Source organism: Mesoplodon densirostris, chromosome 5 (genome assembly GCF_025265405.1).
Source record: "Mesoplodon densirostris isolate mMesDen1 chromosome 5, mMesDen1 primary haplotype, whole genome shotgun sequence".
In the NCBI taxonomy this organism is placed as follows: Eukaryota; Metazoa; Chordata; class Mammalia; order Artiodactyla; family Ziphiidae; genus Mesoplodon; species Mesoplodon densirostris.
In genome coordinates this window covers 45310821-46314842 of record NC_082665.1, presented here as the reverse complement: position 1 = coordinate 46314842, position 1004022 = coordinate 45310821, and the positions used below count along the sequence as shown (strand labels likewise).

General features: G+C 35.9%; 2 protein-coding genes and 1 pseudogene across 3 annotated transcripts; 1 reads left to right on the top strand and 2 right to left on the bottom strand.

Moving 5' to 3' along the window:
- Nucleotides 1–31482: 31482 nt before the first annotated feature.
- On the bottom strand, nucleotides 31483–82812 carry ARL6 (ADP ribosylation factor like GTPase 6). Its single transcript, XM_060099811.1, has 8 exons — nucleotides 82418–82812; nucleotides 78744–78893; nucleotides 58396–58457; nucleotides 57908–57976; nucleotides 53732–53826; nucleotides 41317–41446; nucleotides 37558–37613; nucleotides 31483–32322 (listed from the first exon to the last, which is right to left on the bottom strand). Exons 2-8 carry the CDS (start codon nucleotides 78864–78866, stop codon nucleotides 32297–32299), a joined length of 561 nt encoding a protein of 186 aa, XP_059955794.1. The 5' UTR covers nucleotides 78867–78893; nucleotides 82418–82812; the 3' UTR covers nucleotides 31483–32296.
- Nucleotides 82813–95212: 12400 nt separating this feature from the next.
- EPHA6 (EPH receptor A6) lies at nucleotides 95213–951436 on the bottom strand. Of its 2 annotated transcripts, XM_060098637.1 has the most exons (20): nucleotides 951058–951436; nucleotides 910849–910913; nucleotides 816211–816874; nucleotides 604583–604738; nucleotides 589674–590009; nucleotides 441438–441562; nucleotides 384594–384641; nucleotides 384041–384206; nucleotides 354508–354616; nucleotides 351704–351774; nucleotides 347841–347966; nucleotides 301880–302065; nucleotides 243356–243481; nucleotides 227588–227649; nucleotides 205848–206057; nucleotides 129854–130003; nucleotides 110305–110498; nucleotides 108020–108091; nucleotides 98298–98447; nucleotides 95213–97287 (listed from the first exon to the last, which is right to left on the bottom strand). In XM_060098637.1, the coding sequence occupies exons 1-20, from the start codon at nucleotides 951434–951436 to the stop codon at nucleotides 97173–97175; spliced, it is 3510 nt and encodes a 1169-aa protein (XP_059954620.1). In that variant the 3' UTR covers nucleotides 95213–97172. The 2 variants fall into 2 exon arrangements, with proteins under 2 accessions (XP_059954620.1, XP_059954621.1); XM_060098638.1 differs by lacking the exons at nucleotides 108020–108091; nucleotides 384594–384641.
- LOC132491016 (S-phase kinase-associated protein 1-like) lies at nucleotides 455652–456106 on the top strand (annotated as a pseudogene).
- Nucleotides 951437–1004022: the final 52586 nt, after the last annotated feature.

Below are 1004022 nucleotides of genomic sequence, written 5' to 3'. Positions count from 1 at the left end.
GTTTGTAGGGCACAAACCTGTAGCAATACCACAAACAATGAGTGTGTATGTGAGTGTATCATGTTGTATGTTTACCTGGCCCTTCTATCAATAATAAATAGACTCAACCAAATTTGAGGAAAGACTGAATTCTCTTTCCATTATATGTCCCGAAAATGATACTAGAAAATCATTGTCATATGAAATGCTATCAAAGAGTATACCAACAAAAGTATAAGAAAAAAAATATTATAGAGGTATACCAGGCAGTTAATGGAAAAAAATACTGTTTTTCTAGACTTCGTGATATTTGTAGTATTAGTCAACCTTTTAAAATTGGTAACTTGTATGATTTATTTTTCATTCACTTTTAAAAATTTTTACTTATTTTTGGCTGCGTTGGGTCTTCGTTGCTGCGCACGGGCTTTCTCTAGTTGCGGTGAGCACGGGCTACTCTTTGTTGTGGTGCGCGGGCTTCTCATTGCGGTGGCGTCTCTTGCTGCGGAGCATGGGCTCTAGGTGCGTGGGCTTCAGTAGTTGCGGCTTCATTCACTTTTATATCTAATTTTTATTTTTAATTTTAAATATTTCTCTTTAAAGAGAAATTACAAAAATCTTCCCATACCTTAAAACCTGGATCTGTCCTTGAGTGCCAACCATGTGTCAGATACACACTCATTCTTACAGATACAGTGATGAATAAAAACCAGTGCTTTCCCTCAAGGAGCAATGGGGTAAACAGAGGAGCAAAGCAGGTAGGACACGGAAAATCTTTCTATGGGTATAAATAGGATGGACCCCAACTTAGTCTAGAAGGTTCCAGGAAGGCTCACTAGAGGAGATAACTTTCTTCCCCTCTGCCTCCTGTGACCACCATGACTTCCACAAAAGGTCTGCAATTCAATACTTATTTGATGTGTGAGAAAAGCTGAAGCTCATCACACTGTAACTGAACTACCATTCCCAATGCATAAGCACTGTACTCCTCAAAAGTATGAGAAAAGACAAAGTGCTGACTCTGAAGCATTTCAACAAAGATGCAAGTGTAGTTTAGAAATGTTAAGCTTTTTGTTCTAAAAAGTCCACCAGAGGGATAAGCTTCTGTATATATGTTGGAACACAGTATTTACTATGTGGCAGGTGGCCCAGGAATACTAAGACAGCTGTCAACATCAAGGAAAGCACCAGCCCATGAAAAGCAAGCAGATGGATTGGGGCACTTCACTAGCTGCCTCCTAGAATAATAGCTGTGCGTGGCCAAATGAGGCAATGTCACGCTGCCCAGGGCAGCAGAAAGCTATTACTGGGTATAAGCACTCAGTTAGGAGATAGGGTGGGGGAACGTCCTCCCCTTTCCTTTGTATAGCCCAGGTTTTCATTAAGAACCACAACAGCAAATAAGAAAGGGGGAAAATGGTGTTAGCATTTCTCATTCTGTTACATTCTGATTATCATGGTTTGTAACACGGGAAAATGCCTCAGTCTTGCTGCTTCAATGAGAGCAGATGGTGAAATTTTAAGTAATTGGTTATTCAGACTTCTATGGGATGCATGAAGTTCTGTTGTATTGTTTGTCTGTTTTTTATTTCCAGAACATGTGGAGATTGACATCTTTCAAACACACATCTTTTAATGCTTAAATTAAGATGTGTTAGTCTGACCTAAATTACATTTACTCTTTTCTTCCCTTGAAATTAATGATGATACTTATGCAGAGAAATGAATGCTTTAAAAAATTATAACATTAACAATCAGATATTTTCTTCTAAAACAGTGCAAAATTTGCTAATACCAAACCATTGTATTCTAAAGGGTATATAAATAGAAGAAGAATTTCTTTGGCAAACATAGATTATAAAATCTATTCCAAAATAGTTATTCATACCAATTCAGTTTGATATGTCTTTTGTTTGAGTCAAAAGCTATCTATAATATAAAGTCATATGTAGACTATTAACTTTTAGTAATGCAGCTTCATACACATGACACAGATAATGGCTCAGAATAATAATTTACTATTATTTGCAAAACTCAGTTCCTATATTCTGTTTTCCCAAAATAACTGATGAGTACAGAAGTTATGCACTGTATTGTACATATCTGATATACAATTTTAAATGGGTTTATTTTGAAAAGAACAATTGTTTATAAATTTCTGGACTGTACTATTTTAGTGTTTATTGTAAATTTTGTTTATTAGGGCTCATGAAACAAAGCTTCAGAGGAAAAAGATAATTGGTTTGTGAATTAGCTTTCTTGTTTTTTTTATTTTGAAGTTGGAGAACAGACATATCCCAGAATCCTGAGTTCTCTTACTATGGACACGTTCCCAGTTTGATTTGCTGCAAATGGTTTAAAAGCAAGGCATAGAGGCAGCTGTTATTGTGAGCAAATGTTTTGATTAGAGAGAGAAAGCAGCTGGAAATGATACATGCTGTCACGTAAGATAAGCCACAGTTTTCAAATGGGGACTTTACCTAATCTAAAATTGAGATTAGCATTATTTCCTTTACATGAATTTTCTTTGTATAGAATGGACTAGATGTCTATTCACTTTGTTTATAATCTGGAGTGATGAAGTACTGATACTTACCTATGGAAATCTTACATAGTCCATTATGAAATAATAATATCATTAACAAACTTTCATGAAATTTCATTTAAAAATATTGCTAAATGTAGTTTAAAAATCCATATGGAGCTTATAAAATCAAGTGTTACTGTAGAGGATACAATTTTGGTTTTTTAGAAATGCAGTAAGTACATTCTCAATGCCTCCACTTTCATGTTGAAAAATTTGTGAAAATTTATCAAACTGTAACTTAATTGGTTTTGCAAATAATGAACAAAAGCAGCCTGCATCAAATATTTCCATCAGTCTGGGTTAGCGACTGAATTCCTTCCTCACCTCTTCCAATCAACTTTTCATAGGTAAATAGTAAAAGGAGTTACCTATGAAAAAAAGGTAAAACAGAAGACAAGAAGTTACAATAGGAATATTTTGACTCCAGTATCGAAGTAAAAAGGTAATTCTTGTAATTGATTTCATATTAACAACCATTCTTAAGTTGCATTCATTTCTACATTCTATCTTCTACTTTACTTTTCTTTCTTTCAACTCCCCAAATAAGTACTTCTGGGTAGTCAGTTTCCATCATAAGTCATTTGGTTTATTTCTCCTACAGGTGAATATATTGACATATGACTTTGAATTATCAAGTCTGGAAGACAATCAAATAAACAAATTGATTTTATCAATTTCACAGTTGGTCTTAATTTAAGTAACTCCAGAAATGATGATTCCATTTCTATCTGGTTCAACAGGAACTTCACTTCCTATGATCAGTCATGTACATCATCAAATGAAAGAGCTGACCACACCACAATATAGAACTTTATAAACCATATGCAGTCTGAGGGGAATGGAAATTAACTTATTCATCTTAAATTCTGCCACTTTCATTCTAGTTTTTCCTACCACTTAAAGACATTCTGTAGGTATATGTAGTCTCTGCAGCTTAAATAAAACACAGTCTAGCTTAGAAATAAAAAGCATCTTTTAATAAAATTTAAGAAGTAGCTACTGGAAAACTCTTCCTTAGTAGGTAAGGAAGGTAGACAGAGAATCTTTTTAAAATTATGTATTTACTGAAAAGTTTATTAATCAGTCTACATTTCAGAAAAACAAAACAAAACAAAAAATAAGAAAATGGAAAATTCTGAAATAAAGATCTAGATAGAGTCTAACTCAAGATCATTGACCTAGTAGTCATTCTTCTAGTGTTAGCTGCCTCAAACTCGATTAGGAAAGTTGGTGGGAGGAATATATATTAAGAAAAACCAAAAACCAAAAAACAATATCCCATCTACAAAGTTATTTTATGTCCTTCTACCTGTTCAATAAACATTCTACCTGTTCCAGGCCCTGCGTTTGGCATACACAATGTGATCCACCTCAAGACATTGTCTCAAAAAAGGAGAACAGAACTAAGTGACAGTTACAAACTACAGGACAGTGTGATAAATTTGAAAAGTGAGAAATACGTACATGGGAAAAGGGGAGAAGAAAGTGCCTAACTGTATCACTTGGGCAGGCTGTACTTGAGGTCAGGGATAGATTTCACAAATCAGGCTCCAGAAACATGGATCAGAAAGTCCTGCAACCACAACCAGTTAAAACACCTGTTGAAACATTTATATTAGAAATGTCGCACTTGTCAGAAAGCAGTATCAAAGCCCAACAGGAGTGCTTACAACACTGGGCCAACAATAGACATATAATTAATATCTGCTATCTGATTTGGTGAGGAGACATTACAGTCAGTGGGTGCTACTACATTGTGAATCATCAAATACTATGTGTAACATAAGGATATTCAAGGGCTTTGGTGTGTTAATATGAAACTACCTTTAAGTGAACTACTTGCTTCATTCTTTAAAATAATTGCACAATTACGGGCTTCCCTGGTGGCGTAGTGGTTGAGTCCGCCTGCCGATGCAGGGGATACGGGTTCGTGCCCCGGTCCGGGAAGATCCCACATGCCGTGGAGCGGCTGGGCCCGTGAGCCATGGCCGCTGAGCCTGCGCGTCCGGAGCCTGTGCTCCGCAACGGGAGAGGCCACAACAGTGAGAGGCCCGCGTACGGCAAAAAAAAAAATAATAATAATAATTGCACAATTAAAAAGTAGATGACAATAATAAAGTATGAGAAATATGCAAGTAGAGAAACTGCTGCACTGATCCTAACTCGATTTACATAATCTGAGTTTATATCTGCCAATTACTGACTGAGACAGGTTAGACCAGTAAATCAGGATGGAGAAGTCTTACTACTAACCAAATATCTAATTTAGGACCAAAATCAAGTGTATACAAGAACCAAAAAGTTTGACATTTGTTTGGCATTCTTGTATAAATTGCCTTTCTCACAGCTATTACACTGAATTCACTCTAACTTGTCAGGTTGTTATTATTTCTGTTGTGAAATCCAGGAAGTCACCTGGTCCATGTTTATGATTAGTGGTTAAAGTGCTTTTTTTCTTCTAAAAATTGGCAGCAGTGCTGTATTGTCTAATAGTATATCTACAAATTTCAAGAGATCTGTAACTCATATAATAAATATATTCACATTTCCCATACTGTTTGCAGTTGTCAACATATTCAGGCCATTGATTTTTATGTTATACAATTTTAGACTTTCTTTTTTGAAAATTAATTACTCAAATCTACTGTATTCTATTCTGGTTCTTCTTATGTAAAATGCCACTTACTCTATATTGCTATTTTGTATAAAATTATTTTTATCTAAAGATTATTTTTATTTTGAAATTATTTCATACTTATTGAAAAACTACAAGAATAGTACAAATAACCTTTTTTATTCCCTGAATCATTTGAAAGTATATTTTCAAAATGATGTCCTGGGCTTCCCTGGTGGCGCAGTGGTTTAGAGTCCCCTACACGGGTTCGTGCCCCGGTCCGGGAAGATCCCACATGCCACAGAGCGGCTGGGCCCATGAGCCATGGCCGCTGAGCCTGCGCGTCCGGAGCCGATGTCCTTATCACCCCTAAATACTTTGATGTATTGATATAACTTACAAATATGACCTTTCTGTTAAAATCTTAAATAGCCACAACACAACCCTCAAAATCAAGAAGTTAATGTTACTATATTCTACCATCTTATCCTCTGGCCCCATTCACATTTTGCTAATTGTCTCATTTATGTTCATCACAGCAAAGTAATCCAATCCAGAATCACATATTACATTTAGTTGTCAAGTATCTTCAGTCTCCTTCATTCTGTAGAAGTGCCAGTCTTTCCTTGACTTTCATGACTGTGACACTTTTGAATGTTACAGGGACAGTCCTCCATTTGGGTATGTGGTGTTTCCTTGTGCTTAGAGTCAGGCTATGTATTTTTCGTACAAATACCACAAAAGTAATATTATGCTCTTCTCATGGCTGGTGTACATGATTTCAATTTGTCCCACTACAGATGATGTTTACTTGGATCACTTGATAAAATCCATTTTAATTTATTGGCTTTTTAACATACCTCTTAAATTTTTAAAATAGATGCTCTAGGAATTACAATACACATCCTTAATTTACACTGTCTACTAGAATTATTACTCTATCACTCCATGTAAACTGTAGAAGTTTTGAAGCTGTTTAGGTCCTTTATAAGCCACCCCCATCAGTTATATTGCAGTGTCATATGTCATTTGTATTACATCTACATACATTATAAAACCCATAAGAATACGCTACACTTTTTGCTTTAAATATTTGCTTTAAACGTAAGGACATTAAAGAAAAAAGTCTTTTACATTTACCCAAATACTTACCATTTAATTGGTTTTCATTGTTTCCTGAAAATTAGTTTCCCTTTAGTATCATTTCCCTTCAGCCTAAAGAACATTTCTTATAGTAGTGCAGATATAACGGTGAAATTTTTTCTTAGTTTTCTATCTTAGAATTCTGGTTCAACATTTTTTTTTTTCTCTCAATACTTTAAAGATATTGTACTACTGTTTTCTGGCACAGATTCTTCCTGATAAGAAATCCACAGGGCCTCCCTGGTGGCGCAGTGGTTAAGAGTCCGCCTGCCGATGCAGGGGATACGGGTTCGTGCCCCGGTCTGGGAGGATCCCATATGCCGCGGAGCGGCTGGGCCCGTGAGCCATGGCCGCTGGGCCTGCGCGTCCGGAGCCTGTGCTCCGCAACGGGAGAGGCCACAACAGTGAGAGGCCCACATACCGCAAAAAAAAGAAAAAAGAAAAAAAAGAAATCCACAGTAGTTTGTATCACTGTTACTTTGTATATAATGTTGATTTCTAACCCCCAACCCCGATGTGTCTGAGATTTTCTTTAGTTTTCAACAATTTGCTATTTTTTTTAAGGAATTTTTTCTTTCATTTTTAAAATTAATTAATTTATTTTTGGCTGTGTTGGGTCTTCATTGCTGTGCACAGGCTTTCTCTAGTTGCGGAGAGCAGGGGCTACTCCTCGTTGTGTGTGGGCTTCTCATTACAGTGGCTTCTCTTGTTGTGGAGCATGGGCTCTAGGCACGTGGGCTTCAGTAGCTGTGGCACACGGGCTCAGCAGTTTGGCTTGCAGGCTCTAGAGCGCAGGCTCAGTAGTTGTGGTGCACAGGCTTAGTTGCTCCGCGGCATGTGGGATTTTCCCGGACCAGGGATCAAACCCATGTCCCCTGCATTGGCAGGCAGATTCTTAACCACTGCGCCACCAGGGAAGTCCCAACAATTTGCTATTATACACCTAGTTTTTTGTTTGTTTTGTATTAACTCTATTTGGGGTTTTCTAAGCTTTTTGTATCTATAAATTATATATTTCATTCAATTTAGGAATTTTTCACCCATTATTTCTTCAAAAATATATTCTGTCCCATTCTCTCTTTCCTCTCCCTGTGGGACTCTATTACATATATATATATATATATATTTTTTTTTTTTTTTTCTTTTGCGGTACGCAGGCCTCTCACTGTTGTGGCCTCTCCCGTTGTGGAGCACAGGCTCCGGACACGCAGGCTCAGCGGCCATGGCTCACGGGCCCAGACACTCCACGGCATGTGGGATCTTCCTGGACCGGGGCACAAACCCGTGTCCCCTGCATCGGCAGGCGGACTCTCAACCACTGCGTCACCAGGGAAGCCCTACATATATTTTTAAAATTTTGATATTATCCCACAGGATCCTGAAGCACTGATCTTTTTTTTTTCAATATTTCTTGCTCTCTCTTTTTCAGATAGAACACTTCCTATTGAGCTGTATCTTCGAGTTCACTGCTTATTTTCTGTCATTTTCATTCTATGAAATGAATGATTTCTATGATTTTTTTAATGTCAGATATTGTGTTTTTCAGTTCTAGAATTTCATTTACTTTCTTTTTCTATTTTCTATTTTTCTGCTGAAATTCCTATCTTTTCATTTTTTATGAGCAGGTTTTCCTTTGCCTCATTGAGATATTACAGCTGCCTTAAAGTCCTTATCTGATCATTCCATTTGTGTCTTCACAGTATTGACCTCCATTATCTTTTCCCTTGAGAATGGGTCACAGTTTTCTGGTTTTTCATGAACAAGTAATTTTGTACTTAGGAATAAACCTCACCAAGGAGGTGAAAGACTTATACACTGAGAATTATAAAACATTAATACAGGAAATTGAAGATGATTGAAAGAAATGGAAAGATATCCCATGCTCTTGGATTGGAGAATTAATATTGTAAAAATGGCCATACTACCCAAAGCAATCTACAGATTTAATGTGATCCCTACCAAATTACCCATGACCACATGTACTAGAACAAATCACCCATGACCACAGTACTAGAAAAAATAATCCTAAAATTCATATGGAACCATAAAAGAACCAGAATTGTCAAAGTAATCCTGAAGAAAAAGAACAAAGCAGGAGGCATAACCATCCCAGACTTCAGACAATACTACAAAGCTACAGTAATCAAAACAGCATGGTATTAGCACAAAAACAGACATACAGATCAATGGAGCAGAATAGAGAGCTCAGAAATAAACCCACACACCTATGATCAATTAATCTTCAACAAAGGAGGCAAGAATATACAATGGGAAAAAGACAAACTCTTTGGCAAGTGGTGTTGGGAAAGTTGGACAGTCACATGTAAATCAATGAAGTTAGAACATGCCCTCTCACCACACACAAAAATAAACTCAAAATAGCTTAAAGACTTAAACATAAGACATGACACCATAAAACTCCTAGAAGAGAACATAGGCAAAACATTCTCTGACATAAATTGTACCAACGTTTTCTTAGGTCAGTCTTCCCAGGCAATAGAAGTAAAAACGAAAATAAACAAATGGACCCTAATCAAACGTACAAGCTTTTGCACAGCAAAGGAAACCATAAACAAAAAGATAGCCTACAGAATGGGAGAAAATATTTGCAAATGATGCAACTGACAAGGGATTAATCTAGAAAATTTACAAACAGCTCATGTGGTTCAATATCAGAAAAACAAACAACCCAATCAAAAAATGGGCATAAGACCTAAAGAGACATTTCTCCAAAGAAGAAATATGATGGCCAATAGGCACATGAAAAGATGCTCAACATCACTAATTATTAGAGAAATGCAAATCAAAACTACAATGAGGTACCACCTCACACGTGTCAGAATGGCTGTCATTAAAAAGTCTACAAATAACAAATGCTGGAGAGGGTGTGGAGAAAAGGGAACCTTCCTACACTGTTGGTGGGAATGTAAGTTGGCTCAGCCACTGTGGAAAACAGTATGGAGGTTCCTCAGAAAACTAAAAAATTACCATATGTTCCAGCAACCCTACTCCTGGGCATATATCCAGACAAAACTATATAACTCAAAAGTATACATGCACCCCTATGTTTATAGCAGCACTATTCACAATAGCAAAGACATGGAAGCAACCTAAATGTTCATTGACAGATGAATGGATAAAGAAGATGTGGTACATATATACAATGGAATACTACTCAACCATAAAAAAGAATGAAATAATGCCATTTGCAGCAACATGGAAGTAACTAGAGATTATCATACTAAGTGAAGTAAGTCAGAATGAGAGAGATAAATACCATATGATATCACTTATATGTAGAATCTAAAATGACACAAATGAACCTATCTATAAAACAGAAATGGTCAGGGACATAGAGAATAGACTGGTGGTTGCCAAGGGGGAGGGAGGTGGGAGAGGGTTGGATTGGGAGTTGGGGATTAGCAGATGCGACCCAGTATATATAGGATGGGTAAACAACAAGGTCCTACTGTATAGCACAAGGAACTATATTCAATATCCTGTAGTAAACCATAATGGAAAAGAATATGAAAAAGAACGCATATATATATATATATATATATATATATATATATATATATATATATATATATATATATATATACAACTGAGTCACTTTGCCATACAGCAGTAATTAACAGAACATTGTAATTCAACTATACTTCAATTAAAAATTAATTTGAAAAAAACAAGTAATTTTGGATCGTCTCAGATATTTCAAATGTTATGCTGTGGAGACTGTGGATTCTATTATATAATTCCAAAAAGTGTTGCCATTTTTGCTTTATAGGGACATTAAATTCATTAAACTCAAACTTCAAACTTGATTTTCCTCATTGAGGACATCAAATCAAATCTCAGTTAATTATTTTAGCCTTATCTGAAAGCTTCTTTGAATTTGCCCTGTTTGTTCATGGTTCGAGGCTCAGCCAGAGACTTAGGAAAATTTATGCTTAGAATTTTAGACTCCATTCTCTGGATCTCTCCTTTACTGAATGCTCATCCCATCACTTTGCAGTGGCTTTGGTTGTCCCATGGTCTGTACTCTTTTCTTCAGGCCAAAAATATGGCAAGTTTTCTGTCAGAATTTTAGCTACCCCATGCTGTGACTGAGGTCTGTCCTCAGGCTCAAAGCCTCAAAAGGTGAAACTCACCCCATGCCAGTGCCTTCTTCTGAGTTTCAACCTCCCTCCAAAATATGCCTGCTTCTGTTCATTCTTCAGAACTTTCAGGTAGTTGGATTTTTTTTTTTTTTTTTTTTTTTTTTTTTTTTTTTTGTGGTACGTGGGCCTCTCACTGTTGTGGCCTCCCCCGTTGTGGAGCACAGGCTCCGGACGTGCAGGCTCAGTGGCCATGGCTCACGGGCCCAGCCGCTCCGCGGCATGTGGGATCCTCCCAGACCGGGGCATGAACCCGTGTCCCCTGCATCGGCAGGTGGACTCTCAACAACTGCGCCACCAGGGAAGCCCAGGTAGTTGGATTTTTTGTTGTTGATCAGAATTTAGAGTTAACAGTAAGAAGGTTGGTCTATTAGGAACTTTTTCTACCAAGCAGAAGCAGAATGCAGTTTAAACTTAAAAAGATAACATATTACTGGCTCAGTACCTCATAGTTAGAAGCTAAAGAATATCTTTAGGAATAGAAGTTGAATGAATATATAAAAATAGCTAATCACTGAATAATTTAATATTTTATTTAGACTAGCATAATCAAATATTAACCTTCACTAACATTCCATGTAAATTGATACAGCCACTATGGAGAACAGTATGGAGGTTGCTTACAAAACTAAAAATAGAATTACCATATGACCCAGCAATCCCACTACTGGGCATATATCCAGAGAAAACCATAATTTCAAAAAGACACACGCACCCTAATGTTCATTGTAGCACTATTTACAATAGCCAGGTCATGGAAGCAACCTAAACGCCCAGCGACAGAGGAATGGATAAAGATGTAGTACATATATACAATGGAGTATTACTCAGCCATAAAAAGGAACGAAATTGGGTCATTTGAAGAGATGTGGATGGACCTAGAGACTGTGATACAGAGTGAAGTAAGTCAGAAAGAGAAAAACAAATATCGTATATTAACGCATATATGTGGAATCTAGAAAAATGGTACAGATGAACCAGTTTGCAAGGCAGAAATAGAGACACAGATGTAGAGAACAAATGTATGGACACTAAGGGGGGAAAGTGGGGGTGTTGGTGGTGGGATGAATTGGGAGATTGGGATTGACATGTATACAGTAATATGTATAAAATAGATAACTAATAAGAACCTGCTGTATAAAAAATAAACTTAAAAAAATCTACAAATACTAAGCAAAGAAAAAAAAATTCATTGCCACAGTACTTATGATACAAAAAGTGGTAGAAAAAATGGAGATGTTTAAGGGGACAAATTAGACAAATAATGGTACATATGAACAAAGAACTATGCAGCCATTAAAAAGAATAAGATGATATGGAAAATGCCAATAAGTATAGTTAACTATTAATTTTATTTTTAAAGGAAGATAAAGAGTAACAATATGGTGTATACATTTTCAAAGGATCTATATATGCCATAAAATTTACTTTCTTTTCTTTGTAAGGATATAAGAAATATGTGATAGGTACATCTCTCGGGAGAGAGATGGTGGGGGAAAACCATGGAGGTGGGTAAGAGAGACATTGTTTAATATTTACATTTCTGTACTGTTAATTTTTGAAAAATCTTATGCATGTATAATTTTTCTCTACGTTAACAAACACTCTCTGGGTACAGGGGTAATTGGTGTTTTTGCTTGTTTTATTCTTTATTCTTTTCTGTTTTAAAAAAATAAAGACTTCAATAAAAGTAAAAAAAAAACCTTCAATAACATTCCAAATTTATTTAATATGCCCCCCAAAAAATTACAAAAAAAAATTACATATAATACTGGCTTACATATTCATTCATTTAACAAATGTGGGCACAATATATACCATGCAGTGTCCTAGGCACTTGGAATGTAAGGTGTGAATAAATTCCCTGCACTTGTGAAATTTATGTTCTAGTGTGAAAGACCAACAATGAATACATAAATATATATAATAATATCAGGTCATGATAAAGTGCTTTAAGGAAAATATAGCAGGAGAAGAGAATAGAGGAGGGTGAATTTGCTGGTTTGAATATGATAGTTAGAGATGAAACCTCTGAGGAAGTGATTTGAATGAAATGGAGTGAGACATGCAAAGATCCAGGGAAAGGTATTCTGGGTAGAGAGAAGAGCAAATGCAAAGGTCTTGAGAAGAGAATGGGCTTGGCTCATTTGAGGACTAATAAGCTGAAGTGTAGCAAGTTATTGGGAAGGAGACTAAAGATGTAGCTGGAACACATGAGGTAGGGACCCTTGTAAGCCCTGGTAAAGTTTTGGATTTTATTTTACATGTGATGGGGAGCTACTGGAAGGTTCAGAATAGGAGAGTGATATGTTTTATTTTTTAAAAAGAAAAATGACACTGGTTGCTGCGAAGGGAGAACATTGTTGTTGAGGTAGAAGGGATGCGGAGTGACTAGGAAGTGAATTTAAGAGGTCCAGACAGGAGGCTATGGTGGTATAGACTAGAGAAATTCTAGTGAAGGGGGTGTGAGGTCAGATTCTGGATTTTTTTTTTTGAAACTGGATTTGCTGATGGATTGTAAGAGGGACATGAGAGAAGAAATTATGTCTCTTCTTCATATTTTAATTGTTATCAATTTGATTATTGGCATAATGAATCATAATTTGCATTCAGTATCATTTTCGTTACTTTACTTTGCTATCAATGAACCCATTTAAAAAATTATTTACTTGGCTGTGTTGGGTCTTAGCTGCAGCACACGGGATCTTTTAGTTGCAGCATGTGGGCTCTTAGTTGTGGCATGTGGGATGCAGGATCTAGTTCCCTGACCAGGGATTGAACCTGGGCCCCCTGTATTGGGAGCACAGAGTCTTAACCACTGGACCTCCAGGGAAGTCCCATCAATGAACCCATTTTTAATTCCTGATATCTTGATTGGCTAAATGAACTCATGCAAGTTGGTACATATAAAGATAGGATCTTCTTACTATACTTATTTGCAAAGCGAATGGAATATTGATTATAATGGATAAGTTCTTTTGATTTTGGCATGTTTATATAATTGTGAATACTGTGATTACTCAATTCTCCCACTTTTCTTTACATACCCTACTGTAAAATATTAGGATAGGGTACAAAATGATGTCATTTGGTCTTTATTTAACAGCAGAAAATGAAACTTATTATCAGTACTGTTGTAATATAACCATCTAGGATTTCCAAAATGTGCATATGTGAAACAAAAAGCATGAAATTTTAAACATTTTGGAGACCTCACTAACAGCTTAAAACATATTGGTATTTTTCAGAGAATGAATGCTTTATGAAACTTTAGGGTATCACTTGTATTAATAAGTTATAATTTCTAAGTAGAAATACAAAGAATCTTCTTTTAAATTAATTTTGTGAAAGATTATCTATCTTCTCAGAGTCCTAAATCTGTCCTGATTCAAACATACATACATACAAGTGTATTTCCATAGATATCTACACACAACAAGTTGTCAAAAACACAGAATAAGAAATAGTTCAATGCTGCTGTTTACTATCTGTCTCCAGTTCTTAAGTCAATCTTCTAAACAGTTCGATTTACATGGCTGGTCAAGGCCTTGAAAAATATCCCTCAATCTCCCATGGTTGCATCAAAAATCTGATTTTATCATATAAAGTGTTTTCTATTTCTAGTAGTGAGATTTACCTAATAACTAAATCAGGATCAGAAAACAAGAGCATATGTGAATCAAAGCAAGGTCCATCCAAGGCCTAGAACCCCTTTCAAAGCTATGGTAGTTTATTTCTTCCAAAGAACTACCTTTTGGTTTCATTGATTTTTCTCTATTGTTTTTCAATATCATTGGTTTCTGCTCTAATCTTTATTATGTCTTTCGATCTGTTTGCTTTAGGTTTAATTTTCTTGTCTTTTTCAATTTTCTTAACATAGAAGCATAGATTATTGACTTGAAATAATTTCTTTCTAACTTAATGTTATATATTTAATGCTATATATTTCCCTTCGAGTGCTGTTAGTTGCATCCCAGAAATTTTGATATGGTGCATTTTCATTTTGTTTGGTTACAAATATTTTCTGATTTCCCTTGAATTATCTTCTTTGAACTATGGATTGTTGAGAAATGTGTTGTTTAATTCCTAAGTGTTTAGAGATTTTTAAATATGTCATTGATTTATAATTTAATACCTTCATGGTCAGAGAACATACTTTGTATGGTTTCAATTGTCTTAAGTCTATTAATGTTTGTTTTATGACCTAGGATATGGTCTATCTTGATGATTCATTCCCTATACACTCGAAAAAGTACTATTATGATGTTGTTGGATTGAGTGTTTTTCTATAAATGTCATTTCAATATAGCAGTTGGATGACATTTATAACCTTGCTGGTCATCTGTTTACAGGTTCTATCACTTATTAAGAGAGATGTGTTGAAGTACCAACTATTATCGTGGATCTATTTCTTTCAGCTCTGTCAATTTTTCTTCAAGTATTTTGAAGATGTTTTTTAGGTGAATGCACATTTAAAATTGTTGTCTTCTTGGTGTGGAGTTCCGGATTTTGGAGAGTTCCTCCTTGTACCCCCACCCCCACAAACTACCAGGAAGAAAGAAGTATGAGTCACAGGAAAATGAAAAAGGGATGTCTCAAATCTTGAAGGACTCATTGATTTGAAGACTTGAGTTGGATTGAAGAATGAGTACAAATAGAGGACTGGTTCAAGATGGCGGTGTAGAAGGACGTGCTCTCACTCCCTCTTGCAAGAACACCAGAAACACAACTAACTGCTGAAGAATCATCGACAGGAAGACACTGGAACTCACCAAAAAAGATACCCCACACCCAAAGACAAAGGAGAAGCCACAGTGAGATGGTAGGAGGGACGCAAACACAATAAAATCAAATCCCGTAACTGCTGGGTGGGTGACTCACAAACTGGAGAGCACCTACATCACAGAAGTCCAGCCACTGGAGTGAAGGTTCTGAGCCCCATGTCAGGCTTCCCAATCTGGGGGTCCGGCAATGGGAGGAGGAATTCCTAGAGAATCAGACTTTGAAGGCTAGCGGGATTTGATTGCAGGACTTCGACAGGACTGGGGGAAACAGAGACTCCACTCTTGGAGGGCACACACAAAGTAGTGCTCACATTGGGACCCAGGGGAAGGAGCAGTGACCTCATAGGAGACTGAACCAGACCCACCTGCTAGTGTTGGAGGCTCTCCTGCAGAGGCAGCAGGTGGCTGTGTCTCACCATAAGGACAAGGACACTGGCAGCAGAAGTTCTGGGAAGTACTCCTTGGCGTGAATCCTCCCAGAGTCTGCCATTAGCCGCACCAAAGAGCCCGGGTAGGCTCCAGTGTTGGGTCGCCTCGGGCCAAACAAGCAACAGGGAAGGAACCAAGCCCCACTCATCAGCAGACAAGTGGCTTAAAGTTTTACTGAGCTCTGCCCACCAAAGCAACAGCCAGCTCTACCCACCACCAGTCCCTCCCATCAGGAAACTTGCACAAGCCTCTTAGATAGCCTCATCCACCAGAAGGCAGACAGCAGAAGCAAGAAGAACTACAATCCTGCAGCCTGTGGAACAAAAACCACATTCACAGAAAGATAGACAAGATGAAAAGGCAGAGGGCTAGGTCCCAGATGAAGGAACAAGACAAAACCCCAGAAAAACAACTAAATGAAATGGAGATAGGCAAGATTCCAGAAAAAGAATTCAGAATAACGATAGTGAAGATGATCCAGGACCTCAGAAAAAGAATGGAGGCAAAGATTGAGAAGATGTAAGAAATGTTTAACAAAAATCTAGAAGAAGTAAAGAAAAAACAAACAGAGATGAACGACACAATAAATGAAATGAAAAATACACTAGAAGGAATCAATAGCAGAATAACTGAGGCAGAAGAACGGATAACTGACCTGTAAGACAGAATGGTGGAATCCACTGCTGTGGAACAGAGTAAAGAAAAAAGAATGAAAAGAAATGAAGATAGCCTAAGAGACCTGTGGGACAACACTAAACACAACAACATTTGCATTATAGGGGTCCCAGAAGGAGAAGAGAGAGAGAAAGGACCCGAGAAATATTTGGAAAGATTATAGTTGAAAACTTCCCTAACATGGGAAAGGAAATAGCCACCCAAGTCCAGGAAGTGCAGAGATTCCCATACAGGATAAACCCAAGAAGAAACATGCCGAGAAACACAGTAATCAAACTGGCAAAAATTAAAGACAAAGAAAAACTACTGAAAGCAGCAAGGGAAAAATGACAAATAACATACAAGGGAACTCCCATAAGGTTAACAGCTGATTTCTCACCAGAAACTCTATGAGCCAGAAGGGAGTGGCATGATATGCTTAAAGTGATGAAAGGGAAGAACCTACAACCAAGATTACTCTACCTGGCAAGGATCTCATTCAGACTCAATGGAGAAATCAAAAGCTTTACAGACAAGCAAAAGCTAAGAGAATTCAGCGCCACCAAACCAGCTCTACAACGAATGCTAAAGGAACTTCTCTAAGACAGAAACACAAGAGAAGAAAAGGACCTACAAAAACAAACCCAAAACAATTAAGAAAATGGTAATAGGAACATACATGTCGATAATTACCTCAAACGTGAATGGATTAAATGCTCCAACCAAAAGACACAGCCTTGCTGAATGGATACAAACACAAGAACCATAAATATGCTGTCTACAAGAGACCCACTTCAGACCTAGGGACACATTCAGACTGAAAGTGAGGGGATGGAAAAAGATATTCCATGCAAATGGAAATCAAAAGAAAGCTGGAGTACCAATACTCATATTAGATAAAATAGACTTTTAAATAAATAATGTTATAAGAGACAAGGAAGGACACTACATAATGATCAAGGGATCAATCCAAGAAGAAGATATGACAATTATAAATATATATGCACCCAACATAGGAGCACCTCAATATATAAAGCAACTGCGAACAGCTATAAAAGAGGAAATCGACAGTAACACAATAATAGTGGGGGACTTTAACACCTCACCAGTGGACAGATCATCCAAACAGAAAATTAATAAGGAAACACAAGCTTCAAATGACACAATAGACCAGATAAGATTTAATTGATATTTATAGGACATTCCAACCAATGCACGGAACATTCTCCAGGATAGATCACATCTTGGGTCACAAATCAAGCCTCAGTAAATTTAAGGAAATTGAAATCATATTAAGCATCTTTTCAGACCACAAAGCTATGAGATTAGAAATCAATTACAGGGAAAAAACACAAACACATGGAGGCTAAATAATACGTTACTAAATAACTAAGAGATCACTGAAGAAAACAAAGAGGAAATCAAACAATACCTAGAGAAAAATGATAATGAAAACACCACAATCCAAAACCTATGGGATGCAGCAAAATCAGTTCTAAGAGGGAAGTTCATAGTTATACAAGCCTACCTCAACAAACAAGAAAAATCTCAAACAATCTAACCATACACCTAAAGGAACTAGAGAAAGAAGAACAAACAAAATCCAAAGTTAGCAGAAGGAAAGAAATCATAAAGATCAGAGTGGAAATAAATGAAATAAAAACAAAGAAAATGATAGCAAAGATCAATAAAACTAAAAGCTGGTTCTTTGAGAAGATAACGAACATTGATAAACCATTAGCCTCATCAAGAAAAAGAGTGAGAGGACTCAAATCAATAAAATTAGAAATGAAAAAGGAGAAGTTACAACAGACACCGCAGAAATACAAAGCATCCTAAGAGATTACTACAAACAACTCTTTGCCAATAAAATGGAAAACCTGGAAGAAATGGACAAATTCTTCGAAAGATATAACCTTCCAAGACTGAACCAGGAAGAAATAGAAAATATGAACAGACCAATCACAAGTAATGAAATTAAAACTGTGATTAAAAATCTTCCAACAAACAAAAGTCCAGGACCAGATGGCTTCACAGGTGAATTCTATGAATCATTTAGAGAAGAGCTAACACCCATCCTTCTCAAACTCTTCCAAAAATTGCGGAGGAAGGAACACTCCAAAACTCATTCTATGAGGCCACCATCACCCTGATACCAAAAACAGACAAAGATACTACAAAAAAAGAAAATTACAGACCAATATCACTCATGAATATAGATGCAAAAATCCTCAACAAAATACTAGCAAACAGAATCCAACAACACATTAAAAGGATCATACACCATGATCAAGTGGGCTTTATCTCAGGGATGCAAGGATTCTTCAATCTATGCAAATCAATCAATGTGATACACCATATGAACAAATTGAAGGAGAAAAACCATATGATCATCTCAATAGATGCAGAAAAAGCTTTTGACAAAATTCAACACCCATTTATGATTAAAAAACTCTCCAGAAAGTGGGCATAGAGGGAACCTACCTCAACATAATAAAGGCCATATACGACAAACCCACAGCAAACATCATTCTCAATGGTGAAAAACTGAAAGCATTTCCTCTAAGATCAGGAACAAGACAAGGATGTCCACTCTCGCCACTATTATTCAATATAGTTTGGAAGTCCTAGCCACGGCAATCAGAGAAGAAAAAGAAATAAAAGGAATCCAAATCAGAAAAGAAGAAGTAACTGTCACTGTTTGCAGATGACATGATACTATACATAGAGAATCCTAAAGATGCCACCAGAAAACTACTAGAGCTAATTAATGAATTTGGTAAAGTTGCAGGATACAAAATTAATGCACAGAAATCTCTGGCATTCCTATACACTAATGATGAAAAATCTGAAAGAGAAATTAAGGAAACACTCCCATTTACCATTGCAAGAAAAAGAATAAAATACCTAGGAATAAACCTACCTAGGGAGACAAAAGACCTGTATGCAGAAAACTATAAGACACTGATGAAAGAAATTAAAGGTGATACCAACAGATGGAGAGATACACCATGTTCTTGGATTGGAAGAATCAATATTGTGAAAATGACTATAGTACCCAAAGCAATCTATAGATTCAATGCAATCCCTATCAAATTTACCAATGGCAGTTTTTTTGGAACTAGAACAAAAAAATCTTAAAATTTGTATGGAGACACAAAAGACCCCGAATAGCCAAAGCAGTCTTGAGGGAAAAAAAACTGACCTGGAGGAATCAGACTCCCTGACTTAAGACTATACTACAAAGCTACAGTAATCAAGACAATATGGTACTGGCACAAAAACAGAAATATAGATCAATGGAACAGGATAGAAAGCCCATTGATAAACCCACGCACCTATGGTCAACTAATCTATGACAAAGGAGACAAGGATATACAATGGAGAAAAGACAGTCTCTTCAATAAGTGGTGCTGGAAAAACTGGACAGCTACACGTAAAAGAATGAAATTAGAACACTCCCTACCACCATACACAAATATAAACTCAAAATGGATTAGAGACCTAAATGTAAGATCGGACAGTATAAAACTCTTAGAGGAAAACATAGGAAGAACACTCTTTGACACAAATCACAGCAAGATCTTTTTTGAGCCACCTCCTAGAGTAATGGAAATAAAAACAAAAATAAACAAATGGGACTTAATGAAACTTAAAACTTTTGCAAAGCAAAGAAAACTAAAAACAAGATGAAAAGACAACCCTCAGAATGGGAGAAAATATTTGCAAATGAATCAACAAAGGATTAATCTCCCAAATATATAAACAGCTCAATAGTAAAAAAACAAACAACCCAATCAAAAAATGGGCAGAAGACCTAAATAGACATTTCTCCAAAGAGGACATACAGATGGCCAAGAAGCACATGAAAAGCTGCTCAACATCACTAATTATTAGAGGAATGCGAATCAAAACTACAGTGAGGTATCATCTCACACCAGTTAGAATGGGCATCATCAGAAAATCTACAAACAACAAATGCTGGAGAGGGTGTGGAGAAAAGGGAACCCTCTTGCACTGTTGGTGGGAATGTAAATTGGTACAGCCACTACAGAGAAAACTATGGAGGTTGCTTAAAAAACTAAAAATAGAATTACCATATGACCCAGCAATCCCACTATTGGGCATATACCCAGAGAACACTGTAATTCAAAAAGACACATGCACCCCAATGTTCACTGCAGCACTATTTACAATAGCCAGGACATGGAAGCAACCTAAATGCCCATCAACAGACAAATGGATAAAGAAGATGTGGTACATATATACAATGGGGTATTACTCAGCCATAAAAAGGAAAGAAATTGGGTCACTTGTAGAGACGTGGATGAATCTAGAGACTGTCATACAGAGTGAAGTAAGTCAGAAAGAGAAAAACAAATATCGTATATTAACGCATATATGGGGAACCTAGAAAAATGGTACAGATGAACTGGTTTGCAGGGCAGAAACTGAGACACAGATGTAGAGAACAAACGTATGGACACCAAGGGGGGAAAGCGGCGGGGGCTGGTGGTGGTGGTGTGATGTATTGGGAGATAGGGATTGTCATATGTACACTAATGTGTATAAAATGGATGACTAATAAGAACCTGCTTTATAAAAAAATAAATAAAATAAAATTCAAACAAAACAAAAAAATATTGTTGTCTTCCTGGTAACTTGACCCTTTTATCATTATGTTAACACCCATCTTAGTTCTTGATAAATTTCTTTGCTCTGAAATCTACTTGGTCTGATATTAATATAGCCACTCCAGCTTTCTTTTGATTAGTGTTTGCATAGTAAACCTTTTCTTACCTTTTTACTTTCCTATATCATTATATTTGAATTGAATTACTTGCAGTTCATTCATTCATCTCTCTGTGCATTCATTTATTGAGTAACTGCCACATGCTAGATACTTTTATAGGCACTACACACACAGCAGTGAATAAAAAAATTGTGCTCTCTTGCAGCTTGCATTTTAGTCAAGGGAGAGGTTATAGACAGTAACTTAGTAAGGAAATAGATATAGTTTTGTAATGCTTTGATCCATTCAATTTCTTTCTTTTAATTGGTATGCTTAGGCCACTTACATTTAATTTTTTAGATTTAGGTCTACAATTATGTTTTGTTTGTTCCCTCCATATTTTCTCTGCCTCCCCTTTTGTGCCTTCTTTTGGATCATGTGAATATATTTCAGTATTTCACTTTAACTTACTTATGATTTTAATTTTTTTGTATAGTTTTTTGTGGTTTCTTTAGGTATTACAATAAACATACTTTTCACAGTCTACTTATAAAAATATTTTTGTGCTTCAAGAGTAGAAAAGCACCACATTTGACCCTTTATTTTCCTTTATTTTGTGGTTGTAGTATATATTACAACTACATACATTGAAACATAACACAATGTTTTCAACTGTCAAACACGTTTTAAAGAACATAAGATGTTCTTTAAGTTTCCTTCTGGTAAGATTTCCCATCTGTTTGAAGAACTTCCTTTAGCATTTCTTTTAGAGCAGTTTTGGTGGCAATAAATGCTCTTGCTTTTCATATGCTGAGTGTCTTTATTTCACCTTCATTCTTGAAAGATATTTTTGCTAGATATCTGGGTTGAGAGTCCTTCCCTCCTTTCCTTTCTTCCTCCCTCCCTCCTTCCCTTCCTTCCTTTTCTTTTTTTAAGCACTTTGAAAATGGTGTGCCACTTCCTTATGGCCTCAATGATTTCTGATGAGAAATCAGTAGTCATTTAAGTTGCTGTTTCCCTGTAAGTAATATGTCATTTTCTCTGGCTGCTTTCAAGCTGAGCTTCCGAAATGTGTACACTCTGCCCTTCACCAAATTTGTGGCAGGCGGATTCTTAACCACTGCACCACCAGGGAAGTCTCTCTTATTTAAATTCTATGGAGATTATTGATAATTTTTCTTCAGCAGCCCTTCATTCTGGTTAGATTCAGGCCAAAAGTTCCAACCAGCCTTGTGGGAGTCATAGTTCAATGTCATTTCTGTTTTCAAAAACCTCCAGAGTTTTATTCATATCTAGGCCATGTGTGAGCCACCCAGTGGCTAATCTTGAATTTGGGTCATAGTTTACTTCTCAAAGTCTGTGTATGCTGTTTGGACTCAGACCCACACTGAGGGCAAGACTGAGATTTCATAAGCAGCTTTATGGGGTTACTTTGCTGATCTCTTCCCTCTCCCAATCGCCTCTGTATTTAGTTCCTGGGGCTCCCCCCACTTTCTTTTTTTTTTTTTTAACCTCCCACCTAGAAAGCTGAGGCTTTATGTGCCCTGCTCTGCCATACACTTCCTATGAATATGCCCATCTGGGGCCAAGCAGTGGGAAGACAGAGAGAACAAAAGCAATGGGATTTACCACATCCTCTTGGGACCACAGCTCCTCTGATTGTACACGAAGGTTCCCTTTCCTCAGAATTTTAGGTGTCTGTGGGTTTGCCACTGCCACTGTTGCTATTGTTGTTGCTGCTGACACCCTCAGACTGTTTGAGAGCTGGTGTACAAGAAAACATAGAAAAAGGAAATGGAGTATTTTCTTAATTTTTGCTGGTCATTAGGAGACTCCCTTCCCACTCTCTGAGCCAAAATTAGGTTTTCGCTGAAGCTCTGTCTGCACAGATTCCCAATTCTGGGTTTTAAGCAGCCTTAAGCCCAAGTAGAGGGGCTACCAAAGGGGAAAAAATGGGTAAACTCACTGTTGGTCTTGTGGTATGTTAAATTCTGGTCTTCTTCAATCTGACTGCTACTCAAGAGTCCTCAAGTAGCTGGCCCATGCATTCAAATAGCTGGTCTATGCAGGTTTTATGGTTGCATTCGGTGGGGATAGGATGGAGTGTACTTACTCTAACTTACCCAGAGGCAGAACTTCCAAGGTAGCTTTTGATCAACTGTTTATCACTATGCTCACTTGAGGGTGACTTTTACGTGCTTCAAAACCCTAGGGCTTCAGGATGTGGACAGTGTGGGAGGGTATTTGCATTATGTGGGGGCAGTAGTATGTAGGAAATCTCTGTATCTTCTGCTCAGTTTTGCTGTGAACTTAAATTTGCTCTAAAAATAAAGTCTATTTAAAAAATGATGATCCTGGTGACAAGATGGCAGAGGAGGACATGAGCTCACATCTTCTTATGGAAACATCAAAATCAACTAATTGCTGAACAACCATTGACAGAAAAATGCTGGAACCACCAAAAAAGATACCCTACAACCAAAAGACAAAGAAGAAACCACAATGAGACAGTAGAAGGGGCACAATCGTGATAAAATCAAATCCCATACCCGCCAGGTGGGTGACCCACAAACTGGAAAATAATTATACCATGGAAGTGAAGGTTCTGAGCCCTATATCAGGCTCCCTAGTTGGGGACCTGGAAACGGGAGGAAGAGCCCCCAGAGAATTTGGCTTTGAAGGCCAGAGGGGTTTGATGGCAGGAATTCTTCCACAGGACTGGGGGAAATAGAAACTCCACTCTTGGAGGGCACACACAAGGTCTTGTGTGCACCAGGACCCAGGGAAAAAAACTGGACAGCTATACGTAAAAAAAATGAAATTAGAACATTCTTTAACACCATACAAAAAATAAACTCAAAATGGGATAAAGACCTAAATGTAGGATCAGACACTATAAAACTCTTAGAGGACAACATAGGCAGAATACTCTTTGACATAAATCACGGCAATATCTTCTTCAAGCCGTCTCCTAGAATAATGGAAATAAGAACAAACAAAAAACCCAAATGGGACCTAACTAAACTCAAAAGCTTTTGCACAGCAAAAGAAACCATAAACAAAATGAAAAGTCAACCTAGAGAATGGGAGAAAATATTTGCAAATGATGTGACCAACAAGGGATTAATCTCCAAAATTTACAAACAGCTCATGTGGCTCAATACCAAAAAAACCAACAACCCAATCAAAAAATGGGCAGAAGACCTAAATAGACATCTCTCCAAAGAAGACAAACAGATGGCCAAGAGGCACATGAAAAGATGCTCAACATCACTAATTATTAGAGAAATGCAAATCAAAACTACCATGAGATATCACCTCACACCAGTCAGAAGTACCATCATCAAAAGGTCTACAAACAATAAATGCTGGAGAGGGTGTGGAGAAAAGGGAACCCTCCTACACTGTTGGTGGGAATGTAATTGGTACAACCACTATGGAGAACAGTATGGAGGTTCCTTTAACAACTTTAAAGAGAGCTACCATATGATCTAGCAATCCCACTCCTGGGCATATATCCAGAGAAAAACATGGTTCGAAAGTATACATGCGCCCCTGTTCACTGAAGCACTGTTTACAATAGCCAAGACATGGAAGCAACCTAAATGTCCATCAACAGATGAATGGGTAAAGAAAGTTGTGGTATATATATATACACAATGGAGTATTACTCAGCAATTAAAAAGAATTATATAATGTCCTTTGCAGCAACATGGATGGACATGGATATGAACATACTAAGTGAAGTAAGCCAGACAGAGAAAGACAAATATCATATGACATCACTTATATGTAGAATCTAAAAAAAAAAAAAAGTGATACAAATGAACTTATTTACAAAACAGAAACAGACTCACAGACTTAGAAAATGAACATATGGTTATCCAGGGGGGGAAAGGGATAGATTGGGAGTTTGGTATTGACATGTACACACTGCTATATTTAAAATAGATAACCAACAAGGACCTACTGTATAGCACAGGAAACTCTGCTCAATATTCTGTAATAACCTGAATCGGAAAAGAATTTGAAAAAGAATAGATGTTTGTATATGTATAACTGAATCACTTTGCTGTACACCTGAAACTAACACACCATTGTTAATCAACTCCACTCCAATATAAAATAAATATTAAAAACATTTAAAACATAAAAATGAAAAAAGAAAAGTCCAAGCGGAATACTTCTCAAACTTCAGCATGTATTCTACCATAGGTGACTCTGATCCAAATTTGAGAATATTGTTGGATATAGTCTGGGTTCCTCAGAAAGCATTGCTGAAGCAGAGAGATTCTGTATTATTAGGAAATAAAGTTATGGGAAAGGAGAATGAAGCAGGTTAGGGGAGTGGCAATGTGAGGTGTCCCTGAGCTGGCCGCTGCTGAGTGTGACTAATTGTTAGAGTCACAGTAATCATCCCAGAAGCTATATATGGTGAGTCTCTAGACTGTCCATGATTGATGGGAACAATAGAGAGAGGGGAGAATTGATTCACTAGTTCTTGTCTTCCACTTGTCAATGGTTCCCCTGCTGGGTTATGTGTGTTTTGGAGTAGTAGGGGGAGGGGCATGGGAACAAACATAGGGTGCTCTGCACCTACATATGGTTGGCTGGAGCCCTACAAGCAGTGGCAGCTGAAACAAGAGATGGTGAGTCTGAGAGAATCTGAAATGGCTCATAAAATGTGTCTGAAATGATATATATCTTAAAAATTAAGAAATCCCTCAGATTACGGGCTTGGTTTGAGGCACGGAACTTACAAAGTATTCTGGCCAAAAAAACCATAGGTCTTTTTTGGGCCAGGCTAGGTTGTGGCTGCTTAGGTATTGATTTCTTTGACACTTACTGAAAAATTAAGCTGCTCAGAAGTTTCCAGGTGACCTTAACTGAACCATAGGAAAGTGCTATCATTCAGCTGCTTTGGGCCTACAAAATGGCAATGCCATATGGTTCAATTAAATAGAATATGTTAAGACTTTTCATAGGGAACCCTAGGAACAGATATACTTGCTTAGAAAACACTTAATACAGGAACCAGCAGAGAAAAGGATCTTAGGTGGTGAGTGGATATTCAAAAGAAGAGTGACTAGGATGTGTAAAAAAGGAAGATGAGATGCATCAGCTTCCTCAATAAAGGATTATGGTAAAGACTCAAACATTCGAGACACAATTATTGCCCTTGCAAATCAAGGTTATGCACACGTCTCTAAAATAACTACTGAGTCAAATTCTAGAATAATTTTGAGGGAAACAATTTTTCTAAATATAATATAGTCTGTGAAGTGATTTACATTATTACGCAGAGCCATGTCAATCCCTAATGTGTTCACATTCTGGCTTCCAGGCTGTGACCTGGGTTTATTGGAATAAGCAAATGTGCTATCAGTTTTAGAGAGCCATCTACTCAGTGATAGCTACAAGGACTTGGAAGCAATCTGAAATCATGATTTTTCTGAGTTAGCCCAGATCTGAGTTTTATCCAGGGCACCACTGAACCCTCCCACTCCATACTATTTTCTGTAAGAAGGAAGAGAAGGTAAGGATTTGGATATCTCCTTTATAATTAGAGAGTTTACACTTAAGTTACACTATGAAAATTTTTTCTGATTGTAGTTGATTAAAGGATTGTCTTAATAAATGCATATATATCGATATTAACTTATGCCTTTTGAAGAACAATTTGAAGTAAGGCTAAAGAAAAAAGGATGAAAAAAAATAAAAACTAACCATGAGTTAAGTGAATAACCTCTAAGTTTCCTTAGAATAAGACACTTAGCATTACGGTTTTTCATTTTATTATGAAGTGACCTTAGGATGTAGATACTCTTCCTCAGTTTCCTTCTGGAAGGTAGGATACATAAGACAGATATTTAAATAAATCTAATAAAAATAAGGATGTATTAAGTTAAATACAGAGTACTGTATAATCTTTAAATGTAAATAAAGTCTTCTTTGTGGCACTAGTAATTCTCTTATATTAAAAGGAAATACAGTTGTAGGCTTCCTAGACAAAGTTGCTGCTCGAATCCTATTCTAGAGTAGGGCAAGCCCTATTCCTATTCCTAAAAAAGACTAAGACCTCCTGATATGGAGGCGAAGCTTCAGAATTGTCCTGATCTCTTTAAGAAAGAACTATAGTCTATTTCTTAAGTTTATACCCATTTCTCACATAGACAAGTTCTGTGATAAGTACTGATATATCTCCTTGTTACATCTGAAGGTCTAATTAGTAGAAAAATATTGCCTCTTGCCTTTATAGAGACCAACACACTTTTTAATCAGCAAACATAGCATTAGTATTTAAAAAATAGTTCTGTGTTAGACGTATTTCAAATTAGAAAAACAGATTTTAACATTAACAAGATACCATGTTGATACAGGGTCTTAGAAATCATTTTATTTGTTCTTAAGAAATTTTGTCCTGCTATGTATAAATGAAATAAAATTAGTCACAGTATGGGGGTTTTACAATGTAAAAAGGGATAAGTGATATTTTGTGAATCTATAAATTAAGCTCACGGAATTAGTGGACAGTACTTAATACACTAATAATCCAGCATCTAAAAAATGCAGTAAAAACTATATCAAGTAGATAATAAAGTTTCCAGAAATGGCAAGAACTGACGTATCACATTTAAGAGCATCACAAAAACAAACAAAATAAAAAACCCTACAACACAGAAAGAATAACGTATCTGTAAGATATATCTATAAGCCTTCCCAAGAAAGCCCTGGGGAAATAGTTAGTGATCACTAAAATGAGTGAAGTGAGACCTTCCTATGACCTTAGGATGGTGCATTCTGATATATACACACACGCACACACTGAGCCTAAGAAAATAGAGCTTAATGTGAAATTGGCTTTAACTCCAACAGTAATGATTACTCTCAATTAGAGGAAATGTAAACCTATCTCAGTAATATTTTACTGTAACATTATAACATTTTATTAAATAATTGGAAGAGTTTATAAAGTTTTCCAAAGAGAATGAGACACATAGACACACACACACACACACACACACACACTGATTTCTGGGCCTAGGCCTTTATGGATATACGCTATTCCAATAGTCAAATGGCAAAAATTTAGAACACTGAGGCAAAGCCATAAAATATTTGCAATTAAGAAAATATTTTTAGCTATAGTTGTTACTTGGGGTCACAACTTAAAATGCATATTCACAAATTGGATTATTAATGTGCCTACATTTTACCACGTTTCAAGACTGTCAACACTAATTATCAGTTAACTCAAAATATTGGTAAAAGTCACTGAGAAATCTGGAAGACCACGCCAGATGCTTGGGGATAATCTCTGTGTGATTAAACTTTGAAACATTAACATGTCTGATGTTTCAGAATCAGCCCCATCTGTTGCCACCTATTTAAAGAAAAGGAAGAAAAAAGACATCAGAGGGCCAAGACATCAATATAACTGGGGGGGAAAAAGGATTTCAATGAGCATTACTTTTCAGCTATTTGCATCTGATTTTTCATCTTTAATATAATTATTTAAGAAAGAAGTAATTTCAAATTGTTCTATTCCATTTTAGAATGCTCTTTATTTAGCTTTTCAAGAAACCTTGTAGAGGTTAAGAACACAAATTCTGGAGCCAGATAGTCTAGACTCAAAATCTGGGGTCTTCTGTTTATTTCCAATGGGACCGTAGGCAAGTTACTTAACCTCCTTTGCCTCACTTTCATCATCTACGATAGGGGTCGGCAAAGTTTTTATGTAAAGCCCCAGACAGTAAATAATTTCATGCTCTGTGGGCCACATACTCTATCTGTTGCCTTTTTTTTTTTTTTTTTCAATAACGCTTTAAAAATTTAAAACCATTATTAGCTCAAGGGCCGTACAAAGACAGATTAGTAGTTTGCTGACCCGTGACCTACATAATAGAGATAATAGCGCCTACCTCATAGAGTTGTTATGATGATTTTTTTTGAATTTTATCTATTTTTTTATACAGCAGGTTCTTATTAGTTATCCATTTTATACATATTATGTTATGATGATTAAATGAAGTAATATACATATATAAAATGCTTAGAAAGTACCTGGCACATAGTAAAAACCACAAAAATGTTTATTATTACTACTATATTTCTAACCAAATTTTATTTTCAAAGTACCTCCTATTCATCTATGACTTCTAGCATTACTTGGTGACTTGAAAGTTGGTGAAGAATTAAATTTGTCCTTTTTGGTTTATTCTAAATCACCAGAGAAAAGCTTAATACTATATGTTCATGAAGCTGCCAAGTGTGGCAAACCCCAGAAGGAGCATCCTTAATGAGAAAGATTCACAATAAAAATGTAATAAATAAGTTACTTGAAACATTTAATTAAACACAATAACCATTTCTCAAAGTATTTCCTTCCAGTCACAGAAACGAACAAACCTATTTTAACATCCATTTAAGTGAGCATTTAATATTGGTTTTATTTATTTTTTTAACTAAGAAGCAAGAAGGAAAAAATCAGAAAGCAAATCAGTTAAAACGCTACAGTATTTTAATGTACCAGAGCTACATGCAGGATGTATTTGCCTTAAGTTTTCTCTCGAGTAACTACATATATTTATGGAAATCACAATACGGTGGGAAAAAAATAACTTAAGTAATCAGAAGGCAATTCATAATTTTTAGCAGACAACCTATAAATGAAAAATATATACAACTCAGCTCTTTTGTGATTTATAAGCCACAGGCTGAATAGGGCCACATTATAAATGTTTAAATGCAAAACATACAATAGGCTAACTTTTGAACATTTTATGAGGTGTCACATTGAAATGTGGAGCTTAATGAATTAAACTTTGTTAACACAGTGATGTCTAAACATAAAAAAACACTTGCTTGAGCTTTAATGCAATAAATTTTAATTGCATAATATGTTAATGCAATAACCTCAGTGTATACACACATGGCGTGCTGTGACCACTGTAGCCCAACTTGCTTCTACATAATCTTTACAAGAAAATGTAGAGTATGAATGGATGTTTATAGACTATAAACTAGATCTGGAGATCATGAAAACAAAGGAAGCATTTAGTACTCTCTTCTACATATTTGCATAGGTATAAATTACTGTAGTTTGTGGAATACTAATTTAGAATCAACAAATCAACATAATTTCAAGAATTATTTTTATCATAGTCATTCCTGCCCAGAGTTTAAATTTTGAAGTGTTAATAGGCTTAAAACAAGCAAAATGAAAAAAACAGTAGTCCCTCGTCCCTGACTTCCAGCACCCCAATCCTGTCTCCCACCCCAGTGAGAGATTTTTCCCATCCTTTTAGCTATTCTTATGGCAGATATCTCTATATTTCTAAAATCAGTAATACTCTTAGCTCTTGAATCATCCATTTTAAACAGATTGTTTGGTTCTGAATCCCAGCACCACCATTTACTAGCTCTGTGACCATAAACAACCTTTTTTAGGCCTCAGTTTCCTTGTCTATAAAACAAACACTAGAATCTACTACATAAGACTATTATGAGGATTATATGATGCAAAATCCCATACATGTAATAATATCTTGCTCAAAATATAGTGATAGCTTTTATTATTGTTATTGTTACCTTATGGTAGATGAGGATTTGAATTCTCTTAGAACACCCCTTTCTCCATCCTCCTAAAATAGTTATAGCATATTAAGTTTTTTTTGTTGAATTACAGTATTTTCATCTTCATGTCTTTTTTATATTTGAGGCAGCTCTAGATTAATGAGACTCACTTTGTATCTTCATCAAAACAATTTATGAGAGGCTGGCAAGCTAGCTAAAATGCTGGATCACTGGAATATTCTGGATAACTTTCAATGTGCCAAATTCGAAATCACTGGGATTTCTGGACTAAGAGAAACTGAATTATAGAAATTTTACTGAAGTTTTAAAATTATTTTATTCAAATCTCTGTGAAACATACCACTACTGTAGTTATCATAATACATCTTTATTACTCACTTACCTTTTGTCTTCTGTTTTTATCATTTTTCACAGCTAAGGATATTTATGATGTTACACATTGTATATTACAGTTTTTCTCTATATGTAATATTTTTCAGGATTTACACCATTGCTCTATCCACTGTTTCCCAGTGATTAATTAAAAATGAAAGCTTCTATTTAGAGTTTACAATTATAAGCAGTCTCTAAGTTGTGAGAAGTAACACAATTTGCATACAGTAGATGGCAGAAATATGTTTAAAATTCTAAAAAACATTTTTGTAGCAGTTTATGCTCAGGAAAAACACAGTTGGTGAGTCACAGTCTATTTTAACAAAGTACTGCTGTAAACTGGAGACATTTTAAAGGAAGAAAGAATAAATCAGTTGTAATAATTATGAAGAATCACATTAATTCATTTTTATACCTCTTAATCTTAAAATGCAATATTTTCAGTCAGCCAATGAAATAAAATTAGATACTCTGTATGAAAAGATTCTCAAATTCTCCCTCATTAAATTTTAAGTTCTCTGAGGATAAGGAATACGTTTTGTTTACCTTGTATCACCATTGCCTAGGACAATGCCAAACTAGTATAGGTACAGAGATGTTTCATTTATTTATTCAGTGTTTTATTCACTGAATAAATAAATTCAGCTTAACTTGGTCTCAGGTAATTTACAAATGTTTGACAGTAAAACACCAAACACCATATTAACACAGCATTATTCTTTTCAGCATATAAAGCACACTAGTTTGTATATTACATTTTATGTTTTATTGATGGTGACATATAGCAAAACTTTAATATATATTAATTACCCATGGTCCCTTATAAATATTTAAAAGTTCTTTTTCACAAGCATAATCATACTACAAAGTCATATCATAAGCTAAGTTTTTAGAAGACAATTAAAAAAAATAAAATGCATTAAAGATATCATAAATCAAGATGAGATACTGAGATAACTCTGACTTTACACATTCTAATTACAATCAAATGTAGACCTTTCAAGAAGCTGATAATTCTAGGGAGGGAGCCCTTCAGGAAACATTTAGTTTTTATATAATTAATGGCCAGATTAGCATACCTGAAGTCTTATGTTCTTAAAAACCTCATTCAGAGTCCATAAATGCAAGTAGAAGATTATCAAGTATTCTTAGATATAAAAACAACTTTCAAAAAATTTAAAGTATTCAGTTTGCCTTAATATATATTCCTTGAATTGAAAATTGTTGAGATTTCCGAATACTATCTTTTCATGTCTTCACAGCCTGGATCTGATCTGATAATAAAAACCAAATAAAAAATTATCAGTCTCTACAGGGCAAAACCCATTCTCTAAAGTAATCCAAGACATATCCATAAGAACATGGTAGAAACCTATGTGTACGCTTTTTTCTTTCTTTTTTTTTTTCTTTTTCTCTTTTTTTTTCGGTACGCGGGCCTCACCGCTGTGGCCTCTCCCGTTGCGGAGCACAGGCTCCGGACGCGCCGGCTCAGCGGCCATGGCTCACGGGCCCAGCCACTCCGCGGCATGTGGGATCTTCCTGGACCAGGGCATGAGCCCGTGTCCCCTGCATCGGCAGGCAGACTCCCAACCACTGCGCCACCAGGGAAGCCCCGTTTTTTTCTTTTTAAAAGCACAATTCACACTATAGTTTGTATTTTTGTCATTTTGCATGCACCTAATTAAAATCAACTAGTTCTACGAGGCTTGTATTAAAAAAAAGCAGTCCCTTGCCTCATCCCCTCTTTCTACTTTCGCAGGCAACTACTTTCAACTCCCTTTTAGGTTATTACCTGTGTATCTCTAAATAATATGCTTTTATTATTACTTCTTGAAATATCAGTTCCTTCAGTGTAATAAGGGACTTCGGTTCTCACACACTTGTACACTGTTCTTCTGCCACGCTCATCATGTGACCAATACTCCCATTTTCCTACCACGGTGATGTAGTCATCAATAGGATGACTATGTGAATGCTATTCACAGCTGAAATGAGTGATATACGCCAGTTACTTTTCCTTTCTTCTACTACATTTTGTTTTCCCTGCAGTTATTAACTGTTCTTCATCCCCAACCCTGCCTTAGCTTTTTTTTTAATGTACTTAACATTAATTCAATCCCACTACTCTCACCCTGTTTCAAACTTTACTATTATGAAGCATAATACACAGTTGATCAATTTCACTTTCTTGAAGAACTCTCCCTTAGTCTTGTGCCAAACTATTTAATCTGAACCAGTTGTTCTCCATGTTTGCCCAGTTATTTTCATATGAGATCTTTCATTATCACTCTCGGATCTCCACTATCATCCTAGGGATTCCTTCCCAACTCTCTTGTGCAGATTTTCCTATTTCCCTTATTTTTTCTTGTTGGTTTATTCTTTTGTTTTTGATCAGTACACCTCAGTGGCTACCTTAGTAAATGGTATAGAGAGTGAACTCTTGAGACTTTACATGGCTGAAGATGTCTTAATTATACAGTTATAATACACTGATACTGCCGGCAAATATTTTCTCCTTAGATTCTTCCAGGCATTGCTTCCAAGTGTTGCTGGTGAGAAGTCTGTTGCTACTTTGTTTCCTTATCCTCTAGATAAAACCTTTTATTTTCTTCTCAGGAAACTTGTAGAATCTTCCACTGTCTTCCAGTGTCGATTTTGATAATGATGCACCTTGGTGTGGGAATATTTTCATCCACTGCACTGGGCTCTCAAGGGGCCTTGCAACTAAAAACTCATCATTTAGTTCTGGAAAATACTGTTTGATGATTTATTTGATGACTTTCTCCCCTCTATTTTCTCTGCTCTCTCTTTTAGAACTTATTAGGTTATTAAGCCTCCTAAAATGACTCCTTACTTTTACCTTTTCTTTCCATTCTTTGTCTTTTTTGCACCTTCTGAGAGAGTGTCTTTTTATCTTCTTTTTATTGAGTTTTCCATTTCTACTATTCTATTATTTTCCAAGAACTCATTTTTTTTTGTTCTTTGTTCTTTTTCAAGTAGTATTCCTGTCCTATTCATGAAAGTAATACATTCTCTCTTATCTCTCTGAAGCTACTCTAATAGTTTTTTGAAATGTTCTCCCTAAACAGTCTTCGTCTAATCTGCTTTTTTGGTTTATGTTCCATAATTCTAATGTTTTGATCTTCAAATACTTGGTGATTTTTGCTATCTTCTCATATGTATGGGTGAACACTATAAAGCTGATTGGAATTTTGTTACATGTGTGAGGCTTGTCCAAAGTGATCTTCAGTCTAGTGTATCTAGCTAAGCCATTTCCTTGAGAATTTCTGATGTTAATATGTTTAGGTCTTTTCTCTTAGTCTGGTCTGACTCCTCAAAGTTGACTTGCTATCTCCTACCTATTGCCAGTGTCTTCTAGGAAAAATAGGAGAAGGCAGAAGACGGTTATAACCTTCGGTAAGAAACTTTCAGTTACTCCTCATTTTCAGTTCAGCATGCCAACATACAGTTGTGCTTGGTGTTCTCCAATCCAGGGATACTATTTGACTCTCTGCAAAGAAAGAAACTTCAATCTTCTTTAGGGGCAAGGATGTAAAACTGTCTTCTCCTTTCTGTCTCACCTCATCCTTATTTCCAATTTCCATCAATTTCTGAGCCTTTGAGGGGATCTGCAATGTAAATTAGGATGTTTTCCAGCTTTCTCCAGTGCTAGCTTAGAATTCTGCTTTCTCAGGTCTGTTAAGTTATTCAACATTCATTAGATATTTGGCTTCCAAAATTTGGTTGCCATTTTTGTCGCTCCCATTCTTTTTGGGTTAAATGGCTTTAAACAGAAGTCTCTTTACTGTTAGTGAGATCTGAAGAGGGGATGAAACTAAGTGTGTGTTCAACCCTCGGTCTTTCATTGGAATATTCATATGCATAGTTTATAAAATTCTTATATTAAAACCTGGAAGCATTATTAACTTTTCACATACAGATAAAGTGATACAATGAATAAGTTTCATTAGTCACGTGAGGATTTCTTTTTATAAATATCTCTCTTTACCTCTGCAATGGTTTCTGTATATTCTGTGGTGGTTTTAAAAAATATTTCATGGTCTACTCATGGGTTCTTGTCTTTGGGCTGTAGTGCATAGGTAATTATTGAGAATCCTTCCAAAAGAGAATGGAATCATGGCACAAAATGTGTCATTTAATGTTTTACCCCCGATTTTTCAACCGTAAGCTTAAAATAATAAGATTAAATTGGTCCAAAATGAACCAGAGGACTTCTGGTTTATCATGCTAGGAAATTTCAGAATTTTGCAAGGAAAATGAAGAGATATAAGTTCAGAACATCTTTCACAGATTTACAGAAAAACTTTTGGCTAAAAAGTTAACAGTTATAGGCACAGACTAGTCTCCTATATTTACGGCTACCTATTTTGCAATACAGGTTTTCCCCTCTTTTCAAATCCAGTGAGACAGTTAGGAGCATTAAAAACGTAAACTATTTACTGTTACATAGAAATTATGAACAAAGGATCTCCTACTCAAAACCAAACTGATATACTTTTAAATCTACATACTAAGTTTCCTCCTCTACTAAATAGAGAAGTTAGGTAAAAGGGTAAATTTAACATTTTTTGAGTGCTTTCTTATGGTAGGCACTTTAACACATACAGTATTTCATTTAATCTGTATGGCAATTTTTGAAATTTTATTTTTTAATTTTACAGATGAAGAAAATTATTTTTATAAGATAGAGACATTAGTTAATAATTAATAAGTAGTGGAATAAATCTGCTAGACTTGAAAGCCCAAGTGCTTTTTACTACTATTCCATGCTGCCCACATAAAATGGGGATACTACTACTTACTTTGCAGAGAATTGTTGTAAAGGTTACATAAAATAATATGGTAACACAAGGGCACAAAAATTTTTCCAATAAAGTATCCTTCTTACAAAGACTTGGGAGGTAAGATGCAAAGATAATGGATCAGAAAAGTCAAAGACACAAAAATTAGGTAAGACCAGAGTTGGCAAGTGGCACTGTGATGTTGGATCATTACTGACACCTAGTGGCCTCATTGTTACAGACAAAATAACCACCCCCACCCCCCAAAAAACAGAGAGATCTACAATTTAAAATCCAGATGACCATCAACCTATTTTCAGTAAGTTACTGTGCTTTGAATTACTATATTATGAGCAATTGTGGTGTCTCCATCCATGCTATATCTCCACTGTGAACAATAATAAGCACTTGTAAAATAAGAAGTAAAGGCTGAAAATATGCTTCTAGTGTCTTCTCTGTAATGTTCCTCTGTAACCTATCTGTTTTATGTGGGAATCAGTCCCAGAGTGGTCACTTTGACCACTTCTTTGCACAGTCTAGGAAATGAAGTTGGTGTGTTCACAAAAAAATCCCACTAGCTCTTCTGAGGACTACTAGAGGTTCTCAGTTAAGTTTCACTTAATTGTAAAATATAACTAGAAGGTTCTTTGCAGTTTAATGGTAAATGTCATGATGACAACACAAAAGAGAAAAAAATACAATGGTCTGTGCAGTTACCTAAAACACCACATTTTACTAATAACACATAGAAATATTTATCAGATGTACATTTAGTACTTTGAACCAAAGAAATACTAAGTCTCTTTATGTATGGACAAGCAGGCTACTCTTAGATCCACTATGACATACAGAAGAGAAAAAAAAAAAAAACACAAATAACTGGAATTAAAAGGGTTGTGTAGAAGAAATTAAATTTATAGCCACAAGACTACAGCTAGATTTTATAACCTCTTGTTATTTCACCCTTGTTCAGGGCAGGGAGATTCCTAATAGAAATCATCCTCAATTGTTTTGCTCAAAAATGGAAATTTTTTGGCCTGACCTTCAAGGGTCATGTTATAAGAAGGACCTATAGAACTTGGTTTCATTCACATGCACATTTTGTTGCTCTCTGTGGGTCACTGTGCTTCAATCCATCCCTGTGTCTAGTAGACAATGTAACCTTAGGAAAAATGATGTATCTTAATTTATGATAGCTATTGTGATGAATAACAAATAGAACAGTGATTACAAAACATTAATAGAATACCAGCATATATAATACTAAATATGAATATTAAAAGTTGTAAAAACACGCCATGAATAAATGGAGCTACATATGGTGTATAGCATGATTCTTGAATGATACATGCCATGAAGATTTATTTTTAGTTACTGACAGTAAGGTCTAAAGTTTGTCCCAAACTTCAAATGTGCTTCTGTTACTAGATCTGACAGAAATTTGTTGCCATAAATTAAAATTATTTTCTAGAGATGTCATGCATGTTGATATAAGAACTTTATTTAAATAAATCCTTACAAAAATGTAATTGAAGTAAATGGAGCAAAGTATTGGATACTTACTGTATTGTTTTTTCTGATAGCAGAAATAAATGGAAACAAGAGGAAGAAAGGCAGTGATATAATAAAAATAAAATGTAAAGAAGGAAAGAAAACGTGAATGGAAGGGAAATAAAGGCTGAAGATGCACAGTATTTTGTGATGTACCTTGAAGCCAGTCTACACCTTCTTGCAATCCTTCTCCTTTTATGGCATCACTAGCACTGCAATAAAATCCGTAAAAAAAAATCCATTTCATTACATCATAAAACTACAAGAACAAATAATTATAATTTTGCCATATAGCAAATTAATATATTCTACTAACATATCTGAGCAAAACTGGCTAAGCACTGAAACTGAATATATATAGGATATAAAAGTCTAAGTGTTCAGGAGCAAGACATGAGAAAATTATTCATAATTTATATGGACATTTGGAAAAGTATATCACTAAAAAGTTACTAGTCTAGGAATATTACTCAGACTGGCATTAATGAAACATACACTTTGAGTTATTGTTCCAGTAGCGGAAACGCGTTATAGAATACACAACCCTACCAGCCCCAATGATTCAACAGCATTTATTTATTAGAAATGCTATACTTCGGTTGTAATTTAGCCATAGGATGGAGTGACTTTATTTGACATGAAGTTTGATATCTAAAAGGCATAAACCTGTAATTGTAACTTTGGTAAACTGGTAGAATAAAAAAATTCCAGGAGATTTCAACCATAGTTGTTTATTTATTGGCTTCAAAAACCTGGATAGGTTGTTTAACTCTTCTGCCTTCAGTTTCTGCCTCTGTAAACTGGGGGAATATCACCATTGGCCTCAGGTGATTATTGTAAGAATTAAATATTTGAGATATGGATATAAAACACTGAACACAGGATCTTTTAATTGTCTTTCCATTCTTGAGAGTAAACCTAAATCCTTACTGTGACATTATTTTATAAATAATAAAAACTTATATAAACTAAAATAATAAAATGCAGAAGATTTTTAGGGTATCAAATAATCCTTTTCAAAGACTCAGACTAATAGCTTCTCATAACATGTTACTGATATAGTTATTTCCTTTCAAAATATAATAGTATAATAACAATTAGTATACGTAATTAGATTTTCTGAACGATTAGGGTTCCTTTTAGTGTGCTGAAGCATGATTTTTAAATGTACTCAATTACCTTAAAGCTGTTAATTGGATTCTAATCAAAACAGAAATTACTTCCAAGGAATTACTTGTTAGACTAAGAATATGACTTATCATAGAATTATTTTAAAATAGGAAGACAAACAACATAAGATACACAGTTATTCAAAGCAAACTATGGATTACCTATATTAATGGCAAAACATCAGTAACTGAAATACTTATATCAAGTAAGATCAATGTATTCATTTTATCACAAACTTCTAGTCCCAAACAAGAGTACAGTACCATGAAGAAATCCTTCCCCTTTGGTGGAGGTGTCACTACCCTACTAAAAACCCTGCATCTTTTCCTAATAATTCCCAAATATTTAAATTTTACCTTTCCTTTCAAATAAATCGTTAAGACTTGTAATTGGAATAAAAGCCAAAGTCTTTACCATTTCCTACAAGGCCCTATGTGACATGGCCCCTGGTTATTTCTCAGTGGCCTCATCTACAATTTCCCCCTAGATCTCTCTGTCCCAGCCAGCATGGACTTCTTGCTGTTCCTAGAAAACACCTGGCACATTCTCGTCCAAGAGCCTTTTCACTTGCTGGCCTCTCTATCTGGAAAGTTATTCCTCTAAACCTTTGTGTGAACTGCTCCCTGACTTCAATTAGATCTCAGAGAGGGATCACATCCATTATTCTTTCTCTTACTATTCTACTTCATTTTTTTTCATCCTCCCAACTGACATTTTATACATCCATTTACCTGTTTTATTATCTGTCTCCCTCACAAGATAGTAAAAAAGCAAATATGTACATATATCACACCAGGGACTTAGTCAAAGAACACACTGGAAGAACAATAACACAATCAGACCTGAAAATCAGAGTTGACTATATGTTTAGTACACTGGTCAAAAATAAACCAAAAAATTTTTCCTTTAATTTTCCAGACTATATTTCTCTATGAGCTCTTCTTTACTGACCAAATTTACTTGTACCTAAGACAAGAGAGATGCAATATTTTATCTCTGCATCACTGAGTGCTACTTTCTTTCTCTAAAATTAATGGATAAGTGTATTTTTAATTTCATACATGCTTTAAAAACACTGCAAAAGATAAAAACAAACTTAACAAGTGAAACACTAATTGAAACTTAGTGAGATGTCCAGTTTGAATTAAGGAGAAGTCAAAATTTTAGATAAATTCAAAAGAAAAACTTGGTATTCTTCTATAAGTTGTGTAATATAGAAACTGTCAATGTTATAAGTCCATATCCTTTTAGCATCAGGTATTACTTTTTTCTCTCACTAAATAATATTCAGATGTCACAATAAGTCTGTTAAAATTCAATTACTAATTATTTTAAGTAGAAAGAGATTTTTCCATTTGTAAAATTAATTTCTACTTCGAAATTAAGAGGACTGCATCTTTTACTAATTAGTCCCATGTTTTGAATGTTGTACTTTCTATCAAAGCAATCACAACACTTAATGCAAAAATTAAAAATTATTCTACTTCAGATGTTATCAATTTAAGTATGATATACAAAAATACAAAGGTTCTATCTCAAGATATTTCTCTACCCCAAGTCCCTCCTTTCTTCACCAACCAAATACCACAAAACCTCAAATTCCAATTCAAGAATCATTTAGTAAACACTGACTTTTCCTCTGATTTCCAAAGTAAGGAGGGTTTTACTTGAGATATGAAGCCTGGGTACAGAAAAGCCTCAAGGGCTTTCTCAAGCTCTTCTCTTTTCAGCACCAAGGTTAGCTCTTAAAGTTCTTCTCTGAGCTCTACCACTTCCTTGTTTTGTGTTCAGCCTTTCTCTATAGATATCTTCTTATAAAAAGGGGAAAAATGGCAAGAGAAGGATATCTTCCAGCATGGAGAGGTAAGCAGGTGGAAAGAAGGAAGGTTAATTTAACATAAGGTAGTGGCAGGCTTTAAAATACTAATATATAACTTCTGGTTATCCTTGTTAGAATATTTTGGTAGAAAGGCACACTGGAGTTAAATATATTAGTAAGAAACTGCTTTCCAAATAAACAATGTATAATAATTTCAGACACTAATTATTTAAGAGTTCAACCTTATTAGTATGTCCAAATAAGATTAATTTTTGCATTTCTATTTATTCATATCAACAAATACTTATTGTGTATCTACTAAGTAGCAGGTACCATTACTATTCTGGGGGTTACAGAGTAAACAACATCAATGAAATCCCAGCTCTCATGGTACTAATGCACAAGTGTAGGAAGACAGACTATAAAACAAAAAAGAAAAGAAGAAGGGGTCACATGGCAATACAAAAGTAAAGCAAAGTAAGGAAAAAACAAGAGATGGGGGTAAGGTATAGTGATGTTTCAGAGTTATTAAGAGAGGTTTCTTTCCTGAAGGAAGTGCAATGACAAGCAGGAAAATTATTTTAAAGAATGATTCCGACAAAGGGAGTAACAAGTACAAACACCTTGAGGTGGGACTGTGGTTGGCTGATTCAATGTGCAGAAGGAAATCAGTGTGGCTGAACTTGGGTGAGTAAGTGGGTTGTTTAAGTTGTTCTTTTAAAGAGTTGTTTTTATTTGTCTATCCCTGAAAAGATTTGAAAAGGTTTTAACAGTAATATATTAATGAATGCCTGCAAGCCACGATTCTATAAAACAAAATCTTTACCTTACATCCTACCATTTATACAGTGAGCTTGGGAAAAAAACCTTAAAGTTTGGAGATTTTTTTCAGAATGATAAAATGAAAAGTAAATATAAAACTTTACCAAATATGCCATGGTTTATCTTTGATGTTCTCTAAACACAGCAATTGAGACACTTTTACAGATGTCACTGCATCTCTAAGATCCATTTTGTTTGCAAAGAATAAAATTGGTATCCGGCGGTGCTTAATATCTAAAAGAGAAAATAAGACTATCATCACATTTCCAGCTTTTTGGGTTACTTTCTCCCAAATCCTTAAAAGTGTAATCCACTGAAATTGTTTTCCAATCACTTCTTCCCATATCACACATACATAAACATTTAAAGACATATACTGTGAAGCATGTATTTGAGTGACAGGAGAATTTTAAAAATACCTCTTCCTAAGATTATCTGCCCTCTGGTTGCAACTGTAAACTAAAGATGGATGAGGTGGGATGGGGGGCTCATTAAAGAGTTACTGAACAGCACCTAGAAAAGGGTCAAACATTTTGGGTTTCATTTTTACTGTCAACAAAAAAAGAGGTCAACTTCAAACAGAAGTAGGAGTATAAAATGGATCCTGGTTTTATATTTTAGTTGCAGCATTATAAGTAACCTAGATACTTTAACAAGATGTTTTTACCTTGTTACAATTTTGGGAGCATTTTTTTTTTACTTTTGAATATATAATACATATAAATAGTTCAAAATTCAGAAGAGACAAAATTGTATGCAGCAAAAGAACCTCCTCCCTCCCACCTTTGTCCTAGTCCATACACCTGTCCTCCTTAGAAGAGGCAACCCATATCATCATCTGTTTCTTGGCACCTTGGCATCTTTTTATGAATATTTTACATATTTGAAAACAATTATTATATATTATTCTTACAGCAGACTATTCTCATTATTTTACACCTTTTGCTTTTCACTTAATTTCATAGCTTGGAGATTGTCCCATATCAGTACATACAGAGCAGTTTCATCATTATTTTAACAGTTGTGAATGTCCTGTCTTTCAGTACTATGTACCATAATTTATGTTTCAGTACTACGTACCATAATTTATGTATCTAGTACCCAACTGAGATGTATTTGTGTTATTGCCAATATTTACAACTATAAGCAATGTTATAATGAATAAACTTGTACATACAAAAATTTGTACAGGGGCCAGAACATCTATAGGATAAATTTGAGAAGTGGAGTTGCTGGGTCAAAGGATATGTAAATTTCTAATTTAAAAATTCTCCCATAGTTTCTTCCACTGCTGTAATAGTGTAATTTTTATATTTAAATATTTAGTCCAGCTGGAATTTATCCTGGAGCAGAGAATTTCAGAGTAGATAAAAAAGTAAGATATGAAGTTTACAAGAAGCACACTTTGAACTTAAGGACACAAACAACTTGAAAGTAAAATTTAGGCATGCAAAACGTATTATGCATATGCTTAAGTGTAAGAAAGCTGGCATGGATGGCTACATCAACATCAGACAAAGTAGTATTCAAGACAAAGGGTATTAGCAAAGAAAAAGAAAGGCATTTAAAAATTATAAAAAGGTGAATCAATCAAGAAAACAAAACAATTTTAAGTGTGTAGCTAATAGACAAGCTTCCAAATACATAAAGCAAAATTTGAGAATATTAAAGGGAAAATCAAATAAATTCACAATCATAGTGGACACTTCAACACCCCTCTTTTAGAAATTGATAGACAAGTAGACAAAAAAAAATCAGTAAGATTGTGGGAGATGTGTGATTGTTTTCCACAGGACTGAGTGAGGAAGCAAATTTGGGTGGTGTCTGTGGGAAGAAAAGGCTCCCTGTCCACACCCCCTGACATCTGATGCCTGGCTGTGCTGCTGCTTGTCCCAGATGATTATCTTAAACCGCAGCACAGAGTCTTCATTTCCCGGACTGTCCCCAGGCAGTTTATTCTCTACTCTCTCAGGTGCAAAATGGAGTTCACTTCCTCTCATGGGCACACCAAAATCACAACTGTTTTCAGAACAGCCATCAATGAAAAAGACCAGAACATATCAGAAAGGATATTCTACAACTAAATATATAAAGAAGGAATCACAATGCGATGGGTAGGAGGGGTGGAGTAGAGATATAGTCAAATCCCATACCCCTGGGTAGGCGAGCCACAAATGAGTGAATAATTATAACTGCAGAGGTTCTCCCAAAGGAGGGACAGATCTGAGCCCCATGCTAGGCACCTGAGCCCAGGGGTCCTGAACTGGGAAGACGAATCCCCAGAACATTTGTCTTTGAAGGCTAGCAGGGCTCACTTTTGGGAGACCCAGAGAACTGGGGGAAATAGAGACTTCACTCTTAAAGGGTGCACACAAACTCTCATGGGCTTCAGGACTCTGGGCAGAAGCAGTAATTTGATAGGAACCTGGGTCAGATCTACTTGCTGATCTTGGAGAGGTAAAGCTCACCCTGGGGACAAAGACACTGGAGGCAGCCATTTTGGGGAACTCGTTGTACCATGTGGACACTGGTGCCAGTAAGCTCATTTTGGAATCCTTCTCTAGCTTATCCCAGCCTTGCCCTGGCCAGACCCTGCTCTGGGACTGGCTGGGTCCTGGCCCTGCCCACTAGTGGGTGAACACAAGCTTCAAGACATCCTAGGCCCCATACCCAACTGTGTCAGGAACCAGCCCCACCCACCAGCGATTCAATACCTGCTCTGGGACCCCTGGGTCCTGCAACCAGAACCCAGGACTTGGCTCTGCCTGCCAGTAGGTCAGCACTAGCTCCAGGACGTGGCTTCAGCCACCAGTAGGCAGGCAACAGCCCCACGATTTCCTGGACCCTGACTCTGCCCACCAGTAAAACAGCTGTAGCCCTAGGGCCTCTTGAGTTTATGCAGTCAGCTACCTCGAGAACTGATCCTGCCAACCAGTGGCCATCAGCCTCCACACAAAGCAGGACCTGGCAACCAATGAACCAGGAGCCAACCAGGCCTACCAAGCTACTCGTTAGCCCAACACAACAGAAGGACCCATACAGCCTCATAGAGGGTAACCCCTAGAGCATATAGCTCTGGTGACAAGAGAGGAGTGTACTGTTGAGACACATAAGACATCTCTTACAAAAGGCCACTTCTTCAAGGTTGGTGAATATAACCAACCTATCAGATACACAAAAATAAAAACAGAAAGTTAGGGAAAATGAAGTGACAGAACAACATGTTCCAAACAAAAGAACAAAATAAAACTCCAAAAGAAGAACTAAGTGAAGTGGAGCAAGGAAGTCTACTTGAGAAGGAGCTTAGAGTAGTGATCATAAAGATGATCAAAGAACTCAGGAGAAGAATGGATGCACAGAGAGAGAAATTAGAAGTTTTTAACGAAGAGTTAGAAAATATAAAGAACAACCAGAGATGAAGAGTACTATAACTGAAATGAAAAATACACTAGAAGGAATCAACGGTAGACTAAATGATACAGAGGAACAGATCAGCGACCTGGAAGATAGAGTTGTGGAAACCACTGATATGGAACAGAAAAAAGAAAACAGAATGAAAAAACATGAGAACAGTTTAAGAGACCTCTGTGACAACATCAAGCACAATAATATTTGCATTATGGGGGTACCAGAAAAAGAAGAGATAGAGAAAAGGCCTCAGAACATATATGAAGGCATAATAGCTGAAAAACTTCCCTAACCTGGGAAAGGAAACAGACATCCAAGTCCAGGAAATACAAAGTTCCATACATGACTAACTCAAAGAGGAGCACACCAAGACATTGTAATTAAAATGGCAAAAATTAAAGATAAAGAGAGAATATTAAAAGCAGCAAGAGAAAAGCAATGAGTAACATAGAGCAGAAGTCCCATAGGGCTATCAGCTGACTTTTCAGCAGAAACTCTGAACGCTAGAAAGGAGTGGCAGGATATATTTAAAGTGATAAAGTGAAAGACCTACAACCAAGAATATTCCACCTTGTAAAGTTCTCATTCAGAACTGATGGAGAGATCAAAAGTTTCACAAACAAGCAAACGTTAAAAGAGTTCAGCACCACCAAAACAGCTTTACAATAAATATTAAAGGAACGTCCCTAAGTGAACAAGAAAAAGACACAATGAGAAAGGTGAAAAGCATGAACGGAAAAAGCTCATCAGTAAAGGCAAATGTGTAGCAAAGATAAGAAACCATCTATGCACAAAGGTAGTAGAAAAGGTTAAAAGACAAAAGTAGTAAAATCATCTATATCCTCAATAAGCAGTTAAGGGATACACAAAACAATTAGATGCAAAATATGATATCAACAACAGTAATCATGAGGGGAGGAGAGTACAAATGCAGGCTTGTTAAAATGCATTAGAAAGTAAGATATCAGTAACTTAAAACAAATATACATATATGCATATACATACATACATATATATATACACCTCATGATAACCACAAACCAAAAATCTATAATAGATATACACACAAAAAAAGGAGTCTAAATATAACACTAAAGAGAGTCATCAAATCACAAGAGAAGAGAACAAAAGAAGAAATGAACAAAAAAGAGATATGAAAATAACCTAAAACAATGAATAAAATGGCAATAAGAACATATATATATCAATAATTACTTTAAATGCAAATGACTTAAGTGCTCCACTCAAAAGACATAGAATGGCTGAATGGATACAAAAAGAAGACCTGTACATATGCTGCCTACAAGAGACTTACTTCAGATCTAAAGACACACACAGGCTGAAAGTGAGGGAATGGAAAAATACAAAAATAGAAATTAAAAGAAAGCAAGGAAAGCAATATTTATATCAGACAAAATAGACTTCAAAATGAAGACTGTTATAAGAGACAAGGAAGGACATTACATAATGATCAAGGAATCAATCCAAGGAGATATAACAATTGTAAATATACATGCACCCGACATAGAAGCACTTAAATACATAAAGCAAATATTGACAGTGTAAATATAGAAATTGAAAGTAACACAATAATAGTAGGGGTCTTTAACTGCCCCTTCCATCAATGGACAGATCATTCAGAAAGAAAGTCAATACGGAAACACTAGCCTTAAAAGACACATTAGATCAATGGACTTGATAGATATATACACGACATTCCACCTGAAAGCAGGAGAATACACATTCTTTTCAAGTACACATGAAACATTCTCCAGGATAAATCACATGTTAGGCCTCAGTAAATTTATGAAAACTTAAATCATATCCAGCATATTTTCCAACTACAATGTTATGAGACTAGAAATCACTACAAGAAAAAAAATTGCAAAAAAACAGAAACACATGGAGGCTAAACAATATGCTACCAACCAACCGATGGATCACTGAAGGAATCAAAGAGGAAATCAAAAAATACCTGGAGACAAATGAAAATGAAAACACAAGGATCCAAAATCTATGTGACACAACAAAAGCTGTTCTAACAGGTAAGTTTATATTGATGCAAGCTTACCTCAGGAAACAAGAAAAATCTCAAATAAACAACCTAACCTACCACCTAAAAGAATTAGAAAAAGAAGAACAAAGCTGAAAGTTAGCAGAAGGAAGGAAATAGTAAAGATCAGAGGAGACATACATGAAATAGAGACTAAAAAGGCAACAGAAAAGATCAATGAAACTAAAAGTTAGTTCTTTGAAAGATAAACAAAATTGATACACCTTTAGCCAGACTCATTAAGAAAAAAATGAAGAGGGCCCAAATCAATAAAATAAGAAATGAAAAAGGAGAAGTTAAAACCAACACCATAGAAATATAAAGGATCATAAGAGACTACTATGAGCAACTATATGCCAATAACATGGATAACCTGGAAAAACTGGACAAATTTCTGGAAATGTACAGTCTCCCAAGACTGAGCCAAGAAGAAATAGAAAATACGAACAGACCAATTACCAGTAATAAAATTGAGTCAGTAGTAAAAAAAAAAAAATCCCAACAAATATAAGTCTAGGACCAGGTGGCTTCACAGGTGAACTTTATCAAATATTTAGAGATGAATTAACACCTATCTTTCTCAAACTATTCCAAAATGTGCAGAGGAAGGAACGCTTCCAAACTCATTCTATGAGGTTAGCACCACCCTAATACCAAAATCAGACAAAGATATCACACACACACACACACACACACACACACACAAAATTACAGGCCAATATCACTGATGAACATACATGCAAAAATCCTCAACAAAATATTAGCAAACCAATGCAACAATACATCGATTCAACCCAGGGATGAAAGGATTTTTCAGTACCAACAAATCAATCATTGTGATACACCACATTAACAAGTTCAAGAATAAAAACCATATGATCACCTCAATAGATGCACAAAAAGCTTTGAAATAAATTCAATATTCATTAATGATTATAAAACTCTCTAGAGAGTGGGTACAGAGGGAACATACCTCAACATAATAAAGGCCACATATGACAAGTCAACAGCTAACATCATACTCGATGGTGAAAAGCTGACAGCACTTCCTCTAAGATCAAGAACAAGACAAGGATGCCCACTCTCACCACTTTCATATAAAACAGTTTTGGAATTCCTAGCAACAGTAGTCAGACAAGAAAAAGAAATAAAAGGAATCCACATTGGAAAGGAAGAAGTAAAACTATCACAAGGATCTGTCTGCAGATGGCATGATCCTATACATAGAAAATCCCAAAGATGCACCCCCAAAACTACTAGAGCTCATCAGTGAATTCAGTAAATTTTCAGGATACAAAATTAATATAAAGAAATCTGCTGCATTTCTATACACTAACAATGAACTATCAGAAAGAGAAAATAAGAAAACAATTCCATTTACAACTGCATCAAAAAGAATAAAATACCTATGAATAAACCTACCTAAGGAGGTAAAAGACCTGTACTCAGAAAACTATAACATGCTGATGAAAGAAACTGAAGATAACATAAACAGGTGGAAAGATACCACGGATTGCAAGAATTAACACTGTTAAAGTGACCATACTACCCAAGACAAAATACAGATTCAGTGCAATCCCTGTCAAAAAACCAAGGGCATTTTTCACAGAACTAGAACAAATATTTTAAAAATTTGTATGGAAACACAGAAGACCCTGAATAGTCAAAACAATCTTGGGAAAGAAGAACAGAACTGGAGGAGTCATGATCCCTAATTTCAGACTATACTGCAAAGCTACAGTAATCAGAACAGTATAGTACTGGCAAAAAAACAGACACGTGGATCAGTGGAAGGATCCACTGATCCTTGTGATACACCACATTAGGATAGAGAGCCCAGAAATAAACACATGCACTTATGGTCATTTAATCTAAAACACAGGAGGCAAGAATATACAATGGAGAAAAGACAGTCTCTTCAATAAGTGGTTCTGGGAAAACTGGACAGCTACATGTAAAAGAATGAAATTAGAACATTTTCTAACACTATATCTAAAAATAAACTCAAAATTGATTAAAGCCTACCTGAAATCATAAAACTCTTAGAAGAGAAAACAGGCAGAACACTCTTTGACATAAATCATAGCAATATTTTTTTGGCTCTGTCTCCTAAATCAAAGGAAATAAAAGCAAAAATAAACAAGTGGGACCTAATTAAAGTTAAGAGCTTTTGCACAACAAAGGAAACCAGTGACAAAAATGAACAGACAACCTAGTGAATGGCAGAACTTATTTGCAAATGATATGACCAATAGGGGTTAATATCCAAACTATATGAACAGCTCATACAACTCAACATCAAAGTAACAAACAACCCAATTAAAAAATGGTCAGAAGATTGAACAGACATTTTTCCAAAGAAGATATACACCTCACCAACAGGCACATGAAAAGATGCTCAACATCGTTAATCATCTGAGAAATGCAAATTAAAATTGCAATGATATCACCTCACACCTGTCAGAATGGCTATCATCAAAAAGAACACAAATAACAAATGTAGGTGTGGATGTAGAGCAAAGGGAACCCTTGTACACTGCCCATTGGAATGTAAATTGGTGCAGCCACTATGGAAAACAGTATGGAGGTTTTTCAGAAAACTAAAAATAGAACTGTCATATGAGTCAGCAATTCCACTCGGGTATTTATCAAAAAAACCCCCAAATACTAATTCGAAATGATACATGCACCCTAGTGTTCATAGTTGCCAAGATATGAAAGCAACCTATGTGTCCATCAGCAGATGAATGGATAAAGAAGATGTGGTGCGTATATACAATGGCATACTACTCAGCCATGAAAAAGAATTAAATATCGCCATTTGCAACATGGATGGACTTGAAGGGTATTATGCTGAGTGAAATAAGTCAGACAGAGAAAGGCAAATACTGTATGATATCACTTATATGTGGAATCTAAAAAATACGACAAGCTAGTGAATATAACATAAAAGGAACAGACTCGCAGATGTAGGGCGCAAACTAGTGGTCACCACTCAGGAGAGGGAAGGGTGGAGGAGCAAGGTAGGGGTAGGGGATTAAGAGGTTCAAACTACTATGTATAAAATAAACGAGCTACAAGAATATATTGTACAACACAGGGAATATAGCCAATATTTTATATTAACTATAAATGGAACATAACTTTTAAAAATTGTGAATCACTATGTTGTACACCTGAAACTTATATGATATTGTATTAACACATCAACTATACCTCAATAAAGAAAGGATGTGGAAGAAGGGAATAACACTGTCAACTGACATTTATAGAACTCTTCACCCAAGAACAGCAAGATATACATTCTACGTAATTGCAGATGGAACATTCACCACACTCAATTGTATATGTAAGGCCATATATTTCTAAGAATAAAAATCATGCAGAATAGGTTCTTTGATCACATGGAATTAAATCAGAAATCAATCACAAAAAGATACCTAGAAAATTCCCAAATATTTGGGAAATTAAATAATAATACACTACTAAATAATCCAAGCATCAAAGAAGAATTTACAAGGTAAGCCTGGAAAATACTTTGAGCCAAATAATAAAGAAAAGAAATATATCAAAATTTGTGAGATATAGCTAAATACTCAGAAAATATGTATTGCTTTAAATGCTTTTATTATAAAACAAAGGTGTAAAATGCTTTATTAGAAAAGAAAGGTGTAAAATCAACAATTTCCACTTCCATCTGAAAAAGATAAAAGGAGATTCAATTTAAATACAGAAAGTTCATAATAAAAATGAAAGTTCTTAATAAAAAAAGAGAAGAAATTAATGAAATTTTAAAAAGACACACCCACAGAGGAAAGTACCAAAACTTAAAGCTGGTTCTTGGAAAATTAATAAAACCATAAACTCTTTAAAAGATGGAGCAAGAAAAACGGGAGGAAACATAAATTGCCAATATTAGAAATGAAAGAAGATATGTATATCACACAGGTCTTACAGACATTAAAATGATAATTAGAGGATGTTACAAACAATCTTATGCCAATAAATTTCACAACTTAGATAAATTAACAAATTAACAAATTCAGTCACAAATTACTGAAAGTGACCCAAGAATACAGAACTTTAATAGCCTTACATCATTTAAAGAAGCTGAATTTATAATTCATGCCCCCAACATACACAGAAAATCCTGACCCAGATGGCTTCATTGGTAGATTCTATTTTAATGTTTAAGTAAGAAATAATACCAATTCTACACAAATCCAAAAGATAAAAAAATAAATAGAGGAGGAGTAAATACTCTTCAAGTCATTTTATGAGGTCTCTACAGCCCTAATACAAAATCAGGGGAGGCCATTGCAAGTTAGGAAATGGCAAAATGGAACCCATTATGCTAAGTGAAATAAGTCAGAGAAAGACAAATATCATATGATCTCACTTACATGTGGAATCTGAAGAAAACAAAACACAACAAACCGATAGATGCAGAGAAGAAACTGCCTGTTGTCAGAGGCGGCTGGGGTGGAGGGAGCTTGAGATGGGTGAAAGGGGCCAAAAAGTACAAACTTCCAGTCATCAAATAATTCATGAGATGTAATGTATAGCATGGTGACTACAGTTAGTAATACTGTATTGTGTATTTGAAAGTTGCTAAGAATAGATCTTAAAAGTTCTCATCCCATGAAAAAAAAACTGTGTTGTAAAAAAAAAAAATGTTAACTAGACTTATTATAGTGATCATTTCATAATACAGTTGACCCTGGCACAATGTGGGGGTGGGGCTCCAAACCCTGCACAGTCAAAAATCTGTGAATAACTTCGTTGCCGACCCTCTGTATCTGCGGTTCCACATTCGTGGATTCAATCAACTTCGAATCATGTAGTACTACTGTAGCATTATTTGAAAAAAATCTGCATATAAGCGAACCTGTGCAGGTCAAACCCCAGTTGTTCAAGTGGCCAACTGTATATACAAATATCAAATCATTATGCTGAATACCTGAAACTGATATAATATTATATGTGAATTATATCTCAAAAAAATGTTCGCACCAGCTTTATTCATAATTGCCCTGAACTAGAAACAGCCCAGATATTAATCAACAAGAGACTGGATAAGCAAACTGTGGTATATTCATATAATAGAATATTACAAAGCAAGTAAAAGGAGTAAACAAGTGATACAACAACGTGGGTGACTCCCCAAAACATTATGCTGAATGAAAAAACCTAGGCACAAAAATGTATGTACCTTTCCCCTCATTTATATGAAATTGTAGAATAGGCAAAATTCTGGGGATCAAAATCAGATTAGTAGTTCCTCTGTTTCCAGGTGTGGGGTGTTGATTGGAAAGGGGCATGAAGGAACTTTCTGAGGTGATGAAAATGTTCTGTTTCTTGACTGGGAATGTAGTTACATGAGTGTATGCATTTGTCAAAATTACAGAACTATATACTTAAGATCTGAGCATTTCACTGTATTACAACTTATACTTCAATTTAAAAAAAACTTCATATACGTTTCAGCTGAGAAATCCCTCCTTTGGGAATCTAACCTATAAAATAAATGTATCAGTAAGTACATAAAGATACATGGACAAGGCTTCAGTTGAGGAAATCAAGGTTCCCACGGTATTTAAAGCAGATTTTGTAGGAACTATTTCATTTTTTGGTCAACGTCAAAACACTTTTGGGGGAGAAAGTGGAAAGATTAACAAAAAGGGAATGTAGAATCAAAAGTGCCTTCTCAACCCAGATAAAAGACTAAGTTTTTAAAAGTGAAAAAGTCACATAAAAAGTACAGGCTGGATAATTTCCCCCCCAAATACTTGAATAAACTTGAGGTTGTCCAATAAAAATACCAAGGATATTATGGTTAAGCGGCAAGAATTGTTAGAAGTCCTTTTCTAAAACCACAGGTACAAAGGCCACTTAAAATCTTTTTGCATGAGTAAGGCTAAAAATGCAGAATTCCACAATACTACTGGAAAACTTACTGTGGGAAAAAAAAGAATATCTAGCAACAGGTGAATGACTGAATAAACTGTGGTACATTCACAGTATGGCATATTAGGCATCATTAAAAAGAATAATTATATATATGCAATTTGACTTGAAAGGATTTCCATCATGCAGTGTTATTTGAGAAGAGGAAGATGCAGAAGAGTGTACAGAATATGATCCTGTCTAGTAAATAACGATGACAGTTCTCATAGCGCCCAACCCTGTACAGTTTGCCCTCTGTATCCGTGGACTCCACACCCACAAATTCGACCAACTGTGAATGGAAAACACGCCGGGAAAAAATTACAGAAAGTTCCCAAAAGCAAAACTTGAATTTACCATGCACTGGCATTATTTACATAGTATTTATATTTTCTTAGGTATTATAAGCATCTAGAGATTATTTAAAGTATATGGGAGGATGTGCATAGATTCTATGCAAATACTACACCATTTTATATAAGGGACTTGAGCAACCACAGCTCTTGGTATCCTTGGGGATCCTAGAATCAATCTCCCATAGATACCAAGGGCGACTGTATGTATCTTTGGTACCTGTATATGTTTGTGTATGTATATATGATATGAAATATAGATAAAGGTATGAAAGAAAAAGTACCAAACTGTTAATATTGATATCTTCAAAGAGGATTGGAGGGCTCGGAGTAGTTTAAAAACAGAAAAGATCTGTTTTAAAAGAATTCCCACAATAAACATCTAAGAAATGCTGTGATCACACACACACACACACACACGTAAAAAGATGGTAACCAAAAAAATTTTACTTTCTTCCTTATTCTTTTTCCATCCACATATTTTGCTATTGACACATTACTTACATAATCGAAAAAAAGGGCATTTTCATTTTCAGGGAAATAAAAACATTGCAAAAAGCTTTGAAATTTAAAAAATATATGGTACTGAAAGTAAAGATATTGTTAATTCTGCATAATTAATGTTTTAAAATTCAAAAATTTTAAATAAAAGATCACATAGTGTAAACAACACGTTTTGCTTACACCAAAGAACAAAATATCATACATAAACAGACCCCAAAGCACAGACATCACAGACTGAAAGACACACACATGTACCTGGATGATTCAGAAGAGTATCAAGTTCTTCTTTGGCCACAACCATTCTTAATCTATCACTACTATCAATGACAAAAATAATGGCTTGTCCTTCTCTGTATAATATAAAGAATGAGAAATATTAAAGACAAACTTGAACATTTTTCTATGTTTACTATCCATTTGCAATTCCGAACCTGTGTATTATGTCTTCATGTCCTATGTCCATTTATACATTACAGGCTTTGGTTTATATGAGTAATTAATATATTAACCATGTTAGTCATATTTCATGTAAAATAATTTCTTTTCATCTGGATCATAATATGGTAAATTTAGTGACATTTCATAATTTTAAAAAATAACTAGTAAAACCATAATCCTATTACACAGATACAACCATTAATATTTTCATGTAAATCATTTTCAACATTTCCTTTGTGTATATTCATATATGAATATCTACATCTGTATTTAAATGGAATCCTGCTGTTTTATACTGCCTTTCTGAAATATATGTACATTTCCCTGATCTTTTTTTGCAGTATAGTTTGAACTACTTTTATATGAAACATTAAAGCTCTACACCAGTGTTTCTCAAATATTTTTTACCATAACCATAGTGAGAAATATATTTTACATTAAGATGCAGTTAGACATATAAGTATATGTAAATATATTTGAAATAGTCTCCTGAGACAATACTTACAAAGAGCTTTTATTTTATTCTATTTGACTTTTAAGCTGATAACCAGCCACTGAAATGGTATAAGGATTCACTTATAGATCACAGCGGCACTTCAAAAATCACTGATTTCCTTCGCATCTTTCTTTTAATGATTATAAAGTATAATGGACGTGTCATTAAATATTGTATCAAACTTCTAGTTTTGGACTTCATAGGTTACTTCCAATTTTCATTACTATGAAAAACTTTGGGATAAACATCTTCCTAAATACATTTTAAAAATTTCTTGATACTTTAAGATCTGTTCTTAGGAATAAAATTTCCAGGAATACATACAAAATTTAAAGTTTTAGATAAACATTGATAAATTATCCTCTGGAAATGTTATATCAATTTATACTACTATCAGCACGTTTCCCACTCCCTTGCCAGCATGGCTCTTATCATTCTTTTCAATTTTTTACCATCCTAACAGCATATTATTTTATTTTGTATTTTGTTAATTGCTCGTTAAGTTCAATATACTTTCATATATTTATTGGACATTTATATATTTTTTGTGACTCAGTGTAATCATAAATTAAGATTTTAAAGTTCAATGCCATTAGTAACCACATGCATATAAAAATAAAACAACTTTTTAATACTATTTTCTCCTATCATTTAAAAAATGAATGCAGATTATCACAGTCACATATTACTAGTGGATATAGAAACTGATATAATTGGAAATATCTATCAAGAGCTTTAAAAATGTTCACTTTGAGCCAGTAATTTCATTTCTGGAATTTATACTAAGGAAACATGAAGTATGACAGAGATTTATACAGTAATATGTTAACTGAAGAATTGCCTATAATCTTCAAAAACTGAGAACAGTCTTTATGTCCAAAAATAGAGAAATGATTAAGCGAATTTGGGTACAGGAATATGAAAAAATATTAGGCCGCCATGAGAGTTACATCCTTTTATGTTTTTCCTGATTCACCCTTATCATAGAATGTTAACTGAAAAACTATATAGTACATGGTACATACTTTAGAAGGCTCCTTTCTCAATTATGTAAAGTGTATATTATATATTTCAAAATAGAAGAAACATACCCAAAAGATTAACAATGGTAAATTTATTAGTAGTGAGATTTACAGGAAACAATGTTTAAATATGCTTTTCTATATTTTCCAAACATTAACTCCTTTCCAAATATGCACTTTTTATGCTTTATTACTTTTTTATATTCTAAGAGTAATATGCAAAAATTATACAATAATTAACATTACAGAGGCATACAAATGACAAACTAAACTTCCTTTATAATCTTATTCCCAAAACAAATGCTATTAATGGTGCGGTACATATTCCACTAAGAATTCTCTTCTCTCTCCATATATATTAAGCACATACTTTTATTAAGAATAATTTTTTCTTCATATAATTGATATGAAAAAATGTCATTATAAATCATTCTCAACACACATTCTTCTCTGTGTATCTTTGCCCAGTAGTCCTAGTCATACTGTACTTTTCTGAAAGCAAAAATTATGGCTGCAGGGCATGAACATTTTTCATTTTAACAGATATTGATAAATTATCCTAAGAAAGATGGTACATTCTCACTACAAGAGTGGCTTATTTTGCCAACAGTAGACTTAATTAATCTTTTTAACCTCTTTCAGTCTAATAGATTAAAATGCACTTGTTCTTTCACAATCAGAAAAGTACAGAGATAGAGGAAATAAATTTACTATTACTGTAGACTTCTCAACAGTAACCATATTCAGCATTCCACCTAAAATGTACCTATAATATTCTTGAATTCATTAACTTCTTCCAAAAAGATTTTGAAGAAAAAGAAGTTAAAGTCAGAAAAAAAGCTTCCTTTTTTGAAGTACTATTTTTATGCAGTATTATGTTTTCTGTAATTAAAATAAATGTTACATTTTTAAAGTAATTAAAGTAAATACATTTTTTTTTTAGAAAAAAGAATTGTTTACCTACTAATTGGAAGAAGAATAAACAAATCCTATACTGAAAACTGCGGTTTCCTTAAAAACAAAAACACCTCACATTTCCCCCAGAGAATTTATTGCAGGATACCACAAACATTCCACCCTTCCTTTTCCAAACTGGCCCTCAAATCTGAAGCATTCTTCTCTTTCTACCTCAGAGGTCCTCTGGCTCTATATGATTTAAATAGCCCTTCAATATGAAAAGAATATCTGGAATAAATCTCCTTTGGTTCCTACCCAAGGAATAAAACATTTGTCCCCACATTAGCATGAAAGAATTAGCCAATGAGGGGGCTTCCCTGGTGGCGCAGTGGTTGAAAATCTGCCTGCTAATGCAGGGGACACGGGTTCGAGCCCTGGTCTGGGAAGATCCCACATGCTGCGGAGTAACTAGGCCTGTGAGCCACAACTACTGAGCCTGCGCTTCTGGAGCTTGTGCTCCACAACAAGAGAGGCCGCGATAGTGAGAGACCCGCGCACCGCAATGAAGAGTGGCCCCAGCTTGCTGCAACTAGAGAAAGCCCACGCACAGAAACGAAGACCCAACACAGCAAAAATAAATAAATTAATTAATAAACTCCTATCCCCAACATTTTCTTAAAAAAAAAAAAGAATTAGCCAATGAAAATTAAAATCTGATCTGGCAGTCATCACACACCATTTCAAGACAAGAGTTCATAAGAACAAAAGTGCATTTAGTGAAGAGATACTGTTTATAAATTTCAGACTCCAAAAGTGAGTTACACTCATGTTAAATGAAGAAGTCCTAGCAATATTACAAGTTTAATGAATTTAACATCGCATGCAAATCTTGAGAAGGTATAACACACTTGGATCCTAGCAACTTGACAGCTGTTAATCTGAAGAAATTGGTGAGCACTCGATTTGCACATGCTAAAAATATCTTGTTTAGAATTGCTTGTAGAACACATGGATCAACTATTAGTGCTGTTATTTTAACTAAATTTATACAGTTAGTATTTACGGATCTATCTGGCCAGAATCATACTTGGTCTTGAAGAAATACTGAATTGAAAAAAAATCCCTGCCCTTGAGAAGTTCATAATCCCACTAGGGAGGCAGCTATGGTACATGAGTTAAAGATGTAATAAGTACGATTCAAGGGATATGAATGGACGAAGTACCGTGTCGACACGGGGGACAGAATAACTGGGCAAAACAATGGAATTCTTCATAGAGGAGGTGATTTTTGAGCTAGTCCTTAAAGAACAAATATATTAACCTTAAGTTGCAGAGAAGTAGGGTAGAATAGGACATTAAAAACAGACAGAACAACATATGCAAGGTCAGGAAGAATCTGAAGCATTTGAGAAATAATGTGAAGTATGATTATACATTTTTTAAAAAATTAGGAAGTATACTTAAATTATATAAAGAATAAACATTGCAACCTAGCCCACGTAATCCTTTGGATTTCTAATCATTACTGGTTATTAAAATAGAACCATCTAGTTTACCAACATTCACAAACATACTTACTTATAATAGTGTTCCCAGAGATTTCTGTATCTTCCTTGACCTGACATGTCAAACACTGTAAAAGACAAACTATAAAACAAAACAAGCAAAATGAAAAAACGTGACTACATTATAAGGTAGTAAAATTGTAACTTTTACTTAAAGTTTTAAGTGTTTTCAATCAAAGAAACCACCCTTGAATATACAATATTCAACTTGGGCCAGCTTTCAAGTACAAGTGCCATAGAATGAATTTTTTTGAATATAAATATGATTTTACAATGAGTAACATATAAAAAAGATATTTCCTTTGCTAGTGAGGTTGTCAGAGTTTATCTAAGCTCTGAATTCTTTAGAATAATCCAGAGGTAGTGGTACAAATATTTAAAATCTATGGGCTTCTGAAATAGCAAATTACTTTTTTCTAACAGTAGGGGGAATAACTATGTAGATCTAATATCATTTTTCACCCACAACTTCTTAATCACAAGTTTAATAAAATGAATTACCTGGACGATTTGAATTTCTCTATGCTGAATCCTATCGTTGGAACTATATCTTGAGATTGAGCCTTTAAGAGAGAAGACAAAGTTTAGAAATTTGCAATTACCAAAGATGAATTTTTCCTCACGTTAAAAAAAAAAAGCACCCAGATTTTCCAGTTCTAAAATCTGCCACTAAGGAGATGACAGGATTAAACAAAATTATAAATTTTGCAGTGAGATCACTGCGTGTAAATTCTTTTTAAAGTTTAAGGTTTACTAATTATAAATCTGCATGTGTGTCTTCACATTCACATTTTGTGGCTTGCTGCAAGTTACCACAGACTTAAAGTGGTTTCAAAAGTCTCCTTCAGCTCACATATAGGACTTTCTAATCTTTCATACTTATTGAGTTTATATATGCTACAGAGGACTGTGCTCATGTGTAGATGGTGAATATACATGGTCCCTGCTCTCATGGAATTTATAACCTGGAAGAGGTAAACTGCAATAAACAACTGAGTTACAAGTGAACACAATTTTGAGCAGTGCTCAGTGCAATGAAAGGTGATTGAGGGTGGGAGGCAATGGGGCAGAGGAGGGTTAGTATAGAAGAGCCTCTCTGATGAGGGGACATCTCACCCAGGAGTGAATGTTAAGAAGGGGAAAAGCTATGATAAGATATTGGCAAAGAACATTCCAGTCAAAGGAATTAGCCAGGGCATGACCTCAAGGCGGGGAGGAACTCACCACTCAGAAAAAGTAGAAGGCCTGTATGTCTAAAGTATATTTAGTAAGGGAAAGAGCTGTACGTAATCAAGTAAGATAGGTAGGGCTTTGAAGGCCATGGTGGGAACTGTGTGGAAAAGAGATTGCAAGGGGGCAAGAGTATAGTGGGAGACCTGCTGACACATCCCACAGGCAAGTAAAAGGCCTTAAATGGACAAGTTAGCTCATCAAATGCATCATAATACTTCTATCATCAAAACTTTCTCCTTTTGAATAAAAATCCATTCACCTTCTGACCCAGATGCCTAGGATTTATTCTCAACTCCTCCCCTTTTTACATTCCCAATACAACCGTTCTCTAAGCTTTATTGGTTCTATCTCACTAACTTAGCTCAGGCCCTTATCGTTTCTTGCTTCAAATTACTACGACAGCCTCCTGATTACTCCTAACTGCTAATATACTACCTAAACAGGTTACTTAACTTCTCTTAGCCAGGGGTCCCCAATCCCGGGCCTTGGACCGGTAGCGGTCCGTGTCCTGTAAGGATCTGGGCAGCACAGCAGGAGGTGAGTGGTGGGTGAGCGAGCGAAGCTTCATATGCCGCTCCCCATTGCTCCCCTTCGCTCGCATTACCGCCTGAACCATCCCCACCAAACCCCCTGCACCCCCCCTGTGGAAAAACTGTCTTCCATGAAACTGGTCCCTGGTGCCAAAAAGGTTGGGGACCGCTGCTCTAAGCCTTAATTTTCCCAAATGTAAAATATATTATTACTATCCTTAACTCATAATGTTATCATGAGAATTAAATAAGTTAATGGATGCAAAATACTCAACATAGTGTCTGGTCCATAGTAAATGCTCAACAAATGTTTGCTATTATTAGAATTACACTCTCACTGATTTCAGTTTCATTCCCCAATTTTCTCCATACTGCCCAAAGTGTAACTTAAAAAAATTTCCTTTCAGTTCATCTTGTTGCTTTTATGTAAACACAGGAGAAGTAGAGGGGAAATTGTTGCTCCACATCATTATGTTCACTTCGGTAGTGTACTCCTGAAAATTTAAAGTTCAAATCGAAAGACAGAAGGTGAAAAGTCACTGTAGCTTTGTCACCTCAATAGTAATGTGCTAGTGAAAAGACCTCCCAGAGCTGCCCTGGTTTTGGCTTTCTGAGATTTGTTTATTCAGCTTTTCCTTTCATCCTGTGAGCTGCCTAGTATTCTTCCAAAAATATCTCTTTTTGTTTATGTTAGACAGATTTTAATTCCTGCTACTCAGATTCCTGCCTCATACATTAGGGGTCTTTTATTGCACGGCAAACTTTGGAATAAAGAGTTTCCTAATTTTTGTTGTCCCCAAATGCAACACTGTTTCGATTTTATGGATTTTCATGTGCCAACCATGTGATAAAATCATCAGCTATTATTATTAGGAAAAACATAATAATAAAAAAGTTAAAAGTTTAAAGAAATCTCAGAAAATATACCTCAAATGAGTAGCTTTGTCTTCAGTGAACTGTAATTAGAAATTGGCCTAGCCTCTTCACAATCACCCAGTTTCCTCACAAACTCTTTCTGTTTCCAGACGAGCTACCCTTTAACTTGCTGTTTTAATAGGGATAAAATTAATCAACTTTCTTTTCTTCCCCTCACTTCTAAAGTTCTATTGGAAGATAATTAGAAAGAAGAAACTCCACAAATTAATCAGGATAGGACAAGATATGTGGGCTGGTACTTCCAGATTTTCCTCTAAACAATTCCGAAATAGTCTCCACCGATTAACTTTCCTCTGCTCTATCCAGGAACAAATACATTTGGTAATTCTCTAAATTGGACAGGGAATGCTTACAAAGCAAGCAAAGGGCACAGGAATTATTACCTAAGTGGACTAGGCTATCTGAGACAGCCCAGGAATAGACCAACATCAATAAGAGTAGAACAAGATTTCTAAGAGAGGCCCTATTTGGTTAGCTTTATTAAGACTGCTAAAAATGATATCCTTGGTGCTATCTATCGATCATTACTCCCTGCCCAAAAATAAAAATTAAAAAAAATCACCCATCAGTCCATTTGTCCAAAAATATATTTAACTACTAAGCAATATTCTAGGTGTCTGGGATTCAGTATTGAACAATACAAGATCTATACTCTTATGGAATTTAATTTTATAATGAAAAATTTAATAAACAACAACTGTATATGCAAGGTAATTTCAGATTGTTTTAAATGTTAAGAATATAAAACTGGATGATGTGATAGAATGAGAGCATTTATGTTGGGGAGTGGGGCAAAAGTGGGAATTTTAGAAGAAAGGTGTTTACAGAGCACATCTCAAGAAAATGACAGCTAAGATCAGGTTCTTGGAAAGTTATCAAGTTAAAATGTACCTCCTCTTTCTCTATTCATCAGTTTAGAAAATCTAGATCAGCAACCTTAGTATATTAACAATAAATGAACATTAGGACAGCTTAATATTAAAAACTAGTTTGGGTTCAGGAAGTATCTTGTTATCTAGAAACTGACTTTATCCCCCCAAAATAAGATACTATAAAATGAGATTTGTGATTTCTTTTGCAAGACATTTCCTAATAGGAGCATTGTAGATTTCTATTATTCACCTTAATTCATTAAAAATAATGAATTTCTTACAGTGGATGTAAGCTCACAGGAGACTTTTCTTGAGTTCAAAGGTAGGGAGGAAGCAAGTGTTATATCTGTGCCTGAATGACAGAGGTTTTGGGGTTTTTAAGAAGTCCCATTTCAAGTGTCCTCTTGGCTACTGTCACCAAGTTTTTTTTTTTAATTTTTTTAAAGTAAAGCAACTTACTCTGCTCTCAGGATGTAGAGGTCATTTGTTCTCAGGAGACAGGATAGTTGCCTAAAGATTAAGGCTCAGGAAGTGGTGTCAGAAATTAGGCTACCTCCTTAAAAATAGCCCTGGAGATAGTCTAGGCTAGTTCCATAATTCATCAGAGGTAGCAGAGAGATAGGTATGTTGGAAAGCAAAAGAAGATTAATCAAAAAGCCTTACTTACTGGCTGCAAGCCCAGGTTTTCCTGAGGACTCTCCCTGACTAATGTGGTGTGTTAGCAGATCTTTCACAAGACTAGTCTGAAATTGGGACATCAGAATATTTCAAGATGATAGACTGAGCTCATGCTGCCTCCTTCCCCTTCTGCCCCAAACAAATGACCAATAATGTTTGGAGAAGAAAGCTCTTCCCATCCATATCAAAGATTATCCCTATGGTAATAACCATGTCTTGGGACAGAAGATCACTATACTGTTGGGGATGATGGAAAAAGATAATGTAATTTCTGTTTTGTTCTTTGAATGATATTTCTGCCAATTTGAGTATGGTAGGCACTGGGGGGGCTGGTCCACTTTGGGGCTATTAACTGTGGCTCTGGTTTCAATCATTTTGTACTTATTTGAGACTACTTTTACAAAAAAAATTACTTTTGGGGATATTCCTTCATGTGGAAAGAAATGGAAATATCTCCTATAGGATAGGACCTAAAGGACCTTACCTAAAGAATTTCCTTATAATCTTGCTCACAGCCCTACCTGCAGAAGTGCAGGTCACCAGCCACTAAGTTTAACTATTAGCTGATAGCTGATCCATGGAACTAATTATGGACCCAAGCACAGCTGCACGTGGTTCTATTTTTTACCATACATCCATCATTCTCTAAATTCAATTCAGACCCCATTCAATTGGGTAGGATGCTATATCTTCCTCTCAAGGACTGTTAAAGAAATCTCTCATAATCACCTAGGTCAGGAGACAGACTCCAATGTATATGGACTTTTTGACCTGTTCTTTTCCTTACTGGGGAAGAATCTCTTTTTCTCTGCTTCTATATATAGAGAAATCCATTAAAATAATACTTCTGGTTACTCTATCTCCCCTCTCCAAATTTATTCCTCTTCATAGGGGAAAAAAAAAAGAGACTTCTTTGACTTCTCAGTTTATGAAATGGAAACCGACATCCTTGTTTCTGCCTCTCTGTCTCTGTCTCTTTGAGAGCCACATCCTTCTTGAAACCATGCATTCTCACCTGTTCTTAACCATGCAGTAAACCTAGATAAGCAGGATCTTTCCCTGAGGAGGAAAGCTTGAATTTGGGGACATGAATCATAACTTAGAGTGTTAGCAAGTCCTCTGGCCAGACCTAAACCTTGCCCTCCAAAATCACCTTTTTCAATAAAACTGCTAGTTTTTATCTCTGCCTGACTTCAGCATGATTTCCAGCTTGGCTGGGGAGCCCCTTAAAACACCTAAATTGCTTTGCAAATCCATTTTCAACTTCTCATCACGGCTGCCTCAAACAAACTCCCACCTGAAAATACACCAGCAGTTAGTTGTTTCCACATGGCAAACTCACTCACATAGAAGAAGGGAATGATGACCAGAAGAAAAGAAATAATGGCATTTTTGTAATTCCAAAGCAATCTCAAACTAAACAGAAGTATAACTGAAGCCGTTGGGAGAAAGAAAAAAAAAAAAAAGGCAGTAAGGCTTCTCATTCTGCTCAACCTGAAGCACTGTTTGGAGGCATTGAAGTCCACCTTCAATTACCATATTTAGGAGCAATGCTTCCCACTCTCCAGCTATTCAGTCATTAAGAGTACCAGCTTCCTAATTTTTGTTCTGTCTGTATGTAGTCTATATTATTTTTTTACTCAGCATTTTTCATTGATTGACTAATGGTTTTTACCTAGATAAAAGTACTTACAACTGTAAATGTTAGCTGTCTACCCAATATCCACTCTCCTCTTCTTTCATACTTACAGGACCCCTATTACTAATGGAAGCAGCAATATGTCCTGCTTAAAAAAAAAAAAAAATCCAGCCTCAGCCAGTGAGGTAAAAGGGTCATTAGTTGGGGCTTCTAGGTAAGCTCTTTAAAGAGGGCTTATTTAGCAAGAAGGCTTATTCTTTTGCCCTGTTCTTTTCTCATCCCTGTGATTTAGAATATAGATAAGATAGTTAACTAAGGTGGCCATGTGGAGATCCTGAGGATCTTGAAGAAAACCAGGCACTAAGGATAGCAAAGCAGAAGGATGGGAGATGCCTGGACCATGCAGCTGCCACACCAGCCTAGGAATACCTCTTCTGGACTTATTTAGATGACAGAAAAATAAGTATCTTATTTAGTCCACTGTTATGTGGGTTTTCTTTATATGTAGCAGAACCTAACTGTAACTCATGCATTATGTGGTGGATGTGTTAGCTTTATATATATTTCAGTTATTAAAATAATATGTTCAAGTACTTACTACTTAAATGACTCAAAGTCATATTGCTTGCTACTACTGATATGCATACCACACTCCTGGGAAACTGTCTAGTTATCCATAGAACCTATAAAAATGATTCACATTTCCCTTTGTTTTGCTCTTCTTGTAAAGAGACAGCCAAAAAGAAGGCAATGCTACCTGAAAGTAAACTCCACAAATTTGTGAAGATCATCTGAGAAGAAAAGACATTTGGAAAACATTCTAGTTTAAATAATAAAGATTTACCTACCTACCTGCATAAAATACACTGCAAATTATGGCTGGCCGATACTTATTAATTTAAGGTACCACAAATTTAACAAGATTACATAACATGATAATGAAGTTATAATGGCAAACAAAATAATCCTGCCTTATTTCTCTTTAGCAGAAAGATACAGGGGGCGGAGTCAAGATGGCGGCAGGAGAGGACGTGGAGTTCGCGTTTCTCCACAACTAGGGTGCCTGCCGGACACTGGTGGGGGACCTCAATGCCCAAGGAGATGGGAGGAACCCCCAAGCGACTGGGTAGGATGAGGGGGGATTGAGGGGGAGGAGAAGTGGAGGCCAGACAGGACTGGTGCACCTGAGGGGTGGGTGGGAGAGGGGAGGGGTTCCCATGCCTGGAGGGAGCTTCGGGGGCTCAGAGGATCAGGGGGAGCATGCCTAGCATCTTCCTTGCCCAGTCTGGCCCTGGGAAGCCCTCAGGGCTCCTCAGCAGGGTCCTCCACCCTCCGAGGCCCCGTTGGTCCTAGAGCCATAGGAGGGAGGTGAGGGGAAGAAGAGGAGAGGTGGGCGGGAGGAGCCCTCCCAGACCAGAGGATCAGGGAAGTGCAACAGGTCTTTGCCCTGGCCACTCGGCCATAGGAAGCTTGCTGGGCTCCAAGGCCCCCTCCGGGCCACATGAGTCCTAGCAGCATAGGAGGGAGGCAGGGGGAGAAGAGGAGAGGTGGGAGGGAGGGGCCCTCTGGGGCCGGAGGATCAGGGGAGGTGCAGCCGGTGTTTCCCCCCAACCCACTTCGGCCCCGGGAAGCCTGCTGCGCTCCCAGGCCTGGTGCTCTGACCTCCAGGGCCCCCTCCAGGCTTGTGGGTCCTAGGAGAATGGGAGGGAGGGAGGAGGGGGAAAGAGGAGGAGAGGCAGACCATCCAGGGCCAGGGGATCATGGAAGGCACTGTGGGCGTTTCCCCCACCCACTTGGCCCCGGGAAGCCTGCTGGGCTTCTGGGTCTGGTCCTCTGCCTTCCAGGATCTCCTCTGGCCGTGTGGGTCCCAGGGGCATAGGAGGGAGGGAGAGGAGAGAAGAAGAGAGGCCAATGGGGAGGGGCCTTCCAGGATCAGAGGATTGGGGGGAACATGCTTAGCACTTCCCCTGCCCACTCGGGCCCAGTGAGCCTGCTGGGGTCCTGGACCAGGTCCTCCACCCTCCAAGGCCAGAGGCACTGCCTGGGCCCCTCCTGCTGAGGCTCCTCCTGCTGCATTGAGCCTAAGACTCACCGCCCCACCCACCCAGCCCCTCCAGGGCCTTTTCCTGCTCTGTTGGCCCTAAGCATAGGCCCCGCCCCCACCTGAAACCTGCCCCTGCATAATCCCTGCCCCCTAGAGCCAAGGCTTTTTCCGGATTTTTTTTTCTTTTTCTCCTCTTTTTTACTATTGTGGTTCTGTTTTACCTTGCATTGTTGTTTCAACTATATTTTTATTCTTTCTAACAAATCTGTTAGTTTTCTAATCTAATTTTATTTTTTACTCTTTGTTATAGTTCTGCTCCTTTTCTTTTTTTTTCTTTTTTTCTTTTTTTTTTTGCCGCCCCACATATCTTGCGGGATCTTGGTTCACAAGATGGGGGTCAGGCCAGAGTTCCTGCAGTGGGAGCTCCGAGTCCAAACCACTGGACTAACAGAGAACCTCAAACCCCAGGGAATATTCATTGGAGTGTGGTCTCCCAGAAGTCCTCATCTCTGGCACCAAGACCCAGCTCCACCCAACAGCCTACAAACTCCAGTGCTGGAAGCCTCAGGCCAAACAACCAGTAAAACAGGAACACAATCCCACCCATCAAAAAAAAAAGAAAAAAAAAGAGAAGACAAAAAAATATGTTGCAGATGAAGGAACAAGGTATAAAATCTACAAGCCCAAAAAAATGAAGAGGAAATAGGCAACCTACCTGAAACGAATTCAGAGTAATGACAGTAAAGATGATACAGAATCTCGGAAACAGAATGGAGGCACAGATTGAGAAAATACAAGAAATGTTTAACAAAGATTTAGAAGAACTAAAGAACAAAGAAACAGAGATGAACAGCACAATAACTGAAATGAAAAACACACTAGAAGGAATCAATAACAGAATAACTGAGGCAGAAGAATAAGTGAGCTGGAAGACAGAATGGTGGAAATAACTGCGAAGGAACAGAATAAGGAAGAAAGAAAGAAAAGAATTGAAGACAATCTTAGAGACTCTGGGACAACACTAAACACACCAACATTCAAATTATAGGGGTCTCAGAAGAAGAAGAGAAAAAGAAAGGGTCTGAGAAAATATATGAAGAGATTACAGTGGAAAACTACCCTAACATGGGAAAGGAAATAGTCACCCAAGTCCAGGAAGCACAGTGAGTGACATACAGGATAAATCCTAGGAGAAACACACCAAGACACATATTAATCAAACCAACAAAAATTAAATTCAAAGAAAAAATATTAAAAGCAGCAAGGTAAAAGCAAAAAATAACATACAAAGGAATCCCCATAAGGTTATCAGCTAATTTTTCAGCAGAAACTCTGCAGGCCAGAAGGGAGTGGCAGGATATACTTAAAGGGATGAAAGAGAAAAACCTACAAACAAGATTACTCTACCCAGCAAGGATCTCACTCAGATTCAATGGCAAAATCAAAAGCTTTTCAGACAAGCAAAAGCTAACAGAATTCAGCACCACCAAAACCAGCTTTACAGCAAACTCTAAAGGAACTTCTCTAGGTGGAAAACACAAGAGAAGAAAAAGACCCACAAAAACAAACCCAAAGCAATTAAGAAAATGGTAGTAGGAACACAGATATCGATAATAACCTTGAATGTAAATGGATTAAATGCTCCAACTAAAAGACACAGACTAGCTGAATGTATACAAAAACAGGACCCATATATATGATGTCTACAAGAAACCCATTTCAGACCTAGGGACACATACAGACTGAAAGTGAAGGGATGGAAAAAGATATTCCACATAAATGGAAATCAAAAGAAAGCTGGAGTAGCAATACTCGTATCAGATAAAATAGACTTTTAAATAAAGACTGTTACAAGAGATAAGGAAGGGCACTACATAATGATCAAGGGATCAATCCAAGAAGAAGACATAACAATTATAAATATTTATGCACCCAACATAGGAGCACCTCAATACATAAGGCAAATGCTAACAACCATAAAAGGGGAAATCGACAGTAACACAATAATAGTATGGGACTTTAACACCTTACTTACACCAATGGACAGGTCATCCAAGCAGAAGATAAATAAGGAAACACAAGCTTTAAATGACACAATAGACCAGATAGATTTAATTGATATTTATAGGACATTCCATCTGAAAGTGGCAGAATACACTTTTTTCTCAAGTGCACATGGAACATTCTCCAGGATAGTTCACATCTTGGGTCACAAATCAAGCCTCAGTAAAATTAAGAAAACTGATCGTATCAAGCATCTTTTCTGACCACAACGCTATGTGATTGGAAATCAATTACAGGAAGAAAACTGCAAAATATACAAATACATGGAGGTTAAACAGTGCACTACTAAATAATCAAGAGATCACTGAAGAAATCAAAGAAGAAATTTTAAAAATATATAAAAACAAATGACAACGAAAACACCATAACTCAAAATCTATGGGATGCAGCAAAATAAGTTCTAAGAGGGAAGTTTATAGCAATTTAATCTCACCTCAAGAAACAAAAATCTCGAGAGGGGGAAGATGGTGGAGGAGTAAGACGTGGAGATCACCTTCCTCCCCACAGATACATCAGAAATACATCTACACGTGGAACAACTCCTACAGAACACCTACTGAACGCTGGCAGAAGACCTCAAACCTCCCAAAAGGCAAGAAACTCCCCACGTACCTGGGTAGGGCAAAAGAAAAAAGAAAAAAGAGAGACAAAAGAATAGGGACAGGACCTGCACCAGTGGAAGGGAGCCATGAAGGAGGAAAGGTTTCCACACACTAAATGCCCCTTCGTGGGCGGAGACTGCGGGTGGCGGAGAGGGAGAGCTTAAGAGCCTCGGAGGAGAGCGCAGCCACCAGGGTGCGGAGGGCAAAGTGGAGAGATTCCCGCACAGAGGATAGGTGCCGACCAGCACTCACCAGCCCGAGAGTCTTGTCTGCTTACCCGCTGGGGCGGGCGGGGCTGGGAACTAAGGCTCGGGCTTTGGTCAGAGCGCAGGGAGAGGACTGGGGTTGGCGGCATGAACATAGCCTGAAGGGGTTAGTGCACCACAGCTAGCCAGGAGGGAGTCCGGGGAAAAAGTCTGGACCTGCCCAAGAGACAAGAGACTTTTTCTTCCCTCTTTGTTTCCTGGTGCGCGAGGAGAGGGGATTAAGAGCTCTGCTTAAAGGAGCTACAGAGACAGGCGAGAGGCGCGGCTAACAGAGCGGACCCCAGAGACGGGCATGAGACGCTAAGGCTGCTGCTGCCGCCACCAAGAAGCGTGTGTGCGAGCACAGGTCACTCTCCACACCTCCCTTCCGGGGAGCCTGTGCAGCCCGCCAACGCCAGGGTCCCGGGATCCAGGGACAACTTCCCCAGGAAAACGCACGGGGCACCTCAGGCTGGTGCAATGTCATAACGGCCTCTGCCGCTGCAGGCTCACTCCGCACTACGTACCCCTCCCTCCCCCCGGCCTGAGTGAGCCACAGCCCCCGAATCAGCTGCTCCATAACCCCGTCCTGTCTGAGCGAACAAAAGACGCCCTCCGGCGACCTACATGCAGAGGCAGGGCCAAATCCAAACCTGAACCCCGGGAGCTGTGCGAACAAAGAAGAGAAAGGGAAATCTCTCCCAGCAGCCTCAGGAGCAGCAGATTAAATCTCCACAATCAACTTGATGTACGCTGCATCTGTGGAATACCTGAATAGACAATGAATCATCCCAATTGAGGAGGTGGACTTTGAGAGCAAGATTTCTTCTTTTTTCCCCTTTTCCTCTTTTTGTGAGTGTGTATGTGTATGCCTCTGTGTGAGATTTTGTCTGGATAGCTTTGCTTTCACCATTTGTCCTAGGGTTCAAACTGTCCATTTTTTTTTTCTTACTTAAAAAATTTTTTTTCTTAATAATTATTTTTTTATTTTAATAACTTTATTTTATTTTACATTACTTTATTTTATTTTCCTTTATCCTCTTTCTTTCTTTCATTCATTCATTCTTTCTTTCTTTCTTTCTACTTTTTCTCCCTTTTATTCTGAGCCGTGTGGATGAAAGGCTCTTGGTGCAGCAGCTACGAGTCAGTGCTGTGCCTCTGATGTGGGAGAGCCAACTTCAGGACACTAGTCCACAAGAAACCTCCCAGCTCCACGTAATATCAAACGGCGAAAATCTCCCAGAGATCGCAATATCAACACCAACACCCAGCTTCACTCAACGAGCAGCAAGCTACAGTGCTGGACACCCTATGCCAAACAACTAGCAAGACAGGAACACAACCCCACACATTAGCAGAGAGGCTGCCTAAAATCATAAGTCCACAGACACCACAAAAAAACACCATCAGAAGTGAACCTACCCCCCAGAAAGACAAGATCCAGCCTCATCCTCCAGAACACAGGCACTAGTCCCCTCCACCAGGAAGCCTACACAACCCACTGAACCAACTTTAGCCACTGGGGACAGACACCAGAAACAACAAGAACTACCAACGTGCAACCTGCAAAAAGGAGAACCCAAACACAGTAAGATAAGCAAAATGAAAAGACAGAAAAACACACAGCAGATGAAGGAGCAAGATAAAAACCCACCAGACCTAACAAATGAAGAGGAAATAGGCAGTCTACCTGAAAAAGAATTCAGAATAATGATAGAAAAGATGATCCAAAATCTTGGAAATAGAATAGACAAAATGCAAGAAACATTTAATAAGGACCTAGAAGAACTAAAGATGAAACAAACAATGATGAACAACACAATAAATGAAATTAAAAATACTCTAGATGGGATCACTAGCAGAATAACTGAGGCAGAAGAACGAATAAGTGATCTGGAAGATAAAATAGTGGAAATAACTACTGCAGAGCAGAAGAAAGAAAAAAGAATGAAAAGAACTGAGGACAGTCTCAGAGATCTCTGGGACACCATTAAATGCACCAACATTCAAGTTATAGGGATCCCAGAAGAAGAAGAGAAAAAGAAAGGGACTGAGAAAATATTTGAAGAGATTATAGTTGAAAACTTCCCTAATATTGGAAAGGAAATAGTTAATAAAATCCAGGAAGCACAGAGAGTCCCATACAGGATAAATCCAAGGAGAAACATGCCAAGACACATATTAATCAAACTGTCAAAAATTAAATACAAAGAAAACATAATAAAAGCAGCAAGGGAAAAACAACAAATAACACACAAGGGATTCCCCCTAAGGTTAACAGCTGATCTTTCAGCAGAAACTCTGCAAGCCAGAAGGGACTGGCAGGACTTATTTAAAGTGATGAAGGAGAAAAACCTACAACCAAGATTACTCTACCCAGCAAGGATCTCATTCAGATTTGATGGAGAAATTAAAACCTTTACACACAAGCAAAAGCTGAGAGAGTTCAACACCACCAAACGAGCTTTACAACAAATGCTAAAGGATCTTCTCTAGGCAAGAAACACAAGAGAAGGAAAAGACCTATAATAACAAACCCAAAACAATTAAGAAAATGGGAATAGGAACATACATATTGATAATTACCTTAAATGTAAATGGATTAAATGTTCCCACCAAAAGACTCAGACTGGCTGATTGGATACAAAAACAAGACCCATATATATGCTGTCCACAAGAGACCCATTTCAGACCCAGAGACACATACAGACTGAAAGTGAAGGGATGGAAAAAGATATTCCATGCAAATGGAAACCCAAAGAAAGCTGGAGTAGCAATTCTCATATCAGACAAAATAGACATTAAAATAAAGACTACTAAAAGAGACAAAGAAGGACACTACGTAATGATCAAGGGATCGATCCAAGAAGAAGATATAACAATTGTAAATATCTATGCACCCAACATAGGAGCACCTCAATACATAAGGCAAATACTAACAGCCATAAAAGGGGAAATCGACAGTAACACACTCATAGTAGGGGACTTTAACACCCCACTTTCACCAATGGACAGGTCATCCAAAATGAAAATAAATAAGGAAATACAAGCTTTAAATGATACATTAAACAAGATGGACTTAATTGATATTTATAGGAGATTCCATCCAAAAACAACAGAATACACATTTTTCTCAAGTGCTCATGGAACATTCTCCAGGATAGATCATATCTTCGGTCACAAATCAAGCCTTTGTAAATTTAAGAAAATTGAAATCGTATCAAGTATCTTTTCTGACCACAATGCTATGAGACTAGATATCAATTACAGGAAAAGATCTGTAAAAAATACAAACACATGGAGGCTAAACAATACACTACTTAATAACGAATTGATCACTTAAGAAATCAAAAAGGATATCAAAAAATACCTAGAAACAAATGACAATGGAGACACGATGACACAAAACCTAGGGGATGCAGCAAAAGCAGTTCTAAGAGGGAAGTTTACAGCAATACAATCCTACCTTAAGAAACAGGAAACATCTCAAATAAACAACCTAACCTTGCACCTAAAGCAATTAGAGAAAGAACAAAAAAACCCCAAAGTTAGCAGAAGGAAAGAAATCATAAAGATCAGATCAGAAATAAATGAAAAAGAAATGAAGGAAACGATAGCAAAGATCAATAAAACTAAAAGCTGGTTCTTTGAGAAGATAAACAAAATTGATAAACCATTAGCCAGACTCATCAAGAAAAAAAGGGAAAAAACTCAAATCAATAGAATTACAAATGAAAAAGGAGAAGTAACAACTGACACTGCAGAAATACAAAAGATCATGAGAGATTACTACAAGCAACTCTACGCCAATAAAATGGACAACATGGAAGAAATGGACAAATTCTTAGAAATGCACAACTTTCCAAGACTGATTCAGGAAGAAATAGAAAATATGAACAGACCAATCACAAGCACTGAAATTGAAACTGTGATTAAAAATCTTCCAACAAACAAAAGCCCAGGACCAGATGGCTTCACAGGTGAATTCTTTCAAACATTTAGAGAAGAGCTAACAGCTATCCTTCTCAAACTCTTCCAAAATATAGCAGAGGGAGGAACACTCCCAAACTCATTCTACGAGGCCACCATCACCCTGATACCAAAACCAGAAAAGGATGTCACAAAGAAAGAAAACTACAGGCCAATATCACTGATGAACATAGATGCAAAAATCCTCAACAAAATACTAGCAAACAGAATCCAACAGCACATTAAAAGGATCATACACCATGATCAAGTGGGGTTTATTCCAGGAATGCAAGGATTCTTCAAAATACGCAAATCAATCAACGTGATACACCATATTAACAAATTGAAGGAGAAAAACCATATGATCATCTCAATACACGCAGAGAAAGCTTTCGCCAAAATTCAACACCCATTTCTGATAAAAAAACCTCCAGAAAGTAGGCATAGAGGGAACTTTCCTCAAATAATAAAGGCCATATATGACAAACCCACAGCCAACATCGTCCTCAATGGTGAAAAACTGAAACCATATCCACTAAGATCAGGAATAAGACAAGGTTGCCCACTCTCACCACTCTTATTCAACATAGTTTTGGAAGTTTTAGCCACAGCAATCAGAGAAAAGGAAATAAAAGGAATCCCAATCAGAAAAGAAGAAGTAAAGCTGTCACTGTTTGCAGATGACATGATACTATACACAGAGAATCCTAAAGATGCTACCAGAAAACAAAAGAGCTAATCAATGAATTTGGTAAAGTAGCAGGATACAAAATTAATGCACAGAAATCTCTGGCATTCCTATACACTAATGGTGAAAAATCTGAAAGTGAAATGAAGAAAACACTCCCATTTACCATTGCAACAAAAAGAATAAAATATCTAGGAATAAACCTACCTAAGGAGACAAAAGACCTGTATGCAGAAAATTAGAAGACACTGATGAAAGAAATTAAACATGATACAAATAGATGGAGAGATATACCATATTCTTGGATTGGAAGAATCAACATTGTGAAAATAACTGTACTACCCAAAGCAATCTACAGATTGAATGCAATCCCTATCAAACTACCACTGGCATTTTTCACAGAACTAGAACAAAAAATATCACAATTTGTATGGAAACACAAAAGACCCCGAATAGCCAAAGCAATTTTGGGAACGAAAAACGGAGCATGAGGAATCAGGCTCCCTGACTTCAGACTAAACTACAAAGCTACAGTAATCAAGACAGTATGGTACTGGCACAAAAACAGAAATATAGATCAGTGGAACGGGAAGAAAGCCCAGAGACAAACCCACGCACATACGGTCACCTTATCTTTGATAAAGGAGGCAGGAATGTACAGTGGAGAAAGGACACCTCTTCAATAAGTGGTGCTGGGTAAACTGGACAGGTACATGTAAAAGTATGAGATTAGATCACTCCCTAACACCATACACAAAAATAAGCTCAAAATGGATTAAGGACCTAAATGTAATGCCAGAAACTATCAAACTCTTAGAGGAAAACATAGGCAGAACACTCTATGACATAAATCACAGCAAGATCCTTTTTGACCCACCTCCTAGAGAAATGGGAATAAAAACAAAAATAAACAAATGGGACCTAATGAAACTTCAAACCTTTTGCACAGCAAAGGAAACCCTAAACAAGACCAAAAGACAACCCTCAGAATGGGAGAAAATATTTGCAAATGAAGCAACTGACAAAGGATTAAACTCCAAAATTTACAAGCAGCTCATGCAGCTCAATAACAAAAAAACAAACAACCCAATCCAAAAATGGGCAGAAGACCTAAATAGGCATTTCTCCAAAGAAGATATATAGACTACCAACAAACACATGAAAGAATGCTGAACATCATTAATCATTAGAGAAATGCAAATCAAAACTACAGTGAGATATCATCTCACACCAGTCAGAATGGCCATTATCAAAAAATCTAGGAACAATAAATGCTGGAGAGGGTGTGGAGAAAAGGGAACACTCTTGCATTGCTGGTGGGAATGTGAATTGGTAAAGCCACTATAGAGAACAGTATGGAGGTTCCTTAAAAAACTGAAAATAGAACTACCATATGACACAGCAATCCCACTACTGGGCATAAACCCTGAGAAAACCATAATTCAAAAGGACACATGCACCCCAATATTCACTGCAGCGCTATTTACAATAGCCAAGAGATGGAAACAACCTAAGTGTCCATCATTGGATGAATGGATAAAGAAGATGTGGCACATATATACAATGGAATATTACTCAGCCATAAAAAGAAATGAAATTGAGCTACTCATAATGAGGCGGATGGACCTAGAGTCTGTCATACAGAGTGAAGTAAGTCAGAAAGAGCAAGACAAATACCATATGCTAACACATATATATGGAATTAAAAAAAAATGTCATGAAGAACCTAGGGGTAAAACAGGAATAAAGACACAGACCTACTTGAGAATGGACTTGAGGATATGGGGAGGGGGAAGGGTAAGCTGTGACAAAGCAAAAGAGAGGCATGGACATATATACACTACCAAACATAAAACAGATAGCTAGTGGGAAGCAGCCGCATAGCACAGGGAGATCAGCTTGGTGCTTTGTGACTGCCTGGAGGGGTGGGATAGGGAGGGTGGGAGGGAGGGATATGCAAGAGGGAAGAGATATGGGAACATATGTATATGTATAAGTGATTCACTTTGTTATAAAACAGAAACTAACACACCATTGTAAAGCAATTTTACTCCAATAAAGATGTAAAACAAAACAAAACAAAACAAAAAATCTCAAACAATCTAACCTTACACCTAAAGCAACTAGAGAAAGAAAAACAAAGAAAACCCAAAGTCAGTAGAAGGAAAGAAATCTTAAAGATCAGAGCAGAAAAAAATGAAATAGAAATGAAGAAAAAATAGCAAAGATAAATAAAACTAAAAGTTGGTTCTTCAAGAAGATAAACAAAATTGATAAACATTTAGCCAGACTCATCAAGAAAAAAAGAGAATGCAAATCAGTAAAATTAGAAATGAAAAAGGAGAAATCACTTCTGACACCGTAGAAATACAAGAGATTATAAGACACTACTACAAACAACTATATGCCAATAAAATGGACAACCACGAAGAAATGGACAAATTCTTGGAAAGGTACAATTTTCCAAGAGTGAACCAGGAAGAATCAGAAAATATAAACAGACCTATCACAAGTAATGAAATTGAAACTAATTAAAAATCTTCCAACAAACAGAAGTCCAGGACCAGGTGGCTTCACACGCAAATTCTATCAGACGTTTAGAGAAGAGCTAACACCAATCCTTCTCAAACTCTTCCAAAAAATTGTAGAGGGAGAAACACTCCCAAATTTGTTCTGCAAAGCCACCATCACCCTGATACCAAAACCAGACAAAGATATCATAAAAAAAATAAAACAGACCAGTATCACTAATGAACATAGATGCAAAAATCCTCAACAAAAAAGTAGCAAACAGAATCCAACAACACATTAAAAGGATCATACATAATGATCAAGTGGGATTTATCCCAGGAATGCAAGGATTCTTCAATATATGCAAATCAATCAATGTGATACATCATATTAACAAATTGAGGAATAAAGACCATATGATCATCTCAATAGATGCAGAAAAAGCTTTTGACAAAATTCAACACCTATTTATGATAAAACCCCTCCAGAAAATGGGCACAGAGGGAACCTACCTCAACGTAATAAAGGCCATATACGAGAAACCCACAGCAAACATCATTCTCAATGGTGAAAAACTGAAAGCATTTCCACTAAGATCAGGAACAAGACAAGGATGGCCACTCTCGCCATTCTTACTCAACATAGTTTTGGAAGTTCTAGCCACAGCAATCAGAGAAGAAATAGAAATAAAATGAACACAAATTGGAAAAGAAGAAGTAAAACTGTCACTGTTTGCAGAAGACATGATAGTATACATAGAAAATCCTAAAGATGCCACCAGAAAACTACTAGAAGTAATCAATGAATTTGGTAAGGTTGCAGGATACAAAATTAATGCACAGAAATCTCTGGCATTCCTACACACTAACAACAAAAAATCAGAAAGAGAAATCAAGGAAACAATCCCATTTACCATCGCAACAAAAAGAATAAAATATCTAGGAATAAACCTACTACCTAAGGAGGCAAAAGACTTGTACTTAGAAAACTATAAAACACTGATGACAGAAATCAAAGATGACATAAACAGATGGAGAAATATGTTCTTGGATTGGAAGAATCAATATTGCAAAAATGACTATACTACCCAAAGCAATCTATGGATTCAATGCAATCCCTATCAAAGTACCAATGGCATTCTTCACAGAAATAGAAGAAAAATTTTACAATTCGTATGGAAATGAAAAAGACCCTGAGTAGCCAATGCAATCTTGAGAAAGAAAAACGGAGCTGGAGGAATCAGGCTACCCAACTTCAAACCATACTACAAAGCTATAGTAATCAAGACAGTATGGTACTGGCACAAAAACAGAAATATAGATCAATGGTACAGGATAGAAAGCCCAGAGATAAACCCACGCACCTATGGTCAACTAATTATGACAAGGGAGGCAAGAACATACAATGAAGAAAAGACAGCCTCTTCAATAAGTGGTGCTTATTAGAACATTAGAATGCAAATTAGAATATTCCCTAACACCACACACAAAAATAAACTCCAAATGGATTAAAGACCTAAATGTAAGACCAGACACTATAAAACTCTCAGAGGAAAAACATAGGAAACTCACTCTTTGACATAAACCACAGCAGGATCTTTTTTGACCCACCTCCTAGAGTAATGAAAATAAAAACAAAAATAAACAAATGGGACCTAATTAAACTTAAAAGCTTTTGCACAGCAAAGGAAACCATAAACAAGACGGAAAGACAACCCTCAGAATGGGAGAAAATATTTGCAAAGGAAACAGTAGACAAAGGATTAATCTCCACAATATATAAAAACAGCTCATGCAGCTCAATATCAAAAAAACCAACAACCCAATTAAAAAATGGATACTTCATGGAAGAAGACATACAGATGGCCAAGAGACACATGAAAATATGCTCAACATCACTAATTAGTAGAGAAATGCAAATCAATACTACAAGGAGGTATCACCTCACACTGGTCAGAATGGCCATCATCAAAAAATCTACAAACAATAAATGCTGGAGATGGTGTGGAGAAAAGGGAACCCTCTTGCACTGTGGGTGGAAATGTTAATTGATACAGCCACTATGGAGAACAGTATGGAGGTTCCTTAAAAAACTGAAAACAGAACTACCATATGACCCAGCAATCCCACTACTGGGCATATACCCAGAGAAAACTGTAATTCAAAAGGACACATGCACCCCAATATTCACTGCAGCATTATTTATAAGAGCCAGGACATGGAAACAATCTAAGTGTCCAATGACAGATGAATGGATAGAGAAGATGTGGTACATATATTGAATGGAATATTACTCAGCCATAAAAAGGAACAAAATTGGGTTCTTTGTGACGTGGATGGACCAAGAGTCTGTCATACAGAGTGAAGTAAGCCAGAAAGAGAAAAATATATATTGTGTATTAACGCATATATGTGGAATCTCCAAAAATGGTATAGATGAACCTATTTGTAGGGCAGGAATAGAGAGATGCAGACATAGAGAATGGACATGTGGATACGGGGGGAAAGGGAGGGTGGGATGACTTGGGAGATTAGGTTTGACATAAATACACTACCACGCGTAAAATAGCTAGCTAGTGGGAACCTGCTGTATAGCACAGGGAGCTCAGCTTGGTGCTCTGTGATGACCTAGATGGTGGGAGAAGCAGGAGAGGGAGGTTCAAGAGGGAGGGATATAGGTATACATATAGCTGATTCACTTCATTGTACAGCAGAAACTAACACAACACTGTAAAGCAAATTTACTCCAATAAAAAAAAATAATGGATTATAAAAAATAAAAATAAAAACAGTCCTTTATCAAAAGAAAATACACAAAGTATGTAATAAATATACTTACGTTTGAAGGTTTAAGTTTATTAATGATTGTTGTTTTGCCACTATTATCCAGCCCAAGGCACAAAACATGAACCTCCTTCTTCCTCAGGCCAAGCAAGCCTGAAAGTCTGTCTAGCAATCCCATAATGTGAGTAAAGTATTTACAAACCAGCTGCAAGTCAGGAAAAAAAAAAAAAAAGATATATTACCCACAGGCACCTTAAGAATAGAAAATATGAACACATGTATCCCAAATTTCAGAATTTAAAGACACAGTGATATTGTGAAAACCATGTCAATGTAGCTTTGCATTTAGTAAACAGAGTTTAAGCTGATTACCAGAAAGGAGTCTTAACTGAAATGCAGATTGGCAGATAATAACCCCTGACAACACAGAATAATGCCCTTGAAATAACTGTACATTTCTCATCGTGACATAATACTTAAGAAGAAAATGTGGTTAAACTCAGAATCATGTGGAGTCTGCCATTTGTGATACTTGAGAATATTTGCAGCCTTTTCTGGAAATCTTGAACAATGTATGGGCAATGGCGTTCATGTGAAGCCTGATGCTGAAGCTTAGAAAGTAGAAGGCAGACCAGAATAACAGAGAAAAACTGAGATTTTGGCTACATCATTTGAGCCACTGGTCAAATCTTTTTCTAAAGCCAGCCCCATTGTAGTTTGCAATAATACAAAGTAATAAACATTAAATTCACCATTTTTGTTTCTTTGCTTGATTATATCCAGTTTAGGTTATGTCTTCTATCAACAGAAACAAAAAATCCTAACTGATATATTTATCTTAATTTTTCCTTAGTCCTTACGTATATCTTTGTAAGTCACCACAAATCCATTTGGGAAGAAGGTTATGCATAAAACACACACACAATTTGAACCTTAATAAATACTTGTTTCTTTGAAACCATAACTTACATGAACTATCCTGTTAAGTATCATTTTAAAAGAATTTTAACTAGTGTACTAGTAAAGAATATGAATGTAAATACCAATCTTACATTTTCATCTCATTTTCTCAAATACCATAAAAGTTTCTTTGTTGACTTGTCCCTGAAGTGTTCATTTGTTTATCAATTCTTTCTTTGGGAAAAAAAAAATCCTTCCAATGCAAACTTTCAAAAAAACTCCATCAGTAATCCAAACATAAGCATTTTTTTTTTTTTTTTTTCTTTTTGCGGTATGCGGGCCTCTCACTGTTGTGGCCTCTCCCGTTGCGGAGCACAGGCTCCGGATGCGCAGGCTCCGGATGCGCAGGCCCAGCGGCCATGGCTCACGGGCCCAGCCGCTCCGCGGCATATGGGATCCTCCCAGACCGGGGCACGAACCCGTATCCCCTGCATCGGCAGGCGGACTCTTAACCACTGCGCCACCAGGGAGGCCCCAAACATAAGCATTTTGAAGTCAAATAAAACTGCTGATGGTGTGTTGCTGGCTATGTGATAACTTTATGGCTATTCATACCCTTCTAAGGTACTGTTAGATTTAGACTTCAGGTCTCCAAATGAAACTTTCCAAAGGTTCTTCCTTTGGGTCCATCACCACCCCCACCTCCCAAAACACTATTATGTGGTGGGAGAAGAGAGATAGCACTTTTGCCAGCCCTCAACCGCTGCAGGGACTGCTACAGCAGTAACTACAATACATCTGTATTCCAAACATTTCCTATTACTCTCCAAACCACCATTTTCAAAGTTCTCTTAAAAAACAAAACAAAACAAAACAAAAAACCCCTCTAAATATCAGTTTCATTTAATTGATTTATTCTCATCTCCATCTAAGGTTCCACAAGGTTGTCATCTTACAGCTCCTTCAGTATTTTTTATTCCACACCAAAAAGGCAAGACCATACCTTGAAGGATGTGAGGATGCAGCAACTTAAAAAATAAAGAAGCTTCTAAGACAACTGCATCTGAAAGGTGGCTGCATCATTAGTTTTGCTTAGGCCCCTTCAGAGATCATTGTGGACAGAAATTTCAAAACTGAATTCCAATGATGTGCAGAAAAGAGAAGGTGAAGCGCCCACCCAAACATGGGGCCACAGTTGTCTTACCCAAGGGATGAGTCTGACTTCAGGTACTCTATTTGCGCCGCTTGAATCGACTTCTCTCCTTGTGTTGGAGATTCAAATCTCACTCAACCCATTCCTTTAAATATCAGCTTAGGGATAGGCATTTGTAGAATCTACTTTAAGTTAGCCTTCTGATATCACGAAACAATTCACACAGACCCATTTAATTCAAAGTAAATTTGCTATTACTCACTTTGTTATTAATTGTACTAAGCATATTGATATAGGTTTATATCTTGTTTTGCAATTCCCATACGATTTTGAATAGATTTTAAAAAATATGACCACTTCTCATATCATCCCCTTCTGGGCATCTATGATAAAGCATTGATTGTCAAAAGCTTGATACTTGAATATTCGTTTTTTCATAGAACATCGGATTCTGATTTTCTGTCCCTTTTTTCATGGATTATCAAACACCTGATGCTTGTTATTGAAATACTGTGGGATATGCAATTTAAAAGAGCAGTCAGTTGTTCTAAGAGATATAATTACATTTATTGAAGTTGCTTTATAAACAACTATCATATAGCCCTATATATGCTTCTATTTCTTAGTAATTATACATCTTTATAAATTTACTTTTTGCATGCATGAAATAAGGAAATAGAAGATAATTTGTCACTCGACATTCATTAACCATGTCCTAAGTGCACAGGAGGAGATACAGTGAAAGTTTTCTGTAGCAACCTACTCCTATAGCCATGTTTCTCGCCCCTGGCTGCACACTGGAATCAGCTAACTGGATTAGTATTTCTGAAGATGGAATCAGGGCATCTGTATTTTAAAAAGCTACACAGTGTTTCTGATGTACAGTCACTATTGAGAACTTAAGGATTTTAGAATAAAGTCTAAACTTCCATGCATAGCTTTTAAAGTTGTTCACAATCTGGCTCCAATCTACCTTTCCAGTTTCTTATTTTACTGTTTTCCTCTCTCTGCAAACCAGCTAATCAAATTCTCTTGGCTGTTATCTGAGGAACGGCTTTCTTTTCTTTCTTTTTTTTGGCCCCTCCAGGCGTCACGAGGGAATCTTAGTTCCCCAGCAAGGGATTGAATCGGGCCCCCTGCAGTGGAAGCGAGGAGTCTTAACCATTGGACCACCAGGGAAGTCCCACAATCTGCTTTCTAAAGTTTTTTTTTTTTTAACTTGTTGCCAGAAAAGTCCTGTAGAATTAGAATGTTACCCATAGTACGAGCTTGGAAGGTAGGCTACACAGAGAGTGGTCGAGCAAAGGAAACAACATGAATGGTACTTTGTAACTTTAAAAATGTTTCTAGAGTGAATTATAGCACACTCTCACTACCCCCAATAAATATTTTTTTTCAGCTTTCAGTTTTTTATGATGAAATTTCAATTATACTTCCCACACAGCAAACAAAGAGGCCCAAATCGGGCAGTGTTAAAACCATCCAATCAAACAAAAATTTACCCAAAGCAGTTCCATGAGTTTTCTGGGGTCCATAGCCCACCTCTTCTTTTCTAGTTCTCACACATTAGAAACAACCACACGGAATGAAAAACATGAGGAAGAGCAATTCTAAAATTGGTGGCGGAGGGGACTGGGGGGTGGCGCTGGATACAAAAACTGGGGTTGGGGAGATACCTGGTCTTTGAGGTTAGTCCTGCGGGCCCGGGAGCTGCTGAAGAACAGGAATGGACGCACTCGCTCGTATCCCTCTCTGCAATGGGAATATGGTGCGGGCGTTCCTCAGCCTTCCTCTCTAGGCCTCCATAGGAAGGATCCGTGGGCCTGAGCAAAGCCGCCTCGCCTCCGCAAGTTGGGTGAAGGGGTGGTCTCTGGCTCAGCCCAAGCATCAGTGGCGGGTCAGGCGGCGTGGTGCGTGGCGTTCCCCGGGCAACCGGAGGTTTTTCCGGTGCGGAGCCACGCCTCCTCAGAGGTCTCAGCGCGTCAGCTGCCGTGCTCCTGTTAAGGGATTGAAGAGCTCCCGCAAATGCCAGAGGCACAGCGAGGAGTATTTTACAAGTGTAAGCGAGGTTGAAGGGGTAAACTGCCGCCTCCCAGCGAGGAGCCGCGCAGTTCCCCGGTGGAGCATAATGGGAGTTGTAGGCTCGCGCACAGCCTGCTGGGAAGTGTTCGGCGTCCGCGTTGTCTTCGGGCCTTTCTCGCCGCGCGGTCTCTCCGCCCTCTCGGGAAGGTCAGCTCAGAGGGAGCGGCGCACCTTGTGGCGCCCAGAGCTCTGAGGAGTCTGCGTCGACGTCGAGCATGGGCGCAGCGTTCTAGGGCGAGAAGTACGCCGGAATTGCCTGGTTGCCCGTAGCATCCACCCTTTAACAGGCTGTTAGGCCTCAGACCCCGGAGTCCTGGAGAAGCAAAACCGTTCGTTCGGGCAAGGAGAGGAGATAAACTCACAGGCATTATTCGGCAAAGGAAGTCTGCCTGAACCTGGTTTCTGAGCTGTCTGATCTCCTGAAGAGATTTCCACGAGGCATAATACCCTGCGATTACAGTCCCCAGAATCAAATCGGCAGGTGGTCAGGAATCAGTAGTCCCAATGCTTAAAGTTAGCCACCCTCTTAAATTGCTCTGGGGTATTATAGTAATAGTAAATGATTTATCTCCTTTGTTAGCCAGGAGTATGAGATTCTCTACCCCCTCTAGCTACCTAGTGTTATATTTACTACCCTACCTGTTCTTTGGCCTATCAATTTCGGCCTATTAAGTGGATTAGCAGGGTGAAAAAGAGACTAGAAGGAATTCTATAAAAGTAACAATGGGGGAAAGGTTGTATTTGCATGATCATGGGATGCATTTTATTTTCCAAATTTTCAAATGCGGTTCTGTTATTTTTACAATGGAAAAAATATGTTCTGGGCTAGTGACTCTTGTTGAAAGATGAAAACTAACAAAATGCAAAACCAAAAAAAACCTATAGTTGCGTATCCAAAAGAACTTACCAATGTCCTTGAAGAAATGGAGTACGGAAATACATTCCGCCTTATTGTGTAGCCTTAGTCCAGTTAACGCTGCTCTATTGTTTAGCTTCCTCACCTTCAAAAAGACACTAAATAACTCATTTGGTGGTTTTGAGGAATAAGTAGGTAACAGAGGTATGTATGTTTGGCACATAGTAGGTGTTCAATAAACAATTTCTTATCTTCCTTTGTCCTGCAATTTTTATTATATGGGTAAGATTTTTAAATGTGGTCCTTTAACTTCTGACACTGAATTTACAGTGAGGTATTAATTACTTTTCTGTGTGTCTGGGTATTGTGACTCACTTTGATAAAAGTTGGAAGCTAAGTACTTACAGCCGGACTTTGACTTTTTTTTTCTTTTTTCCCGTAGAGCTAAGTAGAAATCTTATGTTTCAGGAAACTTTCGTGTACAGACAATTTTTCCTGTTTGGAGTTGATATTTTCTGCCCCTAGGTTGAGCTCTGTTTTTGCTTAGTACAAAACATTCGGTGAACACTGGAAATGAAGTGGAGAGATTGGATATCCAACTTTTCAGTCAATTTAAGCAGATAACATAATTCTTTTTTAAAAATTTGCTAAGTGAATAGTTATCTTAAGGTACATAATTCTCTTACAAAAATTTAGCTAAGTAAATAGTTATCTTAGGTAAGTGTAGTTGATGTGTTTGTTTATTATTATTAGAGATGAAATAGTGGTCATGAAACCCACAATCTATTCAATAATCTAGAAAATGTCAGTTTTGAAACTAACAACCTTTAAAAAAGTAAATACTTCATATGGTTGAATCTGCTGTTTTGGTGCTTTGCCAACCAAAACAGCTCTCAACAATATACTCAAGGCTCAGCATAAAAATTGGTTTCACTTGATTTAAGAAGTTAGTTTGGGTCTCCTTATTATGAGAATAAGAAGCTTTAAAAATGGTACTTAATTGTATGAAGGCTTCTTAAGATACCTGTATAAGGAAAGAAAGTTTCAAGTACTTTATTACCAGTTTAAATTTCATACTGGCTTTTGGAACTGTGGTAAGAATTATAAAAGAGAGAAGAGTGAGATATGGTGAGTACAGTGCTATTCTGATTAATTCAGGATACTTTTAATATATTTTCTTACCAGCAACTTTTAAAAAATATAGAAAATCCATGATTGGTAATTTACTGGATGTTTTTGGAATGAATATTGATAGTCTAAAGCTGTTTGAACTGTTGTACATTATGTGTATCTGTCAGTCATCTGCAATTTGTATACAGTATTACCTACGCAATGAACAATTTAATTCACTTGAATCTCACAAAATATTTTGCTGATATAAAATCACTATAAAAATATGTACTAATTATTTATAGTGACTTATGTGAATTTATGTCTTGACCTTAATGATATTATTGTGAAAAATTACAGCTATGATTTTGTCTCCAAAATTACTAATATATGTAAAGAGCATCTAGATTTAATAGACTAAAAGATAAATTATATTAAATATGATCAACACAATACAAAAAAGTCACAAATTCAACCACCAGAACTGTAACTTTTATTTGCTAATAGATATTTTAATAAATAGGCTTACTCCATCTGTAAGACCCTGATAATGTCTCTTAGGAAATCATAGAAAAATAAAATACAATAATTAGTAACTTGTACTTTGTACAAAAATCTTATGTTGCTCAGCAGGTAGTTTTGCTAAACACCATATTCTTTCAGCAAATAGATAGATGACATATGTAATGCAATTCACCGCAAACAATCCCTCATTGAGAGCTGAGCATTCTATAACACTATAACTTGTAAGCATGCCAGCACATGAAAATATACATGGAACATCATAATATTCAGTTGATTTTATAAGATGAAAACAATACCACCTTCAAGTAAGTCTGGACTACTTCATTGTCATAGTGAAGTAGATAATAGGTAGGATTGCAGTTCTATTGTAAACACCCTCTTACTGTGTTTATCTTTCTACCATATTGTGATACAACCAGAAAAAAGAACATAGGCTGTGTAAGGAACCTGAGTGAAAGGCATATATTGAAGCTCTAAATAGTGATGTAATACTAAAGAGAAAAAATAATGCATTGCTGCACTTCCTTCTTCTCACAAACAGATCTTTTCCCCTTTTTGCAAGAGTAGATGGGTACAGTGCTAAATCCATAATTAATGATAAATAACTTTATGACAGGTTACAAAGAGATACATTTTAAAAATCATAGGAAGAAAAAATGTTTTCAGCTGCAGTTTATCATTAGTCAAATATTACTCTATGAGGGACTAAATGTCTCAACCTAGACAGTTGTTATCTAGGCATTTAATATAAATGTACTATTTAGTATTTAAATAATAAACTTTTTAGGATTTGTGCTACAAAGATTTTTATAACTTTTTTATTTTGAATACACTGCAACTGTCAAATCTACCGTTTAATACTTGATATGGCCATTTACATATTGAGTTTAATCAAATGCATATTTATATGTACACATATATCTTTATATTTTTGGCTATGCTAAAACAAAAAAATGGAGAGCAATCTTATTCCATTATTCAGTCTAATTTTATATCAAATCCAAAGAATAAATATGCACATATAAATTCCAACACACTGAATTACATACAGCCTATCCAGAAATAAAGCTCCAAGCACAATGAAAAAGTCACATCCTTCCTATAGGATAGAGAGGGCACAATGAAAAAAAAAATATTGCCCTTGTGTTTCTCCTAAATGACAGATGTTTTTATATGAAAACAAAACAATAAAATATTGTTTTACCAAACGATTAGAGCCTGATTACCTTTATTTATTTATTTTAATTTCAGATGGGGGCTCAGACCCTCTCAAAATAGTGTTTTGAGAAAATTGACAGCTTGAATATATAATACACATCTTTAAGCATTAAACTAATTTTCATAAGCTTTGAATTAGAATGGCTACAAGATGTTTCTGTCTTTTACACTGTAGTAGACAAAAATAACAAAACATGGGAAGTATCTATGGCATTGAGAAGTCCTCACTTAATCTCTACATTATGGAAAGAGGACTCTGTTATCAGCATCCTTGGAAAAGCTCAATTCAGTTTCAGGTCTTCCAAATAAGATGTCTCAAAAATATTTAGTAAAATGGCTTTAATATATTTTATACAATAGGTCTTTTTCCTGTGGTGTATTACATACAAATCCCCATTGACTATGTTTATATATGCACATATATATGTTTATATGTGTGTGTGTGTGTGTTCCCCCTTTCCAACTACTTACACATCTCTCCAGCCTATATCTGCTTCCCACTCCTTATACTGACTTTTATTTCCTCTTGGTAAAGTAAGACTACTCACACAGTAACATCCTTACATTTCTACCACAAATCTACCAACCTATCTGCATATTACACTCTCTGCCTTCCCTCCCATTGTAGTTCTGTCTCCTCCTATCAAAAACTAACCTTCCAACTTAAGCTATGAATCCTAACCCTTCTACTTCTCAAAGCCTTTTCTAATTAAATTCTCTCTTGCATAATCAGTTTTCCCCTTTCTACCAGATCATTCTCATTCACATATAAATATTCCCTAGCATCCTTTCTCTAAACAAACACACACACACACACACACACACACACCCCTTCTTGACCCCATATCTACTTCCAACTACTCAGCTACTGCCCTGTTCCTCTTGCTTTCTTATGGTAAAACTTCTTGAAAGAGTGTGTATAGATACTGACTCCACATTCTTTTCTAAAGTATCTTCTCAATCCACTTCAATCAGGCTTTGACTTCACTACTTCACAGAGACTGCCCTTGTCAAAATCATCAGTAACTTCCATGTTGCCAAGCCCAAAGTCCATTTCTTTACTTTAAACTTGGCTTCTTAAAGCATTTAATCCAGATGGCCAATTGGTTTTTTTGTTCTCTACGTTACCTTACACTCCTCAGGGTCCTCTGCTGGTTTCTAATTCTCCACCTAACTTCTACATTGACATGCCCTGGATCTCAATCAAGGCCTACTTCTCTATCTTACAGGCTTTTCCCAGGTGATTTAAAAACATTAAATACCATATATATATTGATGGCTTCTAAATCTTGATGTCTAGCCCTGATCGCTCCTTGGAACTCATATATAACTGTCTGCTCAATATCTCCATTTGAATATCTAACAGGTATCTCAGGCATTACATGGCTAAAACCAAACTCCTGATTTTTATCCCTCCAAACCTGCTTCTCCTGCACCACCACTGACTACATTTCTTATTTTTCAAATGCAGAATTTATCTTCAATTTTTCTCTCTTTATCCCTCAGGGCCAATCCATTAGCAAGCTCTGTCTTCAAACATACCCGACATCCATCCACTTCTCTCCATCTTCACTGCTTCTTCTCTAACAAAAGCCACCTTTTTTTTCTTTTTTGCTTAAACTACTGTAGTAGCCTCATAAATATTCGTTGACCCCCATCTCATTTTTGCCTCTCTTTGGCTCATCAACTGTGTACCAAGCACACTGTTCTCTCTACCCTCAAACACTCTAAAGTCTCACACATTAAACTATTCCTCCTGCCTGGAATTCCCCCAGATTTTCTCATGACTGGTTCCTTCATGATTTTCATACATCGGCTTAAATATCACATCCTCAGAGAAGACTTCCCTTACCACTTAATATAAAGGAGCCACAGTCATGCTATGTAACAATATTAATTTAATTTTCAGCATAGCACTTATCAGTACTTCTTCATTGTGTGTCTTTACTACTAGAAGGTCAATTCCATGAGACAGGGGTTTTTGCTTGTCTTGGTCGCTTTGTGTCCTCTGTGTTGAGAATAAGACACTTGTACAAGATAATGTTTAGTAAGCATTAGTTAATGACTGAATGGACTTATGGATATATATACATTTAAAATAAATCAGTATATATGTATATATACTATTTTTAAAATTAGGAATTATACAGTTTTGGACTAGCAAACACACTTGATTTAATTGTGTTTGTTTGTTTATTATATATGTTCCCCATAGTGTAAATAGCTTTAACTGGACAAATCATAATTTTTTTGTTGTTGCTATTCTTTATATTAAAATACAGACACCTAACTATTTCATTTAATGGTTGAATGATCAAAGTTGTGAGGTGGGAAAGGGAATGTTTTGCTTCCTGAAAGGAATTTTTGGATATTCCATAGAAAATAAGCAATTGATGCAAAAAATGGAATGGCTTTTCACCTTTGTTTGAAGTATCCCATTTGGTGAAATTTAAAAATTGAATAAACAGTAAACAGTGGAAAAGTAACTATAAAAATATATGTTCACTACAGTACTCTGAATATACAAAGTCTAATGGAAGACTTTCTTTTTGTATTTCCATTCATGAGAAAGTAAAAGACTTTGCTCTTTCCAGAAGACTTTATGGAATATATGACCAGTATTAGATAAGAGCAGTAGCTTCAAAAATAATAATTTCTAACCACTATGTTATGGATTTTAGCTGCAACTTCTCTGAGAATTGGAAGGTTACAAGCAATATTAGAGAGGCTGAATGGAAATATATAAAGCAGTCCTTTTTTTTTTTAATACTTAAAACAACTGAAAAGAGAAGGCAATCTCCTTGAAAGAATATAAGCATTTAGAGATCATAAGATATAATGTACAACTAATATGTAGGTCCTGTATTTTTTAGACTATGTGTTAAATTTATGTGTTAAATTTATGTATCTGTATAAAAGCATAAATTGATTCAAAAAGACTACCCTTTCAACTCAATTATTTTTACCTGCATCTTATATATACTGTTTTTACATTTAATAAAGCAGAAGGAAAAACTTTTTATTAATAGGAGTGATTTATATAAAGTGCTTTGACAGTCTAATATTCAATTTTTGGGAGGCAAATTTTAAGTATATATGTCTTAGAAATCAAAAGAACTATTAGTATGGAAATGTTAATAATTGTGATCATTCAGTCTGTTAATATACTTTTAAAAAATAAATTTAAATTTTTGATATTTTGGTAAGATTTCTTTCTAATTTTATATAGCAATACATATTTTAACATATATTAGTGGACTTATTTATATTAGAGGTTCTCATCCTCAAAATGCATTTTAGCTTCAAAATTACCAGTAAGAGTAACATGACATAATTTTCAAACAGTTTTCTATTAATTTTTTGTTTTTTTTAATGAGGTAATTAATAGTTTTAACACAAACTCCTCTTTATATTACCTTTTTGCCTTTTCCTCAGTTTTAATGGAACTTGGTCCATTTTCATGTTCTGCATTCATGTTCTGCCTGTGATTTTTTTAAAAATAAGGTTATTTTAGAAGGTATAACTAACATTTTAGGAAACATAGACTGTTAATTAACAATTATTCCATCAAAAGTCAAAATTAAGCTGTCAAAGTTTATACTGCATACAAAATTAAACCTAAGTACAGTTTGTGAAAAATGTGCAAAGTTATTCAAATTTCCAGTGACACAATCTAACGATGAAGTATGATTAACAAAATTATTAATAATGTATCATAAATAAAGCACATATAGTAATCTTTAAAGTACAGTGTTACCCATATTCATGTTTGTTAGGAACGCTCAGGTATTGTGACTCACCAAAAAAAAAAAAAAGCTCCCATTTTGATTTTTTTCTCTTGGAGGCCTAAAACACCTAAAATTACATCAAAACTCCATATCTGTAAGAAGAAAATGAGATTTTTGCATTGTATAAATATATTAATACAATTTTCTTTAAATACATACATATGGCATAGGGAGAACAACATCACATTAAAGCAAATTAAAAACTTCCATGACAAGCATTTATGCAAGTTAAACCTTATTTTCCAAGCAGCGCAGAAATTTTAAAAAGCCTCAGTCACTGTTTATTTTTACATTGTCCACGAATATTATTATTATATTGTCAGTATTGTTTTAAAGATACTCTTGAAGATACTGCAATAATAGCTCTAGATAAAATACCAATGGATTTTCAAAGAAATTGGTTTTAACAATGCTCACATCAATCACATCAACATAAAATAGCTTGTTCAGTTACAAGTCTGTTATCAAATGAGTAGTCATTAATTTTGTCATAGAGCTTCTAAAGACAACAATTTTAAGCAGATTTATTTAAGCAGTGCTATGTGGCAATAAATAAAACATGCACAGTTAAGTAAAAACTTCATTACAACTTAAAAAATGATAATACTGGGTAAATAATTCTAAAAAGAGCATCAGTTACTGCTTTGAAAAATGAACTAATATAATTAATTATATTCTGGCTTCTCTCTGAGTGAAGATGTGTTTATGTGAAAATTTTAGAAAAACAATTTCTATCTAAATGCATAGATATCATTCTACAAATTACTAAATGTGGAAGAGAGACTTCTAATTTATTATAAAAGCAATAGAAGAGGACATTTTAAATTAGGTAAAAACCTCAAAAGTGTATTGTTTATTCATCTTTATGATTTAGCACTGTTCACTCCATCTATCAGGATTTCAAAAAGTTAAATGATATTTGGTCTTTCAAGAACAAAAGCAAATTAAGACTGTTCTAAGGATGATGATCTATAAACATAGAAAAACTTGTATAGTGATGTTCACATCAATATTGCTTGCCATGAAAGCTCATATTTAACCAATGAAAACAAGGACATCTATCTTCAAAGTTAATAATGCCTAACTAAATATAACATTTGATTTAGATATATGAAAAATGAAGGTTCTCCTGTCCTTGGAATTTTCTTTAAAATAATGTATTCTTTTGGAATAAAGACGGTTCTCCCTTCAATCTCTCTCTAATGAAATGGAGACTCTGATGCTAACTAAATTAGAATCCTGAAGTAGGGTTGTCCTTTTATTATTTTGTTCAACACCTTAAAGTCATATCTCAGTTGTTCTGATTTATAGTTTGAGTTGATAACATTATCTTAACCAACAGTAAGTTTATCATGACAAATTAAAGATTAGCCAGAGGTTACAAGTAATGGAGGAATATGGATGAGAACAGAGCTTTACTTGAGAGGAGATTTTCACTAATTCTGGTACTTTTCTACAACTCCCAGGAAATTGTGTTGTTAATCTGTACTTTATTTTCTAATCGAGAGTAGATACCACATCTTTATATCATTACATTTAAAAGAGATCTTTCCTCGCTTTTTATATTCTTAAGGATGAATTAGGTCTAAAAGGTAGTGGAATTCTTCTTTGAGATCTTCCCCTTTAAATGAAATAAATCAAAAATTCCCTTAAGAATATAGAGATTTGGTATTCTGATAAACTAGTGTGGAAATTCAAGTAAGAACCTTCTTTATTTTGTTTAGAGAGAAACTTTGCTTTCAATGGATAAGTGCAAAAGTGTAAGAAAATGGAGGTGACTTGGTAGCATTAAGAGAAATACAACACTTTGTATTTGCCAGATTCTTTTCCAAAAGATGAAGTTTAATTTTTAGTAGTGCTTTGCTATCCATAGTAATTGAAAAGTTTACTTTTAATTTTTTTGTATCACGTTTAAATACAATAATTTTGACTCAATACTGATAAGCTAAAATAGACTTTTAAATCTATTCTAATATCCCAAAAAAGCCAATGCCAACCAGGTTTTTGTTAACTTCTTTTGAATTAAGAGCAAAGAACCTGTCTTCTAATTAAGATGTAAATGTTCTTTTTAAAACATTTTATTTAAATCCATCATTAATTTGAAATTGGATATAATTATTAGTCAGATGAAAGAGGATTAGTTAAAACTACATTTTGATGACTTGGATCTTCTTCTGGATCTTTTGGCCTTTTTCCCCCAGGAGACACATATATCACGTCACATCCTCTTATAACAAAAAAATATATATATTTTATCCTCAGAAATCTTTGAAACACTTGTCTAATACTTATCTTTTTAAGGGAATAGTAAGAGAAAGATGGGGTATTTATTCTTGTGGAATATAAGATTTTTCTTTTCCTTTATTTCATCTAGTAATATATGCACTCTGGTCATGAGTAATCATCTCTTTCCTTTGTTAAATATATCATGTTTGAAAGAATTTTATGCAACCATTTCAGCTGTATACTCATTATTACATTTACTAAGGCCAGTGAATTGGCTTGGGCAAGAGATTACCCCAGAACTGTTTTTGAAAAATGGCTGATGTTTTCTAACCGGAAGTACCTTTGAGGTAGTGAGCCTACACCTGAACTGAAAAGTATGCCACTGGACAATAGAAGTATGTGATTCCTGAGGAGGATCAGCTGTTAACAAGAGAGATTCTCTTAGAGAATCCAGCAAGTGTGCTCCCTTCTGCCAGAGGAAGTGTGGAGTGTTCTATGGAAAATTTGAGGTCCAAAATATCTCTTTCCATAGGACAAGGTTTTTTTTTTTTTTTAACAAGGTTTTTTATTTCACACTGGACAAGGTTTTATTTCACATTGGACAAGGTTTTATTTATTCAATGTATTTTTGTTCTGTGGAAAGAACTAACACTTAGTGGCATGGCAATCACAGCAAACATAGCAAATAGGCTCTAACCTCTAAGTTTTAAGCTTAAGAGTTACTTGAATGTAAGGACACTACAGTCAAATTCATCTTTGCCATAAAATTTTATGCATGTAGGAGACACCTTATAGATAATTGTTAAAATGAACTAAAGTTTACACTACCTTTATTGAACATTATTATAAAAAATTGAAAATCTGTTGAAAATGTTGAAAATAAAAACTAAAAGCTGGATGACTTCAGCGCCCAGTGTTCTAATGGAAGAATACCATCAATTTGACACAGTGTGCTCCTCTACCTTTTGGAGTCTTCATATAAAAAGCACTAAAATATTTTTGGATCGAAAGTTAATATGAGTCTTTGATACTTAATGGAATTTGAACTTGGAAAAGTTAAGTTGGTGATACTAAAAGAAGTGATTACATCTTCTTCTAATCTCTTTGTTATATAAAGACATGTACGACAACTGTGAGTTGATAACAGTTTTTGATTCATAAAATATTAATTTCTTTTAAATTAATAACACGTTTCCCTAGCTAAAGCAGTAGGAAAGGATCATCTTCATCCATTTTGAAATTACTTTCCAAAGCACTTAATTTCCAGTTAATGAAAAGCCAGAATTCATACCCTCTGTATGTATAAATGCTCCCATTAATGCAGTAGGACCCAAAATACCTAGTATTGGTGAACATTTTGAGATAAGAGATTTAACTGACTGCTTTACAGAGTAGAAATTTGGTAGGGAAAAACATAAAAATGGCTTTTTAAGAAAATTGTTGTTGGGAGATAGGTAATATAATTCATTCTTCACCACATCTTCAGAAGACCTCCTGTAAAGACCGCTTTTCAAGGATTAAATTTGGATTTGTTTTCCTTTCATGGGCTGAGTTGGGCCTTAAAGCTGTGGCTGGAAAATTTTTTTTTCAGGTATTTAGTTGGATAGATTTTAAAGAGTAATACAGAGTGAAATAAGATAAATCTTTCTTGATTATGGCATGCATAACTTATTTATCAAGTTATAACTCAGTGCAAACGTGCTATAATTCTTGATTCCTGTTAAGCCAAGAGCTTTGCAACTTCTGATGGTTTTTTTAGTATAATGATTTACATATCTAATCTCTCTTCTTGATTGTACATTGTTTTTACATTTTTTCCCAGTTATGTCTTATATATACTATGAGATAATGAGTTGACTATAGGCTGGAAACTGACCACGTAGAAAATTTTTAAAAATGTTTCCTTCAGCTGTCTGATTTTCAAAATCTAAAAAGCCCCTCAGTAGTATAGACTAGGAAATTTAAAATAAAGCAGGTACATGACTATATATGCATATTTTAGTTATTAAAGATTATTTTTGGAGGCTTGTGATTTATGGAATTACTCATTTTCTATCATTACATTCTATGTTATGAATATTAAACAGCTTTAATTACTGAATATGTGCACTAGTAAATCTCAAACTATTTCATGTAAAATTTTCAAATCTGTGATTGGTAGGCAGTAAAGAAATAGATATACTTATTTTTTAATGTTTCTGTTTAATCTTGCATACCTTGCTCTGACCATGATGAGGTTCACATTTACACTAAAGATTATCATGCTTACAGTTGCAAAAAATATAAATGTAAATTTTAAAGAGGATTGGGGGTAAGAGACAAAGTGAAAAGGCAGTTTTATAATACTACAGAAAGATGTTTGGGAAGGAAAACAAAGTATGAATTAACCAGATATAGAATAGGATCATTGGATTTTTGAAGAAAAAAATTCTTAACAGAGAATTTAAATCTTGCAAGCACTGAATGCCCATCCCATAGAAGTTTAAATACTTAATAGAATTTATTTCATCAAAGTATACAGATGTTGCTGACAGAGTCCTATGGAAGACCATAATTATTCTATTCCTTATTTTCTAAATATGTTTTTTGTTGTATTATAAAAATAAATATATATGATTAATAAATTTAATCTGCTTTACATCTGTTCTTATTTAATATATATTTGAAGATAGGTAAATATGGAAATTTTATATTTCCTCTAAATGTATCCAGATTTGTGTAAATGTAACAAGCAAACTGCAGACAGTCTGTGAGTGATGCATGACCATGCAGGTGATGTCTGGAAAATGTTGCTAGCTATTTCTGACACACTTACTTAAAAAGTGATGGATTTCCCACTTTTTTCTTTTTTATTGTACTTTAAGGAATACTTTAAAGACTCTTCCTTCTAGATCTCTCTGTTTTTTTTGAAATGAGAAAATTTTAGCTGTGGTAGGCAAAAATCAGAAGATAAATCAACAAAAGAAAATATGTGGAAGGGCCTAGTCTAATGGGACAATCAACAAATCTTAAAATAGGAAAAAAGAAAAATCGAGACTCCTTTTATAGCAAGAAAACTACTATCACCAAACAAGGTAATTTAGGTAGGAATTTGAGGATGTGGGTAGGGCACCTTTATCTGCGGGATCAAATAAAACTTAATTTTTATATTAAATCAGCATCTTCAGACAACCTGCTCTTTTCTTCTCTTAAGACATTCTCACTACTCTTCCACCTAGCACAGCAGTCATTTTTTTAGTTTCACCGGGAACAGCTGATTTTATAATTGAATTTGTTCATACGACATTACTGTTTTGATAAGCTGACTCAGCTTAATTCAATGAAAAGTATATTTGACTGTTTTTGCAGCCTCCAGAAGATTATGGCAACAACGCACCTTAGCTGTGTATACATTTTTATGTTACTGTATCAAGGACTCAGGTTACACACAATTCATATATGCTCATGTGCTAGATCCGTTTATACCCTCTTTGGTGTATGCAACGGCATACTTGTCTCTTGGAAGGTTTGGAAAACAGCTCAGCATGTTCGTGTAACTTATTTTTACGAACAAAATATAAAAATTCTTAAACTTGCAAAATGTACCAATATTAGACAGCTCGATGTGTTTATTTTCTTGGGCCACCATGTAACTATCATAAAATTCTGTTTAAATTAAAATCTTTTTAAGTTTAATCTAAGGGTATAATCATAGATCTTTTATTCAAAGCAATTCTGCTGAGAATAATTTTCTTAATGCTTTGATAATTACTCTTGCAAACTTGTGAAGATGAACCAAGGAAACAGTCATGGATTATTCCATGCTTCACTCTATTTATAGCCTTTAGAACAATGGACTCACTCTTGGTCTTTCCAGGGGTGATCTTCATAAGGCAGTAGAGAAATATACTATAGTTAGTAAAAATTAGAGGGGAAAGCCTGCCTCTAAACTACCACCTACTATGAAGTATGTAGGACACTAAAAAGTTAATTTAAAAAAAAGACAAACCAAGACTTAAGAAGTTTTAAAAGCACAGTATGTTTCTCCCTCACCCTCCCTGATAACTTCCTTCTCACCACAGTCACACTTGACAAGAATTCACTACATGAAATCATTGGTCTTTTCTGCAAATAATTCTAACAACATCAGGCTTTGACAGGTAAAGTATTGTAGGATAGAGTTAATGATATGACCCACAGAGTTGAATATAATTATCTAAAAAATAAATATTCATGTCAGTTTGGAAGCTACTTGATCACAAAACATGAAAGAAAGGTCAACTCTTTCTTTTTAATCTACCATCAAACTCTGAATACATCATTAACCCCAAATTCCTTTGGGTTAAGTCCTTGAACACTTCCGAAATACAATTATACAAAGTTACACATCCATGCTGAGTTATTTACCATTATGTAATGATAATCTGCAGTGCGCCAGGGTTTTATTTGCAGGTTATTCAGAGAGGAGCTATGATGAGTGATTTTTAAATCCAGGTTGGAAGCATAAACAAAGGGTGTGTGCCCGTAGTCTGAGAGGAGACTGCAGTTTGTGAAGTGATGTTTGGAGAATCAGAAGAGAGGGTAGTAGAGAGGATATCTTTCATTTTAGAAATGCTGAGGCACAAAACACAGGTGCTTGTAGTACGTTCATACATGAAATCCCTTCTCCTGTATATGCATCATGTGTAAACGTAAAGTCTGTATACTGCTGACTATTCGTCTCTGGTGTCCAATGAGTATGACTCCAATTCTTCTAATATCACTGTGAGAGATTGAGAGAGAGAGAGAGAGAGAGAGAGAGAGAGAGAGAAAGAGAGAATATGAACATTTAGATCTGGTAGGTATGACAGAGAGGAAATGAACATTTAGATATGGTAAATGTGCCCCATGTCAGATTTGCCAAAAATTGTACACCTGGTAAAATGAGAGTTTAAGCAGAGATATAAATGAACAACAGGAGTTCGTTACCTTTTTCTTAACCCTGGTGCCAGAGAATGAGTCAGGTCAACCTCAGATTTAAGGATACAAAGAATTCAGGTACTGATGTTAATGTTCAGATATTCCATAAGCCCAAGTGTTTTATGTAATTATATAAATTTTCAACAGTATTAGCAAAGTAGCATGTAGGATAGAAAGTATAATGTGGACTCCATTTTAATTGTCATGGTCTTTCAATAATCTGAAAAAATGCCATTGTATTATGTTGAACAGTATGAACTTACCATTACTATTTTACAACAATGGCAATTTCATATGGCTTCACCTACTAGTTTTAGTATCTTTCTTTTAAGCACATGTCGAGAATTTTCACTGCACCATGAAAGGATAGCATTTGAGAAAGTTGAAAAATGCTGGACCATTATAACATAGAGAAAAAGCTCTGAGATAACATAATATTGTATTATTACAATTATTACATTTGATGAAAGTAAAAGGAATTGATTTAGTATACATGAGTCAAAAATAATTTGCTAAGGTAAAACTATGTTGATGTAAAGTCTATGATGTGAACAAGAGTAATATGCATTTTAGAAAGCATTTAAAATTTTAAATAGTTTTTTGAGTTAAATATATTCTTTCAAAGGAAAATAGTTAAAAGTGTAATGTCCAAATTTCACTAGAATGATCGATAGAAATGGTGAGGAAAGATGTGGAAACACCATCCTAGTATTAGGGAAGGTAGTTTAACCATGGTGTTCTTCATATAGTATTTGAATTTATAATCTCCTGAGTGGAGCATCTAAATATAGTAATAAACATAGCACCACTTACTCAATGCTCATTCTTGAAATGAGGTCAAAAGTTGTAAACCCTCCTGCCATGAAGTTATTCTTATATTGCCCCATCTTTATAGAATCCAGCCAGTCACTGACCGTCACAAACAAAGGATATTCAGGAACTTCACCAGGGGAGTCTGGCATTCTACAAGGAAAAAACAAACAAACAAGCATGGAGACCATTTAAAAGCCAGATAAAGCAAAAAATACCCAACTTTATTTTTAAATTTTACAGTATTCTTACATCAAATGTTTTCATCCTCCATAGAAAACTAGAGATTTAAAATTTTTCCATCATATTCAAATCAGCCACTTATACCCGGTCAGTTTCACTTGTCAGTTTCTTTTGTCTTTTCCTGCTTTTTGCCACTACTAGGTCTTATACTTGATGTATCTTGAGAAAACCCACATCTTGCTAACTTCTGTTTACTTTTTTCTCTTGCATGAAATTCTGTTTTCAAATTTGAGGAATACCCCAAAAGAAAGTAACTAGCCACAGGCTATTCACTCATACGCTTTCTGACCTGCCACTGAGTCTATGCCCTTTGGCCTTTTTCACATTAAAAATTTTTTTTAAATTTATTTTTGGCTCCGTTGGGTCTTCATTGCTGCGCGCGGGCTTTCTCTAGTTGTGACGAGCAGGGGCTACTCTTCGTTGCAGTGCGCGGGCTTCTCATTGTGGTGGTTTCTCTTGTTGAGAAGCACGGGCTCTAGGTGGGGTGGGTTTCAGTAATTGCAGCAAGTGAGCTCTAGAGCTTAGGCTCAGTAGTCGTGGTGTACAGGCTTAGTTGCTTTGCGGCATGTAGGATCTTCCTGGACCAGGGATCGAACCCATGTCCCCTGCATTGGCAGGCAGATTCTTAACCACTGTGCCACCAGGGAAGTCCCCTTTTTCACATTTGCTATGATAGCCCCTTCTTTTTTTTATGGTGAATTCATTGATCAAGTCTCCATTTATTTGTCCTCAAACATTCAACAAGAATTTATTATTTATTAAAAAGTAATTTCTGCTGTCATAGAGCTCAATTGCATGAATAAGATTTACATACATCCAAGTATAGGGTAGTACAGCCCAAAGCACAGATATTAATAAAGCACAAAACTAAAGCAAAATCAATGCAAGCTTGGGTTAACAAGAAAAAGGAATCCGTCATTGATGGATCTTAAAGTAATGATACAGAAATCTGTATTTCTGGTCCTAAGATCTGATGCATAAGGGCATTCCAGTTGGGGATACTTTTGTAGTTTTAATATAAAGGTATTATTTTGAAAAGGCTAGTGAATGTGTGAATATATAGACATAGATACATATAGGTATATCACCAGGACTCGGGTCTTTAGGAGCACAAAAGCCAGATATGTACATAATATATGGGCATACAAGTTGTACACTGTATGACTCCTGAAGACCCTGAAAGACGCCCCTTGGAATTGTTTAGGAAAAGTCCCTACTAAAGACCTAAAATTCATTTCTTTGGTTTTTCTTTGATTCTACATTGACTTCTACTTTTCTAAACTGGATTCTAGTTGAAGGTGGACAGGGGGGTGAAGAAGAATGACAGGGAAATCCAGGGATTATTGCCCTTTCTATATAATTGAAATTTGCATAAACTAAATGCATGTATCTTGTGATTATACTGTAGTCCATATGGAATCTGGTTACTCTTCACAGTGACTTGTGTCCTTTTAACCACTACTCAATTCTGTTACCATAATTCCTATTTTGGAGGCTGTAAAGCCACATTTTATTTTCCTGTACTAAAAACTGCAATGCTATTGGATTATGGGCTGTTTCATTCTAATTAATATCAGAATGATTCATGATTTGACCCTAAACAAAGTTTAGTTATGTTAAAGGTTGAAAAGCTATCATGGCATCTACCAATAAACACTTTAACGGTTGCTATATTTCTTAGTTTCCTAGAGGTGTTTATATTAATAAGAATTATCAAATAAATAACAGTTCATATATCAATAAAAACAATTAAGTTCTCCATGTCAAACAGAGTTAAACAGGGTTTTTAATTGTGGCATTTTTTAGAGCCTTCACTATCCTAATGTGCAGTATGAATACATAAGAGGATTCAAAATAGCTTCTGCACTATTTTCCTAAATTATCTGACCAGTTTCCTACAGAACATACTTTAGGAAATAGTGCTGTAGTAAGTTCACTGACCAAGTTTAAATATCAAAGTGCCCAGGGTATCCTTATTGCTTATTAACATAAATAAAACAATATACGTTAGGAAGCTGAATGTTCTATTTCAAAACACTATGGCTCTCATGTCTTTTAATTACTTGTCTGAGAAATCTGTTGAAACTGAACCAAACTAAAAGGATGTGTTTAGGTGACTTTCCCTTCATACTCCTATGCCATTCTTGATGAATAGACACAGTCAAATGACTTCCACTTCTCTCTCCTGAGATAATGCTGGAATAACTCTTGAGCTTTCACAATTCATATAATTGGTGAGTGGAAATGTAATTTGCTAATTTTACGTCCTTAGTATAGAAAGGTCATGGAAGGACATTCTGTATACTAAATGACTTAAATGGCCTATTTCTCTGTTGAAAAGCATCCACTATTTGCTACTAGAATGTTTCAATACCATAATTCCCTTTCTCTCCACACATCTTTAGTAACCTAGTTACACTTTGGCCTTTATACGACCGCACTGACAGTTGATTTAGGAAGGTCAGTGTTCCCTCATTGTTCACAGCCACTGTGCAATAACTTTTCTTTCACCTTATAACGAAGTTGAAAAATGCTGCTATTTTCTGGTTTTGAGGGTTGGGTGCCATCACCCTCACATGAATTCTCTGGAATATTACCTAATAAACAATAAATGCCCTTTCTTATCAGCCATGTACAATGATAAATTCAGTCTGCTATTTGCTGAGCATGTAAAAATTTCTGCTATTTGGTGATTAGTGGGAGCTTCCCACCTGAGAAATGTCTTTACAGCAAAACCTCACAGAAAAAAAGTACATATTGTAGAACAGAAGGTCAAAGGTCTACTACTTTCCTCAGAAAAATGAGGAGGGGGTAGAATTAGGAAATTCTTCCAGGTATAAATTATGGTCAATTAAGATTAGAGAAAGGGCTGCAGTATAGCTAGAATAGGTAATAGTATAGTTTAAGGTGCAATAAACACATACCCTCAATATATCTAAATATGTGAAAATGAATAGCACTGATAGAGCCAAGAAGTCTTGATTCTAATGAGCCCTTTGAGTTCATAATAGTATTAGTATTTTAAATTAGAAAGTTCTTAGGTTACCAGGAGGTATTAAAACTGCCATTAAAAAGCAGGAAGGTATTTATCCTCAGAAGTTTTCCATATTTTATATTCATCATGTAAATATAAAAGTAAGAGACCTATTAAAAATACTTCAAGAAAAGTTATACTTTGAGAAACACTATTCCAAGGTAGGATCTTGTTTTTTTTTTTTAATTTTTATTTATTTATTTATTTATTTATTTATTTATGGATATATATATATATATATATATTTTTTTTTTTTTAAACATCTTTACTGGAGTATAATTGCTTTACAATGGTGTGTTAGTTTCTGCTTTATAACAAAGTGAATCAGTTATACATATACATATGTCCCCATATCTCTTCCCTCTTGCATCTCCCTCCCTCCCACCCTCCCTATCCTACCCCTCTAGGTGGTCACAAAGCACCGAGTTGATCTCCCTGTGCTATGCGGCTGCTTCCCACTAGATATCTATTTTACATTTGATAGTGTTTATATGTCCATGCCACTCTCTCACTTCGTCCCAGCTTACCCTTCCCCCTCCCCATATCCTCAAGTCCATTCTCAAAGGAGGCAAGAATATACAGTGGAGAAAAGACAGCCTCTTCAATAAGTGGTGTTGGGAAAACTGGACAGGTACATGTAAAAGTATTAAATTAGAACACGCCCTAACACCATACACAAAAATAAACTCAAAATGGATTAAAGACCTAAACGTAAGGCCAGACACTATCAAACTCTTAGAGGAAAACATAGGCAGAACACTATGACATAAATCACAGCAAGATCCTTTTGGACCCACCTCCTAGAGAAATGGAAATAAAAACAAAAATAAACAAATGGGACCTAATGAAACTTAAAAGCTTTTGCACAGCAAAGGAAACCATAAACAAGACAAAAAGACAACCCTCAGAATGGGAGAAAATATTTGCAAATGAAGCAACTGACAAAGGATTAGTCTCCAAAATTTACAAGCAGCTCATGCAGCTCAATATCAAAAAAACAAACAACCCAATCCAAAAATGGGCAGAAGACCTAAATAGATATTTCTCCAAAGAAGATATACAGATTGCCAACAAACACATGAAAGGATGCTCAACATCATTAATCATTAGAGAAATGCAAGTCAAAACTACAATGAGATACCATCTCACACCGGTCAGAATGGCCATCCTCAAAAAATCTACAGACAATAAATGCTGGAGAGGGTGTGGAGAAAAGGGAACCCTCTTGCACTGTTGGTGGGAATGTAAATTGATACAGCCACTATGGAGAACAGCATGGAGGTTCCTTAAAAAACTAAAAATAGAATTACCATATGGATCTTGTTTTAATATGAAACTATCACATGCATAAAGGCTTTTCTCCCCTTACCACTCTAACATAACTTCTTCCTAGCTCTTATATTTATATATGGTTAGCAGAACTGTACAGATAGGGTCCATTCTATTCTGTATTGCCTTTATTTCACATACTGATGAATATTTTCTATATGTCAGTGGTCTTCATAACTAATAGTCAAGTGAGTGTATAGTATTCTGTAGGTTGATGCTTAATAATTTATTAATTCCCTGAGTCAGACTCTTAAATTGCTAGCAACCTTATTAAATTTATTACAGATGATTATATAATCGTAGAACATGTATCTTTATGCTTCAGTTGAATTACTTCCTTGGGAAAAATCCATAAGACAGAAGAATGTTTTTTTTGAAGAGTAAGTTAAAACTCCCTGATGGCAGGAATCATATCTCATATATCTTTCTATTTTCTGTAGGCCTTAGTACTATGCTGAAAGTATTAAAGGAATTTATTAAATAAGTGATAAGTGATAATTTAGATTTGAATATTCTCTACAGAAAAGTTTGGTCCATGACATAATGGCTGATTCATGATGAATAATCTACTTTCATTTAACTCATTAAATGGAAGAATAAGAGCTTATTGCTGCAATGGTCAGCCTATTAATGAATATGCTGTTTATTTAGTTTATTCCTCACATTGCAAAAATGTTTGCTTATCTGTCTTGATAGGTTTCAGAGTGGAAGAGGCAGTTACAGGTGAGTGAGGCAGCACAGGGTTAAGGGACCTAGAACCACAACAGCAACATTTATCTTATTCAATATCACTGTTTTTACATGAGTTTCTCATCTCATGACTAAGGGACTACACTTCACACTATTTACTACACAAACTACCTACCTAACCTTTGAAGGAAGAATTTATCTAATCAGATTAAAAAATAAAACATTGCCCTCCCTATAATTAGGCCTAATCGTCAACTTGAACACAAGTTAATGAAACAATTTTGATATTCTTTTAAAATTTTAAAGTGAAATTTTGCACAAGATGTTATAAAATTCTAAGGGCATAGAACCATGCCATAAATCTTGTGACTATTTCATGCTTGTGGGCAATATCTCTTTATTCCAAACAATCTGACGCTCCTCAGTGCTAAACTGGGAGCCTGAGTTATTTTTTGTCGGCCTCGTATTTTCAGTAAGTCTTCAGGTTTTTTATCGACATGATTATTTAATTCTCATAATAAGGCTGATAATTGGTAAAAAGTAGGAAGGAGTGAAATTCAAAGCAAATTTAAAAATTATAGATGTGTTTAAACATTAGGAAGGATAGATACAGGGTAGGCATAATACTGTTTAAATATTTCCTACATTCTGAGTACATTCTTAGCACATGGTCACTACAGTCAGAGGAACAGATCACTGAACCTCAGGAAAGCCTATTTTTTGTGGGTAAATAATACAGGGACAGAAATAGATTTCATATCACATGCCAACTACAATTCATTGCCAGTGGTTATCAAAATGTGGTCTTAAAAAGATACAGAGGCAGCATCTGGGCTCAGTGAGAAGGAGTGCTGTGATGGTTAGTAATGTCGGCCATAACAAGGAAAAGAAGCAAAGCATACATTTGCCAACACTGGAAAAATTCAAACTACAAAAATGCTTGAGGATGTAAATGTGAAACCATGTTGCTGCCATAGTTTCCTCATTTCTTTATTTTGTTGAAGTTACTACTTTCTTTTTTCAGGTAATGTTCTTCAAGTGGCCGAGCATTGTAGGAGAAAGTTGGGGGAATATACAGATTATGTGTTTGCTTCTTATTCCCATGAATGAGGTCATACTCATTTTCTACATCCTTGTATTTGCTTAGCAGAACATAAAATAACAGGCTGTGCTCTGCTACAAATTCTTTTTGGAATTTTAATATACTCCATTGATGAAGTCTGATAAGTCCAGAGAAAATCTATCTGGAGATGTAAAAACGTATCCTCTTTTCCTATAATCATAAACAGTGCGGTGATTGTATACTGTGCAGTGGAAAGAACAAGGACTTTGCAGTTGGTGGACCTCATTCAAATTCCTGATCTAGTAATTACTTGCTGTGTACCCCTGGGAAATTTAGCCTCTTTGAGTCTCTGTTTCCTTACATGAGGGATGGAGATAATAACAGGATTACATGACATGACAGATAAAAGTGCCTAGTACAATGACTGGCACATAGTAGGCTCTCAACAAATAGCAGTAATAGTTATTGTTGTTAATGATTCATAGAACTTGTATCAATATCAGTACTTGTATTAACATTAGTAGTATTATATTGTGGCAACAGTTCATGTGAATTGAATTTAGATTTTCTAACGGGTAGAAGTTTCACACTTCCTGATTAATACTTAATATTCTGTCTTCCTTCCGCAAAGCTTTGCTTTTCACTCAATTACAACACTAGTTTTGGCCAGCCAGTTATTTCTCTGTCAGGAAAACAAACATTAAAACTGTTATTTACAAAAATTAAACAGAACAAGTTGTCCATGACTTGGTTTATAGAGATAAACAATTTAGTAAGTGATGATTATGGACAGCCTAGGCAGCACTTAGCAAGATGTTTTCAAAATGAATGGAAATATTTCTAACAAACTGTTGAAAATTATTGCCCTCAGGAGACAGCATTGCAGGTGCTGTATTAATTGGATGGAGGGAGGTAGTACCATTTAGTCTTATAATGTTTACTTGCAGTTCTCTAAAGCAGATGATACTGGTTTGAGCTTTTCCTTACTTTCATGATTCGCGTATTACCAGAAGCCAAGTGCTTGAAAGTTCAACAGTTAATTTATACATACTAAGGAAAGTGGTAGTTCCAGCTCCTAAGAGCTAAAATATTATAAGATCCTTAATTATGGCCTAGCAGGTAGTGAGAATATTCCTATGTGCCTTGGCCTGGGTGGAATATGATTTCTGTCATGGACTGGTCCATCTGGTCAATTGTTGCCTGTTTCTGAATGCTACCTTTTAGCTGATGTTGTCGAGGAGCCCATAATCTATAAAATTCTTATCAGTGACATGCTGGGGATCTGGAGCAGGATTGGAAGAAAGAGTTATTTTCCTATTACACTGCAGCGTTGTCCAAAGGCACTGTCCAGCTGACTTCAGCCTAGTGCACTCAGTAGGCTATGGTGTATGGAAGAAACAGGGTGGGGGTTAAGAGGTGGGAGGGTGAGTGTATAGGACGATGTAGGTAGGGTGGGGAAGGTAGGGCTGGGTGAAGGGACAGCCATCTAGTCATCAATCTACTTTGTGCTATTAAACTACTGGGCCCCAGATGTGACTCTGGATTCCATGGCAATATGTTTGCCTCTGGGTTGATCCTGAGGGTCAGGGAAAGGGAGAAGAGGTGTTTCAAAAGGTGTGGCCAGGCAACGCTCCTCACGTTGTTCTCCATGTAGTCTTGGTCTCAAGCTGGGCCCTTTTCCCAGGGGCTGTGACAGCTATAGATATTTCTTTGAAAGGGGGTTATAAGGCATCATTGTACTGTAAATGAAAATGAAGGTAGTTTGAAATTCATGCATGAAAGAATGACTGCCTATATTACTAAGGTACTTTCTCAAATTATTTTTTAAAATCAATTGGATTTAAGGTTGTACTTATATCATTACATTCACTTATATATCCATATGCTTTCTTGAGTAGCAGAGAAAGCAAGAAGGTAGGGGACTTCACAGGGCTCTGAATACTCCCATGGGAGTGTGTCAGGCACAAGAATGTCAGCATTATTTGGAGTGGTTGTTCTAAATAATAAAAGCCTTCTCTGACCAACACTTTTTTTTTCTACTGGGTATTCTGTCTTTTGAAAGAAAAATTACAGATATAAGGTCTATGAAATTTCCAATATGCTGGTATAAAATGATGAAGCTGTGGGTTTCTCAGCTTTCCTCTCCCCTCTTTGTCACCTTAATTTCTTCCCCTCTTACTACTGTGTCAAGAGAATGGATAAAACCTTCTCAGGTGAATTCTTGAGAAAAAAAGCAATTAGCGTGGAATAAAAACCATGGGGACCTAGTGGGTAAGAGAGTTATGTCAGTATAGGAGTGTGAGAGAACTTTGGGAGTTTGGGGATATTAGAGAAAAGGAGCGTACAGGAGAGTTTAATAAGAGCTGCTGTGAATTATACTCTTAGACTCCTTTACCTGCTTGAGAGATACATGGGAGGAAAGACTGCAGTTCTATACCCCATCATGTTTCTTTAGTCCAACATCACTCTGGGACAAGTGACTGGGCTTTGGAATCTGGGGGATGGAGTGGCAGTGTCAGTTTTGTAAGCATAAAACAAACCAGGCATTCTGTAGCTAACATTGCCATCCTTCAATCTACCACATCTCTTCTCCCTAAACGGTCTCAGTGCTCTGGGATCAGGGTAGGTGGGTGGCATTGGGGGTGAGGGGGTGGACAAGGGAAACCCACTCAGGCTGCTTTGAAAACAAGACTACTGATAAAGGTTCAGGCATGATACCCTTAGAACTCTGGTTCTTTTTGTTTCCCAAACAAGAGTATAGTAAGGGTAGCACATATGTCTTTGTCAGAAACAAGGATAGCAAATCAGTCACAAAAACTTCCATTTGGTCCCCCAGAGATTAGACTTTTTTTTTTTTAAGATTTTTTTTTTAATGTGGACCATTTTTAAAGTCTTTACTGAATTTGTTACAATATTGCTTCTGTTTTATGTTTTGTTTTTTTGGCCACGAGGCATGTGGGATCTTAGCTCCCCAACCAGGGATCAAACCCACACCCCCTGCATTGGAAGGCGAAGTCTTTAACCACTGGACCGCCAGGGAAGTCCCAGAGATCAGACTTTAGAATTGAATCGAACTGCCAACTTTATATAAAGCCCAACTCCTGGCCCACGTGTGGCGGCGCCATTGAGGAGCCTGCCTTTCTCTGGCCTGTCCACTGGATTATTGCCCACCCAGTTAAAGCATAACTTCTGGCCCTCAGTCACCAGCCCTCATACTGACTTTACCTCTGGTTCATTTGGACTTTCTGATATTTTCTCACCTTAAATTCTTTATCGTTATTTTCCAACTATGAGGAAGATTCATTATCTTGAAAAAGCAGGGAAGAAATTGTTTTATCTGCTTTTCTTCAAAAAGAAGGCTCTTACCTGCCTGCGTCTACAGCCATAGAACAGTCAGAGAGCTCTGTTGACGGGCACTGGCTGTGGAGTCCGTTGACCCTAAACCACAAGAGGCCCAGATTAAATGATTTCAGACTCACTCCATGATCCCTTTCTAGTAGTTCTTTCTCTTCATTATTAAAGCATGCTCATATCTTCAATAAAACATATAAAAACAAAACACAAGAAACATTTTCTCTAACCACTTCTCTTTCTTTTCAGATACAGATTTTTTGAGAAAACAGTACTGGACTTGGTACTTTGTATAGCGCCCCTCTCTGACCTCACATTCACTCCTCCCCCACTGAATCTGTCTTACATGATGCTAGTGAAAATGCTCTTGCAAAGGCTGCCCATGAAACCTAAACACATAGTTGCTAAATCCAATGGACACACTTCATTTTGATCTTAAGGGAGCTTCATAAAGCCTTGGACATTAAACTCCTTGGAACTGTCTCCTTTTTTTGGCTTCTAGGATACTGTGCTTTCCCTGTTTTCCTGATTACCTGTCTGGCTCTTCTTTCTCAGTCTCCTTTGGGTACACTTCTTCAATTCATTTCTTAAATCTTGGTGCTCCAAAGGTTTGCATTCTTTTCCTGTTTCTTTTCATTCTTTATATTCTCCATGGGTTATCTAAACTACGTTTAAAGCTTCAGGTACAATCAATATGCTGATGATCTCCAAATCTACATCTTTAGCCCAGATCTTTTTAACTGAGTTCAACCTATATACATGTAAGTGCCTACTGGATATCTTCACTTAGATGCCCCACAGGAATCTTCCACTCAATATGCACGAAATGGTCTCATTTCTATTCCAAAAACTTGTCCTTCTCCCTCTCTCTCAGTGGTAATGCCATCAACCAACTTGTCTAAGAAAGAAACCTGACAAATATCTTGATACTTTTCTCCTCGTTCCTTGTTCACTCAATGACCAAGGCACATTCATTTTCCTTATCTAGTAATAAATCCATTTTCTTATCTCCTGACTCCAAACTGATTCTCATTTCATAAGTCAGGCCCTGACCTTTCCTAGCTTGGATTGCTGAAAACATATAACTGTCTCTGTTTCCCGTCTTGTTCCTTGTTTTACACTTTTAGTTTAAATCAGCCCTAGAGTGATCTTTCAGAAATGCAAATGTGATCATGCCATTCTCTTGCTTAAAATCCTTCAATGGCTGCCCATTGCTTTTATGATAAAATTCAAAATGGCCCCCACGTCCACTCCCACCATTATAGCCTCCTGTGCTGGACTGCTTTAGGGAAGACGGGCTAGAATAATAGTTTAATCTCTAGCTATTTCATGCTTGGCTTCACTTTACTGAGGCTGCCAATTAGTGATTTAGAGGTGAAACCTTCTATGCTCTGCTATGAACTGAGGTCTGTTTCAAGTAGTTCTTGAAGAGCCTTTGGCTTTATTGTCACTAAAACCTGCACTGACTTGAACTTGTGACCTAAAGTTGAACATCTGTATATCCTATTGGTCATCTCCTGAGTCAGGAAAGTAAGCTTTGAAAATGCTTTGGTTATTTTTAAGTCCAATTTGGCCTAAAGAAATATATTTTCAACTTAACAATATTTTAAATGTTATATGTTCAGACATAGATGGCAGTGTTTTTTTTTCTTCTACTCTCCCTCTTATAATTGCTTTTCGGAGAGAAGTGGGTAGATCTCTCAACACTACTGACTTTTATAAAATGGTGGATGAGTGCTTTCATTTTCTTATCTTGTCATCTGTCTTTTTCTGGTTTTAGCAATGGAAAGTAACAACAGCTGGGTGTGATCATATCAACAGGAGACATCCTTGCTCCTGGCTGATTCACAAATTGCCCCTGTCTTGCTTGCCATTTCAAAGAGAGGAATAGAATATAGAATGGACAAGAAAATTAAAAGGGCTGCACACACACACACACACACACACACACACAAGATTTTCTTCTCATAAAGGTAAGAAGAAAATCAGTAAGTCAAGAAAGCAATTAGAAATACCATAGACCCACACAGGAAAAAATATTTAAAAAGTGATTCCGAAAGATTAGATATGGACAAAAGGAAAGGGGAACTTGTTTTCTTGTGGAAAAAAATCGTTTTTTAAAATGTTAATAAACTGCTTTTTCAGCTGATAAATAAAATATCGTTTATACAGAATATTCTAAAAGGTAGACAACTAGACAGTTATCAAGGCAAACTTTCTCCTCTTTACCTGTTCGTCTTGTCTGCAGCCTGAAATAAATTATGATTGTCAAGGGGAAAAATCAACATTATGCATCTTACACAAGGATGTCCTCTACCAGGGTGTGAAGAGCACTGGGATTGCGGATCAGCTTGTCAAGGAAGCTGACAATGTCAGTAAATTTTGGTCTGTGATTTCTCTCCTTCTGCCAGCAATGGAGCATCAGCTGGTGTAGAGATGCTGGACAGCCCATGGGAGCCGGAAGTCTGTAACCTTCTTCAATGGACAGAATGACCTAAATGCAAACATACACAGGTTATTCTCTTACTTTGGGGGACAAATAATACATATGCTAAGTTATAATTCCTTTTATACAGGAAGTGGAAGCCAAAACATTGGTAAGCATGAAAACTACTTGTGAGTACATGTGGTCCAGACAAGGATAAATACGAAAGTTGTGAACAAGAATTGCAAGTATCTTCGTAGCATCTGCTGACCCCCCTTGAGAGGAAAAATATGTTTTTTAAACTTGTGGTATACATATGGGAGGTTAAATTTCATCCCAATGTCCAGAAATAGTTTTTGTGTGATTTAGCTGGAATGCCTCAAAACCCAATTAGGACATCAGAAAGTTAGTCTAAGATTGATGCATTTAATACAAACCACATGTGACAAATGTTTTAAGTAAAACTGTACTTCTGCAGAAGCACTGAATTCCTGGTTCATTTTTTATCCCTTTATAATAATGTCAGTGTGTATTCTTTTTGTAGCCATCCTTCCTTCTTTCTTCTTTACCGTCTATTTAATTCTTTATTTATTTGGTTGCACCGGGTCTTAGTTGCAGGAGGTGGGCTCCTTAGTTGCAGCACGTGGGCTCCTTAGTTGTGGCATGTGAACTTTTAGTTGTGACACGCATGTGGGATCTAGTTCCCTGACCAGGGATCGAACCCAGGCCCCCTGCATCGGGAGTACAGAGTCTTAACCACTGTGCCACCAGGGAAGACCTGCCTCTTTAATTCTTCTTCACTTACTTCTGTCTTTCCCTTAGTCTGACACTGATGTTATAATGAAGTCCTTTCAGAACTTCTAAGGTCATTTAATCTTTGAAATGCTATCAGTGCCCAGCTTAAGGCCACAGAGCAACAGGACATTCAGCCTGAGTATCCTCTGGGCCAGTACTCTCCAATAGAACTTTCCGTGATGACGGAAATGTTCTCTGTGTCCAACATGGTGGCAAGTGGTCACATGTGGCTATTGAGCATTTGAAGTGTGGCTAGTAAGACTGAGGAACTGAATTTTTAGTTTTAGTTTAATTAATTGACACTAAATTTTAAATAGCCACATGTGGCAAGTGGCTACTCTATAGGACAGTGTAGCTTTAGGGACAGGATAAGAAGCCAAAGTTAAGAGTAACAACAAGATAACTGTATTATTATTATTATTTTTGTACTTAGGAAATCACATACAAGATGAGGTAAGATATTTATCTATTTCTCTGTTTAATATACTACCCACTGGGAGTTTCCTAACAATGCAATAAAGTTGATCTGGAATTTATGTAGTTTATTTTTTAATAAAGTGTTCAAAGGTATTCATGTGACTATTCTTACATTACCTCTGGGAGAAAGACAAAGGAAAGGGTTTATTTACCCCCTTTCTTTTTTTTTTTTTTAAAAACATTTGTCTGCTTTTATTTTAAGAAGGCAAGGAAGTGTGTAAAGCAGTTTTCAAAATTCCCCAATTGTTAAAATTTAACAAAACAGTTAAAAAGAAAAACTTTGCATAGAGAGGGCACTGAACTGGAACCATATTTTTATAGACTAGGTGGTTCTCTGGGAGGGTTTTTAAAGGATTGTGGCTCAGGATTTGCCTAAAGCAGGGCAGGCTCTCTGAAATCTGCAGCCTCCCCTCTCTAAAATGCCACCTTGTGAGGAAAAATGAAGGTCTTTTAAAAGGTGCATCTTATGGTCCTGTGTAGGCATCTTCCCCCTGCCCCTCAAAATGGAGGTGTCTGGTGGGCTAGGACCCAAGCTTTTCCGTTGATATTTCCCCCATTTTTGATGTGGGAAAATTGAGGGAGAGACGAATATTTAAAGACAGGCACAATTCAAGCTTACCTCTTCTCTGTGCCAACAACAGAAATACAAAAATGTAAGTGTAAATATTGTTATCAGTGCTCTCTTTATTGTACCACCATCTACACACTTTCATTTTCTATAATAATAAAAAAAACACATCTCATTTTAATTTCTTTTTTAATTGACACTATTTGACATGACTCTAAAATATCTATAATTTATGCTAGAGGCAGTCTGCAAAAAGAAGCAAAAATATAACTTCAGGAACCACTTAACTGCTAAGCTTTAGCTTTTTTAGTAATAGGAAATGTCTCATAATCCCATCTGTGTCTTTGTGACCAAAACACTTTAACCTGTCAGGATACTAGCTTTTTTTCTGTTCATTTTATATTCCATTATTGAATAGGATTTTTTCTCATCTGTTTTCTGACTACTTTTGCTACCAACTAGGCTTGAATTTTAAGACATTTTGCAACACATTTTAGTAAAACAGGATATGTATAAAAATGCTTATAATGCATCAAAACTACTGTGGATAGTTTTGAAAAGTAACTAAGAAAAATAGGATAGAACTCCATTATAGAAAGACTTTAAAATCCCACCCCAGGAGAGCTCTCTAGTCGATTTCACAGTTACCTAATTATAAGTGCATAGAATCAAATAGATGACAAGTGAAGTTATAGGCTGAGAAAAAAATTAGCTGCCTTTATTGAGCATCATGTGCTAGATGCTTTGCATAGTTTTCTTCATTTACTGCTTAAAATAACTCAATACGGTAGTTATTATTATATCTTTTTTAAAAATTTATTATTATTTATTTTTATTTATTTTGCGGTACGCGGGCCTCTCACTGTTGTGGCCTCTCCCGTTGCAGAGCACAGGCTCCGGACGCGCAGGCTCAGCGGCCATGGCTCACGGGCTCAGCCACTCCGTGGCATGTGGGATCCTCCCAGACCGGGGCACGAACCCATGTCCCCTGCATCGGCAGGCGGACTCTCAACCACTGCGCCACCAGGGAAGCCCCTATACCTATTTTTAAATGAGAAAATTTAGATCCAGAGATGTTAGGAAACTTGCCTAAATTCACACAGCATAGGTGGCAGAGCTGAAATTTGAACTTCGTTTCTTTCAGCTTCCAAACTTTTCCTCTGGCCATTCCCCAGGAATGCTTTTCAGTTCTCATGATAACATCTTCCTCTCCAATTTTATATCAACTGATGTAATTTTAGGAGTGATGATTACCATTTTATCTATTGTTATACATCTGCTAATTGGGCTTCAATGTTTTTACTTGGATCCTAAGCTTTATATCCTGGGTAAATCAAAAACATATTTACTTCATAGTTTGCAGAATGTAATCTCTGGCTGAACAGAGTAATTTCTGAGTGCTTCTGAGTCCTGCACACATTTCTATTATTGCATCTGTTACATTGTATTGTAATATTTCATCTGCTTCCTCTCAGGCTAAACATACATAAAAGAAGGAATTATGTCCCTATATTTTGTATTCTCATCCCTTAGTATGGTACCTGACACATTAATAAATGTTATTGACAAAAACAAAAGCTATTAGAAGAAATTTTGGGATCTGTCTTGATAGACAGCAGACTCTTAGAAAACCTGGAGTCTCAAGCTACCCAAGATGGATTCAAAGCAGAAGCATGACAGCATTTGAAGTACCTCAGAAGGAAATATTAATAAAAAACTGGGGCATCAAGTAGTATTGTTCAAAATGATATAATTTCTCCCTGGTTTGGCTAGACAACGGCCAGGTGAGATTGGGCCTTGCTCTTCTCTAAGACAGAGGGCACTGGACCCAACGTCAGCTTCCTGTAAAGACGTGGTTTCTTACTCCTGTCCAGAAGGTTTACTATTTCCCATTGACCCAAACGTCCTTAGCTGCTGGGGAGCTAACTTTTCCAGACAACTCCTGTAAACAGCTGACACTCACATCCAGCCTGCTTGGTGTCAAGCAGGCTGTTTACTCTCTTTTGACAAAGTTGCTCTCATGACTGGCCTGTAAGGAGACAGAGTGACAAGAAGGTGTGGTCCTTCAGCTGGAACCTTTATCCATAATGTGTTCAGCAACGTGTCTGGTCCCAGAATGACTTTCTGTGGGGAGAGTGGGAGGTTCAGGGACTCATGACATTGCTTCTTGCTGACCTCTGGCTTTAAAGCTTCCTCTGTTCTTTAACTTGTGATTTTGTGAAATATGTCCTGAGCCCTGGTTCATGACAGATGTCAAACATGAAGTTCCCACCTTATAGGAAAATATTAATAACAACAGTGACAATAATAATAACAGTTAACAATTACTGAGAGCTCTTGGAAACTTCCAGGTGCCATTTCTAAATGATTTACATGCATCAACTCTTTTAATCCTTACAGTAATACTATGAGGTAGGTACTATTGTTATCCTCAGTTTACAGACAAGGAACTTAAACACAGAGAGGTTTAATTTGTTGAAGATCACACACGTAAAAATTCCGGTTTTGAAGGTAGCTAGAGAAGAGATTTAAGCAATATGATTCATGAAGATGGTTAAAAGACACAACATCTTTCTAAAGGATTTTTAAGTTATTTATCCAAACGGATATATATTAATCACTTAAAATATCCTATTGAGCATACCATGTATAAGGGATAACATAATGAGTAAGAAATATTTCTGTCTTTAGGAAATGTATAATCTAGCGAAGGTGACCAAGGAGTCTGAATATGGTAAGCGTCATGTAGAACAGGGAGTTATGGAAACTTTTCAGAGGAGTACCTAACCCAGCCTTGGGGAGGCTTCTCAGAGGAGGTGAACTGAATGTAGAAGGTAGCAGGGTCGACTAGATTAGATGGGTCCAAGAGAGGAGATGTGACCTGATCAGGGAATGAAAGTAGATTTCTGCAGCTAGAATAGAGTCTTCAAAGAGAGGAATGGTGAGATTTGAGGCTCAAGAGTTAAGTAAAAACTATATTTCTTGAGATCATGAATGATTTTACATGCTATAAATACAGACTTTATGCAAAGGGTTTTAGCAAGCAAATGACATTAGATTTATCTTTTGGAAGCTCACTCTGGCTGCAATGTGAAGAGTGCATCAGAGGGCATGGGAAGCCTGAAGGAGGCTTGCAGTGATCCAGGAGAGAGGTCAGGATGGCCTTAGTGAAAGCAGTGGACGTGGGGTACAAGAAATAGACTGATCTGACAGGAATGCGGGATTAGGGTGAAATTGGGTATGGAAGTAGATGGAGAAGAGAAGAATGACTTCTAGGTTTTTGGCTTGGTCAAGTAGTAAAGATAGAAGGCAAAGGAGGAGAAGCAATTTTGGGGCTGGAGTGACCATGAGCTAAATTTTTTGTGATCTTTCTGGCTTCGTATTCAAGTAACATATAAAACTTTGAGAGCTTATTATATGTCAATTTCCGGGCTAGGTGTTTTAACACAGCTTACCTTATTTAGATCTCAAGATACCTATGTAAGTGTGGTTCTACATATTTTGTAGGTAAGAAAACTGAAGCTCAAACTAATGAACAGATTGGGTCAATATCACATAGCTAATAATGCCCTGAAGAATGGACTAATATTATCACCTTGGTAGCCTCTGAATCATGATAGTGGTAGAGAAAAATCAGTCCTGAGTCTTGAGCCACATACCTGACTCATTCTCCCAGAATTAGCTCTTGAGCCTCTCTTACACATTTACACACTCCATGCTTTCCCTCTCACCTACTTGCTCATGACTTTTATGCTTGCAGCTCCAGCTCAGCTTTCTCTCCAGATTTCTCCATCTATTGTCTATGGGACATAACACTTCATAAAGTTGTCATATAGGTGCCATGGTTTTTTTGTTCAAAACTAACCCTGTTCCTGCTTTGGCATTAATTAAATTAATTAATTAATCAATTAGTTTTATTTTTGGCTGTGTTGGGTCTTCGTTGCTGCATGCGGGTTTTCTCTAGCTGCGGCAAGTGGGGCCTACTCTTCATTGTGGTACATGGGCTTCTCATTGCAGTGGCTTCTCTTGTTGTGGAGCATGGGCTGTACGCATGCTGGTTTCAGTAGCTGTGGCGTGAGAGCTTCAGTAGTTGTGGCACGTGGGCTCAGTAGTTGTGGCTCTTGGGCTCTAGAGCACAGGCTCAGTAGTTGTGGCGCACGGGCTTAGTTGCTCCGCAGTATGTGGGATCTTCCCGGACCAGGGCTCAAACCCATGTCCCCTGAATTGGCAGGTGGATTCTTAACCACTGTACCACCAGGAAAGCCCCTGCTTTGTCATTTCTGTGCTCTGAAAAGGGTACCATTCTTTTTCCAGTGATTTAGGTCAGAGATCAGGGAGTCATCTGGGCCTTTGCCTTTCCGGGTGCTCAAAATTAACTTAAGACATGTTGATTCCACCACCTTCATATATTTTAAATCTGCTCCAGTTTTAATCCTCTCTTCAAATGATTTATTTTTCATTTTGATCACTGCAACAACCGCCTAACTAGTCTTTTTGTCTCCCCTTTTCCTCCCTCAATCATCTCCCGTAGTGCACCCAAAGCAATCCTGCTGATGTGAAACTGTGATCACGTTCCTGAAATTCTGCAGTGGCTCACCATGACCCTGGCTCTCAGTCCTCACCTCTGGCTGCATCCTGTTTCCCCTTTGCTTTGGCCATTACAAAACACTTGCAGTCTCCCAGCTGGGCAAGCCGAGTTCAAGAGCAGGAACTGTTTCTTTTTTCCATATGTTCCCAGCATCTAAAACAATGCCTTGTCAAGTCAAAGAGTGAGCTCCAATTGTCATATATGTGACCTATGAAAGCTTTATATTAACCTTTATCTTCATTAACATGTCTTTTGTGGGAAGTTTTGTTTTATAGGTATTTCTGATTCCCTAGTCAAGGACTGACAGGGAGCCAGGAGCATATGGGGTGTTTTGTCTAAAAGACTAAATGAGGTTTATTGTTTTAGGATATGAAGGGGTGATAATTAACTAGAGAGAATTTTGTTAACAGTATGGTTTTATGATAGCTGTAGGCTGTCATCCTTTGGAGAAGAGTTATACAAGGTTATATCCTTATTTTAAAATGTAAGAAGAAAATTTAAAACAAAGTGAAAAAATATGAAAATGACTGCAGTGATAACTTCTATGCAGAGGTAGAAGAAATTAGATTCTGTCAGAAATTATCATCTAAAACCTGGCTGGTTATTCTAAATAGATCATACTGGTTCCTTGTCAATGACACTGCAATTTTTAGCAGCCTAGAATCTACACAAGGCTCAGTTGGGACACGTAGCAGACCGTTCTGCTCTTGCTGAATCTGATGAGTTTTCCAATTGTGTTGACAGTTTCTGAATCAAAGCAGGCAATGTGCACCTTTTATTAAACTAGGCAAACAAGGAGTAGACAGTCAATATGAAGACACTGAGATATCCCTGAACAATACTATTGAACAAGGACTGCTTGGGCTGTGCAGGGAATCACATTATTATAACACTGCTAAACAACTCCTAAAGAGAAGCACATTGAATTTACTTATTTAAAAAGTTATTTTAAAAGAAACTCTCTCAAAATTTTAGCAAGGGCTGAAATGTACACTAGTAAATGGACTGTGAAATGATTTTATTTCTATCTTCCCTCTAAATATTCATGATGGCTTTGTTGATAAATTTAATTCATCAACCTTAATTTCAGGTTGAAGAGGGATGGTGAAGCAAAGAGTCCCAGTATATCCTTACTTTTTGTGATAATGATTACTTGTAGATATTAGGACATTTCGGTTTATAAAACAGTAATACTGAAAACACTGTTAATGTATTTTCCTGATATGCAATATAATGATTGTGTCTGCATAGGCAAAAGAAGAAAAGAAAAAAAGAAAGGAAAGAAGTAGTTATAACATTTATAATATTATACTTATTTTCTTAGTCAATATTTTTCAACATACAGAATTTATAATTCAGTGAAAAACAATCAAAATCCAAATGAAATTCAGTGTACATTAGAAAAAAAGGGGGACAGAGTGATGAAAGAATAAGACACAGAAAGAAAACAATTTTTCCGAAGCTAATTTATAATTTAAATCATTAGGGCATGGAAACCTAAGATTTCCTTTCAAACTTTAAGATGAAGAATTTCTTAAAACCTTACACTTAAGACAGTTCTCTAACCTCATTTTTTGGAAGTTGAAATAGAATGTCAAGGATCTATAAAAATGGAGAGTGCTTGCCCTTAGTAGGTTACCACCTTTCAGATTGTTGAATGAGTGGACAAAATGGGGGAAAATATGAAGTGTAGGATTCATAAGTTAAAAGATTGCTGATGATATGATTTATGGTTTGGAAAATCTTTAGCCGTAACAGTTGAAAGTCACACCTTTTTTTTTTTTTTTTTGGCCACATCACATGGCTTGTGGGATCTTAGTTTCCCAGCCAGGGATTGAACCCGGGCCCTCAGCAGTGAAAGTTCTGAGTCCTAAACACTGGACCACCAAGGAATTCCCAGAAGTCACACTTCTTGAGACTGAGATAATTAACACCTTCTAAGCGACTATGCTTCAGTTTTTAAGTAGTGGAAAGAGCATTAGTGAAGGAGTCACCTGAACTGCATCGCTGTCCTAAACAAGCTCTGCTCTTAGGAAAGTCTCTGTCTCCTCATTAAGAAAAGGAAACTGGATTCAGTACTTGTGATTGTACTTTTCAGCTCAAAAAGCTATGTTTCTAGAGTCAGTGAAACTGAAGGCTTAGTCTGCAGGACCTCTGGTAACATCTCTTGATCTCCAAGTTCTGTAGCGTCCAGATCTAGATTTGGCTTCCTTTGAAAGGACTGTTTCCCACAGGGCTCCTGGTGCAGAAAGACAAAAATCCAGATAGGGACAGACTATATCCCAGTAAACTAAGACTAGGAAGATTTGGGGAACCATGATGTTTTTGTTTTGTTTTCTTAATTGGGGTATAGTTGCTTTACAATATTGTGTTAGTGTCTGATGTACAACAAAGTGAATCAGCTATATGTATACATATATCCCCTCCCTCTTGGACCTCCTTCCCAACCCCCCATCCCACCCATCTAGGTCACCAAAGAGTATGGAGCTGAGCTTCCTGTGCTATACAGCAGGTTCCCACTAGCTATCTATTTTACACATGGTAGTGTATATATGTCAATCCCAATTCCCAATTCATCCCAGCCCTTCTCCCCATTCTCCTATGTCCACATGTCCATTCTCTATGTGTGTCTCTATTTCTGCCCTGCAAATAGGTTCATCTGTACCATTTTTCTAGATTCCACATATATGCGTTAATATATGATATTTGTTTTTCTCTTCTGACTTACTTCACTCTGTATGACAGACTCTAGGTCCATCCACATCTCTACAAATGAGCCAATTTCATTCCTTTTTATGGCTGAGTAATATTGCATTGTATATATGTACCACATCTTCTTTATCCATTCATCTGTTGATGGACATTTAGGTTGTTTCCATGACCTGGCTTTTGTAAATAGTGCTGCAATGAATATTGTGGTGCATGTGTCTTTCTGAATTATGGTTTTATCAGGGTACATTCTGGGTCATATGGTAGCTCTATTTTTAGTTTTTTAAGGAACCTCCATACTGTTCTGCATAGTGGCTGTATCAATTTATATTCCCACCAACAGTACAAGAGAGTTCCCTTTTCTCCACACCCTCTCCAGCATTTATATTGTTTGTAGATTTTTTGATGGTGGCCATTCTGACTGGTGCGAGGTGATACCTCATTGTAGCTTTGATCTGCATTTCTCTAATAGTGATGTTGAGCATCTATTCATGTGCTTCTTGGACATCTGCATGTCTTCTTTGGGAAAATGTCTATTTAGGTTTTCTGCCCCCTTTTTGCTTGGGTTGTTTGTTTTTTTGATATTGAGCTGCATGAGCTGTTTGTATATTTTGGAGATTAATCCCTTGTCAGCTGCTTCATTTGAAAATATTTTCTTCCATTCTGAGGATTGTCTTTTCATCTTGTTTATGGTTTCCTTTACTATGCAAAAGCTTTACGTTTAATTAGGTCCCATTTGTTTATTTTTTTTTATTTCCATTACTCTAGGAGGTGGGTCAAAAAAGATCTTGCTGTGGTTTCTGTCAAAGAGTGTTATTCCTAAGTATTCCTCTAAGAGTTTTATATGTCTGGTCTTACATTTAGGTCTTTAATCCATTTTGAGTTTATTTTTGTGTATGATGTTAGGGAGTGTTCTACTTTCATTCTTTTACATGTAGCTGTCCAGTTTTCCAGGCACCACTTACTGAAGAGGCTGTCTTTTCTCCATCATATATTCTTGCCTCCTTTGTCATAGATTAGGTGGCCACAGGTGCATGAGTTTATCTCTGGGCTTTCTATCCTATTCCATTGATCTATATTTCTGTTTCTGCGCCAGTACCATACTGTCTTGATTACTGTAGCTATGTAGTATAGTCTGAAGTCAGGGCGCCTGATTCTTCCAGCTCCATTTTTCTTTCTCAAAATTGCTTTGGCTATTTGGGGTCTTTTGTGTTTCCATACAAATTGTAAAATTTTTTGTTCTTATGGGGAACCATGATGTTCACTACTATGCCAGTTCCCCTCAACAAAGTATACTTTTTGGAAGTATAAACACACATTTCAAATCTAATTTTCTGAAATAATTGTTTCTTTAAGAAGACAATGTTCTTAAAACTCAGGCCCATTTTCCCAAGCACTCTCTAGGGAAAAAACAGATATTTCTTCATTGATGCATCATTTCAGTTTTAGAAAGATAATAGGCAACTTTAATAACATATTTCCTGGGCCCACTAAAAATATCAGAAAGCTATGGAAAAATAGTTTATGAGTACAAAGGAAAAGGGGATTTTAAAATATCCTCTTTGAGACATTTCTCCAAAGAAGAAACACAGATGACCAATAGGCACAAGAAAAGATGCTCAACATCACTAATTATTAGAGAAATGCAAATCAAAACTACAGTGAGGTATCGCCTCATGCCAGTCAGAGTGACCATCATTAAAAAGTCTACAAATAACAAATGCTGGAGAGGGTGTGGAGAAAAGGGAACCCTCTTACAGTGTTGGTGGGAATGTAAGTTGGTGCAGTCATTGTGGAAAACCGTATGGAGGTTCCTCAGAAAACTAAACATCGAATTACCATATGATCCATAATCCCATTCCTGGGCATATATCCAGACAAAACTATAATTCAAAAAGATACATGCACCCCTATGTTCATAGCAGCACTATTCACAATAGCCAAGACATGGAACCAACCTAAATGTCCATTGACAGATGAATGGATAAAGAAGATGTGGTACATATATACAGTGGAATACTACTCAGCCATAAAGAAGAACAAAATAATGCCATTTGCAGCAACATGCATGCAACTAGAGATTATTATTCTAAGTAAGTCAGAAAAAGAAAGACAAATACCATATGATATCATTTATATGTGGAATCTAAAAAATGACACAAATGAACCTATCTATGAAACAGAAACAGAATCAGGGACATAGAGAATAGACTGGTGGTTTCCAAGAGGGAGGGAACTGGGAGAGGGTTGGATTGGGAGTTTGGGATTAGCAGATGGTATATACAGAATGGATAACAACAAGGTCCTACTGTATAGCACAGGGAACTATATTCAATATCCTGGGATAAACCATAAAGGAAAAGAATGTATATATATGTATAACTGAGTCACTTTGCTGTATAGCAGTATTAACACAACATTGTAATTCAACTATACTTCAATAAAAAATAAATGTTTAAAAAAAGATATAGAATCTAGCATCTTATAAGAACTTCCTTTACTGTAGCAATCTGGCGTTTTCTACATTTTAAAGATGAACATAATAAAAAGAAGATATTTGTCCTAACTGGCAAAAAAAGAGCCCTCTTTGTAAATATGCTTTAAAGAGAAAAAAATAATTATAAAAATTATAAGAGCAGTAGACTGTAAATTTCTTCCAAATAGAAATTGAAGGTATAATTAATTTTTTATGAGAATGTTGCTGGTATGTATATATCTTCTAGCTTTGTGGTTATTTAGAAAAAAAATTTCCCTTGAAAATTATACTGTGTTAGTAGCATACTGGTTATTGGCTTCCTCTACTTGAAACCTTACTATTTGAATTACTTACAATGGTGATTGATTGAATCTCATAATATCCCCTACTCTTGCCTCTGTAACAGACATGCATCATGTTCGTGTAATTAGTATGTATTTAATTAAAATGTTGTCCTTGCCTGTGTACCAATAGTAGGAATTATTGAAAAATTGAGAAAAAGAAGGTCATTTTGAAAATTGCTTTGGTAGAAACACAATCGTTTGATTGTGCAAAAATTCCCTCTGTAATATGGAAGGTTGAAATAATGGGAATGGGCCTTTAGCAGTTTACTGTATCTTACACAGATCATTACACAAGGACCATTACATAATAAAGTAGAGTTTGGAAAATCTAATCAGTGACAAAAATTAGAAATGACTGGACTCTCTGAGTCATAAAATGATACTGCATTTGAGGTAAGTGGATTCTACACATCCACCATTCTTGGCTGAAATACTGACCTATAATTGAGAAAGGTTATACAATTATGAAGACAAATACAAAATATGGTAAAAGGTTATTTTCTTCCTTCTCAAATTTTGAAAAGAGGGATCAATTCAGGTAAGGTCAAAAGGTTATTTCTAACCACATCATCTATATAAAAAAGTATCCTAAAGCTGAACTCTAATTTTTTTCTTCAGGTAAGTTTCAGAAAGCAATCTAAAGCAAAACTCACTATAATATAAAAGCTTTTGAAAAGTAAGGAGAAAAAAACTCCAAAACACTGAAGCAGTATTATGTTTCCTACTAAACCTCAAATGAGATGTTCTCTCATAGTGGTTCTCTTTTTGGGAAACTGAACTAGCTGAGTAGCATATACCTAAATGATACCATACCTAGAAGGTATTTGGGCTTCAAATTGCTTCAAGGTGAATCCTTCCTTCCCTCCCTCCCTCCCTCCCTCCTTTCCTTCCTTCCTTCCTTCTTCCCTCCTTCCCTTCCTTTCTTTTTCATTCATTCATTCTTTCTTTTTTTTCTAAAACAGCAGCATGTCAGGGAAAAAAACAAAACAAACAAAATCCAAGTCTACAGTCTTGCATTCAGATCATTAGTTTGAGCTAAGTTGACTCTCATTTATGTGGTGCTAGTTTTTTCCCTACATATTAGCTCTGTGGGGATTTGATTATTTAATGTTGCCTGCTGTTCATGTTTTGCTTGCATTTTCTTCGGTTAAGCACATTACACAGTGTAAGTGTTGTAAGAACTGCAGTGCCCTTGGTGTCCTCTTTGGAGCCAGTGTAGCTCCTAGCATTACAGTGTACTCCTATTATGTAGTAAACAACAATTATTTTGAACTTGGATGAAAATAACATAGAACATTATCCTGCAATACCTTAAAAAAAAAGAAAAAAATGCTAGAAAACAGCAAGGAACTATACACCTTCAATGTGTCTGTGACATGTTTCTGGTAATAGGCTAAATATATTGATGATTAGAATTTTATTTTAAGCTACTGCCTTAAATATTTTTAAGAAATATAATAAATATAGTACAGTTTATAAATTTTTAACATCAAGACAAAAAATACTGCAGAAAAGATTTATAGTTCCAAACAATAGTGAGTCAATCCACATTCTTTTGCTGACAGGAAACAATGAAAACACTTCTCTTGTGACACAGTGGCATACATAATTAAAGATGCTTTGATCTCATTACGTAGAGCTTGCGTGGTATGGAGACTCCTTTGAAAATTAGACTTCTATGGTAAAACTCAGAGGGTAAAAGCATTCACTTAGGAGTAAGTAAGGGGCTTCAACTTCAGTTCTATCGTTAACCATCTAGTAACCTTGGGTAAGTTGTTTAAACTTTCTAGAAAGCCTTGTACCTACAAATGGGAGTAAAAAGAGTATCTATCTTAAATAATTATTTTGAGGATTAAATGAGCCAATATGCTAAAATACTTGGCTCATAATAAATTCAGAAATTGCAAGCTATGATTATTACCTTTGATTAATTAAATACCTTCTAATGTAGCAGGTGCTTTATATATATTATCTTTCACTTTTTCAAATCCTGCAGTTGAGTAATTTGAACCCCAGTATAGACAGTATCTCAGAAAGCTGAATCCACTTGCCTAAGATTACATGGCCAGTGAACTGCAGAGCTGAGATTTCAACCCCGGTCTTTCTAGCTCTAAAGCAGTGGCTTCTAACTGGGAGTGATTTTTATACCCCATCTCTGACTAGGCAATGTTTGGGGGCAGTTTCGGTTGTCATGACTGGGAGGGTGCTACTCACACCTAGTGGGTAGAGGCCGGGGATGGTATGAAAGATGGACAGGACAGCACCCCTGCTCGCACACCACAACAAAGGATTATTTGGCCCAACAGTAGTTCTGAGGTTGTGAAACCCTGCTCTAAAGCTCTCATGATCTTTCCACTACACCTGCTGCTGCACTAGAATATAATGATGCACAGTGTTAATATTTTGGTGCCATTTGATACAGCAATAAATAAAACTGCTCTTGAAAACAATGCACAGAAAAGAATACTATAGTATATCTCTGGCAGCACAACTGCTTTCCTTTGGGGACTTCCTCCCTCACTCCATGTGATTATGGGGCAATTGCCAATCACAGTGCTCCACCCACCTCCGAATGCACATGCTGGTATCTAAACCTTGCTGGGCCGATCATAGTGTCCATTCCCTGGCATGGTTTTGGTTCAGAGTTGGGTAGAGCCCTAACACAGCCAACCAGTCTTCTCTGGGATTGGTATATGAATTTTCACAGAGAGAAGGTTTCATTCTGCTGAGGTTGCTAAGCTGGAATGCTGAGCCCTGCAGCATAAAGAAGAATAAAGCAAAGAAGAAGACCTTTGCAATAGGAGAAAATGAGGTCAATGGACCTAGTGCTTGGGAAGCACTAAAAATCCTGCAGATCCCCGAGATATAGCACTGCTCAACTCCTTCTTAGTCTCATGAATGAAAAAATTTATTTTTACTTAAGTTAGTTCACATTGAGTTTCTGTCATTTATAATCAAAAGTACCTTGAATAATAGAGTATGCATGCTTTTTTGGCATATGCTAAAAAATAGCTATGTTGCATTCACACAATGTTGTTTATATTAAAAAGGAAAAGAAGGCCTGAGGTCTACCCTTGAGGAGTGTACATTCTACTTGGGGGCAGGGGCAAGACTTAGAAATGCCAGAACTTCATCTCCTCACCTACACAGCGGGCTCCTTGGCAGTGGGGGCTGGATTTTCTAGTTCTCCATCCCCATCCACATGCCCAGTGACTGGCATGTGTTCAACAGTAACTGCTGAAAGGCTAAGCAGATGGCACCTACCGTTACGTTTGGTATGTCGTTTATGGACTAGTCCTGGGTACTCTGTGTTTTCTCATTTCCTTATGTACATTCCTAATGTACATTACCACTGACCTTTGGGAAAATCATTATATTATTCATGAAAATAGATTATGCAAACTCAGAATTGTTCATTGCAATGAAATATGCCACAGTCTGCAGAATGGAGGGACTATTTCATGAAAACTAGCTGAAATTTCCTAAACTCATTTAAAATCCTAAAGCATGTTAACATTCCATATTCAACTAAGCCCATAAATTAAACTCACCAAAATGTAATAAAAATACAAAATATTAAAACAGAGCATAGTTGAATTTTTACTGTCTAAAAATGACTTTCCTTATTTAAAATACACCTTGGTTGCATAAAGTCAAACACAAGACTGAACTTTGATCAAACATGAGAAATGCAGGACAAACAGGAAATAACCAATATTTGGAGAGAGCAGCTTGGAAAGTTTTGATTAAGCTATTTCTGCTTCCAAACAGAAATTCTGGTTTCAGGATCTGTCACAGATACGCTGACTTCCAATATGTTAAGCTAAACAGAATTTCAACTCTACTGCAGCAGCAAAAAATATTCACAAGATACATAAAAGATTTTAGCTCTTAGTACTTTCCTCTCCTCTTGTATTGATCTGAGGACCTAGAGGGTTTGGCTTTTTAATTATTTTCCCCAGAACTTTTGTTCTCCTCTTTTCAGATCCTTGCTTGCATATTCTTTGGTAGCCACTCAAAGACCATGAAAATAACCAGCTTAGCCCTTACCTGGTCCTTGAAGAACAACCAAGCTCTGGGTGGAGGGAGCATTCAGCCTTGTGCTGTGGGCATTGGCAACCCTGAATGAATGAGGATGGGCTTAATGTCCAGGAGTCTATTCCTGGCTGCAGCAACGTCTTCTGATTCCAGATATAGTCTTTGTGGCCAAATGAGGTTTAATAGACAGAATGGCTCTGTAAATGGTCATCTTGGACACAGGTCATCAACACACATGGCCAGAATGGCTGGGTGAACTGCTGGGCAAGATCCATGAAGGGAGGAGTTGACAACAGGGCTTGGACTACTCTAGGCAACAGTTAAGAACAATTTACATGGGGGTCTGTGTTGGAAACTACACAGTTGGGCTTTTTCTCTCAGAGGCTGCTCTCCTAGAAAATCTGTCTTGCAGTCTGGTATCTTCACTTGTACCTGCTCGGCTCTGTGGAAGTCCTATCAGATTTCTTGTACCTCCACAGAGATTCCTAAACTTGAGAAAAGCACAATCTGAATCATTCCTTTGCTGAGACAAGTATGATAAAACTATTTCTGCAGAGATTATAAAACCATAGCCTGTTACTGTTAAAAGGGATACTAAAAATCATTTAACCTAGTCCTTTCATTGTATTTATTGGTCATGAAACTGAGGCACTTTCATTGTTGAATTATAGTCTACATAACCATGGCCGTGGTTACCAAATTGGTGGTACAATGTACCCCAGGTGGCAAGATGATAATCCAGGAGGCAGGAAAAATAATAGAACTTCTCTTTATGTTTATTTGTCTCATCCTATCGTCTAATAAGAATGACTATGACTTTTATGGCCATATGAAATGACTGTTACAAATATATTTGGCAATATATATATTTAAAATCAAACTCCTAGCATTTCTTATCTTCCTTTCTTGCTTTTTTCCCCCAAAGCAGTGATTATCAGGTTACATATTATATATTTTACTGATTTACTTTGTTTAAAGTCTGTTTCCCTCTTGCTAGAATATAAACTCAATGAGGGCAAGAGATCACTGGCCCATACACTGTGAACTAAACCACCATGAAAGAGGAGAGGCAGTTATCCCCTCTTCTCTTCTCCTTGCCCATAACGTCTTCTAAAAGGTTATTAGAATTGTCTTCTAATATCACTGTCAAAGCACTTACTATGTGATTCTAGGGAAATCATGTCACTTCTCTAAGCCTCAGTTTCATAACCAAGTTCAACTCGGGTTGGACTAGATAACCTTTATGGTCCCTTCCAGGTGTAACACTTGTTTTCTGTTGTATCTCCACTTCCTGAAACAGAGAAGGCACCCAATGAATATTTTTTAATGAAAAATGAATACATTAGTACGGTAGTACTTGTATACAATGTGCAAATAAGTATACATGTGTCAGTTGTGAACGCTCAAGAACTTTTTACTGGCAAGGATGTATTATTAGTAAAGTTTGGAGTCCTCTGAGTTAGGCAATTTTTTATCTTACGTCTGTCAGGAAACAGGTTAAGACAAGGATTAATGGAGTACCAGTTAAGGAGGGTACTTGACCTGAGGGCTCTTCTGTGCAGTGTAGACTTTAACTCATTTGGAGGAGGAGTTTTTAGTCTAGAGATTTGCTTGAATGGCCTATTTTAGTCATGTCAAAGTAGGACAGGCAGGCAAGCATTATCTTGGGTTAAGAGTGGAGCAGGAACTATGGTGACTGAATCCAGGGCTTCTATTACCTTGGATAACTGGTGAAAGAAAGATGAATTCTTTCTGGGAGAGAAGGGAAGAATTTCTGCTTCTGGGGTTCAATTTTAAGAAGAGCTGGAGAGGTGGTCACAAGTTGCCCCAAACAAGGCCCAGAGACAGGAAAGAGCAACGAGCTCCTTCAAATAAAATTCCCTGAAAGACAGTAAACTCTAGGCAAATGACCTGGATCCAAAAAGTCTAAGTGTTGGGAGTGGAGGAAAGGCTGCTGATTATGGCATACTCTGTACTTAAGGGCAAATGTTCTGCAGGACCGAGCCACCTGGCTTTGTGTTTTGATGATGTACTTTAAAGAGCAAGATTGAGCAGTGTTTTATGACCTTGAACCTGCTGCCATGTAGGTTTCTGGACCTGGTATTCTCCACAGAGTCAGTAGGTACCCACAGGACTGAGCAGGACTCAGCTTCTAAAGTAACACTCCAAGGCAGGGAGAAACAATAGCCATGGTGAGCTAACCAAAACCCAGTCTTCTCTGTGTCTGGCATTCAAAAAGGATAGACCTTCTCTGTCACTGAACAAACCCTTAAGCTACTTGGACAACTTGAGGTGGGGGTAAAGTAATGAGTGTGAGGTGTGGAGGGGAGGCTCAAGCAATTGAATGGAAAACAGAGAAGAGATGTGACAGGAGTTGACTGTGTTTAGGGATTTTCTATCATCATATAGTCTTTGTTTCCCCTTATGAACATTCAGGATCCCAGTAGAGCTGACTTCCCATTGCCATTGTCTCAGGAACCATTAGATACTTGGAGGAAGCAAACAAGTAGACAAAGTCTTAATTCTGGGATGAGGGAGTGGGATATTAAAATATATTTGCAGCTCTGACAGCACATTTACTTGCATTGTCAGGATACTAGCCTATTTTGACTACCGTCTCTACTACCTTGGACAGTCTACAGAGGTCAAATGTGTGTTAACTATCCTGTTCTATAGTTTTATTAGCCACCAGGGTAGTTTTTACAGATAAAACGGAAACAAAACAGATTGCAAAGAGGGTCATGTATCTCAAAAGAACCATACTACATGACACATATTGATAATACATTGCCTGAAAACATTCAATCTTTTTCTACTAAGGAATATCTAGTCTAAATTAGTTTGCTTTTTTTTTTTTTTTTCTTTTTGCGGTATGCGGGCCTCTCACTGTCGTGGCCTCTCCCGTTGCGGAGCACAGGCTCCGGATGCGCAGGCCCAGCGGCCATGGCTCACGGGCCCAGCCGCTCCGCGGCATATGGGATTCTCCCAGATCGGGGCACGAACCCGTATCCCCTGCATCGGCAGGCGGACTCTCAACCACTGCGCCACCAGGGAGGCCCCTAGTTTGCTTTTTACAGTGGTACATTAAATTGCTCTAAGGAAGAAATGAAAAGTAAACATGATTCATTGTTTTTTGTCACCTGTAGGCCAAGGCTATTGCATAAGCACAGTCACACTACTTTAGAGTGATATATGTGGAAGTATCAGATGTAAGACATAGATCAGGTACTTACGTGACAAAGTCCATCAGCTGGCCCTTATGACACCAAATACAGCTCAGAGTGAAAGGCTGCTCAAGTTCGGCCACAGACCCTGACAACTCTCAGGAAGATAAGGGCCAATTTGAGTGAGGGCAAAAGGCATATTTCCCCATCAATGCTAATATGTCTGCATTCATAAAATGGCAGTTTAACTATGGGGGGCACTTACGTCTTGGTTAGACATTTCCCAGTAAGGTCTCTCTCCATAGGACATGACCTCCCACATGACAATGCCATAGCTCCATGCATCACTTGCCGAGGAGAATTTTCTGTAGGCAATAGCTTCTGGGGCTGTCCACCTTATGGGTATTTTCCCACCCTGGAAAACAAATTGGAGACTTTTTCAGTTGGGTCACAAGTGTATTAAAGATTGAAGTGGCATTGCAATTAAATATATTTTATTAGAAAGACCTAAACACTGCATGATAGCATTGGCATTTTAAATAAAAATAAAAAGAAACCAGAATAATGTTAAAATGTCAGAAATATATTTCCTATAATAGTTATTCAGTGAAAACAGCTTTCATGGGAAATAAGTCACACTTCAGAAATATTTTATTTCATTCATTAGAGAAATTTATTTTCACTTTAGAATCACACAATTAAATTCACTATCATGCCATTTGAAGAATGTTCCAGATTATAGGGCATTAAAGCTAAATATCATTCAACATTCATTAAACATTGTATTGCATGTCTAAATAATAATGATAATAAGTTCTAACTTAATTGAAGTCAAATGGCTAAATACAGAATTGAGACTTTTCTCTAAACAATTTAACGTTTATCAGAACTTTATTTCCTTTCCCTTTTGCTCTTTTTCATCTGCTACGATTACGTTTCTTTGAACTTTAAAAATCCTTGAACATTATACAAAAGCCCCTGAAAAAGATATCTTCCTTAGAACTCTATAGTCTATATTTTTGTTCTACGGTCAAGTTAACATTTGAACATATTAAAGAGACTAAATTGCATGAATTTAGTCTATACTGTTCAGGTACTAAAGTCTGCTATTGCGTTATACTTATTTTTTATCAACACATTACATTTTATCTCTCAAAACGCTCCATAAGTCCCTTCTTACTGTAATGACAAGAATAAAACTATTTACGCATTTGATTTACAATTTTTGAAATCTGCAGCTCTGAACAGCAAGTTGAGCGAAGGAGAGCAACCCTGGCGCCACTAGATGGCGGAAGAGTACAACGAGCGGCTCCCAGACGGCGGTCTCCTACCCCGCGGAGAGGGCTTCTGTTCCCAGCAAATGATATTCGACAGCCAGAAAACCCACCACGATGGAATTGTTTCATCATTATCAGCACTTGCAGGACCACATCATCTGATCACCCGCTGTGCTCAAAGTCTGGTGTTAGGGTGAGTGGGGTGGAGGGAAATAAAGGGTGCATTCTCTGGCTCTTGAGGAATTTAAGGCGAATATCTTCAAAGAGGAAGCCGTTAATCGAGTAACCGAAACACTACTTATTTAGTCATCTAAATGCCACTTACTTGAAGGGAAAAGAGATTCACCCGAAATAGGAATAATTAAGTTTCACAAGGCAAATGAGAACATTAACAGAACCTCACTTTAAAGACCTGTGGCAAGGAATTCTTAAAAGGAACCTTGGGGAAAAATACCTTGAATTCAGTCCCCTCCTTTTACAGGTGAGCAGACTGAGCCCAAGGTTTAGAGATTTAGACTCTTCCCCACACTGTTAAGCACATGGTGTCAACTAATGTTATCATAGTAGTATTGTGGAACATTGATATAAAGATGCAAATATTTCAGCATGGGGGGAAAATTGGGCCAAACTAACTTTCATGTTTTAACACAGAGTATCTATAACCATATATCACAGTAGTATAACAGAAGGGAGCCTGAAACCTGGGGTTTTCACCTTTTGGGGCAGCACCAAATTAAGAGCAGGAAGTTAAATGTGCAAAGTTGGTGATGGAAGTTTAAGAGGGTGGTGAGTTTGGGATGGGGAGGATTCATTCTTAAACCCGAAGTAGAATTGCCAGATAAAATATAGGACCCACAGTTAAATTCGAATTTCAGGTAAATAACAAGTACATTTTTTTTTGTATTAGTATCTCCCATACAGGAATTATTTTTTGGTATAAGTACCTCCCAAATATTGCACGAGACATAGCCATACTAAAAAGATATTCATTGTTTACCTGCAATTCAAATTTAACTGGGCATCCTATATTTTTATTTACTACATTTGGCAACCCTTAACCCAGGGCATTAAAAAAATTCAGAAATGGGAACATTGTAAATGATCCAACAGAACACAGTGTTCTGAAAAAACTAGGTGGTCTATGCCGCAGGAGGGACAAGGCTACTCCGACTTGTATTTGTGCACTCTCACTGCAGCAGCCTTTGTTTTAGTGTGTGTTGTGGCTGAAGCTCCTCAGGCTTGTGGCCCTGCTTTTTGAAGCCACTTAAGTCAGGCTCAGGCTTCTTTCAAATATGGAAGCCACACTTCCAGAGAATAAATACCAAATCTGTAAATGTGACCTCAGAGCAGATGCAAGAGCAGCAGTCTCATCGAGCATTTCTGAATCTGGATATTTCTTGGTCTCTTCTGGCAAACAGTACGTGGAAGTGTGACTTGCTAGTCTGCTGGGCTGTTCCTTTGCTAAATAAATCTTTGTGAGTTCTATTGAGACAGGCTAAGAAACGGAGTTAAGGGTTATTTTATGTGCATTCACTTATAAATGACATCTCATATAAATGAGTCACATATAAATTTATATTTCCTATAACTTGGTATCGCATATAAATGATAACTTTATCACTTTCCTTCCTAAGATTTTACTTTTTTCCTCAAGAGGAAGATATTACAGAATGTTTGATTAATAAGCGTTGCTACATGTTATGGACTGAATTGTGTTCCCCCCAGAATTCATATGTTGAAGCATTAACCTTCCATGTGACTGTAATCTAGAGCTAGGGCCTTTGAAGAGGTCATAAAATTAAATGAGGTCACGAGGGTGGGCCCTAATCCAATATGACTGGTGTCCTTCTTAGAAAGTGAAGAGACACCAGAGGTGTGCAGGCACAGGGAAAAGGCCGTGTGAGGACACAGCAAGAAGGTGACCACCTGCAAGCCAAACAGAGAGTCTCAGGAGAAGCCCAAACTGCCGATACCCTGAATTTGGATGTCCAGACTCCATAACTGTGAAAAATAAATTTTTATTATTTGAGCCACACAGTCTATGGTATTTTGTTATGACATCCCTAACAGACTAATACACTACCCCCATTTAAAAAATCAAAATTTTTTCCCTAAGATGAGCAACCATGCAAAAAGGACAGTACATCTTTATTTCAGATTTTTTCCCCAAGTGTCATATTGTAATGGAAAGTGAGTTAGAATAAATCTTAAAATATTAAGTATGAAAAATTGGCGCAGAAGTTTTAATGTAGGAGATACTATTCTCATTAACAAAAATGCATGGTAACATGAACCTGACAGTATGCACAAACTGCAATAATTCTGAGCATATATGGGATGGAGATAAGAAAGCATTCAAATTTTTTTTTCTAATGGGAGGATCTATACTAGATATAGTTTATATCTAAGTGCAAGATGAGACAGAAAGGAAGATGTACTTAAGAGTACTGTATGGTCTGTACTGTTTTTCCTACTTTAGAGGAAACTCCTACTTTAGTTCTTTAAAAAAAATTTTTTTTTTAGTTGAATGGACCAACAAACTCCTGTGGCTTTATCTCATCTACTTATTTTTGCCCATGATCTTGAATCATAGACAAAGGTAGTGCACTAAGGTACTTTTTTTCCCCTCAAAGCATTAACCACCAGATGTTTGTTTCAGGTTTCAGGAATGAACAAATAGTACTTTAAATTTGAAATCGCAATAATTGGAACTTTACATGTTGCTTGGCCATATGTTTGTGAGAAAAAAGAAGTTACCAAAGATACTAATCAAAATGGCTGAATGTAACTCAAATGTCTTCTCAGTTACTAATACCCCCTTTATGCAGCAAGCTTAATCACTTAGGGAACATAGGAGAAACAGGAAGTAAGCAAACTGGATATCACTACTGAGAAGTTTGTTAGCAAACCTTTTTTCTGTTTTTCAAGTCATATCCAGAGCTTGATTTCTAATAACTAGGTAGGGAGATTGTAGCAGAAAAAGTGCTAAAGGGGGAAGCAGGAGCCCTGTGTGCCTGTAAACTCTATACCCCTCATGGAGTTGTATTCTAGTTGTGTTTAACTCACATCTGAGTTTTAGAACTTAATCCTCTAATCTTCAGCAGAGGGAACAATCAATTGAAATATAGTAAGGTTACAGAGGCTTAATACTAAAACCAAATGGAAAAATTCCATTGAGAAAGAATACAGTAAAAATCTCATTTCTCATTCAATGGATTTGATGGTTATCTCAAAGGCAAATGGTTTGAATAGACACCAATTTGCCAGCAGACTTTCCTTTTATTTCCTCCATCTATTGCTGTAGTACCCAAAACTCCAATGAGTATAAAAATTATAGTACAGAAAACATATATACCATGCTTAAATATTAGTTTAAGGAATTTCTAATGGCAATTTTGACTAAATAATGTTTTTCCTTATGAGCTTTAAATTCTAAGTGAAATGCAGCTCTACCATAATCCATTGTGTGACCATGGGCAAGTCTTAACTCTGAGTCTTTTATTTCAGATATGCAGAATGAGGGGACTTGATTCAATGATCATAAAATAGTAAACTATAATGAGTTTTAATATTTGCCTACAGCGTCTCAGCTCAGATTATATTGTAAGGAGATAGGCCATATGAGTTGGTACCTAAACTGTGTGAACAGATAGCCTGATGACAGACAGCAAAGGAGACAAGGACACTCTTATATATCCCAGGTCAATGGTCACAGTGATCATCTTGAGTGGCGAGGAAGAGTTAAAATAACCACTTTTGTTTAAGAAGGCAACAGCATGAATAATACCTTTTAGGAAGGTATGGGATGGAACCAATATATTGCCATTTTTCCTTTTTTTTAACTCTTAATAGGTTAAAATACTGTTAATGAGTAACCATTAGTTATTTGGAAAACTCACTATGAGGAAACTTAGTGAAAGAGGCATTAATGTGTTTCCCGAAAGATCACTTTACATTATACTTTCTTGTTAGTGGGATTATCTGTGGCAGAGTGGCCTGGGAGCGCTAGTGGGGGAATCAGCATTTTGGGGTATTCTGCCTCAATTTGTTACGGTGTCCTGGGAAGTCATAGCAAATCACAGAAAGATCTCACAACAGAGTAGTTATACAAACAACTCTCATTAAGGGAATATTCTTCTTTCTCTTGAGAATTACTGATCTTGAGAAATAAACCCGTCTCTGAGCATCTCTTTGTAGTTTGTATTCCCAAATCAACAAATTAAAATATTATAATGCACAAATATTATCTGGTGCAAATCTTTTAAAATGACATCCCCACCCCCTCTCAGAGGGGCATATACTCTCCTCCTTCACTGAAATTTGCTGATCTAGGGCAACTTTGGTACTTTGTGAAGTTTTATGCTCTTCTGAAATATGGGGATAAAATCTGTCCTTCCTTGAAGAAATACTGAGGACCATGACGCAATGAATTCTTTTGTAAAGAAGAAAACTTCTAATATTTTGGCTTCTAGGTATAATTTATTAAGGGAATTAAATGAGATAGTACAAATGAAGCATCCCTTAGCTGTCAAAACATGGTAGGCGCTCAGCAAACATTTTTTGTCTCCTTAATTCATGTATTTAAATTTGTCTTATTTTTGGACCTGCTTGGCTTCCAGCCCAGACCAGCATCCCAGTTCACTCATCTCGAGTCACTGAGCCACCCCCTACAGTGTCCAGGCTCAGGGGTGATCTTCTCAAACCAGAGGCACCAATTCTGCTGAGGGACAGGCTCTGACTCGGTTCCTATAATCTAGACCTTGTCTTGTGCAGTTTGAGGAAATCTGTGTATCTTGGTCCAGTGAGTTTGGTCCCATGTCTACGTTCCTGCTATTGCCCCACCAGTGACCTTCCAAGACTGAAGACATACCTCATTCCTCTTATTCTTTCATAGGTAGAATTCTGTCATCAAAGAACATTATCTATGGCTGAACATTATCTACGGCACCCAGATTTCTGCCTACAGATGGACCTGCCTGATAATGATTCTCTCTGGATTTCTTTCCTTTTCCTGGGTGTTTCCTCTTCTCTTTGTAGGTACAAAAAGGTACAAACCTTTCCCCTCAAAAATGCACATGTAGATACACACAAGACTTTGCATCAGTATCATGGGATTCATAGGTGTTAGACTGAGATACTTTTGCTATAAGCAAAAGACTCTTTTTGGCATAGTATTTTTAAAATGTTAAATCATTGGTTGTGACTTAAAAATAACCAATTTTTATAGGATAACCAGTACTGTAGAAATCTATGGTAACTATCATTGTTTTAGGCCACGAACATATGAAATACACCATTTTAACATTTGTATGTAAAACAAAGACTTCTGAACAGTTGTTTCTTGTTCCTGTGTGGGTATTCACTGAGGTCTCAGGGTCTTGGATCTTATGAATCCAGAACTCACAAACTGTTTGACCTTAGCTGAAATAGGCCTGCAGTTAGGTATTTCATGGCTAAGTTTTTTTTTCAAGTGAATCTAAATGCCTTTAGACAGGCCATGGGCTCTCCAGAGCACCACCACGCCACTCTACTATTTCACCAAGTCTTTCATCAGACACACTTGACCTATTTCCAGTGTCCTCTTGGCTCCTGCAGGCATTGTGGTTCCCCTGGCCCTACTCTAACTTTAACCCAAACTCCCTGTTCTGATTATGAAACAATTATCTACTTCTGAAATTTACTTACACTGTGTTTTTCATAAGGAATAGGACAGGTGAGAAATGACTTCAAATAAACATGAGTAGCTAACTCCTCGTCAGCTTCGTTTTCCACTCTCTAAAAAAAATTCTTAACTATGGAAAGACTTCTCATTTTTCTCGCCTCATACCATCTACCTAAAACTGCAGTCCATTTTATTCACTGTCTAAATGTATAAACAGCTCAGTGAATGCTATTTTTTTTGTTCCTTTAATGCAGTGGTGCTTATCATGCTGTTCAAAGCCTCAAGAATTAGAATCCTTTACCTGCTTTCTCTTAAATTGCTCTCCCTAAAATAATTCACTGCCCTCTATTTCTCAGTACCCTCTTTCGATGAGACTATAGTTGCTACATCATTAAGTGAATAAGACTATTCTGGGGGATATCTGTTAAATGAGATTTTCTTCTCCATTTTATAAGGTAGATGAAGTAAGACACAATGTTACTATCATGCGAGAATTAATCATATACATTATTATGAGAATTGTCATTGTATCTGAGTGTAGATAACCACTGACAGGAAAGGCAATTAAAAAAAATCAATCTATCATTCATTATGATTTTACAAATATACTGTATGGTAAGGTCCCAAGAGGATAGCTGATACGAACAGAGTTAAAAATACGACTCCTACTCTTCTCTGGACAGTAGCACTCTTCCCTATGTCACCCCTCTCTCCTCTCTCTCTCTCTTTTCATTTTAATCCAGTTCTTCAGAAGCCTAGCTAACCCCCTACTTCTTCCCCTGTGTACTTTAATGAAGTTTTCTTAAAGTTTTCATCTATAGTTTTTATGGCAAAGACCTATGGACATTAGCATAGAAGTAATAGTTTTCTAAAAATGTCCCACATAAATCATAAAGAGGAATAAAGGATTAATTATTTTGGGCCATTAATATTGAGACATTTCATACATTAAACACTAATATATAAAACAATAATATAATTCTTTATGCATATAACACTTGAGTGTTTAAAGGCATTTTTATCTGAATAGCCTCAAACTGATGTATACCAGTAAAGAGCAAATACTTTGCTTTCTTATCAGTTGTCCTGTGAGAATAATAATAATAAAAAGCACTGATTAATACTTATACCATCCATCTCCATCTACAGTTGGATGCTATTTATTTGGGGAAAAAATTCAGATCCCATCTTTAGGAAAAGAGATTGCATAAAATGAGGTATGTCTGTATTTATACTAGTATTATTTGGAAACCCTGTTTGAAAACAAATATTCAGAAAGGATGGACAAAGTGCTTAGGACTCCGGGGCATACACAGTGGTAATTCTCATAAACCCAGGGGTGCCTCCTTTGGAGCGAAAGTGTACAATGTGGAGTGAGAAAGCGACTGTGAAGCAAAACCCCTGGCTTCTCATCTCTCTTTTTTTCTGTAATTTGTCGTGTGATCTTGGGCAAGTTGCAGATTCTCTGTAAATTGAGGGGTTGGACTGTGTGATCTTGCAGTTCATGTGACGTTTAATACTCTCTGATTTGTCAAAACACGTAATACCTCAGTGAGTTAAAACAGGAGGGACCACCTCCACTTCTGCCTGAGGAAACGTAGCAGAAAGGGTTAGTGCCGAGCTCAGTTGCTCCCTGTGTCACTGTTATGCCCACAGGCACCTTATACATTAAATCAGACTCTTCTTGACAGATCCACAGTGCTCGGACTGAACATATCTGAGAAGCAGGTCTTCTCTTGTAGCTGTTGTGTGCAGTGTTGTGCTATATCAGTTCAGGGAGGAACCGTGACCTCAAATTACCCATTTTCAGAAAGGCTAGTTCTGAGCGTAACCTGAAGAGGTGAGGCAAGATGACATAATGACATCTTTAGGGGCAGTCTGTTTGGGGCCAGCTACTCAGACCGATGAACACTCAACAGAGGAGAGGGCACAGTCTTCTGAAAGACTGAGAGAGCTTTGCTCGGTGGGAAGGACAAGGCTGAGGGGCTCACATCCAAAGGTGCCTAAGAACTTGAGAAAAATCTGGAAGTACCTGGAACTGGAAATACCCAAACAAGGTTTAATGCAAATAAATTCTATTTTAAAGGTAGACTTTGGCTGAGAGAATAATTAAAATGCTAGTATTCCCAATAAGTTTAAGTTTTAAAGTTGGGATAAAATGGTTAAAATATGGAGAACAGGTTTTTTCTTTTTTGCGGTACGCGGGCTCTCACTGTTGTGGCCTCTTCCGTTGCGGAGCACGGAAGGCTCCGGATGCGCAGGCTCAGCGGCCATGGCTCACGGGCATAGCTGCTCCGCGGCACGTGGGATCTTCCCGGACCGAGGCACGAACCCGTGTCCCCTGCATCGGCAGGCAGACTCTCAACCACTGTGCCACCAGGGAAGCCCAAGAGAGAACAGGTTTCTTATATCTTCAGGTTCTTAGTAGAGCAATTTATACAAATCTTTGTTCATTCCATTGTTCCAGCGTGGAATGCTGTCTTGTCAGTTTTTTCTCTGGTGCTATTTTGTCCATGACTGAAGTGATTACTTCTCTTCTGCCTGCCTAAAACACCCAGTGTCTGTTTGCTTCATTTGGCACTTACCAACACATACCTTCTATGTACTCTTTGGCTTTTTAAATTGTGAATGTATTGTCTTCCCAGAAAGGTTATAAAAATCTTGGAGGAGCCTTTATTCTTCTTTGTAATCTACTTTATAGTATTTAGCATGGTGCTTTGATTATAGTAGGAATTTAATGATTATTTGCTGAGGGGAAGACTGGAAGGGATGAATTAGGCAAATCAGGTAAAATGAAAAGCAGTCTCGGAACCATACTGTGTAAGTGGAATTCAAATTTCCCTTCTTCGTTCCTTCTTAGTCATCATTACGAACTTGGTTAATGATAAGGAAAATAAAGCAAATTTCCCACTCGAAATTTTCAGTTGATAAAGGGCATTGCCCAGAGAGGTGCTGAAGGTGGCATGATCAAACATTTTTTCAAAACACATCTCACATGCCAGGGCTTGAGTCACAAAGACATCCTCCCTGTCCTCAGGGAGATCATGTTACAGTAGGAAAGACACCAACATAAACAAATAATGGCAGCACAGAGGGTAGGGGCTCTAACAGAAGTCTGTACAAGATGCATCTGGCAGCAAAAAAGGAGGGTCAGCTGTTTGGGATGGCTATGGGGAGAAGCAGAAAAGCGTCATAATAAAGGTAATGTTTTCGACAGAGTTAGAAGAAAAGTAGGAGTTTGATGAGTGAGACAAAGAGGCCAGGGCCTCCTTTCAGAGAGAACAGTGAGTTCCAAGCACAGAGGGGTGGAACAGCATAATATGTTCCAGGAATTGCAAGTTGCCTAAAACTGCTGTCCATTAGAGTCCAAGGAGGAAGCCAGTGGCCGTGAAGTTGGAAACATCAACAATAGCCATATCACTGAAGGCTTGGTTAGACATTTAAAACGGTAGGCAATGGGGCTTCATAATGGCACCATAACCTGAAATGTGTTCCTAGTAAACAGGATTTTACAATTAGGATGCAGCTGTCATGGTTTCTGTATGCAAAATTATACACAATTTGGTTTGATTTGTTTGTTTGTTTTCACCCTAATTTTGTTGTGGCTTAAAGATCTGCATCACCTGGTAAAAAGATGCTGTAAGTAAGTCAAAAAATTTTTTTAAGTATAAGAGATGACAGGGATCCTAAACGTCTTTTTTGACCTTTTGCACTAAATGTCTAATAAAAAAATGAAATTACTTTTAATTTCGGCAGAATCACCTGCAATAAGTGTGTGCCACCATGCGTCATACCAAGCAGGTTGAAAGGTCTAATTTTACTTGCATAACATATTCACTGTTTTACAGCAGATTTTCCCAGTGAATAAATTTTGGAAAATCAATGCTTTTAGAATAAGCTTCCAGCTTGTTTTGCTCAGGCTTAAATATATCATTTGGGTTCTGAAGGCTTGTTCATTGTGGACAGCAGATGGCTCTGGAGGACATCACTGGAATGCTGAATGGCATAACGTGACAATACGGATGTACTTGCTACAGGTAGAATGAAGCAAGGAACCATCTCTACCACTTTCAAATAATATCACAAAGGCAAAGTTTTAAATGAACGAGAGCCTATCTAGTTGTGGGTGGGGTCTTTTAAGAGATCAACTTGAACTTTTATGAGCCCTTTCCATTTTACCTTCAATGTCTCCTCGTTCTTTCTTATTTCACTCTGTACACTCTTCTCGACTTCATTTTTTCCCCTTCTTTTGTTCTCTACTGTCCTGTTTTCTTTTACTGTTCTTGCCAACAAATATTTGTTGTGTGTTCAGAATACAATTTGAACTTTGACTTCACTTGATTCTTTGCTATTTTTTTCAGAGCTTAGAGATGAGTCTGAGCATAACAGATACTCTATTAATATTAAAGGAGTTGGAGACATAGCATAAGATCATGACAGTGCTTATCATCTAGTGGGTGACACATATTAAAGGATGTTATGAAATATGATAGATGCCATGATAGGGGAGAGTCAGGGAAGGCTTTCAAGAAAAAATGATGTCTAGGCTTGGACCTTATGGAAGACTGGAGTTAGATGAATAAAAGAAAGGAGGTCAGGGATGGGGGGAGGAAAGACTGGTCCAGGCAGGGAAAAGAGCAGGTACACAAGAGAGTAAAACAGATTTATAGGTACTGAGAGAATTCGAGTGCAACTGGAGAGTACAGTGTGAGATGAGGGAGTGGGGAGAGATAGAGGCTAGAGAAGTGAGCAAGGCAGTGATCACGAAGGGCTTAAAGATCATGAAGGATTCCTACGGCATTTAAAGGATCTGGACCTTTTCTTTTGGCAATGGAGAGCCATTGAAAGACTTCAAGCAATGGGGTGATCAAAATAGGGGTTTTGTTTTGTTATTTTTAGATCACTTTGGCTGCACTGTGGATGGGGGATAGGGGACAGATAGAGGCAAGAGCAGAAACAGGAACGTCTTGCCATCTCTAGGAAGTTAGTAGCATTACTCAATAATCCTATAATAGTCACATACAGCACCAAATTTTTATACATTAAAGACATCTATTTCAATTTCTCTGATTAGTTATTTGCCATGTTCCAGAGAATAATAGGATGACATTTACTCGGCTTAACATATCTAAACGGAGAGTCCATATTAATTATACATAAACAAAGTTGAGGGAAGAATATTAAAAAACTAATTTTGTAAAATTCTCAAGGACTATCCTGAAGCATCATTTATACACACTTTAAATTTATGTATTAGGGAAAATCCTCTAAGGACCTGCTAATTAGACTAGGAAGATTTCTTATGATATGTAAAATTAATAATGCCATGTTTAAAAACATTCTACCTTTTCCCTATTTAATCCATAGTGATTTTTGTGTGCTTTAGTCTATATTAAATTCATAGTTTAAGCAGTTTATCTGAAGGGAAGAAGGACAAATGTCCAACTTTTGGGGTTTTTTTTCTCACATATATATGTATATTAGGTAGAAGAAAGAAAATTCACTCAGAAAGGTTGTTTTCCAGTGTTGTCATTTATGAAATTCTATAGGATCAATTTTTAGTTGTTTTTCCCCTTCTGACAACAAATTTGCTCAGGGAAAAAGATTTCACATGGGCTCAGTGTTATACTCCAGAGAAATAAACTGAAGGTCAAGTTTCTGAAGCAATTCAAGGCATCAAAAACAGTGGTTATGGTTACCATAAGCTTCATCCATCATTTAAGCATGAAAGAAGATGATTTATTTGATTGTGTTTTTGACATGGTGGTTTTCATCTATACCCTTGGTTTTAATTTTATGTTTTGTTTTGTTTTTTAGTTCACTGATGATTTTAAAGCCAGTGTTGGTTGGAAGGCTTTATGTGATGTGCAAATTGCTATGTATTCAGTTCTGCTTGTCATATTATTGCTCTAAGTAAACATCTTTCACAGCATTAAACTTGTTCTCATATCTTTCTGGTAAACAAAACTGAACTTAAAGCACAGCTCTGATAATTCAGGAAGAAAATATCTACGTGTAGAAAACTACCTGAGATGTTAAACCCAAAATACTATTAAAAAATATAACATCTTAATTTGCAGGAAAGCTCCTTTCATTTGAGGATGTCTATGCTCATATTTTTCATTTGAAACATGAGCTTGGTCCTCTCCAATTAGTCTTGGGTAGGCTTTTGCTAACAGTCCACAACCAGAACGATTTGGCCCAGTTTTACGTTATTGACAGGCTCTTCCCCAATGGCTTCTTCCTGGAATCTAGAGGAAGTTTCATGCCAGCATTGTAGTGCACTAGCGTCGCTGTCAGCAATGCTTCCTCAGGGCTGACTGTTTTCTGTCTGACTTCAGCTAGTGCTGTCAGTCTTTCACTTTCATGAGCCCTAAAATGATTCCACCCCCCCTCTCCTAAGTATCTCTTAAAAAGGAAAGATCAACTTTTATAATTCAAGGAAAAAGAGACATCTTACATTTAGTACAGTGGGTGCTCACGTTGATGATGATAAAATGGGGATGACAGCTTAACTGTATTAAACTTGGATATCTTCATTTAGGACATTTTAGTTTGAAGAGAAAGTCCTAGAGGTTTTAGTAGTTCACTGTGTTAAATGATGGAGTTTATGATCTAACTGGTTAAAAAACATAATGTGATTCAATCAACCCATGGGAGTCAAAGCCAGGATGACTTGCATGCCACTGTCTAAAAGTATAACCATTGGAATGACAATAATAAGAGAAAGAGTGATTAGGTTGCTGTACCCATTATGTCACAGAAAAATACTAAAAACTCATCATTTTTAGGAATTATAATAAGAACTATATTACATTTAAAATAATGGGAAAAAATCTACTTCTAAAAGTTCCTCTCTTTGCTTAGATTTATGTCAGGGCTCTTAGGGTTTAAATTTTTGCTGAAACATGCTGCGACTCTTCTTGGAAGCATCATGTTTCTAAGAAAAATTCAAAACTCCACACTTTTATCCCTTTTCTAAATATTCATCTATTTTGAACAGATGCTTAGTTTCCAAAATTATTATGGAATTTAAATATTGCATCCATCTTTTTTTAAAATAAAACTTTCTCATTTTGTCCAATGGAAAATTTCAGTAAGTAATAAAAAAATCCTCATTAGTGTTTCCCTTATACCAAATCACTTCAGCAGTAAAGGAGAAAAGTTTTCTCTATTCTAATACACTGATCTTCACAAAGGTTGAAAGATAATAAAATATCTCATAAAAATACATATCTTTGACCCTCAAAATCTGTGTAAGTGAAAGGGGAGTGTATATTTCTGAATGCTAAAATCTGTACTACAATCATATTTTCTTGGCAGGCTGATTTAAGGAGCTCTATATGACAGTCAAGTTATACTATCCTTGACAGTACAACTGGGTGAAAAAGATTCAGATCTGTTTTTATATTTAATTGGAGTGTAACGGTCAGACTGTCAGAGTAGGATACTCTTGCCAGCTGTCAGGATGGGCTACTTTTGAGAACACTGAACTAGGAATGTAGATACTTTGCATTATTTTCAACTTGACACTCAATTTATATATTTGGGGAAATGGCTAGGTATCTCTATAGAATATTTCTACCACTTATCATTTAAGGAGTTGACTGCATCACACTTGATCGGGGATGGGAAAGAAGGAGGAAGGGATTACACATAAATGTGAGTGTCAAATAAGTATAAATTATACTGTACAACAGTCAAGAAGGTAGGTAATCATTATCAGACAAATACAAATGGTAATATTAAATTTTACTATTTAAAATGAAATTATATATGCAGATGGTCTATGATTGTGAGAACTATGTTAGACTATCAAAATACACAATAAACTATAGAATTTTTGTATTTGTTGCTAGTCTGAAATATATATTAAATATCAGATATAATAAGTGCTCAATAAATTTTTGTTAAAAAAACATCACTAGCTGTCAGTGTACTCTAATTCAGGAAAATTAGTAACTGAATGACTTGTCTGGCCCTTTAATCTGATTCTCTGCCCTCATACCCTCTGATCTCCCCAAGAAGGAATACTCAGCCATCACTAGCATACAAGCTCTTTCTTAAGCTCTGGGGCCACTACCACCCCCATACAAGGACTTCTTGACCCTAAAATCCATTAACTGTGACTAGCACAGGTTGCTTGCCTTCCTGGACTACCCTTCATGACCTGCTGCCAGATGCTCTGGATACTATGCTCTGCTCACCAACAGGGAAACCCTTTTCTTTACCCTATGATACAACCCACCTGTCTCCTGGCCTTTGGCCTGTGATGTGGCCTGTGCGAGGTTTCCTAACATTCTTTCCTTCCTAATGCCTTTGGCACTCTTCTCCCTGCTGTGTGAGGCCTGGCCTGCCATGGTCTACCACTAATGGAATACTGGCTCTGAAAACCCACATCTTTTCACAATTGTTTTTCTAAAAATCCATTTGTTGTGGTTGGATTATAATATGCAGTACTAAATATTTTGTGATATTGAAGAAAATTATATATATAATATACATATTTGTATGCATATCTTGTATACGTGTATTGTGTGTGTGTATGTTTGCATTTCTTTTTCCTCTACACCCCACACTTAGATGTTGTCGTATGTTAAAGGAGACGGTTCTTTCTTAGTGGCCTTGACTTTTCATATTCTGTTCAGCTGAGTTGAAGAAGCTGATTTCCTAAAAGTTTCATAAGTATAAGGGAACCTCTCAGCTTCTGTCAGTTTCATCTGCCTCGTGGACCATTGATGCCACCCCTGAGGGCTGACTGGGCCCTTGCCTTGGGAATGCCAAGTCCACCTCCGTGCATTCAGTTCCATCAGTCATAGGCTCAGAATTTGTGACTTCCACCACTCTGGACTCGAATGATACACCACACTGAAGAATGTGAAACCTGACATCTCATGTGGTCACTGAAGGTGCCAGTTCACTCAACTTGGAAGCACGGGGGAATTAACTCAGAATACGGTGAACACTGGCCAACGGAAACAGGAGTCAGGAAGGAGCTGGACAGAGAAATTCCTCCTTCTTCCTTCTTGCCATGAATGATTTCAAGCATGGTTTCTCCACGCAACCCATCTGGAGAAGTTTTGCATGGTTAGTGGACACGTCTCTCAATCGCTTTTTTTCCATGGTCCGTGTGAAGAAGCAGCAAGCACAGAGGTCTGTTGTGGCATCTCTCCACATTCTTCCTTGTCTCATCTCTGTTCTCCCTCTGTCTAGATGCTCTGGTTGGTACCTCCCAAATAAAGCCTCATCATTTTAAATTCTTTTCTGAGGCTCTGTTTTCTTGGGAACCTGGGCTATGACAGTTGCCACAGAATTAATATTTCTGCCATCCCTTGAAAATTGAGGGTATTTGTTCTAGTCAAATGCAAGTTCAGACAAAATACATTGATATTTAGTTAAATGCTTACCTGAACATGTGTTATAGTAAATTGTGGCATAAGAGAAAGCTGCAAAAGGGATTAATTTTCATGTGTTTTAGACATTCCTTGGTTTTTCTGTGAGGCATAGTATATTCTTCCAGGCCTTGTGTTCTTGCTGTTTCAGTTTTTGAGTTGCATTTGGGAACTGCATATCAGGATCCTTTTTGTGTGTCCTACACTTCTCTATTTACTATCCAGGACAGTAAAGTGTAGAGGTTAAGAGCTCAGGCTCTCAGGTTGTACTGCTTAGATCTGAATCCTGCCTCTGCTACTTAGGAGTTGTGTGCCCTTTGGCAAATTTCCTTACCTCTCCATACCTCAATTTTCTCAGCTATAAAGAGAAGATAATGACAGTAACTTACAGAGATGTTTTGTAGATTAAAGAAGAGAATGCATCTAAAATGCTGCGACACTGCTTAGTTCATGTAAGAGTAATTATTAGTATTATTTCTTTTCATATTTAGTCTCTACACTAAACACTGTGCAGGATACACTCATAAGAAAAATGTCTGTCATTTCAAAAGGGGAAACAAGTGCTATATCTGTTATGTATTCTTTATCTCCACTAAGAGGGAAGGCATCATAGTATCAATATTTGTTGCTAATTGTAATTATCTGCAGGGAGTGAGGGGGAATAAACTAGTTCTCCAGTGGAACACCCTGAAGTATATGCTTCTGAAATCTACTGTCTATATACACCTGGGTATTCTCTTCTAGTGCTAGAAAGAGAACTCCACATGTATCAGAACTCCCAGAATTTGATCCTGTTCTCACAACCGTAAGAAATGCTTTTCTCATGGCATTTTCCTCACTGGCTGTGTAACACTAGGTCACTGAAACTTTTGGGGAATCACTCTGCTCATCTGTAAATGGAAGATAATAATTCCTCATGGATTTATTTACTCATCATGAAGCATTTATTGCCAGACTCTGGGCTGGAACCTGTGGACACAAAGATAAATAACGCCCAGATCCTATACTCAGTTTACTTACTGCTAATAAAAACAGTTGTCACCATTTTCAGTCAAAGAAAATGAAGATCAGAAAAGGCAAGCAGGAAAACTATCCAGGGCAACGTGGCCAGCAAAAGTGCCAGATCTAAGACTTGGATGCAGGCCTCTGCCTTCAAACCAGTGATATTTCCATTATATAATTCTGCTTTCCTTTTGTCAACATTCAATAAAGTATTATGAATAAAATATTCTATAAATGTAAAGAGCTTTACATATTAACTTTATTGTGTTAAATCTTGAAACATTGTTTCACCTTTTTAAGCACTAAAGTGTCCTCCTTCAACTTTTAGAGGCAAAAGACAAGTAAAGGTAAATTTCCCACAAGGAAGAAGAATTTGTAGGTGGCAAAACAGTTTCACAAAAAACCTTTATGGTCAAGAATTAGATTGTGAAGCAGCTTGCTTGTCACTACCTTTTTTCTTCTTAAGACAATGACTATTTCTTTATTAGTAAATAAATGAATAAAAGAAACATACACACTGGTTATTTTTAATGCTTTGCTTATTTCTTAAAAATTCATTAATAATTTATCATGTTTAAATTTAAATGAAATAAACATAATTTAACAATAATTCATTTAACATGCCAATAAAACTAAGGACAGCTGCAGTGTATAAAAGGGGTCAGAATACTTGTTCAACCTATTTTTGGAGTTTTCTTGGGAAGTTTTAAATGGAAGTACTTTGCAGAGGAAGACTGGCATCACTCTAACAATGCGTGCGACAGATTGACACAATGATTGCTGGGATGCAGAGTGCCCCACATCCTGTCCGTTCAGTCGAGTATATTAGATGCTCTGGAAATTGATAACACACCTCCAAGCCAAATTGCACACTGACAGGTTGATACCAACTTCATCATGATCTAACCAGTGGATCCCTGGAAGCACTCTAGAACAGGCGGCCCTATTGAAATTGCACACATAAATCAGCTGAAGTAAAAACTCCTTTCATGACCCTGAAACATTTCTTGAGGTCTGGAACACATTCGTCTTTTAAGGTTTTTACTACTGACGAAGAGACATACCCACTCATTCCTAGAAGCAATATACTCTCATATCCTTATCTTTCAGGTTACAGAAAATGGCCCTTATTTTTGTAAAAGGATATTAAAGTAGGGCTCTTTCTATCTCAATTATAGCCAAGGCCCAAAAAGGCCAAGGAGAAAAAAATAATACACAGTAAGTGTCCTACATTACAAACCTCTCCTACATTACAACAAGGCTTTATAAGAGAGATTCAAAAGCAAAGGAACAAAACCACTGGCTTTGTAACCTGTTGCTCAGTACCCAGATCACTGAAGAGGCTTGGATGGAAATAACTATTTTTGGAGAATGTAGTTGAAGTGTTGAGGCACCCCCTTATGTCAAATCTAGTGAGGTACTTGGTAGGAACACTGGGAGAATTTTTATTTGCTATTGGAGTTTGATGGAATACAAGGCACTTGTTTTGATCCATGCCTGGAAAAGCTTAAAGGTGAGACACTGACTGGTTGGTACCTGTTCTAAGCAGAGAACACTGGTATGTAGTTCTAAAAATGAATATAGTATTTAGCGTGAATATAAAACCTACAATTTAGTGCTGTAATTAGGGGCATGCACGTAGAGCTCAGACCACCAAGGCTTGAGTCTTGGCTCTCTCATCCGTTGTAACTTTGGTTAAATTAATACCTCTATGGCTCCATTTTTTCATCTGTAAAAACGAGGATAATCATACCTTATCTTCTTGAGAAAGTTGAATAAGTTAATACATGTAAACAATGCCGGGACCATAGTATGCACTCTGTAAAAGTTAGTTATTGTAATTGTTATAAGCTGTGTTTTCACTAACAGCAGGGCAAAGGAGTCTATCTTTGAATCAGACATGGGCCTTGTGGGATGGGGCCTGCTTAGGTTTTTTTTTTTTTCAAAGGCACTTTGTCCAAAAGTGTAAGATGTCAACAGAGAGGTGAACAGCTGGAAAACAGACTAACAAAATGATCATGAGCTCTAAAAGACACAGACTTTGTTAGTAAATCTTCAGGAAAGATATGTGTAGTGATTGGGAGGGGTCCCCAAAGAAGCTATGAAAGTAATGACAGAGTTAGTTTTAATTACCCAGGAAGCTCAAATCATCAATGCCAGATCAAGAGAGTACCAATTAAGTGAGATCTATCCTTCAGCTTACCTAGTCTTCTTCCCATAACCCCTCTGACTATGAATGGGTCAGAGATCTTATACAGACAGCTGTGGGGAAGAAATTCCAGCCTTTATGATCATGATAGGAGGAGTAGTGCCAAGAAAAATGAAGTTTTTTCTATTTGCAATCCATGGTGTCTGGCTCTTTTAATCTAACAGTTTAGCATCAGACATTATTTTGTGATTTGGAATATAAAATAGAACGTTATAAGAGAATCATTAATTCAGTTTAGTAAGTATCTTTTGAGTGCCTAATGTGTGCAAGATCCTGTGCAAAAGAAGATCCTGGAACAAAAGTGATCAGCTTATATCCTGAATAAATTAGCTGTTACTCAACAAGTTTTGTGATATGTCTGATTGGTTCAGTGACTTGGGGCATAATGCATATATCATCATAAAGTGTCATCTGTATACTGCAGATATATTGGATAATCAGTAGTCTTATGACAGACAGCTTCTTATAAGAAGTTCTCAAGGTTTCGTAAAGATAATTAAGTAGAACAAAATCTTTGTCAAATGTTTGAAGAAAGGACAAAGGATGACTTTTGGTTTGTACTTAACTCTCCACTCTGTCTACAGTAATAGTATTTAAATTGACAGTGCTTTTATAACCTCACCTCATGGATTTATCTTTCTTTAACTTGTTTTCAGTTTCAAAGGACATTTTAATATACCACTATACATGACTTCTGGCACTAGAATATCACCAAGCCTATTAATCAACTGAATCTGCTTGCAGTTTTCCATGATGGTGTCATTTTTTGAGTAATATGAAATCAGATAATCTCTCATTGATGATGTATCTCACTAAATCACTATCTGAGTGCTGATAACATAACGACAGTAAGATATTAGCATAATTCATCATCACATGTACCTTTGCTCTGGGGATGTTTTATTGTAATGTATAATGCACTGGCTGTCATTCTGATGAGTATTATAGCAAGACTTCCTCAGGAAAAAAAATGCATTTTGATGGAATACTATTCATATCAGATGGTACCGCTCAGGGATAAACAGTTGAAAAAAGTTTGACTTGGTTTGCTATAAAATTCACATGAAGGTCAAAGGTACTGCAAATAGTAAAAGATAGTTTAAAGACAATGGGTGTCTATCTCTCTGTTATAGAATAGTTTCTGAAGGTTCAGTTTTTGGTTTCAATCAGGTTAAGGCAGGTTTTTATCCTTAGTAAATGTTTGATATCCATTACACACTGCAATGGTAGTTTCTGCAGCCCGCAGTACTACTCAGTGAAATGACACTTTTTAAACTAGATGTGGAACTTGCTTGGGGCAGAAGTGAGGTGATTTCCAAGGACAGATTAAAGTGAATGCAATATATTATAAAACTTTTCCTGCAATTCTGCCCCTTGAGCTACCCCTTAGAATATTAGATAAGAAAGGTACTCATAAATACCATCAACTTTAACTGTGGCTTAGAGAAAATAAGACTCATTCTAGGTCACACAATAGTGAGTGGTAGAGTAGGACTAGAAACTAGGTTTTTTTTTTTTTTTTTTTTTTTTTTTTTTTGCGGTATGCGGGCCTCTCACTGTTGTGGCCTCCCCCGTTGCGGAGCACAGGCTCCGGACGCGCAGGCTCAGCGGCCATGGCTCACGGGCCCAGCCGCTCCGCGGCATATGGGATCCTCCCAGACCGGGGCACGAACCCGTATCCCCTGCATCGGCAGGCGGACTCTCAACCACTTGCGCCACCAGGGAGGCCCTAGAAACTAGGTTTTTGATAACTATTTCTGTGTTTGCTGTAAAATAATCAAAGTTAATTGTGAACCATTTGCAACTGAAGTACTAAAACAGGGTACAAAGATGGGGATAATATGTTGAGTAGTAAGATGTTTTTTACTTCTTTTACCTTTGATGAAGACCTTCATGTAAATCAATAACTACTTGACTGAGCACAACTGTAACTATGTGTTAGAAGAAATAATAATAATGATGATATTAATAGTAATTATGATGATGAGAATAGATAACACTTCCTAAGTGCTTACTGGACACTGTGACAGATATTTTGCAAACATTACCTTACTTTGTATTTTCAATTTGTCTAAATACTTGCTTTAAGACGTGAATTTCAGAAAACAATGGTCTTAAACAAGCATACACAATCTTATCCACATCATTTCTTGTTCCTACAAAATCCTTGTTCAACACTTAAATACACAAGTTTCTTATGTTCTCGAAGCAATTGCTTTTGCTGATAATTACATCCATGTAATCATCTTGATTACATTTTCCAAATAGTAAAAACAATTGTTCCTCAGAAGAAGACTAGGAATGATTTTGTTTTATTTCTTCCAGGTTTTTGATAAGAAAACATTTTTATTTAAACATGTATTGGTGCTGCTGCTCCAGACATCTGAATTTCTCTGCCAACAATTTATGTGCCTCTCCTTTTTGGTTAATGCTTTTCAGTATTTTCCCTGGACATCAAATTTAAATGATAAGCCACCCACACTGGCAGGTCCACTGCATCTCCTTATGTTCTATGTAGGGCAGATCACTTCATATGTGCTCAATGTTCTTTATAAATGGCTATCTCACTGAACCAGATTGTATTTTCCTCATTTACCTTTTTTATTATTATCAGGCCATCGTGAAGCCTTGACAAAGGCCACTTACCAACCATACATGTCACTCTCTGAGTCACCATCATAGCTACAATGTAAACATTCCAGCTGACCCTAAGAAACATTAATAATATTACAGCTTTGAATATCTCAGTAGATGCTCCTAATGTTCTCCTTATTTCCAAAAGTCAGGTAATCACTGGAAATGGCAGAGTGCACACAGAATAATGATCTATTGGGTAGTACTGTTTAATATGTGACTTTGTGAAGAGACTGCCCACATGTATTTTTTAATATGAAAAACAACAGGGCAGAAAATTGAGGTCACTGATAACTGAGCCATAGTCACCTGAGCATGAATGGAAACACATTATGTCTCAGAAAAGTTTTTCAGTAACTCTCCACTACTATGAAAACATGTCACTTTCAAAAGCAAACAAGTCACACGCAGAGCTGTTTCAGTGCTTTTTACAAGGCATTGTAAATCCCATAAGTTATTCAGAGAATGGCAGTGACGTCCAGTAGAATGCCTGAGCTAGCTGAGGATGTAGAACTGAAGGGTCAATCGGTTTAGGACAAGAATGGCCATTTTGAGATTTATGGCGTTTCTGGCAACTCTACCATAAAAAGACCTGAGTCAGAAAAAATAACAACAAAACCTTGTTTTTGAAATGCCCTCAAAGCATCTTCCTTAAAAAGTCTGATCAAATACTGATTATTTGCCAAAGGTTTACTACATATGCCAGAAGTACTTCTTAATAATTTACCATTGAAAAAGACTTACCTAAGGAATAAGGCAGTGAATTATATTCAGCTAGAAAACTTCTGCATAACTATTATGAAAAAGAGGAAAGACAGATGAAAATAACAAACTTGGCAGTAGGACACAATCTAAATAAAAAAGAAAGTCCCATGTAATAAAGAAGGTGTTGACAATGGATTCCAAGTTTTACAGTATAAATGCTTTAACTTTGGGAATGGAGAGGTGAGGCTATTAAAATTTTAGGGCTATTATGAAAGCCTCTCCATCATACTTTTGCTACCTAAATAAACTCAGATACAGAACACTACCTAACACCATACACAAAAATAAACTCAAAATGGATTAAAGACCTAAATGTAAGACCAGACACTATAAAACTCTTAGAGGAAAACATAGGAAAAACACTCTTTGACATAAACCACAGCAAGATCTTTTTTGACCCACCTCCTAGAGAAATGAAAATAAAATAAAAAATAAATGGGACCTAATTAAACTTAAAAGCTTTTGCACAGCAAAGGAAACCATAAACAAGATGAAAAGACAACGCTCAGAATGGGAGAACATATTTGCAAATGAAACAACAAAGGATTAATCTCCAAAATATATAAACAGCCCATGCAGCTCAATATCAAAAAAACAAACAATCCAATTAAAAAATGGGCAGAAGACCTAAATAGAGATTTCACCAAAGAAGACATACTGATGGCCAAGAGGCACATGAAAGGATGCTCAACATCACTAATTATTAGAGAAATGCAAATCAAAACTACAATGAGGTATCACCTCATACCAGTCAGAATGGCCATTATCAAAAAATCTAAAAACAATAAATGCTGGAAAGGGTGTGGTGAAAAGGGAACTCTCCTGCACTGTTTGTGGGAATGTAAATTGATATAACCACTATGGAGAAAAGTACGGAGGTTCCTTAAAAAACTAAAAATAGAACTACCATATGACACAGCACTCCCACTATTGGGCACATACCCTGAGAAAACCATAACTCAAAAAGACTCATGTACCACAATGTTCATTGCAGCACTATTTACAATATCCAGGACATGGAAGCAACCTAAGTGTCCATCAACAGATGAATGGATAAAGAAGATGTGGCACATTTATACAATGGGATATTAGTCATAAAAAGAAATGAAATTGAGTTATTTGCAGTGAGGTGGTCTGTCATACAGAGTGAAGTAAGTTAGAAAGAGAAAAACAAATACTGTATGCTACACATATATATGGAATCTAAGAAAAAAAAAAGATACTGATGAACCTAGTGGCAGCACAGGAATAAAGATGTAGACATAGAGAATGGACTTGAGGACATGGAGGAGGGGAGGGGGAAGCTGGGGCAATGTGAGAGTAGCATCAACATATATACACTACCAAATGTAAAATAGCTAGTGGGAAGCAGCTGCATAGCACAGGGAGATCAGCTCGGTGCTTTGTGACCACCTAGAGGGGTGGGATAGGGAGGGTGGGAGGGAGTCTCGAGAGGGAGGGGATATGGGGATGTATGTGTACATGCGGCTGATTCACTTTGCTGTGTGACAGAGGCTAGTGCAGTATTGTGAAGCAGTTATACTCCAATAAAGATCTATTAAAAAAAATAAAAGAAGGGAAAAAATAAATAAACAAACTCAGATCCAAAGAAAGACCATGGTTGTTGGGCAAAACATGAAACCAGCAGTCATTTCCCCAGTTGTGTGTAGTATTATTATTATTGTTATTATTATTATTATTATTATTATTTTGGCTGCTTTGGGTCTTTGCTGCATGCGGGTTTTCTCTAGTTGTGGCGAGTGGGGGCTACTCTTCGTTGTACTGCACAGGCTTCTCATTGTGGTGGCTTCTCTTGTTGCAGAGCATGGGCCCTAGAGTGCGAGGGCTTCAGTAGTTGTGCCACACAGGCTCAGTAGTTGTGGCTCATGGGCTCTAGAGTGCAGGCTAGGTAGTTGTAGCACATGGGCTTAGTTGCTCCACAGTATGTGGGATCTTCCCGGACCAGGGCTCAAACCCATGTCCCCTGCATTGGCAGGTGGATTCTTAACCACTGTGCCACCAGGGAAGTCCCCTATGTATTATTTATATGACTGCTCTTCTCTGGTTTTAAGGAAATAATCATGTTTCTTCACAAAACAAGTTTGCATAGTTAAAAGTTCAAAGTAAGAATAACAGTAGTGGGTAGAAGTGGGATTTGCTCTTTTCTGTAAACTCTTGATGTCATGTGGCTTGTGCCCTTCCAAACCTAATTATGTTCACATGGATGTTAATTTACAACTACTGCTTCAGTTAATATTTTAGTGCAAGGAGATACATAAGCTGCCACACGAATTGGGTGTTAGGGTTATTAGAATATGAAATTCAAATACATACTTTTCCTTAAGCAAGAATTTTATGATAATATCTAAAGCTTGGAGATATTTTAGTATGTGAACATATGTATATGTATATTTATATTCAACAACTCTTCCCTCAATCACACCCATGCCATTCATTTAATGAGATAAGTTACTAGGCTTTCTATGTGTGATTCAGGCAAAAAGCAAACAAACAAAAAAGAAAATGGGCTAAAAAGAGCTTTCCATTTTGACTTTCAGAATCAGGCTGAGTTGCAAGGGACCCACAATAGCCAAAACAATCTTGAAAAGAAGAACTAAGTTAGTGGACTCACACTGCTGAATTTTAAAACTTACTACAAAGCTATAAAAACCTAGATGGTGTAAACAGACATACAGGTCAGTGAAATAGGATTGAGAGTCCAAAAATAAATGGTCATAAATAAATATTTATGGCCAGTTGATCTTAGACAAAGGGGTCAAGGCAATTCAATGGGAGGGAATAGTCTTTCAACAAATGGTATGGGACAACTGAGTGAAGTTAGACACCCACCTTACATCACAAACAAAAACTAACTCAAAGTGGATCGCAGATCTAAATATGAGTCAAAGCTATAAAGATCTTAGACAAAAACACAGTAGTAAATCTTTGTGACCTTGAGTTAGGCAATGATTTTGTAAACATGACACCAAAAGCATAAAAGATGAAATTTGAAACAAAAGAAAAAATAAATTTGACTTCATAATAATTAAACTTTTTGTGTTTCAAATGATGTCATCAAGGAAGTGAGAAGACAACCAATAGAATGTAAGATAATATTTACAAATCCTATATCTGATAAGGGACTTATAGCCAGAATACATAAGGGACGGTTATAACATAACAAAAAAACCCACCTTGATTTTAAAAATGGGAAAAGGAGCAGATGTTGTTTCAAACAAAATATATGAATAGCTAATAAGAACATGAAAAGATGCTCAACATCATTAGTAATTAGGGAAATATAAATCAAAGTCATAGTGTGGTACCACTTCACACCTACTAGAATGGCTATAATTAAAAAGACCGACAAGAACAATGTTAGCAAGGATGTATTTAAATTAGAACCCTCATTCATTGCCGGTAGAATTGTAAAATGGTGCATCCACTTTGGAAAACAATTTGGCAGCTCTTCAAAAAGTTAAACATAGCGTTACAATGTCTAAGTCTACCATGACGGACCAATTTCACTTCTAGGTATATATACATATATACCCGAAAGAATTGAAAATATATGTGTGCACAAAAACTTGTACACAAAAGTTCATAGCAGCATTACCTTTAATAGTCAAAAAGTGGAAACGACTCAAACATCCATCACTGATGAATGGATAAACAAAACACAGTATTCCATACTATGGAATATTACTTGGCAATAGAAAGGAATGCAGTACTGATTCATGCTACAATGAAATTTGAAAGCATTATGCTTAGTGAAAGAAGCCAGTCACAAAAGACCACATGTTGCATGAAATGTCCCGAATTGGCAAATATATAACAATAGAAAGTAGATTTGTGGTTGCCTAGGGCTGTGGAGAAGAACAGGATGGGGTGTGACTGCTAATGAATGGGGGGGTTTCTTTTGGGGATGGTGAAAATGTTCTAAAATTAGATTATGGTGATAGTTGTACAACTCTGAAAGTAAATGAAAAATCATTGAATTGTATACTTTAAATAAGCTTTGTGGAATATAAATTGTATCTCAATAAACTTGTTGAAAATAGAACACAGCAATATGAAGACTGGCTCCCTCAGCTCCTGGAACTAGGCTCCATGTTTCCAGCTGCTCAGTTGCAGCCCAGAGCAGGCTGTCAGGAGGGGCTAAAGAGGCTTCACCTTAGCCTGGAGTCATAGCTATAGAGACCCTGTTCACCTCCCTCATAGGTGCCAGCTCTCAGAGCCGGCACACAAAAAACAAAAACAAAACAAACAAACAAATACTAGATTCCAGAAGAAAATTAATTTTTGCACATCTAGCCAAAATCAAACAGTGTGTTTTTCAGCCCATCATCAATTTTAATGGAATTGAACGTACATCTTACTTTGACACTGGAAGGACAGATTGTTGGCTGTGCCATATTTCCTGGGACTTGGAAACAGCCGAACATCATGATGTTTGAGTGAACACAAACCATTTGGCCAATCTCTAATACAAACATCAAAGTTTATATTCTGTGAACTTTCATGTGACTTCATAAGTCCCCATTATCTGCAGATGGTATTACTTGGCAAAACTGAACATATTTGTCGTTAAAGTTTAATGTGTATAAAACTAAACCAAAGATTTTTCAATCTTTTGATTATTTCAAGTTATGAAATGTTATATCAATTATAAGGCATGTCAAGTTTCACAGGGAAGGAGAACTTTGAGGAAATAAAGATAAAACTATATTGAGCATTTAAAACATTGGTATAATCTATATTTTTGGCTTACTCAATGAATAATGACAAATTTAAATATACAAAAATATTTAAAAATCTTCATTTGGGAAAGACAGTATGGCTCTATTGTGGATAAAAGGAGTTTTATTGTTTTAATGAAATAATTATTTCATTCTTATATTTAGAAGTGGGCCAAAGCTCCAGTTAGTTTTTAAAAAATTATAATCTTATTTAGAAAAGAAGTGGGTAGAAGTATCCACCATGTTACTTAGAAAAAAAAGTGATAATCTCATTTGAGAAAGAGCCACATTATTAGGTGGTTTTATATGAATTCTAATACATTATGTTAGAAACATATATCATTCTTTGACCTAAATTGAAGGCATGAAAGACAAGTAGAAGTAGAAAACCACATATCAAATAACGGAAGAAATATACCCCAAGAAGTCAAGATGGTTTTTCTTATGTACACTGACATACAGGATTAGAAATTTCCCCTGGCAATTACCATATTCCATACGAGGAAGACAGAGAGTCATAACGCAGACTTATGATAGATTGCATTACTTGGTCACAAGTCTCCCTTTCCTCTCTGCACTGGCCATTGCTCACTGTGAGTGAAGGATACAGCCCTGCCTCATTGACAGAGCTTGCATGAGACTCGCTTGGCCAATGTAATGCGAGGTAAAATACGTCATATCAAACCGAGGCTTTAATGTGCTTGGATTGTTTGGCTGTCACTTTGGCACTCCTGCCCTACACCATGAGAGGGCATGATATACGTAGCTGCTGCTGCATGGGTCCCAGAATGAGAAAGGTGAGACAAACCTGAACTTAACTGGCATTTTAAGCAGAGCTGCTACGGCTGACCTGTAGACTCATGAGTAAGAAATAAAGGCTGGTTGTGAGCCAGGGATTTTTTGGGGGTAGGGGTCTGCTTATTATGCAGCATTTCTACAGAAATAGCTCTTCCTTTTTTATTTGTTTTGTTTTCCCAAACTTTCTATAATACCAAAGTGTTAATGGTTTCAACAAAATTGTAAGGAAAATGCAGTACAAAATAACTTAATTTGGGATCCTTCCTCAGTCTCAGTCTGAAATAGGGAATATGCTTACTACATGTCATTATATTACAATCTCTGACAACTAAAAAGGAAACAAAATATTTGCTTCCAGTTTAAATGTTAGCATTTTTGAATATATTATAGCCACCATGTTCATTTTTTTTTTTTTTTTTTTTTTTTTGCGGTACGTGGGCTTCTCACTGTTGTGGCCTCTCCCGTCGCGGAGCACAGGCTCCGGATGTGCAGGCTCAGCAGCCATGGCTCACGGGCCTAGCCACTCCGTGGCATGTGGGATCTTCCCGGACCGGGGCACGAACCCGTGTCCCCTGCATCGGCAGGCGGACTCTCAACCACTGCGCCACCAGGGAAGCCCTTCAATGATATTTTAACAAATATACAACCACCTGTACTTCTATACAAAAAACTGAAGACACAGATTGAGATAAGACACTAGCCAGCTGTAGCACAGCACAAAAGGTATCTTTGTTCTTTACAGCGAAGGAACTATGGCAGACTAAAATACATAAAGCTCTTGAAGATCTACTGGAAAAGAAAGCAAAATAAGACCTTTGACAGTAAGAATGGGGACAGGATATCATGCCAGTAATTAAAGTTTGGAAAAGTAACTTTTATGAGCAGGAGAGATATTGCAGGGGAAAGGACTTTCATTTGTCCTCTTCATGCACCATAAGAGACAAAAAGCCTGACACACAAATCATTGCAGGTGAAGTACAAGTAAGAATTTCTGCCAGATGGCTGTAAACTCTCAGAACCATGAGAGTCAGACACAGAATTTCCCCCCACAAAATATGGGAGATATTTTTTGCTGTGCCACAGGTAAACAATGAATACTCTAAAGCCAGTGAAGGTAGTAAGATATTTACTAACAGATGTCAAAGAACACAGAATCCAAGATCCAGTATTCCCTGATGGTTATAAATGCATCTCTTTACTATAATTCTGGTTATAAATGCATCTCTTTACTATAATTCTGGGTGAAAACACTTGAAATCTTATCTAGACAAAAGCTATAGCAACACGTGTGGGCATAAAAGCCAGGAAAGATAGTGCATGTCAGCTATAAACACCTCAGTGAATGAAACTAAAAGGTCTTATGCATTAGAGAGGATGTTAATAAATTCACAGGATGAGAGCTGTAATAAACATATCCTGGCAAATTATAGCCTGGTTCTGTACCTATAAAATCAGGCATATGTGTAGAGTTTGAATTTCTGAGACTTTCAGTTTGTCTCATTGAATCTTACATTGCATTTATGCATCTCATTTACGGCTGTGATTGTGAGTGCCATGGGGACTGGGGGTAGATCTTATTCCTGTTTCTCTCTCCAATTCCTAATAACTGCCATATAAAATGCAATACATTTCTGCAAAAGAGAAGGTGGAAGGAAGTATAGGAAGAGGGAGGGAGGGAAGGAAGAAAAGAAAGAAAGAAAGAAGGAAGGAAGGAAGGAAGGAAGGGAGGGAGGGAGGGAGGGAGGAAGGGAAGAGGGAAGGGAGGGAGGAAAGGCAGGCTACTGATCATTGGCAATGAGTCATTACAGCTGTTAAATGTCCCATAGATGGCCCTTTAATTGCCAGATAATTCTTTCCTCCAGTGTTCGAAGTATTTCCTCCTCTTATTTTTCTCCATGAAACTGATGTGATAACATCATAAATGAAAAACTATATTATAAATATAGTTACTTATAGAGTTATTCATAAATTATTATTGAATAATAAGTGAATAACTATATAAATAACTATATTCATGTATAACTTCTGAATGTGCTTTAGAAATGTTTTTTGAATGCATATGATGATTGAGAGTGTAAACTATGTTGCTCAATAAACTAGAAAATGTGTGGATCTTAATCGTATTACTTGTCATAATTGTTAGTAAGAATATAATGCTTGGGGTAATGCCATTCCATTCCAGGGCTTAGGGATTTACCAAAGATGTACATCAAAGGAGGAGGAAGCATAGCAGAAGTAGAAGTTAAGGTAGAAGTTAAGCTTGTGGATTCTGAAGCCTGCATTTGAAGCTTAGTCTTATATCTTATTATTTGTATAATCTTTGGTTAGTTAATTTTTTCTACGCTTCAGTTTTCCTATATGTCAACTAGTGATAATAGTATCTGTAGAAGTTATTATTAGCTATTTATAAATATTTGTTATTCTCATTCTAGGAGAGATTGTTTTTGCCTAACTTTGAATTTAGGTGTGGCCATGTGACTTTCTTTGGTCAACAAAATGTAAGTAGAAATGATTGTTTTCACTTCCAGTCAAAGCTTTTAAGAGGCAATGTGCTATTTGTCATTCCTTTCTCCTTGTTACAATGATTGGAGATATTCCAGATGGTAGAAGCACTGTCATAACTAAGTTTTTATGTGACCACTATATAAAGCACAATTTCTAGCTATAGGATATAGACAGTGAGCAAGAAATAAACCTTTACTGTACTAAGCCACTGAGGTTTGGGGGATTATATGCTACTGTTATATAACATAGCCTATACTGGATATACGGTAACTTCATTGAGTTGTAAATACACTTAAAGAAGTAAACACATGCAACGTCCTTAGAAAGCATTCAGTAAGAATTAGCTACTATTCTTATTTTAGGCTGTTGCTACATTGGAATGGCATACCCATTAGCTTCATTTGTGGCTAGGTAACTTTGTTCACCTCTTCATTTGACAACAGTTTTATAACAATTTTCTATAAAGAGAATACAAAAGGTCAATCTTTCCCTTATCATGGTTGGTCAAAATTTGGTTTTATTATTAGTTTAGAAAAATTTCTTTCAGCTTCATAACCTTTTATAGGTGATATCGTGTAAATTTTTACGATGGTTGCTAAATCTGAGAAAACCTATCAATTTTAATATATTAGCTGTTATAGGCAAACTTGCTGTTTTCAGTACTACTACAGATTTGTTTCTCACAACCAGGGATTCTGATCAATTCTGTTTCATGCAATACCCATTAAAAGTGAGAAAAGTGGGCCTCCCTGGTGGCGCAAGTGGTTGAGAGTCCGCCTGCCGATGCAGGGGATACGGGTTCGTGCCCCGGTCTGGGAGGATCCCATATGCCGCGGAGCGGCTGGGCCCGTGAGCCATGGCCGCTGAGCCTGCGCGTCCGGAGCCTGCGCGTCCGGAGCCTGTGCTCCGCAACGGGGGAGGCCACAGCAGTGAGAGGCCCGCATACCGCAAAAAAAAAAAAAAAAAAAAAAAAAAGTGAGAAAAGTTATGATGCTTTTAAAATTGTATGCATTACATTATCAAATATATTTTTGACAGGAGAGATACTGTTTTGATTGGATCTTGATAAGAACTGGATCCTCTACTTATAATTTTATATATCTGATTGAAAAAAATTTAAACAGACCAGTTTCTGGCTCCCTCCCTTTCAATCCTTGTTCCTCCTTCACTGCTAACATTCTTTCAGGGCTGGGTCCTGTAAGGCATGTTCTATCATATTAACGTTTCTGGCCCTGCACCTCTGTATCATCTTGCAATGATTCAGCATGGTGGGTGGAGAGGTACTTCTGGAAACCATTCCTATACCAGGTGGATAGCAGTAACATTACTATACATGGAAATGACTTAGAAATGCATGAATATATCTCACTGAACTAAAAATAAATGTATCCCCAACTCAACTTTCTGATAACTGAATTCCCAAAATGCTTGTGGTCATTCCAGCACTGGGAGAAATGTGATGGAGGAAAGTCTGTCAGAGCGGAGTCAGTGATTTGAACCAATTGCTGTTAAAATATCTTACTTTTGCAGATTTTATAATAGATGATCATAAGAACATGTTTCTATAGCTTTTCTTAGATTCTTACAAGAAGCCTCTAAAACTTAAGCTTTGTTAACTTCACAGTAACTTTTCTTGTATTCTTATGCATTAAATACTTGTTCTTATATTCATTCATTCATCCATTCATTGAGAGTTATTTACTGAACATTTAACATGCTTTGAACATACGAATGCACATATAAAGTAGCACCCACTCGCAGGCAGCACACATTTTCATGGAGAGGTGGACATGTATGTAAAGACGCAGTAAATCCAGGGAGTAGCAAATACTCTTTAATGTCTATCCAATAAACATTCACTAAACTATTTCTTTTTTTTGAGCAGAACTAGGATTGTGTTGGGTTACTCACCCTATTCCACATAATCATATTCACAAAACCACTGGTGGCAATCCTATTCTCTTTGCCTGTGGTTGATTTAGGAAGAGGCATTGGCCAATGTAATACTAGCAGAAGTCAGCTGAGGTGCTTCTGGGAATGCTTAGTGAACAACTTCTCTTCTTCCTCTGTAATGAAGTCTGGATGGGATGACTAGAACTTCAGCAGCTATCTTGCAACCAGAAAGAAAGCTACGCTGACCACAGAGGGGCAGAGCAGTAATATGGAAAGAAATATGTAAGGCTTTTTGTGGGGCTGGTGAGCAGCTAAATTAATCAACCCTTGGGCTAACTTGCTCCTGGACTGACAATGCTTCAGGGAATTCAGAACTCAAAAAGAAAATTTTTAATAAGCTAGAAAGCTTCATATTAAACTGTGACAAATTGTCACCAGCTACTCTCCTCTCTGTAAAATTGTAAAGTTTTGTTTTTTATTACTTTAATTCTGGTCCACATATGAAAAGCAACTGAATCCTCAGAGGGTGATTTCATTATCCTTTTATAGTTACTACATCTGCGCTAATGTATTGGGGGTTATTATGCTGTTTATTTTCTATAATTTTTCCCAATTAACAGTTATTACCAGGAGCTATATTTATTAAATGAATGTTGCTGCATACATCAGAGAAAGTGTAGTGATATAAGGCAGACAACTGCAGAAAAGGGCTCTTTTTTTATACAATGGTCAGGAACTAAAATATCACCTTAATGTAATTAAAATTGTATATGTTCACAAGAGCATGGTGTCAATAAAGACTGAGTTAACTGACATTAGGAGAATTTAGGTTAATTAAAAATTATAATTCGAAAGTATTCTAAGACCTCTTTTTCTCTTAAAGAGGAAACAGATTTTTCTAATGGTTTCTGACTGAAAAATGTAGATACAGAATAAAAACAACTGGAAGCACTATAGAAAGTTTCTATAAAATTTATAATAATGCATTCAAAATGGAAGGGAAGATTTTGTTGTTATTAAGATGTAGTCAGGTGACAGCCAGCTGCTGACATTTGTTCCATTTGAGCTGTAACTAGGTGGGACATCTCTGTGTTTATAAATTCTTACCGTCCAATATGAGAGAATGTATTTTGTTTTGAACAACTGAGTAGTGACAGGCAAGCTGTCCATAGGGTATACAGATGACAAATCAGACAAATCAAGAGGAAAATGAGCTCTTAGATAGTTTTTCAGCATTCTTCACTGGAAAAATAGCCATGTGACATGAGCACTGTGCACAGGGGGCTTCCGTGTTAGTGTTCATGCTGCTGGAAAATGTATTGCTCGAACTAAATGCACCCTCTATTGAGCACAAGTGATTCAACCACAATTTAAGAGGGAGATCATTACTCCTGCAAAAGGATTTTCAATATGAGCAGTGAGGAGTCATTGTCTAAGAGGAAATTGAGACGTTACTTGCTCAGCATTGTAAAATTGTATGGCGATATAGATAGACATTGTCCGTTCTTTATGTCAATAAATAGAAGGGTCAACTAAAGAAAGTGCATGCTTCAGGTGGGTTGTAAATACTAACACTTTTAGATAACCTTATTAAGCCCTGGGGATTATTTACTTTCCTTAAGACACCTTATTTTTAGCTTCCCATGGTACTCGGAAAAGTGATCTATAGAGGGGTCAGAGTTGAGACATTTCACCATCATCTTTATTCCTTCAACTTTTTAAAGCTGTGATGGTTTTCATCACTTAACCTTCAACTGATAGATCAGAGTTGTATAGAAGGACTGGCTAACTGCCTCATAGCCTACCAGGTGATCTGAGTAGTCTATGTAAGAAGGGAAGGAATAGACTAGATTTATTGAATTAGACCGGTTGCCCCGGTTGCCCATTATTAAGGAACAATGTGCGTCAGTACCTAAGAGTCAGTGTGTGATGCTGCTCGCACCTCTGTAATCAGTAATTCTAAACTTTCAACTGCTTGGCATGTATGTGTTAAGCTGGGCAGGCTTTATATGATGGCTATAACAAACCTTATGGTTACCAGAGACCAAATATATTTAAAAAATTATGCGTGTTATACATTTTTGTTACAAAGTATTCAAACTATACAGAACTATACAGAATAAAACATATTACATCCTCTTTGGCCCTCTCCTAGTCAGGAACAACTGTTGAGCTTGGTGAGTATTATATCAACCCTGTTTTAGCATATTTTTCATCTTTATTTGTAAAGTAGTATTTAATTCAAAACATATCAGTGCATCAGATATTTGAGTAGCTTAAAGAGCTTGTGCAAGTGACAGATTTATTAAGTGAATAAACATACACAAGTATATATAAAAATATTATGCTCAAAATTTAAATTTCCAATATGCCTTTAATTTTTTCCTTTAACACTATGTTTTATAGTTATCCAAGTCAGTCCATGAAAGTCTGCTTCATTATTTTTAATATCTGTATAATATTTTATTGTATGAATGTATAATTATTAATTTAAAATTACTGTATTGGAGGACACAATTTGCATTCAATTTTTCTTTAACATAAATAATGTTGCTATCAATATCCTGTGCATAAGTTGGTTCTCATGTGAAAGAATTTCTGTGGAGGAGCTCTAGTTGGCTAAAAGTTACAATTGAAATTTTGTGATATGGCCAAATGCTCTTCAAAACAGTCTTATCAATTTATACTCCCACCAGCAGTGTATGAAAAAGTGCTCATTTTTACTTAACACTGCCAGCTTTGGATATTATAAATCTTTTTAATTTCTGCCAGTCTGATGGTTGAAAATACAATCTTGTTTTACTTTGCATTTTTCTGATTACTAGTGAGGCTGAACAGCTTTTTATATGTTCACTGTCATTTGTATTTCATATTTGGTGAATTGCTCTTTCTTTTCTCATGTTTTTCTATTTGGCTATTTGTTTTTTCATATTGATCCATGAACCTAATGTCTTATCATTTTTGTCTTTACTTACTTACCTTTGCCTTTTGTTAATCCTGATGCTGATTCTGTATATTTTTCCTATGCATGTGTATGGTAGAGCAGTTACAAAAAAATACTTAATAGATTTTCATTGTAAAAGTAAAAATACAAAGACTTTTCATTCCTTCTTGGCTCCTTTTATTTAAAACACCTCAGTATGCTAAATATTTGGAAACTGATAAGTACACAAACCATGATGATATCAGCTCATGCCCTGGCATTTTTGTTCAAGTGCTTACCTCTGAAATAATTGAGAAGTTGGAGAACCCAGCTATTTTTTCACTTTTCACATTTGTTTTGTGACTCATTCATTCAGCAACACTCAAGTACCTATACTGCAAAGAGTAGAGATATAAAAGTAAACATGTTCTCAGATGCTTCCTTCAAGGAATTGAGAGTCTAACTAGAGACATATATGTGCACACTTGTTGAGAGATCCCAGAGAACACGAGCCGTGGCTGGGTATGTCTACATGGTACACCGTGGGCCTGGCCCACCAGAAGTCTGCTTCCATAATGCAACTCTCTCAGAGAAAGCCCAGTAAGGGATAAGGGAGTGATCATTATGAGCCTGACATGTTACTGAATTCTTAGATATCAGAGAATAGAGGTGAGTCTGAGTACATGTGCCTGTGGCTGCAACCTCTTGGTTCCTTCCCACCATTGAGTTTATATTTGAGTTGTTTGCAGATTTGAGCAGTGAGGGAGGAAGGGGAGCTGAAAGTCAAAGCTGACAGGTATTTCATTAAAACCCTAAAAGACATCAAAAATATAAGAAGTAGTTTGGGAGCTCGGTAATCAAGTGTAACTCTAAAGAAGTGAAATTGACTCCTCTAACTATTTCACAACAGGACATCATGCAGCAACATTCCCCAAAATAGGTTCCACTGGAAATGAATTGCCAGTGTAAGGCAAGCAAAAAATTGTATGGTCAAATACTTTGGATCACAAAGGGTTAAACAAATGTCTTAATGTTGAGCCTTCTAAGCATTTTATAAGCTGGTGTCCCTCGACAACACAGAAATACAAACTCAAAATAACTTAAAAAGGGCCCATCTTTGGGGTATCCCAGGAAAGCATTTCTCAAAGAAAGATGCTTTGGCATATTGAGGGATCTGGTACCTCTTTGTACATGCCACAGATGCTCCTCTACACACGTTCAAGACAAGATCAAGGTAAAAACCAAAATAGCTGAGGTTGTTTACTCTTAGGTGTATTTAAAAACAAATGATTGACTAGGGACTGAATTAAACATCTAATTATATTCCAGTTAATGATTCTTTCATTAAGCATGTCCCATATTATAGTGCATTAATCAGGCATGAGATACTTAAAGTTACTTTTAAACAGCTTCCTGCAACCTGTTTATCATGCCCACTAGTACCACAGAATGCATTTTGCATATTAGAAGTAGTGATTTATTGGTTTAGGCACTTATGGGGAACTAATACACTTTGTATACTACTACACACAGAATTCCGTGATTATCTTGTAGTTCCTGGAAACTACCTGACTGTGTGTGACTAAGCCCTCCACATTCTAAATTCCCACTGAAATGAAGAAAGAGGTTAAATAGATTACAGATTAATGCTAAAATCTTAGAAGTGGTGGTGCAGGAGAAGTAAAAGCTAGGCAAATTCTTTTCTGAGAGTTGATAGGGTAGGGATACAAAATATGTGTTAAAAGCAATTTAAGGTAACTACTAGTAGACAACTAACTCACTAATGAATCATAAATAAGCAGAGTTATTTTGATTAATATAGCAAAACTAGGAAAATAAAAGATAGTTTGGAAAACTAAGATGACAGAATTAACAATAAGCATATCAGTTACTGTAATAAATGAAGATGTGTTAAATTATTTATTAAAAGACAGAGACTCTCAGATTGAGTCTCATGCATACATGTGTGTACACACTCACCTAACTATGTGCTGTTTGCAAGATATATATCCGAAATAAAATGACTAAGACTAAATATAAAAGAATGTATAAAAATATTCCACATCAATCAAAACAAAAGTGAAATCAGGGTTTGTACGAGTCATATTAAAAAGAATGAAAATAACAGTTATAAAATTTTGTATATCAAATAGCCAACATCAAAATATATAAAGCAAAACTATTAGAGTCCTGGGAGAAACAGACAAAACACAATGATATGGAAGATTTTACTTCTCTCACTTTAAATGCTAAGCTTTTAGGTCAAGTGCTAGTAAAGGGAGAACTGAATCACCTTCCTGGGATTCTTTACCTCCATAGCAGGAGTGAAGCATATTCCATTTTCCTTGGCCCACATTTTCCAACAGAAATATAATGTGAGCTGTATGTGTAATTTAAAATTTTCTAGCAGGCACATTAAAAATAGAGTAAAAAGGTTAAATTAAAATATATTTTATTTAATCCAATATAGTTAAGTATTATTTCAACATAATGAATATAAAATATTAATGAGATAGTTCACTTTTTTTTTCATTCTATGAAATCTGGTGTGTATCTTACACAGAGAACACTTCTCAATTTAAAAATGCTTGATCTGTATTAAATTCTCTAAAATTTATGATTGAAACCATAGAATTACATACTCAAGCTTTTCCAAACATTCTGAGATTTTTCGAAAGAATGGAATGAGCATCAATTTTTAAATCAAAATTAAAATTAATGAAAATTAAGTACAATAAAAAATTCAGTTTCTCAATTACACAAGCCATATTTCAGTGTTCAATAGATACATATGTTTAGTGGTTGCCACTTAGGATGGCAAAACCCTAGGTAACTTTCCTACTCTCCTGATGAGTATTCCATATCAAATCCTTTCTTCTTAACACTTCCTACCTCATCCTCAATTTTAACTGCTTATATTTCTAACATGATTGAGAAAATAGTTATCCTGAAGAGAATTTCAACAAACTGGCATGACCACATCTGGACTCATGTACTCTGTTTTCTTTCTAGTACTTGAGATGAACAGTTCTTACTCCCATCTAAAGCCAATCATTCCTCTTGTGCATTATATTCTATTCTCAAGGACATAATTTCAGGAAATCTGCACTGCTCTTTTTCTCCTGAGAGAAAGGTCATAGCATACTATGACCTTAGAAAAGTTCTACTAACCTAATTTCTCCTTCCAGCTGGTGCCCCATGTCTCTGTTTCCCTGTATAGCAAAACTCCTCAGAAGTTATCTATACTTCCTGGCTTCAATGCTTCTCCCCTCATTTTCCTTTAAATCCATTTCAATCAAACCTCTACCTCCATTGCTTTGCTGAAACTACTCTTTCAAAGACACTAATGACCTCCTTTTTGCTAAATCAAATTGTCAGTTCTCAGTCTTCTTCCTTGATAACTCCTTTCTCCTTGAAATACTTCTTTTCACTTTTATCCCTGGACACCACCCATTCTTCACTTTTCTTCTACGCTGATGATTATTCCCTCTCACTAATCTCCTCATCCTGTTCTCAACCTCTCAGCTCAGAGTGCCCCAGGACTCCTCTTATTTCTTGGCAATTTCATCCAGTCTCATGGCTCTAAATATCACTGATATGCCAGTGACTCCCAAATGTATATCCCCAGCCTGGATCTCTTTCCTCAGCTCTAGCCTTATATACACCTTTCCACTCAACATCTTCCCTTGGATGTATAATTGACACATAAAACTCAACATATCTAAAATCAAGCAATTATTTTCACTCTCCAACTGCTCCTCCATGTATTCTTCCCTTTTAGGTAGACTAGGAAGCCTTGGAATTTTCCTTTTTGCCTTAAAAAATTTTTTTTTTTCATATCTAGTGCAACAGGAATGTTGTTGGCTCTACCTTAAGAATACACTGAGAATTGGATCACTTTTAATCACTTACATTTTTTCTTTTTACTCCTGCATACATTTTCGAATATAGATAAGTCAGCCATTCTTTTGTCTTTTAAGTTAAAAGACTACAGGCTGACATCCATTACAACAATAATCTACTTCTGATTTAAGATTTAATTTAACCACGTAAGCATTCCTGAAGTTCAATTAAAAGATCTGATGTAATAAATTAGGTTTTGTTCTTATAAGGTATATAGATACATATTCTGAGATTATAGAGAACAAGTGTTTCAGATAAGGTTATTACCCCCTGTATCATAAAGTGAATTCCAAAGTTATGCTAATAAAGTTACATTTTGGTCTTCTAGGGTCCAAAACAAGAGTTATGCTATGTAGATTCTTTGGGTTGTCACTTTCCACTGGGTCTTTGTTACTCTTTAAACTTCCCATCCAAGGTCTGCGGGTTTTATATAACCATAAAACCAGAATTGAAGCAGGTCTCTGACTGCTTTCTGCTCTTCTTGTTGTGAATTAAATGAATAACAGTGTACTGTTATTTCTTATTCAATAGTTTATCTCCCGCAAAGCACAGACCCCCGAGATGTGATTTTCATCTGAATGGGAGCAAAAACCCCCATATGGCTGTGTATCTTGATATATTAGAATCTTGCAAGGTTTTATTGCTCATGTAATCTCACCCCAAATTCCGAAGCACACTATACCTCCTGGCTGAGGATTCTTGGTGAAGTGAGTAAAAAAAAAATGGGTTTGTGCCATAGTCTTCAAATAAAGTAGGATGGGAAAAGATGGAGAACCACAGCTTACAAGGTTGTGGTTTAAGAGATGTGCTTTAGATGATTAGATGACAGCAGTGAGTAACAGAGTGCCTGCTTCAGCAAAAGTTTTTCCTGTCTCCTTTTAATTGAATCAGTCAGTTATTAGGCTCAAATAACCATTTCCTAAAGTGGTTGCAATAAGCAGAAGCCATTGTACTATACTTTTCAAGGACTTGATTCAAACTCATTAATTAAATTTTCCTGATTCCTCTAAGGCACAGGGCTACAACACTAGCAGAAACCAGCAGAAGCTGGTGGTCCTGTCTAGAGAAAATTTGGTTTCATCTTTTTTATGTTGAAAAGGCAGAATATGGGCTTATTAATTAATAAAATGATTAGGTAAATTATTTTATTGCCTAAAAGGAAAATTATTTTGTATAGCCAGAAGTACCCAAATATTCTTGAAAACTGCATGCTCAAATGGATAAAAAGGAATTGCTGAGAAGAAGTACATTGCAACCATTCTTGCCTGAGTGTGTTATAAAGCATTAGTAAGCGAGCTGGTGGGGATCAATGTAGCCTTATTAAAATCCTTAGGTGGGTAGTAGAATTGAGACAACATGTGCACTTGGTTGGAATACAGTTTCAGATACTTAGAAAAGGAACACGGTGCTGTTAATATGCTTCCATTACCACTCACATAGACATATTTCTTGGGCAATGAATCACTACCTAATCATCTAGGATTTTTTGTTTTTTTGTTTTTCCTTCGGTAGAGTGCTATGCTTAGCTTTTACATTTCTTTGTTTTTTTGCATTCACATCATTTTAAGTATAGCTCTTTCTTACAAAATACCACTCTTTTCTTTGGAATATTTAAAGACTTTGGGAAAAGCTTTTACCCCTTACTACTACATAAGTTATATTATTTAAATCAAGGGTAAAATATATTCTTGTTATAGTAGAGTTATAATTAAAAATTATTGCGGGCAGCAAGATGCAGTTTTTGTTAGAGCAGTCAGACATATGTCAGCAAAAGTTGGTTGAGATGGCCCTGGACTAAATGCTGGGGCATGAGGCCTTTGCTCCTCCATATGCTCAGAAGTGCAAGTCTGGAGCAAATAGATTCTTAAGAGGATGGACTTGGTCAATGGCCCGGTCTACAGAGGCCCGTGGAATAAGGGTTACCCTGATTTGGGGGCCTTTTCTTGTGGAAGCTTGTTTTGAGGTCCTCAAATTGTGGTATACCCATCCTTACATGTGACCTAGAGTGGGATTAATAGTCTCAACCTGATCCTAACCTGTTTTCTGCCAGATTAGGTTAGGCTGCTGGCAAGACATCCCAGAACTGCCAGAGAAACACAGAGGAGGTTCATGTTTCAATAACTACTAATTCAGCTCATCTTCCATCAGTGAAAAGTGGATGGGGATATTATTGATTCAAAGCAATGGTTTTATCTCCTCTCCTCCCCTGCTATGTCTGGAATTGGTTGGAATATTCATGTCACTGTCCTTCCTGGGTCTCTTCTTCTTCCTTCTCTTTCTCCCTCTTCCTGTCTCTATGCTTCCCTTCTACACTTCAGCTTCTTTTCACATTGAGGTTATTGAAGTAATATCTCAGAAATGAGTTTTTACAAACCAAATGCTTGCAACTCTGACTTTAAAGAAAAGAAACACAAACTAGTGATAAGGAAGTAGTGTGAGGATAATTAATCTTTAAAGAAGTTTCTTCATTTAAAAAGAGAATTCTCAACAGGGTCCTATTAATAGCCAGTCTCCTTAGGGACTTTTTTTTTTAAAGGGTCAGGCGTACAGGCATTTGATTTACAGAGACTCACCTCTGCACATTTCTGCTATGATGTATGCAGAAGTTTTACCTGGTGAAGTTTCCATTTCCTTCTCACTACCCAGATCATTTTCACTTTGGAATGCAAATGAATCAAAGCTGAGGTTTCAATATGAAAAATCCATTTTAGCAAAATCAGTTTTAAGGAAAAATATATAGTTTAGTTTTTCAGAGTAAGGAATAAGTTTCTGCTCTCACATGACCCTGAGAGAAGTCGCTTATACAAAATGGTAACAAAATCAATCTTAGCAGGATTTAAGGAGCACTCACTTTGACACGTTCAAAGGTATTTTTCCCCTCCTCCTTCTGTCCCTCCTTCCTATAAAGGGCTCCTTCCCCTTCCTCTTTCTCCTTCCTCCCACTTTTAAAAATTTCCTTCTTTCTCCTTCCTTTTTATCTGTCTTTCTTTTAAAACCAAAAAAACCGTAGGCTAGGGATGCAGCAGTATACTTCCACTCTCCTTGATGCATTTGTCTATTTTGCCTCCATGGGACCTTCACTATTTTCAGTGACCGTGCAAGTCTTCTTTTCTTCCTAAACTTCCAATAACTACTCCTCTACTCCTCTCAATATGTAAAAGGAATTATAGTAAATAAAGCACTGGTCTTGAAAGCCAAAAAACTCACCTAATTTGCAGAAATAAGAATAGTTTGGAAAAAGGACTGGTCATAGCAGTCACTATTCAGAGAGGAGATGCAGGGAGAAGAGCATGGGATTATCATTATAAAGGCAAGAAGTATGCAGCAGAAAGTAGCATTCTTTTTTTTTTTTTTTTTTTTTTTTTTTTCTTTTTGCGGTATGCGGGCCTCTCACTGTTGTGGCCTCTCCCGTTGCGGAGCACAGGCTCCGGACGCGCAGGCCCAGCGGCCATGGCTCACGGGCCCAGCCGCTCCGCGGCATATGGGGTCCTCCCAGACCGGGGCACGAACCCGTATCCCCTGCATCGGCAGGCGGACTCCCAACCACTGCGCCACCAGGGAGGCCCAGAAAGTAGCATTCTTTAGGGTTGGAAGTTGTAGTATTATTTGGTAGACCCGTAAAAGCACTTTGGGTGATTTAATAGGTAAGAACCAGAACTTGAAATTGGAGTTGAAAAAGACTTGTTATATAATTTAATCCTTTTGGCTAGGAAAGGAACAATATAATTTTGGATCTAAATTTAATTGGGATTTACATAGATTCTTTGAAACTTTTCCATTTTTCATCTGGAAAGCACAAAGTGCTCATCCTCTCAGGAACAATGATGGACTGCATAATCCACTAGTGCACGGTATATCCTAAATCAAGTTCTCAGCAGCCACACTGGGGCAGTCAAAGGTATTCTGACTGAAATGAGAATCTAAACAGCTTTGCAGTGTGCATAGGGAACGAGGTTAAACCTTTTGGAAAGAAAATTATCAAAATCATAGCTTCTATTCCTACTCTTTTTTTCTTTTTTGATATTGAAAATCTATGCTAGGATTTCATCTTTTACCCCAAAACTCCTGCAGCAGTTTCTTAACAGTTCCTGGTTATATAGAGCACTTAAAAAAAGCATTAAATCATTTTGGCCTGAGTCTATCTAAAGCACTATCTTCCATGCAAACAATACCAAGATTACAGCAAGGAGGCTCGATATTAAAGAATAATAAGGCAGTGTGTGAATTAAGCATATTATAGTTGACTTCCATCAAGGACTTTGCCACTTACATAATCCAACTGAATATGGTCTCATAAACCCACACTTTCCAACACATAATTCTCATACACAGATCACATAGTCTGTGATCAAGCAACAGCAGACAGAAGCTGGCTTTTTAAGAAAGGATTACAGTGACTGGATAAGAATTTATCTTACCTGCTTCTTTCTTAAGAACATATTATAGAAGTCCACATGTCATCTGTCATTATTCCATTTCTCCCCCCATCCTACCCTGCCCCAGCCTTCAGGGATGGTAGAATTGAGAGAGAGGGCAGGCAATGATTGAACGGTGTGGCTATTTGTGAACTTGTTCTTAAACCCCATGTCTCCTGGTCTCAGCTGGCTTTCTGTTCACAGGAAGCTATTTATGCTATAGACAGGCCAAGTTTACAATGAACCACATAAGTGGTATCACATTTTTGCAGGTGGGAAAACTGAGACTCTGCTAAAAAATGTATGGTCAGTGACTGAGTTGACGCCACATAGGGGACACCAAGGATCCTGAAAGAAACTAATATAGACCCTCCAGAAGATCCTCTATGATCATTTAAACTTAGGTGTTCTTAGAGGTCCTTTGTTATCCCACAGCTCCTAGATCTGGTGAGTTTGAAACGCTTATTTGTGAAAGGCCTAGGAATCCTGAGCAGATGAATAGCAGAGGCTAGTGAAAAAATTAGAGAAGCCTTCACGACACCTGTTTTGAAGAAGAAAATGGAAGTGTGTGTGCTGGTGGGGATTGACAAAGGACCTCTGTGGATAGTGAGTATACTAGAGTGAAGTGAGTATGCTATGTGCTAAAATCCATTAAACTATTAGGCTTTGCTGAAATCAAAAAGTTTTTTTTTCTTTTTTTTCTGTTCAGAGGCATGAATCACCATGTTGAGTTGCTCATAAATTACTTGAAAGTGAGTAATTCAGGCTCTGTATGTTAAATGACCAGACGGTTACAGATATGTAAGAATTTGCCATTGAGTAAGAAAGGTCCTAAAACTGGGTATGCCTATAATCATGTCATACGGCAGTAATATACCAGGAGACCTGAGTAAACCCTATGGACAGAAATATGCGTAAGAGATGGAAAAAGGGGTGAAGTAGATAAATCTTATTAGAGATGGCCAAATATTCTGTTTTCTACTGTATTTGTGTAGAATGTATCTGAGAAGAAAGGATTTTCTTTGTCCCTTTTTGTTTAACTTCTTCCCTATTTTGTCTAAGGATACTATCAATGGCATTTTGAAACCCCTGTGGGAAGAAATTTTTACCCTCTGTTTAATTACCTGATATTCTAACTGTATTTATGGTGTTTTGTGTGGATATTTAGGAATATGTATTATAACTTGTGACAGCAATTATGAAGAATTTTATTTCCCACCAAATGGGTCAGGCCAGTGTTTTCTGCCCTTGTTTGATGGGTAGATATTATAGCCAGCTCTTAATTATCTGTAGAAGGGGTAGTCCTTCTGGGTAGGATATTTATTACACAGAAAACCCCCAACTTCATTTCAATATGCCTAGAAACTCAGCCTTTTATCAAACTTGCTAACAAGTTGCAACAGATGAGTGATTTGTTCCCAGAGAAATAGCCACAACACATTAAGAAGAAGGCGGAAGAAGCTGAGAGCTTGGATAATCCATCAGCTAGTTAATTCACACCTGAATAATTGAGAGTTTGCCTTACAGTTATTGAATATTTATGAAGGTTCCACAACGTGCTGAAAAGTAGATGAACCAAGTAAAAATACCAAATAAAAACCATCTGCACACAGTTTATGTTTGATACGAATCTTATTACTTGACTGGAACATGCGAAATAGAATGTGCTTTAAACAGTGTGTATAAGAACCATGAAGAAGGTGTGTCTGTTAAAACTGCAGATTTCTAGAGAAAACTCAGAGGTGCTCCTTGGGAATATGCATTTTTAACAGTTTATCCCACATGATTCTGAAGCAGGTGGTCTAGAGACCTCTTTTGGAGAAATTATCAATGTAGGTAGTAACAGGAAAAGCTTATTTCCTAGGAAGCCAAACATAAGAAATCAGAGACATACTGACCGACAAATTGAAGAGAAGAAGCCAAAAGAGAATGCCTATTAGCATAAAGGAGAGCATAGGCATAAAGAAAAAGAAAAAAAAAAAGAGGAAGGCAGATAATAGAACAATGGTACCATAAAAGATCTCAGTATCTTAGAGATTTGCTGTAATGCTATGATGTCTGTAATTTACTGTAAATTACTTACTATATATTACACATTATTTTCATTTATTTTTTAACATCTTTATTAGAGTATAATTGCTTTACAATGGTGTGTCAGTTTCTGCTTTATAACAAAGTAATCAGTTATACATATACATATGTCCCCATATCTCTGCCCTCTTGCATATCCCTCCCTCCCACCCTCCCTATCCCACCCCGCTATGTTGTCACAAAGCACCGAGCTGATCTCCCTGTGCTATGCGGCTGCTTCCCACTAGCTATCTATTTTACATTTGGTAGTGTATATATGTCCATGCCACTCACTCACTTTGTCCCAGCTTACCCTTTCCTCTCCCTGTATCCTCAAGTCTATTCTCTAGTAGGTCTGCATCTTTATTCCTGACTTGCACCTAGGTTCTTCTGACCATTTTCTTTTTTTTTTTTAGATTCCATATATATGTGTTAGCATACAGTATTTGTTTTTCTATTTCTGACTTACTTCACTCTGTATGACAGACTCTAGGTCCATCCACCTCACTACAAATAACTCACTTTTATTCCTTTTTATGGCTGAGTAATATTCCATTGTATATATGTGCCACATCTTCTTTATCCATTCATCTGTTGATGGAAACTTAGGTTGCTTCCATGTCCTGGCTATTGTAAATAGAGCTGCAATGAACATTGTGGTACATGACTCTTTTTGAATTATGGTTTTCTCAGGGTATATGCCCAGTAGTGGGATTGCTGGGTCATATGGTAGTTCTATTTTTAGTTTTTTAAGGAACCTCCATACTGTTCTCCATAGTGGCTGTATCAACTTACATTCCCACCAACAGTGCAAGAGGGTTCCCTTTTCTCCACAGCCCCTCCACCATTTATTGTTTGTACATTTTTGATGATGGCCATTCTGACTGGTGTGAGATGATATCTCATTGTAGTTTTGACTTGCATTTCTCTAATGATTAATGATGTTGAGCACTCTTCCATGTATTTGTTGGCAATCTATATATCTTCTTGGAGAAATGTCTATTTAGGTCTTCTGCCCATTTTTGGATTGGGTTGTTTGTTTTTTTGATATTGAGCTGCATGAGCTGCTTGTAAATTTTGGAGATTAATCCTTTGTCAGTTACTTCATTTGCAAATATTTTCTCCCATTCTGAGGGTTGTCTTTTGGTCTTATTTATGGTTTCCTTTGCTGTGCAAAAGCTTTTAAGTTTCATTAGGTCCCATTTGTTTATTTTTGTTTTTATTTCCATTTCTCTAGGAGGTGGGTCAAAAAGGATCTTGCTGTGATTTATGTCATAGAGTGTTCTGCCTATGGTTTCCTCTAAAAGTTTAATAGTGTCTGGCCTTACTTTTAGGTCTATAATCCATTTTGAGTTTATTTTTGTGTATGGTGTTAGAGAGTGTTCTCATTTCATTCTTTTACATATAGCTGTCCAGTTTTCCCAGCACCACTTATTGAAGAGGCTGTCTTTTCTCCACTGTATATTCTTGCCTCCTTTATCAAAGATAAGGTGACAAATGTGCGTGGGTTTATCTCTGGGCTTTCTATCCTGTTCCGTTGATCTATATTTCTGTTTTTTGTGCCAGTACCATACTGTCTTGATTACTGTAGCTTTCTAGAATAGTCTGAAGTCAGGGAGCCTGATTCCTCCAGCTCCGTTTTTCTTTCTCAAGATTGCTTTGACTATTCGGGGTCTTTTTTGTTTCCATACAAATTGTGAAATTTTTTGTTCTAGTTCTGTGAAAAATTCCAGTGGTAGTTTGATAGGGATTTCATTGAATTTGTAGATTCCTTTGGGTAGTAGAGTCATTTTCACAATGTTGATTCTTCCAGTTCAAGAACATGGTATATCTCTCCACCTATTTGTATCATCTTTAATTTCTTTCATCAGTGTCTTATAGTTTTCTGCATACAGGTCTTTTGTCTCCTTAGGTAGGTTTATTCCTAGATATTTTATTCTTTTTGTTGCAATGGTAAATGGGAGTGTTTTCTTAATCTCACTTTCTATTGATTTGAGTCTTCTCCATTTTTTTCTTGATAATTCTGGCTAATGGTTTATCAATTTTGTTTATCTTCTCAAAGAACCAGCTTTTAGTTTTATTGATCTTTGCTATCATTTCTATCATTTCTTTTTTGTTTATTTATGATCTGATCTTTATGATTTTTTTCCTTCTGTTACCTTTGGGGTATTTTGTTCTTCTTTCTCTAATTGCTTTAGGTGTAAAGTTAGGTTGTTTATTTGAGATGTTCCTTGTTTCTGAAGGTAGGCTTGTATAGCTATAAACCTCCCTCTTAGAACTGCTTTTGCTGCATCCCATAGGTTTGGGGTCATTGTGTTTTCATTGTCATTTGTCTCTAGGTATTTTTTCATTTCCTCTTTGATTTCTTCAGTGATCTCTTGGTTATTAAGTAGTGTGTTGTTTAGCCTCCATGTGTTTGTATTCCTTACAGATTTTTTCCTGTAATTGATATCTAGTCTCATAGCGTTGTGGTCAGAAAAGATACTTGATACGATTTCAATTTTCTTAAATTTACCAAGGCTTCATTTGTGACCCAAGATATGATTTATCCTGGAGAATGTTCCATGAGCACTTGAGAAAAATGTGTATTCTGTTGTTTTTGGAAGGAATGTCCTATAAATATCAACTAAGTCCATCTTTTTTAATGTATCATTTAAAGCTTGTGTTTCCTTATTTATTTTCATTTTGGATGATCTGTCCATTGGTGAAAGTGGGGTGTTAAAGTCCCCTACTATAATTGTGTTACTGTCAATTTCCCCTTTTATGGCTGTTAGTATTTGCCTTATGTATTGAGGTGCTCCTATGTTTGGTGCATAAATATTTACAATTGTTATATCTTCTTCTTGGATTAACCCCTTGATCATTATGTAGTGTCCTTCTTTGTCTCTTGTAATAGTCTTTGTTTTAAAGTATATTTTGTCTGATATGAGAATTGCTACTCCAGCTTTCTCTTGATTTCCAATTGCATGGAATATCTATTTCCATGCCCTCACTTTCAGTGTGTATGTGTCCCTAGGTCTGAGGTGGGTCTCTTGTAGACAGAATATATATGGGTCTTGTTTTTGTAGCCATTCAGCCAGTCTATGTCTTTTGGTGGAAGCATTGAATCCATTTACATTTAAGGTAATTATCGATATGTATGTTCCTATTAGCATTTTCTTAATTGTTTTGGGTTTCTTATTGTGGGTCCTTTACTTCTCTTGTGTTTCCTGCCTAGAGAAGTTCCTTTAGCATTTGTTGTAAAGCTGGTTTGGTGGTGCTGAACTCTCTCAGCTTTTGCTTGTGTGTAAAGGTTTTAATTTCTCCATCAAATCTGAATGAGATCCTTGCTGGGGAGAGTAATCTTGGTTGTCGGTTTTTCTCTTTCATCACTTTAAATATGTCCTGCCACTCCCTTCTGGCTTGCAGAATTTCTGCTGAAAGATCAGCTGTTAACCTTATGGGGATTCCCTTATGTGTTATTTGTTGTTTTTCCTTTGCTGCTTTTAATATTTGTTCTTTGTACTTAATTTTTGATAGTTTGATTAATATGTGTCTTGGCATATTTCTCCTTGGATTTATCCTGTATGGGACTCTCTGTGCTTCCTGGCCTTGATTAACTATTTCCTTTCCCATATTAGGGAAGTTTTCAACTATAATCTCTTCACATATTTTCTCAGTCCCTTTCTTTTTCTCTTCTTCTGGGACCCCTATAATTCGAATGTTGGTGCATTTAATGTTGTCCCAGAGGTCTCTGAGACTGTCCTCAATTCTTTTCATTCTTTTTCCTTTATTCTGCTCTGCAGTAGTTATTTCCACTATTTTATCTTCCAGGTTACTTATCCATTCTTCTGACTCAGTTATTCTGCTATTGATCCCTTCTAGAGAATTTTTAATTTCATTTATTGTGTTGTTTATCTCTCTTTGTTTGCTCTTTAGTTCTTCTAGGTCCTTGTTAACCGTTTCTTGTATTTTCTCCATTCTATTTCCAAGATTTTGGATCACCTTTACTATCATTAGTCTGAATTCTTTTTCAGATAGACTGCCTATTTCCTCTCATTTAGGTCTGGTGGGTTTTTGCCTTGCTCCCTCATCTGCCGTGTGTTGCTCTTTCTTCTCATTTTGCTTAACTTACTGTTTTTGCGGTCTTCTTTTCACAGGCTGCAGGTTCGTAGTTTCCATTGTTTTTGGTGTCTGTTCCCAGTGGCTAAGATTGGTTCAGTGGGTTGTGTAGGCTTCCTGGTGGAGGGGACTAGTGCCTATGTTCTGGTGGATGAGATTGGATCTTGTCTTTCTGGCGGGCAGGTCCACATCTGCTGCTGAGTTTTGGGGTGTCTGTGGCCTTATTATGATTTTAGGCAGCCTCTCTGCTAATGCATGGGGTTGTGTTCCTGTCTAGCTAGCTGTTTGGCATAGGGTGTCCTACACTGTAGCAGACAGACAGAACCCTAGGACAAATGGTAAAAGCAAAGCTATATAGAGAAAATCATGCACAGAAGCATACACATACACAGTCACAAAAAGAAAAAAAGGAAAAAATATATATATCGTTGCTCCCAAAGTCCACCTCCTCAATTTGGGATGATTTGTTGTCTATTCAGGTATTCCACAGATGCAGGGTACATCAAGTTGATTGTGGAGATTTAATTCGCTGCTCCTGAGGCTGCTGGGAGAGATTTCCCTTTCTCTTCTTTGTTCGCACAGCTCCTGGGGTTCAGCTTTGGATTTGGATCTGCCTCTGCATGTAGGTCGCCAGAGGGCGTCTGTCTTCTTCGCTCAGACAGGGCGGCGTTAAAGGAGCTGCTGATTTGGGGGCTCTGGCTCACTCAGGCCAGGGGGAGGGAGGGGTACGGATGTGGGGCGAGCCTGCGGCGGCAGAGGCCGGCATGACATTGCTCCAGCCTGAGGCACACCGTGCGTTCCCCAGGGGAAGTTGTCCCTGGATCACGGGACCCTGGCAGTGGTGGGCTGCACATGCTCCCGGGAGGGGCGGTGTGGATAGTGACATGTGCTCGCACACAGGCTTCTTGGTGGCGGCAGCAGCAGCCTTAGCATCCCATGCCCGTCTCTGGGGTCCGCGCTGTTAGCCGTGGCTCGCGCTCGTCTCTGGAGCTCCTTCAAGCAGTGCTCCTAATCCCCTCTCCTCGTGCACCAGGAAACAAAGAGGGAAGAAAAAGTCTCTTGCCTCTTTGGCAGCTCCAGACTTTTTCCCAGACTCCCTCCTGGCTAGCCGTGGTGCACTAACCCCTTCAGGCTGTGTTCACGCCGCCAACCCCAGTCCTCTCCCTGCACTCCGACCGAAGCCCGAGCCTCAGCTCCCAGCCCTGCCCGCCCCGGCGAGCGAGCAGTCAAACCTCTTGGGCTGGTGAGTGCCGGTCAGCACCGATCCTCTGTGCGGGAATCTCTCTGCTTTGCCCTCCGCACCCCGGTGGCTGCGCTCTCCTCCGTGGCTCCGAAGCCTTCCCCTTCCACAACCTGCTGTCTCTGCCCGCGAAGGGGCTTCTAGTGTGTGGAAACCTTTCCTCCTTCACAGCTCCCTCCCACTGGTGCAGGTCCCTTCCCTATTCTTTGTCTCTGTTTTCCCTTTTTTCTTTTGCCCCACCCAGGTACGTGGGGAGTTTCTTGCCTTTTGGGAGGTTTGAGGTCTTCTGCCAGCGTTCAGTAGGTGTTCTGTAGGAGTTGTTCCATGTGTAGATGTATTTCTGATGTATCTGTGGGGAGGAAGGTGATCTCCGCGTCTTACTCTTCCACCATCTTGAAGCTCCTCCTACATTACACTTTCGATGTGACGACCAGTTATTGGGATCTCAGTGATGGCTCACTAGCATTCTAAAAGGAAGCCCAGACTCCAGAGGGGATTGATACAACTGATTTAGCTATTTATACGGGATCAATATCAGAAGCTTTATTATTTTTTATTGGCGTACAGTTGCTTTACAATGTTGTGTTAGTTTCTACTGTACAGCAAAGTGAATCAACTACACGTATATATAGCCCCTCTTTTTTTGTATTTCCTTCCCATTTAGGTCACTGCAGAGCACTGAGTAGAGTTCCCTGTGCTATACAGTAGGTTCTCATTAATTACCTATTTTATACATAGTACCCATACTGTATATATGTCAATCCCCATCTCCCAATTCACCCCACCCACCTCTTCCCTTGGTATCCATACGTTTGCTCTCTGTGTCTGTCTCTATTTCTGCTTTGCAAATAAGATAATCTATACCATATTTTTTAGATTCCACATATATGCGTTAACACACGGTATTTGTATATCTCTTTCTGACTCACTTCACTCTTTATGACAGTCTCTAGGTCCATCTACATCTCTACAAATGACCCAATTTCATTCCGTTTTATGGGTGAGTAATATTTCATTGTACTTATGTACCACATCTTCTTTATCCATTTCTCTGTTGATGGACATTCAGAAGCTTTAATAATTAGAATGATCAACATCAGAAAAGGAATTCCATCGGTTAAATTGGTGAATTGTTAGCCAGTATAATGGGTTTAGAAGTGGATCCTCATTGGTGAGATTAGTGGCATTTAAGATATGTGGATTAGCTAAAATATTTCGGTGATAACTTTCTCCTCTTGCATAATCAGAGTATAGGAATGCAGAGAGGCCTATAGCTATCCTGTCACTTGAGGGATGGATTCGAATCTCTCAATAATCCCTAAGTGGTTGGGACAGTTAATCTGAAGATGTCTGATTGCCTGGCCTGCAAGGCTATACACTCCTGGCTCTCTGGCTGTTGTTTAGGCTTCCTCAAATGATATTTTTTTCAGGAAAGATATTTAGGGATCCCCTATAAGAATGGAGAATTGGGACTTCATTATCTCACAGAACAAATTGTACAAATGCCTTGTTCCTGTTTGTTAAAAAATGTTTGTATGATAAATATCGATATATGAGGCAGAATTTTCCTGATTTGCTCTAATTTTAACTTGAAGCAAGTTTGAGGGGGTGGTCACTCAATCTCAGTCACCTCTATTGTTTTGGTTGGTACGGCTATCCACTAAAAAGACTTTATGACCCAATTGACATAGACCAGTTCTCAACACAAATGTGGGGAAAAAAAATAACTTCCTTGGGAGAGAAGTTTGGTGAACCTGCTCTTAGTGATCTTTCTCTTGTGGGAAAAAATTGATAAAGCATCTTACAGTTTTTGTGCTCTCTGTAAGGCAAGTATATTCATTGTTCTGCTCTTTCTGTTCCCCCAAAATATGAAAGGATCAACAGAGGCTTGAATAGAAGTAGCTTCCAAAGGCATAAAACTTCTACTGGGTCATTCAGTTCTCTAATTTTCTCCATAAAAGAGCAAATAGGAGAAACTGGGAGTAGAATTTTGACCTTTCAGACGTTGGTCCCCTGTGCTCTCCAATGAGCCATGATCTTAATGTTATTTAAGATCTTGCCTAGGCTATTCTCTACAAAAGGTACTTTAAGAAATTGACTGTCTCAATCCCTCCAATCTCCCAAGTAATTGCTGGTTTAAAAAAAAAGGATTAAAAGCTAATCAGAAAGCTCTAGTTGTGTGTTCGTTAATTTTCCTTGCTTAAATATTTTGAAGTCATTGGATGCTTTCAGCATATCTGCCTAGAAAAGAAGTTGTATCAGTTAATACCTTTCACATTTATTTATGTATAGGCACTCAGATATGAAAATGTTCAAATGTGTTGAATGATAATTTGTTTTTTCTACTACAGTATCAGTGAAACTGTAAATGGGAAAATGGAAATGTTGTATCTATATCTATGTATCTATAGCAACATCCTTCCACAGGCAATACTGTATAAATTAAATTCAGAACATGTAACCCAACAGTCTTCCATGTTGAATGGTAAAAAATATCTATGAAGTCATTTCAAAATATTAAAGAGTCAAATTTTGGAGAAGCAGATTAATTAAGCCATAAACATTGTGAATATTTAAGAATGTTACTCTAAAATGTCACACTTTCAATAAAAGTAAAATATTTAGTCTAGGTATTCTGTCACTTTTACAGTTATATGATTTATTAGAAAATATTAACATGCAGACAGAAAGTAAAAGATATCTATAACTTTGTATATGTTTGCCACAACTTGCCAGCTAATTATCATTTTGAGATATGATGGTTCTGATTAATAAATCAAAAAGGAAACTCAATTATGAATGCATGCAATCAAACTTCATATGCAAGCCAAAGTAAACCCTGCATTTGTAAGTCAGAAGAACCCATTAGGGAAATTAATATAGTGGTGTTCCAAGCCTACATTGTGTGGAAAATAATGCTCTCCCGTTTAATGGAAAGAGGTAGGTAAGAGAATACTTAAAAGACAAACTACTTGGAGTATTGCATATGACAACAGGACACTGACTGAAGTAAAGGGCTCAAATTGAAACCGAAATTGACAATGTCTTCAACTCTTTTCAGTTGAATTCAAGGAATATTTATTGAGTAACAAGCTAAAGCCTTTTCTACAGGGGGCTGTTTTTAGTTCAAGGAAAGAAAACAACTCATTGCCTCTGATCTCAGACATAGGGGATTTTTATGAGTTGCATTGTGTCTCCCCAAAATTCCTATGCTGCAGTTTTAACCCCAGTACTTCAGAATATGAACTTACATGGAAATAGGGTTGTTGCAGATGTACTTAGTTAAGATGAGGTCATACAGGACTAAGGTGAACCCCTAATTCAGTATAGCTGGTGTCCATATAAAAAAGAGGAAATTTGGACACAGAGACACGCACTCAAGGAGAATGCCACGTAAACATGAAGGCAGAGATAGGGATAATTCTTCTATAGGCCAAGGAACATCGAAGACTGCCAGCAAATCACCAGAAGCTAGAAGAGAGGCATGAAACAGATTCTCTCTCAGCCCTCAGAAGGAACCAACCCTATAGGGTCCCTGATCTCAGACTTCCAGCATTCAGAACTGTGAAACAATAAATTCTGTTGTTCAAGCCACTCAGTTTGAGGTACTTTGTTATGGCAGCCCTAGCTAACTAATACAGGGATAGAAATTACAATGGAGACACAATCTCTATCCTCAAAGTGCCTACAAACAGTTGTTCTCATAGAAAAACTTACAGAGAAGTCCACTGGCAGAGTTTTATCACTTAAATGGTAAAAGTCAGGAGCCTTGAAACAGAAGTAGGCAAAAGGGAAAACATATATTACCCAGGGCTGAATTTTGATGAGGCTGAAGATGAAGGGGATAGATGATTCAAATCATGAATGTGCATTCTTGAAATAGGTGACCATGAGGTCACTGTTGGGAAGATAAGTGAGGGAAAACCATGGGGAAAAGTGTGTTGATGAGCTATATCAAAAATAGAAAAAGTGGAGTCAGTAGGAGAAGTGGAAGATTAGGTGGTTATAGAATTTTTTTTTAAGGATTTCTCTTTTAGCCCTAAATTTGGGTAGATAGATGCACCCTCTTTGAAGGACAAATGTGAGGACGCTGGGTCTTTTTAACATTTTTAACATGACAATATATATCTTAATATTAATGAAAAGCATGGAGCATTACCTTGTCAATCTTTCCAAAAATTCTTTAAAAATATTATAAAATATTTCAGACACATAAAATGTCACATAAAAACTAATACAATGATCACTCATATATCCACCACTTGGCTTTAAAAATACGGTATTTCTGATACAGATGAAGCCCAGGGGTTTCTCTTCCAGATCTCATTTATTGCCCTGACTACCATACCTTATGTCTCCTACTCTGAACTTGCTGTTTATCATTTTCATGCATTTCTTTTTATATTCCTCCTACAGAGTTATCCAGGTTAGAGATGAGTGCTGGAGTCTTTATACCTCGGCCTCTGCCAGTGCCAGTTATTGGTCCAAGGCTGTCCCTGGTAGGATGTAAATCCCAAGTTGCTTCCCAGGCCTTTTTGCTTGCAGGCAAAGTAGATGCCAGCAGTCTCTAGGGCAGTATTCTGATAAAGCCCCAGGTGCTGACTGTTGGAGTATATGTGTAACTGAGCAGGACCCTATGGAGCCTTTCTGGGCCAGACTGCTCCCATGTCCTCTGCCTGCTTCTTGTTTGTAGAAAAACTTTAGCTTCCCAGGCCTTCCCTGAGTTCCAAAGAATACACTTAATCAGAGAAGTGAGAAAATGCAGAAACAAAGGAAAACTGTCAAGCAAGATAAAATAATAATAGTTTAGCCATTAAACAAAGTTAAACAAAGTTAAACAAAGTTAAGGACTTTTAGCCCCTCCTCAAGGACGATAGATAATACTCTGAGCCATATCCTTTGAGCTGTTTTGCTGAAACCACCACCAGGTGGAAGAAGTTAACTCCATGCTGACCACAAGCACAAAGACCCCAGAAGGGTTGGTCCCTGTTGACTCCTGATTACCTTACCACCAACCAATCAGAAGAATGTCCAGGAGCTGATCACGCACCCCACAGTACTCTCCCTCACCTGTCTTTGAAAACCTTCTCTAAAAGCCATCAGAGGGTCTGGGTGTTTTTGAGCATTAGCTGCCTGCACTCCTTGTTTGGTGCCTGCAATAAGCACTGCATTTTCCTTCACTACCACCTGGTATCAGTATATTGGCTTTATTGTACACAGGTGAATGGACCCAAGTTCAGTTCAGTAACAAATGCATATTAGGAGCCTGTGTACTTAACAATAGTAAAGGGAAATAAGAAATATAGGAAGCACACTGTCAATGTCTGCTACCTGCTCCATAACATGGATACACCATACTTAATCTATTTTCTTGTTGGTGGATATTTAATTCAAGTGAATATTTATTCTAATTTTTAAGAGTACATGCTAAGAGTACCATAAAAAATAGGTATCTTTAAGCATTCCCTAAAGATTTTCTTTATTTTTTAATTGAAGAAATAAGTCTCCCATAAAGTCCTGCTCTATGAGAAGGAAGCAGGGGTGGAAGGGAAGACTGTTTATTCAGGACTGTCAGGGATGAAGTGAGCTGGAAAATGAGCTAGAACTCCTTTTCACAGAGGGTAACTTGTTTTGATGCCTTAGGTCTGGATGCTGCAGGTGAGGGCTCCTTGCTGAGGTTGGGGGCAGGGCCTGTGTCCTGGCCTCCTGAGATACCCTCATGAAAGAAGAATCTTCCATTTCTCAGGGCACTTTCAAATCCTTTAAACTTCCAGTTTATACCTTGCTTAATCCTTGGTTATTTTATTTAATGTTTTAAAACATGTTTCACCTTTACTTTTTTTCTTCCCTGTTTAACTAATATTTAATTTTTTTAAGTTTTCTTTTTCTTTTAAGTGGGAATCAGGAGATATTTGCAAAAGGGGACAGGCTGATTGCCTAAGCCCAATGCAAAAGAGGCTTGAATCTATTCTTCCTTCCTCATCTCCCTCCTCTTCCCACTCCCTTAGCTCTTAAATTTTGAGATACTAAAGAGATCTCTGTTTCCTATTTGAGTTCTTGTTGGTCTCCAGGACTTAAAAGGTAGTCCTGCTGGACAGGATGGCAGCCTGAATCATATATACATAATGCTTTTGACATCTTGATATACACTAAGGGGAATAAGTATAGTTTTCCACCCAAAGAGCAAGTTACTTTTCAAAAATTTGCCAAGGAGCAGTCAGAGCAGTGCTGATTTGTCCATGCAGCTCATGAACTATGTATACAGAGACTACAAGGACATCCAGGAGAGGAAATCCAACTGTGTAAATCTCAAACTTGAGCACATTTGTTTAAGCCCAAAAGAGAAATTGTGAAAGATGTGATGGGGTAGTATTGCTTAAGGAGGACCCCGTAAATGAAGGTAAACCTCGTTACAATTTTAGTTTTAGGATTCTTTTACTTAAGTATTAAAATTTCCCCTTTAATGGCCTGGTTTAAGGATAAACAACTAACATACAGCAACCACCACAGAAAAAAGAAACTGATCTTTCAGGGGAAATTTTAACACATCTCCCAGTTTTCAGCTCTTTAGGACTTGATTAGTGTGATAAACTGAATGTTTGTGTCCCTCCAAAGATCATATATTGAAGTTCTAAACCACCCCTCCCATGTGATGGCATTCAGAAGTGGGGGCTTAGGGAGGGTACTAGGTTTGGATGAGGTAATAAGGGTGGGGCCCCCATGATGGGATTAGTGTCCTGAAAGGAAGCAAAGAGCTCTCTCTCTTTTCATAATGTAAGGACACAGTGAGAGGGTGGTTCTCTGCAAGACAGGAAGAGAGCTCTCACTGGGGAACTGAATAAGCCAGAACCTTGATGTTGGACTTTCAGCCTTCAGAACTGGGGGAAATAAATTCCTGTTGTTTAAGTCACCCACTGTATAGTATTTTGTTATGGCAGCCCAAATTGACTAGCAGAGTTAGGCTGAGAAAATGTCTAATAGGCATTTTAGTTTGGATGTCTGAAAACCTGATTATATACTTAAAAACTAGAATTTGCAGCTTGAAAATCAAAGTTTTATAAACTATAAAATGTCTCAGTAATAGTTCCTCATCCATCTTAAGCTCCAGGGTTCTATAAAGTTTCTTTAGTGTTTGAAGCCAGTGGAGGAGCTCTTGAACTATGTTAATATCTTTCTTAAGATGAACATGGGGGCTTGAGACACCTCCATGTAAGGTGACCAACATTAGGGAGCTCGGTCTTTACAATTCTTTTTGCTCTGAACTTCTTTTGATAATGTTGTACCAAAAAAAAAACTTTATCAATATTTCACATTTATATGAAAAAATGCAGTGCATAGTACGAGGATTCAGAAAGACTGGCAGTGCTATGGCACTACACAAAGAGATGTTATTTCTGGATTTACAAAGATGGTAGGGAACTAGTATTTTCCACTTTATTATTGGAAGTAACTCATCTTAGAAATGCAGTGAAAAAGACTGCACCTGAAGTGAACTATGAGCAAGTGTACTGATAGAAATGACAAGATACAGAAAGGAGTCATTGAAAACTGGAAAAAGAATTCAGATTAGACCGAAATAGACTATTGTCGTAGATACTTTTTATGAATTTTTCCTAAGAAGAAATTGGAATTTAATATTAGAATGTTATTTTCTTGTATGTTGAGTAGACCTATGGTTAATGTAATATCTGGTAAAATGTATTTTGATTTATTTTTATAACATAGGTTCAGGGTATTTTAAGTAATCCTTTTGTCATCCCCACAAATCCAGGACTGAAGAATACTCTCCAGATATTGTCATTTATTGATATCTTTACTGGCAGAGTCTCTGTGACTATGACAGCTAAGATTCTGGGCCAGTACAGACAAAATCAGGCAAGAGGTACACCTTACAAAATGCTGTTTTAATAGGGCATATTTCTGTCACATTGTGCCACATTCATATTTCATTTTTGTTTTCCTTACTCTTGTTTATTTCTTGAAAATTGTGACATACATCCCTTATCCTCTCTCCTATCTTGTTCTAGGCAAGTTATATTCAAGCTACGTACAGTGAAGGACAAGGGACTTTACAGTCTGGTCACAATACCTTTCAAATCACAAAGTTCAGACTCAACTGTACTGCACTTCCTGCCAATGTGAATGGCAAGATGGTTACAATTTAGACAGCAGAGGGACATGAGGAGTTTTACAAAACTTTTATTAGAAATGTGACCCAGATTAACCTCAAAAATTCAAAGCTAGAAAACCAGTAAAAATGAATATATAGTGATATTTTTAAAAAATCAAGAGAACAGTGCAAAATACCAAAGGAAGTATAATGAATATTATATCTTAAGATTGTTATTATAACCCTCTTTCTGTCCATGTTTTGTAAGTTTTCAAGTAGGAATTAAGGGGACTTCCCTGGCGGTCCAGTGGTTAAGACTCTTTGCTTCTACCTCAGGGGGTTTGATCCCTGGTCGAGGAACTAAGATTCCACATGCCTCACTGTGCAGCCAAAAAAAAAAAAAAGTGGGAAAAAAAAGAGTAGGAATTAAAAAAGTATATTTAGCCAGAAATAGAATTCAAGATATCAGAGAAAATGTTCTGCTTTTTTCTTGAGACTTCCTTATATTCTCTTGTTTCAGGATGAGGAAAATAACCATTTACAAATAGATCTTACTACGTGCTAAATCGGCTTATATTTTTCTGGGCTATTTCTAACACTTGAATAAATTTGCAATAGTGTTGGTAGGATGGGGGAAATTCTTACCTGAACAAATGTGGTCTAACCTCTGTGATTATATAGCCTGTATATAATCTGTGGTAATGCAGGAAAATATAGAATTGTTTTATTCAAAATTATTTTATATGTTACCACACTCATATCCAAAATAAATTTGGGAAAACATATCCATAAAATAGGTATCATTTATTTTTCAAAACAGTGCCTGAGTTGCTATTATTATTTCAGGTAGTTTTCCTGATACTACAGAAAATCCACTGGAGTAGTTTATATTTCAATATTCTTTTCTGGTTTAACCCTCTCTTCATTAACTACAGTTTATCAGGTTGCTAGTTTCATTTATCTACCCTTTTCCCCCTTATATGTATCAATTATATATAAGCTTCTGTGCTCAAATCTGTAGAATCTCTCATTGCCTTAAATCTTCTAAGAATCATGGCTGCCCTCTTGCCCTTCGAGACATCTTCAAGGTCTCTTAAATGTTCTCAAAACTATGAGTTTCATTTATATGCAAGAAAACTTAGCATTGGCATTTAAAAATGTCAATGAAAAGTCTGCATGTTTTATTTTCTTTTCCACTAAGTTTCTCTCTACTTCTTTGTCTTCCACCCGATTTATTTTAAACATGCTGCTTTCACTTACTTTAATAATTCCTTTTTCTCACTTTTCATTTGATCTTTTCACTGGGATTATTTTTCCACTCATACCTTAAATTTTATAGATAAAAACACTGACTAAATCATTTTAAAAGTCCAGTATTGGAATCTCAATATGAATGTGGGTAACTTCTCAGTTAAATATTAGAAGTCAGTTTTCTCTGATCCTTCCTCCCTTCTTATGGGTAGATGGTTCAGAGTTACTAAGCTTTAGTAAACAATACATAAGTAAAATCCTTGTAAATCGGGGCTTATTAAAATGTACATCTTCTATCTCAGACAATGCTAAACTAAGAAAAACAAAGTCACTCTTCCTTGATTTCCAGAAACCTTTTCAAATGTCCTGTGTCCTATTCATTCACCACAAGGGGGCATATGTGTACAAGTGTATCATGACCCTTTGGCAGCATCATTTTATGAGGATTACATGCAAGTATTATTTTGTTTTGTTTTATCATGCTTTTATGTCTTTTTTTCCCTAGTATGTATACTTTTTATAAATTGATCCTAAGACAACTGTATTTTCTAATGTTGAGTGTGGAGAATGAATTTCACTTTAAAACCAGAAGATATATTCTACGCTAAAACTCTAGAAACTGCAACTCCAGCAGTTTCTACTATTTCCCATAAGCCGCATAGCACAGGGAGATCAGCTTGGTGCTCTGTGACCACCTTGGGGGGGGGATAGGCAGGGTGGGAGGGAGGGAGATGCAAGAGGGAAGAGATATGGGAATATATGTATATGTATAACTGATTCACTTTGTTATAAAGCAGAAACTAACACACCATTGTAAAGCAATTATACTCCAATAAAGATGTTAAAAAAAAAAGAAGACATATTGGAGTTCAAGCAAAATCTAATCATGTCCAAGTACCCTGAAAACCCATCAACTTTAGAGATATTAAACATTCAATGGCATAATCTGAAATACACATAATTGTTTTAAGACTCTGAGATAAAATTCAGCACCTGGGGCAACTGCATGACTTTGCTGAGGCAAGTTATTCATGTTTTGGCCACAGATTATAGTTATATCATAGTTCAAAGTATTTTCACAAAATTTTACAGGCCTTCCATAAGTGCCCAGAGAGGGGCATACATTTCCGCATCAGTCAATATTGGAGAAAAATGACCATCACAGATAAAGAGAAGAAACTGCATGAAGGTATAGCAAAGTGGAGACTAGTGAGGCCATCAAAACAAAGGTAACAACAGAATAAAAATTTAACATTAGGGCTAACAATTTCACTCATTATTAAGCATGTTTTATACTGAAAACTATCTTCTAAGAGAAACTGAAAACAAAATTTGGGCTACATGGAATATATATTCAAAGAATAAGGTCTCTTAGTGTGACAATAACAAATCTAACTTCCCCTCATCCATGCCACTCACCTTCCCTCCTCTCCCAACCCCTTTCCCACTATATTAACAAATCTTTTACCTGCTTGTGACTTTTGTCTTACTTAATGATGTGTCAGGCTGGAGGAAGAAATAATTGGATATGCGTTGAGATTATATTAGGGCAGTTAAGCGAGATAGGACTTTTAGATAACCTGTTTCACAATCACCTGGGTGTTTATTAAAAACCCAGATTTCCAGATCATACCTTGCTACTCCTCCCACAGACCTGCTGAATGAAAATGACCCTCTGGGGCTGGGAATTGGGAATCTGCATTTTAAATAAGTGCCTTAGGTGATTTTTATGCTGTTCATCTTAATAGAGGCTATAATCCATACTTTAGCTTATTATCTTGTTGGTTGTTATAATATTTCTGTAGAGAGTAGACAGTATTATCAAGTCTATTCAAGATGCGGTTATAAACTCCAAGTTTATAACACACTGTTTTTTCTACCATATTATGTCTATAGTGTTTTCTTCATTACATAATGATTCCACATACATATTGGCCTATTGTAATGCCCTGATTATGAAATTCTATTGAGGGTGGGGTGTATATGAGGGTGTAATAGCTTACCCTTCGCCTTTGTTAGTTATTACTTTCTATGAATAATACAACTTGGTTCTATCGAATTTACATGCTGTGGAGCAACTAAGCCCATGCGCCACAACTACTGAGCCTGCGCTCTAGAGCCCACAAGCCACAGCTACTGAGCCTGCATGCCACAACTACTGAAGCCTGCTTGCCTAGAGCCCGTGCTCCGCAACAAGAGAAGCCACTGCAATGAGAAGCCCACGCACCACAACGAAGAGTAGCCCCCACTCACCGCAACTAGAGAAAGCCCCCACGCAGTAACGAAGACCCAACGCAGCCAAAAATAAATAAATTAATTAATTAAAAAAAAATCTGAGCCCTCAAAAAATATATCTTATAAACACTTAAATTAAAAATGTTGGGGCTTCCCTGGTGGCTCAATGGTTGCGAGTCTGCCTGCCAATGCCAGGGACATGGGTTTGAGCCCTGGTCAGGGAGGATCCCACATGCCATGGAGCAACTAGGCCCGTGCGCCACAACTACTGAGCCAGGGCACTTAGAGCCCGTGCTCCACAACAAGAGAAGCCACTGCAATGAGAAGCCCGTGCACCGCAATGAAGAGCAGCCCCTGCTTGCCTCAACTGGAGAGGGCCCACATGCAGCAACGGAGACCTAATGCAGCCAAAAAAAAAAAAAAAAAAAAAGTTGTCTTCCCTTAAAGAGTTTTTACTTTTATAGTATATATGAAAAACAAAATTTTTTACCACTAAAAAGAAAAAGGTAATGATTCAGTTTCTATAAAAAAAAACAGAATTAAGGATCAGAATGTCTTAGGACCTGAATTATTCAATATATACAGAAAAGAGTAATCTAGAAAACATTATCTTTATGTATAATTCATTTAGCAGCTGCCTATTTATGACACATATTATACACTGATTAAGAGCATGGTTAAACAACTGACTAATGTGCATGCTTCATATGATAACACCCCGTTCTTATTGCAAGTTTAAAGAAGCAGAACTAGGCATAGTGAAACTCTGTGTGTTTATGTTAATTAGAATAGGTCATGATCTGAATATATGCTAATATTTATGAATCATGAATGCATTCAGAGCTGTTCCTTGCAGAGGGAGAGGTCCAAGGGAAAGTTTGAGGAAAGTTATTTGCGGTCTCCTTTTCAGTGGCCTGTAGCAAACCATGGCTGTAAATGTTTGCTGTATGAAAACCTGATTGGTGTAGCTAGCATAAACCAACAAAGGGATAGCCAGGTGAGAAAATAGAGAAAATGGGGAAAAAGTATTTATTTCTTAACAAGGATGCTGATAAGCTTTTGAATGTTTGAAATTCAGTTTTGTATCTTTTAAAAGTGTACTTCAGAATTCAATAGCACTTTCTCTAGCTTTTGATCTCCTAATGATTGTTTATAGGCTTGGAAAAGCTGATGATTGTGGGGCTTAATGGTAGGCCCTGGGGTGACAATGAGGGATAGGTATTGAACTTGAAACTGTGGAAGAATCTGAGGTTTCATGGAATATTGCCCAGAGTTCCATTTTAAAAAATCAGTAATGGTAATGTTCATTTCCTTAATCTCTTCATCTTTCATTTAAAAATAAATGTTACTCAGTGAAATGACCTCCATCTTTTTGATTAGAAAAGTCACATGAAAACAATCAAACAAACATGTTGTTTATTCACCAACTAATACCAGGGAGAAAAATTTTTAAATATACTGATCAGAAAGATATCTTGGAACTCTGCCGGGAGGTATTTCTCTACTTCTATAACTTATATTGTTTTCTTTCTCTTAGCATGAAGTAAAATATTCATTGCAGAATACTTTAAAAAGTTCAATAAACAAAAGAACAAGAAACATTTTGAGATATGTGTGTATTTGTAATATATATCACCAAAGACTAAGAGATCATTCTCCTTATTTCTCAATCTTCAAAGACTTTCAACTACTGCTAACCATTATCTTCTGCATGGGTCTCAGAGGTGAGAAACAGAAGGAAGTTTGCATAGGACAGGAAATAATTTACATTGGGAAGTACTGGAGAAGGAGGAAGATTCAGTTGTGGAACAGATACTTTCCTTTAACAATGTCATTATAGCAATAGTTGACATTGTTCCTAACGTTATAGCCATGTGACTTGAGCACATCACTTAATTTCTTTGGGCCTCAATTTCCTTACTTGTTAAAAAATATATAAATATATAAATACACACACATACTCATATATGTTGGCAGAGCTATTGACACAAGATATCTCAAGTACCTTCACCATTCTTTATGTTTTCTATTACCAGCTTACACAAAGCTACCATCATTTCTTGTCTAGGATGCGGCAAATGAATCTTTTGCTCTCTCTTTTGCCCTCTACAATTCATTCCCAACATATCAGGCAGAGTGAGCTCTTAAAAAACACAAATTCTGTTATGTCCTCAACTGCTTAAAGTTTTCCAATGGCTTCATTTCATAGTTAGTCTACTCCTTTCCATGACCTTTGAGTTTATACAGGATCTGGCCTCTCAGTTGTAGTTTCCTACCACTTTCCCTGATCTCTCAGTGTGTCAACCATCTTGGCCTTATTCCTACTGCTAAAATATGCCAAGCTTGTTCCCTAAGGTTTAGGATCTATATTTGTTTTCCTTCACCTCAGAACATCTGGCTTCAGATCTTTTCTTGGCTGGTACTTTTACAATTTTCAGGTCTCATTTCAAATGACACCTCATTAAAGACGTATTTTCTAGCCATGCTTCCAAGATAGCTACTCAATTTTACTTTTTATGTTTTTATTATACACCCAGCATCTATCACTATCTAAGATTGAGATTCCTCTTTCCCTTTTTTTTTAAACTTTGTTTATTATCCTTATTCCCACCATACTCAAGGCTGTAAGCTCCAAAAGAAAAGCTTATTCATTGGAATATCTCCAATCCTCAGAACAGTATCTGGCACACAATAGGCACTCAACACACATGTTGTATAAAATCTCAGACTGTAATTACACATGATTATTTAATGCCTGTCTTCTCCCCAGACCTTAGGTACTTTAATCTCCAATTTAGCACCCAATAATATTAAGATATACAGGTTAAATGAATAAATTATGATTATTGAATCCTCAAACTAACTATATATTTATAGTCTGCTTAGATAATTTAGTCAGTTTGTATGACTGAGGTGATATTTTACTTAAAATCATGTTTTCATTTTCCTATTTACATTACCTATTAATCTGGAGGTTTTCTTATGTGTTGATTACTGTATCAGAATGTCTTCAGATACAAGTCGTAGAGTCATAGAAGGCCCAATTCTCAGTAGCTTAAGCAAATAAAATATTTAACTAAATTATAAACAAATAACTGGAGTAAGTGGATTCTGTGTTGACATAGGTGCTTAACAATTTTGTCAGAGAACCAGGTTCTTTTGCTCTCCTACTTGGCCATCTTTAGCACTGGGTTTGTCTCCTAGGCTTGTTGCCTCATGACTGAAGGATGGCTGTCACAGCCCCAAGCCTATGTCCTTCCAAAACTATAATCAAGGCAATAAAGAAAAGAAGGGGCCAATTCTACGAAGCTCTCCCAAGAAAGAGAGCTTGATTACATCTTGATGTAACCAAGATGTGGCTCTTGGTTACATCAAGCCTATTTATAGTAGACTTCAACCCCAAAATTTTCCCCAAAGTTGCCAATCTCACTTTCCTTTACGTTTAAGTGACCTGTCAAAGAGTAAAATTTAAGTGTCAAAGGAGAATGGTATAACTGGCTTATGTATAAATCATGATTTATTTCTTGGACGTGAGTTCATCATAAAAATCCAAATAAAGATTTTATTAGCAAGGAAGAGACGACAAGAGAGGTTGGGTAGCCAACTAACAGGGTCTGCCACAAACAGCATAAATAACTGATAACCTTTTTCAATTTATTTGCCATTGATGTGAAGCTCTTTACACTGGGAATAAGTAAGTTTTCATAGAGCTTTCATGGATTTATCCTGTATTTATAATGTTTTCCTTTCCAGTTTTTTATTGTCAGAGGAAAAAAAGCATTTTTTCCACATCAGAGATAAAACTAGAAATTAAGCATTAGTAATGACTTTTTTCTTCAGATGGTACCTTTGAAACTCCAGGGCTAAGGTCAGTAGCTTTGTGTACATTGTCTTGTTTTTTTCTTTTTTCTGCACAAGCAAGATGGGCCAATGAACACTGTACTTTCTGCTTGCTGAACATCTGCTGATTGATCTTCCCCAGGAAATCAATTTAGTCTGGGTTTATTCTAAAATCACTGGAAGCAGGGAGAGAACCTCTGAATTACACAGTGTTGGATGTTGCAAAAACAAGCAGAACTTGGTATTTCCTGTGGTTCTTGGTTACATCATGGTGTACGCCAAATATCTTGAGAACTGTGACTGGTCTTTGATTATTCCTCATTGATTAGCACTTACACTAGAAGGATTGGATATATTCAGATGTTTGTAGGTATTAAAATATTATATATTATGTGATTTTTATGAACAATTTGTCTTGGGTCTTATCCATGCTGTAGGCATCGACCAAAACATTGGTAGAATGTTTTCAGAGACTTCAAAATAGAATTTTCCCCTGTTTGTGAATACCCTGACCCATAGTTATAATTGCTTCAATGTTTGTAACATCTGCTGCTTTCTACTGTAATTTTTTCATCTCCTTATGATACATTAAGGATTGTCTTAGGCTTACTCATTTGGTGGCTTGTAATTAACAGTGACATCAGAGAAAAAAATTAATATAATTTTACTGAAAATAATGTTCTTATAGTTTCAATCACTTTCTACCATTTTCTTATTGGTGTAATTATCAGCAATTAATTAAGCAGCCACTAAGTAGTACATTAATCTAGGTGCTGAAAGCGTTAAAAAATGTAAAGAATAAATAACCTGCTCTCTAGGGTTTTATAAAAATCTAAAGGGATACATTACTTTAGGAAAAAAAAAAAAAACTACTCGTAAGTCACCCCAAGCCTTGAGCACTGAACAGAAAGTTTCTTAGTGGTCTCTTATCTTCAGTAATGTCTTCCCAGGTCTAAGGCCTTAGGGTCCTTTCTTTAAAATGCATATTGGAAAGACACTGGACTTAAATCTACTAAGGATTTGCTTTTGTACATGCTTTGCACAAATGACAGATGGGGGTTTTCCCAAAGCATGGCTTGGCTTCTTAATGGTATGTATGACTGAACAGGATGGTCTTCTCTCTAGCTTCAAGATTTCTGATAGAGCAATCTGCTTTCACAGTCCTTTTCTACTCCGTGTATGATAATCTTCAAACCTGTTTCATGTGTTTTACTGCCAAGAGCTCTGTAATGATCACAAACCCTTGTTTCCTAAGCTTCAGAGATGAGACCTTTTCAGGAAATCATTCTTTAGATATTATCTGATATTGTTGATTCCCATTTCCATCTTATGCTCAAGACCTGCCATTGTCAATTCACCTAAGTAGTACATTTCAAAGAGGTCTGTGCCCTCTGATAGCACTGTCCCAGAAAATTACCATGAAGCTTTTGGGTCTCTCAGCCTGTGATCCAAGCCGGTATGTATGGTATTCGTCTCTTGAACAGTTATTGAATATTCTTGCTTTGCACTCCGAACATGTTCTCTCTGGTTCAGTATAAAGCTTTGTTGCCCTTTCATCTGCATTGTTGTGGATTTGCTTTCTGGCACTTGGGCTCAAAGCATGGACACACTAATTCCTGAGCATATAGTTTTTATACATTAGATCATTAGAATATCCTTTACAAAAAGTTTATATTGACAAGGATTAATAAAAACTGTCAGATTTTCTGCTCATGAATTAGTCCATCAAACAAACACTTGCTGGTTCAAGGGCACTTTTTTCCCTTTGAATTTGGGAAACCTAATATTAGCACATCGATTTCTTCCTCTTCAGCTAATTATAATAGTCTGTATATTTGACTGATTTTGACTGACTACTATCATAATACCTGTCAGGTGAGAACTGTTTTTGGGAAGAGTCATTTTCTTGTTTTCCCCAAATGGCATAGATCCTTTCTTAGTGATGAATTCAGTTTATTAAGCCAGGATTTTATTGTTTTTCATTCTTCCAAGGTTCATTTGTTCCCCACATTTTTATTGAAAAAGAAGTTATTTAAATCTTCACATTATAGCTTTCTGGTAACATAGCTATTTTTCTCACTTTTTTTCTTTATATTCAGGCTGCTGAATTACATTTGCCTAGAGGAAACTCTCATTTCCTTTTCTCGAATTTTTCATCAAATTCTGTGCAGAAACCTGTCCTTATTTCTATTTATGTTAATGATATGTAGCTTCATGGGGGCTAGTAGGTTTCACGGTCCTCTACCCAAGAGTGCCTTTGTGCCCGAAGCTGTCATATCACTTCCATTTTTTGCTTGGTTAAATCTTAAGGGACAATTGAAGTACAAGTCATTTTTCTGGTTGGCCCTGGTTCACCTCCATAGACTTAGTGTAAGATGCACTTTACCACATGGTGTATCTCAGCACAGTGTCACCTATATCATCAATGACTTGATGGACAGAGAATCTTGGGGTAGGATCTCAAAGGATAAAGTTTTATTTTTCAAAATCCAGAAATATCAGAAACATTTCTCAGTACAAGTCCTTTTATTTAGCTCATTGGATACCATATGATTTTAAATGAAAGCATTTAAAAATATTTTACTGCATAACTTTTTACAGTAACTCTTTTAGTTAAGAGACAGAAGTGAGTGAAAATTCTGAGTAGGTTTTACTAGCAGGTTAAGCATGTTCTCCAGGCAAATCTCAACTATTCATGTTAAATTAAAGTACTTAGAGGCAGAATAGTGAATGATCTAAAATACTTTTTATCTCACTTTCATTAAAAATATTTACTCTTAAAGCTGGACATGTCTCAAGATTTAAAAATTTACATCAAAAAATCAAGCCAGGGGGCCTCCCTGGTGGCGCAGTGGTTGAGAGTCCGCCTGCCGATGCAGGGGATACGGGTTCGTGCCCCGGTCTGGGAGGATCCCATATGCCGCGGAGCGGCTGGGCCCGTGAGCCATGGCCGCTGGGCCTGCGCATCCGGAGCCTGTGCTCCGCAGCGGGGGAGGCCACAGCAGTGACAGGCCCGCATACCACAAAAAAAAAAAAAAAAAAAAAAAAAAAAAAAAAAAATCAAGCCAGGGACTTCCCCGGTGGTCCAGTGGTAAAGAATCTGCCTTACAATGCAGGGGACACAGTTTCAACCCCTGGTCAGGGAACTAAGATCCCACATGCCGTGGGGTAACTAAGCCCACACACCACAACTACTGAGCTCACGTGCCTCAACTAGAACCCGCATGCCACAAACTACAGAGCCCACGGGCTCTGGAGCCCTCGTGCCATAACTAGAGAAGAGAAAACCCACATACTACAACTAGAGAGAAGCCCACACACTGCAATGAGAGATCCTGCATGCCTCAACACGTACCACAACTAAGACCTGATGCAGCCAAAAAAAAAAAAAAAAAAAAGTCACGCCAACTTAGAAACACTTGAATTAGGGGTAAAGGAGGAAGGTTGCTCAGACCTCCCCCTTAGAATACAAGGTAAATATATGCCCCTCATGCTGCTCCATTATTCGCTTTAATTATCTCCATGTTGGGTATAGAGCATGTCTTCTTAGATTGACTCTTCTCACATCTCATGTAGAAGAGGGGAGGTTAAGAGTTGGAGCTTAGAAAGGTCTTATGAATGCAAAGTAAATAGAATTAAGATGTTAACAGAACTGTGATTATACAGATTATGTGTTGTCAATAATGAGACTGTACTTCAACTAGGAAAGTACTTGTATGGAAATATCACTATCAAAGAAAAAAGCAAACTTTGTCTTCATAACACAAGTGAACACAATTGAAAATTAGTATCAAGGAATTTTAGAATTTTTACAGATATTGTGATCAAATGATTCTTCCATTTTGTTTTGATCTTAAAATATAAGAAATGGAGCTACTCATTATAGTTAAAAAAAAACTCTGAACAGTAACTGCCATTGTACCATATCTTAAATAAAACTTATCTCTTAAAACAGACAAGTGTGAGCCATAATATATCTTTTAATGTTCTTTTTAGGTAAATAGGACCTCATTTCCATACTTGAGAGCAAAGAAGCTTAATATTTTCAATGTAAGTTTAAGACGTGTTGCTTAGCAATATTCAAATGAGAGAGTCCCTCCTCCAGAACTGGATATAAAACAATTGTCCATGTGAATGTGTGTTAGATTCAGTAAAGGAAGAGATTTCTTAGCACTTAAATTATAACCAGATATGAGACCATGTAATCAAATGAGAACAATCTAAACTCAGTAAATTCTGTGCAGATTAAGTTAGCTACATATCACTAATTGTATATGTATCATTAGGTATGGTTCATAATCATTCACCAGCCTCTCCTCATGAAGTGCCTGGTAGCCTCTTTATAGAATTGGCATGTAAAAACAAGGCCTCTCAGTCCTTATCTAGATCCTATTTTTGTGCATTTTTTCCCCTTCTATCTTTAGCCCACTTTTCCTGGCTTTCATGCCATCACCAGTTCTTAATGTCCCTTTGCAAAGGCTTGATGTATTTTAGTACAGAGCTTACCAGGAAAATCTGCTACTCCTGTAGTTGCCTTTCAAGCTGCATTGCCCACTCTTGGTGTCTGAACATCTGTTGGTTTTATTATGCATTACTCGTTCAGTTAGTCTTGGTCCTCTCTTTGTGCAGCCCTTTATCTCTTCTCAAGAATCCCTTTATTTTTGGTAATTGGCCCTCCAAAGGATAGGGCCTTAAATATGGTAGCTCCATAATAAACTGTATTGAATACATGTTGAATAAATAGTCTTAGACTTGATGCAGGACATGCAAAACACTCTTAAGCTGTAGGAAGAAATACTAGATTTTCTGCTTATTATCAGTTGTAAATCCCATCCTTTATTTACTTTAGTGTATTTTATAGTGTAGACAATACATTCTCATACATTACATGGATAGGTCTTCTAACTAGGGGGCTAAAGTCTCAGTAACTGTTGGCAGAGTAATTTCTCTTGTCTCATCTCTTTCTGGTCTGGTCAGTCTGGCTCCAATGGCCATTCTGCTGTGGTAGGCTCCACCTACCACAGGCTGACCAGTTCAGCACGATAGCCAGTACTGGGGTCACAATGGTCACTCCATCTTTTCAGCCTGTCTTTTAACCAGTTCTTACTGCTCTTTGCTGTGATATGTGCTTTTTATATTGGCAAAGTCATCATAATGGAAAATGTTTATTTATTTTGCCCCTGTATTGATTCAGAAGGGGTAGTTTCAATGACTACTTTCTTGAAGTATACAAAAAAAACACATCTTTATCTATGATGTCTTCATGTTTTTAAAACCCTTCACAAGCCTCCCTTCCTCCAAATTCTTTGTGATACAGATAAAAACATTTATTAAAAAAATGAGGAAATAGCAATTATACAGCAAGAGAAAGAGTCAAAATCTTTTAAGGTAAAAGATATGTTCCAGGGGCTTCCCTGGTGGCACAGTGGTTGGGAGTCCTCCTGCCGATGCAGGGGACATGGGTTCGTGCCCCGGTCCGGGAAGATCCCACATGCCGCAGAGCGGCTGGGCCCGTGGGCCATGGCCGCTGGGCCTGCGCATCCCAAGCCTGTGTTCCGCGGTGGGAGAGGCCGCAGCGGTGAGAGGCCCGCGTACCGCAAAAAAAAAAAAAAAAAAAGATATGTTCCAGGAAAGTTGTATACAGATAAAACTTTCAAAAATGAAGTCCTACTTTAAAAAATGTATCAAGAGGGCCTCCCTGGTGGCGCAGTGGTTAAGAGTCCGCCTGCCGATGCAGGGGATACGGGTTCGTGCCCCAGTCTGGGAGGATCCCATATGCCGTGGAGCGGCTGGGCCCGTGAGCCATGGCCGCTGGGCCTGCGCATCCGGAGCCTGTGCTCCGCAACGGGAGAGGCCACAACAGTGAGAGGCCCGCATACCGCAAAAAAAAAAAAAAAAAAAAAAAAAAAAAAAGTATCAAGAGAGCTTGCTAATTTATTTTCATTTTAATATTTTTATAAAGCAAAGAATCAATTTCATATAAATGACCATTCTTCTTCTTTATTTTACAGGGTTTGCTTGAACTCAGGTATATCTTCACTAGGCAGTAGTTTTCTGTCTCATTCCTTTTAACAGGAAATACAAAAAGTACAGTTATATAAAGTCCTAAAATTTTTACACAAAATTTGAACAGAATGACACCGCTCAGTCTGGCATTATCTTGATGACTTTGAGACAGAGTACCTGTGACCTTTTGTTATAATTCTGCTTTGTAATTTAGCCAAGTTATCTTTAATAGGGATTCTCTGTCTTGATTAATAAAACATCACCATTCAACTAGTTCAATCTAGAAATACTAGTGTCATCTTTCAGTCCTTCTTCTTCCTTATAATTCATATCTAGTTAGTTGTTTTTTTTTTTTTTTTTTTTTTTTTTTTTGCGGTACGCGGACCTCTCACCGTTGTGGCCTCTCCCGTTGCGGAGCACAGGCTCCGGACGCGAAGGCTCAGTGGCCATGGCTCACAGGCCTAGCCGCTCCGCGGCATGTGGGATCTTCCCGGACCGGGGCACGAACCCGTGTCCCCTGCATCGGCAGGCGGACTCTCAACCACTGCGCCACCAGGGAAGCCCATCTAGTTAGTTATTGTGTCTTGTAAATTATACATTCATAACAATTTTCAATTTTCCTCCCTCTTTATTCCAACCACTATTGCCCTAATTAAAGCCATATGACCTTTTTGGTCTATAGCAATTATGCCCTAACTGGTCTTCCTGTTATCAGTCCTCCTGTCCTTCAAGCTTTCCTTCACACTGTTTCAATAATATTTTCTAAAACATGTATGTATTTTATTATTCCTCTATTTAAATCAATCAATGTCTGTCTTTTAATTACTACAGAAAAAGCTTCAAATTTCCTGACACGCCACCCAACTACCACCACAATTATTCCTAAGAAACCTGGCCCCTCCACTGCTTCTCGCCCCCATTCCAAACTGTCCACATTTGTGTAAACATTCCTATTCACTTCCCCAAATTTCTGTGTCTTTTTCTCTTTCTGTTTCCTCTATCTGGATCTTCCCCCCCAACTGTCTGCCTAATGAAATCTTTTAATATTTGTTCAACTTATCTTCTTTGTGATGCTTTCTCCAGACCTCTGCTTTTTGGTACTTCCACATTTCTTTTACAGACTTTTGCCACATGATTTAATGCACTGAATAGCAAGGAAGCATGAGTCTGTCTACCCTGTCAAAAGGGAAGCTCTTCAAAGGCAAGAGGTCTGCTATTTTGAGATTTGAATGTCCATGTTCATTATAAAGTCAATTAATCAGTATATGAGATTTTGTACCCCATGATCCTCTGAGCAGTTAGGTATGTCTGAGACTTTTTTTAAAAAAGTACTTGGTTACATTATTTATCATGTACTTGGCACCTCAAATTCAGAGACTTACTTCTTAATCAAGACATAATCTTGATGAATTGGGAGATTGGGATTGACATATATACACTAATATGTATAAAATGGATAACTAATAAGAACCTGCTGTATAAAAAAATAGAGTTCTAAAGTTCAAAACTAAAAGACATAATCTATAACTTTCAAGAAGCACTTTTCAGAGTGTTAGTATATGGTGACCTAATTTGATGTTTAATTCTGTAGTCAGATTTAAACTAAGACAGCACTGTTCTAGGCCTCTTAGTCCTTACAATCATATAAGAGAGAAGAATATGTCTGGAATCTGGATGTCAAATCTGACAACAAAATCTATACATGCTTCAGGATTTGAGTTACCCTGTCGATTTTATTAGTATCTTAAATTTAGTTATGAACTTCTCATTTTTAAAAAGCAGTTAAAATATTATTTAATATGAAATTTCAAGTGTATCTATATAGACATATAGCCAAAGAATCTAGTAACTACTCCTAAATATATTGTTCATTATTTCCTATCTTATTTTATCCTTTTAGTAGATCATACTTGTTGCAATTGTAATGAACATTTTATTTTATAGTATTTTTATAATAATTCTAAATACTGTTCTCCAAGGTTGTAAATAATATGCATAGTAGAAAAATCTTACATGCATTGTTCCATAACTTGAAAAGTTGCTTTAAGTTATACATTTATAAAAATAAAAGAGAAGAAAATAAAAGCCTTGAAAAGAAAAAGAAAATAATTATGACATTTTCCAGTTAGAAAATGGATTTGAAAATGCTGCTTTTTCTAAAATGAACAATTTATTTTCAGACTTGATAGAATTTTATTTTTATGAAGCTTTTTGATCAAATTAGAAGATCAGTAGATACTTCTACCTTATATATCAGACTCAGATTAATTTATTCTCCTTAGAACCATTTCATTGTTGGAGAAATTAGTGAAAATATCATCAATACATTAATGTAGAGGATTTTTACAAAGCAAACATAGTAAGGGTATAACATGTTTTATTCATAATACTAAACTTGTATCCATTCTAGAGCAGTTAAATACAGTGAGGTTTCAAAAAACATCTCATAGAAAATGAAATAAAAGATAACTAAATAAAAGATTTGCCTCTTTTAAAATAATGTGTAATGTCAGAATAAGAGAATAAAAACATCTTGAATAGTTTTACTGACTCATTTTTCATTGAAGCTGAAATGAGTCAATGGTGAGGGTTCTGTTTTAAAAATAACAGACTAGTATAATTTTACAAATTATTAGCTTTTTGACAGCTTGAGACTTAACTCCTTGAAACAATAACCAAAGAGATCAGTGGAATGATTTGGTTCATGAGTTAAGTTGAGATCGTATTATTGACAGATGATAGTTTGGGTCTCAAGTTTTAGCCTTCTACTCCTGCTCACATTTCCCCCAAGTCCCATTCAAAAGAAGGTTGAGAGTGTATTTATGTATCTCCAGAGAAACCTACATTGTTCATTTTTAAGTATGATCAGACGTTCCATAACATTTGCTATGAGAAAAAAATTTTCATTTCCTAACCACTGGTTCTTCACCATCACTGACTTAATTGATTGCACCATTGGCCCGTACAGAACTCCATTTAAAGGAGATAACTACTGAAGCATCAAAAATACTCAGGCAAAGGCAGATTTTTTGTGAGGGCAGTAATGATGTGGATCTCAAGCGTGATGTTAAAGTCCCCACAGAGTGGAAGAAAGGAAACGGTTAAGTGTCAATTCTTTTTTAAAACAGGCACTCAGATAAAACAAATACTTCTCAATTAGATAAAGATGTTAAATAGGGAAAACGACAAATGAGAGCAGAAAATTAGAAAACAAAGCCAGAATTACTCTAATAACATTAAAAATAATAAAAGTAAACAAACTATATTGGAAAAGGATGTATAAACTTACAGTTGTTGTATAAGCAGCTTCTGGATCATCTTCTAGCACTCGGGAGAGACCAAAATCAGAAACTTTGCATACTAAGTTGCTGTTGACCAATATATTCCTAGCTGCTAGATCTCGGTGAACATAACCCATATCAGAAAGGTACTTCATTCCTGATGCAATGCCTCGGAGCATACCAACTAACTGGATGACTGTGAAGTGGCCATCATGTTTCTGAAAGAGAATCACAGTTATTTACATTGATTTATTTTACTGTAGTGCGTGTGAATGCATGCATGCATGCATGTGTGCCTGTTGTGTAGGTGTGTGTGGTGTATTAAATGAAATTCCTGAATTTATTTTACTGGATCCAATGAATGTAAGTATCAAGTTTGCTGATCATTGACTGTGTTCATAACAAAAGGTAAAAAGTTGTTGGAGATTTAAAGGAAAGGAAAATCTAGCTTGAAGTGATGAAGGAGGGAAAAGAAAGGAGAGAAGAGAATCAACCAAATTAAATTCCAGAAAAAATGATTTCAAAAACTTTAAGTAACAAAAGGGAACTAAAATCGAGTAAGACAGTAGCAAAGACTTCCAAGAAAAGAGAATTCACTTTCCGTAGTAGTGAGCTCCCAAGGCAGTAAAACCTAGGATGTGATGAAAGCTGTGTGATTGTTGGAAATATGGTGAAAAATGATCAACGAAAAAGAAAAATTGATTGCATAAATGAGTTTAGGAAAGTTGCAGGTGAATGGAAAAAAACCCACATGCAAACAGAAAATAACTAGATTTTCCCAATCTTTCCTTATAAAGTTGACTCTGAAACAACCTGGGTTTGAACTGTGAAGGTCCACTTATACCTGGAGTTTTTTCAATAAATACACAGTTGGCCTTCCTCATCTGTGGGTTCCACCAGCCAGCAGATAGTGTACAGTACTATGTTTACAGTCCTGGGTTGGTTGTATCCAAGGATGCAGAATCCACGGATACACAGGGCTGGCTATGGAACTTGAGCATCTGCGTGTTTTTGTATCTGAGGCAGGTCTTGGAACCAATCCCCGACGGATACCCAGGGAAAACAATATAGAGCAAATATAAAGAAAGGTGTTGGCAATTGACTGAAAACAGGACTATTTTATTATAGTTCCCAGTGGGAAAATTAAAAGAAATATGAATAACAAGCCAAGCACAGCACTGGTATGTAGTAATCAATCCCTTGACTATTTATGCCTCTCACCTTGATTTAAAAAAATATTTTTAACTGAAGTATAATTGATTTACAATATTGTGTTAGTTTCAGGTGTACAGCATAGTGATTTAGTATTTTTTGCAAATTATACTCCAGTATAGGTTATTACAAGATGATGGGTATACAGTATATCTTTGTTGCTTATCTATTTTATAAACAGTAATCTGTATATATTAATCCCATACCCTTAATTTGTCCCTCGCCCCTACACTCTCCCCATTGGTAACCACAAATTTGTTTTCTAAATAAAAATAATATATTTTTTTAAAAAGTAAAAAAAATCCAGTTGTCATTCATACAAGATGTGTGCACCAATAAGACCAGATACAAATAGTACAATAGTACAAATGTAGAGAAAATGAATATAAAAATAATTTAAGTTTGAAAAATAATGCATATTGTTCTATTTAGTTATTTGGAGATTGTTGTCATTAATGGGGTTATTGAGAAACATAAGATTATCAAGTTGGTTTCACACATCAGGTAACATTTATTTATGAATGATATTAAAAATGAATATCTATTAAGAGACTAGAGGACTACATTACCTAATACAGTGTGATAGAGGCATACATAAGAGTATCTCAAAATCTGCAAAGTTAAAGCAGTTTTCATGGATATATGATTTAAAACTATAGAGTAGCTTAAACACAGTGATGATTTGACCATATCACAGTGACATGGTCTCCTATACAATGATGATTCATCAGTCAGTTAAATAAATAAACTTATATTACAAACAGAATAAACATCTTCTTACTTTATCAACATACGTCCCTGATAGCTCTCTGATAATATCTCCCAACTCAAGTGCAGAGTAAGGAAAAGAACACTCTCTTAAAAGAAACATTCTACAGCAAGAGTATCCATTTAAGCAGGCTCTTCTGTATAATTAATGTATAAAAGATAACCTAGCAAAGAAAATCTTTGGTGTTATTAGCTCTTTATGTTTCCCATCCATCTTCTTAGTGCACAATTAGATAAAATCTGCCTCTTCTGTCGTGTACCCTACCTACCTCTTCTCTATTAGGAATCTCAAAGCCTTTGAAAGCACAAATTCTTTTGGACTAGAAAGGATTACACTAATTTTAAAGAGATGGTTCTTTTACATATTAGTAAGTGAAGTTGTCTGGTATCAACAGTTCTTGTCAAGGCAGAATTTCTGTATAGTAGGAAATGTTAATGGACGATCTGAACACTAAAGAGTGCTTCTGTTTCCTTATCTGTACAATGAGAATAGTAAATCTAACTCAGAATTATAGTGAGAATCACATATAAAACACATAGCACAGCCCATCATTTATTTTAATAATAGTCATTATTTAATAAAAACTTATAATCATATGTAGTTTTTGTCATTTTAATATTAATCAGAAAATTCTCCACTCACTTTCCTGAAAAATCAGTTGGCAACAGACACTCCTACATTATATAGAGAAATAGTTACTTAACACCAGGTTGAAATTTAACTTCCTATCTTGTTCTGAGGGTGGCACAAAGCACCAAGTTATTTCTTTAAAAAAAAGACTATTTTTTGGAACACTTTTAGGTTCAAAGCAAAATTAAGAGGAAGGTACAGAGATTTCCCATATACCTTCTGCTCCCCCACACATGCATAGCCTCCCCACACGATTATCAACATCCTTCACTGGAATGTACATTTGTTACAACTGGTGAATCTGCAATGACAAATCATAATCGCCTGAAGTCCATGGTTTGAACATTAGGATTCATTCTTGGTGTTGTACATTTTATGGGTTTGGACAAATGTATAATAACATGTACTCACCGTTACATTATCACATACTGTTTATGTATAGTATCATATATCAACAACATAGTATTTTCACTGCTCTAAAAAGTCTCTGTGTTCCACCTGTTTATCACCCCTGTCACTCCCCTCCCCTGGCAACCACTTATTTTTTCATGGTCTCATCGTTTTGTCTTTTCCAGAATGTCATATGGTTGGAAGCAGTATGCAGCCTTTTCAGATTGGCTTCTTTCACTTAGTTATATGCATTTAAGATTCCTCCATGTCCTTTCATGGCTTGAGAGCTCATTATTTTTAGTGGTGAATAATATTCCATTGTCTTTATGTACAGTTTATTTACCCATATACTTACTGAAGGACATCTTGGTTGCTTCTAAGTTTTGGCAATTATAAATAAAGCTGCTGTAAACATCTCTGTTTATAGACTGTTTATAGCAGTTTATACAGCTGAAGGCTTTTATGTGGACCTAAGTTTTTGACTCCTTTGGCTAAATACCAAGGAGGGCAATAGCTGGATCGTATGGAAAGAGTATGTTTAGTTTTTGTAAGAAACTGCCTAAACTGTCTTCCAGTGTGGCTGTACCATTTTGTATTCCCACCAGCAATGAAGGAGAATTCCTGTTGCTCCACATCCTCACCAACATTTGGTGTTGTCAGTGTTACTGATTTTGGCCATTCTGATAAGAGCAAAGTGGTATCTCATTTTAATTTTCATTTCCCTGATGACATATGATGTGGAGAATCTTCATGTCCTTATTTGCTAACTGTATATCTTCTATTGTGAGGTTTCTGTTAAGGTGTTTGGCCTTTTCTTTTTCTTTCTATTGTCTTTTATTTCCTTTCCGCTTGCTTTTAAAAAAACTGAAGTATGGTTGATTTAAAATATTATATTAGTTTCAGGTATACAATGTAGTAATTCAGTATTTTTATAGATTACACATACAAAGTTGTTATAAATATTGACTATGATTCCTGTGCTGTACATTATACCCTTGTAACATTTATTTTATACCTAGTAGTTTGACCCATTTTTTAATTGTGTTGTTGATTTAATAGTTTTTGTATATTTTGGATAACAGTCCTTTATCATATGTGTCTTTTGAAAATAGTTTCCCCAGTATGTGGCTTCTCATTCTCTTGACATTGTCTTTTACAGAATAGAAGTTTGAAGTTTTAATGAAGCCCAGCTTATCAATTATTCCTTTCTTGCATTGTGTCTTTGGTGTTGTATCTAAAAAGTCATTGCCATATCCAATGTTGTCTAGGTTTTCTCCTATGTTATCTGCTAGGAGTTTAATGATTTTGTGATTCACATTTAGATTTGTGATTTATTTTGAGTTAATTTTTGTGAAGGGTGTAAGGTTCTGTGTCTAGATTTTTTTTTTTTTTTTTTTTGCATGTGGATGTCCAGCTGTTCCAGTGCCATTTGTTGAAAAGACTATTTTTTCTCCATGGTATTACTTTTGCTCCTATGTCAAAGACCAGTTGACTATGTTCATCGTAGCCTCTCTATTCTGTTCTATTAATCCATCTGTCTATTCCTTCACCTGTATCACACTGTCTTGATTACTATAATAAGTCTTGAAGTTGAGTTGTGTCATCCCCAACTTTGATCTTCTTCAGTAATGTGTTAGCCATTCTGGATCTTCTGTCTCTAAACTTTAGAATCAGTTGGTTAATATCATAAAATAACTTACTGGGATTTGATTGGGATTTTATTGAAATTGTAGATCAACTTGGGAAGAACTACATCTTAATAATATTGAGTCTTCCTATTCACAAACATGGCATATTTCTCCATTTATTTAGTTCTTCTTTGATTTCATAACAGTTTTGTAGTTTTCCTCATTTAGATCTTAGACATACTTTGTTAGATTTACACCTAGGTATTTCATTTGTGGGGTGCTAATGTAAATGGTATTGTTTTTAATCTCAAATTCCACTTGCTCGTTACTGGTATGTAAGAAAGCAAATGACTTTTGTATATTAACCTTGTATCCTACAACCTTGTTATAATTGCTTATTAGTCTAGGCTTTTTGGTCAGTCCTTTCAGATTTTCTACATAGATGACATGTCATCTGCAAATAAAGACTATATTCCACCCCCCACCAACTTCTTGTCTTACTGCATTAGGTAGTACTTCCAGTACGATACTGAAAAGAAGTAATGAGAGTGTACATCCTTGCTTGTTCCTGATCTTAGTGGGACAGCTTTAAGTTTTTCACCATTAGTATGATGTTAGCTGCAGGTTTTTTGTTACATAGGCTTTATCAAGTTTAGGACATTCTTCTCTATTCCTACTTTACTGAGAGTTTTTATCATGAGTTGGCATTGGATTGTGTCAAATGCTTTTTCTTCACCTATTGCTCTGATCATATGATTTTTCTTTTTTAGCCACTTGATATGATGGGTAACAATTGATTTTGGAAAGTTAAACCAGTCTTGCATACTGAGGTAAATCCCACTTGGTTGTGAGGTATAATTCCTTTTTACAGTGTTGGCTCTGATTTGTTAAAATTTTGCTCCAAGTTTTTTCTTAATGGTTTTATTGAGATATAATTCACATACCATATAATTTATGCTTTTGAAGTATACAATGTAATCATTTTTAGTGTATTCACAGAGTTGTGTAACCATCACCATAATCAATTTTTAGAACTTTTTCATCATTCCCCCCCAAAACCCTACATTAACTAGCAGTTACTCCCCATCTCCCCCAACTCCCTCCAACATTCATAGGCAACTACTAATCAACTTTCTATCAACTACTAATTAACTTTCTATCTCTATCTCTTGCCTATTTTAGGTACTTCATATAAATGGAATTACACAATATGTGGTCTTTTTGACTATGTTCTTTCACTTAGTATAATGTTTCAAGGTTCATGTTGTAGCATGTATCAGTATTTTAGTATTTTTAATGAAGAAAAATATTTTATTAATTTTGTTTATCTATTCATCAGTGACAGACATTAGAGTTACTTCCACTTTTTGGTTATCATGCAAGGTATATATATATATATATATATATATATATATATATATATATATATTTCTTTTTTGTTACACTGTTTTGTGTGTGTGTGTGTGTGAGAGAACTTTTAAGTTCTACTCTCTTAGCAAATTTCAATCATACAATACAGTGTTAGCAGCTACAGTCACCATGTTATACACTATATCCTCAGAACTTATTCACCATATAACTGATAATTTGTACCCTTTTTACAAACCTTTGCCTATTTTCCCAACTCCCCCCCCCCAACCCCGCCTACTGGCAACCAGTTTTCTACTCTCTGTTTCTATGAGTTCAACTTTTTTTTTGATTCCACATGTAAATGATACCATGCAGTATTTATCTTTCTCTGACTTATTACTCAGCATAATGTGCCCCAGGCTCATCCACATTGTGCTAAATGGCAGGGCTTTCTTATTGTTTTTAAGGCTGAATAATATTTCATTACATATATTCCAAATTTCCTTAATCCATTCACCCATCAACAGACACTTAGGTTGTTTTCATACCTTGGCTGTTGTGAATAATGCTGCAGTGAACATGGGAGTAGATATCTCTTCAAGATAATAGTTTAGTTTCCTTATATCCAGAAGTGAGATTGCTGGATTATATGATAGCTCTATTTATAATTTCTTGAGGAATCTCCATACTGTTTTTCATAATGGTAGTACCAATTTACATTCCCACCAACATTGTACAAGGGTTCCCTTTTCTCCACAGCCTTGCCAGCATTTTTACTTTTGTCTTTTAGATAACAGACATCCTTACAGGTGTGAGGTGATATTTCATTGTGGTTTTGATGTGCATTTCCCTTATGATTAGTGATGCTGAGCATCTTTTCACCTAGCTGTTGGCCATTTGTATGTCTTCTTTGGAAAAATGTCTATTTAGGTCCTCTGTCCATTTAAAAATTGGATCATTTGTTTTTTTATTGAGTTGTATAAATTCCTTGTACATTTTGGATATTAACCCCTTATTGGATATACGGTTTGCAAATGTCTTCTCCCATTTCATGAGAGAAACCCATATATGCATGGGTTTATTTCTGGGCTCTCTCTTCTGTTCCATTGGTCTATGTGTTTGTTTTTATGTCAATACCATACTGTTTGATTACTATAGCTCTGTAAATAGTTTAAAATCAGGAGTGTGATGCTTCCAGGTTTCTTCTTCTTTCTGAGGATTGTATTGGCTATTTGGGGTCTGTTTACAGTTTTCAGTGTAAGATCTTTCACCTCCTTGGGTAAATTTATTTCTAAGTATTTTCTTCTCTTTTGATAAAACTGTAAATGAATTTTCTTCATTTCTCTTTCTGATAGTCATTGTTAGTGTATAGAGATGAAACTGATTTCTGTATATTGAGTTTGTATCCTGCAACTTTACTGAATTCATTTATTAGTTCTAAAAGTTTTTATTTGGTGGAGTCTTTAGGGTTTGGTATATATAATATCATGTTATCTGCAAATACAGACAGTTTTCTTTTTTCCTTCCAATTTGGATGCCTTTTACTTTTTTTTTTTTCTTGCTTAATTGCTCTGGCTAGGACTCCAATACTCTGTTGAATAAAAGTGGCAAGAGTGGGCATCCTTGTCTTGTTCCTGATCTTAGAGGCAAAGCTTTCAGCTTTTCACTCTTGAGTATGATGTTAGCTGTGGGTTTGTCATATATGACCTTTATTATGTTGAGGTTCATTCCCTTTATTCTCATTTTGTTTAGCTTTTTTTTTTTTTTTTTTTTTGTGGTACGTGGGCCTCTCCCGTTGCAGAGCACAGGCTCTGGATGCGCAGGCTCAGTGGCCATGGCTCATGGGCCCAGCCACTCCGCGGCATGTGGGATCTTCTCAGAGCAGGGCATGAACCTGTGTCCCCTGCATCGGCAGGAGGAGTCTCAACCACTGCACCACCAGGGAAGCCCCTGTTTAGCTTTTTTAAAATAATAAATGATACAGAATTTTGTCAAATGCTTTTTCTGCATTTATTGAGATGATCATATGATTTTTATCCTTCATTTTGTTAATGTGGTGTATCACATTGATTGAATTGTGGATGTTGATCATCCTTGCATCCCAGGCGTAAATCCCACTTGATCATGTGTATGATCCTTTTGATATACTGTTGAGTTCAGTTTTCTAACTTTTTGTTGAGGATTTTTGCATCTATGTTCATCAGGGATATTGGCCTGTAGTTTTTTTGTTTGTTTTTTGTTTTACCTCCTGTAGTGTCCTTGGATGGCTTTGTTATCAGGGTAATGCTGGCCTTATAGAATGGGTTTGGGAGTGCTCCCTCTTTTTCTATTTTATGCAAGTTATTTTAAAATTATTTTAACTATCCTTATCACAAACATTTGAAGAGATGTGAATAAATTGCTTTCATATCAGCAACATAGCAATCATGGTTCTAATAATTACACATGGCACCATGAAAAAATGAGATTTTGGTGCTTGAAAAGAATATAAACTACTTTCTCCATTTTCTATGATGGGTCTATACAATGTAGTACATTTATTTCTAATTCACATGTCCAAGACCTTTTCAGGGGTCCATAAGGTCAAAACTATTTTTTATAAGAGAACTAAGACATGCATCTGCCTTTTTTTTCACTTTGTTGATATTTTCACTAGTGGTACAAAACTCTGGTGGGTAAAAGTTCAGGAGTCTTAACACAAATCAAGGTAATAGTACCAAATTAACCTATATTAGTATTCTCATATTCTTATCTGCTACATGAACAATAAGAACAAAAATAGTTTTATATAAGAATGTACGTGGTGAAGCAGTAAAACTCATTGATTTTGTTAAATGTTGATCCTTGATTACACATTCTCAGGATGAACATCTGTGGGGCATAGGAGAAAACAGGATTGGGCAGCAACAGAAGTTAAAGAATAGTAGTGCATTCACAACAGAGGCCTTGGAATATCCCATGGAATGTTATGGATCTGGACTAACTCTTCAGAGTTGGTCTAAATTGAGGAAAAGGGTCTGAGCCCTTATATTCCCACATCAATTAATTATTGGATGCAGGCTACCCCTGTAAAGGTGTCATGGCTTTGGGTGAGATGGCTTTCTCTAGCCAAAACCATTTTCCAGAAAGGGGCTCAGCTAAGAACTATCAGCTTCCAAATTTCCGGAAACCATAGAAATATGGGTGTTGACCCTGAGAGTTCTCCCCAGTAAAGTTCCTTCATGCAAATATTCTTTTAAGAATCTTCTTCACAGGGAACCCAATCTGTGACAATTTATCTATCTATCTATCTATCTATCTATCTATCTATCTGCTGTTTATAAAATGTGTGCTTGATTAAAGAGAATCTCCCAAAATAGTTGTATATTCTTTTGGGAACTCATAAACCTCAATTGTTGCCACAGTCTTATAGGGAAAAAATATCTAACATTCCTTAAACACTAAACACCAAATGCAGTTATAAGCTCATTAGAGGTATTATCTCATTTAATCCTTGAAACAACTCTGATATAAGGGTAGTTACTGTCTCCACCTTATAGATGGTCAAACTTAAGGAGAAACAGATGTAATAACCTAGTAGATAGTGAAGTCAGGACTTGAATCCAGGTAGTCTAATTCCAGATCTTGTATTACTAATTGGAGTTACCTGGAAAATTGTTGTTCCTAAGTGTGCCATAATGACCCAGTCTGGGCTAGTTTAGGCAGCATAATTTAGCTTAATAAAGCAAGGTATGAAAGAGCTCTTAGACCATTAAACCAAAATAAACAAAGAACAATCTAGATAAACCAACAAATGAAGATCTATTTATCCATGACTGGCTGAAAGGAATAACCCCGCTTATTCATACATGAGGTATGGCAAAAATCTGTTTCTCTACAAGTGATGCAACTCTCTCCAAACAAATTCTATATTCCTTTTTCTAGCCCTTGTCAACATAAGCCTCCTCAAGTGTAGTTTAGGATATATTGGTTTTCTTGAATATGGTGGATGGTTAATAAATAGTGACTGAATTAAATAACCTTTGATACTATCTTATAGTGCACTGGTTGCTATTACTACATTATTCTTATTGCCTTGTATAAAAAAGAATTTTTTTTAAGGTAGGACACTGGTTTTCTTCCTTTTATGTAGCCATTCTATCATAGCATCCACTATACTGCCATGCCTTGTGTCAGCACTCAATAAATATTAATTCAAGTTGAACTGAATTGTTTATGAGGGGAGGAGAAAAATGTGAGAGTGCTGAGATTTAATATCTTTGGGCTGCCTTCTAGAGATTAATCAAAAAGAAACTATGAATTTTTTAATGACATATGTTTTTTTCCCAGGAAGGCAGATTCAAATAAAAGAGAGCGAATGTGGCATATTTACACACTGCATCTCAGAGCTTAGTAGCTAGAATTCAGTTTGTATTAATTCTTCTTTTTCTTTCCTTTCTCAGACCGACTGTTAAGAAACATGGAGTTTAACATCTAAGTGACAGAGAGGGTGAGCCTGATTGGAAGGTGGTTTCTGAAAGCTGCACATAATAATATCTGCTACTTCTGACAGAGCTCCACACAACCTCCTCTCAGGCCGTGGAGCACAACATCTCCCAGATTTGAGCAGTCACTGGCATGTCACATTGTCTCCACAGTAATGAAAGCTCTGGATGATGGTTTTCAAAACCCTACCTTGTGGGTTGTGCCCCACGGACACTTTAAGCCTCTCAGTGTCCATTCATCCTAGGGTGAGCTCAAGTACTTAGTCTGTGCTTAGTGCAAATGTGCTATGTTGTCCTGAAGTCATCACATTATTGTCTAACAACGTTTTTTATTTTTAAGGATTTATTATTTATTTATTTATTTATTTTTGGCTGCATCAGGTCTTAGTTGCAGCTTCCGGTCTCTTCGTTGCAGCACACGGGCTTCTCTCTAGTTGTGGCATGTGGGTTTTTTCTTCTCTAGTTGTGGCATGCAGGCTCCAGGGTGCATGGCCTCTGTAGCTGTGGTGCGTGGGCTCCACAGCGTGTGGGCTCTGTGGTTTGTGGCACACAGGCTATCTAGTTGAGGCACATAAGCTCAGTAGTTGTGGTGCATGGGCTCAGTTGCCCCATGGCATGTGGGATCCTAGTTCTCTGACCAGGGATCAAACCTGCGTCCCCTGCATTAGAAGGAGGATTCTTTACCACTGGACCACCAGGGAATCCTACAACATTTTTTTTTTTTTTTTAAAAACAAATATATTCAATGTTTTGAAAATACAAATATCACTCTGTCAATCATTTGCTTAAAATCCTTCAAAGACCTTCAAAGACAGAATATAGTATTCAATACAAAGACATGACCTTTGCTGAAAGAATGAACTTGGGGTTTCAGCAAGACCTCCAGAAGATATGATGCTTATCATGAAAAACTTAGGTGGCAAAAGACTAGAAGGGCATTCCTGGAAGAGGGAACCATAAAAGCAAAGCATATTAGAGAAGAAATAACATGTTGTAGGGGTGAATTAAACACCAAAAAATTGAATCAGGATAGGATGTGAGACTAGAGATAAAAGGGTGGAATGGTGGTTGCCAGGGGCTGGGGGGGCGGGAGTATACAGGGAGTTACTCATCAATGGGCATAAAGTTTTAGTTAAGCAAGATGAATAAGCTCTAGAGAGCAGCTGTACAACACTGTACCTATAGTGAACAATACTATATTGTACACTTAAAAATTTGTCAAGAGAGTAGATCTCACGTCAAGTATAATTACCAGAATAAAGTAAAATGGAAAAAAATTTGGATTCACAAGTTCATGTAAAAAATGCAAACTTATCTAGGGGAATTAAAATAGTATCTGTGAATCACATATTAGTATGAATTAGTCTAACTTTATATCCAGCTGAGATCTGTGGCAATGAGAGAATGGCAGCTTAGATTAGGGTGGGGTGAAGGTCCAGGTTACAGGCGATTCTATGTAGTGGAAAAAGGCCTACCCTGTGGATGAGAGGAGAAGCCTGGGGAAGGTGTCTTACCACATGGAATTAAAAACAATAAAAGTTGAATATCTGAGGACCTGGGAAGTGGATATGAAGAAAGGGGTGGATTCCACAGAAAAATGGCATTAAAATTTTTTTTGCCCAAGAAGAGGCATGTAGAGGGGGAGGAAAACACACTCTTTCTTTTTTTGAAGGAAACTACAGGCCCCCTTCCATATTGAAAGTTACATCCTTTAGCTGTAGTCTGTGTTAAAGAGGCTTTTATGGCTCTGCCTAGGGACTTAAGCAGAAGCTCTAAAAGAAATATTTATGGGAAAATGCATTCTGAGTTATCAACCATTGATTTATAAGTGACTTTGCAGAAAACAGTCCTTGGAGGATTACTTCTACAACTTAAGCTTAAAGTTAAAATTCAGTTTTTATATGTTTCTAAATCAGAGAGTTGACCATGCCATGACTTTTTAAAATGTTCCTGAATTAGAAAAAGAAACAGCTAAGGCTATATATAGATTTGAAAAGACCAGATCATTTGATCATTCTGGTTTTAAAATAACCACTGAACAAATAAGAGTCAGTATCTCCTTTTTACTCAAGTCTTGGTTCTTGTGGCCTCCCCAATTGAAAATCTTACTATAATTTCCCATAGAATATTTATTAAATCCTTCAAGGCTTTATTCTTTTGTAGAATCATGGATTTGGACTTAAGCTAGGCACAGAGTTATATTTTTATTTATAGAAGGGAGAGGTCACCAGGAGGGGAATCAGAAATTTCAATCAGTAGGACACTAAAAATGTCATTTCTAATACACCTAAAAAATCTAGGAAGAAAAGTGAATATGGATTTGTGAAACATGGAAATTGGATTTCGAATTATATTTTAAGACCTTAAAGTGAATATGAATATATAATATAGCTTTAACTTACAAAGCTTTCTACTGAATTTGATTTTTTTTTTTTGCTTAGGTTTATATAAAGATAAACTACAATAGCTATTGTGTGCTGCACTTAAATAAAGTCAAGAAAATTTAAACTTTTTTTGTTTGGCATCTGGGGCAGGGCGTCACAGAGTGCCAAGATCCTGATGAAGCATCATTAGAGTGCATCGGAATTACTGGGAAGGTTTTCGCAAAATATATCTGCCTGGGTATGCATGTGTATTTTGTAAAATCTAGGTAGGATGGCAACTGATTTCCAGCCATAGTTGAGAACCACAAGTTTTGAGTCTAAATCTAAAATCTAAATCTAAATCTAGTTTTGTAAATCTAAAATCTCCTGTATGGTCCAAATGAGGGGTTAGGAATGACTACAGAGGAGTTCAGGAAAATGCATGGAACTTCTCTATATATCACTATAGTTATAAATTACATACCAATTAAAAAATTTCAATGTAAAACCTTATATGAAAACCTAGAATGAATAGGAATATTAGAAAATACAATTTCATGGTACCAGGTGCTACAAATGCACAACACACATTTACAGTACTAAAATGTTTAAAGGCTATTGTAAATTGATGCTCTAACTCCTAATTTAAGCATAAAACGTTCAGCCATTCATATGCTTTGTTCCAAGTACACTATGCTTTCATATATTTGGATGTTTATTGTCACATTATTTTTAGAATAGTCTTTGGCATTAAGCTGGCACAGGCGTGATAGTAATAACATTCATCAACATGAAGTTTCCCATATTTTCTTCTGAAAAACATGTAATTAAAGGGATGTAATTCAACTGTGACTTTTATGGTTTAAAAACAGATATTGGTGGATAAATGTAATTCACTTTCTTTCCACTGTTGAATATAAAATGCACGTGATGTGGATTAATTGTGCTCTTATACCCCAGCACAAACATAACTCCACAAAACACAATCTACAAGAAAAGTGTGCTAATAAAACACAGCTCTCATTATTGATATATAACTAGCATAAGGTAAAATGCCATCTTTACTAGATTTATAATTTGAGTACATAAATATTTAAAAGATCCCTTTAATTTTTTAAATTAATATTTGCTTTACATTTGTTCAAGGAAAATCTTCAAATGACACACATTGCTTTTGAAATGCTGATATGCACTTATATGTATTATTTAAATACTCATATTTGTGAGTATATCCAGACTTTTTTTTTTTTTTTTTTTTTTTTTGTGGTATGCGGGCCTCTCACTGTTGTGGCCTCTCCCGTTGCAGAGCACAGGCTCCGGACGCGCAGGCTCAGCGGCCATGGCTCACGGGCCCAGCCGCTCCGCGGCATATGGGATCCTCCCAGACCGGGGCACGAACCCGTATCCCCTGCATCGGCAGGCGGACTCTCAACCACTTGCGCCACCAGGGAGGCCCCAGACTTTTTTTTATGGTGAAAATTAAAAATATTTTTAGCCACTAGAAAAAACAGACCAAGAAGTAACAGAAAAACAATTTTAAAACTCTTAGTGACATCTTCTGAAATATATTATAATAATAATAGATAACATTATGGAGACCTTAATATGTGCCAGACATTATCTAGGAGTTTTAGGTCTATTAGCTATTCACTACAGTAAAGTCACAATGACTATAGGAAGTAGTTATTGCCTATTCTTGACCTTGTTTTGTGGATGCCAGGCAGCCTTGAATATTCTCTTTTGCTTAAATGCTTTATCCAAACCCCCAGCAAATCCCATTGGCTCTATGTTCAAAATACATCACAGAATCTACCATTTTCCATCAGCTCAACCGCAACTATCCTAATCTAAGCCACCATCATCTCCTTACCTGGATTATTGCAAAAGCCTCCTGATTTCCCTGCATCCATCTGTACCTCACTACAGTCTCTTCTCAATACAACAACCAGAGCAATCCTTTTAAAACATAATCAGATTATGTTGTGCCTCTCCTCCAAACCCTACAATGGCTTTCTGTCTTACCCAAAGAAAATTCAAAGTCATTTTAGTGGCCTACAAGATCCTATCTCAGTGGTTTTCCAACCTGGATGCATATTGGGCTCAAATGAGGGAACTTTTAATAAATATTGATGCATGTGTCCCGCCCCAAGAAATTCTGCTTTAATTCTGTTTTAATTCATCTGGGGGTGCAGTCTGGAACCTGGGATTGTTAAAAGCTCTCTAAATTGAATGATTATAATGTGAAGCCAAGGTTGAGAGCCATTTCCCTCTAAGGTTTGATCCCCTTTCTGCCTCCACCCACTCTCTGACTTCAGCTCCTACTGTCCTTCCCCTTGCATACTCCATTCTAGCCATAATGATAGGGTTACTGCTGTATTTTATCATCCCTACTGCAGAGTAAAAGGGTCATTATTAATAATTATGAAGAGATAATAGGCATGGCTTAGCACTGACCTAGGAAAAACAAGCATATAGTCATTGAGCATAAAGACTTACTTTGCTGTTCTACAGGTATAAAATGCTCCCACCTCAGGGCACTGGTACTTTCTGTTTTTACTCTCTGGATTATTTTCCCCCTGGTACCCACTTGGTTTGTTCCCTCACCTTATTGCCATCTTTACTCACATGCCACTTTTCAGTGAGACCTTCCCTGTCCACTCAACTTAATATCGAAACCCAATCTCACGTCCACTTCTACTTCTCCTGTTTTATTCTTCTCTACTATCTGATGTACCATATATTTTGTTGAATTCTTTATCTCTCTTCCCACTGATTTTCAATTTCTATTTTGATTGCTTCTATATTCCAAGCTCCAGAATAGTGCCTGGCCTACTATAGTTTGTCAACACATATTTGTGCAAAAAAATAAATGAATGATGAATAATTTATCAGCTGTTTAACACTGGGCCAGTCAACTAATTTGCTTTGCATCAGCTTTCTCATTGGTAAAGAGGGGATAATAGTAACACCTACCTCATAATGTGGTTGTAAGCACTAGGTGCTTACCTAGTGCTTACCATGCTTAAGGCATGGGATTGGAATAATGCCTGACTCAGAGAGAGCACACATAAATGTTAGCTACATTACTTAATTAAAGATACTCATCTTTGTTTTTACTTTAGCTACTGACTCCTAGACCACACCTGGAAATTGTCATCCCTGAAATTACCTCACTTCAGAAATCCTAAATGTCAGTCTACTGACTCTCTGAAGAAAAATAAAGCGGGGCTTCCCTGGTGGTGCAGTGGTTGAGTCTGCCTGCCAATGCAGGGGACACGGGTTCGTGCCCCGGTCCGGGAAGATCCCACATGCCGTGGAGCGGCTGGGCCCGTGAGTCATGGTCACTGAGCCTGCGTGTCCGGAGCCTGTGCTTCGCGACGGGAGAGGCCACAGCAGTGAGAGGCCCGCGTACCGCAAAAAATAAAAAATAAAAAAATAAAATAAAGCAAACAAGCTCTGATGTGTAGCATTTGCCAATTTCTGTGGTGTAAATACTCCCATCATGGCCAATTTCAAGCGACTACCTATTTAACAACCAGCTCCCCAGGTTCCTGACTATTTAATCATCACCTCTTACAAGCTGGTATGATCTGGCTCTAACAAACCACTGCCAATATCCTACTTTCTGGCCACGTTCTTTTCCTTAGCTCCCCACCTTCATACACAGCTATACTTGCTCTTCTACCTAATAAAGACTTCCAGCCCATAACAGCCTAACAGCCTCTTTATTTCTAGCCTAACGGCCTCTTTATTGCCTCCTTTGTCTAACCTGGCTTCACTGCTTGCTTACTTGAACTACCATCCCAATTCCCCTGCAGTATTCTTGTTCTATTGTACCTGTTCTACAAACAATAGCCTCTTTTATCTCCAGTCTTATATTGCGGAGGGGAGGGGAGCGGTCAATTGTTCCTGCAGGAAATCACAGAAGTATGCACACCACTGCCAAAACACTCATGTTCTCCAGCATCACCTGGAAGTCAGCAGAACTAGTTAATCATTTTGTTTTCTCTAGGACCAAAGATGGGGACTGGCAGGAGTGGAGGAAGAGGGCCTGTAACGAATACAAATCATTGGGCCAGCAGTTCAGAAGATCCTCTTCTTGGCCACTTACATTGCATATCATTAAAAGCCTTGGTAAAGATTTTTAGCTGGTTACCCTTGCAGGGGTCCTGAAAAATCTGTGTTCTTGGAGTAGAACCTGATCCTGATGGTCCTGTGTTTTTTTTTTTTGTTTGTTTTTCTCATCAGCAATTTATCTTTTTAACTTCAGCAATTACTCTAAGCATTCACCTTCAATGAAGATTTGTCCTCAAACTCCCACATAAACTTTCCTCCTACTTCGCATAGAAATACAATAGCATGAGGTATCATTTTCTTAAATTTAATGCAGGTTCCTCATAAATCCCTCTAGATCCATAACACACAGCTCCTTCAAGTCTTGGAAAATGTGGAGGTTTCTGCTACTCAAAGTTAATCCTTCACCAGGGTCCTTGATTTTGTACCTTCCCATCTCCTGAGATATTTTGCCTTACCCGTTTAACAGTATTTTCTTTATTTCCTAGCCCTCAGTGTATAAATTGTCTAAATTGTTTTCTATCTTAAAAAATACCCTTGATTTTTCTTTCGGTCTACTAGCATCTGATTTATCTCTTGCCTTGCCATCTCACCCACTTTTCCCCTAAAAATTGATCTCCACCTGTCAATTCTATTTATATTTCAGTCTCATTTTGCCCTCTACAGTCTGGCTTCTGCCTGGGACCAATCCATTAAAACTGCTCTTGTTGAGATCTTGGAGGGCCTCTTAAGTGCTAAATGTCATAGATGTCTAGCCTCTGCCTTAGTCATAGATATCATATAGATGTCATAGTCTCTGTCTTCCAGAATTTCTCTGCTGCACTTAATACAATTGCTTGTTTGCTCCTGCCTGAAATGCTCTATTCTCTTAGGTTTGGGATACCATGGCCTCCTCTCCCCCTTGCTTGTATTTCACCTCTCATGGATGGAGATGCCGTCGATGCCGCTTCCTCAGGTTGGTATGCCACAGAGTTCCAACCTTGTTCAACTCCTTTCCTTTGTCTAACATTTCTTCCTGGAAAATATCATGGTTTGGGTTTAATAACCACTTTTATTCTACCGACTCCCAAATCTTTAACTTTAGTCAAGATTTTCCTGTTCAGTTTCAGATATAACTTTCTAATTTTGTCTGGACACTTTCACCGCACGTTCCATAGGCATCTCAAAGGTAACAAGACCCAAATTAAACTCATCATCTTCTCCCAATTACCGGCCCATCCTTTTCCTCCCCTATATCTTTATTTCAGTTGGTAGCACTACCTTCCACATATTCCTCTTGCTCTCAAACATCCTTCCCTGAGTGTGTTTTTGGCTATGGTTTCCTTACTCAATCTGATTCTGTTGGCAGTTTCCTTATACAATCTGATTGTTTGCTTTTTGTTTTTACTAATTTCTCCAACTTTTTTCTTTTTATTATTTCTGGATGACACTTTCTCGCTTGCTTATGTGATTGTGCTTTATAAGTAATGTATGTATATCTTTTTCTCTTATGTCAAAGGTTTTGAGATGGGAGCAGGATGCTGCAGCATGAACACAATATACCCTCTTGAACTGAAACCAGTGGTGTTATAACTTTGTATAACTGAGTTTTGTGATATAATAAACAAATCCACATTCAACAAATGTTATAAAATAAAGGAAGAAATTGTTTGTGCTTGACACATGATATCTTGAATTTTTAAAGTAATTTATAACTATTTTTATTTGGATTGCTAGTTAATATTGCTGTAAAAATGGAGGTCCAAAGATTTAGGGATAAGCAGTTGCCAGCTAAGTGCCGCTACAAAAACTGTTTATGAAATCCATATGTATAGATGGAGAGAGACTGTACAGGGATAATGGTCAAGACTGCATTCATTCACACTAGTGTATTTCCTTGGAAAAGTTAGGAAAACCTGCACATCAGTGAGGTCATACCTTCTGGGCAGTTAGGCTGATGCTCTGCTTGCTAAGTCAGGTTGCATTTTATTTTAAAATTTAAAACACATACATACTTATGTACCAACCCACTCCCCTTTTCCACACGTACGTGCACATATACACACACATACACACAAACATACTTACTTAACCACACCACACTCTCCCTGCTAATACATATCTGGAGGAATGTCCGCAAGGATCCAAACAGTAGATTTATGAATTTGGTGCAATATCACAGCCAGCCAGCCACTGCTGCTGGCACTAGACTGTAATCTTGTACTTCGTTTTCTACCACTCTGTCATATAAAACAGTGAATTGAAGTGATTTTCAAGCAGTGTCGGAGACCGAGGGAAATCCTTTCCAGCTCCAGTAAGCACAGAACGCTATTAATGAGCCATGGATGGCTCCCCTACTGTGCCGTGCACTTAGCCACTTCCTCCTCTCTGTGCTAACAGAAGCTGCGATTATCAAATTCTAAAGCAGTAGTTTGAAAAATGACTTCGCTTTTCAGAATTTGTGGGATATATATATATTTATATATTTTATTTCTGCTTGCCTTGGGGAGTTGAATTATCTGTTATTGACCTAAAGTTTATAAAGCACTTTGAGCTTCTGGGATATAAGAGATATGATTACAAAGAAAGTAAGAATCCTATAGAAGAGTAAAAAGGGAGTATTGGCCCTATGTTTTTTTATCCCACTCATATGACTTTTATTTTAATAGAAGTTCTATGTGAGGAGGGGACCCAAGACCCCATGGGGAGATGATAGTGGACTTATAAGAAGTCATAAGTAATTTAATAAAAAGATAGAATTCAAAGTATATGAGAACATGGCCTTTGGATTCAGAGACTTGAGTTTCAATCCTCGCTCCACCCTTTACAATGTGTCAGGCATTATTCTATATGCTTTACAATAATCAACTCAATCCTTATAACAATTGTATGAGGTGGACACAGTTAATACTCCCACTTTATAGATGAGTAAACAGAGGCACAGAGGAGTTAGTCACTTGCTCAAGTCACAAGGTCACACAGCCAGTAAGTGGCAGAGCCAAGATGAACTGAGATAATATATGTTAAGTTTCTCGTAGTATTAGTAGTGGTAGCCACCATTATTTGAACATTTATTCTTTCCCAGATTGTATTGTATCTAACCTACATGGTGCATAAGAGCTGAAAAATATTAGTTTTTAAATCTTAGATCATGAAACATACCACTTATAAACATGTAGTAGCATGTTTATAAGTAAATATTTTACTTATAACACATTATCTTTTCTTTATAACATGTTTTAATTGATTGATGATTCAGCAGGATAAAAAGTATCTCTAAGCTAACATTTCTCTCCTAATTTGCTTGTGGCAGTCATTTGATCCATTTTTCAGCAGCAATTTAAATGAGTGTCTGTTACATTATTTGCCATTATATTCAGCTCTAGGATATAGTAGATAAAAAATCCTATCTGAAGCGCCATTAAATAAGTCATTTTGATATGTATCTGATAAAAATTAGTTTCTGATTAAACATAATGGAAGGGCATAAGTATATATGCATTTCAAGTACTATAGGTGGTCCTGAAAAATTATTCTAAAGTAATTTAGCACATTTACAGGAGAAATGGATACAAGCTATAAAATAACATTCTGAGAATGGCTACAGAAAAGAACAAATAGTTCACGTCCCTAAACACCTATGAATTTCATTTTGCCTTACAGAGCATACTTGGTTGAGGGTATGCATTCTGTGAAGAGTACTGCTCGATAATAACTCGACAATTTTGCTGAATTCAGCTTCTGGCATTGAATCTGGACATCAAGTCCAGTCGTGGTATAAATATATTATCACTGCTAATATTGAGAGCAGTTGGAAGGAGAGGGCATGGAATCAAGAAAAATAAATGAAAATGAGATCAAGGGAGAGAGGTAAGATGCACACAGAACTTGTCCAAATAACACTAAGCAAAAAATGTAGTGAAGAAAGAATGCTTGGGATTGTTTATTCCCATAAAAAATGAAGAAAAACATATAACACATTTCAAATAGCAAAAGTCCAGTCATTTTATAAGAAAATTGGCTATGTCTCTGTAGGTAAATATATATTAAGGAATACAGTGACATGCACATATGTGACCTCTGCTGGGGATGCAAAATACTCTAGTGACTTTTTTAATATTTCTGTTTTTTCCAATATCAATGAATATTTTTGTAGCATATATTGGCTTTTTAAATGTTAAAAATATTATAAACACATTTTGAATTATAAATTCATGGTACCTTCTCAGCTGTGTTATTCTGTACCATTATATAAAGCAAATGATTTTTGTATACACCATACTTTCAAGGATAAGTCACTTAAAAAGAGTGCTTTAAAAATTTTTGTTCTAAAACAAATCTCAGCCAGAGTTTCATTCTTTCTCTTTTTGTTTTCTAAATAGTCAGCCAATGAACTTAAGAAGGACAAAACTGATAAAATCCATTTTCTGCTATGCACTTGAGTCATTATTGGTAAATATACATCAATTTAAAGGGTTCAGCATTATAGATAATGCATAAAATATCCTACTAAATAGTTAAATGTGATAAAGCAAAATGAAACTCAGTTGCTTCACACAGGCTATGTGAAGCAACTGAATTTCACTTAATCTCTTTCTTTATAACATCATTTGAAATATGTATATATTAATATGGCAAGTGAATTTATAGGAGAAATCAATTATATTATCATGTGTATATATTCCCCCCATCCTCTTAGTAACACTCTAATGTATCACAGTATCAGAGAAACACACCCTAGAGAAAATCCTGCTATTCTTCATGGAAAAATCCATGAATAACATTATGCAAAAATTAATTTATGATAAATGTTTTAAATCTAGAACTCAGAATAGCTTATTTAAATGCCATCAGAAAAGAACACCTCACCCGTAAAAAGGAGTCTAGGGATCCATTCTCCATATATTCCACCACAATCATTACTGGTCTGCCTGCAAAGAGAGCAAGAGAACACATAAGAATTACAGCAATTACAGAAATATGTGCTGCAGTTAGAGATTTCCAGCTGTGGCAGCTAAATTATTTGTATTTTATTAATAGGAACTTCATTTTCCAACACGCTTCTATAAACACATTAAACATACACATTTCTCCATTTCTTTATAGCATTATTTCCTTTGAGTTCATAAAAAGAACATGAATTGCAATATGAATTACTAAGTAATTAAGCATTTCCTTTTCTAAAGCCCTGCAATCACTTGTTCAGATTATGTTCTTTTTGTCCTGAGCTTTTCCTTAAAAGGCAATCAACAAGCTAAAGTCAGGGTTTAAGCAGTTACTGTAGCTGCTTTGGCAGTTGTGGTACTTCTCCTCCAGTTATGCAGTTATTATGGCTGAATTACATTACACTGGGCATTTCTGAAATGTTCCTAAGGCAAAGCAGAAAGGAGAAATTCATGAATTCTCTCTAAGAAATTATAAACCATCAGTCATAGTCTACTTTTAAGGGCTTTTAAGTAGAAAAACATCAGTAGATTGATGAATGCTACAAAGTTGGTGGGACCTGTAGTAGTTCTTGATCATCTCTTTATTGGACATAGATTAGATCAACAGAACAATGATGGCAGTACATGAAAAATAAGTAACTTCTGATTTCATAGTCTAGTGCAGAAGCTAAAATCAGAAACTGAACATCATTTATTTCTTTTTTATCATATCTATTTGCAATTGTTACAGTTCCCAATACACCTCTATTAGGTAGAATATTTGACATAAGTAACTGATTTGTTTCAAAGAAAAGAATCTATTTGTTCTGCTCAATTGCCCGAGTTTAAAAGATAAAGTCATTTTAGGGAGGGAAAATGATATTTACCTGAAATAAACATGCATGACATATTTACTTTTTACTTCTATATTTCTCACTTCTTATTGGAAATTTTAGCAATTCAATCTGCACTGTGCACAGAGTTTTCCCTCATGAGCACAAAGAAGATCTGGAAAGAAATTAAGTGTACCAATGACGGAAATATTAGATCTCATATTGTAATTCATGTCCCTTTTATGAACCCAAAGCCTTGAGGGTTACAAAAGGTGACTGGAACAAATTAGTACAACGTCTGCAAATACTAGATTTTACACTTGAATCTGTATTTTAAAGAAAGATGTGGTAAAGGTTAAATGTAGCAATAAAGTTCCCAATTTATCATGCATAGAATTAGAACCCAAAGAAGTTTTCCATTTTGGCAAATTTCTATAATGTTCCTAAAAGTCATTAATTTCACCCAAATACAGATAAGAAAAAACTATATCAGAAAATATTGAGGTCAAATGAACTGTCAGCACTAATGTAGGCAGGGATCTAGAAGATCCGGGTTTTAAATCTGAAAGTTTGTCATGAAATCTTTTATTTGGCCATGGGTTTCAGAGAGCTTGGAGACAGGAGCTTGATGCAAATGCTTGGTTAGAAAGGTAGGGAAAAATAAAAATTATGAGTCCACTATTCCAGTTTGAATGATCATGGATTATGGATGTTAAGGGGAAAATTTGGGTTATTACGATGACTGCCCAGGTTCTTTCATAATCACACCTCTTTAATCTATCTTGACCATTGCTGTCAGAGAAACATATTTAGTTTTCTAAAAATATATTTTAAAATAAATAAAAATATATTTTAAAAACCCCTGACATTCCCTAGGAATACTAGTATTATCCCTGTTACACAGATAGAGAAATTGAGGCATAGTAAATTAAACTACTTGCCCCCAATCAAATAGCTACTAAGTGGCCATATCAAGCAGTCTGTCTCAGAGTTCAAGCTCTTAACCTTTATGCCAAAGGTGCCTCTCAGACATGATTTATAGATCAGAACTGTGAGGCCCGTGCTGTTAGGCAATCCTCTCCAGTGATGGACCTCTTCTCTCCTAACCTTATCATCTACTGCCTCATCAATTGTCATTATCACCTATACTTATTCAATCCTGTCTCCTTATGTCTTTCCTTTTGGTATTCCCCTGCCAGGATTATCTCACAACTTGCTTCTTTCCCTAATCACACTCACATCTCCCTAGAATTTATACACTGCACCTCCACCATGAAAGTCTCCCACAGCCATTTCCTATGGTTGCACTCCCATCACATCTATTGTCTGCATTATGAAATGTGTGCCTGGTTTTGTATTAGGTTGTTTTTTCCCTCATCTTCCCACAGATGCTCTGTATCCCCATTCACTGGGTTTCTCAAGGTCATCTCCCATAGAGCTGAGCAGAGTAGGTGCTTCATAGAAACAAGTTGATTTTTCTCATCAGTTTCACAATTCCTAAGAGAGTAACACTGAAGTACTTCAGCAAGATTCTAATCTATGTGAATACAAAGTACTTTGAAATTAGTGCTATCTGAATCTCCTTGGGATATACTTTATACAATCTTAAAATTCATCAGTGACAAGTTTCATCTTCTCATTAAAGATAGTAAACAGTCAAAGGAAGACTCCCCAGGTTTCTTGTAAATTAAAAGTTTCACACCTGAGCTCTGAGTCTTTTGTATTTTGTTCAGTAGCATCATTTGAAAGCAAGTGTTATTAAACTAAGGAGTTTTTTTTTTTTTGGAATATCGCTGGTATCTAACCTGTAATTTGTTTCCTAGTGGTTTTCTACAGGGAAGTTAGATACACTGTGAAGATTACAAGCTTACAGTCCATGATTACATTTTATAATCAATAAAGTAGATAGGTATGAGGGAAATTATGAAAGTTAGGATGATATTCTTCAAATATGTGGTTAGGTGTGAGAAGTCCATTGGTAACAGTGCTTTTTCTGTGTTACTTTTAAATATGTAAAAATTATATATTCCATTTTTGCTCTTAGAAAATACATTTGGATGTGATTCTCTTTTTCTTATATTTTCCAAATATTTCAGCTTATTTCCATTTTTACAGTTTTAGCCAGTTACCCTAAGTGCCTCATGTCACAGGATTAGCTTAGTATTTGCATTATACTAGAGTCAATGGACAAGCTCCAGGATTCGTAAATGTTAGTCAAGTCTCAAAATCCCCAGATCTTTTTTAGAAGCCTCATCAGTTGAAGAGATCTTCACAAATACTTTTACAAGTCACACAAAAAGTGAAGTTCTTTGGTTTTCCTTCATGAATAGCCCAAATATTGTTATGGATATTTTAAACTGCATTAGAATCAAGACTCAATAAGAAATCGCTTACATTCTGAACGCAGTGAATCACAAAATGCCATATCATCTTTTTCTGTTATAGAGAACAATAATTTTCTTTCACTGGGACTTTTATAGACTATTAACAAATGAATCTTTTTCAGATTTGCAGCTTCTCAATACTTATGATGATTTTGATATAGGTATTGAGAAAACAGATAACGATAAGGCTATTCTTGTGTTGTTGTTAAAGGAAACAAAAGAGAGGTATTCTTTAAATGTTCCAGGGAAATTCTGGGGAAAATATTTTGTGAGTGAAACAGTGCCCACCTTTTTTTGGCCTCAGAGAAGACTCTGAAAGGAGGTTACAGATTCAACATTTTCACGTAAGTAATGAGTTTGTGCTGGATGTAGTGTTTTGTGTCAGTTTGGCAATTTCTAATGTGTAGTCAGTAATATCAAGAATCCAAACAAATCTCAACAACCGCAAAACTCTATTACAGATTTAAATCAATCTAGTTTATTTAATGTTGTAACACGTCTATATTTTGTCTAATAGGTAACAAAATTTATGGTAATAATTTGGATTGACAGGTTGCCTGTATTTCCTTCCTCCCAAGTTGTAATTCAGGACTTTTTGAGCCAGTTATTTATTTCTACTCCCTGTTTCTGCTCTACTGATAGTGAATTATAATTATAATCTCAAATGGATTTCATAATAAATGAAATAGTTTTCTTATCCCTCTAAGGCATTCAAGAGATATGGATGACACAAATTTGAACAAGTTTATATATTAAATAATTATTTTTATTCACAAGAACTAAAATTGGAGGATTGCTTTCCTCTTAACACTGTTGCCTGATGATTATCAGATCATGTCCCAAATGAATCTTAGTCTCAGTGAATTCAAATACAAACTTAAAAAGATTTCCCTTGAACCTTCTTTTCCTCCTCTATTTCTGTTTCGGTTAAGACACCACCATCCATCTAATTACCCAGGTTTGAAACCCTATTGTAATACTGGATTTCCCACTTAATCAAACCCTTATTAGTCCATAAGTTGTTAAGTGGTGCTGATTTTATACAAAACCTATTATCACTGTCCACATTCTGCCTTTGTTTTCTCTTGACGTATTACAATAATCGTTTACTGGTTGTACCTGTTAATGCTTGTATAATCATTATTTTAAACATTCAGTGATATAGCAGATATACATATTTAAATGCCTACTATGCATCAAGTACTCTTCTGGTTTCTGGAGAAACGTCCTCAATCAATACAAGATCCTGCTCTCGTGGAGTGTATAGTGGAAAGGGGAATAGAAATAAGTAAACAATTACTATAAAGGACTAATGTCTCATCCCTCCTTTAAAGACTGCTTTACATATTGTATTGTTTTCTTCAGGATTAAGGTCTAAACTGCTTGGCAATTACATTCCTTCAAAATCTTTCCTCTACCTTTGTTTCCATGTCATCTTTTACAGCCCCAGTTCCCCACCTCCTGTTTTTCAAATTCTCTAGGGGACTCATAATTCCCTAAGTACGACTTAACTTGGACCTTCCTCTTCTCTTTGGAAGACTGCCTTCTCACTGTCTTCATTTGGTAAAATCATATACTTACATATAAAAAAGGAACATAAATACCATCTCCACGGTCAATTCTCCCGTGAATCACTTTTTGTTTTAGGATGACTTGATGGTTTACTTTCTTTCTTTTCTTCCATTTACATCTTAAACAATTGTATAACACTTATTAGGTATGGCATTGATACTAACTACAAAGCTGTCTGCCTTCCACTTTAAAATGTTGCTGAGGTCAGGACTGGGGCTTAATTCTTTACTAGCTACATATAGCACAGAGTGAGGCACAGAGGAGGTACTCAATTTAATTATTTTTGACTGGAATGCCAGAAGGAACACACAAATAAAGATGTTTTCTAAGGATAATTCTAGCCCTAGAGCAGAGTTACTGAAATAACAGAATGGCAAATCAATAGACTTTAATCCTAAATTACTTGTAGTATAAAATATATGGTTTTGAGGAAAAAAACAATTCCAATTCTAGCTGTGCTACCTGCATGATCTTGGGCAAGTTATTTTAGCTCTTTCAGTTTTTGCATCTATAAAATGAGGATAATATTACATACTATATGTGATTTTTCAAAGGAGTAGATGAAAAAACGTATAATTGACACAGAGTCTGGCAATAGTTGCCACTCAAAAATGTTGGTGTACCTTTACTTTCTTTCCTTTTGGGCGTAGTTATCTGCTTCCCCCTTCTTATTACAATTGTTCACTATGTAGAAAAAAATAGTTTTATAAAAATGGATCCTTTCCATATTTTATTGTACTTTGGCATTGACATATTCTTTTATATCTTATGGCAAAGTAAAAATAACTGCTATTTACATGTTTTATATGATACAGTTAATTCCTGGTTTTATCACTGAAATCCTTGTGTCCCAGGCAAATTGGGATGGTTTATTGCCTTGCGTCTTGTGTGCTCAGCACAGTGTAGTTAGAAGATGTGGGATTAGAGTCAGATAGCATGCTATTGAAGACTCTTCCACTTTGGGCAAGCGACCTTTCATAACTCACTTACCTCACTGCTTCAGTCTCCTCATTTGTATACTATATACATTCCTCATTTGAATATTTGTATATTTTTACATAATAATAATACCTCCCCCATCTCATGAGATAGATTAAGTCACTGTGGAGGAGGTGTTAATCCACCTTCTCCATTGAGTGAGGTGTGGGATTAAATGAGATAATGAGTTTACAACACAGAGAATAGTACCTAATACTATAAACATCAAACCACCCAATAATAGCTTAAAGAATGAATGAGTAAATGTATTATACCTTACCTTACTGACTAGATGTTGAATCCTAAGTTAAGAAGTGTTTTTCAGAGTGAAGAAGGTTCACTACTGAAAATGACTAAGATCAATATATTTAGGAATTTTCCTGACTGTCTCAAAGGTCCACTTAAATTCTTTACACCCGAAATCAACAGGTTTGAAGTTGCTTTAAAGAACAAGATGGTTTCTCCTAGAGTTAAATAATCAAAACGGGTATTTTCTTACTTTAAATACCATACTATAATATAGAGTTTCTTAGAAATAGCTTCTGTAGGAAGTAGATTCTTATTCCTATCTAAAAGGCCATCTTGTGTCTTCTGTACTCTATTTACAAATTTGGACCTCTACCAACATACCTTAGGTTACTCTCGAATTGATTTTAACCTTAGAACTATTTGAAACCCCCTAAATCTATATATTAATTATTGTTAATTTGGTTCCATTCTTTCTCTTCTTTATTTTGCTTCTTAAATTCAGAAGTGAGCCAAATAACCTTGGATTAATGCTGAAGAATAAATTATTTTATTCTGTGATAAAACAGTTGAGCAGAAATGAGGAGGGTTGATTTGCATTTATGAAAACAGTGGCACTTCTAGATTTCTTTTAGAGTAAATCTAAGATATGAGGCTAAAGAAATGAAACATAATTTTCCCGACAGTTCCAGAAAGCAGTGGCATACCGTCTGTATCAATTAACTTCAGTAATATTCAGTACTGTACTTTTTCTACTGGAAATTACATACGGGCAAAAAGATTTCTCTTTAGCTAGAAGTATCTTGCTGGCAATGAAAGTTACTGCCAAAGATGCCTGATGTTAGACTGTGGTTTTCAACATAAGACACTAACCATATTGCAAAATTTTAATAACATGTGAGTTTTTAAGAATGGCTTTCTTGATTTTTTATTACATCCACATGTATAAAAGTAATGTGATAATGATCAAATTAAAAGCACATGCATTGAAATTCGTTGATTTATGACTTTTAGATTTCGTTATTATGAAAGAAATAATTGATTATATGATAATCTATAGTTTAGTTACCACTAGGTAGCAATGAATAATGAACATATCAGAGAATTCTCATGACTTGAAATACTCTGAAATGTTCAAAACATAAACATGAAACAGAAAATATGTGCTAAGTTTTTCAAAACCACATTAAACTGCATGTCAAATAAATAATTTTATGTCGCTTTTGTTCTTGGTTTCTATCTGTGAAAAGTTTTTGTGTGGGTAATTAAAAAATAGATACTACATCTAAATCAGCACATATGTAATAATAATTGACTCAAAAAATAAGTTTTTCAGTGTGCCAGACATTGTTCTAAGGGCTTTACATGTGTTAACTCATTTAATCCTCACACCAGCCCCTGTGGTGAGTATAGTCACTAGTTCAATTTAACAGATAAGATTATGGATGTACTGAGAGTTTAAGGAACTTGTCCAAGGATACACACTGGGCGATTGGCAGAACCAGGGCTTGAAGCCAGGCAATCTGGCTCCAGAGTCTGAATGCTTGTCCATCTTGTCTTATCCCCAGATAATACTTGGGTCTCCATTAGTAATTTAGAGTACATGAAGCATTATCCCAAATCTCTGTGCCTCATCTTAGAAACACATCTTGGAGAGCCATTATGGACTGGGCATTGTGTTGCTGCCAAAGATGTTTTGTCCTTGAGAAGTTCTAGGATTTTAAAGCTCCATAAAGCCTTATGATCATCTATATAAACAGGAAATGTGTGCTAAGGAAACTTGCTGGAATAGCCTTTAGATTTTGCTTTCCCCATCTCTTAAACATCAGTTTATGATAATGATCTTAAGTTTCCTATACAAAGGAATGTTTTCAGAAAGAGTCCTGAAGCTTTGGGAAGAAAGTGTCATATTTTCCAGTAGTGTTTCAAATGTTGTGCTTTACTTCTGCCTTCAAAAGTGTGTTGTGATTACATAAATGATCAAATATTCAGCCTTTTGGTCTTTTGTATTATTCACTAATCAAAAGAAAATCAACAGAAAATTTAAAAATCAAACAAACCTCTGGACAGGATATATTTAATCCTAACTGCATAGGTTATTTATGGTGAGATTTTAATTATAATGGAGAAAACATTGTTAAATGAATCATACATATGATGTAAATTAAACTACCAACTACTTTTCTTTTCCCCGCCCCCCAGGAAAGTTACTACTTATTTTTGAATCTTTTCTGCAATGCTTACAAAGGATTTAACTTTTTTTTTTAATGTTCAATTTTGCTAAATACACTTTCTGTAAGACCTCTGTGAATAGAAATATGAAAAGTTAACATTGTGCCACAGGGCAACTTCCTCTGTGCTTTGTCCTACAATGCAAAAGAATGAATGCTGAGATGAGATGTGTTTTACAACAGGTATGGTCTTTCCCCACCTTTCTTATGTTCTTAAGTGGCCCAGCAGCCCAGAAGGGCAAGCATGCTGCCCTATGAAAGAGCAAGAGGCATTTAAGCAGCTCAGTTTCTTATCATGTTTTCCAGTAAGGTGAAAACACACCAACACAACAATTCCAACCAACACAAAGATTAAATACTGACTCACATGGAGACTAAGCTTTAGCAAGCTGTGTAAAGTTTTTCAGAATTTTTCTTTGGGAGAAGAAAATGGCTCCTGGATGAATCTTTTGAAATTGTTGATAGTTTCTTTGAATAGGACAAAAATAGATGGTATAATTTGTAATAATAAAACATGAATGTCCCTAGTGGGTAGATATATGTTCTCAACTGAGAATTTAAATTGTCATATATATAAAGTCTGGATTTTTAAGATTCAAACTTACTGAAATGATCTTTAGATAAAAGAAACATTTATGCTAATAAGAAAGAAGAGCGGGTCTGGGAGGATCCCATATGCCGCGGAGCGGCTGGGCCCGTGAGCCATGGCCGCTGAGCCTGCGCATCCGGAGCCTGTGCTCCGCAACGGGAGAAGCCACAACAGTGAGAGGCCCGCGTACGGCAAAAAAAAAAAAAAGAAAGAAGAGCGAAAGTCAAAGGCTAAAACTATTTACGGAATCCGAAAATAGGAAAGTAAAAAGAACTAGTAAAAAGAATCTGGAGATTACTTAAAGGCTCTTTTAAGATTTTTTCATGTCTTTCTGGTAGGAAACAAATAGAAATTCTCTGCAAATGTTCGAGAGCTTAATATCAAATGCATCCTGCTGCTTTGTTTCCTTTTTTCTTTTAAATGCACTGTCAGTCTTACATAAAGATGCTGCTGTTCATGATGTCTTAAAACATAACTTTATATATAGAACACTGAGTTTTTAATAATCTGAAATTCTTCATTGATGGACTTCAGGGTGTCCAGAGACCTCCTGAAATTGTATACATTTATTTATATGATCATATGTCCATTTTCTTGGAAAAGAGAGTCTATGTTATTTTTAGCCAAGAAACAAAGTATAATCCATAAGGAATCTGAGTCTATGACCTGTACCACATCATGACCGTGGGTCCATAGGAGCCCTTAAACTCATAGACCCTGCAACGGATTAAAGTTTTTATAAACTGAATAATACTTGAAGGTTCAAATTACACCTTCATTTTGTATGTGTTCCCATCCTGACTTTTCTTTTTCCAAATGATATCTTCAAGTTGTCTTAAATTTAGGTTTTAAATCTTTTCTAACCTCTTGTGTATTTCTCCTCAAGTAAGCCAAAGAACCAAAAGATGACGTGCATGCTCTTTGGAATTCACTGACTTTTAAGCAACAGAGGAAGCAGACCGAACACAATCTTAATGTTACCCGGCTAGCCCTTCTTGCACTGGTTTTGGAATCTACCAATATATGCCCAAAAGTGTTTTTAAGTAACGTTAACCTAGCAATAACAGTGTTGCAAATACTTGAAGGGGGTTGTTTATGGGTGTATAACTAGAAATACAGTCACTCAGGTCACTTTCCTTGTGCTTCTGTTGGCTGGGTGTGTTCCCTTTGTCATTTTATCAGTGACCGTCTCTTCTCTATGCCTTTCCACAGGCCTGAAATAGAATAATCTTGGGTTCCTGTCTGACCCTGCTTCAGAGTCCCTACCCTAGTTTTCAAATAGTTGCAGTTTACAGGATTTCCTTCTGAAGTCTGCAGCTGAACAAACTTTCAAGGAGAAGAGTTCTCCAGGAGACACAACTGTGCAGATGAGTATTGGGTAGGGCCTACTGGGGCTTGAAATCACACACATGGCAAGGAATAAAGAAACCAGGAGTTAAGAATTGAGATGAAGTTTTCTCTTTTCACCACAGTTTACATTTTGAATCATCTACTCAGGATCTTACTTCACACATTTAATCCAGTTTATCCTATTCCTATTATAATTAGCTTTTGGTTTAAGCAGGTACACACAAAAACACTCATTTACACACATCTTATTCAGGGTAATTGGCAACACCCTTCAATTAAAGAAGAGTCTTTTTTTTTCCTTGAAGACCTCTTACTTAAAAAGTAAACCACAATCTTATCTTTTATGTATATTTATTACAACAGTATTTGTTAAAGCTAATATAAAGCAAATTGCCATATATACTACAGAAAATTATAAAAAGAATAATCATCCTCAGGAGAACTTTAGCAGCAGAAATGTTGTCAAAAGTGATTAATTTTGAAACGCCCAATTGTAGATTGAAAACAAAGTTACTGGCTTTTCTTTTAGGATGCCTGAACATACAAAGAAATGAAATGGTTTACTTTGATTTTTCTGAACTGCAGTTTGATTGTATTTAAAAGGTATATACTTTTCCACTGTTGATTTCCCTTGGCAAACTGAGTTCATGTCAGTTTTCCTTAACTCATTGTATATTCCTTCAAAGTCTGCCATCCAGTCTTATGTATTTGCATTATTGCTTTTCTGCAGTCCTCTATATGCACCAAGATCTGATAATATTATACTCACTAGATCCTAGATTCTCTGCAGCTTCAACCTTACTTATTTTTCCTGGCTTATTTCTAATATCTAAACTATATGCCTTCTCAATAAAAAATTTTTTGACTGGATAATAGTGCATGCAATATTTGCCCAGACTCCATATCAGATAGGATTTCACATGAAATATGGAAAGGAAAATACTGATAATCATTGTTAATAGACTTTGAAGACATTTTAATATTGGCTTAGCACTGTAACTCCTTTGCTATAGAAATGGCCTAGTTGGATCTGTTACTGGTTTATAGAAAACTGGATTGTGAATTCATATCTTAACATTACTACTCAGGGGGACAGTAGTGAGGATATGAAAAAGTCTGGCTACTTGAGTATAAGGCTCATTCAAATCTCTTTGCAAAGGTAAAAATAAATAAATAATATTAAACATTACTATTAATCATATAACTAGTAATTGCAAATCTGATTTTTGAGTCCCCATGTGTTCACATTTATTTTTTAAACCGATTCAGAGTAAGCAGTGGGGAAGTCTCACAAAATTGACAAAGCAAGAAGGTGAAGAGAGCTATTTACCCCATCTTTGCCATTTACCTTGAACCTCACACATGGCACGCAACAGAGAGCAGCTCAGGTAAAAATGTCAAAAGAGGTGTTTTATATATAGCATTATATTTAAAGCATAGGTAGACAAACCAAGATGGTGTTTCAGAAGAACATTCCCTCAACAATTAAAGAGCTTCCAAGACTAACCACAAAGGACGTATTAGGAAGACCTTCAACATTGATTTTTATTTTTAGAATTTATCTATTTCTATATCCCACATGCTGCCTGTCTCCTATGTCTTCTCCTTTGTAGGCTTTGCTTATAATTGAAAAAGCTTCTTAGTTTAAGGCATATATCTGAGTTTGGCCTAAAATCTAATCTATACATATGAATTACTTCAGTAATGAAAAATATTATCAAGTCTTCCACAACTGACAGAAAACTGCTAGAAAAATGTAAGGTAGAATTTTTGATCTAATCATACTCAACCTAAGATGTTACTTTCTGAGTATAATGAATATGCCTTTATATTTTATAAATAAGTCTAGTTTTCAAGACACATTGTAATGTTTGGATCTTATGTAAATTTAAGATATCACATGATGTCAGATAGTTATTGCTGTGAAGTAACAGGGAAGACTGGACCAGTGCAACTTCCATATATTATTACACCATCATTATCAGTGCATAATTCTGTTTCTCAATGCCTTTATTACTCTGATTTTCTTTGTTTATGGTAAGCATATAAGCCACTAAATGTGTAAAGGCAAAGGTGTCATAAGATAAGTCATCAGTCTAAGACCCTATGTATAATCAATACTCTATGGCATATAAAATGTTCTACCCACTTTCAAATACTGTGTGATTATAGAAATAAATCAAAGAAATAACTAGATGGAGCAAAGAGAGCAAGCTTATTTTAGGGTATATACCTGATAACATATTTCCAAGAGGGACATTAATTCTTTTCAAGGAGGTAGAATTTGATTTTAATAGGGAAGAATACAATGGAGAAGAGTTTGATTCAAAAAATACAATTTCACTTATATCTTTCTAATTTCTCCTTTCTTTCTCCATCCTCTTTGCTTCTCTCAGCTCCCCTCCCCACTCTTCCTGCCTTCTCTCTCCTGAGATTTTCCTACTTCATTGGATGACTACTATTTGAAAAGCATTGCAATAAATATATGAATATACTTGCTATTCAACTTTCAGCCAATTACTTCCTGGTATTTTTCTCTATTTGAAACTAAGAATAATAACCCTTTACTATGACCTTTCTAGAAATGTAAAAGGTCATATAAATAATTGACAACCATTACATAAATACTGATTTCAGGCTTGTCTGCTTTCTGGTTCTCATGATTCAGTGATTCTCTTATTATTGCACTTAGTGTAAAAATACATACTGCAGGGGGCTTCCCTGGTAGCGCAGTGGTTGAGAGTCCATCTGCCGATGCAGGGGACACGGGTTCGTGCCCCAGTCCGGGAAGATCCCACATGCCGCGGAGCGGCTGGGCCCGTGAGCCATGGCCGCTGAGCCTGTGCGTCCAGAGCCTGTGCTCCGCAACGGGAGAGGCCACAACAGTGAGAGGCCCACACACCAAAAAACAAACAAACAAACAAAAAAAACATACTGCAAAAATATTGCTCCTTGATAGCACAGTGTGACATGAATGCAAAGAAACTATTTTATATAAGACATAATCATGTATCTCATTTAAATTTGATTAAGGAAGTAACTGGGAACTAAATTAGCACCATCATTAGAACAGATTTTGTGATTCCTTGAATGACATAGCAAATGTCTTATGAGACCCTAAAAGTACTGTAACGTATAAACAATTGGTAGAAAGCAAATTAATTTCTGTCCAGTAGGCATCAACCTTTGGCCAGCTTTTTAAGGTACCATGATACAGGTCAAGGACCGAAGTGCTTTCTGCCCTCAAATTGATGTTCTAAATCTGAAGAGTCACTCAGCTATTAGATGGCAAAGAAATACTTCAGGGTTCTTTTTTTTTTTTTAATATGAAATAATAAAAACTTCTCATATCATTGCTTCATTCCTCTTTATACAAAATATAAAGAGAATTCTTGGGAAATAAGCTATAGTTGAATGGAAGAAGATAAAAATTACCTTAGAAATCATAGCAGTGATTACTGAAAAGTACCAGAGAAAGTGTACAGGGATCACTTATCAAAGTGATATAAGCCAGAAAAAGTGAGTTGAGTTAATTTCAGTTTGAGGGAACAAGTTTAGATCTATACATGTTTTATGAAGCAATTGCTTTACACCTGATTTGCACTTAAGTCATGGAAACTGAACTGGGTTTTCTCTCCCATGAAGGTTGGAGGCAAATCTGGCTTAAAGCCTAGAAGAAGAGGGCGCTAGATGTTCTTTTAGATCCCTCTCAGGAAAGTTGTTTTGTGTCTGTTATAGAAACACCATCTTACTTCTATCAGGCTCAGTGGCTAAATGACAAGCGTTGTCATTTTTACCAGTGATGTTGAATAATTCAAGTCACTACTGATTTGTAATGTCATTTCTGCCAAATGTACCTAAATCTACCAAGATTTGTCATTAAGAGTTAAGTCTGTCATTAAACTACAAATCGTCTGTTCATCTCTTCAATTCTAGTCACTGAAATATTAATAGACATGAATGCTGTATTTTTATATTTGCAGTTAACTCTGAGAGCTCAGTTTATATAGATTTTTTTTTTTTTGCAGTGCGCGGGCCTCTCACTGTTGTGGCCTCTCCCGTTGTGGAGCACAGGCTCTGGACGCGCAGGCTCAGCGGCCATGGCTCACGGGCCCAGCCGTTCCGCGGCATGTGGGATCTTCCTGGACCGGGGCATGAACCCGTGTCCCCTGAATCGGCAGGCGGACTCTCAACCACTGCGCCACCAGGGAAGCCCTATATAGATTTTTATTTCCAATATTTTGCAACACCACCATCACTACTACCACCAACAATAAAATTCGTGTGCAACTGATACCATTTTTTTCCTAGGGAGAAAAAAGGTGGCATAACACTCATTAGAATTAAAATTGCTAATTTTTATTTCATATAATTTTCATTCCTACTTATCAGTGGCATTGCTGGCTACAAAGTCTGCAAGCACTTTAGTAATTATCCAAAGATAAAACCAAATGACACTAAAGCATATTTATGGTTGTCACTTTTTGTATGTTATAACTAAGTAGGCAAGGGTAACTGAAAGGCAAAAGAAAAATGTCAGTGTAATAATTTTAGGCTTTGATGGAATAATTTTTCTAAGAAAAACAAGAAATGTGCATGATGGGATTTTGTTTCCATTGTATTTCTTAGTTTTTCAAATGTTTCCATTATTCTGCTGTCTGGGCCAGCCCTCCTGAAAATATTGGTGTCATTACCACAATGTGTAGCATAAGTATTAACTGTGATAAGAAACACAAGAATTATGATTAAAAACTCCAAGAATCAATATCCTAATTCCATCTTGCTAAACACATATAAAATATAAACTGGATTTGCATGCCTCAGGTACCAGGGAGGAAGGCAGCTGGATATTTTACAAAATGACAAGAGTAAAATAATTTATGATTATAATAATACCAAGGATAATATACAAAGTGATTTACTAAACTTTGAAATTTCATTTTAAAATGCTCAATATCCTATATTTTGTTTTTCCTCATTGATAAAATATGGCTTTGGTCAGATTGATATTCTTAGGGAAAACTGCATGTTAATTTTCTTTCTCAAAAATTTCTTCCAAATTTGCTACTTTCTGGCCTTTTTTCAAATAATTTTTCTTTAGTGAAATGGAACTTTAAATCTCTGTAAACTTACTCATATATAAAATTACTTTTTCAGTTAATAACACTCAGTTTTAAATTCTTTTTTCTAGCCAGTTCCAAGTGGTAAAGTGGCTTAAATTCATCCCTGTTTTATTCTTGAGTTACAAATTTGGGACCTGGTCTCTAGTTTTTATTTATGAAAAAACTTTCCTAGAAGAGGCAGCACTCTGCTGATTGGGTGCTCAGTTTACAGATCCTTCTTCTACTTCCTTTATATTATTTTCAGAGCATTAGGTATCACAAATGTGGTTCCTGCATTTTAAAAAGTCGCTTGCATTTCTGTTCAACAATATATTTTAGAAATATTTATTTCTGTATTGTTCTGTCAATTGTAAGCACAGTCCTACTGCTGTATACGGTGGCAGAAAACTTCACCTGAAATACCTACCAGCAGGAATCCTGGGGGGCAAAGATCCTCTCCCTGGCACTGGATGCGGGGCCTGGAGGCTATTTAAAAACCCTGCCCTCAGGAAGCTGGGGCAAAACGTTTCCACCCCAATGGCCGGGAAGGATCCTTTTAAGAGATAAAAATTGACATTAATCAAAAAGTATTCTTTGTGGAAAAGCTGTTGATCATTTAATTGGAACAAATCTATAATCAATAAAGAAATCAAACCTTACAAGGAAGCTATGAAATTAAAAGGAATGGAATGCATTTTTATTCACAAATTTAAGAAATAAACCTAGTTTTCTGAAAAGAAAGTTACTCTTAACTAGTTACAATTAAAGAGGGTTTAGAAGCATCAGAATGCTAAGATGAAATTTCTAAATCTACACTTGACAGAATCTATACAGAATTCATCTCTACATGAGCTAAAGATACCCAGAAAATAGCCACGATAGGATCTGGGATTTGTGCTACACTAGAAGAAGCAGTGATTTACTTTAGGTGTATCAGTAAGAGAACTTAAAATGAGGAAAGCTTCTATACCACACAGTAATTACACATGTTTTTGAAATAGTGGTAAGAAAAACAACATACACATTTCTTAATTTGCTTCACTTTTCTATTAGGGACAAGACATGAGAGTTTGCAAAGGTAGAACCATATACTTTTTCACTTTTAAGAAGGCTATTGAGAGAGAAGCAAAAAAAAAAGTAAACTACTTGGATGCTTATCCATAAAATAATATAATGAATCACAGCATAAAAGAATATCAGAGCTGAAAAGGACTTTAGAGATCATCCAGTCAAAAAAATCCACGTTTTACAGACCAGCAAACTGAGTGGGGGAAGTGATATCACATAGCTGGTGGACTCCCAGTACAAAGTCTTTCCACTACAGATTAAAAATAAATGAGTCATTTCCTATATGGGAGACTGAGATCCCCTGGATACGAGTTAGAAACTTAGCACTTTGGAATAGTGGCATTACATTTTGGTGCCTCAATGACCTGAAAGATACTAAAATCATTCAGAAGAAAATGTAATATACATGCAATATTAGTGCATGGGCAGCACTGGTAATTGATATAGTATATCTAAGTTTAAATCACAATAATACCCTAAAAGCAAGTTACACTGATAGTTGTAAGAAATGCATCTCATTCGAGACCTCTGAAACCCCCATCAGGCACAGCAGTTTTCATATGTAGAGACCCGGTTCAAATTTAGCAAGTCCTGTATTTTTTAAAAGACTTTGCTCTGTACTTTGACACAAATTTTGCACCTAAAATAAGTTAAAATTGGATTTTTCTTTGAACTTTGACCAGGACTAAAGGGATGTGGTATACCATACTGTCTATATCTTGCTTCTATGGAGAAAGTTGTTGCTAAAGAAAAAGCAGCATTTATTAGATCTTTAGAGATGTTTTTATGAAAGAGCAAAGTTACAATGAATGTTTTCATGGGTGAGGCCTACATATTGTGCACTGGATTAAAGAAAGCATAGAAAGAGTGTCTTATACTGTGAATAAACTGGTTTTGTTGTATATTTTACGGGACTTTAGTAAAATGGCCCAGCAGAGCTGGAGTCCCTTAAACATTCAGATGTGTGGCAAAAATGCCAAATGTAAGCCAGAAAGTGCTCTGAGGTAACTTTCCATGAACAGTGAAATTAATTACTCTTTTGTTACTACATGGGATATTTATCACTGAGCATAAAGTTAACATAAGCCTGTGTGCTGTGTTGCCCACGCAAAGCATTTCCCGCACTGCAATGTTTCATCATCATCTGCGAAAACACTCAGTAATGTAAGGAGCTTCACTGAATACCACGTGGAGATAATTATATATTTATAAAGCATTCTTATTTAAAGTTACAAAAGAAATGGGGATTTTACAACAGGGAAAATAATTACAAGAAATTCAGATTTTATTACATGCTGTGAAAAATAAAAATGATCCAATTTTAGCTGTGGATTTATTGAAGTCAAGTAATCAGAAGCCTGGTTCAAGAACACTTGATCATAAAGAAAAAGAATATCATCGTCATGAAGAGGAAAGTAAAAGAGACATAAATGTAATTATCTTAAAGGAAATCTGAAGGAAAACAAAAGCATGTAGAACAGTGACTCTAGATAATGTTTACCTGCTTCACATTTAGAGCTTTTTATCTGAATTTTTGCTATTTTTGCCAACATTATTCAAAACTGTTAACTTAGAAAAGATGTCCATTATTTTTACTCCTTGAAAGAAACTAAATACAAATATTATTTTATTGCTACAATTACACTGATTACTACTTTTGTTGTTGTGATGGCCTGTCATCTTTAATAGCAGCTTTCATTTTCCTAAACTTGCTGCATCATTCATAATGGCTTTGTTATGTTTCTTTACTGTGGGTTAAAAGGTCTTTCATTTATTGTGGCATCTCTTCCTTAAGTAACTGTCATTTTTTATATCTGAAACAAAGAGAAAAGCTGGTGCGCATGAATATATATTCCATTGAGATAACACATTATGTGATAATAACACCTTATCAGTTTTCTTCTTAAGGTCAGCCATGTCAATAGAGATTGCAGGAAACACTACAGCTCTACGTTTTCACAGTTCAAACAGGAAAACTGAAGTTATTCTTTGTTATAACCCCCTTATCTCTTAATTCACAAGAAATTAAGTTCACAAACCTTTTGGAATTTGATATGAAATAATTTTAGTCTGATTTGCTCTATTTCTTAAGTTGCTGACCCCATCTGACTGGGGTTTTTTAAAGTAATGGTGGAATTTATTAATCAATTACATTGTAGCTGAATAATAAACAATGTCTACTATCTATACCAGGAGAAATATAAATTTCCACGAGTATTTTGATTTTAGTTACTTTCAATAGTCTAAGTATTTGTTAATACAAATTAGATTTTTATGTGATGAGAGTATTCCTCTAGCCATTACAAGTTTGAAATGTAAAATGTGTCACTTCATACATGCTTTTCTAAATCTCAAATTCTTGAGTTTCCAATTTGTTAGTGATCTTGAGTTGCGGGTTAAAGAGAGACCAACATGTGACATTAGCATTATACTGTCTGTAATATAGAGTTACTGGATCACTGGGTGTTCTGTATTTTTACTTGCTAAACCTGGTAACCCTACTCTAATATAATTTCAAACACTTATGGATATCAGATGGATAAAAGACACTATTAACTACTGGTGTAAGGTAAGATTAACATAAGTCACTGGCTGCAGGGGTTGGTGATTTATGTCTTTCATTAACTCAGTGGTTCTCAATGCATTTAGGGAGCCTTGCACATTATGACTGTGGGAAGACATCACTGGTGTTTAGTGGGTGGGGGTCAGGATGCATGCTGAAGGCATTGCAGTAAGTGGTATCCTGCCTGTACAAATGGGAATTCTCTCTCAAAATGCTGGTAGCACCCACTGAAAAACCCTGTCTGAGAATAAAGAATCCTAAAAAAATGGTTGCTAATGAATAGGTCATATAATGAGGTAAAGAAACAGTGTGAAGAAGTTGGTGCAGCCTGTATTCTGACATTAATTAATGAAGGACTGATCACTCAGATCATCTGAGAATAATCTTGCCTGTAGAGTTAGCAGTTTTCAAAGAAATATAATAAAATATATTTAGCCAAACTCAATGATCCCATTTTTCATTGGATATTGCAACAATCTCTCTGAAATAACTTTATATTAGAAATTAGATATCATTAAGAATTTGTGTAAAAGATAACAAACTATGACCTTAAACTTTTTGTGCCTCAACTTTCTCCTCTGTGAAATGAAAATAACTGACCCTATCTAACGGGGCTGTTTGTGAGGTTTAAATGTGAGTAAATTACCATAAATATAAGACAAAACTATTAGCCCTAATGTTTTTAAAAAAGAAACCTCTTTAGGTGGGAAACAGAAATAAAGATTAATTAAATTTTCTAATGAAGAACTATCCCTCCCCCACATACATACACATATCCCCAACAGAACAAATCCTTTTTTCGAAGATTACATATCAATAATTTAATTTTGATGCTGAAAAGTTTAATAAGGGCAGTATCCCTATGACATGAACTTTTGAGATTTGACTCCTTCAAATTGTTTCCATTAGGCTGTATTTTTGCAGATAACCATTTGATCTACGTATAGACAAAGAATGCATAGTCTTAACTCAAGACAATTTAGAATTGGAAACTTAAAATACATGTACACATATGTGAGTATATTAAATAAATATAGAGTATGGAAACTCTGTCTTCAACTCCTAAAATGAGTTCTTTTTCAAGCACAATATGAAATGCAAGGATGACTTAATCTGATCTAAAAAGAGTAGACCACAAATAGTCACTGGGAACAATACTAAAAACAGGGATTTACAAATAACATAACAAACCTGGCCATAATATGTACCATTTTATGTATATTGTGCCTGTGTGTGGTGTGATTATTATTTGAAAGCAAGTATTGAAATAAAATGAACTTACAATCAGACCTAAATTGATAAAGTCTGTGTTATTAATATATAAATATTATCTCAAAATATTTTAATTTCATTCCTTTAAATATATTTTGTGAGTGGCTTATAATAAATATAAAACTACAATAAATACAGTAAAATTGTAGATATATATGACATAAATTAGTATTCATATAGTAGAGATTTTGGGCTCAAAAATGTTTACTCATAGGGACAAGACCAAAAATTTGGAGAGCTAAGAATTGAGTATGTATACATTCAGGGTAGAGATCCTTTCTTCAACCTTAAGTATCCAGTATAGAGTTCTGTAACTGACACATAGCAGCCTCTCCATAACTGTGTGGTTTTGGTTAATGATGGTATCTCTGAGCTACAGTATGAATAATTTCAAAGTTCAGTGATAACATAGTCTGTTAAACCAAATGCTATGTCGAAGGGCTGTTTTTCCTGAGAAATGCTCACTTCTGAACCTTCAAAGATTCTCTACCTCTTTCCCTATCCGTCTGTCTGTCTGTCTGCCTGCCTGTCTATCCATCTATCTATTTATCTATCTATCATCTGTCTAATTTCAGCTGTCCCTTCTTTGTCAGATTGTTTGTGTTTCCCTCCACTCCTTGTGTATCTCATGTATGTGCCTCTTTCTTCTTCTGTTGCAATAATTTATAGCATCACACATTCTTTCTTCCTCTGAGAGAAGTAAAATAAAACCATAAGCTCATTAGTTTTGTTTGAACACACGCTTCCTAATTTTCTGTGATGGTGGATGAAGACTCAGACTCTAACAGTTACATCACCAGTGAAAAGGACCAGCAACCGTAAGAAGAGCTATTTTCATGTAAGGCATTGGAAGAATGACTCTTTCACTCCACTGAGAACTTTATTTTTGGTCTCTATGTAATAGCATGCAGTCTAGAAAAAAGTAAGCTGCTCTGCCTAATTTGGTACAGAAAAGATTCCTGCTTTATTGTAAAGCTTGAGATGGGCCAGCTGGGAACCCAACTTGGTCTCTTCTAAGTAGATCAGAAGATGCACAGAGTGCAAGCTGAATAAGTGGATATGTCAATGATGAATGAAAAGTGACAAACTGCTCCTTAGGCAAATATCTTGCTAGGATCTAAGGAAATACTCTGCCTGCTTACTTGCTTCCCAGGCCAGTGGCAACTTTCTAATGACTAGCCAAGAGCTAATTTTTAATTAGGCTTAGAATGTGAGAGAGAATCATTCTGTTTATGAGTGACTCATTCATTTATCCTTGTATCCATTTATGGACTTATTCATTTATCCAGTAAATATTTATTGAAGCACCTCTTTTTTACCTGGCACTATGACACATTTCTAGTACAAAAAGTGGAAATAAAATATTTTTGATATGACACTATTATTTTCAGGAAATGATTCTAACTAAGCTAAGCCAAAGATGCAGTTACAAAATTTTGCCCATTTCCTAAATTCTTATAAATGGAAATATGCCTACAATGAAATTAGTATCTTCCTTTTAGCACAGCTAATCTCCATGTAGATTCTTCGGCACCAAATACAATTAAAGATCATGCAAGCATTACTGCTTTGTTTTGGTTTCTTTTTTAATCCTTCAGGTCACTGCAATATGAATTTTATAGATTTCTCATCCTGTTGTTCAATAGGTCATAATAAAATTATTGAAGCAAAAAGGGCAGTTTCATGGCTAGATTTTTATGAGTTAATCTTCAGTGCTTTTAAAAAGAAATTTTCAGATTTTCCTGAGTTATTTTTAAACTTGTAAGATATGTGTGATAAAACTTATTGTAAATTATTTTTTATTTTTTTATTTTTATTTTTTATTTTTTATTTTTTTTTGCGGTACGCGGGCCTCTCACTGCTGTGGCCTCTCCCGTTGCGGAGCACAGGCTCTGGACGCGCAGGCTCAGCGGCCATGGCTCATGGGCCCAGCCGCTCCGCGGCATGTGGGATCTTCCCAGACCGGGGCACGAACCCGTGTCCCCTGCATCGGCAGGCGGACTCTCAACCACTGCGCCACCAGGGAAACCCTGTAAATTATTTTTTAAAACTATAGCATTAACAAGGAGAATTAAAATATTTTGAAGCTGATTAAGAACACTTATTGAAAAATACATTTTAATTAAAATTTAATACAGAAGTTCTTTAACTTTAAAAAATATATATTTAAAAAATACCTAGTTTCCTAACATGTAAAATTAACTTGGAGTAGAACTTCCCTAAATGTCCTTTAAGCTTAGAAGCCTATTTACTTAACTGTTATTCCACTGCTACATTAAATGAAGCCTATACTTCCCCCAAATATGGGTTATGTCCAGCAGTCATACCTATGTTTATGTTCAGTAGCACCTGGAATTTTAATTATCAAAAAAGTATCCTGACTAAATTTTCAATCTGCCAGTACATCCATCAGGTTTACTAGTGAAAATGCCTAGGCTTGAGGGCAAGCAGAACTTTGACTCAATCATTCACCATATGATTAATCTTGGTTAAGTTATTTACCTTCTCTGATACTTAGTTTGTTCATTTGAAAAATGGAGCTAATAATAAATGCTTACATTGGTTTATTGTGGATCATCTAGGAAGTGCCTATTAATGGCTGACAGTAAGTGTTTAATAAATGAGGGACAAATATTTCTTCTCTTTAATTCCCTAAACTTGACCTATGATTTCATGTCTCCAGGCCTCCATGATATTTCTTCCTCCTGGAAGGCCCTCTGGCTTCTGTGAAAACATGCCTACCGAACCTGGTGAGAACTTGCTACTCCTCCTGCGGTGCCCCTGTTAATGTTGGTACTATAATAGAGGTAAAATGCTATCATAGGGACAGTATTTATTTGTTTACAATTTTATGATACCAAACTCGAATGCCTTTTGGGACCTGTCAAGTACAATATATATCAGGTTGGTGACAAAGGCACTGAGTCCAACTGAAGGGTAAAAGTTCTGGCTAAGGACAATGAATTCAAATGTTTTAAAGAACATTGTAGATATCAAATAAAACACACCTCTTAGCTGACTTCAGCCTGTGGGCTGCCAGCTGGTGACTTCTGGCTGACATGTTTGTCTTCCCCACCAGGTTGTGATTCCTTCAGAACAGGGATGAGTCATGCACATCTTATTCTCTCCTGTATAACCAATCCCAGAACTTGTGTATGGTAGGGGCTTAATGTAATAGTTATTGAGTTGAATTAAAACCATCTTAGATGAAGAGTTCAAAGCTTGACTTTATCTGGATAAATAATAGACTGAATTTTCTTGATGTCAGAGCTTTTAAAACCATGTATACTCTAATAATATAAATATCATCAAAACTGTATATAATTATTCAAGCTCAATGACATTTATAACCTTCTACTTTAAATGCTATGCAGAGCCAATGTTTAGGAACCAGGGACAGATTAAAATTCTAGAATTCTTTTTCCTAAGAAGTGGTGACGCAGTGAATTGAAATTGAAAAGTGTGTCCTCCTGACTGAGGGCCTTGGTTGGCAGATGCCGACCCAGCCTTTTCTTTCTTGGGTCAGACTTTTAAACTATCTGTTCTTTAAAAATGCTTTTACACTTCAGGTGCCAAGGAGTCAGCTAAGGAGCTGCTAAGAAGCCTTTGTATGAAAGCTAGATCTATTTAGCTCACAGCTAACGTGTGCTATGATTTAATATTTATGAACTATGGGTATATCTGTCACATTACTAAAGGGAGGGTTGCACCTTTAGCACACCTGTTAAAGAGGTCATGAGGCAGGTTGCATCTGCCTTTTTGTAATTTTCCAAGGCTGCCTACAGACCAGACTGGCCACTCGTTGCTAGCATGTATCCTGCTGTCAGGTACATCACACTGTTGCTCTATTCTGTACAAAATATGAATTTAGTTTCACTGCCAGATATTGATGATAACACCCTTGTCAGTGTTATCTACAAAAAATGTGTTAGTACCTACCAGGCATTTCTCAATTAAGTTTAAGATATTTAAATTCTTTTCAAAGTTTTGTTGGCTTTTTCAGGTCAGAATCATACTCATTTGGTATCTATATGGTGTGGAGTAGATGGCAGGATAATTTGGTTGACTGATTACCATTTTGAAAATTGGATTGGTCTTGAAATAATCAGGGAACGCAATTGGTCTTGAAAATAATTGAGAGCAGCCAACAGAGAACAAAACTAATCAAGTCCCTAATGATTTTACATCAATTCTGATACTGTATGACTGGGGTGGCACCATAATGGCAATGGTGGTGGCAAAGACACATCCACTTTTCCAGGAAGCTACTTTTTGCTTGAGGTAAGCATGTGGGATTTCTGTTCATGTCATTCCCTGCGACCATGCACGGTGGGAACACTTAGGAGGATACCTTCCCGAGTAGTTCCAGTTCAGATCATGTCACTTTTCAGCTTAAAAATCTCAAAATCTCCTTACTGCTGAGCACAAACCCAATACATAAGAGTGGCTTCAAAATCTTTACTTCTTAGTTCAAACATACTCGAATATTCATTGTTCCTTTAATGTGTTGCTTACTCCTAGCACAAAGTGAGAATGCTGCCCTGGTCTGATCCATTCTAAATGCCCTGCCTAAGTGCCACCTCTTTTAAGAGACTTTTCATTTTGTCACTGCAGGAATAATTGTCAACCACAGGGCACAAGTGCTGGAGTCAGAGGGATCCAAGGTCAAACCTTACGTGCCGTAGCTTGCTGGATGACCATGGAGTCACCCACTCCCTGAGGCTCAGTTCCCATTTAGGTAACATGTGGAAATAGTCAGTTATGAAGACAGTTGTACAAGGGAGTGCTTATAGAATGCCTAGCACAACATAGACAGTCAAGGAGGACCTGCCTACCCACCTTTCTCGGCTCTTTTCCTGCTCTCACATATAACACTATCACGTTTCTTTTCCTTGCAGTATAATTCTTTCTGTTGATGACATATCTTATAATAAATTCCATGAAGAGATTCTCATTTTTATATTTCCAACAGAACTTGGCATGCTACTTGCATTTAGGGGTCACTTGTGATGACAACTTTTAAAAACAGCAACTACAAAGCATATCTTCATCTTCCTTATTCACGATAATGTTATTGTTGGCTTTGATAACAACTTCTAAGCTGCAACTAACTGGTTTAGCAGGTGACTCAATATCATGAGAGTCATAAAAGTGTTGTGACATGTAAAGCCACTCTCACTAGCTCCTATGTTCTTTATTAACAGACAGACAGATGGACAGTGAATGACACTAAAAGCCAGATATGGGGGGCTCCACACATATCCTCCCATTCATTTCTTTCAGTCTTGCCTATGTGCCCTCTCATTTATGATTGAAGGGGCAAAGAGAGAAGCTCTTGAGGGGAGAGCAATCAGAACTGTTTAAGCCCAAGAGAAAGGTGAGGCACAGAGCTAGAGATGACGTTCTCTGGGGGCCCGACTCTCTTAGAAACAAGCCAGCAACTTCAACTACAGCCTGAAGCAAACTAATACCTGTGTTGGGCTCTATTTTCAAAGGAAATCCTAAATGTGAAATGAGCTTGAAAAGAGTCAGGCATTATCCAGTTTAATGTATCTTTTAATTTTTATTGAGGCTATTCCTTTCTTTTAAGCTTGATGCCTTTGAGGCCTATATTAATTTAACTTTCAGGTCCAATCTGAGATAACACTCATTCCTGATAAAAAGGGAGACCATGGAAACAGACTTAAAGAAGCCTGATTTTATTACTCTTAGGCCACATGAACTGGGCATGTTGAGACTGCCTGAAATAACATCTCCACTGACAATATTCAAGCCCCTCGCTGTGCTACCACTTTCACGACTGTTTACCATTAGGTTATCCTTGGCGGGCCATTAGACTGAATTCAAAATGAGGATCCAAGTACATTTTGTTCTGTGAGAATTACTGAAGGAGATTCAGGGATTTCGTACAGAGAAAAAGTGAGAGAAAGAAGGCTGGCAGGCGTTGTTCACTGTTGAAAATGCTCCCATTAATGTGTTCTTCAGAGCTAGTTCCAAGACAATTTCAGACTCTTGTATCATAGATTACTGGTTCACTTAACATACATGCTTTTCATTACATTCTAAATATTGGCTTGGATGTAAATTTGGGTAGTTTGTGAAAATGTTCTGCTAGTGGTGCTGAATGACTATAGCTTCTGGATACAATGACAGTGTGAGAGAAACTGCAGCTTCTGACGTGATATATGTGGACAGGAAAACATTTGGAAGCAGTTTGAGTGCATTTTATTTCTGCATGGGCTCTTTGGGCACCCAGCCACTATCAAAGCATCATTTAACAAATTATGGCATCACAAAATATATTTTATGCTCTTGATGTTAGTTTTCAAAAAAGGAACCAATAAGTGTCTGGAGTTAATACCTAAGAGAAGAACAGGACTGAGTTAAAATTAAGAGAACGTTTTTATTGGCAAATGAAAAAAACTTACTGCTTTCAAAGTATTACATTCAATTTTGTTGCTATTTAAATAGGCTCATTTTGTGTACATGTTGTTGCATTAGTACTGAAAGAAAAAGATGCTTGTTTTTTTAAGGGGCCAAGTCATTTTATTATACAGTGGTGAATTTATCACCAAATTTTACAGTTTCAGAGTTTAGAGAATAATGATGCACTTTCGTTTACATTTGATTTATAAAAAAAAAAATCCAAAGAAAACAGCTCTCTCATTTACCCTTTAAATACTGGCACCTGTGCTCTTAAATGGAGCACATCATTATACAGTCTTATTGTCTGAGGCTGTGGGTAAATATTGTGTCATATGAATCACCCTTTAGCATCAATAAAGTTGGGCCAGTGGAGAACTGGGGTGATGAAACTGCTCCCTGGAAGAAAGCTGTTCACCCATGTGAGGCAAATTTAGTGTGCTGGATGAGGTAATTTGCTAAATGGTACCCTGGTGCCCTAGAAGCCTTAATTCACTTCAGCTGAATGAGCAGTTGGATCAAACTCAATCATTGAGAGTTACCCATTCATACTCAAAGGCATATAGATCTCACATAGAATGTTAACTCCAGGGTAACATGGACACAGGGTTGGGAAAGTAAAAATGAGTACAGCCTAATTAGAAAGCCCCATTTAAACTTGCTTTTCAAATTACATTTTCATAGCACTGAATGGCAGTGACCCAAGGAGATAAAGTATTTTCAGGGAAGGAAAAAGCAAGTGACAATATCATTTCTTAACTGTAATCACAACCTCTGAGTTTGGAGTGAGTCCCAGAAAGTTTGTATTTAAGTATAGATTTAACTGTAATCTAGCAAACTGTAGAAAAGATGTGCTGGCAAAGACAAATACTGAATAGTGGAATAGGTTTGCGACGAAATAAACAATGAAGAGGAGATAGGTTTTGGGGTAAATGACATATACAGATCAAAGAAAAACGGCTGCATAAAGATGAAGTTTTATGTTTATGTGTGTCTGCTTATAAAGTATTGATTCACCAAACTTTTAGCACAATCTCACACAATAAACAAATGTATAAGACTTTTTCAAACATTCAGTCTTCAATGAAACAACAAATTTTATTTTCCTGAGATACTTTTTCTTTGATTTAAAATATGTATCTTATGAAAAAACTTGAAAATAATCTCGACTCTGTAACAATACCCCACCAGAAATAACTTTTAAAGACTAACATGCTGGGACTTCCCTGGTGGTGCAGTGGTTAAGAAACCACCTGCCAATGCAGGGGACATGGGTTCGAGCCCTGGTCTGGAAGATCCCACATGCCACGGAGCAACTAAGCCCGTGCACCACAACTACTGAGCCCACATGCCACAACTACTGAGCCTGCAAGCCACAACTACTGAAGCCCAAGCGCCTAGAGCCCATGCTCCGCAACAAGAGAAGCCACTGCAATGAGAAGCCCGCGCTCCGCAACGAAGAGTAACCCCCACTCACCTCAACTAGAGAAAGCCCGCGAGCAGCAAGGAAGACCCAAAGCAGTCATACATACATACATACATACATACACAAATAAAAAGAAAGAAAGAAAAAAGACTAACATGCTTCCAGCACATGCTGGGTATCCCACAAAAGGAAAAACTTCAGTTCATATTTGCTGACTGAGGAATGTCCTGCATCTCTAGTCATGATCTGACCTCCTGATGGCAGAAACTGACAGTGGCTCAATGTCTATTTCCTTCTTCCTCATTTCAGAACCCCTGATTTTTAGCTGGTACTTGCTGGCCAGAATAAATAAAATATTTTTTCAGCTTCCTTAGGCATCCAGATGAGGTTATATGAATAAGTTCTGACCAATGAGTGTAAGAGGAAGTGCCCTTAAATGGAGGAAATATGACCGTGGCTACCCTTTCCTCCTTCTTGAAGCACTGAGCTAAGCAACCATCCTGGACTGTGTGCTGAGGATAGCCACTCAAGGAAGGTGCTGAGTCTTTGAGAATCATGAAGGCATCCTTCCAGCTATCGATTACCTACCTCTGGATGTTGCTTATGCGTGGAGAAATAATGTTTATTCTTTTGATCCACTGTTACATGGGATTTTCTGTCACTCCCAACAGAATCTAACCATAAACCGATAGTTTAATTTGTCCTCCTTTAACATGCTTGGTCCCTGAATTAACTGCATCAATATCCTGTGATGACTTCATCTCACACTTTGAAGTTGAAACAACCCTCATAATTATCATTCTGGTTATTCTAGAGTATTATTCTACATAGTAAAAACTAATGCATGACTGAATGACTCTTATCATATACTTTCTACCATTATTTAGATATAAACCTTTTACTTTTGATGAATTCTGATTGATAAATGGAAACATCCCATGGGTCATTTCTAATCTAATTTTAATGTCAGTTTTATATATGAATGCATTTTTATTTTCATTTTCAACAATAAAACAAAGTATATAGATTAAATAAAGACAGTACGCTTTGAATTTAGGAAAACAAGTAGTCTTCTTGAATTGAATTCTTCTTCCACTTAAGTTGCATTGGGATCAACTTGAGGGCAAAAAGTATTTCTGACTCAAAGAATCCAAATTTGTCAAGACTTATAAGTCAGCGTGCACTTAGACTATTCTGACAGAAGACATTGCTCAAAGCTTGGGGTTTCACCTGAATGTTAGCTGGTCAGGCTGATTGGTGAATGGATGGAGGGAAAGCGGGAGGGGTACAACTCTTTAGAGGATGAGGTTGATATACTTTCTCCCACAATGGTGCCATCCCTACCACACGTAGATGTAGCTGTTCCCTGGATTACTAAAGGGAAAAATCCACTGAAAAACTCTGTGTGAAATCTAGAAATTTCTTGAAACTTCATAGAAATCTAGGATATTTAGATGGAACCCATTTGCCATTGACCCCTTCTATAGAGGACAGGTACTTTGCTCTTGGAAAAAAAGATTTGATAGAAAAAATCTTTCAGATAGCCAACCTATTCAAAATCCCCAAGTCCTCAAGATAGCAAGGATCTAAGAATCACAATTCCTATAATGCATCCCCTAACACACACACCCCTTTGTATTCCTTAACTCAGTGAATGGACTTGACCATTCAGCTAATTTCTAAGTTGGAAACTTGAGGGTCATTTAGACTCCTGTCTCACAATCACCTTTCTATTCTAAGAGGTGGTGTCCTATGAAATCTATGTAGTAAATATCCTTCTTGGTCATCTCTTTCTTTCCATCATCACTGAAATTGCACAATCTTAGTTAAGTCAGGCATTATTTGATACTCTGGATTACTGCCATCATCTTTTCATTGGTTTCCCTAACTCCAGTTTAACTTCTCACCAATCCCCTTTATATTCAGCTGGCAGAAGGATATTACTAAGATCCAAATGTGTTTATGTGATTTCCCAGCTTAAAACCTTTTAAGGGCTCCCCACAGATTTAAGAATAATGCTTATAATTTAAATTACACTGTAATGCACAAATATATTCTTATTAAAATTTAAACAACTTAGAACAATGAAAATTCCCTTTTCATTATTCATCTAATCCCAGCCCCTGCTGCTATCATTTTGATTCGGGCCTTCTCAGATGTTTTTGTATGTGATGTATGTTAACATACATAGATAGGAAAATCAACAGTTTCATTTTGTGCATTTTTTAACCAAATGAGATTATACAACATATCTGGCTCTTAACTTGATTTTTTATGTTTAAACTTGATTCCCTGTTTCTGAGACCCCTCGTGATACTGATCTACCACCATCTTTTTAACTGCCTCATAATATTCACTAGAGCAAATATGCAATAATTTATCTAACCATTTTCTTCCCAGTGAGTATTTAGGTTATTGTGTGGACATCTAGAATAGTTACGTAGTTGTGGAGTTTTAGAGTTGAACAATATGTTCATTTTAAAATAAGATACTTTCAAATAGTCCAACAGAAGTCTATGTCAATCTATACCCCTATCAATAGTGAATGACAAGTACATTCTTATTTTCCCATCTCCTCCCTAGCATTAATATTATTAATATCCTCAAGTTTTGCTAATTAAATAGGTAAAATGATTTAATTTTGGTTTTAATTTGGATATTACTGGATACTCATGAAATGGAATATATTTTCTCATTTTTATTGATCATATTTGTTTTTATGCCAATTGTTCATATTTTTGCCCCATTTATATAACGGGGTCTTTAAATAATGATTTGTAGCAATTCATCATATAATTTCCATATTAACCCTTTGTTTAACAAATATTGCAATTTTTCTCTCTGTTACTTCCAACTTGTCGATCTCTCTGGCCACATCTACCAACATTGGTTTAATACACCTTCTGCTCCCACAATAAGAAAACACTTGTAGGTTTGTTTCACACTTCTTCCTACGTGCTTCTTCTGCTAATAATAAATGCTTTCCTCACCTGTCTAACCAAGTTAATTCTAGTCATTCTTCAAGAATCTGCTTAAGTGTTACTTCCTCTAGGAAACTTTCTTTTATTCTCATTCTTCTTTAGATAGATCCAGTATGCTTACCCTCAACCTCATTCACTCATCTATCACATATTACTGTACTCAAGTATTAATCCTCAACTTCTCTGTCACTTCTACTAGACTTACATACTCCTTAGAAGGAGTACAGACTGAGCTTTTCTGCATTAGTATCTCATTACTTGCTTAACATAGGCTTGTTGATTGACTGACTCTATAAATTCAACTTTTAGCATTAGATTGTTAAAACCATCCCTCTATTAGATAATGAAACTTAGATTGCTCTGAGAGGAACCCACAGTTCTTTCTCAAAGTAATTAAATGAATACCTTCTTCTACGTTGCTTAAATAAAAAGAGGGTGAAAAGTGGCTTTGTCCACATGACATGATAGGTTAATAAATAAAATGAAAGAAAAATACCAGGGCTATCATTCAGGTAAGGGATCTTAGAATTGAGAAGAGCCTGGACATCCTGGACATTTTTTTTTTGCTATTCTATTTGCATCTTTGTGACTATGCTATGTGTCCGTCTGTTTCATTGTTGGGCTTTCCTAACTAATATAAAATCAATATAAAATTTGTCTTCATAAAACTTCCATCCACTGGTCTTAAAGTTGCATGTGACAACATAAATGATATACTGGAGAGACCTATTATTTTCCCTTCCATTTCTTCCTACATTTTTGCTTGTAGGATAAACATATTTTGATCTATCATACACTTATTTTAAAATCTAACCATCTTGGTTACCCTATTGTTGGAAAAAATATTACTTTGTCAATGTTAACTTTAAAATGTGTCATCTGGAACTGATCACAGTATACCAGATGTAGACTATAAAAGGGCTCTTTCATTCCTTAAATATGGTCCTTTTCTTATATCAATGGAACCTAAAATGGAGTTAGCTTTTTTGTAATAGCCATGCCCCACTGCTATCTATTATTGAGCTTGTGGCCAACTAAAATCCAGTGGTGTTTTCCAGTTGACCTGCATTAAAGACTTCCTTTACTTAATATGATCTAAAAGCACACTGCTTTATATTTATTCTTTTAAGTTCCTCTTGCTGGTTTTGACCCTTGTGATTCATACTGAATTCTTTGTACACATATAAGAAGATTAAGAAGCTCCACCAGCACTCTCTACACTTTAAATAGTCCAACAGTTTCCAAATCAAGTCATTGGGAGGCACAGTTATTTAACAGAGACACAGTTAGTAAAAATCTGTGGTAAGAGTTTGGTATTATTCTTTACTAAGAAACTTGACTGTTTCCTTACCTTATACTTAACTCAGGCGTGTTGTACAGATAGGGGATATTGTTAAGAATATGTGGGAAGAAAGTAGAAAATTTAGCCTAACATAATTAAAGAGTATGAGCTTTAAAGTTAGACAGACATAGATTCACATCTTGGATATGCTACCTACAAGCTGTGTGATATTGAACAAGTTATTTAACGTCTCTGAATTAAACTCCTTATTTGTGAAATGGGGAACTAATAATAATAATTAACTCTGTAGTGTTTGTGAGGATTAATAAAACTACATATGAAAAATGCATAGCATAGTATCTGGTACATAATAGGTATACAAGAGGCAAATGAGAAGGAAATCACACCAGCAAAGTTGGTCTTTCCTGAACTAGCTATACAACAACACAGAGGAATCCTAAAATAAAAATTATCTCATACATTTATACTTTCCTAAGCCTTAATATCTGGAAATTAGAAAGCCAAGAACAATGTGGGATATCATTTACTATGATTATACTCCATTGCGTGGCTATGGTCTTATATTATTATGAGTACCTTATAACCCAATAAGCACATTAAAGTATCAGTATAAAACAAAGACAGAAAAGAGGAAAAAGGAACAACTAAGGGATTAGTGTTTAAAGTGACACAGGTATTAATCAGAACTATATAGATTTTGGCCCAAGAAAGCTTCTACTTTAGATAAATTGCCAAGATTAAAAGGATAGCTTGCATATATGCATAAAATGCTGACTGAAGGAAAAAAGCAAAACTGGATCAAAATAACCTCATGGTTTTATGAACAGAAAGTGGTAGTAGACGTATACTTAAAAGCTGCTACTGTGCTATATATTGCAATGGTGGTTATGAGTCCAGAGCAATTTTGCAAGCAAGTTTCACTGACCTATATTTCACGTTGACCTTAATGTTTATAAATGCTGCAGGGCTTGGCAATCAGTCTTTTGTGAACTGAGAATTCACTTCTTTTTAGGTTCTTAATGTTCGATCTCAATTAAAAGCTATTTAACAGCAAATTCGTGGTGAGTCAGAATAACAGAAAAATTGGGGTCTAACGTGTGTCTGTTGTATAGTGTGAAATAGAGGAAAGAGTTTTATTACAAATTTCAAGGCAGACTTTCTTTTGGTCCTAGGGAAATAAGATTTATGACTCATGTAATTTTTGTCCTTTGAAGGTTACATCATAATGAAATAATAAGAAAATGTGGCATTTGAGATGATAATTCAGTAGCCAGGTCACTGAGAGACTGATTTTTCTAAAATTAGCTTGCAAGTCAGCTTCAGAATCTATCAACTAACACTTAAATTTTGCAGAAACTGTAGAACTTTTAAAAAGTAGTGTTTTTCTCTTGAATCTTCTTTGTGTCTACCCCTATAATCCCATTTCTGCCATCTTACCTCTGGCCCTTACTACTCTTGATTTTGACTATTGCAACAGGCTCCTAATTGGTCCCTTTGCTTCTACTCTTTCCCTATTAGGGTTTACTGAGTTTCCCAGCTACCCTGGAAGGAAAAGTTTCTAACAAGTGAGACAGCTGCCCCAAATGACAGCTTCCTACTGTGACACATGTGATATGTTTATATATGATAACATAATCTGACCAGGGCTCTGCCCACCGTGTGTCAATTCTGTTCATCCCAGAGTCTACCCCTGAATTTAGGCTTTCAGTTTCAAACTCTTTTTCCATGACTCTATAGGTGAACTCTTTTAGTATGACCTTTCTCTGGTTGACCCTTTAGCTCTTAATAGAATCTGAGGATGACTTCTCTGCTGCTACATTCTGGCTTCTAAATTGGTAGAAGATTATTTCCTTGAAATCTGGCCTGAATTTGACCTCTAGTTTATCCTAGCAATTATGCACAACATCCCCTTCAGGAAGAATTGTCATCTCTCCATTCTTCAAAATTTTCTATTATATTTTGGGTAGAGTTAAAATATCATGGTTTAGCATTTAAGGCTTCCCATAGTATGGCCTAACACACTTTTCCAATTTATATTCTAACTCCTCCCCATCTAAACCTAATGCTTAAGGCAGATTGAGATGTTCTCATCTTCAAAATACAGGAATGTTCTTGCTCTTGTACCTTTGCTCACACTGCTTCTCCCATCTGGAATGCCTTCCCTACCTTTTCAAATCCCAGGTATCATTTAACTCCCAACAGATCTTTTTCTCCATAAAGTATTCCTGACCACTCACTTCTATGAATCCCTCATATATATATTTGTATCACGGATTTTATTTATTTACTTTAACATCTTTATTGGAGTATAATTACTTTACAATGGTGTGTTAGTTTCTGCTTTATAACAAAGTGAATCAGTTATACATATACATATATCTCCGTATCTCTTCCCTCTTGCGTCTCCCTCCCTCCCACCCTCCCTATCCCACGCCTCTAGGTGGTCACAAAGCAGTGAGCTGATCTCCCTGTGCTATGCGGCTGCTTCCCACTAGCTATCTATTCTACATTTGGTAGTGTATATATGTCCATGCCACTCTATCATTTTGTCACAGTTTACCCTTCCCCCTCTCCATATCCTCAAGTCCATTCTATAGTAGGTCTGTGTCTTTATTCCCGTCTTGCCTCTAGGTTCTTCATGACCATTTTTTTTCCCCTTAGATTCCATATATATGTGTTAGCATACGGTATTTGTTTTTCTCTCTCTGACTTACTTCACTCTGTATGACAGACTCTAGGTCCATCCACCTCACTACAAATAACTCAATTTTGTTTCTTTTTATGGCTGAGTTATACTCCACTGTATATATGTGCCACATCTTCTTTATCCATTCCTCTGTTGATGGACACTTAGGTTGCTTCCATGTCCTGGCTATTGTAAATAGAGCTGCAATGAACATTGTGGTACATGACTCTTTTTGAATTATGGTTTTCTCAGGGTATATGCCCAGTAGTGGGATTGCTGGGTCATATGGTAGTTCTATTTGTAGTTTTTTAAGGAACCTCCATACTGTTCTCCATAGTGGCTGTATCAATTTACATTCCCACCAACAGTGCAAGAGGGTTCCCTTTTCTCCACACCCTCTCCAGCATTTATTGTTTCTAGGTTTTTTGATGATGGCCATTCTGACTGGTGTGAGATGTTATCTCATTGTAGTTTTGATTTGCATTTCTCTAATGATTAATGATGTTGAGCATTCTTTCATGTGTTTGTTGGCAATCTGTATATCTTCTTTGAACAAATGTCTATTTAGGTGCTCTGCCCATTTTTGGATTGGGTGGTTTGTTTTTTTGATATTGAGCTGCATGAGCTACTTGTAAATTTTAGATTTATTTTAATTTTTAAAATTCTACTTATTATGTATTTAAACCTTAAAATTGTTGGTGGTAGCTGGGGTGAAATAAAAATTAGTAGTATGGCCCAGTAACAGTGCCAGTGGATTCTGCACATTAAAGGAATATATATATATATATGTATTAAATTAATTAATTAATTATTATTGTTTTTTTTAATGTGGAATTCAATAGGGTTTGATTCAACAAAAGCCATGGTAACTTACATGATCCCTCTCTGGTCCTGCATCCCAGAATAGAGAAAAGCCATTAGGGAGTAAAAAATGATCATAGCAAGCATTTGCTCAAGCAGGAAAGAACTTTGTTATTTTCAATAAACAGGTATATTTTTATGTTTATTTTAGAAAGTACTAGGAACTACAGAAATGTTGTTTATAATAATTTAAGTTCAGAGTTTTTCAATATATGCAGAAAGAATATTCTTTCCAATTAAAATAAAAATCTTGCCTCTAACCTTATGTCTTTAAAAGCATTTTTAACAATGTATATAACATTTACTATATTCTCATTTCATCTTCATAATACAGTCTTAATAATATAAATATATATTCAGCTAATCTTCCTAATAACACAATGAAAAAAGAACTATTACATTCCAATCTCTTTGCATGGAAATGAAGAAATTTGCCCAAAGTCACCTAAATAAGCGGCCAATCAGGGAATCCAAGCAACTTGACTTGAGAGTCTGTGCTTTTAACTACTGCCAATGTATACAGAGTCAAGAACTTACTTACTCTCATGTGAAATACTTCACTGGGGGTCTATAGGGCTCATTCAATATTTACTCTTACATTGGTTCATCCACTTATCCCTTTAGTTTTTCATTTTTGTTCATTAATATAGCAGACACTCACTGAGCACTTATTATGTGCCATATATTGAGATACATCGTGGAGAACCCCTGTCTTTATGTGGTACTTGGGGAGACAAATGTGTACAAAATAATAAGGGCAAAACTCTGGTTTAGGTGCTATGTTAGATATTTGAATAGGAAATAAGAGGAATAAAAATTTTAAATAATAAAATAAATCTGAGTAAGGGAAAAAAGGGGGTCGTAATACTATGTGGTGGAGGGAAGTCTTGATCTGAACCCAAGAAGGAAAAGTTTTTGCCTGTGAGAGAGAGGAGAGGAACATTCCAGGCGTAAGGAGCTGCTCTAGAGACATTAAGTGGTTGAATAGAGCTGAAGTTTGCACAGCAATCAGCAAAACTCATCCTAGAAAGGAGGCAAGTGCCAGATCAATGAGGCTTTGAATACTCTGCCAAAGAACTTAGACTCTCTCCATCAATCTGTGGAAAAACTTGAATATTTTTAAGCAGGGGAGTAATTTTATCTATTTTTCATTTTATAAAGATTATTCCTACAGCAGTGGGTAGGATGAATTGGAGGATAGCAAAAATTGAGTCAGAGATAAAACTTATGTGATTCTCTATAATTCAGGAAAGAAACAATGAGAGATTTAACCAAGTTAGTAATGGAGATGAAAGGCAGGGGACTGATATGAGAGTGAAGAAGTTAGAAACAAAATGGTTTGGTTCTGGATTAGATGTGAAGAGTAAGGGAAAGGGACAATCTGTGATAACTCTGGAGTTTATGCTGGGGGAGAAGCATATTTGGGAAAAAGATTGTGACTTCTGTTTTGGACACACTCTGTTTGAGCTGTGTATTTGATATCTAGATGTAAAACAGCAGCCATCTATTGCATATTTGGAACTCAGGAGAGTGATGTTGGCTATAACTATGAATTTGGTAATCCATGAATGGTCATCGATGGCCACAGTAAAAAGAGAAGAGGATTGATGGCTGAATATTGGACTCTACCAACATTGAAGGGCAGAGGAGGACATGACAAAGAGAGAAAACAGCTAGTCAGAGGAATAAATGGAGAGTTGGGAGAGAAGGGTATTAAGTAAAGTAAGAAAGGATTTCTAGAACAGAATAGGCAAAAGTGGCAAGTGTTATAAAGATATATGAGATGACCAATACAAATGCACGGTTGTTTAGGTAGTATAGTCATTTACATAATGTTGTGAAAATCACTGTACTACCCAAGGCAATCTACAGATTCAATGCAATCCCTATCAAATTACCAATGGCATTTTTCACAGAGCTAGAACAAAAAATTTTACAATTTGTATGGAAACACAAAAGACCTTGAATAGCAAAAGCAGTCTTGAGGAAAAAAAACAAAAACAAACAAAACACAACAAACAAACAAACAAAAACGGAGCTGGAGAAATCAGGCTCTCTGACTTCAGACTATACTACAAAGCTACAGTAATCAAGACAGCATGGTACTGGCACAAAAACAGAAATATAGATCAATGGAACAGGATAGAAAGCCCAGAGATAAACCCATGCACCTATGGTCACCTAATCTATGACAAATGAGGCCAGAATATACAATGGAGCAAAGACAAGCCTCTTCAGTAAGTGGTGCTGGGAAAACTGGACAGCTACATGTAAAAGAATGAAATTAGAACACTCCCTAACACAATGCACAAAAATAAGCTCAAAATGGATGAAAGATGTAAGGCTAGATACTATAAAACTATAAAATGTAAGGCTAGATACTATAAAACTCTTAGAGGAAAACATAGGCAGAACACTCCATGACATAAATCACAGCAAGATCCTTTTTGACCACCTCCTAGAGAAATGGAAATAAAAACAAAAATAAACAAATGGGACCTAATGAAACTTCAAAGCTTTTGCACAGCAAAGGAAATCATAAACAAGACAAAAAGACAACCCTCAGAATGAGAGAACATATTTGCAAATGAAGCAACTGACAAAGGATTAATCTCCAAAATATATAAACAGCTCATGCAGCTCAATATCAAAAAAAAAAACCCAACCCAGGGCTTCCATGGTGGCGCAGTGGTTGAGAGTCCGCCTGCCGATGCAGGGGACACGGGTTCGTGCCCCGATCCCGGAAGATCCCACATGCCGCGGAGCGGCTGGGCCCGCGAGCCATGGCCGCGGAGCCTGTGTGTCCGGAGCCTGTGCTCCGCAACGGGAGAGGCCACAGCAGTGAGAGGCCCGCGTACAGCAAAAAAAATAAAAAATAAAAATAAAAATAAAAAAACCCAACCCAATCCAAAAATGGGCAGAAGACCTAAATAGACCTTTCTCCAAAGACGATATACAGATTGCCAACAAACACATGAAAAACTGCTCAACATTACTAATTATTAGAGAAATTCAAATCAAAGCTACAATGAGATACCACCTCACACCCATCAGGATGGTGTGACCATTCATCATCAAAAAAATCTACATCAATAAGTGCTGGAGAGGGTGCGGAGAAAAGGTAACCCTCTTGCACTGTTGGTGGGAATGTAAGTTGATACAACCGCTATGGAGAACAGTATGGAGGTTCCTTAAAAAGCTAAAAATACAACTACCGTATGACCCAGCAATCCTACTCCTGGGCATATACCCAGAGAAAACCATAATTCAAAAAGACACATGCACCTCAACGTTCATTGCAGCACTATGTACAATAGCCAGGACATGGAAACAACCTAAATGTCTATCAACAGAGGAATGGATAAAGAAGATGTGGCACATATATACAATGGAATATTACTCAGCCATAAAAAGGAATGAAATTGGGTCATTTGTAGAGATGTGGATGGACCTAGAGACTGTCATACAGAGTGAAGCGAGTCAGAAAGAGAAAGACAAATATCGTATACTAATGCATATATGTGGAATCTGAAAAAGTTGGCATAGACAGTCTTATTTACAAAGCAGAAATAGAGACACAGACGTAGAGAACAAACGTATGGATACCAAGGGGGAAAGGGGGGGTGGCATGAACTGGGAGATTGGGATTGACATATATACACTATTGATACTATGTATAAAATAGATAACTAGTGAGAACCTACTGTATAGCACCGGGAACTCTACTCAGTGCTCTGTGGTGACATAAATGAGAAGGAAATACAAAAAAGAGAGGATATATGTATAGCTGATTCACTTTGCTGTACAGTAGAAACTAACACAACATTGTAAAGCAACTATACTTCAATAAAAATTAAAAACAAATCCAGTGGTTGTTTAATATTCTTATTTTCAAAACGTCAGTAGACTTAAAATATACGAGTAGTTCCATATTTAGAAAACGTTAAAATACTTTCAAATTTAACTAACCATGACTGACTCCAATGTGGCTTTATTACTTTCCTAGCATTGCTGTGACAAAGTATAAACTGGCTGGCTTAAAACAACAGAAATATATTCTCTCACAGTTCTAGAGTCTGGAAGCCTAAAATCAGGGTGTTGGCAGTGCTGATTCCTCCTAAGAGCTCTAAGCAATAATCTGATTCCAGGACTCTCTTAGCTTCTGGAGACAGCCTGCAATCCTTAGCGTACCTTGGCTTCTAAATAGTCACTCCAATCTCTGTTTCCATCTTCATATGGTTGTCTTCTTTCCTGTGTGTCTCTGTGTCTTCACATGGCATGCTTCTCCGTGTGTCTCTCTCTCCTCTTCTTATAAGGACACCAGTCATACTAGGTTAAGGGCTCACCCTATTCCAGTATGACCTCATCTTAACTAATTACATCTGCAGTCACTGTATTTCCAAATAAGGTCACATTCTGAAGTACTGACAAGGAGGACATCAACATATCTTTTGCGGGGACACAATTCATTCCATAATAGTGGCTAACACTGGACCCTTTCACGTATTACTATATTAAATCGTCATAGCACTCTGTAAAGAAGGCATTATTAGCCCCATTTTATAGATAACATTGCTGGATTTCTTCTATTGTATTCTACATGAATGATGTCCTCTGAAGTTGAGTAATACAGCAGGCCTATTTTTATTCCTGGCTTATAAGCCTTTATTTACCAAGTTCTTTTAACCTCATCAAATCAATCATAGAATTGCGAAGATGAATGCACTTTTGAAACAACTTACACATGAAGAAAGTAGACTCGAAAGGTTTGTCAACTTATTCATTTAGATCTTACACAATTAGATTGCCCTGCCTCCATTCCCATTGCTCTTTCTACAACATCATGATATTAAGTGTGTCAGATGTGATGTCATCTTAATAATAAAAAATGAACCCAGTTGAAAGTGGTGGACATCTCCTGCTTTTGCTTATGTACAACTCATTTTCCTTTGGTCTTGGAAGAGCACATTGATTGTCCTTAAAAACCTTTTCCCTTCTCTCGTTTTGTGTGGTTTCTATTTGGTAGTGGTGGGGATTAAATCTATGCTTCCATCCCTGTTGAGCTCCAGCAGTGAGCCTATGGCATGTCAGGCCAATGAAGCTCAATTCCAGGACTTTGTTACAACTATTAAGGAATAAAGGCTATTTATTATTCATTGGAATTGAAGTATCAACAGTTGGGAGTCAACCTCTAGATACAGGGACTGCCACATGAGCAGAGTGAGGCCATTATAGAATAAAGCATAGCCAAGAGACTAAAAGCAACTTAAAAAAAAAATCCTAGATCCAGCCATACCTGCAGCTAAATAATGCTGGATTTCTAGTTACAAGAGTCAATAAATTCTTTTTGGATTAAGACAATATGACTTTGATTTTTATGACTTCTCACCAAAATGCCCCAACAAATACATTTTATAAATAAACCTGGATAATCAATATATAAAACTGACTTCAAGTCATAATTGTCCAAAATCAGATTTCACATCAATGCTATTTATATAATCCTAGCTTAAGCAATAATTAAGTATATGATCTTTAGTAGAATAATTCTTTAGAGTCTCAAGTTTCTCACTAAATTAAAGGGGTTTGGCTAGATAGTTTAGTACTGAGACTCCCTTCCACTGTTTACTTGGTAAAGTCTATAAAGACTCTTCCTTTCTTTATGAGGTCTTCTAGTGGCAAGAACTTGAAAATTTTTAAATCTTAATAAATATGTGGAATAATATTTGTATTCATAATTTGTAAGTTCTGATATTTTATTATGTTAATATCTAGTATTCAAGGTACATTATCTAATTTAGGGTACAATATCTAATATGAATATTCTAATATTCAGGGTACATTCTGTTATTTAGTTAACATCAGAGCTTATTGATTATGACTTGTCAAAGGTAGAATTATTTAGAGGGAATTTAAAACTTTCTTTCAGGATTTGTAAATCATACACATAGTTATTTCAACACAGATTCTTCTCTCTTCAAAAGCTGTTTTTATAGATGATAATGTTCATCTATAGCAATAAAACTCCTAATATTACTTCAAATTCACAATTTGATTTTTTTCTTTCAGTTCATTTTCCTTAAATATTTATAGTGTGCTTTGTAAATCATGGCAACTGCTTAATGTAGAAGGCTTCAAGGAGCTGATTTTGACTGCTCAGATTCCTTTTGATATTAATTCAGTTACTTTATGTGCTTCTGAAACAAAATTGTCTTTTTTTTTTTTTTTTTTTGCGGTACACGGGCCTCTCACTGCTGTGGCCTCTCCCGTTGCAGAGCACAGGCTCCTGACGCGCAAGCTCAGCAGCCATGGCTCACGGGCCCAGCCGTTCCGCGGCATGTGGGATCTTCCCGGACCGGGGCACGAACCCGTGTCCCCTGCATCGGCAGGCGGACTCTCAACCACTGCACCACCAGGGAAGCCCCAAAACTGTCTTTTTTAAAAATGAATTTTGGCCGGGGACTCCTTAGGCTCACTTCTGGACTTTATTCCTCTCTGTAAACAACTTCTCTCTTGGCATGTGGATTGGGCATCATGGATATCATCTCTCTGCTGATGAGAGTCACCTCTATCTTTCACTTACTCTCTTTTCTGACACTGGGAATGGTATTTTTCAAGTTTTTTCTGCCTCTGGGGTGCTCTATATGCCAGACATTTACTTGGAACCCACGTAAGCTTTCATCCTCTTATGACCTCTGATTATGCAGCAATTGGTCTTAAAGGGTATAAAAAACTGCCTACACTTTTTTCAGGTTTGACATTAGCCTCAGAGATCTTTGTGCATTTAAATCTCTATATTGATGAAATCCAACACAATGTTACTATTCTCTTCTTCCTTTTTTTTTTCTGGTACATAATACATTATGTACGAATTATTTACCTTTTGGGAAAAGAAAATCTTGAATGGCAATTTTTGTCATAACCTATGTATCATGGTTTTTAATACTCAATATGACTTGCAATTTTTATCCATTTATTCTTTAAATTTCAACCTTGCACTTTTCACCAATGGGACTGGAGGTACTGAGAACAATTTTTAAAATTTGCTTTTATTGTAGCTGAACTGGCTGTATGGCCCACTTTTGTGAATATGCTGTTTCTAATGTTTGTTGTAGTTACTTATAGTAAACAAAATGCACATCAAGAAACAAAATTGATTTATTTGTATTGAGGTGGGTGGACCTCGAGACTGTCATACAGAGTGAAGTAAGTCAGAAAGATAAAAATACCGTATGCTAACACATATATATGGAATCTAAAAAAAAATGGTTCTGAAGAACCTAGGGTCAGGACAGGAATAAAGATGCAGACATACAGAATGGACTTGAGGACATGGGGAGGGGGAAGGGTAAGCTGGGACGAAGTGAGAGAGTGGCATGGACATATATACACTATCAAATGTAAAATAGATAGCTAGTGGGAAGCAGCTACATAGCACAGGGAGATCAGCTCTGTGCTTTCTGACCAACTAGGGGGGTGGGATAGGGAGGATGGGAGGGAGATGCAAGAGGGAGGAGATATGGGGATATATGTATATGTATAGCTGATTCACTTTGTTATAAAGCAGAAACTAACACACCATTGTAAAGCAATTATACTCCAATAAAGATTTTTTTTAAAAAAAGAAAAAAAATGTGGAACATTTACTCAGCATCTAAATTTGTAGTTTTGTCAATTCATATAAATTTGATTGTGAGAAAAGATTGTTATATTTTATAATACAATATCAGTAAATAACAAAATATTTTATAAGTCCTAGGTAGTAGAATTATCATTATTATTATAAAGTATTACAAGCACATAGTTAAAAATTCAAATGCTTCAAAATGGTATTAAACAACAACAAAAAAAGTCTGCCAGCCCTTGTGTCTCTTTTGCTCCTGAGAGTTAACTACATTTTACACATTTCTGATTTGTTTTTCTAGGGATTATAATAATTATAAGTAATACATTTTTACTGATATTTCTTGACTTATCTGATTTAAATAGAATCAACTGACTCATTACTAATATATTGACCTCTTCATGAGTTTTGTTAGTTACTTTTGTTAGTTATTTTTAGTTTTATCCTTACTAATTAACTCAATGCTTTTAAATAACATTTTAAACCTCTATTAATTATTCCATCAACATTTCACTATGTAACATGAAAAAAATTTCATTACTGTCCACCTTCTGAATTGTCAGTTATGTAATTCTTTTAAATTTGAATAACCTCATATCTGTAACTATTAATATGATTTTGTTTCATTCTTTGCTTGCAGATTGATTATGAAAATTTGATACTAATAAATAAGATTTATAATAGTTTGCTCACATAATTATTCTCTGCAAAACCCACTATCTCAATTAATATGTAGAGAAGGAAGTACAATTCTATCACTAAACCTGTCCTTTGAAGGAGAATGTTTCAGACCACAAAGTTAAATGAAAGCTTAATTCTTAAACTCCATTCATTGGATAGATCATTCCATATTTCTATTTGCATGCTATTTGAATCAGAAACTTTCTTGTAAATACATTTACTTTTTCTAAAGTTTTTAGATAAAATGTTGCTTCTACACTGGCATTTCTATCATTAATTTGATACCAAAACAGCTAAAGTGATGGTTTTAAAACATAAATTCGATCATGTTGCCCACCCCTATACACCAATTTCCCATTACTCCTAGGATAAAATCCATACCCTGACTCTTGCCTGTGAATTCTTGCATGATATGCCTCCTGCTTATTTCTCTGACATTCTTTCCTGCTACTGCCCTCCTTGTTTGCTGTTTTATAGCCTTCCTCCTGTTCTGTTACATTTAAAGTTTTCCACTAATAAAGGAAATTAAAGAGGATTCAAGTAATTGGAAAGATATCCCATGCTCTTGGATTGGAAGAATATTGTTAAAATGGCAATACTACCAAAGCAATCTACAGATTTAATGTGATCTCTATGGAATTAACCATGACCTTTTTCACAGAACTAGAACAAATAATCCAAAAATTTACATGGAACCATAAAAGGCACAGAATTGCCAAAGTAATCCTGAGGAATAAAAACAAAGCAGGAGGCATAGCCATCCCAGACTTCAGACAATACTACAAAGCTACAGTAATCAAAACAGTGTGCTACTGGTACAAAAATACACATATGGATCAGTGGAACAGAATAGTAAGCCCAGAAATAAATCCACACACCTACAGTCAATTAATCTTCGACAAAGGAGGCAAGAATATACAATGGGAAAAAGACAGTCTCTTCCGCTAGCAGTGCTGGAAAAATTGGACAGCTGCAAGTGAATCAATGAAGTTAGAACACACCCTCATGCTATGCACAAAAATAAATTCAAAATGGCTTAAAGACTTAAACATAAGACACCATAAAACTCCTAGAAGAGAACATAGGCAAAACATTCTCTGACATAAGTCATACCAATGTTTTCTTATGTCAGTCTCCCAAGGCAATAGAAATAAAACCAAAAATGAACAAATGGGACCTAATCAGACTTGCAAGCTTTTGCACAGAAAAGGAAACCATAAAAAAATAAAAAGACAATCTACAGAATGGGAGAAAGTATTTGCAAATGATGCAACTGACAGGGGCTTAATCACCAAAATATACAAACAGCTCATACAACTCAACAACAACAAAAATAAACAACCTGGGACTTCGCTGGGGGTGCAGTGGTTAGGAGTCTGTCCACCAATGCAGGGGACACTCGTTCGATCCCTGGTCCGGGAAGATCCCACATGCTGTGGAGCAACTAAGCCCGCACACCACAACTACTGAGCCTGTGCTCTAGAGCTCATGAGCCACAACTACTGAACCCATGCGCTGCAACTACTGAAACCCACATGCTTATGCTCCACAACAAGAGAAGCCACTGCAATGAGAAGCCCATGCACTGCAATGAAGAGTAGCCCACGCTCGCTGAAGCTAGAGAGAAAACCTGCATGCAGCAACAAAGACCCAATGCAGCCAAAAAATTAAAAAACAAAACAAAACAAAATAACAATTGAAAAATGGGCAGAAGACCTTGATAGACATTTCTCCAAAGAAGATATACAGATGGCCAGTAGGCATATGAAAAGATGCTCAACATCACTAATTAGAGAAAAGCAAATCAAAACTACAATGAGGTACCACCTCACACCAGTCAGAATGGTCATCATTAAAAAGTCTACAAATAGCAAATGCTGGAGAGGATTGGAGAAAAGGGAACCCTCCTACACAGTTGGTGGGAATGTAAGTAAAACAGCCAGTATGTAAAACAGTATGGAGGTTCCTCAGAAAACTAAAAATAGAATTACTACATGATCCAGCAATCCCACTCTTGGGCATATATCCAGACAAAACTATAATTCAAAAAGATACATGTACCCCTTTGTTCACAGAAGCACTATTCACAATAGCCAAAACATGGAAGCAACCTAAATGTCCAAAAACAGATGAATGGATAAAGAAGATGTGGTACATATATATACAATGGAATACTACTCAGCCATAAAAAGAACAAAATAATGCCATTTGCAGCAACATGGATGAAACTAGAGATTATCATACTAAGTGAAGTAGGTCAGAAAGAGAAAGACAAATACAATAAGATATCACTTATATGTGGAATCTAAAATATGACACAATTGAACCTATCTACAAAACAGAAACAGACTCACAGACACAGGGATCAGACTTGTGGTTGCCAAGGGGGGCAGGGAGGGAGAGGGATGGACTGGGAATTTGGAGTTGGTAAATGCAAACTACTAAATTTAGAATGGACAAACAACAAGGTCCTACTGTATAGCACAGGGAACTATATCCAATCTCCTGGGATAAACCATAATGGAAAAGAATATTTTAAAAAAAGAATGTATATATGTGTAAAACTGAGGCACTTTGCTATACAGCAGAGATTGGCATAATATTGTAAGTCAACTATACTTCAAGTAAAAAAAAAAAGTTTTTCACCTCAGGAAAAACTTGTTTTTCTCTTTACCTGGAATATGCTTCCTACAGGTTTTCATGTGACTTTTTAACCTCAATTCCCCTTCACATCACATTCTCAGAGAAGCCTCCACTCACACCCAAATTCAAATAGTCCTTGCTCTCAACCTCCTCTATCTCTTTACACTGTTTTAGTTTTCCTTTTCGCAGCTGTCAACCATTTCCATTATATTATACATTTTTTGTTTATTATCTGTCTGTTACACACTAAGCCCTCATGAGAAGAATGCCTTTGCTATACCGTTGTGGATGCTATACTCCCAGCCTTTTCTATTCTTCAGAGAAGCTACTCAATGGCTATTTGCTGAAAAATGAATGAATGATTTATGCTCACCATACCATCAAGATCAAAGCTCTTCAATAGAGTTTTCAGCAATGATGAAAATATTTTATATATGTGCTGCGCAGTCTAGTAACCACTAGCATATGTGGCTGTTGAGTCCTGGAAATGTGGCTAGTGTGGCTAAGGAAAAAAAATTTAAATTCAAATGCAAATGGACACGTGTGATTAGTAGCTAGTCACTAGTGACAAGATACTCTAGCTTCACAATCACACTGTTCAACAACACCCATACTGTCCTTTTATTTAAAGACATTCTTTTGGAGATTTAGGACTACTCTTCTAATTGAGTCTAATTGCTCTCAGGGCATTTTTGCATAGCTGTCCTCGTGGGATTTCTTTCCTTTGAGCTCAGGTACCATGCTGTTTGGACTCCATTTCTTTCTGTTTCATATGCACTTATTTTAAATTTCAATAATAATTTCAGAAAGAGGGAGTTCCTTATTCCTTGCATGTCTGAACAATCGTTTTTGACCCTCGCTCTAGAGAGTTTGGCTGGATTTTTTTCCCCCCATGGCAGCCTGTTCCTATTTTATGGATACAATGAGAAAATCAAATAGATTAAAAAAAAAAAAGATTTTCTTATGTTTCCTGAATAATTTTTACAGTTAATATTTCTGTTTTTTCTCTTGTTGCTTTGCTTTTGTGCCCTTGGTTTTTCTCAAAATCTAGTAAGCCTGGTTGTCCATCTTCTCCATTTCGAGAGCTGTTCCCCTAGCCAAGAAAGCTGACTAATTGCTACTGACCAGCAGGTTTTAACTCTAGGATGCACTAATGGATGATGAATAGGCAAATCTACCCATTCATGGTCTCAGGCGAAAAATAAGGAAGCTTGACTCTGGGGTGTCAGCACCCACATAAGAGCTCTGTTGCTCTTCAGGTATATTGCTTTACTTTTCTAGAAAGCCTGCTTCCTCTCTTAGCCTGGGGCTGTATGCCACCATTTCCAGTGGCTCTGAATACTAGGAAGTGGGGAAAGGAAGTGAGTAGGTAGGGAGGGCAACAGCAGTTTCATAAAAATTTCTTCACTAGTCACTCTGATTTCAGAGTGCTTTCCCACCTTCAGTCTCTGCTGGTTAGAAACTTCACTGTCCCTAAAAGAATGGCTCCGACAGTTTTACTTGTGGATTTTTTGGGCTGTATACCCTGCCTCTCTGACTAATCTACCTATTCAAAACCAACTATTTGATGGTTTCATTTGCACATATTCATCAAAATTTCTAGAGATTTCTCCTGTTATTCTTGACACTAATTCAGATTTGTTTTCCTTTTTGTGCACTGTCATTATAATTGCAGGGAATTTGGGGAGCAAGGCAAAGTTAATGGAACTTTTCATCTTGCTTTTATTAATGGCCATGTGTATTATGTAACACTGGTGATACTGGTTATATGTGTGTGAAATATTGGTAATACTGGTAATTTGTTTTTATTTTATCTGCTCTGGACTTATCTCTTTTGTCAACCTTCTATATTACTTTGAAGCCCACAGAGTATGTATCTTTATGCGTGCCATGCATTAAAGATAAATCCTATTATTTCCAATATTTTTATTTTTATTTATTTATTTGTTTGTGTGTTTTGGCCACGCTGCACTGCATGTGGGATCTTAGTTCCCCGACCAGGGATCGAACCTGTGGCCCCTGCATTGGAAGTGTGGAGTCTTAACCACTGGACCACCAGGGAAGTCCCTCCAATATTTTTAGATTATGAGATATATTTTGGCCCTAAATTAAATCTGTGCATGCCTTGCACATATTGATTAGTTTACTACCAATTTCTACAAGTTATCAATAAATATTATAGCAAGCAATTCTTAAACATTTTAAAGTGTATAAGTTATATTTTGTCTCATCATTAGTATAAGTAGAAGGGTTCAATCTAACAAAAAAAATATTCATATTCTAACATCTGGGATACTCCTTGTAAGTCCAGAGACAAAGTTGATTGATACTTCTTTTTATTTAACATATATCAAATACTACATGTATACTGCTCACAAATATTGAAAAGTTGCACTACTTCCTAAAAAAAAATTTCAGATGAAAGGCTTAGACATATTTTATGCCTTTTAAAGTATTATTTTACCTCCATTTTTCTTTTACAAGATACATTAATATTGCCTTATACATGTATATGCTTGCAAATATATACTTACGTATGTAGGAGGGAGAAGTGTAGCAGAAAGCACAGGAAAGGGGAGAAAGAGGACACGAGACAGAACAGTCATGGCATTGGGAGAGACAGGAAACAAGGAAATGTGAGGGGAAAATCAGTAAGTCTAAGATTTACGCATTGACTAAACAGAAGGTAGCCAGTGGCCTGGTAAAAAGCTCACCTCTCTTGCAGAACCTGAGGTGAAGTCTGCCAATCCTGAAACTGTCTTTGGGAGTCCAGTAGCTGAGTGGATGTTCTTATCATAAGAGGAGAAGTTCTGCCACAGCTAGCTGCCTGTGGTTATGGGGAAAAACTGCCATTCCTGCTTGAGAGGAATATGCCTTCAATCAGCTGGAAAAGGACCTCCCATCCCAGCTGCAGAAGCCTGAGAATCAAGTGGCTTCTCTTCCTCCATCCCCTTTTATCCTTTAGTAGATAAACTCTACACTGAAAAAGGAAATCTGATTAATACTGATTGGTTGCCAAATCTACTACTATTTTTCTTGTACCTGTGCTGAGGTAACCAATCCTTTGACATGAATCAGTGAAGAACAGTTAAGTAGAGTTTAAAAAGGAGATCAAGCTGAACCACCACAGAAGATGGCTCCTCTAAGGCAGATATAGTTGATGAAATGGAAGAGTAATTAAAAATGTGTACTGAGAATTCTTAAGGTGATAACAATAAGATATTGTGAAAGAAAAAGAAAAATGCATCATGGAAATTAAAAAAGAGAAGGAAAATACTAAAAATTCAATGCTCATCTTTAAAAATATGGAAGACCTATCTTAAAATCACATGAAAATGGAAAATCTCAAGTGAAGATATAAAATATAAAGGCAAATTGATTCAGGATATCTAGTGTGCATATTATGTGAGTTCTAGCAAGAGAAAAAAAATTGCGGAGAATCAATTTCCAAGAAATAACTGAAAAAAAGTACCCTGGAATGGAGAAAAATGAGTTTTCCTCAAGGAGACATTGACAGCTAGTCAGAATTAATGTAAAGAAGACACATTCTTAGACATATATGAGATCATATAAGATGAGGAGATGATCTTATACATTTTCAGATAGCAGGTTAATATTAATATCCCTGGTTAATAATCAGTTATATACCCTAGGTTAATAGTGAGGGTCATGAACAGGCAATTGTGTGAGAAAGAACTGAAAAAGGCTAATTAAACATAAAAATAATGCTAATAACCCAATGAAGTAATGAGGTGTTTTTTACAACCAAGCAGATCGGTAAAAATTAAAAAGATGAATAACAGGTAGTGCTAAATAAAAATCAATGGGCACTCAATCCTTTAAGAGGATCCTAAATTGGTACAATATTTTGGAAACTAGTTTGCAGTATCTGTTTTAAAAGAATATCACATCTCCTTTGATTTAAGAATTATATGTCTAAGAATCTATCCTATGATAATAAAAGCATGATCTGGATGTAAATTACAGCATGGTTTATAACAGAAAAAAAGGGAAGCAATCTAAACTTTTACTGTTAAGTGAAAGGTTGAGTAAAACATAATATACTAATATAGGACAGACATAAAAATGAGAGATATTTTTATGTGCTAATCTGGTATATGATATTGTTGTAGCATGGCTATCACTCCCCGCCCCGTATTCATTATTCCATTTTTCTACTGTAACAGAACCCACTGTTTTATTATTTTATTAAACTTTTAAAATTTAGATATAATTCACATACTATAAAAAATCACCCTTTTAAATTCTGTGATTTTAGTATATTCACAAAGTGGTGTGCAATCATCACCATTATCTGGAGATGTTTTAAAATGTACCCAGGATTTGTTTTGATCAGGTATGGTAAGACACAGAGACCAGAAATGACAGTCATGAAGGTAGACTTTTTATACTTCAAAGATCTCTAGAAACAGGAGGCATAGCATACCACAAAGGGCCACATGGGAGAGCACTAGGGTTGGTCAGGAGGAAGAAGGAGGCAGGGGAAAATGTGGGCTAGAACCTTTGGCAGATTTTGGCAGGAAGGAGTGGGTGAGGCAATGTAAGCAGCTAAAGAAATTTAGGATTGGCTAGTTTAAATAATTTTGCAGGCTTTGGGGTATAGGGGCAGCTCCTAGTTGTCTGATACTTGGCCCTGGGGTGATAAGGATGGAGAATAATAGCTTGGGATGTGACTGCTCAATAAAGGAGGAAGTGCTGAGTGTGGCCTTTAAATTGGTTGGTTTGCATATGAAAGGTCCACTTGCAGGTGAGTCCTTCACTATCGCAAGGAAGTGGTTAGCCCTGAAAGGATCAGTCTTTCCAGAATCAACTAGGCCCATATGTCAAAACATCAGAAAATAAAAAGGCATGATTAACATAGATAACATGATCATCAAAGTAAGGACTAAGTTTTCCAGACTCCCTTGCAGCTGTCCTCAGCACAACTTTCATGAAGTGTTCTCAATGTGACCAGTAAGCAGTGTTCTCTCCCCTGCTGGCTAGAGGGTGGACAGGATAGGTAGAACTAGGGCAACATCTTGGTCTGTGAGGCTGAAATCCCATTGAGGGGAGTGGAAAAATGAGATAGAAGGAACCTGACCACCTAATGATCATGGAACCATTATGTGGGGAAGAAATTAATTTCTACCTTATTTTATTTTATTTTTTTTATTTATTTATTTTTGCGGTACGTGGGCCTCTCACTGTGTGGCCTCTCCCGTTGCAGAGCACAGGCTCCGGATGCGCAGGCTCGGTGGCCATGGCTCACGGGCCCAGCTGCTCCGCGGCATGTGGGATCTTCCCAGACCGGGGCACAAACCCGTGTCCCCTGCATCGGCAGGCGGACTCTCAACCACTGTGCCACCAGGGAAGCCCTCTACCTTATTTTAAACCACAATGATTCTAGTCATTCATCTACTCAGAGACAAACATAATCCTAAATAATATATTGATAATTGCTAAATTAAAAAAAAACTGCATCTAACTTGCACAGCATGGTTCCAGTTCTGTTCATTAAACAATATATAGGGAGGTATAGACAGAGATACATTTATATAAATTTATAGAAAATTTAGGAAGCCTATCTCTGGATTATTAATAGGGGTTAACTCTAGGGGTTGGAACAGGATAGCAGAAGAATAATCACATTATATACTTAACAATAATTTTTTAAATGGCAGGGTTATGAGTTATTTTCATTGTTTTTTTGGTTTCATTCAAATATAAATTTTTAAAAGTCCATTTATTATCTTATTTCATTAAGCAGATATTGAAAAAAAACATAAACTATAATGAACATCTTAATCATGGTTACACTAAAAGTTGTTGCTGTTAACAATGTATTTGTTTTCCTAAAATATTTGACTTTCTTCACATTCTGTTATTTCATGATTCACCCTGCAAGTCTGGTGGTGTATATTATTGTTATCTATTGATTACGCATACAAACATAGAAAGTGTTATGCTTGTAACTATCAAAACCAAACAAATTACTTTCCTAGAGATATTTTTAAACCCATATAGCAAACACTAATCACTTCTTTGTTGTTTTACCTTTAGGGAAATGCCCCTTGCTAATTCCAAGCTATTCTTGTCAGTCTTTCCTTCCAGATGGGATGATATGTGACACAGTATGGCCAGAGCATCCTATCCACCTGGACACAATGATTACACCAAAGGTGGGCATGTGGCCCAACTAGGAGCTACTTAGTCACTAGATCTGCAGGGAACCATCTTTCCCAACAAGTGGAAAGAATCTGCCTAAGGGAAGCCTATAGAGAAAAGTAGAGGCTGTTTTTTATTTGTTTGTTTGTGATTTCACTGTCATTCAAGCCCTGGATCTAGCTGTCCCTGGATTACTGTTGGACTTTTCAGTTATGTGACCCAATAAGTTACTTTTGTTTTCCTTGAATCAGTATGAGTTGGGTTTATGTAACTGATTAGTTTGCTCCTTTATTTGGCAAGATGTTTTCCTCAATTGTTTGAAGGGTTCAGTTATAAAAAAAAATATTGTGCATCACGTGACATTCCATTTGTAAGTTGGCCAACTCACTTGCAAACTGAGTTTATTAGAAATGGTTCTTCTTACGTAGAACCATATGAAATTTCCTACATTCAAAAATTTTTGACCTACAAAAGTGGCAATTTCACAAGGTTGTTCAATTTAGTATAAGGACATTTTTAATCATTGCTTAGAAACAAAATACCAACACAATATTTGTTTATTGTAGAAAACACAGACAATGTGCAAAAACAGAAAGGTGAAAACAAACAAAATTGTTCCAAAACTATAATCCAAAGATAAACACTATTATATTTTTGGTGTGTTCTCTCCCCAAAAATAAACTTGGTTTAGAAAATAATTTTATTGAACTAATGACAAGTTAATGAAATATTTGTTATTTGGGGAATATATTTAATTAAAAAAATTCACCTTGCTTTCCAACAAACATGCTTTGTAAAATTAACTTACTTTTAAAAAATGTCCTGCTTTAAGCTTTTCTTTAAGGTTCATTTTATTAACTAATTTGCAAACAAGCTAATCTAAACTGGAAAGACTTCTCTATATAATTCTCAACATATGTAGTGTTCGATAATTCCATTATTCACTACATAATCCAAATTTTAGGGTATTTAGAGTAATTACATGTCTAGCTTATAAATAATTATAAAAAGTATCCTACAAACACCCAATTTGATGTACTATAAAAATATTTTACAGAAACACACATAGTTCTGCTCTGGTCTACATTTTATTTTAAAATTTAAACTGAATAATTTATTTGGTCTAAATAATCTGTATTTGGTAATGTGCCAAAATAAAGGCATAAGTAAAACTGGAAATTCCAGAAATGCTAGTATGGTATTGTTTTAATGATATTGTTGCTTAAAATGGTTCATTCATTTATAAAGCAACTCTCTGTTGAGTGCTTACTTTCATATATGCTAGAACTTTCCTTGATGCAGAATATTCTGAACACACAGGAACAAAGCCTACATGAGTTCACAGAATTATATATGCAAGGGAGGAAAACAGAACAAAGATACAGGATAAAGACTGCCTAAGGGTGAAGAGGATGGTTACTCTAGATTTAGGTAGGGTTTTCAGGTTTTCAGAAGCCAGCCTTGTGAGGATATTTGGGAAGGTGGTAAATGGGAACATATGGAGCTCTGAGCAGCAGTGAGATTGGTGTGTTCAAAGCACACAGCTGGTCTGGAGCACAGTGGATTAGAAGGAGGAAGAGGCAGAAGACAACGTCTGAGAAGTAAGCAGGGTTCAGATCATTAAAGGCCTTGTAGGCCAAAGGAAGACTTTAGATTTTTTTCTCCCTGAGTGCAATCTGCAAATTTTCTTTTACAAAGATCACTCTGGCTGAAGAATGGGTTGTGGTGAGAGCAAGAGTGACAGTAGGAAGAGCAGTTATGAAGCAGTTGCCTTAGTCTAGGGAAGATTTCTTTAATTTGGGGTCCAGAGAGTCACAAACTGACATTAAACAGGTTCTCTAATGTGTTCACTGAAGTGTAGCTAACTTGACCATTGTGAGCAATGCTTTGTAGGAGAAGATTCAATTCTGGAAAGCAAAAAGGTTGTGAGACACTGAAAGAACAAAAAGAAGTTACAGCTTTTAAAAATCAGAATATAAAGTATTTATAACTAGATAATCATTGTTTTATTATTTCTGCATCATTGAAGAAGTGCTTTGGGGACAAAATTTAGAAAGTACAAAAATAGTATTTACTGCAATACCTGCCTCTAATATTACCCACTGAGGTTAAAGTTTGAAGTAGGTGTGTTTTGTCTTTCCAAAATTGATTTGCCAAGATTCTAAATTCCAGTGTGACTTTTCTCATAATGTTTCTGAGAAATTTTTTAAAGTTTTTAAAATTGAAATACAGTTGACATACAATGTTATGTTAGTTTCAGGTACACTACATAGCAATTTGACACTTGCACATACAGTATTATGAAATGATCACCATGATAATTCTAGTAACAACCTGTCCCATATAAAGCTTTTACAATATTATTGACCATATTCCTTATGCTGTATATTATCCCTCTGTGACTTATTATTTAACTGGAGGTTAGTACCTCTTAATCTCCTTCACCTATTTGCCCCTACCACCCATTCCTTCCCTGCAGCAACCATCCATTTCTTCTCTGCAATTGTAAGTCCTATTTCATTTTATTTGTTTTCTTTTTAGATTCCACATATAAGTGAAATCATATGGTATTTGTCTTTCTCTGTATGACTTATTTAACTTAGCATAATGCCTTCTAGATCCATCCATGTTGTTGCAAGTGGCAAGATTTCATTTTTTAAAAGTTTGAATAATATTAAATTGTATATACACATCACAACTTCTTTATCCATTCATCAATGGACACATTTAAGTCATCCACCCATTTTGAGTTTTTTTTTGATATATGGTGTGTGAAAGTAGTCCAATTTGATTCTTTTGCATGCAGATGTCTAGTTTTTCCAACATCATTGATAAAAGAGGCTGTCTTTTCTCCACTGTGTATTCTCACCTTTCTGTCATACATTAATTGACCATGTAAGTGTGGGTTTTTTTCTGGGCTCTCTATTCTGTTCCTTTGATATATGTGTCTATTTTTGTGGCAGTATCAAACCGTTTTGATTATTATAGCTTTGCAGTATAGTTTGGAATCAGGGAGCATGACACCTCCAGCTTTGTTGTTCTTTCTCAGGATTGTTTTTGTTATTTGGGGTCCTTTGTGATTCCATATAAATTTTAGAATTTTTTGTTCTAGTACTGTGAAAAATGCTGCTGGCATTTTGATAGAGATTGCATTAAATCTGTAGATTGCCTTGGGTAGCATGGGTATTTTAACAATATTAATTCTTCCAATCCATGAGCATGACACAGCTTTCCATGTGTTTTTGTCACTTTCAATTTTTTTATCAATGTCTGAAAGTTTCAAGAATACATCTTATACCTCAAATTTTTCCTAGATATTTTATTTTTTTAATTTATTAAAAAAATAATTACCTTTTTATTGAGGTATAGTTAATTAACCATATTACATTAGTTTCAGGTGTACAACATAGTAATTAAAATTTTTATAGATTATACTCCATTTATAGTTACTATTAAATATTGGCTATATTTTCTGTGCTGTATAATATATCCTCGTAGTTTATTTTAAACATAGTAGTTGCTACCTCTTAATCCCCTATCCCTATCTTGACTTTCCACTCTTGCCTTTCCCCATTGTAACCACTAGTTTGTTTTCTGTATCTGTGAGTCTGTTTCTTTTCTGTTATATTCACTAGTTTGTTTTATTTTTTAGATTCCACATATAAGTGATAACATACAGTATTTGTCTTTCTCTGTCTGACTTAATTCACTAAGCATAATACCTTCCAGGTCCATCCATGTTGTTGCAAATGGCAACATCTCATTCTTTTTTTATAACTGAGTAGTATTCCACTATATAAATACAACACATCTTCTTTATCCATTCATCTGTTGATGGACACTTAGGTTGATTTCTCATCTTGGTTATTGTGAATAATGCTGCTATGAACATTGGGTTGCATGTATCTTTTCAAATTAGTGTTTTTCTTTTCTTTGTATATATACCCAGGAGTGGAATTGCTACATCATATGGTAGTTTTATTTTTAGTTTTTAAAGGAACCTCCATACTGTTTTTCACAGTGGCTGCACCAATTTACATTCCCACCAACAGTACACAAGGGTTCCCTTTTCTCCACATTCTTGCCAACATTTGTCATTTGTATTATTATTAATTTTTTTTGGTGATAGCCATTCTGACAGTTACGAGGTGATATCTCATTGTGGTTTTGATTTGCATTTCTCTGATGATTAACAATGTTGAGCATCTTTTCACGTGCCTGTTGACTATCTGAATGTCTTCCATGTCTATTCAGGTCTTCTGTTTATTGTTTAATTGGTTTGTTTTTTTGATACTGAGTTGTATGAGATGTTTATATATTTTGGATATTAACCCCTTATTGGTTATATCATTTGCAAATGGTTTCTCTCATTAAGTAGGTGGTCTTTTTGTTTTGCTGATGGTTTCCCTTGCTGTAAAAAAGCTTTTAAATTTAATTAGGTCCCATTTGTTTATTTTTACTTTTGTTTCCTTTGCCTTAGGAGACAGATCCAAAAAATATTGCAATGATTTATGTCAAAGAGTGTTCTTTTTTTTCGAGTTTTATGGTTTCAGGTCTTACCTTACCTCAGGTTTTTAATCCATTTTGAGTCTATTTTTGTATATGGTGTGAGAAGTTCTAATTTCATTCTTTTACATGTAGCTATCCAGTTTTCCCAGCACCACTTATTGAAGAGACTGTCTTTTCTCCATTGTATATTTTGCCTCCTTTGTTGTAGATCAATTGATCATAAGTGTGTTGGTTTATTTCTGAGCTCTGAATTCTGTTCTATTGATCTATGTGTCTGTTTTTGTGCCAGTACAATACTGTTTTGATTCCTATAGCTTTGTAGTATAATCTGAAGTGAGAAGTATGATACTTCCAGTTCTGTTCTTCTTTCTCTAGATTGTTTTGGCTATTTGGGGTCTTCTGTGTTTCCATACAAATTTTAAAATTATTTGTTCTAGGGACTGGATTAAATCTAAAGATTTCCTTGGGTAGTGTGGGTATTTTAGCAATATTAATTCTTCTAATCCAAGAACATAGTATATCTTTCCATCTGTGTCGACTTCAATTTCTTTCATCAGAGTCTTATAGTTTTGTGAGTACATGTGTTTTACCTCCTTAGGTAGGTTTATTACTAGGCATTTTATTCTTTTTAATGTGATTGTAAATGGGATTGTTTCCTTAATTTATCTTTTTTTTTTTTCTTTTTCCGGTACATGGGCCTCTCACTGTTGTGGCCTCTCCTGTTGTGGAGCATAGGCTCCAGACGCGCAGGCTCAGCAGCCATGGCTCACAGGCCCAGCCGCTCTGCGGCATGTGGGATCTTCCTGGACCGGGAAACGAAGCCGTGTCCCCTGCATCAGCAGGCGGACTCTCAACCACTGCGCTACCAGGGAAGCCCTAATTTATCTTTTTGGTAGTTCTTGTTAGTGTATAAAAGTGCAACAGATTTCTGTATATTAATTTTGTATCCTGCAACTTTATTGAATTCATTGATGAGCTCCAGTAGATTTTTTGTGGCCTCTTTAGGATTTTCTATGCATAGTATCACATCATCTGCAAACAGTGACAGTTTTACTTCTTCCTTCCTAATTTGGTTTCCATTCATTTCTTTTACTTGTCTGATTATTGCAGCTAGGACTTCTAATACTATGTTGAATAAAATGTCAAGAATGGGCGTCCTTGTCTTGTTCCTGATCTTAGAGGAAATGCTTTCAGCTTTTCACCTTTGTGTATGATGTTAGCTGTGGGTTTATCATATATGACCTTTATTGTGTTAGGTATGTTCCCTCTATACCCATTTCCTGAAAGTTTTTATCATAAATGGATGTTGAATTTTTTCAAAAGCTTTTTCTGCATCTATTGAGATGATCATATGGTTTTTATTCTTCAGGTTGTTAATGTGGTATATCACAAAGATTGATCTGCAGATATTGAAAAATCCTTACATCCCTGGGTTGAGTCCCACTTGATCATGGTCCTTTTGGTTTATTGTTGGATTTGGTTTGCAAATACTTTGTTGAGGATTTTTTGCATGTATTTTCATCAGTGATATTAGCCTGTAATTTTCTTTTTTTGTGATATCTTTTGTCTGGTTTGGGTATCAGGGTGCTGGCCTCATAGAATGAGTTTGGAAGCATTCTTTTCCCTGCAAATTTTGGGATTTTGGAATAGTTTGAGAAAGATTGGTGTTAACTCATCTCTAAATATTTGTTAGAATTCACCTGTGAAGCCATCTGGTCCTAGACTTATGTTTGTTGGGAGTTTTTTTTTTTTTTTTTTTTGATTGATTCAATTTCACTACTGGCAGTTGGTCTGTTTATATTTTCTATTTCTTCTTGGTTCAGTCTTGGGAGAGTAGTGGGGCTGGGCCATGAGGCAGCTTGTTATGGGACACTCGGGGGCCTGGGGCTAGTACTGGCCCACTGGTGGGAAAAGTGGAATCCTGGGGTCTGGCTACAGGGCCCAGGGATCCCAGAGTGGCTGTTGGACTGCTGGTGGGTGGGACCTGTTCTTGACACAGCTAGCTTTGGGGTTTGGGGTGTCCCAAGGCTCATGTTGGCCTGCTGATGGGTGGAATCGGTCTTGTAATGGCAGGCTGCAGGGCTACAGTTGTCCTGGGGCTGGTGTCTGCCAGCTGGCAGGTGGACCTGTATCCCAGGGTCTCTGGCTTCAGGGCCCTGGGTGTCCTGGGCCTAGCGTCTGTACAGTGGTGTGTGGTGCCAGGTCCTGAGCCCTCTGGTGGGCAGGACCATGTCCCATGGGAGACTTTCTAAGATCAGCAGGTGGATCTAACCCAGGCTCTTTTCAAATTACTGCGTCTGCCCTGGGTCCTGGAGCATGTGACATTTTGTGTGCTCCCTTTAAGAGTGGAGCCTCTATTTCCACAGCTCTCTGAATCTCCTGAAAGTAAACCCCACTGGCCTTCAAAGCCTTCACAGCCAAGTGCTCTGGGGGATCCTCTTTCTGGAGCAGGTCCCCCAGGCAAGGGAGCCTGATGTTGGGCTCAGATACCATGTTCCTTGGGGAGAACCTCTGCAGTTGTAATTATTCTCCCGTTTGCGGGTTGCTATATTTAGTGTTATGTTTGCATTCCTTTCTTTTTGTGTGTGTGTATCTATTATAGGTTTTTGGTTTGTAGTTACCTTGAGGTTCATATATAACAACTTATATACATATGTGATTATTTTAAGGGATGATCTCTTAAGGTTGAATGCATTCTGACCACCCTATATTTTTACACCCTCCTCTATGTTTAATGTTTTTGACATCACGTTCTACATCTTTCTGTTTTGTGTATCATTTATTGTCTATTGTGGATAGACACTGTTTTCCCATTTTTGTCTTTTAACCTTTCTACTGGCTTTATAAGTGGATGATCTGCTGTATATTTTCCTTTACCAATGAGTTTTTTCCTTTTGTAATTTTCATATTTCTTGCTGTGGTCTTCTCTTTTCCATTTAGAGAAGTCACTTTAACATTTCTTGTAAAGCTGGTTTAGTGGTGCTAAACACTTTTAGCTTTTGCTTTTCTGTAAAACTCTTTATCTCTCCTTCAAATCTGAACAACAGCCTGGCCAGGCAGAATCTTCTTGGTTGTAGGTTTTTGCTTTCATCACTTTAATACATCATGCCACTCCCTGCTTACCTGCAAAGTTTCTGCTGGTAAGTCAGTTGATAATCTCATGGGACTTCCCTTGTAAGTAACTAGTATCTTTTCTCTTGCTGCTTTTAAGATTCTCTCTTTATATTTAATTTTTTCCATTTTAATGATAATGTGTCTTGGTGTGGACCTCTTTAGATTCATCTTGTTTGAGCCTCTTTGTGCTTCCTGGACTTGGATGTCTGTTTCCTTCCCCAGGTTAGGGATGTTTTCAGCTATTATTTCTTCAAATAATTTCTTTGCTCCTTTCTCTCTTTCTTCTCCTTCTGGGACCCCTATAATGTAGATGTTAGTATGCTTGAAGTTGTCTCAGGGGCCTCTTAAACTATCCTTGCTTAAAATTTTTTTTTCCCTGTTCAGCTTGGGTGATTTCCACTAATCAGTCTTCCACATTGCTGATCCATCTTTCTGTATCATTTAAACTACTGTTTATTTCTTCTAGAATATTTTAAAATTTCAGTTATTTTATTCTTTAGCTTTGTTTGGTTCTTCTTTATATTTTATAACTCTTTGTTGAAATTCTCACTGTGTACTCCTGAAATCAGTGAGCATCTTAATGATCATTACTTTGAAGTCTTTATTGGGTAGGTTGAAGGGATTAAAATTTGACTTAAAAAGGGATTTGCTCCATCCACACCAGCTTCTCTACCAATGATTTTTTCTTTCTGCTTTCCTAGTCAGTTCTCAATATCTTAATTAGTAAGAAGAGTAGGTTCCTGTAATTAGACTGAAGGGTGGGCCTCCTTAGCAATTAAGAATTTCCCTTGTAGCTAAAATCTGGGAAATATATCAGAGAACTGGTAGCATTATTTTAGTTTTAGCAACTGTTTCATTTGGCCCATCTTATTAAAAACAGTAATTTTAAGCTTTACAAGTTGTGTGATTAAAACTTTCATTATTTGATAAATGTAGTCTTCCAGTTTTTTTTACTTGGAGGTACTTGGTGTGAAATACTGAGTCTGTTATCCATCACCTAGAAACACTGTTTCTATGACCTAGAAACAGTGTTTCACTGAGGCATAAAAATTTGGAATGTTAGAGGTGACATAAGGGAGGCTTTTGTTTTTGTTTTAGTAAATTTATTTAGCTAACGTAAGAAATACTTATATTAATTATAAATCCTCTTTTAGGGAAATAACTAGTTTCTCCATTTCTTGGAACAAACTAAGAAATCCTGCTAAGGCTCACCCTTGCATCTTCCTCTTTTTAAGCCACCCTTCCTTCTGCTTGAGTTTCTCCGGCAGCCTTATACTTCCTATCCAGACCTGTGTTCCCTAGGCAATATCCTGGAATTTCTTGCAATGAGATATTATCAATATTAAAGAAATCATTAAATCACAGAAACTCCAGCTAATGGAAGGCATTTTTGTATACTTTCATTCCAGTGTAATGGAATACTTCAGTGATTAGGTATATGAAATAGGGACAAAGTCACAGAGGTGCCATAGCTTTTTGTATTTATGGATTGCTGTACCAACTACAATAGCATGTCCCATATAATATATGGCTTTGCCAAAATGAAAACTGAGATCATTTCAAGAGAATCATGCCATTAATGTTTAGGGGAAAGGTCAATGCATTACTTTCAGGCCCAAGAATCCTGAAATAGCCATTGCATCTGAATGAAAAGGAGAAAAAAAAATCACTGATGTCTCTGGCTGACATTTGTGAGGAGTGGGAAATGAATAAATTCACTCACAGTGATTGATGTAACCTAATAAAAATGTCAATAGGGGCCTCCCTGGTGGCGCAGTGGTTGAGAGTCCGCCTGCCGATGCAGGGGATACGGGTTCGTGCCCCGGTCTGGGAGGATCCCATATGCCGCGGAGCGGCTGGGCCCGTGAGCCATGGCCACTGGGCCTGCGCATCCGGAGCCTGCGCATCCGGAGCCTGTGCTCCGCAACGGGGGAGGCCACAACAGTGAGAGGCCCGCATACCACAAAAAAAAAAAAAAAAAAAGTCAATAAATTCACATCATTCTGTTGCTGTATCTCAATCATGAGTGTCTAAGTTGTGCCTACTTTTACTTCTCAGGCTGAGGAAACACATTACCATATTTCTTCACCCCTTCTGAAGTTGAGATTGAGTGTTATAACATATAAGATATAGACTAGGTAATGTGGTCCTACTCTGAAGTTGATTCTGGTACAGTAGAAAAAGACATGTTCCTAAAAAATTATAATGTAACATATATAGTTAAAATTTCATAGGAGAAAAACAGCTAAAATATGATTGCTGTTCAGAGGAAGGAGAAATTACAAAAGTACAGAGAAGCACAATTATGAGAAAAGCTGCCAATTTCATATAAATGTAACTGACATTAGAGAGTGTTCAAATTTAAAATTGGGCTTGAAGTCCTTGAAAAATTAAGTTCCTCTTTCCTTTACTTTCTTCCCTCTTTCTTTTTATTCTACCCCTATCCTTTCCTTCCTTTTCCTTCTTTCTTACAATTTTCCTTCATTCATATGAACTTAGTGTTTACTGTATGCTCAGCACCATGCTAGGCACCACAATAAATAAAATAAAGACTATCCTCAAGATATCATGGCCTCCCCAAATCCCCATTCCAATATAACATAGGATTCCCCCCTCTATCCAAAAGCAAGTAATATAAAATATGCATCGGGGGGTATGTATTGGAGATTTGGGAGGAGGGAGCTTGAGGGGCGAGTAAGATGAAGCTAGAATAGAAAATTAAGATTAAATGGAGAGGGACTTCCCTGGTGGTGCAGTGGTTGAGAATCCGCCTGCCAGTACAGGGGATGTGGGTTCGAGCTCTGGTCCAGGAAGATCCTGCATGCTGCAGAACAACTAAGCCTGTGTGCCACAACTACTGAGTCTGTGCTCTAGAGCCTGCGTGCCACAACTACTGAAGCCTGTGTACCTACAGCCCATGCTCCACAACAAGAGAAGCCACTGCAATGAGAAACCTGCACGCCGCAACAAAGAGTAGCCCCCGCTTGCAGCAACTAGAGAAAGCCCGCGCACAGCAACAAAGGCCCAATGCAGCCAAAAATAAGTAAATAAATTTATTTTAAAAAAAAAGATTAAATAGAGAATATGGGGTGGCCAGTACACTGAGTTTAACCCTTAACTAACAGGAAATTAAGGGTCATCAGAAACCAAATGAATGGCAGGATAGTTTTTCCCTACTAATGGGCAGTGGCTGGGCTGCTGGAGCCTCTACAAGGGCTGTGGGCAGGAAATGTGAAGGTAAGAGGGAGCCCTAACAGGCGTAAAAGACAGCGCAGATGCTGTATTGCTCTCCCAGAAAAAACTCACGGCCATTGCAAAAGGGTGCAGAGGTCCTAATATTATAGGGTAAGAGTTAAGAAACAGTAGACTTTTGGGTCCTACATATAAATGATAATTATAGCACAACATGTTAAGTGCAATGTAGATATCTACGAGTACAAAGATTAAGAAAAGATGTTTCATATAAACTGAGTCATCCCTCATAAGTAGAGTTTGCTGGTTGAGTTAAGGGCGATGGGGTTGTGGGAAAGAGAGGAATTTCCAAGAAGAGGGCCAAGTATGATCAAATATGATCAGTCATTGATTCACTGAACTACTTATTTGAATATTTCATTTGAAATATGAATCATATAGTGATTTACTGTTAATAGAATATAAACTGAGGTAGAGAAGCCAGGAAATAAGGCTAAAAATATGCTGTGAGTGGAGTACAATCTTTAGAACCTTGAATTTCTATATACAGTGGCATGAATTTTGTCCTGTGGGTGAAGGAAAGCCATTGAAGGATTCTAAGCAAGGAAAGAAAGTTAAAAATGAGGAAAAACAGGCTTGTACCTTAAAAAAAAAAACAAAAAAACAACGAATTCAACAAATGGTGGCGAAATTTTCCATATGCAAAGAAAGACAGAAAAAAAAAGAACCTTGGCCCATTCTTCAGTTTATGCAAAAATTAATTCAAAAGGGATCATAGACCTATATGTAAAGCTTCTAGAGGTGAGTAGAAGAGAAAGTCTTTGTGACTTTGGACTAGGTAAAGAGTTTCTTGATACCACACAGAGAAGCACAATCCATAAAGAAAAAAGTAAAAAAAATTAGACTTTATCAAAATTAAAAACACTTACTCTGCTAAAGACACTCTTCATGGAACAGAAAAACAAGTTACAAACTGGAAAAATATCTACAAATCACATTTCTGACAAAGAACTGTATCTAGAAAATATTAAAAAAAACTTTTAGAACTCAACATTAAGAAAAAACAACCCAATGAAAGAAAATGGGTAAAAATCTGAAGACACACTTCACCAAAAAAGATATAAGGATAGCGAGTACACATATGCAAAGATGATCAAAATCAATAGTCATAGGAAATGCAAATTAAAATGACAGTAAGATACCAATATAGACTCACTAAAATGGCTAATTAAAAAAAAAGACTGTATCAAGCATTGCTGATGATGCAGAGTAACTGAAACTCTCATTAATTTCTAGTGGAAATGTAAAATGGAACATCCAGTTTGGAAAACAGTTTGGCAGTTTCTTAGAAAATTAAACATATATTTACCATTGGATCTAGTCATTCCACACCTAAGTATTTCTCCAAGATAAATAGAAATATGTGTTTACACAGAGACTTACACATGAATGTTCATATCAGTTTTATAAATCATCATCCAAACTGGAAACAACCCAGATGTCCTTCAACCACTGAATGCAGAACCAAACTGATGGTACATCATACAGAGTACTGCTCAGCAACAACAAAGAGGCATGAATCTCAAGTGCATTCTGCTAAGAGAAAGAAGCCAGGTCTGAAAGGCTACTTATTGTGTAATTCCATTTACAGAACATTCTGAAACACAGTTCTTCCTTAAAGAAATGTTCTGATTAATAAATATAGAAGGAAAGAGAAAAATAGAAAAATCACCATTAAAATATGACAGTAGTAATTGTTGCAGGCAAGATCTGCTATGGATGATAAAATTAATGGGAAAAAGTCTGAGGAAAAACAAGATATTTGCATAGTCTAATCTCCTCCCAAATATACATTAACTACAAGAGGGGAAAAGTAATTTTTCAGTAACTTTCTATGAGACACCACCTTAACCAAGTGATCCCTGTTAACATACCCAGGGATAATGCACGTGGACATCATGTACCCTCGGATATAATGCATAAAGAGGGTATGCAAATTTTGTGATGTTCCTGCCAAAAATGCATAACCACAAATTGAATCATGAAAAAACAACGGACACACCCAAACTAATGGACAGTTTACAAATCACTGACTAGTAGTTTTTTTTTTTTTTTTTTTTTTTTTTTTTTTTTTGCGGTATGCGGGCCTCTCACTGTTGTGGCCTCCCCCGTCGCGGAGCACAGGTTCCGGACGCGCAGGCTCAGCGGCCATGGCTCATGGGCCCAGCCGCTCCGCGGCATATGGGATCCTCCCAGACCGGGGCACGAACCCGTATCCCCTGCATCGGCAGGCGAACTCTCAACCACTTGCGCCACCAGGGAGGCCCTGACTAGTAGTTTTGAAAACTGTCAAGGTCATGAAAGACAAGGGAAGACTGAAGAATTGCACAGATTAAACACAGACTGGATTAAGGAGATGCAATAAGTAATGCAATGTGGGATCCTGGATGAGTCCTAGAAGAGAGAAAGGACACTAGTGGAAAAGCTGATAAAATCTGAATAAAAGTCTGTAGTTAAGTAAATAGTACTGTACAAATGTCTGTTTCTTGGCATTGATAATAGTCCTATGCTTATGTAAAATACATCAGGGGAAACAGTGAGAGTTATATTGGAACAATATTATTTGAATAACTTTTTCTGTAAGTCTGAAATTATATCAAGGTGAAAATTTAAGGAAAGTTATAGTAATATATTCTCACAACAACAAAACAAGCATTAAGATATTCATCAAGGGATTAAGTAAGGACACTGCTAGATTTCCATTCATTACTTTGAGATAATTTTTTAAATCAGAAATCACATATACAAGGGGCCAATAATCATTTTCAGTAGCCCATAATCATTTTCAGTGATTAAGATTCCTCCTGGTCTTTATTCACTCCTATCAATATATAAGACCATCAGGAACTTGGTGAAAAAGTTCCTAAGTAATGACTGGTTACTTTACCTTGCAGCCTGGAAGGATGGTACTCATTCTCCTGAGTTTATGGATGCAAATTAATATCTATAACATGGATTTATCTATAGCCCTTCTCAAATTTGGAGCCATCAAACTCTTTACCAGAACAAATTGCATCATTCTTTCCAAATGATTTGGAAAGAATTTTCACTTTTGAAATGAGTAAGATTTCACCCTCTAGATGGCTCTATTCAATTTTATTTAGATGTATTAAAAGGCAATATTATGTATGCATAAAGTTGTTTTTATATTCTCTTTTCTCTCCTAGTTCTTACAATGTTATCTTCAGACTGAACAACCTGTTACTAGAATTTTTAAACTGATACTTCTTATTACAGTCTACCCAATAATTAGCAGGCTGGCTTAGAAAAGAGAGAGAACCACAGGAAGGAGACAGTAAGTTAGAAGTAGATCTAGGGAGATGATTAGAGTGAATGACCTTGAGAAAACTCAGATACTTAAACACTGAAGAGACAAGAATAAATTCCTTCTGAATACAGGGGAAGTTTATTCTCTCTTGTAAAGAGAGAAGTACACTCTGGCAGAAAGAAAATAAGCTGGTGATCCTGAGTAGCCCCAGTGCTGCTTGAACAGTGTGATACACAGGGCGACCAGACTATGTCGTCTTGTTACTGTTTCTCAGAGTCACACTTGCTTCATTTTTTATTTATCCATATGTATACATTATAATTTCAAGTGGCAAATACTTTGCAGTAGACCTCTGAGACTCCGTTAGACTCCAGAAACTGCATAAGAATAATTCATCACTGATTTCCATAAACAGTAAATAGTAAATATTAAAGATGGTAGGAGAAGAGAGAAAATCTCTATTTCTTCTCTTTTTGTTGCCTCTCATCTTCCCTTTTCCCTCGGGTTGCATCTCTTCCTACTTTCATGCTATCAATTCTTTTCCTCATTTATCAACAGTGCTCTTTGGGGCAGCAGCTTCTGTCCTGATCTCCAGGTTCTCTTGTGTTCTTGGTAATACCCACAATCTTTCTAACCTTTCCTAATCAGTTTTTTTTTCACACTTTTCTCAAGAGCCAATTCAAATATTCACCAACACCTCAGGCCCTCTACCTATCACCTCAGCAAATGATCTAGCCTTGTACATGACTGAAAAAAAGAAGGCGGGTAACTCCAAAGGCAGCTGGGTCTTCTAGCTACCAACAATCTTTGCATACCATAGTTATCTATGAACCCATTTAGGGTCAGTTTGGTACATTTTCTTCCAGTGCCTCAGGGATTTAGAAAAGAAAGAATACATGGGAAAAATGAGAATAAGTTTTGAGATGATTTTGTCATTTAGTATGAAAGCAATCTAGGATTCAAGAAGGATGGTGGAGAATGAAACCAGAGAAAAAAGACCCAGGGACCTGACCCAGGAGGGCAGGCGTTTTGACTTTCTTATCCATTGCCAAATACCTAATACTTAGAAAAGTGCTGGCGCCTAATAGTTAGGCACATAATAAATATTACTTAAATGAATGAATGATTTAAAGAATGCTAAGCATTTGGAATCTAAGTAAGAAATGAACACAATCTAATTTGCATTTTTTAAGCTATCAGTCTGACTGCAGTGCACACATGCCTCACTCACTCTAAAGTCCACTGCAATCTTGGCCTTGATTCTCACAGTGGGCTGTGTCCTCCTAGTTTCTCCATCCAATAGATGCTTCTCAATCCTTATTTTATTTGGCTTCCCAGCTCATTTTGTGCTAATGACCCATCTTTCATTCTTAGAGATCTGTCCTCCTTCTTCCAGGTTGTTCTGTCTGTCTCTTTCATAAGCTTTTCTTTTTAAGTCAGCCTGTTAGGGCTAGTTCTCCTCAACCTTCTGGGTAATTTCATCCTCCCAATGGCTTCAACTACTGATCCACCCATCATTTGCACCTGCACACCAGAATTCCACCGAGGCTTCCTGGAAGTCTTTAAATGTCCAAGACACTTCTAACTTATCACGTCCAAATCAGAATTCATTGTTAACCCTCCAAATCTATTATTTCTCCATAATTTCCTTTCTGTCTCCCTGCTTATGTAAATCAGAAGCTTGGAAGTCATCCAAAACCATCCCCATTCCCTCATTCCTCATATATAATCAGTCACTCAAGTCTCCTAATTTAACCTTGGAAACAGCTCTTGAATCTAATTCTTCTCTTTATCTTTCTCATCATTTTTCACTTGGATTACTATACTAGCCTCCTTACTGTTTTACCTGCCTCTAGTTTTTTCTTTCAATATATAATTCACACTATTATTACTTAGCTCTAGCTGTTTTCGATGCTCCCCCAACACGCCACATTCTTTCTTAGCACAAGGGTTTAGAACTTATTGTTTCCTCTGCCTGGAATACTATCCTACCAAACCCTAGCATGGCTTGCTCCTTCACTTCTCTCAGGTTTGTTCTCTTTATCTAAAATTATATTGATATATTTAGATTCCTTTTTGTTTCCTCCAGCAGGTAAAAGCTCTGTCTTTTTCACTACTCTATTACCAGTGATTAGAAGAGTTGGCACCCAATAAATATTCTCTGAATAAAATAATGAATGAGTTAACAAATAATTGTATCCAAAATAGCCCATGCCACACCATATTGGGAAATACTGGCCTACTTGTTTGTTGCTCCCAGTGGACTGGAGCCAACAAATGAACTTCTCAAGAGCACTGAGACCATTTTTTCTCTATCTCTAGGTTTTAATAAGCAGTAGTGTCTGACACCTTGGTGATGCTCAGTAAATGTTCCTAGGAAAACAAAACAAAGTAAAACAAAATTCTTAACCTATCTTAGCTAGTTGAGTAGCTGAATTTCACAAAAAAAGTCTAATTTCTTTCATTGGAATCAGTTCACAGAATGTTTTACTCCCTTCAACATATATTCCATATATCCAAACCTTGATTTTGCTTACAGCAAAATTTTACCTATACTTTTCTACTTTACAGACTGTAAGATAAACACTTTATTAAAGGCACTTTTTGTTTCTTCCTGATCACCGATATGAACCTGACATTATAATAAAGTTGGAGGTGGGGTGGTAAGTTATTACTGGCACAAACCTTCCTTACCAACATCTCATGACTCTTTCTTTTGGCAAAGGAATGAAATACAAACATGTTAGGGTTAGATGTGACCTTTCTTGTTTTGTAGTACAATCTGAACTTTTCAATCCTTTGTGCAGAGGAAAATATTGAGGCTTAAAGTCATTGAATAACTTGCACAAGACCCTGTGTCGAGTAGCAGAATATACAAGCAGGTGGAGAGGCAGCTATCATATTGGTGGCAACTGTAATCGTCGAAATCTTGGAGAATGTATTACTTGACAAGTAAAATGCAATTCTGGGACTGGAGAAACAGTTCTTGTGTATTTATTGTCTATTTGACTGGCCCGAATCTACTCTCTGACTTAGAGTCCAGGTGGACCCATCAAAACTATTTGGAAGGAACCCTCAATATTCTGGAATATTTAAAGATGGTTTGTGCAGGCCCAGTACTTTGTGTTATAGATTCTATGCTGTTCTAGAGTCCTTAGCAATGTCCCATGATAAAATAAATTTATGTTTGGGAATTTGTTTGATATCCTGATTGACTTCTATTATTCCTCACTGGATTTATGATTTATTTGAGATGTAGTTAGTATACCTATATTTAGTTGTTACCTAAGCTGGGAGATAGGCACTTCATTCTTTCTCCTTTTGGTTCTTCCATATCATCATGAATTCAAACTGTAGGGCCCCATCTTCTAGAGTGTGGTTACTGCATTGTGTTTCTTTATCATTTAACCACAATTCTTATCTTTTTATAGAAGGTAGTACTTTCTCTTTTGGATATGTAGTTAATGACACTGGTGTATACATCACCTGTTACAAACTGCTACTATCCATGGTACTAATAGCTACAAGTCTGTTCTCTAACTGATGGCTTCTATTTGCTTCTTGGAGAAAATGTATGTGCTAAGCAAATGGTTTAGCTGGATTAATCTCTTTCTATATCAGTTGCTTCTTAATAGGTTAATGAAATTGTGATGTGTGTCAAACAAATAGGTTCAACTTTTATCTGACACACTTTCTATATAACACAGCTTTTAATCATTTAACTTTGAAGTTTATAATAAAAGTAGTTATATGCACAAGTATGAAAGAGCAAAAGTGTTTCCAAGAACTTTATAATATGTATATCTCGGCAATAAAACCTATAGGTAAGATAAAAATTATGCATATTAAGAATTTATAAAAGGATCTGATAAAGATTTTGATCTATAATTTTGCATTACTTGCAACTGAGAGTCAGTGTATTTATTTCTCAGAACCCCAGGATAATCTACTAACATGACCGTATAAACCTATACTGCATCTTTATCTTTGTCAGTATTATCTTTTATGCAATATGGTAGTCCTTAGGGAGCATTAACTGCTAGCTATCTCTTAGCTACTTAAGGGTAATCTTGGAACAATTACCATGTATTTATGGAAATGAGGCATTCATTTATTTATTGCCTTTCTCTTAAAAATCCCATAGCATTTGCAAGAATATAACAGTATAAATATGCCCACTTGTCTTTGGGGGAATTATTCCTTTCTCCATCTCCACCACCCACCTCAGCATCACTACAACACCCTTATGTGGGGCTCATACTTACAAGTTAAAACTACAATGATTATTGCCACTCAAAAGCATATTGTATCTATCCTTTCTCAATTAGCCTTTCTTTTCTTTTCTTATCCTTTCTCCCTTTCTTTTTCTTTTTCTTAAAACGGAATAAGGACCTTCACCTAGGAATCATAAAAATTGGGCTACGTAAGGGTCACTGGTCCCAATTTTATACAAGATTGTTAGAGATGTAAAGCAATCACTGTGTTAGTTGTTTGAATGTCTTTGTGAAATAAACTGAGTATTTCAAACTGGCAGACAAGTGCCATAGATTATATTATTAAACCTCTTCAGTTGATTTAGAATAATTCCTACTACTTCTTAGGGCCAAATTATATATAATATTATATAGATAATAAAACACATAGGGATACATGAATAATTCACAGAATGTGATTTATCAAAGGTAGAAAATAAATATCTGATCTGAATTTATTGTTAGATATTTATTTCCAGATATTTCATGCATAAATACTCATACGAGGACTTCAACAGCATACTTAAATTATTTTAAATGTTTTGCAAAGGTTCATAATCCAACTTTAAAATTATCATTTTCATTCCAGAGAGATATAAAACAGAAGGAATAACTTGAAATGTTCATGCTAAATTAATGACAAAGAAGTCAGAATATATAAAAGAAATAATTAATATGTTGTTTCCTCTCTCTCTTTTAGATTAGTATTATTGTTAGGTATTGTGGCATATCTGGATCTCTCCAAATTTTATATAAGAGATAGTTTATTCCACTCACCTAAATATTTTCTTTATTTTTAAAAAGTATTGTGTTATTTTATTCAGATTGTCATTTATTTAATGCTATTTAATTCAGATAAGGCAAAGTGTAAAACTCTGATTTATTCAGCAAAATAAAAAGCAAAGAAACAAAAAATCCCATGGATCTGTCAAACAGACAGACCTCAGTCTGAACATCAGTCATACCACTTACTATGGGTTAGAGGTCCTTATGTGGGTTAATTCACCCTTTTGATATTCAATATCCTTCAGTGAATACTGAAGGTTCAGCAGATATGCATAAGAGTTACCATGAGAATGAAATGGTAAACTATAGTACCAATAATAGCTACCATTTAATGTGGCTTACTATGAGTCACATGCTAAATACATTTATAAAATTAATCCATACAGCATTCCTATTGGGTAGGACTTATTTTGGCCCCATTTTACAGTGTGGAAGTAAACAATAGAGATGTTAAATCATCTACCTAAAACTTCACAAGACTTCAGTGGCAGGAGTGGAATTCTAACTGGTGTCCATCTGTTTGGTTATCTATTGCTGTGTAATAAACTATCCAAAACGGAGCAGCTTAAAACAACAACCATTTTATTATCTCTCATGATTTTTACGGGTTGATTGGACTGAGCTGGGTGGATACTTTGCTCCACAAAATATCATCTGCAGCTGCAGCCATCTGGCAGTAGAAGTACGGGCTGTAATGTCTGAGGTGGTTCTTTACAAAGCTGGCACTCAGTGCTGATTATCTGCTGGGAGCTCTTGTAGAGCTGTTGTTGACTAGAATGACTCAGTTCTCCTCTTTGCAGTTCTGCGTGTGGCCTCACCATAGGTACTGGCTTTGCTCAACATTGGAGACTAAGTTACATGACAGAGTGTTCCAAGAGGATAAGGTCCAGTGTACAAATATGTAAGATGCTTCCAATTGTATCACACTTGTTAATGTCCCATAGGCCAAGGCTAGTCACATGGACAAGCCCACAATCAATGTGGGAGAGAACAACACAAGGGCATGAATACTGGAAGGTTCTACTAAGGCCACTAAAGTAACAGCCCATGGCAACAGCTGAAATCAAAAGCAAACTTTTGTGTCCTCCAAACTGTCATGGCTATCAGTAATTTTCTGCTCTCCTTGGATAGCATGTTGGCCAATGCATTGTGAGAAGGACTTTGGAGTTTCAGACACAGAGTCAGTTAAACGTTTTTAGTAAGATTTTACACTTTCCTTCTTCCAAATATAACATGAAATTTCAATTTCACCTAAATAGTTTTAAAAGAAATTTCAGTTTTACAAAAGAAAAATGCCTCTCAAAGAGTTAGATTATTTTTATGAGTTTACAATGCCATACTATATTGAGTTTTATGTTATAACTCATTAGTGAATAAAATAAAGAGAAATATTAAGTTATGCCTTATCATTATTCAAATAAAAGTGAAGATATTGCAATCTATTTCTTAGATGATATGATTAGTTTTGGATTTCCGAGAAACTTTTTTCCCAAAGGAATGGTTTTGATCCCACTATTTCTGTAAAAACTGGATTTTTATTTCAGAAATTGTAATTCTTTTCTTCATTTTATATAAATTAAAATAATACAGTTCTAATGGCATTTATGTAGGTAGGTTCCATAAAGAACTTTTTATTTGAAAGTTTTACTTTAGATAAAGCATTCTATATTTGTATTGTCTATGACATTTATTTACAAACAGAACTATTTTACCTTAATGACCCCAAATATTTTAACTGTTTCTCCTATTAATATTGAAAGTTAAGCAGGTTCAGAAGAAGTGAATTGCTTACAGAAATTAGGAAAAAATATATAACCCTTTACCTTGATTTATTATTTCAAGTTAAATTAGCAAATGATTTACAGGTAATAAAAAAACATTTCAAAGCTGTTTGGTGACCAATGCAAACTCTGATAATGTCATAGACTAATATCAAGACTCCAAGGGACGATATCTGAAGATGATATCTGAACTAAGTTATCCCCAAAATGGCTGTGATATTGCTAGTAAGCTTTTTTTTTTTTTATTTAAGGAATTGAGACAGATATATAAAAGAAGAAAATCAGTACTTACTTTTTGTGACAACACCTTCTAAGCGAATGATATTTGGGTGGTCAAACTGACCCATGATACTTGCTTCTCTTAAAAAATCTCTTCTTTGCCAATCCATGTGGCCACCTTTCAAAGTTTTGATGGCAACTGGGATCTCTCTTTTCCCTGGTGTTTTCAAACGCCCACTACAGACTTCTCCAAATTCACCTTAAAATATGAACAAAAGTAGTTGTTTAAACAGAATACTTATATTCCAGAAAAATTGAATTGTCACAAAGTACCATCTTTTTGTTTTTTAAGATGATGACTCTCAAATGTGCCATTTTTACACAGAGAACTCTTCCTTAAAAATTAAACTTGTAATGACAATATGCCTGATCAGCATCATTTGTAATAAATAATGAAATGCATTTTCATATGCTGTACCACAGGAACTTCCATTGATAGATATCCCTGATCTGCTGAGAAATTATGACTAGCAGAATGGGTGATGCTAATGCAATTCTATAGAAAAGCAATCACTGCATAACATTTCCTGTTCCTGTTCTCAATACTGATATATGGGCCAAATGCCTGCTCTTTTCAGGGAATCCATCAGGCATATGTAGTTGATTTGATTGCACAGGCATATGTCTGGGCTTCACTGCCATTAGAAATCAATGCTAGGGTCAACTGGTATATGAACATATTGAAAAGACCACACTATAATTATAGTTAATTATAATTAACTATAATTACTTATTATAGTTGAGTTCACACAGGTTAAATTACATGTCACATGGTTTGAATACAAATACAGTAAGATTATCTACAGTTCAGCAATGGCTCCAATGGATAGATTAAAAAACAGCCAAATATTTATCATGAATTTACTACATATATATCCAGTGCTAGAGTGCTGTGGATTTCAAAGAAGTATAAGAGTTGGTCTTTGTTCTTTGTAGCTTATAGTCTAGTAGGAGAATTTAGATGAAACATTGAAACACTTGGGAACCTAAGAACCAATCCCTGCAAATGTTGTATTATTTAAGTAAGAACAATGGGAGCTGCAAGACTTCCTGGAGGAGGTGGAACTTTTGCTGGACCTTGAATGATGGGTAGCATTCAGATATTCAAGAAAAGTAGCAACATTCCAGACAGGAGTATATGGAGTGAGGGAAGTGAAGACAAAGATTCAACGGTCAGAAACAGTAAAGAGAATGACATGGACGTAGGGCAGTAAGGAGACAAGGTTGACTAGAGGGGTTATTGAGGGAAGGATGGTCAGAGACTTCTCAGTGCAATGCAGTAAATTCAATAAAGCTTGAGATTTCATATTTAATTTTTCTATGGTCAATTTCCTGCATTTACTTAAAAGCATGATGCTTGATCCCCAATTTATTCATCTATAAAGTGAATATAATAATGAAACCTTTTGTAATTCTATAATGTTCCTTCCCCATAAGGATACTGGGAAGATCAAAAGTGATAATGCATATAAAAGTGCTTATAAACTGTAAAGTACTATTTATGTGCTTTAAGTTATATAAATCTTTGGAAAGGTGAAAGAAATAAAAATTAAAGTATCTTCAGTTGGTTTATTAGCTAGCAGTTCTGGCCAGTAGCTCGATGCTATGTAAGTTTAAGTGTAGAGGATCAAATTAAATTTTTGCAGCACCACAGATTATCCATATTTTCTTTGAACCAATTCATTACAGTCAACTAAATGTTGACTATTCATGGATATTAATTATATTTCGGTATAGATGCTAAGATGTTTTTCTAAATGAAAAAAAAAAAAACTAGAAAGGAAATAAGCCAAAACTTTGCTTCCTAAATTATGTGTAAACATGTCCATTAGAAATAAAAAGCAGTCTAGCGAGTTATATATATATATATATACATATATATATACACACACATATATATATGTGTATATATATATATATGTATATATATACATATATATATATATATATATATATATATGGTAAAAAAATAAACAAACAAGCAAACAAAAAATGCTGACTAGAATGTGGTCCCTAAGTTCAGTGTATGTGATACTGGGGTTTTACAAATCTTACATAATTTGACATCAAAACAAGAATAGTTGTTTTTTTTTTTTACTTAATGATGCTTTCAACTTATTGGAAGTTAAATGTTCTTATGTTCACAGGAGAAAGAAGCCATAGTTTTCCAGTTTTGTTTGTAATAATGTTTTTAATTTTTTAAAGATTTTCTCTTAGACATAAAAAATTGGCAAATGATAGAAATTTTCAACATTCTTCTATTGAGGCTGTGAACCTTGAGAGTAAAGGTATATGTATATGTTTAAATTAATGTCCGATATATCCAGGCCTACTAAGATACTTGAAATTCCTTTTCAGATCACTCTGGTTTGCTTTAATGAATATCTAGAACAAAACAAATATTTTTTCTTCTTCTTTCTTTTATTTTGCCTTAATAAATCTGTTAGTACATATAAAGATTCAACAATATTTTAAAACCTCTCACCTGCCATGAGCCCAGATTGCAAGTGATTTTCTGTTAACATTTCATAGTAATTCAAATAAACTTTTGAATATAGTGAAATGAATAGCAAACTCTGTTGGTATTTTATCAAGATAGGCAGAGTGGCAATTTACTTTGGTCTTCTGTTGTGTGAAATTCATGTAATCTTATTAACACCAGGCAGGTATTTTCTTCATGTCAAGCTTTGCATGATCAAGCTATTATCACACTTATTTCAGTGACACTAAATATGGCTGCCTCAATTAAAGATCTGAGACTCCTAGTGCATTCTTTAGGCATAGTGTAAAAAAATCAGTCATAGAATATATTATAACTCTTATCTGTAGTAAGCCTGGATGAATCAGGCAAATCAGCCAGAAAGGAAAAAATATTTTAAATTAAATGCATATTTTAAAATATTGCCGAAGACTGATCCATTATATGATTGTCCTTGTAGCAAGAGTGGAGGTCCTGTATGTAATCATAGGAAAGAGAATTTATCCCTTAATAAAATGTGAACTTTTATATATACTGTTTAGTTGATCATTAACTCATCAACTATAGGAATATGGTGTTAAATACTTTTTTTTTCCCTTTACCAACACAGTCTCACCATCATTATTACAAAGCTAGCACATATATAGTGCTTATCATGGGCCAGGTCTAAAAACCTAAAAAATATTTTAATCTTGACAACAAAACTTTGAGGTGGGTACTGTTATTATCTTCACATTACAGATGAGGAAACTGAGGCATACGAGCTAAGTAACTTGTCCATGGTAATGTAATTACAAAGTGGTAGAGCTGTAATTTGAACCTAGGCAATCTGGCTCCAGAGTCCATGCTTATAATCACTATTCTCTGCTGTCTGAGATATTTATCATTGTTAATACTTGTGCTAATATGCTAAATTCCCAGTTAGTAACAATGATGTCTTCAAACTCACTATTGTATAGTGTTCAAACACATTAACTGGATATGCACAGGTAGATGGAATGATAAAACCATATATTAGGAATCCTTCACTATAAAATGGAAATGGAGACCTCGCTTAACTAGGTTGTATATTAGATGGTCTGGAAAACTCACTACAGTCTATCTAGTCTCAAGAGAGTCAAGAAAAATATATCTAGGATAATTGATCTTCTGCCACTGACAGCCCACGCACTTGTTAACAATTCCATCTCTCTCCCTGGATGGTGTGAAAACCTTTCTGGACAAGCAATTTTGTTTTACGGTATATAGGGTCATATTAAATTATCAATTAGAATTGGATTTTCCACATAAAGCCTATATCGTTTAACTAAACCTGTGGAGGAGGGTAGAGGCAACAAGGGACAATCTGTCTTGGAGGATTATCATATCAACATCCCCTGGAGGCTTTCTGAAAGTTTACTCCCCCTGTTCTGAGATTCTGGTACTCCCTTACCTCCAACCCCTTAAGAGTCACTGAAGCAGAAAGCCACGCTCTTGACGGTTTTTAAAAACATACCTCTCCCCGTCCTCAAGTCCATTCTCTACGTTTGCATCTTTATTCCTGTCCTGCCCCTAGGTTCTTCAGAACCATTTTTTTGAGGGGGAAGGGTAAGCTGAGACGAAGTGAGAGAGCGGCATGGACATATATACACTACCAAACGTAAACTAGATAGCTAGAGGGAAGCAGCCGCATAGCACAGGGAGATCAGCTGGGTGATCTGTGACCACCTAGAGGGGTGGGATAGGGAGGGTGGGAGGGAGATGCAAGAGGGAAGGGATATGGGAACATATGTATATGTATAGCTGATTCACTTTGTTATAAAGCAGAAACTAACACACCATTGTAAAGCAATTATACTCCAATAAAGATGTTAAAATAAATAAATAAAATAAAACATAACTCTCAGGTGTAATGACATGCTTCTTTCATCACACTTGCTGTTTTCCTCTGACGGGAATGCTCTCTACAAGTTGTTCCCCTTCCTCCCTTGTCTCCACCCTGCTCAGTTCTTCTCTACGTGATGGCTTCATATAAGCAGCAAATGCCAACCTTTCCCCTCTTCAGAAACTTACTCTGATGAACCCATCTCATTTAGTCCCCCACCAACATCAGGTCCCTCCAAATCAGACAGAAAAAAATAGCAGCTCTACAATCAGAAGCCGGCCTCGCTCTCAGAGCTAGGCTATTTTATTCTCCTATCAGACATTATACCAACCTCAACCTCAACCAGGTTACTCTGAGACACAATAAAATGAGACTGAGCAAGGCTGCTGCATAATTTTGCCTAAGCACAGAAAAAAAGGCAAGGTCACATTGCCCAAAATACTAAACATCTCCTCTTCTCTTGGCTAAAATGAGTGACTGCTACTTCTCTACCAATTAAAACCTTATTCTTGTTCTAGTCTCCCTTCCCTGTAGATAAGATTCACTGAGATACTATGGTAGAAGTCCTAAAACTAAGGCCCAATATTATGTGCTGTTTGACAGCGCGGGGGAACAGGGAGGGCCTCAAATGGCTTTACCACGGGTTCTCCTCCTCACTCTGCTCCCACAGATAAGGGCAAACAACCCGCCTTATCAAACGGATAAGATGCAGTTCCTCCTCATCCCTGAGTGACAGGTTTCACTCTCCTGCCAGCCTGGGGAATGATTCAAGCAAGCCAGTCACATCCTCCTGAGGGTATCGGGGGTACCCTACCCTCTTGACACTACAAAGCCTGTCTCCCACAGCCCCCGGTTATCCACTGGGTTCCCAAGTGTAGCCCAGGTGGCCCTGTGTGGCATATGGTGTCCCTCCTCCCCCCGCCCCGGCTGTAAGTATATGGAATGAATAAGTACCTGTTAATCTCACCTGTTCAATGTAAGGCACTGTGTATTCGGCCATCACAGGGTGATGGAGGCACCCAATAGGAGGCAATGAGAACAGATATTCAATTGCAGATTTGCCATTGCTTTCTGACAGCATTTAATCCAGAGCAAACTCCTGCTTTCTTGGACCCCCTGCCAAATCACCCAACCAAAGCCCAAGTGCTATAATAGGTTCTTTCTAACACCTTTTTACTGACACACACTAGAGTTCCCCATGGTGTGTGTTTTCCCTTGCTGAAATGAGCAATAAACCCGGCTTTTTCAACTATAGTGTGTTCCTGGGGTCTTTGGCTTGAGAGCATTAGCATAACATATTTACTGTATAGCACTTTGAACTATGTGAAATTATCTTTGAAATTCATTTTTAATTAGTTTACTCATTTAGTAACTATCCCTCCATTTCAACACTTCCCCTGAATTCCATCCAGTCAACTGTAATCTAAGTCATGATGGCACAGGGATTAACTGTCTCTATTTCCTATTGTACTCTCAGTTTTTAGTACATAATAAGCACTTCTTTAATACTTGCTGCATGAATGTGGGGAAAACACAACTCCAGACTCAAAGTTGGGCTATCTTAGAGAGAGTAAAAATTTTCCAATTTTTGCTCTTCTTTCATTGTATACAGTTAAGAGATACCTCAATACCTTCTGTATTCAGTTTTATTTTTAAACTTAACTGCAAACAATCCAGTTTCATTTCTGAGTATAAAGGCAACAGGAAGAATAGTTTAAAGTGTCATATAAGGAGTAAAAAGAAGAGGCATAGAGGAGAATCATATAACAGATTTTTAATTCAGTTCTAGAGGGATTTATTAGTCTCTTGAGGTCTTAAGGTAAATTCCATTATTATTATCAGGAGGGTCACACACCCCATTGCATTCACTGTCTGTCATTCAGGGATGAAATACCAGAATCCTTATGACTAATTCTGTCTGGTTTCTTCCACATATGAAAGAGAACACAGCACACCTTCGACATAGGAAAGAGAACATCTTTTTGAAAACATAATCTCACACCAGTTGAAATGATATTTGAATGTTTCTGATTCAACTTCACAGGAAGGTTCAACACAATGCAAGACTTCTCGTGTTTAACAAGGCTTGTCAATAGGAAGAGTCGACTAAGACATGGAAGAGGACAGGTTTACAAGTTAGGGCTTCTATTTCTGGCATCGCCACTAATTTGTTTTGTGGAATTAGAGGAAGTCATATTCCTTTTTCCTGCTTTAGCATCATTGTGGATAGGTTAAATACTTACCACCTATCTTCTTCTTGAGAGATAAAGAGTAATGTGTAAATATTTACAAAGCTTTTTAGTCTAAGAAAAATTCCATGTAACCACTGAGTCTTTTAAAATTATACTGATACCACAGAGAGTATGTTAAATATGTCACTCTAAGTATCCTTCACTGCTGGGTTCTTAAAGCCTAAGCCAGGAAGCAGGATTTCTGCAAGACAGGAGAATGACTTCCTTATCAAACAAGGGGTAAGGATTTCTTTAGTGAGTGAGGTCAGTAACGCATTATCCATTTTTTCCCACACCACATTCCAAACATCAGACAGCCTCTTTTTCTTTCTGAGTAGTTTTTATTCTTTTCTGATAAAACAAACTCCCAATTATAACTCTGTCCTCAAGAAGATTAAAGTTTTCTCTATCTCTGACATTATAAAGTCCAGTGTATTACTCACTTATTGAATACTCTTATTCATATTATTTTGACTTTTCAAACTCACTGTTACCTCTACTCCTAGAACACTTTTTTAATCCAGTATCAGCCTCTACCACAGGCCTCTCATACCACCTGCTTTCTTCCCTCAAGGCAGATTGAAAGAGCTCTTTAGACTAAAAAATATTTGCATTTCAAAACTCTGCTTGATGCTCTATAAAAATTTATTCTCTATGCTGCCATCAGAAGGACCATTTTAGAAATAAAATCTAATTTAAAAAAATCTCTGTGACCCAGAGAAAGTTACTCAATGTCTTTGAGTCTCCGTTTCCTTATCTATAAAACGTGACTATCTGATTTGCAGAATTATAAGAAGTAAAGGTACCTAGCATTGCCTCTGGCAGCTCCTACTGTTACTACATATTTTCACTAGCCTTGCGGCCACCCATTCTCTGCAAATGAAACCTAGGACCGGTTCAAACATCTGCCAGTCTCTCCTCCCATAACCAGGCTGCTGAGCACTCTGCATTGGATAGAAGTGTTACTAGAAAAATATAGTTCTTTTCTCAGCTACAATCCCTTTTCAGTACACACACTGTCTCAGGGTAATATCTTTCACTACCACCAGCTACTGACTTTATTTAGGTTGTTAAGTTCCAAATCTACACTTGCAGCTCAGACTTCTCTCTTGAACTCCAGACTTGCATAACTACCTAGACATCTTCTAAGGGCAATCCTATCATTATCTCCTACAGTAGCTGGCTTGCACTATTATTAAAAAATACCACAGATTGGATGGCTTAAACAACAGAAATTAAGTTTTTCACAGTTCTGAAGGTTTGGGAATCTAAAATCAAGGTGCCAGATGATTGGTTTCCTGTTGAGAGTTCTCTTCTTGCCTTGGAGACAGCCACCTTCTCACTGTGTCCTCATGTCCTTTCCTTGGTGAGGCCACGGAGAAGGAAGAGATCTCTCCCTCTTCCTCTTCCTATAAAGTCACCAATCCTATCATGTTAGGATCCCACCCTTATGATCTCATTTAACTTTAATTAAAACCTAGAAGCCCTACTTCCCCATACATTCACATTGGGGGATAGGGATATAACATATACATTTTCAGGGTTGGGGGGGACACAATTCAACCATAATATCTCTTAAAACCTGCTTTTCTGTCTTTATCCCTTAATTCATTTAGTAGCTCTAAAGACGTTCACATTCTAATCCACAGAATCTGTGACTATGTTACCTTATACAGCAAAAGGGATTGAGATGTGATTACCCTGGACAATCCAGTTGGGTCCAGTGTAATCATAAAGGCTCTGAGAGTCAGAGAGGGAGATGGGATGATGGAAACAGAGGTAAGAAGTCAGAGAGAGATTTGAAGATGTTATGCTGGTGGCTTTGAAGATGGAGAAGGGAACTTGAACCAAGGAAGGCAGGAGACATTTAAAAGCTGGAAAAGTCAAGGAAACAGATTCTTCCCTGATGTGCTCAGAGTGAATCAGTACTGTCAGCTCCCTGAGTTTAACCCAATGAGACTGATTTTAGACTTCTGACTCCCAGAACTGTAAAATCATTAATTTGTGTTTTATTAAGCCATTAACTTGTGATAATACATGGATGGCTTTTAGCAAAGAGTTAGTTCTCAAATATTAGTTTCCATTTTAGGCTGGATAATATCCTTCATTTAAGCATGATCCTTTATTACTCTCCAATGCCCCCCTTTTATATTTTTCTATTAACAACACTTCTCTCATTAGCTGTAAGTTTCCATTCATTCATTTCTCCATTACACTGTGAAAATTTAGAGCACAGGGATTTTGTCTTCATCTTAATCCCCAGTGTCTATCATCATGAACAGCATGGGTCTAATGTTTCCTGACTGCACGACTGGACTGACATCCTCATGACAGACACCTTCATCAGTATTGAATCCTCTATGTGAAAGTATACACTAAACATTTTCAAGTATTACTTGAGTGGGCAAGCGTGAGACAGCATCATTTCCCCCAGCATGTATGAATTCCTGCACTGGCACAAAGAAGACATTTTGGAATTCAGTCAGGCAATAAACATAATCAGTATTCACAGCAGAGGACTTGTGTTTAGTCAAGCATGACTAAGAGAAGCTAGTAGACTGTCAGCTGTAGTGGTCAAAATGTTTTCAAAAATGGGAGAAAAATCAGCTCTCCAAAAATACAGAGATGATTATTTTGATTAAAAAAGCCAGTGAGTGTCTGTCCTGAGTTACTATTAAAAGTGATATTACACAATTCTTTTTTTTTTTTTTGCGGTACACGGGCCTCTCACTGTTGTGGCCTCTCCCGTTGCGGAGCACAGGCTCCGGACGCGCAGGCTTAGTGGCCATGGCTCAAGGGCCCAGCCGCTCCGTGGCTTGTGGGATCTTCCCGGACAGGGGCACGAACCCGTGTCCCCTGCATTGGCAGGCGGACTCTCAACCACTGCACCACCAGGGAAGCCCTACACAATTCTTTAATAGCAATAAAGACTTTGAATAGCTTTAATATACCAAAGGTTTATAATAAACCTATATTAGTTCATTTTATCTTAAAGAAAATATGCATAGATAATCAGTAATGACTCTGTAAATTAAACCATAATTCAGAATTGTTGACATTTTAATGTGATTATTTATTCTCAAGGGATAGTATCAGGCGCATGTTCTAATAAAATGAACATTAAAAAGTTTGTTTTCATGTTAAAGCACTATTTTCACTAATGTGAACATTATTTTAGGCAAACTTTTATTCAGTCAGTTTTGTCCTTCAGAAGACATTCATCATAGTTCATCTTCTAAAAAGCTTATGCTTATTATTTTATTTATTCAGAAGATGTTTTCACTGAGTCCTAGATTGCAATATATACCATTATTATATGTGTTTCTAAGAAGGAAATACTGTTGAGAATTAAACTATGAATGCTACCAATTGTAGGATGCTACCGAAATTCAGTGACATTAAAATGAGAACATTTGCTAGAGTAAAAACTTGAAAGGAAAGAAGCTATCACCCATAGGCCAAATAACTGGAATACAATCTCATTTTGGTGTATATACTTCTACTCTATTTCCTAAGCATAAAGTTTATATTATTTTTCTTAAACGTGTACTAATACTATATAATATACTATTTTTCTGTATATAATTAAGATCCTTTATTGATTATTATAGTATATGCAGTTTTCATGCTATTATATGTAACATAACTTATCTTAACAAATCTTTTTAAAGAGCTTTGCAATCAGCTTTTTAATTATTATTTAAAAGATAGTTTTTACCATCAAATGTCATATGACTCATTATTATAAACATTATAGAGCAACATTTTTGCCATTTATAATTTGTTATAATTTCACTCCTTTATGCTAACTGAACAAATAAGCACTTAGAATATTATTATTGAAACAAACCCCAAAGAAGTGAGGAAATAATTTTTGTTCAGTGATATATCCAACCTAAGAAAACTGCCTAGCATTACATTTCATTAATACCAAAATACAAATCAAACAAACTTTTTTCAGCCCGCAGATTTGTCTGGGGAATAAAACTTTAATATTCTTTGAAAGTATTTCTGTATATGTGTTTTGGAATTACATGTTTGGTAAAATTTGCACCCCACCCCAACCCTGAAAATTTAGATCCAAAATTTCCTTTGTGGGGAAAAAACTGTTAAATACTGATACAGTTTATGGAGTGGACATAGGACAATATAGGATCTTGTTCCTCCTGAGGTTTTGTAATATACAATCTTCTAGAAACTTGTCTCCTTTATCCAGTTGTTACATTTATTGTCACATACTGTTTATATTTTACTGTTGATTTTTAAATATTTATTAGTAGCTATATCTTTTCCTTTGTCATCTGTAACATTGTTTACTTATACCTTATATTTTTCTTGATCTTTTTTATCAGAGTTTTATAATTTTATTAACATTTTTAAGAAAATAACTTATTTTTTCTCTATTATGTTTTCTATTTACTGTTTTTAATCTTTTCTTTACTATTTACCTTCCACTTTCTTTCTGATTATTTTATTTCCCTTTTGCTAAATTGTTAAGTTGGATGTTTAGGTTATTAATTTTTAGTAGCTCTTCATTTCTAAAATAAGCATTTTAAGGCTATATATGTATTTACCTCTAAAGTACGGCATTTATTGTACCACATGAGTTTTAAAATGTGTTTTTTTCATTTTTGTTTAGTTCTAGAGATTTTCTCATTTATATTAAAATAACCCATGAATTATTTAAATGTTATTTAATTACATTAAAGATAACCCACAAGTTATTTAAAACTATGTTTTAAACTGTCTAATTTTTTATGTTACCTTTCTATTTATTTCTAAGCTAATTGTACTTTGGTTAGAAATGTATTCTATAAAAATCTGATTTGTTGCAAATTGCTTCATGGCCTAGTACATGGTCAGTTTTCATTAATATTTTTGTACTTTAAGAGAATGTGATTTGCCTATTTACAGATGACATGATACTATACATAGAAAATTCTAAAGATGCCACCAGAAAACTACTAGAGCTCATCAATGAATTTGGTAAAGTTGCAGGACACAAAATTAGTATACTGAAACCTGTTGCATTTCTATACACTAACAACAAACTATCAGAAAGAGAAATTAAGGAAACAATCCCATTAACAATCACATCAAAAAGAATAAAATACCTAAGAATAAACCTATCTAAGAAGACAAAAGACCCATACTAGGAAAATGTAAGACACTAATGAAAGAAATTGCAAATGTCACACTAATGGAAAGATATACTGCGTTCTTCAACTGGCAGAATCAATATTGTTAAAATGACCATACTACCCAAGGCAATCTACATTCAGTGCAATCCCTATCAAAACACCAATAGCATTTTTCACAAAACTAAAACAAATAAACTTAAAATTTGTATGGAAGTGCAAAGGACCCCCAAATAGCCAAAACAATCTTGAGAAAGGAGAACAGAGCTGGAGGAATCAGGCTCCCTGCCTTCAGACTGTACTACAAAGCTACAGTAGTCAAAACAGTTTGATATTGGCACCAAAACAGACACATAGATCAATGGAACAGGATAGAGAGCCCAGAAATAAACCCACACACTTATGGTCACCTAATCTAGACAAAGGAGGCAAGAATACACAATGGAGAAGAGACAGTCTGGGAACTTTGTGGTTCTGGGAAAACTGGACAGCTACATGTAAAAGGATGAAATTAGAACATTCTCTAACACCATATACAAAAATAGACTCACAATGGAATAAAGGCCTAAATGTAAGACTGGACACTATAAAACTCCTAGAGGAAAATATAGGCAGAATACTCTTTGACATAAATGGCAGCAATATTTTCTTGATCCATCTCCTAAAGTAAAGGGAATAAAAGAAAACATAAACAAATGGGACCTAATTAAAATTAAAAGCTTTGGCACAGCAAAGGAAACCATCAAGCAAACATGAAGACAACCTACTTAATGGGAGAAAATTCTTGCAAATGATATCACCGATAGGAGATTACTATCCAACATATACAAAGAGCTCATATGACTCAACATCACAAAAACAACCTGATTAAAAAATGGGCAGAACTCCTGAATAGACATTTTTCCGAAGAAGACATACAGATAGGCAAAAGGCACATGAAAAGATACTCAACATCACTAATCATCAGGGAAATGCAAGTCAAAACCACAATGAGATATCACCTCACACTTGTCAGAATGGCTATCATCAAAAAGAATACAAATAACAAATGTTGGCAAGGACATGGAGAAAGGGGAGCCATTGTACACTGTTGGTGGGAATGTAAACTGGTGCAGCCACTGTGGAAAGCAGTATGGAGGGTCCTCAAAAAAATAAAAATAGAACTACCATTTGACCCAGCAACTCTACTCCTGGGTATATATCTGAAAAAGAAACAAAAAACAAAATAACCACTAACTGGAAACGATACCTGCATCCCAATGTTAATAGCAGCATTATTTTTACATTTGCCAAGATATGGAAGCAACCTGTTGTGTCTATCAACAGATGAATGGATAAAGAAGATGTGAAATATATATATATATTTTTTAGAATATATATATATATATATATATAAATGGATGGACTTGGAGGGCATTATGCTGAGTGAAATAAGTCAGACTGAGAAAGACAAATACTGTATGATATCACTTATATGTGGAATCTAAAAAGTACAGCAAACTAGTGAATATAACAAAAAAGAAGCAGATTCACGGATATAAAGAACTAGTGGTGGGGCTTCCCTGGTGGCGCAGTGGTTGAGAGTCTGCCTGCCGATGCAGGGGACACGGGTTCAAGCCCTGGTCTGGGAGGATTCCACATGCCGCGGAGCAATTGGGCCCGTGAGCCACGACTACTGAGCCTGTGCATCTGGAGCCTGTGCTCCGCAACGGGAGAGGCCGCAGCAGTGAGAGGCCCACGCATCGCAGTGAGGAGTGGATCCTGCTCGCCGCAACTGGAGAGAGCCCTCGCACAGAAACGAAGACCCAACACAGCCAAAAATAAATAAATAAATAAATAAATAAATAAATAAATAATAAAAAAAAGAACTAGTGCTTACCAGTGGGGAGAGAAAGGAGGGAGGGGCACACAGGGGTGGGGGAGTGGGAGGTACAAAGTATTAGGTATAAGATAGATGTACAAGGATGTATAATACAATATGGGGAAATAGCCAATATTTTGTAATAACTTAAAAAAATAAAAATAAAAAAAGGGAATGTGATTTGGCAAATTTAGGTTTATCATTCTATCTACATATCCATAAGCTAGAATCTGTTAATTATATTCCTCACTCCCTCTAGCCTCACTGATTGTTTTCTACTTGATCTAGCAATTATTAAAGAAAGTGTATCAGAAATTCCTACCATATTGGCAAATTTATCAATTTTTGATTATACTACTTCTGTCAATTTTTGCTTTCCATTTTTGGAATGTTTTTATATACCTCCTTGCTGAGAGATTTAAGAAACTCAAGTCCAGGACTGTTATCCCTAATACTGAATGTCACCTTAGAAATTATGAAAATATTGTTCACAAAGTGTTAGAATAGGCAACTCTTTGAGCTTGAGCATGGCCATTGAAAAACTATTTCTTAATATACTTTTACTCATTGCCTCCTATTACATGAAAAGAATAATAATAGCCAAGTAGGTACTAAGCATTATTTTAAGCTCTTTATATAAATTAATTCATTTAAAATGTGCATTATTGAACTAAAATATTGTGGAAATTTAACAAATAGTAGGACCTTCAAGCTTGTTTAAATAAACCACTGATAGTATTAGAACTAATTAATTCAGGGATGTCCAGAGGACAACCATACATTTTGGAATCTCAGTGGAGATAAACACTCTTCTCCATAATGTCTACTAGTACCACTCTCATTGCTGGGGTGGATTACTGCTCTCATTCAGTAAGAAAATTCTGGGTTGTTTTTTTTTAAGGATATAAACAGTATATGGAATATATACCTTGAAAATTCTTATCAACTTAGCATTCTAGGGACGCATTTCTTAAGCAGATCCTTAGATTTTTAATCCATTCAAAATCTGCACTTTGGGTATGGTACTTGCAACTCCAAATTTAAGACTATATATTAATTCCAGTGTCCCCAAATTAGCCATGAATAGCAGTAGCCATCCCAGATTAGATGACACCAGTTATCATGTTTGAAAGGAAAAATAATGGGTTGAACTCTGCTACTTGAGCTCTGCAAGAGTATCTGTTAAAATCACATAAACAACATTTAGTCTTATTTATTAGATTAAAAGCTCAAGAAATGGTTGACAATATTATCATGTTTCAAGTACTTTCTAAGTTTTATCACACTGCATTTTACAATCAAATTTAAAAATGTAAGTTTAAAAAAAAAAAACCTCATAGGCTAATGGAAGACAGAAGTAAAGAAAAATACATTTATAATAATGTGAATATATATCATATGGCTCGTTGAAATTGAGATTAATGAGCAGTAGAATTTTCAGAAACTTTAAAACATTTTGACCAGGCATATAAGACTGCAAGCAGAGCAGAGAAAGATGCTAAATAATTTTTTGTCATTGTTTCTTTTCCTTTTTTCTTATTTAAATAATGGAAGGCCAGATGATTCCTTTGAATTTCATTGCACAGAAAAGCATGAACAGGAATATTTCATGTTTATGTTAATGGAATAAACAAAAGCTGCATGTCACTTGTCATGGATGCTGCTAAATAATAACAGAAAAAATATCCACAACTTGAGTAAAATATACTGCATATTTAGTCTGCATATACAGGGAAATTTTTATTTGAGGTATTATAAAACTGGTATTTCCACACAGTAGCTGCTATCTTTAGATAAAAACAGATCAGTCTATTTTTGGATCCATCATTTGCTTTTATGTTTTATTTACTCAAAAGTAAGCCCAACATGCTCTTTAACAAAATATTTTGAATCATATGGATTTTTAATTGATTTTTAATGTTAGAAATTTAAAGTTTATTTAGGAAGATAAATAGGAAACAATTCTAATAGTCTTCTATCATGTTGTGAAAAGTAACATGAAAAGGGCTTTGGGTTAAAATAAGGGAGAGAGTCAAAAATCAATATATATTAGAAGAATACATTTATTTTTGAGGTATCTCTAGGGTTTGTCTCATTTTGTAGAGCACTGAAAACATAGTAGGTCTGGCAATTGTTTAAAGAAGGTAGCATAAACATGTGCCTATCTCCCTTCCCAGTCTGATGCCCCTGTAATAATAGAAAAGAAAATCACTAGGTGTAATCCTTTAGGATAAAGGACCAGAGATGGGACTTCAGTGGATGAGAGTTTAGCAAATTTTTAAACACGGAAAGTGATTGGGGAGTATTGATATGTGTAGTAGGGTACAAAAAGGAAGAGAAAAGATTGCTTTTGTTGAGAGGAGAGAAATTCATATGGCAGAACCACAGATGGACTCCTGGCTCAGATACACCCATTATGGCAAAGGGCAGGACTGAGAAGTGGGCCCCAAACAGGGCAAGGGTATATTCTGAAAAATTTAAGGGGAAGAACTGACCACTAATTCCTACAAAATATCCAAAGATTCTTTCCTAGAGAAAGAAAATTCCCAGGGAAAATATAAACCACATATTGGCATGTGAGTATCTCCAATAAAACATGTCCCTAAGTGCCCAAAATGTCTCATTCAGAGCCTCCAGAGGGAAAAATATTTTAAACTTACAATTCTATGCCCAGATTACTTATTGCATTTATTGAAAAGACATTTTCAGATCTAAAAGAAAATATAACTCATCTGCAAACTTTCGACTCTCAGTTAGGAAGCAAATGGAAGGTGTGTTTCAGCAAAATGATGATGATAGATAGAAAAAGAGGAAGATCCTGTGATAGAGGAAATAGTGGCTTTAACTTAGTTAAATGACCAGGATAAAGGATGAGCCCCACGTATCAATCCAAATGGAAGCAGGAGAATAGGATTTAGGAATGCAGGAGCTCATGTGGCAGAGTCTGGATATACTGGATGTTGCTCTAGTCTTAGAACAGTGTAGAGCAGGGTTTTTTGTTTTTGTTTTTGTTTTTTCCCAAGGGCCAGATAATAAATATTTTAGGCTTGTGGAAAATTCTGACTCTATTGCAACTACTTAATATTACTTAAATCTGCAGTTGTAGCATGAGGGCAGCTATAGACAATGACTAAACAGAAGTGCGGGGCTGTGTCCCACTAAAACAGGCAATTTGGCCTGTGGGCCATAGTTTGCTGAGGCCTGCTCTGGAGAGGCTCAGCCATGAATTCATGCATTACCAATAGGACATAGAAGAACAAACCTACTCTGGAGAAGGTAGCATCATTCAAAAGGACCTACACGGAGAGGGGGAAGATGGCGGAAGAGTAAGACGCAGAGATCACCTTCCTCCCCACAGATACACCAGAAATACATCTACAAGTGGAACAACTCCTACAGAACACCTACTGAATACTGGCAGAAGACCTCAGACCTCCCAAAAGGCAAGAAACTCCCCACGTACCTGGAGGGGATTAAGAACGCTGCTTAAAGGAGCTCCACAAATGGGTGTGAGCCATGGCTAACAGTGCGGACCCCAGAGGTGGGCATGAGACGCTAAGGCTGCTGCTGCCACCACCAAGATGCCTGTGTGCGAGCGCAGGTCACACTCCACACCTCCCTTCCGGGGAGGCTGTGCAGCCCGCCACTGCCAGAGTCCCCTTATCCAGGGACAACTTCCCCGGGAGAACGCATGGCATGCCTCAGGCTGGTGCAACGACACGCCGGCCTCTGCCGCTGCAGGCTCACCCGCATACGCACCACTCCCTTCCCCCGGCCTGAGTGAGCCGGAGCCCCAGAGTCAGCTGCTCCTTTAACCCCGTCCTGTCTGAGCGAAGAACAGACACCCTCCAGCGATCTACACGCAGAGGCGGGGCCTAATCAAAAGCTGAGCCCCGGGAGCTCTGAGAACAAAGAAGAGAAAGGGAAATCTCTCCCAGCAGCCTCAGGAGCAGCAGATTAAAACTCCACAATCAACTTGATGTACCCTGCATCTGTGGAATACCTGAATAGACAACGAATCATCCCAAATTGAGGAGGTGGACTTTGAGAGCAAGACTTATTATTTTTTCCCCTTATCCTCTTTTAGTGAGTGTGTAAGTGTATTCTAATGTGTGAGATTTTGTCTGTATAGCTTTGCTTTCACCATTTGTCCTAAGGTTCTATCCATCCTTTTTTTTTTTTTTACTTAAAAAATATTTTTCTTAATAATTATTTTCATTTTAATAACTTTATTTTATTTTAGCCTCTTTCTTTCTACTTTTTCTCCCTTTTATTCTGAGCCATGTGGATGAAAGGCCCTTGGTGCTGCAGGCAGGAGTCAGTGCTGTGCCTCTGAGGTGGGAGAGCCAACTTCAGGACACGGGTCCACAAGAGACCTCCCAGCTCCACATAATATCAAATGGCAAAAATCTCCCAGAGATCTCCATCTCAACACCAGCACCCAGCTCCAGTCAATGAACAGCAAGCTACAGTGCTGGACACCCTATGCCAAACAACTAGCAAGACAGGAGCGCAACACCAACCATTAGCAAAGAGGCTGCCGAAAATCATAGTAAGTCCACAGACACCCCAAAATACACCACCAGACATGGTACTGCCCACCAGACAGACAAGATCCAGCCTCATCCACCAGAACACAGGCACTAGTACCCTCCACCAGGAAGCCTACACAACCCACTGAACCAACTTTAGCCACTGGGGACAGACACCAAAAACAACGGGAACTACGAACCTGCAGCCTGCAAAAAGGAGACCTAAACACAGTAAGATAAGCAAAATAAGAAGACAGAAAAACACACAGCAGATGAAGGAGCAAGATAAAAACCCACCAGACCTAACAAATGAAGAGAAAATAGGCAGTCTACATGAAAAAAGAATTCAGAATAATGATAGTAAAGATGATCCAAAATCTTGGAAATAGAATACAGAAAATGCAAGAAACATTTAACAAGGAGCTAGAAGAACTAAAGATGAAACAGGCAATGATGAACAACACAATAAAAGAAATTAAAAATACTCTAGATGGGATCAATAGCAGAATAACTGAGGCAGAAGAATGGATAAGTGACCTGGAAGATAAAATAGTGGAAATAAGTGCTGCAGAGCAGAAGAAAGAAAAAAAAAATGAAAAGAACTGAGGACAGTCTCAGAGACCTCTGGGACAACATTAAATGCACCAACATTTGAATTATAGGGGTTCTAGAAGAAGAAGAGAAAAAGGAAGAGACTGAGAAAATATTTGAAGAGATTATAGTTGAAAATTTCCCTAATATGGGAAAGGAAATAGTTAATCAAGTCCAGGAAGCACAGACTGGCAGAACATATTTAAAGTGATGAAGGAGAAAAACCTGCAACCAAGATTACTCTACTCTACCCAGCAAGGATCTCATTCAGATTTGATGGAGAAATTAAAACGTTTACAGACAAGCAAAAGCTGAGAGAGTTCAGCACCACCAAACCAGCTTTACAACAAATGCTAAAGGAACTTCTCTAGGCAAGAAACACAACAGAAGGAAAAGACCTACAATAACGAACCCAAAACAATTAAGAAAATGGGAATAGGAACATACATATCGATGATTACCTTAAATGTAAATGGATTAAATGCTCCCACCAAAAGACACAGACTGGCTGAATGGATAAAAAAACAAGACACAAATATATGCTGTCTACAAGAGACCCGCTTCAGACCTAGAGACACATACAGATTGAAAGTAAGGGGATGGAAAAATATATTCCATGCAAATGGAAACCAAAAGAAAGTTGGAGTAGCAATTCTCATATCAGACAAAATAGACATTAAAATAAAGACTATTAGAAGAGACAAAGAAGGACACTACATAATGATCAAGGGATCAACCCAGGAAGAAGATATAACAATTGTAAATATTTATGCACCCAACATTGGAGCACCTCAATATATAAGGCAAATACTAACAGCCATAAAAGGGGAAATCAACAGTAACACACCCATAGTAGGGGACTTTAACAACCCACTTTCACCAATGGACAGATCATCCAAAATGAAAATAAATAAGGAAACACAAGCTTTAAATGATACATTAAACAAGATGGAATTAATTGATATTTATAGGACATTCTATCCAAAAACAACAGAATACACATTTCTCTCAAGTGCTCATGGAACATTCTCCAGGATAGATCATATCTTGGGTCACAAATCAAGCCTTGGTAAATTTAAGAAAATTGAAATTGTATCAAGTATCTTTTCTGACCACAATGCTATGAGACTAGATATCAATTACAGGAAAAGATCTGTGAAAAATACAAACACATGGAGGCTAAACAATACACTACTTAATAATGAAGTGATCACCGAAGAAATCAAAGAGGAAATCAAAAAATACCTAAAAATAAATGACAATGGAGACACGACCACCCAAAACCTACGGGATGCAGCAAAAGCAGTTTTAAGAGAGAAGTTTATAGCAATACAATCCTACCTTAAGAAACAGGAAACATCTCGAATAAACAACCTAACGTTGCATCTAAAGCAACTAGAGAAAGAAGAACAAAAATACCACAAAGTTAGCAGAAGGAAAGATATCATAATGATCAGATCAGAAATAAATGAAAAAGAAATGAAGAATATGATAGCAAAGATCAATAAAACTAAAAGCTGGTTCTTTGAGAAGATAGGCAAAATTGATAAACCATTAGCCAGACTCATCAAGAAAAAAAGGGAGAAGACTCAAATAAATAGAATTAGAAATGAAAAAGGAGAAATAAAAACTGACACTGGAGAAATACAAAAGATCATGAGAGATTACTACAAGCAACTCTGTGCCAATAAAATGGACAACCTGGAAAAATGGACACATTCTTAGGAATGCACAACCTGCCAAGACTGAATCAGGAAGAAATAGAAAATATGAACAGACCAATCACAAGCACTGAAATTGAAACTGTGATTAAAATCTTCCAACAAACAAAAGCCCAGGACCAGATGGCTTCACAGAAGAATTCTATCAAACATTTAGAGAAGAGGTAACACCTATCCTTCTCAAACTCTTCCAAAATATAGCAGAGGGAGGAATACTCCCAAACTCATTCTATGAGGCCACCATCACCCTGATACCAAAACCAGACAAGGATGTCACAAACAAAGCAAACTACAGGCCAATATCACTGATGAACACAGTTACAAAAATCCTCAACAAAATACCAGCAAACAGAATCCAACAGCACATTAAAAGGATCATACACCATGATCAAGTGGAGTTTATTCCAGGAATGCAAGGATTCTTCAATATACGCAAATCAATCAATGTGATACACCATATTAACAAATTGAAAGACTAAAATCATATGATCATCTCAATAGATGCAGAGAAAGCTTTCGACAAAATTCAACACCCATTTATGATAAAAACCCTGCAGAAAGTAGGCATAGAGGGAACTTTCCTCAACATAATAAAGGCCATATATGACAAACCCACAGCCAACATCGTCCTCAATGGTGAAAAGCTGAAGGCATTTCCACTAAGATCAGGAACAAGACAAGGTTGCCCACTCTCACCACTCTAATTCAACATAGTTTTGGAAGTTTTAGCCACAGCAATCAGAGAAGAAAAGGAAATAAAAGGAATCGAAATCGGAAAAGAAGAAGTAAAGCTGTCACTGTTTGCAGATCACATGATACTATACATAGAGAATCCTAAAGATGCTACCAGAAAACTACTAGAGCTAATCAATGAATTTGGTAAAGTTGCAGGATACAAAATTAATGCACAGAAATCTCTGGCATTCCTATATACTAATGATGAAAAATCTGAAAGTGAAATCAAGGAAACACTCCCATTTACCATTGCAACAAAATGAATAAAATATCTAGGAATAAACCTACCTAAGGAGACAAAAGACCTGTATGCCGAAAATTATAAGACACTGATGAAAGAAATTAAAGATGATACAAACAGATGGAGAGATATACCATGTTCTTGGATTGGAAGAATCAACATTTTGAAAATGACTCTACTACCCAAAGCAATCTACAGATTCAATGCAATACCTATCAAACTACCACTGACATTTTGCACAGAACTAGAACAAAAAATTTCACAGTTTGTATGGAAACACAAAAGACCCTGAATAGCCAAAGCAATCTTGAGAACGAAAAATGGAGCTGGAGGAATCAGGCTCCCTGACTTCGGACTATACTACAAAGCTACAGTAATCAAGACAGTATGGTACTGGCACAAAAACAGACAGATAGATCAATGGAAAAGGATAGAAAGCCCAGAGACAAACCCACACACATATGGTCACCTTATCTTCGATAAAGGAGGCAGGAATGTACAGTGGAAAATGGACAGCCTCTTCAATAAGTGGTGCTTGGAAAACTGGACAGGTACATGTAAAAGTATGAGATTAGAACACTCCCTAACACCATACACAAAAATAAGCTCAAAATGGATTAAAGACCTAAATGTAAGGCCAGAAACTATCAAACTCTTAGAGGAAAACATAGGCAGAACACTCTATGACACAAATCACAGCAAGATCCTTTTTGACCCAACCTCCTAGAGAAATGGAAATAAAAACAAAAATAAACAAATGGGACCTAATGAAACTTCAAAGCTTTTGCACAGCAAAGGAAACCATAAAGAACACCAAAAGACAACCCTCAGAATGGGAGAAAATATTTGCAAATGAAGCAACTGACAAAGGATTAATCTCCAAAATTTACAAGCATCTCTTGGAGCTCAATAACAGAAAAACAAACAACCCAATCCAAAAATGGGCAGAAGACCTAAATAGACATTTCTCCAATGAAGATATACAGATTGCCAACAAACATGTGAAAGAATGCTCAACATCATTAATCATTAGAGAAATGTAAATCAAAACTACAATGAGGTATCATCTCATATCGGTCAGAATGGCCATCACCAAAAAATCTAGAAACAATAAATGCTGGAGAGAGTGTGGAGAAAAGGGAACACTCTTGCACTGCTGGTGGGAATGTGAGTTGGTACTGCCACTATGGAGAACAGTATGGAGGTTTCTTTAAAAACTACAAATAGAACTACCATATGACCCAGCAATCCCACTACTGGGCATATACCCTGAGAAAACCATAATTCAAAAAGAGTTATGTACCAAAATGTTCATTGCAGCTCTATTTACAATATCCAGGAGATGGAAACAACCTAAGTGTCTATCATCCGATGAATGGATAAAGAAGATGTGGCACATATATACAATGGAATATTACTCAGCCATAAAAGGAAACGAAATTGAGTTATTTGTAGTGAGGTGGATGGACCTGGAGTCTGTCATACAGAGTGAAGTAAGTCAGAAAGAGAAAGACAAATACTGTATGCTAACACATATAAATGGAATCTAAGAAAAAAAATGTCATGAAGAACCTAGGGATAAGATGTGAATAAAGTCACACACCTACTAGAGAATGGACTTGAGGATATGGGGAGGGGGAAGGGTAAGCTGTGACAAAGTGAGAGCGTGGCATGGACATATATACACTACCAAACATAAAATAGATAGCTAGTGGGAAGCAGCCACATAGCACAGGAAGATCAGCTCGGTGCTTTGTGACCAGCTGGATGGGTGGGATAGGGAGTGTGGGAGGGAGGGAGATGCAAGAGAGAGGAGATATGGGAACATATGTATATGTATATATATAACTGATTCACTTTGTTATAAAGCAGAAACTAACACCATTGTAAAGCAATTATACTCCAATAAAGATGTAAAAAAAAAAAAAAAAGGGCCTACAAGATTCAGTAGGCAGGTTAAAAGTGGCTAAATCTTTCTCTGTTTTCAGCTTGACAAAAAATGACATCTGAGTACCAGGAGCTTCTGTATTAGAAATCTTAGCAGAAAAGGCCAAAACTTTTTACAAATACCACATTGTAATTTGAAAATCAGCTGTTTTTACATTTCCACTTTGATTATAGGTAAGAAACTGCCATAAGTATAAACATAGCATGTATATATGTTAGGATAATATACAAAACTTTAATATTTAAAGTTAAAAAGGGAACATCAGTTACATTGAGAGGAGAGGTGGGTTTCTAAGGAAGCTAAATCTTTATGATAAAAGGAAGTCAACAGACAATGTTTAAACTAAAAATAGATATGGAAGTAATCATGGGACTTACAAAACAGAGTGAGTTAAAAAGTATTGCCACAGGTGAATAGGACTTGGAGTTGGATGGAGAGTCAACAGGAAGAATGGAATGCTTGTGCTTTTCATTACAAGCCTTTCTATTTTCTTTAACTTTTTAGATATGTGCAAGCCACTTTGGTTTTGAAAATTAAAACAGAAACTGAGACTTGTTCTATGTGTCTTGCTGAATCTCTGCATTCTACCTGGTTTCTCTGCTGCCAATCACTGTTTATTGAAATCCTCCTTCCACAAGACATCAGCATAATCATTTTAACTGCAAGGTTGTGTAATTCTTCTAACATTCTTTAGTTGCTCTCCAGTCTTTTAGGATGAGGTCATCTCTTGTGTTGGTCTTCTTTGATTACTCAGTTTAACTTGTCTGCATTTTCTCTGAGAGGCTGATGGTCCCTTATCATGTCTCCATCGCAACACTCAACCCTGGCATGTATAAGGTGAATTACTATCTTGGCCCCCTCACTCCAATCCTACACCAGGCTATGACCATTTTGAGGATAAAATGCATTTAATGTATGAACAAATGCTTTCATCATTTTTGTATATTGTAAAATCTATTCAATATATCCATTCATTAAAGTTTATGTAGCACCTTCCACATGGCTGAGGACACAGAAGTGAGTGAGAGAGACAAAGAGGAAGACAGACAATGGAAAAAACAAAATAGAACAAATATATGTCAGTTGGTAAAAACTGCTGCAAAGAAAAGGCAGAGTAAGGCGGAAAGGGAGTGTGGGAGGAATGTTGCTACTCTATAAATGTCCTTAGAGGCTCAACATCCATTCATGATAAAAACTCTTACCAAAGTGGGTATAGAGGGAACATATCTCAAAATAATAAAAACTATTTATGACAAACCCACAGCCAATACAGTACTCAATGGGGAAAAGCTGAAAGTCTTCCCACTAAAATCTGGGACAAGAAAAGGATGCCCACTCTCACCTCTTCTATTCAACTTAGTATTGGAAGTCTTAGCCACAGCAATCAGGTAAGAAAAAGAAATAAAAAGTATCCAAATTGGAAGGGAAGAGGTAAATTGCCATTATATGCAGATGACATGATACTATATATAGAAAACCCTATAGACTCTGCACAAAAACTACTAGAACTGATAAACGAATTCAGTAAAGTAGCAGGATAGAAGGTTTACATACAGAAATCAGTTGCATTTCTTTACACCAACAATAAAATATCAGAAAGGGAATGTAAAAAAACAATGCCTTTTAAAGTTGCAACACAAAAAAGTAAAAAACTTGGGAATAAACCTCAACAAGGTGGTGAAAGGCATACACTGAGAATTATAAAGCATTAATAACAAAATTAATATAGGAAATTGAAGATGATTCAAAGAAATGGAAAGATATCCCATGTTCTTGGATTAGAAGAATACTGTTAAAATGGCCATACTACCGAAAGCAATCTACAGATTTAACACAATCTCTATCAAATTACTCATGACCTTTTTCACAGAACTAGAACAAATAATCCCAAAATTCATATGGAGCCATAAAAGACCCAGAATTGTGAAAACAATCCTGAAGAAAAAGAACAAAGCAAGAGGCATAATCATTCCAGGCTTCAGACAATACTACAAAACTACAGTAATCAAAACAGCATGGTATTGACCCCAACACACACCTATGGATCAATGGAACCGCACAGAGAGCCCAAAAGTAAACCCACACACCTATGTTCAATTAATCTTCTACAAAGGAGGCAAGAATATACAATGGGAAAAAGACAGCCCCTTCAGTAAGTGGTGTTGGGAAAGTTGGACAGTCACATGTAAATCAATGAAGTTAGAACACGCCCTCTCACCACACACAAATAAACTCAAAATGGCTTGAAGACTTAAACATAAGACATGACACCATAAAAATCCTAGAAGAGAACATAGGCAAAACATTCTCTGACATAAATCATACCAATGTTTTCCTAGGTCACCTCCCAAGGCAATAGAAATAAAAACAAAAATAAATAAATGGGACCTAATTAAACTTAAAAGCTTTTGCACAGCAAAGGAAACCATAAACAAAATGAAAAGACAACCTATGGAATGGGAGAAAATATTTGCAAAAGATGCAACTGATAAGGGCTTAATTTCCAAAACACACAAACAGCTCAGAAAACAACAGAAAAACAAACAACCCACTTGAAAAATGGGCAGAAGACCTAAAGAGACATTTCTCTGAAGAAGAAACACAGATGGCCAGCCAATAGGCACATGAAAAGATGCTCAAAATTGCTAGTTATTAGAGAAATGCAAATCAAAACTACAATGGGGTACTACCTCACGTTGGTCAGAATGGCCATGATTAAAAAGTCTACAAATAACAAATGCTGGAGAGGGTGTGGAGAAAAGGGAACCCTCCTACACTGTTGGTGGTAATGTAAGTTGGTGTACCCATTATGGAAAACGGTACGGAGGTTACTCAGAAAACTAAAAATAGAATTACCATAGGATCCAGCAATCCCATTCCTGGGCATATATTCAGACAAAACTATAATTCAGAAAGATACATGCATCCCTATGTTCATAGCAGCACTATTCACAATAGCCAAGATGTGGAAACAACCTAAATGTCCATCGACAGATGAATGGATAAAGAATATGTGGTACATATATACAATGGAATATTGCTCAGCCATAAAAAGGAACAAAATAATGCCATTTGCAGCAACATGGATGGACCTAGAGATTATCATACTAAGTAAAATAAGTCAGACAGAAAAGACAAACACTGTATGATATCACTTATATGTGGAGTCTAAAATATGACACAAATGAACCTATCTATGAAACAGAAACAGAATCAGAGACATAGAGAATAGACTGGTGGTTGCCAAGGGGGAGGGTGTTGGGAGAGGGATGGATTGGGAGTTTGGGATTAGCAGATGTAAACTGGTATATATAGAATGGATGAACAACAAGGTCCTACTGTATAGCACATGGGAAATATATTCAATATCCAGTGATAAATCATAATGGAAAAGAATATGAAAAAGAATGTATATATACGTATAACTGAGTCATGTTGCTGCACAGCAGAAATTAACACACTGTAAGTCAACTATACTTCAATTAAAAAACACACACAAAAAATAAATGTCCTTAGAGGTTTTTCTGATAAAGTAACGTTGCCCCGGGGTTGAAGGATGTGAGGCAGTGAGGGAGGAGCCATGGTGTAACTCGATGAGGCATCAAGTACAAAGGTATTGAGATGGGAGTCCATGAGACATGTTTGAAGAAGAGGAAGGAAGAAATTGGTTCCAAAGAGCAGTGAGCAAGGGAGAGATTATAGGAGCTGAACTTAAAGAGGGAGCTGGGTAGGTGAACCAACTTTTACCATGAGTCAAGAAGTGATTAGAGGGTTTTGAGCAGACTGAAACTATCTGCTTTACATTCCAAGGGATCTTCCAGTACTATGGGTGGAAAACATACTACAGAAGGGCAAAGGTGGGAGAAAGGAGGCCAGGAGAGATGTTGGTGGGTTGGGCCAGGGATAGAGCTGTGAAGTGTTAAAAAATGGCTAAAATCTGTGATATATTTTGAAGACAGAGCTGACAGCATTTGCTGAAAGGTTGATGTAGCATATAAGAAATGAGAATCATGCTTCAAATGAGGGAAATGTGTAATCTCACCTTAAAGAATGACCTCATGACAACAGTCAATATCCACATCAATGTTGGTCCTGCTAAGGCACTTGGTTTTTTGGTGGATCAATGTACATAGAGTTAGGTAGAGGTAGTAGTGACAACCCAATCTACCCCTACAGATCAGAGCAATCTTTCAGCAACTAGGATGCAGTTCTCACATCATGGAGCTGGGAAATGACTGCTGATAAAAGATTGACAGATGGCTGGAATAGAAGCAAGAAATAGCTAAATTCACCTAAGACAAATGAAGATTGTGGTAAAGAAGGATAGTTTAAGAAATAGCCATTGCACAAGTGCTGGAAGAAGATATCCTTATGGAGGAAGTGTAGATTCACAAACATAAAAAGTTATCTGTGGCACTGTCTGCTCTCTGTGGTGGCAGCAGGGGTTGAGGGCATGGCCAGTGGGCAGCATGCCGCAGAGTCCCAGTCAGTCTGCCAAAATTTAAAACAGAGCCGTGGAGAGATGAAGGGACTTGCCTGAGGACCACACCTGGAGCTCAAGATACAGGAGAGAATAAAGAGAAGGCCAGAGAATTTACCCATCAAGGAAAGAATCCTTTTTGAGAGGTTGCGGACGATGGAGCACTGGAGTGGAACTTTGAAAGACTGATGTCATGTGGCTGACAGGGTCCTGGTGCTCCAGCTGGGAGTCAGGGCTGTGCCTCTGATGTGGGAGAGCTGAGTTCAGGATAGTGGTCCACCAGAGACCTTCCAGATCCACATAATAACAAATGGCGAAAGCTCTCCCAGAGATCTCCATCTCAACGCAAAGACCCAGCTCCACTCAACGACCAGCAAGATACAAGGCTGGACACCCTATGGAAAACAACTAGCAAGACAGGAACACAACCTCACCCATTGGCAGAGAGGGTGCCTAAAATCATAATAAGGTCACAGACACTACAAACATACCACCGGATGTGGTCCTGCCCACCAGAAAGACAAGATCCACCCTCATCCACCAGAACACAGGCACTAGTCCCCTCCACCTGGAAGCCTACACAACCCACTGAACCAGCCTTAGCCACTGGGGGAAGACACCAAAAACAACGGGAACCACGAAACTGCAGCCTGTGAAAAGGAGACCCCAAAGACAGTAAGTTAAGCAGAATGAGAAGACAAAGAAACACACAGCAGATGAAGGAGCAAGGTAAAAACCCACCAGACAAAAAAATGAAGAGGAAATACGCAGTCTACCAGAAAAAGAATTAAGAGTAATGATAGTAAAGATGATCCAAAATCTTGGAAATAGAATAGAGAAAATACAAGAAATGTTTAACAAGGACCTAGAAGAAGTAAAGAGCAAACCAACAATGAAGAACAACACAATACATGAAATTAAAACTTCTCTAGAAGGAAACAGTAGCAGAATAACTGAGGCAGAAGCATAAAAAAGTGACCTGGAAGATAAAATAGTGGAAATAACTACTGCAGAGCAGAATAAAGAGAAAAGAATGAAAATAATTGAGGACAATCTTAGAGACCGCTGGGACAACATTAAACGCATGAACATTTGAATTATAGGGGTCCAGAAGAAGAAGAGAAAAAGAAAGGGACTGAGAAAATATTTGAAGAGATTATAGTTGAAAATTTCCCTAATGTGGGAAAGGAAATAGTCAATCAAATCCAGGAAGCACATAGAGCCCCATACAGGAAAAATCCAAGGAGAAACGCCAAGACACATACTAATCAAAATATCAAAAATTAAATACAAAGAAAAAATATTAAAAGCAGCAAGGGAAAAACAACAAATAACACACAAGGGAATCCCCATAAGGTTAACAGCTGATCTTTCAGCAGAAACCCTACAAGCGAGAAGGGAGTGGCAGGGCATATTTAAAGTGATGAAAGGGAAAAACCTACAACCAAGATTACTTTACCAAGCAAGGATATCATTCATATTCGATGGAGAAATTAAAATCTTTACAGACAAGCAAAAGCTAAGAGATTTCAGCACCACCAAACCAGCTTTACAACAAATGCTAAAGGAATTTCTCTAGGCAGGAAACACAAGAGAAGGAAAAGACCTATAATAACAAATCTAAAACAATTCAGAAAATGGTAATAAGAACACACACATCGATAACTACCTTAAATGTAAATGGATTAAATGCTCCAACCAAAAGACATGGACTGGCTAAATGGATACAAAAACAAGAACGGTACATATGCGGCCTACAAGAGACCCACTTCAGACTTAGGGACACATACAGACTGAAAGTGAGGGGATGGAAAAAGATATTCCATGCAAATGGAAATCAAAAGAAAGCTGGAGTAGCAATTCTCATATCAGACAACACAGACTTTAAAACAAAGACTATTACAAGAGACAAAGAAGGACACTACATAATGATCAAGGGGTTAATCCAAGAAGAAGATATAACAATTGTAAATATTTATGCACCCAACATAGGAGCACCTCAATACCTAAGGCAAATACTAATAGCCATGAAAGGAGAAATCGACAGTAACACAATCATACTAAGGGACTTTAACACCTCACTTTCACAAATGAACAGATCACCCAAAATGAAAATATATAAAGAAACACAAGCTTTAAATGATACATTAAACAAGATGGACTTAATTGACATTGATAGGACAGTCCATCCAAAAACAACAGAATACACTTTCTCCTCAAGTGCTCATGGAACATTCTCCAGGATAGATCATATCTTGGGACACAAATCAAGCCTTAGTAAATTTAAGAAAATTGAAATCGTATCAAGTATCTTTTCTGATAACAACGTTATGAGACTAGATATCAATTACAGGAAAAACTCTGTAAAAAAATACAAACACATTGGAGGCTAAACAATACACTACTTAATAATCAAGAGATCACTGAAGAAATCAAAGAGGAAATAAAAAAATATCTAGAAACAAATGACAATGGAAACACGATGACACAAAACCTATGGGATGTAGGAAAAGCAGTTCTAAGAGAGTAGTTTATACAATACAATCCTACCTTAAGGAACAAGAAACATCTCAAATAAACAACCTAACCTTACATCTAAAGCAATTATAGGAAGAACAAACAAAACCTAAAGTTAGTAGAAGGAAAGAAATCATAAAGATCAAATCAGAAATAAATGAAAAAGAAATGAAGGAAACGATAGTAAAGATCAATAAAACTAAAAGCTGGTTCTTTGAGAAGCTAAACAAAATAGATAAACCATTAGCCAGATTCATCAAGAAAAAAAGGGAGAAGACTCAAATCAATAGAATTAGAAAGGATAAAGGAGAAATAACAACTGACACTGGAGAAATACAAAGGATCATGAGAGATTACTACAAGCAACTCTATGCCAATAAAATGGACAACCTGGAAGAAATGGACACATTCTTAGAAAAGCACAACCTTTTGAGACTGAACCAGGAAGAAATAGAAAATATAAACAGAACAATCACAAGCAATGAAATTGAGACTGTGATTAAAAATCTTCCAACAAACAAAAGCCCAGGAACAGATGGATTCACAGACAAATTCTATCAAATGTTTAGAGAATAGCTAACACCAATCCTTCTGAAACTCTTGCAAAATAAAGAAGAGGGAGGAACACACCCAAACTCATGCTACGAGGCCAGCATCACCCTGATTCAAAAACCAGACAAAAATGTCACAAAGAAAGAAAACTACAGGCCAATATCACTGATGACGTGGATGCAAAAATCCTCAACAAAATAGTAGCAAACAGAAACCAACAGCACATTAAAAGGATCATACACAATGATCAAATGGGGTTTATCCCAGAAATGCAAGGATTCTTCAATATATGCAAATCAATCAATGTGATACACCATATTAACAAATTGAAGGATAAAAATCATATGATCATGCCAATAGATGCAGGAAAAGCTTCTGACAAAATTCAGCACCAATTTATGATAAAAACCCTCCAGAAAGTAGGCATAGAGGGAACTTACCTCAACATAATAAAGGCCATGTATGACAAACCAACAGCCAACATCGTTCACAATGGTGAAATACTGAAACCATTTCCACTAAGATCAGGAATAAGACAAGGTTGCCCACTCTCACCACTAGTATTCGACATAGTTTTGGAACTTTTAGCCATAGCAATCAGAGAAGAAAAAGAAATAAAAGTAATCTAAATCAGAAACGAAGGAGTAAAGCTGTCACTGTTTGCAGATGACATGATACTATACATAGAGAATCCTAAAGATGTTTCCAGAAAACGAAAAGAGCTAATCAACGAATCTGGTAAACTAGCAGGATACAAAGTTAATGCACAGAAATCTCTTGCATTCCTATACACTAATGATGAAAAATCTGAAAGAGAAATCAAGAAACACTCCCATTTACCATTGCAAGAAAAAGAATAAAATACCTAGTAATAAACCTACCTAAGGAGACAAATGACCTGTATGCAGAAAACTATAAGATGCTGATGAAAGAAATTAAAGATGATACAAACGGAGAGATATACCATGTTCTTGGATTGGAAGAATCAATGTTGTGAAAATAACTCTACTACCCAAAGCAATCTACAGATTCAATGCAATCCCTATTAAACTACCATTGGCATTTTTCACAGAACTAGAAGAAAAATTTCACAATTTGTATGGAAACACAAAAGACCCCGAATAACCAAAGCAATCTTGAGAAAGAAAACAGAGCTGGAGGTATCACGCTCCCTGACCTCAGACTATACTACAAAGCTACAGTAATCAAGGCAGTATGGTTCTGGCACAAAAAGAGAAATATAGATCAATGGAACAGGATAAAAAGCCCAGAGATAAATCCACGCACCTATGGCCACCTTATTATTTTTTTTTTTTTTTCTTTTTTTGTGGTATGCGGGCCTCTCACTGTTGTGGTCTCTCCCGTTGCGGAGCACAGGCTCCGGATGCGCAGGCCCAGCAGCCATGGCTCACGGGCCCAGCCGCTCCGCGGCATATGGGATCCTCCCAGACCGGGGCACGAACCCGCATCCCCTGCATCGGCAGGCGGACTCCCAACCACTGCGCCACCAGGGAGGCCCTGGCCACCTTATTTTTGAAAAAGGAGGCAAGAATATACAATGGAGAAAAGATAGCCCATTCAATAAGAGGTGCTGGGAAAACTGGACAGGTACATGTAAAAGAATGAAAGTAGAATACTCCCTAACACCATACACAAAAATAAACTCAAAATGGATTATAGACCTAAATGTAAGGCCAGACACTCTCAAACTCTTAGAGGAAAACATTCGCAAGAACACTCCATGACACAAATCACAGCAAGATCCTTTTTGACCCACCTCCTAGAGAAATGGAAATAAAAGCAAAAATAAACAAATGAGACCTAATGAAGTTTAAAAGCTTTGCATAGCAAAGGAAAACATAAACAAGACAAAAAGACAACCCTCAGAATGGGAGAAAATATTTGCAAATGAAGCAACTGACAAAGGATTAAAGGATTAAACTCCAAAATTTACAAGCAGCTCATGCAGCTCAATATCAAAAAACAAACAACCCAATCCAAAAATGGTAAAAAGACCTAAAGAGACATTTCTCCAAAGAAGATATACAGATTACCAAAAAACACATGAAAGGATGGTCAACATCACTAATCATTAGAGAAATGCAAATCAAAACTACAATGAGGTATCACCTCACACCAGTCAGAATGGCCATCTTCAAAATATCTACAAACAATAAATGCTGGAGAGGGTGTGGAGAAAACGGAACCCTCTTGCACTGTTGCTGGGAATGTAAATTGATACAGCCAGTATGGAGAACAGTATGGAGGTTCCTTAAAAAACTAAAAATAGAACCACCATATGACCCAGCAATCCCGCTAGTGGGCATAGACTCTAAGAAAACCGTAATTCAAAAAGAGTCATGAACCACAATGCTCATTGCAGCTCTATTTACAATAGCCAGGACATTGAAGCAACCTACGTGTCCATTGACAGGTGAATGGATAAAGATGTGGTGCATATATTCAATGGAATACTACTCAGCCATAAAAAGAAACAAAATTGAGTTATTTGTAGTGAGGTGGATGGACCTAGAGTCTGTCATACAGAGTGAAGTAAGTCAGAAAGAGAAAAACAAATGCCGTACACTAACACATATATACGGAGTCTAAGAAAAAGAAAAAAAAATGGTTCTGAAGAACCTAGGGGCAGGACAGGAATAAAGACGCAGATGTAGAGAATGGACTTGAGGACAGGGGGAGGGGGAAGGGTAAGCTGGGACCAAGTGAGAGTGTGGCATGGACATATATACACTACCAAATGTAAAACTGATAGCTAATGGGAAGCAGCTGCATAGCACAGGGAGATCATATGGGTGCTTTGTGACCACCTAGAGAGGTGGGATAAGGAGGGTGGGCGGGAGATGCAAGAGGGAGGAGATATGGGGATATATGTATATGTATATGTATAGCTGACTCACTTTGTTATAAAGCAGAAACTAACACACCATTGTAAAGCAACTATATTCCAATAAAGATGTTAAAAAAAAAGTTATCTGTAATAAAGTAGTGGTTAATAAGAGCATGGGCTTGAAACCAGAGTACTCTGTGGCTGAATATGGCTTTATTATGTATAAGATGGTTCATTCTGACCAAATAATTTAATCTAAGTCTTAATTTCCTTGCTTGTAAAATGGACATATATAATTTTTGTGATTTTTAGCATTGTGAGGAGTGAAAGAGATGACAAGTAAAACCTGTCTCAAGCTTATAAACTTTAGTAACTCTTGCTTATTATTAATATCAAAGAGAGATTACCTTCCTGATAGGATAAAGCAAAGGAGGAAAACATGATAGATTCTGGCAGGAACAGAGTATTAGAGGTTTCCATTTAAATAAAGATCTGCATTAGACTAAATGGAAAGCCCATATGCTTCAAGTTCTAAACAATCCTTACATAACACACTTTCCCATCCTGTGTTTATTTATTCCACCATGAAAGCAATAAATGAGGGGCTAAAAATGATCATAAATTCCTGCCTTGTTGCTGTTTCCACCTTTCAAAAAGTTACTAGGAACTGTTACTTTGATTTAGTTCTGAATAAAGCCCTTTGAAGTATGAAGTTGGGAGAAACTTATCATTTTAATTTTAAGATACCTAACAGCCTAGGAAAAAAGCTTTGTCCATAATTGTAGATGTTAAACTTCAGGGTGGCAGTTTAAAAAATTGTCTACAGATTGATTACAAATTCATGTTCAGAGATTCTATAAAGAGTGAGGGATAGGTATCTATAAAATAAAGGATTCCAACAATGCAAACATAATTATCCTAAAAAAGAAAAAAATTAGAAAGTGTACTAAATAACTGCAGCCCAGGGAGCTCTGAGCTTAGTTATTATAAAGACACACAGCTAAATTGTAAGGCAGAAAAACTCAGGGATGACACTGGAAAGGACGATAATTGTACTGCCTAATCTAATTGAGATGGAGAACGACCTGGATAGTTTAGGAAAATTCACCTGTATAAACCTGATGAAATTTAATAGGAATATTTATAAAGTGGGACTATGAGAAAACATGTAAGTTTGGATAGATAGACAATATATATGGTTTATATAAATATACATTGTGGCCATATAAATAAAATATAGCCCAGCATCATAAGGTCAATTGAACAAGTGTAGAAATAGGCCTGGCTTAAAAGCAATTTATTTGAGAAAGACCACTGGGGATGAGCTGGTAGTAAACTGTCCCTATGCCAACAGTGTGTGGCAACTCTTCAAAAAGCAAATGCAAACTCAGGCTGCATTAATTGAGGCCTAGAAGGAATGGTGCTAGCCCTGGTTTCTGCACTGATTAGAAAATATTTGGAATATTGAGCTCAATTCTGAAAAGATTTAGAGAAAAACTCTAGTTCTCCAGAGGAAGGTTATCAGAATGACGAAGTATCCAGAAAGCATGTCAGATGGAAATGTTTGAAAGGTTTAGACAATTTAGGCAAGAAAGGGAAGATTTATGAGGTTCACATGTTCTCTTCAAATATTTGAAGGGCCATGGAGTAGTGCAGAAGAAGGCATAGGTTTACTTTGTATAAGTTCAATTTTGCAGAACCAGTACCAGTGTGTAGTGTTTTAAGATTATATACAGGGCTATAAGGAAGCATACTGTTACTCACAAAGATTCTCGATTTATTGGAACTGCTCCTAAGGAAGGGAATAGTCTTCCTGGTGAGGTAGTGAACATTTTCACTGGCAGTGTTCTGATAAAGGGTGGATGGTTAATTAGACTCTACTTTATCTCATCTGCTTCTCACAACAATTATGAAGTAGAAAGGCATTTTCTTTTTATTTTTATTAGTTGCCTGATAAAAGCAAAAAACATTCCTCTTCTCTTTAATCATTTTATACTTTCTAAGTCATTAAAACCTAAAACTGAAAAGGCACTAACCATTACTAATAGCTAAGAAGCAGGACTAGAGTTATTTCAGGAAAAAGGGAAATCCTAGGCTTTGAAGAGAAATTAGGTGTAATAAAGAGCAAGTGTCACCCAACTCTAAAATCTCTTGAAATTGCCCAAAATTGCTCTTCACAATCTCCACACCTCTTATTCTGTCACTTCTCTCTCCCCCTGTCTAAACAGCATTTTCTTCATTTTGGCATTCCTTCTCTTTCAAATGCCATCTCCCTAATGCAATCTGATAGACTGGTTTGCAGTTATCTCCCTAATGTAATCTGATGGACTAGTTTGCAGTTATCTCCAGATTCTTTGAATTTCAGTAGTGATTTATATGTATGTTTTGCTCACTTAAGATGCTGTCTCTTTCTATTTGTCCTTTCTGTCTCCTTTCTACCTTATATATTGGACTTTCCTTACCTTCCCTCTTGAGCCTGAGTTCCTTCTTTATTCATTTTTGTAAACCTCATAGTACGTACTCATAGTTGCTAAATAAGGAAAACATGAATATCATTCATTAGGAATGCAAAGCAAAAATGGTCTTGGAGACAAAATAGTAAATAAACTCGTAATATGTTATTCAAACTAGGCTTGAAAAATAATATTTTTTCAACCATCAGCAATATGGTGGATTGTAAAACATGACTACAAATTCCTCCCAACTCTGTATGCATGCCCCTTCGCAATGTGACTTTGTTGCTCTTCTCATCAAGAGGTAGAATCTGTTTCTTCACTTTGCTACATTTGGGCTGGCCTTGTGACTCACTTTGACCAAGATACAGTATCAGAATTATGTTGTAGGAGTTCAGAGCAAAGGTCTAAAGAGGTCTTACAACTCTTTTTCTCACCTGCTTGAAACACTACCTTGAGATGTCTAGCCTGTGGGTGGAGGTGAAGCCATATGGAACAGAGATGAATCATCCCTGCTTAGAATCCCCTAGACCAACCACCTGACAACAACATGTTCAGTTGAGCCACCATTATGGGAGTGACCTCACGTGAGACCAAAAGACAAAACCCCCAGCTCCACCTGAGCCCAGCCCAGACTGTTCACCCATAGAATCATGAATAAATGAAACAATTATTATTTGAAGCCATTTAGTTTCAGGATGGGTTGTAACATAGCAATAGATAACCTGGACAGGCTACAAAGACAAAAGCCATTAGTTAAATACACAGACAATTAGACTGAGAACACAAGTATCACTATGGGAACAATCAACTAATTACCTTATGCTAGAAGAACTATAGTGTGACATAAGCAAATCATATAATCATATAATTCACATCTTTCTGTTCACCAACGTAAGAACACACATGGTCTCTCAGGCAGCTTTATTGAGTGTGTGGCACTATTAAATAATTGTAGAACATAAACAACCTTTTACTTCTTTACAAGAGAGAAATTTACAACTGTATCCAATTTTTATATGAACTTATCCCCCAAATATATTTTTAATAAGAGTCTGCCATCTTTAATACATTCATATTAAACTTAAAACTCCAAATGAACTTCAAGTTTGGAAGTTTACTATATGAGATAGGTGGACTTCAAAGATGGCCTGCAATGATCCCTGCATCCTGGTATTCATGCCCTTGTGCGATTCCCACTGTGGCTTAGACCTAGTATCATATTTATAGCCAGTGTGATAAGGCAAAGTGATGTGATGTCACTTCCATGATTAGGTTACAATAGATTGTGATTTCCATCTTGCTAGGAGACTCTCTTCCTGGGTTTAATGAACTAAGTTACCATGATGGAGAGGTCCACGTGGAAGGAATCTGAGAGTGTTCTCCAGCCAACTGGCAATGAGGAATTAAGGCTTTCAGTGCAACAACTCTCAATCTGTCCCTTGATAGAAGCCATATAAATAAGGTTGGAAGTGTATCCTTGACTATTTGAGCCTTCAGATGAGACCACAGCCCTAGCTGACACCTTGATTGCAACCTTATGAACAACCTTGCAGAAGCTAAGCCATGACTGAATTCCTGACCCATAGAAACTGAGATAGTGAATGTTCTTGCTTTAAGTTTTAGGGCAATTTGTCATGTAGCAGGAGATAACTAATATACTGTGGTAAGGGATAAAAACTGTTGCTGTTGATGTGTGGGTCTTCTTTTTTCTATTTTGGCTCTTAGCCTTAAGAGAATGTACCATTATTTTAATCTTTTCTTTGTATATAAGATGTATACAGTCTTCCCCTATCTCCTTGGAGTACTTTTTTGAAAATAGGTGCCAAGTTTCCTTCATTTCATCAAATATTTTAACAATATACAAATTAGAAGAAAAAGCCAAAGGGGAAAAAAGTTTGAAAATTAATCAGTCCCTTGTAAGTTATAAAAATTTTTCAAAATTACCTCATCTGTTATACAAATGCAGTACAAAATAAAATCTCAGTGTAATCTTTTCTGTAAGATTTTCTTTTTCACTATGTGAATGCAAAGGCATATAATAAGTTCTATAATTTTGGTCTAATTCATCAAGTAAATTATTAATATAAAATATTTCAACTACTATAATTCACAACTGTCCTCTATAAATTTGTTCTTTTGTCTTATTTTTATATACTTTGTATATAATATGCATTCAATTTTATATTGTATTGTGTTGTACTTTAAATTCCATATTAGGATTTTTGTTGATAACCAGATAGATATAGTCATTTACAATAATTATTTGGAAATAATTCTATATCCTTTCAGTCATTCATTTATTTACTCATTTGTTTATTTATTTAACAAGTACTTCTCAAACAACTACTATGATGAGGCAACTTGTAAGATTGAGAAATGTATATGTGAGATAGCAAATGTACACTAAATGGCCCCCCAAAATAAGAGGTAGTGTTGAAATGTAAGTAAAATAAAATTAAAGTCTATTAAAATTGATAAATTAACCTAAGTTCTTAGATGTGCCAGGAATAAATTGATGACTTATTTACAATGATTTTACATTAAGATATTGAAAGAAATTTCTTTTGTTAAACTCATTTCATTGTATGGCTTGTTTAAATAAAAAATAAACACATATATGATTATTATAATCTCACAAGATGTAGGAAAAATTAAGTTTTGAGTTCCTTTAATTAAAAACAAAAATAAAAAAGAAAAGCATTTGTTGAGATGGGCATAGTTCTTACTGTACTGACAAAAATGAAACTTCATTTTTAATTACTAATTTTCAATGAACTCTGAAAATCATAGGTATCACTCCAGTTACCTAAGCAATTAGCTTTTGAATTTTTCATCAATATGCAATATTTTAATATTTTACACCATAAAATATGTTGAGAGTTGGGCACAGAGTGTCATTCTTCTATCCATATTAACCGAATATAAAAGCTATATCTCTTTTTAACCTAATAGTCATTTCCACCTTTTTACTGAGTGTCTATAGCATGACAGGTCCTCAATATGTGTCATCTCTAACTCTTCCATGAATCCTGAAAAATAACTATTATTATTATGAATCTATTTTATAGATAAAGCAAATTTCCGAAAGATCAGTAAATTGCAGAAGGTCACTGAGTGAATTAGTAGCAAAGCTGTGATTCAAGTCTGCATCGGTGTGCCTTCAGTCTCTGTGTTTTTAATTCATATCATAATGTCCAGGGAGAATGGACTGTGAAATAAAATTCATATTTTATGGCAAAACAAGAAAAATTTAGACAGAAATTCTTCTCTGCCTTCTGGCCTCCTTTCTCCCACCACTGTGCATCGTGTATCTGCATTATCGACCAGACCTCCCTCATGGGCAGAAATACCTGCTCAACCATAAACAGCAACATTCACCTAGCATCAACAAGACAGCTCCTTAAAAGATAACATTACTTCTTGATCTTGTAAGGGGTCACATGACCCACCATGATGACGCTTAGATCTGGATTATGTAAACTTCTCAATAATAAGTAATTTGATCTACAGCCATCTGTGTCAGAAAACTTATATAACTGTGCCTTGACTTCTATCAGGTGGAACAGTTCTCAGAGCTTTCTGAGATGCTCTTCCCAGGTTAAAATCCTCAAATTTGGCTCGAATAAAATTTTCCATTTCTTTGTTAGATTGACTGATTTAATTTTTTGTCGACAGGGTAAAGCTCATCTTTCATTACATGATTTGATTTAGAAAGCTATGGAATTCTTGAGTAAAAAGCACAAAGATCTTGCCAGAATCTGTTGTTGATCCTACTTTCAGTCTATTGGTTGGGCAAAGGAGTTTCCTAGAAAAGAAAATGAATCTGACCTCTACCATAAATCCTTTAAGTTGAAAGACAAGGACAAAATTTATATCTGATAAGATCATCTCATCTAAAGATAGAGGAAATGAGCCATAAATTCAAGATACTCTTTGTAAAAAGTAAATTGTGCAACCACATCTGGAATACTGCCTACGTTTCTCATTGTCATGTTGCAAAAAATTATACTATAGCTGTAGAAGAGGAACAAAAATAATAAAGGGGATCAGAAAGTTTAAGATAACTAAAATTAATAGATTCTAAACTACAGAGAAGAGGTTGGCTGAGGGATGGCAGGGGAATTAAGAAAGGCACATAAAGCAAGCATTTTGCTTTGCACATTATCATGTGCAACTATGACCTCAAAGGGGAAAGGCAATAAGGGAATCAAATATTAGGCTGAATAAATCACTGATTTGACACTCACTTTTTATATCCTTTTTGTTGTCCTTTTGACTTTCTTTTACCTGCAGATGATTGCTGAGAAACCAACAGCTAAAAGTTCCTGACTTTTCAAGGAAGAGAAAAAATAATGGTGACAGTAAGCCAGAAGACAAGGCTGATAGTGGAGGTGGTAATGACTTTTGTATAGATAAAGGGACAGAATATGAATGATGGGGAGATATTATGCATTTCCGTTGAGACTAGGGAAAAGGGAAGGTCAAATATAAGAAGGGTGCCCTATGGGCTTAGAGACATAAGAACGATTTTTTTCAGTGGAATAATGTTTCAAAATTTTAGATACTCTGCAAGTTTTTCATAGAATGGTTTAGGTTCAGTACTACCCTGAAAAAGAAATAGCCTTCCAATGACCTTTTTCAGCCCATGATTAAAATTTAGTTTACTAGTTTTCTCATTATCTCTCAAAATATGTGTAAAATAATGATTCTACCCTAATCTGACTTGGCTCTCTTAGCCTGGGAATTTCTGTTTTACTGTTTCTGTTTTCCTCTGGCCACAGTATTTCATTTTATGATGCAAAAAGTCAAAGGAGATAGATGATCTTTATCGTCTCCTATGCAACAGAGCTACTCACTTCATTTAAAGGGAAATGTGCATTTTCATGGAAATTCAGGCCTGTATTGATGAACTAAGAAAGATAAACTGCCAATATCACACATAATAGTGATATACAAAAGAAAAAAGTCCTAAAAAACACATTTTAAAAAATAGTAGGGCCTCCCTGGTGGCGCAAGTGGTTGAGAGTCCGCCTGCCGATGCAGGGGATACGGGTTCGTGCCCCGGTCTGGGAGGATCCCATATGCCGCGGAGCGGCTGGGCCCGTGAGCCATGGCCGCTGAGCCTGCGCGTCCGGAGCCTGCGCGTCCGGAGCCTGTGCTCCGCAACGGGGGAGGCCACAACAGTGAGAGGCCCGCATAGCGCAAAAAAAAAAAAAAAAAAAAAAAAAAAAATAGTAAAATTTACACTGAAAGATAGCATATATATTTTAAGAATATACATACAGTCTAGATATTGGATAAATTAAATTTTCCAAGGATTTGTCGCATAATATGTGTATGGTTATAAAGTTGAAAATCCCAGGACAAAGGTTGTGGAAGACAGGTTGAATACATAGGTCTTTGGTAAGCATAGTGACTTAATATGAAAAAACTAATTAGCTCAGTGCCTTTTTATAAGTAGATATTAGTCATTTAATAAACATTTTTCAGTGGACATGTTAAGAAATGTCATAGGTTAGGTGTGATATCATTTTCCATGCTCTTTTCTTTCTTTTAATGTGACTATTTTGGGGTTCATTTTTTAATAACACATTTAAGAAATACTTAATGATTATATTATATTTCTCCTAACTGGAAACCTGAAAAGCATTTTTAACTATTTCTTTGCAAAAAAACATGGAGGCCTTGCAGATTTTTCCTCAGCAATGAATTGTGAATCTAGGCATCCTTCTCTATTGCTAATCTCAGTGCCTTAATGGGACCTGATATCTCTCATCCGACAATCATTAAGACTTGATATCTTGCCTCTCTGTCCCATCTTCCCCACAACACTCCCCCTCTGTACAGCATCCACATTTCCCCTTAAGTCCTTTAACTTACACTTCTAAGGGGAACAGGAATATCTCATGCACACAGATGATAAGGAAATGGAATTTGAGAAGAAACAATCAAATGGGTGGGGAAAAAATAAAGAATATGATGCAACCAGAGGAAAGTATTGACAGTAAAAAGTTGAGCAAGTAAACAGTTGTGCAATTATGTTGATGAGGTACAGGGAGGACTGCCCCAGAAGGTGCCACTTTGGCACGAGGAGTATTTTGAACTGTAGATAATGGAGGCCCAACAGATGCAAGAAGAGCTTTATACCACCCCCTTAACTGCCTAAAACCACTCAGATAGAGGGTCTGGTCCAGGAAGAGAGCTAACATCAAAGATAATTACAAAGACTAAGAGCTAGGTGCCTAAGCTTGCAGGGGGCAGGGGGCAGGCCCTTGAGATCAAATTCATCTGTACCCCATTGTCTCTGTAAGGCTTGGCAAACATTTGCTTACCAAACATTTGCTCTTCCTATCCTCCTATGAATTGTCTTCCTTCCTTCTGAAACCCCAAACCCCACCCCCTTCTTCTCAGCTCAAAATGGCATATAAGCTTCAGTTGCCTGCCTGTCAGTGAGAGCCTCTCATTGTCTTTTTGGGGCTCCTGTAGTACATAATTAGATTTTTTCCTCCTGTTAACATCTTATGCCAATTTAATTAACAGACCAGCCAAAAGACCCTAGAAGGAAAGTTTTTCCTCCCTTACAATGTCATGGATGTTAGAAAACTCTATTAATTCCTTCGTTTGACTGAACAATGTTTTTTTCACACTGCTGCTGAGCTTTAGGAACATGACCTAATGGGGTTAAATAACAAGAGAGTAGTATAGGCCAGGGGCACAAAGAGGGAAGTTATATTACAATAGCTTTTTCTCATAAAGCATTTTTATTTTTATGATTTTTCTGAAGATAGTAAAAGATCACTTAGCATATTATTTGAAAGCTGAAATAGTCAAAGATGAATAATTATAAAAGGGACACTGATGTTAATCCTATACACCTATACATCTTCTGTCTTTGCCAAAAAAAAGGAATCCCATTATGACATACTAGAGTTTAGACAGAGTAGGGAGGCCATGATATTAAAATAGTCTCTTTAATAGTTATGGTTTGCTTTGGCAATATGTCATACTTTTTTTCAGGATAAAATTATATTTTGGTTAAAAAAACCCAAACACTAAAGATAAACTGAATTTATTTGTCTTGGTAACTAAAGAATGTCACTAGCACTAGCCATCCAGCTCTATAAGGACTGAGTTATTAGCCACTGCAGCCACTGACCTTTAATACACCCTGAAAGGAGTTCAGGGCAGAAATCAGGAATGAAGGCACTCTGTGTTCTGGGAAAACTGGCAGAAGAAGTCTTCAGCTAGTTAGATACTTTCTGGAGAAATTTTTTTATGAACCTGGATTCTTGTATCTTCCCATACTTAGAAAAGCACTAAAACCATTGACTAAGATATCTGTTCCTCCTCATGACTATGACTAGCTGCAACCTTCTACCGAGTTGTGAGATGTGCACTTGGTTGCACGTATCCCACTTGCCAAATCCCCCCTTACCTCTTTGGAACAGTCTCTCAGAGCTATCTGATAGGCTGTCTCCCAGGGAATAGTCCTCAGTAAGACAATGAATGAACTCAACTCGCAGTTTTTGAATTGTGTAGTTTTTTTTTTTTTCAGTTGACACTTTGCACACCTCAGATACTTGATTTTTCTCTCTCAACAGATTTCAGACATTGGTGTTTAAAATATGCACAAAACTCTACAACAAGAAATACTTCTCCTGTACCTACATGAGTATGGAACAATGCAGTATGAAAGGTCATACCACTGTTTTCTCAGGGGCCAGAGGAAGAAAGCCAAATATAGGGTGCAATAGAATTACTCAACCTCCTCTCTTTTCTATTCCTCTGCTGTCTTAAGAAAAAGAACCACCAGGGCTTCCCTGGTGGCGCAGTGGTTGAGAATCTGCCTGCCAATGCAGGGGACACAGGTTCGAGCCCTGGTCTGGGAAGATCCCACATGCCGTGGAGCAACTAGACCTGTGAGCCACAGTTACTGAGCCTGCACTTCTGGAGACTGTGCTCCGCAACAAGAGAGGCCGCGATAGTGAGAGGCCTGCACACCGCGATGAAGAGTGGCCCCCACTTGCCGCAACTAGAGAAAGCCCTCACACAGAAACGAAGACCCAATACAGCCACAAATAAAAATAAATAAATAAAAATTAAAAATTAAAAAAAGAAAAAGAACCACCAAACTAAATGGATATAATGCAATCACTCTTTTCAATTATGCCTTTAATGCCTATTGACGTGCTTTATGTTCATCAGAAGAGAATCTGGTTCCATTACAGGTTCTTAATCTTTCTGATAAGACAAGCTCTTTGGCTGTGAGCATCAAGATTTAAGAGTATAGGGCCCTTGTGTCAGCTTTCAGAGGGAAAATAGGCCATGGAGGAGATGAGATGATCCATGGTGCATAAGGAGTGAAATGACATAAGGAAGGGCTCTCTCCAAATTTCCTGGAATTCTCAGTGTAGTGCTAGCTCTCTGTGAAATAGTCAGCTTCTTGGGTGTTGTCACCCAGCGCCTTGAGTTTAGAAGTGCTCTACTGTTTAATGCTCTGTTGTCACTGTCTTGAAATTCTTAATAGTCTTTTTAACAAGGAACTCTACATTTTCATTTTGCACTGGTCCCTGCAAATTATGTAGCCGGTCTTTCTGGTGAAGAAGAGTTTTGAAAAGAAGAAAGCCTTCTGGTGTTTGCAAAGACATGATACCCAGCTGGAATGGTATGTCCTGCTCTCTCTAAAGGATTACACAGATATCCAGCATCTAGAGGAGGACAACACCCCCCTTCAGGATTTAGTCTTCCTTCTCTATTTAGTAGCACATTCCCCTCCCCTTTTTAGCTGCATGCATGGCTGCCCAGTCAGAAATTATATTTCCAAACTCTCTTGCATTTAAGTGTACCCACGTGATTGCATTTGGACCATTGAGATGTGAATAGACATGTTTGCAATTTCAGGTTATTGCCTTAAAGACAAAGCTAATTGTCCTAAAGGCAAAGGCAAAGAGCCCAAACTCTTTCCTTTTCCTCTCATAGACCAAAAGGTAGATGTGCTGGTGACCAGCTTTGACCATTCAGAGGATAACATGCTAGGGGAAGGCAGAGCAAAAGGTAGAAGGAACCTGGGTCCTTTCAAGACCTTCCGCATGAGAGCTCCTCTGCCAGCATGGATTACTCACCTTGGGTCAAGGACTTGCAAGAGGAACACATTTATATTTTGGGGTCTCTTGGCTTGGCCTGTGCCCTAAGTAATGTACAGAATAAATTCTTGGGGGCTGATTCATAATAAATTTGTATTTATCCAGAATAATTGAACAATATAGTGTTCTGAGTATTTGAATATTCTACATATGGAAATTATTAGTTTGTATTAAAGTGATATAAAACTATACTGAACTTAATTTTATACTCAGTGAGTCTCAGAACACTTCTGGATCTTGCAGGACCTCAAGGTTATCACTGTGAATGCTAATTATAGTGTATGTAGACGTTGGGTTTTAAGTAAATCTGTAATAACCTATGACAAACTCCTGAAGTTGCATTTCCAAAATAAATTCCTGAATCACTCTAGTTTCATTGTAATTTATCTCAATACTGAAAGGATGACTACAGGATGTTAAAAATAACTTTTGTGGATTTTCTCATTGTTTGGAAGCTGAATTTGGGCACTTGTAATACTTTTTAAAACAATAACATCATATATACAAAATAATTTTACTTCTCATTTTAAAAAATTTTCAGTGACTAAAACTGCTAAGACTTAAAATAGTATGTTGATAAACCAGTTACAAAACCATTAAGGAATCGTAACTTCAAAAGTGTAGACTTTATGTTTACCTGCCCCAATGACTCTCTCAATGCGTATTCTTGAGGGATCGATCTCCTTTGCAAATTCATGGACTGCTAGGGATGGGTCTTCATATGTATCTGGATCTATGTAAGTTTTAATTCCTGGGAAGTGTACTGCAACAAAATAAAAGACTGAATTAGTTCAAGGGTATTCTAGTAATCACACATCTCGTGAATATTTGAAATGAGGAGTGACGTACTAAAGTAGTCATTCTTTTTTTTAACTGAACTCTAAATGACTCAGAATATTATGTGAGTTTCAGGTGTACAACATAGTGATTCGATATTTTTATACATTACAAAATGATCACCACGATAAGTCTAGCTACCACCTGCCACCATACAAAGCTTTTAAAATTTTATTGACTATGTTTCCTGTACTGTACATTACATACCCATGACTTATTAAATAACTGGAAGTTTGTACCTCTTATCTATCGGAGTATAATTGCTTTACAATGTTGTGTTAGTTTCTGCTGTACAACAAAGTGAACCAGCCATATGCATACATATATGTGTTTTTGTTTTCTTCAGGAAAATATCCAGAATTGGAATTGTTGTATTGCACAGTACTTCTATTTTTACTTTTTTGAGGAACCTCCATCCTGTTTTTCAAAGTGGCTGTACCAATTTACATTCTTGCCAACAGTGCATGAGGGTTTCCTCTTCTCCACATCCTTGCCAACACTTGTTCTTTGTTGTCTCTTTGATAATAACCATTCTGACATATGTGAGGTGATACCTCATTGTGGGTTTGATTTTCATTTCCTTGATTAGTGATGCTGAGCATCTTTTCATGTGTCTATTGCCCATCTGTATGTCTTCTTTAAAAAAATGTCTATTTAGCTCCTCTGCCCATTTATTAGTCGGGTTGTTTGTTTTTATGATGTAAGCATTCTTGTTACTTCAATTCAATTCTCTTTTCTATTTTTGTCTCCCCCCACCCACTTGCCACCCCATTAAAGCTTTGAATACTTGGACTCAAAATTTTATTTACCTAACTCTTGATGTAAAATAACCTGGTAATTTCAGAGAGTGAGCTGACAAGTTCCATAAGACACATTTTTATTATATTTCTGTAAAAGGTTTAATCAGCTCACTTAGCCACTAGTACCCATATATTTTACATTTGATCTAGCTCAGGACATGGGGGAAAAAGAGCATAAACCTTCTCCCCCAACCCCCCAAAAAAACAAGTCCCTTAGAGTCCCTCCTGGACCTTTGTACTCTAAGACACTAGGTTTTCCTGAACTCATGTCCCAGTCCTGTGCTCTCTCCCCTTCCAGAAACTCTTAGGCAATAAAGCATAGACTCCATGGCACAGTGACAGGGAGGACCACTACATTATGGAAACGGCCCTGTTCTGTGTTCTTGTAGTTGCTTCCATGGCTAAATTGTACATTGTCCTGGAAAGGACCCACTGTCTACCCTGGAGGGGAGGATAAGAATCAAAGGTCCAAATCTGGTCACTGACCAGATGTAGCTGCTCCTCTTTCTCTGGTGGGTGCTCACAGCCCACAGGCAGTTAGGAAGATGAATAGGGGTGGCTAGAAAATTGGATGTCTGGTTGCATATTAATTTGCAACGTCTTAAGTATGTAAAGTAGTCACAGACTGCCTGTGGATATTCCTCTGTTTTGCTCACTGGTTTCTGTTTTCCACATCAGGTTGCTAGCTCCTGGAGGACAGGAGATCGTTTCTTATACATCTTTGCACCTTTCCAAATACCTTAGGTATAGTTTTATAGGCAATAAACACACAGCAAGCCTTTACTGAATATGAATTAGTAAGGATTAAAAGATCAATGCTAAATTTGTGGCAGAGTAAATTATATCTGGATTTGTTGCTTCTTAGATTTTGAAAACCATACAACACCCTGAATTAAGCATTGCCTAGGTCTCCTTAGAAACATGCTCTTGCAAGAATATCTCAAAAGCAAACAAACAAAAGGCAGTAAAATGAGTTTAGAAGAGGTGATGAAATGCCCATTATTAGCAATAGTTTGCTTCATGAGTTCTTCTATGCCTGTTGTCTTCTTTCATTACTTTTTGCCTCCTGTCTTCTAGTACTGGATATGAGAAGATTAGTACTTCCCAAAAGAGCACCAGTAAATCATATTTCTTGATAGATTTGACTGATTCTGAAATGCTATGTTTTTCTTGACTTCTCAAACTCAAGAATTTGACTTTAGATTGGAGGAAACAAGAACAGATCATTTGTACCTCTAGTTCATATTATTCATGATATTTTTGTAACAGTAGGAGTTGTGATTTCAGATTGAATACTAGAAGCTCAAAGGCTACTATGAGATAATTAGCAGTATCATATTGATAACATTACTTTATGAACAGGTAAAAGATGCCATTTATTAACTCATACATGGTTTTAACATTTAACCATTCAATAATTTAAAGTGATATACATTCTACAGAATAAACTGATTAGTTAGTAACACTTTTTTTTTTTAACAATATATGTAGTATAGGAAAAAAAAAACCCAAACTTAGTTTCAATTTTGAATATCTGGTTACTACTTATTCGTGTCTTCTTAAACATCTGTTTGTTATCTTTCTTCTATTGTACCTGGCTGCCTCAGGTTATTTTCATTGCTTCTTGCTGGGCCCATCTGGTTTAGTTTATGCTAAACTGCTAAACTGAGGTAATAAATACCTCAGGAGCATCTTTTTCTTTTGCAGTTCAGTACTGAATTCACTGCAGTGAATCTTAGGGTTGCTCAGCTTAAGTCATTGGTCCAGGTGTCTAGATCCAGGTTTCTGCCTCTGTCTACATTATATTCAGCTCATCCTTTGCCTGGTATCAGCTGTCTCAGCTCTCCCTTCCCTGCCAGGGCAGTAAGCCTCAAACTCTTTGTGAAAAGAACCACCTAGGAGAGCTTCCTGGAAATGCTTATGTCTTAGCCCTACCCTGGACCTTCTGAGTCTGAACTTTGGTGAGTAAGGGTGAAACATTCTAATGCAGCTTGTCCTCAGACCTCTCTCTGAGAAATCACATGAGCCTTAAAAATAGCCCTAAAGCATCCCTCTAGTTTTTAATTTCTTCACTTAAATCCTTTCTGTTAGCTGGAGGGTAATATAGATTGAAAAGTCCCTTATAACTTGAGCTCAATTTGAAATAGAAGATGAGTTTAAATAGTTAAACAACTTGCCTCACATATTATCTCTATACTGTGGTTAATTAGAGAACATCCCTTTCTTGTTAATTCAGCATCTCATGCCAGAGAATCTGTCTTGACAAAGTAGTTTGCAATTTGGAGGTGGAGGTGAAGGTGGGTGTTGGGGAGGAGATGGTGGCAATTATCAAACCAACTATAGTGGCAATTATAGCTTGCTTGGGAAGAGATCCTTCAAATGAATATAACCTTGTAGTCAGCTCAAGGATTTCATACATATTCTAAGAGTTAAAGAGCTGATTTTCTTTTTTAGCGTTAATGAATTGTAAATTGATTTGTTATATGTTAAATGACAGTCCCTGTAAGAGGGAATAAGAATTCCTTAATATTTCTATGGCTAATGCTCTACTAAATAAAACCAACTAATGTTTTGGAGCCATTGTGAATGGTAAATACTAGATATAATCAGTCATCTTGTATTTTTAGCATATTCAGTCTGTTGTGTTTTCCAGCAAGCAGAATTAGGAAAAAGGTAATATCATTTAATGAGAAGCAGGTGCAATTTCCACCAGCAAACCTAGAAACCAGATGAAAAGTCTTAATGCTGAAAGGTTGGAACTGAATTTCTTTGGCTTTCACAATTCATGGATACATGTTTAAAATGAACTCTTGAAGTGCTGGAACAGTAGAAAATCATGGAAGACAGTCACTGAACTACTTACAATGCCCATTCTGTAAGTCCTTTCTTCTCTTCTCTTCTGACTTCATTTTGGCCTTTATATACCATTGACATCTTTAAAAAAGGTAAACAGAATCTTATTTTAGTAATTATGCTGGATAACAACCAATATTAATTAAAATACTTATCACCCATAGGCAAAAGTTATCATAAAGACCACTTTTAAGAACATATTTATAACCTGTGAAAATACACCATAGAAGGTTTTTTTTTTAATACATCAAAATTAGCCCCAGATAGGAATAAAATACTCTCAAGTGGATTGATTGATCCAAATGATAGGAAGCTTAGAAAATATTTAATAACAAGCAGTAACCATCATGTCTTTCCTTATATGGTCTCTAATAGCTAGAGTCGATGAAATGCATTAAAAGTCACAATGGAAAAATTGTTTTTGATTCAGAATCTCAGAAATTTAGACAACTGTCTTCCAGTTTCAGTGCTAAACTGCATTTTTTTTTAATATTAGAAATGTGGTGGAGGCATGTTCTGTTCTTTCTCAGAAGAATCACGCTCTGAAGAACAGGCAGGTGCTTTCTCCTATGACTTCTTCAACATGAAAAATTCGGCAACATCCATATTATCTGACAGCTCATCAAGTTGCTAATTCCAAATGGTTAAACAGAATACATCTGTGGTGCACAACCCAATCTTTCAGTGTGAATTTGGTCTCAGATCCTATGACAAATTGCATATTTATTCAGATACGTCTTACAATTTTCATAGAATAATTTCCAGTGAATGCTTCCCTAGCATAGTGCTTAAGAGATGCTCCAGAATGAATTATTTTATCTTATGTAATTGAACTTGTTTTTTTCCAGTATGTAGAATGTTAAGGCAGTTTCTGATGTCACATAAATTGGCAAACATGGAAATTGTACTAAATTATTTTCAACTTTCAATTTTTTTGGTTATTATTAAATCTTTTTAAAAATGGTATTCAAATTCTGCTTCAGGAATCCCAAATAAAGATAACAGTCGAGCCCAACTCTCAGGTTTATTAGGCCAATTTTATTTAGCCTACAATGACTGTAAAGTCTTCTTTTGTCATATTTATGTGTAAAGGCAGTATTTTCTGATATTTTAATGAAATGTTTTTCTACATGTGTATGTGCTATTTAAATCACTGTTTGCTGAAATACTTTATGAGGAAATAAGGCCTTAGCTCATGTTCTACAAATACATAAAATATAACTTAAAAATCAGAACCAATTTTGCTACATGTTGAATCACTATTAAATAAAATAGAATTTGAATCAATTTCCATTATGAATTTAGAGGCATTCTTTAAAATTGACAATAAATATGACACTGCTATTAAAATGAACTCTGAGACACTATTAATTGCAAGAGTCATGCTATGTCTATTTATACACCTGAAAATTTTAAGTGAACATAGGGGTAAATGTGCCCCTTTTACAATTAATTTCATAAGGAAGTCACCATTTCAACTTAACCACATTAGAATATCCTTGTGTTTCTTTGTTCCTTGATAAATCCTATCAAGTAGATTTGTTATAACTAAATCTGATACACTCTTAACAGGTAGCAGTTACATTTCCTCAGGGACCCACACTTGATAAGTGCCTAAGTAATTGTCAATTTATTGATCTATACTTCTAGTCTGCTGTCAAAATTTCAGATAATATTTTTTCATATATGCATATCCTCTATAAGTCTGTAATGATTTTTAACAAAATATTGGTATGTAAGAGTTTTAAAAATGAATAAAACAAAGGGTGTTCATAGTTTGCTGAACTACTGGCTCTGAAGGTAATTTCTGTGCATCATCAAATAATCAGGGTTTCCCAGTAGAGCTGGTGTACTTCAGCTGGAGTCAGTAAGGATGTGTATTGTTTCACTGGCATTCTTATTACAGTTTTAAATCATGACACTGATATTTTGCTGTATCAGGAAAACTCTCAAGGTATTTTGTGTCACTATTGATAATCTGGATGGAATATTTTCCCCTTGTAGGAGTGAAAATATGATCTGAAGACTTCACAATTTCTGACAAAAGTCTGGGCCAAATATCAAGGGCTCAATAAGAAATGACGCTTATTCTTCTAAATAATTTCATACACATTATCTTCATTCACATCTCTGCATTGTCAGTTACTGGCTCATGGAAACAATCTAATATGTTTAAAAATCAATAAAGCATTTTAATGCTTTGTGATACCAAACTGTGTAAAAATAGAAATCTAAGGTTTAGATGGATGAAGCACTTTGACAAGCTAGTTGGGATTCAAGTCCAGGTCTTTTGCTACATTAAATTTATTGTTATTTTAAATTTTCATCCATATTACTCTTAGGCGGAAAAATAACTTGATTTATACAACCATTAATATAGTTTTAATATTTTTCAATATTTAATGGATAGAATAAAACATTTCTATAATATTAAGTTTATAAAGCACTTTACATATATTGTTCAGTTTCTCTGTTTAATTATTTTTTTTCCAAGCAAAATCCCTTTAATGGTATAATTTGATTGCTGTAAAGGAAAAACCCAGGCGTAACTTATTAAGTAGGATTTTATCACTCATTGTTTTCAAAGTGTTTTTATCAAGTCTTCAGTTGCTTCCATATTCAGGGAACTGTTGACACAGAGAACTTGCCATGGTGGTTCTATTGCCACATAGAGTTCACTGTCAGAGTGGAATCTGCCTTGACCCCCTTTTCTCACACGTATACTTTGTTAAGTTTAAAAGCCCTTGAACACACAGTGTATAAGAAGAATGGCTATTCACAAATCTTGGAAATACTCTGGTATAATTCAGTTACCTGCCAGTGATTAAGAAGAACAAAGTAAGAATGACGAGGAGAGTGAATCCTCCCACGGCCGCGGTGGCTATCACGAGAATCTGCCCCTGCTCTGCTGCCATGTCGGAAGCTGAAACACAGGTATGATATTAACATTTCCCTGGGTGACGTTTCACTACCAAATTGTTTTACAACTTAGCATATGCTTGAAAATATGGTAATGCATACCAAAAAATCCCACATTTGCCCTTTATTTGGCACACAAGATGCAAACTCCATATGAGGGCTGAAGACTGAAGTCATAACCCACCACATAACCCTTTCTTCTTTTTTGCAAAAATACCAAGAAAGCAGATGGATTCCTAGTACCCCTCATTTTAAGATTAAGTACGTTTTGCAAAATTAAATCAGCAGACTCACTAAAGGATTTTGTTTATATAATTGCCAAATTATTTACTTGAACACTTTTGCCAACTGTTGGGCTACACCCTGCAGGCCTGCAAACCTTGTAATTGCCCAGCTGAGAGACCAAAGAAAGAGCCAGAAGACAGTGACAGAGACAGTGACGGTTTACTGGTTAGGGATTCTTACAAGTCTGTAAGTCCTGGAGCGACAGCCCATCGTGGACAGCAAAGAGCAGGCAGGACACAGTAGCAGTCTTCACTATAGAGGGAGTGGTGGTGCTACCATTTATAAGGGGAATTGACTTCAGGTTTGCTCATCGGTTACCAGGGAAACCAGCAGCTGGTACAGGTGGTAAGCAGGTAGGCAGTTACTGATTAAACCCTATAATTAAGAGGATTGTATAGTCATGTGAGTAGGGTGTAGGTGAAGCATGGGCTGGTCGAGCAGTGGGTGGACAGAGAGCAAGAGAACAGCCATCTTGAGTGGCCTGACCATACACCAACAGACCAGGCTTTACAGACTGTTTTGATGTCTGTTTTCACAAAGTGAAAAGGCTATTATTGCACAATTTAAGAACGAACTTCTTTATATTTCACAGAGCTTAATTCAAACATCAAAGTTATGAATTCCCACCTCTAGAGCACAAGGGTATACACAGTAGTTGCTTAGATGTTTGACTAGCAGTCATTAAAAAAATGACATTTAAAAGCTTCCTTGTTTCAGGAAAAGTACAGATTATGTATGATAACAGCATATTACTTCTTTCATTTACAAAACTGTATCAAAACTGCAAGGGCGGGCTTCCCTGGTGGCGCAGTGGTTGAGAGTCCGCCTGCCGATACAGGAGACACGGGTTCGTGCCCTGGTCCGGGAAGATCCCACATGCTGCGGAGCAGCTGGTCCCGTGAGCCCTGGCCGCTGAGCCTGCACGTCTGGAGCCTGTACTCCAAAACGGGAGAGGCCACAGCAGTGAGAGGCCTGCATACCGCAAAAAAACACAAACCAAAACAAACAAAAAAAAAGCTGCAAGGGCTGCATGTTTCACTAACCTTCCAGGAATCTTTTAAAATATCTTAGTTCTATTAGTTCATTAGCACTTTTCATTCTCTGTATTACTGAAGTTTTAATGAGACACAATTTTATTGGACGGCATATGGGTAATTGCTTAATAATAGAAGTAAGGAAACTGAAGCTGAGTGAAGTTAAAGAACTTGATCCAGCTCACGCATGACTATCACCAGAATTCAGGCTTTACATATTTGTTTCATTTCTCCTTCCTATTCTATAGCTTGCAATAATAATTCAATTAATTATCAATATTCTAAAACATTAAATCAATCAGTGCCTCCAATATCCCTTAACTTAAATAAAGCTTGATTTTTATTTAGATTACTATAAAATATGATTAATCTAATCAGTTGAAAGCAGCAAACTGAATCAGAGAAAAAATATAACTGAAAAGCAAACTGCTTAATTCTCTACCATAATAATTTAAATTTATTAAACCTGGGTACTTTCCGTAGAAGTAGGTCTTTTTCTGGGAATCAAGTACAGGGTAAACTATGTGCAAATCATAGCCAGAGTAATAACTTTCTCATAAAAATGACACATCTACTAGAGAATATCTAAACCTTAAATGCTATTGTTGAGTCAGTAAGAAACCAGTCAAGCATTTAGGAGGCTTTTTAAGAAATCTAAATGTAAATAAAAACAAAAGTCATTTATGTTCAGGTTTTAGTAAGAAATTTACTAAACCTTGGAATTAGACCTTAGTCACTATGATTTAATCAAGATATTTTCAGGCGATCTATTTCAGTGTTGAGTTGTAGCTCACAATCTGTGTAGAGACAAGTTAAATAGTTGAATCTTATCCAATAAATAACGTACTGAAGGTATTTTATTAGGTCCTCACTGGATTTCCTAATCTTCAAAATAACACTGATACCATGGGAATTAATGTGTGCTTTTAAATGTCACATTTTCTCATTAAAAATTATTGAATAACAAATTGTAAGGAGTAGATGTTATAGAAAACATTAACTTTTTGAAGATAAAGGAGGTAGCATTTAAAAAGAAAACATTATTTACTTACCAACTGGTGTATTTGTAAAATATATAGTTTTAAACCTAGAGCATGTATTTTCATGGTAGCCAGGTAGCAAGTGATTTATTGACACCATGTATCAAAGTTCAGATGGTGGAGATGATTATGTTATTGGGTGCCTTTGGAAAATCAGATTACCTCATTATAGAAAATTGTGTTGTTTAATTTAAATAATTGCTCAGTAAAATGCCAGTACTACTAATATATCTTCTTTTTCACTTTGTGATTACATATTTATGAACTTTGCTTCAATTAAAACTTTAATAGGATAACAGTATTAAGATGTGACACTGAAAAATGTAGATTTCTGCATAATTGTTTCTTAAACATCTGTACTAGGAATTCTAAACACTCCTCTGTGGAGAATATTATATATATATATATATATATATATATATATATATATTTGAAAATAAGTCATTTGAAAATAAGAGTATATAATGTGATGTACTATTATACTGATAGTAAAATTCTCTGGATGATGGGGCTGGGTTTGGGTTGATTATGAAAACATTATGAATCTCGTCATCATCATCAACAATAGCCATATGTACTCAATAGTAAACTATCCTCTAGCAGTATGCTTAGTGCTTCAAATTCATTATCAAATTTATCTGCACAACATCTTATTAGGTAGGTACTATGATTATTCCTAGTTTAAGTGGTTATATTACTTGCCTAAGGTCACATGTCTTGTACACAAGAAAGCTGGCCACCCAACCCTGATTTATCAATCTCCAAGCCCATACTATTGCCACTATTTTGCACCACCATTTACACTAACAGAACAACTGGCTTGGGGCTATTGTGTGTGTTCTAGAACCATCATAGCCTTGCTTGACCTTGGTTTCATGTCTGTAAAAATGAGAATGTTGAATTAAATATTCTTAACACAATCCTTCAGAGCAATTTTACTATGATATTGTGTTATTCACTAAGGCTGCAATCAAATACTGGGAAGAACAAGATTTGCCATACAGAAATAAGAGGAATTCATAGGACCTGTGCTTCAGCTCTTGGTCCAGATAGGGATAATTTCTGCCTTTTTATCATATTAATGTAGCCAAACACAGGGCTCTGACTTTATCTCAGGATAAAGTCCAAAGCCCTTAACTTTGTTAACAAGGCTCTCTACAAATGGCTCTAGCATATATCTCCAGATTCATCTCTCATCATTCTCTAACCGTGCTAAATTTCTGCCAGTTCCTTCAATGTGCTGGACTTTCATGGTCAATTCCTAATCAATCCTCCTACATGAACATCACATCATTTTCTGGTTGTTTAGATTTTGTCAGGTCCCTAGATATATGTTCCCACAGACCCTTGTACTACTTTTATCCATAAATTTCTATCATGTTTTATTGAAATTACCTTTTTTTGGTAATCTGTCTTTCTGTTAGATTGCAAATTCTATGGCAGGGACTTTGTTCACTATAGTATCTATAATACGTTGAATGAAGACATCCTCTCCTCCTCCCCCTCCCCCAAAAGGAATTTGTAGGTGTAACTGAGGACCTCAATCATCCTGGATCAACTGGGTGGGCCCAAATCCATGAAAAGCATCCTGATAAGAGACAGGAGAAGAGAAAATAAAGAGGAGAAGGCCAGAGACAGAGACTAGAGTTATGCAGCCACAAGCCAAGGAATGCCTGGAGCCACCAGACAGTGGGAGAGGCAAGGAAGGATTCTCTCCTAGAGCCTTAGGGGAGAGCATGCTTCTGCTTCTGGCTTCCATAACTGTAAGAAAATGAATTTGGTGTTTTAAGCCACTATGTGTGGTAATTTGTTATAGTAACCCTAGGAAACTAATACAGTATTTGACCTACAGAGCTTGATACATGGTAGTAGCTCAATAAATATTTGTTTGTGTGAATGGATTGAATGATTGTGTGCATTGGATGATTCTTGTATAAAACAGGTCAGATTAACCTAGGGTAATCCATATTCTTGCCTTCCACTTGATATGTAGAGATTTACCTTGAAGGTAGTAACGTTATATATATGAAGTAAGTCTATCCAACACTATTTTAATCAGAGGACTCTAATTATTCTGTATTATTGGAGATAATGCTTCCTGGAAGGCAGGGACTACTAGAAAGTACAGACTTCTACATTTGATCAAGTTGAGTAGATTAAGTTTATAAATGTGAATCCAAGGTTAAGAATTTATTAGTTCATTCAATAAATGTTTATTGAGCACCTATTACATGGCAGGCACTGAGATGGACTCTAGGGATACAGTGGTAAACAATAAAGACTGTCCTCCTGGATTTACTGTCCAGTGGGGAAGATAAACAATGAGCAAATAATTATGAGTCTACGAACTCTTACAAAAGAGAAACTGCAAGGTGCTCTGGAAGAGAATAAACAGCCTTTGGCGGTGAGTCAGCAGAGTGGGAGTTTGGAAATATGATGTGATGGAAGAAGGAGGAGAAGGAGGGGAAGGAAAAGGAATAGAAGGAGGGAGACAGTGAGGAGTTGTTCCTTGTTTGGAGGTCTCAAAGACTTGATTAATGTAAACAGACACTTCGACAAATAAACCATAAAATCATCTACCAACTGGATTCCATAAAAATATAGTATAGTTACAAATTCCTCTGTTGTGAAAACTTGTCTATAGTACCACTTATTCATGTTTTCAATCCTGAGAAGAAGCTTGCTTATTTCTAATTAGTTTTGTAGGAGAAATGTGTATACAGAGCAAACCTGTCCTTCAGAAGTAACACAATAAGAAACACAATAATTGTGACTAGGTGATTGGGAATGTTCCTTTGCTTAATGGAATGAGGTTGTAGCCTTAGAAAAAGATAAGTATATTAAAATGATATATTTCATTCTATGGTTTGGAAAGAAGCATACTTCCTTAAGAGGAAGCAATTACCCAAAAAGAGTTGCAAATTTGTTACTGAGCAAGGACTTAGTACCTACCCAATGCCTGGCATAAGTCAGGGTGACATTATTAAGTGAGATTTGCTTTAGATATTGCTATTTAAAGAGAAAAAAGTGAAGTTCTTTACTTGGAATCCAAATACTTAAAAAAACAGATTTCATGTCTTAAGGAAAGTATGAGGGAAAAGCAATTTGGCTATTTTTAACCAAAGGATTTTCTTCTATGGAGGCATATGATTTTGTCTCTCTGTAATCAAGATTATTCTAGTTTATATTTACATTTCAAAGTAAAATTTGTTATTTGTATTCTGTGTCATTTTCTATGCAATAGCTTTTTAAAGTTAACTCTTTTCTGTTTTAACATCTTTTTAAAGTTATGGAAGACAACATTTACATGATTTTTTTGAATAAAGCACTTCTCAAAATGTTGCCAGGTGAAATAAATTTGTTTCATATTCACATGTTTTATTTATGACTCCCAATTTTAGATGAAATGTCAAAATTTCAAATACTATATCTCAACACTTTACCAAATGATTTTTTTAAACACAGCAGAAATCTCAACAAAGTAATGTATGGAGAGCACCCACTAAATTAACCTTAAGGTTTGTTGACGATCGATTCAGGAAATCCTTAGCATTATTTTTTCAGGAAAAAAATTCCCCTCTCAGGGTATATATTGCAGTCAGGATTGGTTTAACCTTATGAAATGAGGCATATATATATAAAGACGTAGCAATATACAATGGAGACTCATGAGTCTGTAAAATCTCACCACTGTATGGTCATGTAGACATAAGAGTGTGAGATAGGAATGAAAACTGAAGAAATATTTCTCCTAGATGAAGATAATCTTGTGATTTTGTAGATGGTGTTATTCTCTTGGCCACCTGGACTTGAAGCATGAGGTCATCTTTGATTTTACCTTTCCCTATAACTCCATGTCCAAAGTCAAATCATTATTATGTTTTGTGTTATCTTGTTTTAATTACCACTGGTACTGCCTCTAAGACTTCAGCCTCACGTGATTAAGCTACTTTTATAATTTTCTATTAGACTGCCTTTCCACAGTGTCTCTTCCTAATCCAACCCACATTATGTGGCCAGATAATTATATTTCAAAATAATACTTAAAAATACTCAGCAAATAAAATGATTTAAAAAAAAAAAAAACCCTCAGACTTTCCTATTGCCTAGATAGTAAAATCCTCACATCGCAGTAAGTATACCATTCTTAGAGATGTCCAAGACTGAAACTTTGGACTCAGCCCTCACATAATGCAGGCAGATCATCAGATCATCAATACTGTCATTCCTACATTTTAAAGTATTTCTTAATTCATTCCCATTCCCTCCTATCCCCACAGCTATTTTCTTAGTTCAGATACTCATCTTATCACATGTATTTGAATTCAGCTAGATGGCAAGTTCAATTATGTGGAATGCGGTGGAGCATTGGCAAACAAGACAGACGTAAAGAGCCTCTGAAGAAACATCTGACAGATGTTCACATACTAATGAATGCAGAGTTTACTCATAAAGCAGCTTCAGTGCCTCACACTCTTACTTCAGACATGTTTATTGATTTCCAAGTTCACAAAGCAGATACCTGAAGAGAGGGAATTGAATGGAAGTGCACACTGCTAGGCTGACTGAAAGAACAACTGGGAAAACTGAAAATCTGACATAAAATTCCAAAATATATACTACTCTGGAGGCAGGAGTTGAGGATCAAATAGCCCTATAAAATTCAAGGAGCACCAAAGGACTCACTATGTTACAACTCAATACATTAACATGATTATTCAAGGTCCATTAAAAAATGCTGAGATATGTTCAAGATATTTTATATAAAAGGACAGGAGTTTGTGGATGCAGTATTAGAAAAATATTCAAAATATTTAAAAATTATAAAAATAATACTTTAAAGACCAAACCTCTGTCTGAAAACTTCAACTATCAAAAATGATTCATTTTCTGAAGATTTCCATTTTTTGGCCCATTTCAACTATGTCATAAGCTTCTTGAGGGCAGAAATAATATCATTCTCCTTTCTGTATCACATGGGATTAGCATAGTGCCTTACACAGTATAGGGATTAATAAATGCATATTTTCATGAAGAAGAGATAAAGAACACATTCTAGATATAAGGATTAAACATCTCTGACTATAAAAAGTTTTCATGTATGATTTGTTTGGTAATATTAATGCTTAAAAATGTTCTAGTGACACAAAATTTCCCCTACACTTTTGTATTTTGGCATTTAATATGTTCAAAGATAAATTAATAGAAAATAGTGTGAATAAACTTCTTTATTCAAATATCCCAGCCTAGGGTTTGAATGAAGTAGCTATTTAGAGGAAGAAGTATTGCCTGAGATTGTACTAACATGTTCCTTTTATATTCATTCAACATTTGGTGTCATCTACCAAAAGGAAGAATATCCCTAAGACTGGTATATGAGAGAGAGGGAGAGAGAGATAGTGAGCTAGATAGAGAGAGAGAAAAAATAGCAAGAAACTCTCTGATACACTCTAGTAAGCCAGTTACTGAATTCTCTTCACAGCTGGATGGAAACAAACCTCATGAATCATTTCTGTTGAAGTAAAGACCCTTAGCTGGGATTACACTTTTTCAGAAAATTATTCCACATGCGTGCTTTCCTCCACTGCTCTGTCATTTCTCCAGAAACAATGCAATTCATTACTTCAAACTGTGGCTACATTGGGACACAGAAGACTTCAAGAGTCACTCTTCTTGATGACCTTAATTTACTTGTCAGATAAAAATGCCAAATGACACAGGGATAATTGGAAAATGTGAATGTGTACAACTTGATGGAGAGGCAGAAGCAGAGGCAGGTAGTGTAGCATGATGAAACACTTGCCTTTTTCTTTTTTTAAAGAGATTTTTGTCTGCATTAATAAATGGTCAACATGCCTTGCTACAGGTAGGCTTCATGTGACAAATATCAAAGAACAAAGAAAAGAGATTGAGGCATTTAAACACCTGGAACTACTGTTAACATTCTAAATGTCAAGAGTTTAATTTGTAATTATCTATATTTCATATAGTTACTGGCAGTTGAGATAGATCTTTGATAACATTTTTTTTTGCAATTGAAATACTCATGTTGCCAAAGTACATATTTCATCATTTTCTTTAAAGATCCAGTGTACAACAGAATTTCCTTACAAATTTCACAAATTCCCTGGAATACTGATCTGGAACCTATTATGTTCAATTTCAAACACTATTCAACAAGTATCATAATAATAATAGTGGATATTTACATATTGGTAGGCATATATATGCACTTGAGGTTATAGCTTTTAATATAAAGGTTAGTGTGGTTTGAGGTTAAGTAGGTTTGTAATTAAATGTATAGAGATCACAAATTTCATAGGCTTATAAAATAAAAGATTTATTTAGGATCGATTTTTCATAAAAATATTTAAAGAAAAAATCCTGATAAGAAACACAGATTGATTACTTAGAAAAAGTTGTATAGATTTTCTTGAGGAAATCCTCCTCACTGATACATTATTCATTCAAAAACAACAAAAATATTAATCATGTAGAATGTGCTAAACACTATGATATAAGGATTGGGGAGACAAAGAAAACTAAAGCATATTTTCCTGTCTTCATAGTAGTTTCTCTTTAGCGAAGGGGTTACAGATGTAAGCCTTAATTGTAATATAATAAAATTGTTGCTAAAATGGAGGTACATGTGAAGGTAATGAGGGAAGAGTAGGAGAGTAATAACCTCGATGGGAAGAAGTGAAGGAAGGTTTATAAAGGAGGTGATTCCTAAGCTAAAGCTAGAATGATTAGAATAAATTTGCAAGTCACCAAGGTGATGAGTAGATATTGGGACATTCTAGTTTGAAGAAATGACCTCATAAATATGGAAACACAAAATAGCTCACCATCTTGAGTTGTTGTTTCTGTGTACTTTGGGCTGTCTGAGACACAGATCAAGAGGCTGAATAGGAGGTTGGAGAGAGAGAAGCAAGGGATGGATCATGAAAATTTAAATTGACATCATGCTTATGTTTTTCTCAGGCTACCATTCGTACTCAGGTTCACAGGTAGAGTTGATGGAGATGTGAGTTTCATCAGAATTGCCATTTTTACTGGAGATATAAACTCATGTATATATATGGGAAGGACTTGCCTACAGATAAATCCAACAGAGAAGAAAGCAGAACTGAGACCAAGAAAGTATTGAGAACATAGTTGGAGAGCCTGGATTTGGCCTGAATCTCATGCTACTCCTTGACTTTGGTTACAGAAAGCAATAAAGTCCCACTTTTTATTAAGCCAGTTGGGGTTTTGTTACTTGAAACTGATAGTCCTAGTTAATATAATGAACCAAAGAGGAAAGAATTTGGTTGTATTTTTCCACATGCATATCCTAATATGAGAGGACAGGAGGGTAAGTGGGTCTTTTTATTTCCAAACTAGGTACTAATAATTTCTCATCGTTTATTATGTTGCTTGAGCTGAATATTTTCTATCTCCATTTACTTTTTTTTTTTTTTTAAGTTTGATGTTGACCACAGCCTCCTGAGTATGTTTGTCCCCACAATGAGATGGATAGGATAGGAAGGATAAGGTGAAATGGGATGGGGGGGCAGTTACTTTTATAAAACAACATTTTGTTATACAAAGAATATCAAATGCTCTGCCTGAAAAGATTCCTTTTTATTTTTTTCCTTTAATAGACAGATTCAGGGGGAAATCAGTCCTGTCTAGCGTATATTTAATGGATCTCATGCACTGATTTACTAAAAATTGCATGGATGTAAAAACAAACAAACCAAAAAAAAAAACAAATGAACTGACATTTCTGGCAAGTTTAGCGTGACAGCATGTTAAAATCAGATTGTGGAAGAATCTGCCCAATTTAAACCCATCTAATTATAAACTCATTACTACCAAATCTGGAGCTAAACAAATTCCTGTGGAAGACCTTTACCTCATTTTCTCAGTTAATGATAAAGCAGATTTGAGGCTACAGTTGTCCCTTATATGGCTTCAGTAGAAGTATTTGTGAAAGCACAGAAACCAGCAATGTTGGGGTGGGAGTGTAATTTCTCTCAGTTTTATGGACCCAAGCATGGTGTCCCAAGTAATTTAGATCCCTGACATCTAACAGGGACCTGTTACCCCTTATGCCAGAACTCATTTGATCATCCCCTGAAAGCAAATAAGTTGTAGGGCAAGTTTTTGGATCATTGTTTGAAACTGAAGCCTGTTCTGAATAACACCAAACTATTTACCTCAACCTTTAACCAATCACTATAATTGGTTCTGGAAAGATTCAAGGAGAATCAACCCTATTTTAAAAAGGGCCAACCTATAGTCCTACAAAACTATGGCTCGATTCAATTTTCTCAGTCCCTCAATTATTTATGTTAATTGCTTTCCCTTAAACGATGAGTGAGGTCTCCAAGTTAAATATTTTGTATTAGAAGCAAGAAGGTTTTGGGCACAGTATTACTTTACTATTTAATGTTACTATTTTCAAGAAAATAAGACTGTTTGCTTTGAATATATATATCTTCCACTAAATTTTTAATTCATTGCCTAGAGGATCAAGTTAACTTAAAACTGAGGCTTAGTATTATGATTCCAAAAAAATGAGAGTAAATGCCACTCTAAAAGAATGGTGAACTAAAGGGGAAAATTTTCCTGACATACCCATTCACAATTTCATGTAATATAAACAGGCATTGTGTTTTATTTATTCATCTTTTAAACCAATATCTTCACAATTTGATACTGAATGTAGACAAACTGCATATGTGCCATCTTGGTAGACAGAAAGATAAACCTCTTCCTATATGTTGATGATATGGGTTTCATTTTCAACAACTAGAATTGATTTCTGGATACAAATAATTCGGTCATTCTACTGCTTCAGAAAGAACTGTATAATCATCAACTTTATCAAAACTAAAATCATTTTCTTTGGCAGACAAAAGGCAGTTGATCAAAACTCTACAAACTAGACAACCTATTCCATTTTGTACAACATACTTTTTCCATAGCTTATCCTGGAAAGCATGCTGCAGAACTGTGCAGCTCAATATATAACTTTTTCCATGGGAGCAGTCCTCCTTGGGCTTCTTTTTGATGACTTGGAACACTTGCTTTGAAAATTTTCCAGGCCAGAATCATCTTTTTTTCCCACAGTACCCTGTGGTGTGGAACTCCAGGCTTTCGATCGAGAGTACGTTTAATTGTGGGAGGAGATCCAAATCTGCTTCCTAAGGACAATCTTTGCTTTGCCTGCAGCCCATTTCAGTGCAAATGTGGGGAGATTTTATTTTTGCATGAGCAAAAATATTGGTTGGGCATCTTGGCTTTAACAGCAGAAAGATTTCTGCATCTTCTTCATCTTATTTTTAAAGCACTTGCACCATCCCTCAATACAAAAATAGAGAATTCACATTCTAAGCACTCATTAAAGACTAACCTTAAAATTCTTAGTAAGCATCTCTTAGGATATCTGTTCAGCCCTGTCTCTGAAAACTGCCTCTACCCCAGGGTAGGGCTTTGGAAGACTGTTCTGTCTCTGGCTCCCAGACATGAATTGGATTAGGGATGGAGATATGACTCAAACTGGGCCACTCACAGTCTCTCTTCCAGGAATTTGAGATTAGGATTCACAGTATTTAGCAGTTTTGATCCATGATTGAAATGAAGCAGAAATGTGAGTTTGCAAGTCATGGGGCAGATAGATATCCTTTCCTAAATGAACACAGATTCAGGGAAAAAGAGTCTTTTGAGAGAGAAACAGAGATGAGTGGCTGTGTAGAACAAGAAAAAGACTGGCTGCTTTCATGTCAAGAGTCTTCTGATTTCTTGTTTCAGTCCTTTTTGAAGCCTAGGTTTACTCCCCATGTTTCCACTGTAGTCCTGTCTGGGATATTCTTATATCTTTTTCCTTAACTTAGCTCATGGTATACCACCATGGGAAAACCACCTTCAATCAGTGACACTTTACCTCCGTCAGGTCTTCTATCAAAGGTTGTGGTCAGAAAATACCACATGAAACAAACTTCTTCATTTGGTGAAAAAGCTCTGCTTGAGGCCATTATCCTCAATGCCCTCCATACATATTTCCTATAGCAATTGTGCTTCATATTATAAAAGTGTGATCACCTCTCTATTCTCTGGCTGCTGCCAGAAATCTCAGAGGCAGAGATGGTGCACACATACATCTCTAGTAATAATTATCAAGACAAGACTTTGTTCCTTCTTGTTTTTAATGGATCTAATTTTCTACTTCTAGTTCTAAGTTATGAAACATTTTGTACATGTGTCTTAAACTGCCTGGAATGTTTTTAGGGAGAAGAGAATTGCAAGTAAAAGAATCAACAATCCTCTGTTTAGTTAATCAAGCTTTCCGAGAAAGCATCCCCATAAAAATGAAGGGCAATTTAGATACGTTAGCATATATGTGGAAAAAGCATTCAGCAAGCATTCAGTTTTCTCCCTAAAACATGAAATGTGACTAAAGCTATAATTCTCTCTTAACTCTAATAATTGATACTAATGATTTAGATTAGTTATATATATGTTTGGGTGTGTTCTGTTAAACAATATTCTTGATTGAGTAATTCTAGATGATTAACAAAAGGTGTAACAAAGGTCACTTCTATCTCCTTTAAAACACATGAGAAGAATTTCTAAATTCCATATACTTACTAGATTGACTGATTCATGTGTTAAGTACTTTTTCCCCCCTGGCAATGGAGGTGCACATATAAACACTCAAGTGAGTTTTTCTTTTTCTTTTTAAATGTAAGTCTTTTCAAAAAATGTTTTTAGTTCTTTTATTTATTTATTTATTTATTTATTATTCATGCATTTATTTTTGGCTGCATTGGGTCTTCATTGCTGCGCTCAGGCTTTCTCTAGTTGCGGCGAGTGGGGGCTACTCTTCGTTGTGGTGCGTGGGTTTCTCATTGCGGTGGCTTCTCTTATGGCAGAGCACGGACTTCAGACGCGCAGGCTTCAGTAGTTGCGGCACACAGGCTTAGCTGCTCTGTGGCATGTGGGATCTTCCCGGACCAGGGCTCGAACCCATGTCCCCGGCGTTGGCAGGAGGATTCTTAACCACTGCACCACCAGGGAAGCCCAAGTAAGTTTTTCTACACCGCTTCTCTTCTGAAGATTGACAGAAAGTATTCTTCTCATTGCTTTTATTTTCCTTACTGAGTTTTGGCATTCTTCACCTGTCCTAATCCCCCAATTTCCACAGTATAAGCTACTGGAAGTCTGAAGCTAAAGTTGCGTATGAGACTCCCTCAAATATCTTCCCAGTCATGGACTCAGTAAGATGCCCCTTCTCTCCTTATGTATGCAAGTTCTAAGGACTTAGAGGTCTCTGGATGTCACAGATCAATGCAAAGATAGTATTACCGTATCAACTTCTTATTTACTCACTTGTGGCCTTCATTTTCTGTAAGTACTAAAGTATTTATCTTAAGAAGTAAGAACACTGGAGAAAATGGTGACAGAGACAGTTTCACGTGAAGTTTGTTTTTTAAATAAAAACTTGTTAAATTTATATTGCCTGCTTCTATTAATAATCTCAAGGGTAGGGTAGAGTCTAATCATGAATGATATATTTTTATAATCCATAAAACTATTGCTGAATTCAAGCAAATAGCAATTGTAAAGGTACATAACTTAAAAGAAAATCACCATGAGTGTTAATTGGGTATCTTAACTGCATGTATATGTTTAATACAATTTGAAATCTATCAGCACAGTGGACAGTTAAGCAAGAAGAGAGAGGGAAAATGACAAAAATACAGCTAGCTAGCTATAAAAAGATGCAGCTCTTAAGACGGATAAATACAACAGTGAGAAGTGGGTCTCTAATGGACAGAAATTAGCTGTCAACAATTTAGAAGGATTCAAAAGGCATTTTGAGTTGCAGTACAGAACATGACAGAAGAAAGAATGTGCTAAGGGCAATTAGATAACCCTAAGGCTCCTTGGTATGTTTCCACTTGGTGCTCTGTCTGCCAGGCAACACAGGTTTATTTGGAAAAGAATGGAGTATCCCTCTTTCTAGTCATTATGCAAGTAAAAATGTGATTTTATAAAAGTTCAACAATTCTCAAACCTGCATCTATTTCATAATTTGAAAAAGTAAAATCTTTCCTCAAATAGGATATTCTATGCTTAGTACTTATAGAAGTAATAGCATAACTAATACCTATTCTGAGTCAAAATATAGTTTTCTATATATAGATAAATGTGATTTTCTGTAGGTTGCTTATTCTTTTGCAAGGAAATCAGTTGTTATTTATTTAATTTTAAAAATTTATACTGGGGTAGGTGGCCATGGGTACATAAATCATGTCATTTCTACTTGAAAACTGAAGAGGACTCCACAGAGGGTAACCTAAGGGAGGTTTCTTGCCAGAATTACATTCTTTTTATTCCTTCTTAATTTTTTTCTTTCTTTTTTTTTTGGAGATGACTGGCAGCTGATTCACAGCACAGGCTCATTCAAAAATTCATATTGGACTCAGTGAAGGAGTCCCCCTCAGAGGAAGGGTAGTAATTATTTTAATAACTAACACTTTTAAAGTGCTTATGTATGTAATCCACAGTTCTAAACACTTCACATGTATCAATCTATTTAATCTTCAAAACAATCATATGAGACAGTAGTATTATTAGCTTCACTTTATAATTGGAGAAACTAAGGCACAGAGAGGTTAAGTAACCTGTCCATGGTCATGCAGATAGAAGTGGCAGAACTAGATTTAAATACAGATAGTCTAGTTCTAGAGTTTGACCTCCTAACCATTATGCTATACTGTCTGTTGGCATTAAGACTTTTTGTAATTTAAATATTTAAAAGAAACATGGCCCAACCCATAAATAATTTGATTACCATTGGAACAGGAGAGACAGTGGTTCTGGGTCCACAAGATAATGTTGTTGGAATGGAATTGATGGAGGCTTCCTGACTTGCCTCCTATGCTGGCTAAGATCTGGTATCTCACAAGTTCAAGTGTGGAGCTTCCTTGGCTGAATCCAGTTCAGTGCATAACCCCTGGAAGGCCAGCTCATCTCGGGGAATCTCACTCATGCTTATATGTCACCTATAAAAGTTAAACAAAAGCTAACACTAAGACTAGCCAACTAGTCTCAAGGGTTAGCTAATGGGCATGAAAAATAAATGTCAGAGGGAGAAATCAGAGAATGACTTGAGTGCCATTGTAAAATGTCTACATGCAAGAAGATAATAAAGAATAATGTTTTGTTTTGTTTTTTGAATGAATTATTATTATTTTTTTTTTGGCTGCACTGTGTGGCACGTGGAACTTCCCTGACCAGTGATCGAATCCATGCTCCCCCTGCAGTGGAAGTGTGGAGTCATAACCACTGGACCACCAGGGAAGTCCTTGTTTTGTTTTTTAAATACAGTTTTGAATTTGCTAGAATAGAATGTTAGAGTTGAAAATTAATACCAATAAAATCAGTATTAATAACCAATACTTACTGAGCTCTAACCACATGAGTGCTGGATAGTCTGCTAAGTACTGAGTCACTGCATACTCAGAACAACACTAGAAAGTAGGTGGTATTCTCTCCATTTTCCAGATGTAGAAACTGAGGCACAGGGAGGTTTACTGACTTGCTCAAGTCTGATATCTAGAAAGTGATAAAGATCTAAGTCCAGGGTTCAATACAAAGTTTGAGCTCTTTTTTAAAAAATTGATTAATTAAAAAAATTTTTAAAAAGTTTTTGGCCGTGCCCCATGGCTTGTGGAACTTTAGTTCCCTGACCAGGGATTGAACCTGGGCCCTCAGCAGTGAGTGTGGGGAAAAGCTTAAGCGTTTAACCAAAATTCTTCTTTACTGCTTCTTTAGTTGTCTATTTGTGAAATATCTGCCAAATTGAATTGCTCGAATCAGTTGCTATCATAAAAAATTTCCTTGATCTTTATGCTTTCCTTTATGCTTGTTCTTTATATCTTTCCTCTTCTTCAAGACCAAGGGCAAGGCCCTTCTCTATGAAGGATTATAAATTTTATTTATTTCTGGCTGCGTTGGGTCTTCGTTGTTGCGCACAGGCTCTCTCTAGTTGCAGCGAGCCGGGGCTACTCTTTGTTGCGGTGCGCGGGCTTCTCATTGCGGTGGCTTCTCTTGTTGCAGGGCGCGGGCTCTAGGCGCGCGGGCTTCAGTAGTGGTGGCTCACGGGCTCAGCAGTTGTGGCGCACGGGGTTTATTTGCTCTGCAGCATGTGGGATCTTCCTGGACCAGGGATCAAACCCATGTCCCCTGCACTGGCAGGCGGATTCTTAACTACTGAGCCACCAGGGAAGTCCCCCAAATTAGAATTATAGTGAGAGCTAACATTTCACGACCACAGGAGGAGGGAGACACTCCCTAACCTCCCCTCAGCTTTACTTTCCTTCAGAGCACTTCTCATCATCTGTCTTAGATGGAGTTTCCTGGGATGCAGACTCTGCAGTGGGGCTCTGCATGCTATAGGTTTACTCAAGAGTGACCTCAGTACCGACACATGGGGCAGTGAGGGAAGCAGAAATGGGAAAATGGAGCAGCTGAACTGCGATGTGGTGGCTACAAAGACCTCAGCCGACCTCAGGGAGTTCTGGAGCTGACTTGGCCCTTCACAGTTGTCCTGAATTGAAGTGATGGGACTAATCTTTGTGTATCTCATTGACCAGTCTTGAATTCTGACTGCCCCTGGGGAGAGGAGATGTCTCTGGGGCATTCAGCCTCTTTTGGACAGAGGCAATGTTGGGAAAGGAATTCAGCTGTGAGTCTTCAGCAAGCAGCGCTCCCATGAACTGAAGGAATAAATGCCTGGGTCCTGAAGGGGAGATTGAGGCAACACACCTTAGCTCTGCATCACCTGACATTCTAAATATCTTACTTATTGCCTGTTTATTGTCTCTCTCCTCTCTAGAATGTAAGCTGTGGAACAGCAGGGATCTCGGATTGTTTCTGTTGTATCCCTAGCACGTAGAACAGTACTTAGTAAAGAATACAGAATGGGTTCTCACAGATATTTGTTGAATGAATCAGTGTACAAACAAATGAATACATTTCTAGTTTCCTGATGAGAAAACTAAAGCTTAAACAGACTAAATTGCCCTCCTTAGGTACTAATACCTATGGAGTAGCAGAGCTTGGATGCTGATCCAGACTGGTCTGGAGTGGAGAAATCCTCATAAGCCAAGATACCAAGTCCTATGTTGCCTACCTGAATGTATCATTTTCCTTTACCAATTAGAACAAACAACCAAGTAACCTAGCCTGGGATGAGTCAGTGACACATTTGTGTGGCACATTAGTCTTGGCGTCTAACTTTGCTTTGCTAACATATCACCTTTACCTCTATGATATCTAGATTCATGAAGTTTCCCAGATAACTTAATTTCCACGATTTTTTCAATAACCAGGACTGACCAATTTTCGCAGAAGGTTGGGCATGGGGTGGCTCAGCTCCAGTTTTCTCAGGAGGCTCTGGTGAGCAGGTCATAATTCACTGTGTCTTGAAAGTCCAGAGACCAAATATGAACTGTCAAGGAGAAATATGCAGGCTTACACGTTGGCAGAGAGCAAGCATGTGTTAGAATTTAAATTGATAATTCCCAGGGTTCCAGCGCCTTCTGTAGGTGAATTCTTAAGGCTAAAATAGTCTCTGGGGAATTTGGAAGTTATGACAGCTATAGGCATGACAATGAAAAAGATATTTGGAAGGATTTATTTTTAGTGTGGATAAAATGAAGGTGAGGAAATAATGAGATGTGTTAGCAATGGTTCCAGGAAAGTCCATTATGGAAAGCTTGTTCTGACTGCCTTGCCTGTCTCCAAAACTACAAATAACTGGAAGAAAAATAAAAACTCAGGAAGGTTTCAGCTTCAGTAGCAAGGTAAGGGATGGCATGGTATGGCCCCTGCCTATGAATCCAGCCCCTTAGCCTATATTTCCTGTACCAAGATCATCACCCCCATCATTCCTTACCCCTATCCTTGTACCCTCTGATGAAAGCTGGCTCTCTAATTAGACTATGCATCAGAATTACTTGGAGTGCTTGTTAAAACAGAATGCTGGGTCCCACCCCTACACCCCAGAGTTTCTAATTCAGTAAGTCTGAGGTGGGGTCTGAAAATTTGCATTTCTAACAGGTTCCCAGGTGTTGCTGGATGCTTCTGGTGCAGGGTTCACATTTTGAGAACCACAGTCCTAGGCATACTGAAATTTTCAGTTATTAGAAAGTTCCATACTCTTTCATCTCTACCTGCACACACGAGAGACTCCCCAACCCTCTTATCTCACCCTCCATCCCCATCATTTTCACAGTTAAGTTTTATTTAACTTTAAAGTCTCCTTCAATACATCATTTATTTTTGGAAGCTTTCCTTGACACGTTTGTTTGGATTTTTCTCCTTGTGCCCCTCGAAGCATCGCATGTAACCCTGTATTGTAATCTTGTGTAATTATCTGAACTTCTCAACTAACTTTTGTGAAAGTCAAGAACAAGTTTATTCTTTTCATCTTTGAATCCCCAGTGCCTGCCTTTATATCTGGCCCTCATTAATATTTTTTGATGGAGTGGAGTGAGGAAATAAATCGAACAACTGAACATTCTTCTGCCTTCTTTAGCTTTTGCTGCTTCCTTTCAAGTGCCCTTCACTTTCTTTCTCATCACATCAAATTTGGAACAAACTTTGTATCAGATTTAGAAATAAGCCCTTTTACTTCCAAGGATAACAGATTATGCAACACTATTGAAAACATTGCCAATTTCATTCCTTCATCTCAGAATGAGAATAGGAAGTGTGTAAAAATGCATAATATATGTATATTATATATTCATATATAATATACGAATATAAGTATATGTATAATGTATAGGTATACACATATATATGTATATATAAATATACATATGTATGCTAACTTCATTAAGTCATATTGCAATGTTTATTGTTTACAGAAATGCTGAAACTGATTGTTGAAAAAAATCATTTAGTCTGCTCTTCTGTTTTGTATACAGCATATAGAACTATTTAATTAAAAGAATACCTACAGTGCAAGAGCATTTTTTAAAGGATTCTCAGTTTTCCAAAAGCTTAAGAGAATATGGATTCAGTTTGTTGTAAATCAGCTGTTTTATAACTGGCAGCAAGGTTGCTGCACTCCGCTTCTCTGCCTGTTGCATAGTCAGTAATGCGCTCACGCGTGTCTTGCTCAGGTCTGTGCACACACAGCTAAATCTTTTAAAAGATTCCTACTATTATTTTGCCAAGAATTCTTATTACTCAATTTAAATTCACTGAACTACTGTTTCCCTTGAAAAAGTAAAATGTAACGCAAATACTTAAGCTGCTTCTTGATTCTTCACACAGGCCTTGGTAGAGCTGGCTGGGTTTGTTTAATAAACATCTGTCCATTCAGTATTGGGACTTCACAGTGAGATAAAGGCAAAAGCAGATAGATGTCTTGCATTGGGTTAATACACATTTAAAAGATGTTACGTTAGATAATTTAAAATTATTTTTACTGTATACTGGTACCATGGTAAGTACAATTCAAACTATGTTATATCTTTATGTTTTGACATCGGCAGATAGTATTTAGTATTTATGTACTTTCCATAAAGTACTTTTCACCTGACTTGGACATTTTGACAACTCTTTCATTCAACTCTCAAATTTTTTCAGCTCTGGAAACGATGGACTACCAGGTGGATAGAATTCAGTCAGGAAATAGGAAATAAAGCTATGAAAGGAACCAAGGCCCTGTGCTGTGTCATCCTTGCAGTCCATGGCTTCTAAAGGACACTTTCATCCCAGCATCATGTGTTTCTACCCTTTGCCTGTATGAACCACATCTATGTATTGCCACTGGGCATCACCCTACAGCTAGCTGGAACTACCCTAACGCGTTCTAGAAGCAATGACTGAACATCACAATACTCCCAACCCTGTCCTGAGAATAGTAAATGATCATGCAACAGATGAGGGTGAGAGGTCAACCATAATTAAGAAACATACGAGCAGTTCCAGATAGGTTCCATATGGTTATATTAAGAGATTAGTTTTATCTTTGCTTTGCCCTTTATGCTTTTCTAACAACGAAAATATGACACTAAAAAACCACTTTACAATAGAAGTCAATACAGCTGATTTGTGTAATCTAAAGAATGGCTCTAAATCTTCAAGTATTACATAGAGAATATATTTTTCACTAAATTTGGAGCAATTTAAAATGTCTTAAGAACATTTTTTGCTCTGTTAAAGAATTCAAGGTTGAAAAGTCAAATAGCTTGACAGAAAAATTCAGGCGATTTATATGATGGCTGATAGAAACAATCCATCTCATCTCAAATCAAGTCAAATTAAAATTAGACTTTGGGAATGACATAAATAAGGAACTCTGTTACAAGAGCCTCTAGTGAGGTTAGTGGTGAGCTTCTTGAAGACAGAGAACATATATTATTTATCTTTGTTTATTTTTTCTATTTGTCAGACACATGCAAAACAATACATGAAGTAAAAAATGAATAAGAAATGGCTCCCGATCTCAAAAAAAAAATTCTAGTCAAGGGATGATGGCTTATATCCCAAAGAAATCATATTTTTCTGTATGTTGCTGCAGGTTATTGGCTTAAAATAAAACTATATTCTGTTTTAAGAAATAGATCCATTGCTGTTTGTTAGTTCCCTTTTTAATATGATCCAAATTGTAACACTGCACATTGATATACACATTTTACAACTTCTAAGTACCTGTTAATAGTGAATGATTTTCTTTCCAGCCCATTTGGCAAAGTTATAATCTTCAATATTTTTCATATTAAGGCCTTCAATCTGTCCTATGGTGCATAAGCCCGGTTCCCATCATTTAAAATCTTTTTTGGATCCGTGCAAAACTGAAGCAAAATATTTTTGTCAATGCAGGCTTCTTAAAAGGAGACTTCCATTTTCTATGCAAATAGTTACTTTTCATCAAGTCCCAGCTCATTTAAGGTAATCAGACTAACTGCATTATTTTGCCCCTTTAGAATGGCATACTAGGTGTACCATGTGTGCATTAATCCATAAATCTACATTAAAACACAGATAACCCTCTGAACTTGATGCATGGTGGTTTGTAAATAATTACAGTTTTCTGAAAATCAAACACATTTTATTCTAAGGAAGAATATAATTAGTTAAGGAAGAGTGGAGTATTGGAGGTAAGAATAAGAAATAATCATGTAGAAAATTAGACGTAATGACCAACCTGAATAATCAAAGTGAAAACACTGAATGAGTAGAAAGGGAACTCAGTCCTGGTTCCAAGCATGAAAAGAGTCTAATGCCACAATACCCCTATTTTAACACTTAATAGCTGTGAGGACCTGGTAAGTCACTAAACATCTTTGTGTTTGTTTTCTAATCCATAAAATAGGCATGATAATAGCACCCCCTTCAAAGGTTGTAAGTATATTAGTAGCCATAAAGAATTAAATAGTGTTTGAAGCATAATTAGAACTCACTAAATATTATCTGTTTTTATAAAATATCAATGTTAGAAGTTACATTAAATTTCTATCACAACCTCCTAACCAAAGCAGGGATTTCCTTTATGACATGCTGAATAAGCATCCAGCTAGCTTCAGCAAAAAGTCTTACAAGAGGTCTTCATTGTGTCATAAGGTAGGCCAATTTATATTCAGACAACCTAACTGCTAGAAAATTTTTCTTTCCTACTGATGTTTCTGTTTAGACAGCTATGGCTGCCAACATTGAAAGTGTGCTATTGATTGAAGATTATTTCAAATTAAAGTCTGATATACTGGAATTCATCCTCCTCTGGGTAGACTCATAAATATGAAATCTGCCTCCTTCTTGATTAATTAACTTTTTTATTACTCCACCAGGGTCAGCTGGCCCTCTTTCTGCTTCATGCTTCACCATTAATAATCATCCCCAGGTTTCTGGCTGCTGTTAATAATGATGTAGCTAATTTCATCCTTGGTAATTAAAGCAGTACAGATTGGGTTTCAACCAATAGACTGGATCAAACATAATAGAGATTTTTTTTTTAAAGGTGTGTAAGGAGGGATATCTATTTAACAACAAAAAAGTTATTTTATTCTACCTCAAATACCCCCAAATTTTAGAATTAACAATTAATTTGTAATTAAAATTGCATATATCATGTTTCTACATGACTCAAATCAGTTACAGCTTGTTACCCAAAATATAGCAAGCAATATTGCTTACCTGTGGCAAAAAAAAAATATTTGATTCTTTCTTTTTCGACAGGTAGGCAATATGCTATTCTTCCATATTTTGAAATTACACATTCTTCATTTATTTAATTAAATGTGTATTGGAAACTATGTATAAGACATTTTATGAGACACAAAGATACACAGGTGACAGTTTTTGACCTCAAAGTGCTAGCAACTTAGTAAAGAAGTAAGCCCTCACACAATAAAATATTACAGAAAGTCTGAGGAAAGAGTGATTACTTCTCACTGGATTGATCAAAAACACTTCAGAAGGTGTAGCATGTGAGCTGGACTGACCATTTGTAATGTGATAGGTTTCTGAATATGCCAGTTGGAAGTCACAGACACAACTTAGATAAGACGAAGATTCAGAAAATTTCGTGCATGAGCATTTATACATTTTCCCAGGGTATACGTTAACTAGAGGGAAATAGAACAGAAACGATGTCAATTTGGATTAGATTGGAGGAAGACTTGAATATTTGTTGAGAAACTCACATTTTATTCAGTAGAAAATACCCAACGATTTGGAGCTTTTAAGTGTAGAAAGTTGAGTATAGAAAAATTAGTCAAATGAGGGCATGAAAAATAGACTAAGGAAGAAGAAATTAGAGACACGATCTTGCACCTTAATTTTCAGGATCATTTCCATACATAAATTGTTAAAACTAATCAAATTGCTTAAATATGAAACCATACTAAAAACAGCTAAATTTTATGGGTGTTTTTGAAATAACTAAGCGATTAAATTTATTCATTTGTATCAACATAACACTTTTTGTATAAATGTGTAAGATGTGGCATAAGATTCTAATTTGAAACACTTGCCATGATTCAGTAATTTATACTTTGGTTAGTTAATGTTGATCATAATGACTTTTATGTGGTTATTTAAGTGATATAAATCTAGTCCATCATTACTACTTTGGGTAAAATGCTGACAGATGTGGCTTTGGTGCTACAGAAGTGCTTCGTGTAGCTTACAGGTAAAATCCTAAATTTACATATTATTAAAATTTAAGGTGTAATTAATCTTTTCAGGGAAAAGGAATGCATTGCTTATATGTTGGCTGTGTATTAACTCTCCTGGACCATTTGGATAACCATTAAGGCAATGGAAGAGATAAATTACGTGTAAAATTCCAGTTTTCTTTCAAAAATTGGCTTTAAGCTATGGATTCTCCTACCTTTTGATAGCTTCACAAACTGTTTTACAGTATATAAGTAAAATGTTTAAGTTGACTGCAATCTAGCAGGATATATTTTATTTTGGTTTAAAAAATGAACCCATGAAAGTATTTTTTGTTTCTGTAAATTACATTTGAATTTAGATAAATCTTGGTTGTGTTTTAAATGAAAACAAATGTTTGACTGCCTTATCATTAAATTATTTCTCTTTAACAATGTACGTGTAATTTTAACAGATGATTGTTAAAATTGAATCAAATATGGTTTTTCAAGCAATTTGTAAGGATATGGATAACATTATTGGTTATATAGATAACTTTTCAATTTTAATTCTCATCTTTTTCTTCATTGAAAAGAAGCACATTTTCTCCAGAAAATAAGCTCAGAAATAAAAACAAATATGAGGCAGATAAAATTTTCTGTTGTTTCATTCATATAAGCCAAAAAGGCCTGTATTTGACAGTGTGTATGTGTGCACGCACGCCAGTGTGTGTGCGTGCGTGTGGGTGTGTTTGATACTTTGGGGCATAATATGGATTTTATATTAATTTTGAGAAAATTCTTATACTTGAGAGCTTCTGACTAACACCTATCTATTGTTCACCTATCTTTCGAGAAGATCCACATGGAATATTTATGTGTTCTTACTTTCTTACTACTGATTCTGTAGTTTATTGTAATTTTGTTAACTCTATTCCAAAAAGATGGGGGGATCGATTACAGTACCTAATCAAAAGACCTGTACACAACAGCAGTTCAATAAATGCTGTTAGTGAACATAATATTTAGCTATACACTATTAGTCCTAAGAAAGAGAGATTAGCAGACATATGAAACGTCCGTATTGAAACACAAAAAGAAAGTGTTTTGTGACTATATATGAGTGACTTTCTACCTACTTATCTATAGATCTATCAGTCAATTCTCTCTCCCTTGTTCTCTCTCTCTCTTCCTATATAACATAGGGAATGAGGTTGTTCTATAGACTTAGGAAAAGAGGATCCCAATAGCTATAGTTCAAGTAGGCTCTTTTTATAGTGCTAACAGTCATAGTTAGTACTCTTTAAACTTGCTGGCCGGTTTCCACTAGCACATTCTGACTCTGGAAAAAAATCCAACCTCTGGTCTAAAAACAGAGCAAGAGGAGTCACGGTGATAGCTCCTCAGAACCGGAGAAAATATTTGCAAATGAAGCAATGGACAAAGGATTAATCTCCAAAATATACAAGCAGCGCATGCAGCTCAATATCAAAAAAAACCAAACAACCCAATCCAAAAATGGGTGGAAGAACTAGACAGTTCTCCAAAGAAGACATACAGATTGCCCACAAACACATGAAAGGATGCTCAACATCACTAATCATTAGAGAAATGCAAATCAAAACCACAGTGAGGTATCACCTCACACCAGTCAGAATGGCCATCATCAAAAAATCTAGAAACAATAAATGCTGGAGAGGGTGTGGAAAAGAGAACCCTCTTGCACTGTTGGTTGGAATTAAACTGATACAGCCACTATGGAGAACAGTATGGAGGTTCCTTAAAAAACTAAAAATAGCACTACCATATGACCCAGCAATCCCACTACTGGGCATATACCCTGAGAAAACCATAATTCAAAAAGAATCATGTACTACAATGTTCATTGCAGCTATATTCACAATAGCCAGGACATGGAACCAACCTGAATGTCCATCGACAGATGAATGGATAAAGAAGATGTGGCACATATTTACAATGGAATATTACTCAACCATAAAAAGAAACAAAATTGAGTTATTTGTAGTGAGGTGGATGGACCTAGTGCCCATCTTACTTCATCTTACAGAGTGAAGTAAGTCAGAAAGAGAAAAACAAATACTGTGTGCTAACACATATATATGGAATCTAAAAATAAATGGTTCTGATGAACCTAGGGGCAGGACAGGAATAAAGACATAAAGACGCAGACCTACTAGAGAATGGACTTGAGGACCGGGGAGGGAGGAGGGTAAGCTGGGACGAGAGAGTAGCACTGACATATATACACTACCAAATGTAAAATAGATAGCTAGTGGGAAGGAGCTGCATAGCACAGGGAGATCAGCTCGGTGCTTTGTGATGACCTAGAGGGGTGGGCTAGGGAGGGTGGGAGAGCTGCGCAAGAGGGAGGGGATATGGGGGTATGTGCATATATATAGCTGATTCACTTTGTTATACAGCAGCAACTAACACAACATTGTAAAGCAATTATACTCTAGTAAAGATGTTAAAAAATAAATGAAGCCACTATGTTTGTAGAGTACAAGTAATCAGTTAAGAACATTATAATTTTGAAAAAGAATTGTTTCATATTTTATATTATTATCTCATTGGTTGTTAGCAAACTAAAAGTTGAACAAAGTAAAATAGGTACGGTTAAAGGGAATGACATTGTAAACTACTTTGTTTTGCTTGTTTTAAAAAATTTGAACCAGACCATCAAATGAGAGAGTACCTAATTTCACCTCCCCACTTCACACCCCATCTCTATGCATTATAAAGTCAGTTAATTAAATAATACAGAAGAGAGACTTTAATAAGAAAGTTGACATTACAATAGTTCAGACAGTACTTGAAAAACAAAAGCTATAAAAAATTAAAGATGCGCTAGGAGGGTATGTAGAGAAAAAGACTGATGCTGTCAGTTTGGATTCATATCATTATATTCCTGAATTTATAGTAAACCTACACATATCCTACTATGACATTATTCATTGAAATTCTCTTCTGGATATAAACAGCATGCTTTGAAAATGCAATTTAAAACTAACCAGATAAAAAATGATCCTTTAAATGATTTTTCCTCAGGCTGTAAATTGACTCGGGAGCCGCTCTATGCACCCAAACTCCAGGTTTACACAAACATATTTTTCAGACTCTTCTCAAACGCTGTTGTCTCTTCAACGGTGTTATAAAAGTCACTTTCATGACATTTATAAATCAGTAATTCAGAATATGGTGTTTGCTGTCTGCTGCTGCTGTCAGGTGCTTCTAGGGTTCTAATCTTGCACCTCCACTCATTGGTTATCAGATTTTGGTAAAGCTACTTAAGTTTCTAAAAAGAGTTATAATCTTAGCAGAATGAAAAAGATAATTTGTGTAAACTGCTCAACAGACAGTCTTGCACATGTTACTGGTCATGTTACTCCCTAATTAAAATCCTCCCATGAATCTTCAATCTCTTCATAAAGTCCAATAAGTTTGACATGGCCCAAAGAGCAACTTCGTCTTGTTCTTGGCCCCTGTATAGTTCTCTGCTTTTAGCTCCCACCATTTAATTTTTCATGTCTCCTCACTGTAGTCACACCAAATAGTTGGCTCTTCTTTAAATTTTTCATGCTGTCTCAGGTCTCAGTGCTTTTGCTATTCCTTTATCACCCTTCTTTAAAGAATGAGCCACTGCGTCTCATCCTCCAGACCTTCATGATCTATTCATGCTGAATTAGGGCAGCTTCTCTACACTCTCGTAGCACTCTTTGCATATCTGTCTGGTAGTACATGTCATTCAACCTTGTATTTTTTAATTGAAACTTTCATTTTCCTCCCACAAATCTAGACTATAAATTATGCGAAGGCAGAGGTTGCAGGTCTTATTACTTTTTTATCCCCAGAGACTCACGCAGAGTATGGCACATGTTAACTGTCCTATATATTTTTCATTGAATGAATCAATACTATACTGGGTCATGGTAAGTATGGGACCTTTCTGCTAAGGAGTTTCAAAGTACTTATCTTTTACATAACATCTGAAAGAATTCTAGTACTGAAAGTACAATAAGTTGAAATTTAGAGTTAAAACCAAATACAAATTTTAAAATTTAGATCAGAACTTACATTTTCTTATTAGACTAGATTGCTTTGTCTAAAAGTCCCAGACAAACATAAATGAATTATCTAGATTTAGACCTATGAGTTTGAGAGTACATTTCTGACTTGATGATATAATACTCAAAAATGTCATACTTTTAAAAAGTTAGGTGAATTTCTTCATCTGTGAAATAAGACACAATAAACACACCCTGGATAAGACAATGATGTGACTCTTCCCTGGACCAAACTTTCCTTGAATTGTGTCCTTGGCTTTGCACCTAGATTAAGTCTTGACATGTGGGCAGGGAAGAAAGCAGTCAATAGGACATAGCAGGGACATTTTTTGAATATTGCTTTTGATTATGGAGTTTTGTGATAACTACACTCCCAATAATTTCATCTCTAGCTTGAAAAGTCAATAGTCTTCAGTGGGATTACAAATGACTATCACAGATATTAAACATCCAGGTTATAAGTATTCTTTTTATTCATTTGTTTACTTTCCCTCCTTAAGCTGTATTCCTTCTTAATTAAATATGTCAGTGCTTTTCCACTTTTTAGTTAGATATAGTTGTAATGAAAAAGTTCTTATGATCAATGTTGTTCATTAACCTAAAAACAACAACAAAACACTCCTTCTGTCATATAGTTAGAAACTCACATAGCTTCACTTTCAGGGAGTGATAAACTGGGGGAATTGTGGCTTAATCAGTGGTTTTACCGTTAGCATTTTATAATTCCAATGGAAGGACTTGGCAGGATGGTAGAGTACTGGCCTTGGAAGAAGATAGCCCTTAGTTTCAAATTTTAGCTTAGCTTTCTTACCAGCTGCATGAATCTGACAAGTTGCTCAATTTCCCTAGGCTTCTGATTTCTCATAAGTAAAATTAGGAAAATAATACTGGTCTCATTGGATGTTGAAACGTTTAAAAGGGACAACACATGTAAAATACTGCACATCATTTATGGCACCTATGAGAATAGGCTCAATAAATGGTAGACATTATTATTGTTATTCATAAATAATTTTTACAATAAAGTTGCTATTAAATTCTTATGCAAATACAGGTATTTTAACAGTGATGGGAACAGAATTTTATTATAATTAGGTATTTAGATATTTTTCCATCAAAGTACATAGCAAAAGCCACCTATATCATCCTTACAAAGATAGCAATGTGATGGATTTCTAAAATTGAAAAAATAATTCAGTGGTAGAACTGGGTTTAGAATGAACATGCCATTTAATGTTATGTCAAATGACTTTGGAACGCCTCACTCCCCTCATCTCCCATTTTGGTTTTCAATATGTTAACACTATGAAATTAATTTGAGTTTCTAATCAAGCCCATGTATCTAATATTTAAACTTATAACGTGCATTTCAGGGGAGTTTGTCTCCTGACCACTGTTTTTATTGATCTAATATAACAAGCCAAAGCTGCATAATTTTGAACTAACTGCTAAAATCATTTGCTCATGGCTTTACTCTCTTCCAAGTATTCATTAGTATCCCATTATGATGCCAAGACTGGCGGACAATTAGGCTAACACCACCCAGTGAGACTCTCTGTGTTGTGGCCTGAGTGATGAATTCTGCATAAAGAGACAGATTTAGGCCACATTACAACTGTGGTAGAGCAAGGCATTTCATGAAAATATTTAACGATAGCACCAAAGCATTAACTGAAATGACTGTATGAGTATTTACATGAACAGAATCCTGCATGATGAGACTATTCAAAATTTGGGACATCAGATTTTCAATTATCAGGTCACATTAGAACCACACTAAATTAACATCTTATTTTATATCTTTGTGTGAAACTTACTTTCATCTCCTGTTTCAAACTCAAACTTCTGACTGTATCCACTGTACCCTGTTGCAGTCCTCACTCGGATATGAAAAATGTACTTGGTGGCTGGCTTGAGACCTGTGATGATGGCACTGGGGGCCTTGGACCTCGTGGAGGAGTAGGAGAACTGCTGCTCGTGGTCCTGGAGACAGAAGAGAAGAGAAGGGGAGTGAAGCAGGGTTATTTTCCTTTACCTCGAGACACTGTAAAGTCAAGCTGAGGAATTCTCTCTCAAAAATACTGATTAAGAACTGGTGCAAGCATGGTTTTCCATAATTTAGTGCTTCGTTTTTCATCAATTATAATGCATATGATATGGTCTTGATTTGGAAACTTATTAAGAAAGATGATGATCTTGTATTTTTGGTGATTTGGATTTCTGACCCAACTCTAAGGAATGGTGGTGGCGTGGAGAGCACGTTTACACAGAATGGCAGCTGCATCTTGAATAAAATGGGCACATCAGATCAGACAGGGCCAGCAGCAAGCAAGGAGCAAGGGTGGGAGAATTCAAGTACCCGCTACTCACTTCTACCCGCAGGTAGTGCCAAAATGCCGGCGCTATCCGTGGGTAGACCTGTGGGTGAAAGGAAAAATAAATTAATTTTTTTTTAAAGTTTGCGATCTTTTATCCTGAATCAACTGCATTGTTCTGAAACTCAATGATTCCCCAGTAGTAACACTGAAGTTGAAGCAACTTAAGACATAAAATGATGAAAATTTTCCTTTGAGGGAGAGTTGACTCCTCTGCAAAATACCACAGTTTACTTTGTAAAGATGTACGAGATACATAATGATTGTGAAGTAGATTTTTTTTTAATCGAAAACAAATTTATGGTTACCAAAGGTTAAACGTGGGGAGAGGGATAAATCAGGAGTTTGGGATTAACATACATGCACTACTACATATGATAGATAACTAACAAGGACCTACTATACAGCACAGGGAACTCTACTCAATATTCTGTGATAACCTTTATGAGAAAAAAAACCCAGAAAAGAATGAATATATATATAACTGAGTTACTTTGCTGTACACCTGAAACTAACACACATTGTAAATCAACTACACTCCAATAAATTTTTTCTTAAATACAAAAAAAAAAAAAAAAGCACATATTTCTTATTTTCAAAGAACCCTCTGGGAGTATATGTTTCAACTGTGTTGACTTCTTGCCCTCATTTAATGCAGCCAGAAGACCCTGGGCTTGTGGCGCACCATGAAGCCTTTGTCCAGTCCGCCGTTTTTATTTTTATTTTTTATTTATTTGTTTTTTAACATCTTTATTGGAGTATAATTGCTTTACAATGGTGTGTTAGTTTCTGCTTTATAACAAAGTGAATCAGCTATGCATATACATATATCCCCATATTTCTTCCCTCTTGTGTCTCCCTCCCACCCTCCCTATCCCACCTCTCTAGGTGGTCACAAAGCACCGAGCTGATCTCCCTGTGCTATGCGGCTGCTTCCCCCTAGCTATCTATTTTAACATTTGGTAGCGTATATATGTCCATGCCGCTCTCTCACTTCTTCCCAGCTTACTCTTGCCCCTCCCCGTGAGGTAGATTTTAAAACGGTCCGCCTGTGAGGGAGCATCAAAGACACAGCACAGTATGAAAGACAGCACACCTCAGAAATCAGCAGGATTGGAGGCTTGGTTCCCAGTCACCCGTGGTTAACTGCCAAACTACCTCTTCTCACTAACAGGAACCACAACTGACTGAATGCCCTCGTCATTCAGAGTCTTTTAAGTGGGCTGTCTTGTCCACCACCTCAGAACAATTTACTTGTGCCTTTAAGAGATTGTCCACAATATGCTAGTAGTGGGAACACATTAAAGTCAATACTGTTTTTGTATAGTGTTATTGTTCAGTAACTTTATAATGGTGTTCCAGTACAGTATCTGAAAAAAATATTTCTGTATGAACAGCTCTTCTAAATTCATAGGTCAAATTAGGCTACCAGGCCCTTGAGTTAATTCTCCACTATTCTCATTAGAAAATATCTAAAGATACAGATTCTCAGAGATGGAAGTGACTTTCAAGATCATTAATTAAGTCACTCATTTGATGCTTAAATTCGATCTATAATATTCCCATCAAGATTTCATTTAGCCTTTGCCTGAAAATATCCGTTGTTCAGGAGACCTTCCAAGCAAACGAAGTAACCTACATACATGCAGAATGTATCAAACTGCATTTATTGGCTGGTGATCCTATAAGATTTAGAACTATGAAAATCATTTTCCTTAAGCGACTTCTGGGAAAAAAAATCCTTAAAGATCATTTTAAAACTTTATGGCCTTGAGAGGGGGAAGATGGCGATAGAGTGAGATGCGGATATCACCTTCCTCCCCACAGATACACCAGAAATACATCTACATGTGGAACAACTCCTACAGAACACCTACTGAAAGCTGGCAGAAGACCTCAGACCTCCCAAAAGGCAAGAAACTCCCCACGTACCTGGGTAAGGCAAAAGAAAAAAGAAAAAACAGAGACAAAAGAATAGGGACGGGACCTGCACCAGTGGGAGGGAGCCGTGAAGGAGGAAAGGTTTCCACACACTAGGAAGCCCCTTCACTGGCGGAGATGGGGGTGGCGGAGGGGGGAAGCTTCGGAGCCACGGAGGAGAGCGCAGCAACAGGGGTGCGGAGGGCAAAGCGGAGAGATTCCCTCACAGAGGATCGGTGCCGACCGGCACTCACCAGCCCGAGAGGCTTGTCTGCTCACCGGCTGGGACAGACGGGGCTGGGAGCTGAGGCTCGGGCTTCGGTCGGAGCGCAGGGAGAGGACTGGGGTTGGCGGAGTGAACACAGCCTGAAGGGCCGTGCGCCACGGCTAGCCGGGAGGAAGACCGGGAAAAAGACTGGACCTGCCGAAGAGGCAAGAGACTTTTTCTTCCCTCTTTGCTTCCTGGTGCGTGAGGAGAGGGGATTAAGAGTGCTGCCAAAAGGAGCTCCAGAGACGGGCGCGAGTCGCGGCTATCAGCGCGGACCCCAGAGACGAGCGTGAGACGCCATGGCTGCTGCTGCCGCCACCAAGAAGCCTGTGTGCGAGCACAGGTCACTCTCCACACCTCCCTTCCGGGGAGCCTGTGCAGCCCGCCACTACCAGGGTCCCGTGATCCAGGGACAACTTCCCCGCGAGAACGCACGGCACGCCTCAGGCTCGTGCAACGTCACGCCGGACTCTGCCGACGCAGGCTCGCTCCGCATCCGTACCCCTCCCTCCCCCCGGCCTGAGTGAGGCAGAGCCCCCGAATCAGCGGCTCCTTTAACCCTGTCCTGTCTGAGAGAAAAACAGACGCCCTCCGGCGCCCTACACGCACAGGTGGGGCCAAATCCAAAGCTGAACTCAGGAGCTGTGCGAACAAAGAAGACAAAGGGAAATCTCTCCCAGCAGCCTCAAGAGCAGCAGATTAAATCTCCACAACCAACTTGATGTACCCTGCATCTGTGAAATACCTGAATAGACAACGAATCATCCCAAATTGAGGAGGTGGACTTTGAGTGCAAGATTTGTTATTTTTTCCTTTTCCTCTTTTTGCGAGTGTGTATGTGTGTGCTTCTGTGTGAGATTTTGTCTGTATAGCTTTGCTTTCACCATTTGTCCTAGGGTTCTATCCGTCTGTTTTTGTTTGTTCGTTTTACTTTTTAAAAAAATTGTTTCCTTAATAATTTTTTTTATTTTAATAACTTTATTGTATTTTACCTTACTTTATTTTAATTTCTTTTATCCTCTTTCTTTCTTTCTTTCTTTCTACTTTTTCTCCCTTTTATTCGGAGCCGTGTGAATGAAAGGCTCTTGGTGCTGCAACCAGCAGTCAGTTCTGTGCCTCTGAGGTGGGAGAGCCAACTTCAGGACACTGGTCCACAAGAGGCCTCCCAGCTCCACATGATATCAAATGGCAAAAATCTCCCAGAGATCTCCATCTCAACACCAGCACCCAGCTTCACTCAACAACCAGCAAGCTACAGTGCTGGACACCCTATGCGAAACAACTAGCAAGACAGGAACACAACCCCACCCACTAGCAGAGAGGCTGCCTAAAATCATAGTAAGTCCACAGACACCCCAAAACACACCACCAGACGTGGACCTGCACACCAGAAAGACAAGATCCAGCCTCACCCACCAGAACACAGGCAGTAGTCCCCTCCACCAGGAAGCCTACACAACCCACTGAACCAACTTTAGCCACTGGGGACAGACACCAAAAACAACGGGAACTACAAACCTGCAGCCTGCAAAAAAGGAGACCCCAAACACAGTAAGATAAGCAAAATGAGAAGACAGCAAAACACACAGCAGATGAAGGAGCAAGATAAAAACCCACCAGACCTAACAAATGAAGAGGAAATAGGCAGTCTACCTGAAAAAGAATTCAGAGTAATGATAGTAAAGATGATCCAAAATCTTGGAAATAGAATAGAGAAAATGTAAGAAAAATTTAACAAGGACCTAGAAGAACTAAAGATGAAACAAGCAACGATGAACAACACAATAAATGAAATTAAAAATACTCTAGAAGGGATCAATAGCAGAATAACTGAGGCAGAAGAACAGATAAGTGACCTGGAAGATAAAAGAGTGGAAATAACTACTGCAGAGCAGAATAAGGAAAAAAGAATGAAAAGAACTGAGGACAGTCTTAGAGACCTCTGGGACAACATTAAACGCACCAACATTCGAATTATAGGGGTTCCAGAAGAAGAAGAGAAAAAGAAAGGGACTGAGAAAATATTTGAAGAGATTATAGTTGAAAACTTCCCTAATATGGGAAAGGAAATAGTTAATCAAGTCCAGGAAGCACAGAGAGTCCCATACAGGATAAATCCAAACAGAAACACGCCAAGACACATATTAATCAAACTGTCAAAAATTAAATACAAAAAAAACATATTAAAAGCAGTAAGGGAAAAACAACAAATAACACACAAGGGAATCCCCATTAGGTTAACAGCTGATCTTTCAGCAGAAACTAGGCAAGCCAGAAGGGACTGGCAGGACTTATTTAAAGTGATGAAGGAGAAAAACCTACAACCAAGATTACTCTACCCAGCAAGGATCTCATTCAGATTTGATGGAGAAATTAAAACCTTTACAGATAAGCAAAAGCTGAGAGAGTTCAGCAGCACCAAACCAGCTTCACAGCAAATGCTAAAGGATCTTCTCTAGTCAAGAGACACAAGAGAAGGAAAAGACCTAGAATAACGAACCCAAAACAATTAAGAAAATGGGAATAGGAACATACATATCGATGATTACCTTAAATGTAAATGGATTAAATGCTCCCACGAAAAGACACACTGGCTGAATGGATACAAAAACAAGACTCATATATATGCTGTCTACAAGACACCCACTTCACACCTAGAGACACATACAGACTGAAAGTGAGGGGATGGAAAATGATATTCCATGAAAATGGAAACCAAAAGAAAGCTGGAGTAGCAATCCTCATGTCAGACAAAATAGACTTTAAAATAAAGACTATTATAAGAGACAAAGAAGGACACTACATAATGATCAAGGGATCGATCCAGGAAGAAGATATAACAATTGTAAATATTTATGCACCCAACATAGGAGCACCTCAATACATAAGGCAAATACTAACAGCCATAAAAGGGGAAATAGACAGTAACACACTCATAGTAGGGGACTTTAACACCCCACTTTCACCAATGGACACATCATCCAAAATGAAAATAAATAAGGAAACACAAGTTTTAAATGATACATTAAACAAGATGGACTTAATTGATATTTATAGGACATTCCATCCAAAAACAACATAATACACATTTTTCTCAAGTGCTCATGTAACATTCTCCAGGATAGATCATATCTTGGGTCACAAATCAAGCCTTGGTAAATTTAAGAAAATTGAAATTGTATCAAGTATCTTTTCTGACCACAACGTTATGAGACTAGATATCAATTACAGGAAAAGATCTGTAAAAAATACAAACACATGGAGGCTAAACAATACACTACTTAATAACAAAGTGATCACTGAAGAAATCAAAGAGGAAATCAAAAACTACCTAGAAAAAAATGACAATGGAGACACTACGACAGGAATAAAGACACAGACCTACTAGAGAATGGACTTGAGGATATGGGGAGGGGGAAGGGTAAGCTGTCAGAAAGTGAGAGAGTGGCATGGACATACATACACTACCAAAAGTAAAATAGATAGCTAGTGGGAAGCAGCCGCATAGCACAGAGAGATCAGCTAGGTGCTTTGTGACCACCTAGAGGGGTGGGATAGGGAGGGTAGGAGGGAGGGAGATGCAAGAGGGAAGAGATATGGGAACATATGTATATGTATAACTGATTCACTTTGTTATAAAACAGAAACTAACACACCATTGTAAAGCAATTTTACTCCAATAAAGCTGTAAAAATAAAAAAAAAACTTTATGGCCTTGTTTGTCAGAACTTTATATGCTACATGGTTATTCTCTGTCTAGCTGAGGAATTGAATTTGTCACCTATACCCCAAATACAACTGTTTATTAAACACAAAGTACAAAGAAAAATGAGTTAACAATAGCAACATTTTAAATAAAAAAGACAAAACAGATAAATTGTAACTTATATTTATCCCTAGATCCTTTCCAGATTAGAAAATAAATAAATATCTGCCTGTTATAAAATCCAAGAAAATAAATTTTATAAAATCATTGGTGGCAGTAATTATCTGCTAAGGGCCTAAAGAAGAAGCTTTCTAAGATGAAAGCCTTTATAATTAGGGGGTTTAACACCCATATTGTGGAGAAAGAAAGTCTGCGTTCTATTGGAAGAGATAATACTGTTTCTGGTAGAAACTTGTAAAAACTTTTGGATTATTCATTCTTACATAGAAGAGGAGAATATTCCACCTCTCACAGAATTTTCTGCAACATTAGAGTATTGGGGTATTCTGAGTAGCATTGCACAGTATGAAATTATGATTGAGAGAATTTTAAAATCCTGAAAAAAGAATTTAGTCTTATCCTTAAAGAGAGGAGATACAGACTGAAAAATTTACTTAGAATTGCCCCATAATAATTACACATTATGTCTTTGCTGCTTCACGAAAACATAGCTAAATAGTAATTTATTACTCAGTAAAGTTACAGGGAGCAAAGGACTCCTTTTGCAAATAGCTTTTAGCATGTCTGCTGTTATACAGAAGTGTATCTGTAGCTATATCCCTGGAATAAAAATCATTAAGTAGGAAGTATGTTCCTCAGCCTACAACACAGCAGTGCGGGGGCAGCTGCCTCGCCTCACATCTTGCCTCCTCGGAGCACGCCAAGAAAGAGAGCTCAGAGAACAGTCATGCGAGTTCCTCCTTCCAGTGCATATCAGCCCCCCTCCTCCTGGTGTTTCCAAGCTCTTGGGAAACTAAGTTAGCACTTACCCATGAAAAGCATAGGGCACTTACTGTCCCAGAACTTCGGCTAATTGCCTTTCTGCTGACACATCAACTCCAATTCAAAGTAGCTGTCACCAGATAGAGACAGTGCTTTGCTGCAGAGCCATCGAGATCTCTTTATTCATCCATGGGGGCTCAATTCTGAACATGCTTGAATAGGGTATGTGTGAGAGTTTTTCTAGAGTTTGTACCATATGGAATTGCTATTTGTATAATACCTATGTCTTCAACGTTCCTAGGTAATACATTCCATTGTTCATAAAACTATCTTACAAGTTTTTTACCCTTGCTAAATCCATAATAAAATCTTCTCATTCTTAATATTATTCATTTTAGTACTTTCTTTTTTTTCTTGATCAAGCTTTCCAGAGGCTTGAACCAACTTTTGGCTTTATCTCTCTATTGTTTCTTTGTTTTCTATTTCATTTAATATCTGCTCTTACTATAAATTATTTTCTTTCTTCTTTTTTTGTGTTAATTATATTGTCTTCTAACTTTTTACATTTCATGCTTAACTCACTAATTGTCAGTACATCTTTTCAAATACAATTTAAGTCTACAAATTTCACTCTAAGTACTGCACTACTGTACTTCATAAGTTTTCATGATATATTATCAACCAGTTCTGAATATTTACTAATTTCCATAAATACACTACTTTTTTAGTCTTTGTGGCAGATCCAGGATTATTATTTCACACTTTTAAGGGTCAAAACAGGTTGTCAGGCAATAAATAAATGGCATAAAATGAAGCTCCAAAGGCATAACCCCATGGGTTGCAAAGTACACTGGACTGTGGATAGGAGAGCACTGGCAATCTTCTGTACTAATGCTCATTGGCTGAACGTGAAACAGTTTTTGCACTACTTCCCCTTGGATAAGCATAAATAATAATATCAATCATGGGACAAATCATTTAGTAGCAATACACTTTAATGTACTGTTATGTATAGCATTTCCTAAACTAAACATATATACAATTTCTATTTTATATATTTGTATTCACATATACTAAGAACATAGTTCAGAACTATAGTGTGAACACAGAGCATTCACTGTCAAACAATATGCATGTATTACTCTCTAGAGATGTAGACTTTTATTTAAGTTTCTCTTCTCAAGGGCAGAGCCTGCAGCTTAGTCTCAGGAATTGTCCTGTCCCAGCTGCTGAGTATCTAGGTTTTCCTGGGAGTCTAATCTTATTGTTACATTGAACCTTTCATTTGCTTAAAATACTGACTCTATGTTTTATCTCTATAGATGTCAACTCTTAATGAACACTAACAGGGATGTTCTTACTAGAGTCTGGACTCTCTTAGCATTCAATCTGAAAACTAACTTAGTTAAAAGAAATAGGCTCAGGTGTCCAGTCACTATGGCTGCATCTTTCTGCAACCAGAGGTAACATGGTCTGTTATCAACAGAAGGCAGCATGTAAAGAATTCTGGATTAGAATTCTCCTGTCTTGGCTCGATTTTGGTTCTGCTTCTATTATGTACTTTGGTAAGTCACCTTCAAGACTCTGATTTGCTCATACAGAAAATTCATTCATTGCACCGACATTCACTGAATGCTCTCTATGGGTATGGTTTTAGGGCTCTATAGTAGATCTGGCTTACATAATCACCAAAGTTCTACCTAAACAATTATATTCTATAATTTTTGTATGTTATAAATACAAGTCCGCTCTCTTCTGCTGTGACTGATTCTCATCACGCCTCATCTTAATCTCTTGAGTTTACCATCCCACTTATGGAATTAGATGCAATAGACCCACAAAGTGGTCATCTTTTAGCTGGTTTGCTTTCTCTTAAAGTCTTTGGGTCTAGGGGGTTTTCTGTAAGATGTTACCACGTTGTTGTATTTTTTAAAAATTTTAAACTAATTGGATTACATATGTGATTAAAAATTATGTTGTAGAGTTTTTTTGTACAGATATATAGATCTAAATATATATCAGCAATCATAAGATAACAACCATGATTTATGCAGTGCTTTACAATTTGCAAGGTGTTTTCACACACATTCTTTATGTAGTACTCATAATAATCTTGTGAAGCAATAAGAACTGGTAATATTTTTAGTCTCACTTAGCATATGATGAAATTGGTGCAGAAAGAATAAGTAACTTACCAAAGCACGTCACATAACTAGTCAGTGGCTTCTGTTAAAGTTGTGTTTTCACTATCCAATTTAGGCAGATATGTGCAGGGCAAAAATGCTTATAAATTAGACTTTGAGCCAAGGTTATTTTTTTCACACTTTATGTTCTTGATTATCTGATCACTAGAAATAACTTCAAATTTAAGACAGACTGTGAACCAGAGAGTAATGATTTGATGGCATTAGAATACTTTTATATAAATAGTTCCTCAGTGGTAGAAACAATTTTCAACATTGAAAATTTCAAAGATAAAGTTATTTTCTACTAAGGTTAACACATCCAATCATTCTGCCTTTATTTTTTTTTCTATTCTGATATTATGTCATATAGACAGATTCCAGGAAATTCCAAGGGGCTTATAATTCACCCAATCTTCCAAGGAACATAAAATATTCGTGTTTGGGGCTTCAGAATAGAATTTTTTTGATACGGTCCAGGAGATTCTTCTAGAATTTTTTATGTATGATGGTACTCTACATGGCTTTATTCACAGAACAGTACTAAGAGGACAGACTAAAAGCATTGTTGGATTTTCCTTTATCCTTTCAAGTCATGCCAAGGTTAAGTCATCAGGAATAGGTAAAAGTGCTATTAAAAATTAGCACTCTACTACCACAATCATTATTTTTTAATTAGCAATGTCCTAATTAAGCCAATGGTAAAGCTCTTGTTCTACTGGCTAGGAGATTGAAGCTATAGAGTCCTAAGAAAAGAAAATAGTGGATGTTAATAGCTCATCTAGGGGTCATCTAAGTCATTTTTTGTCTTTCTCTTTCCATTTTTGTGTCTGTCTTTCTTACCCTGCCTCTCTGTCACACATACAAACACACACACACATACATACACATACACACACACACACACACAAACACACATTCATCAAACAATTCATGACAGAAGACTGTTGAGATGTCTCCATAATAATCGTCTCAAAACTAAACAAATTACAACCACATTTAGAACATGATTATCTGCAGAAAGATATTTTCCCTGACAAAGCAAGAACTGCACAGCCTAGAAACATAAAGTTTGAAAGGTTATCAAAGAATCCTGTTGCTTAAACAATGGTATTAGCAAACCTGAAAATATTTTACTTGAATGAAAGGAAGTTATTTCATATGACCCTAGGAAAAGGAAAGCTTGTGTACTAGATCCTACCAGAGTTTAACAATTGCTTTCCAAAGAAGAGAGACAATGAATTTGGTGTATTTTATTTTATAGGTCATTACAATAATGAGGCCTACCTGGGCGCAGGTACTTATACCCTGGCTGAAAGATTCCTTAAGATTTTTCATATTTTTACTTTGATGCTGCAATCTCCTGATTACTAATGTGAATTCCCAAGTGCTATAGAAGTAGAAATAAATATATATGTTCCTGGAAAGGACAGGCTTCCCTAAAATCAATATATGGGCATTGTGCTTTGTTCCTCAGTTTGCTTTTGAATTTAATTAGAATGAGTCAATCTCTGAGTCATGAACTCCTAGTGCACTCCGGTTGTAGGATTGGCAAAATAGAGCATCAGAATGAGCTGTGTGAGCCCAGGAACTGAAGTTATAGCATGTCCATAAAATAGGCATACTTATATAAGAGCTTATTGTCCTAAAAAGTCATCTATTTTCATTCTTGTATTAGTTGCTTTGATTCATCCCAAAGAAGTGTTAATCTATACCTTTTTTAGAGCTTTTTAGAGAGAATCTTATTCTACTCCAGGCAAACCATAAGGTACACACACAGGTTCTTCCTAATTATTTTACTGAAATTTAAAAACAATAGTTTTTTTTGATATGTGAAAATGTCTCTGCTAATGATTGAGCTATAATAAACCATCATTTTCTCCCTGTTAATTATGACTGTCTACCGAGAAATTCGTAGAGGATTAACTGAAAAGATTTAGAACTAATAAGTCAGTTAGTTAGCCAACATACAATTATCAGTTGCTTTCCTATACACTAGCAATGACCAGTAAAATTATATTTTAAAATATTCCATATACCAAAGCAAGAGAAACCTTATAATACTTAAATATATGACAAGAAATATGCAAGACCTGTATGAGTAAATCTATAACAGTTTGCCGTATAAAAAAGAAAATCCCTTGTTTTCATAACTGTAATTCAAAGATCTTTTGTAGAATACTACATAGTAGCAGTAAAAGTAGGAATCTTATTTTTCTTTGTTCTTGAATGGATTAGCTGTTAGTGTGGAACTGTTATATATAATTGTGTCTGATTTAGGTTTTTAGTAGATATCTAGGTGAGAACTTTTCTTCCTTTTTCTTACACTGTAATTTTGTTTGTATTTTGTTTTTAAAATGTGAAATGGATTTTGAATGTTATAAAACAATTTATCTGTATTTGCCAAGGTGATTCTACGTTGTTCACCTTAATTTAGTATATAGTTGTGAAGAACTATCTTTGCATTCCTAAGATAAACCCTACTTGTTAATACTTGGTTGTAATATAGTTCTAAAATTTTTATTTCAATTTTGGATTCAGTTTGATAATATTTCAAATAGAATTTTTATACCTCTCTTTATAAATGATCTTGGCCTAGAGTTTTCTTGTTTTTACCCTTTTTTATTATCAATATCTGGTTATACTATTTGGGTTAAGCTATATTTAAGAGAATGTATTATGAAAATTTTCATTTTTTAATGTTCTGCAATAATTGATATAACATGGTAATTATCTGTTCATTGAAACCTTAATTGAAAGACCATTTCAGGGACAGATATTTGACCATCTTTTAAAATTATTTCATCCTATATTCAGATATTCTTCTTATTCAGTTTTGGTAATCAACAGAAAATTATCCATTACATTTATATAGTACATTTATTGATGTAAATTTACAATTAGGCTTGTCCTATTATTGAAAATCTCTTCCATAAATAACGTTTTCCTCCTTCTAGTCAAGCTTGTTTATCAGTCTTCAAAAACACTGGATTTTGATTTTTTAAATCAAATATACTTTTCTTGATTCAGTTTCATTAATTTTTGATTTTACACTTATTCATTTCTTCTTCCTCATCTTTTTAAGGTTTGGATATATATGTATCTCAATGTCTTTCATTTTAGAATAGTTTATAATTTAAGTCTTTTACCCTTAAATATGTGTTATTTAAGATAATATTCTAAATTTTCAAATAAATAGATATTGGGGTGAGATGGGGGATTTTTTAAAACGTTTTTAATTTTGTTGCATGATTTTCAAGGAATGATTTAAAGAATGAAGGAATAATTTTATACTACCTGACTCCTTCCTCTAGTTATTTCAATGCATATCAATATATATGCCTGTGTAGACAGCGATTTCCTCAAAAATGTGATATATAGTTGCTTCAAAAAACAACACAAAACAAAAAAGCAAAGGAATGCTGGATGCATAGTTAGTGTTTAATACATATCTACTGATTGATATTCACAAAGGAATACCTAGCCATCATTTAACACCTGGTGCAGCTCTGGTCACATATCATTGGGAACTGGACTACTAGAACTCCTGCTCCAATGTAGGAGCACAAATTGGGATAGCTTCCAGCTCACACTGATTCTCCTGTGACCAGATCTAAATTAGCCCCACAATCAGGAGAAAATGGGGTTGGTGCTCAACAAAGCTGATTGCCCTGGAGATAAAAGCAAGTGAAAATAATTATGGATTTCTTCTCCAATGACACTGAATCATCATGAAAAATACAGAAAGAGAATTACGTTGAATAACCTCAGCTGTTCTGACTGTTGCCTTCTTGAGTCTAGGACATTCTGCTCTGCCTTGGATTCTACATTTTGACATCCTTAAATAATCATCAGAGTTGGGTTTTGATGCTAGTAGCCAAAAGCGTTACTTTCTTTTCTCACAATCATTTAAGTACACAAGAGGGAGTTTCTAATTTGGGGAGAGAAGGGGTTAACAAGCTGGTTGGTAGGGTGTTCTAAGTTAGTGGGTAAGGTGTTCTGAATTTTTTTAAAAGTAAAATTTGGCTACTGCTATGACAAAATTACAAATTAAGCATAAGTAAGAAAAATGTAGAAGTAGATATTCTAAGTACACAACTACTTTCTGACTGCACTTTTGGAGAAGTATCATTTAGTATACCACAGCTATAATTTACTATAATCAACTTTTGATTATCCCCAGTAATCCAAAACAGGAGATAACCCTAAATCACTTTTAAATGCATTCATGACTTTTTTTCTTATATTCCTTCCAATGTATATCTTGTTTCACCTAAAATGAAATTAAATGCACTCCTTGAACATTAAATGTTGAGCAATAGTAGGAGATGGCAGCAAAGTACACCTGATGGGAGCAGTATATTGCTCTAGAATTAAGCATTCATAATTGATTTTCAGAGAACAGATAAGTTACATGTAGATAATTAACTGCTTGAAATTGTGGTTAAATTTACTTTTAGAGAAAATGGCTAGATTATTCCAGTGTGACCTTTACAAAATACTGGTGCTAGAATGAGACCAATGGAGTCCTAGTGGTAGTCAGTTTGTCTATGAAAACTGCGAAGATTATACAATCTCAAAGGGTCAGGCTTGTTGTAATATAAAAAGCCAAATAACACGTAAAAGCCTTTTACAGGCTCCAACAAATGTGTTTAGCATTATTTCTTTCTTTTAGGAGTTATTATCAATAGGTGGTGCATTGAACTTAGGGCAATGATAGACCTATGCCTTGAGGTAATTCTGCAGATGCTGTGAGAGGTCTTTCTAAAAATTTAATAAGTGTTTTGCTTGCCTGTTAACCTCTATATTCTCACTGCTTAATGCAGTGTTTCTAGCATATTGCAACCTCTCATAATTACAACGATACATGATACATCATGATACATTAGCCAAGTATACTGAACAAATAAATTAATGAATTAATTGCTCTATATGTTTAGCTTTTAAATTATACATATTGTTATAGCAATTTAAAATTAGTGTGCATAAATGAATGATAATTCAAATGAGAGATGAGAAAAATTGTTTTGTTGGCTTATGGTACTTCCATAATCAAAATGCAATAATATTATGTCATTATAGCTGGCTTGTTTTCTTCAGAACATTGTGGAGAACAGCCAAGATTCTACTTGTCAAAAAATACTTTGCAAAACAATATGCTTGAAAAACCTAAGATTTGTGCTGAAATATCTTTTAATACATATATATATTAATATTTATTCAGTTTTAACTTTCCCATCTGTCTTCATGTAACCTACCTTATTGCAGATGGGATACAGATTTTTCTTTCATGCTCTATTACTCCATAAATATTTATAATGGTGTTCAAGTAGAAATTAAATGTTTAAAGCTTGATACCTGTCTCTGATACCTGTCTCTAAAGAAAGTGCCTCCATCCCAAAATTCCTTAATGATTTTCTTAAAAGTATGTTATAGACAAACAACAACTTTAAGTTTACCATTCATTTTTAAGGTTTTGGGTAACTTACAAGAATTTTAAAACCATGTGTAAATTTGGTGATAAGAATAATAACATACAGATAGAAAAAGGAGGGAACATAGGTAGGACAAAACATTTTAAAAATTCATATTTACTGAAGTATTGAGGATGAATAAAATTATCTAAAAAGGGAGAAATGAAAAGGAAATTATAATCACTATAAGAATATTTGAGGATTACACTTAGTTTAGACATTTTTTAGAAAAGTTTACAAATTACTGCTGATGTCAGTAGTTTAGGTCAAGTACTAAAATAGCTATATAAAAGCTAGTTAAAAAACAACTTTTATCATAAAATTAGGATAAGTTATCAATAAATGCCACTGAGAGGAAAAAAACCACACTAAACATCTTTGGAAACATTACTACACATATGTTGACTTCTTCAAATATAAATGGTATTCCAAATACCATTAATTGTGATCTGATAACAGATATACTTGTTTTGTTCAAAACTGAAACAAAGATATCTGTTAAGAATGATGTACCTAGGGGCAAGACGGGAATAAAGACACAGACCTACTAGAGAATGGACTTGAGAATACGAGGAGGGGGAAGGGTAACATGGAATAAAGTGAGAGAGTGGCATGGACATATATACACTACGAAACGTAAAATAGATAGCTAGTGGGAAGCAGCTGCATAGCACAGGGAGATCAGCTCCGTGTTTTGTGACCACCTAGAGGGGTGGGATAGGGAGGGTGGCGGGGAGGGAGACGCAAGAGGGAAGAGATATGGGGACATATGTATATGTATAACTGATTCACTTTGTTATAAAGCAGAAACTAACACACCATTGTAAAGCAATTATACTCCAATAAATATGTTAAAAAAAAAGATTGATGTACGAAGCTACAAAGCGTAATTTATGTTTCAAGGAACGCAGTCCCACCTCCTCAAAAGAGAGATTTTAAACCTTCTTTGTAAGTGATATCATCTTGACTTGAAAAGCATCCCATTATACTCTAAATAACTCAGTATTTTCAGTTAATGATCTAAGGCAGTCATTGCCTTTAAATGTACTCAGAGGACTAGTAATATTAAGATGTGCATCAAATGAATGCCTCAAGATTTATAATAAAATATAATAAATAGGTTTATCAAGATACTGTGACAGGAAACTGAGTAATATCTCATCACTGACAGAAAATAAGTAATATATTAATAAACACTGCAGTAATTGACAGCTTCCCACAGATCACATACACACACACACACACACACACACGGTTCTTCTAGTTTCAATACTGCTGTTTAAAGTCAAAGGAACTTATAAGTGTGTAGATGACTACAGACAGTGTTAAAGGCAAGAAAAGGAATTTAAGGCAAAGCAAACTCATTTTCCAGAAATATTATTTTAATCTGCATCATTATCAAACAATGGATGTATATTATTTATTTACTCCATATATAAACTAGTTTTGAAATCAAATTAGAAAAAGAAAATTATGATGAAGTAATAAGTTAAATTTAGGGTAATATAAAATATACTCTGGACCACAGTGAAGAAGTTCTTTGCTCGTAGTCACAAATGTTGCCCATTTTAAGTATTCATGCAGTTTGTTCTTGGGTGGTGGGGGCGGGTAGTGGTGCTAGTAATGGATGCTTTTTCCTTACACATGCAGAAATCTTCTTATTTTCAAGTTTGGGTAATCTGATCTGTATAATTCTATTTTATTTGAAATGACCACATTGGCACAACCCAATGTGCAGTCCAGATTCAAAGAACTGAAAATCTTCTTTGTGGAAGTTTTCTTTTCTTTTTTTTTACTTTTCTAAATTAACTATTTTTTTTTTACCCTACAATATCTCCAGATACAATTATTGAAATAGTTTTAAATTTTTAGAATTTCATACACATTCAAAATTAATAAATTTGCTTTGGCCTAGTACAAAATATACTTATTTTTAAAATTAGTACAGACTAGAAACAAAGCATGTAATATAATATTATGTAGGTCTAAAATCAAGTAGTACAGCAGATTAAAGATGGTGGCAAATTCTTTTACACCCCTCTCATTGAAAAGTCAGATCTTTGCCCCCCACCCCTTGAATCTGGTCTAGCCTGTAACTGATTTGACCAATAAAGTAGTGTAGAAGTGAGGCACTGTCAATTAATTGCCCAGTCTCTAAGAAAACTGGCAATTTCCACTTTTTGCTTGGAGCTCTGAATTGTATGGCTAGCCTGAGACTGTTAAGCTATGTAGAAGACCAAGGTAGCCACTTGGAGGAGCCTTGAAGAGAGAGGAGGTGAGGTGGGAGAGAAGAGAGGGAGGGGGAGGGAGAGGGGGATGATGATGAGCTCCTAAGCATGGCCATTCCTCAGGTGTTCCAGCCCCTAGCCTATTTTCTATCATTCCAACTGAGGTCCCAGAAATTGTGGAGCAGAGATGAGCTGCTCCTGATGTGTCCTGTTCAAATTACCTGACCCAGAGATTCATGAGAGGTAATACTTATTAATTGTTATTTTTAAGCCACTACCTTTTGGGGGTAGTAATGCAGTAATAGGTAACTGGAACAAGCAGATTGACCATTAACCTGCATTTCATAGACCTCTAATATGGATTGATTCTATTTTTTGTCACTAGGTTGGGTGATGGTATTTTGAAGATTCTGTCTTAACACATGAAACTTAATCAACTTAAACATTCCAATTATCTGATTCTTTGGAAGAGTCAGATAAATTTTAGGCCTGCAACAACAGGTTAAATTAGTCAAAACAAATCAATTGAAAGTATAAACAAAATATAACATAGTTAAAATTTTTTTAATGTTAACACTTTCATAGTATTATTTTGCAGACACTATAAGCAGTCCCAATACCCAGAAAATCCTCAAAGCTTCTCTGTGGAGTAGGTCTTACAAATGACAAGACTGAGATATAGAAAGATCAAGTAAGCTGTCCAAGGTCACTCCTGGATTTGAATCCAGGGAGTCTAGCTCTGGATTCTGTGCTGTTATTTATTACACTATGTAGCTTCCAATATTAAGTATTGTACTACAGCCACATATCATTAAGAACTTTATATATTATGTTAGAGTTTATATTCCCTTTTATTAATATATTGACAAACACAGAGGTAAAGAAAAAAGTTAATCTAGATTCTATATATTACAAATAATTCACAATCCTAATCATAGTATGAGACTGATGTTCACAATACTCAGTCTAACAAAGGTGTAAATAGCTTGTATTTTGTTGCTATTTCATGGGATTTTGAGTACTCATCAAATCACCTCCTCTTTTTACAAGGTAATAGGCAAGAGGCTCATTAGGAAGAATAAAACTGTTATTTCTTTTGTCACAAAAATTAAGTATCTAAACTCATCTATGAAGGCAAACTAGAAAGAGTGAGCCAAACTAATTTCCTTTATGTGAACTTTCATTTCAATTTTTCTATCATAGTGAGTTTAGGAGGATATCTATGTTACAGTTCAAAAAAAACTAAGAGCTTCTCAAGGCTTTATTCTGAGATTACTAATTCTGTTATAATTTCAACAGGATATTCTATATTTACTGGTAAACTGATGACCTTACTAATTAAAGTACTGAGTTGGAATTTAGAGATACAGTGCTGTCTTTCTGTGACTCACAGAGAGATGAATGTAAGCATATCATAATACTACTGAGCCAGAGCACACTCAGATGAAAAATAAACATAAAAACCTCAGCTCCATCCACCTCACAATATTGTTGTGTTGCATCAAATGAGAATGCATATGAAAGCATATTGTAAACTGGAACATCCTCTTCATATACAAGATAGAATGGCTATTGTTATTGCTTCTATTGGTATTATTAAATAGATGTCTATGTAGTTGGTGGAAAAATCTGTCACTTAAGGTAAGACATAATATTTTAATAATGAATTATATTCTGAGTTAGTAGACGGGAATTGCATTGGTTATTTAGTAAATTAATCACTCAGAACTACAGAAACTTTCATCTTTTAATTCCATGTCAATAAAGTTAGTAGGAAAAATCAGCTGAATGCCCAGGAGTCTAATGTCTTGTGTGATTAGGGGTGCAATTGAGATCTATGGGTGAGAATAACACCAATGTCTAGAAATTTCTTCAGATGACAGATCCTCCTTTAGGGTTCGCTACTTGGGCCTCAAGTTAGTACTTGCATCTGTGAGCATGACCAGTTGACTAGTTGTTAATGTAGCTCTCACTGGTACAATGAATTAAAAATGGTGATTTGTAATAATCCTTAATGTGACATGTTTCAGGAGCTAAGAGGCACTATACATCTGTCAGCTACTGCCACCTATTTGTCATGTTACAGATGAATAGCAATAAAAAACCTTAGCCACTGTGCTAACCAACCAGTGAACTAAGTCTTCAGAAGGACTATATGGTGGTCTTTTAAAAATATGTAGCTGTTGGGGCTTCCCTGGTGGTGCAGTGGTTGAGAGTCCGCCTGCCGATGCAGGGGACACGGGTTCGTGCCCCGGTCCGGGAAGATCCCACATGCCACGGAGTGGCTGGGCCCGTGAGCCATGGCTGCTGAGCCTGCGCGTCCGGAGCCTGTGCTCCGCAACAGGAGAGGCCACAACAGTGAGAGGCCCGCGTAGAGCGAAAAAAAAAATGTAGCTGTTAAATATATTAAGGTAAAAATGTTATGATGCATAATTCACTAAATAGGAAGAAAATTACCAAGGGGTTGTTGATAGTAGCAGTTGTAATAGCTATACACATTCAGGCATAACTGAATTAGAAAGATTTCATCCATCTACCTGCTGTGATTTACCCCATGAAATCACAAGAATCAAGGGACATATGGAAATAATGATTGCATTGATTGCCTTCTTTAAATGTCCTTGTGTGATATAGAAGGATGAAATATAGGTTCTGGGAGCAATTTGCCTTTGCTAACTGAAACAGCCAAAAACAATTAATTTACACTGCATTCAACCATGAAGAACTGCAGAATACTTCCTCTGCTAAAGCTTTATATTTTCTAATTACAGACTTAGATTTTCTATTACTAAAGGTTTAAGGAGTATCTAAATTAATTCTAATGTTCTTCCTTTTTCAATCATTCTGTGGAAATGTTGACATTTCTAATAGTATTCAAGTCACTAGTTTCTAATTAAAATATACACACATATAGGAACATAAACCTGTCTTTTTCAACATATATAAATTGAGACAAAATTTCAAGAATAAACACTTAAACAAACTCAAATAGTGTTCACCATGAAAATTAAAAACATTAAAGGAAAACAACTTTTCAAATATTAGAATTTGTAATAATGAAATTCTCCAATTTTCCAATGATATACTCAAGTAAATGGGATGTCTATTTTTACTTATTTTCCCCTAAAAATATTAGATCAGTGTGGATTCTACAAGGTCACTGCAAATATATGATATTAAAACACAGCCAAATTCTGCAGCAACACAAATGTTTTTATGAGCAGCAGGTGTATTCTTTGAAAGACTGTAAAGCTATTAACAGCTCAGTAAGGAGTACATAACACTAGGCTGTTAACTCAGCCTCCCTTATAAGAGTACTGAGGACGGACATTTCGAAATCATTAAGATAAATGCATTTTCAAAAGTAGCCAATGTGAATGCTTTATGAAGAGCGGTTCATCTAAACTTTATCTCATTAAAGTAATGAATTTAGTCTTGATTTGAATACGCCCATCCAAAAAATTATTTAATTACTCTGAATAAAAATCAAATCATAATTTTGAAACCAAATATGTTCTATTCATGATAAGTATATATTTTAAAATTAATTAATTTATTTATTTTTGCTGTGTTGGGTCTTCGTTTCTGTGCAAGGGCTTTCTCTAGTTGTGGCAAGCGGGAGCTACTCTTCATCACGGTGCGTGGGCCTCTCACTATCACAGCCTCTCTTGTTGGGGAGCACAGGCTCCAGACGCGCAGGCTCAGTAGTTGTGGCTCACGGGCCTAGTTGCTCCGCGGCATGTGGGATCCTCCCAGACCAGGGCTCGAACCCGTGTCCCCTGCATTAGCAGGCAGATTCTCAACCACTGCGCCACCAGGAAAGCCCCCATGATAAGTATTTGAAAATGAATTCTAAATTATTTTATTTTTTGCAAGTTCCAGAATTTGAGGCTTATTCTAACACAAATCTATGATACCTAGCACAGGTACCTGCCATCTAAGAATTTGGTAATGCTATTTTAATGAATGAATGAGTGATGTCCTAAGATATTTTATAAATTGTTGACATTTCAGTTGCTCACCTTCGAAAAATTATTTGTGATTTGACTCCCATGAGGACACCTCTAGGTATCCGTTTCAAAGTCAGACGGACTTTAGTTTTATTAGTTTACTGTAATTATTTTTTCCTATAGTTGCCTTACTCATTAAATCATTTAAAAATTTCTTTAAATTTAAAAGGAATGAGGCTGTCAAAAATGTTTCTGGGTACAGATTATTTGAGGCATAGAATATTTTATGATGCCCAATAAACTATATCTACTTTTTTATTTTTCATCTTTTAAATAAGAATTTTATAATGAATTATTTAATTTGACTTGGATATAAAACTATGCAGTATTTTAAAATTAATAGAAATAGAATAAAACCTAGTTACTTTTTTTTCTTCCTTAGAGCTCTTGCCTCAAATTTATGCTTCAGTGAAATAAATAAAACTACACATCAGAATGGCAGAGTTACTTAATAAAAATGTTGGATTGATTTACACTGGCACTGAGGATTATTTTTCCACACCCCTCATTCCGAAAGTAAAGAACAAAGGATAAAGAGGAAAAAAAGATATATACATCATTTAAAAATAATGTTTTCCCACTATGAAAGTATGAGTGAGCTGAAATAATTCCTCGCTTGGCAGCAGGAGTTTGGCTTAAAACAGCACTTCCCAAAGGGTTTTCCATGGAACGTTATTTCCAAGGAATATGTGTTGTTATGGTTAAAGAAAAAAAAAGTTTTATGATTGTGTAAGTTTGAGTCTTCTGGGGAGCAGATTCCAAAATGATGTTGAAAGTGAAGATATTTATGGAGGGCAATACCTGTGCAGGTAAAATCTGTGCAAGGAAAGGGATCAAGTTAGACGAGGAGAGCTTTCAGACCACAGTGAAAGTCTGATTCCTGTGAAAAGAGAGATGAAGAAATAGAATTGGGTTGAAAATGCCTCAGATGGGAGTGCAATTCTGAAAGTCTCTTGGCCAGGTATACGGGAGCCCCAAACAAGTTCTGCATTCATCAAGAAAGGCCTGGCTCTACTACTAGGGGCTCAGGAGGAATGGTAGATCCCACAGCAGCTGGAGACCTTCCTTTCAGCAGGTTCTCTCTTGAAGGGAGATCTAAGTAATGCACTCTCATGGCTGCCACCGGGTCATATAAATTTAGAAAGCACTAGGTTAAATAAAATTAAGTAGGTTACTTTGCTGCAGGTTTCCCCCAAGCATTTAATTATGCCCATGTGTTTTGTTAAACTCCAGAGATGGAAAATATATGCTACATTTTCCAAATTGTTTGACCATGCAACCCTATGGTGGTTTAAAAAAAATTCCATCTATTAAGACTAGCTCTATGGTACATACTTTGAGAAACATTAGTTTAAGATATACTATACTAATATAAATTCTGAGATACCATGAGCAATATCATATGAACTGTTTTCTGTCTCAATGGTACCATTAGCTCAGATTTAGCTCTTTTTTCCTATTCAAGCCCCTACCTCTTTCACAGAGGTATTTACTATCCTTGTTGTAGTCATATCCTTGCTTAAAGAATGTGTTATCACATCTGTATGAGTGCATAAATAATACATTGTTTAGTTTTGTATGTCTTTGAGCTTTCTACAAATATTATTATACTGTATGGACTCTTCTGGGACTGCATTATGTTTCTAAGGTTTATCATACTGTGGCATTACATTTTTTCATAATGTTCACATACATTTGTACATAATGTTCATTCATTTTCACTAATATACATGACTTATTTCAACATACAATTTATTTACATCTTTTTCTAAAGATGAAAGTTTGGATTTTTTTTTGAACAATTTTTCCTTAAACATTGCAGGACATTTTCTTGACCACATATATAAGATTTTTAGGTGTAAAATTGCTGGGTCATTGAATATAAAAATGTAGAAATTGATAAAATTACTTTCCAAAATGATTTATCAGCTTACACTGATTCTAGAAATGTAAAAGTTCATATTGCTCTGCGTCATCTCCAGTTCTTAGAAATGTCAGATTTCTTAATTTTTGCCAATCTATTATGTGTAAAACGTTATCACATTGTTGTCTTAATTCACATTTTCCTTATTACTAATGAAGTGGACAATATTTTCTTATACAGGTTGACTTTTCTATTGGGTTGTTCTTTTTATTGTTTTCTAGGATTTCTTCATGTATTTTGGATAATAATCCTTTGCTAGTTGTAAACATGGCAGCTGTATTCTCCCAGTTTGTGGCTTGTCTTTTTGCAATCTTAATAGGGTCTTTGGAAAGAAAGAATTCTTAAAATGAAAGTAATCAAAGTTAGTTTTATTTTATTGTAAGGTCTTTCATTTCATTTATGAAATATTTTCCTTACCGAAGGTAAGAAAGATATTACTCCATATTTTTTTTCTAAAATGTAAAATGTTTTTCCCATCACATTTACATCCTTAGAACATTTGGACTTAATTTTTATAAATGGTTTGAGGTAGGGATCCAGTTCCTTTTTCCTTCTATTTTCCTTCTAATATAGATTGCCAGGCACAATTTAATGAATAAGACATACTTTTCCTAATGATCTGCAACGCCACTTCCGTCACGTTACAGGTTCATGTATGTGTAGGTCTGTTTCTAAGGTTCTCCGTTATGATACGTTGGTCGTTTTCTCATTCTGCAGCAGTATCACTTAGCCTAATAACTATACTTTAGGGTGCTTTTTTTATATCTGTCAAGGCATGTAACCCTGGCTTAGTTTCATCAAAAATGTCATGCTCATTCATGCCCTCCCTTTTTCTTCTTTGCTATACCAAGTTTATAATCAGTTTTGTCAATTTCTACAAAAAGACATGCTAGAATTTTTACTAGAATTGCATGGAGTCTACATATCATTTGGCAGAAAAGTAGTCTCTCTTATCCATGAATGTGAACTCTCCATTTATTTGAGCGTTTTAAAATCTTTCTATCAAGTTTTAAAATTGTTTTGCCTATATTGAAAAATATTTTAGATTTATTCCCCAATACTCTACAGATTATGTTGCTATTGTAATGTACTTTCTATAAAAATTGTTTGTTGCTGGTGTGCAGAAATGCAATTGAAGTTTTATAGCCAGGCACCTTGCTAAAATCTCATTAAACAACTTGTATGTAAATTTGGTGTGAATTTCATATCATCTGGAATAATGTGAGTTTTCTTTTTACAATCCGTATGATTTTATTTTATTGTTAAATTTTTATTTAATTGAAATGGTTAGGTCCCACAATATTTAATAGAAGCAATGTTAATAGACATTTTGATGTAATTCCCATTTATAGGAGATTTAGTTTAACATTTCCCCCACTAAGAAGAATATTTGCTTTATTTTAATTACCTTAAGGAAGTTATCTTATGTTCCTAGTTTTCTAAGAATTATACTCAAGAATAGGTGTATATCAAATGCCTTTTCTGCATCTACAGAAAGCTTTCTCCTTTAATTTACTAACATGGTAAATTGCATTTACAAATTATTTATTGTTAAAACCCAGTGCATTCCTGAAATAAAACTAATTTACTCATTTTTTTCTTTTTTTAATAATCTGCTGGATTATTTGGCTAACATTTAGTTTAGAATTTTGTATCTATGTTTCTGAGTGATATTTGCCCATAGTTCTTATTTCTGCTGTCCTATTTTAGTTAGGAAGTTATTCTGTTCATAGAGAATACATTGCAGAGAATTCTCTCTTTTTTTTCTGTTCTCAAGAAGTGTTTGCATATTTCTGGAATGATGTGTTCCTTGAAAGTTTGGTAAAGTGACTTCTAAAACCAGGACTGACATGTATACACTGCTATGTTTAAAATAGATAACAAGGACCCACTGTATAGCACAGGGAATTCTGCTCAATATTCTGTAATAACCTAAATGGGAAAAGAATTTGAAAAAGAATAGACACACATATATGTATAATTGAATCACTTTGCTGTACACCTGAAACTAACACAACATTGTTAATCAACTATAATACAATATAAAGTAAAAATTAAAAGAAAAAAACTCATCTAAGCCAGAAGCTCTTAATTTTTGAACAATTTTTATACACTGTTTCAAATTTAATAGTTAAACAACTATTTAAGTAACTATTCAAGTTATCTATTTCTTCTTCAGTAAAATTTAGTAAATAATATTTTTATGATGTTATTGCAAGGTTTCACTTTTATTTGTATAGAGTTGATCTTGCTAAACTCACTATCTTTTCAATCCCTACAATATTTGTATTCTACCACCATTATTATTCTCATTATTATTTCTTGTTTCTTTTATTTTGATCAGTCTTTCTAAATTTTATATAATCAATTCATCATTTCAACTTCTGGTTTGGTTGATCTCTATTGTATCTTTGTTTTCTATTTTCCTATTTCTGCTCTTGTAATTATTTATTTCCTTCTACTTTCCCTGGGCTTTTTCTTTTGCTAAATTTGTAAGTAGGATGCTTAGCTCATTCATTTTTGAAGTTTATTATTTTATAATAAGAGAAGTTGTTATACATTTCCATTTATGAACTGCTTACACAGCATGGCGTGCTTTCTGCTATGTAATATTTTTATTATTGTTCAATTAGATGTACTTTAATTTCCTTTAGGATTCCTTCTTTGACTCATGAATGCTATTTTTGCCCAGTATTTGAGTTCTCTTCTTGAAATATTATTATTTTATACAGGTAATGTTTGTTCAGATTTATGTATATGTTTATTATTTAATTTATTCACTTCTTGCTTCTTTTTTTTTTTTTTTTTTTTTTGCGGTATGCGGGCCTCTCACTGTTGTGGCCTCCCCCGTTGTGGAGCACAGGCTCCGGACGCGCAGGCTCCGGACGCGCAGGCTCAGCGGCCATGGCTCAAGGGCCCAGCCGCTCCGCGGCATATGGGATCCTCCCAGACCGGGGCACGAACCCGTATCCCCTGCATCGGCAGGCGGACTCTCAACCACTTGCGCCACCAGGGAGGCCCTTCTTGCTTCTTATACTATCGTTTTGGAATCATTTTTCTTCTAACTGAAGTCCATCCTTTAGGATTTCCTCTATGGTAGGTCTTTTGGTGATGAACTCTTTTTGTTTATCTCTAAAATGTCTTTATTTTACCTCTGTTCCTAGATGATATGGGGTTGATAAATGTTTTCTATCATAACTTTGAGAGCAGTATTCTTAAATTTTCTGTTTTCTCTTGTGCTAAGAAGTCTGCTTTAATTCTAATTGTTGTTCCTTTGTCAATGGTCTCTTCTATATGTCTAACTAATTTCAAAAATGTGCCCTTTCTCTACATTTTTATATTCTGCAATTCTACTATAGAATTCATGCATTCTACATGTCTAGAAACATGAGTTCTTATTTTTCCTATTTTGGATATGATGTACTTCTTGGATTCATTGGTTCTAGAAAATTTACAGCCATTATTCATGTATTACATGCTCTCCATTCTTTGTGCTTTCTTAAAATCCAGCTCAGTATATGTTAGATTTTATTATTCTATCTTCCACATCTTTTTATTCCTCTTTTATATTTTCCTTTTACTTGTCTCTCTTATTATCATATGTATAAAGATACATAATATATGATATGACTTTTTAATCCACTGGTTGAGTTTTTTCTTAAAATAATGATATTTTTTCATTTTAGAAGTCCCATTTTTCCCCAATCTTCCCATTCTTCTTGTCCCTTTCTAACTTTCATGATTGCATTTGTTATTTTATTTAACATTCCATATATAGCTGTTCTATGTATGATTCTTTAACATATGCAGTCCTTGGAATTCTAAATTTGTTTCTGATTGTTTCTGCTGATTCATTCATGTCTTGCTTTTTCCTGTGCTTCATGTTCTTTGATTGTGATCTTAATGCCCGATCACAGTCTGTAGTGTCTTTGGGTCCTAAATTTCGAAAGCTTTTCTCTAGAAAGATTTATTTGTACATCTGCAAGTAGCCAGAGGCTGCTGCTAAGATGGTACCACTTCAATTTTCTTTGAGCTACTTGGCTGAAGATCGGAGACCCAGGATCAGTTCTCCTTTTTAGCTGGTGGTCCAATACTCTGATCCTGACAACGATGCTTTCAGAGCACTGAGAGATCTACTCTCAGAGAAACTCCACTGTACCAAAATGACATCTGTGTTTCTCCTCCATTCTCTCTCTCTTTTTTTTTTTTTTTTTGATAGGGAAGGGGAGTCCTTGAAATTTTATTTTATTTTTTGTGAGACCAAAATTACCATCAACATTATGCCTTACCCATACCTACTTATTTTGCAAAGAAAGAACATTTCAGAATGCCTACTCTGGCACCATTCTAAAACCCAATAAACCACTTTCTACCAAGACTATGTGACACAGCACTGTTTTTTCAATTAAAATATACATAGGAGAAAATAAAGTAGAAGTTTAGGAGTGACAAATCATTCATTCATCCAATCACCTATTTCTCTATTTTTATTGAATTATTACACTATGACCAGCAGAGTACTAGTTGCTGGAGATGCAAAGATGCATCAGATATGATCTCAAGGTGACTCACAACCGAGCACGGGGAGGTAAGCATGGTCACAGAAAGGTCTGCAGTAACTTGCAATTCCTTTTGTCCCTGCAAAATCTTCTTCACATAGCAATTCACACATAGGTTTAAAATAAAGTAAAATTGCAGTGAAAGACATAGGGGAACTATACTTGTTTATATACTTGTTTTAAATATACATTTGATCATAGCATACATTTCCTGAAATAATGTAATATTTTATTCTGGATGCATTCCAAACTAAGTATTTTGGGAAATTAAATTTATGAATCAAATGTACTATTATTATGATTGTAAACATTTTAAAGAAAGACATTTATAAACACCTGTCTTGATTTGAGCATTTAAAAAGGAAAATAAGTGAATGAGAGTTATAAAATTGACTTGTTTCTTAAGAATTGAACTGGGTAAAAATCACTGAAAGTTAAAATGGTATTAATGAAAGCCATGAAGATATTCTATAATCACAAAAGGCAAAAAATTTTTAGTGAGAGTTAATTATATCTTAAGCATATTTAACCAAATATCATAAAGTACTATTTAAAATTTTAATCATCCTTAACATGAATCTGTAGTGCTAAACATCATACATGTTGACATTCAATAGATATTCATTGAATCAGGCAAGGAAAGAAGAGGGAAGAAAGGAAAGAAGGAGGGAAAGAAGGAAGGAAGGAAGGGTGGCAAGGAAGGAGAAAGGAAGGGTGTCCTCGGGTTTCTTCTGCACACTGTTTCAGTCTCATCTCCTCTTCCTCACCTACTATACTCAAGCCACGGTAAACTGTCCTTTCCTTGAACTTGCCAACTTTCTTGAACTTCCTTTCTGTCCTGGGTTTTCACACAAGTGTGCCCCTTGTTTGGAGTGCTCCTCTCTTCCTATTTTGCCACAACAATTAATATTAAATACCTCCCCATCCTGGGTTAATCCCTAAACCAAAAGTGAAAATGTTTTATCTCTATAATTATTTAAAGCTGTATCCATAACGGATTTTTCTTACAGAGTTTCATTTAATGCTAAATTCTAATGTAACTTTAGATTGTAAAAGAGTCTTGGATTTAATTTTCAGGAGGCACCATGGTGTAAAGTAAAGAATTCTGCATTTGCTATTAGATAGGTAGCAAAAACGTGTAGCTCAGGACCTGGTACATAATGCGTACTTAATATATTTTAGTTCCTTCTTTCCCTTCCTGTCTTTGTTCTTCACTTTTTCCTGTATTAAAACAAAATATTAATACAAGGTAAAGTGTCCATCTGTAAGAATAAAAAGGAGTAGGTATTTTAGATTTCTGTCTTCTGCAGATTACAGTACTAGACCATAAACTGGGTTCAGAATGTCTGGTAATTAAGTAAAACTGAGAAATATATTTTATTTTTGAAAACAAACTATACAATACTAAAATTAGAATTTAGAAAATTAGAAAATCAGATTTTTCCTCAAACAATACTCAAGTAGGAGAACACAAGTGCTTTTTAAAATAAAGACTATCGAATAAATCAGTAGACAATAACTTCAACGGATGTTTTTGAAGGCACAATACAGGCATATTATTGAATTTCAACTGACTGGAGAAATTTTTTTCAAGGGGCTTAGATAATGTATTGTAGACACTTCTTACTGATCATCTAATTTAATAAAGGGATAGAAATCAGAGATTGCACATGAATGTGTTTGTAATGTCCACTTTGTGGTCTGCTCCAAATAAATCCTTAAATGAATTTCCTATAAGACCTAGATTTCATTCAATTCAAAGACTACTTCCTTAATAAGTTCCTCTAATAAAACCAAGACAAATACTTCCTGTCTACAGACTTTGTTAAAAACTCAGGAGAATTTTTTAATCTAAGGATGTATACATGATCAAGTTGGTAACCATTACATAGGACCGGTTTAAGTTTGTTTTGACCCTTTCACAAATTCATATCCTAACCTCAACATGTAACATATTTGGAATATTTTATACCATTTTATACAGTTTGTCTTCATTTCAATTTTGCTTTCAGGTGTATTTTTGTCTAGAAAATTTTATGAGCTTCAAGGTATCAGAGGAATAGATCAGATAGAATTACAAAACACCACTCACATCTGGGACTAATTAATATTGGATGATTATAATTGGACACTCATGCACTAATAATAAGAGAAGTAGAATGTGATAAGTTTAAAAACAAAAAAGTTGATGAATGCAGATACTCAAATCAGCTTCGCCTTGCCTTAGATTACAGATAACTACTCCTAATGACTATTTTAACTATTTTTTCCCATAATTTTTCAGTGACAGCAACCATCATCATACATTTTGCTTCATTTTATGAGATTCAACGTTTGCATGACAAACAGTGCTAACTGGAGAGGCTTCTAAGTTACGTTTTTAGAGCAAAGCCACCTGGATTACTCTGTTTTCCCCAGAGAGACCCTTCTGTTCTGAAAGAAAGACAATCAGGAAATTCTCTGCAGGCCATTTCAATATGAAATACAAAAGCTTAGAAGTCCTTTCTAAATAACTGAAGAAAACCATTAGGAGTATAGCCAGCCAGTCTCTTAATGGATAGGTCATAAGAGACAGTAAGCATAGAACCTCTCTGAAGAGTACAAGGAACATTTGGTGGTTTATAATTGATTTTTCTGGGCAGATACCTTTTTTCAAAGAGTAATTATATCAGTGTCATCACTAATGGCTGTTGCAAGGGGCCCTGCTGTATTCTCCAAGGCATAAATTATGTCTGGTCAGAGAAGCCTCATAATTATTTCTACTTATTTGAAGTAGCATACAGACTTAGGTTTTTCCCCCCTCATTTAAGAATCTAAGACCCTTAAGTCTTCCCTTGGGGAATCAGGATAATAATAGCACAGTCAGGAGATGTAACAGCTTACTATACATCGCTTACTATGTGGGAATAAGTCAAAAGAGTTTTGCTGTAATAGTTTAACTCCCAGAGCACTTTTGTAGTAATTATTTTTTTTCTAAATTTTAAAGGTCTGATGCATTTCTTGAGGATGTTAAGTTTCTAAATTAAGAAAGTGTGGGAGTTGAGGAAGATGGCGGAAGAGTAAGACGTAGAGATCACCTTCCTCCCCACAAATACATCAGAAATACATCTACACGTGGAACAACTCCTACAGAACACCCACTGAACGCTGGCAGAAGACCTCAGACTCCCAAAAGGCAAGAAACTCCCCACGTACCTGGGTAGGGCAAAAGAAAAAAGAAAAAGCAGAGACAAAAGAATAGGGACGGTACCTGCACCAGTGGGAGGGAGCCGTGAAGGAGGAAAGGTTTCCACACACGAGAAGCCCCTTCGCGGGCGGCGACTGCGGGTGGCGGAGGGGGAAAGCTTCGGAGCCACGGACGGAGGAGAGCACAGCAACAGGGGTGCGGAGGGCAAAGCGGAGAGATTCCCTCACAGAGGATCGGTGCCGACCAGCACTCACCAGCCCGAGAGGCTTGTCTGCTCACCTGCCGGGGCAGGCAGGGCTGGGAGCTGAGGCTCGGGCTTTGGTTGGAGCGCAGGGAGAAGACTGGGGTTGGCAGCGTAAACACAACCTGTAGGGGGTTAGTGAGCCACGGCTAGCCGGGAGGGAGTCCGGGAAAAAGTCTGGACCTGCCGAAGAGGCAAGAGACTTTTTCTTCTCTGTTTCCTGGTGCGTGAGGAGAGGGGATTAAGAGCGCCGCTTAAAGGAGCACCAGAGACTGGCGCGAGCTGCGGCTAACAGCGCGGACCCCAGAGACGGTCATGAGACGCTAAGGCTGCTGCTGCTGCTGCCACCACCAAGAATCCTGTGTGCGAGCACAGGTCACACTCCACACCTCCACTCCCGGGAGCCTGTGCAGCCTCCACTGCCAGGGTCCCGTGATCCAGGGACAACTTCCCCAGGAGAATGCACGGCACGCCTCAGGCTGGTGCAACGTCACGTCGGCCTCTGCTGACGCAAGCTCGCCCCGCCTCCGTGCCCCTCCCCCCCCCCCCCCCCCCCCCGGCCTGAGTGAGCCAGCGCTCCCGAGTCAGCTGCTCCTTTAACCCCGTCCTGTCTGAGCGAAGAACAGATGCCCTCAGCCGACCTACAAGCAGAGGAGGGGCCACATCCAAAGCTGAGACCCGGGAGCTGTGAGAACAAAGAAGAGGAAGGGAAATCTCTCCCAGCAGCCTCAGGAGCAGCGGATTAAAGCTCCGCAATTAACTTGATGGACCCTGCATCAGTGGAATACCTGAATAGACAACGAATCATCCCAAATTGAGGAGGTGGACTTCGACAGCAAGATATATTACATTTTCCCCTTTTCCTCTTTTTCTGAGTGTGTATGTGTATGCTTCTGTGTGAAATTTTGTCTGTATAGCTTTGCATTCACCATTTTTCCTAGGGTTCTGTCCGTCCGTTTTTTTGTTTGTTTGTTTTTTTGTTTTTTTTTGATTGTTTTGCTTTGTTTTTTTTACTTAAAAAATTTTTTTTCTTAATAATTATTTTTTATTTTAATAACTTTATTTTATTTTATCCCTTTCTTTCTCTCTCTCTCTCTCTCTCTCTCTTTCTTCCAATTTTTCTCCCTTTTATTCTGAGCCGTGTGTATGAAAGGCTCTTGGTGCTGCAGCCAGGAGTCAGTGCTGTGCATCTGAGGTGGGAGAGCCAACTTCAGGACACTGGTCCACAAGAGACCTCCCAGCTCCACATGCTATCAAATGGCGAAAATCTCCCAGAGATCTCCATCTCAATACCAACACCCAGCTTCACTCAACGACCAGCAAGCTACAGTGCTGGACACCCTATCAAACAACTAGCAGGAGAGTAACACAACCCCACCCATTAGCAGAGAGGCTGCCTAAAATCATAATAAGTCCACAGGCACCCCAAAACACACCGCCAGATGTGGACAAGATCCAGCCTCATTCACCAGAACACAGGCAGTAGTCCCCTCCACCAGGAAGCCTACACAACCCACTGAACCAACTTTAGCCACTGGGGCAGACACCAAAAACAACGGGAACTACGAACCTGCAGCCTGCAAAAAGGAGACCCCAAACACAGTAACATAAAAAAAATGAGAAGACAGAAAAACACACAGCAGATGAAGGAGCAAGATAAAAACCCACCAGACCTAACAAATGAAGAGGAAATAGGCAGTCTACCTGAAAAAGAATTCAGAGTAATGATAGTAAAGATGATCCAAAATCTTGGAAATAGAATAGAGAAAATGCAAGAAACATTTAACAAGGATCTAGAAGAACTAAAGATGAAACAAGCAACGATGAACAACACACTAAATGAAATTAAAAATACTGTAGAAGGGAGCAATAGCAGAATAACTGAGGCAGAAGAACGGATAAGTGACCTGGAAGATAAAATAGTGGAAATAACTACTGCAGAGCAGAATAAAGAAAAAAGAATGAAAAGAATTGAGGACAGTCTCAGAGACCTCTGGGACAACATTAACGCACCAACATTCGAATTATAGGGGTTCCAAAAGAAGAAGAGAAAAAGACAGGGACTGAGAAAATATGTGAAGAGATTATAGTTGAAAACTTCCCTAATATGGGAAAGGAAATAGTTAATCAAGTCCAGGAAGCACAGAGAGTCCCATACAGGATAAATCCAAGGAGAAACATGCCAAGACACATATTAATCAAAGTATCAAAAATTAAATACAAAGGAAATATATTAAAAGTAACAAGGGAAAAACAAAAAATAACACACAAAGGAAGCCCCATAAGGTTATCAGCTGATTTTTAAGAGGACACTCTGCAGGACAGAAGAGAGTGGCAGGATATACTTAAAGTGATGAAAGGGAAAAACCTACAACTAAGATAACTCTACTCAGCAAGCATTTCATTAAGGTTTGATGGAGAAATTAAAACCTTTACAGAGAAGCAAAACCTGAGAGAGTTCAGAACCACCAAACCAGCTTCACAACACATGCTAAAGGAACTTCTCTAGGCAAGAAACACAAGAGAAGAAAAAGACCTAGAATAAGAAACCCAAAACAATTAAGAAAATGCTAATAGGAACATACATATTGACGATTACCTTAAATGTAAATGGATTCAATGCTTCCACCAAAAGACACAGACTGGCTGAATGGATACAAAAACAAGACCTATGGGGCCTCCCTGGTGGCGCAAGTGGTTGGGGGTCCGCCTGCCGATGCAGGGGATACGGGTTCGTGCCCCGGTCTGGGAGGATCCCATATGCCGCGGAGCGGCTGGGCCCGTGAGCCATGGCCGCTGAGCCTGCGCGTCCGGAGCCTGTGCTCCGCAACGGGGGAGGCCACAGCAGTGAGAGGCCCGCATACCGCAAAAAAAAAAAAAAAAAAAAAAAAAAAAACAAGACCTATGTATATGCTGCCTACAAGAGACACACTTCAGACCTAGGGACACATACAGACTTAAAGTGAGGGGATGGAAAAAGATATTCCATGCAAATGGAAATCAAAAGAAAGCTGGAGTAGCAATTCTCATATCAGACAAAATAGACTTTAAAATAAAGACTATTACAAGAGACAAAGAAGAACACTACATAATGATCAAGGGATCGATCCAAGAAGAAGATATAACAATTGTAAATATTTATGCACCCAACATAGGAGCACTTCAATACATAAGGCAAATACTAACAGCCATAAAAGAGGAAATTGACAGTAACACAATCATAGCAGGGGACTTTAACACCCCACTTTCACCAATGGACAGATCATCCAAAATGAAAATAAATAAGGAAACACAAGCTTTAAATGATACATTAAACAAGATGGACTTAATTGATATTTATAGGACATTCCATCCAAAAACAACAGAATACACATTTTTCCCAAGTGCTCATGGAACATTCTCCAGGATACACCATATCTTGGGTCACAAATCAAGCCCTGGTAAATTTAAGAAAATTGAAATTGTATCAAGTATCTTTTCTGACCACAATGCTATGAGACTAGATATCAATTACAGGAAAAGATCTGTAAAAAATACAAACACATGGAGGCTAAACAATACACTACTTAATAACGAAGTGATCACTGAAGAAATCAAAGAGGAAATCAAAAAATACATAGAAACAAATGATAATGGAAACACGATGACCCAAAACCTATGGGATGTAGCAAAAGCAGTTCTAAGAGGGAAGTTTATAGCAATACAATCCTACCTTAAGAAACAGGAAACATCTCAAATAAACAACCTAACCTTGCACCTAAAGCAATTAGAGAAAGAAGAACAAAAATACCCCACAGTTAGCATAAGGAAAGAAATCATAAAAATCAGATCAGAAATAAATGAAAAAGAAATGAAGGAAACGATAGCAAAGATCAATAAAACTAAAAGCTGGTTCTTTGAGAAGATAAACAAAATTGATAAACCATTAGCCAGACTCATCAAGAAAAAAAGGGAGAAGACTCAAATCAATAGAATTAGAAATGAAAAAGAAGTGACAACTGACACTGCAGAAATACAAAGGATCATGAGAGATTACTACAAGCAACTCTATGCCAATAAAATGGACAACCTGGAAGAAATGGACACATTCTTAGAAGTGCTCAACCTTCCAAGACTGAACAAGGAAGAAACAGAAAATATGAACAGACCAATCACAAGCACTAAAATTGAAACTGTAATTAAAATCTTCCAACAACAGAAGCCCAGGACCAGATGGCTTCACAGGTGAATTCTATCAAGCATTTAGAGAAGAGCTAACACCTATCCGGCTCAAACTCCTCCAAAATATAGCAGAGGGAGGAACACTCCCAAACTCATTCTACGAGGCCACCATCACCTTGATACCAAAACCAGACAAGGATGTCACAAAGAAAGAAAACTACAGGCCAATATCACTGATGAACATAGATGCAAAAATCCTCAACAAAATACTAGCAAACAGAATCTAACAGCACATTAAAAGCATCATACACCATGATCAAGTGGGGTTCATTCCAAAATGTAAGGATTCTTCAATATACACAAATCAATCAACGTGATACACCATATTAACAAATTGAAGGAGAAAAACCATATGATCAACTCAATAGATGCAGAGAAAGCTTTCGACAAAATTCAACACCCATTTATGATAAAAACCCTGCAGAAAGTAGGCATAGAGGGAACTTTCCTCAACATAATAAAGGCCATATATGACAAATCCAAAGCCAACATCATTCTCAATGATGAAAAAATGAAAACATTTCCACTAAGATCAGGAACAAGACAAGGTTGCCCATTCTCACCACTATTATTCAACATAGTTTTGGAATTTTTACCCAGAGCAATCAGAGAAGAAAAAGAAATAAAAGGAATCCGAATCAGGAAAGAAGAAGTAAAGCTGTCACTGTTTGCAGATGACATGATACTATACATAGAGAATCCTAAAGATGCTACCAAAAAACTACTAGAGCTAATCAATGAATTTGGTAAAGTAGCAGGATACAAAATTAATGCACAGAAATCTCTTGCATTCCTATACACTAATATTGAAAAATCTGAAAGTGAAATTAAGAAAACACTCCCATTTACCATTGCAACAAAAAGAATAAAATATCTAGGAATAAACCTACCTAAGGAGACAAAAGACCTGTATGCAGAAAACTATAAGACACTGATGAAAGAAATTAAAGATGATACAAATAGATGGAGAGATAAACCATGTTCTTGGATTGGAAGAATCAACATTGTGAAAATGACTCTACTACCCAAAGCAATCTACAGATTCAATGCAATCCCTATCAAACTACCACTGGCATTTTTCACAGAACTAGAACAAAAAATTTCACAATTTGTATGGAAACACAAAAGACCCCGAATAGCCAAAGCAATCTTGAGAACTAGAAACAGAGCTGAAGGAATCAGGCTCCCTGACTTCAGACTATACACTATAAAGCTACAGTAATCAAGACAGTATGGTACTGGCACAAAAACAGAAATATAGATCAATGGAACAGGATAGAAAGCCCAGAGATAAACCCATACACATATGGTCACCTTATCTTTGATAAAGGAGGCACGAATATACAGTGGAGAAAAGACAGCCTCTTCAATAAGTGGTGCTTGGAAAACTGGACAGGTACATGTAAAAGTATGAGATTGGAACACTCCCTAACACCATACACAAAAATAAGCTCAAAATAGATTAAAGACCTAAATGTAAGGCCAGACACTATCAAACTCTTAGAGGAAAACATAGCCAGAACACTCTACGACATTAATCACAGCAAGATCCTTTTTGACCCACCTCCTAGAGAAATGGAAATAAAAACAAAAATAAACAAATGGGACCTAATGAAACTTCAAAGCTTTTGCACAGCAAAGGAAACCATAAAAAAGACCAAAAGACAACCCTCAGAATGGGAGAAAATATTTGCAAATGAAGCAACTGAAAAAGGATTAATCTCCAAAATTTATAAGCAGCTCATGCAGCTCAATAGCCAAAAAACAAACAACCCAATCCAAAAATGGGCAGAAGACCTAAATAGACATTTCTCCACAGAAGATATACAGACTGCCAACAAACAGATGAAAGAATGCTCAACATCATTAATCATTAGAGAAATACAAATCAAAACTACAATGAGATATCATCTCACACCAGTCAGAATGGCCATCATCAAAAAATCTAGAAACAATAAATGCTGGGGAGGGTGTGGAAAAAAGGGGACACTCTTGTACTGCTGGTGGGAATGTGAATTGGTACAGCCTCTATGGAGAACAGTATGGAGGTTCCTTAGAAAACTACAAATAGAACTACCATATGACCCAGCAATCCCACTACTGGGCATATACCCTGAGAAAACCATAATTCAAAAAGAGACATGTACCAAAATGTTCATTGCAGCTCTATTCACAATAGCCCAGAGGTGGAAACAACTTAAGTGTCCATCATCGGATAAATGGATAAAGAAGATGTGGCACAGTTATACAATGGAATATTACTCAGCCATAAAAAGAAACGAAATTGAGCTATTTGTAATGAGGTGGATAGACCTAGAGTCTGTCATACAGAGTGAAGTAAGTCAGAAAGAGAAAGACAAATACCGTATGCTAACACATATATATGGAATTTAAGAAAAAAAATATCATGAAGAACCTAGGAGTAAAACAGGAATAAAGACACAGACATACTTGAGAATGGACTTGAGGATATGGGGAGGGGGAAGGGTAAGATGTGACAAAGCGAGAGAGAGGCATGGACATATATACACTACCAAACGTAAGGTAGATAGATAGTGGGAAGCAGCTGCATAGCACAGGGAGATCAGCTCGGTGCTTTGTGACCGCCTGGAGGGGTGGGATAGGGAGGGTGTGAGGGAGGGAGACGCAAGAGGGAAGAGATATGCGAACATATGTATATGTATAATTGATTCACTTTGTTGTAAAGCAGAAACTAACACACCATTGTAAAGCAATTATACTCCAATAAAGGTGTTACAAAAAAAGAAAGTGTGGCATTTTTTCAAAGAAATTTGATTTTAAAGAGATGTACTGAGTAACAATTAGAAAAGATGAGTAGAGTTTAGAGGACTGGTTGAAGCAGTGAAACGCCTCTATTTTTAGCCATGCCTTTATTGAGATATTTGAGTATATTAGATAACACAAATCGAGATACAAACTTCTTGGGAAATGACCTTTCTTGATTTAATTTTCCATTTACACACACACACACACCCACACACACACACACACACACAAACAGATTCATGCAACTCTTTTGCTTTTTTTGTATACTTAAGAGTTAACCTATTAAATATTCCCATGGCTCCTTATATAAATATGCACTTAACTTGTTTTTTATACTTTAACTAATATTGATTTGGGAAAAAGTTCAAATATTTAATTTTTTAATGACCTGGGAAGCACTACGTTCATTCATCTAATCAAGTTTAGAAATCTCTTTCATAAATTAAAATTTTAATTATTTACACAATATTAACTACTTTCCTATGTATCTTTACTGTATTAGAGTGGTTATATAGGGAGAGGAGACTTCTGTTGTTTCCAAGCTTATTCCTTTTGTAAACCAGGGAATTGTGCTCTGGTGAGACCTGGTCTACTTTAACTATCAAAAATTGTTAAGGTCATGCAAGAGTCAAAACAACATGAATTCTTAGTTATAGCTGAATACAAGGCCAAAGTTCTGTATAAATTTTTCTGTTTAACCTTCATCATGAGGAGTATGCATGTTGCTTACTTGAAAATGTTAGGTTGTTTATGTTACTTTAATTTTAGAGACAGAGAAACAACTACAAGGGCTTTTAAATGACATGACTGAGTTATTTGGAAAAAAAGAGATCGTATGTGTATGTGTTAACTTCATATGTGTATGAAATTAAGCTTTATATGTTGAATTTTGAATAGAATAGGCCAATCTTCTGGGGACATTCTAAAAAATGGAATGGCCATATCACTGAACTCTCTAGAGTATGTTTTAAAAATTATTGGCGTTTCAGAATAGGTACATTGCATTTTCTCAGAGATAATTATTTTGTTGAAGGCAAATTGAAATATCATAGATTCTTCCAAGAAGCCTGATATGGTGGCCAGCTTCCAAAACTGACCCTGATGATCCCCACACCTAGTATTGGGTTGGCCAAAAAGTTCGTTCAGGTTTTTCCATAAGATGTTACGTGAAAACCCGAAGGAACTTTTCGGCCAACCCAATATTTATACCATTATGCAATCCCCTCTCAGGGTTGAACTGTGTGTCCAATAAAATATGACAGAAGTGATAGTAATTGCTAAGATTAGATGATAAAAGACACTGCCTCTTTGGTGTTAAATGTGCACTCTCTTTTAGATGTGATCAGGTCCCTGTGAACAGTAGCTGAAGCTTTCTGCCCAAGTCATATGAATGAGCTGGAAAAGAAGTTGCCCTGCCTCGTTAAGCTTTCAGCTGACTGCAGCCCATGACAGCTTGTCTGCAACTCCATGGGAAACCCAGAGCCAGAACTACCCAGCTAAGTCACTCCTGGATTCCTGATTCTCAGACATTTTGTGAGATAATACATACTCATTGCTTAAAACTGCTCAGTTTTGGGGTAATTTGTTACGTAGCAATAGAAAAGTAATGCATTTGATCTGTAGATGAGGTTAATGTTCAGTATCTTTTCCTATAAGGGAAGTAGCTTTCAAATGGTGGTGCTTTCTGAGACAATACAGAATATTAGAAGAGGACTGGCCTTGCATTCAGGACACCTGTATGGTCAACATCACACAAGCCACAATTCTTCTGGGTCTAGCTTCCTAATAAATATCAGAGAGTTAGATTAAATTTTCCCTAATAATCATTCATATTTTTAACTTCTATATTTCTAAGAGGGTTCTCACGCTCTCAGTTTGGGAATCCCTTTGTATGTGAAATCTTTACTTATTTACCACAATATTGCCAACTTTTCGGTATATCTCTATTTTCATGAATGATTGATAATTAGAGAGAAAGGCTTCCCTGGTGGTGCGGTGGTTGAGAGTCCGCCTGTCAATGCAGGGGGCACGGGTTCGAGCCCTGGTCCTGGAGGATCCCACATGCCCTGGAGCAGCTGGGCCTGTGCGCCACAGCTGCTGAGCCTGCGCTCTGGAGCCCGCGAGTCACAGCTGCTGAGCCCATGCGCCTGGAGCCTGTGCTCCGCAGCGGGAGAGGCCACCGCAGTGAGAGGCCCGTGCACCACGGTGAAGAGGGGCCCCCACTCGCCGCAACTAGAGATGGCCTGCGCACAGCAACGAGGACCCAGTGCAGCAAAAATAAATAAAAATAAATAAATAAATAAAATAATTAGAGAGAAAAGGTTGCTATTGCAAAGATGGTACATGAGAGAAAGAGAATGTTTGGCTGCTGTGTATCCTCTGCATAACCTACTTTGGCCTTTAAAGAGTATACAGAAAGACACAGAAGAAATGAAACCATGAGGTAAGACATGAAAAGGTGGACCCATTAGAGTAATTTACCCTACCTAGATAGTAATGAAATAATAAAATCTGCCAAAATAAATAGAACACCATGTTTCATGAATTATTCTCATATATAAAAAACTTAGAAGAGTGAGAATCTTGTATCAAAGCAAAATATGGACTGTATTGTCATCAATATATCTAATGGTACTTGGAAAGTACAATAAGAATGAAACTATTTTCCATGTTTATGGTTATAAGAAAAAAATTTTCTGTATCTTATTTAATGTCAAATGTTTTACAGTTCATAAACTATGTAAATTCATAATTTAAGATATCAGTTTTTGTAATTTCCAAGTTAGAATGTTATCACATGCTTATACTAAAACTTCTGTGACAATAAAATAATATTATGGGATGGTATCAATTGATTAATATTGATGTGGATGGTAATTTTTAAATGTAGGAACTGGTTCTGTGCCCTAGTCCACACATTTGTTAATGTCTTTACCCCTGTTTTACTTATTACCATATGATCTATAAAACAGAATAATCCTTTTGATGGTCACAGTTGCACTTTGGGTAAGATGGCATTCTGTTTGGGTGACAAAAATTTAAAGGACCTACTGTGCCTACTAGACCATATTAAAATTAAAACTGGTAATGACACTGAAACTAATACCAGTTTTAGTAGGGTCTATGTATTGAATGCTTACTCTTTCCCAGGAGCAAATGAATGATTTATGTTTAAAAGTCTCACTTAATCTATTCCGCATAATAGCTTATGTGGCTGTTATCATTTCTCTCCTAACAGATGAAGAAGTTAAGTCTTAAGGAAATAAAACTCGTTGCCTATGGTCACAAAGCTAACTGGTTTCAAAGCCTGAATTCTAACCCAGGTCTGTCCAAATCCACTATGACTAGATAGAATATTTATTATTGTGTAAAATATTTTGTTTCACAAATATCAATGTGAATTGACTAAAAAGCCACCAAAAGTTAAAAAAGCAACAGAAAAAAAATGAAATAAGCAACAGTCCAGTCACTTTTAACGTTCTATCAATATCTAAATATATTTTTATCACAGTTTCTTATTAAGTTGCCAGCTGGAGGTTAAAATCTAAGTGGTAATCATGAAGTAGTTAGGTGTCTCTCAATTAGCTAGCAGCTAATTAACTTGTCTTAAAATGAATTAATACAAGTAGAGTGCACTCAGTAAACTACTATTTGTTAACATTATTTTTGTTTTTTCATAATCCAAGTTAAGTATTAACACCAAAATGTTTTTCTCTACCTTCATTCAAGATTGGGAAAGTAGTTTTAAGGACTAGAAATGTGCAAATATTTTAGCTTCTAACTCATTTTTGTTTTCCTAACTCATCCAACAAAATCATATCTTGGCCTTGCAATAAATAAGCGTTCTCTAGCTCCAGAAGAACAGGTTTCCTAATACTGGATACACTACAATCTTGGATGTTAGACATTCCCTCCAGCAATAAAAAAAAAAAAAATCTGCAAATCAAGTCAGGCAGCAGAGGCACACAGAAGCTTACATATTTCTTAAATAAAAAGTTGGATTTTCTTTATAATACTGCAATATTTTGAAATCTATGGGGTCTAATAAAAACCGTGCTTAAAAATGCAGTTTAAAAACACATACACACCTTTCACAGAAGTATTTATTGGAGTGAACTATCCAAGGAGGAAACCTCACCAAATTCCTGACTGACTACTAAGAAAAGTTGCTAGCTCTACCTTACCCTCTGTACGGTCCATATTTATTTCCTCTATTAGCATTTCCTAATAAATCCCTGAAGGAAAATGGGGCTAAACAATGCACTCTGTAAACAGCCACCTCGTATTCTATAGGAAGTCTCGCAAGATAACGTCACGTGATTTATCATACAATTACAGGCTTTAAAATCCTCAGAAGAAATGAATGCATCTTTGTTCAGTTTATAGATTTCCTCATTAAGTGCAAGATGAAAAAAGTAGCAGTACAGTATCAGAAGAAAAAAAAGTAACTTTATGAATTGGTAATTATGTTTGTACTTTTAGCCCCAAATTGTAATTGTTTAAGGAATAAGCAAAAATATGGTTGTATCTTTAACTGCACTTGAAAGAGCAAAACTTACATTTCTCCCAAGGGAGTATGACTCAGTCAACACTTTAACAAGGCCAGTGATCAGGGGAAACTTGCTAAGGGTTAGATAACATAATCTACCAGAGTTGCAATTCTTAGCTTCAAATTTATATTAGAAAATCTGGCAAGATTTGCCTACAGGCATTATACAGTAGTATTTACCCTTTCATCATTTTAGGATAGAAAGTTAGATATCTGACTTGTACATTTGGCTTTCTAAAGTGGTAACATTATATTTACATTTTACATTAATGGAAGAGCAGTTCTTTGAAGGTTGAATGAAGTCTGAATTCATGGCAATATCACACTCAAATAATTGGTGCCTTTCTATGGGATTTTTGTTTGTCTGATTTTCACCAAACTAGATCAGAAATTTAGAGGAAGTTTGAATTTGTGTCCTTGTTATTTCCCAGAAAAATTTTTTTCTGAAGGAATGAAACTATAATGGAAAAATGCTAATTTTGCATACTCCGAGGCTATCCTGATTCTGGTGGGCACTAACCTAGACACTTTCCTAGAATAGTTTCTAGTATTTTGTCCCACCACCTGCCCTACTTAAAGGGACATTTGTGATCCTCTTAGAATTTGGTATTGTGGGTTCTATAACCTCTACTCCAAGCTGTATGTTCCATTGTATTATTTCTTCCCTCCAAACAATAATTTTTAAGAGGAGGTAGAAATTTATAGGAATAGTAATTAATCTTTTAAAAATAGCCTTATATTTTAATCTTTTCTTAGAAATGCAAAACTTGGTTGTAAATATATAGATTTCCAGATTGTTGAAGAAATTGAATTACTCTTTCACCCTTAAGATTTTTATATACTTTCCTGTAATTTTTTAATAGCTCATATTTTCATTGGAATCAAATCTCTCATTCCTTCATTACTCTTACTTGATAATTTCTTATCAGCTTGCATAGCAAAGCCAGACACAATAAAATAATAATAAGCTTATGTAATCATGGAATTTCAGAATTGGAAAATAATCTAGTTTACCCTAACCTCATCAAAAAAGAGATGAAGACATGGAATTCATTAAAGTGATGATGAAGCAATTTAAGAAAAGTCTGACCAGGAATATCAAAGCAACTGATTATGACTTCAGGATGTGAAATTGAATTAAAATGTTATGAAATTTAGAGCTGATTGAAATATAGCAAGTTGGCAGAAGTGTGATTAATGAGCAGCCTTAGCTAGTATTACAACATCAGGGCTAAGATTGCACTTCTGGTGACTACATACCACCAAAAGAATCCAGGCCCTTTGAACACAGTGAAGTGGGTACTGTTTGATTCTTGAAAACCAAAACATAAACTTTGATACTCACTATGCTTATAACCTCCATTTCAGTCTATAAATTTAGATATATTCTAAAGTTTTAAATGAAGTATATTTACTTAGTTCTACCAATTTGAGTTTTTCCTCTTTTGGATGTATCAAATCTTTGACATACTAAATCTAGCTTCTGTAATTTTAAACAAATCCATTTTTCAAATCAAACAAAAGGTAGTATGACTCTTATGAAACAGAAGACAATTTGAAGCTAGAGGAGTCAGTAGACATTTGCAATTTTCATATGCGTGCAAACCTTATACTAGAGGTGTAGTGCAGATATCTTTTTATTTCTTTCTATTCAGATATGTTCAAACCATACAGATGCTGCTGTTGATACAGTGCTGGCGCCAGTCCCAGGTTTGCGACCACAAAATCTCTGCTCCAGGCACTGTGGGGACTCCCTGAGCTCACTAAACCAGACAGGCTTCTACATAGTGTGGTGTTTGCTACACAACATGGAAATTGGCAATGAAATCTCTGTAATGAGTGTTTGTATCAGTAAATTCCCTTGCCATCCATTTTTTATCAGGTAATGTTGTTTTAATTAGTACCAAATGCTCATATCCAATTTCTCTGTGGTGGACATGGCAACAAATAAGAATTATGAAAAGAAAGGAAAAAAGAGAACACAAAACTTTTATTTAGCAGCTCAGGAATTTGCTGATTCCGTTAGAAACAACTCAATTCTATCTGAAACTGACTTGGTCCCTTATTTACTGCATTTTGCTTTGGATTAATATTTTAGGTTCAAATACCACATGAGACATGTAACACCTACAGAGGTTCTAGCCAGTTATAAAGATGGTTCAATATTTAAGTTCACATGTATGTTTAGAGGGTTGTGGTTATTCTCCCTCTATCCACACCTTTAAAGTGAGGTAATGGAGAAGTGGTGCCCCTAGAGACTTAGAGGTTCAAGTGTGGTCCTGGGAGAGGCAGTGCTAGCCTTCCCTGTGAGCTGTTTCAAATGTAAACCCTCATCCCACCTCCTTTAAGCCACCTCCAGTCAACTGAATCAGAACCTGCATTTCAACAAGTTCCTCCTGTGATCCAGGGAATCCATATGCCCTTTCTTCAACCACACTTTTCTTAGTTCCTATATGAAAACCATGTTTCAATTTACATGCAAGTTTACATTTACGTTACAAAATGTACACATTAGATGGTCATTGTGGAAGGAGGATGCAGAGAATAAATGAGATATGTTTCTGTACCTAAACAGTGGATAGAGGTAAGAGTAGCGTTTGTGGAAGCGAACAGAAAATTCTCTTCCGCTTTTGGGCAAACACCTAAGTGAAGGAAATACAACAGAAGAAAATAAGAAATGTATATTGACAATTGTATAAGGAAGGAGAGAAGGATTTTTTTCTTTTTCAGTTGATTATTTCTACAATATTTGCTTCATATATTTTTGTGTGTCTGTGGCCAACATCGACTAATTTATTATCAATAACAAGTAAAATACCAGTTTACAAACAACTTTATCACACAAAAGTTATTACAGCTGCATCACTCCTGATAGCCACAAACTCAAAAAAACTCAGGACAAAAAGGGATAGGTTCACATAATATACAGAAACGGTCAAAGAAAGCACAGCTATATTCAATACATGATTAAATCTCCCAGATGGTGAGGAAAAAAATTTCACATATTATTCCATTTATGTGAAATTTAAATTTCATATAAAATATACAAACAGGCAAAATTAATCTGTGGTGTTATAAATCAGGACAGTGGTTATTCTTGGGGGAAATGGAAGAGTGTTGACTGGAAAAATCTTTTGAGAATTTATGCAATTACATTTATGATTTGTACTTTAAAAAAACGTTACAGTTTAATACATTTTAAGTTTATATTTGAATAGAACTCAACTTCCTTTCACAATAAAGATGCTGCTTGCATAAACCACCCTCACAAAGGAGACAAAAAAGTGGTATAATTTTATAAACTCCAAAACTGCCCATAACCAAATCCTATCTTACCTGTGCTCTAACTACATGTAGTACATGTGACTTTTATCCTTTACTTGTTGGAAACTGCTAACCCAAAGAGAGAAAAACTGCAGCCAACAAACCAAGACCCCCAAAGCACAGGAGCACGTACCCCTACAGACTAGGTTCCAAACTGAAGCAACTGTTGGCAGATCCCATCTCCAAGACAGGAGGATGTCCACACTCTCGAGCACTCTAGGTTTAACTCCAGTGCAAAATGGGTGCATGACTGATGTCCCACAGCATTTGAATACTTCCCTTGTAAGTGCCCTTGTATGTTTATAGGAATAAGATGTGATACAAGCATTCAAATAAAATTCCCCCAGCCCTGATTTCATTCCTATCAAGAAATTATTCTATAGCCATCATCAAAAAGTCTACAAATAAATCCTGGAGAAGGTGTGGAGAAAAGGGAACCCTCCTACTCTCCTGGTGGGAATGCAAACCGGGGCAGCCACCATGGAGAACAGCATGGAGGCCGCCCAGAAAACTAAAACTAGAACCACCACATGACCCATCAATCCCACCCCTAGGCATATATCTGGGCAAAACCATAATTAAAAACGATACATCACCCCTATGTTCACAGCAGCACTATCCATAACAGCCAGGACACGGAAACAACCCAAATTTCCATCAACAGATGAATGGACAAAGAAGACGTAATATAAATACACACACACACACAATGGAATACCACTCAGCCACAAAAATACCCATAATGCCGTTTGCAGCAACATGGATGCAACTAGAGACCATCATACTAAGTGAAGTCAAAAAGAGAAAGACAAACACCACATGATATCACCCATACGTGGAATCTAAAATATGACACAAATGAACCTATCTATGAAACAGAAACAGACCCACAGAGCACAGACTGGTGGCTGCCAGGGGTGTGGGGTGTAGAGACGGACTGGGAGTTTGGGGTTAGCAGATGCCAACTCTTCCATACAGAATAAACAACAAGATCCTACTGTACAGCACAGGGAACTATATTCAGTATCCTGAGATAGGCCATAATGGAAAAGAATATTTTAAAAATGTACAAATATGTATAACTGAATCACTTTGCTGTACAGCAAAAATTAACACAACACTGCAAACCAGCTACAATTCGATTTAAAATAAATAAATAAATTATTATTCTAGATTTTCCATTTAGCACCCCCTCCAAATAGGGAATGTGCTAGATAGGCTACCATAATCTATTAAAGTACATTTCTCTCTAAAATTAATAATTGGCTTTCTGACCTAACAATCTCTTATGAACTTGATTAATTTGAGTGTGTTCCTGAGATATTAGAATCATTCTCTTGGTGATTATGAATTTGTTATATGAGTCCAAAACTCAGGTCTCGACCTTGTACATATGGTGAACTCAAGTTTTATAAAATGCCTCTTGACATTTAGCTATTCTATTCATCTGGCACCAACCAGTACCTTTCTTATAAACTTAAACATTTATCTATGGGTACAATGAGGACCCAGATCTGGATGTCTTGGCTACTGACCCTGATCCCACCAATACTCACCCCTGAATAAGTATCTTTAACATCAAGGTGTGCTATGTACAGACATGGGCTCAAGAGATATGGATTATACTTCCAGTTTGGCACATTTTTCAGTATTTAAAAAATTTTTTGCTAGTAAGACCTCTTCCTAAACACAATGCTGTTGTTTTATAATTTAATTCAGTCCCATAAAAACTTTCCAAAACACAAGCTGATTTTTGCAAGTGGAAGCAGAATAAAACATGCAGGCATACAAAGACAGAGAAATACTGTTTTAGATATTAAGTTTTTTTATAAAAGTTGACCACAAAGGGAATTTGCCTTGCTACTATACAGACAACTATGTTACAAGAGAAAACTGTTGCCATATAGAAAATGTGTTAATTTTTTTTTGTTGTTGTTGTTGTACGCGGGCCTCTCACTGCTGTGGCCTCTCCCGTTGCGGAGCACAGGCTCCGGACACACAGGCTCCGCGGCCATGGCTCGCGGGCCCAGCCGCTCCGCGGCATGTGGGATCTTCCGGGATCGGGGCACGAACCCGTGTCCCCTGCATCGGCAGGCGGACTCTCAACCACTGCGCCACCAGGGAAGCCCTAATTTTTATCTAAATTAATTGACTGCCAGTAAAGTAAGGCCTATTCTCTAATACCTGTCCCTCTTTTTTCTCTTGTCCCAAAGTAATTTGCTGGAGGTGTACCACAATAACCACTAAGTCAGACTATTACTGTTAACCAGAATCTCTAAAATCTAAACTCCTCTAAGAGTGCAAATTCCATTTAAGTATCACTTGCCTGGCATGTAACAGACACTCATGTGATAAATTTCCACTGAATTAAAGATTCCAATGTAAAACATTGTGAAGATACAAAATCTTAGGCTCCATATTCTGAAACTGATTTAGTGAATGCAGTGGGTGAAACCTAGAAATCTGCACTTAAAAAAGTACTTCACAAAATTTCAGTGCATAGCCCTGATTAAGAACCACTGCCTTGGTAACATACAATGAAAGTTTAAAAGAAAAAAAAGTTGGAAACATTTTAATTGTCCAGAATTGGGCCTAATCTAACTTACATTCTTTCCTAGCCTCATTATCATATTTCTAACACCTATCAGCTTTTTTTCTATAGCCCCTGAACATTCTTGCCCATCAGCACTTCTTTTACCAAGTGGCCCATATTATTCCTCGAAGCCAGTCCAAGTCTTGTCTGCTACATCAAATTTAACCCCTGCTCACTCAAGACAAAACACCTCAACTGAACACATTGTTGACTTACACCAGTGGTTCTCAAACTTGTCCATGCATCAGAATTCCCAGCATTTAATAATCATAAATTATAAAACCTGACCATATAGCTTTCTGTTCAAAGCCATAAGAATGCTAAAACTTATACCAACCATACCGTTAATAAGGCCAATTCGCGTTGGTGGGGCTTGCAGGCCTAGCAGTGTTGCAAGGCGATGCTGTTTTTCAACTATAATGCCGTCCATATCCAGAAGTCGAGCAATATCAGTACACTCAGGGGTAATGGGGATGGAAAGAGTGGCCAAAAGGACTCTAGTAGACATTCTTTGCATCTTTTCCTGTGTAAGATTCTTTCTCATTTCTCTAGATAAATGATAAAGATGATGGAGTGTAGATGCATGAAAAAGAGCATTTCCAGATTTCCAAAACACAGTTGAGACTTTGTTATAATAATTTGCCATCAACTGAGGTTTGGGCGGTTTTTTAGACAAGGAGAATAGCCCATGAATATCTTCCACAGCTTTGAATGCTTCCTGCCACAATTCCATGCTGATAGCACTGTCCAACTGAACAAGCCTGGTTTCCAAATGCATGGACTGGCTCTCTGATTATTAAGATTGATTGCTGTACTTTGGTTATGGTGGCATTGAATCTGAGACAAGTGCATTCTCAAATTGTCACACAGCTTACGGAATTCAGCCTTACGGGTATATTGGAGGCAGAATTTGAAAGCTTGTTGGGCAATATCATGGTAGAGACACTCTACTCTAGAATTGTTTCGAAGAAGGTCCAAACACTGTATGATTCCCACAGGAATTTAACCCATGGAGTTAAAAGTAATCTGTCAGTACGATCCTGAGTGTCTTCACCACTTAACAGCACTTAGGAGAACACTCTCAGGAGTTTGACTATTATCCAGATCTTCTATGTCTAAGACCATCTGCTGGGATTCTTCTTTAGCAGCTTCAGTTTTCTCCTCTGCCAATTTCAAGTATGCCCTAACAACATCCTCTAGAGATTTGATGTTCACCTGTTGACAAATGTTCTTATACTGATATAAGCCTTCTTTAGCCAAGTGGCTCTTTTGAAGATCCACACAAAGTTCCAAGTATTTCAACATAATTGGCTCGTGTATCTTTTGCCATGTTCTATGCTTCTTACTTTTCATAACATTGTAAAGAACGTCCAAAGCAGGCTGCTTTTTGCCAACTTCAAGAAATTCGTTGGCGTGTTTGAGGGCATTTTCTGGCCTCTGGAAATAGGGCGGCATCTTGGCGGCAGGCTCAGCTCACCCGTCGTCAGCGAACTCCTTCGGGGCCCCGGCCAGGAGAGGAGACGAAGGGGAAGCAGCGCGAGGCTCCACGCGCCTCCCCAGCAGTAGCTCGCGCCCAGCCGGCCAGAGACAGAAAGTAAAGAGCCACGTGACCCCCGCGCGTAGGCCCCGGATGTAGGGGCGGGCACTTCATATATTTTTAATCAAATAAAGATGCAGATTTACTGCTTATATATTTTAGGAAAAAAGTAGTATTTATTGAATTGTTATCTTGGGGGAAAAACTACCCTGAGAAGGTAGAATAAGAGGGGAGAGAAAGAAAAAAGAGACTTATTGTGCAAAGTTTGTTGTTGAGAAGTATGAGACTTTTACAAAAGATACCAATGATTCAACATCCTATCGAAAGAGACTACTTTAAATCATCCCTGAGTGATGAAAATATTTCCCGTAATGAAAAGCTTCCCACAAATCTCTTCACCTTTTTTTTTAAAAAAACAATACAGTGTTTTCATGACATGAAATTACATCTTTTATATAAACCTCGTAGATGCTCAATTCTATAATTGGTAGAGTAGGTGAAACAATGGCAAGTTAAACAAATTCAGAATTTTATAATTATTGACCATATGTATATAAGAAATGTTTCCTTTCTTATGATGAAATTTCTTAAGCAAAATCTAAAAACTGCTGACTGGTAAAAAAAAATTAATGAGAGAACTGTAAGGAAAAGACTTTACCATTCACAGGTCTTTAAATATTGGATGTAAGAATAATGAACTATTATGGAGGATTCACGTTTGCAAAATGAGCTACCAGTTGGTAATTAGTGGAGCTGTACAACACCCTGGTGAGGTAGGTATAATTTATTGCTGCCATTTTATAGATGCAAAATGGGCAGCAGAGAGTAATGAAGGGAACCTAGAAAATCAGCATCAGCAGAAAGCACTGACTTTTCTGAGACATCCAATTGTGATGCAAGTAGGTGTTAACAACCACTTATTGCCTGGGTTATTTTGGTGAAGTTACTTAGGTTTCTTGTACTTTAGTTTCTTCATCTGTAAAATGGGAAGGGTAATGGTACTTATTACAAAGCATTGTTATTGGAATTGAATTGCTTAATACATAAAAAACACTTTTAAAAGTATCTGGCATATAATTGGCCAACTATCGTTGCCTATGAATTATGAGCTATGTGCCTTTCTGAGTGCTAAGGATATGAACGTGGACAAAAGAAATCCCTGCCCTCGTGTGCTTACATTCTATTTATTAACAGAGCATTGTCTCAGCTGATGGATATCAGTGTGTGTCCTTCTTATGAACAGGTAGAAAGAGGAAGTTCTCGGGGCTTGCTTTCTTTTTTTCTTAATTGTTAAGGGTAATTTCACAGTGGTTTGTAAGTTGTTTCAATTTCCTCTGAATTAGTTCTGAACAAAGAGAGGATTTTATTACTTTCTTTAGAATTTGACTGAAAGCAAACAGTGGTGTTAGGCACTGACTCAAGGTTGGGTGACAAAGACAAACAAGAAATGATCTCCTTTATTCAGGGCCTTCCAAACTAGTGAGGGAGTCAGATACACACATAAATGACTCTAATCAAGACTGTCTTTGATAAATATAATAAAAGAACAAAGAAGCAAGAGAAAGAAAAGTACTATGGGCAGAGAAACAAAGGAGAAGAAAAATTTAAAATGTGAAAACAAAGGGTAAAGAAAGGAGGTAGGAGCAGAGCTAAGGGAATGGTGTATTTGATGTTCAATGAGAGTTTTGATATTTAGTGACTGCAGGAGGGTCCGCAACACGTCGAAGGTGGAGACTGAGGGGTTGGGGACAGATGATGTCTTATTGACTTATTGAAATAACTTTCTAAGTCCAAGATGGAACTGCTCCCATCTGGAGTGCCAAGTCAGCAAACCAAAACTGATAATTTTGTGTCTCTGTAAAAGCTCTGCTGGATCAAAAACTCAGTATATCCACAGATGGCCAAGAAGCACATGAAAAGCTGCTCAACATCACTAATTATTAGAGAAATGCAGATCAAAACTACAATGAGGCACCACCTCACACCAGTCAGAATGGCCATCATTAAAAAGTCTACAAATAACAAATGTTGGAGAGGGTGTGGAAAAACGGAACCCTCCTACACTGTTGGTGGGAATGGAAGTTGGTGCAGCCACTATGGAAATCAGTATGGAGGCTCCTCAGAAAACTAAAAATAGAATTACCATGTGATCCAGCAATCCCACTCCTGGGCATATATCCAGAGAAAACTATAATTCAAAAAGATACATGCACCCCTATGTTCATAGCAGCACTATTCACAATAGCCAAAACATGGAAACAATCTAAATGTCCATTGACAAATGAATGGATAAAGAAGATGTGGTACATATATACAATGGAATATTACTTAGCCATAAAAAGAACGAAATAATGCTATTTGTAGCAACATGGATGCAACTAGAGATTATCATACTAAGTGAAGTAAGTCAGAAGGAGAAAGACAAATACCATATGATGTCACTTACATATGGAATCTAAAATATGACACAAATGTCATATTTCTGCTATCTATGAAGCAGAAACAGACTCACAGACATAGAGAACAGATTTGTGGTTGCCAAGAGGGGCTGGTGGGGGAGGGATGGACTGGGAGTTTGGGGTTAGTAGATGCAAACTACTACATATAGAATGGATGGACAACAAGGTCCTACTGTAAAGCACAGGGAACTATATTAAATGTCTTGGGATAAACCATAACAGAAAACAATGCAAAAAAGATTGTATATATATGTATAACTGAGTCACTTTGCTGTACAGCAGAATTAACCAACATTGTAAATCAACTATACTTCAATTAAAAAAAAACACGCAGTATATCCAGTTACCCAGTCCCCAAATGCCAAGCCAGCTCTGGGCTATATACTTCTTTCCTTGTTCATTCTCACCCTAAACAAGGTTGACTGTGTGGCTCCAGCCAATCAGATATTTTCTCTTTTTGTCTCCCTTGTTTTTTATTCCTTGTGTTATAAAAGCTCCCTGCCTTCTGGCCCATTTGGCACTTCCTTGAAAGGAGACGATCCACTTCATGAAGTTTTATATAAATTGTGTATCACCTAAATTGTCTTCATGGTTTTTAACAGTTCCCTCATTATGAGGAGGCTCTACTTTAAAGAAAAGCATTGTTAGTAAGTAAATACAAAATATAAACTTTTTTGGTAACATGCATGACTTTCTTCATTATTTTAAGTGACTTTTCATATTCAAACTATATTCATGTGAGTTTAAAAAAATAAAACACTTTTTGAGTATGAAAAGAGAAAAGTAACCAAGAATTGGGGGAGTATAATTAACTGAATAGAGAATATCTAATTAATTATAACGCACAAGCAATATATTTTCTTCTCCATAGCCCTCTCATCACACACATACACACACACACACACACACACACACATACAGAAACAAAAGACAATCATAGCAGGGTTTTAATTTTTATATATAATTATGATGTGAAGATTATTCCCTGTGGTGATGTATTTTTTAAAATGTGTGTATGTATTTAATTTTAGTATACGTAAGTTCTTTGAAAGATAGTATAACATATCTATATAACTGTACAAACACAAACATAGCAGCATTTGGAAACAGCTAAAAATGGAAGAGATTATCTTTCTGGACCCTTATTTTACAGATGAGAAAACACGCCTAAGAAAGTTAAGGTCTGAGCCAAACTCAAATTTTGAACATTTACGCCAATGCCTTTTTCTAAGCAAAGCTCACTGGTAGTAACAGTATGTGTTTGACCTCAGATATTTGTAGACACTTCACATTCTAAGCAGCTTAACTTCTCTCCTGATTTACAGAATATTGATCCTAACACAATAACTTAATAAAACAGCAAGAATTCCTCAGAGAATGGAGGAATATTGATCATTTGTATATTAATTAAGTTTAGCAATATACTATATCTTTGATTGAAAGGAAATGTAAAGTTTAAATGCCATAAATTAAAGACTGAGGCACCAATATTAAAGACTGAGGAGACTATGGATATCATAATGAATCAAGGAGTAAAATTCTCTCCTAGCTCTCTGAGCATTGAGGTGCCTTAGTCATTAGTTGGTGTGCCATGAGATCTACTTGGATCACCTTTACCTGTTCCTGCTCCCACTCCCTAGCTTCTAAGTGTTTTGCATTTAAAGGCTTGTACCTGCCATCTACTTTAGACACCTAAACTTGGGCAACTGGAGCCACAATGGAGAACCAGATGTGCCTATGACTTTTTCCTGAATACCACATGTATATATCCATTCAGGCCTGTGGTCAGTGACTGACTGGAGCCTGAGTATGGAAGCTCAGCTTCTTTGTCTCCATACGATGAACTCTGAGACATAATTTAGACTCCAGAGCTCCCCTGCTCACTCTGAGTTTGATTTGCATCTTCCTTCATAGTCCTGCCTCCCCACTGTCTTACCAGTTCTCCTGGGAGCGTTCATCATTAATCACTTACACACAAATTCCCATCTCAGGGTCTGCCTTTCGGCAACTTGATCTAGGACAGCTACCAAAGCTATTTAGGATCTATCCATCCATCCATCCATCCATATTTATCTATATTTGCTACCTTGCTCTCTCTCTTAACTCCATCTATGTACTTCCACCCCTCATCCCATTCTAACCCAATAGGTAACCCCTAACACAGCATACTTCCATTCCATATTCTGTATGTTAATATAACCACACAAAAATATACATAGATGGGGGAATATTTGTGTTCCCCAAATAGGATCATTTGTACATGTACTGCTTTGTATTTTGCTTTTCCTACTGAACTATATTTAGATTCCTAATAAAGAAATTAGCACTTTTAACTAAGAGTCCTACTGTAGGTTGCCCTAGTTATAAGCTTTATAAAAATAATTCTTGAGAGGAGAAACCACGTTATAGATATAGATATATAAAAGGTACAGTAAGAATCTGAAGTCATAGTTGGGAGAAGTTTTAATGCTGTCAGTCATTTTATGCTTTCTCTGAGAGGTTTGATATTCTAACATCTTGATTGATTGCCTACACATTATGTATTTATGTATGCAGATATAATTTTTATTTAGTTTTGCATAATTCCCATGCTATTGTGCTCTGATTCTATATTGTACTATATAATATGCCAAATATTACCCTAATGCTCTCTTAAATGATATTTAATACTGACTTCATACACTCTTCATCTTCAGGTCTGTTCATAATTAATCTCTACTCTCCACCAGACAAGTTGATATCTTTATTTCCATTTTATAAATGTGAAGTCTGAGACATAGGGAGATTAATAGACTTTTTCCTGACCACAAGCATAATGAGAGTCAGAGTCAGTACATGAATTAGGAATCCTTTGCTTCCAACTCCATGTTTAATCCATTAGCACTGGATCACTGCCATTTTCTTACAAAATAAATTCCTTCATAACATTATTTATTCTAGCATTCAAACATGGATATTATGTCAATGACCATCTTTCAGAATATTATTAATTTATAAAGATTTGACTGGATGAATGTGGTTCTCTTTTTATGGAATCAGTGTAGTTTTTCTTTAATTGGAAATATTGCAAGTTATTTTCATCTTCAAACATATGAAGTAAAAATGACAATAGAATAGCAGTGATTTTCTGTGTATGAAATATAACCTTTATAAAACACAGAGAAATATTTTTATTCTGAAAAGTTGCTTAAAAATATGTGTGCATTGCTTTTTAAATACTCTGAATTTTTGAGTACATGAAGATATATTTAAATGAGTGGATGGAAAATACGTATATTTTTGTGACAGGATGCTATGGGTTGTAACATTTGAAAGAATAGCCCAACAGGATTTCTTAGCACATGCTGGCTAGACCAATCTGCAGAATCTATAAGCCAATTAAACTGAGTCAATTCCTCCTTTCTTAGACTACGGATTTATCCATGTCAGTTAATAATAATGATAGTTTTCATTGACTACGTAATTCTGAAATTACTAGATACAGCCATGCTACTGAGTTACTTCTCCCCTTTTCAAACTTACATTTGCTCAGAAGCAGCAGAATAGAAAAATAAAGACTTCTACTTCTCTTCTTGCCCTACGTTTCTCCATAGGAAAACTAAATTTATTTGTGATGTTCCTTTGCTTCTAGTAAGTTACAGAAACACAAGTTCTTTCTTATTTTAATATACCACTGGGAATTATATATAATTTTTACATTATAATTTTTTTTTTTTTTTTTTTTTTGCGGTACACGGGCCTCTCACTGTTGTGGCCTCTCCCGTTGTGGAGCACAGGCTCCAGACGCGCAGGCTCAGTGGCCATGGCTCATGGGCCCAGCCGCTCCGCGGCATGTGGGATCCTCCCAGACCAGGGCACGAACCTGTGTCCCCTGCATCGGCAGGCGGACTCTCAACCACTGCGCCACCAGGGAAGCCCTTACATTATAATTTTTAAAATGTAATGCTCACTTTATCAATATTCCAGGGTAGTATCAGCCCAATAGGACATATTATCAGAACTGACTATATGTTCTGCTATAATATCTATAGGACAATATCATAATGGTGAGGGATGGAGGGAAAAGCATAAAGAAAGAATGTATGTGAATACCATAAAACTAAGTAAGTATATAATTTGGGAAAATATAGTAACTGAGAACAATTTTAAATGAAAGAAATGGAAATTAAGGTTAAAAGTTGATTTATTAACCATATTTATCTTGCTAACTTATAAAATAAATCAGCTGACCTGAATGTAAGGAAAAATTTTAATTCATCAGCTATTTCCATTTAAAACTTAAATCATACTTTCCAAATTTTAGTGGACTTTAACTTTAAACTCATTGGCAAAAGATATGGCCTACACGAAATTGCTTTAGATTATGGTAATTCCATTTTACTATTTCTTCCCAAGTGAGTTTTAGAAACAATGTTGTGTCAATTAAACTGTAAGTTGAAGTAGTTACAACTTCTTACTCTATTGTAAAACTCCCTAGAGTAAGTGAAGGTAGAGATGAACATCTTGTGTCTTCTACTTTAATCTGACATAAAACAAGACAAATTAATTAAGAAATTATAAGCACAATAGTATATTGGAGAGTACTCAAAGACATAGTAGGTATGATGTTAGGCCGAAAAAGAATAGGTTTTAAAGTAAAATAATATTGTATAATAACATGTTTAGTATATACATATATGCATATATATGTATATGTAGAGTTTTAGGAAGCTCCAAATAAGACCTACTTTCTCATAGTACTTGATCTCGTAGTCCAGTATGGGTCCATTGGAAAAAGCAGGTGCTTGCCATGATATGGCAATGCTATTTTGGGATGCCCAGTCCTTCCTTACCATACCTATCAGGGAAGGTGCTGAAAGGAAAGAAAATAACTGAGAATTAATTGGCAGGAATCATTCTCCATAATCCTTTCTTTAATATTTTGTCTTCTAAGGAAAACACAATTCTTGCTGAAGTGGACATTAGTTATTGATGTCAGAGTAATATGACAGGATCTCCTTTATTCAATCCAAATAAAATATATATTTAGAAACATTATTAAGGAACATAGGAAAGACTCAGTCCACGAATAAGGACCAGAACTCACCATCTCTGGTTTTGCTGTAGGACAACAATTTTTCTTAAACTGGCTTTGGTTTTGGGCTACAACTTGAAGTACAATAGACTTGACTTCTATATTTAATCAAATCTAAGTCTGCTATAGAAAATCCTCTGCAATTACAAGATCATTTATAGACTTTCCTTCAAGACTTGGTACTTTATAAAGTCTTAGTACTTTATAGAAGTTTATATCACAAACCTCTGAACTACAGTAAATTTTTGCTTATCAATGTGAGGATTATTTCTTTTGCATGGTTTCTATGATATTTGAATAAAACTGAAATATTTAATTTCTGAAGTTCATTTTCACAATCATGTCTATCTCCTTTTTCTATATAACATTGTTTTAACAATCCAATCCTAACCTAAAGTAATCTTGTGTTAAACTTCAAAATTTAACTAGAATGCATATACTGCAGGTTCTTTTATCTAACAAAATACTTCTCATTTTTAAATATTCTAATTACTTATTTTTTACATAGAGTTTTTTACATAGAAGTTAAAACTCACTCTTAAAAAATGCAAATTAAATAAACTGAGATACCATTTCTTATCTATTAGATTGGCAAAAAATCCAAAAATTTGACACCAGGCTCTGTTGGCTAGGCTATAGGGAAAAGCACTTTAATACATTGTTGGTGTAAAGGCAAAATGGCACAATCCTTATAAAGGGAAATTTAACAATTTAAGGCAAATTGTATATTCATTTACGCTTTGGCTTTTGGGACTCTATCTGAAAGAAACACTGCAGAAATACAAAGTGACATATTTATAAGACTACTCACTGAGATTTATTTGTAAAGACTGGAAACAATTTAAATGCCCATCAATAAGGGACTGATTGAAAAAACTATGCTACATCCACCAGAGAATTATGAAATTGTAAAAAGGAATTGTGACCATATATAAATACTAGAATGGAGTTATTTCAGGATATATTTTTAAGTGAAGAAAGTGAGATGGAGAAAAATGTATAAAAAACAATGTAAGGATAAACCTAGAATAAAAACGAATAATAATGGTTACCCTTAGAGGGTGGGAGGCAATAGGATGGACACTACAGGGTAAGAAGCAAAACATCTCTGAATATATCTTCCCCTGAAGATTTACTTTGGAACCCTGTAAATATTTTAAATAATTAAAAAACAAATTAACGTTTAAAAGAGCAATCTCAAAAAATCAGTAGAAAGAAACCTGTGTATTGAGTTGAAAGTATAGCCTTCAAGAGGAACTACTTAAAATGACATTAAAACACAGTAACTTAACATACATACCAATAGAACATATTTTAAGTACTAAAAAAAACTGCAAAAATTATTAAACTGTTTTTAGTAATGATATTGTTAATGGTACTACTGGTATTGTAATTCTGAATGTGTGTGTGTGTGCGTGTGTGTGTGTGTGTGTATTGAGGGATAAATCAAATGAGTAATTTTGTTGGTGTTATTGAGAACTAAGATTTTTTTTTCCTATGGGAAAAAGGAGATACAGATACCAGACCAATGAAGGTAAGTAAAAACCCTATACTAGTAAACTCGAATTAGAAGTTTCATTATGAACTCATGATATCTTTCCCGTTCATTTTCAGAAATCCATTCAAATGTACCAATTGCATTTGAAAATAGGATTTGAAAAAATTGATTCTCTATGGTCAAGATGAAAATTCTTTAAATTTATAAGACTCAAGTATTAAATGTGGTAATTTACTTCCCAATGTTGCCTTTGTATCTTAAGGATAAACTATTCAGTACTTTCTTAAATTTGTGAGAATGACAAGTTTGGTTCCCCTAAGGAATTGAGTACTTTAGAAAGTACATTTAAAACTCTTTTCAGCTGTTCAGTGACAGCAATATTGCTGGATTAAGATATATTCTTAAAATGCACGATAATTATAGAAATTTATAAGAAATAGAAGTTTGTGCCATAAGCTAAAATAGAAATGGGTAATATGGTAAATAAGAAAGTGTTCTGATAATTCACTATTTAAATTGAGTCATATTCACTGCTAATAAATTACCATTAATAAATTTATCCCTGTTGAAAAATGCATTAATGTTCTTGAATTATAGTATAATAATGTATTAAATGGTGCTTTATGGAAAAATTATAACTTTAAAGTGAATAAAACAAATAAGAAGTTGATTAAAGAATATCAGTTTCTTACAACTTTTGAAAATGTCCTTTTCATGTATACAATCTTATAGTTTATTTTTCAGTTTAATGTACAGTATCACAAAGCACTATTACCAGTGTTAATACATTTTGCCTCATAATGATTTAGCACTCAAGGACAAATGATATAATCCTTGCAAAACTTATAAGAAATTCAGTTAGGCCAGTAGCATTTTAGAATGACTACTGGTTAAAATCTAGGTACTATCTTTTCTATTTCCATTTGTCCAATGGTTAATTAATTGTACAGACACATCACCTAAATTATATGAATCCTCTTCTATTTTTATAAAAGAGAAGTAAAGAATCTATTCCCTAACTACATAGAATCTTCACTTACACATGGACTTCAGGGTCTAAGATCTATGTAAATCCTAAAATTTCTTCACTTTTGCACATTCCTTTCATATGTAAACATCCACGTTTTACATAGTTGTTAAATATACCTAATTCTAGATAATTCTATTTTAAACCATATATTCTTATCCCTATTCCATACTTTAATATAGTTTCTATAATTTTTACTTCAATGGCTAAAATATTCAATTATGTTGATACTTTATCAAGTCACTCCTCTAATGTTCGATGTTGAAGTTTCCAATATTGTCCTGTTAGAGTTCTGACATTTTATGCACAAATTTTTATGCATAAATTTTGATATTGTTAAATTATTTTATAGAGAAAATTGCTTTATATAATTTGGATTTTGTGTCATACTATTATTACCATCTTGGTTTTGAAAAAAGCTGTATCAATATACACTAAGCATGCATTTTAAACACTTAATGAGTTTGAAAGCAGAGGATGTGGGAAACAATTAATAGGCCAATAAAACCCAAATGCTGCATTTTATATTTTCAGAGAAGAACAACACTATACAGAATTTCATTTTAAAATAAGGTTTCAATGCATGAAAGCTAAAGCATTTGTTTTGAATATATTTAATGAATTTGTCTTAATAATTCAAGTTTACATAGCATCTGAATTTGGCATATTGTGACAACACTGTAGCGCCAACTGATATAACGCAGAAAATACGTTTATTCCTCCACATGAGAAAAACTGATTTTAGGACACAAAAGGGCAACTAATTGATCTTTACTTCTGATTCTAAAAAGTCACAGAAGGAGAGAAATAGTCAGGGAAATAATATCTTCTGGAGTTTGTCAGATCAGAAGCTAACTGAAAGACCTGAAGACTCAAGCAATGTTTCCTGAGTAAGAATTACGTGTTCAGTATAGCCTTCAGCAGAATTGTACTTCTGATATACATCCTTTCTTAAACTTTCAAAAATCTTAGCTTTGACCTTCAACATAAATGATTGTTGAACAGATTACCACATTTTTGAAAATGGTTTTAATACAAACCATTTTGATTACTACATTTTCTGAATCCAAATAGTTTACCAAAAACTGTGTAACAAAAATTGAAAGTAAAAGTAGGAAGTAGATTTAGTTAGCAAAAGAGATCTTATTCACACTTAGAAAAGCTTTGTTTTCTTATGCTTACATGGAGATATCTGAAGAAACAGTGAATTGTTCTAGTTAGTTAATTATTTTGCTCCTAATTAAGAGTTAATCAATTTTTATTAAACATTTACTTTATACCATGTATGTTATCTTATTTCATTCTCATAAATCTATGGGAAGGAGACTGTCTCCACTTTAAAGATGAGGACACTGAGGTTCAGAGAAGTGAGCAATTGTTTAATGACAAGATGTGAAGGCCAATTTTGACATTAACTCAAAAAATGTCAAGGTTATTTCTTGAAAATTTAAAATATCAAACACTAAAACTACAGTTCAAAATCACACTGTGGATTATCACAAATACGTCTTATTTTGAGCACGTAATCAAGACTTATGCCATGGGTCATGAGATAATGTGTTTTCCTAAAGATCTATCAAATGTTGCTAATTCTCAGTCATCTACTAAGCATAGTGGGCATATGAAGGCTTATAAATTGGGATAGCCTGTGTGGATGAGGTTGTGTGTGTTTAGATGAGAAACAGAGAAATTGGGGGAAGGTGAGAGAGAGTGAGAGCGAGTGAGCACACACTCTTATGCACGTGTGTTTGTGACAATGAAAATCTTAATAGTGAATGCTAAGTAACAGAATCGTAATATTAGGACAGATCTTACAAGCCATTTAATACATTTCTTTTCAGTAATGCAGAAAACCCTTCAATGCACCACTGATAGCTGAGTATCCACGTCTTAATTCAGCAGTTGCACTCAAGAGTATACTTCTTCACAAAGCTATCTATTCTATTTTTTTAACGTCTTTATTGGAGTATAATTGCTTTACAATGGTGTGTTAGTTTCCGCTTTATAACAAAGTGTATCAGCTATACATATACATATATCTCCATATATCCTCCTTCTTGCAACTCCCTACCCACCCTCCCTATCCCACCCCTCTAGGTGGTCACAGAGCACAAAGCTGATCTCCCTGTGCTATGTGGCTGCTCCCCAACAGCCATCTATTTTACATTTGGTAGTGTATATATGTCCATGCCACTCTCTCACTTGGACCCAGCTTACCCTTCCCCCTCCCCATGTCCTCAAGTCCACTCTCTACGTCTGCGTCTTTATTCCTATCCTACCCCTAGGTTCTTCAGAACCACTTTTTTTTTTTTAGATTCCATATATATATGTTAGCATATGCTATTTCTCTTTCTGACTTACTTCACTCTGTATGCCAGACTCTAGGTCCCATCCACCGCTCTATAAATAACTCAATGTCATTTCTTTTTATGGCTGAGTAATATTCCACTGTATATGTGTGCCACATCTTCTTTATCCATTCATCTGTTGATGGACACTGAGGTTGCTTCCATGTCTTAGCTATTGTAAATAGAGCTGCAATGAACATTGTGGTACATGACTCTTTTTGAATTATGGTTTTCTCAGGGTATATGCCCAGTAGTGGGATTGCTCGGTCATATGGTAGTTCTATTTTTAGTTTTTTTAAGGAACCTCCATACTGTTCTCCATAGCGGCTGTATCAATTTACATTCCCACAAACAGTGCAGGTAGGTTCCCTTTTCTCCACACCCCCTCCAGCATTTATTGTTTGTAGATTTTTTATAAAGGCCATTGTGACTGGTGTGAGGTGATACCTCACTGTAGTTTTGATATGCATTACTCTAATGATCAGTGATGTTGAGCATCCTTTCATGTATTTGTTGGCAATCTGTATATACTCTTTGGAGAAATGTCTATTTAGGTCTTCTGCCCATTTTTGGATTGGGTTGCTTGTTTCTTTGATATTGAGCTGCATGAGCAGCTTGTAAATTTTGGAGATTAATCCTTTGTCAGTTGCTTCATTTGCAAATATTTTCTCCCATTCTGAGGGTTGTCCTTCATCTTGTTTATGGTATCATTTGCTGTGCAAAACCTTTTAAGTTTCATTAGGTCCGATTTGCTTATTTGTGTTTTTATTTCCATTTCTCTAGGAGGTGGGTCAAAAAGGATCTTGCTGTGATTTATGTCATAGAGTCTTCTGCCTATGTTTTCCTCTAAGAGTTTGATAGTGTCTGGCCTTACATTTAGGTCTTTAATCCATTTTGAGTTTATTTTTGTGTATGGTGTTAGGGAGTGTTCTAATTTCATTCTTTTACATGTAGCTGTCCAGTTTCCCCAGCACCACTTATTGAAGAGGCTGTCTATTCTCCATTGCATATTCTTGCCTCCTTTATAAAAAAAAAGATGACCATGTGTGTGTGGGTTTATCTCTGGACTTTCCTTCCTGATCAAATGATCTATATTTCTGTTTTTGTGCCAGTACCATACTGTCTTGATTACTGTAGCTCTGCAGTATAGTCTGAAATCATGGAGCCTGATTCCTCCAACTCCACTTTTCTTTCTCAAGATTCCTTTGGCTATTCAGAGTCTTTTGTGTTTTTATACTAATTGTGAAAATTTTTGTTCTACTTCTATGAAGAATGCCAGTGGTAGTTTGATAGGGATTGCATTGAATCTGTAGATTGCATTGGGTAGTATAGTCATGTTCACAGTGTTTATTCTTCCAATCCAAGAACATGGTATATCTCTCCATCTATTTGTATCATCTTTAATTTCTTTCATCAGTGTCTTATAGATTTCTGCATACAGGTCTTTTGTCTCCTTAGGTATATTTATTCCTAGTTATTTTATTCTTTTTGTTGCAGTGGTAAATGGAAGTGTTTCCTTAATTTCTCTTTCAGATTTTTCACCATTAGTGTATAGGAATGCAAGAGATTTCTGTGCATTAATTTTGTATCCTGCTACTTTACCAAATTCATTGATTAGCTCTAGTAGTTTTCCCGTAGCATCTTTAGGACTCTCTATGTATAGTATCATGTCATCTGCAAACAGTGACAGATTTCTTATTTTCTGATTTGGATTCCTTTTATTACTTTTTCTTCTGTGATTGCTGGGGCTAAAACTTCCAAAACTATGTTGAATAAGAGTGGTGAGAGTGGACAGCCTTGTCTTGTTCCTGATCTTAGAGGAAATGGTTTCAGTTTTTCACCATTGAGAACGATGGCTGTGGGTTTGTCATATATGGCCTTCATTATGTTGAGGTAAGTTCCCTCTATGCCTACACTCTGGAGGGTTTTTATCATAAATGGGTGTTGAATTTTGTTGAAAGCTTTTTCTGCATCTATTGAGGGCATCAAATGGTTTTTCTCCTTCAATTTGTTAATACGGTGTACCACATTGATTGATTTGCATACACTGAAGAATCCTTGCATTCTTGGGATAAACCCCACTTGATCATGGTGTATGATCCTTTTAATATGCTGTTGGATTCTGTTTGCTAGTATTTTGCTGAGGAGTTTTGCATCTATGTTCATCAGTGATATTGGCCTGTAGTTTTCTTTCTTTGTGACATCTTTGCCTGGTTTTGGTATCAGAGTGATGGTGGCCTCATAGAATGAGTTTGGGAATGTTCTTCCCTCTGCTATATTTTGGAAGAGTTTGAGAAGGATGGGAGTTAGCTCTTCTCTAAATGTTTGATAGAATTCGCCTGTGAAGCCATCTGGTCCTGGGGTTTTGTTTGCTGGAAGATTTTTAATCACAGTTTCAATTTCAGTGCTTGTTATTGTTCTGTTTATATTTTCTATTTCTTGCTGGTTTAGTCTCGGAAGGTTGTGCATTTCTAAGAATTTGTCCATTTCTTCCAGGTTGTCCATTTTATTGGCATAGAGTTGCTTGTCGTAATCTCTCATGATCCTTTGTACTTCTGCAGTGTCAGTTGTCACTTCTTTTTCATTTCTAATTCTATTGATCTGAGTCTTCTCCCTTTTTTTCTTGATGAGTCTGCCTAATGGTTAATCAATTTGTTTATCTTCTCAGAAAACCAGCTTTTATTTTATTGATCTTTGCATTTGTTCCCTTCATTTCTTTTTTATTTCTTTCTGATCTGATACTTATGATATCTTTCCTTCTGTTAACTTTGGGGGTTTTTGTTCTTCTTTTTCTAATTGCTTTAGGTGTAAGGTTAGGTTGTTTATTTGAGTTGTTTCTTGTTTCTTGATGTAGGATTCTATTGGTATAAACCTCCCTCTTAGAACTGCTTTTGCTGCATCCCATACGTTTTGGGTCATCGTGTTTCCATTCTCATTTGTTTCTAGGTGTTTTTTTATTTCCTCTTTGATTTCTTCAGTGATCTCTTGGTTATTTAGTAGTGTATTGTTTAGCCTCCATGTGGTTGTATTTTTTACAGCTTTTTTCCTGTAACTGATATCTAGTCTCATAGTGGTCAGAAAAGATACTTGATGCAATTTCAATTTTCTTAAATTTACCAGGGCTTGATTTGTGACCCAAGATATGATCTATCCTGGAGAATGTTCCATGAGCACTTGAGAAAAATGTGTATTCTGTTGTTTTTGGATGGAATGTCCTGTAAATATCAATTAAGTCCATCTTGTTTAATGTATCATTTAAAGCTTGTGTTTCCTTATTTATTTTCATTTTGGATGATCTGTCCATTGGTGAAAGTGGGGTGTTAAAATCCCCTACTATGATTGTGTTACTGTCGATTTCCCCTTTTATGGCTGTTAGTATTTGCCTTATGTATTGAGGTGCTCCTAATTTGAGTGCATAAATATTTACAACTGTTATATCTTCTCGATCTCTTGATCATTATGTAGTGTCCTTCTTTGTCTCTTGTAATAGTCTTTATATTAAAGTCTATTTTGTCTGATATGAGAATTGCTACTCCAGCTTTCTTTTGATTTCCATTTGCATGGAATATCTTTTTCCATCCCCTCACTTTCAGTCTGTATGTGTCCCTAAGTCTGAAGTGGGTCTCTTGTAGACAGCCTATATATGGGTCTTGTTTTTTGTATCCATTCAGTCAGTCTATGTCTTTTGTTTGGAGCATTTAATCCATTTACATTTAAGGTAGTTATTGTATGTATTGTATGTTCCTATTACCATTTTCTTAATTATTCTGGGTTTGTTACTGTAGGTGTTTTCCTCCTCTTGTGTTTACTGCCTAGAGAAGTTCCTTTAGCATTGGTTGTAAAGCTTGTTTGTTGGTGCTGAATTCTCTTACCTTTGCTTATCTTTAAAGGTTTTAATTTCTTCATCAAACCTTAATGAGATCCTTGCTGGGTAGAGTAATCTTGGTTGTAGGTTTTTCCCTTTCATTACTTTAAGTATATCCTGCCACTCCCTTCTGGCCTGCAGAGTGTCCACTTAAAAATCAGCTGATAACCTTATGGGGATTCCTTTGTGTGTTATTTTTTGTTTTTCCCTTGCTGCTTTTAATATATTTTCTTTGTATTTAATTTTTGATAGTTTGATTAATATGTGTCTTGGTGTGTTTTTCCTTGAATTTATCCTATATGGGACTGCTCTGTGCTTCCTGGACTTGAATGACTATTACCTTTCCCATATTAGGGAAGTTTTCAACTATAATCTCTTCAAATATTTTCTCAGTCCCTTTCTTTTTCTCTTCTTCTTCTTGGACCTCTATAATTTGAATGTTGGTGCATTTAATATTGCCCCAGAGGTCTCTGAGACTGTCCTCAAGTCTTTTCATTCTTTTTTCTTTATTCTGCTTTGTGGTAGTTATTTCCACTATTTTATCTTCCAGGTCACTTATCTGTTCTTCTGCCTCAGTTATTCTGCTATTGATTCCTTCTAGAGAATTTTTAATTTCATTTATTGTGTTGTTCATCATTGTTTGTTTACTCTTTAGGTCTTCTAGGTCCTTGTTAAACCTTTCTTGTATATTCTCCATTCTATTTCCATGATTTTGGATCATCTTTACTATCATTTCTCTGAATTCTTTTTCAGGTAGTCTGCCTATTTCCTCTTCATTTGTTTGGTCTGGTGGGTTTTTATGTTGCTCCTTCACCTGCTCTGTGTTTCTCTTTCTTCTCATTTTGCTTCACTTACTGTGTTTGGCGTCTCCTTTTCACAGGTTCACAGTTTCTGTTGTTTTTGGTGTCTGCCCCCAGTGGCTAAGGTTGGTTCAGTGGGTTGTACCGCCTTCCTGGTGGAGGGGACTGGTGCCTGTGTTCTGGTGGATGATGCTGGATATTGTCTTTCTGTTGGGCAGGACCGTGTCCGGTGGTGTTTTTTGGGGTATCTGTGACCTTATTATGATTTTAGGCAGCCTCTCTGCTAATGGGTGGGGTTGTATTCCTGTCTTGCTAGTTGTTTGGCATAGGGTGTCCTGCACTGTAACTTGCTGGTCATTTGAGTGGAGCTGTGTCTTAGCATTAAGATCGAGATATCTGGGAGAGTTTTTGCCATTTGATATTACGTGGAGCTGGGAGGTCTCTGGTGGACCAATTTCCTGAACTTGGCTTTACCACCTTAGAGTCACAGGTGTGACACCCAGCTGGAGCATGAAGACCCTGTTAGCCACATGGCTCAAAAGAAAAGGAGAAAAAAAGAAATAAATAAAATAAAAGTTATTAAAATAAAAAATAAAAAAAATTATTAAAAATGAAAAATAAGAAAAGAAAAAGATAGCAGCCAAAGCAAAAAACTAATCCACCAATGATAACAAACACTAAAAACTGTACTAAACAAACAAACAAACAAACAAAACGGCCAGACAGAACCCTGGGACAAATGGCAAAAACAAAGCTATACAGACAAAATCACACAAAGAAACATAACATTCACACTCACAAAAAGAGAAAAAGGAAAAAAAGAAAATCTTTTGGGAAGTCTGAGGTCTTCTGCCAGTGTTCAGTAGGTGTTCTGTAGGAGTTGTTCCACATGTAGATGTATTTCTGATGTATTTGTGGGGAGGAAGGTGATATCTACGTCTTACTGCTCTGCCATCTTGAATGTCTGTCTCTCCGGCAACTGCTGTATCCTCCTCACATGGTTGAAGACCCTGTATCTTCCTTCCCCTACTTGGGGAGGTTGCTCGTCCATTCTCTTTTGAAAATCTTTAACTGATAAAAAGTACTCATATGGAGTCATTGTTTTCTTCCAATAACTTCCACCTAGTCCTAGTGCTGCCTTTAGTATAATAGAATTAACTCTTCCACTTTGCTTATCTATCAACCTTTCTTCTCTTTTTCTTCTTTCTCTTCTTCCTATCCCTCTTCCTTCCTTTATTTTTTCTTCATGTCTTTTCTTAGTGCTTTTCTGTGTCTCTTTGCTTTATCCTCTCCTTTCTTTTCTTCCCTGTGCTTCTTTCTAGAAAGATGTGTATGTGTGATATAAAGGAATTATAATCAACATGATGAAATGTGAATTAAGAACAATTATATAATAAATAAATAATACAGACCAGAAAGTACAACTCAGAGAAGACTTTTAAGACAATATGACTTTCCCCTTTTCTTTGCTAATGAACCAATGGGTATAATTGCAGAGCAAGAACATGCAACAGTTTTTCTTCTGTGTATGCACAGAAGAGAAACACACTATACTCAATATAGTAATTTTTCTTGTGAAATTTTGTAAATGTGATATTTATCATGTGAATTGACACTTTTTTGAAACCTGATAACATGCTTCCAAATATTTCTGATCTATATCTTGTTTTGGAAATGTTTACTAAATATACTGTGCTTTAGATAGCATAATATATTCTAATGATATCTGCTCATGATGTGTTTTTTCCTGTAATCAGAGTTTAATGGTAATATATACTGTTATCTACTTTCCCTGTGTAGTTAAAACCTGATTATGAATTTGAGATATACATGTGATACTTACATACAGCAGAATTGGTGCTTTCTTTCTAGTTTCTGTCTCTTTTCTAAACCTGAGAAAAACACTGTGATATGTTCAACCTTATGACACCTGTGATAGGATGAATTATGGCCTCCAAATATTTCCACATTGTAATCCCCAGAACCTGTGAATATTCTTCTCTGGTAAAGGGACTTTGCAGTCTTGATTAAGTTAAAGGTTTTGAGATGAGATTATCCTGGATTACCCAGGTAGGCCCTATATAATCATAAGTATGCTCATAAAAGGGAGGTAGGTGGAGACATCTACACAAGAGAAGGCTGTGAACCAAGGAATGCAGAAGCTGGAAGAGGGAAGGAATGGATCCTTCCTGGAGCCTCCAGCCCTATAAGACTTATTTTGGAGTTCTGACATCCCGAACTGTATAATAACAAATATGTGTTGTTTTTGAGACAATAAGTTTGTGGTGACTTGTTACAATAACAATAGGAAACTTACAACAAACAAACTGATTTATCTTTGAAGACCTTAATTTTGAATACATTTATGAGTCAGTAGAACAAGTGGTAAGTTTTTTAAAAAATATGTTTCTAAAGCAGTGATAAAAAGTCATCTATTTAATTACCTAACTCATTTGATATATTACTTTTAAAAAGCATTCAATTTCTTTCTTTAAAAAACATTTTGGATACTCTGGTCCTACAGATTTTCCTTATTCAATCTACAATGTCAGGGTTCCCTTTCTCTACGTTTCTTATTAGAAAAGGGAGAGGTCTCCCTCTTTGTGATTGTATTGCCTTAAATTGTAGGTGATATGTGACTAATTTTTTCCAGTTTTTCCTCAGAGTTAATGTTGATCTATTTTTTAAAAATTCTTTACCTTTGAATTTCAAGAGTCTTTCCCAAGGAAAAATTAACATCGTGTAACACAAAGCATGCTCAATCTTTCTACTTCTTGCTATGCCAACATGAAGCTGGCAGGTAGCTTAACAAGATGTTAGTGAAAAATGTGTGGAAATACTTGCAGAGAAACCTCTCAATACCCACAGTGAAAAATCACTATTAATAATGAATCAAAATGACACAGCACTATCAGCACGTACATATACAGAGTATAACCTGAAGCATCATCTTTAAATTTCTTTTCAGTATAATCTGTGCCATTTTAATTTCTATTTTATTAGTCTTTGACTGGCTGATTTAATGTGCTCACTGTTAAGTTTGTCTTTAGGCTGTTGTTTTCAGTGATTAATACCATATAGTTCTACTGACTATTACATCATTTCAGAGGCATTTGAGAAACTGTTGATATGAAAGATGCTATAAAATGCAGTTTCTTTGACATATAAGGGGAAAAAATGTCCTCAAATTAGACCAGTCTGAAATTCTGTTGACCTTATTATTACCTGTCAAGTTTCAGTAAAACGATATATGTTGTGCCAGTATTTTCTAGGAATTTAACATATACTATCCACCAAAATCTCAGAAAGTTGGCATGGCCCTAGAGAAAAATCAATAAATTGTCCCTTTTCATCTTAACTTCACACAATCTCCCTATTCATAATATTACATTAAAATAAAAATGACTGGTTTTTAGTAATTCTTCTAGGTAAAAGTACTATTATTTGAACTGTAAAATTATATAAATTATATATAAAAATTATATAAATAGATTCAAAATATAATATCCTAGTTATATTTGAATATGGTTTGTAACTTCTGGGCCTCAGTCGCTTCATCAAAAATTCTGAATCATGTTCCAGGTATAGGAAAAAATGAACCAACTTAAATATTATCAAAAAAGAGAAAAAATTGTATTAAAATGATGAGGAAAGTCATCTGTAAGTAAATGACTAAAATCATTTTAACATATATTGTGGAAAGGAAGCAGCTAAGTGATAAAGCTTGCAAAACTATAAATTTTAAAATAATGTAATGAATAAAGTTTTACATACAAATTTTATTGCTGTACTTAAAAAAAGTTCAGACTCTTAAAAGAAATCCATACAATAGATTTCAGTCAAGCTGTTTAAAAAATGATGTAAAGGGGCTTCCCTGGTGGCACAGTGGTTGAGAATCTGCCTGCTAATGCAGGGGACATGGGTTCGAGCCCTGGTCTGGGAGGATCCCACATGCCGTGGAGCAACTGGGCCCATGAGCCACAACTACTGAGCCTGCGTGTCTGGAGCCTGTGCTCTGCAACGAGAGGCCACAATAGTGAGAGGCCCATGCACCACAATGAAGAGTGGCCCCCACTAGCCACAACTGGAGAAAGCCCTCACGCAGAAATGAAGACCCAACACAGCAAAAATAAATAAATTAATTAATAAACTCCTATGCCCAACACCTTCTTTTTTTTAAAAAAAAAAGGGGAAACTGAAAGAAATCATTTGTTTAAAAAAAATGATGTAGACATACAGGCATGGGGAAATAAGTATAATATTTAAAGTGACAAAGCAATATGCAAAATGACATGCATGCCATGATTCAAAACATTTTAAAAATAGCAAATGCCCCCTAACTGTACAACTAAATTGTGTATCTATTTTATACCTAAATTGTGTATCTATCAAGACCATTTTGGAAGACTTGGAATGGATCATGAAGGAGATAATGACCAGTTCCTCTCCAAATCTTAATTCAGCAGCATTAAAAAAGGTCATTCAGTGGTGCACCCACCACGAGGATGACCCTTCTCCTGAGGATGATGAGAACAAAGAAAAAGAAAGGGATGATATCCCTGTCTGGGAAGAAGGATTCCTGAAAGTTTCCCAAGGAACACTTTTTGAACTTACTCTGGCTGCAAACTATTTAAACATCAAAGGTTTGCTTGATATCACATGCAAGACTGTTGCCAATATGATCAAGAGGGAAAACTCATGAGGAGATTCTCAAGACCTTCAATATCAAAAGTGACTTTACTGAAGAAGAGGAAGCCCAGGTAGGCAAAGAAAACCAATGGTAAGAAAAGAAGTGGCATGTTGTGCCTGACACTGTAACAGGGAAAGGCTTTTTCCAAATACTATTTGTATTACTCTGTTTACAGTTGTTAATATTAGACAAACAGTAGACAGATGCAACAGCGAATCAACTGTATTTGCAGGATATTGTCCTCATTGAACCTGTTGTTTCAGTACAGATTCCAAACTTCTGGCTGAGTTTCTTCTAGTGTGATCATAAGTTTCTCTTTTCTTTGCTCTGAAAAAAACTAAACTGTGGGTTCTCTAAAAAAACAAAACAAATATATATATATGTGTGTGTATATATACACATATATATGTATATCTAAAACTATAATAGCATTAAACTACTAATAGCTGTTTACCATTACCATGCTGGCCTAGGAAAACTAGATGTTAAGAGAGCAAAACAGACATAAATCTAATAATTGTCTGATAGTTATTGATTTTTAAATTACATTAACAAATTATTACATTATCCATAATTTTTAAAACTGATTTAAAAGGAATATGATTTTATTTCAAAGAGCCTAATCTTAGCTTTAGCTCATTATTCTAAAGATTGTTTTCAAAAATATAATTTAAAAATTTAATAAATTTCAAAGAGTTGAACCTAAATATTAATATATTTATAAGCTATGACTATGAAGTGATACATGTGACTTATGGAGGTGTCATCAAATTTTAGTTACCCTGTATTTCCGTCATCCTTGAATTTAAAGGAGGATACAAAATTGGAGAGAAAGCTAGCTGAAAGATGACTGGCTTCAAAAGTATTTGAAATGAAGAAGTTTTATGAAAATTAGTCTCATAAGTGTTATGGACTTGCTTATTAGATGTCTCAAGAAGGAAAAATAAAGACCTTTTTCTATGCTGTTGGACCCCTAAGGTGCATAAACACACCAGAAATTTTCACTCACATTTTAGGGCTGTGAAACAATCCATGGATAAACTTGGGAATTTTAGAAGAGAGATTCACATATAAGGACTTCTATTCATATTATAAGATAAAATAGAGCAATTACCTTTTTACCCTTAAGATAGAAACACAGACTAGCTTAAGACTTCTTTGATCACTTCAAATGGAATTGATTTTGATGTCTGAACTCCTAAAACATTTATTGTCTATTCCACATGACATCTAGCATTGACTGCCTTTATCTTAAGCTCTTGCTATTCTATTCCTCTTTATAGAATAAATAATAAACTGTAGTTCACTTTTCAACTTCTCATGCTCTTTCACATATATTAAATCACCTGAAATACACTGTAACTCTGTAAGTACAATATTCTCATTTTAAAGTTGAGGAAATAGGATCAGACTGGAAATAACTTACTCACAATTACATAAAAGATATGGAGCAGACTCCAGACTAAGTCCAGCATTTACCAACTGTACTTTAGGAACTGTGTCACATTTCAAGATCTGAAGCTCCCATAGGACCTAGTACAGTGCCACACAAACACATCAGGTACCTTGCATGTGAGTATCTCTTTTATTCAGAACTTGTTTAAATCTTGTTTCAAGGCTTCAGACAATTGTCCTGCCCTCTGAGGTTCTGTTCTATAAATCCTTTAAGGTACCATGTGAACACTATCTAATTAATTTACATATTCCATGTATATAATCATCATTTTATGAGAGTAGAATTAATGTAAGAAAATAATAACATATAATAATAATAATAGCAGAAAATAAGGAAAGATTATTGCAAAGTGATAAGAGTTTGAACATATGGTGATGATGAAAATGGACATTATGCCATAATTTGATTGTATAATATTAAAATCCATCTTGGGTTAGTTTCTTTTCAATATTTTCCATTATTGAACTGTCTCAGTTGAAAATGTATTTGGACTGAGAAATAAAAGCAAAACGCAAAATATTCTGAGTTATTTGATTATCGATTTTGAGTGCTCCCAATATCAACTGTCTTTTCACTAATTCCAAACCCATTTTCATCATCCTGATACCTGTTCCACCCCTAAGCTGAACTCTCACTTTCCCTCGCCACAGTTTAACATCTCTTGATCAGTAAAAGTCTGCTGGATTCCATACTTTTATAGGCTGTAACGCTAAGATTCTATATGTTTTTTTATGTAATCTAGCTGTACAATGTTTAAAAAGCTGTGCTTTGGGTTTTTTTCTCTTACTTTTTGGAAGTGAAAGTTATCTTCACAATTTTATATAAGTATATATTTGTTGTAGGGAAGCAAACTTTGCCACCACCTAATGTGTCTCTTTGGCATGAGCATTAATTTAGGTTGGTTATTAATTTTTTAACTGAAGTATAGTTGATTTAAAAACAAGCAACCTGATTAAAGAACGGGCAGAAGACCTGGATACACTAATATATTCGTTTCGATATTTTTACAGATTATACTCTATTTAATGTTATTACAAAATAATGTCTGTATTTCCCTCTGCTGTACAATATATCCTTGCTGCCTATTTATTTTATACATAGTAGTTTTTATCTCTTAACCCCATATGCTTATGTTGTCATTCATCCCACTCTTTCTCCCCACTGGTAACCATTAATTTGTTCTCTATATCTGTGAGTCAGTTTCTGTTTTGTTATCAGGACTAAAATATTGCCTGCCATATCAGTAAACAAACTATGTTGCAGCCATCAAGCCATTACATTACAGCTGCCTGGAAGGTGAGCCCTCAGGGAACTCAGGATGGAGACAAATGGGCTGCCCACTGCCAAGCCCTTCTAGCTGTCACCCTGACAGAGAGGCTGAGGAAGATGAGAATACTAGCCCCAGTTAGCTGAGGTGCATATCAAAGGGATGATTTCAGTGAGCCCAGACTCTTACATCTTCCCATACATTGAAAAGCAATTCCTTAACTTGAGAAACCTGGTTTTCTTTTATTAACAGTAGTCTTTTGATGTTCTGACTACCTGATTTAGCTGCAAAAACTCCTACATATCCTGGCTTCTCCCCTTCCTCTTCGGAGAAGTCTCTCAGCGCTATTTGAGATGCTGTCTCCTGGGCTTGAAGTCTTAAGAGTAACTGCCGAATAAAAAATAACTCTCAACTTTTAGGTTGTACTTTTTTTTTTCAGTCAACAGTTATATGCATTCATTCGTTTGTGTTTTTAATTATTTTAGATTCCACATATAAGTGATAACAAAGAGTATTTGTCTTTGTCTGATTTATCTCATTAGAGAGCTCAGAAATAAACCCATGTGTCTATGGTCAATTAATCTATGACAAAGGAGGCAAGAATATATAATGAAGAAAAAAGAGTGGCGCTGGGAAAGCTGGACATATACAAAAATAAACTCATAATAGATTGAGGCCCTAAATGCAAGACCTGAAACCATAAAAATCCCAGAAAAGAACATAGGCAGAACACTCTTTTACATAAATCATAGCAATAGTTTTTTTTGGATCTGTGTCTTAAGGCAAAAGAAATAAAAGCAAAAATAAACAAACAGGACCTAATTTAACTTAAAATCTTTTACAAAGCAAAGGAAATCATTGACAAAATGAAAAGACAACCTACTAAATGGGAGAAAATATTTGCAAATGATACCACTGATAAAGGGTTAATATCTAAAATATATATAATCAACTCATACAGCTCAATATCAAAAAAACAAACAATCTGATTAAAGAATGGCCAGTAGACCTGAATAGACATTTTTCCAAAGAAGACATACGGATAGGTAACAGGCACATGAAAATATGCTCAACTTCACTAATTATTAGAGAAAAGTAAATCAAAACCACAGTGAGATATCACCTCACACCTGTCAGAATGGCTAACATTAAAAAGAACACAAATAACAAATGTTGGCGAGGATGTGGAAAAAAGGGAACTCCTATACATTGATGGGGGGAAGGTAAATTGGTGCAGCCCCTGTGGAAAACAGTGTGGAGGTTCCTCAAAAAACTGAAAATAGAACTACCATATGATCCAGCAATTCCACTCCTGGGTATATATCCAAAAAAATCTAAAACGCTAAGTTGAAAAGATACATGTGCCCCAATGTTTATAGTAGCATTATTTATAATAAAGGAAGTAACCCCAAGATATGGAAGTAACCCAAGTATCCATCAACAGATGAATGGATAAAGAACATGTGATACACACACACACACACACACACACACACACACACACACAATTATTACTTAGCCATAAAAAAGAATGAAATTCTGTTATTTGCAGCAACATGGATAGACCTAGATGGTATCATGCTTAGTGAAATAGCCTGATTATTTTTAAGAAACAGAAGACTCAGGAAGCCTTTCTTTTTATGTCTCCCTTAGCTGTAGAGAATTTAGGTAAAGGACCTATTCCCTGAATAAGAGATATCACTAGAGATGTCTGTAAAGAATATGGGCTAGATGTGGTAGGAAAACCTTGTCAGTCAGCCCTGTCAGAATTCACTTTGTTTCCCACTGTCTCTGCATGGCCCAGCAAACATATGCTTTTCCATTTCCATGTGAATTGCCTTTCTCCCTTTCTAAGTCCCAAATCACTACCCCTGCATACTCTTCTGTATTTAGCTGACAGTGGTATTTAAAGCAAAGGTTTCAACCATTTTTTGGTGAGTTACTCAGTTTTCCTGAGCTTCTCTCATATATACATGTTATTAAACTTTTGTTTGATTTTCTCTTGTCAATTTGTCTCAGGTCAATTTAATTCTTAGATCAGCCAGAAGAACCTAGAAGGGAGAAGAAAGTTTCTTCCTTACCAATAGTATGTGTATGTGTGCATTTATAGAGAATATACAAAGGGAGAAAGCACTCATGCTGCTGGCCACTCGAGGGAATGTTGAAGGAACCTGTCACACAGATTCAAGAGGATGCAAGTGTATTCCTGCCAATTCACCAGAAATAGGACGTAAAACTGCTTTTGTTCTCTCATTAAAGAAATAATGCAATGCAACAGTAGATTTATTGGCATGGTTTCTGGTTCAAGCCAAGAGGAATAAATCTTGATTCTTCCTTGATAGAGGTAGTCTTTGCATAGGACAAGTAGCCAGGTGCTCCCACAGCTGCCTTGAAACATTGATGTATTCCTGAGGATATGGGTGATTTTGTTCTTATCACTGATCAAATAGCAGAATAAATAACTTACGTAAAATAACACCTGGCTGAGCCCTGTGTTTTGCTCTCATTTTCTCTAGTTAGTCATTGTTGTTTACAAGTCATGACTGCACGCAGAAAAAAACCTAGTGTTTTCTCACATTGGCTGCTAGCTCATAATTTCTACTTCACGTTCTCACAGTAGCTTCAAAGGTATTTAGTGCATATGTTACACTTTTTCCCAGCGATTTTTCTGACTACTTTGTTAACAAGCCAAATGGCATTGCTCCATATTTATTGCAAAAGTTAATAGGATTACAAAGATTTTCAAAACTAAAAATGATCTAAGTATTATTATTCACTATGAATAATGCGAATCTTAGCCACATTTTTGTATTTCATTTAAAATGCAACATGATGTGCTAAGTAGTTGTGGGTTTTTTTTCTAAATTCTGTTTCTAGGGGGAAAAGTATGTGGATAAAACAATTTTTTAGCCTATACATTTGTAAGGTGAGTTTATGCAACCAAGTAGTATTTGTTTTCTTAACATTAACTTATAATTAATTGTACAGTATACATGAAAAATACATAAAATTTAATATTAATTTTAAAAACTAAAATTGGAATTTAGCTACACATTTTATGAATACTCAAATTATATTAGGTTAGTGTAAGCAAAGTGATAGGTAAACAAGGAAATCTGACAATGTAATGATGGCATTTTAGTGGGTACATGCTATCATGGCCATATCAATGGTTTACAGCCAGCACTCTTTAATCTGGATAATGCCTATGCTGTAAGTATTTTGAGTGTCACCCTGAATATATGTACTTCTGTCCTTAATAATTTTAGAATTATGTCATTTATTGTAATTCTTATCATGGTTTTCTGACTTTGACTTAAGAGATCAATTTGAATTAATGGGCAAGGTTTTCTTTTTTTTACTACATACACATTAATTTGTCTTTGATTTGAATCTGCAGCCTTTAGTTGCATAATTCTGCCTGGTTCTTAAGGAAGCCAAATCTCTGTTCAAAGAGAAGTGGCCTATCAGGCTAAAAATTAGCCCACATCATAAATTCACTAAGAAATGACCTCTGCTTGCAGGACATTTTTTTTCCCAGATACCCACAATGATGTTTCCTTGCCTGCAGCTGTGCTTCAGAAAAACCTGAGAATAATTTGCTAAGATGACTTCCCTAACCTCAGTCACTATCTTCCCACATTTGGGTTGTTCTACTGCCTTCTACACTTTATATATATCATTGTCCATTTGAGGTTTTCTGTTTTCTGTTTTTTTGTTTTTTGTTTTTTGTTTTTGGCTGTGTCGTGTCTTTGTTGCTGCAAGCGGGCTTTCTCTAGTTGTGGCTAGCGGGCTTCGTTGAGGTGCCTGGGCTTCTCATTGCGGTGGCTTCTCTTGCTGCAAAGCATGGGCTCTAGGCACGCGGGCTTCAGTAGTTGCGGCTCGTGGGCTCTAGAGAGCAGGCTCAGTAGTTGTGGTGAATGGGCTTAGTTGCTCCGTGGCATGTGGGATCTTCCCAGACCAGGGATCGAAACTGTGTCCCCTGCATCAGCAGGCGGACTCAACCACTGTGCCACCAGGGAAGTCCTCCGTTTGAGTTTTGAAGGGATCCATAATGTACACTATAAAGTTTTTCTTTTTTAAACTTCTAAACTCTACTTATCTGTATAAAAGCTGAGCCTCGGGCCTCCCTGGTGGCGCAAGTGGTTGAGAGTCCGCCTGCCGATGCAGGGGATACGGGTTCGTGCCCCGGTCTGGGAGGATCCCATATGCCGCGGAGCGGCTGGGCCCGTGAGCCATGGCCGCTGAGCCTGCGCGTCCGGAGCCTGCGCGTCCGGAGCCTGTGCTCCGCAACGGGGGAGGCCACGACAGTGAGAGGCCCGCATACCGCAAAAAAATAAAAAATAAAAGCTGAGCCTCCCAAAAGAATTCAACTGTCATAAATCCCTTCCTCAGGAGTTTTGCAACCAGGGAGGACTGACTCCTATCACCAGAAAGGAGAAGTTAGCACCAGGACAAGAAATCACCTAAGTAGACATTGTCACAAAACTATTGTATTGGCCATATATTTCTCTAATGGCCCATTTATCTTTTCTAAAAGACATTTGTTTTCCCATAAGTACTCTTATTCCCCTCCCCTTCCCCTGTCAAGATGTGTTATAAGTCCCCAGTTCTAACCATCTCCTTGAGTCATGTTTTTCTGTGAACTCCTATGTATGCACATGAATAAAAATCTGTCTTTACTGTTGATAATCTGTCTTTTGTCAATTTAATTTGTAGGTTCCCAAACAATAAAAAAAGAGGGTAGAGAAAATTGTTTTCTACCCTGACAGTTTCAATGCAATGGGAATGGCTTCAATGTTAGTAGTATAACTGTGGATGGTACTGTCGTCTCAGACGGCTTCATGAGAGAGCCTGACTGAACTCCTTATACATATCAATGTGCCATTTTATGATAATGTATAAGAAAAGTTTAGATAAAGTGATATTTGTAAGGAATTAGAGGGAACTCCATTAGGGCACAACAGTTTAGGGAGCAAATATTTGTAGATAGTGGATCTTTGAAATAAACCTGGTCTAAATTTGTTTCCTCTTTTCTTTCCTTATGGTTAGTCCCTTTGGGTATTCTTCCACTCGGTGTGTACTGTCTTTTATTATAGACTCTTGTATAATGCCTTTTTGTGATAGGAATACATTTAAACAGCTAGAGCTAGGATTATTAGGATATAGGCAATCTTGATATGCATCTAATGTAGGAATTTTGGAAGAAAGTCTATGGCATCACAACCATATTGGTAGTGACTTAGTCCAGATGTGACTTTTTAAGCACTTATGTCAAGTGTCTACATAAAGTAATCATATAAGAGCCTTGAATATAATCCTTGAAAATCCCTCTTGAACGCTTGTATAATGGCCTCCACATAAAGAGATGCCAATTCTTAATGATGAAGTAAGAGGTAATGCTAGATTTTGAGGAGATTGAGAAATATATGATGCGCTGCAGGCAGCCTTTGTCAGCTTTTCAGAACCTATTGTGCCTATCTTTTCACTACAACATTCAAACTTTGTAAATCAGTCTTTTAAAAAAAAAATTTCTTTCCTTTTTGCCTTGGAGATCCAATTTTTAAACATCAGCACATCACTGGTCATTACTCACTATTTATCAAACTTAGGGTGGTTGTAACTTTGGTCTTCGAGATGTTGATAAGTGTACCATGAAGGAGATATATCTTCAAATAAGTTTGGAAAATGCTAGATTAAACAAAGTTACTGTAAATATCCAAAAAAGAGGTAATGGTATTATATTTCTCTTATTTCATACTATGTAAAATGAAAAACTTTTACTGGTACAATGTTCATAAAATATCAGAATGCTAGAACACTACTTTTGGAAACAATGTTAGCCTAAACTTTGGAAACTTTATTCTGTTGACTCTGGCTCAAGAGTTTATATTGACTATGGCCATGTTCCTGGCATATTAAGTGTCAGAAAGACTGTCAAGTATCTTAAGCTTCTGAAGCAAGACTAGGTTTCCTCTTCACTGAGATATCCCAGTAGCCACTGGGAGCCTAAAGCTACAAATGAGTGGAGCTGGAGGGAGGATCATGAGAGTCTCAGCCCAGGCTCTCATGATAAGTGGCGTATAGTGCTATGATTAAGCACTTGGGCTTTGGTGCCAGGGTGCTTGATTTTGAATCCCAGCTCTGCTACTCACTGGTCATGTGACTGTAATCAATTTACTTAACCTCTCTGTTTCCTCAGTTTTTTCTTCCAAAAAGTGGAAATAATAATATCCACCACTGAGGATTGTGAAGACTAAGTATATTGTTTCATTTAAAGCACTTAAAATTAATTTCTGACACATTGTAAGCACTCAAAATTATTGGCTACTGTTATTGTCATGAACAAAAGACAACATTGAACAAACATTGTTATTGTCATAAAAAAGCCATTTCACTAATAAAAATGTTATAGAAGATTTTGCAATAGTCAATACCACAAATCCAGGAAAACCTTTCATATCCCACATGCTAAAAAGCCATGCAGAAAACAATTTGTTTCTTCATGTATGAAAGAATTTTGGCAAATATTTCCCAGAGGATATTTATTAAATTTGAATATCTTTGGTAAACGCTAGGTTGGGAATAATTTTCCAGAAGATTATATGCTTAGGATTTTAATAAATGTTGCACAGGAGAAGAATTTTGTACTTAAGTACATTTTTGGGAACACTAGATGGGGAAAAAACGCCAAATAAGTTTTCTTATTGAAGGAATTATCAAAGCTTTTAATATGTTATTCTGCTGTAAGCAGCGAAGAAGGTCATATAGCATGCACATTTCCTAACTCAACTGACCAAGAAAACACTTTTTGAAAAGCATGTCACAGGATTAATCCTCTGTAGAAATATTTTGGGGACTGCTGATCTAGAAGATAAGTCCAGGAAATTCAAACATTTATTCAAATGTATATACTTTCTTGGAATTCTCCAGGTCCTGTTATTTGCATGCCAGTGAACATATATAAATCTCATGTAACCCACTGGCACTTGATTAGTTAAAAACATGCCAATATGCTGGAATCTAATTTTCAGGGCATGCATTTTCAATGAACAATTTCAATAATATGAACTTGGCACTTTACTTGTTTTAATTCTGCAAATATATGTTAACCAAATATGAGTAGTGCCCTTCTTCCAATGTCTCTGGATGTGTCCAGTATATGTCAGAGAGTTTTGGCAGAAAATAGATATAGTTCCCACAACAGGGCACAATTACTCCTTGTCTGGGGACGTGTGATGTCAATATCTCTATTAAAATCAAATTTTCACATGTCTTTACAAAGAGAGATCATTATAAAAATATTAATGAGTCCATACTTTATTCCCTATCTATCTACATATCGAAGTCCTAAGTAATCTTTCAATACCATAGAATAAATTCCTACCTGTGGGTCAGGCCATTAAATAAATCATCGATTAAATGCATCAATGGTGTCCTATGACCACAAAAATTAATGTGTTACTTTCCTTTGGACCAGATGACACCTTATTTGCTAAAAGGGTGTGGTGGAATAGATGGTTGTTTTAGCAAACTTTCAGATCTTCAGGACATGAGTAGGGGACTTCTTGTTTACCTCAACTGCAACTGTTTTCTGATTATGCCTCAGTAGAAAGTAATACTGTCTTCTTTCTAAAGGAATATAAGAATTAAAGCAAGAAGAGAAGCACAAATATTAAAATTGAACCTACAGTGAATCTATAGTACATCCAGTTGAAAGTTATCCAATTCACGTTTTCCTGTTTGTTTAGTTTTCATATTAAAAACTGTAGTATGTTTGATTTTATTCTCATAAAGTTCCTTTTTACATAACTGAGTCGTTTACTCATCTCTGTATGAACCATCAGGTGACTGACTGTATGACTAGCACAGATCACTAAAGTTAAAAATGCTTTAGTTATGTGAAAGAGCACATCAACTGAGCACTGCTGTGTTTGACCAAGTCAGGGTAGATCCTAATTGCTTTGACAAATTTCCTGCTGAGAAATTGATCTTCAAAGATTTCTTAATGCCTTTTTTTTCACCCATTTACTTCATTTTAAAGCTTCAAAGTCTTCCTTTCTATTAATTATCACATATACTAGAAAACACAAAGAACAAAATGTTATGTTTTATTCATCTAAGCAGGGCATCTAAACACTGTTATAGCAAAGATGGGAACTTATTGAAGCAAAGGTCATCCTCTGTCAAACAAAACCATAAGAGACGTTTCTTTTAGTGGAGAATTCATAAATATTTTATCTGAACATTTCCATGAACTTGCTGTAAAAGCTATGTTTCTTGGCATTTACTGAGGATGTCAAAATCAGTTACTGTAATTTAAAACTTCTGCTAATATGCTTATCAGAATTTCATTTAAAACATGCTCATCATCCATACACTAATCCATCTAAAACAAATAATTCTAAATAGTTAACATTATAGACATTTACATCACATAAAATCAAATTCTGCTTTCTTTTATTTGTAAATGCATATTATTTTTGTTCTAATATAAAGCTGAGAGTCTACTGGAAACAATCACAATAAAACGTCAAGTGACTTAATTCTCCTTATCTGAATGAGAACAGAATATCTCTATAAATGCTTCCAAAGTTTAGGCTAAGTGCTAAGCAGTCTTTTGGGCCCCAAATGGTGAAGGAATCAACCAAAAAATAACCACAGCTCACAATCTACTAAAATTTCTTTAATTTTGTTAGCCATGGTTATTTGATGTTCCAGAGTACTTCCAACATTTTTAAGTCTTCACAAAATGTTGTATTTGCATATAATACACACATCAGCCAAACCTCTAAACCTGATAGTATTCTCATTTGCTCTCATGGAGAAGACACAGGAATTGAGTGAAAGTAGAATGCTTGTCTCTTTAACTTGATTTTTCCATAAATATTCTGTGGCCTACTAAATAAGCATGTATACTGTAGGATTTTTTTTAATAGATCTTTATTGGAGTATAATTGCTTCACTGTACTGTGTTAGTTTCTGTTGTACACCAAAGTGAATCAGCCATATGCATACATATGTCCCCATATCCCCTCCCTCTTTTGCCTCCCTCCCATCCTCTCTATCCCACTCCTCTAGGTCATCGTAAAGCACTGAGCTGATCTCCCTGTGCTATGCTGTTTCCCGCTAGCTAACTATTTTACATTCGGTAGTGTACATACGTTGATGCTACTCTCACTTCGCCCCAGCTTCCCCCTCCCACCCCGTGTCCTCAAGTCCATTCTCTATGAGTAATGTAGGATTTTAAAAAGTCAAATCTGGAGCTAGATGTCCTTGACTTTGAATTCTGGCTAAGTAGCTTAACTCTTGGCAATTCACTTATTTTCTCTACACCTCATTTTCTCATCTATAAACTAGGAAGTAGCATCTACCTAATAGGGTTGCTGTGGGAAGTTTCAGGAGGTAATCTGTAAAAAGTGACTAGCTCAGTATTTGGGATCTAATAGGCATCAATAAAAAATAAATAGGCTATTATTCTCATTATTATGCTAACTAATCTTTTGCAAAGCTTTGTATAATAACTGTATTTTGAGTTTTTTAATCTTATGTATTTCACTTACTTCATATGCTTTCAGGTATATTTTCATTAGAAAAATTTGTTTTGTTTTATTCATTTACTTTGACTTGGCAAGTATAAGCTAACTAAAATATCTGTATTACAGAAGGACTGGAAAGTGTTGAAAATCAATAGAACTCCTGTTGTTACTGAAAGTGGAGTCTGGCTGCTCTCTGCTCAAAATCTGATAAAGAGGCAAGGTTGATGGAAAGGAAAGCTTGCTTTATTTTAGAGGCCAGCAACCTAGGGGGGGTGGGGAAATCCTGTCCAAAGGTCAACTCCCCCCACTGACAATCAGTGGGCAAGAGATTTTATAGACAGAGGGAGGGGGCTACATGTAGAAACAGCACAGTAGGCTCTGACAGTCATCTTGAAATTACTCATGCAGTGCTGAGATCAGTATCATCTTGATTGTTTTATATACAGTTCGTCTTTAGTTCCAGGGTCAGGATTGTTCCCATTTCTTTGAGGCCAGTTCTCAGAATTGTGGCAGCTTATGTCATGATTACAGGCTGGTCATCATGTAGTTAACTTCTTCCACCTAGTGGGGGTTTTAGTATCTATAAGACAGCTCAAAAGATATGGCTCAGAATATTACCTATAGCCCTTGAGGAGGAACTAAATGTCCTTGATTTTGCTTAATGACTAAACTATTATTATTTGGTCTCATTCGACTGTTTTCCTTTGTTTCTGCATTTTCTCACTTCTCTAATTAAACTTATCATTTGGCTAAAGTTCTTCCACAGACAAAAGGCAGGCTGAGGACAGGGGGCAGTGGGGAGGACCATAGAGTCCTGTTTTGTTTCAATTCCCCCTTTTCTTTGATACTCCTCAACCTTGAGGAGGGACAGGTACAAAACAAGAAAGGGAATAAAGTTTTAGATTGAGGGGTTAATCATAAACGTGGCAAAGGAACTCGGTTTTAGTTCTACTTCTGTTCCAATTTTCCCCAACTCTTTGAGGGAATGGGGTGACAGCCACTCTGGTTACTTCCTGATAAAGTGGGGTGGAGTCCTGCCTAATTTTGTGAACGGACACAGAGTTGGAAATAATCTTAAATCCCAAGCTTAGCATCAGTATTTTACATTATGAAAACATTACCTCTCTCTTTGATTACTTTGTCATAGTACCTGGACAAACATTTGAAAATTAGTAGACATATTATGAGGATTATAATCAAAATTTATCTTTGTATTATTCTCTGAATGTGGTTTTTTTTTCCTTAATGGTTAAAGCAGATGTACAATGTATGTTTAATAGGCTACAAACCTACTGTTTTGGTTAGCCTAAAGTTCAAATTAAATCATGTATAAGCCAGAATGACTTCTCCATACCTCAGTATGTGAAAATTTCTTCCATCATTTTCCCCTTTTAACTGTAAATCTTTTCATAGAAAGCACTTATAATCAACATATTTTTTTCAGCATTGCCAGAGTGGCTCAGTTGCTTGCTCTGGGTCCATTCATGTCTCTCGGTGCTAGGCCTAATTTTTGTTTATATATTGGCCTAGTTAACCACGTTGGGGGAAAACTAATCAGACATAAAAAACAAGTACAGAGCTATGCTGACGGGGAAACATTCTACGGGATATATATTTTATCACTTACACCCAATTGTCACATAAGCATTGTACATGTGCTTTTAGCAGTAAACTTAAAGCCAGCAGTGATACACATAATAAATATTTATACTCTGTGATAATTTTATTAGACAATTTTTTCCATCCTGAACAATGAGGTCAAAAATATGGTTTGAAGCAAAACAACAGCTTTCCATGAGAATTTTTAAAATTTCTTACCCTGTTTAGCAGTATGATCCGAAAGTCATCAAATGTTTTTCATATAATTTAACATACAAAATAATTCTAGTTACTTTAATATTTTTTCTAAGATGCCTAGGGGCCCATAGGAATACTCAAAGTTAGTTAGAGAAAGAAACTTAAAAATCCGTTATCAAAAGCAGCTCAATATTCCAGGAAAATTCTGTTTTCTTAATGGGGAGAAAGAAAAGCAAATTCCAGTCTTGTATCAGGTTACTATTAATAACAAAAATCATTTACCTAATTAAATCAATCTAATCTTAATCCTGATAATGTACAAATTTTTTTTCTCAAAGTTCCTTTTTCATAAACCTTCTATCACTTTCTAGATCCACATTAATTCATCCCTTATTTTCCCTAACATAAGCAAACAGTCCTAGGATAAAATTATTTTTCTTTTTTTCCTCAACAAATATATTTCTGGTCTTTACACCTTCTTCAGTGGCAACACATATCATACTTGCTTTATACACTGAAATGTTTTCCCTAACATTTTAGTAGCTTTAATTACATATTACAATTTTAACCTTCAAAAGATCCTAGGGCTTCCCTGGTGGCGCAGTGGTTGAGAGTCTGCCTGCTGATGCAGGGGACACGGGTTCTTGCCCCAGTCTGGGAGGATCCCACATGCCGCGGAGTGGCTGGGCCCGTGAGCCATGGCCGCTGAGCCTGCACGTCTGGAGCCTGTGCTCCACAATGGGAGAGGCCACAACAGTGAGAGGCCCGCGTACCGCAAAAAAAAAAAAAAAAAAAAAAAAAAATCCTAACAAAACCAAGAAACAAGTAATTGAACTGTTATACCAGCATTTTCTGATTTGCAAACTTAAGAACATATTCCATAACCTCTAAAAACATACATTTTTTTTCATAGCACAATTTCTGTTTAATGTGGTAGAAGACATATGTTTAATGAACCCAAACATCTTTTGAAGTTCTACTAATTAACCCAAAGCTGAAGTCTCAGGCAAAGTGGGCTGTGTTTGTATTTTAAGGACCTGATAAGACTTAACTTCAAGCTTTCTCCTAGGCATATTTTTGTTCTCTCAGAGTCAGAATTCTGAAAACAGTATTTTATCAAGCTAGCTTTCTCTAACTGCATATGCAAAAAGAACCAGTTTGGGAGTTTTAAAAGAGTTTCATCTTAACTAATCTCCTCTGGAGTCTGAAGAATACTGTTGCCATACATTGCTTAAAAAAATCTTTCTTTTTCTTTTTTTATAGCTAAAATTTTTCTAATGAATTGAACCTGAATTTTCCTTTTTACAAAAGACAACAAAGATACCAATCACACAAATGGAATATACATTCATACACCAGAAGACAGACCTGTCACAAATCTGCCAAGAGGATGACCTATACAAGTCCCAAACAAACATTTCCCCAACACCGAGGGTCCTTGACATCAGACACATATCAGAAACAATTGGCAAAAATGCCCAATAGCACTTTGTGCTCACAAACAGCACTCAATGTCAGACACACATCAGAACCAATGGCAAAATGTCCAAATAGCACTTTGTGCTCAAAAGAGAAGTTTGCCCGGGTGCACACGGGTGGACTTACTCGGTCTTGGAGCTCATCAGCTTGTCCAGATGCATGTTTCTGTTCCACCAAGGAAAAGCATAAGTTAGCAGCCAGTGCCAAGCAGGGGAGAAACAGGGAGGATCCCCAAAACAAATGGTTTTGTCAGCTGCTAGGAACGTCTCCCTAAATCCCCCCCTTGAGGCCAGCTAGCCATGAGCAGCTGGCTCATTGCAACCATCCTGGCGCATTGCTGTGGCTGTTGGCTCTGGAAAACACTGGGGAGCCAGATGTCGGGAGAGTGCAGCCCCATGCTGGACGTGAAATAAACTGTTACCAGAAGTGAGGGTCCCACTGCTGGCCACTCAAAAGCCAATAAAGAGGCAAGGTTGGTGGAAAGGAAAGCATGGTTTATCTTGGTGGCCAGCAATAGGGGGGAGGGGGAGGGCACACTCCTGTCCAAAGGCTGACTCCCCCGACTGACAATCAGTGGGCAAGAGCTTTTATAGACAGAGGGAGGGGGTACATGCGGAAACAGCACAGTAGGCTCTGACAGTCATCTTGAAATTACTCATGCAGTGCTGAGATCAGCATTATCTTGATTGTTTTAAATAGAGTTAGTCTTTAGTTCCAGGGTCAGTTTGTTCCCACTTCTTTGAGGCCAGTTCTTGGAATTGTGGAGGCTTATGTCATGGCTACAGGCTGGTCATCGTGTAGTTAACTTCTTCCACCTGGCGGGGGTTTTAGTATCTATAAGACAGCTCACAGGTTATGGCTCAGAATATTATCTACAGCCCTTGAGGAGGAACTTGGGCAAGGTCCTTGACTTTGCTTAATGACTGAACTATTATTATTTGGTCTCATTTGACTGTTTTCCTTTATGTCTGCATTTTCTCACTTCTCTGATTAAATTTACTGTTTGGTTAAAGTTCTTCCACAGACAAAAGGCAGGCTGAGGACATGGGGCAATTGGGGGGATTGGTGGAAGAACCATAGGGTCCTGTTCTGTTTCACTATGTCATATTAAAGCCAATGTTGTCTAAAATTAATAATAAAGTCTAGAAGAAAATGCCACAGTCTTGAAAGGACAAATGACTAGACTGAAGAGAAAAAGCATATATATGAAGAGGAAGTTGCCTTTATAATCATGAATGAAATAAAACTACGCTAAAATAAAACTTAACACATGGTAGATAGTAATTTTTGAGATAGCAGTAAGTTATGAAGCAGATGAAAAATTGTATTTGAAAGTTATTTAAAGAAGGGAACAGAAAAAATCTTTTAAATTTTAAAATATTTTCATGACCTTTAAAATAAGAGAGTATCAAACAGAAACAAATTTAGATGAAAATGAAATTGACATAGAAAGAGCAGGCAGAAGTAAATAAGGAGCAGTACATGATTTTAATTGGCATTTGAGGCAGAATTGACATTTCAGAAAATAAATGAGCAATATTCTGGACAATTCAAAAGTTTTCTTAATCTCACCAGGTGAAGACCAGTGCCAATTATTTGACAGCTCCCCTTGGAGATATGAGCATCAGATATGTAGTCATTCCTCCTCTGAGCTCCAGTGTTCTGGAAACACCACCTTTTGCCTTTTGTCCTCCTAATTGAGAGGTTGTAACTTCTTTCTGCAGTTTTTACTCTCTGGGATACCTCAGCATCCTTCTTTTCTCACCTTTATTCTCTTTTAGGATATAACTATGTTTCTAATTCCTCATACTGGGACTTCCCTGGTGGTGCAGCGGTTAGGAATCCACCAGGCAATTCAGGGGACATGGGTTTGAGCCCTAGTCTGGGAAGATCCCACATGCTGTGGAGGAACTAAGCCCGTGAGCCACAACTATTGAGCCTGCACTCTAGAGTTCATGAGCCAAAACTACTGAGTCTGTGTGCCACAACTACTGAAGCCCTCATGCCTAGAGCCCATGCTCTGTAACAAGAGAAGCCACCACAATGAGAAAGCCATGAACCGCAAAGGAGAGTAGCTCCTGCTTGCCATAACTAGGGAAAGCCCAGGCGCAGCAACGAAGACCCTACACAGCCAAAAAACAAAAACAAAAACAAAAACAAAATCCCTGTATTAAATCTTTTATTTTTTCTTTTTTTCTTTTTAAATAGGTCTTTATTAGAGTATAATTACTTCACAATACCATGTTAGTTTCTATTATACAACAAAGCAAACCAGCCATATGCATACACATGTCCCGATATCCCCTCCCTCTTGAACTTCCCTCCCATCCTCCCCATCCCACCCATATAGGTCATTGCAAAGCACCGGGCCGAACTCCCTGTGCTATGCTGCTGCTTCCATCAGCCAATTATGTTACATTCAGTAGTGTATGTATGTTGATGCTACTCTCACTTCGCCCCCGATTCATCCTCCGGCACCATGTCCTCAAGTGAATTTTCTATGTGCATCTCTTTATTCCTGCCCTGCAACTAGGTTCATCAGTACCATTTTTTAATATTTTTAGATTCCATATACATGTGTTAGCATATGGTATTTGTTTTTTTTCTTTCTGACTTACTTCACTCTGTATGACAGACTCAAGGTCCATCCACCTCACTAAAAATAACTCAATTTCATTTCTTTTTATGGCTGAGTAATATTCCATTGTATATATGTGCTACATCTTCTTTATCAATTCATCTGTCAGTGGAGATTTAGGTTGGTTCCATGTCCTGGCTATTGTAAGTAGTGTTGCAATGAACATTGTGGTACATGTCTCCTTTTGAATTATGGTTTTCTCAGGGTATACGTGCAGTAGTGAGATTGTTGGGTCGTATGGTAGTTCTATTTTTAGTTTTTTAAGGAACCTCCATACTGTTCTCCATAGAGGCTGTACCAATTTACGTTCCCACCAACAGTGGAGGAGGGTTCCCTTTTCTCCACACCCTCTCCAGCATTTATTGTTTGTAGATTTTTTGATGATGGCCACTCTGACTGGTGTGAGGTGATACCTCACTGTAGTTTTGATTTGCATTACTCTAATGATTAGTGATGTTGAGCATCCTTTCATGTGTTTGTTGGCAATCTGTATATCTGCTTTGGAGAAATGTCTATTTAGGTCTTCTGCCCATTATTGGATTGTGTTGCTTGTTTTTTTTGATATTGAGCTGCATGAGCTGCTTGTAAATTTTGGAGATTAATCCTTTGTCACTTGCTTCATTTGTAAATATTTTTTTCCCATTCTGAGTGTTGTCTTTTTGTCTTGTTTATGGTTTCCTTTGCTGTGCAAAAGCTTTTAAGTTTCATTAGGTCACATTTATTTATTTTTGTTTTTAATTCCATTTCTCTAGGAGGTGGGTCAAAAAGGATCTTGCTATGATTTATGTCAGAGTGTTCTGCCTATGTTTTCCTCTAAGAGTTTGATAGTGTCTGGCCTTACATTTAGGTCTTTAATCCATTTTGAGTTTATTCTTGTGTATGGTGTTAGGGGGTGTTCTAATTTCATTCTTTTACATGTAGCTGTCCAGTTTTCTCAGCACCACTTATTGAAGAGGCTGTCTTTTCTCCATTGTATGTTCTTGCCTCCTTTGCCATAAATTAGGTGCCCGTGTGTGTGGGTTTATCTCTGGGCATTCTATGTTGTACCAATGATCTATATTTCTGTTTTTGTGCCAGTACCATACTGTCTTGATTACTGCAGCTTTGTTGTATAGTTTGAAGTCAGGGAGCCTGATTCCTCCAGCTCCGTTTTTCTTTCTCAAGATTGCTTTGGCTATTCAAGGTCTTTTGTGCTTCCATACGAATTGTAAATTTTTTTTGTTCTAATTCTGTGAAGAATGCCATTGGTAGTTTGATAGGGATTGCATTGAATCTGTAGACTGCTTTGGGTAGTAGAGTCATTTTCACAATACTGATTCTTCCAATCCAAGAACATGGTATATTTCTCTATCTGTTTATGTCATCTTTGATTTCTTTCATCAGTGTTTTATAGTTTTCTGAGTAAAAGGTTTTCGCCTCTTTAGGCAGGTTTATTCCTAGGTATTTTATTCTTTTTTTTTGGCAATGGTAAATGGAAGTGTTTCCTTAATTTCTCTTTCTGAATTTTTGTGGTTGGTGTATAGGAATGCCAGAGACTTCTGTGCATTAATTTTGTATCCTGCAACCTTAAGAAATTCACTGATTAGTTCTAGTAGTTTTCTGGTGGCATCTTTAGGATTTTCTATGTATAGTATCATGTCATTGGCAAACAGTGACAGTTTTACTTCTTCTTTTCCAATTTGTATTCCTTTTTCTTTTTTAATTGCTGTGGCTAGGACTTCCAAAACTATGTTTAAGAAGAGTGGCGAAAGTGGACATCCTTGTCTTGTTCCTGATCTTAGTGGAAATGCTTTCAGTTTTTCACCATAGAGTATTATGCTTGCTGTGGGTTTGTCATATATGGCCTTTATTATGTTGAGGAAGGTTTCATCTATGCCCATTTTCTGGAGAGTTTTTATCATAAATGGGTGTTGAATTTTGTCAAAATCTTTTTCTGCATCTACTGAGATGCTCATATGGTTTTTATTCCTTAATTTGTTAATGTGGTGTATCACACTGATTTATTTGCATATACTGAAGAATCCTTGCATCCCTGGCATAAATCCCACTTGATTATGGTGTATGATCCTTTTAATGTGCTGTTGGATTCTGTTTGCTAGTATTTTGTTCAGGATTTTTGCATCTATATTCATCAGTGATATTGGCCTGTCATTTTCTTTCTTTGTGGCATCTTTGCCTGAGTTTGTTATCAGGTTGACGGTGGCTTTGTAGAATGAATTTGGGAGTGTTTCTCCCTCTGCAATTTTTGGGGAGGGTTTGAAAAGGATACATAGGTGTTAGCTCTTTTCCAAATGTTTGATGGAATTTGCCTCTGAAGCCATTTGGTCCTGGACTTTTGTTTGTTGGAAGATTTTTCATTATGGTTTCAATTTCATTACTTGTGATAGGTCTGTTTATATTTTCTAATTATTCCTGGTTCAGTCTTGGAAAATGGTATCTTTCCAAGAATTTATCCATTTCTTCGTGGTTGTCCATTTCATTGGCATATAGTTGTTTGTAGTAGTCTCTTATAATCCTTTGTACTTCTGCAGTTTCAGTTGTGATTTCTCCTTTTTCATTTCTAATTTTATTGATTTGCGTTCTCTCCTTTTTTTCTTGATGAGTCTGGCTGAAGGTTTATCAATTTTGTTTATCTTTTCAAAGAACAAGCTCTTAGTTTTATCGATCTCTGATATTGTTTCTTCATTTTTATTTAATTTATTTCTGATCTGATCTTTATGATTTATTTCCTTCTACTGACTTTGGGTTTTCTTTGTTCTTCTTTCTCTAGTTGTTTTAAGTGTAGGGTTAGATTGTTTATTTGAGATTTTTCTTGTTTCTTGAGGTGAGATTGTATTGCTATAAACTTCCATCTTAGAACTGCTTTTGCTGCATCTGATAGGTTTTGGGTCATCGTGTTTCCATTGTCATTTGTTTCTATGTATTTTTAATTTCTTCTTTGATTTCTTCAGTGATCTCTTGGTTATTTAGTAGTGCACCGTATAGCCTCCATTTATTTCCATTTTTTACAGCTTTTTTCCTGTAACTGATTTCCAGTCTCATAGCATCATGGTCAGAAAAGATACTTGATACGATTTCAGTTTTCTTAAATTTTCCGAAGCTTGATTTGTGACCCAAGATGTGATCTATCCTGGAGATTTTTCCACGTGCAGTTGAGAAGAAAGTGTATTCTGCCACTTTTGGGTGGAATGTTCTATAAATATCAATTAGATCTATCTGGTCTATTGTGTCATTTAAAGCTTGTGTTTCTTTATTTTCATTTTGGATGATCTGTTCATTGGTGTAAGTGGGGTCTTAAAGTCCCCTATGATTATCGTGTTACTATTGATTTCTACGTTCATGGTTGTTTGCATTTGCCTTATGTATTGAGGTGCCCCTATGTTGGGTGCATAAACATTTATAATTGTTGTATCTTCTTCTTGGATTGATCCTTTGATCATTATGTAGTATCCCTCCTTATCTTTTGTAACAATCTTTATTTTAAAATCTATTTTATCTGATACGAGTATTGGTACTCCAGCTTTCTTTTGATTTCCATTTGCATGAGATATCTTTTTTTCCATCCCTTCACTTTCAGTATGTATGTGTCCCTGGGTCTGAAGTGGGCCTCTTATAGACAGCATATATATGGGTGTTGTTTTTGTATCCATTCAGCCAGTGTCTTTTGGTTGGGGCATGTAATCCATTTACATTCATGGTTTTTATCAATATGTATGTTCCTATTACCATTTTCTTAATTATTTTGAGTTTGTTTTTGTGGGTATTTTTCTTCTCTTGTGTTTCCTGCTTAAAGAAGTTTCTTTAGCATTTGTTGTAAGCTGGTTTGATGATGCTGAATTCTCTTAGCTTTTGCTTGTCTGAAAAGCTTTTGACTTTTCCATCAAATCTGAATGAGATCCTTGCTGGGTACAGTAATCTTGATTGTAGGTTTTTCTCTTTCATCCCTTTAAGTATATCCTGCCACTCTCTTCTCGCTTCCAGAGTGTCCACTGAAAAATCAGCTAATAACCTTATGGGAATTCCTTTGTGTGTTATTTTTTGTTTTTCCCTTGCTGCTTTTAATATTTTTTCTTTGAATTTAATTTTTGTTTTAGTTTGATTAGTATGTGTCTTGGTGTGTTTTCCTAGGTTTTATCCTGTATGGGACTTTTGTGCTTCCTGAAGTTGGGTGACTATTTCCCTTCCCATGTTAGGGAAGTTTTCCACTATAATCTCTTCAAATATTTTCTCAGACCCTTTCTTTTCTTCTTCTTCTTCTGGGACCCCTATAATTAGAATGTTGGTGTGTTTATTGTTGTTGCAGAGGTCTCTGAGATTGTCTTCAATTCTTTTCTTTTTTTTAATTTTGCTCCTCAGCAGTTATTTACACCATTTTGTCTTACAGGTCACTTATTCTTTCTTCTGCCTCAGTTTTTCTGTTATTGATGCAGCTGTTGCTTTAACATCAGGAGATGGGTGATTGCAGACTGTACATTTAAAAAGGAAACTTAAAAATGTTCAGTATTATAATATTACTGAGATAGATATTTTCTATGTAAATAAATTGGAATTATATTTTTATTATAAATTCATAGACAGATTCCCCTTTTTAAATACTCTGTGACTAGTCCATGTGAGTTTTCATATTTGATTCACTTCATAGCTGAAATATGTCAGTAAATACTTTTTTCCTATAAGAGTATAAGGATAACTGTTGAATAGTTCAGACTTTTCATTTCTTTCACATACGAAATGCAACTTGTCTGGGTATAAAAGTTTGTGTCACAATATTTCCCCCTCAACACTTAGCGCATTTTGAAGGCTGAGAACTTCCCTGGGTGTGCTGCTGGCAGACTGTGAATCTCCTTCGTTTGTGAGCACAATTCTAGGCATGTGAGAATATGTGTATATGTATTTCTCAAAGTGGTCCGTGACTATAGAGGGTAAAGAAGTCCATACATAGGAAGCGCCTTCTAGGATTTATTCTGACGATGGGCCTGATAAATTTTTTGTCAATAATTATTTTTACTATCACAAAACCTGCAAGATATATATTTTATTTTATTTTATTTTATTTATTTATTTTTTTTTTTGCGGTATGCGGGCCTCTCACTGTTGTGGCCTCCCCCGTTGCGGAGCACAGGCTCCGGATGCGCAGGCTCCGGACGCGCAGGCTCAGCGGCCATGGCTCACGGGCCCAGCCGCTCCGCGGCATATGGGATCCTCCCAGACCGGGGCACGAACCCGTATCCCCTGCATCGGCAGGCGGACTCCCAACCACTTGCGCCACCAGGGAGGCCCGAGATATATATTTTAAAATCCTTGTGTTAAAGAAAGAAAAAGGTATATATAACCAAAACATGTCTCCAGATTGTTTCTAGGCAATATAAATGAGATCTTTTCATTCTGTAGATCAGGTTTTAAATTTTGTGATGACTATTATAGGTCTGTCTTCAGTGACTTCTGGATACTTCCTAAGGTGCACCTGTGTGGTAGAGTTGCTCTCTATCCTCCCATGGACTTCTGTCTCACTGCTTTAATAATTTTTCTATTCCTAAAAATGCTGAATCAGCTTTTAAAATGTGTATGCAACATTATTCATTTAGTTTGTCATTTCTCCGTTTCCTATCACCTCAAGTTTCATTATTCTTTATCACATAATTATTTTTCTGATGTCTTTAATTAGTACATCTACATTCTCATTTCACATCCAACTTTTTTTTTTTTACGTTATGCTTTTTTCCCCCATGAGATGAAAGCCCATACTTTTGAAAATCATAAACATTTTTCTATGTTTCTTGTTTCTAAAGTAAAAAGATTTTCAGAGGTCTGAACTTCCTCCTAATCATCTATATTATGTTTTTTTTCCCTTGGTTCTGAAATATTTTTAATTGGTCACATGATGGTTTTGAGTTTTGTTGTTAGCTGTTTTTCAAGTGAAAAATCTCTCCAGGTGAACTTTGGCAATACACAGGACAGGAAAACTGTCTTTGTCACACTTTTATCCATGTGGGTCCCTGTGTCATCTATTTAGACTCAGAGCTGGACAACAGGTGGATGTGCCTGGATTTGCAGATTCTAGATGATTTTTATCAAATGTAATTCTATTATTCTCCTATCCTCATTACCTGAGTCTCTGGCACCCTGATAATATGAAATCTGCATCATAAATTTTTACTTATACTCTTCTTATCTTCCCCAAACTGCTACCAGCATAATTCATCATTTCTTGGCATCATTTTCCTTACTCCCTGTTTTTCTGATGAGTATAAATCCCTGAATGACTGTAGAAAGTAATAGTGCTGGCAAGAAGTCTCATTGACTCAAAAAAAGGAGCACCCACCAGGCAGAAATGATTTGCCAATGTTCCAGTTTAGATCTTGCATTTCTGAAGCAAAATAGACAGTGGGCTTGGTTCCACCTGTAAGGAGCATGAAAGTCACCACTCTATCCCCAAAAGAAGTAATAATCTGAACAGACTGAAAAATCAACACCTCTTCTTGGATTCGTAAAAGAGATGAAGTCAGAGGGCAAACCACTGCTCCCAAATTAAAGGGACAGACAGGCAAATACAGGGAGTCCTGGCTTACTGGAGCAGAGACTCAAGAACAGAAACTGCTGTGGAAACCAGTGTTGTGGTAGGAAAACCTGAACTATAATTGACAAATTGCTGGAGGCTCAATATGGACAACTCTGGAGAGTTAAAAACTCCAGGGCTTCCAGTGATAGAAGAACTCCCATACTTTGTGAATTTTACCTCCAGGTTCTTACATTAAAACTTGGAGAAAAACTCCCTCATGCTTCAGGCAGCAGTAGGAGAAAAGGAACCATTTTGAAATATGCTGCAACACTCTGTTCTTAATAAGATCTGCCCTCAGGGGCAACTAGTTAACCAGAGCCTAACCTGCTGATGTATTCAGAGCCTAACTGACTCAGGGAAAAGAAATACTCAACCCAGTCCACTCTAGTCATCCTGTTCCACCTAAGCAGGGAGAAAAAAAAAAAAAAAAACCCTGAAGAATACTTGTGAAGTTCACAATCCAGAGGCACAGCCTCACAAAAAGACTGAGACCTAATCATAGGACTATGGCATGCTTCCCCTCTTCCTCACCTCATCAGTACATTACTAAAGGCCTATTTATAGCAGTTCCTTTTACCAAATACTTCATGTCCATCTATTAAGAAAAATTACAAGGCATGGTGAAAGGCAAAAAACACAATTTGAATAAACAGAACAAGCATCAGAACTAGACAGTGGAGAGATGTTAAAATGATCAGAACAGGAATTTTAAACAACTATGAATAATATGATAAGGGCTTTAAAGGATAAAGTAGACATCATGCAAGAATAGATGGGCAATATAAGCAGAGAGATGGAAAGAATCAAAAGTAATGCTAGAGGGCTTCCCTGGTGGCACACTGGTTAAGAATCTGCCTGCCAATGCAGGGGACATGGCTTCGATTGCTGGTCTGGGAAGATCCCACATTCTGCGGAGCAACCAAGCCTGTGCTCCACAACTACTGAGCCTGAGCTGTAGAACTCGCGAGCCACAACTACTGAAGCCCACATGCCACAGCTACTGAAGCCTGCACACCCTAGAGCCTATGCTCTACAACAAGAGAAGCCACCGCAATAAGAAGTCTGCATACCTCAATGAAGAATAACCCCTGCTGACCACAACTAGAGAAAGTCACACACAGCAACAAAGACCCAATGCAGCCAAAAATAATAAAATAATAAAATAAATAGTAATGCTAGAAAGAAAAAACACTGTTAACAGAAATAAAGAATGCCTTTATTGAGCTCAGTAGTAGACTGGACACATCTGAGGAAAAAATCTCTGAGCTAGAGGATATACCAATAGAAACCTTAAAAACCAAAGAACAAAGACAGCAAAGGATGGATAAAACAATACTCAAAGACTGTGTGAAAACTACAGAAAGTGCAACATATGTATAAGAAGAATACCAAAAGGAGAAGAAATAGAAGAAGCAGAAGAAATATCTGAAACAATAATGACTGAGAATTCCCCCAAACTAATGTCAGGCACCAAACCACAGATCCAGGAAGCAATGAAGGTAAATGTCAAAAAAACTACACTTAGACATACCACTTTCAAACTACAGAAGATAAAGGTAAAGAAAACATCCTGAAGGAAGCCAGAGGAAAGTAAAACACCTCACCTATAGAAGAACAAAGACAAAAATTACATCTGATTTCTCCTCAGAAACCATGCAAGAAAAAAGAGAGTAGAGCAAAATATTTTAAGTGTTTAGAGTAAAACACCCCACCAACCTAGAATTCTCTACCCTGCAAAATTGTCCCTCAAAAGTGAAGGAGAGAGCTTCCCTGGTGGCGCAGTGGTTGAGAGTCCACCTGCCAATGCAGGGGACACGGGTTCGTGCCCCGGTCCTGGAAGATCCCACATGCCGCAGAGCGGCTAGGCCCATGAGCCATGGCCGCTGAGCCTGCACGTCCAGAGCCTGTGCTCCACAACGGGAGAGGCCACAAGAGTGAGAGGCCCGTGTACCAGGAAAAAAAAAAAAAAAAAAAAATGAAGGAGAAAATGACTTTTTCAGACAAAGAAAAATTGAGGAAATTTCTTGCCAGTTGACCTGCCTTGCAGAATGTTAAAAGAAGTTCTTTAGAGAGAGGAACATAATATAGGTCAGAAACTCAGATCTACATAAAAAAGGAAGAACACTGAAGAAGGAATAAATGAAGTAAAATTAAAACTTTTTTTTTTGCGGTACGCAGGCCTCTCACTGCTGTGGCCTCTCCCGCTGTGGAGCACAGGCTCCGGACGCGCAGACTCAGTGGCCATGGCTCACGGTTTCAGCCGCTCCGCGGCATGTGGGATCCTCCCGGACGGGGGCACGAATCCGTGTCCCCCCCATCGGCAGGCGGACTCAACCACTGCGCCACCAGGGAAGCCCAAACTTTTTTTTATTCTTAATTATCTAACACAAAAGTTTCTTCAAAATAACAATAGTAACAATGTATTCAATTATGTATGCTTACATATATATATGTTCATGTATACATCTTATGTATATATGTGCTTATATGTATCATATATGTGCTTAAATATGCTTATATATAAGTGAAATGAATGACAACAATGATACAAGGGATGGGAGGGAGGAATTAGGATTATTTTATTGTTATAAAGTACTCAGACTACTTGTGGAGTCCAACAGTGTTATCTGAATGTAGATTTGGATTAGCTATAAATGCCTATTGCAAACTCTAGGGTAGCCACTAAAAAAACATAAAAAAGAAGTACAAGCAATATGCTAAGAAAGAAAAGAAAATAGAATCATATAAAATCCTTAATTAAAAATGATGAAAGGCAGAAAAAGAATGGAAGACAAAAATAAGAACAAAGAAAAAAAGCAACAAATAGAAAAACAGTAACAAATATGGTAGATAATAATCCAAATGTATCAATAATTGCTTTGAATGCCAATGATCTAAATGCTCCAATTAAAAGACAGAGATTGTCAAAATGAATCAAAGAAAGGCTGAAAACTCTCTTCACTTTCAGAAAAGTAAAACAATGGTAAGCATATTCAGCCTAGTTCTTTCTGCCTTAGAAATTTAGAGAATCCTTTCAGATTCTGAAAACATGCTGTTAGTCCTAATTGACTTCACACCTGGAAATATTCTTTTTTCACTATGTTTTTATATCTGTTTTATAGACATTTTAAAGAGAAATTGCAACATGTGATCAACCAGTTCTACTAGCCAGATGATCCAACTAGGAGCCTGCTTATTTCATTCTGAACACTTCCACATGTAGGTCAGTTTATCTTTTTAAAGTAATTTCATGCCTAAGTTTTACTAAAATTAGTACCTTTGGGGAAAAATCTGGATTGTATTTGTCTTGGTATCTCTATTATTATAACAGTGAAATATTAAAATCTAATGTTTTCCCCTCACTATTGTATGCCTCATACATAATTAATTGTATACATTTACATTGTACAATTTGACGAGTTTTAACATATGTATACACCCATAAACCAGCAAGATACCAGATATTTTTATTACCAGCAAAAGATTCTTTTTGCACCATTTGCAATCCCTTTCTCTCCCACAAATGTCCCAGACAACTACTGATCCACCTTCTCTCAACATAGGTTAGGTTGCATTTTCTATGTTTTTATATGAATGAATCATACAGTATGCAATCTTTTTTGTATGTTTTTTTTTTCTTTTAGCAAAAGGAATTGGGATTAATCCATGTTGGTACATGTATTGGGTTGGCCAAAAAGTTTGTTTGGGTTTTTCCAGAACCTCTTATAGAAAACCTGAATGAACTTTTTTGCCAACCCAATATTAGTAGTTTGTTCCTTTCAGCTGCTGAGTAATATTGCATTACTGATTTTTTTCAAGCATTAATTTTATATCTGTAGTAAGGGTTCAAATATTTAAAAACAATATTTATTAACATGATACTTATATTTTCCTAGATGTATTATCTAGGATATGCACTGATCATCCTTTTTTCATAAGCTATGCCCTTAATTCTTCATAGTTATAATTATAAAAAACTGATTAATTTGCTTTGTGGCTTAAATAAATAAGAGACAGAAGAAAATGTATATTCAGGAAATTTTACTCAATAGCTTTTTCCACCTTAGCCCCTCCCTCCTTCTCACCCTGATCCAGGATTTTTTGGGAATAAAATGTGCTGAAGTTACCATTTCGCTACAAAGTCTAATACGCTAATAATTATGGAATTCACTGAATTCTCCCTAGTATTTTCTCAGTGATGCTAAAGAGACCAATCTTAAATCAGAAACAACAGAAGTGGGAGGGGGTAGCATAATGATTAAGACAACTTATTTCAAAAATACCCTCCCTTTTATTATGCAAGGTGAAAAATAAAGGCCTATGTAACAGAATGACCAGAGTATGTAGAAAGTATAAGGTTTTGTTGGGAAATGAGAGATACACATTACTTTGTGGAGAGACTAAAGAGGTACAGTAAGAACCATTTTTGCCTTGTTTGCTGCTGTGTGCCCAGTGCCTGCATGAGCTTAACACATCGTAGGTGCTCAATAAATATTTGTTCTATAAAAACATTATGTCTAATAAGAAATATTAACCAAGACTATGCAAAGTCTCCAAAGCCAGAAAACAAGAAGTCATAAATACCATCAGAGAAGAGAGTAAATATTTAAACTCAATAGTGTAAGTTGGAGAAAAAAAACGTAGTGATGTGGGTGGATTGTCAAGATGAGGAGAGAGGGCATCAAGGAGAACATTCAGAAGACTGTTGCAATAACCCAGGCTTGAGGCAATGGGGGCCTGGGAAAGAGTGGTAATGAGAGGTATCAAAACAGGATGGTTCCTTTGGAAACTGATTCCTGGTTTGTAGGTGAGAATGAGATGTTAAAGGTGAAAGACGCAAAAGGGCAGGAGAGGAAAGGATTTGAGTCTGGGCAACTGGGAGAATTGTGAAAGCAATTGTGAAAGTGGGAAGCTGGAAGGAGGGATTAATTTGGAAACAGGAGTGAAGAAGTATATGAGGTTTGGAACTTGTCTTAACTTTTACTTTAGTCCTTTAAGATATATAATGCACCTAGAATATAGAAAGTATTGAGAGAAACAGGAGTTCAAATAGCTATTACTTCCCTAAGTAAAGGAAAATAAAATCAGAGAACATATTTCAGTCTCTGAGAAAGCCTTGAAAAGTTTTACCTCTAGTGTAAAACAAAAGCCATGGATCTAACAGTGACATAACACCTTCAAAAACAAACAAACAAACAAATTTTCAAAGAATTGTATATCCAACAAATGCTTCATATAAATCATTTTTCAATAATTTTACACAGCAAAAACAGCTGATTTATTTTTTAAAAAACAGGCAAAAGACATTCTTGTAAAGAAGAAAAAGTTTGCATTACATGAGGGTATAAAATGAAATAGTTGTGATGGCTTTTTAAATTGACTACAATATATGAAGTCTTAGTGATATAAAGCAAGATGGTAATAAAAGATAAGTTCAGAATCAAACGGCATCTTCTTTTAAAAATGATCATCTCTAACTTTCAAATCGCATTATAATAATTCAAAAGCACTATTTCTTTTTACAGATACTACTTCCTAAAAGGCTGAATAGTTACTGACTTTGTGGCTGATGAATTCAAATAACAAGCCATTCTTGGATCAATTTTCTGACTTCAAGAGTAAATTACTTGTGAAATAATATTCTAATTTTACCTTATCTTTTAAAATGACTTACTTTCCTTATTAACAAAGAAATGGATGTGACCACAGTAGCTGGGAACTTACAAATTTTTCAACTACTCGACTCATTGGAAAAGAGGAATATTATCAGCTTATTCCCACAGCCTATTGTGATTGATATTTTATGACCAAGCTGTTATCACAAGGCTGAAATGTGAGATCAGAGACATGGTGCATTTTTTAAATTGCACAAAGGATGAAAATCTATATTTCATCCAAAATGTTTGTTCTTAAGTTTGTTATAGCCATTTAAAATAAAAATGTACATTTCAAAGAGGGATTGGAAATATACTATTCATTCCAAAATTACATTTCATAAATAGAAATTACTTTAAGAAAACCTCTTTAATAATGTAAATCACAAAAATGCTCTTAAGAAGATAATTTCAAGTACAAGCTTACTGTTTATCATGAAATTTTATACACGCAAAGAGAAAAGGACAACAGTACAATGAATAAACATATGTCACCACCTAGTTTTAAAAAACAGGAAATTTGAAGGATTTGGTTTCCATATGTTTTTGTGTAATTAAAAACAAAACAAAACAACTTTCCAGATAAATAAGAGTCCCTTTTATAATCTCCTTAAGCAAACTCTCTTGTGTTTTACCCCAAAAGTAACCATTAGCCTGGTTACTGGTATGTATCTTTTTCTGCAACGTCCTTCTATGTTTACTATAAGCATATATATAAACTTAAAATGCATAATATACTATTGTCATATGTAATAATACTATATATTGCACTATATGTAATATAGTATAGTATGAAATGTAGTATAAGGTGATATAATCTTGTTTGGAGTGCTTTTAAAGTTTACTTAAAATGAATTGTTTTACGTGTATTATGTCTTTAATTCAATGTTTCATTTTCTAAATTTTTAAATTTATGCCAACACATGTACATCTGGTTCATTCACTTTAACTGCTGTATAATTTTTCATTGTATTACTATACTGAAAGTTATTTACTTATTCCTATATTGATAAAATTATAGGTCCTTTTAAAATTATTGCTATTGAAACCAATGCAGCACTGAACATCTCTGCCCACATCTCCTTGAGCACATGTGAGAATCTCTTTAAAGTGTGAATATAAACGTAGAATTGCATTTGTATGAAGTATATACACATCTTCATACCATCTTACTCTCCAAAGAGATTATACCAATTGACTGGCTCCTTAACAATGCATGAAAGTTTCACTTTCCCTACATCTTTGTCTATATGTTTATTTTTATTTATTTATTTATTTTGTGGTACGCGGGCCTCTCACTGTTGTGGCCTCTCCCGTTGCAGAGCACAGGCTCCGGACAGGCAGGTTCAGTGGCCATGGCTCACGGGCCCAGCCTCGCCGTGGCATGTGGGATCTTCCCGGACCTGGGCACGACCGCGCGTCCCCTGCATTGGCAGGCGGACGCTCTACCACTGTGCCACCAGGGAAGCCCATATATGTTTATTTTTAAGAATCAAATTTAAAATTGACATAAAGTTTGAATTTAATGTACCTTTCACATAAAACAAATTAGCTAAAATGCTATGCTGAATTTGATATTTATAATGAACAGGCTTTAGGACCCATGAATCCCTCAGATAATTGTGGATCTTTCTGCATGGATTAAACATATTTTGCTACAGTAAAATTCAACTATGGATGGGACCAGACTTTTCATCTCCCACCCTTATTCATGATCCCAGAAATAGAAGGAATTATAATTCTCTAGCATCCAACAATGGAAATAAATCAGATGATTGCATTACATTCCAGTTCCAGGCATGGGCATGCTTGCCTTTCATCTCAGTTCCATCTCTCATTAGCTACATGATCTTGCACAACTTATTCAAACTCTCTGAACTTCAGATTCTCTCTGAAAAATGGTGATTATAACTGCATCCTTAAAGTATTGCTTCAAAAACGTAAATCAGATAACATTTTTAATACACAAAGCACAATGCTTAGCACAGAGTAAATTAGAAAATGTTCATTCGTCATACTGTATAGAGTTGTGCAAACTGTCGTGTTAAATGTCATAAAATAAAAAGACCCTTTAATATATAATAGCCGCTATACATTTCCTCCTTTCCTTTAGATTCCATAGCATTTAAACTATTACAGTGATATCAGTTAGTATTTAACAAATATTGTCTCCCAAAAACCCTGAAGTTCATTTGTTATATACTTTGGCTTTACATGGTATGCAAATGACTAAGTACATCTAACTTGCTGAACACAGCCATAATATAGCAGCACTATAAGAGTGGCAGAAAAAAAAAAAAAGTAGCAGACAAGTATGCCGGGACTATACATTTTCCTTGTTATACTATGAACTGTTTGGGGTCAGGAATTTTCTCTTATTCACATTTATATTACTAAGACTGGCACATAGTCAGCATTCTTATATGCTAGATGAATGAATAAATGAATGAATGAATGGAGACTATTATTACTATTTCTTCCTGTGCTAATTTTTAGAAACATTGAGAGTTTTGAGTTGGAAAGTATTCTTTGGCAGAATCAGATCACCTTCTTCATAAATGGAAGCACCAAATCTCTATTCGTGCATCTGTCATCACAAGTAGTATATTATAGGTTCCAAATCTCAATTTGGCTGAGTTTGCTACCACAGCAGCAGCAAACGCCATACGACTGAAAATAGGGGGTGGTGGAGGGTCAAGGGATCACTCTAATGCTCTCCTGTCAATTTCAAATCAACAGTTATTTGTTTTTTATTGTTAGGCACTGTAGGGACTAAAATGGTATATATGGTCCCTGCTTTCATAAAGCGACTGTCCTTATGGAGAGAATAGAAGATTGATAAATTTGATTTTTTTTCACCTGGTAGCTTGTTGTTATATATTAGCAGTCTGAAAATAAAAGTAGCATACTGCAAAATATGGTAAATAACTAGGGCTGTCATTATAGATATTATTTACAACCAGCAAAATATAGGAAAGGCATATATTGATTATTAGTATATAAACGCTTTAAAGACAGAAATTAAATTCTGGCCATGAAATGTATTACTGTGTCAATCAGTAGGACTCATAGGTCGCATAAAACAAGGAGGTCCAAGGAGCAAGGAACGGAAATCAAAATGAAAATCACAGGGGCTTCCCTGGTGGCGCAGTGGTTGGGAATCTGCCTGCTAATGCAGGGGACGCGGGTTCAAGCCCTGGTCTGGGAGGATCCCACATGCTGCAGAGCAACTGGGCCCGTGAGCCACAGCTGCTGAGCCTGCGGGTCTGGAGCCTGTGCTCCGCAACAAGAGAGGTCGCAATAGTGAGAGGCCCACGCACCGTGATGAAGAGTGGTCCCTGCTTGCCACAACTAGAGAAAGCCCTCGCACAGAAATGAAGACCCAACACAGCAAAAATAAATAAATAAATCAATAAACTCCTACCCCCAACACCTTCTAAAAAAAAATGAAACTCATACTGAATTTAAGGCAAAAAACTGATGCCAGCCACCTAAGCCAGGTTGGTCATTATCTGTTGGTCCCTAGTCTTGCCCATATCAATAATTGGAATCAGCTGCTAAAGACAGAAACTTGAAAGTCAACCATGAATCCTCCTTTTCTTTGATCCCCCATATCCACCAAACAATCATCAGCAAGTCCTGCCAGCTTTACTTTAAAAATATACCTTGACTCAATTCATTTTTCTCCATTTCCATTGGCACCAAACCAGTCCAAACCACCTTTATTTCTTGGCTGATCTAATGAAAAAGTTTTTTTATTTCTTTCCTTTCACTCTTGACCTCATCAATCCCTTCCCCACACTTCAGCCAGACACTCTTTTATTTTTATTTTTTTTTCTTTTTGCGGTATGCGGGCCTCTCACTGTTGTGGCCTCTCCCGTTGCGGAGCACAGGCTCCGGATGCGCAGGCCCAGCGGCCATGGCTCACGGGCCCAGCCGCTCCGCGGCATATGGGATCCTCCCAGACCGGGGCACGAACCCGTATCCCCTGCATCGGCAGGCGGACTCTTAACCACTGTGCCACCAGGGAGGCCCCAGACACTCTTTTAAAGAGGTAATTCAGGTAATGCCAATTCCTGCTTGAAAACTTTCAATGTCTTCCAAAAATAACTTAAAATATAATCCAAACTTCTCACCTGCATGCTCTGGCTCCTAGGAAGCCAAACTTCCAACATTCTATCATGAGGCTTTGCTCCCTCATTCACTATAGTCCAGCTACAAACGTCCTCTGTCAAAACATGGAAAATTCTTTTCTCAGCTCAGAGCCATCTGCTTTTTCTTGTTTCTAGAACACTGTTCACATGCTGGCTTACTCTGATTCTTCAGATACCAGTTTAAGTGTCAATTCTTTAAAGAGACTTTCTTTGACCTCTGTATCCAAAATAGGTCAACTTATCTTTCATAGCAACCTTACAGAAAAACCTTACATGTTTTTCCCTTACAGTAGTAATCACAACGAGTAAATGTTTATTCATTTATTTACTCACTTATTGTATGTTTTCCCCACCCAAGTATAGTGATAATTATCCCAAGCGCCTGGGTTGTGCCTGGCAAATCATAAGCACTTAATACCTCTATGTTCAAAGAATGAACGAATGCATGCTTACTTGTATGCCTCTCTAGAGATTTTTAAAGACGTTAACAGACAAATGAAGTTGGAATTTGGAAAACATAAAAAAATTTTTCTTTTATATTTCATCTCATTAATTCATTCATTCTGAAAACGTACTACCACTGAAACAGGCTGAATTCTTCAACAAATAAAAATGTAGCAAATATAAATTCAATAATTATTACCTTTGACTAGTATATAAGGTTTATAAGGTAAAAAAGAAAATCTATTAGTTATGAAATATTGTTCATGAAAATAAAAATGCTACTTTTTACATAGGCATGTATATTTTCAAATTAAGTAAATTTATACATGTTGAAGTATTGACTTATTTTGATTTATATATGTGTATGTATACATATATATGTGTAAATGTTTCAAAACTATCCATACACTGTATTTTAATAGAAGCAGATATGATATAGTCTCTCATTTTAATCTGTCAATGTATACTAGTATGTTTTCCTTTTACTACTAATAAAATATATGAGGACAATAGACAGAAATTAAAATGTGCCTTCAGGCTGTGATTAACTGACATTTGTCTCAGAAAAATAGGCAGTTTCTGATTTGATTCTTTCCAACATTATTCCAATATTATTAGGAAAAGTCTTAGAATATTCCAGATGAGTTCAGTGTTTACCAACATATGGTACTGTTGTCAAACAAAGAACATGTAAATTTTGAGCTTTGAAGTCAGCACATTGAACTTGCAAAGGTATATATGAATTATTTAAGAAGTGTGAAAGTAATGCTATGTTATATAAGAAAGTACATTAGAAAAAAAATCACAGTCAGGCTCTGGTTATGCACAAGCATGCTACATTGCTTTTTGTTTTTGGTCTTGTGCATTTTAAATGTACTAATTATTTTAAGAGACTATATCTAAAGTGGAGATAGATTTTTCACTGGAATATTTTTATTGCTATTCTTATTTAACATAGATGTTTTAGTTAGTAGTTGTATTAACCTGCCAGTGTTATCTGAAAGCCCCCCCCAAATGCCTCCTAATAGCCAGTACACCATGCCAATTATGTTACCAACAGGAACCAGATGGTACACTCAAACTAGGATAATTTTGGAAGATTTGATAAAAGGGACTGCTTACAAAGGTGTGGGAAGAGTGTAGGGGAACTACAGGGATAGTGGGGAGCTAGAAACAAATGAAAGTCCCAAACCAAAAAGCAACTGTTACTCTCTTTGGGTCTAATGGGATGGATTAGGCAGTTAAGCAGAAAGCCAAAGGGAAGTCAGAAAGAGAAGTTGCCTGGAAAGGAGCAGTGCCCCAATATTCAGGGACACAGCAGGCCAGAAATAACATTGCAGGAAGGGAGCCAGGGAAGTAAATGTTGGGACCTTACTTTCCTCACTGCTGTCCCATACATACAGTGTCTTAGAAGATCAAGTCTGAGCATGTGACCTGTTTTAGCTGATCTGGGAGGTTAACTTACTCTCTGTTTACTTTAAAGATGAGTTCACACACACACACAAAACAGGCAATGTGTTAATCATTCACACTTTAATAATAATATTATTATAGGTTAGTGTTCTTAGCACAATAGATTATAAAGATCTTTCATTTTTATTACTTCATGCATGGCCTTATAAAAGCACTCACAGGTTCATAGCCATGGGTTCTAGAGCAAGACTTCCCGGGTTCAAATCTCAGTCTCCACTAATTGACTGTGTTACCTTGGCCAAGTTTCTAATTTACATACCATCATTCTTCATCTTCAGAAAGGGAATAGTAATGATATCTCCTCCTAGGGTGTTGTGAGGACTCAGTGAAGTGCTTAGTAAATGCCAGCTCTTATTATTTTTATTTCACAGTGATAGAAGTGAAGTTCAATGAACTCATGGAATTCAAGGCCATAGTTTTTAAACAATGATGAGAGGTAGTACATGACCCAAGTTTTCTGACTTACAATAAAATAGTTTTTATATTCTACATAATTATATAATCACAGTTTATTAATTTGTTTACTTTTTCCAAACATACATTTTTTGTTGGATTTGCTTACTCTCATGTCTGGTTATTGCTTATCCCCACTCTTTGTTTTTACAGGGTAGTGAGAAAAAAGTAGTGGCATATTCTATGCTGGTGTGTTATTAATTTCAGCCTTAGATTGTTCTATTAACAATAAACTAGTTCAGAAATAGCATTTCCACACATATACATATGAACATAGGACCTTCTCCATTAGTTATCTAAATGATTCAGTCTAATGCTTAATTTTAAAAGAGGGCTCTACCACTTTAAATATCCCATCACTGGAAAATTTTAAACTGTTGCCTACTGGATTTATTTAGTGCACTGATGACAGACCAGCAAATGCTGCCTGGTACACAGTAGGTGTTGAATAAATATTTGTTGAATTAATTAACGAATTAATAAAAGTGCTATACCTAGTATATTGTTCTTATTAATATACAAGAGAATAAACTGCCTAGAATATAGAAAGACCAGGAAAACGGAAAGATCTAGATTTAGATGGAAATGCAAGGGATCAATACATCACAATGTGGAGTTTCTATAGTTAGAAAGGCCTTAAATCAATGTGGCCTTTCAAGATAAGCCAAAACAACAATCCCATACTGAATTTTCTCAGGCTGATTTAGAGAGAGCCTGCTGAAGTTTCAGTATCTTTCCGTAATATTGTGAGAGAGAAATGTTGATGGTGGGTTTTGAATCCAGACTGTAGCAATTGAGAGTTTTATGCCATTGAGTGAATGAGTCTTACTCCCCACAGAGTGGGATTCTTTTTTATTTTACAGAACGTAGTTGTAGAAAAGCAAAACAAAATAAGCCCCCTTATCTGAGGATGATTAAAACAGAACAGAGCTTACAGGGGAAAAACAAAAACAAAAAACCACAACCACAACCAAACCAAACAACCCCCAAACAACCTTTTATTTAAATTCAGCCATGGATTCTTTATAGGAAAACCACAGGAATATAGGAGGGAGCTACTGTCCACTACTGGAAATAGAGGAGTGAAAAATATAATCTATTAAAATGTCTCTATAGGGGCTTCCCTGGTGGCGCAGTGGTTGAGAGTCCGCCTGCCGATGCAGGGGACACCGGTTCGTGCCCCGGTCCGGGAGGATCCCACATGCCGTGGAGCGGCTGGGCCCGTGAGCCACGGCCACTGAGCCTGCACGTCCGGAGCCTGTGCTCCGCGGCGGGAGAGGCCACAACACTGAGAGGCCCGTGTATCGCAAAAAAAAAAAAAAAAAGAAAGAAAAAGGAAAATGTCTGTATAATTTTTTTCTACCATAATATTTAAAATGTGACAGGGTAGTGTTTAGAATAAAATAGAACATTATAGAACCTGAGGCTCACCTACTGCTGAGCTGTCAACTGCTTTGGAATATTTCTTTATTCCAAATAAAGGAATACCTTTAAATTTCTTTAAAATGTCTCTAAGTAAACTCAATATCATAGTTTAGCAGATCTAAATAAATATTAAACAAGCTTTGGTTATACATATACAAATTAGATTATGGATTTTAAGGCAGATACCTCTTTTCTATTCCTTAATACCTTTAACCACCCACCTCCCTACCTTTTATTAGTTTTTACAGTCAAACCTTAATCATTTTTGTAAGGTTTATGCTTAGATTTAATTCTTCTGGAAAAATTTGTGGACATCACTAGACTGGATTAGTTTTCCCTTCTGTCTGTTCCTACAGAATCTTGTGGTGTCCTGAAGATATCACACTTCTTAACAGCTTATGTCCTTTGATGGTATCTAAGACACTGTCTAGCTTATGCAGATTTGCATTCCTAGAATAAGCTAATTTCTTGGTAAATAATGTGCTCAATAAATATCTGATGACATAAAATACTGACATATTATTTTATGATTTTTAACAAAAAATGTAAGAAATAATCATTTGTCTTTCAAATTGTTATAAAATGAATATATCTACATTTTAAATATATTTTCCATGAATACATTCTACACATTAAGGTCTTGGTAAAGTAGCTCTAGTTTTTGAGATATTGATAAGATCTTGTTTTGTTAACATATAACTTTCTTTTTTTCTTTGTATTCAGTAGAACTCTTTGAAATCTAAACATGTTAACTTCTCCTTCTATACCAGCCAATATCAACCTGACCTGAGAGAAGGTATTTTCTTGGAATGGGAAGGTTGCTCATGATTGTTTAAGATGGACATCCCAAACTCAAGTCTTCAATTTGTGCTTCATTAATTTTTTGAAGTCATTTTCCAGAAAATCAGGCCCACTTACTTTCAAAATTAAACACCAAATTCCAAAATAAATTATATATTATTTAAAAAGGCATTTTAAAAAAGGAATTAGTGCCTCTTGATTCTGCTAAGGGCAAATAATTATCAGTTGCTGGTGTAAATCAATATTCTTATATATTCAAGGCTCCAGAGTTGCACAGAAATAAATTGTTTTTATATGTAACTGTTTCACATTTTCTTTAAAACATGATCCTAATCATGAAGATTGGCTTTTTTCTTTGAAATTTTGCTGGTTGTGGCATAAATCTAAGGAACTCTATCACGTGAAAAACAGTCCTGCATCTTATTCTTTCCTACATCTCAAATGTGCATGCCTTCTTGATGCCTCCTGAAATACTTAAAACAGAGTGGGAGAAAACTACTGTTCAGGCCAACTGTGAAATGAAGAAGACTAGATTCCAAAAAAATTCATTCAGGTAACACTAACAGGGTCTATCATACTAAAATACAATCTCCCCAAAGAATAATGCTGGATATTAGATTTTTTCATAATTGTCCTCATAATTTTTCTCAAAAAATTTCCATCAATTCAGGACTTTTTAAAAATTGTAGTAAAATGCACGTAACATAAAATCTACTATTTTAACCATTTAAAAATGTACAGTTCAGTGACATTAAGTACATTCACACTGCTGTGCCACCATTATCACCATCCAACTTCTTTCATCTTCTTTTCATCTTCTCAAACTGAAAATATGTGCCAATTAAAGAGTTACTTCCCCATTCTCCCCTTTTCCAGCTCCTGGAAACCACCATTCTACTTTTTATCTCTTTGAATTTGAATACTCTAGGTACCTCATGTAAGTAGAATCACGCAGTGTTTGCTTTTTTGTCATAGGCTTATTTCATTTAGCATATTGTCCTGAAGATTCATCCATGATGTGGCATGTATCAGAATTTCTTTCTGTTGTAAGGCTGAATACTATTCTATTGTATATATAGACCACATTTTGTTTATCTGTTCATTCATTAATGAACACTTCTGTTGTTTCTACCTTTTGGCTTCTGTGAATAATACTGCTGAGAACATGCATATACAAACATGTTAGTGTCCCCACTTTTAATTCTTTTGGGTATATATCTAGAAGTGGAATTGCTGGATCACATAGTAATTCTATTTTTAATTTTAGAAAACTGTCATACTGTTTTCCATAGCTAATTCAGGGATTTTAAAAATGAGTAAAATGTATAAGGATCAAAAAAGAAAAAAACAAGTTTGTATGCCCACTGTGGACTGCAGAACATCACGCTAGAAGAGTCTTGAGGTTAATTTTTAACCTACTCCATTATTTTATAATGAAATACAAACCCTGGTATCCTGATTCCCAGGCCAATGATTGTTCCACAAACTCACATTTCAATTTGGTGCTTAAAAGTTTGTTATAATTTTAGAAAAAAATATAAGCTTGAATAACCTACAGAAATAATTTATTTTTGTCTTTGTAGTACCTGAGACTTTTCTGATATATATTTCAGGGGTAATGTGGGGTATTTATGGTTTTTAATATCTTCTACTAAAGTACCCAGAACCAGTTTAAGAACTGCTATTGTCTGTAGAGAATTGTTAACTTTAGACTCAACATCTCCAAATTACTTCATAGACTAAATAAATTATACTCACACAAAAAGTAAAATCTACAAAGTATAACCACAGTGAATTCTTCTTGAATTCTGTAAATAAGTAATTAAATTACTTCCATTTCAAACACAGGTTTTGTTCTTTTTCTGGAAGCGTTACAGCAATCTTAATGAACTTCCACACATCCTTCTACTTTACGAACTAGGACCATAAGTACCTTCACAGATTGGATGATCTGATTAAAATTAAAATGAAATTGACACCTTGACTTGGTGGTTTGCATACTTCAATAGACTTTTTTTCAAGTTAATTAACGTGTGAATGCTTGACTGTGGATTCAATTAACCCATAGGGTTCTTGTTGCTGTGCATTTTTCATAAAATATCATGAAACAAGGTACACCCATATTTTTCAAATGCCCAGATAAAACTCCTTTAAGTAAAAAAACACAATATAATAAGGTTACAAATTTTTTTTTAAAAATCAGAAATGGTAAAAATGAAATATTGGCTTATTAGCCCATAAACATGATATACAAATCACATTCCTAAATTACTATTTGGCCTAAAAATATTTAAATAAATAATAAATGTAAAATGATAATTGAGTGCTATAAAAATTTAGCTTTCTCATTTTCTGAGTTATAAACATTAAATGTGAAGGGTTTTATTTGTAATAACAAAGACTTTTGAGGTATAACATATTGTGATTTTATCATAGATATATGGTTTAAAGGAATTCTTTTTTTTTTCCTTTTGCGGTATGCGGGCCTCTCACTGTTGTGGCCTCCCCCGTCGCGGAGCACAGGCTCCGGACGCGCAGGCTCCGGACGCGCAGGCTCAGCGGCCATGGCTCACGGGCCCAGCCGCTCCGCGGCATATGGGATCCTCCCAGACCGGGGCACGAACCCGTATCCCCTGCATCGGCAGGCGGACTCTCAACCACTTGCGCCACCAGGGAGGCCCTAAAGGAATTCTTTTAAAAATACATGTGGGTGTGCTCAAAAATATACTGATTGACAATACTGAATAACAACATTATATACATAAATCTTTTTTTTTTTTTTTTTTTTTTTTTTTGCAATCCACGGGCCTCTCACTGTTGTGGCCTCTCCCGTTGTGGAGCGCAGGCTCAGCGGCCATGGCTCACGAGACCAGCCACTCCATGGTATGTGGGATCTTGCTGGACTGGGGCACGAACCCGTGTCCCCTGCATCGGCAGGCGGACTCTTAACCACTGCGCCACCAGGGAAGCCCTATATACATAAATCTTTATCAAACTTAATGGTTTAAATTATTCAGAAGCATTAATTTCTGTGAAAATGAGACATCTAAATCTCCAACTTATTTGCTCTCATGCACATTGAAATATTCTATTGTATCACAGGTCCCATCAAATTGTAATTAAATGATGATTTTTGTCTGTATTTATCTCCCACCTTTACCAAAATGTACTTTTGATGCAAGCAATGACCACATCAACCTTATTTATTGCTTTATCTTCAGTACCTAGCACAGCCTGGCAAATGTTAGATGTTGAAGAAATATTTTCTGAATGAATAAAAACATATTTTTAGATCAACTGCCTGATTTCTGTTAGGCTTACTGCCTTATTTCTTTCAGACATGGTGTAATGACTTAAAAATTTTTGTTAGTAGGTACCCATGCTAAATTGCATGACTCATATTAAATTTCTGCTGCTATTCACGGCAACTGCTCTTGCACCTGGCATTCTGCACAGAGCTGAAGTTTACCCCTTAGTGTTCAAAAGAATTGATCACTTGATCGGTTTTGCAAAAGACTCAAGCTGTTAGACCAAGATTACTTTGGGGATGCTATTAGAGCCTAGCAGGTGAAAAACCAAAGTCACTTATTTAACACAGTTTCTTACTGATAGTAACAGCAACTCTAGGTGTGCACATTAATGAGGCAAGCTGCCTACTTTGTGCCAAAAATGATGCACCTATGAAATTTTTGTGCCATTCACAGAGAAAAACAATGAGGCTCCTACTAGATGTACAACAACAAAGCAGTCCTTGCTCCCTATTGGACAGAAGACTCAGCATTATGCATCACAATTATGCTATGGAGAAAACAACTCTAAAGGGCACATCTTATTGATGGAAGGGAGCTGAGTAATGTCTCCTACAGAGACACTTTCCTCAGTGAGCTTCATTGAGCTAATAGGGCCAACATAAGCATACATGACAGCATTTTAGTGGGGCCACTAGCTAAGTAGTCAGAGCATGTGTAAGGTGAGATACTAAAGATTGACAAGTAAATTGTTATTGTTTGCTTACTTAATCACTTCTCTCCTTACACTATAAATTATACTATCTGAGATTTTGCCCTGTGTAGCTGATTCCTCCGACCTCATTTAGAGTTACACATATTACCTTGTAAATAAATTATATTTTCTCAAGTGCAGTTTGAGTTAATGCAGTTAACTAAATTCAGTTAAGTAATGCAGAGCAAAATTCATGATGTCATAATCTTCTTAGAAAAGGAACACAGCTCAGCCAACACCTTGACTTCAACCTTGTGAGACACTAAGCAGAGGACACAGCTTAGCCATGCCTGCACTCCTGACCCACAGAAACGCTGACAAAATAAACAGGCATTGTTTTAAGCTGCTAAATTTGTGGTAATTTGTTATATAGCCTAGAAAACTAATAAAAGAAAGAATTACAAAGGGAGGAAATATTTGCAAATGATGCGACTGACAAGGGATTAATCTCCAAAATATACAAACAGCTCATACAGCTCAATGTAAAAACAAACAAACAACCCAATCAAAAAATGGGCAGATCTAAATAGACATTTCTCCAAAGAAGACACACAGTTGGCCAAAAGGCACATGAAAAGATGCTCACCCTCGCTAATTATTAGATAAATGCAAATCAAAACTACAATGAAGTATCACCTCACACCGGTCAGAACGGCCATCATCAAAAATGTCTACAAATAATAAATGTTGGAGAAGGTGTGGAGAAAAAGGAACCCTCCTATACTGTTGGTGGGAATGTAAAATGGTGAAGCCACTATGGAAAACAGTATGAAGGTTCCTTACAAAATTAAAAATAGAGCTACCATATGATCCTGTAATCCCCCTCCTGAGCATATATGAGGAGAAAACCATAAACCAAAAGGATACATGCACCCCAATGTTCACTGTGGCACTATTTACAATAGCTAAGATGTGGAATCAAACTATCCATCGACAGATAAATGGATAAAGAAGATATGGTATATATACACAGTGAAATATTACTCAGCCCTAAAAAAGAATGAAGTAATACCATTTGCAGCAACATGGGTAGACCTAGAGATTATCATACTAAGTGAAGTAAGCCAGACAGAGAAAGACAAATATCATATGATATCATTTCTATCTGGAATCTAACAAAATGATACAAATGAACTTATATACAAAACAGAAATAGATCCACAGACATAGAAAACACATTTATGGTTACCAAAGGGGAAGGGGGGAAGGATAAATCAGGTGTTTGGGATTAACATATACACATTACTATATATAAAATAGATAACCAACAAATACCTACTGTATAGTACAGGGAACTCTACTCAGTATTTTGTAATAACCTATATGGGAAAATAATCTGCAAAAAAGATTAGCTATATATGTATGTATAACTGAGTCACTTTGCTGTACACCTGAAACTAACACAACATTGTAAATCAACTATACTTCAATAAAAAAATAAAGATTAAAAAAAAGAATTACAGAAAATAGAAGATCACATACCCAGAAATAAATCCAGAACTTTGTAGAACTGGTACTTATATGTAGTGAAGTACTATTTACATAGCTTCTTAATAGTGAAAAAAATTATTCTGGTTTTTTTTTTGGAGAAAGTTTTATTTCCTACAGTTTTTCATCTTTAACTCAATGGGGTTTCAGTCAAATCAGCTCTGACCATATAATCAAAATTCCTATTTAACTAAAGGATGGCCACATACTTGAGGGTAACAGGAACTCTTTACTTTCCAAGAGAGTTTTCCTCAAGGCAGCTCCCTTTCTTCTGTTTATACCTGTGGATTCTACCAGCAAGAATTAAAAATTAGTTCTCTCCAAACAGAAAATAGCTAATAACATTTTAGCTTTTTCTCATGCTCTCAATTTAGTTGCTGAGGGTTTTTTTCTTTTTTCTTTTTTCTCTTTTATCTTTTCTGTGTTTTCCGTACCTGGGCATCTGAACATCTGTTTTACCCTCATTCTTTGATATTTGCATACCTAGTCCCCTGTTAACTGCCTAATTTTTCACATATTGCTCCATTTCAGCTAAATTGTTGAAGGTAGTTGGTGTAAAGTTGCTCATATTACTCCCTTGTTATTATCTTTTTATTAGATCCGTAGTGATAATACCTCTTTCATTCATGATATTGTTAATTTGTGTCTTCTCTCTCTCATCTCTCTCTCTTATTCTCTGTCTTGTGAGTGGTGTATCAACTTTGTTGATCTTTTCAAAGAACTAGTTTTGGCTCTGTGAATATTCTGTATTGTGTGCCTATTTTCTATTTCTTTGATTTCTGCTCTTAACTTTATTGTTCCTTCTTTGTACTTGCATTGGTTTTATTTTGATCATCTTTTTCTAGCTTCTTAACTTTAAGTGACTGATTTGGACATTTCTTCTTTTATACTATAACCAATTAAAAACTCCACATTTCCCTCTAAGCCATTTAGTTGTATCTCACAAATTTTGGTTTGATGTGTTTTAATTACAAGCACACCTTGTTTTATTGTGCTTCACTTTATTGCACTTCTCAGATATTATATTTTTCACAAACTGAAGGTCTGTGTCCACCCTGTGTTGAGCAAGTCTGTTGGTGCCATTTCTGAAAAATCTTTTGCTCACTTTGTGTGTCAGTGGCACATTTGGTAATTCTTCCAATGTTTCAAACTTTTAAATTATTATTGTATTTAAGATGGTGATCTGCAATCAGTGATCTTTCATGTTGCTATTGTAATTGTTTCGGGGTGTCACAAACTGTGCCCATATAACACAGCAAACTTAATAAATCTTGTGTGTGTTCTGACTGCTCCACTGACTGGCTGTTTCCCCATCTCTCTCCCTCTCCTCAGGCCTCCCTATTCTCTGAGACACAACATTATAGGAATTAGGACAGTTAACGACCCTACAATGCCCTCTAAGTGTTCAAGTGAAACGAAGGGTCACATCTCTCATTGCAAATCAAAAGCTAGAAATAATGAGGAAGCCAAGTCAAAATCCAAGATAAACTGAAAGCTAGGCCCCTTGCCCCAAGCAGTTAGCTAAGTTGTGAATGGAAGAAAAACTTCTTGAAGGGAATTAGAACGGCCACTCCAGTGAACACAACGAATGATAAGCGAAACAGACTTATTGCTGCTATGGAGAAAGCTTTAGTGATCTGGATAGATCAAACTAGCCACAACATTCTCTTAAGCCGAAGCCTAATCAAGAGCAAAGCCCTAACTCTCTTCAATTCTATAAAGGCTGAGAAAGGTGAAGAAGCCGCTGAAGAAACGCTTGAAGCCAGCAGAGGTTGGTTCATGAGGTTTAAGGAAAAAATCTATCTCTAAAACATAAAAGTGCAAGGTGAAGCAGTAAGCGCTGTTGTAGAAGCTACAGCAAGTTATCCAGAAAATCAAGCTAAGAAAATTAATGAAGGTAGCCACACCAGACAAAGTACTTTCAATGTAGACAAGTCAGGCTTATATTGGAAGAAGATGCCATCTAGGACTTTCATAACTAGAGAGGAGAAATCAGTGCCTGGATTCAAAACTTCAAAGGACAGACTGACTCTCTTATTAGGGGCTAATGCATCTGGTGACTTTTAAGTTGAAGCTAATACCCATTCACCGTTCTGAAAATCCTATCACCCTTAGGGATTATGCTCAATATACTCTGCCTGTGCTATATAAATGGAACAACAAAGGCTGGATGACAGCACATCTGTTTATAACATGATTTACTGAATTTTTTATGCCCACTGTTGAGAACTACTGCCCAGAAAAAAAAGGTTCCTTTCAAAATATTACTGCTCATTGACAATACACCTGTTCACCTAGGAGCTCTGATAGAGACGTACAACAAGATTAATGTTGTTTTCATGCTGACACACATCTATTCTGCAGCCCATGGATCAAGGAATAATTTCAAGTTTTAAGTCTTTTTATTTAAGAAATATATTTTGTAAGGCTATAGCTCCATAGATAGTGATTACTCTGATGGATATGGCCAAAGTAAATTGAAAACCTTCTGAAGAGAATTTACTATCTAGATGCCATTAAGAACATTATCGATTCATGGGAAGAGGTAAAAATATCAAACATTAATAGGAGTTTGGAAGAAGTTGATTCCAACCCTCATGGATGGCATTGGGGGGTCCAAGACTTCAGTGGTAGGAGTAGCTGCAGATGTGGTGGAAATAGCAAGAGAACTAGAATTAGAAGTGGATCCTGAAGATGAGACCAAACTGCTCTTATCTCATGATAAAACTTCAATGGATGAGGAGTTGCTTCTTATGGATGAGCAAAGAAAGTGATTTCTTGAGATAGAATCTACTCCTGGTGAAGATGTTGTAAGGATTGTTGAATGACAACAAAGGCTTTAGAATATTATATAAAATTACTTCTTAAAGTAGTGGCAGGATTTGAGAGGGTTGACTCCAATTCTGAAAGAAGTTTTACTGTGGGTAAAATGCTATCAAACAGCATTGCATATTCTAGAGAAATTGCTCATGAAATGAAGAGTCAATTGATGTAGCAAAATTCATCTTTGTCTTATTTTAATAAATTACCACAGCTACCTCAACCTTCAGCAACCACTTACCCTAATCACTCAGCAGCCATGAACATCAAGGCAAGACCCTCCACCAGCAAAAAGATTATGACTTGATGAAGGGTCTTATGATGGTTAGCATTTTTTAGCAATAAAGTGTTTTTTAATCAAGATGTACATTTTTTAGACATAATGCTACTGCACACTTAATATACTACAGTATAGTATAAAAATAACTTTTATTTGCTCTGGAAAACCAAAAAATTCATGTGACTCACTTTATTGTGATATTCATTTTATTGTGATCGTCTGAAACCAAACCTGCAATATCTTCAAGGTATGCCTGTATTCATTTCCAAATATTTTGCAATTCCCTTGATATTTCTTCTTTGGATCACTTAAAGAGTGTTGTATGATTTCCATATAATTACTTTTTTCTGAGTATCTCATTGCGCTTTTTAATTTAGTTCCGTTTTAGTCAGAGAATATCTGCTACATTATTTCAATCCACCTAAATGTATTGACACTTGATTTACAGCCCAACATATTTTCTCCAGTGGTTCCAAGATTTTCTACTTTTTTGGACATAGTTTGACTATAATGTGTCAAGGATTGGATTTCTTTGTATTTATTCTGCTAGGAGTTTGTTGATAATCTTGAATCTGTAAATTTATGTTTTTTGCCTAATTTGGTGGAATTTTTTGACTTTATCTTTTCAATTTATTTCTGTCCTATTTTCTTTCTCTTCTCCCAAGATTCAAATATACTTCTTATATCACCCCATGGGTTCTGAGGCACCTGTCCTTTTAAAAATTTATATATATTTTTTCTGTTCTTCAGATTAGAACAATATCTATTGATCTATTTTCAAGTTCACTAACTCTTCTGTCTTTTCCAATCTTCTGTTAAATCCATCCAGTGAATTTAAAAATTCATATATTTTATTTTTCTGCCCTATCATTTCTATTGGGTTCTTTTTTATTTTCTTGAACATAGTTATAATAATAGCATTCAAATGCTTATCTGTTAATTTCAAAATCTGGGTAATTTTAGAATGTCTCCATTAGTCATATTTTTTCTTGTTTGAGCTACATTTTCCTATTTCTTTTTTTTGTAAAGGAAATTTCAAAAAATATTTATTTATTTATTTAGTTGGCTGCACTGGGTCTTAATTGTGGCACGTGGGATCTACGTTGCGGCATGCAGGACCTTTCTTAGTGGTGCGTGGGCTCTTTGTTGTGGCGTGCAGGCTTCTCTCTATTTGTGGCGCATGGGCTCTAGAGCGCACAGGCTCAGTAGTTGCAGTGTGCAGGCTCTCTAGTTGTGGCGCATGGGCTCTAGAGCATGCAGGCTTAGTTTCCCTGTGGCATGTGGGATCTTAGTTCCCTGACCAGGGATTGAACCCACATTCCCTGCATTAGAAGGCAGATTCTTAACCACTGGATCACCAGGGAAGTCCCTACATTTTCCCATTTCTTTGTATGTCAGGTAATTTTGGATTGCAACCCAGGCACTGTGAATAATACACTGCAAGGCTCTGTATTCTGTTTTGTTTCTTTGAACGTACTGATTATTATTATTATTTTTTGAAGTAGATAACTTGACTGAATTTGAACTGCAAACTCTCTCTTTTTTGGTGGGCATCATTTGAAATCACAGAATAGTTCTTTTTGCCTTAGCATGGCTGTTAGAATATGTCCCACATATATACAGTTCCAGAATTAGCCAGAGATTAGTGTAGAGTTTACACATATAATTTAGGGCTCCCCTCTTCTGTGGCTCTCTCCTTTCTGGTGTTTCTCACCCCTCACTTTCCAGTTGCTGTGGTTGCTCCAAACTCTGTCTTCTGGTTCTCCATACTAGTAAGACAGGATTTTCTCCCCCAATTTAGGCACCTATTATGGCACACACTGGGGACTGATCTCAAGGAAAAACTGTAAAAATGGCAACTTGTCCAGTGTTGTTCTCTTCCTCCAGGTGTCAACCCTCCCAAATATCTGGCTCCTTTTGGGAGATTTCCAGAGCCTTTCAAGTAGTTTTTTTTTTTTTTAATATTTTATCCAGAGTTTATAGTTGTTATCTGTAGAACAATTGGTCAAATAGAAGTTACTCCCAGCTATTATATAGAGGCAGAACTTCTTACTGCTAACTTAAAATCCACATTATCAATGCACATTTTTTCTTATTCATTCATTCATTTCTTTCTTCATTCAGTAGACACAGAGTTTTTTAGGGGAAATAATGATTCTGGTATATGTGTGAAGTACTGAATAAGATAGACACTATTTGCACAAACTTGTAGTGTAGTAGAAAATTTAGAGCAATTAAATTGACCTGCTCTGTATCTGACCAATGAACTTCTTCTGATTATTGTCTTGATTAAGTCTAGCATAGAATTCTAGATCTGTATATTTCTTTATGAGATTTCTTCTCATCATACTGAGGGTCATGTTTATTCTAAAATATTTCTTTCATATGTGGTGATCTGTTTTTAATTGTAATGATAAACCAATATAAGAGATAATAGTTACATTATATTGGTAATGGTTAATATTTACTCCCATCTTCCACACCTTCCCACTCCCCACATCCCAACTTGCAGGCATTGTGAACAAAAAAATTTCCTTCTACTACTTACAGGTTAATGTTCTTTTCAGGAAAAACAAAGACAGCTTTTATCATATATAATAATCTTCTAATGATTATTTTCTAATCCTAGAAGAGCTACTTTAAGTATTCCAAGTTAAAGATCTACTCTATTTTTAATTTTAATCTCATCAGAGTAAGTTGCCTCTATTTGTCATTGAAAACTGAGTCATTTCAGAGTGGAAGAAATTGTTTTAATAGATTTGTTTTTATTAGTAATTTTCCTCAACATATATCTTTCCAAAAATTTAAATGTGATAAAACCTAAGACATATTTTCCCCCAAACTGACAAGAGTTATAATATATCTCTCTGAAATTTCTAATAATACTCTACTGTTAGAAACAAAAGAAAGCATAACAAAAACAATATAAACCCTTTTAGTTGAAAATCACATGGATATTGCTCAGGATTTGGGATTTGTTTGATTATAGATTTAGTCAATGTTTTAAAAATGTGAAAAGTCACTAGTTTAAAAATTTGAAATAACTGTATAAGAGCTATGTTGGCATGCCAAATGAGTTTTTCCAGCCCATTCCCACTGCATCAACTAACATCTTTCAATCGACAAACTGCACTTTGGCATGAACAGAAGGATGGACTTCTGTCACTTTTTTGGTCTCTAGTAAAATAGTTCTGAACATATGCAGTGTGTTGTTCATTTTTAGAGCTTGAGGACAGCAGGTTTAATGATAATAAAAGGGCAATGAATGGATGGTGCGTTGAAGGCCAAATAGGCTTAGCAGGAGATGTACAAGGCCATTTAGCAAGGCCTATGTATGCCAGGTTGGAATTCTCTGACATCTCATATTTCAGTTTTATCCCACAGGTTATCATTGTCTTCCTATTGTTAACCTTGCCTAATTAGAACCTGTTAGCAAGAAAGGAGAGATTAGATTTTCTTCTATAGGGCTTTGAGCACAGAACTAATGTAGGGGAAACAATAGGGAGCCATATTTGGAATGGACTGAGGCACATTTTCAAATGATGACAGCTGTCCAAAAATGGAATGGGATGCCTTGGAACTTATTAAGTTCTACATCATGGAAATGTTCAGGCTGAAGGTGTACCATTTGAAGAGGTTGTTACAATAAAAAATGAAGCAAGTGATGGGAATTAGACTGGATATATGCTGAAATGTCCTCCAAGGTGTCCTTTAAGGTGTACCCACTGTATACAAAAATATTATTTTCGTAAAACATTAAAATAAATAGTTTTAATTTACTTCCCTTTTATTGCAGGCTTTCTACAATACTTTTCTTAGGGTCACTATATTTGTAAAGCAATCTAAACATGAATTAAGAAAGAAAAGATTCAATGTAAAAAATGTGTTGGGAAGGTCTTTTAAATTGTTTTCCATGGTGTTAATCTGCAATAATGGATGACTTGGCTAATTAAGCCTTAAGTAATAAAACCCGTTACATATCTTCCTAGTGTGTTTCATCAGTTAAACAATGTCTTCAAGGGCTTAGGAATTTTTATCTTTCTGCTTTACCATTCTCAGTGTGAAGGTTTTTTATGGTCAGGCTTTTTGCTTCAGAATAATAAGACCACTGGTTTAATGTTCCAGATATCCCATCCTCTCTCAATAGTATCCAGAGCTGGAAGGGTAGAAGGGACAAGGCAAAGGTTTTTTCCTAATGCTACATCTTTTATCAGGTGGTAAAAAATTTCCCAGAGGTAATCCATTAAAATTATCTTGACATAACATCTGTGAGAACTAGGTCGGTCGTATGGCTGCTCTTAGACCAAAAACTGGCGAAGGAGGACAGGATTACTATGATTAATTTAGACAACTGTTTCTTGACTAGGATTGATACTACTCTGTAGGGGGTATTTGGGACCTTTTGAGAGCACTTTTTTTTTTTTAAATTGTCATTGTGCCTGGGACATAAAGCTGAACTTGAATTGTGGGGGCCAAGAATATTAAACATGCTAATGGCAAACAGTCATGATCAGTCAGAACTTTCTGCTTCAAAAGTTTCATTGAAAGCACTAGTTTAGGCAAAAATGTATCTTCCCTTGGGGACAGGAACATTACTGCCTGAATAAAATTGTTTATAATGGTAAGAAAAAAAAAGGATGCTTTGTGGTAGGCAAGCAATTGTGTCTGCCACAATTTTTATGCTTTCTTTCCATGACTCATTCCTTTATTTTTATAAAACTCTGAAACCGCAAGGGAAACGCATATATAAATTGGTAAATACCTTGCGTAAGATATTATATATCACTGTGACTTACTATTGTTTTGCACAATGCTCTACATGTCTGCCTCCATAAATACTGGCTGATGATGCTGACAATGGCATGTATATGGGGTTGTAGATTAGCTTGATGAGAAAAATATGTATATCTGGTGATTATAATTGTCAAAGCATTGCTCACAAAATTGAAGTTAGCTTTACTCAAAAACTTTGTCATGGTCCTGAACTTTGATTCTTTTCATTTCATATAACAGACCTTTGATGCTTTCAAAAACTGAAATCCTGATCAAAGATAAGTCTGCAGGTAATATTCCTCACTTTTATTAAAAACTTTTATATGAGTAAGATGGAATTTTGATATAAAATAAATTGAAAGGAGATTTTAATAATGCATGGAAACTTATACCAACATCAATTTTAAGGCTACATGAAACGGTGATGGGAAATATGCTTCAGTATTCAGAGAGGTAAAAAATAAATGTTAGGATATATAAACTAATTTTATAGGCAGTATAAAAGTACTATAGTTAGGAAAGTACCAAAAGAAAAAAAAAAGCCCACTGAGATGTTTAACTCATTTGGTAAGGTATTTTAATTATTTCTGATAATTGTCCACTTGGTAAAATTATATTACCATTGTAACTAAAGCTGAAAAGGAAGGCCAGGTCCACTCCATCACTTCTATAAATACTGTTCCATCAAAGAAAAAAACACCTATGATTACTATCTAATTCCCATCCCAATTCTGTATGCTTCCAGAATCTCTGGCTCTGCTACTTAACTTCTGATAAACTTAATGGATATATCTTTGATCAATCATGGTAAAATACTTTCCTGATATTAATATACTTAATTTTTTATCTAACTCTATTAGTTTCCTGTATTTATTAATTTCATAATTTATATTTATGTAACTACCTTTGGGATCACCTAGCCCAATTATGCTCAATTAGTTGCTTAATAAATGCTTTTTGAGTATGATAATGATAAATTACCTTTTCAAATATAGTAACAATTCTCAAGTGACCTGAGAAAGTTACTACATAATCAAAAAAAAAAAAATCCACTATTCTTCACATGAGGAATTAAGCCTGTTTTTAAATAACTTGGAAGAAAATAAGATTAAATTTAGAAAGATCTAATATTTACTTCTGCCAAGTTTTAATATGCATGCACATTCACTCAGTCTTAAACTTTGAAGTTAGAACCCCAAAAATCATAAAATCAAATATTTAGACTAAAGTCAGTATATGGATAACACAGTCAACTGAATTTGCAATATAATATCAGGGTAATCTTTATTATCAGATTTCTATTTTTCAAGGATAAATGTAGAATTTTAGAAATAATATTTGGCTTATGGTATTCTTTATAAGGAATCATATACTATCCTATTCTACATTGTCATTTTCATAGTATTTTACTTTCTATTCTTAGCATAGAAAAGAATGTATATAAAATAGTTTTCTTTCATATACAAACACAAAACTATGATTGTTCAAAAATTAAGTTTAAAAAGTTTATCAGTGCATTAAACAAAAGATAGTAGTTCTGTTGGTACTGTAAATTTTTAGAAAATCAGATAAGACCATAGAGTGATTAACTGTAGATGTTTGTAACTTGATGCTTCTTTAATCAAAGATAACATGTCTTGACATATGGCTCTCAAAAAGATACAATTTGTAATTCAATTCTTAAATGTGAAAAGTATACTTGCCACAAATTCATTTCAGAAATACTGAAGTTTATGAACAGAGTCTTTTCAATTGATCAAATAGTACAAGAAAGCATGTAAACTTTTAGCAAGGAAGTTGCCATACCACTGAAGTTTGTGAAAGGCAATGACTAATAACTGTACTTTCTCTAAGAATTTACTCTAGTCTATAAACTTGACTCACTTAACCAAATATTTGTTTCTGGAATGAGAACTTCGTAGAGGCAACCCCATATTCATTTCCATTGGTACCTTTGAGTCACTTTCACATACTGTATTACCCACTCTTCCCAGAATTATTGTGTGAATACATTGTTCTTCCCTGTACCCAAAGTAAAAATTGGGTTATTCATTGGATAATTTTATTTATTAAATTCATTCAGTAATTTTTGGGGGGTATATTTACTTCATAATAGGCACTGGAGATGTAATAATGAACAAAACAAACACAGTTTTTACCCTAGGGGAAGGTGAAAATGTACCCTATACATTTTATCTTATCAAAAAAACTTAGTATCAACTGATAATGAACATATCCAAAATTTTAAAAGATAATCCTCCTTAAAAAAATAGAGAACTGATTATAGAGAGGCCAAAGTGCTATGTTCAGGGAAATAAATTATGAGGATATTTTATGGCTCCAGGCAGGAGTCATTGGAAGATTGGACTAGAATGGGTGTTGAAGATGAAAAGACAAGTAAAGTTTAAGTGGTAAAACCTTTAAGATTTTGTGATGGCTTCAGTCTCCAAGGAAGAGAAAGAGAAGTATTAAAGATGATTTCTAAGTATTTTGTTTGTACATCTGGATGATACATTGCAGCGATCACTGGTTATCCCTCTACTATTCTTCTATTTTTCAATAGTAATAAAAATATAAGATAGATATTTTGTGTCCTAGCTAAAGACTACATTTTCCAGCTTCCTTTGAAGATGTATATATAGCTGTGTGACTAGGTTTTGGCCTAAGAAACGTGAACAGATCTGATGAATGCAAATTGGGTCATGCTTGCAAAACAAAGGCATATGCCCTGTGGACTTTTCTTCCTTTTTCTCTTACTAATTAATGGAAGGGGGATGTGATGGTAGGAGCTGAAACAGCAATTTTGGACCTTCAGATGGGAGTTATGAGGATGGGAAAGTGATTAGAAAAGGATCCTGGATCCTTGACAATCTGGGACCACCATATCATCCCTGTAATTACTAGAGGGATAATTCTTTTTAACTTTTTATTTTATATTGGAGTATAGTTGATTAACAATGTTGTGTTAGTTTCAGTTATACAACAAAGTGATTCAGTTATACATATACATGTATCGAATCTTTTTCAAAGTCTTTTCCCAATTAGGTTGTTACACAATATTGAGCAGAGTTCCCTGTGCTATACAGTAGGTCCTTGTTGGTTATCCATTTTAAATATAGCAGTGTGTACATGTCAATCCCAAACTCCCTAACTATCCCTGGTTGCAGACTTTGAAGTGAAGAATACAGGGGCATTAAAGAGATTACAACTGATTGGTTAAAGTGGATTACACAAGGTAAGAAAACAAAAACAGGATTGAAGACCCATCCTCCTTGATAAAAAAGAAAAGAAAAATATTAGAAACCTTAATAGTCATCTATAATGTGATATGGATTTTTATAATAAAAAAGGGAGAATGGGGAGAATATATTATAATAAGGTGTCAGATTTAATTAATAAAATGTGAGGGTTTCTTCAAGATAGTCTTGAGAAAGATTATGATTTGCTGTCATAATGCTCATAGGACATCACTTACCATATGATCCAGCAACTCCACTTCTGGGTATTTACCCAAGTGAATTGAGAACTTATGGACAAGCACTGTATTTGAAAGTTTCACTGTTCATATTATATATATGAATAATATTATCCAAAATTGACCAATATTGGGGGAAAATACCAAATTTTAATTAACTGGTGAATGAATAAACAAATCATAGGAAATTCATTCAATAGAATTATTACTCAGCAATAAAAAGAAACAAACTTCTGATACATGCAACAACCTGGATGAATTGCAAAGGCATTACAGCCAGAGTTAAGAGGCTATACACTATATGTCTATTTGCGTGACATTCTGGAAAAGGCAAAACCACGGAGACAAAAATCAGAATATTGGTTGTTAAGACTGGGGTTGGTTTAGGAGGCTGACGGCAAGGAGCATGAGGGAACTTGTGTAAATTCATACAGTGTTCTGTATCTTAACTGGGGTAGTGATGATACAACAACATACATTTGTCAAGACTCATCAAAACTATAAAATTAAAAAGAATTAATTTTACTGTATGAAAATTATACCTCAATTTTTAAAAAGTGAGGGTCAGATGTAAAATTTAAAAAAAACACATGTAAACTATATTTGCTCTGAGTTCAGATTCTGTGAACACAGGATTATATGCATTAGGAAGTAGAAGGAAGAAAGGAGACTTCTCTGCTCTTTGCCTAAGATTATTGCAGGCAATTTCTTTTGAAAGAGCAATAGTTACCTTTGTAGCCATTTTTTCTTTTCTAATTTCTCTGTATAACCTGCTGCTCCTCTCTATATTCCGCTGTTCCTCTCTTGAGCTTCCAAAACTTGGACCCTTTTTGATGTCTTCAGCTCCAACATGTGTTCTCTATGTATGTCTACATTTTTTGTCCTACGATGCTTCATTCTTCACAATTGCCTACTGTCTCACTCTCTCCTCAAATGGAAATCTCTGTTAGTGAATTTTTTCCCAGTAATGTATCTGAGGAAGTTGGTTTTACTGAATTAATATAAATATATGAGGCATGAAACATAGGAAGACAGTTTGGGAAAGAAAAATGTATGTTTTTCTTTTTCTTCCAGTTTGATAAAGATATTTACAGACAGCACTGTATAAGTTTAACATGTACAGCATATGATTTGACTTCCATACATCAAGAAGTGATTATCACAATAAATTTAGTAAACATCCATCATCTCATATAGATTCAAAATTAAAGAAATAGGAAAAAATATTTTTCCTTGTGCTGAGAATTCTTAGGATTTGTTCTCTTAACTTTCACATATAAAATACAGCATTAAAATACTTTTAATGTTGTACATTACATCCCTAGTACTTAGTTATCTTATAACTGGAAGTTGTAGTTTTTGACTGCCTTCATGCTATCCCCCCTCCTCCCACTCTCTGACTTTGGTAACCACAAATGTGATTTCGGGTAAGAGAATATATATCATTTTTTTTTTTTTTTTGCGGTACGCGGGCCTCTCACTGTTGTGGCCTCTCCCGCCGCGGAGCACAGGCTCCGGACGCGCAGGCTCAGCGGCCATGGCTCATGGGCCCAGCCGCTCCGCGGCATGTGGGATCTTCCCGGACCGGGGCACAAACCCCTGTCCCCTGCATCGGCAGGTGGACTCTCAACCACTGTGCCACCAGGGAAGCCGGAGCATATATATCTTTTAAAATTAATTTTAATTGTTATAACGTCAAGGCAAATCAAAAAATTGAAAAATAGATATATTTAACTTAATGTTACAAATAAATATATATTAAATTTAATACATATTAAAATCAGGTAGTGAGGGAGGAAATATTAATATTTTTGTCTGCAAGCACACCAGCAGAGCATGACAAGTCTCCAGCTGTTGAGCCATCTCTTCTAAACTGTTTTTTAAAGACCTTGTTTCCTGCTAATTTTAAATGCACAGAACCTCCTAAAGTTCCAAGCTGTTTTTATGATGGTCACTGTGCCCACAGATTTCATTCATTCCTTGGGTGTTCAGGCTGGGACCACTCTCAGTTGGGTAAACACTAATGGTAATTTTATTCCCCTTGCCAGTGAATGACTTAATTGAGGAGAAGTCAACTTAGGCCTTCTGGGAAAGATTTTTCTCATGCTTTAAAAGGGATATGAGGGGCTTCCCTGGTGGCGCAGTGGTTGAGAGTCCACCTGCCGATGCAGGGGATACGGGTTCGTGCCCCGGTCCGGGAAGATCCCACATGCCGCGGAGCGGCTGGGCCCATGAGCCATGGCCGCTGAGCCTGCGCGTCCGGAGCCTGTGCTCCGCGGCGGGAGAGGCCACAACAGTGAGAGGCCCGCGTACTGCAAAAAAAAAAAAAAAAAAAAGAAAGAAAGAAAAAAGGGATATGAGTAAGAAGGTATTATGAACTGAACTACATTGCCCCAAAATTCATAATTTGAAGCCCCATCCCAATTGGACTGTACTTGGAGACAGAGCCTATAAGGAGGTAGTAAAGGTGAGTAAGGGTGTGGCCTTAACCCAATACGGCTGGTGTCCTTTTAAGAAGAGGAAGAGACACCAGAGCTTTCTCTCCAAACCAACCCAGGGCAAAGGCCATGTGACAGGGCAGCGAGAACGTGGCTGACTACAAATGAGGAGAGGTCTCACCAGAAACCAAATTTGCTGGCACCTTAATCATGGACTCGTAGCCTCCAGAATTGTGAGAAAATACTGTCTATTGTTTCAGGTACCTGGCCTGTGGCCTTTTGTTACGGCAGTCCCAGCAGACTAAGACATAAGGGAAACACCCACTTTCTCTTTCCAGGCCTTGGACACAGCTGTGTGAAAATGTGATGACTGGATGTTCTGCAGTTATCTTGAGTTCGGGAGTTTTTGCCTGAGGGCAAAAGCTGACAGGCTGAGGATATCAGTTGGAGAGAAAGGATCTAGGTCCTTGATGACTGCACTGAACTCTTACATAAACCAAACCTGCCTCTCTCCACCCACCCATCTTGTCACTTAGTTGGATTCCTACCTGTTCAAATCCCAACTGACAGAGCTCCACTGATGGTGACAGTGATGACTCCAACTATGGGTGGGTGTGGCAGTACAAGAGCCATGGGGACCATCTACCTATACACAGAAGCATTTGGCCAGGAACTGCCTGAATAACAGTTTTTACCATTGGAAAACTCCTCAATATTTAATCTAAATCCTTCATGCTCCCTTGTATGGAATAAGAGTCTTATCTTGTGTAGCACTTGTCCTTAACAGACTATAAATATCCACCTTATAAATTTTTTATCTATTTTAAAATTTAACTGGAAGAAAATATTTAGGTTATTTTCACCCAGACCCCAGGCCCTGTGACAAGCCAGCTGGCTCTGGTCCAGCTACTGACTTTATTCTTCGAGGTTTGGTTCTTAAGCAGCTTAAGGGAAGCTAAGCTACCAGAGCTCCATTCTGTTGTATACACTTCTCTGGCATCAGTGAAAGGCCCTGTCCACCTCATAGCCCTTATCACTCAGTTCAGGGTGTTGGCTGTTTCTTTTGGGGCAGGGTCATGAGCTATGGGGGAGTCCAGGAGCTAGCTGTGAACTGTTAGTTGCCTCTGCAATATGTGTTGTTTCTTCTATTGTTTTGTGGCTTGGGCCCATAGCAATTCAGGTTTGATTTTGTCCTAGGCCCTGTGAAAAGCCCTTCTTATATCTTTTAATCCTAACAATTATCCTCAGGTAGCTATTTACATCTCTGTTTTGCAGAGATATGAGGGAACTTGTCTGAGGTCATCAAGAAAGTAAGTGGCCGAGTCAGGATATAAACTCAGATTAACCTGACCCCAAAGCCTGTGTTGTTAAATACTTCAATTTATTGCCATTGTGAAATATTACATGATAGGGGGATGCTCAGATACTATTAATTCTCTTCTTACCAGGATGAGGTTAAAAGGACTTCAAAGAAGGGAATAGGAAGGAGTGAAGAAGCGATGGAGGCCTAAGGGGTCAGAGTCACATCAGGCTAATGCAATCTTTGATAATCTAAGTGCTGGACCTTGCAGGGGTGCAGTCATGAAGCATGCCTGGACCTTAGAGAACTATCTTGCATTTGTACCTGCCCGGTATACCTGCTCCCACTCCTCCTATCATAGTACCCTGTAGCTTCTTCCACACTCCATGTGGTTTTGACAGAACTGCCCATCATATTACTCCATTCCCTTGATTAAGTGAATGGTCTAGAAGTGGATATGTTATCCAAGTCACGCCAATCACAGATTATTAGTTTAGTGAAGAAAACTCAACCTAGATGAAATAGACAATCTAAAGGCCCTTTAACCATTACAAGTGTTGAATTAATAATTTAAAATTTCCCTAAAAGAATTGTCCAGGCCCAGACAACTTCACTGGGGAATTCCACTAAAAACTAAATAATTGATAACAATTTTACACAGAGATTTCAGAAAATCTCTTCTTCCAGAAGAGGAGGAAACACTTCCCAATTCATTTTATGAGGCTAAAACCAGACAAAAACAAAAACAAAAATAAAACCAATCTCTTATGAACTTAAATGCAAAATTCCTCAGTATAGTATTAGCAAAATGAATTCAGCAATGTGTTAAGAGAATCATACACCATGACCAAGTGGGAGTTATTCATGTATAGAAGACTGGTTCAACATTTGAAAATCAATCAATTTAATCCACTACATCAACAAGTTAAAGAATTAAAATCATATGATCAGTCAACACGGAAAAAGCATTGGACAAAACCCAATACCCACTCACAATAAAAATATTCAGCAAGATAGGAATAAATGGGAATTACCCAAACTTAATAAAGAGCATCTATGAAGACATACAGATAATATCATACTTAATGGTAAAAAACTTAATGCTTCCCCCCAATAAGATCATAAACAAAGGAAGGATGTTTACTCTTACCACTCTTATTCAATACTGTACTAGAAATTCTAGCCACTGCAATAAGGCAACAAAAAGAGATAAAAGGCATTCAGAATGGAAAGGAAGAAATACAATTAACTCTGGTTGCAGATGACATGATTATCTCCATAAAAAAATCTTAAAGAATATAAAATAAAACCTCTTTTATAACTAATAACTAAGTTCAAGACTGCAGCATACAAAATCAACACATAAAAATCAACTGCATATCTTGGACTTCCTTGGTGGCACGGTGGTTAAGAATCCACCTGCCAAGGTAGGGGACACAGGTTCCATCCCTGGTCCAGGAGGATCCCACATGCTGCGGAGCAACTAAGCCCGTGTGCCACAACTGCTGAGCCTGTGCTCTAGAGCCCGCAACCCATAACTACTGAGCCTGCGTGCTGCAACTACTGAAGCCCACGCACCTAGAGCCCATGCTCTGCAACAAGAGAAGCCAATGCAATGAGAAGCCCTGGCACTGCAATGAAGAGTAGCCCCCGCTAGCCACAACTAGAGGAAGTCCGCATGCAGCAACAAAGACCTAACACAGCCAAAAATAAATAAATAAATTTATTTTTAAAAAGAGGGAAATACAGTTACAGATATAAAAAAATCAACTGCATACCTTATATTAACAATGAATATGTGGAAACAGAATGTAAAAACTCAATACTATTTACAATTGCTGCATATAAAATGAAATGCTATAATATACACTTAACAATACATGTATAAGGGGACTTCCCTGACGGTCCAGTGGTTAAGACTCCATGCTTCTATTGCAGAAGGCATGGGATCGATCCCTGGTCGGGGACCTAAGATGCCACATGCCACACAGTGTGGCAAACAAACAAACAAACAAACAAACAAAAACCCAAAACAAAACAATACATGTATAAGATCTGTATGTTGAAAATTATAGGATATTGAAAAAAAAGAAAGAAATTAAAGAAGACCTAAATAAATGGAGAAATATACCCTGTTCATGGACTGGAAGACTCAACATGGTAAAGATGTCTATTCTTCCCAAATTGGTCTATAAGATTAATGCAAGCTCTAGAAAAATCTCAGCAAACTTCTTTGTAGACATAGACAAGCTTATTTGAAAATTCAAAGGTACAGACCCTACAATATCTAAAACAGTCTTGATAAAGAAGAATAAAGAGTGAGAAATATTCTACCTGATATAAGGCTTACTCTGTAGCGATAGTAATAAAGACAGTGGTGGCACTAAAGGAAATGTAGACGTTTAAATCAATGAAACAGAATAGAGAATTCAGAAATAAGACCTATCCAAATGGGCTCAGGTGATTTTCGACAAAGGTTCAAAAGTAATTCAATGGAGGAAGTATATATAGTCTTTCAACAACTGACACTGAAACAAGTGGACACCCATAGGCCCCCCAAAAAATGGACCTCAACAAAAGCCCCAACTCAAAGTGAGTTAGAAACAATGTACATGTAAATTTACTTAAGTGTAAAAAAACATAAAAGTTTTTAGAGAAAAGCATGGGAGAAAATATTTAGGATCTAGGACTCAGAAATAAATACTTAGGCTTGACACCAAAGCATGATCCAGAAAAGGAAAATTGATAAATTAGACCTCAACAAAATTAATCACTTTCTGTGAAAGCCCACATCCTGAGGATTGAAAAGTCCAGCTACAAACTGGAAGAAGATACATATTTGCAAATTACATATATGACCAAGAAATAGTATTTAGAATATATAAAGAACTCTCAAAACTCATCAGCAAAAAACCAAATAATTAAATTAAAAAATGTGAAAAGGACATGAGAAGACACTTCACCAAAAAGGATATACAGATGGTAAACAGGCACATGAAATGATGTTCAATATCATTAGCTATTAGGGGAATGCAAATTAAAACCACAACGATATATAGCTAGACACCTAATGTAAAAGCAAAAATAAAAAATTATGCTGACATCAAACGCAAGGATGCAGAGAAACTGGGTCACTCATATTTTGCCTGTAGGAATGCAAAATGGCATAGGCACTCTGGAAATCAGTTTGGCAGTTTCTAAACCTAAACATGCAATTACTGTAGGGCCCAGCAATCTCACTCTGGGCATTTATCCCACAGAAAAGAAAACTTATGTTCACATAAAACCTATACATGAATACACATTGTAGTTTTATGTTTAATAGTTAAAAATGGAATCAGCCAAGATATTTTTCTACAGATGAATGTTCAGATAAACTGAGATACATACATATCATGAAATATTACTCAGCAGTTAAAAGGAATATAGTATTGATTCAACTTGGATGAATCTCCAGGGAGAATTATGCTGAGTGAAAAAAGCCAGTCTCAAAAGGTTACATACTGTATAGTTCCCTTTAAATAATATATATATATATATATATATATATATATATATATATATATATATATATATATATATATATATATTTTTTTTTTTTTTTTGCAGTACGCGGGCCTCTCACTGCTGTGGCCTCTCCCGTTGCAGAGCACAGGCTCCGGACAGGCAGGCTCAGCGGCCATGGCTCATGGGCCTAGCCGCTCCACGGCATGTGGGATCTTCCCGGACCGGGGCACGAACCCGTATCCCCTGCATCGGCAGGTGGACTCTCAACCACTGCGCCACCAGGGAAGCCCTAAATAATATTTTTTAAATGACAAAATTTTAGAAATGGAAGAGAGTGTAATATGCTAGAGGAAAAGGGATGGAGAGAGGTGAGTGTGATTATAAAAGGACCACACAAGTGATTCTTGTGGCATTAGTATTGTTCAGTAACTTGGTACACAAACCTACACAGATGATAAGATTTTATAGAACACACATACATATAAACACACACACACACACACACACACACACTCCTAATGAGGATAAGTAAAAGTGAAGAAGCTTAATAAAATTGTTGGATTACATTAATGTCAATATCCCAGTTATGATACTAAACTTTAGTTTTGTGAAATGTTCCCATTGAGTAGGAAAATGGATAAAGTATGTAAGGAGTATACAAGAATCTCTCTGTATTATTCCTTATAATTGCATGTGAATCTACAATCATTTCAATAAAAACATCAATTAAAAACATATATCAAGACTGTACTTCTCAGTAAACATTTTTTTTGTTTTGGAAAATATAGCTTTGTTTTTATAAAATATTATTTATGTTAACATGTAATGAGTTTAATGTTATTATTAAATGGACTAATAAATGCATATTAACAAAATAAACTTGGAAATCCTCATAGGCATCACTTATTTTCTTCTCTGTTTACACTAAGGCATACTGCATGTAAACTGTAAAGTAGTTCACATGTGTTTTCATTTTCACTTCATGTTCACAATACAAAAGAAAAACGTCTTATTATTAAAAACAGAATCTTTACTTATGTGGATATGTGTAAAGTTAACCTGGAAATGCATTTCAAAGAAGACAGTTGCTGAATTATTTTTTAGGAAGATATAGAAGAATTACACTTATATACAAACTTACAGTTAGTAAATATAAAATATAGGATGGTTGGTTGCATGACAAAGTATTTTTATATTTTAGAATGTAATTTACTGCTTATCACTTTTAGCATGAACTTTCCTGGTTCATTTAAAATTTAGCTGAATTTAAAAGTGACAATAAGAAGCTTTTCTAGGCTCAATCTTCTGCATAAAAATAATGTCTGATAGCCTGACGGCAAGAGTGTCATTTGCAGTATTTGGAAGATTGACCTCTCTGCTTGGCACTGGGAAGCTACTCTGTCATAGAGAAGATATTGATATGAGTTCTATTTGAATTCATAAAGCTTTGATACACAACACTGTGCTAAGAAGCATCAGTGGATTGGGTAGCCAGTTTTAATGCAAATAAAAGACACTTCTCATTTAATTTCAGATGATCTGCAATGAGGCAAATCATATTTCTTAGAAAGCTCATCAGATTTCCAGTGCTTTCCTCTACAATTACAGCAGTCCAAGACTTTGCCTAAAATTATTTTGTCCTTTGCTGTGGAAGAGGTTTTTGCTGTTTCACGATGTGTGCTTCCAATTTCTACCAACACCGTTTGCTTGACTGAAGACTAGAAAACTGAAACTTCTGTAAAGAGCTGACATTTCTGCCTTAAGTTATAAAAGTTTAAGCTTCTTAAGTTCTAAGTGGTTTCTAAGGGAGTACCCTTAATTCACTTTTCCTCAGAAAAGGACTGTGGGCAGTTACATCTGTGCAGATGTGGTAATTTTCAAATTTTGGTCAGATTATTTTCCAGATTAGTTCTTTTTCCCCTTGCTTGATCACTACTAAGCTAGCTAGAACCATTTATTCAGAGTAAAAATGTAAGATTTATATTGTTTAATGTGATATGCTGAAAATAAGAAAAAAGAGGTGGTTGATTTATAGTGTCAAAGCCGGAGTACTCTAAATATTGTATACAATTCTGCAGAAAGCTACTAGCAGCAACTGCCTTTCCCTGCCTGTAAATTAAATAAAACTCAGTCATTGGACATTTATAATTAAAGGAAATTCCATGTGAATATTTCTAGATCACAATATGTCTATGAATTGATTTTTTTTTCAATTTTTGTGCCATCTGGAATTCTCTAAGAATGACAAATTATTCTGAATCTAGTGACTCTTGGGTAAAATAACTTTCAGTATTTTACCATTAGCTCGGACCAGTAATAGTCTTTCTCATACAGTATAATGCACATGGAATATATATGATATTTTATACATACTTCTATCAAACTGCTTGAATCTCTTATATTTCAGTTATTCCTATCTCTTGAGTTATTCTGTGGTAATGGAAAATACTTCGCAATTTAAAACAACAAAATTTTTAATATGCAGAGTTGAGAAAACAGGAGATTTCTGGAAGCTTAAAATTTCAGTTAAATATGATAGAATAATGAAATATTTATAGAGTAACAGACAAAATTGTTTTTAAGGTAAATAGGCATAGGGAGGTTGGCCACAGGAATCCAAATTTGAAATTATCTTTAGATTATAAGGAAAAGCACATATTCATTGGCAGAATAAGACAGAAATACCCAAAATGATCAGAAGCCAAAGGAACAAAGCTGATGAGAGAAACAGCACCACCCCCACAGGAACTCACTAAGTATTATGTATCAGGTACTGTTTTATGTGCTCTTCATGGATGAAATTTACCCCCTGCACCCTGGTTTATATGGTGAAGCCCTAAGCCCTAGTACCTCAGAATTGACTGTATTTGAAATAGGGCCTTTAAAGAGGTGAATATGTTGAAATGAGGCCTTTAGGGTGGGCCCTAATCCAGTTTGACTGGTGTCCTTGTAAGAAGAGGAAATTTGGACACACTGAGATACACCAAGGATGTTCGACCACAGAGGAAAACCATGTGAAGATACAGTGAGAAGGCAGCCTCTGCAAGCCAAGAAGAGGCATCAGAAGAAACCAAACCTGCAGACACTTTCTCCTTGGATTCTCAGAATCCATGACTCTTAATAAAGCCACCCAATCTGTGGTACTTTGTTATGATAGCACTAGCAGACAAATATAATAAATTAAACTGTTCATTTCTCACAGGCTCTCTCTATGATTATGCCTACTTTATAAATGAAGAAACCAGAGAATTGTTAAGTGACTTCCCCCAAATCACACAGTAATGAGTACAGAAGCCTGGAATTACACCCAGCCAGTGTGCTTCTAGAGCAACATGGTTAATCATGCTTAATACTATTTAGAATGGGGTGGTTCAGATTAGAAACTTAGAAAGTGCTACCGGGGGTGGGGTGGGGGAAACATGCATAAAGAAACAAGTTAGAAGAAAGGATAAAATATGTTCCTAAGTTTTAAAAAAGACTAAGGATGTTCAGAGGTAGGGCTATCCTTTTGATCTGGGAAGTTCAGGAAAGTCTTGGAAATGGGGGTGGCATATGAGCAGTCCCTCAAGATATCTGTGAGTCAGAATCTGTGAAGATGGGAGAAATGGCAATCTACATGAGCACAGAAGGAGGAAGCAGTAAAAGAAAAAAGGGAAAGGTCTGAGGGGACAGACTGGAAAATAAGGGTGGAGGTATTCAGTGAAACTGGATTAAAAAATCTTAGGAACTCCTGAAGCTTTCTGCTTGCTATGGAGGATCAGTCAACCAACAGAACCTGCGTTTTCTTTTTAAATATAAAAAACTCTTTCAGTTCATAGACTAAGCAAATAAGAAGTGGCTTCAGATGTACATTTCCATCAGTATCCTTCCTAATCTGATAATTTTAAGAATAATTTTTGGTTGTTACACTGTTTCTCAGTTTTATTTTAGCTTTTTATATTTCCACTAAAATACTGAAATCTGTAATTTCTCCTGTGCTTTGAAACTATATTTCTTTCTCCCTGTGGTACTATTGGGAGAAATATTTTCTTTTCAGTTTTATTCCTCTGAAAGTCAACAGATACCATTTATATTTTGCAATTTTATCAGATACCAATTACATTTCATAATTTTTGCAATTTTGTCAATTTTATCTCTTCTTAAAGATTTTTTACGTGTGGATTTGAATATGGAATTAAATATCTGCTTTGGAAGAGAGATTTCTACAGCTTTCTTTTCCACAGAGTACAAAAGATTTTAAATACTTCACAAATTCCATATAGTATTTTTTTGAGTCCCATGATTTACAAACACATCTGGGTACTGATTTATATAAATATGACGATTTGACACACAACTAAACTAGTGAGTTTTTTCCTCCCAATATTCCTCCATCTCTCATTCTCAAGTATATATACTTTATTCCAAACTTGACTCACATAAGTTCATTAATAAGTGTTTTTACCTATGTATTTTTTCTTTCATATATGCATATACCTTTCTCCTACCTTGTGTATCCTTCTTTTGTCAGAATAAAATTTTCTCAACATTAATAAATGTTTTCCTTATGATTTTATAGTCAAAATTACATTTCAGAATTTATGTAGAATTTCTTTTTATAAACCCATTACATCATTTGAACTCTTTTTATAAGGCATATATCTTGTCAGAGGCGTTCTCAGCTGCATGATCAAATGCACTACAGGAAATCTATACTGGCATGTGGAGTAGAGTATTTTGTTCAAATTTATATAGGTAGTTCTTGAAAGCTTTTTTTTTTTAAACTACAAGGGAAGATGATACCCCTCGGGGGTCTAATTTTCTTTGTCATCCACCTGAATAACTTCAATTAACATTAATACACATGCTAGCATAAGAGCATCTGCTTTGAATATGTAAAAGAAAGTAAATGCTGGGATTAAAGGAAAAATCTGAGTAAATAATACACTGAGCAATGTCATTATGTAGGCCAGCTCTCATTATAACTGTTCTTTACAGAATCAAATACTATAATTAAAACATGAAAGACTCGAAAACATCTTAGTTTTTCTATTCAATTAAAAGGAAAATAACTCACATGCCACTAAAAAGAAAAAAAAACTCACATTCCACTAAAATTGCATTTTGTTTTTATTTATTTATATACTTATTTATCTTTGGCTGTGTTGGGTCTTTGTTGTTGCACGCAGGCTTTCTCTAGTTGCGGTGAGCTGGGGCTACTCTTCATTGTGGTGCCCGGGCTTCTCATTGCGGTGGCTTCCCTTATTGCAGAGCACAGGCTCTAGGCATGTGGGTTCAGTAGTTGTGGCTCGTGGCCTCAGTAGTTGTGGCTCGCGGGCTCTAGAGCGCAGGCTCAGTAGTTGTGGTGCATGGGCTTAGATGCGGCATGTGGGAGCTTCCCGGATCAGAGCTCGAACCTGTGTCCCCTGCATTGGCAGGCAGATTCTTAACCACTGTGCCATCAGGGAAGTCCCGAAAATTGTATTTTAGTACAGTGATTTAGTTTTAAATCATTGCAACTACTTAGAATTTAAGAATCATATGGAACAAATCTCCCTCTGTATTTTTATAGCATAATTACCTCTTCTGGTAATTTTTTTGGTCAATGGAAAAATATTTCATTAATAAATGAGATATAGTCATATTATAATACTTCCTTTCCTTTTAAATCAATTATTACTGCTTTGATAGCAATTGGTTGAGAACATGAAACCCAGATAATAGTTTCTTATTTGAAGGGAAAAGTAATGTCATATTGAGAATAGTGGGTAACTTCTAAAGGTCACCGTGTGTGTACTGCCATTTTCATTAACAGTACTTTTCTCTGCATATATGCTGACAGATGGAGAGATACTTGAAGCTTCTAGATTTGCCATGCATACACAGGAAATGTCATCATAAGAATGATCAAGTGGAATTTACTTTTTATTTTGCTTTTACTTTAGCTAGTAAAAATTTTAAAAAATTGCTAATTCAGAGACCTTGAAAAAACAAATAATCAAGCAAAATAATACTTTGCATACTTTAGCAATAAATCATTTTTAAAATTTTAGTTAGCTAATGGTATTTTATTGAATCTGAAAATGGATTATCTCAGTTCAAGGTTGCTTTCTTTAGAAAAGAAAACTATAGTGTAAGGAGGTCAAGTTTCTCTTCATTAACAAATGGAATTAGAAAGTTAAATTTTCATGAATAGGGCCTAGAAACAGAGCTGGCTTCATGGGCATGCAATCTATTCAGTAACACATGGTCCAACACTTAGAAGGGCCTTGTGCTTAGTTTAATATTTGCTGTTGTTGAAATTCTTAATAATTTTGAACAAAGGGCTCCACATTTTCATTATGCACTGAGCCTTGCAAATTATGTAGCTGGTTCTGCCTGGAAATATGATTTTTACATGCTATTGGCTGGTTTGAAACCAGTCTATAGTAACACAAGTAACTTGTTGACTCTTCTTCCAGTTTTTATACTAATAAAACTCAGCCTATTTACACATAAATTATTCACTGTTCAATTGAAGTCCTCGGTTTATTTTTTAACACACTGCAAATGTCATTTTAAAAAAGCTAGCCAAGGGCTTCCCTGGTGGCGCAGTGGTTGAGAGTCTGCCTGCCAATGCAGGGGGCGCGGGTTCGTGTCCTGGTCCGGGAAGATCCCACATGCCGCGGAGCGGTTAAGCCCGTGAGCCATGGCCAATAAGCCTGCGCGTCCGGAGCCTGTGCTCCGCAATGGGAGAGGCCACAACAGTGAGAGGCCCGTGTACTGCAAAATAAAATAATAATAATAATAATAATAATAATAATAAAAGAGATCCAAGCAAACGAGAGACACATTTTCAGATGATATTTTGGTCACAGATGCCATTCAGGGTCTTTAAAAAGTCATTTATCTCCCATGGGGTTAGGGGTAAGACAACATGAAGAATCTAGTTTGAAAATCTGGATAAGACAAAACATTTATATGATAAAATTGAACTAAAATACTGATTTCTGGCTATGTCCTGAACAACTGGTATTTGGAAATGTATTAGTGCCCCTACCATCTTCCCAACAAACAGAAACTGTACTAACAATTGTATCATTCATACTTAAGAAGTCCTCCAATTAAGAATACTCATGGGTTTAGTGTTTTGAAGCCCAGTTAAGGAATTATTGACATCTAATATCCAAAATGACAACCCAATTCACTTCTCAGGAGGGAAAAAAGAGCAATATGGAAACCTCTGGAAAAATAAGTGTGGTAACTTCATGCTGAATCATTTCAACATTGATGAATTCAGCCTACTGCTTCTAACAGATAAGTAGTGAACCACTTCTAAGATTGCTCTACCCAAACAATAAAAGCACACCCTTAAACCTGACATTTCCACAGTGATGAATGTTAGATGAAATCATATGAAATGTCAAAATAAAGACAGAAAAAAATCAATAGTTGTGCAGATGAAGCTATGTAAGGTCAATAGTTTCAAAATGTTTGTGACAGCCACCCATGTTTTTTGTGTGACAATATTTTTAACGTGCAATAACTCCAAAGCACTGAAAATTAATTTTTGAGATGGAATTACCTCTTGACAGGGACATAATTAAATCATACTTTCTCCCCCTGAGAGCACAGAATGATGTGGTAAATAAGCTGCCCCTTCAGAGTCAGAATTATGTTTCGTTTCTGAAGTCTAGAAAAAGAGAAGCATCCCTTGGGTCCAAAGGAGTGTCATTTCTCTCTCTCTCTTTCCCAATTCTTCACTACACGTAGGCAAAATCATAGAGTGTGCTGGACCCTCTTCCAAGCTTCCCACAAACATATGTACTTGGGAGGTCTAAGCATTTGAAAAGGAATACAGGTTTTGGGTGAAAAGACCTCTTCCCTCTCTGAGCTTTTGAAAGAGAAAGTGGCGGGGGTGATAACGTTTCTCGCCAGCCATCATTTTGCTCACTGTCTCTCTTAAGGAAAAGATTCAAACCTTCACTCCACATCAGAGAATACTGAATAGATTGGGCAGCAGGAGATTAGTAATTTAGTATATTTCAGATGCCACATTATATTTCTTCATGATTTGCTTTCTATTTTGTAAAAAATAAGTTAAGGTTTTATGACAGAGAAAGTATAACTCTTCTTTATTATTTAAAATGCATCTGTTTATATCATAGCAGGATGTCACGGAGTATCGAAATCATTAAACATGCCCCGTTCTAAGTTAATGTGGAGATTTAGTTTACTAACGGAATTTATTGTATTATGCTAAATATTTGTATTCTCTGGTCTGAAATAAGAAGATTTTGTTTCCTGAGAGTGTGTGGTTAAGACTATAAAGCCATGCCAATTCTGAAACAAAATGTTGATGGTAGAGAAAAAGAAATAGAAAGGGAAAGGGGTCATGGGGGCTGGGGGGGACTAAGCAGATCTTCTATTCTTGATTTTCGACCAAGTTTTTAAAATGAGATTTTGTGAAAATGGACAGATGCTCCATAGTTATCAGAAGTTTTCAAATAATTAACTGCTTTTTCAAATATCTGAACAACCCCTAAAATCATGACATAACTAGTGGCATCACACTTTCTATCTGCTGTTTAAAAGTTTTAATTGTCTCATTAATTTTAGCTAATAAAATATAGTTTGTCTTTAGGCTGACTCAGGACATAAAAATACTTTAAATAATATAAAGAAAAAAAGTATAGCCTGCATACATATAAAATAAACTGTTGGGCCTCCCTGGTGGCGCAAGTGGTTGAGAGTCCGCCTGCCGATGCAGGGGATACGGGTTCGTGCCCCGGTCTGGGAGGATCCCATATGCCGCGGAGCGGCTGGGCCCGTGAGCCATGGCCGCTGAGCCTGCGCGTCCGGAGCCTGCGCGTCCGGAGCCTGTGCTCCGCAACGGGGGAGGCCACAACAGTGAGAGGCCCGCATACCGCAAAAAAAAAAAAATAATAAAAATAAACTGTTTTTCTGTTTTAAAAAAGTGAAGCAGTATGTACATTTTTTTGATTCCACATCAGAATGAAGGAAAGTGTTGTGAAAATGATAAAAGTGTCCAAAACACTGAAATGAATAAATAATGATATTAGACATTATTTAAAATTTTTTATAATATAAAAATAAAATTTTATTTAAATGTAAAATTGCCTTTTGACTGAAGTTTTATTGTGAAGTGAGTCATTCTCCTTTTTCACAGCGAATGCAACTAGCTGAATGGTTTTAAATTGAAGCAATAAGTTGGATAAATTATACATGAAGAAGACTCTGTAATGATAAAACTACAACTGACATTATAAAATAACTTCTCTGTTAAGAACTCTGAATATAAAGGAATAAACTAACATCAACTTTTGATCATTTAGTTTCATCAAGTTTGAAGTCATATAACTTACTTAAATCAGTTCCTTTTCCTATTTCTTATTCCAGAAAAACAAATTCTATTATTGGAAAATTGTTCATTTTTTAAACATAAATAACTGCCACAAAGAACTTATATAAATAGAAGGACTCAATATTTTGTCTACTTGAAAGAAATCAATTTATTAAAACAGTGATATTTTATCAAATTTTTATAGAAACTCGGTCTTGCTGAATAACTTTAACTAAAGCCATCTATTGATTGTGATATTTATATAATACCATGGATACCGCTTGACACTTGTCATCAATCCATTTAAGAAATACTGAGAAAACTCAGGGAGTTAAGGAGGATGTGAGAAATCCAGACTCTGTTTTCCATATCATTCCTATCAGGTTGCAACATGATTTGTTATATTGTGCAGTACGGTGAAGTAAGACAGGAACTAAAAAATATCGATTGAATCAGCAAAATAGCGATTATAAGAGATCCTAACAAGATTATGTATTTCCCCAAAGCAGACCTTGGTTCCTGATGATTCTAAACTCTCAATTAAGTATCTATATACTGAGATCTAGAACGCTGACTCGGGTCCTCTGCATACAAGAGCAGATAATTTTCGGAACCACTTTCTACACATCTTGCATTTAAGTCTCCTCACTGACAAACCAGATGTGATCTCCTGATCCCCTTTCTACTTGGGTGAAAACCAACAGTTCTTTTCCAGAGTCTATGTGTATTGCTCCGGGGGATTCCATTTTGCCTCCTTATCCTGTCATTCCTCTCCTCCTCTTGCACTGGGAAGGCCCATCTCCAAGGAACTCTAGGAATCATCACAGATGTGCTGGTTTCTGTGCCTGATTATCTCATCTTCCACAACCACCACCTGCTTCCATTTGTCCTGATGGAGTTTGGGGAGGAATGTCAGACATTGTGCACTAGGAATAGCTAGAATTATTACAGAATTTTGTTTCATGGGGGTATAAATTATTTTTAAAAACCCTTCATGTACAATGATGAGCATAAAAAAGAAGCCCAAAGTTATGAGTTTGTACAGTAATCTAGTATCAGTTCAATCCGAGGAGTGTATCTAAGAAAAGTAAATGGAAAAAGATTTTAAACTGTGAATTCTAGTACTATATTATCATGATAACTATAATTTTAATGAGTATTCAAATGGCTTGTGTCATGAAATTAAAAGCAAGTACATTCTTTTGTATTACATTAAAACATATATGTGGCTGGGCTACACATGTGGGCAAAACAGAATTGGCTTATAGTTCTGCAGTATTTCTTTATAATTGAACTTATAGAAGAATCAGGTGGGTGCAGAATGCAGTACACCTGGTCATCTCCAGGAGTTCTATAAGTGGCATCAAGGATTTTGTTAGTCTTTTTTGGGAGGTAAATTAACCTTTCAGAAAACCATAATGAGGGTGACAGTACCAGAGTAGCCTTTCTTTGATCATCTTTTCCCTTCCTTTCCCTTGCCTTCCCCTCCCCTCCCATTCCCTTTTCTTTCCTCGGTCTGTCCTAAGAGGGCAACCCTAAGCACTATTTACAACATATATATGCATTGTTGTTTTAGGTGTTATAATTTTGTATTATATTGAATTAATTAGAAATATGTTAATGAGTCAAATAGTATCTAGAGGTGAAAAAGTCTTTTTTAGAGTTTATCTAGTATATCTCTTTCATTTTACAGATAAGACAACTGAGGACTGGAAAGTTTACTCCAATTTTGCAGGATCACACAGCTAAATAACAACAGCATCTGGGCTATTCTCGTCTTTTGGCATCCATAAAGAATTTGTTTGTTTAGATTATAAACATTTTTAATTAAATTAAAGGCTTACTGAAAACCTCCTAAAACACTTGTGAAATTCCCATTTCTATTTTTCTCCAATTCTTGATTGTGAAATAAAACCAAAGAAAAATTGATTGCATAGTACAATTGGCATTTAGCTGAAAAGAATGTGCATAATTCTTATGTGGGTAAAGAAATATGAGTCTAAAGATAAATAGATAAATTCACTAGGTTATTCCAGTAAGATATTGGAATCTGAATGATAAAATATATTTTATAGCATCAGGGTATAGATTATAATACTACGCTCTTAAGGGGACTATCAGGATATATGGCACATGACACTTTAGGAAATGCAGAAATCTCTGAAAGATACCTTACTTATGAGTTTTTTCTTTCTGGCTAGAACACTATTATTTATTCTGTTTTGACTGGTGTTCCTTGGGGTGGGAGAACAATGAAATGCATACGAGTGCATCTAATCATAGGGTGTTTTTATTTTAAGACTTCTTTTTTGTTACAACAATTGCCAGTTTTCAATATTGATTTCTTAAATTCAGCAAACCTATAATGATTTAGACCCAATTATTAGGTAATTTTTCATCTGTCTGTTTTGGTTTATGTAAAACAGCTAGTTAGTTAGGAAGATCTTTTTCCATATCTGGAGGGAAATGTATTCAATGGAACTTAGTCAATAATTGTAAGATTGAATCATTTTAAAGCAACTATGGAATATGACTCAATAATTTAAAATTCTAAGATGTTTGAAAATCATTAATTATATATAACCAATTAGCTATATATTTAAGCAAGAAAATTTCTATAAGCATTCTTAATGTAGAGCCAGTTCTAATAGGTCTGAATTTAATGAAATTCAGCTTCATAGAACAGAATTATAATTGTAGTTTGCTTTGAAACTTTATACAGTCCTACAGAAAGATACAAACGCTGGTGGCAAGAACAGAGGATGTGAAATAGGAATGTTTGGTTTCAAAACTAGCTTTAGCACTTTTCAGTGTGAACCTCAGTTTTTTAATCTGTGAAATGGGAAAACCAAACAGCTCATAGGGTTGTTAAAAGATTAACTGACATATATCTGCTAAAGCTTTTTATGCTTTAAATCCCTCTGTGCGTATATCTCTAAACCAATAATAAAACTTGGCTAATGTTACCCTCTTCCCCTGGTTTCCAAAGGCACTTTTAAGAAATATTACAGGACTTCCCTGGTGGCACAGTGGTTAAGAATCCACCTTCCAATGCAGGGCACATGGGTTCAAGACCTGGTCCGGGAAGATCCCACATGCCACGCAGCAACTAAGCCCGTGCACCACAACTACTGAGCCTGTGTGCCACAACTACTGAGCCCACGTGCCACAACTACTGAAGGCGGCGCGCCTAGAGCCTGTGCTCGGCAATAAGAGAAGCCACCGCAATGAGAAGCCCGTGCGCTGCAACGAAGAGTAGCCCCCACTCACTGCAACTAGAGAAAGCCCGTGCACAGCAACAAAGACCCAACACAGCCAAAAATAAATAAATTAATTAAAAAGAAATATTACAGACAAATAAAGTTCACTATATGATATCTAAGCTATACATCTCCTATACTGCACCTTCTTTGATTCTATTTCTTCCCTTTGTCTATTACTCTTTCCCTTCACAGACAAGTTTCTGGACAAAGTGGACCATGCTTATTGCTTAAAATTCTTTTACAGAGGTCAGTCAAGATATATGTCATCTCACTTGGGATGGACAAGAAATTTAAGTATATAGTTGTCTTTATGTTATAATGCCATGACTGTTTGCCAGGAAATTAATAAATTCAATAGGCATATAGTCGTGCATTTTTTCTGTTACTTATTTTGTTTATACAAACTTTGTATCGTGAAACCCCTACTTTGATGATCTGCAAAAAATGAAGTGGAGGGGAAATAGCATGTAATATCTTGGTGTCGACTGCTTAGATGGCGACATGTTATTTTTTATAAATCTGAATCTACAGGTTTGATTCACAACATCTACAAAAGATCATTAGAATTGTAGTTAATCCTTTATATGTGCAGTCTCCTACAGAGAGGACTCTTTCCTTCTTGGAAAAACACAATCAGTTTGATCCATACTGGTTTATCTGTTTCTACTATGGTAGGTATGCAACTGGAAGTCACAAGTACTCTGATTTTCGAAGTAATTATTTTAGTCATTACAGGATGTTTTGGATATATGGAATAATTTTCTTTGAGCAAACAGTGAAACAGCTCTTATAAAGATGCAGCTAGTGATAAAAGACTTAAAGAATATTTTTTGTGTATGTGATATTGGTCACCAGTGCATGCAAGTAAGTTTGATTTAGGGTTCTCCAAACTTGTCACATCAACTTTTCATCACCTAGCTTTGACCAACTTCTAAGTTAACTTCTGTTTTCCCTCCCAGCTGGGTGGTCTCAGCTATTTAGCTTTTGTATACTGAATCAAGCAGTACAGCTTAGCATGAAATAAAGATCTACTGTTCGAAAACATAAGTCATTAGTTGCAATCCTTACCATAGTTTCTAGTGAGTCAAGATCCACTATTTAACTGTTCTTCTGAATTACTGAATTCCAACATTCCCCAAATTCTATGCACATTCCTGGTTAGATAAAAGTAGAAAAAATACTATGGAATGAGATCAATACCTACATTTTTATTGTTCTTTTGCTGTTTAAGTGACTAAGCATTAGAAAAAACAAATTGATGGATATCTAAAAGGAGTATTATCATACACAAATGTGCATTAAATTGGCAGCCTCCAGTGTACATAATATACAGTATATTTGGAATATCATAAAGATAAATATTAAAAGTATAAAGGACAGACATTCATGCAACTTTGGGTCCATAAAGTTTTAGATACTCCTTTATTTCCATTTGTATGTGGAAAATTCTGAAATAAACTACACCAATCATCAGGAGAGGAGAATGGTTAGCAAGGCATTACATTAAGCTGAAATGTAGAATTGGTTAATGTAGGGACTGAAATAGAAGAACTTGAAATCACAATGTAAATAGTAACTTGGAAAACAAGAAGAAGCATTCATGTAAAGTATAAAATGTTTTGAAAATAAAGAGAAACAATGCTACTCTGACCATATCAAATTATGTTTTTGAAAGCACATTATAGATCTTCCACTATGAGTTACATATAGAAAGTCATAAAAGACCATCACTCTCACTGTAACAATGAGAAAACACAAGATGAAATAATATTTTTTAATATGTGTATTTAAGGCAACTGAAGTTTGGCATTGCATAAAGATGTGCAAAATAATTTCTAAAAGGAAACAAGCTCTTTCAAGGTGAGTAGTAACCAGTGGCTACTTCCATCCCCAAGGTAACTTAGCTAGTTTGCATGATTGGTGGAGAAACAAACTTGCCACTGAGACAGAAACGTTTCTCAACAATGGAGAAACTTTGTTTTCCAATGGAGTAAATGGGCAAATTTTTAATAGCACATACAATAATATTAGAAGTATTTTTATAACACTATTTTATAACTAACTCAATTTTTTTACCTAGCTTCCTTCACACTTTCTGAAGTTAATGTCCAAAAATTATATACACAATAAAATTAAAACCAGGTACAAATCAGTCATTCAGGGACCATATGACCTTTGTTATTACTTAGCAGTTTTGTTTTTAATTTCCCCATACAAAATAACAAACAAAACATCCAAAGGATAAATGAGAGATATGGTCTTGAATACTGATGTAAGTAAATCACAGAGTTAATTTCTGTTTCACTGAAAGTTCTCTCTGACCTCATGGGTCTGCAGTAGTCAAACTATTGTGATTTTTAGATTGAGAATCATTAAGAATCATTCACTGAGTGTACATGATGAGCCATGTTTTAGGCTAGGTTTTAGAGCTCAAAAAATCAATAATTCCTATCTATAAATCATTGATATTGTAGTAAATGAGTTAGACATACAAGCTAAGAATTATAAAATAACATAAGTTCTGTAGCAGAGGTTTATATATAATACAGCAGAGTGCCGAGAGGGAGTGTTTATTTTATTTTTCCATGTGGATCAATGAAGATACCCCAGAAGAGAAGCTTGAGTTGGGTTTTGAAAGGTAAGAGTTAATAAAGTGATAAGATGGTGAAAGGTATTCTGGGCAAAAAGAATAGATATGTGAATAACAACAGAATAGAGTTTGAAGTAACTTGAAATTTACTGTGCATTACTCGTTTGTAAAGTGTAAGGGATGGAAAAGCAGTAGGATTTGACTAGAGAGGTAGAAAGATAATAGATTTTGTTATACCACACTTATTATGGCAAGTACCCCAACCTTTCTTTTATAGGTGGTGGGTTTCTACTGAAAGATCTTAAAGAATATAATTCAAGGTCTAGAATTTCACTTTGGCAGTTTTGGTAGGGATAAGTTTGAGGAGAACAAGAATGGAGAAAGGGATGATAATAGTTGATTATTAAAATCATACTGATGAGAACTAACTAAGGTAATGAACGGCCTTAGAAAGAGATAGGCAGGAACATATTTGAAGAACACAAACTTCAAAATTATCAAGAGGTGTCGACTGATAGGTTTTTGGTTGCAAGACAGATTTCAGGTTTCTAATTCTGATGTATAGTGCTGAAAGCAACAAAGAAAAGGGGTACAAGAGAGAAAAAAGGTTGGCGCAAGAGAAGCCTGAGTAGTGAGTCATATTTTGGATATGTTGAGGTTATTTTGTCTATGAAAAATACAGATTAACCTGTCTAGTTGAACATTTGAGTTTGGAGCTTGACAATGAGAGATGGGCTGAGATACAGATTAGAATAATTTGTAGAATTCCCTGAAAGAGCCAGAGAGAGATCCGTTTTTAGTTACTCTCACTCTACAGAAGTACACACTGTATGCTGCTTACAAGTTTTCAAACTACTGTCTTATTTTATTTCACTCACTCCTGACAACCACTCTTTGAGGCAAGCCAGGGAAGTATTAGAATTTTCATTTAGGGCTTATAAAGTTAACTGAACTGCAGAACTGCAGCTAGTAATGGTAAACCCAAGATTAGTACTCAGATTCTGGAGTTTGGTGCTGTTTAGATTACAGCATCAGGAACTTTATGAGGGTAGTTAGTCTATCATTTCAGTCCAGAAAAAATGAACATTTCTGCATTTATTTATTATTAATGAATTAACTGATTTCATTGAATATTGAACTGATTTCATTGAAAAAATTAATTCATTTTCTGCTTTTCTTAGTAAAATATAAGCTCCTTGATTGCAGAGATTTTGCTTTATTTTCTGCTTAACCCCCATGATTCTTGTCATATAGAGTAAGCATTGAATTAATGTTAGTTGAATACATAAATGAACAAATAAATTATAATGTTATCATATTTTATCATAGGATTACTATTATTTCTCCTAATTGGAAGTGGGGAAATAATCAACATGTAAATCTTCATGTCTACACATATGGCTTTCACTACAGGTTGGTTTCAATGAATGCTGTAAAAAATGGTGGAATTGCTCTATGTGAGAATTTTCTTAAAAACCTGATATATTTTGTCTTCCAAAGTAAGAGACAACTAAATGCATAAATTTTAAATATACTCCAAATATTTAGTTCTATATTTAATTAAAGTATTATTGAGAATGTTTTAAACATTTATAATTGCCACTAATGTCAATTTAGTCAATAGATATTTACAAAGAAAATATGTGATACAGAATTGAAATAATAATGCTTTAAAAATGTTAGGCTTGCATTTTCTGCATATTTTGTTCTGAAATACTGTGCCAAATATATGCATGTTCTGGGGAATTACAGTTAATCTGGTTAAAAATTGAGACTTTGGGATTTACCACAAATTTGGAAAATATGTATATAAATTCCTATTTGATCAGCTGGGGCTACCATAACAAAATACCACAGACTGGTGGCTTAAACAACAAACATTCTCACAGTTTGGAGGCCAGAAGTCCAAGGTTAAGGTGCTGACAGGGTTAGTTTCTTTTGATGTCTCTCTCCGTGGCGTTCAGATAAGCCACCTTTTTACTGTAAACTCACGTGGTCTTTTCTCTGTGCATATCCATGCTTGATGTCTCTTCTTTTTCTAATAAAGGCACCATCCTATTGGATTAGGGTCCCACATTATGACACAATTTAACTACCTCCTTAAAGGTCTTATCGGGGGTTAGGGTTTTAACCTATGAGTTTTGGGAGGACATAGTTCAGTCCATTACACCTCCCGTGAGAAAGATCTAGGCTGTGCTGGTTTTTATTTGAGGGAAATAAATATTTTTCCTATGGAGAAAGAAGGGCTGATACCTCCAGGATAAGACTATCCACTAATAGATAATGGCAAATGAACCTAAGAGAAATGTACGAGTAACCATGTCAGGCAGTCAAAGTCGAGGGCAATATATCTGTCCTGATAGAGAAATTTTCTAAAGGACTATTTATATACATTTTGTTATTATGTTTTGCAGATATAATAAATCCCAGGAAGTTAATGTGATGAGTGTCTTTATATCAACACTTAGTACAAATCAAATTTATGACATTGGTTGTAATGTTGGTAAAGTGTAGTTAAATTAAGACAGGATTCAGTTCATTTGGAAGAGGACTAAGATTGTGATATCAGGAACAGAGTGGGTTTTCAGAGCTTTGAGAATTTCACAATTATACAAAAAAGTTTTCCTAAACCAAAAATCCTATATGTTTCATACCAGTCTTAATGTTCCGGCTCCAAAGCACATGTTAGGACCCGAGAGGAGGTGGATTCAAAGAGCCCAATGACAATATGCAGATCTATTTACTTGGTGCTTTTCAGAAATAAGTTACATCATATCACTTATGCCATAGTAGCAAAAAAAAGAGGCATTGGACTGGTCTAGAAAGCATGGGATGATAAAAAACAACAAAACAAAAAATCTCCTGGGCCCAATTTTTGGTACTTTTAAACACTGTTTTCACAGATTTAAAATTCAAACATGCCTTTTAACACCAAGAATGTGTGTAATTTTTTTCACCCAAAGGACACAGAGAATATACTTTCAAATGGGAAATAAATCTTGAAGGTATGGATATTCATTTTTAGTGACAGAAAAAGTAGCATAAATGTGACTGTAAGAGCACATATCACCTATAAAATAAAAAATAAAAAGCAGGGAATTGTAAAAACAAACTAGAATTTCCTGGCATGACCAAATATAAGCTACAATATGTGTCAGACCTTGCCTAACAGCTAAGTATGGGAAAATTTGTATAATCTATCCCAATAGAGATCTAACATATATAGCTCATATGATAAAAATATCCCAATAACCCATTCTCAGAATCATCCTCATCATAATTAATCTGTACCACAACCCTCTAAGGCATATCAGTTATCTGCAGTTTACAGGGGTGCAAAATGGTTTATTGCAGGTCATTACAGGTGGTGATGTTAAAATCTCAGTAGAGGCCTTCTGACTCCATCTCCACTGTATGGAATTTCATGGGCTGAGACCTGTGAAAATCCTAGAGTTTAAACTGGCCTCAATCTCTAGAAGAGTGTGCAGGGCCAAGGAAAATATCATCCAAACTGACAGTGAACAAAAGGTGTACTGAAGCCATAAGTCTTAAAATACCTGGATATAATTAGATGTTTGCAAAATAAAATGTGCAGTTAGGAATACACTGGGAGAGAGTTAACTGCATGAGCTCTGCCCCTAGAATCATTTCATAAATAATATCTCATAGCCCAATGTGATGTGATAGATATGGCAACTGTCATTAAGATTTTATTTATAAAATATAGTGAGGGAAGTGAATGAGGTAGCAGCCAAATTGACCCCAAAACTTGAGGATAAGGCTTCTCTGGGAGAATTAGATTGTGACAACTGTAGGTGAGATGATCCATTTGTTGAAATAACAAAGTTTTAAAAAGACTTTTTATGTAATTGGTAGGCCAAACTTTGGGGGAAGGGGCCACCCAAACTCTAGTCAGAGACTAGTTCCTAGAGTACATGATATTAAGTGGTCTAGAGCTGCAGCTCATTCAATTCCTAGTGTCCAATATTTTCAGTTAATTTTTATTAGAACATTCTTATGATTCAAAATTAAAGAAAATGAGAGCATACTGTGCAAAGTTTTCCTCTTGCTTGTTTCCCAGTCATCCAGTATTTTAGGCTGGTCCCCTAAGAAGCACACAAGCAGACAAGGACTCTCAAGCATGTGGTTTCTGGAAGGATGTGTGGAGGCACCACGTAGAGCATGGGGAAGTGAGAGAGGGAAGAGAAGGAAGCCAGTACAGGACCTGTTAGCAAGCTCTTCACTGCTGAGACTAACTGGCCATGATCCCACAGGAGTTCTTGAGAGATAGGTGTAAAACAAATTTCAGGGTGAGCCCACCATCTGGGGAAGAATCTGGGGATGCCATCCTCTAACTTCCACTTGTCCTTGCTGGAGGCTGCTCCTAGGGTGTTAATGCCCTGGCACACCTAGCGTGCCCAAAGGGAAGACCTGGATAAAAATAAAACTCTCAGGTAGAGAATCCTCAGGTAATTTCAATAGACACCAGGGGCACCTAAAAAAAATCAATGGGGCTTCCCTGGTGGCTCAGTGGTTGAGAGTCTGCCTGCCAATGCAGGGGACGTGGGTTCGTGCCCCGGTCCGGGAAGATCCCACATGCCGCGGAGCGGCTGGGCCCGTGAGCCATGGCCGCTGAGCCTGCGCGTCTGGAGCCTGTGCTCCACAACGGGAGAGGCCACAACAGTGAGAGGCCCGCGTACCGCAAAAAAAAAAAAAAAAAAAAAAAAAAAAAATCAATGAATAACAACAAATATGGACAGGACCCTGACAGTATTTGATTATACTATTTCCCTTCTTCAAACAATGCTCTTATTTTGTGTGAATGTGTGAGTCTAACTGTGTTTACCTTCCCATACTTATACAAACATACAAATGCAAGAAATATGTGTCTCTCTTTGGCTCCCTTCGTACATAAATAGTAGCATACTCTACACACTGTTTCATAACTTACTTTTTCATTTAATAATTCTTGGATATTTTTCCAATTCAGCATCAAGAGTATCCTCACTTTTTATTTACCCCCAAATAGTGTCCCATTATCTATGTCATAATTTATTTAACCATTCATAGGCTTGCAGATTTTTTCCAATCTTTTCTATTGTAGACAATGCTGGTTGAATAACCTTGTAATCCTGTATTTCAAGTATGTGTGGATATATCACTAGAATAAATTTCTAAAAGTGTAACTGCTAAGTCACAGGTATATAAGGCATGTATGTGTGTATGTGTGTGTATATGGTGTGTGTGTATTTAGAGAGTATCTAATTGTCCTCCATCTATGAAGTTGCACCAAGTCACAGTGCCATCAGTTGCATGAAGGCCTGTTTATTTTCCTTACTGATTCTTAAAATATTTTCAGATTTTAGGTACTTTTTAGCCTTTTTATTATGTCATATATATCACTACCTCTATGTTTCTTTATATCTATATCTATATCGTCTATATATCAGTTCATCTTTGCCTTTAAACTTTGCTTGTGGTAGAGTTTGCCAGGCAGATAATTTTAATTTCTACGTAGTCAAATTTATCAATCTTTTTTTTGTGGATTTTAATTTTGTGTCCTCTTCGATTTCTATATTGACCCATTGGTTGTTTAGAAGCACACTGTTCAGCCTCCACTTGTTTGTGTTTATTTCAGTTTTCTTCTTGTAATTGATTTCTAGTTTCATACCACTGTGGCTAGAAAAAAATGCTTGATAGAATTTCAGTCTTCTTAAATTTATTGTGACTTCTTTTGTGGCTTAACATGTAATCTACCATGGAAAATGTTTTGTGTGCACTTGAGAAGAATGTGTATTCTTCTGTTTGGGGGTGGAATTTCTGTACATGCTTAGTAAGTCTGTCTGTGCTAATGTGTCACTTAAGGACAATGTTTCTTTGTTGATTTTCTGTCTGGATGATTTATCCACTGATGTAAGTGGGTTGTTAAAGTTCCCTACTATTATTGTATTACTGTCACTTTCTCCCTTTATGTCTGTTAATATTTGCTTTATGTATTTAGTGCTCCTGTGTTGGGTGCATAGATACTTGTAAATGTTATATCCTCTTGTTGGATGAATCCTTTTATTATTACGTAATGCTCTTCTTTGTCTCTTGTTACAGTCTTTGTTTTAAAGTCTATTTTGTCAAATGTAAATACTGCTCCCCCAGTTGTCTGTTTGTTTCCATTTGCATGGAATACCTTCTTCCATCCCATCACTTTCAGTCTGTGGTGTCTTTAGCTCTGAAGTGAGTCCCTTGTAAGGCAGTGTATATAGGGGTCTTGTGTTTATTTTTGTTTTTAATCCATTCAGCCACCCTATGTCTTTTGATTGTAGCATTTAGTTTATTTCCAATTAAAGTAATTATTGATAGGTATGTACTTATCGCTATTTTGTTAATTGTCTTCTGGTTGTTTTTGTAGCTCTTCTCTATTCCTTTCTTCTTCTCTTGTAATATTTCCTTGTGATTTGATGATTTTCTTTAGTGTTATGTTTGTAATACTTTTTCTTGTGTATCTGTTGTAGATTTTTGGTTTGTGGTTACCATGAGGTTCTATGGTACTATGTCTATATCAGTGTATTTTAAGTTGGTCATTTAAATTTAAGTGCATTCTAAAAACACTATATTTTTACTCCACTCCCCTCTGATGTTGTATGCTTTTGATGTCATATTTTAGATCTTTTTATTTTGTGTGTCACTTAACTAATTGTTTTAGATACAGATGATTTTACTACTTTTGCCTTTTAATCCTTATACTAGCTTTAAAACTGTTTGGTCCCACTACCTTTACTATATGTTTGCCTTTATCAGTGTGATTTTTTTCTTTCATAATTTTCTTATTTCTAGTTATGGCTTTTTCTTTTCCACTTAACTAAGTCCCTTTAACATTACTTGTAAGGCTGGTTTAGTACTGATGAACTCCTTTAGCTTTTGCTTGTCTGGGAAAGTCTTTATCTCTCCTTCAATTCTGAATAAGCTTGCTGGGTAGCACAGTCTTGGTTGTATTTTTTTTTTCTTTCAGCACTCTCAATATATTGTGCCTTGCCCAGTCCCATATAGTATGTAAAGTTCCTGCTGACAAATCAGCTGATATGGGGGTTCTCTTGTAGGTAACTAGTTGTTTTTCTCTTTCTGCTTTTAAGAACCTCTTTTTATCTTTAACTTTTGACATTTTAGTTATAACATGTCTTGGTAAGGGTTTCGTTAGGTTTATCTTGTTTGTGATTCTCTGTGCTTCCTGGACTTGGATTTCTGTTTCCTTTGCCAGGTTAGGGAAGTTTTTAGCCACTATTTCTTCAAATAGGGTTTCTGTCTCTTTCTCTCTCTATTCTCCTTCTGTGACCCCTTTAATGTGAATGTTAGTATCTTTGATTTTGTTCCAGAGGTCTATTAAACTATCTTCCCTTTTACTTTTTGCTGTTCCAATTGGGGAAATTCCACTACCCTGTCTTCCAGATCAGGGGTCTTTTCTTCTGATCCTCTAATCTGCTGTTGATTCCCTCTAGTTTATCTTTCCTTTCAGTTGTATTCTTCAGTCTGACTGGTTCATTTTTATATTCTCTATCTCTTTGCTGAAGTTCTCACTGAGGTTATCCATTCTTCTGAGTTCAGTAAGCATCCTTATGACTATTTTTTTAACTTTCTCTCGTAAATGGCTTACCTATGTTTCGTTTAGTTCTCTTTTGAAATTCGGTCTTGTTTTTTCATTTGGAAGGCAATCTTTTGTCTCCTCATTTTGCCTAACTCTCTGTGTTATTTCTATGTACTAGATATATCAGCTACCTCTCCCAGTCTTGATAGAGTGGCCTTATGTAGAAGGTGTCCTGTGGGGCCCCGTGGCCAACCTGCCATGGTCACCAGAGCCAGGTGCTCCAGAGGTATGCCCTGTGTGTGCTGCATGCCCCCTCCTGTTGTATTTGGGCTGTGACTGCTGCAGCCACAACTGCTGTGCATGTGCTAGTGTGCAGGGCTGGCCCCTCAGAGTGAGAGCCCCTTTTGGGGGCAGTGGTGCCAGCTGGGGTAGTCTGCAGGGTGGGGTGTGGCAGGTTCTAGGGGATTACTGGGTTAGGGAGCATGGTGGTAGCTAGGTTGAAGAGGAGGGACTGAAATGGTACCTGTCAATACTGGGCCAGCTAGGTGGAAGGTGAGTTAAAAAAAAAAAAAAGGCACCTGCCAGCGCTTCAGTCCCTGGAGAAAGTTCCACCAAATACCTGCCCCTCCAGCATATGCCCTAAAATACTTACGATCTCCCTCTCCTATGACCCAGATACTTTTCAATCTGCTGCGTCTGCACTGGGACTTGGAATGAGTGAGTTTGTACATAAACCCTTGAAGAGTAGAGTCTAAGTTTCCAACAGCTCTCTGGTTCTTCTGGACATAAATCTTGCTGGTTTTCAAAGCCAGACTTTATGGGAGCTTGGATTCCCAGTGCAAGTCCCCTAGGCTGGGAAGCCTGATTCACGGCTTAGACCTCTCGTTCCTCTGGGGGGACCTCCACAGTTGTGATATCTGTCTTGTATGTGGGTTGCCACCTCAGGGGTGTGGGTTCTGACTAGACTGCCTCTCTGCCCCTCCTACCTGTCTCAATGTAGCCTTTGTTTTATATCCTTAGTTGTAGAAAATCTGTTCTGCTAGTCTTCATGTCATTCTCAGAGACAGTTGTTACATATGTCCTCCCATGGACACATCAGAATCTTTTAAATTACTTGATTATTTTTTGATAAATGTTCCAATATGAAATAATTCTACTTCTTTAAATAGTTTAACATCTTTTAACACTATAAAAGAATTTTCTTTAATGTTTTGCAAGTAATTTCATTAACAAATGTTCGTTTTTTCTTTCTCTCTTTTTTTCTCTTTCTTCATCTCTTGATTTTATTATTTGAGTGAATATCCCATTCATATAAATATTAAGCTTTTTATCACATAAAAAGTGTAACATTCTGCCTTATGTTATTATTTCATGGAAAAGCTGACTATACAATATTGGTCATACAGCTAATAAAAAGACTTAGGCAAAATGTTGGGTGAATGTTTACTTTGTTTGAGTCCATAATATGGCTTAGGCTAAAATAAACTCAGTATCTCCACTGAGTACAAAAAATTCTAAAATATTATAAGGAAATATTTTCTTCTCTTACATGAGAAAGATGACATACTTTCTAAAAAAAGTATAAGGAAATAGGACGTGCTAAGTCTTTAATTTTCCAGGCAAAGATCAAACTATCTGACAACCAGAAATATTGTGGAGGTAAGCAATGTGATGCCATTTCTGATATTTTATTTTTAAATGTTGGTAGCTATAATTAATGTCATAAGGCATAAAATATGATGCTTTCCTATACAAAGACAATATACTCCACTTAAAGTTAGCTGTCAGTTTTGACAATGACTAAAAAGAATTGCCTGTGGTTAAAAATATCATTACTTAAGCAAACCTCTGTGTAAAAGTATCAATGCTTATGAAAATCTCTGTGGAAAAAATAGCGGCTTAGGAACAAATGTTTCTTTGTATTTTTAATATTGCATTATGACAAGAGCTGTTCATTTTTTCTATTTTCTGACAGGTTTTGAAGAATACAACAAAATTAAATAATAAAAGTATAGCATCATATCAAATTCTCTTTTTGCAAAGAGAATCATTAAATTGTGCATGTCATTGAAAAAATAGCCCCAAATTATCAACAGCTCTTATTCCAAAATACTATAGGAAAAGGAAACATACTCATCACCCTGGCAGATGTTGAACTGGTCAAACACATCAGTTTTCAATATGAACTTGAAAGGAGGAAAAGTGGCAACAATTCTCTTTTTAAAATGACTTAATTGGCAAACTGAAGTAAATTTGGTAGTAAAAGTATACTGTGCATATGCAAGTTACTAGTTATTTATTTCTACGACATGCATTTGTTATAATTCCTAGCCCTTTTCTCTGCTAGGTGCCATGATTCAAACATAGTTAAAACAAGAAGTCATGTTGCTCAATATATAGGTCAGTGGTCTATAAGTATTACCAGGCAAATATCACATTCACAGCATAATTTTAAGTGAAACATTAATCAATATGCAGAACAAATTTTTTGCCAGTGTCTTAAGGCACACTATTTAGGTCATCTAAACAAAGATATGCATATCAAAGCTTTCATTTATTTAATAAATACTGATTGATCATGTCAAGATTAATAGGAGAAAGATGTGAGCAAACTGATAAGAACAGCAGATCAAAATAGCTAACAGTAGAGACTCCGGAGGCAGACTCTCTGTGTTAGAAACCTGGTTCCAACACTGAGAAGCCGTCTCACCATGATGGACCATGTATTTATTCTTTCTCTGCCTCAGTTCTCTTACCTATAATATGGGGGAAAAAACAAGTATTTCATAGTGCTGTTGTGAGAAATAAATGAGTTTATATTTGTAAAGCAACTTTCACATTGTCTGATGCATAGGGAGTGCTATGTGTTTGTTAAATTGAATAAATTGATTAATATTAAATAATCAATAATCAAAAAGGCAATAAGTAAGTCTGTTTAGTCAGCATGCTGAATCTTCTGATTGTAGAATTATTAGGGAAAATAGAAAACACTTAAAGATAAAACTTGCTAGCATTTGTCATTTCTCTTTTTTAAAAATATCTACCAAGATCAGATTATCTAAAAGTGGTGGGAGAAGATACACAAGTGGTCATTGCCAGGACTGCAAGTTGTTCCTAGGACTGTTATTTGGATTCACGGAAGCTGGAAACTAGAATCTCAGTCTGGGCAGAATAGTTTAACTCACAGACATTGATTTTGAATGGCTGGGGTTCACATGCTCTGTGACCCTGTGTTTTCAGTGGGCCTTGATGAAAGGGAACACATCATTTCAGGGCTCTCACAGGATGGAATCTCATTGAGAATATCACTGAGGCAAATTTTAAAGGCCAGGAAAGATTTGCAGAGATGGCACTGCTCCTTTGTTTTTCTTTTTGTTTTTCTTTTGTCATGCCTTAAGAGTACAAGGTTGTGCTTCAAGCCTATTATCACATAGCTCTCAATTCTAAACCAGTTTCAGGCATCACAAGTGCCTTCTTGCCCTGAACCCTGTTCCTCGGGTAGACCAAGCTTAGCCAAATTTACTGCAGAGTGTACCTCATAAAACACTTCTGTCTCTGGGATGGAGTTAGAAGTCTCCTGATATTCAGAACTGGAAAATAAGGTACCATAAACTAGTCACATTCCTACCACTTGATGTATCCTCACAAACATGTCCATGGTTTACCAAGGTTGATCCACTGCCCACCATGTGTGTGCAGAGGTGTGTTCATGTTTTGTAGGGAGAAAGTGAAAGCGATCATCATCATGGTGGGGACACTTTGTTTGAGTGATTGAGTGGGTGTGAGCACTGTCTCACACGAAAGTCAATAGTAATGTACAGAGTTACTGTCTTTATCCACGATAACACACACTTTTTGTCTTCATTCAAGTTATAATTATTATTGGAATTCATAGTGGTTTTTAATCCAGACAGATACAATTAAGCTTCAAGCACTGCAGTATCTGTTTTTGTATTAGTGTTAAGCCAATCTAAGATCTGAAGAATTCTTGGTGTGATTTTTCTCCATTTATTTGAGATTTTTGTAATAAAAGGCTATTACAATAAAGATAATAACAAAGGAAAAGATTGAAGAGTGAATTCATATCTGATCTTGAAAGTTATGAATGTTATCCTCAATATCAACACTTGAGGTTTTATCTGATTTGAAAGCATTCAGAGTGCAAAATGTTGCATATGTAGTGATGGAATCCTAACTTTTCTATTATACTGTAAAAATGAAACAGGTGGCTAATAAGTTAACCAAGGGTATGCGATCTGTTATTGACTAGGTTCAGTTCAACCATGCTATTCCCTGAAGGCCGTGTGTTCCTCATGAAATATGTTGAATAAAAGACTTCTTTTCCAACTTAGCTATAACCTTAGAAACGTCAAATGATAATTGCTATTCTGGGTTTCAAGGAAACTATATGTGATTTGGCAATTTATTAAGAAGAGAAAAAATTCTCCCAAATAAGTTTCCCTTTCAAGTAGAAAAAATATAAATCATATATGTAGTTTTGTAACAAAATTATCAAATTATACAAATATATTCTACGTGATGGGCTTTGTCTCCTCTGATCTCCTTATAATGTCTCTAGTGCCTAATGACTAAGAGACTCTCTGTGCTCTTAAAACTTCCTTTCAGATAAATATGAACAACAAGAAAAACACTTGTCTACTCTTCTCAAATGACTGCTTCAGGCTTCTTAGGAAGCATTGTAATATGAAATGATCCTTCTAACTCAAAAGTAAACAATGTCCCCTTCATTTATTTCCCTTCTGTGCTGGTTCTAGGCAAAGCAATGCATTTCAATTCTTGGGGCATATGACTCCAACCTAAATAGGTTTTATTTTTGTTATTTCATGAGTTTTGAAAGGGATAGCTTACATAAATAATAAAAGGATACGCTTGCACATGGCCATATACTCCTTGAATAGGAAAACTATGGGGTCTAAAGCACACACACACACACACACACACAAACACACACACACTCCAATCAGCAGTGGAAAACTATCTAGCCAAAGGATAGTTAAGAGGAAATTAAGATAAACTTAAGTTTGGTAGTCTATACAATAAGTTTTTGTGTTAATAATAATAATAAAACTAAAGTCTGTAAAATTTTGTTCCAGGAAACATTCTATTCTGCAAGGATTGAGAAAAATTATTAAGATCATCAACTGACAGTCTTTCAACAAATGCATGTTAAATAAATGAATATAACTTCTTTAAAATCAGAAAACTGAGTAGAAAAAAAAATGAGGTGAGTGATTTCCCCAAGTTAATCAGGAAGCCTGCAATAAAGTTAGAATTTAAATTTCAAATTCCTAATCAGATTCTATATATTTATGAGGAGTACATGCATGATTTTTTTCATTCCTGACATTCAGAAAAAAAATTTAATGATTACATTTGTATTTATTGAGTTTTGGTGAAGAGTAGAATGGTTTAGAAGCAAATCAATCCCAAAATATTTCAATATAAATGTGTAGATTATAGTGAATAATGGTTACATTTATTACTAAATAATAAATATTAACTAATCTTTATCTATGATTAACAGAAAATTTGATTCTGTTCTATATATTTGGTAACCAGGATTAAATCAGGCATTCTTAGAACATTATAGACAATTTAGAGGTGTGTCAAGGTTAAGAAAATTATCTAAAGAAGGACTCAAGAGTATAGCTCATTTTTAAAGGGAATTGTCAAGTGAGGTAGTAGCCTTCATACCACAATTAATTATTTACTAAGTTCTCCCCATATCCTAGAAACAAGCAACTAAGAGTGAAACAAAATGCTGTGATTCCTTTGGCATAGACATAGCTGTTATCTAACACTTCCTTGTGCTCATGAAAAAGTGCAGTCATAGCCACACAAAGACTGATCTGTGGGAGTCTTAACCTTGTCATGCCTTATAGAAATTAGTCATAAAACTTGATCAAAACCTATCTCTAGGTTTGAAATTCCCATTACTAGGGCAAATTCAGGGGACAATGACAGGAATGGAAATAAAATGCTTTGGTAAAACTCTGAACAATCAGATAAGGCAAATCTGGTATTATGTTTGATACAAAATCTATCAAGGGATTTAGGAAAGGAATAAAAATAGAATATAGTTGTATTTAAAACTCCTTTAAAATAATTACTCAAGTCATTTATTAAGATGTCAAAAACAATGCAAGAATGTTGAAATATAAATATGTCAAGATGTTATTCGGGACTTCCCCAGTGGCACAGTGGATAAGACTTCGTGCTCCCAATGCTGGGGGCCTGGGTTCAATCCCTGGTCAGGGAACTAGATCGCACATGCATGCCGCAACTAAGAGTTCACATGCCGCAACTAAGAAGCCCGCCTACCACAGCTAAGACCCGGCACAACCAAATAAATAAATATTTGACTTAATGGTAAGTTTGATCCATGTGGAAAAAAGAAAAAAGATGCTATTGTCTGTCATGCTAAGTATAGCGCTATCTTATAGCAAATCCATCTAGAGATATGAACATGGAAAGCAAACTTTATTACTAATTGCTGCATTCTCTTGGTGCCTTCACATTAGTATTATGTGAACTGTTGCTTTCACAGTCCTTTATTTTACAGTTACAATAAGGAAAATAAAATTTTCATCTCTAAATCCTGAGCTAGACAAAATATTCACTTAAAAAATTGATATCAGAAGTAAAAAATCATCCTTAGTAGAAAGAAAAAGGAGTAGTTGTTAATACTAGCACTGATTAAAGAGTAACCACAAATATTAAGTAGGAAGAGTGAATGTTTCTAGTCTTTTGTCCAAATTTTAATACATATATATGTTTGGAATATATTTTAGTCCACATATATGTATATATTATATATATGAATATGATTTTGGAATATTTTTAGAATATATAAGAATTGAAATACATTGTTTAATGGTCAAATTTCAGAAGGTGAATAAAACAGGGTCACCTAAGTAAGTAATTTGTTGACCTATGAGAAAGAATTTGTTATTTTTATTTGGACAAGCTTATCTCATACTCTTGCAGATTTTCTTAATAATTTTCTTAAATTTTAAAATTTATTAATAAGATTTCTATTTAAAAAACAAGGTTACAACCTATCTCATGACTCAATGTTATGTTAATGTGTTGTAATTGTGAAGTGTTTCTTAAAGGGTATCCCTAGTATTTGATTTAATTTTTTGGAACTATCATATCAAAGTATGCCGATTGTAGAAATCTAACCACATCTAATTTTCTACTTTACCTGATCTTATAAATGAGACAGATATTTTACAAGTATATAATGAACACTAAAGAATTACATTTATCATATTGCTGCCATAAATAATGACAAAAAACAAACAAAAACCGTGAACATCTTGAACAAAACATCCTACATACCCAATGTCTTATGCTTATTAATTATATTCATGCATTTGTGTAACTAATTAATGTTTAACAAAATAGAGATATTTAACCATCACTGATGTCTCTGAAGTTTATCTTTAAAAGATGAATAGTGGTTGTGTTTTAAATTTCAACTGTGTGGTCAGATCAATGATTACCAACACTGGTTCACCAGATGGCAGTATCCTACAGGTCAGAAAAGTTTTTGACAGATACAGAGTCAAAAATTTCCATAGGGCTTCCCTGGTGGCACAGTGGTTGAGAGTCCTTACTTCCACTGTAGGGGGCACAGTTTTGATCCCTGGTCAGGGAACTAAGATCCTACATGCCACATGGAGTAGCCAAAAACAAAACAAAACAAACAAACAAAAAAACTAACAAGCCTGTTTCTTCCTGCAAAATGGGGGAAAAATCAATTTTAAAGTGAAACTTGCATAGATATTTTTTATTCAAAAGTAACCAAAGGTCAGCTATACAATTTTTCTAGATTCCACATATACACGTTAATATATGATATTTGTTTTTCTTTTTCTGACTTACTTCACCCTGTATGACACTCTCTAGGTCCATCCATGTCTCTGTAAATACCAAATTTCATTCCTTTTTATGGCTGAGTAATATTCCATTGTATATATGTACCACTTCTTCTTTATCCATTCCTCTGTTGATGGACATTTAGGTTGCTTCCATGTCCTGGTTATTGTAAATAGTGCTGCTATGAACATTGGGGTGCATGTGTCTTTTTGAATTATGGTTTTCTCTGGGTATATCCCCAGTAGTGGGATTGCTTGGTCATATGGTAGTTCTATTTCTAGTTTTAGTTAAGGAACCTCTATACTGTTTTCCACAGTGGCTGTATCAATTTACATTCCCACCAACACTGTATGAGGGTTCTCTTTTCTTCACACCTTCTCCAGCATTTACTGTTTGTAGATTTTTTGATGACAGCCATTATCATCAAAAAAGAGACACAGACGTAGAGAACAAATGTATGGATACCAAGAGGGAAAGGGGTGGGGGTGGGAGGAATTGGGAGATTGGGATCAACACATATACACTATTGATACTACGTATAAAATAGACAACTGATGGGAACATACTGAATAGCACAGGGAACTCAGTGCTCTGTGGTGACCTAAATGGGAGGGAAACCCAAAAGGGAGGGCATATTTGTATATATTTGGCTGATTCATTTTGCTGTGCAGTAGAAGCTAACAACATTGTAAAGCAACTATATTCCATTAAAAACTAATTAAAAAAAAAGCCAAAGTAATCAAAGGGCACAGATTTTAAAAGCTAGTAAAACAATAAGGATTAAATACGTTTGGGGCAGAAGCATTGACACTGCTTTTATGCAAAGTAGGTATACACTGTCATGAAGAGTAAACATTAAATAAATTTATTTTAAAATTGTAGGGATATACATTTTTGATATAGGGATTTATTCATTCAAACATTCATTATCTATTAAATACTAGGTATTGAGTTAAGCAATGGATAACAGAAACATAAAACAGAATTCTTGAAAACTATTTTTTTTTAAGATTAGAAGAATAGGATTGCAAAATCATGGAATTTATTACATTTCTAAGTAAAGATTATAGTTTGCAATATAACCTTAAATTAGAGACAACTAAATTTGTTTTAGTTTGTGCTTCTAATTGATGGTTTGGATTAAAACTTGATGCTTTGCCATTTTTAGAACTTAGTCTTTATAACATAAAATTTTATTTGTCACAAATAATGTGTCCAAATGTCATTACTTAATAATAATTTTAATTACTTTTTTTAATATATGAAGCTTAATTACTTAACCATACTGTACTTATAATGGGCTGTTGAGAAAACTACATCCTATCATTTTCTTTGCCAATTTAAACACATAAAATAAAAAAAACTGGCATAATTACATTATTCAATGAATATTTGTTATAATTTATGAGATATTTATTCCTATTTGTCTTAATGTCCCAAAATAATATTCTATATTTCAAATATTAATCTATAAAATAGGACTAAAATTTTTCAAAGTTAATTTGACTTGTCATTTTTTAATATAATATAGATTAATCTACTTGTATCCTTTTCCTTTTTCATATTGTTAGCTTAAAAACTCATATTCCAAGTCAATAATAGGGAATAATGCAGAAAATATACAACAAAGCATTTTGGTTGTGGTAGTATAACTTAGTTTATTTTTTATTAAAAAATTAATCTTCTAGTAGCATCCTTTGTTTATATGATGGCTGACATTAAATGAGTATTTGCTGAAATTGTCAGTCTTTCAATAAAACTGCTATAAAAAGCTTGATAAGAAAATAAGCCAATGTGAATACTGTAAATACCTTAAGAAATGTAATTTTAATGGGAAATGTGTTCAATTTTTGAACTGCTACCTGAATAAACATTCTTTGGCTATCACAGTATAGAATCATATACTAACTTTAAACTCCTAATTGGCCACATACTGAGCTCTTATTATGTGTACCACATTATGTAAAAGTTTGGTGATATTTACTTTCAGCTTTCTTCATATCTTTTTTTTTTTTTTTTTTTTTTTTTGCGGTACGTGGGCCTCTCACTGTTGTGGCCTCTCCCGTTGTGGAGCACAGGCTCCAGACGCTCAGGCCCTGCGGCCATGGCTCGTGGGCCCAGACACTCCGCGGCATGTGGGATCCTCCCGGACCAGGGCACGAACCCATGTCCCCTGCATCGGCAGGCGTACTCTCAACCACTGCGCCACCAGGGAAGCCCTTTCTTCATATCTTTTAAATTGTTTTTGAAATAGAATTAATCTACAAATGTAAAAAAAAATCAAACCTAATTTGAAGTTATAAAATTAAAAATAAGACATGTTCTTTTTCTGTCACTTAACTTCTTGATTCATTATTGTGCATAACGCTGTTTGGGGGGGAGGGTTTAGCATAATAATCAAATGATTTTATTCAAATTATTTGAAAACAATTTGCCAAAAAGCTTCCAATTCTGCTTTTTAAAGCCTGTATATTGAATTTTGCCTGGAGATTTGGAGGCATCCTTTAGGATAATTTTTTTCTCCTTTGAGTTATTAATAGATCATCTAATATTAGATAATTTTGCATTTCTTGGGTGAAGTAAACATTAAATTTATGATATTAGCACTGATATTCATAAGCAGCATACTCCATCTAAATATTTCTTTTTTGGGGGGGGGGGGCTGCACTGCGTGGCATGTGGGATCTTAGTTCCCTGACCAGGGATCAAACCCATGCCTCCTGCATTGGAAGTGCAGAGTCTTAACCACTGGACCACCAGGGAAGTCCCTAAATATTTCTTTATATGCTATTTTTGTAAGGCCTTGTGTAATTCTGGCTTGGTTCAGGTAGTTTGGAAAATTTTCTTTCTTCCCTGTGCTCTATAAATGATATAAATTATCTTTTTCTTAAATATGTAAAAGAATCCAACTCTGACAATGTCCAGGGCTTTGATAAATTTTCAGTTTCTTCCAAGTTTGTCTATTTTTATTTCTTTCTCCTTAGAAAGGATATTTGATTTTCCCAGAAAATCATAAATTTCATCCAACTTTTCAGATTTGGTACATACAATTATTATGATGTACTCTGTTAAATTTACAATATCTCTTTTTCTGTGCTTATTTCCTCAAATTTAATTTTTAGTGTTTTCCCTTCTGTTACTGAGGAGAAAACTCACTTGCAAGTTGTTGTTTTCTCAAAATCAGTTATGGAATTGATTTACATGTTAGTGTTTCTTCTGTTTTATTTGGGATTTTTTTTTGTCGTTAATTCCTTCCTTATATATATTTTCTTGTTCTTTTCTTTCTATCTTTGAGTTTAATATTCTCACTTTTTACTTGATCACTCCCTCAGATTATGCATCTAGGTTATATGTTTCTGTTTAAGATAATATGTAAGTGATGCTGAAATCTCATCATTAACAACTGGTGATGAATTCTCACATCCCAAGGCACACAATGTCTATTCACCCTGATTGGTAATGACAACTTTGATCACTTTGTTAAAGTGTTATCTATTTTATTCATTTTATAGTTAATAGTTTCCCTTTCTAATTAATGAGTAATATGGGAAGAATATTCTTTAAGAACATGTAAATATATTGTTTCTCATCAAATCACTCGTTTCCCCAGGATACAGTCCTCACTGATATTCTTGCTTGAATATACTTTTGCTATGATGAATGCAAGATGGTAATTTTCTAAGTCCTTCATATCTTCTATATCTATTAGAAGACATTGTACTGTAGGAAAGAGTTTCCCCGTATTTATTTTTTCACTTCCTTATTTTCTTATTTGTTCACTTTTATTGTCAGTATAGATTCATTGATTCTTATTTTATTCAAGAGGTGATCTACTATTGATCATATTTATTTTGATGTTCAAATTGGTCCCAAAATTGACCAGTGCAGTGTGTACCCATGCCTTATTCTGTTCTTTGCTCTTTCTAATTAAGTTAATAGTTCTGTAGTAGAGCTATTCTAGAGAAGTAGTATAATATAGCAGGAAAAAATTGTCAAGGCAATATCAAGTTGGAGACACAATTAACAAAGGCTATTTATTCATAAACTTGCAGCAAATGAACCTATTTGCTGTGTTTTGGCAAGGCTCCAAAGGTGCTAGAAGAGAGAGTGTAAGTGCTCTGGAGTAAAAAGAGGAATTCCTGAGAAAATCACTGATCTGCAAGTGTTCTAATAAGGTGAGATGTTTTGGAAATGATCTTTGGTCTTTAGGTACATTTGGTGGTCTTTGGCTGTAAAGGCATAAAGAAGCAAGTTAGAATATTTCAAAAGAGGAAAGATTGTTCTGAGTTAGAGATGAGGGTTTTTTGTGGCAGGCCATGTCTTGGAACAAGTAGTAGTCCATGGGATGCTTTTTTGTGCAAATTGTCATAACGGTTGCTATGGGGGTGGTTCCCAGGGCAGACCGTTTCTCAGAACAAATAAAATTCCAGCTTCCACACTCACCAACGGTGTGATGCAGGTCAAGTAACATAGATGTGCTGCTTAAGTTGTTTCCCCCATATTCTTTCTTCACCCATCTATGCCCTGTTAGATACCCCAGAAAGCTGACCCATGACAACTACAATACCTGAGCTACAATACCTTGCCCTCTGGATTCTAGGTGGGTTTCACGTATGGGAGGCATGGGTAGGGAAAAAGAGGAGAAACACTTAGAGATATATGTTCCTTTTGCTCCATTTTTCCCCCTCCAATGACTTTTGGTGGCTGCATTTCTCTACAGTTACAGCTCCCCTGTTGTAGCCTCAGTCCGAAGAAGCAGAGTGTCTTCCTCATTTTCCTTAGGCTCCCAAAGGCAATGGTTTCTGGCTATGCTAGGGCCTTAGACCTCACTATTCTTATCCCCTATCTTAATCCTGCCTACCCCTCTATAAACAGTGCCTTCATTAAATTCTTTTTAAAAGCTACCCTTCTTTACGTGTGATACCTTGCCAGAACCCTTACTGATTAAGAACTCACTTGTGCCTCAATTTGTTCACCTATGAAATTAGGATAATAATTGTTACTATACTCAGGCAGGTTATAAGGATTACCTGTGTTAATATATGTAAATTCCTTAGTACCTGGCCCATAGAAAGCACTGAGTAAATCTAACTCATAATGATGATGATAATGATGTTGATAATATTGTTATTATTATAACCTCAATTTATTTCATTTGCCTTATAATTTCAGTCCCTTCAGGCTTCTTTTTCAGTATTCTATGCAATTTTCTATAGTGTGGGGTGAAATGATTGGAAGCAGAGTAAGAGACTGATTGAAGCAATAGGCACACTTGATTAAGAAGATTGAGAATTTGCTCTCCCTTAGCAGTATGAAACAAATGTCTAAATTTACTTTTAAAAGGAGAAATGCAAATGAACAAAAAATAAAATTAATGCAAATAAAATACAAATTAAAGTGGAATCCATCCTTCTCTTTGGCATATATACTTCCCTTTTCCCCAAGAGAAGTTGTAACTTAATTGTATTTAAATGGATAATTCTAATAAAGCAGTGACTTTAAAACACACACATGGGCTTCCCTGGTGGTGCAGTGGTTGAGAGTCCGCCTGCCGATTCAGGGGACGCGGGTTCATGCCCCGGTACGGGAGGATCCCACATGCCGCTGAGCCTGCGCGTCCGGAGCCTGTGCTCCGCAACGGGAGAGGCCACAACAGTGAGAGGCCCGTGTACCACACACACACACACACACACACAAAACCAAAAAACCGCACATGCACACACACACACTTTGAGAATTAATAATTACAATTTAGATCATAACTTTACAAACTGAAAACAAAACTCGTCTTCTCCTTTTTTTAAAACACCTCCCAAGTGTCATCTGATAACACTAAACTTCTCTTGCCCATTTCATTTTTCCTCAGACCTTTTTCTGTCACCGTATAAGATATCCTTGAGGCCATTTGCCTTTCCCTCTTCTGCTAAATTGGGGCACATTCTAGGAATATCAGAGTCTTTATTTTGTTTATTTGAACCCTGATAGTACTGATGAAGAAAAAAGAAGTTGGAGCTGAGTCATCTAAACAATAATGCTCTGAAGAATACCTAGTTTTCTATATCCTATACTGCCTTAATTGATATCCTTCCCTAGATTCCTAGCTCAATTTTTCTTAATTTCTGTTACATCCTTACATAGCTTAATCAAAGTCTATTTCTTTTGTTTATAAACAACCCTGATAAAAAGGTTTACTTAATTTTAAAATAGTGCAAAAACTGCCAAGTGACTGAATTACGTAAAGATATATTGATAAAAGACAAAATTTCTCTAGTATACAGAGAAGTAACTGCCAAATCTGTACTTATCATCTGTTAAGTTTATTGTGTGAGATGAGGAAATGGAGTCAAATTGCTTGTTTTGTAGGACATGTTTAACATGCTCATGGGTACATATCAAAGGGCAAGAGAAATCTAATTCAAGACTTCACCTTTGAGAGTGAATTCTAGAAAATGTTTTGGTATTGAAACTTGCCCTAATGTTTGTACAAAGTATGAAACTTACAATCTTATGAAGAGATACATAAAGAAAACATAAATATTAAAATAATTTAAGAACATATATATGACAGACCTCAACTCTACAAAGACGTTAAGATTATTGATGCATAAAGTCCCAAAAATCATAGATGTGCTAGATGAGACCATAGAGATAATCTAGTTCAATCTCTTGATTTTATAAAGAATAAAGCCCAGAAAAATGAGGTGCCTTGAGAATGATCATACAGATAGCAGAGTAAAGGCTGTGATCCAGGTATCAGTGAGCCTTACTGTGTTTATTGTTTTTCAACCCTTGTTTGCCTGCTAATCTTATAATATTCATTTGGTTTGATAAATAACAAAAATTATAATGCTGTTTGAGCACTTAACAACATTCCAGGAACTCTTCTGAGAAGTTTATTTATGTTACTGCATTTAATCTTCACAACAATCCTTCAAGGGGAACACTAGTATCAGCCTTTATTTTACCTACAGGGAAGTGCAGCAGTCTGGCTACTTTCCCAATATTTAGACCAACACTTTCATAATTTCATCTTTCAATTATTTTAAAATGCTTGGTAGCATATAATTTATTCATGGTTATTTCTACCCTATAATAGGATTAGCACCACCTATGAATTGGATAGTGTTTGATCTAATAACTCTGACCTTTCTCCTTCTGAAAAAATTTTGAGAGTGAAAATGTCACTCATGTCTTCAGTAAAAATCAACGTCAAACATTTACTCTTTGCTATCTTCTTCCATCCTTGAATCCACCTTGATCATAACCAGTTTTCATTGATTCTTTGCTTGCCTTCCTGCCTGTGATGTATTGTGTAACTAGATTTGGACTTTCTTGTAAAGTGTTCTTTCATTTCGCTTAAGCCTGACTTGATTTTAATTTGCACTTCCCCTGCTCTGACCTGCTTTGCTTTATAGGTTTCCCCATTCTCCTCACTTGAGCAATCTGACAGCACTCAAAAGATGCTTATGATGGCTCATTTTTTCTTTTTCTTAGCCACACATGTTAGGGTGACATTTTCTTTTTATAAAATAGCATACCTTTAGTAGGGGAGTTTTAGTAAGATAAATTTTAAAAATATATTTTTTCTATCATTCACAGCATGAATGCTGTACATAAGTCATAAATAATATCAGTAGATTAAAAGTAACGTATTTCTCCTACCAGAAATTTTTTAAGAATATATTGAAGGTAACAACAAAACCAGGATAGATGTTCTGGCCCTTTATTTACTTTGTGATTTGTGTTCTCATTTTGTGACTTTATTTAGGAGACATTCTAAAATGTCTGAAAAAATATCTACTGAGAAGTTATACAGCTGTAACACAGATCATTATCATTATTTAAAATTCAACCACTTTAAAATAATTCAAATTTCCCTATCAAGGAACAAAAATGTCTTATTGGTAATATGTTCATGCAGAATGAACAACAAACTAACAAACAGTGCTCACCTTCATATTTCTGTTCCCAAACTGTTTTTAATTAGTGATTGTAATCTTTTCTAGGGTTAGAATGAAACAAATTTAACTTGGAAGTAACTCATATTTTCCATTTCTTAGGATACCTAATTAGCATTGGAAACAAAGCATGGTTGAACCAGATTTGTCCTTCTCTGATTACCTGGTATTTAATTCCTAATTCCCATGGTTACTGCTAGGACCAAAGACTGGCTGGTCACCAAGGTAGAGAGGAGTATTTTTAGGCCTGTTTGTATAAGTTAGTGGCTGTTGAAAATGCCTAGTAAAACACCAAACCCTTGACACCACACAAGCTAAAGCTTCTCTGCTGCGTTTCCCAACTCTCCATCCTGACCCACATTCTCCCCCATCAGGAGTCTGTGGCAGACAGGCCCTGGGAAATCTATGATTGCAAGACCTCTGGTGGGTACCCATTCCTCCAATTAATTCTCTTCATTCACCAACTGCCAGCCTCATTCAGCATTTTTAGACAGTGGTCAAGTCCCTTGTTGTTGATAGTCTGGTGAGTGAGAATACTCTGAAAATCATGTGGAGGCCCTTCTGGTGGTAGAAAGAATATAGACCTCTCTCCACCCCTACCTCATGAGCTTAGGGAGTCCTGGAGCCCTCTATTTGAAGATTAGTATTGGAGCTTCCTAACTACTCATTTGGTCAGTGTTGGCCACTGAAAAGTGAGTTCTTGGGACTGACTGGTGACTAACTATCTCCTGTCTTTTTCTTGTAGCCTGTAAAGATTTTTCACCCACCTGTTTGGATTTGTCTGGGCTCAAGAAAACCACGTCTGTAGAAAAACAGTTCAACATTTTATAATATATGAAGCTCTTGGGGAATCCTTTTATTAACTTATAAGGCACTGTTAAATTTATAAACTTTAAAACGTATTTTCAGGCATCCTTTTTGTAAAAGTAAAGAACTGCCTGTATACGTTAAATTATCAATTAAAGGGTCACCTTTTGTCTTGGACATAACTTTATGTCTAACCTTACAGCATAAAATTACTAGTTCTAAATTCAAAGTATTGTTATTCTTTCATACAAATAGACTTATAATACTTAATAGGATAAAGGAAACTAGCAGTCATTGGGTCTAAACTCTGATGTTAATTTTCACTGTATTTACTTTGAAACTTATGAAAAAACAAAATAAGAAAGCGAATAAAATTAATGCTTAATGAACATCCTTTAAGAAGTGGCCACTGATTTTCTATTATGAAAAACTGAAAGTGTATATGACATTAATTAATTGGCTTAATTTTAATTGTATAAAAACTTAAATATTGTATAAATTGCAAGAGAAACTCTGATAGACTATTTTATCTTTAAAAACCTTAAAGGAATTTAAACACAGAAGACACACACAAAAAGGCAGTAAAATATTTAGTATGTATTAATATCTATTTACTTGAACAAACTCAGGAGAGAGGTCATAGTTTTCGTGAGTAAGGTTGTACATTCGGAAATGTGTCAATCCAGAAGCTCATTCATTCTACCAATATATCAAACTGTTTATATCTAGGTTTGCCTGGGACAACCCAGGCTAATGCCTGGTGTACTGGCATGATTATAAATATCTTCCTCTTTCATTTCAGAAACGACCCAGTTTGGATGTAAATTATACTGCTTAACCTAAGTCCTTGACCACCCATCCTCTGGCTCTTACTCTCTGTCAGAGGTGAGAGGGTTAATGAGTGCCTGGATTTCCAAATATGAGATACAATTAGGAAGGGCCATATATATATATATATATATATATATATATATATATATATATTTTTTTTTTTTTTTTTTTTGAATCCTCAATGGTCCCTGTATTTAGGTACCTGTAAGGTTTGGGTAAATTAAACCATTAGCCATAGACTACTTTTTGACTCTGGGAATTCAGGGCATGACCCATATGTTCTCTGTTGTGCAGTATTTACTGTATATGTTCAAAATAATGTACACTTGTCTATGAGTGAAGAAGTTTAAAAAAGAAGCAGAAAAAAACATTCTGAGCTTGCACTGGAGACATTCTTCATAGGTACTGTACTGGAGAGTATCATGAAGACTCTCTAAACTTGGCAACCCTGCTACTGAGTTTAAATGGTTAGGAAAACTGAACTAAGCAGTAAGTCTTGCATCATTTCCACCTTGTTTTGGCTGTAGTAACGTGACCTAATTCAGTTATACTATGAAGCTTTGAATGTTTATCTGTCATAAAGGCAGAATGAAGTTGCTTAGAGAATTGCGTTGTCTAAGGCAAATATGACTTACTTAATAAGAGGAAGTATATTCTCTTCTAGCATGAAAAATCACAATTGCAGTAACATCTCCTATAGCAAGCCAAGATTACATGTATCATTAATTTTTAGTAAGACTGTTTACATGCTTTAAGCACAGAAAGAGTTCTTGGGAGGATAAGAAGATTTCTTAACCTGCAGGGGAAAAAAAAATGATGAAAGTAATCCCCTGAAGGAGATGCTTTATCAATATACTCTTGGGCCCCTCTTTTACACTGTAGAACTAGAAAAGTAGAAACAGAGTCAGTAGCATTTATAGAAGAGACAATAGGAATAAAGCTTTTTGCAAAATATTTTCATTACTTTTCAAATTATTTTTTAGAGTAGTTTTGCTTTAATTATAAAGTAAATCTAAATATTGATACTTTTAAATTCTATCATTATTTTTGGCTTTTTCTGAAAATTATACTCCTGTTGACAATGACTAGGCAACCCAAACTCAAATGTGGATTCATGAAGTACAGTATGTTCTATGTCCATGTAATAATAGATTGTGAAATTAGCAATGAATTTAAAGATCTAAAAACTTTAATAGCCAAGTATTTTAATTAATAAAAGACAATTACAGAATTAATAAAATTCAAAATTATATTATCATAATAAGTTGGTTGACAGCTAAATTTATGAATTAACAACCTTTGTTTAGTTTGCTCTGTTATTTGAACCATATGAATAAATATCTGCCATCTTTTTTCATGCATACTTTGTTTCATACATTCAACAGGATGTGTGAAGGATTCAGTGATTCAAAATACATTGCTTCTACCCTTGGTAGACTTATATGCCACCCCAAAATATGGCACTTTGGCATATTGATTTTCTTGAATTCAAGGTACTTGTGCAAGAAGGACATTCTGACCCTCCTTGATCCCTCCTGAAAGCAGAAGATAAATCTCCCACGTGGAAGGTACCCTCCCTTACTAGGAAGGCAGTAGGCATCCTTATCACCAGAGATAGGGGATTTAGGGTCTAGAAAGTTGTGTAAACAAACCTTGTTACTTCTTCACCAATTTACTACCCCAAGCCCAAACCCCTTTGTTTTGTCAATCCGTCACAAATTTGTTTCTTTGTCTAAAAGGAATAAAAGCTTCCTGCTTTGTCACTTCTTTGAGTCTCATATTTTCATGGAGCTCCCATATATACAAATTAAATTATTTTTCCTGTTAATCTGTCTTATGTTAATTTAATTATTAGACCAGCCAAAGATCCTAGAAGGGAAGAAGGGAAAATTTTTCCTCCCCTACAGTATATAACAATTTATTTAAAAATAGTTCATAATTTATTAAACCCTCCTTCTTTTGTTAAATATTTATTTTTTTAAGTTTATGTTTCTACTTCTTTGTGATTTTTTTAACTAGTAGTAAATTTACTAGGTCAAAGGATGCAAACATTTAAAGTGTCCTAGTAAATATTTCTCACATGCTTTTTAAACTTTTAAACATATCTAAACTCCCACCAACAGTATATGAGAATTTTATCTTATAATACCCTCACCAGTATCAAATATTATGTATTTTTTCATCACTACTATTTCATAGGTAAAAATTCCCATTTATAATTTTTGCATTTCTTTACTTACTAATGAAAGCTATTATCTTAATAACTTTAAGTAACTTTTATTTCCTCTTTTTAAAATTGTTTATGTTCTGGACCATTAATTTTAGTGCTTTTCATATTGATTTATTTATATTTATAGATTAAGAAAAATTCAACCATTTTCATGTTTGTTATAAAAAATTCTACCTTTTAAATCTGTTTATGTTATTTTAGATATATTGAGAATTTAAATATTTGTGTGTGTGTGTGTGTGTGTGTGCAAGCAACATCTGATCTGTGCTTTTGAAATTTTTCTATTGCTTTCTGGATTAGTAAAACTTTACTACCTCTAGATCTGACAGAGCTTGCCTATGTGTTCCTCAAAGTTACTTAATGGTTTCACACACACACACCCCCCACACACACCTGTGTGTGTGTGTGAGAGAGAGAAAGAGAAAGAGAGAGAAAGAGAGAGAGAGAAAGAGAGAGGGAGAGGAAAGAGAGTCCTTTTAATCCCATGGACCCTAGTTTAAAAAAAGATTATAAACAGGTAATGATTAGCCACAAGGCTAAAGTACAACAAAAGTAAGGATGATTGCCCAATGTGATAGAGAAGTATATTCCTGGATTTCTATCTAAAAACAAATTTAAATTTCTTGTCTTTTGTGAATTTGAAAAAGTCTTCCTATCACCAGGCCCAGTAATATATTGCAGATAAAAGAAATGTGAAGATCTCCCTAAGCAGAGTATTATCTTTGAGGTAGGCCACCATACCATATTCTTTTCCTACCTGTATGATTTGATGATATGAAGTACTAATCACACACTAAGTATTTAATAAATCTCCAATACTTTATAAAGTAGAACTATTTACTTAGTGAACATTAAAGTATAAAGAACTTACTAACTTCTCTATTACCATTTTCCTAGAAAATCTGTTCTTTCTTTTAACTAAATATCTTGTTGTAAACTATTTTTAAAATACAAATAGCAACAACAAAAAAGCTCTCATTTTGCATCCCCAAAATAACCACTTCTAAACTTTTAGTATTTAGCTTCCCAGTTGCTTTCTCCAAACCAAGAAATAGCATTTATGATCTAAATGATGTTTATAATTCATTTAAATATTCATATTGGTTAATTTTCTCAGAATCTATTATATAGTTCAATTAACAAACTTGCTGAAGATTATTCTGACAGATACTACAGGTTAACCTACTCAATGCCCATTTCAAGTATGTTCTTTGCTGTCGTTTTCTTCTGTAGGGGTGGAAATGCACCAAACTTGATTTTCCAGCCTGCCTTGCAGTTAGGGATAGCTATGACCCCAAGTTCTGACTAATGAAATCTAAACAAAAATTTGCTGGTTATAGTTTGCTAAAAGCTTTTTCTTTGCCAATGAAAAGGAACATACAGGGTTATTATCGCCATTTTGTTGTACATCCTTTTCCATGTCTTGAAAACAGTTATGATGCCTGGATGTGCAGCCAGTATCACTGCAATCAGAAAGTAAGAAGCCAAGAACCTTTGCATGATAGAGCAGACATACAGAAAGAGCCAAAAGTGATGAATTATCACTGAATAGTTCAACTGCCTCCAGCAAAACTTTACCTCCATTCTTGTTACATGAGAAAAAAATAAACTCTTTTTTGTCCAAGGAACTCAACCAGATTTTCTATTACTTTTAGCAAAATACATTCCTAACTGGTAGAATTATTTACTCATCTTTATTCTCTCCATTTCCAAACATAATTCCCTGGGAACCTCTCAATTGCTCAGAAAACATCTACTGAATATTTGTCCTAGTTAAAAGAGTAAAGAAGATTTATACAACTTTTTCTTGGGCCTAAAATTCCCCCAATTTAACCCTACTTCACTGTGATAATATGTTTAGTGATTTTTAAACTTAAATATGTTAATCTTCTTCCATTTGGGTCAAGAGAGTAAAATGAAAACAAAACTTCCTGAGGCAAAGTAAGTAACTTCAAATTTAAAATATTAAATGAAAATAGATAGCAAATGTAAACACAAGGGTTTTTTTTTTCCATTTTTTCATTCACTCATTTAGTCCATCAATCAATATTTATTTGAAGGTCTATGACATGATACATACTGTATCTCAGGAAAGATGTGGTGAACATATATATATATATATATATATATATTTTTTTTTTTTTGCGGTACGCGGGCCCCCCACTGTTGTGGCCTCTCCCATTGTGGAGCACAGGCTCCGGACGCGCAGGCTCAGCGGCCATGGCTCACGGGCCAGCCGCTCCATGGCATGTGGGATCTTCCCAGACTGGGGAAGGAACCCGTGTCCCCTGCATTGGCAGGCGGACTCTCAACCACTGCGCCACCAGGGAAACCCGGTGAATAATATTTTTGTGTTATTTCCTTCCACCCTTTCTATTGATCTTAATTTTTTTTTTTTTTTTTGCGGTATGCGGGCCTCTCACTGTTGTGGCCTCCCCCGCTGCGGAGCACAGGCTCCGGACGCGCAGGCTCCGGACGCGCAGGCTCAGCGGCCATGGCCCACGGGCCCAGCCGCTCCGCGGCATATGGGATCCTCCCAGACCGGGGCACGAACCCGTATCCCCTGCATCGGCAGGCGGACTCCCAACCACTTGCGCCACCAGGGAGGCCTGATCTTAAACTATTATTCTAATAGGGGTTAAACTCTGACAGGCATTGTAAAAGCGGATCTAAACTGGATTATTGTTCTCTATTTTAGTAGGTACAAGAAAGTGTCTCAGGCTGCAAAGGACTGATCATCTGTATTTAGAAAAAAACATTAAGTGACTTTCTACCAATAGAGACCCCACAGAAAAAAATAAGAAGAAGAAGAAAAAGAGAGAGAATATACTACATTTATTTAAACTGACTTGTGGAACCATTTGTTATTTAGTTGCCTTTTCAGTCAATGGAATGTTCCCAGGTATAGTAACCCATACTCACAATTTGAATAAGCAAATAAATGTAACAACAAAAAATGTAGTCAACTAATTTTCACTTAATAAGTAGATTAAACTCATATTTCAACACTAAAATAACAAATTGTTGTGGTTACAAAACACTAACTACAGATCTCAGTAGTTCTGCCTCTGTTTCTATTTCATGACAAGACCTCTTTATTCCTATTTATTTCTAGTGGAAAATGGAGTATAAACTGACCTTATACATAAATAACTTTATCTATATGCAAATCATCTCACGGAAATCTCTGGTAAATACTTATGTACAGGCCCATCTTTAAAAAAACTACAAACCAGGGCTTCCCTGGTGGCGCAGTGGTTGAGAGTCCGCCTGCCGATGCAGGGGATACGGGTTCATGCCCCAGTCCGGGAAGACCCAACATGCCGCGGAGCGGCTGGGCCCGTGAGCCATGGCCGCTGAGCCTGTGCGTCCGGAGCCTGTGCTCTGCAATGGGAGAGGCCACAACAGTGAGAGGTCTGTGTACCACAAAAAAAAAAAAAACTACAAACCAAATATCAAATTTTAAATTCTTTCTTTTCTTTGTGCTATATTTGTACCATACTTTCAGCTCATTGTTACTCATTTCCCAGGGATTTGTGCAGTAAATCAAGACAAGGTTAAGAAAAATGTTATATAAATGTCAATCTTTTTATCCTGATGGCTCAAATCAGTCCAATTTTATAGTCCTCTCTTATTGCACCAATCTACCCAGGCTTTGCCAACTGCTTTTGAACTGGATTTACAAAGTTTTTAAGCAAAAATCAAATAAAGTGAAAGCTAAACAGCTGGAATAAATTGTATTTGTTTGTGGTAGTGAAATCTCTACAAAAGCCTAGACTTATATTTTTTAAACATGGAATCCCTGTAAATGATACTCACATGGAAATAATTCCTATTAAGTTGGAATACTAGTATTTTACTTATCTCATTAAATTTAACTAAGTTTTGTATTACTCATCCTCAAATGGAGTCTGGAATTGGAGGAACTGGAGAACTATACAATCTGACCATTCCTCATATTAGTTGATAGAATTTTAGGTAATAATAAAATTTCTGTAATCCACACTATGTATATGCAGTTACATAAAAATTGTTCATTTTCTCACTAGTTAAGATTAACAATGCCTCAAACTATTTTATGAAAACTAAAAGACTTAAATACTCTTCTTCATGTTCCTGTAATATTTAGAAAAATAAACTTCCAACTATTTACTTCAAAATGATGATTTCTAAGTGAAAGAAACACCTGTCTTCAGAGAATCTTTCATTTTCCTTTCTTCACATTTCAAGTATGGGCATATTAATCAAAAGCATCCAATTACTTTATCTAAGAACATAAAGCTTTATAATCTAGGGCAGGATTGGTAAACTATGGCCTGTGGGCCAAATCCAGCCCAAATACCTGTTTTGTAAATAAAGTTTTATTAGCACACAGCCATGCTCTTTCATTTATGTATCATCCAGGGTTGCTTTCCTGTTGCAAGGGCAGAGTTTAGTTGTCTGGCAGAGAATATATGGCCCACACAGCCGTACAGTTTATGACACTTACTGTCTGGCTGTTTATAGAAAAAAGTTAGATTGTAGGGGGATACATGAACAGATCTGGAATCTACCTACATAGGAACTTCACATTTTTTATTTGGAATAAATATTAGAAACTGTCCTGTTTATGTCATGAGAAAGCTTTGGTACAGTACAGAAAACTACAGTAATGGTCTAATTTCATCCAAATTTCTGGCCAGAATCAGAATGAGAACCAGGAGCTGAAGACCCTCAGTCTCATGTCCATCTACCACATTATACTCTCCTCTCTAGGAACATATACCTGATCTTATAATTTTTATTCTTTAAATTTTGTTTGACACTATTATATCAAAAGATGGAATTATACAGAAAATAGCTTTGATATATCATGCAAAATTCTATAACTTAAAGATATTTTTTATTCTACATTTTTACAAACATATTAGCAAATAAATTTAAATGCTTGAATTCTTTATTTAAATTATTTCTTAAGTATAACAATGTTTTATATCTTTATATATTTTAGTAAGTTATTATAAATGAAGAAAAGTGGTCTACTGTGAATGTATTGTATTGCAAACCTTATTTGCCTAGGTATACATATCCTCTTTAAGAAGAAGGCATTTAGTAAATCATCACAAAAATTTAACTTAAAAGTACATCGCTTGGCTTTCTATCATGTTCCATGTTCTGTTTCTGTGCCAGTACCATACTGTTTTGATTACTGTAGCTTTGTAGTATAGTCTGAAGTCAGGGAGCCTGATTCCTCCAGATCCATTTTTCTTTTTCAAGATTGCTTTGGCTATTTGGGGTATTTTGTATTTCCATACAAACTGAAAAATTTTTTTGTTCTAGTTCTGTGAAAAATGACATTGGTAATTTGACAGGGATTGCATTGAATCTGTAGACGGCCTTGGGTAGTATAGTCATTTTAACAATGTTAATTCTTCCAATCCAACAACATGGTACAGTAAGTCCCCTACATATGAACGAGTTCCATTCTGAGAGCACTTTATAAGTCCAATTTGCTTGTAAGTCCAACAAAGTTAGCCTAGGTACCCAGCTAACACAATTGGCTACATAGTACTGTACTGTAATATGTTTTTAATACTTTACACACAAATAATACATAAAAAACAAACAGACACAAAAAATAAAGTAAATCTTTTTAATCTTACAGTACAGTACCTTGAAAAGTACAGTAGTACAGTACAACAGCTGGCATACAGGGGCTGGCACTGAGTGAACAGGCAAGAAGAGTTACTGACTGGAGGAGGGAAAGGAGGTGGGAGATGGTAGAGCTGAAAGATCATCAGCAGTAGGAGACCGAGGGCAAGCTGCAATTCTACTCATGCCTGACATTGATGGCACAGGTTCTGGTTCCTTGCTAGATTCAATTCTATCTACCCTCTCGAAAAAACAATTCAGTGATGTCTGAGTAGTAGCTCTTTTTTTATTGCCATAGATGACACGGTAGCACTGGATTGCATTCTGAACAGCTGCTGCAACCTTTGTGTACCATTCTACATTCGCGTTCTGTGCCTCAAAAACTAACAGTGCCTCCTCAAATAAAGAAAATCCCCTTGCCATTTTCTGCATTGTGAATCTCTTTGGTTATTTAGTTACTTATTCCTCCTCTTGTCTCTCTTCATCCTTTCTCTGGGCCTCCAATTCCATCGGGTCTTCATTAGGAAGCTCCTCCTGTCACACAGCAACAGTACTGTACAGTAAAGTACACAAAAGCACACATCCTTGTAGAGGATGCACACAGGTGACAATGTACGAAACATGAACTAATTTACGTGATTGGACATGTGAACACACATTCACATCTTTGAAAGTTCGCAACTTGAAGGTTCGTATGTAGGGGACTTACTGTATATCTTTCCATCTGTTTGTGTTGTTTTCAACTTCTTTCATCAGCATCTTATAGTTTTCAGGGTACAGGTCTTTTGCCTCTTTAGGTAGGTTTACTCCTAGGTATTTTATTCTTTTTTGATGTGATGGTAAGTGGGATTGTTTCCTTAATTTCACTTTATGATCTTTTGCTGTTAGTGTATAGAAATATACATATTTCTGTGTATTAACTTTGTATCCTGCAACTTTACTGAATTCACTGATGAGCTCTAGTAGTTTTCTGGTACCACGTTTAGGATTTTCTGTGTATAGTATCCTGTCATCTGCAAACAATGACAGTTTTACTTCTACTTTTCCAATTTGGACTCCTTTTATTTCTTTTTCTTCTCTGATTGCTGTGGCTAGGACTTCCAAAACTATGTTGAATAAAAGTGATGAGAGTGGGCATACTTGTCCTGTTCCTGATCTTAGAGGAAATCCTTTTAGCTTTTCACCATTAAGTATGATGTTAGCTGTGGGTCTGTCATATATGGTGTTTATTATGTTCTGTTCCCTCTATGCCTGCTTTCTGAAGAGTTTTTATCATAAATAGGTATTGAATTTTGTCATAAGCTTTATCTGCATCTACTGAGATGATCATATGGAACAGGATAGAAAGCCCAGAAATAAACCCACACACCTATGGTCAATTAATCTACAACAAAGGAGAAAAGAATATGCAATGGAGAAAAGACCATCTCTTCAATAAGTGGTGCTGGAAAAACTGGACAGCTACATAGAAAAGAAAGAAATTAGAAAATTCTCTAATATCATATACAAAAATAAACTCAAAATGGATAAAACACCTAAATGTAAGACAAGATACTATAAAACTCCTAGAGGAAAACATAGGCAGAGCACTTTTTGACATAAATCACAGAAACATTTTTTGGATCCATCACCTAGAGTAATGAAAATAAAAACAAAAATAAACAAATGGGACCTAATTAAACGTAAAGGTTTCTGCACAGCAAAGAAAACACAATGAAAACACAACCTACAGAATGGGAGAAAATATTTGCAAATGATGTGACTGACAAGGGCTTAATTTCCAAAATATACAAACAGCTCATGCAACTCAGTATCAAAAACAAACAAACAACTCAATAAAAAATGGGCAGAAGATCTAAATAGACATTTTTCCAAATAAGACTACAGATGGCCAATAGGCACATGAGAAAATGCTCAACACTGCTAATTATTAGAGAAACGCAAATCAAAACTACAATGAGATATCACCTCACTCCAGTCAGAATGGCCATCATCAAAATTCTACAAATAATAAATGCTGGAGATGGTGTGGAGAAAAAGGAACCCTTCTACACCATTAGGGGGAATTTAAATTGGTACAGCCACTATGAAGAACAGTATGGAGGTTCCTTAAAAGACTAAAAATAGAGTTACCATATGATCCTGCAATCTCACTCCTGGGCGTATATCCAGAGGAAACTCTAATTTGAAAAGATACATGCATCCCGATTTTCACTGTAGCATTATTTACAATAGCAAAGACATGGAAGCAACCTAAAGGTTGATTGATAGATGAATGGATAAGGAAGACGTGGTATAAATATAAAATGGAATATCAGTCAGCCATAAAAAGGAATGAAATAATGCTATTTGCAGCAACAAAGACGGACCTAGAGATCATCATACTAAGTGAAGTTAGCCAGACAAAGACAAATATCATATGATATTGCTTATATATAGGAATCTTAAAAAAAATCATATACAAATTAACTTATTTACAAAACAGAAAGAAACTCACAGGCATATAAAACTTATGGTTACCAAAGGGGAAAGGGGGGTAAGGATAAATTAGGGTGTTGGGATTAACATATATACACTACTTTATATGAAACAGATAACCAACAAAGACCTACTGCCTACTGTATAGCACAGGGAACCATACTCATTATTTTGTAATAACCTGTAAGGAAAAAGTTTCTGAAAAAGTCTATATATGTATGTGTGTATATATATACATACATATATATATATATATATATATATATATATATATATATATATATATATAAAACTGAATCACTGTGCTGTACACCTGAAACTAACACAACATTGTAAATCAATTATATGTCAATAAAAAATTAGAATAAATAAATAAAGTTTAAAAGTGCATTCCTTTATTTAATCATATATTCCTTTATTCAAAATGTTTATGAATATTCCTAGGTGCTAGGCACTGTATTAGGCCCTGAGGATACAGTAATGAATTTGATTTATTTCTAACTACAAAGCAGGAACCATTTACACTTGCTGTGTCAACACCTTTAAACATTTGTTCTTTCAAACAATTTTGACATGTTTTATAATTCTCCAGAAACATATGTTTAAGCCATGCTCATGATATAGGTATGGCCATTAATAAATATAAATTGATTCTGCTTAGCAATTAAGATCACCTTTTAAAACAAAATGCTGATTACACAGAGTATTTTAATAATTGACTACAGTGAAAATATGAAAATAACAGATATTTGAACTGTAAATATTAGCTAGTTTTGCAATGGAATTTTATATCAATACTAACTCACATATTTATTTAGACTATCTAATTAGAAGATGGTTAATGAATTATTATGAAACTGTAACTTAAAAAAAATTCAATTATTCTTCCATTTTGTGTTTCAGTATTCAATAAACATGTCCTGGGTGCCTAGTATGAACCAGGTTCTATTCTAGGCACAGGGAATATAGCAAATAAATATAGCAAATAAACATGACAGAAGTCCTTGCTTACATGGAGTTCATATTAAAGTTGGTGGGAAACAGAAAATAAACATTTGAGTAAAATGGAATATGGTGATAGTGTCATTAAAAAAAAAAGAAGGCAGAGAATGTAGTCAGGAATGGTAGACGTGAAAAATTATAACTTTAACTAAAGTGGCCATACAAAGTTTCTGTGACCAAATGCCATTGGAGCAAAGACCTGAAGGAGGGAACGAAAAGGGCAGAGGCCATGAGGCAGGAATGTGCCTGGGGTGTTTGGGCAACAGCAAAAGAGACCACGATGGCTGGGTGGAGTGCCTGGAGTTTTATCAAATATGTTTCTTTTGGAATTGACAAAATACATATATCTGAAGAAGTGTACCAGAGAATAAATGCATTTGAACTCTTCCTTTATTAAATATATCATTTAATTTTGTTTTTTTCTCTAAAATTTATTAAATGTGCCCTATTATAAACATACGGATATTAATGAACAGCAAAAATACTTGTTTCAGGATTAAGAACTAACATTTTGAAAGATCTAAGAACGTTTTCTGTTTAAGGATAGAATTTTGTGTCTGGGGATCCTGTGATTTATTGACTTTCATTTCGGCAAGACATTGTGGTGAGAGGCTAGCAAAGTTCACGTGCTCCAAGGACAGGTCAAAAGCCTCCTGGAGGTTATACATTTACTGTGGTAGCTCACCATATTTCCTACAGAACCTGATAAAAAGCTACCTTAATCTTTGTATTTAATCTTTATTTTCTGAGGAAGATATGTTTCTGACTTGCAACAGGTAGAGAAGTGAAACAACTGATGTGAAAAAGTTACAACTGATAATTATTATTATTATTATTATTATTTTTTTTGCGGTACGCGGGCATCTCACTGTTGTGGCCTCTCCCGTTGCGGAGCACAGGCTCCAGACACGCAGGCTCAGCGGCCATGGCTCACGGGCCTAGCCGCTCTGTGGCATGTGGGATCTTCCTGGACCGGGGCACGAACCCGTGTCCCCTGCAGCGGCAGGTAGACTCTCAACCACTGTGCCACCAAGGAAGCCCGATAATTATTTTTATAACTACTGCTGCTCTCTCCAGGCCCAGGTTTCAAAAGGCAATGTATCCTAATGGTTAAGAGCACAGACTTCTGGACCCACAATACCTGACTACAAACTCTGGTTTGTCTATGTCTTAACTGGGTGATGCTGACATTTTACTTAGTCTCTTTTTATGTCAGTTTCCTCAACTGGAAAATGTCTATAATGATAACTTACTGGGCTGTTTTTTCATTATGATTTAATATAAGTGCTAAGGACAGTGTCTGACACAGTAGGTGATTTTTAACTTTATCTCACTAAATGTAAGTTGAACTATATCTTTCCTAAGACCCATCTGAACTTCAAAGAACAGATCCTTTCTTGAAACATTTCCTCAAACAGTATTACAAATCATTAAGTCAAGTAGGAAATGACTTAAAGAAGAAACTGCTGTCTAATAAATATCTAAAGACAGTAAGGGCCATGGAGTGAAGGTACAGAAAAATTAATGAAGGACTAGTTAAGAATTCTGTGATTTATAGTATCTTTGGGTTTTTAAGGTCATATTCACTCTAGGTGCAGTTGTTCATTTTAGCGCTTCTGCCATGAGAAGAGTTGACAGGCATTCTAATAACTGGTCTGCAGTGGAAGAGATATAGGTACCTGGGCCACCTACTACCTCATCCACCATGTAGGTACCAAGATTCTGATGCATCTGTGAATTCACTTCCTGTTTTTAGACTAGCAAAGCTATTCTCAGAGGAAGTCTCCTTTTCGTATACCTGCACGCATTTAACCAGATGCATAATAACCCTTACCCTCCCCTCCCCTTTTTTTTTGTACTTGAACTAATCATTATTTGTACATCTCTATTTTCTAATGCTTCCTATGGGTATTCTGTTACCATAAAACACATCTTTATGATGCCCTTTCCAATCAACATCAGACTATTTGTTTCAAGATAGTAATTAACTTCCTGCTTAATTTGTCACACTTAATTTGAAACTAGGCATGCAAGACTATTAAAACCTGTGGTTGTGGTGTTTGCCCCTGGCTGAAGCAGTAGCCACTGGCAGCCTTGATTTATCACTCTTCATTTAAATTCCTGTGCCAATGATTTTAGTTCCTGAATGCTGTGACTGGCATTTTTGGATTTCAAAATCAAAGTGAAAATAAGCTACAGTTAAGAACTCAACAGCTCAGATCGATGAAAAACGGTTTTATAACTGAACACCCTGCAGTTAAATCCTAGGGGCTTGACCAAAAAGTGCTTAGTGGTCAGAGATGTTGCTGTGGGAAGATAAGTATCTCACTCTAATGGCTGTTTATAAATCACTATCAAACTGTACACCTTGTAACAGTGCCATGTAAATTTGCTCCCAGATGGAAACTATTTTTTGCTAAACTTGCTTCCTTAAAAGAACAACCCCCCAGAAGTAAGCTGCTCCTTCTGGCAAATCTCATCTTTGATATTCTACTCTTTTTATCCAGCACTGCTCATGTTTGAGGAAGCAGATTATAACACAGCTACTAAGACCTACTCCATAATAGTGTGTACAAAATGCCTCCTAAATTGAATGAGCATGATTCTATAACTTTCTTATTAAAGACTGACTATGGTGTAAATCTTGATTTATTGAAAGCTTCTTCAGATATACACTTGAAGAATTAGGCTTTTCTACAACCCTGCCAGAAACAAATTGTGAAAATTTGTTCCTCCTGCATGGCTTCATAATCTCAAGGCTCAACACTTCTTACATGGCAAATCCAAATGATCTTCTTCCTTTTAGGGTAAAGCTCCTCCAGGAAGTATTCCAGCTCAGTTAAGCTTTCCTCCTCTGAACTAAAGCATTCACAATCTGATTCTTATAACTTAAACACTTAACTTAAAAATATGCTTCTTTTTATTTTTTGCTAGCCTTTCTCAGACTGCTAACCTTGTCTCCTCAATTAGAGTAAGTAAGGCATTTGAGAAAGCCACAATAACTTCTTCCTTTCTTATCAATACTATATGATGAGCCATAGTACTAATCATGCATTATGGCTTAATGAATGTTTGCTCGTTCATTTATTAAACAAGAATTTACTGAGCTTTATACCTAGTACTCTTCAATGCTCCAGGGATAGAGTGACCTGACTAATAAAATACAGTGGAAAAGTTCAGCCCTCATGGAGCTTAAATTTTACTGCTGAAAGACTAAATTATATTTGGAATTTATCATATCATGGAATTAAGTGACAGAATAGAGAACACATGCAAATCAGTTTGAAGAGTGACTTAGATACAGTCTTGAGAAATACATGATCAAAGCAAGTGGTAAGCCAGAAAAACAAACAAACAAAAAAGAAGTTGAAAATGACAGAGACCAGAGTGTGGGGGAAAAAAAGGAAAGAAAGGAGAGGAGGGGATGACATTTTTATTTCTATGCTTAAACCATGAAAATTTTATCTATTTACACAGTCAAGTTTCTAATGCAATACATATTTTTATTTTCCAAATAACAGATTTTTATTTCTTCTCTCTGAGAGTAAAGTAATATGAACTTGAACATGGGATGAAATATTACTGAGATACTTCTTCTTTACCTCTAAAAACAACTGTACAACTTGAAGTCACCATGGCAAACTTCCAATAATACTGTAAAATATTACAGAACGAGACCTACAGCAAGAGCTGTATACATGGAAAGTTACAATGAGATTTTTAGGGAGGAGGTTTCTTTTTACTGGAGGTGTCAAATTCATAAACTGTGTTATTTTCTTATTTTTATTATGTCAAGTCTTTGGAATTATATAGAACACTGATTTTAAATATAAAAGACTGTGCACATAGAATGTTCATCATGTTATTCAATGGAATTACTGAATATTAGAGTGCTCATCATGTTATCTAGTGCAATATACTGATTTTGCAGATGAAGAATCTGAGGTCCAGAAAGATTAAATAACTTGCCTGAATTTACACAGCTGGATAGTAGCAGTTTAGGGACGAGAACTCAGAGCTGATCAGATTCTGACCAGCTGTTTCCTGTCTCTCTATATGACTAAACTACTGGACTTTTCAAGAGAATAAAAAAATGACATTATGAGCTACAAATTCATGAGAGTGCAGATGGTAAATAGCAGACTAAACTATGTACACAGGATATGAAATTTGGTTTTATGGAAAACCAAATAGACAATAATCTCTCCTGTATATTTTCAGGGCATTCTTGCTTAGGTTTACACAACTGAACACTATGCCTTCTGTAGGTCTGTTCCAGAATGATGAGCCTACGAATAGAATGCTTATTGTTGATGTCCTAAGTGAGCACTTCATGACTAAGGGGCAAAAGTATCGGGGTATTAAAGCTTTAAAAGGTTCACTTTATGTATGGTAGAAATTTGTGTGTGTGTGTGTGTGTGTGTGTGTGTGTGTGTGTTTACATACCCATCCTCTTAATTCACTAATTTATTTAGTAAATATTTAATGTATAGTTTTATGTGCAATGTGTCATGTTAGGCCTTGGGGATATGAACATTTATGACAAACCAACAGAAAAAATGGACATGCAATTGAAATGCAGAGCATGGTAAGTACGGAGACCGGGTAAATATAAGGAGCTATAATAGGATAATCAGGGCCAGATCATGAAGGACCTTACAAGTCACTTTAGAGAACTAATCAATCATAAACCCACCACACAGAGAGAAAAAGTACCAACATTAGAAAATTTTGCTATTCATTTTCTTATGACTATTTGTGTACATCAGTTGTTTACATAGTTGGGTGATGATGTATATAGTTTCCAATCCTGCAGTCCTTATAGTACTGTCAGCATTATTCTCATTCATTAAACTTAACATTCCATCTTACAGACATAATACATTTTACTCGCTGTTTATCTCTCGTCACTTAGGATATTTATACATTTCCTTATTATACATAATGCATGTTTGTACACACATATAGTTTTTCTATATGTCATCTTTCCTAGATATTAATATAGAGTAGTGGATTTAAAGGATATAGTAATTTTAAGGCACTGGAAACACATTGCCTTATAATTTTGTAGTTTTCCTGTAGTGACGTGGGAGTTCTGACCAAATCATACTCTAAGAATACATAAGCATTACCATTTACCAAAGAAAACCTCACAAAAACAAAAACATGTCCAATTTGATTAGAAGAAAATTACCTATCATTTTAATTTTCATTTATTTGAACTTTAGCAAGAATGAAGTTCTTTTTTAATGCATATTAGGCAACTGTATCTCTTCTAAGAATTGACTGCTCATCCTTTGCCCATTTTACCATAGTCTATTCTTCACAAGTATTTTACCCAGCTTACTGCTTATTTTCATTTTATTTATAATGAATTTGATATGTGAAATTTCTATTAAACTCATCTGTCCTTTGCTTTGTAATTTATTTTTTATATGCTTCTCTATTTAGTCATATATTTACCTATATTTACTTTTTCTTAAGATGTTATGTTTAACATTTATCTGTTTAATAACTTGGGATTTCTTTCAGGTATTTTCTTAGTTAAGAATTAACTTGAAATGTTTTAAATAATAAGTTTCCCTCAATACATTTTATTCAGTGATGTATACTTTTCCCATTGATTTTATATGTGTTCTTTATCCTATATTAAATCTCTCCATATATTAAGAACTTTTTTCAAGGCTACCTCTTCTGTTCCTTTAATCAGAAACTGTTTCTATCTTCTCCTTAGAAATACAAATTAGTTCCTGAAATGTAAGCTAATTATTCATTCATTGATTTTGATTAAATATACTTTTCATGTTTTAAGGGATGTACTCAAATGAGAACTCATTTTTTGAAAAACCATGTACAAATGAAGCAGCACTACATTTTGCAATTATGTAACACCTTCACTGTCCTAGCAATAGATGATATTTTCAATATACAAGCACAATACAGTGAACTTTTAGATAATATTATGGAAACCTGATGCTAAGAAAACTTTTACAAAGAAAATTAAGCAAAATTTCAGTGAAGAAATGGAATCATGAGGAAAGCAATTAGTTCTTGAAATATGAAAATATAAAAATAAAGAAAGCAATTTTTATGCAAAATCCAGTTCAGCAATACCATCTGTTTACCATGATTATGTGTTAAGTTTAGACAATGTATAATCTGAGTTTTTGATTGGTTGTTATAAATCCCAAACATATATACTCTTCTAAGTTATCAAAAAATTAAGCAAAAATAATTTTAGCATCTTTTGACCCTAAAATTAGAGTTATGGGTTAATATCCAAAATACATAAACAGCTCACACAACTCAACATAAAAAATAAATTTAAAAATGGGCAGAAGACCTGAACAGACATTTTTCTAAAGAGTACATGCAGGTGGCCAATGGGCAAATGAAAAGATGATCAACATCGCTAATCATCAGGGAAATGAGAATCAAAACCACAATGAGATATCACCTCACACCTGTCAGAATCACTCTCATGAAAAAGAACACAAATAACAAATATTGGCGAGTATGTGGAGAAAAGGGAATCTTTGTACACTGTTGGTGGGAATGTAAATTGGTGCAACCACTGTGGAAAACAATATGGAGGTTTCCCAAAAAACTAAAAACAGAACTACCATATGACCCAGCAATTCCAATCCTGAGTAAGAAAGAAACAAAAACACTAATTTGAAAAGATACATGCATCCCAACGTTCATAGCAGTGTTATTTACAATTACCAAGATACGGAAGCAACCTAAGTGTCCATCAACAGATGAATGGATAAAGAAGATGTGGTATATATATATATACAATGGAATACTACTCAGTCATAAAAAGAATGAAATTTTGCCATTTGCAACAACATGGATGGACATGGAGGATATTATGGTAAGTGAAATAAGTCAGACAGAGAAAGGCAAATACCGTATGATAACACTTATATGTAGAATCTAAAAAATACAACAAATTCATGAATATAACAAAGAGAAACAGACTTACAGATATAGAGAAAAACTCTCTACCAGTTGGGAGAGAGAAGGAGGGAAGAGCAATATAGGGGTACGGGATTAAGAGGTACAAACTATTATGTATAAAATAAGCTACAAGGGTATATTATACAGCACAGGGAATACAGCCAAATTTTATCACAACTATAAACAGAGCATAATAACCTTTGAAAACTGAATCACTATATTGTATAACTGTAACTTATATAACATTGCACATCAACTATACTTTAATAAAGAATAATAGTTTTCCCTACAAAATCAAGTCCCTGTTGGCCAAATTTACATCAAACAAAGGGTAACTCCTCTCATACTCTGCTTACAGTACCTCTGATACCACGAAAAACTACAATGGATTTAAAAGTCACATGAAGGCAAGTATGTGACTTCTATACCTTCCTCTGAGACTGTGAGCTACCACAAGGGAGAAAAGAAAAATTTATGGAAGTAGAAAATAAAATTCAAATTAATAAGGGAAATGAAAAGAATTGGGACATTTGTAGAGAACAGCTTAGAGAAAGATAGTTAGTTCTAGATCATAGTACAATAAAGAGGAGTTTGGTCTTAAAAGGTTATAAAAACTTTAATTCTTCATGTGTAAAGAAAGTGGATATATCAAGGATGTATCATAAAAAAAGGTCTATCAGGGGCCTCCCTGGTGGCGCAAGTGGTTGGGAGTCCGCCTGCCGATGCAGGGGATACGGGTTCGTGCCCCGGTCTGGGGGGATCCCATATGCCGCGGAGTGGCTGGGCCCGTGAGCCATGGCCGCTGGGCCTGCGCATCCGGAGCCTGTGCTCCGCAACGGGAGAGGCCGCAGCAGTGAGAGGCCCACATACCGCAAAAAGAAAAAAAAAAAAAAAAAGGTCTATCAGAATTAATTGCAATTAGGTTACTTTATGCATTTCACCTAACATTATGGATTCTTTCTTTTATTGAGAAAATTAGAATAAAATTTACGTTATATTAAAATTTTTAAAAAATTATTTCTAACAAATAAATAAGTAGAAGTAATCTTAATAAAATGTTCTACTGATGGTCTTCCCATCTACAAAGAGTGATGATGCAGAGAAAGAACTTCTAGCTCTTGAAGTGCAATTTATTTTTTGTATTTTCTTCTTAAATAGGCTAATAGGCAGAAGGAAGATTTTAGACAAGATACATAGAAGACCACCCTAAAAGAGTCAGTTAAAATATACAAGAGAATTGGAGCTCTTTCTTAGAGGTCTTTGAAATGGGATAAAATAACATTTATTTATAATATAAAATATATTTATCTATATAATGTTACTTATAACATTTATAAGAACATCTTGCCTGATGACTTGTAGCTGAAGTCTATATTCTCTTGAGATCCTTTAAGGCATATGAAAATTGTCACCTTATAAGTATAAAACTAATATGAACTGGCAGCAGTTAGGTTAATAAAATTCAGATGTTGGAAAACAGTTTTTTTTAGGACATAATTTTCCATGTCAGTTATTTTTAAATTTAAATATATAATTAAGTAGAACTTCAAATAGAGTTTAATTGTCCTGCTCTTAATACAAGTATCTCACATTTTGGATAAAACAGCTAATTAGGAGTCCACCTGCCAGTGCAGGGGACGCAGGTTCGTGCCCCAGTCTGGGAAGATCCCGCATGCTGCAGGGCGGCTGGGCCCGTGAGCCATGGCCATTGAGCCTGTGCGTCTGGAGCCTGTGCTCCGCAATGGGAGAGGCCACAACAGTGAGAGGCCTGCATACAGCAAAACAAAACAAAAACAAAAACAAAAAAACAGCTAAATAAAAACAGCAGTTGAACATTTTAAATATTCAAAACTGTCAGCACATGAAATATTTATTCTCATAAAAATAGAATGAGGAACCTATTCTCAATTTCTAGAAATCTAAATGTGCAATTCATATCTACAACTGACCAACATTTATCTTTATAAAAAGTAATAAAAAATTTTAAAAACATAAAATTATGAGATAGGACATAGCTATCAAATAAACTTATCAAAATATAATCTAAGGACTTCCCTGGTGGCACAGTGGTTAAGAATCTGCCTACCAATGCAGGGGATACGGGTCGAGCCCTGGTCCGGGAAGATCCCAATGCCACGGAGCAAATAAGCCCATGTGCCACAACTACTGAGCCTGTGCTCTAGAGCCCGTGAGCCACAACTACTGAGCCTGCGTGGCACAACTACTGAAGCCCGTGCGCCTAGAGCTTGTGCTCCGCAACAAGAGAAGCCACCGCAATGAGAAGCCCACGCACCACACCTGAAGAGTAGCCCCCGTTCAACGCAACTAGAGAAAGCCCGAACGCAGCAACGAAGACCCAAAGCAGCCAAAATAAATAAACAGATAAATAAAAATTAAAATATATAATATATAATCTAAAACTCATAGAAAGTAGTCAATCATTCACTATTTATATAAAACAGCCTTGAAATAGGAAGTCAAAAACAGAGGACATCAATTCACACAGGCATTATAAAGTAAAAGGTAATCATATCTTAGAGATTTAGTGATTCAGCAAAAGAGTAAAATAAGTTTTTACAGACAAAACAAAATGGAATGAAAAGTACATTTCTATTCACATATTATAGATATATTTATCACCCTTGGAATATTATTTATTTGCTTTAATGAGAGATTACTTAAGAAATGTGTAAGCTGGATAACAATTTGAAAGGATGAATACAAATAATTCAATGAGTCATGTCATAATTATTTTGAGAAAAAAACACTTTTATCTCAGGGTACACCTTGGAAATGACTCAATAAAACAATACAGAGCAGAGGACAAAGGTATCGATAGCTATGAAATTTACCCTTAGGTCTATTAAAATTGCAAAATAATTAGAAGAGCATTAGGCAAATTATAGAACTACCTTTCAATTTTTCTGTTTTTAATCTTTTATTACTAAAAGCTTTGCTCACTGTATAACAGAATAAATACGTGGCCAAAGAACTAGTCTCTCTTTCATAAAAACAGAAAAGTGAAATGTCAACATTCACCACCTGCCATATCACTATTTAATCATTTATTACTTTATACATATTTTAAGGACTTGTGTACTAAGTAATATTTCAGGCACTCATTTCTTGCAAATGCATATTGAATCAGATATTATACATTTAATTAGTCTTTATTTAGCTAAGCTCTAAAGAATCTTAAAGAATGAAAGACTGTTGACTGCTCTGTAGTAGATACCATGTCTCAAACACTCAAACATGCATCTATTTTTCACTACATGGCATACAGCACAGTACTTTGCACATCCTAGTTACTGACTATAGTTGTTTGCTGACTAACACAAAGAGGTAAATGGGAAAAACAACGACATCACTATTTCGTAAAATGTTTTCAGGACCGATTTCAAGAGTGTGTGACTTGTCGCAGTTGCACGGCTCCCTGAACCTGTTTAGGGTTTAATGCTCAGCTAATGCCATCTTGAAATTCTTAATAATTTTATCTTTAACTCATGTTTTGTAAGTGAAGTCTGATGGGACAATGGAGTGTGCATTGGGAGCTTGAAGCCCCGGCTCTAGGCAAGGTCCAGCTTCTGGCCACTCCCCCTCCCCACATTCCTGGGGATGTGTTTTCCCTGTCTTCCCCCCCCTGCTCTCTGCCAAGCAGTCTTCTACTCCCTGCACTGCCCACGGATTGCTGCCATTCTCCACCTGGGTTAAGTGACTTTGTTAACTTCTGAGGAGGGAAGACCACATTTCTGGGTTGTCCCCTGTCTCTAGTGGGGATCTGGGCATGTGCACAGAAGGGTCTAGGTAGGGCTCTCTAGCACTGGAGAGTGGAGTGTAGAGGAGTGAGTGAGTGAGTGAGTGAGTGAGTGAGAGTGTGTGTGTGTGTGTGTGTGTGTGTGTGTGTGTGTGTGTGTGTGTGTGTTGGCTGTCTCTGTTCTGCAGAGGCCACATTTTAGTGAGGGCAAGCTTCTCATCCACTCCATGCAGGTAGCCAATAGTTTCTGGGAAGGAGATTCAAAGACCCTTAGGGTTCTCCCTTCCACTGTGGGTTTGGAAGCCCTGGGAACCTGGAGGTGTCCTCAGTCTCCCTACAAGTATTCCTGTGCAGAGGGAGGGCCTCTCGACTGGATCAGTGCCTGGGGACACCCTCTCTTCCTCTTTCCAAACTTTTTGAGTCTGTATTACATTTGCCTGCTCTGGTCTGCTTGAGATACCCTTGGGTACTGGGGATAGGGAGTGGTGCAGGACTCTAGGAAAAGAACTGTGATTTCGATGATTTCACAAATGAGTTAAATGCTCTTATATTTACATTTAAAGATAGCATTGAGCAATTAAAGAGGAATGGTAAAGTTTAAGCTAATAATTTGAAATTTACTTTTTCTTTACTTAGAAGGACATTAAATGGCAATTTAAAAAGCACCATGACAAGTTGAGAGACAGAAATTGCAGAAGGAAAAAGCTTTATATGTTAGTACCTTTAACGGCCCTTTTTTTTTTTTTTTCTGTTTTCTGAACAAAGGGTCCTGCAGTTTCATTTTTCACTGGGCACCACAAATTATGTAGCTGGAACTGACTGTTTTAGAATCCAAACCAAATAGAAAAGTGCTGAGGAATACATGAAGGAAAAAAAAAGCTACTTAATCTAAAGATGCTATATGGAATTTCAGTCTGATTAAAAGGTCAGCAATTAGTTTTCAATCTTTACAAACTATTTATTAAGTATTAAGACATTTCATATTTTAAACAATAATTAGAATAATCTATCAACCTTGAAAATCTTTTAGTTTTATTCTCACATTATTCAAAAAAATCTTTATTAATATTTACTTTGAAGTAAAAGGGACTTTTAGAAAACATCCCCCCAAAATGAAAACCTAGTTTTTAAGAGCAACCACATTTAAATCCAATAATCCAGTTATCCAAATCAGTCAAGTTATGCAGGCAGAGTTTAGTTAATGAAATTAAATTGGCGCCCATTTTCAAAACAAAGAATTGCATTGAAAATGAGCAAACAATGTGCTAGACAGTTCTCAACCATAAAGTAGAACCTTACATCATGACAGTCATAGATTATGCAAAATGTGATCATATGTATTTATCTTCACTGCTAACCAGATTTATTTTTATAGGATTTAAATTTTTTTACTAAACAATCTCTATTACTAATTTTTCAATTTATATGGAGAAATGCCATTAAAATTGTTAATGTGGTTTTGGAGGCATCAAAATAGCAATAAGATCTAATTACTTTATGCTAAAGAAAACACTTTGTCACCTTTCCTGAAAAATGCACAAATGAGAATTTCTCAGAGAAACAGCTGACGACTCTAAAAGCCAACTGCTTAAAATCAAGTTTCGGATTAAACATATTTTTCTAGCAATGTACAATCACCAAAAAAAAAACAAACCCATGATTGCTATTAAAGGATGGTTTAATGTTGATTAAAACCTTTTATTAAAAATTCTATAAGAACAGCACCACAGGACTTAGTGAGCATGAAATTTAGTACATGCTAAAGAATACATGTGCAATAATACTTTCCAGTTACTTTCTAGACAAATTCCTGGTTAAATTTAAGGCTTTGCCCTTTTAATTCTCACTGCCTGGAATACTCTTTTATATATTCACAGGGTTTTCTCTTCAATTCATGATCCGCTCAAGTGTTATATCAAAAGAGGTGTTTTTGGTTTTCCTATGCAAAATGCCCCTTCCCCATCACTTCCAAACCTCTTACTGTGTTTAGTTTTTCTTCATGGGACATATCACTTCCTGACACTAAAATATAATGTCCTGAACGAAGGGACACTATTAACGGTTTGTCCTTCTCCTTTATTGCTATATCTCTAGCACATTGAACAGTTTCTGTCAGATAGTAAATATTCAATAAATATTTTTGAATGAATGAAATAATAAATTAATGAATGAAAGATGAACTGAGACCATCTCCAATATCTGTTAATGCAGTTAACAGAGATTTATTAGGTTATAGTCAATGTAGGTTGAGGATATGTTCAGTCAAATAACACAACATCCTTGTTCTCAAGAAACTTTCACATTGGTCAGGAAAGCAACTATTAAAAATATGACTATGATCCAGCGAGAGAGAACCACGTGTGTTATTGTACACAAGTGACTGGGAACAGTTGAATTTCTACACTTCTTGACTAAGAGCTGAGCCATTTACCAACTTCAGGAAACTCACTGCTAAGGTCAAGAGCCTTTTCTATACCATTCGTTTACTCAAAAGTTGCATGCCACAAAAAGACACTAAACTCGGGAGTAACTTGATGTTTCCCAGGACTAAACACAAAGTTTACAATCATCCAGACTCTATCATAATTTAATATTTGGCTGGACCATAAAGTTATTTAGTTGTGATTAACTAGACTGACATTTCAATTATCTTCCCTACATAAAATATTCAGTGCACTTTTCAGAAGAAAAACACTTTTCCTAGGAGATAGGAAAATTTTATCCTTCAATATAAAGTGTCTGTGGCTTTTGAATATATAATTGTCTTATGTTTAAGAAATACGAAAAATACAAATAGTATAGCATCACCCTTAGCTTCAATTATGGTTATTGCTTTTTTTTCTTTTTTAACTTATCATGCCACTGGCTTATATTCAGTATATTTTTAGTAAGCATTTAAAACTTTTATACTTTGAATAGACTTGCACAGGTTTTAGAAAAAAGAATATCCACTGTCAAGAATTTTCAAAACACAGTGAGGATTATGAGGAATATCCAGACATAAAATAAATTAAAATACAGATATAAAGATGAGTGAATGTTTATAATGTCCCTAGTTACCTACTGTAGCAACATGCAAAAGGTTGCTATTTGAAATAGACTGTATATTCAGACTGCAGTGAACTGTAAATCAAATAGACATCTCAAGTTTATAAATATATGGAGACTTTTGTTGATTTAAATCTATTTTCAATGTCAGTTCAATTAATTATTGCTACCTGAGCAAATATATGAAATCTGCAATCAAAATGTAAGCCTAAAGCAAGACCTATACAGAATAGTCACCCATTGGCAGAGACAGGAGTGTTGAATATATATTTTCGGAAGCTGAAGGACTGGACAAACTGCTTCTGACAATAATTGCTTTAAAGATCCTTTAGTAAATATCAGCAGAATTGGTTTGTAACTTAGCATGTCTTTCACTTTGAACATGGTCCCTAAAGGTTTTTGCACACATCAGGATATCTACAAACACAATTTGTTTCAGGCTGACTATCCATGATTAACATTTTCCTTTCCTGTCTATGACCTGAATAATTCCTTTTACTCAACTACACATCTTAGTTTTTCTATCATGCACTGAGGATTAAAATCAAATGTTTTCTAGGTGTTGCTTTCTTGTTCTGTTCTCTAAATGAACCACCTTTAAAGACCATTTAAATAAACTATCAAAATAGAAGGTTGCAAAAAAGCTTTTAGTGACTGCAGAAGTCAGTTAATTAAGGTTTATTGCAAAGATTTCTAATTATGAGAGTCATAGTCTTAAATCTATAACCTTATTTATCCAACTAGAATCAGGATAATCAAGGAATGTTTTTCCTAACTACAGCTAAGTGGTTCTAAGTGATTTGGAAATTTCTTTTTTTTTTTTTTTTTTTACATTTCTGTAATTGTAAGCAGACAGCAAACAATTAAGTCAAGGTTGTTTAATGGGGTTTCCTTAATATTTCTTAAGTATGAGAAAAAACATATACATATAATCAACTACATGAAAGAAAAGGTAATTTGAAGCAAACTTCCTCTTTATCCTCACGTTCCACACTGTGCACAGAATAGTAAAAACATAATTAATGCAATTGTCTATATTTTTCGGTCTCTAGTATTTTATTTCCTATTTGTACAAGGTTGCCTCATGTACAATATTATTATTCTGCTGATTTTCTTTTTCCCTACCTCTGGCCCTGATGATATATCAGCATCTTCTGCTAAGTGGTTGTTCCCCTAACTTGTCTTGGCTATTTTGCAGACACCAACTCATTTCTCCAAATTTTAGTTAAATCTTCAGTTCCTTCCCCAAATCCTGTTGTACCTCTGCAATATATCAACTTGTTAGATGTTCTTGGGTCCATTATTCATCAGGGCCTAATTCCTCAATTGCTCAACCTTTGCTTGGTTCCTTCTACTCAGCATTCTTTCCCTTCACCTGGCTTCACGTGGCCTACTCATATTCTACTCATCTCTCAGAACAGAACTTAACTTAATACTGCTTCCTCAGGAAAACCAGCCCTTATCCTCTAGACCTGAATAATACATGCTCTCAGAGCACCCTGAGCTTCTCCTTGGTGGGACTTATCACAGTACTAATTATGTATTTGTCAAATTATTTGTTATCTGCCTCCCCACCAGGGTGTAAAATTCACAAAAGCTCTCTCACCACTGTACATATGTTGAATAAATTAAAGGCTTATTAATAGCTCATAACACTTTTCTATTTTAGTGTGAAAACAATGATATGTAACCTACGGATAATGAGACAAATAATTTACTGTGGTCCCCTCAGTCCAACAAAATTGTAGTGTGTTACCCTGTAACTTTGGACAGTGCCTCTTGAGTCACTTCAAAGAGAATTTCCAAAGATACCCAAGTGGAATGATGGCAAATCCCTCCCTCTGTCTGCAACAGTAACACTGTTATCTTATTAAGGCTGGCACACAATGATGACAGCTCAAGTCTGGTTCTGGGACACTCCAGTTTCTATAAGCTCCTTTTACCCAATACTAGGATCTGACCCCTTCTGATATGAAGAGAGTAATGGATACATGCACAGATTGAATTATTTCATAATGTTACCCTTGACTGGAATATCTGCATTTTTAAAGAATTTCAGACACAAGAAGAGAAGACCTTCTTGGTGCCTCTTAAAATTATGACATGGATATAAGTGGCTCATACGTGTAAGACTAGTCATAATATTTTATAAAGCATATATGTGGCAATATTTTAGCTCAGTTTAGGACCTTGATGTACTTTTCAAACAAAATTTAAATATATTTTGATTTTTCATTATAATTTATAACTAAAACAAAGTTGAATTAAATGAACAATAATTGTGTCTCAATATTCTTCTCAAAAATAAATTTACTGGGGAGGATTATTTAATAATACTGTCCCCTACCAGAATGTATAGCCTCAATATATGGATATTGTATCTTGTTTCATGCTTTGTATAATTTCTGTCCTTATAACAATACACTTTTAATGAATTCTCTCATTTTCAAAGTGGGAAACAGTTCGTATCCTGCCCTTCTGCTAAATTAGAAAAATAGCCTAAATGAACTCTCTTCTAATCCTGAAAGACTGCTACGTATATAATGTATGAAATTATGTAAACATATTTACATATATATTTTACTTAAAGTGATATATATATATATATATATATATATATATATATTTTTTTTTTTTTTTTGCGGTACGCGGGCCTCTCACTGCTGTGGCCTCTCCCGTTGCGGAGCACAGGCTCCGGATGCGCAGGCTCAGCGGCCATGGCTCACGGGCCCAGCCACTCCGCGGCATATGGGATCCTCCCAGACCGGGGCACGAACCCGTATCCCCTGCATCGGCAGGCGGACTCTCAACCACTGCACCACCAGGGAGGCCCTGATATATTGTTTTTATTCCCAAACTTAATTATTTATACCCTATAGTTAGAACAGTTGTACTGGACTATATTTTTTTTAATCAAGTGGCAGAAAAAAGGTTTAGAAATAATCTGCTAATGCAGAGAGAAACAGAAGACCCTATCGGTTTTATGCTGAAGACACATCTGACAAGATTTTGTTCATACTATGGGAAAGAAGAAAAAAAAGAGAAAACAGGAATTACACTTTGAACAATCATAGAGCAAATTCTATGATGTGGAGCAGTTTGCTAGATGAAGAGGAATATTATACAGTAAATACAAAAATGGTGATTCTACAGTATTATTTGGCTTTGCTTTATTAGATGCATTTCTGAAGATTATCAGCAAAGTGAACTTATATATATTATTTTGAATAAAATAGTCACATCCAGTTCAAATATGTTTTTAGTAGAATATTTAAGTTTCCTTCCTGTATACTTTATAGGTTTAGCAGTGGTTTTTTCACTTTTTATTTTGCAATAATTATAGATTCACAGATATTTGCAAAAAAAATGTATAGTAAGGTCCCATACACCCTTTACCCAGCCTCCCCCAATGCTAACTACTTGCATAACTATAGTGCAACATCAAAACCAGGAAATTGACATTGGGAAAATCCATAGAGCTCGTGTGTGTGTGCATGCACGCATGTTGTGCGTGTAGCTCTTTGCAATTTATTACGTATCTAACTTCATGTAACTACCACCATAATCAAAATACATAACTATATTATTATTACAAGGCTCCCTCCTGCTACCCCTTCATAGTCAATCCCTCTCTCCCTAAGCCCTAACCCTTGTCCACCAAGAATCTATTCCCCATCTCTACAATTATGTTATTTCAAGAATGCTATGTAAGTGAATTATACAGTATGCATCCTTTTGAGATTGTTTTTTTTTCACTCAGCATAGTGCCCTTAAAATTTACCCAAGTTGTGTGTATCACTAGTTTGTTCCTTTTTATTGATGAATAGTATTCCAACATCTTATATATATTTCTACTTTAAATATCACCATAGCTGCCATAATGCATGATATGGGCCGAACTGCATCCCCTAAAATCCATATGTTGAATTTAGCATGTGACTGAATTTGGAGATAGATCCGTTAAAGATGAAATTAAGGTAAAATGAGGTCATATGGGTGGGATTTAATCTGTCATGATAGTATCCTTACAAGAAGAGATTATGACAGAGACATGCACATAGGAAAGAACATATGAAGACACAGGGAGAAAATGGATATCTACAATCCAAGGAGAGAGGATTTAGAATGAAATCAACTCTGCTGATACCTTAATCTTGGACTTCTGGTCTCTAGAACAATAAGAAATAAAATTTCTGTTGTTTACACCACCTAGTCTGTGGCATTTGTTATAGCAGACCTAGCAAACAAATATAGTGTAAAAGAATAGTATAAAACATATAAAACAATACTTTCTTCTATAAGACAATCACTTCTGTATCAACATAATTTATGAATGCTTCTCAAAGGGAGTTTTAAAAATCTTTGAAGCTTTTCCTGTATCATGCTTTGTGATAAATTACGTTATGGGGGGAATTAAAGAGAATATATACTTAAAAAAAGCATAGGCCTATTCATGCCTAACTACATTGCAGTAAAAACCTGTAGTGTTAAAAGGGACCATTTAGCTGAAAGCAATTGGAGTTTTTAAAAAAGACAGTTTAACTATTTTTTACACAAAACTGCACCTAAACAACAGCATTTAGACACATTTCTGGATATTTTTTGCTGTTTCTTTTAGGAGTGGATTATGGTTAGGCTTGCTGGCTGCATTATTTTTACAATATAGATATGAATTATAATTAGCATAAATTCTTACTATTTGCTTATTTGACATGGAAAAGAGATGGCTGCATAAGTACAGCAACTGAATTTCAATTCATGTAGCAACATTTTATTTATGTCTGATGTTTGTTGGTAAGTAATATGGACTTGCTTATTAAGATATGTTAGTATAGGATTATATCAAAAACATAAATGCATAGATATTAAAGAGAAGCTTTATATCTAATTGACCATACTACTAAGAAGTAATATCAAAAATATCTTTCTGCACCTTGGGAAACAATAAGAAACAACCAGAAAATCACCCCTATAATGTATAGAGGGTACAACTGCACCTTAGTGAATATAGGTCCACCAGGGATATTAAGCATCAAAAGGGAATTATAGATAAGTTTTGAGAGAACAACAGTGGAACTTACCATCTTGATTCGTGGTCACTGTAATAGCTGTGAATGGCTTGGGAGAAAAACTCAACTCAGAAACTCCATTCATGGCTTCTATTTCAAAGGTGTAATTCATGTGAGGCACAAAGTCAAGTACTATCACGGAATTGTTGATCAGGCCAGTATGTCTTGGGATGAAGCGGAGTCCTCCACCACAGTCCTCACACTGGCTGGTGTCTAAGCCACATTTCTTACAGATTACACTGTATGTGAGATCTTTTCTCCCTCCTGTGTCACTTGGTGGGCTCCATTCCAAAATAAGGGCCGTTTCATTGATGTTAAAAACCACATTCCTAGGAGCTGAAGGTGGCCCTAGAGAAAGCAATTAAAAAACAAATGTACATGTATAGGACAATGAATTATGATGCTAACTTGAAAACGTCATCAATAAACACTTGCTGGTCTTTTATATTAGTTTGAGCTCTTTCTTCTGACGGAAACCATAAAGAAATATGGTTAAAAATATCTGAGTTAGTCTAGTAAGAGTGGAGTCTTAGGGGTGAAGATGGTCTATATCTTAACTTTTGGTATATGAATTTCAATATTTAATATCAAAAGCCACAGATCTCCAAAAGATACAGTAATTATACTTTTTAAATTTGTTGACTGAAAATATATAACAAAACATTATTTTAAATTATGTGATGGTTTTAAATACATCTTAATAATTATATCATTTTAAAATTTTGAAAAAATAGTAACATGCCTATATAAAATATGCTGTGTTCAGTCTTTCAGTCCTCAAACTATGCTTGATGTATAACTAAAACTCCCATTCATTTTTCTGGACAATCTCTCTAAGAATCTTTTTCTCACAGGCTGAGAATAAATGGCCATAAGCTCAGGGTGGACAGACAGTTTGGAAGAAGGGGAAGAGGAAGGGAAACTGGAGGCAGCATAAAGGCTTTTACTAGGTCCTGCCAATTTCGTGGGGAAAAAAAGCTTTATATGGAAGGGATAAAAGGGGATATACATAAGAAATGATACCTAGACTTTTATTTAGATTAACTTTACTAAACATAGGTAAGTGTGTCCTTAGAAGCTTATAAAGAGACCCACAGAATCCTCTTATTTGTCATCAGGAGTGCACAACCATGTTTCTCATGGATGGTGGATGAGCATCTGCTCTCTTTTTTCTCATCATTTTTCCATACGGATCACACTGCATAGAGAATTTATATCCTTTAACTATTCCAGCCTTTTCTTAACATTGTGTCAATAATCTTTTACACTTATCCGAGTCTTTCAAACCTCAGTTTCATATCATTCACTGAACAAATATTAACTGAAGGTCTACTAGGTGCCTGGCACTGTGCTATGTGCTATGTTGTGAAATACCACAGAATCCTTTCTGTAAGAGACTGTGCTTATGACAGGTATTTTGAAAAATAATTTATTGCATAAATAACTAATTAATATTCCTGCTGTATTTTAAAAAGCTTAGTTTTAAGAAATCTAAACAGCTCTTTAAATTTCCGCTATCAAGAAAATTTGCTTAGAAAGAGGGAAAGAATTCTCTGTGACATTCTTTCCATAGAAGGAAATTCAATTTTTGGTATAAGCTTCTTTTGGATTTCAAGATATGGTCATTCATTCATTAAATATATATTTTTTTAGTGACTACTATGTGTGCCAGATATTCTGCTAGATCTTGGGCTTACAGCATGAATGTGATAAAAGTTATTTCTGCTTTCTTGTCATTAACATTTTAGCTGAATGGCTAGATAAACACAAATATACACACACAAACAGAAGAATAAAATTCGAATTATAGTAAGTGCAGCTACAGAAATCAAAAGGAAAGGAGCTGAAATAACCTGAGAAACATTCTGAGAAGGCCTAATATAGGTGATGTGGAAGATGTTCAGAGGGGTGGGAAGAATATTAGAGGTAGAAGATGTGTGGCTCTTTAGTCAAAAAATATTTTAAAATAGTCATGGAACTGTTAGAAAATCACTGTGGCTAGAATGCAGAAGGAGGAAGCAAGAAGTGAGTTTTAAGGAACAGGAAGGGGTCGGATAATGCCAGACTGCTGGCTCATTGGAATGAGTCTCTGAATATGTTTCTATGCTTAACAGGAAGAAACTAACAGATTCTATCTACAGAAGTGATGTGTTTCAAAAACAGCATTCTGGCTGCAGTGTGGGGAATGGTCTAAATGAGTACAGAGGACTCAGTAGCAAGATCTGTTATATACTGTTAGAGTGGCATAACATCACTCCTAAACCTATATGATTGTGTATTGGCTTTGAGATATTAAGAGGTGTTACATTTTCCTTTTTCATTTTGTTGGATCCTGATATCAGCAGCCTAATGGGTAGGACTCAGACACCTATATGTATACCACCTAAAGCTAGACCTAGAAAAGGGACAGTTAGTTTTTCTAAAAGGTTTCTTCATACCTTGCTTTATGTCATTTCATGTTCCAGAGAGTTAAGAAACGTCTACCTTCAGAAAGGAAAATATGGAAGGGATTATAAACTAGAGCACAGGGATAGGCATAGTTCTTTACCTCCAACCTAGTCTCATGGCTAGGAGACAAAGATTCATTATCATTATCATAATAATGTCTTCCTACAGAATGACATATTCATATTGTTGTTCTTTTCTCTTATTTATAATGGAAAAACATGAATTATTATTCACTTACATTTCCGAGAACAGGAAGAATGTTATCAATTATGTTATGGGTGTCTGCAAGTATATGACTGTCCGCCTAGAGATACTTAAATAAAAACGGCAGACACCCTTCTTCCTCAAGGGCTCTCATACCAATCTGCATGACAATTAAATAGCTTTTTAATTGCTGTTAAATTATGCCAGCTAAACTGTGATTTCATGCAAATAATAAGCTGTAAGGACATGCATGAATCATTTACTAAGATTTAGAACTTAGAACAAAGAAAGAACTTAGAACAATTAATTCTAATCCTCAGATTCAACTAAATTATGTGTCACTGGGCTTTTATGAATGTGGCCTGACTGCTTTGTTATCATTTATAAATTATACAAAGATTATGTGACACACAGGGAAAAAATATCTTGGCAGCAATAACTCTTTTGGAGACATCTGTACTGAAAACTCTCAGGGATTTTCTTATGTTGATTATTTTTCTTTAAAGGAAACAAGTAATTCACATAGAAAAAAGCTATCTCCACACTACACCCTCCAAACCAACCTCATAAGAAAAGGACAGTTATCCTAATTTGCAGCTAGCTGTTTTTCTAGCCCATCATTTAATATACTTAAATAAAAACTACAATTTTATTTCTATTAAAAAAACACACTTTCAATCTTCTTCTTCTTTTTTTTTTTTGGCTTCAATTCGGATTTCCCCTTTACACATTTAAAGAATAAAGAAATAGTGCTCTAATAGTAAACTTATGAGAAGCTTGTGGCAGTGCGGTCCTGTCCCTCCCCAGAAGAGCATCTGGCCCTGCAGCCCCCATTTTCCTCTCAGAGTAGCAGAGGCCAGGTGAGCTATACTTTTTTCAATTTTTTTTTTTTTTTTTCCGTATGCGGGCCTCTCACTGTTGTGGCCTCTCCCGTTGCGGAGCACAGGCTCCGGACACGCAGGCTCAACGGCCATGGCTCACGAGTCCAGCCGCTCCGCGGCATGTGGGATCTTCCCGGACCGGGGCACGAACCCGTGTCCCCTGTGTCGGCAGGCGGACTCTCAATCACTGCGCCACCAGGGAAGCCACAATTTTTAAAATTTAATTTAAATGTTTTCTTTATGGAAAATGTTTTAAACAGAACTATATTTCCCAAAATACATCATGCATAATATCTCTAGTCCCATGAGATATCACAAAAAAAATGAGTTCAGTGCTCATATTAAGATTCCTCTGGCAGATTGACGCTGAAACAAAAGAAACACAATTTGCTTCACTTTGTTGAATCCAACATTTCCCAAACGCTAATTCATGGAATGTTATTTTCTAAGAAGCATACGAAGGAATACTAGCATTCTGCAGAACACTCTTTAAATAAAGGTTGACACTGAAGGAGAGCAAACTTAGGGGTCACATTTCAGTTACTACATACTTTGCTGTAGATTTCAAATTTTATGCTTATAATTACAGAAATATATTAACTCATAAATAAATAGGGGTCTTTTTCATATTAACTGAAGAGTGACTATTCATTCACCCATTAACTCTATAACTAATTGTGGCTTACAGATGAATTTTTTATCCTTAAGAACAATGAAAATTTGATCCAAATAACTGAAAATCATTAAAGGCTATTGCCTATTAAACTTTATTAAACTATATTTTCCAGTTCTTAACTTACTACCTGGCAATAATTTAAGTGTGTTTGTTGGGGACTTCTCTGGTGGTCGTGTGGCTAAGACTCCACGCTCCCAGTGCAGTGGGCCTGGGTCTGATCCCTGGTCAGGGAACTAGATCCCACATGCCACAACTAAGATTCAGCACAGCCAAATAAATATTTTTTTTAAATGTGTTTGTTAATTTAATGACTACCAAGACTTTATAGTACAGTTTCCTAATAAAAAGCATATTATTTACATCTGAGTTTACGAATGAGAGAAAAATAGGTCTATGTTTATCTATGTCAAAGAGAACATCAGAATATATATATATATATATATATATATATATATATATATATATATATATATATATAAAATCATCTAGAGATGTTTAGGCAAATGTTTTGCAAAGGAGTAAATTATATGAATAAATGAAAAAGTACATCTCCAGACTTTAATAATGTACTAAAAATATCAGTTGTCAGATCTGCATATAGACATAATTTAAAACTCTAAAAGTCATTTCATTCTTTACATTATCACTATCAATTTTAACTTTATGTTATTAATCTAATATCCTTCCTATATAATCTTTGAAAAAGGTATTCAATAGGAGCCCTGTAAACAAAATTTTGTATTCAGATATAAACCACTATGTGCTCTATCAATGTTTTGTTCATAAAATGTTTGTATATTTGGAAATGGATGATGAATAACCATAGAACTGGGGCTTCAAGCTCACCACAGGGAAGGAACTAAATCAATTTATTCAGATAAAGAAATCAGGCCCAGGAAAGTTTTATAATTATGTCAAGGTCATGAAATGTATTAGTGGTAGGAGGATACCTAGGTCTTTTTGTTTAGATTTTTTTTCTACCATATTTTCTGTCACAATGTATTCATCCTATAAATAGAAAAAGAGATTTTTTTTATAGTGCTTTGCTTAGAGAGTACTGTCAAATGCAAATTTTCAAAACACACAAATTAGAGAGCAATTTATTGCCTTCCTACAACAAATTTCTTTTAATAATGTTACTTTAAAGCATTTAAAAATATTTACGGAAGAGTAACTGAAAATTAAACCTTCAAGATAAGTACTGCTCAAGATACAGAAACACGTGCACTTCAAATCCTGTGAATTCTACATATTCTCATTTTTTTCAATATTACTGTACTTATTTCAGTAACTAAATTGATGTCTAAAATTAAGACTTGTCCATTAGTGTTTTCATAATACCGTGAATGAAGACTTAGATAATTCTTGCTACATTTTCCCTCATTTCTAAGACTCATAGTTAAAGGAAACAAAAATAAAAAAAGAAATCTAATAGATTAAATACCATTCACTTCCAGAATAAATCTAAATCTCTCAACCTCGTCTACATTTGTCTTTATAACTAGGCCCATCCCTTAGCCTCTTTCTCCCTTTTGCTGCATCTCAATGCTTTTGCACATACTGTTCCCTTACTTTTTTTTGCTCTGTGGAAAATTCCTACTCATCCTTCATGTCCTGATTTAGGTGTTTACCCCCTTTGTGACACCTTCCCATTGTCCTCAGGCAGAGCTGACTACTTTTATACATTGTAGGCATGTATTCAAAAATATATAAACAAAATTTTTTAGCACTTTTTTGTTCTAAGGAGTGTACTTAATATTTCACATGATTTATTTCATTCAATTATCATAATAAACCTGTAAGGTAGTTAATTATATCCCTGTTTTATAGAAAAGGTGACTGGTGCTTACCAAATGTATATATTGCAATGAAATATATGTATTCTTGTATACAGGTCTATTCTGGTCTAGCTTGATCCAAAGGTGGTATGTGCTTTAACTAAGATGAATAGAATGCATAGTTTTGTGCAACCCTCCAAGAATTATTTTTCACATAGTGCAAATTTTGAAAAATATTGGAGAGCAGAGAGTTCAAGGTTATAATCTTTGCAAGAATCCAGTGTTACTGATTCAAGAGAGAACCATGTGACTTGAAAATCATGTAAGAAGTGGAAGGGGATGTTTATATTATGAAAACTGGTATTAACTAATAAAAACCCATAGCAAAATGGACAGCCACCCATACCTCATTGGGAAGGATTAAAAGCTTCTCAAAATACAGTTCCATAGACACTCAAAACTTGAAAAATAAGCATTTGTGGCTCCAAATTTCTATGCCATAGAGCGTGGACATAATTTTACCTTGGAAAAATTTTTAAAAAAAGTTAGCAACTATTTTCATCGATGCAGAAAAAATCTTCAATATAAACCCATAGAATAACTAATTCTAAAAACTACAGAAATATGCTATAATTGTGTAGGTCAAGAGTTAAACGGCAAAACCACATTCATAATAAAAGCACACTAAAACACAAATGAAATCATGAGCAGCCTGCGCTTGGGTGTTTTGAGTAAAAAATCATCCAGTTTCACTAAATATCATGAAGAAAAAAATCTTGCACACCTACATACAGCCCTTTCTGTGTCTGAGTCAGTTATTTTTAATTAAATACTCATTAGAAATAAGAGAAATATGATGAGACTAACCACTGTCATATTTTGGGAGGGAAAAGCAAAGCAATAAATGAATAGATTAAAGCCAATTAATAAATCTTTCTCAAAAGGCATAGCACCGTAGGGATAATTATGAATGTTCTTTTTCCAATTATGGATTAGTCATGGTAAGTGGTCTGTTTTGTACAAGTAGATGATATTAAATGGGACAATTCTCTCTGAGTTCCAACTGAAGATGCCAAGAACAGATTTGCCCTGGTAGCAAGTGGTAATTCAATTCTTCAGAATCAGCAGAATAACCACTTAATATCGCTTCCTATGGAGGAACCTCTCCCAGGTAATTTGATAAAAGAACCTTGCCTGAAATAAAAATTAAAATATTTATGTTTAGGAAACTCCATGAAGCTCAAGTGACATCGTACATCAGTGATCTGTATTAGGGAAACTGGGATTCATTACATACAGGTATGTATCCTATAATATAAGGATCATTTTAATTTTAAAAATATACCACTGCCATACATAAAGTAAATATTTAGAGTTATTTTCCATGATGAGAACAAGTCTAGAATATAACACAGCCTGTTAAAGGTAATAAATCCATTTATGCAATATCTCCCATTCTGGCTTCTGTAAAATTGTGGCTGCTACCTTGTGTTTACAATCAGTCACCTAAGCAATCAGCTGCGCTTTTGCTTTTTCAGTTGTGAGACAGAAAAGCAAGGAACCAGAATGTTTTTTTTTCCAGGCAAAAGAAGCTTAGGGGAGGGAGAGAGAGAGAGAGAGACAGAGAGAGAGAGAGAGAGAGAGAGAGAGAGAGAGAGAGAGGAAGTGAAAGTGAAATGAAAGCGATTGGGCAGAAAAAGAAAAGATAGCAAGTAGAGCAGGGGTATCTGTATAGGAGCATCCTATACCCACCCAGAGTGGAGGACCTGAGTAGGGCAGATGAAACGGGGAAGAACACCTTTCCTGATGCATCTCAACACAATATTTGTTCTATTCAAAGTTAAGAGTGAGAGAATAATGACTTTCTTAAATGGCCAATCATTCCAGAAATAAAGAAGCCATGTTTTACAATGTTAACCTTAGAGCAAAAATAAATTCAACTTTTACACTTTCGTTCCAACCACTGTCACTGTATACCAAATATAAAGATAAAAAGACATGGTATTTGCCTATGTATTAAGAATGAAATTGGAAGAAACCATTTTACTAAGGTACTTGACTACATATTTAGACGACCAAGAAAAGTGAAATCCTTAATGATGTGCAAAAGTAGTACCCATATATATGATTTGCATTTTATGTTTTGAACTTTTCTAAGTAAGCAGCACAAATATGTGTTGAATGTGTTAATCTTCCAGCACCTGTTCAGTAACTAAAAAAAAAAAAAATCCTCCTATTGATTTAAACACATGAGAAACATCAAAATGAAAATGCGATGACTGTGGAATTACATTTGTCTAACTTTTTATGCATCCGTATATTAGACCCTCACTTCATTTCTCTCAGTCCTTTCATGCTCTCTGCCTTTCTTGCTTGACAAGTACTTTCTTAGTAACTCCTATAGTCCTTTGTTTCTCCAACCTTAGTGAGCACTTTTCCCTTCTGGCCTAGAAAATCCTTAGACAGTTATTTTGATAACAGACTTCTTGGCAGGCAGCAGGGTCGCCTGGAGTGTCCTCCATGGCTCAACCTTTAAAGCACAGAACATACATTAATGAGTCACCTGAGAAATGAAATAAAATTAAGAGTTTATGGAGTAGATTAAGATAATAGAGAAAACACTTCAGCATTTCATTTTAAATTTCTTATTCTTAATTTCTTTAATATACTTTGCAGTTCATGTAAGAGAAGCACAATGAATGTTTTAAAAACATTGATTTTTGATTTTTAAAACAATGTATGTTGCTGATATAACTGGATATTAGGATTGTTTGAGAGATCCTAATATAGTTAAAATTAGAGATGGAGAAAGAGGACAAGGATGGACTTTGGATGTTTTTGGATTGACCTCTTACAATTTTGGCAAATAGGTGTTGGGCTTTGAAAGATGTTATGCAGAAGAAGTGGTAATATGATCAAGGTTTTGTTTTTGTTTAAAAATAATATTTTCTAATAGTTTGGAATATTTGGAGGGATGGAAGACTAAAGGAAGGAGACTTGCCAAAATATTATTAAATTAGCCCAAGAAAGAGTTGAGGGCCTTAACCAAAAGGAAAGGACCAGGAGTTGATATGAAGGAATGGACAGAAGGAATATTAAGAAGTAAAACTGACAAGCCTTGTGACTACTTGGACATGCCAAGGGTAGGGACAGGGGTAATGATTCTAAGCTTTCTTGCTTGGATGCATGGGTAGATGAGGATTCACCAGGATATGGAAACAAGCTGGGATGGATGAGCAGGCTGAGGTAAGAAGTAATAAAATTGACTTTTGTAGGTGAGCTAAAATTATTAGTTTATTCATTCTTCGAATATTTATTTTGTGCCTAGTATTTGCCAGGTACTATTATTAGTGCTGGAGACACAGTAAAGAAAGAACATTCATGATCCCCTTGTAATCTACTATGGGTAGAATGACAATAAACAAGGAAGTGAGTGTAAAAATAAATCAGATATTTTCAAAGAGTGACATAATGCATAAAAAATAAAATATATGATATAGAAAACAGTAACTGGAAGGGATTCTATTTTTGAACAGGTGATCAGGAAATGCCTGTCCTAAGAATTGACATTTGAGCCTGACTGCCAAAAAGAAAACAACCACAAGAGGACCTAAAGGGAGAGCACTTGGAGTAGAGGAAATTGCTGACATTAAGGATGAGAACAAGTACAGCATCATGGAAGTTCATGAGTTTAATAACCAAGGAGAGTATGGTATGATACAAGATTTGAGATGTGGGCAGGTTTCTATGGGACACACAGGTTGTCAGATCCCGTAATGAGTTGGCTAGGTGACTTTGGACCTTAAGAGAGAAGATTGGGATATGGATAAAAATATAGGCATCATCTATTTACAGGTGCTAGTTGAAGTCATGCGATTAAGAACATGTGATGAGACAAGAAAGTTAAGAAAGGAGCATGAGAAAAATTAGTATTTAACAGGTGAGCAAAAGAAGAGAAACTATCTATGGTAACAAACACGATGTTCAGAAAATTAAGTGGGTAAAGGGGAGATTGCAAAGTCTTAGAATAAAAGAGAACAAATAGTTTCAAGAAAAAGGAAGAGATCAACAATTAGATGTCATGAATAACTAGACAAAAATGTTTCTAACACAATACAGCAAATAAGATCATTGGTGAATTTTTCTTACACAGTTTATTTTCTTACACAGTTCACACAAAGAAAAACATGATTGCAGGAGAGTGAAGAGCAAAAATCTGAATGTAGTAGAGTAAAACGTAAATTAAAAGTGTGTGAAGAAGTAGCCAAGCCGATGGAGAATGCTTTTTCAAGGTACTTGTTTTGGTAGAACAACTATTGGACTGGGAACATTATTTAATGATAGAAGTTTGAGTACACTTATAGGTGGTGAGGAAGGAGTTAGTGGAAACAAAAAATCAAAAGAGGAAGTTAACAATAATAGCCCAGCCCAATAGATGGAAGGATTTGATCACCCCTCCACAGCCAATATTTGAGGGATTAGCTTTGATTATGAGACATCTTTTTTTAAACTGTAGCCATTTGAAACACCTAAAAATCTTTATGTGTACGCCTCATCAAAGAAGATATACTGATGGCAAATAAGCATATGAACAGATGCCCCGCATCACACCATCAAGAAAATGCAAATTGAAACAACAATGATGTACCATTACACACCTATTAGAAATAACCAAAATCCAGAACACTGATAACATTAAATGCTGATGAGGATGTGCAGCAACAGGAACTCTCACACACTGTAGGAATGCAGAATAGTACAGTATGGTGGTTTCTTACAGAATTAAACATATTGTTACCGTATGATTCAGCAAACACACTCCTAGGTATTTACTCAAAGGAGATGAAAACTTATGTCCATCCAAAAACCTGCACATGCATGTTTATAGCAGTTTATTCATAATTGCTGAAACTGGAAAATAATCAAGCTGTACTTTAGTAGGTAAATGGATAAACAAACTGTGGTATATCCAGACAATGAAATATGATTAAGCACTGAAAATAGATGAGCTATCCAGCCTTGAAAAGACATGGAAGAACCCTAACTGCCTATTACTAAGTGAAAGAAGCCAATCTGAAATCTTCTACTATATGATTAAAATTATATAACATATACATACATACATATATATACATATATATATACATATATATACATATATACATATATATATATATATATATATATATATATATATATATATATATATATATATATATATATGGATACAGCACAAAAATAAGTGGTTGCCATGGGTTGGTAGGAGGAAAGGATGAATATAGGCCCAGAGGATTTTAAGGCACTGGAAATCCTGTGTATGATACTATTATGATTGATACATGTCATTACACTTTTGTCCAAACCCAAAGAATGTACAACACCAATAGTGAACCCTAGTGTAAACTATGGACTTTGGGTGACTATGATGTGTTAATACAGGTTCATCAAATATAACAAATGTACAATTCTGGTGGAGGATGTTGATAATGGGAAGGCTATGCATGTCTGGGTTGGGAGGAGGGAGGTATATGGGAAAATTCTATACTTTCTCTTAATTTTGTTCTTAACCTAAAACTGCTCTAAAAATCAAATCTTAATGAAAATATTTATGTGATTATATCATATATATTATATGCCTCAAGATTATGAAATTTAAAAAAATACCTATCTCTACAGTGAAAATGCAAAGAAATTATAAAACTCTTAATGGTGAAGTCACATGCTTTGTTGTACCAGAAACTTAAGGGTTGCTGTTGTTTTGATGACAGTGCTAAGGAGCAGGGAAAGATCTCCTGAGTTCCTTAGAATCAAATCATTCATATGATTACATACAATACCTATCTAGGAGCTCTTCCCCTACTAGGCCATTTACTAGCCAAATGTCTTAGTCATTTTCAATATTTTGGTCCTCCATTTTCTTTTAAACCCAAACATTCAAAATCTCCCTGCCCCTGATACCAAGTTAAAAAAAACAAAGCTTCCTTTTAAATGCCTGGAATATTCTCTGAAAGCATAGCTTCAAATGCTAAGTCAAAAACAGCAGAAAGTGGGCTTCCCTGGTGGCGCAGTGGTTGAGAGTCCGCCTGCCGATACAGGAGACACGGGTTCGTGCCCAGGTCCGGGAAGATCCCACATGCGGCGAAGCGGCTGGGCCTGTGAGCCATGGCCGCTGAGCCTGCGCGTCCAGAGCCTGTGCTCCACAACGGGAGAGGCCACAACAGTGAGAGGCCCGCGTACAGCAAAAATAATAATAATAATAAAATAAATAAATAAATAAAACCATTAGAATTTGGCTATTGTTTACGGTTAATGAAAAACGGAAAGGTTGACTGCTTATTTGATCCTTGGCCTCAAAAGTTCTGTATCTTGGTGAAGTTACCTTGGTCCTCTTAACTTTAACTGTTCAATGATCTCTGGCTTGCCATTTTCCTGGTTTTTCTTCCCTAACAATCTTATCTTTCAATTTTTAGGAAGCATGATGCTTTGGAGTTTATGGTCCTTGCTTTTTCTGCATATATTATAATAATTGCTAGGGTCTCCACCTAGTCAGAGTATAATTCATAAAACTTTACTTAGATATGCATAGAGGTAGAGGACTTAATATATTTTGTGAAAAGGTCTTACAAATTCAGTACGTTATTTCTTTCAATTTGTAGGAATGTAGATAATGGAAGCTGTGAGCCCAGCATAATACTATCGACATAAAGTATTTAACAGCTTGAATACTAACTTATCAAATATTATTTCAAAATGAATTGTGAGAGAACAGCTTTCTGTATCAAACAATTATATAGCAGCTGCTATGTGCCAGGTATTATTCTTAGCACTTTTCAAATATTAACTTATTTAATCATTATAAATAACAACAGAATGAGGTAGGTACTGTTATTAACACTAAGAATGGCACAACAGAGGTTAAAGGGCTAAATAATTTGCCCAAGGCTACATAGCTAGTAAGTACCAAAGCCAAGGTTTACACTCAGATAATTTGACTCTAAAAGATGGTGAACTTACTAGTACACCATGCTAAGTTTTTGCTAAAACAAGGAAAAGAAGTCCTCAAGGAAGTAGCAGAGAGAAGCCTTGAAAGGGGATTTTCCTGTGGCTGGACGAGGGGAGATCTGACAAAAGTTTTCACCTTTCTTTGGAGTTCTCTCTTTTAATCTCTATGGCAATACAGCATGCTGTTCCCTGTCTAAAGCTCTGCTCAGCGATGACCAGAATTAAACTTCTCTGCTTCCACTTAGCACAGTTAAAGCAGGCTAGCATAATTGCAAACATAACTTACAATACCAAGCATAAAAAGTTTTTTTTAAAGAGAGAAAATCCGAGAAACATAAAATGTTAAGCTAATAAGTACACATATCAGATTCAACAATGACTGAGGTTCATAGACCTTATTATATCCCATATTTATTTCCTTAATAGTTTCTCAGTCCAGAGAACTAAACCTCCCCAACTACCTACTCTATCACCTCATTGAAGGGTTATATTGATGGGAAACAATTTATTCCTTCATTTTGGCGATCGTCTATTTATGACCTTCTAAGAAAACAAAACTTGCAGATTCTTCTCTATCACTCTCCTAGGAAGTCCATTTAGTTTCTGATGTAGGTTTTCAGGGATTCTTGCCTGGCACAACTGTAGCCATTGGAAACACTACCATCTACCTAAGCTGGAGCATGTTGTCCACAATATAATATAATAATATACAGCAATTGTGCAAAAAGGATTACATATAAATAGTAATAGAATTCTTTTCCTGTTCAAAACTATTTCCACAATTAGGTGAGAAATTATATTTAGAATTTTCCTTTTCCTACTTATAAACTTACTAGAAAAAAAAATCTAGGTAGCACTTTCTCAGGCTACAATTTTTTGAAGAAAGTAGTCACTCAGCACTTACAGTCAGAAAGCAAAAATTACATCTACTAATGAATGTATTGTATTTTTATTAAATGTATTCTATAAAACTATTTTATATTTTATAAGTCTGTAGTAGTGTATACAAATCTATAAGCTGCATCAGTTAAAAGAAATGGAACATCTCCACTGTCTCTAAGGAATATGTGGCATTACATAATTTTCAATCCATTTTTGCCCCTATAGAATTATATAAGATAAGCAACATTTTGGCACCAAATCATCAACAAGAAGGCAAATTTTCACTGTATTTTATTGATGTATTTAACAAGACTTTTATAACTAAGAGGTGACACTTTACTTTTGCATACCTTAGCAATGCATTAATATATTCACTTTTATTTTTATAGTGTAGATAATTTATGATACTTTAATAATAGGAGAATACAAATAATTTAAAATTCTTGGTGCATGCATTAAAATGACCTTCACATTTAGATTTAATATTCTATTGGTTCCAACCCCAAAATTAGAGAGAAAGTGAGAGGTGCAATGTGGACAAACTCAAAAATATCTTCCTTTAAAGACAAATGTCAAGGAAAACTCGAACTTTTCTATATAACAATACTATATAACAATAGCACAATGACTTTCAAAGTTCCATATTGAAGCTCCCACACACAGCAAACTTGATGGTCCCAAACTGATGTGCCCTCAAAAGTTTGAAACAAAAAACAGAAGTTTTGCTTATAGAGCTTCAAAAAGCCTTAAACTGCTTTAACTTCCTAAGGACAGATTATGCCTAGGAAAAATTCGCAGGGCCTCCAAATCAAGGTTGGTATATGCATGTCGGTGATCAACGTGATTTTTGAGGAATAAATACGTTCTTTGCAAGCAGCTGAAAAGCAATTATGCTAAGAAAGACAGAGGAACTTTTTCCTTGACTATTATCAAAGACAAATAGCCTTGATGGCATATGATTTTGTATAGTCACTTTTTAAAAAAAATTTAGAATAAAAAGACCAAAAGGGTTGGAAACAGGATTTTCAAATGCAAAATGGACAGACTTACTGGTACATGCCATGGAAGGTGGGTCCTGTTCAGCTCGAAAGTAACCCTTTTCACACTGACAGACAGAAGTTGCTTCCATGTAGGTTAAACTGTGTGGAGGACATTTAGAACACTTTGTGTTGCCAGCAAATGCTTTATAGAATCCTGGTCTGCAAGCTGTGAACATAGGAAAAACAATATTTTTTATTATCACTTGAGTTATTTTATTTGTACGTGTATAACATATTTTAACTTATACACACTTTGGATGTCAGAGTTCAGTTCACACATACACAGAAAAGTCAATAAATACATGCTAATATTAATGAATGAAATTAGTAATTCAAAATAAGTTACCCAATGGGGACTTCATATTTTAGCTGAGGTTGCTACTTCAAAAAGGCATACTTGAAACACAGATATGCAAAATAACAGTGCTTACCAAAGTATGGGGCTGCCCACATTAGGGAGACGATTGTGTAGCTCTGGGAGATGGCATTAAATAACATTGAATCACACTCTTTAAAATTGATTTCCATTCCATTTCTCTCTCAGCTCTTCTGAGTATTTAAGGAGAAAGTCCCAGGGTAGTGTGGGTATATCTTTAACATCTTCCTTACTGGCTAAATATTTTTTGAACAAAATGACACCTGGCCTTAGACTCAGAGATTGTAGCAGGACATAGCTATAGTTTGATAACACTGCTTCATTTTTATCAAGAGCATTTTTTATTTTTCTGTGGCAAACAATTTTATATTTATTATATTGAAATAAATTCATTTAAAAATTTAAGTTTAAAGGTGGGTAGACAAAATATCAAGTAAATAAGGTATATTTGTTATGCACATATGACAAAAATCATGAAAACTGTAGGCTACTGGCTAAATTTTCACAAAACATAATGAAAATGAAATGTAAGTGACTAAAGTTATGCTATCAAATGTTTCACTGAACCTCATTTTGTATTCACTTAAATCCATGTTGTGATTTTCACTGAACATTTTCATAGGAATGGAAGACCTACAAAAAAGGATCCTATGATAAGTTACACATCCGGGGTCCTGAATGGTGGGAGGCTTAATTGTTTCTAGTCTCAAAGAAATGACTGCTGGCCACTTTCTAAATTAAAACTGTTATACAAAATAAAAGAAGTGTAATTTTCCAGTGACAAATATTATGTTAAAAAATATTTTAACAAGCTATGTATTTTAACTCAACACATTTTCACAAAATGTTCTGTGTAAAAATAAACAAGAATCTTAATTTAACAATTATGAATCTATGAGTAAGGCTTCTGCTTATATATTCAGGAAGGAAAAAAGTATTTGAAATCTAATACATATTTTATATTTAGAGCACATTCTAATTAAAACTAGCCACATTTCAAGCATGCAATAACCTCATGTGGCTGGCTAGTGGCTACCATATTGGATAGTGCAATTTTGAACACAGAAATCTGTTCATTACATCCCCTTGTATAAAAAACTTTGATGACTTCCCATCATCTTTACATTAAAGTTTAAAATATTTACCTTGGATTACAAGTTCACCCATGGCTTGCCTACAGTTCACCCATGGCTTCAGCCTGCCTACAGTTCCAACCACATCAGATAAAGCTGCTCCCCTCTCAAACTCCCTCTGTTAAGGCTTTGCCCTTCTACTGTCTATTCTCAACTCAGCAAGCAGTGATCTTAGAAAATATATCAGATCATTTTATCACTGGGCTCTGGGCCTTCCGATGGCTTTCCGTTCTCCTAGAGTAAAGCCAACTGCCCTATTAATTGCCTACCAAGCATTGCATGATTTTGCTCCCCATCCATTCCCTGTGACCCTGCTTTGCATCTTCTACCTCTTCTTTTGTATCAAGTAGTCTGCTCCAGCCACACTGGCCTCCTTCAGAATCTTGGGCATCCAAAGCATTCTCCTGCCATTGGGCCTTTAGTATTTGCTCTTATCCAGCTGTCTGTATGGTTTTCTCCCTCCCTTACATCAGGTCTTTATTCAAACATTACTGTATTGATACAGCCTTCCCCGATTCCCCTTTTTATATTGCAACTCCTGCTACATCCTACCTGAGTAATCCATATTACTCTCCATTCTTATTCCTGTCTTCAAAGAACTTAACAACATCTGACACTCAATAAGTTTAATTTTTTAAGCCATTTCCCCTTAAAATGTATGCTCTATGAGGGCAGAGATTTTTTTTTTTTTGTCTGTTTTGTTTACTGAAGTGTCTCCAGGGCCTAGAACAGTATCAGGCATTACTTGGCCCTCAATGAGTATTTGGTAAATGAATGAATGAATGAATGAATGAATTGCTGAGGGACTCTGTTAATTTCTGAGTTTACTATGCTCTTTGTTCTGCTTTGAGCCTTTTCCTCTGTTGAAAAATCTGTTCTCTCTATCCCCACCCTATGACCCATTCATCTTGCTGACTCTGAGTCATCTTTCAAGTCTCACTTCTTTTAGAAAGCTCTACCTGACTCCCTAAACTAGTTTTTCTAAGCACCTGTGCCTTTTCCATGTTAGTAATCCCTTGGCAGTTATTTGTTTAATGGCTGTAAGTGCCAAAAGGACAGATTGGCACAGTGCTTGTCATAAAGTTCGTGCTTGGTACTTATTTGTTTTATTGAATTGGACAGCATGTGAGTACTCTGTTAATTAAATTCCTGCAGAAGATAATGCATGTCTACTCAGTGCACGTTCTGATCATGGCATCTCACTACAAATTCATAGATTTTTTTTGGCTTGTTGCATTACTCTAAGTAAGGGATGGAAGCAGGTAGTAAAAATCTTGAAACTGATTCAACTACAACTCAAGAATGATTATTTTAATATTCCAATTGAAACAAAATCTTTCCAATTGGAATTACTATCCATGTGATTTTTTTTTTTTTTTGCCTACTGCAAAACTACAAATACAAATTGGATATTGTTGCAGCAACTCTCAAGTCTATCCCTGATTTCAAATGCTTGTTAACTCAAAATTGCCCTTGAAAACCTTAAAATTTTGAACTTATAAAATATATTTGGATTCTTAAATTACTACCTTATTTTAATATTAGGGTTTAGTCTACAATTTCATTTAAACATTAAGGATGATGTTAAAATGTTAGAAAACCACTATTGTAGGCAGTAACATTCTTCTTATATAGCACACATTAATGGTATATAGCATGCACCTCTGTTTTTAGCCTGAATCATATTATACAACTACTTGATCATGCTATCACCTCAACTTCTTGTAACTGCCACAAGCCAGACATGGGCCTTACCATTCTTATACCTACAATGCTTTAGAATATTTTGAGTATATATTTAAGTTTTTATAAATGCCTGAAAAGTTGAATGAGTGAATAAATAAGTGATTAATTCACTGATGTCTAATATGAGATTACTATAATTCTGTAAATGGAATGAACATGCTATATATCTTTTAGTTAGTACTTTTACATTTTTTTTGTATTTGTTAAAAATGGGATATCAGTCCCTACGTCTTGAGAACTTTTAAATTACTTTCTTATACATCCCTTCTTTCTCTACGACTTCCTTATTTCTCTGTTTATAGGGTATGTGAACTTCATTTCCAAAAAACAAACCACCCAAAATAAGAATGTTTCCCAACATATATCAATACTGCAGATGGAAAGTAAAATATTATCTGATTCAGTGGTTTCTAATGTTTTCTTTTAGAAGAAGCTATTCAGATATCGACCTTCAGATTAAACCTTCATTTTACTACCTCTCAATTTCTCTATATTTCTATATTCAAAACATTCATGACAACATATACATATAGATATATATATGAGATAATAACATGTATGTTCTTTTTGTATGAACATTTACTTTAAAATGTCATTTAGAAATCTGGCTTATTTCCACCTTTTCTTCCTTCTTTCCTCTTCAAATATCATTTTCCTAAAATGTCGACACACTGCTGTGTAGATATATGTTTACATATTTATGAACAGAAGGATTTAGTGTTATTGATTTTTCAATATTGAGCTAATATCAATAAACTTTAGATTGTTTTCATCAATTATCAATTATAACATGGAAATCTCTCCAGGTCAATGGTTGTAGTTAAGTCACTGTGATGTATCTGTAGTATATGTGTCAACAATCTCCCACTTGGAAGAAATACTTTATAAACTATGCTGCAGTAAATATCCCCATGATGATATTTATATTTCAGTCCCCAAGAATAGACACTCTGGGCCAGGGTATCTTTATTATTTGTTTTAACACATATTTCCACGTTACATTCCTAAACATTTCTAAAATGCACAATAATGTAAGTGAGCACCCTAACCTTTCACCCTGCTAATCCCTATAATTAATCTTAGTCACTCTTTTACCTTTTGACAATATGTGGAGTTAAATATTGTTACTTTAATTGAAGTTTCCTAATTGCCACTAATGCTCCACATTTTTTTCATATTTTTATTGGTCATTTGTTTATACTTTTCTATGAATTGCCTTTTATTTTTTTATTTTTATTTTTTTCTTTTCTACAGACATCCTTTTATTACTTATTTATTTATTTTTATTTTTTTTATTTTTTGCTTTATAACAAATTTAATCAGCTATACATATACATATGTTCCCATATCCCCTCCCTTTTGCGTCTCCCTCCCACCCTCCCTATCCCACCCCTCCAGGCGGTCACAAAGCACCGAGCTCATCTCCCTGTGCTATGCGGCTGCTTCCCACTAGCTATCTACCTTACGTTTGGTAGTGTATATATGTCCATGCCACTCTTTCACTTTGTCACAGCTTACCCTTCCCCCTCCCCATATCCTCAAGTCCATTCTCTAGTAGGTCTGTGTCTTTATTCCTGTCTTACCCCTATGTTCTTCATGACATTTTTTTTTCTTAAATTCCATATATATGTGTCAGCATACAGTATTTGTCTTTCTCTTTCTGACTTACTTCACTCTGTATGACAGACTCTAGGTCCATCCACCTCATTACAAATAGCTCAATTTCATTTCTTTTTATGGCTGAGTAATATTCCATTGTATACATGTGCCACATCTTCTTTACCGATTCATCTGATGATGGACACTTAGGTTGTTTCCATCTCCGGGCTATTGTAAATAGGGCTGCTATGAACATTTTGGTACATGTCTCTTTTTGAATTATGGTTTTCTCAGGGTATATGCCCAGTAGTGGGATTGCTGGGTCATATGGTAGCTCTATTTGTAGTTTTTTTAAGGAACCTCCATACCGTTCTCCACAGTGGCTGTACCAATTCACATTCCCACCAGCAGTGCAAGAGTGTTCCTTTTTTTCCACACCCTCTCCAGCATTTATTGTTTCTAGATTTTTTGATGATGGCCATTCTGACTGGTGTGAGATGATATCTCATTGTAGTTTTGATTTGCATTTCTCTAATGAGCAAAGATGTTGAGCATCCTTTCATGTGTTTGTTGGCAGTCTGTATACCTTCTGTGGAGACATGTCTATTTAGGTCTTCTGCCCATTTTTGGATTGGGTTGTTTGTTTTTTTGTTATTGAGCTGCATGAGCTGCTTATAAATTTTGGAGATTAATCCTTTGTCAGTTGCTTCATTTACAAATATTTTCTCCCATTCTGAGGGTTGTCTTTTGGTCTTGTTTATGGTTTCCTTTGCTGTGCAAAAGCTTTGAAGTTTCATTAGGTCCCATGTGTTTATTTTTGTCTTTATTTCCATTTCTCTAGGAGGTGGGTCCAAAAGGATCTTGCTGTGATTTATGTCATGGAGTGTTCTGCCTATGTTTTCCTCTAAGAGTTTGATAGTGTCTGGCCTTACATTTAGGTCTTTAATCCATTTTGAGCTTATTTTTGTGTATGGTGTTAGGGAGTGATCTAATCTCATACTTTTACATGTCCCTATCCAGTTTTCCCAGCACCACTTATTGAAGAGACTGTCCTTTCTCCACTGTACATTCCTGCCTCCTTTATCAAAGATAAGGTGACCATATGTCCGTGGGTTTATCTCTGGGCTTTCTATCCTGTTCCATTGATCTATCTTTCTGTTTTTGTGCCAGTACCATACTGTCTTGAATACTGTAGCTTTGTAGTATAGTCTGAAGTCAGGGAGCCTGATTCCTCCAGCTCCATTTTTCGTTCTCAAGATTGCTTTGCCTATTCGGGGTCTTTTGTGTTTCCATACAAATTGTGAAATTTTTTGCTCTAGTTCTGTGAAAAATGCCAGTGGTAGTTTGATAGGGATTGCATTGAATCTGTAGATTGCTTTGGGTAGTAGAGTCATTTTCACAATGTTGATTCTTCCAATCCAAGAACATGGTACATCTCTCCATCTATTTGTATCATCTTTAATTTCTTTCATCAGTGTCTTATAATTTTCTGCATACAGGTCTTTTGTCTCCTTAGGTAGGTTTATTCCTAGATATTTTATTCTTTTTGTTGCAATGGTAAATGGGAGTGTTTCCTTGATTTCACTTTCAGATTTTTCATCATTAGTATATAGGAATGCCAGAGATTTCTGTGCATTAATTTTGTATCCTGCAACTTTACCAAATTCATTGATTAGCTCTAGTAGTTTTCTGGTAGCATCTTTAGGATTCTCTATGTATAGTATCATGTCATCTGCAAACAGTGACAGCTTTACTTCTTCTTTTCCCATTTGGATTCCTTTTATTTCCTTTTCTTCTCTGATTGCTGTGGCTAAAACTTCCAAAACTATGTTGAATAAGAGTGGTGAGAGTGGGCAACCTTGTCTTGTTCCTGATCTTAGTGGAAATGGTTTCAGTTTTTCACCATTGAGGACGATGCTGGCTGTGGGTTTGTCATATATGGCCTTTATTATGTTGAGGAAAGTTCCCTCTATGCCTACTTTCTGCAGGGTTTTTATCATAAATGGGTGTTGAATTTTGTCGAAAGCTTTCTCTGCGTCTATTGAGATGATCATATGGTTTTTCTCCTTCAATTTGTTAATATGGTGTATCACGTTGATTGATTTGCGTATATTGAAGAATCCTTGCATTCCTGGAATAAACCCCACTTGATCATGGTGTATGATCCTTTTAATGTGCTGTTGGATTCTGTTTGCTAGTATTTTGTTGAGGATTTTTGCATCTATGTTCATCAGTGATATTGGCCTGTAGTTTTCTTCCTTTGTGACATCCTTGCCTGGTTTTGGTATCAAGGTGATGGTGGCCTCGTAGAATGAGTTTGGGAGTGTTCCTCCCTCTGCTATATTTTGGAAGAGTTTGAGAAGGATAGGTGTTAGCTCTTCTCTAAATGCTTGATAGAATTCACCTGTGAAGCCATCTGGTCCTGGGCTTTTGTTTGTTGGAAGATTTTTTATCACAGTTTCAATTTCAGTGCTTGTGATTGGTCTGTTCATATTTTCTATTACTTCCTGATTCAGTCTTGGCAGGTTGTGCATTTCTAAGAATTTGTCCATTTCTTCCAGGTTGTCCATTTTATTGGCATAGAGTTGCTTGTAGTAATCTCTCATGATCTTTTGTATTTCTGCAGTGTCAGTTGTTATTTCTCCTTTTTCATTTCTAATTCTATTGATTTGAGTCTTCTCCCTTTTTTTCTTGATGAGTCTGGCTAATGGTTTATCAATTTTGTTTATCTTCTCAAAGAACCAGCTTTTAGTTTTATTGATCTTTGCTATCGTTTCCTTCATTTCTTTTTCATTTATTTCTGATCTGATCTTTATGATTTCTTTCCTTCTGCTAACTTTGGGATGTTTTTGTTCTTCTTTCTCTAATTGCTTTAGGTGCAAGGTTAGGTTGTTTATTCGAGATGTTTCCTGTTTCTTAAGGTGGGATTGTATTGCTATAAACTTCCCTCTTAGAACTGCTTTTGCTGCATCCCATAGGTTTTGGGTCGTCGTGTCTCCATTGTCATTTGTTTCTAGGTATTTTTTAATTTCCTCTTTGATTTCTTCAGTGATCACTTTGTTATTAAGTAGTGTATTGTTTAGCCTCCATGTGTGTGCATTTTTTACAGCTCTTTTCCTGTAATTGATATCTAGTCTCATAGCATTCTGGTCGGAAAAGATACTTGATACAATTTCAATTTTCTTAAATTTACCAAGGCTTGATTTGTGACCCAAGATATGATCTATCCTGGAGAATGTTCCATGAGCACTTGAGAGAAATGTGTATTCTGTTGTTTTTGGATGGATTGTCCTATAAATATCAATTAAGTCCATCTTGTTTAATATATCATTTAAAGCTTGTGTTTCCTTATTTATTTTCATTTTGGATGATCTGTCCATTGGTGAAAGTGGGGTGTTAAAGTCCCCTACTATGAGTGTGTTACTGTCGATTTCTCCTTTTATGGCTGTTAGTATTTGCCTTATGTATTGAGGTGCTCCTATGTTTGGTGCATAAATATTTACAATTGTTGTATCTTCTTCTTGGATCGATCCCTTGATCATTATGTAGTGTCCTTCTTTGTCTCTTCTAGTAGTCTTTATTTTAAAGTCTATTTTGTCTGATATGAGAATTGCTACCCCAGCTTTCTTTTGGTTTCCATTTGCATGGAATATCTTTTTCCATCCCCTTACTTTCAGTCTGTATGTGTCTCTAGGTCTGAAGTGGGTCTCTTGTAGACAGCATATATATGGGTCTTGTTTTTGTATCCATTCAGCCAATCTGTGTCTTTTGGTGGGAGCATTTAGTCCATTTACATTTAAGGTAATTATCGATATGTATGTTCCTATTCCCATTTTCTTAATTGTTTTGGGTTCGTTATTCTAGGTCTTTTCCTTCTCTTGTGTCTCTTGACTAGAGAATATCCTTTAGCATTTGCTGTGAAGCTGGTTTGGTGGTGCTGAACTCTCTCAGCTTTTGCTTGTCTGTAAACGTTTTAATTTCTCCATCAAATCTGAATGAGATCCTTGCTGGGTAGAGTAATCTTGGTTGCAGGTTTTTCTCCTTCATCACTTTAATTATGTCCTGCCACTCCCTTCTGGTTTGTAGAGTTTCTGCTGAGAGATCAGCTGTTATCCTGATGGGGATTCCCTTGTGTGTTATTTGTTGTTTTTGCCTTGCTGCTTTTAGTATGATTTCTTTGTGTTTAATTTTTGACAGTTTGATTAATATGTGTCTTGGCGTATTTCTCCTTGGATTTATTCTGTATGGGACTCTCTGTGCCTCCTGGACTTGATTAACTATTTCCTTTCCCATATTAGGGAAGTTTTCAACTATAATCTCTTCAAATATTTTCTCAGTCACTTTCTTTTTCTCTTCTTCTGGAACCCCTATAATTCGAATGTTGGTGCGTTTAATGTTGTCCCAGAGGTCTCTGAGACTGTCCTCTGTCCTTTTCATTCTTTTTTCTTTATTTTTCTCTGCAGCAGTTATTTCCACTATTTTATCTTCCACCTCACTTATCCGTTCTTCTGCCTCAGTTATTCTGCTATTGATCCCATCTAGAGTATTTTTTATTTCATTTATTGTGTTTTTAATCGATGCTTGATTCATCTTTAGTTCTTCTAGGTCCTTGTTAACTGTTTCTTGCATTTTGTCTATTCTATTTCCAAGATTTTGGTTCTGGGAAATAGAATCTTGGATCATCTTTACCATCATTATTTTGAAATCTTTTTCAGGTAGACTGCCTATTACCTCTTCATTTGTTAGGTCTGGTGGGTTTTTATCTTGCTCCTTCTCCTGCTGTGTGTTTTTCTGTCTTCTCATTTTGCTTATGTTACTGTGTTTGGGGTCTCCTTTTTGCAGGCTGCAGGTTCGTAGTTCCCGTTGTTTTTGGTGTCTGTCCCCAGTGGCTAAGTTTGGTTTAGTGGTCTGTGTAGGCTTCCTGGTGGAGGGGACTAGTGCCTGTGTTCTGGTGGGTGAGGCTGGATCTTGTCTTTCTGGTGGGCAGGTCCACGTCTGGTGGTGTGTTTTGGGGTGTCTGCGGACTTTTTATGATTTTAGGCCACCTCTCTGCTAATGGGTGGCGTTGTGTTCCTGTCTTGCTAGTTGTTTGGCATAGGGTGTCCAGCACTGTAGCTTGCTGGTCGTTGAGTGAAGCTGGGTGCTGGTGTTGAGATGGAGATCTCTGGAAGATTTTCGCCGTTTGATATTATGTGGAGCTGGGAGGTCTCTTGTGGACCAGTGTCCTGAAGTTGGCTCTCTCACCTCAGAGGCACAGCACTGACTCCTGGCTCCTCAATTTGGGATGATTTGTTGTCTATTCATGTATTCCACAGATGCAGGGTACATCAAGTTGATTGTGGAGCTTTAATCCGCTGCTTCTGAGGCTGCTGGGAGAGGTTTCCCTTTCTCTTCTTTGTTCTCACAGCTCCTGGGTCTCAGCTTTGGATTTGGCCCCGCCTCTGCGTGTAGGTCGCTGGAGGGCATCTGTTCTTCGCTCAGACAGGACAGGGTTAAAGGAGCAGCCTCTTCGGGGGCTCTGGCTCACTCAGGCCGGGCGGGAGGGAGGGGCACGGAGTGCGGGGCAAGCCTGCAGCGGCAGAGGTCGGCGTGACGTTGCACCAGCCTGAGGCGCGCCGTGCGTTCTCCCAGGGAAGCCGCCCCTGGATCCCGGGACCCCGGCAGTGGCAGGCTGCACAGGCTCCCGGAAGGGCGGTGTGGACAGTGACCTGTGCTCGCACACAGGCTTCTTGGCGGCGGCAGCAGCAGCCCCAGCGTCCCACGCCCGTCACTGGGCTCTGCGCTTTCGGTCGTGACTCGCGCCCGTCTCTGGAGCTCCCTTAAGCAGCGCTCTTAATCCCCTCTCCTCGCACACCAGGAAACCAAGAGAGAAGAAAAATTCTCTTGCCTCTTCGGCAGCTCCAGAGTTTTCCCGGACTCCCTGCTGGCTAGCTGTGGCTCATTTGCCCCCTTCAGGCTGAGTTCTCGCCGCCAGCCCCAGTCCTCTCCCTGCGCTCTGACCAAAGCCCGAGCCTCAGCTTCCAGCACCGCCGGGGCGGGCAGACAAGCCTCTCGGCCTGGTGAGTGCCACTCGGCACCAATCCTCTGTGCGGGAATCTCTCCGCTTTGCCCTACCCAGGTATGTGGGGAGTTTCTTGCCTTTTGGGAGGTCTGGGGTGTTCTGTCAGCGTTCAGTAGGTGTTCTGTAGGAGTTGTTCCACGTGTAGCTGTATTTCTGGTGTATCCGTGGGGAGGACGGTGATCTCCGCATCTTACTCTTCCGCCATCTTACCCGCTGAATTGCCTTTTATATCCTTTGTTCTTTTTCTATTGGTTGCTTATCTTCTATTAATTTATTGGGTTGACCAAAAAGTTCATTCAGGTTTTTCCATAACATCTTACAGAAAAACCTAAATGAACTTTTTGGCCAACTCAATATAAGTGCTATTTATTAGCAATATTAATTTTATGTTTGTCATTTTTGTTATATATATTTTTGTATCAATTTTCTAATGATGTGCGTAAAAGTCACATTCACAATAGCATAAAAAACAGTAAAATACTTAGGCATAAATTTAATCAAGGAAGTGAAAGACCTGTACAAAGAAAACTGCAATATTTTGATAAAGAAATTGAAGAGAATACAAAAAAAATGGAAAGATATCCCATGTTCATGGATTTGAAGAATTAATATTGTTAAATTGTCCACACTATGTGAAAGCAACTAAAGATTCAATGCAATCCCTATCAAAATTCCAATGGCATTTTTCATAGAAATATAAAAAACAATCCTAAAATTTAATGGATCACAAAAGACCCCGATAGCCAAAGCAATTCTGAGAAAGAATAACAATGCTAGAGGCATCACACTTCCTGATTTCAAACTATACTACAAAGTTATATGAATTGAAACAGTATGGTACCAGCATAAAAATACACACATAGGCCAGTAGAACAGAATAGAGGGCTCCAAAATAAACTCCTACATAAACAATCAAATATATATTTCAAGGGAGCTAAAAATACTCAATGGCAAAAGGATAGTCTCTTCAATAAATGATGGATAACAACATACAGAAAAGTGAACTTGGACTTGACCAGACACCACTCACAAAAATTAACTCAAAATGAATTAGAAACTTAAACATAAAACCTGAAACTGTAAAACTTCTAGAAGAAAGCATAGTGGAAAAGCTCCTTGATATAGGTGTTGGCAATGATTTTTTTAGAATATGACAGCAAAAGCACCAGCAACGAAACCAAAAATAAACAGTGGGACTACATCAAACTAAAGAGCTTCAGCACAGCAAAATAACAATAAAAATAATGAAAAGGCAACCTATAGAATGGGGCAAAATATTTGCAAACCATATATCTGATATATTTGATAAATATAAAATATATAAAGAACTCACACAACTCAGTAACAACAATAGCAACAACAATCAAAAACGTACAGTTAAATATAAAATAGGCAGAGGAACTGAACAGACATTTCTTTAAAGAAGACATACAAATGTCCAACAGGTACATGAAAAGATGCTCAATATCACTAGTCATCAGGGAAATGTAAATGAAAACCACAAGGATATATCACCTCACAAGTGTTAGAATGGCAATTACCAAGAAGACAAGAGATACATGATGGCAAGGATGTAAAGAAAAGGGAACCCTTGTGTACTGCTGGTGGGAATGCAAATTGGTGCAGCCAATATGGAAAACTGTATGGATGTTCCTCGGAAAATTAAAAATAGAGCTACCATGTGACCCAGCAATCTGTTTCTGGGTATACATCCAAAGGAAATAAAAACAGGATATGAAAAACTTATCTGCACTCCCATGTCCATTACAGCATTATTCTCAATAGCCAAGATATGGAAAAAATCTGTGTGCATCAACAGATGAATGGATAAAGAAGATCTACAGTGATTCTATATTTTAGTTGAAAGTGATGCTACCCCTTTGGGGGACTATTTGGCAGTATCTACTATAGAGGAACATACACATATCTTCTGACAATTCCACTCCTTGGTATTTACCCAACAGAACAGTACAAAGTGAAAGTAGCTTCTCTTCCTACAGGTAGTCATACCACGTTCCATTGCTAAGTGAGCTACCACTTCTCCATTTGATTTTCATTTTCTGCAATTTTGTTGACATGTTGACCTGTCTCACGTGATGTATTTTCTTCTCCCTTACTTTGCCCTTGTTAGTGTAAACCTTCTATATTCTCTTACTCATTTTGGTGAAGTTTCCTGAGGAAATGGAGTTAAATCTATATGTTTAATCAACTATGTTTAAAGAATTTTAGACTTTACTAAATTTCTAATCATATAATTGGAGTGAGTATATTTAATTGAGAATAAGAAAATTACAAACAAATTATTTATGATATATATGAAATGATTTTTTTAATTTTCTGTTGTCATGTACTTATGATAAAAGTAGCAAGAATGCTAGAAAAATAAATACAGGGCTTCCCTGGTGGGGCAGTGGTTAAGAATCCACCTGCCAATGCAGGGGACACGGGTTTGAGCCCTGGTCTGGGAAGATCCCACATGTCAAGGAGCAACTAAGCCCATGCACCCCAACTACTGAGCCTGCGCTCTAGAGCCCACGAGCCACAACTACTGAAGCCCGCATGCCACAACTACTGAAGCCCACATGCCTAGAGCCCATGCTCCGCAACAAAAGAAGCTACCGCAATGAGAAGCCTGCGCACCACAACGAAGAGTAGCCACTGCTCGGCGCAACTAGAAGCCCGCACGCAGGAACGAAGACACAACGCAGCCAAAGATAATAAATAAATAAAATTAAAAATATAAAATATATAAATATTTTCATCAAATTACATAATAAATAATCTAAGTTAAAACACAGTTTTCTATTTCAAAAAATACATTTATGATTTGAGGAACTTTAAGTGGTTGCCTAAAATAATGATAAAAGATGGGTTACACATTAAAAGGTACAAAGTAGTTTTTATAGAAAAGCATGTATTAAAGGCACATACATGAGTATAGTTATGAAATACCACAAATATTAATGAAGTACATACCTTGCCATATAATTTCCCTTATCAATGTTTGAAATTTCATTGTCCTCAGAAAATTAAATTCTCTGGGTATTGACTGGAATACAGTTGGAAAGTATTTTTATACACACACACACACACACACACACACACACACACACAGATTTATGTCTGCTAAAACAAAATCAAGAAATGTGTGACCTGTTCTACACGTACTTTATTTTAAAAATTGAATTGTTAGGCTATATACTGCTAGCAATGATTTTTTAGGTTTATCTTTATTATCAGAGAACTTTAAGACAAAGGACCATGATAAATCCCAGTTGGTATATCATGCTGTGCAGTTCTCATCAGCTGATGAAATACTGAGCTATGTGCTGTCTGACAGGAAGTGATATTAATATAATTGACTGCTTTTCCCTCATAGATTCTCAATAGTCTGTAAGTTTAGATAAACCTGAATGACTTATCAGTAAAATATGTGATGTGCATCATTTCTCAAAACATTAGAACTCGGGAAATTTAATAAACTGGGATAGGCAGTATCATTACTGTTTTCCTAGATATTGTTCTACAGTTATAGAAATTAAAAATTGCTGTCATGTAAGTAGAGAAGGCAGGGAAGATTGGAGAATTGAAGAATAAAAAGGAAAAAACCCTAAAACTTAAGGGTAAATAAGCATAAATATTTTCTTTTTTCAGAATAACCTATTAATAACTTACCAAAGAAAAATCTCAAGGCCAAATACAAGTTTATTAATAATAAACTGTGGGTTGTGCTTCAAAATATTCAACCTAATTTTCCTTGCAGGGGAGCTACTATGAAGTCCTCATGAAGGTAATGTATATAAAATTGTCCTGTTATGAATTCTAATTTCTTACTTCCACCAGAGAAATGTTAAAGTAGACTTTCTCTTGAATAAGCAAGTAAAAAAAAAAAAATCAGACCTACCTACAAAAATATACTGTAGGTTACATGACTTTCACCCTAAAGAATCAGAGGAAAGGACTCCAAAAAGTATGGAACACCACACCCTCTTTCACCTGTTTATCTGTTAACTCTGGGCACAATACCCCCTATTTGAGGACTCTGAAAAGTAAGTAGAATCAGGCATACTGGAAAATACCAAAATATGTAGTACTACCTAACTGGCAATGAATTTGCCATCCTTCCCTCCCTCCCTCTTTCCTCTTTTCCCCAGTGCTTGGGGCTGGAGCCTGGACTGAATGGACTGGAAACCTGGAAATGCCCACCAGGTCACAGTCAGAGCTCCAGCTCTCTTTAGCTCTGGAAGTGGGAAATGGAATTCCTAATGCTCAGGAGAGAATGTGGAAATCCCTTCCCTTTTTGTTTCTTTCTTTCTCTCTCTCTCTCTCTCTCTTTTTTTTTCCTGTTCTCTCATGCCCAACCCTCAAGTAATCATGCAGTAGACTGGTGGTGGTGGTCAGTAATGGGAGCCCACAGGAGCCAAAACTCTCAAGAAGGAAAAAACTTCCTCTTCCTTCACTGAAGCTGTGGTTCTGAGAGGGTAGAGTCCCACTGCATTTCTTTTTCTCTCTGTCCTCCTCTCACTTGGTCCTGGGTGTAGATCCAGTTGCAGAAGTTCACAGCAGAGTGGAACAAATAAAGCCCCAGCTGGCTTTCTAGACAAAGGACCTTAAAGAGGAGTCACAGAGATTCTGAAAGTACTGGGAAGAACATGGAGAGACAGGAGCTCAGGAAAGCAATTCCACACACTTGTTTATAAACTCCTGGGCTTTCTCCCAAACTGCACATCCTTGGAACTGATTCTATTTAACATATCAAAGACTTTGAGAACTGAACCAAAAGACTACCACCCAGGTCTCAGACAAGCAGTCTAAATTTTTGGTTAGGTAAAAGAGAGGACACCAACCTAGAAGATATATACTGTTTTTTGTTTGCTTGTTTTCTTATTATGTGACACAAAAACTTATAAACAGGGATATATACTGACAAACCCAGGTAAGTTGCCATTAACAAGCATAAAGTGGATCTATTAGATCTTAGTTTTCCCTTCCACCATGTTTTCTCATTCACAGAGTCATGATTTATACGTTAAAGGTAATTTTCAAAAAGTGCTTTTATTTGAGAGATGGACAAGTGTCAACAACAGAGCATTACTTGGAATATGATGTCAGAAATACTGTAGGAGTCTGAGGCTGGTGACATGCAAAATTAAAATTCTAAAGGTGTCTCTAGTGTGAGAGTAAGGTCAGTGTTTTTATTCTGAGGTTAAGATAGGGTATGGAGACCAAAGGTTTATATTGGCAGTTTTTAGGATTAGACACCTTTTTCATTTTTATTACCAGTTTGAATACAATCTGGTAATAATAATGGCACAACATAAAAAGCTAACCATATTTTTTTCTAAAAATAAGATCACTTTTTAACTGTTCTATCATTCATTTCCTAATGCTATTTTTGTTAACTTTGGTGCTCCTAGGTATATTTTAGTCAATCAAACTTAAGCCTGCATTAATACTACTTCCTTCCTATTTAACAGTCCTTTTAAAAAGTGTGCTTGTTGAGTCTATCATATTTTCAGGTACTTTGAAATGAGATGACATTTAACTTTTTAGCCCCTCATCAGAGATTCTTATTCCTATTTCACTATTTTTTTCTAGACATCCAGTAATGACAGTTTCCAACTGTGTCTTTCATTATTCCTTTTTTGCATATTCCTTAAGTCAGAGTAAATTTACTTTTCCGAATAAGTAAAACCATTGCCAAAGAGAAAACACCCCCTGATTCACTGTACTATGTATTAGTAATAACACCTACAGCAAAACCATTTATAAATACTGAGCATTCGGAATGAGTCAGATGTTGTGCAAAGCACTTTCTCTACAGTTTTTTAGTTATTCTTACAAAAATTAGCTACAAAGGATATGGCCTTTGGAACTAGATTACATGGCTTTGAGTTCTGCTTCTGTATTTTACTAACCCTGTCACTTCAGGCAACTTATTTTTCTGTGCATCATTTTTCTCATCTGTAAAATGGGGCACCTAACTGAGAGCTTGTTGTGAGGAGTTAATTAATTAATACATGTAAAGTGATCAGAAGCTTGCCTAGCTTATTATTATGAAGATGAGGAAACTGAAGTTAAGCGATATAAAGTAAGTTTCTATGACAGATTGTGTTTTCCAAAAATGGCTCCAACAGTATTTCCCACCCTATACTGGCTTCTGACTATGTCTCATAGATACTCTTTCCCATAGAGAGCTCAGGTTTATGTTCCCTCCTCTTAATCTGGGTGTGTTTGTAATTACAGTGAGTTCCTTTGGAATGGTTACTTTTAGAAGCTAGTCATCAGGCCAAGGGGAGGGTCAAGCAGCCATGAAGAGGCCCAGGTGGAGAACTTAGGCCTTTGGTGCATGGCTGTGGCTGAGCTCCCAGCTGACAGCCATCACCACCCTGTAAGCCAGGTAAGTGAGCTACCTGGGATGTAGATTCTCCAGGCCCTAGTGAAGCTGCCCCCAAGTTTGGGGGGCACTTTCTTATGTAGATCTGAGAACCTGGAACACTTGCTGAAGGTCATATGGTAGAAGAGCCAAAAATTAAGGCCGATCTCCATTCCTATCCATAATCTGAGTTCTTATCATAGAGTAAGTTAGGTACCCATTGTATTTGGAACAGCATGCCTACTTTGTTATCTAGAGCAGTGAAGGATTGAACCACAACTTTTAAAGGACAATTGCTGATGGTATTTGGATTATAAATAACTGTTGTAATGAAAAACACTCTTTTGTGGGATTTAATTGACAGAGATAGCTTTAACTGATGGCTTCTTGTTCTCTTAGAAACTCTTCTTTTGTGTAAGAAGCAAAATAAATATAATTTTATTCAGACCATTAGAAATAAAAATGTATTCCACAACACTTTCTTCATAAAAAATGCTTTATGTATATATATCCCCTCATTTTATGGAAAAAGTAAGCAAGACATTTTATCTTCCAATGTAGAATTGAAGAATAGACTCATCATAAAATGGCTTGTGTGCATGATTTTGACATTTTGACCAAACTCACTCATCACTGCTCAAAGTCTCATATACTCTGACACCTCAGTAAAGTTTGACAACCATATCTTCTGCTGGCTTAGCAACAAACTTACAATCCATTCTTTAATCTGACAGTTGTGAATGTCCTGCTGTCATGTATTTGTGGTATTTTTGTAGCTGAATAGTGCAAAAAACTAATGTAAAAATTATTAAACTATACACTATAAAATTTTTACTAACAAGAAGAACACATTTTCTTTTTATAGAGTTACTAAGGATATGGATATAACTGATATCTAATCACAATTTATTGTCCACTACAAACTGGTGTTTTGCAAACATTATTATATTTAACTCTTACAAAAATTCAGTGATATAGATATTAATATTTTCATCAGACAAATGAAGAGACAAAAGCTCTAACAATTGCTCCAGATCACAGAGATGATAGATGAGCAAGCCAGGATTTGAAGACAGGTTTCTGATTCTTTAGCCCAAACTTTGTTTTGGACAATACCTATCGTTATATGAATATAAATGTATATACACAAACATGCACATACAAATATATATTATATATACATATTTTTTATTCCCAGCAATACTTAGGCATATTTTTCTCCTCCTCTGTAAACTACCACTGAAATTATCATCTGAATCCCGCATTTTGACACTTGTTATTTCTAATTTGATATAAAGAGGCATGTCTTTTCAAGTACATTGTAAATTACTTAAAAGTAAGGACTCTGTATACGGCATTGCACTGAGACAATACTACAGACAGAGCAGAGGATCAAACATAAGTTGTATGGATTATATATATACATAATTAATATACTTATTAGTTGAAGTTATGTGTGAATATTATAGAATAAAGGCTTAGCAAAGCAGATCTTCAAAATATTTATCATCTGTTTTCTTAAAAATTCTAAAGATAGAATACTATAACATGACATTAAATTTCTAAACATAGTCCTCCATTTTACAGTTAAACTGTAACACCTGAATTTCATAATGATATTTTGAATTTTACTTCATAATCAATATTGCAATTAATGTTTCTAAAGTTTTTTTGTATGTTTGTTTTTGTTTTGTTTTTGTTTGCAGTATGCGGGCCTCTCACTGTTGTGGCCTCTCCTGTTGCAAAGCACAGGCTCCAGACACGCAGGCTCAGCGGCCATGGCTCACGGGGCCAGCCACTCCATGGCATGTGGGATCTTCCCGGACCGGGGCAGGAACCCCTGTCCCCTGCATCGGCAGGCGGACTCGCAACCACTGTGCCACCAGGGAAGCCCTGTAAAGTTTTTAATCAAAGTATAGTTCACTTAAAACATATTAGTTTCAGGTTTATAACATGGTGATTAGATATTTTTATAGCTTATACTCCATATAAAGTTAAATATTGGCCATATTGACTGTACTATACATTACATTGTTGTATTTTATTTATTTTATACCTAGAATTTTGTACCTTTTAATCCCCTTCCCTTACTTTTCCTGTTCTCCATTTCCTCCCCCAACTGGTAACCACTAGTTAGTTCTCTGTATCTGTGAGTGTGTTTCTGTTTTGTTAGATTCATTTATTGGTTTTATTTTTTAGATTCCACATATAAGTGAAAACATACAATATTTGTCTTTCAATCTATGACTTCTTTCACTAAGCATAATACTTTCAAGGTCCATACATGTTGTTGCAAAAGGCAAAATTTCATTCTTTTTAATGGCTGAGTAATATTCCAATATATGTCGACCACATCTTCTTTATCCACTCACCTATGGATGGGCACTTAGGTTGCTTCCATATATTAGCAATCATAAATAATGCTGCTATGAATACTGGGGTATCAATATATCATTTCAAATTAATGTTTATATTTTCTTCAGATATATGCCCAGGACTAGAATTGCTGGACCATATGGTAGTACTATTTTTAATTTTTGAGGAATTCCATAGTGTCTATGCCAATTTACATTTCCACAAACAACGTACTAGGGTTTGCTGTTCTCCATACCCTTGCCAGCCCTTGTTTTTTCTTGTCTTTTTGACAATAGCCATTCTCACAGGTGTAAGTTGATATCTCATTGTGATTTGATTTGCATTTCCCTAATGATTCATGATGTTGAGCATCTCTTCATGTGCCTGTTGGCCATCTGTATGCCTTCTTTGGAAAAATGCCTATTTAGGTCCTCTGCCTATTTTTCAACTGGGTTTTTGAGCAGTAAGCATTCTTTATATATTTTGTATATTAACCCCTTAACAGAGATATTTGCAAATATCTTCTCTCATTCAGTATGTTGTCTTTTTATTTTGTTGATGGTTTCCTTCATTTTACAAAAGCTTCTTAGCTTGAATAGCAGAATAACTGAGGCAGAAGAATGGATAAGTGACCTGGAAGATAAAATAGTGGAAATAATGACTGTAGAGCAGAATAAAGAAAAAAGAATGAAAAGAATTGAGGACAGTATCAGAGACCTCTGGGAAAACACTAAACGCACCTACATTTGAATTACAGGGGTTCCAGAGGAAGAAGAGAAAAAAGAAAGGGACTGAGAAAATATTTGAAGAGATTATGGTTGAAAACTTCCCTAATATGGGAAAGGAAACAGTTAATCAAGTCCAGGAAGCACAGAGAGTCCCATACAGGATAAATCCAAGGAGAAACATGCCAAGACACATATTAATCAAACCATCAAAAAATTAAATACAAAGAAAAAATATTAAAAGCAGCTAGGGAAAGACAACAAATAACATACAAGGGAAACCCCAAAAGGCTAACAGCTGATCTTTCAGCAGAAACTCTGCAAGCCAGAAGGGACTGGCAGGACATATTTAAAGTGATGAAAGGGGGAAACCTACAACCAAGATTATTTTACCCAGCAAGGATCTCATTAAGATGCTCAACATCACTAATCATTAGAGAAATGCAAATCAAAACTACAATGAGATATCATCTCACACCAGTCAGAATGGCCATCATCAAGAAATCTAGAAACAATAAGTGCTGGAGAGGGTGTGGAGAAAAGGGAACACTCTTGCACTGCTGGTGGGAATGTGAATTGGTAGAGCCACTATGGAGAACAGTATGGAGGTTCCTTAAAAAACTAAAAATAGAACTACCATATGACCCAGCAATCCCACTACTAGGCATATACCCTGAGAAAACCATAATTCAAAAAGAGTCATGTACCAAAATGTTCATTGCAGCTCTATTCACAATAGCCCGGAGCTGGAAGCAACCTAAGTGTCCATCATCGGATGAACAGATAAAGAAGATGTGGCACATATATACAATGGAATATTACTCAGCCATAAAAAGAAACGAAACTGAGCTATTTGTAATGAGATGGATAGACCTAGAGTCTGTCATACAGAGTGAAGTAAGTCAGAAAGAGAAAGACAAATACCGTATGCTAACGCATATATATGGAATTAAAAAAAAATGTCATGAAGAACATAGGGGTAAGACAGGAATAAAGACACAGACCTACTAGAGAATGGACTTGAGGATATGGGGAGGGGGAAGGGTAAGCTGTGACAAAGCGAAAGAGAGGCATGGACATATATACACTACCAAACATAAGGTAGATAGATAGTGGGAAGCAGCCGCATAGCACAGGGAGATCAGCTCGGTGCTTTGTGACTGCCTGGAGGGGTGGGATGGGGAGGGTGGGAGGGAGGGAGATGCATGAGGGAAGGGATGTGGGAACAGAAGTATATGTATGACTGATTCACTTTGTTATAAAGCAGAAACTAATAAAAAAAAGATTTGACAGAGAAATAAAAACCTTTACAGACAAGGAAAAGCTAAGAGAATTCAGCACCGCCAAACCAGCTTTACAACAAATGCTAAAGGAGCTTCTCTGGGCAACAAACACAAGAGAAGGAGAAGGCCTACAAAAACAAACCCGAAACAATTAAGAAAATGGTAATAGGAACATACATATTGATAATTACCATAAATGTAAATGGAATAAATGCTCCAACCAAAAGACATAGACTAGCTGAATGGATACAAAAACAAGACCCATATAGATGCTGTCTACAAGGGACCCACTTCAGACCTAGGGACACATACAGACTGAAAGTGAGGGAATGGAAAAAGATATTCCATGCAAATGTAAATGAAAAGAAGGTTGGAGTAGCAATTCTCATATCAGACAAAATAGACTTTAAAACAAAGACTATTATAAGAGACAAAGAAGGACACTACATAATGATCAAGGGATTAATCCAAGAAGAAGATATAACAACTGTAAATATTTATGCACCCAACATAGGAGCACCTCAATACATAAGGCAAATACTAACAGCCATAAAAGGGGAAATAGACAGTAACACAAATCATAGTAGGGGACTTTAACACCCCACTTTCACCAATGGACAGATCATCCAAAATGAAAATAAATAAGGAAACACAAGCTTTAAATGATACATTAAACAAGATGGGCTTAATTGATATTTATAGGACATTCCACCCAATAACAACAGAATACAGTTTCTTCTCAACTGCTCATGGAACATTCTTCAGGATAGATCATATCTTGGGTCACAAATCAAGCCTTGGTAAATTTAGGAAAATTTAAGAAAAGTTGCATCAAGTATCTTTTCTGACCACAACGCTATGAGAATAGACATCAATTACAGGAAAAAATCTGTAAAAAATACAAACACATGGAAGCTAAAGAATACACTACTTAATAACCAAGAGTTCACTGAAAAAATCAAAGAGAAAATAAAAAAATACCTAGAAACAAATGACAATGAAAACACAACGACCCAAAGCCTATGGGGTGCAGCAAAAGCAGTTCCAAGATGGAAGTTTATAGCAATACAATCCTACCCTTTGCAGATGACATGATACTATACATAGAGAATTCTAAAGATGAAGATGTTACCAGAAAACTACTAGAGCTAATCAATGAATTTGATAATGTAGCAGGATACAACATCAATGCACCGGAATCTCTTGCATTCCTATACACTAATGGTGAAAAATCTGAAAGAAAAATTAAGGAAACACTCGCATTTACCACTGCAACAAAAAATAAAATACCTAGGAATAAACCTACCTGGGGGAGACAAAAGACCTGTATGCAGAAAACTATAAGACACTGATGAAAGAAATTAAAGATGATACAAATAGATGGAGAGATATACCATGTTCTTCTATTGGAAGAACCGACGTTGTGAAAATGATTATACTATAAAAAGCAATCTACAAATTCAATGCAATCCCTATCAAACTACTACTGGGATTTTGCACAGAACTAGAACAGAAAATTTCACAATTTGTATGGATACACAGAAGACCCCAAATAGCCAAAGCAATCTTGAGAAAGAAAAATGGAGTTGGAGGAATCAGGCTCCCTGAATTCAGACCATACTACAAAGCTACAGTAATCAAGACAGTATGGTACTCGCACAAAAACAGAAATATAGATCAATGGAACAGGATAGAAAGCCCAGAGATAAACCCACGCACCTATGGTCAACTTATCTTTGATAAAGGAGGCAAGAATATACAATGGAGAAAAGACAGCCTCTTCAATAAGTGGTGCTGGGAAAACTGGACAGCTACATGTGAAAGAATGAAATTAGAACACTCCCTAACACCATACACAAAAATAAACTCAAAATGGATTAAAGACCTAAATGTAAGGTCAGACACTATAAAACTCTTAGAGGAAAATATAGGCAGAACACTCTATGACATAAATCACAGTAAGATCCTTTTTGACCCACCTCCTAGAGAAATGGAACCAAAATAAACAAATTGGACCTAATGAAACTTAGAAGCTTTTGCACAGCAAAGGATACCATAAACAAGACAAAAAGACAACCCTCAGAATGGGAGAAAATATTTGCAAATGAAGCAACTGACAAAGGATTAATCTCCAAAATTTACAAGCAGCTCATGCAGCTCAATATCAAAAAACCAAACAACCCAATCCAAAAATGGGCCAAAAACCTAAATAGACATTTCTCCAAAGAAGATATACAGATTGCCAACACATGAAAGAATGCTCAACATCATTAATCATTAGAGAAATGCAAATCAAAACTACAATGAGATATCATCTCACACCAATCAGAATGGCCATGATCAAAAATCTACAAACAATAAATGTTGGACAGGGTGTGGATTAAAGGGAACACTCTTGCACTGTTGGTGGGAATGTAAATTGATACAGCCACTATGGAGAACAGTATAGAGGTTTCTTAGAAAACTAAAAATAGAACTACCATATGACCCATCAATCCCACTACTGGGCATATACCCTGAGAAAACCATAATTCAAAAATAGTCATGTACCACAATGTTCATTGCAGCTCTATTTACAATATCCCAGAGATGTAAACAACCTAAGTGTCCATCATCAGATGAATGGATAAAGAAGATATGGCCCATATATACAATGGAATATTACTCAGCCATAAAAGGAAATGAAATGGAGTTATTTGTAGTGAGGTGGATGGACATAGAGTCTGTCATACAGAGTGAAGTAAGTAAGAAAGAGAAAATCAAATACCATATGCTAACACATATATATGGAATCTAAAAAAAAAAAAGGTCATGAAGAACCTAGGAGCAAGATGGGAATAAAGATGCAGACCTACTAGAGAATGGACTTGAGGAAAAGGGGAAGGGGAAGGGTAAGCTGGGGCAAAGTGAGAGAGTGGCATGGACATATATACACTACCACATGTAAAATAGATAGCTAGTGGGAAGCAGCCGCATAGCACAGAGATCAGCTCAGTGCTTTGTGATCACCTAGAAGGGTGGGATAGGAAGAGTGGGAGGGAGGGAGATGCAAGAGGGAAGAGATATAGGGATATATGTATAGCTGATTCACTTTGTTATAAAGCAGAAACTAACGCACCATTGTAAAGCAATTATACTCCAATAAAGATGATAAAGGGGAAAAAAACTTCCTAGTTTGATTAGGTCCCATTTGTTTATTTTTGTTTCTGTTTCATTTGCCTGAGAAGACAGACCGCAGAAAAAAAAAACGTTGCTTAGACCAATGCCAAAGAGCATACTGCATGTGTTTTCTTTTAGGAGTTTTATGGCTTCAGTATCACATTTAGGTCTTTAATCCATTTTGAGTTTAATTTTGTATATGGTGTGAGAAAATATTCTAATTTCATTCTTATACTTGTAGCTATTCAGTTTGCCCAACATCACTTATTGAAAAGACTGTCTTTTCCCCCATTGTATATACTTGCCTCCATTGTCATAGATTAAATGACCATAGGTGCATGGGTTTATTTCTGGGCTCTCTATTTTGTTCCATTGAGCTATGGGTCTGTTTCTTTGGTAGTACCATGCTGTTTTGACTACTGTAGCTTTGTCAGACAGTCTGAAATCTGGGTGGGTAATACCTCCAGTTTTGCTCCTTTTTTCTCCAGATTGCTTTGGTTATTTGGAGTCCTTTTGCAGCTCTGTACAAACTTTAGCATTCTTTGTTCTAGTGCTCTGAAAAATGTCATGGGTATTTTGATAAGAATTAAATTAAATCTCTTGATTGCTTTCGGTGATATGGATATTTTAAGAACATTAATTTTTCCAATCCACGAACATGGCATATCTTTCCATTTACTTGTATGGTCTTCAGTTTTCTTCATCAATGTCTTCTAGTTTTCAGAGTAAAGGTCTTTCACCCCCTTGGTTAAATTTATTCCTAGGTATTTTATTCTTTTTGATGAGTTTGTAAATGGGATTGTTTTCTTAATTTCTCTTTTGAATAGTTCATTTTTAGTATGTAGAAATGCAACAGACTTCTGTATATTAATTTTGTATGCTGCAACTTTACAGAATTCACTAATTAGTTTTTTAGTGGAGTCTTTAGAGTTTTCTATATATGGTATCATGTCATCTGCAAATAGTGACAATTTTACTTCTTCCCTTCTAATTTGGATACCTTTTATTTCTTCTTTCCTTCCTTCCTTCCTTCCTTCCTTCCTTCCTTCCTTCCTCTCTTTCTCTCTCTCCTTCTGGTTGCCGTTGCTAAAATTTCAAACACTATGTTCAATAGAAATGGTGAGAGTGGGCATCCTTGTCTTGTTTGTGATCTTAGAGGGAAATCTTTCAGCTTTTCACTGTTTGGTATGATGTTAGCTGTAGGTTTTTCATAAATGGCCTTTATGATGTTCAGATATGTTACCTCTATACCAACTTTTTTGAGGATTTTTACCATGAATGGATACTGAATTTTATTAAATGATTTTTCTGCATCTATTGAGATGATCATGTGATTTTTATTCTTCATTCTGTTAATGTGGCATATCATGCTGATTTGTGTATATGGAACTATGGAACTATGCTTGCACCTCTGCGATAAATCCCACTTGATCATGGTGTATAATTCTTTTTATGTGTTGTTGAATTCAGTTTGCTAATATTTTATTGAGGATTTTTGCACCTGTGTTCATCAAGGATAGTGGCCTGTAATTTTCTGTTTTTGAAGTGTATTTGTCTGGTTTTGGTATCAGGGTAGTGGTAGCCTTGTGAAATGACTTTGGCAGTGTTACATCCTCTTCAATATTTTGGAATACCTTGACAAGGATAGGTATTAACTGTTCTTTAAATATTTTGTAGAACTCCCCTGTGAACTCATGAGGTCCTGGTATTTGTTTGTAGCGAGTTTTTTGATTACTGATTCACTTGCAATACTAGTAATCAATCTGTTCAAATGTGTATATTTTCCTGATTCAGTCTTGGAAGACTGTATGTTTCTAGGACTTTATCCATTTCCTCTAGATTGTCCAATTTTTTGGTGTATAACTGTTTGTAATACTCTTTTATAATTGTATTTCTTCAATATTGGTTGTAATTCCTCTGTTTCATTTCTTTCTTTATGTCAGTCCTATCTCTTTTTTTCCTTCATGATCCTGGATAAAGGTTTATCAATTTTATTTATATTTTAAAACAAACAGTTTTTTGTTTCATTGATCTTCTCTACTGTTTCTTTTTTGTCTCTATTTTATTTATTTCCACTCAAAAAATAGTTTCCAATCTGACCTTTATTATTTTCTTCCTTTTGGTGACTTTGGGCTTTGTTTGTTCTTTCTCTAATTCATTTAGATAGTAATTTATGTTTTTCATTTGAGCTTTTTCTTATTTTTTGAGGTAGGACTGTATCACTATAAACTTCCTTCTTAGAACTGCTTTTGCTGTATTCCATAGATTTTGGAAAGCTGCATTTTATTTTGATTTGTCTCAAGGTTATCTTCTGATTTCCTCTGATTTTTTTGTTGACCCATTGTTCTTTTAGTAGCAAATTGTTTAGTCTCTACATGTTTCTGTTTTTTCTATTTTTCTTCTTGTAATTGATTTCTAGTTTCATACCTTTGTGGCCTGAAAAGATGCTTGATATAATTTCTATACTCTTAAATTTGTTGAGAATTGTTTTGTCACCTAGCATGTGATCTATCCTGGAAAATGTTCCATATTCACTGGAAAAGAATGTTTACTCTGCTATTTTTGGATGGAATGTCCTGTAGGTATCTACTAACCTAATGTGTCACTTAAGGTCACTATTTCCTTACTGATTCTCTGTCTGTATGATCTATCCATTGACATAAGTGGGGTGTTAAAGTTCCCTACTATTACTGTATTACTGTCAATTTCTCCCTCTATGTCTGTTAATATTTGCTTTCTATATTTAGGTGCTCATATATTAGGTACATATATGTTTAGAATATTATATCATTTTATCATATTGACCCCTTTATCATTATATAGTGTTTTTTGTCTTTTATTACAGAGTTTGTTTTAAAGTGTACTCTGTCAGATAAAGTATATCTTTATGTTTAATTTTCCATTTTAATTATGATATGTTTTGCTGTGGGTCTCTTTGAATTCATCTTACTTGGGACTCTTTACTTCCTGTACCTGGATATCTGTTTCTTTCTTCAAGTTAGGGAAGTGTTCAGCCATGTTTTTATCAAATACATTTTCTATCTTTTTCTCTCACTATTCTCCTTCTGGGACACCTACAATGTGAATGTTAGTAAGCCTGATGTTGTCCCAGAGGCCCCTTAAGCTATACTCATTATTTTTTTTTCTTTTCGCTGTTCTGATTGAGTGATTTCTACTATTCTATCTTCCAGATCACTTGTGCCTTCTTTATCACCCAATATGCTGTTAATTCCTTCTAGTATATTTTTCATTTCACTTACTGTATTCTTCAGCCCTGACTGGTTCTTTCTTATATTTTCTAGTTCTTTGTTGAATGTCTTAGTCTGTTCATCTAGTCTTTTCCTGAGTTCAGTTAGCATTTTCATTATTATTATTTTGAACTCTTTATCAGGTAAATTATTTATCTCTGTTCCATTAGGGCTTTTTCCTGGTGTTTTATCTTCTTTTGTTTGAAAAATATTCCTCTGTGTTCTCAATTTGTTTAATTTTCTCTCTCTCTATGAAATTAGGTGAAACAGTCACCTATCCCAGTCTTGAAGTTGTGTCCTTGTGTGTGGGTGCCTCTATGTAGTCTGTGTGTGCCCAGTGGCTTTGATAGAAGAGCTGCATCTGAAGTGAGCACAGGCTGAATTTTCTTCCAGAGTGCACTGGCAGCCACTGCCATGTTGAGAAGTAGGGCTGGAGTCAGAGTGGCTAAAGCTGGTGCTGGTGCTAGACTGGGATTCTCCTAGGCTCAGTGGTGGTGGCTGCCCTATCAGGGGTGGGGCAGCGGGCCTGAGGGGCTGGAGCAGGAGCCCTGAAGAAGTTGGGCTTCTCCCCTAGGTGACAGCAGTCTCCACCTTGGTTGGGGGTGTGGTCAGTGCCTGAGGCTACATTTCTGAACTAGTTCAGCTCCTTCTGCGGTGTGTGCATATATATGGGCAATGGCAGTCTTTGCCTTAGGTGGGAGCGATGCTTTGGCAGAAGGGGCTGGATAAAGAGCTGGGGGGGGGGCATGCTGAGGTGGTCTTTGCAGGCTGGCCAGAGCACCAGGCAGTTCTCAATTTGCTGCCTCTGTACTGGGACTGGGAGCAAAGAAGCCTGTGCATGTGCTCTTCAAGAGCAGAGTCTTGGTTTCTTACTGCCCTCCAGTAAGCCCCATTGGTTTTCAAACCAGCTAAGGGGACTTGTTGAACCCCAGGGCTGGGGCCCCTAATATGTGCCTCAAAACCCTTGCCCCCTAGGAAGGATGGATCCCTGAACCTGTGATATCCCCCTCCTCTTCTGGGTCACCCACTAGGGGTGCAGGCCTCCACTAGATGGCTTCCCAGTCCCTTCTACTAGACTCCGTGTGTTCTTTTCCTTTACAGCCTTGGTTGTAGAAGAGCTGTTCTGCTAATCTTCAGGTTATTCTCAGTGAGAGTCATAAAACCATTGGTGATCGTTAGTTAAATTCATTTCACCTGTAACCCACTTCCGTAATCAAGCACTTTAATTGTTGCTACAAAAGATGTGCAAATCCTCCAAGTGACACATAGCATAAACTATAAGATGTTTGCCTAAGTTGTTTTCCAGGAACTTGGAGTCCTCTGTGTCTAGTTCAGCCTGAGCTGGTTAAGACTGGATAGGACCACCAACCCTTCAACTGGGCATGCACAAGTATTCTTTTGAATATGCAGAGGCCTGTGGCTTAGCTATGCCTGCGCAGAACAGTGATTATCACACTTTTTTTCAAACACCTTTCCCCACACTTCCCATGCCTCAGATCTCCTAGCTTCTTTATTCTTATCTTTTTTTTAAGATTTTTTTTTTTAATGTGGACTTTTTTTTTTTTTAAGTCTTTATTGAATTTGTTACAATATTGCTCCTGTCTATGTTCTGGTGTTTTGGTTTTTTGGTCGCGAGGCATGTGGGATCTTAGCTCCTGACCAGGGATCGAACCCACACCCCCGGTACTGGAAGGCAAAGTCCCAACCACTGGACCACCAGGGAAGTTCCACTTCTTTATTCTTTATGCTATATACCCTGAGCCTCTTCCCTTCATGAAGGTGGATTTGAGACCACTTCTCCCATCTCCTCACTTGGCTGCCTTGCGAACAAACACTCTTTTTGGGGCAAAGCTCATTGTCCCAGCATTTTGGCTTGCTGTGCACTGGTCAAAACGAACCTGGTTTGGTAATAGTTGCTCTATATATAGTTGTAGTTTTGATGTTTGTGCGGGGAGGTGAGCTCAGGTTCTTCCCACTCTGTGATCTTGATCTCTGCCTCTATTTCCATGTTTCTATGTTGAATAACAACAAATGATGTACTAAACAGTAGTTTATTTATCACCTTTCTATTAATATTTAAAAATAACTACCAAAACCTTGGTTTACATTTCATTGAACTATTCTGTACATACTGAATTGAATTACAATGAAACAGCATCTTCTGTCTAGTATAAGTGGAGTACCTATATTGATCCAGCACGGTTTAGACATGACAGATGCTTACGGATCACAACGGCACATTCAAGGGTGAAATGTTGTATGCAGCAACAGCAGACACTCAAGATTCATAACATCCAATGCAATGCTTGCAACAGCTCTATATGGCTGTGCGATCAGCAGAAACTAGGATGTGCAGGTTTTACAGATGTGATGTGTCTGATCAGAATATGGCCTCTTGATTTGGCTCGTATCTAGTTCCACACATGTAGAACCATTCCATATATTAATGCTGTTGGCCAGAGCCTGAATTTCCCAATGACTATTTACACCCAGGCAGATCATCTGTAAACTGGTGCCTGGATAATCAATTTTCATGACAAGAAGGAGTTCCTCTGTAAAACCAGTTATAGCATTTCATGAACCCGTAATAAGTGTTTCTATTGGAAAACCAGGAACCACACAGGAAATATTCTATTACAGAGCTATAAATCCCAGTAATCAGAAGCTGTGTATCTACAAAATTTTGTGTAGTAGATTTGTATAAATCTTTTTGTGTAAATCTTTTGTATATGTATGTATAAATATTTTAAACACAGTGCAGCAATTCTTAGCAGACCTTCCTTTATGCACCTCCAAACTCTAATTAATCTACTTTATACATTTGCATATCAGATTTCCTTAAACTGGGACATTCTCTAGATACTAAGGTCAAAGGAGCTATTGCTGATTGCATTATCAACATACACCAATTTGTTTGTCTCTCCTCTCTGTTCCAAGTGCATATTGCACATGCCTCCATTATAGCAGGTATTTGATTGTTTTGCAGTGGTTTGATGATTCTATGACCAATTCAAAAGCGTGTGACTACTTGTGAGAAGAAAATATATCTGTTAAAATTCTCATCCTCTAATACAGTGCTTAGTACATATTAGGTGCTCAATAAATATTTGTTAAATAAACAACTGATTAAATCAGTGGCCTTTGATATTCTTTGACTTATAAAACCAAAATTTTAATATTCAGTTAATATTACTAAATTACAAGTATTCTGATACAGCTTCTTTAAAGCGGCAGGAACACTTGCAAAAGATACCTGATACTAACAAAATACTTTATTATATCTGTTTTCAAAGAAATAGCATAGTTAGCACTATTTAGAAAATTAATCCTAAATTTTAATATGTGCTTTTATTTTGAAGCCTGTGATATTCAGCTTCCATGTTTGACTGAACATTTTAATTTGAATGTATATGTAATTTTCCTTTATTGCACCTTTACAAACAGGAGAATTAATATAAAAATAACAGTGCTGGGCCTCCCTGGTGGCGCAAGTGGTTGAGAGTCCGCCTGCCGATGCAGGGGATACGGGTTCGTGCCCAGGTCTGGGAGGATCCCATATGCCGCGGAGCGGCTGGGCCCGTGAGCCATGGCCGCTGAGCCTGCGCGTCCGGAGCCTGTGCTCCGCAACGGGGGAGGCCACGACAGTGAGAGGCCCGCATACCGCAAAAAAAAAAAAAAAAATAACAGTGCTGCTGCAAAAACCATTTAGCTGATACTGAATTTTCAAGTACAATCACCTTTGATTATCCTCAAGTGGAGCAACTCTGGTAGGTGTATAACTGACTACAGTTACTACTCACTCAGCATTTAACAGAAAAGTCGGGGGTACAGGTTGTATAAGACCCAGTCCCTGAAGAGGTTATGAGTGTACACTTCAAGTTATATGATAATATTAGACACTATGTGATTAAATACATCATGAATGGTACAGATAATAAATGCCTCGAGTTTCAAGAGGAAACACATTAATGTCAGGTGGAGTAGCTAAAACTGGCCTAGAGATGTGGCATTTTAACTGGACTTTTTCTATGGAAAGGTAGAATAAGATGAAGAATGAAAGAAAAAAGATCTGGAAATGAAAATGAGTATCACAAGTTCCTAAATATGGAGAGGAAGCCAAATTGGATAAAATGAAGAATTGACAGTGGAAAGAAGAGAGATATAAAGTAGTTAATGGGGAATGGTTATCAAAAGTCTTACATGACAGTTTAAAGAAGTTTATATTAACACTAAAGGACACAGAAGTATTTGAACAAAGGAACAAAAGTTTATTTAAACTGGAGTCTTCTGACAGTGCACCAAATGTATTAAAGCGATGTGAGACAAGAAGTGAGAGGACCAGGTGGGAGACTAAGAAATATTTAACAACTAAACATGGGTGGTAGCAGTGAAAAGAGGAAAGCGTGACATTGTGAAGAAAAATGATTTTTAAAATAGTGTGGACAAAGAACAAGGGAGAGATTAAGTACAATTTAAACATATTTATTAAATATATTTAATACACTTAATGATGTTGACTATCATTGTGGATAAAATTTGGGGCTTTTGCCATAGAAATCTTATATTCAAACACTATTGCTTGAAATATATTGCCTTAGATAAGTTATTTAACCATTGTAAGTCTGAATTTACTCATCTGTAAAATGGAGATGAGAACAGTCCTAACTGTTGGGATGATGTGCAATATAATTTATATAATGTGTTTAGTTGTTTCCTACCTCATTATAAGCAATGGATAAAGACTAGATCCATAAGTTTTAAGGTCAGTCATTCCAAAAAAATTTACAATGCCAAGAAAGAAACTCTCCTATTCCCAAAAGTCAGGAAATCAGCTGTAATGGTTAAACCAAATATCCCAGTCATGTATATCATAAATGAATTGCCATTTTCCAACAAAGAGAATTAAAAAGGCATAGTATAATACTATAATTACACTTAATAAAATATATTCTTACATACCAAAAGGACTTGAGAATTTAACAAACATGTTTAAGTTTTGCAATGTCTGAATGTATGAACTATTTATACTCAGTATTTTTTAACTTTTATGTTCCCTCATAATAAAGCAAAACAAATGAAACAAAATTGAAAAAAAAAAGGAGAAAGAAGTCTTTACACATTTTCTAACTCAGTGGAATAAAAGTTGTTGCTCGAGACAAGTGAATTTAATTTTGTTGCAACATTATTTATTGATTGATGTAAGTGCAAGATTTATAACAATTATATTACACGTAATTGCCCAATTTTTATGTGTACTTTTAAGAAAAATTTAAGCCTGTTAGATAGATCTTTAACATATCCACCAAGTATTTCTCCCCTTCTCTTCCTATCCTGTAGGAAGATCATATCTTCCAATCAATTCATCTTAAAGATCAGTAGGGAAAATCTTCCTCTTGCAAGTGAATCCTCTTGAATTGTATTCCAGACTGGATTACCTCAACAAACATAAGATTGTTTACTCAGTTCATTCAATCAACTCTGCTGAGTGCACAAAAAGTCTTTGCTTTATAAATGGTTTTTATTTCTTCACAGTTCCTTCCTATGGGATTTGAGTGTCTTTTCTTTTTCTCATGATGATGGAGAATACTTTATCATAGGAATCCAGGAGTTATTTCTCCATGTTAAATTTTTAAAGAAAGAATAAAGGTCTTCCTTTACCATGCTGGGATATAATGCAGCATTTATGGGCAGAGATCCTAGTGTCAGATACCCTGGATTCAAATCTTGATCCATCCACTTATTAACTTTGTGACCTCAGAAAAGTTAGTTAATTTCTCTGTATCTCATTTTCTCATCTATGAAATAGTTGCAAAAACAACAATAGTTTGTAGAGGAATCTTGAGAATTAATTGAGTTACTATTTCTAAAGCACTTAGTATCTGGCTCATGGTAGGTGCTATGTAATGATTCCCTTAAACATGATATTATCTAAAATAAATAAAGTCAACTTTTCTTGGGAAAAAAAAACCCATGATATTATCTAAGTGATGTATCTTTACATTTTTGAAGCCTAAAACCTAAGAAATCATACTATTTGGAGAATTATAGCTATCTCATACTTAGGCAAATATTTCATAATTTCACTAGTTCTTAAATAAAACTGTATTACTTTTCATATGGATAAAATTTACTCTTTTCGACATTCTAGACTCTTTTCAGGGTTTAAAATATTCTATCATTTAGTGAAAAAAATTTATAACACACAGTTGTATACACTTTTAACATGCCTCTCTCAAATCATTTTTCCAAAGCCAAACACTAGGAGAGATTATGAAATGTTTAAGGCATTAGTGATTACAGACATGATCCTTTTTTTTTTTCTGTAATTCAATGAATTTTTTTTTTTAACAAATTTGTACAGAAAAAAAGAAAATCCCTGGATCACAATCTATGTCATACAGTCACCCTGTCCAGTATGCAGGAAGCCATGGGAACCCATGCAGAAGGAGCCTGGGATGGGCAGCTGTGCTCTGCAGAAGTAAAATCTGCTCATAGATGACGTGTGGTGTGGAAAAACCTTTAGCTCCCTTTGTTCTCCAGGGTATCTTAGTACAAAATAGTATATTTTTATTTTTATTTTATTTATTTATTTATTTATTTTTTTTTGCGGTATGCGGGCCTCTCACTGTTGTGGCCTCCCCCGTTGCGGAGCACAGGCTCTGGACGCGCAGGCTCCGGACGCGCAGGCTCAGCGGCCATGGCTCACGGGCCCAGCCGCTCCGCGGCATATGGGATCCTCCCAGACCGGGGCACGAACCCGTATCCCCTGCATCGGCAGGCGGACTCTCAACCACTTGCGCCACCAGGGAGGCCCCAAAATAGTATATTTTTAAACAGCACTCCTCTTTTACAAAGGGGGAGACAGAACTTTAGAAAGATAAAGCTCATTCCTCAGAATTACACATTGGGACAGTAAGAGAGCTGGACTTAGAATTCAAGCCTTCCAAATCCCTGGTTTGGCATTTTTCCTCCACAACACAATCATTCCTTAGATCTCTACCCCTTAAACATTTCACTAGTTTTTTCTGGACTTTAATCTCTTTCCTTCTCCTTGAAGTCTCATAATCAGAGCCACCTGTAGTATTCTGGAGCAGGGACACTATCGTTTTGTTCAAACTTGGGTACCATACTTTGTTTCATGGCAACTTCTCCAGTCTTACAATCTGTATAAATATCAAAAGTCTTATGTGGTCTCCTAACTGCCTCCAGCAGGCAAATCACTTTATTCCTATAGCTCCAACTCCAAAATAGATGTTAAATATGTCCCTCTCCACTGCTAATATCCAAGTCCACATCACCATCATCTTTTGCTTGAGTTACTCCAATGACTCAACTTTTGCATGCACCACTTTACAACACAGTTTTGATCAGAGTGATCTTTAAAAAGCTAAGTCAGCATTTAAAAGCAGAGACTATAAAGTATCTTTACTGCTTAACCTCTGTAATTGCTAGAATTATATTTTTAATAAAATCAAATTCCTTACAGAGCCTAAAGGGTGGTTCTGTAAGATCTGGCCCCTCCTACCCTTTTCAGTCCCTCTTTTCCATCCTCTTCCAGTCATACTGGCCTTCTTGCTTCTTCTGGAATGTGCGAAAGATATTTGTGCTTTAGGCCTGATCCTCTAACCAGTCTCTCTCTTACCACATGTTCTTATTTTCTTCATAATATTACTACGATTTGAATTTATTTTTCTCATTTATTAGTTTAATTTTTATTGCTATTATTGAGAGTAGGAAACATCATTCTTATTTATGACTTATCCCTTGCACCTAGAATAGAACTCGGCAATAGGAGTTTACTCAAGTATTTGTTGAATGAGGGACTATGACTCTTATGGTCAATATATGTTCAACTATCTTTCAGCTCAATTATCAGTAAATTGTTATCACTATTCACTATAGAAGATATGCTCCTTAATATTCATTCTCCAATATACCCTCAAGATGCCGTTACTAGAGCTTGGACCTCAAACTTCTTCAGAGTTTTCCCAATTTCAACAGTTCTCTCTTAGTTCTATACCAAACATGATCTTTGTTCATAGAAAGAGAGCCTATTTTTTGAATATTATAAAGGAGTGTCTAGCATAAAGAGTATACAACAGTTCTATCTGAGGGGAAATATTCATTTATGTCTCTAGCCTTTCAGTTATTTTCCTTACTTCATAAAATGCAATTTTCTCTATTACTCTGTCATCTCCTTGAGGCTTTATCTTTTGCTCATGTGGAACGCTCAGATGTAAAAGCAACAACGTCAGCATGTTTGGTTATGTGTGTATGCATTAGAGTGCCTAGTTAGAGTACCTTGGCAACTATGAGCAATCAAAAATTATGAGCTAGTGATGAAGATTCTGGTCCTTATGTGCCTATGTGCCAGCATTAATTCAGGCAGTGAGGAATTTATGTCTTCACTGGGTTTTGGTTATTGGGAAATGTAAGAGCTATGTGTTGCTGCTTATAACAGCACTTTCTTAATTAAGGTTGGAAGCCAGATTTATCTCTACTCAATATGTATTATTGCCTTACAGATGAGAACACTGAGGCAGTGCAGTATGATGAAGGATGCAAGCAGTTTAATTACAATATCTTAGTGTTATATAGAGAAGATAATTCTGTTCCTTTAGGAAAAAAAAGGTTATTAATTTATTAAAGAGAACTTAATATTTGCTTGCTGGGGGTTTTCCTTTCAAGTATATTACCTAATTAAATAATAATATTTTTAACATGTTTACTTTTCTTTCTTTCTTTTTTTTTTTTTTTTTTTTTTTTTTTGCGGTACGCGGGCCTCTCACTGTTGTGGCCTTTCCCGTTGCAGAGCACAGGCTCCGGATGCGCAGGCTCAGCGGCCATGGCTCACGGGCTAAGCCGCACCGCGGCATGTGGGGTCCTCCCGGAACGGGGCACGAACCCATGCCCCCCGCATCGGCAGGCGGACTCTCAACCACTGCGCCACCAGGGAAGCCCTGTTTACTTTTCTTTAATAATAAATCATGCCCCACTGGTTGTACGTTTTATTTTCTCTAGAGGATAAGCTAATGTAAATCAGGTAACTTACATAAATTTTAGAGAGGATAAGAGTATCCCAATTAAGGATTCGACTTTTGTAAAAAGTATTAATAGATTTTAGGCTTCAGGTAACTTTCAATTTTCCTATATTGACTGTAACTATGAAAAAGAATCTAAATATTTAATAAAATATTTAATACTGAAGAAATACACAAGACCAATGCTAATAAAAATATACCCCAAGACAATTTTTCAGTGTTGTCAGATTTATAGATGTGTTTAATGAGTAAACTACTTCAGTGACTTAAGAGACTTTAGAAAAACTGACAAGGGTTACTGCTTGATAATTTATTGGAGGAAACGAAATTTTCATTTACCACATTCCATAAAATACATCTTGATATCTTAGATACACTCATGTTGAAATGCAGTACAACTGTCCAACTGATAAATTAGCTTTTATTTGCTGGGTGATTGAAAACTAGCTAAAATCCAAAACTGAGCAATTAGAAATTAGACGTTTTCTCTACTTCCTAAGATGCAATTTGATTATAATTCATGTGTAATTTCTGAACCAAAGTCCCTTAGGCCTTTTGCAAAATGTTTCCAACTTAAACCAGCCACTATATGTCAGCTTAATTAAAAATAAACTGCACAGAACTGTCAGATTTTCACGTCTGCCCTATCTCTGCCTCTGGCATGCAATCAAAGCTATGTCCACACTAGCCTTGTATTCGATATGTATGAATATACCTATTTCAACCTTTGGATGGCAGGCTCCTGAAGTGCAAAGAGTAGGCCATATTCATCTTTGTATCCTCTTACACCTAACACAGGGCCTCTACATGGTCTGCTGAGCACTGATATGCTTTCAGTAAATAGCTACTGAATTAAATTGGATGAGAGGACTGAAAAATTATACTAATGATCTGGGTAATTGAGACAGTCAGTGTGTAACTAGGCAGTACAGGTAAAAATGCTGAGTGTGCATGCTTGCATTGCTAGAGGACACACAGGTATAGAGGCTGCCAGATAGCAAGCACCATAGGACAGAAATTTATAATCTACTGAGCATATAATATGTACCAGGCATGTGGTGAAACATCATACATGCACCATTTCAGTCAATCAATCACAGATAGTTTATATGGTAGAGAGGATTTATCTCATTAAAATATACATGAGAAGCCTGAGGCAATATGGTGCTATGGTTAAGACCTCATGGATTCTGCTTACAGAGTTTGATTCCTGGTTTTGCCAATTCAAACCTCTCTGTAGCACGGACCCAGGTGGGAGCCTAGAGGGCAACTGGGACATATTTCTCAAAATGTAAAACACAGTATTTTTTGACATTGCTATCAAATTTCTATTAAGGAATTCCTCTTATACTTGAGTGAGCACCTGGTATTGAGACCCTTCACAGTCTGGTCCTGGGAAGGCTTCATAACTTCTTAGCTACTGTCAATCAACACAGCCACCCTAAACTACTTTTTTTCCCCCAAACATACTCTGCATTCTCCAGAGCCTTTGTAAATGCTGCTCCTTAGCCTAGAATACCCTTATTTGAGGTTGAGCTCATATCATAGTTTTTTAATGAGACTGAGATTTTTCTACACATAGCACAGGGAGATCAGCTTAGTGCTTTGTGACCACCTAGAGGGGTGGGATAGGGAGGGTGGGAGGGAGATGCAAGAGGGAGGAGATATGGGGATATATGTATATGTATAGCTGATTCACTTTGTTATAAAGCAGAAACTAACACACCATTGTAAAGCAATTATACTCCAATAAAGATGTTAAAAAAAAAAGGCAAATGCTTGCTGCCATTGTTCTCCATGATTTGTTTATATCAATAAAGCTCTCTATTAAAGTTAACTTGTGGTCATCTCCAGCCCCTTGCACTAGCTAATGAATTCATTGAGGTCAGAGACAATGATCAGGTTCATATTTATATTCTTATATTTTAAAATATGTATCAATATCTGAAATTGAACATTAGTTGTTTGAAGAAGTCATATAATTCCACAGAGGTTAAGCCTGACAAAGGTGGCAAAGCCAGGATTAGAACTCGGATTGTCTTGCTCTGAATCCAATCTTCTCACAGGTAGTTCTCAACCGCAGAGGCAGATTAGAATCAGCTAAGGCACTCTGAAAATGACTGATGCCCTGGTCACACCCCAGGCCAATTAAATCAGAATCCTGGCGGTGGTGGTGGACGGGGTGTCTCCCCAATGTTCCCAAGGCTCTTCTAATGTACAGCCAGGCTGGCAAGTGCCATGACATGAGATGTGTGCTCCGCATAAACCCATCTCTACATTTACGAATGCATGTAAGAATGACAGCATCTAGATAACTGCCTTGCTTAGTTTCACCCTCCACTCATGTCCCACTCTATGCAAAAGCAGCCATAGCCTTCAGTCATGGCTCATCAAGGATTTAACAATAATCCAAAAAAAAATCAAATTCATTATTTTACTATTCTTTTCAGACAAGATGCTTGTCACAGGCTAAGGTGAAAGGAGCTGGGAGAACTCTCTTCTCTAACTTTCTCCTTGTCTCATATCTGCCTGTACCAACAATCCCGGTACCTCGCCAGTGAACTCTGCTCAACTGTAATTAAGCAAACACCTTCAGGAAGCAAGAGCAGTAGACTTGCCTGGCCAGCTGGAGAGAGAGCAGCAGTGAAAACAGGCTGAATAAATGCCTGACCCTTCTGAATCACAGTCACCATTCAAGTGGGATAAAATTACATATATATATAAATACCAACTTTCAAGCCAGTGAAAACTATCTTGTTTCCCTAATTTTGATTTCACTCCTATAAAACATGTTCAGATACTGTCACTTTCAATGTTAAGTATTTGCTTTAATGATTCTTTCATCATAAATAGCTTTGTTATTTCAAGAATTTCATTGGGCAAAGAAAATAATGGTAAAAAAATCTCCATTCTATTAACTTTGCTTTTTATCCTTATGTAAACTTTGGTTTTGGTTCCTTCAGCCAAATGAATATCTCAAGAATTAAATGGGCCATAGCAAAGTGCTTGCTAGTTTCACCCGATCCCCTTAGGTCCTCTTACATTGCTGCTGAGCAATCCAGAGTGCCATTTTTTTTTTTTTTTTTTTTTTTTTTTGCGGTATGCGGGCCTCTCACTGCTGTGGCCTCTCCCGTTGCGGAGCACAGGCTCCGGACGCGCAGGCTCAGCGGCCATGGCTCACGGGCCCAGCCGCTCCGCGGCATATGGGATCCTCCCAGACCGGGGCACGAACCCGTATCCCCTGCATCGGCAGGCGGACTCTCAACCACTTGTGCCACCAGGGAGGCCCCAGAGTGCCATTTATGTCATATCCTGTGCAGACTTGGCAAAAGCGGAGCCAGGGCTAGGGAGTTCAGTAGTTATTGGGGTAGAATTCAGAAGCTGGAAGTTGGGATAGCAAGCAGATGACAGCTAGCAGCTAAGCTGAATCCAGAATCAAAGGTATGTCAGATATAAATGATAGCACCAGTGGAATTTAAACAGTCACAGACAGATTTTTCTTTTGGTATGATTCCCTACAGCTTCAGCAATGTTTTCAGAAACTAGGATACCTTAAAGGTGTCTTTTAGCTGAAGAGTTCCTTTGTTTCCCTTTGGACTGCAATCAAATCCTTTAAAACTGTTTTAGAAAGCTGAGTAAGAATAAAGAAGGCAACAATATTATCTTAATGTGGGTTCCTTGAGATACTGACTCTGAAACAAGAATTCAGTAAAAATTGTTTATTTGGAAAGGGAAGGAGGTCTGATGTAATATGGGGAAAAATGAAATAAGAGGTGAAGGCAGCACATAAAGATGTTTTAAGCCAGACACCAACCTGGGTGACTGGAGTTTAATCCAGCTGGGGAAACCATGAAGGCCAGAGTAGCACACACACCTCAAAATTATCCCATCTAAGGAGAGTGGGGAAAGTTGGGGTATTAATATACCAATTCTCATCAGTCATTCATTGAGGCCTGCTCCTGGGCACACTGATTCCCCACAAAGTAAAATCTAGCCTCAAGGGGCCAGTGGATTCTAAAGTGGTAAAAGAGAAAAGACTGGGACAATATAGCATCTGCTACAAGTATAGATTTGGCTGTTGTATAATGTTCCTTTCAGAATTGTATTTTGTCCTCACTTAGACTCTAGGGATATTCAAATTACTCAAACCCTCATAAGCAGTATCTACTGACCATGCCCATTACCTCTCCCAAGTATCAGCTTCTAGGTAGCTCTTGGGTCAACTTACCAGGGATTCTGGTACATCTATTCAGGTGTAATCAGGTCCTCATCCATTACACATACACTGTCACCAACAGTGAAGGAAGCTCTGCTAGAATGTGAAACCCTGAACTCTTAGAATATCACATGAAATTTTCAGCAAATTCACTAGTATCTTTAAAATATTGGCAGTTTTTGTATTGTAAAAGTAAAAATGGTTTATTTGATAGAAGCTAAAGTTTCTGAACTAAGTAGAGACCACACAATGGCCTAAAATTTGAAATGGAGAAAAGTGGACCTATGATAGTTCTGAGCTTCTCTTGGTTCGAACCATAATAACTTCCAATCTCCAAACTGGAGAGGATATATAGGCTAAAAGTTAAGGACCTGTGATGAAAAGTAGGGAGAGAGATATAGAACATTTCTGAGGCTACATTCATCTTCCTAAAGAGATAGAATTCTATTCTACCTCACCTTACCCACTTCTGGCCTAAATCATGACATGGAAATGCTCAAAGCATTAAAAAAGCATTATAATTTTGTTTGGAGAAAATGACTTTAAAAACTACAGTAGGATTGTTTTTAATCTCACTGCCTGCTGTCCTACATAAGTAACAATAATATTATTTTAGGCAACAACACTCGACCTGACCTAAATTTCCTAGGACCTGCTTGATTTTGCATTCTGAAAGCATGTTTTTGTTTCCTAAGGTGTATTTCTTAAACAATTTAAAACAAGTATTTAAAAAGCACTTTGTGATACTGATGATCTTCAGTCATACCTGTTGGCACATCTCATACCATAGTGTCCATAAAGTCTGAAAACATAGATAATTTAATTTATTTTTTACAGATAGAGTTGCCCTTGATGGTGTTATATTTACATGTTTCCAGACTTTATAGACATCCTGTAGAACACCTTCCAGCATCATCCTCAGCAAAATAGAATTGTAATAACGTCATGGTGGCAGGTAACTTCACCATGAAGTTTGTTTTCTTCCCCACAATAGTGTTCTTAAGAGTTATCCATGCTGATTTATGCAAATGTAGTTTATTCATTGCAAGTGATGTTTTGCATTCCATTATATGAAAATACTATAGTTTATCCATTTCAATATTGCTGGTTTCTATATTGCTGGTTCTGTATTGCTTAATTTCTATGTTAAGTTGCTTAAAACTCTTTGTTTTTAAAAATAATGCCATGATAAACCTCTTTGCACATGCTATCAGGTATACATCTAGGAAAATTTTGCTGGAAAAATGTGGAATTTCTGGATCATAGGTTATATATTCTTCGGCTTTACTAGATGTTACCAAATTTTTCTCTAAAGTGATTAAATCAATTTATAGTTTCAACAGCAGTGAATGACAGTTCCTATTTTCCTATGTCTTTAAACATACTTGACATAATCAACATTCTGGATTTTTTGCAAATCAGATGTGTGCAAAATGGTATCTCTCTCTTAATTTGCATTCTCTTGATATCTGGGGAGAGTGCAGATGATTGTGCAATTATTTCTAATCATTTACTGCCCATAAGAGGACTATAAGAGGATTGTACCTCCCCACCCTATCTACCCACTGACATTAGTCTTGATCCTGTGTCTTGCCAATATACTGGGGACAGAAAACATACACCATTTCTAAGAAGAAGTTTCAAGAGCTGTCACCTCATTCTACAATTTCTCTTTTCCCTCTGCCTCACAACAACAAATCTTAGAAAAGGGCTGAACCTTCAAGTTATATTACAGAATGAAGAAGAAGCACAAGACTAAGTTCCACAGCTAACTTATAATGTAAACAAGAGGTAAAACTATGTTGTTTTAAGGCACCACTGAGATTTTGGGTTATTTGTTATCACAATAAAATCTAGTTGAGGTAGAAGACTTATTACATAAATTGACTATGAAAATACAGCATTGCCATAAAAAACAACAAGAAAACCCTAAAATATATTATCTCCTAGGCCAGATTAGAGAATAGTTGTTGAGCTAGAAAGATGGCAACTCATATTATACAGTGGTGAAACACTGGGTAAATTGATAACACACCAAAACAGCTTGTGGTTTAAGATAAAAAGACTGGGAAATTGAATGTTATTAGTGTGTCAAATGCTATTGGCTATATTTGACAAAGTTACAAGAAGAGATGAGCTCATGCACACACACACACACACACACACACACACAAACGGCTTTTTTGCAAAGAGAAATGAAAGTAAATACAGAGATCCTCAAGATTCAGGTCTTGTAGGATTAAAGGAATCGACTGTTTCTCATCTCCACTCATTGAGAAATGTTTTGAGGGCAAAGGCTGATATACTAACTCAAGGGCTAGCTAGACTACCACAAGCTTTATTAAAACTTTTGAATTGATTAATTTGGCAGCCAGTAAATCTTTTTAGTTGGATTTACATAATAAAGGCATGGCTCTCCCTGATTTAAAAAGGAAAAAAAAAAGCCTGATAAGGTCTAGATACTGGTAATTAAGTTGAGAGAGAGGCATTATCTCAACAAGATTTATGAGTTAGCACATGGAGCAGATTAGAGTTAAGGGATTAAAAAGACAACCAAGTTTTTTAAAGTTGTGAGCTGTACATGAAAGCTATTAGTCTGGATCAAAAGAGTTAAAAACTTAAAGACAACCATTGGACCCAAAATTACATAGATAGGAAACAGGCTGAGAGGTCTGCTTAGCTCCTGAGGAAGGCATTTTTCTTTTTTTTTTTTTTTTTTACATCTTTATTGGAGTATAATTGCTTTACAATGGTGTGCTAGTTTCTGCTTTATAACAAAGTGAATCAGTTATACATATTTTTAAACACCTGCTTTCGGGTGGCTAAGGAACATCTTGGAAAAGGAAAACCCTCCCAGAGGGTGAAACCATGGGCCATGGAAACAGTAGACTGGGAAGTTATTCCCAGGGTATAGAACCTAAGAAGCAAAGACAGTCTCATAATTTTGAAGACATACCACATGGTATTAATTGCCATTGCTTGCTTTAAAATAAACCTTGATAATCTCTTCTTTTTTTTTCTCCCTTAAGAATGATACTCTTAATCTCAGGATATTAAAAAAAATATTAGGGGTGGTTTTTAAAATAAAATACCATGGCAAAGGCATTATTTCTATATTCTAAAATAATGATGCAGAAAATTACTTCAGGTATATATTTTTATAATTCTATCTATAAAACTATTGACCTACATATTATTTCTCTAATGATACTTTTAAAAATCTTCAAACAGTGAGGCCATTATATTATTTTGAGAAAAATAGTTGATTCAATTTAAACTGGAACATGGAAGTGAGAAAATCCTGTTACTAAACTGCTGCTGAAAGCATGTCAGCTGCTATAGAATCTATTGATCACCTTGGACATTGATTGGTGAATTTAATGAAAAAGGAAGGTTTGGAGTCTGAACAAATTTGCAATACTGACATGACAGGATCTTACCTGAAGTTATGGCCAGGCAAACACACAAGTCCATGTGTGTGCACACACACACACACATACACCATATACACAATCAAAACTGTCAATAATGACTAACATCTTTGATACTATAAAGTGAGGCCATTACTTTAAATTTAATTAAAGAAGATAAAAGATATTGATAAAATAAAATCCTATCTAGAATAACTTACATATTTTTACACGAATTTTTAAAGAATATTATTAACTTTTATGATATTCCCTGACTTTAGCCTCAAAATGAGTATCTAAAAGATTCTGACTTAGGGTTATGAGACTATTCTAACTCATAAAATACAGTCAGCATACAAAATACAGCTGGAAAATAGCACAATTTAGTGTAATCTCATTTCTGTCTAATCTATTACAATGCTCGAATTGTAAAAGAAGTCATACTAATTACTCATGTTAAGACTTTTACTCCTGCTCTACATATTCAGAAATGCTCTACAGCCATTAACTCATCACTCTTCACAGCATTCAAAGGAAATAGTAAATAAAAATAACTATATTTATAGATAAGTGAAATAATTAAATTTTATGGTTGTAATACAAAGGAGATTCATGTTCACTGCAGAAAATGTAGAGTATAGATAAGCAAAAAACTGTCCTCAATCAGACTAGAGAAAACATCTTCTGCTAGTATATTATATATATTCCTGAAATGTTTTTTCTATGGATATACAATTTTATTCATGAATATATGTGTGTGTTTATACATATACATGTATATATATACACATATGTATATACACACATACTATACATATGGGTATGTGTGTATATACATATATACACACTCTATTAAAAATCATTATTTTCATTTAATAAAATATGAACATCTTTCCGGGTTCTTAATTGGGTTTCTACATAATCATTTTAATAATTGCATAGCATTTTAAATATATGATGTATAGTAATTTAATTAGCTATATTGTATTATCTTACAGTTTTAAAAAAATAAATAATTTTGTTGGACAACAGCTAATGTTGGTTCAGGATTATTTTCTCAGGATAAATTCCTAATGGGACTGTTGAGTAATAGTAAGCAATTATATTGCTTTTCAAAATATTGCTAAATTGCTAGCAGAATGGTGTTACCGATTCTAGTAGTTTTATATGAAAGGAATGATTTTCTTGCTGCTTACTATCCTTGAGTATTAATATTTTCATATTACTTAATAATTTATCAAAGTTGTATATCATTGTTTTAATTTGTATTTAATTGATTTCTTGTGATAATCAATATTTTTCCAAGTTATGGAATTGGATTTATTTATTTATTTAACTTTATTAAAGTACAGTTGAATACAATGTTGTGTTAGTTTCTGGTGTAGAGCAAAGTGATTCAGTTATATATATATTTTTTCATATTCCTTTCCATTACAATTTATTACAAGATATTGAATATAGTTCCCTGTGCTATACAGTAGGACCTTGTTGCTTATCCATTCTACATATAATAGTTTGTATCTGCTAATCCCAAACTCCTAATTTATCCCTCCCCCACCCCCTTTCCCCTTAGGTAACCATAAGTTTGTTCTCTATGTCTGTGAGTCTATTTCTGTTTCGTAAATGAGTTCGTTTGTGTTATATTTTAGATTCCACATATAAGTGGTATCATATGATATTTGTCTTTGTCTGACTTTACTACACTTAATATGATAATCTCTAGGTCCATTCATGCTATTGCAAATGGCATTATTTCATTCTTTTTTAGGAGTTTGGTATTAACATATACACACTACTATATAGAAAGTAGGTAAACAACAAGGACCTACTGTATTTCACAGGGAACTATACTCAATACCTTGTAATAACCTATAATGGAAAAGAATCAGAAAGAATATACATAATAATTGACCTAAGAAAACATTGCTATGATTTATGTCAGAGAATTTTTGCCTATGTTCTCTTCTAGGAGTTTTATGGTACCATGTCTTAAATTTAAGTCTTTAAGCCATTTTGAATTTATCTTTGTGTATGGTGTGAGGGTGTGTTCTAATTTCACTGATTTACATGCAGCTGTCCAGCTTTCCCAACACCACTTGCTGAACAGACTGTATTTTCTCCATTGTATATTCTTGCCTTCTTTGTTGAAGATTAATTGACCATAGGTGTGTGGGTTTATTTCCTGGCTCTCTGTTCCATTGATCCATATGTCTGTTTTTGTGCCAATACCATGCTGTTTTGATTACTGTAGCTTTGTAGATTGTCTGAAGTCTGGCAGGGTTATGCCTCCAGTATTGTTCTTTTTCCTTAGGATTGCTTTGGCAATTCTGGGTCTTTTATGGTTCCATATAAATTTTAGGTTTAGTTGTTCTAGTTCTATGAAAAATGTCATGGCTAATTTGATAGGGATCACATTAAAGCTGCAGATTGCCATTTTAACAATGTTAATTCTTCCAATCCAAAAGCATTGAATATCTTTCCATTTCTTTGAATCATCTTCCGTTTCCTTTATCAATGTTTTATAGTTCCCAGCATATAAGTCTTTCACCGCCTTGGTCAGGTTTATGGAATTGGATTTAATTTTTATTTAAACCTGAGTCAGAGAGAGCAATGATTTTTGGAAACATTGACTCTGCTTGGTTACACCTTCTCATCTGAAAATGGAGATAACATACTACTCTGGTCACATGTGAAATTTAAAGAGGTATATATGTGAAAACCCTTTATAAATTTTGGGTGCAAAGTGCTACTAAATAAAATTAAGCTAAACACTATCACTTTCTGTTGAGCCTTAAAAATAAGCATTTTCAGATAACATTGAAAATAATGTAAACCCCAAGTGAAACAAATAAAATAGATTTAAAATATACATATACTTCCCTCATAAGAAACAAAGGGGAAAATTAGCCATGTTTAAACATTTTTATTATAAATTTTCATCTTTATTTCCTCTGGCTGTAGGGTCCCAGGCAGCCACTCACTTTTCAGCAAATCAAAGGCTGTAGCCTTATGTTTATCATTCACATAATTCATGCCTATTTATTTAAAAGAGAATGAATTATATCTACAGTCCTTTCTTTTATGTGGAAGTCACATTTTTTGAAAACATCAGTGAAGAAAATGCCAACTTTCAAAAAAGTACTTTCTTCTGGAAAAGACTTCCTGAAGCTACTTTCTTCTGCACAAAATCATCAGGGTTGGTTGAAACTAGACTGGTTTCTTGATGTTTCTGACAAGATTAAGGTGCTTTTAGCTCAACTTCATTAATTCTCCATAATAGCAAAGTGCTGCCTATGTCTCAGTAGAGAAATCATGATAAGCTAACAATAAAAAAATGTATAGCTTCTGAATAGCCAATTAGTAATAACCCATTTATAAAAACTGTCAATGCATGATTGACAATCCTGTGTATTTCTTAAATTTATTTCCAATAATGTTCCTCTTTAGATAAGCAACTTTATAATGTAAAATTATAATGATACATTTGGGGAAGAAAGTCAATATTCTGAGGGAATTTCAGTGGGAAACAATTAACTTGCCTCAGGACAATTTAAAATTGTTGTTTTATGAGAATATGTTAGAAATATATATATAAAATAACATGTTATTTTATATATAACACATATGTTATATATAAAATAACACATATATACACATATATATACATATATACACACACATATATAACACACATATATATATATAACACATATATAGACACATGTTATTTTAGTTGTCGGCAATCTAAGCCAAACTAGCAAAATGAAAGGAATAAAAATGATGTGCAATTTTTTACAAAACCACTGGGACATCTTATCCAGCCTCCATAAGTGTGGGAGCCAGGGCACACCCTGGGAACTTTTAAGGCAGAGGTGTGTGGGCCTTTTCTCTGGGTCACGGCCACCAGCATGACTTATCTTCCACAACTCTTGGCTGTCACATTTATCCACTCCAAATTCCAGTTTAGAGATGGGTTCTAATTGGTCCAGCTGTGCCTGATCCTTAATGAATCACTATGTTCAGAGGTCAGGGTCAAAAGCACAGTCAAGCCTCCGTGGTGGCCACTGTGCATTGAAGCCATCCAAATAGAGGTGACACTCAAGAGATAAAGCTTTAGTTAGCTTAAACAGATTTGATGTCCATGCCAAAAATCCAATTTTCCCATTCCCATCAAACACTGTGTGTCTACTACTGGTACTTCAAAATAAGTTTACCACGTATTCTAATAGACTATTTTAGATAACTTCAAATTTATAGATAGAATTTTAAAACAGCAATTATTGTACATGGTACTTGCATGATTTATTTTGCATACTAGGAATGCCTACAACACAAAGGAAAGTAAAAGGCTTATAAAAGATACACATATTACATGTTTTCATTTAAATGCATTACATGTGAATTTGGCAGGATGGTTAATGATTACAAATCTACAAATTTAGAATAATAAACTTTTATTTTCACTTCTGTTTGAATTATAGACTATAGTTACCTGAATAAGAAGTAGACTGATCATTTCATAATGATAAATATAAGAGGAAACTTGCTGGGAATACTTGCAGAATTGAGACTATAGCCAATGTTCTGTTTTCTGACACAACAGTAATTCAATTTGTTTTTCCAAAAATCATTCCACTCTGATATTCTGGTATATTGGGGTACTAGAATCCAAATTATCTGATTACAAGTCTAATCCTTCAATCACTACAATGCACTGGGCTCTTTGTTTACTGTCCACAATGGCTTTACTAGATATATATTTCATATTTTTCCACATTTGTCTGAAACTTAGGAAATTTTCTAGATGAACAGAAAAATCTACCAATACTTTAGCTTATTGTTATGGACTGAACTGTTTCCCCCCCAAATTCATGTTTTGAAGCTCTAACCCCCAGTATCTCAGAATGTAACTATATTTGGAAATAGGACCTTTAAAGAAATGATTAAGTTAAAATGAGGTAGGCCCTAATCCATCTAATTGATGTCTTTATAAAGGGAGATTAAGACAGACAGAGAGACACCAGGGCTGCACAGAGAAAAGGCCAAGTGAGGACACACGGAGGAGAGAGCCATCTGCAAGCCAAGGAGAGAGGTCACAGAAGAAACAAAACCTGCATACACCTTGACCTCGGACTTCTAGCCTCCAGAACTGTGATTAGATAAATTTCTGTTGTATAAACCACCCAGTCTGTGGCACTTTGTTATGGCAGCCTGACCGAACTAATATGCTAATGTTTGTTTAAATACCTTGAAGATAATATTTTAAAACATTTAATATAAATCATATTTCTAGAATTTGCTAGTATGTCACTTTTGACATTTAAGTTTTAATGCATTTCAAAAGTAGTTTACTGCATTTTACATTTACATTTATTACAACTAGCAAGTTATTTAACTTCTCAGAATTTAAGTCTAGGTCTAGTAAAAACTTCTAAGATATTTCAAAACAAGCTCAATATATTTATACAGTAGATGGCATGAGAAGTAACAGAAAATGACAAAATCTAGCAAGTTAGACTCAAAAATCATATCCTATGGAAACCTGTAGGCTTATGAAATAATTATGTTGTTGCTGATCATGAATCACTTTTCAGATAATCAGTTACCCAAGCTCAAAGTCATGAATAGCATGTTATTTGCTCAGTACAAATGTAAATGTTCTTGACTCCCTGAAACTACGACAGTTTGGTTGTACTATGTAACCAGTCATTTGAGCAATAGGGTAGTGGATTGATCATGCTATTATTCAAAGGAAGCCAGTTGAGCTATTGATAGATAGTACAACAGTAAGTACATCTTTAAGTTTAGAGCAATTCCTTCATTTTACGACATTACACTTTTGGAATGCTATGATCAAAGCATATGTATACAAATCTACAGAGCTTCATATTCATGGGTAAGAAACAATACTTAAAAATGAATCTAATTCAGTCCAATAGTTTAGAAGAAAACTATTCGGCATTATATTTAACGATATGACTGATTTTTATTTGCTTAAAGTTGTGTCTCAGCAATTCATGTTTCCTCCATATATAAGTACTAGTCAGGGATTTTAGAATGAATAAGAATCACAGTGCAATTAGATCTGCTTAAGCTATCTGTTCCTGAAACAGTTGTAAGGACACGGGTTTCAGGATTCTGGACAAGAAAGTAAATAGCTTTCCAGCTGGTTTTCTTGCTCATTTATTCATTAATTCAACAATTATTAAGAGACTTCCCTGTGCCAAGAACTGTGCAAAGCTCCCCAGGATATACAAAATAGCTAAGATGTAGTTCCTACTCCTGCATATTTCACATTTCTTGTACCTTATATCCCATTTAGCTCACTACACACTTGGTCAAACCACTGTCTCACAGCAAACTTTAAAACGAGCAATTTATACATGCTGTGTTCATGCCAGCACCCACCTCCCCCTTAGCCCGTTACAACCTGACTCCACTCCTACCATTTCAGGTTGCCAGTGAACAAGTCACCTGTTGCCTTTCTCAATTCTGCATCACATTAAGCAATGTTGAAATGTGCTTCCTTCTTGATTTTCTGCTTTGATTTGTATAATAGTACAGATGTCTTGTTCTTCTATAAACACTCCTTAATTTTAATCTGTACTACCCACCAAGGTTTTCTCATGTCCGTGTCCTACATTCTTTTTCCTCCAGAGTTGCTTCTTGGTAATTTCCATGGTTTTGGCCTTTCAGATTACACAGCCCTGTTACAAATTATCTTCGAGCCATCTTACTTGATGGATATTTAAACTCATTATGTCCCGAACTGAACTGATCATTTTTCCTCCCTTCACTAACTACGTGCCTGTCTAGCTAAATCTGTTCTTTCTCTAGTTTGCCGTAGTTATGATAATAACAGAGCTACCATTCTCACTGTCACTAATGCTTGGATCTTGGAGTTAGCTATGGTTCTAAATTCACCCACACATCATATCAAACCAGTTCAAAGACCTATTGGCTCTATTGTTATAATATCTTCTTCATGTCTGTCTTCCTTTCCATTCCTGTTTTTTCTACCTTCATTATCTCTTACTTCTTACAAACATGGCTGCCTGGATTCCTGCCCACCTTTTTCTCTCCCAGATTCTACATACTGATAATCAGTCTCCTACACATTAATCTTCCTATGTATTGCTTCCAGGATTGAAAAACAATCAAGCTTTACCTACTTCTCTCATCTTTCATTCATCGGATAGTAGATAATTTACCTCTATGGCTTTGGAATGAATGTCTGTACTTAATTTTTTGACATTCATGCATTTATTCATTCAACAGAAGTTTCAAATGTTAAAAAATTTAACATTATTTTTTGTCTCCATACCGCGTGAAATCAATGCCTTCTATCTCTTATAAACCTGCAGCTGGTACTAACTTCCTGTGTTCTAGTATCTTTTTCTCTACCTAAGACAGAATTCTTTCCTGGTTAGTTTCTATACCTAATAGTGAGTTTATTACTACTTTTTGCACTATTCTCAAGAAAAAAAAAAGGGGGCTCTCAGGCCCTCGAATCAGCAATATGCAGAGTGCCTAGGTGTCATTCCTTGGAATTTATTTCTCTCACCTGCTTTCAGACCTGGTCCAATTTCTCCTACTCTCTTTTCAGCACAAACTTTTATGTTAGCAACTTTATCTACGATTATAGCTTCACCTAGGGCTTACTTATGCCAGTTATACCTGAGGTGTTAAAGACACTTTATAAGAGTGGCCCCTCAGCCTACATAATTTGACTTTCCTGATTCAACCGTGAGTACAAAAGAAGTTGAATTAATGATAACTACTTTCACTTGCTCAGCAATAAAACTGTTCCCCTCCCCAGCTCCATCCCACATAGGCTCTCTCACTTATTTTGACTTTGCTGAGGGTATTCAGCAAGTGCTTACAAGGAGTGCCTGCCTGCATTTTTCTTCAACCTTGGGTCTTTTACAGCCTCCCCATTCATGTCTACACTCTGCACTTTAGGTAAATACACATAGAGTTAAAATCTCTATAAACTTTACTTTTAGTAGGGGAAAGTCAATTCACTTATTCAAATTAAAGGTCTAAGGTGAGGTTAAATGAGGGAAAGCATGAAGATAAGAGAATTAATTAGAGATTAATTAAGAGTAAGAGAATTAAATGGTTGCATTTTATGAAACACTAGTGTCAATATGTATCTGTGCACTTATATTAATTGGACACTGATCCTATACACCTGAAAATGAAATGGGAAGATGTGTCAGAGAATGAGTGTGTCAGAGAGGCCATAATAACCGTCTAAAGATGTATACAATGGAATCACATTATACATACAAGATACTAATGATATTTAAACTAGATGGGGAAGGGAAGAGAGGTAGGAAGAGAAAGTGAGGAAAGAAGAGAAGGCAGATTATGTAATCACTGAAGGTGATTCTACTAGCCAATGCACTGAATTAATGTTTATTCCAGTTTGAACATGAAATACAAGAGAACCTGCTATTGCATCCGTGTGTCTTACTAGCTAAACTACCACGTATCTCTCATACATCTAGCCTCAGCAAATGTAATTCCACACTGAATGTGATTTGAGCACTTGAAGGTGTGCATATTTCACCCCATGTTGGCCACTAAACATCAGCAAACAACTTTATCTGGAGCTCAAATGAAGAAATAATAACCTGTTTCAATGCTGGAGGAAAACCTGAATGTAGGACATTTTTAGAGAGTGTAAAGCAGTATCCTATTTGGCACATAAATGCTGCTATATATAATATGCTGACACCAATGTAAGATGCCACCCCATGTACACTAGAAAAAAGGAGTGCTTTAGAATAAAGAACAGTGGAGTTAAAATCTTTGATTAAAAATGAAAAGGTAGGGCTTCCCTGGTGGCACAGTGGTTGAGAATCTGCCTACCAGTGCAGCGGACACGGGTTCGAGGCCTGATCTGGGAAGATCCCGCATGCCAAGGAGCAACTAAGGCTGAGCTCCATAACTACTGAGCCTGCACTCTAGAGCCCACCAGCCACAACTACTAAAGCCCACATGCCACAACTACTGAAGCCCGGGCGCCTAGAGCCCATGCTCTGCAACAAAAGAAGCCACCGTAATGAGAAGCCCATGTACCACAATGAAGAGTAGCCCCTGCTCACCGCAACTAAAAAGAAAGCCTTTATGCAGCAATGAAAACCCAATGCAGCCAAAAATAAATAAATTTATAAAAAATATATATATATATATAAAATATATTCAAAAAAGAAAATGAAAAGGTAGATGTCAGGATTTACAAACACAGTATTTGGGGTCATAATAAAAATAATATAATATATATCTCATGGTAGCTTTATATCAATTGATATTTCAAATTCTGTAGCAACACTACAAATACAACTAATTATTTTAAGGACAATGTCATCATGTGAAAAAGATGGCATTAATAGACTTGACTTTAAAAATAACATCTAAATTGGATTTTCATGACTAAGTCCATCCAAAATGGAATTCTATTATAACCTCCAACTATTATTTAAATATTGCTATTTCTGAAATCAAGGAGAGAGAAAAAGTCTAAAATCTTAATTTGTGTAGTAATGAAATAAGTAATTAAAGCTTCATTGCATTGAAATTGATGCTATGGAACTAATAATGAAAGTTGTGAGCTATGTCTTTTTTAAGGAGCCTTCTGGTCTCAATATATGATAGATTTTGAAACTTACTATCCATTAGAATTAATTATTAATGAATAATACTGTAGATTTTAAACAGATTATATACTAAAGTGACTTGTATAAATTAGGCTGTTCTTCAGGAAAAGCATCTTAATGAACACTATTTTTAAAGTCTGATAACATAAAAAAGAACAAAAGTAGTCATTTATGACACCTTGTAACTTAAAGCAGAGAGAGTTAGCTGGCTAGCTTCATTATTAATATTCAGAGTTTTGAACTTCAAAATTAATGATATGTCTAAGTCAATTCTCTAGTTAATTTGGATAAATATTATTTTTAAATAAAATTTTAAAATCTGAATATCCATACCTCAAAACATAGCAAATTTTTAAAGAAATTTAACTAAAATGAATGTATAGGGAGAATCCAAACATAAAAATTCAGAGTCTAAGTGAAACAGAATTCATAGAGGCTTCATTATTCATTCATATGAATGGTGCCTCTGGTAGATTATATTACTGTTCTCCAAAATTCCCTGCCTTATCTTGTGACAAGATTATACATCTATGGCTTGGTGACCTGTGGTCACTTAAATTACTTTGTCCAAAAAAATATAAGCCAAAATTCCTCTATTATTTCAGGGTGGAAGTCTTAGAGCCTGGGTGTGCTTCACTATGCTTACTTTCCTCCCTATCATTATAACTAGAAATTCATAATAGAAGATATATCTTCAGCCTAGGACCTGCATGAAGATGACATGCAGCAGAAGAGCAGCTGATCAGCAGTGGTCACATAACATGAACAAGAAAAAAAAAACTTTTTATGATAATCTACTCTGATTTAGAGGCCATTTGTTATGTCAAAATTACAAAGGTATTATGGAGCCCATGGAATTATGCAGTCTGCAGCCTGAAAAACTGTGCATGGCAGCCCTAACACTGCATTCTAATTCAATATTCTTCCAGTTATTCTTTAAAAACAATGATTCTAAAATATCTGCCAAATGTGAACAAATACGGATTTTTAAATTATGAGAAAACACTTTTTTTATTCTAATTTGACTTGCCAAACCTAAATGATAATGTACTCAGTATATAAAAGAAGACAGGCAAAGTTTTTCCACCCACAGAAACCAATATCCACCAGTTTGACTCTTTGATGAAAAGAAAAAAGATAATTAAATCACTATATGACTAATGCCAAAAAAAAAGGAAAAAAAGTACATGCTTTTCTATTCTAACTACAAAGGGTGAAAGGATAGATGTTTTGTTAATTATTATCATATTTCTTTTTAATTATAAAGGTTTTTTAAAAGTAAAACTAATAGTTTAGAGTGTAATTGTTCAGGACTAAGAGCCACATCTAGTGTCCTTCATAGCAGCACTTATATATTTGCACATAATAACAACAGATGGTAGCATTCCATTTAATGGAATGCTTGTTCCATTAAATTAAGAACTTCCTTTGGGAGAATAATTGCTTTCTATAACAAAATAATCACCCAAATTCAATATTAAAGAAACACAGAGGTCCTGTAGAAGACAAGCCTAATCTAAATAGAAGAGATAATTCCTCATATTTTCATAGGTGTGCAGAAATCTAGTCATGTACTTGTCTTTTAAATCTAAACCAAGTGTCTGTATTCGTCAGACTGCCTTGCAAGCCTGCTTTGTATAGACAGACATTGCAATTTGTATTCAATAGTTAAAAATACACTTTCAAAGAAATCATTAATCACCAAAAGATAATACCATTTCAACTTCTGATATGAAGTTCTTTTACCTACTACTTTCTAGCTAATCTGTTTCATACAGTGGTGCTCACTGATGCTAGTGAAAGCTTCGTTCCCTTCTGCAGAAAGCTTAACTGGCAGAGTCATAATGATCCCAGGCAATAACAATCACTTTTAGTCTTTTTTACTTCAGTCCACACACTCCTCATTATCAGCCTCAGACATTTTCCATTCCTCCTTAAAGTCAGCCAGACACTGTAAATTTATTTGCTCTGATTTCCATTGCCTGTTATCGTTATGAAACCTGTAACGCAGCAAACACTTATATGAATGAATAAAATTTAAGAAATGCTTATTAAATACCCTGTAAGTTTAAAGCAATATGTATACCCTGCAGAGGATATGTAATTGGGGAGAATTTATTAAAATATATATAATTTGATGTTGAAAATATGATACCCTATAAATCCCTGAAGTAGAATTTAGGAAAACTCCTGTGAGATTTCAGAGGAATCTCTATGTTGTTGGGGAGTCAGGAGACATTTAAGGAGATCTTGGTGTATGGATGGTATCTCCAAGGAAGACATTATGGGTCAGGATTAAGAAAAGGACAGCCAGTAATAACAGCACAAGCCAAGAGATGAAAATACAAAAATAAAGACACTGTTTAACAATAAAATGGCCAGTTTTACCCTAACTCTGTACACATAGGACAGCAGTTAACAAATACGTTTGAGGAAGTGGGCTGAGGCCGTAATGTGGAGAATCCTACATGTTAAGCTGTGGATTTCACATTCAACTGAGCTGGCAGTGGTGAGAAAGATTATAGCTAAGAGCTCTGCTCCTGAAAGATTAAACTGGCCTCAGAGTGAATTGGAGGCAGCAGTGATTAAAGAAAGGAAGATTCATTAAATAAAAGTTCCCGAAATAGTTAACAGGACCCTTGAATAGGATGATGGTGGTAGTAGGAATAAAGATAGGTGAATGGCATCATGAAAGCAGAGCCCATAGAATCTGACAACTAATTGGTTGTGAGAGGAAAGTAAAGGTAGAGTTAATTACTTAATCATGAAGAAAAGACTGTCTCCCAAAATAGCATTTGACTGCCGGGAACCATAAACGTCATATGAATACAATATATCCTCAGATAACACCAAATAGTATTTCCAATTCTTAATTTTAAACAATATTTAAACCAAGCCTGTAATTGTTTTGCAATTATAAAGGAAACAATACCACTTAAAAAGTGCAGAGTAGAAAAAAATAAGCAACACAAGAAAAGTAGTTTAAACTTACAGAAATCCAACAGTTTGCACAAAACATATAAAAAAGAAAACCATCCAAAATAATGATCAACAATGATATAATAATATTTATATAGATTTCTTACATAATTTCTATTAATGTGTGTAGAATGACCTTGGTCAACGGTGTGACAAAATGTGGTTGATATAGACAGAACAGTAATTTATTGAAAGAATATTGGGTAACTCAGAGAATCTTTGGGAGAGCTAGAAAACTGGATTCAGAGTTACATCCAAAACCATGGCACTCTCTTCCAACATTCCAACTAGATCTGGACACTAGATGCCTTAGTGTTAACCACCAGCTGAGTCACTGGAATCTGCCAATAGAACTGCTGCTTCTGCTCTCTCTGGAAATCAGATACAGTTGCCATAGTTGCCACAACTTATCAGCAAAAAGAATACTGATAGTTCCGACTGGTGAATATTATTTTCAGAACCTACATCATGCTGTGCCCTAGCCGAAAGGGAGCGTTGAAAAGCAATAGCCAGGCATTTTCAACTTCCATATGGAAATGGGCTCTACCATATAAGAAGATGCCTCAGATGCTCGTAGGACCAAAAGAATGCTAGACAAAGTATTTAATAGACACATTTTAATGTTTAAAAAGAAGTGTATGAAGTTACGTTATTCTCATTAATGTGTTAAGCAGCAAAATTCAGATCGAATGGTAAATACTTTAACTAGTGCAAGCATATTTACTATCTTACTAATATAAAAACAACTGTATGGGGATTTCAGTGATGTTTGGTCAAAAGAGACATTTGATTTGACATGTTATATATCAGTGTCAGGTCAGGGTTGGCTTGAAAATGAGGCATACTAAGCTAAAAAACTTTTAACAGAAATACAATAAATTTAGAAATAGGCGATTGGAATGTTAGAGTGAATACATTTAAGACCTACTCACCCACACTAGGAGGGTCTAGAAACACACCTTTCATCATGACCACAAGAAATAAATTTGTGCGGTGGGGGAGCCCCAACATCCTTTGAAATGTTCTGTGATCCCTCTGCTCTACAGACAAGCCGTACAGTGGAAACTGCAGTCACCGAATTAGGAAATACAAATGCAATGGAAGTAACTGGATCCTAAGGTGGCAGGGGCCAAGGAGCCACACTCAAATGCCAAGGCAAGGTGGGAGTAGTTACCATAATGAACAGCACCATCAAAGCAGTAATTAGAACAGTGTGATTCCCACAGACCTATGGTGTTGGCTAGTTTGATTATGGTGTTTATAGTAGGGAAACAGATAGGAAGCCCACTAAATTCTTATTTGATCTGCATAAGCAGAAAAGTTCTAGGTCAAAAGTCTAGCCTGAACCATAAAAAGAGGCACAGCCGCTCAATCAATTCCCAGACATGAGCCAGTTTACAACCCAGAAGTCCTAGAATGAAGGGGCAGCCAGGGTCCACTGAGGAAGAACCCAGGTACACTGCCAACAATTTACATTATTACTCTTTCTCCCAGACTTTCTCAAGGGGATCTACTGGCTTTTATTAGGATAAATGTGCAGTGGGGGAATGGAAATAATCAGACCATTGGGAATCTACTGGACAGTGGATATAATCTGACATTAATTCCAGGAGAACCAAAATGTCACTGTGGTTCATATATCAGAGTAGCGTCTTATGGAGGTCAGGAGATTGATGAAGTTTTAGCTCAGGTCCATCTCACTGTGGGCTCAGTGAGCACCCAAACACATCCTGTGGTTATCTCCCCAGTTCTGGAATGCATAATTGGAACAGATATATTCAGCAACTGGCAGAATCCCCGCAATTGTTCTCTGAGCTGTGGAGCAAAGGATATTATGCTGAGAAGCCACCATAATAAGCCACTAGACCTGCCTCTACCAAGGAAAATGACACTTTACCTCCTCTTCTGGGGAAGGGGTTTTATTGAGTATTCAGAGATCTAAGTATAGTTTAAGGAAATGTGTGTAGGTGCCAGCTTCAAAAGAGGTGTACTTGTGATAGTTAATTTTATGTTTCAACATGCCTGGGTTATGAGGTGCCAAGTCATCTGGCCAAATATTATTCTTGGTGTGCTTGTGAGGGTGTTTCTGGATGAGTTAAGATTTGAATCAATAAAATGAATACAGCAGATTGCCTTTTCTAATATGAGTAGGCCTCATCCAATTTATTGAAGATGTGAATAGAACAAAAAAGGCTGACGAAAAGGGAACTCCTCTTCCCTGGCTGCTTCAACTGGGGCACTGGTCTTTTCCAGCCTCAGACTCAGGCTGAAACACTGGCTCTTCCTGGGTCTTGAGCCTGGTGGTATTTGGACTGTAATTTATACCACTGGCACTCTTGGTTCTCAGGCCTTTGAACTAAGACATCATACCATTGGCTGTCCTGTGTCTCTATCTCACCAACCGCAGACCTTGGGACTTCCCAGACCCATAAGCACATGAGCCTTTCCCTTATAATAAATCTCTCTGTATCTCTGTTTCTGTTTTTCCTCTGTCTCTTTCTACACACACACACACACACACACACACACAAACACACACAGACATCCTACTGGTTCTGTTTCTCTGGAGAACCCTAACACAGAAGGTATATTAAGCATGAATTTAGGAAACTCAGGAATTGAAAAGCATAGCTGAACATTTATGTATATTTCTCAAAAGAAATGTTATTTGAAGTGTACATGGACACTTTAAAGAAACTATACCAAAAGAAAGCAACAATCACAGAAATAACCTCTGGAAATTCACTCTATACCCATAGTGCTTAAAATAGACATTATGTGCAAGCAATAAAATTTAGAATTTCCCAACATTTGGAAACTTTAGTAAGAATGTATGTTATTCTATAAAGACTAATGCTCACTGTGATAATAAGACAAAATTTCTTATCTTCATGGTGATATGTTTGTGAAAATATAAAGTTACACTGACTGAATAAGCTTTAATGAACACTCTAAAACTTAATCTTTTCTCTATAAATTATAAGGTTACATCATGAGTGCTGAGACGTTCAGTTCCGTTGCAACAGAGATATAAACTTTTTATACTTCAAAAATACGTTCTACTTTTCCTCAATAGGAAACTGCTCTTCTTAAACAAGAATAGTGATAACTCTCAAGCTTGCTGTGCTAAATATTAAGCACAGTTAGGAATTTCATTGCTAATTTGTTCATTTAACGTAAGCTCTTCACCTTTAACAAAAGAAGGTACATTTCAAATGTATGTGAGAATAGGGCTGTATTTTTGTAATTAATTAATTTATTTATTTTTGGCTGCGTTAGGTTGTAATTACTGTGTGGGGGCTTTCTCTAGTTGTGGTGAGCGGGGGCTACTCTTCATTGTGGTGCGTGGGCTTCTCATTGTGGTGACTTCTCTTGTTGCAGAGCACGGGCTCTAGGCACACAGGTTTCAGTAGTTGTGGCACACGGGCTTAGTTGCTCTGCGGCATGTGGGATCTTCCCAGACCAGGGCTCGAAATCATGTACCCTGCATTGGCAGGAGGATTCTTAACCACTGCACCACCAGGGAAGTCCCTAGGACTGTATTTAATTTATTTATTTATTTAGTTAGTTAGTTAGTTAGTTAGTTAGTAACATCTTTATTGGAGTATAGTTGCTTTACAATGGTGTGTTAACTTCTGCTTTATAACAGAGTGAATCAGCTATACATATACATATATCCACATATCTCCTCCCTCTTGCGTCTCCCTCCCACCCTCCCTATCCCACCCCTCCAGGCGGTCACAAAGCACTGAGCTGATCTCCTTGTGCTATGTGGCTGCTTCCCACCAGCTATCTGTTTTACGTTTGGTAGTGTATATATGTCGATGCCACTCTCTCACTTCATCCCAGCTTATCCTTCCCCCTCCCCGTGTCCTCAAGTCCATTCTCTACGTCTGCATCTTTATTCCTGCCTAGGACTGTATTTCAAAACATGAAATAGCAACATGAAAATGGACCTGCTTAACTCCTTACTCAAATAAAAAAGTACTAAATTGACATTTAAAAATGGGTAAGAGTAAAACAAGCAATGTTCTTAAATTGTAAGAGGTGCAGATGATCTTTTCCCTATCAAAACTTAAAATATTAAGAATAAAGCATTTATGTTAATGCCAGAGTAACTAAAACTATATGGAAGCAAATTTATCTGTATATATGGAAATTTGCCTGCATACAAATGTATACGTGTAGTTTTAGCTATGACATACATTGGCTAATAACTAAATTTTATTAACATTTTCATTTCTTTATACCTTGGATACTCAGTTCCAACATTCTCGACTTTACATTAATCAAGGTTGTTCTAAATTGGAATCAATAGCTCTTTAATCAAAGTAAATAATTGTAGGCAATACACGAAATGTTCATATCCATTTGCTTAATTAACATTAGTTTTATTAAATTATATTTTGGGGGAATTTTTGTTAAGTTTATTTATTTGTATCTAAAATGTTAAGAATTAATCTTCTATATGGAATCTGCTTCAGCAGTGGACATTTACCTCAGAAGTCCCCTTTCCTTCTAGTCTGATCTGATTTTTTTTTTATCAAATTCATTTCCGATTAAAAGATGTCACTCCTGGGGACTTCCGGGTAAGATGGCGGAAGAGTAAGACGCGGAGATCACCTTCCTCCCCACAGATACACCAGAAATACAGCTACACGTGGAACAACTCCTACAGAACACCTACTGAACGCTGGCAGAAGACCCCAGACCTCCCAAAAGGCAAGAAACTCCCCACATACCTGGGTAGGGCAAAGCAGAGAGATTCCCGCACAGAGGAGCGGTGCCGAGCGGCACTCACCAGCCCGAGAGGCTTGTCTGCTCCCCCGCCGGGGCGGGCGGCGCTGGAGCTGAGGCTCGGGCTTCGGTCAGAGCGCAGGGAGAGGACTGGGGCTGGCGGCGAGAACTCAGCCTGAAGGGGGCTAATGTGCCACAGCTAGCCGGGAAGAAGTCCGGGAAAACTCTGGAGCTGCCGAAGAGGCAGGAGACTTTTTCTTCCCTCTTGGTTTCCTGGTGCGCGAGGAGAGGGGATTAAGAGCGCCGCGTAAAGGAGCTCCAGAGACGGGCGCGAGTCGCGGCTGAAAGCGCGGAGCCCAGAGACGGGCGTGGGACGCTGGGGCTGCTGCTGCTGCCACCAAGAAGCCTGTGTGCGAGCGCAGGTCACTGTCCACACCGCCCTTCCGGGAGCCTGTGCAGCCTGCCACTGCCGGGGTCCCGGGATCCAGGGGCGGCTTCCCTGGGAGAACGCACGGCGTGCCTCGGGCTGGTGCAACGTCACGCCAACCTCTGCCGCTGCAGGCTCGCCCCACACTCCGTGCCCCTCCCTCCCGCCCGGCCTGAGTGAGCCAGGGTCCCCGAAGAGGCTGCTCCTTTAACCCTGTCCTGTCTGAGCGAAGAACAGACGCCCTCCGGCGACCTACACGCAGAGGCGGGGCCAAATCCAAAGCTGAGACCCAGGAGCTGTGAGAACAAAGAAGAGAAAGGGAAACCTCTCCCAGCAGCCTCAGAAGCAGCGGATTAAAGCTCCACAATCAACTTCATGTACCCTGCATCTGTGGAATACATGAATAGACAACAAATCATCCCAAATTGAGGAGCCAGGAGTCAGTGCTGTGCCTCTGAGGTGGGAGAGCGAACTTCAGGACACTGGTCCACAAGAGACCTCCCAGCTCCACATAATATCAAACGGCGAAAATCTTCCAGAGATCTCCATCTCAACACCAGCACCCAGCTTCACTCAACGACCAGCAAGCTACAGTGCTGGACACCCTATGCCAAACAACTAGCAAGACAGGAACACAACGCCACCCATTAGCAGAGAGGCTGCCTCAAATCATAAAAAGTCCGCAAACACCCCAAAACACACCACCAGACGTGGACCTGCCCACCAGAAAGACAAGATCCAGCCTCATCCACCAGAACACAGGCAGTAGTCCCCTCCACCAAGAAGCCTACACAACCCACTAAACCAACCTTAGCCACTGGGGACAGACACCAAAAACAACGGGAACTACGAACCTGCAGCCTGCAAAAAGGAGACCCCAAACACAGTAACATAAGCAAAATGAGAAGACAGAAAAACACACAGCAGGAGAAGGAGCAAGATAAAAACCCACCAGACCTAACAAATGAAGAGGTAATAGGCAGTCTACCTGAAAAAGAATTCAAAATAATGATGGTAAAGATGATCCAAGATTCTATTTCCCAGAACCAAAATCTTGGAAATAGAATAGACAAAATGCAAGAAACAGTTAACAAGGACCTAGAAGAACTAAAGACGAATCAAGCATCGATTAAAAACACAATAAATGAAATAAAAAATACTCTAGATGGGATCAATAGCAGAATAACTGAGGCAGAAGAACGGATAAGTGAGGTGGAAGATAAAATAGTGGAAATAACTGCTGCAGAGCAAAATAAAGAAAAAAGAATGAAAAGAACAGAGGACAGTCTCAGAGACCTCTGGGACAACATTAAACGCACCAACATTCGAATTATAGGGGTTCCAGAAGAAGAAGAGAAAAAGAAAGGGACTGAGAAAATATTTGAAGAGATTATAGTTGAAAACTTCCCTAATATGGGAAAGGAAATAGTTAATCAAGTCCAGGAGGCACAGAGAGTCCCATACAGAATAAATCCAAGGAGAAATACACCAAGACACATATTAATCAAACTGTCAAAAATTAAACACAAAGAAATCATATTAAAAGCAGCAAGGCAAAAACAACAAATAACACACAAGGGAATCCCCATCAGGATAACAGCTGATCTCTCAGCAGAAACTCTACAAGCCAGAAGGGAGTGGCAGGACATACTTAAAGTGATGAAGGAGAAAAACCTGCAACCAAGATTACTCTACCCAGCAAGGATCTCATTCAGATTTGATGGAGAAATTAAAACCTTTACAGACAAGCAAAAGCTGAGAGAGTTCAGCACCACCAAACCAGCTTTACAACAAATGCTAAAGGAACTTCTCTAGGCAAGAAACACAACAGAAGGAAAAGAACTACAATAACGAACCCAAAACAATTAAGAAAATGGGAATAGGAACATACATATCAATAATTACCTTAAATGTAAATGGACTAAATGCTCCCACCAAAAGACACAGACTGGCTGAATGGATACAAAAACAAGACCCATATATATGCTGTCTACAAGAGACCCACTTCAGACCTAGAGACACATACAGACTGAAAGTAAGGGGATGGAAAAAGATATTCCATGCAAATGGAAACCAAAAGAAAGCTGGAGTAGCAATTCTCATATCAGACAAAATAGACTTTAAAATAAAGACTACTAGAAGAGACAAAGAAGGACACTACATAATGATCAAGGGATCGATCCAAGAAGAAGATATAACAATTGTAAATATTTATGCACCAAACATAGGAGCACCTCAATACATAAGGGAAATATTAACAGCCATAAAAGGAGAAATCGACAGTAACACAATCATAGTAGGGGACTTTAACACCCCACTTTCACAAATGGACAGGTCATCCAAAATGAAAATAAATAAGGAAACACAAGCTTTAAATGATACATTAAACAAGATGGACTTAATTGATATTTATAGGACATTCCATCCAAAAACAACAGAATACACATTTTTCTCAAGTGCTCATGGAACATTCTCCAGGATAGATCATATCTTGGGTCTCAAATCAAGCCTTGGTAAATTTAAGAAAATTGAAATTGTATCAAGTATCTTTTCCGACCACAATGCTATGAGACTAGATATCAATTACAGGAAAAGAGCTATAAAACATACAAACACATGGAGGCTAAACAATACACTACTTAATAACGAAGTGATCACTGAAGAAATCAAAGAGGAAATTAAAAAATACCTAGAAACAAATGACAATGGAGACACGACGACCCAAAACCTATGGGATGCAGCAAAAGCAGTTCTAAGAGGGAAGTTTATGGCAATACAATCCCACCTTAAGAAACAGGAAACATCTCGAATAAACAACCTAACCTTGCACCTAAAGCAATTAGAGAAAGAAGAACAAAAACATCCCAAAGTTAGCAGAAGGAAGGAAATCATAAAGATCAGATCAGAAATAAATGAAAAAGAAATGAAGGAAACGATAGCAAAGATCAATAAAACTAAAAGCTGGTTCTTTGAGAAGATAAACAAAATTGATAAACCATTAGCCAGACTCATCAAGAAAAAAAGGGAGAAGACTCAAATCAATAGAATTAGAAATGAAAAAGGAGAAGTAACAACTGACACTGCAGAAATACAAAAGATCATGAGAGATTACTATAAGCAACTCTATGCCAATAAAATGGACAACCTGGAAGAAATGGACAAATTCTTAGAAATGCACAACCTGCCAAGACTGAATCAGGAAGAAATAGAAAATATGAACAGACCAATCACAAGCACTGAAATTGAAACTGTGATTAAAAATCTTCCAACAAACAAAAGCCCAGGACCAGATGGCTTCACAGGCGAATTCTATCAAGCATTTAGAGAAGAGCTAACACCTATCCTTCTCAAACTCTTCCAAAATATAGCAGAGGGAGGAACACTCCCAAACTCATTCTACGAGGCCACCATCACCTTGATACCAAAACCAGACAAGGATGTCACAAAGAAAGAAAACTACAGGCCAATATCACTGATGAACATAGATGCAAAAATCCTCAACAAAATACTAGCAAACAGAATCCAACAGCACATTAAAAGGATCATACACCATGATCAAGTGGGGTTTATTCCAGGAATGCAAGGATTCTTCAATATACGCAAATCAATCAACGTGATACACCATATTAACAAACTGAAGGAGAAAAACCATATGATCATCTCAATAGACGCAGAGAAAGCTTTTGACAAAATTCAACACCCATTTATGATAAAAACCCTGCAGAAAGTAGGCATAGAGGGAACTTTCCTCAACATAATAAAGGCCATATATGACAAACCCACAGCCAGCATCGTCCTCAATGGTGAAAAACTGAAACCATTTCCACTAAGATCAGGAACAAGACAAGGTTGCCCACTCTCACCACTCTTATTCAACCTAGTTTTGGAAGTTTTAGCCACAGCAATCAGAGAAGAAAAGGAAATAAAAGGAATCCAAATGGGAAAAGAAGAAGTAAAGCTGTCACTGTTTGCAGATGACATGATACTATACATAGAGAATCCTAAAGATGCTACCAGAAAACTACTAGAGCTAATCAATGAATTTGGTAAAGTTGCAGGATACAAAATTAATGCACAGAAATCTCTGGCATTCCTATATACTAATGATGAAAAATCTGAAAGTGAAATCAAGGAAACACTCCCATTTACCATTGCAACAAAAAGAATAAAATATCTAGGAATAAACCTACCTAAGGAGACAAAAGACCTGTATGCAGAAAATTATAAGACACTGATGAAAGAAATTAAAGATGATACAAATAGATGGAGAGATGTACCATGTTCTTGGATTGGAAGAATCAACATTGTGAAAATGACTCTACTACCCAAAGCAATCTACAGATTCAATGCAATACCTATCAAACTACCAATGGCATTTTTCACAGAACTAGAACAAAAAATTTCACAATTTGTATGGAAACACAAAAGACCCCGAATAGCCAAAGCAATCTTGAGAACGAAAAACGGAGCTGGAGGAATCAGGCTCCCTGACTTCAGACTATACTACAAAGCTACAGTAATCAAGACAGTATGGTACTGGCACAAAAACAGAAAGATAGATCAATGGAACAGGATAGAAAGCCCAGAGATAAACCCACGGACATATGGTCACCTTATCTTTGATAAAGGAGGCAGGAATGTACAGTGGAGAAAGGACAGTCTCTTCAATAAGTGGTGCTGGGAAAACTGGACAGGGACATGTAAAAGTATGAGATTAGATCACTCCCTAACACCATACACAAAAATTAGCCTCAAAATGGATTAAAGACCTAAATGTAAGGCCAGACACTATCAAACTCCTAGAGGAAAACATAGGCAGAACACTCTATGACATAAATCACAGCAAGATCCTTTTGGACCCACCTCCTAGAGAAATGGAAATAAAGACAAAAATAAACACATGGGACCTAATGAAACTTCAAAGCTTTTGCACAGCAAAGGAAACCATAAACAAGACCAAAAGACAACCCTCAGAATGGGAGAAAATATTTGTAAATGAAGCAACTGACAAAGGATTAATCTCCAAAATTTATAAGCAGCTCATGCAGCTCAATAGCAAAAAAACAAACAACCCAATCCAAAAATGGGCAGAAGACCTAAATAGACATTTCTCCACAGAAGATATACAGACAGCCAACAAACACATGAAAGGATGCTCAACATCTTTACTCATTAGAGAAATGCAAATCAAAACTACAATGTGATATCATCTCACACCAGTCAGAATGGCCATCATCAAAAAATCTAGAAACAATAAATGCTGGAGAGGGTGTGGAAAAAAGGGAACACTCTTGCACTGCTGGTGGGAATGTGAATTGGTACAGCCACTATGGAGAACGGTATGGAGGTTCCTTAAAAAACTACAAATAGAACTACCATATGACCCAGCAATCCCACTACTGGGCATATACCCTGAGAAAACCATAATTCAAAAAGAGACATGTACCAAAATGTTCATAGCAGCCCTATTTACAATAGCCCGGAGATGGAAACAACCTAAGTGTCCATCATCAGATGAATCGGTAAAGAAGATATGGCACATGTATACAATGGAATATTACTCAGCCATAAAAAGAAATGAAATTGAGCTATTTGTAATGAGGTGGATGGACCTAGAGTCTGTCATACAGAGTGAAGTAAGTCAGAAAGAGAAAGACAAATACTGTATGCTGACACATATATATGGAATTTAAGAAAAAAATGTCATCAAGAACATAGGGGTAAGACAGGAATAAAGACACAGACCTACTAGAGCATGGACTTGAGGATATGGGGAGGGGGAAGGGTAAGCTGTGACAAAGTGAAAGAGCGGCATGGACATATATACACTACTAAACGTAAGGTAGATAGCTAGTGGGAAGCAGCCGCATAGCACAGGGAGATCAGCTCGGTTCTTTGTGACCGCCTGGAGGGGTGGGATAGGGAGGGTGGGAGGGAGACGCAAAAGGGAGGGGATATGGGAACATATGTATATGTATAACTGATTAAATTTGTAAAATAAAAAAAATAAAAAATAAAATTGAAGTATAAAAAAAAAAATCAACAATCTTATAAAAGTAAAAAAAAAAAAAAAAGATGTCACTCCTGTCTTAACATTAATACTCCCTTGACTCTGATGAATATTATTTACATTTCCAAGCTCATTCTCCTAGTTCCACCCACAGAACTAATAAAATAACTTCACATTTGTATTACAGTATGTGGTAGGCAGAATAATGGCATTCCAAAGATGTTAATGCCCTAATTCTCGAAACCTGTCAGTATGTTACATGGTATAGGGACTTTGCAGGTATACTTAAGTCTACAGACCTTAAAATAAGGAGATTGTCCTGGATTATCCATTCATTTGGGTGGGCCTAATATAATCACACGAGCTCTTAAAAGTAGAGAATTTTCCTTAATGGAAGCGTAAGAGAGATGGAACTGGAAAAGGTGCAATAGAATGGTGGCAAAAAGGAGCAGTCAGTAAGCTTCCAAGCATAAGGAGGATTTGACATGCTGTTGCTGGCTCTGAGATGCGGGAACCTGTATGCAAAGACCTGAGAGTCCTCTATGAACTAAGGGGAGTTCCCACCTGACAGCAGGCAGGTTAATGGGACCTCAGTCCTACAACCACAGGAACTAGATTCTGCCTACAACCTGAATGAGCATCGAATCATTACAGTTCTTCCCAGAGCTTCCCAATAAGACCCAAGCCAGCCAACACACTGGTTTCAGCCTAAAGAAATGAAGAGCAGAGAAACCAGCTGAATCAACCTGGACTTCTGATGTAAAAAGACTAGGGAATAAAAAATTTGTGTTGTTTTAAGCTGATAATTTTGTTATGGCAGCAAGAGAAAACTAACACACAGTATTACAGTATTTTTATATTCAGCAATCCTCATATTTGTTATAAAGTTTATTTAATATAATTATTCAGGTATTTGCGAATGGCATTATATGCACCCTTTTCAATGAGTAAAATGGGTCTCAGAGAAACCATATGACTTCTGGAAGATTCTGTACAGCATACTGCAGAGGAACAGAGCCCCACCCAGGTCTTTTAGGTTCTGGTTTAAGGTCTTGCATTATAACAAAAAAAGAGAACCTGACAGTATTTTAAATGCAGAGCAACATTAGAGTTGGACTTTTCTTTTCTTTCTCAATACTGTCTTTCTTGACATTTTTAAGGAATCTTTACTTAATGTTTACTTATCTTATTTTTAAGATAAGAAAAAATTTAACCTCCTAATTTTCCCTCAGTTATTATAAAAACCTAACTATAATACTGAAGCCTCAAAGTGTTGAAATTCCCAAGAAAATGTGTAGAACAACGCAGTACAACATAATACCTATTTCACTTACATCATAGATAGAACAAGATTGGTTTCCTTGTATTGCCATCAATTTACATATTCAAATGGGGTATAATAATGTGAATAAATTATGTATATTTTAGTTCAATTGCCTGAACCTGTGGCACCTTTCATTGCACGTGATATCAGGATTTCATCTCTTGAACTGCTGATCTACATGGCACCCAATAGATTGTTCTTGAAGGTATAACCAGCCTCTCAACAATAGCAAAAGGTAGAGTGAGTTAAACATTCATAAAATTTGATCAAATGGGTGCATAGTAACAGGCAAGGTATTGCTGTAAGTGTTATCGGTTTATTTTACAAGAAATAAGGGTAAAAAATATACCTAGAAAAAGAAAATGAAAATAAAAACTTCATTTACTATTGTATAGAGAAAAAGATTGAACCTATTTTCCCAATATGTGATAATTTAGATGTAACACTGTTCTGATAGTTTCCATCAAAGCCTGAATAATTTTTTATGATATATTGGTATGTTTTACTTTAATTACAGCTTGATCAATTTAATGAAATAATGAATATCCTAAACTGAAAAATATTCCCTGTTCGAAATGTATATTGTTCTAAAAACAAAGAAATAAAACATCTGTAGGAGAGTACAGCCATTATGTTTTTAATATTTTCACAACAAAATACTCCAATTACATTTCAGTCTTTTTACGTGTTTGCTAACTGAAGTAAATAAGCTTAAATCATGGTTTTATATAATTTTTCATTCTGTGTATAGGTTAATTTTATAAGTTCTATTAGAAGAAAAATCAACTATATAACTTTCTGAGATATCATATCAAAATTCACTAGGTTAAGTTTGCAAACATTTTTAGAGACTGTCAGTGTTCACCAGAAATGACCATACTGGAATTTCTGATGTGGCCAGAAGTATAAGTTTAATTCTGATCATATGCAGCATGGCTTTCAGGACTGGAGTTGTTCTCATTGTTGGAAGAGTCCATACAATCTGATGAAATTCTACATGGCACAATTAATCAAAGTTTAGGTATAAATAAATATTACTAGAATTTTATTAGATATCAAGTCTTCCCAGGAATTTTAAGGAAAATATTCTTTAGGTAACTATTTTTTCCCCTTTGAACTTAATTACTAAGATTTGTATTCAACAAACACTCATCAAGTACCAATTATGCTTGAAAGTTGGGTCATATCTAGGCTACTTATTTAAAATGTTCATTTTATAGCCTTTTTGAAAGTGATTCATGTTGTGTTCACAAAACTTTTCAAAGGCACCTCTTTGCTTTTATATTAACAATAGTCATTTTGAAAATACAAGGTTGAATGATGACAAGGAGTAATTTCATTGCACTGAGTGAAATGGAAAAAATGGATTATTTTATTTTTGTGTTTAACTATTCAATCATAATTTGATTGTCCAGATTTATAATTCTGATCAGTCATTTAATTCCTGTCAAGCACTTTGAGGAAAAACTACGATACATGAAAGCTACATGTGGATTCTGATCTTATCAGAAATTACATGTGTTCACTCTTTGTAGAGAAAAGTGTACACAATGGTTTTAAAGAGAGCTATCAAATTGGCAGGGTTATATCTATATAATATATTAACTAAACTCAATCTTTCTCATTGTATTCTAGAGCTCATTAGTTAAAAAAAAATTTTTTTTAACTAGGTAAATGACAGAGATGCCTCTCTGTTAACCTACGCCTATTTAAGTTCTTAGAATGATCGATAGGTGATAATTAGTGTTATTAGTAGTACTGTCTCTAAACATCTTGGTAGCATCATGAAATACAAAAAGCAGGTGAAGTCATAATGGAAGAGAATTCATAGGAGACATTGGAGATAATGCTGCCTAAGCATGGTTTTTGGATCTGAATCCTAGTATGCCCTTCCTTCGTCTCACTTTAAGGAGAAAAAGGTGTTGAGTCAGCTTCCCTTCTTATTGCCCTCTTATTGTAGAGGGACAGAAATGGGCAATGAAGTAATTATACAGGTAGAAAAAAACTAATCACTAAAACCATTCTCCTGTTAACTTTAAGAAACCATTAGTTGTGTAGCCAAACAAAAGTAAAGGATAACAAGTATTGAGTAAATGCTGAATCACTAATCAAGGCAATATGAAAAGTCTAATTCCACATATTGGTTAACATACATAGTCTTCTTAAAGTCAAAATCAGAGATAGCAACAATATTTCAATTTTGCTTCTCTATACATTTTAATGTTAGTCCTGTAATATTTTTGATTTTCTGTTCAAGTACTCAAAACTACTCATACAAAATAGTTTATATATATTGATCTTCAAGAATGAATTAATTAACACTAGCTTATGATTTGGGGAAATGGCTTTACTGCAATCAATTTTCACCTAATTCAATTTATTATAAAATGATAAAGAGATGGAGCTATTACAGTATTGAATTTTATCTTCACCTGCTAATATAAACTCTTAATATTTTTCTTCCCTAATTGTAAAAATATTGGGAGAAAACACCGTAAATAATCCGTTAGTACAACTCTGCTTCTCTTGTCAAGGATTACACTTAGTGAAACACAACCCTTGTAAAGGAGTATAATCCCCAAATGAAACTTGATTCTTCATACCTTGTTTCTCAACCATTATGGCCATATAATCTTCAGGGTTACTTATATACCCAGGCAAGTTACTTAGTATTTCTAGATTTTAATTCCTCTTCCTTCATTACATATAGAAATAATAATAGACTCTACCTATTGGAGTTAATGTATGTAAAGCATTTAACATAATGTTTGACATAGCAAGGACTAAATCAATTTTATTTATTAATAATAAAAATACTAAAAGAGGGCTTCCCTGGTGGCACAGTGGTTGAGAGTCTGCCTGCCGATGCAGGGGACACGAGTTCGTGCCCCGGTTCGGGAAGATCCCACATGCCGCGGAGTGGCTGGGCCCGTGAGCCATGGCCGCTGAGCCTGCACGTCCGGAGCCTGTGCTCCGCAACGGGAGAGGCCACAACAGTGAGAGGCCCGCGTACCGCAAAAAAAAACCCCAAAAAACTAAAAGATTAGATAATATAAAAGTATTTTATAATTATATTATATGAACTTAATATAGATTAATAATGATGTAATATTACAATACACTAATATTAATTATAGACTATTAATATAAATTATAGTAATTTTAATAATGATGCCACCGAGCTATGTTTATTATATTGATTAAAATGAAAATAATTTGATTGTTTCATTTTTAGCATGACATCTTTCATGCAATGATTGTCTAGATTTATGTTTCAAGTCTTTATTACTTGTCAGGAGCTTTGAAACTTCTCAGTAAGGCACATAATCTAATTACAATATTTATTCAGTTATTAAAAATAAGGCCATTTAGGTTGCTTCCATGTCTGCACAGGGAACTCTGCTCAATAACATGTAACAAGCTGAATGGGAAAAGAATTTGAAAAACAACAGATACATGTATATGTGTAACTGAATCATTTTGCTGTACACCTGAAACTAACACAACATTGTTAATCAACTATACTCTGAGATAAAATAAAAAGTTAAAAAAAAATAAGGCCAATAGACAGTGCTAAATTCATACAAGCAGTCCTATGCTTGTGTGTGCTGGTACTTCTATGGCCAGGTCTGATGGAAGAAAGTGAATCTATCAAATGCATTTGACTGGCAGATGATGACAGCTAAAGAAAATGCTTGACTTGGCTTGTGAGGCTTTAGGTGTTTCTCACATCTGTATTTAGCTTCTTAGTCATTTCAATTTTACTGAGTACATACTAAGCATAAGGCACTATAAGATGTAAAAGACATGTAATGTATTTCATATTTCCTCAAGTAGCCTTTATCATAAGATAAAGGAATGGATTTAATGAGTACAATATAAAGGAGTGCCACATGAAAGGAGACAAATGAAAAGATCACTTCTAAGTGGACTTAAAAGGGAAACATTTATAAAGAAATTGTTATTAAAAAAGACTGTAGAGCACAGACTGGTTCTTAATAGGTGGAGATCAGAAGCACAGTATTTTAGGTATTGGGATGAACAAAAGCATAGGGTTAGAAAATAATAGGACCTATTGTGGGACAATCTTGGTTCCTAATGCATAGATTCTTTGAAGAGAATAGTGTAAAATAAGACAAGGAAGGTACATTAAGCCAATACCGAAGCATTCCAGTTTAAAGCACTGCACTTGTCCTTGGGCTTATGGGGACCAGTTGTATGATTCTCTTGTCTATTATTTACCTTAGGTGCCTAAAAAGTAGGTAGTAAATGCTTTAAAATTTTTGCTAAATGAATGATTTAAAGTTGATGATTTAAAGTGATTTAAAGTGAATTAATTAAAGTTTGTACTTTAATAATAAGAAATGGGTAGCCATGACATTTGGGTCAAGAGTGGACATTAGAAAGAATGATCAGACAGTGGCAGATTATGATGAATTAAAGAGGTTAGAAATTAAAGGGGGAGAAAGTAAAAGGAAACACATTTTATGAATGAGGGAAGAGGAAGTGAGTGTCAACAACTATGAAGGGGCTGAGATTTATCCTACTTGCAAGCTTACATATTAGGCTGCCACAGTTTCATGGATGCTGGCAGAGGACAAGAGACTCCTGGATCAGAGACAAAGGACTTTATTACTCACAGGTAAAAAGGTTACCAGATATCAGCATTTGTGTTGGTTCCTCAAGCCTCAATTCCCATAGAGACAGGTGACATATTCACACTCAGTGGGCTACATTACTGGAGAGGAAACTAAACCCTTGTATAAGGCAGTAAGGTAACCAAAACTTTGTCCCAGAGAGAGACATGAAATTTATTATACTGGACAGTAAATCAACCTGTTCTTTGTTCCAGAGACAGACACTGTCTCTTTCATCTAAGGCTGTTAACTATATAAGTATCCTTGAAAAGATAGTCTAAAACAAAGGTAGCTTACAAGATGTGCAGAAACATGAAAGACCCATAGAGAATTGTCTCCCAATAGTGAAGACCTGAATTAGGAGGTGGCAGTGAAAATTCCATTCACATACTCACCGTATTCATGAAAGTTTCTATGATTTTTATTTAGCTTGAAGATCAAATTTTTAACAAGGGCAAGAGAATTTTTTGTTATTTTTTTCTCAAACTAGTAGAAAACATAATTACTTTATTGCTTCTATACCAATGTTCATCTTAGGAGGGAAATGTTGACTTCTTACAAGAATAAATTATCAGTCAGAATTTAACACTTCTGTACTTTTCTTGAAGATGGAAGATAAATTCACAGAACTCAGTAAGGCTATTCAAAACCTAAGGACGGTTTCTACCATCTTGATAAAACCCAATAGTAGTATATAAATAAACTCCATGAATTAGAATTTAAAACATTTATGTATTAAGAAAAAGGATCAATCAATTATGCAGATAAACTAAAATATCAGAGTCAATACGCTTTGTTCTGAGCTGTGAATATAGCAATGGCTTTTAAAAAGCAAGGCAGAAGCAACAGGTCCACACACTTACTAGGTCTTGTGGTAAAGAATTAAACCTTACCCCAAAATGAGATCTGGCCTTTACCCTCAGTTTCTGAGAGGTAATCTCTAAACCCTTGTAACGTCATACTTGACAGGATTATCTTTACTTGGTCTGGGTGGATGGGTGGGTTCTGAGCCGTGCCAACAATTTAATTTAGGGTGGCCTTTGGGTCACCTGGTATCAGTTGACATCTGGAGGTGGTGGAGATTGAGATCAGTCACATGGGAGATCAATCATGCCTATGTGATAGAGTCCCAGTTAAAACTCTGAACACTGCAACGTGGGTAAGCACCCTTGGTTGGGAAAACTCTGTACTGTAAGTTGGCAGTCGGGGTGGGGAGGTAATGTTATTTTGACTGCACAGGGAGAGGACAAGTGGAAGCACTACGATGAGAACTCTCTTGGTTTCTACTACACTCTTCTTCTCTTGTCTGATTTTTTTTTTTTTTTTTTTGCGGTACGCGGGCCTCTCACTGTTGTGGCCTCTCCCCGTTGCGGAGCACAGGCTCCGGACGCGCAGGCTCAGCGGCCATGGCTCACGGGCCCAGCCGCTCCGCGGCATGTGGGATCTTCCCGGACCGGGGCACGAACCCGTGTCCCCTGCATCGGCAGGCGGACTCTCAACCACTGCGCCACCAGGGAAGCCCCTCTTGTCTGATTTTTAATCTGTATCCTTGAGCTGTAATAAATTGTGACCATGAATATAGCAGCTTTGGATTCTGTGAGTCCTTTTAGTGAATGTTTGAACCTGACAGTGGATTTGGGAATCTCCAAACTTGCAACTGGCATCAGAAGTAAGGGTGGTCTTGTGTGGACTGTGTTCTCACTTTGCATAAGTCCCAATTCTAAAAAAATTATATTCAGGAGATAATATTTCATTTTTTGGGGGGAAAATTTTATATTTTTCTAATTTCAAATTTTTGGTTTGCATATTTCAATATGTAAAGGACAACATTCTATTTTATTTTTAATAATATACATTTAATTATATATACATGAACGTGTGTATGTAATTTCATGAACTTCTAGAATCTGTTTTCCAAATGCATTTTTTAAACTTTTTTTAAAAATCAACAAGATTGACTATATTTCAGTTGAAAACAAAGCATATTAATCTTAAATACATATTATTCTTGTGGACCAAATGCTCAAAAAATGAGGTGTATCTTACTTAAAAATAAGTATGTATTTAAATATGATAACAAATTTGACAATTTTGTAATCATCGGAAGCTCATTCTTCCTCATTTCTATTCTAAGTAGTTTTCTCTTATATATTTCTTCAAATTTATTTTAAACTTAAGGAATTTCACATTTTGAAGTCTTTTCATAGGCAATTCTTGAGTTTCCCAATTAGAAATGTTATTAGCATAGCCCTAAAGATCCTCATTAGTGGAAATGTAATCCCAGCTGCCTACCAAATGAGTTGGAGACACCTTTGTCTCCAACGAGAAGGTCAAATTCACCACACTGATTCCATTATCTTTTTTTTAAAAGAACACATCAGCTACACTAGAAACAGACAAACTGACCAATTATAGACTCTTGCTGGTACAATGGTGTGAAAAGCAAATTTACACACCATTATCATTAATAAATGCTTATTACACGCCTACTGTGTGTAACCTGTACAGAGCGGATGGTCAAGCCTCTTTCTTAGTAATGTGGTTTTGAATCTAGCCACAGCAATTGTTAGCCTTAGAGTTTCAGATTGACTTGGGAGGGCCATGTGCATCAAAGTCCTCTAGGTAGCCTGCATGAGAAAATATGTTCTCATTACTTCCCCTTAGCCCTGTAACCTGGTGACAGTTCTTCTTTTAGTCACGGGCCAGAGGAAGCAAGCCAAAAACCCCTGTCATCTTCTAAATTCACAGCATGAGACTATAACATTTCTTTAAGGCTTCTTCTTTTATTTCTGTCTCCCACTGCCAGTCTGACTGTCAAAGTCACAGCAGGAAATACAAATGAAAAGAACCATAAAAGAAACCCATATGCAGAATTTCCCTACAGGAATTCAGCAAGAGGGGTAAAAATAAATGAAAGTGGCTACATTGACATTTGCCCTACAGCAAAACATTAATAAAAAGGAAAAACAAATGTATGCCTGCCCACCCCTCAAGTATGTCCCCTGATATCAGAAAAGGGAATGTTTCACTTTTGTAATAGATGAAAAGACCAACTGCTTAAACATATTTTGCTGTGAGGGGTTTTAGAAATATAAAAATTGAAAATGATTCATAATATTCAGGTAGACAAAAGTCAGTATAAGTTTCCATTGATTTCAAGGTCAGAGTTTTACACAAAAATTCTGTAAAAAACAATGCCTTCAAATTTTGATATAAAACAGATCATTAACACTATCATGTATAAGCATAAAAGCAGTTAGAGCACCTCAATTTAACATCAATCTAATAGCAAATAGTATATAATAAAAGAAAATTTACATTTTTTGTTTGTTTGTTTGTTGCGATACGCGGGCCTCTCACTGTTGTGGCCTCTCCCGTTGTGGAACACAGGCTCCGGACGCGCAGGCTCAGCAGCCATGGCTCATGGTCCCAGCTGCTCCGCGGCATGTGGGATCCTCCTGGACCAGGGTACAAACCCGCATCCCCTGCATCGGCAGGCAGACTCTCAACCACTGCGCCACCAGGGAAGCCCGAAAATTTACATTTTTAACAATTATAAGTTTCCACTGAATTTTTGAAAAAGATTATTTGTTTTTAAAATTCAAAGTATGCTTTTATTACAAAAGTTCTCTGAGTGCACATAGTATTTAGAAAATCTGTATATTGTATTATGTTAACAATTAAGTCATTTCTTAAGTCATAATTGCATTTTTGAAAATGAACTTTTTATTTTGAAATAATTTTAGATTTGCAGGAAAATTGCAAAAACAGTACAGAGCCTCAGTTCTCACGTACTCCTCACCCAGTTTCCACACTGTTAACATTTTATATTACCAAAGTACATTTGTCAAAATTAATAACTTGATATTAGCATATTACTATTAACTAAATTCCATATTTTATTTGGATTCTACAGGTTATTCAGTTTCTTATCCAACCTCGGGTGTTACATTGCATTTGATTGTTATGTCACCCTGGTCTGTGACAGTTTCTATTTTCCTCAATTTCCAAGTCCTTCACAGACTTAGGGAATGCTGGTCAGATATCCAGTAGAATGTCCCCAATCTGGGCTTGCATAATTGCTCTTAAGCCTATCGATCTGATGCATATTTGCATAGTTTTGCCCATGTATAACTACTAAATAAATAAATAAGTGAATTTGTTTCAATATTAAAAAGGAGGATGCTGTCCAGAAAGATTTGGTAAAATTTTCTCTACTAGTTGAAGTTCTTTACAGCAAGAAAAGTAATAAGTATGAGATTTATTCATTAAATTGATAAACATTTATTGAATGCTTACTTTGTGCCTGATATTGTGCACTGCAGAGGGAACACAGAAATGAAAGATGCAATTTCTTTACCCACAAAGGACACAGTCAAGAAAAGGAAAAGTTTGAGTAAATATAAAATTATCAGAGAAAGTGTGGTGGACTGGGTGGGAGTTAATTTCAAAGACCATAATGCCCACAGAGCCAGATATACATGACTGTAAAATAACTGAATGTTTTCAAATACATCTTGTTAGCTTTATAGATATTACCTGCACTTCACTCTATTAGAAAGAGATGTGAAATATATCTGCTCAGGCAGAAGAGGTAACATCCAAGGTAAGTTTTATAGAATGAGCTGAGTCTCACCAGGGTAAGAAGTGGGCAAAAGGAGATGTAGACAAAGGAAGCAAATGCTTTTGTGTGTCTGGAGCCTATGATGCCAGCATGCTTTGAAAACATCTTTTGGATTTTATTGAAATGAGGATCAGAAGTTAAGAGAGGATTACTTTCCCTATTTATTTTAAGTAAGAGCATGACAAATGAGATTTGCATTTTTAAATATATTGAATTACTTATAATAAAAGAGCAACCTATATCACTCCACATATTGCAAATGTTTTTCATTTCCTTTTAAAACTTCTTTGCATTTTAGAAAGAATATTCTGGCAGCAGTGCGGAGAGTGAACTGGAGGGAGAAAGAACTAGAAGCAGGAAATAATTAAGCAGAAACCTGTTAGTATAATCAAGAGAGAGACTGGTTCAAGATGGCGGATAGAAGGAAGTGCGCTCACTCCCTCTTGTGAGAGCACCAGAATCACAACTAACTGCTGAACAATCAATGACAGGAAGACACTGGAACTTAAAAAAAAAGGTACCTCACATGCAAAGACAAAGGAGAAGCCAGAATGAGATGGTAGGATGGGCTCAATCACAATAAAATCAAATCCCATAACTGCTGGGTGGGTGACTCACAAACTGGAGAACACTTATACCACAGAAGTCCACCCACTGGAGTGAAGGTTCTGAGCCCCACGTCAGGCTTCCCAACCTGGGGGTCTGGCAACGGGAGGAGGAATTCTGAGAGAATCAGATGGTGAAGGTGAGTGGTATTTGATTGCAGGACTTCAACAGGACTGGGGGAAACACAGACTCCACTCTTGGAGGGCACACACAAGGAAGTGTGCACATTAGGACCCAGGGGAAGGAGCAGTGACTCCATAGGAGACTGAACCAGACCTACCTGCTAGTGTTGGAGGGTCTCCTGTAGAGGTGGGGTGTGGCTGTAGCTCACTGTGAGGACAAGGACACTGGCAGCAGAAGTTCTGGGAAGTACTCCTTGGCATGAGCCCTGTCAGAGTCTGCCATTAGCCTCATAAAAGAGGCAGGTAGGCTCCAGTGTTGGGTTGCCTCAGGCCTAACAACCAAAGGAGGGAACTAAGCCCAACCCATCAGCAGACAAGCGGATTAAAGTTTTACTGAGCTCTGCCCACCAGAGCAACAACCAGCTCTACCCACGACCAGTCCCTCCCACCAGGAAACTTGCACAAGCCTCTTAGATAGCCTCATCCACCACAGGGCAGACAGCAGAAGCAAGAAGAACTACTATCCTGCAGCCTGTGGAACAAAAACCACATTCACAGAAAGACAGACAAGATGAAAAGGCAGAGGGCTATGTACCAGATGAATGAACAAGATAAAACCCCAGAAAAAAAACTAAATGAAGTAGAGATAGGCAACCTTCCAGAAGAATAATTTAGAATAATGATAGTGAAGATGATCCAGGACCTCGGAAAAAGAATGGAGGCAAAGATAGAGAAGATGCAAGAAATGTTTAAAAAAGACCTAGAAGAATTAAAGAGCAAACACCTAGAAGAATTACAGAACAAACAAACAAAGATGAACAATACAATAACTGAAATGAAAAATACACTAGAAGCAATCAATAGCAGAATAACCAAGGCAGAAGAATGGATAAGTGACCTGGAGGACAGAAGAGTGAAATTCACTGCCATGGAACAGAATAAAGAAAAAGAATGAAAAGAAAGAAAGACAGCATAAGAGACCTCTGGGACAACATTAAACGCACAACATTCACATTATAGGGGTCCCAGAAGGAGAAGAGAGAGAGAAAGAAACAGAGAAAATATTTGAAGAAGTTATAGTCGAAAACTTCCCTAACATGGGAAAGGAAATAGCCACCCAAGTCCAGGAAGTGCAGAGAGTCCCAGGCAGGATAAACCCAAGGAGAAACATGCCGAGACACACAGTAATCAAACTGACAAAAATTAAAGACAAAGAAAAATTATTGAAAGCAACAAGAGAAAAATGACAAATAACATACAAGGGAACCACCATAGGGTTAACAGCTGATTTCTTAGCAGAAACTCTATAAGCCAGATGGGAGTGGCATGATATATTTAAAGTGATGAAAGGGAAGAACATACAACCAAGATTACTCTACCCTGCAAGGATCTCATTCATATTCGATGGAGAAATTAGAATCTTTATAGACAAGCAAAAGCTAAGAGAATTCGGCACCACCAATCCAGGTCTACAACAAATGCTAAAGGAACTTCTCTAAGTGGGAAACACAAGAGAAGAAAAGGACCCACAGAAACAAACCCATAACAATTAAGAAAATAGTACGAACATGCATATTGATAATTACCTTAAATGTGAATGGATTAAATGCTCCAACCAAAAGAGCTAGGCATGCCGAATGAATACAAAAACAAGACCCACATATATGCTGTCTATAAGAGACCCACTTCTGACTTAGGGACACATAAAGACTGAAAGTGAGGGATGGAAAAAGATATTCCATGCAAATGGAAATCAACATAAAGCTGGAGTAGCAATACTCATATCAGATAAAACAGACTTTAAAATAAAGAATGTTACAAGAGACAAGGAAGGACACTACATATGATCAAGGGATCAATCCAAGAAGAAGATACAATGATTATAAATATATATGCACCCAGCATAGGCGCACCTCAATACATAGGGCAACTGCTAACAGTTATAAAAGAGGAAATCAACAGTTACACAATAATAGTGGGGGACATTAACACCTCACTTAAACCAATGGACAGATCATCCAGACAGAAAATTAATAAGGAAACACAAGGTTTAAATGACACAATAGGCCAGAGAGATTTAATAGATATTTATAGGACAGTCCACTCAAAAACAGCAGATTACACTTCCTTCTCAAGTGCACATGGAACATTCTCCAGAATAGATGACATCTTGGGTCACAAAACCAGCCTCAGTAAATTTATGAAAATTGAAATCATATCAAGCATCTTTTATGACCACAACACTATGAGATTAGAAATCAATTACAGGGAAAAGAACGTAAAAAATACAAACACATGGTGGTTAAACAATACGTTACTAAATAACCATGAGATCACTGAAGAAATTGAAAAGGAAATCAAAAAATACCTAGAGATAAATGACGATGAAAACACGACGATCCAAAACCTATGGGATTCAGCAAAAGCGGTTCTAAGAGGGAAGTATACAGCAATACAAGCTTACTTCAAGAAACAAGAAAAATCTGAAATAAACAATCTAACCTCACACCTAAAGAAACTAGAGAAAGAAGAACAAACAAAACCCAAAGTTAGCAGAAGGAAAGAAATCATAAAGATCAGAGCAGAAATAAATGACATAGAAACAAAGAAAATAGCAAACATCAATAAAACTAAGAGCTGGTTCTTTGAGAAGATAAACAAAATGGCTAAAGCTTTAGCCAGACTCATCAAGAAAAAGAGGGAAAGGACTCAAATCAATAAAATTAGAAATGAAAATTGAGAAGTTACTACAAACACCACAGAAATACAAAGCATCCTGAGAGAATACTACAATCAACTCTATGCCAATAAAATAGACAACCTGGAAGAAATGGACAAATTCTTAGAAAGCTACAACCTTCCAAGAGTGAACCAGGAAGAAACAGAAAATATGAACAGACCAATCACAAGTAATGAAATTGAAACTGTGATTTAAAATCTTCCAACAAACAAAAGTCCAGGACCAGATGGCTTCACAGGTGAATTCTATCAAACATTTAGAGAAGAGCTAGCAGGCATTCTTCTCAAACTCTTCCAAAAAACTGCAGAGGCAAGAACCCTCCGAAACTCATTCTATGAGGCCACCATCACCCTGATACCAAAACCAGACAGAGATACTACAAAAAAAGAAAATTACAGACCAATATCACTGATGAATATAGACGCAAAAATCCTCAACCAAATACTAGGAAACAGAATCCAACAACACATTAAAAGGATCATACACCATGATCAAGTGGGATTTATCCCAGGGATGCAAGGATTCTTCAACATATGCAAATCAATCAGTGTGATACAGTGCATTAAAAAATTGAAGAATAAAAACCATATGATCATCTCAATAGATGCAGAGAAAGCTTTTAACAAAATTCAACACCCACTTATGATAAATACTCTCCAGAGAGTGGGCATACAGGGAACCTACCTCAACATAATAAAGGCCATATACAACAAACCCACAGCAAACATCATTCTCAATGGTGGAAAACTAAAACCATTTCCTCTATGATCAGGAATAAGACAAGCATGTCCACTCTCACCACTATTATTCAACATGGCATTGGAAGTCCTAGCCATGGAAATCAGACAAGAAAAAGAAATAAAAGGAATACAAACTGGAAAAGAAGAAGTAAAACTGTCACTGTTTGCAGATGACATGATACTACACATAGAGAATTCAAAAGATGCAACCAGAAAAGTACTAGAGCTAATCAATGAATTTGGTAAAGTTGCAGGATACAAAATTAATGCACAGAAATCTCTGGCATTCGTATACACTAATGATGAAAAATCTGAAAGAGAAATTAAGGAAACACTCCCATTTACCACTGCAACAAAAAGAATAAAATACCTAGGAATAAACCTACCTAGGGAGACAAAAGACCTTTATGCAGAAAATGATAAGACACTGATGAAAGAAATTAAAGATGATACAAACAGATGGAGAGATATACCATGTTCTTGGATTGGAAGAATCAATATTGTGAAAATGACTATACTACCCAAGGCAATCTACAAATTCATTGCAGTCCCTATCAAAATACCAATGGCATTTTTTAATAGAACTAGAACAAAAAATCTTAAAATCTGTATAGAGACACAAAAGACCCGAATAGCCTAAGCAGTCTTGAGGGAAAAAAACGGAGCTGGAGAAATCAGATTTCCTGACTTCATACTATACTGCAAAGCTACAGTAATCAAGAGAATATGGTACTGGCACAAAAACAGAAAAATAGATCAATGGAACAGGATAGAAAGCCCAGAGATAAACCCAGGCACCTATGGTCAACTAATCTATGACAAAGGAGGCAAGGATATACAATGGAGAAAAGACAGTCTCTTCAAAAAGTGGTGCTGGGAAAACTGGACAGCTACATGTAAAAGAATGAAATTAGAACACTCCCTAACATCATACACCAAAATAAACTCAAAATGGATTAGAGACCTAATGTAAGGCTGGACACTATAAAACTCTTAGAGGAAAACATAGGAAGAACACTCTTTGACATAAATCACAGCAAGATCTTTTTTGGTCCACCTCCTAGAGTAATGGAAACAAAAACAAAAATAAACAAATGGGACCTAATGAAGCTTAAAAGCTTTTGCAAAGCAAAGGAAACTACAAAGAAGACGAAAAGACAACCCTCAGAATGGGAGAAAATATTTGCAAACAAACCAAATGACAAAGGATTAATCTCCAAAATATATAAACAGCTTATGCAGCTCAATATTAAAAAAACAAACAACCCAATCAAAAAATGGGCAGAAGACTTAAATATACATTTCTCTAAACAAGACATAAAGATGGCCTAGAGGAACATGAAAAGCTGCTCAACATCACTAATTATTAGAGAAATGCAAATCAAAACTACAATGAGGTATCACCTCACACCAGTTAGAATGGGTATCATCAGAAAATCACAAACAACAAATGCTGGAGAGGTTGTGGAGTAAAGGGAACCCTCTTGCACTGTTGGTGGGAATGTAAATTTATACAGCCACTATGGAGAATAGTATGGAGGTTCCTTAAAAAGCTAAAAATAGAATTACCATATGACCCAGCAATCCCACTACTGGGCATATAACCAGAACAAACCATAATTTAAAAAGACACATGCACCCCAATGTTCACTGCAGCACTATTTACAATAGTCTGGACATGGAAGCAACCTAAATGCTCATGTCCCTTTGCTGTACAGCAGAAATTGACACAACATTGTAAATCAACTTTACAATAGAAAAACGAGTCTTTAAAAAAAAGGGACAAAATAATGAGGTTATGAACTAGAAATGGAGAAGAGTTTTTAAAGAGAGAATCTACAGGACATGCATACAATGGAATATGGAAAATAAGAGAATAAAAGCAGAGGAGATTATCACTGTATTTCTACTTAGTTGATAAGGTACTGACTGGTATGAGTTACCTGCCACAGGGAATATTAGAGGCAAAGAGTGAGGGGATAGGCAGATGTGAAAATATTTCGGTTTTGAACAGACTGGGTTTAAGATGCCTGAGTTTGAGGACATTACGTAGAGATGCCCAATAGGTTGGTGATTATTGGAAATGGTGCTAAGGAGAGAGATGGGCTGAGAACACATTTTGGGAGACATTACCATATAGATAGTATTGGAAATAATAAAAGTAGATGATATCCTCCAGCAGCATATAGAATGAGAAAAGAAGGCTGTTGTTGGAACTCTCAGGAAACACCTACCTTTAATGCATGTGTGGAGATAGACTAGCCAGCAAAGGATATGGAGAAAGAACGGCAAACAAAAGTAGAGTAAAACCAAGAAAACTTTACCACAGAAACCAGGATGGAGTTCTAATATTCAAGGACAGAGATTCAAAAAGCAGAGAAAGGTCAATGGTGCCAAAGCTACAGACAGGTGAGTTAATATCGATTATTTTATAATGAATAAGAGGAGTAATCAAAGGATCTATTAAACATTATATTTTAAAATAAAAGTTTTGGTATAAATTTGCTAATACATGAAAATGAATCAATTTAAAAACTTTTACAAAGTGAAGCATACATTTGTGGAAAAAACTAATACTAGGTAATTTTTGAGACTTCACCATTTTAACACTATGTTCTATTATGTACTCCACAGCAATGTTTCAAATAACCAAAGTGAAAAAGTTTCCATTAAAGGTAGATCACAGTGCTTAAAAATTCACCAAAGTGTACTGGAAATCCTTCCACTTGGTATAAGCAGGTAAGAATTTTACAACCAACACATTCCTGGAATTGTTGGAAAGTGCTCAACTCTTCAAATGATTCATTTTGCTATTCTCTTTTGAACTACAGTTTGCTCCCAAAACACTGCTTTGTAAAAATACAAAATCACTTTTCAAGATTTATTTCAGCTAACAAGAAACATTCTTCACATTTAAAAAATGAACCATTTAATAAATGTAGTTTGACACAAAATAAAACACCTATATAGTAGAGTTCCAAGACTGATTGGGAATTGCCAAATTCTTCCAATTACAAATGATTTTTAAAAAATTTCCCTTTTAGGGCCTCCCTGGTGGCGCAAGTGGTTGAGAGTCCGCCTGCCGATGCAGGGGATGCGGGTTCGTGCCCCGGTCTGGGGGGATCCCATATGCCGTGGAGCGGCTGGGCCCGTGAGCCATGGCCGCTGAGCTTGCGCGTCCGGAGCCTGTGCTCCGCAACGGGAGAGGCCACAGCAGTGAGAGGCCCACATACCGCAAAAAGAAAAAAAAAAAAAAATTTCCCTTTTAAAAAATATCAAGTGGTAGTATAACAACAAAACAGGACACTAGTACAGTGCATTAAAATGTTTTCTTTACTGTTGTCATTTCTTAAAGCTAAATAAGCTATCTTAAAATTAAAATTAGGAAAATGAAGAGAAATAAAAATAGATAAGAAAAAGCCATATGCAAGGAAAAAAGTCAACCAAAAAGTCTAAATAACATTTTGAATAACGAAAATATTCCTGTTTAAAAAGCCAAAAAAAATAAAACCCATTTGGAAAAAGTAGAAAATCAATTCCGTAAATACAGAATATCTAGGAAGTACTGACTGTGATAATTTTATGTGAGAGCTTCTAGACAATGGCCTAGTATAAAGATATAGTTAAATGAGGGTTATATTTTATATACTGATAAATATCTCCAAGATATATTTAGTGGGAGAAAACAGATGCAAAAAATTAGATTGTTTCCTCAAGTATTAAAAATTTAAAGTGGGAGTCACATTTCATTGTAATCTGTATTGTTTGATTTTATTTATCATATACAATAATACATTTTCAAAGTAAAATAAAATTTAAGGAAAAATAAGCTTAATATGAAGTTAAAGAATATTTTTTAATTCCCTAGTCAATTCAGAATTCTGTGTATACAAAGACACTATATGCAAAGACTATAAACATTTATGTTTTTTCCCCTTTTCCTCAAGAGTTCAAGAAGCTTTGAGAAGATGTAGTCCTTAAAAACAGAAGAGCATTAACATGGGAAAATTAAAACATAAGGTCTAAAAACAGGGAATTCAGCAGATGAACAAGGCAAAGAACTTTAAAAATGAGCAAGAGGAAGTCTTAGGACAACTGGGCATCAGACACTTAAAAAAAAGCAAAAACAAAATGGGACCTGCTGAAGAAAAGTTTACAGGGGAAAAAGGAAGAGAAACAATATATGAGCTATTTAACTGTATGAAAAATTTTATTAAACTATAGAATATAAGATATATAGGTAAACTTACTTTTATGTCTAAAGAAAACTGTGCACACTAAAGATTTGTGGAGATTATTAATTCCAGGACAAAAATGGTGTAGAAGAAAATAAAATTTTATGTCCTTGTACATTATATGGCCCAGCAGTGAACAATATTTACAGAATCATAGGAACAAAATATTGAATATGGATTTAGTAACATCTGAGAAGAAAAAAGTTAGCTAAAAATGTTAACTTACTATAATAGATAAAACCTAAAATTGAGATTGTAATATATGCATTTTATTTAGATATATGCAGATAAAAAACTGTAAATAGAGAGACGGGCGCGAGTCGCGGCTGAAAGCGCCGACCCCAGAGACGGGCGTGGGACGCTGGGGCTGCTGCTGCCGCCGCCAAGAAGCCTGTGTGCGAGCGCAGGTCACTGTCCATACCGCCCTTCCGGGAGCCTGTGCAGCCTGCCACTGCCGGGGTCCCGGGATCCAGGGGCGGCTTCCCTGAGAGAACGCACGGCGCGCCTCGGGCTGGTGCAACGTCACGCCGACCTCTGCCGCTGCAGGCTCGCCCCGCACTCCGTGCCCCTCCCTCCCGCCCGGCCTGAGTGAGCCAGAGCCCCCGAAGAGGCTGCTCCTTTAACCCTGTCCTGTCTGAGCGAAGAACAGACGCCCTCCGGCGACCTACACGCAGAGGCGGGGCCAAATCCAAAGCTGAGACCCAGGAGCTGTGAGAACAAAGAAGAGAAAGGGAAACCTCTCCCAGCAGCCTCAGAAGCAGCGGATTAAAGCTCCACAATCAACTTCATGTACCCTGCATCTGTGGAATACATGAATAGACAACAAATCATCCCAAATTGAGGAGCCAGGAGTCAGTGCTGTGCCTCTGAGGTGGGAGAGCGAACTTCAGAACACTGGTCCACAAGAGACCTCCCAGCTCCACATAATATCAAACGGCGAAAATCTTCCAGAGATCTCCATCTCAACACCAGCACCCAGCTTCACTCAACGACCAGCAAGCTACAGTGCTGGACACCCTATGCCAAACAACTAGCAAGACAGGAACACAACGCCACCCATTAGCAGAGAGGTGGCCTAAAATCATAAAAAGTCCGCAGACACCCCAAAACACACCACCAGACGTGGACCTGTCCACCAGAAAGACAAGATCCAGCCTCATCCACCAGAACAAAGGCACTAGTCCCCTCCACCAGGAAGCCTACACAGACCACTAAACCAACCTTAGCCACTGGGGACAGACACCAAAAACAACGGGAACTACGAACCTGCAGCCTGCAAAAAGGAGACCCCAAACACAGTAACATAAGCAAAATGAGAAGACAGAAAAACACACAGCAGGAGAAGGAGCAAGATAAAAACCCACCAGACCTAACAAATGAAGAGGTAATAGGCAGTCTACCTGAAAAAGAATTCAAAATAATGATGGTAAAGATGATCCAAGATTCTATTTCCCAGAACCAAAATCTTGGAAATAGAATAGACAAAATGCAAGAAACAGTTAACAAGGACCTAGAAGAACTAAAGACGAATCAAGCATCGATTAAAAACACAATAAATGAAATAAAAAATACTCTAGATGGGATCAATAGCAGAATAACTGAGGCAGAAGAACGGATAAGTGAGGTGGAAGATAAAATAGTGGAAATAACTGCTGCAGAGCAAAATAAAGAAAAAAGAATGAAAAGAACAGAGGACAGTCTCAGAGACCTCTGGGACAACATTAAACGCACCAACATTCGAATTATAGGGGTTCCAGAAGAAGAAGAGAAAAAGAAAGGGACTGAGAAAATATTTGAAGAGATTATAGTTGAAAACTTCCCTAATATGGGAAAGGAAATAGTTAATCAAGTCCAGGAGGCACAGAGAGTCCCATACAGAATAAATCCAAGGAGAAATACGCCAAGACACATATTAATCAAACTGTCAAAAATTAAACACAAAGAAATCATATTAAAAGCAGCAAGGCAAAAACAACAAATAACACACAAGGGAATCCCCATCAGGATAACAGCTGATCTCTCAGCAGAAACTCTACAAGCCAGAAGGGAGTGGCAGGACATACTTAAAGTGATGAAGGAGAAAAACCTGCAACCAAGATTACTCTACCCAGCAAGGATCTCATTCAGATTTGATGGAGAAATTAAAACCTTTACAGACAAGCAAAAGCTGAGAGAGTTCAGCACCACCAAACCAGCTTTACAACAAATGCTAAAGGAACTTCTCTAGGCAAGAAACACAACAGAAGGAAAAGAACTACAATAACGAACCCAAAACAATTAAGAAAATGGGAATAGGAACATACATATCAATAATTACCTTAAATGTAAATGGACTAAATGCTCCCACCAAAAGACACAGACTGGCTGAATGGATACAAAAACAAGACCCATATATATGCTGTCTACAAGAGACCCACTTCAGACCTAGAGACACATACAGACTGAAAGTAAGGGGATGGAAAAAGATATTCCATGCAAATGGAAACCAAAAGAAAGCTGGAGTAGCAATTCTCATATCAGACAAAATAGACTTTAAAATAAAGACTACTAGAAGAGACAAAGAAGGACACTACATAATGATCAAGGGATCGATCCAAGAAGAAGATATAACAATTGTAAATATTTATGCACCAAACATAGGAGCACCTCAATACATAAGGGAAATATTAACAGCCATAAAAGGAGAAATCGACAGTAACACAATCATAGTAGGGGACTTTAACACCCCACTTTCACAAATGGACAGGTCATCCAAAATGAAAATAAATAAGGAAACACAAGCTTTAAATGATACATTAAACAAGATGGACTTAATTGATATTTATAGGACATTCCATCCAAAAACAACAGAATACACATTTTTCTCAAGTGCTCATGGAACATTCTCCAGGATAGATCATATCTTGGGTCTCAAATCAAGCCTTGGTAAATTTAAGAAAATTGAAATTGTATCAAGTATCTTTTCCGACCACAATGCTATGAGACTAGATATCAATTACAGGAAAAGAGCTATAAAACATACAAACACATGGAGGCTAAACAATACACTACTTAATAACGAAGTGATCACTGAAGAAATCAAAGAGGAAATTAAAAAATACCTAGAAACAAATGACAATGGAGACACGACGACCCAAAACCTATGGGATGCAGCAAAAGCAGTTCTAAGAGGGAAGTTTATGGCAATACAATCCCACCTTAAGAAACAGGAAACATCTCGAATAAACAACCTAACCTTGCACCTAAAGCAATTAGAGAAAGAAGAACAAAAACATCCCAAAGTTAGCAGAAGGAAGGAAATCATAAAGATCAGATCAGAAATAAATGAAAAAGAAATGAAGGAAACGATAGCAAAGATCAATAAAACTAAAAGCTGGTTCTTTGAGAAGATAAACAAAATTGATAAACCATTAGCCAGACTCATCAAGAAAAAAAGGGAGAAGACTCAAATCAATAGAATTAGAAATGAAAAAGGAGAAGTAACAACTGACACTGCAGAAATACAAAAGATCATGAGAGATTACTATAAGCAACTCTATGCCAATAAAATGGACAACCTGGAAGAAATGGACAAATTCTTAGAAATGCACAACCTGCCAAGACTGAATCAGGAAGAAATAGAAAATATGAACAGACCAATCACAAGCACTGAAATTGAAACTGTGATAAAAAACCTTCCGACAAACAAAAGCCCAGGACCAGATGGCTTCACAGGCGAATTCTATCAAGCATTTAGAGAAGAGCTAACACCCATCCTTCTCAAACTCTTCCAAAATATAGCAGAGGGAGGAACACTCCCAAACTCATTCTATGAGGCCACCATCACCTTGATACCAAAACCAGACAAGGATGTCACAAAGAAAGAAAACTACAGGCCAATATCACTGATGAACATAGATGCAAAAATCCTCAACAAAATACTAGCAAACAGAATCCAACAGCACATTAAAAGGATCATACACCATGATCAAGTGGGGTTTATTCCAGGAATGCAAGGATTCTTCAATATATGCAAATCAATCAACGTGATACACCATATTAACAAACTGAAGGAGAAAAACCATATGACCATCTCAATAGATGCAGAGAAAGCTTTTGACAAAATTCAACACCCATTTATGATAAAAACCCTGCAGAAAGTAGGCATAGAGGGAACTTTCCTCAACATAATAAAGGCCATATATGACAAACCCACAGCCAGCATCGTCCTCAATGGTGAAAAACTGAAACCATTTCCACTAAGATCAGGAACAAGACAAGGTTGCCCACTCTCACCACTCTTATTCAACCTAGTTTTGGAAGTTTTAGCCACAGCAATCAGAGAAGAAAAGGAAATAAAAGAAATCGAAATCGGAAAAGAAGAAGTAAAGCTGTCACTGTTTGCAGATGACATGATACTATACATAGAGAATCCTAAAGATACTACCAGAAAACTACTAGAGCTAATCAATGAATTTGGTAAAGTTGCAGGATACAAAATTAATGCACAGAAATCTCTGGCATTCCTATATACTAATGATGAAAAATCTGAAAGTGAAATCAAGGAAACACTCCCATTTACCATTGCAACAAAAAGAATAAAATATCTAGGAATAAACCTACCTAAGGAGACAAAAGACCTGTATGCAGAAAATTATAAGACACTGATGAAAGAAATTAAAGATGATACAAATAGATGGAGAGATGTACCATGTTCTTGGATTGGAAGAATCAACATTGTGAAAATGACTCTACTACCCAAAGCAATCTACAGATTCAATGCAATACCTATCAAACTACCAATGGCATTTTTCACAGAACTAGAACAAAAAATTTCACAATTTGTATGGAAACACAAAAGACCCCGAATAGCCAAAGCAATCTTGAGAACGAAAAACGGAGCTGGAGGAATCAGGCTCCCTGACTTCAGACTATACTACAAAGCTACAGTAATCAAGACAGTATGGTACTGGCACAAAAACAGAAAGATAGATCAATGGAACAGGATAGAAAGCCCAGAGATAAACCCACGGACATATGGTCACCTTATCTTTGATAAAGGAGGCAGGAATGTACAGTGGAGAAAGAACAGTCTCTTCAATAAGTGGTGCTGGGAAAACTGGACAGGGACATGTAAAAGTATGAGATTAGATCACTCCCTAATACCATACACAAAAATAAGCTCAAAATGGATTAAAGACCTAAATGTAAGGCCAGACACTATCAAACTCCTAGAGAAAAACATAGGCAGAACACTCTATGACATAAATCACAGCAAGATCTTTTTTGACCCACCTCCTAGAGAAATGGAAATAAAGACAAAAATAAACACATGGGACCTAATGAAACTTCAAAGCTTTTGCACAGCAAAGGAAACCATAAACAAGACCAAAAGACAACCCTCAGAATGGGAGAAAATATTTGCAAATGAAGCAACTGACAAAGGATTAATCTCCAAAATTTATAAGCAGCTCATGCAGCTCAATAGCAAAAAAACAAACAACCCAATCCAAATATGGGCAGAAGACCTAAATAGACATTTCTCCACAGAAAATATACAGACTGCCAACAAACACATGAAAGGATGCTCAACATCTTTACTCATTAGAGAAATGCAAATCAAAACTACAATGAGATATCATCTCACACCAGTCAGAATGGCCATCATCAAAAAATCTAGAAACAATAAATGCTGGAGAGGGTGTGGAAAAAAGGGAACACTCTTGCACTGCTGGTGGGAATGTGAATTGGTACAGCCACTATGGAGAACGGTATGGAGGTTCCTTAAAAAACTACACATAGAACTACCATATGACCCAGCAATCCCACTACTGGGCATATACCCTGAGAAAATCATAATTCAAAAAGAGACATGTACCAAAATGTTCATAGCAGCCCTATTTACAATAGCGCGGAGATGGAAACAACCTAAGTGTCCATCATCAGATGAATGGGTAAAGAAGATGTGGCACATATATACAATGGAATATTACTCAGCCATAAAAAGAAATGAAATTGAGCTATTTGTAATGAGGTGGATGGACCTAGAGTCTGTCATACAGAGTGAAGTAAGTCAGAAAGAGAAAGACAAATACTGTATGCTGACACATATATATGGAATTTAAGAAAAAAAAAATGTCATCAAGAACATAGGGGTAAGACAGGAATAAAGACACAGACCTACTAGAGCATGGACTTGAGGATATGGGGAGGGGGAAGGGTAAGCTGTGACAAAGTGAAAGAGCGGCATGGACATATATACACTACCAAACGTAAGGTAGATAGCTAGTGGGAAGCAGCCGCATAGCACAGGGAGATCAGCTCGGTTCTTTGTGACCGCCTGGAGCGGTGGGATAGGGAGGGTGGGTGGGAGATGCAAAAGGGAGGGGATATGGGAACATATGTATATGTATAACTGATTAAATTTGTAAAATAAAATTTAAAAAAAAAACTAAATAAATAAATAAATAAATAAATAAATGTTTGCTGAATTAAAAAAAAAAACTGTAAATAATAGCTAAAAAAGAGAAAACTGTTGCCTCTGGTTAGTGGGATAAGAAAGGAGATGGGTGTGCATAGCGACTAGTTTCTTTTTTTTAATAAACCTTATCTATCTATATGATTTTAAAGCTTTGGCATATAAATAATTTTTAATGTGTAAAGTATATTAATGAAAAATATAAAGGAAAAACAATTTCAAAAAGGAGAAGATAACTTAAACTCGTTGGTAAGATAAATTTAAATTAAAGTAAAAATACGACTACCTATACCCACCCTGCTGACAAAAATGGGAAGTTCTCTAACACTTATTGCTGGTGGGGATACCAGAAAAGGATACTCTAGCATCACACAAAGTAAATAATTGACTTAACCATGGAGAACAACAATATTATAATATTATAATACTTCTGGATCATACTATTTTTTGGTGAATTTGCACTGTTCAAAGAATAACTGCTATCTAATATTTGGCAGGCTTTTGAGGTGGCTGTATGAGTAAGTGGTCTTAGTACTTTCTCCAGGAGGTATATCAGAATTGGAGCAAAACAATGAAAACCTCCACCTTCTGTTATATCACCATAAGATACTATGGTTTATAGTGCAATCTATAAACTACTTTACTCAGTATTTAAAAATTTATTTTGTAACTATTTCATATTTTTTAGGAAGTTATTAATTACTAATAAGTGTTAAAGCATAAGAATGCAGGTAGTTTTTTTTATTACTTGTAAAGATGTAGATGGAAAAATAAAGATAGTAAGTAAAACAAGGTTCTAGACCAATTTCTACTACTGGCACTTGGCAAATTATTTAATTCCTTTTTAGCAATAAGTCCTAGTATAGCTTTTTTTTTTTTTTTTTTTTTTTTTTTTTTTTTTTTTTTGCGGTATGCGGGCCTCTCACTGTTGTGGCCTCCCCCGTTGCGGAGCACAGGCTCCGGACGCGCAGGCTCCGGACGCGCAGGCTCAGCGGCCATGGCTCACGGGCCCAGCCGCTCCGCGGCATATGGGATCCTCCCAGACCGGGGCACGAACCCATATCCCCTGCATCGGCAGGCGGACTCTCAACCACTTGCGCCACCAGGGAGGCCCCCTAGTATAGCTTTATAAAGATTTTGCTAAATTAATTTCTACATATTAAAGGCACTGAAATATTACATGATGACTTATAGAAAACAATACCAAGCACTTATATTTCAGGCTCTGTTCTGGGCATGTATTACTTCACTTAACCCTCAAAACAACTTCAACTTTGTAGGGTCAATTACTGTCTCCATTTTTCAGTTGCATAAACTGAAATAAAGGGAGAATAAGTTGTCCAAGTACAAAGGTTAGATGAAGATTCGAATCCAAGAGGTCTCCTAGCCTGTGTTCTTGGCAAGTGAAAGCCAACTCTACAGAAGGTAGAATAAACAACCAGAGGTCAGAAAAACTATAAGAAATAGGAATCTAAGGCCCCAAAGAAAACTAGGCTTGCCTACATGATACAGCACTGATATCAGCTTTGACCTCAGGGCAACCCTCTTTTATGCTCACCATTCACAGCTTCCTGCTGCAGTTTCAGCTTGCTGGGGTATGTGTATGTTTCAAGGTTTCTTTTACTTTGCAGCAAACCCAGCAATGCAATCAAACTTATTTTTGTATTTAATCCAGGATCCATTTGAATTTTGTCCAAAAATTCCTGCAAAGTGTCCACTTATCCATACAACCAAGTGTGAGTCCTTTTACATCTTGCTACTCAAGATAACATACAAGAATCAAGAGCATTGGCATCAATCGGGGGCTTGCTAGAAGCTCTCAGGTTGCAGTTGAGACACAATTAGATTCTGCATTTTTAACAAGATTTCTCAGTGACTTGAATGCACTTTAAAGTTTGATAGACATGGTTCTGACAGACTCTTAAAATGAGTAAGCATAAAGATTTTAAGAATTAATGAATAAAATTAAAGTTGGGGTGGGCTTTCTCCAACATATTTTTAGTAATTAGTGCCTACTTTCAACACCCTAACTTATTTGTGTGTCAGCAAAAATTTTTGAAGTAGAAACATTTTTCAACTTTTCAGATGGAGATGATTCAAAGAGAAATGACAGGGGTTGGGTGTTGGGGTATAATCAATAAGGTTTGGGGCTCTAGGATTAGAAAGCTCAACTGGGTCTGAAATTTACAGTCTTGCATAAATTGAGTTGTCTCAACTTCATGCAGCTCATTACAAAAAAAAACAAGTTTTGAATACAGGTGTCCTTTGAAAGTCAGCGTTATGCTACCATGTTAAACCCTCTTGGGTGCTACGCATAGGCCAAAAACTCAAATATGTGTATTTTCAAGTTTTTAACTGTCATCTGGGTATTACCTTGCACTCTCTCCTTATTTTAGGAAAATAACAGAGGTACTTGTTTTACACCCAATTTCTTACAAATTACAAAAAACAAAGTCAAAATTTATTTTTTCCCATTTCTTTTTTTTTGTATACAGATTAAAAATGCATTTTTGGACAAACTAAACTTAACCCACATGAGACTAAAATGAATTAGTCATTTGTATTTTGGAAACATAAATCTAAAGCTATAGAGACTGACATACATGTTTCTATCTCAAACACAATGCTATAATGATAAGTTCTGTGAAAAGTCAGTAACATCATTCCCAATTTTTTTTCTTAAATGTTTGGTTACACAGTATAAAATTGGTATTTTATAAAATAGTAAATCCAAATATTTAAAATTTTCATTCTTATGCTCAGTTATATTGAAAACTCTATAAGGTATATATTTCTAAATTCAAATAAATGAGCCATTATTATTTATTCATTACTATTTTTTAAATTTTAATTTAATTTATTTATACAGCAGGTTATTAGTTATCTATTTCATATATATATTAATGTATATATGTCAATCCATATCTCCCAATTCATCCCACCACCACCCCCACTTCCCCCCTTGGTGTCCATATGTTTGTTCTCTACATCTGTGTCTCAATTTCTGCCCTGCAAACCGGTTCATCTGTACCATTTTTCTATATTCCACATATATGGGTTAAGACACGATATTTGTCTTTCTCTTTCTGACTTACTTCACTCCGTAAGACAGTTTCTAGGTCCATTCACGTCTTTACAAATGACCCAATTTTATTCCTTCTTATGGCAGAGTAATATTCCATTGCATATATGTTCCACATCTTCTTTATCCATGCATCTGTCCATGGGCATTTAGGTTGCTTCCATATCCTGGCTATTTGTAAATAGGGGTGCAATGAACATTGGGGTGTATGTGTCTTTTTGAATTATTGTTTTCTCTGGGTATATGCCCAGTAGTGGGATTGCTGGGTCATATGGTAATTCTATTTTTGGATTTTTTTTTTTTTTTTTTTTTTTTGTGATACACGGGCCTCTCACCGTTGTGGCCTCTCCCACTGTGGAGCACAGGCTGTGGACGACGCAGGCTCAGCGGCCATGGCTCACGGGCCCAGCCGCTCTGTGGCATGTGGGATCTTCCCGGACTGGGGCAAGAACCCATGTCCCCTGCATTGGCAGGTGGACTCTCAACCACTGCGCCACCAGGGAAGCCCTATTTTTGGATTTTTAAGGAACCTCCATACTGTTCCCAATAGCAGCTGTATCAATTTACATTCCCACCAACAGTGCAAGAGGGTTCCCTTTTCTCCACACCTTCTCCAGAATTTGCTGTTTGTAGATTTTCTGATGATGCCCATTCTAACTGGTGTGAGGTGATACCTCATTGTAGTTTTGATTTGCATTTCTCTAATAATTAGTGATGTTGAGCAGCTTTTCATGTGCTTCCTGGCCATCTGTATGTCTTCTTTGGAGAAATATCTATTTAGACCTTCTGCCCATTTTTTGATTAGGTTGTTTGTTTTTTTAATATTGAGTTGCATGAACTGTTTATATATTTTGGAGATTAATCCTTTGTCCATTGATACATTGGTAAATATTTTCTCTCATTCTGAGGATTGTCTTTTCATTTTGTTTAGTTTCCCTTGCTGTGCAAAAGCTTTTAAATTTCATTAGGTTCCATTTGTTTATTTTTGTTTTTTTTCCATTACTCCAGGAGGTGGGTCACAAAAGGATCTTGCTGTGATTTATGTCAAAGGTGTTCTTCAATGTTTTGCTCTAAGAGGTTTATAGTGTCCGGTCTTACATTTAGGTCTTTAACCCATTTTTAGTTTATTTTTGTGTATGGTGTTAGGAAGTATTCTAATTTCATTCTTTTACATGTAGCTGTCCAGTTTTCCCAGCACCACGTATTGAAGAGGCTGTCTTTTCTCCACTGTATATTCCTGCCTCCTTTATCATAGATTAGTTGACCATAGGTGCGTGGGTTTATCTCTGGGCTTTCTATCCAGTTCCATTGATCTATATTTCTATTTTCGTGCCAGCACCATATTGTCTTGATTACTGTAGCTTTGCAGTATAGGCTGAAGTCAGGGAGTCTGATTCCTCCAGCTGTGTTTTTTTCCCTCAAGATTGCTTTGGCTATTCGGGTCTTTTGTGTCTCCGTATAAATTTTAAGATTTTTTGTTCTAGTTCTGTAAAAAATACTACTGGTAATTTGATAGGAATTGCATTGAATCTGTAGATGGCTTTGGGTAGTATAGTGAAAATATATTGTGAAAATATCATTTTCACAATATTGATTCTTCCAAGCCAAGAGTATGGTATATCTCTTCATCTGTTTGTGTCATTTTTTATTCTTTTCATCAGTGTCTTATAGTTTTCTGAGTACATGTGTTTTACCTCCTTAGGTAGGTTTATTCCTAGGTATTTTACTCTTTTCAATGGTGAATGGGATTGATTCATTAATTTCTCTTTCTGATCTTTTGTTGTTAGTGTATAGCAATGCAAGAGATTTCTGTGCATTAATTCTGTAACCTGCAACTTTACCAAATTCATCGATTAGCTCTAGTAGTTTTCTGGTGGCATCTTTAGTATTACCTATGTATAGTACCATGTCATCTGCAAACAGTGACATCTTTACTTCTTCTTTTCCAATTTGCATTCCTTTTATTTCTTTTTCTTCTCTGATTGCCATGGCTCGCACTTCCAAAACTATGTTGAATAATAGTGGCAAGAGTGGACATCCTTGTCTTGTTCCTGACCTTACAGGAAATGCTTTCAGTTTTTCACCATTGAAAATGATGTTCGCTGTTGGTTTGTCATATATGGCCTTTACTATGTTGAAGTAGATTCCATGTGTGCCCACTTTCTAGAGAGTTTTTTATCATAAATGGGTGTTGAATTTTGTCAAAATCTTTTCTGCATCTACTGAGATGATCATATGGTTTTTATTCTTCAATTTGTTAATATGGTGTATCATATTGATTTGTGTATCCTTGCATCCCTGGGATAAATCCTACTTGATCATGGTGTATGATCTTTTTAATGTGTTGTTGGATTCTGTTTGCTAGTATTTTATTGAGGAATTTTGCGTCTATACTCATCAGTGATATTGGTCTGTAATTTTCTTGTTTTGTAGTTTTGCTATCAGGGTGATGGTGGCCTTGAAGAATCAGTTTGGGAGTGCTCCCTCAACTGCAATTTTTGGAAGAGTTTGAGAAGGATGCGTGTTAGCTCTTTAAATGTTTGATAGAATTCACCTGTGAAGCCATCTGGTCCTGGACTTTTGTTTGTTGAAAGATTTTTAATCACAGTTTCAATTTCATCACTTGTGATTGTTCTGTTCATATTTTCTATTTCTTCCTGGCTCAGTCTTAGAAAGTTATAGCTTTCTAAGAATTTGTCCATTTCTTCCAGGTTGTCTATTTTATTCGCATAGAGTTGCTTGTAGTAGTCTCTCATGATGCTTTGTATTTCTACTGTGTCCTTTTTAACTTCTTTCTTAATTCTAATTTTATTGAATCCTCTCCCTCTTTTTCTTGATGAGTCTGGCTAAAGGTTTAGCCATTTTGTTTAACTTCTCAAAGAACCAGCTTTTAGTTTTATTGATGTTTGCTATTGTTTTCTTTGTTTCTATTTCATTTATCTCTGCTCTGATCTTTATGATTTCTTTCCTTCTACTAATTTGGGTTTTGTTTGTTCTTCTTTCTCTAGTTTCTTTAGGTGTAAGGTTAGATTTTTTATTTCAGATTTTTCTTGTTTCTTGAGGTATGCTTGTATAGCTATAAACTTCCCTCTTAGAATTGCTTTTGCTGCATCCCACAGGTTTTGGATTGTCGTGTTTTCATTGTCATTTTTCTCTAGGTATTTTTTGATTTCCTCTTTGATTTCTTCAGTGATCTCTTGGTTATTTAGTAACGTAGTGTTTAGCCTCCATGTGTTTGTGTTATTTACATTTTTTTCCCTGTAATTTATTTCTAATCTCACAGCGCTGTGGTCGGAAAAGATGCTTGATATGATTTCAATTATCATAAATTTACTGAGGCTGGATTTGTGACCCAAGATGTGATCTATCCTGGAGAATGTTCAGTGTGCACGTGAGAAGAAACTGTAATCTGCTGTTTTCCAATGGACTGTCCTATAAATATCAATTAAATCTATCTGGTCTACTGTATCATTTAAAGCTTGTGTTTCCTGATTAATTTTCAGTCTGGACGATCTGTCCATTGGTGTGAGTGAGGTGTTAAAGTCCCCCCACTATTATTGTGTTAGTGTCGATTTCCTCTTTTATAGCTGTTAGCTTTTGTCTTATGTATTGAGTTGTTCCTATGTTGGGTGCATATATATTTATAATTATTATATTTCCTTCCTGGATTTATCCCTTGATCATTATGTAGTGTCCTTCCTTGTCTCTTGTACCATTCTTTATTTTAAAGTCTATTTTATCTGATATGAGTATAGCTACTCCAGCTTTCTTTTGATTTCCATTTGCATAGAATATCTCTTTCCATTGCCTCACTTTCAGTCATATGTGTCCCTAGGTCTGAAGTGGGTCTCTTGTAGACAGCATATATATGGGTCTTATTTTTGTATCCACTGAATGAGCCTGTGTCTTTTGGTTGGAGCATCTAGTCCATTCACATTTAAGGTAATTATCGATATGTTTGTTCCTATTACCATTTTCTTAATTGTTATGGGTTTGTTTTTGTAGGTCCTTTTCTTCTCTTGTGTTTCCTACTTAGAGAAGTTCCTTTAGCATTTGTTGTAGACCTGGATTGGTGATGCTGAATTCTCTTAGCTTTTGCTTGTCTATAAAGCTTCTCATTTCTTTGTCAAATCTGAATGAGATCCTTGCCGGGTAGAGTAATCTTGGTTGTATGTTCTTCCCTTTCATCACTTTAAATATATCATGTCACTCCCATCTGGCTTGTAGAGTTTCTGCTGAGAAATCAGCTGTTAACCTTATGGGAGTTCCCTCCTATGTTATTTGTCATTCTTCCCTTGTTTCTTTTAATAATTTCTCATTGTCTTTAATTCCTGTCAATTTGATTACTATGTGTCTTGGCATATTTCTCCCTTGGTTTCTCCTGTATGGGACTCTCTGCACTTCCTAGACTTGGGTGGCTATTTCCTTTCCCATGTTAGGGAAGTTTTCGACTATAACTTCTTCAAATATTTTCTCGAGTCCTTTCTCTCTCTCTCTTCTCCTTCCGGGACCCCTATAATGTGAATGTTGTTGTGTCTAATGTTGTCCCATAGGTCTCTTAGGCTCTCTTCATTTCTTTTCATTCTTTTTTCCTTATTCTCTTCTGTGGCAGTGATTTCCACCATTCTGTCTTCCAGGTCACTTATCTGTTCTTCTGCCTCGGTTATTCTGCTATTAATTCCTGCTAGTGTATTTTTCATTTTAATTATTGTATTGTTCATGTCTGTTTGCTTGTTCTTTAATTCTTCTAGGTCTTTGTTAAACATTTCTTGCATCTTCTTGAGCTTTGCCTCCATTCTTTTTCCAAGGTCCTGGATCATCTTCACTATCATTATTCTAAATTCTTTTTCTGGAAGGTTGCCTATCTCCACTTCATTTAGTTGCTTTTTCTAGGGCTTTATCTTGTTCCTTCGTGTGGTACACAGTCCTCTGCCTTTTAATTTTATCTACCCTTCTGTGAACGTGGTTTTTGTTCCACAGGCTGCAGGACTGTAGTTCTTCTTGCTTCTGCTGTCTGTCCTCTGGTGGATGAGGCTATCTAAGAGGCTTGTGCAAGTTTCCTGATGGGAGGGACTGGCAGTGGGTAGAGCTGGTTGTTGCTCTGGTGGGCAGAGCTCAGTAAATCTTTAATCTGTTTGTCTGCTAATGGGTGGGGCTGAGTTCCCTCCCTGTTGCTTGTTTGGCCTGAGGTGACCCAACACTGGAGCCTACAGGTTCTTTGGTGGGGCTAATGATGGACTCCAGGAGGGCTCATGCCAAGGAGTACTTCCCAGAACTTTTGCTGCCAGTGTCCTTGTCCTCACGGTGAGCCACAGCTGCCCCCCGCCTCTGCAGGAGACCCTCCAACACTAGCAGGTAGGTGTGGTTCAGTCCCCTATGGGGTCACTGCTCCTCCCCCTGGGTCCTGATGCACACACTATTTTGTTTGTGCCCTCCAATAGTGGAGTCTCTGTTTCTGCCAGTCCTGTCGAAGTCCTGCAATCAAATTCCACTAGCCTTCAAAGTCTGATTCTCTAGGAATTCCTCCTCCCGTTGCCATAACCGCAGGTTAGGGAGCCTGATGTGGGGCTCAGAACCTTCACTCCAGTGGGTGGACTTCTGTGGTATAATTGTTCTCCAGTTTGTGAGTCACACACCCAGAGGTTATGGGATTTGATTTTATTGTGATTGAGCCCCTCCTACCATCTCATTGTGGCTTCTCCTTTGTCTTTCCATGTGGGGTGTCCTTTTTGGTGAGTTCCTGTGTCTTCCTGTCAATGACCGTTCAGCAATTAGTTGTGATTCTGGTGCTCTCGGAAGAGGGAGTGAGTGCACTTCCTTCTACTCCACCATCTTGAACCAATCTCTTATTTTTCAGTACTATTATTTGAAGTTTCTTTCTTTATTTACTCTGGTTGGAGTCTACTTCTTGATTTTTTTAATTTAATTAAATATATGGAAAAGTCAGTAAATATAAAATTTTATTTTACTTTTTCATTATATTAATACATTTTTATAATGCAGTGATTTTTGCCTCACTTGAGATATATTTATGACTCTTTGGTTTTTAATCATAAAATACATGCAGAAAAGTATTATTAATAGGAAGCATTTTAATAATAGATAATTTTATTGGTTAATTGCTTTGAAATAAAATCCAGTATTAAGGTCTTGGAAATACTGTCTCATATTTCAGAATAGATGATATGTGATTTCTCTCAACTGTTCAAAATCCTGTCACTACTCACAAATCACCTGGGTAGATCTGCAAATATATTAGTGCCCAAGACACAGTCACTTACCTCAGAATCTCTTTGGTGTTGAACATAGATATCAGTATTTTTTAAAGGTTCCCTGTATGATTCTAAAATTTATCTAGAGTTAGGAACCACTGATCTATCTTCCTCATTAATGCTTCAAATAACAATTCTGTTTGAAAAAATATCAAAGAAACAGTCTAAATATATAGCTTCAGAAATAGTGTACTGAAAGAGCTGCTATTTGCTTATGTTGGTAAATCACCTTATCCAGTGGGAAATCCTTGGATAACTATAATGCATATGAAATATAAACCTTACATTAAATCACTCTTCATTTGTTTTTAACTGAAATCTGGCTGTACTCATCTTCTGCATTGTGTTATATTTACATTTTTTTTTAATTACATGAAAAAGCAATTTTCTTCAGGTCAAATATACGGTTGCTTTTCTAAAATCACCCTCTGAGCTGCTAATAGAATTTTATATAACTTACTCAGTATCATTAATCTACTGTACAATTAACAGCTTGAGTTATGTTGGTATGTTTAAAAGGATAAAATTTAGAATTCCCTCTTGGGAACAAATTAAACTCATTATTAGAGAAGACACTTTTGACCTCCTTGACCTCCTAGGTGGTATAGGTATTCATATGGTATGTCATCACTTTTATACTGTTAAAATATCAATTACTAATATTAAAGTTTTAATACAAGTTCACAAAGGAAACACTATTAAGCCATTCCAAGAATAAAAAACATCAACAATATAATTTCTGATTTCCTCGTCTGTACAGTCAGACATATTTTACAAAACACATCATGATTTTATGTTTGCAACTTAGCATTTGACATAGGGATATTTCCTGATAATCTTAACTCTATCCCTTAACACTTGAATGTAAGTATTTATAGTCTTCAGAGTCATTCTGAATGTTTTACCCATTATATATTTTTTCTAATAAATATTTAATAAGGCTTCTGATAAATTAATATTTCCTAGTAAAACAGAAGACAAAATGGATATGAACAAATAACAGTTGAAAAATCTAGTCAAAACTACCTTATGTCAATTTTCCCATTCAGTTTGAAAATGCTTTAAATATCTGAAAGAAACTTGACACTTAAGATCTGAGAAACTTTGCTTGTCAAAAATTGACTGCTGGGCTTCCCTGGTGGCGCAGTGGTTGAGAATCTGCCTGCTAATGCAGGGGACACGGGTTCGAGCCCTGGTCTGGGAGGATCCCACATGCCGCAGAGCAACTAGGCCCGTGAGCCACAACTACTGAGCCTGCACGTCTGGAGCCTGTGATCCGCAACAAGAGAGGCCGCGATAGTCAGAGGCCCGTGCACCGTGATGAAGAGTGGCCCTTGCTTGCCACAACTAGAGAAAGCCCTCACACAGAAACGAAAACGCAACACAGCAAAAATAAATTAATTAATTAAAAAAAAAGTTGACTACTACAAATATACATGCCTTAATCCAATATTCTAGGCCCAACATAAATCACTTTCCTACTTTATCCACCTCTCTATTTCAGTCACAGTAAGGTGGCTGTTCACTCCCACTCAATGTCCTGCCTTTACGATCTATGTCTACTATCTTTTAAGATAAATCTCAACCTATACCAATCACTGGAAGCCTTTCAGAACACGAGTTACCTTCTCTTCACTATTCCATTGCTACTTATGGACTCATCATTTAATATTTTATTTTAAAATTGCATACATGTGTATGCCATTTTACAATGCTACAATGCTAAAACAAGAGGAAAAACTGTTGCCTCGAAAGGCCAAATAGTAATATTTTTGCCCTCAAGGGTAAAAAATATTTTCTCTGTTTTATTTATTTATATCTATTGAATTTAGCAGCAAGCTTGGCCTTGGGCGAAAGCATACATTGATTACTCTTGGTAAATTTACTTTGGGTACCCATTTACTCCTCTTCATGACTTTGTTCTGCTCAGGCCCACATCCTCCAGGTGATGTTCCAAATTCTGTAATTGCCCCTTCGCTTAGCTGTGTATTTTCAACTGGCTAAGAGTAATCTGATAAACCAACACCTTAGGGATTGTTGAATAAAACTTACAACAGATGAATGTGTTAAGTCCTACAAGGTGTGTGTGATTTTGGAGGATATATCTTTATTATGGCATTTTAGGCAGGGAAATAAGCAGGTGAATAATAGTTCTGTGCAAGAAAACTGGTATATTTTCTTATTAGTAACTCCTTAACTATCATCATGAAAAGAACGATCTACCTTGCCAAATCATGGTTTTTTAATACAGGGTTAGAGTAAGACATTAAGAAAGATAATAGGTTGAGAGAATCATTTAACAGTTTTCCACCTCCCATAATTTGGGATTTCTCCAAAATCAAATAATCAAAATATAAAAAGAATTTTGAGGATAGCATTTGATGTATGGCACTTTAATAAATCTTAAGCACCTCTCTTGGAAAGTACTGTATGTGTATCTCAACACCCGGAAACAGTTCCTGAGTTGTAGCAAGTGCTCATCAATTATTTGTTTTATGAATTAATAAATAAATGCATTTATTTCAAAGTGGATAACTGCTCTGTAACACAAAGGCTCTGATTATGCAGTGAAACCTATACCTAATTAAAATGTATTCATATATATTTGCTTTCAATATCAAACTAATAATTTGAGGGCTATCTTCTTCGAATGGTACAATAGCATTCACAAATTTACCACATATGGGTAATATTACATTGTTTTACTATCATATATCTTAGGGGTTTTATACACTTTAATTTTGCATAATCCTTTTTTAAAAAAATCTTTGGTGGAACACATACCAGTTTAGTTTTAACATGTTAGGTCACTTAGATTATGATTGAAACCATCAGATGTTTTTTGCCTCCAGAGGCTTATTTGCTGACACACAGCCTGTATACTAATATATAAACAGATAGCCACACACTTTGACCAAGATAGCATCTTTCTTGCTTATTATTTTTAGCAATAACAGCTCAATAAGAGGACAGTGTTCATTACTCCACATGCTTTGACAAGTGAGAACTTTTCTGATTCATTACCTGTTTGCTGCCACTATCCTAGCCGTTTCTTACATAATGCACCAAGCATCTGGTCGGGTCATTTTTAGCTTTCCATTTGCAAATAAGGTTATGTGTACATAATTGTTCTCTCTTGATAGAAGGAAGGGACCAAGTTTCTGTAATAAATATTGTCCAAAAAAAAATATATATATATAATGAAAATGCACAGATATTTTCCCAATTTTTCATCTTCATTTGATTATCATATTATGGAATCTGGCATCAAAAATTTAGTATCACTGTTATTTTATATTTAATATTGCTCTAGTTCAATTTAATCATTATTATGACTAAGAAATATTCTAAGCATGCTTGATCAATTACTATTTCTTATACAGTTCTTTGGGGATACTGACAAGTGTGTATTATCTACCTTTCTTCTCTAATTCATCTATCCATACATTTCTATATAAACCTATGTGTATATTACTATTTTCATTTATATTTAAAAATCTGCAGACATACTATATTACATTTATATAATAGAGACTTCTGTATATTTTACTTTATACATGTCTAAAATTAAGCAAAGCACACACTAGGGAATTAATTTACATACTACTACTTGTCTAAATACTAGATCTTTTTCTCCTCTGCTATGGTAACTTTAATCTGCCACTGCAGTAGCAGGGTTTTCACAGGTATAAATCAACTGCACTATTGATTTTCCCCCATGAAATGATGGAAGAATTAACTACTGAATGATTAAAGATCACTTTGTGTAAATTAAGTGGCATAGGATTGGATACAGTAAAATAATCGTAGTAACAATAAACTTCTGCAGCAACATTTCCTCTGAGAAAAATTTAGCCCTTCTCACTAGGAAAAAAGATCGTTCGGCTGTAACCAGGGAAAATTACAGGGAAAATAAATGAAATACTTCTCACTTTTAACAGTTAGATCTAGGAACACGCACATTGTCTAGAACAGACATACTTTTATTAGAAGCTTTACACAATCATAGCATTATTAATATCTATACTTCTTAATATCCCCTAATGTCAGATATATATGTATACTAACATGAGAATAAAGATTTTGTCAAACTGAAATGATACAGCAATACAAAAAGAAACTGATAAATTAGAGTGTGTATAAGTGGAAATTCTGTAAGTCATATTGTAAAGTCTGTTTAAGGTAATGGGTATATTTTAACTGATATAGAAAGATGACAAAAATGGCATTCAAGATAGAGTCAGAAAATTTGAGTCAATTAGAAATACCTGTATAGTCAAATAGGGCATAGATGTTAACAAAAGAGTTAACAGGATTCTATGAAAATTATATGTGAATTATGGCCGAACCAATTTCAATGAAAGCAAATTGGATATAACTTCCCATATGTAGAAGAATAGTGGATCCGTTTGACAGATGGTAACTGGAGAACAAAGGAAGGAAAAGAGAAAAAAACTCGAAATGTTAAGAGAATGTACGAAGGGTACACAGAATACTGCAGACATATGTATAAACGGAGAGGGGAAAATAACAGAGGTTGGTTCAGGAAATCAGTGACAGTTTCTGTGTATCACCACCACCACTACCACAACTACCACCATCCAAGAAAAAGAGAAATGATTTCACTAGTAAATTCCACTTCAACAGACACCAAATAATATTTATTTTGATCAAAGGCAGACCTTGAAGTTCCATTATAGTTTTACTGCATACAACACATAATTTACCACTGTACCACACAATAGACGCCCAGGAAGTGATTTGTGAATGATTATACCTAGGTGATTCCAATGGGGACATAAATATTCTGGTAGGAGAAGAAAGGAAAATGTGAAAATATCTAAATAAAAATACACATTTTTCATTGTTTGGGGTTTAAGCTGTATCTATTGATACATCCAACAAGCTAATTATCAAGGAGTGTAACCCAACAAACAGTGGCATAGAAGCAGATTAACTTATAGAATGTAATATCCCTTTCATCAAGATCATTATAGAATGGTACTTTACCTCATTATTATTTTATGTTTACCATTGTTTTAGTTGTTTTATTCTTTGTTTTCCAATTAGATATAAACATTTTGTTGCTTTTTCCTGTGTTTCCTCCCATTGGCCCATCCTCTTCTCTATCCTCTTATTGAAGTGATTTTCAATAAACTAATATTGATTACTTAAACATTAGCAGAACTGAATTTATAAACTAGTTTCAGTTCTTGTGGATTTAATTTGATTATCCTGAATCACTATGAATACTTTTTTGACACAAGTGAGGGCTCTGAATTTCCACTGTTCCTGATTACAGCTTACAAAGCAAAACAGATGTAACGTGTAAGAACCTAGTAGCAGTTAGTTGAATGTAATGGGAAGTAATCTGCCACCTTTTGGTGTGGTCTATTTGCAAAGACTCTCCGCTTCACCAAACTCTATTCAGGCTTCTCTGAACTCTCTTCTCAATGAGGCCTTTTGGGCTTCCTTTGTCATCTCTGCATTGTCCAGTTTTAGCCAGAATCCTGCTAAGTCATTTCAACAAGAATCCCCTACCCGCAGTATCCAATCATCTTCAATATCTGATTGTGTGCCTTATCCTCCACCATCCCCCAGGTGACATCTGATCACCTTGACCTGCCTTCACAAGAATCCTATTAGGTCAGTTTAGGTAGAATCCTCCCTGATGTATCCTCCTCTTTATAATTTCCATGCATTGAACAGCTCACCCTGCTCCTGGGCTATAAATTCCTCCATTTTCTTTGTTGTATTTGGAGTTGAGCCTGATTTCCCTCCCCTACTATAAAACCCCATTGTAGTAACTGTCAGTATACCTATCATGATAGTCCTCCTTAAACAAAGTCTGACATCATCTTTAATAAGTGTTATGAATAATTTTTTTCTTTAACAATATCTAAATTCCCAGGAGAAAGCTGTTTAGCAGTGATGCAGTAATAAATTATTTCTTACTTTGCCTCTTTACATAATTATTTGGTGGTAGTTTTGTAGAGTTGTACTGTCATTTGTGCTAAATGCCAAAAATAAAGCAATCTTGGACGCATCTTATATTTTTATTTTGCTTGTTTTCAGACTGAAACAGCTGTTCAGAAAAGCAGGAAAATTACTGTTTTCGTCTGCACTCAGGGAATGCCAACTAAAGCCTCACACCTGGAGTTAGCATTCCTGGGCTGTGCTCCAAGCTGCCAGTGCTGTGTTGTGGATTAAGAGACAACAGAACTACAATCCCCTGGCCATTAGAATCAGGTGGGGGTAATAACTTGTTAATGTGGCCACCAGGCCTAAATCAAAAAATCTCAAGCCTGGGTCAAGGAAAGAAACTGCAGTGCCTTTTCAAAAGTTTAAGAGACCAGCAGTGCTGGCTAAAAAAAGTTGTCTTCTAAAGTAGTAGGAAATCCCATACCTGCACCAAGATAGGCTTTTGTGATATAATCATAGCCTTAGGATGCAAGCCTGCTTGCCTTTTGATCTTGAATAAGTCTCATTTTGTAATCCATTCACTAAACCAAAGCACAGTAGGATGCGTGACTCTGACTGAAGCAGTTTCTCAGTCTTCTACAAAGATGAACTACATCAATGGCCTTTACTTATGTCCTTATTACAACTGAAATGAATACTCTAAAACAATCTGAAAGCATTTATAACTGGGTTTGAAATTCAGTGAAAGAGGTGGGGGGGGGGCTATCTCCCAGGCTACTTGATCAGCAGCCTGTGATTCCATTAATAATTAAAACTTAACCACTTATGTATTTAAGTAAGTAAGTCTGAAAACATCTATTTCACTTTAATCATTTATTTATTTAGCCATATAATTATGAGGGCTTTACGATCATTTTTCTATTTCTCTTGAAAGAAGAAAAGAATAATCTGGTAAATTAAATTCTTATTCACAAATCTGAAGACAAATTATGTAGCTCCATGTTGCCTTCCAATGAATATCTGCCCATATTCTTGCATTAATGGGAAAAAGTACCACAAATATATATAATGATAACAGATGTGGTCTTAAATATTCTAGAAATATTTCTACTTATTTATATGGTAGTAGAGCATTTCAATTTCATATGAGTATAACTAAAAAAAAGTCTGTTGAATTGAGTCAGCTTCTATAGGAATCCTTTCCTGTTCTATATTTTATGCAATATGTGAAAGCAGTCAATAGAAACATGTTTCAATATATATCCAAACTAAATATTTTCTCAGCTAAAGGTTAACACTTGCCCTACAACATCATTAGACTTTAAGTCCAAAGGGGAGAATAGTGGTGTCTTCTCGTGACATTTTCTAAATAAACACAAAACAAACAGGACACTGGTTTCTTCTATCTTTAAATGTGATAGCCCAAAGTCATGTCCTTTTCCAAGAGTCCTTTATGACATCCTGCATTTCTCTAAGCAATACAGCTGGACTTCTTCTAATGAAGTAAAATGCTTTCTTGGGCACTTCGGTGAGGGGCTGGGGGAGTCAAGCTCCTCCCAATTAAGATTTGTAAAGCCTTAAAAAAGTGGGTCGGGCTTCCCTGGTGGCGCAGTGGTTGAGAGTCCGCCTGCCGATGCAGGGGATACGGGTTCGTGCCCCGGTCCGGGAGGATCCCACATGCCACGGAGCGGCTGGGCCCGTGAGCCATGGCTGCTGAGGCTGCGTGTCCGGAGCCTGTGCTCCACAACGGGAGAGGCCACAGCGGTGAGAGGTCCGCGTACCGCAAAAAAAAAAAGTGGGTCAGTCACTGTGTTTTAATAAAGATGCTTCCAGCAATTCAAAAGATAGATCTGAAACTGTTCATGCCCCTGCCGGCATTTGATACCTAATCTTAAAATTTCTGAGGTCAATAAAGACAGCCTGAAGCAGGACCTGCAGTGGTTACTGAGCTTTAGTAACTCCTAGGATTAAGCACATATTTTTGGACATGTCTTGCTAAGATAAGTAGAATTGTCTCACAATCATTGAATTTTTCACTTTATCTCTATCCAGCTGCTCGGCTGGGGTAGGATGGAACAGGGAGAAAGGGAGAGTGGTGACATCCCCTCAAAATAATGTCCAAGAATTAGTCTTTTTAAGGTAATTTTTGACAAGATAATTATTAACCTTACTTTAAAAGATATTAGAGGAAAGTCTGAAAGCAAGGCTAGGAAAAACTACCATAAAGACAATCCAGGTGAGCTCCCCTTCCCCCCCAAAACAGAAAAGGCACTACTATGTTAAGACTAGGCAAGGGAAGATACATGTTACACAAAATCTTTGTACTGAGATGCTTCAAAGGACAGGGAATTACCAGTCTCTGGGAGGTTTAGCACAGGCTGAATGAGCATTCGTCAAGTGTTCTGTACACATTAGGCAGTTGATTGGACTAAGCAGTTTTTAAGGAATTTTTCAACTGAAAGAATCTGTGATTCTAGAATATTTATGATTGATGGGGTTCCAGAAGTGAACCAGAAAGCTTAAGTATGAGAAAAGAGGGCAAAACGATATTCCAGTGCATGTCTTAGTAATATGCACACTGAAGCTTTACAGCATTCTGAATCAGAAGTTGTCAGGTACTCTGAAATAGGTTTGAAAGAACCAGAAGACTTTGAAATAATCCTTTGTATATAAAATTGCTCTGTATCAGTAACTTCAAATTAAATCTTAATCCAGTATAATCATTTAATGATTTTATTCAAATTAATGAATTTGAACCCTTAGCATCCTAAATTTTAAACAGACATTCACTGTGTTCTAACATTGTGCCAAACACTAAAGGAGATGAACATAACGTTAAATAATACATACTTCTTGGTATATGAAGTAACTACCAAAGATAGAGAATATATTTTCATGTCTTTTTTAAGAATAAAATAATTATGCTGTACCATTTATCTAACACTTGGTTTCTCCTTGCAAAAACATTAATTTCCAGCATAAGACATCTTGTGAGATTTACATGTGTAATGTGCAGTTGATTACAAATGAACATAGCCAAGCTTGCAACCTTGATTTAAAAAGCATGATCCTCTAAAGTAAAACATTTAAAATTAGCTAGCATTTTAAAATTGGATACATGCGAATAATTAGCCTCCTAGTTTTTTTCCCTTTTCTTTCTATATGCACTTGCTGCAGAAGAACATCTTCATAGGTATGAAAGGAAATAAAGAAGAAAAGTTCCAGTGCTGACTCATCGTCTGTTTGCCGTTGGGCCCAAACTCAAAAACTCTTTATATAACCGATCGTCTTTTGAAACTAGACCATTTGGTACTGGATTCTTTTTTTAGGGGATTATGTAACAGGGCGATGCTGTTCAAAAGTGCCTTTTATATGCAATTATTCGATATGTTTAGATAAAATATAAGGGTGGCGCCTCTAAAATATAGTTAAATAAATAATAATAAATAAAATATAGTTAACTCCAGCATCCTAAAAGGCCTTTCATTAAATAACAAAATGAGAAAGTATGTAGGGTATAACATTAAATGAGTGTATACAATGATTGCAACTATATAAAGGGACATGTGCCCACAAATAATATGATATGAGTCCTCAACTCTTTTTTCTCTTTATTCTCATTCTCTCTCTTTTCATCCTTCCCTCACCTCCCACCTTCTCTCAGCATTATCATTCATTCCAATGATTTCAGTCGCTGCATATACAATGATGCTGAGTTACAGATGCAAATTCCCAAATTCCTGTAGAACAAACAGATCTGGTTGTGCTCATGTCACATGGAAGACGACACTATTTTAAAAGTGAATTAATATTTCCTGCCACTTCAGTTCCTTCTCCCCAATTCCTTATATTAATTACTCTATCACCATTCACCCAGTCATTCAAGATAGAAACTCTAGTAATTCTCCACCTCTCCTTTCCTACATTTTCTTTATCTGCCTAGCAAAATACAGCTGTTAGTTTTCTTTGCCTTCATTCACAGTTCAGCAATGTCATTCCTGGATTATTTAAATTGCCTCCTGTTTAGGCTTTCACTAATATTCTGTTCTAAATATACAACCCAAACTTCCTTTCTGAAATAAAGATATATCATTCCCTTTCTCAAAACAACACAAAATAAAACAAAAGAATCTTTAAGTAGTTATCCATTAAATACAAGGTAAATTTATTTTAAAGCCCTTAAATAGCTGACTTTAATTTCAGTATTGTCATGTTCTACTATCCATCATATAGCCTATTTTCCAACTATATTGGAAGTATTTTTTCACACACACTGGTGATGCCGATTAGAAGTGAGGTTTATCTTTCAAGGATCAGCTCAATTATGACCTCCTTCATTCACTTTATTTTTCAATAAATCTTCTGTCAAGAATTTGTTCTGTTTTCAGTGCTCCTAATAGCACTGTTCACAGTACCAGAGAGCATTTATCCAATTGTATCAGATAAGCTTATATATATCTTCCACCACACTTGTGAGGATTCTGAGAGAAAATAACGTACCTAATTTGTCTTTGAATCCCCTATGTATAAAAAACGAGCTCCAAAATGGTTTCTGAATGAATGAGTGGAATCACAGCTAAAAATTTTTTTTCCTTCTACATGATCTTAATCAATGAAGAAAATTACAACAAGCTATACAGTTATAAGAATATGAAATATATCTTAAATGGGAAGATATAGGGGGCTAGTGATTATCATTTATTTGTATTTACTGAGAGAAGAGACAATTTGAAAATTAATGATATCAAATCTAGAATCATCAAAGTAAAATTCTGAAATTGTAAAATAATAAAAGAGCACTGATAATGATCTAAGCAGTTGCTCTTATATGTGGTAAGATTTTGTTGTGGTGTAACAAGTAGAAGAGATATTTGAAATTAATCCAGTAGTCCTAACATATAACTCAGTCATATCTGCTGGTGAAATCAAAAATTTTTAAATATAAGGACTTGCCCCCATACCAATTTATAAAACAGTCACTTGATATTACTGGAAGATCTGTATCAAAATTTTCGGATTCCTTTTGATGTAAACTAAGCTTCATCACTATAAAAAGTGGTTAGTGTGGCAAGCTCTCCTAAATGTGGTTCAGGTTTGTAGAGCGTCTGATTGGAGGTATAAGGGGCCTTGCTCATCAGGGAGCTCCTCTGTGGTAATGCTGCTTTTGCTACATTCAATTTTTACTTCTAAGTTTTGAATGAATAGCACAATAGCAGCAGATGTTATGTTAGAGGTAGTAATCACCTCTTCATGGCAATCAGGAATAGGCCGTATGTCCCAAGATATCCAAGCAAAACCAGTAATATTTCTGTAGTGGTCTAGGACAGAGAATGCTTAGACTTAATCTAGAAATGAAATAAAAAGTTATTAAAATCTCTCATCATATCTCTCATGATTCTAGATATGCATAAAATATTATCTTTGTTTTACTTTTCTTTGTAGGTGAATTATGAAGAAGAAGTCTACGGGACATTTTTTTCCACTAGATATGTTTCAAAAAGATTTAACTCTGTGTGCCTGACAGTAAGAAATACAATTAGAATAGCCTCTACCTTTAAAGTACCCATACCTCATGGTTATGAATCTAACTCACACACACTAGAGAAAAAAAAAAAAAAAAAAAGATAATATGCAGTAAATGTCATAACAGAGATACAGATGAAATGCTGTGTGGGTTAGGGAAGGTAGGGGGATTCAGGTAGAGAGAGAGAAGGACAGGGAAGGAGGGAGAGAGGGAAGGGGGGAGGGAAGGAATGAATATGAATGAATGAATGTGAGAGAGACATTAACAGGTATTACTGCTGGGTGGAAAAAGGAAAAAAGCTAAGGAAGATGTTTTCTGTAGGTACTATAGTATGTCACTCAGATCCCCTTCTGTGGACCGAGGCCTCCATTATGTCAGCTGCAAAGCATGTTGGCTGCTGGTAGAACACAGCCAAGTACCTCCTTGGAACTTGCCCTCCACTAAAGGGGGAGCTGCTCACACAAGGTGGGGCCTACAGCTTTCACAGATGACTTGTAGATGAGGGGGCCAGGGGATCTCCTTGCCTCCATTAAAGAAATCTCTGAATAGCCATTTTAGCTTCAGAGCAACCTGTGAGGTTGAGGGAGTCCTCTTCTGCAACTACATCTCAGTTCAACTTCTCCATGTGCCCATCACAATTCCCTCTAGTTCCCTAGAGGACTCCCCAGTAAATTTCCTGAAGGCAAATACTGCTTCAGGATCTTTTTTACAGGAAATCTGACCTAAGATAGGATAAATACAAATCAAAACAATGGTTATACAGGTAATTTTCAGAGTACGCTAACTTAGAAGTATATCCATTCTGGACAATACTTATCTATAGGACACTGCTGAGCCCGAGGGAAGCAGGTGTAGCCAAAATTAGGGCCTGACACACAGTAGAGACTCCAACTAATAATTGTTTTTGCAGTGAGTAACTAAAAACAAGTCAAATACATTACAAGCATAAGAACAGTAAGCTAGAAAAATCAAGGTGTTGACCTCTGAGGTTCACTAACATGACTGTGTAGAGAGAAGAACAATGATTCTCATGTAAATCATGAAAGAAAATGAGGTTGTCAGTTATTAATTATGGTAATTGGGAGCACATACTGGTATTAACTCTATAGTACAAACTTCAAGAGGAGGGAAAAAACTGAAAGGGGCCTGCATTAAGAAGCCCGTATAAAAGAGGTACAGTTCCATATCTGAATCCTCTGAACAAAGACCTATGAAATATTGCTTGGGCAAAAAAAGTTACAAAATGTATATTAAAGCATCAGAGCAGTCTAGAAGAAACCCCCTCATGGTATATTGTTTCAGCCAGAAAGTTAGCGTATGTTGATTAAGCTTCACATAAAAAGTTAACTTCTTCATACACTTAGAGGACAACAGAAACTATTATCATCTTTGGACCAACACAATTTTCAAATCCTAAATAAACTCTGGAGAAATAGCACTTAGCTTTTCTTCCCCTTTCTAATGGCCCTAAATGTGATTTCTGTCCCAATGTAATTAATCTGATAGGCCTAAATATTGTAGAAAAGATTACCAGAGATAACAGATTTATTTTTCTAATGCTCTTTTAATTGCAAATGACATCATTCAAGTCCAAAGTTTTACTCAGAGTATCAAAGAACTCATGAATAGTTGTCCTGTCCCAGGCTAACCTTTTGGAAGTTTCAAAATAAAGACATACCAGAACATAAAATACCAAAATATTACTTACACACAGCAAATTGAGAGTCGGAAAAGATAGAAATTAAAATGTTTTCTTTGTTTGCTATTCATGCAAATCATCAAATGAATACCACACCTTTGCAAACCACATACTAAAAAATGAAATACGGTGAGGGAACTTTAAGTTTCAGGCAGCAACACTGAAATATGATTTCAAAATATAGTCACGGAATTCTTATGCCTTCTTGGAGATGAGTAAATGTATTACAATTTGTGATAAAATATAAAGTTACAAAATAGCAATAAGTAATAAATAAATGATATTTCATATTTTACTTTGAGTTAAAATACAGCCTATTTAAACTCCCCAGCCTGGTACTGTAACCTTTCCTCAATCACGGTGATCATAAGAACCTTCCTTAAGTGGCAGTCTACTTATAGCTTCAATTCCCTTGCTTGACAATCAGATGACTGTGGAAGAGTAAGGTCTCACTTACAAGGCTGTGTACTGAGCAATTCTGTCCTTCAGGGATACATTTACACAAATATCATGGAGCTTTACTAAGAAATAAGTGCATATTGCTTGAATGGAGAAGAGTAACAAAACTGAAAAAAAATCCAAAGGATCTTGGGAAAGTTGTAAATTGAGAGAAAGTATGTTACAATAATATAAATAAGGCCTTCCATTGTGCATCTAACCAGAAAAGCCATTACATTTTTGTTTCTAGGGAAAAATATAATTTTAATGATTCATTTAAATGATGGTGATCTGCCCACCCAGAAGCTATTTTTCCTTCCTTCCAATTTATTTGTCGATGAAAATATGCATTACATATTGTCACACAGCTGTCACTCTCTACTTGGCAGGAAAATTGAAGCTGTGATAGCACATGTTGCTTATTATGTTAAAAGCTGAAAACAAGTACTTAACTAGGTACATGTCAAATATAATTTAAAAACAAATTCACTCACAACAAACGAACGCCATAATAATAGATCTTAAAAACTCAATTCAAATGATATTTCTTATGACATGCAAAGGAGAAATTCATGAAGAAAAATTAAATTTTTCACATGAAAATTCTACAGTTGTAAATGGATTATTGTTGTTGCTGAACATAACCTCTAAGTCTGTTCATGATGAAAACCTCTAGGTGTATAACTCAGAGCCTAATCCCTGGCTGAGTTTGGAGAAGTTTTCACTAACAGTTAGAAGCTCACCAGGTGCTATCACTTTATATGTAAAGCTCTCCCCAAACCCCTTTACTAAAGATTGCCAATAATAAAATTTAAAGGAAAAATACTGCCTTCTTACTAGCATGCAAATTATTATTTAAATATAAAAATACATAGCAATCATATATTTTGCAGTGCTTCCTGCAACTTATGACAATTCTGGTCTAATCTTAGTAAGATTCTGAACAAGTCATAGTACCTCTCTGAATTCCAGTTTCCTCTTCTGTAAAATGAAGGGCTTACATTGGTGGTGTAACATTTCTGAGTTCTTAAATCAAATCAACAACAATTATAATAATAAATGAAACATGTAACAGTATGGTTTAACATGGAAAATACTTTTTGAAAATAAAGTGAATCAGATGTAACAGTCAAATGGAGTTGTGTTTGATTTCTGACTGCCATTTAGCTGTGAAACTGTGGGAAGTTACCTGAATTTTCTCTGAGAAGAGTTGTGTAAGTAGCAAATTACCATCATGGAGATACTACCATGACCATGTCTAAGTAATCTGTGACCATCACCCAACGCCACCTGCCAATATTTTAGTCACTTTAATCCCTACGCATGATGATAATTTCATCTTTTTCACTGAATGGTGTTAACTTAAAATACAGTGAATATGTTAAGTAGTCCATTAATTAAAGATTAAATAAAAAGTTAGTTTACCCTTTCATTTCTGCAAAAAGTAAGAAATATAATAAAGATATATTACAATACTCCTTAATTGCTCCTAGAATTTCATTTTCTGTTGATCTAAAATATGTTTCTTGACATGATGCCTACCCTACACTCCAGCCCTTACAGTGCCAATGATTACTTTGGTTGAAATTGTTAGGTTAGTATATGATTACTTCTGTAGTTATCACAACTGTCATTAATGATTTGAATAATTAAAACTTTTTGTCTGTCCTCTACTAGCCCACATAAACTTCATAAGGTCAGGAGCATTTATTCATCCAGTTTACTGCTGTCAGCATCTGTCACAGTGCCTTGACCTTGCTCAGTAAATATTCTGCAGTTAATGAGTAAATAATGCTACACATCTTCTTCACATCCCCCTCTCCAAGGTCGCTGCTTCTCGCAGTTTTGCTCCTTGCTTCTTCTGAACTCACACAAAAAACCCTCTGTATTTTATAAAAGGTGAAAAAGTAGCAGCTTTTAGCATCTTCACTTTTTCACTACAAATAGTGGAGTTATTGACAGCAATTTTTCCAAGTCTCTTTAAAATTTAACTTTAAAATGTTCATGAAGCTGTATATTTGAGGCCCTAACACTGCTCTCCCTTCCCTGCAAGATTAGAAGTTTTATTCTGTTAAGCTCCACCGGGATGAAGTAGGCCCATGGGAGATAGTTTTGTTTTACACAAAACTTACTTTATAAATCTATCTCAGATTCTACCTTAAGCCAAAACAGCCTTCACCCTAAATTTCAGCCATACATGTCTATAAGGAGCTAGACTGCAAATGGTTTATTTATATGTTTGACCAAGCAGGTTTCCCTTGGGGTGGTGGGGGTAAACACTCAACCAAAGAAAAGTGAATATTGAATAATTTTGGTTGAGGACAGAAGCTTAGAGTTGCTCATTTATTTAATAAATATTTGTGATCTAAATCAAACAAATCCTAGATTTTGCTCTCAATCATCTTATACTCTAATAGGAAAAGTTGACAATAAATTAATAGTTACTTCTTTGTAACTAATGTACCAAGTACAATAGGACAAAGATGTGGTTATGAGTATAGGCTGTCATCTGTCACTCTGGTTACTCTATGCTATTCCCAGGAATGTTACAATTGCCACTGGAATTGCTTCCACATTTGATATCTGCCAGAGCCTTCGACATCAACACTGGAAGCCAGAGCAAGGAAGGAGAATGTTGACTGCAATACTGCAGACACAAAAAACAGTCCTCAGAACACATTCATGTTAACCCTTGGAAATTTCCAGAAATAATTAGGGGTGTTTGGAGACATTGAGGTCCCAAAGAGGTTGAAATTCACTAGATGTTAACGTTTGCCTTATCCACTCATTCTTGGGATAGCTTGGGGAATATAGATTATAGAACAAAACTAGTCAAAAATGAAATAGGCTACCTTGTAAGATGGTAAATTCTCTGCCTATAGCCTCTCAAATGGTGGCTTTTGTCAGAGGTATACGGGAAGGGAGGGTAGGCTTATTGAACAACCCCTTTAGCTCTTAGATCTCATGAGTCTATAATGTAGCATTATACATGTATTTTGAGCCACCCATTGTGTCCTTTTCCTGTACTGTCTTTCTTTCTTGGCAATGTAGTCATATTTTGAAGAAATAGGCATAAGGGTCTATACATGAAATAAAGTTTGTACCATTTCCTGAAGCCCCTTCAGTGTCATTCCCTGTCTAATCCTATACCAGAGTTAGAATGAACAAAATCTGCAAATATCAGTGGTTCATGCTGACTATGCTATTTTGGCATCCATTGATTGTTTTTAATGGGAACACTTGCTATCCAGTTGATTTTAACTATTGATAATAACCAGCATATTGTTTTCATGTGTTCCTTTTCCTACTGAGCGCTACACCACGTTTCCACTAACACTCCTTTCCTGCTACTTCCTATGATGGGTAATACCATGGCAGCTCTTACCTAGCATGCAATTTACCTAGGTTTGCACCACATGATATGGGAAGTACCAGTTAGAATTATAAAGGTTTCAGAGACAAGAAAAGGTATCCTGCTATGTTTTGAATGAGGCCAAGATTAGTGAAGGAAACTTAGGTCTCTTATGTACAATAATAGTTCTGGTACTTAGAAAAGTATCATGTAGTTTTATTTGAAAACCCTCGAATATAAGCTTTAAAATAAAAATGTTTAAAATATACAACACATAATTTCACTATAAAAGGAATGACCTGCTAAGCAACTAAAATGAGATCCCTAGGCTGAAAGAATTACAGTCTATTTGAGGAAATAAAATAGAGAAAAACAATGAGGAATACCAAAAGATAATACTCATTAAATGATAAATAATGTAATATATACTTTATTTACTCTCTACAGATTCAGCCTTCCTAGTCTGTCAGAATCAAGGAAATCCTCATGGTAGACAATGGGCATGAAAGGGACTCTGAATAAGAATGGAAATGTGCATTCCAGAACAGAAACAGCATAACTGAAAACATACAAACATGGGTTAGAACAATTTATATAGGGAACAGACATGAGGTTCAGCCAACTATAAAGAATTATCCTCACAGGAGCTGGAGAAAGAAAATAGGCTCAGCTTATGGAACACCTTTTAGTAAAAGTAGGGAAGTATAGATCTGATTCAGCAGGCAACAGGAAAACAACACACAGTCTTTCTTGATCAAAGAAGTCCAATGAGGAAAGTGGTATATAACATATAAACAGACGGTGTCATCCAAGATGAATTGATTATAGAAGGGAATAGGCATGGAAGCAGGGACCCTGGCTCAAAAAATATTTTGAGAAGGTCAGATGAAACTGTGCAAGCAGCTATTCTCATTACTATTTATTTACAATACTTATTAGATCTTCAGGCAAATTTTCCCCCAATATAAAATACATGTCAATAAAAATGTCACTTAATTGTCAATATTCACATATATAAACATATGGTATTAATATATACAAAAGCCTGAAAAATAGTATAGTATGAGACTAGTTTATTCATCCATCCATTCATTCAAACTTTGAGTACCTAGGATGAGCAAGGCATTTGGTAGATTTGAAGATAACTAGGATAGTAAATTTTCTATACCTATTTTCTTTGGTAACCCCACCCTTATTCATCTCGTCAAACTGAAATACTCTTCCTTTTCCATCACAACTTTGGTGAGTATCAAGTCTTCTTCCACTAAAATGTCCAAATCTAACTGTGCATCCCTTTTGCATTATCATGATCAGACCCTCATCCTTTCTCCTCAGGGCATAATGCAATATCTTCCACTATGGTCTCCATTCCTTTAATCTCACCTCTTTCCAATCTATTATTCATACTATCACAAAAAGATTTCTAAAACAAACATTTAATTCCTTCTTAAAACTACCCATGACTCCTTATTTCAAACAAAATGAAGCTTTAATTCCTCAGCAAAGTACACAAGGCTCTTCGCAATCTGGCTTCCATTGACCACTGTGGCCTCATCCCTCTCCCTAGCCGCCTGCTTGCACTGCAATCCCACAAAGCTACTCTTTTTTTTCTTTATGACCTTACCTTGAATTCACACACTGTTGCTCAACACCTGGAAAAATTCTCCTAATGCTTTAAGGAAAGTTAAAATGTTACCTCGTTTTATGAAGCCTTCCCCAGATTCCCCAGGAAGTTTTGCTAACTCTCTGCTTTCAAGTATTGTGTATGTTCCTTTATTACAGAACTTTTCATGTAGCTTTTTATTACGTTTTCCTCCTTATTTCCCTTTCAGGACAGATACTATGTCTCAGTTATTCTGTATTCTAAGTGATTAACACAGCGCTTAGAGGTCCTAAAATACTGTTTGAATGAATAAATGACTTTATCCTGTAAACAATGTGGAAGTTATAAATTTATTTTATTTTATTATTTTATTTTATTTTTTTATTTTTTTGCGGTACGCAGGCTTCTCACTGTTGTGGCCTCTCCCGTTGCGGAGCACAGGCTCCGGACGCGCAGGCTCAGCGGCCATGACTCACGGGCCCAGCTGCTCCGCGGCATGCGGGATCTTCCCGGACTGGGGCACGAACCCGTGTCCCCTGCATCGGCAGGCGGACTCTCAGCAACTGCGCCACCAGGGAAGCCCTATAAATTTATTTTTAACAGCTTTATTGAGATATAATTTACGCACCATTATAGTTCATCCAATTACCTGTGTAATTCAATATTTAATGGTTTTTAGTATATTTACAAATTTGTGGAATGATCACTACAACCCAATTCTAGAACATCATCATCATCCAAAAAGAAATTTCATATCCACTAACAATTACTCCCTATTCCCCTCTCCTTCCAGCCCTAAACAAACACTAATCTACTTTCTGTGTCTATAGATTCAACTATTCTGGACATTTAGCATAAATGGGATCAGAATATAAATGGTCTTTTATGATGGGCTTCTTTCACTAAGCATATTAATTTTGAGGTTCATCATGTTTTTGCATATATCAGTTCTTCATTCTTTTTTTACTGAATAATATGCCATAGTATGGACATACCACATTGTGTTTATCCATTCGTCAGTTGATGTGCACTTCAGCTCTTTGGCTATTATGGATAATGTTGCTATAAACATTTGTATACAAGTTTGTGTGTGGATATATGTTTTAATTTCTCTTGGGATAGATACCTAGGAGGGAAGCTGCTAGGTCACTTGGTAACCCTATTTTGACAAACTATCAACACAAAACTGTTTCTTTATTTTTTGAATAAGAAATAAATTCATATGATTTAAAATTCAAAAGGAATTAAAGAATCTGTAGTGAAATCTCATCCACGTTTGTTTGCCATTCAATTCTTCTTACATGGGCCAACCAATCCTTTTGGATATTTTTTATGGTTATAAAAGTATATTACATGGAAATTCTTTTAACTCATTTTCAACAGAAATTTTAGAAGTCTATGTACTATTATGTTTCTTACATTTCTGTATATAATATATATTAGAAATTGTTACATATTAGGGCACATAATCTTTCTCATTTTTATAGTCATCTTTTATTTATTGTATGGATGCACTAATTCCCAAAGATGAAGATATAGCCTTATTTTGCAATATTTTGGTGTTATAAACAATGCTGTAATTAATAACCTTATGCATGTGTTAGTTCATATTTGCATGAGTAAATATAAGGAATAATTTCTTGGGAGTAGAATTGCTTTATATAAAAAAATTTACTTCTTATTTCAAAATATATTGCCAAATGGCCCTCATTAAAGCTATACCCCTTTTGCCCCCTCTAACAATGTGGGATGGTACCAGTTTCTTTGCATTCCTGTAAACCCAGTGTGCTAACAAACATTTTGTTTTCTAACAAAATAATAAAAATTATATTTTAATATATATTTTATGCATATATTTACCTGATTGTGAACAATTTTGTCTGTCTTTAATAGTCAATTGTATTTCATTTCCTATGTTATCTGTTAATATTTTCTGCCTAGTTTTCAATTGGATTTACAATGCTTTCCTTATTGATTTACAGAAACTCTGTGCATTTGGGAAATTGGTTTTCTGTTTTTGAAATGAGATTCTGATATTTTCCCAGTTCTTTGCTTGCTTTTGCTTTGTTTTAGACTTATGGATTTTGCATGTCATCAAATTTATCTTCTGTATTATAGCTTCTGGTTATTACATCAATGTCAGAAAGCTTTCCACAATCTGAGATTTCTGAAAAACAAACTTTTCCCTTTATATCTTCTATTTATTTCATGATTTAATTTTTTATATTTATTTACTTTTATTTTACTATTTATTCCATCTGGAATTCTCTCTAATGTAAGGTGTGATATAAAATAGAACTTTATTTTTAGGTGTTTACCTAGTAGTCTCTAACAAGTCACTGAAAAATTCACCTTTTCCTTACCTTATGAAATGCTGCCGTTTTCACACAGTAAATTCACATGCACGTGTAAAGTTTTGAATAGAAAATTTATGTACTGTTTTAGCAAAATGAATCTGCTGAAAGACTGCAAAGGGGACAAAAGACAGGCAAACATGTGCAGTTACCTGGGTATTTTACCTGGAAGAAGCTTTTTTCTTAGTAGCAGTTATATTTTGAATGTGACAAGATTATAGAATAAGGAGAGAGAGTTACAAATAATAATATCTAAAATGTATAGATATTTCAATACAAATAGAAAAGTGGAAAATAATAAGTGATACTTGGCATATCATTTTGAGAATGTTAAGAATAAAAACTCACGATTTCTTGAAAATATTTAAAACACGTCCCTTTGATCTTCCTTGGTTCCTTCTTACTAACTCCTCTGTGTTTCACAGCACAGTGAAAAATGTGCTGTATCTAGAATAGGTGGAGCCTGGGGGTAAGTCTCAGCCTTATCACACAAGAGTTATGTAATCTGAGCAAGTTAACTAGCCTCTCTGGTTTTGTTTTCTGTCACTAAAATCAGTTGTGGGCATTAAATAAGACAATGTATATAATAGGGTTCCAGAGTGCCCTGGTACCTGGGAAGCACTTAAAGAATAACTGTTACCATTATTACTTATCTTTGGTATTTTGGGGAGATAATCAGAAAGAAATCTATTATATCCCATAAAATACTGATCTCTTTTCTGTTGCCTGTGTTCATCAAAATTGCTTAGCAAACGTTAAGCTCCTCTGTGCTACTGATTATATATATATATATATATATATATATATATATATATATAAAATCTATTTATCCATCTACCATGTGCTTTGATCACTAGATGACTGCATCTTTTATTCTATTATAACTAGAGATACAATACTGAATTTGAAGTGAAAACAGTTTCTGTTTATTGGCCTTTTGCTTTGCCAGTTCTTACTGTATTCACAGTACAGTTGCTTTAACCAATATGATAGTGTCACCATAAACTATGTCATCCTAGAGTGAATTTTAACTTGCCACCTAAAAATATATGCATAGACTCCTTTGTTCTTAATTTTCTCCAACTTCCAATATGTTGCTAATCTCAGATATATTAGACCAACAGCTGCAGCAAAGTACCCCCAAATTTCATTTGCTTAATACAGGTTTATTAACTCATTTTATTATCACTCACTTTATAGTTGAATGTAGTCAGTAGAGAGACTGAGTTACATATATGGTCATTCTAGGATCTAGGATACCTCCATTTTATGCTTCTTCATACTCTAGAGGCACTGAAGTTTTCCACTGGATTTTCATCATTAGTATGTGAGAAGAAAGATGGGAGAGGGCTTGGCAGATATGGAAGGCCATTTAATTGGCGGAAGAGACATGTATCACTTTAATCTACATTCTTAGTGGCCAGAACTAAGTCACACAACCTTATCTAGCCACAAGGTATGCTGGCAAATTTCATCCAGATGGGTGACAAAGAGTTATTAAAAGGGAGATCTGATGAACACATACTACTGTCTCTGACACAATACACTATCTAATTAGTAAGAGATACTTACTAAGAAATCTGTAATGCTTTAACAAATGAACATGCTGACAGCAAAAAAATTGTGAACATATTTGTAATACCAAAACACAAATTATATGCCATATTAAACAGATTTCTGACAAAAAGTCTATTCTTATTTTAAAGACAAATAAGTGCTTATGATTTTAAATACTCTAAAAAGCATTTCCTAGTTAGAAATTAGAGGGCTTCCCTGGTGGCGCAGTGGTTGAGAGTCCGCCTGCCAATGCAGGGGACATGAGTTCGTGCCCCGGTCCAGGAAGATCCCACATGCCACGGAGCGGCTGGGCCCGTGAGCCATGGCTGCTGAGCCTGCGCGTCCGGAGCCTGTGCTCCGCAACGGGAGAGGCCCACGTACCGCAAAAATAAATAAATAAATAAATAAATAAATAAATAAATAAAGGAACACATTTAAAGAAAAAAAAAGAAATTAGAAAGCTGACAGGAAAGAATATTTACATTTTATGGTTGGCAAAGTATGATGGGAAAGTTTGGATCATTTTGCTGAAAATAGATATCCCAACTATGATTAACAATAAGGAAGTTTAAACTAAATTAATGAATATACGTGCTTACTTTCAGCTTCAATTCACTGTAATAATTATTTTACATTAACATATCAACAAGCCGGCAATCAACAGTCTAAAGTTTCAGGTCCCTGACTACTTCTACAAATATTTTACTTTTAATTTTTATTCTTATACAGCTTTCCGCAAAATTTCTGTCCATATTGTTACATGGTTAATTGCACAGAATCTCATAAATTCTCACTGAAACTGTTTTCTTAATGTTGATTTTATCATTATGTTAATGAGAATATAGTAGAACTGCACTCTGATAGCAATGCTGACAGCAGAAGACACCTAGTTGTTAGGAATCATCAAACAGCAGTAAACACATTCGTCAATGGTGGACGGAACAATGTAACAATTATATCTCTATTTTCCTGATAGATATGGTAGATTGGACAGTTATAAACTATGATGTAGCCCCCAAGGTGTTCCATATACCCTCTTTCTTTTGTAGATTCATAACAAAAAGTATTATCTTTTCCTACTTTACTGATTTCTTTATGATAGGGTCCTAGAAACAGTGTTAGAGGCCCAACTACTTTTTCATAATAACTTAGGCAGATATTTCACATAATAGACCATAACCATATGACATCAACTGATTCCCATTTAAAATCTACTCAGACCCCTCTATTTTAATTTATCTTTCAATACCCTGCCTGGATTCTATTTTTTTCCTCCCATAAATTGTGATGCCTACCCAGATCTAATGCTTAAGAAAGGTATGTAAAAAAGCAAGAAAATTAAAGTAATCCTACAAATCAAAAGTTAACTCCCACCGGTCCTAGACATTGAATAAAATTCAAATAACTTGAAATATTAAATACAAAAAATAAAGTGAATTATTCAGATGTTTGAGAGGTATTGAATAAGGCCTGATTAGAGCATGTACCCAGGAATCAGATTTGATTCAACCCTTGGCTCTACCATTTGGTAGTTGTGTGACCTTCATCTCCTTGTTCTTCAGTAGCCGTAACTACAAAATGAGGACAGTAATGATGCCATCTTAAAAGGTTTCTGTGAGAAGTATGTTAGTTTCTATATATGAAGAACTTAGAAAATTGCTGAATATATTGTAAATAATATATATTAGTGTCATTATTATTCTCTCCTAATTTCATAGCTTGAGTTATCTAAATTCAAATTCCTAAACTTAAGATTTATTTTACACTGTTATTGCAAAATTTTGATTTGACAGAAAGGGAAATGTGGCATTTTTAATGGTATTACTCATATCTACATCATTATTCATATCCACAAATGTTATTTAATAACCGCTTCCTACTTTGAATTTTCTTTTTAGATATACTAGCTGCATTCATTCTTCTGATTTATCTGCTATGTGATTAAAATACTGGGCAGAATTTCTTAGCATAAACTTTGATAATTCATTAATTACTAAAAAACATTTCTTTTACCTATTATAGACAGAGGTTTGACATATGACATTTGTGACACAAAACACAGGATATATTTTGGTACTCAGGATCTTCTAATCTGGCAGTAAAGATACAAATTTTAATCAAATAACTATTACATAAAGTAATATATTTAAAGTATCACATAATAATTTCATTATAAAAAAAGGAACCAATGTGATCTTATCTTCACTGAGGAGGTCATTCAGCTATAAGTAACATTTTAACATCCACAATATTTTTTTTCTGTTTTTCAAATTCAATGCTTTTAATTCAAAGGTTTTTTTGTTTTGTTTTGTTTAATAGCTGGCACATCTCCTTCCTTCAGAAAAAGGTAATAATAATTATGCAACTGGTTATTACTTTGTTCCCTTTGACTACTGGGAAATAAAATATAGCAATGATGTCAATCTTGATGGCTCAGCCATTTAAACTATTCTTTATATCATTTATTAAAAGCTTGTATTTTTCTTTATATTTTTCCTTTAATGTCTTTATTTCTCTTTTATTACTGATTTATTTATATGCTATCTTTGTAAATCACCTAATATCTTCTATGTAACATGTTTGTAATTTTCAATACTTATATTTAAAACAATTCTTGTAGCTTCTTAAACTGTATTTTCTCTTTGCTCTCATAATATGAAAATATAACTGCTTTAATGAGAAACATTAGTGAAATGTCTGAAAATTGGATTTTTTCTACTGGAATTTGAATTTTCATTTAAATGATTATTTATGACCAAACATATTCTCAGGGAACTATAATGAAGGAAAATGTTAGGAGATAGGGGAATTTAACCTTGAGCTACCTATGATTTAAAAGTTGTTTAACAGATGATAAAGGCTTTATTTGATTTGTTTTTTTTTTCAATATAGTTCTAAATTTGAATACAAAAGCCAAAGCTTATCCTATATCCCTTTTAAATTAAGTACTAACTTTTGGTTTTCAATTTTCAAGTCTTTTATCATTAAAACCATTCCTGATTATTCAAACCTTAAAAAACTCAAAAGTTGTATTAGAAAGGCCAGAGTTTACCAATGATTTTAGCTTTCAGTAAAAATACCTGAATATACTGACTATTCTTACATGTCTCACTGAGAATTTAAATGCCTTGGTCAGCATATCCCATGGCAGGTTATATTCTCCTTTTGAGTTATATTCAGTGGTTTAGAAAAATCATAAAGCATGAGGATGAAGGCCAATCACTCTCAACACTTATGAAGTCAGTAAATCTCATTATCAATCCTTATCCTTGAACATGTTTAAGTACTACTATGAAATGCTCATAGATTTAAAATGTATGTATACAATAACATGCTTTTAAAACTACTCTAAATATAGCTTTGCTATAAAAACTCAATACTCAAGTATAGGATATGTTTATATCTCCTTAGGTTAAACATACACATACAAACACACGTTTTACAAATATATTTCCTCCATATAGTCAGATACATATAAAATCCCATAAAAAAGAAATAACAGGAATTAAGGCAAAATCCATTCCTCCAGCTCAAAAATGTCTTAATCCTGGGCTTCCCTGGTGGCGCAGTGGTAGAGAGTCCGCCTGCTGTTGCAGGGGACGTGGGTTCGTGTCCCGTTCCGGGAAGATCCCACATGCCGCGGAGCGGCTGGGCCCGTGAGCCATGGCTGCTGAGCCTGCGCGTCTGGAGCCTGTGCTCCACAACGGGAGAGGCCACAACAGTGAGAGGCCCGCACAAGGCAAAAAAAAAAAAAAAAAAAAGTCTTAATCCTAAATAATGAATTTCATATAAGTTGCTCAGTTCTCAGTTTCTGATCAGGTGTTAGGCTTAAAACTCTGTGATGTACACAGGTTTGGGTGAAAGACTACTACAGGGCACTGTCAGAAACTAGGAGTAGGAAAATTGGGACAGTGATGCTCTAATTATATCCAATACATTTTATTACTAAGAATTAGGTTTGGCTGAATTTTACAGAAAATATAATTAATAGGATGTGCATAATTTAAAAGCTTATTTCTCTCTCACAGAAAAATATAGGTGTAGACAGCTCATAGCTGATATAGTAGCTCTGCAGTGTCCTGCAGGCAGGCTTCCAACTTTCTTACCTGTGTTCCTAGGATAGGACCCTCAAGTTTATGGCTCCAGAATCAGCACCAGCCATCACATTCACATTCTGAGTATTAAAGATAAAAGGAAAACAAGGCAGAGGTTCTCAAAGTGTAGCCCTCAGACTAGCAGATCAGTGTCACCTAGAAACTTGTTAGAAATGCAAATTTTCAAGCCCCTCTCCAGACTTACTGAATCTGTAACTCTGGGATGGCGTTCAGCTAACTGTTTTTTAACAAGCCCTTTAAGTGATGCTGATACAAGCTAAAGTTTGAAGACTACTGCTCTAAGGATGTATCCCAGAAGTTACACCTATCACTTCTCCTCACATTCTGTTGGCCAGAACTTAGTCATATGGCCACACAGAGCTGAAAAGGAGGCAAGGAAAAGCATTAGTTATTTTAAATAGTCACAAGCCTAGCTAAAAATCAGGGATTTCGTTGGTCTAAAGGGAGATGGAATAATGGCAAACACTATCAGCCCGTGTCACATAATTTTATAAAGAAGGTGGGGGGACCACAACTATAGAAAACAGGAATTTTTTTCCCATTATAAGTTCTACTTTTGTTAAGGAAAAAAATACTTTTTTAAAACTGAAGTATAAGTTGCTTTACAATATTGTGTTAGTTTATACTGTAAAGCAAAGTGAATCAGCTATACATATACATATATCCCCTCTTTTTTGGATTTCCTTCCCATTTAGGTCACAACAGAGCATTGAGTAGAGTTCCCTGTGCTATACAGTAGGTTCTCATTAGTTATGTATTTTATACATAGTATCAATAGTGTATATATGTCAGTCCCAATCTCCCAATTCATCCCACACCCCTTGCCCCCTTGGTATCCATATGTTTGTTCTCTACATCTGTGTCTTTATTTCTGCTTTGTAAATAAGATCGTCTACACCAATTTTTTCAGATCCCACATATATGCGTTAATATATGATGCTTGTTTTTCTCTTTCTGACTTACTTCACTCTGTATGACAGTCTCTAGGTCCATCCATGTCCCTACAAATGACCCAATTTCGTTCCTTTTTATGGCTGAATAATATTCCATTTTATAATGTTTTTGATTAAAAAGAGAATGCTATTTTTCTGGGTCTTTATTTATTTTAATAGCAGTCCTTTCTCTTACCTATTCAATTTTTAAATCATATACTAATCATAGGGGATGAGGACCATTTTTGTCCCCATTTCAAAGATAAGAAAACTGAGATTCCCAAATTACAGATTTTTTACTGAAGATCTCACACCTGGCTGGCTGGAGTCAGACCTAGAAATCAGGTTCATTTACCTAAAGTCCTTTACCCTTTGCATTATTTCACATTTATTTAATGAGGGCTACACTCTTTATCCTTAATCTTTCACACCTTAGCTTTCCACTTTTCTTTCACCCCAAACATTTTTTTTCCTGCAAATCTTCCCCATGAAAATGTTGAAGACTTTTTAAATGTGAAGGCTAAAATAATAGTTTATGTAGCAAGACTAAAAGAACTTTACAATTATACTACTACTCAGAATGAGATACACTTGACATTTTCCTCTATTTGTTGTTTATATTTCAATCATTGAAATATGAAAGAAGTAACCAGATGTTAATAACTGAGAAATGTTAATAACTCAAGATAAATAGCTGCCTAGCACTAATATTTCTAAACTTTGATTTGAAGTTAAACTAATGTGACAATGCAATCTTTAAGAGGCTGGGACAATTGACATTAAATTGTTGCTTGCTTGTTCTTCCGTTTAAAAAACAGAAAATTGTTGTTATGACAGGAACTATAATGAGAACGGAAAGTGATTAAAAGCTCCTGTTTACTTTTGATATCATGATGAGAATATTCAACTCTATTCAAGTCACTGATTCTCTTCTGTATTATTTTGGAAATACTTATTGCTAGAGTTCTCATAACCGAAACTATCTGATGATTTGCTCTAGCATTTTAGAAAACAACAAAAAATGTTATGTAATTTACAAATATGAAGATAAATACAACATTATCAACAGTGCACATCCTTAACAGTAAGCATCTGTTTTAGAACACAGAATAAAAGAAACGTTACTGAAAGGCCAAATCAGTTTACAAACAGAAGTCTCTATGTTCTGACTGGCATAGGTTTTCTAATGCAGAATCAGCAGTATGGAAGGTGATCTGGCCATGACATAGGCAAGACCAGAGGGAACTCCTTTGCTCATAACATCCCCTGTCTGAAGTTGCATAGTTACTGACCAAAAAGAGCCATTTCAATCTCAGAAATTTCCTTGACAGAGCCCATAACTATAAAAATGAAGCATTTGATATCTATACCCCTGTAGGAAAGAACACTCAAAAAATAAAGGCATAAGCAAATAACTTGTAATTTTATAAAATTATGAGATTTAATCACCATTCATGATAAATGGGACAGAAATATTACATCACACTACTAAAGAGAAGTAGGAGTAAGTGATCATCTTATATACATGAAGTACAGAACACGTGATGATGATGATTACAGCATGCCTGTAATATTTTGCTTGACTATATGTCAAATGCATTATGTACATTATCTCATTTATTCTTCATTACCTATATTTCAGGAGTATTATTCCTTTTTTCAGTCAGGAATCAGAATTATAGAAATTTATTTTTAAAAGTCATATAGGTAGTTTGGTAACATGGCTAGAGAGCGACCAAAAACGATTTGTACCCCCCCTCTTTTTTTTTTTTTTTGCGGTACGCGGGCCTCTCACCGTCGTGGCCTCTCCCGTTGCCGAGCACAGGCTCTGGACGCGCAGGCTCAGCGGCCATGCCTCACGGGCCCCGCCACTCCGCGGCATGTGGGATCCTCCCGGACCGGGGCACGAACCCGTGTCTCCTGCATCGGCAGGCGGACTCTCAACCACTGTGCCACCAGGGAAGCCCAATCTGTACCCCCTTTTTCTAAATTAGAGTTGCAGTTGGGAAGTAGTTATACAAGCAGGGATCATATTTCTCAGCCTCCCTTTTTTATGTAGGTAGATCTGTTGGCTAATTCTTGTCAATGAATAAAGATGACTGTGTCACTTCTAGGTCAAGATATTTAATATCTCTTACCCTGTCATCAACTACATGAGGAAAACAGTGAGGTCTTATAAGGAGGGTGGAGCCATGAGATGGCAGGGGCCTAGGTCCCTGAATCATTTTGTGGAGGACAGCTGCATTACATTTCCATAACGTTAAGCCACAGACATTTAGGGAATTTTTTTTTTTTTTTGCCATAGTATAACTCTAATATAGCCAGTAAGTAGTGAAACAGGAAATGAACCTAAGTGTGTCTGATTCTAAGACCCGTGTTTGCCCTTATATGTCCTCCTGATGTTCCTAGACAGGTCTGAGTAGAACTGCTCAATATTACAATATGGTTTCTTCCATCAATGAGTCACACTTTAAATTGTACAGAGTACCAATAACATTGGTAACCAGCTTTTTATATCTCCTGAGAAGAGAATGTTTGTAACTCATCAAAGTAATAATGGTGATAGTGGTGATTACAATCATCATCATCATCATCACCATGCTGAGTAATTGACTCAGAAAGCTTTGTAGATATATTTTTGTCTACCAAATTCAGTGAAAAAAATAAAAAACAGGCCACAAATCTGTATTCAAGGAGAGACTCAAACACATCATTTTTGCTTAGGTCTAAGCCTTGTCCTCCAAGACGATTTATAGAAGTTGTGCATTTGGAAGTCAGGGAGTGCTATCCATATATTGATGAAGCTTAAACTGTGATCTCCACTTGAATATTAATATTTTCTCTATACTTTATCTACTGTCATTATTCCCATTACAGCAGTGAGATTCACATTACCTAGCATATGACCAGCACAGAATAAGATAAGAGTTTACACACACATTGTTAAATTAAAGGAAAAATAAATGTGGTAAGAATTTGTAAAATCAAAGCTATGCCTTTCCAGGGGAAAATATCTATTTATTATTTAGTTACATGTGGTGGTGACTATATGTTAACTTTTTAAAAAAACCTTGTTAACCAAATAATAAATTAAAAAGAAAAAACCTTGTCAATTGAGAATATTCTTTATCATTCTCAACCCATCAGAATCAACTGGGCCTTTTTTGTCTCCCCAAGCACACCACATAACTAAGAAGCTACAGAGATAGAACCTGAACACTTCTTTTTTAAAGGTTCACATTTCTTTTTTTAAAGTACCACAAGTGATGCTAAGACAACCATACTGAAAGCCATCTTAACAGAAACAATAATATATAGCCCATACCATTGAAATATTTATGTAATAATAAGTAGCTAACATTCAATGAGTATGTAGTCTGTCCACACTAAACAGACTATGGCCAATTTTTTCCATAATCTTCACAATAATTATTTAACAAAAATATTAGGCCTAATCTTATAGAATGAAAAACTGAAGTTTAGAGAGAGTGAGTATATTTCCCAAGGTCATAAAGCCAATAAATGTTGACTTCTAGATTCTTTTTCTTTCTCTTGGATACAGATACTATGAATGCTTTTAAACCTCTGTATGGACTTCCTATGCAACAGAACACAAATAGTTGTATTCTTGCTCTGCATAATCTAACTTGCTTAGACTTTTAGAGCAACATTAGCTCTGACTGGGACTTTCCTAAAAGCATGACCCAATGCACACAGATTTCCATAGATGTTTTTTGGTCTGTTTTTAAGGTTACTGATACTCTGATCCATAGTAGAATAGATCTTAATAATGTTGCTTTCAGTTAGTTTGGGTAGCTCCTTTTGGAAACAACATACAGAGTGGAAAATGACAAAGACCTCTGAGACTATGTTCCACATTTTGTGGGGAACATCTAGGGAAAAACTATTTTGTAAGTCACTCTATTGTCTGAAAATTGGTCAGGATAGGAAACCATACAGGTCAGTTTTCTTGGGACAGTGTTGTTTATGCCACTGTCCCAATACAATGGGGGAGGGGATGAGTAATATTTTAATTACATGGCTGTTGTAAAGATTAAATATAATAATGTACAAAGTTTTTGGAAAATGGCTGTACCTGCTAAGTACACTATGAATGTTAGAGATTGTTATAACTCTTAATGGCTATAGCCAAGTGTTATAAACATTGAGCTCTCTTATTCTCTACAACATATAATTTTAGGTTTTTCTTGGTTCTAAAAGTATAATATTTATAACTTCCGTGAGTTCTATTCCCCATACTATGTAACAAAGAAATTTTAAAAATAAATCTCAAGTCTTTAAGTTTCTAGAAATTGTTTTTACTTGCTGTAATTTTGTTTAGCCAATGAGTCCATTATGAATCCCAATTTCAGGCGCAGAATGTTTAAAATTGAGGTAATGACTCCATTATCCAAGCTGAAACACAATATTTCAGCTTTATATGTACTATATCAAAGAGAATATGGTAAATAGGTGTTTCCCTTGCAAAATGTAAACAAATTAAACTTGCATCATATGAGGCAATAAATTACAATTTGTTTCATAGTTACTTTTTCCCTTCCATTTTTTGAATTTTCAAATCTTATTTGTGTTGTAATTTATGCACTTACTGAGCTGAATATATGGCCACACATTATAAACTGAGTAAAAAAAAAAATCACAATGTCTAACCACCCCTTTCTCTATAGAATAATGCCCGACAGGAGAAAAAAAAATGTGAATTTATAGTGTGATCTACAAGTAAACAATGTTCAAAGTCATAATTCACATAAAAAGAATCCACACTATTTCTATTTTTTTAATTTCAAAGGGTTTCACAGCATTTGTTATAAAATATTCTGGTCAAAAAAAATAATTAGTAACATTTCATTTTGAAATAAATGAAGTAGCAAATAGCTTATTTCAACTAAACTAAGATAAATTCCCCATTCTGTTTTCTAGCATGAGAAGAATATAATAATTTTGTGCAAAAGCCCCTTGATGTCTCTCTATTAGGACATAAGATATGAATAGCAATTATAATAATTAAATATAATCACATTAAAATAATTAGTACTTAAACTATCAATTGCAGTGCTCTACTCAGCAATTAAATACACAGACAAGATTTCAATATAATTTATAATGCTCTGTTCCTTACTCAGGAAGTGGTGAAAATAATCTTCCTGTGTGTTCTCAATTAAATCTGCATTGCTTCAGTTTTACATCAGTTTTTGAAGCTAGATATGTCATAAAACTTATGAATTGCTCAGTTTTCTAAGTGGTTATAGTTTGATGGGTTTCCAAATGCTCTGAAAAAGTCATTTTTCCACTTCCAGAGATTCCTAAGGTGGAAGCGGGCCCTGCTGTGTATCTTGTGAATAATGACAGAAGATTTTTAATACTATTTACATATCATAGGGTTCAAAGCTACTGATACTCAGATTCATAGAATAGGTCTAGAGAGTTCAATTTCAATTTGTTTAGGGATCTCGCTTTTTTTAGGGAGCTCCATTTATACAGAAAGAAAAAATGACAGACTTCTGAGACCCTGTAATTCTCTCCATTTTATGGAGAATATCAAGGGGAAACCTATTTTGCATGAGTTTCAGATTACTCACATTCCATCAGTAGAAGCATCAGTGGATAAAAATTATCAGAGAAAAATAAGCACATAGACCACTGACTCAGGTACTATTTTAATTTGTAAACATTATGTCATCAATAGTTAGAAAAGTGGACTGTGAAAAGATCATGTAATATTCAGCACCTCGTTAAGAGGTTTGATATTCATTCAGTTATTTATTTATTTATTTGGAGTATGGTTGATTTACAGTGTTGTATTACTTTCTGCTGTACAGCAAAGTGAATCAGTTATACATATGTATATATCCACTCTTTATATTCTTTCCCCATATAGGTCATTACAGAGTATTGAGTAGAGTTCCCTGAGCTATACAGCTGGTCCTTATTAGTTATCTATTTTATATATAGTAGGGTGTATATGTCAATCCCAATCTCCCAATTTATCCCTCCCCCACCTTTCCCCCTGATAACCATAAGACTGTTTTCTATATCTGTGACTCTATTGTTTCTTTGTTTTTCAGACATGTAAGAGTCAGAGCTTATATTCAGCCAGCACTCACTGGTACAACCCTACAGGTTGCCAAAGTATGAAATAATTCTCTACCAATTGGTAAATAGCTGGTATCCAAACTTCTCGAGTAGCTACTCTGCCACACTGGTCTCTAACCTGATTTCTTTTATCCTATCTTCTCCAAGATCTGGCAAGTAACCTTGGCATAAAAGAAGGTGCCAAGGATTTTGCTCTTGTCCAGTATCTATTCAATGTCTTATTGGTTATAAAACACACTGAATGTGCCTTTAGAAACAGACTGTGCTACACCATCAGCATTCCTTTTCCGGAACTTCCTTAGGGTCTGGAGTGTCACACCTAGAGGTTGCTTTTATCTAGAATCTTTTCCATATGGAATGTTAAGCACACCACGTTTTGGTGGATTGAGTTGGTGTTTAGCATTTGGGGGAATCCAGGGACACAGATACTGGGAGAAGATGTTAGGGGCTGACAATCAAAGCAAAAAGGGGTGGGTCAAACGCAGTCCCTTCCAAGGCAGGCACTGAGATCTAAGGTGGGAAATAATTCAGAAGACTAAGAACAGAAGAAATCGGAAGCGAAGTAGAGGCAGAGGGAATAAAAACATCAAAAACAAAGTATGTTCCAGGAAATCTGTGTCATCAGATAGGTAAATGCAAGAAACAATACTGACAGAAATGAAGCACTGAGAGCACATATTAGCCACATAGCAGGAGTTCAAGCATGTTTCTCCAGAGAACTGACAGAGGTGGAAGATAGTACAGCTCATGGTATCTAACGGAGGCAGAGTGAGTCCCAGGGAAGGCCGAGTGACCTTTTCACATGGATAATTCTTGGTATTTGCCAAAATTAATTGTCCAGCAAGTTATAATGACTGAAATTCCAGTACGGACTTTAGAACAACATAAACTTCAATTTAAATCCTGGCGCTTCCACTTACCAATGCTGTGACCTTAGCATGTGATTTATAGCCTCTGAATATTTCCTCAACTGAAAAATGTTTTCATGGGAAATAAGAGCACAAATATTTTTAAATTGCTCTGGACTGTCAGCACTCAGTAAATAAAAGTTGTGCTGATAATGACTGCATTGAATAGTAAAGAGACTTCATCAGCAGAGTCCTTAACACCTTGCCAGTTAAAACTCCCATGAAGGGAATGAACATTGGTGAGCAGCTATTCACTACTACTTATTGTCTTAGATGAAGCAATAACTGAGAATGCAGTTAACATGTTCCACTTTAACATGCAAATCCTTGCAATGAGTATCATTTGCTCCACATTACTCAGGTGAAAATTAACTTAAACCTTTTATCTTCCATTTTCTAAATCAATTAAATCTGGCTCTGAATACCTATCTGCCTAGATGGCAGGCCCTTTTCCCTCTGTTTAGGTCATAAAGTATCTCTGGCTTCTTACACAGTACAGAAATCTTGGGAAAAGAGATGAGTTTTCAGTTCAACTGATAGTCTCATCCAAATCTCTTGGGTCTGATCATCAAGCCCATTCCTCATGCTAAATATAGGCGATGTGCCCTTGTTGTTATTCCCAAGCTACTGTACTTGAGGTTCAGTCTTCAGAAATACACCTCCATGAGAAATATCTCCACCAAGCAGCTCCAGTGCTCGCTGCAGTGTGGGAGAATGGAGGATATTCCATGCACAGAGGCTGCTACTGTCCTTCTCAATTTCCAAGAACCCACCTCACCTAGAGCCAGAAAAATTCCTGCTCTTTTAAACATCTGGGTCTTTTTCTTCCCGTAGGTTAGGCATTCCCAAAAACAGTCATTAAACTTTTCTCTAGCAAAAGGTGGTGCCTGGACAGAAGGCAAGGCCCCTTTGTGATATGCCCACATCATGAAACATAAGTCTGTTTTCCTACTGAACTATATTCAGCATGTTCTGCAGGGATCCCAAAAGCTTTGAGTCCCATTTCTACAGTAATAATCCCAAAATATTTAATTGCTCTTAAAATAATTTTGATAATATGCAATTGGATGAAAGGCTAAAATTGAGACTTTTAAAAATGCTATAAATTATAGATTAGTATACTTTTAGATATTAAAATTAATAATTTATTAAAATTTATTCATCACAAGAATAAGAAATTCTTCATGTACAAAATCTTTTGATTTTTCTCTCTGGTATAAATTTATTGAATCATTATTACTTAAGTAGATATTTAAATCTTTAGCATGTTTGAAATATTAAATAATAAAATATAACCAATGAATGTTAAAAAATAATTGCCAATATGTGTCTGTCTGTCTGTCCTCCTGTAAGTATATATATTTATATTTATATTTCCTGGTAAGCCTTGTAACTTAATACACTTTCCATTTTCTAAGTGTATCACTGTAGAGAATAGGACAATAATAACTTTAATATTGTAAAACTAGTATATTAAACACTAAACTACATATAAAATATTTAATATTTGTTTTGCTTTAAAATTTGATATTTTTAAAAAATCAGTAAATTTCAAAATTGTTTTTTAGTAAGTACAATACAAGTAAACTAAGAAATGCATGCTTGGCAGATACAGGCATATCAGAGATAGTCCAGGTTTGGTTCCAAAGCCCAGTAGTAAAGCAAGTCACACATATATTCTGGTTTCCCAGTGCATATAAAACTTGTGTTTACACTACATTGTACTCTATTAACTTTGCAATAGCATTATGTTTAACAAAACAATATATATACCTTAATTAAAACACACTTTATTGCTAAAAATGCTAACCATAAAATCTGAGCCTTCGATGAGTTGTAATGTTTTTGCAATAGTAACACCAAAGATCGCTAATCACAGATCACTATAACAAATATAATAATGATGAAAAAGTTTGAAATATTGTGAGAATTATCAAAATGCAACAGAGACATGGAGTGAGCAAATTCTGTTGGAAAAATGGGATGGATAGACTTGTTTGATGTAGGGTTGCTACAAACTTTCAATTCATAAAAAAATGCAGTATCTGTAAAGCACAGCAAAGCAAAGTGCAATAAAGTGAGATATGCCTGTATCTAAATTATAGTTGAATACAAATACTGAAGGAGATGAGGCCTTTGTTACACACAAAATTTTTAAATTTCAGCATGAGGAAGACATTATAGCTCAAGACTTTAAGATTGTAATTACATATTGATTTTGTATTAACCTGATAATTTCCAGAGAATGTTAAAATAATTTTAAGTTATGTTGTCATTATTTAAATAAATAGCTCTCAAATGGCAATTTTAAATTTTATCTCATCAATTTCAAAGAGAGGACTTCTTGATTTATTTTATTGGTATGAGAGAAATATACTCAAACTAAAAAAGAGATGAAAAGTATTTTAAGAAGTAAAAATAAAAGTTGAATAAAAGCTCGATTTTGTTTCTGAGGCCTATAATAAATAGTAAAGTGTAAATTAAATAGAAACAACAAACCCAATTATATAGTAACATTTCACTCATACTATAACTCTATTTTATCTGTCTTTGTATAGTAAATTATTTTTGATAACATTCTTTATGGTCTATAAATGAAATGTAAACCTGTGAAATGTATTATATTAGGCCATAAACAAGCTGCTTTGATGTCTGACTCATATAAAGCATATGTCACCGAGAACTAGATACTCTTCAGTACCCCCAAAGCACTTGCTTAAGACCATGTCCAGCCATTTTATAAAAGAATCACTGTACATGATACATGCCGACCATGTGCTATGTCACTTATGTTTATAGCAGCATTACTTCAAGTTTGATATAAATTTTGACTCAGTTTGTCAAAGTTCTCTAGCTCCATCACTCAAACTATGATTTTATGAGAGCAAAAGGAAGAGTTGGCAAGTAGAGGACATACAGTTCTTAAGGTAGAGTTCGTGGCATGATGTTTAAAAACAGAATGAAGCTTCCATATTCTGACCATACGTACAACTCATATATATTGCTTTTTGGTGAAGGAAGCATTTCTTTATAAAATTTTTACTTACTTGATCATATTAAGCTAAGTATAGGAACCAGTCATAAATTGTTACTGGAAGTCATTTCGAAGTGGAATATTTTGAAGTAATCATACATGTTGTGGTTTTAAAATATTTTAATGCTCAACTGGTATTATTCATAGAACTCTGAAGTGCTGAAACTATTTCTATGGTATTATTCAAACCATGAAATGTATTATTTTGCTAATGAAGTCTAAGACCTTTCTTAAAAATTATCTTTCAATTTATAAGTGATCTTTGTAATATTTAGATAAATAAAGTTTTAAAATAATGATAGGCAAGGAATTGTGATGTATAAATTATTTTCACATTTCACATATTTATCCTGAGGTCACAGAGTACACAAAACTATGTCAGACACTAAAGGGTTATTGTCTTCTACATCACAAAGTCCATGTCCTAGAGCTTTGTATAAACTAACTAATTTTTTAAAAATCCTACAATCAACATTATCTATAAATACAGCAGTTACATAAAACAGAAATTGAGAGGAATTCCAGGCAGCAAGAAGGGTAGCTGCAAAGAACACAGGCTGCCTGCATGAATTTAAAGTCATGCCTGTAGTTGGATTAGACTCAGTGAGAAAAGGACTTTGTGCATCATGCAAAAGGCAGAGAATACAGAATAACATTTCTAGTATAATAATGAAGAAAAGTTGGAGGAGTTTGTGTTATTACAGGGTAGTAGAATTCTCTAAATGTAAATGTGTGAGCGCACGCATGGGCACACATGTGTATGGTGTATAAGCACTTTACAGGGAAAGATAGAGTAGGAAAAGTCAAGGATATTGGCTTCTATCTGCCATTTTTTGTCATGAATGATGCAAATATCTTTAACAATTGGTGTTTTGCAAGGGATGAAAAGTAGAATAAAATTGCTTCCATATAGGAACATTATAAATAAAATTGACAGAAAAAGAGAGTGAATTGTTTAAATTTTTTCTCAGTACTATAAATATAATAGGGTCTCCTGTGTGTGTGTGTGTGTGTGTGTGTGTATGTGTGTATGTATAAAGCTTTAAGAAATAAAAAGCATTGTTTCTAATTAAACCCTTGAAGGAGCATTTTAACAGTCTGACCTACATCTATCAGATGCTTTATATGCATTAATAACCACTTGCAAACACATAACACGCACATACAATTTTTATTTTAAACTAAAATGGATTCATATAGTTATATTATTGTTTTTTTCACTTTGCCCCATATCACAGACAGCTTTCAACCTCAGACTTACCTTATTCTTTTCAATGGCTAAATAGAATTCAAGGTATGTATATACAATAATCAAATTCACTCATTTTTCTATTGGGGGATACTTAGATTTTTTTCATTATTTAATATTACAAATAATGTTTCAGTGATTATCTTTGTGTATTTAAGTTTGCAAATTTGTGTGAATATGACTATTGAATAAATTTCTAAAAGTGGAAATATGTATTTGAAAGAAAGGTATACAGTGGTAGTAAACATTCATTTGTGGGTAGTACTAAATATAAGAAGTATATATATTAATTGAAGGAACAAGTTTAGGAATAGAAAAAAGACCTGTTAATTATGAACATAACAGCTTGATAAAAGGACTATAGAGAAAATGGTAGGTAAAAATAAAAGGTAAGAAGCTCAGGACAAATCTTGTTATGCCATATACCAGAAGTTTTGTAGAAACAGTGAAAATGATGAGCATAATAAGCATGTGACATGGAAAAGAGATACCCCCAAACAGAGTCAAAATTAACAACGGGTTAATACTTATTAAAAGTTAAAACTCTTCATTTCTAAAAACAAAGGGGGGGGGATACTGAAATTAGCTGTGAGATCATTGTCACTAAAGCTCGATTCTATAAAACACTCATGATTGAGATATAAATTGGAAATGGCCAGGTAGAGATAAGAAAATGGAAGTTTTAAAAACGTTTCCAAAAATGTATGGTAATGGTAAGGAAAGTGGCTTTGAGGCAGCATCTATCTTCATAAAACGCATTTGTTGAAATAATCTGAAGGAGGTTAAGCACAAAATAATTGTTAATTCTTATGACAAATGAATTAGCCGAGGTTAAAATGGTTTGCTCTTATGTGAATAAACCTACCAAGGAGACAAAAGACCTGTATGCAGGAAACTATAAGACACTGATGAAAGAAATTAAAGATGATAAAAACAGATGGAGAGATATACCATGTTCTTGGATTGGAAGAATCAGCATTGTGAAAATGACTATACTACCCATGTCTTACTCTTCTGCCATCTTGAAGGTCTCCAGACTTAGTAATTTCCATTCTTATTACTATTCCACATTTTATACAATCTTGAGTTTAAGTTCATTATACACTCTCTTTAAATATTCTCTTCATGATGCCTTTGTATAAACAGTGATAGAGGCAATTTTGGAGAGTTCTCTGACTTTAGATGAGGAAAACTACTTCTGAGGTCAGTTTTGTTTGAAAAACAGACTAATTACAAAGAACACACCACTAAATGAAATGACTTCCTTATCCTGCCACTGATTTCCCTACACTCTCCAGACACACACACACACACACACACACACACACACACACACACACACTGAGCTGTAGCAGCTTGAGGTGCAAAGTTATCACTTCCAGTACCACAGAGTTTAGAAGATTACATTATTTCATTAATTGCAATGTTAACATGGATACACACTGAAGATGGTATTATCTTTAAAATATGGCATATGATAAGCACTGGTAAATTAATTAATCTACCCACTGTAATAAAAGGGGAGAAATACAATTTGTTATCCATTACATATGGTGTCATGTAAAGTATGTTTTTCACAGTAATAAAATATTAAACTGAAAAATCATTTTCATTCACTCAAGAATGAAAAAGTATGTTAAAGTGCCATAGATTTTCTAAAGCTAAGCTTATCACTATTGCCTTTAAAAGTGTGGCACGATACTTCAAAGCTCCATAGAAGTTTAAATTACTGCAGTAAGTAAAAACATGATGAACAAAAGTCAAAGTTTAAATGGAAAATTAGAAAAAATTATTTGGAACATGTGACATCTAATTACTCAGTTTTCCTAACATGCATATCAATATAAATATTATCTTTATTTTTAAATGAACAAAAAATTCACACTGGCCAAAAAAAAAAAAAAACCTAGATGTAAAACATCACATGTCATACTCCATCTAATAAAATTCTCTTTTGCCCTTTTGATTCTTTATAATTTAAGCCTCTGAGAATTGCTTTCATTTCCCCCTCTCTATACTAACTAATGCAATTCCTATGCTTTGCCCTGAAGCTGCAGGCTGTCCTAATTGGTGGAGAAATAAATACCAAAAAATTAAGAATTAAAGTTCCTTTCTCCACCCCCTTCAGCTGCAGAAAAGTAGACACTACATCATAAAACACTTTCTGATAACATGGTATATTGAGAACTTTCTCAAAAGTATCAACTATACTTTCTAATACACTATGGGAACCTGCATGAGAATGTATAACCCTGTTCTGTTACCAATTATTAGAGAGTATTTGGAAGCTTTGTTTGAACTGAGGAGACTTTTCAGATAAGCAGAGTTCAGAGAATGATGCTGAGTTGTGAAATGCAAAGAATAATTTCTGAAAGTTTGCAAATCTGCTTTATTGTTTTCCGTTTCTGTTGATACCAGTAATCATACCTACATCTGTTTCCTTAAAAGTATTAAAAAAAAGTATTAAAAAAATGGGATTTTCTTCTTTTTTGCATAAAATTAAAATAAATCCTGTGACTCTACTGGATTCGTTATTCAAATGAGGAGCTAGAGATTCTTTGTTTCCTTGAAATTAACAACAAAAAAATAACAAAAAACCCCTAATATCATTCTTACTTCTACTTTAAAAAGTGCAAACATTGCTAATTAAACCATTATTTTAAATTAACAAGTTACCTGAGATTAAAGTATTTCCTAGTATTTAAGTGTTGCTTAAGGTATGAGAGAACAAACACTCTCCTACACTGTTCTTAAGATTGTAAATTGCTGTCACATTTTTAAAGAGCAAACTGGAAATATCTATCAATATCTGAAATACATGTGCCCATTGACATGCCAATTACAATTTTATTAATATTCTATACATGTAATCAAGTAAGTACACAAATGCAACATGTGTTGTTTTTTATTTGCCATAGGAAAAAAAGGAAACAATCTAAATGCCCATCAAGAGGGAGGCTGGCAAAATAAATGATAGTAACTTCATAAAATGCAACATGGTATATGATATACATATATGGAAAGGGATCCAAGTTTAAATGTATGTATTTATAATATGCTTCAATTTGCATAAAAATAGCATACATCTTTGAAATATCAATAAAAACTTTAATCAGTAATAGGCAGATGAATAAAGGGCATGAATAGGTAATTCATAAAAGAAAAAGTATAAATGGCCAATAAACATTTAAAAAAATACACAATTTTGCTAGGATTGAAATAAATGTAAATTAATCCAATATCTAGATACCGATTTTTCTTTCTGAATTTGGTATATATTTTGTTTTAAAATAATAATTTACACTTCTAATAAAGGGGAGGCAAGCATGCTTATCCATAAGTGGATTATAAACAGCAATAATCTTTCATATACAAATTTACATGTGCATAGACTATTTTCCAAAAGATATTCAAGAAAATCTTAGCAATTTTTATCTCTGTGAGAGAGATTTACGGTCATATGAAGATGGGAGAAAACCTTTTTGTTTTATAATAAACCCTTCTGAATTGTTTGGGTTTTGTTTTATAAAAAGGGCACATTACTAACCTTTTTACAACTGCTTTTAAAAAGTTAACTGATTGCCAAGATATTAACAGAAATTGACACAGCTTCCCCTGTGCAAAATAAAGTATCACCTTTCTAACACAATAAGATAAGTTGTGTAAATGTTCTTAAAGCAAAATCTGAAGCTTCTTTTCAGGAATAAGAAGAAGATACTGTCTGGTTCCCTTGCTGTCTTAGTCGTTTTGGGCTACTATAACAGAATAACATAGTCTGGGTAGCTTAAACAACAACACTTATTTCTCATAGTTTTGGAGGCTGAAAGTCTGAGAGCAAGGTGCCAGCATGGTTGGGGTTATTGGTGAGGGTCCTCTTTCTGGTTTATGAACAGCCACCTTTCTGCTGTAGCCTTACAAAGTGAAGAGAGAGATCATCTCTCTCCCACCTCTTCTTATAAGGGCACTAATACCCATTCATGAGGGCTCTGCCCTCTAAATCTAATTACCTTCCAAAGGCCTCACCCCCAAATGCTATCACACTGGGGATTAGGACTTCAGCATATGAACTTTGAGGAGACACATACATTCAGGTCATAGCACTTGTCTTAGACTATATTTCATCCCGGTTGCCAATCTAATAACAAAGTGAGTCAACCAAACTGAATAATAAAACTGGTAAGTTAATTTTGCTCCTGCCTGATATCACCTCTTCTTGGGTCTCCCTCAAGTAGAACTTGCCTTCAAGTGAAGACATAATTCTAATGGTCAGAAATTCCAGATTGAGTGGAAGATATGTTTGGGTTAGCCTTCGTTTGAGGAAATAATTGTGCATTACTTTCTTTAAACCTCTTTTGCTTAACAGTTATTTTAAATGTTCAGACCAAAAAAAGAGAAAGAACAGGCAATATTTGAAGGAGTAAGATTAGAAGAGAGGTTATATAGCACTGCTTTAATATAGAAATTCTCTTCACTTCATATGGAATTGATCAAAATGAAACATAGAATAGAGTGAATGAATGAGTATGATGAAAGGTGTACAATTTGGCTACCAAGGATTCCCTGTTCTGATTGGAGGAAAGGGCAATCTCATACAACAGATGTAACAGTATACATCTATAATTTCTTATTTTGAATCATATGTGGTGTGGAGTGCCATATGTAAAAGAGAAAGCAGCCTCTCCTCATAAAAAATGATAACAGAAGATAGGATAAAAAGAAGAGGGCACTTTGCTCACTATGCTGCAAGCAGTTACAGAGCTTCTGATGTCAAAGTTAATCTGAAGCTTGGAGTAGAAAACCACATGCTGTGAGCAAAACACACATCCCAGCAGGCTCCTGAACCTGAGAAAAAAATTCATGATTAATTTAAGTGCCGACTTGTACCATGCCCAATGGGAAAAAAATCTAAGGTTAGATTAAGTAGTCTTTCTTTCTTTCTTTTTTTTTTTTTTTTTGAAGTACGCAGGCCTCTCACTGTTGTGGCCTCTCCCATTGCAGAGCACAGGATCCGGACACGCAGGCTCAGCAGCCATGGCTCACGGGCCCAGCCGCTCTGCAGCATGTGGGATCTTCCCGGACCGGGGCACGAACCCATGTCCCCTGCATCGGCAGGCACACTCCCAACCACTGCGCCACCAGGGAAGCCCAGGTTAAGTAGTCTTTGATAACAACTGACACTCCAGCAACAAGTTGCAACTGATAGTGAGCAAATTATATTTCTTGAAATTCTTTTCAACACTGTCTACAGTAATTTATATAAAACTGAAGTATTTGCAAATTACTTTAATTAATATATAATTTTCTATTTAAATCCCTAATAATTAACTGAATATTTTTAAGTTATACCAATCAGTTACTATCATCTAATCCATGATTCTCAATTACTTTCTGTCCCTTTATTAATTTCCTCAGGCTGCCATTACAAAGTATCACAAACTGGGTAATTTAAAAAACAAAAATGTATTGTCTCACACTTCTGTAGACTGGAAGTCCGTAATTAAGGTGTCTGCAGGGTTGGTTCCATCTAAGGGCTATGAGGGAAAATCTGTTCCATGCTTCCCTCCTAGTTCCTTGGCTTATAAATGGTATTATCCTTGTATCTTCACATCATCTTCCCTCAATGTGTGGTGTCTGTCTCTGTGTCCAAATCCCTTTTATATAAAGATACCAGTCATATTGCATTTGGGCCACCCTAATGACTTCATCTTGACTTGATTATGTGCAAAGACCCTATTTCCAAATAAGATTACATTCACAGGTACTGGGGGTTAGTACTTTACCATCTTTACAGGGGACACAATTCAACCCATAACAGTTCCTAAATGCTGGAGGGAAAAGACAAACTCTTATAAATAACATTGCTTACTTCAATTATTTTCATCAAAGGAGTAAAGAATGGTAGGGTGTAAAAAAAGTAGCAAGCTGAAGGAGGAATAGTGGTGTGTATATGAAGTGTGGAAAGAATGGCGCAGGTTGTTATAAACCACGGTATCTACTCAGGAAAGTCTCCCCACCTTGTTGGAATCACTGATAAACAGCGGATCTGATCCCATTTTCATACCAGGAGATGTCCAAATTAATGATGGGGCACTTTGGGGAAAATAATCACCATAATTACCCTTTAAAGTTCTAGATTATCAAAGTTAGTTCTATCAATTAATAGCCAACATGTCACAGGGACTTGGTATGCCGGTTAAATCATACCATTTATGTATTTTATTAATTAATTATATTATTTGACAGACAACTTTGAACTCATAGTCCATGTGTATCAGGCACTGTGAACACAAAGACACATTGATCGTCTTCTCTCCCCTCAATGAAACTGCAGCTTAGGTTTATTCAGCCTACCCAGAACACCTGTTTTCCTACAAAATTAACTGAGTAGTAGCTTCCAAACTATTTTCTACTTTGGCACACAGGCAAGAGGTTCATAGCATGCACAAAAATACCCATGGATATTTACAAATTATTTTCAAAATGCCAAAACAATTATTTTAGGGTAAAAACACTACAGTAATTCAAACTCATCACCATATTAACATTTCCTGGTAAATAGTCAATGATATTATACCGATTATTTGTAATGCCTTTTATTCTTCCACATAGGAATACGCTTGAGTGACATTAAAGAGGTGATGTTAGGTCTACAGTATTTTATAAGAAAATTATTATCATAGAGCTTAATAATATATTAGTAGTACTACATTGCTTTTCATGTGCCTCACAACTGATGTAGAGAAACCAGTGTATCAAGAGGTCAGGTTGACCTCCTCTGGTTCAGAACAGGAGTGCTGTTGATAGCCCCCCATCGCCTTCCATCTCCAATTCCCTCAACTCCAAGTCCTCTTCCCTGACGTAGCAGCCTTGTTTTAGGGAAATGTGTGCTACAAATGCGTTTAGCCAAACACATTGCCAATTATAAAATACAGAATACATATGTTGTTTAACTTTGCTCATTCATTTTTAAGCAATATTTTCTTTAGTGATGACTATGTTCCAGGCACTCAATATCTGCCCTCATAAATTATATGGTAATCAAGAGATATACACAATAAACCGACAAGCAAATGGACAATGAAGATAACCTCAGTTCTGAAGGAAATCAAAAGATCCGATAGAGTAATCTGAGTAGTGAGGTGGGAGGGAAGCGCTTTTAGATCATACAGCCAAGGAAGGTTTTCCTGACGTGTGGTTTGAGACAATAATGAGAGTCAGTCAAGCCACATCCATGGCAGGGCATCCCAGTAAGAGGATGAGCAAGAGCAAAGCAAGACCACACAGTGTACATAAAGCACAGCCTATTAGCAGCTATCTTATTGTAAAATATTCAAACTCTAAGAATGAGCAATTTAAAAAGCATATTTTAAAACTATATTGTAATATATTTAATTCAAAATAGATGTTTACTTTGCCAGAAACACTTTAACATGTTTACATTTGTTATATGCTACACCATTAGACTACCAAATAGATACTATTTGGGGAAATCCTTAAGTGGATTATTCCTAATGAACAGTTAGAACTCCTTTCCTAAGCAAGGTGGCAAACTTTCTAGAATTTCTCCTAACTTTAGAAAAGCTCTCACTTTTTCTGACTTTTAATGACATTGAAATAATTACATGGAAATACCTGCCTTAGAGTTTCAGTAAAGACCATCTCTCTCTCTCTCTCTCTTTATACACACACACACATTATATATACATGTACATTTATGTGTGTGTGCATACATATATATACACATATGCATGTATAAATAATGTGTATATAGATATACACACACATACATATATGCCTGAAAACTTATTTTTTAATTTTTAGACGAGTACTATTTCTTTTTACATGAAAACTATTAATAGTGGGAATGCATATATCCAAGCCCTTCTGGTAAAGGTGTTTCTCATAAAGGCATTTCTATTCAACTTTAGCTAGCTGACTACTCTATTTTACAGCTGGATTCCAAACCATTAGTTCCTTTCTGTAAGCCTCTATCGTCATCATCCTACTCCCTGGCATGTCACAGACCTCCTTTAGTTTGCCTCCCTTTACCTCTATAGTTATCCAAAACATCATACCTTCAAAGCTTCCTCCTGTCTCAGAGGAAGAGGTGCTTAAACTTCCTTTCACATTGAACACCTCTGCTTATACTCTGGATCCTGTTCCAAAGCTATCCTGTATCTTGTTCTACCCTTTTTCTTTTAGGGTTTTAAATTTCTCTTTTTCCTTTGGCTTTTGCCCATTCCCACCCCCCCAAAAAAAATACTTGAGTATAATTTTCCTACCATTAAACAAGTTTTCTTTATCCGTGACTCCTTGTTGAGCAAGTGCCACTTAACCTTCTTGACACATTTCAGAAATCAGCTATCTTGACTCCCACAACCCATTCCCCTCCCTATAGAAATGGTTCTCTCAAAGATTAATTGGCCTAAATTGCCAATGGCTTATTCCCTGTCCTCAGTGTACTTTATCACTCACCAACAATTGAGAATGTCAGTCCTCCCGCTTCTTGAAAATCTCTGCCCGGATAGTGTCCTATGACATACTCTCCCTTCTTGATTTGCTTATGCCACTTGATTGTGTTCTCTTACATTCTTTCTTTGGCTCTCTTTTCTCTCCCACAATTGGGTCTCTTCTATATATATTTCCTGGGCAATTTCAGTCTTAATCATTTCTTCAATTACTTAGATCTTACTGACTTCAAACTTTATGCTTTGTTTACAGACTTCTCTTTTTAGCATCAGATCCAACTGTCCAGCTCTCATTTATTAATTATAAGTTTTGTATCTGTCATTTTGAAATTAAAATGTATAAGATGGAAACCATTAGTTTCCCCCTCCTGAATCTGAAGCTCCTTAGACAACGAATTGTCTTATTCATATTTGTATTTCTGATGGAACACAATATTACCTAGTACATGACAAACACTGAATAAATATTTGAACAAATCTAATATTCAAGGGACTATATGATGTAAATGTATGATGTAATTTATGTAATATATGATGCTATTTAGATGTTTAAGTAAGATGGATACTGGTAGTCAGCATAAACTAAACAATAAACACTTTTGAAATGTATCATTATTTACTGAAAGTAACTGAGGAGAAAAGGAAAAGAATTCCAAAATGGAAGATGTACTATGAAGAGGAAAATGTTTTCAGTCCGGAAAACTGTATAGTGCTAAGTACCATTCTGAGATATCCTGGTACAAAAAAATAAAAGCAAACTTTCCCTCTTGGCCTATTAAATTGCTAAACTAGGTCTCTGTTCCTTATTCTGTCTGCCCTTTTGAATCAATCTGTATTATCTGGTGATGATTCTTTTCTTTTTAATCCCTGGATGAGTCCTGCCTGCTCCTGCACTGATTTGGATATACTTTGGGAAACATTTGGAGCTCAGACATGTAAAAACTTGATTTCTGAATTAGTTTCATTAAAACAAAAAATGAAAACACATACTGTAAGTAGTCTATATCCTGAAATCTCTACAGTCTCTAAATAGCTGACTGGATATTTGATGTGCTAAGAAGGCCCTGATGAGGCAGCTTACTGCAAAATGTAGGGGAAGGTAACAGCCACAGCCTTCTGTTTTGATAAGATAAACATATCTCCTTCTCTTGTGTCTTATCAACAGAAACTCATCCCATTTGGAACACTAGTATGCCTTCTGTAGGACTCTGGAAATACTTTATGAAATCCTCTGTTCCTTGAGATTTCTAAAACCTAGAAATCCTAAGATAAGTAGTCTGTTTTATAACTGAAGTCAACAGTATAAATGAATTTTTGATATTAAAATATATTAAAAAGTACATTTAATTCATATGTTGAGCATTCCCTACATCTATTTTTCATGATAGAACTTGGCACTTTTGGGATTACTTTGTGTTGATAAATGTCATGTTTTCTCAAGTCTTTCTTCTGTGTAGGTTCTATAAGGAGATCCCATCAATGGAATAAATGGCATAGAAGTTCCTGGAAAATGAGACATTTTGACAATGGTAGATAAAGAAACACTCCTGATTAAAAACAAATTATGAAGAATTAACTAGAGAAATGTATACACTCTCTGTACTCCCTCCTTGATTCTACTTATTAGAACAATAAAGTTCTAAAAAGACACATTACTCATTCATTTACTCATTCATTCAACAAATTTTTATTGAACATCTACTATAAGAGATTTTAGGGTTATTTCTCAAACATCAGTCCTAGAGAAGCATTTTATGGTTATGAATACCTGTGTTCCATATGTATTAGTATCTATATATGATTTTTTTTAAAAAAAGGCAAGTTGCTTTAACAAACTTAGATTTATTTAAAAAGTAAACTTTATGTAGTTACCAAAAAAACAAACAACTAGTATCATATTCTCTGAGTAGAGTGGAAGGCAGGCACACAAAATTAAAAATGGAACACAATTATAAAATATTCACCCATGTACCATATAAACTCAATTAATGGACAATAAGGATAGACATACCACACCTCAAGAAATTTGGCCTTGGGAAATATTACTGGTATGTAACACTGCTTTGAAATAGTGTTTTTTTCCCATATTAGCCATCAGAGTCTAATTGTCTTGACATCAGAAACTGAGTTTGATAGCTTTTAAACTTACATCCTCACAAACAGTGAACACACAGTAAACACTGCATAAACCTCTTCAGTTCCACACAACCAAATTTTCTTTGAAGAGTAAATGCATCTCACTCAAGAGATTATTTTATTTATAAACAAAAGGCATCTAACATTTTATCTAAATAAAAATCATGTATTCAGAAGAAAGTCCCTTTGCCTTGATTTAGTAACATTCATATTTCATGGATTCTACTTTAAACATTTAACCACAAGATTTGATGTGATTATTTCAGTAACAATTCAATTTGAAATGTCAACTATGTTCAACATTTAAAAATTAATAGCTAAGGGGGCTTCCCTGGTGGCGCAGTGGTTTAGAATCTGCCTGCCAATGCAGGGGACACGGGTTCGTGCCCCGGTCGGGAAGATCCCACATGCCGCGGAGCGGCTGGGCTCCGTGAGCCGTGGCCGCTGAGCCTGCGCGTCCAGAGCCTGTGCTCTGCAACAGGAGAGGCCACAACAGTGAGAAGCCCGCGTATCACAAAAAATAATAATTATAATAATAAATTAATAGTTAAATCCCTTTAAAGATCAGAAAAATTTTGTTCAGGCTTAGAATAATTCTACAGCTTTATGAATCTCCTTGTGCATTGTTTGCATATTTTAAACTATTCTGAATAATGCGCTCCCTGTAAAGGCCCATTAGTTCAAAGAATTTTGACAGTCACAACTCAAGGTATTAATTTTCCTACCAGATATGTATTTTTGACTGGCAGTAAATTTTTCAAACTCAAATACACTTTACCTTAATTGTGAGTATGTACATTTTGAATAGGTTAGAGTGCTAAACAACCATGAAAAAAAATGAGAATTTAATCAAGCCTTTTCTCCTTTTATTTATTTGCTTTCTAGGAAAAGAACAGTCATTAATTAAAGGAGGAATACTGAAGCAGCAATCATGGTGAAACAAATGTGAAGGACGGGGAGCTGTGCAGTTCTGAAGCTTTCCTGAGAGTAGAGATTATAGCAGCTCTGAGAATGAGAAGGGGAAATAAAAACGCTTGATATGTATTTTAAATACATACCAATATAATAATTTTAAATTATACATTTTATTTTAAATTTTAAAAAATACAAAAAATTTAAAAACCTTGACCAGCATCACTTGTTGGTATTAGAAGCATTAGAAGCAATCCAGACTTAAATGCAATTAATGAAGGTATCATTACCTCTGAATGGCACTGAGAAGAATAGACAGAAACTTTTCTGGGCTATCAAGACTATCTTGGCAAAATCTAAAATGATTTGTTCAGCTATTCATTCAAGAAACATTGATTGTTGATGTCATACTATGCGCCGGCTACTGTGCAAGGTACTCAGAGAACCAAAACAGTCTCTGTCCTCTTGAAGCTTACAGTTTAGTGGGGAATACAGGCTTAATCAAATACTGAGCATTAATATATAATTACAAATTAAGATAAATGCTATGAAGGAAAGGAAGCTAGCACTTTGAGAGCAATGTGCAAGAAAAGAATCTGTCTAGGATTGCTGGGTAAAGGTGAATTTCTCTGAAAATTTGACAGAAGCACACCTTTAATCACTGCTCATTTTATTTACACATTTGACTCAAGTATGGTAAAATCTGATATTCATATTATGCCACATATGATTCTAATAAATAGAGGATTTTAGACGACTTGACAGTCTAAAGTGGTGGTTTCAGCTCTAGAAGTGGTGGTTACTCCTTACATCAAATATTACTTTGTTATTTACAGTTCTCTTTATTTCTTACTAGACAATCCCTAGTTATTCAAATCCTGTTATAGTTAATAATTCTTCATATCAATTTTTTCCTGTCCAATTTACTATGTGATTTCTCTCTCCTGATTGGACCGGACCCTCACTGATACATCCATCAGTGCCGTATTTCCAATTCCTAAACATACTAGGCTACATCACAACTACAAAATGTTTTATGTATCACTCTGTCTTCCTGGAATACTCATCCTCTATTATATATCTGTGTAATTCCCATTCAACCTTCAAGACACAACCAAGAATACAATCTCTAGGAATCTTCACCTCCTTTCTCCTCTCCACTCCCCAAGGACTAAGCCTGAACTAGTATCCTTCCTTTCTTTACCCATTCATCCTATGACTACCTCTTTGTGGTTCTTACTGCACCTCCATACAATTTTTGCTATACTTCTCTACCTCCTCAACTAGATCAAGAGCCTCATGAGTTTATAATGTACCTTTTCATGTCTGTATTTCCAGCACCCAGCACAGTACATAGCAATATTGTAGGCATTAAAAATGTTGTTAAATGAATGATTACTTTTTTCCCTCTTACTTCCTGTCTCACCTTGGCTCCTTCCTGGGGAGTATTATTTAACTGACTTCCAGGGATGGGCTATCTAAATCCCAGTCTTATTTCTTTTTTTTTTTTTTTTTTTTTTTTGCGGTACGCGGGCCTCGCATTGCTGTGGCCTCTCCCGTCGCGGAGCACAGGCTCCAGGCGCGCAGGCTCAGCAGCCATGGCTCACGGGCCCAGCCACTCCGCAGCACATGGGATCCTCCCGGACCAGGGCACGAACCCATGTCCCCTGCATCGGCAGGTGGACTCTCAACCACTGCGCCACCAGGAAAGCCCCACCAGTCTTATTTCTTTTTACCTTCTCATCTCTCTGTACTTTCCCCATCTCCACTTACCACAAACATATAGTGTTAGAGTTATTTCCATTTTAAACTGATCATCTGTTTTTCTTTGGGTGTGCTTTCCAACTCAATCATCATCCAGAAACAAAAGGATGGCTCCTTTCTCAGACTGTTGAGCGTTTGGGGTTTCTTCGAGTAAAAGAACAAAAAAGCCTCTGGGCCCAAAGCGCAGACTCTGTTTTTTGCATCCTTGGATATGACCATGTATTGTGGCAGTGTCAACTTCATCTAGCTCTCCAGTTCAATGTTGTTCCTTTCCCCCATTCTGAATCTCTTTTTCAACTATATTTTGATCTTAGTAGTATTGCTGAAAGGGGAACTTACATGGTTTCCATCTTGTCCAATTCCTGCTTCACATCCAATTTTTGTCCACCCCCAGGTCTACCTCCAACTGTTCTGGAATCCACATTCCACTTCCAACTCCTGTCACCCCATTTCTTGGTATTTGGATTCTAGAAGAAAACCTTTAGCTACTTCTTCTTCACTTAATTTTCTAAAGTCTATTACCAAGATTCTGCAGTCTTCATTCTATTGGAATCTTTAACCCACCCAAGCCACCATTATCTGCTTCTCTATTCCAGGGTTTCTGTTCTTGGGTCTACTAGCAAGTTTCTTTTTTTTTTTTTTTTTTTTTTTTTTTTTGCGGTATGTGGGCTTCTCACTGTTGTGGCCTCTCCCATTGTGGAGCACAGGCTCCGGACGCGCAGGCTCAACGGCCATGGCTCACGGGCCCAGCCGCTCCACGGCATGTGGGATCCTCCCAGACCGGGGCACGAACCCGTGTCCCCTGCATCGGCAGGCGGACTCTCAACCACTGCGCCACCAGGGAAGCCCCCTAGCAAGGTTCTTGAGTTGAGTGTTAACTGACTTTCTTCAATAATCCAGAATGTTAATTAATTAATCACTTTGAATGTGTAATCCTTTGTTAAGAGAAAATTTGTGAACAAAAGAAGAAATTCCTTGGATTTTCTTCACCTGATATCTTGGTCGTCCAAATCATTCACAAAAGAGCTTTACTTAATTCTAGAAGGCCAGCACAATTGTTGTTAATCAAACATAGGCTCTTGTTATAAAATGTATGCTCATCTGATGAAATTACCTTATGTTCTGTATGTATACTCTGTAATACATTAGTTTCCCCAAATTATAAGCCACAGAGTATAATAAGGTGCTTAAGATAATTGTTTTAGGTATTACTCTTGACTCCATACTAGCTATTTAACCTCAGTTTTCTCATCTATAATAAGAGAATAACATTTAATAGAGGATCAGATAATATATGAAAGTATTGGATTTAACATTTTGAACACAAGAAGTATTCAATAAATATTAGCTGTTATTTTACTATGGGTATGTTCAACATGTTTGTCTATTTTATGGTGCTTAAGAAATGAATTTTAATAATTATGAAGTTATTAATTACAATCCAATTATTCTATTAATTATTTTTAGTTACATCTGTAATGAACCTGGTGCTAAATTACTGATCAGGAATAAAACTTTCAACAATCAACTGTTAGAGTGAAAATATGAGTTGATTTCTGATGACCTAATTTACTTCATAGTTTTCAAAAATGTATTTAGGTGAAAAGTGAGACCCTCCTGTGTTCCCAAATAACAACACCCTTGATGAGAATATATCTGAAATGATTTATTAATTTTAATGACTGAAAAGATAAAACCCTACACTAGTGAAAGATCTTACAGGAACTGCAATGTGTGTTACACTTATCAAATCCTAAAATGATTATCTTCCCCAAGAAGCAGTATTGCCCTCAGGTGTCTGAGGTTTGCTTTCAAATGAAACTATTTGGAATGCAAGAGAAAGAAATGTGTTTTCCTCCGAGAGAGCTGGTTTTATTTTGCGTAGCTATTATTATAAAGAAAAGCCATTTGAGAGGAAAAATTTGATTCTCAGATATCAGGTTCAATGACTCTGAAAATCAAATACATAGGGGTGTTTATTTGCTTGCTTCTCTTCTGGGGCCCCTCTCTTTTCTCGTACAGCCATGAAAACAATGGCTTACTTATTCTCCACTCGCTTTATTTTTGTATATTTTACTCAAGGCTTGTCTGCTTCCTTTATCTCCTATACTAAGTGTTTGATCTAAAGACTCCACTGCTCAAGCAGAGATAATTGCCCCTCGCCAGTCATAGAATGAAAAACTCAAGCTCTTGAGGTTAGTTTTCAGTTAAGATCAGAAAGACATTTCCTCTCCAGCACCATTCTCAGGCTTTAGTGGTTTTGAGAAATCATTTCAAATATGAAAATATAAAAACAATCTTACTGATGTTAAGTCACTAAGAAGACTTGCTCAAGCTACTTCTATTAGTTCACTCTTTACATCAGTAGAATTGATTCACAGATCTTTAAATGATTTTTTGAATCCAGCTGCAGGCTAAAAATGATTAAGAAGAAATTCACTATATTTGTTTGTTCCATCATATAAGAAAAATTAAGCTATTGATTTAATTAAGGATTTAATGATTCCTTGTTCATTTGAATACTTATATTAAAAACAATGATAAAGGACTTCCCTGGTGGCACAGTGGTTAAGAATCCGCACGGGTTCGAGCCCTGGTCCGGGAAGATCCCACCTGCCATGGAACAACTAAGCCCGTGAGCCACAACTACTGAGCCTGTACTCTAGAGCCTGCGAGCCACAACTACCAAGCCTGCATGCCACAACTACTGAAGCCCATGTGCCTAGAGTCTGTGCTCTGCAACAAGCGAAGCCACCACAATAAGCTGGCGCCACAACGAAGAGTAGCCCCTGTTCACCACAACCAGAGAAAGGCTGTGTGCAGCAACGAACACCCGACGCAGCCAAAAATAAATAAATAAATTTATTAAAGAAACAAAAAACAATGATAAAAGGACTTGGTAAAATTTTCCTACTCAAGCACATTATACTAGATACTTTATGTTCCAAGTAAAAACCATATGTGAGTTTATATTCATATACTATACTGTTCATAAACATACCTACCTTTGTAGACATTTATGGTAATGTTTTTAAGAACAAATACAGATTATTGAATTTTAGAATGATAGTTAAAATCATTACCAATTTTTGTGCTGCAATGCATTTTAATGCTATAAATTATCCTAATTTTCTTACAACTAAAAATGTGGTAAGAATATTGTTTAAATTAAAATAGGAAATCCATAAAAAAGTCAATATCATTATTTAGGAAAAAATGAGAGTACAACAAATTATAAGAACAGAATAAAACTAGATAATTCATCTTGCTTTTTCTACAGAGATAGAAACATTGCCACTAACCAATGATAAAGGATTAGGGTCTAAATTAAGGCTGCATTACAAGAGTGCTCAATTTACCCTTCCATTCTACTAAGAAATAAGACAAGAAGTTCTTTCATGCCTGAGTTAGAAGAGACAATTAATGCCTAGCTCAGCAATAAACAGTGGTCAAAAATATCCTGCTCTGGGCGTCCCTGGTGGCGCAGTGGTTGAGAGTCCGCCTGCCGATGCAGGGGACACGGGTTCGTGCCCTGGTCTGGGAAGATCCCACGTGCTGCAGAGCGGCTGGGCCCGTGGGGCCGTGGCCGCTGAGCCTGCACGTCCGGAGCCTGAGCTCAGCAACGGGAGAGGCCACAACAATGAGAGGCCCGCATACCGCAAAAAAAAAAAAAAAAAAAAAAAAAAAAAAAAATCCTGCTCTTAAACACATATTAGGGTCATTTCCCTTCTATCAAAAAGAAATTACTATGTGATAGCTGAGCTAGCTGCTTATATTAATGATTCTCAATGTATTAACCGTCCTGATATTTTCACCTTCTATATTTTCCTCACACAATGACTCTGGACTTGGTTGTGTGATTTGCTTTTAACAATGTGACACCATCAAACGTGACCCAAGCAGAAGCTTAAAATGTCCTTTCACATTGGGGCTTGCCCTCTTGGAACACTGTCATTGCCGTATAAAGTCTTCTTGAGAAAGGTCACAGTTAGACGAAGAAGGGAGCCATCCCAGTCCCCTCAGATAAGCACAGCCCACAAGTGACCTGCCTGCTCTCTGCAGCTACAGGAGCGAGCTCAGGTGAGGTCAGCAATATGTAACTGATACAAGAGACTACCCCTAACACCTCCTCCATTAGGCAGGAAGAGATAGGATATAGTTATCAAAGTGTTCTTTTTTTTTTTTTTTTTTCCTCTATGTGGGCCTCTCACTGTTGTGGCCTCTCACGTTGCAAGCACAGGCTCCAGACGCGCAGGCTCAGCGGCCATGGCTCACGGGCCCAGCCGCTCTGAGGCATGTGGGATCTTCCTGGACCGGGGCACGAACCTGTGTCTCCTGCATCGGCAGGCAGACTCTCAACCACTGTGCCACCAGGGAAGCCCCAAAGTGTTCTATTTTAAATACTGATATGTATGGGGAAAGAAAAAGGTGGGAGGTTAGTTAGAAATAATTGTGACTGAAGTATCCTGGGCATCCAGTTGAAAGGTAGGGTGTTTAAAGTAAAATCACCCTTAAGCCACTATTCTTTTCCATTTTACTGTTTCTAGTTCATACCTGTTTGCATTTGTTGATTGAATGCATGAATGGGTTAGGTAACTTCCTGCAGTTTCTGATCTTTGAACAAGGCAACAAATAGGGATAGTGATAACATATATCCCTTTTGTCCTTAGAATATTTCCTCACATATTCCTATTAGAAGTGTATAATTTATCTAGAAGAAGCAAGAGTACTGGTGGCAGTCATGGAGATAGAAGCAGCCAAAATAATAGGTACTATGTGTAATGCACTGCAATAAATGTCTTCACTCAATCATACCTCACAGAAGACCTATAAGGAAAGGAAGGAAGAACCTTAAAAAAATTATTAAACATTTTTATTAAGAATTTTTATTGAAGTATAATTGACTTAAAATTATGTTAGTTCCAGGTACACTATATAGTGATTTGATATTTTTATACATTATGAAACAATCACCACAAGTCTAGTTACCATCTGTCACCAAAGTTATTACAATATTATTGATTATATTCCCTTCACTGTATGTTAAATCCCTATGACTTATTTATTTTATAACTGGAAGTTTGTACCTCTAATCCTCCTCACCTATTTCACCTATCTTCACATCCTCCTACCCTCTGGTGACCACCAGTTTGTTCTCTGTATCTATAAATTTGTTTTTGTTTTGTTTGTTCATTTGTTTTGTTTTTAGATTCCACATATAAATGAAATCATACAGTATTTGTCTTTCTCTAACTTATTTCACTATTTCATAATACTCACTAAGTCCATCCATGTTGTCACAAATGACAAGATTTCATTCATTTTTTATGGCTGAGTAATATTCCATTGTATATATATACGACATCTCCTTTATCCTTTCATCTATAGATGAACATTTAGGTTGCTTCCATATATTGGCTACTGCAAATAGCTGCAATGAATATTGGGGGCATCTATCTTTTTGAATGAGTGGTTTCTTTTTCTTTAGATAAACACCCAGAAGTGGAATTGCTAGACCACATGGTAGTTCTATTTTTAACTTTTGGAAGAACTTCCATACTGCTTTCCATAGTGAATGTACCAATTTACATTCCTACCAACAGTGGACAAGGGTTGCCTTTTCTCCACATCCTTGCCAACACTTGTTATTTCTTATTTATGTATTTGGTATTTATTTTTTGACAATAGCCTTTCCGACAGGTGTGAGGTAATATTCTGATTTTGATGTGCATTTCCCTGATAATTAGTGATGTGGAGCATCTTTTCATGTAACTGTTAGCCATCTGTATACCTTCTTTGGAAAAATGTCTATTCAGTTCCTCTGCCAATTTATTAATCAAATTGTTTGTTTTTTGATTTTGAGTTGTATGAGTTTTTAATAAATTTTGGACATCAAGCCCTTATCTAACATATCACTGGCAACTATCTTCTCCCATTCAGTACATAACCTTTTCATTTTTTTGATGGTTTCCTTTACTGTACAAAAGCTTTTTAGTTTGATGTAATCCCATTTGTTTACTTTTCCTTTTGTTGCCCTTGCCTGAGGAGACAGATCGAAAAAAAAAAAAATACTGCTAAGACCAATGTCAAAGCCCTTATTGCCTATGTTTTATTCTAGGAGTTTTATGATTTCAGGTTTTACCTTAAGTCTTTAATCCATTTTGAGTTTATTTTTGTACAATATGTAAGAAAGTGGTCTAGTTTCATTCTTTTGCATGCAGATGTCAGTTTTCTCAACATCAATAAATGATGTTCTTCCCCGTTGTGTATTTTTGCCTCCTTTGTCATAGATTTATTGATCGTATAAGAAAGGGTTTATTTCTGGGCTCTCTGTTCTGTTCCACTGATCTAATGTGTCTGTTTTTGTGCCAGTAACATATTGTTATGATTACTAGAGCTTTGTAGTATACTGTGAAATCAGTTTTGTTCCTCTCTCTCAAGATAGTTTTGGCTATTTGGGGTCTTTTGACATTCCAAACGAATTTCAAGATTATTTACTCCAGTTCTGGGGAAAATGCAATGGGTATTTTGATAGGGATTGCACTGAATGTATAGACTGCTTTCAGCAGTATGGACATTTTTAACAATATTAATTCTTCCAATCCATTAGCACAGTACATCTTTGCAGTTATTTGTGTCGTCTTCAATTTTTCATCAGAGTCTTATAGTTCTGAGTACAGTTCTTTCACCTCTTTGGTTAAATTTATTCCTAGGTATTTTATTCTTTTTGATGCAATTGTAAATGGGATTGTTTTCTTAATTTCTCTTTCTGATAGTCTGTTATTAGTGTACAGAAATGCAACAGATTTTGGCATGTTAATTTTCTATCCTGAAAATTTACTGAATTCATTTATTACTTCTTAGTTTTTTGGTGGAGTCTTTAGGGTTTTCTATTTGTAGTATCTGCAAGTAGTCACAGTTTTACTTCTTCCTTTCCAATTTTACTGCCTTTTATTTCTTTTTCTTGTCTGACTGCTGTGGCTAGGACTTTCAGTACTATGTTGAATAAAAATGCAGAGAGTGGGCAGCCTTGTCTTATTCCTAATCTTAGGAAAAAGCTTTTAGCTTTTCACCATTGAGTATTATGTTAGTGGTGGGTGGGTGGGTTTGTAATATATGGACTTTATTATGTTGATGTATGTTCCCTCTATACACACTTTGTTGAGAGTTTTTACCATAAATGGGTGTAGAATTTTGTCAAAAGCTCTTTCTGCATGTATTGAGATACTCAAAAAATTTTTATCCTTCAATTTTAATATGGTGTATTATGTTGATTGATTTGTGAATATTGAACCATCCTGTGCCCTAGAATAAATCACACTTGATCGTGGTGTATGATTCTTTTAATGTATTATTGAATTTGGTTTGCTAATATTTTGTCACAGATTTTTCCATCTATGTTCCTCAGTGATGCTGGCTTATAATTTTCTCCTTTTTTGGTGGTGTCTTTATCTGGTTTTGTTATCAGGATGATGCTGGCCTTGATGAATGAGTTTGGAAGCATTCCTTCATCTTCTTTTTTTTTTTTTTTGGCAATAGTTTGAGAAGACTAGGTATAAACTCTTCTTTAAATGTTTGGTAAAATTCACCTGTGAAACCGTCTGATTCTAGACTTTTCTTTGTTGAGAGTTTTTGGATTACTAATTCAATTTTATTACTAGTCATAGGTCTGTTCAGATTTTTTTTTTTCCTGATTCAGTCTTGGAAGACTGTATGCTTTTAGGAATTTACCATTTCTTCTAGGTTGTCCAATTTGTTGGTATATAATTGTTTGTAGTAATCGCTTATGATCCTTTGTAGTTCTGTGGTGTTGGTTGTAACTTCTCTTTCATTTCTGATTTTACTTATTTGGGCCCTTTCTGTTTATTTCTTAATGAGTCTGTCTAAAGGTTTATCAATTTTGTTTATTTTTTCAAAGAACCAGCTCTTAGTTTTCATTGATCTTTTCTTTTTTTTTTTTAATCTCTATTTCCTCTCAGATCTTTATTATTTCCTCCCTTCTACCAACTTTGGACTTTGTGGTTTTCTCTAGTTCCTTTAGGTGTAAGGTTTAATTGTTTATTTGAGATTTCTCTTGAGGTGGGCCTATGTCACTATGAACTTCCCTCTTAGAACTGCTTTTGTTGTATCCATAGATTTTGGAAAATTATATTTCAATTTTCATTTGTCTTCAGGTATGTTTATCTCTTCTTTGATTTCTTTGTAGACTCACTGACGGTTTAGCAGCATGTTGTTTAATCTCCATATATTTGTGTTTCTTCCAGTTTTCTTCTTGTAACTGATGTATAGTTTCATATCACTGTGGTTGCAAAAGATGCCTTATACTTCTTCAGTCTTCTTAAATTTTTTGAGACTTGTTTTGAGTCATGACATGTGGTCTCGTCCAGGAGAATGTTCCATGTGCACTTGAAAAGGATGTGTTCTGCAGTTTGTGGATGGAATATCCTGTTTAAGTATATTAAGATATTAAGTCCAACAGGTCTAAAGTGTCATTTAAGGCCAATATTTCCTTATTCCAACAGGAATTATTCTAACTCTTCCAATACTTCCTTATGAGTTTCTGTCTGGATAATCTATCCATTGATGTAAGTGGGGTATTAAAGTCCCCTACTTTATCATACTACCATTAATTTCTCCCTTTATGTCTGGTGTTATATGCTTTAAATATCTAGGTTATCCTATGTTAGGTGCATCAAATTTATGAATGTTTTATCCTTTTCTTGGCTTGACCCCTTTATCATTATGTAACGACCTTCTTGTCTTTTGTAACAGACTTAGTTTTAAAGTCAATTTTGTCTGATATGAGTATGGCTATCCCAGCTTTTTTTTCTTTACATTTGCATGGAATATCTTTTTTCTATCCCTGAAGGGTATATCTTCAGATCTGAAGTCTCTTGGAGGCAGCATATAGATAGGTCTTTTTTTTAGCCATTCAGCTCCCATATGTCTTACAATTGGAGCATTTCATCCAATTACATTTAAAGTGATTATTGATAGGTATGTACTTATTGTCACTTTGTTAATTGTTTGTTTTGGGTTTTTTTTTGTTTTGGTGGGGGTTTTTTGTTTGTTTCTTTACAGTATTTCTCTGTTCCTTTCTTCTTAGTCTCTTCCATTGTGGTTTGATGATTTCCTTTAGTGTTATGCTTGGGTTCCTTTCTCTTTATTTTTTGTGTATCTATTGTAGGTTTCTGCTTGTGGTTACCATGAGGTTCATATATATCATCCTATATATACAGCAGTTTATTTTAAGCAGATAGTCACTTAAGTTCGAATACAGTTTAACAGCACTATATTTTTACTCCCCACCTCCATGTTTTCTGTTTTTGACATCATATTCTACATATTTTTATTCTGTGTATCCCTTAACTACTTATTGTAACTATAGTTAATTTTACTACTTTTGTCTATTACCCTTCTTACTAGCTTTTAAACTGGCTGATTTACTGCCTTTACTATATATATTTGGCTTTAACAGTGAGATTTTTTTCTTTCATATATTTTCTTATTACCAGCAGTGGGCTTTTCTTTTCCTCTAAAAGAAGATCCTTTAATATTTCTTGTAAGACCAATTCAGTGGTGATCAACTCCTTTAGTTTTTACTTATCTGGGAAACTATTTATCTGTCCTTCAATTCTGAATGACAACCTTGCTGGCTGGGTAAAGTATTCTTGGTTGTAAGTTTTTCCCTTTCATCACTTTAAATAGTTCATTCTACTCCCTTCTTGCCTGCAAAGTTTCTGCTGAAAAATCAACTAATAACATTATGGGGGTTTCCTTGTATGTGACTAGTTGTTTTTCTCTTGCTGCCTTTAAAATTCTCTTTTTATCTTTTACTTTTGCTATTTTAATTACATGTGTTGTTGTTGATCTCTTTGGGTTCACCTTGAGACTCTCTGTGCTTCCTGGATCTGGATATCTCTTTCCTTCCCCAGGTTAAGAAACGTTCAGCCACTATTTCTTCAAATAAGTTTTCTGCCCCTTTCTCTCTCTTTCCTCCTTCTGGGACACCTACAATGTAAACATTAGTACACTTGTCCCAAAGGTCCCTAAAAATATCTTCATTATTTAAATTATTTTTTTCTCTTTCCTGTTCTGTTGGGTGATTTACACTATTCTGTCTTCCAGATTGCTGACCCATTCTTCTGTATCATCCAATCTGCTGTTGATTCCCTCTAGTGTATTTTTTGTTTCGTGTATTGTATTATTCAGCTCTGATTGGGTCTTTCTTGTATTTTTTATCTCTTTGCTGAATTTCTCACTGTGTTCCTCCATTCTTCTCCTGAGTTCGAGGAGTATTTTTATAACCACTTCTTGGAATTCTTTATCAGGTGAATTACATATTTCAGTTCCATTCGTATTTTTAATCTGTGATTTTATATATTCTTTTTGGGGAACATATTCCTCTGTATCCTCATTTTGTTTTGGCTTTCTGTGTTTGTTTCTATGAATTAGGCAAAACAGGTTCCTCTCCTAGTCTTAAAGGTGTGGTCTTGTGTAGGAGCATCCCCTCTGAAGACTGTGTGTACCAGGAGGCTTTGGCAGGCCACATGGAGCTGGAGTGGGCATAAGCTTGGTGAGGAGTTTTGAGGAGCTCCATGCCAGATCCACCTTGGAAAGACAGCTGGAGCTGGGGTGGGTGGGGGCTGAGGGAGTCCCAGGGCACTCCGATGGCTGGATCGGTTGTAAGAAGGACTTTTAATGTTCCCATTTTACAGAGAAACTGAAGGTTAGAGAGTTTGGATGAGTTGGCCAAGATTACACAGCAAGTAAATGAAGATACCAGGTTGCAAGCCCAGGTCTGTTTAACTCCACAGGCTAAGTTTTCAACCACTGTGCTAAAATACTTCCATTCTTTTTATATTCATCTGCACCACTGGTACAGGGCTTGCTTGTGTGAAGGCTGGGTCCAGGTTCAAGCAATTCTCCTTTTACCAAAATAGGAGTAGCACAGATCTATATAGACATTTTGCCACTTCTGAGAAGGTGCTATGCAACACAGGAGGCCAAAAACCAACAAGAAGTAATGAGACTTATGAGCACAAACATCTCCAAATTGAGGGAGAAGGTCAAACTAGAAGACCCATGTATCTCACCTCTTGTGGCAGTGCTTCTATGATCTATCATGGGATAGTGATGAAAGAAAGGATTTGTGAGAATGTTTAAATGGGAGAAGGAGCTTTTACCTACCAGTATATAAGAATGTCAAATTTAGGGTCAGCATATAATTTGTTATCTAAAGCAAGTTAACTCAGAGTGAAAGGGGCACTACTAGTAAGGGGGCTGGGATAACAGGTGTTAATTGTGGCTATTCCAGGCATACTGGATTATACAACAGCTAAAATGGATTTAAGGTAGTTCTGGGATGCTGCATTGTCTATTCCAGTGATTATATCGACTATCATGAGATGAATAATATCTCCAAATATTTGTGTGAAGTACTGATATGAATTTTCTCTAAATAATTGAGGTATTGGAAGGGTGTCATTCTGGTTACAGTTGTATTAAATGAATTTTGTATAAGAAAGTGTTAATAATACTAGGAATATATTATAAGTATATATTTTAAGTTGCACAGAAAATTAATTTGCAAATTAAAATATCATATTTAATTATGTCATATCAAAACTTTCCCAAGTTAAAATGCAAAATTGACTTTTCTAGGATTGCTCCATTCTTAACCCTCGCGGTATTTTTAAGTACTATACTTTTCAGTATTGTCATCCCTTAGGAAATATATTATTTTTATTTAAAAACAGAGAAATCAAAGAAGCACTAAAGGAAAAAGATCATAATGCTATTTAACATAATTATAATTTTGAAAAAGTTCATAAATGATTTGTTATTAGAAGAAATCATTTTCAAGTATTTTATAAGGAAATAGATGCCTGGAGGACAATTTTTCCCCAACATTACATTTTATCTAACAACTCATTCTGCTTTCTTAATGTCTCTTACCACACTCAAGCACTCAGCTGTTCATTTTAGTGTCAGTTGGCAAACCCTTGTGATTTTCCAGATAAATCTAATTCCTGTAAGATTATAAACCTTTCTAAAAATTCATGACCCAGGGAAAAGTTTTTCTATAAACTAACCATTTCTACTTATGAATCTTAATTAGTAGAGGTTTTTAAGCTAAGATTTCCCAAGTTCCCTCTATGGATGAAGAATATCCTTTTATTCTTAGCAACTACATCATAATACATTTGCAACACTCCTAGGACTTAAATAAGGTAGGTTATATATAAGTCCATGTTCTCAAATTTTAATGTGAGTAAGAATCACTTGGGAAGTTTGTTAAAAATGCATATCCCCAGTCAACATCCTCAGAGGTTCAGGTTCAGTAGGATTTGGCTAAGACACAGTAACTTGCGTTTTTAATAAGTAGTCAAGCCATTCTGATGAAGGTTGCTCTAGAGTGTATCTCTGATTTGGTGCTTTTTAAGAGTTAGTCTGCAACATTTTGTAGGAGGAAAGTAGATTAAATGTGTCAGCCCAGTTCCCATTCAACTACTTAGAATCATGTAAGGATATGCAATTTAGATTCAGTTTTTCAAAAAACACAGCTAATCAGAATCATCCTCATTATTTCCCAAAGAGGGAAATAAAAAAATAATATCAAAAATGAAAAATGGTAGAGAGGGCAATGAGAGGAGGAGGTAAAATCTCATTATCCTTGGAAACATTTATGAAAAGAAAGAAAAAACATACCCACAATAACTACTCAGTTACAGTGAAAGCTGGAAACTTTAAATACAAACACACAAGGACATATATACACACACACAGCAAGGTACAGTGGAAAGAACACTGAATTTGAAGTTCCAACCGCAACCATCTAGGTTAGGTAAACACAAAGGCAGATCAAGATTTTTTTGGTCCTGAAAATTACATAATTTGAGGTTTCCTTTAAGATAAAGTCACCAGGGGGCTTCCCTGGTGGCGCAGTGGTTGAGAGTCCGCCTGCCAATGCAGGGGACAGGGGTTCGTGTCCTGGTCCGGGAAGATCCCACATGCCGCGGAGCGGCTAAGCCCGTGAGCCATGGCCGCTGAGCCTGCGCATCCGGAGCCTGGGCTCCGCAACGGGAGAGGCCACAACAGTGAGAGGCCCGCGTACCGCAAAAAAAAAAAAAAAAAGATAAAGTCACCAGGGCCTGGGAAGGGACCCATGAAAATGAGAGACCCTGAAACTTAAACTTTGGTAACTACATAGTAAATCTGCCTGTGGAGAGATACTCATAATTCTCCATTATAATAAATGTAAAATGGAAGGCATAATGTCTGTTCAACTTACATTGCCAGATTAATGTAAGGGGTCTACATAACATGTGAAAATGCACTGAGTGTCTTGCAAATGCAAGTTGCTTAGGAAGTAGTAGCTCAGTATTAAGGCTGACTGCTGCTAGTCCCCTGAACCCAGGCTTCTTGGAATGTGTCCACTTTCTCACAGTCTTTCTGGGTTCTTGGTTGCTTACTCTCCATGGTCTCCCTGGATTTCAACATTGCTTTACTGCCTGATCAGTTCCAGTTCAGTCACTTTAGTAATCATTTATTAGGTGCCTACTCTGGTCAAGAAACTACTTCCTGTCATCTCCTTTAAGTCCAATTCTGGCTCACTTACTGGTTCTACCTTAGTACTAGCACATGTGCCCATTCCAAAGCATTCACTACTTCCTGGTCCCACTACTCTGTTCAAATTTGGCTTCCCACAATTCTACTCTATACAGAACCCCTGCCCTTATCCTAACTCTCCACTCTTAACTCTTCTCTTGTGCCCTACACCCCTTGCCATTTATGCCCTGAGATGACATTACTTTCAACAGATTCAACTTAAGAAGGTTGCATGATAAAATCTTTATTATTTTATTCAGAGGCTACTGTTAATACCCTATTGTAAGGCTCCCACCCTAGGAGGGGCTCCTAATTGATCTCTGCTTTTAACTTTTCCAGTTTTACCAAACCAAAGGGCCAGATAATATTTATGCTTTGTGGGCCATCTGTGTCTCTACTGCAACTCTCATCCCTGCCATTGTAATGCAATTGAAAGGGCCATAAACAATACTTAAACGAATGATCATGGTTGTATCCCAATATAACTGTATCTGTGGTCATTTAAATTTGAATTTTGTATAATGTTCACACGTCATTAAGTGTTCTTTAAAATTTTTTTTCAACCATTTAAAAATGTAAAAATCATTCTTCTCTCTCCAGGTTGCCAACCGTTGCTCTACACTATCCTGTACACTGCTGCCAGGTTCACCTTCAGAAAACACTCCTTTCATTGCTACCAGTAATTCCATGTTCCTTAAATCTCCAGGATTTCCCCCTTACCATTCACCCAACTTCAGCTAAAAGTAGACCTTTTTCTACTTTTGATTTCTTGAGGAACCTGTTTTCCAGAGTGGCTGCACCAATTTACATCCCACCAACAGTGCACAAGGGTTCCCTATCCTCCACATCTTCACCAACACCCGTTATTTGTTGTTTTATTAATGATAGCCATTCTTACAGGTGTGAGGTGGTAATCTCATTATGGTTTTGATTTGCATTCCCCTGCTGGTTAGCAGTGTTGAACATCTTTGCATGTGTCTGTTGGCCATCTATACGTCTTCTTTGGAAAAGTTTCTATTCAGGTCCTCTGTCCCATTTTTAATTGGGTGGTTTGATTTTTTGACATTAAGTTGTATGAGTTCTTTATATAGTCTGGGTATTAACCTCCTATTGGATTTATAAACACCTTCTCCCATTCAGTAGGTTGCTTTTCTGTTCTGTTGCTGGTTTCCTCCATTGTGCAAAAGTTTTTAAGTTTAATGTAGTCCCATTTGTTTATTTTTGCTTTTGTTCCCCTTGCTTAAGGAGACAGATCCAAAAAAGTATTGCTAAGACCAATGTCAAAGAGCATACTGCCTATGCTTTCTTCTAGAAGTTTTTTTGGTGTAAGGGCTTACATTTAAGTTTTTAATCCATTTTGGATGATCCAGCAATTTCACTTCTGGATATTTACCTGAAGAAAATGAGAACACTAATTCGAAAAGATATATGCACCCCTATGTTCACTGCAGCATTATTTACAATAGTCAAGATATGAAAGCAACCTAAATGTCCTTCATTAGACAAATGGATAAAAACTGATATAGTATATATACACAGTGGAATATTACTCAGCCATAAAAAAGGACATTGTGCCATTTGTGACAACATGGATGGATCTAGAGTGTGTTATGCTAAGTGGAATAAGTCAGACAAAGACAAGTATTGCATGATCTCACTTATATGTGGACTCTAAAAAACCAAACACACAAACAAAATGAAATGAAAACAGACTCACAGGTACAAAGAACAAACAGATGTTTGCCAGGAGGGAGGAGAGGTTGGGTGAAATAGGTGAAGAGGGTTAAGAGGTACAAACTTCCAGTTATAAAATAAGTCATGGGGATGTAATACACTGCATGAGGCATATGGTCAATAATATTTTAATAAATTTATATAAACACAGATGGCTACTAGACTTATCGTGATGATCACTTCATAATGTATGTAAACGTCGAATCGAATCATTACCTGGTACACCTGAAATTAACATAATATTGTATATAAACTATATTTCAATTTAAAAAATTAGAATTTTTAAGAAAGTAGACCTTTTCCATGGACGATTTTCCTGTCTTCTGTTCTGAATTACTCTTATTTATCTTGCAACATGTGCCCTACCTTCCTGACTTCTGTACTTGCAAGTCCTTTTACACTTTGTGGCCTTATCACACCTCTTGGATATGGGCTTAGCACCATTCCTTCATTCCTCACATTTTCCTCACTTTCATCCCCCATCACAAGTCACAATGTGCCTTTGGTTAGATGGAGGTAGACCTCCTTAGATAGGGATAAAATTGTATCCAGGATGATTTGAGATGTTAAGACTTATTTACAGGATTTCCCAGGTGGTCCTCCTGGGTTTACAATTAAGTCTTCTTGGTGGAAATAATATGTATCATGTGACTTTCTTATTTAAAATCTTCAATAATCCCCCACTATCCTCAAATGAAATCCAAATTCCACAGTTAGGAATTCAAGTAGCTTTATAATGGCTTCTGATGCATTTTTGGCTTTGCCTCTTTATCAATTCAATTAATTTACTTATGAGACCAAAATACACTTTTGCTTTCCCATACATTCAGTGATGCATTCCTCCATTTAATCATTCAGTCAACAAGTATTGAATAGTTATTATATTCCAGACATAGATAAGGCAACTACAGAAACATATATAGCACACTCTTTTCCTTCAAGGAGTTCACACACTAATGTGGACAGACAAAAAAAAAAAAAAAAAAAATATATATATATATATATATATATATATAAAGACTTTTTGACAATTGCTAAAACAAGAATATCAGTTCTCAGGGTAGGGAAGTAAGGAAAACATCCTGTAGGAGGTGACATCTGAGCTGTAAACTGAAAGTGGCAAAAATTTATCATATAAGAGATCGGAAGAAGATATTTCAAGGCAGTGTAAATATATATGACATAGCTTAATGAGGTAAGAGAGGGGTAAGGAGAGTATAATGTGTATGTGGGTAACATAACATTAAATGTGTGCTCTCTAGAGCCAGACTGGTTGGGTTCAAAACACAGTTGTGCCATTTACCAGCTGTGTGGCCTTAGGCAAGTCACTTTAGGTTTGTTTCTCATCTGTAAAATGGGAATAATAACATTTTACCCCATAAGAGTTTTCATGAGAATTAAACAAATTAATACTTGGCATATAATGATAACAAAATAAATGTTAACCATCACTACTACTTTGACCATCATCCTTTTGGAGTGTGCAGGTAGTTCACTGTGACTAATGGATAGAGTATAAGCTACGTGAAATCATGAATGGCCTTATAACCGAACTATAACTTTTGGAATATATCATCTGCTATGTCTGGCTATGTATAACCCCATAGCCAGACAACAATCTCGAATAATATCAGAATCTCTGGGGGGGTGAGGCCCAAGTAACAGTAAAACTTTCCATGGAAGCCAGGCTTGGGAATCTATAACTGTATTAGTGAACTTGACTGGATTGAGAATTACTGGAAGTGATCTCCCTCCAGGAACTACTATAGCATTTACCAGTAACTTTGGGGTGCCATATCTAATATCCAATGAGCTTTAAAAATATAAATTATTGGGCTTCCCTGGTGGCACAGTGGTTGAGAGTCTGCCTGCTGATGCAGGGGATGCGGGTTTGTGCCCCAGTCCGGGAAGATCCCACATGCCACAGAGCAGCTGGGCCCGTGAGCCATGGCCGCTGAGCCTGCACATCCGGAGGCTGTTCTCCACAACAGGAGAGGCCACAACAGTGAGAGGCCCACGTACCGAAAAAAAAAAAAAAAAGACACACACACACACACACACACACATATATATATATATATATATATATATATATAAATTCTTAAGTATCACCCCAGAGTTTTTGGTTTTACGGCTTTAAGTTGGATAGGGCCAACGGATTTTTTTTTTTAAAGTATTCTAGGTTATTCTGATGTAGGTGACAAGCATATCAGGCTTCCTATAACTTGTATGTCACTCAGATGACACAAAGCATATAGCACCTTGAATTATAACTGTTATGTACATTTTTATCTCTTCTACAAAATAGCAATTCCTGGTGGGAAATGGCCAGGCCTTAAGCACCAGAAATCCTGGGCCACACATCAACGTACATACTATAGTTCTTTAAAGAGAAGATTTAACAAATATTTCTATGTTCAAAAATTGATTAGAGAAAAAAAGGCAGCTCTCTAGTGACACTTTCCAAATTCTACATGTCCCAGTGGCCATTTTTAAGATACACTGTTAGCAGAAATAAAATTATTCAGGCTATTTAGTGATAAATAAATGAGTGCTACATAGCTTATTAATTGTTTCACAGATTGCTTCCAGTATGGTATTGCCATTCTCAATTTCCACATTTCTCTGAGGGTCCTGACAAGCCTACCTGAAATAGTATCACAGGATATGTTTCCAGGATAAACTTATTCTTTCTGACAAGATCTATATTTTCAATCAATAGAAGCCTCATTCAAAGGGATTCTTCATACCATAGCTAAGTAAATTCAAGTTTTATATTAGTACATAAATTTACTGAGTGAATTCCAAGGTTATGCTGAGGATCACATTTTTAAGTCTACTTTATTCCTAAAAAGTTAGGCTGAAAGATAGAATGCTGATGCCTTCATGGTTATGTTCTCTGTATGGGTAGGACCCAACAAATGAACAGTAATCTTTTAGTTTCTCCTGTTTAAGGCTGTGAGAAGTTATAATTAGACAAATAAATAAAGAATCATAAAAAGCAGCAGCTATCAGAGGCAATCTTTGTGCTCAAAATAATAAGTATCAGTCTCATAGTCATATAGTTTCAGAATTAGAGATTAATATAGAGATCATTAACATTATTTCTTTACCCCTGCCTGAATTTCCAGTTAAAAATAATATCTCTGACATGGGGCCCTCCATTTTAGCTTAATGGTAATTTTTAATGCTTCTCAAAGCAACACACTCCATTTTTTGGGAAACATATCCTTGCTGGTATGCAACTGAAATTTCACAGCAACCCATATTATTTGGGCTTTTACACTTACCCCGAGGCTTACTACTGGCTGTGCCTTTTAACCTTCTGACACACAACCTAGACAGAGTCACATATAACCCAAGAGCAAATAAAAAGTTACCCAGTATATTTACTCATTGATAGGTGAATTACTTCTGGCATGTCTGCTTCTCACCTTTTGCATCAAATCTTCTGGCTAATCAGAATCTTTCCAACACAATATTTGCTTTTGTATCCGAGTCTCTCTCTTCCTGATCTCATGTGGATTTAACACTTACTTGGAGGGTTTTTATCCAAACCTCTCAGTGATTCTGGACTCAAACCTGACCTAGTTCAGTGTCCTAGATCACTTGTGAATTAGCAGAGGAAAATATCTGATTTGTCTGCTGACACTTTTCAAATGACTTAAAGATAGCTTTCCTTATCTACTCCTAATGCCAATGATATTTTCCACTAGGCACATTATCCAAATAAGTTCTATACTGGTTAATAAGCTCTGCGTGCAAATGACTTATAAATCTAGATTAATAAATCTACTTGAAAGCACTACTTGCACTTAAAATTCGGCCTGACCCAACAAGTGCATTATTTTATCACAAATCTGGTATTCTTCCTAATTGCTCTGTTAACAGAACATTAACAGCCATGCTTTCTCTAACTTAAATTGCTAGGATAATGACTCACTGCTCCCAGGTGCTTATTCTAGTAACCTCCTAACTAGTCTCCCTGCTTCCAATCTGTTACCTTCAACCTATTTCGACACAGTAGCCACAGCGATCTTGTTAACATACAAATCAAATCCTGACATTTCTCTGATGAAAGCTGTCCAATGGATCCTGTCTCCCACTAAGTAAAAACCAAAGCCCTTATACTGGCCTTAGACAGGAGGTAGCTCTCCAGCACTGCCCTGACCTTGTCTCCCATCATTCAATCCTCCCAGTCCCACTGGCCCTGATGTTCTTCCAACCTGCATCTGCCTCAGGGTATTTGTTCTTGCCATTCCTTCTACCAGGAAAAATTGTCCCTCATATACCTCTAGGGCTGCTTCCCTCACCTCTTTCATGTCCTCACTCAAATATCACCTTCACACCTTTTCTGATGACTTTATATAAAAATGCACAGTCTTCTGCCCCCCCCCCCACTTCCTATTCCCTCTTCTGCTTTGTGTCTCTCGATAACATTTATTTCCTAACTTATTATACATTATTAGTGTTTTTTGTTCATTAGCTGTCTCTCCCCACTAGAAACAAGCTCTTTGAGAGCACAGATTTTTGCCTGATTTTATTCACTGTTTTATCTTCAATACCTGCCAATCAATAAATATATATCAAATGAATGGATGCCCTGTGTACAGTATATACATGTTAGAGTTCTACTGATTTGACCCCTACAGTTTTTCTCCCATCAATCTCATCCATTACCAATGTCACAGCTAAGAATCACATCACATTTTACTGGAACTACTGCCTTCCTCATGAAGTCTCCCACTAATGTAATACATCCCAAATTCTATTGAAAGAATAATCTTCACATTCAACTAACTTAAATACCATTGTTCAACAAATAAAGGCACAACTACATAATGTGACATTCAAGATTCTTTTAATTTTACCCCTGGATGATATATTCAAGCCACTTGTGAATATGTCTCTCAATTTTTCACCTCTATGCCTTTGCTCACATGTAGTTTCCTTCACCCGCAATACCTCTCACTCCAGTCCCCGTTTATGAAACCCTATCTTTCCATCAAGTCACTACTCGATTACTACATTCTAAGTGTTTTATTCTCTCAGCCAAAAATAATTTAGATTTGCCCACAGCACAACTAAATCTGCTTGTCGAAGCTTTCCTATTAATTTATAAACTTTTTACCTAGAGTGTCAAAATAAAGCCTCATCTTAGGCAGTCATTATGTTTGTTTTATTGAATTACTTATGTGTACCATATTTGCTTATTTATTTATTTATTTATTTATTTATTTATTTGGCTGCGCCGGGTCTTAGTTGCGGCATGCATGTGGGATCTAGTTCCCCAACCAGGGATCAAACCCAGGCCCCCTGCATTGGGACTGTAGAGACTTAACTGCTGGACCACCAGGGAAGTCCCTACATTCTTTTTTATTTTCACAAAAACACACTTTATCCCTTTATCGACTATACTGATCAAGCTAAAATATGATATCTCTATCACACAGTAGAGCTGTGTGATAAACATTAGAGAATTCCATTAAAGTAGACATTGTTCCATTTTTCAACAGTCCTGGAGCTTGATTATTTCTTCATTTGTCTGTAAGGCTCTTGCGAATGACTGCCAATGTCTTGCTGAAATTGACACCAACTATAGCATTTCTATATAGCACCAACTCCAGCAACTCTTTAAGATGGAAAATTAAGATACCTTGATAAGCCCTGTTTTCAGTGAACTTATATTCCCAATGATCCCTGCTTCTTTCCTTCCAACTGAATTTATGTAAAACAATTATTTAATAACCCATCCTACCATTTTACATATTGTATATTAGTTAGATTCAAGCACATTGCACTGCAGATTTAATTTTTTAAATAACCTGCACAAATTTTTCCTATCTCTAATACAAAGTTGCACATCACATATGATATGAGCTACAAATCCCTTCAATCAGAATGTGGATAGTATTTTCTATTTTTAATGGTTTCTTATATTCTTAGAGAACCTCAGATATTGATTAAATCAGTATGTTCAATATTTTTCCTTATAGTTTGTCTTGATGGGTCCTATTTAAAAAATTCATATGTATCCTATCATCATATCACACACAAATACAAATCCAGGTTGACAGAAACTTAATAAGAAAATCAAATATGTCAAAACACTTAAAATAATATGTAGAGTATCTATAATGGTAGGGTACATATGGATTTCTTAAACAGGATCAAGCAAGATGAACTTTAAATACTTTGAACTGAATTACTCATTCAGACAAATGGTATATTAGTTTGTCAACACTTATGATATACATTTATATATTTTGAGTAGTGAAGGCTCTCATCAATGAATATAGTATATTTATCTACTTAGTTTTCATTTTTTGACCTTTAATAATGTTTTATAATTATTTTCTAAAGATTTTGCTGGGCTTGTTTTATCTTTTCCTAGGATCCCTATAGTTTTTGATGATTTTTCTAAATTAACTCTTTCAGTTATAATTTCTAATGCTTCTTGTTGGTAGATAGAAACTACTGGCTTTTGTAAATTGAAACTGTTCAGTGAAACTGTGAAACTGTTGAGCTCTCTTATTGATTTGTATAGATTATTGCTCTGTTACCTTGGATTTTCTATACAGATATTGCTACCTCTGAATAGCAATCTTATATCTTCCTTTCCATTCTTAAATGTTTTCTATCCTTAGAAGGAGGGCATCTAGCAAAATTCTGAAAACAATGACAGTGTGTGTCTTGTCAAGTCCCTCACCTCATCTAGAGTTTCACAATAATGTATATTTTTGATTTAAAAATACTTTATTATGTTAAGAAAATCCCATTCTATTCCTTCTATGCCAATAGTCTTTATCATGAATAGGTGTTAAATCTTATCAAAGGATTTTCCTGCATCTACTGAAATGATCCTATTTCCCCTTTAACCTGATAATGCTATAAATTACATTAAAAGATTTTATGTTAAAATATCTTTGAATACCTGAAATAAAAACCAACTAGGTCATGCTATATTACTTTTTACACATTGTTATACTCAGTCTTCCATTTTCTTTAAGACTTTGAAGTTTTTGGTCAAATATGAAGATGGCTTGATTTCTCTCTCTCTCTTTTTTTTTTTTTTTTGTGGTACACGGGCCTCTCACTGTTGTGGCCTCTCCTGTTGCGGAGCACAGGCTCCGGGTGTGCAGGCTCAGCGGCCATAGCTCACGGGCCCAGCCTCTCCGCGGCATGTGGATCTTCCCGGACTGGGGCACGAACCCGTGTCCCCTGCATCGGCAGGCGGACTCTCAACCACTGCATCACCAAGGGAGCCCCTGATTTCTCTTTTTTTATACTACCCTTGTGTAGATTTGGTATTAAGGTTATAATCAGCTTTATAAGTTAGGAAGAGTGCCTCTTTTATAATCAGTGGAGAAATGTGCATAAAGTGGGAATTTTTTGCTTCTTGAAGATTTCAATGCTTCCCAGAAATTGCAATATGCTTCATCTCCAGACTCCTGGCTGTCTCCTTCACACTACGTTTTCAAATCTCCAACATCTCTGCTTCCCATCACTCTCAGATAGTTGTCTTGCTTCTTATATTATTGTGAAAATGAGATCAATCAAAATAGATTGTCAACAAACTTCCACCACTGTAAGTACCTAAATATCTACATCTGTACCCATCTTGTTACAACAAAGGAAGTGATCAAATACTGCTGACAAACATATGGCCATTTTACCACTTCAACTATTCAAAAAACACAAGGACAAAGCATATCATCTTTGTATAATGGGACTATGGGTAATGTTTTCTTACTATTCTCTATTCATAAAATTTCTAAAAAATTTATGTATTTCTTTTTAATCAGAAAATTGGGGATTTAGAATTTCAAACTATATTTATCTATATTTTTCTGTGTTATTTATGATAATGTTATTTTGAGTATTTTTGATTTTGATTTTGATTAAGAAGAAGGAAAATGAAGGAAGGCAAAGAAAAATGAAATGGATAAAGCAGATTAGTGCTTCACACCCTTCATAAAAAGTGTCCAATAAATATTGACAGTGTGATTTTTGCTCTATCCTATTTATGGTAATTTATCATTTTGTGACATTCCAACCCTTCTTAATCATATTGTGATTAGCTTTGCATGTAGCCATCTGCCAGGGAAACAATCTTGATTGAACTCTACAGGGTATGAAATATCAGTATCAGACATTTGCTTAAAAAATGGTACATTTGAGAAAGATAATCTACATTTTTTTTTTTTTTTTTTTTGCGGTATGTGGGCCTCTCACTGTTGTGGCCTCCCCCGTTGCGGAGCACAGGCTCCGGACGCGCAGGCTCCGGACGCGCAGGCTCAGTGGCCATGGCTCACGGGCCCAGCCGCTCCGCGGCATATGGGATCCTCCCAGACCGGGGCACGAACCCGTATCCCCTGCATCGGCAGGCGGACTCTCAACCACTTGCGCCACCAGGGAGGCCCGATAATCTACATTTTTTAAACTACATTCACTACATGATGTTTTAGACATCATGTTAGATATCACATTAAATTAAATAGCATAATTTACTAAAACATGTGCATCCAAATTTAGCCATGAAATACATTAAATGCCATTCATACAATATTAGATATTGAAATATGGCCATAACTATATATTTAAACTTCAACATATTCAAATTAGATAAAATTCTTCACAATAAAGGATTTTTCTGTAAGTTTATCTGCATGAAAAAAGTTATTTTCTTAAGAATGTCTAAAGACTTACTAATTTTTTTTTTTAGTTAGACAAAGTTCTTAGTATTTAGCTTAATACATTCACTTTAATTAAAAAAAAAAGTTGGGGTCACCAAACTTTTTGTACTTTACTCCACTTTTTCATTATATTTCTGTATCCCTAAGCTCTAAGGTATAGTCCAAAAATTATTTGAAAGTCAAAAGCCAATTCAGTCCTTGTGTCACACACAAGCCCAGAGATTTTTGTTTGGAATTTTGTAGTTTACCTGGTTATTGATCCAGTTTTTCTTTCTTTCTTTCATTCCTCTCTCCCCTCCTCCCTTTGTTCTTTCTCTCCTTCCTTCTTTTATTCATTAAGCATTTTAATAGGCACCTTAATGTTAGGTTGAGATTTAGAGAACTTTACTAGTTAGAAAGAAGTTGCCAGTGAAGTATGAGGACATCCAAAGAAGTCCATTATTTGTCACTTACCAGATATTTCACCTTAGGAAAACTGTACAATGATTAAAAAATATCTGTTTTTTCATGTAAAAAACGTTTGAGACAACCAGCCTTACAGAATTTAGACTATTAAATTCAATCAGGTATGTAAAAGCACAAAGCACCATACATGGCATATAGAAGTTGATTAATTGAAAGTAAATTCCATCTTCTTGCTCAGAGTGGTTGATTAATAAAGAAATAATTATATTCAATGTGAAACATTTTAAGATTGTGGCATGAGCAAAATGCTAATGAAACACAGAAGAAGAAATACCTAAATCTTTCTGCATAAGATAGATTATAAATATTTGGCTGAATCCTAAAGGATAAGTAGGACTTTGCCAAATGAAGAAAGACTGGGCAGGTATTCCACATGTGGAAAACAGTATCTGCAATATATGGAGCTTAAAACTATAATGAATATACAGAGACTAATGTGGCTGGAGGGTAGGAAGCCTTGGGTAGGGAGGAAGGAAGGGTAGGAAGTAGGAAGAGATTATGTGGGGAAATAGTCTGTGAAAAAGCATGAATGCCATACTAAGGAACTGAGTGTTGTATATGAATCAGGGATTTCCAACCAGCATGGATACAGATCCCTCCAGCCATCAAGGCTTTTGGCAGGGCCTGGGGCAGCCCTTGGGGTCAATCACCTCTAGCAACATACAGGCATACTGACCCCACTTTGCTGAACAGAAAATATCTTTTCTTTGTGTTCCAGGATATTAAAAAGACTTAGAAACATCTATACGATCCTTGTAATAAATATATTGGGTTTTATACTTGCTAAATTTTAGATGTTTTATCTTGACTGGACATTGGAAAAAGCAATCGACACTGAGGAGTCAAGTGAAAAAGTCACAAATACAGGTGTGAGGGTGGAAGTGAAATGATCCAGATGAAGAGCCTGTGTTGAAAAGGGGGATTATGCTGTAGTCCCTGCAGTTTGGTACAAAATCAGTTAGTACCTCTTAGTATCTGCTGAAGAATATCAGCACAGAAAATGTCTCTATTCTTGGAAAGGTCTTCCAGCGTTCCTGATACATAGAGTGACCCACTTACATTTTACAAGTGTCTATTTATTTCTACCCAGAGGATTAGGGTATCCTTCTAGGATATGTGGATAAACATAGTTCCAAAAGGGGGGGAGCAGGCAGCTCTGGTTTGGGTATTCACAGCTGACTGGCTGCTCCTGCCAAGAGAGAGTTGGCTTGTCTGTGGAGCTGCTGCTGAGCTATTACACCTTCCTCTTCTCCTAATATAAGACTGAGGGCTAAGCTAGTTTGCCTTTGGCTCATGATTTCCAAAAGGTAAGACTCTTGGGTCAATTCCAGATATTTAAGAATTTCAAAAACAAAGAATAAAAATCTAGCCTGCTTTACCTAAAAAAAAAAAATGTTACAGGATTAAACAAAAAAGGATGAAGTGCAAGATCAAAGCAGTATTCATGTGAGTCAGTGGCTGCAGCAGGGAGCTGTTTCACTTTGCCACTCTGCTATTACAGCTACCGTTTTGCTACCTACTGTGTGCTCTGAGGGCTCACCCACTGAGATCAAGCTGGCAGGGAGCTACACTGCTAGGCCAAATCATCATACCAGGCCCTGTGCTGCCTGCTAGAGAATATGAGCAGTATGGGAGTTGTCAAGATTTTAGTGTGATCTGATTGTACACAGGGCAGTACATCTGATCTTACTGCTCGTATTTGGATGTGGACAAGTGTATGCTTTTTTTTTCTTTCTTTTTTTTTTTTGCGGTATGCGGGCCTCTCACTGTTGTGGCCTCTCCCGTTGCGGAACACAGGCTCTGGACGCGCAGGCTCAGTGGCCATGGCTCCCGGGCCCAGCCACTCTGCGGCATGTGGTATCTTCCCAGACCGGGGCATGAACCCGTGTCCCCTGCATCGGCAGGCGGACTCTCAACCACTGCGCCACCAGGGAAGCCCAGTGTATGCTTTTATACTTAAAGCCTACTCTGAGATTCAAAATGTCCACAGTCCCTCCTGCTGAGTAACCTTGCCTGCTTCAAAAACTGGGGAGTTATCTATTGGCTGGAACCAAGAATGGATCTATGGGGAAGCAAACACATAGCAATGGTGTTCCAGTCCAACAGAAAGTTCTGAAACATGGAGAGTCAGACAAAAAATGGGTAGGTGTGAGAACAGGCAGTTCTAGGAAAGGGCACCCTCTCCTAGGAGGTTTATGTCTGGATTACAAACAGGGCAAGATTCTCCCAAATGAGGTAATTTACTTTACACCATTACACATATACCATTACAAAGGAGCAGCCAGTGCTTCCAGGAGTAATATCCAATACACTCAAACTTCTCAGCTCCATTTGCAACCCCAGGCATTAAATCAGAGGGACAAGGACTGGCAAGAGCCAGGGAGGGTATCTGATTTCAAGGAGTTAAATAATGGTCACGTGGCAATTATAATACAAAAATATGGGATAAATGTTCTAAATGAGGTATGGATGTAATATTGTAGGACTGCAAAGGACCAATGAGAAACTCAGCCTAGTAGTGGAGGGATCATCTATTTGGATGCTTTTGCCTAAGAATTCTTGGCACAGAGAAAAGAAAAGAAACTAAAGACAGTATGCTAATTCATTTCAAGCTTTTATAAATGAACAAAAATAGAAACAGAAAGTAATGAGGGGGGGAATGAGAAAGTTCTCTGAATAAAGGCTATTAGAATTCTTGCATATACAGATCCTTTGGTGTGATATTCCTTTCAAAAGTGTCAGAATTACATTCTAAACATCATGGGTACAATATATTTACCAATGATAAATAAAATTTTGAATCCATGGGCATACATAAAATATAGGTAAGACTCAGAGAACAAATGGTTAATTTAATTTCCTCACTCCTTCGTAAACAACTGCATCACTTCTCTGGTGTTACTGATTATAAAATAAATGATCTCTGAAGGATGTGACATAGCTAAAGAATTAAATTATTTTATTTCAGGAATCATCTCCAGGGAGAATGAGAATCCTTGGATCGTTATAGCTATGTTAAAATCAGCTGGGATTGATCAGAGAAAGAGAGTTTAAATAATAATACAGAAAACACTCCAAAGAGTTCAAGTTCCCATAACATGAAGAATTCATAAGAAGCTTGTCTATCCTTAAAAGCAAAGGCCATGGTAAGTTGAAAATGGCTTGTACACCTTAATCAAGAGCTATTATCTTTTGTTTTTTTCTTACTTTAACAACTTATTTTGATATAAAATCTCAGACATAATAAAATTTTTTATGTTATGAAATATAATCCATATTTAGGATATTGATTCAAAGTCCTTATCAAAATTCCCATTGTATAATATTAGCTCATTTGTATGATGAGTATATTTTAATGAGTATCCCCCCATACTTTTTGAGACTTGAGACCCAAATGGATAGCATCTGAAAATTATTAAAAATAAAGACAATAAGAGTTGAGAATGCCTAAGTTCTTTATTTCCAAGAGGACATCAAGAATTCAGTGCCGGGCTTCCCTGGTGGCACAGTGGTTGAGAATCTGCCTGCTAATGCTGGGGACATGGGTTCGAGCCCTGGTATGGGAGGATCCCACATGCCGCGGAGCAACTAGGCCCGTGAGCCACAACTACTGAGCCTGCGCGTCTGGAGCCTGTGCTCCACAAAAAGAGAGGCCACGCTAGTGAGAGGCCCGCGCACCATGATGAAGAGTGGCCCCCACTTGCCACAACTAGAGAAAGCCCTCGCACAGATATGAAGACCCAACACAGCAAAAATAAACAAATTAATAAACTCCTACCCCCAATATCTTAAAAAAAAAAAAGAATTCAGTGCCGACAAGTGTATATATTTGTAATATTGATAAATAGCATCATCATCATTATTATTATAATTATCAGATACGGTTCTCATTTAAACTACCATTCTTTCCACTGGAGTCGATAGTATATCTCAAACAACAGGCTGATAGATCAAGTTTTGAGTTGTTCTCTTTCTCTTTTCTGAGTCATGTTGTCTCTTCATAGTCTTCTGCAGTTGTATTGAACTTGGTAGTGTAAAGGTTACAAGGGCTCTCTCTGAGGCTGTAATTTGCTCAGTATCCAATTATATCATGAAGACTTGCTGCCTAACTGCTTACTTCAAAATGTCCCCTGGCTGCAACAAAACAGCCAGGATCTAAAGCTATAAACATGTAGCAAACACCTGCCACTTTTTCTCTTAACTCTTTACTATCTGCTACATGTAAGGTTTATGTAGACATGCATTTAAAAACCATCTTATTTCTTCAGGATATTTGAAACTAAAATCTAAAAGTAAAATGCTCAAAATTGAGAAATTTTTGAAGTCAAACAAAAATACATACACTCATAATATTCTACTATCTCCTATTTGAAAAATAAATATTTCCATGACTCATAATCCATTCCAACTAATTATTTCTCTTCTTTTCCATAATTTTTCTATTGATATTTTCTTTACTTCCTCATCTTACATTCTTCAAACTATTACAACCTGGTTGTGTCTCTACCACTCCCTAAATTTTATTTTAAGGTCATCTGATTGAATCCTGTAAGTTGCAAATTCCAATGGACCATTTATCCCCGAATTTCACTTTAATTGACTTTTTCAGTGCTCAACATAAACATGCTTGAAATTTTTTCCCTTCATACACTTCAGTGTGACCATGCCTTACTGTTTTCTCTCTTTCTTCACTAACTCTCCCTTTCCAGTTTTCCTCCTAAATCCTTCTAATTGTCAGCTAAGCCATCTTCTCTTTCTCTATACTCTTTCCCTAACCGAGCACATCAATTCCCAAATTTAAAGACTATCTCTATGTTGTTGACTATTAGGTAAAAATTTCCAGTGTGTATAGACTGTTACATACAATTCTGTATCTCCATTTTATTGCTTTAGTACAGTCTCACATTTAACCTGCCCACCATTAACCTCTTTTTCTCCTAAAATCAGTTTTTTTCACTGCCTTCTGGCATCATATACTTGATTTCTCCCATTTTCTCCACTTACCTAATATTCAATACAACTGCAAACTCTACACTCCACTCCCTAACTACTAAATTGAATCATCTGCAAATACTACCTCAGAAATATCTCCTCTTTTCTTTACTGCCACTACCCTTGTCCTATCCAGTATGATCTCTCCTCCACTCTAACTGGTTTCCCTGCTTCCTTTCTTGTCTCTTATAATCCACTATCCTTTCATCAAATCATATCACTCCCCACCCCCACACCCACCCTCCACCATTTACAATCCTTCAGTGATTTCCCGTCATACTCAGAACAAAATCCAAACTTCCTAGCATGGCATATAAATCCAGTGTGATCTCAGCCTGTCTTATCCTTTCAACTTTCTCTTTCACTCAATTACTCACTGTACTCCTGACACATCAGTATTCTCCTGGAAAAGTCAAATATATCTTGCCTGAAGGTCTTTGCACGTGATGATATTCTCTCCACTGATATACTTTGCTAGCAGCCCCTTCATATTCTTCAGATTTCAGGCAAACTGGCACATGTTCAAAGAAGTCTTTCCTAACTATTCCCAAGTTTAGACCTCTAGTTATTCTCTATTTCATGTCTTTATACTTCATAGAAATTTTCAAGTCATTGTGATTTTTATGTATGTATGTATGTGTATATGTGTAACTCCCCCATGGAAATATAAGATCCTTGAGGGTAGGAACTATCTGTCTTATCATTCTTTTTCTTAGTAACTAGCACAGTTCAGATACATAGTAGATGTTTTAACACATTTGGTTAAGCTATCTACTATTTAGTTTGCTTAAATATAATTTTTAACTCTATTGTAGTTTTAATTGTTTATGAACAAAGTTAAATGTTTTGTGTATTTAAATCTCAGTATTAGACGTTGAAGGGGACCAAAATATCTCATCCACAAATGTGCCACTTTGGCACTGAATTATTTTGAGCTGAGGTCAGCTAAGACCCAGCAGACTCAAGAAAAACTTTTCACCTCTTTCTTAACTATCTAAAAGAATTTAGATAGGGGGTCTGGCCCAGAAAGAGAGCTATTAACAGAGATAACTTTTTTATCTGAATGACTTATCTGTATAGCAGGGCAAATATCTAACTACCAAACATCTGCTCTTCTTATTATCCTATGAATTACCTTCTTCCCCTTTGAGTCCCAAGGTCCTGTCTCATTCCTTAGCTCAGGATGGCATGTAAGCCTCAACTGCTGACTTGCCTTTGGGTCACATATTTTTATGGGGCTCCTGGACATAAGTAATTAATTGTTTTTTCTCCTATTAATCTCTTATGTCAATTTAATTAATAGACCAGCCAAAAGAACCGAGAAGAGTAGACGGAAATGTTTTCCTCCCTTACAAGGTATGCTTAAAAATCTCATGATGATCTATTATATTATATCACAAAAAACTGTTTACCATGTCATTATGGTAAAGCATTTCAAATATATTTGGTTAAAACTGTTTTCAAGAAACAAAGCCTGGGCTTCCCTGGTGGCGCAGTGGTTGAGAGTCCGCCTGCCAATGCAGGGGACGCAGGTTCGTGCCCCAGTCCCGGAGGATCCTACATGCCGCAGAGCGGCTGGGCCCGTGCACCATGGCCGCTGAGCCTGCGCGTCCGGAGCCTGTGCTCCGCAACGGGAGAGGCCACAACAGTGAGAGGCCCGCGTACCGCAAAAAAAAAAAAAAAAAAAAAAAAAAAAAAGAAACAAAGCCTAAGACGGGCTTCTAAGGGAAGTGAAAGAATCAAGACAGGACAGGAAAAGGAGCAATGCAAGGATGTGGTCTCAGTTACAGTCTAGCTTTAGCTGAATTCCACAAGGAACTATAGAACATGAATTACACCAGAATTTTTCTTACTTTAAAGTGTCTAGCCTTTTGAAATCCCATGTCAATTCATTCATGACTATGGGTTTCTCCAGGGCGTAGTAGGAGACATAGCTTCCTTGGACATGCAGCTCCCAACCAAGCACAATTCTTGGAGAAGGGAATAGCTATGAGCCATTGGCAGCCAACACTGAGCAGCTAAGGAATGGGTGCACTTGCTCAGTAAACAGAATATGGTCAGGGAGGACATCTATAGTGCCATTACATACACTTTTTCATTTAAACAATCATCTGATATGATTATTAGTCCTGTTTGATAATGATGAAATTAAATGTAAAACTTTATATGATTAGTTCAAGAGAAAACTCAAGCTCAGGGTACTGCCCAAAATGGAACCCAGGACTTTCACTCTAAAACCAAGTCTTTTATCCATTGAATCCTGCTTTGTACATGCAAAGGGAATCATAAAGAATTGAAGAACCTCCAAGCTGTGGGACAGAAACATTACTCGGTTGCCAATGACATCTTTTTAAGTTAGGTAAGGAAATCACAAGAAATATTAAAATGTAAAAACATTCATGAGTCAGTTTTTAATAATGATTTTGTTCTGCTCATCATAAAGAGAATCATCATATTAATAATGGAGATAAAACTAGGTAGGGTCCATTTGATGTTTACAACATGACTACAATTATGCTGAAATCTTTGAAGGTATTTTCATATTTAATACTCTCTATAGCCCAATGGGATAGATACTATTGCTGTTCCTATAGATGAAAAAATAAACTACAAAATTTTTTGTCTTGCTCAAAGTCATAAGCTGGGAATTAGCATACCTGGACTTGAACCCAAGTCAGTCTGACACTAGATTTTGTGTTACTAATCAATGCCACTGGCAAAATGAATTAATATATGTAATTCTAAATATAACAAAATGACTCCATTTCTAGGACAAAAGTCTTATGAGAGAAAAATAGAACAAAAATATCTTAGGAAGTGATAAAACAGTTAATGACATAATCCACACTGTACTTTTGAAGTCATCCTAATTACTGAAATACAGTAAGGATTAAATCAAAGCACTATCATATATCTTGTCATAACAAATGAAAAATTCAGATACATAGCAAGGGACTGAAGAAGAGAAAAACAGATGTAACTCTAAAAGGCAAAATCTGACAACAAATGAAGAAATATCCAACTTTACAAATAGAAAGTTGAGAATATAAAGAAAATTATTTTGGAATATGGAATATGCTACAAAAATCCTGTAATTTTCAAGGTTAAATTCCCCACAATAGAACTACACATAAACAATTTTTTTTTTTTTTTTTTTTTTGCGGTACGCGGGCCTCTCACTGTTGTGGCCTCTCCCGTTGCGGAGCACAGGCTCCGGACGCGCAGGTTCAGCGGCCATGGCTCATGGGCCCAGCCGCTCCGTGGCATGTGGGATCTTCCCGGACCGGGGCACGAACACGTGTCCCCTGCATCGGCAGGCGGACTCTCAACCACTGCGCCACCAGGGAAGCACCCCAATATTTTTATCATTAAGGCACAATCCATTTCTTTAAATATATCCATTCCTTTTTTTAAATGGAATCTTAAGGGCTGTTATCACAGATTTCTAAATACATGAATCAAATATTAAATAACAAAGAATCAAGGAAAAGTAACATGATACTAGAAGAGGCATATCATTGGTTCAAAATACACTTGGGGGGATATTAAGAAAGAAAAGAATGATAAAAGAGCAACATGCAAAAAGTCCTAGTGGCTATAAAAGTTATGTACCACTAGAGCTTACTTCTCAACTGTTCATTATATACAAAAGAGAAATTTTATCTGCAAAGCATCCTGCTGAGGGACTTGAATTGCAGAAGAGGTAAGGTGCTCTCTCTAGCATAAGAAAAAAGAAGAGAGGAGAAAGGCAGGGGAAAAGCAACCTGGGAGGGATAAGCCAAAATAACAGTGAAAATTGCTGGTGCTTGTGCTCTTCTTTGGGGGAAAATTGGAGTGCTTTTGACCTATAGCAATATCCTATATAAAGAATTATTGCACTTGTTTCTCAAAGAATTTCACTTGTATCTAAAAGGATTTTGCAGAAACTCTAAATCTTAATTGAGAGCAAAACAAGGAACATGGTGTTAAAAATAATGAATAGGATTTACATTTATTCTTAAATTATCCTGAGTAGTCTGGCATTATATTCTGGAGATATAATAGTATGTGGAACTATGACTACAATTTTATCTCTTTCAAAATAATTTTTAACACTCACACAGTATAACAGTGGTCAAGGAATTTTTCAAACTGCATTTTGAAAAGCCTAAGTTGCTCTGAAGTCCCAGAAAAGTTCAAAGTGAAGTACAAGAGGACTTCTGCATCTGTTTTATATATTGCCATAAACAATTCAATTTGAAACCTAAAATCAGAGCTCAGGGTAGGGGATGGGCATGCGTGCACACATTATTTTTAGTAGCCTGCTTATGTTACTTTGAAAATAACTGGTGTAGGTAATCTACTAACAATAAAAGCTAAACCTGGAAGATTTTAAGCAATCAGGTAAAGGGAAAGCCATCTGCTCAGACACAACTGAATTCTAGATGTTTTAAAACAACAATTCATTGCTGGAGGTAACTTTCAGCAAGGAATAATGCCTTTAAAAGAATACATTTACTGATGCAGAAACTAAAAGAAATTCTAATAGAATCTGAATCTTTTATTTAGAAAACTGGATGAACCATCACATTATACTAAATGGTGTTTTCATGGACAACAAATAGTTTTATATATTAAGTCTGTAAAAGATGAAAATATTCAGGTTGTGATAAATGTACAGTCATGGCACTGATAATTACAAAGACTGTAAAACTCTCCCCAAGAAACAAAAGTAGAGTTTAGTTTGCTATATCTGTTAACATCTTAACATCTCATTAGAGGTCAGGAAGTAAAAAACTCATCACTAGGATCAGATGATATTTTTCATACAAAAATGAAATTATAATTCAGAAATGAATTATACTTTCATTTTTAACAACAGGAGCAAATTGTGTCCGTTGAGAAAAGAATGCTCAAATTGAAACTTGTCAACAAAGTGTTTTGTTTTTAAAGTAGCAACGTAGAAGGATTAGAACATAGGCTTAGAATACAATCTTAGTGCGTGATACAGAGGGACAGAATTATGGTCAATAATAAGGTTAAAAATGAATTAGACAATAACTAAGGTGAACCTCTTTAAATCCAAAGTCAGAGTTTTTTTGTTTGTCTTTGGTTTTAGTTCATAATAATTCTTAGAAAATGTTATTTGATTTATAAAAACACAAGACACATATATTTTATCATCAAGATTTTCATTACTTCAGAAAGCATGTATTATAATTTGGGGGGGTGACTAGGCATGATAGCATATTTTTGCATTCTTAGAACTATGCAGCTCTGATTTGGGGCTTGTTTCTAATGCAGTCTTATTGAACCTCAATGCCATTTCCATAGTAATGAACTTGGGTTTTTCATTTGTCTTACATTTCAGGAATTAAGGGTTGTTTGTTTGTTTGTTTGTTTGGGTGAGTATCTGAATTGACATTCCATACCATTTTTTATTCTAGTTACTGAGTTAAGAATATGTTCAATTTTCTGTAAAATATGGTCAGCATTATGATACTCTATCCAGTCAAGCACCACCATATGGCTACTACTTTTTATGGTTAAAACCAGAGTGTTTTTATTTGTTTTCTTACTAGTGATCTTTAAATAATTTGCTTTAAATATTGCTTCTGGAATTTTCTTAAAGATCCATGATATATGTGATGATAAATTCAGGATGTTACTTCATTGCTTATTTGTGGTGATAGGCTGACTACCTTTCACCTACACCATTAAAATTAAGTATTTCAATTTTTCCTAGATTAAATTTTGTCCATATAATTATCTACACATTTTCTTCAATGCAGAATCATCTGATTAACATCCGTGCACACACAGAACACTTTAACTACGTAAATATGAAACTTAATAAAACAGTGCACATAGTAAAAAGAGTAAATTGTGATCTCCTAAACCAATTCATACCACCCTTTCTGAAAACAGTGAGTCATCAACAGCCTCCTCACACAACTCCTTGCTCAGGATCTTCCATGTTCCTGACTTGAAGTACTGCCACATTCCTAAGAACCCCTTAACTTTTCTTCAAAGTTTCTCAGTCCCTGCTTTTAGTCTGCATAACTTTTATAATAGGTATAACCTAGTAACTGCAGTTCATCAGTATTCTCTAGCTCTTAGGATTTGAATTGGCCACATCATACTTTTTTATGTTAATTAATGCATACATATTTTTCTTAATAAATTACACTCACACTCCCCCCCACACAATTCCAAAATTTAAAAGGTGGGAAAACTCCCATAATACTCTCATCACAGCAAATAATATACATGAGTCTTATGAAGTCATATCTATAGTTTGTACAATTTTGTATTCTGCTTCTATTTCTTAATTTTAGCCTAACCATAATATTTTGTCTAGTGGACACTTTCCTAGTTCATTCCTTGACTACTTAGGCTGCTTAAAATTCTTCACTAAAATAAATTTATGAGGGTAGTTTACAGGGTAATAATTTGGTACTACACGGAAGTTCTAAGAAGTAGCCAAACTTACTGAAAAGAATATACTAGATGCACTGGAAAGGGAATGAGGTTAGGAGAACCTTTAGGGCTAAGAAGAGGGAGGAAAAGATGATGGAAGACTGTAAGGGGTTACAGAAGTAGTAGGATTATAACCTTTGTTCTATGGGTCTAACTCTGGATTATGACAAGACATCAAAAAGGTGGTTACTTGGGTTGCCAAACAGACTAGTTTCTACGGATAGAATGCCTTAAAATAACATTATTAATAACACATTAAAAATGATTTTCCACTTCTGGTAAACTGGAAAATCATCATCACTTTTAAAGCTCTTTCAGAAATTACATTTAATTGTGAAGAGCACGGTAGTCATTCCTGAAAAAAAAAAAATTTTTTTTCATTTTTTTCTTTGAAGAGAGAGCAGAGAGGGAGAGAGAATACTCCCCTGCTAACCACTGTAGCTCAGATAATTCTTCTGAATGTTTTAGGTAATCACAACTATAATTTCCTACTTTGATATTCATGGTAAACACACCACCTATAAAAGAAAAGACCTTTTTTTATTGAGCTCCTATTATTACCAGATACTGTATTCAACAATTAATCTATATTGTCTCATTTAATCCTCCCAACAGTCATAAGGGAGAATAAGTATTATCTTCATCTTGCAAACTAGGAAACTGTTGTTTAAAGTGGTTAAATAAGTTCTACAAATTCACCCATGGAATAAAAACTACAATTTAGTTCTCCCCTATATACCACTAGTTAGTAAATCAGTCTTCAGTTTTTTAATCTCCATACAAAATAAACCAGTTCCTCCAGTCATTCCTCGATGGACCCATAAAGCATGGTTAATCCTACCCTGTATGTACTCTCTAAATTATTTTTTTACTTCCCATTTTTGGAATACCCAACTAACAAATCAAAACTGTGTAATGATGCTGCACACGTTTAAAATGCTAGATAGTAACAAAGAAAATTTGGTCACTGACAGTTTTAATGGGAATTCTAGACACCCAGTTCCACTTTGGGACCAGAATATGGGAATCAGGAGTAAGTATGAAGGAAAGAAATGTGTGTCTGGATTGCATATCATTCTTGATTAAGAATTATTAGAAACAGAAATGGGTCATCAGCAAGATATTTTACCCTAACCACATAATAGTAGTTACGGCCACAAAGCGATGTTAATAAAAATAGACTTTCTTTAAAGACAGTATACCTCTGGGATAGAAGCTATTTCTTCATAGTGTTGAGAGGAATTGAGACTATTATAAAGCATTAGAAGGTTGGGTTTTGGTACATTAAACAAGCAACTGGATTCACTTATTTTCAGACAGAAGTTTCATTAACCTGTTAATGTTTATTCATGCTAATTCTTAACAGACTAAAAATAGCTGAATTTCTACTGAGACCAGTATTCGTCAGGCAGCGTCAACACCTTCACTTGTAAGAAGCAGATATAAAGTTTCTCTGCCCAGTTTCAAACCACTAATGTCAGAAGCTTTTGTTTATTTATCAACTCTCTCTCCCAACCAACTCACTTACTTAATATCACTCTCTCTCTCCTTCCTCCCTAGTAGGATTTTGTATTTTTTATTAATTTTTTTTGAAATTTTGCATAATAATAACAGCTAACATTTCAAAGGTTTATAAGGTCCGAGATGCTATACTAAATCCTCTCTGTACATTATCTCACTTAATACTCACAAAAACTTCATGACACAGGTACTGCTTTCTCCCATTTTGCAATGATTGAACAGCTTACTCTTGTGAGTAGCAGAATTGAGCTTGGAACTCAGCCAGTCTGGAACTCTAGAGCCCGCATACCTCATCATTAAACCACACTGCCTCCTCTTAAAATTATACCTATGGGGGCAGCATTGCCAATTATATCATAACCAACTCCTTACAAAGAATTACTGTCATGCAAAAAAACTTCCATCTTGCAGTGATTTCAGAAACCAGAATGCTTGTCGTTGAAGAGTGGTTTGTTTTTTGGCTTTTGGTGTTTTTTAAAGATAATTTTTCAAATGAAACACATTAGAATCAAGAGTCACTTAAAATAATCTAAAACTAAAATAGGAGGAAAAGAGAGGAAGCAATTAGTGAGCAGCTTGCAAATGTTAACTCTTTGCTGGCAGAGACTGTGTCTTATTCAATGTGGTATCTTTGAATGTAACACTGGGCTCATAAAAGGTGAAACTTCAATGAAACATGTAAACAATTTCGTGAATTTTGAAAATTTCAACTAGATTTTCTTAGGTGTTTTAGATTCTAGTTTTTAGATCCTCAAAGAAAAAAAATAAACAATAAACATTCCTGTGTTCATTCCACACGCGGTTCAAATTCTTCATGTTTGAGAATATAAAATGTTTATTTTTAGAATTTCTTTCAGATCAGTTAGAAATAAAATATGTCAGGATATGTATACAATTTTAAAGCTTAAAACTGATTTACTCATAATGCTTACTGTTTATAGTCATAAAAATGACAATGTTTTTTATATGAAATCATAACAAGCTACAGTAGAGACCTGCTAATCACACCACCTTACCACCCTTTCCCACCACAGGGATCAATACTTTATTTTGGCTCTAACAGTTTCAAATAAGTAGATATTAAACGTATGGAAAACGTGTATTTTGCCATTTGAAAGAAACTGGTGTATAGTTGAAAAATTAGGGTTTTCTCCAATCTACCGTCTTTTCCCTACACTAGGTCTCAGTAGGATGAGAACAGCAGATGGGACCATCATAGAGTATGTTTATTTGTTTCAGGACTTTGATATGCAAATATCTGTTCTAAAAGAATGAGAAATGAACTGACCACCAGATATTCTCATAAGAGAATTCCTCCAAGTAAAAGAGAGACAGAAAGAGAGAGGTGAGGCTCTGAACTCTGAGAGGGATAAGCTTTGACATTTTACTTTCCTATGTAATATACTTAAATGTAAAATATTGCCTCCATTAAAATGCATAAAAAAATCAGTTCCAGGGCCTCCCTGGTGGCGCAAGTGGTTGGGAGTCCGCCTGCCGATGCAGGGGATACAGGTTCGTGCCCCAGTCTGGGAGGATCCCATATGCCGCGGAGCGGCTGGGCCCGTGAGCCATGGCCGCGGAGCCTGCGCGTCCGGAGCCTGTGCTCCGCAACGGGGGAGGCCACAACAGTGAGAGGCCCGCATACCGCAAAAAAAAAAAAAAAAAAAAAAAATCAGTTCCAGGGTATGTTGCAATAGATTCATTCTGCTAATCTTACAGATAGTTCTTTACTCAGGCTGATATTTGTCTTTATGAATAATTGAACTTTGTAGCTCCTTAGAGAGAAAATGGGATATTTATGTATCTGAGGGTTTTTATCTAAATGAATATAAATAGAAAATAATTTTAAAAGACACACTGTAAAATGGTATTTTAAAAAAACCAAAGAATTTACTTCTAATGTTTACGTACTACAAAACTGAAAAATATATTTTCCCTGACAATAGCTTTTAGTCATATTTGCTTATATCTAATGTCTTACAAAGTTAATATATAGTAGTAAAATCAGAACATGAAAAATAGATTTTAGAAGGCAGATTATGAAAACAAAGGTAAATAATAAAAGAATAAAGTCCTTGAAATCTAAGCAGGATTCTGGTCATTAGGAATCCCTTGGGACAGAAATTCAAATTTGAAAAAAACAGATGTAAAGACAAACCAAAATCATAGTGTAAATTAAAATATTTAAACATTAAATATGTAAATTAATTTTTAAAGTTGGGAAAAATAAAATATTGTGCATAACTTAATCTTACAAAACTTGAGAGCATAAATGAATAACTGCATGTAAAACAGAAATAGAAAATGAGAAAAAGTAGAAAATTTTTTATACAAAATCCCCATTTTACATAAGATATACACTGTAAAGCATATTATGCAGTAAAATGCTACTGTAACTGAATGTTAAATGGGAATTTTCCCAGAGCCACAAATTTCAAGCAAGGCCCAAGCTGAATTTAATCACTGCTAGGAATCTGTACTCCTAATTCACAAACTTTAACTGCTGTGAACTCAAGGAATGGTTTATCAGGATTCACCAGTTTCAATGCCCCCAGTCCTCATAGCAATAATGAGTGATGAGAGAGAATGGTCTTTGGGGGTAATGTGAAGTAAGGCAGTCAAAAGAATCCCTCATAAATTTAAGGTTGCCTAAAATGTTCCCTCAAATTTATCAAATGAGATCTATTCTCTCTCCTAAAATGTTGGTGAGCCTTTGGATCCATAAATAGTTTAATGCTGCCCAGGTGTGAAAATAATGACCAAATCAAGAGATAGAGGTGCTGAGATAAGAAGCACTAGTAAGCTGTCCTCCTATTTTTTGATGAAGCAAGGATATGGTCTTTCCTTGGGTGATATATATGAATAAGGTTCCTCGGCTTAAGCACTCATCAAGTTACCACAAGGAAAAGTCACTTAAGAAGGAGTCTTTGTTTTTTTTTGGCTTTTAATGAAGAATAGAGATGAAAGAAATGAAGCTGAATGTTGATCTGCCTCTTCAGTAATCCAAGAAATGGGACACCATTTACATAACTCTCAGAGGAAAGAACACATATACCACACAGGAGAAGCATGGGAGCACTGGGAGGCTAGATACACAGGGGACATCTGTAGTGAGTGTCAGCCTTAGAAGCAGCAACAACCAACAAAAAGAATACTACAATCTCATTGAGTCCTGTAAGAAGAAATCTGTCCACTGTTGCCACATCACAGATGGAGCTGGCATCTAGAAGTGGGAGAGAAAAGAGGTATCTGGAAGCCTAACCACACCCCAGTACTCGAAGCATAAAATCTGTCAGCACAGATGGTAACATGTAGGAAAGCTTTGAGTGGAATTTGAGACTGACATTTTAAAATGAATAATAGAATAAAATAATAATCCAAGTGTCTGAAAAGTTATGGCATCTGTCCAAGAAAGAGTCAAAGAAAAGACCCCAAGTGAGAAAAAAGGGAAGAAGTTTCATAATATCTGGGAGGATTATTCAAAAAAACTAAAACAATATCTTATTTAAATAACAATAGGTTGTAACTCTTCTATAAACCAGTTACTCCATTCAGTGGTATATCAGAGTAACATCATTGTGTTCTATCTTTCTGGATATCAGTATGGATCATGTAGTTTAGGTGTACATCACTAAGAAATGGCACAAAAAATGCACCGTTAAAGTGTGTGGCACATCCAGAAATAACCTATGCCTTTCAAGCCAGAGCACTGGAAGAATGCATTCATTCAATAAATGTCTTTTCAATGCCTCATAAGTGCCAAGCACAATTCTGGGTATAATAATCTTGGAGACGAGTGAACAGGGTCAGAATGTCCCTGGTTTCGTCGAGTTCCATTACACTAGGGATAAACCATAGTCAAGGAAGAACTCTCTAAAGAAGTGATATTGCATATAAAACCTGAATAACGAAAAGTCATCAGCCATGTGATGATCTAAGTAGTAGGGAAGGGAAAGAAGGTGTTACAGACTGAATTATGTCCCCCCAAATTCATAGGACAAAGCCTTAACCCCCAATGTGACTGTATTTGGAGTTAGGGCCTTAAAGAAGGCTACAGAGATTAAATGAGATCATAAGGGCATGATGTCCTTATAAGAAGAGGAAGAGACACCAGTAGCGTACATGTACAGAGGAAGGGCCATCTAGGAACACAGCAAGAATGTAGCCATATGCAGCCAGGAAGAGAACCCTCATGAGAAAAGAACACTGCTGGCACCATGATTTTGGACTTCCATCCTCTAGAACTGCGAGAAAACAAATTCCTGTTCTGTAAGCCACCAAGTCTGCAATATTTTGTTATGGCAGCCTTAGAAGACTAATACATAAAGGGAGATATTTATGTCAATAAACAACTAATGCAAAGGCCCTAAAGAAGGAAGAAGCTTGTAGAACTCTAAAAACTTAGGGATGTAAGCAGGAATACAGTCACATGAAGTGTGGCAAATGTAGGAGATGAAGTTGCAGAGACAGGCAAGAGCTAGACCAAGAGGGCAGGGGAAGGCTACTAGGCCATGATCATGAGTTGGGAATTTTATTTTAAAGATAACATGAAGCCAATGGAAGATAAAAGACAAGACCAACCACTCCCAGAAGAATGGATTGTTGGAGTTCAAACATGGCTATTCCAGTCTGGATTTGACCTATGAAGTTAATAGTGATCAAGAGGAAGGAACAGATTTGGGATACATTTTGAAAGTAGGCCTATAGAACTTGCTGATGAATTATGAGAAAAAGTGTCAGTTATCTGGCTTTCCCCACTCTGGCTGCAAGTCTCTTCAGTCTAATAGTCAGGGATCACAAGGTTAGAAATCTAGACTGAGGGTTTTTTTTTTTCTTAATATATAATTTATGATTCATTGAAATGAAGCAAAAGCTTTGTTGACATGATCTAAGCACAAACTTGAATGGAGATTATTCAAATTACATAAATTGAAAAAAAAAAACAACCCAAAAAACCTAAAGGTGGGTCTTAATACTTTCATCAGATCCCCTTCAGCAAGTAACTTCTTAACCACATGCTTAGAAGAAGTTATTGTATTGGACCAATGTTAATCTCTTCTTGTGTACTGCTCCGAGCTTTTATGCCCTGAGCCTAGATAATAGAATATGCATTTCTTACTTTATGACCCCTACAGGATGATCATAATAATATAATCCCTAACCTTCTATCCTCGTTAGTACTTATGGTTATAGCTTTGTCTCTCCATGCCACACTTTCTTGACCTCTTACCCATGTTCCAATGGACTTAGGTATTGAGCAGGCCCATTTCACGTTTTTGTAAACTGAACTGCCCTAGAAAACATATTTTTTTCTAGCTTGGCCAGGGTTACATGATATGTTATCTTATCATTTTGAGATAAAGAGCACATCTGTTAACTTTTTGTATGCATTATTCATATTTTGTTATTCTAAGTGGGTTCAGCTCTTCGTATATTTTTAATCACCTGGTATTTATTCTGGGGGTTTGCTGGGGTCACCTGACCTAGCCTGGATTTGGCAGGGCTACTCAGCTTCTGTCCGTGGATCTGGCTAGACTTGGCTGCTCATTATAGTCTGGGCTCAGTCTGCTCCAGCAAATACTAGTAAAGCTCTTCCATGATGTTGACAGAGGTATAACAGAACAAAAAAAAAAAAAAACCAAGCCAAGTCTCTTGAGAGGTACGCTCCAAACTTGCAAATAACTTAGGTTCTTATCCTACTGGCCAAATTAAGTCATATAGTTGAGGTCAAAGTCAAGGAGTCAGAAAAAATACTTGCTCTTTACTGAGAAGAACTGAAAAGTTACAAGGGAAAGAGAATGAATACAAGGAAAGATGAAGAACTGGGGCCAATAATTCAGTTTGCCAAACCCATATTCAAATGTCACACCTGTACTCATCCTTCTCTAATTATGCAGGTTAAAACAAGTATATAACTAATTATGATAGACACACACTTATTAGGAAAAATAAAAATGTAATAAACATATAATGTTTAGGTATAATGTAATATATACATACATATAATGTATATGTAATACATACATACATATATACATATTACTGTACAGGAGACTGATGAAAAAACAGAATACTCTGAGATCTGCAAAAGGCTCTTTGAGTACTTAGCTGAGTGATGATCAGCACATACATGTTAGGAAAACTCAATGTCCAGGCACAGATGGCTTTACTAATGAATTCTATCAAACACTTAAAAAAGAAATAACGCCAATTCTTAATAAAAATTTCCAAAATATTGAAAAGTAGAAATTACTACCGAACACATCTTATGAGGTCAGTACTACTTTGATACCAAAACCAGAAAGAGATATTACAAGTAAAGAGAATTACAGGTCAATAGCTCTCATGTACAAAGATGCAAAAACTATTAAGTTTTTTATAAATATGAAATGCAATCATATTTATAAAGAATATTAAATCATGAAAAAGGGTGGTTTATCCCAGGAATGTAACTAGCATGATATTTAATGGTGAAAATTTGAATGCTTTCATTCTAAGATCAGGAACAAAGCAAGAATGTCTGTTTTTACTATTTCTATTCACCACTGTACTGGAGTATCTGTGAAACAAGGAAATAACAACAACAACAAAATCCAGTTTGGAAAGGAAGAAAAGTTTCTTCATTCATGGATGAAATGAAAATATGAATTAAAAATGTCTATGGAATATATGAAAACATTCTAGAATGAGTGAGTGAATTTAGGAAGGCTACAAGATACAAGATCGATATACAAAAATTATTTGTATTTCTACAACAAACAGCTGGAAATAAAAATTAACAAAACAGTATTTAAAATAGTATCAAAATATGAAATACTTAGGGATGAGAACAGGAGACAATCAAAATGTCTATCAATAAATGAATGGATAAACAACTTACAGTTCTAGTGCTTGGCCAAAAAAAAAAAATATTGATACATGCAAGTATATGAATGAATGAATGTCAAAATAATTATGCTGAAATTAAAGAGGCCAGGCAGAAAAATGTACACTATATAATCACTGAGATATACAATTCTAGAATATGTGAACTAAAGCAGAGAGACTAATGTATAGAGCCTTAGTGATTGGCTGCAGGAAGGACAGGGAGAGAGAAATGATAAAGTTCATGAGGAAATACTGGGGGATGATGGATAGGTTCATTATCTTGATTATGCTGATGTTTTCAAAGCCATATATACATCAATATTTAGCAAACTGTACACTTTAAAGTGCAGTTTTTGTATGTCATTATACTTCATAAAGCTGTTATAATGTTTTATATTTATCTCTTGATTTTTAACTAAATTTTATATATTTTAAAGTAAACAAATCTTTTAAAATATAAATAACTTTCTCTGTTAGAACTTTTTACATTCAGTTTACTTTTCTGAAATTGGAATGTTTACATTAACTAGGAGATAATCTCTATAAGTTTATCTCTGTGAAAACTCAGGTCATTCTTGATGGTAATATATTATTTATTTTTATGCAACTAAAAAGAATGGAAGGCCCAAAAAGAGAAAAATCACTTCAAATGATCAAAACAAAAGAGATCTGAAAAATAATATATTTAATAGTTTAAGGGAAAAAATTAAAAAACAGATTCCTTTTAAAAATACTGCTATTCAGCGAGATGGCTTTGGATGAAAATTGCTGGTTCTAGGCCCTGTTTGGTGAGACAGCAGGAAAAAATAATTTTATGTTTTTACCGTCGCACTAATTTTTTCAGTTTAACATACTTTGCTTTTGCTTTTCTTACAATATGAGGTTTGACCAACTAGTAAGCCTTTCTTCTACCATACTTTTGATGTATAATGTTACTTTTTTTTAAACTCCTAACTTTAATTCATAATTCTATGAAAGGGAGTGAAAATGTTGACCAACAAAAGTCAATGATTTGGTAATTGCTTTTTTTTGCCAATAATAAAACTCTTGTCAATAATCTTCAGTTTAATTTACTTATATTGGAGGTTTCATTAGACCTACTAATGAACTAAGCATCATTTTAATTAGAATTAACACTTTCATGCTTCTTATGAATATATATAAGATGAACTTTGAAATGCTGGCCATCTGGGAAAAGTCAAGTTGTCATAGCAAAATTAAGACATTTCTCATGAAATAGTACTACTCTGTGGACACCAGACAGTAAATGAATAGACATTCATTGTTATTGCACTGAGGGAAATTCTCTCAAAAAAGCACTGCTATCTCCTTTAGGAATTCTTAGATACTTTGACCATCCCTTTGAAGTAATATTCATTTAAAGATACATTTCACATGCAATGCTAGACTCTCTCCAATGTTTCATTAGTAGGCATACGAGGTGCATGATATTTTTTCAACTTAGCAGTCAGACCATTAAATTGTATAAGCATCGCTAATATCTATGGTTCAAAGATCATAGTCTCTTCTTAAGGATGCCTGGTATACACACAAAAAAGAATCTGTTTTTAAATTTTTATTTTATATTGGAGTATAGTTGATTAACAATGTTGTGTTAGTCTCAGGTGTACAGCAAAGTGATTCAGTTATACATATACATGTATCTACTCTTTTTCAAATTCTAAAAGAATCTTAACAGAAGAGATGTATTAATTATTTCTCAATTTCCTCTAATTAAGTTTGTGTGTATTTATTCCAGACATTAATAAAAGGAGGGAAAAGGGGAGGGAGGGAGGAAGGGAGGAAGGAAGAAAGGAAGGAAGGAAGGAAGGAAGGAAGGAAGGAAGGAAGGAAGGAAGGAAGGAGCTCTTCTATTTGAAGAGCTTTATTCACTCTATTCACTTCGCTCTATTCATTCTATTCAAACAGTGAATAGTGTGAGCTAGATTGACATTCCTTAGGAAGGAGATGATAATGCTTGCAATGAAATGCTGAAAATACATTTTAAGATTAAATGTCAAATGATTTTTCCAAATCCTTATTTGTGATTAAGTGCAATGAATGACTTGAATATCTATATATATGAAAAGACAAGAATAAAAATGGCATGATATAGTCACAATTCTGCAGGAAAGCTTAATCAGGTAGTACACAGTCTAAGAAACCTCAAATATAAATGAAAATAATGATAAAATATTTACCATGCAGCTTAAGTTGATTTTTTCAAAGGGCCTAAATAAGAGAGATGGTGGGGGGGAGCAAGAAAGACAAATAGAAAAATAAATGAATGACAAAATACAGCAGTAATAAATTTGCAAGGGGGCTATGGAAGATAATATATGCCAAAAAATTCCCATGCATACATAGAACATTACACAACACATGCTTTACAATGTGAAACTGTTAATTTAGCTGAAAATAAAGGTTCTTATTTATACCTTAAACAGGTACAATATATTGCTTTTTTTTAGAAAAATCTTTATAAAAAGACACTTGTTCAAGATTATCAACAACTTGGAGAATCTTTTTAAAATGCCCATTCTAAATATGTTCTATAACATACTGAGCAAAGTATATGAAATTGTGGGCTCTATGTAAATGTACACCCCCTCACAAAATCAACAGCACAATTATTTAAACAAAAGAGTGTGGCAAGTTCTGTGTGTATGTGTGTGTGTGTGTGTGTGTGTACACAAAGAAAAAACTTAGGGTGTGGATTTTGTGTGTAGTTTCTGACACGTGGAATTGACAAATAGATTAAAAGGCTACTATGACTTTAAGGAAATTTTATTGCCAACAAATCATGAGTCTGGTCTAAAAGACCCTGTAACTATGAAATGACTCTGAAGCCCCCAAAATAGATGAGCATGAAACAGGTATGAAAGCCGTTCAGCCACCAATAACTAATTCAAAAACTGTCAGGATAATAAGAAGCTCACAGATAGCATAGCCAAGGGCCACTGAGAACGACAGATAAGAACATCAACTCAATTGCTGTTGAGGTTCTTCACAATGCCTGCCCATCACTGCTATGGAGCACTAGTTCCTATTAGTCTCCTTTCTTAATGGCAGTTTTCTACTTATTTCAACCATTGTATATTTTGTGTTAGGGTAAATGGCGTGTCATTTAATGTGTAGGTCACCAGCTGACAAGAGAACGTATCTGAACCTGATGGAGAAAAATTTGTATTGACAGATACATGAGGATGCTTATGTACACTTTGTGGATGAAGTGGCAGACTACTGCAGAGATAACCAAGTATCTACAAAAATTGGGCTTCCTCTTCCATGATAAAGAATTGTTGCTGGGGGCCTCCCTGGTGGCGCAAGTGGTTGAGAGTCCGCCTGCCGATGCAGGGGATACGGGTTCGTGCCCCGGTCTGGGAGGATCCCATATGCCGCGGAGCGGCTGGGCCCGTGAGCCATGGCCGCTGAGCCTGCGCGTCCGGAGCCTGCGCGTCCGGAGCCTGTGCTCCGCAACGGGGGAGGCCACGACAGTGAGAGGCCCGCATACCGCAAAAAAAAAAAAAAAAAAAGAATTGTTGCTGGGGCTTCCCTGGTGGCGCAGTGGTTGGGAGTCCACCTGCCAATGCAGGGGACATGGGTTCGTGCCCCGGTCCGGGAAGATCCCACATGCAGTGGAGCGGCTGGGCCTGTGAGCCATGGCCACTGAGCCTGCGCGTCCAGAGCCTGTGCTCTGCAACGGGAGAGGCCACAATAGTGAGAGGCCGGCGTACCGCAAAAAAAAAAAAAAAAAAAAAAAAAAAATTGCTGCTGGAAAGTGACTATTGAGCCAGGGATAACATTTAACAACAGCCCACCCCTATTTGCAGTTAGGTGTGGTCACATATCCAGTTCCCAGTGCTGTATTTGAGAGGAATAATGTGGCTCTTCAGATCTGAGTTGGTTAAGAAACACATGTGCCTTCTCCAATCTCTTTTTACAACCTCTGAACTGGACACAGATAACTACAAGGCCCTAGGAGATGGCTGGCCCACTAAATGCAAGAAGTCCTAGATCCCTGAATGCATGGAGTGGAACTCCTGTCAACCAGTAATACTAACATGAATTATTTGGTAAATTTCTTAGGGCTGTACAGTTTTCTATTTATAAGGCCCTAGGGAAGAAGATTAGTTCAAATATAAACTCTCTAAATTAAAAAATAAAAAAAGACACAGAAAACAACTTAGCACACAAGTTACAATTCCAAAGTACATGCTGACACTAATGCTTAGAAATATTTAGACTTCATTTCTTTCAAAACTTATTTGAATGTGACTTTAAAATGCATAAAGAATAAAATAGTATCCATAAAAAAGAAAAATAAATTATGAAACAAAGTAGGCAGAAATAAAACAATAACAAGTGAGAATGAAAAAAAAAACCTCAATGGATGAAGTAATCTCTTAACTAGCTGTAGCCAAAGTGAAAATTTATTACCTGGAAATTAGCTGAGATTGAAAATTAAAAGAAAAAAAATATCAGAGACAAAGAGGATAATATTGAAAGTCTTCAACAAATATCTCATAAGTATTCTAGAAATACAAAACAGAATAAAGTAACACACACACACACACACACTTTTTCAGGTTAAAACACAAAATGAAAAGTGAAGCAGGAAAAAATAATCCTTAGCAGTTACATAATAATGTAACTGAAGACCAAAAATATGGAACCTATAGGTAATCTCCCAAATAATGACAGTTAAGACTGTCAGAAGGTCACTGGCAACAACAGATTCTTATGGACAGGGTAATAATATTTTCAGAGTGTTGAGGAATAGTAATAGTCATTTAGTATTCTATACCCAAATAAACAATCATTGAAAAGGGAGGACAAAATATTTTTAGATATCCATTAAATAAAGGGTTTAAAATTTCAGAACCTTGCCAAAAGATCTACCAAAGGATATACTTCAGCAAATGGAATAATGAACCCAGAAGAAAGGATATAATGATAGAAAAAAATATCAAGTATAAAATCTGTTAATATATCTTGGTGTATCTAAGTACTGATTTTATGAAACTATTGATTTTGTTTCTTTAAAAAGCCAAACTAAAACTCTAGACAACATTCACAAGAAAGGTAGTAATTTCAGGGGGTGACATGGTGTGTCATGTTGGAAAGAAAAGAGAGATACTATATAATTTTATCCCCTCTTAGAGATATATGTGTTAAGAAAGGATTTTTTAAATTAAGCATAGCTCCTATAGAAATATGATTTATAGCTTTCAAGTTGGCTGACAGTAAAATAGAACTATAACTGAAGTTAAAATTTGGTCAAAATAATTTACTAAGAATGATCATTTCAAGACAGTTTATGTTTTAACCTATTTTAAAAATTGTGACAAAGAACAAAGTACAATATACTTATTTAACTTTATTATGTTTTGTTTGGAAATAATACCTGCTATTTTTAGACTCCTTCAAGGCTCTTGATTTCATATTCTTCTCAAGCCAGATGAAAATCTGGAATTGCTTCATGCAATAAAGCAGCTTTATTTGGAACTGAAGGTTATATTGTAAGAGTTTATATTTACGTTGTGATAACCTTTAGAAAGTGAAAATACTATTTGGGCCAATAAGTCTGCCCCTTTTTCTGATCCCAATCTCACCTTTCAGATTTTCATCATACCCTCAAGCCCCCTTATTTAATGCCAGCAAATCCTGGTGTTTCAAAATTTCTTTATGCTCTCTGCTTCCACAATCATCTCTGATAACATGATTAGACAGAAGATCATAAACACAGAGCATAAATGCTTCTGAATTGCAACAGAGGACAGAGTCATGAAGCCTTAATAACAACACTCTTCAGGAGATCAAATCGATAGCTATGTCACCAAAGGCCCTGCATATCCCATTCACCTCTGTGAACAATAATGCAATGGTCCAAGAATTGCCACCATCCTTTCCTCCAGAATTTTTAAGCAGCACTAGAGGGAAAATAAAAACATGTTTCTAAGAAGATAAAAAGTTATAAAATATGCTTTATGTTTTAGAACTTTACTTTCATAGCCAGATGTTATTTTGTTAAATTATATCATGTGATACTTAAAGGCTTAAAGAAGATACCTTTGCAATAAATATATATATATATATATTCATAGCAGGTCTGAAATACCAAACCCTAACTAATATCTCTAAGGACAAGTGTTACTACCTAAATGAGATTTATTCTAAATTAATATCCAACAGGAGTTTATTAGGGATTCATGTCACTTCGGAACTCACAACTCAACCAAAATTATTCAATTTTCCATGTTAATTGATTCCAATTTTCTTCCATAGTGTTAAGATATTCTTAGTTATATGAAGTGAAACACTATTTGATGTAAATTAATGTTTTATGAATCAATGCTATTTTTTATTCAAGCCCTTAGTGGAATAAATTAAGACAATTAAAAAATTAAATCTGTAACATCAATATGCCTAAGTATGGCAGTTTTAATTATGAACTTATGAAATAAAATTAAAAGTTATGAAACATAAGATATCGGAGTCAAGTATAAAGTATTGCCTATAATGTAGAGTTGCCCAAATTACTGTGGTTGGTTTTAAATTTTAGCATATCTGCTTAATATAATGTTTATGTCTATTTAAACCTGATAGAAAATAATAAGAATAAAAGTGCCTCTCTTTTTTGTGCTTCTAGAATTTGGATCTAGCTTAACATTACAGAGAAAGGAATCACAAGTTGAAACATTTAGTATTATAACTTTTAGGATAAAATATGATAATAAATTATTTAAATGCAAATAAATATACACAATTCATTATATATGATAGTATGGGTAGATATAGATTTATTCTATTTTAAACCAGCTTATTGTACTTTTGTTATGTAGCAGTCCAAGAGTTCTCGAATGTACTCAAATAAATTATGAGTATTCCTAAAGCCTCACTGTAACTTTTCCTATTTATCATGTCTAACAGCAAAGTCCCAGATAAATCTATATTTTTCCATCATTCTCGGTAGCTTGAATCTCAGAATGGATGTGTAGATAGTGTTCTAACACTGCCTGTATCAGATTCCACAAAATAAACACAGAGCGAAAAGGGACTAATTCATGATGAATAACTAAGGGCTCCTCTGTACTGTTTGGCAGGCAGGAAAAGTTAAAGCATCAGGTGAGAGCATGGATGCTTGGAATAAGGAAATGAAAGAGAAAGAGAAAGGAAGGGAGGAAGTGAAGAAAGGGAGGAGAGAAGGAGACAGGGAGGGAGGGAGGGAGGGAGGGAAGAAAGACACACAAAGACCAGACTGAGAATTATCTAGGCTTTAGTTATAAATCTAGTATTAGTTACCAAGTGGCCCCAGGGAATAAAATTCTGTTCTCTATAACTTAGAATCCTGATTCATAAAATGAGGGATAAAAATATTTTCAAAGGCTTTCCAGATCTAAAATACCACAACCCTCCCTGAAGAAAACTTTCCTATTTCACAGAAGTACGAAGACACAGAGCATTCTGTCAGTATACCAACAACTAGTACCTTTAACTATTCAGTAGAACCTGGTACTACTTATCATTCACATCAGTAAATTTCTTACCCTTCATTACACAAATGATTTTTAAATATATCTCTTTTATCTGACAGCCCTGGTAAAACAGGCACATAAATAATTAGAACAAATTATAGCACAGATGACAGAGACATTAACTTTGTGAAGATACAGATATATGTGCTATATATATGTGATATATACATTTGTGCTAGACCCTGAAGGATGAATAAAATTCCACCACAGAAAAGGAAGAAGAAAGGGACACCAAGCAGCTAGATAAAACATGAAAAAAAAGAGCAAGAGACATGAAAAATACATGGATTATTCAAAAGTAACAAAAACAGAACAGGACACAGAATTTGCCAAAGTCAGAAAATAATAAGACAAGGCCAAATTGTGAAGTCCCTTGAATGGCACAATGACTAACTAGTTCTAATGGAAGAGAAAGAAAAAATAGAAAAATTTCCTAAAATGAAATGTATTAAAATTGCTATCAGGATTTACACAATAAGTGACTTTAGGGCCTCAAACATCTCAGATGAAGCATCAGACACGTGAGTGAAGCCATGTTAGATGTCCAGCCTTGTTAAACCTCCAAATAACTGCAGTGGCATTGAGTGACCCAGATAAACCAGCAGAAGAACCAGCCAACTGAACCCAGTCCATATTTCCAGATTGTAAGCAAATAACTTATACAGGATAAAGGATACTGTTTTAACAAAAAGCTAAAACATGTGGCATTTGCTTTAGTAATGAAAAGACTGTGAAGGCTGGAAGAGTGGCAAGAAGGCTGTGACTGGAGGATGGAAGAGCAGTAAATTAATTATTATTGGAGATAATGAAAGGTCAACCAACAATTGGGGAGAAATACTACCTGTGATAACTTGGAAGACACAAAAAGTACTTCATAATGTTGTGGATCAAATTAAGAAGTTTTTCTGAAAGATGGTGAAACTAGCAACTGGCCACATGGAAATTCTTATAACTAAGGAGGATAACTCAGAGGGCAAAGTCAAGAGTAATGAAGATAAAGAGCCACAGAGAACTAATCCCAGGTTGCAGAACTGGGCTCCAAGCAAAGAACAGTCCTTGCCCCTATAATTAGGGACTCTGATGACCTTTGCTGGATTTCAGAATCACAATGGACCAGTGACTGCTATGTTCCCTGCCTTCAGGAATGTGAGAATCTTTTACAATTTTCCTAATCCTGTCCCATGTGTGTTGTGTGTGTGAGGAACAATAACATCTCGTTTAGTTTTTAATTCTCCAGATGAAGGAGAGCTTTAGCTATGAAGTTTTATGCATATCCAGAAGAGATTTCACTGAAGCTCTTCTGGACTTCAACACAATGCCATAATGGAATAGATCTCTGGGAGGATGTGGGCTTTTGTGCATGAAGGAGGGACATTAGTCACAAGAATTAAGAGAGAAGACTGGTATACTGTTACACTGGCAACTCCCTATAAACATGCTTACAGGCATTCAGCCCCTTTTGCAGTCCCCTCGTATACTCACTTTATACCTGGCCATGTGAAAAACTCCCTCTTCGGCCAGCCACTATACTATAAAAAAGCTTGAGTCAGATTCTTTAATGAGGTAAGGCCATGTAGAGATAGGCCCTGGAATATAAGAGGTCATCTTAGACATTCCAACCCCTGTTAATCTCCTAGCTGACTTCAGCTACATGAGTGACCTCTGTTTACTCTACAATAAGCAGAAGAATTACCCACCTGAGCCCTAAGAAATCATAAATTATTATGGCTTTAAGTTATTAAGTTTTGGGTTATTTTACCTCAATAGCAATAGATCATTGAAACATATGCCTCTACTTATTTTATCTCTACTACCTATCAAAATGATTAACAGATAGTAGGTACTCAAAAAAATAGCTAAAATAAATTCTCTAATAGAATAAACCAGAATAAAATGATATACATTGTTTTTTCTTTTCTCATTATATATATAAACATATGGTCACATTATTGCCTGAGCTATTCTTTATTCACATAAATTTCAATTAATTTGTCATGTAGGTTATAGGTAATTCTGAGATTTGGTTGTGAGATAAATTGTTGACAGACTGCAACAGAATCCATGATAAAAAATTATTATCAGAGGATAGAAAGGGGCAATATGAAGCATCAAGAACACACTTAAATAAATACTTTAAAATGGAAACTAGTGATAGTGTAAGATACCTTTCTCTAAAAATGAGGTCTCCACGTCCACTTCCTTTCTGTTTGTAAATAGCAATTCATTGTATTCAATTGGAACCAGGCACATCTGTTTGCATGTAATAGTTTTCCATATACTTTACCATTAATTGATTATAACCACTAATTTATTTTTGGATAAGGAAGTTAGTAAGCCATGGATTTAGAATCCAAGTAAAACCTTCCAATTCCTGCCATCTGCTAGAAGAAGATGATGAACATTTGTACTGTACCCACTCTCTCATTTCTGCAGTCAAATAAATTATAATAAAGGTAACAAGCCATAAAAATGAACGAGTCTAGCAGTAGTGCTAGATAAGCCAATAATTATCATATGTCCAAAGTCATCTTTGCCAACAACTGAAGGAATTTTCAGGCATGCAAACAAGAATGAAATTTCACAGAGCAGACATATTAAACAAAAAACATCTAGTCATCAATGATTGTCACTACCTCTAATTCTGTGATCAATGCCATAAAATATATTTAATAATAATTAATCACATAAATCCTTAGATAATTATTTTTAAATAATTTTAAAGCTTTATTATTTTTACCAATATCCAGCATCTACCTAATATAAAATATGGTAAAACTACATGGTTAGTATATGTCATATGTTTTATCCTTGGCTATTATTGCCAAGGATAATCTCACTGGAAAATTATTCATGTTGCATTTTCCAATGTAAAATATTCTATAGTGCCCCTTCAAAGGATCATTTATATTGATAACTTATTTTTGTTTCATTCTAAATCCTTGTTACAGGTGAACAAAAATTTTGAATTAAATCTATATAAATTTCAATGAAATATATTTTAATGATTAAATAGTGAAGGAAAGTTGGCTCACACTTTAAATAAATATACTACAGACTTTTCATACAAACAGTACTTTCAAATGACCAAACATAATCATCACCGGTGGCTTTAGTGAACTTTTTCAGCATTCAAGAACCCAAGTGTTTCATAAATAGATAAAACGTTTAAAAATTCACATATATTACCACTGACAAATATGTTTTTTTCTCATTTACTTTCATCCCTTTTAATGGGTGGGAACATACCACCGAACATCACCAAAAAAGTAAGTAAATTCGGTATGGTGCTATAGAAAAAAAACTATAAATAATTTACCATTGAGAGGAAAAGATCTCTACTATGTTACGATTTACCAAGCATTAATTTTATTTCTTTATTTGTGTTTTGATTATGAGTCCTAAATCCAAACATAATTGATATAAATTATCTTTATCAGGGGATATGCAATAATTTTTAAGTGTATATATTTATTAGATTAATAAGCCTTCATAAAATGATTCAAATAAAAAATTGTTTTATCTTGAAAATTACAGATATTTCATATCATAACTATATGAAAGGTATGGTTTTAAACTTAATCAGCATTGCATTGTGTTCATACTTCCTAATAATTCGATCTTGCACAAGTACTGTCATTTAAACAAAAAAAGCTAATGTGTTATATGGTAGGAAATTGTACTTAATAGTAGCAAAGGATAAATTTCTGATATACTCAGTACTCAATCACCAAACACATAACATTCCTATAAACTATCCTATATATTTTTAAACATATGTATGATTCATATGCAAACATATGAATTCCTCATTTATTTAAATATAATTTCGGCTTACCTAGGTACTATTCAATTATTACAATTCAACATGAAAGAAAGAATTGCTTTCAAACTGTCTTTAAATGTCATATTCTCTATAAACCACCAAAACATAAAAGTTAAGCAAATGCCTGCTTTGATCCCTTTTGCTTTTTGTTGTTACTATTGATGTTGCTTTCCTTTATAAAAATCAGGTAAATACAGCAATTCATACAGCAACTATTCTACTGAAGGCAATATGGAAGAACACTTGTTATGGTATATAATTTATTTTACATTTTCATACACCATTCCCAGGAGGAAAAAATATCAGAAATTATCTTATAGTTAATATGAGTTAATTTCTTCCACAATTAATTCTTCCAGGAATAGTATTTGAAAATGTATTATTTGAAAATAAATATACAACCAATTTACCTTTAAAAAACTATCATTTGAATGCATGAATAATTATTTAAATATTTCTTTCTTACCGTGGCAAGAACCTTCAATTTCTTCATATCCTGTACTGCAGATACACCTTCCAAGAGGAACCAGCCAATCTCCATCAGCTCCACAATACAGTTTAGGAGTGTCACGTTCTTCTGCACTCTTCACACAAGAGCCCCTTACTTCAACCAAGGAGGAAGAATCAACCCTTGGGATAGTGTCTGGAAACATGGCCAGATTACGAACAGTAAAGGGGCACTTTTTGTAGAAAACGCGGACTGAAACTAGGGCAATGCATGCCCCGATGTCTTGAAAAGCCAGATAAAATCCCTTCCTTTCTATAGGCCCCACCTCACGAATTTCAGTGTTGAGTTTGAGGATGCGATCACCCAAATCCATCTGGGTAAAACTTTCATCAGCAGCAATTGTGTCAATCTTTGTATACTGGCTTGGCTTGAATTTAATTCCATGGGACTCATCTGATTCCACATAATATAGATTAAATGTTTCTTTGCAAGTCCCCAAGACCCATGGGATGCTGTTACAATCCCTCAGTGTGAACTTCATTTCCACATAAATTTTCTGAGCTGCATCACGGGAGATCCAGTTTGTACGAAGCCAGTTGTTTTGGTTTGGTTCCATCACATTACATACCTGGTATGTGTGAATGGGCCTATTGTGTTCATCCATTTCAGTGATGGCATCCCACTGCAAAAAGCAAAAATAAAATAAATGATTATGAAACCACAGTGGTCGAACATATACGACTACTTCAAAAATTTTGTTTTACTGAAAGAAAAATGAATAAAAAGGATACAAATAAAGCAAAACAAAGCAACAATGATGCGGGATTTTAACCAGGAGGCTTTCATTAAGACAATAGGTTCTGAACATACCAGCTGTCCTGGTATGAATCTTACCTTCTTACATGTTAGTTGCAACATCAAGGGATACTTTATTTAACCTCTAGTTTCCTCAACTATAAAATGGAGCTGATAAGAGTACCTGTTTCATAGGATTGTTGTGAGGCATAAATTAGTTAATATATGTAAAGAACTTTAAATGGTTTCTAGTACTTTATAAACAACCTAAAATAGCATCTATTATTGATCAAATAACTAGACCAATGACAAATGTACTCTAGTTACCCATTTGTCTTCATATCCAAGTTGCCACAAATTGAGGTATATTCATCAGTATTCAATTAAACATTTACATGTCTATTTTGATAGAAAATAGACATAGAGAAGGCTTTAGATTTATTCAAGAAATATTTATCAGGCACTATTCTGGACACTAGGAATACAGCAGTGCACTAGCTGAACAAAAACTCCCTGCCTTCATGGATCTTACTTAGAGTGAGGAGACGCAATAAAAACTGTAAATGAGTCAACTGAAAAATATGATAGAAAGTACAGTGGGAAAAAATAAGGCAGGGAGATGGGGAAGAGGGTTGAAATTTTAAATAGTATGACCAGAGAAGGCCGTACTGAGATTGTGACATTTAAGTAATGTCTTAGGGGTGAGGCAGTGAAGAAGAAAGAGTAAGTACCAATCCCTGAGGCAGGAGGGTATAGGTATGTTTTAGGAACAGCTTGAACGGGCACTAAACAGAGAGGCAAAGAAGGTGCAAAAAAGCCTTTGTGAGCATTGAAAACACTTTGGCTTTTACTCTGAGCTAGATCATTGGATTTTCTTCACTTCTGTATGTTTACATAGAAGCATTCTGCCACCTATATGAATAGAAAAAACTTATCTTTTTTATAATTTTAGTAGAAATGTTTGAGTACATTGAAATTAATTGGCATTGTCATTATTTATACATCTAATACTGCATACTTCTATATTACAAATTTAGATTGTAAGTATATTTTATTTGTATAATAAAAGTTATAATAATTTTCAGTAAACAAAAACACATTCTGGTAACTTCACAGTCTTTTTGGAAAAACATACTAGTCACCATAATTTCTCATTTCTATTAAAGTACAGTGGAAATGGTAAACTGTTTTCTATAGTGAATGTGTTCTATTTCTTGATACCATACTTCAGTGATTTATAATAAGCTTATTTAACTCATCCAGTTTGCAGTTTCTTATTTTATTTGGCTGGAGAGAGTTAATTAATCGAGACTGGTGGAATTTCAATTAATATAGTTTCTAACAGAATGGCTTATTTCCTCAGCCTGTTGGATTGTTGAAACACTAATACTTTCAATTATCTACTTTAAATTTCCACAAATAAACAATTTATATTATCCATCAAGCAAACTTAAAAACAATTCTGTATCTAAAATTTCATTTGTAAGTTGCTTGCTTGAAATTCAGAAGGTATTTTCCAGAAGAAACAATGAGTTCCTTTAGAACTGTGGATACAATTTTACAAAACACACCCACTGCTTATCAGGGGTAATCCAAAAATTTCACAGAGGCACATAAAATTACCCATCTAAATACCTTTCATCCTAACATATTATAGGTCTTATATGACTGTTACACGTAAATTTAAAGGCAAACCAGAACTATCAGAGCTCATTTAAAATGGTAAGCTAACCATTCAGAATATAAATAGTAAGACAAGATACAACTAATAAAATCTGAGAACTGTCAAAATAAGTGTCCAAAATTCTAAGCATTTTTCCCATTGGAGAGCCTCTAAGGTACTTATCCAGTGATTATTCTTATTTCAGATAAATTTCTAATCAGAATTGATTTTATTCCTCAGGGAATGCATGTAATTACTATTGTCTACACTGCATCCTCTACTCTCCCATATAAGAGTATAGAGATAGACTGTCAATAAATTCTGTTTGAATAATTACATCTTAACATCTTCAGACTATATCTCTTCATATTAATAAAAAGTATTAACCATTCTCATCAAACAATCAGTTCTCCTAAAATATGAGATTAAATAAATGTGAAAAATTACATCTGTGACAGAAAAAATAGTTCTGAAATCATTACATATCTTTATTTAAAAATATGTTGAGTTTGGAAAAAATGTTTAGATGGAAAGAAGGATCAGGGATGAGAAGAATATGACATGCATACACTGAATCAGGATTAATCTGAAACAAGAGATAAGGAAATAACAAAACACATGCAAATAATGAGAAATGTGGTTCTTTTCAAAGCACTACATAAGGATGTTTAACAAAATGGTACATTATTTTCTATGTTAAATTAATGATTTTTGAGAAACAATGGTGTTTCTTCTCTCATAATCAAAAAAAAAAACAATTAAAAAAAAGAAAGAAAGAAATCAGAATGAGATTCAGATACCAAAATAGCCAAAAGGGATCAACTGCTAAATTTAATCTGATCCAAGAATACTGAAAGTAATTTAAATTAGATTTTTAAATTTGAATATGATTCACTAAGAGTATAAATAAATTCAAGATTGCTATAAGATCTAAAAGGCTAGGAAATTTACTAAAAATATATTGTCATTAGTAGATATAGAAATGCTATCATATTTAAATCATAATGTATCCTTTGGAAACACTGCATTTACACAAAGTTGTATTTGTATTTATACAGTCACATAACTTTTAGTTACAATTTCCAAGTATTAAAATAAATAGAGCCTCTAAAAATATGGGGTCCAAGGAAAGAATGGAAGTATAGGGCTCACATACCAAATGTCTAAATATTTTTAAATGATAAATCATTCTTCAAAGAAGGTCAAACTCTAAGTATGTTCTATTTGCCTACTTTAGAAAGACACTGGAAGGGCAGGTTCAAAATTAAAATATTTGGACTTCTCAGAATTTCATGCCAGCATGTGGTAGTCCATCCAGAGCCAACCCCTAACTTTAGTCAACCGCATTTCTATTTCCTCCCTGATGCTAGGTAAATCCCATACCATGAAGGACTTCACACAAGCACATACATGAGCATCCCAGTCTTCATGTCCCAGCTGTGTCCCTCCTTTGCTACAAAAAGATGCCAAATCTGATTCTCTATTCAACCTAGGTTGAGCATACCAGTAGCACAGTTTACCCTTTGGAGAATGGACCCCCAACAAGAAGCCTTAAAGTTCTTGAAAGGAGATTTGAAGCCATCTGAGCAGGGAATTCAGGGGTATTACCTACAGTGTGGTACAGAAGGAAAGCATAGGATCTAAGTAGCATACTATCTTATTGCTCAAGGTCATTGCTTCACAAAGAGGGTTGTAGCTAGAGAAATGAATGGGGACAGCCATCTAAAGCTCTAGGAATAGTGTATCACCTTCCATTCCCAAGTCTAAAGAAAGGTATAATCTCCCAAGACCAAACCAGGAAGTAATAGAAAATATGAACAGACTAGTTACCAGTACTGAAATTGAATCAGTAATTTTAAAACTCCCAATAAACAAAAGTCCAGGACCAGATGGCTTCACAGATGAATTTTACCAAACATTTAGAGAAGAGTTAACACCTATCCCCTTCTGAAACTATTCCAAAAAACTGCAGAGGAAGGAATACTTCTGAACTCGTTCTATGAGGCCACCACCACCCTGACACCAAAACCAGACAAAGATATCACAAAAAAAGAAAATTACAGGCCAATACCACTGATGAACACAGATGCAAAAATCTTCAACAAAATACTAGCACACCAAATCGAACAATACATTAAAAAGTTCATATAACATGATTAAGTGGGATTATCCAAGGATGCAAGGATTTTTTAATATCCACAAATCAATCAATGTGATACACCACATTAACAAATTGAAGGATAAAAACCATATGATCATCTTGGGACTTCCCTGGTGGTCCAGTGGCTACAACTCCAGGCTCCCGGCTCCCAATGCAGGGGGCCCAGGGTCGATCCCTGGTCAGGGAACTAGATCCCACATGCCACAACCAAGAGTTCACATGACACAACTAAAGATCCCACATGCCACAACTTTAAAAAAAAAATCCTGCATGCTGCAACTGAAGATCCTGCACACCACAACGAAGATCTTGCACACGGCAACGAAGATCCCACATGCCGCAACTAAGACCCGGTGCAGCCAAATAAATAAATAAATAAATAAATAAATAAATAAATAAATATTTTTAAATGTATGATCATCTATAGATGCAGAAAAAGCTTTTGATAAAATTCAACATGCATTTTTGGTAAAAGCTCTTCAGAAAGTGTGCATAGAGTGAACCTACTTCTTCATAATAAAGGCCATACATGACAAACCCACAGCTAATATCATACTCAATGGTGAAAAGTTGAAAGCATTTCCTCTAAGATCAGGAAGAAGGCAAGGATTCCCACTCTCACCACTTCTATTCAACGTAGTTTTGGAAGTCCAAGCCACAGTAATCAGAGAAGAAAAAGAAATAAAAGGAATCCAAATGGGAAAACAAGAAGTAAAACTGTCAATATTTGCAGATGACATGATTCTATACATAGAAAATCCTTAAGACACTACCAGAAAACTACTAGAGCTAATCAATGAATTCAGTTAAGTTGCAGGATATAAAACTAATACACAGAAATCTGTTGTATTTCTATACACTAACAATAAAATATCAGAAAGAGAAATTAATGAAACAATCCCATTTACCATCACATCAAACAGAATAAAATACCTAGGAATAAACCTACCTAAGGAGGCAAAAGACTGGTACTCTGAAAACTATAAAACACTGATGAAAGAAATTGAAGACAACAGAAACAGACGGAAAGATATACCGTGTTCTTGGATTAGAAGAATCAATATTGTTAAAATGACCATACTACCCCAGGCAATCTACAGATTCAATATAATCCCTATCACATTACCAATGGAATTTTTCACAGAACTAGAACAAAAATGTTTAAATTTGTATGGAAACAAAATAGACCCCAAATAGCCAAAACAATCTTGAGAAAGAAGAACGAAGCTGGAAGAGTCATGCTCCCTGACTTTACACTTTACTACAAAGCTACAGTAATTAAAACAGCATGGTACTGGCACAAAAACAGAAATATAGATCAATGGAACAGGATAAAAAGCCCAGAAATAAACCCAGACACATGGTCAATTAATCTGTGATAAAGGAGGCAAGAATATACAATGGAAAAAAGACAGTCTCTTCAATAAGTGGTGCTGGGAAAACTGGACAGCTACATGTAAAAGAATGAAATTAGAGATTCTCTAACACTATATACAAAAATAAACTCAAAGTGGATTAAAGACCTAAATGAAAGACTGGATACTATAAAACTCCTAGAGGAAAACATAGTCAGAACACTCTTTGACATAAATTGCAGAAATATTTTTTTGGATCCATCTCCTAGAGTGATGAAAATAAAAACCAAAAATACCAAATAGGACCTAATTAAACTTAAAACCTTTGCATAGCAAAGGTTACCATGAACAAAACAAAAAGACTACCTACAGACTAGGAGAAAATATCTGCAAATGATGTTACTGACAATGGCTCAATTTCCAAAATATACAAGCAGCTTAATATCAAAAAATTAAACAATCCAATCAAAAAATGGGCAGAAGACTAAACAGACATTTCTCCAAAGAATACATACAGATGGCCAGCAGGCACATGAAAAGATGCACAATACCGCTAATTATTAGATAAGTGCAAATCAAAACTACAATGAGGTACCACCTCACTTCGGTCAGTATGGTCATCATTAAAAAGTCTACAAATAGCAAATGCTGGAGAGGGTGTGGAGAAAAGGGAACCCTCCTACACTGTTGGTGGGAATGTAAATTTGTGCAGCCACTATGGAGGACAGTATTGAGGTTTCTTAAAAGACTAAAAATAGAGTTATCAAATGATCCTACAATCCCACTCCTAGGCATATCAGAGAAAACTCTAGTTGGAAAAGATACATGCACCCCAATGTTCATAGCAGACATGGAAGCTATGTCTGCTGTTTACAATAGCCAAGACATGGAAGCAACCTAAATGTCCATTGGATCAATGGATCAAGAAGTTGTGGTACATATATATACTGGAATATTACTCAGCTATAAAAAAAGAATGAAATAATGCCATCTGCAGCAACAATAGATGGACCCAGAGATTATCATACTAAGTGAAGTAAGTCAAACAGAGAAAGACAAATATCATATGATACCATTTATTTGTGGAATCTAAAAAAAAATGATACAAATGAACTTATTTACAAAACAGAAACAGACTCACAGACATAGAAAACAAACTTATGGTTACCGAAGGGGAAAGTTGGGTGGGGGAGAGGGATAAATTAGGAGTCTGGGATTAGCAGATACATACTACTATATATAAAATATATAAACAACAATGACCTACTGTACAGCAAAGGGAACTGTATTCAATATCTTATAATAACCTACAATGGAAAAGAATATATATATACATATATAAACATATGTATATTATATACATAACTGAATCACTTTGCTGTACAACACTGTAAATTAACTATAGTTCAATTTAAAAAAAGGTTAAAAAATCTGATTTGGAGTGTAAGGTACTATAATTACTCTTTAATATCAAAGAGAGTTAGATATTATAAAAAAACTTTTATGTTCTGCTTCATTATTGGGTGGTTAATGTAAACATTTGCCTCCAAACTCTTTTGCCTCCTAAAGTTCTCCACTGATCCTACAGATCATGTGTTAATAAGCAATAAACAATATTTAGTGAGTTTACAGTACATATTAAATTCCATACAAGGAATGAAGAAATTAGATACAAGAATTGCTTGCTCTTACTGGACTTATTATAATATTTTAAGGTAATAAATTATGAAAACATAATTGATAGCACAGAACTGAATATAAGAAACAAATAAACAGTATATATAGTAAATAGAGTAAGTGTCCAACGGATAGCAACACTTGTGAATGAGGGTGGTTTGGCAGTTTTGGCCAAGATGGAGAGACTGAACTTTAACCTTAAAGAATTACAAGATTCAATAAGGCAGAGGAAGAAGAGTGTATAGAAAAATAATGTATAACACTAATCTATATGCATATAATTTTTGGCAGCACAGTCCTGTACTACATATATTTAGTGGGTAAAAGTTTTCGCCCCTATTTAAAACAAAAACAAACACATACTTATTCTCCAGTTGTGAAATATTTAGATGTACATGGTTTGGTTAAATAAGAATCAGTTGTACACCAAAGGGTTCTTTCTTTTATAAACTTCAAGGGCACCTTGGAGATAATGATTCCTGAGGGCAACTATTTGTATCCTGAACTTATACCATCAAAGCTTTTTCACAAATATTAACTTATTTGGTCCTCATCAGTCCAATAAAGTGAGACAGATATTTTCATTTTCACATTACTGATAAGGAATTCAATACCCAGGAACTGCATGGGCCAAGGACTAGAACCAGGCCTTCTAACTCCATTTTCTGTATTTCATGATGTTTTACTGGTGACTTGTTGGCCTAGGGCAGATTGTCTCTCCCAGGGCTAGTTAATTCTTAGAGATCCCAAAAGCCTCTGGGCCTAGAACATATCTTTCATAGGCAAATCAACCAAACTGGAGTCTATAGGCCCAACTACTTCCTTACCTAACTCTCACACACCAAGCCAGTATTTCTTCTGTCTTAAACCCCGGCGCAGGTACCAGGCAGCTAGAGACCAACCCTATAGCCCAAAGTCTGAAGGAATTATTCAAACTAGCCAATCCTAAGCTGTTTACTGGGCCCTGCCTTGCGTTTCCCACAGAAACCCCAATAAGGGCTCTGACTCAGACTTTCCCCTCACTCCTGTCTTCTGTCACTTGACCAAAACCGATTGCTTCCCCTGTGGCCCTGCATAGCCTTGATGACCTCCTTCCTGGAACCTGTGCGTATAATAGACTTCTCCTTTCCAAGTGTAATTCTTGTTTCCTCCTGTGGCCACAGTGACTTTACCATACCATTATCCAACATGTACATTCTTAGAACAAACAGCTATATGGTTCATTACACATTCTTCCTGCCAACCCTTTGGAAGACAACTGATTCTTGCTTAATCAAAAGCTTTCATTGAGCAAGACACTGCAAGAGACAGTGCTTTTCTATTCATCACATGTAATCCTCTCCTTGATCCAAAGAAACAGACTCATAAAATAACTAATAGATAGAAGAAGTTCTCTGTTCTACTTAACCAGCCACAAAAGCAGATACAGTTCACAAGATATTCTACCCTGCAGAAGCATGTATTAAAGTAATTAAACAAGGAGGCTATTAGACTGAGGTGGCTCTAATGCCTTGGCAGCTTGTGTAAGCAAATCCAAACCTGAGCTATGATAAATTCCTATAAATGTTCCAAAGTTAGGAAATAAAAACCTAAGAACAACCAATCACAAACAGCCATCTAGCCTTTCCCACTTAAATGAGGTACCCACTTAAATAATTTCCGTGCTTTGCTTCTATGTCTGCTGTATAAAAAACACCTTTCCCCTAGCTCCTGTTGGCAGAGTGACCCTAACCACTTTTGGTTTGATGCTGCCTGATTCAAATCAATGTTAGTGATAGGGATAGAGTAGAATAATTAGTTTAAAACTCCCACTAGGGGATTAAAGACAGAAAGGAAATTTTAAGGCAGTTTGGGAAACTGTTGTAAGCTAATGACCACTCAAGAAAAGAATCCAATAACCTACTGTATCTTTTTTTTTTTTTTTTTGTGGTACGCGGGCCTCTCACTGTTGTGGCCTCTCCCATCGTGGAGCACAGGCTCCAGACGCGCAGGCTCAGCGGCCATGGCTCGCGGGCCCAGCCGCTCCACGGCATGTGGGATCTTCCAGGACCGGAGCACGAACCCGTGTCCCCTGCATCGGCAGGCGGACTCTCAACCACTGTGCCACCAGGGAAGCCCCAACCTACTGTATCTTGAAGGAAGACCAGGTGCATTCAAGTTCCAGGCACACTCAAGCCACAAGTCCTGATAGTTAAAACACAAGACAATAGATATGGGGTCTGAATATTGTTACATGAAGCCAGGGAGTTAATGGTACTTGAAGAAGAGCATTTCTGCATGTAGCCAAGATGGAATATAGGGGAAAGGGGAAAGAAACTAGATGAAAGGGGACATTATACCAAAACCTGAGATGCATAACCATTTTTTAGTATATGTTACCATCTTTCTGCTAAAATACATATGATTTCAATAACGCCAAGACAGTCCCGGCTAAACCACATAGGGTCAAAGGAGGAACTAATGATGTAAGCCTTGACATCTACCCAAGAATGATGAAGAAGGTGGTCTTCCCCCCTCCCACTTTTTCTTTGATTATAAAAATGTAGCCCTCTTTGCTGTCAGGGCTGTGCTCCCTTGCCTGCCCACTTGTACCTCTCACAAGCTTCCTATGCTAATAAACTCACTCTTTACCTATCATTTTGCCTCACCCTGAATTCTTTCTGTGACAAGACAAAAGAACCTGAGCTTCAGTAAGTACTGATACCAGGTGAGCAGTTTCACTTAAAAGACAGTGGGTTTGAGTCTCCTCCTAAGTCAGGGATCATGGGTTCAAGTCCCAATCTGAGGTGTGACTGGATATGAGACCCATCCAAGAAAGAATGTGGCTTCAATAGCTCAAATAAATTCATAGAAATTTTAATATGCCTCTGTTTACCTTTCAACACATGTATGCATGTTTTGTTTTACTGAGTTTTTTCTATACTATATAACAGTGAATTGTTTTACATATAGGTGTTTAAGTCATATGAAAATATAAAAAATTATAATAAACAATAATGAGATGGAAGAGTTGGAATATTTTGAGTTTAGTTCCTATTTTCTAAAAGCAAATAGCTGGAGGGGCACCTTCAAGATGACGAAGGAGTAAGACGTGGAGATCACCTTCTTCCCTACAAATACATCAAAACCACATTCACATGTGGAACAACTCCTACGGAATGCTACTGAATGCTGGCAGTAGACCTCAGACTTCCCAAAAGACACCCTCAGGTGACCTACACGCAGAGGCAGGGGCAAATCCCAAGCTGAACCCCAGGAGCTGGGTGAACAAAGAAGAGAAAGGGAAACTTCTCCCAGCAGCCTCAGGAGCAGCAGGTAAAATCTCTACAGTCAACTTGATGTACCCTGCATCTGTGGAACACCTGAATAGACAACGAATCATCCAAAAATTGAGATGGTGGACTTTGGGAGCAACAGTAGACATGGGATTTGCTTTCTGCATCCCATTTGTTTCTGGTTTTATGTTTATCCTAGTTTAGTATTTAGAGTTTATTATCATTGGTAGACTTGTTTATTGATTTGGTTGCTCTCTTCCTTTTATTTTTTTAATATATATTTTTTTCCTTTTTCTCTTTTTGTGAGTGTGTGTCTGTATGCTTCTTTGTGTGATTTTGTCTGCATAGCTTTATATTTGCCATTTGTCTTGGGGTTCTGACTGTCTTTATTATTTATTTTTTATATAGTTTTTAGCACTTGTTATCACTCGTGGCTCTGTTTTTGGTTTGGTTGCTCTCTTCTTTCTTTCTTTTTTTGGTTACTTTTTAATTTTTTAATTTATAATAACTGTTTTCTATTTTAATTATTTTATTTTATTTTATTTTATTTATTTTTTCTTTCTTTCTTTTTTTCTCCCTTTTCTTCTAAGCCATGGGGCTGACAGGGTCTTGGTGCTCTGGCCAGGTGTGAGGCCTGAGCCTCTGAGGTGGGAGACCTGAGTTCAGGACACTGGTCCACCAGAGACCTCACGGCCACATGTAATATCAAATGGTGAAAGCTCTCCCAGAGATCTCCATCTCAACACCAAGAAGCAGCTCCAATCAATGACCAGCAAGGTACAGTGCTGGACACCCTATGCCAAACAACTAGCAAGACAGGAACACAAACCCACCCATTAGCAGAAAGGCTGCCTAAAATCATAATAAGTTCACAGACACCCCCAAACAAACCACTGGACGTGGTTGTGCCCCACAGAAAGATAAGATCCAGTCTCATCCACCAGAACACAGGCACCAGTCCCTTCCACCAGGAAGACTACAAAGCCCACTGAAACAACCTTAGCCACTGGGGGCAGACACCAAAAACAACGGGAACTACGAACGTGAAGCGTGTGAAAAGTAGACCCCAAACACACTAAGTTAAGCAAAATGAGAAGACAGAAAAACACACAGCAGATGAAGGAGCAAGGTAAAAACCCACTAGACCTAATAAATGAAGAGGAAATAGGCAGTCTACCTGAAAAAGAATTCAGACTAATGATAGTAAAGATGATCCAAAATCTTGGAAATAGAATGGAGAAAATACAAGAAACATTTAACAAGGACCTAGAAGAACAAAAGAGCAAACAAAAAATGATAAACAACACAATAAATGAAATTAAAAATTCTCTAGAAGGAATCAATAACAGAATAACTGAGGCAGAAGAACGGATAAGTGACCTGGAAGATAAAATAGTGGAAATAACTACTAAAGAGCAGAATATAGAAAAAAGAATCAGAAGAATTTAGAAAAATCTCAGAGACTTCCTGGACAACATTAAGCACAACAACATTCCAATTATAGGGGTCTCAGAAGAATAAGAGAAAAAAAAAGGGACTGAGAAAATATTTGAAGAGATTATAGTTGAAAACGTCCCTAATATGGGTAAGGAAATAGTCAATCAAGTCCAGGAAGCACAAAGAGTCCCATACAGGATAAATCCAAGGAGAAATATGCCAGGACACATGTTAATCAAAGTATCAAAAATTAAATACCAAGAAAAAATATTAAAAGCAGCAAGGGAAAAACAACAATTAACATACAAAGGAATCCCCATAAGGTTAACAGCGGATTTTTCAGACAAAACCCGGCAAGCCAGAAAGGAGTGGTAAGACATATTTAAAGTGATGAAAGGGAAAAAACCTACAACCAAGATTACTTTACCCAGCAAGGATCTCATTCAAATTTGATGGAGAAATTAAAACCTTTACAGACTAGCAAGAGCTAAGAGAATTCAGCACCATCAAACCAGCTCTACAACAAATGCTCAAGGAACTTCTCTAGGCAGGAAAAACAAGAGGAGGAAAAGACTTACAATAACAAACACAAAACAATTAAGAAAATGGTAATAGGAACACACTTTTCAACAACTACCTTAAATGTAAAAGGATTAAATGCTCCAACCAAAAGACAAAGACTGTCTGAAATGATACAAAAACAAGACCTGTATATATGCTGTCTACAAGAGACCCACTTCAGACTTAGGGACACATACAGACTGAAAGTGAGGAGATGGAAAAACATATTCCATGCAAATGGAAATCAAAAGAAAGCTAAAGTAGCAATTCTCATATCAGACAAAATGGACTTCAAAATAAAGACTATTACAAGAGACAAAGAAAGACACTACACAATGATGAAGGAATCAATCCTAGAAGAAGATATAACAATTGTAAATATTTATGCACCCACCATAGGAGCACCTCAATATATAAGGCAAATACTAACAGCCATAAAGGGGGAAATCGACAGTAACACAGAAAGTGGGGGACTTTAACACCCCCCTTACACCAATGGACAGATCATCCAAAATGAAAATAAATAAGGAAATACAAGCTTTAAATGACACACTAAACAAGATGGACTTAATTGATATTTATAGGACATTCCATCCAAAAACAGCAGATTACACTTTCCTCTCAAGTGCTCATGGAACATTCTCCAGGATAGATAATATGTTAAGTTGCAAATCAAGCCTTGGTAAACTTAAGAAAATTGAAATTGTATCAAGTATCTTTTCTGACTACAATGCTATGAGACTTTACAGGAAAAAAATCTGTAAAAAATACAAACACACGGAGGCTAAACAATACACCACTGAATAACCAAGGGATCATGGAAGAAATCAAACAGGAAATCAAAAAATACCTAGAAACAGATGACAATGAAAACACGACAACCCCAAACCTATGGGATGCAGCAAAAGCAGTTCTAAGAGGGAAATTTATAGCAATACAATCCTACCTCAAGAAACAAGAAACATCTCAAATAAACAACCTAACCTTACATCTAAATCAAGCAGAGAAAGAAGAAAAAAATAAAATCCCACAGTTGGAAGAAGGAAAGAAATCATAAAGATCAGATCAGAAAGAAATGAAAAAGAAATGAAGAAAATGATGGCAAAGATCATTAAAACTAAAAGCTTGTTCTTTGATAAGATAAACAAAATTGATAAACCATTAGCCAGACTCATCAAGAAAAAAAGGGAGAAGACTCAGATCAATAGAATTAGAAATGAAAAAGGAGAAGTAACAACTGACACTGCAGAAATACAAAGGATCATGACAGATTACTACAAGCAACTATGTGCCAACCAAATGGACAACCTGGAAGAAATGGACAAATTCTTAGAAAAGCACAACCTTCTGAGACCGAACCATGAAGAAACAGAAAATATAAACAGACCAATCACAAGCAGTGAAATTGAAACTGTGATTAAAAATCTTCCAACAAACAAATGCCCAGGACGAGATGACTTCACAGGCGAATTCTATCAAGCACTTAGAGAAGAACTAAAACCCATCCTTCTCAAACTCTTCCAAAATATAGCAGAGAGAGGAACACTTCCAAACTCATTCAAGGAGGCCACCATCACCCTGATATGAAAACCAGACAAAGATGCCAAAAAAAAAGAAAACTAGGGGCCAATATCACTGATGAACATAGATGCAAAAATTTTCAACAGAACACTAGCAAAGAGAATCTAACAACACATTAAAAGTATCATACACCATGATCAAGTGGGGTTTATCCCAGGGATGCAAGGATTCTTCAATATATGCAAATAAATTTGATAAATCATATTAACAGACTGAAGGAGAAAAACTACATGATCATCTCAGTAGATGCAGAAAAAGCTCTTAATAAAATTCAACACCCATTTGTGATGAAAACCCTCCAGAAAGTAGGCATAGAGGGAACTTACCTCAACATAATAAAGGTCATATAAGACAAACCCACAGCCAACATCATTCTCAATGGTGAAAAACTGAAACCATTTTCACTAAGATGAGTAACAAGACACGGTTGCCCACTCTCACCAGTATTATTCAACATAGTTTTGTAAGTTTTAGCCACAGCAATCAAAGATGAAGAAGAAATAAAAGGAATCCAAATTGGAAAGAAGAAGTAGAGCTGTCACTGTTTGCAGATGACATGATACTATACATAGAGAATCCTAAAGATGCTACCAGAAAACTACTACAGCTAATCAATGAATTTGGTAAAGTGGCAGGATACAAAATTAATGCACAGAAATCTCTTGCATTCCTATACACTAATGATGAAAAACCTAAAAGAGAAATTGAGGAAACACTCCTATTTACCACTGCAACAAAAATAATAAAATACCTAGGAATAAACCTATCTAAGTAGATAAAAAAAAACCTGTAAGCAGAAAACTATAAGACACTGATGAAAGAAATTAAAAATGATACAGACAGAGGGAGAGATATACCATGTTCTTGGATTGGAAGAATGAACATTGTGTAAAAGACTATACTACCCAAAGCATTCTACAGATTCAGTGCAATCCCTATCAAACTACCAATGGCATTTTTCACAGAATCAGAACAAAAAATTTCACAATTTGTATGGAAACACAAAAGACCCCGAATAGCCAAAGCAATCTTGAGAAAGAAAAACGGACCTGGAGGAATCAGACTCCCTGACTTCAGACTATACTATAAAGCTACAGTAATCAAGACAGTATGGTACTGGCACAAAAACAGACATATAGATCAATGGAACAGGACAGAAAGTTCAGAGATAAACCCACGCACATATGGTCACCTTATCTTTGATAAAGGAGGCAAGGATATACAATGGAGAAACGGCGGCCTCTTCAGTAAGTGGTGCTGGGAAAACTGGACAGCTACATGTAAAAGAATGAAATTAGAACACTCATACACAAAAATACACATACACAAAATAAACTCAAAATGGATTAAACACCATTTGTGATGTTTAACAAAACATCACATACACCATACACAAAAATAAACTCAAAATGGATTAAAGACCTAAATGTAAGGCCAGACACTATAAAACTCTTAGAGGAAAACATTCGCAGAACACTCCATGACATAAATCACAGCAAGATCCTTTTTGACCCACCTCCTAGAGAAAGGGAAATATAAACAAATGGTACCTAATGAAACTTAAATGCTTTTGCATCACAAAGGAAACCATAAACAAGACGAAAAGACAACCCTCAGAATGGGAGAAAATATTTGAAAATGAAGCAAGTGACAAAGGATTAATCTCCAAAATTTAAAAGCAGCTCATGCAGCTCAATATCAAAAAATACAATCAACCAAATCCAAAAATGGCCAGAAGACCTAAACAGACATTTCTCCAAAGAAGATATACAGATTACCAACAAACACATGAAAGGATGCTCAACATCACTAATCATTAGAGAAATGCAAATCAAAACTACAATGAGGTATCATCTCACACCTGTCAGAATGGTCATCCTCAAAAAATCTGCAAACAATTAATTCTGAAGACGGTATGGAATAAAGGGAACCCTCTTGCGCTGTTGGTGGGAATGTAAATTGATACAGCCACTATGGAGAACAGTATGGAGGTTCCTCAAAAAGCTAAAAATTGTACTTCCATAAGACCCTACAGCCCCATTTCTGGGCCTATACCCTGAGAAAACCATAATTCAAAAAGAGTCATGTACCACAATGTTCACTGCAGCTCTATTTACAATAGCCAGGACATGGAAGCAACCTAAGTGTCTGTCAACAGGTGAATGGATAAAGAAGATGTGGCACATATATACAATGCAATATTAATCAGCCATTAAAAAGAAATGATATTGAGTTATTTGTATTGAAATGGATGGACCTAGAGTCTGTCATACAGAGTGAAGTAAGTCAGAAAGAGAAAAACAAATACCGTATGCTAACACATATATATAGAATTTAAAATAAAGAAATGGGGCTTCCCTGGTGGTGCAGTGGTTGAGAGTCTGCCTGCCAATGCGGGGGACATGGGTTCGAGCCCTGGTCTGGGAAGATCCCACATGCCGCGGGGCAGCTGGCCCCGTGAGCCACAATTACTGAGCCTACGTGTCTGGAGCCTGTGCTCCGCAACAGGAGAGGCCGCGATAATGAGAGGCCCGCGCACCGCAATGAGGAGTGGCCCCCACTTGCCGCAACTGGAGAAAGCCCTTGCACAGAAACGGAGACCCAACACAGCCATAAATAAATAAATAAAATTTTAAAAAAAATAAAAATAAAAAATAAAATAAAGAAATGGTTCTGATGAATCCAGGGGCAGGACAGGAATAAAGACGCAGATGTAGGCAATGGACTTGAGAACACGGGGAGGGGTAAGGGTAAACTGGGACGAAGTGAGAGAGTGGCATGGACATATATACGCTACCAAATGTAAAATATATAGCTAGTGGGAAGCGGCTGCATAGCACAGGGAGATCAGCTCGGTGCTTCATGACCACCTAGAGGGGTGGGATAGGGAGGCTGGGAGGGAGAAGCAAGAGGGAGGAGATATGGGGATATATGTATATGTATAGCTGATTCACTTTGTTATAAAGCAGAAACTAACACACAATTGTAAAGCAATTATACTCCAATAAAGATGTTAAAAAAAAAAAAGCAAATAGCTGACAGAATTGACCAACTTAACAGCAGACCTAATGACAGGTTTGATTATTTCATCATCCAACTTCTATAATTACTAGGTGTACGTACACATTTCAAACTGGACAGTAAGTTATACATGTGCTTGTCTTAATTACAGGCATGACTTTAACCCCCTGGAAAAAACTTGGTATATGGCTGAAGTTGCCAGAAGTCTGCACATACAGCTTAGTGTTGTACATCACCTAAGATTATTTCTCCACTGATAAATCTCTTGGGCAGTTCCACTTAAAATGAATCTTTATTAGAAGTGATAGGAAATGTAAAAAGCTATGAACAGTACTTAATCCATTCATGCCTGAGGGTTCTCTAAAAACCCATCCCCATCTACACAGAGTGAGTTTTTCTTTCTATAGCAAGCTAAATAAACTAGACTAAAAGGTGGATTCCTTTTGGACATAGAAAGTTAGAACACATAGAAAGTTAGAAGAAGGAAATTAATTCCTAAAGCAAAGGGCAGTCACTTTGGTGACTGGGCAGTGGAGTCAGACTGCGTTCTTTTTTCAGAGAACAAAATAAGGCAATCCAATAGCTTCCTAGGGCTTCCCTGGTGGCGCAGTGGCTGAGAGTCCGCCTGCCGATGCAGGGGACACGTGTTCGTGCCCCGGTCCGGGAAGATCCCACATGCCACGGAGAGGCTGGGCCCCTGAGCCATGGCCGCTGAGCCTGAGCTCTGGAGCCGCAACGGGAGAGGCCACAAAGGGAGAGGTCACAACAGTGAGAGGCCACAACAGTGAGAGGCCTGCGTACCGAAAAAAAAAAAAATAGCCTTCCTAGGCAAGAATATTCAGATAATTTGAATTTGCCGGTAAACTGACCTAAACATCCAAAATTCTAACGTGAATCTCTCAAATTTACACCTTCTTCCCTCAGAAAATTTTTAGAATTCAAAAGGAATATAAATGCTTATTTAAAAAATAAACTTTAAAATTTTTAAATAAAAGCAGATAGTCTATTTCTCAGCATAGAAAGGGCTGTTGGAAAAATAATTACATTTTTAAATAGCAGTGATAACTTACTCAAAGGCCATAGCTCAAGAAAATTTTAACAAAGGAAGAGAGAAATTAACTTCATACTAAAATGCTTACCTCTTTATCTACAGACAGAAAAGGGAGGGGAAAAAAATCACACCCTAGATCCATTAGGACCCTGAACAGCTGCAGGACTGATCTGGTTTAAGGAAAAAAAAAAATCATTAAAAACCAATATTAAATATCCTGACAGTAGGGACTAGGGAAGGAAGCATCCTAATAACAGTGAAGAAAGAGACAGCTAAAAATAAATAAATTTGGTTTATACCTTTACCTGTGAGTCCTAAATGAATAAGTACTTACTAATACATATGTAGAACCACTTTCCTCTCTTCCCTTTTTTCTGTTTGCCTTTTTAAAAATCACATGCACTCTAATTTTAAAATTAGTAACTTAAATTTATTTCTGCCTCTATTTGTAACAGATGCTAGCTATCAGCTAAAAGGGAGATAACTATGTGGTAAAAAAAAAAAACAACTATTTTTTCTTGACTTATTTCTTCAAAATGTGGTTATGATAAATATATAAAGGGAAATATGAAAGGGAAATAGAATATTACAAAAGATCATTGCAAAGATATAGAATCCAAAAGGACAAATGACTTAAAATTAGTATTACATTGGTAGATGACTAATGAATAAAATAATGAAATAGCCTATCATTATCCAGATATTATTCCAAAAGTAAAAGATAATCTAAAGATAGATTTAAATGAAATGAAGAAAGAACAACAAAATCATGGGAAATCTATAATTCCTAATTAGGTTCCCTGTATAACTTGTTACCAAGGGTTTTGTAGTATGTGGCTATAACTAATTATTCCTCAAGATTAAACTAAATTTAAATGAGAAAGGGAGCAATGCAGGGGAAGAAAATCTCCAACTTCATTCTAAGAATGATAAAAAATAGAAGAGGTGAAAATGAAAAGAAGTCTTCATTTGGTAAAATGACAAACATCTGATTTGTTCCAAACAGTCTACATCTTATCTTGCATAATCTAAATAAACTAAAGTGGTTGAATGTACATAGGCATCTCATTATGTAAGCTGTAATGACAAGTTTTAAATCATAAGCATCTAATACTCTCTACCAAAGGAAAGCTTGTTATAGAGGCCTTCTTATTCTAATGTGATATTTTCCTCAGAACCACTTAAATATTCACTTTGAGTCAATATACTGACATAAACTTAGAAAATTAGTGCCCTGAATTCTGTTGCTAGGCATGTAGTTAATAACATAAATCGGTTTTGCAGCAGAAAAGTGAAGTCTTTGCATTTAAATGATGAATAGTTTCAGACTAAAACAAGAGAATAAAACAACAAGCAAAATGCATCATGTACATATACATTTCTATTTCACTTTGGGTAAACATAAAACTTTTTTATTAGCACTACAAAGCTATTTAATAAAAAAGTAAGAACTCAATGGCATAGCTATCTGGAAGACAACTACTGAGACTAAGTTTTATAAATAAATTTATTACTTTTGGTGAATTTGTCCTATTAACAGGACCAAAATATAGCAAGAAGGATAATTTCATTAAGAAGGAATGATTCTTCCCATAAAAAGTAGTCACATATTCATGAAGATTAAAAGTTCTTAAATAGAGTCCATCTTCTAAATGTCTGTAAGCCTTAATTGGCACAAAAAGTTAAGATTTTCACTTAACCAATAAATAAGATATTCAAAAAACTATCTTTGAATAGAATTTCTACAATTAAGATATGGAAAATATTCATCTTAATTGTTCTGTCTTATGTTCAACAATTCCATGCTAGTTTCCACAGGACTTCACAAATACAGAAAGCATGTGAAAATAATCTCACAAATCATACTTAATTTCATTCTTATTTGGTAGAGATAATAAAGCATATTATCCTGGTTTTATGGATGAGGAAATTGACTTAAAGGAGGGAATTGATTTATTTGAGTCTTCAAAGAAAACAGAAAAATCACCACCACAAGTATCTGGAAGGTTCTATTAGCCCATATGGAGGCTTTGAACTAAAATACATTTAAATAGAATATAATCTCTGTGAGGACAGGGACTTTGTTTTGTCCCATTATTGTATCACCAGCACCAGGGGTATACAGTGCCAGGATCACGGTAGGTTCTTAATATTTGCTGGCTATGGAAATGAGTAATAGAAGGCTTGAATTCTAACTAAAACAATTCTGAACACTTCCACTCATGGGAGACTACTGTTTCTTACATCAAGTTTCTAAATATCACACATCATTGAGAGATATATAAACTTTGAGCTCCCTCCTAAACTAATCATCCTGTTTTAGAGTCTTCATTAATGACTTAGCTGAACACAGAAATATCAGATGAACTAACTGAAGTCTGCAAACATCAGATGACTCAGCCAGCACTATGCTAGAGCACAAGATTTTACCTTAGGACAAATACTCAGGTTGAGAACCGAGAGGTGCTCTGTGTGTGTGGAGCCGGGGGTGGGGGGGTGGGGGGGTGTGGGTGCGTGTTTTCAAGATGGAGAGAGGAGGAGAGGAAAATGGTATCAAGAACATGTGTCTGCATCAGGAGAGAGAGAACTGAATAAGTGATATAACACCTAAGCTGCTTAAATGGTATTCTTTAGTAGAGGACTTTAATATAAAAAGGACTATTTACTGATCCAGTCAGATCACCTATCTTTGCTCTAATTACTAATAAAGCCTACAACCTTGACTCTGATTAACTTTCTATTTTAACTAAATGTTGTAATATTTAACTATATTTTATTATGAATTGGTAATTCTTCTTTTTTCTTTTTTTTAGATGTTGGGGGTAGGAGTTTATTTATTGATTTATTTATTTTTGCTGTGCTGGGTCTTAGTTTCTGTGTGAGGGCTTTCTCTAGTTGTGGCAAGTGGGGGCCACTCTTCATCACAGTGCACGGGCCTCTACTATCGCGGCCTCTCTTGCTGCGGAGCACAGGCTCCAGATGCGCAGGCTCAGTAGTTGTGGCTCATGGGCCTAGTTGCTCCGCGGCATTTGGGATCCTCCCAGACCAGGGCTCAAACCCGTGTCCCCTGCATTAGCAGGCAGATTCTCAACCACTGCGCCACCAGGGAAGCCCCCTGAATTGGTAATTCTTACAAACATAAGGTATGAAATAAATGAACAGTCAAACTGTACATGTTAATGCAAATTGGGAGAAGAAACCCCTAAGATTGTGATGTTCTGTACACATTGCAAAGAAAATGATTAATGAAGGAGAAAGTATTTAAGCATATCAAATGCTGCTAAAAGGTCCTGTAAACAGTTCAATATTTACCGGATATTTTAACAGAGAAGTTACGGCAGCTATGACAAAAAAAGGTTTGGTGGAGTGCTAATGTGGGCAGAAGCACAATCTTCATGCAGGGATCAGAAAAAGAGTGCTTTTTTTAATCACAGATATGTAATGTGTAAAATAAATTTATAGAGATTCTTTTAAGGTAAGAAGATGATTCTGTACATATGTTTCAGTTCATGTTCTGGCCCATTAATGTTGCTTAACACTTCACAAAGATATCTATTTTGACATGATTTTTCAAAATATGTTAGACCTTCACAGTTCAAATAAAATTATAACTCTACCCAGGCCTACAGTTCCATAGGAATTGTTCCTGATATGTCAAAGTTTGCTTGACACCAGAATCCTGCATGTGGAACTATATCTAATGATCATCAGCTTCTCCAATGGCTTCAAACTGAGATTTGTCTACGTTAATTGACTTAGAGATATAAACTACATGTGCCATAAATAAATGTCTGACTTGCACAAAATTATGATAGGTTATACTAACTTTGTGGGCATATTTGTATTTAATGATTCTTAAACACAGAATGTAAGTGTATATATAGTGGGAAAATTGTGAAAGCACAGGTACTATTCTTTCAAATAACTCTGTGGCACTGATTTCCAATTATTAAAAAATTACTCTAGAGTATCAAATTAGTAGTAGTTAGAGGGAAGTGTCACATGGGTAAGTTGGGAATTTTTCCCTACACCTCATTTGCAATCTCACAAATTATTGATTACCTAGAGTATAGTTTAAATGTATTCTTTCTGTAAGACTGTTTAAAAGAACTGCATGGTTTTAAATAGGATCTGACATAATGATCACTGTGCAATAAGCCAGACAGTGTAATAAGCTTACCCTGTTATTTCAAACAACCTTTAGAAAAAGTTTCACTAATCTTTTCTTAGGGGAAAAAAAGCAAAATAATATTTGAAGCTAACTAAATAAAAATGCTTAACAACCATTCACCTTGCAAACTTCAAGAAAAAAAACTATCCCTGGATATTACATATTATATTCCACAGAATAATAACTTAAAATTGCTGTTAGCATAGTATTAAAAATCTTATGATGCATTGCATGGAGTTTTAAGGTCATGTTGGGAACATAAACCTTTCAGCTCTAAAATACATTATATGGGACCAGTGAACTTAGGTACTTTTGTACTTAGGTGCTTTGTAACAGGCAAAAATAATTAGATGGATGTTAAATATCCTGTATACTTCTGATTAACCCAATATTCTTAAGAGACAGAAGAACAGAAAGGTGTTAACAATAAATATTATGAAATACTTTTCATATGAATATACTATCAAAATACATTGAAAATATATGTTTCTCTGTGTGTGTTAGTTATATTACGTTCTTCTATGAAAGTTTACAATTCATAAATCCAATAAGCAAAACACTGCCCATTTCCTAAGTAGCTAAAAATTAAAAGGACATGGAATTAAGTAATACATATACTTAAAGAGATATGGTTCCCAAAGTTAAGAAGCTTACATTCAAAGTCAGTATCATCTCTTACATATACTGAAAGGATCTAACATATACTAAAAATAGTTAATATTTAGAGCAATGATTTAAGTAAAATGCAACAGTTTATAAGTTAATAGAAAAAATCAATGAATATACATGTCTGAGAAATTAGAAATATAGTGAAGTAGAATATAGAAAAAATTCCAGGGGAAAAAGTCATAAGAGAAGAAAAATTTTAAACAACTGTATAAATACGAGGTATAAAAGACGTCATGACAGAAGGTAAAATACACATGTCAGTTTTCAAACAATAATTGTTAAATATCCACTTTTAAAAGATAAAGACTTCAAGATTTTATAATAAACAAAATGCAACTGCAACCCACATGCTAGCTGTGGATCCACTCTCCTCATTCCAACTTTTCTGCAAACACATCAAATTCATCTTTTTACTATTCAGAGTGTTCACTCTATCTCCTGTTTCCAATCTTAAATACAAAAATCTATCAAAGTGCTTGGCAAAACAAAGGATATTCCAATGATTAAAACACATACACCCACACACAAAAGAACAACTGCTACACAAATGCATGTTGCTAATAAGGGTAACAACTAAAACAAAATAATCCAAAAAAGTTAAGAGTAAAAGGACTCCCTAGAAAAAAATATTAGCATCTGATGGGTACCAGTCATGAAAAACTTGGCAATATATTTGAGAATTCTAAGAAGGTATTTAAGCCACTGATAAAGTAATTCCACTTCTAGAATTTATTGTAAGTTTTTTTTCTTTTTTTTTTTTTTTTTTGCGGTACGCGGGCCTCTCACTGTTGTGGCCTCTCCCGCCGCGGAGCACAGGCTCCGGATGCGCAGGCCCAGCGGCCATGGCTCACAGACCCAGCTGCTCCGCGGCACGCGGGGTCCTCCCGGACTGGGGCACGAACCCGTGTCCCCTGCATCGGCAGGCAGATCCTCAACCACTGCGCCACCAGGGAAGCCCTATCGTAAGTTTTAAATAATAATTGTGAAATAGTGAAATGATAGAATGCCATCCAGTTATTAAAATTCATTTTGAAAAGAACATTTAATGGCTTAGAAAATATATACATAATATATTAAGTGGAAAACCTGAACTATATAAAACAATAAGTTAACTATATTTCCCATTTTGAAAAATATATGCATACATTATATATTATCTAACAATTTTACATATATAATATTATATAACCCACGTGGTTAACAGTATTATATAATAATAATAATAATATTCACAGAGAAAGTATACACACACACACATAGAGCTGAGGAAAGAACTCTTAAAAAACTGAAATAACTGATTATTTCTCAAAGAAAGGATTATCAGTGAATTTTAGTTTCTTCTTCATGATTTGTTTTATAATTGTCCATAAATTTTATGTTTATACAAGTAATGGGATATATACTCCATGTGCAAGCATAAAATTATTGTTAAAAATACAGTTTCCAAGCACAAAAAACTAAAGTCTTTCCTAATTAATTCTAGGAAATTTATAGACTTCTGATAATAAAAATATAACAATCTTATTTACTACAAAAAAAATCAACAAATTGGCCCCTTATAAAAAAGTAACAGCAACAGCAACAACAATGACAACATGGCTCAAACTAAGTTGGGAGCAGAAATGTGGACTTAAACAAATTCAGTCAAACTTTTAAGAAACTGTTAAATCTTATCTGAGCTATTATTAAGTTACTGTCTCTCAGCTTCAGAGGTATCCTTCTGCTTTGCAGTGCTAGGACTGGGCCCTGGGAACCACGTTTTGGCTTTGCCAGTTGGTTCCCTGTAAGGGTCTCAAAAGAAATTCTGAATAACTGGAAACACATCTGATGCTCCTGGATGGGAATACTATAATCCATAATACTGACAGGATACTTTAATACAGTAAATGTGTCCATTTTCCCCACATTCATCTATAATGTAAATTCAATTCTAATATATATACCAGCTCTATATTTTTAGGAAATTTAGTAAACTTATTCTAAAAAGTATAGGAAAGGATAACATTTCAAAAATATCTAAGTCATTAAAAAAAAAAGAACCTAGAATTATGACTTGTCCTATTGATATTACAATATACTATAATTCCACAGTAATAAAATCTTATATACTAGCACAAAAGAGGCAAACGGATCATGAAACAGAATACAGTATTTAAAGATAGACCATGTTTATGTGGGAAGTAAACATCAAGTAATGAGTATATACAAAATCAAAGTGCAACAGATGGGCTATTCAATAGAAAAACTGGATCACTATATAAAAAACAAAACTGTATTTCTATGTGATCCCTTATAAGAAGGTTGATCCCCAAAGGCAACTGATCTAAATGTGAAGGTTAAACTATAAAGTTAATATATAGTGTAAATAAATCTTTGTGATCTAGGGTTAGGGAAAGACTTCTTAAACAATAACCTGAAGTACAAAATATAAAGTGAAAAACGGATGAATGTGATTACATCAAAAACAAGACTTCATATTCAGTAAAGGAGACCACGAACAAAATTGATAGATGACAGATTTGGATACGGTTTTTGCAGTGTTAAGAGCTATGAAGGAAAAATATCTAGACTACATAAAGAATTCTTACAAATAAATAATTTTTAAAAAGAACCAGTAACCCCAATTTTAAAATACCTAAGGATATAGGATAATACCAACAAGTATACGAAAAGATTCAGAAACTCGTTAAAACTTAAAGAAACTGAAGTAGCACTGGAATAAAGTTTTAGACTCATTAAGATTGACAAAAATGAAAAAGCTCTATCTTTTCAAGTACTGTCAAGATAGACGTAAGTAAGAAGCTTTATAAATTGTTGATGAGAGAGTAGACTCTTACAGCTATTATAGAGGGCAATCTTCTGGCAGTTAAATTGAGTATGCATACACATTATGACATGTACATTTATACAAACACTCACAAATACATAAACCCTAGAGAAATATTCAGCAGGCCTATAACTGGAAAAGTATAAGTATGTTCATCATAGCATGATTTATAGTAACTGGAAGTTGGAGATAATCACTACAGATAAGTAAACTATAATGGAACCAAACAGCAAAAAACTACATTCACAGCAATTAGTACTAAAAGAGTAAATGAACACCCAGCAACAAATACAGATTTTAAAACATAGGGCTGATTAAAAAAAATAGTGATCAAAATGAGATCTATAGTTTATGAAAACCAAAATAATATATTCACAAGACAATATGGTCTAACACCATATACAAATTAAAGGTTTTCTCCTCAAATACAACAGAATCATTGTCTATGGTAAAAGAAGAGGAATATGTATAGGAAATAGGATTAAATAAATAAAGCAAGAGAGGACTTGCATAGACTAAGGATGATAATGTGGCATTGAACTAATAAGTAGCCAGCAATAAGAGGCAGCCATGATTGGTCATTCCAGCCTCTAGAGGCACCTCTCTTCCAGACAGTGAAAAGACTAAATAGGTCTCACGTCTTATGCAGGAATAAACCACCCTAGGGATTTGGAGATCTGGGGGAGCACCATAGGAGAGAGCCACATGAAAAGTCTAATTCCTCCTAATCTTTGCAAATTTGGAAACAGGGTTGTGATATCTTGGGGATATAATGATATTATTTTACCCAAAGCTAGAGGTTTGTATATACTGATTGCCACAGATGTTTTTCACTTTACATAGACATATGTAAGAGAGATCACAGTTTAAACCATAGTATTTTTTCCACTACTTGATGTTTCGGCACATTTCTTCACTTTTGTTTGACAAGGGAGACATCAGAAAGAACTCTACTGCATGACACATGATGAGTTTTCTGGAAATAAACTGTCTCCACTGTGGACACAGATATACCCAAGCATGTCTGACAGTCTGCTGCACAATACAGAAGTCTTTCCACTGGATTTGTTGCAATAAGCTGTGAATACTGGTAGAGAATACCTCCAAAAGAAAGAAGAAAGACAACCTACAGTTGACCCAGTAACAAGGTCCTCAACACTGGAAAGATGGAAAGGAGAGTTTTTGAGTATAAATCCCAGAAATATTAAAAGTAGCCAAGGGTTTGCAAGGGATTAAAGTTTGTGTGAGTGGGTGAGTTAGCCTAATTTGAATTTGCTTGTTGGTGTTCTATGTGGAGATGACAAATTAATGCAGCTATTACTAGATTAGTGATTAAGGTATAAAAACATCTTATTATTTTTTACTCTTCTGTTTCTGAATGGGTTTCAAATTATTCCAAAAAGTGTTCATCAGTATTTCCTCCTTTATCATTTGTGTTTTTCATACACGTCTAATTTCTGTTCCTTGTCTTTGGCAAACCGCTACTGGAAATGACAAATTACAAAATGAGATTCAAAGGGCACATGCAGGTGACTGAACAAGTACAGTAGACGAGGGAATGCAGGCATGGACCATGTTGCTTCTCTCTACATACAGCTGCTTCTGCCAGAAAAAAGCTAATTTGCTTTTAACTAGAACGAGATATTTAAACTTAAAGATGAAGGGGATATTTTCTGTGACTCTTCACAATGGAATACAGAAAATTAATCTTAGGAATATTTGCCTGCGTTCTTACTAAATTCCCAATTATTTTGAGAATGGAATCTCTTTTGACCTGAAATATTGCTGAAGTACACTCAGAATGCTATCCTATCTAGTGAACCTTTCTAAAAGTGGATTTAGTATTAGGACTGGGAGCAGGTACCGATCCGAGCTAGAACAGAGGGAAGATCATGTTATATTCTCCCTTCCACTGTACTACCCAATTCATTCTCTGTTCCCCAATTTACACTATATGTCACTTCAGTGTAACTTTCTTGCTTGAGAGATAATCAAATTTAAATTCTTCCTTGAATGGCATTCAATGTGCTCCATGGTCTGACATTAATTCACTTTAATTTCACATCTTCCTTGTAGCAGATGCTGTCAGTACTCTGCCCATTTCCTCGGACCTTTCAGGATGCTTTAACAACTCTGTGCATGAGGGCACAGGGGAACTGCAACTAAGCCAGTTGGTACAAAAAAACAATTCTAGGAAGCAAGTAGCCCAGTAACTGGATTACTTACTAGCCAAATGGCAACAAGAATTCCAGTGCTGGTAATAAGTGAATAGTGATACCCCCTGGCATTCTGAAGTATTTCAATTACTAACATTCTTACCTGTGGTGAACTGGTATTTCATAGGTTGCATTGGTTTATGTAATATTTCCAGAATTTGAGAAAGATACACTGCAGTAGCAAAGGTAATTATAAAGGACAATGGTTACTGTTAAATACCATCAATGCACCGAAGGAAGAAAAATGACAAACTCAGCTCAGCCAACACCCAACTCCAACAGCCAACATGGTGTGAAATCAAAGGTTTTTTTTTTTAAAAAAAATAGTATTTATAGAGATACTAGTCTCCTGCAGCTGAAAGGTGTTAGGGATGCAAACCAAGCTCAAGACCTGACTGGGAAGGACCAAACTGCTGAGAAGGATAAATTTACAGCCTTGTTATATCTCTTACATAAAGTCAGGCATGGATAAACAGGGAAACCTCTAAGACCTAGAAGAGACATGGATGAAGATATTTGAGAACTTGAATTCCCACACTTCCCTAAAGTCTTTGGGCCTGTAGAAATAGCTCATTCACCCTTGCCAAAGGACAAGAGCCTCCCTTTGCCTGGGGGACATGCAGTGGCCTCACCTCAAGTAGATATCTGGCAAGACAAAGCCTACCCTCTTTAAAATCTCCCTCTCCACCTCCTTCAAGCTTCTAGGCTACAATTATAGTAAATTCTCAGTGTAATCCAATAGTGAAAACACTCTCCTTTCATTAGAAGGAAAGTGATTATTGATCAATAAAGGGTAGAGTTAAGGGTCTGCTTATGAAACTGTTTCCCTAGTTTCAATAAGAATGATGGGATTTTTGAATAGCAGAGGCCAGATGGTGACACTTAAATGTAACAGTGAAGGTGGATGTAATTGTTCTAATGCAAAAATGGGTAGCCAAGTTTGAAGGGCAATCAAGAGGCATTGACATACCAGGATCTGCGGCACTGACTAACAGATAACAATGATCCCAGAAATGAGACAGATTACAAACCAATGAGGGTACTGCTGAACTCACAAAACCAAAGATTTTGTGATGGTTCAAGACCAGGAGCCATCAAAGCTTATGTCAGGGCTGAAAATGAAGCCGTTATCCCAGACCACTATCTGCACTACAATAGTTCTCATATCCCCAGACCATCAACTTAAGAGCAAGCCAACTCCCTTCTAGGAAGGTACCCAAAATGCCAGAGGAGGTCACAAGCTCTGGGGAATTAATACACACTCCAAAGCAGTCCTTAACCAAAGGACTCTAGAGAACTGGTTTATAAACACAACAGCTCACTTGCCTCCAGGGGCAGGTAACTCCAAGGCACATTCTTTCAAAGACATTTCTTTCACTTGAACCATTTTCTCAGGATTTATGTTTAGGTTTTGGGTTTCTGAAAACCATGCTATGGACAAAATGAAATAATTATTTTAACTCTTTTGCTCCTTTCTCTTTTCCACCTATGCTTATTATTCCCTTCCCTAGTATTTCTCTACCCATCCAAATTCTATTCACACTTCAGGGAACTCTCAAATGCTACATATTAAATAAAGCTTCCCTAATTTCCCCAAGTACAGTTTTCCCCCATTTCATAAGCAATGTATTTATTACTGAAAAAATATTAATATTCAAGACAACTGGATACACCTGTATGCAAAAGAATAAAGTTGGATCACTTCCTTCCTCTGCATGCAAAAATCAATGCAAAATGGCTCACAGATTTAAATGTAAGAGCTAAAACTATACAAATCTTAAAAGAAAGCATAGGAGTAAATCTTTGTGACTTTGGATTAGTCAATGGTTTCTTACATACGAAACTGAAGGAACAAGCTACAAAAGAAAATAAGGAGATTACTTGGACTTCAAAATTTAAAAAATGTTTCTGGGCTTCCCTGGTGGCGCAGTGGTTGAGAGTCCGTCTGCCGATGCAGGGGACACGGGTTCGTGCCCCAGTCCGGGAAGATCCCACATGCCGCGGAGCGGCTGGGCCCGTGAGCCATGGCTGCTGAGCCTGCGCGTCCGGAGCCTGTGCTTCGCAACGGGAGAGACCACAACAATGAGAGGCCCACATACCGCAAAAAAAAAAAAAAAAAAAAAATGTTTCTGTGGCGCAAATGACATCATAAAGAAAGTAACAACCCACAGAATGGGAGGAACTATGTGTAAATAGTATACCTAATAAAGGACTTGTATCCAGTGTAAAGAACTCTTAAAACTACACAACAAAAAGACAACCCAATTAAAAACTGGGCAAAGGATCGGAATAGAAATTTTTCCAAGGAAAATAGGCAAATGGCTAATAAGCACATGAAAAGCTCTCAGATCATTAACCATTAGGGAAACACAAATAAAAAACAAAATGTGAATCAGCTTCACACCCACTAGATATATTATATGGCTATAAACAAAATGACAGACAATAATCAATGTAGGTGAAAATGTGGAGAAACTGGAACCTTTATACAATGCTGGTGCAAATGTAAAGTGGGACAGAATAATTTGGCAGTTTTTCAAAATGTTAAACATAGAGCTACCATGTGATCTAGCAATTCTGTTCTTAGGTGCATACTCAAGAGAAACGAAAACATACTGCCATACCAAAAGTTATAAATGAATGTTCATAACAGTACTATTATACTAACCAGAAGTGAAAATAAACTAAATATCCACCAACAGATGAAGGGATAAAATGCAGTATATCCATATAATTGAATAATATTTGACAATCAAAAGGAACAAATAAATGCTAAATGAAAACAAAAAAGAAATCCATGCTAAAACATGGATGAATCTTTACAACGTTATGCTAAGTGAAAGAAGCCAGTCAAAAAACATTACATATAATGTATTATTCCATTTACATGAAATGTCCAGAATAGGTAAATCTATAGGGGTAAAAAGTAGATTAATGCTTGCCTAGTGCTGGAGGTTGGGGTATGTTGAGGTGGGAGGGGTCTGGGGACGGGATGCTAATGAGTACAGGGTTTCCCTTTGGAATGATGGTTGCACAACTCTGAATATACTAAAGTCATTGAATTGTACACTTTAAATGAGTGAATTTTGTAGTATGTGAATTATATCTTTATTAATTATGTAACATTTATTCATAAATATATTAAATAATAATATCCATCCCTTTCTCCGTTGTACATCATGGCTATATTATTTAAGACAGTCCATCTGCAAGTTGAATAATCTTAAGTAAAAAGATAGAATTTACTGGTTTCTATAGTACCTCAGAAAAGGAAGGCATAGAGCTAGTCACAGGGAAAAAGGGATTCCAAAACTCAAATGCTGTTAGAAATTTCAGTCCTATGCTCTAGTGTTTATTTATTGGCTTCTGTCTGCCTTACAGTATATGGAGTTTGTTCATATAAAGGTAAACATGGTGACAAGCAGTTCAGGGCTTAAGTATTGTACTTACAACTTTTTCTTCTTAAATTTACACTTTGGAGTTATGTAGGCTTGTCTTCAAATCCCAAATCCATAATTTACAAGTTATGTGATCTGGAAGATTTATTTTTATCTTCAATTCATAATCAATGAAATAAAATTAAAAGTACCTTTCTTATCATAGGTTATTTCAATCATTTTATGAGATAACACAAGTACAATGGATAGCATAATATCTAATATGGAGTATATATTGAAAATATTGGTTTGTAATCTACAGGAAAGCCATCTAGGTTAATGAAGGGAGGTAAGTCCCTACTTAATGGTTAGGAACTACATGTCAATCAGATATTCCTTTTCAGAAATTTGAATTAAGAAACATGAGATGTAGGTAGGGTGTGGGTGGGAGGACCAGTTATCATTCAGAACTAAATCTGAAAGTTTATTATATAGAGTGATCATAAAGACCATAAGAGCAATGCTGAAGTTGAGCTTATGAAGGAATTAGATATTGACAGTAACTAAACCCACAAGTTATTCCCACTATTTTGTTAAGTCTACATTCTTTCACTAGGTGATCTCAATCAGTGTGATGATTTTAAATATTATCCTCATATCAGTAATTTCCAAATTTGTATCTAGAGCTCTGACCTCTTCACTGAACTCCAAACTCATATATACAACAGCCTTTTTTTTTTTTTTTTTTTGTGGTACGCGGACCTCTCAATGTTGTGGCCTCTCCCGTTGTGAAGCACAGGCTCCAGATGCGCAGGCTCAGCGGCCATGGCTCGTGGGCCCAGCCACTCCGCAGCATGTGGGATCCTCCCGGACCGGGGCACAAACCCGTGTCCCCTGCATTGGCAGGTGGACTCTCAACAACTGCACCACCAGGGAAGCCCTACAACAGCCTTTTTGACATATTTACTTAGCTGTCTAACAGGCATCACAAAACATGGTTGCAACAGAACTCTTGATCCTCCCCCTCCACCCCTCTGCTCATCTGCCAGTCTTGCCCATCTTAGTAAATGCAACCACAATCTACCAAGCAGTCAGGGCAATACTCTAGGAGTGATCCTTCAATTATTTTCCCCTCATATCTGACACATAATTCAACAGCTAGTCATACTAGCTTTACTTCTCAAACATATCCAACACACACTAATTGTTCTCCATCTGTGTTGCCAACAACTTAGTTCAAACAATCAGCTACTCCTAGTTCTATTGCAACTGCCATCCAACTAGTCCCTGCTTTTAGTCCTGCCCCTTCATAATCCATTTAGTGACCACAGTGGAGCAAAGGTGACCCTTTAAAAATAAAAGTAAGACAATCATTGGGGGAGACTCACCAATATGACTATGAAGACTGAATTTTAGCAACAGAAATAACAAATGAGTACTTCATGTTAATGTCCCATTATCAACCATCTCTCCCTCCAACAAATATATACAGTAAGAATTCCAGGCAAAAAGCCAGTACACAAAAATCTTAATCATTCAAAGAAATATCATTCCCAATATTAAAGTACTGCTCAATATTATTAACAGTATCTACTGAATGAGTATAACCATTGTGTTAAGACTTTACACACAAACCACCTTTAGTACTCACAAAAATCCTATGACGTAGGTAATATTATCTACATTTTACATATAAGGATGACTAAGTCTTATGGAAGTTGGGTCACTTCCAAAGTGATCCACTTCCCAAGTCAGCAGAACTGAAAATCAAAATCTTAAAAGGAAACACGATAGCACATAATGAAGAAAGAGCCCAATATTCAATGAGCAGTTGAGTCACGCTGGAAAATAACAGAATACAGATCTACAAACTCCCACTGCTGAGATTTCAGAGACCCTCTTGAACTAGTTGCTAAGAGGCATAGCTTTACTACATTTTCTCTACTTCTTGTGATCTAATAGCTCAGTTCTGGGGGGAGATCCCATGCATGTACATCATTACAGATCTCTTTAAGTTAAATAAAAATTAACAGAACTAAATTATTACTTTTTCCAGCCATCTTATTTTACTCAACTAATAAGAATTCTAATATAACTTGGTTATTAACTCCCAAGGATTCCATTATTTTCACAACTCCATTCAGTGCTATATTGACAGGAATTATAAGTGATTGAAATTTAATAACTTCTATTATTCTTTGCAGTTACAAGGTTCTCAAGTCTCTAATATATTCCCAATTACAGATTCTTTATGTTGTGAAATAGAAATGTTTCATTAAAAGTAAGTAAAGCATGCTTCTGCATATATGAGAAGAGTTCCAGATATTTAGAGGCCCCATTTTATAACTTTATCTGGTTCAAATTTTCAAAATTAAATTGAGAACCTCTGTGTGCAATATGGTAATGTCCTTAGTCATCCAACATTGTTGTTACCTTTTCTCCTTTTTATATTCTTCACATACTCTGCAACTTCATAGATTTCTCTTCATTTTGGGTCCTGTGTTTTGACCCACCAATGCTACTGTTACCCAAATTCCTTTCAATGATTTCTTGTTATTTTCCAAATCACTCTGAACATTATTCCTGTTATGTTCGATATACTTAAGCTAAGACCGTAAGTATTTAACTTCATTCAAGTTTTATTTTTCTCATCACTGTGATTCAAATTTTCTATAGCTTCTAGTTTCTCTCCTGTACTGGGTTTGTTGTATTATCTGGACGACCCCCACCCCACCCCACCCCTTTTTATTAAATTTCATTTTAATGCCTTAATTTTCCTGACAAATTAATTCATTCAGGTATTTGTAAAATGTGTCTTCTAGCTTCCAGGAACCCCTCTTTGTGGAATTCTAAGCTGTTTACTTCACATAGCTTCTTTTCATTCCATAGTCATGGCATTCAACTAGAAGGAATGAAAATACCAACAGAGTCCATTTGGAATGAAAATACCAAACTTGATAGTTGCTTTCCAGCTTTGGGGTAAGTATTTGTATCCATTTGAATTATGCTGGGTTAGGAACAATCTAGTCAGTTAATGGGTCATAGCTATCTGGATATGCTTAAACTTTCTGATTCACTCATCAGGATTAGTTACTATCGCCTATGTAACTCATAATTATAAGTTTCTCAATAACCTTCCTGGACAGTGGAGAATGCAAAGGGAGAATTTTTTTCTAATTCCCAATCTCTAAGCCACTTCTCTGTATGAATGGGTTAGGAAGACACTTGTAAAGAGATTCATATGTACTAAACAATGTTCTAAAATTTTTCATGTTATTTTCACAAAATGGAATATTTTGCCATTTAGCAACCTTTTGACACTGACCTGCTGAAACACTTGCCCAGAAATGCAGAGGGTATATTTACTACTGAATTTCCTACTGAATATTGATTCACATAACATGAAAAAGGCAATTGTTCTAAACAGTTTTATCCCTCAGAGCTACCAGCAAATGATTCTTCAGCTGATTTCTTCAAAGCATTTTTTTATATCACACAAACCACAGTTTGTATTTGCTCTTACTTGTAATACTTTGCAAGTGACTCCTATTTTTTAATTAAAATGAATTCATCTAAAAAGTTATTAGCATAATGTGTGAGTAGGTGGGAAATAATAGATTCACTGACATGGATAATAAAATGAGTGTTTTTCATTACATATCTTTTTAAATCACTGAATTCTGTCTGTGAAGGTTAAAATAAAGATCATTTAATAAAAAGCACCAAGATTGACCCCTATTTAAAAAATTTCTGCCTGCTTCTGTAGATGCACTGTCAAAATATTTGTTTAGATCATACACTCCTTTTTGCCATTAATCTTGAAATTTATCAAAAATGAGCTCAAAAAAGACTGGGAGTACTGATGCAAGTATTCAACATAACCAATTCTAACTTTCACAAAGTTAGTGGAAGTTCTTCATATACCTAAACTGTTTTCCTGTTGCCTCCTTGGAAATTATGCATTACTGAATACCTTAAAAATTTCCTGTATAGACACTGAAAAACCATAAACAGTATGAATAAATATCAAGTCTATTCACATGTGTGAATAAAACTCATTAAAACACATGGAAACCTGAATAAATGTAAGGGATATAGCACGCCCATGGATAAAAACACTCAATATTGGAAACACACATATGATCCATCTTTTTGAAGGGCACCTTGTAACACATATCGAATCTAAAAATGTATAGCATCTTATATAGTATTTCTAGTCTCAGAAATATGTCTACAGAAATACAGCACAGGAATGTTTACTGAGCAGTTTTTCTAATGGTGAAAAATTAGAGACAAATGAAATATCTACAATAGGTCAATGGATAAATTATAGCTGATCTATATTTTAGAATATATTACAGATGTTAATATAGCTCATTAATCATTCAAATAATTCATTCAACAAATATTTATTAAGAACCTGTTATGTGCCAGACAGTGTTCTATTTAGGATATAAATCAGTGAAAATGTAAGACAAACTATCTGCTTTCACGGAACATTTATTAGGTGATAGCTTGTTTAAAAGAAAATAAAATTTAAAAGAAACATACAAAATACCAGTGGTGAAAAGTGAATAAAGTGAGGTGAGGTAAGGGAGCTGTGAGTGAATGAGGGAGTGTTCTTTTATAGGAGATATTCAAGCGATATTTGAAACCTAACTGAGGGGACAAGACAAGGAGAAGTCTGGGGGAAGCACATTAAAAGAAGTGGAAATAGATCAAGCACAGCTTATCTGAAATCTGAAATAGATCTCAGATAAGTTGTGATCACTAAGACTTAAGCAGCCTATAGTGAGGATTCTGGCTTTTACTCTTTTAAGACTTCAAACGACTGGAAGCTTTTGCCAGGAGGAATGACAAGATCTGGCTTACATTTTAAGTGGGTCATTCTGGTTGCTGTCTGGATAATAGGCTGCAGAAGGCAATGAGGAAGAGACATCAGTTAAAATGTTACTGAAATAGTCTAAGTAAGAGGAGATAAAGCCTGGAATAGAATAGCAGCAGTAAATGTAATGATTCTAGATATATTTTCAGGTTGACCTGATAAGACTTGCTAATTATTTTGATATGGCATATAAAAGAAAGAGGAAATGGCAAGCATGAGCTAGATCAGCACATGCTGATATAGAAGGTTGCCCATGATATATTGTCAAGTGTGATAAAAGAAATCTGCATTAAAATGTGTAGAACTGGATGATTTTTATTAAAAAAAAAGTTAAAGATAGATATCAAGTTTTAATAGCAATTAACTCTAAGAAAGGAAGCAGAGCTAGAAATGTTCACATTTTACTTCATGGACTCTGGCATAATTCGAGTATTTTATTGCTAGTATGTAACATTTCTGTAATTTTAAAGCAATTTTAAAATTGCTTCCTCACTGGAAGAAAGAAGAGATGATAACATATATGAGTGTTTAAATTAAAAGTAAATGTAGTTCTGATAATTGACTTGTAATTTTCAATAATATAAATAATAAATCAATTTCCAAATACAATTTCTCAATAGTGATTTAATAATTAGAAATGTAAATCTTTTTTTTTTTTTTTTTTTTTTTTGCGGTACACGGGCCTCTCACTGTTGTGGCCTCTCCCCGTTGCGGAGCACAGGCTCCGGACGCGCAGGCTCAGCGGCCATGGCTCACGGGCCCAGCCGCTCCACGGCATGTGGGATCTTCCCGGACTGGGGCACGAACCCGTGTCCCCTGCATCGGCAGGCGGACTCTCAACCACTGCGCCACCAGGGAAGCCCAGAAATGTAAATCTTATCTGTTATTTTTCAATAATATAAAGACTAAATTTAATTTCCAAACACAATTTCTCATTTAAAAAAATAAAATATTTGATTGGCATACAATAAAGCATGGTAAACCTAAGTTACATGGTATGGTGGAAAAACATAGGCTATGGAAAAATCCAGAAAACCCTGAATTCAAATATTGACTCTGACATTGAGTAACAGTAAGTTTAGAAAACATATCTATATTATGTGATAGTCACCATGCTCAGTGGTGCTTATCAGGCTATTAAACAGAAGGCTCAGACCACAGCTAGCTCATCCTCTTGTCTGGACAGGTGTTTTGGGAGATGCTAAATGATGATGGTCTCTTCCCAGTATGGCGTGGATCAACGAGACAAGTACCCAGCTTGGGTGATGAGAAAGGATTACGTTTCCCAAGAGTCCTGCTGTCAGGATTAGGCCTACCCACCTTCCCTGCCCTGAGGTCAAGCCAAGTAAACCACGGTTTCCTAGGTTGCTGAGAAACAGTAAGTAACTCTTCTCTTTAATTCCTATCTTTCTTCCTGCTTAGAGACTGTGCTACATTTCACAACCACCCCAGGTCATAGAGATCCCTTCTTTCTCTGAATTGTTATAATTGTATGGACTATAATGCCAAGTTTGCATTTATAATATACTCAGTGCATTTATAACATACTCATTGTTTTCTGTCCTTGTAAATAAAGTGTATGATATAAACTTGAAATTTCAATCAAAAGATGTGATTTTTACCCACGGCTTCAACACTTTGATTTGAGTAAATTTAAATTAGTTACTTAAACTTATGTAATCCTCAAGTTCTATATCTATAAAATAAAGAACATCACAGAGTTGATATGAGGATATTATATCTCCATAAGTGAAGATATTTGATAAACTATAAAGTAAGATATCATGTAAACAATTATGATAATGATGATGACCTATAGAATACATACTCTATCACAATCCTCTTGATGTCAGATATTGTGTCTTCAATACCTGAAGTCTCTCAGCAAAGAATTATGTGCCTTTTTACTAGGAGTTTTTAATAATTCAGTAGTTAGTAATGAGTACTTTGTAAATACTCTTGATATCTAATAATTTCATCTTCAATAAAATAAAATCAAGTTAAAAAATGCTTACTTTGTTTCCTTACATCGCTAATATGAGATAAGGCATATCAGAACAAAGAATTAAATCAAGTCATAGGTTAAAAGATATACCTTGTTCATGGATTAGAAGAACTAATACTGTTAAAGTGACCATACCACCCAAGGCAATCTATAGATTCAATGCAATCCCTATCAAAATAGCAAGAGCATTTTTCATAAAACTAGAACAAATGATCTTAAAATTTGTATAGAAACCCAAAAGACCCCAAAAGCAATCTTGAGAAAGAAGAACAGAACTGGAGGAGTCACACTCTCTGGCTTCAGACTGTACTACAAAGCTACAGTAATCAAAACAGTGTGGTAATGGCACAAAGACAGACATATAAATCAATAGAGAGCCCAGAAATAAACCCACACACTTATGGTCAATTAATCTACAACAAAGGAGGCAAGAATATACAATGGAGACAAGACAGTCTCTTCAATAAGTGGTCCTGGGAAAATAGGACGGCTACATGTAAAAGAATGAAATTTGAACATTCTCTAATACCATATACAAAAATAAACTCAAAATGAATTAAAGACCTAAACGTAAGACCAGAAACCATAAAACTCCTAGAGAAAAACATAGGAAGAATATACTTTCACATAAATCATAGCAATATTTTTTAGATCTGTCTCCTAAAGCAAAGGAAGAAAAGCAAAAATAAACAAATGGGACCTAATTAAGTTTCAAAAGCTTTTGCATAGCAAAGAAAATCATCAACAAACAAAAAGACAACCTATTAAATGGGAGAAAATATTTACAAATCATATGACTGATAAGAGGTTAATATACAAAAGATATAAACAGCTCATACAACTCAACATAAAAAAACAAACAACCTGATTAAAAAATGAGTAGAAGACCTGAATAGACTTTTCCAAAGAGGACATGCAGATGTCCAATAGGCACATGAAAAGATGTTCAACAGCATTAATCATCAGAGAAATGCAAATTAAAACCACAGTGAGCTATCACCTCACACATGTCAGAATAGATATCATTAAAAAGAACACAAATAACAAGTGTTGGCAAGGATGTGAGAAAAGGGAACCTGCTACAGTGTTAGTGAGAATGTAAATTAGTGCAGCCACTGTGGAAAACAGTATGGACGTTTCTCAAAACCTAAACATAGAACTACCTTATGACCCAACAATTTCACTCCTGGGTATATATCTAAAGAAAACAAAAACACTAATTCAAAAATATATATGCAAAAAAAAAAGATATATGCATCCCAACGTTCATAGAACATTATTTACAAGAGCCAAGATATAGAAGCAACCTAAGTGTCCACCTATAGAAGAATGGATAAAGAAGATGTGGTATGTACATACAATGGAGGAGAAAGATAGGGGTAGGAGATTAAGATGTACAAACTATTATGTTTAAAATAAAGAAGCCACAAGGATGTATTGTACAACAGAGGGAATATAGCCAGTATTTTGTACTAACTATAAATGAAGTCTAACCTTTAAAAATTGTGAATCAACAACCAAAATTGTTGTACAACTATAACTTATGTAATACTGTACATCAACTATACTTCAATTAAAAAAAAAAAAAAGAAAACTATGCATTAAGCATCCTTTTGGCTCTTAAAAAAAGTAATGCAGGATAGAAAAAGTAGATGTTATGGAACTACTATCTGATTATAAGACAAATATTGATCTTGCTGGAGAAAATCTTCCTTCAATCAGTTTCCCACTTATGTTTTTCTTGAAAATGAGATTTGAAACACTGAAGCAATTAAAGAAAAAAAATGAATTTTTTCACTGTCATAACGTCATTGGCAAAACAGTGACTATCAGTTATTAACTCAATAAAAAGAACAGCCAGGAAGTCAACACTAAAATATATTTCATAACTAAGAAAAAGTAAAAGAAGAAAAAATAAATGTTGGCTAAATTACAAGAAAATTATAATTAGGCATCACCACCTCTCTTAAAACACTAACTCCATTACAAAATGTTTTAATGTTTAATAATGAAAAACTAGCCAGACACCAAAGATATTGGTAGAAAACTAATATATAACCATGGAGAATGGCAATTATGATGTGTATAGCAACAATAGATATATAAAGTAATGAAAAGTGAATAAAGATAAACTTGGATATATACACTAAAACATTAATATTCAAAAATGATTTCATACAATCAGGAGGCTTGAGAGTTGACAAATACTTAGTTATTAAGGAATAAGGGTGTCTCTGGAAGATAATCTCTCATGAATAATGATGATTAGTTGTTACTGTTCAACTTCCATGTTCAGTTGTTTCAATTTTAAGAATCCAATTACCACATTTTTCCATGAACTAATATATTAAAACTGAGAAAAATCCACAGCCCTTGACTTCACAGAATTTCAGCTTCATGAGGGAGAGAGCCACAACTCAGTATACCTCAGAACAGAACAGTAAGGGCAATAAGGATCATACCAGCAGTGTGCACAGGGTATCATCAGGGCGCAGGGTCAACAGTGACTATCTCTTGTCTAAGACATACCAGGCACGGCATCAGCATTTGAATTAGGGAGTGAGCAGTTTTAGCCACACTAAGAATTAGAAAATAAGAGAATCCCTAGTAGGTAGGTGAGTGCTGTACTAATTAGTTTACATTTATTTTTTTTACTTAACCCTTAAAAAAATCTATAAAGTAGATAATATTATTTATTTTACAGATGAGGAAACTATATATGAAAGTACTAACTGTTCTGACTAAAGTCATACAGGTGTACACTTCTATTTTGGGGGGCGAGTAATATATGTTACTTATTAGAATAAGGTAGGAATCTGTCATAACTCCAATATCTGGCTTACACAACCTTTATTAGCCTTGGTCATATATGAGTGAGTTAGCTGCTCATTCAATTTGCCCAGGTGTGCACTTCAGACATTACAGGGTGAGTGAAGATTACTTCATTTCAAGGAACCCATCAGTTCTGGGGCTCCATACTATGCAGCACAGGTCTAGAAAGTTAAATAGGCTATTGGGGTGGATGGTAAGTATGGAATCAGATAATCTATTTAGGAGGCTAGTATATTAATCTGGGGAAAAGATGATGGTATCACGGACCAGAGTGGTTGCAAAAACGGTGTTAAAAGCAATCAAAATTTGAATATAGTTTTAAGGTAAAGCCACAGAAATTTGCTGTTAAATCAATTATAAGGTTTGAGAAAAACTGAGGTCAAATATAACTCAAATTTTTGTCTGGAGATACTGGAATGCTAGAATTTCCCTTTTATTAAACAGTGATGACTGTGGAAGAAGCAGATAGGTAAGGAGTTCAGATTTGGATATGTTACATAAGATGCCTGACAGACACCTAAGTTGAACAGGTGCCATTCTGAATATACAAGTCTGAGTGCAGAGGAGAAGTCCAGGCTGAAATACAAATTCAGGATTCATAAACATATTGAAAGTCTTGAGACTGAATAAGACCATATGAAGAGTAACTGGCAATATAAGAGTCAAATTATTGATCCCTGGAGAAGAACCCAGAAAAATATAGAAGAAACAAATAAAGTGATGTTATGGAAGCCAAGTGATACAACTGTTTCAAAAAAGAGGTAGTTATTATATGTAATAAATGCATAAGTGTTGCTCATAAATCTAGTAAGGTGAAGGTTGAAAACCGACTTCTAAATTTCATAATGTAAGTGGTACAGGTGATCTTGAGTTGAGTTGCTCTGGTGGAGCAGCTGGACAAAAGTCTAACTAGAGTGGTTTTGTAAGAGAAGATGGGGAGTACAGAGATGGGGAGCCCTTTCATGGAGAGGTAAAGGAGATAACATAATTTTTCAAGGAATTTTATAGAAAAATATATAATAGTTGGACAGATAAACATATTGCAGCATATTTATATGCTGATATATATATAATTGATGATGCATTAATATTAATATAAGAGAATATAAATCAGGAACAGAAAAACTCTTCTTTCTTCTATTTCAATGATAATTTCCAAAATCTTAAATTCAGTTTCTTTGTTTATCTCTTTCATTTTCATTTAACAGTTTAATTTTTACAGTTTCTTCTCTAGGAGAATACAGGCTGCTAGCCCATCTTTCAACTTGTAATATGATTATATGCATGTACACATACGTGTGCATATATATACACATATCTGTTTGTGTGTATATATACATATATATACACACACATATAAACACATACATATAGATGTAAATACAGTCTCTATTAGGGGACAAAATGAGAGGGTTGAACTAAATTATCTCTTAGTTCCCAGATTGTTTCTAAGGGACTATAATCCTTTCTTAACAGCTTCTTTGGAGATCTGCTTCATTCACTGGGAGCAGATGTTTGTAGAATTATTGCTTATGTTCACCTGTCACTATGAACTCCTGAAGCTGACCTATTTAGGACCCTTTCTTTTTCATTAAAAAAAAATATGTTTAACACATTAATTCAACCTATATACTGATTAACAGGTTAATGAAGTTGGTTTTTCTCTATCTCAACCTGCTAGAGAATTCTGTTCGTTGACCTATTTTCCCCTTAAAAATTGCTGCCTTGTCTCTTTTCAGTTTTGCTGATGCATACTAAATTCTACAGAACTTTGAACAGCCATATTTGTCTCATAAAAAGCAAAGAATACTACATTATTTTTTACTTTATGTTTAAATGAGTCTGATAACTGGAACTTCAGTTTTATTGAATATTATTACTCAATGCAATATGAAAAACTTAGAATTTTATAGTACAATTTGGATCACCATTATAATTCTGTCCAATAAGCACTGTCTTAGGCCACTAAGAACTGAGAGGAGATGCATACATATTCCAAAGTTGCTTTACATTTTCCAGGCAGATGGACTCATAAATGCTTCTGAATTGGCACAAAACATTAGGAACTGATGGTCTATTTTCAAATAAGTCAATAAAGCAGTTTTTTGGCCAAGTATTGTTATTAAAATGCCTGACTTTGTACACTTGGTTCTATCAACAAACTTTCTAAGTAGTTAAAGTGTGAAAACTTATTAGACCTCATAGGAGACAGAAATCTAAATCGTATATTGGGACATAATCACTTCTCTCAGGGAGTTTACACCTTAATGCTAGGGAAAGAAAAATAACAACAACAAAAACAAACTCTCTTGAAATAATCATTATAATACAAGGCAAATGTGATAAAGGCTATAAATCACATATAGATCACTGATTTTTCTATTAAAAAGTTAGCGAGAGAATCATAAAAAATTAGAGAGATATCCAAAAGTTTAGAAGGTCCACAATTTAAGTAGATATGTAGATATATACTATTTTAACATTAGCTCTTCTACACATGCAAAGATACTACTTTTTGTGTATTAACTACTTCAGAATTTAAAATGTCAGACTGTTGGTGGAAATGTAAATTGGTACAGCCACTATGGAGAACAGTATGGAGGTTCCTTAAAAAACTAAAAATAGAGCTACCATGTGATCCAGCAATCCTATTCCTGGGCATATATCCAGAGAAAACTATAATTTAAAAAGATAAGTGCACCCCAATGGTCACTGCAGCACTATTTACAACAGCCAAGACATGGAAGCAACCTAACTGGCCATCATCGGAGGAATGGATCAAGAAGATGTGGTATACACACACACACACACACACACACACACACACACACACACACAGGAATATTACTCAGCCATAAAGAGGAATGAAACAATGCAATTTGCAGCAATTTGAATGTACCTAAAAAGTATCATACTAAATGAAGTGAGACAGAGAAAGACAAATATCCTATGATATCACTTACATGTGGAATCTAAAAAAATGATATAAATGGACTTATTTACAAAACAGAAACAGACTCACAGACATAGAAAACAAACTTATGGTTACCAAAGGGGAAAGGTGGGGGGTAGGGATAAATTAGGAGTTTGGGATTACCATATACACACTACTATATACACAATAATCAACAAGGACCTACTGTATAGCACAGGGTATTCTACTCAATATTCTGTAATAACCTATATGGGAGAAGAATCTTAAAAAGAATAGACATATGTATATGTATAACTGAATCACTTTGTTGTACACCTGAAACTAACACAACATTGGAAATCAACTATACTCTCTAATATAAAATAAAAATTAAAAAAATTTAAAATGTCAAGAATATCACCTATTGCTTTTCTTAATCTTTTACTTAAAAATTAATTTATTAGTTCTTTAATTATGTTCCTATAGTCAGAGTTAATTTTTTTTTATGTTTATATATTTTGTTTATTGCTAGGCAATTATAACTTAAAAATCTTGGCTATATATTTTTTAAAAATACATTATTTATACTAATAATTATCTTGTGCAATCTCTAGTCACAGAATTATTATCACCACTCTTTTTATTGCAAAGCACTGCAATATTCTGAGTAGAGATTCATTATATTTTCAAAATATATAAAATCTGAAACTTAGGTTTTGAGACTAGTCTTAGGAAGAAAAAAATGCCCCTTTAAGGTCATTTTGCTAACTCACTGACCTGTATCGCTGGAGTCTTCCCAGGTATAGATAATTAACATTATATAAATACTTATTACTTTTAAACTTTCACTTAAAATCAAGAGCAATAATATACATTTCCTTGAGCCTGAGATATAATTTTTTAAAATTATAGAAACTACCTTCTGCCATTTATGTACTATACACAGAGCTTGAAAAAGTTGATATAAATTTTTATAATAATTTTTTTTTTTTTTTTTTTTTTTTGGTGGTATGCGGGCCTCTCACTGTTGTGGCCTCTCCTGTTGTGGAGCACAGGCTCTGGACGTGCAGGCTCAGTGGCCATGGCTCACGGGCCCAGCCGCTCCGCGGCATGCGAGATCTTCCCGGACCGGGGCACAAACCCGTGTCCCCTGCATCGGCAGGTGGACTCTCAACCACTGCGCCACCAGGGAAGCCCAATTTTTATAATAAATTAACTTCATACTCTATCATTATAATGGATTAGTAACAGATTGATTTTTTTTTTTTTTTTTTTTTGCGGTATGCGGGCCTCTCACTGTTGTGGCCTCCCCCGTTGCGGAGCACAGGCTCCGGACGTGCAGGCTCAGCGGCCATGGCTCACGGGCCCAGCCGCTCCGCGGCATATGGGATCCTCCCAGACCGGGGAACGAACCCGTATCCCCTGCATCGGCAGGCGGACTCTCAACCACTTGCGCCACCAGGGAGGCCCAACAGCTTGATTTTTTTAAGTTTGTATAAAACAGAACCATGACGTTTTCTAATTACCTTATTTTACATGCTTTAGAACCATTACATTTCAAAAATATTTTTGAGAAGCCAGATGTTTGTCATTGATACTTAAAAAAAAATAAGTTAAGAAATAAAAGTTCAGTTCAAACTAAGCATATGGACTTTTTAATGTACTTAACTTTGGGGTCTAAAAAGACAAACTCCCATAGAAAAAGAATCTTTCTACTTAAAAAATATGTTATTAATGAACATGTTGTTTTCCTAGAAACTTTTCCAACCTGGCTCCTATGGACCTGCAGCATGTACATCCAGAGGAGAAGTAACATCAGGGTCTGGTGAGGAGGTCTCTTCAGTGCCTTCTTGAATTGTCCCCCCTTTTAGCAGTGTTGAAAATAGGTCTGGAAAAGCATAGGAAAGCTATATCAAATTTTCCTTAGGAGGATTGTTCCGTACTGTTTTAGCAATTTTGCATGGTGAAGGTGTTCTATGGTATGACATTACGTATTCATTTTCACTAATGACTCTTCCTCTGTAAAATTAACAATATACTCAAGATAAATATATTTACATTGTAGTAACTCAAATCAAGTTATATTTGAAAATATGTATGTGTGAGTCAGATCAGAAGCATCCTTAGAACTATGCATACGTAAAAACAATTTCTAAGAAAAGCTGAACTATTTAGAATGATATCTGTTATACAAAATGAAATATGATGCTTCTGGACAATCTAACTTTGATGTGCTATCTTTATAAGCTGAATTTGAAAGATATTTGAATGTTGTATGCTCTTACACCGTCTGGAAAATATTAAATGCATTGTTTAATAGGGATAAATAAGAATTATTTCCATGTGCAATACACAGAATAGTTTTACGTATATATGTTACATATATAATAGTTATATTATGTATGTGTTCACCAAAAATGAAAATATTGCTGATTACACTTCTAACCTTGAATGAAGAAAATTAAGAATGTATGTTGGCAGAAAAATACCACTCTCAATTTGTAAAAATGATCAGTGTAATTAGTTAAAGCAAAAAATATTTTTAAATTTGATTTTTCCCCAATATTGACTATCTGACATCTAGTAAAACTGATGATTTAGTTATAGCTATTTTCTAAAAACCATAACAATATTAATATGAGTATTGTCTTCAGGTTTAGTGAAAACGAACACAGTAAAAACTACTTAAAAGAAGAGAGGTTGCTAAAACAGTAACCATTAACCTAAATGCTCTTAGTGTTACGGTATCATTTAAACTTGTACAAAGCTTGGGTAGACATTAGAGAATCAATATTATTTGAATTCCAGTATAACGACTGAAAGTGAATATAAACTGTAAATGGTATCACCATTTTTCATAGTGCTAGTATATTAAAAACAAGTAATGAAGAGGACTCCTTCATAATGCTAGGAGTAAAAATATTTAAAGCTATTATATTGAAGAACTTTTTTGCTAACTCATGTTTTCATATTTAGGATTGATAGTCTTTTAGAAAAAGACATTTGAACCATGTGATTATTTTATGGTACTTAATATGTTAAAACTTATTTCAATCTCATTTGCCTTCCTAACTGCCCATTCTTAAATTCATAACTTTAAACTTCACTAATACTTGAAAACATTGTAAAGTAATATACATATTATAAATTATTTTTTGTAAATATTTCTATATCCACTTATTCATATGACCATGATATAGTTACAGTACAATTATAGTTACTCAGTATGTAGTTTGTTTAACAAAACACAAAATCAGTAGAAATATCTATCTGCTTGATGTACTTTGTCTTTTGATTATTCTAAAAATCTGCATTTGGTTATTTCAAAGCCACAGTTAAAAATTAATAAGGTATGATGAAAAAATTATTTCTGAAAATCAAACGATCACTTATGAAAATGATAATTTACAACTAAGATTAGAAAACCCTAATGTGTTAACATAATTCCTTTAATAATAATGACAGGGCTTCCCTGGTGGCACAGTGGTTGAGAGTCTGCCTGCCGATGCAGGGGACACGGGTTCTTGCCCCGGTCCGGGAGCATCCCACATGCCGCGGAGCGGCTGGGCCCATGAGCCATGGCTGCTGAGCCTGCACGTCCAGAGCCTGTGCTCCACAATGGGAGAGGCCACAACAGTGAGAGGCCCGTGTACCGCAAAAAAAATAAAATAAAATAAAAATAATCATAATAATGGCAGAATAAGATAAAACCAAAATTAATCTTTAAGAATAAACTCTAAAAACACTCTTCTTTTGAAGACTAAAGTTGAAAGAAAGGAAAATCTGATAGAAATTAATACTGACCCATATGGGGGCTTCCCTGGTGGTGGAATGGTTACGAATCCGCCTGCCAAAGCAGGGGACCCAGCTTCGAGCCCTGGACCGGGAAGATCCCACATGCGGTGGAGCAACTAAGCCCATGTGCCACAACTACTGAGCCTGCGCTCTGGAGCCCGTGAGCCACAACTACTGAGCCTGTGTGCCACAACTACTGAAGCCCGTGGGCCTAGAGCCCGTGTTCTGCAACAAGAGAAGCCACCACAATGAGCAGCCCACACACCGCAACAAAGAGTAGCCCCTGCTTGCCACAACTAGAGAAAGCCCATGTGCAGCAACAAAGACCCACCACAGCCAAAAATAAATAAATAAAATAAATAAATTTTAAAAATAGATAAATAAAGACTATGTGGTTAAAAAAAAATACAGACCCCCATGACATTTAAATTAAATATCAGAATAGTCTAGTCAGTCAAAATGAAGTATTCTATTTACAGTCTTCTTTGTGGTTTAAGTATGTGCAAATTTATTTCCCCCATGGGAAAAAAATCATTAAAACAAGAAAATATATTTTATAATTTGAAAGCGAAACTCTATTATTAACTTATTGTAGCATGAACAATACAATATTGTGGGGAAAAACCTATGGTTTAATGACAGAATCTTATAAGGAGAAGCTGTTCATCAATATGATACTGCAGACATTTAAAAAAATAATTTAATATTTAACAATCAAAACACCTGTTGAATTAAAAGTGTGCATAGACACAAATGAAATCCTTCTAACTTATCTAAAAAATAAGAGTTCATAAGAGTTCACAAGAGTCCATAAAAGATTCAGTGTTAAACATATATTTCAAATTTGAAGATGTCAAAGTCAAAATACACAGTAACAGTAAAACTAATTTGATTTTCATAAATTTCTGGCCAATGGGTTGTTACTTTGCACAAGCAAGCAGAATTTAAAAGACTGAAAAGAACAGATTTGGAAAGAAAAAAAATAGAATCAGGGAAAAGTTTGTTGCTGAACAAAAAGACAGTCCAAGAGATAACTTCCTAAAGTTATGACACATAAACTAGGTATATTATACAGGTGAAATTAGTGAAAACTTCATTTTTCATGATTTAGTAATTAAATATATGGTTCACAAGCCACAGGTGCTATAACAGGAGAAAAACTGCAAATTCTTTTTCTCACTGGAAGATTACAACAAATAATTAGATAGACATGGCACACATGTGTACTAGTGGATACTAGAAACAGTTTAAATGTTAAGTACCAAATTGTTTCAGGCAATATATGGCAGTATCTTATAAGAGATGGAGTATGAACTGCAGCTTAAAGGAAGGGAGATGAAATTTTCTAAGCACACTGGATCCTTAAGTATGTACACGAGTAAACAAATGAAACAAGAGAATGATAGCAAGCTCATGAACACTGTTAATTATAAACATCATTATACAATAAAATAAAGATCAATACAATTAGCTGGTTATTAAAGGGTTTTAACGTTCCCAGTGTGTGTCTAGTTAGCTTAGAGGGCAACAGAGAATCAATATAAGACAACTGTTAGGGTTACATGGAGGGACTGAGGCCAAGATGAATTTAAGAGTGCCACACTGAATAATTCTCCACATCAGCAGGTAGAAATGAGAAAACTACAATAACCAAAAAGGATTCCTTGGTAAAATAAATTTTGGAAAATCTGAGAAAATCAAATTTAAATACTTTGTGTATTTGTATTGTACTTCTTATTTCTATAATTGAAAAAAATATTTCAGTCTTTAAAGCCTTATTTTAAATTAGGAATACCTACCAGCAATGGTATGCTCTATGTCCCCATTTTTGGTGAAACCATCGTAAGACATCTCTCTCCAGTGTATACTTCAAATAACATTGGCCTACAGTAAAAAATATAGTACATGGCAATGGGAGAGGCTTAGATTAGAAAAATGGCAAAGTTTTCTGCTGAGTTGCCATGGCAAATACTTGGAATCTCTCAGTAATTTCAAAATCTAACTGAGTGAACACAGTTTAAGTTTAGTCATGGGTAGGAGTAAGAGATTATCAAAGTGCTTGCTAGTTTTGAAATGCTTTCAGGGATACACAAAGCTAGGTCCTTAAGCCTTGGGCATGAAAGGACACCAATCCATCCTCTCTCTTATTCTCATTAGGAGACTTCTGATAGGGTACAGCACTATTCCTGGAACCCTGGGACTTTCCTACTCTAAATGTTCCATCCCAGAGTGATGACTCCAGTGCACTCTTAGTGAACTAACTGCTTTTCTCACCTAAAAATAAAGCAAAACACTATTCTAGGATTAAACTTCACTTGGTTGTATGGCATGATATTAAAGATATTCAGAAGTGCCCCCCCTCAGAAAGAAATTAAAGTATAAACAATAATGGTACATATAATATTGGCAGAAGGTGATCGTAACACGAAGCCATGATAGGATGGCAACTAAGAGGAGGGAGGACACTTTGAAAACATAGCCCCACAGAGTCACAAAATAAATTTTACAAGATAAATAAAGCTTCATAGCCCTATGGTTTTAGCATTAGTTCTCTTAAAAGACTGTTGAAAAAACTATTCTGGGATATTTTCAGCTTCTGATAAAGGTAAAATAGCTTACGCTAGACTGTCTTCTGTTAATAAAAAGAATATAAACTCTGGAAATGACAGAGGATGAGAGAAATGGAAGAGACTTAAGGGAGGCAGAAACTAAAGGAGATAAGATCCTTGAAAGAAAAGTATCACACTAGTGAAGTGTCACATTTTAGACACCTCATCTACATTGAGGGTGCAAATCGGTCTATAATATAGGGGCTGAGGTAGCTAGAAAGGGATAGAAAGACCTCAGGCTGAAATGTGCCGTTTTATTGACCCCCACCCACCCCAGTGAGGACAGATGTTGGACCTCCTGGCTTTCAGAGCAGCTGGAAATTGGGGGTGGAGGTGCAGCTGTGCAGAGCCAGAGAGCAGGGGAGTCCACAAACCGCACATACACACTTCTCAAACCTTAGCTAACTCAAACTGCTCTTGTTCTGGGCAAGACTATAAGTGGCCCAGAGGAAAAGAGCTGAAACCCTGTAAGAGCTTAGTAGAGATTTTAACAGCTGCCCACCCCAAAGGAGGTTAAGTTTGTATCTCAAGTCCCCAAAATTCAGAGGCTTTATAAACACTCCAGCTTACCAGTAAAATACCACAAAAGCCATGCCTTAGGAATAAAGACCTTGTCTCCAGACTAAGGGACGGTCTCCACAACAGAGTACAAAACCATAATAGACTGAAACAGCCCTAACAAAGCCTAAAACTAAGTCTCAAAAAAATCAAGGTCTGTAAATTAAGTGCCTGATAGAAGAAAACTCAAAACTTTTAGAGAAAAATTACATTATCCAAAGTCCCTAAAATACAGTTGACTCTTGAACAACATGGGTTTGAACTGCACAGGTCCACTCATACATGGATTTTTTTCAATAAACATACATATGCATTGTACTATGGCATTTATATAAGGGACTTGAGCATCTGTGGATATTCGTATACTCGAGGACTCGTGGAACCAATCTCCCCAGATACTGAGGGATGAATATATATCATCCATAATGTCCAGTATACAATAAGAATTCAGTAAACATGAGAAGATACGGGAAAATATGACCCTGTATCAAGAGAAAAATCTGTCAGTTGAAACAAATATACAAACTAGATGTTGAACTTAGTAAAGAGGAGTTTAAAAGTTATGATATATCTATTTAAAAATCTATAAGAAAAGATGACTATAATGAATCAGGGGAGATATAAAAACTTCAAAACAAAACAAAGCAAAGCAACCAAGAAAAAATTCTGGAATTGAACAATGCAATATCTGAAATAAAAAATCCAATGATAAGATTAAAAGCATATTGGACAAAACAGAAAAAAAGGATCACTGAACCTGAAACACAGGTTAACAGAAATCATCCACACTGAAGTATACAGAAAAAAAAAAAGATTTTAAAAAAAGAAAAGAGAATAAAAGCTCAATGACCCGAGGGCCAGTATGAAGTGGTCTTGCATACATGTTTTTGGAGTCCAAGATAGAGAGGGAAGAGAGATTGGGGCAGAAATAGTTTTTGAAAAAAGGATAACAAAAAATTTTCTAAATTTAATCATAGAGAAACCCATAGTTTCAGGAAGCTTAGTAAAGTCCTTGCAGGATAAATAAAAAGAAAACTATAGCTTGTTTTTAATATTATGAACTTAGGAGATTTTAATTACAGACATCATTTGTTTGTTCAGAAAACTAATATATGAATTATTTTATAAATGGTTACAAAAGTAGTTAACTTGTTGGAAGAGTAGTTTGTGTGGAATTAACAACAGCATTAAACTCCGGAAAATTTCAGAAATTTGAGTTATTTGAAAGTCTAGGGCACCAAATTGAAAAAATAATAATGACCTTAAAATACTTCTTGAAAAGTATAAATATTACAACTTACCAAGTGATATTCACGAGGTAGTTTCTGTTTCTCCTTGTACATTTTATAAATACACCTTTTTGTGGCCGTTTTCTCATTGAAATTCTATTTTATTTCTTTTAACATCTTTATTGGAGTATAATTGTTTTACAATGGTGTGTTAGTTTCTGCTTTATAACAAAGTGAATCAGCTATACATATACATATATCCCTATATATCCTCCCTCTTGCGTCTCCCTCCCACCCCTCTAGGTGGTCACAAAGCACCGAGCTGATCTCCTTATGCTATGTGGCTGCTTCCCACTAGCTATCTATTTTACATTTGGTAGTGTATATATGTCCATGACACTCTCTCACTTCGTCCCAGCTTACCCTTCCCCCTCCCCGTGTTCTTAAGTCCATACACTTTTTTTTTTTTTTTTTTTTTTTTGCGTTACGCGGGCCTCTCACTGTTGTGGCCCCTCCCCCCGCGGAGCAGGCTCCGGACACACAGGCTCAGCGGCCATGGCCCACGGGCCCAGCCGCTCCGCGGCATGTGGGATCCTCCCGGACCGGGGCACGAACACGTGTCCCCTGCATCTGCAGGCGGACTCTCAACCACTGCGCCACTAGGGAAGCCCAAGTCCATACACTTTTAAAACATCATTGTTGATATTATGCTATTCCTCTTTTAGGACTGGTTGTAGATACTGCACTTTTTTTCTTGGTATGGCAGAGTAGGATGAAGATATGGAACCTGTCTCATAGGATGAAATATTTAGCTAATGATCATTAAAATTTTATGAAGTATTGAGGTTCAAAGACACACACTGGAAACAGCTAAAAAGTGAGGGCCATGAAGAAGTTCTGAGAGCTAGTAAAAGGCATGATCAGACAATTTATGAAAAAGAAAAATACCAATGGTCAATACCAATAACCAACCAGCAAGCAAAGTACTGCAAATCAAAATATTTTTAGTCCACTAAATTGGCTAATACAATAAAACCCAATATTAATGTTATATGTGAAGTTCCATAAAAACAACTGAATAAAACGTGGATTTGCTTGGTGAGCAAGGGTGAGCTTGCTGTATATATGGGAACCATTTGCCATGGTTATATATGTAATATCCATATTTGCATTATTTCAAGCAACCTTACTTATCTCACACTATTTTTAAAAAAAAACTTACTAGCTTTGGTAAAGCAGATTCATATATGGTGCTGATGGAAGTGTAATTATTAATTTCATGTTCACTATTTCCCAAGTAATTTTTGGCATAGTCATGAAAAAAGCACATAAAAACCTCTGCCTTTGTAAAACTTACTTCTAGCAGTGATTGGTATCAAAAGTCTTACAATTTTGCAGATTATGCGGATGTAAATAAAATTTATTTTTAAGGTTTACTGAGGAAAATACTTTAAATTATTATTGTTCCTTATGGAGTTCAAGCTGTTGGCTGTAGAACCTTATTTTGCAAAAGTTCTTCCCTTGAAAATATCACTTGCATAAATTCTGAAGTTATAACTGCTTCAAGAAAACCCAAACTAGCAGACAAAGTTGTGTGTTTGTGTGAGTGTGTGTGTGTATGTGTGTGTGTTCAGGTGGCGAAAGGAATATGCCATAATTTTCTGATATTTGTAAAAATAATAGTAGGTAAATTGATTTTTGATATAAGAAATCTTAAAGTTGTTTGTTTTCTACATTAAAATAATGTTTCACCGTGACTCCAGAACTTTTTAATCAATTATTATAAAAACTTTTGTCATAAAATACCATAGAAATAAAGCTATTTCTTACAAATAATGACAACTGTCGTCTGGTCATTTCCTGTTCTGTGTTAAGATGATTATCACAGTATTGTTTATGGTAGTCCAAAATAGAAACAAATATCTATACTCTCTCCCTTGTCTGACTCCTCAATCCATAGCTAGATGGCTGTTTCACATATTTAACTTTCCTCCAATTTCAGTCTAAAATTTATAGTCATACACTTACTCTCTGTATCCCTATAATTTCACACTAAATTCCTCTTTTTCCAAAAAACTTTCATATGTCCTAAACTGCCTCAACTTTCAATGATCTGCAACTTGATCCTGAACCGTTCCTGTTTCCCCACTTCTTGCCAGGTGCTAATAAAACTGTAGAATTACAAGAGAATTCTGTTATAAAGTGAGTAATTTCATTTGGAGAAATCTGAAAATTGAAGTAGAGGTAGGGGAAGCTAGATGTTTGTGGCAAGGTGTGCATTCTAAAAGTATAAAAAATAAACTGACGTTTTTATAAACATCTTTAACTAAAGAAATGCACTAATAGGTAAAGAGAAAATAAAGGTCTACAACTTTGGAAACTTGGAGTTAAAATAAGTAAATATATCCTTAGTAGAAGGGAGATGCACTAAGGCAATTTAACTTCCTTCTAAATACTGCAGATCAATCCCACTGAACATTCATTTTTTCATTATCTATAATTCATGTGGTTTATGCAATGCAAAAAATGTTAAATACTAGGGAAAATAGTTCTCTCTTAGAGGCTTTTGATAAAGAAATAAAAAGCAAAAAGTAGGCTGGATAACTGAAGTGATTTCTGTAATAGTTTTTTAGCTATTTTGTTTTGAAAATTTTCTCCCAAAATAGGAAAAAATACAGGAGGATATAAAGTTCGATGAGCTGTATCACTTAAATTTAATTATAAGTATCATATATTTTTAGCATTTTAATTTTTTAAAGTAAATCTCATAACACTTTAATTATAATCTTTGAAAAATAAAGATAGTTTCCTACATAACCATTATCATATCTAATAAAATTGACACTGATTCTTTAATATTATCTAAAAATATAGTCCATTTTCAAATTTACCTATATATCCAATCAAGGTCAACATCTTGCATTTGGCTATGTCTCTCTTTTTTAACCTGAACAATTCTTTTCCCCAATTATTTCATCTAGTGATTTTAATATCCTTTGACAACCTTTGCTGAATTAATTATTCCATTAGGTTTTGAAAAATGGTGATTTTCTATTACTTCTTCTTTATTTAGTAGGAGGAATTTTTCTATAATGAAAAACTGTCCCTCATGAACTAAGGCCATCTGGTTACCCAAAAATAGAGTTCCTACTGGAAAATGAATATAAATGCTTAATTCTTTTCTTTAATTACAAATATCCTAAGTAAGAATTTGGTATAATAGCTATCATAAAATATAAGGCTCTTTCTTTTATGCTTTCTCTCTCTCTCTCCCTCTCTCTCATATCAAGGTAGATGGAAGGATATTAATATCCTTAATATATTTCAATCAACTTTACTCAATATTCTTTATGACACAAATTTTCACAACCTTGGCCAACAGAAGCTCCATCAAATTGGCTTCTATGTTATCACAAATATACATACAGTGCACTAGAAGTTATGACTTTTCAATGAATTTCAAAGTCACTTCTGAAATTTAATTTATTTAGTACTGTTTAGCTATTCTAATTTAAGAGCTATATAAAGGCGTTGAGAGATTAGCCATTGCCAATTCATGACAATCATGAATATTTTAACAACCTACATTAGGAGAAAAACATCATAAAATGCATGATGTAAAAAAATGGTATGTTTTATTTTCTGGATATTTTTAAATTTTTTTAAAAATTTAACCAAACATAATAAATATATTGAAAAAATAATATAATAAATACAAAAAGTAAACATACAGTGATTTATATAGTTAATTAATATGTTCCTCTATTTATATATGATCTGGAGAAAAGTACTTAGTAATTTTCAATTATCATATGATTTATCACCTTTAGAAAGTAACATGTTCTCATTGTAGTTGTAATCATAAAGAAAATTAAAATCACATAAAAAACAACATGGTTGAATTTTTATTATGTATATTTTCCTAACTATTCTTCTAGATAAAGTTCTATGTATAATCCTTAGTCTTAAAGTAAAACATAATTAGTCTAAACAAAGACAGTATTGTTGGATATCTGCATGAGACTTAACTTCTTTTTCTTATACAGGTAATTAATGGCCTTAAAGAATTCTGGGCAGAAGCTGGCTTGAAGTTAATGCCTTTTCATAATCCATAAAATTTTGTATTAAATAAAACTTCCTCTTAAAGGCTACATAAACCTGTACCTCAAATACTATTCAAAAATGGAACAAATTACTTTTATTCCATGATGTATGTAAATTTTAATTATTTCACTTTTCATTGCAGAGAACAAAAAGTTTTATTAAGGTGAAGCTATTTTATGGACTTAATTTTACAAATGGGGGTGGGGGACTTCCCCAAAACACACAAAAATACAGGTATCCTAAAATTTATATTCATACTGAAATACAGTGTATTACAGACACACATACACACAATCATAAAGAAAACTATATAGGAAGTCCTCCTTAAAGGTTTCTGGAACAATGAAATTGCAAAAAAAAAAAAATGCACATCAACACGAGGATAGTTTATCTTAATGGAAATATGTTTACATGTTTGTTTATTTTTGTAAATAGAACTTAATTAACCAAGAGAAGTTTGACACTAAGCTTTTAAAAACTGAAGAGCAGGTCTTTGGCACTACATAGGCATTCAGTAAACATACTGTGAATTGAATAAATGAATAAATGAAGGCATGTTTTCATTGTGTTTAATGCTTTCTGCTACATTCTCTACACTGTAGTGTAATGAAAGGAGATTTTTCTAATTTATCTAATAAGTAGATGAGAATTATATCATTAAATTCTTCACACTTTTCCCATCAATTTGGTTTTATTTTAAAGTGTAAATTTAAAAATCTTTTGTTGTAGGAAGACACGTCACTGATAAAGAAAATCCACATAAACACAACATATTTTGTTAAGTTTTTAAAATATTTTTCTCTACCAACAATTTATTGTGATGAGAACACAAGATAAAATCAACTTCTGTTGCCTTTTCCCTTGTTTCTTAACTTAATTTGTAATGCAAGTATTTTGATTGGAGCTTAGGATATATATCTTTGCCTACTGTTAGATCATGTGCTCTCCTGTTGATTTTGTTTCCTTATGAGTTTAGCTTTTATATGTGCTACTACAAAAATTTATTTTTTAATGATTATTTGAATCAAATGGCAGAGGAACTGGCAAAGGAGAACTTCACAAATTACAGATCTACACTCAGAAATGCACTATAATTTTATGCAGTCCCTTTATTCTATGAAGTAGGATACTACTTGAACAAAATAGTATGGAAAATGAAGAAAAAATATCCACACTGTACTTATCAGCACGAAGAGCTTGAAGCAAAGTGATTTGTCAAATGAAGAAATATTAAGAAAATTATTATTAGAGATGGACACATATTTCTACTTTAGCTAAAGGCATAGGCTTTTAGATCTATGAAACTGTAAATAGTATTTAATACCTAAAAGTTATTACAGTCAATTATAAACCCTGTCTCAGTAGACTGAAAAAAGATAGTTTCTCTTACTGAAATAGGCATAAATATAAAAAAAATTCCCTAAAGCTAAATTAAATGAAGTGCCTAAATGAGTCATCTTTAAGCAAGAGATAACATTCCTTTGTAGATAATATTAATGTACTTTTATGAATTTCTGTGAAATCTATTCTCCTGTCACAAACTTTAATTCTTTTTTTTTTTTTTTTTTTTGCGGTACGCGGGCCTCTCACTGTTGTGGCCTCTCCCGTTGTAGAGCACAGGCTCCGGATGCGCAGGCTCAGCAGCCATGGCTCATGGGCCCAGCCACTCCGTGGCATGTGGGATCTTCCCGGACCGGGGCACGAACCCCTGTCCCCTGCATTCACAGGCGGACTTTCAACCACTGCGCCACCAGGGAAGCCCTGAATTCTTCCTAAAACTTATTTTATTATGTATTTTATGTGTAGATGTGTAAATTACTCCTTGCTCTCAAATCTGAATCTAGGAGCTTTTGTCATTCCCGAAAAGATTCTCTAATTTTGAAGTTCATGATACTTCTTCATACTTTCCCTAGCTTGCATACTAGGATTCTAATGTGCTATCTACTGATGATATTAATGTAAAAAATACAACATATCCTTAAGCCTTGCAAAGAGTAGGCATTTTTTTCAATTACACAATTACTAAAAATGACTATATCCTACTGTCCTCCATATCTTATTGATGAATTATGTAGTATAGTGAATGAGGGATAGCTTAGATTTGGTTTATGTTAACTATAAAATGTGCCTGCTTATGTTAAGAAATTGTGACATGGATATTTTATTAAAGTAATATTTCCTTATTTATTTATTTAATTTACTTTAAAAATTAATTCAAGAACACAGTAAATTCATTAAGTAGTGTTACAGAAAAGAAACCCTTTTGCCCCCATAGAAACTTGTTTATTAACCAGAAAATTAAGTATATAAGAACGTGAAATAAATAATGAATCAAAACTCATATATTAGGGACTTCCCTGGTGGTCCAGTGGTTAAGACTCCACGCTCCCAAAGCTTGGGGCCCAGGTTCCACCCCTAGTCAGGAGACTAGATCCCACATGCATGCCACAACTAAGAGTCCGCATGCTGCAACTAAAAGATCCCACATACCTCAATGAAGATGCTGAACGCAGCAACGAAGATCCCACATACCACAACTAAGACCCGGTGCAGCCAAATAAAACAAATATTTTAAAAACTCATATTATGCTTTCAAATCACTACAATTCGTTTTTGGTTATCCCTCATATATAAGCTGGAATCTAAACATTTTTCAAAACAAATAAGAAATATTACTAACTGTCCATACAATTAGAATAATGACTTGTAAAACAAATTGAGGTAAACTGTCTCTGAAAATGCTAAATAATTTTGAAAGCGCTATTTCATAAAATCGACAACTCTATAAAATAAGAGTTCTGCTGAACTCTATAAAATAATTATTTTTTAAGATTTCAAAATAGTTAACTAACTTCCTACTTTCCTCTGGTACAGACAGCATAACATATCATAGACTCAGTGATACAATAATAATCAATTTATAGTTTTATATCTAGAAACATTTTTTTTTCAGTAGGGTAGAACTGAAATGGCATGATAGGATTCCCTCGTCATTTGCTTTATAAGCTCAAACATTAACTTTCTTGATGGGAGCCTGTATAAAATGCTCCGTTCCTGTATAAAATCTCTTTGACAAGAATTACTACGACATGTTTGGACTAGGTTATTTCTAGATTCCATAAATATCTCTCAGTCATCTGTTTTTTAAAAATTAGATTGATATCTTCCCCCATGTTTTATACACACTTCAAACCCATGTTTCAAATGTGAAATATTTATTTTCACTAAAAGAAGATTAAAGCCAAATATAATTTACTTAAAATACTATTAAAACACAATTTCAAAAAGCATTATAAAATCAAGCCCCATAGTCTAAAACTGTAAACAAAATAATTTTTAATGTATTTCCTACTCATGTTCTTGTTGCCTTGCATGCTGCCTTCCATCACTGAAAGAACTGCAATGTGAAGATATTCTAGCCATCAGGCAGTGCCTTCATATATTAACTATTACTGACAGTACAATTTCTCATAATTTATTAGAGCACAACTTTTGAAATCTTAAAGCGAAGGATTTAAAAGGATACCTTTTCAGGTTTTAATAACATCAGACTATAAAAATTTAATATGAAAAATTTAAATGTAATTTTATCCAATTGGAAAAGTAGAGCATTCGTTGATTTTGCCTTCAAAACATATTTTAACCTCAAGCATATTTATAAATTTAGTGTTAATTACCTATCCATAAATCATAGTTTTTTGTGTTCCAACCTCTATGCACTGCAAATATCAACCATGATTGTACCTTCGGAATACTTTAGTGGGCCTTGACTGCAGAGATGGGCAGAGGGGCAGAGGGGGAGAGGGAGAAAGGGGAAGGGGAGAGGGAAGAGGGAGGAGGAGAGAAGATAGAAAAAAGTAAAATAAGAAATAGTAAGGATACATATCATTTTTATGATTTTCTAAATATAGATTTGTATGTGTACAATGTGAAAATTTTTCTATCTATGGCATAAAAACACTTTGAAAAGATATATATGTAGGAGAATTAGACTATGTTGGAAAAACAGTTCTTTAGCTGTGATTATAAAATGGAAGACTATTAATGGTACTATAGTGATTCACAAATATTAAATTATCCACATTTTTGTAGATTACTAAGCATTAGACTACAGTCAATAAAACATACTAATTTCTTATTTTGTAAATTTCATTAAGTTATTAAAATTGGGTCTTTGCAATTTGGGGTCTTCTTGTATTTCTTGATTGTCCAATGTTTTGAACTCATTGATCCTCCGTTCTGGAGGCCTACAGTAATAATAATGGTCTCTTCAGGTAGTAAGTAATAAGTCTTTTAATCAAAAGGGCAGTCTTCTATGCATTCTGCCATATTAGACCCAGTTTACTTCCCACCATTTGAGGAGAGTGCTTTCACTCTCCTACTCATTACTCATTGCATACTGGAGGCCCTACCTCTTTTGTCCTTCCTATGGTTCACTGTTTTCCCTATGACCCCTTCAAGACTATTATATACATTATTTGTTTCCTCAGACCTTCAGTAAACACAGAAGGATATTTATTAACCTATCAAGTAATGCCAACAATACTACTATGTCATATTACCAAAAGTAGCAACGATGATACAAAAAAGGAAAAAGCTTAAAAGAGAATACTCCCTGCATTTATTATTATGAGAATTATCAATTATGCTTTTATTTCTCTATCTTCTGCACAGGTTAAAATCAACATTTCTCTCTATCTCCAGTAAGACACTTGTTTACAAACAACTGATATAGATTGGTTCCCTAAGACTGCTCTCAAGCTTCCAAATCAAAAAGTAAATTTAATTATGCTTTTTAGGTAACCCTGGAACCAAGAAGTTCAAATATGTGTACATCATTCTTTACCCATCCACAAATATGGATAGTTCTATTCTCCATCTTCTTTCTTTAGGACTTGAATACTACATAACATTTTCAGGACTCAATTAACGGCATTTTAAGTCGTAAATTATTAAAAGCATGACATATATCTAAAACCACATTGAAATACAAAGCATCTATAAAATTTTAATTTATTGAAGGCCTGCATTTCACCACTTGCATCTCTAGAATCCCACAAACCTACATACACCCATACAATGGTGGTTTCTCCTATTTCGCAGTATCTTATTCTCACCTACAAAACTAGGACAAAACAGTACATATTTCATAGGGTTGTTTTTTAGTTAAATAAAATTAATGTATGTAAAGTGCTGGGGACACAGCAAGCACAGTAAGTGTGTGCTATCACTATTATTATTACTACTAGCAATTGCTACCATTACCAACATCATGTGAGAGGGCTATGGCAGTATAAAGGGAAGAACATGTATTGGAGTGAGATAAATTTTAATTTAAATCTTGACTCCCTGAGAGAGAAATGCTGGTATTATGTAAGATATTTTCTTATAGTTTACAAGCTTCACCTTCCTTATCTATAAAATTAGAATAACAATAAATGACAGAATTTTTGTAAGAATTAAATTTCAAAATATAGGTAGAGTAGTAGGGACACAGTTGGTGTTCCTAGAACTTCTCCCCCTCATCACTTCCCATTCAACCTAAATTTAACCATTTCTATGCATTATAGAGTAATTCCATAGCTTCCACCAGAAAACAATGGTTTTCTTCAGGTATAGATGAATTGGATTAGCCAAAATTACTTTATGTTCCACTTACAAAAAATAAACCTTTCATTAAGATTAAAATAAAAATAATGAATACACATGAATAAAGGAATGCATAATTTAAAATAAGAAAAAGAAACAAGTGTTTGAATATATGTGACATTTTCTTTACATTAATTTTTAGCTGTCATGGTTTATTTTAATTTCTTTTTCCCTTATTTTCCTTTAGAAGACACATCTTATTTTTTCACAGTGCTTTTAGTTTTAAAAAGCCAATGCCTTGGGAATTCCCTGGCTGTCCAGTGGTTAGGACTCCATACTCTCTCACTGCCTAGGGTCAGGGTTTAATCCCTGGTCAGGGAACTACCATCCAACAAGCCACATGGGGCGGCCAAAAAAAATACAAACAAAAGCCAATGCCTTGATATGCCCATAATTTTATAAATTTTCAGAGTCCATCCATAGTACCTATATTTAATATTTAAACACTACAGACAAAAATATTTAAATTACCTATCTAAAGGTTTTGTTTCTTCTTTAATACTAACATTTTTCACTAATTTGCATATGTAATTTTCCTAAATTGAAATTTGATTTTTTTACCTCACAACTTTCTCCCAATGTCACAAAAAAATTTAGATGACCTTCTTCAACATTCTTCTAATTTCTATTTCAGTATCAGAAAGAGTGTGGGAAAATATCGAACTAGGTAACTCTGCTCTAGAATATTCATAAATCTTCATACTGCCCAGGCAAACAAGAAGACTCCTCAATTTTCTTTTCTTTCTAGCTAATACCTTTTATCCCTTGATAGGAGTTTCTCTAGTCAACTCTGCCATATCGCCATCTAGTTGTGCCAAAGATCATGAAGTATTTTCTTCATAACACTGCATAAATTAACTGAGTAGGGTTCTCTGGAACTCCTATTCTTTTTAAACCATGAACTATAACTTTAAGAGCTGAAGTTAATTTTGTCAGAAATTTTTCAATGTAATATTCAGTTTGGAAGCCAGAATTCTAACTAGATCCTTTTGAATTCAGATACTTTTATCAGAACATTTGTGGCTGCTGATCATAACTAGAATGGCTTTTTAAAAACATATGATTACTAACAGTATCTAAAATCATATTTACTTTTCCACCTAAAAAAATTTTATTTTTGCATAACATAAAACTTTCCTAAATAGAGAAGCACTCATCATTGATTGAGAAAACTAAGTAGATTTTTCTGAATAGCAAAAATGGTAGCTATTTCTGATTCATCGACATCTTCTAATCTTTTAGGATAATTTGTTAACAAATTACTAACCGCAAGTCTGTAATTATACTCTAAAAGAAGCCCTCCTCCAACAATTCTTTCTGTACTGGCATAAAAATTAATTTGAAAGTTGACATGTAGCTTCAGGAATACAAGAGATTCATAAAAGATAAAATTGTTTCTATAAGTTGTAATCAGAGGAATAAATCTGTATCTTTAGCTGCATTTTTAATATTGCTGATTGTACCACTCCATTACACCTTGCTTGAATTGTAGCCATTAATTCTTAAAATATTTATTCTTCACACCAAATCACTTATATTCCTTAGTCTGTATCACTATACTTAGTACAGGGAGGACCTCAATAATCCTTTGTTAAACACATTGAGGGAGATAAAAATGAGAAAAAAAAGGTTAAAATCAATACTGAGTTTTAGTTATCTTTAGCTAAATTATTAATCTTGAAAACTATCATTTTTATTTTTTAATATTTTTATTTTTTATTAGTTTCTGCTTTATAACAAAGTGAATCAGTTATACATATACATCTGTTCCCATATCCCTTCCCTCTTTCATCTCCCTCCCTCCCACCCTCCCTATCCCACCCCTCCAGGTGGTCACAAAGCACCGAGCTGATCTCCCTATGCTATGCAGCTGCCTCCCACTAGCTATCTACCTTATGTTTGGTAGTGTATACATCCTGATAATTAGCTCTCTATATATCATTCATTCAATACATACTTATTGAGCATCTACTATATAAAAGACACTGAGACAGATGTTGATGATACAGCAATTAACCAGACTGTTTGATCTCTACTATCTCATAGATTATGATCCAAGAGGAGACTGAGACACTGAGCATTTAATTTCACAATTTTTTATTTTGTTACAATTATAACATGCTCTCTGAAGGTGAAGTGCAAAGTGCTGTAAGGGGGGGTATGATCAGGTTTGGGAAGTTAGAGAATTCTTCCCTAAAATAAAAATTTAAAGTGAACAATGCATAGTAAGATAGAGCAGGGTCTGCAGCCACAATGTGAATTGGACTACGTCACTCCCTTAGAATAAAATCCACATTCTTTAATGTGGCATACACAAGGCCATTCAAAACTCCTCTTGGCTACTTCTCCAGTTCCATTTGACACTGCTTTTCCCTCTCTCAAAACCATGCTGCTAGCATATTCAACCACGTTTCCTTTCTTTAAATCACTGTGCTCTCTTGCTTAAGGATTTGTGATTATGTCTGAAAAACTTGTGCCTTTCTACCTCTTGCCTGACTAAGTCCTACCCAACCTTCAGATCTCCAATTAGATGGTACTTCTCCTAAGGAGCTTTCCCTAACCTCTGTGATTGGGGAAGATGCTTCCTCTACTATTTCACAGCACCTGGTATCCTTTACACCAACACTTTTAACTCACAATATTAGAATTTCCTGTTTACTTTTCCATATCTCCTGCTAGGCTACACATTTAATGAGGGCAAATCTGTTGTTTTCACTATTGACTGGCATTTGGTTCCTGACTTCTCAGAAGGCTCATCCCAGTAATTTTATGCACTTCAACATGACAGGACTCTCTTTTAAGGCAAACAAATTTTAGACCAAACTTCTAACATTAAAAAAGGATTGTACTATGTATATTTAATGACTGACTGAAGAGGGTCAGAAATAAAAACCTTAAAAAGAGAGAGAAGATTGATACCACTGATGGTGAAGTTAAAAAGAACAGAAACTTTTGGAAAGTGAATCTAAATTGTTTTTCTTTTTAAGTGTATTTCATTTATGTATACTCCATCCCTATCTAAAATTATTTAAATTTATTTAGGATAACTACTCTCTTTTTTACATTTCTTGGATTCCAGTTCTTAGGCAACTAAATTGAGGCGTCCTATATTCAGGAGAGGAAAGGTAATAGAAAGTAGAAAAACAAATGACTTTAGATGAAATAATGTGAAAAAGACATTTAAATCTATACAATAAAATTGGCAAATTAAAATTCTTAAGAAATACAAAAACTGTGTTAGCTTTAACAGTAAATTTAACTTATACACAGAGCCAATCATTACCAGGTTATAGATTCATTTAAATTAAACAGCAAGATCAATTTTCTTATTATTAAGTGTTTGGTTTTTTAAAATTAAAAATATTTAAAAGACATCAAAGCTATAACTAATATTAAGCAGACAAGAATTTGTTCAGCATTACATCTGAACAAATGTTAAACTCTGATTTTATTAATTCCGTATCTTTTGCTTCAAAAAAATAAATTTTTACAAATTCCACTAAAGGTCATATCCTCTGCTCTCTTCCATGAGTATGCTCAAAGGAAACTGTTATCTTAAAGTTGGTATGCACTTTTCATATTTTACTACATACATCCATAATTTTTATATTAAAAAAAGTGTTCTTAAGATCTTAAAGCCCTCCACAGTTTAAAAATATAACCATATGTTTTCATTAAAGTGAGATTAACTAGAAAAAGAATAAGACAGGGCTTTAGTGTCTTTGAATTAAAAAATTTAATTTGAATGAACAGAAATAGCATCCACTTTCTGACTTATAATCACAAAACGTGAGTTGTAAATATTTAACTCATTCCTAATATGTTATTTTTTAATGACTTTACTGAGGTATAACTGATACACACAAAAAAATGCACATATTTAATGTATGAGATTTGATGAGTTTGGACATATGCATATACCCATGAAATCATCACCACAATCAAGATAATAGACAATAATATTTTAATTTTTATGATTACAATATATACTCAATTAGATTTAACAGAAAATTTCTAAAATTGTAGCTAGATAAATAATATTTCTATGAGTGCTGAATGTTTATAAAGCTAGTATTTTAACATAATAGCCATCAGCATTTCTCCCCTGAAGACAGCTTGATTTTCAGAAAAATGTTGAAGTGTCATGATCATATTTTAAGCAAATATATCAAAGTAAAACAATTCATAAGGCATTTAGAAGCACGAAGTATTATAAATGCAATGGAAAGGAGATAACATTCAAGAGAAAAACAATGGTATTTCAGTCAACAATAATTAATGTGCTCCTTCTATGAGTCAGGAACTCTGCAGAGAGAGGTAAAAAAGGTAGACTTGTAGCTTATAGTGTTATGGGGAAATACACAAGTGTTAGGGAGAAGAGAATGGTGTGTAAAGGGATAGAGAATGATGAATTCAGAAGGTTATTTTAGATAGTTTGGGTTATATTTTGCAGCAAATTGGCTATGTTGCTGATGTCACAGGTGTACATAAGACATCAAATTGTACACTTAAACATGTGCAGTTTATTCTGTTTCAATTATATCTCAATAAAATGGTTAAAAACAAAGACTGAGAAAAAATACAAGTTTAAAGGCAAATTCAAGGAATAGGAAGAAGGCCAGTACTGACCAGAGGGAGCAGTAGGTAATGGAGCCGGAGAGGTAGCCTGGCCCTGTTTATATAGAACCTTGCAGGACACATATTTAGTCCTTTGAATTTTGCTCTAAAAGTGAAAGGATGCTATTGGAGGTTTCTAGCAAAACAGTGATATGATATAATTTTAAAGGATCACTGTGGGTATTGTTGAGAGAATAAGGCAAGAAGTAGAAAGAAGAGAGACCAATTATAAGGCTATTGCTAGGCCGGGACTAAGATGGCAGTGGGGAAGATGTTAGGAAATGTTCACATTGAAGTTATATTTAAATGGTAGAGAGGCACCAAGTCTGACTCTTATGTTTGTTGCCTGAGCAATTGGGTAGATTATGGCTCCAATTAACTGACACTAGGAAAATTTGGGAAGAGGGTTTTATTTTGTTTTATTTTTGCTGTGTGAGAAAAATCAATAACTCCTTCTTGGACAGAGCGTTTTGAATTCCCATTAGACATCTAAGTGGTGACATCAAATAGAGAGTCAGATTCAAAAGCCTGGAGTTCAGAGGGAACATTAGAGAAAAATATATAATTTTTAAAAACACTGCTAAATTAATGTCATTTAAGCCACCAACTAGATGGGATCACCTGTTTTTACTGATAGAGAAAAGACCAGGAAAGTAGAAGAAAAACACATGGAGTACAAACAACTGGAAGTCAAGTAAAGATAGTATTTATAAGCTAAAGGAGAGGTACAGTGACCAACTTTGTCAAATATTCCTGAGAGGATGATTAAAATTCAAATTAAAGAAAAGATCCGGCAACATGAAGTTAATGATTTTAAGGGCTGATAAGGACAGTTTCAGTGGAGAAAGTCTGCGAGAAGAAAGATCATGAGAATATGAGCCCCCCTGCCCCCCCAAAATTGGACACGCTACAGACTACAGAGAAGGTAAAAGAGTGAATCATGCATGCCCTATTGTCAAAGAAAGATTGTTTTCAACACGGAAGATATTACAGAACATCTGGGGGAATGTTTAAGCACATGGAGATTGATGATGTAGAGAGAATGGTATTTGTAAAAGCAAAATTCTTGAGTATAGAGAACCCTATGGATTCTCTAATATCAAGTCATAGTTATATAAATTAATTCCTTCCTTCTTTCCTTCTTCCCTTCTATTTTTCCTTCTCTCCCTTCCTACTTTCCTGCTTCCTTCTTTCCTAGAAAATGCAGTCATCAAAATGGATCAGGACTTTGCAAGGCATCTGTCAAGTTTCTGTGGTGTCCTTCTGTGCACGATGCAGACAAGTTGGTTGAATCACAAGGACAATTAATTGATTACTACGAATTTAATGGCTATGTCCAAAAGGTACTAATTTAAAAGTGGATTAACAGATAGTTTTTGTTGTTAAAAAATGTAACCATAACATAATACCCTGTTCAGTCCTATATACTACTTTTATCAATAATTTCTACGAATATACTAAGGGCACACTTAGCACATTTATGAATAATACAAAATTTAGGAAGACAGACTTTAGATCAGTATAAGAAAGACTTTACTGGCATTTAGAATTATCCAGAGATGGATCAGGCATCCTCAGTAATTAACAAGCTAATTATTTATGGGAGGGTGCAAGCACAAACGAGTTACTTACAGACACCAGATGGAATGGTGGAAGCTTACATTATATCTAGACCAAATCCCACATTGTATGATTGAAGAAATATATGCCCAGAGACACACAGAACTTGCTCTAGGTCAAGCGTAAATTCAGCAGCAGAATCAACATTCATGACTCCCATCCAGAGTTACCTATTAAGAAAGTTGTGGTTTAAGACCACAATGTAATAACTATAATAGTTACATAACATAACTGTTGAGTTACAGAGTTCACTGAGATTGGTCATGTTGTTTGACTTCATTCATTCATTTACATAAAAAAACATATATTGTGCACCTTTAACATAAAAGGCACTGTGAAGGCTTCTTAAGATGTAATATTTAGAATATATTAAAGTTACTCCATCTTTAGTTTCAATGTTATAAATTAATTAACAGAGAAAGTACAGTGTTATGATCAGTTGCCTCATATCCTGTCTGGAAAGGGGTAAAATATAAATTTAGTAAGTGAAATTCAAATATATACTGTTATTTTTACTACATACATATGTATGTTATACAGTTTAATATCTCAGATATGGATATTAGCCATTTCCAAATGCCAAAAAGAGGGAGATAGCAGAAAAGAATGAAAACCAATCAAATAAGTATTGAAATATCTTTATGAAACAAAATTCATATTACATGTTTCTTTACCACAGAATTTTTCACTGGTGCCTGATTTTGAAAACTAATTCAAAGGTTATACATCTAGTGGACTAGCTTAAAATCTTAAAATAAGTTATTGGGTTTTTTTCTTAATTATCTGAGAGGTGTACCCATATAATCCTCATCCACACTAACTATATTAGTTTAAAAATTAATTCTTTAGGAAGTTAACATGACACTTAGCTCTGTCCTGAAAAATCTCTCCAAACTCTTTACTTTTTTAAGATAACGACAGAACAAAAACAACCAGTTAAAAGAACATGAAAAATATCATATCTGCCATCAAAAGTCTGTCTACACCTCTCTATATCTACTGCTGAAATCTTAGACTACATTGCTTACTAATTGAATCAATATAAAGCAAGAGAAACCTATGACCCCTGTTCTTTATCTTTCTCAGCTGCTTCAATTACTTTACAAATCTCTGAAAACTTTATTTCTGGCTCATAGTAGATTAATGTCAACAAAGCCATCCCCTTAAAACCAGATTAAGATGATCCCTTCATGTCACAGTGCCTCCAAATAAACTCAAATAGCCTTTGCTTCCAAAGTCATCAACAGTTTACAATAAGAACACAGAAAAGAAGTGTTTTCTTCATTGTAAAACTTTAAAAAGATTTCAAATATTTACTTACTTATCTTTCTTTACAACACTTTCTCATATCCAGCTCACCCTCTGCCCCAGCTGCTCCGAGATTCCACTGAACTTCATGGACTCTCAGTTAAGAATAGACAGTTATTGTTACCTCAGAATATGAAATAAAAACTGCTAAAATATGACTATAAAAATGTAGAAATATAATTTTACCATACTTACTGACCTCAGATAAGAACTAATAATAAGCTATCTAAATAAGCAAAATATGAGAAATATGCAACATAAAATTGAATCATATAAAAATAGCCGTACAAGTCAGTGTTTCACTATCATCCCATTGATAATAGGGCATGGCAAATCTCTGGTGAAATACCTGAAACATTCTGAAAAATTCTGTGGTAATTCAGTTTTATTCCTTTATTGATAGGAAAAAATAGAAACTGTTAAATAAATAAGTAAGACTATACTAGCCTTTGGAGTAAAATTATATATAACATGTGATACAGATTCACAGAAGAGAGAGTTAAAAAAACTTAACCTACTTGGTTGAATGGTACTGAACTTTGACATTTTCCCAGGATTGTATATACTCAGCATATATTATAAATTATTTTGTTAAATTACACCAAATATATGACTTCAGGGAGAGACTACTGGCTATCTTAAAATCAGTAATAAAATAACCAATAATTACAGAAAATCAGAAACATGAAGTATCACTGAATCTCTTCTAGAATCTGACATCTTTTACTAAATACTGAAAACACTAAAGAGTATAAATGCAAACAAAAGATGCATACAAAAGATGCAATATCAATGCAAATAAAACACAGAAAACACAAGGCAATTATAGAACAACAAGAAAGAAATATCAAAATAATATTTTTGCTTGTTATCAACAATAGATAAAAGTTTAGTAAAGGTTTAGAAATAGATGCAAGACCCAGGAGCTAATAAATCTGATTTGCAACTTTTCCATCATCATAATGTACAGATAATCTGGATAATCAAAAGAAATAAAAATAAACATTTTTCAGTGGGGTATATAATAAATAACACCAATAACTGTCCCTTAAACATAATGGGTGAACAATAAATATTACTAAAGAAGTAAGGTAAATTATTTAACTGGTCAGTCTTAAAATGCATTCAAGGTATCTATAGCAAACTTTTCTAAACATATTTCTAAAAGTGCTAAATATATTTTAATGAATGATATATAATGTAAATCAGACATGCACATTATTTACAATTTTCTTTTATAAAAAAATTTTTTGCAGATCCTTTTATTATCACCTTCCTTGACATTTTATCAAAAATAGGACAAGTGGCAGGAAGTCATCTTTTATAAATCCAACTTAGGGACCTACTTTTGTCCATGAATATCTCCATTTCCTTAGTAGCAAATTCCCTCCACCTTTGCTGCCTACCACTCCCAACAGGATTCCAGGAATCATTTATCTGAAAGCTCAGTGTCTTGCAAACTTAGACATGATAATCTTATCCTTGTAGAACTTGTGTCCTATCTCATAATCTCCATCCTTCCCCATGTCCTAGTTTCTCCTATTTACTTCCAGTGACCCAAATTCTGCTCTACTTTTCTGTACTATAAACTTTCTAGAGAAAAAGGTGTCTTGAAAACTCTTTAATTCCTAACTCAACAGTTGTCCTAAGCCAAGTACTGTAGATTTTGCTGCTGCTGCTATGTAGTCTTATGGACCACAAGAAGCAACATAGAAAATTAAGACAAAGAACAAATGATGTAACTGGAAATTGTAGACAAAGGTGCAAAGACAAAGATATTCTTAAAAATGGGTATGACAGGGTGCAAGGGCACATGGCATGTCAGGATGTCACAACTGGGATGATACAAGTTCCCTCATTGGCAATGTTCAAGATACTCAGTAGGTAAATACATGAAATAAGAGGGTCTTGATGTACTGTGGAACAGGTGTGAGAGCATGAGGAATAGGGTTCCAAAAGTAAAGAAAGTGAGAACCAGAGAAGACAAAAGTCTGGACTTAAGTAAAACTTAACCAAAGATGGCTGACACTTGAGCCACTTCACATACAGTGCTGGTCTCAGAACAGAGTGGAAATCTGAGACTGCAAGATCTGCAGAAATAAAAGTAAAAACAAAAAGAGAGGGAGAGAGAGAGAGAGAAAGTAGGGGAACTGGAAGTTATCTTGCCTGCTTCCTCTCTCTCTTGCAGCTATGCGTAGCAATTTCTTGGTAAATTAATTTGGGTAACTCGTTATTTTTAAAAAGTAAAAGAAAGGAAAGAAAAATAATATTTTTGGTATTTCACTGAGTTTCTCAGTGATTTCTCAATATGATCTGTACTCAGCAGACCTTATAAAATGTAATTTTATAAAATGTAATTTTGAGTTTTGAAATGTTAATCTTTATAGATTAGAATGACTTACAAAGTTATTCTAATTTAAAAATCTTAAAATATGAGAGTATGATTTGTAGGTAATCTATGATAAAATTCATTACTCATGCAGCCTAAAAATGTACTATTTAAAAAGATCCATGGATAGTAAATTAAAATCAACTTCTCTTCTCTAGTATCTGTACAGATTGTCACTCTTGGTGATTCCTATCATAGTAGGAAAAACCTGATAAGCATAATTAATAGTCTTTCCTACATGCTACAAATTTTTTTGCAAGTGACAAAACACATTGAGATATTTCATTTCAAGTACGTTTATCATTCTAGAATCCAGTGCCACCGAATTGTGAAATACCTAGTTTGGTTTTGATAACATTAATAACTTTAATTTTGTGTTTATTTTCTTTGCAGAGAGATATAATAATATTTCATATGATTTTTAAATCTTTATTTTCACATTTAATTAGATGAATTCAGGATTCTGGATGATTAAGCCAAGTGCCATGGATTGAGTAACTGCATGCTCAGACTAATAATTCTGAACATTAAAAGTAACAATTTAAAAAAAAGTCAAACACGGGGGGGAACATTCTATATCACATGTAAAATAGTTTTCAAAGAATTTTAAAACAAAATATTCCTATAAAACTATTCACAGAACAGGAAAGATCTTAAGGCCTTGAAGTTCTTATAGATGCAAGTCACCATAAAACATCTATGATTTAGTGAAACTCTATTTGTAGTATCATAAATATTAATGTACTTTGAATTCTAAAGCCATTTTTCTTTGTTCTCTTAGAAATGGTAAATAACTAGGTAATTAACATCTTCAAGCATGTGTCACTTGTACTTTTTCCACTCCCTAGGCAAGGTTCTCATAAATGGTAAAACTAGGAAAGAATGTTGTTGGTTTTATGGTTTGTGGTATGTATTTGCTTTTCAATATATACAGTGCTATCAGCATGAACAAGAACATTAGCTTTAAAGCTCTTTTGTCAGTGTTATTGTCTGTTTACAATGTTAGTTTGACAGGTAAAATATTTTTGTTTTCATTTCTATGAGTTATTTTATTTGGCAGGAGCTTCATGTATATCATCATCCTGTACATCAAATTTAGAAGTAGTACCGCTGCTGGAATCCTGGCAAATATCTAAAAATTTCTTCTGTACCTTTTGAACAGACTGTCAAAGAGGGTTCCATAGAATATCTGAGTCAAAGGAGTTAATTGTTATTAATGCAGGGGGGAAGGGGAGTGAACTTCTACAACTCTCACCCTTACTCCCTTTGCACTAGCTGTGCTGGCTCTCATGTTTTCACTCATACTTGTCAACCATCCAAGCTTTAAAGATTTTACACTAGATGACAGCTCTTCCAAGAACACTCTTCTCTCTGCTACTCACATGGCTCATAATCCTTTTATTTTTCCTTTAAGGCTTGCTCAAATATTACTTTATCAGTGAGATCTCGCCCAACTCCAGCTCCATTTCACCATCAGTCTGTCACTCTTCTCTCATTACTTTATTTCATCTTGGCGCTTGTCACCACTCTACATTGTAGTAACATACATGTAATAATTTTCTTTCTCTCTCTGTTAAAATGTAAGCACCCTGTAAAACAGAAGCTTTGTCTGTTTTGTCCATGTCTGAGTCCCCCGTGTTTAAAATATATCTGGCACAGAGCAGATGCTCAATATACACTTGTTGAGTTAATGGACAGAATTAGTATATGTGGTAGCAATTTCCAAGAATCCACTGCTGCCCAACGTCCAGATAAATCCTGTCAATTAGACACTGGTGGGAGATTAGAAGCAGGAGGAGAAAGGGCATTTTTTTCCCCTATTCTATTAATACCATGGCTCTGGCCGCTGAGGCAGGAGTAGTTCAGCAGCGTCAGCCACAGAGCCTCACTGTCTCTGGCTCCAGGCAATGCAGAAGCAGCAACCGAGTTGTGGACTCCAGCCATGGCAGAGAGGAGTCCAAGAGCTTCAGCCAACTGTGGGCCACAAGACTCTTTTAGCATTCGTAGGTGTGGGATTCCTGGCTTGCTGAAAAATGGAGTCAGTAGTTTCAAGAGCAAGAGTGGCCATAGCAGCCCTCCAACATGGGGCTCTGGGTAATTATTTTTGCCCCTCCTGTCCAAGGGGTAAGAGTAGTTTCCTGCAGTTACTGATATTTTCATATATTTACTTCCCCCTTTTACTCCTCCAGTCCTTCTAACACATTTGTAAACAATTTCTGTTTTAATTCCTTTGTTTGAATTTAGGGAAGGTTTTTGTTTTCCTATGAGACAAGACTGATCACATTGAGACAAGACTGATCACATTGCTTTAAAAATAACTTTCTAAATTAGCACAGCATTGTAAATCAACTATACTTCAATTAAAAAATTATAAATAGGGCCTCCCTGGTGGCGCAAGTGGTTGAGAGTCCGCCTGCCGATGCAGGCGATACGGGTTCATGCCCCGGTCTGGGAGGATCCCATATGCCGCGGAGCGGCTGGACCCGTGAGCCATGGCCGCTGAGCCTGCGCGTCCGGAGCCTGCGCGTCCGGAGCCTGTGCTCCGCAACGGGGGAGGCCACAACAGTGAGAGGCCCGCATACCGCAAAAAAAAAAAAAAAAAAAAATTATAAATAAATAAAAATAAAAATAAATAACTGACAAATACCTGCTCAGTTTAACAGCAAGTGTGCCCATCCTTCCCAATGCAGCAATCCCACACATGCTAAAGAATTCCAAGAGGTATCCACTGCCCTAGTCCTCTCCATGATCTTTTCCCATCTTTTCATCATCTTTCAATATAATCCTCTGATATGTTAAACTAGTAATAAGTTTTGTGACACTGGCATAATCATCCCACTCTGTAGTAAGCCACAGTGATGTCTTTAAGTCTTTGTATGTTACTTGTAAGTACAATAGATAAAAAGTCCTTGCCAGGACAATTTCCAACCTTCCTCTTGGTACTATGTAAGAGATGTTTGGCAGAATTGACACATTAATGCATATCAGTGAATATGATTGAATATTCAAATACCTTATAATACCACTATTCCTATGACTTGTTGGAAATTGATCAGTAATCACTTTAACACTCTTGAAAATGATAATTATACTTGTAGACTCTAAGCCAGAAAATGAAGCCTGTATCCTCATTTTTCTCCTTGTCAATAGAAATTTTGAAACACATTCCCCTCTACTTTTATGCCCCTAAGGATCAAGACACCATTCTCATTCATTTGGCGACACGGAAAGCTTTTGCTGTTCCTTCAATGTGAGTTTAAGTTATAAATCATATGGTTTTATTTTTATTCTATCTGTTATGACAACCAAAAGTTTAATAATTCTGTCCCTTTTTAGAAGTCCAAGCATTTTCCTTGTTTATTACAAAGGTGGAAAAAGGAATGTGAATATCATCTGTAATTCTACTACTTTTTAATAAAATGATACGTAGTAAAAAAAAATAAAAATCATCTTTTCCCAGAGTCCTCTCAATCCAATCCTGAATCCAGTAAGTAACTGAATTACCACAATATAACCAACTAGATATCACTCACCAAATATTTTTCTATGACTGTATGTATATTATGCATACATATACATATATATGTATCTGTATATATACATATATATACATATGTATATATACGGCCAATAATTTGGTAGGTATTATTTTAAGGTTAAAAATAAGGTTGTGTTATGCATGTAGTTCTGAAATAGCTGTTTTCATTTAGCTATATATAAACATCATGGCTATCCTCATAAGCCTGTACATATATATCTACCTATTTTTTCCTTTGACAGCCAGTATATGTGCTGTTTCCTCATTAGCATACTCAAATATTTAGGTCTGTTGCAAGTTCCATGAATATATTTGGGTTAACCTAAGAAGTCCATAGCAGAGAGTTTCAGTATCTCCTGGCTGATGGGAGTCTCATGAAATGATAAAAACTGTCTTGTCTTACTGCAGGTCTCATTCTCCACAAGTTCTAGCCTCTCCTAACATGCTCCCTCTAGGCATTAAATGTCACAATTTATGCAACAGAAATGATATTAGTTCTTTTCTACTCACAGACAAATGTGTAGTTAGAATCAACACTGATCACCACTTCCTACTTAGCCAGGCAGTCAAGTTTATTGTCAATCTGTGGCCTGTTACATTAATGCATTTTTCAATCAAAGACTCAGAAAGTGGAAATCCATGGATATTCCAGTTTTTCATTTTGTTCACACAACACTGTAGGTTTTGCATAATAGCTACAGGACTCTGTAATGATGCCATTAATCACTTGTTCTTTCAAATGTTTCCTTATGTCCTCCCTCTCATAATGAGTAATTCTTTGAAATCAGTCTTTGAAGGGCCGTGACTGACAGAGATGAATAGGATGCTTAATCGCATTGGCACATGCCAGAGTCTATTCCTGTGGTAAAAATACTCTGTGTAAACCTTCTTATTCTGCTAAATTCTGTAGATAATAATGAATTTCCAAAACCAAACATCACTTTCCATGCTCGCAATCACAGCCATATTATCTGTACATCAGAAGCCCCTTCTCTTTCCTTCTCTATTTCCTATATTCTTATGTTCACTGTATTCACTATCTTCTTCCTTCTTTCTCTATTTTGATTTCCTTTGCTTTTTCTTATAACTGAACACTGAAAAACACAGCCCTGAAACATATATCTTTCCACATAGCATCTGTTATAAATGAGACTCAACAGATGAACTTATATAACTGAATTTGCAATTACTTTAAATTGAGGATCCTAAAAAGAAAATTCTGATCCTTTTCCCCAAAGAAGGTATCATCAAGATTAATGGAGCTTTTTTGTAGAGAAAACATAAGTCTCCTTTCAGAATATTTTCAATAACACTCTGATGATTGTCAATACCATTTAATTTCATTTGCAGTAATCCAAGCACCTGGGATTAAAAGGACATGTGTACAAGAATAATATTTAACTTATTACCTGTGAGATTTTAACTTAGATAGTAGCCTTTACATTTTCTTCCAAATTACATATGTAATTTCTTTCGTCTGTGGGATTATGCAAAACAGATAACACCAATTTTCAGTCAACTCACTGAATTATTTTCCCCCTCTTTAATTCAGTGACTATGAAACATTAACCATGACTGAAAGAAGCTATATCTGATCATTACTTTTTTCTGTGTTGAGGCATGTGAGGGACACAATTATTCCAACTACCAATAAATATATCAGTAAATCAATAAATAGCCAGAAGTATTTAATGCCCTGTTTATACTTATTGTCCCAGAGTAATTATTAATAACGCTCACTTCATTTTCAAAAGGAACCATCTCGGATAATAATTTACTTTAATTGCCATTGATTCACAGTTCAGGATAGACCAAAGCCTGACAGAGAGAGGCACCGGTAAGACCACTAAGAGTTAACAGAAAATGATTACATGTTTCCATCATTTCAGAAACATTTCAAGATCTATATAAGGGCTGTTGAAGTTCATACCTAAATTGTGAATTAAGATTACTTCCTGAAATTGGAAAAATACGCAAATTTCCCAAATTCCTTTGTTTCCATTATTCTCTGTGTTGTATTTAACATCATTTCTTTGGATTTCACTAAAGACGGCAACCTCCAGGACAACAGGACCACTGCTTATAATGAAATACTAAAAGACAGAAGACACAGAGCAATTATTTTACCAGCATATAACTATCAAATATTTTTCACTAATGCATATGTGGTTTACTCTCCTTAGCTTTCCAACTACTCCTTGATGAGTACATACTTGATTATATACTCAGAACATCAGACGTTAACCTTGAAGAAAGAAAGAGACACTGAGCAACAATATTGACTTCATATTGAATCAGCCCACATATTTTACTGTCATATTGTTCTATTTTAAATCATGAGTATACCTTTTATAGCACTATGAAAATTAATACACTGACATGCAGTGGGTTGAATAGTGACCCCCCAAACTTCATGTCCATCTAGAAACTGTAAAAGTGACCTTATTTGAAATAGATGTAATCAAGTTAAGATAAGGTCATAATGAATTAGGGTACACCCAAAATCCAATGACTGGTGTCCTTTTCAGGAAGCCACATGAAGACACAGATACACACAGAGAGAAGACAGCCACTTGAAGATGGGGGCAGAAATGAAGTGATACAGCTAAGGATGTAAGGATTGCTGGCAAACACCAGAAGTTTGGAAGATGCAAAGAAGGACTCTTTCCTAGAGTCTTCAGAGGGAGCTTGACACTGCCAGTGCCTTGATTTCAGACTTCTGACCTCCAGAATTATGAGAGAATAAACTACTATTGTCTTAAGCCACCAGTTTGTGAAAATTTATCACAGCAGCCCTAGGAAACTAGTACATGATATAGTATATATCATGATGTGGTATATAATATTATATATAATAATTCTTGATTGGGCTGTAGTTTTAACTAGTTGGTTACTGAAATTATCTACAAATTACATTTTCTTACATGTATACATAAAGAATCACTGGTCATACAAATTATTTAAGTAATTTATGAATGGGAAAACACTGGGAATAGAAAAATCCTTTGCAACTCTGAGTGATTACTGTGACTCCCCAAATTAGATAAGTGGTGGTAAAAAGGAGGAGGAAATGAAGAAGGCAGGAAGGTATTGCTGAGGTTAAACTATCCTTCTATATTGTTTTCAATGTTAATCTCTATTTTATCCTTAGCATGGCTCCCAATAAAATATTGATATTTGTCACATTATAAATATTAAATAACTATGTAGGCAGAGTTCATTACTTTAATATTAAAAACAGTTTGGACAATGATTATAAAACAATATCTAAAAGCTGCCCTTTGTTTCTAGGCATTGCCCTAGTTAAGGGTTAAATTTCAATTATGTATCATCACTTTCAATAGATGTTTTCCTTCTTTAATAATATTACTTCAAATATTAGTTTCAATATATGTTTTCATTCTTTAGTAATATTTACTTCAAAACACGTAACTGTAGCAATATTAATTTCTTAAAACCCAAGTAATATAAAACCTTATAAAATCATTAGTTTTCATTCATTTTTAGGTTTTGAAGTCTTAAGGTCTTAGAATTAAAAAAATTTTGAATTGAGGGACAAGCTATTTTTGCCTTGAGAACATTCTGGCACTAAGTGGCAGCACTGGCTGGTTCACCATTGAAAACAAAAATTAGTTCATTCTTCCACACTACATTTTGCATGAGCAAAGGGAGAAATTACCAAATCATATAAATTGGGAGGCCAAAACTTGCTGTGGAGATTTATATAACATCATTCACATTGTCAATCAGTGCATTCACAAAATATTTATGAATTCTGGAACTCATTTGGAAAAATTCCGACATAAAGGAAGTCACTGAGCTACACTTTAATTTTAGTTAGCACCCTCCCCCCTTTATTTTGATATTCTCTCTAATATATGCAGCTACATTAGAATTTCTGATTATATTTGTTAGCATCTGCTCAAAGACAAATGACACATTTCTTTTTATGTAGAAGGAAATGGGCTACAGAATAGCATATTTTGAAGGCACTGGGTGCAAACTGCTTTTCTAAATGGAGAATGAGTCTCTGAACAGAAGCTCAGTCCAGAGTTGAGAGTACAGAAAGATGCCCTTAAGATTGAGTAACATCCTCCTTGCTTCCTAGGTGTAAACCTGAAGAGCCAGAAACAAAGGGTAGCTTGACCTCTGTCTTTATTCAGTGTGGTCTGTTGCTAGCACCTACCAAGAACTGCTTGAAAGCAAATGAGTAATGAGTAAATAGCTGCCCTAAGAAGAAATTTGGTGTGTTAATACACACATAGCAAAATCACTACTCATCACTGAGAACCCTGACACACCAAGAGGGCCAGAGTGTGTGTGTATGTGTCTGTGTGTGGGGGGCGGGTTGTACTGACCTGAAACTTAGCATAAAACACATTGGATGGCAATTAGTGTTGATACAAAAACTTTGTTACCAATGTATTGGTATGGGAATGACAATAAAATACATTTCTAAAAATCATACTGTTTTTTGTTATAATAAACTTGTAACATCTATTTGAATGTGATTTTTTTCCTAAAATACCATGAATAATATTGGGAGAAATAACTTTTAATTTGGTGGTAGTTTTTTCATGACTAATAGGATAAAGGACAGAAATATTGTTCACACTTTTAAAAAACTATAATCTTAAATGCCTTTTTGGAAAAGGCTGGTTCTAAAATCTTAAGTAGATGATTTGCACTTAAAAATAATCAAAGTTAATAAATAAATGAAAAATTTACAAAAACCAAAAGGTATATAAAAGATCCTCTATCATGGGCTTTTAATGAACAGTTGCTGGATGGATGGATAAATAGATTAAAAAACAAATTAATGACTATTGAATAAACACTGACAATTCTTTCTGCTCTGAATCACAATTTCTACCATTTGAATTGAGGCAGTCTTTCTTATTTTTTATATCAATCGTAGATAACATCTCTTAGTATCTAATAAAATCAGATTCTGCTTATTCTTATTTCTAATCTCAGGAAGCATATAATAGTATTTTAAGGTATATTTCTACATATATCTAATCTAATATATATGCTAATTTTTTATATTAAGCTCTGGATTCCAGGGGTATTTTGAAGTCATTTTCTACTAACATTTGATCGTTGGGAAAATATCAACACTAAGCCACACTAAATCCTCTTAAAATTACACAATAATACTAATTAATAAAATATGTACTAGAACATAAATAAATAAAATATACATTCAGTAAATGTTCTATTTTAATATTAAAAGAAATATAAACCTATTGTAGAGAATTTTAAAAAATAGAAAATATGAACAAAAACCGAAATCACCATATTCTCATGACCTAGAGTAAAACATTCTTAATAAGTGATTTTATTAATATTTCCTCTCATGTTGTTCCAACATATACATTTTAAAAATAAAGACTAGAAATGTTTTGCTCTTTATTTCACTTAATATTATATAAGGCAATATTCTAATGTTACTGAAGTCAACAGCACACATACAATTTTAATGCAACTCTATCATCCTAGCACGTGATCTTATCCTCAAATTCACCTTAGGATTCAAGGTGTCTGCTGAAGAGCTAGACATCATATCTGCATTCTAGACAGCAAAAGGGAAATGTATTAATCCAAAAGGTTGACCTCTAGTTGACAGAGCTCATTTTAAGCAGCTTTCCTGGAAATTCCACGAAACACCTCCATTTACATCTCATTGGCTAGAATAGTATTCTGGTCACAACTAATAGCAAAATACACTAGAAACTGTAGGGTTTTATAGTTGGATATATCACTTCTTCAAAATCAAGGTTCTGTTAATGAGAGCAAAAAAAAGGAGAATGGATATCGGGTGACAACTAGTAGTTTAGTCCATTCACCTAAAGTCCATTTCTTCCTCTTCCCAGGATAACTTAAATTTTCCACCTCCCTTGTAGTTAGGTGTAGTAATGTGAATGTGTTGTAGCCAGTAAGATATAAGAAGTACTGTGTCCCACTTCTGAAATTTTGAGGAGGACAGCTACCCTTTCCATACAAGGAGGAGGAAAAACTCACTTTAAACTATTACAAAAGTGAGAATAATATTCTTTTATGTTTGAATTATCACACATTTAATGTTTATTTGTAATTTGGTTAACATTACCTGAACTAATATTAGAGTGACCATACAATTTATCATCCAAATGAGGACCACTTTTAAAAATAAATGGGGCACAATTAATAATTATTATATGACAACAGAAAAAAAAACAGGACTATTCCAGGCCAACCAGGGCTTATGGTCATCCAAATAATTAATACAGTGTTTATAGACAGAAAGAATAAAAATAACTATAATACGTTTGCTATACCTATTTATTTACTTTAAGATTTACAATGTGGGGCTTCCCTGGTGGCGCAGTGGTTAAGAATCTGCCTGCCGATGCAGGGGACATGGGTTCATGCCCTGGTCCGGGAAGGTCCCACATGCCACGGAGCGGCTAGGCCCGTGAGTCATGGCCACTGAGCCTGCACATCCGGAGCCTGTGCTCCACAACGGGAGAGGCCACAACAGTGAGAGGCCCGCGTACCGCAAAAAAAAAAAAAAAAAAAAAAAAAAAAGATTTACAATGTGGGTATTTCTTAGAGCAATTCTTAATAGGAACCATGAAAAAATCCTCCTAGTGTGCATCAGAAAGCACTACATTTAAGTTAAGCAGATAATTTGATTAAGTGAATAACATTATTAAATTGAGATATCTAAATCAATAATACAGATTTAATTTTACCTCTCCAAATGTGGTCTGCATATATATAGATGTGCATCTATGTATATACGTGTGTGTGTCTGTATTTTTTATATATTTTAAATCCTAGATTCATTCTCTTATTTAAAGACTTTTTTAATTTCATTGAAATATTTGGTATACATTGCTACCTAATTATGGGGGAGATGAAGACTAAGTTAAGCATCACATTTATGAGCACAACAGGGTTTTTTTGCTAAAATAAAGTCAATCCACTTGAAGAACCTATTTTGCTTACTATGGTACATTAGTTCAAAATACTAATTGCATGGAATTCAGAGTACAAAACCTATTTAACATTTAATGCTGACCTATGCTTTTTGAAAGCTTGACTGGTTAGTATAAATTCTCTAAAATTTTCAGTCCATCTATCAACCATTAAAAATCCATATGGTCTATTTTTTATTCTCATCTTAATAACAAGGTGCAGTACTAATAACTGTCTGGGGTTAATATTTCCCAGATGTGATTCAGTTCATCCACTGCTCTAAACCAGTCATTAATTCTTTGAAAGTGTATTATGTCTTGATAAGTGTTGCTTAAATAGCTTATAAGCTCTTTTATAGTCTTTTTATTTCGTAGGTAAATATCTTTCCCACTCACCTTTCAATTTCAATTTTAGTGAGAAAATTGATAATGAGAAAATGAATGGATTCTCTAAAATACAAAAATGAGAGTAAACATATACACTTTTCTACCCGTACTCTAAACCAATCCTGAATAAGAAAAGGGTTCCATTTTCACAATTATTTAGTATTTTTGTCACATCTGATTATGCCCAAAGTTAATAACAAACTGTTCCAGCTCCAATGAGATTTGCAGAATACAGCCTTTAACCAATATGTATGTAGAATAATTTGTTACTTGTACATCTATTTAGCTATCCAACCAACTTTTACTGAACATCTGTCATATGGTAGTCACTAACTCAAAATGACACACCCAATCCATTCCTCCAACAGTTTAAAATCTAGTAAGAGACAGACATTTAAATATTGTGAGATAAACACTGTGATATGCACTGAGTTCCTGGTGTCCCCCAAGAAAGATTCTTAATTCAATCTTTGACAGTATAAGTTTTCCCAGAAAAGAATGAAAATTGTCTTTACAAAAAAAAAAAGTAAGAGAAAGCCAGAGAAGGTGGGGATTGGTAAGAGAACTTTCCAGATAAACTCAACAGCACTGTCTTATATCCAGAGAAAAGAGGAAGCAAGTTACTAACATGGAAGAAATTATCAACACAAAAGTCTCTTTAGTAAAAGGTAGAAGGTGGAGTGGATGAAGATAAAAATGGAGAGGCAGCTATGGGTCACAGGTTAAATGATATAGGTAAGGAAAGCAGGGGTTAGGTAGGGTAGAGACAGGATCAGATCTTCACTTTAGAAGATCAGTTCTGGCAACAAATGAAGGATGGATTGGAAAGGTTGGTGGAAGGGGCCAGAGAAGACCCAAAGCAAGTGGACAATTTAAAACACAACCATGGTAATTTGGAGAAGAATGATGAGGACCCAGATTGATGCACTGATGATAAAGACTGATTTGAAAGAGCTTTAGGAGGTAGAATCAGCAGGACTTGGTGACTGGTTATGGGGCATAAGAGTAAGTCAATCACTTAAAATACAAACAAATTTATAAAAATCCCTGGCCTACTATATTTCATTTAGTTGTTAAGTATTTCACTAATAATCCTTTAGGGTTTCATGAGAGAATTTAACTTTGTATGTGCTTACTTTGGATTGAGTATAGACTCTTTCATTTATAAATGAAATGGTTTATAAATATTTGAAATGACTATAGTTAAAATAATTAGAACTTTCTGATAAAACCAGAATCTTAGCTTAGAATATACAATTTGGGAGTTCATTTTAAAAGGACAACTGGAAACTTCTCTCAGAAGTAGGAGACAAAGTTAAAGTTTCATGAGTAACAATGCAAAAAATAGAATAAAGAAAAGACTATATTATGTAAATCAAGGGTAATGGCTTAAAGTAACCCATATCTTTAAAAATAGATATGTTTACAAGAAGACACCTTCCAGACTATACATTAAAGAACAGTGGAGGGCTTCCCAGGTGGCGTAGTGGTTGACAGTCCACCTGCCGATGCAGGGGACACGGGTTCGTGCCCCGGTCTGGGAAGATCCCACATGCTGCGGAGTGGCTGGGCCCATGAGCCATGGCCGCTGAGCCTGCACGTCCGGAGCCTATGCTCCACAACGGGAGAGGCCACAACAGTGAGAGGCCCGTGTACCGCAAAAAAAAAAAAAAAAAAAAAAAAAAAAAAGGAACAGTGGAGATACTGGAAAATGAATAGCATACGTACTTATTTTTCAGCTTCCCTGAGAATATACGCTAAGTACATATTCACAGATGTCAGTAAATACTTTCAATTCTGATTTCCTAATTCATTGTTATCTGCTTTTCTCTTACTTCTCTTCCTTACCACAGAATTAATTTCATCATTATCCAATACATGTTCTTTCAACCAGTGAAAAATAAGGCAGAAAGCCATTTACTTACGTATTTACTTGTAGGGTTTGCTATACAAGAAGGAATATTCTGAGATACTGCAGAGAGAAGTGTCACATCTCATAGTTGCTCAGGTATTAAATATTTAAAAATTTATGGGTTCTAATAAACTATGTATATTTATTCACCTGTTTCCCTGATTGCCCACATGCAGGGGAGATCATTTACCCATGCAAGATTTGATAAAAGAAGGCCTATAATATGGGGAGGGGGAAGGGTAAACTGTGACAAACTGAGAGAATGGCATGGACATATATACACTACCAAACGTAAAATAGCTAGCTAGCGGGAAGCAGCCGCATAGCACAGGGAGATCAGCTCGGTGCTTTGTGACCACCTAGAGGGGTGGGATAGGGAGGGTGGGAGGGAGGGAGACACAAGAGGGAAGAGATATGGGAACATATGTATAACTGATTCACTTTGTTATAAAGCAGAAAGTAACACACCATTGTAAATCAATTATACTCCAATAAAGATCTTAAAAAAAAAAAAAGAAGGCCTATAGCTCTGGATGATTCATGTTGCTGTATTATCCTCAAGGAGTTCTAACTTCCATGGCTCTTCACGTTTCCTGGTCAAACTCAATATAGTGCCATCTCCTATTTTTTCTCCTGTCGTCATTGTAGTCATCATCATCATCGTCATCATGATCAAGTTTACAATCTACCTTTACAATTTGGTAGGTCATGCAAAGGGAATTTATTTTTAAAATATTAAAGATCTGCACCTGGAGATTTAGCAGTAACCTGGTCAGCTCCGGAAGTACGGACTACCCCACTCTACATTTTCTCATGTTTTTTCTCTGCATGTGCTATGTTCTCCATTCTCTTACTACTGACTGGTTGCCCTTCAACTACTGTTTTGTTTTGTTTTGTTTTCTGTTCTCTTAGAACTTTTACTTGCACGTGATTCTGGTTTATCAGAGCCCCTCTGCTCTACTCCTTTTCTATGCATGAATCTTTCAGTGAATCTTTATGGCAGAAGTTTCTGATTGCCATTTCCATTCAGCTCTGAACTTAGAAATCCTAAATTCCTAAAAAGGAATGTGATTGCTTTAGCCATTTATGGAAATCATATGTGAGAGATGACAGGTAGCTGATTAGCCAATTAATTGGCTGTCTTTCAACCAGGTGTCTACCTTTGTCTCATTAAGTTATGGTTGAAGGAATAGGGCATCTGGGCACTAACCATAGTGGAAATCCCTCAACAAGCCTCTTGGTCAATTTACTTTAGAAGATGGTGTGAGAAGGACAAGCTCTAACATTTCTCTAATTGTGTTCTCTAATTTCTATAACATTTCTAATATACTTATTTCGACAAGGATGTTTTGGGTTTTGTGTTGGACTACTCTATATTTTACCCTTTAGCTTACAGTCAATAACAGACATGTATAAAGACATATTTATTAAAAATGAGACACGAAAGAACAGACTCAGAAGAAATACACTAGAGGAATATTTCTTTAGTTCTTTTCTAAGAGAAAAAAAATATGTAAACAATCTAAACATGCACCAAATATTGTTATGCCACTAACTAAACAACTGTACTTAATAATTAACCATTCTTAGCTTTGGGATATCCTTTGGTCTTCAAAGATGAATTAATATGTTTTTAGCACTTCTCAGTAACCACGTATCTTTTGACACAAAATCTGGATCATTGTAATAACACTGTAACTAGATTAAGACTGCACTTGAGCGAATGTATAGATTATTTTACACTCTCCATAGCACCAATCACAGTGTTGAAAATCAATCCATGTTACGCTGAGTCACTAACAATCCTGGTTTTGGAATTGAGATGACGCTGGCTTTAGTACCAGCTAAATGTCACCACACACTTGGGCAGGTGATGTAACTTTTCTCAGGTTCAGCTTTTTCATTTGTAAAATGATGATGCTAATAATACTTACTTCACATAGGCATTATTAGGATTAAATGAAAAATATATAAAATGTTTAAGCACAGTTTTTATTGCAGACCCATGACATTAACAATTTGAATGTTTGGGGTTAGAAACTTACAGTAGGTCTCCTGTGAAGCCAAGATATGTGGAACTAAATTTCTATAAGCTCCTGGGACTGTCATGGTCTACTACTCAAACTGCACACCATGGGCAACTCTGATGTCTCCCTTTATTGAAAGAATAGCAGCAGTAATGTCATGTAATCAAAGGCATAAAAGCTTGATTCATTTTTTAGATTAAATGGACTTGAAAATAAAGCCAACTGCTACCAGTAGTGATTGAGGTGATGAGAAAGTGAAAAATTCAGACAGTTCATTGAATAAAAACAGAAGGTAGAGAAAATTAAGTACAATCATAATTTGTGAAACTTTTTAAGCAAATGTTTCAGCCACTTATATACTATACAATGTTGCTAACAGTAGTAAATGTAAAAGAACCACTTTGAAATATGCCAGAGCACTCGGCTCTTCTTAACAAGGTCTGTCCTAAGGAAAAAGTACTTTACCAGAGCCCTACCTGCCTGCTGGGGTTTTGACAGAGCCTAATCTACTTGAGGAAAGGAAAATACCCAGCTCTATCCAGCTGTAGGCTTCCATGTAGGAGGAGGGAGATACCTAACTTAAGCTCCCTCTAGCCATCCTGTCCACCTAAGGGGGAAAAAGGAAATTGAGAAGCCCTGGTAAAGTTCACAGTCCAGGGGTACAGGCTCACCAAAAGCCTTAGACTTAATTATAGGACTATAAAACACTTTCTCTCCCCCCACAGCTTACCACTGTATTACTAAAGGCCTATTTACCTCAGTTCCTTTTATCCACACATCATGTCCACCTTCCAATTAAAAATTACAAGATGTAATAACAGTCAAAAAACACTGTTTAAAGAGAAGAAGCATCAGAACCAGAGTCAGATATGTCAGGAATATTGGAATTATCAGACCAGGGATTTTTTAATTTGCTAAAGGCTTCAATGGATAACTTGGACAACATGTAAGAAGACGTATGAAAAGAGATGGAAATCCTAAGAACGAATCAAAAAGTAATGCTAGAGATCAAGAACAATGTAATGGAAAATGAAGAATGCCTCTGATGGGCTCATTAACAGACTGGACATAACTAAGGCAAGAACCTCTGAGTTTGGGGATAGGACAATAGAAACGTTCAAAACTGAAAAGCAATTTCTTTCAAATGTGAAACAATATGATTGAAATTAATATGACAGATATTTAGAAAACTACCACATATGTTGTGAAGTTTCTCAGAAGGAAAACTATCTAGATATCAGTTTTGAAAACAATAACTGACACATCTATTTTTAACAGAAATTATAACCTTATAAATATTTTCAGAATTCAAACACATACATGTAGTTTTGGATAATTTCTATGTATTACAAAATGAATAAAAATGCAGCACTAAAATAAGCTACTATGATAAATTGGTTCTTACTATATGAAATACAGAAATTAACTATCAGTATTAGTAGGTATTCTATTCTCTATCATAAACACATTCTACTTTGATTTTTCAACTTTGGAACAATGATATTAGGAAATAATGGGCTCTGACATATGGAATAAAGTAGCTGTCTACACAGTTTAATTGCAATATAAGCCTCTTTTATTATAAAAATCATTAGTTTTTTCATTATAAGAATCAATAATGACTGAATTGTTAGGTTCACTCATAACTTTTATTTAGGCATGAATGACTTGTATCCCTTTTTTCTATCTCAGGGTAAATTTCGTAACACTAATTCACTATATTTAACAGGTAAGATCATATACCCTGTATGATCTTGCATTATTCAAACCCTAATGATCATCTAAGTTGATAGGGTGCTTAAAAATCAAGTTTTTTCATCAACATTAAGTATGTATAATTTTAGGTATAAATTAAACAATATTTTATGGACTTATTATTATTATGAAATTCTATGCTTTAACTAACAGGTTTTATTCAGGTATAAGTACCTTTAAAAACCAGCATGTGGCTACCCAAATAAGTCACTTATCTTTTCAATTACAGTATTAAATTAAAAAGCCACATGGCTATTAAATTTTAAGAAGTATCAAATATAACTACTAAAGCTCAAAGGAAACAATATAAGTTTTTAATCATGGAATCCAATTTTTATATTATGAAAAGTCTTTTATTTTTCTGGTTAACAGCAATTACTTTTTATTAGTCAGAGTTAATACTGAGCCAAGATGCCCCAATATGACAACCCCCCACGGTTGTGTGGCACTGAATAGGGACTGATATGTAAAGGGTATTAAGGATTTTGAATGTCACATTTAACTTACAGGCCCTCTTACTGTATTCTCTTTCATGTACAATGTTATATATTGGCTAAAAATAAATTGAATAAATAAAAATATCAAAGAAAAGGAGTAAACATGAGTGTTAATTGTGTCAAGAAAATTTATATAATTTTTTTCATACATTTTCAGATTATGAGAACAAACTCAGGAGATATATATTTTTTAATTGCTTCTTTTGTACAAAGTTATTGCCTGGGCCATGTCTTTCATGTTTCTTTTTTTCTCATTAGCATTAAAATAGCATGAATTCTTAAAGATTAGCTGCTTCCTTCCCAGGAGATTTTCAAAACTGAAATATGTCCTTCAGTTTTGCACAGAGTAAGATTTCGTATTAACCAATTATTAGTTACTAATAGCAAATAGAAAATCCAGGGCATATGCCTATACTTAACGTTTGTGAAAACACTTTTAGAGTATTCACATAACTTCTATAGTGCTATGCAAAAATTTTTATTGACGCAGCATTCTTTCATTGATTATCATGGCACTCTGTTAGCTACTCCACGAGATCATCATAATTTTATTACCTTAGTGTAGTACATAGACAGATAAAGGATAGAAGGGACACTTACAGGATAAAGTTCTTAACAGTTTTGAATTATGTAGATATAAAATTCTTGACATTAGACAGTGAGAGCACAGCGTTAAGAATTACAACCACTGGTTCCCAATCACTGAAGTATTCATTCTTTTCTAAAACCAAGCTCCATACTCTATACAAATATAATTATTCAACTTCACTCTGTTCTCAACATATCAATAAGAACACCTATATTTTGAACATCCTTTGCTAACAATTTTCCAAGGTGTCTTTCATTTCCAAGGGTTTATGTTATTGTCTTAAACAAAAGAAAGCTTCAATAATTTTTTATTGTTTAAGCAAATCCAGAAAGTACTTCTACTTACAGGGGCTGAGATACACACTATATAAATCAACTAAGACACTGAAATTCTAAGTCTCCTACAGTACAGCTTAGCCTATAATCGTAGCCTTATTTCCCACCACATCCCTTCTCTTCAGCCACACAAATTATTCTCAACGTCCCTAAAACTTAATGCATACATTTAAGAATTCGGTGCCTGTCTTCAAGCCACTCTCTTTTCCTAAAAGGTGCCTTCTACCCTCTCTTCCAGCCCATATGTGATTCCTCAGATTATAAGAAAGAGCTGATGGGTCACATCCTACTACCAATCTTCCTCAAGCAGAATTCATCCTTCCCTTTATTATTCTTTCACAAAACATTACTCGAAACTACCTGAAGATACTCTCTCTGGCCTTATGATTGTGTAGACCTATTTCCAAACTGCAAAAGAGTACATGGAACAAGAGAAACGTGTTAAATTGAATTCTGGACATGACTTTTAAAAACAGAAAGTGTATTTTTGATGTTGGCAAAAATGAGTTGACAAGCAAGCAAGAAAATAAATATATTTTCTTTTAATTGTTGCAAGCCTAAAATGTCATTTGCTCAAAACTATTCATCTATTTTCCATATTTGCTAACCAGAGGTGCTTATGTTATATTCAAATAATCAGTAATGGTTTTGTTTACAGGCACATCATGAATGCCTACTCTTGTAATTACATCAGCATGTTACTAAGGGTGGAATAGGTATTTTTAGTAAAAAAAAAAAAAAAAAAAACTCAACAAAAATTAAAACCACTATGAATTAATTTACTAAAGCATATATTTTATATGATTCATAATATAAATCATACATTATATGATTTCAAAAATATCTCTTAGTTCAATTCTTTATGGAAAAAAATTTTATTGGTTTGAAAGTTACTCCTAGGAAATACTTTATTCAGAGAAACACCAAATATATATTATACCATAAGATTGTCAAATATATCATCTATTGTCTTTTCTACCCATGACATATTTGTAAAAACAACTGAAGTAGTGTCTCTGAGAAAAGGCAACTTTAGTTAAAATGGCCATTCAAATTAGCATGGCTCAAAAAACCTGAGAACCTTAAAAAATTACACAATGTCAAATATATTTAATTATAATTTTAATACACAGATATAAATGGTAGTTTAAATGTTATACACTGATTTACAGTTCCTATAGATTTTAAATTATTTAACCAATTATGATGTCTAGATGATTTTCATTCTTGCCATTTTTAGAAGACTGTTTTCAAAGTTTTTCTATCCTTACTAATTATTTCCTTACTTGTTTTAAACTACAAATAGCACTAAGTAAAGCTCTATTCCTGTCCGTAATCTATCCTCTTCATTAAAAGAGAAATTTAAGTTGTATGTTTTCTTTAAAATTTACTTACGTCATCTATCCAGTTTATTGTTTCCCTTGGTTCACCTCTGTTTTATCTAATTCATGAAGCTTTATCCATATCTATTATAAAATATGTCCATGTGCTCCTATTTTCAAGTATTCCTACTGCTGACACTTGCCATATATGCATTATTATTTGGGGGGATAATCTAAAAGTCAAATAGCCTATTCCAAGGTAATTGAGTATTCAATTTACTTTTGAATGTCTGAATCCATGTGTTATTGTTCCCTCTGTAGTCTATACGTATTGCTCATTGCCCTTTATCTTTACATGGTAGAATCTTCAAAGAAATAAAAAGCACCTACTGTGAAATACATGTGAAGATTAAAATATGTTTGGCTTAGAAATTCTGCTGCATTATTTCCTTGCTCTGTGACCATGAAGAAGTTATTTAATATACCTGAAGTTCAATTTTCACATCTTTCAATAAGGAAAATTTATACTTGATTTCTAGGACCCATGTGAGTAAAGTGCTTTGAACAAACCCTAGCATATGGTAAATGCTCAATGAATTTTTAACCATCTTTTCCTTTTCTACCTTATTCTATCATATTTATTTTCTACTGTAGTCTCCTTCCCTGCTTCTTTCTCTTTCCTCTTGTTCATTCTTGGCTGGTGCCCAAAATGTATATCTCAGTTTAGTAGTATGTTTATCAAGGGGAGAAAAAAATATGAATCAATTATGCAAACAGCACACATAAGTAATTGCCTTTTCATAAAGTTTCCAATGTTCCTCTCTGTTAGTGTACCATAATACGTATACAGGTATTAGAGTCAGAAATAATTTAGTTTGAATTGGAATCCGTCACTCACTGTTTGGCCTATAACTTCTTGGTAAATTTTGTTCCTTACCGTCTTTAAAACTGGGTTTCTCCAACAGGGAAAGAGAACTAAGACATACCTCAGAGGGCAATTGTGAAAAAAAAGGATAAAATTCTTAGTGCAGTGTCTGGAAAATAGAAAACTATGAGGTAAGCATCACTTTTCAAACAATTCTGCCCTCTCTCTATAATAAATCAGAAGTAGAAAAATTCCCCATTTCATAACACCTATGACAAAATCATTACAAGAACAATAGCAGTAAGTTTATTTGTAACTCTGTAAGTCCCTGTGTCTCCTGGTTACCAGTTTGCTTTAAGAAATGCAGCCTGGGCCTCCCTGGTGGCGCAGTGGTTGAGAGTCCGCCTGCCGATGCAGGGGACACGGGTTCGTGCCCCGATCCCGGAGGATCCCACATGCCGCGGAGCGGCTGGGCCCGCGAGCCATGGCCGCGGGGCCTGTGTGTCCGGAGCCTGTGCTCCGCAACGGGAGAGGCCACAGCAGTGAGAGGCCCGCGTACAGCAAAAAAAAAAAAAAAAAAAAAGAAATGCAGCCTGATCAAGCCAAACACAATCACTAGAACAGAGCACAACTCCTGTTCCTCACGTGATCCTTTGGCTATGACAAGATGAGGTCAGTGATAGTATGACTGCTAATATTTTTGTCATTTTTTTTCCAGAAAATGAAAAAGTGGGGCTTGTAAACTACTTAATATTTGTAAGTTCTTATAAGTTACTTCATATACTGAGAAAACGAGATATGCATATATCTTGAAAGGGTATTCCGAAAAAGAAGTTTCATTCACTTCTTGAAAGTAACTGTGATAAACATAACACACTTAACACACTCAACGAATACTGATGCTTATTCATTTTAATGAAAATAAGATAATGAAGGTAAAAGCATAATCTTAGTTTAAAAGATACATTCTCAGAAATGGTTTGACGAGTGCTCTGTAAGAATAAAATGTAAATTTCAGAAAAAATAAAGCCATAGTCTATAAACAGACAAATAGAAATAAATAAATAACCTGTTAAAGACAGAAAGATTAAACTCTTCATAGGAATTTTTAGTTGAAAATACACATTTAATGAATAACTGTTGAATAACTGCCGATATAAAGGTCAAATTGAAACAGCATTGCTGGAATGATTCTAAAAATATAAAACAATTTTGGGTCAACCAACTTATTTCAGATTTAAATTTGTAGATGTAACAGAAAAAGCAATGTAAAACAGTATCAAGGAAGAATGTGATGAATGAGAAAAATACATTTCTAAAAAAAGGAAGAAAAGCTAACCAAAGTATATCTGAAAGCAGCTGACTACCTCCATTATTGAAGATTTGTTTAAATAGACAAAATCTAGGTAAAAAGCATCACAAACCACCCTTTCTACTTTAGCTTGAAATGAAAAAAAATAGTAGGAATACACTGACTGTGAAAATGATGCAAAATATATCAAAACATATAAAAAGTCAAGTACAACCATAGCCAAAATGGTGTCAGTACCTGGAAAAGTGTACTTAGTAAATTATACATTCTTATAAGCCTTTCAAAAGCAACTACACTCAGCTAACAAAAGCCTGATCATAATGTATCTTTTTGCCAAGTTCAAAAGACACATACTGCTTTAGCTGACTCATATTTTCTAATGAATACCAAATTGTTAGTATCTGGAAAATACACTTATGCTATGATAATCTAAAGTTTGTTTATGTACAAATACTCAGTGAGGTTACCAAATTTAACAAGCATATACCCAGAAAATAAAAGTGTCTTGAACATAAAATTTTATTTCTAAAGAAAATATTTATATGATAGCTATTCTGATACTACTATGTATAAACACTATATTAAAGAACAATTACTAATTTAGAAGAAAGCAAATAATTTTATACATCATTCCCATTGGTTAGCAGTTCTAATTGCATTTTAATCTTTCCTATGTAATTTAATTTATACACTAAAATTCATACTTAATACAGCCAAAACCACACTGTTTTTCTTTCTTGAACTATTATAACAGACCCTAAAAACCTAACAAGAAAAACAATTTTAAAAGATATTTAAACTTACCCCATTTAATGGATATGTTTTCCATCCTAGCTCTCCCAGTACAGTTGTTGTATCAAGCAACACAACTGGAATTAAACGAAACAAAAAAACTTGCATGAACTTCTCAATTGACATAAGAATGAATCAGCTATTTAAATCATTAATGTCAACGACCTTTAGTATTATTCATCGTATTAGCTTTAATAAGTTAAATTACTTTAAAATTATTTGTAGGTACTAAATCTTAATATATAATACTTAATAATGTTGAGTAAATATAAAATATATAAGGTGGTTATAAATTAATTTTAAAATAGTGTGGTGTTTAACATGCTAAATGAAATAGATGACTGAGTAACAGTACTAACAAAGTCATTTTTAATAGCTGACTTCTAAAATTGATGAATGTTGGAGGGGTTAATCAAGAGGATATGACCACCAGATGACTCATAAGCTGGACCTGAGCAATGGGTGGGAGGTTCCTCAGCTCCTCCCCTGTCCTTAGAACTATGCTCTGCCTATCATTCCCACAGTGATAGCTGTTCCAATGACAGAGCCCTGAGAGAATAAGGTGCTACCGAAACCATCTGGATGGTATACGTGACTGAACCCAGTTGAAGTCTCTAAGCCTCTGGTGGTCAAGTGCAGAGATCTACTCGTCTGACAGCCGCCCAAGACAAGCCTTGTGCATAAGCTCCCTTGCTTATTAAACCTGCCACCTACCAATCCGGAGTGATCTGTTTCTTTGTTCTCTTTCCTTGTCCTGCATGAGTATAGGGTCACTTTACAAACCAACAATGAAATAATCACCTTTGCTTTTCCCCCCATTTTCATATATAGTCTTTTTTATACCACATTAAAGAAAGAAAAACTTTTAAAGCAGGCCTGCCTGTATATTTTCTTTGTGTGTTATTAACTGCCCTTATATATGATTGGCAAGGTACGGAAACAACTCATTTTGAAGAAATCTATATTTTTAAAGTGTAGATTACATTATTATTGTATGTGTTAGTATACTTATTGCTAAAGAAGGCAAAAGCAAAAATAAAAACCATGCACCTTTTTCCCTGACCAAATGTAACTCATAATCTGGTTGAGAAGACATGCAAACAAATAATCATGACATACTCTGTTAAATTCTAAAATTGAAAACTATATAATAGCTTAGCAATTAAGTTAGGCTAAGGCTGGTAGGGCAGGTCTGGGACAATTTCATAAAGAAAATGCAATTTGGGCTGGGCTAGGATGAGGGGGTCTTTAATCAGATGTGACGAGAAACAAATTTATTTTAGAATACCTTCTATAAAGTAACTGAGCTATGACTAAATCAGTTCTCAGTTGCTGGAATGGGGAGTAGGAGTGGAGATTATTTGGGGGAACTAGGAGGATAGAAATGAGGCCAGAAAGATAGATAGAGATCAACAGGAGAGGATTTTTGTAGTGTTTCCAGCAGGTTAATGTGTATGGCCCATGTTTCAGCAGATTTTAATTTTAACTATTACCTTCAAGGCCCCCAGATGCCAGTCATGGACTGAACTCTGAGAAACAATCCTTTGGTATCTCATCATGAGTTTTAGTTCTTCATCTAGTTAAAAAAGTGGAGGGGTTTTTGTAGTTTTTAAAAAATGTCACTGGAAGTCTGTTACTTGGCATCTGCTGTTTAGTGTCTATAGCAAGGATTCGGTGGGTTTTCTTATTTGACTGTGATACATTTTATTGATTTTTAGTATGAAACCATGCTTAAATTTCTTGGATAAACTCTACATACTCATTGCAGATTATTCTTCCAGTATATTCACTAAGCATACATTTGTAAAATTGAGCCATAATTCTTTAATTTTTATTATGCAAAATTCTCAAAAATAATTTAAAATGTGGAGAAAACAGCACAATGAACCCTCATTGTACTAATCACTCGGCCTCAATAATTACAAACCTATAGCCAATCTTATTTCATCTATAAATGTTTACCTACTCTCACTGCAAGATTTCTTTGAAGCAAATTCCAGTATCATATGATTTCATCTGTAAAAATTTCAATATGTATATCCAAGATGAAGACTCCTCTTAATATAACTACAATAACAATTCACTACTATAAATAGTATGTATTACTTAATGTCATCAAATATCCAGTCATTATTTAATGTTCCTATGGTCTCAACTTATTTTAACAGAAAGTCAAGATCCAAATAGGTTCTATACATTATGGTGAGGTCTTTTTTTTTCTTTTTTAATCTATAGGTTCCCCCATTTTCTTTTTTTAAAGTTAGGTTTATTGAGGTATGATTTACTTACAACAAAATTCACCTTTTTTAAACGTACATTTCTAGGGATTGTGACAAACTCCTACTTCCATGTAACCCCCACTACAATCAAGCTATAGAATATTTCCATCACCACCAAAATTTCCCTTCTGATCCTTTATGATGAATCCTTTCCCCACCCCAGCCCCGAGCAACCATTAATCTGACTTATGTCACTATGGCTTTGCCTTTCCCATAATGTCAAATGAATGAAATTATACAGTATGAAACTTTTTGAGCCTGGTTTCTTTCACTCAGCATAATGCATTTGAGATTCATCTATGTTGCTATGTGTATCTATATGGACAACTGAACACTCAGTTGCTTTTTACTGCTGAAAAGTATTCTATTGCATGGAATTCCCTAGCTGATGAACTTTCATATACAGATTTTTATGTGAACATATGCTTTCATTTCTCCATGGTAAATAGTGATTACTGGGTTATATAAAGAATGTTAATTCTTCAAGACTGTAAAACTGTTTTCCAAAATGGCTGTAAAGCTTTACTTTCCCATTAGCAGAATGTCTGGTTTTCCAGTTGTTCCACATTCTCACCAGAACTTGGTATTGTCCAGATTTTTTAAGGCATTCTAACAGGTGTGCAACAGTATCTCACTGTTGTTTTAAATAGCCAGTTACCTTTTCACTACATGAAATCAAATTTACTAGCAAAAATTTTGACCCACAAAAGTGGTCTTATCCCACATTCCAGATTTTCCTTTTCGTGAGATATCATTGAACATGTTCCCCCATTCCCTGTATTTCCTTTAAATTGGTAGATATATTTAGTGGCTTGACCAGATCTGGGTTCCACTTATTTTTATTTTTTGTAAGATTACTTCATTGGTTGTGCTTTATAGTCCTTATACCAAATCAGGGAATACATCAATGTTTACTAGGGTCATGTAAAAAGGACACAGGGGGCTTCCCTGGTGGCGCAGTGGTTGAGAGTCCTCCTGCCGATGCAGGGGAACGGGTTCATGCCCCGGTCCGGAAGGATCCCACATGCCACAGAGCGGCTGGGCCCGTGAGCCATGGCCACTGAGCCTGCGCGTCCAGAGCCTGTGCTCCGCAACGGGAGAGGCCACAACAGTGAGAGGCCTGCGTACAGCAAAAAAAAAAAAAAAAAAAAGGACACCGGAACCAACTGGCATAGGCTTCCCCTGGCCTAAAATTTATAATTTGATCATACACAAGGTTAATGACTATAAGGGATTGAAACACTTCAAACATGCTTAAATCCATGCATTCATAATGATAAAATATACCTACTAATAACTACTAATAACTTTTGCAGTACACTAGGAAATCATTATTTTTAAAAACTGGTAAATAATCTGAAAAGAATAAAACATTTATTTTGCTTTTTCTATATGAAATACTTCTGAATAAGGAAATAGTTAATGAAGGAACATTTCTCTTTTTTTAAATTTATTTATTTTTATTTATTTTATTTTTGGCTGCATTGGGTCTTCACTGCTGTGCATGGGCTTTCTCTAGTTGCGGCGAGTGGGGGCTACTCTTCATTGCGGTGCGCAGGCTTCTCATTGCAGTGGCTTCTCTTGTTGCGGAGCACGGGCTCTAGAGCGCAGGCTCAGTAGTTGTGGCACATGGGCTTAGTTGCTCCACGGCATGTGGGATCTTCCCGGACCAGGGCTCGAACCTGTGTGCCCTGCATTGGCAGGTGGATTCTTAACCACTGCACCACCAGGGTGCAGTGCATTTCTCTTATTGAAATATTTCAGTTAATAAATGAAGAAGGAATGATCGAATTAGGCTACACCATTTTCTACTCTTAATGTATTAATATATTTAGCTAATGGCTTATGCTGCTAATAGCACATAAAGAGATGAAAGGACACATAAAGGGCTAGAGCTTTTAAAAAGGCTTTCTTTAAAGCCTCATTTACTCCATATTAACATACAATTCTAACAAGCCTAGAAGTAAAAGAAAGTACAAATACATATATATCTATATATGTATACATACACACATACATATACACATACACGCACAAACACACACATGCAAATTCACAAAATGATATTTAATGGTGTGTGGGTTCACTCGGTGTAAAAAAATAGTCTCACATATTAGAGAAAAAAAGCTGAAGATATAATAAATATTCAAAACTCTAATCTTATTATTAAATAAATGTTATTTTATTTTTGGTATATACTATTGAAAATAATTCAGAAGTATGTAACACCAGTATCCACTTTGGGGCACTCAAAAGTTTAATGTTACTCCTTTAGCACATTTATATTTTTGGAATACATCATTATTTTGCTAGCAGGCTGTTAAAGTCATGATAGTAATTCAGTCACTGTAGGAAGGATGGTCTATATATTTCCCTCTTGAAGGAATCTCCACATTGTCCTGTAAGTTGTTTCTTTTTTAAAATACTCAATTTACAGATGAGAAAACTGAGGCTCAGAGAGGTTACATAATTTTCCTTAGATCACAAAGTGATTACAACCAAAAGATTGATGCTAGGATATCCCTTAAAAAGTATTTAAAACCTTTAAACTTTTTTTTAAAGTGTTTTCTTCCTTCCTTTTAAGTTAGAGTATAAAACTTTATCATTTGTTTTTTTATTTTTGTAGATGCAGAGAAAAATCATTTATTTTTCTGATTCCAAATCTAGATAAGTTTATATCCTGGTTTTCTCATCAATGGGTTCTACAGAAACTTCACTGGTACTACCTACAAATTATGCCATTTAAATCAAGGGGTTTACTGGAGTAAAGTGTTCAAAAATCCCTAATATTGAAGTCTACCAACGGAGATTTCTTTTTCATAGATTGGCAAATTAATTCATTCATTGATATGATTATTTTTTCTAAAATACAGTTGGGCTGCTTGGTTCTTAATATTTATAATTTGTAAACTAAAATATATTCATTTCAAAACAAACAAAAAAGAAAATATGTATATACCTACAACACTTTAGATCCTTAGGAAGCATTTTTTTAATTTATTAGTAGCTTCAAGAAACAAGATTTACATAATTGCTTTACTTTCCTCATTAAACTGCAATCATACCTTTTAAAAATTCTTAACAGCAAAATTTCAAATTTGCATTCCTGACAAGTGAAGGATCCATTGATATCAAAATAAAACTGAGGATTTATTTTTATTTTTAACACCATTATATATGATACATGTTTAAATTTTATCACTTGCTTCACAGGCAAAGCCCCCACAAATTCAGGTTTTTCAGGCACACTAACAGCATTGGACCCGGCAAGGTGAGAGCTCCTCCTGCTGGCTTTAAACAAACGTTTTCTAGCCCGTACTTGAGTGCAAAAGTACTGTAAACTTAGGAAGGAAAAGAATACTCTGTCCATATTAACTTCAGTAAAAGTCAATACTTTTTTATTTTTAATTTAATGGCAAGATTTTAAATACAGAAAGATTAACACCAATGACTTATTTAGGAAGTACACATGAAAATATAATTATTGATATCATAATAAATGAGAAATTGGGTAAACCAAAAAATAAATAGAAGTAGTAGATTGGTGGTATCAAAATAAAGTTTTTAAAATGTTTACTTCATTTAATAAGCAACATAATGCACAGAATAGGCTAAACTATGTACAATTTTCCTATTAACCTTTAGAAATAAATCTTTAGCATATTATATTTTTCTCTGAAAATTTTTCTTAATTTATTAGTGCTCCCTTTACTCATTCTTTTGGAAGTTATAAGAAAATTTTATTGTGGCTAAAAGAAGATAACAAATGATAAAGACAAGGTTGATAGCACTGGATTAAATGTGAGAGTAATGAGTACCTAAGATTAAAAAGCTCAATGTTAATTTCTTTCCTTTGAATAATTTATCAGGTCTTGGTATCCCTTTCAGTAAATTTAAGATATATTAATTTAAAAACAATTAGCATATAGGTTTATAGTATATAATTGAAGATCATCTTTATTCTAACTGCACAATAAAAAAGGATGAGATTTTATTTATATATCATTTTGAAAAATTTAACAAGGAAGAGATCAATCAACCCACTAAGAAGGTAGTTATTCTTTTAGGATAATTTTGCTGTAAAAATTCAAGTTAATGGTATATCAATTGAGTTCAAAGATTTATCAATATTTTTTAAAGTTCAGACAACAGTAAACGCAGGTTTAGAATTTTCTCCAATAGACTTCATACAAAGAAAGGCAAGGCATTTCTTCTTAGAATCATTCCATTAAGCGCCTTTATTTTACAAATAAGACCCAGAAAGATAAAATTACTAAGTAACTTAGTCACAAGGCTTTTAATAGTTAGTTCCATGTTCCACTGACTGTAACACACCTCCAGTAGCTCCAAAAAAAACAGGTAAAATAAAGGGAATACTTCTGACATCATGACCAGACATAATATAATCAGAGAATATTTCAAATTATAGACACAGGTATATAAACAAACATGTATCTATCTATATCTATCTGTCTATCTACATACAGCAGTAGTCTATTTCACCGTTATCCTGTTTAGATCCTACTTTAAACTGGGATTCAGGTTACCACATTAAGTAATATTTTGACATAACTGCATGTGTTTGATCGACAAAAGTCAGTTTTACCTTCCAGATACTATGGTTCTCTACCCTCATATAGAGCCAGAATCAATATTTAATTCCTAAAAATAAATCAAACACAGATTGCTTTAAGGAAACATAGGATTTTTATTTTTACCCTTGGTATGTTCTTCTGTATATTGACATTATTTTTAAGGCAACATTTTCCAAGGAGACTCACTCCTTCTTAAAAATAACGAAGTATTTTTATCTAGAAACTGAGATCAATAGTTGTTCATTAAGTATACTTATAAGCATTTTGTTTTGTCATAACTTTCTTATTTCTATTGTTACTGTTTTGTTTTTTTTTTTAATATAGGTGTTGTTCATGATTATTTCTGTCACTCCCTATGAGAGTTTGGAAATCCTACTTGAAAGATAAGGTAATATGACCACAGAGATGTTAAATAGCTTTCTCAAGATCAGAGAATAAAATCAGTCTAGACCATGTGAACTCACAACCTTCACCTTTCTACTCTACTAGAAAATGATATCTTTTTTCAGAAAGCATGTTCAAACTTCTGACTCTGTCCTTTCTTGAAACAAATCACTGTTTTTTAGTTCTGATGGAAAAATAAGCTATAATAACCAGAAATTACTTTCCTTAATTATCACCTTAAATGGAGAAAAGGGGCAAAAAATTCAAGCTAGTTTTCTGTTTAGAAGGCAAGTTATACCATTGAGTAAGAACTGCCACTGAAAACCTTATCCAAACAATGAATGGTTAATAGTTGATTAAAAATATAACTAGTAATGTTCATCCTCACTTCTACACCTTCCTAGTTTATTCAAAAGAACCTTTACATGGTTATCCTGCTGGACACAGCATTATCTGCTCCAGTCTCATAATCATTTCTGAAGCTGCTGTTAGACAGGAGGGCTTACCACAGAGACCCAAAGAAAACCCAGGTGTGGATCTAATCCATCACAAGGTCACTAAATGATAGGTTCACTCTGGGCTCCTGAACAAGGTCATTAAGACTTATCAAAGATTCACCTCAAAGTCATGCTTTCCTCATCAAATTGTTCAGTTATCTCTATGGAAAAAAAATATAAAGGAAATTTGGCATGTTCCAAATTAATAGCAATATATGCTTTCATTTTGACATCTTCAGCACTTTGATCTATAAAGAAACTAAGTAGCTTCGTTTAGGACAAGTATTATTTCCATTTGCTTCAATTACACAGTTTTAATAGGTAGAAAAGACTACTTGGCTTTAGTCTTAGATTTGCTAGTCTTACAATATATTTAACAAATATATTTTTCCATCTCTCACAGAAACTCACAACATTTATTACATAAACCTCACTTAGTCCAAACCACTGCACCTCCATCCCATCACTTACACAGCATAAGAGAGGCTTCTTGTGTTTCTAGTTCATTCCTTTCTCACATTTCTCACTTATCTTCCATGGGCTTTGAACACTTTCCTTTTTTTTTTTTTAAATGAAACTCAAGGTCTGAAATGTGCTTAAATCTTTGTTTTTATAGCTCTGGTAAAAGAGATTATGACTACTTATTTGAAAGTCTTAACTACAATGTAATGGCCATTTCAATGCAAAACTATTTCTATATAATGGAAGAAAAATCTAAAAAACCTATTGAAACCCCTACCTTAAAAACAAACAGTGGTGGCTTTGCACTGAGAAGGAAAAAATGAGTTTTACTATAATCTAAGAAACAATTATCAGTGAAAAAGTTTTCTTTGAAAATGGACGAAAAAAAATTTTTCCTAGATTGCTTTTTCCCGCCATTACACTTACGTAGACATAATAGAAATAGTTTTTTACTTCCTTCATTAGGATACAGGAGTCACAAAAATGTTACTTGATTTTATATGAAGACATTTCCATATTATTTCAACAAGCATTAATTATCTGTTATATATAGACTCTATATTAACTACCGCAGGATATAGAAAGTTTATAAGATACAATGTCTACCCTCAAGGAGTCTCTGGTGTTATCTTTTCACTCCCACTGTTAGAATTTTTGTGTCAACCCACATGCCCTAGTTTATTCAAACATGTATATAGCAAAACAGATTAAAATGCCCTTATTCTGAAGGTGCAGAAGAGGAAAGGCTGAAGCTGTGTAGTAGAAGGTGTAAAATTAAATTGCTATTCTAAAAGGTCAGACACCCAATATTACATCAACAGCACCATCAAAACTGTTAGTAATTGGACCACTTACCTCAGTTTCTAAAGAAGTGCTAAGGAATGAATAGACTGTAGAAATGCACCCCAGTAGACAACATGAAGGGAAATAATTCTCTACCTGAAGGGTACTCTCCTCCAAAATAATACCAAATATAAGAAATATCTGCTAAACTTGGCAGGAGAGACAGAGTGTGTTAATTAGAGTGGGAGATAAAAAAAAAGTTAAAACATTATCAGAAGTAAACATTTTTCTAATCTAAGTTTTAATCATCAGAAATTTAAAAATTTTCAGGTAAAAATAGTAATTGTATTTTCAAAATTTTGAAAAATATATATATTAAAAAACTTTGAAAGGACAATATTCTCATTTTTGTCCAATGAAATTATAGCCAAATAGAGATACAATTATCAATATTTATTTACAATTTAGTTCTGCCAATATAACATGACCTTCTCAAAGGAAGGGTCTGTGTATGTATGTGTATATACTTGTTGAATAAAATGAATAAGTGAATGAATGAACGAACGAACTAAGTGAATGAAAGGGAGCGTGGGCCAAAAACTCATACCTTAAGTAAAAATGTTCTTAACCAAATATTGAAAATGCAGTGCAGGATTAGTGGGAAGGCAAGCACTGCAGGAAATTTAAATGGTTATTATGCTTTAGTTTGTAATGGAGAAGGTCAAAGGTTATCACATATGATCTCTCTTAAATGTGGTTAAGAGACAAAGTGAGTAGGCTGCTGTATTGAGCACAGAATGGACTGTAAGAACACATTTTCTGTACCTTTTGGAGTCCTCTTTGCTCTACCCAGCCCCTACACTTTCATCAGAGTGCCCTCAGGCTGCTCTCTCTCAGTCCAAATCCTGTGCATCTATCTCCATCTCTGACAATGTACAGTGTTCAAATCATCCCCCTCTATCTGCTGCCCCACTGAAAGCATTTGTCATAGTAAGAAAACATCTTAAATAAAATAGCACACAAATGTGCTTATGAATACTCATTTCACCTTAGCAATGTTTATTTATTTATTCAAGTTAAATTTGAATTGATTACAGCACCCTTCAGGTGAGAGTGACTTTAGCTTTTTTCACGGCATACCTAAAATCACACTATGTAAGCAATTCCTCATAGAAACATATTGAAAGAGATTCCTAAAACTCCAACTTCTATCAGCTCCAAACATTACCCTCTGTTTAGATTATACCTTCTATCTACTTCCTGGGTTCTATATGTGGCTCTACTATTGTGTGCTTGTGTAAACTTAGCCAAGTCAAAATTCTTGTTCTACCAATTATTGGGAGTTGGCCTGCCTTAAACCAAGTAGCAATGATGCTCTAAGCTTTAGTATCTGGCTCTCAATACACTCTAACCTTGTTAGCCACTCTACCAAGATAGTATGTTAAAAAAAAATAAAGTCAAACAAAAGTTTGCTTATTGTTTTATGGATTATGGTTGTCTCTCCTTTGCCCTTTGAATTTCTCTTATTAATTGATCTACTCAAAGAGTATTCTAGAGAGAACTAAGAAAAAAAATCGTTATTTTTTTCTTAGATTTCCCCATCCACCCCCTGTCCAGCTGATCCCAGAAATATTATCCATACCCTAGCTTCTTTAGTCTCTAAAAATGGTACAGTTAATTGCCAATGTTTGACTCTTGTCTAAGTCAGCTAACTAAACTGTTTATGAACACCAACATTTCACAGTCAGCTGCTTATAAAACACTGTTGTCAGGTCATGAAACTTGATAATCTGTTCATACAATAGTATACATTCTGGGGATATGCTACAAAGGAATAATTTAAATAAAAACATAATTTTTTAACTCTGTTACCATAATTTCAACATCCTTGACTGCCTAAAGAATGTGTGCTGTCTTCTGAATCACTAAATTCAATTGTACTGAGGATTTTGTTAAGTAATATTGCCTATGGAACAGAATAGTCTATGATGAGAGAAATGGGCAGTAAAAATGTGAAGACAAATAAAATATTAAGACAAGCAGTTGTCATATCTTTTACACATTAAACAGCTTTTTAGCATAATTATTTGATAAATAAAGTCACGAGAATTATTTAGGACAACTTCCTACTGGAAACTATTGAGGAAATGACACAGCAAATGCAATGCCAGATTTAGAAGCTCATGAACTGCAAGACAGTTGATCTTTTGTGGCATATTTCTGTACTGCAGAGGAGTCAGGAGGAGGAATGGTTCATAAATGAAACATTTACAAATGTGACCCATGCCAAGAGCAGCATGGCTTCAGTATATAGAAAAGAATAACAGATGGAAGCCTTATTGTTGGCAGAAAAAATAAAAGAAAAAGCATTTTTTAAAAAACAGGCATCATCATTATCCTGTATGGAAGGCAAATCGTTAAGTTCTACTGTCATAGTGTTTATCAACAGGATCTTGTGCAATAAAGTAAATGCAACAAAAATGATAATGGAATTTTAACATTTAGGCAAATGGAGAATATTTTATCCAACATGGGTATACCAAGTATAATTAAGAATAAGAAAGCAGAAGCAGGCTTTCATAAGACCTTGATCAGTTTCAATTTATTGATTACCCAAGACACGAATTATGGTAAGAAATGTAAAATGTTGAGAAACTCCTTTGGTGAAGTCGTCAAGATCCAAATTCCATCCTCAGCTTTCACGGCTGAGAAGCTCAATTTTTATTCTTCTGAGGAGTGGTCATATTTTAGAAGACTAAATCTTGCTAATCAGGCATACAGGAGACTAATTTATAAATGAGATGGATGATTTATTCACTGATGATCTGTCTCCCCAGGGAATCTCCTTCCCTGAAGGGAAACATATCAAGAGACCAAATTAAAGATCAGATTTCTTGAAAAGTACTAAATTAAGAGAAAAGAGTAACCCTGTTTTACTTTTTTAAATACCCTAGGTTTATTTCTATTTATGAAATAAAGAACTTTATCCACCCATTACAAAGCTCTTCACATTGAATGGTGCTGAAGAAACAATGAAAAGTTTTCTATTTAGGTTTTCATACATATGTACTGTACTGCCAACTACAACTTTGGCATTTCAAATACTATTTACAAGGCATATTATAGTTTCCATAGTTATAGCCCATCTGATATTGGCTAAATTTTGGAAGGCCTATTTTTATTCTTTGGAAAGAGAATTGGTTCTGTCTGCAGACTCTCTTTAATTCAAAGTATATGTATTTTTCCAAGAAAAATCCTTATGTGTGAGCAAAATAAATCCCAATTACTGAGTTGATTTTATACAGTTTCAAATAAGGACAGAGAATAATATTTGCTGATGATGTAGGGAAGAATCTAAACATTTAGGTATGGTGTCCACAATTAGCTGGCCAGACTGTTTCTGTCTTAGGTTGCTCTTTACAAAGGTAAACACACTGCCGTCCTTATTTTTATTGACAAAGAATGAAAAGAGTTTAAAAAAAACTAAAAACCACTGGTTTCTCAATGCAGATAGTTTCTGAGCAATTTCTCTTAATAGTTTTTCCTTCCTCAATGACTTAATTTCATCATATAATCAAAACTGCCATATTTTAAGTAATGCACAATTGCACACTATTTAGGAATCTATTCTTTCTTGTTTTCTCTGTCTTTACATTTTGCAGAGAAAACTTATCCATTTGGGAGTTTCAACTATCATTTCAATGCTTTCAATCTCCAAAATAGTATCTCCAGCATAAATCTCTCTTATACTTTAGACACAATTCAAGAGGCCCCTTGCTAGTTTGCAAACTGGTCCCTGTACACAGCAGGCTAGGTGAGAGCAAAGAAAGTGGCAGACCACTCCAGATCGGGAGGTGGTAGGCTTTAATAAACAAGGGGGCTTATACGAGGCTTGTCTTGGGCAGCCACAAGATGAAAAATCTCCACACCCACTGGACTGAATCTTAAAAGTTTATATAGAGGCCTCAACTGGGTTCAGTCATGTATACTGTCCAGATGGTCTCAACACCACCTTACTCTCTCAAGGCTGCGTCTTTGGAACAGGTCCCACTGCGGGAATGGTGGGCAGAACTGTACATTCCAAGGACAGGGGAGGTGGTGAGGAGCCTCCTGTTGCCTGGGTTCAGCTCACAGGTCAACTGGTATTCATATCTTCTCAATTACCTCCTCCCACACTCCTCACACTTAACATGTCTGCATCTGAGCTCATTATTTTCCCATGAATGGGTACCACCTCCTGATTTCCCTATTTCAGTTACTGTTATCCTAGATCTGCACAAGTGCACAAATTAGGAACCTGTATCTGATCCCTGACTCATCCTTCACTCCCCAACTATCAGTTTGCATATGGGATATTACAGGTAGAAGAATGGTCCCCCAAAGTTTTTCATGCCCTAATCCCAGGAACCTGTGGATATGCTATGTTATAAGGCAAAGGGAAATTAAGGTTGCTAATCATCTGATCTTAAAATAGGGGGGCAACACTCTTCCCCCCCTAGATTACCTGGGGGGCCCACTGTAGTGACAAGGGTATTTAGAAGCGGAAGAGAGTCAAAGAAAGATGTGACTACAGAAGAAAGGAACAGAGAGATGCAACATTGCTGGCTTGAAGATGTGGGAAGGAGCCATGAGCCAAGGAATGTGAACAGACTCCAGAAGCGGAAAAGGGAAAGGAAATGGATTCTCCCCTAGAGCCTCCACAAAGGAACACAGTCCCACTGACACCTTGATTTTAGCCTAGGGAGACCCATGTCAGATTTCTAAGCTACAAAACTGTAAGGATAAATTTGTGTTGTTCAAGCCGCTAAATCTGTGATAATTTGTTACAACAGCAATAGAAAACTGATACTTAACTGTTTGGATCATCTTCAAATCTATCCGTTTTCTATTCCCTACCCCAGTTTTCTCTCTCAACTGGACAGGGTTCCTTGGTCTTGTTCCCTTCATTTAACTTCCACAATGCAGCATCAGTGATCTGCCTAAAATTCAAATCTGATTTCCCCACTCTCTGTTCAAAATTCCTCAGTGGTTCTCCTTATCATCTATAAAATTCTCTCAAAATATTTGCTTCAGATGTGCACTTATTTCTTCATACTGACCATACAACCAGGTTCTGAGTATAAAGGTAAATCAAAATAAACATAACACCTGCCTTCAGGGTGATTATGATCTAATGTGAAAAAGAGAAAATAAACAGAAACTATAAACTAAACATGTAACTATGTATTATACTAAGTGCTATGAATTTAATTTGGATTTCAAGCTCATGGAAAGCCTCTAGAAAGGAAGATATGATTATACAGAGTTGAATTATTCTCTATATTGCTTTTAGATTCATGATGTGAATTATGTAACAATGATCAGAGAAAACATAAAATAAAATATTGCTTAGTTTTAACCCAGTATTTTCCTTATTTTTTTGGCACTCATTTTTCTTTCCCACTGAAAATATACTAACATTCGAGGTATGTTCAAGACAACACTGAATGGCAACTGTTGCCTTACAAGGTATATTCTGAATTCCTTTCTATTGCATGCAAGACACTTCCTGGCTTGGTCCCATCTTCCTGTCCCTCTGCAACACCCCATCTTCACCCTACATTACTCTGATATACTGATAATCCTTAAACTTGCCTTGCCCTCTCACCTCTCTACATTTCACGCTATTCCTTTCTGCTTGAAATACTCTTGCTTGTTTGGTCCCAAAAGACAACTCCTAGTCATCACTTATGGCTTAACCTAAATGTGATTTCTTCCATAATTTACCCCCATAAGATGGAGATGCTCTTATTCTTACCCCTTATTGAAATTTGCACATACTTCACTAACAGTAATTATCTTACTTTATTTTACCACATAGTATGTATTTCTTTGCGTAACTGTTCTTCCATAGACCTAAATTCCTTGAAGGCCAGAACTGTGTATTTGAATCCTCACACTCTTCCTCAAGATTGCTTTTTTAAAAAGAATAATTGAATAGAAAAGCAAAATGAAAATGAATGAGTGAGGAATTTAGAATAACTAAATACATATAACTGCAGTTAGTAAAGGCTCAAAATGTCAATAAAAATGGATAAATCAGAACACACAAAAAATATATTTTATTTTCAGTATCTGCAAAGTACTGAGAAGATTATATTGGGGAGGGAGTAGGTAAGATCTGTGATTATAAATCCAGTGTTCCAAAAGCAATAAGTAATAAAAGAACTTTATGCTTCTCTATCAGACTGTGTGAAAACAAATTACTTGAGCAGAGTCAAAACATTTGCAAAGCCACAGTAATAATCCTAAAATCCTGATTATATGGGAAAGAAAAAAAACTACTGAAATGAAATCACTACTTAAGCAAAAGAAATTTCAATGGAAACTTGGTAGGGGAGATTTTATATATGGAAGATAAAGTATGTTTGAAGTAGTTTTAGGCATATCTTTTCAGATTAGAAAAAATATATATATATGTAATCTGAAAGAATACACTCAAATATAAGGAAAAAATTTACCTATGAACAGGAAGAACCATCTACCCAGAATAAATCAGTTGGTGCTCTTAACAAAGAAAACAGTGTATTATGGCCACTGAAGTTGGAGAATGGCTACAGAAAGGAACATCAGATGGTATTAAAAAGCATTTAAAAAGAGCTACAGAGGTGGCTACAACATCTTTGAAGTTAAATGTAGGGACCCTACTGATTGGACACTTTCATCTTGAAGTGGCCAGAATGATAACTTTTGTTGAGCCCCTCTTTGGTTAGGTTTTCATATAAATTCAAACTTTTAGCAAAGTTATTTCTATAAGACACTAAACATGCTGAAACCTCAGAAAATAAAGGAGAATATTAACAATTCTTCATGCCCATTATTCCTCTGGGACATAGTTATAAATTTTGATCATGTTCCTTTGTGCCTTAGAAGAGCAAACTGTGAATTTAGGGAAGTATGGAAGCCCCTATATATCAAGATTTCACATAGTTACTGGGGAAAGGGTTCTCTTTTTTCTAAGCAGGGGAGCCAAACTGATAATAATCAGCAATACGTAGGTTACTCTGACCATGGTGGCAATTATCTCACATACCCTCTATTATAAGGGAAATGATATCCTAGTCATCTTGCTTACAGAGAAATTGATGACATATTAAAACATTTTTAGCTCAAAGGAATTCCACAATGCACCTATTAAATAAATAGTACTGTCTAAAGCCCCAATCCCAGGTAAGGAAGCTACTGATGTGAGAAACACTGAAGACGCAGTCATTGGGCTCCTCCTTTGTCAACCCTCTGTTGGGTACTCAGTAAACCCAAGAACTGTGTGAGGCACTCAAGTCAATAAGGAACAGAGGGGAATAGGCTGATGGACAGCAAACCATTTCGCATTAGGAAGTACATTTTTGAGATGAACAAATTACTTTTACTTCAAATTCTAAATAATATACTGTACCATGTAAAATCCTTAAAAATAGGGTAGTTGAGAACATTTAGGAAACAGACCCAAACTTGTGAAACTGAGTGACTTAAGGAGAGAATTTTGAATTCATCCTGTTCAAAAGATTAAATTTCAATGAACACCCTCTTGATATAGTATTGGACTCATGTTGCTAAGAAGTGAAACTTCTGTTTTTTTCTAGAAGATTAATACTCCAGTTGCTTCAGGCCTACTCCAAAATGTCACACATTATAATGAAATGTTCCTACCATAACACCATAAATAATGATAAAACTAAGCTAAGCAATTGGTCAATTTTAAAACAAAACACAACTTGCATGTATGCATTTACTCACTAAGCCTTTCTTATATTCCTCTTGAAGATGGTATTTCCTCTAGTATCACCTAAACTCAACAAAAATTCTTCCTTTCATTATGATTGAATGAACCTAAAAACATTACTCAATTCTCAACCCCACTAATAATGGCTCATGGGCTATGAGGACACAGTAGAAAAAACTTGCTTATTACATGTCGTTTTTATTCCAAAAACTGGTTTTAGTCTCAATAATTTTGTTGTCTTTATGAGTCCTTAACAATAAAACAAAGAAATGTATATTCTTAGAGATTAATTTGAGAATTGAGATAAGAGTAAAAATAGGGCTTCCCTGGTGGCGCAGTGGTTGAGAGTCCTCCTGCCGATGCAGGGGACACGGGTTCGTGCCCCAGTCTGGGAAGATCCCACATGCCACAGAGCGGCTGGGCCCGTGAGCCATGGCCGCTGAGCCTGCGTGTCCGGAGCCTGTGCTCCGCAACGGGAGAGGCCACAACAGTGAGAGGCCTGCGTACCGCAAAAAAAAAAAAAAAAAAGATAAAATTTGGTAAAGATTGTATGTAGTTAACTATTCATTTATTTTGGGTAGCTTTCAACACACAGAATGTGTTATTTACAGATAAGTACTTGAAACTGCAGCTTGACCTCTTATTTATTTCATCATGTTGCTCTAGAATATGAACATAATTAAAATGAACCACTGAGAATTTTAGTGCAAATTTGATAAATTTCAAATATCAAAATATTAGAGATTTTCATGCCATATCAAATAAATGTATTTTAATTGGTATACTAAAATATACTTTGACTTATAGAAAAATCATAATTATTACTTAAATAATTATGTTAAGGTATATATTAATAATTAAACAAAAAGGTAAAATTCTTCCTTATATTTTGATTTGATTTTACATTAATTTCATTATACTTTTAATAATAAACAAAGTAAAATGCCCTTACCCAAAGTTGCCATATTACACCAAAAGTGATTAAATGAGCTATTATTTAAAGGTATTAAAGACATCATACCATAGTGAAAAAGGTACAAAATTATTGAAACATGCTACCTGAAAAACGATTCAGGATCACCTCACTTTTCGATTTCCCCTCTATCTCCAATCCCTTCTGCCCCCCTCCCAAAAGATAACTATATCAAATTACTTGTTCTCTCACAGAAATGCCAAACTCTTTAGTTCTCTCTCTACTGGAATTGTCTCTTCAATCTTTTGGAAAAGCCCTTTGCTACTGACTCTCCCTTATCATAAACAATGTCATTCAAGACTCTGCACATAAAAACAAACACAGAGATCAACTGAACAGAATAAACTGCACATACACCCACACATATACGGTCAACTGATTCTCCAAAAAGGTGCCATGAATACACAATGGAGAACACACAGTCTCTTCAGTAAATGGTCTTTTTTTTTTTTGGCTCTGCTGCACAGGATGCGAGATCTTAGTTCCCCAACCAGGGACTGAACTGTGCCCCCTGCAGTAGAAGCATGGAGTCTTAAACCACTGGACCACCAGGGAAGTCCCTTCAGTAAATGGTCTTAAAAAAACTGGATATCCACATGCAAAAGAATAGAATCAGACCCCTATCTTACACATACATAAAAATCAACTTGAAGATTATAGGCTTAAATGTAAGACATGAAACTGTAAAACTCCTAGAAAAGAAAACATAGGGGAAAAGCTCCCTGACACTGGTCTTGACAATGATTTTTTTGGATATAACACCTAAAGCACAAGCAACAAACGCAAAAATAAACAAGTGGGACTACATCAAACTAAAAAGTTTCTAGAACGCAAAGGAAACCACAAAAATGAAAAGGCGCCTTTAGAATGGGAGAAAACATTTGCAAATCATATATCCAATAGGGGTTAATATCTAAAGCATATGAGGAACTCTTAGAACTCAAGAGCAAAAAAATCAAATTATACAATAAAAAACAGGCAAAGGACATGAATACATATTTTTCCAAAGAAGAGACACAAATGGCCAGCAGGCATATTAAAAGATGCTCATTATCACCAATCATCAGGAAATGCAAATCAAAACCACAATGTAATATCACCTCACAACTGTTAGGATGACAATTACCAAAAAGTCAAAAGATAGTAAGTGTTGGCAAGGATTTGTGGAAAACAGAACCTTTGTACACTGTTGGTGGGAATGTAAACTGGGACAGCCACTATGAAAACAGCATGGAAGTTCCTCAAAAAAATTAAAAACAGAACTACCATACTATCCAGCTATCACACTTCTGGGTGCATAACCCAGTGAAATAAAATCACTATCTCTAAGAGATACCTCTCCTCCCTTGTTCACTGCAGCGTTATTCACAATGGCCAAGATATGGAAAAACCCTAAACGTCAGTTGATGGATGAATGGATAAAGAAAATGCTGATATATATGCACAATGGAATATTTTTAGCCTTTAAAATTTACAACAACATGGATGAACTTGGAGGACATTATGCTAAGTGAAATAAACCACACAGAAAAAGGCAAATATTGCATAATCTCACTTATATTTGGGGGAAAAATGCTGAACTCATAATAACAAGAGAGTAAAACAGTGGTTACCAAAGGCTGGGGCACAGGGAAAAGGTGAAACTTGAAAAAAGAAAGAAAAATCGTAGAACAGTGGCTGTTAGGGGCAGCTGGAAAGGGGTCATGGGGAATTATTTTTTATGGGTACAGAGTTTCAGTTCTGCAAGATGAAAAGTTCTAGAAAAAAATGGTGGTGATAGTTGCACTACAATATGAATGTACTTAATACCACTCTACGGTACACTTAAATATAGCTAATGTAATAAGTTTTATGTTATGCACATTTTACCACACATACACACAGAGAATGTACAAGCATTATCTTAATGCCTATGGAAAGCCTTGTTGATTCCTCTATGCAGAGTAAGTCATACCACCCTTCCTCACGCTCCAGGAACTCCTGTGTATATTCCTACCAGAGAATATTTACCACATTGAATTACTAGTTCAATATTTCTCCATTCTGTGCTCAAAAAATCTAGCAGCCGCATAGCACAGGGAGATCACCTTGGTGGTTTGTGACCACCTAGAGGGGTGGGATAGGGAGGGTGGGAGGGAGGGAGACGCAAGAGGGAAGAGATATGGGAACATATGTATATGTATAACTGATTCACTTTGTTATAAAGCAGAAACTAACACACCATTGTAAAGCAATTATACTCCAATAAAGATGTAAAAAAAATAAAATAAAAATAAAAAAATAAAGTGAGTTTCTTGTAGAGAACATATAGTTGCGTCTTGTTTTTTGGTCCACTCCATCAGTCTCTGTCTTTCATTTTATCCATTTAGATCACTGACATTCAACATGATTATCAGTATAACTGGATAATATCTAACACAGTCATTACTGCTTTCTATTTGTTGCCCTTGCTCTTTGTTCCTATCTTTCTCTTCACTCTTTTCCTACCTTTTGCAGTTTAATTCCATTTAATTAAATGAAATTTCACTTCATTTTCTCTCCTTTATTAGCACATCAGTTATACTTCTTTTTTCACTTCTTTTAGTGGTTGCCCTTGAGTTTGCAATATACATTTACAACTAATGCAAGCCTATTTTCAAATAACACTATACCTCTTTGTAGGTAGTGTACCTTATAATAACAAAATAGTCTTATTTCCTCCTCTTTCCCACGTATCACTGCTGTCATTCATTTCACTTATATATAAACATACATACATATACATGCATTTCTTTTTGTTTCATTCTCAGGATTTCCATCTCTCTGTTTATGTTGCCCATCTGTTCTTGCATGCTGTCTAATTAATCCATTAGAGTCCTTAGCATAGTAATCATAGTTGTTTTAAATTCCCAATCTAATCATCCCAACACCCCTGTCATGTCTGGTTTTGATGCTTGCTCTGTCTCTTCAAATTGTGGCTTTTGCATTTGGTATACCTTGTAATTTTTTTTCTTGATAGCTGGACATGTTCTACCCAGCAGTGGTTCTGGTGGCTGTTTCTGTTTGTGAGGCTCTGCTCTGGGAAGCCATAACTCCCTGCATCTGCCTGTCTGTCTTTCCAACCTTGGGGGCAAGCACTTTGCCCTGTGTCCTCCCGTCTCTTACGGATCAAAGAAGAGTTGATTTTTCAGTCTTTTCAGGTTTTTGCTTGTTGTTAGAACCGAGTGGTGACTCGCAAGCTCCTTATATGTGAAACTGAATTTTTTTATGCCCAGATAGACTTTTTTAGATTAGTTTCATTCTTTTCTGCCTTTGAAGCACTAATGAAAAACTTTAAATCTGCATGTTGCATTCTCTCTCTCTCACACACACACACAAAAAAAAACCACAGGTAATATACTCGTTCTGTATTAGAAGTTAAAACAGGGAAAAAACTATACTGTCGATTTCAAGATCATGGGAAAAAATGCAGTCATTGCGCTTTACATTAATACTAACAGTGCAAGTAGGGGAGGAACATGGGAATGTGCTGCTCACCAAAAAAATGCACCTTTTGGCTATTTATCAGTAAATCAATAATAAATATATCAGAATATCACATTGATATTCCGGGTCATTATTACCTTCATATCTTTTTTTAAAATTCTAGAACATTCTTATAAAAATGTAACTTTTCAATAATGAAAAAAAAATTCCCTTCGCATCACTCACCAAAATAACTAAAAATAATTCTGAAGTTGCTGTATCAGCTGACAAAAGGCCATCAATTAGCCAATATTTATTGCCTACTACATGCTTAATAGGGTGTTAACAAGAGCAGGAAGAAAGACGTCCAAAATTCACCACAAAAATGTATTTATAAAGATAGATTTGGGTTGGACCTGAGTATGAGTATTTTTTCAAAGGCCCCCCATAAGATTTTGATGGACAGCCAGAGTTAAGAACCTCTGGCTTTTAATAATAAAGTACAAACCACTTAGGCACAGCTGATCAAAGCTCTTCATGTCCTGACCCCTGTCTATTTTTCATCCTTCATCTCCTGCCTCTCTCTTCCTTATAGTCTCTATCTATTCGTAACTATTTACCAGGACCCCGCGAAATGCTATTGTATTTTTTGCCAGGCCCTTGGACCTGTTATTCCATCTATCTGGAATAATTTGTAATCACTAGTCACCTAATGAATAGTGACTAGTATTTTAACACTCAGGTCAAGCTTCTCTTCCTATATGAAGTCTTTCTTGATGCCTGAAAGTACATGTGACCACATTTTCCTTCCTTCAAAGCCATTGGTAACCTGTACCTATTTCCATCACCACACTGACAAGAAGTTGTCTCCACCCATTTGACTTTCTCTTCCTATTAGACAATAAATTCATAAAAAACTATGTTTACTTATATTTGTATCCCTGACAAAGGGCCACTAGTAATATAGTTAATTGTGTTATTTCAAATATAGTAAACTAGGTTTGATTCTAAAATTTTGTATATAACTTACTAGCTTATGACCTTGAGGAAATTCCTCAGACTCTCTATGAGGTAGTTGTCAAATTCAGTTGTCAACTTGGAATAATATGACTTACTTCCTAGTTTAAAGGAATGAAGCAATGCACAAAAGTCCTTAAAACATAGTAATCAGTAGATAAATATTAACTATTATATTATTGTGACTGTTGTTGTGTGGCCAGGTACACACACACACACACACACACACACATATACACACACACACACACACACACACATATATATATATGGTATATTCCATTTATAAATTCTCAAAATAAAACTCAATAGGTGTTATTTTTGCTATTATATAGATAATTAAAGCAAGGCTAAGACAGTAGCCATTTTCTAAGAAATTAATTTTAATAAGGCATAGGACTGGAATTCAGACCCAGGCCTATTTGTGCAACACTGAACAGAGTAAAAATTAAAGAAATACAACAAGATACATATCAAGCATCTTACCAAACTTTAACAGGAAGATATTTCTGCTTTATAGATTACCATTTCCTACCACTAATAAATCCAAGCAGAAACCTCCCCTTAACTCATCTTTAATCTCCTCTTAGAGTTGGAAGGAAAAAAAAAAATTCAGGGTTTTTAGGCTATTACCCTTCTATTCTTGGCAATTCAGAGCAACTCTGGCATCTTGAGCTTTTATTGTCTCTAATATTTCAGAGCTGAGGTATCAATATACCTAGGTTATACATGACTTTTCCTTAATTCCATGGCTGTTTGTTTTAATTAGAAAAATCTATGGGCAGAAGACCATTCACAGTCTCCATTATGGTCTTTGTGTAATAGCAATCATTTTTCTACATTTTTTCCTGTTTAATTCACTAGTAGTCAAGGTCTGGGTATATGCAAAAGTTATGCTCTACATGAACTGAAATACATGTAAACAGTCACCTAACAGGTACAGCAGAGATCTTCCTTAAGACTTTCTATCTTTCTCTCAAGAGTTATTAAGGATGACACTTTTTTGATATTTAAATAAACTTAATTTATACAAATTTATAGTCTGTGGTTCTCAGATCATGATTTTTTCCAAACATATTGAGTCATAGTCTCTTTCTACTTTGTTACTGGAAGTTTTGAAGGAAAATAATATTTTAAGTACCTTTCTCAATGCCCTTACAAAGAGGCACGTCAGGTTCCAGAAAAATGTTATTAGCTCTCTTAGTCTGGATTAGCTTTCCTAGTCTAGATCTCTTTTACATCCTAACAGATGATGTATTTATTCAATTATCTGCAGGGAAACAATACAGTGTGTTGGTTAAGAATGTACGCTTTGGAGCTATAATGTGTAAATCCAAATCCTTACTCTGCATGTTAGTTTCATAGTGTTGCCATAACAAAGTACCACGACTGGGTTAGAACAACAGAAATTTACTGTTTTACGGTTCTGAGAGCTAGAAATCTTAGATCAAGAGGTCAGCAGGGTTGGTTCCTTCTGAGAACCGTGAGGTAGAATCTGTTTCATGACTCTGTCCTAGCTTAAGGCTGTTTGCTGGCAATCTGTGGTGTTCCTTGGCTTGTAGTTGCATAACTGCAATATCTGCTTTAATCTTCACATAGCCTTCTCCCTGTGTGCATGTCTATCTCCAAATTTCTCCCTTTTAATCAGGACACCAGTCATATTGGATTAGGGGCCCACCCTACTCCAGTAGGACCTCATCTAAACTAATTACATCTGCAACAACTGCATTTCCTAAAAAGGTCATATTCTTAGGTACTGGAGATTAGGACTTAAACATAGGAATTTGGGGGGACACAATTGAATGCATAACACTCTATTACCATTTAACACTGTGACAAGTTACTTAACCTATTTTGTGTCCTGATTTCCTTACCTATAAAACTGAGACAAAAATGATTAACTTTATGGGTTGTTGTAAAGATTACACAACTGAATACATTGAAGTACTTAGAATGGTGCCTAGAAAGGAGTAACCACTCAAAAACTCAGAATTTATACTGCATTTGAACAGCTATTTCTGGGAAAATGGCCCATAGAAATGTAATTATTTTGAAATGGAACACTAGCAATCTTAAAATCCAAGCCCCTTAAAACATCATTTACTATATATTTTTAAAATAAAACATTTAGAGGCATATCAATTTTGTTTCTATAGTTTAGGAATAGGTTTATTTTTAAAAGCACAATAATTGTGTATGGAAGTTGGATCAATATTGGGCACAATATTTTGTGTCACAAATTTTCTTATGTTAGCCAGGCACACAGTAATGACCAGAATATTGTACAGTATTTTGAATGCACTGAAATTTTGTGTAAGCCACTTGGTAAAAGTCAAATTTCTTGTAAAGAAAAGGTTAGTTCAGGCCATCTATATTGTTTCCTTATCTTCTATACTGCAGGATAAGAGTTTTATCATAACAAGGGATATTTCAAATTGTACTTGAGTAAAAGCAAATATATGCTCTCCTTTCAGGAGACTGGCTTCATGATTCTATTATAATATGCCTCCTAAATTGCTAATACTCTATCGAGGGTAGTAGCAATATGATGCCTAACTCCTCTGGGCTGAACTGGGAGACACTATAGACTCTAATTATACAAAGTCATATTCATTTCATAATTGAGTTTTTAGTGTAAGGGCTGAAATTCTAAAAGAAGTTATTTGGATTATATTATACTATCAGTGATTAGACATGTGCTAGGTTTTGGCCACCCATTTTCCATTCCACTTGTTTTAGTAACTGCATTTTAAAGGAATTCCTTGTCTCCCATAGTGTCCAGTCATGGTAAGGTTGTCAATCAAGGGGTCCTACTCTTTCTGTGATGCAGGGGCTCATGACCCAATGTAGGCCATTCAGACTCACTCTTGCAGAACTGATATTTTTAGCTGAGTAACACAATTATAGGGAAAAAAGGGTTGAAATCAATTCAGCCCAATGAGACTGATGATTAATTCCTGATGTCTAGATCCCCAGTGCTGCCCTGATTCTTATCCTTTGCTAAAGTTGGTTCTCTAGGAGTCTCTTCAGTTCTGTGAAATCATCTTATCCAAAGTCTTATAAATCCAACATTTATATTATAAATCCAATTTTTATTTATAAGATATCCAATTTCTTATAAATTTCTTTTCTGCTTATTTTAGCTAGCTTTAATCCCTATTTGCTGCAATGGATACAGATAGGGATCCCTAAGTCAGGGTTTCTCAAACCATCTGCATCTACATTTAGCAGAGTGTTTATTAAAAATGAACAGTCCTCAACACTATCTTTAACACACTAAATCCAACTCTTTGGTAATGGGGCTCAGCAATCTGTCATTTGAAAAAGTTCTTCAGCAGTTCTTATAGACATTAAGACTTGATAGTTGCTATGCTAGATCTGAATTGAAGGAAAATCAAAAGTAGTCCAAAAGGAGGAGAGTCTGGGGCTGAAGACTCAAATTGTACAGCTTCGCATTAGATACTTAAATTGTCATTATTGCTCATTAATCAAGAATGCTTGTACAGTGCCTAACAAGCAATTTAAACATCTGGACGAATTAGTAAACAAACAAATGATAAACATACAAGCAAAAGCACACAGTAATGGGCCTTACAACCACAAAAATAATATATATAAAGAAAATGGGAGTAAAAATGGCATATTACTTAAAGTCATAACTATTAAATGCTAATTTTAAAAAGTTGTATAATCCAGTAAAAGAAATCCTTCTTTATAAATATTTTTCCAAAAAATTCTTCTATTCTTTTAAAACAGATTATCGATATTTATAAGTGATATAGGTTAAGTGTTTTAGAAAGTTCTCAAGACATTGATGTAGAGGAACAATATTTAAATTCAATACCTTTGCATTTTTAATATTCTAGGAGTTGCCTGAAATTCTCCTTCTCATTTAGAAAGTACACTGATCTAACAGGCTTAAGGCCTGCTTTCTTTTTCCTTTGTGGTTACTAATTTGCTCTATCAGCTTTGCCAAGTAACTTAATGTCCATATAAATTCCATTAGTAAAATAAGTGCAGTAATTTATGCTGCTTACTTACTTTGGAAAGGTGGAATAAAAAGATAAAGTGGTAGAATTAAATTAATATACACAGTTGAAAAGCATTTGGTCTTTTTCTTCATTTTTCCTACTATGTCAAATCCTCCATCAACTGGAGATACATTTTTATAGGTGTATTAATGGGAGAGACTGCTGAGTACAAAACATTTTTGAGTTTTTCAGAGAACCATCCTCTTTAAGTACAAAGATGCTATCCATTTATTTTGAACTTAAATTAGAACTGATTTCTATTCTTGTTTTTCTGGAGTATAACAGAGTTTGATAAAATGTTGGAGGTGAAGATAGGGGAAATTGTTAACATCGCAGTCATGCGAACAATTTCAAATAGAACAACAGACACCATCATTTTTAAACCATCCTCTTGGCTACTCTAAACAAATCCCAGAATCTCCATCAGATTGCTCCTATTGCAAAGGCTTCCTTCCTTGTTCTCCTATCATCTCTCTTATGTGCTCTCTCAGTAGCAAAACAAGTTTTTCCACCATCTCACATTGAGGGAGTTGGGACTCCTGTTGATACACATGCCCTCATCGAAGAAATTTTTACAAATAAAGGAAGTTATGTCTCTATGAAGATGTTCCTATCTGGGGGCATTGACTTTGATGCCAATTCTTCAGTTTGATAAATAAGGCTGAAATGAAAAGTCCTGTATATAAATTTTGGCCTGTCTTTATCCATGCATTCCCCTAGAATTTAAATTCATAAAAGTGGAATTAATAATCTAAGTATATGAATATTTTTCAACTTTCTGCTTAACTGCTTTCTAGAACACTTTATATCTTCAAAAGAAATGTTTGTTGTCATAGCACACTCTGAGGCATGATATATATTAACCTGAAGCCATAACACATCTAGAAAATACAGTTAAATAGGATGTGCAAAGATTCTCTACACATTAAAAAAACTAAAAAAAAACTGAGAAAAAGATTAATAGACATCATTCCATAAAATTATAAACTCCTCCAAAAAGATTAAGTGTTGAGAAATAATCACTGAGGAAGGAAAGTTCCTTGATTTCAGCTAGATATTCAGCCTAAATTCTTACTCAAATTCTCAACCCCCTTTCAACTGTTTTCTAGCTTTTCCACCCAAGGAGTTTTCCAAGCTAGACAATATTGGAAGATTGTGTATGTGTGTGGATCCAGCATAATGTCACTCCTACAGTAGAGCCAGGTGCAACCGCTTTTTTGTCATCCTCATTCCATGTGGTAAATATTCCTATAACTTGAGCCTACCTTTCCTCCCCGTCTTCCACCTACCTATAACTAGGTAGGTATCAGCCATTCTTGTTCATGTGAATATTAGATAAGTGAATTTGGGAGGATTTAGATTAAAATTGGAAGGTAAGAAACCCCACTTCAGCATAAGTTACATTAGTTACAACTGACATTTTGTCAGGGAGCTTATCGTTGGTATATAAAGCACTATTAGAGTGACTGGTAAATGGGCATTTATTTCCCAACTGCTTATTGTTCAATGTGTGCATGTCATCAGAAGCAAATATTAGAGGGGGAAAATGATAAGTGGAAAAATTTGGAGGCTGAAGCCAATCTTGATATCCAAACAGTAATAAATATAATTAAAGGTAACTTGGGGGAAATACTTGGAATTAACATGACATATGTAAATAGTGTATATAAAGAACTTACACATAAAAGAAAATCATAATCATTCCAATTTAAGACTAGCTAAAGGAGATAAATTTAAAATAGTCCATTTGCATGAAACATTCCCTAATTTTGCATTAGAAGAGAATTAAGTCCAAATTTTTTATAAGAAATTGAGAGCAACTGACTGAACAGGATAATCTTGGACCTGGACAATAAGTATATCAGAGACAAGTATATTAAAAAGAAAATTGATGGCTTTTTCCTTAGTTATATAGATACTATTTAAGCTTCCTACACTCTGGTGCCACATTAGAAGCAGAACTTCCAACCAAGCTAGTGTGCATTTGGAGGATGGGATCTATTCCATAATAAATGTGGCATATGTGTGGTGGGATGTACTTAAAATCATAATCTTTTACAATTAAGATATCAAACCTCAAAAAATATCCTCAATCTAGTAAAGCCTGACAACAACTCAGATTCTCACAGCCCAGGCAAATCATCTGCTGGAGGAGAAAATACTTTAAAGACTTATGATACATACTCTAGCACAGAATTAAAATAATTTTTATGACACAGCAATACATGACCATATTCTAGGTATTGTGTAATGATTAAAGGAGAAGAAATATTAATCCTATCGTAATATACCTTTATAAAGATATTTATTTTCATAAGTTAGAAATAACGCCTGCACTAGGGTATTGAAATAATGATCAGGGCAACAACACAAACCTAGATGCACATAAAGAGATGAGTAATTCATTAGGCTTTTTAGCAGATCTGTAATTTTTCAATTAATTATTTAAAGTCCAGTTTGTCAAAAGATCTGCAATTATTTCAATTATTATTTTAAATATATCTTTATGTTGAAGGACAGATGAGAACCATAAAATGTTGGATTTGAAAATAAGAATATTATTGTAATTTAGAAACTAAATTGACAGTTTTCAGTGCTTTTTGACATTATAAATGTACAAATCTAAATGTCAACAGCTAATCATGGATAATCTGCCATTGATTTTTCTCTGTTTAAAAGTACCAAGTTCTGGCAGCAATTTCTATCTCTATGCTCTTCTACAGGCACATTTCTCAAATATAAAATACAGAATCTATCAAAGGTAATTTATCTAATTTCTCAACATAAATGTTAAAGAATACTAGCAATTTCAAAGTTATGAAACACCTCTAAAAACCAATATTTAATAGAGGTAAGGAAGAGAGAATCACAATAACACAAGAATGGTAAGAGATGGCAAGAAACTAGAGAAACATTTTTAATATTTAAATTGCATATAGTGTAAATCATACAGGTTTTACAATTTTACCATCATCTAAATATAAAATAATCAGTAGAGAAAACCACATACAATCCATTAAAATCAAGATTTTGTGTTGTTATAGTTTTTGTGCTGTTTCTTTTTAAAAGCAGCCACCATCATCAAACACATTATTTCTTAAAGAATATGATAAAACTTTTAATAAAAAAGCCAAGTGGTGCCATTTACTTAAAAACTCTATGTTCTATATATGGAATCTATTAAAAAAATGGTTATGAAGAACTTAGGGGCAGGACAGGAATAAAGACGCAGATGTTGAGAATGGACTTGAGGACACGGGGAGGGGGAAGGGTAAGCTGGGACGAAGTGAGAGAGTGGCATGGACATATATACGCTACAAAATGTATAATTGATAGCTAGTAGGAAGCAGCCGCATAGCACAGGGAGATCAGCTGGGTGCTTTGTGACCGCCTAGAGGGGTGGGATAGGGAGGGTGGGAGGCAGATGCAAGAGGGAGGAGATATGGGGATATATGTACATGCATAGCTGATTCAATTTGTTATAAAGCAGAAACTAACACCCCACTGTAAAGCAATTATATTCCAATAAAGATGTTAAAAAAAAAAAACTATGTTCAATCTAAGATATTATTCACTTGGGTTTTATTTTTACCTATACAGAGAGTAAGTTTTAATCTTCAAGTGCAGAACAACTAATTCAAGGTAGCTTAAAAATTGAAGTTTCCAGAGGAGTGATTTGTTTTAATTCTCTTATTGCTTATATATATTTATGACGATGAATCCTGATAAATGTGAGACTCATTTTCATTTCCCATATGTAACTCAAGATTCTTTTCTGCTTATAATTTTTAAAATTATTTCCCTTTATCTTTGCTATATTGCTAGTATTTAACTGTTAAGTACATCTCTTCAACTTTACTACGTTGTACTTAATGTCAGGGGGCAGATCCTATTTCATTTCTAGCAGGCACACAAAGTCAGTGCCAATATAGGGTCATGGTCAATATACTGAATGAATATTTATTCTCAATGTCTCCATATACTAATTCATAGATCAGTGAAAATGGTACTTTTACCTTTTCATCTCTGTAAACAATAGTTCACAGGTGTGAACTTATCTATGGAACAGCTAAATCCATATTGTTTTGTCAATTATTCAATGACATATAAATAGCCTCATTAGTTAAATCTTTAAGCTCTCAGAAGTCCAGGGCAAAGTGACGACCCATCTTTACGTTTCCTGTTCCCAGCACAGTGAAAAAACATAGTAGGTATCAATATATCTCATTTAAAAATTGGATGAATATATACTTAATTTTGAACTAATTTGAGAATTCTAGGAAAATATATACAAATAAACCATATAGATTAAGAACTGAAGTGTTTATATATAAGTAATAAAAATAAAAATGAACAAACAAAAACCCAAAGATAACTATATCTATATTACAATGGAAAAGTATTTCAGAACTTTATAGCAGAAAGAGGATAACAATTTCATCTGATTTTAAGGCTTCATAAATTCAGGGGAAATTTTCATTTAGCTTTAACAAGTACTTAAAACTCTAGAATACTAAACTTTAAATTCTTAAATTTTACTTTTGCTTTACTAGGTAATAGAGCTCTTGAAAAATCTAAAAAAACAGTGCATATATATACATGGATTTTTGGTCATAAACTAGTGAATATCATAAAGGTTCTTACACATGAAATTTTAAATAAACAAACTACCTGCTATTTTAATAACTGGGGTGAACTCTAGCTTTCTAAACTATAAAATGAAATTATTATACTATAACACTTTAAGACAGTAAGTCATTATAATATAGGTACAATTTTTGCTCTAATATAGTATCATAAAAATAAAATTGGAGCATGTTATTTTTCACTTATTTTAAAACATGCTAAGCAATATGCTATACCAACAATATGCACTTCTGAAATTCTGTTTCTTTTTCAGATAAAAGTTAGGATCTCTTTCTGACTGCTCCCTCATTAAATTGAGCATGTAAAACAGCCAAGGAAACAGGGTAGTTTCCTCATTAAATGTTCTAGTGTTATGAAATTGTTGTGGCTACTGCAGTCTTGGGATTTTTTGTTGTTGTTGATCAGGCATTATAATTGTTAACAAGTGGACTAATGCATAGATTTTATTTAATTTTAGAAACTGACAAAAGTCTTATGATTTTGTGCAATGCTGTTAGTTTGCTCAGCTCTTTCCTGTCACACATAATGGCAACTACTAATTATTTTCACCTGCATTCACAGTTTAAATGTTGTCTAAGTATACTTTAAATCCAGAAGGAGAGTGAAAGGAAATTTTCAGGATTTTTTTTTAAAGAGATTTAGCTAATGTTGTCTGTCCTCAGGACATTTCTATACTTGCAGAGATAAGGCTCTAACCCACGATATTGTTATATATATATATGTATAACAAGAGAGACTTCTTAACCAATTAGGTTCATTTTAAAATTAGTACCATAATTCAGTTTTTTTCTATCTCTATTTTTCTTTCATTTTGCATGTTTATAGCTACTTAGCTACTGTATTATATTTTAAAATAAACTTCAGTTGTCTTAGACATCAATTTTTAGAATAACATTCATTGGCCACTACATAGTTTAATTTTCTAATTAAATGTTTAATTTTAATTAGTTTTAGCAATATTAAAGTATCATAGCAATATAAGGAACAAATTTCTTCCTTTAAAAGTAAAAATTAAGGTGATATTGAGATATATTTCAACTCATATTTGGAGGCAATCATTTCAATTAGTTTTAGATAATTCTTATTTGGAATACATATTAATGTAATACCTTTTTATTTCCTAGTCATCATAGGTAGGAAATTTTTCATATATTGATTTTTTTTTAATCATGTGTAAGTACTTTTCCTTATTCTATACATTATACTCTATGTACTATACAAGAATGTGTTTCTCTTTGCAAGGCTCGTGTACCACCAATATGAGTATTATAATAATAATCTGAAAGAATACATAATTATTCTACTGTTATGTTATTAGTAAGTTAACATAAGTAAATAAATTATGTACATAAATATCCCATATATCCAGATACCTAACATTATAAGAATAATACATAACTAATTCTACCTCCTGAACATTCAGTTTCTAAGGAGATGTTATATCTTCTATGATCAAGAAGTTAAGTACAACTTTACAACTGAAGTTATAAAATGAAATAGAAGGAAGAGGGGTGATTTTTCATTTATATCCAGCAAGTTCAGATCATCAAACAGGCCAACAGCTAGAGGACACAGCAGTATCCTGGGAAAGTAGCTGAATCTATTTTTCAGTACATGGACTGAAAATACACACTTTCATCCCAGTTCCCACTCCAAAGCTTAATTAAAAGGTATGCTTGCTGCTAACTGAAACTGGAAACTAGCTTCTTCACCATTAACCACAGTTTTTAATAATAAATCCACCTTAAATAAACACACCATAAAAAGCTCATCTAACATCCTTCAAAAAAAATCTCCCTCTACCTGTCAGTCCATGGAAAGCCATTACAGATATGAAATATTTGTATTTTCTATGCATAGTTGTGTTTTTAAATGCATATTTATGTTTACTTTTCATGTAATTAAATAGAATATATGCCCACCCATAAAACTAATATTAGAAGATCCTTGTGAAGCAATTTTACAAATAAACCACATGAAAGTGTTAGTAGTATTACTTTATCCCCTTCCTTCTCTCCCTCATGATCTCATTTATTGTAAAATTCTTCATCTCATAAAAATCAAGTAATTTGGGCTTCCCTGGTGGCGCAGTGGTTGAGAGTCCGCCTGCCGATGCAGGGGACACGGGTTCGTGCCCCGATCCCGGAAGATCCCACATGCCGCGGAGCGGCTGGGCCCGCGAGCCATGGCCGCGGAGCCTGTGTGTCCGGAGCCTGTGCTCCACAACGGGAGAGGCCATAGCAGTGAGAGGCCCGCGTACAGCAAAAAAAAAAAAAAAAAAAAAAAAAAAAAAATCAAGTAATTAGAGTAAATATCAATTACTCAAGGATATATAACATCAACAGAGAAGACTGATTTTCTAAGGAACAGAGATTGTATGATAATCACTGTTGTAGACTTAGAACCTAGCATAATGCCTGACACAGGGAGATTCTTAATATGTGACTGTTGAGTGACTTATTTTTTTAACTTTGAGATAAACCGTAATGAATAGAAATTACTTTCAAATAAATGGTACATAAATATATTATGAGAATTGAGCAACAGTACTTGTTACATGTTACCATATAACAAATGTGTTTTTAAAGTTTTTCTAATTAATTTTGGATCTAATTTTAAGAAAACAGAAAATTTTCCTGCCAGACTTGGAAAGAGACTGGAAACCCTTCACTGGATCATATATTCTGGGAGGGAAAGTTCTCCTTGAATTCTTATATATGGTAAGTACACTGCCTATCAAATAGTAGGCCTCTGATAAATATCTGTTTGAAGAACGAATGTTTTCACTCAGTTCTAGAATATTTATCATTGAAAACAAAATTGTATATCCCTAAGAAGTCAATGTTTACTGAAAGGAAATCACTATAAAATATCAATAGTATTCTCCAGAACATTCTAAGCACTAAAGTAAAATATAAGATTTACTATGTTTGAATATGTATATTTAAGAATATTTAGAAATGTTTAAATGAAGCATTTCCAGAGTATGAATTTTCTAAATATATACAAAGTATATATGACTAAGTTAGGAATTCTTATGCTTCTCTCTATTTAATGATTACATTCATATATTATTATTATAATGCAACACACTGTAATGAATAATAACTGGTCAGGGAAATTTTTTTAATTACATGCAATATACTGTCGTTTAGTGGAGAGCCTAATAGTTTCTTCCCTCATCTTAAGATCTCATTTTCTGGATCTGTTATAGGCTTTCTGAACGTGTATTTATTTCTCTTCATTGAAACAAAATGCAGAGATAAAAGAAGACTAATAGTAAATATGTGAAACATGCTTATTTGATATCTAGTATCACTTATATTTTTGTTTTCAGTTACAGTAATCTGATCATAACAAAGATGAACAAAATTGGTGCATAAGCCAAACTTCCAAATATTGCTCTATATTTTAATAGACTCTGTTGGATTACCATATTGCTTTGTGAAGATGTCTCCACCCATGTGTGCCATTATCCACTGACAACAAACGACTATATATGGAAAGTTATCATGTCAAATATGCATTAAAAAATTTCATTTGTTGATCCAATATGAGTGTACAATGTTATGTACAATGGTTTGACAATGGTTTGAAATAGTAAAACTGTTAAGATTATATTTTAAATCATAGTCTGAGCTGAATATAGTGGAAAGTGGGCCTCACCCCCCCCCTTCCTATCCTCTGTCAATTATCAAGTGTTATAAGCAAGGTCATTTTTACGGGGAGTAATGGAAAATTTTTTCAGCGCTTTGGAAAAAAAGTGATATAAATGTTGAATATCTACATTTATTTTTCTGTAATGATAAGATGATCCCATAATCCTAACTCCAAAATGTATCTCAAATCCATCTTCTTCTCCCCATCTCACTACCACCACTCTAGCCAGGCCACCATATCCCACCCCCACCCCCCCAGATAACTGCAACAGACTCCTAATTCTACTCTTGTCATCTTCCAATCATCTCTTTGCTCACTAGCCATAATGCTCTTAAAATGAAAAATGGTTAAAATCTCTCAATAGCTTCCCATTTTACCTAGGATAATATTAAAACCCAGTTCCTTTCCATGGCTTGTTTTCTTCTCTGTGGTATCTGGTTCCTCACTATCTTTCAAACCTTACTTTGTGCTAAATCTCTTCCTTGCTCAGTAAGGTCCAGTCACACTGGACTTATTTCTTCAAACGTGTCAAGCTCATTTCCCTTCAAGGTCACTGACCAGGCAATTCCCTTTACCTAGAATGCACTTCTTCCCATTCTGTACAATTAGCTCTTTCTCATCCTTGAGAATGTGGCTTACATATCACCTCCCAGATAGGCCTTTCCAACCATCACATTTAAAATAGCAGGTCCCTCCTCTTATTTGCTCAGTGCCTGTATTCTTTCCTGCACAGCATATAGTTTCATTTACTTAAATATTATTTTGTCAGTCTCCCTTACTAGAAAATAAATTCCATGAGGGCATTTATAAAGTCTGCCTTACTTATTCTTTTTCTCTTCATCATCTAAATATTAAACTCAAAAACACAGTACTCAATAAAATAAGGCAAAAGTAGAGGTAATATAATTTCCATTTTTTAAAGAACTAATGTCAGTCTAATGAAATTGCAAGTTGATCAGAACACTATAGATGTAGTATATTAAATTATGTTGCACAATTTTTATATGTATGATATAATATATACAATATTTATTTAAAAATAACACTGTGGATGTATAAACAATTTAATCCTTCTGTACAAATTTAGTTTGATTACATGATTGACAAAGTACACTGAACAAAGTCAATCCCTTTTCATTACTTAACTGTATGTACTGATCTCCACCATATTTATACTCCCAAGAAATGTTGAGTCAAGGACACAATGAAGAAATTTCTATTACTTTTGGGGTTCAGTTGACTATGTACACTGTAAAATAAGATCTGTTCTCTCACCATTTAGGACAAATAAAATATATAGTCAGAAGTACTCATGTGTGTGAAAAGAGAAGAATGAAAGAGAAAGATTGAGATATGGTGCTTGTCATAGGGAAAGAGGATTGGTAGAAGGAAATACAAGAAATGTATGATGCCTTTTGCACTTAAGTTATTTATACCAGTAGTGATTAGTGAAGAAGGGACTTTCAACTCTAGTATTTTTCTCAATATTTAATTTTGTAACATAAAAGTAATACAAATTCCTTATTAGAAAAGTTGAAAATATTAAAAATGTAAAAAGATGTTATTTAACCACTAATTTTAGATATATATTTTCCCCTTGGGAAAATCTCAATTAAAACTGCTTTATTCATGTTATTCCTAGTTTGAAGAAGAGATCCTTAAAGAACACTGTATAATTTTTGTGTAAGAAAAAATTTTTAGATATAGTGTTATCCCAAACCCAGAGCAAACAACATTTAGATGATCAATGCATATCAATGACATTTTATATTTCTATTTTAAACACTAATCATAATGACTAATTACACAATGGCTTATTTCAATTTGTAAATGTATAATAAAATTGCATTCTAGGTTGTTTTTATACTTATGGTAAACAAGAAAACATGTGATTACAATCTGCACCTTTACAACTATAAATAGTTTATCTCTGAAAATAAATTTTATATAAGTGAAAGGTCTTTTAGAAATATTCTTTATAAATCATTCAGTTTTCCTTATTTAACACAACGTTAAATATTTTCAGTAAAGTTCACTCTTGACCTTTCTGAAAATATTTCAATTCCTCCCCTTCAATAAATATTAGAACAACAGACTTATAGCTTGTGAACAATACTTATGGAAGTTCAACTAATTTGGGGCTATGAATTTTATTAAGCAGATATTTTTCTGCTCAGCTATGTTCACCTGTATTTACACACAACTTAGTGTATTTTACACTCAATTCATTCAAATTAATAAATTCAATGAAACTAATGACTCAGACTACTGTTTTCCTTGTTTATTTCATTTGTCACTGAATTTCCTGGGTGGAGGAGAAAGATCAATTCACACAATCTTGGTAGTAAAACGAGCTCACTAGACTCTCATATTCAAACCATATTTTGATTTAATATATTATTTGAGTATTGATTATTTTTGGAAACATGAGTCACACCCTGAGAGATGCATCAACTCTTAGACTAAAGCAGAGTAATCTCTGAATTAATGGATCCCTGGTGGCTACTAACCACTGTTATTGATACACCTGGTTACTTACATATGAAACAAGATTGTATTTTATATTCTCCTAAGTTTCCTACTAGTACGGAAATAAAAGTTTACATATATTAAGAGGGTAAAATCTATTATTTTTACATAAAAATTACCAACACGAAATAAATACTATGGTTTTAAATAGAGGGAAAACTAATGGAATAAGAGAAATCTGAGTACAAATCACGCTTTCACTTACTTAATCAGATGAAGTGATCTAGGAAGCAACACTACTTTTTGATGGATTCAAGGAGGTTTGAGTAACAGGAAGAGAAAGTCAAACTGATTTGTCTTTATAGTGCAGAGCTTCACAGCAGTTAAAAAAAAACAAGAGAAGAGATGCTTCCTGTACTCAAGTTACTCTTAGCACCATCTTAAGCACCAGGTTAAAAATGAGGTAGTTCACTTTTTTGATCGTTTTACTATGCCTACGTATGGAAAACTAGGAAATGGGAAGAGGGTGATTCCTTCATTCAACCATGAAAGATTTTATATGATTTGGTAAAAATAGATAAATAACATTAAAAAGTTTACCTTGTGAATATACTTAATGAGAAGGCAAATTAAATAAAAATGAAATTTTACCCTCCAAAACAAATTTTAAAAATAAAATATGAATTCCATTAGCTCTTAGGATGAAAAGTTACTAAGAAAATGAATACGATATCCTTAAAATTAACTCTTCATCATATTACTGATGTTTATTATTATGTGTAAAAAAATCTGATTTATATTTTACATTAATATTTCTATATTGTGTACATACTATAATAATTCTGTAATACCTCATGTTTTCAATGTTTACAAATTGGTAAGATATGTTGATTCATGTCATCTATTTATGAAGCTACAAATAAGAAAATATCCCCCAAGTGTTCATAAAAATAACATTTTGAAGTTCCACATTTTATTAACTATTAGCGTGATGATTTCAGTATTCAAAACTCATCTCAAAGTATTATAAGGCATAATTTCTAATCATTATGACTTTAGGCTGTAAAAAGCATTTTAAAAGGAATCATTTGTGTCTGATGAAAAAAATCTGAGCATATTTTCTCTATAATCTTCTGTTGAAGAACTTCTCTAAATTTTACTCAACTTAGCCTTTAGGCACTATATTACCCAAGTGTAATGCATAGCCTGTGTTTTTAGCATGTTAGTACAAGTTCAAATTAAGAGTTTTAGGAGACTACCTTTAATTACCTTATTTGTTGGGTAAACTGAGTAATACTGACACTGTTAAGCTAACTTATAAAAACATACATAAATTACATATAATTGGTAAATATTTTAGGTAAAATGTCTTTTAAAAGTATGAGAAAGTCATGAAAATAGATAAATAAAAATTACTGCAAGAGGTTAACAAACAACTCCTCTATGTCCTTAAATTTAATATGAATATCTGAAAGGTCATATTTTAACATTTGACACATTTTGGTAGAATGGCACTTTAGTCATGTGAAGAGTCTAACATGTGTTTTATTTATGTTGGTATCCTCAGGGCCTTGGATAGTTACCAGCACTTAATGAAAAAATATATGTTGATTTAGGGAAATGATTGCAAGGAAATAACTGTTAAAATATCTCTAGTAAACTTGACTTCAAAGTATACATCTCTTTAGTAGCCCTAGACACATTTGGTACAACATAAATGTCTGATCTTCCAATTATTAAAAATTTCCTCTCTTCTTTCAATAAAAAGATCAAATAATTACATGTTATTTTTAACAATCTTCTATTTTCAGGGGTCGATTAAGTAACTACCCCTTTGATATTTAAGGCCAATATTCCTTGAAAACAAATAAGGGATGTGTGTGAAGGTATACACCGCCATAGGAGAGTATGGCACTATAGTTGGTGCTCATATGATACATCCTTACAGGCACGATGGTTGTGTAGGATTTTCAAATTGACATATGCATTTGTGATTGCAACTTGGCAGGTCAAAAAAAAAAAGAGAAAAAATTAGAAAAACATGTCAAAAGTACCAGTTGTATAAATAAGAACAATTGAATATTGATTCTGAATAATTCTAACAAATTGGTCATACATGTTGATAACAAAAAAGACGGCTGTGTTGTTTTGCCTTCTCTCTCAACCTTCTCACCCTCGCAAAAACAGTGCACACTTTCATGTCATCTGACCTCCATTTATATATCTGCAAATTATTTCGAAGCCTTATATGTTGAATCGTAACTACAATTGAAGTTTTATATTTGAAGTATTTGTAAAAGTGTGACATTACCAGGTAACATTGGTAGCCATCACAGTGCCAGTGAGAGCATCAAGCCAGGTACATGCTGGAAAACTTTTATGGTTGTTCATCTCTTAGTCTAGGAGGATTTAGATTATGCAGGTGATGTTTTTTATAGATCCTTAAATATTCATAGCAGAAATCCAATGAGATATGTCTCATAAAGATTGTTGGATAGAAGGCAAGAAAATGTTCAAAAATTCTCAGTGCTTTCCATTCAGTAAACCTCACTTTCACTTTTCACACACTATTCATCTTCACTTTACCACTTTACCTGACTTTATAAATAGGATATTCACAACTTGTTAATTCACACCTAACACTTATCCCCTGGCCCCTTCGGGCATCTGGGCTAGAAATAATTCGGAATAATTTCCAACAAGTCTACGTTCGGTCTGGATGGGATAAAGGGGTTGCAGCTGGGCGAGGGCGGCTTAGTTTACCGAAGGCAAAAGGTTGGTATTTGGCCAGAGGCTACAGCGAGAGCAATCTGCTTTCTTGAAGGCATGTGGAAGATACCTACATGTTACCGTGCTGTGAGCGACCGCAGAGAACCAGAAGTCTCCATTAAGCCTGTGCCACGGAGCCTGACCTCCAGCGCAGACCGCGCAGCGGGGAGCGGGCCCGCAGCCGCCAGGGCTGGGACCCAACTGCTGCTGATGCTCATGCATCCGTTTAAAGACATTTGGAAGCAGAAGGGACCGGAATTCGTGAGGTCGCCGGCCCCGGCCGATGTGGACAGGGCGCTCTGGGGAGGGGACATCCTCTACCCCCTCGTGTAGAGAGCCCGGAGAAGCCTACCCCGGGACGAAGTTACCTGCAGGAGGCGACCAACGCACCGGTCCTCAGAGCACCCTCCTCCTCCCGCCCCCTCTCGCTTCTGCGCCCCGTCCCTTACCTTGGTTGTTGGAGACGTGACTGCAGTCGCCCGGCCAAGCTGTCAGCAGAGGTAAGAAGAAACCAAATTGCAAAAGAAATTCCCGGACTTCGCTGCCCCCCATGGCTCTCCCCGGCTCTCTTCTCCCCCTTAAAGAGAAGTGGCAGCAACGCAGCCAGGTGTTCCGCGTAGGGTACGGGTCCCGGTCCACGTCTTCTTCCTCCTCCTCTTCCTCCTCCACCCGGCCCACAGAGGGTGTCCCGGGGCGCCCCCCGCTCGAGGCCCCGGGGGCAGGGCACGAAGGTCCAGGCTGCCCAGGGGCAGGCGCAGCTGCTTCGGAGGAGGACGCTGCCTGAGGCGCCAGGGAGCTCCTGGCGGCTGTAGGCGAGCGGAATTGCATCCACCACCGTGTCCCGCTCGCGCGAGGACTATTCCCTTGGGCCCGGGAGAGCGTGCGCGCAGGAGCTAGCTCGGGCTGTAGTTTGGGGGAGGGGAACGCGGGGGCGGGGAAGGGCGCCTCACGGCCGGAAGCGGGGGAGTGACGAGGACCAGGTGCGGCGGGCAGCTCCTGCAGCTCTGACGGCCCGAGCGCCTCTCCGGACTGAAGTGGGCACTTGCAGAACCAAAAGCAAGGAGGGCACAGCAGCTGTGAAGCGGGCGGGGGCCGCGGGAACTTTCCTCCGGCCAGTGCGGCGCGAGCCGAACGACTGAAGAGGCTCCGCGGGGCCACGAGCTGTCCGAGCGAGTTACCGAGCTGCGCCCTCAGCCCCTCGCCTAGGTGGCGACGGCAGCGAGCCGCAGAGCAGACACTTCCAGCTCGGCCGCGTCTGCGCCGCGCTTCGGCCTCGACAACCGCTTCCCGGGCATCTCTGAGGCCGCACTTAGTCCCCCAAGCACTTTGCTCCCCATTTCGCGGAAGCAGCGTCCAGCGTTTTAGGGCTAGTCAGCTCCCAACACGGCTACCCGCGACTTCTCTACATTTCTGCCGCCAGAGGGGAGCGAATGCTGTGGGCAAGCGCGCCGGGTCCGGGATGAGCTTGGCGGTGGCGGACCAGCCTGACCACTCCTCAGCGCGGGTCGCCCAAACTTGCCCAGTAGGGCGAGAGCCTCAGCTTTGCGGCCACCTCCGCTGCTGGTCCTAGGAGAGCGAAGGAAGAGAGCAAGCAGCAGAGGAGAGTCACATCAGGCTGGATAGGGACGGGTGCCTGGCACCAGGGCTCACTGAGGTCTTCTTGTCGCCGTGCGGCCGTGACTTCTCAGTGGAGGTCACGAGCATTGTCGCAGCCGTGGGCTCTGGGATTCCGGGGGCCCGGAGCGCCTGCAGCGTGGCGGCGTCGGACCTCGCGCTCAGAGAACCCACGGGCTGAGCGGTGCGTGGCCACATCCACAGCGGCGCCGAGTGCCTGCGAGTGAACAGTTCTCTCCGCGCACCCTCAAGCCGCCCCCTCGCGGCGCCCACTCCCTCCCAGCGCTCGGGTCGGTGGGAAGCCGCGGCGGCCCGCTGCCTGACGGGACTACGCCGCCCTCGCCCCCCAAGGTTGGGAGTGGGGGGCGGGCAACACAGGTGCTAACAGGGTGGGGCCTCAGCGCGCTTGGCCCTCACTCTCTCGCCCCGCGGCCTAGGTGGGCCTAGAGGGCAAAGCTCGAGCTGCGAGCGCAGCTGAGCTCCGCCAAGCCCCGCGCTCTGCCCTCCTGACAGGCGCCGCTCGGATGCTGCCAGTTCGGCGCTAGAGGGGGTTAGTCGACAACAAAAATGCCTCCGCTCCTCTCAGGTGGAAGAGGCTCATCACGCGGAAGAAGGAATGCGCTCAGGCTATACTTAACGCGTTTGTGAAGGGTGCGCCAATCAACCCGTGTCACTAGCGTGGGGGTTCTGTAATACTTTTTCGCTGTTATTAGTATCATCGTTTTCTTTCTTGAAAAGATTTAGGGTATTACAGTCGAGTGAGGTCGAAAAGCCCTCCTCAAAACTCATCAGAATGTTTTGAAGAAAAATTTATGGCAATGGAGAAAAGTGAACCGAGAAGAGAAACAGCGGTATTGTAAAGAGTAGAGGGTATTTTCCTTTCATAGGGCACAGTGGCGAGAGGGAAATGGCACAGTGGCGAGATTTGGGGAAGGAGTAAATGAAGGAGCAAAGGGTTGGCATTCGACGCTTACAGAATTCTGGAGGAGGAAGCAGCCTTCCGTTCGACGCGTTTCAGCGCTGCTATGTTTGTGTCACATACAGTAGAAGTGGTTTCAGTTATTGCATTATAGTCAGTTGGCGGCAAAGAGAAGGAGAGCAAAAGATGCCGCACGTCTAAGTCAGCTACAAAAAGAGAAATGTGAAATGCCAGTGATTTTGAGACTGAGGAAGTTTTCCGATTGGTGACTGTGCTTCCACTTTCATTAGGAATTCAACACTGCCTCTCTTTAAACGTGTCCACGCTAATTTAAATGTATGCAAATCACTTCTGAAAAGATAACCAAGTATGGAGTTTATATATTAGTATTTAAAGGAGTAAAATCTGATTTTGCTACTCATTACCACTCTTACAGATATTGACTGGTCAATATCATTTGCAATATGCTTTTGCAAAGTCAGTTTACAATTTATAAACTGTAAAATTAAAAGACTACGTTATAATATAAATCATTATGCTTAAATAAGAGTTCTTAAAAGCGTTTGATGATTCAATATACTAATGTTTTGATTCGAAATAATCTTATTTACTGTCAAAGAATATCTTTTCATGACCTTTTTATAATTAAATTTGAATTCCTTATGTTTAAATGTTTAAATTCACTTACAGTGGATAGTTTTATAGATGTCATTAACAGCTCACTAAGAGAAAAATTTTGGCCAAAGAAGACACTCCTTATAAATGCCAAAAATATGTTATATTCTGTTAAACTGAAGGAATGTATAATACTATTTATTAACTTAGAAATGTAAACTATGTTAATCTATTTCTAAACTTCTAGTTTTTAAATTAACTAGACTTACAAGAATTTTTGAATGGAATACCACTAAAAAGAAGTTGTTTCCCAAAAAAACAAAAACCCTAGAGTAAAAATATTCTACTAGCAAAATTTTAACTTAAATTCTGATATTTTGCTTGAGTATTGCAAAATTGAGACTATATTGTAAAGAGAACACCAAGGAGATTCTTTTAAAGTTGGGCTAGAAGGAAATGGCTCTAATGAATGGAAGGAAGGAAGGAAGGAAAGAAAGAAGGAAGGATAGAGGGAAAAGAGAAAGAGTAAAAAAAGAAAACCTAAGATTTATTTCTAGGATTCACACTTATTTCCAAATCATGATACAATATTTCCAATTATGGTACAATTTCCAAATTAAGGTACAATATCATGGTACAAATAAACTGGTATTTACTTCAGAGTAACAATAAGCGCTGAGTAACCTGGATTTGTATCCTCACCCCTACCTAAAAATTCACCTACAATTCACAATTTTTGTTTGTTTAAATAAATCATTGTCAGGCATGACATAATATATTACTTACCTGGTCAGATAATTGAAAGTCATAATCTGATTTTGGTTTTTAAGAAAATAAATAATTACAAGATTTTTCTAAATATTAAAATAAAACATACTTCATGTTTTAGACAGTTTTTTGCATGTGTAGAATATAATGGCCTTTTAAAAACTCATCTCAAAGAAGATGAATTGAAATGTAATTTTCTTGATCTTTGACTAGAGTGAGATTCCATGGGTTTGACATGATTATCAATTTCAAAACAGGATTGTAAATAGAATTACCATAACCACCTGACCATTTGTGTTATACATTTTATATTTATATATACACATACATACATACATACATAATGTGTATATGCATATTCATTCTAAAATATTTGTTGAGCTCTTTTTAGTGCTCAGGTCTCTTCACTCAGAAGGGTTAATGGTGATATGAGTAAAAATAATTTGTTTACAAAAAGTAACTTTTTATTTAAAATATAGTCATGGTTATCTTATGTGAGCTAGAAGCAACTGCACTTAACAGAAATGTACTTCCTTTTTAATTTTCTAGCAGTGTTGATATATTTGCTGACATGTGACAGTTTCAAAATTATAAGCCATTCAATGAACCAGATGTAATATTCATGTAGATTTATCTGCACTTTCCTGTTTGAATCATACCTATAATCAGAAAAGCATTCATGTCTAATTTTTCAGTACTATATTTTTCAGAATTCTTCTGTATTCTCTAAGACCATTGTTCTTCATGATATATGTGGTCTGGAGTCAGGTAAGAATGATTAAATTTTTATTAAATAAAGGATATATGACACTAAAAACTAGTCTAAGCTTTCATTTATAGCAGAAATAATAGTATTCACAAATACTATTTGCTTTTTAAATGATGAGAGACTTAACCTGCAATTAATTCCTTTGAGGAAAAAAAGGAAGGATTATAATGTTTAATACTGAGCATATTTCAAGGCTTGAGAAAGTCCTAAGTATTTTATTTTGGTAAAAGAGTAAATTAATCCACTTAAATCTATAATTTGTGTTCTCTAAGGTCAAGATAGAAGCAACATGAGTAAAAAGAATATTGATCCACAAGTATGTCAAAACATTAAGTCTAAAATATTCATTTTTACTTAGAATAAGTATCATTAAGTCTTTTTTGTTAATATAAAATTTAGAGACATGCTCTAAACAGTATTATTGTTGTCATTTCATCACCTTTAAATATAAATTAATTAAATGATTGTATGTTTTAGCATGCATACAGCTAAAGTAAAAAAAAAATACACAGAGTCAAATATATATAGTTAATTTGAGACCCTTTGCTTTAAGAGAATAAAGCACATACACTATTTACTTTGGAAATTTTTCTTTGATATTAGAAGGTAATTAATATTTTTCTGGAAGAAGATATTCAAAACAGTGCTGGATACTGTATTGTTAGCATGTCAAATCTTAAAAACCTCACAGAAAAAAAGCAGCATGAGGCTTCATAAGACATGAAGACATGGTTTATTCTGCTGTCATATTGCATTTTCTTCTTATATTGTATGGTATTTTATAGTAAAAGGAAAAATATATATATTACATATATCGTGTACATATATATGTAATACGCATTGTGAGTGTATGTAATTTTAATTCAGTGAAAACATACTCTCTAGTACTTTTCTAATTCAGTAACAATTTACTAAGCAAGATTTTCCTGTGCATTTGTGCTGAGCATTATGGGGAAGGTACAACAATTATTTGGATTTAGTTCCTAACAATCGGAAGTTTATATTGTATTAAAAGGCACAGACATATGAATTATTCCAATACAAACATTGTATGTTATCCCACAATGGAGTTCCAAATTATTGCAGTTATGCAAGAGGAGAGGAATCACACCCTCACCCTCTAAGGCATGAATCTCTACAGTTACTATTTTGGCTTGAGTTAAACTTACTCCTGGTGTGAATTGATTCTGAAAGCTAGTGCATGAACTTTTATTATATCAAGTATAATAAAGTACTAAAGGTTATGCAAAATGGCCAAATAATTCTATTAGGTTCAAGTAACTTACAATTTTTAAATGAAATATACTTAATAGTCTGTGTGACATCAGGTATCCACAAAAAAGTATTTTAACTAAATTATGTAGAGAATTTTTAATAATATATTTTAATTTATTTTATTTTATTTTTTTTTTTTTTTCTTTTTGCGGTATGTGGGCCTCTCACTGTTGTGGCCTCTCCCGTTGCGGAGCACAGGCTCCGGATGCGCAGGCCCAGCGGCCATGGCTCACGGGCCCAGCCGCTCCGCGGCATATGGGATCCTCCCAGACCGGGGCACGAACCCGTATCCCCTGCATCGGCAGGCGGACTCTTAACCACTTGCGCCACCAGGGAGGCCCAATTTATTTTATTTTTACAGGTGATATATTATCATTTATCTCTCATGCCCCAAAATGACCAGCTGTGTCAAAACAACTTTTTTTTATTGAATTAGAATAAATACCATTAAATATCATATTCTAAATACCAAACAAGGAACAACTAATGAAAAAAGTAAAACTATCTTTAAAATAATCCTTTATATATTGAAATCTGCATGATTATTTCCATCATAATGAATAAGATAATATCACAGGACTGTTGCTATTAATTTCTCTTCAAGTATTCAAATTAGCCTATCAAAATAAACTTAGTATTTATTTAGTGTGCTATAGTGCACTATATCTTAGTGTACTAAGACACTTTTAGCCCTGCTTCGGGAAAAGGCAAAGCTAGGTTTTGCAATAAAAATACTTTGGTATGTCAAATAGTTAAATTTATAAATAATATTATCCATATTAATAACCATTGTCACTTAAACATTTTAATTATTTTTGTATGAATAATGCGAAACATTATTTTACTACAATCAAATTGGAGATAGATTAAAAGTGTCAGATAAAGAGAAGTGATTCCTTAATTACCTCTTAAGCTGGATTTTGTGGGTAAGTTCCTTTTTATAAAAATATTTTCTATAGTATTTCAGTTTAGTTTGAAATCAGCTACCACGATTGCATTTTTGACGTTCTCTTGGTTTGTTTGGTTTTTTTTGGTGTATATTAAACGATTAAAAAATAAAAGAACAGGTCTTGACTGACATATCATTATATTTCCAAGTGAGCTTTAACAACCCAAAAAGCTTAATATACCTAATATTTACCTTTTAAATCAGGGGTTCTATATCATTTTAATCATAGTGTGTTTCTTTACCATGGCTGTTAACATGTTTACATGGAAGATAAACATTTCTTAATATATCCTTATAACTATCTGTTAAGTGCAAATTCTATATAACTCACTTATACCAATCCTTTGACAATCAGCATATGGTTCTTCCTATCCTTGCCTAACTTTGAAACACATTCCAGTCTCCCCAAGGACCTCGAAAAGTCTAAAGAGCAGAGAATGTTTCTTTTAAATCTCTACAAAAAATATGTGCTAAATAATTTGTGTTTAAATACTAATAATATTTATCTTTTAGGTCAAATTTACCATCTTTATTAACTTTTTTCGTAAAGAATAATCTAATACTTATATTTTTCAACTGTAAAAAAAGTATGTAGTTGCCCTTTTTCTGTTTGTTAAAGATTAGTCAATACTTGAGTCATTTTAACTTTATAAAGTGTTATATATGAATAATAATTATTACATACATGTTGTGCCTATTGTGAGTTGTTGGGGAAATGGTCTTTCACTCCTTGGGGAACTTAACCCCACTACAGAGTCCATGTGAGACTTCTCTAGTATTTCAGTGTTAAATTCCATTCATGCTTCATAATTTTGGAAGTATACTGAAGCTCATAGTGTTTGGAATTCGATTGTAATATATTTTCTATTTTTACAGGTAAAAATAAAATTTTCTAAATTAGTGGGAAAAAAACAAACAAACGGTAGCTTGACTTAGATTAGTTTTAATAAATAGTCAAAGACTTCTTGATTTACTTGCTCCTGATTCATTTTGCATCATGGTTTGAAATATATAAGCAATGGGAAGAATATTCAAGCTTGTTTTTGAGTATTTTTATCCAATGGAAAAAAATAAGGAAGTTCCTTGCTTATGGAGAATATGTACAATTTTAAAATAAATATTAAGTGTATATGTTATTTATCTATAACAAAGCTATATGTTAATACTGCCTTATAGAACTTATTGCAATACTAAAAATGTTGTATATATTTCCTGTTCAATACAGTCACCACTAGCCACATTCACATGTAGCTTTTGAGTGTTTGTGACTAGTGTGACTGGGGAACTGACTTTTTTTGTTAATTTTATTAAATTTAAAATTAATTAGCCATGTGTGGCTTCGTCTAGTGCGTGTGTGTGTGTGCATGCGTATTATAGTTTTATTTCCAATACTTCCACTTCCATGTTAATAATGGGGGAAAATAAGAAAAGGATTTGAAAACCATGTAAACACACAGTACAACCTTCTACAAGAACAGCTCATTTTTACTCTAGGAATTCTGTTACACACAGTCATGTTTATCATCAACAAAAATGAAGCTCACTTTGAACAATAACTTTACTACTGAATGTGTTTACACAGTCTTCAAAGCTAGCCTGATATGATGTGCCTTTTGCATATTGCACTGAGTTAGTCAGAAGACATTAAAAGTAGTCGCTCTGATAGAAACTTTATTAAAAATCATTTCAATTCTGAGTAGAATTACTTGCCTAACATGCCTAATCATGGATGCTAAACTTTTTTAAATGGTTCAGGAGCTGCCATCACCCTGCTATGCCCACTATGTCTGTTGCACCATCCTGGGTTCTACAAAACTATAACGACCTGAAAGACTCAATAACAGCAGTAGAGGTTCCAAAACTAATACCCCTACCCAGAGATTAGTCAAAGAAACAGCAAGATTTTTCCATTTAGATGCTAGTATTTATCTTTGTTTTATGTTTTGTTTTGTTTTGTTTTTGACTTTTAAATTTACATGTAAAAATATTGTCAGGATCTCATTTTTATTTTAGTAGATTTTTAAAAAATGTGTGGTTTCACAGGAAAGCTGGAGAATGTTTACCACTGTTTTATTAATTTTGTCCTAAAATTTGTCACTTGATGATATCCTTTATAACTTTAATTTGGCATAAGCACAAAGTAAAAAAAGAAAAAAGAAAATCCAATAAAAATGTCATCATCTCTTAAATAAATCTTAAAATATAATAAAATAAAAAGTATTAATTTTTATATTTCTTAGCAAAAAGTTATATAGTATTTATTGTACTGTGTGCCAGACACTGTTCCAAGTATAAATATTCACTTCAGATTATAATTTCAAATACTAATCACAAATAGGAATTCAATTACTCCTCAAAGCAACACTCTGAAGTAGTTGCTGTTATTATCATTATTTTATAGGTTAGAAAGCTGAAACACAGAACTGACCCATAGTCACCCAGCCAGTAAGTGGTAAAGCAGGGATGTGAACCCAAGCAGTCTGGCTCCAAAAGCTGTATCTTTCATTGTTATGCTGCCTCTCCTGTATCTCTGAATGTTCACCCAAATATACACAAGCATATGCATATGTAGTTTGCATACATCTGTGTACCTATCTATGAAAAATTTATCTAATTCTATGAAATTAAGCTTAGGTCATGGAATCTTTTCAGTGAGTATTCTTCCCAGCTGTGACTAAGTTCCCAAATGACCTCATTCTTCATTCTCAAGGCCCAACATTTACACATTTGTTACTCTTGCCTGTCACCTACAAATTGGCACTTGCCTTTGGCACTTGCAATCTACCTCTATAAGGATTAAATTATGAGCCGCTGCAGCTGCTGACCTTCAACAATCCCTGAAAGGAGTTCAGGGTGGAGATCAGGAATGAGACACTCCGTGCTCTGGAAAAAGCTTGCAGAACAGGTCTTCAGATAGTTAGATATTTTCAGGAGAAGATTTTATGAGCCTAATTCTTGCATCTCCTCTTATCTAAAAAAGCACTAAAATTCTTCATGGTGATGTCTGCTCTTCCTGACTGACAGTGACCTTCATGAGACTAGCAGCAACCTTCTGCCAAAAATATGTGTTTGATTGCATGTATTCCCCCTTCACCAAAATCACATATATACTGACCTTCCCCCCGTACCTCTTGGGAGCAGATTCTCAGAGCTATCTGAAATGTTGTCTCCTGGGCTATAGTCCTCATTTTGCCCCAAAAAAACTTAACTCACAACTGTCACATTATACTTTTTTTTTTCAGTTGACATGCCAAATAGTTTTTCTCTTTTGTCTTAAAATCGTTCTCTTAAATGACACCTGTCTCCCAATGCTACTAGCTCACATTTATTCAACAATTATGCATGGCATGCAGAGCATCTTTTCAGGGCACTGAGTATTAGAGTGATGAACAAAACAGAAAAAATGTGCTTACATAGAACTTACACTCTAGTGTTATATGTTTAAAATGCTTATCATGTGTCTCACTCTAAGTGCATTATACATGCTAAGTCATCTAATATTCACAGCCTTATGAGGTAGGTACTCTTTTTGTACCCGTTTTACAAATGGTGAAGCCAAAACATATAGAATACATACTAATAAGAGGCAGAAGCAGTGATACTTACATTTCAAAAAGTGTTCTGTCTGCTCTTTGTAATGCAGGTAAGAATATAAGCACAGAGAAGAAATAAGAGGCTTGGGCAATAATTCTGGAGTGAGATAAGACTGGTTTGTCCTAGGGTGCTGACAGGAAGGGAGAAGTGAATGGATTTTCCTTATATTTCGAAGGTGGAATGGGTAGGACTTCCTACTGATCTGCATGGTGGTTCACACTATCTTGTTAGTGATGACAAATGGCTCTAGTGCCTAATTATATATATAACAAATTTACGTTTAAAAAAAAAAGCCTATTCAAACCATAAACTGAGCTATTGAAGAAGGCTTTGAAGCTATGTTTCTACATTTTGAACTATATGTTTTCAGAAGGGAAAGTCATTTTGTACATTCTTAAATGGTACCTAGATTCTGCCCCTATTCTTCTTCTAGAAAATGGTAATAGTAACGTATCAATATTTGTTCATCTACTGTAATAAATGTACCATCTATTGATGTACTAATGCAAAATTTTAATAATAGGTGAAATTATATGCCAGGGCTCAGGGATAAATAGAAACTCTCTGTATTTTTTGTACAATTTTTCTGTTAACCTAAAACTGCTCTAAAAAATAAAGTCTGTTTTTAAAAAATAGCATTGTTATTTGTCTCTGGGAAATATTTTTCTATTATTTATATTGTCTCATTTTTATTTGTTTTATATCCCTTGTATATTATTATATAGAACTGGACCTCCTGGTTTGATTTTCCCAAACCAATCCTTTTTCTATTTGGTCAAATTTTAGCAGTCAGGTACTTATACTCCAATCCATCCTCTTATCAGAATAATTAATTCTTTACTCTGAGGGAAACAAAACCCCTTTTAAGAACCCTTATCCACTCCAGAAATTCAATTCTATTGCTTTAGAGGTAGGCACTTGAAATTGTCCTGGGTTATATATATATATATATATATATACATATATATATATATATATTTTTTTTTTGCTTTATAACAAATTTAATCAGTTATACATATACATATGTTCCCATATCCCCTCCCTTTTGCGTCTCCCTCCCACCCTCCCTATCCCACCCCTCCAGGTGGTCACAAAGCACCGAGCTGATCTCCCTGTGCTATGCGGCTGCTTCCCACTAGCTATCTACCTTACGTTTAGTAGTGTATATATGTCCATGCCTCTCTTTCACATTGTCACAGCTTACCCTTCCCCCTCCCCATATCCTCAAGTCCATTCTCTAGTAGGTCTGTGTCTTTATTCCTGTCTTACCCCTATGTTCTTCATGACATTTTTTTTCTTCAATTCCATATATATGTGTCAGCATACAGTATTTGTCTTTCTCTTTCTGACTTACTTCACTCTGTATGACAGACTCTAGGTCCATCCACCTCATTACAAATAGCTCAATTTCATTTCTTTTTATGGCTGAGTTATATTCCATTGTATATATGTGCCACATCTTCTTTACCCATTCATCTGATGATGGACACTTAGGTTGTTTCCATCTCCGGGCTATTGTAAATAGGGCTGCTATGAACATTTTGGTACATGTCTCTTTTTGAATTATGGTTTTCTCAGGGTATATGCCCAGTAGTGGGATTGCTGGGTCATACGGTAGTTCTATTTGTAGTTTTTTAAGGAACGTCCATACCGTTCTCCATAGTGGCTGTACCAATTCACATTCCCACCAGCAGTGCAAGAGTGTTCCCTTTTTTCCACACCCTCTCCAGCATTTATTGTTTCTCGATTTTTTGATGATGGCCATTCTGACTGCTGTGAGATGATATCTCATTGTAGTTTTGATTTGCATTTCTCTAATGAGTAAAGATGTTGAGCATCCTTTCATGTGTTTGTTGACAGTCTGTATATCTTCTGTGGAGAAATGTCTATTTAGGTCTTCTGCCCATTTTTGGATTGGGTTGATTGTTTTTTTGTTATTGAGCTGCATGAGGTGCTTATAAATTTTGGAGATTAATCCTTTGTCAGTTGCTTCATTTGCAAATATTTTCTCCCATTCTGAGGGTTGTCTTTTGGTCTTGTTTATGGTTTCCTTTGCTGTGCAAAAGCTTTTAAGTTTCATTAGGTCCCATGTGTTTATTTTTGTCTTTATTTCCATTTCTCTAGGAGGTGGGTCAAAAAGGATCTTGCTGTGATTTATGTCATAGAGTGTTCTGCCTATGTTTTCCTCTAAGAGTTTGATAGTGTCTGGCCTTACATTTAGGTCTTTAATCCATTTTGAGCTTATTTTTGTGTATGGTGTTAGGGAGTGATCTAATCTCATAATTTTATGTGTCCCTATCCAGTTTTCCCAGCACTACTTATTGAAGAGACTGTCCTTTCTCCACTGTACATTCCTGCCTCCTTTATCAAAGATAAGGTGACCATATGTGCGTGGGTTTATCTCTGGGCTTTCTATCCTGTTCCATTGATCTATCTTTCTGTTTTTGTGCCAGTACCATACTGTCTTGATTACTGTAGCTTTGTAGTATAGTCTGAAGTCAGGGAGTCTGATTCCTCCAGCTCCATTTTTCGTTCTCAAGATTGCTTTGGCTATTCGGGGTCTTTTGTGTTTCCATACAAATTGTGAAATTTTTTGCTCTAGTTCTGTGAAGAATGCCAGTGGTAGTTTGATAGGGATTGCATTCAATCTGTAGATTGCTTTGGGTAGTAGAGTCATTTTCACAATGTTGATTCTTCCAATCCAAGAACATGGTACATCTCTCCATCTATTTGTATCATCTTTAATTTCTTTCATCAGTGTCTTATAATTTTCTGCATACAGGTCTTTTGTCTCCTTAGGTAGGTTTATTCCTAGATATTTTATTCTTTTGTTGCAATGGTAAATGGGAGTCTTTCCTTGATTTCACTTTCAGATTTTTCATCATTAGTATATAGGAATGCCAGAGATTTCTGTGCATTAATTTTGTATCCTGCAACTTTACCAAATTCATTGATTAGCTCTAGTAGTTTTCTGGTAGCATCTTTAGGATTCTCTATGTATAGTATCATGTCATCTGCAAACAGTGACAGCTTTACTTCTTCTTTTCCCACTTGGATTCCTTTTATTTCCTTTTCTTCTCTGATTGCTGTGGCTAAAACTTCCAAAACTATGTTGAATAAGAGTGGTGAGAGTGGGCAACCTTGTCTTGTTCCTGATCTTAGTGGAAATGGTTTCAGTTTTTCACCATTGAGGACAATGCTGGCTGTGGGTTTGTCATATATGGCCTTTATTATGTTGAGGAAAGTTCCCTCTATGCCTACTTTCTGCAGGGTTTTTATCATAAATGTGTGTTGAATTTTGTCGAGAGCTTCCTCTGCATCTATTGAGATGATCATATGGTTTTTCTCCTTCAATTTGTTAATATGGTGTATCACGTTGATTGATTTGCATATATTGAAGAATCCTTGCATTCCTGGAATAAACCCCACTTGATCATGGTGTATGATCCTTTTAATGTGCTGTTGGATTCTGTTTGCTAGTATTTTGTTGAGGATTTTTGCATCTATGTTCATCAGTGATATTGGCCTGTAGTTTTCTTCCTTTGTGACATCCTTGCCTGGTTTTGGTATCAAGGTGATGGTGGCCTCGTAGAATGAGTTTGGGAGTGTTCCTCCCTCTGCTATATTTTGGAAGAGTTTGAGAAGGATAGGTGTTAGCTCTTCTCTAAATGCTTGATAGAATTCACCTGTGAAGCCATCTGGTCCTGGGCTTTTGTTTGTTGGAAGATTTTTTATCACAGTTTCAATTTCAGTGCTTGTGATTGGTCTGTTCATATTTTCTATTTCTTCCTGATTCAGTCTTGGCAGGTTGTGCATTTCTAAGAATTTGTCCATTTCTTCCAGGTTGTCCATTTTATTGGCATAGAGTTGCTTGTAGTAATCTCTCATGATCTTTTGTATTTCTGCAGTGTCAGTTGTTATTTCTCCTTTTTCATTTCTAATTGTATTGATTTGAGTCTTCACCCTTTTTTTCTTGATGAGTCTGGCTAATGGTTTATCAATTTTCTTTATCTTCTCAAAGAACCAGCTTTTAGTTTTATTGATCTTTGCTATCGTTTCCTTCATTTCTTTTTCATTTATTTCTGATCTGATTTTTATGATTTCTTTCCTTCTGCTAACTTTGGGATGTTTTTGTTCTTCTTTCTCTAATTGCTTTAGGTGCAAGGTTAGGTTGTTTATTCGAGATGTTTCCTGTTTCTTAAGGTGGGATTGTATTGCTATAAACTTCCCTCTTAGAACTGCTTTTGCTGCATCCCATAGGTTTTGGGTCGTCGTGTCTCCATTGTCATTTGTTTCTAGGTATTTTTTAATTTCCCCTTTGATTTCTTCAGTGATCACTTTGTTATTAAGTAGTGTATTGTTTAGCCTCCATGTGTTTGTATTTTTTACAGATCTTTTCCTGTAATTGATATCTAGTCTCATAGCATTGTGGTCGGAAAAGATACTTGATACAAGTTCAATTTTCTTAAATTTACCAAGGCTTGATTTGTGACCCAAGATATGATCAATCCTGGAGAATGTTCCATGAGCACTTGAGAAAAATGTGTATTCTGTTGTTTTTGGATGGAATGTCCTATACATATCAATTAAGTCCATCTTGTTTAATGTATCATTTAAAGCTTGTGTTTCCTTATTTATTTTCATTTTGGATGGTCTGTCCATTGGTGAAAGTGGGGTGTTAAAGTCCCCTACTATGAATGTGTTACTGTTGATTTCTCCTTTTATGGCTGTTAGTATTTGCCTTATGTATTGAGGTGCTCCTATGTTTGGTGCATAAATATTTACAGTTGTTATATCTTCTTCTTGGATCGATCCCTTGATCATTATGTAGTGTCCTTCTTTGTCTCTTCTAGTAGTCTTTATTTTAAAGTCTATTTTGTCTGATATGAGAATTGCTACTCCAGCTTTCTTTTGGTTTCCATTTGCATGGAATGTCTTTTTCCATCCCCTTACTTTCAGTCTGTATGTGTCTCTAGGTCTGAAGTGGGTCTCTTGTAGACAGCATATATGTGGGTCTTGTTTTTGTATCCATTCAGCCAATCTGTGTCTTTTGGTTGGAGCATTTAGTCCATTTACATTTAAGGTAATTATTGATATGTATGTTCCTATTCCCATTTTCTTAATTGTTTTGGGTTTGTTATTGTAGGTCTTTTCCTTCTGTTGTGTTTCTTGCCTAGAGAAGTTCCTTTAGCATTTGTTGTAAAGCTGGTTTGGTGGTGCTGAACTCTCTCAGCTTTTGCTTGTCTGTAAATGTTTTAATTTCTCCATCAAATCTGAATGAGATCCTTGCTGGGTAGAGTAATCTTGGTTGCAGGTTTTTCTCCTTCATCACTCTAATTATGTCCTGCCACTCCCTTCTGGCTTGTAGAGTTTCTCCTGAGAGATCAGCTGTTATCCTGATGGGGATTCCTTTGTGTGTTATTTGTTGTTTTTGCCTTGCTGCTTTTAATATGATTTCTTTGTGTTTAATTTTTGACAGTTTGATTAATATGTATCTTGGTGTATTTCTCCTTGGATTTATTCTGTATGGGACTCTCTGTGCCTCCTGGGCTTGATTAACTATTTCCTTTCCCATATTAGGGAAGTTTTCAACTATAATCTCTTCAAATATTTTCTCAGTCCCTTTCTTTTTCTCTTCTTCTTCTGGAACCCCTATAATTTGAACGTTGGTGCGTTTAATGTTGTCCCAGAGGTCTCTGAGACTGTCCTCTGTTCTTTTCATTCTTTTTTCTTTATTTTGCTCTACAGCAGTTATTTCCACTATTTTATCTTCCACCTCACTTATCCGTTCTTCTGCCTCAGTTATTCTGCTATTGATCCCATCTAGAGTATTTTTTATTTCATGTATTGTGTTTTTAATCGATGCTTGATTCATCTTTAGTTCTTCTAGGTCCTTGTGAACTGTTTCTTGCATTTTGTCTATTCTATTTCCAAGATTTTGGTTCTGGGAAATAGAATCTTGGATCATCTTTACCATCATTATTCTAAATTCTTTTTCAGGTAGACTGCCTATTACCTCTTCATTTGTTAGGTCTGGTGGGTTTTTATCTTGCTCCTTCTCCTGCTGTGTGTTTTTCTGTCTTCTCATTTTGCTTATCTTACTGTGTTTGGGGTCTCCTTTTTGCAGGCTGCAGGTTTGTAGTTCCCGTTGCTTTTGGTGTCTGTCCCCAGTGGCTAAGGTTGGTTTAGTGGGTTGTGTAGGCTTCCTGGTGGAGGGGACTAGTGCCTGTGTTCTGGTGGATGAGGCTGGATCTTGTCTTTCTGGTGGGCAGGTCCACATCTGGTGGTGTGTTTTGGGGTGTCTGCGGACTTTTTATGATTTTAGGCCACCTCTCTGCTAATGGGTGGCGTTGTGTTCCTGTCTTGCTAGTTGTTTGGCATAGGGTGTCCAGCACTGTAGCTTGCTGGTCGTTGAGTGAAGCTGGGTGCTGGTGTTGAGATGGAGATCTCTGGAAGATTTTTGCCGTTTGATATTATGTGGAGCTGGGAGGTCTCTTGTGGACCAGTGTCCTGAAGTTGGCTCTCCCACCTCAGAGGCACAGCACTGACTCCTGGCTCCTCAATTTGGGATGATTTATTGTCTATTCATGTATTCCACAGATGCAGGGTACATCAAGTTGATTGTGGAGCTTTAATCCGATGCTTCTGAGGCTGCTGGGAGAGGTTTCCCTTTCTCTTCTTTGTTCTCACAGCTCCTGGGTCTCAGCTTTGGATTTGGCCCCGCCTCTGCGTGTAGGTCGCTGGAGGGCGTCTGTTCTTCGCTCAGACAGGACAGGGTTAAAGGAGCAGCCTCTTCGGGGACTCTGGCTCACTCAGGCCGGGCGGGAGGGAGGGGCACGGAGTGCGGGGCGAGCCTGCAGCAGCAGAGGTCGGCGTGACGTTGCACCAGCCCGAGGCGCGCTGTGAGTACTCCCAGGGAAGCCGCCCCTGGATCCCGGGACCCCGGCAGTGGCGGGCTGCACAGGCTCCCGGAAGGGCGGTGTGGACAGTGACCTGTGCTCGCACACAGGCTTCTTGGCGGCGGCAGCAGCAGCCCCAGCGTCCCACGCCCGTCACTGGGCTCCGCGCTTTCAGTCGTGACTCGCGCCCGTCTGTGGAGCCCCTTTAAGCAGCGCTCTTAATCCCCTCTCCTCGCGCACCAGGAAACCAAGAGGGAAGAAAAAGTCTCTTGCCTCTTCGGCAGCTCCAGAGTTTTCCTGGACTCCCTGCCGGCTAGCTGTGGCACATTAGCTCCCTTCAGGCTGAGTTCTCGCCGCCAGCCCCAGTCCTCTCCCTGCGCTCTGACCGAAGCCCGAGCCTCAGCTTCCAGCGCCGCCCGCCCCGGCGGGCGAGCAGACAAGCCTCTCGGGCTGGTGAGTGCCGCTCGGCACCGATCCTCTGTGCTGGAATCTCTCCACTTTGCCCTACCCAGGTACGTGGGGAGTTTCTTGCCTTTTGGGAGGTCTGGGGTCTTCTGCCAGCATTCAGTAGGTGTTCTGTAGGAGTTGTTCCACATGTAGCTGTATTTCTGGTGTATCCGTGGGGCGGAAGGTGATCTCCGCGTCTTACTCTTCCGCCATCTTACCCGGAAGTCCTAAACTTCTGTCCCTGGGTCATATATTGCTGTCCTTGGTCATTCTGTGGGCATAGTATAAAGTCTGTCTCTGGAGCCCCACAGGAAGAATACCTCTCATTTCTGGCCCAAACTTCTATGGATGCTTTATACTGTGTGTAACAAATATTAAAATTGATGTTTTGACACTAACCTGATACCAAGATACAGCAAAGCCAGATTATCACGTGCATTTACAAAGGAACTCTACAAGAATCCACTCCATGTCCCCTTGACCCAGCTGTTAGAAAAAGGATTAGGGCTTAAAGGAGAAGGATTTTGAAGAAACTTCTGTGAAAAAATCTGTTGCCTTACTGAAAAAGTAAAATGGTGGTACAAGTTGAGGAAGATCCATCAGACTACTTAAAGCTCAAAATGTATTTGCTGCATATGGAAGACATAGGAGGCTGATGCATGATTCACTCTTGATATACTTTTATTTATTTATTTATTTATTACTGCCTGTACCTTAGTGGCATAAAACAAACATTTTATTATACTCAGGACTCAGAGGGGGCAGGAATTCAGACAGGGCACAGCATGGAACAGGACTCATCTCTGTTTCACAACGTCTGAGGCTTCAGCTTGGAAGAGTCAATGGCTGTGGATGACTCAAGGCTTCCAAACATGTCAGGTAGTTGATGCTGGCTGGTACCTCAGCTGGGACCATCAATTAGGACTTCTACACTTGATACCCCTCCATGTTGTCTAGGCTTCTTCAGAGAACAATGGCCCTACATTTTAAGGGGAGGTATATGAATATTACATTGTAAGAAGAGCATGTGTGCTGGAAGGTCTTGTGGCCACTTTAGAAAGCCTAACTAATCTGTAAAATTAAGATAGAGATGCTGCAATGGGAGCAGCCTGAACCTCAATTTGTTGGGCAAAGAATGAGTGGGACATATGAGAATGAATATTCACTCAGGTCATTTTGAATTCAGTTTCATAGGGACAGTAAAATACTGAGGAACTTCAGTAATAAAAACAGGAGCTGTGTCATCAGGAAAATGCAAATTAAAACAATGAGATACTACCACACACCTATCAGAATGGCCAAAACTCAGAATACCAATGACACCAAATACTGGTGAGGATGTGGAGCAACAGGTACTCTCATTCATTGCTGGTGGGAATACAAAATGGTGCACTTTGGAAGACAGTTTGGTGGTTTCTTACAAAACTAAGCATACTGTTATCATACAAGCCAGTGGACCTTGGTATTTGCTCAAAGGAGTTGAGTCTTTATCCACACAAAACCCCACACACTGATGTTTGTAGCCGCTTTACTCATAATTGCCAAAACTGAGAAACAACCAAGATTTCCTGAAGTAGATGAATGGATAAACTGTGGTACGTCCAGACAATGGAGTATTATTCAGTGCTAAAAAGAAATAAGCTGTTAAGTCATGAAAAAACATGGATAAACTTTAAATGCATATTACTAAGTGAAAGCAGCCAATCTGAAAAGGCTATGTACTGTATGATTCCAACTATATGACATGCTGGAAAGGGCGAAACTACGGAGGCAATAAAAAAGTCAGTGGTAGCCAGGGATTGGGGGTGGGGAGGGATGAACAGATGGGACACAGAGGATTTTCAGGCAGTGAAAATACTCTATATGATATTACAATGATGGATACATACCATTATACACTTATCAAAACCCATAGAACATACAACATCAAGAGTGAACCATAGTTTAAACTGTGGACTTTGGAGAATAATGATTCTCAATGTAAGTCCATCAGTTGTAACAAATGTACCACTTTGGTGAGGGACATTGATAGTGGGGGAAGCTATGTGTCTTTGGAGGCAGGGAGTATATGGGAAATCTCTGTACCTCAATTTTTTTGTGAACCTAAAACTGCTCTTAAAAAATAAACTTAAAAAAAAAGCAGATAAACACTAGGTTTGTAGAGAATGTGGAATGTCATAAGGGTCCAACAGGTATAGAAATGCACCTTCTCAGTTCAAAGGAATGACAATATCAGTCACAGACTAAAATATCTGAAAATTTTCCAATAGCAGCTCAAGAGAAAGAAAAAGAAATTCAGTGTTAAACCCCTGCCAGAACCAGAAACAGAGAAGCCACCCAATTCAAGTAAAATTCTTCCTATTCTTTTATATCTCTTCTCTCCCCTGGTGGACCAAACCACAGCTAGAGTAGAAATCCTTGAATATGAAGGGAGTAGAGATCAACTATATCACTGAACATGAAAGCAGGTAGACTCCTTCAGGACTAACATAGAAGTAGAGTTGAAGGAGGAGAGAAATGTTTTAAGAAATCATACTCTTGAGTTAGTGTTTAATTAGTACTTTGATAGATTTTCTGTATTCTAAATAGAGTCTATGATTATGAGGTTAAGTGACTATCCATTGCTTAAAACAGAATACGGTACTCATAGGATATGTCCAAATTTATATCCAAGGCTGGGGAGGATTTCCTTCCCCACTGGAAAAAAATGTTAAGGGACAGGAGGAAATCAAAACAGGTTTTCAATTAGGTGACATTCTATGCATCATATGTTTAACACACCAGTTACATGTGGCTTACTTTGATCAGGTCTATTAGTCTTCCAGAAATCCACCCATACTTCTGTCCGGTTAATGGCCTGCTAATAGTACTTCTATGAAATTACACACTTTTATTCCTTACTACTAGTAAGGACAGAAAACATGCATCCTCAGATGAACCTCAATCCCAAAGAAATACCCAGTGTCAGATTAGTAGAGAATATTGAATATGAGGCTTGCCAACCAATTTTGTTTCAAATTGTAGTAACTTTTTCAGAAGTGAAATTTCTGCTCTCATCTTGCTAATTTTCTGTTGAAATCCTTGCCTCACACACAATCTCCTTCCAGATTAGGTAACTCCTTGTAGGACAATAGTAACTAATTCTAGGTGATAACTGATTCACATGTATTCAAGGCATCGCTTTGTACCAGAGTTGATTAAGGAAATATGAAATGGACCTATATAAGTCCCTGATACTGCAACTGATGTTATATAATCTATACACTGCTGTTCAGAGATACAGGTACATAGGTGTGATATTATCTTGTTGAAGAACTGGAACAATATTCCTCAAGTGGTAACCTGACAACAGCAGAAGCATTAGAAGACTATCCAAAGCAATTTAAAAGTTATTGTTTCTGAGGATTCACGCAACTGGTTTGGAAAATGAAATTTCCTAATGGCTAAAGTGAGTCATTTGACATTTGTGGGAATGCTTTGAATTTTAGTAGAAAAACATTCTGTTAATATTATACCAATAAAAGAATAAGATAAAATATTAACTAAATAGTCCTATAAGTTCATAGTTGTTGCAATACTAATTTGAATTTTAAGGGTAGATAAATTTGTTGATAATTAATAAGAGGGAAGATATTAGCATGAAAAAGTAAGAATATTTGTAGGTGTATGAAATGGTAAGAATGCTGACAATACTCGTAAAGGACAATTCTAATAGGCTTGCTTACCAAAAACATTTTCTTGTAGAGAAACTTGCAGTTCTTAGTAATGACTGATAAGACCCTTGAACCCAAATAATGGGAACCATAAGATATTGTGATTTTCCCTCAATGTCTGGAAGATTAACATATTAATACGGACAGCAGATCTTCCAGATAACTAGGCAAAGGCAGTACTGATGTGACTGAATGTATTGTTGCTTGCTGGGAGCTGTGTAAAATATGATGGAGTTTTTCTTAAAATACTGGTGTAACAAAAGCTCTCTGGGAAATACAACACAATTACACTTTATGTTATTTCCAGCTTTATACCAGAGAAAGCATTCAGATAAACTTAGCAGAATATGATAAATAAAAACCGTATGTGCATAAAGGGATGTTCATTTATCTATTTTTAATATATGCATGTATGGAATATATGTTTAATATATCTTTTTTCAATGACAGTTTTAAGTCCACTAATAATCATATTGACAATCTTGTTGCAATTGAAAATAAGTAGTCAATAGTGAAAATGCAAAATTAAGAAAAATACAATGACAATGAAAAAGCTATGATTAATTGATTTCTGTTTCATGTCTGTTATATATATGAAAAAAGCAATATTGAAGTTCTTTAAAATGAAAGTCAGTGGAATGTAATAATTTATTTTTAAAATCTAAAGGATAAATTCACATTTACTGAGTTCTTTAGAGTGAAACTTGTGGGTGGGGGTACATCTAAATAATTTACACTCAAAATTATTTATTGACGAAGGTTTTGCTGTGATGTGTCTCCTCTAAAGCATTCCCATGCAGTCTTGAGATGAGTTTTCATCCATGTGAGAATACTGGTGGAACCTCTTCGGGTACATAATGTCCAAAGATGGCTGCTATCAATTCCTTCCTCCTGGAATACTCATACTCTTCTTCACATCAAAAGATGGAGTTTTAATTCCCCACCCTCTTGAATCTAGCCTAATTGTACTAACTTGTTTGAACCACTAGAGGGCAGTGAAAGTGACATCTTGGGACATCTGAGAAGCCTTTCATTTTCTGCCTGGGCTCCTTGGAACGCTTGGGATTCTGCCTCTTGGAATATGACCTACCATGCTATAAGAAACCCGAGCCCCGTGAAGTTGCCATTGTAGGTGTATTCAACTGGAAGCAGATGATGCTTCAGTTCAATTGTAAGCATTCAGTTGGAAACAGATGCTGCTGCTTTCTTTTCTTTTATTTTTTTTTGCGGTACGCGGGCCTCTCAGTGTTGTGGCCTCTCCCGTTGCGGAGCACAGGCTCCGGACGCACAGGCTCAGTGGCCATGGCTCACGGGCCCAGCCGCTCCGCGGCATGTGGGATCTTCCCGGACCGGGGCACGAACCCGTGTCCCCTGCATCGGCAGGCGGACTCTCAACCACTGCGCCACCAGGAAAGCCCCTACGGTGAGATTTTTGACAGCTGTAATTTGTAAGATTTATTTCTAAATTTTGAGAAAACTAAATTTTAAACCCTTCTAAATTTCTTAACGTTTTCCCCTTCCTTTCTTTGTTTTATTCTCTTCCTTTCCTCATCCATTCCTCATCAAAAGTTAATTTGGAAAAGATATATAAAAAAAAAAGTATCAGGCACAGTGTGTTACTTACTGGAATGCACTAAAGTCAGAAAGAAAAGGCAAATTACTGTAGGCTATCTAGTTCTTATTATATAATAAAAGAGAGTGTAAAATTTCTCTGTGGAAATAAACTTACTTCTCATCATTGACTTCCAGGAAAAATAAACATGATTTCCATGTATAAGGGCTATTGGATAACATAATTGAATCTGTATTCAGTTACAGTATTGTGACCCATCTGTGTACTCCCATAGCACCACAGATATATTGCATCCTATGCATATACTGATTTGTGTAGTTATATATTTTAATAATTTATGTGCTCATTTGTTTAATTAAACTGAAATTTCTTAGGGGCATCTGACCTTGACTTGTTCAACTTTTTATTCCCAGCCCCTACACAGTGTATGGGGCATTCAATAGGCCCTCAGTAAGTTCTTATAGAATAAAGAGGTACAGAATTAATATTCAACTGGACACCAAAACCATGTGATTAAATTGTAATTAAGAAAGACAATGAACTGGGCCATTGGGATTGACATGTATACACTGATGTGCATAAAATTGATGACTAATAAGAACCTGCTGTATAAAAAATAAATAAAATTCAAAAATTAAGGACAAAAACAACACCCTCCCAAAAAAAAGAAAGACATGTCTGTATAACTCTGACAATACAGTCAGTTAAGCAGCTTAGTGTTAGCCTAACAATATATTTATAAAGATCCTAGCACGTTACAAAGAAAAAAGAAGTGTCCCTTAAAGAGCATTTTCCCAATAATGAATATTCCATGGGAGTTTATGACAAGTACCAGTTTTCAGTCAGTCCAATATTATAACTGACCCTAGTAATCATAGTGCTGTTTTACTTTATTTACTCTAAGTAAGATTCAAAATAACATGCATTGCTAGAGGTAACATGTCAATTTAGGAGTCTGATATATTGTCTCTCAAGTGGATGTCTGTTCTATCCTTTATCAGATTAGATCAGAAGGGTTCTTAAAGCAGAATTTTTCCCATACAGTAGTTTAAAACATTCCCATGCACTTAAATAGTGGATTGCGGCAAGTTTGGATCAGATGCAGAAAGTTAAAAATAAATGTCATCAGTTGGCCACAGCTTGTTAAACTGAGACTTCTGTAGAAAGCCTAATTACCATAAGGCCTACAAAGATATAAGCTATAATCCTTCCTCTCTGTCTCTTTCACCTCCAGTTACTGAAAGAGCTGATGCACAGGTGAAATTAGTCACTATTTTAAATTTAAGAATGTTGGCAAAACTTCCAGATTTTAACTATGATATTGAAGTATTTCTCTTTATTCTTTATTTCTCTTTATTCTTGTTCCTGATTACTCAAATATTGGATATAAATAAGATTAATTTTACATATAGAAAAGTTAGGATAGTCTTGACTCATAAAGATAATGACTTAGAGTATTTTTCTTAGAGTGGAGGAAAATATGGTATCTTCATGGTGCAATTCAATGCCACAGAGATAAAGAAGATGAAGATAATTTACGAATGGTGAGACTGGGATCAGGTGAGGTGAACATCAACAACAGATTGGGATGCCATAAGGAGAAGGTTTTTAGGTAAACTCCGATGAGTTAGGAAAGTGAAAATGGCCAATAATGTTAGTTCTTCAACTTTCATAGAAAGAAGTAAGGTTTTGCCATTGTCTGGGTAATCAAATGAAAGTTGGACAGAATGGTCCTATAAATTATGAAGTCTGGATGGTGAAAATGTTGTCAATAAATTTAAAATGCTCAAGATTAAAGTTAAGATCTATCAAGTTTTTCATTTTCCCCCCCAGTGTTTGTCCAAGTCCATACTAAGACTGTCTTGTTTATCCTCAGAGAGCTATATACAATAATCTCAGATATCATGTTTAACTGTATCTCAGTACTTCAGTTATTCCTTTGTTGGGTGGTAGAAATATAAATTAAGCACAGTAGTTTCCAAGAGGGTCTAGAATTCTTGCCAGGGCCTTGCTATTAAAGGTGATTATAATGTCTGTTATTCTAAGTTAGTAAATATGCATCTTGCTCCACAAACTCAGACACAAGAAATATAACATTTTCTTATAACTCAATTTTAATTTCAGGTTTTCATTTTGTCAGAAATATAACCTTATTATGTATTTCAGGGATCTGCACACACCTTTCTCCAGAGTTTTGACTCTATTTTAATGAGATTTTGTTATTGTCGGTCGTGGTAGTGTTAGGAGCATCAAATCTGTGTTGGGGTTAGAGACTGCTAGTCTCAGTGTTGTCTATTCTTGCCAGCTTCAGCTGAGACACCCTTCATCATGTGTTTTCCTCATTTGTCTGTCCATTCTGGTTTTAGCTAATCCATTCCTTTATTCTTCCTAATGGTCCTATAGGTATAGTCACTTTCTGAACTATGTTCATGTTACTCCTGGGTGCATGGAACTCATTCCACTACTCCAGGTCCACTCTGGGACATGGAAGACTCTATGGAGATGTCTAAGGCACTTTCTGAATTAACATTCCATAGCTTGGAGTGTACCATGCAAAGCATAGCTCTGTTGCTTCAGTTTAGTCATTCCAATGTGTTTAGGTTTCTACGCAGACTATAGGCATGATAGCTTTATAGCTTTGTGTAGCTTTTGCATTGCCCAAAGGTGCCCAGCCAAGAGAGTGGGTGGAACCTGAAATCCTAGGCTTTCTCCCTAGAACATGGGAAGATGTATATTTTACTATACAGTGTTTTTTTGTTTTTGCGGTACGCGGTCCCCTCACTGTTGTGGCCTCTCTCATTGTGGAGCACAGGCCCCAGATGCGCAGGCTCAGTGGCCATGGCTCACGGGCCCAGCCGCTCCATGGCATGTGGGATCTTTCCGAACCAGGGCACGAACCCGTGTCCCCTGCATCAGCAGGCGGACTCTCAACCACTGCACCACCAGGGAAGCCCTATACATTCTTTTTTATATTCTTTTCCATTATGGTTTATTGCAGGATATTGCATATAGTTCCCTGTGCTATACAGTAGGACATTGTTGTTTATTCATTCTATATATAATAGTTTACATTGCACAGAAGTATTATAACCAACTTTATATTGTTCAATTTAAAATTAATCACTGAGTTTACATTTCAGTTATATGTATTGAGCACATATATTTTTACCTTCTCTAAAAGTGCATTAATATAATGATAAAGGCACCCATCACAAGAATATTTTATTTACAGCAATTATCTTCCAGTTGGTTTTGGATTACTTCAAAAGCATTTCTTTCACTGAAAAACTTTACATTTTTGCTCTGCCTTAGTGAACATTTATAAAAACTTTAAAAAAAATTGAAGTATAGTTGATTTACAATATTGTGTTAGTTTCAGGTGTACAGCATAGTGATTCAGTATTTTTGCATATTATATTCCATTATAGGATATTACAAGATAATGGGTATAATTCCCTGTGTTATACAGTACATTCTTGTTCCTTAGGTATTTTATGTTTTAGTTTGTGTCTGTTTATCCCATACCCCTAATTTGTTGCTCCCCCCCATTCCCTTTCCCTTTTGGTAGCTGCAAGTTTGTTTTCTATATCTGTGAATATGAGAAACAACTTCCAAATAAGACATTTCATTAAATATAAGAAATTAATAAACAAAACAATTGTGATATGTTACATATGGAGTACATATTTTCTCATGGGTAATACCTTTCTAAATCCATGGTGATTGTCCAGGCAAATGCAATATTTAACTTAACATTGACATCTTACACATTGAACCATTTGGGGGTAATGTATGTTGTTTAAAATTTTTGTCATGTGTAATTAATTTTTAAGGAAATTATAAATAGCCATTGTAAAATTGAGTATTATTTAGCATATAAGACTTTTTTAACTAAGAAATGATTAGATAAGCTTGCTACTGTAGCATTTTTCAAGACATAATCACTATTATATAAGAGCAAAATCTCTGGAGGAAACAACCTAAAATAAAACAATTCCATAAACAAATTCCCCAGATACATAAGAATCCCAATGTGTTACAATGGGATTTTATGATATGTTCAAAAAGAAAGTGTCTGCATTATATGAGTTCTATACAATAATTTGAGAAGTTCTCTGACACTAATTAGTGATTTGACCTTGAATAAATCACCAAATTCTTTTATGCATCATTATTCTGATTTGTAAAGTGAAGACATTTACTTGAATAACTGCCAGCCTTTTTCCAAGAATGGAATTCTCAGATTGTATGTACTATATTTGTTGATAGAAGATATCAGTAGAAGAATCATAAAGCGAGTGTTTGATAAAAGGACTTATTTCTCATAATTTACCACAGATTTTATCACAGTTTGATTATGCTTTTGAATTTTGTGATTTAAATATTTATTTGTTTTACTTTAATGTAATTCTAACAAATGATAACAATTACAAATTTCACTTGATATATTAGGTAAAGATTATCTTTTCTTTTCCTTAAAATTAATAGTCTTAGGGCTTCCCTTGTGGCGCAGTAGTTGAGAGTCCACCCGCCGATGCAGAGGACGCGGGTTCGTGCCCCGGTCTGGGAAGATCCCACATGCCGCGGAGCGGCTAGGCCCTTGAGCCATGGCTGCTGAGCCTGCGCGTCCAGAGCCTGAGCCTGTGCTCCACAACGGGAGAGGGGAGAGGCCACAACAGTGAGAGGCCCGCGTACCACAAAAAAAAAAAAAAAAAAAAAAATTAATAGCCTTAGGTACATTTAAAGTTATATGCTGTATAATATATTCAATCAAAATATACTGAGACGTAATTAACATGATTAAAATAGCTTTCTGTGTTGTAGCATAATTTCAATGACGGGTGGAGATTTTACACCTAATTTGCATTTGCCAGTTTACTAGGTTTTTTTCTTTTATTATGTGCAATTAATCAGAAAATATTCTGAACTATTTTTTTTCTCTTCATTTTTTGAATTACTTGTACACTATATTAGTTTTTTTTAATGTTGCTGTTGGAATGACCTGTTTTTTTGTTTTTCAGAGCTGAAAACATTGTCCTAACTCTACATCCTGACTTCATTTGTAGCTTGAGCATATAATATTGACATTATATACTTTCCCACAATTTAGTTGGAAAAAAATTAGAGTTACTAATAATTTTAGGCCAATGAATATTGTTTTAATGCAATGAAATTATTGATAGATGTGGTAGGCTAAGCAATGGCCCTCCAAAAATGTCCACATTGAAATACTGGGGTCTTTTGAATATATTAATTGATAGGGCAAAAGGAACTTTGCAAATGTGATTAAAGATCTTGAGATACAGAGATCATTCTGGATTATCTGGGTGGATTGATGTAATCACAAGGGTAGTTATAAGAGTGAGACAGGAGCATTAAAGACAGAAAAAGGAGATATGGTATCTGAACCAGCGGTGGTTGTGATGTACTTTCAAGATGAAGGAACAGGTAATAAACCAGGGAATGCCAGTAGCCTTCAGAACCTGGAAAAGGCAAAGAAACAGATCCTCCCTGAAGGCTCTAGAATAAATATAGTACTGACAATACCTTGATTTTAGATTTCTGATCTCCAGAACTATAAGAGAAAAAATCTGTGTTGTTTTAAGTCATTAACTTTGTGGTAATTTGTCAGTGCAGCAATAGAAAACTAATACGATAGCCTCTTAAGTATGTTTGTATGTTTCCTTTGTGTCTGTATTTATTCCCTAGATCTTTCATCAATCTTTTGGATTCAATGTCTCATAAAAACCAATATTGCTTTAAAGCATCATAGTGCTATTTGATATTGTTAAACAAAATTAAGTAAAATTAATATTTACCTAACACAATACTACAAACTGCTTTTCTCACATAATACATCATTTAAATCAGATCTCATCAATAGTGAGAAATGTAAATAATTTTATTTGATAGATGCATAATATTTCATAGCATAAATGAGCTACTGTTTATCTAACCATTCTGTAAATGGATATTTAGAAAGTTTCTTTTCTTTTTAACTGTTAAAACTTCTGCAATAAAATTCAATTGTAAAACAATACATTGATTTTATCTTTAAACATTTAATCCCTTTTATAATTGCTTTTTACTTCTTGGTAAGTTTTGATATTGTACACTTGGTGTGTAAATAATCCATATCATCTAGACTTTATTTTACTTTTATTCATGAATAATATGTATTAGTCTTTCACATTTTGTATAAGCTCCTCTTTCATATATCTGGTAATGTTTCCTTTCTTCTACACACACATGCACACACATGTTTATGTATTTTAAAATTGACTTTATTTTTATCTTCTAATCAATCTTAAAGAAAATTATTTATTATATTGGTAATTTTAAAAAGAAAAAAAGTATATACTTCATTTATCCTTTTTTTAAATTTCATTATTTTCAGCATTAATCTTTACTAATTTTTCTTCGTACTTTTGGTTTAACTTCTTTTTCATTTATCTTAAAATATTGTCTCAAGGACTTCTAGCCATTAAATTCATGTTCCAGGCATCAATGAGGAGAAAAAGAGAAGGCAAAATAGTCACACATCCCTGCCCAGTCTGCAGCTTTTAGTAGCCTTCCAGCCATCACACCAAAACCTGCACATATATCTATTGCATAGCACTTGGTCACATGGCTCTTACATCTGCAAGGCATGGCAGAAAATGTCACCTTTTACTTGGGTACATTGTTGCCATGAAGAAAACTGAATTTCTTTTACTAAGGAAGAGAAATTAAATGGGTATTGGATAGTTACTAACAGTTTCTGCTGCATATCATTCTTTTGGGTGTGACAGTTAAAATGTTTTTATTGTTTTTCCGTTCCTTATAACTTCAAGGTCCTGGAAATTGTTGAAATCTAGTTTTAGGGTTTCCCTCACAATTTGTCTCATTTCTTTTTTTTTTTTTTTTTTTTTCTTTTTGCGGTATGTGGGCCTCTCACTGTTGTGGCCTCTCCCGTTGCGGAGCACAGGCTCCGGATGCGCAGGCCCAGCGGCCATGGCTCACGGGCCCAGCCGCTCCGCGGCATATGGGATCCTCCCAGACCGGGGCACGAACCCGTATCCCCTGCATCGGCAGGCGGACTCTTAACCACTTGCGCCACCAGGGAGGCCCTGTCTCATTTCTTTTAAGAAAACTTATTTTACAGCAGTACTACAATTTCCCGATCATAGTAACATTTTGAGTCATAAATCCATTGAGTCAATTATGTAAATTGCAAGTAATTACTTTCCACTCTGTCCAACATCTTCATCTTTTACAGTATCTTAGTTCTGATTTAATTGTCATTTGGTCATTGTATTTTCCTCAGAAACCCACAGATGATATATATTCTTGAGTCCATTTTTAACTGAAAATGTCATTCCTTTTCTCTGAAAGGTGAATTGTAATTTGAATCTAACTCCTTTAGTCTCAGTAGATATTTCATTGACTGCTAAGTTTTAATATTATAAATAAGTCAGATATTAGTCAGATTCTCTGTCCTCTAAAAGTTACTTGCTCATCTAGAAGCTTATAAGATTTTATATTACTGTTGGAATTAAAAATTTTCACTAGGATATACCTAAGTAAATGACCTTTCTTATTAATCCTCCTTGGGACTTAGGATACCTTGTCAATCTTCAGGCAAAATCTTTCTTCAAATAAAGGAAAATTTCTCAATTTGTTTAAATATTATCTCTCTTCTACAACTTCCTTTCAAAAAAAATATTTCAAGACTCCTTCTATATGCATGAAAATTCTCTTGTCTATGCCCTCAATAACTCATCTTTTCATCAGTGATTGCCATCATTTATACTGTTTCTACATTTTGTTTTTGTTTTTGTTTTTTGTGGTATGCGGGCCTCTCACTGTTGTGGCCTCTCCCGTTGTGGAGCACAGGCTCTGGACACGCAGGCTCAGTGGCCATGGCTTATGGGCCCAGCCGCTCCACGGCATGTGGGATCCTCCCAGACCGGGACACGAACCTGTGTCTCCTGCATCGGCAGGCGGACTCTCAACCACTGCACCACCAGGGAAGTCCCTATTTCTACATATTTTGTATTTCTTTCAGTAGATCTTCCTGATCAACGTAACTTTTAATCATAACTTTTTTAATTGTAATTATTGAAAAATTTAAATTGGAAAATATACCTTGTTTTGTTGTTGTTTTCCACAAGTTATTTTATATTTGATGTCCTTGACAGATCTTATTACTTTATTTATCTCATCTGACATTTCCATTAGTTCCACTTCTTGTGAGATAGTTCTTTGTTTCTTCCTCTGTTTTTTTATTTTCTTGTTGGTCTTATTATTATTATTCTTAGTTTTGCTTGCTCATCACAGGCAATAATAATCCTTGCTAGCATACATCAGCCACCACAGCAACTGGGAACTGCTCAGCCTACCAGGAGAGCTATATTTATGGTCCTCCAGTTCTTTAAGCACCTCACTCAAGAAGCCAGGGCAGGGCTTCCCTGGTGGCGCAGTGGTTGAGAGTCTGCCTGCTGATGCAGGGGATACGGGGTTCGTGACCCGGTCCGGGAAGACCCTACATGCCGCTGAGCGGCTGGGGCTGTGAGCCATGGCCGCTGAGCCTGCGCATCCAGAACCTGTACTATGCAATGGGAGGGGCCATAGTGGCGAGAGGCCCGCGTACTGCAAAAAAAAAGAGAGCAGGGCACATGCAACTTTTCCTTTTGGACACTCAGAATAATGATGTTTGATCTAACCCTCAAGTTCAAACCGAACCTGCTCTATATTGTTTGAGAGTTATCTTGGCCTATGATGCATAGCATCCATTCACTCTATTTCTGGTAAGAAACCATGTTTATTTTTGTTTGTTTTTATAAATAGAAAAGCTTCTTTCCCACTTTTCAGTCCAAGTAGCTTGGAAGAAAATGACCCTACAACAGAATTCAGGGGAGCATGTTTGACTGAAACCAGTCATTAGCACGTTCTATTCTATGTAGCTCTATTGATTGGCTCAAACAATGATCATAGAGCTGAGAACAGTCTGTTGAGGCACAAGGCATTAATAGAATGAGAAATTCATGTCTCCACTGTGTTTATATTTGAAAGGAAATATCTGGAATGGCTGAAAGTCTTTTTCACACCATGCATAGTCTTATAAGTCAACACAGATGAGGAAAGAACTGAGAAATGGGCAAACTCTGCCTTCCTGAGAAACAGGTTGTCTGAAGACTGTGTTGTCTGAGTTTTAAATTGTGTGAAAAAATAAATGCCTATTTTGCTAAGGAGCTTAAAAAATAATTTTTGAAATATCATAAATTATGAATTTTCACAATCTGAATAAGCTTGTGTAACTCAAACCTAGATCAAGAAACAGAACATTACCACTACCCCAGAACCTCCTTTTATGCTTTCTTCCAGTTAATCAGTAACATCCAAGGGTAACCACTGTCCTATAGTCTACCAGTATAGATTAGTTTTGTCATGTTTTAATTTTATATGAATGGAATATATATTAATTTTTGGTCTGGATTATTTGGTTTGATATTTTATTTGTGAGAGGCATTCATATTGTCACGTGCAATTCCAGTTTGTTTATTCTTATTGGTATTCTGGATTTCATAGTGTGAATATACCATAATTTACTTATCCATTTTTCTGCTGATAGCATTTGGGTAGTTTCTGTTGGAGGCTATTATTGATAATAATGCTCTGAAAATACTGTAACTTGTTTTTCAGTGAACATATGTATGCATTTCTGTTGGGTGCACACCTAGGCATGTAATCACCAGGCCAAAGGATAGGCACATATTCAGCTTCAGTAGATGCTGACAATATTTCATAATGGTCATAAAATTCTCACTCCTATCAGCAATACATGAGAGTTCTATTTCTTCCACAGTTTTGCTAATGCTGATATTTTCATTAAAGGCTTAAAATGTTGAGTTTTCTGTCACTTGAAATAATTAATTATTATTAAAAACCTTCCTGTTTTATTGGCTTTGTTGCTCTGACTGTTGTTTTATGTTTATGGTATGGAGGAAATTGGGAGGGAAGATTGCTTATTCATGTCAAACTCAAGTCTCCATCTTTCTGGAAAATTTCAAGTACTCTATTCCTTTTACTATAAGAATATATATTCTGTCTTATACAGCCTCTTGTCATTCCTAAGTAAAAATAACTGTACAGAGTCAATGTTTCTATTTTTGTTTTAATTCCTTCTTAAACCAAAGGAATTAATCTAGCTGTGGAATTATGTGGCCAGTTGATGAGGGCATGTTGTTTCATTAGTCAGACATTGACTCTTCTATTTTTGACTAGACATAAATTTAGACCATGTATTAATTCCATTTAATAAACAAATAAATACATTTTAAAAAGGAAAATAGTTGTGTCATAATTGTCTCTTCCAGAAAATTGTGATAGTTAAAACATATTTTCTTTGAGTGTAGTTGTTGAAAAGAAAATTTTTAAATCTATGAACAGTAAATGCTGGAGAGGGTGTGGAGAAAAGGGAACCCTCCTACACTGTTGGTGGTAATGTAAATTGATATTATGGAGGATTATTATGGAGAACAGTATAGAGGTTCCTTAAGAAACTAAAAATAGAACTACCACGTGATCCAGCAATTCCTCTCCTGGGTATATATCTGGAGAAAACCATAATTTGAAAAGATTCCTGCACCCCAATGTTCATTGCAGCACTATTTACAGTAGCCAAGACATGGAAACAACCTACATGTCCATCAACAGAGGAGTGGATAAAGAAGATGTGGTACATATACACAATGGATTATTACTCAGCCATAACAAAGAATGAAATAATGCCATTTGCAGCAACATGGACTGACCTAGAGATTGTCATACTGAGTGAAGTAAGTCGGACAAAGAAAGACGAATATCATATCACTTATATGTGGAATCTGAGAAAAAAAATGGTGTGAATGAACTTATTTTCAAAACAGAAATAGAGTCACAGATGCAGAAAACAAAGCTATGGTTACTAGGCGGGAAGCAGGGGAGGGATAAATTGGGAGATTGGGATTGACATATATACACTACTATATATAAATGGAAAAATAATAGGGACGTACTGTATAGCTCAGCAAAACATTTTTAAAGGCAATGTGAGGGAGGGGCATCCCAGGGTATGTGATCAGCTTGTGACCAATTCTCTGATTGATTTTGAGGTAACATGGTGGTTAACACTATCAATCTTTAGGTGCCAGAAGGTCTGGAGGCTACATGTTCATAATCATCAAGCAGTTAGTTTCTTCCATTTTTTGGTGTTTTTTCAGCATCTGAAAAACTCAGGAAATATACATCAGATACTACTATCTAGGTACTTCAGAGAGGAGCTAAAGCAGAGGATATGGGAAGAGTCTGTCCTGGGAAAGGTCCATAGGGTCCTGCTCGGTTACAATATGACAGCAATAGTGTATTAAGTTAGGATATTAATGAGTCCAGGGTGCACAAGAAGTTACATTAACAGATAGTTACCCTCCTGCGTCAGTCCCCAAAAAGGGTCCTCCTGCCCAGTGTTGTCTGAGCCAAAAGAAGGAGACTGAATTTGAGTTTGGTTCAGAAGCAAAGGAAAGCTTTATTCTCTGATCAGAGACTGGACAGTTGCGAGCTCCAGCTCTAGAGCCCACGCTCTTCCAACAGGCTGTGGGCGGGGCTGCTTTATCGGAGTCTTGTCAGCGGGAGGGGGTGGAGTTCTCGCAGGGCGGGCGCGGAGTTCTCGCAGGGCGGGCGCAGCTGCGCAGCTGCGCTGCTCACACTCCGGACTGAGCCAGGTGCAGCGTCTCCGCCCACGGCCCGCCGCCTCCATCTTGAATTGAGCTGTCTCGCGCGGCGCTTCTGCTCGTGGTGTGAGGTGTTGGCACAGCCACATGACATGAAGAACTCTGGTCTGAAAGGCTGGGTGAAAGCCTTTGCACGCAGCACCCTACGAGCAAGTAAAACTAGACTGTGCACAAAGGAAAAAAGGTTAGACTTTATCTTATTACCCAGATTCTGTCTTTATTTCCCAGGAATTGTTAACCGGCTTTGTCAGTGATAAATCTCTCCTCTGTCTTTTGTTCTACTCCTCATTCTTGAGGGGCACTGAGGGGTGAAGGAATGTCTTCTGTAACTGCTTTCTGCTGAGTTTGGGCGTCGTCATAACCCCGGGTAGTAGAGCAGAACTTCTCCACAGCTACCTTTAGAGATGTTTGATTGTCACCAGGTCCTGTTTGAATCCGTGAGCAAATACCATTTGTCTAACCTTTTGGAGACAAAGAACACCAGATAATTTAAGATACACCCCCCCCCAAATGTTAGCAAGAGAATAATGGCCACATGCCAAATTTTTCCTAAAAATGAAGGTGTGGAGGTCTTTTGCCTATAGGTCTTTCCCCTGATTATGAGGCTCACTGCCATGGCCTGAATATCCCTGGTCACACTTCAGGTCAGAGAGAGGTTCACATGAGTAGTCAAGGGGGTCCATTTCCCCAGGTTGGTCTTTCCGGAGTTTGGGGCTCAAGGGCCCTCTTCACTTGAGTGTGATGTGCCCACAGAGAGATCTCCTGTATCTTCAGGGCAGAAGGGGGTGCTTAAGATCACCAGGTGGGGTCTGTTCCACTTAGGAGTGAGCTGATATTGCAGGCTGCTACTTTTCCAGGTTTTTAGGGTCACCCTGTCTCATGGCTAAGGGGTGGAGGGCCAGGTAGGTGGATGCTACCTGTACCTGGTTGCCGTATTCCATGAGAGCTTTCATGGTTTCTCCTACTTGGAGGGCATATTTGAGTTGTTTTATTTCAAGGGGGTTAAGTTATCCCTTTTCTCGGGCTTGGGGAATGGGTCTACCATATATGAGTTCACATGCACTCAATTTGCCTCTTGGGGCTGACTGCATATGGAGCACACAAATGCTGGACCATTATCGCTATGTAGGGACCCCGGGAGCCCAAACATGGGAATTTTTTTTTTTTTTTTTAGTAATGCCTTAGCCACTTCAGCTGCTCTTTCGGTTCTAGCGGGAAATGCTTCTGTACACCTAGGAAATGTGTCTACTAGCACCCAGAGATACCTGAAATTGCCTGGTACTTTCAGCATGATAGTGAAATCAATGTCAGTCTTCTCCAGGGTATGTCCCTCTGGTCTGATGGGCCTTACCTGTGGGTTCTGGTGTTGGGGTAGATTATTGTGCAGATGAGGCATGCCTCAACTATCTGACTGATTATACTTTTCATACCAGAAGTTACCATGACCCCAAGTAACCAATTATGTAAGGCTTCCCTCCCAAAGTAAGTTCTGTGATCAAGGAGCCTCCCTGATGGCCTGACAAGCTGCGGTTTGAAGAAAGCATTGCCCTTGTTCATTAACTAGCTACCTACGGTCCCATAGATCTCTGTTGAAGCCCCAGTTTTGGACTTCGTCTAATTCTTCATTTGTTTAGGTTGTGAATAATTGGATGGATCTGGCCTTTGATACATGAGGGGTAGTTGACAAGATACTGGTTCTAGGACTGCTCTTTTGGCAGTTGCATCTGCCTTGTTGTTTCCCTTTATTACCTCTGCATCCCCCTTTGGTGAGCCCTACAGTGGCTCACTGCCACCTTTTTTAAAAGCTGTACTGCTTCTAAGAGCTTCAATATGTTTAAGCCATGCTTCACCTGCTTATTCTCCACAATAAGCATACCTTTTTCCTTCCAAATAGCTCCAAGTGCATATAGCATGGCATACACATACCGGAAATCTGTGTAAACATTTAAGATCTCTGTGCCGATCTCTAAGGCTCTGGTGAGAGCCGTCAGCTTGGCATTTGGGGCCGAAGTCCCTGGGGGTAGGCTTTTTGCTTCTATGACTGGATCTGGGAGGTTGCTCTGTATCCCACCAGACTTTTTCCCTCTCATAAAACTTCTCTCATCTGTGAACCATTCCTCTTCAGCATTTGGGAGACGCTCACTTCCTAGGTCGGGGTGACTGGAATACATTGTGTCTCTGGTTTCTATACAATCATGCTCAAAGGGCCCTGTTTCTGTGGGTAGCAGGGTGGAAGGATTTGGCACAGGATCGGTTTTTATGGTAGCCACTGGGTTGTCTAAAAGCATAGCCCGAACTTGAATTGAACTTTCAGGGGATAGCCATTCTGTTCCCTTAGCTCTTGTGACCAAGTTTGCTTGATCTGGTGTTCAGAACTGAGTAAGTGGCGTGGGTATTGACTAAGAATTTGACAGGCTTTCCCCCTGTCCAGTGTCAGCCGAGGCTCCTCAGGGGTCAGCTTAGGAGCCCTCTGGCCCTGTCATTCTTCATCTGTTTGGACTATCTGCCTTCAAGGGTAGTGGCTGGGATCTGCCATTTCCATCCCCTTTCAGGGGCAGCAAAGGCATTTTCCCTTCCAGCGTCCCTCTTGTTTACATGTGGTGCACTGACTGGATCCTCATTTCCTTGGCTGCTGTCCCTCAGTGGGGGCTGCGGGTCACTCACTGGAGAATTTGAGTCTCCATGGGCAGTTAGTCCGGATTCCTGTGCCGACCAGTTGACACTGGAGGGCAGTAGCCAGTAGGTGGGCTTGCCTCTGGGCCTTTTTATCTTCTGACTTTTCCTCCTCTATATCTCAGTTATTAACCATATAGTATACAACCTTCACCAGGTGAGAGGTAGGGGTATCTGGTTCTATTCCCAGTTTCTGAAGTTTACACCTAATACTGGGGACGCTTTGGGAAATGAAATACATCCTCAGGATTGCATTCCCTTCTAATGACTCAGGGGCTGTGGTAGTGTAGATTCGGAGGCATTCCCTGAGGTGCTCTAGGAATGCTGAAGGGTTTTCTGTTGGCTCCTGATTGATTTCCTTTATCTTACTCCAACTGACAGATTTTGATAAAGAATCACCAAAGGTTTACCTCATAAACAGAGGGCAGAGAATGGGTCCAGTGGGCTGGGTGTTTTCTGTTCTTGCCGGCAGCTCACAGTGCTTTCTGCTAATAAGGTTTCTGGGTCTTGTAAGTGGTTCACAGGACTCCCCAGCCCACTTCAGAGAAACTAGTGCTGACTGAAAGAGGTCAAATCACCTATCCAGTACCTAGCTTGGGACCTTTTCCCAGAGTCCCTGGTGCCTTCCCCTGAACTCAGACCCAGCATCCTTGTCTTCTTTCTATTTTGTCAGCTGTTCCTTATTACCTGAGCCTTTTCCACATCTTGTCTCTTGGCACACAGGGCTGGCTACTTTTCTTTACCAAACAGAAAGTGACTATGGAGAATGCTACTGTTGACCCCTGGAGGTCGGCAAGGAGGGCAAAAAGCCCTGGTGTGGCTGCTCCTGCCTTGCACAGGGGTCACAAGGACAGCACTACTAGCAAGACAGTGGGCAAGCCAACCGTGGCTCCCTCTCATCCACAATTTCTTGGGTATTTGGTACTGCAGAAAGGCCAGCCAGTGATGCCACAGTATAATCCCCTCAAGGGGACACAGTCTAGACTACTCTGGGGGCTCTGCTGTGTGCACACCACACTTGGATATCAGCTTGCTGGGCACAGTTGCTGAATTTGGCCAAAGGCTATCCCCATTCTACCCTGTCAGTGTTACTCAAAGATTAGAGTCAAGAATCCTCACACAAACCTCCCAAAGCCTCCGTTGCCCTCCCATTGGAGCCAGGGAGAGCCAGAGCCTAGTGGACAGGTGCAGGTGAAAAGGCCACAGTCCATCCCATCTAGGTTGCCAAAATTTTGTTACTGACCGTCCTGAGTTGGTGCTTAACAAGGATCCTCCTGCCCAGTGTCCTTTGAGCCAATAGAACAAGGCCAAGTTTGGTACAGAAGCAAAGGAAAGTTGATCAAAGAATAGAGAGTTGCAAGCTTGCTCTTTAGAGTACACACTGTCTCCAAAAAGCCCTTCATGGGGCTGCTTTATAGTGTTCTTGTAGACGGGAGGGGGACAGAGTCCTTGCCGGTCAGGTGCAGCTGTGCTGTTCACAGTACTCAAAGTGCCGAATGCAGCATTTCTGCACCCGGTACTCTGTTGCCATCTTGAAGTGTTGTGCTCATCATTTCTGCACTTGGTCCTCCAAGCTAAAGTTTGGGGCACAGCCATTTCACACTAGAACTCTGGTCTGAAAGGCTAGGTGGGAGCCTCTGGATGCAGCACCCTATGACCAAGTGAAACTAGACTGAGCACAAATAAAAAAGTAAAGGTCAGGCTTTATTTTATTACTTAGATTCTGTTTGTATTTCTTGGGAATTGTTAATGGACTTTGCTGGTGACAATAGCCTAGCCAGTGTCACACACATCCATTGCAGCAGTACATCTTTCTCAGTTCACACCATAGGCACTATAGGACCTTCACTATGGCTGTGTGATACAGGAGAAAACAAACAAACTCAGATTGGTTCATGGGTATGTTGGTGTAATGCTTATTCTGCAAAGCAGTTGGAAAGGCCAGTGGGTCACATTGGAGAAAGACAAGACAGTGGATGACCTGGTGGAGGTGTCAGTACTCTGGGCACTTCTGCCGTTGCAGGTGCTCGGGGACCTGTGGGCACCTTGTGTGTTCTCCCGGGCCCTTCACTGTAAAGTTATTTATTGTACTTCTTTGGAGTAGTGGGAAAATTCTAATATTTCTTTAGGAAAATGCCTTGCCTTGATAGTTGAATATATCAAGTTGTTGAAAGATAAAAATGGATTTTCACAGCACCACAACTCCCATTGGAGTTAGTACTGAAATATAGTAGTGAGAGGAAATTCTTCCATTTGACAGATCTTTGAACAGTATATCTGGCCATTAATTTCGCAAAAAAGGGAGAAGTAACTGGAGATAAGGGTTTTCAGATATGGGGGTAGTGATGATTGGCTTGACTGGTTGGTAAGGGGCCTGGAATGAATATGATTACACATTCAAACAAAGAAGGTGTTAAGAGGAAGTATATGATTGAACCTATGGTAGAGAGTATAAAAGTATAAGTGTTTGTGTGTCAAGTCAGTGTCCAGCAGTGGGAACTCACTGAAGGAAAAGGACTAAACAAACTGATGAATAGGATAACTTATCCAGCATACATCGGATCAGCCAGTTCCTGTCCTTGGATACCCAGTACTTGCACAATAGCCCATGCCATGGTCACAGAATTAAAGGCTATATATGGGTCCAGTTGCATGGGATTCTTCTCACCAAGGACGGTTTAGCTATTGCCAGGGATCAATGTTTAAATCGTAAGTAGCAAAGACAGAATGGATTCCTCACTGTAGTACAAGCTCTTAAGGAGATCAGTCAGCCACATGGGGGCAAGTTAATTACTATACACCCCTTATACCCAAAGGAGGGAGCATTTCATCCTTACTGTAATCGATAAATATTTCTGATGAGGGTTTCCTTTTCCTGCCTGCTTTCTTGGCCAAGACCACTACCTGAGAGTTCAAAAAATGTCTTATTTACTTAATGAGATAGTGTGTAACATCACTTCAGAACAAGGAACCAATTATATGGCAAAGGTCATGTAAAAGTGGGATACAGTAATCAAACAGTGTACCTTATCATCACCCAGAATCTGAAAGCCTGATAGAAAGTTAGAATGGTACTTCTAAAGGTGCAGCTAGGGTGCCGGTTAGGCTATGAAACTCTATGGATTTAGGGTGTAAGTCTTCCTGATGTAGTATCAGTATATCCTTTGAACTAACAGCCATTATATGGTGCTGTATTCCTAACAGCTAGAATTGGGAACTAATGTTCTGCCCCATTCCAAGGAGAGGAGAAGACGCAGGCTTTTCAATAAATGCTCAAGATACAGGACTAAATCTCTTAAGTAGGCTAGAACATTGCTCAGTCCAAATCTATGAGGAAGGCTAGTTACTCCAGATCAATATATGGATGAGGAAGCACTGATGGTTGTTATTAATAACAATGCTAATAAGAATGACTTACTTGTAGTATCTAGACAGCATGGTAACAATGACATCACCTGCAATATAGAACTTTTATAAGCGGAGGAAGCAGGCATGTCAATGTAACTGAGTACTTGCTACCTTGCCAGCTGTGTAATCCCTCCTGGGCAAGTACCTGCTATTTCTGAGTCTCAGTTTCCTTTTTTTTTTTAATTGTCAAAAAAGGAAGGAAATTGTTTCAATTCCCTTGTGATTATTTTGATTAAATAAACTAGTGTTCATAGAGTAGTTAACACAGTGCCTGCCATACAAGAGGATTCAGTATATTTTATTTATCTATATAGTATGTATCATCATCATTTGTGCTATTTTTAGAGCAATGTTGCATTTGCCTTATTAAATAATATTGAAATATTTTTTAAAAGGGGGAAGGTAGTAAAATGTTTTATAGAATTCTAGTAGTTGTTACTGAAGGTTTGGGGATATTTAACTCAAAATTTTTAGCTCTTAAAAAATTCATAAACGATTTCTTCCTACTATCAGTTAAGTATCTTTTCACACTTCTTTAATATACACTAGCTATATCACAAGTACTCCTTTATGGTTATTCTTAAATATCTTTGTTCTCTTAATGAGTCAGTACAAAATCATTAAAAAGTAATTGTCGTCACATTTTACAGACAAGTCTCTGTACTAGGATAAGGCAGTTCCAATTAAAAAAAATATTTTTGAGACAAGTCTGCCCTCCCCTTCCTGTCTACTTAATGACCCACAGATATTTTAATCTAGGAGTTAGACAGCCGAAAAAATACACATGCTCTAGAAATTTTGACTTCATGTTCTACCTTCTTCTGTATAATGTTCAAAGTTAACATTACTCACATAGATAATGTAGAACTTCAATTTAATAAGTTTTTTAATACAGTGTAGAATTTTGTATACCATTTCTGATAAAGCACCTTTCAAAATAATTATATTGATATGAGTTTACATTTATCCTATAAAAACACTTGTATTATTACTGTACTTAAGCCATGTGTTATAAATTATTGGTAAATAGTGGTATTTGGTGGTTGGTTGGAAAATGGATTATTTGCCCCAGTCATACTTGTGTAAGTTATATCACCTTCATGAAAATCAAAAGTAATTTTTTTGAGTAAAAATATACAGAATAATACACTGGAACATGTTATAATTTTAAATATACCATACTTTAGAGTAGCTATCTATCAGTGAATTCAGAATAGAAATGCAGTTAGGCTTCCAAGATTGAAGAGGCAGAACCTTGGAAGAATCTCTTAGGATTTCAGCATATATTAACCGTCAACAAATTTTCCCAAGCTGAAAATTTTATTATGACTATTCAAGACTATTTAAATAAAGCTGTATAGTTACTAGAGCAGCACTGTGAATAAAAATGTCCCAGGGAATAAAAGTCTCTCACTGATACACATACTCACAACACATTCTATGCACCTGTATCACTCAGTTCTTGATTGAGAACAACAGAAACCAATTCTGTCTGAATTAAGCAAAAAATAAACGTATTGAAGGGATACTAAGTAGCTCAAGGAATCAGTAGACAAGCAAGAGAATTAGGTTCAGAATACCACCAGGATCTGAGAATCTAGTCTGCCCAAACAGGAAAGGTAGAGTGTATTTCAGATGGCTGGCTGGGCAGTCAGTATTGCTGAACTCTTCCCCATTCCAGCCACGCTCCTGCCACAGCCACCATATTGAGTCATTCTTTGACTATTGATTTTGTCTTATGTGATATTTCTTCAATATGTAAATTCCCAGGAGTTTTATTTAAGTGGCCTTTGGGTGCTGCAAAATGGGAATCAGGAGTATGTAGCTAAATCAATTTACAGAGCTATCAGCTCTTTCCAAAGCATACATTGAGACTGAAAACAAATGACAAAGATCCTCTTGATTTCCAATGTATCAGAAAAGAGGATTTTGTCACCCAAATAATTCAAGATAGTTGAAATTGTCTTCTGAATGACACTACATTGTATATGTCTAGGAACGTCTTCTTGATACTAAACACTGTTGTGTTGGTGGCACACAGGCAGGTGATTATCTTCCTGAGGTCTGACATTGTGAATGGATCACTTACCTGGATACTGAGACAAGAAATTATAACAATTTATTGTACTAAATTGTAGACCAATATAATTTTATAAGTACGCATACCTGGTTGACATCATTTACCATTTTATTATATTTCTATTGTTGCAGACCCTATTGATTTTTGCCTTAATAGCTAATAGTACTAATGTGGGGTTCATATTAATCTTATGAGTCAATATTAAATTATAAGTAAATATTCAAAAAATACTTCTAATACTTCTAATTACTGTAGTGATGATTTACAGCTAGATTTATATGAATGGAATTCTTTATAAGGAGAATGAGATAAGTAAAATTTACCATGATATTTAAAGATTGCCTGTATAGAAATATGGACCATGTATTCTGTACCTAACAATCCTGTGACACAGTGGGCCCAGATCAAACACTCAGAGGAATAATTCCATCAGCCCAGGTGATGCACACAGCTGCTGCTTGAGCCCAAGCCTATCACATGTGGTTGTGCAGTTTGTTAATAGCACAGAGGCACCTAGCTGTGGGAGCTAGTGAAAGCTGACATCTAGTCCACTGCTCAAATAGCCATGTCCCTCTGGGAACATCCATCTGCTCCAAGGTAGGTAGTGTTGAAGTTCTTCCAGGGTGCTCTATTATTGTACTACTGGTGGGCTTATAACTTGGGCCTTTTCTCATGGTGTGAACTAATTTCATGTGGGTTGTGGCTGAACAAATCAGCATGTCAGGATTTCTTCCCTCTTTGCATAGCATTGAAATTTGATGGAAAATCCAGGGTAAAATTTTCCTCCTAAGTGACTCCTTTGACATTTAGCAAGAGTTCTGCCTCAGTTGATCCTTTCCAAATGAGACTTTGCTTTTTTTTTTTTTAATGACCCAGATGTTAAACTTAGAGACTTTTTTTTTAAAAGCATACTTGATTTTTAAAAAATTTATCTATTCAATTTATTTTATTTTTGGCTGCATTGGGTCTTCATTGCTGCACGTGAGCTTTCTCTAGCTGTGGCAAGCAGGCGCTACTCTTCGTTGTGGTGCACAGGCTTCTCATTGTGAAGGCTTCTCTTGTTGTAGAACATGGGCTCTAGGGCATGTGGGCTTCAGTAGTTGTGGCACGTGGGCTTAGTAGTTGTGGCGCACAGGTTTAGTTGCTGTGCAGCATGTGGGATCTTCCTGGACGAGGGATCGAACCCGTGTCCCCTGCATTGGCAGGCAGATTCTTTACCACTGTGCCACCAGGGAAGTACCCCAAATCAGACTTTGATAGAATAATACTGATTTATGTAAATTAAAACACATGTGATCCCTGGAGAAGTATTCTTATTTGACTTACCACCTCTGCTCCAGGACATAGGGACTAATTTTTCCTCTTTTGTGGATTTCCTAAAAGCAAAGTAACAATTCCAAATCTGTCAAGTAAGAGAATTGTATTTTTTAATGAAAGGACCTTGTTTCGGCAGGAATAACTCTACATATCAGTGAATATGCAGTCTCAGTTTTTGTTGGCTTTTGCAGACTGGAAGTATAGTGTTCTTTCTTTTTTTAGCATTGCTGTACAGCTTTCTGTGATCTGAAATTTGACCTCTATTTTGGAATCAAGAAATGAATGGTTCTCTAACTATAAATTGAAACCCAAATCCATGTCTCAAGTCCTGGAGACTCTACTACTTGTTTTGAAAACAGAAAAGCTTTCACCCAAGTGACTTTCAAAATGAGTTATATTTCCTCCTCTAAATGTTAGCAAGTAAGGAGGGGAGCAGTGGTGAAATCATCTGTTGCCTGCCTTTTGAGAAGAGGGAAAAAAATTGACATTACATACAGTTCTAGGCGATAAGTAAAGACTATGAGGGAAGATGTATTTAAGAAGCAATTAGTTCATGATTTTAATCTTCTGCTGAGACATCTGACAAGAGTTATTTTGTTATTTTCATTATCTGGGAACCAGTTTTTTTTTTTTTTTTTTTTTTTCTGAGTAGGGTAAAGAGTAGTGTGATAGTGCCATGCAATGGTGCTCTCTGTGTATGTAGGGAGATAGTTTTAAGCATTTGGAATATTTCTTATAGATCATTCCAACAAGAAACCAACTTGCTCTAAAAAACTTTTTCCTCTTATGTTGGGAAGGTAATTATGCTAATAAAGGGCTCTTAATTTTAGCAGCAATATGAGGTAAAGAAGTAAATTTGGAAATCTGCAAATACCTACCTCAGAGTAAAGCATACATTGAAGACACAGCCTCTACAAGAGCAAATTATGGGATGAATATCTCAAACTGAAAATGAAAATCTTAGCTCATGTGATTGTCACAGGTTTTCAAAATTCTAGTGCATATTGAACTAACTTGGAGAATTCAAAGAAATCAGAATGAGATTTTGACCTCTTAGAACTTACAATGTCAAACCGACTAATAAGATAGATAGTAGAAACAAATGTAAAAATAATTCAAACTGTAGAAAAATATTAACATATTAGCAGAATAATTTTTCCATTTATGTCACATACAGTTGATGTTTCACACTATTTTAACTATGTGATATTAGCATACTTATATTAAGCTATAATTACTTAATGTATACCTAGTTATTTCTTTTGAAAAAAACTAGAAAATTATTTTCCTTATAATTTTTCCCTTTTTTTTTTTTTTTTGCTATGCAAGGCTGTTTTATTCCTGATTCTGTGTATTTTGGAATCTTTCATACCAAACGCTTCTCTAAACAAAAATTACTTTTTTTTTCAAGAAAAGTCAAAAGGAAATGGTTAAGTCATAAGGAGCTGCTATTAAAAGATTCAGGACTTATTTCTTGACCTGCCCTGAGGTCTTCACACCTTTCATTTTCTCCCAACAAAATTAATCCTTAATCTTTATTTTCTTCCTACCTCTTTGTCAATATATTATGTCCAATCTTAAAAGCAAATACCACAAATATGAACTATTACCAAGTTTATTATTATCATAGGCATCACAGACAAATGTAGGTTCCTATTTATAGACTGTGGGTTTTTGATTTTCATTCATTTTCTTTCTCACCTCTCTACATTGTTATCATACCCACTGTTACAAAAATAAAGTTGGTTTAAATGAATATCAGGACCAATAAGAGTGGAAAAAGAAAGAAGCAGTATATTGTGGCTGCAGAAGGGAAAAGGGGTAAAAGGTTTCTGTTTGTCTCTATGGCAATGAAGAAGAATGAATATTTTCAAATAGTGAATTTATTTTTGTATAATTGTCATGCTGTCTCTTCTCCCTTTTTTGCAGACTTGAGTCATTGTCTCTTCTGGTTTTTCCTCTAGTGTTGCAGTTGATAGGGAAAATAAGGAGAGGGAATCACAAATATTCAGGAACTAGATTGAATAAATTGAAAATGGGGACAAGACCATTCTTTACTTGACCTTCTGTTCCTCCTATCTCTGGAATTAAAACTCAGTGACTCTTACTTGAAATCTGATGAAAAGGAAAAGAAACCTTACATTTAATAATATTTAATAAATTCCCCAAATCCTCTATGCTCCATTTGTTTCCCATACAAAAACCTAAATGTTACTTTTCAAAAACCCACACATTTCCAGAAGGAACTGGAAAATTATGGAAAATTGGGATTCAGTGTTTAAACATTAAAATTCTTATTTCTGTCTTCATAGGATGGTGATAAAATTAATGAAGGTAATCATGAATGTCATGGAGTTGGACTCATCTGTTCATATAGTAGCAAATTATATCCTCTAAACCATTCGTGTGGTCATAATTTAGAGAAGTTTATGGCTAAAATGATTCTTTACAGACATATGAATACATAAAAGGGCTTGTAAGCTATTGTATACTGGCTCCCCAAATATCACCAACACAGTCTGTTCATAAGACAGATTTCAGTTAATTTCTTACTATGGTAAAGGAGAAGAACTTTGTAAGTGGTCAAGAGAACTTTGTGACTCATAGTGGGTTGGACAAGATTCAGTTTTACTGAGAAGTTTCAGTTTGATTTAATGTGGGCATTTCAATGTGGGGAATGAGGGGGATTGATTAGGATTGGGTAAGAATCAGGATATAACACTCTAGGATTGGTAGAAGTAGCAAAGCAAGGCTTTTGGGACTAAAGGTTCAAGGAGTCTTAGGATATAAACTGTTGATGCTTTATATTGAAGAGTTTGTGGGCCTTTTCATGAAGGCCCACAAATGAGCCTTCGTGAAAAAATAAATGTTTTTGCCTGGATAAGAGTCTTCTGGAATAGTAAAGTTATGCTAATGAGGATAATGGCATAATGCAATCATGTTATTGTAGAAAATGAGCTGAGCTGTGTGAGAGAGTAGGTGGTTTCAATCCTCAGTGTCCAAGCTATAATTGTACCCATCATTTCTTTGCAAATGTTTCATTATTTTTCTAGTATGCCTGAATCATTCTTATTGTTACAGTTGAAGCTGGAATCAACCACATTTTATGAGGCCTAAAGCTTATACAATTGTGCCAGCTCTCTTATAGAAAAAGAACACAATATTATGGGAAATAATTAGGCACATGGCTTTGAAAGGTGACTTTACCAATGATATTCATACTTCATTACTGTCAGGATAGATCCATTTCTGAGTAGAATAATATTAAAACACGGAGGTTGGAATTGTCCCCTTGGGTTGCAACTTCATAGACATAGAGTCAAGAGACTCTTGCCTTAAAATAACTCATAATGGGCTATCCCTGAAGGACAGATATTTCCTTTCTATCATCAGGGTCAATCATAATTCTTTTTTTTTTTTTTCCGATACGCGGGCCTCTCACTGTTGTGGCTTCTCCCGTTGTGGAGCACAGGCTCCGGACGCACAGACTCAGCGGCCATGGCTCATGGGCCCAGCCGCTCTGCGGCATGTGGGATCTTCCCAGACCGGGGCACGAACCCGTGTCCCCTGCATCGGCAGGCGGACTCTCAACCACTGCGCCACCAGGGAAGCCCCAATCATACTTCTTGAACAACCTTGTGGCTTTGCCTTTATAAGCCCCTGACTCAGTCTCTTCTCTCGAACACTTGATTTTCCACAAGTCCGTGTCTCCTGAATTGCAAGTCTTTAGACCTCAAATAAAGCTCTTGGTTCTTTGCAGCCTCCCTACTGATTATTGTTTGACAGAAGAATGGAATGTGTTTGGAAACACAGGAACTGTATCAGCCTTGAAAGAAAATTAATCCAGGGTAGTATAAAGTTATAGAAAAATTATGGTAAAGCTGGAGTTCAGTAACAATTTAGAATGTATTGATCCTAGGGTCAGAATTGAAGAAGTGAATGAAAATGAAAATGAAAACCAGTTGACAAAATAGCCACAGATTTGCAGATCAGAGTGAGCAGGCAATCAAGATGAGGGAATTTTAAGAACGGTGAAGATAATAAGTTTGTTATTTGGGCAAGGAGTGTGAGCTACAGCAATTGAGGAAGGGGAATCAGAAATTCCTTCTAGGACAATTTCTATGTGTTTTTCATATATCATCATGAAGAAGACCTTGATCCTAAGGTCAGGCCAAGCTTTAGTCTTGATCTCTCTCCATTATGCTTCAAGACAAATAATAAACCAATTTTATCTCCTTGGAGTTTAATTGGTGTTTCCCAAATTTCAGTCTTTTTCATGTCACCTTTACAACACCTGCCAGACTGTTTAGTTTTAACTAGATCAATTAACTTTTTTAAACATAAATATTTAAAAAAATTTGTGTCATTATTTTTAAAAACATTATCACTTACTATAATAGAAGATAGCTATGCAAAATAAATTTAAATCAAGGTTTTAAAATTCCAGCTAAATATTGTTGCCTAACAAAGGCTCTAATAACAAAGGCCTGCTTTGTCTCCATTAAAGGAGATTAGCAAACATAAGTGAGGTGTAAAGGCAGAATAAGTGCACATTGCCATTATCTTTGATTTAATCAGAAGATTAATAGGTGCTTGAATAACTTCTGTATATGTTTTCCATGTTATTTAATGCATGTCAATCTTATGCACGTCCTTCATTGCAGAAAACACTTTTGTAATGGGCAACCTTCAACCTTAATCATCAAGCAAGAATGACATTGTGAACTTTTATCCTCTCTAAAAAATAATGTATTTCCTTTCATGCTTGTAGCCAATCTGGCTACTTGTAGCCATGATAATTTTCCATGGGCTAACGGAATAAGTGGCATCAAATCACAGACAGTAATTCTTATTTTACCCTTCAAAGATGCATTCCTCTCAGTACCATATTGTCAGGTAGCGGGTAAGAAAAATCTGATTATAGGAGCCCTACTCCTGCTGTTACATGTTACAGTAGTCAACAGATACTTATTGTGCATATGTTATGTTGCAAGAATTGTTTCAGCATTCGGAATATACCAAAGAATAAAACAGAAAATTACCGCTCTCTAAATGACATTGGAAAACTTACATCCATTACACAATTTGATTATAAGAAATATAAATCAAATAAATATATGTAATATTTATAAATATAATTATAAATATAATTACATAGATATGTACATAATATATCAATAAGTACAAAATGAAAATACATATAAATACAATGATGGATATCACCCTTGATACCACACAGTATTATCACCATACATTGCCATTGTGAAGATAAATATCCCAAACAATTTTGTACAATGTACAATATTCTGAATACTGTCTTCTGTTAGCCCCATATCTAATAGTCTTACTTGCTGATGGACATCATTTGCAAAAAGTTTTTGCCTGCATGGGGCTAGGAATATTTACCAACTTCTACTGCAATAACCTTTATGGAAAGGCAATAAGTCTTGAGTCCATATCTGAATATACCCCAAAATTGATCTTGAAATCTTCTGCTTCCATCTCGCTCCATCTCGATATTCCCAGGAATCTGAGTTCTTCAAGGTAGAGCTCTTTCTTATTTATATTTGTTTTCCTAATAAATAGAAAATAAAGCTCTTGCCACATTGTAGGTGATCAGTATTTATCTTTGACTAGATGAGTGAAGGAAGACTGAAGACCATATCATTTGAATGAAATGAACATTTCCCTATGGCTAATAAAGTAAACTATTTAGGCCTTAGTAACTCCTAAGGCCCAGAAACATTAGGAAACACAGTGATTTTGTACACCTAAGAGCCTCTGAATTCATGAAAACATTGTCCAAGTATTGCACTGCCCAAGTCCAGAGTGTTTCCAAAGCAGTTGATAATCATAGCCTGCTTTTATTGTATATGCCATATTATATAGCATGCTTTTAATCTGAGAGAGAAAAGAGAGAAAGGTAAAAAGTATGATTCCCAGGTCTTTGGAAAAGACCTGCCGTGGAAAAATATATGCTCTGGGACTTCTAACACTAGCTCAGTCTTTTTCTTAATACCCAAGCTTTGGTCAAATATTTTGCTTACTTAACCCATGAGTATGTGGCTCTGCATACCAACTGAGAATTTTTCACTCCCGTTAAGTCACTTGGTTCTAAAATGTGTTTGTTCCCATCTGACAGTGACACTGAGATATAGCTCCTCACTGTGATCTTAGCTTGAAAGTGATGCTCTGGTGAACTTGCTGGTTCTTGTCTCTTATGTCCTAGTTGTTTCTCTCCCAACTCCATATCCTAGTGCTTGTCTTTGCTAATCTTCAACACTCATGTTACAATAGCCTGTGAATGCCCCTCACCCATAGTGAGGCAGTGTCTCCTAAGGGCTTCTAGTTGAAGACTGCAGCACAGGCAGAGGATCAGGCCGTCTGGGTATTCATAGAGGTCTAGTTACTTCTTGTGGCTGACCTTTGTTCGTAAGTATAGATTAGTGTCCTTTTTCCTTGATTCTAATCTCCTAGATATTTTGCTGGAGTTTATAAAGATAATTTGAGGTTAACAGCTAACTTCAGAATGTTTTTGCTTCCTAATCTCATCCTCAGAGATATCCTTTGTAGATTTGATTGCTGACATTTACAACAATCTTTGAACTCTGGTAATGTCAGATAAAAGAATTTAACATGAGTTCCTGACTACTGAGAATACATTTTTTAGGGCTTTCTTTTCCTGTAGATCATAAACACAAAGTTTTAGTATCTGCTGCAGGACAAACAAAACTTTTCTTGTTTCTATAGGAAAAAAACAACCATTTTAAGGATCCATAGTTTTGGGAAAGAGGTCTTCTATCTTTCTCCTATTAAAACTTGTTTTTGTTTTTTATTTGGCTAAGAACTTTTTTCAGCCTTTGTAAATTCTTTCTAGATTCTCTGAATATACACAATATTACATATATATTTATATAAAATATATTATGTTTATATATTATATATTTATATAATATATATTTATAAATTAATTTATATAAATATATACATAATCTTTTCATTTTCTTAAGTTATTCTTTTCTCCATGGAAAGATAATGAATAGATAGAAGAAATACACAAAACTGTGGCTGCATATAATGTGAACATAATATTCACATACAATTTGGGAAATTCCTTAATATTTTCGAACAGAGAACCATGTGAGAGCATGAAGTGATTAGACAGGTAAGAAAGGATTCTGAGTTGGAGGAGAGGGTATGACCTCTATCAGATCAAAAGTGTAATATGATATGATGGGATTAGACATTGTGCCAAGTTCAATAATTATGGATAGTAACAGTATTAATGGACATGAGCTGGCAAACTAATAGATCAACAATTTTGTGGAGAGGAGGCAGGAGCACTGTTTGGCTAATATTTATTGAGAAACTAATGATCTCAAAGTTCTAGTAGAATGCTGGTCTCTATAAAGTTAGTTTTTCTCTACTGGGCTCTCTTGCTGATGGCAGCATCTGATGTAGAGGCTAAGTAGTAGTGGTGACTCCAGAATTCCTGTATAAGAGAGGATTATGTATGTCCACATGGTATGGGCCACTGGGGCACTAGGCTTGAACTATGTTTACATGATAAGCATACTCTTTTTACTTATATTCTATATTTCCTTGGGTATTAATGTGTGTTGGGGGTTCTTTTGAGGCTTATGGAAAAAGCTAAATTCTCTGTAAGTAACGCTTTTGCTGTTTTGCTGTTAACTCTGCTGAGTCACCTGATTGGTCAATGAGGGAAGCATTCACTGCCAACTAAATTTAATATCCAGTCTAGTTTGGCTGCAGTAAATACAGACAGTCCTAACTTTGCATTTTCAATATGAACAAATTTCATTCACTACAATTTAGTTAACTAACGGCAACTTTCCCTTAAAACAGGGTTCAAATTTCACTTACTACAGTATATTTACTGTGAATGATCACATAAAGTAAAAACTTTGCCACTACCTCTTCAGTCCACAAATTTCTATGTAAATGATAGGTGCACATCATGATCAGTGACCAATCGTGTCACTTCCTTCAAGGTCTGTCATTGATTGGTCACTGTGTGTTTGTTATTCAGTTCACACACAGAAAGAAAAACCATAGCCTTTTTGTTTCCATCATAAACTGAGGTGACATTTTACAAGGATTGATAATCAAGAGGGAATTGTCCAACAAAGGTGAAAATGCATCAAAGAAACAAAAAGTGGTAATGTTGAAAATTGAATTAGAATCTTGTGTAAATGGAATTCTAGAATAGCTTGAGACACTCCAGAGGAGCTTAGTGGGGCAAACTTCTCGAAGTAAATGAGAAAAGTGGTTGTGATGAAAAGGATGACGATGTCTCAGAGAAAGTGACTCTGGCAAAAAAAAATTCACATTAAAGGAACTTTGGAGCTATTTCATGACCTCGTAATTGGAAAGGATAAAATGCTGGAAGTTGATTTAAACTTAGAAGAGTATGACAATTTTCCAAGGCATAGAAAAGATATTTGCTCCATATTGTAAGTTACATATTGAGAATAAGGAAAGCACTGTTCAAAGCACTCGACATGCTTTTTACAAAGAAATAAAACACTTTCTTAATGTTTCTAATGTTTTAAATTACAGTGTACAAAATAAGTATTAGTTTTACTATATTTTTTTATTTCACTACGCATTTATAGCCAAGAGCAAAAGAGTTTTTAATTTTTTTTTTTTCGGTATGTGGGCCTCTCACTGTTGTGGCCTCTCCTGTTGTGGAGTACAGGCTCTGGACACGCAGGCTCAGCGGCCATGGCCCACGGGCCCAGCTGCTCTGCGGCATGTGGGTTCTTCCCGGACCGGGGCACAAACCCGTGTCCCCTGCATCGACAGGCGGACTCTCAACCACTGCGCCACCAGGGAAGCCCTAATTTTTTTTTAATACATTTATTTATTTTATTTTTGGCTGCATTGGGTCTTCGTTGCTGTGTGCGGGCCTTCTCTAGTTGTGGTGAGCGGAGGTTGCTCAGCAGTTGTGGCACACGGGCTTAGCTTCTCCGCAGCATGTGGGATCTTCCCGGGCCAGGGCTTGAACCCGCGTCCCCCGCATTGGCAGGC

Excerpts from the sequence above, each read along its gene's own strand:
- EPHA6 (XM_060098637.1), bottom strand. The coding sequence starts at position 951,436 with ATGCAATTCCGCTCGCCTACAGCCGCCAGGAGCTCCCTGGCGCCTCAG. Across the intron at positions 604,739-816,210 it reads AATTGAAGGTTCTTGCCACG|CTTGCAGACCAGGATTCTAT; the intron begins GTAAGAAAGAAA and ends CTATGTTCACAG. Across the intron at positions 590,010-604,582 it reads ACCTTCCATGGCATGTACCA|GGCCACCTTCAGCTCCTAGG; the intron begins GTAAGTCTGTCC and ends TGCTTTCTCTAG.
- ARL6 (XM_060099811.1), bottom strand. The coding sequence starts at position 78,866 with ATGGGATTGCTAGACAGACTTTCAGGCTTGCTTGGCCTGAGGAAGAAG. Across the intron at positions 53,827-57,907 it reads CTCTGGGAACACTATTATAA|AGAAGGACAAGCCATTATTT; the intron begins GTAAGTATGTTT and ends TATATTATACAG. Across the intron at positions 32,323-37,557 it reads AGGTGTAGACTGGCTTCAAG|ATCAGATCCAGGCTGTGAAG; the intron begins GTACATCACAAA and ends TTTTATTATCAG.